The 1,153,433-nt window shown below is 40.8% G+C and overlaps 2 protein-coding genes, 2 long non-coding RNA genes and 1 other non-coding gene across 8 annotated transcripts; 3 read left to right on the top strand and 2 right to left on the bottom strand.

Annotated features, from left to right (window-relative positions):
- The first annotated feature begins 56,968 nt into the window (after positions 1-56,968).
- LOC147914578 (uncharacterized) lies at positions 56,969-97,512 on the top strand. 2 transcript variants are annotated; one of them, XR_015555076.1, is made up of 3 exons: positions 56,969-57,086; positions 92,091-92,220; positions 97,062-97,512. It is a non-coding gene; the product is annotated as an uncharacterized LOC147914578 (long non-coding RNA). The 2 variants fall into 2 exon arrangements; XR_015555077.1 differs by lacking the exon at positions 97,062-97,512 and adding an exon at positions 93,927-94,260.
- A 307,155-nt stretch (positions 97,513-404,667) lies between these two features.
- Positions 404,668-405,632, top strand: TAS2R1 (taste 2 receptor member 1). The gene has a single exon (XM_004440054.2). The coding sequence runs from the start codon at positions 404,668-404,670 to the stop codon at positions 405,565-405,567; it is 900 nt and encodes a 299-aa protein (XP_004440111.2). The 3' UTR covers positions 405,568-405,632.
- Positions 405,633-472,172: 66,540 nt separating this feature from the next.
- Positions 472,173-475,239, bottom strand: LOC106803484 (uncharacterized). The gene is made up of 2 exons (XR_001392553.2): positions 474,966-475,239; positions 472,173-472,571 (listed from the first exon to the last, which is right to left on the bottom strand). It is a non-coding gene; the product is annotated as an uncharacterized LOC106803484 (long non-coding RNA).
- LOC147914577 (small nucleolar RNA SNORD123) lies at positions 472,669-472,738 on the bottom strand. Its single transcript, XR_015555158.1, has one exon. It is a non-coding gene; the product is annotated as a small nucleolar RNA SNORD123 (small nucleolar RNA).
- Positions 475,240-475,813: 574 nt separating the features above from the next.
- SEMA5A (semaphorin 5A) lies at positions 475,814-945,875 on the top strand. 3 transcript variants are annotated; one of them, XM_087443115.1, is made up of 23 exons: positions 475,814-475,920; positions 582,028-582,120; positions 635,825-636,022; positions 687,291-687,390; positions 703,019-703,064; positions 770,441-770,503; positions 780,763-780,861; positions 782,412-782,625; positions 800,569-800,854; positions 805,578-805,713; positions 813,123-813,327; positions 836,311-836,518; positions 853,220-853,337; positions 864,237-864,418; positions 870,142-870,285; positions 880,246-880,393; positions 916,843-917,068; positions 920,610-920,828; positions 926,773-926,943; positions 928,230-928,385; positions 929,833-929,880; positions 935,335-935,546; positions 938,165-945,875. In XM_087443115.1, exons 3-23 carry the CDS (start codon positions 635,902-635,904, stop codon positions 938,282-938,284), a joined length of 3,222 nt encoding a protein of 1,073 aa, XP_087299241.1. In that variant the 5' UTR covers positions 475,814-475,920; positions 582,028-582,120; positions 635,825-635,901; the 3' UTR covers positions 938,285-945,875. The 3 variants fall into 3 exon arrangements, with proteins under 3 accessions (XP_087299241.1, XP_004440110.1, XP_087299242.1); XM_004440053.3 differs by lacking the exon at positions 582,028-582,120; XM_087443116.1 differs by lacking the exons at positions 475,814-475,920; positions 582,028-582,120; positions 635,825-636,022 and adding an exon at positions 682,041-682,198.
- The last annotated feature ends 207,558 nt before the right edge of the window (positions 945,876-1,153,433 follow it).

Raw genomic sequence — 1,153,433 nt, 5'->3', positions numbered from 1 at the left:
AGGCTGTCTAGAACGGGAGTTGCAGTGGGGGAGGTTGTCTAGACTGCGGGTGGGTTACAGGGTTGGAGAGAGGTGAATGGGGTCAAGGTCTCTCAGCAGAGGCTGAGATCCCCCAGGGTGTCATAGTCCCCATGCAACCCCCGCTCTTTCCCCTCCTCCCACAGCATCCCTGGGCCTCTTCCGTTTGGTAGGTTGGGTTAAACTCTTTTGTGTCCACAGTAGGGGAATTGGCCCTGCCTCCTCCTCCTTCCCCTTGCACCTGCCCCTTGCTGTGCCCTTGCACTTGTCTGGTTTGTCTATAAGGGCTTAGCTGGCTTGGTTACTTAGGGATGCTGAATGATGATCTTTAAATTATTAATGATTTCGGCATTTTGTAATTAAAATGCTCATTTTCTCCATGAATTTTAAGCACACATATATCACAAATACAGACAGAATCTATTTTAATGAATAACATTAAAACATTCAATTCCAAGTAATGAGGTTATTTCCATGTCTTGGCTGATAGTCCATATTTGATTCATTCATTTATTTATCCATTCATTCACTAAGTATTTTTGCCTCCCTACTATGGGTAAACTATTAATACAGCTTTGTGGATGTGGCTTCCATAAATTATGGTGAAACAAATTCTCTTTGCCTGAGCAGCACACAATCGATCTTATGAAAGATACTCTTTTGGCTAGGTATTTCACTATAATACCTGCTAGCTGTGAAATAGTGCTGACTATTTAGGAAAATATTCTGGTGTGAAAGGGGAAGTTTCCCAGGTCATAGCCTGGAGAGACAAAGGGAGCAATGAAGTGCTTTGTGTAATCAAGAAAGAGGGGTTTTGAGGTTTCTGAGAGCCTGAGGATGGAGGAGAGGATGTGGGAAATTCGAGGAAGTCTTAGGGCAGATTGTATTTTCCAAAGATGGGCCCCATTAACATCTCCTGTTACACAGGCTCTTCTATCAAGAGATGAAGTCTATATCCTTTTCCCCTGGACCCTGGATGGGCCTTTGTGACAACTTCAATCAATGTAGAGCAGCAGAAGTGTCACTATATGACTTCCAAGGCTAGGTCATAGAAGGGCCACGCACTTCTACCATGTTCTCCCAGACACTTGCTCTTGGAACCTGGCAGTAATGTTGTGAGGAATCCCAAAAGAACCTAGGTGGAGAGACAACATAGAGTGACCATGTGTGTAGATATTGTGTCAGGCAGTATTCCTAAAATCTCAGCCAATGATCAGCCTCAAACACCAGATATATGAATGAAAAAGTTTCAAGAATATTTCAGCCCCCAGCTATTAAATCACACCTAGCCTTTGAATCCTCCTAGAGGAGGTCCCTGATGTCATAAAGCAGAAAGAAGTTGCCCCTATTGTGCCCCATCTGAATTTATGATCCCCAGAATCTGTGAGCATAGTACATATTTTTTCTTTACTTTTAAAGACTTTATTTTTTAATTTATAGAACAGTTTTAGTTTCGTTCACAGCAAAATTGAGAGAAAGGTACAGAGATTGCCCATATATGCCCCCATCCCCACACACGCATAGCTTCCTCTATGATCGATGTTCCCCACCAGATGGTACATTTGTTACAATTGATGAACCTATATTGATACATCAGTGTCACCCAAAGTCCATAGTTTACATTGTAGTTCACTGTTGGTGTTGTACATTCTATGGGTTTGGACAAATGTACGACGACATGTGTCTATCATTATGGTATCACGCAAAGCAATTTCACTGCCCTAAAAATCCTTTGTGCTCGCTTATTCATTCCTCCTCCTCTCTCCAACCATTGGCAACACTGATCTTTTTACTGTCTCCATAGATTTACCTTTTCCAGATGTCATATTGTTGGAATCACGCAGTATATAGTCTTTTCAGATTGGCTTTTTTCACTTAGTAATATGCATTTAAGGTTCCTCCTTAGCTTCTCATGGTTTGATAGCTCATTTCTTTTCAGTGCTGAGTAATATTCCAGACAGGGGCAGAAATGCAATGGGAGGCCAGAGAGGTATGGGAAGAAATTTGGCTTTTAAGTTATTTCTTCAAATAAGAGTGGCTCTTCTTTTAAAACCAGAAATGTCTAATATTTAATTTGTCTTCTGTGATATAACTCCTCACCATCACCCTGAGTCTTTAGTAAAAGTCTGCCACCTTGGGGAAGCTGTCTTTGGAGAAATGAAGGAAAAAGACCTGCATCTCTTGTGTGGCTTATAGTAGAGGGAGCAAGAAAAGATACAGGTCCAGGTGCATCCGCATGGGAGATGATGGCGTTTGTGAAGGAGGAAAGAGGAAAAGAGTCCTGGAAGACCTATGGGCCCCTGAGAGTCTGCAGAGATACGAGGATGTTGCCAGGCTGCCCACTTTTGGGGTACAGAGGCTTAAACCATTCTATTTACATATTAAAGAAAGGGTGGGCTCATGGGTCACCCAGCCCACAAACACTTGGATTACATTCATGGTAAAATTGGTTCTTTGCCTCAAAATCCTTTCGGCTGAGTATGTCTGAGGGTCACCACCCAGGGAGCTGGGGTGTGGGGTCAGCCTCTCTCTAACCACAGGACCTGAAAGTGGAGGGTGTGGCAGTCTTCAAAGGCAGAGAGGAAATGATTTTCATGTTAGATTTACATAGCCAGCCAAACTATCAATGAAGAGAAATGGCTAATTGTATGTCTTTTCAGACATGCAGAATGTGGTTGGCAGAATAACAGCCCCCAGAGACATTCACGCTCCAATTCTTGGAAGCTGTGAACAGGTACCTCACATAGCAAAGGGGACTTTGCCGATGTGGTTAAGGTTACAGAACTTGAGGTAGATTATCGCGGATTATCTGGGTGGTCCCGATCTGATCACATGGACCCTTAAAAGCAGAGGTTGGGCTGGAAGGCAGAGAGATGATGAGGCAGGAGGGAGTCAGAGAGATTCAAAGTGTGAGAGGAACTCGACCCCCCTCGCTGACATTGAAGATGGAGGAAGAGAGTCAGGAGCGGGGAATGTAGGCAGCTTCTAGAAGCTCAGGAAGACCCCCAGCACAAAGTCAGCAAGGAAACGGGGACCTCAACCCTGCACCCTCATGGAACTGAGTTCTGCCAACAACTGGAAGGAACCCAGAAGGGGATCCACCCCAGAACCTCCAGTCAGGAAGCAACCCTTCTGATACCTTGATTTTGGACTTCTAACTTCCAAAAGTGTGAACTAACACATGGATGTTGTCTTCACATGCTGAGTTTGTGGTAATGTGTTACAGCAGCAAAAGAAACCACAGAATGACAAAAATTTCTCTCCCATGCACGCTTTTCTTAGAAAACTGCCCAAGGATGTGCTCTAACAAAAAGAGGGAGTAAACCAAAAAAAGGGGGAAGTTGCAGGGGCTGGGAAATAGAGTCTTCCACCAAGGACAGTGGAGAGAGAAAAGCCCTGGTGACAGCTGGGTGGCACACCTGGACACTAAAGTGCAGCTGGAGCAGGGGTTCAGAGCCTCCAGGAGAGCCGTGAGCAAGGCAGGCTGACCCAGCCTCAGTGCACGGAACGATCAGCCATGTGTCTCCAGCAGCCATACACACAGGACACATTCAGCACTCAGGAATGCCTGGAGAGGGGCTGTTGAGAAGGAGCAGGCCCCCAAATACCAAGCGGGGAGGAAAACCCCAGGAAAGCAGAGGCTGCCTGCCTATGACACTGGGTGGCCGGTGGGACATCTATCATAAATCTCAGTGGAAGGAGTGACACTTAGCAGAGGCCTTGCAGAAGACTTTGTGCATAAACTGTTTTAATCTTCCTTTTGAACCCAGATAATGAAGCATCTGTGGTGAGAGAGAGAGAGAAGGGGAGGGAGAGAAAAAGTGTGGGTTTTTCAAGCTGATGTAACGAGAATTAGATTTTTAATGTATTATTTAGAGTTTCACAGCTAAACAGAAGTGGAACTAAATAAGTGATGTAGCTATTGGGAGGGAGAGGGAGGGAGAGGGTGTGGGCTGAATCCTCATCTCTCTCAGCAGGAAGCCAATAGATGGTGTTTGGAGTTGATAAATCAAGAGAGCTGAGTAAGTGCTGTGTTTAGAGACCTGGAGGTAACCGCTGCCAGAAGACTGAGCACAGAAACCCTTCAAAGCAGTTTTGTTTGAAGAACTGAAGTCGGATGAAGAGAGGCAAAGCACAGGACTGTTACTTTTCATTATACGCCCCTCTGAACTATTTGGTTTCCTAATCCTATGCACGAAGTTCTTTTTTATATACCAAAGCAGAGAGAGAGAGAGAGAGAGAGGGAGAGAAGGAGTGGGGGATGGAAGAAAGGGAGGGAGAAGGAAGGAAGGGAGGGAGGGAGAAAAGGAGGAAAGGGAAGGAGGAGGGAAGCCCTCCTGGACATGCGGTCACTGAGGCCGGAGCCAGCAGGACCTCCTCCTGCCTGAGACTGCTCAGGCCCTGCCCAGGGAGCCCCCCGGCACTCCTGCCCTCCCACCTAGTGGGCGATGTGCTGCTTCAGGAGGTCCGAGTGGGCCAGGCCAGCAGCATGGGAGAGGCTCAGGGATGAGAAAGGCCTGGGTTAGGCAGGTGGGAGGGTGCGGTGGGAAGGGTTGTGCTGAACCTGACAGCCAGGCTCACGAAGGACAAGCCATTGTCTTGGGGACAGCTTGAGCAGGTGAGTCAAGGATGGAAACTGGGCAAATGACTGGACAGCCCCCTCCTCCTCCTTCTGGGTATCCCAAGGGAAGTAAAATTGTCTGACCTCTGGCGGAGCCCAGGTAAGGTGTCTGAGGAATGGGGAGAAGAGGCTGCTCTTTGGATGAAGATGGGGTCAGGCAGCCTGTCATAAGGCAGACTGGGGTCTCTGGAGCACTGGGACCCTTGTCAAGCCTGGATGGAGGTCTCAGCCAGAGCCCGGAGTCATATTCAGTCACCAGTTCCCCACCTTCCCCATACAAGGGCATACGCAGTGTTTTAGAGTTTAGAAAATACGTTACATGCATTACCTGCTCTGCTGCTCACAAGCAGCCTACAGAGAGAGCGAATAGAATTTCCTACTTCCAAGTGGGAAACACGAAAGTTCAGAGTAAGTGATTGGTCCAAGGTCACCTACCCTGATTTGATGTGGGATGAGACCCCTGTTTCCTTGCTGGCTTTAGGCTGGGGTTTTCCTGAGCTTCTAGAAGCTGCCCACATTCCCTGCTCCTGACTCTTCTTCCATCTTCAAAGGCAGGAGGAGGGTGGAGTTCCTCTCACGCCTTGAATCTCTCTGACTCCCTTCTGCCTCATCATCTCTCTGCCTTCCAGCCCAAGAAGGTCCTCTGCTTTTAAGGGCCTATGTGATGGGACCCACTCAGGTAATCCAGGACAATCTCTGTCCTCAAGTTCTGTAACTATAACCACATCAGGAAAGTCCCTCTTGCCATGTGAGATACATGTTCACAGGTTCCAAGAATTGGAGTGTGAACATCTCTGGGGGCCGTTATTCCGTGGACCACATTCTGCATGTCTGAAAAGATGTGCAATTTGCCATTTCTCTTCATTGATGCTTTGGTTGGCTCTGTAGTTCTAATCTGAGAATTATTTTCTCTCCCCCTTTGAAGGCTGCTCCCTCATCTCTGAGCCCTCCTGTTCAGGGAGGCAGCAGGCTCAGAGGCTGATGCAGACTGTGGTGCTCATGTTAGCTGGGGTTTCCTCAGAAGCTCAGACAAGGGTTTGGGTGTATGTGGTTCTTTGGCAGGTGATTCCGGAGACAGTGAGGGGAGAGGAAGGGAGGCTGGAAGTAGGGGAGCTGGTGAAGGGCGGTTAGTGAGCGGGTCACCCCCATGAACTGCTGGAGCTGTGGCCCACTGGGGCTCTCTGGGAGACTGTGTTGTTCCCCCTTGAGGGGCGATGCAGGGCATGGGTGTCCTGTTCCCATTCCTGTAGGGGGTGAACCCTGTGCAGTGTCTCCTCTGCCCCATGCTCAGGGTGAGCTCCCCAGCAGCCAGAGAAGGGCCTGGGCAGAGGGACGTGGATGTGGAGGCAGCAACCGTGGCCTGTGTGGGACTGTCCTCCAAGTTGCAGGAGGCTTCTGGGCCCGCGGAGGGGCTGGAGCAAGAACCAAGAGCACTTCCTGCAGGGCTGTATGGAGCCTGGTCTCAAATCACTACCCGCCCCCGTGCCTCCCAGATCCATGATCCTGGTATTTGGTATGGTATTTATCCATGTATGGTATGGTAATATCCATGGTATTTAAACTCTGTGTACTGGTTAGAGTCCCCAGGGGTTACGGGCGGCATGTTCTGTTAGGATAAACTGAGGAGGCTTTATTTATAAAAGAACTGATTACAAAGGTGTGGCAGGTATCAGGAAACCACAGCATAGCGCAGGAACCAGGGCTAGCAATGGTGGGGCGGCTGCACCCTAGGATGAGGAGAGCCAGAAGTGATTGAAACCCAGAAGGGGGGAGAGTGGTTGGGGCAAGCCACCTTGAGAGGATCAGTGACATTCTGTGGAAAGACTTACCAGCCCGAGGTGACCTCAGTGGAAGAACCAGAGAATCAATACCCTGATTCACTCCCTCCTCCTCATTTCCCCTTGTACCCCTACTCTGGTTATTTGTTCATTGGCGTGAGGAGGCCAAAATGGACTCATGAGGGTCTTAGCTTCCGGTTGATCAGAACCGTGACTGTTTCCTGTTTTGGTCAAGGACCTCCAAACCCACTAAACCCAATGTTATGGGCAAGGGAAGCAAACCTCTTCCAGTGTGCTACTACCTGGAATAGTGGGAGGGGCTGCTTCTACCTCCACCCCTTCTTCCCCGGCCTGTGCTGCTGGCTGGGGGGGGAGATGGCACTGTGTGTTGATCACCGGCAGACATTCTACCCTATAACCGCATAGGATGTTTGCTTTCAGCAGACCGTCCCATCATTCTGTCAAGCCAACTGCTTCTGGCCAATAGGCATGTGGCAAAGCCAGGGAATTCTATAGGCATGAGCCCATTGAATCACTTCCTTTATCGTAAAATGTCCCCTAGTTGATGTTACGTGGGATACCAGGGTGCTAGTTCCAGCATTCTGTAAATTCACTAACAGTGAGACTGACAGAAGTGCTGGGGGGCAGGGAAAGAAAATTCATACTTGGAATATGTGCTACCCTATGAGGACAAAGCATTGTCCCTTCTGTAAAGGGAGGGATCCAATGTAATGCACCTGCCACCAAGTGGCCAGCTGGCCCTTGTGGATGGTTCCATAGTGGAGGCTCTGCTGAAGTGTTGTCTTCTGCTGTTGGAAGGTTGGACACTCAGCAGCGATGGTGGTCCTGTTTATCTTGGCGAGGACAGCCATGCTGTTGGGGTATTGAGTCCATGTGTGGCAACCATCCTGGCCCCATGCCCAGGTCTTCTTGTGCACCTGAAGGAGAGTGCCTCTTCCCCTGTGGTTGCCCTCTGACAGGCATTTTCATGCCACACAAATGTGTTCACGTTCTCAGAAGTCAGTACACATAGCTATTCCCTGACCTCCTTACTACCAGTTTTTCAATTTTGTTCTCTCAAAGTCCCTGACTAGCTGGCCAACTCATTGGCGCCTGCTAATCAGTCAGGGTACATTCACATCTTCCACCATTTATCCTTCCACATGAAAATCGGATGTACTCCTGAAGGCCAACCTAGGGGAAGATGTCCCATCCGCTATCTTTCAGAGACACTCTCCCAGGATGTGCAGGTGCACCATGCAACTCCATCCATCTCACTCTTTCCTCTTTCATTAATGGGCCATAGGGAATCCCCATGAGGCCACAGTGTGGGATGATGGAGAGGGTGAAGCAGACAGAGCAGGCACTTTGGGGGTCTAAACCACCTTCTCTCGCAGTTCACTTGTGTTTCCTACAACTGCTTGGACCCAGTCTCCATGTACCATTTCTATTTCTAATGGAATGCTTTCATGCACATTCGGCTGTGCACATTCATGGTGGTTTGGTAGATAAGAAGACATCCAGATCTCGATGGGCAGCTCAGTTCACATTGTTCCTGTGTCTCATGGTCAGGCTTTCTGCTTCTACCAAGGCTGGGTAAGAAAGGAGCTGCTTGCCCAGTGGAGGTGGCTGTCCGCAGAGGGAGGTAGTGCCTTACTCTTGCATCCTGAGATGCCGTGAGGTGAATCTCCTGTTGGAGCCACTTAGAGGCTTCACATGGCATCCCCCTGCTGTAGACACTGCCAGTATCGTTGGGTCAAGTGGTCACAAAGTCCAAGTCCAGGGCAACATTCATTGCAGTCTCAGCCCTTCGCAGAGCCCGTCCTTGCTTGAGACTCTGCTTGAAACAGGCACCTTCTGTGTTGACAGAGTTACTTTATGGGTTATATGGCTAGAGAAGCATTTTCAAATATGGTTTATCTTGCTTCCCAAATCCAAAGAAATCTGCAAAGATTGTGCCTCTTTCTTCACGGTGGGCAGTGTAAGGGCAGCAACTTGTCTCTCATTGCAGAGGAGGTATCTTGACCACTGAAGCCCTAGAAACTTCCTTGATGTGCCAGGATCCTGAACTGGTGCAGGGTTGTCTCTATCCTCTGGCACATGCATGAGTATTAAGGCTTTCTGTAGAATGCTGAGTGCCAACATGAATGTGGAGAGTGGGCTGGAGTTGGAAAATTATCTTCTTAGAACCATTAAAAATTGGTTCAAGCAAAAGTCATCAATGGGTGCTAAACCGAGGGGAAACTTTGAAGAGGAGTAAGATATTTGCGTGGTCTTATAGCGTATCCCTACAGACTGCTTGTTACATACGGGAAAAGTAGCCACCACACAATGGAGAAATTGGACGCTACTTTGACCAAGTGAGAAAAATTACATCACCAATGAAGAGTAGGCAGGGCCGGCCCTGTGGCTTGGTGGTTAAGCGCGCGCGCTGCAATGCTGGTGGCCCGGGTTCGGATCCCGGGTGCGCATCGAGGCACCACTTCTCCGTCAATCCTGAGGCCGAGTCCCACGTACAGCAACTAGAAGGATGTGCAGCTATGACATACAACTATCTACTGGGGCTTTGGGGGGAAAAAATAAAATAAATAAAATCTTTTAAAAAAAAAAAAAAAAAAGAGTAGGCAGATATTGTGGGCCTCCAGATGTGAAACCCTGAGAAAGACAGACCATCAATCATGATGTTTTCTGTCCTACAAAGATGTAACCTGAATCCAACCTCGAGGAACTGTGGAACAAATCCAAGATGAGGATGAGTCTATTAAAAATAAATTGTATTCTTTAAGTGGTGTTGTAGTCTGTTTGAGCTGCTATAACAAAACACCATAAACTGGGTGGCTTAAACAACAGACTTTTATTTTTCACAATTCTGGAGGCTGGAAGTCTGAGCCTAGGATGCCAGCGTGGTCGGGTTCTACTGAGGACTCTCTTCTGGGTTGCAGACTGCTGACTTCTGACGTGGTGGAAAGAGCAAGGGAGCTCTCCGCGGTCCCTTTTATAAGGGCACTAATCCCATTCACCAGGGCTCCACCCTCATGAACTCATCACCTCCCACAAGCCACACTCCCTAAAACCATCACCTTGGGGGTTAGGATTTCAACAAATGAATTTTGGGGGGACAAAAATATTCAGTCTCTAACAATGTCAATGTCATAAAAGACAAAGAAAAAGTGTGTTGTTTCCATGATAAATTTACTGAAGTTGATAACTGTATTGTGGTTATACAAGATAATATCCTAATTCTTAGGAAATACACACTGAAGGATTTCAGATTAAAGGGCTATGATATAACCAAACCTTGCCCAAAGGGTTGAGAGAGGCTGAGAGACAGAGAGTGAAAGATGATAAAACAAAGGAAGCAAAACGTTAACAATAAGAAGTTCAGTGTAGATGGTATGTGAGCATTCTACGTACTATTTTCATTCTTGCAACTTTTCTGTAAATTTGAATTATTTTCAAATAAAAAGTAGGAAAAAGTCAGCAAGGAGCAGAAAAATGCTGCAGTAAACATCCTTGTACATGTCTTTGAGCACTTGTGTCAGTATTTTTTTTTAGAACTTTTCTATGTTCTTGGACGTGGAATTGCTGGATCAAAAAATAGCCACATTAAAAAATTTAGCTTGATGTTGCCAAATTGCCAGGCGGTTTTTGTTGCACCATATCTCTTAAGATAGAGTGTTGCTGAAGTTAGCATCACTGATGGAGGCTGACAATACAACCACTGTGACCAAAGGGGCCTATTTGAGGCTGGTTTGGGCTTGGATCCCATGTTCAATGTCCCTTCAATGCCCCCATGTGCCTGCAAGAGCACGACAGGAATAGTAGCGGTCATTGCAGGTGTAGTCTGCTTGGGCTGCAGTAACAGGTACCAGACTGGGCCACTTAAACAACAGAAATTTATTCTCTCACAGTTCTGGAGGCTGGAAGTCCAGAATCAAGGTGTCAGCAGGGTTGGTTCCTCCTGCGGCCGTGAGGGACAATCTGTTCCAGGCCTCCCTCCTTGGCTTGTAGAGGACCGTCTCCTCCTTGAGTCTCTCCACATCATCATCCCTCTATGGGTCAGTGTCCAAATTTCCCCTTTATATAAGGGCACCTGTCGCATTGGAATAGGGCTCATCCTAATGAACTCACTTTAACTTGATTACCTCTGTAAAGACCCTGTCTCTAAATAAGGTCACATTCTGAGGTGGCGAGAATTAGGACTCCAACATGTGAATTGGAGGAGAGGACACAATGCGACCCATAAGAGCGGGGGTCTGTCTGCTCTGAAGTGGTTCCCGAGTTCCTCCAGCCTCACCTCCTGTCTGCTTTGAGCCCTGTGCCTGGGTTCCATCTCTTTTGGCTTCATATCTCAGCTTCCTTTTCATCTAGCTCTGCTCACATTGGCAACCTGGCTTGGGGCTTTTCCCCCTGGTTCTTACCAGGCATTCACTTCTGGTAGTCACCCCTCGGACCACCAGTTAAGATGATCTGCAGGCTGAGAAAGAGCTGACGGCTGCACAGCTCAGCTGGCTGCCAAAGTCAGGAGAGAGGAAGCCTGCATGTCAATGACATACTCACTTTTCTCAGCATCATCTCTGCTGCCCAACATCCATCATTTGTTACCAGTTGTGAATACATGTATGCTGAATATTGTTTTCTGTTTAGGAATACAATCCCACCAGCACATCATTCTGTTCATTGCACCGGATGTGCTGAACCCCCATGCTGGGAGTAGGGCACCATGGTAGGAACTCTGTTAAGGGCTGTAGGGGACAAAAAGGGAACCAGACTTAGGACACTCAGGACAGCATCAGACATAAAGACAATTGCAGACTAGCGGACAGATGTGCGTGCAAATACAACATCGTGTCAGCAGTGGTGAGAGTGTACTTCAGAAGGGTCCAGAGATTGAAAGATGCAGTGGCCCATCCTATTAAGAAAAATAAGTGAAAAGAACAAGCTGGAGCCTCTGAAATGGCCTGGTCCAGCCCAGCCAAATCTCTTGCCTTGAGTTATGTTGGTAAATTCTGTGATTTGCATATGACGTCGCTATGTGGCCTTTACCCTCTTAGTAAGTTTTGCATTAAAACGAGCTGCACTGGGATGCCACGCAGATACTGAAAGGTTTTCTTTCCTTTGGAGCCTTTCATTTTATACCAGAATTCTGATTAAAACTCTTCCACATAACTACATCTCCCACTGGGCCAACTAGCAAGTCAACTAGTAGGTTTTAAGTGGAGTATCTGTAGATAGACTCACATTCCACAGCTTTCCAGAATGCTCTGTGTCCTTCAACCAGCTCATCCTAGAGCTGTCCTGTGCGAATTGCTGTATCAAAATATTTTCTTTCAAATGGAAAATCCCAGTAGCTCAAAATCATCAGAACGTAACGAATCAGGTGAAAAGCTGATTTAATATCCATTTCTGTGAAGTGAACACTTGGGTGAGGAGGGCAGGGGCTGAGGAATTCCTTCAGAATGGAGGAGGAAGCCAGCGACCCAAGGCAGCCACTCATCCATGGACTGCAAAGGCCGAGACGTCACTCGCGATTTCAGGGGAGCCCTCCTTGGGGGTTCTTATCAGCTGAGGAAAGGAGGTTATGGAAACTGGAATCACCCAGCTGACAATCCTAATTCCAAATCTGTTTTTTTGCCCTACTCCTTACTTTCCCCTCTGTACTGGGTTGAATAGTGTCCCCCCTAAATTCCTGTCCACCTGGAGCCACAGAGGGAGACCTTATTTGGAAACAGAGTCTTTGCAGATGTTACTAGTTACCACCAGGTCATACTGGAGTAGGGTGAGTCCTACCCCAATGGCTGGTGTCCTTATAAGAAGAGAAAACAGACACACAGACACGCAGGGAGAAGGCCATGTGGTAACGGAGGCAGAGACGGAAGTGATGCAGCTATAAGCCGAGGAACGCAGAGGGTTGCCAGCAAACCATCAGATGCTGGGAAGAGGCAAAGAAGGATTCTCTCCAGAACCTCTGGCGAGTGCATGACCCTGCTGACACCTTGACCCTGGACTTCTGGCCTCCAGAACAGTGAGAGAAAAATATCTGTTCTCTTAAGCCACCCAGTTGGTAGTCATCTGTTACAGCAGCCCTAGGAAAATAATACAACTTATTGGTAGAAGTGTAGTTATGTGGGGCAGTTTAAAAGACCAGAAACTTCTTTTTCTTCTTGGGTGGCCCGGGGGTCTCTTGGCTTGGCCTCACTTGCACTCACAGGTGAGTCCTGTAGCTGAACACAGGCTGGTTCTGGGTTTGAAGTTGCTGAGCTGTCAGCCTTGTTTCAGAGGCGCTGGGTTATTTTGTCTTTCTGTCTTCTGAGGGCTCACTGACGCTGAGACTCAAACAGCTTCTCAATCCTATGAGAGAAGCAGCTTACTCAAGTACTTAATGAAGTTCTTAGCTCTGTGGCTGGTGCTGTGGGGGTTCCCTGCCTTCAGGACATGGTCGGTTTGGATGGGCAGAGATATGTGAAGGGCACTGAGCAAAGACATGGGGTGTGGGAGTGAGGGGGTGTTCTCCATGTTAGGAGGAGGGGAAATAACATCAGCTATGTGAGGGAGAGACGGGTTAAAGGACAGAAGACCAGGAAGTCCTTGTAGGTATCTGACCTGCCAGAAGAGGTATTTAAGAATTGTCTTGGTATCAGTTTGCGGGATGAGTCAGATGAGGGGGAAGCCCGCAGATAGGGAAAAAGAGAAATCATTTGGACATCTGATTTTCCCAGGTCCGTGTTGTGACAAAGCTTTGCCAGCTCCAGAAAATGTCACCAGCAAGACAGTCCTAGCAGGGGAAAGGCAGACGGTGCCCAGAACCTTGCTGCTCAGGGTTCTGAGCTCTAATTCTTGATCTGTTGCTTCAGCAAGTCATGCTCACCTTTCTGTGCTTTTGTTTCTACCTATAAATAACGAGTTACCCAGACTCACGTCCAGTTTCAAATAGCACGTAATCGATTGCAAAGCAGGTTGGAAATGTAAATGATTGGAAATGATAAATAATGTTTCCCGTGATCCTGTCGGTCTGGCGTTATCTTCATGCTCTTAAGCTTCTGATTCTCTTCGCTTTCCTCTGGACTTTCTCTGAATATTTGACAACAAATAAGCTTCACTGTGTTTTTTTTTTGTTAAACATGAGCATGATGTCCTCTGTGTGGAAGTAAGGATCCTGGTTTACTTTTCCCTCTGCATTTCCTTCCCAGCTCTCTCTTTCAGGATACATTTCCTACATCCATTAGCCCATCGAAAGTGACAAGGAGTGTAGCAATGGCGTCCGCACATAAGACGTGATATTCTGCAGAAATTAGACCCTGTGAAGCACCCGCAGTCAAGGGGAGGCGCACAGGTGCGAGGACAGACTTGAAATCTGTCAGGTTGGTCCTGCTTGGGGACGCACCATGGTTATTACCACTTGACTGACATTATGTTCCAGGCCAGGTTTCTCACTTAATTTTTTTGTTACTGTTTACTGTTCTTTTATTTTTTCCTTTTTGTAAATTGATGTGAAATTCACATAACAAAATTAGCTATTTTAAAGTGAACAATTCAGTGGTACTTAGCATATTCAAAATGTTGTGCAACCATTACCTCTATCTACTTCCAACACATTTTCAACACCCCAAAAGGAAACCCTGTACATTAAGCTGTGACTCCCCCATGCCCATCCCCGAGCATCCACCAATCTGCTTTCTTTCTCTGTGGATTTACCTGTTCTGGACTTCATATAAATGAAATCATACAACCTTTCATGTCAGGCTTCTTCCACTTAGCATGATGTTTTTGAGGTTCACCCGTGTTGTAGTGTGTGTCAGTACTTCATTCCTATTTATGGCTGAGTACATTTCCATTGTATGGCTGTACCACCACATTTTGTTTATCCATTCATCCACTGATGGACATTTGAGCTTTTTCCACCGTTTGGCTATTGTGAATAGTGTTGCTATGAATATGCGTGTACATATACACATTTATTTGAGTATTGTTTTCAATTTGGGGGTTATATACCTAGAAGTGGAATTGCTGGGTCATATGATCATTTTACATTTAAGTTTTTGAGGAACCACTGAGCTGTTTCCACAGTGGCTGCACCATTTTACATTCCCACCAGCAATGTACAAGGTGCTCACTTTTAAGGAGGCGCTTACTCTCAGGGTCATGCAAGTGCAAACTCTGTACTTGCAAGGCCCTCAGAGCAAGCGCCTCCTTAAACGTGCTGTCCCAGTGCCTCACTCTCCCTGCTGTTGACCAGGCCTGTTCTCTGCATTGAAGGGCCGCTGTCAGCTGATCAAGGCAAGTCCCAAGAAGGGAGAAGGTCTTTATGGCTTGGGAGAGGTCTTTTTAGTTTCCCAGACAGGTGTTTAAACACCTGCAGGGTTTATGCAAAGACCCGGAGGCTCTGGGTGTCAAGGTGCATCAGCCAGGTCTCCTAGTGACTGGGAGGCCCACGCCCAAGTGGGCTAGGCTGGTGCCCCTCAAACTTGAACATGCACCAAACCACCTGGAGATCTTGTTAAATGCAGCATCTGGTCCACTGGGTCTGGGGTCAGGCTGAGATTCTGCATGTCTACCAAGCTCCTAGGAGAAGCTGCCACTGCCTCTCTAAGGACCACCCTTGGAGTAGGGAAGGTCTAGAAAACAAGACAAAATCACTAGCAACCTCGTGTCACTGTGAGAAGAGCAAGATGCAGCTGGGCCTCCAGGTCTGACTGTCTTTTCAACTTTCTCTTTGCTTCTTTCAGAATCCCTGACTTCCATCTCTCATGTTGATGCTGTCACATGGTGAGGAGCCCCCTCGGACAGCTCGCACCTCCCTCATCACGTGTCTGCCCTCCCTGTTCATGCCTTCTGGGACCAGGCTCCAATTTGCCAGGGAGGCGTTGAATTTGCCTGTTGTGGGTTAGGTGCCCACTGTGGACCAGTCATCAGACAGGAGGTGGGGTCTGTAGGCAATTGACATCCCCCACTGGAAACGTGAAGTTGGAGTAAGGGGGAAACATTTTCCAGAATAAGGGAAGAGCTTTCTTAGTGGAAGCACAGAGTGGTGTTGGGAAGACAAAACAACACGTATCCTTCAAATGATGAGGGTGGGTGACGGGTGGGTCTCTAACTTGCAGCTCCAGGCTCTGGACATTCTAAAGCAGGAGCATTTTCTTAGTGTACCTACTGCAAGGAGTAAACTAGGAAAACTGATTGCATATTGGGAATGTCCTAAACTTTGACAATTTGCTTATAGTATTTCTGTTTCCTATAAAATTGACACGGTAATCTCCTCAGCTTCAGTTATACTGTAGTATAGGTTATGTGCTTCATAACCTTTCTTCACATCATGGCGTGTGCAAAGAACGACAGCTTTTATACAGACACTGGGGTAAATGGAGGCGGCTGCCCATGGCCAGAGGTGAGACATCTGGGCTCTGGATGTCCTAAGGACTGAAGGAGTCAAACCCCACACCGCCTTTAACCTGTTTGCCAAATGCCACTGAGCCGTGGTTCCCTACTTGGGAAGCTCTCTTCTGGAGAGCTGTTTCAGGTTCAAAATCATTATCTTTATTAGGAAAATCTGCACCATCATATCAAACATTATTTATTAGTAACAGATGCAAAGTTGTAAGGAAAATGATAACCTATTTGCTCGAAGAAGTGAAATGACTACATACAACTTTCCACGTTAATTTTTAGACTCGTCATGGATCCAAACACAAAATACCCCATCTCTTTAATTGTCATTGAGTCTAGTTCGTCTAAGCAAGAGATAACCTACAGCAAGGATTGCCTCCTTATTGCAGCCACTTGTTGCATCTAAATGACTTAGAAATGAAGACCGTTGCCTGTGCTACGCTTACCGCAGATGAAGAGATAGTTCCTGTGGCTAGATGTAATATCTATTCATTGGTTTATAGATCCAGGACACCGCAGAGAGTTCCATGAAACCACGTGACACGGGAGGCCAGGAGTTTGTATAATAAATCAGAACTAGCTGGAAAACATTTCAAAATGCCCTCTGGTCTGCTGTCTATGTTACAGAGACCACCTCTTCTCTGGAGAGTGCACAATAGATCTCTTGAGCAACTCCTTTTGTGTTTAGTGGAGGTTGAGGTAGAAAAGGATGAGCCATCAGGTGTCAGCACCCTGTACCCCACTTCCACAAAGTGAAATACATCCCCATCACGGGAGCAGGGCAGGCTTTGTTCTTGGGTAAAACTAGCTTATTGGGGAAGAGGGGGGACCAATGGAAAGTCGCTAAGTGTCAAAACTACCCATCAGCCCAAACCAAGGAGCAGGAATTATCAGCTACTAGTTGATGGAATCGTGGCCATAGAGTAAATGGGGTGAATAATTAAATGGCAAAGATTTGAGGAAAGGCTACATAGCTTGAAATAAAATAAAAGGCAAAATGAAAAAGTAAGAGGCAACTCCTTGTCCTCATCTCCTAATGTCCCCAGCATTGGGAAGAGTACTCCGAACACGGTGGGGCTAAAAAACTGTTTGCTGAATGAATAAGTGAATGTACCCAAGCATCCTCTCCACCCTTCTCCATACCCTGGAAAAACATCCCCCAAAACAGGATAAGAGTCTAACTAGAGTCAAATCCAAGAAAAAAAATTGAGTCTTAGAAATGTGAAATGTTTTAAAAATTGAGAAAAAGACGTCTAAAACAAAAGTGATTTAAAAACTAGTCACTGATGCAGTAGAATAAGCACCAAGTTGGAAACCCGGGGTTCTGTGCTACATAGTTTTCAACTTGATACACGCCTCCAGGAGGCACGTTAAATCAGTAGGGAAAGAAGAAATATTTAACGAGTGGTGGTAAGGAAAGGGGAAAAAATATCATTTTAGGACCTCAAGTCATACCATACACCTAAATAAATTCCAGTTGTATTAAAAAGTTAGGGGCTGGCCACCGGCTAAGTGGTTGAGTTCGCACGCTCTGCTTGGGTGGCCTGGGGTTCGCTGGTTCGGATCCTGGGCGGGGACCTACGCACCGCTCATCGAGCCGTGCTGAGGCGGCTTCCCACATACAGCAACTAGAAGGATGTAGAACTATGACATACAACTACCTACTGGGGCTTTGGGGAGAAAAAGGGAAAAAAAGGGGGAAGATTGGCAACAGATGTTAGCTCAGGGCCAATCTTGCTCCTCGTCCTCAAAAAAAAAGTTAAATGAAAAAGTGAAAAGTTAGAAGAAAATAGAATTGTGTACTTATTGAGCTTTGGGTAGGAGGAAATTTTTGTTCAAACTTTTTTTGGATAAGTGTGGGTTATAAGAGCTCTAGAACATTATTTTCTTATTTGTGTTCAAACTTTTTTTTGGAGTAATGAGGATATTGTATGTATAAGATAAATTAAAAATACACAGGCAGTATACAGACTAGCATTCATTCACCTTGACCAGCCCTCACAAGTCCCATGCCTCTCCCCAGCCCCCAGGGGAGCCGCTGGTGAATCTCTTCCAGATTCTTTTGATATAAAAGTATCACATCTTATAAATTACTCTGAGACTAGTAGTTTTCATTCATCGCTGTGCCTTGGAGAGCTGTCCACTTTAGTAGATATTGATCCACTGCTTTCTTTTTAACTGCTCCATGCAGGATATGAAGACAAATAGGGCAGTACCTTGAAAATCCTGAGGGAAAGTGACTTCACCCTAGAATCACACTAGAATTCTAAGCCGAAAACATCCATCAAGGTTGAGGGACACTTAGAGGCATTTTCAGATGTGCAAGAACACAATGTACTTCCTTGTGTTAGGGAGTTGCTAAAGGGCGTGCTCCAAGGGCAAGGAGCAAGCGTGCAACAAAGTGAGTGCAAAATGTAGGAGACAGTGGAGACACCCAGAGGCTGACCCTTCCTCAGTCCTTGTTAGGTTACTATTGCTCTGTCTCTCTGCCTCTGTCTCCATCTCTTTCTGTCCTGCCTCTCTCTCTCTCTGTGTGTACCTCTCTCTCTATCTCTCTGTCTCTGTCTCCATCTCTTTCTGTCTCTGTCTTTCTCTGCATTTCTCTTTCTGTCTGTCTGTCTCTCCATTTCTCAGATTTCCTGTTTTCTTTCCTCTTCAGAACACTCACCCTTCCTCTCAGGGTCCCCACAAAGCCCCCTCACTTTATTATCCAGAACAAATCCATCCTCTCTGTCTCTCTGGCCCACACTGGTTCTTCCCCGGGAATTTCTCCTTTACTTTCCTAAATAGTCAAGTCCCTGTATTTGAAATTCTCCCTCTCCTTCCTACTGCACCACATGACCATTTACCATTGTGCAGGTATTTAAATCCAGCCACTCCCATCAACAGTTACTCACCCAAAAGCAACTCTTCTATGAGCAACACCAGCTTTCAGATTTATTTTTTCTACTGTTTTTCTGTCTTCTAACTTATTAATTAAAAAAATTAATTAATTTTTTCTCTAGTAATTTTTCATGTAGCTTTCCTTTAGTTTATTTTGTATTCTCTCAACTTTTTGAGTTGGATGCTTAATTCATTTCTTTCCGTTCATTCTTTTTCTTCTCTTTTTAATCAATAGCATTGAAGAGCTTTCTGGTAAGCTTTGCTGAGCTCTCTCCTGCGGATTCTCGCCTGTGATCATTTCATCATTATTTTCTAGACATTAAGTACTTCTGTTTGTCCATTCTCTTTGACTCAGGATAATTTAAGAGCATTTTGTTTTCCTCCCAGGTGGAAGGGTCTTTCTGTGTTTTGATTTGATTTTCAGTTTTTAGTTTTATTGCATTGTGATCGTGGAAAGTTTTCTGTCCTGCTTTTACTTTCTGGTGATTTTCTCTTTGGCCTAAACGTGTCCAGGTGCTATGACACTTTCATGGGCACTCGAACTGAAGATACTTTCTTTGTTTTCAGGGTGTGTGTGTCAATGTATGCATGTGTGTATTTGTGTATGTGTAAACCAGAGCTACCTTTTTAATTATGCTATTTAGTTCTACTGTAACTTATTTTGATGTATCAAGGACAGAGGGAAGTGCACAGAGATTCAGAGCTGTTATATCTTTATTGTGGAATTATACCATTTAGCTGAATAAAGTGCCCATTTTTGTCTTTTTTAAAACAATGTTTTACAGTCTGTAGTCTATCTTGAGTGATTTCAAGATCACAACACTTACTCTTTTTTTAATTTGTGCTTGAGTTTTGAAAACATTTTATTCATAAGGATTGAAAAGTCTTTATGAAATATTTTGTTTTTGGAATGGAATGGCTCTTGTGTACAGCTTAGAGTTGAGTTTTGCTTTGGCACCTGATACCCTTGCTCCCTCCCTCCTTCCCTCCTTCTCTCCCACTCCCCCTCCCTCCTTCCTTCCCTCCTTCTCTCCCTCCCTCCCTTCCTTCTGTCCCTCCATCATAGATGAGTTAAGTTCATTTACCTCTATGAGTGGTATATGGGTTTGATCTTAGTTTTTCATATTAATTTACATTATTTTTTCAATTTTTATGCCTTGATATAAAGTCACACACCAGGTAGTCTGTTTTCTTTGAAAATCTTCCTGAAGATTAGGAAGGTTTGTATTTTTATTCTAATGGTTACTTTTATAATTTCATTTAAAATTAACACCCTTAGGTATGTACTTTTTACACGGTATCTATTTGTTCCTCTCAATAAAGTAACGATAAAGTCAGTGTGTTTGCTTCGTTCTCCCTCCCCTGCACCCAATTGTAGTCAGTAATACCCATCTGTCTTAGCATTTACCTTGTCAGGCACATAGGGTTATACTTCCACCACTTGATTTGTCAGCTGTGATGACTTTTGTTGGCTTTTGGTTCTTATAAACTAGGCAATTGGCAAACTTTCTCTGCCTTTCACTTCTCTTCCCCTTCTTCTGCCAGGTTTTGTTTTTACATCATTTCTACATTGTCATGGCATACAGCATTCACTTCTGCTCTGGGACCCTAGTTCACACATCTGCAATTACATATGTCTGATGCTCGCCACTCGGTTTCTCTGCCTTTGGTTTTCCTAATCATCTTCTGGTGCCTGAAGTTTGTCCTCCACCAGCTTTCTCAGGGGGAACTCACAATAACAATCTTCCCTAACTTCTTGCAATTAAAAACAAACGTCCCCTTTATCCTTGAAGGACAGGTCGTACTTTCCCCATGAGTATCTTACAGATACTGCTCCATTGTGTTTTGGCGGTTAGTGGCGGATAAATCTGAAGCCAGATTGATTTCTTCGTCCAGAAATTTTCCTTTTTCTTAAGGTCCAGGGACTTTACTAATGATTAAGTCTTGGTGTTAACCCTTGTAGGTCACCTTTTTTCCTGGTACACAATATACCCTCTCAATTGTGCAGATTACATTCTTCTTTTTTTATTTCATGAACATTTTCATGAATTATGTCATTAAATGTTTGCTTTGTTAACATTGCTGTGAGTTTCTTCAGGGATTCCAATTATGTATATGTTGAATCTCCTTTACCTGTCTTCCAGATCTATCATTTTCTCTCTATTAAAAAAATCCTTTCTTTAATTTTGTTTTATAATGTTCATGTTTCTCATTATTATTCTCTCTGTTTCCTAGTGAGTTTCCAGAGTATCTAGACTCATTTCTGCTCCTTCCAATGTTTATTCATTTATTCTTTCCTGGGGCATACCAGTTCATGTTTTATTTCTTTCTGTTGAATAATCATGTCTTTCCTAGGTTCCTGTGTTTCTGATCTTCCTTTATAGAGATAAAGGCCCCAGTGAGTATTTTAAAATTCATGGTGAAATATTTAGTTACAATCTTGATCTTCTCTCTGGTGATACTTTTCTGGTGAGCATTCTTCATCTTTGATACATTTTGTTGCTCTTTTCCATTACCTCCTAATCATCTTTGTATGAATGCTGTGCTAATTCTTTTTTCATTACTCATCACTGAATGATCATATTTTCCTTGACCAGCTGGTAGGTGGTTCCTGTTTGGGGATGGGGTACTGGGGCTAAGATGGCTTTTCAGAGACAGACTGCTTCTTGCAAATAGGCTTTTTGTGTGATTCTTAATGTAGACCCTTCTCCTCTGCTTCTTTCAAGCAAACACGGTCAAAGAGAGCTTCAGTGGCTGGCTCTGTCTGCCTCCCATCTCACACAGCTCTGCTGTAGACAGGGGCAAAGCCGTTATAATAAAGAACCTGCCCTTCCTCTTCAGGAGGTGCATCCTGGTGGCGTTTTCTGAGTTCTGGCAACACTGCGTCCTCTCTCCACTATCTATCCTTTTCTTTTCACTTCATTCCATGTGGCTTCTGTTCAGTTTCAGCTGCATTTGCCAGTCTTTACATATATTTTAAAGTCTGTCAATTACACTTTTCTCCAAATTTTTCTGAGAATGAAGTTTTTGTATTGTTTTGGTCATGTTTCTTGTTGCTTTTATGATTTCTAGGAGGAGAAGAGAAAGATGTAGACTTAGCCAGGTTCACACTTGAAGTCCATCTACCGTTTCTTAAACTGATCTTTATGATTTCATTGCTGACATATAACTAAGTCATCAGGCATTTGCTTGTTTGTAAAATATGAACTGGAGGTCTGATATATATTTTTCTAGTTGTCCCAATATCTTTTGTTGAATAATCTGATCTTTGTTCCTTGTTTTGATGTGGTATATGTATCATATGCTACAATCTTCTTATATCTACTCTTTTTGGAATGTGTTATTATGTCTGTTCCTTCAGTTACTATTACCACAATATTTTAATACTGAATATTTATAATCTGCTTTTTGTGTCTACTTTTCCAGAATCTATTTGCTGTTCTTCTAGATTTAATCCAGTAAGGTATATTTGGAATCTCCAAAATGGGGATACAACATGTATTTTCTGTATTTATTGAAATATGGAATTCTTTCAATAGTAGGACAGGAACGTCTATCTTTTTTTTTTTTTTTTGTGAGGAAGATCGGCCCTGAGCTAACATCTGCCAATCCTTCTCTTTTTCTGCTGAGGAAGACTGGCCCTGGGCTAACATCCATGCCCATCCTCCTCCACTCTACATGGGACGCCTGCCACAGCATGGCCTGACAAGCAGTGCGTCGGTGCACGCCTCGGATCCAAACCGGTGAACCCCGGGCTGCCGCAGGGGAGCGCGTGCACCCAACCGCTTGTGCCGCCCGGCCGGCACCGGGAATGTCTATCTTTTGAAGCTGATATTCTATGAAGCATAGTTTGAGAAATGCTGCTCTAGTATTTTAACAGTAAACATCATGCTGATTGTTGATTAAAAAGAATACATCTCACGTGTTAAAGAATTATTTGTCTATTCCTATTTTTCTGAATGTTTAAAAAAAGCAGAAAGGAGAGTGAATTTAGCATCTATTGAGAAGAGTAATTTTCCTTCCTTCACCTATTGCTACAATATATGTCCAGAATTTAATTCTCACTATGAGCCATTTATACGTACCTATTATAAACCATACGTGTTCAAGTCATGTTATTGTTTTAACATATTTCTAGATTTGATATACTAGGATTTTTGCATTTATATTTGTGAGATTTAGTTTGTAGTTATCTTTGTCACGTTTTGATTTTAGCTGGCTCAAGCTTCTTAAAATAAGTGGAACACTTTCTTTCTGTTTTATTTTCTGCAACAGTGTAATTCCATAGAATTACCAGTTGCTCAAGAGTTTGAAGTAGCCCGCTGGGGAAATCGTGTTGCCCCGGTCCCCCTGGGGGCTACTCTTCAACATATCGTTCAATTTTCTCTGCAGTGCGAAGGTGACGGTGTCACGGTCGGAGTGCCTGGGTCAAAGTGCAGCAATTCCGGTTACTAGAGAGTCGAAGCTTCTTAATCTTTCTAAACTTCCCTGTCTTCGTCTGAACAAACAGGCATAATAACAGGGGCCACACCATAAGATTGTTAAGACAATACAAGTAAAGCTCTTAGCCAAAGATACCTGGTACCAGCAAAGGCCGGATAAACGTCAGCTGTCTTCTTATTTTTGATCTATTCAGATTTGCTCTCTTTTCATGACGCAATTTTAGTAAATAGACTATTTCTAGACAATTGCTCATTTCATTAGAGTTAAATATTTGTTACCTACAGTTGTTCATAGTATTTGCTGATGATTTTAAAAAGCATTTTCTACATCTGTGGTTGTGGTTCCTTTCTAGTTCTTAATAATGTGTTTTTTTCCCTCATTTTTCTTGATTAGCTTTGGTTGGGGATTGTTTATTTTATTGGTCGTTTCAAATATTGGATTTATTTATCAATGCTATTATCTGTCTGTTATTTCATTAACTTCACTTTTTAGCATCACTATTTTTTTATTCTTGCTTTCTCTGTTTTGCCATTGTTGATGCTTTTCTGCCTTCTAGAGTGCATTGCTTATTTCATTGGTTTCTATTCCTTCTTGTTTAGCAATAAAAACGTGCTTAACATTTAATTAATATAAAGTAGGGGTTGGCAAACCAAGGCTGTGGGCCAAATCCAGCCTGATGTTTGTTTTTGTAAATAAAGTTTTATTGTAACACACCCAGACCCATTCATTTACGTGTTGTGTGTGGCTGCTTCGCACTACTGTGGCAGAATTGAGTAGTTACAACAGACACCTGTGGCCCACAAAGCCTAAAATATTTACTGTGTCCCTTTACAGAAAAGGTTTGCTGACCCCTAATATAAAGCATTCCATAGCTTTTGACATAGAATTTTGCCATTATTTTTATTTTCTAACTAGTCTATAATTGTAGACCCCAAAAGTTATCTAAGGAAGTGTTTTAATTTCCATGTGGCTTGAGTTTTCTTGTTTACAGCTTTTTAAATTTCTAGTTTTATTGCATTTGGCCAGAGAATATTGCCTATGCAACTTCTTTTTGTTTTCTTTTCTTTTTGTTAAGATTTACTGAATTTTTCTTTTATGATCTAAAAGTATGACCAATTTTTGTAAATGTTCCAGAGACATTGAAGAAGGATGCATACTCTCGATAGAAAATGAAATTTGGTATTTCTTGACCTTATTCACTATATTATTTGAACGCTACTTCTTGATTTGCTTATTGTCTATATAAAGACCGAGAACTCGAGATAAAGCTGATTGTGGTTTTTGTTTCTTCTTATGTTTCTGACGACTCTGGTTGGGCTTATTTTGATGCTCAGTTACTCACAAACGTTCATGGGTACAAACATGGTGGAAACTCAACCTGAAAAGCGCCTGCTCCCTGGGGCTTGCTCTTTGGCTGCTCTGGGGACTTCGGCCACCACGGCCACATAAACTGGCCTGCTGGATGAGGAGAGACACGCGGCTCAGTTTCCACTATTGGCACTAACAGCCAACCCCAGCTGCAGACCATGGCAGCTGATCACACATGGAGAGTGAGCCCAGCCGAGACCATCAGAACTGCCCAAGTGAGCCCAACCCAAATCTCCAGCCCACAGAACACTGAGCTAAATGAATGGTTGCTGCCTTCAGCTACCAGGTTCTGCATGGTCAGCTATGCAGCAAAGACTATCATGTCCACCGTGAATTTTACCTTTCATCAATACAAATTAACTCTCTCCATCCAATGATAAATCTGCCCGTGTATTAAGCTTAAACTTACTGTATGTTTTGTTTTCTTTTTTTCTTTAAATATTTTTGTGTATATTTAAGGTGTGCAACATGATGACTTGATATACGTATACATAGCAAAATGATTATTACAGTTGAGCTAAGTAACATATCTCCTCACGTAGTTACCATTTTTAGGGGGGATGAGTGCACTTGAAATCCATGTGGGTAGTCTCTGAGAGCTGAAGGTCTCAATCCTGCAACCACAAGTAACTGCATTCTGACAACAACCAGTGAGTTTGGAAGAAGACCCCAAGTCTTAGAGGAGACCACAGTCCTGGCCGACACCTTGGTTTATCCCGATACGACTCTGAGCAGAAGACCCGGCTGACCCACGCCAAGACTCCTGACCCATGGAAGCTGTGAGATAGTCGGTATGTGTTGTTTTAAGCAACTAAGTTTGTGGTATTTGTTACACAGCAACAGAAAACAATTATACTTACATATTTCTGAATAATGTGCTTATGTTGCTATTTATGGAATTATTAATTTCAGGCATCATATTACTTCTTTCTCTGGTGGGTGAAGAGTTAGTTCACTTACCAGACCTGATTGCCTCTCCACATTTCTGTTCCGTTAGAGTCTTAACAATGGGATGAGCAGGCTTCTTGATTTCATCTTTGCTCTGAACATGGGTCTTAACTGGGCTTTGTTGCTCAAGGTGTTCTCAGTTTTATCTTTTACCAGTTGGAGATGTGATAGAGTTCCATTTTCTAACCTGCAAATCCTGAAATTTATGGCCTCTCCAAACTCTCTTTCAGCTCTGCTTCCAAAATGGCCATTTTGTCTATGAGCTTATTTCTTTCTTGTTGTGCCTTGTCAAAAACAGCCATTAGCAAATATCCAATGTTACCAACATTCTGCTTTCCCACTTTGCTAAAACCACAAGTTCATTTGTTACACTCTCTGCCTTCTAGGTTATCACAGGTGATAGTTTTATCAAACACTTCACCACTGCATAAAAAGCCTTTAATGTCAGTTTTCTTGCTACCTGCCACCCTGCCTAAGGCCATGTACACATTTTGTGTTTTATGATGGTGGCACCTCACTTGTGGTATCAGTCTTTGAATGTTCAGCTCTTCTACCGCGACAACCAACACCCAAAATCAAACACATTTGCGGCTTACAGTAACAGAAGTTTATTTCTGCTGAGGTGACTGTGAGCTGGCTTGGGTCTGCTCCACAGGTCTTCTTCATTCCAGGATCCAGGCAGCCCCTCTCATGGGGGTTTCATACAATGAATCTTAAAACTTTTGCTTGAAAAGATCACATGTCACTTCTGCTCACATTTTATTGGCCAAAGGAAGTCACGTGGCCAGGCTTGTTATCAATGGTCAGGCAGGTGCAATCCCCCCTCAGGGAAGGGCAACAAGTATTGACCCTGACACCATAGCCTGCATTAATGGACCAGGAGAAGATGTTTGTAAAACACACAATCAATGAATGTTTAGTTTCTCGAGTATTTAAGGAGCATCTGTAAATCAACAAGAAAAAGGCAGGAAGCCAGTAGAAATACAGCAAAGGGCATGAATAGGCAATTTGGAGAGGGGAAAGCTACATGCTTTTAAGCATATGGAGAGATGGTAAATCTCATTAGCAATCAGATACGGAAATTAAATCACGATAGCCATCCAACAGTCAAAAGCTATCAAGTTGGAAAATGTCAAGTATTGACTTGAGTGTGGGGAACTCTTTGTCCTGCTGGTGAGAGTGTGGACCGGGACAACTATTTTGGGGAGTTATTTGGGAGGAACGTGAAATGGCATAGACAGAGTGAAATGATGAATGCGTTCTGGATTGGAAAGATCTAGCTTTCTGGGATTATCATCACATCACCTTTCCAGTTGTACCTCCCTCCTCCTCGCTTAGTACTTGGGTGGTGAACAAGGTCCCATTCCACTAAATATAAGATCTGGGAGGATGGGACCAAGTCTGGTTTGCTCACCATTGTGTCCCTGCACCTGGTACAGTGCTTGGCACAGTTGGACTCTTAGTATGTGTTTGGTAGATAAATATGTGTTTTAAAAAATGCATTTGCCTTCGACTTCCCATCTTAGAGGAGGTGACTTGCCTCCTCTAGGGTGGGAAGATGTGGCTGTGCCTGTGTACAGTTGTATTGTCTGTGTACTCCTTTGGGATCTGTTTTGGCCTGAATTATGTCCCTCCTCCCTGCTCCCCCAATTTATATGTTAAATCTCTGATCCCCAATGTGACTGTATTTGGAGATGGGGCCTTTGGGGAGGTAATTAAGGTTAAATGAGGTTGTAAGCGTGGGGCCCTAATCCGATAGGGCTGGTGTCCTTATAAGAAGAGAAAGAGACACCAGAGATTTCTTTTTCTCTCTTTTTGTGCATACATTAAGAAGAGACCATGTGAGGACACAGTGAGAAGGCAGCTGTCTGCAAGTCAGGAAGAGAGACCTCAACAGAAACCAACCCGATGGCACCTTGTTCTTGAACTTATGGCCTCCAGAATTGTGAGAAAATAAATGTCTATTGTTTAACCCACCCAGTCTGTGGTATTTTGTCATGGCAGCCTGAGCAGACTAATACAGGATCTGATTTATCATCTGATATAAACCTGCATCATTTTGTTTAATTTGCGCTTCCATACAGTGACTTGTACAAGGGCAGAAAGAAGTCAGGCTGCTCAGGTCCCACCTATTGATCATAATTTGCTAATATGGAAATACATTTTGGGAAGCTTTCTACTTGAGGTGGACAGGAACTGTGATAACACCAAGTCCACCGGCCAGCCTGAAGCAGTAGTTTGAGATGGTTGAATAATTTTAGGGCATGTAGTTCTTTCTGAGCTGATGGGGAGTTTTCAGATCACTCACTTCTTGTTGGTTTGAGTCATGGTTGAATTGAGCAAACATCACATTCAGAAAAGCTCAAGGCCAGTCTGAGAAAACAGGAGTTAAGTCTTTTTAACATTATCTTAAAAAGTCCACTGATTGTGCCAGGCCCATGATCCAGCATTTCTGTGCCTGATTTGGGGGGCAGGCTCCTCTCAGTGGGAGCAGCGCTAACATCAAGGGCAGCTGCTGTTTCTAGTAGTTCAGGCTGCTCCTGATCCCATCTCCTCTGAATTCTCAGAGCACTCCCGTGTGTCCCACTGTCTCCAACCAGGTGTGCATCTACAGGACCCTCTCCTGTAGATCTTGACGTATTTGAGGTGAACTTGGGCTTCCATCTTTTTTAACAAGCCTCCTAGGTGATTCTCAAGTACATTGGAATTTAAGAACAACTGGTGTATAACACATTAGCACTTAATTATATTTTGTTGTGTTATTCTTAACTACTGTTTCCTGTGTTTTAGTAATGAATTCTAAACCAGTATTATAATCCTCTGAGGGCAGATAATACATGTTGGTTTTCCTTTTATCCCTCATAGCCTTTGTAATGGGCCTGTAACGGGCCCTCAACAAATGCCTATGAACCAATAGCAGGCAAGGCCAGTCTAATGACTTAAAGAACGTTCCTTTGCTCAGAAATTTTGCCTTTCTTGTGGGTCCTGGGTCTGTGGTCATAAGTTTCTCAACTGTTCCCTTTTAGTTCCTTCTTGCTACTTCAGGTCCCATATCACAGTCTGCATATTTTCCAGTGGCACCCAGACTATTCACGGTATCATTGGGCTCCTTTCAGGTGGGCTTGAGTATCCACCCCCTGGAATGGTCAGCAATTGGGTCTTGCAGCAGGAACTTGCCCTACATTGACGTCCTAGGACAGAGAGCACCTCTTTTTCAGGCTGTCTATTGACCACAGCTTCATCTCCGATGTCTTGTTGCTGGGCTGAATTCAGAGAGGTTAACTGTGCCTGGTTCTGCTTAGATATCGCCTTTCTTCCATGCTTCAGTTGAGGCCACGTCAGGCTGTGGTCGCTAACTGCGATAGGAGTTGCTGCCCCCTCAACCCTGCCTCATCCCACAACAGCCTTGCTGACCCCCTTCCTGGATGCCCTTGGATACCAAATTTTCTTCAAGTGACCCTCAGTTGGCGTGGCATAGACTCCCACAATTTATCAATGAAAGGTGCAGAGTTTGTCCTAGGATGGCCAGCGACCTTCTCTTGCCTGTCTCCAAGTTGGATGTTGGGGGAGGAGGTAGCATTCCAAGAATGTTCCTAGCTACTCTCTTCTTCTAACTATGATTATATTCACTCCAGCATAAAACAAGGAGCATAAGCTTAAGTAGCCTTGGGAAAATGTTTGTCTACCACCCTACCCAACATTCAATAAACCATCTAAGTGAGAAGTAGTAGGATAAACAGTTCTTCAGGGATAAAACTAATTTTGCTATGACACTTCATAGTAATGATATGTTTGATCTCCCTCCCAGATTGAGTCATGACTAGGGAATACCAGATGGGGGTATGGGAAATGGGATGGGTCAAAGGGGAGGAGAAGGTCTGGTTCTGGTCCTGGGTTCTGCAGAACATGCAGTCAAGGAAGATGTTAAAGAAAACTTTCTTTTTTTTGTTGGGGGTGAAGGGGGTTAGAGTAACTAGTTAAGCATGCTCTACCAGAATCCAAAGGGACGAGATAGAAAGGCAGGAGATATTCATGAGGCATGGCATAGAAATTGGGTCACCAATGTAGGAAAACCAGGTTCAGAATGCTGGCTCCACCTGGACAGACTGCCCAAGATGCAGAATAAGACATAATGGATTATAGAGCGAGGTTCTACCCATGGTTGGGACGCAGCTTTACAGTCTTGCAAGTGCTTTTATATACATGATTTCAATTGATCTGCCCAAGATGATAGTAAGGTAGTCGGGGCAGGTGGTATTGTCCTTTACTAGTTAGCTTTTGCTGTGTAACAATCCACTCTGAGTTATCTATTCTTATGGATGTCTCACCTAGGTACTCTGCTTATCTCAGCTGCATTTGGTCATGTGGAATGGGAGTCGGCTTGACTTGGCAGAAGAGACCTGGCTGGGACACTTAGCTCTGTTCCACATGTCTCTCATCCTCTTTAGGGGGCTAACCCAGGCGTGGCCTTCCCATAGTGATGGCTGACATGCTTCAAAACATGCAAGGCCTCTTGGCCTAGGTTTGGAACCAGTGCGCTCTTGTTTCTGTTGTATTCTATTGACCAAAGTCACATGGCTGAGTCTAGAGTCAGAGAAAGAGAGCATTGGGTTGAGGCCCCTGGGACGGGGTGGCTCTTTTATGCAGGGCAGCCACAGGGCAGCTATGGCAGTGTTGTTGGCTTCCCGACAATGTTGTGGGCCTCCATGTTGCACTGGAGAAAGGAATTCTTCCAGTGGTCAAAGTTCTTTAGTACCCACCACTTGCCAAAAGGTGAGGATACAGGAGAGGTGAAGAATTGGGTCATTAGTGCATCAACTACAGCACCCCACTTTACAAGTACAGAAACAAGGACTTAGAGATGAAGTGACTTCCTGGGTCTACAGCTCCTTGGTGGTCAAGCTGGGATAAAACCCTGAGTCACCCATCTATCTAGCATGATCTTAAATTACAAATATGACCCATATGAAAACAGTGGGTTGGTTTTAGTTCTATTATGGTGCCCAGTGGCAGTGAGCCCTTGAATAAATTCTCTGGAATATAAATTCAATTTTTTAAAAAGCCTTGGCTGTCAAAATCTGATTTCCTGGTTGAATGAGATGGCTTTGTTGTTCAGATTCTTTGGGTCTAAATTTATTTTACATGAATTTATTTAAGAAATTGATTACAATTCCCTCTCCATTTGGTGCTGCGGGTGGTATAATTGGAAGTTTAGAGAGACAAGAACTGGCTTTGAACGATTCATGTACTCACCTAAAATTTGCAGAAGGGTAAAAAATATAGGAGATTTTAGGTACAATAGGCTGCATTAGACTCTTTTTTTAGGTTTAAGTATCTTTGGTCTTTTCTAACATCAATGTCCTTTGGGCCTTTTATCTGTTTATTTTAAAAAACAAACTCAAAGGGCTTTGGCTGCTTGTCATTCTTCCCCCCTTTACAATTTTTAGCACACTTGCTCCAGGAGAAACTCGAGGCGATGCACTATCTTCGCCATATGCCGCTCAGGATGAAGCCCCCTTGTCTCTCTCTGTGTCTGTTGCTGTCAGTGATGGAGATATTGATATCAAATTTTAGTTTGCTGTCAGATGTTTTTCACTCACTCAAAACCTATTAGGATCTCCACTGCAGAGGGATGTCTTTGGGGATTTGGGCCAAGTCTTTGGCAGCAAAACCTCCTGGGCACACAGGATCTTAAGTGGGGCAAACCCTCCACTTATAGCTAATGGACACAAGAAAAACATTTGGAAACTCTGACTTTAAAGTGAATCTTAACATTTTGGGGATGGACCAGGCTGGGGGAAAAGACTGGCAATAAGGACATCTGTGACACTCAGGTGTTTTGGGTTGAGGCCCCTGGGACGGGGTGGCTCTTTTATGCAGGGCAGCCACAGGGCAGCTATGGCAGTGTTGTTGGCTTCCCGACAATGTTGTGGGCCTCCATGTTGCACTGGAGAAAGGAATTCTTCCAGTGGTCAAAGTTCTTTAGTACCCACCACGGCCAACCATCAACATTTGGTTCTAGGGGCCCGTTAATTCCACTTGTCCATTTCTATGTGGGCCTTATAGTGGCACTGCTACTGTAGTGACACTCACCATGGATATAAATGTGTGTAATGGGGGTGGGAGTGTGTTGTAGCACAAACTTGCCATTTACAATGTGAGTTCTGAGCCTTTTTCTTATCCTGTCCACACTCCTTGTTCTCTTTAGCTTTCGACCCTCCTGTCTCCTGGCAGGGGAGCTTTCTGTCTTGTTTCTGTACTTTCCCTAGGGCTTACTGCTGACCATGACCTTGCTCCCTCCTGATGACTCCGACCACCCATCCTTATCTCTGCTGCCATTGGCTGCCGTGGATACCCACCCCCACTTGACCAGCAAGGGGACTCTCCTGATCCAAGGGAGGTGTTCTCACTAAACTCTACTATGCCCAGGTCTGTTGAGGGGCAACTGGGCATCTCTGATCTTTCTCTGTCCAAAAAGGATTCTCGTCCAGGAGTCTATAACTCTCGCACTCTTTGTTACCTCTCAGAACCCTCTTTACATCTTCGCTTTGCACACACACCCTGTTAGCTGCACTCATGGTATCCTGAGCATCTGTTCCATGGACTTGATCACACCGCATTGTAGGTCTTTACCACTAGGTGTAAACTGCTTCAAGTCAGCAATTGTAGCTTAATAATAACAGCTATCACTTACTGAATGTTCTTAATGGACTGTGATGGTTAAATTTATGTGTCAACTTGTCTGGGCCACAGTACCCAGATATTAGACCAAACACATCTGGATGTTGCTGTGAAGGTACTTTTTAGATAACATTAACATTTAAATCAGTACGCTATGAGTAAAGTAGATTACCTTCCATAATGTGGGTGGGCCTCATCCAATCAGGTGAAGGCCTTAAAAGAAGAAAGACTGACCTCCCCTGAGGAAGCAGGAATTTTGCCTCCAGACTGCCTTTGGACTGGAACTGCATCAGCTCTTCTTTGGGTTTCCAGAGAAGGCCTGCCAGGCTACCCTGCAGATTTTGGATTTGTCAGCCACTACAATCACATGAGCCAATTCCTTGAAATAAATCTCTCTCTCTCTCTATGCACATCCTATTGGTTATGTTTCTCTGGATAACTCTAACTAACACATGGACCAAGCACTGTACTAAGAGCAAGACATGTATTATCTGATTTAACCCTCTCACAGCCTCTTGAGGTGGGTATTTTTATTTCCACTTGATAAGTGGATAGAGTAAGTGACAGAAAAGGTAAGGAACTTGTCCAAGGTCACACAGCTAGTATATGGTAGCAATTGGACTCTAACTGGAGCTGCTTCATGCTAAAGCCAATGATCCTAACTCTATGACCACTGCTTCCCCTCGTCCTGGAATCTTCACGGCTCGTCCAGTGCCTGACACCTCGTAGGAGCCTTGTACGTATTTAAGAGAATGAATGAAGCCACAGACTTTATTTTGTTACCTCTTCTTCTTATGGAAAATAATAACAAAAGTTTACAGGCAGTATATGAGATCTAAGACTTGGCAATCTATACAAATTTATAAAATCTTGATCTCCGAAATGTTGTGTATTCATCTAGATAATCATGTAATAAGAAATTGAACTGGAGAAGTCATGTGGTATAATTCAGCTGTGATTTTTTGGATGGTCTGCTTTATTACTGTCTTTAGGATCTTAAAGAGGATTTTACTGGTGTCTTCCATCCCACCTGTGTTGGATATGGTGGATTGGCCCTCAACACCTATTCTGGCTTCTCTCTGGAAGGCGCCTTCCTGTGCTGCATAGTCCAGAAGGCTAAAGACCATGCTGCTCAAACTCCCTTGCAGCTCTGGCTGTGAACTTGAGCTGGGTTCCTGCCCTCAGAGCCTGCTCCCTGAGATTTGGAAGGTGCATGTGCAGAGGGCTCCTTATTCTGCTTTGGCTGTTGCTGCTGTCAAGGGGGGGTCATGGCGATGATAAGGCTTTGCTGCAGGAGCATTTCAGGTGCTGCTCTGGCCTCACAGGGGTGGCGTGAACATCGCAGCAATGTTGGGAGCTGGCTCAGTATTCCAGCTTTGCTCATTTTGAAGGTTGGGGGAAACTCAGCATTGCAGTGTGTGTCCCTCTCTTGGACAAGAGGAGCCAATACGCTCTGTATGAAGTGTGCTGGGTGGACTGTCAATCCCACATCTCTAACTGTGGCAGGGGTAGTGGCTCCCCTGGGGGACCAGTTTGGCATCTTGCTCTGGGAGTTATCCCCGGAGGCCCATCTTCCAACCCTTCTGGCAATTTTATAGGTACCTCGTTCCCTACGTTAAATTGCGTTCTGCTTAAAATAGCTGTAAATGAGTGCTGCCCGATGTGGCAGTCTTAACAACTGTAGAAATTTGTCGTTGACCCTTTTCTTGGCTCGTTAGCAAGTTTTCTACTTTTTGCTTCCATGCACAGCTAAAGTTTGTCTATGGTTGTGTGCCATGCTCACTGGAGAGAGTCAGGGACTGGAGGAAACCCAGGAAGAGAAATTTTACCAAAGTGACCCGAATTTGAAACGACCATATCAGAGAGACCAACAAAGATCCTGCCGGGTCTTTTCTTGGGGTGTTTTCTCTGACTTTCATTGTTGTTGATTCCTCCTATCTTGAAATCTTCTATTCTCTCCATTGCCCTTTTTATCCCTGAATGGCTATAGATTTCTTTTAAGCCAGTTAGTCTGGAGCTCTCTGCCACATGAACATTTCTACATAAAGCCCCTCGTCCCTAACTTCTGAACACAGTAATATTGTCCTGATGCCCAAATCATGCATTTCTCTCCGGTGCCATCTCATTCCAGGGCTGTGCAAATGCTGTTTTAACAATTTTACTCTTGTCACTTGTCAATTAAAAAAGGAGTAGAAAAATCATTTTTGGATTAAAAAGTAGTGTCATAGAATATACTCAAAACTGTGAAATTTTGGCTCTAGAAGGGACCTTGGCTATCATGTGGAATCTATCTTTCTCCCCACTTCAAAGATGAGTAAACTGAGGGCCAGAGAGATGTACAGCGAAATGCTCCCAAGCTCATGGGGTGACTATTGGCAGGACCAGGCTCAGAACATGGGGTTACAACTTGGGGGAGTGTCCCCACACCACATGGCTGGACTCAGAAAAAACGGCTTTAGTTTGACCTACTTGTTTGTTGTCTATTTGAGCATGAGCACACAATAAGGGAAAGAAGCAATTTTTTTTTGCTATCTGTTTTTACTACGTGTACACATATTAATTGAGATGATTTTCTAAATAGAATAGTGTTTTTCTAATCACAGGAAATGGTGTGTTGGGGTTATTTTTAAGCAGGACCGCTACAATGCTAAAATCACATTTAGTACCTAAACATTTGTTAAATATTTAATATAAATGGTTAATTTTTAACCATCGATTTTTTTGGCTGATATTAATTATCATCATTATTTATTTAAAGATCATTAGAGACATCTAGGATAATTAAGAGAAATCAAGTGTCATTATAGAGAGTCAAGGGCAAGTTGGCTGCCTTCCCTCTGATTCTGTTCTGAATGTGCCAGAAGGTACGTAGAGTGGACTTATCCAGAGAAAGTAGCATTCCAAGGGAGTGACCACTGAACCAATAGAAAGCCACCCATGGTTCATTTGACTGTTTAATTTTTAGAAAATGAGAGTTTAATGAATTCCAGATGAGGAGATTATTAGTTCTACAATGTTTTAAATCTTCTTTACAGAGTGTGTAGAACAGCACTGTATTAGTCAGAGTTTTCTGGAGAAACAGAACAAATAGGATGTGTGTATATATAGAAAGAGATTTATTATAAGGAATTGGCTCATACAATTATGGAGGCTGACAAGTTCCACGATCTGCAGTTGGCAGGCTGGAGACCCAGGAGAGCTGATGGTGTGGTTCCAGTCTGAAGGCCTGAACTCTCAAGACCCAAAGATAGTGGATGTTTCAGTTTAGTCTGAAGGCAGGGAAAGACTGTGTCTCAGCTTGAAGGCAGTCAGGCAGGAAGAGTTTCCCTTATTTGTAGGAGGGTCAGCCTTTTTGCCACCAACATCAGCGAAGACAATCTGCTTTAGTCAGTCTACCAAGTCAAATGTTAATCTCATTCAGTAACACACTCACAGACACATCCAGAATAATCTTTGACAAATGTTTGGTTATCCTATGGGCCAGTAAGGTTGACACACAAAATTAAGCATCACAAGCACTGTATACAATTAAGAGTTCCGTAAAGGCTTTCTGATAATGCTGAATTTTCCAATGTTGAAATGTTTGGGCAGATAGGATAACGTTAGGATGGAGAGTCAGAACTCTACCTGGCAAGGAGAATGGCGATGTTGGCTTTCTACTCCTTTCCACTGATGGACAGGTATGCTGATTCCATTTTTACATTCATTCCTGGATAACGTGCTGTGGAGGACACTAGAGAACAGGGCCATGCTTTCAAGGAGTTTTCAGTCTTCTTGGGGTGACAAGACTAATACACATGACCCAGGCTAAGAACAATGAAGTGGTAATGAGTGGCAGTGAAGATGTTATGAGAAGGGAGAGAGGCCAGTGTGGGAGTCAGTGGTTCTCATGTCTCATGTCTCAATGTCTGGAGACATTTTTGATTATAACAAATGGGCAGGTGTGCTTTTGGTATTTAAGGATGCTCTTAAACATTCTACAATGCCACAGAATGGCCCTCCATAGCAAAGAATTGTCTGACTCAAAAAATCAATAGCACTAATTTGGAGAAACCCTGGTGTAGGCTTTATGGAGGAGGTGAGATTAATCTACTTTTTCATTCATTCATTCTCATATTTGTTCAATATTTATTTAATGCTTACTATCATTACGCCCTCACTATGAGTGTTGGTTTTGTCCTGGGGATCCAGTAGGGAACAACCAAAGTAGTTCCATGGGCATGGGTCTTACAGTTTAAAAGGAAAAAAGAAAATTTAGAAAAAAATGAAAATACAGTATAATGGTTCCTGTGATGGGGAGTACAGGATGCCAAGGGAACACATCACAAGAAGATCCATTTTAGCCAAAAGATCAAGAAAGTCTTCCCAAAGGGAAGTATCCTTTAAAATACAACTCAAAGGGTAAACGAAGAAGATGTGAATGGGTGTGTATCAGAAATTGGAGTGTAGGGTGAGGGGTGCTGTTTGAGGCAGGCAGAGCAGCTTGTGCAAATGTTTGGAGGTGAGTGAGTGGCGTATAAGTGGTTCTGCATGTTGGAGATGACAAGAGAAGAGCAGAGAGATGAAGCTATAGATGTAGCAGAACCTGTGCTTGGGGGCACCTTGAGTTGTGGCAAGAGTTCAGGTTTCATCCTAAAGACAATGGAAAATATTTAAGATTTTTAAAGTCTTAAAGCAATGGAGTGATGGGATCAGATTTAAGTTTTGGAAAGTTCACTCTAGGGGCAGTGTGGAGACGAGAGCGGAGGAGAGCAAGATGGTGCAAGGATGTCATCAAGGCTGATGGACTGGGTGAGAGCAAGAGAGAATGCCAGATCATAGGATGATGACAATGGGAAATGGGGATAGACTTGAAAGCTACTGAGGACATAGAATAAAGGGCACTTGATGGAAAATGAGAGGGAGGAATCAAGGAAGATATCCAGGTTTCGGAGTGGGACAACCAGGTATCTCAGGGAGGCATTTCCAGGGTGCAATGACAGAGCGCACTCTCCTTTGGGAGTAGTTAGAATATTGTGAATTATAACATAGAATAATATTGAGTTCAGTTTCGGATATGTAGAGTTTGAGCTTCCAGAGAGATGTTCGACTAGATATGCTGATTGGCCCAGAGAGATCTGGGCTGGAGATAATCACTTGAGAGTCCTATGGTTGATGAGACTGTGTAGATTGAGGACAGAAGAAAAGTGCTCCAAGAAATGGCAACACTTAAGGACAAGTGGATCACCATTCACTTGCAAAGGCTCCCAAATTAGGGATCAGAATGGTGAAAGTAAAACCAGACAAGTGTGGTGTTAGAGAAAATAAGACAGCGTAACTTGGAGAAAGAAGGAGTAACGCGCACTGTCCCACTGCTGACTGCTGCTCAAGATAATGACTCCAACCATCCATGCCTTTGGGAACGTGGAAGTCCCTGGTGATCTTGCAAGACCAGTCCAAATGGAGCATTGCAGATGGAAGCCAGGCTGGGGTAGATCAAGGAGAAGAGGGGAACAGAAAGCATCTACAGAAATGAGTGATAGATCCGCTGGAGCCAGGGTCATACTCAAGCTACTTAACAACCAGTATAGCATGGATGCTGACCCATCAGAATGGCTGCAGGCTGGTATAGCTAAAGCATTCTGAGATATCAGGCCTGGCTGTAGCTCTGATGGATATATTTTCCAAATAAAAATGTAGGATAGCTTATTTGGACACATAGAGTCTGGACAAAAAGATGGAAAATATGGGACATGTTGTTGTTAAGGAACGGCCCATCCCTGGAATGATGGTGGTTCATTGATTCATTCGTTACAGTGTATGAATGAGTGAGACTCCCAGATAATCTCAAGGTCATTTGAAAGTGACCTCAAGTAGGGTTTCTCAATAGTCACACCTCTGAAATGCAGATATTTATATCCGTAACCTAATTTGTATCACTTCTGCAGAGAATTATTAAAGTGAACAAAATGCGCTGAAAAGATGAAGCTTTCTATATATTTTAGATAATGTATAAGTCTTACCTAGCAAGACACTTCCATTAGCACAAAAAATAATGGTCTTTTTCAACAAGATGACTGTCACAAAGAAAAAATGTAGACAGGCAAATGATTTATTTCCCCATCCATATTGAGTTTATTCATGGGGAGATTCACCTTCTGAACTAATAATTTCCTGGGCTAAGAAAAAGCAGCAGGCATTTTTTCTTTTTAGGAAATGCCCATTTTTTTTTTCCAGTGGGTTTTTTTGGGCCTAAAAATCATCTAAGTCTATGGCTTTGACACCAAGGAAAAGGCTTCTTTCAATTGCTTTAACCTTTTTCAAAAAGTGACCTGTTGGGATAAATGTTCTCACGCTGGGAATGAAGGCTTTATTCGATATCTATAGTAATGTAGGCAGAACGGGAAGCAGACCACTTTCTTGAGGTGGTTGAAGAAAAATTCAAGATCTCAGACTGAGGAAAGGATCTCTTTTGAAAGGTCAAGTTCAAGACCCATATGCTAGGTGATTAAAAAAAAAGATAAACCTCACTCTTATGTCAGGTTGTGGATGACCCTGGAACTGAGGACAAGAACAAAACCAGGAACCCAGGAACCAGCTAATCAGATGTGTTCTGGCAGATAATTTTTTTCCTTTTGGACTAACACAGGACCAAGTCGCGGAGGTGGGTTTGGGCAGGGAGGGGCGGGCAGAACTCAGTGTGCAGAGGTCAGAGGAGTTAGATCTGAACTCACATAATTGAGGTCCCTGGATTTCCACTTAGAGGCACGAGCAATGATCCCCTCTCCCAGCACCGGGTCCTCAAGAGTGATGCTCGAGGACCTCTGCTCAGAGGAGCAGGCAACCCTGTCTTCCCTGTGCCTCCAGCCCCTTCATGCTTCTTCACAACTCCCCCGGCCCTGCACTCACATGGCCTCTTGCCCTTTGTCTCTGCTGCGAGTTTAGCAGCTCATTCTCTGTCTTGACCTGGACTCGGGCTCATATTCATTTTCTGTTCTCATTCTACCTCTTCTTGGCTTTCCTTTCCTGCCTGTCCTTCCTGGACACTGACCTTGGCCAGGAACAATTTCTAGATTTTTATAGTTACTTCTCATGTCAGTGCCTTGAAATGGTATTAATGATAAAAACCATGTTTTAGCCCCTCCAGGTGGTATGTGTAGTCCAGAAGGAGTATCATGAGTTCCAAAATATCTGTAATCTTACAAAGAACGAACCTCTGTGGGGATTCAGATATACGAGTGGAGATGGGGAGCAGCGAGGGGGCACGAGCTTTGTGACAGGTCCTGTACACACATCACACCCAGAGCTGCTCACCTCCTGGGGCAGAGGCTCCTCCCCACTTACCCAGGATGCAGGCAGAATGTGCCATGAGACTGGCAAGAGGTGTGGGCAGAAGCGAGGAAACCATCCCACGCGACCCTTTCGTCCTCTCTTCCATGGCTGTGACTACCTTGTTGGACATGTAGTCTGGATGGCATACACAGCTGTATGATGGAGGAGCACTGGACCCACGCTGCACTCCACGAGCAAGAAAACCTTTGTGATGTTTGGCCACCCCAGAGAGTCTGGGTTCTCTTGTGTGGCACCGAGCATTGCGTTGAGCATCACTTTGCTCTAACTAAGCTCTTCTCTTTCAAGGTCTTTTTCAGAGCAATCTAAATAGGGGAGTGCATGTTCCCTGTGACTGACTGAAATGCACATTCAGCTTTGTACTGCTGTTCAGGATTTGGGATTTGGAGATCGGCACATCCTCGCCTGTGTCCCCCGTGGCATGGGCTTCTGAGTCTGTCAAATGCTCAGATTCCTGGGCAGAGCTGGGGGCTTATAGAAACTCAACAGAAAAGCAGATTGTATCTCTTGAGAGCTCTTGATCTTAGGGTTCTGGCAGACAGTGGCCAGTGTTGCTCAGGCCGACACTCTTCAGTTGACGCACACTGGCTGACTCTCTGGGACCCTTATTTGGTTACATGTATCATTTTCCTTTTTCATGAAGTGCTGTGTTTATATATATATTTCCCAGTATAAGGAAAGCAGGTCCGGATAAAGCCTAAGACAGGTTCTTCGATGTAAAGGGGCCGCCCAGGGGACTTGGTTAAGCACACACCTTTAAAGTGCAGGAAATCTTGAAGCTGGGTTTTGATGACAGCCCATACTTCTCCTTCTCCAACTTAGGCACCCAGAATTCAGAAACTCCTATTTGCCTCTAATGGGGGGATTTTGGATTATACTCAGCTTGGGGGAGAAACAACTTATTTTTGAGGTTGGCTGCTTAATGTGTAGGAACAACCAGGGAGAAGCAGTTCCTTGTTGAGATTGTTCTCTTGTCCGGTCCGTCTCCTCGTGGTACCACCTTGAACAGGATCTCCTGGTGTTGGTGAGCTTCCCCTGATGACTCCATCTGGATGACTGTAGCTGTTCTGAGCTCGAGTGGCTTCTCCAGAGCTGAGGAAACTTGCCTGATGTCTTCCGCCATGAAGCTTACAGGCACAGTGAAAACGGACCTAAGCTGATTTGGTCACATACATCTCTTGGGTTCCTTTTCGCAGCTAAGGAAGTTTGGGGCAGGTGAGGGCTGACTTGTCCCTTGAAAACTCTGGAACCAGCTTCTGCCATACACAAGATGTTTATTAAAGGAGCATTAATTTGCCAGCAGGCCCCAAAGTGCTCATCAACCTGTTCTGTGAGCTAATGAAGTCCCAGCTCCCTGCCCCTTAGATGCTACGACTCCTACTGGGCAGAAAGAGCCTTGAGGCAAATGCTAAGACTGTGGAAGCAAGTGCTGTAGCCCTGAGAGCTTGCACCAGGCAAACAAAGTCCTCCAAGTTCAGGGCCCCATGGGTGGTTTAGGGCTGTGTCACACGTCTTCCCTAAGCGAAAGGGTGCCGGCATCACTGGATTCCTGTACCCTCTTCCTGCAAGGTGTGGGCATTTACTTAAAAATTTTAGTCAATCCATACACCTTGAATACCTTTAATGTCACCATTGAGAGCTCATTTCTAGTAGCCGTCATGATAATTAACAGGTCAATTGCTCTAAAGGAACCCATTTTCACAGTCCATAGACCTTGTTCGATGGCAACCAACATCACGTGCAGTAGCTGCCCTGTTGTTTGGGCTTCCTGAGTAGAACACCAGTGGTCCACCCTGGCTCTGCTCTCTTGACAAGGACACTGACAGCACATTTCACACGGCATGGTATATCTGGAGTATTTAAAGTGAAGTCCAGACATGGAGACAGACAACTGATGACATCGGGTGAGCAGAGCCGGTGCTTCCACTCCCTTTGCCATTGAAGGGGCCAATAGTAAGAGCAGCAGCTGACGTATTGGGGCATTTCATTGTCCCCTGTGCCTTACATTCATTATCTCATTTAATCCTCACGAAAACCTGGCAGAATGGTCTCATTAGCCCCATCTTTCAGAGAAGGAAACTGAGGCTCTAAGAAGTTCTAAATTTTCCCAAGGTCTATAGCTAGTAAGAGCTGTTGACCCCAGCACCTGAGCTCAGAACATTTCTGCGGTCCACTGGGTTGGTCCACCCAGCCAGTGAGAGCTGTGTCCAGCATGGCAGACCTCAGGAGCTGGCTGAGGGTGTTCTTGCTCTGGTGGCGGCTGGACATCATTAGACACTCCCAAGCCCAATGACAAGAGGCCAGTGCAGAATGTCTTGACATAGGAACCTCAGTTACCCAGCTGTCTGGAGTGGGTCTGTCTGGGTGGGAAGACGAGAGTTAGATTTAGGTCATCTTGCGTCTTCCTCAAATAGTGGTCTAGGCTTGTCCTCCACAGCTGTCCCCCAGGTGAGCACCACCTCCAGCTGGCCATCTGGGAGCTGTGGGCAGGGTACTACCCTGAGTACTGGGAACTTCCTTCTGGGATGTCTGCACAGATCTCCCTGGGCTGCCTGGACCACAGGTCTTGGTCTTGGCATGTCCCCTGGGTGGCTCTCATCCTCCCTGGGTCACTCTTATAGATCCTGAGGAAGTCCTCATTTTTTATGGGCTTCACCTTTCTTCTCTGCGTAATAGCTGTTTGACCAATGCAACTTACTGATAAATTTGATGAATTTCAGTTCATTGAAAATTTTCACCTAACTCATCATTTATGAGGCTAACGTCAGCAGGTGTGGAGTGGTTGTATTGTTTGGGCAGTGTAGCACGGTGGCTGAGTGCCCAGGGTCTGGGGCCGGGGAGGTCAAACTCTGGCTTGGCCACTTCCTGGCTATGTAAATGTTGAGCAATTTATTTGACTTCTCTGTGCTTCAGTTTCTTTATCTTAGAATGGGGATATAATAGTACTTGCCTCACAGGGTAGCTGGAGGATTAAATGAGCTAATCTATGTATTCGCTCCCCAGCCAACTCAACTGAATGGATTTATGGTGAGATTTAAATAATAATCTTCATTTCTGGAATTCTTTCTGTTGACCACAAGATTTGCTAGTTTGACACCGCAGGCCAATATGGGAAATATTCCTTAAGTGGTGGAGGATTTTGGGAAGGTGGATGGATGGGAAGCCCACTGAAAGTGTCATAAAGAGACACCTCATCAAGAAGCACCAAATGAGGCTGTGAATTTTCAAGCCATTGATGATTGGCTTAGTTCTCATCATCTTTATTTGAGTTTTACTTTGCTAAGTACTGTCCATCAATTTTTGAATATCTAAGTTATTTGAGGTCGTTCATTCAAGGCGAATGCTGAAAGTAAAAGTAGAATCAAGGAGAACCGGGGGGCTTTGAAGTCTTTTCTTAACTCATGGCCATTTTCCGCCTTTAAAAGCACTTTTATAAGAGCCTGTAGAATAATCTAGCCGAAAATGGAAACCAAGAGCACAGTCGTTCCCTTAAATATTTTATATTGCATTCGGATGTGCATTTTTCAAAGATCATTTCCTTGACATTTTCTGGGGGTATATTTCTTGGGAAATAAAATAAATATGTTTGGTTGATGTTCATACCAATTTACTTAGAGCTATAAATAAGATAAAGATGCCTCCTGTCATTTGTACTGGAAAATATAAGGATCAGAGGAATATCTTCGGAGGACAGGGCAAATGATTAATAATACTGTTCAGATAATGTCAAAGCTGGTGGATGCTTTAAGCCATTTTAGCTGATCCTCAGGTGAATTACTCTTAAGAATGGACAATAGAGATCCTAAAGTACAGGCCAGAGACACAATGCCCCAGGCCACACGCTTCATTAGGGGCCGCTGAGCGACAGAATTCTGATTTCCTCGTTTTCTAGTTTATGCATGTCACACAACCTCTCCAACTGCTCATGTAGATAATCTAGTAGCCAGGTCACTCTGAGTGCTTCCCTGAGGAGAAGAATGACCCTTACCGGGTAAGAAATTCAGTCATTTCAATTGGAGCCTGTGATATGTATGCAATGCTTCCAGAAGGAATAGGAGAGGAAATGACTTGCTGCAATCTGCCAGCAAGGAATGCATTCATGCAGTGAATCTATTGAATCATTGCATTGCTGCTGTGGGAGATATGATAGAAATGGCTTCCCTCAGGGAGTGGTTGTGGAAGGATGGAGTATGCAAGAACCATAGAACAAAGTATGAGACTTTAGGGCAAGTAAAGGCAGATATTGGAAGGCACTGGAAGTTCAGAGAAGAAGCCTGGGTTGGATGGCGAAGGCGGGGAGGGGCCAGAGCAGGGGTCCAAAGGAAAGTAAGAGGTTACCTGGGTGTGGCGGACAGCAAGGTATTCATGCCACAGAGGAGGCGGGAAAGACAAAGGAAGTGCTTTGGGAGACAACACAAGGATGAGTGGCTCTGCCTGACCCTGGGGAGGAGCTGGTCCTAGGTGGGGAGGGAAGAGAAGGTTGTGGGGTGGGCTGTGCTCAGGCTGCGGCTCTTGATCCCCAGGAGTTCAGCCTTGAAGGAAAAGGAAGCAGTAGGTGATTTTTAAAATAAATCAAGTCAGATATGAAATACTGCAGAGGAACACAATCTTCTAAAGAACTCTTATAAATCTTTTTAAAAAGGAAGAGAATCCTTTATTATGTAAATGAGGTATAAACAATAACATTCAAATTCAATTATTTTACAGGTTTAGATTTTGTATATGGCTTGTTTTCCTGAATTAGGTGAAGTATAACTCCATTTCTTTTATCCCATCACCAAAATAATGCCATCCTGAAAGAGAAGCAAGGTATGAGGAGAACAGGGAGAAATAAATATTTAGTAGAAGAAGGAACAGTGTTGTCAAGTACTTATTTTATCTTGAGTTTTGTCTCAGAACCGAAAGCAAGATTTTTATCTCTTCTTTGTATTTTTATGTCAGTATATGCAAGGTCCGAGTCACTTCAGAAATTTGGGCGATTTTTTATTTGGAATCATGGATGTGAAGAAAGATACAGTGGCGACGGTTTATGAGCCTGAGACTCATGGGATGGATGTCAGGTGGCTTGCGGCTGCCATCTCCTTCTCTTTTTTGCCCAAAAGATTCCTCATTTTAAAGTGAGGGCTCAGAGTCTGCTTCAGAATCCTTTTTAACACAGGGCTCTTGGGCAGTCACTACCAACTGAATTTGCTATCACTTAGAACCAATTTGCTTCCTGGTTTTGAGTGTAAGTGTGGGTCTCACACTTTAGTGGGCGTCAGAAGCACCTGCAAGACTTGTTCCAACACAGGACGTGGGCCCCACCCCCTCTGATTTAGTAGGTCTGGGGTGGGGCCTGATAATTTGCTGTTGATGTTGCTAGGTGGGGAGCAAACTTTGAGAACCACCATCTTGGATTTTAGAACAACCTTCAACAGACGGCAGCTCAATTTTCCATTTTAATGAAGATTAGATGGGTGAAGAGAGCCACGGTTTAGAATTTCCTTACATTTTCCCTCACTTCCTTATTCTCTGTATTTCTTCCTTTTGATTCCTTAATTAGAATGCTTTACAAACCTGTGACGTTAAGTCAAGAAAAGTTCGTAGTCCCGGATCACTTGTTTTTTGACTTTCCAGTGACCATAGTATCTTAGCTGAAAAATAGGTTAATGTTGTAGAATATGAAAGGAGAGGTTTCAGAATATAAGAGCTGGTGGGTTGACAGAGTAGACCAAAGAAGAGTGTGCTGGAGATTTATGAAGAGTCCCAGTTTTCACACCAGGTCAAGGGTTAGTACCGATGGTGATGTGGCTGGTTATTGGGAGTTGAGATAATGTTTGCAAGGATGACAAATGGTGACTGTATTCATTTCCTGGAGCTGCTGTAACAAAGCACTACAAACTGGGTGATTTAAACAACAAAAATTTATTGTCTCACAGTTCTGTTGGCTAGAAGTTTGAGGTCAAGGTGTCGGCAGGGTTGGTTCCTTCTGAGGGCTGTGAGGGAGAATCTGTTCCATGTGTCTCCTCTAGCTTCTGGTGGTTTGCTGGCACTCTTTGGTGTCCCTTGGCTTGTAGAAGCATCACTCCATCTCTGCCTTCATCTTCACGTGGGATTGTCCCTGTGTGCATGTCTGTGTGCCCAAATTTCCCTTTTTTATAAGGACACCAATCATACTGGGTTAGGGCCCACCCTAATGACCTCATCTTAGCTATTTATATCTGCAATGACCCTATTTCCAAATAAAGTCACATTCTGAGGCACTAGGGGATAGGACCTCAACATATGAATTTTTGAGGGACACAATTCAACCCCTAAGAGTGACCCTGAGCTTAGTTACTGCTCGAGCTGTCTGCAGGAGACCTGGCCACAGCAAGGAGCCTGCAGGGGCCTCAGGAGAGCCTCCCAGGGGCTCGGGCACCCACCTCTCCTCTCACTGGCTCTGGTGATGGGCCAAAGATGCCACAGAATGGGTGTGAGGACATGTTCATGACTATATATGCGAATGTTCTAGCTTTGTACTTTGAATTGTTGTATTTTGAGATTATACCATTTCAAACTGGAAGATCAACTCCTAAGCTTGAAAGAAGTCATTTCTTTCAAAAAGATAGGACTTTATAACTGATACTGTAATTAAGGCATCCTGTTAACATTTGACTCCAAGTCAGAGGCTCAAATCTTCTGAGACGAGACATCTGCCAAACACTGCCTGGGACAATAAAAGTGGTAAATACGTCAGTGCTGGGAGGTGTCTGAAGGGGCCTCGACGACCTGAAGTGCAGCTCTGACGCACGCTGGGCCTGCCACGGCCACTTACATGCCTTGTGTTTTGATCTGAGGAGCTCTTGCTCTCCTTCATGTGGTGACTTTTTCTCTGTATCTTTCAAGAGCATTACCTTGTTCATTAACGTGTCACTAAAATTTAAAATGCCACCTTTTTGCTTCCCAGGTAATTATTTCAGACAGGTTTGAGGCATATCACGAAAAGCACGTTTCTCCGCAGAACTAGCTCCTGCAGAATATTGGGGGGAAGCGCTTGGCTTTTAACTACTTGTGTCCCTTGGATAACTAACTTACGTGGAACAAAAGTCTGCAGTGCTTTGCTTCTTTGTGATTTCCCTTTTGCAGGGCTTTTTGTTATTTCACTAATTTCTGGTGTCCGAGTTTCTAGGTACTCAAGTACATAGAACCATTCCTTCCATGAGTAATGATTGCTGGGAGGAAAAGTGTCTTGCTTTTGTTACTTTAGGACTTTTTCTCCATTGCTATCATCCTTCATCATTCCTCTTTTCCTGGGAGTGCTGTCTGGGCATCCACTGGGCGGAGAACTTCAAAACCCCACGGCGGGTGCCTTGAGGTTCAGCGAGAAATGGAGAGTTGTTGACATCTGGTCTCTGGCTTTTCTTTTTACCTCTTGCACCAGATTATTCCTTTCATTTTTCTTAATAGAGTCTTTAAAAGAAATTCATAAGATAAATAGAGGAAGAATGTCTTCTCTTTCTAATTTTTGGGATAACTTGGGGAACTCTATATCAGCCCAACTTTCTTGTATAAATTTTCTTTCCATTGTATCATTTGGAAGCAAATTGAAAAAGTACTCTTGTTTCGATCATGAAATCAATGTGCCGTGGAAACAATGCTTTACAGGACTCATAAACGTATCTACGTGTAGGATGAATTTGGACTTGAGTCGTTCTTCAGACAAGGTGGCACAAAAGACAGCACACAAGACTCTACGTCCAGGTGCTCTAGTGACACATCAGCTCACTTTCACCTTCCTTGCTTTACTGCCTTGTTTGTTTTTATAAGAATCCTTTTTTAGAGATGTTCATAAAATAGATGAAGATACAGAAATAGAAAAGACCAATATAGATGAAGAGCAACCAAATGAGAGCAAGCACAGGCTATTTATTCTGAACTGGCTATAGCAAGGGAGTCTCCCACTTTCACCTACATTTTGGCAGAGACTCAAAGGCAGGCAGAGAAGTGGGGAAGCTTCATGGTGAAAACAGGGGAGGTTCGGATGTGCCCTGATGGAGGCTGTTGGCCTGGGCGAGCTGGAGGAGGGTGAGCTAGAAGTGGGGCATCCTATGTGATTGGTTAGGGGTCCACATTTGGCTTTTTTAGTTGGTCCTAAGTTGGAAGTGGGGAAAAAATTTGGGAAGCTGTCAGTTATTAATCAAGTCCTGACCATTTTGTGCCGATTGTTACAGAAGTTATTGTTTGGCTTCCTGGAGAAGATGTCACTAGAGATAGTAGTTGGCTTCTGGCAAGTCTGACTTACAAGCAAGGCTGGCTTCCTGGGCTGGTTCCTGTAGATAAGGGGTTGGTGTCCTGGGGAAGGTGGTGCAGGTGTTGGGTCAGAGTTCTATTTTTATATACAGTCTGGCTATTGTTTATATATTCAGTCTCTCAAAAGCAATCATTAGCACTAGTGTGTCAATTAACTTCATTAAAATACAGTTGAACCCTATTATCCTTCCTTTTTTTGTCAGACCATTTTAGATATATCTCGAGTGAAATACAATCCAGGGAAATTCATATCCAGTGTATCAGCTGGTTACTCCTTAACAGAGATGTTAGTCCTGTCCCTGGAATTGCATAATGTTAAAGGAACAGATATATCAATATATATAAAGTATAATTATCCTTCTTAGAAATTGAATTTTTTAAGGGAAAGTAGTTTAAGTTACTAATATACAAATAATTTTGTAATGATAATTCAGTAGTAAATTAATTTCAACACTCCTTTTACCCTTAGGTATTAATTTACATGTCATTTAATCAATGTCTTCCCCAGGCTCTTGGTTTAAGAAGAGTGATTCACTTAGGTTACTTTAAGGATTTAGGGTTTCCTTGCAGGATATGCCTACACAGGAGCCTAGGAAAGGCCACCCCTGCTCCCCGACAGTAAGCATGGCTGGTCCTTCCCTCTCTCTTCCTCTCATTGGGCTGGTCTCACTCTCTTTTGGGGGGTTATTCAATATTTAACCTTGGAAATCTCACATCAATATCTCCTGTGCCTCCTCACAAGAAATCTTGTCAAACATTTTAGTCTATAGCATGTATTAGGAAAACAGCAGATGTTACTTTTTCAGCCATATATTTCCAAGTGTAAATTGCATCTTACTGTTCTTTTTCGAACTATGCATCCTTTCCAAGTCCCGGCCACTGAGAGTCTGTCTCAGGTCCCTTGCCAGCCTGCTGATTGTCTGTCCTTGGGCCAGGTTCACTGGCCGGATTGAGTTATCCACAGTGGCGGAGTGTGGGAAAGCACTTTCAAGGTAATTTCTTCCCTGACTTCCTTCTCCAAAGGAAATAAATCCAGAGACTTCTGCTAGAATCTACAATTCAAAAGAGGAGGACACCATATCATTCTGAAGGACACGTGCTCCAAGAAGAAGAGAAATAAGGATGCGATTCAGGTCTGGCAAATAATCAGTGAAGATTCAGCCTCTCTGCTTGACCAGAGCTGGAAGCTGGCAAAGGAAGCAGAGCTGATGTCCCTCTGCACCGCTCTTCCTATGCTCTGTAAAATAATCCAAGGAAATGACACAGAGGACAAATTCTGCATTCCTATAAACCTGGATAGAAGGCCACACGGGCATACACATAAAACAGTAAAGAACTTTTAAAAAGGAAATGGCCGGCCTTTTGGCCTTTAAATGAAGGAGAATTTGGAACTTTACGGGATGGAAATTAGACTTGAGGGCGTCTCTGGATTTTTATAGATGATTACAGATCTTAGATTTGTGCTTGCTGGGTTCTCTGCAGAAACCTTGCTTATGGAGAATGATTTATAAATTCATATCTGGCTTGTTCTTTAAACCATTCCCTCAGGGCAGAGCTCGTCCAGGTTTCAAGAGATCTGATCCCTTGTCATTCTTCAGGCTTCGTTCATTTGTGGCACCCTGTCACGGTTGAGATACTGTAAGACAATAACGACATCTATGTTTTTCGGACAATTCGTTCATATTTAAATCACTTCTTGAAATTTCTGTTGGCATAAGCCTCTTTTCGGTCACTGTAACACACAATTTAAATTTAAATCCTAACATTTTTAGCTGTTCATCCTCCTGTAACGTGTGTTGGAAAATTGGATGCAGGTTATCTTCTCATTACTTTAGGCAAACGAAGAGAACACCTTAGAACCAGCCATAGGTGAGCACAGAAATTCCCAGATGGAGTTAATAAGCTGTTCTCATCATGTATGTTCTTTCCCCCTATTTGAATTGTGCCACTGGTGGCGCCGGCGTTGGCAGCAGAAAGAAATATGATGTTCAGCTAATGGCTCGAGAAGGGGAGGGAAGGACTCGGGTCACCTGTGGCATATCCTATTTTGAGCTGAGCCAAAGGAGATAAATGCTATCACTTGCTTGATTAGCACTGCCACTTGCCTGGCTCTCGACTTCGAAGTGTATTAATTCTGAGTGAACAGCTCGCGTTGGAGTCGTCTTGTCCACGTTTGCAACTAACCTTGTAAAACCCACGGCAGTGGGCTGACTGGAGGGGGAGGCTGAGATGCTGCAAAGCCCTGCTTGTCTTTTGTTTGCTTTTATGACAAGGGCTTTCAAAATAATGCCAAATTGCTTAAGCTTGAGCCTGCAAAGTAATTGGTGTTTTGTGTCTCAAGTTAAAGCTCTTTTTAGCAAAGAGGTCTAGAGACAGCATCTTAAATCCATTCAGATGTATACATGCGTTTATTCATGTGAGTGTCAGGAAATTTCTTGTTAAGATAACCTTCCTAAGTACATCACTGTGATGTGAATTGGTAATGTATTCCCATAGGAGGTTGTTGTCTGTGCTCGGGTTTTAAATGCTCCACGTGTTGTCTCACCTGGCGGGGAACAATCTGGGTTCGGGTGTTCTGTAGGTCAATGTGTGGTTTTCACTACTTACAGTGAAAGCATTTTCCATCCCATTTGCAGATAGACTGAAAGTTCTGCGTCCAAAGTCTCTATTTCTGGTTCTGTGACCCACATTCCTTCTTGTGGGAAGTTGAGAACCTGGTAGGTCCCTGATCTTCGGAGCTGATAGACCTAAGTTCCAATCCCAGCTCTGGCACTTACCGGGAGCAATGATCTTTTATGTACAAAGATCATCGTGGAAGAGTTGGAGTAAATTATAAATGCTGTCACTGAATAATAGAATATGAGTTTTTAAAAGCTTTTGATATATAATGCCAACTTTTCCTTTAGAAAGATTATGCCAGTTTTACACTCCCACCATGATTATTCTGAAATTCATCGGATATTATCATTTAAATAATTCTACCGGCGTATAGGAAAACTGTTTTGTTATTGTTCTAATGTGTGTTTCTTTGATGACTTGTGAGGTTAAACACATTTTTTATATGTTTATTGGCTTTTTTACTGTTTCTTTTTTGAATCACCTGTTAATGTGTTTTGTAAGTTCCCCGCTCACTTTCTCTTCCTCAATACAACGAAATAATAACACAAATTACAAAGATATCACACTTCTTTTGGAAGTTATAACAATACTGTGATAGTCTTTTTTGAAATGCTGGGTCCAAAATATGTTGTACGAACCGGATGCCTCTATGAACCCTGCACTATTCAAACCTATCCTTTGCATATAGGTTTTCTTCTCTGATCCTGTTTTTCTCTTTCTTTGTCACAGCTGGTTTCATGGCTGGTTCCCTTTCTCCTTTTTCCTCTTATTTATTTACTCTGATTTCCCTTCCTCCCATTTCCTCTCCTTTTTCCCTTATTCCTTTTCCTCTCCTGTTTCCTCGCTCTTCAGTATTTCCCATTAAAACCACACTTTCCCAGTCTTTTAGCAGTTCTCTTGCTTGCCAGGATCTGGGCATTTCACCTCTCAGGCAGCCCCCACTCACCAGGGTCAAATTGTGTATTGACTTCATGGCACAGATGGAGAGTTGTTCCTTCAGGTCCGAGCAGGAGGTAAAGAATGGGAAGTATTCATTTCTTCAATCATTGAGTAAATATTAATTGAGGGACTGCCATGCCCCAAGCCTCATTCTAATGCTGTGGATATGGCAGTGAACAGAGCAGATAAAATTTCTCATCTTCATAACTGTTACCACCTAGTGTGGGGAGTTGCCCAGCAAACAGGACTCAAAATGTATAGATGTCAGAAGAAGATATGTGCTACACTGAAGGCTAGGGGGGTGGTGCTAGGGTGGGGAGGAGGGCTGAGGCTTTGTGTGGAGTGGTCAGGGAAGTCCTCCATGAGAAGATGGAACCTGAGGGAGATAAGGGAGGCAGACATGTGGATATCTGGGGAAAGAATTTTGGAGATAGAGGGAAAAACAGGTGCCAAATGTCTGAGTGGGAAGCATGCAGGGGATAGTGGAGGAAGATTAAGGAGTGAGCAATGAGAGTAGAAGGCTGTGAGGTCAGAGTAGTACCTGGTAATCAGACTGTGGGAGGCCTTGTTGGCCACTGAATTGCCTTTGCCCTTTGCTCTGGATGAGATGGGACATCAATGGAGGATGAGCAAAAGAGTGACATGATTTTGCTTGGTTTTTAAAGGGCTGACTTGGACTACTGTGCTGAGAATAGATTGTTGGGGAAGAAAAGGGATAAGGGAAGACCAGGTAGGAAGCTATTGCACTAATGCAGGCAAGAGATGATGGAGGCTTGGAGCATGATGGAGCAATGTGTAAGGGGGGAAGAGGTTAGACTGCCTGGTAATGCTCAGAGGATTTGCTTTTGGATTGAATGAAGTGTGTTTATTAGTTAGCTAAGGTGGCCATAACAAAGTACCACAAATTGGGTGGCTTAAACAACAGAAATTTATTGTCTCACAGTTCCAGAGGCTAGAAGTCAAAATTAAAGTGTTGGCAGGGTTGGCTCCTTCTGAGAGCTGTGTGAGACAATTTGTTCCATGCCTCTCTCCTAGCTTCTCGTGGTTTGTTGGTGATCTCTGGTGTTCCTTGGCCAAAGCATCACCCTGATCTCTGTCTTCATCTTCACGTGGTCTTCTCCTTACATGCCTGTCTGTGTCCACATTTCCTCCATTTATAAGGACATCAGTCATATTGGATTTGGAGCCCAATCGACTACGGTATAATCTTATCTAAACTTAAGTAATTACATCTGCGACGATCCTATTTCTAAGATCACATTCTGAGGGACTCAGGTTAGTACCTAAACATATCTTTTTTGGGGGTGTGCAATTCAGTCCATACCAGGATGTGAGGAAATGAGATGAGTCAAGTTTCAATCCAAGTCTTCTTGTTTGATCAATTGGAAGAATGGAGTTGTCACTTACTGAGATGGGAAATCTGTGGGAGAAGCAGATCTTGGGAGGAAGATGAGGAATAGGGCTTTGGATGTTGGGTCTCAGATGCCCACGAAACAGCTGTTCATTTGTGGCCCTAAGATCAAGCATCTCAGTGGGTGGCCTCAATATCAATCTCCTGAGGTCTATGATATGTAGGGCAAGGCCTGGGTTGGATGGTCAGCAGCTCTCCCAGTGTGCCGAAAAAGAATAATCATTCTCTGTGTACCACGATGCAAGAAAAGTTGGAAAACACTGCCTCAAGACTAACTCTGCCATTGTTTTTGCTCATGAACTAAATAGCTCAGATAAGACCAGAAACGAAAAGATTTTTCAATTATTCATGGAGTAACTTGTAGTCTGGTTCTAGCAATGAGCCACATAAGCATAACTATACCTGAAATCACTTTGAAATTCACTATCTTTTTCCATTCTTTTTCTGTTCTTCATTTTATTAATGTGGTGTATTACGTTGATTGATTTGCGAATGTTAAACCATCCCTGCATCCCTGGAATAAATCCCACTTGATCATGGTGTATAATCTTTTTAACGTATTGTTGTATGCGATTTGCTAGTATTTTGTTGAGGATTTTCGCATCGATGTTCATCAGTGATATTGGCCTGTAATTTTCTTTTTTTGTGTTGTCCTTGTCTGGTTTTGGTATCAGGGTAATGTTGGCTTCGTAGAATGAGTTAGGGAGCTTCCCCCCCTCCTCAATTTTTTGGAAGAGTTTGAGAAGGATAGGTATTAAGTCTTCTTTGAATGTTTGGTAGAATTCACCAGGGAAGCCGTCTGGTCCTGGACTTTTATTTTTGGGGAGGTTTTTGATTACTGTTTCGATCTCCTCACTGGTGATTGGTCTATTCAAATTCTCTACTTCTTCTTGATCCAGTTTTGGAAGGTTGTATGATTCTAAGAATTTATCCATTTCTTCCAGATTGTCAAATTGGTGGGCATATAGCTTTTCATAGTATTCTCTTATAATCTTTTGTATTTCTGAGGTGTCTGTTGTAACCTCTCCTCTTTCATTTCTGATTTTACTTATTTGTGCCTTCTCTCTTTTTTTCTTGGTGAGTCTAGCTAAAGGTTTGTCAATTTTGTTGATCTTTTCAAAGAACCAGCTCTTGGTTTTATTAATTTTTTCTATTGTTTTTGGTCTCTATTTCATTTATTTCTGCTCTGATTTTTGTTATTTCCCTTCTTCTACTGATTTTGGGCTTTGTTTGTTCTTCTTTTTCCAGTTCCTTTAGGTGCATTGTTAGATTGTTTATTTGAGATTTTTCTTGTTTGTTGAGATAGGCCTGTATCGCTATAAACTTCCCTCTTAGAACCGCTTTTGCTGTATCCCATAAATTCTGGCATGTCGTATTTTCATTTTCATTTGTCTCCAGGTATTTTTTGATTTCTTCTTTGATTTCTTCGTTAACCCAGTTGTTGTTCAGTAGCATTTTGTTTAATCTCCACGTATTTGTGGCCTTTCTGATTTTCTTCCTATAGTTGATTTCTAGTTTCATACCGTTGTGGTCAGAAAAGATGCTTGGTATTATTTCAATCTTCTTAAATTTATGGAGACTTGTTTTGTGGCCTAATATGTGATCAATCCTGGAGAACGTTCCATGTGCATTTGAAAAGAACGTGTATTCTTCGGTTTTTGGATGGAATGCTCTGTATATATCTACTAGGTCCATCTGTTCTAGTGTGTTATTTAAGGCCAATGTTTCCTTATTGATCTTCTGTTTGGATGATCTATCCGTTGGTGTAAGTGGAGTGTTAAAGTCCCCTACTATTATTGTGTTACTGTCTATTTCCGTTTTTATGTCTGTTAATAATTGCTTTATATATTTAGGTGCACCTACATTGGGTGCGTAGATATTTACAAGTGTTACATCCTCTTGTTGGATTGTTCCCTTGATCATTATGTAATGCCCTTCTTTGTCTCTTTTTACAGTTTTTGTTTTAAAGTCTATTTTGTCTGATATGAGTACTGCTACCCCAGCTTTCTTTTCATTACCATTTGCATGGAGTATCTTTTTCCATCCCTTCACTTTCAGTTTGTGAGTGTCCTTAGGTCTGAAGTGTGTCTCTTGTATGCAGTATATATATGGGTCTTGTTTTTTTATCCAGTCAGCCACCCTATGCCTTTTAATGGGAGCATTTAGTCCATTGACGTTTAAAGTAGCTATTGATAAGTATGTACTTACTGCCATTTTTTAACTTTTTTTTTTTCTCAGTGTTTTAGTATTCCTTCTCTGTTCCTTACTTCTTCTATACAGAATTGATGGTCACTTTAGTTTGACCTCTGTCTGAAAGCTGTACTCTTTAACTCCCCTCCTCCCTCCTTTTATGTTTTTAATATCATATCTAACCTCTTTTTTGTGCATTTGTATCCATTACGTTCTAATCACGGAAATAGATAATTTTTCCTATTTGTGGTCTTCTCTTTTCCCCTTAAATCAGTCTCTTTAACATTTCTTGTAGCACTGGTTTCTTGGTGACAAACTCCTTTAATTTTTGCTTATCTGGGAAAATTTTGATCTCTCCTTCCATTTTGAATGATAACCTTGCTGGGTAGAGTATTCTTGGCTGTAAGTTTTTTCCTTTTAGCACTTTAAATATATCGTGCCATTCTCTTCTAGCCTGTAAGGTTTCTGCTGAGAAGTCAGCTGATAGCCTTATGGGGTTTCCTTTGTATGTAACTTGACATTCTCTTGCAGCTTTTAGGATTCTCTCTTTATCTTTAATTCTGGATATTTTGATTATGATGTGTCTTGGTGTGGGCCTCTTTGGGTTTATCTTGTTTGGTGCTCTCAGTGCTTCCTGTACCTGGATGTCTGTTTCCTTCCTTAGGTTAGGGAAGTTTTCATCTATTATTTCTTGAAATAGATTCTCTGACCCCTTGTCTCGCTCTTCTCCTTCCGGGACACCTATAACACGGATGTTAGTGCGCTTGATGTTGTCCCAGAGGTCCCTTAGACTGTCCTCACTCTTTTTAATTCTTTTCTCTTTTACCTGTTCACCTTGGGTAATTTCTTCTAGTCTTTCTTCCAGCTCACAGATCCGTTCTTCTGTATCCTCTACTCTGCTTTTGAGTCCCTCTACTGAATTTTTCATTTCCAGTATTGTATTCTTCATTTCTGATTGGTTCTTTTTTATATCTTCCATTTCTTTGTTGACATTCTCACTGAGTTCATCTATTCTTCTCCCCAGATCAGTGAGCATCCTTAACACTCTTAGTTTGAACTCTCTGTCAGGTAGGTTGCTCATTTCTGTTTCACTTAGTTCCTTTTCTGGGGTTTTGTCCTGTTCCCTTACTTGGAATGTATTCTTTTGCCTCCTCATTTTGCCTCTTTCCCTGTGCTTGTGTCTATGTATTAGGTAGGTCAGCTACGTCTCCTGCTCTTGGATAGGTGACCTTATGTTAGTGATGCCTTGGGAGGCGTCCAGTGTGCTTCCCTCAGTTCTCAATGTTCCTTGGGTGGCCCCTATGTGGGCTACGTGTGTCCTTCTATTGTGGCCTGTTAGCTCTCCCTATAGGCGCCCAGGGAGGCTGAGTTATGCTCCTGGCCAGCTGTTGTAATGCTCAGCTGCTTGTAGTTGTTGTGGGCCCTTCAGTCTCTTTATCAGGTGTGGGGCACCCCAGCACAGTTGGCTGTAAGTTCTAATACCACATTTGTGTTGCAGTATTTCTTTTAACTGAGTAGGCCCCCAGCGTGGCAGGTTGTTAGGCTCAGGGCCTTACAATTGCAGTAAGCCTCTAGCCTATTATGTCTCTTGTCAGCTCTCTGAGGATTGCAGCTGGGTGGGGCTGGCCTCAGGCACAGGAGCACCCAATTGTTTCAGGCTTTGGAAGGTGGGGCAAACCTCCTATGTGGGTCTTTGAGAAGCACAAGTCTTCTGCAGCTGACAAGCCCTGCAGCTGACAAGCCCTGCCGCCCACAGGTCCACACACACAGTCAACACAGTCCTGCCCCGTGTGAGCGCCCCGACCTCCCGAAGCGGACCCAGTCTCTCCACGGCGGGAGCCCCACACACTCCGCCACCACCCCACACTCTCCACCCGCTCCTTGTGCACACCCTGCCCCACTCAAGTCGGCTCAGTTGCCAGGCTGCAGAGAATCCAGTCACCAATCTATGCAGGCCCACACGTTGCCTGAGGGCTTGTTGTTGGGTGGGGCCAGTCTCTAGGGTGGGCTGCCTGCCCTGGCTGAGCTGGATTAAATCGGTGCTCTAGCGGGTGGGGCAGACCCTGGGCTAGCAGGTCTCAGGGAGAACTCCAATGGCGTCTGTGTCAGCACGCTCACACCAGGCCACAACAATGGCCGCCGCCAATGTCCCAGTCCCTGGAGAGGTCTCACCCCTCACCGAGATGCACTCAGGGCCTATTAGGTGAGTCTCTTGTCACCAAAGCACTGTGCACCTTTCTTTCTGGTGATTTTAGGGTGCTTTCTGGAGCGGGTGAGTTTGTGCGCGGGCCCTTTAAGAGCCAGTTTTAGTTTCTTTGTGAACCGGGTTTTCTGGGGGTGCTCCCCAATGTTTTAGTAGCAGCAAAGTCAGATATTATGCCGCTGGTCTCGATTGTGCTGGGTCCACAAAATGCCCACCGCGGGGGCGCTCCCCGGCTCAGGGCCCCACGCCTCCAGGGAGGGTGCGTACCTGTGAGCTGCTCCCGGCGGCCGTGAAGCTGGCGGCTTGTGAAGGCGGCGTTTTTCCTCTCCAGAAGGGAGTCTCTGCCTCTTCCACCTCAGTGAGGATTGTCCGTTGTTGCAGGAGTTCCTCTCATCCAGTTTTCAGTTCTGTCTCAGGGGTAATTTTTCCACAAGTAGTTGTAAATTGGCTGTGTCCACGGGAGGAGGTGAGTTCCAAGTCTGCCTACGCCGCCATCTTGACTCCGCCTCTCCATTCTTTTTCTGTTATCTTGTCACCTCCTCTTGGATGCACACCTCCTTTCCTTCAATATTCTACCATAAAGTCTCAACAATTGCCTCTGATTCTGATCTCTGTTTTCACCGGGAGCTGAAACTGTTCAAGGTAGACGAGATCTCTGAGTCCATGATTTCTCCTATAGTGTTGTATAAATCAATAGAAACAGACCTAGATTCCCCACTATGCCCAGAATGATAATTCATGGTTCTAGTTACAATCTGAAGGGTCTGCTGACCACAGGCCTCTCAGGAGCACATCTGTATTCAAACAGCAGTTTGGAATTTTCCCATTACTCTTAATTAGATTCACACTCATCTTTTCAAAGCCCCCAGATATCTTCCAAATAAAACCGGAGAGGACTACATATCACATCAAACATGAAATGACCACATCTTTAGCCTTTTCAATGAGTTTCATTGTAGTTTGGCTACAAATTCCTTCTTTTTAGCATGGCCTGAACATGCAATGTGCATGTGCTCAATTTGTGTTTTCTGGTGCTAGTACTTAGAGCCCAATCCTGAGTATATAAAATATGAGAGAAGATCTAAATTTAGTGATTTTTCCCTGCTTACCCTAATAAAGACCCAACTCACAAGGGTGCTTTTAAAATCCAGCTGTCCTGAGTACTTTATCTTGCCAGACCGTGGGAAGGAACATTTTGGCTTGGAAAAGCACAAGGGCTAAAGAAAACTCTGTGATTTGCTTAGGAACAAATGATTTCCCACACTCCAAAGAAGAAAAGATCCCATTAAGTCCCGATTAACCCCTTATGCACAGATGCAGACATTAATTTCATCACTGGACAGTGGGTGGTTATTCTCTTGTATTCATCTGTTAGAATCCTAAAGAGGATTCTGTATGGCCACCTCATCCTGCTGGACACATTATTTCGCTATAACCAAATTTATTGTATTGTATTATAAATTTGCTATAACCAAATTTATTGTAACTCTATGGTTATACTAGTAGAATATTTTTTCTTATCTCTGCTATTGATTCCTAATAGTTGCATAGTAGTCTATAGAACCTAAATTCTTTAAAATGTGTTCAAATTTGCTTTATAGCCCAATATATTGTGGATTTTTATAAATGTTTTGCATATTCTTGAGAAGAATTTGTATTTCCCATTTTTTGGGTGCAATATTCATTATAAGTACCTTAAATATATCTTATTGATGATAGAGTTCAAGTCTTTTATGGCCTTAATTATTTTATAAGCTTAATTAGGCTAATATATGTGTATATATATTACACACGTATCCATTTCATCTATCAATTGCTAAAAGGTATATGAAAATTTCCCATATGATTGTTGATTTCAATTTTTCTCCCATAGTTCTGTCATTTTGGCTTTGTCTATTTTGAGTCTATTTTATGAGTTGCATATAAGTTTCAAATTATTACGTCTTTGTGGTAAATTAAAACTGTTATTTTAACTCCATGTTTAGAAATGCTTTTTGCCTTAAGGTTTACAGATCTAATAATATAAATTCATGTGTGTGTGTATCTATACCTATGTATCTATCTATGCATCAATCCATCTATCTATCTATCTATCTATCTATCTATCTATCTATCTATCTATCTATCTTCCTAATCTATAAAATACCTAAGAGAGTGATACCAGCTCTCTTTTGTTACTTTTTCCTGACCTATCTTCTCCTGTCCTTTTTCTTTGAACCTTCCTGTATTCTTTCATTATATATGTGCCTTTCGTTAACTCTGCAATTGGATGTTTTAATCCAGTTTGACCATCTTTGTCTTTAAACTGGAACATTTAGTCCATTTACAATTTTGTCATTACATATATTTGGGTTAATATCTATCACGTACTTTTTGTTCTTGTTATTTGTTTCTCCTTTTTTTCTGCTTTTCTTCCCCTCATTCCATTTTGCTCACTACTAGTTTAGAAGTTCTACACACTTTTTCAATTCTTTTAGTGTATACTTTTGAAATTTTAACATGAACACTGAAGTTAATTCTCTGGCTCCTGATTTTCCTTTTTTCTTTTTTGCTTTGGAGAAGTCTTTACTCTTTTTGCTATTTCATTAATCCATTTAAAAGACATTTTTATGTTTATCCAGCATTTTTTGTTGTTTTAGTGGGAGAGTCAGCCAGGGTATCTAGTCTTCTATACCAACCAAAATGAAAATTCTGAATGGATTTTATTTTCTGTTTAAAGTATAATTTCATTATTGCAAATGCACTAAATGAACATCCTAGAAATTTAGAAAATACAGACAAATAACAATAAGAAGATTGAAACACCTTATTCTTATCTTTCAGAGAGGATCACTTTTAATACCTTAGGGTATATTGTTCCATTTGTGTGTGTGTGTATGTGTGTGCATGCACATGGGCATATGTATGTGTGATATATGATATATATCTATGTGTGCTTTTTAAAGCCAAAATAAGATCATACTACCCATGCTAAGTAGGAAGGAGCATTTTTCAGTTAGTAATCACCACTTTTCCTTGCCCATACATTTTTATTTTATCTTATACACAGTCCCTATCCAGGTTTCTCCGATTATCCCCAAATGTCCAGGTTAGTTGGTTTGTTCAAACTATGCCCCAACCCAGGACCACTCACCCAATCTGGTTGTTGAATCCCTGAGTCTTTTTCACTCAGGCACAGTTCCCTCCTTGTTTTCACAACCTTGGCTTGTTGAGCCGGCTGGCCAGCTTTCCTGCAAGATGTCTACTTTCTGGATTTGTCAGATTTGTTTCTCATGGTGTCATTTAACTTGATCCTTTCTCCCCTCTATTTCCTATAAACTAGTTGTTAGTTCTATAGGATTAGCAGATCCAATTCACACATTTTTGGTTAGAAATCAACGTAGGCGATCTTGTGTACCTGGTATTGCATTGGGGCACATAATATCTTATGACACCGTTAGTGAGTTTGGCCACCAGATTATGATGATGACAGCTTGATTCTTCCATGGTAAAACTATTGATTTTTCTCCTTGACATTAGCAAATAATCCGTGTGGTGCTACTTGGGGGTTATATGAATATCCCATTTCCGTTAATCATATACACAATAGAGTTAACATCAATTGAATATCTTTGCCTGGGCCAATGGCTTCATATGGGTTTGCAGAATGCTGATTTTCCAGTTCCGTTATTTCTTCTCAGTGTTATCTGGCATTCTTCTGTAAAGCAGAGCTTTCTTTCATCAGTCAGATAATTGATTTCTCTGAAATGCCTTTTTTACTGGAAAGGCTTGATAAAGGCTTAATTCTTTCATCTTAATTGCCGATTTCCAAAGTAAGTTACAGCAGATTGTGACATAAATTTTTCTTGATCTCTTTCTTTTCTAGTATCATTATGGAATCATCTATTTTCATTGATTCAATGTGTTTCAATCCACTATAATCAATATTCTTTTTTGTTGCTCAAATTGTCACAGAGTTGGACAGTGAGAGCTTCTAGGTCATGTCAATGGTCAAAACTAGAAAGTATGTTCTACATTTCATCAAAATGATAAGGCATCATTCATTGTATGAAGCATCATTATTTTATGTTCCATTGAAAAAATAGATCACAACCAATTTACGTATGAATTGCCATTGATTATAAGATAAATCCTGATTGCAGAGATGTTAAAATGTAACAAATAAGGTGAATCTTAGATTCAATGCAATATCTTATTTTAAAAGCCCACGAGTTCATATTGATAGTTTCAAGTTAATTTTGATAATAGTGTGTACATTTAATTTCTTTGATTTTTATAATTGTACATCTTTTCTATTACCCAGGAAATGATTCCTTACATCATTATATGAGTTTCCTGAGGCTGCCCTAACAAATTACCACAACTTGGTAACTTAAAACAACAGAAACTTATTCTCTCACAGTTCTAGAGACCAAAAGTCAGAAATCAGTATCATTGGACTGAAATGGAGGTGTTGGCAGAGCTACGCTCCCTCAGGAGGTTCTAAGGGAAAACGTGCTCCTTGCCTCTTCCAGCTTCGGGTGGCTGTGGCATCCCTTGGCTTATGGTTGCTTATCACTCCAGTCTTTGCCTCTGTGGTCACATTGCCTTCTCCATGTGTGCATCTAATCTCCTGACTCGCTCTTATAAGGCCATATGTGATTGCATTTATGGCCTACCCAGATAATATAGGCTAATTCTCCATCTCAAGATCTTTAACTAGATCACCTCTGCAAAGTAATTTTTTTTCCACTTAAGGTAACAGTGACAGGTTCCAGGGATTAAAACTAAATAAAACCTGAAAAAAATTACTTGATCACACAATACAAAGTGAACAGCTTTAAGATAACTGTACATATATTATTACAAACTATAAAAATACTAAGTGAAGTTTAACTTTAATACGTCATTATTTTTGTCCCTAAAATTAAACCTTTAAGGATGTGCATTCAAAGTGCTGTGTTGCAAACTCACTTGAGATAAATCCTTTCTCTGTGTTTAGGTTCATTGGTCTCAGTTTGCTTTCAATTTCAGGGATTCAAAAAAATTAGTCATTTTAAAATTAGGTGATATATTTCATGGTTCAAGGTGTCCTCCGCCAGTTCATTAACTAGGGGGCAAAGTCACATTTAAGGCAGCTGGGCTTGTGATAGGAGACAGAACCTTCCCCTCCTGGACTCGGGGGGGGGGCTCCTCCACACAGCAGTGGGGGTTCCTTCTTTGTGCCCCCTCAATGTGCTCACCAACATGTCATTTTTCGGGTCTCGTTTATGCCGAGCTCTGTCTGTTATCTCCCCTTTCCTTCCTTTCTAGAACTTTCCACTTACTTCTAGAACTTTCCACTTCCTACTAGAACGTTCCACTTCCTTCTAGAACTTCCCACTTCCTTCTAACCTTTCTGGTTAGGAGGTACTTTTTCCCATTCTCTTCCATTTTCTACTATACCTAATCTTGGGCAATTTCTGCCAAGAATCTGGGAGCGAGATGAGATGGGGTTAGGGAACCTGTGGAACTTGAGTCTCCTACTAGGATGCAAGGAGTTTTTTCTCTTTCCAAGACATCTAGAGCTAAGGACAAGAAGACTCTGCTTTTTCCCAGGAGGAAATAAGACCTGTCTTATTTCAGTAACCTCAGAACAAGTCACCTTTGCTCTGTAAACTTATCCACATCTGTCCTTTTGTATTTTCTGTTGCTTTATTTTTCTATTAAATTATTTTTCTATTAAATATTCTTTGGAGAAGTATTGAATTTGAATCTGCCAAATTTTTTTTCACTATTAAAAACGTAGTTTTATTTGTGCATTTGACCAAAAGCTGCCTCTGACCTCAGAGGGTACAAGCTCTACCCAAGTCCTTGCATTCAGCCACTGGGAGCCTTCTAAGTCTGGTGAAACTCCGGTGGAGCACTCTCTTCATGCTAGAGCAGTCAGGATGTCCAGAGCAGTCAGGATGTCCATAGAGACCATAAATGGTCCCAGAACAACCACCTTCTAGCTGAAAAATTCAAATAGTTTGTGCAACTGGAACAAGGGTAGTGAGCTGAAATTCTGAGAGTAGGACAGTGGTGGACAGTTGTGAGAATCTGTGATTTTGTGCCTTCATGACCCAGGATGTTTCTTTACACTACACCATTTTGCGCACGTAGTTTTAAATCTATTGTCTTTAAAACACAGGCAACTGAAGGCAGCCTAGAAATGTCCCTGTGTCTTTGCATTTGTTGACTTTGCATCTTGATTCAACAAACCTAAGTCTTCCTAGGAAATTTTATATAATTCATTCAATACCAAGCCCCCCCCCCATTTTTTTCCCCAGCTTGTCTCAGTTGTGTGACTTGGTAAAGGAAATAAGACTAATAAAAGAATAGGATAATTTATGTTATGGGAACTCTGGTTATTACTGAGACATTCTTGAAATTACACTGTTACTGCCTTTAAATATTAATTCCTTTTCCTGAAAGAATGAGATAAAGAATTCAAGCAATTCTAAAGCACATGGAGAGGAAACCAAGTTCTCAAGAAAAGAGAATTGCTAGAAGGTGAAATATGCAATTTGACAGCACGCACACATTATATTGGTATAAATGCTTCAGACTGTTTAACATCAAACTGTAGAATGTGTTTTGACAGAGTGCAGTAGTTTTGAAGACATGACAAGTGATTAATGGAGTACTTAGTGGGATAGTTTCTAAGAAACAAATTAGATTTCTTAGATATGAAAGTGGTTTAAGCTGTGTATTAACTATTTTGGTTCACTAGGGTAGCATTTATTACATTGAGACAGTCATGGAATAAGACTCCTTCTTGTGAGTTTGAAGAACTAAAATTCCAAGATAAGTTTGTTTGATGAGAATGCTTTCAGGAATCACTTAATCACATGATTAGGGAGTACAGTGGAAGCAGATCAGGGCAGCTGCCCAACTTCAGGAATATTTTCGTGCTCATGTCTAACCCACCCCTTCTACATGGAAGTCACTCTTTCTCCTCATCCCACCATAAGGTCTGTGTGGGTCCTGTATAGGTCCCAACTCTCTTGCAACAGTGATCAATTAAAAGGTAGGCGCTCAACCTAAACTGAAGCCTTAGTAACTCTCCCCACTGGCTGCCATATTGGTCTGGGGGTGGCATTTATCTAGAGTTACACATGCTCTGGTTTGCTTGGACTTCCCCAGTTTCAAAATTGAAAGTCCTATGTCCTGGGAACCTCCTCAGTCCCAGGCACACTGGGGCAGTTGGTCATCCAACATTTAACCTAAGCTGGCCAATCGGAGTTCTTCCCTGGGAGATTTGGACTGGAAATGGAGTCTTTCTCTTTCTGGCCACAAAACTGTGAAGATGTAAGTCCAGAGTAGGAGGCAGCTCTGCTTCTGACCTCAGGACTCAGCTTGTCTGAGATAAAGTCCACTTGTGGAGAACGAGATGGAAACAGTCCAACACCATTTGAGTCCCTGGTTCCATCTCTCCTCACCTTTGGCAACGATGATGTGCTTAATATGAGCCAATGGGCCTCCTCCTTTTGCCCAAACTTTCTAATTGGGTTTCTGTCAATTGCAACCAGAGAATCCTAAGACAACATGTTTGTCCCGGGACAAGCTCAGGAGTTTCTAACTTTTAATCTTTTCAGTTATAAGTTTTCCCAGCTTTATAAAACTTACAAAATAATAAGTAGAAATATTTCTAGTAGTAATTAGGATTTAGGTGGAAAAGGGTCTTAGAGGACTTGAAGGCTAATCTCGCATGTAGGACAGAATTCCTTTTACAAAATGCTTGGAACAACTTGGTATACCTGATTCTTCTCCTTTTGTTATGAAGTCCAGTTTCATCATAGCCCATAAGGAATCTCATGTCTCATCCACGAATCTAGTGTCTGATAATGGGCTTGGGACTTAGTAGCATGCTGCCCTTGTTAATTGACTTATTGCTGAATGGATGCAGGTTTAACTGAACTTAAACTCAATCGTAACGATCTCTTAACCTTAATTTTACATTTGGGTTTTGGAAAAGAGTTTTAGAAAATTATAGATTCAGATTATTAAGGATCAGAGGGACATCTTATAACTACAATTTGTCATGTATATCGTGTTGTACAGATCAAATAAGTTTTGGCCATTTATGTTTTACAGTTTCTCTTTTAGATGTTTAAGAGAGGGGCTTTATTTTGTCATATGATCATGTAGGGTGTACAACAATCATGCCCAAAATTCTTTGGAAGAATAAAGTTTTCTGTTGTAACTTATATTTTTCTGTTTTGGAAAAGAACTGTCCGTTCATTTAGTCAATAAAAATTGCCCAAGTGCCTACCTTGTGCACAGAAGTTGGAGGAGTTAGCAGCCTCCACTCACCTTGCAGTGTGTCTAGGAGATGGGAGATGTATCAATTGGTCCCTAATAGTTTCGAGTAATAAAAAATGCTACTCTAACTGGCCTAAACGAAAAGGGAAAGTTTTTTGTGTATATAGTGAAAAAGGTGGACCAGGCTCCAGGGCTCCCACATTGTCACACGTCTTGGTTACTCTCCCTAGTATGAGCTCTACTTCCTCCGTGAATTCTTTCTCAGAAGGCCCATCCCCTAGTCCAAGGTAGCAGGATGGATGCCACAGCCTGAGTCTTGCTTTATCCGAGGTTCAGGTGGGGATGGGGCTGGAAAGAGCATGTGTCTCTCCATGAGCAATCCCAGTCAAAGTCTCTTTGTTCCCCCTGAGTTCTTATTTTCTGTGTGGATTTCTACCCCCAAAATCAATCGCTGTAGCTTGAGGAGTGCAATAAACTGATGGTTACCTTAGACCTGGGTCACATCTTCCATCCTGGAGCCAAGGTGGGAACCCAGAGGCGTGAGAGGAGGTTTCCCAAAAGGAGGAAAGAGGAGGCAGGGCTGGCAGATGGAAAAACAATTAATAAACGTTTTCTACAAACGATATTCAGCTGAACAGCATTTTGGGGTACGAAGCCTTTTTTTACTTGAGTGTAAGTGGTGCAAGGCTGAATTATGTCAATGTAAAAGAAAGCAGCTTTGCATGAGTGACTTACTGGCTCCTATACTGAGGCTACCCCATGCATTGAACATCTTGGATTTTTTTTTTTGTGTGTGAGGGAGACCAGCCCTGAGCTAACATCCCATGCCAATCCTCCTCTTTTTGCTGAGGAAGGCTGGCCCTGGGCTAACATTCGTGCCCATCTTCCTCTACTTTGTATGGGACCCTGCCACAGCATCGTGTGACAAGCGGTGCTTCAGTGCGTGCCTGGGATCCTGGCCTGCAAACCCAGGGCTGCCGGAGCAGAGCGTGCACTTAACCACTACGCCACCCGGCCAGCCCCCATCTTGGATGTTTTAATCCACTTTTAGCTGAGACTGCAGCTCCACAGGAAGCCCCTCCCTGCCTGTTGCCCTCTTGCTGCAGGGGTGCAGAAGGAAGGGGATGGGAGTCTGTGCAAAAGGTGGGCCCTCCCTGCCCCAGATCCACTGAGTCGGACACTGGAAGGAGGAATTCCAGGGATTGTAAACAAGCGCCGGGTGATTGTGAAGGGCAGGGGGAACTGTACAGGTAGCCTCCTTTGGTCTAGAGAGCCATTCCTCCTCCTTGCAGCCTGGCATCACCCACCCAGTTTTCGCCCACCAGCTTGCATGTCACTGTCTTGGTGAAAAGTCTTCCTTGCCTCTCTCAGGAACGCTGATTAGCTCTCTCCTCTGAAACGCCATTACATTTTGCTCACCTTTGTGTTCCAGCACTTTCCATCTTGTGTTATATTGACATTTTGTAGATAAGTTTCCTCACCAGATTTTGAGGGACCATGGGCAGAAATCTTATCTTCTAAGTACTGGATTTTGCGTTACTGGAGAACAGGTGAGGGAGTGGTGAGGATCTGTCTCTCCAAAGGGGCAAGTTCTGTTTAGCCAGGGTTATGGGAATGGACACAGGCAGGAAGTGTTAGAAGTAACAATTCCATTTATTTTTCCATGAAATCTGTTATTACTATTTCTGGGTATGTTTATAAGGTACATCATATTCAGTATGGTAGTACATGCATATAATTAATAAATATATAAATGTAATTGATATGTTTATAAATATACATATGTCGAAATTTCAATTTTCAAAAATTTTTAAAGGATGGAGTGTGAAATCAAAAACAGTTGGAGACTATTGGTTTAGATCATAGTTTTCCTATTTTTTGTAACAACAATCCACCATGAGGACTATATCTCACATCGTGAGTGATCCTACAAGTGTGTATCAGCTGGGAGAAAAGTTTGAGGAAATGGTATTTACTAGGGATCCTGCAATGATTCCTGGTACTTCCAATTCTATTCTAATTTATTATGAATGCTCGGCTCACTCTTAACTCCCTAAATTGATTTCAACCCCTGCGCTAGAGGGCCACATCCCACAGCTTGGGACATGCTGGTGTGGATAATGAGGCAGCTGCTTGGAGGAGGAGATGATTTGGAGTCTTGAACCATTTCCCCAGCCCTCAGTCCCTGTAGTCCTGAGAACCGTGGCCTCGGATAATGTGTGATCGTTTGACTGTGTGGACGGTGAGGGCTCAGACCCAGGAAAAGGGAGCAGGAAAGAGAGAGGGAATTGTGGGAGGACAGCTGGAAGATTGGTGTTTATTAGAAATAAAGGTAGCTAGGGAGGCCTGGGCCATATCATTCAGAACCTTGAAAGTCGGTGGACAACTTTTGGACAGGGTGGAAAGCAGTAATTCATCAGCACGATTAAGTTGTATGAGTCTTACTGTAGTCAGTCATCTGAGATGTATTAGCACGAATTCCTGCGGGCCGAATCTGTAGGCCTAAACTAACTGGGGTTCCAAGCACGTGCATTGGTGAGGTGTGTCTGTCTTCCTTTATCCCTGTTTTGGGGTAACAGTTGGGGATGGATATGATACTTCCCCCACACTATGGGGTAGTAATTCCATAGGGATGGGTTTTCCATCTAACAACTCTGAGCCCTTACGGCTTGCCTGGGAGTGCTGTGGGCTCCCATTTATTCTGGACCTTGACCTTTTCTCCTCCGACCGAGGGATGAGTGGCAACTGAATCGAGACTAAAGTCTGTGTTTGATTTCCTGAAATTAATGCCAAGGTGTGACCTACTTGTGCTTCCCTTATCTACAGTTCTTTTTCTTTCCTGGTGGTTGTACAAAAATGGCAGAAGGAGAAGAATCTTCACAAGCTCCCCACAGCTGCCCAACAGCCTGATTTGGTTTCAAACACCCTGCGTTGGGCCACTATTTTATTTGATGGGGATACCTGGGTGTTGCAACGTGTCTCTGGAAGCAGTAATATGAAAAGAGTATTTAATTTTGGACTTAACCCGGACTTTTAAGCAGACTTAAAATCATTTTGTAGTAATAACTCTTACATGGCAAACCCTGCTTGATCTTGAGGCTTTCCAAAATGAAAGTCTTGACATGTAAAATTGGATGCTATTGATAACCAGCCCTACAAGGCTGGCGAGGGGTTGTTTGAGCAGGGTCTTAATGCTCTAGTTTTCATTAACTAGCCACAGTGGTGGGAGTTTATTAAATTGCAAATCGGAAACTCTTGATTAAAAGGGCTGGCTGTGATGCAATTAATATATTCATTTTTAATAGTGGGGCCCCAGGCTAAGAAAGGCACAAACTCAGAAATGCATGTGTGAGTTCTGTCTGGGTCCTAGCTCCTGCGTTTCAAGGTTAACCTGGAACACTATTGCCATGCTTGGCCGGTGCCCTTGGCTTGCCCTTTGATAACTTCTCAGAGGAAGGCAGGGGAAGGCAGCATGGATTCTGCTCTTTTCATAGTCCTAAGGATTTCCGCCGTCCCCAGGGTGGAGAGTTTCTTGCCAGTTGACCTGATCAGCCAGGGGAGGTATAAAGTGTAGGGTGTATCGATTGGCTTTGACTTTCAAGAAATAAGACAAAGGTGCTTTCTGCTGATGGCTGAAACTAATTACAACACAGGACCGCTGGGCTTCCAGCATCTTAAACAAAGCAATGCCCTGAGGTCTCCTAGGAAATCAAACAGAATCTAAGAGCAAAGGGAGAGCCAATGTGGGGAGAGCTCCTTTTTATGCCTTGTGCTTATTTGTCTTCTGCAAGTGAGAATTCTCTGCAAGGACCTACGTATTCCTTATAATTGTCTTCCTTAGGGAACACAGCCTGTGGGGAGACTGTGTTTGCACCCATGCCCACCTTGAAGCAGGACTTGGTGTTTCTAAGCATTTCCCAAACAGATCTGATTTGACCATGCACTAATGCAAAAGGGAACACTTGGTTTCAGATTTTCCAGAGAGACGGTGAAGATCATTCACATTGCTGGCTGCACAGCAGAAATGGAATCAAATTCCCAATGGACACCTCTAATCCTTGTCAACATTTCTCTTTGCCTTCCACTCCCAACATGCCCTCGAAAGTTCCCCTCTCTATTCTGGATCCATTTTGGCTTTAGCTGGTGGCCTACAGGCTCACTTAGCAGAGCGGAGTAGGGGAGCTGAGCGGTGCCATCTGTTCACCTCCCCTTGGTGCACCCCTCGTATCCGGGTTCACCTCATTTGGCTCAGTCTGCTTCATAAATCGTTCTCCTTTTCCCATTGTCCTGTTGGTTGGGTTCCACACTCCAACAGCATTCTGCCTTTTTGAATATGGGGCTTATAACCAGAATACCCTGGCTGTTTCCTGCAAACCCTTGCCTTCCAACTTCAGGATGTGATCTGCCTTGCTACAGAGTCGGGGGCGTGAGGAACCCTGTGAATAAGTTAAATTCTCAGACGACTCCATGGTCTGTCAGCCTTGTTGGTGGTGCTCCTCTGATCCTGCCCAGTGACTGTGAATGTCCTTTTACTTGTTCTTGAGGCCAAGTTCCCACTTGTTCCCCAGTCTCACGGGTTGGACGCCCGTTTTGTTCCTAGGCCTCCAGTTTTTCTACGATAAACACACGTTAATCTGGGTCTCCCAAGCCTGACACCCTGCTTTGCTTTTGGAAGGCCATTCTAGAGTCTTAAACTTCTCCCTGGTATTTGGAGTCCTTCTACTGATTGCCCCTCCTCCCTGATTTTCCCCCAGACCCCCCAATATTGCCTTCTCCAGATCACCCGAGGTGGGCAGAATAGTCCTCCATTCCCCAAGATATCTGAGTCCTAATCCCCGGCACCTGTAAATATGTCAGGTTACATGGGAAAAGAGCATTATGGTTGCAGATGGAGTTAAGGTTGCTAATCAGCAGATGGGGAGATGATCTGGGATTATCTGGGTGGGTCCAGTGTCAACACAAGGGTCCTTAAAAGTGGAAGAGGAAGGCAGAAGAGGAGGTCAGAGTGATGTGCTGTGAGAAGGACTACCTGCCATTGGTGGCTGGCTTTGAAGATGCAGGAAGCAGCCACAAGCCAAGGAATGCAGGTAGCCTATAGAAGCTGGAAAAGATGAGGAACAGGCTCTTCCCTTAGAGCCTCCAGAAGGACACAGCCCTGCTGGCATCTTGATTTTTGCCCAGTAAGACCCACTCTAGACTTATGGCATGCAGAATTGTAAGTTAATCTGTAATTGTGAATTACAATTACAATTAATTGCAATTACAATTGTAATTGTTAAATCTTTGTGGCTTTAAGCCACTAAGTTCATGGTAACTTGTTTAAACAGCAATAGGAAACTCAAACATTTGTTCTCACCACCCACCAGCTCCATTACCCAGCATCTTCTGCACCTCCCCTCTCCGACCACCTGCCTGGATCACACCTTCCACTTTCCACCATGCTAGCTCACCCTAGCTCGCATTTGGTGAGCACTCAGCTAAGTGCCTGGCATGTTCCAGGGACTGTGGGTGTGTTCACTCACAATCTCATTTAACCCACCTCGTGCTGGTGCCAGGATCCCCTTAGGTTGTGAGCTGGCCTGAGCCAATCTGGGTAAATATGGGTAGGCCCAATTGGCTTGTGGTGGGTAATCAGGGAGCTGGCAGATGTTGTCCCTTTTTCTGCCCTCAGGCTGTAGGCCTTGCCTTGCAGGTCAGGCTCTCACTGGGGCCGTGAGTGGTAGGACCTGCCTTCTTGTGGCAGCTCAGTGCGGGGCCATGAGCCCATGGGACTCTGGACCAGCCACCTGCTCCTCTGTTACAGGCTGCTGGCCCTGCCTGATTCCTATGGCCCCTTCCTGCATGTGCCCCACCAACCACCAATCTTAAATGCCATTAATTTCACCAAAAAAAAAAACCCTAAAAGAATTGAAAGCAGGGACTTGAACAGATATTTGCACATCAATGTTCATAGCAGCGTTAGTATTCACAATCGCCCAAAGTGGAGATAACCCAAACGTCCATCGAAGGATGGATGGATAAACAAAATGTGGTCTCTATGTACAATGGAATATTATTTAGCCTTATGGAAGGAAGGAAATCCTGTCATATGCCACAATGTGTATGAAGTTTCAGGACATCATGTTAAGTGAAATAGCCAGTCACAAAAAGAAAAATACTGTATGATTCCACTTATATAAGGTACATAGAGTAGTCACATTCATAGAGACAGAAAGTAGAACCGTGGTTGCCAGGGACTGGGCGGAGAGGGGGTGGGGAGTTAGTGTTTAATGGATACAGAGTTTTGGTTTTGCAAGATGAAGGAAGTTTTGGAGATGGATGGTGGTGATGGCTGCATGACAATGTGAATGTACTTAATAAACTGTACACCTAAAAATGATAAAAATGGTACATTGTTATGTATATTTTACCACAATAAAAAAATTCTTAGCTTCTCATTCTGAGTACTAAACTCTGGTGTTGCTTTTGATAAGGGCATTTTATGTGCTAATTAAGCACCCCTTGAGTATAGATTAGAGTATAAATTTATGCAACCACATGTCACAGTTTATATTGAGATGTTTTAAAGTAAGTTTTCATGAGGACCATGTGACCCCTTGACACTCTGGGTGGTCAGCTGACCCGAGCCCGGTGCCTTCTCTTCGCTCTCACAGATGACCTGATCACTAGGTTGACATCTGCTCAGGTTTGCCTTGTTCTACTGGTTCTTGAACTCCAAGCTTCCATTCCGAGTCGTTCAGTACATCTCTTTCTGCAGGTAATTGCAAATACTATTACCCAACCGCATGCAGATGAAATTTGCTAAACCCTGTAATTGTGGCTTAATTTCAGTCACCTATAGATGGACAACATAGGCCTCGCAGAGTGTCATGGGATCATCTAGTCCACAATCAGTTTCATTAGGAACATTTCAGACACGCTGGCTTTCCCCCACTCCTTAAAGTTTTCCAGAGGTTTCTCCATATGACATGTTTGGGCAGGAGGCTAAACTGTAAGCACCCAAACTTGGACCATAGTAGATGTGCTGACCCAGAAGGTCAAAAATGAGCCTCCAGTGCCAGGCGGACAAGTTTAGCAAAATCCCTATTGTGTTACCCAGGCCCCACCGCAACACATGCATGGATCATTGCCCACACTCAGGAAACAAGACTGAGAGTGCTCTGCTTCTGCTTCCCCTGAGACCACCCATGGCTTCTTTCTGGGGGAGGGCCCTGCCTTTATACTCCTTGGGACTAAAGGTCAGCAATCCAGCCAGGATCTCAGGAATGATCCCTTCGTTTATGAGCTTTCAGCCTGCTTAACTTGTAGGGCATGTCCTATATTGCCAGAACATTCCTTTGAATCAACAAAAAATCTTTTTGTTACAACATATGCTCCTTAATTCTAATTCAATGGGAGCTAATATTTTCATCTTCTTGTTATTTTCAGTGCATTCATTTATTCATTCACTCATCAAATCGCTCATTTATTCACGTACTTAGCTAAACCTCATAGAACATCTTCTTATGACAGGCATTGTGCTGCCTATTATGGATACAAAGATGAATTAAGACATGGACACTTGTTCTAGAGGAGTTTATAACCTAGTAGGGTGGTAGACACAGAAACAATTATAATACGATATTATAGATATAAGGTTACTAACAAGGACAGGGCAGAGATACAGATAGTAACATCGGTACCGCTGCTCCAGTGGTTCTATTCCCATGATTCAGTAATCATGGGGTTAGACCTGTTACAGGAGCAGGGGGTAGAGTTTTCTCATGGACCCTGGCCCAGTGCTATGGGCAGCATCAGTGCAGCTTGATTGGTGCCTAGATGTTAAATATTTTAAGCGTCACTCCTGCACATGTTTGGGGGCCCAGCCAGGGGAGGACAATTACTGGGGAAGGTGACACCTGCTGGACTATTAAACAGTGAGTAGCTAGGTAGGAGCTGGTCAGGTGAAGATGATGTAGAGGGTGTGGGGTGAAGACAGATGTTCCAGATCCAAGGGAAAGTGTGGGCAAAAGCAAGGAGGTGAGAGACAAGCTGGTGAATTCAGAGAACTCTAGTGTTTTGGGTTGCTGCTGAGGGGACAATGGAAGCCAGCAGTGGAATGAGATGGGGCAGGAGGAGTGCACGAGGCCAGGCAAGGAAGAGCTGTGAGCACCACCTTAGAGTTCTTGGAGTTTCTGTGACTGAGTGCAAGTCTTTCCTTTGTGTTTAGGAAGGTATTTCTGTGTCTGTGTGAAGTCAGGACAAGAGAGACAAGACAGAGGCGAGGAGTCCTGTGCGGAGGCTATGGTGGGACTCCAGGGAAGGATGGTGACGGTTTCAGTGATGTGGAGACTGGAGGGGGAGGGGGGAGGGAAGATCTGGGGGACATTTTGAAGGAAGAGTCAGCAGGGTTTGTGATTGCTTGGGAGTGGGAAGTGAGAGGGGGCAAGGAGTCCAAGGTCACTGCCAGGTGTCAGATGGCTGGAGGCAAGCCACCTGTATTAGTGTTCTGGGGCTGTGGTAACAAATTACTACAGACTGGGTGGCTTAAAACAACATAAATTTATTCTCACGTAGTTCTGGAGGCCAAAAGTCTACAATCAAGGTGTGAATAGGGTTGGTTCCTTCTGGAGGCTCTGAGGGAGAAGCACTACCCTGCCTTTTCCTTCTCCACTTCTAGTGGTGCTGGCAATCCTTGGTGTTCCTTGGTCAGTAGATGTATCCCTCCAATCTCCACCTCTGTTTTCACGTGGTCTTCCCCTCTGTGTGTTTCTGTGCCTCAAATCTCCCTCTGTCTTTCTCTTAGAAGGACATCAGTCTTTAAATTTAGGTCCCACCCTGAGTTCAGGATGATCTCATCTCATCTCATCTTGAGATCCTTGACTTAATTACATCTGCAAAGACCTTTTTCCAAATAAGATTACATTTTGAGATTCCAGGTGGACATATCTTTTGGGGGTACACCACTCAACCCATTGTATCATCTGAACAAAACAGAGAACCCCAGTGAGGTAGGAGTTTGGGACAGAGTGATGAGTGGTTTTGGGCAAGTAGAGTCTGAAGTGTCCATGGAATATCCAGGTGGAGAGGTGCAGAAGGTCTATGTGTTGGGAGCTCAGGAGAGGGGTTTGGGTATTATTGTCTATGTTTGGTAGGTGAGAGTAGATAAGATCTTTCAAGGAGAGAGTGTACAAGAAAAGCAGTGGCTGAGAAGGGAACAATGAGGAATGCCAACAATTAAGGGGAGGTAGAAGAGTCCAGGTCTGCTAAGGAGACCAAGAAGGAGTGTTCACAGGGGTAGAAGAAGAACCACGAGCCAGTCCTGTTACTGGGACAAGGGAATAGAGAGTTTCAAGGAAAGTCCCCAAGGTCAAGTAGAGCAGAGAGACTAAGACAACTGCTGGATTCTAAGGTGTCTGGGTTGTCATGTGTATGTGGACTTGAAAAAGAGTCGTGTCATTTCTCCTGCCTTGCCTGGTGAGGCAGCATGTTTGTCTCTGTAATGACAATTATTAGTAACAGACAACACAATGGACGTGAACAGGCGTGACTTGGCTGTAAGTAGGACGCTCTGAATTCTGGTTGTGGCATTTGAATTTCAAGATAATTACCTTAACTGGGTAGGGCAATACCCTGAACAGATCTAATTTCCCCTTACAAACTTCTGTCTGCTCTAATGTGCCTAATTATCACAATTATAAGGTTGTTTGAGGGTAAAAAGTGACAGGAAACAAAATTGCAGGAAATTAGTTTAAAACAATGTTTACTTTAAGGCAGAAAAGTGGGGCCACAATTATGTGTCATTGTCTGAGACAAATTATTGGGCTGCTCAGACCACTGATTTGACTGTGATGATGTTTCTCATGAAGGCTCCAGGCAGTGGTCTGGTGTGCTCTGGGTTGATTAGTCACGGTTTGTTCCTCCAGTCCCAAAATAATTGGCAGAGTCTCAAGTGCTTTTGTACATTCAACTCCCTTAGAATTATGTTTCCATAATCTTAAAGTTCATGGTACTTTCTCTTTCCCATTTATGGAAGAGCCAGAAATCCTGTTAATTCTGAAAGGTGGCTCTAAATATCAAAGGCCCCCTGTAAGCCTTTTTTCTTGGTTTTAGGTCTGAGTTTGATTCACCTGGAATTTTATTGAGCAAATTGAACGTATGTGGGATAGGCTGGGTTTTGCTGCAGTAAGAAACAACCCCAACATCTCAGGGGTTTAACGCAAGAGTTTATTCTCACTCATACTACATATCCAACCTGGTGGGTAGATGGCTATGCTCACAGTCATCAGGGGCTCAGGTTGATGGAGGCTCCACCATCTCTTGGCTGTGCCATCTGGAACACATGTATTTCTAGGTGGGAAGAGAGACTGGGTTCTTTGCTACCTCAGATCAACCCATTGGACAGAAGCTAGTCTCATGGTCCCTCAACCCCAATGCAAGGGCCTGAGATGTACAGTCTTCCATTGGCTGGAGTGGGAGAAGAATGAGATATTGGTGATGCCTAGTAATGTCCACAGGGTCTGCTATAGAGAGGATCAGTGATCTGCACATTTCAGCACCAGTTAGTGCTTGGTGAACCCTCCCTCCTGACTAGAACACCGACTAGCCTTCTACAACATCATTGGTTTGCCAGAGAGTACTGCCCAGGGAACTATCTAGTTTTGGATATGTGAGTAAATATTTGCCAGACATGTTTGGAGTACCAAATGAGCCCATGCCACCTTCTCTGGTAACTTCCCTCCACAGAAGGTGTGCCTAGGTAGTCTTTTTTTCATCCAGTGACCCTATACCCCTGGACATCCATTGGGCTAAGGAGAGGTAACCCCATTGGCTGATGAGTGACCAATCGGATTCTCTTTCTCGTAATTGTACCTGGATGACACAGAGGCTGCCACTGGGCTGTGGGTCCAGGGATCTTGCTAGGCTGATCCAAGATTTTGATTCTCAACACCACATGACAGAAAACCTGAGTGCTTCTATGAAACTGAATCCCCTGTCAGTCCCACTCCCAGGACACATGTCCTGGCAGGGTAGCCTGGTGGCCTGACCAAAATGTTGGTTATGCTTGATTGCTTACTCTTGCTGTATCAAGCAACACCCAAATGACACCATGAGGTTACATCACCCTCTTCCCTGGGGGTTGGGTAGGGGCGTGTATTGAGCAGAGGCACAGAGCCAGCTGTGGCTCTTTGTAGGCTGGGTCAAGGCTTAGGTGAGAGAGGGAACCCAGTACTGGGGTTTGCTGTCTGTAATCCGAAGGTGACAGGGGGCAGATGCCATATGTCCTAGTTAGCTCGTGTTGCTATAACAAAATGCCATAGACTGGGTGGCTTAAACAACAGAAATTTATTTCTCACAGTTCTGGAGCCTGGGAAGTCTGAGATCAGGGTGCCAGCATGGTCGGGTTCTGATGAGAGCTCTTTTCTTGGCTTGCAGGTGGCTGCTTTCTTGCTGTGTCGTCATGTAGGGGAGAGAGGGAGCTCTCGTCTCTTCCTCTCCTTATAAGGGCACTAATCCCATCATGGGGGCTCCACCCTTATAATCTCTTCTAAACCTAATCACCTCCAAAGGGCCCTACCTTCAAATACCATCACAATTGGGGGTTAGGACTTCAACATATGAATTTTGAGGAGGGGGAACACAAACATTCCGTTCATAGCTCCATGCGGAATGTTTTAACTGATTCTCTGTTGCTGGGTGGCCCAGAGGAATGTTTCACCATGGCTTGTACCTACCTTCTGCAGCTGAGTGCGCTGGATTTTAAGATTGGTGGCCTTGGGGGGCCGGCCCAATGGCATAGTGGTTAAGATCACATGCTCCACTTCAGTGGCCCTGGGTTTGCAGTTTCCGATCCTGGGCGCAGACCTACGCACCGCTCATCAAACCATGCTGTGGCAGTGTCCCATATATAAAATAGAGGAAGATAGGCACAGAAGTTAGCTCATGGCCAATCTCCCTCACCAAAAAAACAAGATTGGTGGCCTTGAGGCATCTTTCATGCTCTACATCAGAGCTTTCAGGTAACAGAACTGAAGGTCATGTGGAGCTGGGCTTGAGAGGAAGAGAAGAATGCTCCTCTGCAGTAAGAAGCAGGAAAAAGGAGCATGCACAGAGGGCAAGGAGAGAGGGAGAAAAAGCTCTCACAGTCCTCAGTCATTTTCTGGTTCCAAGCTGTGATTCCTGAAAAATCTCATTGAACCTTCCTCTATTTGTAAACACCCTTGAATGAGTTAGTTAGAGTGAGTGTCTATTCCCTTCCTGGAAACAAAGGAAGGAGTGTGTGTGTCTCTTCATTTTTGTAACCAGAATTGTTACTATACCATATACTCATTCAACAAATGTTTTCTGCAGTCTTGGCAGGCTTCCCAGAGGCAGTGAGGCTGTTATCGCACAAAAGTCATGGTCTGCTCGCTGCGAGACAGAGGCTAATCATCAAGAGGCAAGATGGTGGGAAAAAAAGGGCAGTTTATTACAGCTTGCTAGCAAGGGTGAAGATGGTTGACTAATGTCTCAAAGAACCATCTTACAGAACAAAGACTACAGGCCAGTTATATAGAGGGCTGGTCTCCGAGGTGGGGAGGCATCTGGTCCCAGGGTGGGGGCATGCATCTGGTCTCAGGGTGGGGGCATCCATCTGGTCTCAGTTCCTGGCAGTCCTTTGTTTTACTTGCTATGCATCAGAGACTGGAGCAATGCCCTCTACCCTGGTCTTTCAGTTGTCATTGATGATGGCTATCAGCATAGACTCTCTGCCTGGGGGTCATCACATTCCTAAGAAACTCAAAAGAACAAAGTTATCATCTAATAGCAGCTAGGAAGGGCCACGAAATCCAGAGTTAGTCAGAAGTCATTCTAAGTTAAAATATGGTTTCTTTTCTACGATATATCTTCCCTTACGTCAACCTTGTATTGAGCTGGTATCAAGGCTTTCAGTGGGATGCCGAGGATGAGCAGGAGTGCGCCATCTAGGGCGGGGTTAAAGGACAGGAGGGTGAGTGTTCCAGGCAGAAGGGCAGTGTTGGGGACACAAGGCCATTTTGGGCTCTGTGGCTAACAGTGCCAACAGCAGAAATGTCTTGCTCTGTCACCGACAATTCACGCTAATATTACAAGGATCGTCATTCACCCTGTTGCCTGGCATTGTGGACTGTTCAGTTGTCCTTAACATTATGAACCATTTTTAATTAACTAGGTTCTTCAGATGATACCTGATGGCCATACTAATTAGGAATTTTAAAAACCGTTAGCAGTGACTGGCTAAAGAGTTCTTTCTGAAAGGCAAGGTTTTAGAAGGACTCAGTGAAGAACATCAATTGAAGCTGTTTTCTGATGTTAAAATGTCAACCCACCAGTTATGGGCATATTCCTTCCATCTCTGTGTGCTGGAGATGTGTGCTAAGATATTGTCACAAGCTTGTGGTCCATTACGTATTGTTGATCAGATTTTCTTCATTGAAATATACATTCCCCCCTAACTTCTGCTCTGTTCCTTATGACAACACGCTAGGATTCCTTCTAAGGGAAGATTTTCCTTGTCTTAGTCTCAGTCAAAGACTTTCCTCACTGCTGTTTCCATTCAAATGCACTGGCAATTCTAAACAGCAAAGTTGCTGAGGTCAGTTGGAAATACCAGGCCAAGGCCCACTATGGAATGTTCCGGTACAGGGCCCAGAATCCAATTCACTATGCTCCCTCTTTGTTCATCTCTCAGTTTTTTCTTATTATTATCCTGTTGATTTCCTAATTTACGGAAAGGACTTGATTTTTTTCACAAAACCTTTTTTTTTTGGTAACAGAAAGAATCTATTAGTGAGAACTATGGTTGTACCAATTGAGACGCTGCTTTACAGAAAAGTTTGATCTTCCTAAAAAGCACCGACTTTTAAACCTAGAAGAGCCCTAGAGGTGAGCACTTTTACAGTGGTTTATACTGAACCTTTCTCCAGGGATTTATGCGACGTTAGGCATGTCATAACAGTCTCAAGTTTTCGGTTTGCTCAAATGTGAAGTTTGAAGACTAGACTTGATTATCTAAAAGGTTTCCAAACCTCTTATTTCCAAACATCTATGATTCTTTACAATATAGGAGAGAGACAGAGGTTGATGAGTTTGCCCCAGACTTACACACTACTAAACAGCAGGACCCCAACCTCAGAATTCCAAGGCCAGCGTTCTTTCAACTTTCTAAGGTTTTAAACAGTTTAAGTTTAAGAATAAACTCCTATCTAAGTCGTTATTTTCATTGTTATTCAAAACACAACTCAAATCAATATTTGTCAGATACAAAGGGCAACATGAGAAAAATGATTTTCTAAAAGGTCCCTCGACTATCAGTATGAGTCCTGACGAAGGCTATATTTAGAATACTCATGGGCTCCATTTGCCATGATGACATCTCTCTCTCTCTTCTTTATAGTGACCTTCATATTTATAATAGATTTGTTCCCAATATTTTTATCCTACTAGCATAAATTAACAATATAAATTATATTTATATATAAATATATATAAAACAATATAAATTAACCCATTTGTTCCTGTAGAAGGTGCTGAGATATCATCATAGGGGGTGATAAATGCACAGCTTGTTTGAAATGTTTGGGGGCAGCCTGAGGGAATCAGAGCTGGCAGGCGGGGTTGGGAGGATTTTGGAGCTTGCTGGCTGGGGCAGTTGGAAGGAATTGAAGAAGGGCTGGGCAGAAGCTATAGGGAGGTAACTGGGAGCACAATTGGAGATATGAATTTAACTCCAGAAAATTTGGACTTCTCTATATAGAAAGCCATAATAATTTGGAATTTGCAAATAGATGGTGGGAAGAAGATGGAGTTCAATTTTATTTAAGTTGACACTTGAGAGCACAGACTCAAAGGGCAACCAAGATATCAGGGATGGTTTCAACCTGTGCTTAGAGAGGCCCTGTTTGGACCCCATTCCAGACATGCCCCTCCTCACCAGGTGAAGGGCCTGTGGGCAGAAAGGTGGTGGCTGCCTTTAGCCCCTACCCCACTCTAGACCTTGTATTATTGGATACTGAGGCTCTAGAGTTCCCTGTCCAAAAAGCCCTGATCCCACTTTCCAAGTCTGTTCTGGTGTCTTCCTCAGGATTGTCCTATGGGGAGTGGCCCATCCCACTGGTACACATGCCCCAGGCCCCGAGGGTGGTTGACATCTGATTGGTTATAGGAATAAGGGGTGGTTGGAGCCGATGTGAGGACAGAGGTGTCCGCACACATACACATGAGCAACTTTGAGAAATTAAAGAAATTTTACTTTATTTTAATTTCTTTAATTTTAAATTTTAATTTCTTTAATTAGAAATTAATAGAAATAATTTATGTAAAACTTTATTGGCTTGACGAATGACATATATATTTAGACGTAAAGCACATGGGCCTCTACTGCACTCTTGCGTTGGGCCCTGCAAATGGTAGGGGTGGGCCTGATATTCAAAATACTTTAGGATAAAGGATCTTCAAATGATCTCTTGCACTTTTTAAGTACCTGTTTGCTTGTAAATAATTAACGTGTTCATTGCATGTGTTATCAGCTAGTCACTAAACTGATTCTTAAAGACCTCTCTATCAATGCATGTTTCATCAGCCTATATTGTTTCTCTCCAAACTTCAACGTAAAATAGTCCCAAATAAAATAGCCTGGATCTCTTTGTGCAGCCTCTGTTCTCACCCTGCCCCACTGGCAGGATATTGCAGGAAGTATGCGCCAGGCTGTTTCCCCTCCCCGCCTCAAATTCCAGTTTTGCTACCATATGTGAGTCTTGGGAATTTTCCTAAAATTTTATGGTGGGAGAAGGGGAATCAAGATAACAGCTGGCATTGACGATAGGCCAGGCCTTGTTCTACATACTGAATGTATTTGGGGACTTGCTACAGAATTTGTGGGGCCCAGATCAAAATGAAAATACTGGGCCCCTTGTTCAGAAATGATGAGGAATTTCAAGATGATGACAGCAAAGCATTAAACCAAGCATAGGGTCCAATGTGACCACACAGGTTGCAAGACCATGAAGCCCGCCGCCCTGTAGTATATTAACTCTTTAATGCTCATAACCACACTTGGAAGTATTACTACCCCCAATTTACAGATGAGAATGCTGAGGTACAGAAAGATAAGTGTGATCAGTCCAAGGTCACAGGGTTAAACATGCACAACTAAGACTGGAGAGCAGGTATTCTTGTTTCCAATGTGCAACCTCGCTGCCTCTCTAGGGAAGAGAGTCCCGGCCCCACACCTACAGCAAACCTTGGTAAAACCCCTATGTCAGATGGCTGGACTCTTCCTCCAAAGTTTCTTTTCTGGTGTCGCTAGCTGCCCCTACCCTTAGCCCTAAAATTACGCCTCCGTTATGAAAACAAATCCCAAAAGCCAAGAATAAACTGACCCTCCACCCCAGTACCTTATTGACCACCTATTCTATTGCAATTTAAGCATACTCTCTGGGGAGTCTCCTCTCACCACAGACATACACAAACCAAGAAGCTTAATAAGGTTTTAAGCTAACAAAATCAATCTTGTCTGTCCTAGGAGAGAGTTTACTGCTATGAAAATCAGATTTTCTCCATATTGTTATGGTAACAAAATTACATTTCCTTTAAAATATTCCACTTATTTTTGCCCATGTATTCACTTTTATAGTTCTTTTCTCCCGTTAGCCTAAATTTGTGAGTTTTTATTCTAGATTGTTCCAGATTCCAAGCAATCTCGATAAGGGAGAGTTTATTTTAATCTATTTTGATTCACTTGATATTTCAATCCACTCATCACACACTGAGGGTCACTGCAGAAATGCCTTTGCATGTTTTGTGAAAACGTACTTCCTTTCCAACAAGTTTTGCCAAGACGTTAATCTTAATGTCAAGAAATATTGTTGGATGAATGAAAAAATGTGACGTTCTGTCCTTTGGGAGGGCACCTCAGTGACACTTTTCCCAAATACTTGAAGCTGAGCCAGACTATTATTAGAAAGGACAATTGATTAATTTTGCGGCATTCATATCAGAAAATTTCTATGTTAAATGTATCTTCTTCCTAACGAAGTTGGAGTTTTGGGTAAGTGACTTATTAGAATGATGACTGGACTACTTGGGGCTGCTTTCTCATGACTAATTACAGGATGATCAGAGTGTATCTTATATTTCCAAATCTTCCTTCCCAGATCTTTCAGTTCCCATGCTAAAATGTATCTATAAATTGGCTTGAAAGTCAAAGGAATGGAAGAAGGAACAAGGAGAGAAGGAGAAAGGAAATCTCCTTGGGAAAGTTTAAAATAAATTAAGTAGATCTGATTAGTAAAAGAAGACAGCTACATTTCAAGAAGATGTTAAATGTTCTGTACAATCATTTTATGTTGATTAAACAGTACACTGTAATTTCTTTTCTAAATTGAATGAGCTACAGTGAAAAATATTATTTGGCCCACCCCGAACAATAACTTCTCTCTGAAGACCTTTACTGCGAATTGAGAATTTTAAATTAGATGAGGAAATAACAAAGCATGATGTTGCTTGGCAACCACTATATGTCTGTTAGTAACAGAGACTCCAAATGGATAAGTTTTGGGTCACTTTCAGAGAACAAATAAACCAATTACCTGGGGCAAAATTAAATGAATTTCCAGAAGCTGAACCTATACAAATATCATTTTATTCATTTATTTGTGCCAAGGAGTGAGATTTTCATGATTATGGAGATTCGTACCTTGGGTTATGATTCTTGAATCAGTCACATCCTAGGTGGCTAGGAGAAGTGGCTTTGGTTTGGGAGGGTGGTGATGGTGACCAGAGGTCAGGAACTGGGTGGGTTCCCAGCTGCAGCTGGTCAGTTGGGTGTTCACAGTTGTCTGGTGCTTTTTGTGGGTATAGGTTGCCTCCCAAGAACAGAGGTGGCTGAAGGCTCTAGTTCTTGTCCTCTGTAGCCTCCTTACTAAGTGTTGACAGTGAAAGCAAGTCTCGAAATGAATTCAGCCACCACATGGACTTTGTTTAGCAGAGAGCACAAAACTTGTCCTTGGAAGCTCAGGGAAGGCTCAGATGTCTGTCCTTAGCCTCTCTGAAGGTCAGACCACACAACAGAATCCTTAGCAATTTTGTAGAATCCAAGACTTAATGGTGTCATAGGCGTGGCGTCAGACTCTCGTACCCTGCTCATGCCTGGGCAGAGGTGCCTGGAAAATATTTCTAGCCGATTCGTGGACCTTGGGCACCACTCATTTCACCAACAAAAAATTATTTCTTGTATCCTTTGGGCTAATTAACAAACCCTCTGATAGAGTCAGAGTGTGGCAGTTGTGGGCTTCTGAAAAGGGTCTTTCAAATATGAAGGAACCGCCCCTGGAGTGTAGATTCCTGACTGGGGTGTTTACAGTGTTGGCGAACCACTCCCAGGTTGTAGGTTAAAACTGCCTCACACACAGTTGTGCATTTTACTGAATCTAAGATGCCATCAGTTGTAAGACCCGCTACTATTTTATGTATCACTGGAGAGAAAAAAGGATGCTGCCAATGAAACTGATACAATGCTTCTTATCACTTTAAATTTTTATTTTATACTCATTGAAAGAGCCTTTTTAGATGACCCTTAGATTTTTACTATATGTTGAGCATGTTCATAGATTAAGAAGGAAAAATATAGGTGAAGAATTGCTTACGGTTTTCATAAAGAGATCTTCACATCCAAAATTTGACTTTTTCAATCATTTTCTTGACTGGAAAAAAAAATCTTTTTATTAAAAAATTTTAACCCAGTGCTGTTCTTTGTGCCATCAAGGACATCGATGATGCACTTTTTCTTACAATAACTAAAAGTCATTGGCACCGGCTTTTTCCTGGCTCTGTCATCAAGTAGATCCAGCAGGGGGGATGTAGGTGATGTGGGGCCTGAAGTTTATAAAATTTGAGGCAGGGCCTTTCAAAAAAAAGAGCCCAAATTTGCGAATACAAAATAGGTCCAGTAGTGATTATTATTTACTTAGAATAAGAAAAACAAATATTACAAAACATGACAAATTTGTGAAGCCAAATTTTGCAATCAAAAGCTGTCAAATACCACAAATATCACAAAATACGACAACATAACACAGATGCTTTCATTCACTGACTGCTTGACCTGCCTCTATGATGCTCTTTTCCCTACATTTTTCGCCTGCCTACTCGGTGACGGCTATGTTTTATTGAGCTACGAAATAGTTATCAAACTGACTTATTGTTCAATATGAAAAGCAGTTTTGCCATTGGGACACTCGAGTCTCCAGACCACTTTGCTGCTTCGGTTCGATTTTGCATGCTGTTTCATCTGAGACTGCCAGCTTCCATCAGGACAAGACACTGTGGTTACACTAAAAAGCCATCTCGTGTATTGGAATGTAAGCTTCACCCACTGAGATGTTTGTAGTGGTTGGAGTCTGAGGTACTGTTACATGTTTGTTCTCTTAAAATAGAGGAATTCTAATAAATTGTGTGATTTTTGTAAAAAGTTATGGTTTGTTTACAGTTGTAAATATTTCATTTTTGAGTTTCTCCACAGAAGAGTACTTCCATTTGGATTTAGATTGATGATCACTGAGCCCTCTCCTTACAATTTTACACCTTTGATGATGGGAAGAAATTTGCACAAACTAGCTTTTGGCTTAGTACACTGCCAACGTTGTTTTCCCCCACTGCTCCTGTGTTTGAGGTGTTGGAGCTGTATTAGTCTGCTTTGGCTGCCATAACAAAATACCGTGGAAGGGAAGCTGAAACAACAGAAATTTATTTTCTCACAGTTTTGGAGGCTGGAAGTCCAAGATCAAGGTGTAGGAAGGTTTGGTTTCTCCTGAGGCCTCTCTCCTTGGCTTGCAGGTGGCTGCCTTCTTGCTATGTCCTCACATGGTCTTTTTTGTGTGCATGCATCTCTGGTTTCTCTTTCTCTTCTTATAAGGACCCCAGTCCTATTGGATTAGGGTCCCACCCTTACGACCTCATTTAACTTCACCTCCTTAAAAGCCCCATCTCCAAATATAGTCACATTGGGGCCTAGGGCTTGTCGACACAAAATAACCAATAGCCATTTTACAGATGAGAGAAATAAGGTGAGTTTTACTTGAGCCAGAGTGAGGATTATAACCTGGGAAGGTCTTAGAAAGCTTTCCAGAGAAGCATGGTTTTCAGTACAGTTCTGAAGTCTTCAGTACACTTCTATATTTTTAGAACAAAGAACATTAAACACACCCTGACGTTGGGAAAGGGACTAATCTGGGCGTTACCAATAGGGCATAGGAGGGGAAGTGTGCATTCTTATCTTAAGAGAGTGCATTCTTTACTTTACACAGATGTTCAATGCACGTTTGAGGCCATAAGTCAGGCCTTTTAGTTCAAGCCAAATCAGTTTTGAACCTCAATAGTTACCCCATATACCTCAATATGTGAAAATCTCTCAGGCTTCAACCTATGAATCTTGTGGGGACACAATTGAGTCCATAACAGGGGCCACAGATAATGTTTGGGTTGGAGTATGACCTTTGGCCCTACCCCTTTGTGCCATGCTGGGTCAGGTGACACAGTGGGTGGTGGGAAAATCCTGTAAACATTCCTATACTAAGATGGCTAGTGATGACAGTTAAACTTGGAAGTCGCAGTGAGCCATGTAAACCTCATCAAACCAAGCAAACAACTTGTTTTTCCTGTTCAACTTCCCCTTAAAAAGCTCCTAGAGATGCCTGCAGCCACTCCACCACTACCCGACACGAGGAGAAGCGAGATGGAGTCAAATCAGAGTAGAGGGAGTTCATGGTCCTCACCAACAGTGGTTGAATACCTTACCTTTGCAGATTTTACTCATGCAAATACACTGCTGGGGTGCATCTCAGGGCCTCTGTAGAGTTCCATGCAAGTAAGGGGTCCCAAATCTTAAATTTTATTAGTGTCATAGTAAATCCATCTCTGAGAACTAACTTACTTTTGATGCCAACATTGGGAAAATTGCAAAACCCATTGGATTCACCATTCTCCAACCCCTCCCTACACCATTTGTTTCCTAGGGTTAAAAAGTATTCTGCTTCATCTACAACATTTTCTTCTATATTGCTAACATCCAACTGGAACAGCTTTTTTCAAATTAAACTTTTTATTTTGAGATGACTATAGATTCACGTGCATTTGTAGGAAACAGTATAGAAAGACCCATGCACCATTTACTCAGTTTTCTACATTGGTAACGTCTTGCAAAACCACAGTATACTATCACAACCAGTATGTGGACATTGATAGAATTGAGATACAGAAAATTTCCATCACTGTCAGGATCCCTCATGTTGCCCCTTATAGCCACACCCACTTCCCTCCCATCCCCATCCTCTCCTCAATCCCTAGCAACCGCTGCTCATCTCTTCTCCATTTCTAAACTTTTGTCATTTGAGAAGGTTATATAAATGGATCAGACAGTATATAACCTTTTTAGGTGGGGTTTTTTCACTCGGCATAATTCTCTGGCGATTCATCCAATTTATCTGCCTTTTTCTCTCCACCATTCACAGTCTTCTTATATTTGTTTTATATGTAACGTCCAGGGTTTTCAGCTGTACTTAGTGGGAGGAATCAGGAAAAGTGCTTGGAAGCAGAAGTCCACCCTGCAGGTTTTGATGCTGGTAGTTTTGATGTTTGTTCGTGTGCAGGTCGTGGAAATGACATAAGGACAGCTGCCTGACCAGGAGCAAAGTGAGGGATGGTAATATATGAAAAAAGAGATGTTTTAGGATGAAACGCAGTCTAGTAAATAGGCTCTGATGAAGTATGTTCCTGTAAGTTATAGACCGTATAGCAGGTAATCTCTCAATTATCCATACCTTGGCTCACCAGAATTCTGGTCTCCTCGCTTCTGCTTCCCAGTCTAAAGACATTAAAATCATAAGGATATTAAGCTTGGCTAATGTTTAACAAAGCGACTGAGAGGCGTGTGCACATGGTTTGTGTTACAGGTAGGGTTCCCTGGAAGCAGACTCTGTGAAGGAGTTGAGTGTGCACCATGCTTATTTGGGAGCATCCTGGGCATCCACCTCTGTGGGAGGGAGCCGAGGGAAGCAGGATGGGGCAGAGGGACGGGTCAAGCTGGGATGCAGGCCCAATGATGGCCTCGGCTGACCCATGTGGAGCTCAGGTGCTAGGATGACACTTCAGAGCTGTCCGGAGCTGGGCCCAGCTGGCCAAGTCTTTATACACCTGCACGGAAAAGTCTCTGGATGGGGGCTGTTCGGAGGAGGGGCGTGCATTCAGCCAGGCAGCTCTGTGCAGCTGAGGCATCCCTGAAGGGAATGACTGTTGAGGGCTGTCTGCCCACACTACTCTGAGCAGCTGGGCAACAATTCCTTCATCGAAGGAGGCTCTGGGTGGTGCCTTGCAGAGCCCACCACTGTGGGTCAATAAATATACATATGTTAAAGATACATTCTGAAGAGTGTTTTACTATTAGTGGTGCATAATCAAAAAAGTTGGGCAATGACTATCCTAGAAAGCCGATTCCTTCTATGGGAAAATAGTGCCAATATCTCAATTAACAGGGATTCATAAATTCTGATTTGTTGATCTGAGTGTTTTGGTCTTTATGGTGCCTTTTTTCCCCGCTAAAAGGGATGACACATCTATTTGGGGTTTTAGATTAATATTCAATTTATTCAAATAAAAAATTATAAAGTCTTATTTTCCTTAAGCCTATAAGTCCCACTTACAGATCTTATTGTTCTTTTTATAAATCTGGTGAATTTTAACAATCCTATTTAAGGGTGATTTTATAAGTGTTCCAGTTGAATGGACAAAACTACCTTAAATAATCAGCCCCACTTACAACTTGGTTAATTAAATTCCTTTAAACATTTTCATTACATTTATAAATATATTTGATTTTTCCCCTGTAGTAATGTAATAAATTAAACTTATGGATATAGTAAATCTCAAGTTCTCTTAAGCATGCCAATGCTGTTTACAAACCCAGCCAAATTCTCTTAAACCTTTCAGCTTAAAATCTCAAGTCTAAAATAAATTGCACATTTTAACGGAATCAACAAGCTAATCTGTTGGTTCTGACAGATCAAATTATCCCCAAACACTTTAAATACCAAACATACACAAGTTATTCCTCAGTGTAACATACGAGCATCGATTTCTAACCTTCTGCTTAAGAACTGGCTTAGCTGATTGTCAGAAACTCTTAGGTTCTTTTAGATGGATGGTCATGGCTCCACCAGGTTATAGGGGAAGCAGATCTCAGACCAAACTCTGCCCTCCATATGGATATTTATTAAACAAACTCCTATTACCAAGTCTGTGAGTTCAATGAAGTCCCAGTTCTCTGTCTTGTGGATGATCTGACCACATTGCACAGAAGGTTCACCTGAGGAAGATACGACATTATCCACAGGCCAGACTTCTCCCAATTCAGTGGCTCAATGGCTGGACACTGGAGTCTTAAAGACATCAAATGTTGGTGGCATCATTTACTGGGTTCTTCTTCTATTCCGTTCATGAAGTGCCTGGATTGTTACTAACATATTTTACTAAGTCACATAGCTTGAATACCACTAATTTCACCAACAAAAACCCTTTCCTGACCCTCGCTCTATTAATTAGAAAGCCTTTGGGTGTTGATGGAGATTTGGGCGGCTGAAGCTCTTGCTGTAACCATCTTTGTGTGTGGGCTTGCTGGTGAGAGTGCTGACCACAGGCTGGGGGTCTCCATAAGGCCACTCCCTGTGCATAAGCTGGAACTTCAACTAACACATAACATTGCACTGTCTATGCCAAAGCATTTTAAGATAGATTATACACCTCTTAACACCTTTCAAGGGTTGAACAATATTCTCTGAATAAGTAGTTTTACCATTTACTGTGGACTGAATTGTGTCTTCCCAAATTCATATGTTGAAGCCATAACCCTCAATGTGATTGTATTAGGAGGTGGGGCTTTGGGGGAGACAATTAGGTTTAGATGAGGTCATGGGGTGAAGCCCCCATGACGGGATTAGTGCATTTATACAAAGAAACATCAGAGAGCTCCCTGCCCCAACACACAGCGAGAAGGCACCATCTGCAAACCAGGAAGAGGGCGCTCATCAGAACCTGATTGTGTTGGCACCTGATCTTGGACTTCCATCCTCCAGACTGTGAGAAATGAATTTCTGTTGTTTAAGCCACCTGATATTTGGTATTTTGTTATGTCAGTCTGAGCTCACTAATACACCATTGCAGGTATATTGGCGTTCTCATTCTAAGCAGAAAGATGTTGCTTCTCTTTAAGAGAATTTTGTTTGGGATCCATGCCCTGGGTGCCCAGATCTCCCTGTGCTTCAGATGGACAAGTGGAGCCTTTTTATGGTCATCCACAGGGGACTATAGGGACTCTTAGACCATACCTTCAAGTGGGATGGTCTTACAGCCCATGTCTTCAGGGTTCAAGTTAACTCTCATCAGTGATTGAGTTAAGTGTGAGTTGAGTGAAGCCTTCTACCTCACTGGGATCACGCTAACTTCCTTGGTTAGATTTTACATTTTATTACACTCTCTTACGTCATTTTAATGGTTTCCATTTTTCATAGCAGAATTAGCACATAATTCTTTCCTCTCATTTGTGTCTGCAATGAGTGCCACCCCACTACCTTGAAGCAAACCTCTTTTAGGAATTCTCTTTCATTTTTGCTTTTTTATTCTTTAACATTGATTGTAAAATTTTGATCCATAAAATAAAACACATAGGATGACAAGGGACCAATTATGTTAAAGTATAATTACCAAATACATATATCAAATTGGTGATTTAGTGATATACAAGATTCTTTATTACCTTATTAAATAGCAAAGCTCAGGCTCCCGCGGCAGGTCTGACAGCTGTCTTAATTTTGAAATAGTGATGAGAGGAAATATTTAGAGATATCTGCACAACGTTAATGTGATATGAAAATGTCTGTGATTTCTCCTGGCGATAAAGTCTCTGAGACTACTGTGGTTTGTTGCCTGCATTCACACGGGAAGGAAATGTTAAGTTTTGTTTAGAGGTTAGTGAAAATAAAAACATAATTATTCCCCCATGCAAGTTAATGGATCCTCTGAATTCATGCCACCCAAATAATGTCTAAGATTCTATGACTCAAAGGCAGATGCATAGTGATATTGTGAGGCAAGCCAGAGGCCGAGAAAGAAGAATTTCTAAACAAGAGCCCACAATATTTCTTATCTGTCAGCGGGGAGGTATCCTAGAGAGTGTGGAAATTAGCAAATCCTTCTCAAAAAGGCAGAACATTCATTGTAGAGGCAACTTTTGTGATGTAAAGGATGGGAAGCAGCATGACATTGTGTTCCTAGGCCCACAGCTCGGTGAGGGTTGGCGTGGTTCATTTCCGGCCCCGATTTCTTTCAGAGATTCTTGCAGACAGACAGAGGTGTGAATTTTCCATGAAAGTGCGATGGGGTTAAATATGTAAAATTGGTGGAATATCACCCACAATGCAGTGGACTGGCGGGATGATTTAATGCAGCTCTCAATGGCACAGTGAAGATTTATGTGGATAATCATCTCAATGGTGGGAATGATAAGTTATCACATTTATTATTTGCATATAGAAAGGTCCTTCATGATTTCTCTGGGTTCTCACAATTCAACCCTATGCTTGAGAAGAAGATGAACAGTTTTTAGATTTAATTAGAGAGTACTGGAAAGGTAAATTTAGGAAGTGTAAAACATCAATAGTAGACTACATACTAAGACTAAAAGAAAAAATGGAGGACAATGTTTTCTGATACAGGCAAGTCTGATGTAGACATCAGACTTTATTATTAATTAATAATAAAGAAATTAATAATAAATAAATAAATTAATTAATAAATTAATTAATTAATAATAAAAAAATAATGCTCGCATTAATGCGAGCAGCGTGTGATCTAGGATATCTGCATAGGGACAGTCATTCTGGATAATTTTATGGTGATCGCAGCACAGGATCAGTGGAAGCCAGCCGTTGGGATGCAGACTCTTAAGGGACTGTGGGATTAATACAAAGACCTGTGAGTCTCTCTCCGCATATATTCTGTGTTTTTCCAATCATGTGGGAATTCTCACTAAATTTCTTAGTATTCAAAAAGGATCTTTGAAAAAGTTAGGAACCATTGCTCTAGAGGATAGGCGATTACTTCCATGCAAATACGATTTCAAATTTATTCTTGGCAAATTTCAACAGACATCAGCTCATTCACCTACTTACATAACACATTTCAGAGGTACGGCTTTTATGAAACAGTGTACTCAGTTTCATATACAAAACTTTATTTCCTTATCTTTTCCATTTCTTTACTAACAAGTCCTTGCTATAAAAGCACTAGAATCTCAGTTTTTTAAACTCTATTTCAATATTATTTTGAAACTTACGTTCATAGATAAGCTTGAGTTTGTAGCTGGAAACCAACTATAAAAGTTTCAGGCTGCAATAGTTTTCTAAGGGAACCACTGCATTTAAATTTGAGCTCAAATTAAATAAAACAAGGGAAGAAATTTACCAGGGGTTTTTTGCTCGTCTTTGGAAAGTATAAGATGACGGGGAAATTTATCAAAGAAAAATAGACAATTTGTAGCATGTTTTTGTGAGGCGATTTATCTATATGGCAATATATATATATATTTTTCTTACTTGAGCTGATGGAATTTGGAGGTCTGATGGAATTCTAGAACTTTCCTAAGGGGCTAGTGAAAGATATCCTTTTAATTAGATATTTTCTCTATGATGGGAGTGGCCTACTTGTGATTACAGCAGAGAAAAACGTCAAGTGTCCAGAAGATGGAAAGCCAGTTGCCAGCAGGACTTTAAAGACATGGAGCAGTCTCAAAGTGCCCAGATTCTTCTGACCTGGGACGCTCAAGGTAAGAATTCAGAATGTGCAAGAGGAATTTTCTCTTCATTCTTGGAGATCAATTTCATCTCCAACGTTAGAGCCAGCTTGATAAACAGTGTTAGATCAACTAAGTATAAAGGATAGTTGGTGGTTAATTTTCAAGGTTATTTCCCCCACATAGTCACTTACACTATGGAAGCACAGGGGTCTCAACTTGAGAACCATACTATTGAAACAGGCTTGCAGCCAAGTCTTCCTGCCCTCCACACTTCTGCTATTCTACTGATGAAGGAAGGATTTTTCTTAGAATCCTGCAAAAGAGGATTGTGACTTGGTGATGACCATTTAGAGGAGGCTATGAAGTGTGAGCTTTAGGACAACTTATTGAAGCTCAGCTTTCCTGCTGCCTGTGTAGAAGTGCTCGGCGGGTAAGCTCATATAGGATAAGAAAGGGACTTTCAGCATTGGGCTTCTTGAGGAGTCATTCGCTGGCTAGCTGCTGTATTGGCCTCTCTAAACAGAACAAGCAGATTTTGCAGGCTTCTGCACAGCAGCTGTGTGGCTGAGGTTGGCTGTGAGAGCTAGCTGGTGCTCAAGGAGATCTATTGACCCAAATTGGTTCTAATGATGTGAAAAGGTCAACAGGTTAGGAGAATGTCATTACAACACCTTATGAAGCTGACATAAAACCTTTAAGAACTAGCCGGGAAGAAAGTCTCGGTCCTTCTCACAGAGCCTTTTCCATCTTTCGGGGCCAGCATCCTCTCTCGTGTTCTCTGGACAACCCTGTGGCCTCAAAAGCTATCTGAAGACAGCCCCAGTTCCCAGGATCCCACATGCAGACTTGATTTTCTTGAGATTTAAGGTCTTGAGAATGAAGATACCATGGGGTCATCAGGTCTTTGCTTATTGCTTATCTATTCTTCCAGGTACCAGAGCAGAAAGACTCATTAGGCGCACTCTGAGTAGAGGCATTTTCAGTGAGGAACAAACTTAAGTTAATTAAAAGCAGATCTTGCTAGACAAAGGTAATTGTTTCTTTGATTGTAATCACTGATTTTGTGGAGAGAGTGAAAAGAGAGAAGAGACCTTAATTTAGGTAGCAGCTTGACAATGTGACTCTCAATTATGCTCCTCAAAAACAATGAATTTGGAAGTACAAATGAGATTAAGTTTCCGAAAGGGTGAGTTCATCCTTGAAGAACAACAAACATGGAATGTATCTCAGTGAGTCACAATATGGAGGGCTGGAGCAAGTGCTCTGGGGAACATTAGACTTATTCTACTCACCAATTCTACTAACATACTCATCTGTGTATTTTCCCAGGAGGCTGCAGGCTCTTTGGGGGAAAGAGTTAATCTATCTCAACCTCTGCATTTTTATTCACAAATACTTGACACACAAATATTTGTTGAAAGAATGAGTGAAGAGAGGAAGAAGGCTAATTTGGTTCAGTTAAGTCAAGGCTGTAAGCACTTGTTAGTTCTATGCAAAATTGAGACATAGGCAACATTTGGTTTCCATCTCCTTTATGAAGCTGCCCTTATGTCTTCAGGAAAAGGGGTTGGTGGTCCTCACTGATCCCACTGAATGTATCGTTGCGTGCCAACTCTCCCATCTTTCTCACTTCTCTTTCCTACTCTTGTTGACTCACAAATTCACAGAGATAGCAAAGGTGTGTAAACATAGAGTAACATGAAATAATAATCTAGCTCACCAAACATTGTTTCTAGGTCACGTCTGCTCTAAGAAAGTTGGCCTTCCCAATGCCCAGCTCCTCCCCGTGATTCGGGGGCTGCCTCTCAACCTTCTAAGACATCTGGACTCCTCGAAGTCTAGAACCAAAGAGCAAAGCCATGGGAGAGATGAAGTGTCTCCTCTTCTGCCAACCCAAGTAACCTTAAGTAACCCACACTGGAAAAGATCTTTCTTAAAGGTGAAATTTGCCTACCAACCATAGGATAAGACACTGGAAGAATATCATTGTTTATACAAGAGAAGCACATATGACAGGCATTCTCTACGGAATGCTATTTCCCCCAAGGAGGCAAAAATCAGTTTGGGGGTGGAGGGTGAAAGCATCTTAGATGTTACAATGGTTTGTGGCCCTCTAAAGGGCCATGGTGCATAAACAGATACACTGTATGTCTGTGCCACTAAAATTTCATGGGAAAGGGTGCTTAGGAAAAGTCTAAAAAGGCTCCTTGTGGGGGAGGGGTGATGATGAAAAAAAGTTGAGAAACACTGATAAAAGTTGTGAGATCATTTTATTTACCAAGTTTTGAGACCCAGCTCGCATTCAGACTTCTCTAGGAAGCTTTCCTTTCTTCTGGAGTCTGTGGTGCTATCTTCCAAACTTCTCTGAAGCCCCCTGAGGAAGATCAGAGGAGTCAATTCAAGTGTGGGGACTTTTGGGATGGGCTGTGGGTTCCAGAGTAGGCTCACCTGCTGCAGGACATCCCATGGCTGTCCCATGGGAGTGATCTCAGGTGCTCTAGAATGAGCAGGGAGGCAGGAGTTAGTGGGGCCTTGGACAACACCAACGCAGAGGGCAGGAGCAAGATTGTAAGTGAGAGATGGAGCCGGTGATCAGGGAACAGACGTGAGCTTGTGAGAAGGCAAGGAGGGCCTTGGGTGTTTCCATTTCTTTCGTGTTGGTGTGTTGGTTGGTTTCAATGTAGAGGATTGGAACATTTACTCATTTATCTGGTTACTTCTTCAATCGACATTTATTAAGTACCTACTGTGTGCAGGCATTATTCTGGTTCTTGGATACACAACAACAAACCAGAAGGACCTAGTGTCTGCTCTCTGGAGTGGAAACCAGGCAATTAACGTGTAAACAAATAACATAGCAGATTATAATAAAGTTCTGTGATAAAATTGAGTGAAGGGACAGAGAATGACCAAATGCTCCTTCAGATCAGGAGATCAGAATGGGCCAATGTAAATAGAGGGCAGCTGAAGGACAAGAGTAAAACCAGCAGGGGCAGGTCTGAGAGAAGGGCATTCCTGGCCAGGAAATACCCCTGCAGAGACCATGAGAGGGGAAGGGAAACGACCTGTGGCTACACTATGAAGAATAGATCATAGAGGGACAGGAGTGACCAAAGTAGACCACTGCAATAGTGAAGGCCAGAGACGACGGTGGTGGTGGCCATGCTGAGAAGTGGATGGACTCAGGTTAAGCTTTGCAGGTAGAACCAGTAGCGTTTGATGGATTGGATGTGGGCTGTGAGGGAAATGAAGACATTAAAGATGATTCCCAGGCTTTTGACTTGAGATACTAAGGAAGGGGAAGAACCATTGCTAAGATGGGGAGGACTGAGGGAGGAGCAGGTCTAGAGAAAACAGTTTGATGTTTCTATTGGTACGTAAGTGGAGATGTTAAATAAGCAGCTAAATACACAGATCAAGAGTTCAACAGGGAGGTCAAGGATGGGGAGAAAAATTTAGGAAAACTAAATTGTAGGCAAGGACATGGGAGAGACGATCATACTGTACTATTCGTATTAAGAACCACTCCTGAAAAATTTGGCATATTCTACTTTTGTCATTGCTTCACCATCCTATGGGAATAACTAATGCATGTACCAGAGTAGATAATAAATTCCTGTGTTTAGCGGCCAGATCTCTTCCTTCTTTGTGTCTTTCACAGTACATGTAGGAACTTGGTGACATGTGGGAGCTCGTTCATTTTTATTGTTCAGAGAGAAACCTAGCTTCTTTTTCTCACCATGAAACCTGGGAGGGCCCTTTGCTCTGGCTTTGCATGAGCATCAGGCCATCATGGCTTCCTTCCTGACTCTAAGAGGATGCCTTAAGCCTCATCTCTCCTCTGGAGAGCTATCAGAGGAAGACGAGGACTTGGTGTGTTCTGTGCCTTTCCTCTTAACCAGACCTCCTGTTTTATCTCACCTGACACAAGACCAAAGCCAAAGCAAACCAAAAAAGGCAAATGAGACTCAAGCCCTGTTTACAAAACGAATGTGGAAAGGATAACTCCCCTCTTTCCTTTATTTCTCATTTCCAAGGAGATAACTTTTTGTTTTTCTTTGTTGGAAGTGAAATGAATGTTTCCTCTTTTCTGTTTGCTTTGTAATATTTGCTTAGCAACTCTTTGACGATGGTATGAAATGACAACCTGTCTCAGTCATCGAATTCTTAGAACTGTTTTCATCAAGGCTGTAGCAGTGGTCTCCTTCTAAAACCACTGACAGGGAAGAGGAGAGAAAGAGCTGGGGGGTGGCAGACACTTAAGAATGAGAAAGTGTTTTTGCTAGAAAAGACTTCTAAAGGCAGAGGTAGGCCTTCATCAAAAAGGGCACAAATTCTATCCAGCCTATTTTGGGAATCTCCTAAACAAATATTTAGAAGATATTGGTGCTATTTTTATGATGGTGTGCACTATTCTTAATCATTTTAGGTCAGGCTTCTGGAGAAGGTATAGCACTCAGAAGATGCTTAATAAAAATGTGTAGCTTGAGTCATTAGCCCAGTTCATAATGCACTGTGCTCAACAGGCAAAGTTTTATCTTTTTCTGATTAGGAGTCAAAAACAGAAGACAAAGCCTGATGCCTAACATTGCCTTTATGAAATTCTATCCCCCTAGGACGACTAGCCCAGGAGGACTAGACCAAGGACGACTAGGAGAGACTAGCCCTAGGTTGACTAACCCATTGGGCTAGTCATTGGGTTCCCACCATTGCCAGATTCCCATACATTTTGTAGCACCAGCAATTTGATAAAGTTAACTCCTCAGTTCCCTGATCCCAGTGACTAGGAATCAACGCTAACAAAGGGTACAAAAAGGGGAGGGTCTGATATGCAGAACCAAGGAACTCAAAAGCTTATTTATCCTTCTCAGATCCATGCATCTGAGATACTGACCCATCATGGACAAAATTTTCTGATCAAGGAGAAAGAATGCTGTCTGGAATTTAAAAAGAGTGGCCTAGATTTTGTACCTGTAATGAGCACAACTGGAATATCAACTCTATCTGCTTCTGGTGACAGCCAAAAACCATGCCTGATCCACCAGGCAGTTCTCGGAATTTGAAAGGAAACTAGCACTATTTGGGGATTATGAGAAATCAAGCGGAAATCTCACAGGACCACAGGTAGCTCTTCCCTGTTGCTCCATCCCATAGCTTTCTTCTAGGGATAGTTGGTGGGGTATAGTTCATTTCACATACATGATTTTAACGGAATGCAAACAAATTTCTGTTATGATTATTCTCCCCGTTAAACTGTTAATACAATTTCTAGTGTCTGTTTTAAAAATTCATGTAAAAATACATTATTTAATTCTGAAAGAAATAAAGCATTCTTAAAGATAAAAATGGATTTGACTTACTTTGCAAATCTCTTTGAATACAAATAAAACTAAACTAATAAAAATAAATAGTAAGGGTGAGAAGCTATATGACTAAATTAGAACACCCACCCATCCACACACACACATACATACACAGACAAGATAAAGTATCATATTGTTCAAAAGAATGGCAAACAAATGATTCTCTTAAAGAAAATCTCTAAAATTTACCCAGAGTAATGGAATCCTCCTGGTTTTTAAATAAATCAGGGTTCTTGGCACTATGCTAATACACATAAATGCACAATTTCTTTCCCTCAAATCCTAACTCCAAGAAGGAAAGTGGCCTTTGTTAATGGGTTAAACAAATCTATTGTATATTTTGTATTTGCTATAGCCTTTCTTAAATATTTGGTTCTGAAATAGTCCATTTAACACTGTCTCACTGTAGGAATGATAAGACTATAGTTGAAGGCTACAGGTCATCGCCTGGGGGGCTCACAGTGACTGAACCTACCTGCTGGGCTGCTGCAGCCCTTCGTTCTTCTCTGTACATCAGCTCGCAAAGCAGGTGTGATGCGTAATGCCTGTATATCGATAAAACACTTTGTGTAGAGGCTCCAAGACAGACATTGATAAACATGACACACATGAACTTGCTTCTCAGTGGAATCCTACAAATAAAGAACTATTCCATAACTGAGTGCAATCCAGCCCGAGAGCCCATTGTCCCCCTTCAGATATGATGGCCAGGTCCTTTTATGACTCCTGTCAATGCAGCCAGCCAAAGACCTCTACAGCCTGGAGGAGAAAAGGTCATAATAATGGGATGCCCATTCCAGGATAACAGAGCATGCTGGTCTTTGCTGCAGGAGAAGCTGCTTGATACTCAGAATCTTGGTTCTAGGTGGGTCTACTATGAATTGGCTCTCTGATGTTGGGCAAGCAATTTAATTTCTTTGGACCTCATTTTCTTGGACCAAACTCAGAGATTTGGATTAAATAATCTCTAAACTTGAACGCTAAATATTTCTGTAACCCCTTCTTTGGAACTTCACTACCTACTTCACCTCCTATCCCATTTCCTACCCTGCCCTCTCCCAGAGAAAGTTATAGCCTAGCAGAAGGTCCCTAACCTAGTAGGTGCGTGTGCAGAGGAAGACAAGAGAGCAGCCAATTGCCCGTCTGTGCGGCAGGAGGTGCCGCTTGCAACAGCTGCCAGGCTTGGAGCTGTCCTTGGTAGCTGATGTGCCAGCATCCTAGAGGCCTAGCCCTTCTTCCCTTTTCTAGTGTCTTTAAGATAAAAGGTAAGACCTCTAGCCTTCAGCATTACTGGGCCATTTCTGGATTCTTTCTGATGCCACACACATTTAAAGAAATTTGTGTAATTATTTCATCTTGTGATGTATTTAAAGCTATGCCAGGATCAGGATATATTTTACCCGAGCAAGAATTGCTCTCTTAGAGAATTAAATTCTTTTTTTAATATTCTTATGCAATATTTAAAAATCTATGTGTCCTATAGTGTTTCTGGATTAGTAATTCACTCCATTTTTATAGACATTGGGTTGGAATTTTGGAAACTGCTATTTATTTAGCAGGTCTTCAAATGAAGTCCATTTTAAAAAAGAACAAAACTCTCCTCTACTATAATTGAATTTTCTGTAAGGTTTTTATCCACCATTATGTGGGATTGAGTGCTATGAAAACTTCTAAATTTTAGATATGCTGCAGTTAAACCAATAGACTAAAACCTAGTTTGAATTATAGCCGTGAAACTGCATTGTTCTAGAAATAATTGCAGTACAAATGCCATAAAAAATGATGATTTTTTTGATTTAGGCCTCTTTCTCCCAATTTCCTTTCAGATGTTCCTATGCCATCTCATGGCAGTTCAAAGCTGAATTACAACTGGTAAGATGCATCAGTAAAACATCTATTCACATGCCAAAATTGGTATTGATCGAAAATGTTTTAAATTCCTATCTGTTTTGTCAGTAGTTTTAGGTTTCTTCTTGGCCTGAGCTTCTGGACTGTGCTCTTGTTTTATTCCTACTATCGCCTCTATCAATTGATCAAGTACCAATTCCAGCTGATCGTCATTCGTTGTCTTCCTTTAAAACCTCCCAGAGGAAGTTACCTCCTGTCTGTCATATATTTTAGATGTTCTACATGAATTTCATGAAACCCAGGAATGACGCTTAATTATTTAAAGGAAGAAGAATGGGTCTTAAACATGTGATCTGGATCTACCCAGAAAGAGAGATTATTTGGGGACAGAAAAAAGAAGCACCTGCTAACTTTAAAAGAGATAAATATAAGGAATACGTGGTAAGTCAAATATCAGATTGCTTAATTATAGAGCCTCTATCAAAATTTCTTGACTCACAATAGCATTTCATTAAATGTAGTATGCAATTACTATTATGCGTTCTACGAAGCTGAGAAGAGACCCTGCCCTATGGGTGCTTACAGTAAAAAACCATCTTCCTAATACTTAATTTAACTGAAATTAAGTGCAAGGCCTAGGGAAACATAATTCCTGTGAAGTAAACCCCAATCCATCCATCTGGAGATGATCATCTTCAGATGCAAGATATCGAAAGAATCGTTTTCTTGCCAATTATAGAGCTACGTCAAATGGTGCCTCTTTGCTTTCCCTCTCAGACTGGGGGTGGCCTGGGGGACACAGATGGGAAGGGTTTGAGAATATTCACACCCATCAGAGATGCTTCCTGTCACACAACTGGAAACCTCAGAAAGAGCAGGGCCTACTCTTCTGTAAATTAAGATTAAGATCAACCTTCAATGGTAGAGTCTGCTCGTAGCCCTTATAATAGTCCTTTTTAACATAAAATCCTGCAGGGTACAGGTTATATGTGTTTGTACTGTGGGTGTACGTAAGGAGAGCCTTTTTTTCTTGTTTGAGTTTCTAGAGTGATCTCAGTTTCCCACCCCACAAAGGGTAGGTGTTTGAGGGAGTAATCTGAATTCTTTCTCCTGCTGATGGGCACAGAGACAAGGGAGGGGATGCCCAGGATGACAGCTGGATAGCCACTGTCCATCCTGTGCCATTGGGTGGGACCAAACTTCAAGGGCTCTGCTTGCATCTGGAAAGTTCTCTGGCTCTGGTGCAGTGGCTGTACCAGCTCTCTACTTCTTGTTTCCAATCAGTAAACCTACTACTCAGGGCCTCCCTAGGAAGAGGCACTTTCTCTCTCGTTCTTGTACTCTCTCTGTGCAGTGATAGGAGTCTGGGGTAGACCTGTGGTCTCAAAGCTCTCTGAGTAAGTCTCAAGGTCTAGAATTGGAGAGAGGAAGGCTCTACTGCAGCCTAGCCCAAAGTGTGTTCTTCCATCTTGTTTTCTGGGGAAGCCCTGGCCCAAGTGAGGGGCTGATTCCTTGATTCTCATTTTGGCCATCAGCACCTTGCATCAATTTCCCTCTCTGCTAATAACCCACAGGTGAGAAGGAGGGATTCTTAGGACCCCCACCTCTGCACTTGGTTATCCCAAATAAGCCCATCTCCAGGTAATATGACCGGCAAGAGGTCTTTTTTGAAGACAGTATGGCAGGGAGAGCTTAAATGAGTGCTGACACTGAGGGGGTTTCCGAGCAGGGTCACAGAACAAGAGAAGGCCAGAGGTGAGAATGGCATCATCAGACAGATGCACAGTGATTGTCAAATGATGATAAACACTCGTATTCTTTTGGATCATGTCTGTGTTTGGCCTTCTTCTGGTTGTCAAAATTGACCCAGGCCAGGTTCCTAAGGATCCCGATCTTTTATTTGATCCTTCCACCTCTCTCCTCTCCTTTCCACACAACGTTCTCTTCTTTTTCAATGAGACCTTGGTCATTCACAATGGGAACAAGTGTTAAGGCATTTCTCCTTGATAATTTTTTTAAAACCAAGTAAATTTGAAAGTGCTTATTAATGATCAGTGTGAGCATATAAAAGGGATATATCCGTACATGTGTCTATGTGTATAGACACACACACGCACACACACACTATATGTGTGTATATAATCCTTTTTTTAAACAGAAATTTGAAGATATCCACCCTCCTTTATTTATAGCCCATGTCAAATTTTAAATACATCTGAAATTTTCATAGAATATGTACCTTCTCTTCAGAAAGTACATGACAGTTTTTGTCTTTTTTTTTTTCTGGTGGAACGAAGCAGGTGTACTCTAACAAATAATTTGAAGCAAACAATTGAGGTGACAATCTGTGAGATTTCGAAGAAATCCAATCTTCTAGAATGTCTGGGTTTGCACAACGAAACCACAATTCTTTCCTTAGGTGATATACATTAGCATGTTCCAAAGAGCCTTCCATGGAAACTCCACCTAGTTATCTATAGTCGGATAACTTTGGGAAATATTGAGTTAAAGTTAAATGGGTTTCTTCATAGCAGGATTACTCAGAGCCTTTAATAAGCCAAGATACGTTATGAATTTCTAAGGTGGGATAATAGTGGCATAATGGAAATCATAATTTCTTAATGTGTTGGACCCAGGATCCATTTTTCAGGGTTCATCTTATAGGACTGGTGTTCCATAGGACAAACTTTGGAAAATGCTTATTTAAATGCCTCTCAAGCAGCTACTTTATTAATGTAGACCAGCCTTTTAAAAAAATCCATATCTTCCTCCTATTAAATATTACCTTCTCAGCATTTTTGCTGTCTTTTTGTCTTTCTTATGGCATATTTTTGCTGTCTTTTTTTTTTAGATGTATGTATTTGTCTTATGGCCCCTGCCTAATCTCTTTCCTCCAACTAGACTGCAAACTCAGTGAGGTCAGGGGTGTGGCTCAGTTTTCTAAATCTCTTCCACCTTCCCCCAGCATAACATTTTTCTTGAAAGGGGCACTGAATCCACGAATTGACATATCCCACTACATTTGATTCCTCTTTGTTTCATTTTTGCTGCTCTTAAAAAATGAAAAACAAAAACTTTCTTAAAACAAAAGGAAAGAGTTCTACTTTCTTATGAGATTTCAGAGAGAGTTGCCACAAATAAATTGTTCATGTCGCAGACAAAAATGTAGCAATTATCTTATTAATAGCAATGTTGTGAGGAACCAGCTGCCAGATGACCCATGCGCCATGGTTCATGTGTCAGGAACTTCTGCCACGGGGGCCAACTCTCCTAATCTGAGCAGGTCAGATTCTGATGATGAGCCAGCACCTTCTTGATTCTCCACGGATTTCAGGCTCTCAGGTGATAACAGCAGAGAGGGCCATTGTGTGGGCAAAGATGGAAATGTCCAAATACGAAGCTTACAGTCCTCTTAACCAACACCATCGATGGGAACTCTTGCCTCCTTAACATTTGGTTAATGTTAATTGCCTCTTAAGACAATTTATGTCCAATTATTCCTTGTCCTAGTGTATCTCAACATTCCTAGAACACCAATAAAACAAAACAAAAACAAAAATGAAAAAAATAAAATCTTTGGTTTACATACCACATGCATTCAAGTTTAGCTGACAACCCAGGCTCTAAAGGGCATGGCCTATAAAAATAAAAGCAAGATTTGCCTCTGTGATATAGTGACATAATAAGAAACATATATTTGGCCTTTGTCTCTGGTTCCTCGCACAGAGCTATTAGGAAATTCGGATTTCCTAATAGGGGTGACAAGAGCATTTTCTGTTATTCATAATAAAGCCCTTTCAACCAAACTTGAGTTTACCCTAATAAGCTGACTCTTAGAGGATGGGGGCTACTTGCCAGAAGAACCAACCGTGTGATAAGAAGGTTGGAAATTTCAGCCCCACCCCCCGACTTCCAGGGAGTAGAGAGGGGCTGAAGATTGAGCTAATTACCAGTGGCTAATGATTTAATCAATCATGCCTACGTAATAGAACCTCCACAAAAACTCTAAACAGCAGGGTTCAGAGAGTTTCTGGGTTGGTGAACACATCAAGGTACTGGGAGGGTGGTGCGCCTGGAGAGGGCTTGGAAACCTTTTTCCCACCCTCCTCCCTCATTAGCTTGCCCTACGCATCTCTTCCATTTGGCTGTTCCTGAGTTGTATCCTTTATAACAAACTGTAATGGTAAGTAAAGTGCTTTCTCGAGTTCTGTGAGCTGTTATAGCAAATATTGAACCTGAGAAGAGGATCATGGGAACCCTTCATTTAGAGCTGGTCAGTCAGAAGTGCCAGAGGCCCAGACTTGTGACTGGCATCTGAAGTGGAGATGGTCTTGTGGCACTAAGCCCTTAACCTGTGGGCTCTGTGCAAACTCCGGGTAGTTAGCGTCAGAATTGCTTGCAGTGGCAAACCCACACATTTCGTGTCAGAAGTGTTGTGAAGAGAAGAAACAGGAGTCTTCTTTTAGCCTAGATGCGGTTTATGCTTTTTCCCTCCTCTGTGTCTGTATTAGGATATTTTTAACTACAAGTGACAGAAACTCAAATTAATTGAACACACATTTCCTATGTCAGGGAAGTCCAGGGGCGCCTAGGTCTGAAGGTCACGTGCAGTGACAGCAAGATGCTGCCTCTCTCTCTTTTGAATCTGCTTCTGCCTGGGTTGCCTCCTTCTCGGGCAGGTTTTCCACGTGGTGGCAGAGAGGGCTGCTGGCGCCCCTGTTCTTACGTCTTCCCAGCGATGAAGCTAGAAATCCATGGAGAGTGTCTCCTTTCTGATGATTCCAGCAAAGTCCCTGTGGAGGAAGGGGGCTGCCTGCCCCAGCTCAAGTGGGTGTCTGTCCTGAACTAATCACTGTGGCCAAGGGGTTGTGTTTCTCAGATGGACCAAACCTGTGTCATATTCCCTCCCCCAGGGGAGGGGAAGAGGTCAGCCTCAAATCCATCTATTGGAAGGAGTTCCCCATAAGGGGTTCTGTCACTGGAAGAAACTGGGGGGAAGGGAAAGTGGGAGGATAGAAACCATAATTACAGCAATCCACCCCAGCCAACCTGCAGAACGCAGCAGGAGACAGCCTCAGGCATCCAAATCATTGAATTTGTTTACTCAAACCAAAAGCCTTGCGTGTTTCATGCCTTTCAATATTTCTCTGATGAAAAACGTGATCAAGAGGGTGTCCCTCATCAACACCTAAGTGACTGTTTTACCCCTCTATACCCAGGAGACATTTATCATGATGTAGTTGAGGTTCAATATTTATATTACTCATGATGTGTGGAGTCAATTAAACCCATTCGGGAACAATGCAAATAGAACAACAAGCCCACAGGGCACATGGCTGATAGGTAGATATGTCACCACAAAAGAGGAAGCGTTGCAGGGTTTGCAGTGTCATCACCTCGTAATTGAATGGTATTTTGTGTTTGAGCCGTTCTGTTATTAAGAAATGGATACTCTTCAACCGAATTGCATGGAGAAGCAAAAATTGATTGTCAACAAATTTGTGGCTTGGATGTTATTACTCAGAATAAATTGCAAGGGGAAAATGGCCTTTATGAGAGTGTTGATATATTTTTAATAGAAACTCTCCATCCCTGATACAGTAGATTACAAATGTTTCCAAGGGAAAATGGTACAGTAGTTTTATCATTTAAGCGCTTCTTGCTGGTTTTGGTAAATTGAGTTTCTTCAGTGCCGGGAAACTGTGATAACATTTGCTAAACAAAAGACACAAACACCCTCTCTATCACTGAGATTTTAGGCCATTTACAGACTGTGCTATCATTTTTAATTACTTGGAAATATTATGTGCAAAAAGGGCAACTATTAGAACTCAGTTATAGAGATGGAGAGAAAAAAAATCACTCCTGAAATTTCCATATTTTAAATTCTTCGCTTGGAGTGTTGACCTAGACATGAAGTGGTTTGGATTGGCACAGTGGTTTTTGATCTTGTTCTCTCCTCTTTCGTTGGAGCTCGATTTAGCCCCAGCAGCTGCAGTGGGGGCTTACCCAGTCTGGTTATGCGGCTAGAGGTCCAGCAGAAGGAAGCAGAAGGCAGTCGGATGTACCCAGGGTGAAGGCAGGCTGCAGTTTATTCGCTCCAACTCGTTCCACTGTGGCATCCCTTTATCCTGGGTGTGCCCACGTTGCCTGGAGGGAATGGATCAGGAAGATGAAGTCCTTCCAGGGCAGTGAGGGGCATCGCTCTCTCATCTTACTGCCCAAGGTTTGTCTGAACTGGAGCAAGAGAGAAAAATCAGGTGTGATGAAGTGTTGGAGAAACCCACCTGGAAAGGGGGCAGAGTGGGCAGGACTCTCCTGACCACCAACTGACTTCTCTAGACACCCACTGAAGGGGACATAGGTGCTTCCAACTCAGAAATGGCCACTGAAGCCGCGGGGCCTCTCTCCTGTTTGCAGGTACAGAGCAGTGAGTCACATCACGCTCCCAGGCTGAAGAAAGCCTCACAACGTGGCGTCTGCCAGGCATGCTCAGGACCTCAAATACACAACTTATGACAGTGGATGAAGGGATGTGTTGAAAACAACTAGGTCTGCATGCTGGAGTGAGATATATATAGATATCAATATAAATATATAAAAATTTAAATATTAAAAGATATAAATAAATAATATATTTAATATATAAATAATTTATGAGATAGTAAATATACAAGTAATTTATGAAACATAATTTGTGTAACATGTTATATATGTAACATTAATATATATGCAATACATGTATATATAATATATGTTATGCATTATATTAATACACGCAATACATAATACAATATAATATTAGCAGAACATGTATATCCTCTATACTACATTATATATGACACTTGTGATTGCACGTGTATTTATTTATTGAGACACACACAATGCAGTGGGATGTGCTGTCCAGTTTTGTCCCTTCTCAGGCAGTGAACTCATGGCCCTGTGTTTCAGGAGGAGCTCCTCTTCCAGCTCAGTCTGGAAGGCTACTCCCAGGTTCTGCTGACCCTCCTCTGTGCTCCGCGCCATCTGGGCTGCAATTCAGTCCCTCTGTTTTTAAGGTCCTAATGACTAACTGCAGAATATTATAGTCTCTGCTTAGATGACTCGTATTCAGGAATAGTCTTTAGTAATGGATTTTTCTAGAAACTCTGCTTCCCTTCCCTGTGCCTGCGAAGTGTCTAGAAGGGGTGGTACTAGCCCAAAGGATACTGAGACCCGAACTCAGAGATGCTGGTTCTTTCCTTCGCACACGGCTATTTAAACACAGGTCTGCATGGTTCTACCATGTTGAATTTGGGGCTACCCTCAATGTCCCCTGTAGTGAAAGTTCACTTTTTCCAGAATGAGTCCCGTGATTAACACAGGACCTGCCCTGTCCTATATGCCTCCCTCTTTGGTGGAGGTTGAGATCCATGTACTCTGACTCATAAACGTGGGAAGTGCTGAAGGGTTTGGGCGAGGACTGTCTCCAGATGGTTATGAAATGGTGACGCCGCTTTGGTGCAGGAGTGTTTAGTTCCCTCTGCTCCTGCTCTCTGGCCTGTTAGCTCCTGCACAGAGCAGAGCGCCAGGGGATGGGGACCAGCACGGCCACCTGTGAGTGCTCTGACGACTTCCTGAGCCCACCTCCAGCTCACTGCAGCTGCTACACCACTCTTCCTCTTTGTGTTCGATTCCACTGGTGGCTGGAATTTCTCTGGCTGTTCAGCTTTGCTGGAGCCCTGTCTCACCCTCAGAGAGAGGAAGATCGCGTGCAGGCTCTGCTTGTGCGTTGGGATCAGTGGGGCCTCAGCCGTGTTCTGCCAGCTACAGCATCTCCCGTCCATGTCCTTGTCTTGTTTCACAGTGTCTTGCCTGTATATAAAATGTTAAGAATATAATTTATTCAATAGGTAAAATCACTTCCCTCTGGAGCACATTTTTATTAATAATTTAAAATATGTTCCACAAATTTTCTTCATAATGTAATATTATTTCATTGGAAGCATATGAATTTGGGGGTGAGAGAATATACAAGCATGGCTGATATTAATTTGTGATTTATCCATCCCTGGGAAAAATGAGGAGAACGGCCTTGTCTTTAGGTCAATTTTGGCTTATTTAATCTTCAGTCAGGGAATTTCCAGTGGTAGTTTCTTCTGGTTGCTGTTACAAATTACCACAAACTTGGTGGCTTAAAACAGCAGAAATTGATTGTCTCACAATTCAGGAGGCCGTAAGTCAGAAATCTAGGTGTCGGCAGGGCCACGCTCCCTCCTGAGGCTCCAGGGGAGGGTCCTTCCTCGTCTCCTCCTGCTTCTGGTGGCTCCTGTCACTCCCTGGCCTGTGGCAGTGTCACTCCAATCTCTGCCTCCCTCTCCACATGGCCTTCTCCGCTGTGTCTGTGCCTTCTCCCCTTCTGTCTTGCATCAGAACACGTATCATTGGATTTAGGGCCCACCTGGCTGATTCAGGATGATCTCATCTCAGATCCACATCTGCAAAATTCTTTTTTCCAAATAAGGTCACATTTCCAGGTTCCTGGAGGACTTGTCTTTTGGGGAGACTAACATTCAACTCACTACAGCCCCTCTTCCTACGGAGGTATTTCCCGAGGAGACGAGTTTTATCTCCTTTATAAGTATTTTCTTTTACTCAAAAAGCAAATCTTTTCAATAACATATTCTTTAGGGCAGTCATTCTCAAAGCATGGTCCAGGACCAGCAGCATTGGCCTCACTTGGGAACTTGTTAGTAATGCAATTTCCTGGGCCCCACACCAGACCTACTGAATCAGAACCTGGTGCTGTGGCCCTGCAGTCTGTTTCAACAGGCGGGACAGGGGATCCTTGGGCATCTCGAGTTGGAGACCCTCTGCTGTGGGAGCCAGGTGCCTTCGGAGGGCACTGGCACTCTTCTCCAGCGCTGTGTTCCAGTCCCCTGCCTTGCTAGGCAGACTTGGAGAGCTCACAGTTGTTGGTGCCGGAGGACCCAGCCCTCCTCTCTCCCTCCCTCATTCCAGGAGCAGAAGAGCTATGAGCCCTGAGAAGCACCCGCTCAGAATGGCTTCTCTGAGACAAGCAAAGCTCTCAGGAATGCTGCTCAAAGGGCACCTTGGGGGTGGTATGGGCTGACTTGTGCCCCCTCCAAATTCATGTCGGCCCATTGTCTCAGCGTGTGACCTCGATAAATTTGTTGGTAATTGGTTAAGAGCAGATCCTACTGGTGCTGGGCGGGCCCCTCATCCAGTATGACTGTTGTTTTATAAAAAGGGAAATTTGGACACAGAGACAGACATACACCCAGGGAGAAAACCATGTGAAGATGAAGGCAGACATCGAACTGCAAAGATGGCCAGCAAACTCCCAGGACCGAGGAGAGAGGCATGGGACAGATGCTCCCTCACAGCCTGTGATAGGAACTGGTCCTGCCAACACCTTGATCTTGGGCTTCCTCCTCCAGATCTGTGAGACAATCAATTTCTGTGTTTAAGCCACCCTGTTTGTGGTACTCTGCATGGTAGCCTGAGGAAACTAAAGCAAGGAGCATTTAGGGTTAATTTTCTTTCATGAGCTGGCCTGAGTTCTGAACAATTAATTTCCAAAGAACTTTTTGAGCACAACCCATTTTTCAGCTGGGAACTGCCTCACAGCGAAGCAAAAGCTCTATGTCATGTTGACAATTATTTGGGACACACAGTTCTCAGTTCCTGAGAGTGTTCGAGATGATATTTTTAGTGAGTTTTAAGTGATTGTTGTATCTTAAAACAGGTTGTCAAAAGAATAATACTTTAGATTTTATAGGACTTTTGACCTTCTTCTTCTTTATTTTCTTTAAGAATTGCCTTTTATAAATGTTTTTCCCTTAGGATTTTTCATTTGTTTGGAACTACAAACCAATACAATTAGATACAAAAGCCTTAGCTGAAAATAAAAGCAAATTAATGTATATGTTGAAGGAACATTTTGTGCATTTTTTCTCTTCCAATTAGCCCAATTAGTCAGTGACATCTAGGATTTGTCTTCCAGAAATAATTGTGGGCCAAAAGTCCAGTTCTCAACTTTGATGAGTTGTTCCTAGGGAGCTGGTCTTTCTGCACAAATTGATAAGTACGAGATGTTCTGGGTAATAATTTCAAGTGTTTATGCTGCTCTTACACTAGTTTGTTAATTTTCATCAACTAAATTTAAGGCTTTAAAAATTTTAAAGAAGTAACTTTTCATTGGTTATAAGAAACTTCCAAAAAAAGGTTCCAGTTCTCTTACATACTGCATTTTCATCCTACCATACCTTTCCATATAAACTGTAAACCGCCCCCCGCACACACACAGTTCTTACTTTTGATTCATAAATGGACAAGATTAGGGGAAAAAACAGAAGCGTTACATTCTCTACAACTGGCACTTGTGCAGTCTGTACCACATCCCAGATTCCCCTCCTGAGAAGAAGAAGGTATTTCACAACCAGGAGAACTTGGAACTAAGAAGTGATGAGTATGCTCTTCTACAACATGGTGGTTGGAGCTTGCCTTAATGAGTGGAAAAGTATAAGGAAGCATCTTCATAAAAAAGAACTGCTTCAAAATGGTGACTGGGTATCCAGCTCTTATCAGCTCGTGGGTGCAAATTGAAGTCACATTTTCTTTAACTCTTAAAGTGACGTGACTTCAAACTTCCCTCTGCAAGTCCCTGACCCCCCTTAAATGATCCCTTGGGTATTTTGGGGACTTCTGTGGATTTGAGCTCTATGTGCTCAGCTCCCTCATGACCTTCATCTCCAGCCTCATATTCTTGTCACTACCCCACAGCCCCTGCTGCCAATGACCCTCATGGGGAGTCCCCTCTGGTGGACATAGCCTCCCATATTTTGGTGAAGACTAAAGGGCCACTACTCTGGCCATCTGAAGGGGCATTATTGACCACCTTTGCCTCTCTGTCTCCAACATAAATCAAGTCCTTCTATTTAGAGTACACAGCACAGTTGAAATCAGGCTGCACTGGTAAGGTTCTGTGGCAGGTCCGTGGGTAACAGATGGCAAACACAACACCAAGAATAGTTTATGACTGTTGTGAGATGTGGTTTTCAGAGGGAGTCACTCCCCTACCCACTATATCCACACATTCAAAGTCCAACCACCTCAAGGTCAAAGAGAAGACAGTGCTCCCCTCTACCCCAGTCTAAGATCCATCTCCAAATTCTGCTTTCCATGTTCCCATATCCACCTCTTCCTAGGAGGATGGATTCTGGGAATATACACTCATTCCAGGGGAAACTGCTCACCTCTCACCACAGGGGTTCCCAAAATGATCATTCTGGAAGAGGACAGTGCAACATCAGAATATTCTCCAAGATCCGGGATAGTCCATGCAAATAATACCAGTGTACGTGTTAACAGTCCAGTGCAGCTTTCATCTCGCCAGGCCAAATTTATTTCTTTTTATAGTCCAGACTCCAGCATTAGGGGAATATCCATGTCTTCAAGTCTTTCCTGAAGTTCCAGGTCTCAACTTGGGGGTCTAGTGAGTTACTGCGAAAGATTGACATATGTCCTCAATAAGCAATAGCTCTTTCTAAAATTCACACTAAACCAAGAATCATTTCTTTTCTCTCCTCCCTCTCCCCATCCTCCAAGGAAAAGTCAACAAAAACGCAGTTCAAACTTGATCATATATACTCTGGTTTTGCATTGAGTCACCTCATAGTTTTCCCTTAGAACAATTCCTCCCTTTACATCTGAGGAACTAAAAGGATACGTTCAGAGAGTTTCCCCCAAACAAATGAGACATCCCCAAGCTTCCACCTCTTGAGACAGTTCTGCAGCTCCAGATGTCCAATTTCAAATAAGGCATCTTCTTCCACCTGTCAAGAGCTATATTTCACAGACTATGGATCTTAACAAAAATCTTGTCAGATGGGTGAAAGTTTACAAAGTTAACTGAAGAAGAGATGATCTAAAATTGTAGTTGGAAGGGCTGCATGTCAGGAATTTCAGGGTGTAATTTCCAACCTTGGATGGTGCTGTTCTCCATGATACCTCCTGCACATTTTAATGTTCAGAATGTTCTTCTAAATACTGAAGAGGATGAGTAATATATGGACTCTATCTGTGGATACTGTTTTGTGCTTCTTAGCTAGCCATGTCTTTCTCTCAATTTTCTGTGGGTCGTACATACTTCCTCCCCAGAAGAGTTTAATTCCCTTCAGGAGCACTCGTGAGTCACCATCTTAATGGTGGTAGCAGGCTCAAGAGACATCGGAGATGAGAGAGCCATGGTCCCAGCAATGGCTCGTCGTGGAGTGATGGGGAAGGCAGATTTATAAACAAATGACCATCATACAGTATAAATACTGTAACAGGAGATTTATAAAATACAATGGCAACACAGCGTATGGTGGAGTTCTGCCTGGCTGAAAGATCAGTGAAAGCTAAAGGGAAGAAGTGTTTTATTTTATTTTTTTTAAATTAGGAAGATGAGTAGATGGTAGTATGTGGGAGTGGAAAAAGCCTCTTAAAATTGTGAAAAACTCTATTCTGTGAGAGTGAAAAATCTACATGTAAAATCTGAAGTAACCCACTGTCTTAGTTTGCTAGGGCCGCCATAACAAACTACCCAGACTGGATGGCTTGAACAGTAGATATTTAATTTCTTGCTGTTCTGGAGGCCAGAAGTCTGAAATTAAGGCATCAGCAGGGTTGAATCCCTCTGAGGGCTGTGAGAGAGAATCTGTTCCTTGTGGGTGGTTGTCTTCTCCCTGTCTTTACATGGTCTCCCTCTATGTTTATGTCTGTGTCCACCAGTGCCCATTTTTTTATAAGGACACTGATCATATTGGATTAGGACCTCATTTAAAATGAACTCATTCTAACTTCCTCACTTCTTTAAAGGCCCCATCTCCAAATGCAGTCACATTCTGAGGTACTGGGGGTTAGGACTTCAACATATGAATTTGGGGGGGACATAATTCAGCCCGTAACACCCACCCTATGCTATAATCTGTAAATGAGTATTTGGGGAGTTTTAGAAGCACTTAGAATCTAATTGCGATGTCAGTGTGTACTCTCAGGAAATTATAGCTGCGTGAGCACATCCAAAGTGGTACCTGTCAATCCTAAACCATCTCATCTGAAGAAAGATTTGTTAACAGAGGGTAGATTATCAATACGGAGCCCTGGGAATGAGAGTTGGAGAGCAGGACGTTTCTGGTGCGGAAACTTCACTGTGACTACTCAGGATGTCTTGAGTTGCAGACACGTGTTTTGATCTCTTTGAAAGGTTTGTCTGTATCCCTACGACTTGAGGTCACTATCCATCATACCATTCCACAACCTTCTCTTGTCCTCACTACACATTCAGCAAACAACCTTTTGTTTATAGTTTGACCATCCAGGTTGGAGTTTTCAGAGGAGAGAATGTGCTGACCAGAAGAGGTAAGTCTCATGGTGAGTAAAGAATTCTTGTATTGTGAGTTAAGAAACCATCCTTGTCACTTATATATCAGCCTCTTGAAGACAGCAGGAGCCAGTCCCTAGGAGACCTCCGGGTACCTGGCAGAGCTGAAGACCATATCACTTCCTCAGTGCTATTCTGCTGCGAGACTGGGTTCTAATTGGTCTTCTCAGGCAGTTTCTGTGGCTCTCACTGCGAACACAACGCTTGTCAATCCTTTTGGTAAAGGATCTTGAGGGAAGACTGAACCATTTGCTAAAACTAGATTTTTGGATTATTGTTGGCTTTTATTACCCAAATTCTGTCTCCTGTTGCCACAAGTAATTGAAATGCAAAGATAACTTGGCAGTGTTACATGGTGTTGTCTGTCTTTCTGTATTTCTGTATTTCTTTTGTGGTTTTGTTACTTTATGGTGGCATCTCCTTAGACCAAGACCTCTCCCAAGAAATCACTTGTCATCAAAAAAAAAATCATCATTATATCCACAGCGTGTGTGTGAAGAGTGGCTGTTGCTGGGAACGCCCACATCCAGTGTGGCCGTTCTTCTCCTCCCCAGAAGGGTCAAGTGCAGGACTCTCTTGCCCTGAGCAGCTCCAGTTCTCAGCACTTTCAATCAGGCTTCGTGCTCTCACTTGCCTTGAGGGGCTCTTGTGCCCTGAATGTGATTTTTTTGCTCAATAAGCCTGTCTCATAAATCCACTAGGAGTTATGAATGTTCTTATGACTTCTGCACCAGAGAGTGGCTGTATCTTTGACCTCTGATTCAGTAGATATCTTCTGAAGAGTGGAAAGCTGGAATTGCAAGGTGAAATATTACAGACTTTCCCTCACCCGAAATTTCAAGGACGAACAAGAAGGTGAATACATCCTGAAAGGAGAAGCCCAAAGAACAATGGACGTGAGCCACTTAAAGAGAATAAAGAGGCTATTAGGATATCATTAATGGTTAATTTGAAGAACTATGGGTATAAGATTGTTTTTGTGCAATGTATTAGCAAAGTTTTGCACTTTTAATATTAAAATATTTTCTGATTGTATCAGTCAGGTTTCTCTAGGATGTGTGTGTGTGTAATGGCAAGTTCAAAATCTGCAGTTCAAGTCTGAAGACTATCAGGCTGGAGAGCCAGGAAAGAGCCAATATTGCAGTGGAAGTCCAAGGACTGCCATGCTGCTAGGGAAGAGCTGATGTTGCAGTTCGAGTCTGAAAGCTGTCTGCTGGCAGAATTTCCTCTTGTTCTGGGGAGGTGAATCTTTTGTTTTGTTAAGGCGTTCAACTGACTGGATGAGGCCCACCCACATTATGGAGAACAATTTGCTTTATTCAACGTCCAGCAATTTAAATCTCACCCAAAAAACATCTTCACAGAAGCATCCAGAATAATATTTGATCACATAACTGGGCACCATGGCCCACCCAAGTTGATACATAACATTAACGATCACACTAATATTCTCCAAAAGTATAAAAGTATTTTGATTGCAATTATGTTGGTATTAGATTTTTCACTTTTGACAGAATGGTTGGCTTCTCCTGGATAAATGGTGAAAAAGGGGCAGTCACAGGAGCCCATGTTAGCTGGGATGGAATTGGGGGGAATTGTTCCTTTCTAGTTAGTCAATGAAAGAGTTTGCATCTTAGAACCTGTTTGAACACATGTATTCAGTGTAAGTTCATGAGCCTTGTATTGCTGTGTTTGTGTGTAAGTTCAGCTTCTGGTGAGACTTTAGAAAACGTTGGGTTGGATACAGTGACACTTATTGGGAAGAATAACCAATTGGGTGATGACGCCATCTTATGTCAATTTGAACTTGAAAAGGACATTGTTCTAGATTCTGTAAACTTCAACATTTTTATCAGTCACTTGAATAAAGATAGGCAGGTGTGATTATTACAATTTTTGATGCTATGAATCTGGATTGGAGAGTGGATAATAAGATCATAAACTAAGTGTCCAGGATGATGTGGAGAGAGTCAAATAAAGAACTGAATCTAAGTGGAAACTTATAGGAGCACATTTGTGATCCTATTCTTGGCTTCTCAAGCACTTCTGTAAACTGTAGGAAAGTGGGGTTGTGGTTTGTAATATGGTATGTGTAAAAGACTTAGGAGACTTGAGGTGAGAGTGGATTTGATAAATTTGCCAAAGCAAACTGCATGCATTGAAAAGCTTGAGCTGAGTTTGCTAGTCAAGTCAGCAATGCCTGCTAGGAGAGGATAGGATGCTCTCCAGAAAGTCACAGAACAATCCGCCACTCTGTTGGGTCATCACAGGGGCTTTTTTTAAAAGGGGCTTCCATTTAAAAATTGCTAGAAGTTAGGGTGCTTGGTGAGATAATTCCCTATGATCTGTCTTGTTACTGTCACATTATTTAGAAAACCAGCACTCAGAATTTGTTTCCACAGTGGAAGTCTTCAGAGTACAAAACCATTTGTGAAGGCAAAGCTACCTCTATTAGAATATTTTAACTTAAATCAATTATATAAGTGCTTCGTAAGACATTTATTTTGCCCAATGTTTCATCAGCATCAAGGATTTTAGAAACTGTTTGATCTTTCCTTTTCTGAAACTCCTTTATAAGAGTGAGGGGTTTACTAAAATTTACAATGGGAGGCTAACTGATTACTCTGAGCTATTTTTAAAAGGATTAGACTATTCAAGGGAGGGTGGATTCTAATCCCATGACTAATGTTTTGGCCAATACAATACAATGCTTTTTGATTATGAAAATTGGTTAGTAACCATGTCAGTATGCTCCATCCCTTTCTGCTTATGACAAGCAGTACCAAAATCTTGCTGTTGGAACTTGGTTGTAGATTAGCTCCATATCCTTGAGTTAATCCCTGTGTAGTAGGCAACCTGCCATGCTGTGGGAGGGACCTCGTGGTAAAGTTCTTTGGCTGTTGACAGTTGCGGGTGACTCATTATAGCCAAGTGTTTCCCATTATTTAATCAAGGTTGAATACAGAATATAGAGTAAGGTGGTGGTAACAATCATCTCGGAGGGATCTAGTTTTTGCCAGGATAGAATTAAGTTTCCAGGTTGAGATTTCCACTTTTTTTTTTTTTTTTTTTTGCCTAAAAGAGAACAGCTTACTTGTGTTTATTACCATCATTGTGCTAAAGTTTATAATGGATACAGGCTTTAGGAAAGTGGTTAATTAACACCACTTCTCAAGCCTAAGGGGATATCTTACAGATTTGGTAACCATAGTTTTTGCATGCAAAGACTCTTGGCCTGATTAAAAAAAAAAAACAAACAAACAAACTTGGGGATCCTTTTGTATCAAAAGAAATCTGGAAATGTGGTTGGGTTACCAAAATAGCAGATTTTCTGAGAGGTGTTGAAAGTTTACGAAGACAAGAGAATAGAGTATTAGAAATTGGGACTGTATTAGTGAAACTAAACTCATGCTCCACCCAGATCCTTCCCACTGCCTTGTCCCGATTAGATCCTTCACCATTATTTACCAGTTCAAAGCGCCACCAGGTAGCTCAAGTCAGAAAATCAGGCACCATCCTTGACACCTCCCTCTTGTAGAGTTCCTCAATCCAATCAACCACTAAGTCCCATTGATTATACTTCCTAATGGCCATCTACTTCTTTCCACCTCCACACCACCATCTTGGGTGAACAACAATCATGTATTATGTGGACTATAGAAACAGCAATCAAATTTACCTCCCCAAATTCCTCTTAGCTCCCTTCAGTCCATTCTCGACACTGTAGCAGAGTTATGTTTTTGAAACAAAATTTGATCCTGTTGTTTCCTGCTTAAACCCCTCAATGGCTCCCCATTGCTCTTAAGATAAAATCCAAAATCCTGACCCACAGGGCTCACATGACTGGCCCCGGGTTACTCCTGTAGCTGCATCCTCCTTCCCTCTCATGCTCTGTGATCCATGCCACCCCTCCTTCAGGGTATTGAACTGAGGCTTCCCACCTCAGAGCTTGCCTGCACATTCCCACTGCTTGGGTCAGCCTCCTCCCTCTTCCACCTCTTAAAGTTTTACCTTGGTGACCCTACTCAGGCTCCAGCTCCTATGCTGACTGTAGCTGCTGAAGCCAGACTTTCCCGACCCTGCAGTCTGGGTTGGGTCTCCCCACCATCTGCTCACACAGCACCCACTACTTTCCCCTCGTTGCACCACTGTGATGAAATAATGAACTGTTTAACTAGTGGTTTGGCATCTGTCTCACCTAAGCTATAAGCTCCCCACTCCAGGCACTGTGTCTGCTACATCTTCTCTATACTAGAGCCTGGGTTGGTGAACACCATATTGCAGAGACTCATTACATATTTGTTAAATAGAGAAATAATTGAAAATCTGAGATGTGTGGTCACTGTGCCAGAGAGAGCTGTCATATGAGCTTGGAAGGTCAGGAACCAAGAACACGTTTGTAGTTTTTGCTTGGGTGGCAGCATAATGTGAGCAAACATTAGCTAAATGTCTTTCTTCTCTTCCATTCTCCATCTTCCCTCTTGGTACATCTACCCCATTCTGCAATCATTCTGGAAGACATGGGTGTTGAGAGCAGGGAGTACAGAAAAGCAGGCTGGTCTCTTTCTGGCTTGTGAGTTGTGAAAACTGAGTGTGGTATAATAAAGAATATAGCTGGTCTTTGTCCCCAGGTCTGGCACAGGACTTCCAAACTCTGGAGTTTCCTGAGTGATAGGAGTGTCTTCTGTGATTCCTAATGAGCTCTTTTCAACCACACCTGAGTTTATGCTAATGCGGTGACTCCAGGTGGGCCCTTAGATGTAAGAGAGGGGCTGGCCATGTCAGAAAGACCAGGAGTCTGGGTGGGGAGAGGGGCTGGAGATAGAAGAGTCTCATGGCCAATGATGTCATAAGACCCCAGCAAAACTGGGACACCCACAGTCAGAAGAGCTCCCTGTTTGGTGAACACATTGATGTGCTGGGAGGATGACATTCCCTGACTCCACGGGGAGAGGCCATGGGAACTCCGTGTCTGGAACCCTCCCAGACCTCGCCCTCTGCATCTCTGACATCTGGCTGTGCCTGAGTTATGTTCTTCATAATAAAACTGTGATAGTAAGTGCAGTGCTCTCAGTGAGTTCCTTGACTTGTTCTGGTGAATTACCAAACCTGAGGGGGTCACTGGAACCCCCGAATTTATAGCCCATTGGTCAGAAGTGCAGGCAGCCCTTGAGACTCATGGCTGGTGCCTGAAGTGGGAGTGGTCTTGTGGAGGACTCTGCCCTTGACCTGTGGGGTCTGCCTCAACTCTGGGGAGTTAGTGTCAGAACTGAAATGGATCACAAGGCACCCAGTTGTTGTCAGAGAATTGGTGTCAGGACAGTGAGGGAAAAGACTCAGGGCACTGATCTCAGTGGAGTTCCGTTTCTCTAAGACCAGAACAACTGCCATGGGGAGGCAGTGGGGCACAGATGTTGGTGGACCCCTGAAAAGGGAGCTCCAGGGCCCTGCCTTTCTGAGGCAGGTGTCATTGAGGGCAGAAACTTCAGGTGGGTTTGTGGGATACGAGAGCAGAGCAGCCCTGTGTCCCCAGACAGCAAACCCCAGAGAGGTCCCGTGGACCCAATGGAATTCCTCAGGGTTTAGTGTAGGCAGCAGCAGCTGTCTGAACCTGGAGCTGCTGAAGGGGCACAGAAGTCGCAGGGAAACAGCCAGGGGGGTGGCAAGTCAGATCAGAAGGGGCTTCAGGGAATTGGAGGGATGGGTGAGCTCTATGGAATGCACATTTTAACCACCAAGTGGTGCGCTCCTGTGTTTGTGTGTGTGCACGTGTGTACATATGTAAACCCTAAATCGATCATTCTTTTGTTAAAATCCCTCACTGTCTAATATTTGTATAATTTTCATCAAAAAACAGAAAAATGGAATCATACTTACCTATGTATTATTAGTTTGCAATTTGATCTTTTTTGGCGGGCAGAATAATGGCCCACCAAAGATGTCCGCGTCCTAGTCCCTGGAATTTGTGAATGTGTTACCTTATATGACGAAAGGAACTTTGCAGATGAGATTTAGTTAAGGATGCTGAGGTGGGAGATTATCCTGGATTATCCAGGTGGGCCCGACGTAATCACAATCTCCCTCACAAGAGGGAGGTGGAAGGGTCAGACTCAGAGAAGATGTGACAATAGAAGCAGGGGTCAAAGTCAGAGAGAGATTTGAAGATGCCAAACTCCTGGCTTTGAAGATGGAAGAAGGGACCACGAGCCAATGAATGCAAGTGGCCTCTAGAAGCCGGATAAGGCAAAAAAAAAAAAAAAAAAAAGATTCTCCCCTAGAGCCTCCAGAAGGAACACAGCCCTGCTGACATCTTGATTTTAGCCCAGTGAGACCAGTTTAAACTTCTGACCTCCAGAACTGCAAGATGGTACATTTGTGTTGTTTTAAACCAGTAAGTTTGCAGTAATTTGTTATAGCAGGAATAGGAAATGAAAACAAACTTTTACTTAAAATATGTAATAGACATTTTCCATGTCCATAGTACATTCCTTTAGCCTCATTGTTAATGACTCCAATGGCTTTCCAACATAAAGTTATATCATAATTTATTTACCGATCTCCTATGGCTGGACATTTAGCTGACTTTCAGATTTTTTTTTCTTTTTGCTATAGTAAACACCAATGCATTGACATATGTCCTTCTGCACTTTTCTGATATTTCCTTAGGATTGATTTCTAGAAGTGCTGTTCTGGGATATGCACATTTTAAAGGTTTGTGACACACGTTGACATTTGGTTTTGAGATATGGAGACTTTGCATGTAAATTTGTTGGTGACCAGGTGGCTTCATCAGTCCTTCACTTCCATTTATGAAACTAGGTCTGCTGAAAGACAACAGCCCTTCATGTTTGGATCCAACCTTTCTTCTTCCTTCTGTTCTCTATCTACAAAGAGGAGGAAAGGGAGATGCTAAGGTAGCGCAGGGAGGGGGCCTGACTTAGCAACAGCCAACGGGCAGGTTCTTGTCTGGGGAATGCCTCGTCGGTGGCAGAAACCAACATCTTGCTTTACCTACACTTAAATATACCAATTTATTCTCCAAAATATTTGCCTCTGTGTGGACGCGAATTTGCCCACCTGCGACTGGGGATACGTATTTGGAGGCTGCGGGATCCTCTGTGGGCACGCCGTGAGGACCGCTGAGTGCTGAGGTTGGGAAGGCTCTTCTGTGAATTCCCAACAGCATTTGTTCTGCATATTAATCACATCTCTAGACTCTGTTATTTGGAAATGAAGAGACTACTAGAGTTAATCAAGGACAAAGGATTAATATGACAAGGATGTTGCATATAGGAACAGCGGTAATAAATCCAGAATTTGAACAATTTGGGGTTTTAGTTTGGAAAGAAAAGCAATATTCATTTTGCTATAGACACATTTCTTTGTACCCAAGATACTAAGGTTAACTGAGAAGTGACCAGAACACCTGGGTAAAAGAGGGCAAGAGACGAGGAGGAGGCAAAAGGAAAATGTGATGACAGTAATATGCCAAATCCTAAAGATGCTAAAATCAGTTACAGTTCCTCAGGTAACGGGCCCTCATATGGCCCTGTCATGCATATTACCCTGGTGCTATAAACAAGCTCTTCTACTCTATTTAATATTAATCAAGTACATATAAATGATATTAGCTGCTGTACATGTTTAAGTAAATAGCCACAGATACACTCTCAAGGGAATGTTGATCACATACCAAAAAAGTCTTTATCTACAAGAGGCCAAACATCTGGAAGGAAATCAAAATAAACCTGGATATTTATCTTCATGTTGTGAAATACAAATTTACTTTGAAATACCCAAATTTTGAAATTTTCAATTTTCTTTTGACTGTTTTGGTTATCTGAACCAACTATAGGATCTATCCTTTTTCTGCTGTCTCTCCGCTTAGGCAAAGCAGGACTGGAGGAAGAGGGTTATAATGCCCATGCACGCAGGAACCCCTGTGTTAGGCTGCCATGACAAATTACCATAAACTTTGTGGCCTAAAACAACATAAATTTATTCTCTCATAGTTCTGGAGGCCAGAAGTCCAAAATCAAGGAGTCAGCAGGGCCATGCCCTGTAGGGGAGGATCATTCCTGTCTCTTCCAGCTTTTGGGGGCTCCAGGCATTCCTTGGCTTGTGGCCCCATCACTCCTATCTTTACCTCCATCTTCAGATGCCCTTTTCCTCCTCTCCTGGTAGATTCCTCTTCTGTCTCCTTTAAGGACATTATTGTTAGATTAAGGGCCCATCTGGGTAATCCAGAAAGATCTTATCTCCAGATCCTTAACTTAATCACATCTGCAAAGATCCTTTTCCTAAATGAGGTCACATAACAGGTAATGGGGATTAGAACATGGACTTAGCTGTTGGGGGCCACCATTCAGCCCACTTCACTCCCCTGTCCACTGGAGGCTGATGTGGACAGAGTGAACAGCGGCTACTTGGTTTACTTGCTCAAGAGACTGAATATACAAGTGGACAATGGCCAGACCATATATAAAAATACCACTCTGACCCACAACCTGTAGCAACCAGTCCAGGAAACCAATCCATTATCTCTGTAACCGGCCCAGGAAGCCAGCCTGCTGCAAGTCAGACTTATAGGAAGTCAACACAGTAACAATCCAGGAATCTAAGCAATAACCCCTGTAACAACTGACACCAAATTAGTAACTGACAGCTTTCCTAATTTTTGGCCCCACTTCCAACTTGGGACTAACCAGAGAAAGCCAAATGTGCAGCCTAACCAATCACATAGGGTGCCCCACTGTTCGTTAGCCCTCCTCCATCCTCCCCAGGCCAACAGCCTCCACCAGGGCACACCTGAGCCTTCCCTTTGTCTGTGATGAAGCTTCCCTCCTTCTCTGCCTGCCTCTGAGTCTCTACCAAGGCACAGGTGATGGTGGCTGACTCCCTTGCTATAGCAAACCCTGAGCAAATAGCCTGTGTGTTTATCATTTGGTTGGTCTTCATCTATTTCCACAAGCCTTTGCTATTTTTCTGACTGTATCAGGCAAACATTCTCAACTGGGGGCTATTCTGCCTTTAACATCCCTTTCCACACCTTACTATCTGCTGCCAAGCAGGAGCCGTGTCATGGTGGTAGAACTGGGTGGCAGCGAAGGGCAGGACTGGGAGGTGTCACCAGGGCCACCAGGTCGTAGAAACAACAGAACCTATGATGAGATGTCAGGACGCACCACAGAAACCACTCAAAACCCCACTCTTAACATCTGCATTTATTAAAAGCTACTTGTGTGTGCACCCCAGGAGTTTATTGTGTTGTAAGTTGTGTTATTTTTCAGATTTCTTTTTCTCTTTCTCTGTCCTTTCCTTAATTAATGAATGGGATTGCATATGGCATATAGCAGCATTTATTTTCTGCTACCCTGTAGTTAGGGAAAACTGAAAGCAAGGTATATCTAGGAGAAAAAGAGATTTTTTAGGAGTATGTGAAGCTGGTTATGAAAGAAGAATGGGAAGAGGCCAGGAGGGGTTAACCTCTAAAAGGGAAATATCAGAGATGCGGAGAGAGGAAACCGTGATACAGTGTGAAAGGGGGTGAGAGGCCGTGCGGTTTAATACAAACAGCACTGGGCTGCAAGTCAGGTGACCGGGGTGATGTGAAACAAGGGGCCGATTTATAGGATCCTTGTAGTTCCCGTCTGCCCCATAATTCACACTCTGGTGCTAGTCTGACATTTGCCCGATGAGACATTAACTCTGGGCCTCTGTTTTTTCATGTGAAAGGTCCCAGCTTTCATCAAAAACATTCTAGAGCTGATGGGACCACGGGCTCTGACATCCATGAGGACACACTGGAGCAGTGATTTTGGAACTAAGCTCCCCTGAGCTGTATGAAGGTTTTCCGGAGAGTCTGGGGCAGCTACAGGGGACCTGGCCTGGTGTTGCAATTTGTTAACCATGTCAATCCAAATAATGCCACAGTTATCAGTTTTACACGTTGGGCTTCTACCTATATTTCACTTTGAAGAAATGTTCCTTGAGCTGAACATCTTGAGAACATTGCAGCAGAGTATTCTGGAGAGGTCAGTGACTAGCCAGTGACTTAGGTTCTCTCTTTTCCAGAACAGTCTTGCTTTCCCATCTTCTGCTCCATTGCCAGGTTATGTGTCAAATATGCATGTTTCAGGAAATATGGAACAATGGTACTGCTCTCTCCCCTGGCTCAAAGGTGTTTGAAACCCTCATCCATCAGGCTGTGCTCAAGTCATTGGCTAATAACAGTGTGAAAATTAACACAGACTTATTTTAATGGATTTTACAGCATCCCTGGAGAGAAGGCATAATTAATCCTGATCTTATAGATGAAGAGCTGGAAATGCAAACTATTTAAAGGATGCCCTGCGGACACTGGATGGGTCATTAGGACAGCCAGAGCTGGAAGTGGAGCTGTAACATCCAAGCCGGAAGTTGCCAGGCTCCCATGACGCCTTTTTACACAGCTGCCTTTTGAATTTCAGCCTGCTGCCTCTGATCGAGAAGATAGTAGCCATGAATTGCTAATTCTTGTCACCAACAGAACTTGCACTTAATTTCTTTATAATGATGATAGGATTTCAGCATTGAGGTTCCTGCCCCAGAAGCAAGTGAATCAAAGGCTGATGGCATCTGGGCCGCTTGTCAGTCTCTTCTGTTGATCCTGTCCCTGCAGGCCCATGTGCTGATCGTGCAGTTTGAATGACCAGGGCTGTGACCACCTGGGCAGCCCTGCAGCCTCATAATAGGCAAGACTCCTTGAAGACTCTATCAGTGTCCCATTAGGACAGGGGGCACGGAAAGGAGGGGCCTCCCTCTGATTTAAACCAGGTGTATTTTTTCCCTTTGGCTGCTGTAGCAAATTACCACAAACTTAGTGGTTTAAAACAACACACATTTGTTCTGTTACAGTTCTGGGGGTTAAAGAAATCCGAAATGGGTCTCATCAGGCTGAAATCAAGGTGTCAGCAGGGCTGGTTCCTCCTCGAGGCTCCAGCGGGGAATCTGTTCCCTGGCTCTTCCAGCTTCTAAGGCTGCTCATTCCTTGGCTGTATTATTGCAATCTGCTTACAAATTTGGGCCCACCAGGATAATCCAGGATAATCTCACATCTCAAGATCCTTAATCACATCTGCAGTGTTCTTTTGACATATAAGATAACATAGTCACATGGTCCGGGGACGGGCATGTGGATATCTTGGGGGGCCACCCTTCAGCTACCATGCCAGGCAGTTCTCAGACTGGAGTGGGGTTCAGAATGAATCCAGCTCTGAGACTTGTCCAAGGCTGGAAGTGGCCCCGTCTTCTCTGGAGGGTGAGTGAGGTGAGCGGGTTTTCTGGAATCTTCTGTTCGCAGCTGGATGTAGGATAATATTCTGGGCCTCTGATGACAGAGTAAGATTCTCAAAGTGTCTTGATTCTGGAAACTTCCCATCCTCTGGAACTGGAGTGTGGAGAAGGGGAGCATGCAAAAGCCCTGGACTGGTGAACATCCGCAAGAATCAGCTCCTTGACTGGAAGGATCCAGAGAGATCCAGAAGTGCTAGGTGCTCTTTGCCATGTGCCCTGACACCTGGGGACAACAGGACAAGAGAGATGAAGGCTTGGCTTGTCCCTGACTCTCTACACTTGCAAGTAAGTCCCTTAGCATCAATTTCCTCAGCTGTGACAGAAGTGTAATTAAAAACACCCAACACATGCAAAGGCTTTATTTTAACTTTTTAATTTTATTTATAAGACTTTAATTTATTTATTTATAAGATTTTATTATTTTATTTATTTATAAGATTTTATTTTACTTTTATTGTTCCTTCTTTTAAAAAAGTGTATTTATTATTTATTTCTAGCAACAATCACAATATGTGTTCAGGGTGAAATATTTGAATAATTCAGAAATCCATAAATTAATCGGAATCCTGCTGCCCAGTGGTCTCCTATTCAAAGGCAGTGCCCCCTTATATTCTAGGCAAATACACACATACATGTATACATGTAACTGGGAGCCACTGTTCTAGAAGTATATAAGATAATTTTTGCTGTCGTTATCCAACTGCTGTTATGGGAAAACATTTTGATTTATTAACCAGTGTAATAAACTTCTAAACACACACATTTTGGTGCTTTTCACACCTATTTTCCTTGCTCTCAGTCTTCCATGGAGTGGGGACTGCCTCATTCTTCTCTCACGAAATTTATGCACAGTGAACAGTGCAGGTAATGGAGAAACCACATCTTATTACTTGAGTTTCTTAGATGGTTTTCAGAATTTACAAAAAGACAATAGTCTTGAGATTCAAGGCTATTGATTTGCAAGAATTGGGTCTTTTGAAAGAGAAAAAGGTGTTTGAGATTCAATGACTTGTCTTAGACTATCAAAAAATAAGTAAGTCCCCGTGTATAGATTGATAATGTTTATGCTATAAAAAAACAGATTTGGGGGAAATGGAGAAAGAGCCAGATTACCTTGTCACCCTGCCGGATCAAGATTCAGTACTTTGTGGAGGTGCAGGCTGGGGGACTGGAGAGGAGGGGAGTGGAAAGAGAGGTCTGTGGTCCAGGGAGCAAGAGACCGGGTCAGGGGCACATGGGCAGCACAGACAGGAGTCAGTCCAGTCCAGCGAGTTCTGTCCAGATCCCTGGGAGCCAGGTGTTGGATGAGCCAGCCCACACAGACTCTCCTGCCAGCATCTGAGTGGGCCTTACATATAGGCACTGCTGGGGGTCATGATCCTTGCCCTTCTGTTGATCATCCTTTGAAGTCACCTGAGGGTGTAGGACGAGGTCAGTCTGAGCCCTGAGATTTGCTTAGCCCCGTCTGCATTGCCCTGCATGCTCAGCCTCCCTTTTCAATGGCCCAGGATGCTCATAAGCACCTCCATCCCCCAAACGGAAGGTGGTGCCCAGAAGATGGTGGCTCTAGGGAAGGTGGGGCCCCTCCCCTCATCCTCAGGCAGCAATGCATGGAGCCAGCCTCCTGCCAGCCACCTCCCCGTTACATGATCCTTTCCAGCAATTCCAGAATTACCCACTCTCTGTATATACCAGAGCCACTTTACCCAGTGCCTCCTCCTCCCCAGTGGCTGTCAGGGTGGACACCCGTCCAAGGCAGGCGTGGTGGGAGGTTGGGGCGTTGGGACCTGGAATGCAAGTGAAGGGCTCTGTAATCTGCAGAGCACCTTCTGGGCTTCCCCTCACTCCTCCCAACCACTTCCCGTTGTCCCGCAGCTCACTTACTGGTTTCCAGCTTTTACAATATCCTTCAGATCCTCATGCCTACCTACCTTACCCTCCTCCCACTCTTTTTTCTGCAATTTTGCTTAGTAGCGTCAAGAATATTTCCTGTTCTCTCTCCTTCTTAGCTCTCTTGGTGAGGCAAAATCAAAAGCAAAAACAAAAAGAAAAAAACAACAAGGACAAGACCAGACAACCAAGACCAGAGAAGGGGTGGCGAGCAGGGCTGGCTGTCACCCTGTGCTGGGGTGACCTGAGACATTCCCAAGGGGAAACTGGAGATAAAAGGAACAGGCAGCGCCCACTGCTGGGGCCTTGGGAGTGCCCAAACACCCCCACAGAATCCTCCCACACTCCTCCAAGCAGTCTTTCTTCAATCACAATTCAGGAGACCTAACAACATAGTCTTTTTCTACGTTACTGTTTTGATGTTTTAGTAACACCACTGGAACTGTATTCTTTACTATTTTTTTCATTGCAAAGTTGCCATATCTCAAAACATTTCCAATTAGACTCCAAGAGGGCTGACCCGGAGTTTCTGCCCTGTTTGTGATGTTGCTCTGGCATAATGCACGCCAGGTCCAAACAATCGATTCCCAGTGGTGCTTTGGAGAAGAATCTGATTGAAAACTGGGTGGGTGGGTGTTGGGAGCCAATTGTAATTCCATGTTTTTAGAAGTAATAATCTTTTAAGAAGAATTTTCAAGAGAAAATGCGTCTACCTCTTTATGAAGTTAAGGAAAATACACCTGAGCTTGCCTGTCCCCAGCGTGGGAGTAGATACCGACATACACTGAAAATATTCTGACATTTTGCTGCAGAGCAGGGGTCCCTCCCATTGACAGTTTACAAGCCACAGTGAAAGCCAGAAATTCCTTCTTTTCCTTTCATTGTCTCAGCTCTGGTGCAGGTGTATTGCTGGGCACATAATTACTGAAACAACTGTATCTACCTTGGGTTTGGTTGTTGTTCATTTATTTCTGGACGATTAGGTTTAGCACAAGTCATTGAGAACGGCATTCAAGGATGACCATGAGGGAGCTGATCTAATTCTCGAGTGTTGAAGGTGTCAGAATTAGACACCTTTGAGCCACCTCTGCCCTGCTCTCCCAGCTCCATCCTGTTAATGGAGTCCAGCCCGGCCTCTGGTCTCTCCCACGCCCAGAGTCCAGTATCCTCCTCTCTTCTCCACTTCTCTGGTGGAGAAGGCCAGAGATATTTCTGTCCACCTCTGCCCCTTCTTAGAGGAAGTAACCTCTAAGTAACCGTAGTGGGTTGAAAGGTGGCCTCCAAAGAGTTATGCTCATATCCTAATCCTGGGAATCTGGTGAATGTGACCTGATTTGGAAAAAGGGTCTTTGCAGATGTAACTGAGTTAAGAGTCTTGAGATGATTTATCTAGTTATCTGAGTGGGTCCTAAATCCTATGACAAGTATTCTTATAAGAGACACACAGAGGAGAAGGTGATGTGAAGATTCAGGCACAGATTTTGTCTATAAGCCATGGAATACCAAGGAATGCCAGCTGCTACCAGACACTTGAAGAAGTAGGAATAGATTCTTCCCCAGAGAATTCCTAGAATTCCCCAGTTCTCTCTCAGAGAGAACTGTTCTACCAACACCTTGATTTTAGACTTTTGGTCTCCATAACCGTGAGAGGATAAATTTCTATTGTTTTAAGCCACCTAAAGATTGTGATAATTTGTTATGGCAGCCTGGAAAATGAATTTAGTAACCCGTTCAAAACGGTGACTTCAGAGAGAATTTTTGTTTTTTTTTGAGGAAGATTAGCCCTGAGCTGACATCCATTGCCAAATCCTCCTCTTTTTTGCTGAGGAAGATTGGCTCTGGGCTAACATCCATGTCCATCTTCTTCTACTTTATATGGGACACTGCCACAGCATGGCTTGATAAGTGGCGCGTATGTCTGCGCCCAGGATCCGGGCAGCGAACCCTGGGCCGCAGAAGCAGAGCGCGTGAACCCAACCACTAAGCCACCAGGCTGGCCTCCAGAGAAGATTTTTAGGGAAGTAAAACTATTCTGCATGATAGTATAATGTTAGATACATGTCATTATACATTTGTCAAAAACCATAGAGTGTGCAACATCATGTGAACCCTAATGTAAACTATAGACTTTGAGTGATAATGATGCGTCAATATAGATTCATTGATTGTAATGCATTTATCCCTCTAGTGGGAATTTGATAATGGGGGAGGCTGTGTGTGGGGGGCACAGGGAGTAAACGGGAACTCTCTGCACTTTCTGTTCAATTTTGCTTAAGCCTAGCACTGCTCTAAAAAATAAAGACTATTAAAAAAATGGCTAACTTGCCTTCTTCCAGTCTCCTCTGAAAAAACATGACTCTTCCCACTGACAGTACAGCCTGACCCACATCATTCCCTCGTCTGTGTCTTCGTCAAGGTAAAGAGGCCTTTGCCCCCTGCACTGAACATTGGTGACTGTGGGTGGAGCAGCTCCCTTCAGTCATGGGCAGGTCCCATGGGGGTACTCAGCTGTGAGCTGTCAGCAGGCAGTGCTCTAGTCAGCTGGGGCAGTGAGGGCCTCTTTCTGAAGGGGGATCTGGGTGTGCACCAGAGCATCCATCACATCCATCACACTCCAGTCTTGGAAGCATGTAGCCCTTGCTTTGTTTAGGTCTGTTTCTGAGCTATCAGGTGTGGCTGTAGAATTTCAGGCAACTTGGCTGATTCAATACACTTCAAATTCATGGTCTCACACTTCTGGTGAGTTCTCAACACTGCTCACCAAATCCGCTTTTTTCCCTTGAGATATTTGCTCTCCATTCTCTGGGATAACGATTTCATGTCTCAATTTTTCTCCTTACATCTCCAAACCCCCCTTCTTCCTAACTCTTCCACAACCAGGTCATCAGCTAGGTGTCAGTTAGCTGTGAAAATAGAAGAAATTAGATGGAAACAACCTAAGTTAGCACCATCAAATCTAGAAAGCTATCTGCACTGGCAGTCCTCCTGTCTCCCTCCTCAGGCCAGTCCTGTGCTCTCTGGAGGCCACGACCCCTCTTGTCCTCTCAAGGATTTCACTCCTTCACGTTCTTTCTCCTTCCTCCCACATCATCAGTTTTCCTTTGTTGGATCATTTTTCATCACATGCAAACAGGCGGTGGTTTTTCTGACCCTCTTAAATCCTCCTTGACCCTCCCTGCTCCCGTTAGTGCCCTATTATTCTGCTCCATTTCACAGTAAAAATTCTCAATTCTCATAAGAATTGTCCACACGTACTGTCTCCATTTGTTTACTTTCTCAGCCCCTTCTAATCTGGCTTTTACTCGCCTTTGTTTTGAACTGCTCCTCTTCGAGGTCACCAATGGCTTCCATATTCCATTTCTTTCAGCTTCTCACTCTAATTGGGACAGATGATGACTCTTCTGGAAGACATTCTCTCCTCCAGAACATCACTCTCCAGGTTTTCTTCTGGTCTGGCCTCTGCTCTCTCTTTTCCATTCCTTGTCCCATGCGTCTTCTTAACTGCTAACTATTTGAGGGCCAACGGCTCATTTTTTCATCCCCTTCTCTCTCTGCCCCTGAAAGATTTGATTTGTTTTTATGACGCCCACATGTAAATCTCCAGCCTGAATACTTTATGTGAACCCGAGACTTGCACATCTACTCGATATATCCGGTTTGTTGGCTCATAGACATCTCAAAATTGCCATGTGCTCCTCCCACTTTCCTCCCCTTTTTCCACAATCAGTAAATGATACCTACCAAGGCCAGAGTCTTGAGCATCATCCTTGACTCTTCCCACCTCCTCATCCCCCTAACCCATGCAAACCATCAATAAACCCTATTTCCAGCTCCGAGGTATAGTTACAATTCATTTGCTTTTCTCTACCTCTGTCATCACTCCTGTTCCAACATTCTTGATGTCTCACCTGATCCACACTAGGAACTTTATAACTCCTGACCCCCTTTCCATTCTATTTTCTATAGCAGTCACCAGTGGCCCATTTTACTCCCCTGTACATTTGAAGTGAAATCCCAGCTCTCATTGTAGCTTACAAGGGTGGTCTTGTGCACCCCGCCTGCCTTGCTAACTTGCCCTACTCTGTCTAATGTACTCTCAACACCAGCTGTGCTGGGTCTCTCCCGCCTTAGGAGCATGGCACACACTTTTTTCTCTCCTGCAGGATTTCTCAATCTCAGCACTATTGACATTTGGGGCTGGATAATTCTTTGTTGTGGGGGTCTGTCATATGCATTACAGAATGTTTGTCAGTGTCCCTGGCTTCTACCAAGTAGATATTAGTAGCATCCACCCATGCCAAGTTGTGACAACTAAAAAGGTCTCCAGACATTGTCAAATGTCTCTTGGGTGGGAAAATCACCCCAGATTGAGAGCCACTGCTTTACCTGAAATACTCCTCACCACTCATCCCCAACCCAGGGGCAGCATTAAAAAGACTTAACAACTGGTATAGCACAGGCTTTGGGCAATCAGAATATGTCCTGGCCACAAGCATCTTTATCTTCGTCTGTAAAGTGAAGATAATAATAATCCCCATCTTGTAGGGTTGTTGTGAGAGTAAATGAGATTAGGTACATAAAGTGCTTATCCCAGGGCTGCCACAGAAGAAATGCTCTATACACATTCACCATTCCCCTTGCCATCCCTTTTTTAATTGGCTTGTTATTAGCCAAGTCCAAGAATATCAAAGCAGCTCCTTCCATCTCAGTTACTCTTGATTGTTGCACTCTGGCTGTTTCTGTAGAACACTCACAAGTTGTAATTAAATTGTAGTCATATCCATTTTAGTTTGTGTATTTGCCCATTACCTGACTTCCCTTATAAATTCCACCAAGACAGTACATCAGGTTAGTCTAACTGCTGTAACGAATAACTTCTACATGTCAGTGACTTCACACAGTAGAGGATTATCTTCTTTCTTCAAATGGCAGTTTCCCTGTGAGTCTTTAGTGCACAAGCTTCCAGGGACCTGTTTTTTGGCTCCTCCTTCCTCTGCTGGGACTTTTCTGCTGGACCCTCTGCCTCCAGCTGGCACACAGAGGAGGGAGAGAGATGGAGGCTTTCACACAGAAGATTATCAATGGACCTTGCCTGGGAACACCCAACATCACTCCCATATTCCATTGGCTAGTGGTCAGTCACATGGCCACATAGCTGCAAGACAGGCTGGGAAATGTAGCCTGGCTATGCCCAGCAGAGGCAGGAAAAGTTGTGATGAGCATCTATCAGTCTCCTTATCAGCAGGCATTGGTCTGTGGGCCCAGCGTCTACAACAGTACTGGGCATGGAGTTGATAATGAATAAATATTGTTGAATGAATCAATGAAAGAATGATGTTTTAATCTATCTAAATCTTTCCTGAACATCCAAATTGGAAGAGATTAATTTTTTTTTGAGTGTCAGTAGCACTTATAAACTTTATGATATGCTGAAAAGCTCGTGGAAGGATAATTTATAATAGTAGAGCACTAGTCTTAGCTCCGCCAGTAAGACCCAGATAAATCTCAGAAAAGCCACTTCTCCCCCCAGGGCCTCAGTTTCTTGATCTGCCCAAGGGTGTCTCCTAGAGTGCAGATGTGCTGTGGTGCTTCATTTCTTATGCGATCAACAGCACTGTTCTGTTTACAGAAGAGACCTGAAATAAATGTTTCTAGATTGATTTTCTGACCAGCATAGTTCCCTCTGACTGATGCATTCCTCTGAGGGAGATACATTAAAAAGAAGGGCTCCCAGCCAGATGGATAGGAATGACCCGAATTTTAAAATGCTGGTTGTCTCCCTCCCCCACTCTAAGGGCTGGCAACAGCATAATTCGGGTGTGCAGTTACCATTTCAGACTTCCGCCAGCCCTTTAATGATGATTGTTCCACAAATGTTGTGGTTTATATTGGAATTACAGGAAGCTCCTTGACAAGGCCTGGATAGTTCCTGCAGAGGGTAGCTAAATTTAGGGGGAAAAAAAATACTGGAAGTGTATTGCACTGGACATACTTATAGCAAAGAATTATTCATTGTTTATCTGAAATTCTAATTGAACAGGGTGCTCTGTATTTTATCTGGTAACCTTATTCGGTGGGCCCTCAGTCTCCAGCATCGGCCTTGCTAAGACAACTCTGTCTCCATTTACGATTAGTTTGATCAGTGGCAGAACTGACTGGGACCTTCCAAGATGTGTGAGCTGTCAGAGTAGGTGCCTCCTCCTTCCTTATTGGATGTAAGTTTGTAAACTGATAATTGACTTGAGTCTTCATCCGTTAGTTCCCTAGTTCCATTTCAGTGGCTTGCTGGGCAGGTCACCCTGTCTTTCTGTATGTTCCAGCTAGTGGATCATTTACTTTCCAGTTTTGAGTAGAAGGGACAGTCTTGGCCTCCCATTCATGTTGCTTTCCACCTGACCAAAATTACTCAGCCAAGTCTTTAATGATTGTATTTGCTTCTCCTTTATTGATATTGAGGTCGACCTGAACATCTGTGAGCCATGTTCAGATTTAATTAAGATACACTTGGTTTGGTCCACAACCACTTATAAATTTTAATTAAACTGGATATATATTAAACTGAATTATTTTACAAGAACCAGTGCATTTGATAAGAAATGTAATTATCTGTGTTTGAAATGCTACAGTTTTATATTTTGAAATTTTGATTTTGAAAGGGAAGTCATTTTAGGTCAACTTTAACCTTGAATAAGCATTGATGAATGAGGCCATTTCTGGCTTTGATTTTAATTCATATTAATCTCCTTCCTTTATTGGAAAATATTCATTCATTCATTTATTCAACATTGAGGGTCTATTTAGTACCAAGAACTATGCAAGTTGTCATACTGGAAACCAAATTTTCAGATTCAAATTGTCTTCCTTTGACCTTGCTTTTTGTCTCCATAGCCTTCATGAGTTGAGTTAGTTATCCACTTGGGTGTGAGTGGATTATCTTTTCATTACTCATTTACATGTTCAATTCTATTAGTATCCAGAAAAATATTTGATCGAGGGTGTCTAAACTATCTCACTCAAAGGAGAAAAGATATCCTCTTTCATTCTTTTTTTTTTTTTTTTTAGTGAAGACTATCTCTCCTTAAGGAGGTGAAAGAAGGCTGTGCAAGGAAGGTAAGTACTATGAATTGAATTGTACTACTCTGCCCACCAATTTAAGTATTGAAGCCCTAACCCCCATTGTGACTGTGTATGGAGATAGAGCTTTTAGGAGGTAAAGTTAAGTGAGGTCAAAGGTGGGGTCCTAATCTGATAGGATTGGTGGTTTTATAAGAAGAGGAAGAGACACCAGAGATCTCTCTCTCTCTCTCCATGTGCACGCATCAAGGAAGGGCCAAGTGAACACACCATGAGAAGGTGGCCATCTCCAAGCCAGGAAAAGAGCTCTCACCAGAACCTGACCGTGCTGGCATCCTAATCTCAGACTTCTAGCCTCCAGAACTGTGAGAAGTAAATTTCTGTTGTTTAAGCCACTCAGTCTGTGGTATTTTGTTATGGCAGCCCAAGCTGACTAACACAGTGAGTCTGAGTCTAACCTTCTGGCTCACATAGGATTTCTGTGGAATTCTGGCCTGGAAGAGGCCACTGAGAGCTCTGTCTCTGGAGCATTTGTGCCCTTTGCTGTAATAAATTCCATGAAGTCAGCTACTCCCTGCTCCTGAGAATAGCATGGATTCCATTATCAGGGTCCCTAGGACAGCTTTTGACAATGGAGCAAAGCTAACCAGCTTATCCTTGGGTTGACCCATGACTTTGACCCATTAATATCTCATCTGGACTGATTGAACTCTGCAGCCTAGACAATTGTGATTTACAGCCTAAAGTTCTCCGTGAAAAGACAAATGCAGAATTCAGTTTATCAGATCCTACAGCTTGCTTCCATTTCTTCAGGGGGAATCTTTCCATTAGAAGAGGTAATAATCCTTTCCCTTTTTTCCGTTCCATTAAGTCTCATATGTCAACAGATTTCAGAACATTAAAAAAAATCTCAAGTTCAGCTTAATATTTGATGTGACTTTTACACTGCTGAACCGTGTCCAGCCCTAAAAGCATGGTTCCATCTTTCCCTCTGAGTCGCACCTTTTGTACCTCTTTGATGCACTAAAAATGCTCTCTGTGGATCAATGGAGAGTACCAGCCATCCAGACACAGAGCTGTGACAGAAAATCAATGTGTGGTGTGGACAGTTGAGGAGAACCTTAAATAATATCTTAAAAGAACATGCACTCCTCAGTCCCCCACTCCCAGTGCCCGTGGAGACCACTGTTAGGAGTCATACCTGTTAGTGTGCATATTCCTTCTTAGTGTGTGGAGCTTTAGCAAAACCAGCAGATGAAAACTACAGTCAACATCACAATTAAAAAGCATTTGGATTCACAGATTATTCTGACACTTTTTGTCTCTCCCGTCCCTATGGTGAGAATATTTAAAAAATAGTGAACTTGGCACTTGGCTTAAGTCATGCTGAGACCTAACGTGTGCATCTTATTTTCTTTCTAAACGCAACATTTAGCAACTTTTGCTTGCTGGCATCATCTGGTGCTAAGAACAGTGAGAGGACGCTATGTGAGAGGACGCTATAGGAGAGAACCAGAGGCTACTATCTTTTGGTGTCAGATGAGAAGGAGAGGGATAGGAGCCCCCATTTATTAGCTTCTTATTACAGCATAAAGTATTATAAAACTGCCATCTACAAAAGGATCTATGAAGGGGCTACAAGCCACGTGCCTGTAATTCCCAAGATACTCGGAATACCTGTAACAGCCAGGGATGCTGATTTTTGCTAGATACCACCAGCCTTGGATTTCTCCCGGTAGAGTACTCCTTAGGGACTACATTCTGAGGCTTTTCTGGAACAAAACTTACACTAAGAAAACTTTCTAGGCCCCTGGAATGAGTAAAAATACTTTTCACAATAGTTTTTATAGCTGTGTTTGTTAAAACAACAGCAACAACAAATGCAAGACAGATGAGAAACTCAAAGGGCACTAATGTATTATTGAAGCACTGGCACTATGAGAACTCAACTACTTGGACTGGCTTGCTTGCAGCCATTGAGGGGTGTTGTAAAGCTGCCTGTGGTTTGCACTAATGTGCCACCATGATTCAGTTCTGGGCATTCGGTCGTGAGAACTAGGTTTGAGATGTGCCCGAGAGGTGGTGTGCCTATTCAGAAGGTGAGAGGGATGTGGAAGATGGCAAGGCAGAGGAGGAGACGAAGGATGTTTGCCACAAGTAGGAGGGAAGATGTGGTTTATGACAGGAAGAAAATGACCTGGGAAAAGGTGGTTCTTTGTTAGCATTAGTTGAAAAGAGATAAGAGCTGTGAAGAAATATTTTTCCAATTGAGAAACTATCATCAGGAGGAAACATAATGATTTAAAGAAGGAAGGGCCTTAGGTCACACAGGACATTGAAGACAGACCCTCTGTTATTTCTTTCTAGGACATCATGGCCCAATTTAGGTTCAAAGCTGCTCTGATCAATATGGCAGCCACTGGCTACATGTGGCCAGTGAGCTCTTGAAAAGTGGCTGGTGTAAATTGTGTCAAATACACATTGAATTTCCAAGACTTAATAAGAAAAAAAAAACTATTAAATATCTCAATAATTTTTAAAAATATTGATTATATGTTGTAATAATATTCTGGTTATATTGAGTTAATAAAGTACATTATTAAAATTAATGTCACCACAAATTTCTATTTATAAAATAAATAAGTCATGGGGTGTAATGTCTAGCATGGTGACTATAGTTAATAATACTGTATTGCATATTTGCAAGTTGGTAAGCGAGTAGATCTTAAAAGTTCTCATCACAAGAAAAAAATTGTGTAACTATGTGTAGTGATGGATATCAACTAGTTTATTGTGGTGATCATTTCACAATAAATACAAATATTGAATCATTATGTCATACACCTGAAACTAATATAATGTTATGTGTCAATTATATCTCAATACAAATTAATTTCACCAGTTTCTTTTTACTTTTAAAAATGTAGATAATAGAAAACTTAAAATTATACATTGCTTCACATTATATTTCTACTGGACAGCGCTGCTCCAGAGTTATATAAACAGATTAAGTTGAATCTTTCTTATGCATGATCATGCTTTAAAACATTTTAAGTTCCCCAATGTAAAAAACAAATATCCCCAATTCTGTGAATTACTCTTTAAATGACTCGGTTCCAGAGGGCTCACCAAGCATGTCACTCCACTTATCAAACATCTATTTGTCAATGTCTCCCTTGAAATATGATGCCTGGAGTTGAATGCTGTAATGCCTGTCTGTAATTGAGGGAAGACTTATGGGGTAAATAGTACAAGGCCCTGGGATCTACATGACAGAGACTGAGATTGCTACCAGTCTAACGCTAATTCATGATCTTTTCACAGTAACCTCACTGTGAGGTGGGCCAGGTCTGACTGGGATCTGACCCTCTAGCAACAGGGAGGCCCTCAGGTTGATGGAAGCAAGAATCCCAGTCTCTCCCAGCCCCTGCTACTCATATGTAGACTCAATAGGATTCTCTCCCACCTACTCCCTTTGGGAGAGATGGTTAGTGTAAATCATTGTCCTGGTTATATAAACAAGAGATGCTGCGTTTTTTGTTTGTTCGTTTGTTTGTTTTTTGGTGAGGAAGATCAGCCCTGAGCTAACATCCATTGCCAATCCTCCTCTTGTTGCTGAGAAAGATTAGCCCTGAGCTAACATCTGTGCCCATCTTCCTCTATTTTGCATATGGGATGCTGCCACAGCATGGCTTGATGAGTGGTGGGTATGTCCGCACCTTGGCTCCGGGCCTGTGAACCCTGGGCCACCGAAGTGGAGCAGACGAACTTAACCACTATGCCACCGGGCTGGCCCCAAAAGATGCTGCGTTTTTAATAGCCGAACTTTTGGAACTTGGAATTCAAATGCTTCCAAAGCTGTGCAAAGCCTGTTTCAACTTCTCTGTTCTCCGGCCTTCTGATCGCTCAACTGTCTCGCACAAGCAGGCTATCCACTCCTGACTCATGCTAAGCCGTACTTGATCTGTAGGAGATATCAGTGTGTTTTGGGTGGATGGAAAAGTCAAGCCCTCAAAATGTCCCAGAGGCTTGTGTTTGTTTACTTGAGGCGGCTGGGTGGAGGGGTTAGGAGCAGGACTGGATAGCTGGTTCTTTATTGCCTGAGTCTAATCACGTCCCATCACAATTGCTTCCAACACCTTCTCCTTGATTAAGAGCTAGGATGAGGGGAGAGGAGGGGGACAAAGAGAAGAGAGAAGTTTGCTTCTTTTTCTTTTTTTTTGCTCTTTTTTTTTTTTTAATTTTTTGTTTATTGCAGTAACATTGGTTTATAACATTGTAAAAATTTCAGGTGTACATCATTGTACTTCTATTTCTGCATAGATTATATCATGTTCACCACCAAAATACTAATTACAACCCATCACCACACACATGTACCAAATTATCCCTTTCACCCTCCTCCCTCCCCCCTTCCCCTCTGGTGGATCCAGCTATTCCACTGTTGGGTATTTATCCAAAGAACTTGAAAACACCAATTTGCAAAGGTACATGCACCCCTGTGTTCATTGCAGCGTTATTCACAATAGCCAAGACTTGGAAGCAACCTAAGTGCCCATCAAGGGATGAATGGATAAAAAAGATGTGGTATATATATACAATGGAATACCACTCAGCCATAAGAAACGATGAAATCCAGCCATTTGTGACAACGTGGATGGACATTGAGGGTAGAAGTTTGCTTCTGAAGGAGGGAAATGGTGCAGCCAGTTAAAGAACAATGTTCTCTCCACTCTCCCTGGGACCACTACTCATCGAACCTCCTGTTGAGTCTTGGGAATTATTTACAAAACTTTGAAATGTTTCATTTGGCCAATTGAAAGGTTTTTTTTTGTGTGTATTTTCATCATTTTAGGAAGATAAAGCTAAACTTGAAACCTTTACTTAAAGAAAAATCTTGACTGGGGTATAATACATTTTTAATCTTACCCCAAGGAAATAACACTCTAATCCCTTATGAGTATCATTCAGAATCCAGCAAACATTCTGCTGGTTTAGTTCTCTCAAATGAGAGTCCAAAGGATATTTCTGTTAGCTGAGCCCCCTTAGGGTTTACCTGCTCCTCCTTTGGGCCTTGCCTTCTTTTCATCTGGGCCACAGTCCCGTGGAGGATACTTCTTCCCCGAGAATGCTTCTTCCATTGCCGCTGGCATCTTAGCACACCACACGCGATCCTCACAGAGGCATTATGGGAACCTCTTGGCAAAAGGTGCTTTGTAAAAAATAATGCTACATAAACGGAAGATCGTTATTACTAGATTAGCTTCCCTCTCCTACACTAATTATTTCACAGTCTTCCAGAATGAGCTGCCTTTGCCGTCTGCTGACCCGATTACCTAAATGATTCAAATTCTTTTAAACCTGGTCGCACAGCCCCTCTTTCTTCTTTCCGACTCCCATTTTAGTGCTGTCGGCAGATTTTAGAGCCTGGATGTTCAAGTCCTTGTCAGAGCCGCTTAGCTTTACGGTGCGGAGCAGCGCTCCTCAGAGCTGCCCGGCGGCCCTCTTGAAGCTGAAGGCAGCGGCAGTCTCGCTTCAGTTTCTAATCTAGTATTTGCCTCGTTTTTATCATCTACTATTTTGTTCTGTTTCATCTCTCTTAAAACTCTACATGGAATCTTTTTGGAAAATTGAAGGAAGGTACACGACACCTGATTTCTTTATATTTCTTTATTAACTTGGTTGCAAGTGGATAGTTTTTGGCTTCTTGGCCATATTGTCTAAAAATTAAACCCCAGAGTGTTAGTTGAGGATAATCTCTTTCAGGTTTGAACTCTTTTGACTGACGCAATTTTTTCCATGCTATTTGTTTTACTAGTCTTTAATAACTATCCTCTTCCCAGATTAGCTCTCTAACAGAACTTTAAATTTGTATTCCACGTTTCCATGCTTTGTTGAATTTGCTGGTAAGTACGTATATATATTGTTTAAATCAATCCAAGTTAAGCTTGAAATTGGAAGTTGAAGCAGGGAATCGTGGTGTGAACAAAGGAACTCCCGCTGTTAACACAGGGCATAGGCAGATGCAACGGTACCAAATGCATTGATATTGAGTTTTCAGGCAACTCACTAATTTTGGACATTGTCATAGCCAGGGACTCTCTTTTTCTTGAGGATAGTCTGCTTCTTGCTCTGCCTTACTTGTTAATATAAAATAGGGATTTCAAATCAAAGTAGAGCAAATGATTTATGACGCCATGCTATAAACCAGTTATAGGTTTAATAACTATAGGAGATATACACACACACACACAAATAGGGGCCACTGCATGGTCTCCTCCCATAGTCAAGTAACAGTGAGAGCCTTAAACATCAGTTCAAGATATCAAAACACTTCATGATTAATTGGAGAATTAGTTGTGCAAATAGTAATGACTGCAGGAAATCTGAGTAGGGAGAGATTACTTTTAAAAAATTATTCAAAATGAAAATGTGTTTTTATTATTTTTATGCTCATAGACATAATACACGCTTATTATAAACAATGTGTAAAGATGCTAAGAAGAACGAACAGAAAGTCATCCACAATTTCCACGTAGAGATTACTGCTGTTGACAATTTAGAATATAGACTCCCAGGCTTTTTTGTTCTATTATAATGTATCAGTTATCATTTACTTCATAGGAAAGCGTCCCAAAACTTAGTAGCTTGAAATTCCAACCATTTATTCTTTTTATGTAGCTCATGATTCTTCCGGTTGGCAATCTGGGCTGGCTTCAGCGGGGCAGTTCTGGCACAGGTGAGTCTCCGGAGACCTCCTCGGCGCTTGCTGTTCGCCTGCCGTCAGCTGGTGGGTTGTCTTTGAGGAGCGCAGGTGGGACTCCTGGGGCCTTCCTTCGGTGGCTTCCCCTTACTCCAGCAGCCTGCGCTGGGCTGGTTCACATGGTGCTCTCAGGTTTGAAGAGCAGCGGAAAGGCAAGCTCCGCTATGCAAACACTTTTCAAGTCCTCGCTTATATCACATTTGCTATTGTCTTACTGGTAAAAATCAAGTTACATTGCTCATCCCAGAGTCAGTGTGAAAGGGACCACAGAAGGGTGTGGATGCAGGGAGGCACGAACAAATTGGGGACACGCTGCGATCAATTCAGCACAACTAAATCTGCATAGTTGTAATATTTTAACACAATGAGATCCTTCTATACATGCTGTTTTAGTCAGGGTTCTATAGAGAAACAGAACCAATAGGATGTATATAATCTGTATATCTATAGATACAGATTTATTATATGGAATTGGCTCATACGATTATGGAGTTAGGCAAGTCCTAAGATCTGCAGGGTGAGCTGGCAAGTTGGAGACCCAGGAGAGCTGATGGTTTAGTTCCAGTGTGAGTCTGAGGCCTGAGAATCAGGAGAGCCAATCTTATAGTTCTAGTCTGAAGGCTGGCAGGCTCAAGACTCAGGAAGAGCTGATGTTTCATTTCAAGTCTGAAGGCAGGAAAAAAGTCAATGTCTCAATTTGAAGGCAGTTAAGCAGGAAGAATTCTCTTTTGCTAGGGGAGGGTCCGTCTTTTTGTGCTGTTCAGGTCTTCTACTAATTGGAGGATGCCCACTCACATTAGGGAGGGCAATCTGCTTTACTCAGTCTATTGATTTAAATGTTAATCTCATAGAAAAACCACCCTCACAGAAATACCCAGAATAACGTTTGACCAAATATCTGGGCACCCCATGGTTGATACATAAAACTAACCATCACACATGCTATTGTGAATACTATTTTTTTAGTTTAAATATGTCATAGGCATTTTTTTGTGTCAGTAAATATAGATGAACATCATTTTTGATGGCTGCCTAGCATATTGTTGTATAATATACATAATTTATTTCCATTCTCTTGAAAAAACGCTTGGGTTATTTCTCATATTTCACTATTATATTTGATTCATATTACTAAATTGTCTTCTAAATAATTTGTATGATCTCATGAGCAAGTGTAGGAGAGTCTGGCTGTAATACCTTCACCAACACTGAATGTTCATTCATTCAGCAAATACTTATTCAGCATCTACCGTGTGCCAGATGCTGTGCCAGGAGCTAGGTACACAGCAGTGAGCAGAGCAGGCAAGATCCCTGCCCTCAGGAGGCATCCATTCTACCAGACAGACACATGGTAATAAACACACAGCTCGACAGGGTAACCACAGCTTGTGGTAGGTGGGGTGAAGGAAGTAAATGGTGTGATATTGTATAAGCATAAGAAGGTGGAGATGACTACTGTCGACAGGCCTATCTTTTTCATTTTTGCCAACCTAATAGATAGAAGGAGAAATCCCTTTAGTTTTGAGAGAAAAAGGAAGATATTATGAAGATGGGATTTGAATTGGATCATGAAGTACACAAAGTAGAGTCAGGTCAGACATTTGGCATGAAGCATTCTGGAGGTTTTGCACAACCAAAATTGTCAGGATGGAAAAGTCCAGGAGTGATTGGGGAAGGGTGGACAAATCAATTCCTTAAACCACTTTCAGAGAACTCAGGTGGGTGTGGTTTCCAGGCCACACTGGATGCCAAGCTGTCTGAGGAACCTGTTATTGTCGTTCTAGAAAGAGGAAAAGCCATGTGTGTTGAATTAGCAGCACCTGATTGGACCACATGCTTCTTTTTCTCAAACTTGGTTTGAGTAACCTTAATTTGCATATTAATAAAGCCAAATTTTCTAGGTGATGATTTTGTTCCTTGGTTCAGCGCAGAGCTCGCGGCAGCAGGCTCTCTCGAAGGGCAGTGATGGGGATTTGGTCATAGCTCTCCCACCAGCGATGTCAGGTTTGTATTGCTGAATGTCACGGTCTTTGTCATCACGTCGTGTTTTATCTTTGAAAGTATAGCCATTACTCAAAAAGCTAGTCCTGCAGTTAAGACACATCACCACCAGGAGGCGTGGGGTTCATCCACGGACCCTCACAGCGTATGAATCATGGTGTGGTGACTGGGACAAGAGATCCGCAGGTCAGTATACTGTCAAGGCTGATCTTAGTGTTTAAATTCAAATTTAACATCAACTAGCATAATATATAATGACCTTATAGCATCTTTGTAAAATAAATAGAAGTTTAAGATGCAATTTAGTACCTTGTCCTTCTTACCAATGTGTTGTATAGAGGTAGTGATTAAAATGCTCTTTTGCAATTCACCATGAATATCTCATAGTAAACGCCCAATGAGAGCTCGTGGCAGACCCACATTTCAGACTGTTGATGGCCCCAGGCTGGCCGAGGCTGGTGTCCAAGTGGTTGCTGAGGACACATCTACTCATCCCCATCAACGGGTTTGGGTTTTCCAAGTAACAAAGCCCAGAAGAAAAAGTAAAAGAGATTTGTAATGCACCTTGTCTGTACACATGTAAAGTCCTTAGAGAATTTCCTAACTACAAGTTTTCTGAGTTTACCTCTTTATTTGATTTTGTTTTTGGAAGAGCTCATGACTCATTCCAGCTTCTAGTGTCTCCTTAGCTATTTCTCTTCTTTAACTAGAGCTAAGCATAACCTGATTGGCATCAAATGCTTGTTTACTTCTCCAGTAAGCTGCAGAACTTAACACAGAAGCATAGGGTAGTCAGAAAGGTTACTTTTAAAAACTGTTTTCTTCAAAGATTATTGTGTCTCTTACATAGGGCAGATCATTTTGAACAAAATTAAAGTGTGGTTTTGAGAAAGAGGTTGAAACTGGCTTTTATTACAATCATTTAAAAAAGTCAATATCACCAACCCACCCTCTCGAACTTCCAGGGTGCTCTGAGCTGAGGGCAGCAAGATGGGACTTGAGGAAAGTCTCGGCAGCGTGAAGAGGGTTTGTCAGAACGACAAGAAGGATGAGGATCTGCTGCCAGGGCCAGTGGGATCGCAGCAGGAGCACTGGATGGAGGCCGAGGGGAGCAAAGACAGAGAGCGCCCAGAGGGGCCCCTGGGGCTGGTTGAGTGTAAGCTGTTTTCTGACTCCGTTTCCTCTGGATATACAGCTTTCCTCCCTACAGACCCCAGTCTACCTGGGCCACTACCTGGCCACTTTGCTTTCAGGTGGAATGCTGTGATTCAGTTACAGCTTATTCATAAAAACATGTGGTGGGCCAGATGTGGCACACTGGCAGCAGTTTGCCAACCCCTGGATAAAGCACACACTCCTCAGCCTGCCACGAAGGACTCTTCATCATTCAGTTCCATCCCACCTACCCAGTCTTATATCCTACTATTGCACACAGGGCATACCCACTCCGTGTGCTTGATCCTGATCCGTCCTTATCTCTGTCCATTTCTGCTTTCTCTGCATGTCCAAGCAGCATCCTCCTTTCAAGATGAGCCATCCCAAATCTCTGTTAGAATACAGGAGTAAAACAAAGCTCACACCATTCTGTTTCCACCACTCAGATGGAAAAAAACAATTTTTTCTTCATTCTTTCAACTTCTGAAGTGCATACTTTCTTCTTTGTCTTGTCAAAAGAACTAGGAGCTGGTGATCCTGGGAGAGGCAGCTACCAAGAAGAGCTGACAGGTGAGCAGGACAGCCCCAGCACGGCACGCAGTCTAAGTTCCCAGGCTGGAGCTGTATGTGTTACTGACCTTGTTCAAGAAACCATTCCAAAGACACTAGTCCACAGAAAGGAAAATCGATAAGTAATTTCTTTAGCTCATGTAGCTCCGTGGGTGACAAGGACAACACACACCCACCCACGACTGTGAGAGAGTGTGCCTGGAGTGAAAGGCAGCATACTCCATGGCTCTAAATGAAAATAAAGACAAATGGGAAAGCCAAAGATGGCCAGAAGAGATAGATGTTGATGTTCAGGGAGCCGTTTTTCATAGACATTTAATTTTAGTTCACCCAGGCACTTTTGCACCAGGGCTTGTTGTTGGTGGAGCTATAATTCTATTTACAGATTGACAACATGGAATATTTTTCAATCTTGAGTCTCTTGAATCTACATCTATCCCACGGCCTCCTCATCTTTCCCAGTTTGGAGAGTACGCTGTAGAAATTGCAAGTGAGTGATGAAATGTGGGTGCATAGGGAAGAGAATTTCTCCTGTGCTTTCAAATGGAGCTCGCCACAACTGTAATCTATCATTTTTTGCTTCCAGAGCATTGCCACTGAAATGGAGCTGATTCAGCTGGGTTGGAGGAAACAGTAGCAACATCAAGTTAAAGAAGGTTAGTGGTTTTGTGGCTGATACATATTTTTTTCTTTGTTGCTTTCTGAAATAAGTATTGTAGACAAAGCTCTTCATTCTGTTCTTTCAATGAGTGGAAAACCCTTTAGTCTTAAAACATTTTTGAATACTTTGGCTAAGGGGTCAGTCCGAATAAATGAACCTAAGTGCCTCAAATATTTTTGACACCAGTAAACATTATTTTTCTAGGCAAGCTAGCAAACTCATCTTCTTTCTGACTTGCGTTTCCCAGTAGGTGATGAAATGCAGATGTAACAATATTTTCAATTATATCAAGATGATGAAGCAACAAAAATAGTTCTAGAAACATCCCTTGATCCATTAATAGAATTAATGGTCCCATTATGTCATCTAACAAGTTTTATTTTCCTCTGTGTGCTGAGAAGCATGAAATTGTCATGTAAATAACATCACATCTGTGCAAACAATTTACAAGGTGCTCTCCAAATTCAAGTTTAAGCTGTCATTTCTCTTAGCTTGTTAACCGTTGTCTTCCCTGAGGTTTTCTTCCAGCTCACATGAGAACTGTATATTGATTCTTCATTGAACCCTCATGCGTATGTGTCAGGAATCTGTGTGTTTTGAAGGATTTGGAGAGAAGGCCATCAACACCATTTGGGATTAAGATTCTGTGAGCAAAGACAGCCAGAAATGGGCTTGTATGGATTTCTCTTAGCATTCCTAGCTGGCTTCATAACGTTTTAAAAAGTAATTTAATTCTTCTTTTTGCATTTGCTGAGTTTGTTTTTGTGTCTCAATGCTTGTGTGCTGAAAGTCCCTGTGTCCTCCTAGCTTCTGGATTATTCTCTGTGGACTCCCATTAGATAACTCTGCGTGCAGAGGCTGGCAGTGGTGGAGAGGAAGTGATCATTACAGAATCCTAACTATCCTGATCTCTAAAGCAGCCTCCTAATTCAGGTGCTTACATCCAAATCCTGCATGCCAGGTGCTAAAACTTAATAGTATTCCTTTCTGGACAAATGTAGTTTCTGGCATCGTGTGTTTTGGTGTAGGTATTTGCTCTTGTCATACACACACACACAAACACACGCACACACAACTTCACTGGGAACTTGTATTAATTCGCGATGCAAACCCAAACTATTCCAAAGAGAACGAGGGAGTACATTCCAAACCCTTTAGCTACTTCAAGCACACGTTTCACATCATTTCATTAAATTCAGGCTTAGCCACTCAGGAATGCGGTTTCGTTAGCCGGAGGGTTATTTCCAAGGTACCTTTTGTTCTGCATTCAAATCATCTTAAATAAGTGTGCTATTTATGGTTTTGCACTGTGGCATCATCAGTCTTGCATCGGGCACTTGTATTCAGCACCAAACTAATTGCAAATCAAGTTTTAGCATCTCAAGGATGTGAGGGCTGGGAAATATTTTCTCCTGTCACTTAGGCTGGGGCAGAATAACAAGGTGGAAATTTCTAGCCCTCTCCTTCACGCTGCATTATTAAAGAGGCTGTTGTCCATAGAGGCTTTTCAGAGAGTGGATGGTGTGTGTGTGTGTGTTGCGGGAAAGAGGTGCCAAAGGACACAACAGGTTCAGAAGCCAAGGCTGACCACTGTATGAATTTGCTTAGATTTGGAACTTCCTATCTCAGCGTCTAGGTCCAATGAGATATAATTGGGATTCTGCTTTTATAAATGTTGGATAGTTGGGTATTTGCTTATTATCCTTCAACATGGTTTAACACTCCTAGAAAAGATCATACTGCTTACTGGCTGTTCAAGGGCAGCAGTTTCCAGGTGGCCGTAGGGGCCAGTTTGACAAAACGGCCTGTGTTAAACACATATTTTACATTGTGGGTAATGAGACCTGCCTGGATAACCAATTTCATATCTTTCACTCAGGCTGACCTGAACAAAACAACTGTCAGGGGTGTCCTCTGGGGGTGAGCTGGCGGTGACTTCTCACTCAGGGGTGTATCACCTACGTGGGCTCCACTGGGAGGGACACTGCAGCCCAGTGAACCTTTACTGAGGACCCGCAATGGAATGTTACTGTAGCTTAAAATAAAAACAGGCTCCTTGGAGTTACCTACATTATTGATATAGCCCACATTGCTCTGGTGTTGACACAACTAGCCAAGCATGGAGTGATCGCAAAGACTATCGTCACGGATTGCATTTGTTTTTATGACAGGTTGTCAGGAAAATGAGACTACCATGTAGTGTCATTTTCCATCACCTTTGAATCATTTACAAATATGCTCCAGGAAGGAGTCTTGGGAACCGTATGAAAAATTGCAATTGCACACTTCCACCAGGTGATTGTCTTCCCGAGCCCTCGTCCCCAGGGACGGGCATTTATTTAGTGTGTCTCCCTGGTCCTCATAATAGGGCCGATGGACTTTGGAAAGTCTAACTCTCAGAGAAATGCCTCACTTGTGGCGGGATCACAAAGAGAAATTAATGCATGTCTCCTCTTCCTTAACCACTCAATAGTCATTCATTCATTCATTCATTCTATGATTACTGTTTCAGGAACAATAGTGAGTTACAACTATAGAGACACAAGATCATTGTTTTCTGGGAACCCACCAGAGAATTTTTTTTTTTTTTTTTTTTTTTGGTGAGGAAGGCTGTCCCTGAGCCAACATCTGTGCCAATCCTCTTCTATTTTTTGTATGTGGTTGCCGCCACAGCATGGCCTGATGAGCGGTGTAGGTCCGCGCCCGGGATCCAACCCTGCGAACCCCAGGCCACTGTAGTGGAGCATGTGAACCCAACTGTAACACCACCAGGCCAGCCCCAAGAATTTATTTTTTAATGTACCATCATACAGCCTTTTGGAAACAAAACAGAACAACATGTGCATTTAGGCATATAGTTTGTCTACTGTTATTTTATTCTAGCTATGTTGATTGAGCACCTACCATGCATGAGGCTCTGTTCCGGGCACTAAGAACAGAGCTGCAAACAGACCAGAGTCAGGTTCTACTCTCACTCAGCTAACATTCTAGAGAGGAGAGAGACAGTAAAGAGACAAAACACGAACAATAAAATAACCATCAGAAAAACACTAAGAAGAAAACTAAAGGAAGAGTAGGGCTGAGAGTGAGGGGAGCCTTCTGTGCCTGGGGACTGGGGTCAGGTTCCCTAATAAGGAGAGATGTGAGCGGGAGACACATGGCAGTGCTTAGGGAGGAGGGCCCTGGCCCTGAGGTAGGCACATGCTTGGCTGCTGTGCTAATTATTCTTCAAAAATCACCATCTGTAGTACATAGAACTGCCACTCCTTCATCAGCTCACAGACAGCCTTTAGAGATATGCCTCCAAATTTTTAAATTTGACTTTAGCGCACCTCATCCTGCTTGTACACCAACTTGGAAACGTCTTGAGAGAAATTTTGTCTTAGTTTCTTTTAAAATTAAACAAGGCAAAAAAAAAAAAATCACATCTTGTCACATAGATCCTGGTCTCTAGTCCCAGATGTGACCTGAACTGGCAGGCTGGGCTGGGACAAGTCTTGAACCTTCCTGAGTCATTCTTCTTCTCTGTAAATGGGGGAGTTAGTTGGGTGACAGAGGCTTTAGGTCCCTAAGAGTTGTGTGCATCTCTCCATGTGAGTCTGTGTGCATCTCTCCATTTGAGTCTGTGTGAATATCTCCATGTGGGTTTGTGTGCACCTTTCCACATGACCCCTGTCCATCTCTCTATGTGAGTATACATATATAGTCTATGTATATCTCTCCGCATGAGTCTGTGTGCTGTATCTCTAAGTGAAACACGTGCAATTTTCCTCATGTCCCTGCATATACTCTCTTCTTGCAGCCTGTGTGCATTATCTCCATGTAAGCTTCTGTACATTCTCCTCTTGTAATCTCCTGTGTACTATTCATTATTTCCATGTATGCTCGTGTGTCCTATCCCCATTTAAGCCCACGTGTACTCCTTTCTCGTGAGTGTGTGGCGTTTTCCTCCTGCAGACTTGTGCATATTCTCACCTTGCAAACCTTGGAGGTCTATAACAGTGATGTTGGGGACCCCAGGCCTGCAGGGAGCTGGAGGATGTGCACTGCCTTTAACAATGGTCTTTACTCAGGGCTTGCATCCAGTTGGATAGCCTAGGGCCTGGAGAGCAGAGATTGACTGCAGGGTCATCCAGGGGCCGTGCATTCCTGGCCCTTAGTGGTGTATGACAGCCAGATAAGTTCTCCTATTGGCTCCTTTTGGAAACGGTGACATTGGAGCTTGTCCAGGTCATACTGCTGGTCCTGCCCAGCTCAACGATGCCATGTAACCCCTGAAGCACAGGAGAGGGGGCCCACTTTGAAAGAGAAGGATGGTCCTGCCATTCATCTCAGTACTCTCTGGCTCGACACACAGTGGGCGCTCACTAAATTCCACTGTGGAGAATTGCCCTGAGCTTGCGGTATCACACACAGCTCTGAAATATTCTCCACTAGATGATGGCACCTGGTCACCAGTTACAGACAAGTTGGAGGTCAGTTGTGCCCGCAAACTTCCCTACTAGTTTATAGTGAAAGCAAGTCTCAAACTAAATTTGCCATCTACAGAGAGCAGTTAAGAACAGTTCATACAGTGTACAGTATAAGCCTGATACAGTTTCAGCTTTCTATTCTTCTAGGTGATTCCTGCACACCTTGCAGAGAAGGCTCAATGACACATAGGTGACAGTTTTGATGTGTCAGAGCACTGCCATCCTACCAGGCTTCAGGCACCCAGGGTTCTCCAACTCAGCTGCTGCAAATAGGTCCTCTTAGGGTTAAGCCTTGGTGCCGTCCCTATGGGGGGGGGGCTCAGACTTAGAATACACTCTTTAAACTCAAAAGCATTTTATATATGTGAGGAAAGCAGGATTAAGAATCTGTCTCCCTTCACATGTGCACAGATGTTAACATCTTAGTGGTTCAAAAGGAGTCCCATTTTCTCACTGACAACCTTCTTTTTAAAAATAGATAATCTAAGTTGCAAGAATATGCTTTCCTCTCACTTACTCACCCTCCCTGGGGACTTTCTAAAGCTATTTTTCCTTTGGATTGAAATGCATTAGGATGGAAAATGCTACTCATAATAACCTGAGTAGGAGGCTAGTTCCTTCTTTAGACTTTTGCTAGAGGGAGGTGGAAAGTGGTGGTGGTGTGGGCAGAAGGATTGAGAAGAATATAGAAGACCAGAAATGGTGATCATGGAGGGTGAGGGAAGCAGTGGAGGCGGTTAGCCTGCCATATGGTACTGGAGGCACATGTGAGTGGTGGTCCTGAACTTAACCTAATGCCATCCACCTTTTCCCCAGCGGAGCTTACCTGTGGAAGATGGTGGGTGTGTGGAGCCCGAAAAGTGGAAGAGGAGGCACAGCTGACATTGAAGAGACATGGCTCCCCAGGTAGAGGCAACAGTAACCATCTATCTGAGAATTCCCAGGAGAGTGTGCCCACCATCACACCTGGGATCTGCCAGGCCAGGGCAGTCCAGGTAGGCCCTTGCGCTACTCTTATTCTTCACTAGTGACTCTCATCCATTCCCCAGAAGTGGTTTCTGTGTGGGGACTCTGCCCAGATCCCCAGTGAGGCAAGGTTACAGTGGTGCTGCTTTAGTGCCCAGGTGCCGTCTTTCACTGAGTGGGAGCCAACAACATTCCTCTTTCTAGAGGAACGCAGGCAGCCTCTAGAAGATGGAAAAAGCAAGGAAACTGATTCTCCCCTGGAGCCTCCAGAAGGAGCCAGCCCTGTGGTGACCTTGATTTTAGCCCACTGTGGCCCATTTTGAACTTTTGACCACCAAAACTACAAGACACTAAGTTTGTGTTGTTTTAAGCCACTAGTTTTGGCAATTGGTTACAGCAGCCATAGGAATGAGTACAGACACCAACAGAAGAATTGAAGACACACATGTGGGAAACAGTGACTTGCTGGAGCTCAGGAGAGGAGAGCAGAGGCTAGAGAGGGGTCTGTGGGTCCTCATGGGTAAGGACCCTGCACCTGCCTCCCAGCAGAGCCCCTGGGGAGGTGGCCAGGCCCTAGAGGGGAGCGGCTGCCGGGTGGGGTCTGGGCAATTGGGACCCTTGGCTATCTTGGCCCAAGAGTCAGAGACCCAAGAGTGGGAGGGTGTCTCAGCAGTGCCTGGTAATTGACAAGTCCTGCACTGGACCCTTCTTCCACAGTTGGTAGTATCCCCTCCATATAGTGGTATCCCCTCCACCTACTGCCACAAAACAGAAATCAAGAAACAATTCTCACTGCAGCCGCCTCTCCACATCCCCATGCCTAATCCACCCGGATTTAATAATCTGGTCCTTACCTTCCTCTCTGATTTCATTGCCTTTTCACCACTTCTGTTTTTCACAAACACCAAATTGATTTTTGCTTTAGGGCCTTTGCTTTCCCCGTTCTGGGAAATTCTTCATCTTGGTTTCCTCCTGCTTGTTTTTTGGTTCTCAGCTCAAACATCACCCTGTAGGGGACCTTCCCTGACCTCGGTCCCTGCAAACCACTGTTCTCTCTCACAAGCCCTGGTGTTAGTTTTCTTCATATTTTGTTAACCCTATCTGAAATTGTCTTGTTTGCTGGGTTTTGTGCTTATTGTGATTCTTTCTTGAGAATGGAAAAGATGGTGACTGTCTTGTTCACTGTTGAGTCCTCTGTGTCTAGAGTGGCTTCTGGCACATAGTGGGTGCTTTCCATCCTAAGCATCTCCAGAATCTTTGCAACATTCCATCTCCAGTCCCATCACCCCATCTCTCCATTGGATTGACAGTGGGAAACGCTTCACAAAGAAACAAACTTTGAGTTGTGTTTGGTCTTGAATCTGCCAGAGTAATTATTTATTTTCAAGCTGGCCTGTGAGGAGAAAGCTAAGTCCCAGAGGGTCTGGTGTGTGCCAAATAATAGAAGAATCCACATGAATTATACAGTGTGGGACAATTAATACAAGGCTGAAGAATCCGTTTGTAAATTAAATAAACAAATTCCATATCCTATAATAAACATATTCAATAGATTTAATGAACAATGTACCATTTTCCATGCTTTGAGCTCTTCACATACTTTCAAATTGAAGATTGCCTTCCTGGGAAATTAAGTAGGAAATATGTAGTTTGGGACGGAATTATTTGGGGAAAGTTTTTGCTTCCTCTCGGTAAATATAACAAGGGACAGATCCAACATAGATTTAAATTTAAATGATATATTTCCCTTCCACCTTGACGTGGCTGCTTCTTCACTGTGCCCCAATGGTGGCGGAATGTAAATACTTCCAGTCCACTACTACTACGACTACTGCCTACTACTACCACTATAATGCCTATTACTACAACTGCCTACTACTACCTCTACAATGACTACTACTAGTAGTAGTTCTACAGTGACTACTACTACCTCTACAGTTACTACTACTATTACTACTACTACTATAATTATTACTATGACTACTACAACAATTACAACTATTACTACTACAATTACTACTGCTACTACTACAATTACTGCTATAGCCACTACTGTTACTACTACTACTACAATTACTACTACTACTACTACTGCTATTGCTAAAATGTCCACTAGTACCACTACTATGAGTACTACTACTACTACTACTATCACTACCACCCAGTGGTGGTGGAATGTCAATGTTTTCTGCCTACTACTACTACTGCTGACTACTATTACAACTACCTATTACTACCACTAAAATGACTACTACTACTATAATTACTACAACAACAATTACTACTATTACTACTACAATTACGACTGCTACTACTATAATTACTGCTATAACCACTACTACTACTACTACTATGACTACTATTACCACTACTATGACTATTACTACTACTATTATTACTACTGATGTTGATCTGCAAGGTTCTTCTTTAGTTCACTGGCTTCTTTCCTTCCAAGGCTCTGCTTCATTTCCCTTGTGGGTAAAGTGTCTTTTCTTTCTCTTTTGTTTTTTAAACATTATTTTGGAATTTAGGTTCACAAGAATTTGCAAATAAAACGTACATGGAGGTGCCGTGCACTCCGTTTCCCCTAATGGTAACATCTCACATAACTCTAGCACAATATCAAAACCAGGGAACTGACGCTGGAGTTTCTTTTAATTTTAATCAAGGTTGAATCAAGTTTTTTTAAGTTTATAACTTCTATTTATACCATGGTATATATATATGTGTGTATATACCTCTATACCTCTAATATATACCTCTAATATATATACACATATATATATTACTATTCAAACAAGAAAGAGGTACACATTTTATTGGTCATTAGATAGTCATATGATGAATTCTCACAAAATTCATAACATCCTGGTTATAAGTGGCACCTTTCTGTGTTTTCATCATTTTATTCTCTCATCTTGTGAGAAAATCTGTGATTTGAAATGGATGTCACTGGTGGAAAATAAAATATCAATATGTTAGGGGTCTGGAGTCTTTCGGCTGAGACACCATTTCTGTTTATTCTTTGTTTTTCAGTTGTTTCTAGATGTTACTGACAATATCATATATGGTATTGGCTCATGTCATTTTCTAACAGAAGGCCTTGTAATGCTGTATTGTGGTGGGACAAACTTTTTAATATGGCAATATTTTATTAATAGAAAGAAACCAAATAAAACACAGTTTCGTGTACTTAAGGTGTATCGTTGTTTGCTATGAAGTGACTGGACTTTAGGGCTCCCCTCTTTCTCTCTCAGCAGGAGACTAGCACCACAGCCCCTGGAAGAGGGACTCAAATAAAGGAATTTCTAGATAGCGACAATGCTACACTCTGGAGCCAGTTAGATGGAATTTCTTATGGAATGGTCCTTTGGAAGTCAGCAAAGTTAGGCTTCTCTTCATCTGTGCAGAATGGCCATGGACAAAGGGCCTCACAAGACCCCTTTCAAGCTTCATGTATTTCTTACTGTAGTTTTCCTGGCATAAGGCATGACCTGAAACATTAGTTTGGTCGTTATGATTGCTCCAGTAATCTGGTCAGACATTTCAATAAGGAGCACTGTCATCGCTTCATTCCTTGTAGTTTTTCCGCCCCACAATCACATTGCTTTACTCTGGGGAGGAGGAGTGGGGAACATGCAAGATGCACCCTTAGCACATAAGCTCATCATTTAGGAGCAAGAGACCCAGTGGACACAGACTGGAAGGGTGCTGAAAAGGACTCTTTTAACATGGGAGCTATGTGGTGACCAGAAGATTTGGAGAGTTGAACTTGTTTAATCATTACTCCCTTGTTCTTACCCCTGGCTGCACCTCACAGCAAAAATGCCAAAGCTTGGGCCCCACCAAGACCAACTATATCATAATCTCCAGGAGGTGAGACCTAGGTATCAGCATTAAAAAAATCAATTTCAGGTGCATAGTTAGGGTTCCTGATCACTTGAGAGTGGCCTCCAGGAGAACTGAAGGGATCCGTGATTCCATCCACTCCTGGTGAAGAGAGTGCCCCATTGCATGGTCAATGGGAGCACACTGACCAAGGTGTTGAAAACAACGTATCCTTAATGAAATAAACTGTGTTTTGTTTGGATTCTTTAACTAAAGGATTAAGTTAAGCAGATTGTGTGATGTCCAGTGTGAAGGAGAGATTGGGAAGGGGGAGGACACACCTTTGCCCCGGGATGTGGGTCATGGGGAGTGATGGTGTCTGTTCTGGCAGGCAGTACAGGCAGTTAGCAAAGTCAACGGGATGTTCAAAGTCAGGCAGGCCTGCAGTTCCAGGCACTCTGCTTTCCAAACAAGGCCCTTGTCAGTGGATGGAAGTGTGGGAGCAGGCCTCCTTTTGCCAGGAGGCTGGGCATGGTCTCCAGGTGAGCTGGATTCAGGAAGGGGCGCGTCATGGTAGGGATGGGAGATGTGCAGTACAGCTGACCTCCCACCTCCTGCACAATGTGGCACTCTCTTCACCAGGCATGGATGGAATTGTAGATCTCTTCAGTTCCCCTGGAGGCCACTCTCATGTGATCAGGAAGGAGGGAGTGAGAGGACTGAGCAGCCCTCAGATCTTAGGCTTCATCTGATGGGAGACAAGACAGACTTCTGGATGCCCAGTGAGGATAAGCTTCTTCTTGGAATTTTCCACTTTGGCTGCCCTATTGGGGTGGACTTGGTCTTTGGGCAGAGGCCACTGGGGGATATCTTGCCTCTAGGGAGCCAGAGAAAGGCTTTGGGGAAATCTGAGAACGTCCCCTAACCCCCAATACCTCCTCAGAAATGCCACGCTACTGTGACTGGTGGCATGCATGCCTTGTAATTGGCTTTAATAACTTAAACCATCATCTTAACATTAGTCTCTTCTGTCTCCTTTCTAATTAAGTTTCGTCCTATCATGATTCAAAAAAAAAGAGATTATAAAACCCCATAATGTAAAGTGAGAATGCTGACACCTGGGCTGGTTTAAATTGGCCTCTAGAAGATTTGACACCACTCAAGTGAGCTGGTCTCCTGTAATCACAATTCTCTCCTCTCCCCAACCCTGTTAGAAGCCACTCATTAATTATAGATAGAAAATATAAAGGTTGGTTTTCCTGCCCTGCATTCATCACAGAGATGTATAGTAAATGCAGTGAAATTGCATTGCTAAATTTGAACTCATCTTAAATCAAACCGACCTTCAAATTATCCTTCAAACTTTTCCCCCAACCCCCATCCCCAAATACTGTTGGTCCACACACCAACTTTTATTAATGACATATTAAATTAGATTAACTTTGAGCTCAAGCTGGAAAGGTTGGAAAATAGTTTTTATTGCAGCTCTAGGTGAAATCTAGGGTAATGTATTATATTAATATGCTATTTGATTCTCCAATTGAGATAAGGAAACAGAAGTATGTTGGAGAATGGAAATCATAATGCAATCTCAGCACGGAACAAGTCATCAAAACTAAATGATCAATTTCTAAAATACAGAACCAAGGAAAAAGAAGCAGTCATGGACAGAGGCGATGATCCTCTCCTGTCTTGGGGCTAAGTTTCCTGTTGGTCTCAGGAGACCTTGACTCTTCCCCACTAGAAGTCTTCATCCAGGCCTTCCCACATTCTCTAAGGCCCTGTGTCTTGGCTGTTATCCTGGGCTGTGTTCCTAGTCGTTGAGCAGGAGATGGACCAACAAGTACAGCACTGTGGGAAGACCCAACGCAGCTCCTGAACCCAAACAGAATCTGAGGCAATTTAGGGTCATAGGACTACTTCTTATCATGCTACAGCAGTTCCTTGTGATAGAGACTATAGCAGCTTTTTTTCCATTTGTCTTCCCAGCCGGCTTCCCCAAGTCGTCTTCTCTGGGGCTCAGTAGCTTGGAGGAATAATATCTGATACAATATATCTTCCTGTGTGCAAGTGTAGGAATCCTAAGACAAGCTGGCAGAGATGCTAGAATCCATTGCTTATTCTCTGGAAAAGTGACTGGGTAAGGAGGCCTCCAGTTGCTCCTGTGTACATTTCACATGCCTTCCAGATCAACTTCCCTCCATGTGGTGATCTTTTGCGCCCTGCCTATTCTTAGTTTTCTCATCTGCAGAATGGAGATGCTAAGAATAAATACCTTTTAGCGTTGCTGTGAGGCTTAAATGAGTGAATTCATTTAACAGTGTTGGACACATGGTAAGCCTCAGCGAATGTTAGCTGATAGCTGCTGTCACTCCTGAGAAGCCATTTGATACAACTGTGTGTTTAGACTTAGAAGATAAGTAAGACACCTACATGTGCAGAATTGAAGAGATGAATTAGGAGAATGGTCTAACATATTCTATGTGTTTTATGTATTTGTTACGGGTTGAATTGTGTCAAGATTGGCAACGAATTGAAAAATTCATATGTCGAAATTCTAATGTCCAGTACCTTAGAATGTGACCTTATTTGGAAATAAGGTCATTGTAGATGTAATTGGTTAAGTTAAGAAGGGGTCGTTAGGGTGGGCTCTAATCCAACATGACTGGTTTCCTTATAAAAAGGAAAATTTGAACACAGAGACACATACAGGGAGAACGCCATGTGAACATGAAGACAGCCATCTGAATGGCCTGAAGACAAGCCAAGGAGAGAGGCCTGGAATGGATTTTCCCTCACATCCCTCAGAAGGAACCAACCCTGCAGACACCTTAATCTTGGACTTTCCAGCCTCCAGATCTGTGAGACAATACATTTCTGTTGTTTAGCCATCTAGTCTGTGATACTTTGTTATGACAGCCCTAGAAAACAAATACAATGTTGTGTGGGGAGGAAGAAAGAAAGGAAGAATGGAAGGAAAAAATGAATGAAAGAAGAACGGAATAAAATAAGTAACTATGCTTTTATAGCACATGTCATATGAATAAGTGTCTACTCCAAGGCAGGTATTTAATTCTAATTTTACACGGAAGAAACCCCTGAGGCTTACTACTTCATATAGTGTTCACATCATCTGGAAGTTGTGGAATCAAGATCCAAGGCTAAGTCTGCGTACCTTCTAAATCATTTGCCATGTGATACATTCTATATGAGAAATGAATATTTTCTAGTTAACCTCAAAAGAGACCAGGAAAATTGTACCTACAAGAAGAAGTTTCCATCAGTTCTAGTTTTGGCTCTTTGGGTTCTAAGACACAGGAATCCACCCTGGCTCATCTGAAAGAGTAGTGTTGGGTTTTTGTTTGCTTTACTGAAAGTCTCAGGGAAAATCTCATGAAACCCAAGGAAGGAAATGGGGGCTAGCTAAGCCTAGAGGGGAAGTGGAGAATCAGAAATGAAGGTCCGGGCGCCGGCCCCGTGGCTTAGTGGTTAAGTGCGTGCGCTCTGCTACTGGTGGCCTGGGTTTGGATCTCTGGCGCGCACCCATGCACCACTTGTCGGGCCATGCTGAGGCGGTGTCCCACATACAGCAAGTAGAAGGACATGCAACTATCTACTGGGGCTTTGGGGAGAAAAAGGGAAAAAAGGAGGAGGATTGGCAATAGATGTTAGCTCAGAGCCGGTCTTCCTCAGCAAAAAGAGGAGGATTGGCATGGATGTTAGCTCGGGGCTGATCTTCCTCACACACACACAAAAAAAAGAAATGAAGGTCCATTCACTCCCCATCTCTCAGGGCTGCATGTTTTCTATCTTCTCTGATTCTCTCCGTCATGGCTTCTCTGGTGGCTAGAGTCTACTGTGGTCCCTATAATCCCTGCCTCCTCATGTTCACATCCTTGTGTAGTCCCCTCCCCTTCAGTGAGATAATAAATGTGGGTTGTTTTAAGCCACTAAATTTGTGGTGATTTATTATGCTGAAATCTCTGTTTTCAGCATCTTCTATTTTTTGTACTTGACTCTATATGGCTGCTTAGTACTGATGACTCTCACTCGTTAACTCAGGCACATACCACTGGCTCTAACTTCATTCTGTCTCAGTTCCAGTTTTTTCCCATTTAAATAGACTTTAATTTTTAGAGCAGTTTTAGGTTCACAGCAAAATTGAGCAGAAAGTGCTGAGTTCCCATATATCCCCTTTCCCCACAAATGCACAGCCTCCCCTACTATTAACATCCCACACCAGAGTGATACGTTTGTTACAGTTGGTGAACCTATATTGACACATCATTGTTATCTAAAGTCCATAGTTTACATTATGGTTCACTCTTGGTGTTGTACATTCTATGGGTTTTGACAAGTGTATAATCACCTATATTTACCATTATAGTATCATACGGAGTATTTTCACTCCCTTAAAAATCCTCTGTGCTTCTGCTATTCATCCTTCTCTCCCTCCCTAACTCCAAGAAAATACTGATCTTTTTAGTGTCTCCATAGTTTTACCTTCTCCAGAATGTCAGAGCTGGCATCATATAATACGTAGTTTTTTCAGATTCACTTTTTTCGCTTAGAAATAGAATTGAAGTTTCCTCCATGTCTTTTCATGGCTTGATAGTTCATTTTCTTTTTAGTGCTGAATAATACTCTATGGTCTGGATATACTACAGTTTATCAGTTCACCTACTGAAGGCATCTTGGTTGCTGTTGCTTCAAAGTTTTGACAATTGTGAATAAAGATGCTATAAACATCCATGTGTGCATAAGTTTTCAACTCATTTGAGTAAACAGCAAGTTCCGCGATTGTTGGATTGCATGATAAAATCACGTTTAGTTTAGTGAGAAACTGTCAAACTGTCTTCCAAAGTGGCTGTGCCATTTTGCATTTCTGCCAGGAGTGAATGAGAGTTCCTGTTGCTTCGCATGCTCACCACCATTTGGTGTTCTCAGTGTTCTGGATTTTGGTCATTCTAATAGGTGTCTAGTCATATCTCGTTGCAGTTGCCGTTTTAAATTCCTTAAAGACATATGGTGTGGAGCATCTTTTCATATGCTTATTTGCAATCTGTATACCTTTGGTGAGGTGTCCAGGTTTTTTGCCCATTTTTAAATCTGGTTGTTCATTTTCTTACTGTTGACTTTTAAAAGTTCTTTGTGTATTTTGAATAATAGTCCTTTATCAGATATGTCTTTTGCAAATATTTTCTCCCAGTCTGTGGCTTTTCTTCTCATTCTCTTGACTGTGGTTTTAATAGAACAGAGATTTTTAATTTTAATTAAGTCCAGTTTATCACTTTTTCCTTTCATGGATCACGCCTTTGGTGTTGTATCTAAAAAGTCATCACCATGCCCAAGGTCATCTAGATTTTGTCTTGTTTCCTTCTAGGAGTTTTTTAGTTTTGCACTCTATATTTAGATCTATGATCCATTGTGAGTTCATTTTTGTGAAGGTGTAAGATCTGTGTCTAGATTCATTTTTTTTTGCAAGTGGATGTCCAGTTTGTTGAAAAGACTATCTATCTCCATTATATTTCCTAAAAAGACTACATTTTCTTTTTATATTGCCTATGCTCCTTCATCAAAGACAAGTTGACTATATTTATGTGCTTCTGTTTCTGGTCTCTCTGTTCTGTTCCATTCATCAGTCTATTCTTTAGCCAATATAACACTGTCCTGATTATTATAGCTTTACAGAAAGTCTTGAAGTTGGGTGTTGTCACTCCCCTGCCCTTGTTCTCTATCAATTTGTTGACTATTCTGGCTTTCTCGACTCTTCATGGAAACTTTAGAATATGTTTGTTGATATCCACAAACTCAGTTGCTGGAGTTTTGATAGGGATTATGTTGAATCTATAGATCGAGTTGGGAAAAACTGACATCTTAACAATATTGAGTCTTCCTATCCATGAATATGGAACAGTTCCCTGTTTATTTAGTTCTTCTTTAATTTCTTTGATCAGAATTCTATAGTTTTTCTCATATAGATCTTGTACAAATTTTGTTAGATTTATACCTAGATATGTCATTTTATTGGGTCCTAATGTAAATGGTTGTGTTTTTAATTTCAAATTCCATTTGTTCTTTGCTGGTATATAGGAAAGTGATGAATTTTATTATATTAATCTTGTTTCCTGCAACCTTGCTATTATCACTTGTTAATTCCAGGATTTTTTTTTTGTTGATTCGTTTGATTTTCTACAGAGACAATCATGTCATCTGCAAACAAACAGTTTTATTTCTTCTTTCCCCATCTGTAGTATACCTTTTATCTCCTTTCTGCCTTATGGCATTAGCTAGAACTTGCAGTATGATGTTGAAAAGGAGTGGTGAGAGGGGAGTCCTTGCCTTGTTCATGATCTTAGTGGGATAGCTGGTTTCTCACCATTACTATGACGTTAGCTGTAGGTTTTCTGTAGATGTTGTTTATCCGGTTGAGGAATTTCCCCTCCATTCTCAGTTTGCTGAGATTTTTTTCATCTTTTCATTTTTTTCATGAATGGGTATTGGATTTTGTCAAATGCTTTCCCTGCATGTGTTGATACAATCGTGATTTTTTTTTTTAGTCTGTTGATATGATGGATTACAATAATTGATTTTCAAATGTCAAACCAGCCTTGTATACCTGGGATAAATCCCGCTTGTCATAGCGTGTAATTCTTTTTACACATTGTTGGATTCGATTTGCTAATATTTTGTTGAGGATTTTTGCATATATGTTCATGAGAGATATTGTTTTTCGTTTTCTTTTCTTATCTTTGTCTGGTTTTGGTATTAGGGTAATGCTGGCCTCATAGAATGAGTTAGGAAGTATTTCCTCTGCTTCTATCTTCTGAAAGGGATTGTAGAGAATTGGTATAATTTCTTCCTTAAATGTTTTATAGAACTCACAGTGAACCTATCTGGGCCTGGTACATTCATTTGGAAGGTTATTTAATTATTGATTCAACTTCTAAGTAGATATAGGCCTATTTAGATTGTCTCTCTCTTCTTGTGTGAGTTTTGGCAGATTATCTTTCAAGAAATTGGTCCATTTTATGTAAGTTATCAAATTTGTGGGCATAGAGTTGTTCATAGTATTCCTTTATTATCCTTTTAATGTCCATTCAATCTATACTGATGTCCTCTCTTTCATTTCTGATGTTAGTAATTTGTGTCTTTTCTATTTTTTTCTTAGTTAGCCTGGCTAGAGGCTTATCAATTTTGTCAGGCTTTTCAAAGTACCAGCTTTTGGTTTCACTGATTTTCTCTATTGATTTCCTGTTTTCAATTTCATTGATTTCTGTTCTAATTTTTCTTATTTCCTTTCTTTTACTTATTTTGGATTTACTTTGTTCTTCTTTTTCTGGTTTCCTAAAGTGGAAGTTTAGATTATTGATTTTAGATCTCTCTTCTTTTCTAATATATACTTTCAATGCTACAAATTTCCCTCTAATCACTGCTTTCACTGTATCCCACAGATTTTGATAAGCTGTATTTTTATTTTCATTTAGTTCCAAATATTTTTTACTTTCTCTCGAGATTTCTTTTTTAACCTGTGTGCCATTTAGAAGTGTGTTGCTTAATTTCCAACTGTTTTGGGATTTTCAGCTATTTTTCTCTTATTGATTTCTAGTTTAATTCTGTCATGGTCTGAGAGCAGGCATTGCATAATTTCTACTGTTTTAAATTTGTTGAGATGTGTTTAATGGCCTTGAATGTGGTTGATTTTTCAGCTTGTTCAGCTTTTTACTCGTTTTTAGGATGGAGTGGCCACTTCCAACCTCCCTACATGCTGGACTGGAAGCTAGCAGTTGAAATTTTATAAGAAAGAATCGTATTGGTTCCTGGCCAGCCAGGTGGCAGTGATAGCTGGGGTAACTTTGGGGGTGTTATGTACTAATCTGAGGACCTTTGCTTTTGCATTTTTGGGAGAATTCAAAAGCATAGTAACATGTCTAGTACATATCCACAGGATAGCAGTTGCTATACTCAGTTCATATATGCCTGGGTAGCATTCAGTTAAATAATAAACTTACGATTAAGGAATTTACAGTAAAGATTTTACAACCTCACAATCCTTGGTAAGGCTAAGTTGTAGAGCATAGTATTCAATGACACACCAAGTTTAAGAGCTATACAATGATGTTGGGGGTAAAAATCTGGCTTACCCCAGGTGTCAGCCGTAATCTCTTGGCACACATTGCTGGTGGTATCTGGGAGACAGAGGTAACACCAGAGAGTAACGGAAGATTAACAGGAATGAGATCTTGCAGTCCAGCGAGCCCACCAGTTTTGAAATCCTTTCATTCAGTTCAGGTCTGCTGGGCTGGACTTGGGGGGATGACAAATAGGCTGGTGCCAGAGCAATTATTCGGTGGTCAGTTAAAGCAAAAAAACCACAGGTGAAAAAACCATCTATCATATGGGGCACCTGCCAAGGCTATTTTTCTAGGGTAGTTGTACTTTTTTTTCCCTCTGGAAAATGAATAGAACAATTTGATTTCGAGTCTTACCGCCCTACTCTGGTCTAGACCCACATCACTTCATGCTTGCATCATTGAAATTGAGAACAAATGCCCTTTTCTACGTCTATGTCTATGTCTGTCTTTGTCCATGCCCTCTCTTTATGTGGGTGGATACTTTCCTCTCTGCCTAAACAAATACTGTGCCAGCTTCATATCCCTCCAGTACCATCTTTTCTAAGAAGCCTATTTTATTTTTATTTTTTGACTACTTCAATCCCCAGTGTCTCTGTGAAACAATAGAAACACATGTGTATACTGGTGTCTGCCCCCCCCCGGTGTTTGACACAGAGTTCCTAAAATCCTTGCAAATAGAGGTGCTAGGAGAATCTTTTGTTCTAATATTTAGTCTTTGACCCCGGTTCCTGGCACAGAGCTCCTACTGTCCTTGTAATTTCCTGAGTGATAGGAGGGTCTGACACTGAGCTTCTAAATTCCTTGAGATTTCCTGGGTGATAGAACATCTTTTGTTCCAATGAGGTGACCCCTGGTGGGGTCCTGGATGGGGGCTGGTCACCAGGAAGACCAAGCCGTGATAAGAAGCCTGGAACTTTCAGCCCCACTCTCCATTCTCCAAGAGAGAAGAGGGACTGGAAATGGAGTTAATAATTGATCACGCCTACGTGATGAAGTCTCCATAAATTCCAATACCATAGGGTTTGGGGAGCTTCCAGGTTGGTGGACACATCCTGGAAGGAGATGCACCCCAGTTCCATGGGGACAGAAGCTCCCGTACTCAGGACCCTCCCAGACCTATGCCTCTCTCCATCTGGCTGTTCATCTGTCTCCTTTATCATATCCTCTATTATATAATAAACTGGTAAACCTAATTAAGTGTTTTCGTGTGAGTTCTGTGAGTTGTTTTAGCAAATTATTGAATTCAAGGAGAGGGTTCGAGATCCTCTGATTCGTAGCCAAGTTGGACTGAAGTTGTGGGTAACCTGGGGACTCACTACTTACCACTGGCGTCTGAAGTGGGGGCCAGTCTTGTGGAACTGAGACCTTAATCTGTGTGGTCCGCGCAAACTCTGGTTAGTGTCAGAGCTGAATTGAGTGGTGGTAGGTCACCCAGCTGGTGTCGGAGAATTGCTGGATGTGTGAAAACCCACATATCTGGTGTCAGAAGTGAAGTGTGGTGAGTAAAGTAAAGTGTGAGAGCAAAGGAGAAACACAGGAGTGTTTTTCTTATACAGTCTCCTTTTTCAGCTCCTACATCATTTCTGGACTGTGGCATTCATTTGTACCGAATCATTCACCGCCTTTCACAGCCATTTGTTCCAATTTTTAAATCAAGTTCAGAATTAAAGCTCCTTGAGAGCTGGGGCCATGTCCCATCCTTCTTTGTAGTCTTTTCAGGGTCTGCCCCAGTGCTGCATCAGGGAGGCTCCAGGTAAATATTCTATGAATGAATAAATGGTACAAAGCAAGCACCAGTGAATCTGAGTCAAGATATCACGCCCTCCAAGGAGGAAAACTGAGTTTCAAACAGAGACGTGCTCCTCAAACAGGGTCTGTCCCTGATAAATAGTTCTGTTGACGCTGAACGCAGCCAGCATTGTTCTTTCTGACGCAAGTTAAATGTCTTGAGCAACTGTATCTGAAAACATAGAGTCATAACTTATACAGGATGAAACATAGGTCTTCGTCTGTGTAAATCAACTGTATTTTGCCCTGGGAGCAGCTGTGCATTCGCACTTTCTGGGATGTGGTGCTGCATTTGATATTGAAACAGAGTGAAATCCACTGACCTATTTGGGAACTGAACTCTGGGCTGGGCACCACCGTCCCATGATGTCCTGACCCCCTGGGCTTCCCGGGTACATCTCAACTCTGATTGTTGCTCAAATAGAAGCCCCATAAGATAATAAGGCAATGATGTGAATCTTTTCTAGAACATTTATCAGAAAAAAAGCACCTACAATGCACATTGTTTTCATAACTATTCACTTAGACCCCAGTTTTCATCTTTTGTGAGGGGCCTGCTTATTTAACACTTTCACCTTCCCGCCATTTTGCTCTCTTCTGCTCAAACTGGAAGGGGGAACAATCCCTCCTGATGCCCTAGTTCAGAAAACTTGGGCCATGTGAAAGCGAATGGAATAGAGATATTAAGAGAGTGGTCACACTGTCCAGTTGTCCCTCTGACCTCTTCCATTGATTGTACGTCCCGAGTACCATTGGTCAAACACCCTGTAATTTTCCTTTAAAATATTTTAGCATAGACGATGTAAAATATTTCTATGTGTGAGCTAATTTGACTCCCTCTCTTAGGGGTGGTTAGTTAGCATTTACAGTGTCCTGAAGAGGAATGCATGCTCCAATGGCAGGCACGGTTAGCACTTTAAAGATGCTAAATAAGAATTCACAGCTCAGCATCTTTTGCCCCAAATCTTCAACCATCTTCATCTGCAAATGTCTGCACGGGAGATTTGTTAATTAGTGTAAGGGTTATTGGAGATAACTCTTCTTGACGGAAATGAGTGGTGCTCACAATAATTGGAATATGTGGGTAGGTTAAACCCTGCCCAGGCCCCTCTGCCCTCCCATGGACAGGGGTACAGGAATTTGAGGGGCCCAGCAGGATATGTGTGCTCCTTTGGAGTGTTGCCTTTGGCCTAGGGCTCTACTGCGTTTCTCTTCCTGCCTCTTAATTGAGAATTCCGTGTCTGGATCATGCAAGGTACTTGAGGAGTGCCTAAGTGGCTGAGAGCTGGGACCCTACAGAGCTTCCAGGAACAGAATGTTTAATGCCTGCTTGCCAAGAAGCATTGATGTGTGTGGCAGAACTGTGTCTGAAACCTGCTTTCATGGTGACATGCCATCTGGTGGTGGCAAGGCCATGTGGAATGGGCCTTTGCTCTTTCTCATCTCCAGGGGCCGCCAACATCTTCTGGCAAGAGCAAGCTTAGCTTAGGAGGGTTGTCAAAACCAGCCAAGCATACAGTTTCTACCTTGATCCTCTCTAAAGAATTGCCTCTTGTCCTAAAGCCAAGAGTTGAGGATATGATTAGATTATTGTGCCACAAAATGGAAGGTACTTTGAAATCTGGGGCCCTCTGTGTCTGAGAGTTATAAATGTCTTATTCAGTAATTTACTGTCATATTTTTCCTATTGGTAATAATAAGATACTGTGATGGTTAATTTTATGAGTCAACTTGACTGGGCTAAGGGATGCCCAGATAGCTGGTAAGACACAATTTCTGAGTGTGTCTGTGAAGTTGTTGCCAGAAGAGATTAGCATCTGAATCAGTAAACTGAGTAAAGAAGATCGCCCTCGCTAAAGCTGGTGGTCATCATCCAATCTGTTGAAAGCCCAAACAGAACGAAAAAGTGGAGGAAGAGTGAATTCTCTCTCTCTTCTTGAGCTGAGACCTCTGTCTTCTCCTGCCCTTGGACACTGGGGTTCCTGGGTCTCAAGCCTTCAGGTTCCAGATCTTAACACCAGCGGACCCCAGTTCTCAGGCCTTCACACTCTGGCTGAATGATATCCCTGGCTTTCCTGATTCTCCAGCTTGCAGACGGCCGAGTGTGGAACTATTCTGCCTCTATAAGTGCATGAGCCAATGGCTATAATAAATCTCCTCTTATATATATCTATATATACCCTATTAATTCTGTTTCTCTGGAGAATGCTAATACAGATACTATTAAGTTGAGGATGTGTATTTTTCATAGATGGTTATTTTGGAGTTAAAAAAATATCAGATTATTATGAACAATTGTTAGGCAAGGAAAATTAGCCTATTTAATTAACCTAAGATGAGATATGTACTAATAGCTTAAAAGTTAGTCGTTAGAAACCCAAGGACGACTTGTGAATGGTAACTGTCCTCCTTAGAATTCTGAAGCAAGTCCCTGTGTAATCAGAAAACACATTGTTATGAAATTCAGAGAATTAATTAAAGTTAAAATTTGGGAGAGTACATTGAAGATATGTCCTTCGCCCATGTTTTGTCTCCAAATGTTGTGTTTATATATCAATCTAAAACAGAAAATGGGTTCTTTAATCTGCCAGCTCCTAGCGATTTTATCTCTCTTTCTCTTCAGATGAATTGTTTCTTTGCTTTCATCATCTTCCTGGCACATTTTGAACCACTTAGTCTACTAAAGTGGAAGACACATGCTTAATAAAGCCAAATGACTACTTCCTAATATTAATTCAGTAAAAAATGAACCCTCTTAAGAACGGGAATGTATGATCTCATAAAACTTGTCTTTAGGCAAAGATACAAGAGATGCCTACTTTGTCATTCCGAGAAAGTCAGTGCAGTTGAAACCAGCAAACATCTCTCCAAGCTCTGGGTGTAGAAGTGCAGTTTGCATCCTCACAGACAGAATGGGCAAGGTAGGTCTTCTTGAAGCTGGCTGAGGTCAACACTGTTGCTTTAGAACTTCCCACAGCATGCCCAGAATTACTGTACTGCCAATGGGAATAACTGGGCAGCTATTCCCGTTCAGTTCCTTCTAATTTATTACCTCTATCTCTACTTTGAAAAGAAATGAAAAAGTGCCAGATGTAAAATAGCAAGTCTGAGAAATTCTGTATTCACCATCTATTTTTTTATTTTATTTTATTTTAATTTATTTTTTTTTACTTTTTTTTAATTGATGTTTTAATAGTTTATAACTGTGAAATTTTGGGTTGTACATTTTTGTTTGTCTATCACCATATATATGTCTCCTTTCACCCCTTGTGTCCACCCCCCACCCCCATTGCCCTGGTAAGCACAATACAGTTTTCTCTGTCCATGTGTTGTTTTATATTCCACATATGAGTGAGATCATACAGTGTTTGTCTTTCTCTTTCTGGCTTACTTCACTTAACATAATACCCTCCAGGCCCATCCATGTTGTTGTAAATGGGACGATTTTGTCTTTTTTTAATGGCTGAGTAGTATTCCATTGTATATATATACCACATCTTCTTGATCCAATCATCAGACGAGGGACACTTAGGTCGCTTCCACTTCTTGGCTATAGTGAATAATGCTGCAATGAACATAGGGGTGCATAAGCCTCTTTGGATTGTTGATTTCAGGTTCGTTGGATAGATTCCCAGTAGTGGGATGGATGGATCATAGGGTATCTCTATTTTTAATTCTTTGAGGAATCTCCATACCGTTTTCCATAGAGGCTGCACCAGTTTGCATTCCCACCAGCTGTGCATGAGTGTTCCTGTTTCTCCACATCCTCTCCAACATTTGTTGTTTTTTGTCTTGGTGATTATAGCCATTCTAAGGGGCGTGAGTTGATATCTTAGTGTTGTTTTGAATTGCATTTCCCTGATGATTAGTGATGTTGAACATCTTTTCATGTGCCTATTGGCCATCTGTATATCTTCTTTGGAGAAGTGTCTGTTCATTTCCTCTGACCATTTTTTCATTGGGTTTTTTGTTTTTTTGTTGTTCAGTTGTGTGAGTTCTTTATATATTATGGAGATTAACCCCTTGTCAGATATATGTTTTGCAAATATTTTCTCCCAGCTGGTGTGTTGTCTGTTGCAATTACATCAAAAAGAATAAAATATCTAGGAATAAATCTTACCAAGGAGGTGAAAGACCTATACAATGAAAACTGTAAGACATTATTTAAAGAAATCGATGATGACATGAAGAAATGGAAAGACATCCCATGCACATTGATTGGAAGAATAAACATAGTTAAAATGTCTATATTACCTAAAGCAATCTACAGATTCAATGCAATCCCAATCAGAATCCCAATGGCATTCTTCATGGAAATAGAAAAATGAATACTAAAATTCATATGGGGCAACAAAAGACCCCGAATAGCTAAAGCAATCCTAAGAAAAAAGAACAAAGCTGGAGGCATCACAATCCCTGACTTCAAAACATACTACAAAGCAATAGTAATCAAAACAGCATGGTGCTGGTACAAAAACAGACTCACAGATCAATGGAACAGAATTGAAAGCCCAGAAATAAAACCACACATATACGGACAGCTAATTTTCAACAAAGGAGCTAAGAACATACAATGGACTAAGGAAAGTCTCTTCAATAAATGGTGTTGGGAAAACTGGACAGCCACATGCAAAAGAATGAAAGTGGACCATCTGCTATCGCCATTCACAAAAATTAACTCAAAATGGATCAAAGACCTGAAGGTGAGACCTGAAACTATAAAAATCATAGAAGAAAATATAGGCAACACACTATTTGACATAGGTCATAAAGGAATCTTTTCGGATGACATGCCTATCGAGACTAGGGAAACTAAAGAAAAAATAAGCAAGTGGGACTTTATCAGATTAAAGAGCTTCACCATATATTTTAATAAACAAAAGTCTTTTGGAAATGCAGCATTTTTAACTCAAGAAGGAATTTTTTATAGTCTTTTTATTTAAAGTTTCTAGTAGGTTATTTGAGTGAGTTCAATGGACTTTTCTGACTGAAATGAGTATTTTCAAGATTATCTTGGCATCAAAAGAAATGAACACTTGAAAATAATGAAGACTTACACTTGTATAGTGTTTTAGAATATACAGAGCACTTTATTTATTCGATCCTCACAATGACCCTGTCGGATAAACAGTACTTCCATTTTATATAAGAGTGTCTGGAGGCTCAAAGAAATTAAATAATTTGCCTAACATTACGTACACGGTAGTGGATTGTTAACTTGAACCCACCAATTGTAAATCTGGTTTTCTTTAGAAAATACCACACCACTTCCCTTTAAAGAATAGCTGAGGGAAAAATTGAGATCATCCATAGCCTTTGGGGAAGTAGCCACCTTTGCCGGTGTCCCAGAAATTCAATAATGTAAATAAATGTTTTCACTGTAAAATGCACGAATGCAAAGGCTCACCACGAGAACTTTCTTTTTGAACATTGATGTCCACGCTCTTTTTCTGGATCATTTGTTGGGGATCAGAGCCAAGCTGTGGTCTCCCTTCTTAGCCCAGAGGTTATCATGCACACAAGAGGCGCAGAAGCAATGGATGCATCTTCCAAGCATTGGTGTGTTCACGGGATTGGGCTCATTGCTTAAGCAGATAAGAAATAATTGACAAGGTGGAAAATGAGGTCCTTGCCTTCAACGTGTTTAGGATATTGACTTGAAGTACTTAGACCTAGAAAACATTGCCAAAAAGGCCACAGCAAGATGACTAGAGTCTAGCATGATTTCTTTAGTCCTTGTTTTCCGGGTGCAAAGTAAGACCTTAGGTGAGGAAGACTTTCTGTAGAAGGAGGTGGCTGAAGGGAAATCCTCATTTGAATGGTAATTAGAGAAGAGAAGGCCGGTGACATCAACAGGGCTTGGAGGGGTCCAACCAGTTTGGAGAATAGTGATGGATAAGTTTTGTAAACTGACCTAAGCCAATTAGGTTCTTTTTGGTAGATAATGTAGCCTTCAAAAAGTTAACGGTGGCTGAAAGTTAGCTATCTCTTATAACTTAGTGCCAGATTCTAATGAACTCAAGTCTCAGACCAGATACTCCTATATTTTGTGTGGATATTTACTAAACAAAGGCCCATTAGCAAAAGACACAAGAGATCCAGCCTGTTCTGTAAGACCGATGAAGTCCCAGTTCTCTGTGCCTTAGGTGTTCCAGTGTAACTAGAGAAAGATAGAACAACCTTTCAGAGGCAGGCTCCATCTCTGCAGTCACCCCTAACAGCCAGAAGTCTCTTACCCTGCTAGCTAAACCCAGGATACTGAGGGACCCTGCCCTCATCCCATTCCTACGGGGGATGACAACAGTCTCTCTGGATTCATATACCTTGTATAAGGGCCGGGGATATCTCTGAAATATTTTTGCCAGCGCACATATCTTGAATATCTGTAATTTTGCCAAAGAGAACCTATTTCTGATATCTACCATGGAAGTTTTCACCAGTCAAGATCCATCCCCGATACTGAATAGGCTAACATATGCAGTCCAGGTAGGTGACTGAGATCCAGATAATAGATACCCTCAAAGCAGTCCTACTAGAGTGCTGGCTTCCTGACTGTACCTTCATCAGACCACTGCTGGACTCTCCATTTTTTATTAGGGCAACTGACCCCTCTAGAGTTGTAATTGAAATGAACTGGCACATACACAATATCACACTGTCTCTGATAAAATATTTTTAGGAGCATTCTACGTCTAGACGGCATAACAAAAGGTTGATGGGCTGGGGCAGACCTGTTGCAGAGTGCCCGGAAGGGCAGACTGTATATATTGGATTTGCAAGAGAACAGATCTGTAATAGTTATTGTTCACCTCCAAGAGTTTTGGCAAAAAAAAAAAAAAAAAATCTAAGTCGACCATTGCACTGATTCCAAAGAAAACCTTGCCTTCTTCAGGCTTTTTGAGGCAGGGCTATTCCAGTAATCAGCCAGACTGCCCACTACCTAGCTAACCCACAATGAAGCACGCAGGGGCTGCAGCCTCTGCATCACTGCAGGGGGTATTGAATTTCAAAGGCGACGGCGGCGCCTTCATCTGTGCCATTTCCTCTGAAACAGAAGTTGTTTTCTCTCACAACTGTGAATCATATTTATAATAGCTTATTGATCAAAGCCAGGTCCACTTTCAAAGCAGGGAGGAAACCATGTGCCCCTTCCTTGTGAGTTAGTTTTCCACCAGAAGGCACTGGTTTTGCAGTCCCAGCTCTTCTGCATGAGCCACTGTGCATTTATATCCACCCTTTCCCTCCCCCGTGCAGTCCATCATGCTTAGGCACAAGAAAGCAAAGGGCTTTGGTCTAAAGGTGCAGAGTGAGCTGAACTTGTTGCCCTGGGCTACTCTGAATGTTCTTCGTCAGTCTTAGCCATACTTCTGCTCACCAAGAAATATCCCTACCATCATATGACCTTCTCTATCTATGTTAGCTGTTTATGTGGACCACTTTTGGGCATTCATGTTTTAAATTTTAGAAAAATGTTGAATCTCATGTAGCAAGCCTGAAGACCTTATTCTCATGCTGTTGGGTGGAAGTCGGTATAAGGCAACTTTGCTTTGTCTCTTGGCCAAAAATTTACTCACTGAACCACACAAAGAAATCTGCTGTGAAGTGGTTTCACCTGTAAGGGGGCCTCCTGGCCTGGAGGCTGACGACATCATTTTTGGAGTCTCCAGTGTCTGGTAACTGTTTCTAGCCTGCCTTAATATCTCTAGGTGACCAGAGTGGAATTAAGTTAACTTACTTGTTCTAGTTTGCCTGGGCTACCATAACAAAATATCACAGACTGGGTGGCTTAAACAGCAGAAACTTATTTTCTCATAGTTCTGAAGGCTGAAAGTCCAAGATAAAAGTGTCAGTAGGTTTGGTTTCTACCGGGGCCTCTATCCTTGGCTTGCAGATGGCTGCCTTCTCATGGTGTCCTCATATGGCCTTTCCCCTGTGTGTGCATCCCTTTTGTTTCTCTTTGTGTATTCTTATTTCCTCTTCTTGTAAGGACACCAATCATATTGTATTAGGCCCCCTAAAAACCTCATTTTAACTTAATTACCCCTTTAAAGACCTTATATCCAAGTACAGTCACATTTGGAGGTACTGGGGGTTGGGACTTCAAAATATGAATTTTGGGGGAACAGAATTCAGCCTATAACACTTACTTTCATATAGATATTGATGATGACCATCCCCACTCCCTTCCTACTGTTAGGAGCCATCTGTCACTGTTTATCATACTCCAAAGTTCCCTGGTGTCAGGTGCTGTATGCCAGGGGCAGTTCTCATACCCATCTGATCTTTGACCCCTGAGCAGCTTTTAAAGGTGCGGATTCCTGGGACCCTCCTCCCCCTCCCTCCCAGAGTCCTATGCAGTAGACAGGTCTTAGGAATCTATACTGGTTTACAAAATAGAAAAATCTCTCAGGGGATAGATGTACAAATATGAACATGCATTTGATTAGAATCCTTCCCTCTGGGAACAGGGCTTGGGAACTACAGTGGGAAGAGACTTGTATCATTGTTACTCACTTTTATGCTGTTTGGATTTCTTATTATGTGTATGTATTACTTTTTTAATAAAAATGTATTTACTAATTTAAAATAAAGACATCTTTTCAAGTGGATCTTTTGGCCAGTCCAATTGGAAAACCACGGTTGAATGAACCTGGGGCTCTAAGAACTTATATTTTAAGATTAACACCCATCTGAGCTAAGGTGCTTGGATGGGGTCTTAGCTGGGCTTCAGAGTGAGGCAGAACAGACTGACAGACTCATAGACAGAAGCACAGGTGGCTCAAGTGACCTATGAGATGATGAACAGGGAGAAACATGAAATGGAAAACTGGGCCAAACAAGGCATCACCCAGATATTTGTAGAAGAAGGCAGGAGGCGGGACCTGCCAAGACTCCCTGAGCCACTAGGCTTGGTGGTTTTTAACTCTGGCTGTACATAGAATTATCTGGGGAACATTAAAAATACTGCTTCTGGGCCCCATTCCAGAGAGCCTTATGGACTTGGTCTGGTAGAAATGCAGGCAGCAGCAGTTTTTAAAAGCTGCCCAGGTGATTCTGATGTGGGGCATATGGCCTTGGCTGGTGTACAATCAAGGGTCGGGTCTGCCCTGCACACTCCGGGGAGGTATGATGTGACAAATGAATGCAGGGCTCCTTTTTTTTTTTTTTTTTTTTCCCTCCAAAACTTCTCTTTAGAAGAGTTTTATTTGAATGGGCTCTTTGACTAGTCATTCTTTATTGGCAAAGAGATAATGAATAGAAGTGGGCCTTAGTCTTCCAGAGAAGGGCTATCTTCTTGGGTAGAAGACTCACATACCTGCCCCAAAGCTTGCTTCCACTAGCCCAGCCAGCCAGGGGGAGGTTCCAATAGAAAGAATGGGTAGAGAAGGTGGGTTTTCCCAGGCAATTATAGACATGGGATAGCGGGGTGCCAAGGTTGGGGAATCAAGGGGAAGATACATACTAAATATCTAGCCTAGACCACTGGTTCTCAGTCTCGCGTGTACATTGGCATCTCTCAGGAGCTTTAAACACTACTGATACCTGAGTCTCTTCCTGAAGTTGTCACGTATAGTACGGGACTCATCCTAGGCACCTTTCTCTCCGAGGTTGTCATGTGTGGTACAGGGCTCATCCTGGGCACCTCTCTCCCCAAGGTTGTCATGTATGGTATGGGGCTTATCCTGGGCACTAGCATTTTCTGAAATTCCCCACGTGATTCTAATATGTAGCAAAGTCTAAGAACCGCTGGCCTATTAATGATGTAAATGGAAAGGAAAGAATGGGAAGAAAAACACAGCAACGCCTGGGAACTGTTTCAGGGAAGAGTTCTTCAAAGCTTGAGAAATACGTAATAACGTTATTGGGCTGTAATGTGGGGAGAAGAGTCAATTAGACCCTTCGGCACATTTGAAATTCATTTACCATTTGAAAGACGGAGGCTGGTGCCCTCAGACCAGAATGTCTTCCACAGCCTGCTGATAAGGATGGCCCTTCTGCTTTGAAATCTAAGCCAACAGGCTGGCTGCCCTAGAGTAGGAAGATGAGATGACGTAGAGGAAGAAAAATCCTGAAATCTGCCCCTTTCAGGTCAGAGGATTGTGGGGAGAGGGATTGAGAGAGAGGGCGGAGAACGGGATGTGTGCTGGGACCACATGGATTCTGATGGGGTGGTGATACTCCAAATATATAACAACCAGTACAGAACCTGCGGTGGACCATGAGGGTAGGCAGCCCTCGGGGTCCTGGGGAAGCCAGAGGCGGTGAGGTGGGATGCTCTGGGGTGGGATGCTTTGGCATCAGATCATCAGGATCTACCCCTTTCCTTGGCAGACAGGGGGAGTATGCCTGTGCAGCTCTGGGGGAGGAGACGGGGTGGTGATGGGAGCACTTAGGAGCCTTGGGGTGCAGAAATTCTTTAATATTTTAACAACTGGTCCAGCTGCACTCATGAATACTGGCTGAAATATGAACCATGGTCTATTATTTGTTCTCTGGGCTTCTATCTGCAGAGGAGGGGGCATACGCTGGTATGCTAGATGAGCCAAAGGTGACACTGTGGGCAGTGGGGGCTTTTGCCCAATTTGGTTCTGGGGTTCTGGAAGCACAGCAGCCCCATGAAGGGAAGTACACTTGGTGGGTTAATGTGGCCCAGGGGAGGCAGGGCCAAAGCCGAGCACTCTCCAGCCACATTCAGGACCTGTACCTTGTGGGTGGGACCCAGAGTGCTCACATGCCCCTGGCCCCAAAGAGCTTTGTTTATATGGTTACATCTATAAAGATTTGTCATATTGGAAATTAATTTTTAAAAATATTTATTGAATGATTCATTAACGGTAACCATGATAAATCTATTACATGGAAATGTAAATAACATATTCCTATGAAAAATAACAATATTCTCCAAAACAAAAATATTTAGTGAGAGATTGGCGTTGTTTTACCTCTTTTTGCTTCTCTCTTTAATGGAGACAGCTACATTCTCACATCTGCTTGTTTCCATCCTTGCGATTTGTCGTTTTCCAGATACGGGGCTGTAAAAGGGAGACGTATTTAGTGGTTTTCTTTTTCCAGATAATTGTGGATATTCTTCTTTGACATTGCATCAAAACTCCACTGTAGACTAGTGAGAGAATGAGAATTAAAAAGCCAAATAGTGACAATATTATTAGGGAAATAGCTTTGATTTTGTGGACCCTTGAAAGGCCAAGGGCCGTCAAGAGGTCCTCAGACGGTACTCTGAGGATCATTGAGGCAGCAGAAGGAGCCCTGAGCTGCTGTCCCTGAAAGGGGACATCCATGGGGAAGAACGGGGTCCAAGTGAACCTTGCGTAATCCGCTTTTGCTTACGAGTCCACCTCCACGTTTCTTCGCTCTGTGCGCTCTTGTATCTTGTTCTCAGAATCCTCTAAGGCTGATATTACATCAGTTATAAGTAGGTCACAGCCGCCGTTTAACCAGGGCCTGGCGATTTCAGCAAGTCAGTAATTTAAACTTTGAATTGTCAAAAGGAAAAAAAAAAAACAGTGAAGCAAGGCCAACTGAAAATGATTCTTTTACATGGACACTTACATGTTTAAAATGTTAGTTTTTATAGACTCTCAGTCTTGTTGATGCCAAACATGTTTTTTCTTCTGTATGTTGCTTTTAAGAGAATGGATCAGACTCTCAAATTATGCTTTTAGGTAGACAGTGTGATATTCTTTATTATTTTGGGATGGCAACACAAGCCCTGTAATGGTATACGTGATGGGGTTTGGGAGCTGGTTGAGGATGTACTGTGAATGGATACTAGGTAAGAATGGATGACAAAGTGAGAACGTGTAGGGGGTCTACTGAAGTTGCTGGTTCTTAGATGTTAGGTGGGGGTGGGTTCCTCAAGAGCTGGGCAGATTAGGTTTTAGGGTGAAGTTGAGGGTTAAATCTTAGAAAGGCAAGGGTGAGTTACAGGTAAATACAGTGAAAAAGTGTTTGAACTGGGGATTATAGCAGATTCGGAAGTTTGTGCCCTTAACCACCATATGGCTGCCTTTTATAAGAGAACTTTCCCTTGATTTCTTTTTGCCTTACCATCTCTATTTCCTCTGCAGGAATATCCAACTCAGCTTGGCCATGACATTGTGGGATTTCTGAAGGTTGGATCTTGGGTCCCTTTTTCTTCCCACCCTATATTCTATCCTTAGAGGATCTCATCCCCACCCACAGCTTCATTACCCTTGAACCCAGTTGTCTTACAAATTTATATCTTTAGCCCTGAATTTACTCTGACTCCTATATTAAACAGCCTACTTGACATTTCTACTGGGATGTCTCAAATATGCCTTATGCTCCACTTGTCTAAAAGCAGACTCGTGTTCTTCCACCAAGCCTGGTCTCCTCCTGTCTTGCATATTGCCATGAACGTCACCACCAGCCACTCGGGTTTCTGGTCATAGACCTTGGAGTCTTCCTGGCCCTCTTGTTTCCTCAGCTCTGTCTAATCCCTTCCCCTGTTCTGATGACCCCATGTCCACTTCTCAGACTCCACGCTTCCTCCAGGCCCACCTGAGGCTCCATCATCTCTCATGGGACTTCGGCAGCCGCTTCCTAATGCCTCTTTGCATCCAGTGTTGCCCCAACACAATTTGCTCCACACAATAAAGTCAGAATCACCACTTGAAAATGCAAAAATACAAATCTGTTTAGGCAGTCTGCCCTCCTAATAAAAAACAGTGACCCAAAAAAAACCCCACTGTAATGGTTGAATTCAAGCTCTCAGCTCAGTGGCAAAATTCAAAATGCTTTCCCAGTGGAGCACAGGACTCAAACTGGGTTTGGTTCTTTGAGCTATAACTGGGCTCTGAGTCTCCCTCATGCATGTATGGCCTTGGGTCAGCCAGAGATGTGAACAGAGTTCATGCACAGAGTTTGGGGCTCTCCTCCCTCGCTTTCTAGCTACTAGGGTTGCCCCATCTCTGTCCTCCCATCTTCGTTCCAATAAAACTGTGAATTTTCATCTGCTCCTGCATGGTATAGACTGGGACCTGCCCTCAGAGTAAAAAAAAAACCAGGAAACTCATCCAGTTCCTTTCCCTTTTAAAAATATCACCCCCTACTCCAGTATCTGCCTGGTTTTGTCACTCTCCAGTGCCTTCAGGCAGTTGCTTATTATATCTGGTCCCAAGCTGGTAGTTTTTTTTATAATTTAAGGGAGTTTTTTTATAGTTTGAGGAAGGGTTGGTCCCAAAGGAGCTACTGAGGCATTATCAGAAGTGCAAACTCAAATCTAAAATTCTCAAGCTGGACTTCAAGCTTCTGCGTAGTCTTTTTTACTTGTTCCTTCATCTTCATCCCAGAAATGCTCCCCAAACCACTCTTCATTCCGGCCACACTTGCCTATCTTCACTTCCTCAAAGGTGCCATCCTCCTTCCGCCATCTTGGTTTTGTCCATGGTTTCTTTCCTCCAGGACCTGAGTGCTCCCGCCCATTCCTCACCTGCCTCACTCCACATATTCAACGATGGAAGCTCTTCCTTTAGGAGAGTCAGGCATTGCTTCTCAGAAAAGGCTTTAGGTCATTCTCCCATTATATACTGTGTGCACCACGGACGTTTCCTTTGTAGTGTTTATATTGGCTGTAATTTGGTGTTCATTTCTGGAACTCTGATTCATGTCCATTTGCCCAGTCAGATTGTAGGCTGATGAGATCTGCGACCATTTTGGGGATGACGATGTGTCATTCTCTCACTACTGCATACAATGCCAGGTCCACCCCACAAAATGCTCCCCCAGCAATCTACAGGCTTTGTGCATAAGGCTCTCAATACATGCATTATGGACTGATTAATTTTTTAAATAATTCAGCAGAGTGTGGAAGGTTCAGGATACAAATCTTTTCCTATTTCTTAGAAGCGTTAAAATTAACTGAGCACTTAAAGTCTTTTGGGCTTTGGGGAAGCAACTCAGCAGAGAAAATGTAGGCAAGGTTGAATAAAGTTTTTGGAGAGTCTCTCTTTGTGACTGCTGGCCCTTTATCAGTAGAGTTAGAGTCAGAGGAGACAAGGAAGACTGTGGGGGTGTCTCAGAACCACGCAGCCTTTGTGGAAACCTAGCCAAGAGGTTACTCCAAATGCGAAGGTGGGAAGGAGGAAGGGGCTTTGGAGCAGGAAGGGTGGGCCTGGGTCGGGGGAGGTCATGGTAGGAGTGGAGAGTGGGAGACTCAGTGGTTATGGGTCCCGCCTGTGATTCTCTCTGGACTGTCCAGCTCTTGTCTAAGTCCCAGCTATTCTCATCTACTTCTGGTTGGCCCAGGGCAATGGGCAGTTTTCACCCTTCAGCCTCTGCTCATGGTCCTTGCCATGGTGCTTGCTTCCTACCCTCTTTCCTGGAGTGTTCCAACTTAGCTTTCAAGATTCTGCTCACAGTTCCATCCATTGTCTTTTCAGGCAAACCGACCCCCTCCTTTTTATGCTTGCATTCCTTCCATCCATTTTTCTGTTTTTCTAATTATGCTTATTATAACTTACCGCACTTGTTTATTTACATACCTGTTTCTCCCTGCTGGACAGTAAGCTCCTTCAGGATAGAGTCCATGTCTTATTCATCTTTTCTCCCTAGTGCTAGTTCAATGAAAAGCACACAGTCAGTGTTGCATAAATGGCTATGGTTGGAACAAATGAATAAAATGAGTGATAGGTGATCAGATGTGGTTCAGGGGGTTGGGACACCACCCTTGATATATAGGTGGTGGAGAAGCCTCATATGATGAATGTTGGGCGGTGAGATATGCCACATGTAGATAATCAAATGTATATGGAATGAATGTGGTCGGAAAGCACGAGAAAAAGGATTTGAATTTCTCTGTGACCAAGGTGCTGATGAAACTAGGAAAGACAGGATGAGATTTGTTGAGAGTTAAAAAGTGAGGCGTAATTGAAAATCACTTGAAACGTTTGCAGTGGAAGGCAAGGCTTATATTCAGCACTTTGCACTAATGTGGTTGTATTGGTTGTTCCCATGTGAACTAGTTTCATACCAATTGGCTAATAGATGCTGTCAAAGATTAAATATAATTAATAACTGCTTGTGATTATTAGTATGTGGTGTGATCATTTTACCATTCAGGTAAAATCAAAGCGATGGTGGATACGGACAACAGACTCTCAAATCCTGCTGATAGAGTGAGAATTAGTTTCATTACCTTGAAAAACAGCTTGGCAGTATCTACGCAAGTGAACACATATACGTTTTATGCCTCAGCAATTTCACTCCCGACAGTAATGCACACGTGTGCTCCAAAAGACACGTATGAGAACGTTCCCCGTGGCATTAGTCATAATGGCCCTAAACTGGAAGCAGCTTCATAGTAGAATGGATAAATTTTGGTAAATTCTTGCAATGGACTTCTATACAGCCATTAAAGTCAGTGAAGTACTGCAACATGAAACAACATAGATAATTCTCCCAAACATAATGTCAAAGGCAAGAAGCCAGACAGAAAACAATATTGTACTATGAGATTCACCATTTCCATGAATCTTAAGAACAAGGGAAACTTTTGTGGTGTTAAAGACCGGGAGAGTGGTTACATTCGGGGAAAAATTGGGGGGTAGTAATTGGGAGGAGGCTTGAAGGGGCTTCAGGGTATAAAAATGTTCTATTTCTTGACCTACATGATGGTTACGTGGATGTTTTACTTTTTGATAATTCGTTAAAATGTATGCATAGGCCTTGTAATGTCTCCATATTTGTGGACTCCACAAATGTGTGTTAAGCTGCAATAAAAGAAGTTATTTTAAAAATATAAATAATATTATATATGTTAAGTTGGTAAAAAGATATATACCATCCTCAGTTTTCTTAATATCATTTCTCTATGAGAGACTAGTTCTTTGACGTCGCTAATAATTTTATTGATGTTTCCTCCCTAGATACTTTTCCTTATTTTTTTGCAAATGAGTTTTCAAATGGCCACTTTGCTAATTCTAATCTATGTTTTATATTTTATGCACATTTATCACACAAATGCTTTCCTTCTTGCAAAGGTGAATTTGCTGCAACGTATACTTTCCCCAGCTTTTCTGACTCAATGGCACATGTTCTTTTCCCGCATTAATTTTCAGTTGATCAAATCATTCTTCTTTTATTAAAGGATGAATTTACATTTTAATTGAATGCTGTTATAGAACTATTGATGAAACTGTACCTTCTCATAGTTTAGCTTCTTTTTTTCCCTGACTTATACCATTTCTAGTTCAATTTCTCTTTTTTTTTTTTGTGAGGAAGATCAGCCCTGAGCTACCAACCGCTCCCAATCTTCCTCTTTTTTTTTTCTTTTTTCTTTTTGCTGAGGACGATTGGCCCTGAGCTAACATCCGTGCCCATCTTCCTCTACTTTATATGGGACACCACCACAGCATGGCTTGACAAGCGGTACATCGGTGCGTGCCTGGGATCTGAACCTGAGAACCCCAGTGCCGCCGAAGTGGAGCACGCGCACTTAACCACTTGTGCCACCAGGCTTGCCCCTAGTTCAACTTCTTAAAACATCCAAACTTGACAGCACTACCTAACTGAAAAATGTTTGATCAGAGTCAAGTAGAGCAGTGTTGTGGAAACAAAGTTATGGTATATTATAGCAAGAGATCAGATTCTATTACACTAAATAATTTCTGTTTTGCCTACAGTGATATCTACATAAAGCAAATGAAAGGAATTAATATTCTCTCTAGTTAGCCAAGTCAGCAGTCTGAATTTCAAAGTGATCACAAATCTTGTATTTTTAACCAAATGGTTGCACTTATATTTAACTTTCCTTTAAAAAAGAAATTATAACTTCATAATAATTGCCAGGAAATCAAAATTTCATTGAATATCTATGATGTATTCAACATTGAAGAGTCAGTAGAGTGTATTGACAGAAACACAGGCTTGGGACCAGATTTCTGGGGTTCCAATCCCAGCCCATGTACTAACTGAGTGACCTTGGGCAAGTCACTTATCATTTCGGTGCCTTACTTTCTTTGTCAGTAAAAAATGGTCACTGTGAAGATGAAAAGAGTTATCCATGTACAGCACCTACACCTCCTGTGTACTGCCTGGTACACAGGAGGCACTCAATAAATACTAATTGTTTTGTTGGTACTGTTACATTTGTGTTACAGCTAGTAAATGACTATTTAGGACTGAGGGTGATTGTCAATTTAGAGTGGAAAGCCAGTTTCTGTGCAGCCAAGGTCCATATGACAACAAAAAGGACAATTTGAGTGATAGGGAGCGTAGAAAAAGAAATGGTTTTTTTTACATACAGCTGCTTCTTAGAAAAACGTCAAAATTATTTTGAAGCTAACATTTAAATAAGGGTTATTAGCTGGGAGAAGGAAATTAGTGTTGGCGAGAGTGACTACTGCTGATTGCCATTCTGACAGCATAATAACAATTGTGGCGAAGGACAGACAGAATCTAACCATTATGATTTCTGTGGAACAATACTTCAGTAATCAATAATAGTAATTTACGTTTCATGATGAAACAGTTGAGATCAAAGGTATCAAATCACATATTCCATTGTATTTATCCTAAGCACATGAGAAAGCCTGGCGAAGAGTCTCAGAACTGCCTAGGACCAGGACCAGAAGTCCTGGCTGACCTATAGACTTAGAGGAAATAAAAATGCTTATTGTTTAAGCCTTTGAGTTTTTGGTGCGGCTTGTTACAAAGCATAAACTAACTGATACAATCTATCTTGTCTGTAAGGGCTGAGAAGCTTTGTCTTTACATATTAGTGACATGTTCTTAAGGTTCTCAAACTCTCCAATCTCTGTTACCAAATACACAGTGTCTACCACATCAGTGCAAAGTATGCTTCCAGGTTCCTTAGACTGGTCTTCCTTAGGTTGACTTGGCCCTGTCTCTGTCTTAACTCTTATCTGACATATGGTGCCTCTGGGGTTTGACTTGGTATCAGCTTCTCCTTGTCTACAATTCCACCTGTATTTTGTATGCCAGGCTTCATCCTCATCCACCCCCGAACTCTCCATGTCTGACTTTGAGCTGGCCTCTGCTTCTGGCTTTGCTACCTGGCACTGGCACTGGTAGCTGGAAGGAGCCGGGGTTGTTCTCTACACCAGTGGTTCTTATCCAGGGGCAAGTTTGCCACCCAGAAGACGTTTGGCAATGTCTGGAGACATTTTTGGTTGCCACAACTATGGGAGATGGTGCTATTGGCATCTAGTGAATAGAAGCAATGGATGGTGTTCAACATTCTACAATATCGAAGAGAGTACCAGTGCAAAAAAGAATTATCCCACAAAAATATCAATAGTGTTGAGATCGAGAAATGCTGGTTTAGATCTATCACAGGGAATGATTCCCTTGAGAGTGAAGCCTTTAATCTCCAACAGCTGTCCTTAGGTTTCCGTCTCTCTGCGTCCCAGCTGTTCTCATAGCAAGTCTCTGCGTCCCAGCTGTTCTCATAGCAAGTCTCGGGAGCAAAAGTTCTCTCTTTTTGATAAACTGTGGCTCATCCAAACTAAGCCAAAATTCCTCAAAAATCTCTGAGTGTCTTCCCCAGAGATTGTGTGAGAGTCTTTTCGGGATCTTGCCTCGGTCGCCAACTTAGCCAGCTCCAGAACTCATCATAATCATACCAAGATTACTCAGAGACTAATCCATAATTCCGTAGCCTGGGAACTTTATAAGGATACTTATAGCAGACAAACATTTTTCCCCTTAATTACATTTTAAGTATGACTGAACTTAGCAACTGGTGCTTTTAAACACAACAATAGTAGCTTCCTCTAATGGGGTTGAGGTTTGAGGAATTTGAGTTTATTAAGTGCATTCTATGCCTTCTTCAGGGGACTACGGCTTTGTCTTTATTGCTGACAAAGGAATAACCAAACCAAACTCTGAAGAGGAACATCTCTGTCCTGGTAGAGACATAGAGACATCTCGGTTATCTGTTTTCTATCAGTTATAAACAGTAGGCTCCACCGATATGGAACCTCTGGTCATTTAGCAAAAGAATGCAGCAGGCAGCGCCTTGACCCTGTCATAAAGATGGCTCGCACAGGCAGAGAGAAAGCTGTATACACTTCACACACAATTTTACCTTAGCACTCCTGAAACTTGTGTTGTATGCGTCATTGACATATTCTAGTTTGTATACAGCAAACACATGCTTATCAATCAGAGAAGCAGAACCACAGGTGGTATGGAGGATGGGGGCTATGATTGGAATTAGGAATCAGGTCTCACAAACGTGGGTGCTGCTGGAGCCATCCATGGTGCTCATTGCCGCTGCATCTGCTGTCTGCATTGAGGGCTGAGCGTGAAATCACTGTAGGTCCACCAGAATGACAGCTGGAAGGGACAGCTGGAAGTAGATGGGGACATGGACAAACTGGAACCCCCAAGGATGAAGAACTGGACCCTGAGAGGGCAGAATGGAGCTTGCAATTGTCTGTCACCGTCCCCATCCACGCCATGGGCGATCTGCATGAGAAGCAGGAGCCCTCTGCCATGAAGCTGCATGTGTGCCTCTTCCAGGCTTTGGACCAAGTGAAGGAAATCTCGCAGCCTATGAGACCAGTATCACTGATTTTTCCTTTTGCCTCAGCCTCCAATATAGCTCCTTCCAGCTGTTACCCATCCTGTCTATTTAATACTTTGATAATTTGTTCACCATATATGTTTCTGTATTAATTTTTATTTTTTTAAAAAATGTCACATTACTATACTATGTATCTTGATTACTGAGTGTTTTTGTGCCCCTTTAAATTTTGTGCCCCGAGGCAAGTGCCTGCTTGGCTCACCCTATGAAACTGTGAAACTGTGAACTGGAGGAGCTGCGATGTGAAAGCTGCCCCACACGTCAAGGTGAGCCGGCGGTCGGTGACAATGGGCACGAGCTGCCCCCGTGCCTGGAGCCCTGCACAGACCGTCAGAGTGTAAAAGGTACAGCTGCTACTCCACGTTTGCATTCCAAATCTCATGCAAATTGTCTATTGTGGCCAGCACTCACCCAGGACCACACAGGGAAGGGAACGCTGGGAAATGTGTCTTAGCTTGCTTTAGTTGACACAGTTCAAAGGCACTGCAGTGTCCCAACATTCTGCACAATTTTGTTCTTCTGTGTGAAAGGTGTTGATGAGTGCCTCTAGGTTCCAAAAGTTCCTGTAAAAGCACATTCACAGGAAGTCCAGTTGCTCTCCGTGTCCCCATCCTCACACAGTTCCTATGCTGGGAATCCATTGTAACTAACACTCTTATAGCTGTGAACCAAGAAAGATGATGTAGCCACATGACCTAAGTAAAAATGACCCCAAACTAAAGACAGATAGACGGCTTTGAAAGCTCATATTGTCTAAGTGATCAGACAGCTGCTGCTTAAATGCAAGGGTTCCTGTCCAAATGCTGTCGGATTGTATTCGTTAGATGTCCAGTTCTGTTTGGATGCTCTGGCATATGGAGTCTGGTTAAGCAGCCCAAGGCTGTAATAAGCAAAAAGCATTCTGATAATCCTGATCATGCCTCTTGGAACCACACTCTATGACACGTCCCATAGGTGGTGATGCTGGGTATGGGGTGGCATATCTAAAAGGAAATCCTCCCCTGAAGTGGAGAAATATTAAGGAATTTGGTGTTTCAAGCAACTTAAGGCCATCGATGCCGTTCAAGATGAGCCATTTTATATTGCATTTTACTCTCTGCTGAATAGCGTGATATTGAGGTGACTGTTTGTTTTCCGAATCCACGAATTGACTGAGAGCCCCCAAATGACTCGTGTTCCCCACACATGGCAGTCAAAATGATTCCCGTTATTGGCTTTCAGTGAAGCCAGTTTTAGTGGATTATGCCTAACTCTGGTGAGGGCAAATAGCAGCCACAGGCTATAACATGCCCTCCTCCTCTGGTTTCTTCCCCCTGTAAGATTTTGATCCGTTTCTCCATTAGGAGGTGAACAACAGCTGACTTTAGGACTCCTTTTCTTCTCTCTAACCTATGATAAGAACTTGAAAGATGTGATATTCTATTGATGTTCTTTTAGGGGGAGAAAGGAGATGCCTTACAATTGAAAAAAAAAGAGGAAAAAGAAAGAGTAACTTTTACACTTTTATCACAGTGGGAAATTCATGCTGAGTTCTGATATATTAAGTGGTCCCCAGACAGAAATTTGAAAATACTTCCAGCTGTTTAATTTCAGTTGGCTCTATTGAGATGAGGGCTGCTCAAAGCACATGCATGTTAGCCGTTCACCCAGGGGACAGCAGTTAAATCTCTGACATGGGCCAGATCGCCCTGAGCAGGATGATGGAGAGAGCTGACGCCACCGATGACAGGATTAGTTCTTGGACGTTCTTCTAAATGTGTTAATCAAGAAACTGCATATGTGTACTGTAATACCTGTGGTGACTTGCTATTCAAAAATACAAAGGATTGAAAGGAAGAAAGAGGTATGTTTTGCATATATATTGAATTTAATTCACAGGGGCAACATTAAAATTTCCTGGTAAGTTGGAAATATTTCTGAAATCTCTTCTATAACTAGAAAGTGGGACGGAGTGGGGTTAATCCACAGGAGGAAACACGGTTTGGGGAGAAACCCAACTACTGCCTACAAAAATAAGAACATGTTTAAGTGTTCAATCCTCTTGAACAGTGGGTTTCAAGAGAGGCCAATTGTGCAAATATAAAGAAACCTCTGTTTTAAAGACCCATTTCAGGAGGAGTTGAACATCTGAGTAATTATATGTGAATCGGGATCATTTGCAAACTGTGGTTTCATATCCTGTCTGAGCAGTTGTGCAGAAAATGTGGAGGAAGGACATTAAATGTGTATTTCTAGAACTCTATATTCCTTGTGGCACGTGTAGACACGTTTGGGAATAATCTGTGTCCTGGGTAGTGGTGGTATCTTTGTTCCTTTCCTTCCTGAATAAATGCTTTGGAATGGAACACGTGTGAGTGCTCAGTGCACCACATTTAAAGACAAGGAACGTTCTTTACGATCGCTGCAACGATACAACCTTCCTTTGTTCTTCAGTCACCTCCCGCTTCTGATGCTTCTTCTGAAGCAGTTGACACTGTTTCTGTTAGTCCCTCCTAGGAAGTTGTATCCATAACTTTTAAAATTAAGAAGTCATTATGGTGTTATGATTTGCATTTTTAGGTTAGCTCTTTCCATCTGTTTTCCATAAAAGATAATTCTGCAAAGTAAATTTGGCAAGGTTTTATTTAATAATAATATTTTTAAAAGCCCACTAGCAAAGGCAATATTCATTATGAAAAATGGAACGTAAGAAAGGCTCTGCTGCTGGGATGTGACAGATTTTGCTTTAGGACCAAATGGAATGTTCCATGTGGCTTCTGTGAAGGATGGATTTCCCAGCCAAATTTATAAGAGAACAATTATGGACTTCAACAGTCATAACTACAGGGAAAGGAGACTGACAGATCTGGAATTCCCATTTTATTGATATAATATAAAGAAGTGAATGCAGGAATAATCTCATTGTTTTCCTCTAGGCAATGCCTCTCCGTGTCTTCTGAATGCAGCAGCTCCACTGGTTCACCCTCTCAGAACATCTGCAGCATATTTGAACCCCTCAAACGTCTTTCAGTTTGTCATGCCTTTCCCCCTATGCCTCTCAGAGATCAGCTTCCTCAAGCAGGTGGCTGGCTTCCGTGAGTTCCAGGCTCTTGTTCTTTTGGAGTTTTCTAGGCAGGAAAGAGTCCTTCCTCATCTGTGTCTGCCCTTCCCTGGATGCTGGGTTTCTGCTCAGCACTGGGGGATCAAGATGCCTGGAGAGGACGCTGCTTTCTCTATGGGGCTCAACAGACAGCTGGAGGTGGGGCAGGGTCCCTTCCTCTTTTCTTCCTGGCCTCTCAAGTCCCCCAGTAGCCATCACTCCTGGTTATACAAATGTCTTCCCTAAAGAGTTGGGGCAATTTAAGATGGGAATTACAATGCAAGAGTGGAAGGGTTAAACCTAGGTGCTAAATAGGACAGTTGCCAGAGGTCTATGAGAAAGCATCTGAGAGGTTAAACACTTTCCACAGAAATTCATTATCAAGCCTCCCTACCAGGACTTACCTGCCACCTTATCCAGTGTGTGCCCATCATTAAAAATCTCTTTTTCCTAACCTTCCACTACCTACCTAATAATTGCTACTTACTTTTGGGGAATCCTCACACCCTCCCTTTCCCATGCATCCTCCTTCCCCTTGGAGCAGTCCTCACATCTGAGACACTGAGTCATGACCAATACCATGGAGTTTCAGCAGAATGGTCAACACTGGCCGATGATGCACTAAGTCTCCCTTCTTCACACAAAGCCCGAAACAGTTCTAGGGGGAGACTGTGAGATTTCACGGTACATTACAGACCAGTGAGAGCACAGAGCCTTTGTGGCCCTCACACCCCTGGGAGTGCCCGCATGCTGTTACTTTCCTCTCGTAGGGATTGGACCAATCTCACACAAGTGTGTCTCCCAAGGACAAACACCTTTTCTCAGTGACTGAAGGGTCTAGTTCTGAATTTGCAAGCTGGCAGCATGTGGGCTGAATTCAGGTGACAGCCTTATTCAATTTGGCCAGCACAGAGTTGTAAAAATATCTGAATTTGGATGCCTGTGAATAAGAGGCCCCCTTTCCAGTTCACCATGGTCCTCGCAGCTCCCCGCTGGCTGCTGCCTGCTCCCTCATTGACTTTACCTGCCTGGTTCCTAAAGTCATTTGAGTTTGTGACCAAATGGAGGAGGGAAATGATGCCTAACTGTCTCCTAATTTTCAAACTGCCTCTCCTTCCATGAAGTCTGTGAAAGCATTGTTATGCACAGTAGGTTTTCTTGACCCTGTTTGGACTTCACAGAATCAGCGAAGAACCACATCCCCCTTAATGGTATTTCCTTTAGCACACAAGATGTTTTGGAAGGACCATTACTGTATGAATGCCAAATAAACCCATGTCCAAGGGATAAGGGTCTTCTACTCGAAACTGATTTGTCTTGAAGACCGAAAGTTGACGGAATCAAATCAAAGGTAAGATCAATGTATGACCTTTAGAGATCTTTCAGCTTGGCTTAGAAATGCAAAAAGAGAAGTCGAGGGAGACTGAATAATTTCTCAGACAGGGTGGAGATGGCCTCTTTGCCCAGATCTTCTGACTCCAAATCAGAGAATTTCAGATCTGTATAAAGAAGTCTTCTGGCATAGGGACTTAGACCCTACATGAACCTAACTAAACTTTGGACCAGGAATAAAAATAATTTAAAAAAAAGAATAGAAGAAAAGAAAAAACTCTATGGCAGTAAGGTCCTGCAGCCTGAAGGAGAGAGGAAAGGCAAGCTCTTAGTAGGACTTGGAGATTCCACTCTGGCGCTGATGGTCTGACCCAGAGCATGAAACAGGACCCCAGAGTGAGGGGTGGAGGATGGGCAGTCAGTGAAGAGAAATGCAATAGTTTCTAGAATTCTAGATTTTGCAAATTTGTTCAAAGACCATCATAACAATAGTTTTCCCTGATGAGTGTAACATTGCCAACATCTTACTTTGCCGTATAGGACACTGAAACAAAACAAAATAAAACTAGGATCGCCTACTAACTCCATAATTTCATAAAAGAAAGGACTTTTTAAAACTGAAGAAGTAAGATGGACGTAATCTCAAAGCAAGAACAGTTCCTCCAAAGAAAAATAGTTCACAAATTTATACCAACAAGGTAAGAAAAACAAAGGATATTGTTTAAATATCAAATGCAGAGAAAATGCATTATACAATTTTATGTTGTATATTTTGCTTTTATAATAATTTTGTCAATTTGGGAAGATACAGTTGAAGCTGTAAAATAAAGTGACCCTTAATTACCCAACTTGTTGCATTTAGCGCTTTGTGTTTATCACAGTCACTGCTGAGAATTGGGTTGGTATGAGAATTTAGATAATATTTTAAATATCTGGAATGATCTGTGTAATCTGAGAGGAGGTAAAAATGAACAACGCCCCTTTCCTCCAGTGGCTTCTCTGGCTCTCTCTGTGCAGAGCAGGGAGAAAGCAGGTCAGACACTTAAGATTGCATGGGCTCCAAGGAGAGCCTTTTTTAAAAAAAATTTTTATTTAATTTTTTGCTGAGAAGATTAGCCCTGAGCTAACATCTGTTGCCAATCTTCCTCTTTTTGTTGCTTGAGTAATATTAGCCCTGAGCTAACGTATGTGCCAATCTTCCTCTATTTTGTATGTGGGTCGCTGCCACAGCATGGCTAAGTGGTGTGTGTCCACGCCTGGGATCCGAACTTGTGAACCCGGGCTGCCAAAGCACAGCATGCCGAACTTAAGCACTAGGCCATGGGGCTGGCCCCCAAGGGGAGCCTTTTAAAATTGTCAGTCTGGGGTCTCGAGCGTCCATCACACACAAAGAGAATATACCAGAGAGAGACACTGGGGCCCAGGGAAGGATTGTCAGTGGGTAACATGGTGCGGGAGGGCTTGGGTCTCAGAGGTGGGCTCCCAAGTGGATTCCCGGACCTCCACTTGTTAGTTTCAAACTCAGGACAAGTTATGTAGCCTTTTGAATTCTTTGTTTTCTCACACATAAAATGAAAATCTAAATAGTTCTACTTCATTGGGTTGCTGTGAAGATTATCTGAGCAGTAATGTCTTTGAAGTTCCTAGGACCAATCCCAACATGCCATAAACCCTCAAAAGATAGTTGCAATTATTATTAGGCCAGAGCATTATCCGACAAATGAATGATCAGTGGAATTAATGGACAACTTAATGATAACGGGGCACCAGTGAATTTTAGGATTAGACGTGCTGTTTCTTCAAGTCAATATGGTTGTGCCTGACAGATAGTGTGATTGCTATCTTTTGCCTGCATATATTATGTCCTCCAATTTAATTAACAAATTATTTCTTGATGTGCTAGAACTAAACTATTTAATTAATCTACCTCAATGATCTCTGGTTAGTGGCTCAAGGGTAGGATAAATTTACAGGTGAAATTTCATTTCTGGACATATCTGTCTTTATTTGCATTCAAGTATCATATTTCAATTTTAGATGGAAAATCTCGAAGTTGTAAGGGCAGTGGAAAATAAAAAGTGTGAAGGCTGCTTGAAAATACCTAATTGAGTGTCTAATTCCAGCCTACTCATTCTGCTACCCAGAGTGACAGGTGGATAGCGGTTTTAATAAGAGTTTTGATTTTTGAATTATTATTGTTATTATTTTTGCACTGGCTTGAACAGTGGGCTTTTTCAAAAGGGAAAATGATTATGAAAATTAGAACCTGTGGCCGTAGATATGATTCTCTCTTTGTTGATGTGAACTACTCTGGAGAATTTGTCCTCTAATCCAGCTAATGGTAACAGTCTAGAAAATAAAAAGTTAAATAGCTGGGTGTGAATTACGTTGCCATGTCTATGTGCCTATTGCTGTACCATTGCTGAGCTCTCTGTATTACATGAAACCTTTTGGGAAAAATTGTAGGAAATATTTTTTTTCTTTTTTTTTTTTAAGGCCACAATACTATAAAAAGTGTTTATAAGCCTGGAAGCAAAAGTAAATGTACATAAATAAAGTTACTTTTGTTGATCTGGAAAAACAGACTATATATTAGTATGTTTATTACATCTATATAACAAAATCTACACTTTTTTTTTTTTTTTTTTTTGTGAGGAAGATCAGCCCTGAGCTAACATCTGCCAATCCTCCTCTTTTTGCTGAGGAGGACTGGCCTTGGGCTAACATCTGTGCCCATCTTCCTCCACTTTACACGGGACGCTGCTACAGCATGGCCTGACAAGTGGTGAATTAGTACCCGCCCGGGATCCGAACCCGGGCACAAGCAGCGGAGCACGTGGACTTAACCGCTGTGCCACGGGGCCAGCTCCCCAAATCTACACTTTTGACGTCAACAATGAGTCAAGATTATTTGCAATCACTTTATTTCTATGATTTTCTTTTTCTTCCCTGAGCATATGTCCATATTGGAGATTTACTCTTTGATCATTGGGTTTGCTAACAGTAGACTAATTATGACACTTTAGCTGAATTGCTCATTTCTCAAGATATATTCTACTGTGGGCAGGGACCAAGTCTTGTAAATATTAAAATGCTCAATGCATTTTAGTCCAGCCACTTACACATAGAAAATGCTTGACAGTTGTTGAACTGAGCAATCTCTATCAATTGACTATTCTCCTTTGTCTGGGCACCGTTTTGGCAGAGGGAGAATTTCAGGTGGTACCTTTTCACACACGAAGAGAGGAAAGTCACAGAGTAAAATTCCTCCTGTGGATACTATTGGTCTCAGTAAACATGCTCTCCCACTGAGCAGTGGGGGAGGAGAAGGAGGGACTCTCTGTGGTTGCCTAGGCGAGCTAGGGCTGAGGTCCTTATGTCTGTGTCCAGGAATGCAATTGGATCAGCAGAGTGGACACTGTGGTGTGATTTTAGTGGTAGTGGAAAATCATTCTTCACCCATACCTTCCTATGAGTAGTAATTGTGGCATCGGCTACAGGAAATCATGATGCCGATATGAATGCACCCAACCTCTGAAATGACAACTGTTGTTTGGCCAACCTTAGAAAGGACATGGTCAAACAGAGGCACTCCCCGAGTGCCTCTCCATCCAAGCTGTAATCATCAAGAATTTTCTGGAGAAGAGATCTCATCGCTTCAATTGGGATCTTTGATTGGCTTCCTTATCCTAATTCTCTCCTTTTTAAGCTTTCCTCTGACAATCCTTTTTGCTCTCATTCCCCTGATTGTCCCCTGGAACTTGAATTTGTCTCTTGTTTCTGGCTCTCATGGAAGGGAGGGTGTATACCAGCTGCTGTCATGAGATCTAACAGAGACAGATCTGTCTAGAGCCTTAATCATTCAAACCCTGCACCGTTCAGCAAAATTCTAGAAACACTAGTACTTTTTTATTTTCTTAGATTCTTCTGGTCCTTAGGTTTTCAAATGAGTGCTGTTTTAAGAAAATTAATTAGTTTAGTTCTTGTGATATTTTCTGCATTTTAAATTAGTTTAGTTCTTGTGATATGTTCTGTTGTGACTTTCCATAGGCATGGTGACTTTGACATGTCCCTCTTTCCCTGTAGTGCATTTCATTTTCTTATCCATCCTATCTTTATGGAGAATATCCATGAGCTTTCAAAATGCAGCTCAATCATCCTCTCCTCCGTCTTCCGGGAGATCTGATCATTTCCCCTTTTGTAGGCTCATAGCAATCCTGACTTTGTTCTGTAATCACATTTATCATACTTTATGGTATTTATTTACTTGTTTCTATGTCTGCCACTATTTATTAGCCTGTAAAGCCCTTGAAGACTGGGTCCATGTGTTAACTATCTTCATATCTCTAGTGTCCAGCAGAATGTATCTAGTAGATGCTCACTAAAGTATTATCATCTGAACCTAGAAATTGGAAGTATTGTGGCCAGAGAGGAGACACACCATGTGAGAGCCAAGACTAAAGAGACCAAGCGTGCAAACCTGCTCATGGGAGGCAGGAAAAAAGAGAAAAAGTGTAGGTAAAGAGGAGGTACTGTGAGCAAAGCACTTGGTTTGGTCTTTTATAAGAAAGCTGGCATAACCCAGCATTTGAGGTAACCCCGAGATAACTGAGAGATAAGTAGGCTCTTGAAGATCTGGTTATAAAGTCTGAAAGAGAGATCAAGGTCAAAGCTGTAAATGTGTGAGTCCTCTGTATATAGGGGGTATTTGAAACTGAAGACATGCATAAGAGTGCCTGGATAGGGAGGATAATGTGAGAGGAGAAGAGTGCCCAGGACTCTAAAATCATATGCTTGCAAGTTTTTCAGAGGAAGAGAGTAGGACATAAAGCTGGTGATAGCTGTGTTATTAAAGGCAAAGACAGTCATGTTTCCAGAAAGATGGATGGTCAACAATGTTAGTGCTGTTGAAGGATCAAATGAGACCCAAAGAAATACTTGGTAAAACAATGAATAAATAGCAGGTCAAGTAAGATAAAGAGTACCTCAAACTTAATCTTTCCAAATCTGAAATCATTATTTTCCCCAACACAATTGGTCTGTGTTGGGAGGTCCCAAAGACCACCGCCAGGTCCAGTGATTCACTAGAAGGATGCATAGGACTCAGCATGTAGTCATACTCAGGCAATGATTAATTACAGAGAAACAGGATACTGACCACAAGCAGCAAAGGAAAAGGCACATGGGGCGAAGTCTGGGGGAAACCAAGTGCAAGCTTTCAAGATCCCTCTCCCAGTGGTTCATGCAGTGAATGCACTTAATTCCCCCAGCAAGGAGTTATGACAACACGTGTGAAATATTGCCAACCGAGGAAGCTCATTAGAGCTTCAGTGTCCAGGATTTTTATTGGGGGCTGATCACATAGGAACCCCTGCCTGGCATGTATTCAAATTCCAGGATCCCAGAAGGAAAGCAGATGTTCAGCATAAACTAATTGTGATTACAAACAGTTTAGGCACAGTGAGCCACTCTTATCAGTTAATGGTGGGAACCCTCCTGAAAGCAAGTTCTCAGACACAAGCCAAGGGCCAACCTTGTAAACAGGCCTTTCAGAGGATAGTAGGCAGGCTTGTTATGTTAACTCTTTTCTGCACAGTGTCCTTTTCTAGAATTCCCTGTTGGGGTGAATGACACTATCACGAATTCTATTAAGCAAGTCAGAAACCTCAGCACCATCCTTTGCCACTCTCTGCTTTTGGCTGCCTGTGTGGTTTTGGATCCGTGGAGAATAACGAGAAAAGCTAGAACACACATGCACACACATAGACAGATATTTGAAGGCTTCAAAGAGCTACCAAGGCAGTGAGTATTTTACGGGCTAAGATACAGAGAACATAAGATGAAAAGAGGTGTTTGGCATCTGGGGCTGCTTTCGCTTCCAAAGCATGTACAAAATCAGAAAACAAACATGGTATCCAAGAAGTTAAGATCCTGAGCAAAGCTTTTGGTAGTGTCATATGGCTGGAGGGTCAAAAATTGCACCAAAGGACCTTCTAAGAGGAAGAAGTCCTGTAATTACTCCAGGTTTTTGGTTGTTATGCTAAAGACCTACACCCTTAGAGTAAGAGTGAAGTGAAAACATTTCAAAACTCACAAAGACTAATGATCAACTCCCAACTAGCTTAATCCTAGACAGGAAAAAGGTGATCTTCCAGAGGAAAAACTAAATCCTCTCTGGAGGGTGATAACATTATCCGAAGTCTTGAATAGTCTCTACAGTTTTTCATGCACAATATTTGGCACTCAATTAAAAAAAAATCTAGGTATACAAAAAGATTAGACTTGACCCAAAACCAGAGAAAAACAGGTAATAAAAACAGACCTATAGGCAATCAAAAAATTGGAGCTATTGACATGAACACCAAATATCTATAATTAATATGTTCAAGAAATAAAATTGCAAGATGAAGAGTTTCAGTAGAGAACTAGAAACCATAAAAAATTCAAATTGAAATCTTATAATGGAAAAATAAAAATAAATAATATCAAGATCTCAATTGATGGGCATAACATCATATTAGGGTACTAGAGAGAGAATTAGTGGACCAGAAACAAGTCTGTAGAATATATCCAGACTAAAGCACAGAAAGACAAAAGACTGAATGTAAACAAAAGTAAGAGATACATGGGACATAATGAAAAGATGTAATTGTAGTTCCAGAAAGAGAGGAGAAAGAAAGTGGAGAGAAGCAATATTTGAGGAAATAATTTGCCACGAATTTTTCAAAACTTTGGAAAGACATCAATCCTCAAAATCAAGCCAGTGAGCCCCAAAAGGATAAATACAAAGCAAACCATGCCTTAGACCCATCACTGTAATTTCTGAATACCAAAGACAAAAGGAAATCTTAGAAGTAGTCAGAGGCATTGAAAAGGCAGAGTACTTTGGAACAACAAGACTGACAACTGACTTCTGATGGAAAACAATGTGAGCCACAATACAATTGAACAATTTCCTCAAAGTGATGAAAGAAAATAACTGAGGACCTAGAATCCTTTACTCAGCAAAATATTCTTCTAAAATGAAAGTGAACTAAAAACATGTTCAGAGAAGTAAAAAATTGAGTACTTTGCAGGAGCACATCTGCATGAAAGGAGACAATGCAGGAGGTTCTTCAATCAGGAGGAAAATGATCCAGATGTAGACACAGAATGCTGAAAGGAAGACCAACAGAGAATGGAAATGGAAATGAGTATTGACTGTAAAAAAAATAAAACTAATGTGTCAAGATGTTTAACAATACATATTAATTGCAAACATGAGAAGAATAGCACTAACTTTGGGAAGTGAGTAAATGGAGCTGAACTGTACAAAAGTCATTGCATGTGAATCCACAAGCACAGTGGGAAACACAATCATACACAATCCATGACCTTGTTGTGTTGATTTTACATCCTGTATGTCCTTCTCTCCATTCTTCCATCTGCATCCTGGTCTGGGCTGCCATTATCTCTGTCTCCTGAAAGATTGCATCCACACCACTGGCCTCCCAGTTTCCTCTCTGCAATTCATGCAGTCTGTCCTCCACCCAGCACCAGGATGGTCCTCTGACAGTCTGAGTAATTTTGTGTCCATAATCACCTCTCGCTGGTCCAACCTCTTGCTCTTGCTTCACCCACCTAGAGGTGGCCATTCCTGCAATGCTCCCTGACCTGAGGAAGGGAGATGGTATGTGGAGGTCAACCATCCTACTCCCTTTGCTGGATCACCACAGCGTATTGCCTTGCTGGTGCCCTTGTGATCACTGCCCTAAGCTGGCTCCTTTCTCACAGGGCAGTTTGGTATCCCTCTCTCCTTTTTGCAGCAGGACTCTCCTGAAGGTCTTTGATTAAAGCCTCCTTCTTCTATCAGTGCCCTGTCACTTTCTATTTTTCTGGAATTCTTCAGTTTTTGGTTCAACAATGAACACCTTTATTCTTTATCATTACATTAATGGGTTTAATTTCTTAAATGTATAAAAACTGGGTGATGATGTGGAATCTGTAAGGTAGGCTACTTCCCCTTCCAGGGAGGGATGGGAAACTTCTGCTGAAGCTACCTCTTTTCATGGGGTGAGAAGGTTGGCTTGATATATGCTCCATCTCTGGCCTCTCCATCTTACACACATGATTAGCCACTCACTCTCAGGCACAGCCGGGCCCCCTGACTGCTCCCTCAGTTGTGTGTCCAAGTACAACTGATGATCTATGCCTTCTGCCCTGAGGAAAGCACAATAGGACAGGGGTTCCTTCTTCCCACCGCAGGAGGTGTTGCTCTTAGCTCGTTTTGTGGTGGTTCAGTCTTGTGGGTCCAGGTGTCTTCAGTTGTGGAGGGTAGTAAGAGTAGTGTTCAGATTAGAAAACCCCTGTTTGGTCTTGGCTCCAGGCCACATTCTCTAACATAGCATTTACTGGAACCTCTGGTCCTCTGCCAGATACTGGGAACTTGCTCAGCCATTGAGTCTAGACCCTAGACTCTATTGGCCTAACTATCCTTTGAGAACTTTCTTTATTAGCCAGGACTTTTGAAGGGGAGGAGTGTGTTCATATTGGCCCTTGTGTACCATCAAAATGACACCAGTACAAGAGATTACTGTTTATATTATCATCTTCATAGTTTGCTTTTATTCTTGTGCTTCCACATTTGAGGCCATGTGTTTGGAACACAGAGTACTGAGTACTGAAAGAGCAATCTACTGTGAGTCAGGAAATACGCGGCCAGGTCTCAGCACTAAGGAGAAAAGGTCAGTGATGATTTTCGGGCCTCAGAAACTTTCTGTGTGAGATGAGTGGCTGGACTAGGTCAGTGATGCCTGTGTCGGAATCTTGTTGGGGTCGATATTGTTTGGTTTGAAAAGCATATTTAATATTGTAGTATATTTTTATACTTAGGAGAAAAATTGTTCATTGTTTTCATTATATACTTTATAAAATATGAAGCTCTAAAACCTATTGGCTCCTGGAGACGTGCATGCCTCTTTCAAGGCAGAGGTGGGGTAGAGCTGGGAGCCATGTGAGGATCTTTTGAGGGCAGGCACGTTATTTGTGCTTATCAAAAGGCAATGTGGTTTTAAAATAAGGGTAAGAGAAAGATGGATTAGACAACTGCCGAGATCCATTCCTTTTCTGACATTGTAGATTCTTTTTCTTTTGTTTTATTCATTTCATTTTGTTTTGTTTTGGAAAGAACACAACATGAGATCTACTGTCAACTTTTTAAATGTTTACTATATTATTATTGACTATAGGCACAATGTTGGGCAGCAGATCTCTAGAGCTTATTCATCTTGCTTGACTGAAACTTTATGCCTGTTGATTAGTAACTCCCCATTTCCCCTCTCCCCAGCTGCTTGCAACCCCCATTCCATTCTTTGGGTCTATGAGCTTGACCGTTTTAGATATGTCATATAAGTGGAATCATGCAGTATTTGTTGTTCTGCAATTGGCTTATTTCACTTAGTGTAATGTCTTCAAGTTTCATCCATGTTGCATATCGCAGAATTTCCTTCTTTTTAAAGGCTGACTAGTATTCCATTGTATGTATATACCACAGTTTCTTTATCCATTCATTTCTCAATGGACATTAATGTTGTTTCTACATCTTGACTATAATGAATAATGCTGCAATGAATGTGGGAATGTAGATATCTCTTTGAGATCTTGATTTCAACTCATTTGAGTAAATACCCAGCAGTGGGATTGCTGGATCATATGGTAGTTCTGTTTTTAATTTGCCAAGGAACCTCCATACTGTTTTCCATAGTGGCTGCACCATTTTGCATTCTAGTGGATTCTTTATAAATCTACTTCTCCTTTGCAACAGGGAGTTATGTGACAAAACATATGCAAAGGACTCTGCAGTCTGACCCATAAAAAGTGCTCCACCAGAGTTAATTCTCTTCCTCCCCAACTGTTTTGCTACAGATGAGGCTGACAGAGCAAATTGCCCACAAACTGAAGGTTCTAGCTCCCTGCCTTGTGTCAGGCCTAGAGCCAATTCTGATTTTTAATAGCAGCAAAGTTTGGTCTCAAAACACAAACCTTCCCTACTCTTTTAGCTGGAAATGGACGCAACAAATATAAGACAGTGAGAAATGAGATGAAACATTGGCTCATTTTTTAAACTTAACATTGCTTGTTTTTAGCAAGTAAAATGGACTTGAAGGAGGCCTATTTGCTCCTAATGGATTCACCAGTCCCTCCTGGTAATCGGATTGCAGGGGCCTGCTCTCTTTTATCATCTGGTAGTCATTTTCGGAGCTAGTGAGACACCACGGGGGATTTGCCTCTGGCAGGCTGTTCTTTTGATTTGCACCATTTGTCCACGTGCATTTTTATGCCATTTGATGATCGCACACACATCATCACTGGGCTCGATTCTTTCCATCATGCCTGAGTGTGTGTTAGCTCTGAGGCGAGGACCCCTCACGCCTGGCTGCCCTGGAATGTGGCCCCAGGGAATATTTTGTAGCAATGCTTCAGGATGAACTGGGGCGGGAGAAGGAGCTGAGATAAGCACTCTTTCCCTGTGCAAACCCACTCCCTCTTCCTAAGTTTGAGAGGGGAAGAAAGAATCCCTGCGTGAAAGTGTGGGGCATCCGGTGGTAGAGTTTCTGCTGCTGTGTGCACACCCATTCTGCTCCATCCTGTAGCTACATCGGTCCCACACGTTTCTGAGAACAAATGCATTCTACTGCTCTGTCTGGAGTCTCTTCTTCTTTCTGAGGTGCCAGCTTGGTTGTGTGTGGGTTGAACAAGATGAGCCCCAGACAAAACTTAGAATCATTTCTTTTTCCTCACCACCACCAACCCTAACAATTTCTTCCAACACTCTGACAATAGCACACGACTTCATCAGACAAATACTAATTTAGCAGTTACTATACACTGGCACTGTTCCAGGCCATTAATTCACATCAGTGATCTAAACAGACAAAATCATTGCCGTCAGAGAGTCTATATTCTGACAATAACACAGGCACCAATGCAGGTGAGTCAAAAGCTCAAATGACCAGAGGGGACAGTCAGTAATGAGTGGTGTGGGCCGGTGTAAGAGTAAAGGAGTGGCGGGGACTGTGGCCAACTGGAGATGAAGGTGCACCCAAGGGGGACACCACTCTTCTGCCAACATGAGTGATGTCAGCTCTTTGCATTTCATTACAAGAGAAGCTGGAAATCTGGATTTTTAACATGTAAAATCTCCTGTTTTTTAAACGTTGGTCACTAGCTTGAAAGTTTTTAAAACATGATTCAATCTCCAAATCCCAAAACAAACAACAAAAACAAAAAACTGTCTTTGCCAGATTCTGCTCATTGTTGATTGTTTGTGACTTCTCTGCTGTGGGCTAAGCAATAAAAATGAGCTTTGTAACTTCATGTGACCAATAGATAAAGGAACGTGTTTTTGGGGAGGCAGCTGCTCAGATCTCTCTCTTGCTGCAGGAAGTGTAGTTGACCATGGCTCCATCTGCTGCCCCTTCTCACCTACCCCCCGCATTTACACGGAGCTGCCCTTTCTGCAGGCTGCACACAGCCAATGACGGGGCATGGCCAAGTACTAAACGTGACATGAGACTCCTCCAGTGGTGACTTCGGCTCAAGGATTGCCATAAACTTGACCAAACCATTCTCCCTGCAGTTGGAGAGTCTTGCTTCCCAATCCTTCTTCCCTCCCTCTCTCCTTCCACGGTGTCAGACATGCATCTCGGTCTCAAGCCTCTTCCTACCTTCTCCTGCTCTCTCTCCCAGTAAATCCCTTGCACCCTGAATCCTCAGTGGACCTGAACCAACACAATGCACCAGAAGTTCTGATTGAAAGGGAATCTCCTCCCTACTCCTGGTTCCTTAGCTTATTTCCTATTGGTTTTTTTCTGGCTTGTTATTTGATGCAGTGGACAGTCTGAAAGGCACTCAGAAACTGGGAGATGAGCTGCGGGGCAAGGAGATGGGCTGGCGTTCAAGGGAGTGGGAAGATGACTGGAGTGTGGCAGTGACAAGCCTCCCTTTGAGAGAGGCAGCACCCGCTGAGAGGTTAGGGAGGGGTGGTCCAGACAGCCGGCTGCCGTGATTGGGATGGTGTCTTTCCTGGGAGAGGACGGTAAAGAGCTTTACCGCAATAACCAGCTCTGGTGCCTGGTTCCTCAAAGGTTCAACTGGGTGTTTGCTTATTTGGTCAGAAGGCAGTCAGATCGTGGTCTCTCCTTCATGTGTGTCTTCTTCGGGTTTCTTTCCTGCCTCTCTCTCCTTCCTCCCCTGAGAGCCGCTCCCTTCACTTAAGGCTTAAAACACACACTCAAACACACATATTCATGCAAACACACTCATACACACACACACTTCCAGCTTAGGTCCCTGGAAGTTCACATCCTGCCAGATAAGATATTAGACTTTGTGGCAATACTCAACGGGATTGTTGACTCAATATTTTAGAACAATGCTCATGGTACTTTTAGCTCCTATATATTGATGTTTTCAATCCATTTTTATTCGTTCAATTTTTCATTGAATCCTATGAGAGGTAAGAATTATTGTCCTTGCAGTTATAATTGTGACTCAGACTTCGACCCACTCACTCTGGCACCTGCGGGCTATCGTCCAGATGATGAGAACACCGTTGTTGACGCATGTTTGTTGACAATAGCTGGAGTAATGTATTCAATTCTGTGGAAGAAATAACCAGCAACTGAGGTTTCTAATGGGCAGCTTTTATCCGGTCCCTCGGCATCACTTTGCTTGAGTGTATGTGACTCAGGACAGAATTGCTTTGAAACCCAAACAACTGACACTCCCCAGTCAGTTAGATGCCAGCAGATCTACGGCTCGCAGGCAGCAGAGCACAATAATCAATGAGAGACTATAAGCAAAACCATCTGGGACACTTACATCAACTTGAAAAAAACGTACCTTCAAAAGAATGCTGAATTTTCAACTCTTAAATGAGGATGAACCTACTCTATGAAAAGCAAAATGTGGTTTGTAAAAGGAAGGGCATCTGCTGGCTGGCAGAAAGTTCTTGTGTTGTTTTTAATTTCTTAAGCTTTTTCTTTCTACAGACTAGCATCACCCCCCATTCTGTACCTTTGCTTTGCTTGATTTCTGTCGTGGTTTTCTTTCTTGACTACCTTGACCAGGTGGTGATTCCAGTTCAGGTTAGATAGGAGTGGAGGGATATTTCGGGGACCAAAGGGAGTGGCTGACATAAGACCCAGGCTGCTGCTAGGTGGGATTTAATTGTCCCGTATGGACAGGAAAAGACCATTATAATGAAAAAGCTCTTGACCTGGGAGGGAATTAGTAAAAAATTGTTGAAGGAAAGACTATTATTGTTCTTGCGTCGGTCACTTTAAACACAGCTATTAAACCCATCTACCTCTCGGTGACGGGGACATAAAAGCCAGCAGCCGACACCACTTTGTACACCCAATTGTGCAAGAGTGCTTGCAGCTTACCTGTTACCTACCAATTCCTGCTTTCATTTTCGGGTTCAAGACTTCCTAGAGACATTCTCTTTTGTAAATTACTTTTGTGTGTGTTATTTTGAAATATAACTATATAAAGAGCATACAATTTATATGAACTCTTGTTTAAAGAACACTTATAAAGCAAACATCTCAGTAACAGCCACACAGTCTACGAGACAGAGATTTAGCAGGCTCCAAACCTCCTTCTCAAATTTATTGCTCCCATAGGGGCTAACCCCCATCCTGATATTTTTGATAATCTTATTTTTGCTTTTTAAAAATATTTTTGTCTCTTATAAATGCATCACTAAAAAGTATAGTTGAGGAGCCTACCCGGTGGCATAGTGATTAAGTTGGCGTGTTCCTCTTAGGCTGCCAGGGGTTTGCGGGTTCAGATCCCGGGCGCGGACTTACACATGGCATATCAAGCCATCTCACATACAAAATAGAGGAAGAGTGGCAGAGATGTTAGCTCAGGGCCAATCTTCCTCATGTCCCCCCAAATTATATATATATATATTTGAGATTATCCTGTTCTTGAACTAAACGTAAATGGGATCATGGTGAATGTATTCTCTTGTCTGACTTCTGTTACTCAATATCGTTTGTAAGCTTCGTAAAGGTGTTATGTGTGGCTGTCACTCATGCATTTTCATTATTATAGAGTATTCTAGCAAATGAATAGATCACTGTCTTTTTTAAGTCCAATTGACTTTTGTTGGGCATTTAGATTATTTCCGGTTCTACCTCTATACATATATCCTAGTGTACACAGTAGAAGTTCCTCTGGGTTTATACCCAAGCAAAAAGCTGCTGGGTCTCAGGATATGTTTATTTTTATTAGATAACTGCAAATTGTTTTACAAAGTATTTATACCATTTACACTCCCATCAACATTGTATAAGATTCCTCTTTGCTACGCATCCTCATCAACACTTAACATTGTAAGACTTCAAGTTTTGCCAATTTCATTTGCATTTCCTGATTGTGAAGGGGGTTGAACACCTTTTTATGTGCATATTGGACATTTGATTTTCTTCCTTTTTGAAGTTCTTGTCTAGTCTATTGCCTAGTTTTTCTCTTTGAGTTGTTTTTTTTTCTTATTGGTTTGTAGTTCCTTACATATTTTGTACAGCAGTCTTTTGTCAATTATAAATGCAGCGAAAATCTTCTCTTTTGCTTTGTCTTTTTATTAGCTTTATGTCACTTTCCATGAACAGAAGTTCTTAATGTTAAATCAGGTACATTTATCAATCTTTTTTATGATTGGTGCATTTTATGTCTTGGTTAAGCAATCTTTAGCTGCCCAAGGTGTCTGTTATGGGCTGAATTGTGTGTCCCCCATCCCCAAATTTGTATGTTGAAGCCCTAAACCCCAGTATCTCACAATGTGACTGCATTTGGAGCTACGGAATTTAAAGAGGTAATTAAGGTTAAATGAGATCATATCGGTGAGCCTTAAACCAATCTGACTCTCATCCTAATAAGAGGAAATTTGGATACAAAGATACCAGGGATGCACACACAGACAAGAGATCATATGAAGATGCAACAAGTGGGTGGCCATCTGCAAGCCAAAAAGAGAGACCTCCGAGGAAGCCAACCCTGCTGACACCTTGATCTTGGACTTCCAGACTCCAGAACTGTGAGAAATAAATTTCTATTGTTTAAGCCACCCACTCTGTGGTATTTTGTTATGGCAGTCTGAGCAGACTAACACAGTATCAAAGGTAGTCTCATATATTATTGCCTAAAAGTTTTATATTTTTCGTTTTGGAATTTAGCATTAAAATTAAACTGGAATTTATCTCTGTTTGTGGTGTGAAGCAAGGGTTCAATTTCATTTTTTCCCTATGGATATCTCACTGTCTCTGCACAATTTGTTGAAAAGTCCATCTCCCACTTATTTGCAATGCCACCCTGCCGTTTATCTAATATCTGCATAAGCATGTGTACATTTTTAAGCTATATATTCTGTTCCATTTGTCAATTTGTTTGTGTCTTCACCAATGCCAATGTGTCTTCATCACTTTTGAGTTATCACAAGTCTTGATATCTGGCAGAGCAAGTCTTAACACCTCGTTCTTCTTCATCAGTGTCTTGGCTATTCTTGGACTTTTGCATTTTCATCTACATTTTAGAATCAGCTTGTCAATTTCCGCTCATGTACACACACATATTAACCTGCTGGTATTTTGTATGGGACTGCAATTAGTCTATAATTAATTTGAGGAATTGACAGCTTTAAAATCTTTAAAATATTGAATATTTTATTCCATGAACATAGTAAACGCTAAGTCTTTTAATATCTTTCATTAAAGTTTAATGGTTTTCTCTGAAGAAGTCTTACACGTGTTTTGCTATATTTATTCTTAGGCATTTTATAATTTTTGATATTTTTGTCAATGGTATCAATTTTGACAAATTTTATTTTTTGTTCATTGTGATATATATTTACATATATGTGTAAAATTGATATTTTACAACTTTATTGAGTTATATTTGAAATATAACAAGCTGTATGCATTTAAATGCCACAACTTGATCAGTTAACATATATATGTACCCATGAACCCATCACCACACTCACGGTAAACATTTGTATCATCTCCAGAATTTTCCCTGTGCTCCTTTGTAATCCATCTCTTCCTCTACCCTTGTCCCCAGGCAATCACTTACGTGTTTATTGGCCACTTGTATATCTTCCTTGTAAAGTGTTTGAGTCTTTTGCCCATTTAAAAAATTAGGTTCAGGTATCACACTCCCTGATTTCAAAATATACTACAAAGCTATAGTAACCAAAACAGCATGGTACTGGCACAAAAACAGATACACAGATCAATGGAATAGAATCGAAAGCCCAGAAATAAACCCACACGTCTATGGACAACTAATCTTTGACAAAAAAGCCAAGAACATACAATGGGGAAAAGAAAGTCTCTTCAACAAATGGTGTTGGGAAAACTGGATAGCCACATGCAAAAAAAAGAAAGTAGACCCTTACCTTACACCATACACAAAAATTAACTCCAAATGGATTAAAGACTTGAATATAAGACCTGAAACTATGAAACTTCTAGAAGAAAACATAGGCAGTACGCTCTTCGACATCGGTCTTAGCAACATCTTTTCAAACACCACAACTGACCGGGCAAGAGAAACAATAGAAAAAATAAACAAATGGGACTACATCAAACTAAAAAGCTTCTGCACAGCAAAGGAAACCATCAACAAAACGAAAAGACAACCTAACAATTGGGAGAAGATATTTGCAAACCATACATCTGATAAGGGCTTAATCTCCAAAATATATAAAGAACTCATGCATCTCAACAACAAAAAAACTACCAACCCAATTAAAAAATGGGCAAAAGACCTGAACAGACATTGATCCAAAGAAGATATACAGATGGCCAACAGACACATGAAAAGATGTTCAAAATCACTAACTATCAGGGAAATGCAAATCAAAACTACAATAAGATATCACCTCACGCCTGTCAGAATGGCTATAATTAACAAGACAGGAAACAACATGCGTTGGAGAGGATGTGGAGACAAGGGAACTCTCATACACTGCTGGTGGGAGTGCAAACTGGTGCAGCCACTATGGAAAACAGTATGGAGATTCCTCAAAAAATCAAGGATAGAACTACCATATGATCCAGCTATTCCACTGTTGGTATTTATCCAAAGAACTTGAAAACACCAATTTGCAAAGGTACATGCACCCCTGTGTTCATTGCAGCGTTATTCACAATAGCCAAGACTTGGAAGCAACCTAAGTGCCCATCAAGGGATGAATGGATAAAGAAGCTGTGGTATATATACACAATGGAATACTACTCAGCCATAAGAAACGATGAAATCCAGCCTTTTGTGACAACATGGATGGACATTGAGGGTATAATGCAAAGTGAAATAAGTCAGAGGGAGAAGGTCAAATACCATATGATTTCCTTCATTAAGTAGTAGATAATAACAACAATAAACAAACACATAGGGACAGAGATTGGATTGGTGGTTACCAGAGGGGAAGGGGGGAGGGAGGAGGGTGAAAGGGATAATTGGGTACATGTGTGTGGTGATGGGTTGTAATTAGTATTTTGGTGGTGAACATGATGTAATCTATGCAGAAATAGAAGTACAATGATGTACACCTGAAACTTTTACAATGTTATAAACCAATGTTACTGCAATAAACAAAAAATTTAAAAAATAAATAAATAAATAAAAGTAAAAAAAATATACAACTTTACAATTTTTCTCAGAAAAAAAAAAATAAAATAAAAAATTAGGTTCTTTGTCTTCTTGGTATTGACTCCTGACAGTTCTTGATATACTCTTGATACAAATCCTCTGTCAGATACATGTGCTGCCGATATTGTCTCCCACCCAGACTTTGCCTTTTTATTTATTTTTTTAATTTATTTATTTATTTTAAATCTTTTATTTATTTATTTATTTTTTGTGAGGAAGATCAGCCCGGAGCTAGCATCCGTGCTAATCCTCCTCTTTTTGCTGAGGAAGACCGGCTCTGAGCTAACATCTACTGCCAATCCTCCTCCTTTTTTTCCCCAAAGCCCCAGTAGATAGTTGTATGTCATAGTTGCACATCCTTCTAGTTGCTGTATGTGGGACGCAGCCTCAGCATGGCCTGAGAAGCAGTGCATCCGTGCGCAACCGGGAGCCGAATCTGGGCCGCCAGTAGCGGAGCGCGCGCACTTAACCGCTAAGCCACAGGGCCAGCCCTTGCCTTTTTATTTTTTAAATTACATCTGTCCAAGAACAAAAGTTTTAAATTTAGATGAATTCCAATTTATCATTTTTTTCTTTTATGTTTTATGCTTTTTGAGTTCTGAGAAATTTTTGCCTACTACAGGGTCACAAAAATTTTCTGCTACGTTTTCTTTCAGAAGTTTTATAGTTTAAGTTTTATACTTTGGCCTATGATCTATTTTGCATTAACTTTTACATGTGGTGTGAAGTAAGGGTTGGTGTTCTTTTTTTTTTTTCTTTTCTATATGGATACCCGTGTTATCCCACATAATTTGTTGAAGACTTTCCCTTCCACACTGAATAGCCTTGACAACTTTGTCAAAAATCTTATACATATGTGGGTCTATTTCTGGACTCGTTATTCTGTTGCCTGGATCTATGTCTGTCTTTTTGTAAAGACCAAACTGAACTGATTACTATTTCTTTGTAGTAATTCTTAAACCAGGTTGGGTAAATCCTTCTACTTTGTTCTTAGCTTACAAAATTGTTTTGGTTATTTCTAGGTCCTTGCATTTCCACATGCATTTTAAAATAAGGTTGTAAATTTCTACTAAAAAACCTGCTAGAGTTTTAATTGGGAATGCATTGAGTCTTTACATTAACTGGGAAGAATTGACATTTTAACTATATTTACTCTATTAACTAGACTGAGTCTTCCAATTTATGAACATGATGTACCTCTCCACTTATTTAATTCTTCTTTAATTTCTGTCAATAATGTTTACAGTTTTTATTGTAGAGGTCATGATATCTTTGTTATATTTATTCCTAGGTATTTTATGTTTTCTGATGCTACTGTAAATGGAATTTTTAAAAATTTCATTTTCCAATTGTCTGATGCTAGTACAAACATATGTATGTACAGCATACAATTGTATTAGTACAATTGATTTTTGTATGTTGCCCTCATTATTGAGCAAACTTACTAAACTCATTTATAATTTCTGATTAGCATCTTTAGATTATTTTGGTTTTTCTATGAACGCAATCATATTGTCTGCAAATAAACAGGTCTTTGATACTCCCTTTAAAATTTTTTATACGTTTTTTTTCCTTTTGACAATATTACTATGCTGGATAAGACCTAGAATATAACCTTACGCAGAGGTAGTAATAACAAGCATTATCGTCCTCTTCCTCATCACAATGTGGAAATTTTCATCATTTTACTATCAAATAGGAAGTGGCTTTTAAATTCCTTTTATCGGACAGTATTTTTATTGTTTTATACAGCCAATATTTAATTATATTTGCCCTTTAGAAAACATTTTATTTGTTTTTCATTGTTTTTTTCTGTCCCATACTTTCCTTTTGTGGTTACTTTCCTTCTGCCTGAAGCATATATTTCAGGATTTGCTTTGTGAAAGTCTGCTGGTAGTAAATTATCTTGGCTTATGTTTACTGAAAATGTGTTTTACTCTCATTCCTGAATTATATTTTGGTGGTTGGCAGTTATTCCCTTTCAGCTTAGTTGAAGATATTACTTCACTGTAATCTTGGTTTTATTACTGCTATTAAGAACTCAGCTGTGATTAACTGTTACTTTTTTGATGGTATTCTATCTTTTTTTCTGTTTGCTTTTAAGATTTTCTTTTTGTTTTTGTTTTTATTTGGTTTTACTGTGATGGTTCTCTATGTAGATTTATTTTTATTTCCCTGCTTGGGACTTGTTGGGTTTCCTAAATTTTTTTACTAGTTCTGGAAAACTCTCAGCAAGTATACTTTCTTTTTTTTTTTTTTTTAAAGATTTTATTTATTCATTTTTTTCCCCCCAAAGCCCCAGTAGGCAGTTGTATGTCATAGGTTCACATCCTTCTAGTTGCTGTACGTGGGACTCGGCCTCGGGTTGGACGGAGAAGTGGTGCCCTGGGGGGTGCCCGGGATCCGAACCCAGGCCGCCAGCATCAGAGCGCGCGCACTTAACTGCTAAGCCACGGAGCCGGCCTCAGCAAGTATACTTTCAAATATTTCTTCTGTTCCATTCTTTCCCTATTATTCTTTTGGAATTCTGTTTAAATATACATTAGATTTTTCTCACCCTCACCACCATACTTTTTATCTTTTTTTGTCTCTTTGTGCTGTATCCTAGATAACTTCTTCTGGTCTGTCCTTCAGGTGATCAATCCTCCCTTCAGCTGTTTCTAATCTGCTGTTAAGCTTGTCCATTCATTTTTAATTTTCTTATACATATTTTTTATTTCTAGAAATTCTATTTTGTTCTCTTTCTTATGTTCGAGGTCACTTTTTTCAAAAAAAAATTTCCTATTCCCTACTTATTGTAATCATAATTACTTTATCATCTATTTTTGACTGTTTTAATATTGTAGTCTGGTGGCTATAATTTTGTTGTCTGCTGTTCTTCTTAATGTTGCTCATGGTGAGTTCTTTCTGTGTGTGCTTGCTTACTTGTGTGCTGTTGGTTGCTCTCAAAATTTTATTGTGGTGATCTTTTGAGGGGCAGTAAAAAGGTGATTTTCTCCACAGAGGAGATGTGTTTGCTACTTCAAGTTTCTGGGAATACTTCTTTTCTGGGACCATCATAATCAAGTTTGTAACTTGAGGATACCTGGATCTCCCAGGCAATGCTGTACAGGTTAGCCCATAGCTATAATTCCTAGCTACATTTTTTTCTTTTCCTTTTCTACCTTATCCAAAGTCAAGACAACTTCCTCTGCAGTCTCCTGCATAGAAGAATGGGAAGAGTTTACTCGCAGCTCACTCTTACCCTGAGATTGTAGTCCTTTTTTGCCCCAACTTAACGGGAGGGGAATGTCCCTTAGGTTCCCCACTAGGGGAAGCGCCTGGGCATTGACCTCTGTTACTTGTGCTGTACAACACAAGTGGGAGCTTCTTAGGACAGGCGAGTGTCCTAGGGTCAAGGTAAATTAAGTGTCTTATGCTTGGCTCACTAGATTCCAGCTTTCCTTAGATTTTGTTTGGGTTATTATTGTTATTTTTCACTGTCTTGTCAGTTTTTAAATTCTTATAAGGAGATGTTTTTAATATTTTTTCCAGAATTTTTAGTTGCTTTCATCTGGAGGTTTGGTTCTAATAAACTATTATTGGACATGGAAGTTATTGCCTTCTTTGTTAAAAATAAAATGTAAATCCAATTCTTTCTGTAAAAACAAGCAAATAGAAAACTAGAAAACACTTTTATTAAAAAAAAAAATGGAAAAATTGCCTTGATATCAATCAGCATGCCTTTCAGCACTGCTTAACCAGGGTTCTGGGAAAGAATTGGGTCCTAACATCTGAAAGCATCCATTGAATGGAATGAATGAACTTCTCATCCATGCATCCAGCATGAGACAGCCAGGCACTAGCCAGACTCTTTTTGAAGAGTCAGTGTCTGATGATTTGAGAAAATAGCCTCTCAACTCCTTTTATGAAGGACTCTCAACCTCGGTTGAGATGGGCTAGATATCCTTCCACAAAAGCAGGAATTGCCCTTTGGAGTGAGAAACTACTTACTGAAACTTTGGTTTTGATAATTGTATCTCCTGTATTTACCCTTCCCTGATTTTTGTGTATTTATCTTGAATCCAGTTTTACGACTTCCTGTATTCTTATCTTAGTTTTGATACTTCCTTTTGGTCCTTTTAGCTTGGCAATCCGTCAGGCTGTCTTTCTTAGATAATTGGTTTCTGATTTCCTTTTTGCTTCTGCAGTTTGCATATGTCCCTGAATCTGTGATCTTATATTACCTCAAACAGACTCTGTCCCTAATTATAACCCTGGTAGGTGAGGCCCTAATCCCTCAGCCTGAGGGAGAAGGAGACAGACTATAAAAGAAATATTCTGTTAGGGAGTGTTATGAGTTGAATAGTGCCCTCCTCAAATTCATGAAGTCCTAACCCCCAGTACCTCAGGATGTGACCTTATTTGGAAATAATAGGGTTGTTGCAGATCTAATTAGTTAAGATGAGATCATCCTGGAGCAGGGTGGGCCCCTAATCCAATGACTTGTCTCCTTATTAAACGGGGAAACATACAGAAAGACACACACACACACACACACACACACACACACACACACAGGGAGAATGACATGTGAACATGAAGACAGAGATCAGGGTGATCAAGGAATGCCAAAGATTCCAGCAGACCTCCAGAAGCCAGGAGAGAGGTGTGGACCAGATTTCCTCTCACAGCCTCAGAAGGAACCAACCTTAATGAAACCTTGACCTCAGACTTCTGGCCTCCAAAACTGTGAGACAATAAACTTCTGTTGTTTAAGCCCTCCAGTCTTTGATACTTTGTGACAGCAGGTCTAGCAAACTAATACAAGGAGGTTATGAGAATTAGATTGAAATGAAGGGTGGTTAAAAATAGGGAGAACCCTTTCAATTTAGACCAATAGAAATTATAGAGAGATGGATTTAGGGTTCAGTACTTGTCAATAACTTTGACACTCAAAAAGCACTCAAATTTGCTTTTTCCTATTGTGACTCTCCATCATTGGTCATTCTGCCTCAATTCTTCTGCCTCAAATGCTTTTACATGCCAGTTCCCACCCTGCCAGTGTTACCAAACCAAGTAGGCTCACCTCCTAGTGAGTTAAATAAGACTCTACACCAGTGGAAGTTTTCTCACAAAGTAAAGTATATTTGCAGCAAATAGGAGGCCATGAGGAATCAGTTCCAAAGTTGTGGCATCCTTGAACAAGGGAAGCAGAAACTTTTATTTTGGTTGGGGAATGAATATTCAAAAGGGAGAGGCGGGTATTCACTTGCACAGGCTCAGTTGGAGAACATGCTTCCACATAATGAGGCCTAAGCTCCTCCTGGAGAGATCTTTGCATTAAAAATAAGGCAAAGGTCATGGGCATAGCTCTTGAGGTGAGGCTTGGTCAATTTCAGGATGGCTGGGGGTTACATCCCCCTTGAGTTTCTTGCTTGGTCAGTTTCAGGATGGTTGGTGGTTACATCTCCTTAACGTACAAAAGCGAAAGAAACAACTTGGAAAAACAGTTAATTGCTTCCAAACCCACCTTTGAGTTTCTCAAGACACCTAGTCGGTGCCACCAGGAGCCACTGAGTGGCTCCTCAACAAAGTTACATTCCTGCAGATGCACCACTAGTTGCCCTCAATTGAAGGATCTAGGGACCTCCAATGGTTTCCTGTGTATCCAGGGATAAAACAAATTTTCCATTCTGGGATATCAAAGATTACATGGACTGGGAGGGGCGAAGATAACGACTTAGTCCCAAATGTCCTACCTTCCCTCCTAGGCACAAAGTAAAAGAATGATTTTTATCATGTATTTTCCAATGCCAAAACATTTTCTACACTAACAAGCTCAGCTAGAAAACTTTGAGATGGTTACCTGAGAGAAGTGTCATACTCATTCATTGACCGGGAATGATGCCAAGGGGATAAATGAGATGTTTTTTTTTTCCCTGCAAGCAAGAAGCCCGAGATAGAAGCCACCAGTTCAAGTCTAGCCAAGGCTGAAAATCAGTGCCATTTGTCACCATCTGAAGCCATACAGGGGTGTCAGCACAGTGCATGAACCCACTAATCCCCATGGGCTACTTCTTGGCTGTCTCATTTTAGAAAGGATTTATATTTCAGAGTTTCACTATAGATTACTCCTGAGACGGATGAAAGGAAACAATTTATAATTGTTTAACATGTGTGCACAGGTCAACATATCCCACCTCCAAATTATCTGCCTTCTTAGGAACCATAGTTCTCTGGAGATTTGTAGAAGGTACTGGGTTTCAATCACAGTATTAAATTTAGCGACCTTCAAGGGAAACAGGGAGCAAATTACAGCTTCCTCAACTTGTACATGCCAGGAGTTGGCCATTCATCCTGCTCCCAGACAAATGAGTGTTGTAGTGACATTCTGCCAAAAAGAGTAGAGAATGAAAAAAAAATTCTGGGCAGTGAAGATGAATTTGGACACACTTATGATCTACAGTTAAGTCATCCACAGACGCTGTAGTCAAACTTTTGGACTAATTCTAATTGAAAAATGAGTGGGTCCTGAATACTTTTGAAGCTCTAGAAAAGCCTGTATATTAGTAAATACAATTAGAGATTAATTTCTTCAAAATTTTTTATGTAAAACATTCCAGAGGCTAGGGCTTGACTCATTATTAAAAATAAACCTCAAGCATAATGGTGATGCACTATAGAGCTATATTTTACTCTCCATAGTTTAACAAACACAATATTCTGAGCTGTCACAGTGAGGTATCCCTTCTATGGCAGATATTTAAACTTCTCTTTTCTTCTCTCCTATTCTTTCTCAGTGTCACCAAGCCACATTCACGATGGATACTTAATCCCTCATCAAGCCTCTGTCTGGAGCTGTCAGGAAACAAGGAGTGACTTTTAAAAGGCAGACAATAAACAGACTGGATAGATTTTATCTACAGAGAAGCATCTGACACCCCTGGTGTGACCAGCAAAGCTTGAGGTCTTTAAGACTCTCAGCTTCCAAATGTTACAGCCCTGAATGAACATTTATGACCCATTTCTGAGATTGAGCACCTTCCAGTGCTGGGCAGCATATGGGTCCAGCAACTGGGTCACCTGCTGGCCGTTGGACATTTGTTTTGCCAGATGATCTGTTTTCCATTATGTGGCTTCCCCGTGGTCCTGTAGCTGTTTGGCATGTTCTGCAGATGAGCAACTGGGAAGTTCAAGCTGCACTTCTTGTGTTCCAAATGAATCATGGGTACATCAGAGTTTGAAAAGTAAAAGCAGAAACACGAATCCCACCTGAAGGAATTACTTGGGAGATCTACCGACCAAGTAGATCAATGCACTTCCTACCTGTCTTTAGCGTCACAAAAAAGACCAGAATTAAAGTGCTTTAGAGTTGTCGGTGGTATTATTTCTTTGTCAATTGCAGGCTTTTAAAATTGTAATGTACGCCAAAGGCCACATTGGCTGCTCCCAGTCCTGACTGTGTTGTCTAGCCGTCTTGGGCCATCAGATGATTAAGATAACCCCTGAGTCAATAAAGGTTTTCAGCCTGGGTTTAGACATTTCTGCAACTAGGTCATCAATAAGGTGGGATGTTGAGTGCATTATTCTTCTCTCTGAACCTATGCTGTTGGAACATGTCTTTATAGATCTTGGCTCAGATGGGAAGAGTTTAAACTTTTATTCACCCCTGTGTGTGGAGGCATACCAGTCCCTGAGAGAACTCTCTTTTATCCTGCTGCCTCACTGGCAGCCAGAGAAGTCTCAGTCATGGATCTAGCTGCTGCCTAAAGAGATGTCTTAAATCTGAACTTCACCTGGATAGAGGAAGCATCTGTCTCTGGCTCCATGGATGCCACCAGCCAAAGCTTTAAGGAGAGACAGAGTGTTTTATTTCATCTCTTTCTCCTCATCACTCCCACCTCTTTAATTAATGGATTCCAAAATTAGAATATGAGGGTAATTCCTTTGCAGCACTTCACATAACACAGCAGTGTGCTTTTGCTGTTTAGACGGGGATGACACCATGTATGAGAGACAAATCTTTTAACGGGAGCTCCAACCTGATGTGCACACTTGCTCCTCAGCATACTTACATTTGTGCCCATCTGTTTGTGTGGCAGGAGGCCTGTGGATGGTGGCACAAACCAGTTCTGAGAAGGCTCGTTTGCCAATGGAGGAGCTGGTTCAGGAGTGCAGCCTGTAGAACACAGCATGTGCCAACACTCCTGCCAAGAGAACATTCTGTTCGGTAACAGTGCCCAAACAGGGCAGCATGCTGCTCTACAATGGGGAATATCTGCTGATGGGGAGCTGGGGGGTGATGTGCCCTCTGTGATTGATTCTGCTGCACACCGTCACCCAACTCCATTTAGAGCAAGTTAATGGTGAATACTTCATGAAAGCAAGCCAGTTTTAATATCACTTATTCACTGTGGAAATATTTATTGAATACCTACTATTTGTAAGTCATTGTCCTAGGTGCTTCTGGATGATATAGGTGAATTTGATATGGATCCTAGCTCTCTGAGGCTGACAGTAGCGATAGAAATGGCACACATGTAGAGGGTTGGTTGACTTGAGAGGAATGTCATGAGCATAGAGCCACACACACCAAAGCCACAGAGATGGGCTATCAGAGCCTAGAGGAGGGAAGAGGATGCTCAACTGTGGGACTGGAGGGGAACGGTATGTGAAGTGGGCCTTCAGGGTTGGAAGGATTTGCACCTGTGGTTAGAGTGGGAGGGACCACTCAAGGTGGAGGGAATTGCATGTTCAGGCAGGAGTGAGAGAGTGTGGTGCTGGAGTGGAGCACACAGTGAGCCCAGGGAGAGGTGAAAGAAGAGGTAGAAAGATATTCTGAAGACAGACCACGGGGGACCAATATACCAGCATGAGGGCTTGGCCTTGGAGAGCTCGTCAGGATGATGGAGACAGAGCTCTGCTGCGCTGGGTGCAGGGAGAGGGATGGGGTGAAATGGGAGCTTAGCTAAAAGACCACATCAACAGCACCGGTCCTTGGCGAGACCCAAGTTAGGGTCTTCATAGTTTGTCATTTAACTAACTCTTATTACAGGCTCTTTACGTGGACCGTGTAATATTTGGCTTCTCCATCCAGATGAGGAGATGCATTAAGAGACTTTTGTAATGCAATACAACGTGATAAAGGAAAAGCTACAGGGATTCCTGTGGAAATCTAGGAACCCAAAAAATGGGGGACATAGAAGCAGCCATAGCCTGAAATGTCACCCACAGAACAGAGGACAGCATGACCTTCAGAGCTGGGTGTCCTCTTTATATCTCAGCAATGTAGCTTTGGGCGATACATCACTTTTCTTGCCTTATATGTAAAATGAGCCTAATAATAGCACCCATTTCATAGGGTTGTTGTGAAAATTAAATCAGTTCATATATGTCCAGTGCCTAGAAACATGCTTGGCCTCCAGTATCTAACCAGTACACATACACTCTACTTGTTGTTGTTGTGGCAGTGCTGCAACAAACAACCAGAATGGTGTTTTACCAAGTGTTCATTTCTCTCTTGTGGGTCTGTGGGCCAGGGGCGGCTCTGCTGGGTTTGACTTGCTTGACTCTAGGCTGAGGGTCTGGTTGAAGTCTGATCCATGTGTCTCCACACTCCAGATCCCAGGAGCATCTCCTATTTGAGATTTCTCATCATAAGGGGAGCAGAAGTGCCAGGGTCCCAAGCAATGTGCCCCCACTTGACATACTTCCGATGTCCTCACAATCCACAGCCAAGATCAACATCAGCAGGGCAAGGAAAGATATTCTTCCCATGGAAGTGGGGAGGGGGTATTGGATATTCGACAAATAATAACATAATATAACCACATCTGTTGTGGAAGTTTTCCTGAAGGAAATAATGGAAACAGACTGAAAAAATGTTGGGTAGGTATGTTAACTGGAGATGAGAACACAAACAGATTTAAGAGGTGAAACTGACCAAGTCGTGATTAAGTGTTGTAATGAATTTTCTTAATCTGGAGTAAAGTTGGCATAGTATATAACAAAAAACATTAAACTTGAAATAAAGAGACCCAAGTTCTGCTTGTGTACTCTTGGTTAAGACACTTACAATTTGGGGGCTTCTGTTGTTTCATTTGCAAAAAGGAGAAAGCTAGATTAATCAACCTCAAACTTCTCTTCCAATATTCTGTGATTCTGTGATGGCTAATGGCCACAGAGAAAGAGGGCTTGCTGAGAGGGGCCTTTGGAAGAATAGAAGGTGTCTAATTTGGTGGAAAGCATTTATTGTTAACTTTGGGAGTTTATTTTTCAATATAGGCAATAATAAAATGTTACTACAGTCTCTTGATTACTGGAGAAATATTTATATGGGACTTAAGAAATAGTCATAAGCTCTGTGTTGGATGATGCAAACTTCAGTGTACATCAGAATCACTTGGAGCGCTTGTTAAAACACAGATTGTTGGTCCCACCCAGAGTTTCTGATTCACTATGTCTTAGGTGGGTCCAGGAATTTGCATGTCAAACAAGTTCCTGGGTGATGCTGCTACTGGTCCAGGGACCCTACTTTGAGAACCACTGATGTCAGGGATGTTGCTGTGCCCTGCCCAGATGCCCTCGACCACAAGGACACCCATCCCCCAGCTGCTCTGAGTATGGTCACACCTCACAGCTGTCTTTTCTCTGGAGGGTTGCCCTTGGATAACTGAACCCTCTAGGGGGTAAAGCACCCCATCCACCAGGAACAATGATCATCAAAGGCTTACAAATTTCTGGCCCCCTCATCTCAAGATGGAATCAACTTTGTCTTCTCATTGATTCTCCAAAGCTTCCCTGTAACATCAGACTCAAGCTAGTTTCTGGCTGGGAGATGTTTTTTGTTAGCATTTTGCCCCTGCTGTATCCAGCTGCCCTCACTCTCTTTCTCCTGAGACCCCGTCCCCCATCACTCACACGAGCAAGAAATCTCATGTCAGATTCTGCTTCTAGTGAAACTGACTTAAGACAGATGGTCTAGAGCCGCCTAGAGGAGAGCCAGGGGCAAGGAAATCTGCTTGTATATTGCTTCAGGGATCTAGACGTTAGGTGTTGAGGATGTAATTTTATGGAAACAGAAATGGGACGATCCAAAGAACTTTTATTAAAAAAAAAAAAAAGAGATCTAAAATAGATTCACTCACTATGTGTAATGTTTTATGTAAGATTAGACATGGGGCAAAGGAGATGTACAGATGTTTCCAGGTGGTTGAAACCTGACATCTGTGAATGTGATAAGGCTCTTTGTAATAATGGACAATTTGAAAAGGTTGTTTTGGGAGAGGAAGGTCAACTTGGATTTCAGTTTCTGAGATTTTGTGTGTTTTAGGGATAACGGTGATGGTTTCCTGCAGGTACCTGCACAAATGCCTCTTGAAAGAGGGCAAGTTGTCAGAGCTGGGCTGTAGCTTTGGGAATTATTTTCACAGTTTGTGGTTAGATCATGGGGGTTAATGAGGTTACTGAGACATTGAGCATCAAAGAGCAGGTGGCCTGGGTTGGAAACTTTGAGGCTGCCCAGGGTTACACCTGAGGGAAAAGCAGACTTCAAAAGAAAGTGAAGAGAGAGAGAGAGAATCTAAATAAGGTGGAAGCAGAAAAAGGATCAGTGATGCAGGAAAATGGGGGTCCAATTTTGTTTTCAATTGGTCAACTTCGATGGCACATATCAGAATATTGGTATTATGACATTCTGAGCCCTCAAGAAATTTTAGGTTCTATAAGTGGTGTTCATCTTTGTTTGTTTTCGTGTGTGTTTGTAGTGATTGGTTTAGACATGAGCAAACATTTTCATCTAAGTGCACTATCTCAGAATAGTAAATAAATGTATTCAGAGAAGGTGAGGGTTGGACATTTTGAAGACGAGATAGGTATGCATTGATGGAAAGATGTGGGAAGGTTATTTCAAATGGTCTTTGTCTTGGCCATTTTACTTTAGTCCAAGACAGGAAAGAGCTGTGTGCAAATGCAAATCCATAGACACAGAGTGTCGGGGAGGCACAGACAACATGACTTGGGGTTTATTTGACACATTGTGTGTAGGGCATTGTCCCAGACCCTGAGGAGGAGGCCAAGATGGACAAGACATGATCTCTGCTCTCCGGGAACTTGTTTTCTTGTCCTGGAAAGACAGGGACCTATTAATGGAAACAATACACAGGAATTAGTTAATAAGTGCTCAAAGTTTCAGGACCTTGCAAACTTTTGTGTACTGTTATTTTTTTCCTTGAAGTTCCCATTTTCTGTATTCAAAGACCTTCTTTGTTCTCCAGCTCTTCATTGGAAATCTTCTTGGTTCATATAAATCTCATATAATTATATTTATGTCTCCCCTCCCTTTTTTTTTTTTGCTCTTTTTAAAAATAGTTTATTGCTTCCATTTTCTAGCTCCTTCCTTGCGGTAATTGGTCCCAGAGTGAAACATTATCCTCAAGCTCATGCTAATATATGAATAATATTTTTTCATCTCTTTTTTTAGATTTTATTTAGCATTTGACATTGCCTCTCTTGTTTTTGTCTGGTTTGGTTTTATTGTTGTTCTTGTTTTGGATTGTTTTCCCAGAATGCGCCTCTTTATTTCCCTGGATGTTCTTGACTACGTTATCAATACCCATTAAGTCCGTCAGTAAACCAAATTAGAAAGAATAACAGTAATAATCCATTGCATTTAGAGGACACTTTCCAAGCATTTTCTCATTTCATCACTTTGGTCCTTAATTTAGGCTGTGTTTGCAAATAGGCTCATGTTACTTGGGCTTCAGCCTCTATTTTTCCTCCTTTCTTCTTTTGCTCTCCTGAAAGGATGGCTAGCTCTTGTCTGCACATTTCTGAAGTACTTGAGGCTCAATTTCCTTTGAACCATACTTGGCACTTTGCATGTTTTTCAAAATTGACAACTAAGACACACTGAATGACTGTCTTCTTATCCCTGCAGAGCACTGTTTCTTCTGCCTCCAATTGGGAGCTTATCTAGAAACTAATTTCATTTGCAACTAATTTATTCAACAAATGTTAAAATAAATGTGTACTGCATGCAAAGTACAAGTCTAGGTTCTATGGGGGAGATAAAGCAGAATGGACTGAGTTTTTGGTTTAATAACACATATTAGCCTGCCAGACAAATATACCAATAATACCCAGTACAAGGCAATTTGGGATCCAGGCTATGTGAGAGGTACAATCTCAATGACAATGGGGTGCTGAGAAAAAGAAATTGATGGAATTCATTGAAGGTGATTGTTTCTTAGCAAACAACCAAGGAATTTAGCTTGCTGATCATTCAGGTCAGCTGACCCAGCCCCATTTATATTTCAATATAGACAGTGGTATACTGGTAAATGTTTAAGGGTTGGCTCTCTTGGGGGTGGGAGGAGGAGTCCTTATTTGTCCATTTCCAGAGTGTACATATTCCCAGTATGGCTGATTTCAAGCTATCAACCTGACGTTACTGAACACGCATTTGGGAAGAAATGCACAGAAGTGCTTCCTCAGCTAATGTGAGCTGGGTCCAGTGCACCATTGAATATGGGCCAGAAATAACTAATACAATATTTTGAATTTTCTAAATTCACCATTTGTTCCCTGTAGGGACCAGCAGTTAAGCGTTAAAAAAGGAAGAAGAAGTCTATGGTTTTTGTAGAACCAGAGGCATGGAGAAAGACCACATCTTTCTACTGGATTTGGTTTACCACTTGATATCCTGAGAGGTAGACTGGGTGAAATAAGGGAAAGAAATGAGGTCAGTGGACCTAATTTTGGGGCTTTTGTGCCTCTAGGAAGAAAAATCAATGCAATGTGTGACTGTGGTGACAGGAGTGGGCTCTGGAGTTTAACGGCCCTTGGACAACATTTTAAATTTGCCACTAAAAATGATTAGGATTTATTACTGTTAATGCTAAATATTTTTATTATGTGTTTAATGGTGTGAAAAAAAGATTTCATGTAAAATGTAAAATCCTTTCTATGAATATCAAATGACAGTCTACTTTGACTTTTATTTCTATATCATATACTTTAATGTGGTGATATTCGTGAAGAAGATAATATTTATGTACTCTGTTTTTTTTTCCATTGCTCTTACTTCACTTACACATTTCCAAGCATCCTCCTCACATACTTCAGTTTTTAAGGAGTGATGAAGGTCTGTATGTGTTTAATAGTGAGAAAAAATCTTAAGACATGGACGCAAGTAGGTGGAGATGAGAATGAGTAAAGTCACCAAATGGAAAAGTCCAGTCTGTGTATGAGAAAAAGTGAACAGCCCAGGAGAGGCTGGAATTTAGAGAGGTATGTCTTAGTCATCTGGGGCTGCTATAGCAAAATACCATAGATTGAGTAGCTTCAATAGCAGAAATTTATTTCTCATAGTTCTGGAAGCTGGGAAGTCCAAGACCAAGGTGCCAGCAGATTCAGTTCCTGATGGGGGCCCTCTTCCTGGCTTGTGGATAGCTGCCACCTGGCTGTGTACTCACATGGCCTTTCCTCGGTACATGCATTTGGAGAGGGAAAGAGATCTCTCTGTCTTCCTCTTCTTATAAGGACATTATGAGGGATTAGTCCTGTCACGGGGGCTCCACCCTGATGACTTTATCTAAACTTAATTACCTCCCAAAGGCTCACCTCCAAATACCATCACATCAGGGATTGTGGCTTCAGTATATGACTTTGGGGGAAGAGGCACAAACATTCAGTCCATAACAGGGTGTAACAGGAAATAGGTTTGGAAAAGTTGGTTGGGCCCAGATTACAGAGGGACTTTCAAGTCCAATAAAGAATGTACAAAAAAATTGAAGCTAATTGACAGTACTGAAGACATTGATCATGAGGATATCATGATGAGATCTCAGCTTTGGGAAAACTGACCTGGCAGGAGATGTTTCCTTCTTAGCCTCTGTTTCATCCTGGCTCTGTCCTCAAGAACGAGCTGGCTTAGAAAGGACTTCGACTAGGTTCTTTTTGTAGAAAAGCGTATCCACTTCAAAAGGCCTCAAGGACATGCTGAAAGGTTCCACGCAGAATACTACAGAATTCACAGCCAATCAGGATGTAGCCCATGGTGCCAGTCAGATCTGTGCTGATCTGCAAAGTGTTTGCTACTGATCTACAATGAGATAAGTACAGAAATTGAAAGTAAGCATTTACAAACTTTTTTTGTGTGTGTGAGAAAGACTAGCCCTGAGTTAACATCCATTGCCAATCTTCTTCTTTTTTGCTGAGGAAGATTGGCCCTGGGCTAACATTTGTGCCCATCTTCCTCTACTTTATATGGGACGCCACCACAGCACGGCTTGACAAGCGGTGCATCGGTCTACGCCTGGGATCTGAACCTGTGAACCCTGGGCCGGCAAAGCAGAGCACGCAAACCTAACTGCTATGCCACCTGGCCAGCCCCTAGAAACTTTTATACTAATTACTTTTTTTTTTGTTTTTTGGTGAGGAAGATTGGCCCTGAGCTAAAATCTATTGCCAATATTCCTCTTTTTGCTTGAGGAAGATTGTCCCTGAGCTAACATCTGTGCCAATCTTCCTCTATTTTGTATGTGGGACACTGCCACAGTGTGGCTTGATGAGTGGTGTGTAGGTCTATGCCTAGGATCCGAAACCGCAAACCCCGGGCCACTGAAGTGGAGTGTGCAAACTTAACCACTACACCACCGTGCTGGCCCCCAGAACCTTTTATATTAATCTGACAGAGTAATTTTATGTTTGCTGAATCTAAAAAAATTGGACTCACATTTTATATCATTTTATTTATTTTTCAAGAATTTATTTTTATTGTACTTTACAAAGATATTGGTCCACAGTTTCTTGGAAATTAAGAATTATAAACTGGAGATTTACTGCTGAGAGTTTGAGAAGCACTGACCTGGTGGAGCCATTGAAACTCTGGGGTTATTCTACTCATGTTCAAATCCTTATGCTGTCATTTGCTATCTGCTTAAGCTTAGGCAAGTTATTTAACTTCTCTGACTCATATTTCTTGGGATAATAGTCCTCACTTCATAGGATAGGGTTAATTGAGACACTCTATCTCACATGGCCAGCTCAATGTTTAGTGTTTAGTATGTATTCTGTAATATATATTATTATTGTCTCATGTGCACATGAATAGTGAAAAGAAATTTAGCAGAACCTGGATATTTTTAGAGGTGAGGCTTTCATTTTAGAAATACTCAAATCTTTCCCTGACAATTACCTCTTCTCCATATTAGGTTCTGGTGGAAGTAACATATGAAAAAGTGGATAATTAAGAGTCAAAACACCACTTTATTAATAGTTGCACATAATGAATGCAGAGCTGATAAAAGTCTGAGTTTATCTGTTGAACAATTACTCAGTAAATGCATCCTGAGGGTCTCCTGCATGCCAGGCAGTGTGCGGAGGATGCAATGGAGGCCAAAGAGAGACATGGCTCCCGACTTTATGAAGTTTAGTCTAGTGGAGGAGACAGACTGAAACAAAATCATCGCATAAATAAATAGATGCTGTATCTGAAATTACAAAGGAGATGTATTTGGGGTTATGTAACAAGGGATTTTTTCCTGATTAGGGATGTCAGAGAAACATTCTAGGGGAAGTTGTGCTTAAATTGAAGCTTTAAGAATGAATAGGCATTACCTAGGTAAAAATTAATGTGTGGTTGAAGAACTGCCTATGCAAAGGCCCTGTGATAAGAATGTAGGGCAAACATAAAGAACTAAAAATGTGTCTAGAGTACAGGTAATAAAGGATGGCATAGTGTGAGATGAAGATAGGAGCTGGGGGTTAGATTATGTGGGTTTTTATAAGTCATCCTAAGGAATATTTTTTTCCTGACAGCAATGGGAAGCCCTTGAAAGGCGGCTGAGGTGGCTGACATAGTATAATTTGTGATAGGCAGACTTCAAAGGTGATCTCTGCCCCATGTTGTTGCACCCTGTGTAATCCCCTCTCCTTGACTGTGGAACCTGTGACTTGCTTCTAGTTGACAGCACATGGAAAAGTGATGGGATGTCACTCCTTTGGTAACATTACATTATACAGGATTCCACCTTAACAGACCAGAGCAAGAAAGTTTCCTTGCTGGCTTGATGAAGTGAGCAGGCATGTTGAGGAAGTTCACATGGCAAGAAACTGAGCAAGACCTCTAGGATCTGAGGGCAGCTTCCAGTGGGCAGCCTCCAGTGGGCAGCCAGCAAAAAAACTGGGGCCCTCAGTCATACAGCTGTAAGGAAGTGAATTCCACCAACCATGTGAATGATCTAGGAAGAGGATTCTTCCCCAGAAAGCCTTCAGATGAAAACACAGTCTAGCTGACAACTTTATTGCAGCCTGGTGAGACACTGAGCAGAGGACATGACTGAACTGTGTCTGGGCTTCTGACTCATGGAAACTGTGAAATGATAAATTGTGTTGTTTTAAGCCACTCAATTTGTGGTAATTTGTTATGCAGCAATAGAAAAATAATACTTTGTGTTATGATAACATCCTTGTGGTTGTTTTTAGAGAAAAGAGTGGATAAGGATATGTCAGTAACGAAGGTAAGAAATAAAATGGTAATAGTGGAGGAGATACAAGTGGAATGATTTGAGAAACATTTAGGAAATACTAGATATAGAGGGTAAGGGAGAAAAGCATGTCAGACGTGATTCCCTGCTTTCTGGCTTGTGGCAGACCAATGGCTTTCCTGCAAATTTGAGAAAAGGGAGATTAAATATAGTTTTAAAAATCTGATTAAAGACATTGAAGAACTGCAGGAGCAACCAAGAGTTGAAGGGAAAATAATCCAGAGGGGAGGGAATTACAGAGACGTAAGGCAATATTCTATGAGCTACTTGTTTCTTCAGAGCATTTACAGTGGGCGAGCATTTGAGAATCCAGGAAGACATCCCTAGATAAAAGGCAGAGAAACCAGCTGAACTTTTGGCATGAGGCTGGAGAACAAAAATTTGTAATTTGAAGTTGCCAACATAGACAGAACAGGAGATTTCAAGATCTTAGAAATAAGCATGGCATAGAGAAGTAAGCCCAACCTTCAGTAGCCTTTCCCCTCAAGGTATCTGCCTGATTATTAAGCTGCACAGAACAAGATGGTAAGAAGCTGAGTAGAAAGCTATTGAAAAGCAGAGAAGAGGTTTTGGTAGTCTTGAAGCGCTCAGAAGACAAAAGTTGGAGGTCAGGACTTACCAAGGAAGAGGGGCCCCAGTAAACAATGAATATCCCAGGATTCTACTTGGGACCCATGGACACTATATCCTAAGGGTAGAGATGAATCAGAGATAGACAGAGACATACAAAAAACTGCAAACTTACCTTAAATCATCTTGGTATCTGGTTGGATTAATGTGATCTGCTTCAACACAGACTGCCTATCTGAACATAGTGTGAACCTTCCCTGGAGGAAGAAAATGTGCTCTAGAGTCTTTACTATTTTTAATAGATAATTTCTGACTTTCAAGAAAAAATTACCGGACATACCAAGGAACACGACATAGAAGAAAAAGATGATGGAAACAGACCCACAGATGATAGAGTTTTCATACATGTATAGTAAAATAACTTTGTTTGATTGTCTGGTCTGGAGTTTGCTCTTACCTTACTTACAAGACAAGACATTAATCTGTTACTGTTCCATGGATGGTGGCACAAGACTTGAGACTCCTGGGTCAGAGAAAGGACTTTAGTACTCTTAGCTTAGCAAGCAGCATGAGCATCAACATATTTGCATGGCTCCTTTGCTCCCAGGTTCCACAGGGGTAATGTGATATGGATCAGATGAATGCTACACAGGCAGTGGGTTTGCATCACAGTGGAGGAACACTGAACTTAGGGAATCCTCTGCTTTTATAGCAAGCAGTAGGAAAGCCTTCTCTTTGTCCTAGAGAGAGACATTATGCCATCCCTCAAAGCTGCTGGCTGAAAACACAATCTTGAGAAACAGCCCAGGTAAAGGATGGTCAGGGCCTTTCATTCTTGGCATCCCCAGCGAGAACAGAAAGTGATGCTTATGGCCCACGAGAGATTGCCTCTTCTAACATGTTATGTTCCGGAAGGTAGATGACAGAGTGGAGAACGTTATCCAAAACTGAAATTTCTAAAATAGAATCAAATGGATTATTCAGTATTCAATAAATAAAATTATAAACTCCTTAAATGAGTTTAACAGCAAATTTGATCCACCAGAAGAATTAGTGAACTGAAACCGAGAGTAGAAAATATCCAGGCTGAAGCATAATATATATATATATATATATATAAATGTTGTCCCAGAAGAAGAGAGAGTGAAAGGGGCACAAGCAGTATTTTGAGAGAAAATGACAGATTAAACACATTCAGCCCCACATTCGAGAAGCTCTGGGATTCTCAATCTGAATAAATTCAAAGTAAAATTGCAAAAAACAAATGACAAGGAGAAAACCCTTGAAAGCATCTGGAGGGAAAAATAAGACACATTACTCTTAAAGGAGCAAAAATAAGACAATCAACTGACTTGACAAATGTCAATGGGATTGAATGGGATTCAGATGGTGATCGAGTGCCATCTTTAAAGTGCTGGGAGAAAATAGAGATCAACCTAGATTTCTATGTCTCGTGAAAATGTCTTTTAAAAGTCAATGTGAAATAAAGACATTTTTAGATAAATAAAAACAGAGAGATTTTGTCAATAGGCGAACTTGACTAAAGAAATCCTAAAGGGAGTTCTTCAGGCAAAAGAAAATCCAAGCAGAAACACAAAAATACAGTAAGAAATGAAGAGCAACAGAAGCAATAAATATAAATATTGACGTAATAACAGTGTATTGGGATCTAAAATATATGTAGAGTATATAGAATTGCATACCAACAATTATTCAAAAACATGGGGTTAAATGGAGCTGATGTGTTGTAACATTGTTTGGATAGCGGCAAAAATCTTAATTCTTGTTAGACTTTAAAAATCTTAATTCTCGTTAGACTTTAAAAAGTCAAGAATGCAGGCTCTAATCTTTAGAGTCACCACCAAAAGACAGTAAGATAATGTGTAACTGAAAATAGAGAGTAAAGATAGGAAAAAGTAAAAACAGGATGAATAAAGTGCCGTTCATTCTGATGGTGAACTCTGGAAGAATTTTAAGAGGAAATGTAAACTTGATGGTTGGATGAATTAATCTGGATCTCAGAAGAGATGTCTGAGCTAGAGATAAACTTTTTTGAAGCATCTGCTTTCCAGGTAAAATAGAAGAAGAATGAGGAATATTCTGCTTGTCCTGAGTTTATCTCATGTTCTCTGCTGCTTACATTGAAGTGAGGAGTGGAATAGGTAGCAAATCCCCAGCAGGGAACCTGATATACAAGGCAGCAAGGGGTTTAAGGGTCCAAAGCTTTTACTGCATAGCTATCTCAGTTGCTAATAATCATGGTCCATCCAAAGTCATAGTCCTAATTGGTTGGATTCAAAATTCTTCTGGGAGAACAAAAGTCTTGAAATGGTGAGCAGAACTGTCTGGAATGATACGTGGCTGAAAGTTCCTTTTTCTCTAGAAATGTCATAACAAATAATATATCACATTAAATATTCTATACTAAAATAGCCAAGGTGGAAATACTTAATTGTTAAATATTGGAAAGCAGGAATAATGATTATGATTTTAAATATATAATTACTTTTCTTCGAAAAGATAAACAAAATTGACACCTTTAGCTAGACTGACTAACAAAAAAAGAGAGGAGACTCAAATAAATAAAACTAGACATGAAAGAGGAGACATTACAACTGATACTGCAGAAATACACAGAATCATAAGAGACTACTATGAATAATTACATGCCAACAAATTACATAACCTAGAAGAAATAGATACATTTCTAGAAACAAACAACCTACCAAGACTGAATAAGAAAGAAATAGAAAATCTGAGCAGACCAATAATGAGTAAAGAGATTGAATCAGTAATCAAAAAACTCCTGACACAGAAAACTCCAGGACCAGATGCCTTCATTGGTGAATCATATCGAATATTTGAAGAAGAGGTAACACCAATCCTCCTCAAACTCTTCCAGGATATTGAGGAGGAGGGAACACTTCCAAATGTATTCTTCGAAGCCAGCATTACCTTGATACCAAAACTAGATAAGGTTACCACAAGAAAAGATAACTATAGACCAATATCCTTGATGAATATAGATGTAAAAATTCTCAACAAAATATTAGCAAACCAAATTCAAGAACACATAAAAAAGATTATACACTGTGACCAAGTGGGATCTATCCCTGGATGCAAGCATGGTTCAACATATGCAAATCAACAAATGTGGTACATCACATCAATAAAATGAAAAGTAAAAATCACACAATCATCTTAAGAGTTGCAGAAACAGCATTTGACAAAATACAACATATTTTCATGACAAAAACCCTTAAAAGATTGGGTATAGAAGGAACACACTTCAACATAATAAAAGACACATACAACAAACCCACAGCTAACATTATACTTAATGGAGAAAAATTGGAAGCTTTTCCCTAAGATCAGGAACAAGGTAAGTTCTCACCACTCCTATTCAATATAGTACTGGAAGTCCTAGCTACAGCGATCAGACAAGACAAAGAAATAAAAGACATCCAGATCAGAAAGGAAGAAGTAAAATTGTTACTATTTGCTGATAATACGATTTTATACATAGAAAATCCCAAAAAGTCAGTCAAAAAACTATTGGAACTAATCAACGATTTCAGTAAAGTTGCAGGATACAAAATTAACATACAGAAATCAGTTGCATTCCTTTATACTAATAAAGGAACAACTGAAAAAGAAAATTATCCTATTCACAATAGCAGCAAAAATAATAAAATACTAGGAATAAATTTAACCTAGGAAGTGAAAGATTTGTACAATGAAAACTACTGAGACTTTGCTGAAAGAAATTGAAGAAGACACCAATAAATGGAAAGACTTCGCATGTTCATGGGTCAGAAGAATTAATATTGTTAAAATGTCCATACTGCCCAAAGCCATCTACAGATTCAACACAATCCTTATCAAAATCCTTATCAAAGGCATTCTTCACAGAAATAGAAGAATCAACCCTAAAATTTGTGTGGAACCACAACAGACCCCAAATAGCCAAAGTGACACTGAGAAATAAGGACAAAACTGGAGGTATCACACTTCCTGATTTCAAACTATGCTACAAAGCCATAATAATGGCTACAAAGCCAGTAATGAAAACAATATGATACTGGCACAAAAAAAGACACATCGACCAATGGAACAGAATAGAGAGCTCAGAATTAAATCCCAGCATATATGGTCAACTAATATCTGACAGTGGAGCCAAGAACTGTCAATGGGGAAAGGATCATCTCTTCAACAAATGGAGCTGGGAAAACTGGAGAAACACATGCAGAACAATGAAATTAGACCCCATCTCACACCACTCACAAAAATTAACTCAAAAATGGATCAAAGACTTAAACATAACACCTGATACATAAAACTCCTAGAAGAATATGTAGGGAAGCAGCTCCTTGATATTGGTCTTGGCAATGATTTTTTGGACATGATGCCAAAGCATAAACAACAAAAGCAATAATTAGCAAATGAGACTGGATCAAACTTAAAAGCTTCTGCACAGTGAGAGAAGCAACTAACAAAATGAAAAGACAACCTACAGAAGGGGAGAAAATTTTTGCTAACCATATATTGGGCAAGGGGCTAATATCCAAATATATAAAGAACTCATACAACTTAATAACAAAAAACCAAACAATCAGATTAAAAAATGGGCAGAAGAACTAAATACACATTTCTTCAAAGACGACATCAAAATGACCAACAGGCACATGAAAAGATGCTCAACATCACTAATCATTAAGGAAATTCAAATCAAAACCACAATGAGATATCACCTCACACCTGTTAGAATGGCTATCATTGAGAAGACAAGAGACAATAGGTGCTGGCAAGGATGTGGTGAAGAGAACCCTTATACACTGTTGGTGGGAATGTAAATTGGTACAATCAATACAGAAAACAAAATTGAGGGTCCTCAAAAAGTTAAAAATGGACCTACCGTATGATCCAGCAATTCCACTTCTAGGTATATACCCAAAGGAAGTGAAAACAGGATTTCCAAGAGATAGATGCACCCCCATGTTTATTGCAGCATTATTCACCATAGCCAAGATATACAAACAACTTAAATGCCCATCAACAGATGAATGGATAAAAAAGATGTGGTATATATACACAATGGAATATTATTCAGCCAAGAGAAGGAAGGAAATCCTGCCATTTGCAACAACATGCATTGACCTTGAGCACATTATGCTAAGTGAGATAAGTCAGACAGAGAAAGACAAGTACTGTATGATATCACTTATTCGTAGAATCTGAAAAAGTCAAACTTGTAAAAAACAGAGAGTAAAGTGGTGGTTACCAGGGGATGTGTAGAGGGGATAAGAGTGATGGTGTTTAAGGGTACAAACTCTCTAAGAGTAGTAAATAAGCCATAGAGATCTAATGCAAAGTAAAATGAAAATAGACAACACTGCACTATAATTATATAATGTGATAAATATTGCTACAATGGCAATCATGTTACTATATATAAATGTATTAAAGTAACATGTTGGACACTTTAAATTTACACAATGTTATATGTCAAATTTATTCAGTAAAAAATAATAAATAAATAAATACCTGTAATAGACTACTTTTTTTTCACATAGGTGTGTTTATCTTTACAACTTCTGACAGCCCTGTACATAAAAAAGTACCCGTCTGTTTTTCAGCCTTGCAAAACGCTCAATACCTCTGGTGCTAAGCCTGTGAAGGATTTTTCTCGTTCATTCTTTATCGACAACGGTGATAGAGCGTTGAGACGTTTTGCACTTATTGGGTTCCTCCAGCACGATTTCTCATGTTTCAATGTAGAAAAACGCCTTCCCCATTTTGCGATTGTCAAGGGTGTTATGATAGGAATTTCAAGGAGTTTCTTCATGTCACTGAAAGCTTCTCTCCTTTATTGTGTCTTAAGGGAAAAAACAAGAGTAAGGGACTAGATTTTCATTCACTCATGAGATCTGCTTGTCTCTATAAAGGACTAAGGCTTGTCTTCAGTGGATTTCATTGTTTTCTAAAACAGGACATTGTTTTGTTGCTGAGATTGTGTATGAATTTGTACCTCTTGCTTTTCGCAGTGCAGCTTGAGTGTCAGAATCCTGGGATTTCAGCCTAGATTATTTTTTCCTTTTTTCAGTATATGTGCCGAGTTCCCATCATCCTCTCCCACGTTCATCCCCACCCCCTCTGCTGCTGTAGCAAAACCTGGTTGTGGGGCTTGTCCCCTTGGATTCCCACAGCCAAGCCCACAGGCCCTCGTCCCCTGGTGCCTGCACAGCTCAGGCTCCATTATGGCAGTGATGACAGAGGCCTGACTGCTGCTGGCCATGTAATGATCCTAGTTAAGAATTTCAGTTTTAACACATTATAGCTGCTCACAGTCTTCTATAATAAGCTCTCCAGCCTGAACTTACAGATCCAGTTAGTCCAGGTCTGAAACTCCAGCCTTCCAACTCCAGCTCTCATGGCATTTTGGGTCGCTGGTTTAGCCCGCTGCTGATGTTTAAACCACAGCAGAGAAAACCCTGAAGGTCAGTGTTCTTAGTGTGAATCATTTCCAGCTCTGAAGATGACCTTAAGGGACTGAGCTTCCTTCACAATGAGCTCATCGCACCTTACGCTCTCCCTAAAATATTCAAATCAAAGAATCCTTTTCCGCGGGCTTGCTGTGAGGTGATGCTGAGGAGAGCTGCACTTTCAGAACAAACGTGTTGTGCAGCATTTAAAGCTCTCAGAGCCTCCGATTCATTCCATCTTGGGAACTGTGGATATTAAAATCAGAGGCAAATGTCAGTGATGACCCCAAGTTACTATAGAACAGAAATCTCTGCATCTCGAGGTGTCACTTCACATCATCTATGCATAGCTCTCACACCACATGTGCCGTTGGCAGCTTTTTCTTTGCATCTTTGGGGCAAAAAAAATATGTTTCGGGAGATGTCTCAGCTGGCACGATGTGTGGACCTCTTCTCAGGATGTTTAGATTAGGTGTCTCCATTTTAAGAGGAATAGTCTATTCTGCTCTCCAATCTCTTGTGTTCCCACTCACTCTTGGTCCTTCTCAGACTCAGCTTCTGGGGAATCCAGAGGGAAGAACTGGGAGTCTGCTGATTTCCCTGGAGAAGTACAAGGATGGAGTGAGGATGCAGAGTGTGGGTGGGCCAGAGCTAAGCACCCAAGAGCTGCCAAGAGCACTTTTACAGATTCCTGGACCCCACTCCAGATCTAGAGAGTCAGAACTTCTAGGAGCTGGTCCCTGGGGTCTGTGCTCTTTCAACGTTTTCCTAAGTGATTCTGATCATTATCTTACTTTAGAAACTACTTCCCTGGGCCAGTTATTCCTGCAGGTCACCCATGGACTTGATGGAGATGCTCACCATAACCAAGGCTAGGGCTGTGGTGTGATCAGACTGAGAAATCAAGGCTGGAACTTGACCATGTTAGAGGAAAGAGGGGACCATAAGAGAGACCAAAGATATCTTACTCAACAGCAAGCAGGTGGTCCAGTCATTCAGTCAACACCTATTTTTTGTGCACCTACTATGTGCAGAGTGCTTTTCTAGATGCTGGGGACATAGCAGTGAACAAGACAAACAAAATCCCTGCTCTCAAGGACAGTCCAATCATGTGGGGAGATATATAATAAACCAGGGGAATACAGGGTTGCTCCACAAGGCTGGGGTCTTTGTTTCGTTCACTTAAGTAATCCCCAAAGCAGAACGATACCTAGTACATGGAAGGCATTTGCTGAATGAACGAAGAGAGTATTTCAGCTGGAGATGCAGATAATGGAGGAAAACAGAACGAAGAGGGAGCATAGGAGTCTGCGGTGAGGAGGTGGGAGGAGCCAGACTTGTGGGGAGGTGCGGGTCCTGAGCTTGGAAACTGGGTGAGGATCTACCTCTCCATCCTGGCCACCATTCGTTCCTATCACGGAGCTCAAGGAACACTTTAAGAGGCCGCCCATCTAGTTCCTTCTAAGGGATGCGCTTGTCAATTAGCCACTGCCAAAGACTCCTCTGAGTCAAAACATTCTGATTACCACTTTATCTTTGCTGCCCACATGGTAAATATGCCCATCTGCCACTTGGTCTCTGCTCTTCGGGGATCACATCACCCCTATCTCAGTCAGCATATGTGGTGTATAGAGGACAGTCACCACAAGAGTTTTTGAGGATGTTGGCGGTCTTCTCATTTCTCAGTGTCTTAGTAAGAGTCTTTGGAAACTCTGTGGATGTGTTGATGTTTCTGTGTCCAATATTTCTATTTTCCTAAACCTTCAGATTTGTCCTCTACAGTATTCCAGGGAAGTTCTGGTAACTCAAGCTTTTTAAAAGTAGGTCCTGGTTGAGTTCAAATTTCAGCCAGCCAACCAACCAACCAAACAACGAAGCAACTAACCAACCAAGTAAACTGTTAGAGCCACTTCCATCTGCATAAACTAACATATTAAATCTAGAACCACTCATCAATACACCATGATTGGTAAATTAGGACCAACCCAGTGTTATGGTCCATGCTCCTTAGTCTAACCCCATTAGAATCTTTTCTCATGTGCATTCCCCAGGTTTCTGCTGATATAAATAGGCAAAATCTTGCAATTCTTTTTGAGTATAAGTCATTTCCTCCTGACCAAGATTTGCTTATGCCTCTGGACCATGCTGAGGTCTGACCTAGCTGTGGGTCCCAGGGCACAAAGAGTGGCCTGTCTATTTATTTTTATGGAAAATTATCATTAACTATCAAGAACAGGTAACTTCCTGATTGTACTGCTACTCAGTATGTTTAATGTGCAGCCTATAGGCAGCAAAGAACAGCATTAAGCATTAGACCTCCCAGCATTCCATGATAATATAAAACAGTGGCTCTCAACTGGGAGCAATTTTGCTCCCCAGGGAACATATGGCAATGTCTGAAGACATTTTTTCTTTGTCACAACTTGCGGAGGGGTGTGGTGTGCTACTGGTATCTAGTGGCTGGAGGCCAAGGATGCTGCTCAACACCCTGCATGTACAAGACAGCGCCTAACGACACAGAATTATCCAGCCCCAAATGTCGATAGTGCTAAGGGTGGGAAACCCACACATAAAGGGACTTAATGATGATAGAGTTTATTTAATGCTGAAGCTCCAAGCAACACACAAAAACTGGCTTTCTCTGGGCTCTGGTGATGAATTTATTTCAGATTCAGTTTCAACTAACATTCACTGGGTTTCTACTGGATGATTCTTCCTGCATAATTATCCTACATCAGGAACCTCTTTTTATAAAGAGGAAACTGAGTTGAGAGAGGTTCTTGCCCAATGTTAGAGTTGCCCAAAGGGGAATGGGGAGAAGAGATCTGAACTCAGGATCTCTGCATCAGAGGCCCGACAGGAAACAGCTGTCATAGTGGCACCATAGGGGCCTTACTTGGCAGTGCTCGTCTTTCACAAGGCCTCGAGGCCTCGTTGGTTGCTTGGGGTCTGCCTGTATGATGTCATTCACGGTGTCAACAGCCTGCTGAGAAGTGGTGCTGAATTCTTTTCTTTCAAAATTGGTTCTGTTAGAGATTGAATGGGTGACAGCAAGCAATTATTCCTTTCCTTCTTCTGCGTGTGTTCTCTGGTCTTATTCAGAGGCACAAAAGAAAAACATTTCTATAGGCAAGGAGTGCCTGCGGCTTGCTGTGACTGGGTCTAAGCAACATGACACAGGATGAATGCTGAACAGGCGGTTTCGAGGCATTTCTCACATGAGGCCATGTCTGCTTGTTTCATTTCATGAGTGTGGTGACTGAGGGCTCCTCCTGGCCGCAGTGGTAGGATGGAAGGAGGCTCAGGGAGGATCCCTGCTCAGTCAGACTCTTGGGCCCCAGAACATCACAAATTCCTGTGTGCATGCCTCTGTCTCCCCTTCACTGTTTCCAATGCTGCCCAGTGCTTATGTGTGCTGGCTCCTCAAAACTTGCAACCGATTTGGAAAAGAAAACTTCATTTCCTTTGGCAGTTATGAGCCTTGGAAAGCTGGGCAGATGTTTCTCTGAGCCTTGGCAGTGTCCCTGGGAGCAGGCGGACAATCAATTTCTAACCTGTTGCCGGGTAGCTCAGGCATCATGAAAGAGACTTACTCTCCAACGATTAAACATTAAGTGCTTTCTAACATTTAAACATTAGGCTCGTTTTATGATTGTGAAAGCAGCAGTAAAGCAAAGGGGATAGAAGTTTACTGCATCTTAACTTGTGCAGCAAATTGAATTTCTATCGATGAGGAGAAGTGCTTCTCCCCCAGAAGGACCATCCAAGTGCCTGGATGGAGAAGGATGGGCAGAGGTTTGTGGGCTTAAAAAAATAGAGTAATAACATTTATAGAGATGAAGCTGTCAACACGACCCCTGATACTGCAGATTAATTTTGACAGTTATCTTTACAATGCAGGAGAGAGAGGTATCGCCTACTCCCTGGGGACTGTCTAGAGATGAAACTAGACAAATGCAAGTATTTGCTGTGGTTGCTTTGCTGTATTTGATCTTTAAAATTTTTTTCTTGTTCTATAAACGTTTATCAATAGGTGTGAACACAATAGCATAAGTAACTCTACTCCGGGCCTATTTTCATATCTATTTTCATGTGTGCTCAGCTTTTCTTTTCTGGAATTGCACATGTCCACAAAGAAGATTAGTCACAATAGTAGTTAGCATTTACTGAGTTTCTTCATGTGCTGGGCACTGTTTGGTCTAGGCATTTTGTATGTGCTAACTCGATCAGGGCTTACTTAACTCTGTGACAGGCATTCTGTGACTCTGTTTTCCAAAGGAGGAAGGGGACACAGGATGTTGAGGAAATGCTGGGAGATAACTAGCTGGGACTTGAACCCAGGTGGTCTGGCTCCTGAGTCTGCACTCTGAGCACATTAACTGGCTGTATTCTTCTTGCTTTCCCTTCTCTGCATGAGAGGGGACCTCATGCTCCTACAGGATTTGTGGGCTTCAGGCCATGGGGCTTAGAAAGTGGGTGGGATGGAGATTAGGAGAGGGGGTAGGGCGCCAAGTAATCCCAATATTGAGCAAGGGAATCACCAGCCAGTGGCTCTTCCAGGCAGGAATCACTCCCTAAAGATGTCCTACTTTCCTGCTTTACTGGCTTGGTGCCAAGTAAGCCAACACTGGAGCCTAAAGGTCATCTTTAATTGGAGAGTTTAGAACTAAAAAAAAGGATTGGCTTGAAGGAGCTCAATTCTCAGTTTCAAAGGAAGTATATACATCTTATATATTAATTTACTTGGCTAAACCATTTCAAACTGCCAACATTAAACTATTGTCGACCTACCAAATCAGCAATTTCATATGGTGCAACTATATTTATGTTTACGTTGCATTTACGTTTATAACTATAGGTGAAACAAGCCTTCATCAGATCTCGCGATTTGGTGGGATGATTTTTCCTTTGTACCAACCAGACATTTTGCGTCTTTTATGGATATTTCTTCTTAATCCTCTTCCCCTCTTTTGAGTACCATAATGGCATTCCTTTTTCCCTAATAGAAATCATCACTCAGCTGTCTTCTCGTTTTCATTTATCCATGAACATTAGGCCATCCTTTTATTTTTAATCTTTCTTCATCATTTTGCCTTAAGTAAGTTGCCTTTTCGCAACTTACAAAGAAGAATCTTATATAATAGAGGAAACTTTCAGCAATAATGTTGAAAAAGTTAAAGTTACAAAACAAAGAGAAGTATTTTTAAAGCTCTTCAGTTCTATGATCAATATTTTGGCCTCCTATGTCTTTTTCATTTCTTTTAATTAATCTTATCTCAAAGTTTGCCAGCTTGCATGGAATCCCTTGCTTTGTTGACATATCATAATCTTTCTGCTCACTTTACTGTATTTACATGTAGGCAATGTGTCCCAGAAGGGAAACTCTTTGAACCTCAGTGGCTAACTTTCTCCTCTGCTTCAAGGAACTCTTGATAACTGGGAGTTCATACAGATTAGGGCCCAGAGAAGAACCACTCTTAGAGCACGAAGTAGCTATAGGGAGAACCTTGGCTAGGAGTAGACTTTGGCAGAATGGCCAGCCTTCTACTTTCTCAAGAGTTTTGTCTTTTGCTCCAATTCATGATTCATCTTTTTAGTAAAGTCTCCAAATATTAATATATACCTATTTTCAATTATGAGTCTACAATTGTATTTCAGGTTAAGCACAATTGTCTTTTAGATGAGTAGCCTCCTGGATTCTGCTAAAACTCATCTCTGCTCCTTTCCAGCATGTGAATAAGGAGGGTAAGAGTATGTCTGGGAAAAAAAGAAAGGATAATGTGGCTCGTTTATTTTATTGAGAACTGCTGAAATGCGAAGATGTCAGTATATGCATATTTTCATTTATCCTTATGTGTAGTAAATAAGTGAACTATGAGAATGAGACCCAGAGTGGGTTGCAGATCAAAGAGAGACTGAGAAGCCAACCTGAAGAGGGACTGGACTTCTAATAAGTTATGTAAATTAATGAGTAAATGGAAAACCTGGCCTTGGTGCCGATTGGTTCTGTGAAACTGTGAAGGGCACATAATTTCTCTCAGCCTCTATCTTTTTTCCATTTAAAAAAATGTCAGAGGTAAACTGAAATAACTAAGAATTTCCTAACAACTTAGTGATCCTATGACCTCTCTAATATGTCAGAATTTTCTTTGGAAAATTCTTGAAGAAGGACCTAGAGACCTTTTCAGAAAAGAGTTACAAATATAATTAAGGTATAGGCAAGACCTGTGAAGAAAAAGTTTAAAAAGCAAGAATTATTTTGTCTTGGCAGAGAAAAGACAAGAGGTTGATAGTAACTTTAAGATAACACAGTAATCTCAAAAAAGGAATCTAGTAAGAAGCCTAGCTTTCCTTTAAGGCTAATATGTTATGATTTGAAAAAAAATGCAATATGCTCATTAGAAAGAATGTTAAAATTACCAAAGAATTCACACACACAAAAGCAAAAATATAATTGCATCCCTCAAACTCACCTTTAAGATTAGTTGGATTTTCCTTTGGCATTTTTCTCTAGTTAAAAATAAAAGTCTAAATAATGTTACATATTTTAAAATTCAGTATCTTATTTTAAATTTATTTTAAAATGAGCATTTCTAAATGTTACCATTTTTTTGTGTTTGTGAGAAAGGTTAGCCCTAAGCTAACATCTGTTGCCAATCCTCCTCTTTTTGCTGAGGAAGATCGGCCCTGGGCTAACACCCGTGACCATCTTCCCCTATTTAACATGTGGGATGCCTGCCACAGCATGGCTTGATAAGTGGTGTGTATGTCCATGCCTGGGATCTGAACCTGTGAACCCCGGGCCCCTGAAGCGAACTTACTTGAACTTAACTACTATGCCACTGGGCTGGCCCTGATCCAAATGTTATCACTTTTTGTAACCATTTGTATGGCTCCATATTATTCTTTTGTGAGATCATGCAACAGTTTATATAGCCATATAATTTCTTGCTTCTAGTCGTAACCCTGTAGAAACACCTCGCGCAACACTTTGCTCTAGATTTTTACTATTTGTCCATAATAGAATACTATTCCTGAGCTTTCTGGATCAATGGAAACGACCGTGTTTGAGAGTGTTGATAATATTGTCAAATTACCTTCCCAAAGAGGTCTGTCAGGGTGCATTCCCAACAGCAATGTGTTTCCTGTCTCACCAGTGTTCTCTGCAGCAGTTATATTATAATTATATAATTCTATATTTTAATTATATAATTATGTTATAATTAGAGGCTAATTTTATAGAGAAAATTATTACTCGCTTCAATTCTCTCTCTCTCTTTCTCTCCCTCTCTCTCTCTCACACACACACACACACACACACACAATTGAATACTTTTCCATATGCTTGTTAACAAGGTTTGATTTTTCTTTTTGTAATGTCTCTTCATGACCTTTGTCCATTTATTTGTTGATATCATAGTGGTTTTGACTAATCACCAGATGAACTTAGGTTTTTCCTAGGACATGCAAACATGAGGTGATTTTAAAAAATCCACATGCATAGGAATTTGTTGGAGAGGCTAAAACCTCTGAGTGAATGCAGCCTCAGGAAAAATGCCACAGCTTGAGTCTCTTTGCTTCTCTACATCTGTGTTCAACTCTCTTAAATAGGTGTCAAATGAGATCAACTTTACGACCACTAAAATATGTTCTTGGAGAAGACGGAGGAAAGAGACTTCAGAGTTAGTGCCCTACTGGTTGGAAATACCAGAGGAGTGACTCTTACTTTGGCATTAGATAGGCATCTCAAGATCCCTTCCAACAAGATTCCAGCAAAAGAATCTTCCAGCAAAGATTCGATAGTTTGATACCTATATGTCTGTCTGTCTCTATCATCTATCTATCTATCTATCTATCTATCTATCTATCTATCTATCTATCAATCATCTATCTATCTATATCTATCATCTGTCTGTCTCTTGTCTTTCTTTATCCAGAACTTTTAGAGCAGGCCTAGTGTTCTTAACAGTTACTCCCCCTAACAGCAAAAGCTGGAGGCGGCCTACACAACAGCCCTTGTGGCCTCATACTTGTTGCTCAGGTAATCTCATGTATCCCTATCTCCTTCTCTTCTGAACCCCTTTTACTGCTGGGGTACTGCCTCTGGTTTTGACTTATACTTCTACTATACCTCTCCATCCTGTTCTCTGAAGGAGCATCTTGTCTGAGTTACTTGGACCATTATGGAGCTGAGGGGACAGTTCCCTGCCATTCCTGGTCCCACAGCTTGACCCCTCAGCTGGGGTTTAGTAGAACAGGTTTCTGTCTTTCCAGCAAGGCGCTGAGGCAGAAATTAGTGGTGATCATTGTTCTCCCTTGCAACTGAAAACAGAAAAAGAGATATGTCTGGATTCTAATTTCAACAATCGTAGTGAAATTAATTGGTCATCAAGAGGAGATTTTTATTTTGAATCACATAAATGATTTTGGAGGATGATTACTTTCCTTGTCTATGATTGCAAAGATAGGATCCAGTCTTGAGGTCCTGAGATATTCTCAGAGGAGCGACCAGGTGGTGTCTCTGGGTCCCTTCCGTGTTTCACGAGTCTTACCTCTCTATGTTAACCACTCGCCATGGCATGGTGAAGGGTTGATATTTTTTGTTTTTAGTAATATTTATTAGATCTGTGGATTAATAAAACAAGAGCTAATGAGGTTAAAATTTTAATGCCTTTGATTATTCAAAAATTTTATTTCAGAGCTTTTGCAGAAATTTTAGCCTCTTTCTAAACAATCATTACTTTGCAGTAATTTTTTTCCCCAGCAGTATATAGCCTTACATTAGCAGGCTTTCCTTCCACCATAAATCCATTTATTTCAAGTTCTCGACACAACTGAGGTTCTTCATCAATTGCTAATTATCACTCACACTATGCAGAAACACATTTCTTCTGTGTTCATGACATAGCACTTCTATAATCTCAGCCTCACTGTGAATGTTCCTACAGAGAAGGGTTTATGTACCAAGTGGAGGTAATAAAACTATTCTCCACTAACCCAAAGTAAAATAAAAGGCTATGCCTTATTTTGGAGTCTTGTTGTTATTAAGAGTGATATTTCAAGGTTGATATATCATCTCTCTGATTTACAGCAGTTTTGGAATATGAATATATGATAAAGCATAATTTACAGCATTTAATTAAGAACGGACAGCTGTTTACAATGGTCTGGAATCCAACTGTATTGTTCAGAATGAGTAATCTCCCACTTCTCTCTATATGACTCTATGAGTTAGAAAATCCCATGTTTTTTAGCTTCAGGCATAGAAGAATGAGGATATGAATCAAATAAAATGCAAAGTAATTGATCTCAAAGATGAATTCCATTTGGATTGCCTTGTTATCCATAAACTACCTAAATAATATTAATAGTTAACATTATTAACAGTCTACCTCATGTCAGTCCATATACGTGTAATTTGGAAGCATTTAATGTTATACTCACAATGTGTAATTCCCTGGCCCCAGTTGTGGTAATTAAGATGAGACCTAAAGAATGAATATGAGCCAAGTATTTGAAAGAAGGATGGAGGAGAAAAATTACATTCTAGGCAAAAGAAACAGAAAAAGTATAAAGGCACTAGGAAATATTCGGAATTCTAGAAATGAAAAGAAAGTTCAGCAAAGCTGAATTTAGTAGAGGGAACTGGTAGAAGGGCTTTATTTAGTAGAGGGGCTTTATTATGCCAGGTTTATAAGTAGGGAAATTAGTCTGGAGTGTAAGTAGGTAAAGCTTGGACTTTATTGTAAGGATAAGAAATTGTTGGATTTTAATCAAAGAAATGTTGAGGATTGATTTGTGTTTTAAAATGATGATTCTGAGTTCAGTATGGAAAATGAGTCAGAGAAGATGAACACTGGAAGTGGGGAGTCAAGTGAGGAGGTGTTGGAGACAAGAGCCCAGACAAGAGATGGTGCTCACCTGACCCAGGAGAGGGACTGGGCTAGGAGAAGTGGATGGACTGGAACATAGGAGTAGTAGATGGAGTGAAATGCTATGTAGCAGGTAGAACTGAGAGCATTTGGGATCAGCTGGTTCTGGATGTGGGTAAGAGAGGATGTGATGGCAGAAGGGAAACCTGATGCCTTGGCCATTAGGGTAGTGCCATTTCTGATATCAAGATGACTGGAGGACAGAGCAGGAAGGGGGACAAGATGATGAACTCAATCTGGTGCATGTTGAATGTTCAGTGGCCCTGGGCATAAAGTGGAGACAGCCTATACGCAGTTGGATATATGTGTCTGGGGCTCAGAAGTTAGGTCATGGGTAAAGTTATGGAATTTAGAGTCATTAACATATAGTTGGAGATTGAAACCAGGAGAGTGGATAAAATTGCCCAGGAAGTGGGTATAAAGCGAGAAGTATGGGAGGTCTTAAAGAACACTAACATTTAAGAGATGGTGAGGTATCTTCCTCAGTGTCTTCTGCTTTTGTTTTGTTTTTTTTTTTTGAGATACAATTCACATACAATAAAAGTCACCATTTTAAAGTGTAAAGTTCAGTGGTTTTTAATATATTCACAAGGTTGTGCAACCATCACCACTATCTAATTCTAGAACGTTTCCATCACCCCAAAAAGAAACCCATACTCACTAGCTCAGTGACTTCTTAAACTTTTTTTCAGTTTGCAGAGTTTCAAAGATAAATTTTTTCCTGTCTCAGTCCCTATTTTGCAATCACAAAATGTGTACGTTTATGAATCATGTAAGATTTTTATTAAAAAGTCAAACTTTTTCTAGGAAAACAGGATGTTTTAATTTTTTTTAATAGAAGAAATACAGAAATAAAAGCAATGCAGAAATTTAATAAAAGGTTTGTGTAAATAGAAAGTAAAATCCACTCTCAGTCCCATCTCCATGGAGACACCTGCTGTTTTCAGTTTGGGATGTATTTTTCTAGAAAAAGATGTCTTTACAGATATTAAAGCTCATCCACAGAGAGTTTTAATAGGACACGTTCCTTTGGCCTGTGACATGTGGATTTGAAAGTAATTTTCATGATATTCTGCTTATTGTTGCAGACCTCAGAATCTTATTGAAGACTTTGACTCACACAGATAAAGCGCCATATTTAGGGAAACACTTTGTAGCTAGTGAAAACATTAGTAAGTTGGGAAAAATTAAATATAATTTTGAAATTTTTATTATAAAAACATTAGCTATATATTGAAGAAAATTTGGAAGCTATAAAGAATGAAATAAAAAGGACCCTTAATCAGACCCACCCCAAGATAACCATGGTTATCATCTAGGTATATTTCATTTAAACATTTATTTTGTGTATTTTAATTTAAAGTTCAACTTTAAGAATTATGATGAGCTTGGTAGAAAATTATATTTAAAATGTACAAATTATCAAAGAGAAGTCAAGATTGTGGTGTACGCAGAGTCTGAACTCACCTCCTCCCACAGACACAACAGACCTACAACTGCTCTTGGAACAATTACCCCTGAGAGAGAACTGAAAACTGGATAAGAGGAACCCCTGCAACAAACAACAGTCCTGACTGAGGTGGAAGAGGCAGAAATTTCTTTCTGGAGGGAAGAAAAGCCACCTTCACAACCCACAGCACTTCACAGCCACCTGGGAACAATCCAAATGTACGCAGCTTTCCCTGCAGGAGTGGGAGACCTGAGCCAGGAAGCGTTGCTGCTATAAGCATTTTTTGGGACCCAGCACAACTGAGACAAGTGTTATAATATCTGGCTTTGATGGCTACTAACAACAAAGAGGAATACCCCCAGAAAAGCTGGGACATAAGGAAATTAAAGTTGGCTCTTAAAGGGCCCATGCACAAATTCACCCATTTCAGAAAGCAACCTAAAATCACCAGAAAGAAAAAAGGGCACAGTCCTTTGGTGAAAAGAAACTCACCTGATAGGCTCTGGGTACATCTCAGTGAGAGGTGAGACCTCCCCAGGGACTGAGACATTGGCAGTGGCCAGTGTTGTCACCTGGTGCGAGTGTGCTGACACAGATGCTGGTAGACACCCTTGAAGTTCTCCCTGTGGCCTGCTAGCCCATGGTCTGCCCCACCTACTAGAGTACTGATTTAATCCAGCTCAGCCAAGACAAGCAGCACACCCTAGAGACTGGCCCACTCAACAACAAGACCTCAGGCAACGTATGGGCCTGGATTCTCTGCAGCCTGGTGAGTGGGTCCACCTCTGTGGGGCAGGGTGTGCATGAGGAGTGGGTAGAGAATGTGGGACATTGGTGGAGTGTGTAGCACCTCTGCCATGGGGTGACTGGGTCCACTTCAGGGGGTCGGGGTGCACACATGGGGCAGGACTGTGTTGATGGGGTGTGGGTGTGTGGCCCTGTGGTCAGTGAGGCTTGTCAGCTGCAAAAGACTTGTGCTTCTCAAACAGCCACATAGAGGTCAGCCCCACCTTGCAAAGCCTGAAACAATTGGGTGCTCCCATGCCTGGGACCAGGCCCACCCAGCTGCAATCCTCAGAGAGCTGACAAGAGCCTTATAGGCTGGAGGCCTATAGCAATTATAAGCCCCTGAGGCTAACAACCAGCCATGCTGGGACCTACTCACTTAAAAGAAATACTGCAACAGGAATGTGCTATAAGACCTTGCAGCCAACTGTGCTGGGGCTCCCCACACCCGCTTGAGACTTAAGGGTCCACAACAACCACATGAAGCTGAACATTACAACCAGCTGACCAGGGAGACAGCTCAGCCACCCTGGGCACCTACTGCATGATCAACCCAGTGACAACAGAAGGACAAGTGTAGGCCACAGAGGGGTCACTCCTGGAACACTTGGGACTGGTGACGAGAAGGAAACACGCTGCTGGGCCTCATAAGGCATCACTTACATAAGGTCACCTCTCCAAGATCAGGAGACGTAGCTGACCTACCTAATACATAGATATAAGCACAGAGAAAGAAGCAAAATGAGGGGGCAAAGGAATATGGTCCAAGTAAGGGAACAGGGAAAAACAAAATAAAAATAACTAAATGAAACAGAAATGAGCAATCTACCTGACAAGGAATCATAAGTATGCTCACTGATCTTGGGAGAAGAATGGATGAACTCAGTGAGAATGTCAACAAAGAAATAGAAAGTATAAAAAAGAACCAATCAGAAATGAAGAATACAATACTAGAAATGAAAAATTCGCTAGAGGGACTCAAAAGCAGAGTAGATAATACAGAAGAATGGATCAGCAAGCTGGACAAAAGACTAGAGGAAATCACTCAAGCTGAACAGATAAAAGAAAAAAGAATTAAAAAGAGTGAAGACAGTCTAATGGACCTCTGGGACAACATCAAGTGCAATAACATCTGTGTTATAGTTGTTCCAGAAGGAGAAGAAAGAGATAAAGGGGGAGAGAATCTACTTGAAGAAATAATAGCTGAAAACTTTCTTAACCTAAGGAAAAAAACAGATATCCAGGTACAGGAAGCACAGAGAGCACCAAAAAATATAAACCCAAAGAGGCCCACACCAAGACACATCATAATTAAAATATCCAGAATTAAAGATAAAGAGAGAATCCTAAAAGCCGCAAGAGAAAAGCAATAAGTTACATATAAAGGAAACCCCATGAGGCTGTCAGCTGACTTCTCAGCAGAAACCCTACAGGCTAGAAGAGAGTGGCATGATATATTTAAAATGCTAAAAGGAAAAAACCTACAGCAGAATACTCTACCCAGCAAGGTTATCATTCAGAATGGGGGCAGAGCTAGATTTTCCCAGACAAGGGAAAATTAAGGAGTTTATCACCAAGAAACCAGTCCTACAAGAAATGCTAAAGGGACTTATTTAAGGGGGAAAGAGAAGAGTACAAATAGGGAAAAATTATCTATTTCCATGATAAGAGGGTAATGGATACAAAAGCACAAAAAAGAGGTTAGACATAATATCAAAAACATAAAATATGGGAGTAGGAGAGTAAAAGGATAGAGCTTTTAGAAAGAGGTCAAACTAAAGAGACCATCAACTTAATATAGATTGCTATATACATAGGTTATTATATATGAACCTCATTGTAATCACAAACCAGAAACCTATAATAAGTACACAAATGTCTAAGACAAAGGAACCCAAGCATAATACTAAAGAAAGCCATCAAACCACAAGGGAAGAGAGCAAGAGAAGAAGAAAGGAACAGAGAAGAAGTACTAAAACACTGAGAAAAAAAGTTTAAAAATGGCAATAGGTACATACTTATCAATAGCTACTTTAAATATCAATGGAATAAATGCTCCAATCAAAAAGGATAGGGTGGCAAAAAAAAAAACGAGATCCATATATATGCTGCATACAAGAGACACACTTCAGACCTAAAAACACTCACAAACTGAAAGTGAAGGGATGGAAAAAGATACTCCATGCAAATGGCAATGAAAAGAAAGATGGGGTAACAATACTTATACTAGACAAAATAGACTTTAAAGCAAAAACTGTAACAAGAGACAAAGACGGGCACCACATAATGATCAAAGGAACAATCCGACAAGAGGATAGAACACTTGTAAATATCTATGCACCCAACATAGGAGCACCTAAATATATAAAGAAATTATTAACAGACATAAAAGGAGAAATAGACAGTAATACAAAAACAGTAGGGGACTTTAATACTCCACTTACACCAATGGATAGATCATCCAAACAGAAGATCAATAAGGAAACATTGGGCTTAACTGACACACTAGACCAGATAGACTTAGTAGATATATACAGAACATTCCATCCAAAAATGGAAGAATACACATTCAAATGCACATGGAATATTCTCCAGGACTGATCACATCTTAGGCCACAAAACAGGTCTCCATAAATTTAAGAAGATTGAAACAATACAAAGCATCTTTTCTGACCATAACGGTATGAAACTAGAAATTAACTATAGGAAGAAAATCAGAAAAGCCAAAAATATGTGGAGATTAAACAAAATGCTACTGAACAATGAATGAGTCAATGAAGAAATCAAAGGAGAAATAAAAAAATACCTGGAGAAAAGTGAAAATGAAAATACGACTTGCCAGAATTTATGGGATACAGCAAAAGCAGTTCTAAGAGGGAAGTTTATAGCAATACAAGCTCACCTCAACAAACAAGAAAAATCTCAAATAAACAATCTAACAGTGCACTTAAGGAACTGGAAAAACAAAAAACAAAGCCCCAAATCAGTAAAAGCAAGGAAATAATAAAAATCAGAACAGAAATAAATGAAACAGAGACTAAAAAAAAAAACAATAGAAAAAAATCAATGAAACCAAGAGCTGGTTCTTTGAAAAGATAAACAAAATAGAACAACCGCTAGCTAAACTCACCAAGAAACAAAGAGAAAAGGCCAAAATAAATAAAATCAGAAATGAAAGAGGAGAGATTACAACAGAACAGAAATTACAGAAATTACAACTCAGAAATACAAAAAATTATAAGAGAATATTATGAAAAGCTATATGCCAACAAATTGGATAATCTAGAAGACATGGATAAATTTTTAGAATCATGCAAACATCCAAAACTGAATCAAGAAGAAATAGAGAATTTGAATAGATCAATCATGAGCAAGGAGATCAAAAGAGTAATCAGAAACCTCCCAAAAAATAAAAGTCCAGGACCAGACGGCTTCCCTGGTGAATTCTACCAAACATTCAAAGAAGAATTAGTACCTATCCTTCTCACACTCTTCCAAAAAATTGAAGAGGAGGGAAAGCCTCCTAACTAATTCTATGAAGACTACATTATCCTGATACTAAAACCAGACAAGCACAACACCAAAAAAGAAAATTACAGGCCAATATCACTGATGAACATCTATGCAAAAATCCTCAACAAAATAATAGAAAATCGAATACAATACATTGAAGAGATCATATACTACGATCAAGTGGGATTTACTCCAGGGATGCAAGGATAGTTCAACATCCACAAATCGACCAGCATGATACACCACATTAACGAAATGAAGAATAAAAATAACATGATCATCTCAATAGATGCAGAGAAAGCATTTGACAAGATATAGCATCCATTTATGATAAAAACTCTGAATAAAATGGGTATAGAAGGAAAGTACCTCAACATAATAAAGGCCATATACAACAAACCCACAGCTAATATCGTTCTCAGTGGTGAAAAACAGAAAGCTATCCCTCTAAGAACAGGAACCAGAAAAGGATGCCCACTCTTACCACTCCTATTTAACATAGTATTGGAAGTCTTAGCCAGAGCAATCAGGCAACACAAAGAAATAAAATGGATCCAAATTAGAAAGGAAGCAGTGAAACTGTCACTATTTGCAGATGCCATGATTTTATATGTAGAAAACCCTAAAGAATCCACCAAAAAACTTTTAGAAATAGTAGATTAATATGATCAAGTTGCAGGATACAAAATCAGCATACAAAAATCAGTCGCACTTCTATACGCTAACAACGCAGTAGCAGAAAGAGAAATTAAGAATACAATCCCATTTACAATTGCAACAAAAAGAATAAAATACCTAGGAATAAACTTAACCAAAGAGGTGAAAGATCTGTACAGTGAAAACTATAAAACATTGTTGAAAGAAATTGAAGAAGACACAAAGAAATGGAAAGATATTCCATGCTCTTGGATTGGAAGAATTAACATAGTTAAAATATCCACGCTTCCTAAAGCAATCTGTAGATTCAATGCAATCCCTATCAAATTTCCAACAACATTTTTCACAGAAATAGAACAAAGAATCCTAAAATTTATATGGAACAACAAAAGGCCCCAAATAGCCAAAGGAATCCTGAGAAAAAAGAACAAAGCTGGAGGTATCACACTCCCTGATTTCAAAATATACTGCAAAGCTGTAGTAACCAAAACAGCATGGTACTAGCAGGAAAACAGACACACAGATCAGTGGAACAGAATTGAGATCCCTGAAATAAACCCACACATCTATAGAGAGCTAATTTTCAACAAGGGAGCCAAGAACATACAATGGAGAAAGAAAGTCTCTTCATCAAATGATGTTGGGAAAACTGGACAGCCACATGCAAAAAAATGAAAGTAGACCATTATCTTACACCATACACAAAAATTAACTCAAAATGGATTAAAGACTTGAATGTAAGGCCTGAAACCATGAAATTTCTAGAAGAAAACAGGCAGTATGCTCTTCGGCATTGGTCTTAGCAACATATGTTCAAACACCGTGTCTGACCAGGCAAGGGAAACAATAGAAAAAATAAACAAATGGGACTACATCAAACTAAAAAGCTTCTGCACAGCAAAGGAAACCAACAACAAAATGAAAGACAACCTAACAATCGGGAGAAGATATTTGCAAACCATATAACTGATAAGGGGTTAATATCCAAAATATATAAGGAACTCATACATCTCAACAACAAAAAAACTAACAACCCAATTAAAAAATGGGCAAAACACCTGAACAGACATTTCTCTGAAGAAGATATACAGATGGCCAACAGACACATGAAAAGATGTTCAACATTGCTAATTATCAAGGAAATGCAAATCAAAACTATAATAAGATATCACCTCACGCCCATCAGAATGGCTATAACTAACAAGACAGGAAACAACAACTGTTGGAGAAGATATGGAGAGAAGGGAGCTCTCATACAGTGCTGGTGGGAGTGCAAACCGGTGCAGCCACTATGGAAAACAGTATGGAGATTCCTCAAAAAATTAAAGATAGAACTACTATACAATCCAGCTATTCCTCTGCTGGGTGTTTATCCAAAGAACATGAAAACATGAATGGGTAAAGATACATGCACCCCTGTGTTCATTGCAGCGTTATTCACAATAGCCAAGACTTGGAAGCAACCTAAGTGCCCATCAAGGGATGAACGGATAAAGAAGATGTGGTATATATACACAATGGAATACTACTCAGCCATAAGAAATGATGAAATCTGGTCATTTGTGACAGACCTTATGGGTATTATTCTAAGTGAAATAAGTCAAAGGGAGAATGTTAAATATGTTATGATCTCATTCATAAGTGGAAGCTAAAAACAACAAAAAACAAACACATAGAGTGGCCAGCCCGGTGGCACAGTGGTTGAGTATGTGCGCTCCGCTTTGGCAGCCCAGGGTTCGCAGGTACAGATCCTGGGCTTAGACTGCTGCTCTGCTTGTCAAGCCATGCTGTGGTGGTGTCCCATATAAAGTGGAGGAAGGTGGGCTCGGATGTTAGCCCAGGGCCAATCTTCCTCGACTAAAAGAGGAAGATTGGCAACAGATGTTAGCTCAGGGTTAATCTTCCTGACAAAAAAAAAAAAAAAGAAAACAAGCAAACAAACAAACAAACACATAGAGACAGAAATTCGATTGGTGGTCACCAGAGGGGAAGGGGGGAGGGATGATCAGGCACATGTGTGTGGTGAAGGATTGTAATTAGTCTTTGGGTGGTGAACATGATGTAATCTATGCAGAAATAGAAGTATAATGATGTACACCTGAAATTTATATAGCATTATAAACCAATGTTGCCGCAAAAAAAAAATGTACAAATTATCAATTATGTTATTGTTAAAACCATGAAGTGCTTTGATGTTTCATGGTTCTTGTGCATGCTTCTGTGGATGCCTTTTACCAAAAACTTTTCAATAGGCCAAGAGTACTTCATGATTAAAATACCTCTAGTAATATTGCTTTTGATCACACCAAATAATGAAATGTTTCTCCCTGAGATGAATTATTTCCGCCTATTTCTGATAAGCATCTCCCATGAATAGCAGTATGACACTATCTTGAGAAATGTCTACAGAAAAAAAGCAATAGATTTTTCAATTCATGCTCATCCATGATTCAAAGGCTGTTTTTATTACAGGGATTTTATATTGCACTTTAATGCTGCTCTATTCCTGATCATTGTTTCATGCTTATTTCAGGTTTTAAAACCTTATTTTAACAACAGAAGGTTTCAGATCTTCACTGTCTTTGTTTGAAAGACAATGGCCCCAAAAATCAATTGTAATTGATTATTCTGCATAGTAATATATTATTTCATGGTCAGATTAACACTGTATACTATCCTTTCAAAAATAATGTGCTGGAGGAAGACTTAATAACATATTCATAATTATCATGTTGAAAAAGAGGAAAGCAAATAATCAGAGCAGAGTTAGATGACAGCTGACAAACCATAGATCACCAAATACTTACTCTTTATTGGAAACCCATGATTTTGTTTTATGATACAGACATATAATCCTTGAGAGAGGAAATTTACACCTTAATAAATTCCTCTCCATTGGCACATAGGAGTTAATCTCACAGTCACTTCGAAGTGGAGTCCCTGTATGTGGCAGGGCTGTTGATTAGTCGGAGCATGCACATATATTAAAAAAGGATAAAAATGTCAGTTTCTATGATGGGTAAATTTCAGGAACGTTGATGAAGCTAAGAGTGTGACCACTTGCCATATGTGTAATTTCAAAGGAAGTGGAATTATAGAGTCCTGAGAAATAAATATAGTTTTGCTCTAGCTTGAGTTTCCTGAAGGGTGAATAGTTTTGGAGCAAACACAAGGCATGTTCATTCGGTGGGTTTACTAACTAGTTTGCAAATGTGACCTCATGATAAGCTAAAAATGTATGTGGGATGTTGAATATTTATATTTATGGTTGTCCTTGTTCTATTGAGGTTCTTTTTTTGCCAGGGACCAGAATTTAGTCAACAAATGGTACAGACTTCTTGAGTGGTTAATATTTGCTGTGGAGCCTCTGCTATCTTTGGTAGCATTCACAAGTAGCAGAAGAAAATCTTTCTCTGGGGGTCTGCAGAGCTGTAGAGCTTTCTCTCTCCTTCTTGTGGTTTCATACTGACACCTTGGCTTTTCACCATTAAATAAAAACATAGGCTGTATGTATATTTAATTGTACTTGAATGAAGAAGATAAAGAGGGAGTTCACTTACACCAACTGTCAATCGGAGCACAAGGTTTCAGACATGGAATTTGTTTCTCGGTGTTAACAGGCATCTGATCCATACTTCTGGTGCTTCCCCTCCATCCTGGAAAGTCTTTGGATTACACTGCACTGATTCTCTGGTGGCTACCCCAATCTGCCCCTCATCTCCTGTGTCAAGGATTCTGATGCACTACTTTGATCAGTGATGACCTCCTTTTCCATTCCTTCTTTAAGGGAAGTTTATTTGGAAGGCTTTTAAGAAGCTTAATTACATTTCCTTTTATCCATTTGAAAATAAATTAAATAGCATTTCATTTACGTCGCCCATGTGTTCACCATTCTGCCTTGTCTCTTCCAGCATGCCATGCGAGAAAGAGAAGGAGAAACTCTGCATTAAGTCGTATATTTCATGCAGAAATTTCAAAATGTCCTGACAGATTGCAGAAATAAATGCTAAACAATAACAGTGTTTACACTCAGTAATGAGATAATTTATTAGTAAATTAGTAGGACTTTGCTTTCCCTGCTTTGCAAACGAGGAAGCAAAGTCAGAGAAAGGATATTTTCTTTTCCCAAGTTCACACGCTCTTTCTCTGACAGAGCCAGAAAAAGAAATACAATTTTTCCATATTTTATCTTCTCCTTAGTCCATTAAGCCACTAAAATTTTGCAAGTAAAAATGGATCATAGAGAAGGTAAGTTATGTCATTGTTGAATGATTCAAATGTACCTACATTGGCCTTCATCCAGAGTGAAAAGGAATGTAGGACTGAGTGATTAGTTTGCACTCGTAGACAAATGCTTCAGTGATTTTTAATTTTTATCTGGCATGTAGAATGGATCCCGTATTTGAACTTTCATAGGATATCTGCATAAGAAAAAGGCTCAGTAACAGTGGATTGGATCATAATGAGAACCCCGAAGCAACCTGTGTTTGATGTTCACAATTTTTACTCAAGATATTCTGGTTTAGATAAGAGAAAATTCTTGCCATAGAGTTTCCTTAAAGTAAGATAGAATTAAATTAGCATTTTGTGCTAGTGTTTTTTTTTTTTGGCTTTTTTTCTTTTACTTCTATTGATGAAGAAAATTCAGGCATATAGGTATTAATTAACAAGGCATCTGCATTTTAATGTCGACATTAAAAAAAAGCCAAAAATGTTTAGCCAAATCCCATTGTCTCTGAATTCTATTACAGGAAGAAGTTCCTTTAATGTCAAAGAAGATTTTACTCCAAAGCAAAAGACACAAGAGCCGAGGTGAATGAGGGTTGTCAGAAAGTGCTTTACCTGTAATGATGGTGGCTGAGTCACATTCAATTGTGTCTGGGTTGAAAAGAAAAGAATAGTGCTGTGGCAACCTTATATTTCAGAAAGCATTTTGAACTTGAAAACCAGATTGGGGTCAAATAAACGGAATATTGTGGATGAGGAGATAAGAAGGAAAAATCTCAGAAGAGAAGTTTTGAGTGGTCTGCAAATGGGAAGAAAAGCGAGGTTGGCAATGAAAACCAAGCTGGAGTTGATGAGATCAACTAAATTGGAGGTTTAGGAGGCAGAGATGGCTACGACAGGATGCACTTTGAATTCTATAAATATGATGTATAATGTATAATAATGATGAAAGGTCAAGTGTAATTCATTTCCAAGCTTTCTTTGGAAGTCACATGTGAGTCTATTTACAGCTAGCTATGGCCAGTATGCAAGATATATCAGTTAGGACTTAGGTTAAACTACTATAATAAAAAGACCCAAAACATAGTCGCTTAGAAAAGGTAGACTCTCTTCTATAACAGTCCAGAGCGGAGCAGTGTAGGGTGATCTGTTAACAGTGGCAGGGTTCTGCCAAATCAACATGTGGCTTCCAACTCTGGATCAAAGATGGCTGCTCTAGATCTAGTCATCCCCAGACAGCAGTGAAGGAAATGGGCTAGGAAGTTCATCCACATTCCTTTCTAAGGTCATGACCTGGAAATGGTATCTGTATTAGTTTTCTAGGGCTGCTGAAACAATGTACCACAAACTAGGTGGTTTAAACAACAGAAATGTATTGTCTCTCAGTTCTGGAGACCAGAAATCCAAAATTAAGGTGTTGGTGTTGTTCGTTCCTTTTTAGGACTGTGAGGGAAGGATCTGTTCCAGGCCTGTCATCTTGGCTTATAGATGGCCATCTTCTCCAGTAACTCTTCACGTTGTCTTCCCTCTATGCATCTCTCAGTGTCCAAGTTTCTTATTTTTATAAGACACCAGTCATATTGGATAAGGGCCTACCTTAATGACCTCATTTTAACTTGATTACCTCCATAAAGACCCTCTCTCCAAATAAGTTCATTTTCTAGTTACTGGGGATTACGAGTTCAATATATAAATTTTATGGGTGACACAATTCAGCCTACAATGGTATTTCTCACTTCTGCTCACGTCTTGTTAAAACTTAGCGCAGGTCCACACCAAACTGCAAGGGAGGCTGAGAAATGTAGTTTCTATCTCGGCAGCCATCTAGAGGAGAAAGAAATTTACTGGAAAGCATGACCCACTTTCACTAACCATGAACTGTCTGCAGGAAGTGACCATGTTTGCTTTGGTCACCACCCATTCCCTGTACCTACTATGGTGACTGATAACTTAGGGGTCCTCCAATTTCTTAATGACAGACTAATGGTTGCAAGCAGCCTCAGAGCCCTGAGGGGGGTTTAATCTCATTCTCTACCCTCAGCTCTCATTGAAGCTTCACACAGAGGTGTGTATTTAGACACCCCAAAGGCTCAGTCCAATTCAGCTGGAATGCTGCAGAGTCTATCAAGGGAAGGTATGGGACAAAGAATGCATAGACGGCCTCCGTTGCTATTTCCACCAACATTTCTTTCATGCTTCAAGTTCCTGACTCCATATGCTAGACAAGGCAGAGGAGTTTGGGCAGGAGGACTTGGTGGAAGCGGCGGCAGTGGTGGTGACTGTCTGACAGATACCTCTTGGTAGTCTACGGGATTCTCTTCTTGGCTCCTTATTCTTCTTTCTCTGCTGACTTTGTCCAGACCACTTCATTCTTGTTCATGGTTTTAGCCATAATTTTGATGATTTCCTACCTATATCTTTGTTTCTGACCCCCTCTACCCTCACGCTCATATGTCTAATCATCTCTTGGATTGATCCATTCATTTGTCCTCTAGGTTCCCCAAGGTCAACACATCTGAAATGAAATTCATCATCTTACTTGCCTCCCTACAGCTCTCCAATTTCTTCTCTTGTATATCCATCTCAGCAAGTATCTCCACCATTCATTCATTCAATGAACATTTGTTGGACATCTTGTATGGACCAGGCAGTATTCCATGTGCTGAGAATGTAGTATAGTTATTGCCTTCATGAAATTTATGAGTTAATAGGGGGTGAAGGACAATACAGATTAATGCACATGGTGATTAATGCTACAGAAGGTGTATTCATAGAAAGTAACAGGGGGATCTACTTTAGATACAGAGTGGCAGAGAAAGTACCTTTGAGGAAATGAAAGTTCAAATAATGACAAAAACAACAAGCAATGTGGGGCAGGGGAAGTTCTGGGCAGAAGCAATATCATGTGCAAAGACCCTGTGATGAAAAAGGGTATGTCATGTTTGTGAACTGAAAGAGGCCCCAAGAGGCTGTTGTGTTGGAAGGCTGAGGGGGAGAACATCTTGGTGTTTTGTTGGAGAGATAGGCAGGAACAAGTCATAAGGGCTCCATAACCTTGGACATGTTAAGTTTGAGATGTCTGTGAGATATGCAAGTGTGGACATTGGATAAGTAGTTGAATGTCTAAACCTGGAGTTCAGAGGTGAAGTTTGAATGTATCAATTTGGAAGTCATCAGAATGTGGATGCTATGTAAAGTCGTGGTAATGGATGTGATTATCTAGGCAGAAAAAGAAAAAAAAGAGGACTGAGTCTTGAGGGGCTCATCATTTAGGGGTTAGATGAAGGGGAAGAACCAACAAAGGAGACTGAGCACAAGTACTCAGTGAAGTTAGAGAAGAACAGGAGAAGGTGGTATAACAGAAGGGTTACTAATAACATTTCTATTTTGTGACCCTCAAACTTATATATTTTGTCCCTCTCCCCCTTTAAGTTTAGGGATTGTTGGGCATGGGCCTTGCTTGTTCAGCAAGAGCCCACAAGCTGATTGCAACCATGTGTCCTTCTGGCTCGCTTCTAGGCAGGACGGCCAGCTGCTGGGATTTGTAACAATCCCGGGCCTGGCCAGCCGGATCTTACCTTATCTCTCTGAAAGAACATTGCATCCTAAAGGGACACAGAGCCCCTCCTTGTGAGCTACTGTTCCTGGGAATGCTGGTCGTACCAGGAACAGCCCTTTGGCAAGCATGTAGGCTTTGTGTCCCCTGCCTATATAAGCAACCCCTTCCCCTAACCGCGGTTGCGGGTGCACATTGCTATCCAGCTGGCCTCCACTGGACCTCCTTGTAAGTAACTCCCAATAAACCTACACGTCTTGTTCGCTGTCTCTGGGTCTTTTCTTTGGTCTCTCCACAACCTATCCTGCACTGCTCACGCAACTGGGCGTGCAGTCAGACGGGGTAGAGGACTTCCCCTTCATGACCAGATCCCACTCTTTGGATTTATAGGTGGAGCTTTTTAAATACACGTGGGAACATCCAGATGGGGCTCATAGGATGGGAAGCAGACACAGTCTCGAGGCGTGACTGGGGCCCTTCTTGCTGGTCAGTCAGCGGGTAAGGTGCTGGTATAGAGAGAGTTCTCTCTGGTGCAGGTGTAGACAAAGGAAAGCCATCCATGTGCAGATAGTGGAAAGTTATCCATAGAAAGAAGGCTGGCTGATCGTCAGGCAAGGCTCAGCTCTTGCAGGCCCCCTGGGAACTCAAGCAATGACCCATTCGATGGTCCTCTGATGAGACCACTTCCTCAGTGCTTTCTGGATTACATACGGGTCTTTCCGCTTCTCAGCAGTTTCCTAGCTCCTGCCTTCTGTGGGTCCCATCTGGCAGCAATCTCTCCTGCTTCCTTACCCCTCCACCAATTCCTTGTGCTTCCTCATCATGCACCTTCTTTATACTCCTGACAGCCTCAACACCTACTTTCTTCTTATTCTTCATGGCCCATTGAACTCGAATCCAGAGCAAGTGAAGGTGTGGTTTGCCTTTCTGTGGAGGACAGGGAGGCCTAGACTTCCAACTTCCTGAGGAAGTGAGAAGAAGCATTCACATTTCATCTCTTTCATGCAGCACAAAATGAAAAGAAAAAATCAGAATGGTAGGTTTCCACGTTTATACAGGCTGGAACTTTCATATCCTGCCTCAGAGGACTCACAGAAGCCAAGAAAGCTGAATGTTTTCAGAGAAGGAATGCGTCAAATGCTATTGAGAGGTCAATTAATATCTCACTCACTTCCTTTGGATTTGGTAGATGAAGACTTTGGTGACCTCATTGGCAGAAGGTCAAGGTCAACGAAACAGTGTCAACCTTGTTTCATCGGATGGTGGAAGCAAAAGACAGATTGGAGTCCATTGAAGATCAAGTGGCATATAGCTTCCTCTAGCACGCATGCTAAAAGTGAGCTTGTTCTGTCCCAGAGACCAAGGCAAATTCAAGCCCCTGGGCTATGTGTGTTGCACAAAAATGCAAATCAATAATAAAAATACCAGGATGAGTGAAGAAAAGGGGAAGATGAATGGGAGAGTTTCCATGTAAGGTTTGAATGAATCAGACTGTGTCCAATAAATTTAGTTGTTCACCTGCAGGCACGCCAGATAGTTGGCATCATCCAGAATTAAGGAGTGGTTTTTGTTTTTGTTTTTTTTTCCTGAGGAAGATTATCCCTTAGCTAACATCTGTTGCCAATCTTCTTCATTTTTCGCTTGAGGAAGATTAGCCCTGAGCTAACATCTGTGCCAGTCTTCCTCTACTTTATATGTGGGTCACTGCCACAGCACAGCTGACGAGTGGGCCGCCAAGCAGAACATGCTGAACTTAACCACTACACCACAGGGCCGGTGCCCTTAACGTGTGTTTTTTTAATTAAACTTTTTATTTTGAGACAATCGTAGATTCACCTGCAGCTGTAAGAAGGAATACAGAGAGATGCCGAGTAAGGATGAAGGTCTTGATAGGCATTGATAATGAAAAGAGAGAGGTGGAAAGGACTGAGGATGTGATCAAGGTGGTGGTTTTTATTAGTGGTTCAAGGACTTTAAGCTGGACATGCAGAAAAGTGAGAAGTGGAGAGAGTCAATGGATAGTGGGAAAGAGGTAGCATGGAAGGAAGGGATGTTTTGGTGCATCAAGAGTGCTGAGAAAATATTCTAGAAGCAGAAGAGGATGAAGTCAAAGAATGGATGATTGAAATGAATGTGAGTTTATGTGTCTGCCCTAAGTAGCCTGTAAGCTTGGCAAAGGCAGAAAAGGCACTCATTCACAGTGACCTGAACCCAGATAAAATTACCCTCTGCCTACACCAGGATCTCTCAACCTCGACATTACTGACACTTTGGGCTGGATGATTCTGCTGTGGGATCTGTCCTGTGCACTGCACGATGTTGGGCAGCATCCCTGGCCTCTACTCACTAGATGCCAGTAGCTCCTCGAGTTGTGACAAACAAAAATGTCTTTGGCCATTGCCAAATGTCCCCTTGGGGACAAAATCAGCCCTGCTTCAGAACCTCAGGTCTATACTCAGAATACTCAGAAGGATACTAGCCAAAACAGGAAAGACAACAGGCCTGTTCTAAGGTTCACAGTCGAGTTTGTGTGTGAATGCCCACACCTTTACTGTTTCTGCCTTTCCCTACGTTGTTAAATCTCATCTGTTGTTTCATATAGGCCAACCTTTATTCAAAAATGCTTGTTGGAGAGCCAGGCCTGATGGCCTAGTGGTTAAAGTTCAGCGCTCACCACTTCGGTGGCCGGGGTTTGCTTCTTGGTGGTGGAACCACACCACCCATCTGTCAGTTGCCATGCTGTAGTGGCAGCTCACACAGAAGAAACTAGAAGGACTTACAGCTAGGATATACAACCATGCACTGGGGCTTTGGGGAGGAAAAAAAAATGCTTGTTGGATTTTTTTAATGATAAAATACCGTGAAAAGAACACAAAAAATGTTTCCACTGAAATACTGTGTCAGGAAGTTTATAATACCTTCAAAATGCCATTGAGAAGAAAGTGTGGTTGAGAACAAACATCTGTTAACTCTTTTGAAGCCGTGACAGCCCTCAGGATTTAGCACACACCGTTTGGCAGGACAAGTCTTCAGTTTCTTTAAAGTTTAGTGAAAGATGCCATGAGATGTGTCTTTCTTTCTCTTCTTCTGTTTTGACTTAAATGTTTAATTGGGAGAATTATGCCCCCTAATTTAGTAATGCAGTGACAGAGTTGCAAATTATTTCAGAGGATTCGTGAAATAACAGGGTGTAAACACACAGCTGGATTGTTTTAGTAAAAGAAATCATTAGTTGTTTCCAGACTGCCATATATATCTTGTGAGTTTATTGTTCTCATTGAAACAATATGCTCCATAATAAATGTCGGCCACCAGCTGGTATAAAGGATGGACTCACCGTCTGATGATGCCCTCAGTTTTGGCTTTCTTAGCTCATCTTCCCCATTTGATGCAGCCTGGCTAGGTCTCCTCTACTTGCCAAGGGAACTCTCCTTGTCAGAGCATGATGTCAGATAAATGGTGAGATGTGATTTTCATCGATGTTTGGTTAAATAGTTGACACCGTGTGTGACATTGATGGGAATTCAGGAGTGGAAGTGACTGTATTTTGGAAAATATTTTGAGTTAGGGTGGTTCCTTGTTGTTATTTTTTATTTTTTAATGACCTAAAGGAGATATGCGGTAAGACCAATGCTTTTCTGCCAATGTAGGGAGAAGGCATTTTTCTGCATGTTTGAAAAATTCAGAAATATGAACTCTCTTGGCTGCTTATACTTAGGGGCCAGGAAAATAAAATTGGATCTCCCACATTTCTTATGAAAAGATTTCATCTTTGGCATCATTTGAAATCATTTTAAAGATGCACACTGAAAAGAAGCTCGAGTGTAGCCCACAATGGGAGCCGCAGGCATCTTGAAAGTGAAGTTCAAAAGCAGGCTTAGCAGGAGAGGTCCCTTTCTACACAGCTTGATTGTGAAGGTCGTCAAGGGCGAGGCACCGTTTGAGTAGAGAATGGTGCATGGGCGGTGGAGTCAGACAGACCAGCCACTGGCTTGGTTCTGCCGCTTTGGCGAGTTAACTTTTGTGAGCCTCCGTCTTCTCATCTGTGAAGTAGGGAGAGTAAGATCTGTCTTGTGAGATCCTTGGGAGGATTACACGACCTAATGTGTGTCGAGGGCCTGGCATAGAGCTTGCACCCGCGAGGACCCTGTCTTCAAATCGGAAGGGGGCCTCGTCTTGTGTCACCTCTGTGGTATGAGGAGATTTCAGCTGCATCTAAAAGGCATTGGCATATTTGAAAAGAGTTACACGAGGATTTTTGTATTTGCCTGAAGGAGAAGGAGGGTAGTTTGGGGCCATTAGGGTATTGGGTGCTGGGAGGGAAGGAGACTGAGATGGGAGCTGGAACAGCCAGGAGGTGTCCGGGCCCTGCTCAGCCGACAGACCGGGTCTGCGCTGGCTGGAGAGGAGGCTGCGGGCAGAGGGTGGAAGCAGCCCTTCCTGAGGGCCCAGAGGACACTGAGTAGCGAAGGTCTGATGCCCCACAGGCATAGTGGTACAGTGCTGTGAGGGCTGCCCCTAGCCTTGTTCAAATTAGAAAAAGGTGCCCGTCTTCCACATGGCCATCATCCCGCATGGCACTGAGCTTGGCAAGCAGAGCCTGGGATGGATTTCAACTCCCACCCCCATCCCCCTGGCTGGGTGTCCTTGTGCAGTCAACATCCTGCACAATTGCATATGGAAGCTCTGGTGTCCTAGTCCACCTGGTGGGGCTTATTGGTGAGTGTGGGAACAACGCTGCCTGGGGACTCCCCTAAATACATGGTGTGGACATTTCTTATTTACTTATTGGGCATATGGGCATAGAACAGTGGTAAGGGGGCCACATTTCTCGACCTTTTGAAGAGGCAGAGTTCCCCAAGGATGACCCTGCTTGCTCACCTTCATCAGTCATCCCCTAGGCGGGATGAACCTAGTGCTGGTAAGGCAGCTGTCCTGCCCTGGGCCACAGGGTCTGAGTTTATGCTGCATGTCATGGGCTGTTGTCCACTGTGGTGAAGCGGCTCCACGGCCTGACTTGGGAGGGGAGAGGAGCCCCCTGGGCATGTGTGTACCTGCCTGAGAAGCGGGAAGCTTAGAGGAGAGACCCCACCCCGGCCCTTCCCTGACCTGACGGCAGACATCCTCTGTCTGGGACTGTGGGGCATGGATGGAAGGAGATCCCCTCCTGACCACTAACAGGGGGGTTTAGGAGAGAAATTGCCTCAGCTACCCACGTGGTCCTGGACTGGACTTATATTGGCATGGTCGCTCATTCTCTATAAACAGAAATAAATTCCAGACGTGATTTGATTATTATAAAGTAACGACCCCGGCCCATAACTTCAGCTGTAGCCATCGGCTCTTCTAATTGAAACGTGAGCGGTCAGTTAACCAAAGCCCGCAGCATGAGAAATGGACGATCACTTTATGTTCACTTTACGGTTTGGGAAACTGAGTCTGGGAGCAAATCAGTGGCTTGTCTTCAGTAATGCAGTTAATTATGGGTAGAATTGGGACTAGGACATAGATGTCATTTTTTTTCCCGATTAAATGTTCTTTCTACAACATTCTCCACCAAATATCAGAAAAAGAAAATCATTCCAAGCCCAATAGATTTTTGGTAAGAGCTCTATTGAGGTATAATTTATATACCATAAAATTCACCTGCTTTTAAGTGTACAATTCAATGATTTTTAGTGAATTTACTGAGTTGTGCAATTATCACCACAATCCAACTTGAGAACATTTCCATCACCCCAAAAAGATCCTGCATGTCCATTTGCAGTGAATCTCCAGCCCTGTGTCCCCCTCCCAACTCTAGGCAACCACTAACTAATCTGCTATTTCTATAGATTTGCCTTTTTTTAGGTGATTAATAGATTAATGGATTAATAAAAAAGACTTTTCATAGTAATCAAATCATTCAATATGTGGTCTTTTCTGTCTGGCTTTGTTCACTTAGCATGATGTTTTTGAGGTTCATCAGTTGCTATGTTGTAGCGTTTATCAGTACTTCATTCCTTTTTTATTACCAAATAGTATTCCATTGTATGTGTATACCATGTTTTATTTATCCATTCATCAGTTGATGGGCATTTGGATTGTTTCCACTTTTTGGCTAGTGTGAATAATGCTGCTATGAACATTGGTGCACAAGTCTTTGTGTGGACGTATCAATATTTTTTCAGAAGAGAATTTGCAAAAGTTTCCAAAGAGAGTTCAATATTATGCTAAAAATAGTGCCCTGCTCAATGTCCTTTTTTCCTCTTCTATTCACAGGGTATTACACAATTATAACAGAGAGATGAGTTGCAAAGTCATCAGTGACGTCATTAATATCATTAGCGTCATTGCCAACAGCCTTTATTAGGCTCTAATTCTTCCTAATACCAGGGATGTGTAGGAGATATTTTTTTTGTATAGACTAGAAATTTTTTGCTATTAATTCATACTCTTTTCTGTCTCCCTCTAAAAGGAAAATATTTTTCTCATTCTCAGAAAAAGAGAGATTCTTCATCAGAGAAGGTGATAAATGTGCAAACTTTGGGCTGTATTGTCTCCAAAGCCCTGTAAGTGCTACAGGACCAGCCTCCGAGAGGCCCCTCATCACTCTCAGCACCACTGACATTGGGTTCTTTGTGGTGGGGGCTGCCCTGTGCATTGTAGTGTGTGTTAGCAGCGTCCCTGCCCGCTACCCACTGGATGCCAGTAGTAAACCTCCCAGTCATGACGACAAAGTCTCCAAACATTGCCACATATCCCTGGGGAAAGGGACACAATATGCCTACTGGAAGCAGAGGTTGGGGGACAGGTGTGAAATCTCCTGCACTGCTCTCCATCTAGCCGGGCTGAGGGTTGGTGAGCCAGTCAAGACTCTCCCTGCCTCAGGAGGATCCCAGGAGGGTGCTGAAGGCTCAGAGACAAGGTGGTCTATAAATGGAAACCTTCTTACCTCACGACTGTAGCAACATTAGCTTCATTTAAAATACAATGTCTGCCAACTAAGAGAGGACAGTCTTGTGAAGGGAAACATGTTTAGGCTAGGAGGAGGTTGTTGTGGGAAATGAGTGGATGAAAATGTGGCAGCCTGAAGGGGAAATAACTTTGCATTGAACTCTGATATGAAGTCAAGTGCTGCTTGAGTCAAAAACAGCCTCCCACAGATGGCCAAGCCTGCCACTCAGCAAGGAACTGGTGCCGTGTGTCCCTGGCAGAGGGACACTTTCATTTTTGGCAAAAAAGAGCAGTTCTCTGTACACAAAGGTTCCCCTATGTATTTTCAAATGACACATTTTTCAAGGACTTCTGGGCCACTCCCTTAAAACAAGGTTCAGGATGGGGCTCTGAATACTTCCCCCGAAGATGGAAATTTGAGGCTTCTCATTTGTAGGGCAAAAAATTATCCCAATTTTCAGGGATTAAGAGATTTCCCAGGATGCAGGATTTCAGTGCTAAAACTGGGACAGTTGGTTCCCTTACTCAGAAGAGGTAGTCCGCTGCATCAAGTCCTACCTGTGACCCTGGCTGGCCCTATCACCTTGGAGAATCCCCTCCAGGTTCTTCTCATGGAGGGTGGGTGTAGGAACACATCCCTGCGTCCCTACTGGGGCTGGCACACAAGTGCTCGGTGGGGTGGGTGTAAGCAGTGTGTCAGTGTAAAGAGTTGTGTCCAGAGTAGAGGGCTATGGAAGCCACATCAGTTTAGCGAGCATTGGGTGCCTTAGGTGTGGTCTTATCAAAATCATCCCACTGTGTTTAAACATTTAACCTATAATCTTAAAGCACCTTTGATGTCTTTAGCAGTATGCCTGACACACCCCATAGTTTACTCTTTCGCTGTGTAAAGTTGACGCTGGCTCTTGAAGAGTAATCCTGAGGTCTCTGGCAGCCCCTGATATCTCTTTTGGGGTTTGTTTGTCCACCTGCCTGCAGAGTCAGCTCACAGGGATCCAGGAAATGGACAGAGGTGGGGCAGAGCTGAGAAGTATTTGAAGTGGTTGACCTTATCCTTTCTGACTGTGGGACCCTTTGAGAATAGGATGCCAGCTATGGATCCTCTCCCCATAAAATGACAGTATATACATTCACCCCAAATTTGGCACACAAGTTCAAGGATTTCCCCTGAAGCCCATCCATGGTCCCTTGGGTACAGGAATCAGGACAAGGACCCTAACCAGAGCTTGGGGGCCTGCAAGCTGGGCAGGGTTCCCAAATGAGGGACTCTGAGAATGCAGGGAAAACCAGAGGAGAGAAACTTGAAGAAAGGGACTGAACCTCAAGAAAGGTGTTCTTACTTTGCTTGGGGTGGGTCCTCCAATGGCCGAGTGTAAGCAGGGAAGAGAGGTTATGCAGGAACCCCTAGTGTGGCCGCACCTTATGAGTCCTGGAGATGCTGTCTGAAATCCTCCAAGGGCCCCTGCCTCCCAGTCTTGACTGCTTTTTTCTCTTGGAGGAATAGGGCTGAGATGGGGGTGGGGGGGCCCATCCATGTTGAGCACCTACCTCGTGCTAGACACGGTGCTAAGTCCTTTTCATGTTAAAGAGCTTTTAGCTTTTGAAACTATTACTTTTCTCTCCAGTTCCAAGGGGGAAAAAATCTCCCAGAAATGAAGTAGTCTTAGCTGTCAAATCCGAGGACACTTGACGATGATATAAGTAAAGTGCATGTGCCCTCAGATTTCAAGTGGACATGAAGAAGAACCAGATTATAAACTGCTTCTGGTTGCTATGTAGAAAGCACTGATTAGACAAGCCTTAAACAACCAAAATGCTAAAAATACTATTACTATATTATTATTGAGTGCAAGTTGAATGGTTGCATCCTAGATACCATACTAAAAAAGATTGTTTTCAATGCAGCAAGGGCTTTAAAATTAGCTACCATATTGGGATCACTCTTTCTCCCTTCAAATGGCTATTACAGAAAACAAAACAACCCTATTTATATTTCAAAGCAGAATGTGACACCTTTCTGAGTTTATTTGAGGTATACAATAGCTTATATTTTTTAAAGAACATTCTAGTAAGGATTTTGTCTCAGAAAAGACTACTTAGAATAATTTTTGTTTAAATCAGTGCTCAGTTTTTAAAATAGAAAATTAATTTTTTCTTAAGCTAAGTTAAAATAAATTTTGTTTTAACTAATAAATTTAGTAATTTTGGTATAAAAATAAGAAAGACTTCTTGTGCTTATTAATATTTGTTTATCTCATAAGCTAAACTAATGGGATTCACCTAAACAACCAACCAAACTTAGAAACTTAATCAGTTAAATTCCCTTAAGAATTTTTAAAACTTTATTCTCAAAATTTAATATGTCTGTAACTTCAAATTCCTGACAGGACAGTCTTACAAACCTAACAAGCAAATTCCTTCTAAGCACTTACCTCTTATGAATGTAATAATTGAATAAATCAAGTTCTCAAACTATCAAACACTCTTTACAAACTTACTCAAATTCTCTTATTCCTTTCAAACCAAAACCACAAGTCTACAATCAACTGGAAATTTCAAATCAAACAGCAGGGCCAAATGTCACATACTCTAATATGCTGAAATCCCGTATATGTTTCAAGTGACTTAAATGACACAGATTTTTTTTAATGATGATTACATAGTTCATTCCTAAATTCAACACACAACTGTTAACACCATGGGTTAGATTTGCTTTATTATCTCTGATTTTTTTCTTCACCTTCCTGATTACAAAGTTGCTTAATTGTCCAGGGGCAGCTGACTTGCATCTAAGGTTCAGTTCTGGAATGTGGTTTGAGATCCAGGTTATGTTCCCAGAGTCTGGACTCAGACACAGTATCTGGGCACCACGTCCAGAATCATCTGCTCATAGGGTGATAGGACTTCTCAAAGTCTCACTTTCCATGCCTCCCATTGTTCTGTGCTGTCTTCCAACCCACTTTTTAAAAACAGTAACCTAGTAATTCACAACTTCTAATTCATTGACTGAAATTGATGAGATCCTGCACCCCTCCAGAGTTGCGTCTGGTTTCTCTTCTGTCTGACCACATTCTGCATCCAAGACCAAAGGTCTCATTACCCCCAGACTGCAGGCTTGGTGACGTCCTTGACTGAGAACCTCAGCAGAACCCACAGCAGGGGTGCATATAGGGCATTTGGGCTTCCTTTATCACGTCTTCTAAGGGCTGCTCTATTATTACACCCTCACAAGCTAACACTCTCCTGCATCTGTCCTTAAGGTTTTCCCATTTGCGGTACTCAGTTTCTTTTGAAGCGATCAAAGCTTAGTTTTCTCTTTGTTACTTGAGTTGAAAGAGCTACCTTTTTACTGATTATCCCTTTACATCGAAGATAGTATTGAGTTGTTTTGAAAACAAAAATTCCCTATCATGAGTGTTTTATTCCTTTTTATCTTCACTTACCTTATGTAACTCGATTTCTAGAATATATCTCAACACATATCCCACCTCCCTTTGCCTCGTACTACTCCCCCAAAAAAATCTACAAAGGAAGAAAATGCCTCCATTACTCTGATTAACTTTTCTTTCTGGTCCTGTCTTTTCAGGACTTTATTCTGCTGAGGGCAGTCCCTGGCAGTCTCCTGATTGCCTCCATGCTGTACCTGTAGATGGGCTCTAGGGAGGTCTGTTTCCTGCTGGCGCTCTCTCTCGTGCTAGGCAATCCCTACCAGCATTGCGAAGAGATCTGGGCTTCTTGCTTTTAATTGTGGGATAGTCTTCACCTCCAAGAGCATACACTTAGATTTGAGGCAAGTGAACATTCTGATCAGAATATCACCAGTTTAAAGATGAAAAGTGGAACCAGGTGGAGGAAGAAAGATATAGGGGCCTTCATCTTCTTCCCCCCAGTGAGTCCTATTTTTCACCTCCCAAAGTGGAAGTCAAGATTCACGTATAGATCTTTTGTCATGACAAACGCCACTTTCCCCATGAGATTAGTGACCGCTGCCATGCTTCCTCCTCAGTTGTTAAGGAGGAGTCATTTGAGAACTTCCAGAGACGTAATATTGGCACCTGAGCAGAGAAATATGGGATCGCCAATATTCATACCCACTTTTGAGTTTTTTATTCTTTTGGAATAAAAGGCCTGTTGTCAGTAACTTCAGTGCAGGTAATTTTTCCACTTCAAGGTCTGATTGATTGTTGCCAATGTTTGTAACCCGACACAAGATGGTTGGACCTTTCAAAGTTAGAATACATGAAGAAAGTATACTTGCTCCAGTAATATTGTCATCCACCCCAGGTCTTTATATTTACAGGCTACCAGATAGAACAGATGGGTTCATCCTATATCTATGACTTTAAGAACCTAAGAGGCTATCAAAATGGCAGAGGTTTACCATCTCTTCAAAATTACTATACGTGACTATGAATGCTCATGCATATATATATATAAACACGTATATATCTATATATACATATATGTGTGTGCATACATACACATATATGAAACTCTTAAATTGTACTGCTTTAATTACATGTAAAAGCAAATATTATCAAATAATTTGATATATGATCATATATATTATATTGTATTTAATTATAATTTTTATAATTATATATAATTGATAATGCTTGCTGTCACATACAGTATATATAGCAACATATATATATATTACTATACATAGCAAAAAATACTTGGATGATATCAGAAGTAATGATAATAATACCAAAAGAGTTAAATATTATTCCAAATATTCTACCAATTGTTGACAATATTTTTACTGCTTATTTTCTGATGTACTTTTAAGTGTTCCTTACATAGAATCACATGATGTCACCACAAGATGGAAACATAATTTGGAAGTAGAAGAAGAAAAACTAAATTTAGATAAAATATCCTCCATAAATTCAAAGTATGGAAATAAAAATCACCAAAACAAAAAAGTAGTTGTACTTGAAAAATACTCTGTGGAGCCCCAATTTAGTAAATCTCAGTGCCTCAAGGAATCTAGTTTGAAAACTCTTGATTTAGCTTCCTATCTAGATTCAAATGATATAATGTAGGAGGCAATCTCTTTTAACTACAAATAATCACTAACTCTTTGGAGAGATAAACAAAGAATAATTCTAAAAATGTGCACAGAAATTAACACACTTTTGTCTCTGTATAGCACCATAACAAGTTTCATTTCATAAAGGGCATCTTTGTAAACCTCAGAATCCCAGGAAGCGTGGACAGAGGATGGCGGGTGGCAGTCACTACTATTATTATTTTGGCTGAGGAAGATTAGCTCTTTGCTAACATCTGTTGCCAATCTTCCTCTCCCCACGCCGCACCCCCCCCCCCCACCGCTTGCAGAAGATTAGCCCTGAGCTAACATCTGTGCCAATCTTCCTCCACTTTATATGTGAGTCTCCACCACAGAATGGCTGACAAGGGGTGTAGGTCTGGGCCGGGATCCAAACCCGTGAACCCAGGCTGCCAAAGTGGAATGTGCAAACTTAACCACTATGCCATGGGCCTGGCCCCGGAAGTTATTATTTTTAAGCCCATTTGACAGAACAGAGTACTGAGGCTCGGGGAGAAATCACACCAAATCTGGAGTCCTGAGTGTGGTACTCAGACCTCGACTCCTGGGGACTCTAAACACTATGAAGCATATCTTTCTCTTTCGTGCTCCCTAAGTTAGAACATACTCATGCAGTGGTCCTGAGAGCAAAGACAGGGATTCAGGCACCCATAGGAGATCTTGACAGCTCTGTTCCTAGCTCACGAACAGTTCACTTCACAAGTAGACCTTCTGTCCCCCACTACATCAGAAGCCCCCACTCAGGCTGCACAACAGTTACCCAGGAAAGTCTTAAAAACATGGGTGCCCTAAACCAAATGAATCTGAGAGCGGGGCCTAGGCATCAGTATTTTTTAAAAACTTCTCCAGGTGATTTTAATGTGCAGCCAGGGTTGAGATATCTAATCCGTCCTTGTCACCACATTTGTCCTGATGAACGGAATAACCCTCCGACACTCTTTCCTCTTGCCCTCCATGCTGGGGCTCCAGGATGCAGCAGGGAGTGGGTAGGGAGTCATCCAATTGTCCCCATGATCCATGAATGTGTGTGTGTGTTCACTCTAGCATAATGCACTTCACAGCTATGAGATCAGTGTCATTTAGAATAGTACTTATCACACTTTAATGGGTATGGGGCTCACCTGTGGTTCCTGTTAATGTTTTGAGTCAGTAGGTCTAGGTTTTGCATTTCTAACCAGCTCCCAGGGGACATCAATAGCTCTGAGCCACAGACCATACTTCGAGGATCAAGGATGCAGAGCATTTAAAGACTAACCAACAAATCTTATTTTACACACACACACACACACACACACACACACACACACAAATACTATACTTTATTGATTGTAATAAATAAAAAAGATTTTTTTTCACATTGCAACAAAATGTGCAATTGACCGTGGAAACAGCCAACACAGTTGACATTGCCTGTGTGTGGGTAGATTTAGTCCTGGCTGTCACACTGATGGTGCTTCCAAGAGTCGTGAGTGTGGTTGGTAACTACATGGTTGAGTTTGACATTTAAAATATCTCCAAAAATTACATATGATTTGGCATTTAAGGGAAAAGTTATTAAATACACATAAAGGCACGAAAACAGAGCAGCGGAATATAAATGTGTTGTTAGCAGAGCCAACATGGCTGTTTGGTAGAATGGCCATGTTCTCTAATTTCTTGCAAACTGACTGCCAAAGGCTCAATGGCAGATCGCAGCACTTGTTCAAAACATCCATTGCCCCTCTCTCCTGGCCCCTCCCGACAGGGCCTCCTTCCTGCATCTGCCTGTGGGAGGAGCATACTTCACGCCCCAATCACGTCATACTTGACCATGTGACTTCTACTGACCAATGGAATGAGAGCAGAGTGATATATGTGCTTCTGAGCAGAAGCCTTGGAGCCACCATGTGGTTCTGCTGTTCCTCTTTCCCTCTGCCATAAGGATGGCATTTCCCAACAGGGGCCATTCCATCACCCTGGACCCTAGAATGAGGGCCTGTGGAGTGAAGCCACAGCCAACCTGAGAGCACATGTAACATGAGTGAGAACTAGACCTTTGCTGTGGTAAGCCCTGGGATTTTGGTGTGTTTGTTACCACAGCATAACTTATCAAAAGGTGACTGATAGAGAGACCTAAGAAAAGAAGTAGGTGAAAATGAATTACTACTGAGAGACACACAGAAGGATTGCCTAATGCAGGGCAACCAATGCAACTGAAGGCAAGAGAAATTGTAGCATCCCCAAGAATAGAATAAACGTGATCAAAGTAAGGAGAGACTTGCAGCCACCATGGAAAATAGTATAAAGGTTCTTCAAAAGTTAAAAATAGAACTGCCATATGATTCAGCAATCCACTTCTGGGTATATATCCAAAAGGAATGAAAACAGAATATCAAAGAGATACCTGCACCCCCATGTTCATTGCAGCATTATTCACAGTAGTCAAGATATGGAAACAACCTAAGTGTCCAGCAATAGATAAATAAGATGTGACACACACACACACACCCAGAGGAATATTATTTAGCCACGAGAAAGAAGGAAATCCTGTTATTTGCAACGACATGGATGGACCTTGAGGGCGGTATGCTAAGTGAAATAAGTCAGAAAGACAAAGACAAACACTGCATGGTATCAATTATATGTGGAATCTAGAAAACATCCCACCAAACTTATGGAAACGGAGAGTAGAAAATTGGTTTCCATGAGCTGAAGTGTGGGGGAAATTGGGAGAGGTTGGTAAAAGTGTACAAACTTTTAGTTATAAGACAAATAATGTCTGAGGATCTAATGTATAACATGGTGACTATAGTTGATAACACTGTATTGTATAATTGAAATCTGCTAAGAGAATAGAATTTAAATGTTCTCACTAAATATATATATATATATATATATATATAGAAATAAGGAAAGACTACTGTGATCAATTCATGCATTTTATAGACAGACTAAGGCATCCTGCTATAGCTTAATTTACAAATTTCTTTCTTAGTCATTTGAAAAATAAAAGTGTGTCTTAGAATCCATGAAACACAGTCACTGGTTCCACTATGGGATGCTATGTTTCTTTGGGGGATCCCATCCTGTATACATGCTGAATCACTTGTGCCCATTTCTCAAGCATTTTGTTTGAAAAATCTGTCAAAGGATTTGTTCATTTCAAGGCAGTTTAATGAAGAAAAGGATTCCATGTATGTATATCCTTCAAATAGGGAATCAGTTGTACCATTTTTTAAAGCAAACGTCAAACTGTTCCTGGAGGAGCATCTCTAAGGCCTCCCGTGGCTGTCTTGCTTTTGAAGTCATTGCTTTGTGTCAAATGCCTCTGAGGAAGCTCTCCCAGCTCATGGGTTGATGCTCCTTTTTGCTATTTGGATGGCGATTCTTTTTAAACAATGGATGTTATTTGGGAGTGAGGGGGGATAGGGCAAGGGAGTAGTGTCTGCCAACTCATTTTTGTTCTGTTTGCTTTGGAGTAGGAGGAGACAGGTATTATTACGAAATCATGATACATATAAGAAAACAGAGACTCAGGGCACACAGGTGCGTGCATAAATGTGTGCATTGTCCATGCACAGTCCTTGCTTATGGGCTGGGGAGGCAAGAATTAATTTGAGACCATACTTCTATTTTTCTTCTTCTCTTAATTTTGTCTCTATATTATGAAGAAAATTTACATAGAAAATGTAACAAAACAAAACATTTTTATTTTTTACTTACAACCTCTACTCTATAATCTTTTCTAAAATACCCTGTCTAATAGTTCCTAATGAGTTGAAAGTTGTTGAGCTGAAATCAACCCACACACTACACAAGACTCCACGTTTCTCTGAGATGAAAGGCAAGGCAAATAGAACTGTAATTATATTTCCTTTTGGCTTCTTATCTCCTCCTTTATTCCTATTTTTGAAAAAAGAGACAAAGATCTTAATAGAAGTGCTTCTCTCACATACCTGCTGGAAACTCTTTAAATTCCAAGAATTAACTTTTGAGGACTTTTAGGTCGCAGATAAGGGTCAGCCAGTCTTGGTGAGCGACAGCAAAATAAGTGGATGCCAGCAGGGACTATTTGGTGGTGGTGAGTGTGTTAGGGGTGCACAGTGGAAGCAATTGGAATCACACCATTTGTGTAGCCTCAACTTGGCTTGCCCACGTTGATACAGTCAGTCATCCTTCAGCTGCCTGTAGGGTGAAGAGTCAACTGAAGTTCTGAAGATCAACTGGTGTCTTGATATGAGTACAACCATGTTTGGCCGCTCCATTGACCTATAGCCACCAGCACAAAAAGAAATATAAAAGCTGTTTTCTGCGTGGTGGGAACTGGCCCTTCTCCCATGGAGACAGGTGCAATGTGTAAAAATTTCAAGGCCCTTTGGGCGCCGCAGCCTGGGGCAGACTGGCCATCTGTGCCAGGCTGGGATGATAAGCAGGGTAAATAATGCACATACACAACTACCGGGGTGGGACGATAGCCAGGGGGCTCAGTGCACATACGCCACTGATAACCATTTGTGCATGGGAACACTGAATGCTTGCTCTGTAAACTCTGTAACTGCTTATATAAACTGCTGGAGACTGAGGCCTGGTGAGAGTTCCACCTGTGGAAGGGACCCCTTGCCCAGGATGTGTGATCCTTGCCCAGCCGTGTCGATTGACAGGACTCTCCTGGCAGTGGGGCGTGGATGTTGTGAGTAAGGGATTTATTGTGAAGTAATTGATCTGATGCGTTCTCCTTTCGGTCAACCTGGTGTTTCTCTTCCCGGTTGATTTGTGTCATTTCCCTTCGGTCGATCTGGTGTTTCCCTTTCCGATTGATCTAATGTTTTTCCCTCTTATTATATGACCTATTCGAATCTGCTGCTATCTCAGCCGATGTGGATGTTTTCCCTTTCCAGTCGAGCTGGTGTTTTTTCCCTCTTATTATTTGACCTATTCGGATCTGTTTGCAGACTATCGCCTTTACTATCTTCTATATGATAAAATATACCTTTGGTCCATTTGTTTGGAGTGGAAAGTTTCTTTTATGTCTCCGATCGAATCCCCCAAACCTCTCATAACAACTGGTAGGTTTGGACAGTGCAAGAAGCTGATTTAGGTGATACAGGCAGAGGACTCCAGATTGGACGTGCATATGCCTATCGATGTGATTCTTTAGCAAGAAACCATTAAACTCTCTGGTCTGTCTTAGTCCATCTACAGTCTGAAGGGGCTGAACTGACGATCTCTTAGCTCCCTTTGAATACTGACCCCACTCTCCTCGATTCTGCTCCATCCTCACCCCCTGCGGCTGTCGACAGCCCTCAGCAGGCTCACCGCATGCCCAGTGCAGCAGAGTCACCTGGATTGGGCCACATTAAGCTTGACAGTGCGTGTGAAGCATCTGCCATCCAGGCGCTGTTGGTCAAATTGCTGTCATTCTGCAAAGTCTAAATCAGAGTGCCCACGATTGCGGGAAACCCTGGACAAGAACTTCATCTTTAACAAGACGTGCTGCACACAACGGGAGAAGTTTGCCCTTGCTTTGGCAGGAGCACCATTTGCTCCAGTGCAGACGTTCTCCAGGGGCCTCTTGTTCAGACCTGATTGTCTGTAAGGAGTTCTGACAGTGTCTGTTGCGAAGTTGCTGGAAAGGAGTAGCCCCGGGGTTGCTTAGCACACCGGAGCTGTTAGGTCCTTAATTGTCTGGGAAGAGAGTCAAGGAATAAATTACCAGGTTCTGATATTCTGAAGTGGCACTGCCATTTGGCTACTGAGCTCGCAAGGGATTGATTAGCGGGGTCAGCAACCGTTTGCAGCTGTGCATTCCAGGGCGTTGCAATCTCCCAGAGGGAAAGGGTTTTTTCTGTAGCTCCACTTAGAGAACTTGAGTACCTTGTATTTCCATCAGGCTGGAAAAAAAGAACATGGCTACTAAGATACTTTTATGTTTCTTGGCTTTTTGAAATAAAGACAAAGGGGGAAAATGGAGACAAATTTATAAATACCATCTAAGATCCAAGTAATTCTATATTGCCCTTCTTTTCATAATGTTCCCTTTTAAGCTTTTGGGTGCTATCAGCTACAAAGCAAATTTTCTCTTAAATGTGTATGCCTGTAAAGACTATACATTTCTCAATGTTATAATTGCTGAGTAACTGATACATGCTTCCAAATGCTGTCCTGCTGCCTGACTTGATCTCACAATCCTTCGTCGACTGTCTGTGATGGGCCAGCTACTGGCCTAGTGATGGGAACCCCAAATGAAGGAGGCAGGGTCTCTGCTTTTATGGTGTTCACTGGTGTCAATTGGAGACACCTGCACCAAAACACATCATTAAATGCAATGTAGTAAGTCCACACCGTAGAAGATAACAGGGAAGCTTCACTGAGATGGACCACTTTGATTTCAATTGCCAAGAACAAGCAGGAGTCAGTTAGGGAAGGATTCTTGGAAGAGGGAGAGCATTAACAAAGCAACAGAGGAGAGAAATGGTGTGGTTTATGTGAAGAAAGTTCAGTTCAGCTGCAGTAAGAAAGTGCAGGGAAAAATCGGAGGTAAAGCTGAAGGGGAAGGTTGGGAGCAGATCATAGAAGGCCATGTTGCCACGTGAAGGAGGTTATTTCTCATTCTTAATTTTATCTTATTTCACAAACAACCCTTCTAATTTTTAGCAATTTTAATCCTTTCCATTTGAATCTTCCAGGGATGTGGGTCGCAACTTCTGCTGCACATTAGAGTCACTTGCAGAGCCTCATAGAATCTTGATGCTCAGCTGCATCCAATACCAATGAATTGAGACACGGGCATCAGTACTTTTAACGCTTCCTAGGTGGTTACAATGTTCAGCCAGGGCTGAGAACCACGTTACTGTCTGCTACTTAAGGAAGGTAAGACACATTAATTCTAGGCAAAATTTACTCACCTTTGAAATTCACGTCCTTCCTTACTGCGATGGTCCTTGGTCACTTTGTGCACCAAAGTTTACAGCATCCGTCAAAGTCACACACAAATTTATAGGCAATTAAAGGAAACACATGTTGCAGTGGAACTTTCATATGGGATCTTTGTCAAAGGCTCTCAAGCATCTTCCTAGGAAATGCACTCCTAGAAACGCATGCATAGCAAGCTTAGTATAATTTCACAGGTCACCACTCCTCCCTCAATTCAGTGTTCTAAACCCCAGGTTTCCGCCTCTCTTCCCACTTCCTAATGCCTTACTGCCCAGTCATGGATGAGCTAGTGTTCCTACTCTGCCCTTAGAAACTAGACCATCTATGTGTAACTCATCTGACTCTGTGGTCAAGTCACTGATTTTAGATCAGCAAAGAAGAATTAGAACAGTTCTCTGTGGAGTGGCTGGGGTTCTGGATTGCTAAAACTTTTAAATTTTTTGGTCCACTTCATTGCTTTGTATATTTTCAGTGGTCATGAGACTTTGGAGGGTGGGTTTGGGAACAACGAAATCTAGACTTTCTGAGCCAATTCTAGCAAATGAGATGATGTTTCTCTTATGAAACCTGATGTAGCAGACAGTGATGATCTTGGGAAGTCAACAGATCAGGGTTTGAACCCTCAATCTGACTACAGCTTAGTGCTCAGCTCTCAGAGCCCCCGTCCTTATCTGTAGGTGGACGTGAACCCCATTGGGCTGCTAGGATAACTAAATGTGATGGTTTATGTAGAATGTTAAACATTAGGCTCTGGGACCCTAAAATTCAGTGTCCTTCTCAAGCAGGAAGAAGATTATGTATATGGCACCAATTCTACTAGAGTTAGAGTTGAGATTTATGAAAAATGCTTCAGCTACGATTCAAAGAGATGCATGTTTATTGAACAGCTATGATATCTCAGGCACTGTGCTAGCCCCAGATAAACAAAGATAATGGAAGAGAGTCCCTGTCCCCAAGTACCTTAAGATAGTCACTGTTAATTTTCGGCTAGTGTCCACACTGCAGAATATATTATGAAATCATTAAAAGTAATGATTTAGAGCCTTATTAGATGGTTCAGAGGAACTTCTTTTTTTTTTTTTTTTGTGAGGAAGATCAGCCCTGAGCTAACATCCATGTTAATCCTCCTCTTTTTGCTGAGGAAGACCAGCTCTGAGCTAACATCTATTGCCAATCCTCCTCCTTTTTTTTTTTCCCCAAAGCCCCAGTAGATAGTTTTATGTCATAGTTGCACATCCTTCTAGTTGCTGTATGTGGGATGTGGCCTCAGCAAGGCCTGAGAAGTGGTGCGTTGGTGTGCGCCCGGGATCTGAACGCAGGCCGCCAGTAGCAGAGCGCGCGCACTTAACTGCTAAGCCACGGGGCCAGCCCCAGTTGGAGGGACTTCTACCAGATGTTATCGTGTGAGAAAAGCAAGATTCAGAAAAGGCACGTAAAATATTCTATTTTCTTAAAGCAATAACAAAACCCTCCCCTGAAGACGCACATTTACATAATGAGTATATGTCTACAAAGGTGTGTGCAGGAACCCATGAGTAAATAGAGGCGTATGGAAGGATGCTCACATCCAGGTGTCAACACAGCTCCCCTGGTAGGGGGACCGGGTGATGGGGGGTGCTGGAGAGGAGGTGACGTCAGCATGAAGGAGAAGATCTTGTTCAGGTAAAAGTATGTGTTTGGAGAGCTGTTATGAGCTGAATTATGTCTCCCAAAAAAGACATGTTGAAGTCCTAACCTCTAGTACGCCAGATAGTGACCTTATTTGGAAATAGGGTCATTGCAGATACAATTAGTTAAGATGAGATGAGGTCATTCTGGAGTAGAATGGACCCCTGATCCAATGTGGTGATGTCCTTATGTGAAGATGGCCATGTGAACAGACACACCCAGGGAGGACCCACATGAAGACAGAGGCAAAGACCGGAGGGATGCTGGCACAGCAAAGGAACGCCAAGCTTTGGCAACCACCAGATGCTGGAAGAGGTGAGGAAGGCTCGTCCCCCAGAGTCTTCAGAGGGAGCATGGCCCTGCCCACACCTTGATTTCGGACGTTTGGCCTCCAGAACTGTGAGAGAATAAATTTCCAATGTTTTAAGTCACAAAGTTTGTGATCCTTTGTTACAGCAGCTCTGGGAAACTATATAGACACAGTTCTTTTCTTTTTTATTGAAGTATAATTGACGTACAATATCCTATTAGTTTCAGGTGTACATCATAGGGATTCAATATTTATATTAGACACAATTCTTGATTCTGTTTTATAACCTGACTTTTTTATTTAACAAAATATTGTAAACATCTTTCCATGTCATTAAAGTTTTAGCTACAATATCCAAGATTAAATTTTATTTCCACTCTGAAAATATGACTGCATTTTGTATCATGTAAAGTGACCTTGTAAAGTGGTCTCTGGACCTTTCTGCTCTGCTCAGCTTCTTGAGGGCAGGGTGGGGATTTGAGGGTTGGAGTCTTTTCACTATGCTTAAGCAGAAGGCTGGGACCCTGTGCTGCCCCTACAGTTTGTCCGCTCTCATTTCTTAATCGCCTGTGTTGAGTGCCAGGCCCTGGGAATCCTACACATGCCGAGGGGTCCGAGAGGTGTGTCCTGGCATGTGGACTCTTGGGAGACCCGGCCAGGGTGCCCTGGACACGCAGGAGATCGCGGGCCCTAGCAGGAGCCTGTTTGGACCGACCTGGTCCTGCTGACGACCCGGGGGGTCGGGGGCTCTCCCTCTCCCAGAGGAACCCCCGAAGGTCAGAATTAACTTTCCTGCTAGCCTGGTTGGCTAGATGCTCAGAATCAAAATTGTATTTATTTGTAGAAAATTAAGAGCTAATGTTCATAGTAGACCCTTCCATGGCACAAAATGTCCAGTACCCTCTATGTTCTTTACATTTCTTAACTTATTTAAACCTCATGACACCCTAATGCCCTAGGTATTATTATCATCCTCATTTTACTAACGTAAAACTGAAGCACAGAGAGGTTGAGCCACTTGCCTGAGGTCACAGAGCTAATGAGAGATGGAGCTGGGATTTGAACGCAGGCAGGTGGCTCCAGGGCCTGGGTTCATAACCACTAGGCAACACTCCCCTAAGACCACCGGACACTCGAGTGCTGAGTGGGGCCCCATTCTAAACGCTTCACGTTCATTGTCTCAACTGCGCATGGTTTCTTCTAAAATACGAGCTTATCAACTAAGACTCATCTGGGCTGTGCATATTCTTAACGATATTCTGGCCTTTCCGAGATGATAACCTACAGTTTTGGTTTTCACATTTTAAAGTGCTAAAAATAACAAAGAGACAAAAAGAAAAAAAACGGAATAATCTTATTCCATTAAAAAGGTACAAAATACTTTTACTCTAGAGGAAATCAGGCCAACAAGCCTATTCAGTAATTTGAAGCATGGTTGTGTAAAGAAGAGGCCATGGGCTGGAGCGGTTCAGGTCAGACACAAGGAAGGACGTCCAGGCAGGTCAGGTCCAAAGGTGATTAAGTGGAACCCAAGCCCCACGGCTGAGTTCAGAGGGACACACTCTTGAGGCCATCTGGTTCTGTCTAGAAAGACGAGTCTGGCTGGGGCATCCTTGGAGCCAGCCAGGCAGTTGCATCTGCTCAGCTGACCAGATGATCTTAGGAGCAGCTCCTGTTTTGAGGGCCAGCATGGCCTGTTGATGTTATTGCCTTTCTTAATTGCTAAGGATGGGGCCGGCCCTGTTGTGCAAGCGGTTTAGTGCACGCTCTCTGCTGCTGCGGCCCGGGGTTCGCCAGTTCGGATCCCGGGCGCGCACTGACGTGCTGCTTGGCAAGCCATGCGTCCCATATAAAGTGGAGGAAGATGGGCACGGATGTTAGCCCAGGGCCAGTCTTCGTCAGCCAAAACTTTTTGGCAGGAGGATTGGCAGATGTTAGCACAGGGCTGATCTTCCTCACACACACAAAAAATATATAGCTAAGGAGTCAATGTAGAACGATTGTAGACCATCTTGCCGGATGCCTGAGTGAGATGATTTAAGTGTATGCGAGACACAACGTTGTAATGATTCTTTTAGGTAAAGGGGATGTAGGCCATGTGAGCATTTAAGTGGCTGGATTTAAAAGTTAATGAAGTACTCAGAAGCCGATAGAATGGAGACAAGGGGAAGGCAATGAGGCTGCAGTGATTTAATGAATACAGGAGACAGGCCCCTTATGCAGCCATTGGGAAGGAAATGACAGCCGTCTGCAAACCACACCGCCGCCTGTTCTTCATCAACTCCAACGCCACCCACTCGAGAGCCAGGACTCTGACCTCCTTCTGGTTCGGGAGGTTCTGTCCTCCCCAGCCGTCCTCATTCTGAGAGGTTTTCCTGGTTTTTATTGCAGGTTGTAAAATGTTAGCCCTTTTGCCCCATTGGTTTCCAGATAAGAATCATTCCTCTTTCCCCAAAGGAAGTTTTTTTATAAGTAGGAATCTTTTTCCTTGACAATGCAACATTTAGTTTCAGCATTAGAAAGAAAAGTAAAAAGCTTATTGCCTTTCAAAGTGTTTTGAAGTCACGGATGAGCTAGACACGAATTCTGATATGCATAACTTTTAGTCTCCAGGTAATGTGCTCGTGAATGATGGAAAGACAAGTTCCCTGCTGGCTGGAGATGGATCCAGAGGTCTAAAGTGGTGCCTGGCTTGGTTCCAGGGGGCCTCTCTTTGACTTGCTCTGAGGCCCGAATGTTCAGGTCAATCTCAGCAAGATCAGGACTTACTGTGTGGGTGGGACCTCAGTCTCCTCTATCCCCTCCAGGACGCCTACCCAGGAGAAATCAGCTTCATATGAGCATCTGGTTTTGAAGGGGAAAGGACAGGTTGGGGGCCTCTGTAAACTGGATACTTTGTTGTTAAAAACAGAATGCTCTATCCTTGATTAGGTAGTCCAAAGAACTTGAAAACACCAATGCATAAAGATACGTGCACCCCTGTGTTCATTGCAGCATTATTCACAATAGCCAAGACTTGGAAGCAACCTAAGTACCCATCAAGGGACGAATGGATAAAGAAGATGTGGTGTATATACACAATGGAATACTACTCAGCCATAAGAAACGACGAAATCCAGCCATTTGTGACAACATTGACGGACATTGAGGGTATTATGCAAAGTGAAATAAGTCAGAGGGATAAGGTCAAATACCGTATGATTTCCTTCATTAAGTAGTAGATAACAACAACAATAAGCAAACACATAGAGACAGAGATTGAATTGGTGGTTACCAGAGGGGAAGGGGGGAGGGAGGAGAGCGAAAGGGATAATTCGGCACGTGTGTGGTGATGGGTTGTAATTACTATTTGAGTGGTGAACATGATGTAATCTATGCAGAAATAGAAGTATAATGATGTACACCTGAAATTTATACAATGTTATAAACCAATGTTTATAACAAAAAATTAAGAAAAAAAACAACAACAAAAAAACCAGAATGCTCATTTCAAAATCTTCCAGAAACCAGCACAACCTAGCTCACCGAAGCTGGGAGAAGAGGATGATGAGATCTCATAACTTACAGGAACAGGCCTCCCTTTTATCTCCGAAGACCGTCATCGGTCAGAGGGGCTCTGCTATGGTCTGAGTGTTTGTGTCCTCTTTAATTCATATGCTGAAACCCTAATCCTCAAAGGTGGTGGTGTTAGGAGGTGGGGAGTTTGAGAGGGTGCTTAGGTCATGAGAGTGGAGCCCTCATGTGTGGGATTACTGCCTTATAAAAGAGGCTCCGGAGAGATCCTTCTCCCCTTCTGCCATGTGAGGTCATAGCAAGAAGTCTGTGACCCAGGAGAGGGCCCTCACCTGACCATGCTGGCACCCTGATCTCAGACATCCAGCCTCCAGATCAGTGAGAAATAAATTTCTGTTGTTTATAAGCCACCCAGTCTATGGTGTTTTGTTATAGCAGCCCGAATGGACTAAGACAAGCTCTCAGCGCCCCCACAAAGATGGGCACCTGCCCTGTGCTGTGGACTGTTTGAGGCTCCTGGGAGAGAGGCCAGTCCGTGTCCTTGTGGAGCTTCCACTCAAATGCAAGAGAGAGCCAAGAATAAGTGTATCGAGAAGATACACTCACAAAACAACTAGTTTGTTTCATGTGTGCCAGGTCTATGCATTTGGGAGACATCGTGTAAAGGACAGATGGGTTCCCATCTACATTCTATGGGGAAGAACTAACTGGACAATAAATGCAATGGGAAAATTAAATGTGATGAGCAGGCTGTGAATCCAGGGAAAATTGAGAGCAGGTTGAGAGCATCGGAGCGCTGCGGTGGAGTACGTGCAGGTTGAAATAGCATGCTCAGGAGGCCTTGTGGAGACGTGACATGCAAGTGAAGACTTGAAGGAGGCGAGGAGTTAGCATGCCAGCATCTGGGAGAATAGCATCCAGGCAGAGCGAATATGTGAGGCTCAAGGCCCTGGAGTATATCTGCTGTGTTTAAGTGACACAAAGGGACCAGTGTGGTCAGAGTGGTCCACATGAAGAGTGGAGCAGAGGCTTAGGTCAGTGAGGAAGAGGTGGGCCATGGTGAGGACCTGGCTTTTATTCTGAGAGCAGGTGCAGATGTAGTGTGGTCTGGAGCAAAGAAATGGCTTTTCTGGGGTTACCTATTAAAAGGATCACTTGGGTTGCTGGGTCAAGATTAGGGAGCAGAGGAGGAAGAAGTTTTGATACTGAGCAATGGGCTCACTCTGCTCGCTGCAATCTGAGCCAATTAATCACAACGAGTTAGAGATCGAGATATGAAGTTGAATTAGAGTAGCTGGCAAATCAGAAGACAGGTGACTAACGTCTCAAAAACCCATCTTCAAAGATTACAGAATCTTGAGGCAGTTATATAGGGAAAATGAGCAGTAAGGAGGGGGTCTAGGGATGTCGGTCTCCAGGCATGACGGGTTCCAGGCATTACACTGTTCCATTCTTCTGTCAGCTGTGATGGATACCTTGTAGGTGTGTTTCCTGCCTGTGATCAGCCTGTTCCTGGAGAGAAACTCCTAGAACAAAGTTTTTAATTTATCAAGCTAGTGGGGGGTACATACATAAGCAGTGGCCATAAATCAGGAAAGCGTGTGGATTTTTTGGAGCACATACAGCACAGTGAGTAGTCACACGGGGGAGGGGCTGGGGCCACTTAGTGTAACAAGATGGCCTCACTTATGCTCACTTACAGTTTTAGAGCCTTATGCAGCATCCAAGTGAGAGTCATTGGCGCTGGGGGCAAAGGTGGATGCAGAGGAGGGTATAAGAAAGGGAGAGTCAACAGAATTTGATTGTGGGGTGTGAAAGAGAGGCGTTAAGGATGACTCAGAGGTTTTAAGAATGGGGGACTGGAAGGATGGAGTTGCCAATAAATGAGATGGAGAAGTCTGCCAGTAAAATTCAACTTTAAAAATTGTGCTGAATCTCCAAGTGGAGATATTGAGCAGACTAGTGGATACACAAGTTTAGGGTTCAGAAAAGTGACCTGGACTAAACATATGAATTTGGGGGTCATGGTACATGGATGGTGTGATAGTTTTGTATGTCAACTTGGCTAGGCTATAGGACCCAGTTATTTAATCAAACACTAATCTAGGTGTTGCTATGAAGGTATTTTACAGATGTGGTTAGATGTAGATGTGGTCAAATCAGTTGACCTTAAGTCAAGGAGATTACCCTTGATAATGTGGATGGGTCTCATCCAATCAGTTGAAGGCCTTAAGGGCAAAAACTGAGGCTTTCCACAGAAGAAGGAATTCTGCCTCAAGACTGCAGCATCAACTCTTGTCCAAGTTTCCAGCCTACCAGCCCCCACAATTGTGTGAGCCAATTCCTTAAAATATATCTCTTTGTACATATATACCCTATATAAGATATTTCCTATTGGTTCTATTTCTCTGAAGAACCCTGACTAATACAGATGGTATTAAAGCTACAAAACTCACTGAATTTGTCAAGGGTGTGGGTATAGTTTGGGAAGAAGGGAGAGCCTCTTCTCTGGGCCTCTTAATGGTGGAGTTGGAGAAGGAGTGACCACTGAAGTAGCAGGGACACTTGCAGGGTAAAGAAAGCGCATCAGTGGTGAGGGGTACCAGCCATGTCAAAATGCAGCACCATACACAAGGGATCAGAACTGAACTCTGGGTTTCATGGCACAGAGGTCCTGGGTGACCGTGACCAGGGCCCGCTTAGTGCAGTAGTGGAGGTGAAGGATGATGAGAGTGCGTGTAGGAGAGAAGGGGGAACAGAAATTAGGACGTGTTCAACGAAGCAGCTCTTTTCAGGAGAATGGCTGTATAAAGAGCGGAGAACTGGGAGATGGGTAGCTGTTAGGGTTGATAAGGGTCAATGGATAATTTTTGGTAAAATGAGATGATTAACAGCAGAATGATCTCGTAGAAAGGGAGGAAGTTGACGATATGGGAGAGAAAGGGGGCTTTGCTGGAGCAACGCCCTTGAGTAGGTCAGAGGAGATGTGGCTCACAAGAAGGTTGGCCTTTGATGGAAATATGGGTTTATCTCAAGCAGGGGTTGTCAAGTTTGCACATGCAGCAGAACTCACCAAGAATTCATTGAGAAGTGTTTGTTAAAACATGGAGTTCTGGGTTCCACCCCCAGTTTCTAATTCAGTAGGCCTGTGATGTGGCCTATGAATATGCATTTCTCACAAGTTCCCAGGGGACCCTGATGCTGCTGGCCCAGGACCACACTCTGAGAACTGCTTACCTCTGTGAGTAGATAGAAGTCAGAACATGTAAACACAGATGCTTGAAAGAAGAGAGACGTGGTGGAGGGAGTCTGGACATTTTCCTCGGAGTGCTTCCAACTTCCTAGACAAGTAGAAAGTCACGTCACTAGCTGAAAGTGGGGAGAGGAGAGGTTTTGGGAATTTGAGGAAAGAGGAAAATCTGGTGAAATAGTCATCTAGGAGAAATGAGAAAATGAATACGGCAGAGTTGGTATAACATATGCTTGACATCACTAAAGGTCCACTTGAGTTTCCCCACCATGAATTTCAAGTGAGATCAGTCAAGATGTTGTGTTTTTCTCCAGCTACATTCAACTGGCAGGGCTGGATTTCAGGATAGTGGTTTTGCTAAGTATGCCAAATCATGAGGGAAGAGAGTTGAGGACATGGGCAAAGAAAAATTGTAATGATTGCCCAAGGAATAGAAGCTGAGTAAGGAGGGGAGAGAAAGAAGTCAGGGAGAGGAAGGAGGGAAGAAAGGTGAAGTGGCTGAGGCTGGGCAGAAGAGAGGAGTTCAAGGAACCAACCAAGAGGCCATGGGGCTGGACATATTGTCTAACATATACTGAAAATGTCCAGAATAAAATTGGAGTGGTATGGGACAGTGATGCTGACTTATGAAGTCAAATCTGCTAGAAATGAGAGGGGGAGTTGACAGCTTATTAGGGTTAATGGGTGATATAATTTGGTGACATGGGATTCAATGCTAGGAGGCTTTAGGGAGGAGAGAGGAGAATGCTGAGTACTGTGAATATGATAAAATATAACAGTGATGTGGAGAGAGTGACTGGGACAGGGGCAGAATGGGATAGTCAAGTCAGGTTCCTCTGAGTATGTGCCATCTGGGCTGAGACCCGAGGGACAGGAAGAAACCAGCCATGTGAAGACTATGGGTTTAACATTCTACATAGAGAGAGTGCACAGGCTCCAAGGAGGAATGTAATTGGAGTGTGTGGGAAACACAAGGATGGATGGATGGCATGTTGGATGGGTGTTGAACCAGGAGGGTCCTGATAGCAGATACATTCAGAGATGGTTCAGGAAAGAGGCCATGCTTGCAGGCCCCAGGAAGGAGTGTGGACTTGATTCCAATAGAAAGTAGAAGCCAATGCAAGGTTTTAAGCAAGGGAGTGATGTGATCTAGTTTATGTTGGGTTACCTTGGCTGCCAACAGGGGAGGGAGTGTGAAGGAACAAGAGTGGTAGCAAAGACCAGTTTGGAGGTCTGTGGGATCTTACCCCTGTGGGATGGTGCTTGCTATGTGCCAGTATTACCTTGTATAAGCCTTTCACACTCTTTCAACAACCCTAGGAAGTAGGAATTATTTTCCCCATTTTATAGCTGAGGAAACTGAGGCACAGAGACTTAACTTAGCCAATAAACTGCAAAGCCTGGATTCAAGCCCTGGCAGTTTGGGATCAGATTCGAGGTTCAGGGCCATGTGTGATGCTGCATCTGCTGGGCAAGAGACCTGGGTGGCTCAGATTAGAGAAGTAGGAGAGTTGGGTCAGGATATGTTTTTGAGGCAGAACTGGCAGGATATGGATTGCATATGAACAGTGAGGTAGAGAGATATGAAGGGTGACTCCTAGATTTGAGGTCCGGGCAACTTGTGGGTGGTGGCGCCATTTGCTGAGATGGGAAGACAGAGGAAAGGAGCAAGTTTGGAGGAGGAAATAATAAGCTTTGACTATAAAAAGTTAGGGATGCCTTCCAGAAACTACCTTGGATCTGTGGGGTAGGCAGTTGGATACACTCATTGAAGCTGTGGAGAGGCTGGGGCTGGAGAGGCAGACTTGGCCATCACCCATGTGTAGATGGTATTTGGATTCATGGAAAGGAAGAGAGTGTAGGTGGAAGAGAAGAGAGATGAGGATGGAGCCTGAGGCACACTAACCTCAGTGGTCAATGAGAGGGGATTTCAGTGAAAGAGACTAGGGAGGAGCAGCCAGGGAAGTGGGAGGAAACCAAGAGAGGATTCTGTGAGCTCCTGGCTATGACCAGGTCCATAACTCCCCCTTTATCTGTATGCTTTAACCATTGCTGGTGTTGGGTACTTCATCAGCCCAATCATGGCACTGCTTCTCTGGCTGTCGCCTGAGTCTGGGCACAGACAGTGAGCAACCATTGATCTGAGTCAACCCTCGAGTGTTAGGGTTTGCTAGGACAGATGAGAAACCCAAGCTTGCCCACGTAAAGGGACCCACCACAGTGGGTAAGGTCTAACCCACTTTGGGAACACCACCCTAGGTTTGTATTCAGCTGATGGCTATGTTATGGAAACATCACAGGTTGTAGGATGGATATTGATCTGTGATTGTGGCCTTATCAAGTGTTATATGACCCATCCAAGCAAGGTGACTCCTGGGATCCTCTGGGGGAATCAGATCCTGTAGCAAATCCTACATCACGGGCTGTTCCGTGTTCATTGTTCTGCCTCCTACTTTCTTTCAACATCTCTGGTTTTTTCCCCTAAGGAAATCCCCAACGAGGAGGGCCTGAAGCCTGTCTTAGTCTTGATCCTCAGCCAGCCTCAAATTTTCAAAAATATTCTCAACCACTTTTTCCTACGTGTTTTGGCTTCACATAGAAACTGATTTTGAATCTAAAGTGAGAAATTGTAAACATTTATTTAACATCTTTTCACATTGAAAATATTAAACACCTACATAGTCAGGATTATCTAGGTTTGTTGAAGGTTTTCACGGACAAAATTTAAATATTCCATTATGTTGCTTTTCTGGATGGATAATAATGATTTACTCTAAAAAATACGTCATAAGATCTTTGGCTTTTGTGCTGTATTCCTGTATAAAGCTTAACTATTTTATTTGGAGATGATGAAGAATAAATCTCAAAGGCCAACTAGCATTCTGGCTATGAATAACTTAGCCGCGTGTGATCACAGAACACCAGAAAACAAGAAACGCAATCTGGATAAAATATTAATAGAATGAAATGAAAACATATTTCTCATTGCCTTAGGCCACCTATATGTGCACTTGACACATTGATTCTTTTGTCTTAGGGTAATCTCGTCTATGTCCTTGTGGGACATGAAAACACTGTTTTAACAGTACGCTCTAAATTTATTCCGGGGGCACTGAAGTGAGAACCTGCTATAGAATTAGGTACCGGATCGTTTATTCTTGTATTAGGTCTTTCATTATTTTCATCTCTGTATGTCTTGCTGTCGTGTTTCTGCCACCATCATGAAGGATCTCTTCAATGTTCTCCGTGCCATCTGGCATCCATCAAAGACAGGGTTGTTTCCTGCATCTGGAAGCACTTTTCAAATGGTGGAGGGTGCTAGAAATCAAGAGTGTGGGTGTGATGTTCATCTGCCTGTGGAGAGGTAGCAATTGGAATTCCGATCTGGAGAGGGCTATTTTTTTTTGACAGCTTCCACTGCTTCCACTGCATGTGTTCAGGCTTAGCCAGAATTTGTTCATACGTGCTTTGTACTAGAGGTGTATGTGGCACTTAAAATATGTTATTTTAATTAAATTATTCCATTTGATCCCATCTTAACCCAGGGAGCATATATTATTATCTGAGATTCAGACAGAGCAATGAACTTGTCTCTGTTAACACAAGAATAAGAGATAGTCTTAGTCAAAGCTCAATTGTTGTTCTAAGCCTCACAACAGGCACTTCATTTATTTTCTATTTAAATAATTAAATACTATTTTTGTTGCTATAAAAGATACATATGCTCTTTGTAGAGAAATTTTAAAGATATAAAGAATAAAATCATACTGTTTTCCATAGTGGCTGCACCAGTTTGCACTCCCACCAGCAGTGTGTGAGAGTTCCCTTCTCTCCACATCCTCTCCAACACATGTTGTTTCCTGTCTTGTTAATTATAGCCATTCTGACGGGCGTGAGGTGATATCTCATTGTAGTTTTGATTTGCATTTCCCTGATAGTTAGTGATTTTGAACATCTTTTCATGTGTCTGTTGGCCATCTGTATATCTTCTTTGGAGAAATGTCTGTTCAGGTCTTTTGCCCATTTTTTAATTGGGTTGTTAGTTTTGTTGTTGTTGAGATGCATGAGTTCTTTATATATTTTGGAGATTAAGCCCTTATCAGATGTATGGTTTGCAAAAAAAAAAAAAAAAAAACCAAAAAGAGGGCCGGCCCCGTGGCTTAGCGGTTAAGTGCATGCGCTCCGCTGCTGGCGGCCAGGGTTCTGATCCTGGGTGCGCACCGACGCACCGCTTCTCCGGCCATGCTGAGGCTGGGTCCCACGTACACCAACTAGAAGGATGTGCAGCTATAACATACAACTATCTACTGGGACTTTGGGGGAAAAAATAAATAAATAAAATTAAGAAAAAAAAAGAATAAAATCAAAGTTGTGTTTCTGCCCCCGGAGACAACCACTATTAACTCATTTATGTATTGACTTCCAGGCTTTATCTAGATGTGTGAGTGTGTGCGTGCACACATGTGTGTGATTTTAACATAATTGTGTTCATACTGTAAATAAATTTTATATTCTACTTTTTATCACTTGATATTGTATTGTGAGCATGTTAACATGTTGTCATATTTTCCCAAATCATAGTTTTTATAAGTAATCTCATGGCTGTATTAAGATTTATTTAACCTTTCCCTTGCTGGTGGCTGTTCAGGTGGTTGCCAATTTCTTAATGTGATTTTTTGTGTGTGTCTGTGTGAGGAAGACCCGCCCTGAGCTAACATCTGACGCCAATCCTCCTCATTTTGCAGAGGAAGACCAGCCCTGTGCTAACATCTGATGCCAATCCTTCTCTTTTTGCTGAGGAAGATCGGCCCTGGGCTAACATCCATGCCCATCTTCCTCTGCTTTAGATGGGATGCCACCACAGCATGGCTTGACAAGCGGTCTATCAGTGCACACCTGGGATCTGAACCTGTGAACACCGGGCAGCTGAAGCAGAGCGTGCGCACTTAACCGCTGCGCCACTGGGCAGCCCATTTAATGTGATTTTTCAAAGATGCTACAAATACCTTTATGCATAAATATTGGTCAAAATCTCTGGCTCTTTCTTTAGATCTGGCTCCTAAAACTGGGATTACTGGATCCTTTGCCATGTGCTCTTGTTTGATACACCTGGAGAACTGTTTTCTATGCGAGATGAAGAGATATATGCACCCCTATGTTTATTTCAGCTGATATATGGAAGCAACCTAAGTGTCCATCAATAGAGGAATTAATAAAGAAGATGTGGTCTATATCTACTATGGAATATTACTCGGCCATAAAAAAGAATGAAATCTTGCCACTTGTGACAACAAGGCTGGACCTAAAGGGTATTATGCTGATTGAAATAAGTCAGACACAGAAAGACAAATACCATATGATTTCACTTATGTGTGGAATTTAAAAGACAAAACCAACAAACAAAACAAAGCAGAAACAGACTCATAGATACAGGAAACAAACTGGTGGTTACCAGAGTGGGGAGGGGTTGGGGGGGTAGGTGAAATAGGTGAAGGAGATTAAGAGGTACAAACCTATAGTTATAAAAAAACTAAGTCATGGGGATGTAATGTGCAACACAGGGAATATATTTAGTAATATAGTAATAACTCCATATGGTGACACATGGTAACGGGACTTATTGTGGTGATCGTTTTGTAAAGTATGTGGATGCAGAATCACCATGATATACACCTGAAACTAATAGGATATCATAGGTCTATTATACTTCAATAAAAGAAAAAGATGCTTCTCTGAGTTAGGATGGAGAGATTGTGAATGACCTGGTATTTTCCTGTCTTCTTTGAGGTTGACAATGTTTGAATGTATGTTCATATGTGTAGGGGACGTACATGTTAGTGAATACCTTCTAACTCTTCTCAGATTTGTCTTTTGCTTAGCAGAAATTCTTCCCAGATCCAAGCTATAAACTGACTGACTATGAGTCTTAATTTTGTTGGAAGGGTGTATTTTGTCTTTCTAGATGGTCTTTACAGGTATGGGTATGGTATTTTAATAAGATGTTGGGAGCAGCTCAAAAATGCTAGCCAGAAAATATTATCTTAAAAACCCCAATCCCTGAGCCAGCCCTGATGGCCTAGTGATTAAAGTTCAGCACTCTCACCGCCTCAGTGGCCAGGGTTCACTTCCTGGTTGCAGAACCACACCACTCGTCTGTCAGTAGCTATGCAGTAGCAACGGCTCACACAGAAGAACTAATGACTTACAACCAGAATAGACAACTATGTACTGGGCCTTTGGAGAGGAAAAAAGAAAAGAGGAAGATTGGCAACTGATGTTATCTCAGGGCGAATCTTTCCCCAGAAAAAAAAAAAAAACCCAATCCCAGAAGAGCACTTTAATCTGAAAGATAATTTCAAAGGTGATCTTTGAAGTTTCTTTTGAAGCAAGTGTTTTCCTAAAAAGCAAAGAAAAGTCCTGGGATAAATATGAGAAGTCAGTCCTGTAGAGGGACAAAAAAGTGATTGCATGTTAATATACTTCTATAAAGATTTCAAATGCATAAGTGATTTATAATCCTTCCCAGAAATAACAATGAATTTTGCCTTTAACTTTTCAAAACCTAACTTTGTCTCCTGTACACTTTCTGTCACCCCTCCGCTCCCAAGCCCCCTTGTTGTATCCTTCTGCAGTTTGACTGTTAAATACACAACCTTCTAATTTATTTTTGGATAGCATCCCTATGGAAATCCAGGGAGGATACAGGCTAGGAGGTCATTTCCATTTTCTCTGCAATCTTTTGTGTCTTCTCTTTTATCCTCCCTAAATTGTGAAGTAATTAGATTCTTGCATTATTTTCCTTTTTGAATTTCTACAACATTCGCTTTTATTTTCCATGTTGTTTTACTAGCTAAACAATGCTCCTCTAGATTGGTTGGGAGCGCACAGCAATTCATTTGAAAATGGTCTGTTTTATGTTTATTTCCTACTCCTTTTTCCTGGCAGAGTCTGTGCCCCATCACTGGTTTTCGGGTCTTTAATTCCTTGTCGCTTGCTGGGTTCGTAGTTCTTGGCTCTTCCCTGTGCTTGCTTTCGTTCTGATCCTCACATTCTCTTTTCTTCCCGCTCTGCCCCTTGGCGGAGCAGATTTTCAGATGTTGTTGCACATCTGGTCCATTTATACACTACAACTTCCGATGGTTTGTTTCCTTTTTTAGGTTTTCCGTGGGATTCATGGAGTCATAGAATGAATGCTGCTGTTGCTGTTTTCTCTCATACATAACATTTCTAACACTTTTTTTGTGTGGCTTTCTTGATTCCACTTCTTCAGTTTAATTTTAAATCCTTACAAAACGAAGGTTAAGCTTAAACAGGGTTTCAATACAGACATTATTTAGGAAGATCAAAAGTGAATTTCTACTTGCATGTCAGTGGTTACCTTCTCTCTTTACAAATTTGTATATTTCTTCTCTGAACTGGCCATGTATAAAGAAGCTTCCCGGAATATTATCTTTTGTTATCTAGGTGTGTGTTTGTAGAGGAGAATTCCATTGAGAAACGACAATGGGACATGTTTTTTCTTTCTTTTTGATAGGAATTCCCCAAAGAGAGTTCTTTCTGTTTCCAATTTAGGCAAAGCTTCTCATCCCTGAGGAAATATTTCCTACATACGGTTAGACAAGAAACTCTCACAAATCACAGATCCTTCTCCTTCGCCAGAAGAATCTCTTTGAAGGAGATCCTCTCCCCACGTGGTGCCAAGTTTGTCACCTTCTGTTTTCTGAATTCTAACAAGTAGATGTCGATCCCAGATTTGTTAGCAGCTTTTGTGCTATCTTTTAAAAATGAGGGAGGAAAGGAAAAGATTCAGATCATTGCAGACTTTCACACAGAAATCAGTTTTGGAAAACTGAGAGTTCCCAGGACAACTTACCAGCTCTACGTTGAGAAGAACTTAGACACTTAGCCACCTAGTAACACAAATGATGTCTTTGTGGGTGGGGAAGGGTGCATTATCAGCAACATGGTTTAGTGTGAAATGCAGTGAAACAACATTTTTTTTTCCCTATGAAGCTGGTGATATAAACCAGGTTTTAGTAATTTTAATAATTCAAGATTGGGGTCCTTCAACTCTCCTGAAAGATATAAAAGGTACCATATGCTTCTTTGTGCCTTTATGTGTAGAAATTCCTTTGAATAGGTATTTTGCTTCTTAAGGTCCTTTTATTTTTGGGCTGTGTAGGTGAGAGTGAGAAGAGTCAAGAGTGCTGGAGAGGCTGAAGACCGACCCCTGGCAGCTTCAGCCTGCTCAGTGACAGGAGATTAGATGGGACATTCTTCTGTCATTACCAAGGTGAGGCTCAAGAAAGGGTCTCCACATTCTCCAATGGAAGGGGGATGTGGTGCTTTGCTGTATTCTTTTGGCTTGTTGAGCACTCTGAACGTTCAAGAAAATGATCGTGGGTGGTGCAAGCCTCGTGGGGCCCCACACGAACCAGCCTAATGGCAGTGGCAGTTAAATTCATCCAGGCTCCCACTGCCTGGATGGGAAATTTTCCTGAAATTTTCCCAGATTCCAGGGTTCTGGAAAACTGTTCAGTGGAGCTCTACAAAAAGCTGGATAAAGTGGGCTTCATGAATGAAAACTGTCTGGATCCAGACTAAGATGAGGTCTGAACATTTATGCCTGGTTTTATTGCAGCAATTGCTGGGCTGTTCAGTAACAGGGTGGTAATTACTATCTCAACCCTTGCTTTTGATGACACACACACCCTGAGATAGCAGGCACAGAGAATCATAGCCTACTGGATAAATGAGCAAACGCACTAAAAGTCCATATAAAAATATTTCAAAGAGCAGATGGAGTTTAGAGAAAATGACAAATAGCTCTTGTTTAAACTGAATGCATAAGAAAGAAGAAAATTATCAAAATGATTTTGCAATGGTATTAACACAGTTTCCTCTATCCTTCTGAATTTTTAAAGTAGCATTGAGATTTAAGTCTTCCAGGTTACCATTTGTATAAAGGAAAGATAAGTCCCCATTTTCCTTCATCAAACTATATAGTTTTTTTTTTCCTGATACTAAAGTATAACCATCAAGACCATCTCTTCCAGTTAGGCCATTTGACCTTTAATACCTGACTCTTAGCTAGCATCCTCCTTCTTATCCAACTTCAAAGAAAATCTAAAATGAGGAATATAAAGTAATAAAAAGAGTGTATGTCATGCTACTCCTTTCAGAGGATTATTAATTCCTCAGGGGAAGGTGTATTTTGTCCTCAATTTGGCCACAACCTTCTCAGAGTGGCAATGCTCATTTATTTGGATTAACATTTTTCCACAATGAAAGAGAAAACATTTATAAGAAAGCAATTGCCTTTTGTGTATTAACCTTCTATCTTATGACCTTGTTATACTCTCTTATTAGTTCCAGCAGTTATTTTGTAGATTCTTTGGAATTTTCTATGTAGATAATCATATCATCCATGAATAAAGACAGTTTTATTTCTTCCTTTCCAATCTGTGTAACTTTTTTTTTTCTTATTTTATTGCACTGGTTAGGATTTCTAGTATGTGTTGAATAGGAATGGTGAGAGAGGATATCTTACCTTTTCCACAATCTTAAGGGGAAAGCATCCAGTCTCTCACCATTAAGTAAGATATTAGCTATTGGTTTTCGGAGATGTTTTTAAATAAAACTGATGAAGTTTCTTTCTCTTTTCAGTGTGCTGAGAGTTTTTATCATGACTGGGTGTTGAATTTTGTCAAATGATTTTTCTGCATCAGTTGATGTGATTACATGATTTTTCTTCTTTAGCCTGTTGACATGGTAGATTACAATGATTGATTTTTGAATGTTGAAATAGCCTTGCATACCTGAAATATTTCCCACTTGATTGTAGTGTATAACTCTTTTTATACATTGTTGGATTTTATTTGCTAGTCTTTTGTTAAGGATTTTTAAGTCAGTGTTCATGAGATATATTGGTCTGTAGTTTTCCTTTCTGGTAATGTCTTTGCCTGGTCTTGATATTATGGTAATGCTGGCCTCATAGAATGAGTTAGGAAGTGTTCCCTCTACTTCTACCTTCTGGAAGAGTTTGTAGAGGACTGGTATTATTTCTTCCTTAAATGTTTGGTAGAATTCACCAGTGAACCTCTCTGAGTCTGGTGTTTTCTGTTTTGGAAAGTTATTAATTATTAATTTAATTTCTTTAATAAATATGGGCTTATTCAAACTATTTCTCCTTGTATAAGTTATGTGTTTTTCAAGGAATTGGTCCATTTCATCCACTTCATCTAAGTTATCAAATTTGTGGGCATAGGATTATTCATAGTATTCGCTTTTTTTTTTTTTGTGAGGAAGATCAGCCCTGAGCTAACATCCATGCTAATCCTCCTCTCCCTTTTTTGCTGAGGAAGACCGGCTCTGAGCTAAGATCTATTGCCAATCTTCCTCCCTTTTTTTCCCCAAAGCCCCAGTAGATAGTTGTATGTCATAGTTGCACATCTTTCTAGTTGCTGTATGTGGGACGTGGCCTCAGCATGGCCGGAGAAACGGTGTGTCGGTGCGCGCCCCGAATCTGAACCCAGGCCGCCAGTGGCGGAGTGCGCACTTAACCGCTAAGCCACGGGGCCGGCCCCACATAGTATTCTTTTATTAACTTTTTAATGTTCATAGGATCGGTAGTGACGATAACCCCTCTTTCATTTCTGATATTGGTGATTTGTGTTTTCTCTCTTTTGTGTCAGTTACTAGTGTGAGAGTCTTATCAAGTTTATTGATCTTTTCAAAGAACCAGCTTTTGGTTTCATTAATTTTCTTTAAACCATTTATAAGAAAGAAGGCAGTGAAAGGCAACAGGAATGGGCAAGGGAATTGCACATTGGCTGCTGAAGCTGAGCATGCACTCCAGACCTTATGCGGGGTATAACGAACCATATACCATAGTAAACGACCACTTTTCAAATAGTGAATACCTGGTTTCTTTTCAACATCACTCCAGACAAGTTTCAATGTGGAAGACCTCTGCTTTGGAGGTACTGAGTAGTGTTCTATTTACCAGAAAAATTCAATAACTATTTTTCAGTCATAACATTTTTTCCTGGGGAAAAAAATCCATACACTAATGATTTTCAAATTTTAGTTTGTATAAGAATAATGCGGAGATTTTAGTTTGTATAAGAACAATGTGCAGATTATTTAAAATGCAGTTTCCTGGATCCCACCCAAATTCTCTTTCGTGTGTCTAAGGAGGCAGCCAGAAATTTGTGAATAGTACAAGCACCCCAGGTGAGTACAATGCAGTGGCCTGCCGACCTTCACTGACAACATTGCCATTGACCTCGGAGCTGGGAAGACCCTCAGAGCACGTCCATCCTTACCCTTCATTGTGTGGATGAGAAAGTGGACCTCTAAAATGGGCAATGCAGAGTTGGTTAGTGTCAGTGCTGGAAACCAAGCCCGTGATTTCAGCCTCCAATACAATGATGCACTACTGCCGAACACTGGTGATGACTGTCCAGCGTAATCATCCCATCCATTTAGCCAACTAAACTTTTAATGTATTTTGACAATTATAAAAATCAAATTTTAAATGACGAATGCTTGTAATTACTTTAGAAATTAAAGTTTAGAGTTTAAAATAAAGTTTCACCAGTAGTGTTAGGGAACGAGGTCACTAGTGTCTGCTTTGACATCTACAGTCCCAGTAGCTATAACTGGAGGGAGTTGTGCAAAATTATGTGGTTCACCCACCTGGCTGAACATTCTAGGCATAGACGCTTAAATATCAGAGTTTCCTCATTAATTGATGAGGAAAACAAAATCTTTCACCCCTGTTTATTTTATATTTGTATGAGAGTCAGGATTTTACCATTTGAAAATTATTCTTTACTAGGTTGGAAGTCCTGTTGAGATGTCAGGATTTACCTGACAAGCTGTGTTGCTGGAGAAGTGCACGTCTTGGACTCCCTAAGCCTGTGTGTGTCTTTCTCTTGGTTTCCAGTCTGAGTTCCAAGTGACTATAGATCTTTAACATTGCTGATGCTTTGTTTTATGTTCTTCCTTTCCCCTGATTTTGTGTCTTGTTTTCATGTCTAGTTCACACAGATGGTTCACATGGATGCTAATTTATTCACCATTGGAGGCAGCAATGATCGGAAATTTGGTCCTATCATCCTTGGTTTGTTCATTTCCATCGATGGAGGATAGTGATCTCTTCTCTGGTGGGCAATAGACAAAAAAGAATTCTTTTTTTTTTTTTTTGCTGAGGAACATTTGTCCTGAGCTAACATCTGTGCCAATCTTCCTCTATTTTGTACATGGGTCACCGCCACAGTATGGCTGCCGATGAATTGTGCAGGTCCGCACCCGGGAACTGAAACCAGGCCTCCGAAGTGGAGTGCACCGAACTTAACCACTAGGTTATGGGACTGGCCCTGAGAATTCATGTTTTTTCAGTTGAAATAGTACTGGTTTATAACATTATATAAATTTCAGGTGTACATCATTATTTTTCAGCTTCTGTATAGACTGCATCATATTCACCACCAAAAGTATAGTTGCCATCTGTCGCTGTACACATATGCCCCTTTGCTCTTTTTGCTTTCCCTCCACCCCCTTCCCCTCTGGTAACCACCAATCTGTTCTCTATATCTATGTGTTTGTTTGTTTATCTTCCATATATGGGTGAAGTTGTATGGTAATCGTCTTTCTCCATCTGAATTATTTCACTTAGCATAATACCCTCAAGGTCCATCCATGCTGTCACAAATGGCAAGATTTTATCTCTTTTATGGATGAACAGTATTCTATTGTATATATATATATATATATATATATATATACATATATGCTACATCTTCTTTATCCCTTCCTCCATTGATGGGCACTTAGGTTGCTTCCAATTCTTGGCTATTGTGAATAATGCTGCAGTGAACATGGGAGTGTGTATAGTGAGAACTCATTTTTTAAGCCTTTTGTTTGTCTATTTTGAGCTCTAATCAATTAAGAATTTCTGAGAAGGAGAGCAGCTCTTTGAGATCTGGGCCACAGAATATCTGTGTCAGTGTTTACTTTAGACCTGGGGCTGGTCATGTAGAACTGAAGCTTTAAGTTCTCTTGTGTCTTCATGTGTCTATTTATGTAATTGAGAAAGGCTTTTCCTTCTCATTATATTAGTATGATTTTTTTCCCCTATCTCCAGATTAAGTTAGGTTGCTGTATCTCTTAAATTAAAGGAGCTCTCTTCTGATTGTTTATAGAGATAAATATACACTTACATAAATCAAATATTCCTGAAGCTCCCCCAAAGTAATGAAATTGAATTTCTGGTAATTTAAGAAATTTACGCTTAAAAAAATTATTCTGTTAGATGATAAAAATTTTAAGAATTCAAGTTTATATAATTAAGATATAGCTTTGGCAAATTGAACTGGTTTAATCATTATGTTTTTCAGAATAAATCTGTCTTTTGTCTGATTTATCTGTGTTAACTATATAAAAGTATACATGGTATTTTACTGGGTTAATTTTCTCACTCATGAGGAGAATAGTCAGTCTGAACTTCCTAAAATTATGCAGATTTCATGATCATATAAGCTAATAATACTCCTACACAATGTTAAAGACTATGAAAAGTAATTGGTGCTCAACTAAATTGAATCATTCTTCTAACAAACTTTTATATCAATAGTAGTTATGTTTTGTAGTTTGTCAGCTTAAACATAATTTTCAAGGTCTTTAGGTAATTTAAAGCCTTAAACTAATATTAAATTGATCTAATTAATGGATAATTCTTGGATACCTAGATATTTTCTAAGTAATATGGAATGTTGAAATATTAACATCTAAGCATAATTTTAAGCTTCATATTTCTATATGCTATAAGAGTCTATATCTTTGTGTTATGTTAAAGAACGTATTCATTTTTGCCACTTTAAGAAGGTATAAAAGGGATGGGTGTGGCTGTACTAAGCTGTGTTAAATATATTCACAGTCTATGTTATTCTGCTAAAATGCTGCACAATGACAGACCACTCTCAATCATATATCCTCTAGTTCTCTCTGTGAAATAGAAAATTTTCACCTTGGTCAGAAGCTAAAATTAATATACATGATTGACACTATATTACAGGCAATGAGAGAGAAATGCAAGTGGATGTGTCCCTTTGTTTTGTAAGGAAAAAGAATAGTTTTGTTCTGATGTAAGAGTCAGTTTCTTCCAGAATATGAAAGAGCTTTGAAAAAGACAAGACTTGAAAAATAAATTTTATTTGCCTTGGTTTATAATAACTGAATCTGAAAAGAAGGCCTAAAATAGGTTAACATTTTAGCTAAGTTTGCTCATTTTTGATGGGTTTGTTTCGTTGGTTTGCTGATTAATGCTATTGTTTACAAGATGAGAAAGATTATTCTTTACCTTCTGCAAAATCTGTCTACATAGCAGAGAACCTGTGCCTACCGGAACAATTTTCTGTGCTTTATGTTGACTTTATAATGTCCTTGTTTTAAAAAATAAAAGAACAAAGTTTTCTCACTTGTGAAAGAGCTGAGGTTCTTTATGAGTTTATTACCTTTTATGTGTATTTCAAAAATATTTTGTTGTCACTTCGATTAAATAGTTCACCATGATCCAATCGAAATCAAGTGCCCAAAATCTCCTCTGACAACTGTTTTGACTTTGCCTTACCAAGATCAGATCCTGTATTTAGAAAAAATAAAATTTCAGGATATATTTTACACCTAAAACTATCTTTGAGATCTCACAAAGGCCCCAGAGCAATCTCAAAGATTTATTTTTTACCTCGTAAAAAAGGAAACACTAGAAATAATTAAATTTGTTTAATTTGCTGTATATCTCTTAAATTAGCTCAAGGCTATTGCAAGAGCTACATGGGAAAAGTCAAATTAGAAGAGATGTTTAGCCTTCTCTTGAGTTTATTGAGGTACAATGTTTTAATATAAATATTTCAAGAAGTATGTGCCTCATGCAAAGACTCTGGGGGTTCATCCTGCTCTCAAGGGACTCATGGATCCAACCTTTATGAAATAAATATGTACTATACCCCAACAGTGAGTTTATCCTCCTGCATCCTGCTATTATTGATGACAATAATAAATTAACCACAATCATTAAGTCTTTGTCATCTACAGATAAGTTTTGTTTTATTCTGACGCTTGCCTGAAGGCTCTGCTATAAGGGACAGGCGAGCACTTTTGCCTTTAGTCTCAGATCTTCATGGAAAGGACAATAGCAGGTACTTTGAACTATTGATGCTTCAAAGTATAGACTCTTGGGCCCAGGTTTCTGAACTGACATCATGTAAATGCTGTCAGACTATACCACTGGACTGCGGCAAGGTCTCTAGGACTCTTTTTAGCCTGGAAGCAGACGGCTTCACGAAAGCAAGTTGGTGACCCAGGATCCAGCAGAAGAAGAGACTGAATGAACTGATGACAGAAATTTTGTTGTGATTAGTTGCTTGGAAATTTGTTATAATGTTCTATCGTTTTTATGTGTACATTTGGAGGCCTTTTCTCTTTCTTTCTGAATCATCACTAACACTGAATTAAGTAGACTCTGCTTTTGTAAAGTGAAATGAAACATTTTTAAATGATATCTGTTTCTCACTCACCCCCTAGAATTCACCAACTCTCACTGAGTCTCTTTACTGTGCATGTCAATATAGTTATTTACATAGGTTTCATACAAATCTATCCTCAGTTTTACCAGAATATAATTGAATTGTGCAACCAAGGTCATTCAACGAGCATCATATTTGAAAAGAACTGTTATCTTATCAGGAATGAGAAGCTATTTTAAAGAAAAAAGGTTTTCTCTTAGAGTTAACCTGGCTTAGGCTCCTGGCGTTTCAGATGGTGAGGAAGGTCACTTCCTGGCAGGCCAAGAACCTTCGCAAGTTTTGGGGGCCTTGAGAAGGGAAGAATTAACCCAAATTGCTAGGTACTGCAGGTGAAATCTGGTGGAGTTTCTTGGAATTGGCTTCCTAGCTTCTGGATAGCAAACGATAGAGGATTTAACTAAGAAGATTCAATCACTTTACGAAAACTTCCAGACAGAAGTTAATTCTGTGGCCCTAGTGGTAGCTCAGAACTGCATGGTTCTCAATTTACAAAGCAAATGTACGGTTAATTAGCACGCTTGCAGCACCTACTGAAATAAACAGGCCAAACCCAATGAGACCAGCGTTCTGTGATCAAGCCTAGTATCAGGAGGTGGTGTTTGCCATCCCCAGGGCAAGCTTGTTGGGAAACTTTTTGAAAGACTTTGAAATGGGCAAAAGATTACAGGTTGTCTTTTCAATAGAATGCTGGAAATAATTCTCTAGGGGGCTGCACCTTTGATTTTCTTTGACTAGGCTATATTGCCGCTCCGTAAGTTGTAGGAACCTGGTAGAAAGGCAAATGACTCTTCTCTATAGAAATATGAATGCATTTTGTTTGGTAGGGATACAATTGATTTCTACCCCATAGAAAAGATGATCCACACATGATTACAACGATTACATTTTGTGGGGCCGGCCTGGTGGCGTAGTGGTTAAGTTCGCGTGCTCTGCTTCAGCGGCCCGGGGTCTGCAGGTTAGGATCCCGGGCGCAGACCTACACACCACTCGTCAAGTCATGCTGTGGTGGCATCCCACATATAACATACAGGAAGATTGGCACAGATGTTAGCTCAGGGCCAATCTTCCTCACCAAAAAAAAAAAACCACACACACAAAAAAGATTACATTTTGCATCTAGTTTTATATCTATTAGCAAATTCATTTCAGCATTTTTGATGTTCTAGATACATCTGTTCTTCAGAGTTTTCTTTGAACCAGTTAAATATGCTCATTTTATATTTGTACAACAGTCATGATTTTGTGAATTTGAAAATGATCCTTTTGAAAATCATCCTTTAACAATTTATAAGTAACTAGGGACTAGAAGTAATGGGCTGGTTATACAGGGAATCAGAGGCTAGGCTGGAACACTCTGTGTTCAAAATCACAATCTGAGGATTCTGTCTGGTTCATGTCGATCATCCAACACTGGGCAGCTCACAGAATTGCCTGTTACTGTCCGTGCTTAGAGCACTCTTTTAACAACTCTGCTTTTGAGCTATGCAGAATTAGGATAATGAACCATAAACTTTGGAATTAAACCACCTGACCGATCCCATGTCTCATAACAAACATTTTAAAACCTAAAGTGGAAATTATAGGAAGTCAATACTGGACAAAATTTTATAGATGACATTTTAGCTAAGAATCTCCAAGCAGGAGTTGTGTGTTCAAGCGCAAAAACAGTGTGTGTTAAGTGAGAGGCCTGAGGCTGTGACACCAAGTACAGAGGTCCCTCATACTTATTTTCTGCCGTTGCTGAAGCTAACCTTGGCTGACAGGGTGCTGAATAGCAGGAACACATACTCAGTTGTTCCTGTGAGGACCTGCACTTTCAACCCCTCTCTCCCAAGACTGGAGATGTCTTCAGCCTCACCCCAAATACACTCCGAAAATGCCAGAATGGAAGGTGTTCCTAACTGAACACAAAACATTGTTTTTAAAAAAGATTTCCAGTCTCTGATGTATGCCTGTGGGTACTGATCGTGCTTTCGAGTCATATGACATCTTCTTCTCTTTCCTTTGTTTCCATGGGAAAATCCCAACTATAATATTCTGAAATCCTAAGCCTTCCCAGATTGGTTTCTATGTGCATATTGAAGTTGGGAGACATAAAGACTTTGTAAGATTATCTGTAGTGGACTGCCAAGTATTTAATGCACAATTAGTCAAGGACCTAATTAGAAGGCAAGTAAAACTGAACCTACGGTTAATTAAAGCAACTGGACGGTGAAGCTGAGAGCTGGTGGCATAGGCACCTTAGGACATTTAGGTTAGAAATTTGCTCCATTAAGGGCTGCTCACAACCATTTTAAAGTTTGTTCTTTGTACAAAAGTTTGTTCAGAACAATTGCTAGTTATTTAAAAAGGTGTTTTAGGTTCTTGGCTCAAAATGGGTAGTTTAAAATGTGTTCTCTACCTTCATGTAGAGAAAATTATTGTCAACCTCTTCTATATAGATTCACTGAGAGTAAAATGGAAATATGAAATGAAAGCAAGTGAGAGACTCATTATTGAGTAAATAATGGAAAAGCAAGCAGAAAAGATAATTTATAGCGGGTGTTTTTATGACCTTCTAAAAATGACATATTCAAAAATTGGGAAAAATAAGATGCAGATATACACCTCTATTGAATACCAACTGTATGCTAAGTCTCCATACTAAGGCAATTATATGGTTTTATGAGAATATATTATATGTTCCTCTTATCAGACCAATACATTGACCAGAAATGACCACAGGATCATCAAACGTTGGATCTGCAAGAATCATTGTACATCATCTAGCCCACTGGTTCTAACCTTTTTCTTGAGGGGAGAGGTAAAGGGTGTTTTGGTGTCTTATGAAACCTATGAATCCTTTCCATAAAAAAAAAATCACACATGCAAATACATTCCAAAATTTTCACAGTTTTACCAAATCTCATGAGATATTTCCACATATCACAGATTAAAAAACCTTTGATCCAGTTTCCTCAATTTACACATAAGGAACTAGATAGAAGCTGTGGCCAAAGGCATCCAGCGGTTCCTGGGAGATCATGGAGTCCTGGACTCCAGTACTACTCTTGTCATCCTGTGAGCCCTCGGGACTTCTGGACGGGTCGTTATTGGGTATTACAACTACCCCTGCCTGGTTGTTTTAGTCAATCAGCAGACAAAGTATTTTAAAAATATCATTGTATTTCTGCCCCTTCTGTGCCAGTTGTACAATAGCTCTTTGAAAGCCACTCCACGGCCTTTTGTATGTGTGGACACATCCAATCAATACCACGCCAGGTCTGTGACTTGCCCTGCTGCTTCTTCTAGAGAGCTCAGGGTTAATCTTTCCTAACCTGAGAGGAAACCGCTGTCTCAATCTGATTGCCAATTTGAGGGTTAATATGGCAATTTTGTATTTGATCACTGCTTTTGCAAGTGTTCCAACTGTCTGCAATCACACCAAGAAGGAATTGTGATGAGTTATGTGCTGTTTCTAATGATGAAAGTGGCAAAGTAACCATTTTCTGTCTAATTATCGAGTAAGTCACTTTATGCCTGTTGCTGGGCCTCTTGATAGAGACTTCTGATCTTCACCAATATCAGGTTCTCCTTTTTCTTGGGTAATTGAGAAGACTGAACTTCCAGTCCCATTGTAGTTAAGTAGGGCATGTAACTAATTCTGGTCAATGATTTCGAGCGGAAGTGATGTGGGCTGTTTTCAGACCAACACATTTAAAATCTGGGTAATGGAAAAGAGTTTGCAGGAAGACTGGGCTGGATTTTAAGTTTGCAAAGGCATTTACAAAAGTGTAGGCTGGGTTTTAAGAAAGCAACAAGGAATGGTTGTTCACACTGGGTCTAGTAACTGCGGAGGCATTATAGCACCTAGGCTTGAAAAGACAAGGGGGGTATTACCAGAATGCAGAGAGAGAAAGAGACAGAGAGAACAAGCTCTGGTCCTCAGCAGAGGGATGCAGCCAGGCCACCGTGGCCCCACAGAGAGTGAGTGGAGGAATAACACCCTGAACTCACTCGGCTTCTGCCCTTATATCTCCTGCTGGTGCGCCCCAGTGGTCAATCCAATGAGAAGCCAGAGAACAAGATCACACAGATCAGCCTCCTGCCACACAGCGAGGGCTGGAGAGTGCTGGTGAGGGGCTCTGGAAGGGCAAAGGGAGATGTCCAGCCCAGGAATCCTCAGCACTCGCTTCCCCTGCAGCAGCCATTATGGAGGAGACACAGGTTCAGAGCAGCCTGGAAGGCTGAGCCCCTGCTTGGAGGACAGAGGTCTTGAAGGGTTGCTGGATCCACTGATAACATCGTGAGCAAGAAATGATCTTGTGTTAAGTCAGTGAGATGTTGTTATTGTTTAGTAGTTGACTAATAAGACAACCTCTCTGAATTGGCACTATGCAGGGGAGGAGTTTTGATGTTCCTCTTGTTTGTGTGCAAATATAATAATCCCTTCAACGGCTGGATGGAGGAGTGAAATGCATCTCCTTGTTCCCCTGTGGATTCACTAAGCTTCATTAGCCCATAAGAGGATTTTCTTACAGGGTCAACCTAACCTCAAGTCTTCAATGAGTCATGTAGCCAACATTCCTGTTTATTTTTTTGGAATCTTTCAGGGTCTGGAGATTTAATGCCTAAAATACGCATATGACGTAAATAGTCAATAATTCAAATTTTGTCCAGTGTCAGCCACAGCACTGAGCCATGGTCAGTTTTTCAGTTATTGATCACCCTTTTATTCACTTAACCCCTGTTTTTTTTAGGAGGCAGCCCTCAGCACTTAGGTCTACACTCCAATGGTGATGGCCATGCTGGGCCATTCTCCAATGATGACATCACATTCTACAAAAGCAGCTCATGTTGTATTGATGAGATGGCTGTGCCCACAACTTAATAATTTGTGGATTCTTTCTCCCTGTTCATCCCTTTTGCATTCCTATATCAGTCTTCCAAGAAAAAATCTATATTTGCCAGAACCGTTCCTGGATATTTTGTGGTGTAAACCTTTGAATCTGGAGAATGGATAGAGAGAAAAAAGCCTGAGAAGTAGGAGGAAAGTGAAAAGGACTTAACTAGAGAGCTTACGTTTATCTTCATAGTAGAGACCCACAGAGCAGAGAATGGGAAGAGAGTAGGAAAGTGGTCACTGCCTGGGTGTGGAGGGGCATTTTTGGTGTTCGATGTTTGAGAAGCTCTGGAGAAGCTATGGGAGTGAAAGATTTGTGGAGGAGTAGAAAGGGGTTTGAGAATTTCTTCTGTGTATTCTGAATGAGCTCTTCCATAATGTTGAGCAGCAAATAAGTTTGCAATCCCTTTTTTTTTTTTTGATTTTTTATTTATTTATTTTTTCCCCCCAAATCCCCAGCAGATAGTTGTATGTCATAGCTGCACATTCTTCTAGTTGCTGTATGTGGGACGCGGCCTCAGCGTGGCCGGAGAAGCGGTGTGTCAGTGCGCGCCCAGGATCCGAACCCGGGCCGCCAGCAGCAGAGCGCACGCACTTAACCACTAAGCCACGGGGCCGGCCCTGCAATCCCTTTTTAAATTGCTTCAAACCACTGGATTATGGTTTTGAAAATTCAAACCTATGCTGAGATGGTACCACTTGAGGACCTTGGATTTATTTGTATTAAAAATTTGTTTTCAATGCTAGAGGACCTCTCTTTTCAAAATTAAGCATTTAGGTAACCTCATCTCTTACTTAGCCGAAGAATAAAAAGCCAGCAGATGGCAACTGCTTCAGTTTTCACTCATCAAACCTAAACACTCACCTACAATCACATCCATCCTTTCCTCACTCCTTCCCATTACAGTGGAAGACATACCTCGGACTCCATCCATAGCATATCCCTCCACCTCTATTCTGGATCCATCCCAGCACCTCAAAGACCTCATGACCCAAGTTATCTCCTTTCTGACCTGAATAGTCAACCTCATCCTCTCTACTGGCCTCTTCAAATCAGCATTTCTCTCTCTACAAAAAAATTTTTTTACAATTCTCTATTATCCCATTTCTTACTTCTCTTTTTTAGTCAGATTCTTGAGAGAGATGTCCCACTTGTTTTCCCCACTTCCTCACCATGCACTCTGGCACTCAACCCTCTTTAACACCCTCAGGTTGATGGGTGTCAGGTTCTGTCCCCACTATTCCACTCAGGTCCCCAATTGTATCTGTACTGCGAAATCTAATGCCTACCCTTCCATCTTGCTCTCTCTCTCAGCAGTCTTTGCCACCTTGGATTACACCTACCATCTTGAAATTTTCTCTATTAGCTATCATAACACTAAATTTTCCTGGTTTCTTTCTCTCTGCCTATGCTCTTAGTCTCCTGTGTAGATTCCTCTCCTGTCTTGCCCCTTAAAAATAGTGTTCCTCAGAGTTTTCCCCTAGCTTGTCAATCTATACACTTATCTTGGGTGATGTCATACCCAATGACCTCCAGCTGCATTCATGTATTGATGACTCCCAATTCTATGTTTTTAACAAAATTTCTCCCTTGAGCTGAAGACTGATATATCCAATTACTTATTATCTCCCCCAATCATTTATTGTCACTTCCCCTATTACAAACACAACATGTCCAAATCAGGACTCATTATATTATGCCCAACCCTAATATATCTCATACTCAACTACAATATCTCATTCTCTGCACCTCATTGAATGGTTATCATCCAACATGTTGTCCGAACCCAAAATTTGTAATCCCCATTAACTTCTTTCTCTCCCTCCTCCAGCCACCAACTCCTGTCAGTATTACCTCCTAACCTCTTAGAATTCATCCACGTTTCTCCAGCCACACTGCCACTATCCAAGGCCAGGCCATTGCATCTCTCACTGGAGTTAATGCAACCTTTCTTACCTGGTCTGCCCACAGCCTATTCCAACCAAGTCACTCTCTTGACCGTATCTAGAATGAGTTTCCACAAACACAAATACCTTTCTGTCAATTGCTTGGTGTTACTTCAAATCTTTTAAGATAAAGTCCCTTGTAAGATGAAGTTTCAACCTTCTATTACTGCAGTCTCATCTCTTGAACAGAAATCTATATTTGGAACTTTGAACAAGTGGATTTATCTTTTGTCTAGTGCAGTCACAAATTTCAAAGGTTTTCTAAAACTTCACCATGACATTGTGCAAATATTCAAAAGGCACAACAACTGAGTCAAAGTGGAGAATTTAAACATGATAAGCGCTTCTTGGATATCGAGATTGGGGGTAAAAATTGTGCTTTGTATTTTGCTTTTGCCTAGTATATAACCTATCACAGTTACGGGTTCCAGGGATTAGGATGTGGACATCTTTGGGGCCTGCTACTCTGCTTACCATAGCTATGAACAACCAGACAGAACTTTCTTCTCTCCTGGAGCTCATAATCCAGGGATACCATATGAGACTCAGTAGCTCCTTAATAAACGTCCCAGCTTGTAATAAGTAATCTCTTTGATTAGGAAGGTATTTCCCAACCCCCACTGGCAAGTTTTAATAAACACACTGTAAAATATATATTTTTTTTTGGTGAGGAGGATTGGCCCTGAGCTAACATCTGTGCCCATCTTCCTCTATTTTGTATGTAGGATGCTGCCACAGCGTGGCTTGACGAGTGGTGCGTCAGTCCACACCCGGGATCCAAACCCGTGAATCCCGCACCGCCAAAGCAGAATGCTCGAACTTAACCACTACACCACCAGGGTGGCCCCTACACTGTCAATTTTTTTGTGTATGAATGTTTCTGGTTTCCAGGGTTGTGATCTCATCCTGCTGAAAAGAACACCTAGGCTTTATCCAATATTTTTCATCCCAATTTTATTTTCTATAGACACTAAAGAACATGGCACTTAATTTAATAATTTTCCTTCCATATTTTAGGAGTGCCTATGACCTCTCAGCCCAGTACCAGACACTGATAAGGGGAGGGTTTGCAGAAGTATGGAAATTCCAAAGATTTAATTAACACAAACAAAAAGAGCTTGATAGTGATATCTTATAGAATCTAAGAAGTGCCATAGTATGTTCTTTCCCAGATCCAGGCTTAAGAAGTCCAAAGAAGGGAGAAAGCAATGTGGCTTGAGCTAGTCTTGGGCAGAGAGGGAAGAGGAATGTCACTTCTGCTGGAGGAACTGCAAGCGACGTGGGTGCAGAACAGTTTCTAACACTTTTGCCGAAGTATTCAAACATTAATGATCCAGAATAGTAGGTGATACCAAATTAGACGCGTTGGGCTTTAAACTGTGTTATTTAAAAAACATTTTCTTTTGAAATTATATTGCATTTAGGAAAATATAAAAATGAAATTGCATATCCTAAACATAAATATGTGCTAACAATTTTATGTATTTTAAAATCAGTTCCAAACAGAATATTTTCCCCTGCTCTCCTCCTCATCATTTGCCTTTAGTAACATCCACCCACAAACATCTTTCTAAAGCTATATCATGAGAGGGTTTACTTATTCTGGGTGAGGAATCTTAAGATCCTCTGGAAGCAAGTGCCAATTGCATGTCATGTACAATTTTCGACATTGCTTGGGTTCCATAAAATATTTTTTATGCATAAAAATATATTTATGCAATTTTGCATTGTATAGTGCACGCTCATTCACATTTCCATGACTTACTGGTAATGACTAATTACGCAGTTGGCAGGAGGCTTGAAAGTGACAGTTATGATGATTTTGTCAACAGTGGGGCGTTTGATTGTAGACTGTTTCCATCAAGAAATCCTCCAAGTTAATTTATTTTTTCCTTATTGCCAGTAGAAAAGAATAGCACTGCTCAGCTGAGACTGTGAAACTGAGAAATCTTCTTAGTTCATTAGCATCCGGAGGGGAATCCTGGGAGAGAGAAGAAAAAAGAGAGTTGCCTCTGGCACTAATGAACAGTAAACACAAATGATGTAGTGGGTAAAGTTAATCTGGAACTTTTTTTTTTTTTTTTTTTGTGAGGAGATCAGCCCTGTGCTAACATCTGCCAATCCTCCTCTTTTTCGCCGAGGAAGATTGGCCCTGGGCTAACATCCGTGCCATCTTCCTCCACTTTATATGGGACGCCACCACAGCATGGCTTGCCAACCAGTGCATCGGTGTGCGCCCAGGATCCGAACTGGACAAACCCCGGGGCCGCCGCAGCGGAGCGCAGGCACTTAACTGCGTGCGCCACCAGGCCGGCCCCAATCTGGAACTTTTTGCAAGTACAGTCTCTTTTGTAGGTTGTCTGGTTGGAGAAGATGGAAAAAAAATGAGCTCAGGCATTTTTCTGCAGTAGCTATTTCATTTCACGTGTCAGCAAATTCGAGTTGGCACTTCCGATTGGTCCCTCACGAGATCTTGTTTTAGCTGATAATGTCGCCCGTCATTCCCACAGTTGAACTTACCACTCTCCTCCCTGTCTCTCTGACTCTCTATCTCACTGGCCCCCCTCTTCAGGTTGAATCTAGACATGCATCTTTCTCCTCCTCTGCCATGTAGGGCTTCAGGCAGATAAAGATTTTCAGCCTCTGCTGTGAAGGACACTGAGTTAGATTCAGCCAAGCCTCACCAAACTGATGAAACTTCCCTTTTCAAATCTTCCTGGCACCTGAGGTTAGTAAGGTGGCACATGGTGACAGCAGGAATTTGAGTTAAAATAAAGTCATCTATGGGAAAAAACTAACACAAATATTTACTTTCATTAAGAAAATCAACAATAAACTCCTCATTGTTTTTGTTAGGTCTTAGCTATAGAAGTGAGAAAAACTAGGAAGTCAGGGTCAAATTCAAAGTATTTCACCCTTCCCAAAATATTTGCCCCAAAATACTTGGTGGTTTTTAAATTTTTTTTTATTTGCTTGTGACTGGTGAAGCAGGCAAGTGTATGTTAAAGAGACCAAGGTTAAGGGTACAGATATTTCGGGGGCAGCATGGTCATTTTGCTCAGGACTCACGGCGTGTGTTTTGCATGATGCTTCAGGAGGAGGCATGCTGGTAGAAGTTTATCTCAATGGCGCCTGCTAAAATGTCCAGGAGGGTGCTTCCCAGCAGGTGAGCAAGGCCGGTGAGTGCTCTTTCCATGTCTATTCACTGAAGACCATGTGTTAGCAAAACACTGAGAGGTCAACAAGAAATCTTTTGTTTGAAATCTTTTTTGTGCTGCCGTATGTTACATGACACAGGAGAGAAAGCCTCGTTAACCGTGACCTTTACACTGTAGAGAAATCCAACCTAAAGGAGGGAAAACGTCTGGATAGAGGAGAAGCTCTGGAGCCAGAAGGAGATTTTAGGGGTCAGTTGGCTCACTTCCCTTCCTCCCCCACTGCATTCTAGTCAGGTGCTGCTCAGCCTGCTTTACAGATACGGGGACTGAGACCCCGACAGGTCCGGCATTCACTGGATATCCTAGAGCTGGTAAGAACAGATGAGACCACAGACGCCAATCAACTCGTGGTTCTGTTTTCCAACATACACAAAATAAGATCACTCTTTTTTTCCATGTAAATCTTTATTTTGGTAATTTTCTAAGATCCCATAGATGTCCTCATTTTAAAGCATTTTATGTCAATGTTTGACATTAACAACATTTGTCATTCTGGGGAAAGCGCGGGTGTTTTGCCACAGATCAGTAACTTAGCACGGAGGGAACCTGTTGGCAACGTTCAGGCATGGGTTTCATTGGGACTTTTTGGAGTGTTGTGGGCTGGAAAATTCACTGGAGCAAAAGAGGGGAGATGTGCGTCCCACTGAACAGCTGTGGGCCTTTGGGAAATCTCTTAATTTACTTGGATCTCTGTCTCTGATGGGTCAGATGAGGGGATTAAGGTAGCTAATCTCTCAGATTCTCGTCTGATTTTAAAGTTCTGTGAGTCTGTGGATGCTGAAGGAGTGTGTGATTGTCTTCTGCCCACCACCTGGGACCCCTCATTAGCAGTGATTTGTGGTATTTTAGTGGAGGGAAAGATATAATGATCCTATCCAAGTGGCAGGGGCTGGTTCATGAAGAATGGCATGGGAAAAGAGAAATACCTAGTTTCTGCTCAGGATTTAATGAGAGGTTGCTTTGAGGCTAAACTCTGTTTATAATAAGTCCCACCCGGGACTGATCGTGTTGTTAATAAACATCTTTGAGTTCCTCTGCTGCCACTAGGATGCATCAAAAGAACTAATCACTCAGATTTTTGTTTAATGGCGCTTATCTAAACAACTTAGGAGCTTCAGAGTGAAAATAATAAAAATGCAAATGATTATGGTGCAGTGCAGTGTAATAAGGATATTTTCATAATCAGAAATGAAGGAGTCGCAAAGCCAGCAGCAGTAGACCCACTGCTGGGTGTTACCTCCTCAAGAGATTTGTCTGATTCCAGGTGCTGGGGACCTGTGCTAATGGGAGGTGTGTTTGATTGTCTTTTAGCTTCTACCCCTCAACCTCCACTGGCTCTGAAATGCATGGGTGCTACAAAAGCTGCTCTTGGGTCTTTGAAGGCAATGGGTCTTGGAAGACAAATTCCAGTGGACATCACAGTGCACTAAGAAATTCCACAATATAGGTGGTTGTTGATCTTCAGTATAAATTTGTCTTTAACTATGTTCCATTAGCTTGTTAGTTTGGAAATTTTTAGGGGTGTATATTAGACAAGAGGTAACCATACCATGGTGCCTTACTAGTTTCATTGAAAAATGACGCATGAAATAGTGCTGTGTGGTAGAAGCAGTGGAACTAGGGTGGGAAGACCCAGACTGTGTTCCTGGCTTTATTTCTTATTAGCTGGGTCTTTGGGGGCAAATTGTGTAATCTCTTGGGGCCTCAATTTTCTCAGCATTTCTGTTCACCTACAAATCAGTCCTATGAAAAGGGTTTAATGGTCAAATAAGTGAGGGAAATCCCAGACACTGGAACACCCTTTTGACAAACCCATGGTTTATATTAGTGTATGAAAGTCCCTGAGAAAACTTCACCACCACATTTCCCAAACTTATTAAACAATAGAACTTTTTTGGTTCTTTCCTGAGGAACATGGGTAGACGACCTCTACAATCCCTCCCAGCTCCATGTGTAGGTCTGCAAGGTGCAATTTCTGCACATTTTGAGAAAAGCCACTGAGATATGAATTAAATCCAATAACAAAGATAACCTGCTTTAAAAAAGACCTTGAATTCTGGAAGGACTCATTTAGTTGCTGTATTTCATAAAATCTAAAATGCCACTGGTTATAAAACGCACTGTTATTTTATGTATTTCTAAGAAAAAAATGCTACTAGTTAAACTGTAACATGGCTTTGGTTATAAGACTCATCCTGATTAAAGACACCTTAAATTCCCCGCCTTCAAGTTGTCCTTGTGTATTCAGAGTTAGGAATGCTTTTGCCACCAGGCCTTGAAAGGAGAATGAGAAGGGCATTAGAAGGAGATTTTAAGCATTAAAAAACCTTTATGCTTGAATCTCTTAAATATAATTTTTGCATGAATAACTTTCACCATAACTCTAAGGAATTGTTGGGCATCTTACTTGCCTTTTACAGATCAAGCAAGTAGGGTGTAACACGGTTATGAATCACCAAGGATGACAGTGAATTCCAGCAGTTATTGGGAAGCTAGTATGGGTTGACATGGCACATTATGATTGTAACTACTTTAAAATATCATTATTTATTAATTCCTAGTTTTATTAATTCCATTTTCAAGTGAGGAATCTGGAATCTAGCTTGGGTTTCCCACTGACCAATAAATAGTCCCTCCTATGTCAGGTTAGGTAGTGCCCCTCCCGGACACTGTTGACCACCCAACCTACAGAGCGCAGACAAGGGCTGGAGAAGGCGACTGAATCATATGACCCAGAATGTTGTTCTCTGTTCACTGTGAGACCGAACACTTCACCAAAAAAAAAGTGCCAAAGAGGAAAGACAGCTAGATTTGAACTCATAAGGACGAGGGGGTGTGTGCTGTACAAAGAAGGGAATATCAATTGGTCTCCTGGGAAAAGAAGAGCATGGAAACAAAGTGACCAAGTTTTGAAGCAGCTAAAGGCAGTCTTCTGTGTGTCTAATTTCCAGTTAGCTTTTTCTAGAAATAGGCAGGCGTTGAAAAAAATTTGTGATTTTTTGTCAAACTGAGTTAAAACAGCCAGACAAATATAATGATGTTAGATTGGCTTTTTCCAGCAGCTTGACATGGGAATTACTGGCAGAGCTTATCTTTATAGTGTGAGAAAAAAAAAATTAAACTCAAGCCCTGGCATATGTGCACACAGGGAGAAAGACACCTAGTGGAATATTCTAGAGCTGTCCACAGACCCCTCTGCACTGAGGCTAGCTCTCTGAGGGCCTCCTGCCGCTGACATTTGGTTTATTAGTCATTGCTGTGAGTCAAGACACTAAACATCAGCTTTCAAGGCAAAGTTGGTATCACAAAGGGCAGTGCAGTAACCGTTATTCCCCATCCCTACCTGAGCATGAATTGGTTCATCAACCAGCAGCTTGGTCATCCATTAGTGCCCTGAAGAAATAGAAATGGAGTTAGTTTAAATAAAATAATAATCATTGCTAGATTGGCTAGTGACAGAAACCATCCTCAACTTAGACTAAACAAAGGTGGTGTAATTAGAATAATACTGAATTGCATTTGGGGACCCAAAGCAAGGAATGTGTTTTGGCCTCAGAAAGCTTGGAGCCAAGGACTTGAACCCTAGGGGATGCCCTTTCCTCTGACCTCCTCTCTCCTTGTCTCCTTCCTCCACTTCTTTGAATCATTTATCAGGAAGCAAGACAGCTACCAGGGCATGAGTTTTACTCTCCCAGCCCTGGGCCCATAGACACTGGTCTGTCACTCTCAGCAGTGCCTCCAGCTTAGCTCTTGTTGGATCAGGTTCTCACCCACGGACTTACAGGCTCTGAGAACGGGATGGTAATAACTCCCAAAGAAGTAGTAGTTTCCTGGGAAGTAAAAAAATGTACTACTCAGCCAGACCCTGAAGTGAAAAAAAACTCAACCTCTTGCAGGGGGGGAGAGAGAGAAGGTAGCATAGTGAAATGATTTATATTCTTTTAACCACAAGCATGAAGGCAGCTGGAGCAATGTGGGTCTCCACCAGGTGGGAAGATGTGGACTAAGTCTGCACTGTGCATGTTCTTCTCAGTGTCACCCTGGGAATGCAAACCGCTCTTACGGAAACAACATCACAACGAGACAAAACACGTGCAAGTGAAGGAATCAGCCCCACCCACCAATGAGCGTCAGCTCTGCCTTGGAGAAGGTCTGGGAGGGGTTTTGGAGGCCTTGGCTCTTAAAGAATGAAGTCATAAGGGAAGGAATTTGACTTACACCTAGAAAGGTTAATTGAGCTTCTGTCCTTCAGAGCTTTGGGATACTGCTAACTTACTTTGGTTAAGCCAATGTGAATAACAAATCATTTAGCTGTATGTCCATAATGCCCTGCCCGTTCAGTTTGTCCATACTGCCATCTGGAAGGAGCCAGGAAAAGGAACGGCAGTGCCTCACTCTCCTTGTGCCTGTCTTGGCAGGCTGGGGCCCAGATTCCTCTCCCACCGTCACCATCACCCCCTAGGGCTGAGTCTGCCCAAGGGGAGGACAGGGAGTCAGCCATAACTGACATCTGTCAGAAGCGTTGGATGTGCTGTCAAAACACTTGGCATGCATTATTTCACCTAATGCTCTTAAAGACTTTATGACATAGTTATCACTATTGTTCCCAGTTTCCAGATGAGAAAACTGAGACAGAGAGGAGTTAAATAAGTTGCCCAAGGTCACTCAGCTAGTGATAGAGCCAAGTTGACCAGATTCCAGAACCCCTCACAGCTACATTGACTCACTGTGTCAGTCAACACCCCCATTGTTAATGGGGAAGGAAGAGTCTGCATCCTGGTAGAAGGCTAGACTGTGGGTCCTCAGAACACAAGCAAGAGGAAGGAAGACCAGGGCCGCTGCTTACTCTCAGAATCCATGGGGATAATGGCATAGCCTGCTCAACCATTTACCCATTTGTGCAACCTCAGTGAAGACTTTAGGACAATAAAAAAAAGGTAGAAAGAAATGTAGAGTTGTTAAAATCAACCAAGATCTCAAAAAAAGAATGGGAAGAGTTGAATGAAGGGCTGAGTATAAACAGAGTGTGGGGAAAACCTGATAGAGAGTGAGGGCTGGAGTGAGGAGGGCAGGGCCATTCCTGGATTCCCTACTCTCTGTGCCCTCGCATGTGATATATCAGAGAGATTTCCTCTTCCCATCCAGAGCGACAGGTGTAGATCCTTTTGCTAGGCCCTCTTGGGTATCCACAAGACTGGATAGGATGGAACTCAGAACTGAAATAAGAGACTGTTCAAAAGAAATGTGCTTAGAGGGAGGGGAGTTGTGGCTTGTTGTGGATCATGCTGACTTAGTTTGGATTCCCCTAAGATCCTGAGACAAGAGTATAAACACAAGTGCTCTGTTGGCCATCCCAAGGAACACCAGGTAGGAAGTGGGTTCTGCTAAGCAATAAAGGGATAAAGCATACATCCCCAAGCAAGTTACCACTGTGGCCAAGTGGAATGCAGTACCTTGGGGGACTCTGGGAGATGGTGTAGAAGATGTACCTCAAAGATAGTCCACAAGAGGGCTGAGGGTGCTGGGATGTTGACCGACCCACTCTCAAGCCAAGGGGCATGAATTCCTGGACACTTTGGGTCTGCTTCACAAGAGAGCAGATGGGGCTGTGGTTGGACGCTGGGCCAGCGTGCGAGGAAATGGTAAGCATGGAGGGCATGTGAGTGGGGTATTGACAGGTACACAACTGTGTCTTTCTGTGGTTCTACAGCCGGGGAAGCCACAAGGCAAGTCTTTTCAAGAAGGTTGGGATCTCTCAAGAATAAGTTCTGACTTTGCCATGGCAGGTGAGGTAGAAAAAGAGCGACATGAGGCAGGGGTTCAGGTTTCAACAGCACCTGTATAAAACCCTGGGAGAAGCAGAGGAACATTCGGCTGTACTTGAACATAAAACTGTGCATTGAGCTAAATCCCAGAATAAGGTGAAACTAGTTAAAATGCAAACAAAAGGGGATTTATGAGGAATTTTCCACGTAAGAAAACAAGGAAGCTGTAGGTCTGTGATTTGGGAGGAGTGCAGCCTTGGTACAGGGTGACAGAGGAAACTGGATGCTTGGCTTCTGAGTTGCTCTGTCTTCTCTATCACCCACTGGAGAAAGTGGGACAAATATTGAGGGGAAAGATGGCTGTTTCAGGGCTCTCCATCTAGGGTGTAATAACGGGGATATTGCAGTTATGTGGGATAACTTTGCAGGTTCTTAAATAAAATCATGCATTATTTAAAAAGTTACATGCCTAAATAAAAATAGACACTATGCAGGTCAGTCAAGAGCAATAAACTATATAATGTATTATTTTGGAGTAGCAATTTTGGTTATCTTAAATTAGGGAGGGGGCTTCGTGCAGACTTGGGGGTGGGCTGTGGAGTAGGTGGGCCTGGCTTTCAGTCCAGGCTGGTTTCTCATCTATAAACCCGAGATAAAGTGTGTGCGCCTCCTAGGATTACTGTAGAGATCATGGGGGATTTTGTATGATGAATATACAGCATAGCATGAGGTAAATAGAGTACAATGTATGGTAGGTAAATTATTATGGCTATTTTTATTTGACCAAACACTGTAGGATTTTTTGTCTTTTGTAAAAATTAACTTTATTTTATCATGTGTCTATGTTATCCTGTGTTTTCTTACACCCTGGCAATAAAAAAATCTGATAAGGGGCTGGCCCAGTGGCATAAAGGTTAAGTTCACTAGCTCCGCTTCGGCGGCCCTGGGGTTCATGGGTTCGGATCCCCGGCACGGACCTACGCACCACGTATCAAGCCATGCTGTGGCAGGCATCACACATATAAAGTAGAGGAAGATGGGCACAGATGTTAGCCCAGGGCCAATCTTCCTCAGGAAAAAGAAGAGGATTGGCAACAGATGTTAGCTCAGGACTGATCTTCCTCACACACACGCACACACACACACAAAAGAATCTGATAAATTTTCCTTTCAGTCAGCGCTTAAAGGAGATTCTCAAACAAACATTATTTTAGTTCAGATACAGGGTAATGAATTGAGATGTTAGAGTCAGTTTGTCTCAGCAAAGTTTATTCCAAAAAAAGAAAGGCAAGGGGGGTGGAGTTTCCACTGATAAGACAAAATATTTCAAGATATCAAGTGGTAGACAAAACTTAGGAATAATTATGTGGGAAAACGACTTCATTAAACTTTAAAACTCCATAATATGCTCTTATCAGGAAAAAAAGCAATGCAATTTTTCAAAGGTTATCTTTTCCCGTTTTAGAGGTGGTGATAAGCTGCTTAAAAATTGGATGCAAACCTGAGCCCAATTGCTACTTGCAAAATTAAGCAAGTCCGCTGTGCTCCCAGGTGTATTTCCTCGCATGTACGAATCGCTGCATCCCCGGGGGGATTTATTAGGCCTCAGTCTTATGGCCAGAGGCCCCAAGCTTCCATTTTTGAGGAGTGAGGTAGCAGTTGCCCAACGCCAGAATGTAAGATGCTTCAGAGCCAAACGCAAATGTTTTGGGTTCCTTCTCCCCAGTGTCATGTTTGACTATTCTTTTAAAATGTCCCCAGATCCTCACTGGTGCAGACTTGCTAACTCTTTTGAATCCTGAATCTTGTTCATTGAGCCCCAGCAGGTGCCTTGTTTGAGTAACTCCACAAACCTTTTCTGTAAAGAGTCAGAGAGTAAATATTTTGCACTTTACGAGCCGTTTGGTCTCTGTCACAACTACTCAATTCTACGTTGTCACACAAAAGCAGCCGCAGGCAACGTTCAAACGAATGGGCGTGGCTGTGTTCCAAAACACATTATTCACAACAACAGCCGGTGAGCAGGATTTGGCTGACAGACTGTAGTTTGCTGACCCTTGAGTTAGACTTTTAGTAAAATCTAACGGTTTGTATTAAACAGTTATTTGGGGCTGCGATGGTTATTTTTATGGGTCAACTTGGCTAGGCTACAGTACCCAGTTATTTAATCAAATGCAATCTAAGTGTTGCCGTGAAGGGCACTTTGTGTATTTGATGTGGTTAACATCTGCAATCAGTTAACTGTAAGTAAAAGAGATGATCCTCGATAACGTGGGTGGGCCTCATCCAATCAGTTGAAGGCGTTAAAAGAAAAAACAAAACAAAACCCCAAGGTTTCCCTGTGAAGAAGAAATTTTGTCTCAAGACTGTGATATCAACTTCTGCCTGAGTTTCTAGCCTGATGGTCTGCCCTAAAGATGTCAAACTTGCCAGCCCCCGTAGTCATGTGTGCTAATTCATACATGTATGTATCTCCTGTTGGTTCTGTTTCTCAGAAGCCTGACTGATACAGGAGCAATATGCCTAGTGAATTATTTCTCGCCTTGGACACTCATTCTCCTTTGCTGTGTTATTATCTTTACATATTTGTTTGTTGATTTCTCCACCCACCCATCCATTCTTTCAACAATCTTCTCCATCTCAGTATATGGGTCCACCCTCCACCCAGTTATTAAAACCAGGATCCTTGAAGGCACCCCAGCCTCCTGTGTGTGCCTCTGAAGCACATTTTCTTCCCATCCTCACCCTGTTCCCATGGCTCTACTCTATTCCGAGCCCCCCTGCAGGGGTTGCCTGAATGGGCCCCACTCTGGCTCCCCTCCAGCCCATTCTCCATAAAGCCTACAGAGAGAGCCTTAGAAAATGTAAATCAGATGATATCCTTCTGCCTAAGTCCCCTCAACAGCTTCCCATTGCACTCAGAATAACATCTCACACTTCCTTCCCAAGCTGGTTTCTGCTGGTCTTTCCAGCTGTATCACAAACCCGTTTCCCTCAAGGCTCCAAGAACACCGGCCATCCAGACACATCTCTAAAGGCCACACGTGTCCTTTCCTCGGGGTCTTGGCTCTTATTTTCCCCAAATCTGGAGCAGTCTTCCCAGTTTGTGCTCATCCAGCCCTTTCTCATCCATCAGACCTCAATTTTCATATCACATGGTCCAAGACGTCTTTGCCAACGACTCCATATAGTCTTTCCATTATTTTCTCTTATAGCATTCCTCATTTTAAACATCACAGCCTCTAATGATTGTGTTTATTTGTTTGCTACCTGTCTCTTGCACTAAAATGTAAACTCTATGAGGGCAAGGGCCTCGCCTGTCTAATTCACTGTTTAAACTCCAGAGCTTAGCACAGTGTTAAAAATAACTTGTTGAATGAATAAAAACGTGCCAACTATATGTCAACAACTAAACTAAGTGCCAGGGTTACCATGATTTACAAAATCAAGCAGGTCCTCGGGCCAGCCCTGTGGCCTAGTGATTAGGTTTGATGTACTCTGCTTCAGCAGCCCAGGTTCGGTTCTGGGGCATGGACCTACACCACTCGTTGGCGGCCATGCTGTGGCAGCGACCCACATACAAAGTAGAGGAAGATTGGCAACAGATGTTAGCTCAGGGTGAATCTTCATCAGCAAAAAACAAAAACAAAAACAAACCCAGACAGGTCTTGCTCACCAGAAGCTTCTAGTCTAGTGAGGAAGACAGTGAATCAACAAAAAATGACACAAATGAAAGTAAAATAAAAATCCTGTAAGAGTTGTAAAGAGACACACATGGTACCATGAGAGTATATAATGAGAACAATGACTTCTTCAGGGTCAAGGGACACTTTCCCGAAAAAGTGTAACTTGACCGAGTTTGAGAATGAGTAGCAATTTATTAAGTAAAGAGTGCTGGAGGAACATTCCAGAAAGAGGAAACTGCAGGTGTACAAATGCCTGATGCAGAGGGGAGCATAGAAGGCACAGAAGGACAGCCACCGTGGCTGATGTGCAGAAAAGGATGGAGTGTGGTGTCGATGAAGCTGGGGGTGGTGGGGCAGACCTTGGGGAGCCTTGTGGGACACATTTGGGATGTCAGTCTCCACCAAGAGAGCAATGGAAGACATGAGGATGAAGGGGCACTGAAGGGGAGGTGCCATAATCAAATGTGTGCTCCCTGAGTTCAGTCTGGCTTTGGTGTGGGGACAGACATGGATGGTAGGGAGGGAGAAGTGGAGGCAGAGAGATCTGTGAGGAGATTCAGATGAGAGATGACATAGCTTTGAGTGGAGCGGCAGTGGGAGGGGAGAGGGGTCGTCAGACTAGCAGATAAAGAAACAGAATGTCAATGGGGCTTGGCAGTGGCCTGGCTCCCAAGCAGTGAGGAGGAGGAAGAGATGGGCTCCAGGCTGCTCAGCTGGCGGATGGTACAGTCCGCTGATGGATGTGCATAGGGAGCAGCAGATTCAAGTCAGTCCACGTGCCATCCTTCATGCCATGGTGTTGTGGGAGATCAAGATTTGGCCACCCCGAAATATATCTCTTTACCTTGATTGTTTTCTCTGATGGACACTTGACCTCCCCCACTAACTGCCTAAAGAATTTGACATAGTAACTCCTTCCTGGAACAGATCTTCTATCCGATGGCTGTAATATAATGTAAAATAGATGTTACAATAGGAAAGGCACCAGCAAGCCCATCTTATCGTAAGTTCTATCTCTCTGGCCACATTCTCTGGAGGGCCCTGCGAGGAGTTGCCAGGCAAACATTTACATTTATAAGGGAAATCTCCATTTGTAAATGTATCTCCCTCTCTGTATTGGGAAGAGAGGGGATGACCTCATTTCTAGAAACTTATCAATGTGGAAACTGAGGCCTTAAATCTGCATAATAACCTTACTCTTGTTTACTGTGCTTTAGTGGTAATCTCCTGTAACTGACTCCCCCCACCCCCAATATCCTCCTTTGTCATTGGCTGAACATGGGATTTAAGACGAGAATTTCTGCTATTGTGTTGAGAAACGCAGTGTCCCTGCTTTCTCCCATGTATATACGTTATTAAACTTGGTATTATTTTCTTCTGCTAACCTGTCTTGTTAATTATTTGGCCAGCCATAAGAACCTTAAGGGAAAGGGCAGAGGGGGATTCTCCCTCTTCCCCCACAGTGTCTCACCTGGGAAGTGGGACACTGCCCAGCTATCCCCTTGGAGCATCTCAAAAGCCAAGACTGCCCTATGTGTCTTTGAGCGCTAGCCGGCCATGTCTCCTACAGATGAGCGGCTGTCTGAGCAGCAGGGACGTGCTTATGCTGACAGGGCCCCAGCTGAACTCCCGACGGTCTGTACCTCCATTGGTTTACCTGCACAGGTTCAATGCACCTGCCTGTGCTTGCTGCTTTGTAGCTACGAGTAAAACACGTTTGAAACCAAGCGTTGTATTTTATTTCCAAAAGGTCGTCTTGTGAAGGTGAGGCTTCTGTCTCAATTTCACTTTATTCAAATCAAAGATATAAATACCTTCCCTGGGTCTACTTGCCCAACTCACTGTGATCGTCAAAGAGACGGCCGCGGTCGAGAAACCAGACCTTGGAAGAAAGAGCCTTGGTTCTGCCTGAGCCTCGTCCTCATGTCACAGTAACATTTGGGATCCCTATGCATCAAAACTGTCCGTGCATCTTTTGCAAAATTAATACCTAAAGATATATGTGGAAGGACAGCAATCGTGACCACTACATCCTACGATTTTATATTGGTCGGTTTACACAGGAGGCCTTTTTTAAAAAAAATGAAAATAAAGAGTTGGTATTTATACTTTCATGAACTCTCAATCTCCTCTCCTACAATTTCCTCTTCTGAATTCCTGCCTCCTTTGTCTACCTGTCCACTATTGTAACATTTGGCGCCATTTCATTATACAAAGTCACTTTTCAGCTGAGGGGTCACTGAGTCAGCCCACATATGGCAGATAATCTTGTTCTTTCTGCCAAGTGAGTTGTTGAGGATGAAAGTGTCAATGTTGCTCTGAAATAACAGGCAAGTGGTCATTCGTCACTAACATTTTAAAAGAATTGGTAGGCATAAGCAGACTTTAAAACAACATTTGAAGAAATGTATGTGTCTAGTTGCTAAGTAGCATCTCTGCTTTTACTTACACTTACTCTAAGCTGGTTGTCTCCATTCCAGTTAAGGAAGGGCCTTTTGCTGGCTTTTGGTTTCTAGAAGCTTCTTTACAACTTCCTAGACTTTCTTGGCAAGGAGGGTGGTGGTAGTATGTCGCTAGACGATGTCCTCAGGAATAAACAGGGGCCCTAGTTTGGGGCAAAGTGGTGTCGTATGTGGTCAGAAAGGCAGAAATTATAACTGGCCCTGAGCATCACTTTTGCCGTGCAGGTGCATGGTCAGAAGGAGGAAGCCAGGCTGCTCTGCCTGCCAGCACTACCCCTGGGACAGACTCTCTCTCTGGAGTGACCACCCTGTGCTGTCAGAGACTGTGATCCTCTCCCTGAGAGAGGCTGCCCCTCGGGCAGGGGGATGAGTTCCTTCTTTATTAGACCTTCATTTTTGCAGTCCCCAAAAGCCACCCCCTGCCAAACACGTGCACACATCCATGGCAAGCCTGGTCTGTGGATGGGTCAGACCTGGGTCCAGCCCGGCTTTACCTCCGAGTGTGAGTTCTTGTGAGACAGGATGACAAGGCGAAGACCAGAGAGCAAGAGAGGTGGAAACATCTGTGTGGCAGGGGTGGATGCTAGGTCTTCTTCCTCCCCGAGCCAGACGGGAGCCCCCAGCCTGGTCTTGTGGGCTGGCACTGGCCTGCCTCCAAGAAGCATGTGTGTTGAGCCTTTCAGACTCAGAGCCCCAGGTCTTGCCATCGGGCCTGGGAAGAGGACAAGAGGAGGACACGAACTCCTCTCTGCTTTCTCTCTTCTTGGCCGGGGCTCCCCTGGGAATGAGCTTCTCTGTTCCTTACTCCCCAGTGTCCCAGCAGCCCCATTACCCATTCGTTATTTACATCCACACAGAATGGGCCACGCTTCCACAAACTTGAGTAAATTTGTGCAAACTTGACTTCTACTAGACTTCTTAAAGTGTCTTGACCTTTTATCCACCTCAAATATTTGAAAACACAAGACACACGGTGACATTCTGCAGCAGTGACAGTGTAGGGAAAGTTGGGCTATTTTGTCTAAAAGCACTTGGATTTCAGGTAGTGAAAATACTACATAAACAGAATGTGGTATTGGAACTTTGCTCCTTTTTCCTCTTATTTTTTAAATGTCTCGGTTATGATACCAACGAACCCTGTGCTAACATCTGATTTGAGGCCCCTTTACTTGTATTTTTCAGGTGATAGTTGTTATTAGCATATGAGTAGATATCAATTCGCACTGTCTTGGTGTGCAAGAAATGATGTTTCTTTGTTTTTCTGTAATTTAACTCTGTGACCCCATTCCATCGGGGTAGTAGAAATGTTTGCCAACTTGGGGTTATCCCAACATTTCTGGCATTGTATTTAAACGCTAGGGGGATTGCAAGAGAAGATGGGGGAGGGCCCATCTGGCACTTATTTGTCTGTCCAGAATTCTCAGCGTCTCCTGTTGTATCTCCTGTCTTTGCTTTCCAGGCCCCCCATGTCTCTTCATTATCCCTCATTTTTGCATGACTCATCTGCAGTTCTGGCGACTGTCTTACATCTGCACCCAGAATTTGTTTTGTCTCTTCCTACACACACACACACACACACACAGGGCCAGGGCAACCCCACGAGGCTAAGTGCAGTGACTTCCACACCACACTGGGGTGCACGGAGTGTTCAGCTCTTCCTGCACCTCACTGGGAACTTAGGAACTCAGCAAGGCTGCCTCGGACCCTCCAGGAAGGCCCCCCACACAAGCATTTCTACTCTGGGTATGGCTGCTTCCTCAGCTCCTACCTGGAGCCAGACTAACACCCCCAACATTCTGGAATCCTTGTCAGCACCCCTGAGGCTCAGTTTGGGGAGAGCACAGGTGCCATCTCCCGCTCAGAGCCCTCCCAGCATCTTAGCTCCCACTGCTTTCACTCTGATTGTTCTTCTCTCTCCAACATGTGGATCCTTATCTTTCCTGGGTGGGAAGGGTGGAGAGGCTCTTTTACTTGAAACCTAGACTTGTAGAACTCCAAAGCATTTTCCCTGCTTTCTGTTGTAACACTACTTACCTGAGCTCATGAATCCTGCTTTTTCTGGATTTCCCAAACAGAGTGAAAGGATAAATAGCCCAAGAGAACACGGAGGGATAATGTCAGTTAATACTGAAAAGTATTATCTGAGACAAATAGTTTCTCTTTTACATCAGCTCTATTTATTAAACGACCATTTATTGAATGTCCGCTTTCTGATGGAAACGTACTAGGGTCTTAGGAAACAAAAGTGAAAATAACACAATACCTCGTCTCTTTAAGGCCTAACAATTCAAGATTGGGATGAAAAACATAAGCTGCCTCAATGTGAAAACTTGATAACAGGGTGTGGACAAAGTACTTTGGCAGTGCAGGTGAGGTCGGCCTGGCACTACCCCAGCGTCTGCGTTGTTTCTTGAGTATCATTTGGTGCTCAGGAATTGCTGTGTCCAGAATTTGAAATTACTGCTTTTACCACTGATGTGAAGCATTTGGGTCATATTTCCCGAAGCAATGGAGCAACACAATCTGCAGACCCTGTTTTAAACATTGAAAATGTGTCCCTCAGCTGCTCACAGTTTACATGAAAAACTTCATCCATCGGTCGGTACACCAGTGTGAAAAAAAGGTCTTCCACAGAGAATGCATTGTGCTGATTAACACTTTCATGTCCAAAGAAAACTTGCTTGATGAAGACTTACTGTTGAGCCTCTCTGTTTAGAAGTCCCACTTTTAAATTTGGAAAATCGATGAGAGATCACACCCAGTAGGTTCTACGATTCCATCACCTAGGTCACCCCATTCTCTCAGGAGTCTGCCCTCTATCTCTATGGACACCACATATTTAGGCAGCTCAATGACCCAGGCGGCCCACATGGCTGCCCATTACCAAACCACAATACTGTGTTCAAAATGGAGCGCCCAACAGAATGCCTCCCTTCCTCCCAGGGATTAACGTATACCTTGGTAGAATTCTATAATTCTGAATTTATTGATTTTAGCATTGCTACTGGAAGAACTACAGTGCAATCAGTATTATTTCCTAATTTGAGAAAAGTTTCTTTATAATCATTTTCCAGTCCTTCTCCCAGCATCTAGCCAGGTGGCTGCACATGGTATGCACTGGGGATTTGGCCCTGAAGCTGTACGAACAGAGAAGACTTGCTCGTAAAACTCTCTCAAGGAAAAACCATGTTTGTTGAAGAAATGAGGTCATTCTTGTACTCAGCCTGACTCCATGATATCAGGGACATGTCAATTATTACCTGTGTTCTGCACAAGTGTATAATTTGCCTCAGTGACTCACCAGAAAACACTGTACCTTATTGACAGATTTGCTTAAGAACAACACAAAGACTACATTTGTAGTCCATACATGGTGGGGCAGGATTTAAAATAGATTTTTTTTTCCATTGAAAATAACAATTGGGAAAAAATTTCTTTTTGTGTTGAGTAATTTATTTATGTTCTATCTCGTTGCAAAGGAAGATGGAAAGGGGCTTAAGAAGATACAATATTCCAACATAATAAAACATTTAGGAATATCTGAGAGAGGCATTTGTAGAAAGCCAAATAAGGGATAAGGGGTCTGAAGCTAAAATAGAGCCAGAGGGAGGGTCACCTGGCAGGCCAGACAGTGTTATACATGGTGGGAGGTGGACCACAAATTTGATTCTGGACCCAATGAGGCTGACGGGAAGATGCAAATGAAATCAGCCAGCATTGAGTTTCAAAAAGGCATACACTGGTCAGTGTTTCAGGAAAATATCTGCTCCTCCTGACACTGAGGGAGGAGCTATTTCTCCATTAAGTCTTCATGAGGAAGCCCCTCTGCAAAGTGATGAACGAAATTTTCAAATCACTTGCACAGGAGAAAGTCTGAGATGTGCTCTATGTTTCACAGGTCAAATGTCCGAAGGTCATTCCAATGGGACGAAGGACAGAACAAAGAGAGGGTGCTCTGCTTTATTTCAATGACCATGTTCCCAGGGTCACTTTGATGGGACACTATCGTTTCTTTCTTTACCCGTGGATCCAGTATCAAAGCTTCCCTTAGGACTAAGAGTGGGGAGCAATTGGAATCCGGTGCCCAGTGGCACAACTGGCTGTCACACGAGCCTGGTGGGGTCATCCCTGACCAGTGCCACCAGGGGAGACCAGGAGCTGTGAGAGGAGGTGGCAGGGCTCTTCAATGCTCCCAGTCAGGTGGCAGATCCTGGGTTAGGTATTTATAGGGTGTTCCCCAAAGTGTAGGGAAACCTAGACCAAGAGGAAGCAGGGGGCTGGGGAGAAAGCACATCCTTTGGGAAAAAGCCCACTTGTAGAACAGTAGTTCTTAAAAGGGGCAATTCTGCCCTCCAAGGGACATTTGCCTGCAGACATTTTTCATCGTCATGGCTTTTGGGATAACGCTAACATGTCCTGGGTGGAGGCCAGGGATGCTGTTAAACATCCTACAATGCACAGGGCAGCCCCCACAACAAAGAATTGTCCAGCCCGGAATGTCAATAGTGCTGAGGCTGAGAAACCCTGCTTCAGAAGGAAGCACAGAGAAAACTGGGGCCACTGTAGAGTGACTTCAAGCACAGCTATGCAGATGACAAAGAGAAAGCAGTAGCAGATAGAGCCAAAGATACAAAACTGTTATTAGTGAAGTTGGAACAATGCACATGTGAGCCAATGGTAAAGATAAAGAAAGACAGGGTTTAAAAATTTTGGTAAAAGGCCACTATGGATCTTTAAAAAGTCAAACATGCACGATCATCAGACATGCATGATGCAGGGGGAGTCGCGTTGGCCTTGTCCGGTGACTATCAGTGCTGACGGCAGAACTGTCTCTGGTGCTGGTGCAGGGGAAGGTAGAGAGAGCACTCAATAACAGGTTGTGCTCCTACTCTGTGCTCCGTATTTTGCATACATCACTTCATTTCATTCTCACAAAAATCTTGTCGGGTAGGAATTGTCATCCTCACTGCATAGGTGTATAAACCGAGGTTCAGCGAGATTAATAACTTCCCCAGTGTCGCACAGCTGGTAAAGGGCTGAGCCGGAACAGCTGCCCAGATCTGATATCAAACCCAGTTCCTGTGCTGCTCCATGCTGTCTCCTGCTGGAGACCTGGAGACGTGGAGACTGCAGAAGTGGAAGCTTGAGATCTTAGTGACCGAAGCTTCGAATTCTTGGAGATCTACGGTGTTACAATGATTGAAAAGGAAAAGGCAGGAATGTGTGATATTTGGTGAATAGCAGCATATCTTTTAGTATAGAAATAGACTCTCCAAGTTCTATCGGCTTAACAATGTCAAGCAAGAATCTCCAGGTTCCCTCCTTCTCAATCCAGACCCACTTTCCAGGGAAATTATTTTAGCTTTTTGAACTATTTCCTCCGGTAGTTACGTCCATATCTCTAAATAAATGTCTCTGTTACTCGCTTTTGATATATGAATATTAGACTTGATCTATTGACTTTCTATTACGAAAGATAAGAATTTAGCTCAGACTCGCCCCACATCCCCTTCCTGCATCCTTCCAGTATAGCTTTACTGCTCATCACCGTGAATGTACAGCTGTGCTTGGCACTGAAGACACAACGTAATGAAGACACGCTCTCTCTCCTTTTTATGTGTTTGGAGGAAATACCTAGAAACAATCAATTAACATACAGCATGATGACTTCCATGAGAGAGGTGTTCACAGAGAGTAGACAAGATGCGCCTGATTCTCCCTAAAATGCTGGTGTCAAGTTTTAAAAGATGAGTAGAGTGTGCTAAAGAGTCAGAAGTGAGTGATGCAGTTGGTGAAAGAATAGAGACACTGGATTTCAGCAGAGGAAGAAATGCACAAAACTTTTAAACCTTGAGAGAGAATAAGCCATTCAGAGAACTCTAGTAGGTAAGGATCAAGTACAATAATGCACATACAAGACTTAGTATAGCACCTGACAATGAAGACATCTAACAAATGTGATGGTTTTGTTGTCAGTGGTGGTTCTGTGGTTGTTTGGTGGTGATAATTTTGTTGTTGTTGGTGGTTGTGTTCATGGTGGTGATGGTGGTGGTTGTGTTGTTATCGCGGCTGTTGGTAATGATTTTGTTGTGGTGGTTGATAGAGGCCATGGTGGTTTTGTGGTTGTTGATGGAGATTGTGGTGGTGGTTTTCTTATTGTTGTTGGTGCTGATGGTTTTGTTATTGTTTTTCGTGGTAGTAGTTGTGTTGGTGGTGGTAAGAGTGGTGGTAGTTTTGTTGTTGATTTTTTTGTTTTTGGTGGTGGTGGTGGTGTTTTTGGTGGTACTGCTATTGGTGGTTTTGCTGTTATTGTCGCTGCTGTTGGTGGTGGTTGTGATGGTAGGGTAAGAAGTTGCCCATGGCTGGACTATAGGGAACAAGAATGGCTGGAGTTGAGGTTGACCTTACCTCTTCGATTTGATTGTCCTCTGTTCATAAAAATGTGCTGTTGGGCCTATGTGACATGATGTGAAGATGGATAATAAGATTTTGTCCTTCAGAATCCACTATGGCCAGTGCACTCTCCCCTAGGAAAAGACTACAGGTCCATAATGATTAGGTGATAAAATCTTGGAGCCTCGGAGCTATAGACTTCAGCTGTCTTTTGGTAGAGAACGTGCATAATCTTTGTGGTAACAGCAGAGAACCATCGAAACTCTTCCCAAGATTTAAGAAAATTAAACATGTCAATCCTTCTGCAAGGTGGATTAGCAAGCTTGGAGCCCTGGGACAGCAGAAGGTGGCAAGCTCCCAAATGCCAATTTGACCCCAGACTAGAATATTTCTGTGCACACTCCTGATCTCCATCCTGCTTCCATTCATGTCCATCTGCTTCAGAGGCAGGTTGCCCATTCAAGAACTGGGCACTGTCTTTGTCATGCAGCAGAAGCACATAGTGGCAGGCTGCTTTGTAGGGCCATTTCACAGCCTCAATGACCACATCTGTGAAGCAGTATAAGCAAGGCAGAACCGATGGCAGCTATCTAGGGCCTCATCTGGAGCGACGGTACCAGGGATGTGCCAAGCACCAAGTTTTCAGCCTTGGTGTCACTCTGGGCTGTGAATACACTTGCTCAAGTGCTTTGACATCCTAAATGCTGGGTGGTATTTTTCTGTAGTAAGCTTAGATGATCGTGTGAGGGATCAGTAATGCAGAAAATAGCTCAAGCAGTGGAAAGACAGAAGATAGAACCATAGGTACTGAATACGAGTAAAAAGAATATGGGGATTTAAACTTTTGCTTTGCAAATTTGAGGACAACCCATGATACTGAAGCTTAGCATTTCTACTTTTCAGAAGAACACTCCACAACAGCCACTGCTCCAAAGGGCAAGCATACAGAGAGTTTTGGCGAGAAAGGGATCCATTGAGTTTCTCCAGAAAGCAGAAAATTCAACCTTTTCACCTCTTGGAGGTTAAACTCAAACTTTCCTATAGTGTTTAGTACAATGTAGATGTATTAGTTATCTACTGTTGCATAAAAAATTACCTTTAACCTAGTAGCTAAAAACAACAACATCTATTAGCTCACCGTTTCTGCGGGTCAGGAATCTGGGCGCAGTTAAGTTTGGCCCAGTGGCTCGGAGTCTTTCATGAGGTTGCAATCCAGGTCCCAGCCTCAGCTGCAGTGACCTCACGGCTCAGCTGAGAAGGATCCTCTGGCAGGATGCTCCGGGGCTGTTGATCTGAAGGCCTCAGTTCCTCTGTGGCTATGGGCCAGAAGCAGTCATCAGTTCCTTGGCTCCTGGGCTCACAAAATGGCAGCTTGCTTCAGCAGAGCGAGCAAGCAAGAACAAGAGAGAAAGTAGAAACAGGAAGGAAATCATCATCTTTAATAACCACATCTCAGGAGTGACATACCATCATTTTTGCGACAATCTATTCATTAGAAGCAAGTGACTTGGAGTCCAGCCCACCCACAAGGGGAGGAGATTACACAAAGACGCCGGAACCTTGGGAGCCATGTTAGAAGCTTCCCAGCACAGAAGCTAGTCAATTTGGACTGTGACGATTATTATTGCTCACCAGGCATTATATGGGATAAGTTGAAGGTAGCATAGCAGAAAAATAGAAATAGATTTTTCTTGAAAAAGACGTAAAACTTTATTGAAATGAAATGTTGGGCCTATTTGGTAAACATGCAATAATATCACATTTCTTTCTCTTTCAATTTCCTATTCCTTAATTACCCAGGGCAAGTTAACCAGTGAGTATAAATTCTCCATTAGTTAGAAATATGCACTATCCTTTGTAGCCATGAGCTAAAAATATTCACAACTGAATTTGTTGAAATTGAGTAACACATCTGTAGGAGATGAGCAAGAAAGAGAAAAATAATCCAGCAACACTCAAAATATGATGATGATAAATTTTGCTTGACTTTTTTTTAAAAGATTTTATTTATTCTGTGCCTACTGTGGATTAGTCAAGACACTAGGGGCTTTTAATACCATCTTTTGTTTCATTCTTACATAATTCTGTGAGTTTAGCGTCGGTGGTGTTTTATAGATGAAGGAATGCAATCCCAGCAGAGTTAGGATGACACAGCTGGTTAGAGCACCAGGCTTGTGACCCAGCTGAATTCCAGAGCCTGTAGCTTTAACCATTGTACTCCATGGCCCCTCCATATTTCTGATTTTAGAACACACTTTCATATACAGTTTTCTCCTGGACTATTGTTAAAAAAACAAAGGCATTTAAAAACGTATGGAGCCTTTGTGTCAGACATACTGTTCTCACAAGAACCCCCAAGAAGACACTTTGTGGAAACCTCCTTTGCTCTTTGCTGGCATATACTGTGCTCCTAGCCTATCAGAGAATTTTTGCCAAAAAGAACTTAATTAGCTATATATAAATATATACATATATATACATAAGCAGATTACACATTGGTAGGGAAGACCTGACACACTGCCGGTTCTCAGCTACCACCCTACAGCAGGCAGGAGGGGCATGCAGGGCCCACCTGAGCAACCACATCATGTTCTAGATTCCAGAGCATTGCAGTGGCACCTGCCCCCACCCAATGGAATGTGAATGACAGCATCAGAAGTGGGCACAGCAACTCCCCAATGCTGTGTGACACTCCTGGTGCTCCCCAGAAATGCTCAGGCAGGGAAGAAATCTGAAGACCTTAGAGATGTGGAGGTTCTGGCCTTCGGTCCCAAAGTAGAAAGCCTCCTTAAAAACCCCGCTTAATGGATTTTCCAGGTGACTGCTTCTCTGTGCTCCTTCCCTAGCACCTGTACTCACGGACGCCCCCACCATGAGGAACCCTGGTCCCCGAGTGGCTCCTTTCCGCATGCCTGCATGCCTCTGATGCCGTCATTTCACTTGTATGTATCCTCACCAGGAGCCAGATGAGCAGTTTCCAAATGAGTGCATACATTTTACTTCCAGAGGGTTCCAGCTTCACCCTTCGCTGTAGCCACATTCTTTCCCATGAGCCTTTGCTGTTCTCCTTACTGGAGGCAGAGTATCCTTCTCTGCCCCTTGGCTGAGTTTGACCATATGATTTTCTTTGGCAAATAGGATGTGGGTAGAAATGACAGTGCACCAGTTCAGAGCCCAGGCGTCCAGAGACACTGCATATTTCCATTTGCTTTTGTGCCTGCTGCCATTGCCATAAGAACATGTCCCAGCAAGCCCACTGTTTCCATGGAGGATGAGAGACACAGGGAGCAGACCCAGACCTAGCTTGCAGCTTACAGTGAAGTGTGGTAAATCTTCACCAAGATCAGCCAAACTCTGCCAACCAACAGACCCATGAGCATAGATGCTTTTTGTTGAATGTTACAGAGATTGTGTAGTTGTTTATTACACAGCAAGAGCTGGATGATACACTCATGTTAATCAATTTTTAGTGATCAGCCATTTAACTGATTATCCAGTTTGTGGGATTTGGACCATGAAAATGGAAGAATATTTTCAGGAAGAACATGTTGAGTGAAAGGAGATCCAAATAAAGAATCTTGGGAAATTCTCACACTTAGGGGATGAGCAGAGGAGGAAAAGGAAAAAAGGAAGGCTAAGGTGAGTGATCATAAAGGTCATAAGGAAAAAACGAGTGGAGGTCAAGGAAGTATAGATTTTTAAGAAGAGAGGGGCCAAAAGAGTTGAATGCTGCCACAAATTCAGGCAAGATAAGGAACCGAGGAACTCCCATTGGATTCCCCTTCAGGGACGCATGGAGGCCTTTTGCTGAAATAGATTTCAGTGGAGGAGTAGAGACCCAGGCTCGATCACAGTGAATCGCAGGGTAGATAGAAAGTGAGGAAGAGGAGATAGTGAAGGCTGAAGACCATCATTGTTTCTAAATTTTTCTTTGCAAATAATTTCAAATTTACAAAAGTTGCAAAAACAAAAATAGTACAAAGAACACCCTTATACCCTTTACCTAGATGCACTTATTTTCACTTTTTTGCTGTATCACTTGCACCCTCTCTCCATATATATATACCTTTCTCTCTATATACATATACATATATATGTGTATATATATATACACATACATACATACACACACACAATATTTTTGTGAACCGTTTGAAGATAAGTTACATCTATCATGGCCCTTTACTACTAAATACTTCAGTGTGTATTTCCTAAGAATAGGGAAATTTCTTTTATAACCACAGAAAATTATATTTTACGTTATTGATTTACACTTACGTTGACGCAATACTTGTCACTAACCTAACGTCCATATTCCAGTTTTGTGGGTTGATGTAATAATGACATCCTCTGTAGCATTTTCCCTCCCCAGTGCAGGGTAAAAGGTTTTGGATCAGGTTTTGCACTTCATTGTCACGTCTCTTTGGCCTCCTCTAATCTGGAACAGTTCCATAGTTTTTCTTTGTCTTTTATGGTATTGAATTTTTTTGAAGAATACAGTACTCCCCTTCACTTTTTAAATAGAATGTTCCATTTTTATGCTTGTCTGATGTTGCTTTGTGATCAGGCTGAAGTGTCTTCTCAGCCGGGATGCTGCATAGGTGATGTGTCCTTCACAGCCATCACATCGAGAGACATCACATCTAGAGGCGTCCTCCTGTTCCACATGGGTGATGTTAACTTTGATCACCTGCGTAATTTTTCAACTGTAAAATTAGTATTTTCTCCTTTGCAAGAAATAACCAGTCTGTAGGAAGACACTTCAAGACTATCCAAATAGCCTGCTCCCCAACAAAATTTCCCCCTAGCGTGAGTACCATTGATGATTAAACATCCATCGGTGATTGTTGTCTGATTGAATCTTTACCATGTTGGTTGCAAAATAATGATTTTCCTTCTCCACTACACTCTTCACTAGTCAGCCTTCAGCATCCTACTGTAAGCAACAGAACATCCTTCTCCCTCATTTATTCATTCATTCGTTTATACATTCTTTTATATCTTGTGCTCATGAATTTCTATTTTTTTCAATGGTTTATAACTCATTACTGTACTTAATTATTTTGGTGTTCCCATTGTCCATATTAGGCCACTGGGAGCCCTTCAGCTGACTCCTATGTCCTTATGATAGGCCACATCTCTTTTTTTTTTGAAAACTTCCACAATTTCTGGAAAAATAAAATGTTCCAGGCCCATCTTGTACCAACCCTGCCACAGACTTGGCATTACCCATTTCTCCAAGGTGGCCTGGCTCTTTTTAGTGGGGACTGGTATTAGAGACCAAGCTCTGGGCACTAGGCATGCTCTTTGATCCTGGAGTGTCCTTACTCTTGACTCTTTCAGCAGACAGAACTAGGAAATATGTGCACGTGTTTACATATACATGTAAATCTACATACACACATATATTCATGTTTGGAAGTACAGCTCAGGGGTGGAGCATTTGACTGCATATATTCATGTGCACACGAGCATATATATACATTTATGTAAACACATTTTTGAACACATGAGTTCACAGTCCACACTAACACTTCTAATTCCAGTCCATCTTCCATCCCCATAAGATTCTTTCTTGCCTTCTCCATTTCCCATATATACATTCCCTTTTCCATAGCAAGAACTCTGGCTCCCAAAAGGATTAACATATTTACTAATTTGCTCAGTCATATAATACATCTAAAATAGTGTCAGAATTGCTCTGTCCACACAACTATAATAAATACACCTACTGTCCTTCTGTGTCTGGCTTATTTCACTCTGAATAGTGTCCTCCACATTTATCCACATTGTCACAAATGATGGGACTTCCTTCCTTTTTTAAGGCTGAATAATGTTCCATTTTATGTATATTATACATTTTCATTATCCATTCATCTGTCGATGGACAGATTAGTCCATTGGATTAGGTTACTTCTATGTCTTAATTATTGCGGATAATTCTGTCAAGAATATGGGGGTGCAGATTTCTTCGAGAATGTGATTTCAATTCCTTGGAACATATACCCAGATGTGGGATTGCAAGATCATACTGTAATTCTAGTTTTAATTTTTTGAGGAACGTCCATCGTCCATGGATGATGCATGAATTTACGTTTCCACCAAATCTGTACGTGTTCCCTTTTTCCATGTCTTTGTCAACACTTGTTCTCTCCTGTCTTCTTCATAATAGCCATTCTAACAGGTATGAGATAATATCTCATTGTGGTTTTGATTTGCATTTCCCTGATGATTAGTCATGTCAAGCACATTTTCATATACCTATTGGCCATTTGTATGTTTCCTTTGGAATAATGTCTATTTTGTTTCTTTTCCTGGTTTTTTTTTGTGTGTGTGTGTGAGGAAGATTGACCCTGGGTTAACATCTGTGCCCATCTTCCTCTACTTTATATGTGGGACACCTGCCACAGCATGGCTTGATAAGCAGTGCATAGGTCTGCACCCGGGATCTGAACCTGCGAAGCCCGGGCCGCTGAAGGGGAGCGCACGAACTTAACCACCATACCACCGGGCCAGCCCCTTTTTTTCCGGCTTTTTAATTGAGTTATTTGAGGAACTTTTTTTGCTATTGAGTTGTAGGAGCTCCTTATATATTTTTGGATCTTAAGCCTTTATCAGATATATGACTTGCAAAGATTTTCTCCTGTTCTGTAGGCTGCCTTTTCATGTTGATTATTTCGTTTGTTGTGCAGAAGCTTTTTAGTTGATGTAATCCCACTTGTCTATTCTTGAATTTATTGTCTGTGCTTTGGTGTCATATCCAAAACATTAGTGCCAAGGCCAACGTCAGGAAACTTTTTCCTTATATTTTCCTCTAGAAGTTTTACAATTTCAGGTCTTTTGTTTAAGTCTAATTTGTTTTCAGTTGATTTTGTGTATGGTGTAAGATAAGGGTTCAATTTCATTCTTTTGCATGTGGATATCTAGTTTTCCCAACACCATTTATAGAAGAGACTACCCTTTTCCCATTGTAAATTCTTGGCATCCTTATCAAAAATCAGTTGACCACATATGTGTGGGTTTATTTCTGGGCTCCGTATTCTATACCATTGGTCTATAGGTCCGTTTTTATCTCAGTGTTATACTGTTTTAATTACTGTAGATTTGTAACATATTTTGAAATCAGGAAGTGTGATACCTCCAGCTTTGTTCTTCTTGCTCAAAATTGCTTTGGCTATTCGGCCTCTTTTGTAGTTCCATATAAATTTTAGGATTCTTTTTGTTCTCTTTCTGTAAAAATTTCCATTGGGATTTTGATAGAGATTGCATTGAATCTATAGATGGCTTTACAACTTTATAAATTTTTTAATAAGTTAGTGATATGAATCCTTTTATCTGTAATATATGTTACAAATATTTTCTTCCAGTTTGTCATTTTTTTCACTTTGTTATGTTGTATTCATGCCACCCAAAATTTTTATTTTATTTTATTTTTGTGTAGTTAAACTTATCAATCTTTTCTTTTATTACATTTAATTTTAAGTCATAATTAGAAAGCCTTTTACCATGCTTTCATTATAGGAGAATTTACCTCTGTTTTCTTCTAGAGTATATAGTTTTACTTTTTACTTTTAGATCTCTGATCTATTTGGGGTTTATTTTTGTGTATGGTTTGAGGAATGGATCTAATTTTATCTTTTTCCAAATGACTAGCCAATTGTCTCAACATCATTTATTAAAGAGACTGTCGTTGTCCCAGTGATTTGAGATACCTGTTTTGCATCTTTTTCTTTACTTGATATTCTAGTCCACTGTTCCATCTGTCTATTCGTGTGCCAGTACCACACTGTTCTAATTGTGTAAGATTTGTATTATGTTTTAATATCTGGTAGGCCTATTACCCCCCAACACACACACCCACTGAGCTCTTCCTTCTCAGTGTTTTCCTAGCTATTCTTGTATGTTTATTTTTCTAACTTATCTAGCTCCATTAAAAAGCTCCTTAGAATTTTTATTCAGATTGCATTGCATTTATAAATTAACTTAGGGAGAAGTGACATCTGGATAGCATTGAGACATCTGAACCAAGAACAGGGGATTGTTCCATCGGTTCAATTATTCTGCAGGATACTTATTTTCCCCTTTTATTTCCTTCTTTCCCTTCACCACCTCACCTCCAAGGGAACTGTGTCTTTTCTATATACCAGCTTCTCTCCCATGAGTAATGCTTCTTCGAGGCGGCCCCTTCTGGTCTCACCCATTTCCAAGTGCCTCTTCCATAGCAGGGCTGTGAATCTCCAGCTCCTGACTGGTGTTCAGTAATTTTGTACTTATTGTTTCCCTTCCTCTTTCTGGAGGTGATTTTGTCTGTACCTCTTCTAAGCCCTCTGCTCTTCTGCTCTTTTTCCTAGCTCTTTCTAGCCTCCCCTCTCTGCTATCTGCATCCACAGACTCTTAGAGGTGGGTGGTGGAAGCTCTTTTCCATCTATTTTCAGGTAACCTACATGTTGCAGTTTTCTCAGGCTTCTGGTGGTGCTGAAAGTATAAGTCCTTTTTAGTTTCATTTGTTTTCCTTGTTGATTTCGTGGTTGTTTTGGGAGGGAGGTCAAGGTTCACAACCAGCCCACCACTGTTCTCCTAACCCTGAATACTGTATATTAACAGGGTTGATATCTAGCCAAATCTAGAGGTAGATTTCAATTCAAAAATTGTCCTTTCCCCTGTTAGAGAAACACTTGAGTGTGTTCATAGGCTATAGAGTCAAGAGGAGGTACAATTTCAACAGATGAAGAAATTCAGTGCCCCCACAGGAAAGGGGCTTGTTCAGGGAAACTATGAGGGTAGAAACCAGGGAATCCATTTAGTCCATGTTTGGGTGATGATGAGGAAAAGAGTTTTGGGAGTAAGTGTAGGTAAAAATGATAGAACATAGATTTGGTGAAAATCCGGATTTGACTTAATTTGATTGCAGTCTCTGGGGCTTTGTCCCACTGTAACATAATAATTTAGGCACTCTAAGTTAGGTTGTGTTTAAATGAATGTGATTCATAAATCATTGGCACAGAGGCGCTGGAGAGAACCCCCATGTCTTGGTTGTTGACAATAAAAAAGCATCTGACCTGTGAAGTTGGGTGTGCCACCCCCTATTTGGGGGCTGCCATAATGACATAATAGTATGTGGCTGGTTTATTGTGGCCTTTGAACTCTAAAGTATGCAAACAGAAATGGTTTTATTGTTCTCCCACTGATATTTTCAATGTCACTCTGTTGGATTTCCCTTCTCTGCCCATCGATGACATCTCAGGCGGATCCATAGCTTTGTTGATGTTTTGGCTTATTTTGGTAGAGAAGATTCACTGTCAGGTATTAAAAGTCTAGTTAGATTGTAAGCTTTAATCTTACATCCAGTGCAAAGCTGCTTCCCAACTCCAGCTCAGGGTCCTGCAGTATGGAAGGGAAACACAGCCTGCTCCATCCCTGCTCCTCCTGCCTCATTCCTTCTCCCGAGCACAAGGGCAGGGCAAAACTGATTGAGGAAATGGGACAAGTCCGCCATGCTTGGTGCTGTTATACGCCACCTGTCTCCTCTGTGTGGTTGGTCCCCCAAAGCTGTCACTCCCTTGGGAGATACCCCTGTGGTTGTCTGTAGCCCTACAGAGGTCTCTGCAAATATATCAGTAAACTCTGGGGACGACCTTCTGCAGTCCTCCCTCTGCTTTTGTTCTGATGATATGCCCAAAGCCTCTTGGTGATGGGACCCCCTCACTTCAGTAGGCTGCCCAGTCAGGTGGGTGCTTCCAAACTGCTTGGCTTGACCACTGTCTCTGGCATCCTTGCTATTTGAGATGGTGGGCACACAGGGGCCCTAAGTGGGTCCTCCCTCCCTAGCTCTTACACTGCACTGCTCCAGCCAGCCTCTCCTGTTAAGAATTCTCCAGGAGAGAAGCAGACCACAGTTTCTGCTTACATATACCCCCAAATTCTAAGAAATACATCCAACTCTCCCAGGAGTCCCCTTCATGCTTTTCTCAGCATGCAGGGCATTGGCTACACTGGGGAGTAAGATGCCAATCTCTCCCTCTTAAAGTATGTATAGTTTCTTCTGATATCTCTTCCCAGAGCCTCCTTTTCCTTAGCTTGAGAGGGTGGACAAACCCCCTGCTTCCCTGTCTCATGATAGAGGGAGAATCCACAGCAATCTGCCCCCTGGCTGGCAAATCTTGTTTTGGCTCATTCCCTTCAATGAACTCATTTATTCACACATATGTATGTGTGTATATAAATATTATATATGTTATATTCTATTATATATTATAATAATTATATATTATATTATATACATATAATATAAAAGTTGCATATTGCACACAAATTGCATATATCCTGCTAGACACAGTTTGGTTGATAGACTGGCTCTTCAATCTTTTAATAAGACTTGAAAGAAACAGTAAAGTGTTTAGCACTTTATTTTGGAACAGAAGGGGCTTTCCCCCTGTTTGTTTGAAGCTTCAGCAAGAATCCTGAAGCAGAGGGAATGGTGTCAACCGTATTCTGTTACAAACACTTTCTGCCATTTTTGGTCATCTGTTATGTGCCAATCCCTCTTCCAAATGCTTGAACTAATTTTCATATTGTTCCCATAGGGAGTTTTTTATTTACCTCCTTTTACAGAGTAGGGTGTTAGGGTTCAGAGAAGCAAAACATCTTGCTCAAGATCACACATCTGGTGAGGCCAAACCTAGATATGGATGGAGCTCTGTCTGATTACCAAGCCTGTGTTCTGTACTTCATCACAGCGTCAGATGGTTAGATAGCATCAAATGCATCTGTTCAGCCAAAACAGACCTCATTCTATTGAAAGTGCTGATTAAAAAGTTCAGTTGGGACGTTGTGTTTGTTATCATGGATGCTGGTGTGGATAACACTATATTCCCTGGAAACCATGGAGATATTATCTAGATCCCATTTACAGATGCAATTCCAAGTAAAGGCTGCACACTTTTGCCCCTCGGGGAGGAAAATCAGCCAACCCATCATTAGGGACCTGTTCAAATTTCTGGTTTCTCAGTGAATGTTGATTTTTGACATAAAGCCATTTGTGCACATGAGAAAGATATCGTTGGAGGCATTTGGCATGTGTTGCATGCAAAGCTCTGTGTTAGGTGAGAAAAAGTGTTTGAATGTGTGGGTCTGTCATTCAAAGAGTAGAACCAGTGTTACCATTGCTTTTATATGTTGACATGAATATATTGCTCTATTGGCCTTCAATTAAATAATTTTTAAACAAATAATTGTAATTACAATAGAGGAACAAAAGGAATTCTGACCTGAATTTGTTAACTGTTCCACCCTTTGGTAGATATAAACCAGTGTTTGGTCTTTACCTGAAACAGACATTTAGCTGTAAACCATTGGCTAGAAAGATCATAAATGATCGATTTCCCCTGTTATTTTAACTCCCTTGTCTCTCCTAACTGTTCCACGCACATTTTTCTTCACTGACCTTCCAACACATTCCTAGCTTTCATGAGTTTTGTACTCCAGTTATTAAATTACAAAAGAAATGGAGCAAAAGGACTAAAATATATTTCTCAGAAATACAGCTGTGCTAGCAATGGGTGCTGCATGTGAAGTATGTCTCTTATCCCGCTTCTCCTCATCACATTTCAGCAAATAAATCCGACTCTCTGTGGAACAATTTTGGTGTTAACACAAAGTAATTCAAAACAGTGGGGAGTGGGAGATGCATAATTATGGCCAGCAGAAGACGTGTTTGCAAAAGCTGTGCATGAAATGATTTAGTTAGGAAAAAGCTTTGCCAGAAGCCCAGAAAATCCTTCTGTTTCCCCCTAAATTACAAAGCATTTATTCTACTCTATAGTGATTTACATGATAATTCTATAAAACTACTTTCATCTAAAATTATTCTCTGTCTGTTTGTCCTCTTCAGTAATAATATGTTAGGATTCATCCTCTTACTTATTCATTCATTGGACAGAAAAAGAGACAAGTTCCCTCTCTGGTGGGCCACATAAAGGAGGTCATTATATTCCAATTTAATATGTGGATTGAGGGGGGGCCGCAAAGACAGCATCATCAGGGAGGACCACATATCCCAGTCTGCATGGTCATGGGAAGCTTCCTGGACAAGGTGATGGCTGGGCTGAGTCTCAGAGAAGGAATAGGCAGTGTTGAGGGTGAGGTGGGTCAAGATGTCCTGGGTAGAAGGGAGTGGTATGACCAAGGATCAAGGACTTGACCAAGGACATGGAAAACAGAATCAGGAAGCATAAGGAATGTGACAGGGTGGGTGTGTTGGTCTCTTTGGGCTGCCATAATGAAATACCATAGACTGGGTGGCTTAAACAACAGAAATTTATTTTCTCACAGTTCTGGAGACTAGAAGTCTAAGATCAAGGTACTGGCAGGGTCAGTGACTGGTGAGGTCTCTCTCCTTGGGTTGCAAATGGCCGCCTTCTTATTGCAGGCTCACATGACCTTTCCTCTTTGTTCCTGTGGAGGGAGAAAGAGAGAGAGAGAAAAGGAGAGATAGAGAGAGATTGCTCTCTCTTCTCCTTCTATAAGGATACTAATCCCATCATGAGAGCTTCACATTCATGACCTCCTCTAACCCTAATTATCTCACAAAGGCTCCATCTCCAAATGCCAATACAATGGGGGTTAGGGCTTGGGCAGTATGAACTTTTGGGGACCCGATTCAGTCAATAGTAGTGTGCATATTAGTCAGGGTTCTCCAGATAAACAGAACCATATATGCATGGAGAGAAGGAGAAAGAATTGACTCACACAATATGGGGGTTGGCAAGTCCAAAATTTGTTGGACAAGCCAGCAGGCAAGAAATTCAAATAAGAGTTGATGTTGCAGTCTTGAGTCTGAGTTCTGCATGGCAGGCCAGGTTGCTGGAAACTCAGGCAGGGTTTCTATGCTGCAGTCTTGAGGCCAAATTCTTTCTTATTTGGGAAGCCTCAATCTTTGCTCTGAAGGCCTTCAACTGAGTGGATGAGGACCACACACATTGTGGAGAGCGAACTGCATCACTCAAAGTCCACCAATTTAAATATTAATAGCATCTAAAAAAAATTCTTAGCAACATCTAGACTAGTGTCAACCAATCAACCAATCACACTGTAGCCTAGCCAAGTTGACACATAATACCCTCACAGTGGGTGATGAGTCAAGAAGTGGTCACCATGATAAACAGAGAAGCTGGACTGTGCTAATGAGCCACCATTGCCCTTTACATCTGGGATCATAAACACAGACATCTAAAATGACCAGGCAGGTAAGACAAATGAGTGAATTGAAACATGCTTATATTTCTTACATGATTTGTCTACATATTAAACACATGAGATCATTCCTTTTTATGAAGAGAGATGGTCTCCCAATTTCTTTTTTAACAGAGCCTTTTGGTCTATCTTTTGTTTCCCCATTTTTGACAGGGACATGGGTACACAAGATTATGTCTCTGTTATAACCAAAATAATAGTACAAGCAGGGATAAAAAATGGCAACCATCGCGTGTTCTTACCACTGTTTGAGGAATAACAGTGGAGGACACTCGATGAATTGGAGAGTGCCTGCTTTTTAAAGGAAGCAGCCCGTCCACTGGTCTAGCCCCTGGTATTCTGTGGACACGTGGAGCTAGTACAGTCAGAGGTTCTGAAGTTTGTGTGACATCTCCCAATTTTGAAATGTCAGTTCAAAATACTTAAATCTATGGACCAAAACTCACCTGCTGGCCATGCCACGTCCTCTACTCTAATTAGTAGGATCATTTACAGATTTTAAGCTGGACAGTTTCACATTAAGTCAATTTATTATCTATCACTGCACAACAAATGATCCCCAAACTTAGTGGCTCAAAACAACAAACAGTTATTATCTCACAGTCTCTATGGATCAGCAGCTTAGGTGGGTGGTTCTGGCTCAGGGCTTCTCTTGAGGTATTAGTCAAGATGTCAGCTGAGGGTTTGACTAGGACTGGGGGATCCACTTCCAAGGTCACTCATGTGGCTGTTGGCAGGATGCCTCAATTCTTCGCTATGTGGACCTCTCCATAGAGCGGCTGAGGACATGGTAGCTGGCTTTCCCCAGAGCGAGGGATGAGAGAGACCATGATGGAAGCCACAGTGCCTTTTCTAATCTAACCTCAGAAGTAAAATCCCATAGCTTCTGTCATCTTCTGTAGGCCACACAGACCACCCTGGAACAATGTAGGAGGGACTATACAAGGGTGAGAATTTCAGAAGGCGAGGATCAGTGGCAGCCATCTTTAAGTCTGACCACCATGCTAAGTATTGGGCTAGCGTTTGTGTAAAGGATAAATTTGAAATAGGGACCTTTTAGGCAGATATTGGTTCAATAGCATGCTGGTGAGAGGATATTGCAATTAGAAAGAAGAAAGAGAAACTGAGTTGATAAATACTTAAAAAATAAAATCATTGAAACCTTGTGACTGATTCAATGACTCATTTCTAATCAACAAGGAAATCAGACAGTAGGATTTCTGGAAAACATTTTCTATGTTGATAAAAGAAAGAGCTCAAGAATGAAGGCATCCCCATTTCCCTGGCTTCTCCCTGAATTCTCCTGTCTTTGTATATGACTGCATGGGAACATGATGCATGGAGTTGTTGTAGCCATTTTGTGACAAATCATTATGCTCAATGTGGTGGAGTGTGAGAATGGACAGAGCCTGGGAGTTTGGTGACATTGCTGAGTCACCAGTCAATCCTAGAACTTCTTGTTACGTGAACAGTAAATATCTTAAGAATTTAAGCCACCATGAGTTGGGCAATCTGTTACAAAGCATTCCTGACATATAGGGTGAGAGAGAAAGGCATCATTTCAAGCTCTAAGGTTGAATGGTTTAATGCTAGATGAAATAAAAATTATGCAAGGTTTTGGGACTAGCCCGGTGGCATAGTGGTTAAGTTCACATGCTTTGCTTCAGCCGCCCAGGGTTTGTGGGTTTGGATCTCGGGCACGGATCTAACCACTGCTCATCAAGCCACGCTGTGGCAGACATCCTACATATAAGGTAGAGGAATATGGGCACAGATGTTAGCTCAGGGCCAATCTTCCTCAGCAAAAAGTGGGAGATTGGCAATAGATGTTAGCTCAGGGCTGATCTTCCTCACACACACACACAAAAATTATACAAGGTTTTTATTTCATAGTGTAGATGGTGGTGATGCTAGATGAAATAAAAACGATGAAAGCAAGAGTAGGTTTGGGTCTATATGAGTCCTGTTAAAATTGACCTGCTTGTGGGACATCCAAGTGAAAAAGACCAGCAGGCAATGGTTAAAGGAGAGGACCACGCTTATCTTGTCTTTATAGTCCTGTATCTAGCATGATGCTTAACACATGCGAGACCTTTAATAAATGTATGCTGAGGAAGTGAACAAATGAATGATTGGAAGGATGATGAAGGCCTAAACCGAGGTAGCAGTCATGGGGCTGAAAAAAAAAGACTGTGTGTCTGTATTTTGTGACAAAGTTTCGATGTAGATGGCATGTGACAGATCCTGGCGAAGATTTTAATCAACATATGTACAAGTTAGACTGTACAAAAGGAGAGACATCACTGTATATGAAAACGCATTGCTTTATGAGGATGTTCATTTTCTTTTCCCTCTCTATATGTATTCCTTTATATGGTAAGTTGCCTTTGAAGAAAATGATATCTCCATTTTTGCAGAAGAAAACCATGTAGGGGAGATGAAAATTATGTGAACAAAATTGAATCTGCCATGTGGCACAGCATTTCAAGGATTCTTATTTGAGAACTGAAAGAAAGTGACAGTCCGTAGCCACGCTGTCTGCTGTCCGTATTACACGCTCACTCTCATTTAAGCTGAGTAGCCTGAAAGCCTCAAAGTGCCTGTTGGTCAGTTAATTTCATATGAAGAGTATTCCGTGGGCCCTTCTTTTTTCCCTTTTGGACTTTGAAGTTTATTTCCGTTTTCTAGGCTACCTTCAGACGATGATGTACCCTCACAGGAGTGTGCATCATAAAGACAGAATATTTATGGTTGAGGCCTTTCTGTTCCATCACTCTCAGTAGGCACTAGAGACAGAGTTTCAAACGGAGGCCCCCTGGGTGAGCTCACTCAGCAACCACGGTGAGAAGCAGCCCCAGGCAGAGTCACATGTGTTTGCAGTGAGAAGCTGGGGGCAAACAGTGTGGTTTGGACCAGCGAGGTTACAGGAGTGCTGGCAGGGTTTTCACAGCTCCCGGTACAATAGTTAATCTGAGTTATTTTGCATCACCTCACTCCACAAGCCGTGCCATGGTTCTAGAATGTTACACAGTGCAAAAGCTTGGGGAGGACTTGGGCTGAGAGCTACATGGGTGGCTGTTGAGGCATCACGTAGCCCTGTCTGAGTGGTTGCTTCAGGTCAGCGGGCTCTAGTCTTCTAAGCAGGCTTGGGGCATGGGAACGCTTGTGAGGCCATCTAGGGTCCCCACCATGGGGGTCTGACCTGGGATTTGGGGTGCACTTGGGAGCTCTCTCTGTTTTCCTCACCCTCCTGCATCCACATTCCTCTCCCCAACTCTCCCACCAGCCAGAGGGAATCCTTCCTTAGTCTTGAGGAAATCCTTCTCCCCTCAAGGTTTTGGATATGTTGTCTCTGCCTGGAATCCTCTTAGCTTTGGAGCAGCTATTGCTATTAGAAATAAGAAACTTATAGGTCTTAGGATCTTTCTGTCCTTTACTCTGTCCTATCCCACCCCTGAGGCAATAATAAGCAGAGTAACTCATAACTATCTGCTTGCATGAGGGAGACTTTCGGAAAGAAGGAAATTAAGTGAAGGAAAAAACCCACATGCCAGAAAAACATTGTTTACTATCTCAAAATATTCCTTTAATGTCAGGGCCTGCTTTCTGTAAGCCAGGCCTTGCCAAGCCTGAAGCCCCCTCCCCACCAGTATCCAGGATGTAGAACCAGCCTTGATGCTCCCTGCTCTCCACTGGGTGGCATGGGATAAGTTTGAGCATCCAAACATCCTCAGAGCTCTATTTTCCTGCCTGCCCTTCTCATCAACTCAAATATACCTGGGTCTGCAGGGCTGTACAACTCAACTTCTGCTTTGGTTTCTGATGTTGTTTCTTTTTCCCTAAGCTCTCGCCTATTGCATGGAGCACGGACGTTCCTTCCAACGCTCACCGGTCTGGTCCTACCAGTGCTTTGGGTTCTGCTCAGAATATAACAGAGCAGCTGGTACCACGACACTTTGCCGTCTGTCACTTTAGGAGTTGCTTAGCAGTTCCCATCTATCCATTGTACTGTTCCTCCATGTATGTTTTGGCCCCAGCGGAGCCTGACCTGAGCGCTAGGGTTTGGGCTGATGGCCTCGAAGGCCAGTCCAATTCCCTGGTCCTGACTATGAGCTCAACTTCCTCTCACCCTCCTGCCTCGGCATCTGGTAGCCTCAGCATTCCTTAAAGCTGGGGTGACCACATTTGAATTGTTACCGTGGAAAATGGTGCTAGTTTGTAGTAGCAGGCCCAGAATTATTTGTTGGAGGTTTGAGGAAGGCTTAAAAGCAAACACCCATCTTCCAGGCCTGAGTTCTGATGGAGATCAAAACATTAACATGTATTTCTAACAGAGCTGATTCTGGAGAACGTCCCTTAGGTATGAGGGCCAAAAGTACTTGGAAACTCCTTCCCTCAAACTTGGACTGGACCTCAGAAAAGCCCACCCAGAGGAAACTTGGTCCCTGCAGAGGAAACTCACTCACTCAGGTCCCTGCATCTCCCCAGTCCCAACAGGGTGACTGCCCTGTCCTGGGACTGGCTTGGTTTAGCACTGAAAGCCCAGTATCCCAGAAACCCCTCAGTCCCCGACGTGCTGGAGTGGTTGGTCACCTGGATCCCCCAGCCTCAAGACTACTTTGATCAAACTGGTGATCAGGATTTGGGGGCCTTTTAGACACAATCAATTGGACTGAATTTCATTTTTACTTTACCTCTCTGAAGTAGTATTGCTTCTTTTCACTAAATAGTTGTTAGGAAAGCAATATATGCATGCTTACAGGAAATAATTCAAACAGAACGAAAGTACAGTGTAAAAATTAGAAGTCATCCTCCATTCCCATCCCGTCATCCTTTAGATTTTCCAGCCAGGGGGCGCCACTCTCAAGAGTTTCCTGATGTTAGTGTATTAATATTTGCTACATATAGAAGTCTCTTTATACACAGGTATGTATGTGTTACAAACAATTTTCCAAATTATTTTTGCAGTAACTCTATTTTGAAGTTCTATCCCTAAGAACACATATAAATTTATTTAAATTTTTAAAAATGACTGTACAATTTTCTTCCCATCAAAAAGCAACGTTCAATCGGCCAATAGTGGCTATTTAGTTTGTGCTTGGTTTTCTGCTATCACAAACGCTCCGCAATGAATAAACTTGAAGCACATTTGTACACATACATCTGTCAGATAAATTGCTAGAGATAAAAAGGTGATACCACAGGGTGTGTCCTTTTTATATTCTGATAGTTAAGAATTGTGCACCAATACATTGCACCAATTTACACTCCTACTAACCATGCATGAGAATGTCTGTTTTCAAACTCTCTTATCATTTCTGGTATTATCAAACTTCTTAATATTTGGCAATCTGATAATGAAAAATAAACTATAATTTTATTTGCATTATTTTAGTTATAAGTTAGATTGAATCTCAGTTATATGTTATTGGGCCACTTCTTCGACTTTTGTGTGGACTAATTTTTCATATCCTCTGCCCATTTTTCCCTTCTTCTTTTTGAAATCTGCATACTTCTGCTTCTTAAAAAATCTATAGTTTTAGGATGATTTTATTTGGTTTCTGCATTATGAATTGCCTTTGTTGTTCTTTGAGGGTATTAATTATTTACATTTAAGTACTTAAATCTCACTGCAGCTCATGAACAGCCAGCCTACAGCTCACGGTATCTATTTCACATTACCAAATTAGATTTGTAATATCTAAATTTTTTTCTCAGTGGAGCTGTTGCTGCAGGAAGTAGATAAAGAACTTGGGTCAATAAAAAAGGAAGATACTCTGGGGAGGGGTAAGTTTTTCAGGGAAGAAATGATAATACAGAAAATTGGGATAAATGTAACATAAAACAAAAAGCTAAGGCCTTCTTAAGCTCATGGGGTTCAACACGTATGATATGAATTCAAATTTCATCCCAGCTTTTTCTAGTTATCAGGAAATCACTGCATTTGCTTTTGTCCCTTCATTTCTTCCCTTCATGTCCATCAGAGTGTTAATTAATACTTCCTATCTAATCTGAATAGAACATAGTACAGTCAAAAAATTTCTAGACTAGGAGTTGAGGGTAAAAGAATATTTGTGTGATTTTACTACAAATCAGTTTATAACTTGGAGTTTGGAGTCAGTTTCCATTACTGTGAAGTTGAATCTCTCAGCCCTAAAATCTTGGTCTTATGGGATATTAGTTGTTCTCAGAGTATGAATTTCATCTAGTGGCTAAGACACTTCGTCTTTGAAGAATATGAACAAAATCTCCTTCTAACAGTTGGTCCTGCCTCCTTGTCAACTCAAACCTGACCTAGGGCAGTGTGGGCACAGACGTGATGTCAGCAAGGCTCTGCATCTTCACCCGAAGAGTGATAGGACTGCTGAGTTTCCCCAAAGACTGTGTTCTTTCATGTCCCAGAGATGGTCACCTGGTTTCTTGGTGGCCACTTAAGTTCTACTCAATGGCTGGCTATCTTAGCTTACCAAGGATTGGTCTACATCATTCCTTGCAGTCTCTTCTGCTGAGCAGAGTGACAACCTTTGGTGTCTATGTGGTTGGATCCCCACTGCCAGGATGTTCTCCCTCTTACCTCCATGTGGCCCCTGTTGATCCCCTCAAATGGGTGCTTTCATTGCTGCTCTATAAAGTGAGGGCTCCCTAAAGTGACTATCCTTCTATTGGATGTCCAATTGGACCAGTCTGATGAGCTCTATTTCTAAAGCACTTATCAAGATTGTAGACTTATTTATTCATTTTTTTTCACCCTTCAGGATGAGATTCAAAAAGTTCTAGAGTCTATGTCCCTACCTAACAGCATCACACCCAAAATTGCCCATGCCGCAGATGAGCCATGGGACCTGACGGAATCCTGGTGCCTCATCCTCCTCCAACATTCAACATCTTCTCTACCCAATAAGAACTGTCCTCTGGCTGTTGGAAGCGGGGGTGGGGGGGGACCCTTAATTCTGGTGTTATGGGCACTGACTAGAGTCCCAAATCTCCATTTACATCTTCTCTCAGGAGGCCAATCAAGTCTTCAACCCTACCCTGGCACAGGAGGCTGAAAACAAACTCCTGGGGTCTAGCTTTGTTTTTTCTTTAAGGTGATGATGTTAAAGGAGGTTTTACTTAACTGGCCTTTTTCAGTGCTTCTCTTACTGGCCTCTCCCTTTCATCTCGTTATTTTTCCCCTACTTTATCAAAGTTCTCCTTTCCTTTTCCTGTCTTGTCTCTGTTGGCTCCCTTAGCTCTATCTTTCTTGTTTTCTTTCTCCCTTATCTGATACCTCCGCCACTTTTGCTGGCTCCTCTCTGTTTCTCCACCATGCCTTTCTTTTCTTTTTTTTTTTTTTATTGCTGTAACATTGGTTTATAACATTGTATAAATTTCAGGTGTACATCATTATACTTCTATTTCTGCATAGAATACATCATGTTCACCACCCAAATACTAATTACAATCCATCACCACACACATGTGCTTAATCATCCCTTTCGCCCTCCTCCCTCCACCCTTCCTCTCTGGTAACCACCATGCGTTTAAAACCAGACTCATCCAGCATTCCATCCTTCTGCCCTTATCTCTTCTAGCTTTACAAGATCGTTGTGGGTGCTCTCATCTGGGCCAATTTTTAAAATTACCAATTCATATTAATTAGCTTTTTCTGTGTAACAAATCACACCCAAACATAATGGCTAGAAACAATAATTGTTGAAACAAGATAATAATTTCAACAATAATCTTGAAACAAGAACCTCATAGTTCTTCTGATTGGCTGGGCTCAGCTGGGTGAGTTTCTGTGCACTTACAAGTTTCTACTAATTTATGAGTTTCTTTTTATTTCCAAGGATTTACCACAGGGCTTTTCACTCTTCGCATTATTGGCATTTGGACCAGATAATTCTTCATCAGAGGGGCTGTCATGGGCATTATAAGATGTTTAGCAGCATCTCTGGTCTTTACCTATTAGATGCTAGCAGCAACCCCCCTCCTCAGTGTGACAACCGAAGATGTCTCCAAACATTGCAAGTGTCTCTTGGGGGAATTACCTCTGGCTGAGAAGCACTGATCTAGCACAATACCTGGAAGACTGAGAGCTAAATAAATATGTATTTAGTGAATGCATGCAGTTCTTTTTTCCCACAGATGCAAAACTTTTAAAAGCATTTGGCACTTATTGGACGGGCCTTTGATAGGTTCTTTCCAGGAAGAGTATTTCAAAGTTTAAAGGAAAGAAAGGAAGGAAATAGCCTTGTAATTGTCTGTCTTGGAGAAATGAGAGAACCCAAAACATACAGCTCTAACACTAGACTTAGTGCTCAACATCCCTTCTAGATTTTTATTGAGATAAGACATCTAAAGTTCCTCCTTTTTTTCCACTTTTCTCCCCACACCCCCAGTAGATAGTTGTACGTCATAGTTGCACATCCCTCTAGTTGCTGTATGTGGGACATTGCCTCAGCATGGCCGGACAAGCGGTGCATCGGTGAGCGCCGGGATCCGAACCTGGACCACCAGTAGCGGAGCACACACACTTAACCGCTAAGCCACGGGGCCGCCCCCCTAAATTTCATTTTGTTATTCACATAAAGTGATGCTTTGGCGAGTTTTGCCCTCTGCAAGTCAGATCCATCTCACTGTAGCAGAGGATTTAATTATATTAAATTAAGAAATAGTCCATTCTCAAAAAGAATCTATTTAATTTTCATGAAATGTTTTATCATGAAGAGTAGCAATGTGATTACAGGAAAGAAGGGGAAATATAAGTTTGCTGTGTAAATTTTATTTGAGAAATGTTTAATAATCCTTCAAAACACATGGACCATGTGAAAACCTGTTGTAATAAGAATTGGGAAAAAATTCTCCAATCTATGAAGAAACAATTTTACAAAAGTATTTGGAGTTAATACATATATAGGTGTGCTTTGAAATTAGTATTTGTTAAATCCTCAATGATTCTAATTCCTAGCATTTAGATTTCCTTTAGTTCATGTCTGTCTATCGATCGCTGGTTTCTTGCTTCTCAGAGAAACAGGCATATTTTTTCCTTTGTCATTGTACCAGGTTATGCTCATATGCAATATGAATAAGATATTGAGGAGGACTTTGGAAACACCCAATGTCACCCTGTCACATTTCATTTGTCTTGTCAGAAAAGTAGTTTGCTCCATGCAGTAACTCAGAATCACTCAACTCAGTCCCAGAAAAGCTACTGTTCATCTTGTTGCCAGACATATAAAGAGAAGGAATTTCAGTGAACGAAGAGTTCAGGGAAGAAATAGATGAATATTATTGGAAGACTCCCTGTGTGATATGTCTGCCATATTGCCAGTGATATAGTAATCCCTTTCAGCAAGAATCGCTCACCTCCCATGCATATGGGGAAAATGTCATTTGTTTTTCCCATTTCTTCTTTCGGGAGACTAATTGGTCAGTGGTGTTCACCTACATCAGAATTGTTGAACAGCGCCATCATTCCTTCGAGAAATGTTGTAATGCTGATGCTTCCTGTATGCTGTGGACTGAATTGTGCCCCCTCCCCATTCATATGTTGAAGTCCTAACCTCCAGGACCTCAGAATATAACTCTATTTGGAAATAGGGCTTTTACAGAACTAATTAAGTTAAAAATGAGGTCATTAGGGTGGGCCCTAATCCAATATGACCGATGTCCTTATGAGAAGAAGAAATTAGGATTCAGACACGCACAGAGGGAAGGCCATGTGAAGAGACACAGAGAAAACGACCATCTACAAGCCAAGGAGAGAGGCCTCAGAAGAAACCAACCCTGTTGATACCTTGATCTTGGACTTCCAGCTTGCAGAATTGTGAGAATATAAATTTCTGTTGTTGAAGCCACCCAGTCTGTGGTACTTTGTTATGGCAGCCCTAACAAACTTATACACTATATTCCGTCTCTTGTTCAATTGTGTGGTATAGATTTGAGTTCCTTAAAATGATCCTCCTAGTCTGTTTTTTCTACTGCATCCTGGCCAAGTACACAAATTAAAAATAAGGGCAAAGATAATCATGGATATCTCCATGGAGGCATATATATATTCCCTTACATCTATGTATCCAAATTCTACATTGCCTAAGATCACAATTTTCATTATTTGTTAAATTGGACCTGTAATGGAACTAGAATAGACACACACTTTCTGGTCCAGAAACCTAATTATTTTGAAATTGTGAACTTGATGAATGATTCAATTTCAATGTTAGAAAACATAGACTGGATACCGAATCAGGGTCATTTTTAAAATCAACTCACTTAGAATCTTGATGAGAAGACAGTGATGAAAAAGATTAGAAAAAAATATCTCATTGTGTTCAGAATTTTATGGATTAGCTTTGTTTGTTTAAGGCAGAGTGAGGTTCTGCTTTTCACCCATTGGAATTAGGTTAAACACCAGAATTTCTTTGGGGTTTAGAAGACCCTGACCAAGTTATCTGAGAAATGATGGGGTATCTTTCTCTGAAGAATTTTGAAAAATTAGGCTCAATTCTTTTCGGTCAAGGATGCACAGTTGTGGTTCCTCCTTGGGCTCATGATGCCCCAAGAGACCCTGCTAGCTCTATGGGATATAAGAAAAAAGTAAATTATTACTTCAGTGATGCTATAGGCCTTTGGCTAGCAATGTCTTTGTAGAGGGCAAAATAGTCAAGAATCAGAAACAGCATATTGCAATTAAAAGAATATAGATTTGTGGAAAGAAGAAGGAAGAAGGACCTGGCCATCCACTTCTGGAGAAATTGGTCATGAAAACCCTCTGAATAGTGGAGGAGCATTGTCTGATATAGCACTGGAAGGTGGGAAGATGGCACAAAAGATCGGGCAGGGTTCTACTCTGCTATCCACAGGGTCACGAGGAGTCGGAGTCAACTCAGTGACACCATAACAAGAAAGAAGAAAGGCAAGGTGAGCAGTGGGCAGTCGGCTTGCAGCACATCAGGTTCCCATCACAACTGCCCACAAGTATGATCAAACATCAGAGCACTTGGTTTTCCCGTGAGTAACTAAGGTCCACAGGAGAAGTGTGTCTAGAGACAAGAGTTTTGCCAGAAAAAAAAAAAAAAAATCATGGATTCCCTGAGATCATGTGAGTTTGAGTGATAGAATCTGACTTTGGCTTTTGATGTGAATCTCTGTTATTTGGTAGTGGCTCAAAGGCATTAGGCACAAGAAATGAAACAGGATTGTATCACTTCAACTCCTATAAATCATCCCCAGAGGAATAAATGGTCTTAGAAGTCAGAAAGCTGCATCAGCTACATATTAATGGGAGCATGAATGCTTTGAAGGGAACTGATTCATTCCATGGATGCTCAGCTCCATCACTTTGATTTTGGTCCATAAGTTAATTGCACCTCTGATTGGACTAATGTGTTACATCATTTAGTATGTTTACCTGAACTAGATGCTTCTAATCATTGTGTTTTTTCTATAGTCTGTGGGTAACTGTGAGAACAAATTTATTTTCGTGTGTCTTGGTCTATTCTCTCTGACTTTGCAGGTTACGTATATTGTTTTCTTTTTGAACAGCTTTGTTGAGATATAATTGATAGACAAAATACTGGGTATGTTTAATGTATACAATTTGATGAATTTGGACATATGCACACGCCCATGAAACCATCACCACAATCAAGGTAATAAACATATCCATCACCTCTGAAAGTTTCTCGGTGCCCCCTCCTTTCTTATGGTGATAAGAACACTTAACATGAGACCTATCCTCTTAACAAATGTTTTAAGTGCACAATATAGTATTGTTAACTACAGGCACTATGTTGGACAGCAGATCTCTAGAACTTACTCATCTTGCATAACTGAAAGTTTATACCTACGAACAGCAACTCCTTGTTTCCCCCCTCCCCTCTGTCTCTGGCAACCACATTCTACTCTCTGCTTCTAATGAGGTTGATTATTTTAGTTACTTTATATAAGTGGAATCATGCAGTACTTTTCTTCCTGTGTCTGGCTTATTTCACTTAGCATAATGCCCTCCAGGTTCATCCATGTTGTTGCATATGGTAGGATTTCCTTCTTTTTTAATGCTGAATAATATTCCATTGTAAGTAGATTTTCTTACCCGTTTATTCATGATGGACATTTAGGTTGTTTCCATATCTTGGCTATTGTAAATAATGCTACAATAAACATGAGAGTGTAGATATCTCTTTGAGGTCCTGATTTCAATTTATTCTCTGTGTTGTGACACTGACGCTTCTCTTGAAATTTCTCCATTTGAGTGCTACATACACTGAGGTAAGCCAGGCCCTGTTTTCAGCTGAGTTCCAAAGTAGGCAAATCTCCTTTATTGTAAAACTCCTTGCTTGTAAAAACAGTAATAGGATGTCACTCCATTTTCACTATATGTACTGAAATATTGGGAAATGGGACAAATAAATCTGGAACATAAGTATGGAGAAAAAACATATACAAAGTCATTTTCTTTGAAAACTTTGAAAAAAACATTTTTCTTTCATGAAGTTTGTGATGTCTGGCTATACCTGCATGCAGTTATCACTGGCATTCACAAGAATTTCACAAACTGCGGAAGACGAAGTTTCCAGAATATTCTTTGCCTTCCTAGAGTGTAATTACTAAGAATTTGTTGCTGTTAAAATAAAATTTGCTGAATTCTCAGAAAGGTGTGTTTATATATCGTGAGGATATCTACCTTCCCCCTTTTATGTTTTCCTGTCATAGCACATTTTTAAACTTTGAAAGTCAATGTAAAAATTTGTCTCAAGTTTACTGAAAGCAAAACAAAATACTACCACTTTACAGACAAGTGCTTTTTATATGACTGCTGAAAAAGATTAACCATAAATTTTGGGGATTCTAATTTTGACATAATATTGACAACATTTAAGGCTGGCATGCATCTTATTTTATGATATCACTGTAGTAATCAAATATAAATAATTTATTTGAAAACTATTAACATAGAATATCTAAGCTGTTTGTAAAAGCTTACTCTTTTAGGAGGTTTTGAATTGTGTTTTTCAATTCCCAAGAAAAAATTCTATTGGGATTTTGACTAGAATTCCGTTAGAACTATATATTCACTGAGGAAAATGGACATATTAAAATATTCATCCTGTTCTTACCTGTGAAAATAACATGTTGCTCCTTTAAGTTTTAAAAAATATTTTGTTTTTCACAATAAAATTATCTTTCCTTAATGAGGTTATTCCTTGATGCTTTATGTTATGAATGTGTGGAGAACAAAATCCCTGCCTATTAAGACTTTTATATTTCTGGGGCATAGCTTAAGATGAATTTTTGTCAACTTTATTGAATTTTCTTTCTAATTCTCAGAGATTTTTTTCATTGATTTTCTTGGATTTTTAAATCTGTTTTTCTGCAATTTTTAATAACTTTTGCCTTAACCTTCTTAATGGTTATATTTTTATTTTTGTTCCATATCTTATTGTATAAACCAGAACTTTCAGAATTATATAAAATAATAACAGTGATGATTATCTTTTTTTTCAGTGATGGTTATCTCACTCCTGATTTTAACCAGAACGTGTTTAGCATTTTAAAATTAAGTGGGCTAGCTGTTGGTTTGAGACTTAAAAAAAAAAAAAATCATGTAAAGAAACTATTGTATTTCTATCTCAGTTTACTGAGCTTTTTTTTAAAAAAAAATAGCAAATAGTGTTAAAATTTAATGAACTGTTTTGGGCAAATAGTAAGATTCTTAGTTTTTCATGTTGGTTCTCTTAATGCATAAAATTATATTAACAAATTTCCTAATACTAAACCAATTTTACATGAATAGAATCAACCATCCTTTCTGGTGACTAATTTTTTTCATCTATAATTGAATTGTATTTAACATCCATATTTCCAAGTTAAATTGGACTTGAGTTTTAATTTATTTTGTATTATATTTGTTACATATCGGTCTAATGCTCTTCTGCTCGCTTGATAAAATGAATTGAATAGCTTTGTCTATTTTTCTGTCCTCTGAATAATTTACATATTATGTGAACTTCTTTCTTTGAAGTTTCAAAGAACTCATCTATAAAATAGTCTAGCTCTAGGGTGAGCCCTGGTGGCCTAGTGGTTAAGTTCAGTACACCCTGCCTCAGTGGCGATGGTTTGGCTCCCGGGTACAGACCTACACCACTCATCTGTCAGTGGCCATGCTGTGGCAGAGGCTCACATACAAAAAAAAAAATAAAGAGGAAGATCGGCAACAGATATTAGCTCAGGGGAATCTTCCTCAGCACAAAATAAATAAATAAATAAATAAATAAAGATATAACAGTCCAGCTCTAAAGGCTTTATGGTGTATAGTTTGTTTTTGGTAGCTCCTTCTGTTTCTTCTAAATGCGTTTGTTTGTGTGTGTTTGATATTGTCTCAGAAGTACTTTATTTATTTAAAAAAAATCAAATACCGCTGTAAGATATCATATGTAGTACTTTTTGTCCAGTTTTATTGAGATATAATTGGCATATAACATTGTGTAAGTTTAAGGTGTACAGCATGTTGATTTGATACATTTATAGTCATGCATCACTTAACAACGGGGATAACTTCTGAGAAATGTGTCATTAGGCGATTGTGTCCTTGTGTGAACACCATAGAGTTTACTTACACAAACCTAGATGGTATAACCTACTACACATCTAGGCTGTATGATACTAATCTTATGGAACCACCATTGTATATGCAGTCAGTCACTGACCAAAACATTACGCAGTGCGTGACTGTATGTATTGCAATATGATCACCACCGTAGTATTACCTAATACCTCCACATGTCGTAATTATTTCTTTTTTGTGATGAGAACATTTAAGACCTATTCTCTTAGCAACTTTCAAGTATATAATACAGTATTAGTAACTATAATCACCATGCTGTACATTAGATCTTCAGAAATTATTCATTTTGTAAGTGGAGGTTTGTACCCTTAAACAACATCTCCCCATTTCCCCACTCCCTGTCTCCTGGTAATCACCATTCTAATCTGTTTCTATAAGTCTGGCATTTTAGATTCCACATATAAGTGAGATCACACAGTATTTGTCTTTCTCTGCCTGATTTATTTCACTTAGTATAATGCCCTCAGGGTCCATCCATGTTGTCACAAATGGCAGGATTTCCTTCTTTCTCATGGCTGAATAACATTCTATTCTCTCTCTATATATATATATACACACACATATATGAAGAAGATATATATATTTATAATCTTCCTCATGCATTTATTCATTGACAGACACTTAGGTTGTTTCCATATCTTGGATATTGTGAATAACGCTGCAATGAACACAGGAGTGTGGATATCTCTTCAGGATCCTGTTTTTATTTCTTTTGTACATATACCCAGAAGTGGGATTGCTGGATCATATGATAGTTCTGTTTTTTATTTTTTGAGGAACCTCAATACTGTCTTCCATAGTGGCTGCACCAAATTACATTCCCACCAACAGTGCACAAACGTTCCCTTTTCTCCATATCCTCACCAACACATATCTCTTGTCTTTTTGATAATAGTCATTCTAATGGATGTGAGGGGATATCTCATCATGGTTTTGATTTACATTTCCCTGATAATTAGTGAGGTTGCACACCCTTTTAGGTATCTGTTGGCCATTCATATGACTTCTTTGGAAAAAAGTCTATTCAGTTCTAATGCCCATTTTTTTAAATTAGATTGTTTGTGGGTTTTTTGCTGTTGAGTTGTATGAGTTCCTTATATATCTTAGATATTAAGCTCTTATTAGATATATGATTTGCAAATATTTCTCCCATTCTGTGGGTTGCCTTTTCATTTTGTTGATTGTTTCTTTTGTCTTGCAGAAGCTTTTTAGGTTGATATAGTCTCACTTGTTGATTTTTGCTTTTATTGCTTGTGCTTTTGGTGTCACATCTAAAGTACCATTGCCAAGACCAATGTCAAGAAGCTTGTCACCTGTGTTTTCTTCTAGGAGTCTTATGGTTTCAGGTCTTATATTTAAGTCTTTAATCTATTTCAAGTTAATTTTTGTGAGAGGTGTAAGATAGAAGTCCAATTTCATTTGGTTCTCTTGTCAAATAATAGTTGACCATATGTGAGGGTTTATTTATGGGCTCTTGATTCTGTCCATCAGTCTGCGTCTATTTTTATGCCAGTACCATACTGCTTTGATTACTATAGTTTTGTAGGATAGTTTGAAATCAGGAAGTGTGGTGCCTCCAGCTTTGTTCTTCTTTCTCAAGATTGCTTTCACTACTTGGGGTCTTTTGTGGTTCCATATGAATTTTAGGATTGTTTTTTCTATTTCTTTGAAAAATGGCATTGGAATTTTGATAGAGATTGCATTGAATCTATAGATTGTTTGGGTAATATGGACATTTTAACAATATAAATTCTTTTATTTGATAAGCACGGGATATCTTTCCATTTGTTTGTGTCTTCTTCAATTTATTTCATCAAAGTCTAGTATTCTTTTAACTTGAACAAAATCTTCTGTGTTTTGGGCAACAATTTCATCTTTTCATTTTCCTGATGGTGTTTATTTGTGTTTTATCTCCTTTTTTATTTCAAGAGGTTGTCTATGTTTTTTAAAGGCAGCTTTTAGATTTAATTTGAATTCAAAGATTTCCATTACAATTGCATTTCCTTCTGTCTCTCTTTACTTCCTTCTATCCCTTCCTTTTCCTATTTACTGTTCTTTTTGAACTTCTTTAGTTGATTGTTTAATTCCCTTATCTTTGTTTTATCTCATTTGCAATGAAAGCATTTAAAGCTGAGGATTTTCCTCTGATTACATACTTGGCTATATGCCTTAATTTTTTGTGTGTTCCATTCTCACTTTTATTATTTTAGCTTATTATTTTATTTTAAACCAATGGTTTTATAGAATATTTTAATAATTTTGAAGTGTTTCCATAAGTTATTTAACCTCTTATTTTCAAAGGCATTACTAAAATATCTCCTTTACCCCGACTCCATCAGGTAATAGGAAAAATTGCAATGCATTGCTCTCATCTGCCTTTAGTGATATATCCTAAGACTTTCAGGACAGATTATTGTCATTAAATGATTATTTTCAGTCTTGCATATGTTTTCTTCTGCACTGTCAGTAGCCCACTTAAACTCACCCACCATATAATTACTTTATTTTCCACTCTGTTAATGTGGCTTATTACTTCCTCTAGTGCGTATTTTAATTTACCTCACTTTTAAGAAAATTTTTGTGTAATCTCTCGTCATTTCATCCAGCGTCACTTTCGCTGAAGCCTTTCTCCTTGCACTTCTTTCTGTTTCTCAAAGGGGATGTTTTCTAGCTTCCTGCTTGTTTTGCCTTCCTCACACTCCATTTCCCGAACCAGGCTCCCATTGCTGTGCTAAATACGTGCCTGAGGTATGTCCCCTTCCTGCGTCTTCACGACGATATTTCCCCTGCTCACCCTGAAGGGCTTTCTCCCAGGCCCTATTGGGTGGGAGCGTCTTTTCTTCCTGCCATCATCCTCAGTGCAGTCATGGACACACGCCATCTCCCTAAGTTTGAGTCTTTGCACTCCACATGGCCTTACGCACCATCCCCTTGGGTGCACCCAAGCAGCTTTTCAGGTATGCAGAGGGAGGTTTTGTCGACCTTCACAGCTTCAATATCCAGCATCTAGGCCGATCTTGCCCACCTGCCTTAGTTCATTCTGTAGGGACTATGAAAGCTCATCTAGATTTTCCTCAGCCTTGAATTCACCTCCGTCCAGTCCCATCTACCTGGGAGTTGGTGCAAACTTCTTCCAAAAGCCGGAAATAGAAGTGTAACTGTAAGGCCTAGATCAAGGTGTTTTTTCAAATGAGTTTTCTTGTTCCCCTGTATCTTCAAAGTTGTCTTATTGAAAAGAGAATTGAGACTTTCTCAGGGCTGTCTTGAGATGACAACCAAAACAACAGAAACAATAATAATGTTACTATTAGTTGCAATAGCAACAGCAATGATGGCAGTAATTTTAAGAGCTTTCTCGTTCTAAGCACTAGGCATGAATTACCAAATTGCTTTATTTAATGCACTCTGTGTGATAGATGATATCATTCGCTCCTATTTACATATGAGGAAAGGACTGCAGAGAGGTGAAGCAGCCCTCCCAAGTCATGCAGCAGGTAAACAGGGGTGTTGGGATTTCACTGAGGCTGCTCAAATCTAGAATCAACATGCTAACCATGCCCTGGAACCAGAAAGGATTTTACATGTTACTTAGTCTACTCCTAGATTAGCTAGCATTCTCAACAATGTCAATGGAATCAAGAAAAGGCCTTTAACGGTGAGCAAGTGAAATAAAATCATGGAAAATTGAAAATTCAGTGAATTCTATAGAAAGGTGCTAAAAAAGAGGCAAATTCCTGGAATGACTCCCATGGGATATTAATGATCAAAATTAACCTAACTAAGCAATATGTGAGAAAGAGTTAAAGAATAATTGTTTTACCAATTTTCAAGTTAATTTTCACATGCCATCCTCTTCAATGTTTATGTTGTAGCTGACATAACTTTCTTAGCGAAACATTATGACTTACAAAACTGGATTTAAAATGAGATAAAATTTAAAATTAAGAGCAAACAATAAAAATCCATTGGAAAGAAACTGGCCCTTTAACATTTTCCTTTCATGGATGGATGAATGGCAAGAAAGGCAATATGCTTCAAACACAAAATGACACCTATTAAAATGTTGGAAGCCAAAATTAAGAAAACCTTCGCTTTATAAGTAGGGTAAAACAATCCTATTTTCTTATTCTTTTCTCTTTATTTTGGAAGAAAATGTTATTTTCAAGGCCCTAGTTTGGTGGCCCTTAAGCTAAAGAAAGAAGTCACTTTGGGTTTATCTCTTGCTTAATTTGCAACTCTTGAAATTTTCTTTGATCTCATCTTAATTTCGTCCATGTTTTTGTGAATTAAAACATTTTATTTCATTTGTCTCAATTGTGACAATTTATCATCTGCTTTCTCGTTGTCAATAGCTGCAAACATCTTAGACACTACACTTAAAAGGGTCAATGTTGTGATTCATTTGTGTCTTAATTTTGGCAAAGGAGACCTAATTAGTTATAAATCTTCCCTCATGAATTACTAACAAACAGTTTCCCTTGTGTAGTTAACACTAGACTTGGAATAGCTTTGTTAAAATTGGATGCCTCTCAGGGAAAAAAAATTAAAAGCTAGTAATTTCTTTGAAGATAGACTGTGGTTGATTTTTCGAGGTGAGGGTTATTCAATTATAATAGCTAGTTTAATTCTATCGAAACAGATTACATTCTAAATTGTTGTTGAGCATAATAACAACAGGCCATGTTATTTAAACTGCTATATAATAGCAAACACTTTGTACAAACCAGTCTCCAAATGGACCCAAGCGTTGGTTAACTGCTGGTCATGTGATAAAACATGAGAAAAGAAAAAGACAGTGTAGTTGCCAAACTCAGTTTGGGAACAAAAAGCATCAGAACAGAGATCATGCTATAATTGGGCAAGGGATATAGATAAGAAATTTAAGAAATGTATTTGCCTCTTTATTTTGCCTGTGTATTGAAAAAAAAACATTTGAGGGGCCAGCCTGGTGGCGCAAGCGGTTAAGTGCGCATGCTCCACTGCGGTGGCCCAGGGTTCGCCGGTTCGGATCCCGGGCTCGCACCGACGCACCACTTGTCAAGCCATGGTGTGGCAGCGTCCCATACAAAGTAGAGGAAGATGGGCATGGATGTTAGCCCAGGGCCAGTCTTCCTCAGCAAAAAGAGGAGGATTGGCAGATGTTAGCTCAGGGCTGATCTTCCTCACAAAAAAAAAAAAAATTAAGGAAGCTTTTAAAAATGCCAAATGTTTTAAATAGTACAAATAGTCATTGTACAATTTATCTATCTGCATTTATATTTATATATTTATCTTTCATTTGGTAGGCTGAAGGCAGACAGCCTTCTGCTTCACCATCAACTTTGTAGTGTTTTCTCATGCCCAGAGGTTCATCCACAGATGGCGAGCAGCCTTTAAAAGCTCTTGCTGTGGAAATAGTTGAGTGGGGAGTGTTGAGGGGGAGAAGAAGAGGATGAGAAAGTGGGAAAGGGAAATGACTTCTGAATTCAACAAGTCCACATAGACAAGAGAAATGAATCCTCCTTTAATAGGAGTCTCACGTGTCCTCAGTGCACATCATCTTTCATGGTAAACAAGCTTTTAAAAAATAAGCGAGAAAGTCAGGGTGAACAAAAAAATAAGATGGGGCCACGATGAGGCTTCTATACAAAGAGGTGAGCCGCCAAGCCAGCTCCATGTCACATGGAGCGGAGAACGTGCTTTGCCATGTAATTCACGGTGTCCATACCATATAAACGCTTATTCTAGGGGGGCATAGGTCTTTTTGGTATTCAGACCTGAGAAAAGGTCTTCTTATTGTTTCAAGGCTCTGTGATGTCATGAGCAACAGTTTCCACAATAGTTTGATCATGAATTAAGCAAGGAATCACAGAGCACTTTTGTTTAGTGTTCCTTACTGGAATCAGATGGCGTAAAACCAAAGTTCGGTGTGAACATCTTAACAGGTAACCAAATTATGTGACCAGGCTCTTTGATGTTTGGCTTAATTCAAGAACAAAAGCTTAATATTTAGAACCATTGGGTTTTACAGGAATGGACTTCCGGGGAGTCTGTGAATCTCCTTAAAGTTGTACGCAAAAATATGGCTGTGTAGCCCATGATTGAATGTCTATAACTTCATCAGGTTCTCAAATAGTATGCGACCCACTTCTTAAGAATCACCAACCTGGAGGAAGGGTGGTCTATAACTCTCAGGCAGTCCCATGTAAATATTCTTCCTCTGAATTGATGTGTTGGTAACCCATGCCTGGCAGTCAGTTCCAGGTGTGCTCTGATGGAAACCTGGAATGCAGATGTTCTTTGATCCCAACCAAAGAAGAAACACAAGCTTTGATCAGCACTGGAGCTGGGGTTCATATGATGTGTAAACCAAGGAGCCAGACAAGGACACAAGCCCAGATACAAGGCCACTGCTCTTCTTCATGGGGGCCGAGAGAACAACTGAGGACAGAGCCCAGACTTCTTGAGAAGGGAACTCCATGGACTCCAAACAATGAAGAGAGGATGGGCTACAGACAGCCTTTGCTGCAGTGGCATCAAGTCATTCGAGTCCAAGGTGAAGGGAGTATGGGGGAGCTGGAAATCATCTGATCTGCCTAGACTTGATTCTCAGCTCTTTATTAAGGGATAGGTACTCTACAGACATTTTTTTTTTAAGGCTAAACTGAGTAAGTTTCTATCTGTAGAATCTAAAACTAAGAAAAGACTCAAATAAAGGCAGCCAATATCCAGTTTTGTTTCACCAAGTAATACGCATTTAAGGGTTCCATCTGTCCTGACTATTCCTTACCTGGAACATTGGCCCAACCGGGTGGGCTCTAGAACATGCTTTTCCTTCACTTCTTCAGGAGTCATTCCGGTTTTCCTATTTCTGCTTTAGCAATCACCTTTTTCCTTCAATACAAACTAAAGGCACATTTCTCACCCATCTGGAATCTTCCAAAAAGCTTGGAGGCGGCGAGTACCATGCAGTCAGGAAGAGTAGAACTGGCAAGGCTCCGTCAATGGAAGTGCGTACCCTGGTCTCCTGGGGCTGCCGGAGCAAGTCCCACAACTGGGTGCTCACGTGACAGACATCTATTCTCTCACAGTTCTGGAGACCAGAAGTCTGAAGTCGAGGTGTCAGCAGGGCTGCACTCTCTCTGAAGGCCCTAGGGGAGGATCCTTCCTCTCCTCTTCCAGATTCTGGTGGCTCCAAGTGTTCCTTGGTTTGTGGCTGCATCACTTCCCTCTCTGCCTCCGTCTTCACACGGCCTTCTCTGCTTCCTGTGTATCTGTCTCCCTCTGTGTGTCTGTTATAAAGACCCCTGTGATTGGATCAAGGAGCCACCAGCATGTTCCAAGATGATCTCACCTTGAGATCCTTAACTTAATTATATCTGCAAAGACTCCTTTTCCCAAATAAGGTCACATTCCCAAGCCCCAGAGTTGAGGATATGGACCTATCTTTTCGGGGACCAACATTCAACCCACTGGACTCGGTTTATCTCCCTTTTTACACGTTTCTGTAAAGAGTGAGGCATGGTATTAGAGAGAGGGGCTTTGACCTGTTTTGAAATGATCTCAGTTCAGATATATGGTAGAGTGGGTAGTGAGAGGATTTTATTTGTTTCTTTTTTTATGACCTCCCTTCTATCTGTTGACTGTTGGCAAAGGATGGCTTGCTCAGAGGCCAAGCCCCAGGATGACGGAGGAAAGGTATCGGAACTGAAGGTAATTGCAGTATATTGCATTCAGTCGACAGCCTGCAGCCGGCATCTCTGCCTTATTTATCTCTTCGTCTCCAATTTAGAATGCAGAAGTAAGGTGATTGGACTGGGGATGCATATCAACACTTTTAGTTGAAAATGAAGTCAGACTTTTTTTTTCCTCTGACAGAAATTAAAACTGACTTGATTGGATTGACGATGACTCATCTGGCTAATTAGATAATATGAAGGCTATTTTCCACAAGCTGAGTTACGTCCTTAATTTTAATGAGAACATATTTAAAGCACTTGATAAGACAAAAGCGTTTTAGGGTCACCACATTGTGTGTATCCTAGGACTGCCATTTGTTTTAGAGTCTATGCCAATGTCCTCCCTGTAAGTTGTGCAGTGCACAATCTGTGCAGTCCTACTCATAGACCTGCACATTTTGCTTAAAAGTTGTTATACTATAATATAATTCACAAAATCTGATTTTCCCAAATGTTCATGAGCATATCAAATTAAACAAGGTGCTGCTTTGAGACAGTCATTTGATAAATCTTGGTAAATTTTTCTTTTTGGAATATATATTCCAGAATTTACGAAAATACTTTTAATAACAGGGTAGCAAATTCTTTTACCAGTTAGATGGATTCTAAGTTTTTGCTTTCCACAAAGTTATAGAAGGTCCTAGTCATGTTTTTAGGTTGTTAAAAATAATTTTTGATGCTATAATACTATATGATGTTGATCATATAATTTAGACAAATTTTGCAGTATTGAATGAAAATGTTTTAACCAAACTTCTTCTATTCCTATCTATTTATTTATGGGAACAGTTTTTCAACATTAGACATTAAGAATATAATTGAAGCTGACTCCTAGTTCGTTCTTGCCATGAGCAAGATGATTACTTCATCAAAGGATATGGAAGAATAAAAAGACCCTCCCTCATCTCCTTAACAAATGAATTCGTAGTAATATTTTATTTTTGTCGAATAATGTCAAAATTTGTAACATGTTGCTTTTATCAATCTTTTATTGTAGTGTGAAATTGTAATAACTCAGCTAGAAGAAATGTTTAATATTTAGAACCTTATAGACAGAGGAAATTTTTTTAAATGGTAATTTATATATATATTATATATGTAACATATATAACAGATATACAACTTTGTTCTAGACAAGTGTGATAGAGTAACCAATAAAAGACTCTCAAGCTTAAAAAACGTGTTACATTATGATAAAAATCTATGGGAGAAGAACACAAGGACCAAAAAGAAAGATGAATTTTCCAACTGTTAAAAAAAGAGCTGCTTATTACATATATATTTAAATGGATGATGGTAGGTGTTAATCCCCGTGGCAATAGTTTTCAATCTTGAAGAAGCATCGGAATCATCTGGATGGCTTATTAAACACTCCCAGAGTTTTGAATTTAGTAGGTCTGGGATGGAACTTGCAAATTTGCGTTTCCAACATGTTCCCAGGTAATTCTGATGCTGTTGGTCCACGAACCACACTTTGAGAAGGACTGCCCCTAGGTATTTAGATTCCATTGGATATTTTTACAAGAGTGATTAATTGGGTACATGGGCAAAAATATTAACGGTCACAGGATAGGTAACTAGGTAGATAGATAGATGATAGATAGATAGATGATAGATAGATCAATAGAGCCTAGCCAGGCCAGAGCAGAGCCATAGAGTTGATGAAAGTAAGTAAATGAGCAAGTATCGGAGTCCCCCATTCAGAGTGGCCCTGGAACAGCTGCTAGGGACACCTTAGTTAGCTCAAGCTTTTAAATGCCCTCATTGCAGGTGGTGCTGATGCAGTGATGGTCAGGGTCATCTTTGCTGAGCACTTTTTCCCAGTGCCTGGTTCTACATGATTTGTGTCCAGTACCAAAGCAGCCAGTCCTCAAGCATGAAGCTGCTGACACGGGAGAGGCCCCCAATTTCTCCATTCTTGCTCTGACTTTGCCTTGCTACAGCCACAGTTTTTACAGGGTGGCCACACAAGTGGGCTTCTGAAGCTGGGGGGAGTGATAACCCATGGAATGTCCACTGGGCAAGGATCCTCACGTTCTCAACTTTCCACGGCAGTATATGTGGTCCCCATCATAAAGATGCAGACCCGGAGCCTTCCAGAACCTAGGGGACTCACCCTGCTCCCAGGAGTGTGTGGAGGTGGGCATCTACTTGACACCCAAGTCTGTCTGTCTCTTTTCTCTGTCTGCATTTGTCAGTGTACACCAGAAATCCCTGCCTCCAACTTGCCTGTGGTACATGTCAAAAATGCAAATCCCAGCCTTGTCCCAGATCTATTCAATTGGAATCTCTGAGGGATAGCTGGGAATATCTATTTTTATTTTATTTTATTTTATTGGTGAGGAATATTAGCTCTGAGCTAACATCTGTTGCCAGTCCTCCTCTTTTGGCTGAGGAAGACTGGCCCTAGGCTAACATCCATGCCCATCCTCCTCCGCTTTATATAGGACACCACCACAGCATGGCTTCACGAGCGGTGCGTAGGTCCTCGCTTGGGATCCGAACCTGCGAACCCCAGGCCATTGAAGCAGAGTGTTCGAACTTAATTGCTATGCCACCGGGCCGGCCCCACTCTATTTTTTTTTTTTTTAACAAGTCCAACAGGTGTTTCTTATATTCAGTAGACTTTAAGAATTCCTCTTTTTCTGAAAAAGACACATTTTCATATAACCATATATGACTTCATCTAACCTGCACAAGTGATAAATCAACCTTCTGTCCACAGCAAGAATATTGAAGCTTGATAAAGGTCACTCCATTAATGGTTTAAAGGGTTCCCAGATTTCTATTCATAGCTGATTAATATTATTTAGCATAGTTATCTGAGCGTAGAATGATAAATTATGTCTTCTCTTTTTGCTGAGGTTTCTGGTACTCAAATCTCTCAGTCATGTAGTGGTGCCGAATTTGCAGCTCTCTGGGCTTTGGTTACATTTTCCCTCCATGCAAGTCCATTGCACCGAGTCAGTGACTCCTGGGATTTTCTCTCAGTGCCTTCTCTTGGATTGGACCTTGGCACATGCAGCATCAAGTTACCTATGAGATTACCCATCGATTGCCATCCATGGAAGGGCTCCCATCTTCTATGCATCAGTGCCTCCTTCAATCAGAGTTAAACAAAGCAAGCACAAATTAAGGACCCACTGCAGGCAGGCATCTCTGCAGGCACAGCAGAAGGCTGTAAAGGGGGATGTAGCAGGATCTCCGCCCTCTTGGAGCTTTAGAGAAAGGAAGAGGATGGAGCTGATGACACCTGAAACAGTGCTGGTAAATTTACTGTCATCAGACAAGCATTTCTGCCCTACTCTGTGCCCAGCCCTTAGAGATGCCTGGGGAATAAGCTGCAGGAGCAGATGACTCTAGGGTGGCCAGAGGGAGCAGGGCAATAAAGAGCAGAAAGACAGGCGTGCTGGGGTCCATGCTTTGCCTGGCCCTTCTATTCACCATGACAGTCAACCAGTCCCATCAACCAGTTCCCTTGGGGCTGTCTCACTCGCAGAAGGATCACGAGGTAAAACTGCATATACCTATGTTCTTAGCATTACCTACAAGTCAACATTCCCCAAGTAGGATGGAAGCATCCATGTCTCCCTTTTTGCTGGTGGCTCTTACATCTGGCAATAGGTTAGTACAAGTAATAAAACCATGGATAGAATTTTCTGGGTCCTGTGGATATCCATGTTGTTAAGACTCATTTTCAGTGATGTGCTATGTCACAACATGCTAGCTTCTGAGAGACCATGAGACGTGCTAGACTCTGTAAATTGACACCAAATCAAGTTCCATTTGTTCTGTGGCTCCTATTTAAAATACATCACATGTTAATGAATCCTAATTAGAATATATCATATTTTAGGACATATATTTGAATTATTTGTTAATAACTCAAGTTATCTTTCTGTGTCTATTCAAAGAAACACTGTAGTTTTTAATTTTGTTTGAATATTTTACATGTGTTTAAAACACAGACACAAAAGGTAACTAGATATTTTAAAAACATACATTTGTTTTTTTTAAGTAATACATGTTAATTCGAAGGGTAATACAGAATAATAACAAATACGGAAAAACACATAGAAGGAAATAAAAATAATCCATAATACTGTTATCAAGATATAATACTATTGATATTTTGTTTCATTTGTATAGTAACAAATATTTTTGTTTATTTGTTTACCACCCCACTTAACTGTTTTTAAAAATTATTTTATTGAAGTCATATTGGCTTATAACATTGTATAAATTTCAGGTGTACATTAATATGTGTCAGTTTCTGTATAAACTGCATCATGTTCACCAACAATAGTCTTTATCTGTCACCATATATATGTGCCCCTTTACCTCTCTTGCCCTCTCCCCACACCCTTCCACTCTGGTAACCACCAATCTGTTCTCCTTACTCATGTGTTTATCTTCCACATATGAGTGAAATCACACAGTATTTGTTTTTCTCTGTCTGGCTTATTTTGCTTAGCATCATCCCCTCAAGGTTCATCCATGTTGTCACAAATGGCACGATTTTGTCTTTTTTTACGGCTTAGTAGTATTCCATTGTATATACATACCACATCTTCTTTATCCATTCATCATTGATAGGTACTTGGGTTGCTTCTACATTTTGGCTATTGTGAATAATGCTGTGATGAACATAGGGATACATAAATTTCCTTGAATTGTTGATTTCATGTTCTTTGGATAAATACCCAGTAGTGGGAAAGCCAAACCATATGGTATTTCTATTTTTAATTTTTTGAGAAATTTCCATACTGTTTTCCATATATGGACAGCTAATCTTCGACAAAGGAGCCAAGAAAATAAAACGGAGAAAGGAAAGTCTCATCAATAAATGGTGTTGGGAAAACTGGACAGCCATATGCAAAAGAATGAAAGTAAACCGTTATCTTACACCATACACAAAAAGTTAACTCAAAATAGACTAAAGATTTGTATGTAAGACCTAAAAACCATAAGACTCCTGGAAGAAAATATATGCAGTACACTCTTTGACATTGGCCTTGGCAGTATCTTTTTGAATACCTTGTTTACTCAAGCAAGGGAAACAAAAGAAAAAAGAAACAAATGGGACTACATCAGACTAAAAAGCTTCCGCAAGCCAAAGGAAACCATGAACAAAACGAAAAGGCAATCCACCAGCTGGGAGAAAATATTTGCAAATCATATATCTGATAATGTGCTGATTTTCAAAATGTATAGAGAACTCATACAACTTAACAACAAGAAAACAAACAACCCAACCAAAAAATGGGCAAAAGATATAAGCAGACATTTTTCCAAAGAAGATATACAGATGGCCAACAGGCATATGAAAAGATGCTCAATATCACTAATTATTAAGGAAATGCAAATCACAACTACAAAAATGAGCTATTACCTTATACCTATCAGACTATCTATAATTAACAAGACAAGAAATAACAAGTGTTATTTGTTGTTTATGGAAAAGGGAACCCTCATACACTGCTGGTGGGAATGCCAATGGGTGCAGCCATTATGGAAAAAAATATTTTTAATAAAATTGGAATTATTTGGTATATAGTACTTTAAATTCTACTTTTAAAAAGTTAGCATTTGATTAGGAGAATTTCTCCATAATATTAAGTTTTTTGAAAAGTGAATTTTAGCATGTCGTTTCCGTTACATGGATATAATATAATTTGTTTGGTCTTTTCCTCATATGTTGGACCTTTAGATGATTTCTTTTCTTCCCTTCTATTTTTTTTTCTCCTTCCTTCCTTCTTTCTTCCTTGCCTTCCTTCTTGCCTTCTTTCCTTTGTTCCTTCCTTCCTCCTTCCCTCGCTTGCTTCCTTCCTTTCTTTTTCTTTCTCTCTTTCTTCTCTCTCTCTTTCCCTCCCTCCCTCTTCCTTCTCTCTCTCTCTTTGTTTTCTTTCTCATCTTGTAAATAAAGCTACACTGAACATCACACTACAAGCCTTGTATGTGATTAATTACATGACAAAGCAAAGTCCCAAGGAATTTCTGGGGATTAATGGCCCCTAAGAAAGAGTTTACCATGGGCCAGATCTCCCAACTGGTGATCCAGTCTCTGGGAAATGCCTAGGGATAACATCCTTCTGGCTGGATCAACAATTTTTTCCCCCCTCAAGAATGATAATTTTTTTAAAGTTAGATTTTTCCCAGTGGCAACAGCTTTGGCTTGTTGAAGACACTACAGCATTCAGGATGGTTATCTGTTTTTTAGGTGCTGAGAAATAAATGTAGGGATTGACGATCCTATGAAACAGATTCATTTAATTGCAGTTTAAAAGATACAATCAAAATGGCGCTGTCTGTCTAAAGAGTTTGCCTACGTTACTTAACAATATTAAATTCTGTATATAGTACAATGCATGTGCTTTTCTTAAAAATAATTTATAGAAATAATTAGGCTTCTTCCTTGGCACTATGTAGTATGAATTATGGGGGAATATGTCATTTTATCAAGAGCCATCAGCTGACTGGGTAGTTTGCACAGGCACTAGACAAAGTTCTGAAAGATCTGTTGTAAATATGTAACAACATCACCAATCTGACTAGCCTTCAACACAAGTTCTTAAATATATCAATAATCACAGAGGGCTTGTGGTTCCAGTGTACTTGATTTCCAGAGGATATTTTGTCCAGTTTTATTTTTATAAATATATTTATGATACAATATAATACAATACAATATGTGGTATTGTAATGGATATCATTAAAAATATATAACTATATTATAAATATAATATATACACATAAATTATTGTATCTATAGCTCTCCAAAAGTATTTTCCCTTGATGTATTTTAGTCTAGATGGGGTGATTTCTATGCCTCTGTAAGGTTGTACTGCATGACCAATTAATCCATTTCAAAGAGCAAAAGTCCACTTTTTTTCTTACAGTCTCAGCTTTGGTTGACTGCTCTCCAGTGCTTTCATCAGGAGGGAGTAAATATTACCAGGTTATTTTCTTCCTTCTCCCCCATAGCCTTGTCATGAACTTTCCTTGATGCTTGTCACATCCCTGGTGCAGATCCAGGCCTCCTTTACTCTCCAAACTCATGCATGCAACAGCCCTGTGGACACTCCCTGTGAATTCACCCTTCATTCAGCACAGACGGCCTGGGCATGAATGAGCTGCAGAGTCTGTTCTGAACTCACACAGTCTCTGTCCTCTGGGGTCTAGATTGTGGTGGGGGAAGGTGGCAGGGGCATGTCACACCAATACCTCAGATTCATTCGGTCCTAACCTCAACGTATCACGGGCTTTGCCCAGACCTGCTCTTCTCCCCTAGCCCCTATTTCAGTTTTTGACACCACCCTTCACCTATTCTTCTATTCTTGTAACAAAAATGTGCCGTGCACTTGGCTAGATTCTAGCAACATGACAGTAAAGAATACAGACCTTGAGCTGATATTCTGAAAAGATCACAGCAAGAGTGGAGGCTACTGAGGCATGTCTACACAGCTCTGTGTTTGGGGAGAAGGGAGGTGAGAGAGCAAGGTCCCCATTCTGGGATATCAGATGGTTTTCATTTCATGCACAAACTCCAATCAATTAATCGTGGCTGCCCCAAGCTCTGGGTTGAGTTACATCTAGGTCAAGGCAGAAGACTGCTGTGATCAATTAGTAATGCCTGCCAAGGGCAGTAGCTAGAGGTATATGGTCATGCATGCTAAGCATTTAGATCCTATATTGCTAACATGGATTTCTTTCTAAAAGAACCAGGGAAAATCACCTCTGGATGTTTGCCTGAGCATCAGGATGGCTTACTGGGCTAGTTCATAGAGCCACTTGTGCCTCAGGAGTACTCTGCTCCCCCTGGGTGAATATATTGGCAATCAAGCCTTCCAAAATTGTGTCTGTCAATAAACTGTACTTTGTTTTTTAATGTATATGACTAGTGAGTATCATTATCTTAATTTCTTAGGATGGCATACACATGGGTCTTAAGTCATATGTGTAAATGAGTTTCCAAAAAGACTTGAAGGCTTACAGAGTATGGTATTCTGCCTGACTGAGGATTATAACAGTATAAGATTATTATAATATATATAATATTACATTTTTATAATACATATTATACTACCATACATAGTGCCCAAAGATTTGGGCACAAATGGGCACAAAAACATAAACTTTGTGAGTTCAATGGTACAGAAAAGGCACAGAATAAATAAAACTTTAAATGACGTGGCTCTGAGCCCTTGTAGTTTTGTATTAGACTACATTAAAGGACCTTTTCATGTTCCTGATCTTCTTAAAATTCAGGTAATTACCATTGGTTGCTTAGAGTTTATCCTTATTAAATGGATTGAAGATGCCATTATATTTCATATTATGTAATTTCCTGGTCAACAGAGGAAGGGGTGTTGGAAAACAAGCCCACTGGAAGAAGGTGAAACACAGTGATGTTTCCTGTACCATTCAGTTAATGTGGCTTCATTGGGGTTGTAGGTTGAGGCAGGCATTTATTTCTTTGATTATTTTATTGAGGTGATACCAGCCTGTAACATTCTGTAAATTTCAAGTGTACATTATTATGTATCAGTTTCTGTATAGACTGCATCGTGCTCACCACCAATAATCTAGATTTTATCCGTCACCGTATATATATGCCACTTTACCACTTTCGCCCTCTCCCCACCCCCTTCCCCTCTGGTAACCACTAATCTGTTCTCCTTATCCACGTGTTTTTTGATGAGATAGGCACTTTAGACCAGCCTTAGCTCACCTGGAAACCACAGGGAGACAGTTCAGAGCCAGTTGGTTCATAGTAGGGTAGGGGAGGTCTGAGGGTCTCATCCTAAAGTAGGCAAAATTGAACCAAGTCAAGCCTTCAGTGTTCTATCTATCTCAGTGTCAGTCGCATTATCTTCCCCCTGAAAATTTTAGTTCTTCAAGATCACAGCTGATGTTTTGTATTTCTCTTTTCTCTCATTTCCCCTATTCATTCCTTTTTTCCTCTGAATTTCCCACTGTGGGTGGGGGATACTTACCACTTCCTCAGGGTAACCTCCTATTCACGCACCACAGGAAGGAGGGAGCAGGGCTGACTGAGAATTTGGGAGGGGACCCTGAGCAGTTGACCAGGCACCTCTGTTTCCAGTCTCTTTGAACTCTATTTGGAGAGAGTACCATACAAGACTGTTCCTCCATGCCTTGAGTTTTACTAGAGCAGATCCCCACTCCCCAAGGGGAAGCCTAGATAGCTTTATGTCTGCCTAATTCTGAGCAAAGTATAACGAAGCTGCTTAGCTGTACAGCAAAGCTGTGCTCTCCCAAATCAGCTTTATCAGCAATAAATGTGATGTTTTGTACATCACCTGCCTGACCCTGGCCTGTCTCTCAGTTGTTCCTAAACTTTGGCAAGGAAAAATGGAGTGTTAGGTATTAACCTATAAAACATATAACCTTCCAATACAGCCTCTCATTTAACGTGTCCTTGAGCCAGTCATTAACTCAGCTCTGTTCTTGTGAATGTCCCAGATACTGTGATAATACTGGAGATAAAGAAAAATACGAATGAAACATGGCCCCTGTCCTCAGTGAGTTCATAACTTGGCGAGGACACAGACAATTAAAAAAGAAAATCAGAGAACCATATGCCAAGGGCTTGGGGGGAACTAAATTCTGGATGCTCAAAGCATTTTCCTTTGTAATGTGGCTACAAATCATCTGGAGATCTTGTTAAAATGCAGAGTCTGATTCTGGTTTGGGGAGGTGAGGTGTGATTCTGCATTTCCAAAGAGCTCCCAGACGATGCCTGTGCTGTGGGTCTATGGACCATGTTGAGTATCGAGTAGCACAGCGATAGACTGGACCGCACTCCCTAGGAGCCAAATTGCACAGAGAAGGGGCACCCAAACAGTCCGTTATGGAAAGGTCAGGAAAGACTTCTCTGAGGAGGGGACAACCCTAAGCTGAATCTTCCAAGATGAGCTATTTGTCAGGAAAGATCTGGAGTAATGGAATGTTCAAATGTGAGGAACTGTGAAAGGATGTGATGGATTTTTGTTCTTGTTGTTGTTTCTTGAGGAACCATGAAAAACCCCTCAAGTGTGAAATGGAGTATGAGTTGGAAATGGGAGAAAATAAGGGATGGTATTCAGTGCTAAGGATGGCGTTTCGATTTTACCCTGCAAATAATTGGGAACACTAAAGAACTTAAAGGGAATTTTCATGATATAATTTAAATTTTTAATAAACTTTAAATTTTTTAGAACAGTTTAAGGTTAGAGAAAAATTGAGAAGATATTATGGAGGATTCTCATATCCCACACCCATTATCCCTTATTATTAACATCTTACATTAATATAGCACATTTGTTATAATTAATGAACCAATATTGATACATTATTATTTATTAAAATCCATATTTTATTCATATTTCCTTCATTGGTACCTAATGTCCTTTTTCTGTTCCAGGATCCTATCCAGGATACCACATTAAATTTAGTTGTCATGTCTTCTTAGGTTCCTCGTGGCTCTGGCAGTTTCTGAGACTCTTTTTTGATGACGTTGACAGTTTTGAGGAGTACTGGTCAGGTATTTTGTAGGATACCCCTCTACTGGGATTTGTCTGATCTTTTTATCCTGATAAGACTGGGATTATGGGTTATTGGGAGAAAGACCACAGAAATAAAGTGCTATTTTCATCACATCATATTGAGGGTACATAATACCAAGATGATTTATGACTGTTGTTGTTGATCTTGATCACCTGACTGAGATCATATTTGTCACATTTCTCCCCTGGAAAGTTACTCCCCCCACCCTTCCAATTTTACCCCTTGGAAGGTAGCTATGATGCACAACTCCCACTTAAGGAGTAGGAGTTATGCTCCTCCTCCTTGAGGTCAGAGAATCTGCGTAAATTATTTGAAAATACTCTGCATGGGAGATTCGTCTCTTCTCTCCATTTATAAATTTATTCAATCATTTATTTATGTCAGTATGGACTCATGTATATTTTATACTTTGGATTGTAGTCCAGTACTATCTTACTTATTTTGTTGCTCAAATTGTCCAGCTTTGTTTATTGGAAACACTTTCAGTGGCACCTGTGTGCCTTTGACATAACCCATCAGGTGGCGTTTTTCTCTTAGTACTCTCTTACTAACAGGGACTACAAGAAACTCCAGACTTATCTTGTGTTTTTCCTGCCAAAGTCCTAGATTGAGCCATTTCTCCAAGGAACCCCGATTCCTTTTATTGGAGGATGGTATCAGACACCAAGATTAGGAGTGAGGTGTGCTCATTGCTACTGGAGGTGTTTTGTCTTTAGAGCTCTCTCAGCTGGTAGAACAAGGAAGTATATGGATATACACTAACCTTCATATATACACATATCTATAAATATTTCTACATGTAACAATTTATGTCTATATTAGGCTAAATATGTTTATACTGTTATCTCCATCTCTAATCCAGTACCACATGGATCATTCTACCCTCCTCCCCACGCTTATCTGTAAATTCTCAGCCTTAGAGAGAGAAACTTGCCTCCCACTGTTGGCCAATCATTTAGTTATTTGTTCATTTCCAGTATGCGTGCATAGCAGTAACAACATTGTTAACCCATACCCCGTGGGAAACGACTTTATCAACTAGAGTACAACGTTTATCTGTAGTTCCTTTTTCCTTTAGTCTTCAGACTCTGCTAACTTCCAAAGTTGCTTAGGTCAGCACCTTTTCCCATCAACCCTTTTAATGACGTTGTTTCATACATTTGTAATATATTTAGATTCTCGTCACATTCTGCATTTCTTTCTTTCTTTTTTTTTTTTTTTTGGTGAGGAAGATTGGCCCTGAGCTAACATCCGTGCCCATCTTCTTCTATTTTGTATATGGGATGCCGCCACAGCATGGCTTGATGAGCAGTGTGTAGGTCCGCCCCCAGGATCTGAACGTTTGAACCCTGGGCTGCTGAAGCAGAGAGCGTGAACTTAACTACTATGCTGCTGAGCCAGGCCCACATTCTGCATTTGTTATCAGGATACCCCAACCTTCCAAATAATTTTTTAAAATTTACATACACTAAGGTTCACTCTTTGTCCTGTATAGTTCTATGGATTTTGACAAATACATAATGTTATGTGTTCACAATTACAATATCATACAAAATAGTTTTGTTGCTCTAAAAATGTCTTGTACTTCATCCATTCATTCTTCCCACCCTCTCCCTGAGCTCCTGGCAACCACGGATTATTTTATAGTCTTTGTAGTTTTGCCTTTTCCAGAATGTCATATAGTTGGAATCAGACAGTATGCTGCCTTTTCAGACTGGCTTCTTTCACTTAGCAATATGCACTTAAAGTCACTGCTTGTCTTTTGTAGATTGATAGCTCATTTATTTTTATTGCTGAGTAATATTCCACTGTATGGATGTACTACAGTTTATTTATCCATTCACCTATTGAAGGACATCTTGGTTGCTTCCAGGTTTTGGTGATTTTGACTAAAAGAGATTTCCCTAGGGAGAAATGATGTTGAACATCTTTACATATGTTTACTTGCCATCTGCATATCATCACTGGTGAGGTGTCTGTTCAAATCTTTGCCCATTTTTTAATAGGGTTGTTCCTTTTGTTATAGTTGAGTTTTAAGAATTCTTTATATATTTCAGATTACAGTCCTTTATCAGGTATGTCTTTTGTAAATATTTTCTTCCAGTCTATGGCTTGTCTTTTGGTTCTCTTAACTATATCTTTCATAAATCCAAAGTTTTTAATTTTAATAAAGTCTAATTTATCTATTTTTTCTCTCATTTTTGTACTGTTAGTGTCATAGCTGAATACTCATTGCTAAACCCAAAGTCACATATTTTCTCCTATGTTTTCTTCTAGGAATTTTATAGCATTGCATTTTATAGTTAGGCTTATGATGCATTTGTGTTAGTTTTTGTGAAAGATGTAACGTCTGTGTCTAAATTCATTTTTCTGCATATGGATGCCCAATTGTGCTAGCATCATTTGTCAAAAATGCTATTCTTTCTCTGTTAAATTGTTTTTGCTCCTTTGTCAAAGATCAGTTAATGATATTTGTATATTTCTAGGTTCTCTATACTGTTCCATTGGTCTATGTGTCTATTCTTTCACGACTCTGTTTTGATTACTGTAGCTTTATAGGGGGTCCTGAAGTCAGCTAGTGTCAGTCCTCCTATTGTGTTGGTTATTCTCCATCTTTAGCCTTTCCATGTAAACTTCAGAATTGGTTTGTCGATATCCACCAAATAGCTGGCTGGATTTTGGTTGGGATTGTGTTGAATCTACATATCAAGTTAGGAAATATGGATACCTTAATAATACTGAGTTTTCTAACCTGTGAACATGGAATGTTTCTCCATTTATCTATAGAATCTTCAATTTCTCTCATCGTGTTTTGTAGTGTTCTATATATTGACCCAATGCATATTTTGCTAGATTTATACCTAAATATTTCATTTTTGTGGTGTTATCATAAATTAAATTTTTAAAAAATTCAAATTCCAATTATTTATTGCTGGTATGTAGGACAGTAATTAACTTTTGAACATTAGCCTTGTATCCTGCAACATTGCTATAATCACTAATTAGTTCCAGGAGTATATTAATTGATTTTGGGGGGATTTTCTACACAGACAATCAGGTCATCCATGAACAAAGACAGTTTTATTTCTTCCTTCCCAATCTGCACACCATTTATTTCCTTTTCTTGTCTTATTGCACTAGCTAGGTTTTCCAGTGTGATGTTTAATGGGAATGATCCCAGAGGACATCTGCATCTTATTCCCATAATGTAATTTTTAAATGATGAATTTCTGGGTTATATTAGAAAAGGAGTAGAAGTGAGAAATGAGATAGTACTGCAGTAGACTAAGTCAGAAATGATTTTCAAAACTGTGAAAGGGAAAACTTAAAGGAGTAGATGGATTCAAAGAGAAATGACAAATCTGTAGAACCCGGTGACTGTCAAGGATTATGATGATGAAAAGCTTGACAGCGAGGCAGTGAGGTGGCAGCATTCATCAAGAGAAGAAACTCTTAGAAACATTAAGCATTATTCTGAATGCATCTACATATATTAAACTCACTTAATATTCATATATCTCTGTGAGGCAGATACTATTATTATTCTCAAATTATGAATGAGGATCAGAGACATGGAGAAGTTAAGTAAATTATTTAAAGTTGCCTAGTTGTATGGGTAGAGAGTAGACTTAAACCCAGATTATCTGGCCCCAGGATCAATGCTCCTAATCATACATAATTTGTACTGGGTGAAGATTAATTCAGTTTTGGGCATATGGTGTTCTAGGAACACGTGGGATGTTTAAATGGAAATATACTTATTTGTTTCTTAAGCTATGTTGTTGGTACACTGTTGGTTATTATAGCATTCTTTGTACCTTTTTGAGTGTCTGAAATGTTTCATGATAGAATATTCTATTCAAGATTCAATGGTTTGAAAGCATTTTCTTTACTCTCCAGTAGGGCCTGACATAGCTTTCATGTAAAACACAGTTGTTGGGAATTCTCCATATTTTTGTTACATATATGTCTTCTCTCAATCTCAGATCAGCATTGAAAACCAGGGAAGAAAGCCACCCAGATGCCAGAAACTTTGAGAGAGGAGCATACTGCTGGTGTCATCATCTGTGAAGGACCACCTGTCCTCAGAATTGCGTGAAGAAATCCCAGAAGAATCCCAGTGAATCTCCTAACATCTCCTGTGTTGGGCAGACAAGCTGGAGATGAGGGCAGGCCATGAGCAGTGGATGGGAGCATGAGCATCATATGATGATTTTATAGTATTTACTAGTGTAGAAAAATTGTAAAGTAGATAAAAGCATAAATAAGCACACAAATAAGAAAAAGAAACCATAATGTCTACATAGTTAACATTTGTTATATCTCCTTCCAATCTCTTTCTCCTGCCTGTATATTTAAATTATTAGCATACTAATTTACTTTTTTATGCCTAAACTTTTTTTTTTTTTTGCAGGGGAAGATTTGCCCTAAGCTAACATCTGTTGCCAATGCCAATCTTCCTCCTTTTTTCTTCCTTTTTTCCCCCAAAGCCCCAGTGTATAATTCTGTATAGTTGTAAGTTCTTCTGGTTCTTCTATGTGAGCCACAACCATAGCACGGCTACTGACAGACGAGTGGTGTGGTTCTGCGCCCGGGAACCAAACTCGGGCCGCCAAAGTGGAGCATGCCAAACTTTAACTGCTAGGCCATCAGGGCTGGCTCAGCCTAAACTTTAAAAGCAGCGACTATACTTGTGTCTATTTAAAATGTGTGTTTCCAGTTTCTAACACAATGCCAGGCATGTGGTAGATATGCATTAAATATTTATAGAATAAAATAGACTCCAGAGGGGCTGCCCGCTGGTGCAAGCGGTTAAGTGCGCGTGCTCTGCTGCGGCGGCCCAGGGTTCGCCAGTTCGGATCCCAGGTGTGCACCAACGCACTGCTTGGCAAGCCATGCTGTGGCGGCGTCCCACATAAAGTGGAGGAAGATGGGCATGGATGTTAGCCCAGGGCTAGTCTCCCTCAGCAAAAAAAAAAAAAACGAGGAGGATTGGCAGATGTTAGCACAGGGCTGATCTCCTCACCAAAAAAAAAAAAAAAAAAATAGACTCCAGAGATCAACACAAATGTTTCATGTCTCATGTACTCTTATTTTAAAATGTATCTATTACCCGAATATAATGACCCTTTTTAAATCATTTTTTAAAAGATTTTCCTTGAAATTGACTTTTTAATTAATATTGCTATTCCCACTTTTCTTTGTTTAATTTCATTTGCCTTATATATTTTTCCCTTCATTTTATTTTTAAACCATATATTATTTTATTTTAGGTGTGTCTCTCTTGGAATAGCTTATAGTAGAATTTGCTTTATGACTCTGTGAATCTTTTGTTTTGTAATTGAGTTCAACTCATATTTATTATTGTTACTGATATATTAGTTCTTACTTCTACTTTCTTGGTTTTTCTTTCTATTTCCTTTTTTTCTACCCCTATCATCTCATCATCTAGATATTGTTTCCTTTATTTTTTTACCCTTTACTGATTTGAAGACGTGCAACCTATTTTTATTCTACTGTTACTTAGTGTTAAGCTTTTACCAGTATATTTATACTGTAAATATGCCAGTATGCAAATATAAAGTGTAATTTCATTGGACAAAATCTGTTTTTGTCTAAGCATCAGTGCCAAGAAAGGAATAGTTCTTACTTTTCTCTCAATCATCTGATAAATTAATGGGCGCTGTGTCATTGATGAAGACACTTATCTCTCCCAGATATCATGAATGTTAACAAAGATATCTTGATAGATATTAAGAGCAGTTTCAATAGCTGTGGCCATCCAGGGGACATATCATTTTAGGGCAGACGCAAGCTTTGTAGACACCTTCATATTATACAGTAGTCTCAGCCATAGATGACACTTGTTGATATGTCAGCTATAACACCATGGTTATATCAAAGGTTTTTCAATCACAGAGATTGTTTTAACTATTTCTTAATTATGTTGTGATTTTGCTTTCAGTCAGAGCAGCTGCTTCAATAAATAGAACTATCTCCAAATCCTTTTTAAAACAGAAACATCTCTTTTTATGATTACTTTTCCACTTAATAACTGTCTGGAAATAGGCAACATCAAAAAAAATTATGATATCCTCTTTATATTATTTTCTTGAATCCATTTCAACTCCCCAACTGATTAGTGAGCATCTAATGCATATGAATCATATTCCCTGCCCCCAAAGTAGGTTGAAACTTGGTGAGGATACATCTTACACTATTAGCTCAAAAGTAGGTGATGTTATAATCACAAATATTTCAAATTTTTAAAGTTATGAATTATCATGGTGTAATAAAATGGGAAAAATGACTTCTCAACTGTTGTCCGCTCTTTCATCTTATATTCATTTATTATTTTTTTAATTTAAAATCACCTCTATAATGCCCTTTACAAATATTGTCATTCAATTCTCACAACAACTCTAGAGGAAGATATTGATATTACACTCATTCTACAGATGAGGAGACTGAGGAGTTGACCCCTGATAGTTGCTCTGAGTCTACAGTCTTAGACATTACACATCAGCATCCTCAGATTTCACTGTTTGTACTTCCACAGCCAAGGTTTAGGTTAAGATGAGTCTTAGGAAGGAAACAGGACTAGGGCAAAGACTAAAACAGATTTGGGTTTACAGCCCTCGTCTGTCCCTTACTAGTTGTGAAAACTATGGGTAGTCAGAATTATGGCCCTGAGAACATTCTGCACCTTAATCCCCAGGACTGTGAAAATGATGAGATACCACACCTGTGAATATGTAACCTTACATGGCAAAAGAGGTGTACTTAGGGTTACTAATCAGTTGACTTTGAAATAGAGAGACTATCCTGGATTATCCAGGAGAGTGCAGTGTAATCACAGGAGCCCTTAAAAGCAGAGGCAGGAGAGGTTTAACTCAAAAAGATTCAAAGCACCAGAAGTATTTGAGGTGCCATTGCTGGTATGAAGACGGAGCAGGCCATGTGTCAAGGACATGGGGACCTCAGTCCTACAACCACAAGGAACTGAATTATGCCAACAATAAACATGAGTTTGGGAACAGATTCTTCGACGGAGTCTCCAGAAAGGAACACAGCCTGGCCAACACCTTGATTTTAACCTTGTAAGATCCTGAGCAGAGTAACCAGTCATGCTATGTCAGACTTCTGACCAAAGAACTGTAAGATAGTAAATCGGTGTTTTAAGTGGCTAAGTTTGTGGAACTTTGTTACACAGCAATTGCATACTAATACAACGACCTCAGACAAGTTCCTGAACCTGGCCGACTTTGTTTCCTCATTTGTAAAGAGGGCCTGATGGTAGGTGTGATCTCTGGAGGATTAAATGAAGTCTTTATGTGACAGTCTGGCTTGGCGCCTGGAACTTAGTCAGAGTTCAGTAAGTGAGGCCACATTTCACAGGTATAATGAACACATTGTAAGAGTGAAGAGGGAAACAGAGAAACTCTGAATGAGGGAAGCGGCACTTTAACTGAACTTTGAGGCATAGGCTGAGTTTTGATAGACAATCCAGATTAATATTAAACTATTGAAGAGTTGAGAGGAGAAAACTCTGCAGTTTACCCAAATCTATCACTTGTTGCATAGAAGTGTGAATTTGCATTTTAATAGGTAGAAGAAAATTACTGATCTCAGATTGTGGCATCTTCTATAGGCAACTTTCAATCCTGGCAAATAAAACAGGAGCAGAAAAAAAAGTGGAGCTCAGTATAGAATATATACGGTGGTTTATAGCTCATATGTTGTGATAGCTGACTGGGAGGGGCAGGACCAACACCAGGCCCGTTTTTGTTTCAACTCGGTACCATTTACTCTGTATGTGCAACTGAGAGCTGACATGTTTCTGGGTAAAGCATGCAACTGCACCCAAAGGCAAGCATGGGCTGCACATCCACATTTGGTAATAACCTCTGCTTTTCTACGGAACTCGAGGGAAGCCAGACTGTGAATGAGATCACTGAAATTTTAAATCGTGTTAATTCAGAGATTACGGTTCTGCTGGCTTGTTGGGAAATGCCAGTAACAAAGAGCAAGGAGGGAAGGTGATCCTGAATGACATGGGAGAGACTGTAGTAGTTGCCACAACAAATTATCCCAAATTGGGTGGCTTAAGACAACACAAATGTATTCTCTCTCAGTCCTGAAGGCGAGAAGTCTGAAATCAAGGTGTGGGCAGGGTTGGTTCCTTCAGGAGGCTCTGAGGGATCATCTGTTCCAGGCCTCTCTCCCAACTCCTGGTGGCTGCTGGCAATCCTTGGGGTTCCTTGACTTATAGACACATCACTCCAGTCTCTGCCTCTGTCTTCACATGACCTTCTTCTCTTCCCTTCTGCCTCTTATCAGGACACTAGTCATTGGATTTAGGGCCCAGCCGGGTAATCCAGGATAATCTCATATCAAAATCCTCAACTTAATTACATTTGCAAAGACTCTTTATCAGATAAGGTCACATTCACAGGTCTTGGGGGTTAGGACTTGGAAATATCTTTTCTGGGAGTCACCATTCAACTCACTACAGAGACTATTACCTACAACCTATTGAGAAATAGCTTATATCTTTATAAATGTGGAATTATAAGAGAAAATAAGGAAGTGAGCCCAGCGTGGCTAATTTATGTGGGTAGCATTTTAAGTTAAAAAAATTCTCTAATTTGGATTTCAGGTAAATATAAGTGTAATCTTCTACATGAACAGAAAAGCTCATTCTTAGAAGAAAGAAAAAAGGTTAAATGTCTGAAAAAAAAGTTGAGCCATTATAGGCTATTGGAATTTATAAACCTCTCCTCCTTCTCTATTACAGACCTAAAAACATTCTGACATGAAAAATAAGAGAATATTAAGAAACAATACAATTAAAATATAGAAGCTGTTTTTCTACCTTCATTTCAATTTTTTGAAAATATTGTCATTGATTGGGTCCAATCTACAACTGGTGGTCATAGTAATTCAGTCTTTGTTTTACCCCCCCCCATTTTTAGTGCTTGTTGTTTGTAGAATCATCTCCGTTAAGCAAAGTTTGCATGAGAGTAAGCCAATTTCCAATTATTGTTTGATAACTTTGTTATGAGTTAATATATGTAATAATGCTTTGTAATGCAGACTAGTACACAAACATAAAGTAGAATTTCATTGGCCAATGCAAATCACATGACAACATTTACTTTTAAGTGGGTGGGGACTAACCTGTGCTCAGAAGGAGAAAGAGCCAGGGCATTTGTGGACAGCCCCATCTACCACAGCTTGGAAACCCAAGCTCTATGTCCAAAGAAATGGTAATGTCCTAACTACAAAATGGCAGTAGTTTTTTTTGTTGTTGAAGAAAGTTGTCCCGGAGATAATATCTGTGCCAGTCTTCCTCTATTTTGTATGTGGGACACCACCACAGCATGGCTTGATGAGCAATGTGTAGGTCGGTGCCCAGAATCTGAACCCGCAAACTCTGGGCCACCAAAGTCGAGCACACGAACTTAACCACTACACCACCAGGCCAGCCCTGGCAATAGATTTTTTTAATTCAGATTGTGGATAAAATCCTTCCATGTTTGATGAAAGGTAATCGGGTATTGACAAGTAAATTCTATTTACATCATTATCTCTGGAGGAAACAAGAAAGAATTAGTCTTCCTATCAAAATTTCTTATAGAAATGACAAAAACACTACCAATCTTGTTGTTCTCCTTTCTTAATTGATATATAGTTAGAGAATATAATTTCCAGGACGCTGATAGTGTCCAAATATTTGAGGTATCTGTGTCAAACTAACAGATTGATGTGTGTGTGTGCCCGTATATGTTGTGCTACTTATTAGCAAATGTGTTTGCTCATATTTGAATTCCTCTCTTTCTGGGCACGTGATAAGACTTCACCTTCCATTCCCCTGAAGTCAGGTGTGGCCATATGACTTACTTTGGACAGTGAACTTGCTGGGAGTGACATATATCACTCCTGGACAGAAGTATTTAATTGCCTGCAAGACACTTCACTGATATCTCTCCCTCAGCTATGACCACCAACACAGCATCACTGCACGGAAGAAGAGATCCATCATCCTGCATTTCCTCATGAGGAATAATGTGGAGCAGAGCCCTTGCAGACCATGATGGACATGCAGCATGAGTAAAAATAAACTTCTGAGATTTGGGAATTATGGTTGATTGTGAAAATAGCCATAGCAACGTGACTTGTTGCTCTTCACATCAAGGGGTGGACTCTCTTTCTCTGCCCCCTGAAGCTGAGCTCAACTTGTGACTTGCTTTGCTCAACAGACTGAGGGGGAACTGGGAAGTGACATTGCAGGAGTTCCCAGCAAAGTCCTCCTGAGGCCTCACAACTTATGCTCAACTCTTGTGCTGCCTTCAGACCAGCCAGCATCCATAGGGAGAGACCATGTGCAGAGAGAGGCCTGGCTGATGGCCAGCATCCACCTCCAGGCGTGCAAAGTGGCCTGCCTTGGACCACTCAGCCCCAGCTGGGCCACCAGATGACTGTGCTAGTGACCCCAGACAAACCCACAGAACAACTGCCAGCTCAGCCCAGTCCAAACTGCTGACCCACAGAATCACAAGTGAATAAAGTTTTGTTGTTTTGAGCCACTAAATTTGTGTGGTTTGTGTGTGGCAGTGGATAACAGATGCAGCATAAACTAGCTTGTGCTGATTAAGGGGTGTGTGTGTGTGTAGCTGTGTGCATGTGTTTCATATAAATCTGAGTTTATATTATATATATACACACACACACACACATATATCAATGTGTGCATGGATAGTTGTGTGTGTACAATATAAACCTGTGTATATATTGTATATATATACACACACATATATCAATGTGTGTATATATAGTGGTGTATGTATAATATAAATATGTATATATATATTACATATATAAATATACGCACACACTGATACATGTATATATCAAATTAATTTTTATCGGCAGACTGGGTGGAGAATGTGATCCAGTTTTTATTTTATAAACAAAGAAATTCAGATGTTCACTGAAATTTCCCTCATTTCTATCAAGATAATTTTAGCAGATGGCCAGATTAAAGCAGTCCTAAAAAATGGACTTGAGGAAATCATTCTCTAATAGTTGATTCTTCTGTATACAAATGATATTAAAACCAGATTGCGAGGTTAGAAGGTCAGTATCTTTGTTTTTCCCTCTTCGTGCTGACGCATTCCAGAATATACTCCGCGGTCATTGCCAGGCATGATCGAGACCACCTTCAGGGTCAGAAAAGAGAGCATCCACTCGCCTCGTGGAGTTAGGATTACATCACTCCTAATCAACGATGCTGTGAGAGTCAAGCAGGAATCATTTGGGCTAAAACACAGCGTGGAAATCCACTGATGATTTTAATACAGAAAGTTTACTATAAAACGTTATAAAAACCTTTCTAAATTATTTCTTCTGAGGAAGAGGGTTGCTTTACAAGAAGAAACCAGAGTTCAGGCTGATTAGAGTCTAGAAAAATAGGATTGGTTAAAGTGGAAAAGTGTTAATTAAAAAGGAAACTTGCATGAAACTTGCATGTGTTAGTTTTCTATTGCTGCCGTAACAAATGACCACAAATTAAGTGGATTAAAATGACACACATTCGGGGCTGGCCCGGTGGCATAGCAGGTAAGTTCGTGCTCTCCACTTTGGTGGCCTGGGGTTCGCGGGTTTGGATCCTGGGCGTGGACTTATGCACCGATTATCAAGCCATGCTGTGGCAGGCGTCCCACATATAAAGTAGAGGAAGATGGGCACGGATGTTAGCCCAGGGCCAATCTTCCTCAGCAAAAAGAGGAGGATTGTCAATGGATGTTAGCTCAGGGCTAATCTTCCTCACCAAAAAGAAAATGACACACATTTATTATCTTCCAGTTCTGGAGGCCAGAAGTCCAGTGTGGGTCTCCCTGGGCTACAATCCAGGTGTCAGCAGGTTGAGCTCCTTTCTGGAGGCACAAGGGGAGAACCTGTTCCCCTGCTCATTCAGGCATTGGCATCACTCAGTTCCTTGTGTTTGCAGGACTGAGGTTCCCATTTCCAGGCTGACCATCAACTGGGAGCTGCGCTTACCTCCTGGGGAACTCTTAGATCCTTGTACGTTGTCCCTATCTCTCCATCTTTCTCTTGCTGCCATCTCTCTGATCACTCCCCTGCCTTCCTCTTCCAATTTCAAGAACCCATGTAATTAGTTTGCACACACACAGAGAATCAGGATAATTTTCCCATCTTGAGTTATGTTACTTTAATCGTGTCTGTAAAGTCCATTTTACATGTAAGGTGACATATACACAGGTTCCAGGGATCAGGATGTGGATATCTTGGGGAGCTATCATTCTGCCCCCTACAGCCTACAGAGAGGCTAGGATCATTAGAGGTATAGATCTCGCAGATCTTGTGACCACTGGATCTCACTTCCCAGGCCAGGCAGTGAGCTCAGGGAAGGAGCACATTAGAAAATCTGCGTACCTTGGTGATTGCTAGGGCGTGTTCTGTGTAAGGAGGAACAAGGTTCATATTTAGGCCTTATATTTTGTCTGTTTCTTTAGAAATATTTCAGACTTTTCCATAATACCTTTTATTTATTCTTAAAAAGTATTTTTAACTACCTCCTCCTATTTAGGAACTCCTTCATAGATGAATGCTTAGTGTTCATTTCCCGGGCTTGAGAGACTTGCTGGTGAATTCGGGGCCCAGGGTGAATCTGAGTCTTGAGTTTGAGTCTCTTTGCCACAGAGGAAGACAACCCAAAGGACCTCACACAGCCTCCTCTCCTGACTCTGGGGGGAATGGCCTAGACCCAGAGATGTTCTCCTCTTTCACAGTAAACATAAGTGAGTACAGAGAGCTGACAACAAGGGAATTCATTCAGGGCTATTGTTTGGATCTCATTCAGAGGGAGGGTGATATAAAAGGGAATCCAGTAATACAGTGAAGCTCTTCCATTGGGCCTGACCCCTTATGACCTAACAAAAAGTTTCAACTAATAGCCCTGGATGGTTGCACTGTGGGACCATCATGTGTATGTGCCCAGCTCCCACTTGCTCATACGACAGACAGACGTGACTGGGAAGCCGAGTGATGTCCCGTGATTGTGTCCTCTGGCCACAGCAGGGCAGCTCTCCAGCATGCTCATACAGAGGGAAGACCTCAGGTTGAGAGGAAACAGCTCCCACACTATCACTCTGGGCTGATTGTTCTAAGTGGAGGAAGGTTAAGCCTGGGATCTATTATTAAACGTGGTTCTGTCCTCCTTCCCAGAGGGCAGCTAGTCTAGGTCTTGAGTGTTAGTCATAATTAGGGGTGTCACGGCCTTTCTGAAGCCAACCTCCCTCACTGCAGTGCCAGCGAGAAGGATGCTCCTTGTTTCCTGGGGCAGGAGCTCAGGGGGTCCCTGTGCTCCCCTGTGGTCACACGGGTCTGGGCTCGATTGTCCACTTCGAAAGTCCAGGAACTGGTTTTATCAGTTCTCACGGAGATTATCAAACTTTGCAGGGCTTGAGCCATGCAGGAAAATTAATAACAGGCAGATTTATTAAATCTGAATGCCGATTTGCTAATTTGCCACAGGGGATACTTTGCAGGCATAAGGATACTTGTATCCAAGGCAACCTCTCCTGGAGAAGCAGATGTAGACAGGGAGCACAGCAAGTGTGAGGATTTTGTGGGATGCTGTATTCACAGTGTGTCTCTGAAAATGAGGCTCTAGTGGTTAGAAGACCGTGTTGTGCTGTTATGGTGGTTTTTACAGTAAATGATCCTCCTCGGTTTTCCATTGCTCCAGACTCCCAGCAGGCTTGTCACGAGAGTGCATTGCCTCATACTTGCTGCAATATAGTTGAATAAGTAACACTTTTTAAATTGGATTACCAACCAACTTTGCTACCAATTATTTCTATATCAATAGCAAGCCATTTGGAGTAAATTAATTTGATCCGCAAGTAACTCATCCATTATTGATTGTTTACTAGATTTAATTCCAGGAAGTAACTGGTACACTTTATTGCAATGCTTACAGCGTCTGCAGCACTGGGTCTCAGACCAGCAGCGTTGGCACTGTCTGTAAGCTTGATGGATATGCACGTTCATGGTCTACTGAATCAGACTCTCTGAGGACGGAGGCCAAGAAATGGTCTTATAAATCTTCCAGGGATTCTTCTGTGCACAAACGTGAGAGCCATGAGAACCATGGCTATAATGGTTAAGAGCATGGATTCAAGAGCAAAACTGCCTGGGTTTGCATTTTGGCTATTCTACTTCAGGCTGAATATCCTTGGAAAAATTACTTAACCTCTCTGAGACTCAGGTTTCTCATCTGTAAAATGGGCTTAATACTAACTCTTACTTCACAGGGTCGTTGTGAGGGTTAACTGAGTCAACACACATCAAGTGTGTTCTGATCAGTACCTGGCAAACAGAAAGCCTGTTCTAAGTGTTTGCTATTATTAGTGCTTTCACTGCAAGGGTGATGGAGTGAGAGTATAGAAGCGTCTGCTTCACTTGCTCCAATTTGCCAAGAGCTCAGCATCTGAATGGTAGTGAGATGAATTCTAAGGAGCCCAGGACGCGGCCCCAGGAAGAATGGGCTTGCATCTTACCTCTCATCTGTTCCAAGATCTTGAACCTGGTTTCTTCACCTCCACAGGCCTGTTGGTTTTTAAGATCACTTTTGTTCTTGAAACGCCATTTCTAAACATCATCCTGCTCTCTTGTCCTGCTAGGGCCACTTCAGGGGGAGAAGTGTAGGCCGATGTTCAGACCAATCAGAGCAGGAATATTTGTAGTCAAAACAAATGGAACTTTTAAGAAAAGAGTGGATCTCAGGCAACTGCTTTTGACTTCAGTCCTGGGTAGACTGAAACTTCAAGAGGAAGCTCACCTACATAAAGATAACAGAGCTTCCGAAGCACACAGTTAATGCTTTTGGTTCTTTAAAATCACACAAATAAGTCATGTTAAGTGAAATAAAAATTAGAAAATACCAGATTAGCAAAAGGAAAAAAAATCACCCAAAATTCCATTGCCTGGAAAAAAACAGCAATTAATTATTATTTTTGATGAAGAAGATTGGCCCTGAGCTGACATCTGTTGCCAATCTTCCTTTTTTTTTTTTACTTGAGGAAGATTGTCCCTGAGCTAACGTCTGTGCCAATCTTCGCTTATTTTGTATGAGTCACCACCACAGCATGGCTTGATGAGCGGTGTGTAGGTCCACACCCAGGATCTGAACCTTCAAACCCTGGACCACCAAAGCGGAGTGCCCAAACTTAACCACTATGCCACCGGGCTGGTCCAACAATTAATATTTTAGATGTATGTTTCTACAGGTTTTTCTGTATGTGTATTTTAAATTAAAATTGGATTATACTGTAATTCTCTTTTTAACCAGTTTTTAAAACTTATATTGTGAATAAATTTTCAGCATCAATAATTGTAGGTTATCATACATCACTGTTAATTATTGAATTATATTTTATTGTAACTTGTGATTTATTTAATTACTCCTTTAGGTATTTTTAAAATATTTTTTCCATCTTATAACAATGAGCAATGAGATCTCTTGTACAAATATTCATGGACACTTGTCTGATAATTTCCTTAGAACACATTCTTAAAGGCTAAATGTCTAAGGGGAAAGCATTTTAATGGCTTCTATTAAACATTGCCATATCACCTCCCAAAAAAGTTATACTTGTTTATGCTTCTACCAGTAATGGGTAAGAGTGCCACAATTTAAAACCTTGCTAATACTGGATATTTTTCTTCATATTAATTTTTCCCAATTTAAAAATGCTGTCCCACTCAATAAAACATTCAAGGAGTGTTTATTGAGCACCTACATGTCCCAGGCCCTGTGCTAGGCACTTGGGCTCTAGCATGGTCCCTACAGAACTTATTATCATGGCGACTGTTAGAGAACTGCCTGTCTTACTGTTAATTGCAGTAGGACAAGTGCTCTGCTAGCGAACATGGGAGGCACAGCATTACAAAGCAGGGGCTCCTGATCAGGACTGGGGGTCAGGAGAAAGCACCAAAGAAGCGGCATCTGAACTGAGATCTTGAGGATTAACAGGCGTTATCCAGACATGGAGTCGGGAAATGGTGGAGAAAGAATGGGAGCCCCAGTGACAGGAGAAAGCAGGGCAAGGTGAGGATGAGGCATGTAGCTGTTTTCATTGGTATTGCCTGGATGTCTAGACGAGTTGCACACTTTAAGTGATTATTGGTCATATATATATTTTTTCTTGCCAATTGTTTATTCATATCCTTTGCCTATTTATTTATCCAAGTGCTTGGTAGACTTTGCTTTTCAATTTCTAAGAACCCTTTTATGTTAGAGGTATGTTAGCCCTCGGTCAATCACATATTTAAAATAGTGTTTAGGGCCTGTATACTTCTCTAATAAATTGCCTATTTTATAACTTTTGTTCATTTCTCTTTTGATGTTCAGTGGCTTTTTTTTTTTATCTTTTTAGTTTTGAGATGTCTTTCAAAATGAGGATATTAACCCAGTCTCTTATACATAGTGATTTTTTTTTTCTGGTTGTTACTCATCTTTTAATAATATTTATGTTCTTTTGATCCTACAAAAATTTAAATTAGGTAGTCATATGATCAGCCTTTCCTTTAAATATTAAAGCCTTCTCTACTTACTAATTTTATTAAGATATTATGTCCTATGATAAGGATTGTAGTTCGATGAGTGTTGACAAATGCAGGCGCCATGTAACCACCACTACGATCTAGACGTGGAATAAGTCTCTCATTCCAGAAAATGCCTTCTTGTCCTGTTCTGGTCAATTCTCTCCACACACCATGCCCTGACCACAAACCACCATGGTTCTGGTTTCTATCACCATAGACTCATGTTGCCTTTTCTAGAACTTCACATAAAAGTAATCATGCAGTGTGTACTCTTTGTGTCTAGCTCTTTCCACCCAACATAATGCTTTGATATTCATCCATGTGTTCCATGTAACAGTAATTTATTCCTTTTGATTCTGAATGGTAACCCATTGCATAACTATATTTTAATGTATTTATCCATTTATCCAAATGTCGCTTGGTGGACATTTGGTTTCTTTCATATTTTTGGCTATTATGAATAAAGCAGTTATGAACATTCTTTGTACAAGTCTTTTTGTGGACATATGCTTCATTTCTCTTGGGTAAACAGACAGGAGTGAAATTGCTGGATCATAGACTATGTGTATGTTTAACTTTATAATAAGCTGACAACCTACTTTTCAGAGTAGTCATATCATTTTTCCCTCCCACCAGCAACATATGAGAGTTCCAGTTGTTCCACATTTTCATCAACATGTTTCATCTTTAATTAATTTCTGTGTAAGTCCTGAGACAATGATCTAACTTTATCTTTCCCTGGGGGATTAGCCACTTATCTCAACAATATTCATAAAATTGTCCATAACCTCTCCATTGCTTTAAATACCCAAATTATTTTATATACATTTTTCTTTTTTTGGACTATTCATTTATTCCCCTGTTTTTTCTGAGGCCAGTATTACTGAGTTTTAGTCATTATTGTTTCATAATATATTTCAATGTCTGATAGTGAAGGTCTTTTCTCTTTCCTCAGTTTTTTATTCCAAAATATTTCTGGCTATTTTTATACATTTAATCTTGCTTGAAGTTCAGGATTCTTTTCCGGCAAATTTTATTTTTATAGTCAAAGAATGATGGAGGAATGGAGCACAAAACAGAGTTTTCCAGCCTTTTGTAAATTTCTGCCCAAGAGAATAACAACCCAAAATACTATTTTTTTTTTTTAAAAAGCATTGGTATTATTCTTACACAGAAAACGCAAGGAAAGTTTTTTTAAAAAAATTCCATACCTAGCTGAAGTTCAGGAGTTCTTTTAATTAGAGCTTCAGGCATCATGGAAATTCCTATGGAGAGTAATTTTAAAAGTACTCAACTTCCTGGGATCTATTTTCAGAGGGAAATTTACATTTCTTGTTAATCTGCTCCAGACATGGTTACAATGCTCTCCAGGCTTGCCACCCAAAAGACCTAGCTGAGCTGTCAGACTCAGACCTCGGCCGGGCGTCACAAAGTCACCCACTGATGGAGCAAGTTTGTCACTGGGAGATCATTTACTAACCACAAAGCCGATTGTAACCTTACCTTCATGCTCAGAGGTCCCCATATGATCACAAAGCTGGGTTTTAAGAGAGAGAGTGGTTGTGACTCATATCAAGGAAAAAACAGTGGACTTTGGCTATTTGGCACTTCTTAGTTTGGTACTAATTGTCAGAGACGTTGATTAAAATTTAAGACAGTAATTGATATCATGTAGTTTCTTTTCTTAACTTCAGCTGGAGGTTAAGATCCTAGGAAATTCAAACAGAAAATAAGGAGAGTTGGTGAGGCTGTGGGGAATTTGGGACTCTTGTGCCATGTTAGTGGGAATGTAAAATGGTGCAGCTGCTGTGAAAAACAGTATGGCTGTTCCTCAAAAACTTAAGAATAGAACTACCACGTGATCCAGCAATTCCACTTATGGATATATATGTAAAAGAATTGAAAGTAGACTCTTAAAGAGTTATCTGCACACCCATGTTCATTGCAGCATTATTCACAGTAGCCGAAAGGTGGAAGCAGCCCAAGTGTCCATTGACGGATGCACAGATAAGCAAAATGTGGTCTATACATATGATGGAATATCATTCAGCCTCAAAAACAAAGAATATTCCAACAAATGCTACAACACGGATGAACCTGCAAGACATTATGCTAAGTGAAATAAGCCAGTCACAAAAGAACAAGTGCTGTATGAGATACAAATACGTGGTACTTAGAGTAGTCAAATCCGTAGAGACAGAGAATAGAATGGTGGTTGCCAGAGGCTAAGGGGAGTGGGGATGGTGAGTTTTTGTTTAGTGAGGACAGAGTTTCAGGCCTGCAAGATGAAAAAGTTCTGGAGATGGATGGTGGTGGTGGTTGCACAACAATGTGAATGTACTTAATTCACTGACCTGTACACTTAAAAAATGGTTAAAATGGGGCCTGACCCAGTGGCGTAGTGGTTAAAGTCCCACACGCTTCGCTTGGGTGGCCCGGATTCATGGGTTTTGAACCCGAGTGCAGACCTACTCCACTTACCAGCCATGCTGCGGCGGCGACCCACATACAAAATAGAGGAAGATTGGCACAGATGTTAGCTCAGGGCTAATCTTCCTCAAGCAAAGAAAAAAAAAAGAGGAGGATTGGAAATGAACGTTAGCTCAGGGCAAGTCTTCCTCAGCAAAGAAAATTATGGTTAAAATGGTAACTTTTATGTTATGGATGTTTTTGCACAACTAAAATATATTTTTTAAAAAGTAAATTGGGGGCCGGCCTGGTGGTGCAAGCAGTTGGTTGTGCACGCTCCACTGCAGCAGCCCGGGGTTCGCCAGTTCGGATCCGGGGCGTGCACCAACGCACCACTTGGCAAGCCATCCTATGGCAGTGACCCATATAAAGTGGAGGAAGATGGACATGGATGTTAGCCCGGGGCCAGTCTTCCTCAGCAACAAAAGAGGAGGATTGGCAGATGTTAGCTCAGGGCTGATCTTCCTCACAAATAAATAAATAAATACATAAAAATAAAAAATAAATGGAACAAAAGAGATCCTAGGAAATTCTGATTCTGAAAAACCATTAAGGGTCATTATATTAGTCAAAGTATGTTAACTGTGAAACAAACAATCCCAAAATTTGCATGGCTCAATGCAATAAAAGTTTATTTCTCACTCATATTTCAGTCCATTGTGGGTTTGGTGAGGGCGGGTGGGGGTGGGGTGTCTGCTCCATACAATGATCCAAGGAATCACATCCTTCCATCTTGTGGCCCCATCATCCTCCAGCTCCTTGGAGTGCTCTTTATTCAGCCAGAAGAAAAGGAAGAGGGTAAGGATGGTGCTTGGGTAGTTTTTATGGGCCAGACCTCAGAGCGGCACACGTCAGTCCTGGTCATATTTTACTGGCTGGAAATCTGTCACAGAGACACACCTAACACAAGGGACACTGGGAAATGTAGTTCAGCTGTGTGTCCAGGAAGAAGGGGGCGGGTCTCAGATGTTTGTGAGAACTGCGGGTCTCTGCTACAGTTGAATCCCCCTAGAAGGGCATATTTGATAAACATCTTGCCGGGAATAAGATCAGCAATATTCCTAGCAGTCAGAATCCTGTAGGAAATATATTTCATATGTGGAGCAGAGAGATGTTATGTCTACATGATTGGTCCCACCTCCTTAGCATGATAATATATATCCATGTAAATACACATATAATTATTTCAATTAATCCAAATTTGGATCTGAAAATAGATTGCTTCAACAAATTTTCTCCCGACATTCAGGTGAAGAGTGACTCTTATGGCGGTAGTCATTACTAAGATCATACCAAGTTCACAGACGGGATAGTGTAGAAAGTTGATTAGCACCACTGGTACAGATGGGAATATGGAAACCCAGCAGCTAGGGGCTCATTGCCAGGTTCTAGACGACTTTCTCATCCTAGATGCTCTGGCACTGAAGTGGAGTGGGAGTGGGAGTGGATGGAGGAGCTTGGAACAGCTACCAAGTCACAGGGTAGCTTCAGTGAGTCATAAGTTGGCTTCTGGCCTCTGGAGTATTCTTCATTCTGAAATCCTCACCAGGGCTGCTTAGGAAAGCTCTATATCTACACAGAGCTGGAGCTGCACTCACTCAAATGGAATGAATATAAATTCACCTGTGTTGATATTATACATATATTCATGAAACTTTGGGTTTGGCTTATAATCTTTAAAAAATGAAGCCTTTAAAACTTTTTCAGATTTCTCCATTAAATATGCCTACGGTAACATGAAAAATCTTCACGAATGTGAATCACTTCCCAATTCATCTTGTTTGTCAGCTCAGAATTTAGCATATCGGCTGATTTTAAGTAACACTCATGTTATTGAGTTATTTCACATTTTTCTGCTGGAAATTCCTTGGTTGCCTATTTCTGGCTTGGCTATCTTTCTCCAACCCAATTCCTTATCTCCCTCCATACCAGTACCTGTTTGGATAATTATTGACCTCATTATTTAAAACAGAAGTCTCTGCACAGATTTATGTTTATTGGATTTAATAGCTACATTGAGGATCAATTCAATGATGTATATTTGAAACTGGTGACATAGGCCCTCCCTTAGGCCACCAAGTTGATCATCTTGAGAGCATCTATCTGGTAGAGTCTGATGATGGTTATGTTCAGTTTTCCTGTTGGGGATTTCTCCATACCACAGCCCAGCACAATCTTTGATAATTTTCATACTCTGAGTCTGTCAGAAGCACGTAGAAGTAGTCTTGATATTTCTTAAGTGTTCAAAACAATAGCCATTATAGGACTTAGTCCCAGCCCATCTGCAGGCTGTGCTGTCTAGTGGAACTTTCCACAATGTCATTGATGAACAGATGTATTTTTATTTTAAACATTTAATTATGCATTCATTCAACAAAGATTTTTGAGTACCTACTCTGTACCAAGCACCGTCTAGTTATTATGCACATCAATGAACAAAAATTATTTCTGTTCTAACAGAATTTTAGATTCTAGAAAGAGGAACAGATGATAAAAATTAATATGTCCAATAGTGATGTAGCAAAAAAATAAAATAAAAGGGAGAACAAGGCAGGGAAGGTAGTAAAGAGTGATGGGGTGGGGCAATTAGATAAGGCCTTTCTGATGAGGTGACATTTGACCTGAATTAGAAGACGGCGTGAATTCGGTGGCTATTCCAAACATGTTAAATTTGAGGCTTCCTAGATGGCGATCTATGGCACAGACGGCACATCACAGGGTCCAGCCTGGTATTCAGTGCACTGTACCCAAGAAAACCCAACTCAAAGCCATAGGCACAAAGTGGAGTTATCCCCTGCATAACAGATCTGGAGCTCCACAGAGGATCCATGCAATGCTGCAGAAACGCCCGTGTGGATCCATCCACCCCATGTGGCCTGTAGTGCGAAGGAAATGCACTACCCGTGTGCAGTTTTTATTTTATTTTTTTCTACTATTTTTTTGCTCAGTGTTTTCAGGAGAAAACATAGATGCTGACTTAGCAAAAAACTCGACTTCTTTAATTTGGAAAAAAGTTTCCTTTGGTGAAGGCAGCCATGAACAAGTCCAGCATGTATATAATAAGATTATAATTCTTAAGCTTTGTTAGAGCAGATTTTTTTCCATCATCTTACTTAGAAAATAGGAATTTTCCTACAGTTGTACTCTTTATTTGTATATCTTGGGTAAGAATTGGCTGTCTCTAAAACTCCTTTCTGGAAACCACTAAATGTCTTTTATTTTTTTATTACTAACTAATTTTATTTTTCATATAGAAATTTCCAGGACCAATTGCAGACTAACTGTCTCCATTTGGGCTGTAAACTGCTTATAATTAAGTTTGCTTTTTAATTGCATATTTCTGTGCAGCCATTATACCTGGTTTAAAATAGACAGGCACATTTCTTAAGTATTCTCAGTTTTAGATAAGAAATAAATGCCTATTATTAAAAAAATGCTGCCTTTTCCCCAAAATGAGGGATCTTAACTGTTCTGCTGGTCAAGAATCTAACTTTAAAAAAATTTCCTTTTGCTCAAAGGTATTGAAAAGAATGGGTGCAGTTTGCATATTTTGATCTCTTAAATAACAAATGCAAAACAAATGTAAATGTGGCTCTACTTTTAATATGTTTTTGCATAGTGCAGAACAACTTGCTGGAACATGCACGTGCATATTCGTGTTTCATTAAAAATCCATATTTGAGATAGAGCTTGCCCTAGGACATGTTATTGCTGACTTTTGATTGAATTATAGGAAATTGGGAAAATAGAAGCTGATAAAGTTACATTCCAGAGAGGTGATAGAGAAGCCATCACCCAGGAGTATTTTGGAAAGATAAGACGTAGTTAGAGTTTCTCTGAGACACTACACTGAGGTCATAAAATTGGAGTCAGCGAACTTTTGCACAAATCTTTTGCAAATATTTCCAACTCTTGCTAACTATTATACTTCTCTACATAATATTTACCATATTATGGCAAAAAACAGTGGCAGATAACTTATTTCAAATGCAATTGTGAACAGTTCTTTGAGTAGATATAATAACTTCTTAATAATTCTGCTGCGTCCACACATTGCTAATCATGCATATGAATAAATGCATAATATAGTATGTGCCCAATAAGTATTTATTCAATGGACATATAAATGCGTGCAATGCCAAAGATCTAGGTGTGCCAAGATACTTGGGACATTTGCTAAATGGGGTAGTGGACCTTTAAGATTGCTTTTAGTTGGAAAGTTGTTCCTACACTGGTTTGGTCAGGTCCATTTTTGGTGATGACCCTCAGAATTAAGCAAGTGTTTCTAGCTCTCTTTCAACAACTGGGAACTGTGGACCTCACATCAAACTCACTATCAGAACCACAGATAAAAGTGTTTTGAATCAGAGTCAAGAGTGAGCTGATGGAAAAAGAGCTTTCCAGGTAAGAAAAGCTGGAGAAGACATCCTTCCAGGATGCCTTGAAGCTGACGCTGCTCCCTCCCTCTACGTGAGCATATGGCCTTGCTGGGGCTGAATTGGGCTTGAGATCCAAAGGTTTGCTAAATGTCACTGGGCATAGATTGTTAGTACAGATTCTTCCTAAATGACGACACAAGTCTCTAGCAAAAAAGGGCAGAAGCACCATATGAAATTGAGATTTTTCGTTTTGACAGGACCCTGTCTTGCAAAGAATGTGTCATTCCTTACTGCCGTCCCCCTAGTATTAGCCACTGTGGGGCCAGTGGGAACCCAGTGAAGGTATGTGGTCTCTGCTTCTGATTGGGTAACCATCTCATGCCCCCAAGGCTCAGTGCTTTGGGAACTTCACCTAACCTTACAGAAGGCATGGCTCTGGCCTCTTCCTGTCAGACTTCAGGCCATCTGAAAAGATGCAGGAACAATGCAAATAAACTATATTACAGATCCGATACATTATTTGAAAAAAAAAAAAGGCATGAAAATAAGTTTCATAGTGGAGTTTTAAAAGTGTTTGGAAACTAAAATGAGGCTGAAATGTCTGCTCCCAGCAATCTGGGTCAGCATGAGAGATTGGAGCTGCATTAATTATCAGTCCATATGATTAAGATGATGTTTTCTCTCACGTGTGGGACTGCTCCCCCCCTCCCCCACTCCATACCACTGTGTTTCCATAGGAGTATTGACTTTCTCTGTTTTAGATCAAAGCGTGATGCACTTTGAATATATCTGACAACAATTACTTTTGGAATATATTTGATCTCATCCTGTGTTTATAGCCAAAATTGCTTATTTCATGATTGTGTGAATTCTCAGGAGGAAATAAGTTTTGTAAATCACTCTGTTGTCATATCTAGAAAAAAAGTTGACTAAAGGTAGGAAAAACTCTACTCCTGCTTGCTTAATTGTTGACATTACCCACATCTCCTCTGCTCCAGCAGGATCTATGATTATCTAAATTATGTTTCGTGCCAGGCAGAAAGAATAGATTTTAAAAATTTGATATTATCTATTTAACTATAACAAGATAAGATTCAGATTGGTGGATAATTGAGGAAGGATAACACTTCATAAAATAAAAATGCTGTACTATCATTTAATAAATATGTAGGGAGGCTTAAGTGTACAAGGATAGGTATTAATGACTACAGAAAACCAGAATTAAAGGTTTCCTTTATGTTTCACTTTCTAATATATTACTGTTGCAATTTAAAATACGTTGGACCAGTTTTACTCTATACAAATGGTTGGAGGGCCTTGGGTACTATTGCTGGGTGTTCTTTCCTTTTCTCACATTTTGAGAAAGGAGTGCATATTCTTGGGTCTATACTTTGCAATCAACAGTGGTGGGGTACAGACACATGTATGTAGGGTTTGCACAGCTCTCCTCAAAAGCATGGTCATTAGACATGTCTTGGGAAGACCCTAGCCATCATTGTCTCATCCATCTACTGAATTCCACCGTGCTCCCATGGTGGCTGCACTGGTCATACCTAGGTGAAGTAAATCCACAGTATTGCCTCTTCTAGACTACACAACATCTGAATATTCCCTGGAACAAGATGCAAGGCATTATGCATCTTTTCTGAAATTCTATTTTCTCTTTCTTCACACAATAAGGAGTTGGCACAAGTAATCACCAATATCCTTTGCAGATCCGATGTGGTATGGTTCTCTATTAAGATTACTGTATTGAATTCAAAAGCCGAGTTCATGTTGTTTTCACTCTCTCTGAATCAGTGAGATTCACTCTATTTCCTGGTCACAAATCTTATCCATCCTCCCACCCATTTGTCCAACAAATGTCCACAAAAGGTGGATGCTAAATAATGCTGGGTAGGTGGAATAATATTTTCCGCCATAGGAAAAACGTTACAAAGTTTATGTAATACTAAAGTTTAGCTAGCAACATCTCTCTAAATATGAAAAGCTTTATTCTTTTTTTTCATTTTTGTTCATTCAGCAGATGTTTCTAGAGCCTCCCCATATATATCCACACATATATGTCTGCTCCTGGATGCGGGGGATGGGGGCAACATCTCCAAAGCACATGAAGTGAGAGACCATGAAGCCTGCTCCCAGCTGCTGGGGAAACAAAGCAAAATAAATAAATAAATAAATAATAATCTGGGTCTTCTAGGAGTTGACAAAGTTAAGTCTGGAGAAGGCTGTCTCTAGGGGGAGAAGGAGAAAGAAACAAGGTCCTGGATAGCCTTCATGCATGAAAACCCGGGCTGCTCAGTCTTTGCATTTCATTGTGATTCCTAAGTAATAATTCTAACTTTGAGAGGCAGGAAAAAGAGATTTGGCTTCTAGGATAAAAGAGAACCACTCGAAATTGGACCAGGAAAGAAATGGTGCTATGGGTTTCAAGACCACATATGCATCATCTTTGTCCATGTGTCCAATCCAACAGCTGCAACCGGCACATATGTAGATGCATATTCTCATCTCCTGGACGACACATCCTCTGGACAAAGTATAGCCAGTCAGTGGACGATGGCCAAGGATATTCTGTGAGGTTTGGAATGAACAAAACTTCTGATGCCCATATGGTAACCTTATGCTTTGTAAACTCTTCTTATAGCACAATAAAAATCTGAGCTGTCAGAGTGAGTATGGGATGGGGAAGGAATAATTAAATGTATAAGGGAGAACCCAGAAAAGAAATTTGCATTTTTTCAAAATAACTCTTCTAAAATATGTTTGAGAAAACTGAGGTTAGTGAAGAGAGCACTCAACTCTAATTTAGAGATAACAGGTTGGAGCCCTAGGTATGCTGCTAGATAACTGGCTTTAGGCAAATCACTTCTCTGGCTCCAATTCCTAAATGTGAAAAGTGGAAGCACATCTCTGCCTTTCTATATAGCCCCAGCTATTATATTATAGTACACCCAATGTGACAAAAACCCACCTTGAGGTTGCTTCAGCAAAAACCAGAAATTTATGGATTCACTTAAATGTCAAGGCCAATGGTAAGTGAGGGCTAATTCTGGGGGCTGAAGTGTTCTGAGCACTGGTCTAGCTCTTCCTTCTCCAGGCATTGCTGTTCTCTGCATAGAATCCATTCTTAGGCATATTCAAGTTCCCCTTTCACGGTGGCAAGATGGCTGCCAGCAGCTCCAGACAAACATCCTATCTTCAACAGAGAGGGTCATTTTGCCCAGCTTGCTCAATCAAAAGTTCTGGGATTAGTCCTGACTTGGCAAACTCGGGCCTCATGTTCATGCCTGAATGGGTGCCCCTGGTCAGGTGAGTAGATATGTAAACTGTCACACCTGGGTCACGCAATCTTCCTGGATTAGGAGATGAGGACAGCTCCAAATAAGACACATAAACAAGGACGGAGGACAGGTGGTTCCTCCAAAGAAAGTCAGGATAAAGAGGAGGGAATGAATGCTGGGCAGGCAACAAAATAGCAGTTGTCCAACCTCAATCCTAAGCCATTGAAAGGAATCTTCACTATCATTGTGAGTGTTAACATAGGAGGCAGTGATGCTAAATGCTTAAGGACGCACAGAGGATTTGAAGGCAGATTGTGGCCCACATCTTGGAAATGCTACTTTTTAAACTGCGTATTTGAGAGCAATTTCAAATCCTCTGTGCACCTCAATTTAATAATCTCTAAAGTGGAGATAATATTGATTTCATAGAGTTGTCAAGAGGGCAAATTGAGACTATGTCTGTCAATTGCTTAGCATTTTAAGCACTAAATAAATGGTAAGTATTCTGCCCCTTCCCAAAAGCCTCTGGCCTCAGATTCTTTCACTGTGAATTCTTACATTCCCCAGGAAACAGATAATTCCCATGCTATTTAAATTGCTTCGGTGCATAGAAAATAAGAAAAGCTTAACAATTTTTTGATAAATCCAGCATAACATGGATAATCAAATTTATCAAATATAGCACCAGAAAAATCTACAGACCAATCTTCCTTACAAATAAAGGAGCAAAATTTCTAAGCGAAATAGCAAAAAGAATCAGCCATATATAAAGAGATTAGGCTACCATGACCAGTAGGGTTGACTTCAGTATAACTCATGTACCGTGCTCTCATCAGGCTTTCTTCCACAAAGAGATGGCATCGGATGGGATGGTTGAGGTGACGTGAATTCACAATATTCAGTTTCTTATTTACAGTGCTTGGACACTCCAGTTGGCAATCTCTCCCTAGGTAATCTTATCCAGTCTAGTGGCTTTAAATGTCATCTATAAGCAAACATGTATTTCCAGCCCTTGTGGTTCCCCAAAACTCCAAATTTATCATCCACTGCTTAATAACATCTCCACTTGGAGTAGGCATCTCAGACCAAACATATTCACAACAGAGTTCTTGATTTAAACCTTCCTCCAATCTGCCTCTTCTTGAAAAATGGTGCCATTATTTACCAGTGGGTCATGCCAAGTAATTCTTGATTTCTCTCTTTCTCCCACTCCCCGTGTCAAAGTCATCTGAAATCCCTGTTAGTTCTACCTTCAAAATATTCCAAATCCAGCTGCTTCTTTCCACCCTCTTCCACCAATCTAGTTTAAGCCAACAACATCTCTGGCCTAGTCTACTGCAACAGCCTTCAGATTGGTCTTTCTGCTTCCACTCTTGCCCTTTCCTGACTCCCACGTCTGTTCTCCAGAGTAAATGCTTTCTTTTTTGTTTTACAGCAGCCAGAGTAAATGTTTTAGAACATAGATCTGATTATGACACATCCAAGCCCCACCTTTGCAATGGTTTCCTGTCCTATTGAGGATGAAGCCTAGTCTTTACTGTGGCCCAAAGCCCTCCATGCTCTGGCCGTGCCTGCCCCTCTATTCTTCACTCCATAGGCTCTTTCCCTTGCTCATGCTTCTCCAGGCACTGCAAAGTTTGGGCCTTGGTTTTTCTGGAACACTTCAAGCTCTTTTTTTGATTCAAAGGGGCACTCCTATCTCCTGCCCTCTCCATTTGGAATGTCATCCTTTAGATGTCCAGAGATGATTCCTTCTCATTTAGGCCTCTTTTCAATTATCACCTTCTCTCTAGAGGAGTCTGCCTTCCCTGACCATGCTCTCTAAAAAATAGCACTTCTCTCTATTTACCTGTAAGTATTTATTTCTTTATATGTTTAATTCTCATCATCCCCACTAAAGTGTAATTTCCAAGATGACAGACTTCATATACCTTGTTCCTTACTATATGCTCCATGCTTGGAACAGTGCCCAGTCCACAAGACACACAGTAGATATGTGTTGAAGTACGGAGTGGAGGAGTAAGAGAGAAAGGGAGAAGGAAAGAAGGAAGGAAGGAAGGAAAGAAGGAGGGAAAGAAGGATGGAAGGAAGGAAGGGAGGACGAGGGGGAGGGAGAAAGGGAAGGAAGAAGGGAGATAAAGAGAGAGGGAGGGAAGAAGCAAGGAAGGATTTGAAATTTCAAGCTCCATTTAGAACTGAAGACAAAATCGTGAGGACTAGAGATTATTCATGTGATGCAAGAGCGGCAGCTCTGGCTTCCCTTTCCTCATTGTAACTAACAAGGGATTCTTGTTTGTAAAGAACTCTGAGTTCTTGTAAGACTTAAATTCAATGTATTACATTGCTCCATTATTCTATCTGCTGCAAAGCAAATAAATTACAGAATATTGAGACAAGTAAGGAAAAGCACAGAAATATATCACCAGGATAAATAGGAGAAGAGAAGGGACAAGTATATGGGAGTGACCTGAATATTAAAGACAAAAATTTAAGTACAAAAGATCAACTGCAAATTCAAGTGGAGAGAAGCAAATGAATGGATTTAAATAATGATTAGTCTGAAAGAGTCTGGTGCTTTTTAGCCAAAATGTTGTGAATTTTAGATGGAATAAATTCCATGTAAGCTTCACAAGGGCTGAGCTATGCTACAGGGAAGATTCAGGAAGGACGTCTGCATTGGTTTGCCAAGGGTCTACGTCTTTCTTATTTGAACGATCTTATTAAATATACAATAATGTTAATACATGCGTATGGTCCTTAAAGCTGGAATTGTTCCCTTGATAATGAAGTGGGAAGATTCAGCTGGGTAAGGTATTAAAACTAGTGCTCACTTTCATGACGACGCTACGTAATCCCACAGTAAATGTCCGTGTGCCACTGGAAAGCAGAGATGATGATTATAGCCTTCTACCTGATGAAAAGCTTGCCAATGTCAATCTAGCTGTGTGTGAAAAAATCACATTCTTTTGAGGAGCTGAATGATTTGAATATAAATAAGCAACTCTTTCCGCCTGTCAGTCACCTTAAGATTATTTAGTGTTGTCTCTTTTAATGACTGCTCATTACAGATGAGTGCCAGCGAGCGGATTTAATCAGGGTAATATGGGGTAATAATCACGTGAATTTCTCTACATCGAGACTTGTTCCATCTGTTCCAAGCCATTTATCCATGTAAAACTTTCACTGTTCCTAGCTGATGACTGACAGGTGAAGCTAGACATGTACGTTTTTCCTCTCAGAGCCCGAAATTCCCTCATGTGTCCTTCTCACTAAAACCAACTGCTCAAAGGACGTAAAAGGGTTCTATATTTAGGACCACTCGTCTCTATTTGATTTGTTGTACCGCTCAGTAAAATACTTAGGTCATTCTTGCTTAGCACAACAGCATGACCAACGTCCGTGGTTATCTTGACGGATGTGGCAGAATCTAAGGAGAAGGCTGGATAACACGACTTCGGAGGTCTTCACATCAGCACTGAAATGCAGCTGCCTCGGGGTGTTGAATGGGGCACTGGTTTAGCAGCCACACAAATGCTGCCTCCTGCAGACAGACATCTCTTGTGCCGCCATCCTTCAGCGTAGGAAGCGCAAATCTCAGGGGAGTTGGTGGTACTTGTCCAGGCATGGTGTGACTTCAACAGCTTTTGTGTGTGCTCACTGGAGAGACTGGTGACGGAAATCATTTAAAGAAAAAGAGGTAGCTTAAACCTCATGAATTTTCATATGTTACTCCACGGGATTCCCGCATCAGAAGACCCGTTCTACATGAAATAAGTTCTCTGTGCAGGATTGCCTCTATGCCACAAGCCAGTTCTAACGAAAGTTATAATAGAATACTTGAGAACTAAACACCCCCTCAAGATGCTTGAATCCAAAAGACAAAGAGCATGTTAATAAATAGAATTAGATAGTTATTCCCTTTAAATCTTTGATGTACTATGCATTATGGCTGCTAGTTTGCTGTCAGTGCTGAGAGACTATATTGCTATTCTAGACTGGGAAGAGAATTTTTTTTCCCACATTTCCCCTTTAGTGTATCCATTATTTTTTTGCAATACTGAGGTGCCCAGACCATGCTGAAGGGCTCAGTATGTAGATGTCTTGGCAACATTGGAGCAACACGGAAGAGCTAGACGCTAGTCCTACGCCCTCATGTCTCTAGGAACAGAGTGTTAGAAAACAAAAGCTCTCTTTCAACGTGATTTTGTAATATTTATTTTTTTCCTTTGTTATGAAAACCCTTATATAGTTGAGTTTGGTTCTACTTAACAAATGCACCATATGCCAAACATCAAAAGAACGAATGAGTGCTGGGGATGAGAAGAAAGCCCAGGTACGCCCTCAGAGCACTGAGTCTGGCAGGGCACAGGCAGGTAACCAACATTTGCTAGCAAAGTGATGGGTGCAATGATAGCAGTTTGACCAAGAAACCAAAGTAGTAGTAGTTACTGCTCTGCTGAGAGTTCTTGGCCTCATCATTTCATAGGTAGGTGCCGTTCTGTTGTTGCTTTTCCAGCCTGCAGAATATAAAATCGGAAAAGTTTTTTAGTACATTTTCTTTCTACCCGAGGGAGAAGAACAAGATTTATCCTGATTGTCATGCCTGCACCTGGATCTATTTTGATAGAATCCACTCATGAACTGCCTCCCTCGATGCCCCTTTGACGACGTTCTCGTTTGTTCCATACATCGGATTGAAGTGGTGAGAAGAAGAACAAAGGGGAGTCCTATGTGGCACAGACATTACATATTTAGAGGATGATAAAGTAACCTAGAGATTTACTTTCTCCACTAATGTTTTCACATGATTTCCTGTCCAGTTTTCCAAAATTTAGATTCGTCCTAAGTATCCTTTATGACACCTTCAGACAAGGTAACACGTACATCCATGAGGACATATGCCTCATTGGGGGGTCTGCTGGGAACATTACGATCAAGTGCTAAGTTGGAAAAGCTTCAGTTCCTCCAATATTTAAAAAATTGTCCCCCATTTTGTGTTCTGATGGTGAATTGTCCAAATAACTAATTTAGTTTTATGTTACTACATGTGGCTTGCTCTGCCTTTAGTCTCTGAATGCCTTGAGGACAGAAACTATGTTCTATCCACCTTTATCCCCCACAGTGTTTAGGACAGTGCTCAACTGGGGGCGATTTTGCCACTGCAGGAGCGTTCAGCAATGTCTGGAAACATTTTTGGTTGTCCCACCTGGGGAGAGGGTGTACTACGGGCATTTAGTGGGTAGAGGCCAGGGCTGTTGGTGACATCCTCCATTGCACAGGACAGCCCCTTAACCTACACAACAAAGAATTATCCAACCCAAAACGTCAACAGTGTTGAGGTTGAGAAAACCTGGTTTAGCATAACACCTGGCACAGTATACATGTTAATAAATGCTCATTTAATTTTTCCCAAAACAGTCTGGTAGACAGTTATAACAACAAATCGAATCACGTACTCCTTTACCATTACTGTTCCTCTGAAACAACCAGCTCATGTCATAAAATTCTCATAGATTTGAAAAAATAACAGGGAAAAAGTTTCAACTCCTGTATTATCCTGCACATGATCACTCATGTGAATAGTGCTGAGTGATTCTCTTTGCTGTGCATTACCTTCCTTTAATCTCTTGACGTATTGTATACATATACATGTAAGCCTAATTACTTAGTCTTTCTATTTTGTGATGCTTTCTGTTCATCACAGATACTTTATTATATAACTGTTTTAAATTTTAGGTGGTTCTGAATTGCTCAATAATTACATACTGGAGAGCTACTACTTAAAAGTCTTATCTTGCTGATTGTACTACATCATTATAGCAGAAGTGATAACTTCAAAAACAACTTTTGTAAAGAATGCCTCTTTAACATTAAATAGAATCACACCTGTGGGCACAGCTAAATATTCACTAGAGATGAAGGACTGAGGAACTTCTGCAGATTATGTAATGGAGGAGCCCTTCTCCCAGCCCTGAAGGTGTCTGATTCCACCATTTGTTTGTGATGATCTTGAAAGCTAAGTAGACCTAGAAAATGCAAAAGCCATCACTAAGAAGCAAATCGTTGGTAGGGTATCTCTGTCTTATTTGACTGCCTTAGAGCTAAATTGGGAGGATAGTGGTAATCTCTACCTCACTGCCTTTATTGTTTCAGTTGTGTTCCCCAAAGAGGTCCTAATCTAGTTGAAGAAAAATAGAAAACTTGAATAATCCAAACAGTCCAAAAATTTATAACTACATCATTTTTAAAGTAACTGCTTTTTTCTTCTCAAAATGCCAGAGTCTTACCTCATTATCCATCTTCTTTTTGCAGTGATACAATTCCTCACCGGAGTTTTAGCAAATGGCATCATTGTGGTTGTGAATGGCACTGACTTGATCAAGCAGAGAAAGATGATTCCATCAGATCTCCTTCTTTCCTGCCTGGCAATTTCTAGGATTTGTCTGCACTTGGCCTTCTTCTGCATTAATCTGGCTGGTCTCTCCTGGATTGAATTCACTCCATTTTCTGAGACTTTTGCAATTCTCGTGTTTGTAAATGAATCGGGACTTTGGTTTGCCGCATGGCTCAGCGTTTTCTACTGTGCCAAGATTGCCCCCATCGCTCACCCACTGTTCTTCTGGTTGAAGATGAGGATAGCCAAGTTGGTGCCATGGCTGATCTTCGGATCCCTGCTATATACATCTATCATTTCTGTTTTCCATAGCAAACATACATGGACTCTTTCCCAAAAAGTCTGGTTGGATCTTTCCTCCAATAATGCAACAACTCAAATCAAAGAACTATCTGTTTTACAGTGTGCCTTTATTGGCATTGAGCTTTCACTGCCATTACTTATTTTCCTTATTTCTGCTCTGCTCTTGATATTTTTCCTGGGGAGACACACTCGGCAGATGAGAAACACAGCGATGGGCACCAGGAACCCTAGCACGAGTATCCACACCCGTGCATTTCTGTCCATCCTGTCCTTCCTGGTCCTCTACCTCTCCTACTATGCGATGATTGCTTTGCTCCTTTCGCAAATTTTCAAGCTCAGAAACTTCATCTTTCGGTTCTGCATCTTGATGATTGGTTCATACTCCTCTGGACACTCTATTATCTTAGTTTTAGGAAATTGTAAACTGAAACAAAATGCAAAGAAGTTCCTCCTCCACAGTAAGTGCTGTCAGTGAGAGAGAACCTTGATTCATTCCAAGAGCTGGCAGTTCAATAAGTTAACAGTGCCTGCCATGCCTCCCCCTGCCCAAAAAAGCAGTCTGTTCATAAATACACAAAAGGTCATCCAAAGACTGTTGGTCCCACCTGAGGCATTGTTATGGATTTGCTTCTTTTTCGAAGGGTTAGATTGATTTTCAAAGTACAACACACGTCATCAGATTACATCAATATCAATATCTTCATTGTGATATTATACTATCTCTTACAACATGTTACCTAATTGGGGAAGACTGAGTAAGTGGTACAGGGATCTTCCTGTATCATTTCTTACAACTGTACATGAATCAACAATTATCTCAAAATAAAAAATTTAAAGAAAAAGAAAAGCACGTTTGAACGTGTGAAGTCAGAAGGATGCACGAATGTCATAGGGTCCCTGTGTGTCTGACGCCTGGTCTTAGCCAATTTATGCTGACTGAAAGGGCTGACTGTTCATCTCTTGTCTACCTGTATATTATTTCTGCTCTGTTTGTTAGAGTCACAGATAATGGAACCATTCTTTCTCATCAGATCAGAGAGGAAGCCAAGGACAGGCTGGCCTTCTCTGTCCTCGTAAGCATGTTCACCTACTCCATGCTGCTGAGATCCCAGATGCCGTGGTGACATGTCCCATCAACTGATAAAAAGGCAGACAGATGGAAGAGGAAGGGGAATCCAGGGCTGATCCCTCACTTTCCATTTCCCCCAATTGGGTATACTAAATAGACAATAGCTTGCAAAGATGTTTCATTTTGCACTTGTGTGCTCAGCTTTGGGACTTTTCAAGTGATGGTGGCAATTTGGAACTCCTACAGCATTGCATGTCTTCCCAACAAAGCAACATCAGTAGGTGGGTGGGATGGGGGTATCTCCATCTGCTTGAAGTCACAAACGCATTTTCTATTTGACTGATGATTTCAGATGCTAAGATATAAATGGATATTTTGAAAACAGCTTCGGAACCCTTTTGCTTGCAGTGAAATAAAAGATGTTCCTTAGTTTGGCTATAGCTCGTAGTTCATGTGTGATGATGAAAAGTGTGTTTAGATTTGGATTTGGCAATCACCAGTAATGTAGATTCAAAGACTGGTTTACTAGTCCAAGATGTGCAGACCTGGTTGTACTAAACTAACAGAGGTCTTTGCTTCAGAGGATCCAGGGAACTATGTATCTTCTTGTATGTGGGAACTAAGCTCTGAGGCTACTCTTCCTTTTCCTGCAGGTCCCATACTTCATTCCCCAAGGAGGAGAATGACAGTCTCCATCTTTCCGCTCTTCATTTTCCCACATCCCACTAGGTGGGAAGGTTTGCACTCAGGCAGCCAGCTCTGGGAAGACTGGTTGGGTCCAGGAGGTGATTATTGCTCCCACTTTGAGAAGGGACAGTGAGGAATCACTTTTATTTTCTGCACATCTCCAGTTCAGATGCCTGCTCCTTGAATCATGGTGTGTATACCTGCCGGTGAATAGAGAGAGCGAGAGTGATTTCAAACATTCAGGGAGAAACTTGTAAATATACAACTCTCAGGTGATTTTTTTCTCAGATACCAAATTCTGATTCAATTTCATGCAACTCCTGTTTTAATAATGCTAGTTAATGAGAGGAATATTAAGGTTGGACTGTTTGTATATTTAAAAGTCACCAAGAGTTATAAAAAAATATAATGTAGGGTAAAGCAAACTATTCTAGAAACATTTTCAGAGTCTGCTTTCCTAGAAATATATTTCTTCCAGAAATGTCACCTAGCTATCACGTTGATGGATATTGCATAGGACTCTAATTGATCCATTGTAGATGCAAAACAGACTCAGTCTTTGGTCTCTCTGGAGCCACCCTTATCTGAACTCCCTAGCCTTGACAAATGGTTTTTGTCCTGCTCATCTAGCATGGGGTTAACCTCTATAGTGGTGTGGCATTTTCTTCTTCCTCACCCTGCATTTTTAGAGATGGGACTGGATATTGTGACCCCTGGGAGGCTTGGCTGTGGGATCACATGCCCGTGGGTCAAGCCAGAGGACTGCTGACTGCAGGACGTGGCGCTGCCCATTCTTCCTCCCCTTCCTGCGGCTCCCCGAGGAGATCCAACGCCCCTGCTCAGTCAGTAGCAAAGGAGGATGGGCTACAAGGCAGGCTCTTACTGAAAAGAGAGCCAGAGTAGTATCCCATTCCATCTCAGAGAGGCGTTCAATGAGCAGTCCCAAACCAGAAGATGAGTGTTGCCACAATGTGTCCCACTCTCCATTCTGACATTGACTCCTTCAGTGCCCAAACTCCAGGGATTCTCTATGGCTTGCAGTGACTAAAAATGGTGACTCCAACTGAAAAGGTTAAATCTATGTGCTTATATAACTAGATTTTTAAAAATATAAATGCTGCAACAATTTGAATATTAAAAAAATAAACACAACAGTTTTAAAAGTCTTGCAAATTACAAATGCCTTTTAAATTCTCAGTCACACATTCAAATATAATAAGTGCTTGAAGATGGAATAATCTGGATCTGAAAGTGCTAGGAAAACATTAGCTTTCAATTCTAGCGGTCTTCCTCAGGCTGATGACCGCTTATTCTAGATACTTCAGACAGCTCAAATATTATGCCCCGTCATATGCTTAAGTACAGTCATATTTGTCAGACTATGAATATTCTAATCTTAGCCTTGGGAAATATGGTTTCCATAACTTTTGTCCATGTAGACCTACACCTCTTTGGGTGAGAAGAGGGACAGGTAGTCAGAAATATCCAAGAGAGAAAGAAACCAGGCATGCCACCCAAATTGACTTCGGCAATCAGTGGGATAACAGATGTTGCAGACAGATGGCACCCATATTGGAGAAAAATCCAAATGACGGGGGCAGGGAGACCCACATATTTTAAAGAGGGTCTTGTTAGGGTATGAGTTTGGAATCAGGTTAGCAGTTGTATTGTATTAACACAAAGTTAACATCAGTGGTATGTTATTGTTTTAAAAATTATTCTTTTGCCACCTAATAATTGTAGACTGTCGTCTGAAACCTTTATGCCAGGGAAAAGGGTAAGTAGTGGGAAAATCTGCCTCAATGAACTGAAAACATTAAGCTTTTGGGGAGAGTCAACATAAATTCAGATAGCTCATAGGCATTTGCTTTACTGCCTTTCTATATAAAATTAGCATCTCTCTCTTTCTCCTTGATACATTAAACCATTCGGTACATCACTCCATACCTTTGCAGGATTAAATAAGGATTGTTTTTAAGATGTGATATAAACATTTGGCTTCATATCTTTGACATCTGGATCTACTTAATCATTTTGGCTGGGGGTCCGGAGTTGGTGATTTTACCCCACAATTTAAAACATATTCAAATCAATGAAAGATGGGTTTCCTTTTTTCTTTTTGGTGTTTTATTTGTTTCTATTTAAATATTTCTCCACAAGCTCATCAACATAATATAATACTAAATAAAGTATATACTTAAACCTCTGAAAACATGTTCCTTATTAAAAGGACGACTGAGAATTCATTTTGTTTAAACCTCACCATTCTTGAGAAAAAGATACGATTGTGATTCTGTTTCTATTTTTGAGGTTGGAATGCATATGAAGCTAAATAGAAGTTTAGCTTCTATTAGCTAAACTCTCTTCTTCCTATACCTTTGTATATGTAATGCAATATAAGCACACACTGACGTGTAACTGGGTAGAATTTGAACTTGAGAGTATCTAAGATCTCATGGCTCCATTGGGCTCAGCACTCGGCAAGCATGCTCTGAACGACCTAAATTCCAGAACCACTGGGGAACCTTCAGATTCTTCTGAAGATAGGCAAGCGGAAAAGGATTTGGAAAATAAATAAGTGGCTAACAATGGGATAGGATATTATATTACGAAATATATGGAATACCCTCTGGCCATACATTCACTCATTTAGACAGCAGATGCTGCACTTGTGATTATAAATTAATAAGTTTTACTTCACTTGAAACTCAGGCAATTGGCTTTCAGAAAACATTGACCAGATATGGTCAGGAAGCTCAGTTTCAAGATGAATATTCTCCAGCATATTCACACTGCTTGTCTGCTATAATATAATTCTTGAAATAGGGACTTGTGCCTTTGATCGTAGAGGCATGGCGTTCTTAATGGCACTGGTTGGTGGTGGTTATGGAAAACAGGCTCTATAGAAGGAGAGAGGAAACCATGAGCATGGTATTTTAGATTGGGAAGCTAAGTGGATTTGTACAATACTGTATAAAGATAGCTAATTAGTCCATATACAAGCCAAACCACTGTGTTTCAAAGCCAATAACCTGGTCTCCTTGATTCTCGCTAGAATTGCACCTGCTTATTTTGGTCATTTAAGCAACTTCTGTGCAATGCAGTAATCACAACAATGAACTGAGCCTCTGTTCCTTGATCTGTAGAATGGGGATAATAATAATAACAGATACCACATACTTAACAGAACTCCAGGTACATAATGTGAGCACTAATGAATGCAGCTCCCAGTGATGGGGACTGAAACAAGTACTGACAGAAGCAGTCTCCAGAGTGCCTTGGGAGAGGAGGGGAGTGTGCTTGGGAGGAACGTGATGAACAACAGAGGGTCGTCATTAAAGCCTGATTTGGAATCTAGATCCACCACTAACGAGCTGGGTGACTTGAACCTGAACCTCATGTTTCCCCTTCTTTGAAATGGGGGTACGAATAATTCCAAGCTTAACGAGAGGAGTTGATGAGGTAATAGAGTCAATGCCTGGCTGCTGCTAGTGTTGTTTTCAGTTGTTAAACGACATGAAGTGCTGAAATGTGACCCTTTTTCATCTGCAGAAATGACAGTGTTGTATGCTTCACCCCAATAGTCACAGGGTTTGGAGGGGAGCTACTTCCAGACAAAGGAAACAGCATGTGTAGAGGTATCCGGCAAAAAAAAAAAAAAGGCAATAAAAACATAGAAAAGGGCAAGAGTGAAAGGAAGAGTAAAGGGTGTATCAGGCTGCTTTGCTGCAGTAATAAATGATGCCAAAATCTCTCTGTCTCGCAGCCACAAGTTTATTCTCTGGTTCACCGCATGACGGCTGCGGATTTGCAGCAGCTCTGTTGCTGTTCTAAGTCCTGAAGGAGCAACTGCTATATGCGACATGCTGTTCTTGAGGCAAAGGGAAAACAACAAAGACTAGGGAGTCACACGATGGTTCTAAAGCTTCCACCATACCCACTCCCAGAGTCAGGTGGCCAAACCCAATGTAAAGAGGGGAGAGATATGAAATCCCCTTAGAGAAGGCAGCAACTATTTGGGAATAAAAACATTTTTCCCATATGGGAAGGTAAAATACTGAAGCTGCTGTGCAAAACAGCTTGGTGGTTCCTCAAAAAGTTAAACATAGAATTATTATACGACCCACTCCTAGGTCATATATGGAGAATTGAAAGCAGAGACTTGAATAGACACCAATATTCATAGGATCATTATTCACAATAGCCAAAAATGTAGGAATAACCCAAGCGTCCATCAACAGATGAATGGGTAGACAACATGTGGAATATCAATACAATGGAATATTATTCAGACATAAAAAGGAATGAAGTTCTGATGCATGCTACAACATGGATGAAACTTGAAAACATTATGTTAAGTGAAAGACGACAGACACAAAGGGACAAATATTGTATGATTCTGCCTATATGAGGTACCTAAAGAAGGGGAATTCATAGAGTCAGAAGGTAGAATAGAGAATACCAGGGCCTGGGCAGTTACTGCTTAATGGCTACAGAATTTCTATTTGGGCTGATTAAAAACTTCTGGAAATAGACAGTGGTGATGGTTACACAACATTGTGAATGCATTTAATACCACTGAATTGTACACTTAAAAATGGTAAATGTTATGTATATGTTACCACAATAAAAATAAATTCTCTTATAAAAGGAATGGGGCAGGAGCTGGGAATATTACTACCGTTATGTTCTGGTTCTGTTCACGGGCAAACACAGGTGACAGTCTCCACTGTGAATTAACTCACTATTAAATCCTAAATCAGCCTTCCCCCTTGGAATCAGTTTGTGTTCAGACTAATAGATAAATATTATGAACCTAGATACTTTTAGAATCAAACAGATGATTACCTTTCAAATACCAGCTCCTCCTCCTTTGCAAGTACACAAGGCACTTTACACGCCACTGAACCTAAGATTGGGCAGGTGTTGTTTAAATTGAGCAAGGAAAAGTCAAGTTCCCTGACATCATCTTTAAAAAGAGATTAGTTTGACATTCATCTCAAGGCTCAAACCCAAATAAACCTAAAAAGTAGATTTCTGTCTTTTTTTTAACAGGCAGAGGGTGCGTGGGGCAAATCTTTGGGGAATAGAAATTCTAACCCCTTGGGGCATCAAAGTTGTGCTGATTGCCTGTAGTAAAGAGTTTTAAAGGCTGATTCAACCATTGGCAGCTAATTCAGAGTGAACAACTGATTACGAATGGCACGCTTCCAGAATGTGGAAAATAAAAACGTCTCCCTGGATGCGACCAGTTTCCGTAGACGTGACCCCCATAAGGGAGCACGCAGGGGGCACGTCTTGGGGGATAGCTGTCCTTCCCAAATATGCATGTAACCAGAGTTCCTTCTCTAGCCCAGGTGGGCAACTTCATCAGCAAATGTCAAACTTTTTTTCTTTATGTGCCTTGTGTTTGTTACACTCCAGGTTTCTACCCCTGCAACTCACAGCTGCTCTGTCCTCCTTTACACCCAGATCTACCGGAATGCGCTCCAAGGTGGGCTTATCAGTTATAGGCCGAGTGCCATTCCTCCTAAAGAGTTCCCAGAGGGATCCCAAGGATGAATAGCCCTCTGTCTCCCTGTTTTTACAGGAAGAAAATGAATGGATCTCTTGTGAAATAACTCTCCAACGTGTTCCCTTTGGGGTTTTAAATCATATTTGAGAGAGCAAAAAATAAAGCAGAACAGTGCAGAAAAGCCAGCAGGGACTTCCTGAGAGAGAAGCCTCAAGGCCTGTGGGGCTAAGCCTTCTGATAGCCAAGGTTCAGGGAGACCTGGGCGGTTTCTGCCTCTCAAGTAAAGAGAATCCTGACTGGAGCATGGGACCCCCCAGGAGGTCCAGCAGTCCTCTCACTGGGCTGTAGGAGTGGGGATTTGTACATTTTTTTATTAGATTTTTTATTTGTTGCAAATAATGTAATAACAAATATCAAATAAGAAGAAAATCGCCCAGAATTCACCATCCTAATAAATTAGTAATTTTGATTTGCCCATGTTCCCATTCAAATGCTGTGAATAAAATTATTTAATTTTTACATCATTGTAATCATAACAAAGGTATATTTTGATAAATTTAATTTCTTTTGTTATGTTAAGCATTTTCTTGTTGATCATTTTAATGACCACAGAATATTCTATTTAGCTGATATAGCATAGTGTCCAGAAATAGAGGCATTTAGTGAATATTTGTTGAAAAAATGAATTAATATATTTTACTTATCTACTTCCTTATTTGGGGGATTGAGTGAGCTTCTATTGTTAGTATTATAAATAATATTTAATGAATACCTTTGTAATTATTGTTTTTCCTACTCTTCACATAATTTCATTAGGAAAAGGTCTTACAAATAGGATTCCTGGGTCAGTGGCTATGAAATGCATCGGCAAATTACTTGTTAAGAAGATTGTATGCATTGCCACTTAGCGATGCACAAGCCTGCAGGGTTTTTCTCATATCCTGACCAGCATTACTGTTTAAGACTTTTTTAAAAACATTTGCTAATTTAATATAGAGAGAGAGACTTCAATTTGCAAATCTCCTTTCTTAAAATTATTATGGAGTAACTTTTGCTTTTCATTTTCATTTTATAAGCCTTTTCCTATGGCCTGACACAGAACCTAATTAGCTCTTAAGATTTCTAAATAAACCTCATTTCCCGGGGTTGGAGGCCTTCAAAGTGAGCATGCGGGGCCTCCTGCACCCACTGTGTCCGGCAAAGAGGACAAGTTTGAGGCACTGGACTCTCCCAAGCCGCCGTGAGCACAGAGCCTGGCACGCGGTGGCCGTCAGCGCAGGCCGGCCAGGGCGGCTGCGGAAGGCGACATCAATGCCCCGAGAGGCGGGGCAGAGGCCCAAGGCTCAGCGCAGCTCGCGGCTGGCAGAGACGCCCTCAGATGCGCCTCCAGAGCCGCGGGGTCGCTCCTGCCCGTCCTCCCTGGCGCCCGAGTGAGCTCGGCCACGTGCCTTGTGCTTACTATGGGCTGGGCTCCGACCTTCGCACATCACCAAGGTAACATCAAATCCTCACAGCAGCGTGGAAGGCGGCTTTATTTCCATCTTCACTTTCCAGATACGGAAACAGGGGCCTTGGCGATGTAATTTGCGCACGATTCCTCGGCTGTTCGGATCCGGGCTCAGGTGATCTGCTTCCACAGCCCCTGCTCAGAGGACGGACTTCCTCGCTGTGCTGGGGCACAGGGAGACCCTGGGCTGAGGTGCAACTCCTTTCAAGTCTCAACTGGAATAAGGTTTACACAGAAGGAAGGTCACAAATGTGTGAAAGGATTACGCCTTGTTCTATTCGTGTTTTTGTAATTAATATCATATCAACAGTACGTTCAAGTACCCATGATAATAATGATGACTAGCGCCTCCAAACAAGGCTGATTTTCCCAGGACTTGCCATCAGTTTAGTGATGGTCCCTGCCTCCTCATGTTGTGTCTTTCCTGCATCACACTGGTTTTTCTAGGTAAAAACATTTTCAACATTTTCCTTCTTGGATTAAGCTGGGAGAGAATCTGAAATGGGACGTGAAGGAGACCCGTTCCTCATGGTTCTAGACCAGGCTGCTCAGCTTCAACACCGTTGACATTTGGTGCTAGGTAACTATTTAGGGGTGACAGAGACTGTCCTGGGCATTGTAGGATGCGTAGCAGCATCTCTGGCCTCTGCGCATTAGATGCCAGTAGCACCTACCCTCCCCGTTGTGACAGCAAAAAATGTCTCCAGACATTGCCAAATGTCCCCGAGTGAGAACAACTGTGCTAGAGGAAATCATTTATTTTATTCTACAAAGGGAAATAGACTAATAAATATGTAGATTAACATTTTTATAATTTAAAAGTAATCTGTGACTATTGTATTAATTATACAATTAAATAATTGAGAATTGAGTTTCTGTGAATATCACGTTCCAGATAAAACTCCGAATTGTGTCCTTTGAACCAGCTTCAAACTCAGTCCATCTTGGTCTTCCTCTAGAAGGTTTCCCTGGGACGTGTTCTCTCTTGCTTCCTGTTCCAAACCATTGTTTACTGTCTCTAAGAAGTAGCTGTCGTATCCCAAAAGTGAGAGCATTTCAGTGGTACTGGGTATGTACCTGTGTTCTGGGAAGCGTAGTGGGGTTTAATAAATTTATGGGTACAAAATTCAGTGATGTTGGGATGGAAATCGCAAGAGAAGAGCCAAGTTCTATGTGGATTAAGAAGTCTATGTTGATCTATAACCTCTTCCTTTTATTTGTAGTTCCGCTTGAGGAGAATTTTGTTCTTAAAGTTCAGACAGCACTATCTGATGCTCTGAATGGGTTGTAGAGGACATGGTCCAAATAGGAGCTGTAGAGGAGGAAGACAAGACCAGAAGTTCCTCTTCCACAGCAGATGCCTGTCTGCTTGTAGGTTCACTGTGGGTGTAGATGAGCTTCTGCAGAGTTTAAGGGTGTCTCCAACACCATCGTCCATCATTACTTTAGACACGTGGAGGGAGAGGTCAGGCCAAGCAGGCAGGCTGTCCCGACAGCAGTGTCATTTTCCCTCATCTCCTTCCTCCTTGTGTGTGTGAGAAGCCATATATGGCCACAGTAAGAGCCGGGGACACCCCTACCCACTGAAGAGAGCTCACAGCAAAGGAGCTTAGGGACAGTGCCTTATCTTTGGGGAGCCTGTGGGAACTTCCAGGCAAACAGAGCCATGAGGCAATTACTCTCTGGAGACTCTCTGACCCAGTCAGGAGGGCAAGTGTAACAAGGAATGTTAGTGTAACATTCCAGGGGAGGCTGGTGTAACAGAGTGGTTTTGTTTTTAATTTTTTTCCCACCGGAATGCTAGTGGGACTAAGACAGCCACCTGGGTTAAAATGTGAATATAAATCTTTACCAGCATCAAGATAAACTGAGTATTGATAGAATTTTGGGATGGAGGAGGTCTCTCTGAACAGGACATTAAAGTCAAAAAATCTACAGATCTGATGACAAAAATATAAACTATCTCTATAGAAAAAAATCTCAATGATAATCATCAATATATTGGAAAACTATCACAGCATATATAATAGAATTAATATTAGAACTCTCAAAAGCAATGAGAGAAAGACAAGCGTGCTCAACAGAGCAGGCAAAAGATACGAAGGAGACGATTCAACAAAGGCCAGTAAGCACATGAAAAATTAGTAACCAAAATGCAAACTGGAACAACCGTTGGGTAACACTGTAGTTTAGCTGGCAGATGAACAAAAATGAAAAAGAATGCCGTCGCCAGTGCTGGTGACTGAGTGGGGTCATGGGCACAGCGTGTGAGAGAGTTCAATGTTAGGACAACATTTTAGAGAATTGTTGGCCAACGGACCTAGAGATTTGAAATCTTGAATACTTGGACCTAGCAATTCCACATCTAAGCACTTAGTATCAAGAAATAATGAGATAAGAGCCCCAAATGTAAATTTAGAAAGCTTCATTACATGGTTTTTAATGAAGGCAAAACGTGGAAAACCCTAAATGACCAGAGAAGTGTTTAAATAGACCACTGTTGAACCATACAGTGGAATACTGCTGCGTCAATTACAAATAGTTATGTTGACCTACATTTATGGACATGAGGATGTTTATAAAACATTAAATGCAAAACATAGATTATAAGGTAATATAAATGATTTTATTTATGTAAAAGTGGTTGCAAATGGCTAGAAAAAGACTATTTCTGCTTTTTCACTTTCTGCCTTACACTCAAAACTGGGCCTTGATCTGAATGCCCCTGCCTCTCATGAAACTCTCTCTCTCTCATTTTTATCAGGGCGCTCATCCCAGGTTCACTGCTGCCAAGCTGTTCCCGGTGGGATCCGGCTCCCTTAGGCTTTTGGTATCACCCCAGGAACAAGCTCCCCAAAGCAGAATTGAAAGCAAAAGAGGCATACATGCTGTGCAGTGGCTGTTTTAAAATATAGAAACCTGGTTTATCACTGTCCTGCTCAAAACCTTCCATTGTCTTGCTTTCATTTTCAGAATAAAAACCATACTCTCCCTGTAGTTAATAAGCTCTCATGAAATCGGAAACCTGGTATCTCTCTGAATTCCTGCCCTCTCCCTCTTCCTTACTTGGTCTGTGCAGACCACCGTGTCCTCCACGCTGTTCCTGGTTAACACACCACGTCTGTTTCCACCCCAGAGCCTTCTTGCTTTTCTTTGCTCGGAAATTGCACAGTCTGGCTCTCTACCTCACTTATTCAGGTCTCTGCTCCAAGGTCACCTCCATGAAGAAGCCTTTCCTGAGCATCCCATCTAAAACAGAACCTTCCTTCGTCATCCCACGTCCCTCAGTGACCTGCAGTTTCCCCACCTGACAAGAAACGATGCCTTCCGTTATTCATTTGTCTATTACGTCTCCTCAACCAGAACATGAGCTCCAGGAGGGGGGAGTTTGGCTGGCTCTTTGCTGTGTCCACAGTTCCTTAAAGAACATCAGGTCCATATGTATTGAGGGAAAGAAAAAGAGGGAATAATTAGTAGAAATTAATGAGCTAAAAGACAAAGAAACAAAATCAACAAAAGCAAAAGCTATTTTTCAGAAAATATAATAAAATAAACAAACTATGGATCAAGCTGATTAAATCAAAAGAGGCTGACACCAATAAATTATATTAGTGATGACAAAGGAGGCAAAACAGATAAGGGAAAAGTTTAAAAAATTGTAAGAGACTGTCCTGACCAACTTCATAGCAATAAATTGGAAGATTCCACTGAGGCGGGGGCCCTGCTCTGCCCTGCAGCCCCCTGCTGGCCTCTGGCAAGGGGGGGACAGGCGTAGCCCACGTGTTGCGGGGTCTGAAGCTTATGCAGAATTAGATACCAAGATGAGAAAAAAATCACACACATTTACATACTAAAAAGCTGACAAATATCACAAACGTTATAAGATTCAGAAAAATAGCATGAAATTGTTATTAGCAGTAGTAGCAGTAATTGACTGCCTGACACACCTCTGCAATACTCATTTCCCTGGGTTTTTCCTGCATACTCTTTTATTGCCTCCTCCTATGACAATAATTTTGACAATAGTATCATTTTCTGTAGAAAGAATAGAAAGCTAATTCCATCTTTCCTCTAGCAGAGTTGGCAGAAATTTGTTTTTTATTATTGATGGCTTAGAGAAAAGCCTCTTTGCGCGCCACCTTTGGTAATTGGTGATGCCACAGTGGTGACTTTCTGTGCTGTTTCTTGCTCAGCAGGTCCTCCCAGCAGCACTGGGGAGGAGTACAGAGTCGAGGGACACCCTCAGAGGTCTTGGGTCTGTCCTGGGGGATGAGAGTGGGTGCAAGATCAGGCCAAGCCTTCAGAAGCCCACAAGACTCCATCTGTTAATCTCTGCAGGTATGGCCTCCCGCAGCCGCTGCCTCAGTGGCAGATCCAGCTTCTCATCCTCAGATCCATTTCCCAGCCCCCCTCCCTAACCTTTCCACTATTGCAGGCCTGGTCCACCCAAGCAGCACACAGAGCAGCATCTTCAGATCCTTCTCCTTGAGGTCAACAATAGGGTCAGGATGCTCCATGAATCCACAAGGGACAGGCTATTGCTGGGGCCGCAGGGTGGAACATGGTACTGGCAGCTCTCTGGCCTTTCCTCTAGCCCCCATCAGCAGGCCGTAAAGATGACCCCTAGGCTGGGGCAGTGCTCCACGCATCTGGGCAGTGGCTGGAGCTGCTGAATCCTCCCCGCATCCCTGGAGGAGAGCACAGCTAGTGTAAGCTTTATTTTCTTCATGGCAAGCCCATTGCTGAGCGGGAGCCAACCTTGGAGCAGGTAGGAACAGCTCAAGAGCCTGCACAAGGGACAAGTGGGACTACCTGCTGGGGTAAGTGGTACAGGATTTATTGCACAGTTATGCTCCCAGGTGTCCTTCGAGGTGTGTTCTTCTCCTGATCCTTCCTCATTCCTGTTGACGTCCTGGTGTTGGCCACTGGTTGTTGGCATCAATCCCCTCTCACTCCTTGTATCATAGACAAGAATGTTTACCTTATTTTTACATTTGCCATTTTACTATTTGTTTTGTATATGTTTTATGTCTTTTTTTGTTCCTTTATTTTTTACAGCTGCCTTCCTTTATGTTTTAAGTATATATACTCTAGTGTACCATTATAATTCTTTTTTCATTTATTTTACTATATATTTTTGAATTATTTTCATGGTGGTTGCTCTGGGGATTACAATTTACATCTTAACATATAACAATCTAGTTCAGATTAATACCAGTTTATTTCAAGAGTACACAAAGACACTGTTCCTATGTAGCGCCTTTTCCTCCCTCTCCTTTCCGGCGTTGTTGTCACAAATTACATCTTCGTACACTGTATGCCCATCGACACAGATTTATAATTATTTATTTATGCTGTCTTATCTTTTAAATTAGATAGGAGAAAAATAGTTACAAACAAAACGTACATTTATATTGTCTTTTATATTTACTATGTCATTGCCTTTATTGATGCTCTTTGTTTCTTTGTGTGGCTTCAGGTTACTGTCTAGCATCTCTTCATTTCAGCGTGAAGGACTCCCTTTAGTATCTCTTGTAGGGTAGGTCTGCTAGAGACAAATTAGGTCAGCTTTTTAAAATATGAGAATGTATTAATTTCTCTTTTATTTCTGAAGGACGGTTTTGCCAGATGTAAAATTCGCAATTTACAGTTTTTTCTTTGAGTACTTTGAGTATGTCATACCACTCCCTCTGGTCTCCATGATTTCTGATGAGAAATCTGCTGCCAATCTAAGTGAGGCTCACTTGTGCAAAATTGGTCTCTTCTCTTTGCTGGTTTCAAGATTCTCTCTCGGTCTTTGGCTTTTGACAGTTTGGTGAGGATGAATATGTGTGGATCTCTTGAGTTTATCCTGCTTTTAATTCACTGAACTTCTTGGATGTGTAGATTAATGTTTTTCACTAAATTTGGGGAGATTTCTGTCATCATTTCTTCAAAAATCTTTTCTGCCCCTTCCTTTCTCTCTACTCCTTCTGAGATTCCCCTTATTCATATGTTAGGAATCTTGATTGTGTTCCACAGTCTCTGAGGCTTTTGTTCATTTTTCTTCATTCTTTTTTCTCTCTATTTCTTAGACTGGATAATCTTAATTGACTCTTCAAGTTCACTTTTTCTCTCTCCTGCCTGTTCAAATCTGCTGGTGAGCCCTCTAGTGAATTTTTCATATTAGTTATTGTACTTTATTTATTGTACTGCAGAGTTTTTATTCGATATTTTTTATTATTTCTATTTATTGATATCCTCTATTTGGTAAGACATCATGCTTTCCTTTATTTCTTTAGACATGGTTTTCTTTAGCTCTTTGAACATATTTAAATAGCTTATTTACAGTGCTTGTCCAGTAAGCCAATGTCTGGTCTTCCTCAGAGATATTTTCTATTTTGATTGCTCTCCTGTGTATGGACCATACTTTCTCATTTCTTTATTTGTCTTGTAATTTTTTGTTGAAAATCAGACATTTAAAATAATATCAAGTGGCAACTCTGAAAATCAGATCTCCCTCTGCCCTTCATTCCCAATTTGTTGTTATTGCTGCTTGTTGTTGTAGTTGTTGTTTGTTTAGTGACTTTTCTGAACTAATTCTACAAAGTCTGTATTTTTCATATGTTGCCACTGAGGTCTCTACTCAGCTTAGCAGTCAGCTAATGATTGGACACAGATTTCCTCAAATGCCTAAAACCAATAAGTCTCCTGTTTTTGCCAAGGGGCCCTGTATGTGTTTTGGTGCACTCCTTCAACACTTAGTCAGGAAGCTGACAAAATTGCCTTTGCCTTCCCTTCCTGTTTGCACAGAGCTTTAAGGTCAGTCAAAGGTGAGAGCTTAGGACCTTCTCAGGTCTTTCCTGAGGATGCGCACATCCCAGGGCATGTGCATCATCCTAACATATGCATGGCCTTCCAGATTTCCAGGAATATGTCAGAGCTTTTCTAAGGCCCTATGAATTTCTCATTCCCCAGCTTTTCCTTTGAAGCTTTTTGGTTAGTCTATGGTTTGTCCCAACTTTTATCCACCACCTCAGGCAGCTATAAAGTTAAACATGTCCTTATAATTGTTTTCAACAAACACCCCTTGGGGAGAAGGCTTCTTGCAGTGGGTAAGCTCTAAGTTAAGTCAAATATAGATAGCCTTGCAAGTGAGATCTTCCAGGGAACCATGAGACAGGTCAAAAAATGACAATTCTTTGGGATTGGAGCTCTGCAAGAGCTCCAGCTCCATTCTGTTACCTCTGGCATCTGCCAGGTTGCAATGGGAATAGAGGCTTTCATTTTACAAGGTTATTGTAGATCTGGAGAGCAGGAGATGGGACCAGGGCAAGTTAAGTGCCACAAAGCTAGCTGGTCTTCCTGAGACTTAGCCAATTATTCTCTAATAAATACTCCTCAAATTACTCTACACCACTGCTTAATTTCCAGAGTTCTGTAAAAGTTGATTCTGACAATTTTTGCCAGTTTTCTCATTGCTTTTCTGGAGAAGAGAATTTTCTGGTTTTTATCATTGATGTTATATAACTTTCTTTTGATCTATGAACTAACTTAATTATGCTGCTTTTGTGTAACCTCAGCCTACCCTGATAGCTCTGTTCCTGAAGGAGTTTGACCCTGATTCTTGGTGCCTATTTAGCCCTTTAGGCCTAAGCTTTCACTGCCCTTAAAATAATTTGGAGTAAAATGTGTACTTCTTGATGGTACCCAAAATAGTATATGTATTAGCACCATTATTGTCTGTATACTGAAGTTTTGTAATGAACTATTACTCCAGGTGAGGCTATAACCAGCAGCATGGGCATCACTGTGAGTTTATTAGAAATGCAGATTCTCAGGCCCTAACCTGATCTATTAAATCAGAAACTGAGGGTGGGGCTCAGGTAACTGTTTTAACAAGTACTTCAGGTAACTTTTGCGCTCAGTAAAGTTTAAGAACCACTGGAAAAGAGAAAAGTGTGTAATTTACACCACTTAAATATTCTAATCACCTGGGTAGCCCTTTAATCTCTATCTCAAGTTAGTAATCTTGAATGAGTTACTTATTCTCACCTATAGGCTTTATATCCAAACCTATAAAGTGATGGGGTTAATATATAATCAAAGAGATCAGTGGGTTGCTTTGTTTTGTTTTTTTGTATGGCATATGAACTACCAGTTTTGCTTAGAAGTACCTTCCCCACTCAATGGTTAAAAAATAAAAGCATAACTCCTATATCTTATTATATCTTTAAATGGATTTTATTTTTCATCTAGATCTTTAATCCATCTAAAAATCATTTTTAAATTCTGCATGAATGCATATATATTTGTATAAATATATATACACTTTTTTCTTTTCTAAATTGTTAGTTATTTGTCTAAGTATCATCTATCACATATTAAAAACCCAAATATTTTTTATTTGGTTTCTGGACTCTGTTCTGTTTTGCTAATCAATTTGTCTATTCCTGTGTCTTATTGTTTTGATTAGAGTAGCTTTAACATACATTTGAGTATCTGGAAAAAAAGCTCCCTATAATGGTCTTTTCCAAAACATTCTCAAAAAATTATCGAGTTATTCCTCCATATGAAATTTATAATCAATTTGTGTAATTTCAAAAGCAAGATCAGAATCCATAAACAACCATTAGAATTTAGATTGGAGTTGCATTAAATTTACATGCTGATTTGAGAAGCATTTTTGATGTTCAGTCTTCCCGTTCAGGTGTATAACATGTCTTAATTTCTGAAGTCTTATTTTACATCTTCTGTAAAATATTAATAATCTAATGTGTATGCTAGTCTTATGACTTCCTTGATAAATTTATTTTTAGTCATTTTGTAGTTTTAGTAGCTGTCACGAATGGAATCTTTTACTATTTCAGTTTCTAAATAGTTGTTACTAGTGTGGAGGAAAGCTGTTGAGTTTTCAAATATTTATCTTATATAGTGATACCTTCACGTGGTTTTTTTTAAAAAATTAGTTCTAAGAGGTTTTCTTTTAGTTAAGCCTCCAGAATTTTCTTGGTATAAAATCACGTTACCAAAAAAAAAAAAAAAAAAAAAAAAAAAAAAAAATCACGTTACCTGCAAAAAGTGCTACTGCTCTCACCTCTTTTTTGGTATTGACGTCCTTTACTGGACACTGTCTTATTGCATCAACTAAAACCTCTCAAAAAAGATTGAATTTTAGTGTGGAGACATCCTGCATCCTGTCCTGTTTCCAGCTGCAGTAGGAATGCATTTAAGATTTTACAATTTAATGTAATGTTTTATAATGATTTCTGAATCTTATAAAATCATTTTAGGAAGTTTTTATTTTACCTGAAGTATTTAATCAGAAATTTTATTTTACTTAAATCTTGAATTCACCAAAATTTCTTCTCAATTAGGTCAAATTTTTTCAGGATCTGATGATGTGATTATTCTTTACTCAAATAATTTATTAATATAATTAATTCTATTGCTAGATTCCCTAAAGTTGAACCATTTTAGTAAGTGTGGGATAAAACTTTTGTGTAGTGGATGTAGTATAAAATATCTTAAATAAAATTAAAAGATAAGTGAGGGGTTTAGAGAAAATATTTGTAACACAATGCATACAAATTACATACTATAGAGTATATATGTTATATACATTTTACATATAATATATAATATAATGTGTAATAATATATATTATTATCCATAATAATATAATGTTTCTACCTACTAATTAAAAAATAGGAAGTAGGCAAAGGGTATGAATAGGTAAAACACAGATGAAAAATACAAATGACCAATAAATATGTGAAAGTGTGCTCAATTTCACTAACAATTTTTAGCGTGTAAATTAAAATGAGATACAGTTTTGCCTTTCAAAATGACAATATTTAAAAAGACTAATAATGACAAGTATTAGAAAGATCATGGGAAAAATTGATGTCTTCATGCATCCACAGTGGGAGTATGAATTATAATCTTCTAAAATATAATTTCATTTCATATATTAAAATTTTTAATATGTCTACATGATAATCTAACAATCTTACTGCTAGGAATCCATACAACAACCGCAATGTGAGCTGGTAAAGATAAATGTGTCAGAATTTTCACTGCTACATTGTATATAGCAGTCAAAATAGGAAAATCTCCTAAATGTAACTTGATAGGGGGCTTGTTAAGCAAATTATGGTGTAGGATATAATACCGTTGATATCATGAGGTGCTTAACAAGAAAGAATGGGTCTATGCTTACTAGTGTGTATAGCAGAGTTCCGTTCTTAAATATGAAAGTACACTGTAGCTTGTATATGTATAGACGCTGGGGACATGCTTTAACAAGTGTAAGACAGCCCAGATCACACCAGGTTATCAGCTGCAAGTAACAATAGCTAATTATGGTGGATTCAGCAGAAAAGAGTGGACTGGGGAGCCCTTGATATCTTTGAGACTCCCGGAGAAATAAGCTCACCACTTCCAGGAATTACGCCCCAAACCATATAAGACCTGGCGTGACAGTAACAGTGGGACCTTTGCTGTCACTAAGCCTGGGATGATACAGTTTGCTCCACCGCCAGGCTCGACCACCGCTGCTGCTGCCCCAGGTCCCATGTCACTTTTCTTTCAGGGACTAGGCAGACAAAGCACTGCGGCCCCCAGGAGCCGGATGCTTCTACTCAAAGTGGACTCCATTGGAGCCTCCTTCCTCAGGCTGCTCCTTCCCAAAGCAGAGCCTGTGTGTGAGGATCAGCTTGGTAGAGGCTGGAAACATCTGGGACCCAGCTGCCAAGAGCTGGGACCCCAAGTTCTCTGGGTTCTGCCTTAGGGACTCATAGAGCTAGAAATTCTGAGACACACCGAGGGTGTTCAAAGGTGCTGTGAAGCCAGACAACATGGCAAGTGTCCAGCAGAGATTGCTTCCAGACTCACTGAGACAGTGATCATCTCTGGAGAGTGGAATCAGAGAGGCTGTTGTGGCTGGAATTCCATGGTAGAATTCCAAGGAGCACCAATCACATTAAGATATAGTTTACAACATAGAAGTACACTTGGGTGGGGGGATATCTGTATATATGTATGTATGTGTATATGCATACATATATATGTGTGTACATACGTGTGTGTGTAATCTATATGTACATGCAATGGAGTTACTTTAACTTATTTGTGCTTTTCGTTATTTTTCATACACAAAGCTAAAAATAAATAAAATGAGCTAATTGGGACCCGTTTAATGCTACAATTTTTTTTATTCTGCTAGAATAAAAATCATTCATAAAACAAGATAAAACTCAATATGTTTTTGATAATACTATATTGCATTTATATATTATACAGATCACTGAGAGAAAAGAGTAACTTGGGGTGTTTGAATTCAGCAACTTTATTTGTGAAACCACAGATCCTAGATGGATTTAAATGGTTTGCTTCAGCCAATGAGCTAATAATATGTGCTAGAGTCCATTCTGGGATTTCATGTTCCCATTCCCATTCTGGTGTTTATGGTGATGGCAACTGAGACCAACAGTTGGAATTCACCTTTTTCTAATTCTTTCTAATCATGACAAAACCCCGATGGCTTCTCATCATATGAAGGATGGAATCCTAGTTCCTTATGATGCCCCACTCACGTGGCCACTATCTGACTCTGTCATCTCCTTCATCACCCCCCGCCAGCCCCGCTGACCTTGCTCCTGGAGATTGCCAACCTCATTGTCACCTCAAGATCTTTGCCCTTAGTCTCTTTGCCTGGAGTACTCCCTCCTCCTCCCGCCCTACCCCAAGATCTCTGCATGACTATCTCCTTCATTCTATTCCACTTTATGCTCAAAGACCTCTCATTCAGTGAGGCCTTCTATGGACACACTGTAGAAAACTCTACCCGCTTCCCTTCCATTCTCCAGCCCCTGACCTGCTTTGTAGCAGGGTCATCTACTCTTCCACTGGAATGTTAGCTCCATGAGAGAAGGGACTGCTATGGTTTGAATGTTTGTGTCCCCCCAAAATTAATAGGTTGAAATCCTAACCAAAGATGATGATATTAGGAGATGGTGCCTTTGGGACGTGCTTAGGTCATTAGGATGGAGTCCTCGTGAGTGAGATTAGTGCCTTATAAAAGAGGCTTCAGAGACGTCTGTAGCCCCTTCCACCAGGTGAGGACACAATGAGAAGGCACTAGCTGTGAATCAGGAAGAAGGTCCTTGTCAAAACTCTACCACGCTGGTCCCTTGATCTTGGACTTCCCAGCCTCGAGAACTGTGAGAAATAAATTTCTCTTGTTTAGGAGCCACCCAGTCTGTGGTATTTTGTTACAGCAGCCTGAACAGACCAATTTACTCTCAGCATTCACTGAGTGACTGCATGTCACAAACCTTCAGTAAATAATGATTGAGGAGATGACCCGTGGCATTAGTTTGTGAGACGGCCAACTGGATTGCACTGTTGAATAGATTTGCTGCCTTTGTTCTTTTGCAGCTTCTTTCCCATGGAATCCACCTCCTGTTGAACTACTATCACCCAAGCACGTAAGGAAGCTGATTTCAGTATTGGTCCTTTTCTCCATACTTGCCTCTTCCATTGAGGTCCCAGTCTCCCATGGCCTTACACCACTAACGAACCTGTGAGGACAAGCAGCCAAGCAGGCCCATCATAGGTGCCTCTGGACATCTTTGCATAACAGTGTTGGTGGCTCCAAATTCTTTTTATCTGCCTACTTGGGATCAGCTTGCCCATCTAATTCTTCAAGTAGCTTCTGGGATAGTTCCTGCTTGTTTTCACTGCTTGATCTATACTTTTCATTGTAATTTGCTTCTAGACGTAGTAGTCCTCAGATCAGCAACAAAGAGAGGGCCAAAATTCATTCATTTTTTTAACTGACTGAGTCCTTTTTATGAAAGTCCATTTAGCTTATGTACATTCAATATATGAAAACTAAATTCAGCAGCAGTTAGAAGAAAGTACAATGCCTTAGAGTGTTCCAATAGAGAAATTGCTCATTGGCTCAAAGACCTCTTCCTGACCAAACCAAAACTCTTTACTAAGAAAACACCCAAAACTTTTCCAGCTTTGATTGTAACAAAAAACCCCAAATATTTATATATCTTTGTCTGGTGTCCCATGCAGCAGAAAATATGCAGGCTGCTTAAAAAACATATGCTGAGTCACTGTTGGATTATACCTCTGTGTAAATATTAGTTCAAAAGTTGGCGCTCCATCTTGTTTGGGTCACCTCTTTGGTTGCTAACTCGAATGTCTTACTGTACCTTCACCTTTTGGTGCCAACTTCTATAAGCCACTATAGTTCTATCAAGCATGGAAAATAAAGATGAACATTGTTTCCATTATTCATTCTGTGCTTGACACAGGTGGAACATCACGGGAGAAATAAGAAATAGGAATCTCTACCACAAAGAATCTGTGCTGAGGGAAATCGTGAGCAGGGCTGGAGGATGCGGTTCATATCAGAGCATTGAAGAGAAACATCTTCACACAACAGAACTTTTACAGGAAGAGAAGGACAGTGCTCTATGTTATCCCCCCAAGAGACAGGAGCACTGAGGTGGAAAATAGAAAACCATGGAAAGTCTACCGATTTGGTATGGAGTGAATAATGGGATGGTGACTGCAACCAAGTTTGAGGATTAAGGTACAAAGGAAATATGATATTTTGCAACCAGACAGCTTCTACTCTTACAAGCATCCAGTGATAGGGGGAAAAAAGCATGACCTATTTCTTCATCTTGCTTTAGGAATTCAACAGCTTTTCCAGGCTACACGTTGGGCAAAGGAGAGAATGAAAGCCGTGTCACCCCGGAGGGAAACCTGTTGCCCATCATGACAAAGCAATGCAGATAGAGGAGCTGTTCAGCCTTATCACTGGGTGCTATTTTTCAGGCAGAGATACTCTGCCTACAAAGAGGCTTCAAGCTCCAACTTTGTAAGTTCCTGGCAGTGTCCCAGTTTTGAGCGTCATAACTGAGAGCAGGGAAAAGCTCTCACTCTTCTTGGCTGTCCAGCATCTGCACTCTATTCCTGTTATTGGAACTTGCCTGCTATGGTAGACGCTGCTTTGGTGGCCCGCCCTGATGCCCTTCCTGGGCCTGTGCCCCCAGGTGCTGTGCATTGGCTGCTAATGATTCACTGATGCCCCCACTTTCCAGAGCTTCCACTGCCTGCAACCTGCATTGATTCCTATAGCAGCCACAATAAAGTACCAGAAAATGGGCGGCTTAAACAATAGAAATTTATTTCTCACGGTTCTGGAGGCTGGGAGTCCTTGGAAGTCAAGGTGTGGTCAGAATTGGTGTCTCCTGAGGCCTCTCTCCTTGGCTTGCAGAAGGCCGTCTTTCTCCTGTGTCCATACATGGTATTCCCTCTGTGCCTGTCTGTGTCCTAATCTCCTCTTCTTATAGGGACCCATCTGACCTCTTATTAGAGCCTTCTTATTAGAGCCCATCTGACCTCATTTGACCTTCATTGCCTCTTTAAAGGCCCTGTCTCCAAATACAGTCACAGTCTGAAGTACTGGGAGTTAGGATTTTAACATTTGAATTTGGAGGGAACACAATTCAGGCCATAACAGACCAGAAGCCTTTTTTTTATTTTAAAGAAAACTCTTCCTAAAGCTCTTTGGAGTCTGGTCATTAACAGCCTCTGAGTATTTGACCCCTCAGGGCAGTTTCCTGGTCCCTTAAACTGCAACCACAAGAACTGTGTTGCTAATACTCTACCCGCTTTCCCCCAGAAAGGGGCATCTTCCCTTCCCTTCCCACCTAAGGTGTGGCCATGAGGAATATGACATGGATGTGGAAGCCCCTCCAGGCAGTGGAACAGGAGTCAGGGAGGTAGAGGACAAGAGAGGCCCGCTGAAGTTGCAGAACCAGTGTGTCTAAGAGACTGCTCCACCACAGGACGGGGCTGTTCTCGCCCAGCAGAGGGTGGTGACACATGCCACCACCAAGTGACCCCTGTGCCATTCCCACTCACCCCTTTCCTGAATAAGAGTTGAAGATGAATAAAAAGTGGAGACTCTAGACCAGACCAGAACAGTCCCATTTCCCATGACTTCTCAGCAGTCCCTCACAGAGTTGAAGGGAGTATCAAAGTCTTATGGTTCTGTGTGGGTGGTGGGCTGAATATGACCCCCAAAGATGCCCATGTCCTAATCTCTGGCAGCTGTGAAGATGTTACTTTACGTGGAAAAAGGGACTTGGCAGATGTGATTAAGTTAAGGATTTTAAGATGGGGAGATTATCCTGGACTATCTGAGTGCGTCCGATGTAAACACAGGTTTCTTATAAGAGGGAGGCAGGAGGATCAGAGTCAAAGAAGTTGTGACGATAGAAGCAGAGGTCAGCGAGGAGGGAAGATGCAATCCTGCTGGCTTTGAAGACAGAAGAAGGGACCACAAGCCAAGGAATGTAGGTGGCCCCAGAAGGCAAGGAATAGATTCTCCCCCCTGAGCCTCCAAAGGAACGCAGCCCTGCTAACAACTTGACTTTAGCCCTGGGAAACTGATTTTGGGCTTCTGATCTTTGAACTGTAAGACAATGAATGTGTGTTGTTATAAGTTACTAGTTTGTAGTAATTTCTAACAGAAGAAACAGGAAACTAATGAGTGTGTAACGGGTATAAATTTGTGTTACAGTGCTTTAGTCCAAAGAACATCACATTATTTGATTTCTAATATGTATGTCATATTAGAAATATAAAATATCATGTCATTTAAATCTAGAACTAAACTGGGCAAGAATTGGGATGATGGGGAAATGTGTAATATGAGTCATTAATAATCCCTCCTCCATCCTAGGATCTCAAAAGTATCCATAACTAAGACTTAAGTGATCCAGCAAATTTACAAAGGATCTCCTGACTGCAGGCTATGATGGAAACAGCTGAAATGCTCATCATCTAAACCCCCAGTCCAAGCTAACAGTTCAGGGGGCAGCAAATCTTTTCTATAAAGAGTCAGATAGTAATTATGCTACACTTTGCAGTCTCTGTCACGACTACTCAACTCTGCTCTTGTAGTGTGAAAGCTGCCACAGATGATACATAAACAAATGGACGTGGCTATGTGCCAGTCAAGCTTTATTTACAAACTCAGGCTGCAGGCTGGATTTGGCCCACCGGCACAGTTTCCTGACCTTCCATAGGCCCCCCAAAGGTAAGCAAACCTGCTGGTCACAACCAACACTCCCTTGGGACTAATTTGATGACTTGGATCTCTCATGCAGCCTCAAAGGTCATAGCTCTTAGGCGCAAGTCTTCAAGCCACCAAAAGCTACCTTAATAGGTGACCACTAAATGGGATGCTACCTGGAGTCCAGGTCTCCCCAGCAGAGCTCCCCGCCCCAAGTGACTCCTGCTCTGTGTGGGTTGGTCCACTCTTCCCTTCCTACCCCTTCTTTAGACCTCTTCATCTACAAGAATCCAACTCTTTCTCTTTTCCATTTAAAAAGAGAAAAAGAAGCTTCTTTTCCTTTCATAACCACAGAAAAATAATGAATGTTCTCAGTCAGGTTATCCTGCTCTTGCATATTCCTTATAGTCTGTTGGATGTATGGTTAGACTTAAATTTATTCCTGAGTAAACTGTAAGAAGTTTTCATTCTATGTGAATGTTCAGTCATTATCAGTCAATCCTTTTGTTGCCTTAAAAAGTCACAAGTCAAGAACCCCAAGGATAGCAGTGCAGATAAACATCTAAATGGCGTGCCGTGTAATTGAAAACTACAGTCCAAATTCTCATGGCCAGAGCTGGGAGGCTTTCCTTACACAACGGCCCATTATCCAGGTTTATTCCTGTCTGGGTGCACCACTCATGCCACCCTTGAACCTACCCTGGTCCTCTGCTTTCCTCTGCAGGTCGTCTGTCTGGTTTTAGGATTCCCCACAGTCACTGGTCCAGCAACAATTGCATTTGTATGTGTGAACAAAGCCGAGTTGAATAGGCTTATACTGAAGAGACAAAGGGACTGTCCTGAGTTGGAGCCACCTGCCTTTCCTTAGCATCAAAACAAAACAAAAACAAGCTCTTTGGGGCTTAGAGAATATGCATCTATTATTCAGCTTCCCAGTTCATACCAAGCTCATAGCTAATCTTTAGCATTTGGACAAGTATTTCCAATTTCTGTGTATTGGGCTTAATTATAATAAAGAAAATGTTTAATGGATTCATCTTGAACAAAATGGTATATTTAATGGCAATTTTAAGAATATTTTTATTCAACAAAGCTTCTTATTGGAAAGAAATGAATTTATGGCATCAAAAGAAAATTTTCAGTAAAGGTTATGGAAGTGGCAAAGTATGCTATTCTCTTCCCTTTTTGTTCTCTAGCTATTCAACCTTCCCTCACCCACCCACACTTATTGAAGAAGAGTTCTTGCCTTCTGACATGCTAGCTTACCTTCCCTGGCAAGAGCTTAGAAATCAACAGGAGAGGAACAAAGGCATCTGGAAATCGCAGGAAGGCTTATCATCAGATTGTATTTCTTGAGCCTCCAGAAGGGGAAGAGCACTGAGCCAAGGCAGGTATAAGCCGACTGAATGGAGAAACTGCAGAGACCCACAGTGGAGTCAAATTAATCTGCCAACTAGGAAAACAAGCTAATAATTGCTTCCTCCACAAGGTTTCAAAAAGAAACAGCACAAATGTATATGATGTTACCAGAAAAAGATTTTTCTCACATTATATATGAGAATCTGTTTCAATGAACTTTTCTGGAGAATTTAGAAACTCAGTTGTTTGAAAGTAGGGTTGACAGACTGTCTAACACTCTTTTCCAGTCCTCCAACACTGTATAATTTTTCCTTGAATGGAATCAGAATGGGACATTATGATAGAGTCATGCTGACATTGCTGATCAACTTTTGCCAGTTATTCCTTTAAATTAAGGAGGAGGATGTTTGATGGGAATGGGTAAGTACTGATTGTCCTATAGAAAACACCAGAAATGTCTCACGCTTATTTTCATCAACTTAAGAAATAAATCATAGATTTTCTTATTCCAGTAATTCAGGAAATGTGGTCTGCAGAAGACATGGATATCCCTCAATTTGATGTATGTTGTACCAACAGTAACTGGACAGAAAACTGGAGTTGAGACAGCAGACACTGTAGGTAACAGCATCATCACTCACGAGGCGTCTGTCTAGTCCCTAACTAAGTTAAGACACTACCTTAAGGATCCCCACAAAAAGAGCAAAATCATCCTTTGTCTCCAAAAGAATTATCTCCCCTCCCCCGTGCTTGTGTTCTATTTCTTCATAAAGTAGGAATTGTAGGCAGTAGGATAACTTATTTCCATCTTGTGGGAAGCAGCCAACTTTCTGGAACGCTGCTGCTCAGGTGACTCAGGAGTAGAGAAACAGTGGGAGTGTCTGGGAGGGATGCCCAGATGCACACTCTCCTTTTTAAAAGGCACTTGTCATCGTGAAGATTTTTTTTTTTTGGCCACAGACTAGTAAAAAACCGTTTATTCTGGGGCTGGCCCGGTGGCTCAGTGGTGAAGTGCACGTGCTCTGCTTCAGGGGCTCGGGGTTCACGGCTTCGGATCCGGGGCATGCACCGACACATCGCTTGTTAAACCATGCTGTGGCGGCATCCCGTATAAAGTAGAGGAAGATGGGCACGGATGTTAGCCCAGCGCCAATCTTCCTCAGCAAAAAGAGGAGGATTGGCATCTGATGTTAGCTCGGGGCTGATCTTCCTCACTAAAAAAAAAAAAAAAAAAAAAACAACTTTGTTCTTTGTTGCAATGCAGATACCTATAAGATTTTAATGCTCCATGAGAAAAATTAAGAATTGGGAGACTGATATTTAATAAATCAGAATACCAATTTAAATACAGCTCAGTCCCTTATATTTACTAAACAAGGGAGAAGATAGGCAGAGGAGAAAAGCAAAATGGAAAATGAGAGGAAGAAGGAAGAGAAAGCTCAAAATCGAAAAGTGGGAATTTTTGGAAGGAGAAGAGGAAAAGGTATGTCTTAGCCTAGTTAGCTGCTGTAACAAAAATACCACAGACTGGGTGGCTCTAACAACAAACATTTATTTCTCACAGTTCTGGAGGCTGGAAGTCCAAGAGCAAGGAACTGATTGTCGTCGGGTGCAGACGCTTCCTGGTTCATAGACAGCCGTCTTCTCCCTGTGTCCTCACATGACGGAAGGAGTGAGAGAGCTCTCTGGGGCCCCTTTTATCAGGGCACTAATCCCATGCCTGAGGGCTCCACCTTCACGACCTAGTCACCTCCCAAGGGCTCCACCTCCTAATCCTATCACCTTCGGGGGGGGGGGGTAGGTTTCAACATATGAATTCTGGGGGAACATGAACATCCAGTCTAGAGCAGAGCACAGAGGCGATGGTGAGGAGGAGGAGAAGGGAAGGAGAGAATAAAGGTAGAGACACCCGCAGCAGCGAGGAGAGGAGGGTCAGGAAAATGGAGCCAATGAGCCTAAGAGGGGACACAGAGAGAGGTTAGTGGGAACTGTGTTGCAAGGTGCCCTGCTCCCCCACTGTCTTTGGAGTGTGTTGTCATTAACCACGATGACACCGATTTCCATAGAAAGTTCTTCATCCATCAAATATTTACAGGGTGTCCATTCTTTGCCAGGTCGTGTTCTAGGTGCTGGGATCCATCAGTGAGGCCCACGTTCTTGTGAGGTGAGAGACTTTGAAACAGGACTCTCAGCACTGGGAAACACAATTTGTTTTCAATATAAAATTCTGGAGTTTAATAAGGATTATTTTACCACAGATTTCTTAAGTCTTTGCATTCACAGGCATGACTAAGGGTTTAAAGTCGTAGTTTGGAACATTAGAGAAGTCTAAATTTTTGGTATAAATTAAAAATCTTTTATGTTTAAAAGCAGCCAGAAGGGTTTGTGATTCGATAAGGGGTTTGCATGGAGCGAGGGATGGGGGATAGACGTAATCATTTCATGGACCTAAAGGTTACATTTGGAAAGACGCTCCTTTCCTTGTCTTGGCCCCGTTTTTCTCTAAAATCAGATCCAGATGTCTTCTTAGTCCAGTAGTGTCTCAGAAAGCACAGTTCTTTGGCATGATTATGCAGGGAATTAAGAGAATCTTCAGGTTAAATAAAGGAGTGAAACCCAGCTCTGACTTTCACAGCCGCTCTAATTAAAATGTCATGCTTCTCCGTTCTGAAGGAGATGGCCACACCATACCACCCCATCTTTGTGGGATTAGATGGCAAATGAGTTCATCTAGACAAAGGGCCGCTGAACATCGACAGACGCACATCCTTTCTTTGGATCTAACTCAGCGCCCACCGCAGGGTGCTCTGCGTTGTCCCTCTGACACTGGCATAGGATTGGGGTGATGGCTCCATAGGGAGTAGCATGGCGTCATCCTAGAGGCACCCTAGATGGAGCAGCAGAACTTGGGCAGCGAGTGGGATTTCCAAAGGAAACGTCCTTATGATTCCCTGTCCCTATGCTCAAGAAATGGTTTTGGTGAAAAATACCACTTGATAAAATCATTTGGCCACAGATATTCATTTTCCGTGGGAAGGGAGATTTCTTTGAACTATTAGGCATGTCCAATTTTACTCAGTAAAATTCCGGAACTAGATAGAGGTGAAGGTTGGCACAACATTGTGACTGTACTTAATGCCACTGAACTGTACACTTCAAAAGGGTTAAAATGGTAAATTTTATGTTATTTGTATTTTCCCACAATGAAAAAATTTTAGTTGGTGGATTTTATTATGAAACAAGTTGCAGCAATAATTAGGCACCGATATAACACCTTTGGTTTAAATCAATGAGAGGAATGACATGAAATTTCACCAAATTTGAAATAATTTGCTAACAGGTCCATATGTTAGTATGATTTGATAATAAAGAAAATTCACAATGGAAACTAATTCCTTAGCAGAACCATAGCTTCTGAATTCGTCTTCTGACTCAGGAATATTAAAATTGGGAGGAGGGCTAGCCCCGTGGCGAAGCAGTTAAGTGCGTGCGCTCTGCTGCTGGTGGCCCGGGTTCGGATCCCGGGTGCGCACCGACGCCCTGCTTGTCAGGCCATGCTGTGGTGGCATCCCATATAAAGTGGAGGAAGATGGGCACAGATGTTAGCCCAGGGCCAGTCTTCCTCAGCAAAAAAATTTTAAAAAAATAAAAGATAAAATTGGGAGGAAAACAAAGGGACAAAAATTACCAAGAAAAATCCATAGTTAACCATTATATCAGAACTAAAAAACAAGTAACTGGGCTGCTACCAGACAAATTACATCATTTGGCATCTAATCACTTTGCTTAGGAAACACTACATTCAGAGGGAATGATATCTGGCAAGAAAACATCCTTTTAATCTTATCAGAAACAGCTCTGCACCTGGAGTTTGGAGCCAGCATCCTCTCCCTTCATTAGAGGCTCGGCTTCAAAGCCTGAAAGGACTCTGTTTGAGAAGCAAAGTTATTTACGGTCATTTTTCTCCCTTTGCAAGCTGAGTTGTGTGAGTATTGAGAAGCATCTCTATCAGATCCCCAGGCAAAACGAGTGTTTCTGGAAAATGCAGAAACTTACTTTTGTGGTAGAATAATTCACCCGATAAAATTAACAACTTATACTGAGCCCTTACCATCTGCGGTATAAAATTCTTTTTTATTTTGTTTTCTTTTAAATTTATAGAATTGCAGAGACCACATATATGCTCAGTAGACTCCTCCGGTAAAGAAGAGTTTAACTTTATTATATAATGAGTAAAGCCTCAGTAAATGTTTCCAAATTTTATGGGGAAAGTGGGGGATCCCAAAATTAATTCAATGATACTGCATTTACCAGGATCTTAACACCTTACAACCTCCTTAGACAATAAAATCAAAGTCAGCCCTTTCTAGTGTTTAACCTAAGGTGGCTCTGCTGTTAAAGAAATAATTTCTTTTTGTCTCCTCTCTAGGAAGAATGAGGAAAACTATTTACATGTTATCAACTCATCTACTTAATGGCTGTTGACTACTTCTCCCTGTTCCTTATCTCTAAGCTAATAAATACAGCACCACCACCCCCCACGCACATCTCCATAAAGAGATTATTTCCCAACATTTTGATTATTTTGTAATCTTTCTGTAGGAGTTCTTCAGGGTAGTCCATTGTAAACAGAACAAAATGGAACTAAGTTATTTTTGATCACCCTCAGAACTTGCAGAGTTAATACATGTATCGTTGTCTGGATGGAATGTTATCCAGTGTGACAACAGTCATCCACTGAGGACCAAGGTTGATTCCACTGACCTGGCTGACTGGGTGTGTGTCCTCCCCCTCATTACAGTCTCAAAACTACACCCAGGAAGAAAATATTTGGGATCTGTGATCGTTGTCAGCATCTGGTGTTCCCGATTCCCCCTAACTTCCGCTGTGGGAGACTGCACCAGCACCCACACTTACTCAGTGCCCCTCCCTGTGAAGGAGAGAACATCCTTGAGGAGAACCACATGACTTGCCTCTGCCAATGAAATGTGAGTGTTCTGAATGGACGCTTTAAGAACCAGCACCTGCTCCCTTTATCCTCATCTGTGATGATGGAAGCAGGGAGCCCCTTGGAAGCCTGGGTCCCTGAGTAATTGAGATAAGCAGAGCCTGCAACAGACAACGTGAGCAAGAAACAAACTTTGTCATTTAGCCACTGAGATTTTTCAGGCTGTTTCTAGAGCATTACCCAATCTATCCTGTCTGATAGCTCACCAATCACAACTGGAAATATTGACGAGGTTGTCTCTTTGGATCCCATGGACCAGTAATGAGCATCAGCGACTTTCAAATTCAGTTAGTATCAATAACTCTATGTGACCTACTGATTCAACTGAACGAGGAGCTGGAGCATCTGGGATCAGCTTCATTGGCAGTCTTCCCCAGATCAGTGGCTCAAGTTCAGGCATGAAAATGGAGCAGGGGATTTTGTGGGAAACACACAGTGATGACAGGGTTTGGTAGATCTCCTGTTTGATGAGACAATAAAGACATTGCAGCTGTAAACTAGAGTGGGGCAGAGGGCATCCAAAATGAAGTCTTGTGTAGGGTAGCAGCTAGAATGGCTGCAAGAAGCTTTAGGGCAGGATTGCTATTCTAGAACTCAGGACAATTTAATGTGGGACTGTATTAGTCAGAAGTCCCCAGACACACAGAAAACATAACCAATAAGAGATATATAAAGATATAAAGCTATAGATATAGATTTATTGTACGGAATTAGCTCACATGAATGTGGAGGCTGGAAAGTCCCATGATCTGCTGTCTACAAGCTGGAGACCCAGAAAAGCTGCTGTTTCAGTTCAAACCCAAGGGCCTGAGAACCAAGAGTGCCGATGGTGTAAGTTCCAGGCTGAAGGCAGGAGAAGACCAATATCCTAGCTCAAGCCATCAGACAGAGAGAGAGAATTCTCTCTTCCTCTGCCTTTTTGTTCTATTCAGGCCCTCAACAGGTTGGATGATGCTAGTACCCATGGGGGAGGGCAATCTGCTCTACTCAGTCTACCAATTCGAAAGCTAATCTTTTCCAGAAACACCCTCATGGACACACTCAGAAATAATGTTTAACTATATATCTGGGCATCCTGTGACTCAGTCAAGTTGACACATAAAACTAACCATCACGGGGACATTAGGACTATTTCCCCTGTCTGGTATTAATGAAATTGTGTGCACACGTGTGCAGGTATGTCTTCATACATACTGCAATTTGGGGAATAAACTTTTTATTGAGGCATACACCCAGAAATACACACAAATCATAAGGATACAGTTCAGTGAGTTTTCACAGAGTGGACACACTGTGTAAGCAGCACTCAAAAGAAACAGTATTGCCAGCACCAGAGAATCCTTCTCATGTCTCCTTCCCCCTACTCAAGAGTAATTACTTTCCTGACTCCTAAAGCAGATTTTATTTACCTGCTGTGCCTGGTTTCTTTTTCTCAATGTTGTGTTTCTGACATTCATCCATATGTAGTTGTCATTTCTTCATTATCAAGGCTGCATGGCATTCCATGTGTGGCTATATACTGTAGTTTGTTTATTCATTCTACTAATAGGTTTCCAATTTGGGGCTACTACAAATAGTGCTGCTATGAACATTTTACATGTGTCTTTTGATGAACATACATGTACAGTCCTGTGGGGTATATGCCTGGCAGTGGAATTGCTGGATCACAGGGTACATGGTATGTTCAGCTTTAATATTACAGCCAAGCAAATTTCCAAAGTGGTTATACTCCCATCAGCAGTATACGAGGGTCTTGCTTGTTCCACATCCTCCCTGACCAGTGCTGTTTCTGTCCTTCTCACTCAGTGACCCTAGTGGATTTGTGGTGGTAACTTATTGTGATTTTCATTCACATTTCCCTGTTGCCTCTTGACATCTTTTCATATGTTTATTTGCCGTTTGGAGTATCATTTTTAAGTGCCTGCTCATGTCTTCTTTCCATTGGGGAGCCTGCCTTTTTTCTTGATGATTTGTGGAAGTTCTTTATATATTCTGGATACAAGTCGTTTTTCAGATATGTTTTGCAAAACTTTCTCTCATTCCATGAGTTTCCCTTTCAATCCGTTAGTGATGTCTTGATGTACAAAAGTTCTTAATTTTAAAGTGGTTCCAAATTATCATTTTTTCTATCTGATTAGCATATTGTGGGTCTTGTTTAAAAATCTGTGCCTACTCCACAGTCATTAATATGTTCTCCTAAATTTTCTTCTGAAAGATTTATTGTTTTACCATTTGCATTTAGATCTGTACTCCATCTGTAAATGATTTTTTTGTTTAGTGTGATGTAGGGCTTAAGAATCATTTTTTCCATATGGAGATCCAGTTGGCGCAACACCATCAATCAAAAAAGCCAGCTTTTCCCCCTGCCTAGCAATGTCACTCTTGGTCACATATCAGGTGACTGCATAAGTATGGGTCTTGTGTCTAGACTTTCTATTCTGACACATTGATCTGTTCATCTAACCATGCACTGTATTAATTGTCATAGTTTTATAATCATGACATATATTGTATTTTTAAATTATTTTCTTAATACAAATTCACAGGAAAAGAAGCAATGGTTCAAAGGATATGATTCATATTTGGGGAGCTCTCGGCATATAGGGTCTAATGCCCTCAAAGATTACACATCCCCTAATAGCGTATATAATTATTATTTTACTTGTTTGCCCTCAATTTGGCCAACTTTTATTTCTAGCATTTAAAAAATATTGCACCAATGCACCCACCACCAGTGATATCAACAACCAGCGTTTACTCCATTATATACCAGGCACTGTGTTGGCGCTTCTCTTAACAGATCTGATGCTTGGTTTTATGCTCCCCATTTCCCGAGTTAGGACACCGAGGCTCTGGACTGTCACTTGACTCATTCAAAGCCACCCAGGTAGCAAGTGTCAGAGATACACTTTCGGTCTCTATCTGCCTCTCTCCAGAGCCCTTCCTCTCCGTGCTGCACTATTGTATTAATTTGCAAGGTAGGTGGGACTGCTTTCTCTTTGTGGGTGTAAGTGTCCCATTCCCTCCTGTTGTTCTGTCTGATCCTTGTACCCTTCTCAGGAGGAATAACAATTCACAAGGTTTCTTCCTGGCCAGAGGGCCCTACACATTTTATCCTCCACCTACCTCCAGCCAGGAAAATGATTCTAATGATGCCCTTGGCAGGGATACCACTGGGGCCAGTGGTGTAAGGGAACTAGTTAAGCACAGATTCAGAAAATTTATTGGTGATTAAACTGCTGTTCCTCATGTGCGTGAGGAGAAAGACGTGTGGGTAGTTTGCAGGGGAAATTGAGAACACGTCAAGAGACAGCTTTTTGAGGAGCGTGGGGATTGTAAAGGCTTCTAGGAAGAGTGGGTTTGAAGCCAATGTTGGTTGACCCTGGTGGGAATTCTCGACAGACGGCATTCATACGGGGAGGGCCAGCAAGCCGACCCTAGAGGTTGAGGGTGTACCGCCCACCCAAGAAACAGGCTCCAAAGGAGCATGTGAACCAGAGTCTTCATCTCAGACATTTTCTCTCTCTCACACGCATGCACCCACAAATTTCTCCCTGTCGCTCCCCTACACACTGACATTTGAGCTCTTTGCCAGTACTCTAAAAGGAATTTGGCAGAAGAAGGCTCCAGCTCCTTCCACGGCCCCTGACATGTGTGCCTTGTTCCGAGCTGCGCTGGGCGAGGACAGAGGGATGGAAGTGGGTAGAGTGAGGTCAGCAGAGGCGGTGTGTCCTCTTTCACCAGATGCCTTATTATGTAATTACCCTGTATTTATATGTTTTCTCCAGCAAAATTAATGTCATTTGTAGAAGAGGAGTGTGATGTGTAGCCAAAAATATGGAAAACATTGTTTCTAGATCTGGGAAGAAGAATATTTGGAAATAAACCCCTGCCCTTGGAGCAGACCTCGAGGGGCTCTTCTACTTCATTTAAACTGAGGATAATGTAGCTCTCAGAACCTCGTCAGTTAACTCCTCAGTCCCCGAGCTCCTCCAGAGTGACAAGGGAGGAGGAGAAAGTGAAAGTAACCAAGGGGCTTTTATTGTCGCCAGGACAGCTTGGCCTCCGCATTCCTTAGACTTGACGCTTGCGTCTCCAGATGAGTGAGGAGAAAAGCTGCAGATTGCCTGGAAGGACAGAAAGTCCAGGGAACCTTCTGGGTCCTGCATACTGTCCTGAATCTCCAAGAATGGAGGGATTGTTTACACTATTTTATCAAGTTGGCAGAACTAAGCCACAGGCACACCTGAATCCTTCTCCTTCTCTTATAGAATCCTGAGTCCCCAGCACCAGCCACTGTTGCTTTAACACTTTCTTTTTATTTTTTAAATTTTTAAAAATTTTTTTGAGGTCACATTGGTTTATAACATTATTATACAAGTTTCAGGTGTACAACACTGTAATTTGACATCTGTGTACACTACATCATGTTCACTACCAGAAGTCTAGTTTCTATTCATCACCATACAATTGACCCCCTTCACCCATTTCACCCTCCCCCTAACCCCCTTCCCCTCTGGTAACCATCAATCTGTTGTCTGTATCTATGACTTTGTTTTTGTTTTTTAACATTTTCTTTAAATGTCCACGAGATAAAGATGCTCCTCCAAACACACAGAAAGAAAAAACAGAGCGAGACGGAGTGGCTGAGTCTGGGCTCGACGAGGTTTTGCGCTGATGATGGAACTCAAGCTTTTATTTCATTACCTACGTGTTTTACAGAAATTGAAAGAAGGGAAGCAAAGTTGTTCAGGTAAGAGCATAAAATCCTGCCACCTGTCTAGGATGTACCTCCTACTTCCACCAAGACAACTTCTAAATACAAGAGAAATAACCTTATTGAGAATTTATGATATTTGAGCCTAGTTGCATTCTTGTTCATTCCTGTAACCCACATAACCCTGGGAGGCAGACGTTATTTCCATTTTATAGGTGAGGATACTGAGGCTCAGAGAGGTTAAGTCATTTGCTAAAGATTGCACAAATAGTAAAAGGTGAAGATACAATTTATTCTAGGTCTGTCTGATTTCTAAAGTTGATGATGTAAAGTGAAGTCAATTTTGGTTTCAATATCATAATAGTCCTCAGGACTTAGATTTTTATTAACGCTGTAAGCAGTCTATGGATTGCTTCACCAACAGCAATACGGTTCTGTGCTAGTTATCATGGGGCCTTTCTCATATTCCCATATTTGACAGACCTTTATTTTAGAGGATTGGTTTTCCAATCAAGGAAATGTAGGCATCTCAGAGTTTCTAGGCAAACCAAAACATTCTTAGCAGACTGGTTTATTCTGACATGAGTAGTTTTGTCTCCAAACTTCATGGTAATAGAGCAATTGACACTCTCACCATATGTTTAAATGTGGCAGGAGATCCACTCAAATGAGAAAAATTCTTTAGGCACATTTGTGTGGCAGATGAAAATGCCTGTTCTGTGCCAGCAATGGATAATTCCAGGTGCTCCTCATTCATGTCTCCACCCAGGTCTGAGCCTTGGAATTTGACTTCCCGGGGCTTTGGTTGAAATCCCTCGGTCTTGTCTAATTCCATGCAGAGCATCCAGAGAAACCTGCTTCCCCAGGCCTTGGCTACAAATGGGTTATAAATGAGCTTCTTATAATTTAAGTACATCTGAATCCAAACAATTCCTTGAAGTTTTGACGCTGCTGAGTCTGCAGTTCCTCAGATGTCTGGACCTAGGAAGGCACGCCAAGAAAAAAACATTCCAAATGTACTGGCTACGGGGACTACACTTGATTGTGTGATGTCCGCGAATTACCTACATGGGGAAATTAGGACGGACAGTACTCAGAATGTGAGGACCTCCAGGGTTTTCATAGTAAATTCTCCAGTTAACGCCTACCACCAATGAGGAGTAAATATCAAACAGAAGTAGCTAAGCTTTGTGGAAAGTGGATATAAAACCAAAGACTTTAAGTAACTGGCCTGTGGCCACACAAATCAATGCTGGAAGCTGAGAATAGAAACCAGTCTTCTGACCTCTAGTCTGAGACTCTATCCATCATCCCTGTCTCCCTCGGACTAAAATACACCCTTTTCTTTAAAAACAAATGGAACCAGCATGACCTAATGAAAGTGAATGTCGTTATTGCAGTTGTCACAGCAACCAGATTCAGAATTCAAAATATAAACTTGGATTTTGTGTGTATTTTTGGTGGCAGGGGGACACTGGGGAGATAGTGGTAATCCCCTCTCCAAATAAATAATAAATAAAGTGTCGTTCTTCTATGACTTGATTCCTGATGCTGGTATAAAATGCTGAAGTGATTTGAGTTTTAGAACTTCCAGATGGGTAAATATAATTTTCTGTCACAGATTTTTTGCCATTTTTCTTTTTTAACAAAAGGAGAATCCTATTTTAATTCTATGGTTCTCTTTATAGTATTCAAAGTTCTTTAGAAATTTGATGACTCAATATATAATTACTACATTTTATAGGATTTCAGATAATTTCTAGCCAGGATGTAACTCTATATACCATCATAATGAATAGGCCAATGTTCTTCATTTATTTTGTGTCTAGGGTTATATGACATGATTGCTTTAAAAAAGAAAATTGTTCTCCAAAAGCAGTCCCTCATGAAAGTTCTTTACATGGTAAGAGGTTGTAATTATATGCAGCAGAAATTCCTAGTTGCCTCTCAGTATCTGTTCCCCTCTTTTCCTTGGTAATAAGAACCCCAATTTTTTTCTAATCTCTTTGCCACCAAGCCAAATTACTGCTTGCTCATGTCTATCAAAGTTAAATGTGACCATGCATTTTGGCCAAGGAAATGTAAGTTAGAGTATTTTATGCAACTCCCAGGAAGAGTCTCTAAATGGAGAAGGGTTACCTTCTTCCTTTCTGGACCATGACTGTGATGGCTGGAGCTCTGGCATTCAGTTGGGACTCTGAGGTCATGGGACACATTCTGAGGATAGCAGAGATATCGGCTGGACAAATCCTGTGTCCTGAAGACTTAGGGGAGCAGGTACCCTCACTACCTGCCTCTGGATTGCCTTTACAGGTGAGACAAATAACATTTCTATTTTGTGTAAACCACTGCCAATTTGGGCTTTCTGTCCCATGCTGGGGAACCTAATCTTAATTGATACAACATGTAAAACCATATTATCATTATTGATTGGATTATTCTATTAAACTCTAATCTTCCAGGTCTGAAGGGAAGAGAAGGATCCATCAGGTCTTTTTCACTCCTTACTCCTCCCCATTCACATCACAATAGTTCCCTGCCTGGAGTCAACCTGGCGTTCACACAAGCCTCCCTGGAGGACATTTACTCGTGGCCTGGGTAAGAGGAGTTTGCCGCCCTCGCTGCAGAAAGCAAACAGCCCTAGATGACAAAGACATATTCCTAATAAGCTAGCTGTCCAGGAAATGTGGTGATGGCCAGCTACTTCATCAAAGTGCAATCTCCAGCCTGTGAAGCAATCTTGTCCTTGCACATGTCCCCTAGCACGTTGGTACAATTAATTTATGATCATTACTGACCTCGGGTTTAGAACAACCACAGAATGGGCCACCTAATGCAGCGGGTGCCATCCTGTGCACACAGGCCTGGTGCACTGCTCGTCTGCTTATCACAGTCACTTAGGCCCAGCCTACAACCCCAGAGCAGTGCTGGAGGAGACCCCGGGCTCGTTAACTAGTTATGTTAACTAGTTATGGCCGCTTTACCATTTATGAGACATGCCGACCGTTACCTTTATTAGATCCCGTGTCCACTGTCAGAGAGACTGTCTCATGCACATGTCTCATCTCCTGGAGCAAGTTGGAGAAACTGAGGCCCTGGCTGGGACCTGAGCTCAGGGCGAAGGTGGAGGTGATTGTCCAGGAGTGGACAGTCAGTATTAGCCCTTCCAGGTGCTCTTTGAGTCAAGATTTCACACGAGCCATTCGCAACACTGAGCACAGACAAGCCCCCAGCCACCAGGCACCATACAGGAAAATTCAGCTCTGAGCAAAACATAGGATGATTGTCACTGTCAACGTAGTTTACCTTTAAGATGAGAAAATCTAAAGGCAAATAGTCCTTTAGGTCTTTTTTGGTTCAATAAAAGTAAGCAGCAAATAGGCAAATATTTGCATTTCTTTTGAAATATGAAAACTTCTTTTATTTCAGAAATAGTCTTTTAGGACACAAAATATTTTATCGACAGCACTACTTAAATGTATGACCCTGCATGAACCTAAATATGCATTTACACACAATGCTCTAGATTTAACCCTTTAAATGGCAAAATGTGCATTTATATATGAACATAAGTATTAACCTTATTTCTTTATATTAGTTTTATTAATATTAAACCATAAACTTAAAGGCTGAGTCTCTAACAACTCATAAATAGTAAGGGACTATTGTTCCAATTCAACGATCCAGCTGCCAGATTTTTAAATCTGAGCAATTATTACTGAGCATTCAAATGCATCATAATTGCGATTTACAGGTTTTATGGGGAGAGATTAACATCTCCTTTCCTTGAAATCCTCACGTGTTGTTTTAACTGACTTTTTTTTCTCTTCTGCCTTGTCTTACTTGATTTAGCGAGTGGAATGCAGATTCTTTCCAGAAGCGTTTGCTGCCAAAATAAGGAGGCCAATTATTTGTTGTAGGTACAAAATCAACCGACTTTGGAAGTGTTGCCAAATGGTGCATTCTTCCGATGTGCTGTGTCATAGTTTCAGTGCACCGCAAATTGGTTACACTCGCTCAGAGCCACCTCCGGGGAGTCCACTTGCAAGTCATTTGGTTGTTTGTGCTGATTTATAAATGTTCAGAAGAAAAAAAGTCTGGGTTCTGTAGAAGGGTTACGTAAAATGGAAAACTTCTCACCACGAGGGAAGGTGTCTGAGTCGGTAACTTTTGAAGAAGAGGGCAAAGAGTTCTGGTGACAAAAACACATGGATAGCAGAAAATTAAGAGGGGCAGAGAGGAAGCTTAGAAGGAACTTGACACTGGAAGAGACTTGGCACTGGAAGTAACAGGATTGTTGAGAAGGTCTGTGGCATCCTGGAAGGGAGAAAAGATAAGTATAAAAATATACCTATTTTGGTCAAGCTTATATCTGATAAGCATTATTCAAGCATACTTTGATTGTCATTAAACTTTATATTTCTTTTACTTTATGCTCTCGTTCAGCCGTGCTGCTTTTCATAAGAGCATCTACTTTAATGAATATATGTTTTATTTTCTTAATAAATGGGACTGTGAGCTCCTTGACAGATGAACTGGGGAAATCAAACTGGTAGTTTATTCATTCAATGATTCAACAAAATTAATTGAGCAGTATGTACTTTTGTATCTGTATATTTGACTTCTGAGTGATTTCCATGAATAGTCAATCGTCTTTGGATCCCCTTGAGTAACTAATACAGTATTTTGCTGCTTTATAAAGATTTGTGAAATGTCTTGAACACTGTAGGAAAAAAAGCACAAGTTCATGTATAAACTCCTCTTACTTGAGAAATGCCTACCTGTGGGCTAGGCAGCTCAGGTGATGGTTATCCAAAATGCAGACCACATTTGTAGTATTCCAAAGCCCACTTGCCCCGGTTCAAATCCAGGCATTGTGATCTATTAGCTGTGTGACTCTGGGAAGCTTACTTAATCTTTCTGGGCCTCAGTTTCTTCATCTAGAAAAGGGGGATAATTGTAGACATTTATAATACAGTAAAGATGAGAACCGCTGAGAATGGTAAGTTTCTTATAGATGTGTTTGGGTGCAAAGCCCAGTGGGACTGCCAGAAGGATGGGGAAGAAGAAGAACATTGCCTTGCCTTGAGGGAGCTTATGACCTAGTGTGGCAACAAGAAATATTACAAAAATTATAAGGAAAGATGCCCCTGAGTGTATAGTGATGGCTACAATGTTGCAGGGAACCTGTGATAGGTGTTATTAGTGATAGCTTTCTGGAGAAGAGAGCATTTCAACTGATTTTAAATTTAGGGTTAGATTTGAATTCACAATGCGTGGTGTACATATGCACAATTTTAAATTCAAAATGCTCCAAAAACCATTCTATTCATAACATGTGTGGCTACAAAAAATGACCTAATGAACTTAGTGAAAACTTAACATGAACTGATGTGAGGCTATTTATAATCTTTATTATCCCACATTGTGACCATTTCTAGATTTCTCTGCAGAGATATTAATGTTTTTGGTTATAGAGTGTTGCCCTGGACCCCCTGGTGACATACACCTCTTATCTTATTGTTATGCAATGAGCGACTCCAAAACTCATAGCTTAAAGCAACAATCACCGTTTATCATCTCTCAGGATTCTATGAGTTGATGGGCTCAGCTGGGTGGTTCTCTTGTTCCACCTGATGTCAGCTGCGGGTTGCCGCCATCTAGAGGTTCAGTGGGCTAGGACTTCTGAGATGGCTCACTCACTTGGCCAGCAGCTGGGGCAGAGCTGGACCTTTGGCTACGATATCTCAAGTCTCCCCACAACATTCTCCATGTGACTCATTTGGGCTTCTTCAGTATGGCAGCTGGATTTTGAGAGGATGAACTCCAAGAAGATTGAAGAAAATCTGCAGCTTTCTTAAGGCACAGGCCCAAAGTTTACAGTGTCACTTACACTGCCTTCCAGCGGCCAACACAAGTCACACGCCAGCCCAGATTCAAGGACAAGGGAAATGACTCTACCTATCAATGGGAGAAGTGGCAAAGCGTTTGCGGCTGTTGTTAACCCAGCACAGGATGTCGTGTACTCCTTGGTATAGCTACCATATTACCTTAGAAGGTGTGATACCTCTCCAGCCCCAGAGCTTTGAGTAAGAGGCAGAAGATCTGTATGTCATCCCACTGTGTGCTTTTAGTCCAATCTGGTGCATTATATTGTGGAAATACACCAGCACCATGACTGGCATCTTCAAATATTTTTCCTAAAAGAATGTTGAATGTGTGAATGTTTCTCTTCACACATGTTCAGGTTAACATCCAAAATGTCTTATTATAAATTTAAATAATTGCAAGGCTATAATTTCAGATGACCTATAAACATTGGAAACTTAAAGTAAAACCTTAATATTTTCTCTTTTAGATTTTTTTTATTTATTTTATTTTTCCCCCCAAACCCCCAGTGGATAGTTGTGTGTCGTAGCTGCACATCCTTCCAGTCGCTGTATGTGGGACTCAGCCTCAGGATGAACGGAGAAGTGGTGTCTCGATGCGCACCCGGGATCCGAACCCGGGCCACCAGCATCGCAGCGCGCGCACTTAACCACCAAGCCACAGGGCCGGCCCCTATTTTCTCTTTTAAATATACCAATGGAATCTAAACTCCAAAGTGATTTGATATCCACCATCAACTATTTTTAAACGACTTCTTCTTTTACAGGAGAAATTTTACATCATTTCTTTTTCCCATTAAATTTGCATTCCCATTATACTTCTCTACAATATAAATATGGGTATGTACTTAAATTTAATTTTCTATAATATCATGTGATATTTTAAATACCCTGCTCTACGTTTTGAATAATTACTTCTGGATTTAGTTATCATTACAATAATTACCATTGCATAATGGAACAAAAATGAAAATGTCTTACCAATTTTGATAATTATAAGAAAGAACATAACATTTTATTGAAAAATGCATCTATGGTGAGATGGGTGATTTTTTTTTCTTCTTTTCCTTTTTATTCTTTATTCTTTTAGTTCATATGTCTATGGATAAATACTACTTATTGTTAAAATGAAAAAAAAGGATTCAGTATCAATTCTATTCCTATTTTTCAGTTTTATAAGTTCAAGTGCTTAGAAAATGCATTCACATAAATAGATGGAAATGGAAGAAAATTGTTATAACCATGTCACTCAATTCTTTGAACTTTTCCAGGCTACACTCCAGAAATCATACTATAATCTATCATCAAAAATTAGTCTTAATGTTCTATCAGCTGGCAATTCAATTATGTTCTCCTTCAATTTGGTTGAAAACGAAAAAACTGGAAACCACTCTGACTTATTACCAAGTTATTATTGTGGACTTCTTACCCCATTTCTTTAAGTGTGCCTTTCTGAAACAGGCACCCAGGGAAGATCAAGAAACAGTGAGAAGTATGATTTGTTCAATAAAATGGTTTTTCCTCCCCGAAAGGGCTGAAGGGCTGCTGGATCCCTTGGGTGAGTGGAAGTCACAAGAAGGAGTTGAGGAGAGGGAGGTGAAGAACGTGGTCCTTGAGTCTGTGAGTCGCTGCTCCGCACCAGGAAAACCAGCTAAATGTTTACTCCTTAATAAATAGAACATTGCTGGGAGAATAGCCCCCTGACAGACCAACATGCCAGAGCATTCTGAGGAAATGAATAACCAGGTCGACATGTTGGAGGGAGGGGTGCAGAATCAGTTAATATCATTTATTTCCCTTTAGAAAATCATTAACAAATTTACATTAAAATATTATAGATAATTAAATTAAATATTTTACACTGGCAGAAATATAAAATGGGACTTCACGCCTGGCATCTAGTAGGAGAAGAATGAATATTTCTGAATGAATGAATAAATAAATGAGATAATTGGAAATGATCTGGATTCTTTCCTGGGGAATAAGTTTCTGAGGTCATCAGATTTAATAATTTTATGGTATCTGAGAGAAGGAGTGTACGATTCTCATGATACCATGTTTGTCCTCAACCTCAAATCATGAGTATAGATTGATACTCTCCAAGGGGGCCTAGTAGGATTAGACAAATTTTAATTAAGTTTTACACAACAATGCTTTGAGAACTGGAATACAAATTGTTCCTATAGAAAGATGAAGTCAGATTTTTAGTAATTCAAAGCTGTATGGAGAAGTTATCCCTTGAATTTTGAAATAGAATTGACATAATATTGATATAAAAAGGCCAGTGTTGTTAACTATATGGAAAAAACTTTTAAAACTTAGTATCCCACCGGGTGATTGTGGCAGAGAAAGCTAACTAGGAACCCAAAATGGTGTTCCTTCTTCCACAATATAGAGACTTTTCTGGTAGGTGGTGGCCCAATGTAGGACAACACTTTCTAGCTCAACTTTATATCCAGGTCTCGCATTGAACCAGTTCTCTCCAGTGAAATATGAGTGGAAGTGATGTGTGTCACTTCTTACCAGGGTATTTAAGAGGCAGATGAGTCTTCTCGACCATCTTTTTGCCCTTTTGCTGGTTGGAAACAGAATACTCTGTGGGGTCTATCATAGCACCCAGGGATGCTGGAGCCACAAGACAGAAGGTGTTAGGGTCTTTGAGTCATAAGTTAGAGGAAAACTGCCTACTGACCAAGAATTTATCAATGGACTGTTACATGAACAAGAAAAAAATCCATTATATTAAACAACCAAAATGTTGGGTTTATTTGTTATAGCAGCTAGCATTGTCGTAATAAAACAGAGGTATAGATTGAAACTATATATAGATCAAAAATCACTGAAGTAAATTAATGCGTGGTAGGTTTATATTTTATATTCAAGGGAATATAAAGTGTTTATATTTAAGGAAACCCAAGGTTTATGTGTGCATAAGTTTTTCCTATTGGCTTTAGGAGATTCGAACGTGCCTCTTCTATTCTCAGGACTCCAGTCACATGCTAACCTTCCAAACACATGCAATTAAAAATGCTTGAAACTTGCACAAGTAAACTACGAATTTTTATCACATTATGAATAACTCTTTGGAAAATGTTGTCACTCCAGCATGTATCCAAAAAAAAGCCAAACAAACAGCAGCACGTCACATTATTGAAATGATTGAGAGTTTGCAGCAAAATCAGAGTGATGGCATTGAGTGAGATGCCGAGCCGTTGTTCTGGCCGTGGCATCTGCTAATTGCACTTGGGTAGCGCTGCCGCTGGCGAAAGTGTCGGCATCCACCATTGGCAGTGGAAGAGCCTGACTGGCCGGAGCCCGCCACCCATCCATCTTCATTCAGCCTTCCTTCCCAAAGGCCAAGGTTACTGATGCTCTAACAAGCACACTGACAGGCTTTATCAAACTTCTGTTTAGAGCCACTGATCACAGGCGGGCAACACCTTTCCCTGCAATTTATACAAATGACTTTGAATATGTGAGTTTTAATGCTGATTAAAAAAAAAAAAAAAAGAGAGAGGAACCTGTTGAAGTCTTATATTTTTATTTGGGGTAAAAAGAGAGGAATAGGACAAATAAAACCAGTCCGTTAAATTCCCTTTAAAACTAACTTATATAAAACAGGAGAGTCATCAAATAACATTTGAAGCAGTTATGGGTAGACATCCCATTCTAAATTGACAGATATTCAGCTAACAAAACTTCTGAATTTTGCTTCATCTTTGCAGAAGTCATTTTTGATTACTCCCTGAGAAAATCATGTGTGGCACACGTTGTAGCTATGTAGAATGCAAGCAAGTTCTAATTACTAGGATACTCCTAAATTCAAAGCATTAAGAATTCTTATAACGTGATGATCATAGCCAAATAATAGTGGGGCAGGGACCATCATCATGTCAGTCCAACTCTCAGGCTGTAATCCAGGTGTTTTGTTTACATGTTCCCAACCCTTTATCTTTCAGATTTTTTAAACTTTCATTGACAAAACCCTTTGACCATATTGACTTGATGCTTCATAGGCACAGCATTGCTTTACTCTCCTTATGTGAATAATCAACTAAACAGAGAGTTAGATCATTCCAGAATCTAGCCATCAGTTTTCACTATATTTTGCTGCAGAAACAACCCCCAAATCTCTGGTTTATTTCTCATGCTCATTTGATGTCATCTGTGGGTTGGCTTCATGCATCTTCATTCTAGGACCAAAGCTGGAGGAGCATGCTGGGGACGTGCCATGCGCACGGCTAAAGGAAAAGAACAAGAGAGGTAAAGCAAACAGCCAATGGCTCTGAAAGCTTCTGCTCAGACATAGCCTATGTCCTGTCAGCTCACACGTGATGGCCAAGGCAAGTCATGGGGTGAAGAGGGGGAGGAGAGAATAAGCCTTTTACAGTAAGAAGGAGCCGACAGTTAACAACAATAATACAAGCTACCCCCGTGCACTCTTTTGGTCACAAATATTCATTTACCCCCCTCTGCATGCAACATACCTCATCCTCTTGTAGAGGAAACTACACCCCATATCTCCTTCAATCAAATTCCAGGATTTCATAGTCTCTTCATCGGCTCTATATCTGACTCCCTTTGATCTGGAGACCTATGAACAACAAAAACAAAATAAACAAACAACAAAAAAGTTATCTTTGAAGAAATATGACACAGTAATCACTCCCATTTGTAAAAGTGAAGAATGGGAGGCACACGTCGCTCACATCAGTCCCAATCGGAAAAATTGCCGTGTCTCCCTTCCCTGGGGTAAGGTATTGTGTTTCTTCAATCCTTTACAAGAGTTACTGATATTTATAATATGCTGGAACTATATTATTGCTCTTCTCAATGCTGTTGAAATGCAGATGCGTTCTTTAGCAAAGGTTACAACTGTTTTTTTTAAACTCTTTAGTTTGACTTTGGGGTGTTTCCCCATTAGTGTTTGGGTATGGGGTACTGAAGATTTTCTTCTCTTGCTTATATTATGACTGATACAGAGCCCAAAGATTGACATATTATGCATGGCATAGTTGTCTAATTATGTAACCTTAAACGTCCAAGAGGAAAATTCATAATCACTTCCAGGCAGTGATTAATGATTTTTGCTCTTTCTTATAATATGTTTCAGTCTCAAAAGCAGAAATGATAACACCCTAGTGTGCCCCCTTTCCATGTTGCATAAAGACTGAGATACAGCCATGTCACTAATCTGTAGAGAAGGCTCCAAACCGGGGAAAGTAATTCAGAGCGGGGATTGTGAAAATCAATCAAGGGAAACCTCAGTTAAAATGGAGTCTGGGAGCCTTGTAGAGGGCGCTCTCATGCACACACCTTCCTCACAGCTTACAATTTCCAGCAAAAATGTGCAACTACTTTGCTACTCCAGCAAGAGCAAGGAAGATTTTCTGCTTGCTCAGCAACAGCTCAGCCAATGAGAAGCACTGCAGCTCAGCCAATGAGAAGCCATCACCATCCTGAACTGTTACTTTCCTCCAATGAACTTTCAATTAGGGTAGTCCCTCTCAACTCCCCTTTTCCTTATAAAAAGCCTTCCATTTTGTATAACTCCTGGGGGTGTCTCTCTGCTTGCTAGATGGGATGCTGCCTGATTCAGGAATTGTTTGATAAAGCCAATTAGATCTTCATATTTACTCCTTAAGTAGTAGAGAACTTACTCCTGAGAATCACAAAGGGCAGAGGTACAGCAAAATGTGGGTATCCCAGAAGGAGCTCTTCATTTGGCTTTTCCCCTATTTCTGAAGCTTAATAATCGTGGACATTAGAAGAAAGATGAATTGACATGAGACTGATTTTATCCACAGACCTGAAATGAGATCCAGAGTCCATGCTTCCTAATTAGACTCAGATGATCAGCCTGGCGCTCAGGTGCCCTGGGGAAGTGATGAAATCTGCTTTTGATGCCTCTCTCCTATTTCTTCCTTTCTGGACCCCTGGGCATTTTCTCTTTAACAGCCCTCTTCTTTCCCACCACCATCCCCCTTCCCCCATCATTCCACAAGCCCCCTGTCCCTCCGGACAACCCAGGAATCTCAGGTTCCCTGGAGGAGTAAATCCTCTTAGAGCCAATCACTCTCCTGCTTTAACAATCAGAGTGAGAGCTACTTGAGAACCTCGAACTAAAATGACACAGTGGTGTCTGATGACAGCTTCTGTGAAATCAACTTTAAAGTGTTGCCTATTCTTCTGCTCAGCCACCTCTAACTTTTGCCACTATTCTTATACTTTAAAGCGACATTTCCACCATTCTTTGTGAGTCTTGCTACAGTCGGGGGCCAAAAGCAGTAAAATGCTGATGCAACCTTAGTGTTACATAACGTTCAGCCCTTGCAATGTTTGCATTTTAAAGAGGACCAGAGGGAGAGGAAGGAGCCCTGTTCCACTGGTGTAATTTAAGACTCACACTCAAGAGGAGACAAGATAGAGGAGACAGATATTCTGCAGTGGGGGACTTTCCAGGGAGCCATCACATCAAGACTCATTTATTAAACCCCACATATATCCATCGATCCATTCATTCAAAAAGAAATATTATTGAGCACTAAATACGGGCTTGGCACAGTTTTCAGGACAAAACAGATGGAAATCCCTGAACTTGTGGAGCTTACTTTCTAGGGAAAGTATCATTTTACTAATAAAAGTAAAGTATTTGGTTTGTTATAAGGAGATCGGTGCCCCAGGGTGAGAGGATAGTGCTCAGTGAGGGGTACCAGACATATAGGGAGACGGGGTGAAATTTTAAATGGAACCGTCAGGTAGGCGTCACGGAGAAGGTGACATGTGGACAAAGGCTTGAAGGAGGTGAGGGCATGTAATAACAAGTCTGACTCCGTTTTGGATGTTTGACCGCTGACAGGGTTCAAGCGCACCACCGCCGTGCCTTCTCCTTCTGCCCCACGTCAGAGGGGGCGATGGTGCCGGGGGAAGTTCCCCCACACAAGCTAGACCCCTGCTAGAATAGGCTGTGCAACCTGCGCTGTCACAGAGGGCCCCGTGCTCAGAGGGTCTCCACACTTGGTTTAATGCTCTCCTGCGGACATCTTGAAATTCTTAGTCGTTTTTCATATGGGGCCCCATATTTCATTTCATATTTCACATTTCATATTTTCATTTGCACTGGGTCCTACAAATTATATAGATAGCCCTTCCTCCAAGCTCTGAACCAGAGCTTGGAAGAGTTCTAACATCAAATGCAAACTTGGCCTTCCAGGTTGCTAACAACAGTATCACTTTTTAACTTTTGAGATAATTGTAATGGTAACTTCTGAGATACAGTTTGAGAAAATTGTAGATTTGCATGCAGTTGTAAGAAACTCTTCAGAGAAATTCCAGATAGGCTTTACTTGGTTTCTTCTAATGGTAACATCTTGCGTCAAAAGTATCTTTTTTCAAGATGTGAGGATAGAGCATCTCTTCTGTAACAGCTTGTTAGCTGTATTTAAATATTTAGTTAAGCGGGGCTCTTTTTGCTGTTCCTTTTGTCTGCAAATGTTGGGATTCAAGCTACTACCACTACTCTGTGCAGCAAAACTTTAAAAAATAGGCTATGCTCCTTCTCCATTTCTTGTCTCAGACTTTTGCCTTTCCACTCCCAATAGCTGCTCTCATTGACCTTCACATGGTTAAAACCAATGAGCAATTCTCCATTTAGCTGACCTCTCAACAGCATCAATGGAATTGATTTCTGTATCTTCCTGGACCTGCTTCCTTCTCCTGGCTTCCAGGACACTGAGCTCTCCCAATTTTCCTCCTATCTTGTTGGGCAGTCATGAATCCATTGCTGGTTCTTCCTTTCCCCCTAATTCTGAGCCCTGGTGCTCACTTCTTGCACCCTACTCTTCCCGTTCTCATCCCATTTCACCATCTCTGAACTGAAGACTCCCAAGCCCGCCTTTTGGATTTCAGACTTGACAATCCCAACTGCCTGCCCAATGAATATTTTGTTTCATGACTTTTATTCTAAGAGAATCAAATTTCTTAAACCAAGATTAAATGCAGTATAATGTTAGAAAGAGAATGAAAATTATATTAAGTAGTAATTATTTGGCCCATTTCTAATTGTTGCCCAATAACTGCTAATGTGTTTCTGGATTACGTTTCATTTTATTCTTCTACTTTGAGGACTCCAGGAATAATCTGAGATGCATGTTTCTTCTACTCCAACATGACATATGTATTTGTAAATTGGATTTTCTGTTTTTACATTATTTCCAGTCATCTGCAGCTTTTAAGATTTTGAATTAAAATTTATTTTTGAAATACTTTGCAATTCTAATCAATTTATAAAATGTTGTGCAAGTTGTCTTTCTTTTTATCTTTTCAGGCTTATTCTTCTGAATCAAAGGCAGAAGGCAACTTCCCTTTTATATATATGAAGCTTATTTCAATGTCACTACTCCAACCTGACCCTCTGATTTGATGGTTTAGATTAGCAGGAAAGCATTATTCTAAAAATATGTAGGTAAAAAATCAACCACTTTGTGCTCATGTGAAAGCGTTGCTCAGAGCCCCTGTAAGTCTGCCCAACACCACTGCCTGCGTAGGACAACGAGTTAACTAGCAGTTCTAATCATTCAGGAAAAAGATTTTTCCACTAAATGAAGAACAGATCTAATTGAAGTAGGTTAAGCCAGTTGAAAATGCTTTCTATGGAAGTGAAAAATTGTTAAATATTGGCATTTTCACCTGGGTTAACTTAATATGTACAGAAAACTCAATATGAAGAGTGATGAAATTGCTAACTAGCAGCACAACTCAGAAAGAGATGATTCAGAACAAAGGAAAAAGACAAGGACACCCTGATCCCAAGCGGGGCTCCTCCAAGCCCAGAGCCAGCGTGGTCTCCAGGATCCTCCTCAGCAGTGGCCAGGAGGGGCCAGCGCAGGTCATGGGAGCACAGAGCCGTCCTCCCTTGGAGCATCTCTCTAGATGTGTGCATCAGGGAAAATGCGAGTAAAAACTCTAGAGCCATGAAAACCCAGCTGATAAAGACAGCATAATCATAATAATAGCTTTTATTGTCCTTTTCATTCAACATAAAGATAACCCATGGTCATTGTGAAAAATTTAGAAAATAGAGAAATCATAGTCGAGAAAGTGATAATCACTCATCTGTGTACATACAGTTGTTTTTTTCACACATACTCACATAAATATACAAAATTAGACTATCTACTTTATAGATTATTTTACAACCTGTGTTTTTCACCTATGTCATTACATAATTATATTATAAACAATTTTTATAAGAATGTCATAAATAGTTTCCATGTCTTGAAATAGGCTTTGAGAAGAGAGTGAGATTCAAGTGGTTTCATAATAGCTATGTAATGGATGGAATAAAATTCATTTGATTATTCTTCTATTGTGAGATATTTATGTTGCTTCCATCTTTTTACTGTGTATAAGAGGGCCACAGCGACAATTTCTGTCCCCAACTTCTGTAAACCTCTCTTATTATTTCTTTAAATTAATTTGGAGTGAAATGGTATGTTCATTTTCAAAGCTCTTGCTAAGTATTTCCCTTCATAACATTTATACAAATTTACACGCCCATCAACCAGACATATAAGAGGCCAAAATACATATTTGATCATCCTTGTCAATTAGGTAGATGAAAAAGATATATCATTGTTATTTCATTTCCTAATTTTTTAGCAAAATTAATTTTTATGTTTTATATCGATTTAATTGCTCCTTTTATGAATTATCCTTCATTCGTCTTTTATTTCGGATTTTCTTTTTCTTAAGCCCTCCATATATTTGGTGTCGCCCAGATGGTCCATGTCCTGGCAGTATATAGTCACCTTGGTTTTAGGACTCAATCGTTATGGGAGTTCAGTCCCCCCAGGCTGACCGCCAGGAATCAGCTCACTGCAAAGCATCCGCTCCGCATTACTTCTGGGAAACCCAGTTCCTCCACATGTGAATAAGCCTAGCTAGTGGGCTGACATCACTGCCTGCTCTCTGATTTCCTCTGTCCATCTTGCTCTGGCTCCCGCTTGTCCATGTCTACCATCAGGATGCAGTATTGGGAAGCCACACAGCTGCCACCAATGGTCAGGAATACTCTTGGGAGTTAACAGAGAAATTGTCTTCTCTGTGGTGGGAAAACTGTAGTGCCAACCCTGTAAACTCTGTGGATGCCCGTCCTTACCGTAAAAGAATTTGCCTGGCTTCAGAGATGGGGTGAGTAACCGGGGAAGGGGAGGTAGAGTGACTGTCTGTACCTGGGAGCGTCTGGGATCTGGCTCAAATAGCCAAATGTGCCCTGTTTTACAAGCTTTCTAAGCCTTTGCCTGTGACAAATGTTGCAAATATTTTCTTTAGTCTGTTGCTTCCATTACAATTTATTAGATTGAAGTATGTAACTTACTTTGTTTCTTCATAAATGAAATAAAGTGTTGACTTCTCTTTATGGAAACATGATCTCCTAGGTATTCTGAAGCTCCTCCCACTGCAGAACACCTGGAAAAGATGGATAAAAAAAAACTAAACTTCTTTAAAATGCATAGCTGAGCTCACAAGAAAGTAAGGAAACTCCCAAGGGCTAAAAATAAAGAGAGAATAGAAATTCACTTGGTTGCTTTGTGTGAGCTGGAGGAGAGGGTAAGTGAGGCTTGGTAACCAATGACCAAGAGGCTTTAGATTTTAATGGTGGCAGGAAATAAGGCCTTGGGACATGCAAAACACTGTGATGAAATTACTCCCCCTGTCCCCACCTCAAAAGCTAGCCCTACTGATTGACTATATCCTCAGTGAAAGAGTACATAAAACATCACTCACCAGTGAAGAGATAGTAAAGCTGCCTTCTCCTGGCTCATGGTGGGAAAAACTCTTCCCCTAAAAATTAGAACTGCAAGATTTCTCTCATAAAGATTTTGAGTTTGATGTTACTATACTTGGGATCCCCAAAGGAGGAAATTAGCAACAACAAAAAAGCAATTTCAATATGGTATCGCTCCTAGGATGCCCAAAACCTTCTCCAAGGGACGTATTTTCATCCAGAATACTCAGGATTTTCACAGATAAAGCCCCACTGAGCACAAACTCATGATCTAAACTTGAAAATCACAAAAAGAACAATCTATCATGCATGCAAGTCAGCAGGAAACACCAATAGTGGATTCAAACACTAGAATAATAGGATACCGATGACAAAATTAGCATCCTTGAGATGACTAATGCCATAACAGAAAATAAGTTCAATATTTTTACAAAAAGACCATGTATGTTCTAACAGTGAAAATTAGGCCCATTGAAAATAAAAGCTTAGGGCCGGCCCCGTGGCTTAGCGGTTAAGTGTGCGCGCTCCACTGCTGGCGGCCTGGGTTCGGATCCCGGGTGCGCACCGACGCACCGCTTCTCCGGCCATGCTGAGGCCGCGTCCCACATACAGCAACTAGAAGGATGTGCAACTATGACACACAACTATCTACTGGGGTTTTGGGAGGAAAAAATAAACAAAATTAAAAAAAAAAGTTTTTTAAAAAAAAAGAAAGAAAATAAAAGCTTAATGGGCAAGTTAAAATAAGGAGTTAAACCAGATGTATCTAAAATGCAAACTTTTGGCAATTACCTAAAGACTGATTCACCCGAATTAATATCATTTCAAATATAAGGAGAGCCTGGTCTGACATAATCCAGTGTGGATGCCCAGCATTTGGGAGTAGAGGGAAGATCAAATGACAGTGAAGGATCAGGTTGCCCTAAAGTTTTGGATAAGGAATTTCCTGATTGGCAGCATCACCAATATTCTAGGTAAGGAAGCTTTCGAGGTAAACAGAATAGCCACACTGCAATTATATCTATAAACTAATTATAGGTTGTTTTCTAAATATTTATGCTTAACATTGAAAGGATTCCATAGTGTGGCAGACACTGCTCATGTTCCACAATATCAACTTCCTCAGCTTCTACAGCAATAAAAACCCTAAATTTTGTCTGAGCATTAAGCCATGCTAAAAAATGAGTTTATTCTTGAGATTACATTCTGAATAATGGGATTGAACAGAAATGATATGTGAGATCTCCAAGTTGTGCCTTGGTAAGGTAAGGACAGGTAAGGACATATCATCCCTCTTACTGCCTCCTTACTTGTGTATGTGGTGGTAAGAAATGTAGGGCCATGAAGACAAGAAAATGACCAAGGCGTGGCATAAGCAACAAGGAAGAAGGAGCCTGGGTACCTGATGACCTTGTGGAGCAGAGACAGCAGTTTAGATTTTATGTGAGAAAGAGCTAAACTTCTTTTGCGCTTAAGCCACCATAAATTTGGATTGCTCCCACACACACCTGCATCTGTAGAGCAGCGTTTGATACCTGGAGGTGCAATGTTGCCTTTGTTAAGACCTAAAATTGATGTCATTGGCTTAGAGGAAACATTTTGATAGTGGGGGGCAAAGACACAGATCTTGGTGGCTGGAAAGCTGGTGATCCTCGTTATGCAGTGACAAAACTTTCCGTGACACTGCCATCTGCAGTATCTTGGGAGGCAGAACACATGCCATCACCAACATTCAGGGAAATGGTCAGAAAATTCAGAATATTGGTGTGTTCTGGCTGCTACTTGATACATAAGACAGGTGAATTAAAACTAGAGCCAGCCAGATATTAAGCAAAAATGGAAGGGCCACAGCTCTGCAAAGTCATGTCTCTCTTGAGGAAGAGACTCATTCCCATATAGTCAACTGAGTTGACTAATGGTTCTCTTGGGATTTTGCAAGGTTGATAAAACCAAACTCTACCCCAAACTGAAACAGTGACAATAGGCAGCTCAGAGGAGACTGCAGGGGCAGGAGACAGGACTGTGTAACGACAAGTCATTCTCATCTTCCTCAAATAAGGAGTTTCCTGTCAGACAATGGAAGGTCAGAATGAAGAAATTTCCTTCCCACCAAGACTATTGTTCCAGACGCTATCAAGGTAGTTATCGTTAACTTGAAAGGAACTCTGGCAGAGCACAGAGGTGAGGAAATAAAATGCAGAATTTTAAGGTTTAAATGGCAGTTACTGCTAAGTTTTTGAGGAAATTATGTTGCCAAATAAGCCACAGGCAAGCCTGCATAAGTACGTGATTGGTGACCCGCTGCCACGCTGTCGGAAGTTGTACTTGCCCAGCTGGACCACAAAGGCTAAGGGACCAGCAAGGCACTGCCAGGAGACAAAGACAGAGGCCATGGAAGACAATGACAAGGATCTCCTTCCAGAGAGCTCCGCCCAGGGCTGCCAGACAGAGTGACCAAGGAGTTGAGTCCACTCCCTGGGCAGGGACTCATCAGAAGGATTTGTTAACTAGTTAAAGGGCCTATAGCTGCTATTTATCTTCCATTGGGAGATTCTTTTTTCATTGAATTTTTCTGTTCCTACTCCACCATTGTATATTGGATGTGATGAGTGGGCAGAAAACTTATCTTTTAGTTTATAACTGCTAGATTGAGGGACCAAGCCTGGACATAGTGGAGATATCACAGACTTGGAGGTGAATGCAATACCAATATGCGACTTAGGATTGCCATCCTTGGGTATGGAGTAGAGGTGTTCTTTACACAAGAAGATGGGTAGGCACAGATATTTGGATGGCCAGAGGGGCCAACTAAGTCAGGACCAAGGCAGAAAGCAATAACAATTGTTTCTTTTATAGTATGTAATATCATATACTATATACTATATTTAGCTGGGCACATGGCTACGCAGAATCATGGTCTGACCATGTAAATAAGTTCCAGCCAAGGAAATGCGTGTGCAGCTTCCAGAGCATGTCCACATAGGCAAGAGTAGGCACTCTTTCTCCTTTCTCCCTTCCTCTTCCTCCTGGCTGGAACTTCAGGGTGGTAGTTAACCATATTGAACCATGAAGACATGGGGAGCCCACCAGGAATGGCAGAGCTACTGAGAGAAGGAGCCAGGCCCCTGAGGAATTTGTGAAGTATTATATCATGATGGCTCTTTCTTTTCCTTTTGCCTAAAAATCTTCTCCAGTGTTTAAGTCCCTGTTATTTTGGGTCTCTGTCATATATGGCCCAATTAAATCCTTATTGCTACACATAGTGAGGTTAAGTCATTCTTGAATAATTCTGTCATGGTCTTTGCACACTGTTTTGTTAACGGATCCAAGCAAATTATGAAATATCTGAAAATGGTGAACTAAACCAAAAATTATAGCCAAATAACTATTGTAGATGTGTGTGCATGCATGGGTGTACACACACACACACACACACACACACACAGACACATACACACTTGTACATTGGAAGGTGAAGCAGCAAAGAATAAATTAGATCCCCTTTCTTGTAAGGAATTAATGGGTATAGTGGAGCATAGGAGCGGGAGGACCAGTTTACATGCCAGGAGCCTGGGCATCAGATGTAGCTCTGTCCCCACCTGGCCCTGTGAATCCGGGAAGGACACGTCATCACTCCAGCCTCAGTGTCTTCATCTGGATGATGAGGTTGAAGATCAATGATCTTGAAAATCCCTTCTGGCTCTCAAATCTTATCTGGACATTAACAAAGTCATATTAATTTTGCAGTTTCATAATCTGCAATTATACATTCTCATCTTCAACTCCTTCTGCTTGCTGACCTCGGGAATGGAAGCCATTAAACTTGGAATAAAAATGCTTAGAAGTGAAGTTCGCCTTTTTGTTACGAAATAAAATTAAAGCGCCCAGAGTGCTTTGTCAGTTCAAATGATCATTTGGATGCAGAAAAGCCCCAGTGCATGGGTACCAAAGACAGCAAGCCATCTTTTCACTCTGCTACTGCATTCAGTTTTTCTCAGAATTGGGAAAAAAAAGAAAAGTCACATTTTGAACCAATGAGGTTCAAACCAAATGAGGTTCTCTTTTTTAAAATTCAGATCGTTTGGAGGACATTCCCACCTATTTTTCTAAATAAAAGGAACCACGGGGCCCTGATGCCTTTATGGTATGGCCAGAGCCATAAGAGATTTCTAAGGGCCACTGAGATTTCTAAGTAGCTTGCTCCTTGCCTTACATCCGGCTATTTACCCTGAGGGGAAAATCAGTCCAGGCAGGTATCCTCTGCTCAGGTCATTTCTAGACATGTCCAGTCAGCCTGATCCCAATCTTAACTGTAAGATCTGTTATTGCCTAGATTGGTAACACCTTCCGTGAAATCCTAAAACCTGCAACTCCTTTTGTCCCCAATCTCTAAGGAATGATATCTTGACAGGCAAAGGATTCTTCTTACGGAGAATTGTAACTTGGGGCATTCTACATTTAATGTGACTTGTACAAAACTTGGACTGTCTTAAAATGTAGATTTTCCTTAAATTCGTGAACTGGGAAAAATGAGCTACTGTATCATACAAATGATTTCCCCACATTAGGCAATGTCATTCTCTGAGTTAGAGCAATTTACCCAAATCCTTAGTATTTTTGTCGCATTTTAAAATTTTTGGAAACAATCTAAACATAGTAATATAGTCTTTCATTTTATTTTCATTCTACAAGCAAACATTTTGAGTACCTGGTTACGTAAGCCACTGTGCCTGGCACTGTGAATACAAAGAAGAAAAAACCTGGTCCCTGTCTGAAGAGCTGACATTCCAGAAAACAAAATTCCTGAGCATAAAGACTGCAAGGGGAAGGAAATGATAGGGATTTAGTCTTAGGAATGGCAAGATTTTATATTAATTCTGATTTACTTTCAGACAGTAACGAGCAGGCTGTATTTGTTAATATCCTCTAGACAGTGGTTCTCAAAGTGTGGTTTCCAGGCCCGCAGCATCAGTATCACCTGGAGACAGGTTAAGGATGCAAACTCTTGGGCCTCACCCCAGACTTACTGAATCAGAAACTCGGGAGGTTGTTGTGCACCAGTTTGATTTTTTTTTTTTTTTTTTTTTTTGGTGAGGAATATTGGCTCTGAGCTAACATCCATACTAATCTTCCTCTCTTTTTGTATGTGGGATGCTGCCACAGCATGGCTTGATGGGTGGTGTGTAGGTCCACGCCCAGGATCTGAACCTGTGAACTCTAGGCCACCCCAAGGCAGAGCATGTGAACTTAAACACTAAGCCACAAGGCTGGTCCCCCAGTTTGATTTTGTTTTTGTGAGGAAGATTAGCCCTGCGCTAACATCCGATGCCAATCCTCCTCTTTTTGCTGAGGAAGATTGGCCCTGGGCTAACATCCATGCCCATCTTCCTTTACTTTATATGGGATGCCACCACAGCATGGCTTGACAAGCAGTGCATTGGTCCGCAGCCAGGATCTGAGTTTTGACAAACCCTCCCAATGATTTTGAGGCATGCTCAAGTTTGAGTACCACTGGTGTAAAACAAGTATCAACAACCTGGGGGCCAAAGGTGGCCCTCTGCTAGCTTTTGTAAATAAAGTGTTATTGGAACACAATTCGTTTATGTATTGCCTAGACTTACAACAGAGACCATATGGCTCATACAACCTAAATATTTACTATCTAGTCTTTACAGGAAAATTCACCAACCCCTGGTCTAGTGCACAGGAGAGGCAGTGGTGAAAATCTAGCCTCTGAGGACAGCAATGGTGCAATCTGAACCCCATCTACGCCTTCTAGTTTAATGGTGGGGGAAGTTACTTAACCTCTCTGTGCCTCAGTGTTCCCATTCACAAAGTGGTGATAATAACAGTTTCCAGCACACACAGTTATGGTGAGGGGTGGACAGGTTAATATTCCAAACCTCTTAGATCAGAGCACGGTAAGCAGGAAATACTCAACACATGTCAATTATCAATAGATGAAAGAAACATTGCAAGACACTTCACTGAGGATTGCCAGAGCCTCAGATGTCGTGACTTTGTGGATGCAGTCTCCATATCTGGATGAATCACGTGCCACGCACCTAACGAGGCTCTGGGGAATGAACTAGAAGACAATCCAGCCTACTCAGAGAGTGTAGGAGTGTTTAACTTGGTGGAGGCTGAAAGGCGTGGCATGATTTTCTGGGAACAAGGTACCTACAAGCCATTTCCTTACCCGCCCAAGATCTTGACATGTTTCCCTGGGGTGAGCTGGAATGATATCATCTCCTGGGGGTAAGGTAGGTGAGATTATTGTAGCTCTTATGCTAGCATGATTAAATAATCATGTCTGTGCTGGCTGAGCTGAGAATTTAGGGGAGAGAGAGAGGAAACAAGGTCAAAAGGGTCTTGGTGCTACTTAGTGGGGAATCCCTTCTCAGTTCATATCCCACAGAGGCCCCTTCACTCATGCACAAAGCTGCAAAATCTGATCCTAGCAGAAGAGAAAAGATGTGTGTGTGTGTGTGTGTGTGTGTGTGTGAGAGAGAGAGAGAGAGAGAGAGGATCCCATAATATAGGCAATCTCTAAAGTAATAAACTTGGTAACAAACATTTTGCAGAGGATATTACAGATAAGCAAAATATTTTATAGAAATCAATTGATAAAAGTTGATATTTTAGTGAAACTTTGGGCAAGATAAGCAAATATTAAGAATCTGCAGTGATTCCATAAGATTCTGAACATGTCTCTCAATACAGCTTTGTGTGGAATGAGTTGCTATATAGGATACTCAGAGCAAGAATTCGAGAACCTTAGAGATGGACACGAAAACACTCACAACTGGGCACTCAAGTCTTTGTTCTCTTGGATCATTTCTTTCTCAGGACTATCAGAATCATCCATGCTTTAAAGACAGGTGACCCTTTGTACTGACAATAACCTGAGGTCTATGGTTGTCAACTAAACTGTGTATCAGATTCATCTTGGAAGCTTTTTCAAAATCACAGGTCTGAACTCACCCCCTTGAGACTAATTCACTAGGTTTAAGGTCAGCCTGGGCTTGTTGAAGTCAAGCACGTTAAAAAAAACTCCCCAGATATTTCTGATTAGTCACGCTCGTTAAGGGTCATGATAACCAGGTCCGTCGGGAGGCACTGACATCAAATTGGACTGTAAAGTTACTCAAGTTTACTGTGTTGAAACTTGTATAAGAAGAACAAACACTTCTGGGCTCCTCTGGTTCTTCATTTGCAAGTTGCTCCATAGAGGTGTATTTTCTCTGAACCACATTTTCAAACTTTGTTAAATGAATAAAGCAGTGCCCTTTTCCTCATGGCTCTTGTCTGCTCACCTTCCTGTGTCACACTGCCTCCTTCACTGAAGATTCCTCTTGGTGACTTCAACATCTACACTGATCACACACCTAAGATGCTGGCCTTCTATTCCATGACCCATCTGCTCTCCTTGACTCCAACCACCACTAACTTCACCTCACCTTTCATTGTCATGGACACACCTTGGACTGCTGAGCCTCCTCAACCTGCCCCTCCCTCATAAAGACTTCCTTCAGTTCACTTTCTCCAGGCTACCATCCCAATGATTCCTTGACCTCATCTTGTCCTCCAGCCCATTGACATTATCGTCATTTTGTCCCCACATCCCTTTAGTTAGCTTACATTGCATGACCATCCTTAAAGTCACTTCCTTGCAAACATCCTCAGCTTTCCTGCTTCTCTCTTTTACTGTTGCCTGGGGAAACCATCTCCGGGTTGCACCCAATCATTGGCCTTCTCTGCACCAGCACCTGACCTGCTAAACTTTGCTGGAGAAAATCCCAGTAGCATGTGGATGGGGTTCTTTTTAGGATGATGACCACAAACCTCAACCTCATTCAATGCAGCACCAAGATTCCAGTAAGTTTGTTTTTCTAATTTCCAAGATGTCAATTTCATAGCTTCTCTTCTCTTCTCTAAAGTTCATGCCCTCTTTCTACTCCCCACCAGAACCTGACTTCATACTTCATTAGGAAAACAAAAGTTCTCAGAGGAAGAGGACTTCATCTGCAGGAACAAAACTTCCATTCCTGCCTGTGCCCGGTCTCCCCTTGGTCCTCTCTCCTATAACAATGCTAAGACAAGCCCTGCTTCTCTCCAAACACAAATTCTATTGTCTCTTATCTTTCCGAGGCCTTTGTTCCTAGGATTATCCTGTTTCTCTACTACATAGTCAATTTCTCTCTGTCCATGAAGGTATTTCAATCAATGTATAAACATGCTTTGAATGACCCACTTTAAAAAATAGCCCTCTGTGCACACATCCCTCCAGCTGCCCCCCGTTTCTTTGTTCTTTTTCAGGACGAAATTGCTCTAATGAGCTCCCTCCGCCTACTGTCTGTACTTCCTTACTTCCCGTTAACCTTCCTTATTGAATTATGAAATCTTGTGAGCATACAGAAAAGAATTATAATCTAATGAACACCCACCAAACCAGCTCTATCCAATCTTAACATTTTTCAATATTGCATCATATCTTATTTTTTTTTAATGGAAAACAGAATCACAGATAAAGTTGGTGGCCCTTGTTTATTGTTCCACAATCTCCCTTCTCCCTTCCCTCCCCAGAGATAAAGAGCTTGAATTTAGTGTTTATCATTTCTGTGCTATTTAACTCTTGTGTATGTATCGACACATTATATAGATATGATTTTTTGGTTTTGATGCTTTATATAAACTGGCAGTATACTTCATGTCCTCTGCAACGTTGCCAACTGGGCTGTATAGAATGTAGATTTTCAACTTTACAAGAGTGGCCAAAATGCCTTCCCAAGTGATTGTACCAACCTACACTTCTAAAGTTTCCCTTGCCAATATCTGAGAACAGTTGGTGTTGCCAGACTTTTTCATTAGTGCCAATCTGATTGGTTTGACATGGTGCCACCTTGTTTTAATTAAATTTCAATGATTATTAGGGAAGTTGCATTCTATTCTTATGTTTATTGGCCATTGAGCTTCCTGTTTCATTTGCATGTTTTTCTATTGCTTCCTCCTTCTCCAGTGGATTGGTAGGAGTTTGAAAATACATTCTGCCTACTATCTTTTGTCATTTGTATGCACTGAAAATTCTCCCAGGCTATGGCTTGCTTTTGTATTTCATCATACGGAAATTCTAAAGTTTAATGTCATTTGCTGTTTTGATTTTCTTTTTTTCTTTGTGGCTGGTTTTTGTATCTTATTTTGAGAACTGCTTCCCTCTCCAGAGGTCATACAAACAGCATCTTATATGTTTTCCTAAATGTTTTAATGTTTTGTTTCTCACTTTGGCTTTAATTCACTTTGAAGTTATTTCTATGAAAAGTTTGAAGGAGGTGTCTAATTCAATGTCTTTACATCGGGGTTGTCAGCTGTCTTAGACCTGTTTATTGCGTCACATGTCAAAGATGGCATATATTTGAGTCTGTTTATGGGTTTTCTGTGATATTGTTCTCTTTGTCTACCCCTCCACCAATATCTCAATGTCTTAGTTTTCATAGCTTTAAGAACAATATTGATAGCTTATGACTTCCACTTACTTTGTTCATTTTCTGCAGAAATTCCTTAACCACTCCTAGACATTCGCTCTTGCCTTGCTTATAAATTTTAGGATCTACTTAAGCTCCACACAGCCAGTTGAGACTTTGATTGGATCTGCATTGTATCTAAGAATGAATTGGGAGCCTGGATATTTCTGAATGAATATTTCATATTCAAGATATTATATACTGAATCATTCCATACATAAATGTGGGATAGCATCTATTTATTTAGGCCTTCTTTAGGATCTTTAAATTTAGTTTTTTAAGTTTTCCACAAAGGTCCAACATATCTTTTGCCAAAATTATTCTTAGGTAATATATCAACATTTTTTGTTAATGTTATCTTTTCTAAATTATATTTTCTCATATTTGCTGCTGGTTTATGGGAACACAATTGATTTGTACATTGAGATTCTATCTAGCAAACTTGGAGAACTTTCTGTTTATCTGTAGATATTCTTAAGTGGTTTTACTGGAGGAAATTATATTGTCTGCAATTAAGTTTGTTTCTTCCTTTTCAACCATTGTTTCAGAGTTGAAGTGTTGATATGTGCATGCTTGACTTTCTCTTTCAAGTGAATGTCTCCTACTTTTCACGATTAAAAGTCAAGTTTTTTGTTGATTTTTTTTTTTTTGTAGATAGTCTATCAAATTAGGTAAATTCCCTTCCATTACCTGTCTAATAGCTAAGAGGATTTTTTTAAAATGAGAAATACATGTTGAATTTTATCAAAGCATATTATGTAGCTGTCGAAAGGCTCATATGGTTTTTCTTCTTTAGTCTGTAGATGAGGTGATTTATATTAGCATATTTTCTAATGATAAAACATCCTTGAATTTTTGGGAGTTTGGCCTATGATTTTTCTATTCACTAGAATAACTTTAATAAAATAGGGATTTACTTTGCCTCGAATATTTGGTAGAATCTTCCTAGAAAGGAAGGCCTCTTGCCTGTTTCACTTCAGTACTTACTGATTTAGTTTCTTTAATGGTTATAAGTGTATTTGGATTTTCATTTCTTCTTTAGTTAGTTTTCTGAAGCAAAATTTTTCTAGTGAGTTATTTATCTTGCCAAAGGTTGGTCTATTTTATTAATATAATTTTATTTTACTTTATATATATTTTATATAATTTTATTTTATTTATATAATCTATATATGGTATTTCCCCTTGCTCTGTTCCTTTGCAGAATTTTTTTTTTTGTGAGGAAGGCTCTGAGCTAACATCCATTGCCAATCCTCCTCTTTTTGCTGAGGAAGATTAGCTCTGAGCTAACATCTGTGACCATCTTCCTATATTTTGTATATGGGATGCCACCACAGCATGGCGTGATGAGTGGTGCGTCAGTCCGCACTCGGGATCCGAACCTGAGAACCCCGGGCCACTGAAGGGGAGTGCGCAAACTTTACCACTATGCCACCAGGCTGGGACCCCCTTTTCAGACTTTTTGAGTTGGACATTTAGCATGTTAATTTCAGTCCTTTTTTCCTAATATAAGGACTTAAGGCTAAATTTCTCTGTAAATACTACTTTAGCTACATTACGTAAGTTTTATATGCTGTATTTTTATACAACACATGAAATTTTCTGATTTCCATTACTTCTTTGTCACGTGTTATTAGAAATGTGGCTTACAATTGACAAATGTGAAGTTTTCAAAATGTTTTCTTTACAATTATTAATTTGTTAACTTAACGGCATGGTACTGATTATTCAGAATTCATTGAGGCTTGTTTTGTGGCCCCAGACTTGCTTAATTTTTGTAAATCTTGCAAGAGCGTTTGATATGTCCATTGGAATAACCTTGCTAATTGCTTTTCTCAGGATATCTAAATTCATACTATTTTTTTCTTGCGGATCTACAATTAGTGAGAGAAATGTGCTCTATCAATGATTGTGGATTTGTCAATTTTCCTTATAATTCTGTTGATTTTTACTTTTTATATTTTGAAACTATTTTGTTAGTTGCATATACATTTGTATTTCCTAATGACTTAATCTTTTTTAGATAGTGAATATTTTTACCACAAAAGATTCATTTTAAAATCTGTTTTTCTGATATTAGTATTTATAAACTAGCTTTGATTGATATTTGCCTGGTACATTTTTTTCCCATTGTTATTGTGCTTTCTGATATAATTAGATTTTTACATATTTCCTTAATGTCTACTAGTCCTTCTCTTTCTACAATTTTTTTTCTTTCTATTTCTGTCTTCTTTTCTTATCCACCCTTCAACTGGATTGGTCAAGTTGTCTATTTCCTCGTAACTATTTTAGAAGATTGCACTTATTGCTAGTCTTTTGCAATTACTATTACTATCCTTGATATTTTAGTAAGTGTTTAACTTCTAAAGTTAATCAATATTTCCACTCTTCCCTGGAATCTCATTCTCTTCCCCCATCTACTTCTTAGTCACTACTCATCCTTCAAATGTCAGCGCCAATGCCACCTTTTCAATTATGCTGGTCCTGGCTCCCCAGATGAAACCAGACATCTCTGAACTTGTCTTTCCTAGCATTTATCAGAGCTTATGATTACATAGTGGTGGGATCAGTCACTGATACCTACCTTCCCCAGTAGACGATAATTCCTAAAAGGGCAGGGATGGGATCTGTGTTGCTCTCATTCTCTTCTTAATGTGCAGTGATCGCCAGGCACGTGCTATGCAACAAACGTGGCTGAAGGCGGGAAAGCAGAGCGGCAGAGTGGGAGGGGGGGAAAGAGGGAAGGCTGAATGAGTGGTCACGTGGACAGATGAAGCTGCAGCGATGCTGGATCTGGAAGAGCCTATATGCCCTGTCAGTTAGGAATCGCATTCTCCTGCTACACTCAAAAGAGAAACAATGATGGACAAGACAAAAGGGAAAGTTCTTGCTCATGTTATGGTGTCTGGGGGTGGCAATCCAGGGCTGACATGGGGGCTCCTTAGGGTCACCAGGGATTCAGCCTCTTTTTTTCAGCTCTAGTGTCCTTGGTTCATGGCTTATATCTTCAAGGTTACCTTACAGTCCAGGATGGAGGCTGGAATTTCGACCATCACAATCAAGTCCCAGCAGGAATCAGGAAGTGGGAGGGAAGGGCAGGAAAGATCATGCCCAGTTAATCGGTTCTAGGAAGCCTTTCTTGGAATCCCACCAACTTACACCTTATTTGTCACAGCTAAGTTCCATGGTGTCACCTACCTGCAAGAAAGTTTTTTTTTTAAAGCCAAGTTGACTGTAATTCCAATAAAATCAGGAGGTCTGTGTTATCAGGATGATGGAGGGCACTGTTCGGGGATGGTCACTGTGGTGGGATGCTATAGACTGGGGGCAGAGGGAAACCAGTTAAAGGAGGTGTTGGCATTTTGGGTGAGAGAATTTGACATTCTGAATTAAGGCGACAACAATGGGAATGGAAAGGAGGGTCTGAAATGAGATTTGACAGATGGGCCCTGGGATGCCTGACAGCTCATCTTCCCACTGATTTGCTCCGGGAGACACTTTGCCTATTGGTTTAACTTCACTTAGTAGATACTCTTTTCAGCAAACTTAAGGTCATTATGAGTTAATCTCGCTGGTAAATGATGGAATAAACCAAGATAGATTAATTTGTATCTCTAAATCTATGTCGAGGAACATTATTTTTGAACACATATTTCCTAAGGTACTTACTTCCCCCAAAGCTCTATTTCTAAAGACAGGAATATAGAAGACATTGATTAATAAGCATCAAACATATCTTTTTTTAAAAGTACAGCCTTCTTTGCTTACAGACGCTCAAGATATATACAAGGCTCAATGTGAGAAAATAACACTCAGGAAACCATACGGATGCTTTAGCTCCGTGTCACAAACCATCTGTATTTTCTCTAGGTATTCCAAAAATCTTTTAAACCTAGCATTTTTTTCCTCTCCCCATACCATACTTACAAAAAGATAACTTGAAGTGTTTTGAGCACACTGATTTTATTTTAAGGAAATTGGGTTGCTAGAAAAATATATCTAGAAATTTAACCATAAAAACAAGGCCAAATAATTCTAGATTTCTGGAATACTTTGGTCTTCTGGAACACAGCTGAAGTAAAATACAATGTCTTTTATTAATAGGCCCTTACTGAAAGTGAGAAGAATTATTAAAGTTTTCTAAGAAAAAATAAGTGAGCACTTTTTGTTGAATATACGTTCTGGTTGTATCCTTGAGTTCTAGCTGTGGCTCCTAGTCAGTAGACTTTAAGAAGCTGCTCCCTTGAACATGGCTGTGAGGTAGGGGAAGGTGGCTTTCACCTGTGGAGTGGGTTCGGAGAGCCCCGAGGTGAGCAGAGCCTCACCTGGGTTGGGTGAGGGCCAGGTTGCTCTGTGTCAACCTCCATGGAACAACTGGTAACGGCAAAGCATGTTCCTCTGACCAGACGTGGGAAGCTCAAGGCAGCCCTGGATGGACTTGGGTGGAAACTCAGACTTCAGAGGAGGGGATGTGATGGAGTGTCCAGTGAAACAGACTGGCAGAGACTGGAGAGTGGGTGCTCACGTGGTTGACCTGGTCCTTCGGTTTAGGGTCTAGGAACTCGCACTTTGTACCATGCCCATTTATGCTCATTCTCAGATATGCCATAACTATTTCCTTCCGATTCCGTCTTACTTTCTGGGCTGCTCTTTTTGAATAAAACTGGCCTGCTGACCTCTGCTAGGGGAGTGGGCTGCTACCCACTTTAAGCAGCTGCTTAAAGAGGGAGAGAGTGTTTCTTGGGGGTAAAAAGAATCCTAAAGAAGCTCAAGGGACTTGAGTAGGGGCTGATGGCTCCCTGAACTCTCCCCACTTAGTGATTCTTCACCTGTCAAAACTTCGGGGAGCATCACAGCATTACCTGTAGCCATCATCACGGGTCTTCCAAACACCTACAATACAGGAACAAAACACAGCACTAGGCAATCTTAGTGAGATAAAAAACTGCCCATCTTCTTACCAATGTTTGGCCATGTTAAGAAAAAGACTGATGGGCTTGATCAGATGATCTAGCCATTTTTCCAGTTCTTAAATGCCATGGATCTAAAAGAAGGAAAACAGGAATAAAAAGAGAACACTTGTGGGTGATGATGTCCCCTGGCTCATCGGTAGGAAAATCCAGTTAGGATGTAAGCATCCAGAGGTAGCAGTTCTGGACTGAAGTTTTTCATGATATTAATACAATCTTATCGCATTGTAAAGATCACAGAAGTCAAGGTCTCCCTTTAAGGTCACTCCCAACCCACAGCAGCATCGTCATCTCTTCTAGGTGATGTTCTCGTCTGCCCCCTTCCTGCTCCTTTCATCCAAGGTGACAGTGTAGCGATGTGGCTGAAATTCACAGCACAAGGGAGGGAGGTAAAGACAAGACAATCAGTTAATAATTTCAGAGACATAGAGATCTTTCATATTTCCACTTAGAAACTGAGGTGAATCAGGAAATGGATGGCGTTTTTCAAGTCACATGAATCAGCGCCCCAGAATTCATCATTTTCACCAAGCATTTGGTTGGTTCTCTCACTCTTTTATACTATGTGCCTGGCTCACCTAAAACAGTTCAGGGAGAGCTATAATTTTATTTTTAAAAGAAGACAACGAAACTGTATTGTTTTGAAATGATCACCTCTAGTTTCACAATGTGATGAGAAGCAGCTTAATGTAGGAAGTGCTTTAGTGAGCAAAGACTTTTCAAAGAAAAAAACCCAAGACATTTCATTTGGAAAAAGGAAACACTTGTGGCTTCTTTAAAAAATTTTATTTGTAGAGAGCCTCCTTCGATGCTGGGCAGTGGGAGAGAATGTCACTGACATCATCTCCTTTCTCCTTAAATGCTTACAAAGGACATACCTGCCAGCAGGTTTGCATAAGCTCCAGATGAAGAGACTGTAGCTCAGAAAAGGTAAGGAACTTTCCCCAGGTCACAAAATGAAATCACAACATCAATTTAGGCCCATTTCACTTTAAACTAAGGATGCACTTTAAATTACAATTTGATTTCTCCCCCCTCTTTATGCTTATGATTAATTTGTTTGTAATTCATTATCAGTAAACACACATATTTTAACAATGCTTCCGTGTAGCCTGTAACATTGACCCCCCCACACACATAAAGTTACGTAATTTACCGAGTTAAATGTTGTTATCAGCCTTCCTGGGTTATGTTGTAGAAAGCTATTTTCTTCCCGCTGCTTAGCTCTCTACATGCCAAGAATTTTTTTTTTTTTTTTTTTTTAAGTGTACACGCCTTTAACTGCAATGCTGTGGGGCGAGGACAAGCATTCACTAAACACATTTGGTAATTTCTGTCTCCCTTTGCCCTAGTGGCTGGAGGCTCCACAGGTCCACCCATCCACCCAAGGGCTGCAAGATTCAAGTGGAAGGCAGCATCCTCCCTTCTCCCTGCCTCCTAGGAGCAGAGCAGCTGGGCTAGACCTTGGCCAGCCTCCTCCTTCCAGGGAGCCCTCTCAGACTTCTGTGCCACGTAGGCAAGAGAATCGGAATGTCAGGAATGGAGCTAGTGTCCCATGTGCCAAGCACAGAACTGAGAAGTGGTAAGCTTTTCATTAAAGCCCCAGGAACCAGGCAGCTGCCCAGCACCAGGCTGAGTGCCCTCACCACAATCCAGGGAAGAACGCTTCTCAGAGAGGCCCGCCCAGCCAGTGACATTTCCTCCCGGATGTCTTAAAGGAAATCCGAGTGAGGCCTTGAGTACCGGCAGCAGCTCTATCACCAGCGCGAGTGACAGACTGAGGGAGAGTCTGGAGGTTTTGGGCTGGGCTCAGCTTTCATGGAAAATTTCAGAATTGCTTTCATTTAATTCTTTTACTAAAGAATATTTCTAGAAAATAAAGACAAACCAATGTCAATTTGTATTTAATTGTCCTTCTCTTAGATCTGCGTGGCTACTGTGTGAGCCATGACACCGTCCACCCAGCCATGGGTTCTTAGTTTTAAGGATGAACTCAATGGCACAGTTAGGAGCACACTGGGCCATTCCCAGCCTCGCGAATCCCAAGAACCCGCCACAGGCTTGGAGTGGTTGTGTGAATGTGGCCCATAGGGCATCCTATGTCACTGCAGCAAGGGAGGGCAGTGGTGGGGGCCTTCATGCGTTTCCTTATGCAAGGGAAACTTTAAAGCCACCCTCTGAGGCCGAGATGGAGGAAAAAGGGCCCAGGGAGACTGTCCCCCACCCCCATCCAGGAGGAAAAGGTCACGCGCGGCCCTTCAGGATTCTGAACGGAAGTTTTGCAACAAAGTATCAAATTCTAGGAGTCTTGAAAGGTACTTTGCTTTCCAATTATGAATCTTTTTTCACCTGAGTACTTGCTCGATAAAGCCGAAAGATCCGGCAGAAGTGCAACAAGTAACATCTGCCCCAGAATTGGATGAGTCGACTCTGTCCATCCAGGGGCTGCTCTCTTAACGCTCAGTGTGGCTACTTGGGGATCCCCTGACCTGCCTCTCTGGTTCGTCGGATTTGTTCATTTCTCTAAGTTAACTCCGCCGAAATCGACTAGAAGTCCAGGAGGCGCACCCCTAAATCACTCCTCCAAGAACCCGCAGCAACTAACTCGCTCCGTCTTTAAAGAGTTTCCAGCTCAGAGCACGCATGAGGATGTCACACGAAAAGGACAAAATCACAAACTCGGAGTCCGGGAAGACCCGGCGGCCCCTGCCCACCCCTCTCCACATGGCTGGATTAGCCGGGAGACGCGCACGTACCTGGAGCCGACGCCGGCAGAGTGGGCGCGCCACGTCTCGATCTCGGCCCGCGCTGCCTCCGGCCCTTTATACCGCCCCTCTCCCCCCCTCCCCCCAGCAGCCACGTCTGAGCGGCAGGACAGGGGGGCGGGGGGAGCCACAGAAGGTCACCGCGAGGCGGGGGGAAGGAAGTCCCCGAAAGTCACCGCTCGGGCGCACTCGCACTAGGGAGGCAGGAGTGGGGCTCCTGGGGTGCAGAGGGAAGTCCTGGGCGCCGAGGGGGGGGGGGGTCCCGTCTCGGGAAGGGGCGGTGGCGGGGGAGGCCCAGGGAGGTCAGGCGCGGGGCGGGGCGCTCGGGTTTCACCCGGGCTGGGAGGGGGAGGAGGAGGCGCGGCGGCGGGGGCGTGGCCGGGGCGGGGCGGGGGCGGGGCGAGGCGGCCCCGCGCTCCGGGTCCGCGCTCCCCGCCCGCGCTCCCCGCGCGGCTCTACTCGCCGGGAAGGCGGCGCCGGCGGCGGCTGCTCTCTCTGCGCTCGCTCCTGCGCGCTGCCCTCCCCCCGCGGGTGGGCTCCGCAGCCCCTGGCCCGCCGCGGCCCCTGCTCGGCGGCGGCCCTCACCCTCCACGAGGGCGGCCCAGCCCGTGTGCCCCATCCCGGGGGCTCCTTCTCCTACCCGTAGCTCCCCTGCGGAGCTGGCTCGGGCACCCAACTTTGCCTCTTCGCCTGTCGCCCCCGCTGGGCGCGAACCTGCTCACCTCCGGCCCGGCCGCGCGCCCGGGGACAGTGTGCCTGGCGCTCAAGCCGGCGCTCCTAGCCCAGAGCGCAGGGAGCGGGGGGGGGGGGTGGCTCTGGGGAAGTGGCAGGGGGCGGCGGCGGCTGCTGCCTCGACTTCTCTTGCTGGGCGCTGAAGAGGACACTCAGAGCCGCTCCGGGGCCCCAGGCACTGGATGACTGGCACGAGGAGCGCGCCTTGCACCTGGTGAGCGACTCCCCGCCCCGTCCCCGCGTGGCCGTGGCCGCAGCCCGGGCCGTGCCGCGTTGCTGGCGGGGACCCGGGGGCGGCAGTGGTCGGCGGGTGGGTCGTGTCGATCTCGGGCAGGGTCGATCTCCAGGCAGTGGGCGGGGGACAGCCTGTGGTTGCGCGTACAGGATTAGGACCACTATCAGTGCGGGGGCGCCCACACTTGAGCTAATGCACGGGCTGGAAGTTTGTGTCCCTGCCTTTGCCGAGGTCTGAGCGTGCAGAGGTAAGGAGCGGAAGCAACCCAGTGGGCGACCGGGCGGTGGGAGAGTCGGGACCCCTAGCCAACACCTCCTGAAGGTGCGCAGTGGAGGTCTGTGCACGCACCCGGCGCGCGTCCCGGCTCGCATCGTCGGGGGTGAAAGGCGGAGGGTCCGGGGGGTCCGGGCTTCGCAGTCCTGTAGCCGCCGCTTCGCAGATGCAATCTCGCCGCTCCGCGGGCTGGGGCAGGTTTTTCTGTTCGAGTTACAGGGGTTTTGTTTTGTGGCTCTCGTGAGAAACCGGGAGGTAGTGGGACTTGGGCTCAACTCCGCCAAGCGCTCTGGTTAATGAGGGAGACAGGCTGGGGGCCGCCCTGAACGCCGCGGCCGGGGATGCAGAGGCCCGGGGAACCGCCTGCCTGGTGGGCTGCAGCCAGGCGAGTTCCTTTCCGCGGGCATCTCTCCGCCGCTCCACGGATTTCGCATCCCCTGGCTCTGGGTTTCGGGACCGGAGGTAGATTCTGGGCCCCAGAGGGAACTGGTCCTTCCAGGATACGCTGGGAACCGCCGCGTATCTTGGAGTGATCTCCCCGGGGTCGCTCCCCGCGGCGCCCGATGCCTGGCCCAGCACTGTCAGATCCCGATTCCCGGGGCTTTGGCGGGAAGCGCGTTTACCTCCTCGCCCTTTCCTCGCTTTGTACCTGGATGCGGCTGCTGCGAGTTGGGTTTTAACTTTCCTGTGCCTGCTGCGTCCCGGGGACCCCCGGCAGGGGGCGCTGAGAGCGAGCGCTGGAAGAGGGAGAGAGGATGCTAGGAGCAATTATTCTCTCCTGGGTGAGTCGGTGGGGGTCCTAGTTAGCAAACAGCAGGACCAGGCAGATCTTGCGATAATTTTATTGGGGTGAAGGGGGGGGGCTGATCTGTTGACCAGTGGAAGCTGTCAGCCTTGCTAGAGGGACAGGAAAGGTGTTTGCCAACACAAGTCCTCCAAATAGAAAGGTTCCTTCCAGAGACAAACGTATCCCAGCAAACTCTTCCTGTCTGTGCCTCTGTCTTCCTCCTTGTGACTATTGTATTTACTCAAAAAGAAATCGAAATTGAGTGAGGATAATGTGAGGTATGTTTAATACTGACAAAGTTCTGCTCCTCAGAATTACGTTAGTTACAACGCCAGGAGTTACAAATGATTGTTGTATCTTGTTTTTAAGAAAAACAATTGTATGTCACAGTTAGCTTATCCAGAAGGGCTCTGTCATAACGGCCAAGTTTGGAAACAGCAGATATGTTCTTAATTACAGAGTTAGTCTTTCCTAAGGAGACACAGAAAGACGAAAACAGATTTTACTAGGGAAGATTTTTAACACCTAATTAGGATTGGGAAATTAATTGCTAATTAATGCCAGTTTCATTATTGAAGAGAGAGTAAAGTTTATCATGCACTATTCTGAGTGACCAGTTCACAATTTCAGTTAAAGCAGAGAATAACTTGAGTTGTGTATCACTTAAATGACTTTTCTTATCTATGCCTGTGTTTACCCCAAAGGAAATATGGAATGTTTACCCCAAAAGATGTTTGTTCATGTTTGTTTTAAATGAAAAAGCAGTCTGAAATGTGTTTGGGCCACTTGAAACAGATTTCTTTTTCCTTGAGTTTCTTTCTTGTAAAAACTTTGCCATGAAATAGCAGCTCATCCAAGATGAGGTGTCGCATGGTCACGCTAGTTATTTGCATACTCGTGGAACCACAGGTGATGAACTGGTATCTGCTTGTATGTGCTTTTAGACTTTAAGTACTTTTCTTAACAGGAAGAAGATGGATGAAGCTAATCATTTTATGCCTTTTATGAATTGCACTAACTTATTTGGTTGTTTTAATGGCAAACAGCTGCGAGATCCCTGCTGCGAGCAAAGACTTTGGTCTCTTGGGTGGTAAAGCTTGTCTCTGTCTAAGAGAAGTTTCTGAGATGTTCAAAATTTGGTAAAAATAGACCAGTGTTCTTCACTGCCGGTTCCTTTTAAAATGATTTCTTCACCACGTCTGGATAGTATGAACCAGAAATGTATAGTGCGGTGGCTGTTACAAGTTGTTGGCTACAGGACCATAATGAGTATATGCACATTCGTGCAAACTTTTGCTTCAGTTTCGGAGGGTTCATGGACCTTCTGAAGCCCCATCCCTGGCTTTGCAGTAAGAAATCTTGCTTCAGAGTCTTCTCAGGGACAAATGTTAAAACGAATAAACTTTTCTCTGTGTTGTGTACCAATTGCTCAAAATAACAGATGCCGCTCCTTGGGACTATGTCAAATGCTAATGATGTTAGACAGAGCTGTTTAACTGAATCACTGCATAGTTTTTATCAATTTAGTGATTATTTTTAATGAATCCAAATGTCCTTTTCTTTTTTTTCATTATAAAGTCATGGAAATTGAGATTTTGCTTCTGGTACAAATACGGGAAAGTGGGGGAGGGGGAAACAGAACTTTGCTAAATGTCCAGCCAAAGGTTTATAAAGGCATTCCATTATGTAAACAAGTAATCATGAACTCAAGGGTTAACTAAGATTAGACACTAATCCCAAAGAAAAGGTTTGGATTACAAATGATGTAGTTTGCAAGATAGAACAAATTAATTAGGTTATAGTATATCCAAGTCAAGGAATCCATTTTTGTAGTAGTGTATGTAGGAGTATTTGGAAAAAGTAGTCCCACATCCTGCAGTAAATCCTCTATAATTCTTTATTCTAAAATTATACCAAATTTGTATTTAAAAATGCTTCTAAAATTGTTGCTATAGTTACCCAGACAAATTGCTTAGGGTATAATTATAACACTAAGGTGACAAATTTTTATGTTTAGTGTTAAATAATTTTTAAAATGTAAATTACTGTGTCTAACAAATTGAGTTACACCAGAATGCAAAGGGTATAATGTAGAACCTTGTACATTTCTGCCCACCTGCATCTATTTGCAAATTTATAAGAGAAAGTGAACTATTTTCTTGAGTCCTAAGATGAGTATATATAAGTGCTTTGTTTATACCATCTTTGTGTACTGTTGTTGACAACATAGACATTTTCACATAGGTTCCCTTTTATGCAACCTTTTTAAATTGAGATGCAGAAATTTTGTTGAAAATTACTGGGTTTTATCACTCTGTTTGTTGCCTTGTAGAAATGATCTGCCATAGATAGGGGGCAATCTTCTGTCTCTAATATCTGCACAAATGGGTAGCATCATAAAGATAAATTCAACAGGTGAAGAGTAGCTCATTGGAAAGCAGTTTGAAGAGACAGCTTTCGGTATGCTTGATAAATATATTGTTTTTTTCTTTGGTGAATTTGTCACGTAGGGGTTATCCAGATATATGGAATCAATTTCTAACAGCAAGAAAAGAAGAAAAAAAAAATTAAAGTAAACTAGAATATACATAGATAAACTTTTTACTTGCAATGAATCTATTCAAAACTTGTTTTGATTCAGAATTTAAGCCAAACAGAACAAAGCAAATGGAAACTTGATCCAAGGGAAGGTAGTGTATAAGGAGTAATTTATTATAACATACTGGTATTGACACAATCTTTGCCATCTAAAAGGTTCTAGAACTAAGGAAACCTGGCTCATAATTTTATGGAGTACTTTGAAGCCAGGCAACTTCAAAGACAAGTTATATTTCACCTGTGGCATGACATTTAAAATAGGATTAACCCATCAGTGGGCTCAAGAAGACAGAAAATTTTCCCAAAGGATTTTCTGTTGTCTTCTTTTTCTTTACCTTTTTTTTTGTCCAAGATTAATGGTTGTTTGACAAGAGCAAAGATGAGCACATTTTATTTTCCTTTCCTAAGTTTTAAAATATATTGGCATAGTCCTGTTGAATTTGGAAAAAATAAAATCATTCCATTCTTTATTCTTTTTCACGTGTATAGTATAATTGGTTTCCTGATTAATATTGAAAAACACTATATTTTAAAAAAGAATAAATGTTTTAGGGAGTGAATTTCTGTTATTTCTAGGAGGCCATGAACTCACTAATCTTTTATCGTGCCATCTTTCATTCATTATTTGTCACTGTATCTCTGTGGAACTGGTTAACCTAGAGTTCATGTAGAATGATGAGGAAGTATACACTGGAACAATTTTATTTTATGTTGCCTTTTTATGTACATTTGAGAGTAGATCACATTACTGCAATAGGTAATTCAATTACAGATATGTATGATAAATAACCGGGAAAGTGATGCTATCAGAAGCCAGCTCTACTGGAGAAATAATACTGTATTTGCTGAGATGTGAAATTAAATAAGTTCTAGGCAAGTGACAATCAGAATTGAGCAAGGAGAAATTGTTCACAGGAAATAGAGCCTCTTTCAGTCAGTTCAACTTCACCCAACATTTGGCAATGATAGATGATGTGCCTATGCAAAGAAAAGCAGAGTCAAAAAAAAGTAATAAGAAAAATTCCACTAAGCAGTTTGCCGTGAGTGGTCTGCAAAATCGTAAAATGGCCAGTGCTTGGCTGAAACTTCCCAGAAGAGATGTGTTCTTCACAAACTGATTCCAAATAAAATCCCTGGAAAAAACTTCTATTCCTGTAAAAAAAACTGGACATGTGACACATCTCAGAGAGGGCTTCCAATGCTGTTCTCAGCCAGCCAGCAAGAATGCAGCTGCCCGGCTGCCAGGACCACGCACGCATGCTGTGGCAAGAGAGCAGCACATCAGTGGCCAAGGACATTGATGGTTGGGCATCCTGCATCAAATGGATTTTAGAATCACAGCTGGCACCTGTGATTCCTTTTACAGGACCGAGATTTAGATCTGCTGTAAAACTTTACCGATTGTAAAGCTGAGAACATTTTTTGTAACTGGTAACATAAAGCAAAGATAATTGCTTGGATGTTCAACTTCCTTTGTCCAGCAGATATTGTAATTAAGCCACTGTTCATACCAGCTGACATATAAGTATGAACTAAATAAGGATTTGCTTCTGAGACGTCTGTTACGTAAATTCCTCTATGCTCTAGCTGCAGACTTGAGAGTTAATTCTAGGAGTGCTGGGTAGGATAATTACCAGAAGCCCACAATTTAATAGAGCTGCCTGACTAATTGGGCACGGCAGTCGGTAGAGGCCTCATCCTTGGATGAAACACTCACTGGCATTGGAGTGGTCCCGAGGGGACAGGCCTGCCTGCTGTGCTGGAGAGATGTCAGTGGTGGTGGACAGATTGCTGGCCAGAGTTGGGCAGCTGGAGAAGGGTGGTGTAGGCAGCAGCAGTCAACAGTGGCATTAACTGTCCCCGTGTGACTCACGGTGTCAGATAGAGGTCCTGTGCAGGCCGTGCAGAGTGTGCGGGCGGAGTACGTGGATGGACTTGGAGATGGCCAAGTGTCTGTGGTGGGTCACAATCCCACGTCTGCATCGGGTCTGTGGGTCCTTACAGAGTTAGGTCCTCAAGATGCAAGGGAAGGCGGAGACAGCAGGCGCTGTAGGACTTTGCTACAAGGGGGGCTAGGATGTTTGGTTACCAAAGTAGGGCCCCAGGAATGATAACACAAAACACATTACTAGGCTACGTTATGACATGGAGAACAGGTTGGGGCAACAAGTTCTGTGTTTGGATGCAGTGATAGAACCAAGCAAGGAGGACTAGCTTCCTACCGAGTGTGGGTCCGAGGCTGGTCAGATCGCTGCTGTGTTAGGTGCAGATGGTCCGTGGGCCTGGGACCTGCAGTGGGGACTGAATCGGTTCAGCTGCAAGGAGATGTGCGCCCAAGGCTGGGAAATAGGGAGAGTCGTGTGTGATCATGGCTCCCTGGCTTGACTTGGCCCTGTCACTGTCCCTCCCCCGTGACTCCAGCTCCTCCAGCCTCCTTTCCAGCCTTTGCGAGTTCTCTTCTTCTGCTCGGAACGCTTGCCCTCCGCTTTCTGAGCTGGCTCACTGCTTCCAGATCTTGCTGCTTTGACAGCTTTTGCTCAAGTGTCCCCTCTTCAGAAAGGCCTCTCCAAATCACACTATCTAAACCGGCATTCCCTCCCTCTGTCCTCTCTCTTCCCTCAACTGCCTCTTTTTCTCTTCGTGGCATTTTGCACCACTCCACCACGCTATATTCATTTCTTAGTCTTTCATCACAGAGGATGTAAGCTAAGGAGTCAGACGGTGGTGCTGTTCTTTGCTGTTATCTCCTGTGCCTAGACAGTGCCTGGTCACTTGCTGCTCTCAGTCCATATGTGATGAGTGAATAAACCAATAAATGCCTTTGTATAGTATATAAATAGTATAGACTGCAATATAGTATCCTAGATAAGGGACTGTGGCTTAAACAAGACTTTTTTGGGGTTAACTGTGGAAGTGAAACACTGTTTATATTCTTTATGTGGAGAAAAATGTTTCAAATACCCCCAAACTGATTTATTAGCATAGTCTTGAAATATAAATGTCTTTGTAAACCAAGGATTATGTACTTCATGTATCCTAATACAGGGCTATTTGCACAGTAAGTAAATGCCTATTAAGTGAATTGATGACCTTGCTTGACTTGGAAATTAGCATAAAAACACTTTAAGTGTATTAAAACACTTTATGTATATTAAAACATAAAAAATTGAAATTCAGGGATGTCATTTACTTATTTGAAACAGCACCCCTCCTTCCCCTGCCCCCGCCAAAAAAAAATTCCAGGGAAGGTATTGTATCCTCCTTACATATTTTCACACCTTACAGAGATTTTAGAAATTCTAGAATATTTTAGAAATATGGCAGGCTTTCTTATTTTATTTCTAAGATTAGGCCAATAAGCCTTGTCACTTAGCTGGATTTATAGTTTAATAAGCTGAAACAGATGAGTGGATAAACAGAATGTGGTATAGCCATACAACGGACCACTGTTGTGGTAGTGCAGTAGTGTGGTAGCAGTAAAATGAATGAACTCTTGATATATGCTGTAATATGTGTGAACTTCAAAACAGTATGCTCAGTGAAAGGAGCCAGTCACAAAAGACCACATATCATATGATTCCCTTTATATGAAATGTCTAGGAAAATAAACCTATAAGGACAGAAAGCAGATTAGTGGTTGCCTGGGGCTGGGGATGGAAAGTGGGAGGGACAGCAAATGGGCAGGCAGGTCTTTTGGGGATGATGGAAGTGTTCTAAAACTGGATTGTGGAGATGGTCACCCAACTCTGTATGTCTACTAAAGATCATTGAATTGTGCACCTACAATGAGTAAATTTTATGGTATGTAACTTATACCTCAATAAAGTTGTTAAAAAAAAGAAATCTGGGACGTAATCTCTAAAGTTAGAGTACATTAAACCGCCAGTGGCCTAAACAAATCCTGCTGCGTTTGCTGGGAGTTGCGTCCTGTTTCTATGATTTTCATGAAGCCTGGTGCTAGGCCACCGGATCCCGAGATGAGCAGCATTTCTTTGATGCTGAGGCACTTCCTGGGATGTGGATCAGAGCTGCGATCTCTATTAGGAAAATGAGCAAACCCAGGTTGTTTCCAGATGAGACCACAGAACCGAATTAAATCAATCAATTAAACCAATGAGCCAACCTAGCTACTCAATGTTTGGTGCACTCCAGTTCCCAGTCTGTTTGTTAGAGTACACTTCTCTTCTGCTGCTTTTATTGTTACATAGGCAGCGCCCAGGGGGGACATCTTTGAAAACACAGAATCTCCTGGTCTCATTAGAGCCACAGGGTCTGGATCTCCCAGAGTATCACTTTGCTCACCAAATGATGCTGTTTTCCTGTGATGGGGAAAAAGTTCTTGAAACCTGCCTCTGTGTCCTTGTACACTTTCATAGCAGGGCATTGCTTCAGGTGGTGAGGCAGGTACTTATAACAGCTTAGACTCAGTGGCAGAATGGAGATTTTTAAATACCCAGAGCCTGAGTACTTAAAGGGGAGTGTGTTTTTTTCCCCCTTAGGGGGAGAAGAGTCATAGAATCGCTTCTAGCTCTTTCTGTTCTGCTTTGACATGTTTTGCAGTTCAACCACAAGCTGAAATTAGGTTATGGGTAGAGAGACATGGGAATTGCCTGTAATTTCCTTGCTCTTCGACTGCTGTCTCTGGGTGGAAGTGAATGTCTTTAGCTCTTGCCTCTTGTTTATTGCGACTTCCATCTGTTTAGTGCGTTTAAATCCTTTCTGCCTCCTGCCACGGGGCTTCCTCAGCTCTCTCTCGGCACCTCGTTCTCCCCACACCAGTTGGTTTCCACATGGTGACTTTCGTGAGAGTGTTTACTTTGGCACAGACGGTCCAGCCCCAGATTCACCCAGCACGGCTTTGAGGAGCTGGCTGAGACCCGCCAGCCTTTAGAGCTCATCTGCATTTCTCCATTAGTAATAAAGTATTTTGATCCAGCCTTGTGATGTTTTGGGCACGCACTTTTTAACAACGTCTAATTTCTTCAGTCCTTGTAGTGGCATGCAAAAATTGAGATTGTTAAGAGTTTTAAATTCTAGTGCAACAGTTTTATTGACTTCTTACCCATGTAGTTTCTGACTTGCTCATTCTGCATTTGCCTCCTCCCAAACTTGCTGCCTAACCTAGACACAAATTAAGAGTAAAATTTATAAAATGACCATGTTTTTCTATTACCAGTCCTAATTACTCACCCGTGGTGAGTGGTAAGGAGTTATTTATGAGATTGCATTAATATTTCCTTCTGCTTATTGGCAAAGGAGTGGGTGACATTTTTATTTTTGATGTCACTTCTGATGGTTTTAATTGGTCAGTAAAATACTGTTTAGGTGGGTACTTTTTTGTGATTGTTTTCTTTCACTTTTGATGAGCTAATATTCTCCAGAGTTCAAGGATAACTAGTTAGGGATTCTGTTAAACAGATTGACTGCTACTTGATTAGAGAAATTTCCATGTTGCCAGACAGATATTTAGTTTTGAAACACACGGAATAAGAAAATGATGCAATTTTCTCTTGTTTTAAGACCTCCTTTAGAGTATTTGTTGATGTGTATTGGATCTGATAGCTGGAGTTGATCATAGTTAAAGTAACACATAGTGTTACATGCAGAATTATGTGAAGACATTGTTGTAAGTGGGGAAAATGTACTAGACCATTACTTTTGATGATTTTTGCTTTCTTCCAACAATTTCCTTTTCTGGAAAGCATCCAAATGTTAACATCAAATATTGATTTTGGATGCTTGAATATGTGTAGGATCCTAACTTTATTCTGGCAGGGTGGAACATAGAGAAGAGCCTAGAATGTTCACGTCACAGCCAGGGAGGGCGAGTATGTGGGGTCCCTTCTATCTGCTGGCACCTCCTGACCTCCTGTTGTTCTGAAGTTTAAAATGGGAGTATCTTTGGCAACACATCAGCCAAGGAAAACTCCTTTAAAGTTTGAGCTAGGAGTTAAAGGTTAGGCATTTTATTTATTTAAGTTTAATATTTCTGGGCTGTAAATATTGAAGAAAGATCATGTTTTACAGAGCAGGGGGCCAGTGCCCAGATGTTGAACTTTTGCGCAAGGTGACCAGATGTCCCGTGTAGAAATGAGAAGGCTGAACTGTGGTTTGCTGTTCTTTCTGACAGGGCTGCTCCTGAAATATCCTTTAGTGACTTCTTTTTCCCTATGAGAGGGATTCCCCTCCCCGCCCCCCGCCATCATGATCCCCTTTGCTAATCCAGCAGTCTTTTAATTATTTTGTGGCTCTTTCACCAGAAACTTTTGAGTCAAGCCGAGCTCAAAACATCTTCTAACTGACCTTTTCATGTCTAATAAGACCCTGCTTTCTCTCTTTTCTGTCCCTTCTCGTTTCAACACTCTCTCCCATGTAAAAGGAGGTTTGCTGGGTTTTGCCTCCTACATCTGATATTGTCTGGTGTCTCCAGTACTTGGCTCTTTGCTGTGGGGTTTCAGAGCTGCTACTGAGATGAAGGGACCGTGATGGACGTGTTCTTTTGCCCAGAGTCTTGTTCCTGGGCTGCTTCATGTTGGCTCATATAGATGGGAGTATGACAGGAATGTGAGGGCTATTTAGTTACCTCCCATTTGCTCCACATTTGGTGGTGCTCTCAAGCTGGGAAGAGCATGCACCTGCTTATCAAATAACTCCTTTTGAGGAGAGAACCACTTGTTGCAAGCGGTCATGATAGAAAAGTCTTGGTCATAATGGAAAGCAGCAGAAGCCTTGGAGCTGTGCTTCTCAAGGCTCTCCCTCTTTTCCACCTTTGAATTACTCTCACTTCCTTGGCCCTGTCACACCACAAAGGTGGTGCTGGGTATGTAGAGATACCTGAACCCAGGTGCTTGAGTTGAAAGTATTTCCCACTCTACCTATCCACCTCCATTTTTTTTTACAATGCACATCTTAAACTAGTATTTTTCTTCAGCTTTCTGTACTTAAAAATGCCACCCTGAATGTGAATTGTGCAGTGGTGGTGGTGGAGTGTGGCTGCAGGGTAGAGATGGGAGGTAGGAGAGGGAACCTCTGTATAGAGCTCTGCAAGTCCAGGCAGTGCATATTGGCTGTCTCAGCTTTCCAAGCAGACTCCAAAGTCAGGCCTGGAGCCAAACTGCCTCTCTGTCTGCCAGCAGTGATGGAATTCCCAGGTCCCATCACCAGCTTGTGAAAAGAAATCATTCAGGAAACTGCAAGCTGGCAAGTAAGAATTGCAAAGATTCATTCACTCGAAAGCTTATGCCTGCACATGTTATTTAACTTTGAACAATTTCTCCAGGCCCACCTGCTGGGTTTCCATCTCATTGAGGTTTATCTTGGAACGGAGGAAAGCCTGTGAAGGATTCACAGTGGGGATCTTATGGGACACATCCCAGAGATGATATCAGCAGAAGACCCACGTCTCTCTCATCCCTGACCTAATCCCTGACCTAAGAGTCTGTGCAGAAAGGTCACATTTCTAGGACTTCATAGAGTAACTGTAAATGGTTGGACTTTAGTTGCTAAGACTATAAACCACAGTTAGGACAACAGAGGGGAACCGTCAGTCTTCTTAGTGGTCAGACACCCTATCAATTTAAATGTCTTGAAGACATTTTTTAGAAGAGTATCTATAGATGAATTAATTGTTTATTGAGGTAGCCTCAAGGAAATTAATGCTTTGAACTTGGACGGTGGCTGGAAGGAAGATTGAGTAGCCCAACACGGAGAAGAGAATACAGAGGGTAACACACCTTAAGTTTTTGATTAGGAAGAAGGGGATTTCCCAATGTCTACATAGTATTTAAAAGGAGCCTTTTTTTCTCCTATAATGGAAATTAGAACAGAAAATCACACACTCCAGATTCAAACACAGTTTAGAAGTTCATTTGGTTTCTTCATTTTGATTGGTGGACGGGAGTAGTAGAGGTTTTGGAGTGAGATTGGGAAAGAGAATGCCTGGTAAGCATTCTTCATTTGATCTTTGTGACTCTGAGTTTGTTGATAATCTTTCAGAAAAATCTCAATTTTCCTTCTAGTGGCCAATTGCTTTGCACTTTTCTCTCAAGAGGGAAAAGAATCGTCATGACCTCTCAGCCAGTGAGTATAGATTAGAGGAGTAACTCAATAAGGTGCAGATCTTGTTTCCTAGTTCTCCGAAGTGTCACCCCACATACCACCCAGATCCTTCTCCTCTTTCCGAGCCCTTGGCTCCATCTGTGGGTTGGTTTGGGGTCAACATGAAGGAGGGGTGCAGAAGGTAAAGGATCACCCTGAATAATGGAGACCGCTCTGAGCTCCAGAGAACGTTGGTTCCATTTAGTCTCTTTCCTTCTAATAAAGTCCACAGTTGCTTTTTTCTGTCCTCCTCTTGTGTCCGAGACAGCAATCATTTTCTGTGAAAGCAGCCACAGCTCTGAGCCTTCCCATCTCAGTGAGTTTTGGATCTGCAGAAGAGCCACATTACGACACGGTTTGATGTGGGAAAGCAGCCCCAATGGACTGGAACGCTGGCCAGCCGGCCCATCAGAGTGGGCACTGTTGTGTCCGGTAAAACCCAGCTACCAGTTCACCCCCACCGATCTGTAATCAAGAGTCTCTTTAATTACGGGCGGTAGCGCATGAGCTTGAAGGCAGTTTTGGATTTGCCGTTAAGTGCCTTTCAATGGCTTTAATTTTTTGTTTTTTAAATAAAAATGTACGTTCCCTGAAGAACTGGCTTTGGGCTCCAGATTTCCTGCCTTGAGGTTGTTGGAGGCAGCACTAGGTGGAAAGAATAAGGATCCTGTGTGATTGGCAACTTGACAAAATCATCATTAAGAGACCTGGACAAAGGGTGCAATTAGTCAATGGCTCAGGATGGGGACTGATGTGGGAGGCCCCACGGCCAAGTGACCTTTGTGGGTTCCTTTTAATTGCACTTTTGAGTGAACACAGGGTTGGTTACCAGGTTTCATTATGTCTGCAGGGGTAAATTTATGAAAACAAAAGCATGTTAGGGAAGGCTGCTCACTTGAAAGTATAGGTGCCTGTGTTTATCTTTGTTCCCCTTCAGGTAAGCGCTACTGTGTCTTTTTAAACCTGACTGTTGGGATTGACTTTGACTTCTACCAATTAGCCATTTTTCTGATAATGGCAGTGTGATCCAAATATGTCACAGTTTATTTCAGATATAAAAGCCCCTGGTGAAGCGACCTTCAGTGCCAGCCAAATCCATCTCTCATCTTTCCTGTATGTGGGAAGAAAAAGATTTTGTAGATGTATTTATATAAGAGTTTGGCAGTAGACTTTTAAGAATGGGTAGAAAGCTAAAGGAATTCATTTAAAGACATAATTAGGGGTACATGTGAAACTTGTAAAATATGCTTGTTTGAAATGCTTTGCTTTTCTGAGCAATTGGGAGATTGTTAGCTGTTTCCTTTTCCCACATTAGCTTGCAAATGATTAATTGGATTTATTTAATTAAATGCTCCACATTTAAGTGGAGTGGAGGCCCAGGGAGTATTCTGAAAACAGTGTCAATTGTTTTGTATTGATCTACAATATACAGCATAGCTTGCTTATGCTTAGAGAAAAGACAGTTCTATATTAATAATCTTTTTAAAATTATTATTTTACTATTAATTCTAAAGTGACAAATCCTTTTTAAAAATCTTACGGAGAATCTCAAAAATTGCATATCATGAAATTCTACTCCATTACAGCAATCCAGAGGAGCAAGCCAGTTTTGAAACTGGAAGCACGTTTCTGTTGCTGCCACGGTAAGTTGAAATGTGCATAGAGGTAGCTAGGCTATTTTTAATGAGTTCAGATGTATGCTGTGGTGGCCAATTTCCAATGATCCAAAGTTAGTCCTGGGATGCTGAACACCACAATGTCAAGGGCTCAGACAATTGGCATATTCAACATCTTTGAATTGTCAACCTAAATCTAACACTAGGATTGATTGCTTTGGTTGAACAATATATCATTCTTTGGAGAAAACAAAAGGATAACCTCTAATTGTGAACAAAGAGGTCAGAAACTATGGACTTAGGTGCTAGACAAAGTGGTGCTGAATAAAATTGGGAGCAGTTTGAGGCTATTGGAAGGTGACAGTCTCTTGGTGATGAGGACAGTTGACTACCTAACAGGGACGTTTTTATTGTATTGGTAAGGGCATGAAGGAGAACAGCTGAGATTTTTTTCTTCTTACGTTTTGTTTACATGAAAAGAAGGTCAAAGGAGAAGGTTCCCCGGACCCCTCAGGACGGGAAAGCCTTGGTTATCACAGTGGCCTTTCCTCTGTGGAAAAAGGAAGGGGAGGTGCAGTTACACATGCTGCCCCCAATCATCCCAGAGACAAATGGCCAATTCACTTTGAAAGAGTTATATTTACATTTTCCCATGTCTAGAGAAACACTTCATTATTAAATATATCCTCAGCCTACAGTTGGCCTTTGCAGTATTCATTGATAACTGTTTTTCCTTAAGGTTCTTTTTGTTTGCTGGTAAAGTAATCCATAGTTTACAAAAGGATGGGCTAATTTTTAATAGCTTTATTCTGACAAACCATTTTTATTGTCTTAATTCAAACTGACATGGCAGACAGGAGGTGGATTGATTCAAAGGAAGAGAAATGCATTTGGTTGAGTTACAGCGTCTTATTCATTGAATGTTGATGCATCCTAATTGATATAGCCATTTGATAGGATTCCAGAATTTGGAAGACACTATTGAGGCTGTCCAATGCATCTCTTTGTCTACAGGCCGGGCCTTTTCTAGACCCTCATGGAGAGATGGTGATCTATTATGCTCTTTAAGAGGAGCCCACACAGGTGCTGCATTGTAATGTGGGTCACTCATTTTTACTGTAATCCAGAGGAGCACTACGGTGAAAGATGGCATTTGGTCAACCAAGACGTGTTTACCAGAAAGTTCCTCTGTGCGGGACCCCAGGCCCAGCCCTGGGAATACAGTGTGTAGAGGACAGAAATGGTTTCTGTCTTCCAGCTGGCTGTCCCTTGTCTTGGCGTGGATGCCATTTTTCTCCAGCATTCCTCCAGAACCTGAACCCATGCTTCAGGTTCACTCAAACGTGAGGATTCCCTAAGACCTTGAGCCAGGATGGCCAGGATGGCAGGTGTGAGGAAGAGTTGGGGGTGGGAACAATTGGAAGAGTTCTTATGTCTCCACGCCCTCCAGGCAGGTCTTCCTCACTTGCTGGGACTACAGGGATTTGTGGAGGTTTGGAAGGTGCATGCCGCACTAGCATGGACACACGGTTGGTCCCGGGCCCAGGGCTGCGGGGGGAGTCCCTCCACTCAGGGTCCACTCCACACCTGTCAGAGCACATATAGTCAGGATATGGTGTTTTCAGATATAGTTCTCTATGAGCAGATAGAGCGTGCAAATCAGAAATGGCTTCAGGATTACTCAGGAGAAGATAGAACTGTTGACAGCCTTCCTTTTCAGGGTCTTAGAAAAGTTTGCCGCATCTCCGTGGGATGGCTCAGAGCCCTTCCCCGGCAACGAGCTGGATGCCCAGACCTCTGTATGACGAGCTCACTGTCTCGCATGGCCCCAAATGGGCAATATGTTTCTTGGTGTTTTTTTAGGGATAAAAATCACATAACCCACCTTCGTTGCAGGACTGTGTTTTCCAATGTCTAATGCACTTTGCAGTTATGATAAAGAAGAGAAGCCGACTTTCTCGAAATTGAAGAACCTCAGGATGAAAAGGAAAATGGGCCCTGGAGCTGAGTCAGATGACGAAGCTGCTTAAGACAACTCCTGCTGAGCCTTCCCTGCTGGGGGCCAGCGTGCTTCTGCCTCTCTCACTGAAGCACAGACTCCTCAATAAGAGGACTTTCCTAACCTCTTAGCACAGAGTCCAGGTTTATGCAAGTGCTCCTTTTTAGAGGGGTTCCAGTGTGTTGGTCAAGATTTCCTCGTTAGACTGTGTGCCTCTGGAGAAAGATCATTTCTTTCTTGTATAAACCTTCCTCTCTGTATTCTAAACGCTCCTTTAGTCTGAGTTGAGCTGTCATCAGCGGGTTACCTGATATGAGAATGCCAAAGACTTCAGATTTCTCAAGTTGTGTGCAAATGCAATCGATTTATCATTTCTCATTACGTTGGTGTTTGTGAACCAGAAGAATTAACTCACTTCCATTCTGTTTTCTTCCTTTTGTCCTTTTATGTAAAGCTGAAAGAGAAGCACCTTGTTTGGGGATAAATGTTGGCAAATATTTTGGAAATAAAGATAAAGAAGAGAATATGACGAAGGAGCTTTTTTCTTTTTTTTTTGCCAGGGTTTTGTTTGAGACTTGACGAGTTTATAAATTATGTGTGTTGTTTCCTTTTGGACATTTAATTTGGATAAATGTGTTTGTGTTATAGTTATCCATCAAGTTATAGGCAGCCGTGAAAGACTCTACACGTGAAAACTGCAGCTGTTGGTCTAAATGGGAGTATCTGAAATCACCATCACCTGCAGCCCTGTGTGAACACGAATTTCCTGTTTTTAACACATGGTCTATCCCTTCATGGCGTAACTCAACACAGCAAAGAATCGCTGACTTTGCTCATGACACACATCTCTGGAAACCGTTGTGTTTAAGAAAGCTAGTGAACACAGGGATGAAGAACAGCAAGGGGGGTTATGAGTAAATGCCTCCTGCTAACAAATGCCCCTGAGCCCACTCTCTGTCTTCCCAACCATCTCCTTGACTTCGCCTTCTCTTCAGAGGCTACACTGGCCGGTCACTTTGTTGGATGCTATATTGAGTCTATTTGAACTGACACCTTTTGGGTTTTATGGTGCTTCAGTTTCAGGTAAGTATTCCAAAGGCTGCAGTAACAGTGATCAGAGGGAGAGTAAAAGTGGTAAGAATCTGGGGATTGAAGTAGCAGAAAGAGAATTTAGCTATACATCAGGTTGCCAAAAAGTACTTTTATTTCATAATTTTCCCCCCTTCCTTCTGAAGAGCTTTCAATAGAATGAATGAATAATTGAAAGCTAACTTCATATTACTTTCAAATATACCCGTGGAATTTTACAAGGATTGAAATAGGAGGAGGAGGCCAGTATTTGAAAGCATGTTATTAGTTTATAATGTGGAAAAAAACCATTCTGGCACCAGTTCAGTAGATGTCTTAACGGTGTTGGCAGAGGCCTTTATAAGTCACTGTCTGAAATATGGCTAACATAAAGAACTTGCATGTTTTATTTTGTTTTAATTGAAGTTTATTAGTAGTCATTTCAGTTCAGTAGCTTAACATGAAACAAAGGCCCCAGTCCTATGTCCTGAAGCCCATGGGAGGAGCCTTGCAGCGGGCAGGGGAGCAGGCAGGGGCAGAGTGAGCTCTCAGCTGCCCGGGCAGAGGCAGGCTGCCTCCCAGGAATGGCCAAGCGGCATCCTGACCTCTTGGAAAGGTGCTGACAAGCCTGGCAGCCATAGAGGAGGCTGGGGACTTTCGCTTCAGTTATGCAGGGTGGAAATGATGTGAGGCAAAGCTGGCACCCTGAGATAGACAGCTCTTCTCACCCAAAGCCTGGCCGCCATCCCTAGATGGTTCCTCAGACTGTGATGTAGCTGGCAGCCGCTGGTGCTTTCAAAACTGGAAGAAAGACTTGTGGTAATAGCCAGAACAAGTGGGATACAGAGGTACAACAGTCTCAGAAATAAGAAAAGGCTGCCCTTCTGCCTATCTCTATGGATTTTCCAGAAGTACCAAGATCTGCAAATAGAATTACTGTATCTTAAGAACTACCTAATGGCAACAAAACAAAAATAACAAGTGGGACGACATCAAACTAAAAAGCTTCTGTATAGCAAAGGAGACCATCAACAAAATGAAAAGGCAACCTATGGAATGGAAGAAAATATTTTTGCAAATCATATATCTGATAAAGGGTTAATATCTGAAATATATAAAGAACTCATACAACTCAATAGCAAAACAAAACCAAATAATCCAGTTAGAAAATGGGCAAAGGATCTGAATAGACATTTTTCTAAAGAAGACATATAGATGGCCGACAGGTAAATGAAAAGGTGCTCCACATTACCAGCCATCAGGGAAATGCAAATCAAAATCACAATCTAAGACCTGTTAGAATGGCTATTATCAAAAAGACAAGAAATAGCAAGTGTTGATAAGGAAGTGGAGAAAAGGGAAACCTTGTACACTGCTGGTGGGAATGTAAATTGATACAGCCACTATGGAAAACAGTACAGAGGTTCCTCAAAAAATTAAAAATAGAACTGCCATATGATCCAGCAACCTCACTTCTAGGTATTTATCTGAAGGAAATGGAAACACTAACTCAGAACGGTATCTGCATCCCCATGTTCATTGCAGCCTTATTTACAATAGCCGAAAAAATGGAAACAACCTAAGTGTCCATCAATGGATGAGTGGATAAAGAAGTTGTGATATACATATACAATGGAATATTATTCAGCCATAAAAAAGAAAGAAATGCTGGGGCCAGCCCAGTGGCTTAATGGTTAAGTTCACACACTCTGCTTTGGTGGCCCGGGGTTTGTGGGTTCAGATCCTGGGCATGGAATCGCACACCGCTTATCAAGCCATGCTGTGGCGGAGTCCCACATATAGAATAGAGGAAGAGTCACACAGATGTTAGCTCAGGGCCAATCTTCCTCACCAAAAAAAGAAAAAAAAAAAGGAAACCCATTCATGACAACTTAGATGGACCTCGAGTGCATTATCCTAAGTGAAATAAGTCAGACAAAGAAAGAAAAATATCATATGATCTCACTTATATGAGGATTCTAACCAAAAGAACCCAGAACTCATAAATACAGAGAACAGATTTGTGGTTGCCAGAGCTAGGGGTGGGGGTGGGCAAAATGGGTAAAAGGAGTCCAAAAAAAAAAAAAGTGACTATCTAATCATAAAGGCTTGCTAGTCCTCTGGAGCTGGATGCTCCTGAAATCTCCTATAGACGCTAGGCTCCCGGGTTAAACTGCTTTTCTACCAGGGAGTATAGGCAAACAATGTAGTTCTCTTATTTCCAGCTCAGGGCCCTCTCATCCTTTCGCTTTTCTGAAAAGAAAATACATTAAATAGATAAATTTGTTGTTTCCATGATTTATTTCTATGCAGCAAATAATCCCACAATTTAGTGGCTGAAAACAATAATTTGTTATTCTGTTTCACAGTCCTTCTGGGCTCAGTCCTGGGCTGGGCTCAGCTGGGTGGTTCTCCTTGGGTGTCTCATGCAGTTGTAGGCACATGGCAGCTGGGGATAGTGTCATCAGAGGCTTCACCGACCTGGGTGTTTAAAATGATTTCATTCATGCGTCTGGCACCTGAGGGTCCTGCCGTGTGGCCGCCTTCCTGTTACATGAAGGTATAGGCTTCAAGAGGCAGGAAACAGAAGTTTCCCGGCCATTTAAAGGCTGTGCTCAGAACTGGCACAAGGCCACTTGTGCTGCATTCTCTTGGTCAAGGCAGTCCTAGGGCTTGCCCAGATTCACAGAATTGGAGAAATAGAATGCTTACTGATGGATGAGTGCCAAGGCACAATGCAGAAGAACATGTGGGAGTGAAGATTGTGCTGAGGCCGTCTGTGGAAAAATAACATCTGCCACACCATTCCTCGTGTTCAGTGTATAGGAACTGACAAAAAATGTGTAATCACTTGCTTAAGTCAATCATGCTCAACTTTGTTTCTATAAAGATAGGATTTGGAAGCTAACACATGGGTACTCAGCAAATACAACATGCAAATGTCAAACTTACAAATTACTGAATGAGTGATCCTTTTCACTAAAATGGATTTTTTTACTTCAGGAAGAAGATTAGTTGCAGGATTTCTTTAAATATCAAGGTCTTCTAGACCTTTTCAATATGATTACGAGGCAGTATAAATGTAGTGGTTATGTAGGGGAGGAAGAATATTCCTCTACCTCTAGGTTCTTCTGGCTGGTCTAAGAATTAAATTGACATGAGACAGAAAAACAGGAGAAAATCAAACAAAGTTTAGTAACACGTATACATGGGAGAAACCCAGGAAAACTGAGTGACTCATCAAAATGGTCACCACCTTAAGTACCATCTTCAGCTAAAGACAAAGGAGGATGTTGGGGGTGGTGGTTTTGGATTTCAAAGGGGGGGAAGGCAATTCACATGGAGAAGGAAAAGCAAATGTTTGGTAAACAAATGTTTGCCATGCCTTGCAGAGACAATGGGACATGGAGAGGACTTTGATCAAATGAGCCTTGCTAGGTTCCTCCTTGTCTATCACCCTAGTTTATATTATACTGTAGTTATCTATGGTGATAGTGCCTTCCTGGAACAGGCCTTCTATCTTAACTTCTTTTAGGCAGTTGGGGGAAGGTCAAAGTTTCTTCCTGAGTCTTTTGTTCTTAAAAATAATCAAGCCAAAGAGACACATTTTGGGGTGGCAAATTCTGATCTCCTACAGTTACGAGAGTGGATTTTGGATCTAGGTGGCTGGATTTGTAGCTCAGTTCTGCCACTTATTGGCTATGAGAATTTAAGGAATGTATTCAATCTCTCTGTGCCTCATTTTCCTCAATTCTAAAATGGTAAGAGTAGTTTTTACCTCGTTAGGGGTTTTGTGGAGATTAGAGACTTAATGCATGTAAATTGCCTGCTCCATAGCGAGCACTCTGTAGTGTTAGCAAGTATTAGTGTTGGGATTCAATGAATAGAAATTCTCTCGACAAGCCAGGGTGGGGTTAACATCTTTGAAAGCACATTGCACAATGCACTTGGATCAGCTCCTCTGTAGGTCACCTGCACAGGAGGCATGCACAGAAGTGGAAGGGAGGTGGGAAGAAAAAGTGGAATCTGCTAAAAATAAAAACAGGACTGGAAATTGTTGCTCAACTTTGCATAAAAGCAAATGTATCAACTTAAGAAAAAATAAAGAAATGGTTGGTGATTTCTTATCAGTTTGTGCTGGGTATCTTCTGCTTGCCCTTCCAGATCTCTCTGGAGCCTTCTCCAGACTTGCAGAGGTTCAACTGCACGGACTGCACCAAAGGCTTCCTAGTCGTCTGCTTCCTCCCATGGGACCCCTGGAGAGGATGGAGCAAGGAGGGCACAAGCCCTGAGTAGTCTCCATGGGCTGGCTACATCCTTCCACCCAAGGCCTCAGCACCCATCAGGGGCCCTCTACACAGCCCCACCAGGGCTCTCAGACCTGGAAAATGCTCCCTCCCCCCAGCCCAGCAGGCCTAGGGGTGGTAGCTGAGCTGGCTCTGACCAGCCCTGGCCCTGAACTATGTCTGTGTTTCCCTCCCTTTTATCAATACTCCCTGTGTGACGATAGCCACATAAAGTGTGCCACCAGTGCCTGCAGGCCCCTGGATGCCCCATCCCCAGGATGATTAGCATTAATATCTATTTTCAATTGGTTTTGTGATAGCTGCTCCTGTCAGCAAAGGGGAAGAATGTGAGAAGTTAAAAACTTTATTTTCTTTACTAAAATGTGTAAAGATCTTTGTAGATGGACTCATGGTCTTGTTGAATTCACGGACAACTCTGTATGGAAAGTAGTTGTCCCATTATCCAGTAGTTACATAAAGCTCCCATAAAATCACATAAAGCAACTAGGGGCGAAGCAGATTATGTGACCAGAAAGAAGATCATGTGCTGAAACCAGGACCAGAGTCCTGGCCTTCTGATGACCCACGTGTCTCCAGCCACCAGTGAGGGTGGAACCAGGGACTTGAACTTGGAGCTTGAAGCCAAGCTGCCTCCAGGGCTTCTCAGACCTTCAGTCACTGATGGCTCTCTGGGAAGAAATCACCTCTGGAGCTTAACTAAGTATATAATGATGTACACCTGAAATTTATATAATGCTATAAACCAATGTGACCTCAATAAAAAAGGAAAAAGGAAAATCGGGAGTGACTGTGTTCCAGGTCAGTTTCTCTAGGCTAGATAATTCTTGTTTTGCAAGCTGACGTCTTCATTGGACAGTGGACAGCTGGGTTACATAATTAAAGGCACCTGCATATGCTGTGAATTAGTTTTGATAAAATCAGTAAACTGTTTTATCCTGGGACAGCCCTTATAAATGTGGTCTAAGAAATACTTAATCTCAGATAGATAAACATGCAAATATCTATTTACTGATTGGTGTATACACACATCCCACTTGGCTTTCTAGCTTAATCCTCAACTTAAATGTTTGTTATCCCCAGTCTTTAGTGTGCTCTTGCATAACTGACGTGAAGGGAAAGAGGAGGACTCTTCTGACGCAGGTCGAGTCTTCTCTTCCTCTCAGTATTTATATGTCCTTGGGAAGCATTTGGTAGCAAGAACTTGGCAACTCAATGTACAATACAAGCTTTATGGCGGGTCATGTTTTAAATGAAGTGTATGGCTTATTAATGAGAAAGAAACACTCCTTTTGATTACTTTTCTATTTATGAATAACCCCAAAGGGGTTCCCAAATTTTCTGGAACTCCCCATAATTCTTTAAAATATGGTTACATGGCAACCATTGGAGTAATTATTCTTCCTGATGTGACTGTATAAAGGGCCACAAAGATAGATAGTCCAAATAATACAATTTTTGCTCTAGATTCAATTACTTCACATCTGTAGAACTTAGTCTTCCTAATATACCACTGCTGTCGTACTGTTGTCCTGCCCCTCTATTCATTCTTGCTTAAAAAAAAAGCATGTCTCGGTCTGATGTTCAGGGAATTTTGACCTCTCTGAAAACCTCCAGGACTGTCCTTCCAGTCTTTGCAAACTTTTCTCATTCTAATTCCACTTCACCCCCGGGGTCTCAGCAGAGACAGTGCCTGAAATCAAGTGGGGACATTTTTGGTTGCTCCACTGACTGGGGTGCTCCTGGTATTTGGTGCCCGAGGGCCAGCGCAGCCATTATCATCTGCTGTCATCCTTTGAAGAGTCCTTGTCCCTTCTGGCTCTTTCTCAAGTCCCTGCTCATTCTGGGCTCTCAGGGAACACATTGCACTGATCTCGCCTGTTCCTGAAATTCTGTTGCCTTTGCTGTCACTGCCAGTCATTTGATGTAAATACTAGGTTAAACCAAGGGTTGACAAAGTTTTCTAGCAAAGGGCCAAAGAGTAAATATTTTGGACTTTGAGGGCTACATGGTCTCTGTCATGACTGCTCGTTTTTGCTGTTGTCTCATGAAAGCTACCATTGGCAGTATGCAAAGGAGTGGACGTGGCTGTGTTCCAATAAAACCTTATTTACACAAACAGGCAGAAGTCCAGATTTGGCCCACGGGCTGTAGTTTTCAACCCCTGGTTAAACCGTATGAAATAGCTATTTTTGTAGTTCAAAAATGGTCCATTATCGGTAATTTCATATGATTCAAGCTAATATATTGTATACTTTGTTTTAAATCTCATTATCATTTGATTGTATGTCTCATTTCTACTCCAAATAGATCTGAGTCTCTCTCATTCTGCCTCTCTGTTTTTTTTTTTTTTTTTGCTTGATTTTAGCCTCCCATGATGCGTAAGTCAAAGCCTCAAATATTTTGGGCTGATATATATAATTAATATATATTTAGTTGCTAACCGAAGTACAGAACCTTAAACTGAAAATCCCTTCCCTGGAAGCAAACTTATAGTTTGTTAAATAGTCTCTCAGTTAGCGTAAAAAGTGTTTATGTTTATATTTATGATTACATTAATGGTGGAGAATTTGCTAGACCTTATACTGTGACGAAAGGGATTTTTGTTATTGTTGTGGTGGTGGTTACCATCCGTATTTGTTTCCTAGGGCCATCATACACACACTTGGTGGCTTAAAGCCATAGAAATTTGTTCTCTCACAGTTCTGGAAGCCAGAAGTCTGAAATCAAGGTGTTGGTGGGGTTGGTTCCTTCTGGAGGCTCTGAGGGAGATTCTGTTCCATGACTCTTCCTAGCTTCTGATGGTTGCCTTCAGTCCTAGGCATTCCTTGACTTGTAGATGCATTACTCCAGGCTCATCCTCAGTTGTCACGTGGCATTCTCCCTGTGTGTGTCCCTCTTCTTATAAGGGTACCAGTCATTGGATTAGGACCTATTCTAATCCAATATTACCTCATCCTAATTTAACTAATTACATCTGCAAAACTTATTTCCAAATAACATAACATTCTGAGGTTCCAGGTGGACATGAATTTTGGCAGGGACACTATTCTATTCTTCAACCCAGTACACCATCTGTAAAGAGAGGGAGACAGAGTATCTGGTGCTGGAGATGGCACCATGCTGGCATCCTGACAGAAGCTGCCACAGATCTACAGAGACCTTTTCTGCCCCTAGGGATGGTCCCAAGTTATTTACTTTGGATCTAGAACAGAGATTTAAGGGTTTTTTTTTTTTTTTTTTGAGGAAGATCAGCCCTGAGCTAACATCTGCTGCAATCCTCCTCTTTTTGCTGAGGCAGATTGGCCCTGGGCTAACATCCATGCCCATCTTCATCTACTTTATATGGGATGCCACCACAGCATGGCTTGATAAGCAGTGTGTAGGTCCATACCCGGGATCCAAACCCATGAACCCTGGGCTGCCCAAGCGGGGTATGAGAACTTAACCATTACGCCACCAGGCTGGAACCTGAGAGTTGTTTTTGAGTGCCTAATAAATATTTGCTGATTTTAATTTGCCTGTGAGCCTCTTTTTCTAGACCCACTGCTGACAAAAGAGTTCACCCAGGAGGTGATTATGATGTGGTACTGATGACTGATAATTGATAACTCACTGCTGAAACACTGGTCATGTCACCTGCCCTTTGGTCCCCCTTATATCTTTTTATACATTCATATGATAATTTAGAGACACTTAGCTTAGATTGTGTTTAGTGGTTTTGATTTCTGAGCTTTTGTAAACAATCTTACACAATATAGAATGGTTGCAATTACGACTAAAATTTGAAAAATAGGCTATGAACGTTTCTCACTTTATAAATGTTTACAATTCCTGTGTTTTTATGGGATTCATGAGCATGATTAGGTTTGTCATTTTAGAAATTGAAACCACCTTCTAAGAGAGATGACAGTACAGGGGCCTACATCTCTAACGGGACTGTGATAAGATAAGGCTCTGGAAAAGAGATGACATTTCAACATTTCAAATAACAAACCACTGCCACTGTGCCTCATTCAGTTCTACCGAAATCTTGTTCTTTGTGGGGGGTCCATTTGGGCATTACACATTCTCTTATGTATGTTTAATTCTTCTATTTCATTTTTCTTTTGATTGGAAAAATTAATTCCCGTTTTATCTAAATAAAGAACAGATTTTTTCATCCTGTAACAGGTTTTAAACACTCTTTTACGGGGGCTAGCCCGGTGGCATAGCGGTTAAGTTTGTGCACTCGGCTTCAGAGGCCTGGGGTTCGCTGGTTCGGATCCTGGGTGCGGACTTACGCACCACTCATCAAGCCTGAGGCGGTGTCCCACATAGAGCAACTAGAAGGATGTACAACTATGACATACAACTATCTACTGGGGCTTTGGGGAGAGAAAAGGAAAAAAGGAGGCAGATTGGCAACAGATGTTAGCACAGGGCCAATCTTCCTCAAAAAAAAAAAAAGAAAAAAAAAACCGCCTGGCTTTAAGCTCTGACCTAATCCTCATCTACTACCAACCCCCCTCCTCCAGCCCCACCTGATCTCAGGCCCTTACTGATGCTTTAATGTTTGAAGAGCCACAGACTGCTCAAGACTTTGTATTAGGAAAAAAAAAAACTACCCTTTTATTAGCTCTTTAAATCAAGTCACCTTTATCACTTACTAATTGGTTTATCTTGTAAAATTGCTTATATCTCTATCTTATTTAAGCTCAGAATATGCACGTTCATAGTAGTTTGGAAAAGAAAAAAATTACCTCCGAGAAACTGTTAAATAATGTTATAAGCAGCCGGATCGTCCTAACTACATAAAAGACCGTGTGAATTCCATTCAGTTGAAGACCAGTTCGATACAGAACTGTGAAGTTCCACAACGGCAACATAGAAGGAGGAGCTGAATTATATTAAGGCTTGTTGTTGGAGGCCAAATTTAGGAGATTCCACTTTCTGTTACATATTTTTAATTTCATGGTTATTATGAATCTCAAAGGCTTGGTTTAATTTTCCGGGTTAAACTTGTTCATGTCGGAAGTCCAGGAATTAAAACCATTCAGGAGAGTGAGGAATCACTGGAGACGCACCTCCCTTTATTCACACTCGGCCCGTTGTCTTTTCCTCATTTTCTCTCTCCTACATGTAACCTGGCTGCTTCAGAGGTCTGAGATCATTCCTTACGTTAGCCTGATCTTGCTTTTCTTTCTGGAAGTTGTCAGCATCCTTTATCGAATAATCCGTGGATGTAGGTGCTGTGTTAGGCTGCGAAGGTGACAAAGGAGGGAAGAAGTGAGGTCTGTTGAGAGTGTTTGATCCATGCAGACGGAGCATCTTATACAGAGAGGCCTCCTGAGCCCGTGATCTGGAGCCCAAGACAGTGTTGGTCCTCAGGGAACAGGTGGAACCCTCAGGGTGCCCTAGACCCCTAGACAAGGTGCAGGAGGGGCCTGGGACAGGTGTGGCAGCAGGCCTACTTGAGTGTCCCCTCAGGTGTCTTCTACCCTGTGTGGGCATCAAGCAGGTGCTCTCACCTGTGACCCTGAAAGATGCCAGGCCCCCTCCTGGAGACAGACAACCATAGACCCACCAGATACTGCACATTGTCGTGCAGGGAAGCTCAGAACCCAGCGAAGGAAAGGAAGTACCGTACCTGAGTTGAAGAGCGTTCTCACCAAAGACTTGAAGGACTCTTGACGGGAAGGGAGATTTTCTGTGTCGTTTTTGGCCCCAGAGGAAAGAACTAGAACCAAAGGGGAGGGGGGAACAATAATTTAGAGTCATAAAGAAATGGAATGGGCTGGCTTTGAGGGCTCAAATAGGTTTGATAAATCCCTTAGCACAAATATGCAGAGAGGTGTTAAATCCTGAATAATTAACCTCCAAGGTTGTTACGTATCCATCCTTATTTTTTGTTTTAGTTTGTATTCCAGAATCATTATTTCTAGACAGGAACTTTGCATATTTTTAACAAAAGAACTTTAAAAAAATTTAGGACATTTTTAGATTTATACAAAAGTTGCCAAGATAGTAGAGCAAGTTCCCACATACTGTGCACCGAGACCTGCTGCTGTTAATGTCTAACGTTGGCACGCTGCATTGGTCACAACGAAGAACCAACATTGATACATTATTGTTAACCCAAGTGCGTACTTTATTTGGACTTCCTCCATTTTTTTCCTCCCGTCTTTTCTCTGTTCCAGGACCCCTTCGAGGATTCCACATTCTATTTAGTCATCATGTCTCCTTAGGCCTCTCGTGGCTGTGACAGTTTCTCGGACTTGTCCTTGTTTTTGATGACCTTGACAGTTTTGAGGAGTTCTGGTCAGGTAGTTTGTAGAATACCCCTCTATTTGAGGTGTCTGATGTTTTGCTCATGACTAGCCTGTAGCTATGGGTTTTGGGGAGAAGGACCACAGAGGTAAAGTGCCATCGTCATCACATCGTATCCAGGGTACATGCCGTCAACGTGACTTATCACTGATGATGTTGACCTTGATCACCTGGCTGGGATAGTATAGACTATGGAATAACATAAATCCAGAGTCTCTGGAGGAGTCCAAGGCCCTAAGCAAGCCCCACCCTGCACCCCCTCTCCTCACCCTCACTGCCCCCGCTCCCCTGCACTGCTTCCCTCGGTGCTTGCCCCAGCATCCTCCCCTTCCAAAGGCCTTCACAGGGCCCTCGGTAACCTCCCCACCCCACTACTGCTACCCTTTGTCTGGCTCTGTTTTCTGCCTGGGCTCATCACCACCGGCATCCTGTGTGGGTTTATGTGTCTGTCTGGTTGATGTCTCCTTCCCTGGAGGGTGGGCCCCAGGAAGACGGAGTGTTCTTTTGTTCACTGTATGCTTAGCCCCTACAATGGTGCCCGGCACATGGAGGTGCTCAAAAAATATTGACTGAACAAGTGAATGAATGAATGATTTGTTGGAAGAAAGGTGGCAGCCTTTAGACCACAGTCCTCTACATCTGAAGTTACAATTTGGGGATGAATAAAGACTGATGCTAGGCCATGGTGATGGGCCTTCTTCAGGAGGCCCACATGGCTTGGCTTTTTTCTGCCATCTTTTCTCACAAACTTATATTCTGAGAATTGTGAGGTTCGATGGTGCTTTGTTTTTCTCCAACACTTTTCTTCATAAGGGGCTGAACTTTTGGTTACTGTACGTGTTGTGACAGTAATTACAGAAGCACATTGTCTAGGAGTATTAAAATGGGTTCCAATCAGGGAAATGCATCAGAATCAATTGGAAACATACCCTTACAGTGAAAGGAAGGGGGAGGCTGATGATGTAATAGAATGGATTGAAACGCAATTGGATTTTCAGGCCTGAAAACCCAGACTGTGCTGGTCTTAGCGTGATCTTAGCTGTCTTAGCCCCTGCTGGTTTAAGCACTTAATTGTGTGGATTTTGTGATGGTTTGTAGTTCTGGTTTGCTAGTTCTTGGCTTCAGTACGTGCACAGTGATTGGAAACATATCTAAGGAATTGTTCCTTCTACTGAGACATAGAGTGCTCAGTGGCAAACCCCTCAAAGGCTTCTTTCAGCATTAATTATGTGTTTAGAGAAAATAAGTGAGCAAATTAGAGAATTAGCACCAAATTAAAATGATGCTGGAATGGTCAGGGCAGCTAGTTCAGGTTGTTTTTGCGTTTTGGTGATGGAATGCTTTTTCTCGCTTTGCAAACCCAGAGTTGAACAATGGAAAGTTCAGGGACATTGTCCTCTTTTAATGACACGTAAAAAAACAGTATTAAACTTAAAAATTCTTTTCTTTGGTTAACCCATCAACAGTGGTCTATGCACAAAGTAGAATGCACACATTTAATTTTGAAAATGTTTTAGAATTCTTTTAAAATTTCAATTGAAAGTGAAACACTCACTTTAAAGAAAGGTCACAACCAGGAGGGGCTCCGAAAACCATGTCCGCTTTTATTTGCATGCTCTGTCAGTGCATAATAACATGGTGATGATTAACAGCGACATGTTTTGCAGAGAAAGAGGGAAAACCAAGGAAACACAAACCCACAAAATAAAGCAAGAACTCACATAAAATACACTAAGAAGAATGGACCTCAACATTATATTTATGTCTGTGTAATATGTCAGAGTTATTAATTAAACCCCGAGGGTGGTAATTCAAGGAGCAAGTGTCCCCAAATGAGCCTTCATTTATCAAGCTTAAAAAATACTTTTTGCTGTGGTGTGGAATGAAAAAATAGGTGAAAGATAAACATGTCATTCTGGGCTATAAAAGTATCATTGAGACTCATATTTAAAAATGTTTTTTATTCTCTTCTCTCTCTTTTTTTTAATAGAGTGATCGTTTTCTCCTCAGAGGTATCCATTAAGCCCCAGGCCATACACAAGCTGATCCAAAGGGAGTAAGTAATATCTGATCTGAGAGTGAGGGAGAGAGAGTATCAAATAGATAAATTGTAGACTCTACAGAAATACACGGGGCAAGTTGCCGTGGCCATGGAGCTGGATGCACATCTCCAGGCAGTGGGTCGGTTGGCATTAGTGGTTGAAATTTCCCTCCATTATTTTCTCTCTGTGAATAATGTGTAAGTTTAGATTGATCCTTACACAGTAAATCTATAGAGGACCAACTTAGTAAGCATATAATAGGCAGGATCCTTGAGATCATTCATCTTCCTTGGGTGAAAATTAGATATTTTAGCAGTTACATGAATTTCTTAAGTCTTGCAAATTGGTGAGATGCCCACCCTATTGACCTTCAAGAATTAATTCACCTCCAAAAGAATATGCCTTTCACCTAAGAAATTAGATGACTCAAGTAAGGGCTCATTTTATATTCAGAATACATGAAAACCTAGATTTAAATTGAGTCACACCTAAATAACCCAGTTGTAAAAACATATAATTTAACAGTTCCACAGCAAATCAAATAATCCATGATGGTTCCCAAGTAAAACGTTTGTTTTGCTGTCTTCTGCAGATTTAGCTCTTTCTGGGAAAGGTTTCGGTGGATTTGCCTATAGCTAATTTTTTTGTGAGTGAAATAGAGTTGCTCTGCCCTTTGTAAATTGCAAGTCATTTTTGAAGTTTTTGTCTGGTTGCCATGGTCACTGTGCTGATGTTTCTTTTTCATGTGATGATGCAAATCATTGCTTCTCTTGACCTTTCTCACCTGTTGCTACCATAAACCATGACCAGAAGGGAAAAAACTCCTTTGTGTTAGTTTGCTTGTTTTTTTTGTGTGTTCTAAGTCTGCAAATTTGAGTTGCTATGGTTACAGGAAACCAGATTGGAGGGAGTCAGCTCACTGGTACCGTGCAGCCCCTAGATTCTTTTGTGACATTATTTTTTTCGTAACAAGCTGGGAAAACTATCTTTGTAAACTTTAATGATGCACAAAAACTGCCCATTTCACAGGTTAATTACATTAAAACCCCTTCTATTAACCAAGGGATTTCAAGTCGTTGCTAGGCTAGCTTCATTAATTATAGAAATTAATTATAGTCAACAGTTTGAAAAAGTGAACTAAAGCAAGTGACTTTTTTTCATCTTGATTGCACTCCTGGTATTTATTCCAATGCCTCTTCTACCTAAAGGTACATACAGAGCATCTGGGGCTTCTGTAAAAATGCGGATCCTGATCCTATGGTTCAAGGGAAGGGTCTGAGATTCTGCATTTCTAACAAGCTCCCAGATGACGCTGACACCACCGTTGTGGGGGACCCACTTTGAGTAGCCAGGATTATGCTACTCCAGAGCTATTAAAAACCTCAGAGAAAATTCCCTCTTCCTCCTGCATAGGTGTTTAGTGAACAGGCTAGGCAAAATTTAAACTGAAGCTTATTGTTCTTTATTTTGAAAAAAATGTGATGATTATCAACAGGCATCACAGAATTTGTTTTCCTGTTCGTGTTTGGTTATTTGAGTGGTGACAACAATGATGGGCTTTTATTCCCTATCCACCTAGACTTGGAATTTTTTCTTTTTGAAGAATAGATTGTACTTTCTTGACCAAAAAGTCATGGATGTTCCTGTGTTAATGTTGCTGAGAAGAAAGTAAATGTTCAGGAGCTGGTATGAGGGTACTGAAGTGAATTCTGTGTTCACATTGACATTTTTCTCTACTTCCTTCCGAAGAAGCTGCTGTGAGAATACCAGGATTTGGTGGAACCGAGAGAATCTTTTAGCTCAGCAATGCTTACTTTGCGCCCATTGGGCTGTATTGCAAGTTTCATATCTAATGGGTGTGTTCTTGAAGTAGGGGTACCTCTAGATCCCTGGTTGGCAGATGCCTCTCAGGGCTGCCCGTATGTGCCGTGGGGTGTCACTCCAGTGTGGCTCTAGGACTCCTGTGGTCACGGCTTCTCCAGTTGCGTGGCCAGGGCAGCCAGACTTGCTCCCACACAGCTGCCACTTGACACTCTTCAGGGGCTTCCCTGCTCTGGGTGCTTTGATGAGGCAACATCTTAGGACGTGGCCAACTGTTCAGCAGGTGGAAGACCATACAGACCATCGCATCTCTTCACACTGGTTCCCTTGGGTGGGAGGATAAAGGATTCTCGTGTTCATACTAGAGTGAAGACAGTTTTCTTAATTTTTAAAATTTGCCTGATGTGGACTATAACCTATACAACTGAATAAGTGGATGGATCGCTATGAGAAGGTGTAGAAAGGGTGAGTAGGAGGAACCTCTGTTTTTCTAGAGATTCTAAGTGCGACCCCCCAGCGATGGTGCTCCAAAATCCCTTACATGTGCAGGCCTCTCAATTCTCCATGTCGTTAACAAGACAGCTCTTGCTCATCATGGGTGACACAGTGGGTGTATGGTATGTGTGTGCGTGGCTATATGTGCATATGTATGTATATGTGTGTATCTCTTGTATGTGTGTGGTGTATGTATGTGTGTATCTGTGTGTACACATTGTGAATTTGTATATGTATGTATGTGCATGCATGTGTGGGGGGCATGGGTGTGTATGTGTGTGTGGTACAGGTGTATACATATATGGTGGTGTGTGTATCGGTATCTCTCTATGTATGGATGTATGTGTATCTGTGTGTCCGTGTATCTCTATATGTACATGTGTATTTGTGCATGTATGTTTATATGGTGTGCGTATATGTATGCATGTGGCATGTGCATGTGTTTTGTGTGGTGTGTGTGTCTGTGTCTATGTGTGTGTATGTGTATGCGTGGAGTGTTTATATGTATATGTGTGTATATGTGTGTGGCGTCTGTATTTGTGTGTGTGGTGGATGTGTATCTGCGGTGTGTGTATGTGACTATATGCACGTGTGTATGTGCATGGTGTGAGTGTGGTGTGTGTGTATCTATGTGGTATGTGTGTGTGGTGTGTGGTGTATATGTGTGGTGTGTGTGAGTAGTGTGTGTGTGTATGTGTGTGTGCACCTCCTTAAAGGCAGGGCTGAGGTTGAATCCAGCCTTGCATCTTTTGCAGGGCCTTGCACGATGCTTTACACAGAATAGGTGTTCAGTAGGTTTGTTCAGTTACACTGATTGAACGCATGAGTACTATGTTGGATAGAATAAAAAAAGATTGTTTTCATATTGATTTTACAAATCTCAAGTCACGTAGCTGCAGTTAAGAAAGGAGCAAATAAATTAATAAGAGAACAGAATTCCTGTCACCAGTTCACATGTGAGGGCTCCCCTCCAACAGCATCTGATGGAGAAGTGAGGTTTCCTGTGGGCCTCTGCACCAGGGAACACAGCTGGATTTCTAGCATACATTTTTTGGGGAGGTTAAGAAATTAAAATTCCATGATTAATTTATTTTCAGATTTTATTCTGCTGTTAAAATGTTTTCTTCTCCCTCTCTGTCTTATCAGTTGCTGCTAAGGAGTTCTGATCTGAAAGGTAGCAGCACCTTCTTGATAGCTACTATTCCTGGGTTCTTATCAGGTTGGCTGCATGGTCCTCTGGATTGGCTAGGGTGTGATGAAACATAGCTGTCATTTTGTTAGCAGCTGAAAGCTCTTCTGTTTTTGCAGTTCTTAGATGATCTAGGAGTAATAGAGAACATTACACGTTCTCCCAAGTTTTCTGCTAAGCCTCCTAATGTCGTAATCAAATTAGGCATGCATTTTTCACACTTACTTCAAGGATCTCAATGAATTTTAGCATCCAGATAAGAGCCACCAGCATGAATCGGATTCTGCCTTGATGCCTTTGTTCCAGGAACTGCAGGATAGGATGGGGGTACTCTGAGCAGAATGTATGTCCTCTGCCCTCCAGTGTGGACCATGTCATTGAAAAGATGGAGTGTTGTTCCAGAAGCAACTGAGAACCGTGGCTACAGGCCAGCATATCACCAAGGACAGCATATCACCAAGGACGAGCGGAGCAACCTGAGGAGTAGGGACATTTGCGATAATAGAATAAATAAATGCAACCAGAAAGAATGTCCTGGGAGGCGATGGAGAAGGTGCAGTGGGCAGAGGCATTCAGATGCTCCTCAGAGGTGGGATGTGCAGACAGCTCATCCATCAGCCTGAGCTATGGGAGAGAGCAGCTCCAGACCCTCTTGTGTCTTCCCCTCGTGTGATCTTCTAGTAGGAACGAGCTGGGGGCTGCAGAGTGGCTCACACAGGCCCATGAGACATACCAAAGTTGGCTGTTTTATCTGATCTTTGCAGAAATAATTTAAAGTTAAAACTGGAAAATTGTATTTCTGCTGACATAGTAATTAAAAATCTAATTTTAATCAGCTCAGAAATGCCTTGAAGATAGCCAAGGGTCTGAGTTCAAATGTCCAATTATTTATTTTGTACCCCAAATATCCCATGATCATATTCAGATGATTCTGTTTTACTTCTGCAGTGTCTTTGGGCAGTGGATTAATTGAAATCTCAGCAGTGCAGGCTGATGTTAAATTAGTCAACCTTTAATTTTTTTTTTTTTGTGAGGAAGATCAGCCCTGAGCTAACATCCATGCCAATCCTCCTCTTTTTTTTTTTTTTTTTTTGCTGAGGAAGACTGGCTCTGGGCTAACATCTGTGCCCATCTTCCTCCACTTTATATGGGACGCTGCCACAGCATGGCCCGACAAGTGGTGCGTCGGTGCGTGCCCGGGATCCAAACACGGGCCGCCAGCAGCGGAGTGCGTGCACTTAACCACTACGCCACGGGGCCGGCCCCTAAACCTTTAATTTTTTTAAATATGAGATATAGAAATTACCTAAGAGGACCAATTTCTAGTTGAGTTTTAGTTGCTGTTATAAAAATATGATTTGAGTGTGGGAGAAAAACATCTTGAGAAATCTGACTTTTAACTTTCCAACATCTCTGTTGGCAGAATGAAGGAATTGCAGTATCCCATCCTGTAATTTTTCTCCAAAGGTTTCATAATGCACAGAGTTAAAGTTTAAATTTGAGTAGAATTTAAACTAACCAGAGATTTCAAAAAGCTGATTGTTACCAAGGAATCTTAGAAAGCATATATCCATTTGTGAAGTTGATTAGGAAATAGTTTGAAGTGAGGTAAACATATGTTGCTGTGGTAGGCAGAATAGTGGCCCCCAAAGTTGTCCCCAGAATAATCCCTTGAACCTGTGAATGTTACCTTATATGGCAAAAGGAAGTTTGCAGATGTGATTATGTTAAGGGTCTTGAGATGGGAGCTTATCCTGGATTATCCATGTGGGTTCTGAATGTAATCACCAGAATCCTTATAAAAGGGAGGCAGATGGGTATTTTCTTCAGGCAGAGAGAAGGGGAGACCAGGATGAGCAGGGAGCGATTGGAAGATGCTGTGTTGCTGGCCTTGAAGATGAAAGGGATGACATGAGCCCAGGGGTGCAAGAATGCTGCTCTAGAGGCTGGAAAAGGCAAGGAAATGGATTCTCTTCTAGAGCCTTCAGAGGGAGCATGGCCCTGCCGAGGTCTTGGTTTCATCCCAGGGAAATCCATTTCGGATTTCTGACCTCCAGAAATGCAAAGGAATAAATTTGAGTTGTTCTAAGCCACCAAGTTTATGGTCATTTGTTACAGCAGTAATTTGTCACATAGGAAAATAATATGTCACTCTACTATCTAACAAGTAAGCTTTTGGCCTAAGGGCATTGAGTTATTAAAGATGAAATTAATATTCAAATGTATAATGACCCTATATGAAACTAAAGCAGTAGTGATTCAGAAGAGGGAAGAATTAAAATGCAAAAAAATTCAGAAGTTGACTCTGGGTTATGGGGTGTTTGGAAAAGCTTTGGAAGTAGTTGAAATCAATGATTTTTTAGTTTCTTGGCATCTTATGGCTCAGCTCTGTGTTGTACCATCTGTTTTGTGCGAGAAGCTGCTGCCACGATATGTACAAGCATAGACTGGAAATTTTGCTGAAGACGTGAAGATCTTCTTCCCAACCTTTCCCTCCTCTTCTCTCTTTCCTCCCCCCAGACACAAATATGTGCTCCCAGTGGCTGAAGTTTCCCAAAATCTACTCTATAGACTGTGCATATTTTTTTTTTTTTTTTGAGATTTTATTTATTTTATTTTTCCCCCCAAAGCCCCAGTGGATAGTTGTGTGTCGTAGCTGCACATCCTTCTAGTTGTTGTATGTGGGACTCGGCCTCAGGATGAACGGAGAAGTGGTGCCTCGATGCGCACCCGGGATCCGAACCCGGGCCACCAGCATCGCAGCGCACGCACTTAACCACCAAGCCACAGGGCCGGCCCAAGACTGTGCATATTTTTGATTTGATTAAGACATCCTAGAAAGAAAAAAATGTTGTTATGTTTAAAGAAATTTGATGGAATCTAGAGGATTTGACACCTTCTTGTATGAAATACAGTGGTAGAATTCTCTCTGTGTTATTTTTTTTTCCCTTCTAAGGGTAATAAAGTTCTCCAGCTTAGATTTCTTTTTTTTTGGGAAGATTGACCCTGCGCTAACATCTGTTGCCAATCTTCCTCTTTTTCTTTTTTTTTTTCTCCCAAAGCCCCAGTACATAGTTGTATATCATAGTTGTAGAGTTGTAGCTCTTCTGTGTGGGACGCCGCCTCAGCATGGCTTGATGAGTGGTGAGTATGTCCGCACACAGGATCCAAACCAGTGAACCCCAGGCCGCCAAAGCAGAACGTGGGAACTTAACCCCTATGCCACCAGACCACCAGGCCGGCCCTAAAGTTCTCCAGCTTAATAAAGTTGTAGGAGTGAATCATTAAAGTCCTTAAATTTACTAAAACACACCTTTAATCCATGTGATTGTGATTGTTTTTTTTTTAGTTCTTGAGATGGGAGATTTATTTTCCTAAAAGATTTTAGTGGGAGAATTCACATTGACAATGTTGAATTTAATTTAGTCCGCACTTTGCATAGTTTTCTTTTGCATCTCATTTCAATGAAATAAGGCAGAACATTTTTACTACTTGAACTTGGCTTCATTTTATTCTTTGTTTTCATTAATGCTTTTCTGACTTTGGCACAGAACACTATTTTGTTCACAACACTCTAGGAAAAGTGCTTAATTACTGACAAACTTTGACTGAAATTCAGGAGGAACATGCAGGGGAACATATTTGTTCAGGTTACGTTTATGTGACTTTCAAAAATAGATTAAAATAATCTGCAACTAAACCAAATTGGTGCTGTCTTTGAAAGGATTTGGTTGGGAGTAGAACAGAGAGAGATGGTGTCTGAGGCTTCCTTTAATTTAAAATGCCTTACAAGGAGAAGCAGGATGCACCACAGTGCTCTCACTGGCATAGGACCAGGTCCTTCTTCAGATCTTTCCAGAATGCTGTACACAGGGCAGCAGAATTGAACATGGGTGTTGACTTTTAAATCCATTCTGTGTTCATTGAGATTGCTTAGTTACTATGAACAGCTAATAAAAAAAAGAAAGAAGAAAGAAAGATAAATAACCCTGGATTATGAATTAGAAGACCAGGATTTCTACTTTTGGATTCATCTCTTCTTACCCACCTAACTCTGGACAAGTCCCTTCAATCCACTGAGCCTCCATTTCTTCACTTGCAAAATAGCAATATCTGCTTTGCCTACCAGTCTGGATTCTTTGGAGGATCTCAAGATTATGTGGAAGCACTTTGTAAAATATAAATTTATTTTTTATTATTTTTTTTTGTTGAAGATTTGTCCTGAGCTGACAGCTGCTGCCAATCTTCCTCTTTTTGTGTGTGAGCCACTGCCACAGCATGGCCACTGACAGATGAGTGGTGTAGGACCATGCCCAGGAACTGGACCTGGGCTGCCAAAGTGGAGCATGCTGAACTTAACCACTAGGCCTCTGGGCTGGCCCTTGTAAAATATAATTTTATATAGAAAGAAATGCTTAATTATAAAAGTGTCTTGATCATTGCTGAAGTCAGAGAGAAAAGTAAACATGCACATTTGTTTATTTTTGGGTGGCATTGAGAAGTCATTTCTGCTCCCAAGCTGTGAAACAAGAGAGGCAGATCTGGGGCTATTTCAGCTCCTCTTTCTTCTAGGAACCACAGCCGTGGCTTCCTCTAACTTTTGGTGCCAGGAACCTAAGACTGATGAATACTCCTTTGCCTTCATTCATCCCCAAACTATGAAGGATGTTTCCAGATTCTTCATCTTTAATCTCTGCCTAAGAGAGAACAAAATTCTCTGCAAAGAACAGATGTGAAGAGAAGTCACATTTTGTCTGAGGATATTGTTTGCATCCGTGTTACATATTATTTTTTATCATAATTTCCCCTCAAATCATTTGATTCCTGGTTAGTAACAGGGTTAGCTTTGTTTTTACACTATACCTGGGACACAGGGACTGGACAAGTCAGAGTGGAGAATTTTCAGATTCGAGGGAGTTTTCTGAGAGAGCAAGGTGTAAAAAGAATGTATCTCTTTGGCTTAGTGTAAACTGAGAATGGGACATGTTCCAGTTCTATATCACAATGAATAATGTAGATAAGAGGAACTTCATTGTAAACTTCAGTGAAGAGGAACTTCATTGTACCACATCAGGACATCTCTTGAATGTGATACACCTTTGGCTTGCTATAGAAAGAATGTGTTGCACAGTGGGAAATGCACCTATAAAGTTCATCACGCCAAGGGTTGAGGAATCTATTATAATTACTCACTGTACATGAATTCCATAAGGGTTTGGATGAGTTCATGAATTAAAGAGCCATTAATAGCTACCTAGGGAATTCAGAATATTTCTAACTCTCACGACTGATACTGAGAAAGGCAGTATTTGATACTCATGGCCACAGAATGTGGACTGAAATTTGAATGACTTAAGACAACAGCAACTTCTAATTATACGTCTGTTGGAATTGTCATGGTAGGCCAAATAGATTATGATTCAGTTTATTGTGGCAATTTTGTGGGTGTGTAATGATTATCACCAAAAATATGTTCCAGACTTGTTTAACTCAGTTCCTTGAATTGGTATCTGAAATTATATTTTACAACATTTCTCTCCTGAGGGATTGGAAGATAATCTTAGGTTGAAATCCTAGTTGGGAGGTAAATAGAAGGAATTCTAATATATACCAGAGACATGTAAAATATTGTAAACTTTGCATTAGCTAGGGAGAAGGATCTGAAGTATATATGTTTTTAAGAACATGCAATTTTATTTATTTCACCAATTAGCTGTAAATGGAACAAGGTTATTGTTAAACCTCTATATTGTTAAAGAATTCCTTAAAATTTTTTTCATGACCCAGAGATGAGATTTCTTTGCAACTAAAAGTACTAATATCTTATAAGGATGTATAAAGGAATTGAAAAATCAAGTTTCTAAAACATGGTTATTTACCTCCCAATAATTTGTGCTTTCCAATCCGGAAATAAAACATCACCTGTGAATCATATGAAATTGCCATTTTGATGGTCGAAATCTGTCAAATATTAGAGAATTTGTGTTTAGATTCAAATTAGTTTTTCCAATCAAGCAACAAACTTTTATTAATATTGTATAATTACTTCTGCCACAGTGCTTGACATCCTGTAAATCCTCAGTGACCCTTTGTTGAAGGAATGAATGAAATAGTAAATGAATGGAGAATTGAATGAGTACGATTTTTGAGTTAGACATTATGCCAGATGCCATGGGGGCTAAAATGGTGTGGTTTCTAATCTTAAGGCTTCTTCTTTTAAAGTTCTTTCCAGATTCCATGGAATTAATTTTTCCTATCATCTTGGCCCCTTGGATGTTACCTCCCCAGCGAGTCCTTTCCTGGACATCCTATTTGAAATAACCCGTTGCTATCCCCGTGAGAAATCTGCTGCTTCTTCCTCTGCCTTTAGTTCCTTCCTCACTCTTACCACTGTTTGAAATAATAAGCTTCCTAGTTTATATATTGTTTTCTGTCTTATCCAGTAAGGTCCGTGATTGGAGGTACTTTATCTTATTCAATAATGTATCTCCAGTTCATACAAGAGTGAGTGGCTCATGGTAGGTTCTCAGTAAATATTTCGTGAATGAATAAGTGAATCATTTGAAGAGAAACTATCTAGTGAGATCCATTGATTTGCCCATCGTGTTACTCAGAAACTAAGCTTTAAGATGAAACTCGGAGACTTCCTACAGAATTTAGAATATTAGAATGATAACACCTTGGGCCCATGTGGATGGGCTGACCACAGTGACACCTGCAGGGACCCTGAGACTTTAGAACCAATATTCTTTTAATCAACAATTTTCTGTCGAATGCCTTCTAAGTGCTAGGCAATGGATACTTAGTCGATTATGGAAGAACTCATGTTCTCGACTCCCACAGTCACCTGCCTTTCCCTTTTGGTAATGCAGCTCTGGAGAGAGGTAGTGGGCTTCTCCTTGCACCCCTGATACCCTCTGCTTGGCCAGCATTGGTCCATGGTTGCAGGTTACTTGGCTTGTCTTCTCTTCTGGAGGCACTGATTTCATTGCCAAATACTCTGTTTTCGCTGTTGGACCCACAAGGGTTCTGATAAGCATCCTCTAGAGTTGCCACTGAGATTCTATCTTGAACCTTTGTTCTTCATTGGACTTCAGTTTTCACTCATCATGTATCTTTAAGCTCTTACTCTGTAATAGGTACTAAGAACTTGGTGATGGACAAGATAGACATGGCTGTAGAATCTCACGGAACTTCCGTTGTGTCAGAGAAGACAGGAAGTTGTAAAAGTAAGTGCAGTGAAGTGAGAGGAGGGTCACAGAGGGGAGTGGGAGTGGCAATCAGGGGGGTTCAGGAAAGGCCTTACAAAGGAGGGCCATTATGTGGACACTCATGGAAGGGAGAGAGCCTAGGTGGGGTGGTGGGAGAGGATGTTCCAGGCAGAGGGAGCTGCATGTTGGAAGCCCAGAGTGTGGGAAAGCTCGGAGCAGCTGAAGAGCTGGAAACCTTATGTCCAGCCAGCATGTATCCCACAGTCAGTGATGCATCTGCAGGAATTTTACAAAGCACCCTTTCTGCAGCGTGCAGAATGGATTGGAGGAAGGCAAGATTGGATGCAGGGGGACAAGTTTAGGAGCCTCTTCGATAGCCCAAGACTGACATGATGGAGGCTTTTATTAGAGAGGTGACAGCAGGGTGAGATGGAAACAGGTCCATTTAACAGGAATTTCGAAGGCTCACCGTACAGAATTTAGTGACTGCTGGATGTGGTCAGAGGAGGGGGCTTCATGGTGAAGAGGGAGATGACACTTAGTGATTCCTTGCTTGACTTTTAGAAGAAGGGCAGCTCCATTTCAAGGTAAGAAACTGAAGAAAGCATGTTGGTTGTTGCTGTTGGAGGAATGAATCCAAATCTTTGGATCTCAAGACTCGACCTACTCACAGTGACTCATCTCTCCCTAGTTGGTACCATAGCATTATAATCATGTTCCAGAAACACTTTCCCACATTGCCTTTCTAAAGTTTCCCTTTGTGCTAGAAGAACAGCTTTCCGTGGTGGACACTTCTAGGGTGGAAACTGAGTGCTGCCTGGGTCACCATATGGCAGTTACAGGAGTCAGCTTCCTTCCCTCCTAGACCCGCTGAGAATTTATGTCCTAGGTTTTATAGGCATTTCATCAAATATGGAAGCCAAGAAATAAGGAAAGACCTCAGGAGTACATCCTGTAAAAAGTAATAAGTATCTGCAACTGTATTGTGTGGAAGGCATGGGAAAGCAAGTTTGACAAGAGAGCCGATTTATTTCTGAAGAAGGTGATTAAGGCATGTGTGGGAAACACAAGCTGATGGCATTCAGATAAACTGTTAGTGAGAGTCATACTGCACCAGATGGCAGTTGCTTTCTAAGACTGCTCGCATCCCCTCTCTCCGAGGAACTAGTTAACATGGAAATCGGTGCTAAATATTCCGGGATGGTTTTAACCTGAAAGTGGCTTGAAGAGAATGGAGATAGAGATCCACTGCTCTAGGGCGGTGGTGAAACTCGGATCTCTCCCTCATCCAAAGCACATGCTCCTTTATTACAGCGATAAAACATAATTAGATCTAATTGTGATGGACTACGCCAATATAATTTATTAAAATTATTTTATTTCTAATAAAATAACACCTATGCTACCTCACTGCTTTCATCCCATTTCTAACAAGAGTAGACATTGTTCTCTGAGGAATTGACCCCCAGTTCATTATTGGTTGTAGCAAACTTAAAATGAGATAAGCTTTTAACAAAAACTCAGTAATTATTCAGTTTTAAAAGTTATCTTGGCACAAGCTAGTGCTTCAGAGTAGTTACAGAGAAGGGATCCCTGGAGGAAACATGGTGATCCTGGGAGAGCACGTGGATGGGAAGCATGACTTCAGCATAACAGTGCACCTGTGGGAATTGAGGTTGGCTGTGTTCTGGGACCTCGGAGCTGGGATCTGCTCTTCTGGAAGCTCCCTGTTGGCCTTGGCTTTTAAAGACTTTGTTTTGGTAGATTCCATCACCTTCTCAACATGCCTACTTGTCATTTTTGCCCCAAATAGTAAGGAACGCAACAAAGCCGTAGAGATTCCCCACCTCGTCAGCCTCTTATTCCTTATTTTGATGCTGCAAGAGACCCAGGGCCTTTCCTTTCAACCCTGCCCCATGGGGCGCACTTAGTTGTACCTTAAATATGGCCTCCTCCTTAAATGGGATTCTTGGCAGTCGTCTCTCTAAAAACTGGACCACGTAAGATTGTCTGATGATAGTTGTTGGTAGCCCAAACTGAAAGTTTTTAAAAAGAGACTGTTTATGTTAACTTTGGGTTAAAAAAATTTTGAGAGTTAAACGTCAGAGCTGTTTAACAGCTTGTTAGAACCTTAAGTATGTATTAATACATTTTATAGCAATTACCTGTAGATATGAACAAACTAAGAAGTCAAGTAATTTTAGCAACTTCTAACCAATGATTTGAAGTTAAAACAATATGTGTAGCCTGCTAAAAGAGTGTCCCTATTACAGCTAATCTAAAATTAAACATTTACGACTAAATTGGCCCTTGTCTAATGCTAAATCAATCTTTAAATGATTCTAAAAGGAAACCTGAATTATCTGATCCCTTCTGTTCTTTCCTCTGTCTTAGCCATCATGTAAATTATTCTGGTTAGATGTATTAATTTAATTATCCTTGAAATTTTCACATGACGTCAAGAATCCCCTTTGTAGTCCAGGGTGCGATTTCTCTTGCTATCCACTCTATCTGGTTTTATTTTTGGCATATTTCATCTGGCTCTGTTCTTGGTGAATGTGGAGAATATCTGCTTGGGTGATAGTTAATCTGCCAGGACAAATTTCTGATTGCTCACTTCGAGACTGTTCTTATCATTGGTCACTGAAATCATAAACCGGGAAGTCAAAGATAATGAAGAAAAACCGTGCTACCCATCCTTAGCCTGCACCATATCTCCTCGCAGCAGTTAGAAAATACATCACCGTCTTAGTTTTAGGAAGCTGGTCTTCCTCTCAGGAAAAGCTGTTGGCGGAGGTATTTTGGGTGTCACATGCCAAGACTCTCACTCTCTGGGGTCCTCAGTTCTCAAGGATTGGAGTTATTTGTGTGGGGGCACTGGCAGTCTGGCTACTCTGCTTTCTGGAAGAGGGCAATTAAGTCTCTTCCAAGAGCTTCAGGGAAGTCAGATGGACTGGAGGAGGTTTAGCAGTGTCTACCGTGTAATCAAAGAGTTCTGATGATCTGTGGGCCTGCCCCCAAGGGGGATAGGAAGCTGCAGTCTATTTCCTGTTCCCCAAAACAGTGAGGCTGTATCTGAGATCTCCCAAGGGTCATTAGTGAAAATCAATGATGAAGTGAGGTTGTAATTTGAAAGTTTGAGTCATATACATGGGACGTATAATTAAAAAAAATTATACTAAATAGATTTCTTCGTTGGATAAATGAAGCCCAACAAAGCCTGTTGAAAGTGAGATACTTTCTGTGAACTAATAAAATGGGTGCTAGATCCAGGATAGGAGGAGGAAATTGGTCATCGCATCCTAGTGACCCCATGTGAAATTGCTTCATCTTTATTGTAGTAATACTGGATGTTTCCAGAACACTTGTTTCCATACTAGTTATTGTATTTTTCTGCCCAAATAGAATACTAATAGCAAAGCTAAATTAGTTTTATAATTTTTATTTTTATTTATTTTTCCCCCAAAGCACCAGCAGATAGTTGTATGTCATAGTTGCACATCCTTCTAGTTGCTGTATGTGGGACGCGCTGCCTCAGCATGGCCGGAGAAGCAGTGTGTCCGTGCGCACCTGGATTCCGAACCGGGCCGCCAGCAGCGGAGCGTGCGCACTTAACCGCTAAGCCACCGGCCGGCCCAAAGCTAAATTAGTTTTAATTCTTTGGCATTCTGAACTTTGTTGTAATTTTTGGTCAGGAGAAATTACTAGGTGATGAATTTTAATTACCATCAAAAATGCAGTTATATTCCTGAAGTTATATTGCTGAAGATGAGTGGACATCAAGCTGTTACACCAAGCATAGGGGATTATTAAAATAGAGGGGAATGTTGAAGTCTTTGGAGGAGACGATCGGTTGAAAAATGAGGATAGGATAAAAAAGAAACCCAACAAATTACCCCTCATCATTCAGTTGACACCGTGATGAAATCCATCGACATCATCAGTAGCAATATGGTGTCTCTGCTCGAGGCCCACCAATGACAGAGCTTCACACGGCCTGGCCCTCGGCCCTTGTTTTTCCTCATTCTCTCCTTTCTACCTTGCACCATCCTCCAGCCACACTCACTAACATGCTCTTCCTTGAGCTGCCAGGTGATGCCCAGGGCTACTGCCTTCCCTTCAGGAAGGATTCTACTCCCAGATCACCTGCTCAGGGGCAGCTCTACTGATGCTCTATCTAAGGTCATACTCAGCATTACTCCCTGTCCCTTTATGGTGCTCTGTTCTTCTTCTTAGCTCTTGTTATTATCCGCCATTACATTATATAACCATGTACTTATTGGCTTGTTCTGTGTCCCCTCTCATGCATCCATCCCCTATGAGAAGGAGGACTTTGTCCTGCTGCCTGCTGCATCTCTGGGGCTGGCAGAAGTTTCTGGAAAACAATAGATGCTCCAACATTTGTAAAATGAGTACTATATTTGAAAGAATTAACATTGTCTTTTGTGGAAACTATAGTCATAAAAATAAACATTTGTGTTTTCTTGGTTTAATAACTTTAACGTGGAGAAGATTGCAATTCATAACCTGTAACCAGTTAATCTCCTTTAATAGGAATAGTTAACATCAGCTGTCATTTATTGAGCACTTTCTCTGTGCCATGCATAACTCTAGACACTTACTGTCTTAAAGAAATCTATGACTTAAAATTAATCTTTGTCCCATTACAACAAGCAATTTTATAATTTCCCCGATGTGTGGGTAACGAACTCCTCTATCCTTAGTCAAGAGTGGTGTTGTTTTTAAGAGCGGGGCCACTATGCTGACTTTTATCCATTATAAAGTGTCTGGTGTTGGAAGAGTTTATTTTTAAATTTTGAACATACACAGCTTTCGGATGTTATTTAAAATACGGGGAGATGACCTCACATGAATTTCAAACTATTCAAGTTACCCCAGAATGTGGACAAGACTGCTTGGTGGCATACTACATAGTAATGGAATGAACCGGGACATGTGACACCTGGCTCCTGTGTTTGCCTCTGAAATCCACGTGGTGGGAACTTTTCATGGAAATACCTAGTCTCCAAGGACGCCAGCTCTCAGGTACAGAGCAGGCTTTCCCCATCAGCCTGCTATGAATGTCCAAGAAATGACTTGTGCCTGGGGCCCTGGGGGCTGTTTTAACCTCCTCTTCTCAGCTGAAGCCCTGTCTTCTGCCTTAGTTCACTCTGTGTTCACGTGGAGGAAATTTCATGCTCTCCCCCGAGAAAGGCACTGGGCACAGTGTCAGAGAAGTCTCTTCCACGTGGGGTGCAGAGACCAGAAGAGCCCATCTTGTGCACACCTAGCCCTGCACATGGGTGAGAGCCTTCAAAATATTTTGAATCCTCTCTTTTTTTCCCTTCTTTTTGTTTGTTTAAATACTGGAGGGGCCAGAGGCTGTTTCCTTTCACTGACGGCTCTATCCCAGTAATTCGTGTATTCCCCATAGTATCATTATTTGGGCATGGACCCCACATGCATGCATGCAAAGCGCAATGCAAAATGATCAAGAAAATGCCTTCTCCAGGGGAAAACTTTGCAACCCTGGTTGAGTCGAGATTTAGTGTTCCAATGTCCCTTTGGGAAAATATCCAGAAAATCAAAGAACATGAAATCTATTGCTCCCTGACACTTCCCTCCTTTGCTCTGCTTTCCTCCTCTTCTCCTTCCCTCTACCTGCCCCCAGTTAGAACCCTCAGGGAAAGGGTATTTAATGTTCGAGTTGCCTCTGTTTCCTCAGGCAGCTTGTCTCTGGTGAATTTCGAAGACTTAACCTGTTCCTCTCCTGGCAGTGGAGGACGGCAGTGCCGTGGGCCTCCCTCCAGGACTGCACTCTCTGGTGTCGCTGGGCGTGTGCCAAGTGACAGGCTCAGCACGTGTTTCCTCGCGCAGGAGTAGGCTGGCTGACACTTGAGGAAGCCTGTGGAAACTCTGTAAGCCCGAGACGAAGGATGTTTAGAGATACCAGTGGCTGAAAGGGAGTCCAGGCCAGCTCTCTGCTATTTTTGGCATGAAGTTTTGCTGGGATGCTGTCAACCCTGTCAGGCCTCGCCACCATGGGTGTCTCAGTTACTTCAAATCACATGTGTCAAGAACGTGGCTGGCACAGCCAGGCATTCCTACCTTGGGCCAAGTGGTGCCTCTGGTATGTCTGTATATCAATGGGAATGATTCCTGAAATATAAGGGCAGCTTGGTCCGTGTTGCCGACAGGTGGCTGCTTCTGCTTTGATTAAATTTCATCTATGCATGGAGATTGTTCCTGTCCTCCATCTTCACTGCTCCAAGCCGTAAACTCAACCCTCCAGGAAAAATTATCCATGTTGAATCAGGGATGTGTTGCTTTTCCTCAGTTCTTAACTCAGACCCTTCAGATGCTTTTGCAATCTTGTCGTTTTTATGTAAAAATTGATATTTAGAGATAGGGAGAGTTTACTCAGAATGCTTATGATTAGGTATTTATCTACTTTGGTTTCTGTGGTAGCTTTCATCATTTTAAATGTTTTCCCTATGCCATGGAAAAAAATACAGATATCTGAATTCCATCATATGCTTTGTAATTACAGTGGAAGAATCTAGAAATTGGACAAGTTATGTTTCCCATTTTGTAACAATTTGGAAAATGTTTGGCTGCATGTACCTGAAAACTCAGTTTATGGCACATTAGCCAACTAAGACCTGTGTTTTTGCCATGTAACAGCTATATGTCCAGTGGGGTACTGCTGGAGTGCCTTTCGGGACCCAGGCTCCTTCTCTCCTTCTCTCAGCCACCCTTGGTGTGTGGCTTTTGTTTTTGTGCTCTACGCTTAGAGGACTCAAGAAGGCTGCTCCACCTCCAGCTGAGAGCCGGTATTCCAGCAGGAAGAGGGGAAGGGCAGCAGATGAAAGGGGCGTGCCAGTTCTTCCTCTTGAAGAGCTTCCGCAAGTTCTACTCAGTGCCTGCTGCTTACCTCCCAGGGGCTTGAGACCATCAGGGGTTACCCTGATGGCAAGGGATGCGGAGATGTGTGCACAGCTGACCTGAGTACAGGGGAGCAGGGATGACGATTGAGTTGGGGAGGAAAGGAGAAGGTATATTTAGTAGGGAACTACCGTGTCTGCCCCATGTTTTTGAACTCATCCAATTACTGACTTAGCTTTTGGATGCTTTCCTTTACCCACTTCATGTTCTTTTTTTATTCTGTACATAGAAAAACACCCAAAAGAATGTGTGTCTATATTTATTTATGCATATTTAATAGAGTGTTTTATACACACAACACTCATAGAGACACATGTATATTTTGATATTTGTCTTAGGAGTAAAAGATAATTTGTCAGCAGTTTTGGTTCTCTTCTCTTATCTCAGCCTCCTACATTTTTAAATGTAAATATTTTGTTTCCCTTGAGTCAATTCCAACTCCTAGTGACCCTGTGTAAGCAGAGCAGAACCCTGCCTGGTCTCTTTGTGCCATCTTTGCACCTTGCCACACTGTATCAGACAGTGTTCTGCTGCTATTCATAGGGTTTTCTTGGCCAATTTTTTCGGAAGTGGGTGGCCAGGTCCTTCTTCCTAGTCTGTCTTAGTCTGGAAGCTCCGCTGAAACCTGTCCACCATGAGTCACCTTGCTGGTATTTGAAATACCAGTGGCATAGCTTTCAGCATCACAGCAATACGCAGCTGCCACAGTGTGACAATTGACAGACGGATGGTGTGGTTCCCTGAGCAGGACACGAACCCAGGCCACAGCAGTGACAGCCCGGAATCCTAAACGCTAGACCACCAGGGCAGCTAGTGTAAATATACATGGATTTTGTTTTTCTGTGATATATTAAAATTCTAATAACAGGTTAGAGATTAAATTGTGTTAGGAACCATTTTGACACAGTTATATGAAACTGCTGATATATTTTGTGAATCAAGCATGTTTTAACTGGAGAAAAGCTGTCTTATTTAGAACATTGCTAATTAATTTTTTCCATCGTCTTTGTATTATATCATTATAAATATCAAGAAAATCAGTGTAAGAAATTCTAACCTCACACCACGGCCCTTAAATCAGTGTCTAGGTTTTATCATAAAGGCAAGGAGAGTTAATTCTTTCACTAGGGGATTAATTTAGTTTGATCTTTAATTAACAGTTTAGCTTCTGAAGATATTGATGAAAGATTCTTATAGAGTAAAGAGCCAGCTTAGAAGGGATGTGTTGGCAAGTGCCAAAAAGGCAAGGAGAGACTCAGGAGGGAGCAAGTGTACTCGGAACTCAATCGCAAACATTTTGCTCTTCAGAAACAAATACAGTGTGGACGGGGCCAGGCACAGACTACAAACTGAAGCTGTCAGTGTAGAGTTGCGAGAGATAGCAAATATTTTGTTATAAGTATGTCCCAAATGTTGCACGGAATATAGTTATACTAAGACAATATTTGTTGTTTATCTGAAATTCAAATTTAAGTGGATGTCCAGGATTTTCTCTGGCACCGTTTATCAGGGCACCTCTGTGTGGACCATTGTTCTCCGGCAGCCTGATCAGCTCAGTGCAGTCCCCGGTGGTGGAGGGGTGATGTCTGGATCATTTGGGAGAAAATGAGTGTTCTTGATTCTATAGCAAGGCACACTTTGATTAAAAATGCACACATTGAGAGCTAGCATGATTAAAACCTTTGAAAGTTTTGGTGTTTTGCCAGACAGCTGTTCACGTGTGTGTTATGTGCAGAAGTTTTCTTGTCATTTGGAAAGAAATCGCTTCAGAGGCCTTATGGGGGTGACATCTACCCCACCGTCACAATCAATATGTGGTGAATTTACAAATGATCGAGTCTAAACCATGTGTTGCATTTAATAATGTGTTATAATAACAAAACGAGTTGAGGATTAATCAAAACTTTATAAAGTGGAGCTAAATTGACTTAGTGATTTGCATGTGGCTTTGTGTGGTTGGCCTGTTGACAATAACTTACTCAAAAACAATTGCTCTGCAATTTCTTCTTAATAGCACGTGTTGTGCTGTAGGGTGAAACAGAAGATATTAAAATATGAGTAACAGATGGATGCTTGCTAATGGGGCTTCACATTCAATATATTTTCTCATTATTGTTTTCTGTTTATTTATATACCTATTTCTGTAAAATAAAACTTTTCTTTTTCAGGACAGCACTAGCTTCAGCCTTTTTTCCTCACTTTTCCTACATTTTCTTATCACCTTACTGTGTAATGGAAGAGTCTCTGTGCTCTGGAGTTTGGTTTTTGGAGCTCGTTGGGAGTTTGGTTTTTGTTATTTTGTTTTTCAGTTGCGCCTTAAAGGTATGTGAAGTTGTAGGAGTAGTGATGCTTTGAATTCTTGTGAAAGGTTTCCTGGTGGTGGTGGTGGTGGGGGGGCAGTTATACCTTTTTATGACCAACTGCTCCCGTGTCCCTTGCTCCACCAGGTGGCACCACAAAAGCACGAGCATCCTTCTCGCCCGAGGGAACGACTGGGACCTTTCTGTGCTTATATTTCACCCACTGCTTTGTGTTTACTCATTAACTTGTGGCATTATCATAATTGCAGTATGCATACATTTTCATTACATTCCTTTTAGCTTGCAGTAACTAATATATCTGTTTGATAGAGTGAGTTCTGTACATATGAATCATATACACAAAACAAATACAATAAATATAGAAAGAAAACACATGCCAACCAAGCTAAACCCAATCCAAGCCAAACCATGCTAAACATTGCCTTTTATGTTCATGGGTCAAGTTCGACTTCAGCTATCCAGTCTTGAGTTGTAATGGGCCCTGGCGTGACATGTTTATTGGGTCAGAATTGGTTATTGTAGGACTCGGATGGCATACCCATGGGAAACGAGCAGCCTACACAGAAGGTATACTCATAATTTTGTGATCTGAGGCTCATCCGCTGTTCCATGCTATTTTGCTCCCTGGTGCCATATTGTTGGGAAATGGACCTTGTAGACACCACATCTCCATAGTGTCTGTGCCTCAATGACAAACCACCTTCCATGTTAGATCCGCACAGTAGTTTGATAGAGTGGAAGAATAACTGCAGCTCTGTCTTTTAAAAAATGTCATAACTTTCAGAAATTTGTATTAAGATTTCTAAAATTTGTTTCTGAACTGAAATAAAGTATGACAGATTGGTGGAATTTTCTTAAAAGAGTAGGATGGATGATGAATGAAAGTCATTTTCTTTTGTGGTGTCATTGTCATTTTAGACTCTTTGCATTTATTTATGATAATGTTGCTCTTAAATATATTGTCATAATTGTACTGTTATTCTAGAAACTCTGTTTTGTATTATAGGTAACAAATGCACCTTTGAGTGTGGGCCCGGAATTTGTACTTTGTGGGCCACGATTGCACCCAATTTCAGGAAATGGTTTGTCAATTCTAGAAGAATGGATAAGATATTTCATCAGGGTTAATTTTGTATTAAGCATTGTAAGATGCGCCGGTTGATAGCAGGGAGCTTAGGAACACCTGAATCCTATTTCTGAGCATCTACCGTCTACCAGGATCTGGGGGAAATGAGAGTACAGAAGCCACGGTCAAGGCCAGGTAGAGGAGCACCGTATTACCAGCTGGGCCTCTGTCCCAGTCTCAAATTAGTCTCCATTCTCTGTCCCCATCCCCTCCGTTTCTTCTCCTCCACGCCTCACCCCTATCCACAGCAAGGATAAACGTTTGTTGCTAAATTGGGTACTTGGTCCCAAAGCAGGTCAAGCTTCCTCCTTTCCCCATTTTTCTGCAAGCCTCTGCCTGAATCTTGACCTGACCCCTTCACTGTTGAGGAAAGGCCAATCCAGGAAAAAAGATCACCCCAGCCTACATGAAAGAAGCAGATATGACACCCAAAAGAGGACAAGCCAGCAGCTCCCGAGTGCCCAGGACTTCTCTAGCTTAGGGGCTGACACCTGGCTTCTCAGGCCGGCATGAGCTCAGGCAGTCTGCTGGTGCTCATCTTGGTTCCAGAGAGAGGGACGAGAGAGCCCGAGAGTCCACAGCCTACCCAGAGCCGGTGGCCTGCACAGCTCCCAAGTGGACTTCTGCCCCTGTCCTCCTCCCCCGTCTTCTTACCTCTCTGACCTAATGGAAAGGAAGCACTTTTCTAGAGCACAGTGAGGGCTCTAGTCCTTGGAACACACCTGCTTAAAACACCTTTGAACTTGAGCACTCCTGAGCAGATTAGGAAGGGTGGCTGGGAGGAGCCATGAGTGTCCCCAGCCAGCATCCCTCACCTTTATCTAGTCTCTGCCCTTTCCAGAGTGACGAGTCCAGGGATCCATGACAGCCCTTTGCACATATAAGGTGATCATGAATCTCCGATGACAGCAGAACAATGAAAAATGGTCCTCCCTCAGCTGTCTTAGTTACACATCAAGTTTTTTATAGTATCGATAGGAAAATGTTCTTAGGCAATGGAAACGTATTAAAGGCACAGAAGTAATTTTCAATTACTCAGTAATTTTAAAATCAGCTATTATCTTTCAGTTGAGGAGAATAAAGGGGCCGTTCCATGAACACTACTGGCTACTTTCATTTGGAGTTTTAACTCCAATGACTTAGAAATGACCTACAGGGTCAGATGGACTACACTAGAGGGGATTGCCCCTCGACCTCCATGCAGTTAACTTGGGATGACGTGTTTGTATCCATCGCTGTACCAGCTTTGCACGCACCATATCCCCAACAATCAGCACACAGTTTACCAACTTAGAAAACAGTAGAGTGCATCTTTTGAGCGCTGGCCAAGAGGCAGACAACGGCCCACCACGTAATGAGGGAGCATGCAGTGTTAGCGAGAAATTAATGAAGGCAAATCAGCCCAGTAGTTAAGAGCAGCAGCTTCATAGAGAGGCTCATGGGTGAATCACTGTCATCATTTACTCCCTGTGTGACCTTGGGCAAGAGATGGGCTTCTCTGGTTCGTGTTCCTCCTCTGTAAAATGAGGACAGTAGTTGTACTTCCTCAAGGGGCTGTTTTGAAGATGGTTGTCACTATCTGTTAGCGTGCTTAGATGCCTAGGACCTTGAAGTGCTGGCAAAACATTAGCAAATAGTCTTTATGGTGGACCTCCCTTCAGACATGTGTTACCAGAGTATGCTATGACACTCAACCTGAAGTCTCAGATGTCGTGAGGTGCGCCCAGTTATTGAGATGTGCTGGAAAATAATTATCTGGGCTCTGGGTGTTTCCTCCAATATTGCCAGGATAGCTGTCTCTATCCCCAGGTAAGCGTGTCCATGCATGGTGGACTCTATACTTGAAAATATCATGGAAAGGCAGCAAGCATCAAAAATATGCAGGGCTTTTTTTTAAAGAAAAAATAAAAAGGTACTTGAGCGTAATGGCTTTTGAGGCAGTATGAACAATGGTGATGCTTTTCTTGAGAAACTACTGGTGTTAAATATATATAGGCTGGTTACCATTAGGAGCTCATCATTCTCTGTCAAGTGTGAAAGCTGATTGTCTCCATGTCATTATGGCTTCACTAGCTCCAAGTGTTTCAGAAATATCATGTCCCTGTAAGTCTCTAGTACACTAAGCTAAAGGGGGAAAGAGAAATGTTACCATATGATACTTTCTTTTATAAGACATTGCATTTGGAAGACCATAGCAGATTAACTAATTTAAAAGACAAATATTGGATTCATATGCAAGGCTATTTTAAGGCCTTTTTATTCATGCATCTTAAAACACAAATGAACAGTGATTATCTCAAATAGGCTGCTCACAATGCTGTCCTTCCTGGTAGCTGGTTGCAGGACGTGCATGGTTTATGGATTTCAAACATGTTCTCATGGTCTAATCTGTAAATTATGGAAATGTATATCTAAAAATAAAAAACTGAAGAATCAAAGCAGTTCTTCTAAAACCCCAGGCTTCTTTGGGTAATTTACCGAATACTCTTGGACAATAATTTGGGGTTCACTTCTGGCGGGCAGACTGGTATATTGAGTGGACAGAGCATATGTTTCAGATTTCAGCAACTCTGAATTTCAAATTTTGACCCCTCCACTTACTGGCTGGTTTAAATTGGATGTGTTTTCTGATCTGAAAAAGGCATATAATAATATTTCTTTTGGCTGTATTCCCTGCGACTTCAGTGTTAGAGGTAGCTGCTTCAGAACAATTTCACGGCTTTTACAGATAGTCTAGTGCTTCCTTAGGAAATAAACTTCCATAATTATATTATCCCTAAGCATCCTCTAAAACGCATTTTATCAGGATAATTATTCCCAATTATGCATTCTTTAGTAATTGACCTTACATTTCCTCAAATGTTCATTCAAGGAATTTTGAGTGCTCACTATGTGCTGGGGATACAGCAGTGACAAGGACTCTCTGTCCTCATGAAGCTGACATTCTAGAGTGTGTGGATGTGCGAGGGGAGCCTCATTAATGAGTAAACAAATGAATATTTGGTATATCAGGGGAAAACAAATTCTGTGAAGAAAACTTAAGGAGGCTACGTTGAGACTCCTCTCCTCTCCTCTCCCTCCAACACTGACAATATCGTGGAAAACCCTGTCCTCTAAATTGTCCTCTCACTGAGAGGAAAACTGGCACAGAGTTGTAAAGGATAGTTTAATTGAAGGAATTGTCGGTGTATTTGTTGGAACAAAGTATGTGCGTTGTTTAGGTTGAGAGTGACCACATTTTACATTTGTCTCTATAGGATTTATCAGGGCAAGTATTGGGGCCAGTTAAGCCAGTCTGATGGCAAAATTCTTTCTTTTGCCTTTAAAATTGTGAAAGGTTATGATAGTGGAGCTGGGGTGGTCTTCACATGTAATTTACTTTAACACAACGGTGGATTTGTTTTCATTAGGTAAAGCTATCTTGGATGTAATCTTATAAATCTTGCTTACATATCCACCTCCCAAACTTCCCTCTACCAAATTTGATTTGGTTTGAAGTCTGGGAAAATTTGAATTTTGACTGGACATTCATTAAATGGTATGAAAAGGCAGGGAGCGACACATTTGGCACTTTGGATCAGGCTGGACTGTCCTCATCTGGGGTCATGCACCGTCTAGGGCCTGCTCCTTCATTGTCTTTATCATTACTGTGCGGTGAGTGGTTGGAGGGGGCACCTGTGCTGGGCAGGAGCACAGCACCTACTCTTACCTTCTTGAGCTTCTCTTTTAAAGACATTCCTGGAGACATGACTCTTAGAGGAACTGTGTGGATCAGCATTATTTTTGATAAGAAAGGAAACCTCAGAGATGAAGCCCAAGGACACTCCCCTGTAATGCTCTCTGTTGAAACCACTTAGCCACTAGAATCTCTTGGAAAGCTCCAGCCACTCAGGAAGACAGTCATAAGATGTGAGAAAGAGTCTATAGTGGCCTCTCGAATTTTTACGCGAGCTCTCTTCTTTCAGACTGGCAGCTTCCTTTGGTGCGGAAAAAAATGCTGCTTCTATATAGACACTGTTTGGCACACTTATAGAAAATACATTTAAATCTAGATTTGCAGCTCTAGCATTTTGGTTTGAAAACCAAGAATGTTTTGTGAACACCCATATTATTTCATTTTTAAGTATCACTTGGAATGTATTGAGTCCTGAGTGAACACTGTCCAGAATGAAGCTCAGCATTCTTAGTCCAATAGCGATTTACCATTTTGTGAACCATATTTCTCTTTATCTATACAAGGTATTGCTGTGCCAAGAAGAAGGGAAATACTGATTTTTTTCATTCTCAATTTCTTCTCTTTTAAATAATTTTGCATCCCTTATGCCATGGTCTTAATGTTTGTGTCCCCCCAAAATTCATATATGTTGAAACCCTAACCCCTAAGGGTGATGATATTAGTAGGTGAGGCCTTTGGGATGTGATTAGGTCATAAGGGTGGATTCCCCATGAGTGGGATTAGTGCTTTTATAAAACAGATCCTACAAAGATCCCTAGACTCTTCCACCATGTGAAGATATAGGGGAGAAGTCTGTAACCCCAAAGAGGGCTCACACCTGACCATGCTGGCACTCTGATGTTGGCCTTTCAGCATCCAGAACAGTGAGAAATAAATTCCAGTTGTTTATAAGCTACCTAGTATGTGGTATTTTGTTATAGAAGTCTGAGTGGACTAAGACACCTTAGCAAACATTGTATGTCTCAGACAACTTAGGAAGTCTAGTGGCTGGAGAACTGATGTGGGTTAGAATTTAAATACTCTTGCCAATTGGGCCACCCACATTGATATGAAGCCCTCATGCTAGTCTTTACTTAGTTTATATGACTAGAAAATGGTGGATGAGGAATGCAGTTACTAGCTTCCTGTCAAAAACTGAAGGGTCTGGGGTTTTACCTTACGTGCAAGCTAATGGTTAGCCTGCCACAATTTCATGGATGCTGGCAGAAGACGTGAGACTCTGGGGTCAGAGACAAAAGACTTTATTACTAACAGTGCAGCAAGCAGCATGAGCATCGTGTTTGCATTGACTTCCATTGCTGCCTCCCCAACCCCCCAAATCCTACAAGGGTACACATGGAGGGGCCCAGGTGAATTACTATAAACGCAGAGGATGTGCATCACAGCTGAGGAAACCTAAGTTTAAGAAACCCAAGTATTTTATAATGAATGCATGTAAACTCAAACAATGTTTATCCCAGAAGGAGACATTATCTTCATTACACTGAACAGTAAACAAATCTGTCCTCTGTTCTTGGAAGGAGACACTATCTCAATCACCCAAGACTGATTGCTGTGTAAACATCCCTGGAAAGATAGTCTGGAACAGAAGTTGTCAGTTCTTCTGCTCTTAAGTCGTGCAGAAACATGAGATACCCATCGAGAATTATTTACCAAGACTGACATATATCTATTGACAGCTCTTCTTGGAATCTTGAATCTTGATGACTTTATCCATTTTTGCCCCCGTCCAATTGAATATTCATAACCTGTAAAAGTTACTTCTTTCTTTGTTCTTCTCACACAACTGACTGCTCTCTTCTTGTCCTAACACTGTATCAGATTATGTATTTCCTTTTTATTCACACCAGTTGATACATGTTTCTGATTTCCTTATTAGACCATGAACAACTGGAGGATGTCCATGTCCACTATCTAGTGCCATGCTTGCTACTTAGCAGGCTCATGTGACTATAGTTTGTTGAATGGACCTATTAAGGTTTAAGAAGTGGATAGGTTTTGCTCCTTTTAAAACTCAATCCATGTTGGTGATGTGAGATTGTTCTGCCCACACTAAGGAGAATCATGTACTCTAACACTGCCAACCTCCTTCTAATACTTGGTGGTGGGGGGAGGAGGTGTTGGGTATGAAGGAGGTTCCACTAGGCACTTAAACTAATGAGCTTATCCCACACTGCAAAAGGCAAACACCTCTGATGCCAACTTCTGCAGTCTATTACATAGCCATGGTCCAGAGGTGAGCAGGACCATGACTAAATACTTCAAATTCATGTGTCACCTGCTTCTGCACTTTACAGTTTAAATGCATTTCTTGCTTTTACTCTGAAAATAACTTTTTAGCTAAAACCATTAGTAAATACTCAGAAGACTCTTTGCAACTTGAATTTATACTCCAGCTTTTGAACTAGTAAGGTGGCAATTTTTAGTAAGGAGTAATACATTTTAATGATCAAATAACAAGTCATGTACTAAGAAAATTACATTTAAAGTCTATTTGCTAGTTCTTATAAGTAGAGTTTAGGTAAGAAGAACAAATTGCTAACCTAGAAGAATTGTGGATAAACTTCAAATAGACTGATTTATCATTTACCTATTACTGTTGAGTTTTAAATGTAAAAAATATTAGTTTGCTTTGTCAAGAACCTTTTAAAAGTTTATGAATATCCTGGCTTGGATGGTCCCCACTGGTTCTTTCCTTACCCCCATGTGATCACACCCTGTTTAGTAAAGCTCGTCTCACAGAAGTAATGTTGATGGGCTGGTTACTTAGAAATGGCTAGGTTTTGCTCCTTTTAAAACTCCCTCACTGATGTAAACTCTCTCACTATTGGCTCAGTCTTGTTCCCTCATATTCCAGCATTTGCTACAGGGCCCGGCCCTTAGCAGGGACTCAACAAACACATATTTGTTGATGGAACATGCAGATCCTATTTCTAGGCGTGGTCCTTGCTGCGAACGAAAGACTGAGTCTTGTTGCTTTGGGAGATTGTGAAGTTAAGGGCAAAAGAGCTACCTGTAAGAGTCAGTGTCTCCCACTGAGAACATTTCCAGTTTTGGCTCATTTGCTAGCTCTCCTGTGAGAAGACCCCACAGGTAGCCCTTGAATGTGCTCTTGTGTGATGTTGTTATTCAGAGACCCCTGCCCTTGATCGTGCCTCGCTGCTGACTCCTCTTATTGGTGGTTTAATCCCTGACTCTGGGTAATTAATCATCTAGCAGGGACCCCAGTGTCCTCCACGTATGACCAAAGGTATCGCGGCCCCATGGCTTAGAAGGGAACACAGATTTTTGTTTTACCTAAACTAATGGCAGCCCCAAAGGAAGTAAAACAGATTTTAAGCACTTTGAAATATCCTACAACTGCTTAGGTTTTGAAGTAGCTTGATGCACGTGTGTACAAATATTGTTCTTTTCCAGAAATTCCTAGTTTAACTTCCAAATGAATATTTTAATATATATAGGCAGTTCATAAGAATATTTAAAGTAAAAAATGCCAAAGGGTACATTTATGATTTCTTGGATAGAAACTTGAACATTTTAACCAGATACTATGGAAAGCATAACTTTTTGTATGCAAATTGATGCCACTAATACATGCTGGCCTATAGGACAAAATACTTGTTTTGAAATATATCTTGCGTAATGTCTAAAATTAACCTGTGATATTTATTATTTAGGGCTGCAGACAGGAACATGTCACGTAACCTGTGTTTTCTCATCTAAAAAGATAGCAATAATGATTTCACACGAGATTAAAAGTTAGGAGGATCAAGGAAATTCTGCAAACTCTAAAGTGTCATACAAATGTTAGGTTGATGGAGGGATGGGAGAAGGGGGATTTGGTGGAAGCTGACTCATCAAAGACCTAATAATCAAGGGCCGGCCCCATGGCTTAGCGGTTGGGTGCGAGTGCTCCACTGCTGGCGGCCCGGGTTCAGACCCTGGGCGCGTACCGACCCACCGCTTGTCGGGCCATGCTGAGGTGGCGTCCCACATACAGCACCTAGCAGGATGTGCAACTATAACGTACAACTATCTACAGGGGCTTTGGGGAGGAAAAGGGGAGAAAAAGCAGGAGGATTGGCAATAGATGTTAGCTCAGGACCGGTCTTCCTCAGCAAAAAGAGGAGGATTGGCAAGGATGTTCGCTCAGGGCTGATCTTCCTCACACATACACAAAAAAAGACAATAATCAGAAAGTCAGGGGCTGGGGGCTGGGAGCAGTGTTGATTGAAACCTTCTCAGGTGAGTCTGATGAGCAGCCAAGTTGGGTAACCACTGGCCTAGCGTATCAGTATGTCTCCTACATAGATTCTGTGCTGATCAAGTGTCCAATCTTTGGAAACTCACTTGGAAAGCAGGAAGATTATATTTAGAAGTAGAAGTAGATTTACTTCTTTCATTATATACCTTGTCAATTTTAGAGTGACTGTTGTACTGCCTTGAAGTTCTATTTCTATGATTGTCTTGAGTCTCAGAATTAAAAGATTAACTTCACTGTAACCCTTTTGTCCTTTCCCTCTGCCTCCTAGGTAAGCACCTTGAGGTCAGGGTCTATGTCTTGAATTTCTTTTATTTATTATTATTCCTATAACACCTGACTAATTATGCAAACAGAAAGAGCTCCGTGGATAGGTACTGATTTAATTTGGTTTTATTAAAAGGGGATATTTGAACTCAGTCTTTATGAAGAACATTTGGAAATACAGACCCAGATAAGAACATGGGCTACTCAGATTTAAAAAATGTATTTTTTTAATTTAACTAAAAATAGGCATAATATTTAGCACATATTAGAAACAGATACTATTTGTTAAGAGTTTGGTAACCCTATGTCTGTTGCTTTGAACCTGGGCACATTGAGAGGTAAAATCAAACAGATAATCTGAAAGATAACAAACGGATAATTTGTGGGCTCACTGCTAGAAAACATTTTTCAAATAGTTTTATTTCCACAAGGGTCCATTCTGAGCTGCTGGCGTGTGTCACTTCACGAGGTGCTGACATCTTGCTGATGTTGCATCCTTGCATCATCTAGTTAGCATTTTTCTTGTTTGTTTCCTGGATGTCCCAGACAATATAGCATGGGAAAGTTCCTTGCAAGGACATAGCGCACATTTCTAAGAAGAGAAAACACAACAGTATTGACTTAACGTTGCATATTTGTAGTCAGGAGGAAAATAACTTTAATCCTATTATCAAGGGCTGTCAGGCCCTAATGAGATTTTTTCTCTTCTCCTTCCCTCGCCCTGTGGCTTTCTGTTACTTCTGTTTTTTAAATAGAAAGACTGTACTGACATTCTCCCCATAGAAATAAATGTTAATAATTAATTATTAATGTTACGGGGCATGATTCTTGAGGACTCTTGCAGTCATCAAACTGGGCATGTGTTGGTAGGGTAGAGGAAAGCCATTTTGAAAAAAATACAATTTTAGGATTTTGTAACTTTTGAATAAACATTAATATGTGATGGTGACAATATGCTTTTTGTTGTTTTATATATATATTTATTAATTAATTGATAGGATTTATATTGTAGAGCAGGTTTAGGTTCACAGCAAAATTGTGCAGAAAATATAGAGAGGTCCCATATACCTCTTGGCCCCCTACACACCCACAACCTCTCCCGACATCAATGTTCCACACCAGAGGGGTATATTTGTTACAACTGATGAACCTACATTGACGCATCATTAACACCCAAGTCCATAGTTTACATTAGTGTTCACCCTTGGTGTTGTACATTCTATGGGTTTTGACAAATGTATGATGACATGTATCCATCATTATAGTATCATGCAGAGTAGTTTCCCTGCCCTAAAAATCCTCTGTGCTCCACCTGTTCATCCTTCCCTTCCCCCAACCCCTGGCAACAACTGATCTTTTCACTGTTTCCATAGTTTTACCATCTCCAGAGTGTCATATAGTTAGAATTGTACAGTATGTAGCCTTTTCATATGGATTCTTTCACTAAGTAACATGCATTTAAGGTTCCTCTTTTTGTCTTGATAGCTCATTTTCTTTTAGTGCTGAATAATATTCCATTGTCTGGATGTACCACAGTTTATTTACCCATTCACCTACTGAAGGACATCTTGGCTACTCCCATGTTTTGGCAATTATGAATAAGACAGGATGCCTTTAGAGGAAGTCTCTTTTATGCTATTTTCTTCTACATAAAGATTTCTGTAAAAATGAAAAGCAGATAGAATTAGGATGTTGCAGACACCAAGGAGACAGTGAGGAGGAGCTTGGGTGTTGGGGAGGCCAATGGGCACTGGGTCCTCTGGTGTTCAGTTCCCATCTGTTAACTTCTTACCCAGGTTGCAATGGGTGTAGGGTCTGGTTTCCCCATTCAGACAGTTAATGAGGTCTCTTTTAGGATTGCGCAGGGGTCCAACAGTGTAATGACTGGACACACACTCTCTGATGTTATGCAGATGTGTCTTGGTATCCCCATGTCAGCACTTCCCATTTGTGTGAATTTAGGCAAGTTTCTTAATCTTCCTGAGCCTCAATTTTCTCTTCTAGAAGGGTGGCAGTAATGCCTTATTAGTAATGTGTGCACAAAGCCTGGCATAGAAAAAGTGGTCAACAAGCGATTCTTGTTCTCCATTGGACTTATCACTTTCCAACTTATTATAACATTTACTTATTATGTATTATTTTTCCTCTATAAAAATATGAGCTCCATGAGAGCAGATATGTTTATCTGACTTGTTATTGATGGATCCTCAGTGCCTAGAAAAGGGTATAACACACTTAATAAAAAGCTGTCGAATGAACGAATGAACTTTCCAAATGAACTGATGGACTGTATAGAAACTGCTTTGTGCCTTTTATCTGTATTCTAGGAAGACTGACCACAGATTTGCCAAGGAAGAGCATGAATAGTAGCAAGCAGTGTTTCTCTGTAAATTGGGGACCACTACTAGCAAATCAATTAATTTGATATGTGGTTCCTTCTCTCAATAAATATATTGAATAAGGAGCTCTACTCATCGTTGTAGAACTAGCCAGTTTATCCACAAGAAATTAGGGCACTGTGTCCCTTTCTGATGGGTAAAATGACGATGGCAATAAAAATTTTTTTCTTCTTTTTCATTATTTTTTTGTTTATTTTTCTATTTTAACATTATTTTTGCAGTGGCAATTTAAAGGTGATCTGATTAAAATAAAATTTTAAAGTTGATAATAGAAATCTGAACCTGACTTTAATCAGGGAATTTGCCAATGCATATTGCCTGTTCATAAACTTTTACTTTCTTTAATATTTTACCTGCATTGCATCTGTTCAAGTCTTTGAGTTGATATACGATCTAGGAAAGCCCCTGGTGTAGGTTGAGTGGTTGCTGTGGGACAGAGTACTATGATAGGCCAGACAGGCCTCAGCTCTTAGGTGGGGGAAACTGAGGCAAAGCTATGTGTGATATAAGTATAGCTCCTCCTGTCCAAAGCTGAACTGGAGGACATCATGAGCGAAGTGCTGGCCATGTGCAGTGGACACCTAAGGAAGACAGACTGTCACTGGTTTGGGACAGGAGATTCTTAGTTTCTCTCCTGTTGAAGTGCCACTAGGTTCTGACAACTCTGGTTTATAAGCCACTCCATGAGGCCAAAAAACAATAGAAGGAGTTTCTGCTGTAATCTCTTTGTGTATCTAGAAGTCATAGTGGAAAAGCAGGTGGTGTGTGACAATGGGGACAACATGAGCTTTGGCATCACACTGACTACCACCTACCAGTTCTGAGAGATAAGTTGGAAAAAGAAGTCAGGTTTAAGGCTTGCGTGAAAAGTGAGGTTATCATCAAGGACACTGTCCTCCTGGGTGGCTTAGCAGCCACGGCCCCGCCATAAGATCTCTCTGAGTATGTTCACCCCAAGGAGCAGCGGGAGAATGGGCCTTATGCTCTCGACGAGATGTGGGATTAGTATCCGAGATTCGCTGGCTGGTTATTTTAAGAGCTGCACATTACCCTACATGCTAGCCCGGCTGATAGCACCTGAAGGAGGAGTACATGTGTTTATTTATTATGTGGCTGCTTTAATGAATGTTCTTGAAATAAAATACTCATGGCCAAAGTAAAATTATTTTAACAGGAATTTTTTTCTAATACAGAGAAATTAATGACGGATCACATGAAAGAAGAAACTGATTTTCTGTTTTCCTATTTTACTCATTCCTAAAAATCTGACTTACAGTCTGCAAAAGCTGCAATGTAAGGATGAGTTTATGCCAAACAAATCTTGTGTCACTTCAAATAGGATGCATTATGCTTGCCTTGGTTCTCTTCTCTGCTGTGTGGAGGCTTTAGTGAATTCAAATTGGGCCTTTTTAATGTTCACAAATTGCGAAAGTTGCTCTTCTTTAGTAAATGAGCAAAAGAAAGTTGACAATCCTGTTTGTTAAGTACACTTATTTTGAAGAAATCTGCTCAGACATTTTACATATATTTGGTTATTTTACTTATGCATTCTCACCAAGGAATTCAGTTTGTTTGGGGAGGAGATAAAAGTCGTTCTCTCCTCTAATTATAAATTTCTCATATATTTATTTCACATACTCTGTGTTGATTGGTTCACTTACGTATCTTTTCCATGATCACACAGCAAGAGGAAAAACACCGACCATATGTACATGAGGGTGAGGTAGTGCCAACTAAAATTCAACATTACGTAGCTAAAAATTGGAAATCTTGAGTGGTGCTTGAAGGCAGTGTATTTAAAGCAAATACCCACTTGGGTTACCTATTAGATAGCAATTTGCACTTAGAATCATAATGGATGATAATGTTAGAAATAATGTGTCCGTCAATAAGCAGTTATAATAGCCATTCCCATCTGGAGCTGCACCTGTCCTTCTCCAAACTCTGCTTCAAGGGCACTTTTATTTCTTAAGTGTTAACTACCTACTTCACTGTTTTATTCTATTTGAATTATTTTGACCATGCTATTTGAAGAGTGGTTTTTCTCAAAATTTCTGATATTCAAAATGAGTATTGTAGATGAGACGTATTCTCAACGTAATCCACAATATCTAGCACATTCTGTCTAGTTGTGGCAAAATGCATTTACTGTCATCTCTGCTGATCCCCCTGGCTCTCTTCCCAATGGCAGCTTCTTGATGACCTTACATTTCTTGCCTGACATAGAGCCTGTCTCCTAGGAGGGACTACAAAGGAATATGTTTTATGGAAAGGCTAATGTTTTGTTCCTTTTGCACAATTTTAATTAGAATTAAAGAAACATTAGTATTCTAGACTAGCCATTATTGTTGTTACATGCCATCAAGTCAGCTTTGACTCCTGGTGACTCTATGAATGAGTGATGTCCACAATGTCCTGTCCTCAACAGCCCTCCTCAGCTTCTGTAGATGCGTGGGACCAACCATAGCACCTGCCATTTAGTAAGCATCTATAAACAGCTTCTATGCAAAAGCTAACATTTTGTTCTCTTTTGAACAATTTTCATTAGAACTAAAGAAACCCATTGTTGTTAACTTAATTCTGCATTCGAATCTAGTTTTTTCTAGTTGGGTCAAAGCTGCTGAAGGATGTTCATCTGTATGTGTTACCTGCCTGTCTGGACCTCAGGAAAGCTGTGAGAAAATGATGTATGAGCCCCGCTTAAGATCTTGGGTTGTTTAAAGAGGCCTGATAGTCATGAAAATGTTAAGTAATTTCTCGCTGGGAGCTAAACACAAAATAAATAACAACCAGAAACCAAACCAGTCAAACGAACCAACCTGCAGACATTTCAAAAGATGCTTTTTGTGAACAAGGCTGTGTTGACTTAAAATGCAAAAGAACACAGGAGGATAGTTCATACTAAAATTTACTCAATTAGGAAGGAACTTCATAGATTTCTAACACTCTTCTTTCCACAATATTTTTAAACTTGATGGTGGATTTCAAATAGAATTCAATATCTTTCTGTTTCCAGAAAAGACCCCAAAATGGGCAAGCTTTATTTGAGAATACAAGTAAATATTGTAAGTCAATACTTATGATTTGGTGACACACAAGCACCACGTTAGAGAGCACAGACCAGGTCAGTTTAGGAATTGATGACTTGAGGACAGCGTCTTTGCAGGTGTGTGGTGGGCATACACCCCACGCAGATGCTGGTATTCAGCAGATACAGGATTGAGATCAGACGTTGATTTTCCTGACTTAAGGGCAGTAATGAATAATATGGTCGCAGGCAAACAGCAAATGTAGTGACATTAAACTATGGCAGGTCAACATTCTCTTTCACAATAAACTTACCTGTGAAAGGCAGCGTATTTAGCGTCTGGAGTCGTTTTATAAGCGCTCGTTACAAGTTGTAAAATGCTCAGTGGTGTGATCCAGGAGTACGTTATTCCAGCTTCATCTCATGGCGAGGCCCATCTAGACAAATTCAGCCTGTCCACACAAGAATGAAAGAGGGGGCGACTCAAGCCGCAGTGGGGGTAGAGTATCCTCACAGGCGAGCATCTGTAGAGTTCATGGCGAGGCCCATCTAGACAAATTCAGCCTGTCCACACAAGAATGAAAGAGGGGGCGACTCAAGCCGAAGTGGGGGTAGAGTATCCTCACAGGCGAGCATCTGTAGAGCATTCTCAGTACTGAGGCAGAGCATAAACTACCATAGGCCCTGAGAGAAATGGGGGGGGTAACCAGTTTCTTCCTCTTAAAGATGGGGAAAAGATAAGGATGCTGGTGTCCCAGTGTGATTCAATGCTGTACTGGAAGTTTTCAGCTGTGCAACTGGATAAAAAAGGAGATAAGAAAATATGAATATTAAAACAGAAAATCTAAAATCATTCCATGTTTTTGGCCCCCCGAACACAAGATAATCAATTATAAGTATTAGAAGAATTAAGAGTTCACTCAGGTTACAAGTTACACAATATTTTTGCAAAAGTCAACAATTTTCTATTTACCAGCAATAACGGGTTAATATAACAACGTAGTGTGATCCTAATCATGATGGCCGCAAAAATACAAAATATCTAAGAATTAACTTAAAAGAATATGTAGGGACCATATAGCTCTTTGATGCCTCTTTATCTGGATGTTGGTTTTCCTAAAGTTCTTGGTTGTTAGATCATCTTGAGAGCCTGTAATCTCCTATCTTGGGGTGCAATTTTGCTTCCTGTGTTTGGAGCTCATTGACTGAGGATGATGGGCTGGGGATACAGCAGGTTCTCCTTTTCTGGTGCCTCCTGACTGTCAGCAGTCATTCAGGGCATCCCCCTGCCTCTGGCCCAAGCATTCACACCGGCGGGTCCATCTAGGGAGCAGAAGGTCCTGCTACTGGACCCAGTGTGGGGAAGGCAGGCACCATTGTTTATTGGTTCTGAATGGGCTTCCCCAATTAATCCTCATGGATTTTGTTTTTCTTGCTTCTTGCATCTGTTGCCTCTGAACTTGGAGCAGCCCTGGAGGCTCTACGGCATTTTCCAGCAGTCTTTTTAGTTAATATTTGAGGCTGTGATTTCCTCTGCTTGGGTGAGCTGATTTCTTTTCGGTCTTTCGGAGATTCTTTAAGGTTTCTGGCCCACGTGGCACTTTCATGAACATTTTCTTTTAAATGCACACATCCTTTATGTCATTTCCAGGGTCCAAGGATGGGAGGAGGAGGCAGGTACACGTGCTCAGATGGCCATCTTCGTCTCACTCAGGGTCAGGACCCTGAACTATCCATGGGTCACACGGGTCCCCCAAGGTAGGGTTGCCAGAAGAAATACAGGGTGCCCATTTGAATTTGAACTTCAGATAAACAATGCATAATTTTGTTAGTATATATCTGTCCTGTACTTAACCTCGAAAAAAAAGTGTCCACAGTTTATCTGAAATTTCCATATAACCTAAAAAACCGTTTTTTTAAATCTGCAATTCAAATTCAGTTGCGCATCCTGTATTTTTGTTTGCTAAATCTGGCCTCCCTACCCATGGGCGTCTGGTGAACGGAAGCGGCACTGACTCCAGAGGCACACGTGTGATGGAGGGTGGGGGTGGAAGAGAGAATGACCTATGCTTTAGGGACCCTGAAGCATAGATCTCCCTGGACCCCAACACTGCAGACGCACTAGATATCATCCACTTTGAGAATTGGATCAAATGAAATGGTGGTGGAACTGAGAGTGACGTACCTGGTGTCCATCAAGTGCTGTCTTTTTTTTTTTTTTTTTGTGAGGAAGATCAGCCGTGAGCTAACATCCATGCCAATCCTCCTCTTTTTGTTGAGGAAGATCGGCTCTGAGCTAACATCTATTGCCAATCCTCCTCTTTTTTTCCCCAAAGCCCCAGCAGATAGTTGTATGTCATAGTTGCACATCCTTCTAGTTGCTGTATGTGGGACGCGGCCTCAGCATGGCCGGACAAGCGGTGCGTCGGTGCGCGCTCGGGATCCGAACCCGGGCTGCCAGTAGCAGAGCGCGCCCACTTAACCGTTAAGCCACGGGGCTGCCTCCCATCAGGTGCTCTCTTAATGCCAACTTCCTAATTGTCTTCGTCCTACAGGCTGCTATAACAATACCATACACTGTGTGCTTATAAACAACAGAAATTTATTTCTCACAGTTTTGGAGGCTGGAAAGTCCAAGATCAGGCTGCTGGCAGATTTGGTGTCTGGTAAAGCCCCAAGTTCTGGTTCATAGACAGTGCCTACTCTCTGGCAGAGAAGGGGCAAGGGAGCTCTCTGGGGTCTCTTTTATCAGGGTACTAATCCCATTCCTGAGGGCTCCACTCTCATGATGTAATCACCTCCCAAAGGCCCACCTCCTAATACCATCACCTTGGGGGTTAGGCTCCAACATATGAATTTGCAGGGGGACACAAACGTTCAGACCAGAGCAATAATTAACTATATGAATGATCCAAATAATGCTTAACTGAATAAATGAATTTATAATAATAAATATACTGATATAAAACAATAAGTAACACTTCAAATGTGATACCATAAAGTTACCAAAATATTTCTAGTACTTTGCTTGAAATGTAAAATAATTCTTCAGTAGTACTATTAAAACATGCTCTTTAGTTACAGTTCTTCTAGTGTTTCCATTTAGTATCATTAGCTTCAAAAGTGTTGAGTGTTGACTGTGGCAGCTAGCTGACTAGCTATTTGCTCACATCCTCCTGATGACATGCTAAATAAGAACCACTGTGTTAAAACAAAGAGACCACGTAAGGAATTTTTTATATTTTCCTGACTGTGGGAGGCCAATGAAATAATGTTAGTGGCTAATTATTGTTGACATATTTGTCAAATGATTCTAAGAACTATAAACATAGCTTTCATTTTTATTTAGCAGAGAAACGTGGAATACATGCTTGGCCTTCATCTTTGGAAAAAAGTTCTTTATAAAACTGCCTACATTTTAATGGTTTCAAGTTAGAAATCTGTTCCTTTTTCCTCTGAAAAATCTGTGGATATCAAGCATTCATTTTCTGCTTTCCTTATTCTTCAGAGATGGAATTTTGATTTCGTACTTCCTGGGACCCCAGCATCAGAATATGATTCTGTGAATAAAGAATTAGCTCCTGGGAATTGTCACGTTTACAGTCATATTACTTCCTCTCTATTTATGCACACGTTGGCCACCCTGTCTGTGTCAGGCTGAAAGAAAGAGTGGCCCTTCACATTATCTATATCTTCAATAGGTTTTTTATGCTTTGTCTAATCCCTTCACAGTTGCTTTTTTTCCTCCCCCCTAAGTCTTTGAGTATTTATTTTTTTAAGCTGCACTCATCTGGTAACTTAAGCTTTTTAATCTTTGGATCTGATTTACTTTTACTGAACCTTTTGCTATATAAGAATTTAAGGGCTTGGCTAGTATATACCAAAGCAAGGGGAAAATAGGAAATAGAAAGAAGACTCAGAATTCTTATTGCAGTATTTTCAGCTAACTGTATTTAAGTGGTTAGTAACTTACTCTCCTGTGTCTGTACATTCTGTCATGCCATACTTGTTCTTGATACGTAATATGAAGTCTGTATGGGGACGGCATACTTTTTTATGCACTCACAGCTTTGTTCAGGCTTTTGTTACAGGTGGTATTTTGCTGTGCATGGATTCATTTCCTCTTCCTGTTAGCTCTACGACCTGGAATGCCACTCCTTTAAATATGATTGGAAACTAGGGCCTGGGTTGCCAGGTATTTTATGAGGATAGGAGTAGAAACCTTTTCCTTACTGAGAAATGGAGAGAAGAATGAGAGTCAGAGAGACAGAGAGAGAGAGAAATGGGGGGGGGGGAGAGGGAGGGGAAGAGGAAGAGGAGAGGGAAGGGAGAGAGGGAGAAATTGAGAGATATGTAGAGAGAGACTGGGAAAGAGAGATGGACAAGAGATGCAGGGAGCCCAAAAAAGAGAGGACATAGTGGGAGAGAAGGGAAGGAGAGAGAAGGGAATGATAGAGGGAGGGGTGAAGAGAGACTGAGTCATCTCAGAGTGAGAAGGTGAAAATCCTTTGTCAATAAAATGGCATTAACACCAAATCTCTGCATAACTAACGTGTGTCAGAATCCAAATTAGTGCCATGATAATTTCATGCGATATTTAATACAATAGGGTCACAACTGGAAAAAAATGTACAGTCCTTTGAGGTTTGGATTTAAGTTAATATGTGCTCTTCATGAATTTTTAAATTCCTAAAGATTTTATAAAGGCAAATGAAAGAAGCTCCATTTAATGTTCTAGAATAAATGATCAGTCAAGTCCAGTTGTATCAAGATTGAAGCCCCTTACAGGGCAAATCCCCAAACACAGAAAATGGATCTCAGGGCCCCTGCCTGGTTCCTTTTCAGTTCTTACTTCCTTTGCCAGTGGTGGGTGTGTTGGAGTTGATCCTCTCACCTCCTGAGAGCCAACTATGTGCATCTCTTCCCATCTCCGTGTCCAGTGACATCCTGCTGGTAGCTTGAATGGTGGGAGCATTTACACTGTGGAAATTGGCAAACACTACAAATCAGGGCTCCTCGGAAATCTGGTCATTGAACATTGAGCAGTAAACCACTGGATGCCCCTCATTCCCTTCCAATGACCAGTATCCACATCACTTGTCACTGGATGCCCACAAGCGTCTGTTTCCTTCCCACCTCCATCCCACCCAGAATGCTGACCTCTAGGGATATCCACTCAAGGGAATGTCTTGTGTTCCTGACTCTTTCCTTTTCCTCAATCAAAATTTATTTGCCCTGAGTTCCATTCCTATAAGCTCCTGATCTGCATTAGAAGGCCTCCAATTCACTTGATGTAAGGCCCTGTGATTATGTTGAATTAATTGGCTATTTTTCCTAGGTGCCACGTTTGAAAACATGGCAAAGATCTTCTGAATCTTCCGGAATCAGACAAATTCATAACCTCAATGGAGGGAGTGTCAGGCCCTGTCCAGCCTTCAGGTCACAGCCCTGTCCTCTGCATCTGCCTATGTACACCACTGGCTTTGGCGAACACAACCAAAAGCGCGTTAAAAGACCAAAGAAAAGTATCTTTATTTGAGCTGACAAAGATGATAATTTTTGGGGTCAGTGAAATTTCCTGAGGAGCTGAGACTCTTTATATCTTGTTTACTGAACCGTCAGTTCATGTCAGTGAAACAAATGGTTTGGAGGTATGATTTTCATTTTGTTCCTTCATTGGGGGCATTTGACTGGCACTGCTTCTCCAGGGAGGCTGACGTAGATGTGTCTGTGCTTTAGAAATCTTTCTGGGGGTTGTGTAGGGCCATGCTCCTGCTTTAGATAGGAGGACAAGTCTATGATAAGAGCATCTCCTCAGTGGAATCTTGTCGGTGACCTTTCATTGAGAGCCTGGTGTCTCTAGGTCTCTGGCCTTCTGTGGCACCTCGGGGCTTGCTTGCCGCTCCCATTGCTATTAAATCTGGCCTCTAAACAAACGAGTGGGAAAAAAAGGAACAGGAAAGAGAGAAAGGGAAAAAGAAGTGAAATATAGACTAGAAATGGAAGAGGTGAGGTTGTAAGCAACTAAAAAAAGAAAGAAAAATCTCTAACAGTTGAGGTAGAAATCTCTAGAATTTCCAGTGGTTTGTCCCAATGGACAGAGCTATGTAGATTTAGATAGTTTTTTTAGTGGTGGTATTTCTCCCCCCATTTGGCTATCATAGTCTTTAGGGCTCAGCGATGACTCTTGATTGACAATCAGAGGTGGCAGGGACACATTCCATATTGTGACCTAGGCCAAAATAAACCCCCCAAAAAGGTCCACTTCAGGGACCCATAGTTCCCATACCCTAAATTGAGAGCAAAGTATAAACAAGAACGATCTTGCATTTATGACACCAGATGTATATTTTATACCACGTTTTCCAGACTCTTAGTGGGAAAGATAGGATGGTTCATCACTAATGGAAATGCACTGTGCCTGTCCACGTGTCAGTGAATCTAAATTTCACCTGGTGTGATTCATCCCTGTCTTGAGTTTATAAACTTAGAAAGGAGTGGAGCAGCCAAGGCTGCGGCTGACGCATCTAATTTACACACCTCTCCGTGCGTCTCTCTGTTCCATGCGACGAGGCTGAGTTATGAGTCTGCTACTCTCCCGAGCTGGTGTTTCACTCCTCCGCAGGCGGAGGACCACTCGTACCGCCCATCTTCCAGCTGAAAGGCAATAAGAGCAGATTTGCGATGTACAATTTTCCTGATTAATTGAAGAGTACACATGGCTTAGTCATACTCACAAAAGCAAGGTTGCCACCAAAAACGAATCTAATTGGCTAAATAAATAACCCTAAGATTTTATTGCCCGCAGCCTTTCCTTTATTGAATTATTAATGCTGTGTCCCCCTCCAGATCTGCAGTAGCTAGTGACTGATTTGCCTCAGGCGGTTAATATTCTCCAATCAGTTGTAAATAGCCCCAATGACTTATTTTGCTAACTTATAGGTTGTATTATTGGCTCAGCTTTCAGAACAGCTTTGGATTCAGGAACATAGTAAAAATTAAGCAATTTTCAGCACTGTATTTTTTTAATAAACAAAAATACATTTGGTTGTTTTTCTATAGTCTTGGAAACCAGGGGTTCTTAACTGGGGGTGATTTTGCTCCCCGAAGGACATTTGGCAATGTCTGGAGACAGCTGTAATTGTCACAGTTTGGGGTGGGTGGGTGCTAGTTTTGTCTAGTGGGTAGAGGTCAGGGATGCCGCCAGGCGTCCTACAATGCGCAGGACACTCCCCTCAGTAGAGAACTATCCAGCCCAAAGTGAGTAGTGTCGTGGTTGACAGCCATCAGTTTAGACAGATTCTAAAGGAGAAAAAGTAAAAAAGAGCATTTATCAGAGAGCTTCCTGGGCGAGCATTTCATTCATTCTTTCATTTAAGAAGTATTTTGTGAGCACCAGTTACACTTAGGCACCATGCTGGCGATGGGGTAACGATGTGAGTGAGCGTGAATGTCACCACCCCACAACGTTCTGTGGGCAGCGCCATCCAGTGAAGGTGACGCTTGTGGGGGAGCAGCTGTCCCCAGGATGATTCCCAGCCTGAGGTGCTGCTTGGGATGAAGAGGTTGTAGTATGATGCACAGTGGGGACAGATATTCTTCTCGTTCTACATTCCTGCTGTGAAGTGAGAAATAATGCCTGAAGAGGGATCGTGCAGCTTAACAGAAAGCTCTGTCTCATGTTGCCAGTAATAACCACTTTCATTTTTGCACTTTATTCACATGAAAGTAAGGGGCACTGGCCTTATCCTATTCCTACCAGGTTGATGTCGTTAAAGATGAGGAAATTGAGGCTCAGAAGTGGTAAGCCGTGTGTCTAGCACTCTCAACTTACAAACAGCAGAGCCTGCACCCGTCCCACTACCTCTGCTCTGTGTCCCTGCTTTGCACCCATTGGGAAGAGAAGCAGCTCTGTTATTTTCAAGTGATACCAGGTGATTTTATTTTTAAAAGTTATGGTATGGTATCTTATTACAAGTTTTGGTCAAGAATAATGGAGAGTTGTATCAGCTGAAATGATAAACATGCATTTAAAAAATAATAAGGCAAGTTGCCCAGAAGCTTGGGTGAGGTTGGGGATGAGTTAGGCTGATTCAGCTCAAGAGGCCGAGTGTGGGGTGGTTTGGGCTCTGCTGCAGTTTGGACTGCATTCTGACTGTACAGCCTACTGCTCAGAGGCTGTTACTCTTCCAGCATCGCTGTTAAGGGCTTAGCATCTTACTTGGCATGGAGGCATCAGATAGTCTTCATTAGTTAGAAAAGAAATACAGAAGGCAGCTAACAGCATGAAAAGCAGTTCAGCCTCACTCATACTTAAGGAAATTTAAACTATCAACTAATTTTCACCTATCGGATTGGCAAAGATTAAAAAAATGGAAATACCCAGTGTGTGCAAGGGTTGATGTGAATGTAACAGCCATTTGGGAGTGTAGGAAGTATCCATCCACATTAATTGACCCAGCGATTCTGCATCTAGGAATTTATCCTGTATATATGCCCATTTAATTGTGCCCATTTAATTGTGCAATGGCAGAAGATATTCATTGCTTTCTTATTTTTAATAGTGGAAAAACTCTAAATGTCCACAAGAAGGGACTGGTTAAGTAAAGTATGGAGTAATACACGGTCTTTAAAAAGAACGGGGAATATCTATTTTTGCAAACAGGGAAACGTGTCTATAGTGTACTGAATGAATGAAGTAGACTATGAAACAGCATGTGTAGTCCCTTCGTGTATGCATGTTGGTCGTAAATACATGGAAAATGTCTGAAAGAATATACATCAACCTGTTCTCATTGGCTACCTCCATAAAATGAATTGGACTGGGGGGAAGGAAGAAAGGTTTTCTTTTCGCTTTATGTAATTCTATACTTTTAAAGATAACTACCATATAGTAGTTTAAAATGGAAAAACTTTTAATCGATAACACACTTCTTGAGCATCTATTAATTGCTAGCTGCTCTGCTGGGCACTGATAATGCAAATATGAATGAGACATTTTTCCTGCTGTAGAGTAGCTTCCCATCAAACTTAAAAAAATACGTATTGGCCACATTAATCCCATTTTCTGTTTTTGGGTCCTTCGTTAATTTGTTGCTCTGGACAATTAGGTTACAACAGAAGAAATAAAATCATTTGGTACTGTGCAGGTGAATTATTTTTTGCATATTTCTAAAATATTTTTTGAATGTTATGAAATAGAAAATAAATATTACTTTAAAAGCTCCATTTTTCGTCAAAACTTACTGTGTGTGTGTCACAGTCTGAAATGCTCACGTTGGAGAACGTTCACAGAGAGCCTACTCCGAGGTAGGCACCGGAAATATGTTGATAGGCAAGAAGCACGTGGTCCTTTGTTTTTAAAGTCTAGTTGAGGAAGCAGAAAGCAAATAAGGAAACAAAGATTTGAATCTGTCATTGAAACTGAGATAAGGGCATGGGGGAAATGGGCACAGTGAAGGTTTTGACAGGCTGTCCACAAGAGCCTCTCTGAGGAGATGGCATTTAAACGTAGACATGTAGTATGAGAAAGAACCAACAACCATACAGGAAGTGGGGAGCATTCCAGTATGTGAGGTCCCAGAGACAGGAAGAAGCTTACCATGTTTAAGAATCCAGTGGCCCACGAGAGTTGGCCAGAGTGGGCCGGGGTGGCCAGTGAAGTCAGGACAGGTAGGCAGGGGCCGGATGGCGGAGGCAGTTGGCCCTAAGCTCTGATGCATTACTGCAGTGCAGAGCAGAGCAGCCATTTCTAGCCATTTCTACCCTGATGATGGAAATGATTCTGAGATGACGGGCAAAATCTGGTTAGCTTTGAGATAGAGGAAGATTAATTCTGTGGCCTCTTGCACATAGCAGGTATTCCTCTCCTAATTACTTAGTAGGTGGATAAATCTTTAAAACACACATAAAACACACATAGACTCTTTCAGATAAAATATCAGAATGTCCTAAAAAAAAAAAATAAAAAAGTGAACGTGCTTCTTAGACATGCCCATTACTCCTCTCAGTCTTTTTCAAACCACACTCCTGTTTCCTGGTGGGAAGGTCTGTCCTTGCCTTTGATTCGCATCCATCACAGCTGGTGTCCCTGTGTGTCTGGCTTCTCCCCCTGAAGCCCTTTAACCAGCAGGCTTTTTGGTTTAACCTTGCCTTCAGGCTCAGCCTTCCTCTGCACACCACGTTTAAACTTGGCCTCAGCTGGCTGTACAAGAGCGGCCTTTCTTGAGATGCTCTGACTCAGTGGAAAGTCATTTCTGCTCACAGAATCTGATCATCGAGACTCAACCCTCGGGGACTGAACTCTTCACCTTGGAGAGGGCTTCTTTCCTTGCTGTCACTGATAGGCTTGCCACTCTGGTGACTCTGTCTTTTGATCACTGATTCCCAACTCTGCTGCTCCAGCTTCCAGCATCTGGACTCCTGCCCTCTAATCAGACCCCTGCCCCCAGCCCATGAGAGCATATCGGGTCTCCAGTCCTTGGCTATTGATTCCCCAGGACCTGTGTGCAGATGCTCAAGCGTTCATTCCGTGCCAGCTGGCCAGGCTGGGCATTTTGCAGGAGCCCTGTGCCAGCCCATCCTGGGCTGTGCATGCCACCTCCCCCAGCCCGTCTCCCTGGCTTACTTCATTCTCTATTTCTTTCATCTTTACCCCAGGTGTCTCTCTCCCTTCTTCCTCTTGTCCTCCTCTCTCTCCCTTTCCATGCCTCTCCTCAGTTAATATAGTGAACGTCGGATCTGGACAAAATTTCAGGGTCAAATCTTTATGCCCTGCCTGTTCTCTTCCTTGGACTGGCTCCTTGGTCTTGGCAGCCAGATCCCCTAGTGTCTGTCCCTGGAGAGTCAGAACCCAGGGTCATAGCACCTTGCTATTTTACTGGTGTTTCCTGGGTTCATTGGTCAGTTAGTATTCCTCATTTTTACTACTGATTTCTGTATTTAGCCAATAGTTTATATTAATTAAAGCTGTATAATTTGTGGGTAAAACTGTTCCTTACAGGTAGATTTTAAAAGTTCTTTTTAAAATTGTTCTGACTTTTATCGTTCTTGCTAATTATGAGAATAGACAGAAAAACAGAAAAAAATAAACAATTTAAAATATGGAGCAAAGAAATGGCCACCAATAAGGAAACAATTAAATGAATAATGCTACGTAAATAACATGAATATCTTGCAGTTGTTAAAAATCTTGCTTTTAAAGGATTTCACTTTATATGCATGGAGATGTTCTCTATCATATCAATTCCATATAACTTTATGTATTTTATATGTATTATATATATTTCTAAAAATAATTCTGAGTAGATACAAGACCAGAAAGAAATGCACCAAAATGATAACGGTGATTATCTCTTGGTGGTCGGATTTTGAATGATTTTTTCCTTTATTTTTTTATATTTTTATAAATTTTCTACAATGGATATATGCAGATTATACAATGAAGAAAAAAGACCTATGAAAACGTTAAGAACATATCTGGAAGTGAACAAAAATTATTATTATGCAGGTTTCTTTGGCTGCTTCCCCCCATCACTTCCCAATCCTCTTATCCCCTCTGAGGGACCTGTTCTTTTAAACAATTCCTTTGATTGTTGCCCCAGACCAAGCTAAGGATTATTTCTGTGCCTATAGAACAATACAGGGAAAATACAATACAGCTTCACTAGGGCTAACTCTGTTCTTTGGACACAGGGCAGGAACTTTTCATTTCTTACCGATTCGCACAGCACAGAATTGATTTCCAAAGTCACGTAATGTCGTCAGGGGGTGCCATAAAAGATCAAAAATCAAAACAAAAAACTGTTACCGAGCACTCACCATGTGATGTCTTTTCTGTGCTCAAAAGTGTCAAGAGACAGGTAGAAGGAAAACAAAAGCAAAACCAAATCCAACCCTGCCAAGCTTTTACAGAAAAAGTAGAAGAAAGATTTCCCATAGGACGGATGCCTTTAGAAAGCGTGTGACTGGCTGTATGTATTTTGAGAGACAAAAGCAGTGAGTTGATACCTTTTTTAAAAAAATTAAACAATGTATAGCTTCATTTTTACTAATTTGCATTATAGATCTTACACTGTAAAGAGCATCTCACTCTTTTACGAAGAGTAGCAGGTTGTTACTTTTTCTACTTTTTCACATTCTTCCTTCAAGCGAAATTGGAATTAAAAATGTACCACAGAGCATTTAATTTTGAGTAAATGAGTTTGCTTGTAACTGTATTGTTCAGCTAGGTATTTAATGAATCTCGTTAAAAGGAATATATACAGACTTATTGGTTGAGAAAATTGTTAATAGCAAAAGTTATGCACTATAATACATGTGACTTATAAGACTTAGTTATGCTGCATGTTTTGGATATTTTAAAAAATCTCTTTTGCTTATTCTAATCGAACCCAAAACTGGTTGCTTTGGAAACAATCTTTCTGAATTTTCCGAAGTCATGGCTAGTTCTAAATCCGGTACTGAAGCGTTTCCTGCCTTTCTGGTGGTTATGGATTGGTGGCAAGAGGCCCCACCGTCATTCTCTCCCCGACTGACCGGTCAGTGATGCAGAAGCCTCTGGGAGGTGGGGTGTGCACTAGGGCAGGAGTAGATCCACTCTGTCTTTGTGGAGCTTCCGCTGACTAGATGTCTGTGCAGGTGCCCCCGGGGCAGTGCTGTGGGGACAGCACAGGTGGAGTCCTGCAGGAACCAAGACATCAGCCCGGGTGTTTTTAGACCCCATCACTTGTTCATCCTCAAGGCACTCAAATCACCCTTCATGTAGATTTAGGAGTGTGATCTATGGATATGAAGGAATTGGGTTCTGCTGGTTCCTAAATCAAACTCGGCCTCACTGAGGCCCAGGCTTTCTCCAGAGGAGAAAGCAGAGTCCATTCCCTTAGGGTCCAGAACAAAGTTCTCCCCTTCAACTTCCCATTGCTCTGGAAAAGCCTCTCTCCTCAGCCACCCTCTCTAACTGAGAAAGTCCTCCTCATAATAATTATTATTAAGGTTCTTTTTTTTCTTTTTTGCTGAGGAGGATTTGCCCTAAGCTAACATCTTTTGCCAATCTTCCCCTTTTTTTTTGCTTGAGGAAGATAGCCCTGAGCTAACATCTGTGCCAGTCTTCTTCTATTTTGTTTGTGGGTCACCACCACAGCATGGCTGACGAGTGGTGTAGGTCCATGCCCCGGATGCGACCCCATGAACCCCAGGCTGCTGAAGTGGAGTGTGTGAACTCAACCACTATGCCATGGGGCCAGCCCCTATTATTAATATTTTCACCAAAAGCTAGGATCTTCTTTCCAGCTCTACTGAACAAGACTGACAAATTACTCCTGGTAATGTCTCCATCAATCCAATGGGCCAGGTTACAGTAACAAACAACCCAAATCTTCATACTTTAAATAACAAATGTCTGTTTCTCATTCATGCTCTGTGTGCGTCTGGGGTTGTTGGAGCCTCTGCTCTGGGAGATCCTCCCTCTAGGTGGCAGGCTGACTTCCAGGGCTGCTGTCACCTGGAGAGTTGCTAGTCATTGTGATGGGGAGGAGGAGAACATGTAATATCGAATACTGACTTGTAAAGGCTCCCAGAGGGACGTAGGTCCCTTCCACTTACATCTGCCGGAGAAGTCACGTGGCCATGGCCAATTTCAAAGAGGTGAGGAGGTGGGATTCTACCACATCCTGGGAGGAGAGCTCCAGGAAGGTAGGTGAATGGTAGTCATGATTACCATAATACCTGTAATTAGTTTTTTTGTTTTTTATATGCCAGACACTGTCACGCTAACCTTTGCATATGTAGTATTATCTCATTTACTTCTGAAAGCAGGTAGGTACTACGATGATCATTATGTTACACACAGGCTTACAGAGGATGAGTAAGTGCTCAAGGCTGCACAATAGTGCCAGACAGAATTAGTTGTGGAATCTCGTTTTGTCTCTTTCCCCAGAGCTGAAGCCCTTAGCCGTTGCAGGAGATTGCTGCAGAATTCTTTTGAGGCAAACACTGCAGGGACAAGGCATTCTCCAGTCCTGGAACTTTTCTAGTTGTGCCTGCTGGGGTAATGCGGCCCAGGGAAATACCCTAACATCATGTGGATCGAGTTTACTGTGTGTGGAAACTGGGTTTCTTTCTGTCTCCTTCTGAGTGGAATACCTGTGGTACATCTTCATTACCTTGTTTGAAATACCTGGCATTCTCCTAACATGTCCATCTTACTTGCTGCCATTTCTTGAGGATTTATCATGTTCAAGATATTGGGATAACCCCTCTGCATGCACTGTCTCCTTTAACTGCCACTCATCTTCATAGAACAAATGAAGAGTGTGTGGCATGACCAAAGTCACGCACATCATAAGTCACAGAGCCAGGACAAAAAATCCACAGTGGTCTGACTCAAAGCTTGCCCTCTAAATCATGGTGCCTTAGGGTTTAAATAAAAGTACTCCAAATCCCTAAAGTTCTTACAAAGTGTTTCTTCAATGCAAGCTTGTTGGGGATGAAGGTTGGATGCAGGATGAAGGTTACTTCGGATCTGGGATTGAAAACTTTTCTGCCATTGGTAATTTGGAAGAAGAGCAGGGAAAATAGCCATGAACAAAAAGGGCCTCTTACCCACCCTGCCTGGGGTACCTGGCACTTTTAGGGTTCCCATTTATAGCTCAATGGGATGGAGCAGACAGCTGAAGGCTGGCATCCTGGCTCCATCAACCAATGTAGAGAATCTCTTTGAGGCTCATTTTTCTCAAATGCAAAATGGGGACACTTTCCTCGCAAGGGCCTTACCTCTGAGATGTTTTCAGTGGTTGCTTAATGAATGATGGTGGCTTTTTTGAGGTGGGGAAATGTTAGCTTTCTGAATTCTCTGGCAGCCTTCACTAGCCACCCCAAATAAGCATTCCATCTAACTAAAATCTATGCTTCCTTAAACATGGCTTTATGCCAATGCCCTAAGCATGATTTGCAACTCAGTGCCGCTTGTAAGCCCCACCAGTAGAGAAATTTTGGAGGGATCAGAAAATTAACCTCTTAAAGCAGGTGAAAGTGGAAATCGACACAACATTGTAGAGAACAATGTGGTAGTATGTATGGAAAGCTTTAAATACATATGGATCCATTGACTCAGTGATTCATCTTCTACAAATTTGTCCTAAGGAAATAGAAAGATTTATGAGAAATGTTTATCATGATAGCAGTCATTGGAAACCACCAAAATATCAAGTAGTTGGGGATTGGCTAAATTACCATCCATTTGATGGTATGTAGCCAACTAAACCATATTTTTGAATAATAGTCAAAGATTTGGGTAAAAGTAGGTAGAGTAACCCCAATTGTGCATAACAGAAGTGTATTTACATGAATACAAATTTACAGTTAGAACATACCCACAAATGTTACCAGAAATCATTTATAATCCACCACCAAGAGATCACTCACTATCGTTTTCTTTTTACTTTTTTGTATTTTCCAAAATTTCTTACAATAAATAAATATTCACAAAAATATTATAATTTATTCAAAGAAGATAAAAAAATTGGTAAGGAATGTTTAGTACTCATACCTACACTTTTTAGGTTGCTATGGAAAGCAGTAGAATGTAGGAGCCACCATCAAGGAGGAGGCCTGGGGAAGCTGGTGCAACTCTGGGTGAGATTTGTCAAAATCATACAGTCTGCATTCCAATAATAGAGGAGTCTGCCAGCATCTCAAGTCAGACATTTCTAATTTGGCAAAATTACTGTCATTTAGTGCTATTAAAGCTACAACAGAAAACAATGTCTACTTCTTTTATTTTAAATAAAATCTAATCATAAGTTCCATTCTGAGTAATGAAAGACTCCTTAGCTGACCCTCCCTGCATTTTTAGCAGTGGCATGAGTCAGTGGAGCAAGGGGCAGCCTGCTGTTCCGAAATCTGGACTTGGTGGTTACCAAGATGTGAGTAATACTGATCTTCCCATAGCCCTGAGCAAAGCTTCTTACCTCTCTCCTCTCTCCATAAAATGGGGATAATAATCCTTCTTCGCTTACCTGGCTCACTAGGGTGTAGTACGGATTAGTTGGACTTTGTTAGTAAAAGGACTTTGAAGTTTTAGTGCCCTGAATGGTGTTATTACTAATAAACCTATAAAACTTTCATCTGCAGTGTTCCCTTATTTGTAGCATTTAGTGATTCCGCACTGGGACCAGCCTCCTGCAGGCCTGACGCCAGACCCACGCTGGGCCAGGATGGGCTCGGGCCTGCCTGGACCGCTCCGCCCACTCTGGCTCCCACCCCTAGGCACAGAGCTGCTGCTACCTGCCTTGGCTTGATTCTGGCTTACAGGCTCCTGGGGCTTATTTACCAAATTCTGTCAAGGTAGAAAGCCATCCATGCTTTCAGCCCTTTAGTCCGTGCCGGGAAACCAAGAAACTTTTTCTACATATGCCTACTTTGCTAGCTGTGGAGTTCTGCAAAGTAGCATGGCCAAACCGAACACCGGAATCCTCTAACCACTGCCCTAAAGCTCCCACCCGTGGAAGCGGAAAGTTCCAAAGTCATAATCCAGCCATAGGTAGATGCTAATCTGGTCTCAGAACAGTTCATGCTACTCATTTCCTTGTTCTTGTCATCTATGTCCTTTTGTTTATATAGCCCATGAGATGAAAAGGGCTGAAACTTGTGTCTGGGAAAGAGAATTGATTTGGATAATCATTTATGAGGATGGCTTTGTTGTCTTTTGATACAAAGAATAATGAAACATCTCTGTACTGTGATTGCCAAACCTCATTCTCTTTTCCCTCACATCTCCCCACTTGTGTGATGAATCTGAGACACACCAATCTGAAACACAGTCTCCTTCTTGGCAGTGACTTTGAAGAGTATTTTAGAAATGCTTGTTGGGATTGGATGCCAGTTATTTAATGCTGAGTGGGAAGAGGAGGAATGAGAAAAACCAGCCAACTACCCAGAGGAAACTCATCCCAGATCATTAACTCTGAAATATTTATGATAAACATTGAAAACAATAACTTTATAGTAACACAAGAGCAGATTGTATTCATTTAATGACTCTTTGGTAATTGGATTTCCTTATCTTTGTCTATAAATATATTTACCTAGTTCCCAAGCTAGAAATCTCAGAATCATTCTAAATTGTACCTTTTCTTTCACACTTTTTCTCCAATAGTTAGCTGTTGGAGATAATCCCCACCCCCAAATATTGTAGCCCTCCTTTTCCATGCTCTTCAACCACCTTGAGAGTTTGAGGCCTAATTCCTACATGGGCCTCACGACTCCTCTTACTCCTAATGGTTATAATCCCTGATTCCAAATGGTCTCCACACCGGTAACCTGATTGCCTCTGTATACAGCCACACAGATCCTTGTACCCCCAGCTCGCAGACCTCACCGGCTTCCCATTGTCCTTGAGATTTTCCTTATATGTAGGTCCCTTCAATAATGTCAAAGAAAAATTGCACTGGAGAAGTTAAATAGTTAAGGAAGACTTTATTCAAGACTGTTGCAAGACGTGTCAAGACTATTAGAAGAGGGAGAGAGACTGAACTCAATTCTCCACTAAACAAGTGGAAGAGTTTTTAAGAATTGGGGTGAACTAATGGAAAAGCACCAGAGGATATTAGAGGAGAGGTTCCTCAGTGTGATTGGACTGTCTCTTTGCTAATTGGTGCTTTTCAAAGGTAGGCTCCTCCCCTCCCACAGAGACTGGGAGACAGCGTGCTATCTTCCTTGATGATCGCATTTCACAAGGATGGCTTCCAGGTCCTGGAGAAAAACAATCCTGGGTTGTAAAACTGGCAAGAGGCTGGGAGATTTATATCTCAAAGGGGGAGAGAAAGAATTTACAATTGTAAATTTTCTAAAGTAAATGCTCTAAGAAAAGGGAGGTCCAGGGGCCTAGAGTCAGGAAGAAATGTGCCTAAAGTTTTGTCAAGCTGAGAGGAGAGGTAGGGCCTTGGTCAATAGCCTAGCATCCCCTTAACTTGTAACTTCATCTCTGAATTCCCTGCTAGGTCCTCTATGCTTAAGCCACACTGAACTCTCACTGAAGTTGTTCTATTCTTGCTTCTCCACTTCAGTGCCTTGCACGCTCTTCTTCATGCTTCCAGAACCTGTCAGATGTCGCCGTGGCATTCCAGGCAGTGACTAGTTCTTTTGCCCAAGGACCCCAAACGATGTAAAGTAATTAAATATCTACATGCCCGTCTGCCCAATGGACTATAATTGAGGATATTAAAAAAATCTTGGCACATTGTGAGTGATTGAGACACTTCTTTTTGATGAATAAATTTCTCTCAACTGTTTCAAGATTGATACATGGAGACTTTTGGGAAAATTCTTAGATTTCAGCCCTTGGGCAAGTCACTTATGTTTTACATAAGATGTGGATTTCAACCTGAAAATCAAAGAAATTCACGAATAAGCAGAAAGTTTCATAGGAATCACCTGGTAACATGTTAAAACTGAGACTCTGAGGCCCCATACTGAGATATTCTGTTTCCGTAAGTCAGAGTGGGGCCTGGGACCCTGCATTTTGACGTTTCCTGGTGACATTTCCTTAGTGATTCTGCTGGGGAGCTGGAACCCAGAACCAAATGACTTCAAGTCATACAACTGTAGGGTACGTTCTGAATGATGGAACTTGGACTCCTGAAACTGACAATGCAATGAAAGGTTTTTGGAGAGTACAAGGGAGCCCGTGCAACACGGATGCACCGCCTCTCCGACCACTGCACACAGATGTGATGCAGCAAACCTCCTGTCACGGACGGCTGCAGACCAATGCGTAGACTGGCCATCAGCATCCGTTTTAAATGAAGCCCGAGTCCGTTAGTCTTACGATCTTGTTCCAAGGCTACGATTACCACACAGCAAGCAATCATTTGTGGGCACTTGTGGCACTTTCTCACATTTTCTTCTGATTTCCACTCAAAGTAGGCAGTGTCAGTCAACAGGCTTCCAAGCCAGGGCTGGCTAAGGCTGGCATCGATGGCATTGGGCCCTTGGACCCAGCCCCCCCAGTTGAGGCCTCAGAGGTTCAAGTAGATATGAAAGTTCCATTTACACTCCAATTTGACTGAAAAATAAAACAGAAAAAACCCTAGTTTTTTTTTTGAAAAAATACTGAATGCTAGACTTTTAAAAATATGAAAAGTTATTAAAGTTATTTTGAAAATGATTGAAAAGGAGTACGTGAGTATTGCAAACAATTCGAACAGTAGAAAAGCGTAAATGATAACCCCCTCTCCAGAGGCAAGCATGATTTACAGTGTCATGTTTCTTTCCAGAAATTTTTCTAAGCCACTGGAAACATACATATGTATGCATACTCTTATGGGGGCTTAAGTATTGTTCGGGCCACTGCTTTTTTTCTTGTAACTCTTAAAGATAATGCTAGGGCAGCAAGTAGATTTACCCTATACTTTTCAATGCCTGCATTTGAGAGTTAATACCATGATATGGATCTACCGCAGTGACTCTCAACCAGGGCCCATATTGCTCCCTGGGGGACATTTGGCAATGTCTAAAGACATTTTTATTTTCACAACTCGGGGGGCAGTGCTGGGTGCTACTGTCATCTAGAGAATAGAGGGCAGGGATGCTGCTAATCATCCTACAACGTACAGGACAGCCGCCACAACAGAGAATTAGCTGGCACCAGATATCAGTACTCCCAACGTTGAGAAATCCTGCCTTGGCATCACTAGTTTTAAAAGACTCCGATGGATTTTGCCTTCAGAGTGTAGCTTATCAACTAGTAACAACAACATAGATAACGTTCCCCCGAAGTCACAGCATATCTGCGGTGGAAAACCTGCATGGGAGAGGGCACTGCTTTTTCAAACAGTGCTGTGTGGGGGCATGTTCCAGTCTGGGTCTGACTGTTGCATCTGTTGGTTTGGAACAGCTTCGGCGGTCTCAGCATCCACTCCCTGAATATTGAATGTACGTTGCCCTTTCCTGTCACATAGCTCCACTGGAAGACAAGGCTGCTTTGGGGCAGAGGAAGGCCGCGTTGGCAGCAGAGGCCTTGGTGGCTCAGAGCACCTGCTGACCCTATAATTTTGCAGGGAAAATGAGAGTATCCATTTTTAGAGCCAGAGTTTTTTTTATGGTTTAGATTCTGGCTGCTTTATTTTTGTAGCAGCTCCGCTGTGTTTACTTCATGCCCAGGATAAAGGATCCTTTCTTTATAGAATGATGGCAACTGACTAAGTTGAGAAAAAAACAAACTAACTTGCTAAAAAAATTGTGCTTAATTATTAATAATATTGTCCTGACCTCCTGTCCTTCCCCTGCGAAGCTATTGACAACCTGTACTATTTAGGTGATACCATGAGTTTATGTGTGGTTTTGTTTCCCTGTGGATCTGAAGCAGCTCTTTCAAATGCGGTTGATCACCAAACCTACCCCCCTCCCTTTGGTTGTTTCAGTGAACTTTTATCTGGTGCTGGTTGTATCGGAAGCCTTGCTTCACACTTGAGAATCTTTTCTCTGTTTTTTTTTTTTTTTTTTCAGGCCATGTCAATCTCCCAAGTTAGACTTTCTTGTTTAAGTTTATTAAAAGAGTTCCCCACAATATAAGTCTTTGTGAGAGCTCAGATATAAGGTGCATCCTTATTTTTCAGACAATTTGCTGCAGATTTAGTTCAGGCTTGGGATACAGATGCTCCTAGCACTAGAGTCAGGGAGAGTCTGGGGATTGACGTTGGTCATAGCAGCCTCCACTCTTTAAGCCAGGATTGCATATAGCAATACAACCATCACAACAATGGAAATATGTTGGGGAATGATAAAGACATTTGTCTTTTTTATCGTCATAGTTCCAGCATCTCTTTGGTCCCTGATTTCCTGATTAGAAAGGCTAATTTAGAGCTTGTAGGGTGGAGTGGAAGTCTCTTTCTAGGCACGTAGAATGGCAAATGACAAGCATTTGGGGGGTGCATGCACGTGTGGATGTGTGTCCAAGCACACCAGGCTATTTAGACTGCACCTATTTTTTTGTAAATTAAAAAAAATTTGTTGCCTGCCTCTTAACTTGGCAGTCTCTGAAGGTCTGTACTACCAGTGCCTCCTCAACGCGTAGTTGTGTAGGTAAGTATCTCTAATTATACTACTTTCTAAAGGTGCACCTTTCAGGGAAGGGAGGAAGCAAGACGTGATAGAATGATATTGCGGTGGTGTTTCTGAGCTGGTATTCATGACCCTAGGTTTGATTCTGCTATAAAAACCAGGCGACTATGGACCTTTACTTGGAAGAATATTATTCCCCATGCCTTTCTACTGTTGGATCCACCATTTACTTGGCAGCAAAGAATTGCTTTTTCAGTTCCAGTGAAAGACCTCGCTTTACCTGGGCCGTTGGTAATAACGGGGCTAAGGTGAGATTTTCCTGTAGCTGACTGCTGCTATTGTGGACGGTTCCCTTCAGTGCCAGCTAAGCTAGTGCTTGGTCAGTTCATTTGTTTTGTCCAAAGTGATAACCTTGGGTTCTCTCATGCCTCTAGGACATTCTGGAAAATTCAGTGAGCATTCTCTATATGACCCTTGAGGAGAACAAAAACAAGTTTGAAATAATATCTAGGATTCAACCCTCCCATCATCAATTGAGCTCTTCTTGCTTTGCCCAAATAGTTCCCTACCTGGTCCTCACATAGGAGCTTTTAAATATCATTTCTGTGCTAAGTGCATGGCTGTAGATGGAAGAAGCTCATGACTAAGGAAATAAGCATTTCCACAAATGATGTAAATTAGAGTTAGACTGTCTGTATTCAGTTTTCTTAACCAACTTTGGGGTTAGGTCCAAAGAGAAGCCATATGCTACTTGTTAAGCAAGGTTTAGGGAGATCTAAAACAGCAAATCGAGGGAGTAATTGACAGCTTGCTCTTTATAAGAATAGCAAAATAGATAATAGATTAACCAACCAAATTTAAGTCTTAAAGCAACAAATAAGCTAAAATTTTTCAAAACATAATGACAGAGACTTAGTTTCTTATCAGTAGAGGAATACATGGCTTTAATATAGTATTTATTTTCATTTGTTTGTATTGTACATTTTCAATGACAAGAGCAGCATGAATTTGATGAAACAACAAGTTCCATAATTTCTAGGAGCTAAAAAATATAAACTTGGAACATTTGGTACTGTTTCAAATTGATAAACATGTCAAGATGAGGACAACATCTTTCCCCTTTCCCCACAAAATGAAGATGTGATTGAAAATATTTTGCTCTGAGTTAGCAGCAAAATTTTCCTATTTGGATGTCTAGCATACTATGTTTTATTACATGCATTTTTAGAATCTTTAACGGAATACAGATTGAAATAACATATTTAAACATACCAATCATGTTTAAAGTATAAACATGCTTTAAAAAATACTTTAATATGTATTGCTATGGACTGAATTGTGTCTCCCCCACCCCAAATTCATATATTGAAGCCCTAACCCCCAATGTGATGGTAATCAGAGGTGGGGTCTTTGGGAGGTGATTAGGGTTAATGAGGTTATGAAGGTGGGGCCCTTGTGGTGGGATTAGTGGCTTTATAAGGTAAGATACTAGAGAGCTTGCTTCTTCTCTGTCTCCACATGTGAGGACACCACAAGAAAGTGATCATCTGCAAGTCAGAAAGAGACAAGTCCCCTCTTGTCCCCTCAGAAAGTCCCCTCACCGGGTACTGAATTGGCTGATATTTTGATCTTGAACTTCTAGCCTCCATATTTATGAAAAATAAATTCTGGTCGTTTAAGCCACCCAATCTGGTACCTTGTTATGGCAGCATAAACTGATTAATATACTTCTGTATATTGTTTCATGTTTGGGAGTATATTTAATCTGTAGAATGTGTTGAAATAGACAGTGAGATATTTGCTTAAACATGAACTGCTTTGTTCTATGTAAAAAGTAAAAGTCTCCATGCATGGTTTTATGGACATGTATTCTTATGAATTCATTGACAATTGTTCTAATCCATGAGCTGCTAACATAACACAATTTAGCAATACCTTGCTCATGCCTGTTCAAACAACCAGATCCTTCTATATTATTGCTAACATCAAAATCAAAATCTCCTAGTGCATGTTCTCAGGGGTGTTTTATATGACTTGTCAGAATTTTGAAAATAGATAATATTTGATGTGGTACTTTATAGTAATCAGAGGTCAATTGAGAAGTAAACTATCCATGATTAGTAACTGAGGATCAAATGTTGATGTTTTGATCATATGCGACTTGCTCTTATTTGATTAAGGCCTTTCCATCTTTAGAGCCACTGCAGAGTAGTGAATGGAAAATGAGAATCAGGTATATTGATTTTGTGCTGTAGTTAAAAATATTCATATTAAAATCAAGCATTTAAAATATATATTTATAGTTTATGATAGACTAGTTCAATTGATTAAACTATTACATAAATGTATTTTAAATGAAGTTATTTGTGTCACTCTACATTTAATAACTTGAGTTTTAATGATCTGTATCAGTTATCTATTAATATATAAAATATTACAACAAACTTCATGACTTAAAAGAACTTACATTTTTATCTCATTGTTTCTATGGGTCTGGAGTCTAGATGTGGTTAGCTCAGTTCTCTGCAATACTACAATCAAGTTCACTTGACTGGGGTTGGGATCTCATCTGAAGGCTTGATTAGGGAAGTATCTGCTTCTAGGTTCACTTGGGTTGTTGGCAAAATTCATTACCTTGTGGTTGTAGGACTGAGGGCTTCTTGCTAGAGGTTTCCTTCAGCTCCTAGTGGCTGCCCACAGCTCCTTGTCATGGGGACTTCTCCAGCACGCTGTAGGCTTCCTCAAAGCCAGCCAGGGAGAAAGAAACTCCAGCAAGGTGGATGCTGCAATCTAATATAATGTAATCACATAATCACTCATATTTTGTCACCTTTGCTCTGTTGTATTGGTAGAAGCAAGTCACAGGTCCCACCTACCCTCAGGGAGAGGGATCATGCAAGAGCGTGAACATGTGGAGGCAGGTATCCTGGGGGCCACCTTAAATTCTCTCTGAAACGTGGTCCGTCACTGGCTTTCCAGGAGACATTTCTAATTTTTAAAGAAAACAGTGTAATTATGGGCAAAAATAAAAAAAATAAGATTGAATATTAGATATTAACCTTATGCACTATGTATAGCATATAATAAATGCTACTTGTTTATTGCCTCTGGTATTGGTAAGAATCTTCCTGGCCGATATGGTATCTTGTGAAAGTAGATCAAATCAAGGGCTGAGTCTTCTGAGACTACCTGAATCCATTTTCATCCAACATAGCTTACCTTCTCCTAACTGAAGATGAAAGAAGCCTGTGAGGCTTTAAAGGATGTTACCGTTAATACAAATCTGATTGTAAAATGTGAACATCTCTGGTACTCCCTGCCCAAGGTTTTCAGCTTCTTACTCCTGCCTGTTAGCTGTCATTGGGTCCCCCAAATATTGATGCTCACACATGCTCCACAGACTTGGCACTGCCATCCTTGGCAATTCAGGGCTTCCTGTGATATATTTCACTGCAAACTTGGCTTTAAACGTGGAGATCCAGCCCTTTGTGGAGACCTTTCCTCGTCCATCCTGGAGCTTCAGCTTGCGGACTCATCATACAGGCCCAGAGCAGTTTGCAGCCTACTTCTGTGGTTTGATGGGCAATCTGACCATCATCTGCCTGAATTTACATGCTAGACCACACATGGATGCATGCCTGCCATCTGTATCTCATTAACAGGTTTATTATTGATATGCTTACACAGCAGAGTAGCCTAAAATTTGAGGAAAGGGCATCAGTGGCAAATGCTCATCTTAGTTTCAGGTTTCTGCTTTCTACATTATTCTGAAACATTGAGAAAGACTGCAAGACTGACCAGATCAATTTTTAGAACAAATCTACTATCACTAGGGAAAAAATGGGACCCATGTGTCATCAGCTCTTCAGACCTTTACATTTAGTAATGCATAACTGTGCCTCCCCATTCTCAAATAAAAGGAGAAATGCTGACTTTTAGAGAATAAGTTTTCTTTTCCTTTTGTACTTCATATGAAAAACTTGTCCTATGACCCTTTTAAAGCATGTGGTCCTTATATGCTACAAAGGGCATCAAATTGATAATTTTTAGTCTTTTTTTCTGGAAAAGTTGCTAGGAGGAAAAAATATCATGATAGGCGTAAAATGAGTCTTTGCAGTTATATAACACAAAGGAAGAAACCAAATTCCCAGACAACTAGATTTTCTAGACCTGAAATGGGCCTTAAAGAAAATAATCTGACATACTTACTTCATTTTATACATTTAACAACGAGGCCCAGAAAAGTAAAGTTATAGACACAGGCTCATAGAATAGATGAACTCCAACACTCTTGGCGGTCACCAAGAAACAATTCCGTTTGTTATAAAGATAATAATGTTGAGCACCAACTTTGAGCCAGGAACTTGGCATGCATGGTTTTTAAAGCTCATAACTTTCCTGTAACCTGGTTGCTGTCATCTTCCCACTTTTACAGCAGAAGAAACTCAAGAAAGTTAAAAAAAAAAAGTCCATGCTACGCAGGTAAAAAGTAGTGACAAGGTTTGAACTTGGGTCCTGGGGTCCTTCCTACTCCTCTGGGGAGCTTTTTGGAAATTTTCTTAAAAAAGAGGGAGCACGGTGCAAATTTACTCATGCACAGCCGTTACAGATGGCACATTCTCCTGTTTCTTCTAAGTGACTTTGGAAGTTCTGAGCCAGTTTGTACCTTCACGAATTGACCTTAGAAGTAGTAGGTTTTTAGCACAAACAGAAGATCTGGCATTTCCAAAAAGCTCTGAAATAGGTACATGGTGGGGCTAATGTGCTAGAATTGATTTAGAAAACTTAGAGAGTAACAGCGTGAAGACTCTAGAAGCTTTCAGTGTCCTGGGGCATATTCACAACTAAGACTAAGGAAGTTTCATGGGGAGATAAAAGGCGAGTTTCATCTCTTTGTAGGACGGTCTGAGCCCGGTACCTCTGAGGATGTGTCTGTTTGATCCTGTTCTCTTTTGGGGCGGCAGGCCTCTCTGTTGTCATTTAAACACCTCATTGAAAGGTAATTTCCAAATGGTTTTTAAATGCTGTCTGGTGAGGTCCGGTGCTTCTTAAAGTTCCCCAGCACTGGGTTTTCCCCCTGGCTTTGAATCACAATGTTTATTTTTAAAAGCTTTCGTGGTTCCACCCCTCTGGGGTGTTATTGCAGCTGGACCGACTTAGACTTCTCTCCTCTCCTCCAGCCCTTTTGTGGTTTGGGGTACAGTCCTGCCGCATTAGGACCGGGCCGGAGGGACAAGAGGCTAAGACCACGGACACGTCTGCTTTTTGTTAGCACCTGAAGTCACAGGTGTCCCTAATTGTGCTCTGCCCGCTCACCAGATATGTTCTTCTTTTCTCCTTGTCCTCTCGCCTCTCTGTGTTCTCCTTGAATTCCCTTGAAAGTTAGGGTTTTTAATTTTCTAGTGCTGTATGTTTTGTTCTCTGCTTCCAATTACCCCTTCCTTTTCCCTAGCCAAATGCTGATTCTCACCTGCACCCAGAGCCTGACGCTTGTCTTTACAGAAGCAATTATTTGCAGCCAGTTGCAGAAGAGAGATTAAACTTCCCAGGAAGGCACCGTGACACGTATTTCCCTCCTTGGCGGGGCCAGGGACGGAGCAGCTCTTTGTGGAGCTGAGTAGCAAGGAACGCAAACCCTGCTGAAAGATGAAGCTGGAGAGTGGAAATTCTGCAAGGAACCCAGAAAGACTTGCTTTAATTAGAATTTATGCCCCAATCTAAGTCCTGTAGCTACTGGCCTCTCGGAAACAAAGAGCTGGCTCCTGCTGTAATGGGCAGCTAGGGAGACCTGATTCTGTAAGCACCTACTTGGCATAGTCCTCAGACCCTTGTGATCGCCTTCTCCCCTCAGTGCTTTGCACATTTAAGGATCTGCAGATAATGTGTCCCCTGCTGACCCACTTTCCCTTCCCAGAAGGGTCTTCTGTAGGTTTTAGTCAAATATCAACCATTTCTCTGGTTTTCATTTCAGAATTTTAGTGGTGCTTAAGCCTTCCTTTCATGTTGCCACCGGATCTCTTTAAAGCTCTCGGTTAATTTATATACATACGTGTCTTTATTTTAGCATCTCGTATTCTGAGACATCAGGGAATGTTTAGAGCCAGGTTTGGCTGAAAAGCCAGATGGAATAGGCATTTAAAAAAAAATGCTCACAATTTCTTATTATAGGATTGCTTGATCCCAGTTTGAATCCCTTTTCCTGTTTGGGCCCATTCATGTTGGCACACTGCCTACTAGTCTTGATGCTTGCTCTAGAATAAGCCGAGAATATGCTAACTAACTGGGAAACTCTGGGAGAGGTGTGGTGAGTTTGTAAGAATCACAGCCTCAGGGTATAGGCAAGAGAAAGCCCTGTCTGATGCTGATGGAATGAAAATTCCATGCTTGACTCCTCTCCATATAACTTTTGGGTTTGGTTTATTGCTCTTACAGATTATTTTGATTTTATTTATAAATGCGTGTGGGGAGCCTACCAACTCATATTTTTGTGATCATGGTAGAAATTACTATTCTTGAACCTGGAAAATCGTATGTGCATTGCTTTATCAGTATGTTTTCCTAGTCTGAGGACCCACGTGAACCATTTCTGTTATTTTTGCTCACTTTCTGTTGACGACTAACGGTGTACAGGTGGAGGTGGAGAAAGACGCTCAATTTTTTTTTTATTATAAAAGGAGTAAAGTAATTTAAAAGGAAGTCAGTTTCATTCCAAAGGTAGTACTTATAGTTCTTCAGATTGTAAGAAAAGCGGAGAAGTGTCTAGACAAGAAGAGCTGAAGACCTCCTTATTCTATGGCATTTATGGATTGCTTTGTTTTGTTTTTAATGTTAAAGACCTCCATGTACTAAAAGTGACTCAATTAAATTATGATAAGACTTTCCTAGGCTGGAAAAAACAGAACTCGCCGTTCTGTCTCAGTTTAACTTTTTCTCCTTTATACACTGTGGAGCAAGCACTTTCCTATCTGACATGTAACAGATGAGAATATGTCAAAGGGGGCTACGTGTGACGTGTGTTGGTATTTGGAAGTTCAAGTTAAGAGCCTCGGTTGTCAGGAATATATTATCACAAGTGTAATGAGAGACAATCAACTCTTTAGACTGTAATCATCCCTTAACTTGAGGAAGCAAGGATCATTATCTGGTGCAGAAGACATGGTCTGGTTCACATTATATAACAAGAGCTCTGAAGAGTCCTGCCAGCCAAAGCCAGAGCCTCCATTTGGCAAGAGACCTTGGCCACCAGCCTGTCATCCCCGATGCTCGGTAATTGTCCGGATTTCTGTTTCTGAGGGGTCTAATTTTCACTCCAGGATGACTTCAGAAAGGTCTCTGCCCACGGCGGTTAATGCCAGACAGTCAGGCACCAGGGGCTCCCACAGCTTGCTGCTAGCAAGATGAGTTATGCACTTCTCTGGAGCAAGAGGGCCAATATTTTGCTTTTCAGGAAGGATCAGGTAGCTTGTGTCTTTGGAGTTTCTATTGCCTGACCCCTGATCTCCTTCATCAAGGTGGTTACTCCTCTGAGTGACGTGCGCTTCACTCACACCATCCTGTAGTCCGGTGTCATGTCAATCGGCTCTGACGTTCCTGTGTAGAGCTGGGGACATGTTATGGTGTTCTGTCTATTGCACGTGTCCTTCGGTGTGTACAGTCTATCTCGTTCTTCATGGGACTCATGCTCTCTAAGTTCATGGTGGACACTGAATTAGCTAACACTGAGCCATTGCTTCCAGGGAATGAACAGGGTTAGGCTCCTGTGAGCCCCTGGTCGCAACATCTTCATCAACCCATCAATAAGGAACCTTGTTTTATGCGTGTTTCTGTTTAAAGACACCTTATTTAGTAGATAGTTGATTCATTAGCTTTGAACTTACAGCCAATAGCACATTTTGGGATTACAAATAAATTTTAGTGAGTAGATGAGTTTGCAAAATGGGATCAATGAATAATGAGGATCCATTGTTTTCTTTTTCTTTCATGAACATCAGTTACCATAGGAAAGAATTAATGTCTGGAGTTACCTGCCTCCTTTTGCGATCTGAATCCTATAGGTGCAAAGTTGATGTTTAAGCTTGTGGTAACGAAGCAGGATTTTCTGTCCGTTACTGTGTCAGTGGTGCCCGCAGCATCACTGGTGGAAGACTTCACAGCCTCTGAAGCAGCTCTCGGGACACTCCTTCTTCCTGGGCGATGAATTAGACCCCTTTGGAAGCTTTCCCACCTGTCCTTCTGAGGGCATCATTGTATCTGGACTTCCATGCTTCTGCATCAACCTGAAAGAGAATAATGATTTTGGAGCTTTTTAAATAAATAGTGCCTTAATGAATAACAAGCTGGGTGAGGAAACCAGGCACATCTACCTAGCAAGGTGTGAACAGCAAGTAAAGACAATTGTTACTTTATTGTTTAACACTGCACCTCCAGTTTCTTTTTAAAATTTTGTTTAGGGAGAGTATGGCTGGAATCTAAAAGACAGTTTTGTTTGGTCTGGGTTAAAGAATGTAGCCTCATTTGTGGGATCCCATCAACTTTTAACATGGCTGTGAAATTTCCTTCCAAAACACAGTACCAGCCTCCTTGCCCTGGTGGGAGCAATTAGGGCCAGGGTTGGAATAATCTGGGATGGAATACATTCTGCTTGCAAGATTGTGTATCATCAAGTGTGGTGGAACGCTGCCTGAGATTTAACAAAGGTTTCTCCCCAGGATCCTGACTTCTGTTGACAAGTCAAGGGCAGCTTTGGAATTCCTGCGCAGCATCTCGCTCTGGGAAACATCTCTCTCCTTGACAGCCATGTGTCTGTCAAAGCAAATTGGAATTGAGGAGAAGGGGGCTTTCAATTCTGGTGATTTCAGCCAGAATGAAGATGTCTTCTGAGCAGTGACAGTTTCAGGAGTGAATGTCCTTGAGGGAGGAAAGTTCATATTGTTGTAACTTCTCTGCCCTTCCCTTCTTTAAAATCTGTCATAGTGTAAGGAGCCCCAGTAGGGCCCATGCTGAGCCGTAGGGCTGAGAAAGGGAAATAAACTGGTGGAGAAGGTGAAGAAAGAGGGTGAAGGGAAGAGTCTGTTTCTGTTGACAGTTAATCATTTGATGCCAGGTGGATTAGGTGTAGGGCTAAAACCATTCAATTACTCAGATTTCCTTCATGATTATTGTTTTCTTTCCTCTACTGGATGATTCAGATAGAACCATTGCTGTTACTTGCTCTTCATACCTTGCAAGGTCGATGTGCCTTGCCTGTGAATGAGACTTCTCCTCTGCCATCCTGGGTTGAATGAGAAATATGATGGGGAAATTGACATCTTCCAAGGTTCACAGTGGAGAGAAATCATGAAACCTAGGCCTTCTCTGACCCTCCCCTTTCTCATCTCAGGATGGTTATGATCAATTTTCATCTTTTCAGTTTCTGTCTAAAAGACTCCTGTGTCCCCAGAATAGGAAAATAGAGAGACCTAATTTGAAGGGGGTGAGGAGTTTATCTCTATCAAGGAATGGCAGTAAACACCATGCTATTGCCTCAGGTTATGGTTTAGTGGTTTACCTTAGGAGTCTTTGAGAAAAGCAGCTGTCACCAAAATTTCATGCCACTTTTCTGATTTATAGCTCTTTTTCAATGTTTGGAAATGGGGCACGACTTGAGAAGTTGTCAGTGAATAATGAATGGCCGTGTGCAATCCGAATCACATGAAGAAGTTAATGGCCAACAGGGCAAGACATTTTGTTCCAAGTATAATAACGGGTCTTATCACCTCTGCACACAATGCTATCAGCTTTCCATTGGAATGAGGGGTTTTGTTTATGGTTTAATTTCCCTGGTGTTTACAGTGACTGCTGCATTGATAGGATAGTCTGTAATTAGATGATGGTTTCTCTGATGGGATGTGTGAGGAGAGATAGGCAGATGTTACATTAGCACTCTGCTGAGATGCTGGATGTCTCTGGTCGAAGAGAGGGCATGTGGATGAGAAGCCTAAAGTGACAAGAGCGTCTTAGTTTAACACTTGAGTCTATATAGTGTGGGGAAAAAAAAAAATCCCAAAGCAAGGACAAGTCTGTGTGCTGCCCTTGCTTGACTTTATTTTCTGCATCATTGTTTTGTCCTCTTCACTAGAGTTATACAGACCTTTCTTTAAGGCTCTGGACTCAATTATTAGGCTTGTTACTCCCATGGAGTAGCATCACTTCTATAGATCTAAAAAGTGGTAGATAGGAATTCTAACTATGAACTAACAGAATCAAAGAACATAAGAACATTGAGATTAAAATGCACATTTTGAAGTCAAGCACAAAATGCCCTCAAAAACATATTGATTTTCTGCTCTAAATTACCTAAAAAGCTTTTAAGTTTTTAACTTGGTAAATCACATCATAATTTCATGTTCATTTTGGCCAGAGCACATAGGTGTTTTCTAAAGCCACGTGTGAAATAGAAAATTAGATGGTGAGAGGGGAGCTCCTTTGAACTTCTCTTTTCTCTGCAGTTAACTGGGGAGAAGGGACACAGGAGTGAGTGTGGAGGGCTGTGGGTCAACAGGCAGCCAGCCAGGGGTCAAGCACTTTCAGGACACTGCACATGTGAAGGGGCCTGAACCCCACAGTTACAGAGAGAGAATAGAAACCCAGGAAGCAAACCTGTGGATTTTGTTTTCATCAATGATTGCAGAATTGAAACAGAGGAAACATTCCAGTTCAATTGAATATCATTAATTGAGAAATTGGAGTAATTTTTACTTACCCATTGGCCTGATATCCCTTAGTTTACTAAGGGGATTATCAGTATAAGCATGAGATTTACAAAGATGACCTTTGTATCACTAACGGAAAAGTACTTTTCTGACTGGTCCCTGTTGGTCCCCGGGTTGACCTTGTTCTTGTCTTGACTCTGTTCACGTGAGCAACAGTCTCTCCCTGGGGACATCGCTGAGCATGTAGAGAGGTTCTCAGGGCGGGGGAGGCAGCTTCCCCTAGGGTGTCTGTAGAGGGATCCTTGTAGATGCCGGTTGACTTAATAGACAAGAAGAGGGAAGATAAATCGGTATGTTTGCACAGGGGAGTCTGTGGTAAGTTTGGATTTTACAGGAGTTGAATAGGTTGTAAAAAAGCGAGCCCAGACCTTCATGAGTAGCATCGGAAAGCTTCTGAGACTGAAAACCTGCCAAAGAGAGGTGAAAAGAGACTTCAGTTCTGAGTGAAGATGGGATCAAGGCAAACCTAGAGCCTCTGAGCCAGGAAGACGTGATTCTCTCTCATCAGGACTTTCTCTCCCATGCAGCCACCATCCACCAACTCCTCTCTGGGTGCTCTGAGTGCCTGGTATGTTCTAGACCTGGAGGAGGATCAGACAGCATCTAGGTTCCACCCAGGTTAATTTGCTCTGTTTTTCTGGGTGTTTTTGATTTATGTCAGATCGGATGATGTGATGTCAAATTGGAAGAATATCTCTAGAAGCTAACTTGAGGGTCGTGTGCTGGTCTGTTACCATTTACACACACCCTGAAAAAAATGAAGGCAGCCTCATCAAATGTCTTTCTTGAAAGCGCTCATTTACTTAGATCTGGCCTCGGGGATTCAAAGTTGAATAGGACATGATGACTGCCCCTGACAGGGGGCAAATAAACAAGAGAGGGTGATATGAGATAACCAGAGGTGGGCGCTGGGTGTCCTGGTCTCAGAGGAGAGGCAACTACCTCACACGGGGACACTGGGGACACATGCAGATTCCAGAGAGCCAGCAGGAATGCAGGAACAGCTCTTAGGATGAATGGCTTGAGTGATGAGGTCAAGCCAATACGAAATAATCTAAAGGGTGAGAAATAGAGAGTTCTGGATTCAGATTGATAAATAAACTTCATAAGTACCCCAAGGAAGGGAGTTACTGTCTCCGCAGCTTATAAAATCAAAAGAAGAACACAAACCAACACCAGTGGTCAGATTAATACTGTTCATCCCACAAAGCCGGGGGTGGGGGGGGTGGCTCCTTGAGAGCTTATGGAAAGGAAACACAGACCAACCCCACTACTGGGGGCAGGGAGAAGGGGCAGGGCAGACACTCCCTGAGTGTTTACCATGTGTCGGGTAAACCTACGGCTTCACCTGTGTTGGCACTTTTGCTGGCAGAGCCTGACAGTGGAAAATAATGAAACTCCATTTTCTAAAACATGGTTTGCATTTCAAACTGGTCTTTCTTCCTTTCCAGTTAGTTGAACGGAGTGGGCTTTTATTGCTTACTGGTTGTGATTAACTGTGGTTCCTTTAATAATCAGTAAGCTCAGAAATTTCCCAAGATTCTTCAACACTCCTCTCCCAGGTTTGATATTTTAGGTCCACATTGTCGCTCATCAAGGATGGGGAGAGGGACGCAGGTAGAGGGAGCGCCCTTAAGTCAGGATCCTGGGCTGAAAATTTTAAGGGTGTGTGTTGCGAAGAAAATGAAAGAAGCATCTTGACTCATACAGAGGAGGGTTCCTTTCCGGAGCAGGTTTACATCAGGACACGCCGGCCTTCTGGTTCCGTTTAACGACTTTGATTTGATCAGATTGTCTGCTTGATGGAGGCTGCAGGATGGGCAGAGCAGCTTCGTTACTAATCAAAGGCAGCTGACGTGGTTGTTTTTACATTAGTGAAGCTGTGCTGGTTCTTGGGGAGGAAGTTTCAGTACAGTTCGTGCTAAAATGGATGACATAACTCATTGCCAAATGTAAAAAAAAAAAAAAATCTTTGTATTCCCCCGCATGTGTAAACACTCTAAACACAGCAGTGTTTATCAGAAGGTAAGACACCATCTGGTTTAATGTGTAGTAGCCTATTTCTTATTTTTAGCACTAATTTATATTGAGAGGATGACAAATGGAACAGAATTAGATTTTTGGTGATGCAGCACACCCAGGGATTCATATAGTGTTAAGCCTTCTGTAGTTTCAAAAATGTGAAGCAAATGCTTAGGTGGAAAGACTCCCATCTCTGAGCAACTTGGCCATACACCTTAATGGAAAATGAGATGCATCTTTCCCTTCAGCCTTGGTGCCCACCTTTGACAATGGAAGACCCAACAAGTCCTTGGGACTGATTTTAGCAGGATTTAAAAGTGTTTTATTCTTCATGTCTTTAGAGAGATGAATGTTCTGAAATGACTTCAGAGTATTTGCTGGATTTAAGCCAAAACACAACACCATAGTTTGACTTCTAAGTCAAAACACAATTTGCTCAGCCCAGATCACCATATACCGTGTAAAACAGCAGCATTAGAGTCTGGGCACATAAAATAAATGAAGTCATGGAAAATCCAAAATTGACATAGCCCAACATGCATATTGGATTGGCTTGAGTGGGTTTGTACTAATCTGATTGCCCTTACGAAGTTAAAGAAAAAGATCTTTTCATTGCTCTCTACTGAGTTGGAGAGAGAGCGTCCTTTATAGCTATAAACTTCTAAAAAACTGCTGTCTGTTTTTTTTTTTAGGAAAATATTTTTCTGAATGATTTAACCCACTGCCATTTCACTAGCAATTCATTGTGAATTTCACAGTCAGCCATCTTTCCAGGGATAAATAAGCCCCTTTTCTCCTTCAAGCTTGCAGCAGACCCTTGTCTGCCTTAGTTCACCTTTGTTCTGGGGAGGTTTTGGTGCCAGTTGTGGGTTTAATCTGTGGCAGACATTTCCCTTTTCCTATGTAATGACCGAAGGGCTGATATAGGAACCCAAACCCTTCCTGTTGGCTTTAAGAGAAGTTAAGTAACAATGGTAGTTAAATAATTTTTTTAGAGTTAAATCTTGACCTTAGTATTAAATCTTGAATTTAGATTTAGAGTTGAGTCTTTAATCTCTTTTGTGTGGGCAGGCTACTGCATACAGGATAAGTCTTGTTGGATGTGTTGTTCTGAATAAGTAGGAATTGAGACACCACATTTTTCAAAAAGCCTGGGACACCCTTCTCTTTCTGGGTGCGGAGATTGTAGTCTACAGAGGATGGATCAATTTAGCTATCAAAATGAAAGCTCAGAGGCCGATTGCCCATGCAAATTAACCACTTGTGCAAGCACTTCAAAATGGCCTGCATGAAAAGCGAGGCTGCCCTTTGAAAATTTGGCATATGGTGGCAGAAATAAGAAAATAGTCGCTATTTGGAGACATTGGTCTCCTTAGAGAGCTGATTTTAGAAATTGCTCATTTTGAGCAGTTGCTTAGTTTTTGGCAACTTGTTTGCTTTAATAAAGAAGTCGTTTCTGCCCCTCTTCTTTTCCTTGGCTGCCATGCCTCTAGCAGCTCAGAACACATCTCATTGTCTCACGTGGGAGTAAAGGAATAGGAAGCATTTTACTCCAGCTTTATTCCAGTTACTGAGGCAATATATCTGTTCCAGGGTTAGCAATTCCTACCAGCCATAAATACTCAACAAAGGATGATTTGCACGAAGACTAAATGGGAAAACAATTGGGTTTCTTTCTTCCCAAATGTTGTTAGGATTAGTCAACGCTTTGAGAAATGAAATCCCCACTTTCCGCCTTCTTTTTTCTGTAGGTCTCAGCTGTGTTTGGTATTTCTAAACCATCACATTTCACAGTGACTACTGTCTGATGGAGGAGGAATCTTGGGGTGGATCTGGGTGTGAAGGCTCCAAGTAGAAAGCATATTTCTCTTCCTTGTATATCTTACTCTTTGGATACAACTTTCAGAAGTGTCTGCTCTTCTGTTCAGGGAGGTAGCATTTGCCTCTGCTGGTCTCAGAGCCAGATGATTGCATCATTAAATGACCCAAACCTGAGGTCATGTATCCCCATTGAGGACACACTGTCCATGAAGCCTTGGCCATCACTAGAGCTAGTCTCCGGGTGTTCCTAAGACAGCCAGAGATTTAAAGAAGGGAAATTATGACATCTGGCACTTGCCTTTTTTAAATGTACATGAAATAGCTACGAAAGAGATTCTTTATTAAATGGTCTTGATCAATATTTGGCATTATTTGTACAGAAAATAATCAGCTAGTTAACTAAAAAGATCATTTCTGATTTGGGGAAAGCTATTCCAAAGGGCAAATTCCTTGAGGACAGAGCCATGCAACTATGGCATCATGCATGTCATTCTTCAATATGTCCTGTACTCAACTGGAATAATGTCCTATTAGCCATGTGTACTCATACGAAAAGTAACACAAAACATTTATTTGCTTTTTTGGATTCAATATTATAGTATAGTTACAACTCTGAAGACCTGATTTTAAATGTTTTGTTTTTTTCTCCCTGTACATTCATTGTATCACACATTTTTGTGTAAGATCTCTAACCCTCTAAAGCCACAGCTATTTGCAGTGATGTTGTCCCTATGGAAACACGACTTGATTCACATGCTGTTTGCAAACGCAGAGTTTGGCTGGGGTGCAGCACAGATGCCATACACAGGCCAGTGCAGCAAACCTAGAGGTGAAGGAACACCTTTCCAGGATCCTGAGAGGTGGGCCACTACATCACATCCCTTTCTAACACTGCTCTCCGTATTTGCACATCATAATGTCAAATGATGTTCAAAGTTTAAGTAGTGATATTGAACAAATCAACAGACCTATCTTTAAAAAAAACCAAAACACTAAATTTTTAAATTTGAATTCTGACCCTGTCTTGAATGTAAAGCAGTCGGCAATCTTATACTTGGGGAGATCAAAATGAACCTGCTCCATAGGCCAGCGTCTGACACCTGAGGCATCTGCCAGGAGCTAAGGGACAGGTGGCTGCTCCTCAGCACACACTCGGGATGGCACTGTACAGACCACTACTTTTATCACGTACTTTCTTCGGCATCTCAAGCTTTATGTGCATTTTGGCTTTTCCTCTTCATAGTGTTTTTTTTTTTTTTTTAAATTGAGGTCATTGGTTTATAACATTGTATAAATTTCAGGTGTACATCATTATATTTCGAATTCTGTATAGACTGCATTGTGCTCACCACCAAAAGTCTAGTTTTCATCCATCACCATACACATGTGCCCCCTTACCCCTTTCGCCCTCCCCCTGCCCCTTCCCCTCTGGTAGCCACCAATCTGTTCTCCATACCTATGTTTGTTTGTTCATTTTCCACGTTTTCTTGATGCTGGAGTTGGCGCTCAGGAACGTGAGGGCGCTAGGAGCAGAGGTTCTGCCCTCCTCCCTCTGGCCGGAGCCCAGCCTGTCCGCGTTGTTTGTGTCCTCCAAAGTCTGCACCTGTTTGGAGCACCCACATATCTCTGCAGCTGCTTCTGTTTATTTCTATCCCCTCCCTCCTTTTCTCACATGGCTGTGTCCTTCCCTTTCCCTTGTCCCACTCTCCTCTCTGCCATATTCCCCTGATGCCTCCTTCTCCGTTTCTGTTGCAGCACTTCCTTTTCTTTTCTGAATGGCCGGAGGTTTTGGAGGACCCCCAGCCCACAGGCCCCTGCCTTGCTCCCAGGCAGCATCTGGCTTTACCCTGAATGTCCGCTGTTGGTTTCTCCAAGTACCGTCCAGGGGGGCACACCTGTTTGAAAGGAACGGCAGAGACTGTCAGGTGACTTCATGCAGGACAGTGTCAGAAAGTGGAGCGGTGTGCACAGAGAGAATGAACGGATTTTCTTTAACCCCCAGTCACCTCTGAGTGGTGGATTGTCCAGACAGTTGCTGTCCACCAAACCAGTGGCATTGGACTAATGAGCTAACAACAGTAATGTCCTTTACTGATTTTATGTTTTAATTCCCAGTAAGAAAATTCTGACTCTCATTGTTTACATTATTGTTGTATATTCAAAGACATTCATTACTCATTTGGTTTCTGGACAACTAATGTTTTGCAAAACTGGGCTATGATTTATAGTCTTTAAAAAAAAACATTTTAAAATCTAAAGTTCTCCTGTGCAGTGTCTTGCCCATGGTTTCTCCCTTTCTTGTCTGTTCTCTGCAGAGCTGCCATATTGATTCTCCTAAACACCACACCCATCTTGGCATTACAGTGAGCCTCCAATGACTCCCCTTCCTTTGGGTGAAGTCTCATCTCTTTCTCCTGTTAACATTCTCTGACTGTCTGCTTTTCTAGTCTGCTAGCTCCCTGGAGTGGCTCCTCTGAGCCATCCTCCCACCTGGCCATGCATGGGAGTGGCCTTGGAGATGGATAGCCTTGCCCAACCCCCTGCTGGTCCATGGGCTTCTGATGCCACTCCTCCCTGCTCCTCAACCTCCGCTTAAAACCCATTCTCCTCTTTGCTTCCTTGTTCTCCTTGCCAATTGAGCCCAAGGCCAGCTTTCCACCTGTGATCCTTGATGCCTTCCAGTCCTGATTTTCCACTTAGCAGAGTTGCTTTGTTTCACATGTCCCCATTCAGTCTGCACTCCTGCAAACTCCTATCTCGGGTGGCCCTACCATTGGGGTTTCCATCAATTCACCCTAACCCAGGGTGGTACCAGACATTCATGCCACAACTCAGCATGGTTCTGGCCAAAATGGCTCTTTGTTCCATCTGAGGATTTGCAGGTATTCCTGTCTGGTCCACCATTTGCTTCACCTGCAATGCAGCCCACTCAAATATACTTCATCATCTCTTTTAGTATCCTACCCATCCCTCAAAGCCCAGATCACGTTTTTCTTCTACTAGGAAGCTTTCCCTGACTGTTCTGCCTGGAAATAACCTCTGTTTGCTCCAATTTCATAGTATTTACTGAATTGTGTAGCAGGCAAATCATACAGTGTCTTGTGTGAGTTCCCAAGGGCATAATCAGTTCTTGCTTTGTCTTCTAACCACCTATCACGTATAGCCATGGAGTGTGCTGTGCATGGTGGTTAACTGACTGACTGACTGATAACGGGATGTCTCTCAGTTAAGTGCCATGCCACTGGCAAAATTCTTGCCACTTGGGAAACCCTAGCCCAACAGCTTTTAGGTTTCCTGAGCCTGCACCTGGTGGGGTTTCTTTTCATCCCTCCACTAAACATCTTTATCATGCCAGATGGTCTCATCCATTTTCATATTTGCTGTGATTTTCCTGTGGGATGATTTCTAAATTGAGCTCTTAAGACTGGCCTGGAATTTTAATTTTGCTCATATATCTGTAAGATAAAGGCCACCACTCAGCTGACCTTTGGTTTCTAGGAGAATTGTTTAAATCCACATTTTTCCTTATTTTGAATAGGAGGGGCAGGGAGAAGGCTGCATATTTTAGCAGAAAGCCATGTGTCGATGGGCACTTAGTAAGTTATAATTGATGTTTAAATTTTACTTATGCATTTCAGTTTAGAGACAATTTTAAGAGCCTGTGAGGATGGCTACAGGGTACAACTTCTCAGAAAGGTTTATTGTTGGAAAATCACAAACTGTTGGAGGGATGGTTGTGCACTTGTGTGCACAGCAGCAGGTTTTCCAAGGTGGGGCTCTAAGTTGAGAATTGAGAATTGATGCAGGGGTCTTAGGAGGTTGTTTCTTCTAAGGTTGATACTAAGCTAAAAGAGAAAAGAATAGGGTAATATGGAATTGAGTGAAATGGGAACGTTTACATATTAATAAAACATAAACATTTTCTTATTTAATGGGCAGTTAAGTATCCACTTTAAAATATTCTGACCTCCAGTCTGAGGCAACCCTCTGGGGCTTTGTAGTTTCTTTACCTTTTGACTTTCTTCTCAGTTTTCTGGAAAATATGTCACTGATTTATGATTTATACATCAGCTAAGTTATGACCTCACTTGGGGGAGGATGGGAGAGCTCAGCCTCCAGACCCGAAGGGAAGGGGCCATTGTCTGTGACTTGAGCTCAGCTCCTATTCAAGATCTCTGCTTCATTGTTGTGGTTTCTGCTCCTGAGCCTACACTGCTCAGCACATGTGGGTGTCATGTTGAATAGTATATATTCCTTTAGAGGGTGGAACGCCTACCCAGGCAAGGGCTGACCCTCCAGAGCAGAAGGTCCGGATGATGTCAGCTTGGCCATCATGTGCCAGGATGGTAAAATGTCTTTTTTACTGTTGATATAAACACAGGCATAGTAAAAACCTTTTGGGATGTATGCCCCTAAATCCTACTGCTGGAACTGGTTCCCAGTTTAGACTTCAGATCCTAAAGGGAGTTGTGTTGTCCCCCAAGCCACTTGAACTCTGTGTTGGGCATTCTGTCACCTGAGTGTTGCCTTTTCACAAGGAAGGGACTCGGTTTTGAAGTCTGAAGGTTGGGTCTGCAGTGTCTGGCTGTCCAGGCTGTGGGCTGTCCCTGCCTGGATTTAGCAGGGATGTTCTCTTCCTGCAGTATTTGGTGTCAGTGATTCTGAATTCTTACAATATCCTTTTGGTCTCTGTCTCCTTTGCCATTTAAGAGGATGGCTGTCCTCTGCAGGCGTGACTTGTGGATGTCCTAGGTGAGGGGCCACATCAGCTAATTTATGACCTCACTGAGGGAGGATAGGAGAGCTAGCCTCCAGACCTAATTATCAGCCCTGTTTTTAATTTAATTCTGACACATGGGAGCCTATAGGGATTGCCAGGTATGCATGGCAGTGACCAGTGGATCTGTCCAATTTTATTACTCAAATTTTGGTTAAGAGATAAACAAATACAATGAAATTTTAGTACTAATTGTAAAACATATTTTAGGGTTCAAGAGAGGAAGTTGGTGTATTCAAACATGCCATTTAATAAAGAAGTCCCAAAAACATATTCTTGCCACACCCAGAGGAGATATTTTTGATGTTGTGAGAAAGAAATTGGCCGCTCCTAGGAATTTTCCTGGACTGAGCATGCCTTCTTACCTTGGGGAGAGCTCCCTTACTCCTCTTTTGGCCTCAAGGATTTGCATCTGCAAATCCTCCTCCTTTCCAAAGGATGATGTCACTGATTTTCAAAGACTCAGCTGGGATCTGTGACGCTGCAGTGTTTGAGCGCACCTGGGCTGTGGGCGCCTTTGCGGGCAGTTCTGAATGTGTTGCTTTGGATCGCCCCCTTGCTTCTCATGAACTCACCAAAGGGAGCCTCATGGAGAGACAATGTCACCTAGCCACTGCCCTTTGGCCTCTGAACCTCAGGACTTCGAAATGGCATTTCAGCAGATATGAAATTTTACAAACTTCCAGATGCTGTAGTTCAGTTTATTTTCTGCAGGCAGATGGCCTTTAGATAATTACTGAAGTAGACAGTGTGGGAATCATTGCATAGAGGAATAGCCAGAATGTTCCAGAATGTTCCGGGAAGTTCTTCTCTCCCTTTCCTCGTCATCATTCTCAGCCGCTACCCACGTGTATGTGTTGGGATAGGCAACATCAGTGTGTCCCAGGTTTATGGCAGCCAGAAGCTGCAGAGTTTGGAGAGTGGAAAGAAACTACACGAACTGGGACAACAGAAAAAGCATGAGCCCCGCAGTGCAGTGTTTGAAGTAACAGGCATCTTTAACTAGTAATGGACACATTTCTTTTACAAATAAGAAATGGAAAGTAACCCATTTCTTCAGTTTCTGTCATACCTGGTTCTGGGGAGGCTGGTTTTTGTGGTAGTCTTTTCATCATATTACAATATCAAGTTTTTAGAATATTTATATGTTAAAGTGAATGAGGAGATTGGACAGCTTTACTTGATTTTAGTAAAGTGAACTGTTTTTATGGTTTACAGTTCTTTTACCTATAAAGTCTCATATTGTGTCCCAAATAAATTTATCTGTAAATAAAAATACAAACTCAAATTTCTGGCATAATTTATTCTACATCTTCTGCCTTTATCTCCTATATTTGAAATGCCATACTTAAGGTACTATATAGTCACAAAAACGGAATGATAGAGCCATCACGATGTGGGTAAATCTCCCACACAACAAATCTCCATTTGATGTTCAAGCTGAAAGTAATTCGAATGGGTTTGAAATGATGGTCCTTTTGGTTGTTTCATGAGCTTTGTTTTCATATGTTAAAAACGTTTGAATTTTTATTTCTCCTTTTCTGAAGAAAGAAATCCATTGGTGCACAAGGATACTAAGCTAGGGCTGTTGTATTTCCAAGCTGTCTTGGGTCACTCTGCTTTAAGTCTTATGTTGCTGAAGTAGCTCATGCTGGTTGTGCAGAGCATTAATGGAACTTTCTAGAATTGATAAACAATGACTACAGCCTCTTTTAAAATGGGTTAATAGGATCTCTGTTTTTTTTTCCTTTTCTTTTTTGAAGCGTTGGTGTGTGAGTTGGGCTTGAGCGCCCAGGTGGCTGTGGATCCTTAGTGTGATACATGATTGAGGAAACGCTCTGCCCTTTCCCTCCTGGGTAAGTCAGACACCTCAAGAAGAAGTGAAGAAGCCAACAGTTTTGTAGATTGAGATACTGTGATAGCTTATAAGCCCCACTTATCTCCTCTGTTAAAAATGGCGGTGAATGAGCAAGCTTTTAGAAAGAAACTGAGGCACAGAGAGGTTACATAATCTGCCCGAGATCTCACAAGTAGTCGAGGCAGAGCTGGGATTTGAATCCATGTCCCTAACTCTACTGCAGTACTACCTCTTAGCACTAGGAATGCCTTCTGAGAATAAGGACAGGCACACTTTTTTTTTTTTTTCTTACTGGAAATACTCCGGTCCTTAAAGAAAAGCTCACAATAAATGTTAAGAAATCAGTTTTCAAACAGCAATCTAAGTCAGGAGATAGCAAATTTTTTCTGAAAAGGGGGAGGTAGTAAATATTTTAGGAAATGCTGGCCATACAATCTCCATGTAACAACTCAACTCTGCGTTGTAGCACTAACACAGCACAGACAGCATCTAAGTGAGCAAACTTGGCTGTGTTCCAATAAAACTTTATAAAGACAGGTGGCAGGCTGAGCTGGATTTGGCTCACAGGCTGTAGTTTACTGAGCCCTGATCCACATGATCCTTGCAATGCTCAGAGATTCCACGGTGTTGAGAGTGAGGGTATGAGCCAGTAGGTATGAGTCCCTTAACAATATTTAGCCTGAATGCTCAGAATTTAATCATAAACCACTTTTAATGAAGTCTGCTGTAAATGCAAAAACCGACTCCTGGGGTTAGTGCATTTGTTGTTCCAATGCTTGACACTGTCTATGTGCCCCAAGTTCATTGGTCTGAGTCCCGGTACCTAGACTATAGCTTTGCTCACAGTAGGACCTGATAAGCATTGTTCTTTCAGTGTATTTTCTTATTCTAGAATATAGAGCTCATGATGAAACAAGTTCAGAGAGCATTTCCTACTTTGGTCTCCATATAGCTTCTAAATGTGACATTTTTATTTGGCACCCATACACATACTGCCACTTATACATATTAGGGCCAACATGCAATTATCTCGGGCTGTCTGAACAAGATTGAAATCCTTAAATCATGGGATAAAATGGCGATATTCTTTGCCACATACAATCAAATGAGGTGGTATTTTTGTTTTTTTGTATTTGACTTTTTCTTACAAAAGAATGCTTCTGACACCTTCAGACCTCTTTGACTCTCTACTGCACTGGGTATCACCTAAAAAGACAGGCAAAGGAGAACCAGTTAATTTGTGTTTCTTTAAGGAGTTTAAGCAGGGAACTGCTCTATTCATTCATTCATTCATAGAAATAGATAATTGTAGCAAGCGCATGAGCCTGATGTGGCAGAACTTTTGGAGACACGCCTTTTTCAAGAGCCACTGGTCCCTGGATACTTGTTTTATGAGTAATGGAAAAGTGTTCTTCACTTTAATAGTGATGATATAAAAAGTAAAATTCAAATTATAAAAGCCATGGAAAGCTATGTATGGTACCCTATTAACTAGAAAGAGCAGGTTGCAGAATAATATGTTTAATATAATTCCATTCATCTTAAAAACACACACACACACACACACACACACACACACAGTCCCTACACACAAGTACGTGTGTGTTATAAAGCCTACTAGAACATATTTCAATATATACCAAATTCTAAACGGATGATCTCTGGGGTTGAGGATGTTTGCACTTTATGGGCAATATATTCATGATCTAAGATTTTTGGGAGTATTGTATTTTTGCAATTTAAAAAAAAGATTAAAATAGTTAGTGCTAATTATGGAAATTATATAGAGGAAGGGGAAAAAATTCCCCCATGCTGCCTCCACCAAAGGCAACCACTGTTGTCATTTCATGTAGTCTTTTATAGTATATTTTTGATATGTAATTTAGAGTTGAAAGAACACTTGACATAAAATTTTGCATACTGCTTTTTTTTTTTTGGCTATAGCGAAGCTATTATTTTTTTTTTAATTTTTTGTTTATTGCAGTAACATTGGTTTATGACATTGTAAAAATTTCAGGTGTACATCATTGTACTTCTATTTCTGCATAGATTACATCATGTTCACCACCAAAATACTAATTACAACCCATCACCACACACATGTACCGAATTATCGCTTTCACCCTCCTCCCTCCCCCCTTCCCCTCTGGTAACCACCAATCCAATCTCTGTCCCTATGTGTTTGTTTATTGTTGTTATTATCTACTACTTAATGAAGGAAATCATACGGTATTTGACCTTCTCCCTCTGACTTATTTCACTTTGCATTATACCCTCAATGTCCATCCATGTTGTCACAAATGCCTGGATTTCATCGTTTCTTATGGCTGAGTAGTATTCCATTGTGTATATATACCACATCTTCTTTATCCATTCGTCCCGTGATGGGCACTTAGGTTGCTTCCAAGTCTTGGCTATTGTGAATAACGCTGCAATGAACACAGGGGTGCATGTACCTTTACAAATTGGTGTTTTCAAGTTCTTTGGATAAATACCCAACAGTGGAATAGCTGGATCATATGGTAGTTCTACCCTTGATTTTTTGAGGAATCTCCATACTGTTTTCCATAGTGGCTGCACCAGTTTGTACTCCCACCAGCAGTGTATGAGAGTTCCCTTCTCTCCACAACCTCTCCAACACATGTTGTTTCCTGTCTTGTTAATTATAGCCATTCTGACGGGCGTGAGGTGATATCTCATTGTAGTTTTGATTTGCATTTCCCTGATAGTTAGTGATTTTGAACATCTTTTCATGTGTCTGTTGGCCTTCTGTATATCTTCTTTGGAGAAATGTCTGTTCAGGTCTTTTGCCCATTTTTTAATTGGGTTGTTAGTTTTTTTGTTGTTGAGATGCATGAGTTCTTTATATATTTTGGAGATTAAGCCCTTATCAGAAGTATGGTTTGCAAATATCTTCTCCCAATTGTTAGGTTGTCTTTTCGTTTTGTTGATGGTTTCCTTTGCTGTGCAGAAGCTTTTTAGTTTGATGTAGTCCCATTTGTTTATTTTTTCTATTGTTTCTCTTGCCCGGTCAGACATGGTGTTTGAAAAGATGTTGCTAAGACCGATGTCGAAGAGCGTACTGCCTATGTTTTCTTCTAGAAGTTTCACAGTTTCAGGTCTTCCATTCAAGTCTTTAATCCATTTGGAGTTAATTTTTGTGTATGGTGTAAGGTAAGGGTCTACTTTCATTTTTTTGCATGTGGCTATCCAGTTTTCCCAACACCATTTGTTGAAGAGATTTTCTTTTCCCCATTGCATGTTCTTGGCTCCTTTGTCAAAGATTAGCTGTCCATAGATGTGTGGGTTTATTTCTGGGCTTTTGATTCTATTCCATTGATCTGTGTGTCTGTTTTTGTGCCAGTACCATGCTGTTTTGGTCACTATAGCTTTCTAGTATATTTTGAAATCAGGGAGTGTGATACCTCCAGCTTTGTTCTTTTTTCTCAGGATTCCTTTAGCTATTTGGGGTCTTTTGTTGTTCCATATAAATTTTAGGATGCTTTGTTCTATTTCTGTGAAAAATGTTGTTGGAACTTTGATAGGGATTGCATTGAATCTATAGATGGCTTTAGGAAGTATGGACATCTTAACTATGTTAATTCTTCCAATCCAAGAGCACAGAATATCTTTCCATTTCTTTGTGTCTTCTTCAATTTCTTTCAGAAATGTTTTATAGTTTTCGGTGTACAGATCTTTCACCTCTTTGGTTAAGTTTATTCCTAGGTATTTTATTCTTTTTGTTGCAATTGTAAATGGGATGGTATTCTTAATTTCTCTTTCTGCTACTTCGTTGTTAGTGTACAGAAATGCAACTGATTTTTGTATGTTGATTTTGTATCCTGCAACTTTACCATATTCATTTATTACTTCTAAAAGTTTTCTGGTGGATTCTTTAGGGTTTTCTATATATAAAATGATGTCATCTGCAAATAGTGACAGTTTCACTTCTTCCTTTCCAATTTGGATCCCTTTTATTTCTTTCTCTTGCCTGATTGCTCTGGCTAGGACTTCCAGTACTATGTTAAATAGGAGTGGTGACAGTGGGCATCGTTGTCTGGTTCCTGTTCTTAGAGGGATAGCTTTCAGTTTTTCACCATTGAGGATGATATTAGCTGTGGGTTTGTCATATATGGTCTTTATTATGTTGAGATACTTTCCTTCTATGCCCATTTTATTCAGAGTTTTTATCATAAATGGATGCTGTATCTTGTCAAATGCTTTCTCTGCATCTATTGAGATGATCATGTGATTTTTGTTCTTCATTTTATTAATGTGGTGTATTTGCATACTGCTTTATTACTTGTTATATCATACACTTTCTATATTATACCCATATGATATATATTATTGAAAACTATTAATAAACTTCATTTTAATGCATCATAATATTCTATCATGTAAAGACGCTGTAGTATAATTTACTGCTTCTTTTTTGCTGGACATATATATTATTTCCAGTTAACCAAAATCATAGACTATTTTGAAATGATCATGACAAGGGGAGTGTGCACACACCTCACACACCTGGATTCCAGTCCTATTTTCTAACTTTTTGCAAGTCACACTATTACCTACCTTGTGAAGTATAGAAGTTTGGTGCATATAGTAGATGCTTCTTAAACAGAATTATTATTATAAAGCTTTCTTTTAATTGAAGTTAATTCATTAGGTCAGAATAGCTGTAGTTGATTTACTGTTTCAGAATCAAGGAGTTTTAATAAGACTGCCAATTGGCTTTGCAAAAGTGTAGATATTTATGCTCACCAATATGTTAGAGAGTTTGTTTTGCTAAAACTTCACAATCACTGAGTATCATTATTAATTTTTTTGTCAATTTGATTGTATTCTTTCCTTTTTATATGTTTCATTGTTTGCTCGTTATGTTATTTGGTTGATTTTTAAAAGATTTTTATGTGATAATTAGCCATTATTTTGAGAAGAGGAGAGAGAGTATGTAGGTGGGAGAGAGGGAACGTACGTGTGTGAGAGAATCCTTTGTCCTTATTTTATACTTATTTAGCTATTGATATTCAGCATTTTCCTTACAGATTTTAACAGAACTTATTTTTAAGAATATGAACTCTTTGTTGTCATTTTTTTCCCTCTTCACGTGCTTGTTAACTTTATCCTTTTAAATTTAAAGAAGTTTACTTTAGTGTAGCCAAACATTTTCTTCATAATTATTTCAACCAGTGCTTAGAAATTTAATAAAAATTTTCCTTTACTTTTTTTCCAATATTATTAAAAAATATTCAACTCCTTAATTCAGGGAACCGTTCAGTTATTTAAAGATAGATATTGCTTTTTGTAATTCTTCTCATAGTTTTATTCTGCCTCTCTTTTTCCTCACCGACAAAAAAATCAATCCCCAATTTTAATCTAACGAGGATGTTCACATAATCAAAATATTTATAGGAATGAGAGATCTCAGGTGCACATTGCTCCATCCGACGAAGAGAGACCAAGTTTACAGCCACACAACTGCAATTCTTTCTTTCTTTTATTTAGTCCTCTTTTGGTTAGGGAAAGGTTAACTTTTACATTTTGAGCTGTTCTACAGCCTTTAACAATATTTTTAACAACTATATTTCAGTATTTTTTGTTTAATAGAACTTAACCCATTATGTTGAACATTATGAAGTCATCATCACAGTGCTTTCCCCCTTGCCTCATTTCTGTACCTAACTTTTGGTGTTTGTGTTAAATGTTACGTGGTGTGTCAGGAAGACCAAGGCAACGCTGGTCGGATCACTTATGTATTGTTGACGTCCTCACCTGTTGTGTTTAGAGCACTCACCTAGACTATTAATTTAATATTAATTATCATGTGCCTGCAATAATGGTTTCATAGTTTATAGGTTCCCAAAGGGAGAGAATTAGCTAGATTTCCCTTTCTGAGATGGAGGTTAACCTGGTATTGGACAGATCAAACCACAACTCAACTCTCCGTCTTGACTTTTCTTGGTTTTCTAGGTTTCTTGGCTGTAAAATATGGAAAGTGAGAGGATGTAATTTGAGAGTGGGAATAGCCAGTGAGAAATTGGACTGAGTTTCTGGAGACAGAGAGTCTAAATGTGAAAAAAAATGTGCTTCCCTAGTTGCTGTCAGCGTTTCAATTGGTGCCGCTGTGCTAATGGGAATTTTATTTCCTGTTGGTTGCAATGCATTTCTAGGTATGTTATTGACACAAGGTACAGCACTTGCTTAAACATGCTGAGTGGTTGTTTGCTGGGATAAAGATTTAGCCTGTCTTTCTTGATAATGTCAGAAATACTCAAGCTGTGGACTCCTGTCCTTATTATTCCTGTCCTATTGTCTAGTCAGCCTGATGGAAGATCTCTGTGAGGTGATCTGGAAAGGCCTTCGCAGATTGGATCCGTTTTGTCACATGCATTTCACTTCGCATTACAGAGTTCACTGACAGGAAAATTGTCTGCTTCCATTATCCACCTTAGAAAGCATTGAAATTCCCATTATGGAGCAGGGGAAACCTTGCTTTCTCTCCTTCTGTTCTCTTCTCTATGGGATTTTGGCCTTTTTTCTCATTTGTTTAGGTGAGTGTCTGCAAAGGCTGTTATTGTCCTGAAGGTTACTGGCTTTCTGACTAGTATAAATATTTGTGGATCACAGATGTGGGGTGAAGTGCAGAATCCATTTTCTTTCCTTCATTTCATGTTTAAGTCAGGCTGGGGTGGCGTATGTGTGCTGTTCATTCTCAGACACCCATTACAGGGGCAGATGTGTGTGGGGTTAATTGCTTGGATTTGAAGATTTACATGTGCGTGTAAGGATACTGCCCGCTTGATTAAACTGTGCATAAGATCTTTCTTGGCAGAACTTTCCTAAGGGCATAAACATGACCCCATGTTTGGAGTTTTGGATTTCATGGGACTTGGGGTTTTCCTGCGTTGTGGTCTCCAGATCAGAGTGTGGAGAGGCTTCTATAGCTGCAGGGCTGCAAGCCTAATCAGTTCATGTTTTATCCACTGGAGTTTTTCCTGTGGTTTTCATGGGTGTTTCTGTCTCTTTTAGCCTCCCAGGCCACAAAAGGATCAGTCATTTTGCTTCATTTGCTTTTGCTTAAAGCCTGGACAGTAACCACTTATTGGTTAAACCAAAGCAGAAAAAGCAGAGGTTGGAAAGATGGTCAAGAGATTCTGGGAAGTAAACACCACTGTGTTTTCATATAACAGTATCTAAGAGTAGTGAACAGATCTTACATTTCCAGGGTTGAGGAATTAGGTGGATTCATCTAAGTCATTTACAATAGCTCACATTTTTTTTTTTGAGTGGGAGTGACTGTCCTGCTCACAGTCAGAGGCCATATTATACATTTTGAGAACCGTTCCTCCTCCTTGCATTGCAGGCCACCTCCTTGCTAAAGTGATGATTTGAAGGTGAGGCACCTCCCCGAGCTGGCCAATCACATCCCACCTGGTGCCCACTCTGACTAACTCTAGTTGAGGCCCGTGACCCCAGCTTGGGCACAATATCTCTTTCCTTCTCTCCTACTCAAAGGCAGTACTTAAACAGTTCTTCCTTTTCTTTCCTCCATCATCAATTTTTATTTTCTTCTCTCTGCTGGATCTTTCCAATAGGAATGCAAACATGTACCATTAAAAAAAAATGGCCTGTTGACTCTAATTTCCCCTCCAGCTACAACCCACTTCTCTCCTTCTCCTTGCAGAAAAACTCCTTAGAAGCACTTGCTTACATTTGTTGTCCTCAATTCCTGTATTTCCATTTCTTCTTGAACCCACTTTGACCACTCAGTCATTCCATCACTACTGCCTCATTAAGGTCACCAGTCACTGCCATGTTGCTCAATCCAGTGATCCAGGCTCAGTCAGCAGCGTTCGTACAATTGATTCCTTCCATTTCCTTGAAGCACTTTCTCCATCTGGTTTCAAGATACCACATTTCCCTGGCCTGACTCCTATGTCTTTGGCCATTCCCTCTTACCTCAACTGCTTGTCTCCAGGCCCTCCAACCACTGGAATCCCGCAGGGTTTAGTGCTTTGACCTCCCTGTTTTCCCACCATTCTCACCATTTGTATGATTTCTATCCTCCCCCCAATGTAAGCTTCACGAGGGCAGGGATTTTTGCCTATTTTGATCACTGCTGCATTTCCAGGCATATAGAAAAGCCTAAGACGTAAAACGCTGTCAATAAATTTTGTTGAATGGATAGGTTGATAGATGTATGTATGTGTGGATGAATGTGTGGACGGACGGATGGATGAATCTTTTGGGATTTTTCAAACCAGGTGAGAAAAACTCTATTTCTAATTTCGGCATAGAGCTAGAAGTCTATGAGATTGTCTGTAAGAGAAAGGAATGGAATTATTCCCCCTCTCCCTCAATCAGAGTTTAATGTATTTGGTATAATATCCTCATATTGTCCAGGGGATGGATATTTGCTTGTTCACCAATTCTCAGCTAACACGTCACCTCCTCTATGGACATTTTTCTTCCCTCTCCATGACCAGATGAATCAAGTTGCACCTCCTCTGTGTCCCCACACTCTTGTGCATGTCCCCACAATGTCAATTTTAAGCTGGATTCATTGTAGTATTTCTTGTGTACTTATAGATTTTCCTCTTCAGACTGTGAGACCCTTGTCTTGATTGCGTTCATCTTACCAGGACTTGACACTCTGGCATGCAATCAGCACTGAATACGTGTGTGTGATTCAGTGAAATGATTCAGACTGAAATTTTGTAAAACATAACTTACTCTAATGGTCCTTAAGAGTGTGATAAAAATGTGCTCCTCTAGCCTTCGGATTGTGCTACATTTGATTTAAGATGTTTATTTCATGATTTTACAATAATTAAATAATTAGATTTGCTGTAGCCATTATAGACTGTCCCCATATTGTCCAGCTGAGGCCATTCACTCTACTGCCTTCTCAAATAGTCTTTTCAGTTTTCCAGTATAGGTGACATCATTCATAGTGTATCTTAATAAAGAGGGAAGAGAGTGTGATCCTTCCAAAGTCTATTTCTCCCTGATGGCTGTCCATGAGTTGTGAAGATAACTGCAAAGGTAGGTGACAGGAGTCAATAGCACATAGACCAAGACCAGTGCGGTCCTCCCCTGTGCTGTCAGATCTGATGTCAGGTCCTTCCTGAATAAGAAATTTAATATTTCTTAAATTGTGTGTTTGGACCTACTGTCAGCGTCGCAACAGACTTTCATCAGTATCATCTTCGAGGAGTACATATTATTAAACATAAATATAGCACAGCACAGCGTGACTGTCAGGTCATTCCCACCTTTCTTATCAACCATCCCTGAACACATGTCTGTGCCATGCTTTGGATTGCATTCACAGCTATGAGCAGCAGATAGGATGGGTCTACAGGCTGGGCACACAGTAGGCGCCAAACAAGAAGGAACAACATCAGTGGAGCATTTGAATGACCATGTGTTTCCTATATTACTGCTCATTCTAAAACATCTTCATTGAATCAAGCATCTTTTTAGAAGATGGGTCTAGTTATTTTCTCCCAAATAACCATGACTTTTCTCTATTTTTCTGGAATTCCCTACTTCTTAACTCAATTTGATATGTAGTTGTATGCTAATATTCTGCTGCCATCTTTTCTTGGAGTTGATTACATTTCTTTTTGTAACTTTCTATTTCATGTGGTGTATTATGCTCTTCTGAGATTATTTTATATTCCAGGTGTAAAAAAGGTTTGTGTAAAGGTCTTAGAAGTTTCTTCTGGGATGTCATAATAATAGCAATAATAAAAAAGTGAATTATGAGGGTCTAACTTCTTTCTGTGATTATAATGTTAAGTGTCTTATGTATATTCTAACTTTCACTCGTATTTTCTCGTTCAAGTTCTGTCTTTATTGCAGAGCTTTTACAAGGTAGTTTCTGTTTTCTTAAGCAAATCCTAAATGGTCAGACAAACGTACAACTAACATTTCTAACCACAAGTCCATGGCTTGTGAAGACTTTGATTTGAAGTAGTTCTTTTTTTGAACCCCAGCCAGTTTCACAAGTATGGAAAGTGCAGAGTGTAAATATTCCTGGGTCCCCTCCATCTGCCTGCAGTAGTTACCCATGTTTGGATCTGAAGGAGGACTTGGGCCAGTTCACCAGTGGAAGTCATTTAGCAGTCTTTGTAATGTAGCAATGACAATAGGAATTAAATAAAGATTTTCCAACATTTCATAATATGAAACATTTTATAAACCACTGGTAATAACCTAGTAATAACTCATAATAGTGGCTCAAATTGTTTGAGCACTCCCTGCATCCCAGGCCCTGTTATAAGTGCTTTATGTGTATCATTTCATCTTCTCAACAACCATTCAAAGGAGGTCCTAATATTGTCCCCAGTTTATAGATGAGTCACCGGAGGCCTGGAGAGGTTAAGAAACTTGCCAAGGTCACTCAGAGGTCACCTGGATGGCCGAGCCCAGTGGATAATATATAACTTCTTAATCCAGTGGGTGTTCCGCTCCCTTTATTTTCTAAAGGTGACCAAGAAAGCCCCCATGGCAGAATATTATGGAAAATAATTATAAAGCAATGGAACCCACCTATTTTAAATGTTATTGCAAAATAAAGCAGCTATAGGCTTCTGCAAATAGTGTCTTGGTCTATTTCGCTGAGCTAGCAAATATTTTGAGGGTTGGAACCCACTCTCACTGTATAATTTCCTTGCAGAAAACACATGATTGGTGGTAAATCTCAAACAAAATTCCCTCATGGACAAACATCTGTATAAACAAATGGTGCCTCTGAAGCATCTTTTCCTGTACATGGAGGTCATCAAGGACTAGCGGGCATCCCAGTTGATGTCTGGTTGGAAGCAGTGTTTCTGTTGTTGACGTAACAACCACTTTTCTTTAAAATTGCAAGTAAAGTGGCAATCAGAAATAACCTGTATCCATCCCTCCCTCCCCAAACAGATATTTATTGAGCACGTACAGTATGTGAGACTGTTTTAGGCATTGGAGATACACTGGCAAACAAGACAGGCTTCCAGTTCTCATGGAGCATACATTTTAGGTGGGAGAGTTAGACCATAAACAATAAGTATGTCACAATAAATAAAATGATCATGTAGTCATAAGTGCTATGCAGAGAATTCACATAGAATCATGTGATGGAGAGTGATTGGTCTGTGTGTAGGGGGAGGGGCAGAGTGGTGTGAGTTGAGACCACAGAGGAGGACAAGAGGTATAACGTGTAGGGCTTTGTAAGACAGGACACAAAACTTGGATGTTCATTGTGGGCATTGGGAGGTCTTTGGAGAAGCAGTGGTGGGACAGGATTTGTTTTCATTTTTAAATCGTCATTCAAGTTGTCATGGTTACCATTGGGAAAATGGATTGTAAGGTAGCAAGAGAGGAAGCAGGAAGACCAGCTGGAAGCAGGTGACCAGGTAAGGCATGATGGTGGCACAGACTAGAGTGTTGTTGGTGGAGACGGGGAAAATTGGGTAGATTTGGCATATTTTTAGAAGCAGAGTCAATGGTAATTAATGGCTTGGGCACTGGGGGAGAGGGGAAGAAAATTAAGAATGAAATGTAAGTTTTGGACTTGAGAAAGTTGGTGGATGTTGGACCGTCTACTGAGACAGAAGTCCTGGGTAGGTGCAGGTTTTGGAAGGAAAAAGAAGAATTCTCCCAGGGTAGGTTAATTTTGAATTGATGGCTTTCTTTTCTTATCCGGTCGGAGAGAGTAGCTAGTCATATATGTGAGTCTGCGCTATTTGGGAAGGATTGGAACAAGAGGGAGAGATTTGAGAGTCATCGCCATATTGACAGTATTTAAAGTCCAAGGCTTCTCACTGAGATAGAGTGTAGGGAGAAAAAGAGCACCTCACACAGAACTGTGGGTGCCAGAATGTTTGAGGAGGGTGCTGGCATCTGTTGGAGAGCTCTTCATAATATTTCACTTGATCTACTGCTTTGATACTTCAAAAGTGATCTTAAAAATGACAGAAGGTTCCAAAGGTAATTCTCCCCCTGAGAGATTTCCTTCAACATTTTAGCAGCAAAATTGTCCACAGTTATAACATAAAATGGCATTCTGGTTATAGGGAATAAGGTAAAATTCTTACAATGAAGTATGTGTTGGACATTCTTTTCAGCATTTATTTTGTTTTTTTCTGCCAATCAGCAGTTCAGGCTCCTTTTGCTCTCAAAAGCAATCTCTTCCCAATTGAGTCTTGGGAGGAACCAGGCAAAGCAAGGCATGGGTTTTAATGATTTACCCAGTTTTCCTTGTTACCAAAATGCCACCCTCTGACATAAAAATCTGACCTATTGTTTTCTCATCCTGCTCTGAGCTCTTTCGATTATTATAATTACATTTTTTTTTTCCAGGGATCTAGGCTAGTGAAAGTTCAGTATTTGAGAAGCGCGCCGAATATCCTTGCCAGTGTAGTTCACGTCCTCAGTGTCAGCTCTGGGGCGGTCGGCATCCTTGTTGACTAAATGAATCTCTGTGAACATTCGCAATGTGCCGAGTAAGAGACTCTGACATGCTGTTAATAATAATGCAGCAAATAGTGATGCAGGCCAGAGAGCCACTCAGTGCTTTATTCCCTGCAAGGATTTTAGTTAACCCCACTTCATTGTTAACAATTTTCATAAGAGGATCAAGGCTGTGAAGCTCAGGATGTCACCAGAGTTTTTATCAGTAGCTTAGAATTTTGATTTTCTATCAAAGAGAAATGCATTTGGCCTATTAATGTAAAGTTAAAGGCTCCCATTTCTCATAGTTAGTGAAAATAAGATTTGGCACTGGCCGTTAAGATTCCCTGAGGCAGATGTATCCACTGTAAACCAGGACAGAGTGCTGTGTGTTGAGAAGTAATGAGTTTGAGCCAGAAGCCACCCAGAGACCTGTGTGAAAAGGACACGCATAATTTGTAATGCACAGGGATTAAGCGCTGGTTAAAATAGATGAGCTGAACTGAAGAATAAGTTATTTTTTCCCAGTGGATAATCTCATTGATAAAATGCCAATATAGAAAGTAGTTTATAAATAATCTAATAAAAGATCTCATTTTCAAAAACTACTTTATTGAGGTATGATTGACATATAAAAAGCTCTACATATTTAATGTGTAAATATTGATGAGTTTGAGGATAAGAATACACCTGTGAAACCATCACCAGCATTAAGGCCATAAACATATCCATCACCTTCCAAAATTTTCTGTTACCTCCTTTATTATTATTATTTTGTTTTGGTAAGAATATTTAACCTGAGATCTACCCTCTTAGCAAATTTAAGTATACAATACAGTATTGTTATTAGCTATAGGCACTGCAGTGTATAGTAGATCCCATTTTTAAAATTCGTGTTATTTTTAGAGACTGAGAATCAACTCTCAAGAATGCCATTGGGAACAAATCAGTCAGAGGGGTCAGAGGTGGAGTTTCATCACCCTAAGTTGCAATCCACCTGAATTTTAATGTCCAGTGATTTTCCTTCTCTGTTGAACATCCCGGGGTTCATATCTCAGATAATGCGTGTAGTGCCAGTGTCTCTTCTCCAATGAGTGAGGTGGAGCTCACTGAGGACAGTAAGCTATAAAGGTGGAGTTTGCCTCAATTGATCAGGCTTTTAACGATTGCTTGCATGCTGTCTATGAGGCCAGAGGACATATCCCCTGTGATTATAATATGATTTTACAGTTGATCCAGGCTTTCAGATGGGGTCAGTGACGTGAGAGGGGATTCCATTACCCTTTTGTTTGTGAGAAAGATTAGCCCTGAGCTAACATCCGTTGCCAATCTTCCTCTTTTTTTTGCTGAGGAAGATTGGCCCTGAGCTAACACCTGTGCCCATCTTCCTCTATTTTATATGTGGGACACCAGCCACAGCATGGCTTGATGAGTGGTGTGTAGGTCCGCGCCCGGGATCTGAACCTGTGAACTCCGGGCCGCTGAAGTGAAGCGTGTAAATTTAACCACTACACCACCGGGCCCTTCCATCCATTTTCCTTTTTAAGACTAATTTTATTCCGCCATTTTTGGGATTCGAAACACTATAAAACATTTTATTGTTGATACCAATAATAATCTGGTAAAATTCAACAAGATGAAAAAAACCAACAACACTGAAAGATGCTTGGGAGGATCAGGTAGAATAATCAACATATTTCTCTCCTTCTTTACCACCTAATAAAAAACCTATGACTTTATTACTTGCAAAATTCTGGGAGATGACAGAGCTGGATAACAGAAACTCTCCATGAAAATGTAAGAAACTGGTACTTTGGTGGACTGCGTCCCATTCTAAGCCTCCTTGTTTCTTTATATCTAAAGTAGAGAAAAACATTGGTGCCGCATACCATTTTTAAAGAAACAGAGAGAAAATTCCTCCCTCCAAATTCACCCCTTTTCATATATATGACTACACTGTTCTTTTTTCAGGATTCCTGATTCTCTGGATGCTGGAGACAGTTTCTGATCTAAGCACATCATACAGTGTCTCTGTATATGTTCTGGGCAAAGAATCCATCTTACGGACAGCACAGAGTAGTATTTGTAGCTGAAAACTCCCCAAACAAGTGCTTTGCCCAGATTTAAGAATTACGGAGAGGAACACATTAGTAACATCCACCTCACAGGGGTAGGACCAGCCATGTTACTGACTTTATGTGTGATTGCTTTCTCTAAGCCAAGGAAGGGTAAAGATGGCATTTGTGTCAATGGTGAAAATGCATTTTTGGACATGTAGTTTTATTTATATAGGATTCTTTCCAAGTTTATATTCCAGTGGATATTTTGGTCTTAATTTTAGCAGTTGCAGACTGGAAATTTTCCGCGGATTTCCTCTTCTTTTTTTGGCAACTTAAGGGCTAGTGTGTAATTTGGCTGTCACTAAAAATAAAAAAAAAAATCTATGCTAGAAGATTATATAAACAATCTAACAAGTCGAATATGAGATAGAGACAATATTTGCCATGTATATGATAGACATAAGGTGAATATCTCTAATCTGCAAAGAGCTATAAATTGATAAGAAAAATTCAAACAGCCCACAAGAAAATGGGCAAAGATATGAAGAGGCAATTCAAATAAGAGTAAATTCTGATGTTCGTAATAGATGAAATGCAGTTCCATCCACTACTGTTAGAGTAATGCAAGTGAAATATCATTCGTCTAACTGGAAAAAAAAAACCCTTAAAAACACACAAAACACTGCTGGAAAAGATGCTGATAAAAGCAGATTCTCACCCATTCCTGATGGATATGTGAATTGTTTACATTTTTGGGAAAGCAATTCGACAACTCCTATTAAAAGTATACAAACTCTTTGACCCAGTAGTACCACTTCTGGGAATATAGATTATAAAAATAAAAACACCAACATACGTATATAAGGGTTTATATATTGGGTATTCATAGTAGCGTTGTTTTCAGTGCTTCTCCTCTCCCCCCCAAAAATTTCAAAAAACTACCTCACATATTGAATATGTATCCACATATTCTAGATTATGTATCATATTAGGTTATAAGAATGCCTTGGATATGATACAGCCATTTAAATAGTAATTTAAATCACTCCTGGTTAACTTGGAGAGATTTTCATTATAGTAAGTGAGAAAAGTGGATCTTATTTTATAAAGAAAAAAGAGCCTCATCCCTCAAGTCTGTATACATGTGTTTGTATGTAATTGCACGAACATGGAGAAAGATCTAGAAGGGTGTCCACTAGAGCGCCAACAATGGTTATGTGGGTAAGGTGAGAAGCTACTTCTAAGAAATGGCCCTGCAGTGGGCTTGCAAAATATGAGGGTTTGGGAATCTGGGGGCCATGAACTCTATCCCTATTTTCTGGATATAGCAGAGTTATGCTTATAAGGAAGATCATCAGAGAGGCTTTCCATTTCTTTAAAGGGCTTAAAATAACTCCTACAAAGAACAGAGGCTCTTCACCAACCCCCGGCCACTGCTTCCTTATGTCAGGAATCCTTTCTGACTGTCTTCTGGTAACATTCATTCTCCTTTCAAACGTTCCCTTCCTAGAAGATAAAAATTCACCAGCAGTGGATTAGAAATCCTGTCTGTCCTTAGTATTTGATGTAAGATATTTAATATTTTGCCTTCTCTCCAGCAACTAGTAACCCAACATGTCAAAAATACTTCCTATGTTTCATTTTCCTCTTTTAAGTGTGCAAATACCATAATTCTCTTGTGTATTATGGGTAGTGATAAATACTATAATTAAAGTAAATTATAATGGTAAATGCTTCACTTTTTATTCAAGAGGTGTTGTATAAACAGAAAGATAGAATATAATACAGCCCCCCAGTACCACTTTCTTGGCAAGTGCTGCTACTACTGCTTAAAAGGAAGAAAACTGGTGGGATGGGGTGGGGAAGGGAAGAAACATGAATAACTTGCATGGTGGCGTTCGCTTGAGTCAGTGACAAAGGTGGAGGTTCCTAAGAGTTTTAACAGCCTCTCTGGTCCATTGTTTGAAGGGCTCCCGTGCATTGTGTGTGGTTCGTGATGGAATGCCATGTGTGCATGTGTACCAGCAAATAACACATAGGAGCAGTGGAATGGTGCTGCTCCTGAACAAACGCCCTTCCGTTATTTGCATTGCATCTGCAACCAATATGGCCACCAAAGTCCCAGCAGAGCACATCCTGAAGCAAGTGGTTTGGCCGCAGATGTACAAATAGGTCTTCTGGTGTGCACATCAGAGTGTCTACGCTAGTCATAACTTTTTTCTATGTGACGCCACAGACAAACAAAAGTTGTTCCTTATTTGCCCTCCTGAAAACTTGATTTGTTTTTGCTGGTTATGTGTTGACTTAGTTGAGCTTTTCTATATCTTGTCATGCACTGATTCTTGAGGAAAATGAAATGCTCCCTAGATGAATAAACAGAAGACATTTTGGTGTCATTTACAGACATTTAAATCTACTGTGTACTTGTGCATGCATGCAGGCCCCAGGAAAAAGGTGAAGCTTCCCATTGTATCCCTGCTGTCAGAACACTAGCAGGCCAGTCTCTGGTCTGTGACTCTTTAGGTGTACACCTTCAGACAAAGTTGCTGAGCTGTACTTAGGAGACAGGACAGCTGGGTAGTCAGCATCCGAAGACTGTCATCACCTTGTCCCCTTTGGTCCTCAGCTCAGAGGTGCAGATTTTCCTCACTGAACATGACTGTGAACATGATTTTGTGCACCCTTCCTCAGCCTCCGCCCTCACTTCCTAAGTAGTCTGGCCAAGATATATTCTGTTTGTCCTTTACTTTGTCCTCAATGGTTAAGATGCTTGTTACCCAGCTGAGCACCTCTTAGCACCAGCAGTTGTCTCTGGGCACTTTCTTCCTCATTACTTGTTGTCATCAACATCAGGAGCATAATTACTACAAGTTTGTACTCTCTGGTATATGAAGACATAGATATCAGAGTTCCCATTCTTAAGGAGCTTGCAGCTTAGTGTGCCCTCAGTATCAGTCCTCTATGGAGGGCAGTTGTCATGTGCCAAGGGTAAAGAACACTCCTGTTGGGTGGCTGGAATTGTGAGCAAATGGCACGCAAATTGATTGCAGTCATGGGAAGGGGTCTGATAATTACATGCTGAAACCAAATGCTGCTGCTGCTGAGGCAATGAACATGGAAAATGGAGTGTGTGCTCTTATTTTGCTCTGTCTTGCTGGTAGGGGGTGTTATGGACTGAATGTGTGTGTCCCTCTAAGGTTCATATGTTGAATTTCTAATCCCCAGTGTGATGGTGTTATGAGGTGGGGCCTTTGGGAGATGATTAGGTCATGAGGTGGAGCCCTCATGAGTGGGATTAGTGCCCTTATAGAAGAGACAGGAGAGTGATGGCTTCCTGTCTCTCTCTCTTCCCTCCGCCCCCGGGGCCTTGTAAAGACACACAAGGAGATAGTGGTCTATGAACCAGGAAGCAGGCTCTCACCAGACAACAAATCTGCACCTTGGTCTTGGACTTCCCAGCCCACAAACTGTGAAAATAAATTCTTGTTGTTTAAGTGACCCATTCTATGGTAATCTTTTACCACAGCCTGAGCTAAGACAGAGGGATTTAATAAATGTTAAAATGAAGTAATTGATTAGAATGGCTGGTAGGCAAGGGGTTTGTGGATCCTAGGATCTGCGGTGATAAAGATATGGTATAGAAGTGAAGGAAAAATGTCTCAAGAGAAAGGAACGCATGAGGCCAGCCTGGTGGCATGGTGATTAAGTTCAACGCTCTGCTCCAGCAGCCCAGGTTCACTGGTTTGGATCCTGGGCACGAACCTATACCACTCATCAAGCCATGTTGTGGATGCATCCCACATACAAAATAGAGGAAGATGGGCACAGATGTTAGCTCAGGGCCACTTTTCCTCAAGCAAGAAGAGGAAGATTGGCAACAGGTGTTAGCTCAGGGGCACTCTTCCTCACCATAAAAAAAAAAAAAAAGGAGGAAGGAATGCAGTTATGGAATTAGGTGAATTGAACCTTCATGGTCATTCCAGTTCCCCTTACCTTTGAGACCTACAAGAAGTAAGAGTTGGTTCTTTGCAAATTATAGGCAGTGCTGAGGAATAACTGGGATCAAATGATATGGAAAGTTGAGAAGAAAAATGCACAAACTGGGATCCCACTTAAGGCTTAAATAAATGTAGATTTATGTGAGAAATTAAAAAAAAAGTTCTGGCAAAGCAGATGATGTTCATAAATAGAAATGGTAAATAAATTCTGCATATACAATCCACTGGGATGGCGTATTTAATTAGAAGTTGCAGCTTATAAGGTTAAAAAAATACTCTTTGAAAAACAATTGTTTGTGAATTGTGTCCAACTGGTTTTATTTATTCTAGTGAAACTTCTTCTTATGGGTAAAATGTAAAAGCAGCAGAATCTTAAAATAATACAGCAGAGAGTTGAAATGCTTGCTATAAATTGCCTCTCTTATTTTTTCACATGGCAAAATAAAGAGAAAATCCTTATAGGATATAAAAGATAATTAGAAAGTTGTCCAATGACTGTACCAGGCTTCTTGTTTTAGTAGCTGAGAAAAGTTTCAGTGTAAGGAGCTTACAGCTTAGTGTGCTGTCAGTATTTGTGAACTATGGAGGGCAATTGTCACATGCAGATGATAAAGAACATTTCTATTCGGTGGTGGGAATTGTGAGCCCACGGCCAGGATTTCATTGGAATCATGGGTGGGGGCCTGATAATTACGTCTTACCAATTCCTTTCCTCCTACGGCCTAATGCTATCTAAGTTGCATCTTTTTTTTTTTCTTTCAGTCTAAAGCAGAGTTTCTCAACCTCAGCACTATTGACATTTTGGGTTGGATAGTTTCTTCTTGTAGGGGGCCTTCCTGTGCATTTCAGGATGTTTATCAACATCCCCAACCTCTACTAACTAGATGCCAGTAGCATCCCCACTCGTGACAGCCAAAATTGTCTTCAGACATTGCCAAATGTTCCCAGGCAGAGGGAGTAAAATTGTCCTTGGTTTTGAACTATTGGTCTAAATGCACTCTACTAGATTAAAAGCAGGACAAATAAAAGCCTTGAAGACATGTGTGCATCGTGGAGCCGTATATCTATGAAGGCCAGGCCTTGGACGTAATGCACTGCAATTTTCAGGTTGCCTTCGACAGTATTCCTGACCTTATGCCAATAGCTTCCATCCAGTGCATGGATGAGATAGCCCTGGGGTGGAAGTAAAGCGCGCAGGACATGGCAGTGACAGTGTTGGCTCTTCCTTCCCCGGAAGCTCTGGGAGGCTCGCTTGCACCTGGATCTAATGGCTGGGAAGTGTGGGGCCTGCTTTTAATGAATAATTACTTTAAGGTTCATCCTGTAGTTATCTGTGGTCAGAAATGGATTAGAGTGAACGAATACTACCCCTAGTTAACCTCTATCATCCCTGACCTCCCACATTTCCAATTAACTCCTTTTCCCCTCATTTATGTATTCATGGATTTTAGAGTGAGAGAGTGGAACAAATAAAATTCAATCCCTCAACTGAAGCCTGAAGAAATGGAGAGTTTGTTTTTCTAAGAGAAGAGCTTTGAGAGTTAATTTAAGATCTGATGACCCACTACCATCATTTCATTTGCCTCCCCACAAAACATCACGAGGATTAGGGTCAAATGTATCCTTGGAGGGAAGAAGTGAAAATCTTTTTGTTGTTATCCCTGAAACCTCAGAGTTTATTGAGCTGAGTGAGTGCAGGTTGAAACTGCCTTTGAAAGGACACACAAAAAATTTATTATTATTATTATTTTTTTGCTGCTCCACTTTCTCAACTGTGTTCCGAAGAAGAAAGTTGTCTAACAATGGGAGATTTCACAGTCGGTATCTTTGAGCTAAATCACAGATCTGATGCCAACTCAAGCACTGCAGAACATTATGTGAATTTGGGAAACTCTTTGAAATAGAGTGAGGCCATAAACCAGCAAGTGAATTATAACGATGCAGACAGTAGTCATTTTGGTTTGATAGGTGTTCAGCAGGACTTCTATTACATATATTTTCCATTTTATTTAAAGGAAAATTCCACCCCATTTGCTTAGATCAACCATCTGGAAGTGCTTTTTCTCTTTATCGCCTGTTTGACACCTTGCCAACTGAAAGAAAAAAGATAGAGGATGAAAAAATTACAAAAATATTGGTTTTAATGCAATTAATGTCAAAGAAAATGCTGTTTTTTCATCTTCCAACACGTGCATTAAGTTAAATTAAGTTCCTCTAAGTTTTCTTTGGTAATTGTTTGTCCTCTGGTATGTGGGACAAAGTGTTTAGAGTCCTGTCTTTCCTCCTGCTATCCTTGTACATCTCCGAGGCCCAACACATCTTCCAGGTGTCTGTTCAATGATCATCATCACTGTATTAGGTAGGAGAACTCCATCTTACACTTGGGGAAGCCTAGACACTGTGCAGTCAAGTTCCTGTGGCTGTTGCAGCTTCTTCTCTACTGACAAAGGCTTTTTTTATTCTGTAATAAAATTTTGCTTACAGAAAGCAGTTTTTTGAAAGCTGCATCTTAAAAGTAACCACTTATTAGAAGCACTTAGTGGATAAATCAAGTAGTGAGTGATTTTTCATTTGAAAAATGCAAGTTTCTGATGCATTTGGGTCAAATGTCCATCTGCTTACAGATCTGTCTGCTTACAGGTCTCATGGTGACCAGATCTTCTGCTATCCTTGTAACAAGTGCACTAAGCTTTGAGTGGCAAGGAGGCACACAAAATTGAGACATCTGTGAAATGGTGTAATATTTGTTGAACAGCCATCTATGAAATGGTGTAATATTTATAGCAGACTTGCTATGTGTCAGGCACTGTAATAAGTATTTTTCAAATGTTATGTCATTAACAATGAAAATGCTACAAGGTAAAGGGTGTTATTCCCTTTTAATAGACAAAGCTGACACACAGAAGTGATGTAACTTTCCCAAGATAGAACCATGAAGCTGGGATTCATTCCAGGATCTGCTAACTCAAAAGGCCATGTCCTGATTCTGGGAAAAATTCTTCTCTTGGTTATGAATGATACCTGTGGTTGATATTTTCTTCTAATGAGCAGATTTGGCAGATTTTACTAAAGGTTTTGGATTCATTTCTTGTTGCATTTGTGTGAAGATTTCTAGTAAAGAATGTTACGAATGTTTTCATGTTATGATTAGTAGACAGTAAAGGCATCAATCAAGCCAATGACTTATAAACATTTGAAAATGGACATATTTCCATCTTAATGTTTATGCAAGATCCATGATATTTAGAGCACTGAATGTAGATCTCTTATAAAATCTAATCAAAGAGACATTTTTTTATTTTATGCTCATTTAGAGAATATATTGGAGAGGCATCAGCAGAAAGAGCTAGAGAAAAACTATCATCTTAGATGAAAGTAATTTTTTCTTACTCATCGTGAATCACTAGATCTTGAGCACAGCAGAGCAGAGTTTTCCATATCTTATGCTTCATTTATTGTAAACGAAATTAATTTTGTTCAATGGTATCCTTTAAAGTCTCAAATATTATTACGATGAAATATGATGATTATAATAATGTCTATTTATGCATGTAATATGTGTTTTCCTAAAATAATTACATGATAAATTTTCATTTCACAGTGAGAGAAGAGCTGGATATTCTTTTAGCTCTCATCCACTTAAACAAGAAATACAGTAGATGATAATTTTGAATCAGATCCTACAAGATAGAAAAAATGTTAGGGAATGTTCTTTCCTAATTTCTTCAGATGAGTTTTACTTATTTTATAGAGTTTGTACATACCAATTTTGGTACACACCTTACTTGCATTCAGTGAAATTCATTTAAAGGAGGAGCCATAAACTTTGTAAATGCTGGACTGTTGGAGAAACTCAGTACAGGAATGTTTCAGAAACATATAAATAATTATGGCTGTGTAACTTGACTTTTATTAAGCATGTGGAGCTTTTGTTGTCCACGTATAACCAAAACATTGTGAAATAATATCTGCTATCATTTGTTTTCCCTGCCCTGTAATTATACTCAACAGGGTGAAAATACATAGCAATTTAATTTCTCTAATTTATGCAGCGATTTCAAGCATTCATTCTTACCCTCTCTTCTTCTGCTTCTTCCTTTATGAAGTCCTATGGAATATGCTGGAAGGTTTTGCCCCAATATTTCAATGTATACCAGCCCATTTATGTGAGTCCTCACTCCACTCTGCCCAATGCTATGGGCATGCTATTTAAGCCTTGAATACTCTTTGTCTACACTTTCTAAGTCTTGTCTAAGGCTTCAGAAGCCAGTTGTCTTCCCTCTACTCTTCTCAGCCCAGCACCCTTACTTCTAGTTGGTTCCATCTGTGTCTACTACATACCTTGCATTTGCCATCATAGGTGGTATATGTTTAAGTAACACCCTTTCTCTTTCCCCAGAGTACTCCCCTGATGATTTGGGAGAAGTTTTTGCCCACTGTCCCATCAATGCATAATTTTATTTCACATTCTCCTGGGGACATGCCCATCTTTCCTAAAGTCCCCTTGACTCTGACTCCTAGGAGCCCAAGGCCTGGCTGCCTGACCTTGTGACCCCTAGCTGGGAATGCAGCTGCTGTTTTACCTCCTGCCAACAATCATCCCACATATGTTTCATGTGGTAGGTTATATGGAATGGTAGACATGGTGGATGAAACACCAGACATTGCTGATGGATGGATAAATGAATGCTATGTTTTGGTAATGAAGTCTTTTTATTCAAGAAAATAATAACAATGGGGACTGTTCAGTATAGAAAACAATAGTAAAGAGATAGAGGAATCACAGTAAAAGCAGTGCATAGGTCTTTGTTTTATAGGAATCTCTTGATCTGAAAGTCTAAAGAATGTTATTAGTCAATCAAGGTGGCCATTTCAAAGGTAAATCATTTAAGAATAGGATAATCTAGGAAATGGTAGACTATATTTTGTTTTCATAGAAATAATTCTCTAGGGTTCAGTTAGAAAAAGCAGAAGAAGGGAGGGGTAAAGGAAAGTACACCTGGAATCTACGACAAGACTGATTTTCTGCCCATCGTTTATGGGCCAGGACACTGCTTTCTTGAAGGAGACAGAGTCTTTCATTCCAGGGAATGCCTTGCATGGATTTAGCTAAGACCGTCTGTCTCATTCTAAAAGAAAGCTCTGGTACTGAAAATCACAATATTATTTAGCCTTAATTGGCCTCAGTCGATCCTCCTCTAAGTTATAACTCATGGCATTTTCTAATCATGATCACGTATTTTATATAATTTTTCCTATTTGGTGTGCACAAGATTAATTTTATTTCTTCCTTCTTCTATCCCTTCCTTGTGGGTTAGTCACCAATACAGTTTAATTCTTTGGGCTGGGGATGAGCCATCCTTCTGGCAGTGTGTGAGACGTGGTAATGCTGTGACTTGACTCTCAGTCTATGGGTGATTAAGAGAAGTGCCCAGTCTGTTCCAGTTGGGGCTGGTATATGTGAGCCTCGGGTGTGCCTTTATCGGTGTGCAGCTAGTGATGCACTTTTGCTTCCACTTGATGTTGCTTGGATGTGGGCTGGAGATGCCTGGTCCCTGAAGTGGCTGAATTCAGAGGACACCCACGGTATAGATAAGTCATAGAGTTACATGCACAGCAAAGACTTGTCTCTTAATTGTCTGCTTTAGCCCAGTGGCTGAGCTAAGTGTCCAATTAAGAAGATTTATTAAACTCTGGAGCCTCCCAAGATAATCAGTAGCAAAGCAGAGAACATGCCAGAGACATGCCATTTGTTTCTCTCTTTCCATTGTGCAGCCAGCTGACCCGATTTCTTTTGCCTGGATTGGAACAACTAGTTTAGTATGCACGAAGGTTGAGAATAATTTTTGGAGTGGTGCTGTAAGCTATTTTATTTATGGTTACACAGTGTACATAGTTTTTTGCATTATCACAGGATGAAATAAAAAATGCCTTTATGAAAAAAAAAGTCCAGATGGAAATTGTCATTTGCTATAACTCAAGAATAAATATAGTGAGTAGGCACAGAATGCTCTGTTGTGGAAATGTAGGCAGCTTGTATGTCTTTTTCTTTACTTGCAGATTGTTTTATTTACTTACTTATAATCTGTGAAAAGAATAGCCTGGATGCTTCGCAAGATTAAAGACCAATGAAATGGAAATCCCAATCCAGGGGAGATTGACAGCTGACTGCCCAGGGAAATCAGACATTGTAACAGCCCCAGGAAAATGGAAAAAAATGCTTTGAAAAGGTGAATAAAGAAAGGTCCTGCCTCTTTGGAGCTCATGTAATGTCTACGAAAATTTATTAGTTATATATGTTGTATTTTTAGTAAGATCTTAGTATCTCTCTGAGTTCCTTATTATTATTATTAATTTTTTACTTTCTTAATAGATAGACCTACAAGATTATATGATTTCTTTTGTCCTATTAGAGGTGTAGTACATGCTTATCTATTTATACACTTTCTTTTATTTAATAAAAACAAACGAAAGATACTGGAAAATAAACTTCTAGGGCAAACTTTAACAGTTTCTAAAAAAGAAAAATTCTCATGATAAGACAAAAGCTAAAAAAGATTTCTCCTATCTAATTATTGTTTTCATAGGAAGTTACATAAATTTTTTTATTAAGATTGCATCCAGATGCCTGGATATAGAAAGAGAAAAACCCTAAATGAAGGATACAGTTTCACACTTAATCTCGGCACAAAACCAGGGGTCTTACTTGTTTGTTAAAACCGCAGTTTTTCCGGAACTCTGTTTCTCTTTCTGGAGACTTGAGTTTGAGTAGCTGTATGAATGACCAACAGTAGCCATCCTGCTAATGACACAGCTGCCCCATCTAATGCCTCTGTTGGAGGCACTTTCTGTATGCAGCCACGTGCATTCAACCATTTCTCAATACCCACAGGGAGAGAAGGATACTTTTCCACAGGGAGAAACTTAGTCATGGAAAAGTTTAAGATGTGAATGTCTGAAGGTCAGCCTGTAATCAATTAGGGAGCTGCCGCAGGGGAGCCTCTCTCTCCTCCAGATGCAGGTAAAGGCCCCTTCCCAGGTATGAGCCTGGAGAAAGAGCCCAGGGCTGGGGGCGTGCCATGGACTCAGACAGACAGACAGACAGACAGAGGGACACTGGGTTTTAGTTCTTGCTCAGCCATAAACTCTGCTCAGTAAAGTTTTTTGTTACAATGTGGTTTCTCCCTGGCCAAGTGGGCCAGTGTCTTGGTGGCCCAGATTTGCCTACAAAGGCTTTGGACTCCATAGATGAGAGGCATAGCTGGAATCCCAGATTTCCGGCTGGGATACTCGACCCTGAAGGTTTAGAGAGAGAGGCATGTGTGGGTGAATGATTATCTTTTGGCTTTCCTGGTGAGTCATTTTCATATGTCTTCAGCCACATTTCTAAACTGATAGCTATTAAACTGTACTTTTATATAGAACACTTATTTGGCAATTAGCCAGGGTGCTGAAGGATATGGAAGAGCCGACGACTGGTATCAGGACTCCTGGGTTCTGGTTTCAGCTCTGCTGTCAACCAGCTCAGATAGCTGGCTGCTATCAACGACTTCCTCTCTTGGGGCCTCAGTTTCCACATCTGTGAAAGGAGAAGGTGGAAGAAAAATTGATGGTTTCTAAACTGTTTAAAATGGCCCTGGATTTTCCCCAAAGTGCTCTGAGAGGAGAGGGCGGCTGGGGTCAGGGCTTTTGAAAATAGGGTTCTGTTGTTAGAAAAAAGGTTGAAAATTAGCAGACCAAAGGTTCCTGGTGCTCTGTTTGACTCTATGACATTTATTTAAAAAATATAACTTAAACATGAAATTCGTCTTGGGACTGTTTTCAGTTTAGAGTGGCTGCAGAGTGGAGTGGTTTACAGACCCTGAAGAAACTGCTGCCTGGGTTCAAATCTCAGCTCTGCCGTTTACTATGACCTTGGACATGTTTCTTAACATCCGTGTGCCTCAGTTTCCCCATCCGTAAAAAGAGGATAATAACTTTGGCTGATTATCATGTGTTAATGTAGGTTCATCAATTGTAACAAATACACCCCTCTGGTGGGGGATGTTGATAATGGGGAGGCTGTGCATATGTGGGGGCAGGGAGCACACTGGAAATCTCTGTATCTTTCCCTTAATTTTGCTGTGAACCTAAAGCTGCTCTGAAAAATAAAGTGTATTAGTAAAAAAAAGAGGATAATAATAGTAACTGTTTCATTGGGCAACTGTTATAAGGATGAGATAGTTAATAATTGTACAATATTTAGAACAGCACTTGGCACCTCTTAAGCACTGAATGAGTTAAATAAATGGATGCTCATCCACTGGAAAACTTGTTTTGCGACACGAAGCGATTTCTGCAACTTGTGAGCAGTTTCATTATTTTCTGCATGTCCATTGTGTTTCCAGCTCGACTTAATAAGTTGGTACGTAAGCGTTTGTGTAGAGTTCATGTTGCAGGCCAAGAGAACGTCTTGAGTACGTTTTGGAAATGTAGAAGTTCCAGAAGTAGAAAACTCTAGTGTAGGTAAGAAGGATGTGCTGGGGAAGTTTAGTAGGCTTATGTTCAAGGAGAGGTTAGATTGTGCTGGAGCCCAATGCAGGGTTATGGGATTCCTTGCTATAGGGGTAAGACTTCCAGATAATAATGGTGGTGGTGGTGATGGTGGTGGTGGTGGTGGTGATGATGGTGGTGGTGGTGGCGATGACGATGGTGAAGATGGTGGTGGTGGTGGTAGTGATGATGATGGTGAAGATGGTGGTGGTGGTGGTGGTGATGATGGTGAAGATGGTGATGGTGATGATGATAGTGAGGATGGTGGTGTTGATGGTGGAGGTGGTAGTGATGGATGTGGTGGTGATGGTAGGTGGGCAGGACAAGAGACTCTACTCTTTACCCCAATTGAGTTTTGTACTGGATACTCCCCACCTGGAGCTTAAAGTCATCTGGCAGACTGCTGTGCTAATTGATAAGAAATGGCTCAGTTAACTCTTGAGACTAAAGAAAAGGAAGCCACTTAGCAGCAAGGGGAGAAGTGAAGTGGGAGATGGGTGGGGACTGAGGAAGCTTTCTCTCCGTCTGTTCTTCATGGCTGACGCCTGTGAAGGTCATATGCCTCTTTCACAGGTGCACCTTTGACTTGTAATGCCTTTACCACCTGCAAAGCAACACAGAAGTGGCCAAGTAGCTGAGGGATCAAAGTACGTTTCCTCGGGATGTTCGGGGTTCCTCTTAAGGTTTTTGAAATGGATTAGGTAAGGCTTTTCTTACAAGTTTTGACAGTATTCATTTCATTTACCAAACTGTGCTGTCCTTATTTCTGTGGTAACTGAAGCACTTTTATCTGGTTTCCATAATATAACTGATTTGTGAAACCCACGTTTCATTGTGGTGAAATTGTTGTAGCGATTCAGGATACACTGTTGATTAGTATGCATAGCACTTCCTGTCTACAGGATCGTATTGGCATAGTAAGTAGACAAGAAAATTGAAGTATGGAAAAAGAGATCAAAACGTTCCCTTTTTATATGCAGTCCTTTTGTTATGTCATAACACAAAAATTTCTTTAAGATTTTATCTTTGTATATAGCAGTGATTCTCAATGTGAGAGAGAGTGCCCCCCTCAACTGAGGAACATTTGTCAATATCTAGAGACATGTTGATTGTCAAGACTCTTGTCTTGAGCTACTGGCATCTCATAGGTAAAGGCAAGCAATACTGCTAACACACTCTCATGTTAGACAGCCCCACAACAATGAATTATTCCAAACAAATGCCTGTAATGCTGAGATTAAGAAACTCTGGCATATAGTGTTTATTCTATGAGAAATCTGATAAAATATATATTCCTCATTCTAGAATCTCTTCCTTCCCATTTTCCAAATTCCATGACAATAACTGTATAACATTTACCTAAAGACCTGTATGAAATCCATGTACTACAAGAAGCCTACTTGCATTGGGCTAATTTTATGTCTTTTCTGTACATCATCTTAATACATGTTTTAAGATTTAAGATTTTAATGATTAAACATCTTAATTAAGATTAAACATCTTAATTTAAGTGTTAACCCCATAGATATCTTATGCTTTTCCCCATGGTATTTCTATCAGTTCTTACAAGTCAATTTATGGGTTTGTTTCTTCTCCCTAAATTCGGTTTTAAGCTCCTTAATACTGTGCAAAACTTCTTTGAATTATTTTAAAAATATAGTTTAGTGCTATACATGCTTTACATATCTAATAAATATTTAATGTTTAAATTTGATAGTTGATACATTTATATAAATCAAAATACTATTTTCTTGATATTCATAATTCATTGAAGAGAAAAACTGGTTTCTTTTTTTTTCCCCCAAAGCAGAAATACATTCAGATCTCACTGGATTTGAATACTGACATGAGGTCAGTTTGTTTTATGTTTGAGAAAATATTTCTAGCTTCCTACTTTTCTACGCTTTAATTATTGATTTATTTATAATAAATCTCAGAGTCTGTATGAGATTACTCCCACTGGCCAACCTTTTAAAAGCCTGTGTTACGCTCTCATTTTTTGTGATATTATAAATAGATTACCATGACTTTGCTAAACTGAGTGGTGAGTAAGCAGTTGCCACTAGGAAAATGTTTCCTTTTGGACAAATCCTGCTGTTGGGCACGAGAAGTCCTTTGAGACAGAGGTAACTGGGAGGTGTCGTTTTAACTCTGTTCTGTTTATTGGATTTCTAGCAAGTGTTATCTCCCATGTCCATTTCTCTGACTAGGTGAGGCAGGAGACATGTATTAAGGTCATCATGGAGAATTAGAAACCCAAAGTCCTTTTTTCCTGGTAAGAAAAGAGAGGTCCCAGATACTCACCGTTTTTGGCCATTTCTCCTGGCCCGTGGGTCACTTTCTCTGGCTGGCCTCTCAGAGGAGTGTAGAAGATGCGGGCTGTGCCAGCCATGGCAGCTGAGTTGGTGCCCTCTCTTACAGACATTGTTGACCCGCCCGTGTCTTCCATGTTGTCAATCCAGCAATAAGGAGTAATAGGTGACGTGGAAGAGAATCTAGCGTATTTGAAGTCCCCCTTTTAAAAGGCCATGCAAACTCATTCATGATTATTGACCATCAGCTGGGCACCGGGCACCCTGGCGACCTTGTGCAGGTTTTAGCTCATTCACTCCTCGCCATCCCCCTGCCAGGTGGGCGTGGACATCCTCATTTTACCACAGAGAAATGGCACCTCGCAGAGCTGAAGTAACTCGGCCACGGTTTTATTTCTGTATTTGAGTCAGGTCTGCCCAGCTCCAAGTACGGTATTCTTCTTACTGTGTCTCTCCTCCAGAATCCCATTGGCTTTTATCCTAAGTCATTCTGTTCAGTGAGAGTAAAGGAAGGTGACCCTGGCTTGGAAGGAACACTGTCGTGGGCCTTCTGAAAACTTGACTTTAAATATTGCTGAAAATTAAGAAAGGTGCTGCCATAGGAATGAGTTAGAGAGAATTCATAGCTAAAAGATGATAGGGAAGATTTTTATGAGAACATTCAGGAAGTCCCTGTTGTGGCATTCCTGTAGAATTTTGGATCTCTGGGGAGTCTGTTTTTCTGTGAAGCCATTGCTAAATGTTATTCAGATTCTCAGAAGGGACAGAAATACTGTTAACAAGCAGGGCGTTTTGAACACCCTGTTTTGCTTCCTGACGTGTACAAACACAGCCTCAGAGGACATTCCTGGAGTTGGCTGCTTGGGCCTGTTGTTTCATGGTGGGATAAAATAATGAACATCTTGATTAACATTCTGTAACTCTAGAAGTTGCTTCCAAACCACGTTGCTCCTTGTTAAACCAGGTGAGAGAACATGCTCGGAGAGCTGGTTACCTTATATTCCCCCTTCCTTTGGGTGGCTGGATAATCCTTTCTGGAATCTAGTACCTGTGCGAAGGGAGGGGGACAGCGAAACAGCTCATCGTTTGTTGGTTTATGGTTGTAATGCTAGAATCCTTCTTGTGTGAGTTTACCTGTGGAGGTCACCTGAGATGGTCCACCTGGAAGGTCTCAGTGTTGGTTCATTCATTTGTGGCTGTTTTCTTCCTGTGATCTCAAGAACTGGCTGTCAGAGGTTAGTCATGATTTCTGATTTCTGCTCCTAATAAGGGGACATTGTCTTCAAATTATATGCCAATGGGACATTGGAATGATCCTATATAAGAGGAACCTTCTAATCACTCACCATTACAAATGTACATTTCAAAATAATTTGATTAAATAAGGAATCTAGTGATATAGCATTAGAGACTTTGAGCTGTTACCAAGTCTTATAAATGGTTTAGCCTTGGCTTTAAGATTTATTGCGGGTATTAGGTAGTTATGGGCACCCAGGCTGCAATTTGAGACCTGTTTTTCTCTTTCACATATACGTGTAGTGGAGAGTGCTAGTTGAAACCACTCGACTTTATGACTTTGATTAGAAAAAAAATCATTGATGTATTCTGCTTAGTTTAACCTCATGGCAGGCAGCTAGTGAAAGTATGTATCACTGTGGTTCAGGGAAATATGACAGCCCTGGGTTTCACAGATGGGGAAATTAATGTAGGAATCACATGTATGTCTTCTGAAGATGATTCACGAGGACACTGAGCCTGGCTTAGAACTTGGATGTAAATGCCTTGTAGTTTTATAACCATACCTTTACTGTGTTTCTGACCAGTTCCAGGGGCAGAAGAGGAGAGCCATGTGTGTACAGTTTCGGTGTCTCTTTCCTTTCATTCTCTTCTTCTATTTTATTAAGTTGTTTAAACCTCTGAGCACTGACAAGGAATACTCAGCAAAGAGGATTCACCCATTTTTCAACAAAGTATGAGATGGCTTAAAATTAAGGGTTCCAATTTTCATTACAGTGTGACAGCAGGTATGTGTTAATTATTGCATGCTAGTCAGTGTGAGATGATGCATGTAAAGAATTCAATATTATAATCTTCACAGCAACTCACGGAGAAATTACAATTAATATCCTCATTTCGTATTGAGGCGGTTGAGATTTAGAGAGGTTAAATAACCTGCCCAAAGTCACCAGGTTACCAGGGGCAATGTAGAGAATTAAACTCCAGAAGCCTGGTGGAGGAGCTGGGCTTTTTAACCCCTGCTGTGCTTCCTGGTTTGTCTCACAAGCGTTGGCTGTGTCTCCATAATGTTTAAGACCTAAGCTCTCTATTGTGATAAAAAGGTGTACTAATGGGAGTCTCTGCCCATGGGCTTGTGTTGTACTGGGGAAATTAAGTCCATAAATAACTATATTACTTTGTAAGTAGAATGATGAAGAGTGCGTACAGTGGGTTTTGATGCAAGGTTGAAGGAAGGATTGGTTCTCATGGAGGATGAGAATAGGCAAACAACAAAGCTTTTGCAGAGGCATTTCAGGGGGCCTTCATAGGAGAGGGGGAGCAGATGGAAAATTGCAGTTTGGAGAAGGCATTCGGAGCATAAAGCGCTGAAGGGTGTGTAGGCATGAATACACTGGCATCTCAAGAATGCTGAGTCATGGATGGTGCTTGGTAGAAGATGAAGCAGGAGTTTCTAGTCGGATGCAGCAGGAGTTTGGAGTGAGATTGTGTTGCATCTTGCCGGCCATGCTCAGGGACCGTCCGCAGGATCAAGTGCAGAGGGTAGGACAGAGGTGTTTAAGCTATGTTGAGGATAGATGGAAGAAAAAGAGAACAGAGCCAGGGATGATTCAACCAGGACACTGGCCAGGACAGGGAGAGAGGGGCATTCAACAGGTACCATGTAGTGGTCACTTAATATATGCCTGGTGATGTGTTGGGAGCATTAAAAGCATGAGCTTATGTGGTCCTCACAACCTTGACAGGCGGATGGTACTGGTATTTTAGATGAGGAAAGAGGGTTGGTAAACTCTTTCAAAGTCACCAACCTAGAAGGTAGGGCAAAATTAAAACCTCCATCTGTCCAATTCCAGAAATTGCTCAGAGGACCTGTGGAATAATCCCATTTGCATGGTAGAATTGGAGATAAGGTGGTAGCATCTCTTCTGAAATTGAGGGTAAGGTTGAAACATGCTGCTTCTAAAGAGCCTAAAGAAGTGTTGATAGATGAGATAAGCTGTCTAAGTCCTTTTTAGCTCTGTGGTTGTATGTTTACAGTGGGACTAGTCCTTGGCCATGAGCAAAATCAGCTTATTCATTAATTATTAGAATATGTGGATGCTTTGTGGATCCTCCGTTATGGGTTGATGTTTGTGTGTGTGTATGGGCCAATGGAATAGACTTTGGATATCTGAGTCCCATGTGTGTAGAGTTAATCATTTAAAGCATGTGGTTACAGAAAGTAAGGGCACAAGTCTCCATGCCATTGACCAGTGCAGATGAGTGTCTAGTGGTTTATATGTGGGGTCCCCTTGGACTGGGGCAGGCTTGCATTTGATTTATCAGAGCGTGCTGAAGACAGTGCACTGGCCTGCGCGGCGACACTGGTATGGAGGGAATGGCGACAGTCAGGAGAAGAGGCAGCTGTTTGTTGTGACTCTGTTTTTCTTAGCTAGCAACCCTGGGCCAATTCTCATCCTTGAAATTCCATAGGAAGACTCCCATGGGATGAGAATCTTGTCCAGAAAATCCCCACAGGATGAGAATCTTGCTCAGTGGTCAAGCAATTAATTTGTAGAGATAGGCTTGCTAAAGATTTATAGGATTGCAGTTTGCGGAAAACATAACTATTTGTGATCCGAAATGCTAATTTGACAGTTCACAGTATGCTATGACCTCATGCTGTGCGAACAGTGGAGGGGGGTGGTGATACTGATATTTAAGAGCTGAGAAGAGGACCATCAGGGACTGCTGATTCCGAGTCATTACACAGGTGTCGTGTGATGGAGGCTTCACATTAGGAGGTGGAACCTGTGGTCCCTGGGATAGCTCTGAGATTCCAGAGGAGCATGTTTAATAAGCAAGGATGGATAGTGGGAAACCTTCTCTCTGGCTGACATATGGCGCTAGATGCTTAGTCTTCTAAGAACTTAGTGCTCTGAGCAATAAAACATCAGAGCCTTTGTCATTTATGCATAGCTTAAGTAATATGTCCAAGTCCTTTGACACAGCTTGTATGGATGCTACCCATCCACTTCATGCCCACTGCTTCTTCCATTTGTTCTTCTCTTTGGAGAATGCGCAATATTGGGAAAACTTCCCTGTAGCTATCTGCCTTAATTGCTTTAACACTGGAAAAACACCAGGAAAAGAATGGAAATTTCTATTAAAAATGTTTGAGTGAAGAAGTATGTGCGTAGTCTAGGGATTGTGAAAGGGTGTGCATGGCGTGCATGTGGGAGGCGACAGTCAGCTCTTGGGCTTGGAGCCAGGTCTTCACCAACACAATTATTAGGTAGGTAAAAGAATATTAGTAATATAAATTATGAAGTAATTTGTAATGATAAATAATATAAATTATAAAGTAATTTATAATGATAAATAGAGATATTTAAAATTATTGAAGAGTCAGTTGCTTCATGAATATGTATGTGGCAACAAGCTCCCTGGATAATTAGTCCATTTTAGCCTAAAAATGTGCTTTGGGCTCAAACCATTGAATAAGAATGTCAATTTCAAATTAGTTTTTGTATAGCTCTTTTGCTTTTTATATATCCAAGTAGCTCACCCACCCCAACCCCCCATCTATGTCAAGCTAAAGGGAACCTGGACTATGAAATGCTCAATATATGAAGAGCTCTTTCCTTACTTATGGGCTCCCCACAGTCACTATTACCCCCGAACACCACTGCTGAAGCCCCTCTTCCTCTAATCTGAAAGGATCCTCCAAGGTCCCTCCTGGGAATCAGCCATACTACACCCTTCTTTCTCTACCCCTAGCTTCTGCTGTGGGAACGGTCATCACAAGGACCTGTAGCCAGAGTTGGAATTTGGAATTTTTTTATTAGATATGTAATTCACATGCCATACAATTTACCCTTTGAAAGTTTACAGCACTTTTTATATATTCACAGACTTGTGCAGCTTCCACCATCTAGTTTTAGAATATTTTCATCACCCCAGAGAGAAAACCTCTACCCATTAGCAAAAAGTCCCTATCTCCCCCTCCCCCCAGAAACCACTAATCTATATTTCTGTCTCTATGGATTTGTTTCTTCTAGACATTTCATATAAATAGAATCATACAATATGTGGCCTTTTGTGACTAGCTTCTTTCACTCAGCATAATGTGTTCAAGGTTTATCCAGGTTGTAGCATGTATCAGCACTTTATTCCTTTTTCTTTTCTTTCTTTTTTTTTTTTGTGAGGAAGATCAGCCCTGAGCTAACATCCTTTGCCAATCTTCCTCTTTTTGCTGAGGAAGTCTGGCCCTGGGCTAAGATCTGTGCCCATCTTCCTCCACTTTATATGGGACGCCGCCACAGCATGGCCTGACAAGCGGTGCATCAGTGTGCGCCCAGGATCCGGACCGGGCAGCCAGCAGTGGAGCACGCGCAATTAACCACTACGCCACAGCCTCGGGGCCGGCCCCACTTTATTCCTTTTTATAGCTGAGTAATATTACATTTGTAGGATATACCACATTTCTTTATCCATTCACCATTCATTAGTTGATGGACATTTGGATTATTTCCACTTTTTTGAACTACTATGAGTAGTGCTGCTATCACCGTTCATGTACAAGTTTTTGTGTGGACATATATTTTTATCTTTCTTAGATGTATATCTAGGACTGGAATTGCTTGGTCATTGGAATTAATTTGTTCAGAGAAACAAATATTTAGTACCATCTTACATTTGAAATGTAGCATACGCTTTACAAAGTTTAAAAATGTGGTGTTTTCTCCAGTGGTGTTGGTACAGTATAGTTGCAAAATTGTCAGCCTACCTAAAGCAATCATTATACCATCGGTGACACAGAATTGCACAGCGGTTTGAGTCAAATCTGTATGAATTCAAGTCCTGGTGCTGTTCTTTTCTACATTGACAATAACCTGGGGCTGGAAAGCTGCCTTCTCTGAATCATAGTTTCTTGTCTGGATTAAATCAGGTCTGTGAGTCTCAAGCTCTCATAATTTTTTTAATAGTTTTTCATGTCATGGCATGCAGAAAATGGTAACATTTGTGTAGGTGAATTTGGTAAATGGAGGAGACTTCTCATCTCGGGGCTGAGGGTTGGTCCCTGGCACACCTGAATTGCACTTCTTCAGTATCCTAAGCCATGTTGGATTCTTCTCTAGTCCTCTGTGGCTCTCGTCTCTTAGGAAATTGTTTTCTCATTGTGTTTGCACGCTTGCGTCTTCCCATAACCTCTCTCATTCTCTGTGAGAATTACCATTAACCACTGGAGAAAAATATTGGACAATAAACTAAGCTTTTGAAGGGTATGATCTCATTGTATTTTATCTTCAGTATGGTGTGTGGAGGAAACTCACAGGATAAACAGACTCCAGCGATGGTGCCTTCAAACACTGTAGCTCTGACTTCCATTTAGGAAGTTATGAATGACCACTGTAATATCCTTCATTTGATCTGGCATTTGATGCCACACCGTGGTCTTATTTTCTCTAGGTTTTGGAATATCATCTTGTTTTCTTGATTTGTGTTTTTCTGTGCTTGCTTCAGTCAACGGGTCTTGGGTCAATGTGCTGCTTAAGTAAAAAAAATCTAATTGAAATTCTAGTTCCCTACTGTGAGTAAAAGCTTTGGCCATGTGGAATTTCGTCTATAAAGTTGGGTGTATCATCTTGTTCTCTTTTATTTTGTATTTTTTTTTGGCGAGGAAGATTAGCCCTAAGCTAATATCCATTGCCAATTCTCCTTTTTTGTTGAGGAAGATTGGCCGTGGGCTAACATCCGTGCCCATCTTCCTCTACTTTATATATGGGACGCCTGCCACAGCATGGCTTGATAAGCAGTGCGCAGGTCTGTGCCCAGGATCCGAACCTGCGAACCCTGGGCCACCGAAGCAGAGCGTGAGAACTTAACCACGACGCCACTGGGCCAGCCCCCTCTTTTATTTTTCTCTGGAGATTGTAGCACTGATGAGCTCTCCTCTCACAGGACCAGTCAGATGCTATAGGTGCTTCTGAGCATCATGGCTCTTGAGTTAGGGAGATGCCTTTTAGATGGTAGTCTAACTCTAAGGAGATAAAAGAATTCTGGTTCTTTTAAAGATAATTAAATGTTGTCTTTGACACCATCTTCTCTGTTCTTGCTGGCCTCTTCAAGCATGACCACACGTAACAAAAGTGCTGAGATTGAATTTATTAGCTAGAGCCACTTCTGTCTCTGGTGATGGAAATGAGTCAGAGAGGGGGCTTACGTCCCCACTTCATCTTGATTCTTCTTTGTGGAATTTTCTTAGCAAAAGAGTATATAAAATATTTTTCTGATGATAATAATCACACATGCCTATTCGTAATCAACTTGCAAAAACAACCCCAACAAGTATTAAAAAATGGTGTGGAACCACATGTCTCAGAACATTCTAATGCTTGAGTGTCTTTTCCTCCAGATGTTAATTGTAACAATGAAGATCCACACTGTCATGTCTAATAATTATTGTTGAACACTTGTAGTGGGCCTGGCACTGTTCCAAGAGTTTCACATTGACTAAAACATTAAATCCTCACAAGCCTTATGAGAAAGTCACAAAGATTATCCTCACTTGAAGATGAAAATCGAGGACATACAACCAGCAAGAGGCTGAGCTAAGATTTGCATCCAGCTTACAGCCGGACTCAGAGTTTAGTTTCCTGCTGGTACACTTAATATTATATCTTGAGTATTTCTCATGTCCTTAAAATTTCTCTTAAAAATAATATCCTGTCTTCCTGATGTACTTAATTTATATAGAACCATTTCTCCCTAAATAGAAGCTTCCAAATCATGGTTGTTACGCCTAATAATCAGACTAGGAGCAATATATTTCAATGTAAATCTTTGTTGACATATCTGATGAATTCCTTCGGAGAATGTCCTAGAGATAAGACCACAAGGCAAAGTGTATGAATACTTTTAAGCCCCTGAAAATTTTTTTGTGTGTGCATGTGCTGTTGTGTCAAATCAAAAAAGGGTGTTTTGTTAAACAGCCGCAGCCACCTCCAACTGCCTCATGTTTGGGTTTCAAGAATGGCAGTCATTAAAGGAATACTTTTTTTCAGGTTTCTCAAATAGGTAGCTTTCTTCCACAACTCGCCAATTTATTGTCATCTATGAGATTAGTTACTAAACTCGATAGATCTGTCTGTGCTCCTTTGCAAGGAGGTGTCCTCAGAAGGCGAGTTGGGTGCTCAGGAAACGTCTGACTTTCCAGACTGAGGTATTTGTAAGTGAAAGCCCAGCTCCATCACCTCCTCTCTCATCTCCGTGGTTAATGAACTACTCTTCGTGGTACTGTGGTTGTAACCAGAGAGAACTGCAGGAATTTTCCAGAACAGTGAGAATAACGGTAACATTTTGCCTCTTATATATGATGTTAGAGAAGATTATCACTTTCATCCACACACTCAACCGGAAACACAGTCTATTGCTCATCCACCAAACAAAAGTGTGTGAACTTTCCTATAATGATTTTATAAGTATGTGCTAAATGGCGACGTGGAGTACAAAAACGCAGTATGGCTGTGTCAGGACGGAAAGTACTTGTCCCTACCTGTGTGCCTGAGCATTTCTTCTCAGTATCAGCAGAGAGCGTTGCATAAGACAGTTTATCTGTCAAGACTGATAAAACCAATTTCATTTCCGTAGGTAAGAGGGAGGATTTTCTTTTTCCCAAGTAAAATGAATCTAGTGAGTAAAGGAGTGGGGGTTCTGGTTTTAGAAATGTCTATCACTGACTCTCAGTTTACACCTGCGTGTCGTGTGTTCGCATCATAACGGGGCTTCACCCGACTTTAAATGAGACTCAGGAATTTCATGTTCTGCCTGGAGAATACTTATGGGAAGTTGGCCTCTGCTCTCTCAGCGTTTGTACCTTCTGACCATCCCTTCTTTAAAGCTGCCCTGCTTTCTGTCCTGCCCTGCAGCCACTTCCTCTCCATTACGCCCTCCTCCCTTACACTCAGGAAGTCAAACCTGCACTGAGTCTAAATACTATGTTAAGGCTCCCATCTCATTAGTTAATCATAAAACTAATCTCACTTCACTCATATTTTAAACCTAAACATTTTTAATCACTTTAAATTACAAAATAAATAAATGCTTGTTGAAATTCAAACAATATAGAAGAATATAAAATACCCCTGCTGCTAGGAGTAACCACAATTTTCTTTCACCTACAAATATATAAACATAGAAATCCTTTTGTTTCTTTCAGTCAAAAATTGGACCTTTCTATTTCTCTCTTCTTTATTTCTATAGATAAATAAATGTCTACACTTTATTTTTTTTTCAATCCACGTCATTATTGGATTTTTATGTCAGTGTATAGAGTTTTACTACATTGATTTTACAAGCTGTATAATATTTAATAGTATGGATGTGCCATAATTTATTTGATCTCATTACTTATAACTTTGGTCTTTTCACTTCAAACAGGTAAATGTGTTTGATATCCCCATTCTTCATAAATTCTACCTTGAGATGTTATTCCATTTCTCTGATAAATTATGATCATTTTATTTCCAGTCCTTTAACATGATTCCTATGCTTCCAAAACTCACCTGTTCCCCAGCCTCCTCCTGTATCAGCTGGACACTTCTGTCCACTGTTTGTTATTGGTTGGTTGATCCACTCATTCAACAAATATTAGGTACTTTCTACGTGCACGGAACTGTGGTGGGCTTTGAGGGGCTACAGTAACCAGTGGGGCACAGGCTCTTCTATGTGGTCCTACAGGGATGCCCTGTCACAAAGCAGAAGAAGCCAGACTATACAGCAGAGTGCTCTGAGGGCCACAGAGACGTGTTGCATCCTAAGGAGGCTCACGGAGGTATCTTTCCTTCTCGCTTGGAAAGTGGTTACACAAATGGAAAAGCTGTTGTTTGATCTGGACCTCAGAGGAGGGGCGGGTTCTAGTATAGACATGGGGGAATGTGTTCTGGGCAGAAGGGTGGAGTGGGAAGCATGGAACCTGAGAGGGATCAGTGAGAGTTCTAATTTGATCTGGGTGCTTTGATCATGGGAAGTCAGAGAACTGCCTTCGTTGTTCATTCAACATTCATTCATTTTTGTGTTAGTACCACGGTGAAGTTTCTGTTGACATTTTCTTGCTTTTTTATATAGTTTTAACAAATTCAAAATATTGTTTACTTTTGCTTCTTTTTTATTTGCAATAAATATGGATTTACTATATTATATATTATTCTTGACCTTTTTCTTTCAGCATCATGTTTCTGTTATTTATTTATGTTGTATGTAGCTGGTATCCATTCATTTTCAATGAGATATATTATACCATAAAAACTTCCATTCTCTTAGTGGGCACCTGTATGATTTCTAGTGTTTTGCTATTATGAACAAGGTTGTTATGAATGTTCTTTTATCTGTTTCCTGGGCAGGTGTGGAGTTTTCCTGAAGCTGAGGCAGCCCACCATCACAGCTCTTATTAAACAGTGAACACTTTTGCCATCTCTTGTAGGAAGACACTGATTTGGTTGTTAGAGACTTTTTTCCTACAAGATTTAAAAAACATTTTTCTTTTCTTAAATAGTCCTTATTTGTTTATATTTATTAAAACTTTTTTAGTGCTTCCTAATTGCTAGGGAGTACTCTACGTTCTTTCAAATTAGCTCGTATAATTTTAAACGGTGGGTTTTATCTTCATATTACAGATGATGGAACCTGAGGCATAAGGTTAATGTTGGAGCTAATTGGGACCCAGACGATCTGGGTCCAAAGTCTGTGTCCTTAATGTGTCTGCAATGCTGCTTCTCCTAAACCAGTGTTGGAGGGCAGGGCAGATCATTGGGACCTCGTAGGCTGAGGAACACCGTAGATAGTTCTTTATTTTTGCAAGATGAAAGCAAGCAATTAGACATCCTGCAGCTATGTTTAACCTCCTTCCCTGTTGAGGAACAATTTGTCAAATTGTTGCAATCTGTTATTTCTTTTTCTGGACTTATATTTAGGAATTGTTCCTTTTGTATTTTCGTTAACATATCCACCATTGTGTAACTCTTAATATTTTGAAATACAGAATGTAAAACACTTGGGGATTACTTTTCAACCATGGAAACCTTTATTGTGATGTCCTCAATGACCTTTCCACATTTCAGGCTAATGAACTGAAAAATAAAATACCATATGTTCACAGCACGTCTGCATTTCACAGCATCGAATTACGTGCTAATCATCCGATGCTTTTGTGCTAATTCAAGGTCTTTATTGACTTGTTCTTCTGAAATCTCACCTAATAATAGACAGATTCTTTGCAAGCGAACTTACAGTTTTCCAAAGAAACTCTGCTGAAACTCTCTGTAAGCAGTAGTCAGCAGCACTGGCAGAAAATATCTTGGTCTTCACAGTGGTTTTTTGCATCACTTGGACAAAGACACAAAGACTATCTTGGTTTCTGCTGCCTCTAGTACCTAGTCTGTCAGCTGATATTATTTATATGTCATACTCTCTTCTAGGCCCTGGGACTATCGAGTGAACCAAACCGAGGCTCAGTTCTCCAGTTACTTATATCCTAGTGGATTAAACAGGCCATAAACAAACACATCAATTGAGGGACTTCCAGTAAGTTTTAAGTGACATGAAGAAGAGAAAACAACCGAATCTGGTTGTTTAGCAGTGCTTTAGCTGGCCTGGTTGGGGAGGCCTTTCTGAGGAGGTGACATTCGATGGAAATCTGAGTAATGAGAAGGAGACACCTTGGAAAGACCTAGAGAAAGACCTCTGGACCTACGGGCCAGCAGATGCTGTCTGAAGAGTGATATGCTCTGTGGGCAAAAATAACAGAGACCTGTGTGTGTGTGTGCGTGTGTGTGTGTGTGCACACACGTGTACGTGGCCCGAGCACGGTGCATGGGAGTGCTGGGGAAGGTACAGAAGTGGGTGGGGCTGACCACAGAGGAGTTCTTGTTGGCTGGGGTCAGGGGTTTGCGTTTTTAGGAAGTTGCAGAGGGAATTATTCCAGGGTTTTAAACAGGGAAAACGTACCTAATCGGATTAACTATTTTTTTATTCCTTTTTATATAGTTTTTTACTACAGCTACATACATACATTCCTTTAAAAATATACAAATATTTTATTATAGTTGTTTTTTGTCCAGCTTTATTGAGGTATAATTGACAAATAAAAATCATATGTATTTAAGATGTACAACGTGATGTTTTTATACATGTATACATTGTGAAATGATCACCACAATCAAGCTTGTTAACACATCCATCACCTCACATATTACCTTTTTCATGTGTGTGGTAAGAACATTTAAGGTCTACTCTTAGCAAATTTCAAGTATACAATACAGTATTATTAACTATAGTCACCATGCTGTAATTAGATCTCCAGAACTTATTCATCCTACGTAACTGAAACTTTGCACCCCTCATCAACATCTCCCCATTTCCCCCACCCCCTCAGCCCCTGAGAACCCACAGTCTTCTCTCTGCTTCTGTGAGTTTGACTTTTTTAGACTCTTTACAAAGGTTACTCTGATTGTAATGTATAGAATGGACTTTCGGGGGGCAAGAGTAAAAAGCCCCACTACCTACTAGAGGGCTTCTATTGAGTCCAGGTGAGAGATGAAGTGGCTTAACCTGAGATTGCAGCAGTGGAGGTGAGCGAAGGGGGCAGGTGTGTGATCCATATGACAGGTTTACTGATGGTTTAGAGTGTCATGTGGGGAGATTAGAGAAATCAAAAGGACTCTAGCTGTGATGGGGAGAGTCAGGCAGGAGGCAGATTTGGGGAAGGGGGGAGGTTAGTGGTCTGTTAGTCCATGTTTGGTTGGACGTAATTCTTTGTCACTCAAGTAGCAGTGAAAACCAGATGGGAGCTATAGTTTCAGGGGTAGGTTGGGGCTGAGATATAAATTTGTATTCACCAGATGATAGCTGCCATTTAACATCATGGGCCCCCAGGAGGGTGTGTAGATGGTGGGCAGAGGATGACAAGAGACACTGAGAAGGCCATCTCACAGTTGTGCAAGGGCTGGTACTCTTTCATCATTGGCTGGATTAAATCTTGATCAATGATGTCGCTGGCTCCAGGATCTGTGAATGATGCTACAGCTCGTTACTTAGTGAAATTTCTATGCCCCAGGAAACACATTTTCAGGTGCAACACGAAGTCAGTTGGTAGAAATAGAGCATCTGCTTATTTCTTCTTCCAGATGTTCTGTGTGTCTAATATACCTCCTAACTCCTAGTCAATAAATGATCATTGTAGAAATGAATAATAAAGAGGGATATATTATGTTCGATGTTTCGAAGAGAGTTACAGATTTGGAGATCACCAATGTTTAGAAAGTATTTAACATCATGTGGATTTGAAGAGTTGGGTCACTGAGAGTATGCAGATTGAGAAGTATCTTCAGTCCAGCAAGATGACCTTGGTATCTTCAATCCAGCAAGATGACCTTGGGTTTGGGGGCCAGGGACTTACTTGTTAAAATTGTTAGTTCTTCCATTTATCTGTGGGACCTCCTTGAGTCTTGTCTCCACATCTGTAAAATAGGAAGAAATGATAATACTTATTTTACAGGTTTATTTCAGTGAAATAAGAAATGTATTAATACTGTATATAACCACATAACCTTCTTTGCAGATTTTTGTATTTTATTATTCTCTAATTAGTGGAATCTTTGATTTTGATATATGTGTCAGAATTTTTTTCTTGTGATGAGAACTTTTAAGATTTACTCTCTTAGCAGTTTTCAAATATGCAATGCAATATAATTAACTATAGTTAATTTTTTATTTTAGTGAGATTTTTTTATTCTTATTTTTAATAAACTGACCCAAAAATAGTAATTAGTGCTCTTGAGGCCCGTTGTTGTTTTTTTTCCTAGACCAAAGATTGTGACAGATTTGAATGAACTCAGATGTATCAACTTCGACATACCTGGTCCATTGGGCCTAATAGGCATCATCAGATATCGCACACAAGGGGCATTCCCAGCTGAAATCTGAAAACACCACATCAGGTGCCTTTTCACTAAATAGTCTAGTTTTTCCAAGTGTATTAGCAGTCTATTATCTGTTAATTTATCTGATTATATTTCAAAGTATTTGCATTTTCACCCTAAAATAGTGAATTTGATGAATTTATTCCTGCTATGAATTGTAACATCCTCCTTTTTTGTCCTTTGACATTTCAAGCAGTTCCAGTGAATTATGGTCTGCCAGAATAACTTATCCAAACCCCTCAGAGTTCACACACTTTGGTTATATCTTCCGTGTTTCCAGGCCCAGGAGACTTCCTCTTCTTAGCTGGTCTGCCTATAGTAATCCCTTTATCCCTTTGACCATTAATTGGAAAATTATGACATTTAGAAAGGACATTTCTCAAAACCATGGGAATCCTTGTATTTGGACCAGATGTTAAGAGAATTTTAATAGAGGAATAAAACATCTGTGACAATGAATGACAGAGTCATAGAAGTAAAGGAACATGAATAGCCTTTTAATGGAAGCATGAATATTGTTAAGAAGGTAGAGAGATGTATGTGGGTTTGCATTAATTTTCTCCATTAACTCATTTCTCAGGTGGTGATTATTTGTCTATACTATGTCCTGTATTGTCCAGAGTTTGAGATTGTCACAGGCTTGTTTTAGAATGAGGCAGATACACAGGTAATTGTAGTTCAGGGTGATAAAGCTATAATAGAAATGAGTGTTGATGCACAGTGGGGCCAGGTGGGGATGGGGGGAAAATGAAAAAAAAATTGAGAAGGCTATTCAGAAATGAAGCTTAAGGACTGGGACTAGAGGCAGGGAAACCTGTCAAAAACCAGCTGACATTGCAGAGGTGAGAAATTAGGGGGTTGGTCAGGGTGGGGAGAAGAGCATGATTCTAGATATGGGTAAGGGAAGAGTTGTCAGAATTGAGTGACAAAATGACAGACAAGCTTTGAGAAGATGAAAGGGGACCAGCTGAATGGTGGCTGAGTCCTCAGATTATGAGTTGGATGTCTGAGTAAATGGTGGAGCTAACCATGAGAGGAAATAGGAACGAAGAAGACAATTGGTAGACACGGATGATGAGGTCACCTTTAGATGAGGTACCTCTGGCTTATTTATGTAAAGATGTCTATTTTGACTTATGGGTCTGGATTATGTAAAAGAGATCTCGAAGAGAGTTATAGATTTGGAAATCACCAGTTTTTAGAAAGTATGTAGCATTATGTGAGTTTGAAGAGAGAGGCCACTGAGAGTGTGTAGATTGAGAAGGAATGAACGTTCAGGAGAGATTGGGGCACATCTTCATTTAAGGGGAAGGCTGAGAAGTAAGAGTTCTGGATGCAGTAGGAACACAGGGAGATTCGAGTATTAAGGAAACCAGGGCAGAGAGGGTTTCAGGAGATAATCAAGGGAAAAGGTCAGTGGGCACCAATACCATGGTGATTTCCAATTGCATAAGCTCACCGGATTTGGCAATCGGGAGGACGTGACCAGTGATGTTGACCAGTGTGGTCACAATAGAAGTGTATATTCTTTTGTCCCCACTACCTTTGTGTGTTTTTGTATGTTGGCATAGACACTGCACCTTCTAGTTGACAAGAGAGAAAGTGGCATTCCAAGTCCTGCTTTTCTTAACTAAAAACAAACGGGAGCTCAGAATAGTAATTTTCACACCATGAGAGTCATTTGTAACTTGATTATTTTATTGTGTCCATATGAATTTCTTGCCTTGAGGAAACATCTCTGATTAAGTCTTTTAGAAATTGTTGTTATAGTTATGTTGTCTTGAAGGACCCATTATTTAAGTTTTCTTTCTTTCTTTTTTAGAAAGGACTCTTGTTGGTTTAGCTAACACAGAAGTAATTGAATGAACTTTCTCTTAGTTTTAAAACCTGCTGACAGATAAAATTAATATTGCCTTTGTGTAAATAATAATTTTATCTAATGGACTTCATTTATTTTTATGGTTCCTCCAGGCGATCTGGAGCTAAACAAGGGGAAAAAGGGAAAGTGTAATAACAATTCCCTTTGAAGAGACATATAAAGTAAGGTCACTGGAGCCGAACCATTATTGAAATGTATAAAATAGTTTAATGTTTGCTTTTCCCCATTTTATACCATGAGGTCATTTTATATAACCATAAAATTCCATCTCATCTCAGTTCAGAGATGATGAAAATCTATGAGTAACAGCCAACTTCTTATTCAGTTACCTGAAGGTGGCTGCCACCGGTGCTTCTGTCCTTAAGGGCGGTCAGTGTTTTCATTAACACATTCCTAAAAATGTTTCACTAATTCCTTTATGTTAAACCTCTTTGGGCTGAAACTTGGCAGTCGAGGTACATGGGTTAAAATAATAGAAAAATGATCCAATTTTTATAAAAATGTACGTAAAAATTGAAGATATAATATGTTTGGTGAATATCCTGATCCCCCTTATAGACTCAACCCAATAACAAAACAACTTTAATTTCACTTTATTTCCCAAAGAATAAAATGTTCAGTTATTGTTTTTGAAAAAGTTTAGACGAATTCTATTTACTTGAACACTGTGCATTAAGTTTATTGTTTTATTGATTCTTCATTTAATTCCATTTCCTGCTCAGTACCTAGAATATCTGATACTACTGCAAGGAAAGAGGATAGGTTTATTCAATATGTTCCTTCCAGCCCTGAATACACTATGGACCTTGATTCTCCTAGATCATTTATTCCTGCTTCTTGGAACACTCTAACTTGAACCCCTTCAGAAGCCAGAGCTTCTATCTTCTTCCTTCATTCAGAGAGAATTCCTTCTTCTTCTATGTTTCCTAAGACTTTGTTCCTACTTCTATTTGATAACTATCAAAAGATAGATTTTTACTTACTTGACTACTCTAAACCGTGAGCTGGAAGTGCCCGGACTGTTTTTGTCCTCTTCATCGTTGCCCTCCTGTGTTGGATGGGCCATCCTTTGCCACAGGTGACATCCTTCAATATGGCTGGCTTCAATATGGATTAATGATATCCTCTAAGACACCACGTTTCTATGCCAATGGGTCATCAGTTATGATTTACTTTGGAGACAAGACTATGTTCCTGATCAGGCCATCTGATCTTGTGGCTGTCAATGTGTGGTTTTACCAGTGTGAGCAGGAAGGCTGAGTGAGTTATGCAAAGAGCCAGTGGGTAGCAGCACCCATTTTGAAGTAGCCTGTCACTACACACTTGACTTTACATTAACCTGTGAGATCCATTTCACCTGAGCCTTGGCTTTCTCAGCTACAAAGTAGAGAGACTAGATGATCCATCTCCCCTTTCACCTCTCAAATTCAGTGTCATTGATTCATTTCCTGTCTCATATATGCCAAGGGGCGAATAAACCACCTCGCAGTGGTGCTTGCTCAGTGGCAAGGGATGGGTGACTTCTAAATGCTGAAGAGAACATTGGTTATGTGATTTCTGATTCATTTGGATTGTCCATTCAGCATGTTGGAACACATAAACTTGGGGCTGTAACTACATGTTCAACCCGTAGCTTGTTTATAAGGAAAAAGAGAAGTCAAAACTTAGAAACACAAAAGGTTATATGACTACACATGCAGCCTTTGATGAGGAAGCAGGCGCTGTCATTGGTACATCGTGGTTCCCAGAAAGGAGCTGCTGCCGTGGACTGGAGTAGGCGGTTGCTGTGTGTGCAGAAGGTGGAGGCCAGCCTGAACCTTGGGTAGTGGAAAGACTCGGGGCAAGTGTGCGGCCTGTGACATCGGCAAACATGCGAAATGAATGTGCAAGGCTTACTCTGAGGACCCTGGCTAGGCCAGAGGGGCAGAAGGGAAGCCTTTGCAGTGGGAGGAGTGGAGGTGGAATTAGCAGGAGATGGTTGGTGGTAGAAGAGCACAGTGTTTTCTTTGGAAAGCAGTGGAGGAATCCTGAGAGTTTTTGACTAGGGCAGGGTTGTTTACCTGGCAGCTTCCAATGATTGTGAAACAGACGCTGTATTTGGCTGTGCCAGGGTGTGTGGGGTTAAGACTGGGTGATTTGCTTGGATAATGGAGTGATTCTTCAGTGGTTCTGCTGCTTTCAGTTTGTGCTGGGACTTTAGTCTCTGGGTGAGCAGTTTAACTGATCCTGTGGAATGGGGCCAAGAGATGGAAAGAGTGAATGCCAATACAGACCGTTCAGAAGAGCTGTCCATCCTCTTCTCCTATAAATCCTGCCCTTTGTGTTTCTGGTGTTACAATAGACTGTAATTTTTCATGATTAAGAGGCATACATACAGCAGACTCCTCAATTTTGGCTTCAGCCCTTTGGTACTGAGGACAGTCCCCCTCTGGGCAGGTGGGGGACATGGCTGCCTAAGTCCTCTCTGAGGACAGCTTACGGGTCAGCTCACTCCCCTGACTTCTTAATTCTCTCTCTGATGGAAGTCCTTAAAGCCATCAGGTAGGGGCCCAGGAGGGTTTCTATGGACTCTGAATTGTGCCAACAGATCTGGCTACTTCCAACTTTGTAGTAGGTCTAAGGCTTGAGAAGAAATACATTAAGCTTATTTTGGATCTGTTTTTATTAATAATTAGTTAGACTTTGTTCCCTAAGCATAACTTCTTGTATAAGTTTTCATTCTTTTTTATCTGACAGCTTTTTTTTAACTAAAAGGAACAGTTATTTTCTGTTCCCCAGAGCCTATTCATTTGCAGTGTGGGTGTGAATGGGAAAAGCTATTTATTGCACAAACACTTATATACAGAGTTTTGCTTATTTAGATCGAGTTTATAGAGAGATCCTCCCACATCAGCAAACCAAAGGAAGGCTTCCGGGATTTTGAAGTAGGTGTGACAAAAATGCCTCTATTTTGTAGCCCAAATTGGCCTGCTGTCATAAATCTTCCTATTGGCAAAATCATTTGTTTCATATTAACTCACCTAATATATTTTTAATTTTCCAGATATGGCAGGATGAAATTAGAACAACATTTATTGAAATTGATCCTTGGAAAATTCCTTCGTCATATATTTCCCCAATGTAGCAAATAGTTATAATTAATATGACTTTCATTTTTATTGAAATTTTGCTGAAATGGCTCAATACAAATTCAGTTGGGTGATTTATATAAGCATATTTTAAAATAATCTTTCAAGGGATGATAGCTTACGTAATTGCTAAAGAGGGAGAGGTATTTTGATAACACAAATCAGAAGTTTTCAATCAGGGGCAATTTGGAAACGTCTGGAGACAATTTTGGTTGGCACAAACAGGGTGGGGGTGCTACCGGCATCTAGTGGGTAGAGGCCTGGGATGCTGCTAAATGCACAGAACAGTTTCCAGAACAAAGAATTATCTGGCTCTAAATGTCAGTGGTGCTCGTATGGAGCACTGAAATCCCTGATAAAAATATGCCCACACCCGCTATACCACTAAGATGCGAGAGCTTCACGATTCAGTGGAAGATGGAATTGCAGACTCCGGGATGTGGGACCTGCTATTTAGAGCTAAGCCTGTTTACAGTCAGACTATTCAAGGAGTTAGCTTTGCCTGGTACGATGCTCAGAAAAGCCCACTCTAAATGAAGACTGTTTACGCCCTTCCCTGGCACCTGACCATGATGACTGTTTATATAGTACCTTTATTTTAGGAAAAAAGGTAACATTTCATAGTCTGAAAATTACAAACTTCTAAGAATCACCTGTTCTCCTTAAATGTGCTTCCCTTAGTTTAACATGTCAAACGTATAATTCCGTCCCATCACCATCAGGCTATGTGTTCCACTTAGCTGTTCTTCCACTTGAAACGGCATCTCCCTCTTCTCTAATCATCACTTTCCAAATCCAGGACAGGAACGTTTTAGGCACTTGTGCTATTTTTCTCTACCTTTCCTTCCGGGGGCGGAGACGTTAGGACTGAGATGAGAGTGCGTGGCTCTTGTAAACATGGGACAGTTCCAGTTGGTGGTTGGTCATAGTTAACAGAAGGGGGTTCTATGTTGGCTTGGGCCTGATACATTGAAAAACGATGTGCATCTGCATATCTTCTTTGGAGAAATGTCTGTTCAGGTCTTTTGCCCATTTTTTAATTGGGTTGTTAGTTTTTTTGTTGTTGAGACGCATCAGTTCTTTGTATATTTTGGAGATTAAGCCCTTATCAGATGTATGGTTTGCAAATATCTTCTCCCAATTGTTAGGTTGTCTTTTCGTCTTGTTGATGGTTTCCTTTGCTGTGCAGGAGCTTTTTAGTTTGATGTAGTCCCATTTGTTTATTTTTTCTATTGTTTCTCTTGCCCGGTCAGACATGGTGCTTGAAAATATGTTGCTAAGACCGATGTTGAAGAGCGTACTGCCTATGTTTTCTTCTAGAATTTTCATAGTTTCAGGTCTTACATTCAAGTCTTTAATCCATTTTGAGTTAGTTTTTGTGTATGGTGTAAGGTAAGGGTCTACTTTCATTTTTTTGCATGTGGGGAGGGAGGAGGGCGGAAGGGATAATTCGGCACATGTGTGTTGTGATGGGTTGTAATTAGTATTTGGGTGGTAAACGTGATGTAATCTATGCAGAAATAGAAGTATAATGATGTACACCTGAAATTTATACAATGTTATAAACCAATGTTACTGCAATAAACAAAAATTAAAAAAAAAAAAAAGAAAAACGATATGCAAGAGAAGAATTTGCTCTTAGTCCCCAGTGGACTTGAGCTCAGTCTCGAAGGTCAGAACAGGGCAGTGCTCCAATCCATCTCCGTGATGGAATGCTGCCCAGTGGGAGACGCTGCTCTGGGTGTCTGTTGGGTACCAGACATGGGTGTCAGTGCTTGGCATCATGCCTGCCACAGAGCTGGCTCTTACTGAGGGCTCACTGTTACTTTCATTATCTTCCCATGTTCTTTTTATCATTGCTGATTGTTTTGACGTGAGGCTGTGATAACCTACCCTCTGCCTTCCCTGAGTGGACTGGTGAGGGTGCTCCAAGTCTCCTTGCTCTGAACAGAACTAAATTACATCTAATTCTAATAATGCTATTCTATATTAAGATATGTCATTTGATGAAATTTCATGTCTTAAGTCTCAGGTCAGAAGGATAAGAAAAGATGGGCTGTGTCATGGGTTTAGCTCTAGACTGGAGTTCTAGAGCAGCCTCCAGTTTTATAGGCCACAACCCCTTTCCAAGAGTGAAATTAATCATCTGTACAGTTTTAAAACCCAGGAAAAAACAACATTTGTGCCTCCGTTGTCTATTGCAATGCACTGTGCCTGGGCAGGGATTATGGACCCATTGGGCGATGGGCCCTGGCTCCCGGCTTTCCTTCCACTCCTTCCTCCACCTTCATGCTCAGGATCTCTCGCTCTTACAGAAGCCATATTCTCACCTTGTCGTGGTTTGCAGCCCCTTCATTTGTTTCTCTGCCCAACTTGAACATGTCTGTCAAAGGGAGCATTGAATCGTAGGACTCAAAATATAGAGACGGTGAAATTTGATATACCCTCAGTGTTATGTTTTCTCCATCTTGAAATCTCATCATATATTCATGTGCACATTCCTTTTTAAAGATGAGGCCTCTTTACTTCCTTTCATAACCACTTCCTTTACTGAGACCCTAATAGTTTGCTACTATTTTTTCTGGATCTTCTTCCATCTGATACCTCCTCTCCCTCTTAAATCTACAATCTCTTCTCCACGCACCACTTCTCAGAAAAGAAGCCACATTTCATGGTCTGTTTTCTCTACCCTAAAATTTTCCTAATTTTGATCTTGTAGTGCTTATCTGATTTCAGTGAATTTTCTATGGTTACTTAGCGTTCAAGGTAGCCATGCGTGTTCTATTTCACCTTTGCTCCACCCATTCTCTTCTTGGTTCCTTGGTATATGGATTCTCTCTCTTGTTCTGCTGAAACTGAAACCCCCAAGTTGGCCATTGACTGTGTGTTGACTAAAGCCAGTGGTCTTGTCTCATCGAAATGCAGTTGAATGTTTAAAATGTGTTATTCCTGTACTCCAACCTGACTTGATCTTCGTGTTGCCATATTCCCTTGATGCTCTCTGTTCCATTCTCTCATCTTTGTGTAGTTACTTTTTTAATTACAGCTTCTAAACAGTTCTTTTTAGCTCTTTTTTTCCTCATATTTTCCCCTGATGAGTCTCAACCACACCCATGATTTTAACCATTCAAAATATTATATGCTGTCTCCGAATTCTTTTTTCCTGAGCATCCAACCTGGATTTTCCACAGTTGGCTGCATATCCTTAAATAGTCTCACAGCATCTTAAACCCAACAAGTATAAAACTAAATGATCATATTCTCCTCTAAACAAAATTCTTCTGTTGATTGTCATATTTACATAAATGGCATTATTATCCTCACAGTACCTTATGTTCTTTATCTTGAGTCCATCTGTGCCTCTTTGCTTTCTGTTCCCTATAATTTAGCAGCTTAGAACAATAACCATTTCATTATATTTCACACTTCCGGTGTTAGGAATTTGGGCAAGGCTCAATGGGGTGATTTCTTTACTTTTGTGATACTTACTGAAGTCAATGGTTTTCAACTTTACTCAGGTATCAGGTGTTGTGGTGGGGATTGCTGGGAAGCTTGGCTTAGTGGGAAATGTCACTAGGAGCACCTAGATATGGTCTCTCTGGCATGGCAGCCTCAGAGGGGTTGGACTTCTGACCTTGTGTCTCAGTGTCCCAGAGAATGTGTTCTAAGAGACAGGAAGTGGAAGCTGCCAGTCTCTTAGAGTCTAGGCTTGGCAACCAGCCTACCACCACTTCTGTTGTATTTGATTGAGCCACGCAGTCACAGAGCCAATCTGGACTGAAGAGAGGGAGCATAGACCCACCTTTCAATGGGAGGAAGCTCAAAGAATCTGTGGCCCTCTTTCATTTGCCATACTTCCCCTAACCCATCACATTGAGCATTTGCTGTGTTTGCCTGAATTTTTAATTCGCATTGACACCATCCAAAGTCACAGCCTCATTTATTCCTCTTCTGAATACTTGTGGTAACTTCAAATTAACTTCTCTACCTCTATGTTCTTCTCTGCCCGATTTCCTATGTACGCTATTGTAAGAACGATTTTATTACTGTCCCTTCTAATTTTAATATAGTATGGTAGCTTTTCGCCTGAAAATAGAGACCTCAGACCTTAGTATAGTTTGCCTTCCAAATCTTAACCCAACGTGCTTTTTAAGCTGCTTCCCACTATCCCCTGTATATCTCCTGGGGTCTGGGTCAAGTACAGTAAACCCCTCCCAAAACGTGTTGCCTGCTCCTTCCTCTTGCCTCTCCAATGCGTCTTTTTGTCCTCTTCCCTTGGCATGGAATGTACTTCCAGAAATCTCCATCTGTTGAAATCCTCTTTATCCTTCAGTATTAAACTCAAATATGAACTCCTCCATGGACATATGCTTGATCTTTCTAAATAAGAGTAGTATTCTCTCTTAATTCCCACAGCCCTCCTGCTGCTTTTTATGGTTTTATAATAGCTTGGATTATAGTTATTTTTATAAGCCTATCTTATTTTAAAGCTTATTAATCTTTTAAATTATTTATAATCTTTAAAGTCTCACAGCTCCCAGCCTACTAATTTCGTTTCACCCAGTAGGTACTCAATATAGATTTTATTTGATTCACACTTGATCTTTAGCCAGAAACTTTGCCCATAGGTCATCTATAAATTTCAAAGGATAAATTCATCAAATATTATGGTTTTTCAGAGTTGGATAGCATAATATTAATCAGGTTATTATTAAAAGACAATGGTTGTGGCCTTATTAAATAGGGGCCTTTGGGCATTAAAAAAGGAAGGGCACGGATTCTTAGGGTTCCACGTACAGATGTGTGTTTGCGTGAGGGAGTGAGAATGATGTTCCAAGGGAAGACCAATCAATGTTCTCCATATTAAACTGTATTCCTTAGGAGTGACTATCAGAATTCAGTAGAGGTTAAACTTGAACATTTCTGCTTGTATAACAAGTGGATTATTTCATAAAATTATTGGGAGAAAGAGAGGTCTGTATTGAGACAGCAACTCACAAATATCTGAAATATCACCTAGAAAAAGGTGTGTTTGTCTAAGCACTCTAAATTCTCTTTTTTTAAAGGTAGCAACAAGGGCTTTACCAAAACACCACTCACCAGAAAACCTGTACTCATGTTTATCTAATTGGTCTCTTTTGTGTGTTTTAGGCACTTTCCCCACATGACGGGAAGACGAGCTTCTGGTTAGAAGACAAGTGCCCGGAATCAAAGGCCTCCTGCCCACCATGAAGGGACCCTGTGTCATTGCATGGCTGTTCTCAAGCCTGGGCTGGTGGAGACTCGCCCAGCCAGAAATAGACGCTTCTCAGTGCCAGAGAGCAGAGCACCCGGTCATTTCCTATAAAGGTAAGGGGTAAGCATGCTCTGATTGCAAAGCCACCATTCAAATGCACATGCTATATTCAGTGATAGAAGATAGCAGTGGCTATTATTCTATTATTCTGTGACTCTTGTTTTAGACGTTATTTAAAATAGGAGCAAAAATACAAAATCCTCCATCACAAGAATTTCATATCCAGAAACTGATCACTATCTCAGGAAAAGTGCAAGACAGGAGTTATCACAGGTAGAAAATCCCATTGTTGAGGCCACCTTTATTTAACAGGGGCCGCAAGCCTCCTAGGCATTGGAACCAGGGGGTAAAAATGTGACTACAGAAATAACAACAAAACAGAGTGAAACAAAAATTCTTCACTTCAGCATTTCCCAACAAAGCCTTATTCTTACCATAAAACTTAAGCCTTTGTCTCTATCTGGCATTATATGGCAGACAGAATTGGTTTAATGTCTCAAGTATCTTCATGGATCTGTACAATTAATTAATTAGTTTCTATGATTAATTAATTAGTATGTTTATCTACTCACTTATTCTTTCATCCATCAAAATTTAATAGGGTTCTTTATACCCTGGCCCTTTAAGTATTCAGGATGAAAAATAAATTGGTCTTCGCCCCTGTCCTCAAGGAATTTACAGTTATATTATTAAGCTAAGTATAATTAATCAGACATTGTATTTTAATAAATCATCCAATAAATAGTTTTATGTTTTGTTATTTTTTAAACTTTATATCATGAAAAACTTCAAATATATACAAAGACAGAAAGAATAGTCTAAGGAGAGCCAGCCCTGATGGCCTAGTGGTTCAAGTTCGACAGGCTCTGCTTTGGCGGCCCAGGTTCAGTTCCTGGGTAAGGAACCATACCACACGTCTGTCAGTAGCTGTGCTGTGGCGGCGGCTCACATAGAAAACTAGAAGGACCTATGACTAGAATATACGACTATGTACTGGGGCTTTGGGGTGGGAAGAAAAAAAAGAGGATGATTGGCAACAGATGTTAGCTCAGGGAGACTCATCCCCCCTACCGCCAAAATAAAAAAACAACAAAAAAACAGAATAGTCTAAAGAACACCCAACCCCCACATTTATTAATTCATGGCCCACCCTTTTGCCTTTAAATCCCCACCCATGCTCCCCCCACATCCACCAAAATATTTTGAAGCAAATTCAGGAAATCATATAATTTTATCTATAAAATCTCAGTTTATGACTATCAAAGAAAGAGAATTCACAATACCATTATCACAACAAACAAAACAGACAAAAAACCCAAACAAAATCGATTCCATACAATCATCAGACATCAGTGAGGGTGTGAGATCCCTGATGGTCTCATGAATGCTTATGCATGTTTTTGTTAACAGTTGGATTGGATCAGGGTCTAGAGTTCATACATTGCAATTGGCTGGTATATCTCTCGAGTCTCTTTTAACCTTTTACTGTTTGTTGTTGTTGTTGTTGCTGCTCCCCTTGCAAATTAATTATTAAAGAAACCTGAGCTCTTTGTCCTATAGTTTCCCAGTCTGGATTTTGCCAAGTGCATCCCATTGGTGTCATTCAAACCTTCTTCTGTCCTGAATATTTCTGTCAATTCATAGTAATCTCGAGAGGCTGCTTAGATTCAGGTTCAAATCTTTTTATTTCTACTGTGTTGTGGATGGTGCTGTGTGCTTCCATCAGGAGGCAGAAGACATCTGGGTGTGAAATTAGCAGTAATCAATGATCACTGCTTAAATCTACTGATTTATTCTTGGGTGCAAAACTGGGATTTCCTGATTTTATTATTCTATCTTCATTTAATGGCAAGAACATTTCTATGTAAAGTAACTTTTCTTCAACTATTTCCTTCATCGAGTATTCTGAGGGTACAGTTCATATAGGAAAGACAGAATAAATGCTTTTTTTTCTTCCCTTTACCAGTTTTTTTAAAAGACAAATTAGGTGGTTCTTTAACATTATTTAAAGGGGACAAATAAGATGTTATGTTTGCTTTTTTTAAAATTTTGATTATTAGAATCATTATTAAGACATGGATTTTAATATATGATATATTCAAGCAATTGCAGCTTATTCTCGCAGATAGTGGAATCATCACATTTCAAGCCTATCGGAGCCTCTTGAGGGTGGTCCTGAGTTCTTTTGACACAACTCAAGTGGCCTTTGATAGCTTGCTTACTCTCTGGGATAGCAAGATGTTCCTGACTCCTCTTATCCATTCCCTTTCGTAGACTTGGGCTCACGGTTAGGTCTTTTTGGGCTCATGATTAGGTGTTTTTAATGGATAGAACTAAGGAAAACATTTTTAAAAAATACACCGTAAATTCCTCTGGATCCTTCCAATTCGTCTCCAGGACTCTAGGGTTTTTCTGAACCTCTTCCATCTTCTATCTTCTTCTCCTGTGCACAGAGTCCTGAGTCTCTGCAGCCAACATAATTATTCCTTTGTCTTTCCCTGCAACACACACTCAATTGTTTCAGAATAACAGTTTCATGCAGCTCTAGTCATTTTTGACTACTGAAAACCCTTTAAGATGATTTTTTTCTCTTCTTTTAGTGCTCAGGGTATAAATTTCATTGGGAAATTAAAGGAAAGTTACTGCTTTGAAATCACTTACAATAATTTCCTTTTGTATGGTTCTGCCACCAACTCAAAACCCAGTTAATTTCATTTGTGTAATTTAGTTTTTGATTTTTAGAGATTTGTAAAATTTACGTTATATTATAGTGTAGTGTTTCAAAGTCAAATTAATGAAACAAGGGGTGTTCAGAGAACCTAGCTTCACTCCCTGTGTTCTTCGCCCTCTTCTCTCTCTCTGCGTTTAGCTGGCCTTTTACTTATATTTTATGCTTTATGCCTCTTTTTTGATATAAACAAGACTGTGCACACACATATACATATATATTCATGCCTTCCTTTATTAGATAAAAAATGGCATATACACAAACTTTTCTCTCTAGCATTTTTTGACATAATGATACGTCCTGGAGTCCGCTCTCTAGTGGTATATTTATATCACTCCTTTTCATAGCCACATAGCTCTCTACTATGTGATGAACCATGGTCTATTCAACAACTGCCTATTGAGAGGAGTTTAGGTTATTTTCTGTTGTTTGTGATCATGGATAGTGTCACAATGAGTAGTGCCTCCTGCAAACATCTTTTAATATTTTTACAGGGGCACCATTAGGAGAGATTCCTAGAATTGGGGTTGCTAGGTCAAAGGGTAAATGCATATGTGGTTTTGCTTGATATTGCTCGATTCCCATTCATGAAGGTTGTACCATTTTGCATTCTCACTGTCTTGGATATGAGTATTTGTTTTTTACTAGCCTTTGTAGCAGACTGCATTGTCAGGCATTGGGATTTGGGCTAATCTCATAGTTCATAAATGGCATCTGAGCATATTTTTAATTTGCATGCTTTAATTTGGAGTGAACATTCAACAAACATTTAATGAGTGCCTAAATATTGAGGAGACAGGCAAAAAACACACTCCCTGTTAAGGGTTTTGAATATTTTTAGGAATATAAATCAAAAGGACCATTGCATTACATTCTGTTAAGGGTCCTAAGGGGTGTCTTTGCTGGATGCTGTGGGAGCCCAGGAGAGGGGCATCTGAACCAGACAGCCTGGGCTGTAGGAGAGTGGTTAAGGAATGTTTCTACGATGAGACAATGCCAATGCTGAGTCTCAAATGATTGTTAGAAGGTGTGTATGAAACTCATGAAGGGAGAGGTGTTCCAGGGAGAAGAAAAGAGAAGTGCATAAGCCCCGATGTGAGGTAGGGGAGCGTAGCCGGTCCTGGCAAGTGTTATGTACAGGAAGTCGTGAAATCTTAGTCTGGTTGTAGAGAGGAGGTAGAGGGAGGTGGGGCTAAAGTGGTTAGTGGGGATTCAAGAATGCATAGCATCAAAAGGCTTCTTCAGAAATTCCCCTCTATCTGGATAGGCTCAGCTTGGACGATGGTAAAATGGTGACAGGGAGAGCCCATTCTGAGGCTGTTGCTGTGGTTAAAGGGAGGAGTGATGAGGAACCAAGCTAGGGGAATGGTAGCAGAAATATAAAGAATTGGGTGGATTCTAGAAATTTGGAGGAGGTATTGTTGATAATTTAGTGGATGTAGGACAGGAGGGAGGGGGAGGCACTGAGTACAATCTCCAATTTCTTGGATCTTGATTCCATGTGGAATAAAGAAGGGAAGCAGATGTGAGGGATGTGATGATTTTAGATTGAGAAAGCTGAGTTCCTGTCTGCCATCAGATGGAATTATCTAGTTGAGAGCAAGGCATCATGGGAACCAAGAAAGGAGGGCTTTTCAAGAGAAAGGTGGCCATCAGAGTTTCCAATGATGCCAAGAATTCAAGGGAAATGTGGGCCAGAAGGTAGAGTGAGAAACTCATCTTGGTTTGCCCAGGGCTTTCCTGGGTTTAACACTGAAAGGCTTCTGTTCTGGGAAAACAGAGACAGATGGTCACCCTCCCTGAAATTCTGTAAGCAATGGTGTATTAGTTTCCCCGTGCTGCTGTAATAAAATACCACAAACTGGGTGACTTAAAACAACAGAAATATCTTCTGTTATGGTTCTAAAAGCTAGAAGTCTAAAATCAAGGTGTCAGCAGGGCCATGTCCTCTCTGAAGGCTCTAGGAAGAATCCTTCTTTGCCTCTTCTTAGCTTCTGGCAATCCTTGGCTTATAGACGCAACACTCCAACCTCTGTCATATGCCCTTATCTCTGTGCATCTGTGTTTTTTGTCTTCTCCTCTTTTTATAAAGACAACAGTCATATTGGATTTAGGGCCCACCCTAACCCAGCATGACCTCATTTTAACTAATTACATCTACGAAGACTCTGTTTCCAAATAAGGTCCCACTCATAGGTGCCTGAGGTTAGGACTTCAACAGGTCTTTTGGGGGGACACAATTCAATGCATAACAAATGGCATTTATCAGAGCAGGTTCAGGGCAGTGCGGGAGGAGGAAACTAGCTGATGATGAGTAGAGGGATAAGTGTGAGATGAAGAAATAGATATAAAAGGACGGAATTATTGTCTCAGCCAGCAGGGACCTGAGGACAGGGGACTGCTTTTAAGAGAGCATTACTTAATCATCCTTAAATGGTGATGGGAAGGAGCCAGGTATAGGAAAAGGCTGAAGAGAGAAGAGAGAGGGAGAGATAATTGATTAGGCAAGGTCTTTGGGGCTGTAGGGGGTAGGGGGCTAGGATACTGGGCACAGGTGGAGGATTAGCATCCAGGAAGCGGATGCCACCTCCTGTGAGCCTGGAGGGAGGGAGGCCAGGGCACCCAGGATGCAGGAAAGTTAGCGGGTGGGCTGGGTGGAAGGGGAGGGAGTTCCTGAGGACCTCCATCTCCTCTGAGAGGGAGTAGGCAGGCCACAGGCCAAGAGTATGGGGGCTTTAGGAAGGAAGTGCTTCTCTGAAGAAGGGCTAAGACTGTTGATCAAAAACATACACAAAAGATTCCCTGTGGATGTGAGGAGCCCAGTCAGTCCCTAAAATGGCTCATGTTACAGCTGAGCAGGTGGCCACTGCTGTGCCACATGAGCACTTCTTTGTGTAAGACACAACTCTACAAGAAAGTTTGAGAAAGCAGGATTAAAGACTGATAAGGGAGAAATAAAGGAAGGACTGGATAATCTTGACTTTTAAAATCTTGATTTCCATGTACATTTAAAATTTCATGATTTAGTATTATACGTGGGAGACATTCTGCACAAGAGGCTACAGATGAAGTAGACCAGATGCTACAGTAATGTTTGAATACAAATAAGCACGTTTTATTGAAGCCTTGATTGATTTACCTGGTTAGGCAGAAGATGCTGGCAGGATCTTTTTTCCCAGCCTCAGTAAAATATTTGCCACTGCGGGCTCCTCCTGTCTGGCAGAGTTCATTGCTCAACACGCTTTAGCAGCTTGCTGTGTTTGCAAGGTTACTCCCTTGACTGCATGTTCTGGAATATTTATCCCTGATTGTGCAGTGGCTGCTAAAACACTCTGACCCATTACAGACACGCCGTTCATGCTTATGTCCTTGTCATTTGCTTAAATGTCTATTCCAATAAAGAGGGAGAAAACTAGTGACCCTTCAAGACAGCATGTTTCTCAGCATGCTTACTGAGTCTCATAACCATCTCTGAAACGAGTTTTAAATGTTTAATGTCCACTTAAGGCAATAGTGCCATATTCTGCTTTTGTTTGTTTATTGATTAAAGTTTACCCAGTATGCTTGCTATTTAGAGAGTGTGCTCCAATTATAGGAATTGGTTTATGGGGAGCAATTTCACATTATGCAGAGAGGAAGACCATCAGCGGGGTGAGTCATGCCATACTCAGGCTTTCTTTGCCTTGTAGGCTTAAAATCATGAGTAATTTGGAGGTCTTGCTTCAGTGTCTTAGCTGGCAGCACTTAGTATTAATGCCTAAGATTACTCCTCTCTGCAAAATCAGGTGGGGCGCTATTAATTTCACTCTCAAGTCTCTGAGATCTTTATCTCTGACTCCTTGTTGTTCCCGTGGAGTGTCTTTCTACTTATGGGTTCATTAATTGGTTTGAGAATTGTTTTGGGACTTAGGGAAGAGCTGTATGGATGCTTAATAGAGGATTAGCAACATTTGGCCCCAGCTCTTGGGAAGGGCATCTGAGGGAATTGAAATGGGTATCTCAGCTTGGGCCATCACTGGAACTGGACTGGGGAGGGGCATCTGGCCCTTGAGTTTAAACAGCTCCCTTTATCTCCACATGGTCTTAGGTGATTAAAAGAACCATGACTGAAAGGGTCCAACATAGGATTTTAAGCTTGGGTTCTATTCCCATACCGCCGTATGAATGATTGTTTTTCATTGATCCTATATTTTTCTTTTGAATCAAATAATTATATTCCATTGTATTCATGTGTGTGTTAAAAGCATTGATTTGTTCAATGTTGAGAATAAAAATATACAGCATGTTTTGTAACTCTCCATTGGCTCTTCTTCACATTAACTTATGGGAGCCCCGGCCTCTCCTCACCTCTGAGAGGCTGTCTTTCTATCAGTCTGTAAGGTGGCCATGCACACATTTCCTATTGTCCTGTTAGCTGCCAATCCTGCCCATTGTTCTGCCTCTTACCACTCTTCCCTTGACTTCCTCATGGTCCCTGGGACCACTGGCATTTTTGGCCCACCACCTGCTCCTCTTGGGGCTGGAGAAGGCATAACCTGGGCAGCCTCAGTTACTCTCCAAGGCACAGTGAACTATAATCTTTTAGAAGACACGGATGGGGGCACCAGAAAGGAGCCAAGAGAGTCATTGCTGTGCCATAGCTCCATGCCCATTCCACAGTTTCATACGTGTCCCAGGGCTCCATACATGTCCCATGGTGCACCATTTTCTCTCCATTTTGGCTGTCAGGTGTCTAACGCCTAAGACAGTCATGTGGTGTCATGGCCCTGGCTGGATTTCTCCTCTTCCCTAGGATCTAGGACCCTCATTACCACGGGAGGGGCTGCAGTAGATGATTTCTAGAGTCCTTGTAAGATTTTAGAGTCTTTGAGTACATAAACCTTGATTAAAATTGCTTCTAGTATTTCTCCCTGTTTATCTAGTCTCAGATCTGTCATTTGACCATTATAAATCATAAGTGTGTGTCATTGCATGACAATAGCCTACTTTCTCCAAAGAAGAATTAGGCAAATTTATTTTGTTTAGAAATAGATTGCGTGAACTTCATTGTAATATTTAGTGTTAATATTTTCATACAAATCACTTAAAGTATAGCAAGATACTGCAAACTGTTGAAAACTGTGCTGAACTCAATGTTTTTCTTTGTAAAAACTAAAATTTACATAAACCAAGTATGATTCTCTTTGGTTTCACAATAGGATATAAATTATCCTCTTGTGAGTTTACTTGGGGAGGAAAAGTGTCGTTATGAATCCTTAGAAAGTTCTTTGTTCTATCAATAATTTGACTTTTGTTATCATGCATATGACTGAATGTTTCAGATAATGTAGTATCAAAATCACAGGGGCGAAAATTCGAACCTGTTTGCAAGTGAAGCATCTAAGGTACAAGCACACTGCTTGTTTTTTTACATTAAAAACTGCATTTGGGAATAACATTTTTGATTTTAAAGTCTGTTGCTAGTTTTCTGTCTGAAAAAATGGAATATTAAAAAATACAATTTTTCAACTCTACAATGTAGGTATATAGTGATAATTCATGAGTGCTTAGAGATGTCAGCAGAAAATGCAGTGTAAAACCACTATGCATTATTCATTGAGAGAATTGGTTCCAATACCTACATTGTAGTTTTATGTTTTTGTTGAGCTTGGACTGACGGGCGCTACAAGGGTTGCTGTTGTATGGTTTTTTATAAACAATGATTAAGTTCTGAGGAAAATGATTTATTGAGTTTTCAGAATTATCGGTAACTTTTGTATTACTTTTGTATTATAGGGCCCCTAATAAAATAATTTTTAAGATTGAATATCAATATTTTATCTTAAGACAAAATTTCATTTTTTTGATTAATTTGTCTCAGTGTGGAAATAGTTTTTATTATTTTAACACTGCAAATGGAATACTTTATAAGTGCAGTAGTTCCATGTAATTGCATTAAAACTGGGAATAAGATTTTGTAAAGTTATTGTCAGGATGCTGATTTAAAACATTCATTTCATTTGGCCTCAAATGGTATGTTATTGCATTTTATTTATCTTTAAGCATATAATAGTCTTTCTAAGCATTAAATGGGCAATTCATCCATTTCTCACAGTGAAGGTAGATAAAAATCTTATCATCCTTATTTTATGTGTGAAGAGTTGGCGATTAAATGTAGGGTGAATAAAGCTTTAATTAGGCAGTATTTTTCTTGGATTTATGACCTCTTGCTTTCTTCTAATATCAAGGCAAGGTAAGCAAGTGTGGTTACATCTGAGAGACAGAGCATGATGCCAACTCCAGCACACAGCAGTGCTCAAATTTTTCTGTTACCAATATGACAAAAAAAAGACTTCACTGAGATTTTTAAATCTTAGTTTGTCTACTAATTTAATCAGCACCTTAACTTTTTATTTTCCTGAAGCTTTTGTGGTATTGAGTGAAGAAGGGCCAGAGGTGGACTCTGGCTTCGAGAGGAGTTCTTCTTCAACTTCTCTTTTGCTTTCCCAATTCCCTCATGTGATTCTTGAGACAAAATTTCACTTTTTTTTTGATTGATTTGTCTTAGTGGGGAAATAGTTTTTATTATTTTAAGACTACAAACAGAATACTTTACAAGTGGAGTAGTTCATTGTGATGACATTAAAACTGGGAATAAGATTTTGTAAAGAGCGCAGTCACATGCATTGCAGGAGGCAGGAAGCATTCTTATTAATAATCGAGAGCATGGTGACTTTGTGTGCTAACCCACCAAAATGAATAGATTCCTCCAGTCCCTGATCTGACAAAGTTGTGGTAGCGCTATTTGACCATTCCCACCTTGAAAGCACCTTTGGGCCGTGCATGAGATAGACTACAAACCCTATTAAATGAAATCAATGAGGCGAGACCCTGAGCCGGGAACGGCTGCCAGAGTGCTCCCGGGAGCTCTCAGAAGCTGATTCATGATTGTCATTCTCATTTGTAGTTTTGATTTTTGTGCCACTCGATTCCTCGGCTTCAGCACACAGAGTGTCTTAGCTTCTGCTTGTTGGAAGATAAAAGCAGACATCTAGTTCATTAATAATTCAATCAATAGGGAGTGCGTATTATGTGCCAGAAGTGGTTTCCATCACTGGGCTTACCCCGATAAGCAAAACAGGTAGAAATCTAGGCCCACACTGAGTTTACAGTCCATTAGGGGAGACAGACAATAATAAAATAATATGATAGAGAGTGGGTCACATAGTGATAAGGGCTGAGGGAAAATATAAAGCAGGGGATGGGTTAAGTGGGGGAGGGGTCCTGCGATTTTCTTCAGGTCACCAGGTGCGCCCCACACGTACCTGTGGCCTTTCAGCCCCAAACTTGCCCCTTTTCATTCTGCTCTGTGCTACTGGTCAGGGAGTCAGAACAATTTCTCAGGCTCCTGTACCAGCTGGGTTCCTATTAGGACATGTGAATTGGAGGAACCAGCAGTTGCTGAGGAGGCTGGAGGAATAGAGACCACGGTCGTGCCCCCAACAGCGAGGCTGAGGAGTGAGGTGATTCTCACTCCCCAGCCCGGGAGCAGGCGGTGCTTTTTGGCAATTCCCACGTGAGTCACAGCTGCTGGAGAAGAGCACAGTGCAGGCACAGGCTTATGGGCTCCAGCCCAGCCTGTTAGCAGCTGCTCCTTTCTGTATCTCATGTGTTCTTCCTTTTGACTCTCCTAAGCCCCAACCTTCCTTCTGTTGCTTTGCAGCTCTTACGGTTACCTTTACAACCAATTCCCTATGTCAGATTTTCTCTATTTGCGCTGCCTAGGATAGTCTCTGTCTCCTGATTAGATTGTAACTCATACAGAATGACCCAGAGAGTTAAGACTTAAAGGAGGTAAGGGGGCAAGCTATGTAGATAACTAAGGAAAGACTGTTCCAGGCAGAGGGAAGAGCAAGGGCAAAGGCCCTTAGGAAGGAGCATACTTAGCAGGTTTGAGTAGCAGCAGGGAGGCCAGGAAGACCAGAATGGAGTGAACCTCAGGGGAGAATAATAGAGATGAGATCAGAAGGATGATAGGATCCAGGTCCTGGAGGGCCTTTAAGAATTTTGGCTTTTATTTTGAGTGAGCTGGGAAGCCACTGGAAGATGTTGAGTAGAGGAATGGTGTGATATAGCATGACTCAAAAGGATCACCCTGGCTGCTGTGCTGAGGATGGACTGAATTGTGGGTGGGTGGGATGTGGGACAGGGAGACCAGTTTGGGGGCTGATAGGTAGTCTAGGCTGGAGATGGTAGTGGCTTGGATGAGGGTGTTAGGACACAGGGAGCAGTGGTCATATTCTGGATATAGCTTATTTTGGAAGTCAAGTCCAGAGCATGTCCTTTCATATTATATATGTGCTGTGAGAGAAAGAGAAAGGCAAGAATGACTCTAAGCCTTTTGATTTGAGAAATTGGAAGAATGGAGGTGCTATGTACTGAGATGAGGAAGACTGTAGGGGAGTCATATTCAGGAGGGGTGTCAGAGCTCAATTTTGGACATGTTAAATGTGAGATGTTTCCTTGGCATCCAAGTGGAAAAGTCAAGTAGTCAGTTGCATATACAAGTCTGGATTTGGGAGTTATTAGCATATCAATATCATCTAAAGCCATAAGCTGGATGAGCTCTAGGGGAGAGTATAGATGAAAAAGAGAAGAGATCCAATGAGTGAGCCCTGGAGCAATTGAGTACATTCGGAGAGATGAGACAGCAAATAAGATGGAGAAGGGACAATCAGATGTTCTGGAAGCCAAATGAAGGAAATGTTCCTTTCACAGTGGCCTGTAGGCTAAACACTAGAGAGTTGGCTCTGAACACCAGAAAGCAGGAGGCTAATATTAATTTATTAGCAGGAGAGGAACACTAAGGTGCTGAAGAGCCCCAGAGTCTCTAAGCTGAGAGTGGGGTCCACCTAAGCAATGGAACCATCTGGCAGATGACTATCAGTTCATTGGCAGATGACTATCTAGTGATCTATAGTACGGTTTTATTAAAAGAAACTGTATTATATGAGGTTACTGTATATAAAAGGAGAAATCTGAGAAGTTGGTCTGGTCCCCTTGAAGTCATTATCAGCCAGCTGTTGAGGACCGGAAAGAGCAATATGGTCAGGAGACCAGATGTTGAGTTTGTGTCCTGTGACTTAGTAATTGTGTGAACTTGGACAAGTTGCTTGTTAATTCTCTGCCTCCATTAACACTTAAAAAAATGGGGGTGATAATGCTACCTCTGTTGGATTGTTGAGTAGGGGAAAAGAGAGTGTGTGTGTATGTGAAAATACAAAGACCTACGATGCCAGGTGTCATTATATCCAACATTAAAAATAGGTGGCTTTGAGCTTAAATGTAATCATATAACACTCCTAACAATTAGCAATTTTTGAAAACTCTATGAAACACAGTAATTTGAAGAACTAGCAGAGATAAAGTGAGCAAGAAATCTGAATATTTAGTCTTCGTGATTTCTGTCTGAGTTTTAATGTTAACACTGTATAATGCAAAGGTATGTGGAGAATTTCTCATTTAGGAGTTAAAGAGAAAATTTTAAATCATTGTATGAATGGTTCAAACCAGATTTAAACATTTTCTGAACTAAAAAAAAATGGACTAGAATATTATAAAGCACTATTCATTCAAATTAAGAATTCATTTGAATGCTTTTATTTCTTAATTCCAAAGGGTCAGCCCTACTTAAAAAAAAAAGTATATCTACAAAAATAAAGCTCCAGCATGGAAATCATAAATCCTCCATTTCATGGTGGGGAAACAAAATCTTAGATGATAAGTCCATGGATCAAGGTATAATTCCAAAACCCAAAATACTTACTTTTAGGAGTATAAATGCAAACCAAAGCAAAATATGTGAATGTGTGAATTCTTCTTTCATGATAGAGTTTTTAACCATAAATCTAATACTAATTTTGGAAATTGTGTACAGATTGTCAGAGAGCTTCTGTCATATACGTCTCTTGTTTGACCAAGATTTGGTAAAGAGGTGATTTTTAATTTTAAGTTGAAAAATGATATAGGGGACTTTAATGTCCAGCCATGATGGGAAAAAAAGGGATTTGATTTACCTCCTTGATTTAAACAAGATAACAAGACAAAAATTAGAAACTACAGTTTTCAGACAATGGACAACAGGCAGAGGTCAGAGTAGAGGACTTAGAGGATGGAATTACTTAGAGGATGGCAATAAACAAGATGAGTCCTATGATTACCTCAGCTCACTGGAAGTAGTTTTTAGGACATAGCACAGTGATGGGAATCCAAACATAGACCAACAGTAAATCAATTCTCAGTACATTTAAAAAGATTGAAATCATGCCTGTGTGATCAACAAGCACACCAGAATCAAACTAAAAATCAATAACAGAATGATATATGGAAAATTATGTTGGACTTAAGCAATATAATTCTCAATGACTCCAGATGTCAAAGCACAAATCAAAAGGGAAATTCTAAAATATTTTCATCTCAATGGCAATAAAAGCAGAACTTTATCCAAATTTATGGTATGTAGCTAATGCAGAGCTTGGGGGAAATTTATAGCATTATTGCTTATATTAGGGATGGAGAAAGATCTATTTTCAATTATTTTGGGGTCTCCCTTCATAAAGTATTTAAAAAAAGCAAATTAAACCGACAATAAACAGAAGGAAGAAAAAAATAAAAAATAAGAGCATAAATCAGTTAAGTGAAAAAAACTGTAATGAAGATCAGTGAAACTGAAACCTAGTTCTTTAGCAAGACCAATAATATCAATAAACCTCTAACCAGATTGGTTAAGAGCAAGAGAAAAGATGTATTTATCAATATTAGGAAAGAATGAGGAGACATCACTACAGAACCTACAGAAATAAAGGATAATAACAGAAAACAATGAACAACTTTCTGTCAATAAATTTGACAACTTAGATAAAATGGACAAATTCTTTGAAGATACAGTCTGTCCAAGCTCACTTAGAAGAGACAGATAACCTGAGTAATTCTATATCCATTAAAGAAATTAAATTTGTAATTAAAAATCTTTTAACAAAGAAAACTTCAAGCCCAGATGGCTTCAGTAGTGAATTTTGACAAATACTTAAGGAAAAAAAAATGATACCAATTCTACTCTTCCAGAGCAGAAGAGGATGGAACTCTTCCAGAGTAGAAAAGAATGGTATATTTCTCAACTTATTTAAGAAGTCATCATTGCCCTTTTACCAAAACCAGACAGAACATTCCAAAATATAAAACTACTGACCAATATCTCTCACAAATGTAGGCACAAAAATCCTTAATAACATTTCAGCAGTTGAATCTAGCAATTTGTAAAAAGGATGTGTCCAAGTGAGTTTTATCCCATAATTCAAGATTGCATGGGATTTCCAAGGTTTAACACTTGAAAATCAATCAATGTAAATCAACGTATTAACTGACTACAATTTTTTCAAAATTTTATCTCAATAGATATAGATAAATCATTTGATAAAATTCAACATGTTCATGATCAAAACTAGGAGTAAAAGATATTGCTGCAACATGACAAAAGGCATCTTAAAAAATCTAAATCTAACATAATGCTTAACGGTGAATGGCTGAATGCTTTCCCCACAAGGATGTTTACTCTTACCACTTTTAGTGCTTTTAGTTATCATAGTACTAGCCACTGTGAAAGGTAATAATATATAAATAAATAATATAATAAAAGTAATGTAGTAAACAAATGACATACAGATTAGAAAGGAAAAATTAAAGCTCCCTTTTTCTTCTTATTCTCTTTCTTCTTTTTACAAACAAGATTATCTATATGGAACATCCTAATTAAAATTTTAAAAAAGAACTATTAGAATTACTAAGTGAGCTTCTCACGATTTCAAGATACATAGTGAATATACAAGATTCAATTGCGTTGTGATATACTATCAACAAATAATTAGAAAATGAAATTAAATTATATAATTTATAGTAGCATCATAAATATGAAATAAGGATACATTTAACAAACTATGTGCAGGAGGTGAATGGTGAAAACTACAAACTATTACTGAGAATCTTAAAAAGACCTGTACAAATAAAGATAAATATTGGTAAATCAGAAATTTAATGTTTTTAAGATATCGGTTCAGCTATGCCACATACATTGCAATCTATTTGTTGCTAGAGCCTTCAAGTTGATTCCAACTCCTAGTGACCCTGTGTACAGCACAGCGGAACCCTGCTCGGTCTTTTTGTGCCATCCTCTCACCTTCCCGCACTGTATCAGACAATGCTCCACTGCTATTCACAGGGTTTTCATGGCCAATTTTTTCAAAAGTGGGTGACCAAGTCCTTCTTCCTAGTCTGTCTTTGTCTAGAAGTTCTGCTAAAACCTGTCCACCATGGGTCACCCTGCTGGTATTTGAAATACCAGTGGCATAGCTTTCAGCATCACAGCAACACGCGGCTGCCACAGTATGACAACCAACAGACAAATGGGTGGTGTGGTTCCCTGACCAGGAAATGAACACTGGCCATGGTGGTGAGAGCCCTGAATCTAACCACCAGACCGCCAGAGCTGGCTATTGCAATCTATACATTAATGCAGATCCAATCAAAATCTTATGCTTTTATTGTGTAAATTGAAAAGCCGATTTTAAAATTTACAAGGAAATGCAAGGGATTTAGAAAAGCTGAAACAGTTTTGAGAAAGAAGAGCAAAATTGGAAGACTTACAGTATCTGAACTCAAGACAATGTGGTATTTGCACAGGAATAAATATATGAACCAATGTAACAGAAAGCAGAGACCAGAAATAGATCCACAGATATATTGTCAATTAATTTTCAACAAAGTGGCCATGGTAATTCAATGAGGAAATGATAGTCCTTTTAACAAATGGTACTGGAAAAATTGGACATCAATATGCAAAAATTAACTGAAATGGATCATAGACCTAAAGTTAAGAGCTAAAAGCCTAGAACCTCTAAAAGAAAATCTATGAAAAATAATTTCTGAGACCATGGATTAGGCAAAGATTTGTTAAGATACAAACAGCACCTAAAAGAAAATTTGATAAATTGGACCATATCAAAATTAAAAATATTTACCCTTCAAAAACACCATTGAAAAAAATGGAAAAGCAAGCCAGATGGTATGTGAAGATATTTACAAAACATATACCTACTAAAGTTCTTGTGTCCAGCATATATAAGGAAACTCTTACAACTTAATAAGGAAATAAATAGTCGAAATTTAAGAACATGAACTAGAGATCTAGACAATTTGCAAAATACTAATGACAACTATGGTGTGAAACTTTTACACATCCAGCAGTGACTAAAATTAAAAAGACTGATATACTAGGCAAGGATGTGCTGGACCTGGACCTCTTATGGTTTGCTGTTGATAATGCGAGATGGTGCAACCACTTTGGAAAACATACAGTTTGTTCAAAAGTTAAACATACACTCACCATAAATCCCAGCAAACCCAATCACAGGTATTTGCCCAAGGGTAATTAAATGTTGAATAATGTCTACAGAAAGATTTGTACCCAAAGGTTCACAGCAGCTTCATTCTTACTAGCCCCAAACTGGAAGCCACTCAAAAGTCCACCGATGGAAGTGAACAAATTAATTATATAAAATACAATACCACTGGGCAATAAAATGAAACAAACTACATATGTAGACAACAAAATGGATAAATCTCAAAAGTGTTATGCTACGTGAAAGATTCCAGATACAAATGACTACATATTCTGTATTATCCCATTTTATGAAAGTGTATAGAAGACAAAGCTAAAGTCACAGAATATCCATTAATGGTTGCCTGGGTACAGGGCAAGGAAGGAATTCACTGCCAAGGTTCGTAAGAGAATGTGTGAGTTGATGCAAATATTTTATATTATGATTGAGGTGGTGGGGCCGAGATTTATACATTTGTTAAAGGTCAGTGAATTTAAATTGGTAAATATTATTATGACTAAATTATACCTCAGTGAAGCTAATTTTTAAAATTATATAAGTTTCAACTCTAGTGGAGAAACATGGACTTGTCAAGAATATAGGATCCAGTAATCCAGTTGCTTAAGAAATTGCCTGAGTTTGTCAAAACACAGTGCCACGTTGCCTTGGCACTAAGACCAAGCATTATGTGAGACCTTTACAATGAGAAAAATAATTATGAGTAATGTTATGCAACATGTAATGAAATGTGTGTGCATGTGTATATGTGTATCAGCAGAGCTACTTAAAACCCAAGGTATGCAAGTTTTTAATGAAAAACCACCACATAAACTGTTTAATCAGTAAAGTTGCTCCCCCCAAAGTTATTTTAAGAGCTAAGAACCCTATAGTTCAGGTTAACTTGATATAGGAGAGGTAATTTATATAGAAAGCTTCTTCTTCAAACACTGCCCCTGCCTAAGGGTAATCTTTGGAGGAAAATATTTCTGACTCATATGTGCTTTGAGAAAATGTCATCGCATCTGAGACGTGCTGATTCGTACTTTTTACTTTAAGAGATAATAATACTTCTTGGAATAGGCAGCTATTAAAACCATAGAGAGGAAATGAAAGAGGCATACATTTAGCCATTGGTTGTAATGCATCCAACTCTTTTCTTTTCAGGGCTGGTTTTCTATAGGTGGTCCTTTCCTTCTTCCCACTCCTACAATTAGAAATGGGTCAATGGGGCCGTCCCCATGGCTTGGCGGTTGAGTTCTCGCGCTCCGCTGCTGGTGGCTCGGGTTCGGATCCCGGGTGCGCACCGACGTGCCGATTCTCCGGCCATGCTGAGACCACGTCCCACGTACAGCAACTAGAAGGATGTGCAGCTATGACATACAACTATCTACTGGGGCTTTGGGGAAAAAAAAAAGGAGGAGGATTGGCAATGGATGTTAGCTCAGAGCCGGTCTTCCTCACACACACAAAAAAACAAATGGGGCAATGAGAGGGACCGTTAGTATAAAACAGCATCGTCCAGTAGAACTTTCTGTGAGGGTGAAAATGCCCATATTCTGTGCTGGCACACATGGTAGCCATTAGCCATGTGTAGCTGTTAAGCACCGAAATGTTGCTAGTGCAACTGAGGTAGTGGATTTTAAATTTTATTTAATTTTAATTCATTAAATTTAAAATATAAATAGTCATCTGTTGGTAGTGACTGCTATATTGGACAGCTCAGGGATGGACTTCTAGCAGAGTATAACAAATACGGGCATAGGCTGTTGTTCCTTTGTGTCTACGCAAAGGCTCTTGTGTTGTGGCATCTTATCTGAGTCAGCTTTTTGAAAGCACCATGGTTCGTGTTTTAAGAAAACCAGGCTAGGAAAAGGAAAACTGTGTAATTGTTATAATTCTACTATTAACTACTTCTCTAATGTAGAGGAAATCTCTTACTGTCTTTCTTTTTGGTCTCAGTTTCTTTAAGTGAAAAATGAGTATATTGGACTATTATATCAGAGGTTTTACCACATTGATGATTCTGTCGTTCTTTAAATTAGGAAAATAAGGTAGCCTGAGGGATGTTTGAGACATTCTTTATCTCTTTAAGAAAATTCTCTCCTCTTTTAATCCTCAAACAATAACACAATAAAATTCTATATTATAAGGACAAAATAGAAATTGATTTTTCTATTGACCCTGTTGACATTGACAACATTTTTATCACAAATGTTTAGCTGGAAAATATTTTATAGGAAGAATGGTTTGACCTTTCATTTTCATACATTTCTGCAATTAATTAACATATAAAGAGACTAGAATCATATTCTACTTTAGACTTAGGACTTTTTCTTGCTACCTAGAAGCAAATAACTCAGAGATGAAATATTAATATATTTTTTAAGTCATCAATGCAGTGAAGTTTAGAAACTCTTACTCTCAAACCTCACTAGCTATTTAGCTTACAACACCAATTAGCAATATCTTGGCTGCAAGTAACAGATAACCAACTTAATAGTGGTTTAAATCATAAGGATATTTATTGTTCCCTAACTAGAAGGAAAGGATTAGGCACTCAGGGCTGGTTCAGGAGCTCGACAGTGTCAGCAAGGACCAAGATCTGTCTTTTACTCCGTCAGCCTCCTGGAGTTGGCTTTTGCTTTTTGTTTTTATTTCATGTCTGGATGGCTGCTGGCAGCATTCAAAGGCAGGTGGTGGTGGGAGGATGGAGGATAACCAACTTCTTTACTCATCTGTTTTATATCAGAAATCAACAACAAAAGCAAAATTGTGCAGAATTGTTTACCTGCAAGTGGCCAGAACTATGTCACGTGGTTGCCTCTGGGTGTAAGGGGGAAGGAAGTGTCTGGCAAATGACAATGGGAAAAATCGTGATTTAACCCCTGAGTTCATAGGAATAGGTTGAGGTGAGGAACTCACCTTGTGTTCAGTATCTAAGAGGCACAAAAAAACTCAGTAATCAAGATGAATGATATATGAATGCAATATTTAAAAAAATCTATATTAATATCAAAAAAATCCATGATGAACAAACTATCTAGATTTTAAACAAAGACAGGATCAGTACAGTCTCCTGCCGAGCCCTACTGAAGCTTTAGTGTCTTTAAAATATTGATAGTTGCTTCATCATGGACTTTTTGCATTAATTTTGACCTTTAAAAAAAATCATGCATTAAAGTATTATCTTGATTGCTGAGTTTTTTGGCACCCTCTTAAATTTTGCACTCTAGGCAAAGACTTCAATTTCCTCACTGTTGTCCCAGCCCTTGCTGTTTAACAAAATTGGGTTCTGTTAGTAAGGAAGAGTGGGTGGGCAGCTGGCCTTGTCTCCAGAGCTGTGTAATTTGTTCTGTGTATTTATCCCACGAATATTCACAAATGTGTGTCCCTGTATATGCTTTGTGGAATATTTTATATTCTAAAACCCTGGTTGATAAACAGAGTGTATATACTCTATCTTGTATTTCTTTCTAGATACTTTCTAGACACTTGACAAGAAACAGAAAACTTACCCCTAGCAGATTATTCCCAACCAAATCTGAGATACTATGAACAAGAGCAAGAATTTTTCCTTTTTGTATTTTTCTATTTTAAAAGAAATATTGTTGAATGACTTGAAATTTAAAAGATGATTCATGAAAAGTTTGAGAGAATAGAAAGATCTGTTGCTACCTCTTCGTGTCTCTTGAAATGACAAAGGAATTTGATTCTCTTTGAGAATGACTAAGTATGTTCTCAAAGAACTCATGTCGTAAAATTGTGGAAATAATAATTATGCAGTATGAAAGCTGGTATAAAAGAATTCACCCTTCCTATAATTTTAATCTCACTCTATCTTTGGTCTGATTAACTACCAGTTGATGAGGATAAGCTGTTTGTGTGAAATTCTTAAGCTTTTTTCACCTCAAGGGGAATGATAAAAGCAACCATTTCTCACTGAGAAAGCTTTAAAATTCTATCAGGATGCTCTTTGTGAATACAAGTAACACTCCTACAATGAAAATTTCATCTAGACCTATGAAGCCTGACTAGTATAGATATGTAGTAGGAATTACATGCAAGGCTATAAAATAAGTTTGTATTAAGGACCAAATGTATTATTCACACCATTTATAAGATATAAATTCTTCAGTCTTGAAGATGTCTGCACAAAATTGTTCAATGTCTTCTCTGATTTAATTCAGCTTTTGAAAGCTCTTAAGGGCAATATTTGGAATTTAGGGGGAAAAAAAGGGAAGAACATATGGAAATAATAAATTTACATAGTTGGTTGTTAAAGATGCCTGCTATGAGAAAATTTAACATATATAACAGTGAAAGAAAAAGTGGGAAGATTATAGTGAACTTTTCATGTGTTTATCATTACTGTTCCTATTTAAGACTTCCGCTTCTTCCTGAGCCAAACCTGAGCACCCCAGTTTTTTTAGCACCTTTCTTATTTTAAGCAACCAGTTCAATGCTGTGTTTCTCCCAGCTATATCCTGCTTCATGCCCTGCCTACTTCCATATACCTGAGTTTTTCTGGCCACTTGAGATGCCTTTTTATTTTAGTTTGTTTTTTCACTCAGCCATCCCATTGCATGAATTAAAAATTGTTTTTGTTGAAACTGAGTGACCGACCCTTTGGAGGTCTGTATCTCTTGGCCAGAACCATGTAGCTGTTGCTTGGCAGGGAGACAGGACTGGGAAGTATAGTTGGATGATATGCTGTCTGCGGTATGTCTTGTAATTCTCAAATGCTTTGGGTTCTTCTACCTCCATACCTATGTGAAGCTTCAGTTGATATTGCCAAGAATTTCACACTCCAAGTGAGAGAAAGATATCTCCCAAAGGATGTGTAATTCTATTATGCAGCAACAGCTCTTATTATGACTTCAAGCCAAGCAAAAATATTTGCTAGTGCTGGAGCTACATTTCAGCCAATCCAACCACGTGACCTTCTAGAACTTCTCTCATCCCAGAAATTTGCTTTTAACCTATTCCTGCGCTACCATGTAATTGTGACCTGCCTCTTCTATTGTGGTAGGTGGGGGAGTAGCTGTGACTTTTTAAGTGCAGAACCAGCACACGACCACATCTGCCTCACTGTTCTGTTTGTTTCATCTGTAGAACATTAACGGACCAGTATGCACGGAGGGAACAGCAACTATCTTCAGATGGAGTAAAACAGAAAAGATTAGATCAGCACTTTCAATGATTTCCTGTGTGCTATATTTGTTCATGCGTAGATTACAAAGACTTATGCCTTTTATAGTCTGAGACCAAACACCTCTGGCTGCATAACCACACCAACAAAGCACTGTCCGAAGAACCTAGATTATAAGATCTCATGAAAAATTCTACTCTAATGAAATGTACTATGGAGTCCTGAAATCTTTAATTAGTGGGTTTTCTAATCATATTAAAAGAAATAAAAACACAAAACAAAGAAAGGAGACGCATCCACAAATATCAAGCCCAGATGACCAGGCAGTCCCTGGGAAATCCTGCTGAGCCCTTCTTAGGGGCCAGGTGAGGTGCCAAATGGTTTCTGGCAGCTCATCATTTCTCCTCTAAGCATTTACAGATGGTTTTGCACCTAAAAATTAAGATTTGAATTGGAGACAAAAGAGTTTCTGCTTTAACTTCAGCTCCTAACCACTGAAATAGCCTGACATTTGGTATTTATCTAGCTCGGGGGCTTAGTAAAGAGATTAGGATGTGTGTGGGCTGGATCCCCAAACCAGGGAGCAAGTACATTAACTTTGTGTTCACTTGGGTTTTTGTGTTCTCTTTTTTGGATATAATTAATGGTTACATGAGATTTACCTTAGTAGTTTAATTTTATTTTAAAAAGGCAAATGTAAAATAGAAAGTAGGGACTTAAAATTACATACCTCTTCCCTGAAGATTTAAAATATTAATATTTATCAACATGAAAATGTTAGGATAGCATTCAAACTAGTTCTCTCTGTTCATTTTGGGTAGTATTCCTAGTTATTGAGGAAATAATATGAAAACATAAAGAAAACAGTTTTCATGAAAGATTTCCAGCAAAACAGTGGACTGAATTGATGGGAGAAATCGCTCACACTCATATAATGGCATTAAAAAATACAGAACTGCCCTGAAAGCAAGAGAGAGAGAGTATCAGGGGACAGATATTAGAAAGAAGAGTTAGGTTTGGAATCTTCAGTGGGAATCCAAGTTGAAAGACTGCATATCACGCCTCTAGGAAGAGGGAAGGAAGCTGGCTGTAGGTGGAAACAAACTCATGAAGGAGAAACTGGAACACCGAGCCTCTGTGGGGTCCCATGGAGGACCCAAACATGTACCATCCTTGCAAGGGAGGAACCCCAAGCCAAGAAATTGACAATTGACACATAAACCCCAAATCTTAAAATCTGAGAGGGCCCTCTAAGTTTTCTGCTCTGTAGCAATGCCTCCATAGTTCTTGGATTGTGGGCTCTTGTGGGAATAACTCTTACTGAAGATGAGCTTAGAGTCACAAAATACACACCAATGAGATGATGAATGGCTCCAAGAGAGTCAGCAGACAGAATCAATGCAGAACTTACACCCCCAAACCCATATAATAGGCCAACCCCCAACAGACTTCAAAGTGTGTAAGAAATACACAAGTAGAATCAGTATGGTCAGAGCAAGAGGCCACGGCATAGATGAGATAGAGAATAGATGTAGTGAAGAAGACTATTATGAGTTGGAAAAAAATTCCCAGGAAATCTCTGTGAAGGTAGTATATAGAGAGGAATAGATTACTCCATATTTTAATTCAGAGGAAGGAATTCGTTTAGTATTTATCTAGAACTCATAACACATAACAAATATATGACTCAGTCCTATATCATAGAAAAAATAGAGGTCATAATGGCTAAATTTTGATCACTTGTCTAACATTCTCTCTAAAAAGAGTCATATATTCTCAGTAGTTTCAATTTTTTTAGAGAGTGAGATTTCTGTTTTATTCATTGTTGTACCCCAAACAAAGATTTCATAGATGTTGGTGGAGAGAATGACTTCATATTTAATTCTCTGCTTTCAAAGAGCTTACTCTCTACAAAAGAATGAAGAAAATAGAAAATTAGGCATTCAAAAGCTAAATCATAGACTGATAGAAAAAAATCCTAAGATAAAAATTATTCATCATTTGTGTTTCTTGCTCTTCTTTGCCTTTTAGCTCTTAAAGTTCTAGTTGTCTTGCATGAATAATGTGGATAATAATATCTGCCTTCAGGGCTTTTTCAAAGATTCAGGAATGTATATGTAAAATAACCACCGTGTTGCTTGGCTTAGTGCTTACAATATTGTACGGAATCAATACATACCATTATTGGTATTATTATTTTTGTTACAGTTTTATTATTTTCACCATCCTCTGAAATGAAATTCCCCAAGAGTGTGTACTAAAGCTTCTTTTCTTTTGGAAACTATTGCCTTGTTATAAAAAGCAAGGTATGGGTTGTAATAATTTATGTTTGGGGGGATACTATTGAGACTGTTATTTCCTGGGTCTCTATCTCTTAATCTAACCTCTCTTCAAATTGCCTTTATTTTCTCAATTATATGTATTTTGAAAAACACCTTTACTGATTTTTAGACTATTAAAATGTTCTCTCTTTTGAAATGTATTCAATCTGTCAAATTTCTTAAGATCTTGCTTTTTGTATTCTATCAGGGTTGCTTACAGACTTGAAATCCCATCCCTGTGGATAACATTATCTCCATGTATAAAAGCTCATATTTGATTCTAAATTCTGATTAGTGTCCAAACAGTGCAGATGAGATATGATGACCCGCTACAGAGTTGGATGGCAGTTCATTTGGTGACTAGTTCATTGAATTGCCCCAACAGCTCAAAGACCACTGCTGAAAGATGACGTCATGGTTGAAATTATTGTTTATTTTGAATTTAAAAGCTAAACAAAAACGATCTCTCATTATCCTTCTGAAAAATGAGGACAACAACAATCCTAAAATCTATTACCATGGCCTTAGGAGAATCAACCACGAGCTGTTGTCAAAGGAATAATTTTCAAATCATTGCAATCTTAGATTCCAGGTCATTCTGCCTCCTCCGTCCCAGTGGTTCTTATGAAACTGGGTGGACTTTTTGCCCTCAAAGCGTAACTTTTCTCATGTTTTGTTGTTTACTTTTTTCCCTCTCCCTCAAGAAAATGGTTATTTGAGTTATGTTAATGTGGATGCTTCACTGCTGAACAAACCAACAAGATCAAGCACAAAGACAGGATAAGTTGGAACTGGTGAAATTTTGAAATTTTTAAAGGAAGAGGCAAAATTTGGCATAGAGGAATAATTATTATGAGTGTAAAAGTTATTTCATGCCCTCTACGAGAGAAAGGACTCATTTTGGATTCCATGGATGTCCAACTTGTCATCAATTCAGCTTCAATCTGAACATGTTGGGGATTTCCTTCTCTGGCCACACCATTACTCTGGCCACTGTGTTACAAAGGGAATCTGTTGGAGGAAAAGAATGCTGCTCATCATGGTATGTTATGAAAAAAGCGAAGTATAACAGTCTCCCATTCCAAAAATGCCTCACAACGTAAAATCACAACCCAACAACAAATGGTTACTGAGTCCCTTACATACAGCATGTTCTTTACTCTTTGTAAAAGTTCAATAAAGTGGCTATGTCTCCACCCTTCTATGTAGCCCAAAAACAGACTAAGAGAAAAGAAGTATCTTGCCCACAAGCCCGTGGTGCGTTTATAGCAGAGCAGGGACTAGCGTCCTGTTTTGTCCAGCTGCAATGGCCAAGCTCAAAATCCTACAGCCCTTAGCTGTGGTGGGGAGGAGTTTGTACCAGGCTGTTCCTACCTCATGTGCCTGTCTTAGTCTGTTTGCATCTGTGTGTGTGTGTGGTTTAGGTACTGTGCTGAGGTGATGGGGGCCTGGATGGGAAGCGAAGTGTGCCGCGCCCTAGTCAACATGTCTGTGTTGCATGTCTCCCCTTGCTCAGGTTAACAGAAGCTTCCCATAGCCCTGTTGGCTGCCGTAGTTACAGGAGGGCTCTGAGCCAGTGCTTTGCTCCTGGAATCAAAAAGTTATGAGGCAAAAGTATCTCATTATGTACCACAGTGTCAAAAATAAGACATGCCGTTCCTTGATTCCAGGTGTATCTATTATACCACAGAGGAGCAGAGTGCTCCAAATCTAGTTGAAAGCACTCTGGTCTAACATCCACGGCTTTGTCTTATCTTCCAGTTTCATTGCTTTCATCATAGAGTGGGCACTTAAAGATTAACCTTCATTCATTCATCTTTGTGTTCAACATTTATTCATTCATTTATTCATTGAACCAGCATCCATTCATTCACTAAATAAATTTCTGTCGAGTGAGTGCCTGCTTTGTGTCAGCCTTTGCCTTAGGCATGGGGTATATTATATAGGCAGTGGGGAGACAGATGTGTAAGTAGGCGAATTGAACACTGGGTCATGGGGCCTGCAGGGCAAAGCTTGTACAATGTACGCACATGGGAAGCATCCTTCATCTCGTCTAAGGAGGCTCACGGAGGCTTATTGGAGGGACTGTTGTCAGAGCTGGCATCTGAAGGACAGGTAGCAGAGCGCCAGGTGAGGAAAGGGAGGTAAGGGAGCTCTGGATAGTCCCTGGACCAAAAGTCCTTGATACAGTTAGAACCCAAAGAGTACGTTGGACGGCAGGGAGAATGGGGTTAAAGATAAGAAGGAGCCAGATTGGTGTGGTTCTGCTGAAGTTTCATCTAAGGAGATGCTGATGTGGAGTCACAGGCAAAGCACACTGGAGGGCCAAAGCACCGAGGGAGAGACTGTTGGCCTAGCCAGGTGAGCAGTAGTGCAGATAAGAGATATTGGTGACCCAATCCAAGGTCATGGCAGTGGGGAGAGAGAGAAGCATGTTAAGTAGTAGAAGCAATGGGATTCTATGAATGCAGGATATTCCAAGATGATCTACTGTCTTCAGTTCAGTTTGATTAAAACTCGACGATCTCTTCTTCTTTGCTTGCATTTCAGCGCGGAAAAAGGCACTGCTTATAATTCTTGTCCAAATAGTGTTAGTTGAACAACTTTGGTGTAAAAAGTGAGATTAGAATTTTATTCATCAATGTTCATCAATAATATACTATATGACATGGAGGTAAATAATTTTTGCCTTATGTATTTTAAAATGTGAAAGATCCAAATGATCCCCTCATCCTTACACTGGGCATCAGATTACTCCTCTGTATGTCTCCCTTTAGCACAAGCTACTAACAGTCAGAAGAGATGTTTTGCCTGGGGCTTTTCATCTGGATGTCACCAATTAAATGCTGGCTTCTTGGTTAACCCATCTTCCTGCTATCTCTTGTCACCCTAATCCTTTTAACAGACTCAACATTTGAAAAGAGGCTTATATTTATTCCCAGAGTTTATAAAGATATTGTCAGGATCTCTTATCCCCGGGCATCTTTAATGTGGTACTGTTTATATTTTGGGAAGAACAAAAATAGAAATGTTTATAACTGGTGGGGAAAGAAAGGAACTAATGCAAGCTGGAGTGATTGGCCTGGTTGGTCCTGTTTGTGAAAACAATTCTCACTAATTATAGCCCTTCCAGAAGGATAGCGTTATTATACTGACCATATACAATTAACTTGACTTTTCTTTCTCTACATATGAAAATAGAATGCATTGCAGTCTTACTCCTTACATATTCCCAAGCAAGAACTACACATCCTTCAGTGGACACAGTCCAGCATTAGTCTTTTCTTTAGGAGTTCTAAAACCTCTGTATGGCATTAAATTTAATAGGTCTAGTATATCAAAAATAGAATTATAATTATGAAAAGTCAGTTAAAAGGAGGGTGAATGGTGAAACGAAATGAGATTTTTAATGGCTTGCCAACAGTTATACTTAATGAGATAGAGATTTGGCCATGCATGTGACCTTCAGGTAGGCCATGCATGTGACCTTCAGGAATGGGCCCAGGAAGGAGAAAGATTTTTCAGAAGAAAAGGACTCTTTACATCTTGCCAGCTTCTGCCTCCCCGTCTTTCAGGGTTTTTTTTGAGGTTAGGCTCACTTGTGTGTTTAGGAGGCCTCTGGGTGGTCATATCAGCTGTATGAGGGCTTCACTGGAAGAGACAAAGCCAGCCACGTTATAGAACTTGTGGAAAAAGGGAGATCTGTAGCTATACGATGACTCCTGTGTTTGATAGATCACTTGTTATCTTGCTCATAATATGAAACTACTTTTCATGACAATGTTAATTCGTGGGTCTAATCTACTTCAGTATCTGTTTTGCTCAGTGAATTTCTTTGAACACTGGTTGCAAACAGAAAGAATAATACAAATGCACGCTGGCTTTAATGCCTTATACCATCCAACTACACAACTTCCTCGCACGCCAAGTAGGTTCCTGAGGCTATAAAAATTGTTTTTGTTTGATTAAACACAGGTCTCTTTGAACTCTGTGGGGGTTCTTATCTGTTTGCACTTTCTTGTAACTGTGTGCAAAGTCTTTTTTTCCCCTCTGATTTGGAATCCAAAGAGTCTACAAGTCAGCGCACTCCACCTCCTTCATCCTTTTAAAGCATAAAAATTTTGTAGTTGCTGTAACATCTGTTACATTCCATACCCTGAGGCACACACAGGCAGAACTAAACTTTCTTTGCGTGTGTGCATGCACACACACTCACACACACACTCACATGCTAGCCCCTTTTCCTGCTCACCCACATAAAAATGGGTTGACTGAAAGGCAGAAGGAAATCAGAAAATTATCTAGTAAGTGGTGAACAAAGGATGCTAGTTACTCATCTAATTACCACCAACAGAGCCTCTGTCTTTCAAAGGAACCCACAGAGAGGAAATGCATCTTCAGTGAGGCTGGAGACTCACCTGGGGCGATAAGCTGTCACTTCTGGGGAAAGAATTCCATGTAGGGGGAGGTTAGAATTTGTATTTATGGCACTAAAAACAGTATATAATTGGGAGATTCTTAAAAGCACATATGCAGATAAATGGCTCAGGGATGGAGTTGAGTCTCATTAAATCTAAGATCAATACCACCCTGGCTATTGGCTCTGAAATTCTACTTGAACTCTAGGAGTTGTAGATGACTGGAGAGGGATAACATGACCCCTCTACTAAAGAAGAATATGGAATTCATTTGTTCATTCTTCACACATTTATTTCTTCCTTTGCTCAACATTCCACAAGTCTTTTTGCTGACTTTTGGTGTGGGGACCCATTTACTTCTTGTTCTAACCTGTTCCTTTCTCTTTTTTTTTTTTTTTTTTTTTATAGATTTTATTTATTCATTTTTTTCCCCCCAAAGCCCCAGTAGATAGTTGTATGCCATAGGTTCACATCCTTCTATTTGCTGTACGTGGGACTCAGCCTCGCGTTGGACGGAGAAGTGGTGCCTCGGGGCGCGCCCGGGATCCGAACCCGGGCCGCCAGCATCAGAGCGCGCGCACTTAACCGCTAAGCCACGGAGCCGGCCCTAACCTGTTCCTTTCATATCCCAATTAGAACTGTATTAAATACCATCTGTGTGTTGATGGCTGTCAAATTTTTATCTTGAGTTTAACCACTCCTGAGCCCCAGAACTGCCCTGCACCTGCCTGCTCATATCTCTGTTGGGATTTCTAGGGGAGATCTTTACTTAGACATCCATAAGATAGCTGTTGGATTGTTCTCCGAACCCCTAAACCTATTTTTCCTCTAATCTCTCCTATCTCAGAAATGGCTCCATAGATTGAATTGCTCTGGTGGAAAACTTGGGTGTCATCCTTAATTCCTCACATTTCCTTGTTTCCCAGATGAATTAGTTCAAAATGCCTCCTAAATCTGCCCCTTCCCTCTGTCTCCTGTGGACTGCTGAGGTATATCCCACTTCCTGTGGTCCATTCTCTGCATAGTGGCTGCAAGAGCTTTTAAAAATGCAAAGTAGCTCATGCCTCCCCCTCCATCTTCCCTCAGACACACCCTGGCTTCCTTGTGCCAGAGGACAGAGGTTGGCAAAAACTACAGCCCACAGCCAAAGCTAGCCCAGCCCAGTTATGAATATCATTTTATTGGAACCCAGCCACACCCATTCATTTGTGTTTGGCTATAGTATAGCAACAACCGTCAAGTCGAGTAGTTGTGACAGAGACTATCTGGCCTGCAAAGCCTAAAATACTATTCGGCCCCTTACAGCATGAGTTTTCCAATCCTTCCCATAGAATAAAATCTAAACATTGTCACCTTCACTTATAAGACTCTACCTGAATTGGCCCTGCCTCTCTTTCGGCTCTCCAGGGTCATCTCTCACTACGCTCCTGTCTCATTTCTGTTGCTCAGTTACCCTTGCCTCATCACCACCTCAGGGCCTCTCCCCAGACTGGTCCTTATCCTGGAATGCCCTTCTCCCAGATCTCCATGTGGCTTCTTCTTGTCACTCCGGTCTCAGCGTATATGTCACCTCAGCAGAGTGGTCTTCCCTGAAAACTCTGTATAACGTCACTTCAAGTCATACTCTAAAGAGTGATCCTCTTTTATTTCCATCACAGCACTTATTATTTGTGTTATTGATTCTGTCCTCTTCACTAGAATATACATTCAATGAGGGGAAGAACTTTCTCTGTTTTTTTTCATGCACTGTCTCTAGTTCCAGAACAGGGCCAGGCACAGAGTTGGTAAGTGTGTTACCCTAACTAAGGCCATCATGCACCTGGCGGTGGATGGTCCAGTGAGGAACATTAATGGGATCAGGCAAGTGATTAGAGTTGACAATGACGAATGCCATGAAAATTGGGCACAGAGAGGGAAGGGTCTCTGAAGTCATTTGGCATATATCAGGAAACGAGTATGTGAACTTGTCAGGAAAAAGTGAAAATGGCATTAGAAATATGACTCTGGCATTGAATTCACAACTCTCTTCAAGGAACTCATAAGTACAGCTCCTGGTTTGTCCACACAGTGGCTTTGTTGCATGCTGGGGAACGAGAGCAGCTATTAGACAACCAGGTTATAGTCTGGGTCACATTAGTACCTGGAAATGAAAACAACCACAACTTCACCAAAATAAATGAAAATGGGCAAAACAAAAGGAAACACAGCATTTATTTTCTCTATCTTCCATATACCACTTGTGAACCCATCCTTGTTGAGGTTGATGATTTCAAGGTGTGGAGAGCAGAGCTCTCTTGGGGATGCTTGGCCAAGGCAGAAATCCACCTCTGCTGGAAATAAAAATCTTTAAGTCATAAATGTCAGCTTTTGTTTTATACTTAAAACATATGCTTTGTTTTTTTCAGTCTAACATCTTGAATGTTTGACGTGGGGCTACTGGTACCTAAGTAAAGCCTGGGAATAGTGAGGTGTGTACCTTTTATGGAACTAGAGGTAATATTGGCCAGTAGGCTGTGCTAGGAATTCCACAAGGTTTTCTTTTTCTCTTGGAAGAAATGGAGGTATAGTGATTAGCTGGGGCTTCAAAATGACTGTGTGTGCATAGAGCACTTACCTTTTATTCATGAGGAGGGCAATGGTTTTTTGTATACCTTTTTCATTTTAGTTGAAAGATGATAAAGGTCATATAAAATTAAGGAATAAAATATTCTGAAAATGCTATTACTTGTTGATGCTATGTGATATATGGTAAGCCATGTAGGGTGTGTGATCAGGGGTTCTCTCCAGGCTAGTCTACATTGGCTGAGTGAATTTCTGCAAGTCGTTTTGCTTTTCTGGACTCCAGATTTCTCATTGATAAAGGGAGGCATTTCAATAGATGTGTCCAGAGGTTCCTTCTTACTTTAAGATTGTGTATTATTTTTTATCTCTGTAATATATATTTATTGAGCTCTTAATCTGTGATATTCTAGAGCAGAGACTGGGACACTTTTATTGATGTAAAGGACCACATAGTAAATATTTTAGGCCCTGGAGGTCAGACAGTCTGTATTCCACTCTGCCACTGTAGCACAAATGCAGCCACAGAATATATGTAAACAAGCGGACAATGCTGTGTTGCATAAAACCTTATTAACAAAAAACAGGTGATGGGTCAGATTTGGCCCATGGACCATCATTTGCCGATCCTTGTACTAGAGCCTAGACACTAACAGTTATACTCTATAAATATTAAAGATGGCTTCCTTTAATAAATTCACAATATTATTTGGATATAAACTCATTCATATGTTCCATTAGAAGAAGAATAGAACATAGTTCATAAATGCTACTTAATGCCAATCAAGATGTATTATATTAGCAATATCTGTTGGACTAGAAGGGATGGAGAATGGCTAGTAAAGGTTATTAAGGAAGCATACAGGTAGATTCTAGGATTCATTGTGCCTTGGAATGTTCAACATTATATCCAATTCAAGACCTATTGCATTGCATATTAGAACACAGATAGATATTAATAAACTTATGCTCTGCTCTTAAGTGGCTCCCTGCCTGTTATATTTGTTCGGGAGTGGGAGGGAAGCAGAAGGGAAGATCATTCAGAAAGGAAGGAATCATGTTATCAAAGTGGGGACGTGAGAGTGAGTTCAGTGAAGAACTGGTTGTGGCACAGCTGAGGGGTCTGTGTTGGGGAGAAATAGAAGAGAAGTGAAGAGCAGGTGAGTTTGAGAGGGACTGATGGCCAGGCGAAGGTAGTTGGCTGTGGCCCATGGAAGCTTGAAGGCAGAGAAAGCCAGGGCCAGCAGCTTTGACACTGGAGATTGGATTGCCTTCCAAAGGCACTGTTGAGTCCATGTGTCTGGAAGGTCATATGGACATCATAAACTAAGAACGTGCCTTCATCTGTGTGTGTAAATTTCACAAGAGAACTGGGACATCATGACTCCGAATCTGATTTTTCTTCTTTCCAACCATCCTAAAAGATTTATCCAAAGCAGATTGGATTTTGCCTCACTTTCTTCATTGAATTTTAATGTTAATTATTCAATAGAACAATGAATAATGTAATGGATTGTCTGTTCACTTTTGTTAATCTATTGGTATCTTGTTGGTTTCTGTGGAAGAATCCAAGGTAAAAATTTATAAGTAGAGAAATTTTCTTATAATGGTTTGGAAAAAAACCAGGGCTGTAAAATATGTGAAAAAAGAGCGCAATGAAATGTACTAATTATATTATGAATGACATTTACCTGTTTTCCAGCCATATGTCTGTTACCACTCATATAAAGAATTTGACGAGCTTGGTCCTAGGAAAGAATTGCCCTTTTGGAAAAGCTGTAGACTGGCAGCCTAAGAGATTCTGATGCTATTCAAGGAAATTGGGATTTCTTCTTGTATAAACAGGTTAAATAATTCCCTGGTAAAGTGAGAGAGTGATTTCTGTGTATTTCTGACTGATCCAAACCAACATGTCTGTATTTGAAAACCTTCCAGGGGTATTTATATGGATTTTATTGTTTTATTTACTGTGATTCTCATCACAAGGAGGATAACCTCTAAGTTGAGGGGAGTCCCCAAAACTACCTTTGGGTTCAGTGATTTCACTAGAGAGACTCACAGAACCTAGAAAAGTTGTTATACTCGTAGTTATGATTTATTACAGAAAAGAGACACAGAACAAAATTAACAAAGGTAAAAGGCACATAGGGTGAAGTCCAGGAGAGACCAGGTACAAGCTTCTATTTGTCCTCTCCCAGTGGAATCATCTGGACAGCACTCAATTCTCTTAGCAATGATGTGTGACAAAATGTATGGAATGTTGCCAACCAGAGAATCTCACTTGAGCCTTGGTGTCCAGGGGATTATTTTTTTGGCTCAGTCAATAGGCATGGAATGCCCAAGTGGCTGACTTTAGCTACTCAGTCTCCAGGCCCATGGAAGTCAAACTGGTACAGCATGGCCAAAGGTTCCCCCATCAATCACATTGCTAAAATAGACAATCTGGCATGGCCCAAGGCTCCTGGTGTACAAAGGCGCTCTTGTCAGGCAGGATAGTCCAAGGGCCTGGAGATTATCTCCCATGAGTTGGTCAAACTTTTCTTTGGAATATGCAGGGTTGGAACACCCTAGACCTGCTGAGTCAACTTATTACTGAACCTCTCACTTGATTAATAAGATTTCTGCCAGTGAGTGTTAGTTTTGAATGTTGTCCAGTTAGTTTTGAATGTTGTTCGTCGCTTTCCAAAGTTGGCGGGGCTCTGACACCCTGAGCAGGTAGACTGTGATTTACATGCAATTGAATGTAGTTCTAAGAGAAGGCTTAATTAGAAGGCTTCTAAAGTTGATGATAGATAGGCTGCCTGGTACTTGATGTTGTCAAAAGTTATAATAGGGCCATCCTCATGGCAAAATTGTGAGACAGGTGAAAACCACCCTTTACTGGGTGAGAGTGGGAACTGGTATTTCTTGAGATCCTCCCATGCTTTAGGTATTCTGCTGCATGTTTCATGGAATTAATTTACCTATTTTTCTCAACATAAATGATTATTTTCTTATTCTCCTTCTGTTTCATATTTTATTAAGGAAAAATGAGGTAACTAGTGGTGGCCTCACAGTCCCACAGATAAAAAATTCTGCATCTGAGATTCAAACTCAAGGAACCTTGAGCTCAAGGTCCTTGAACTCCAAGGACCATGTTACTTTCATTAATGATTGGGTGAAAGGAGGGCACTTTTGTTCGAATCAGTCTCTGATTCCGTTGCCGTGGCAATGATGGTTCTGAGAAGATGCAGAATTCATTTGTTTTTCAACAATAAATGTAATAGAACAAAGCCTCTATGTTACCAAGGAAGCCTTGTTCTTAATACCTTCGATAGGTGCTGTCGAATAGGGTAGCCACTAGCCATGTTTGGCTGTTGAGCACCTGAAATCCGGCTTGTTCAAACTTAGATATGTGGTAAGTGTCAAGTACACACTGGATTTCAATGACATAGAACACGGAAATGAAAGCATGAAAATATTTTCATGAAAATATTGTAATTTTTAAATAAAGTAAAATAAAGTAATTTTTATTTTGATAACATGTTGGAATGATATCCTGGGTATATTGGGTTAAATAAACTGTGTTGTTGAAATTAATTTTACCTGCTTCTTAACCCTTTTTTGATGTAGCTACTGGAAAATTCACATTACATGTGTAACTCACATTATATTTTCATTGGACATCACATTTTTCCTTGGAACCAGCTAGCATTTCTCGTCTCCAGTTCAGTTCTCTTATGTGTGTCTCTCACCTTTTAATCTAAATTATAAATGTCTTGAAGGCAGAGGTCTGTCTTACATAACTTTGCATCCTGGCCACTACCTACAGTAGGTTCTTCCATGTAGCAGGGCGTCAAGAAATGTTAGTTGACTACATAAATTATTAATTACGCTGCCCCAACGTTCTTGGTGCGCATTGCCCTAATGCTAAACCCGAAAGTTCCTGGAAGAATCTGGGTCTGTCTTGGGAAACGTTCCAGTGCTGATGTGTAGATAGAGTCAGTACTTCTGCAGAGAGACTACCTGGGGACTTATTAGAACGTCTTCAAGCAAAGAGACTTCCTTGCCCAACCCTGACTTGTCTCCTGAGTTCTTGTGGCTTGCTTCTTCTCCTGAATCCTGAGGTCTGCAGAGGTAATGGCTTAGATTAGAACACATGATTTTCCACTAGAAAGGAGACAGAGAAGAAACTGAGAGTGAATTGTGAGAATGGGACAGAAAGACATTAGCTTCAGGAAATGATTTATTTTCTTAAAGCCGAGGCCTGGCAATTCTGGAATATGTGGAACAACTAAATGTCGGAACATTTTAACACTAAACGCTCTAAGGTTCTAAGAAATTCCTGAAACTATCTTCTGCAGTCCCTGTAGTTAACTAGTGGCAAATGGCTTTGTTTGTCCCCCTCAGACTTCTGGTCATCCCTGCTTACACCAAGCACGTCTGGCCACTCCTGGAATAATCTAAGGGCCCGTTGAATAGAAATTGTTCATTTTTATGTTTTTAGTCATATTAGCATCATTTATAATTCTAAAGTTATAAATCTAAAGGAAATTACTTTTTAATGTCCTCTGGCACAACATTAAGATTTTGCAATTAGATTTTATAGCCTACAGTCATATGCTGCAGATCACAGGTTAAAATGAAGACCCTTCAGCACTAGGATAGTTTGCTGTAGGTGAGATAGGGTACTTACAAGCCATACAGAGTTTAGCACACGGTGGTCTGGGCACCAACTTCACAGCCTGGAGGACAAACAAGTCAGAGTCCAGGAGTTTGAGGGTCTTGCCTAGTTTACATATGAATTTGCATAATCTTTTAAATTAAAAAAAAATCTGTCTTGATGGATGGATGAGTAGAAATTGCTTCTTGTGTGAGTTATACAGCAATAAAAACCAGCCGTTGATGAGCTTGGTTCTTATCCCACAGTCACCAGCAATAATTGTTCCAGATGGTTTAATGAAATAGGAGGTTTCCATGATCTTAAAAGCTATAGACAAAAGAGAAGGCAATGCCAGCCTGCCAGGTGGATTTTGAACCCCGCTTACTGACAAGTTTCCAGAAGCTTCTCTTCACACCTTGCCAGGTGTGTCTCAGGTAACCCTTGAACAACTCAGAATTACTTAGGCCGGAGTAGCCTGGACCTCACCTAACACTGACATTTAGATCCTGAAACTAAACAAGTATTTCTAGGGTGGCCAAAAAATCACATAAATGAAAACTTGGGATAACAGTGGAATGCAGGAATCCCACTCTTGATTCAGAAAGGGAGTATATTTCAATTGTTTATGAGATGGTAGTGGATTCTAGAGAAATTTTATTTTCTGAGATTTCTCATGTAGCATATATACCAAGGAAAAATATCAAACACATGTATTTAGTTTTATATTATCTTGCAATAATCTAACTTTGAGAAATGATGTGTCCAAAAGTCACATAAGAATCCCTTCAAGGAGCGAAGCAGGCCCTCATTCTGACCCGGGCCAGCCTTTATCTCATAGCTGCTTCCCCGATGCTGGCTGTCTGCTCCTGCTGTTACAGGAATAGTGTATGCATTCTTTCCTATAATTTAACAGATTTGTGGCTATTATTTAATGTTTATTTAGATTGTGAATATATATTATACCATGGATTCCAGGCTGTAAAACATAGCTTAAAACAAGACTTGTGGTTTTCAAATTGTGTTTGAATTAAGAAAACTCCAATCAGGAACGCTTCAACTAAAGATGAACTCTCACAGCTTTTTAGTTTCTTAGAAGTCCACCAGGCAGACTGTCCAAGATGAAGTGTGAACTTTAGAAGAACCCAACTCCAGAGTACAGATATTTTGCAATATCTGTTTGTGGACTTAATTTCTATAGTGCACATGTGAAAAATGGATTAAGTGTATTATATGTCATTGCAAAGAAAATACATGAAGAGACTTGATAGAACATCTGACTCATGTTGAGCAGTTACGAAACTAAAAACAAAAAGGATGAGAAAACACCTTTAGCATTTTAAAATACTGTGTTTTGTGAGTCATGTTTACAAATAAAAATGTAAATGAAACATGTTTTATGCTTTCTTGATATGTTTTTGCTTTTATTGATATAAAAATGTTTTAAATTCTCTAATTGGTTATTATTTAATATTTTTATTTTATTTTAAAGAAGAAGTCACATCAATGGAATGTTTTGATTATTTCCTATGGCAAGCTTTTGCGACTATTTTTTTCTCTCTACGGGAGTCTTCAGTGTGTATTTTATGTATACAGTCATGTCTCGCATAATGATGTTTCAGTCAACGGCAGATGCATAATGACAGTGGTCCCATAAGATCAGTACCATATGGCCTAGGTGTGCACACCATCTAGGCTACACCATCTAGGTTTGTTTAATACACTCTATGATGTTCTCATAGTGGCGCTCTCCATCATTAAGTGACGCATGATTGTATCTATTTTTTATATCTTTAAAACATTATAATTTAGAAAGTTTTATGCGCTCAGATCAGTCTGGCAGATACCACTGCACAGTATTTGCACTTGGATATTCTACTAGTGCTGTGACGGGGAAGAAAATAGATTAGTACAGAAGTGGGAGGACTTAGGATTTCCCGCTCATTGGCCTGTGACTTTGGGAGGTCATGGAACTTCTTTCCCTTAGCTTTATCAACTATAAAATAAAGGAGGTGGATTGCAGGATAGACAATGTCGTGTCCTGCTGTAACGACTTTGATTCTACAAAGTCCAAGATAGAAGTTATAGCAAAAATAATTGAGCCTTATACATTTGGAGAGACAAAAATTGTCTTTACTTTTTCTCAACCTTTCTATAAAGCTAAAGGAGATATAGCATCTTTGCATGTTTCCGAGTGAGCTGATGTAACCATGACCTGTCTTGGAAAAAATGATGGAGATGAATTTTCCACTGTTGGGATCTTCTTCCTCTGGATGTCTTGTTGCCTGTGGTGGACCCTGGTTTCTTTCTACTTTTCTCTAGGACCATTCTTCTTCCAGTCGTGCCTTGCCCACTGGCCAACTGAGCTAGAATATTTCTGTCCTTCATCTAAAATTACCACCAATTCCCTTCTTTCCAATTTTGCTCTCTGTTGGTGGGTGGCTGATAAATTAATCCATGCCGATATATTACTAGGTGCTAAAGCTTAATGTACTTTATACATTCTTTGGAAAATTGATTTTTAATTTGGACCTTATGGAAATAATTGCCTTAGTCCTATCTTGGGTTTAAATTCCAGACCTTAGTCACATACTACTTATGTTATATTTGGCAGGATGTTTAACTTGTCAAAATCTCAGGGTTTTAAAAAGTGTTTTATTTCTACAACAAAGATTATAGCTCCAGCTTCACAGGAGTATGAGCAGTAAATGAAATAAGAAATTGTTAACATGTACAAGTATCTAATAAGTTCGTGAGACCAAGTAAACACTGAAAATATAGACAGTAAAAAAACCTGTAAATAAGAGACAACAGTTATTCTGATATATTTTTTTTTTCACAAGCATAAATGTTTGTGAATTTGCCTGTTTCTTCCCTGCAGAAGTGTTTTTGCGATGCCCTGCCACTCCACAAACACTTGAGGCTTTGGGACTGACATCAATTATAATCAAGAATTTCAGACAGAACTCAGGTAGCTGAAAACCTGGGAGTACCTTATTTTGGGGGTGAAACATGGCATGGGGGTGCTGCTGATTTACTGCCTGAAGTGTGCTTGCCTTGCTCTGATTGACTGTTGAATGAACAGGCCTGGAAAAGCAGATGGGAAGGGAAAGGAAGAAAAATGCTAGCAGTCAAGAGATGGTGCAGTAACCAGTGCAGACCTGCCGTGCTGTTCTTCTTCTTATGGCTTTTTGAAATTCCACTCCTATTTCCAACTATATTTTTGCTCAGATTGCATTGATAGAATGGTTTATGTAGTGCACTGAAGCTGAAAATGAAGTCCTTAGAAGGGAGACATATGCCAACTTTAAAGAGTAATAGGTATCTTTGTGGTGGGATGGTTCCTTTCGCAACTTGGGAAAAGGTCAGGTAAGGAGAACTTCCAGAGACCTCGGCCAAGAGTACACCCTGCATTTCTCCTTCTGCCCCGCAGTGTCTACCAAGTGCCCTCCTGGCGGAGGTGAGAACCCAGCTCTTGCATTTTCAAGACGGTGTCCTGTCCACCCACATCAGAGCCGAATGGCTCAGACCGCTGAGAAATCCAGCCAGTCCACTCCGCTTGCATCATCCCTGCCTTCTCCTTCCAGAATGTTCTTCACTCTAATAAAGCAGATCAGTGCATGGTTATTGACATTTTCTCCCTGCTTACTTATGTCAAGACACTTGCTTCTTAAAACCTAACTCATGAAATGGTGAATACTTTTTCCTCTAGATCTTAACTGACATGTAGATCATCAGTATTAATAATAACAGTAAAAGCAATAAATATATGATTTGTTGAAGTGAGTCAGTGGCAATTTTTATTATTTAACAGTATATATCAGTGGGAATAAATTCACTTTCAAAGTGAAGAGGTCATTGATTTTTCTTTCTTCCTGTTACTTTCAGAATGTGTCGCATAGGAAGCTACATTTTAGATTTACTGCAATTTGAAAGTATAGTGTAAAAACCCCAGCTCCAGAACTAAGAGCTGAATTTTACTAGCTGTTGACCTCAGCAAGACTCATTTTCTTCACCTATAAAAGGGTGGGTGTAGGAAATACAGGAATTAATAAGTATAAGGTACATAGAATAGCATCTAGCAGATGGCATATACTATTTAAATGTTAGCTATTACCATTAATGTTAGCTGCTTTACCATGAATCATGTTATTAGCATTGTTATTGTTTCCTTGTGCAGTATTAGATGTAGATCAAACTGAAATATAATTTCATGAGAATTGCACTTTTATTTCTGCATATTTATGTTGCTACTTGTGCCTTTTCAACAACCTTTACCCCCATGCTCTGCCCCACCCAGTTTAGCCTGTGACTCAGTTTCCAATATGGGTTTCAAGTTCCCCAGAGAGGTTTCGAAATCGTGCTTTCTTGGCTCCTCAATTAGCTGAGGTTTGAAGGAGTAAAGAATGAAACTCAGCCTGCCCAGAGCCGCCCTGATTCCAACTGGGAGGGTTCACTGCTCTGTGTTTGCCCAGGAGTCAGCTTGGTCTCCAGACAGTGCTGCAGGCATCAGCCTGCAGGGGAGCCATCAGTCTGATGTTTGGAATGGCTGTCAGGTTTTGGTTCTTTAACAGCACAATCTCTTGTGATTCTCACTTGGGCTCAAGGTTTTCTTGGCTTACAACCATCATTACCTTGGATATCTTTAGAGTGTTTGCTTTTTTTCAAAAATAGTAACTTTTACTCCTTTTTCCTTTCTTTCTTTTTTTCGGGGTAGAGGGTGACTAACAAATCTGTTAAGCTAGTCTCTAGTTTATAGATAACGATTATTTTTTTTTTTTTGATTTTTTGTTTATTGCAGTAACTGGTTTATAACATTGTGTAAATTTCAGGTGTACATCATTATACTTCTATTTCTGCATAGATTACATCATGTTCACCACCAAAATACTAATTACAACCCATCACCACACACATGTACTGAATTATCCCTTTCATCCTCCTCCCTCCCCACTTCCCCTCTGGTAACCACCAATCCAATCTCTGTCCCTATGTGTTTGTTTATTGTTATTATTTACTACTTAATGAAGGAAATCATATGGTATTTGACCTTCTCCCTCTGACTTATTTCACTTTGCATTATACCCTCAATGTCCATCCATGTTGTCACAAATGCCTGGATTTCATCGTTTCTTACGGCTGAGTAGTATTCCATTGTGTATATATACCACATCTTCTTTTTCCATTCGTCCCTTGATGGGCACTTAGGTTGCTTCCAAGTCTTGGCTATTGTGAATAACGCTGCAATGAACACAGGGGTGCATGTACCTTTACAAATTGGTGTTTTCAAGTTCTTTGGATAAATACCCAACAATGGAATAGCTGGATCATATGGTAGTTCTATCCTTGATTTTTTGAGGAATCTCCATACTGTTTTCCATAGTGGCTGCACCAGTTTGCACTCCCACCAGCCAGTGTATGAGAGTTCCCTTCTCTCCACATCCTCTCCAACACATGTTGTTTCCTGTCTTGTTAATTATAGCCATTCTGACAGGCGTGAGGTGATAGCTCATTGTAGTTTTGATTTGCATTTCCCTGATAGTTAGTGATTTTGAACATCTTTTCATGTGTCTGTTGGCCATCTGTATATCTTCTTTGGAGAAATGTTTTTTCAAGTCTTTTGCCCATTTTTTAATTGGGTTGTTAGTTTTTTTGTTGTTGAGATGCATGAGTTCTTTATATATTTTGGAGATTAAGCCCTTATCAGATGTATGGTTTGCAAATATCTTCTCCCAATTGTTTAGGTTGTCTTTTCGTTTTGTTGATGGTTTCCTTTGCTGTGCAGAAGCTTTTTAGTTTGATGTAGTCCCATTTGTTTATTTTTTCTATTGTTTCTCTTGCCCGGTCAGACATGGTGTTTGAAAAGATGTTGCTAAGACCGATGTCGAAGAGCGTACTGCCTATGTTTTCTTCTAGAAGTTTCACAGTTTCAGGTCTTCCATTCAAGTCTTTAATCCATTTGGAGTTAATTTTTGTGTATGGTGTAAGGTAAGGGTCTACTTTCATTTTTTTGCATGTGGCTATCCAGTTTTCCCAACACCATTTGTTGAAGAGACTTTCTTTTCCCCATTGTATATTCTTGGCTCCTTTGTCAAAGATTAGCTGTCCATAGATGTGTGGGTTTATTTCTGGGCTTTCGATTCTATTCCATTGATCTGTGTGTCTGTTTTTGTGCCAGTACCATGCTGTTTTGGTTACTATAGCTTTGTAGTATATTTTGAAATCAGGGAGTGTGATACCTCCAGCTTTGTTCTTTTTTCTCAGGATTCCTTTAGCTATTCGGGGTCTTTTGTTGTTCCATATAAATTTTAGGATTCTTTGTTCTATTTCTGTGAAAAATGTTGTTGGAACTTTGATAGGGATTGCATTGAATCTATAGATGGCTTTAGGACGTATGGACATCTTACCTATGTTAATTCTTCCAATCCAGGAGCATGGAATATCTTTCCATTTCTTTGTGTCTTCTTCAATGTCTTTCAGAAATGTTTTATAGTTTTCGGTGTACAGATCTTTCACCTCTTTGGTTAAGTTTATTCCTAGGTATTTTATTCTTTTTGTTGCAATTGTAAATGGGATGGTATTCTTAATTTCTCTTTCTGCTACTTCGTTGTTAGTGTACAGAAATGCAACTGATTTTTGTATGTTGATTTTGTATCCTGCAACTTTACCATATTCATTTATTACTTCTAAAAGTTTTCTGGTGGATTCTTTAGGGTTTTCTATATATAAAATGATGTCATCTGCAAATAGTGACAGTTTCACTTCTTCCTTTCCAATTTGGATCCCTTTTATTTCTTTCTCTTGCCTGATTGCTCTGGCTAGGACTTCCAGTACTATGTTAAATAGGAGTGGTGACAGTGGGCATCGTTGTCTGGTTCCTGTTCTTAGAGGGATAGCTTTCAGTTTTTCACCACTGAGGATGATATTAGCTGTGGGTTTCTCATATATGGTCTTTATTATGTTGAGGTACTTTCCTTCTATACCCATTTTATTCAGAGTTTTTATCATAAATGGATGCTGTATCTTATCAAATGCTTTCTCGGCATCTATTGAGATGATCGTGTGATTTTTATTCTTCATTTTATTAATGTGGTGTATTACGTTGATTGATTTGCGAATGTTAAACCATCCCTGCATAGCTGGAATAAATCCCACTTGATCATGGTGTATAATCTTTTTAACGTATTGTTGTTTGTGATTTGCTAGTATTTTGTTGAGGATTTTTGCATCAATGTTCATCAGTGATATTGGCCTGTAATTTTCTTTTTTTGTGTTGTCCTTGTCTGGTTTTGGTATCAGGGTAATGTCAGCTTTGTAGAATGAGTTAGGGAGCTTCCCCCCCTCCTCAATTTTTTGGAAGAGTTTGAGAAGGATAGGTATTAAGTCTTCTTTGAATGTTTGGTAGAATTCACCAGGGAAGCCGTCTGGTCCTGGACTTTTATTTTTGGGGAGGTTTGTGATTACTGTTTCGATCTCCTTACTGGTGATTGGTCTATTCAAATTCTCTACTTCTTCTTGATCCAGTTTTGGAAGGTTGTATGATTCTAAGAATTTATCCATTTCTTCCAGATTGTCAAATTGGTTGGCATATAGCTTTTCATAGTATTCTCTTATAATCTTTTGTATTTCTGAGGTGTCTATTGTAACCTCTCCTCTGTCATTTCTGATTTTACTTATTTGTGCCTTCTCTCTTTTTTTCTTGGTGAGTCTAGCTAAAGGTTTGTCAATTTTCTTTATCTTTTCAAAGAACCAGCTCTTGCTTTTATTAATTTTTTCTATTGTTTTTTTGGTCTCTATTTCATTAATTTCTGCTCTGATTTTTATTATTTCCCTTCTTCTACTGATTTTGGGCTTTGTTTGTTCTTCTTTTTCCAGTTCCTTTAGGTGCATTGTTAGATTGTTTCTTTGAGATTTTTCTTGTTTGTTGAGATAGGCCTGTATTGCTATAAACTTCCCTCTTAGAACTGCTTTTGCTGTATCCCATAAATTCTGGCATGTCGTATTTTCATTTTCATTTGTCTCCAGGTATTTTTTGATTTCTTCTTTGATTTCTTCATTGACCCAGTCGTTGTTCAGTAGCATTTTGTTTAATCTCCACGTATTTGTGGCTTTTCTGATTTTCTTCCTATAGTTGATTTCTAGTTTCATACCATTGTGGTCAGAAAAGATGGTTGGTATTATTTCAATCTTCTTAAATTTATGGAGACTTGTTTTGTGGCCTAATATGTGATCAATCCTGGAGAATGTTCCATGTGCATTTGAAAAGAAAGTGCATTCTTCAGTTTTTGGATGGAATGATCTGTATATATCTACTAGGTCCATCTGTTGTAGTGTGTCGTTTAAGGCCAATGTTTCCTTATTGATCTTCTGTTTGGATGATCTATCCGTTGGTGTAAGTGGAGTGTTAAAGTCCCCTACTATTATTGTGTTACTGTCTATTTCTGTTTTTATGTCTGTTAATAGTTGCTTTATATATTTAGGTGCACCTACATTGGGTGCGTAGATATTTACAAGTGTTATATCCTCTTGTTGGATTGTTCCCTTGATCATTATGTAATGCCCTTCTTGGTCTCTTTTTACAGTTTTTGTTTTAAAGTCTATTTTGTCTGATATGAGTACTGCTACCCCAGCTTTCTTTTCATTGCCATTTGCGTGGAGTATCTTTTCCATCCCTTCACTTTCAGTTTGTGAGTGTCTTTAGGTCTGAAGTGTGTCTCTTGTATGCAGCATATATATGGGTCTTGTTTTTTTATCCAGTCAGCCACCCTATGCCTTTTACTTGGAGCATTTATTCCATTGACATTTAAAGTAGCTATTGATAAGTATGTACTTACTGCCATTTTTTAACTTTTTTTTTTTTCTCAGTGTTTTAGTAGTCCTTCTCTGTTCCTTTCTTCTTCTATACAGAATTGATGGTCACTTTAGTTTGACCTCTGTCTGAAAGCTGTACCCTTTAACTCCCCTCCTCCCTCCTTTTGTGTTTTTCATATCATATCTAACCTCTTTTTTGTGCATTTGTATCCATTACGTTCTTATCATGGAAATAGATAATTTTTCCTATTTGTGGTCTTCTCTTTTCTCCTTAAATCAGTCCCTTTAACATTTCTTGTAGCACTGGTTTCTTGGTGACAAACTCCTTTAATTTTTGCTTGTCTGTGAAATTTTTGATCTCTCTTTCCGTTTTGAATGATAACCTTGCTGGGTAGAGTATTCTTGGCTGTAAGTTTTTTCCTTTTAGCACTTTAAATATATCGTGCCATTCTCTTCTAGTCTGTACGGTTTCTGCAGTGAAGTCAGCTAATAGCCTTATGGGGTTTCCTTTGTATGTAACTTGACATTCTCTTGTGGCTTTTAGGATTCTCTCTTTATCTTTAATTCTGGACATTTTGATTATGGTGTGTCTTGGTGTGGGCCTCTTTGGGTTTATCTTGTTTGGGGCTCTCTGTGCTTCCTGTACCTGGATGTCTGTTTCCTTCCTTAGGTTAGGGAAGTTTTCATCTATTATTTCTTGAAATAGAGTCTCTGCCCCCTTGCCTCACTCTACTCCTTCCGGGACACCTATAACATGGATGTTAGTGCACTTGATGTTGCCCCAGAGGTCCCTTAGACTGTCCTCACTCTTTTTAATTCTTTTCTCTTTTACCTGTTCTCCTTGGGTAATTTCTTCTAGTCTTTCGTCCAGCTCACAGATCCGTTCTTCTGTATCCCCTACTCTGCTTTTGAGTCCTTCTAATGAATTTTTCATTTCCAGTATTGTATTCTTCATTTCTGATTGGTTCTTTTTTATATCTTCCATTTCTTTGTTGACATTCTCACTGAGTTCATCTATTCTTCTCCCCAGATCAGTGAGCATCCTTAACACTCTTAGTTTGAACTCTCTGTCAGGTAGGTTGCTCATTTCTGTTTCACTTAGTTCCTTTTCTGGGGTTTTGTCCTGTTCCCTTATTTGGAATGTATTAATTTGCCTCCTCATTTTGCCTCTTTCCCTGTGCTTGTGTCTACATATTAGGTAGGTCAGCTACGTCTCCTGCCCTTGAATAGGTGACCTTATGTAAGTGATGCCTTAGGAGGCTTCAGTGTGCTTCCCTCAGTTCTCGATGTTCCAGGGGTGACCCCTATGTGGGCTACGTGTGTCCTTCTGTTGTGGCCTGTTTGCTCTCCCTGTAGGCGCCCAGGGAGGCCGAGTTATGCTCCTGGCCAGCTGTTGTATTGCTCAGTTGCTTGTAGTTGTTGTGGGCCCTTCAGTCTCTTTATCAGGTGTTGGGAGCCCCAGCACAGTTGGCTGTAAGTTCTAATACCACATTTGTGTTTCAGTATTTCTTTTAAGTGAGTAGGCCCCCAGAGTGGCAGGTTGTAGGCTCAGGGCCTTACAATTGCTGTAAGCCTCTAGCCTATTAGGTCTCTTGTCAGCTCTCTGAGGATTGCAGCTGGGTGGGGCTGGCCTCAGGCACAGGAGCACCCAATTGTTTCAGATTTTGGAAGGTGGAGCAAACCTCCTATGTGGGTCTTTGAGAAGTCTTCTGCGGCTGAGAAGCCCTGCAGCCCACAGGTCCACACACACAGTCAACACAGTCCTGCCCCGTGTGAGTGCCCCGACCTCCCCAAGCGGACCCAGTCTCTCCATGGCAGGAGCCCCACACACTCTGCCACCACCCCACACTCTCCACCCACTCCTCACTCCTTGTGCACACCCTGCCCCGCTCAAGTCGGCTCAGTTGCCAGGCTGCAGAGAATCCAGTCACCAATCTATGCAGGCCCACAAGTTGCCTGAGGGCTTGTTGTTGGGTGGGGCCAGTCTCTAGGGTGGGCTGCCTGCCCTGGCTGAGCTGGATTAAATCGGTGCTCTAGCGGGTGGAGCAGACCCTGGGCTAGCAGGCCTCAGGGAGAACTCCAATGGCGTCTGTGTCAGCACGCCCACACCAGGCCACAACAATGGCCGCCGCCAATGTCCCAGTCCCTGGAGAGGTCTCACCCCTCACTGAGATGCACTCAGGGCCTATCAGGTGAGTCTCTTTTCACCACAGCACTGTGCACCTTTCTTTCTGGTGATTTTAGGTTGCTTTCTGAAACGGGTGAGTTTGTGCGTGGGCCCTTTAAGAGCCGGTTTTGGTTTCTTTGTGAACTGGTTTTTCTGGGGGTGCTCCCTAATGTTTTAGTAGCAGGCACAGTCAGATATTATGCCGCTGGTGTCGATTGTGCTGGGTCCACAAAATGCCCCCAGCGGGGGCGCTCCCTGGCTCAGGGCCCTGCTCCTCCAGGGAGGGTGCGTACCTGTGAGCTGCTCCCGGTGGCCATGAAGCTGGCGGCTTGTGAAGGCTGCGTTTTTCTCTCCAGAAGGGAGTCTCTGCCTCTTCCACCTCAGGTGGGATTGTCCGTTGTTGCAGGAGTTCCTCTCATCCAGTTTTCAGTTCTGTCTCAGGGGTAATTTTTCCACGAGTGGTTGTAAATTGGCTGTGTCCGCGGGAGGAGGTGAGTTCCTAGTCTGCCTATGCCGCCACCTTGACTTCCCCTCTATAACGATTATTTGGACCAAATTTATTAGTACTGACACATGTTCATAATAATAATTGTTTCTTGAACCTGCTGCACTGGGTTCTTTTTAAAATTGAATCAGTGCACTTTTGAGAGACTATTTTACAAAACACTCATGGGTGCTTATGAAGTAGTAAGAGAAGGCAAGTATGAATCATTGCGGCTAATTTTGCAATAGAAAATCATTGCCAGAGGCCATATTTCAACAGCTGTGTTTGTGTCCTGAAGGATTAGCTAGATGATTAATATCAAATATTAAAGATTATCTACAAGGTATTCAAGTTGAAATTACAGGTTTTATGTTACTATTTGACTTCCAAACAATGGTAATATTGGCTGCCATATTTAAGTTCCATTTCATCATATGGTTCTTTCAGCAAGATCAGAAGAGAGGAATAGGAAGAAAAAGGTAAACCCATTGTTTTGGGGAAATGAGGTGTATTAAGGAAGTTAACATTATTGAACATTGTACCTCCCTGACTCACCACATGCTGCGTGCCCTCCCCTGCCCTCCTCACCTTCCCTGACCTGTCTTTGGCATCTGGCGAGCTTGTTTACCCGCACTTGCCCCAGGTTAAGACCCTCTCCTCTCCTGCCTTACTTGACTCTGTACTCTCCTAGCCCTTCTGTATCCATAGCTGTTCATTTTCTAATTCCTGTGACAGCAGCGTCAGTAATTTCTTCGTGCTACTATTGAAATCTGTTATTGTGGTGGCAAATTCCGCTGATAGAATTTCTGATGTTAAACTTGTTGAGCCATTCTTTGTTTCTGGGATAAACCCTGTCCCATATGAAATAGAGTGTGTGTGCATCTGTGTGTGTGTGTGCTTGCACGTGTGCGTGTGTGTGATTTGCTAATACGTGTATTTTTTAGGAAAGTTTTCAGTCGTGTTCTTAAATGAGGTTGGCCCATGATTTTGTTAATATTGTTGTCCAGCCTTAGATCAAGATTATCAAGATCATAATAGCCTCAAAATTGCATTAGGAAGCTTTACGTCCTTGTCTAATCTCTGAAATGACTTGTTTAAAGTTAGGATTATATGTTCCTTAAGGAGTTGTTCAAATTTACATGTAAAACTGAGCCTGCAGCCTTTTTTGACAAACTGTACTTGTGAGTTTATTATGCATTGTGTTTGGGTGTTTGAAACCGTAATAACAAAAGAGTGTATTGAAAATGTTTTTTTAAAGGTTTTTTTAAATGAGAGGAATGTGCATATACTTACAGGCACAGGGAAGGGACTTGGTAACATTGGAGATTTAGGGGACAAAAGAGGACAAAATTTAGGGAAAGGATTAAAGAGGATGGAAAAGATGGAAATGAAGCAAAGTTGGAGGGACTGGTCTTTGAAAAGAGGATTTGATCTTATAGGGAAAGTTGAAAGGACGGGTATTGATACAGGCATATTTTCAGTTAGAGAGATGGGCTGGTGTAGGAACTTTCTCCCAAGGCCCTCATGGTATCCAGTAAGACAGAAGGACACTTAATATGCAAAGTGAAGATAGCCAGACCTCCTGGAGGAATGCACAGGAAATCAACAAAGAAGATAATATGCAGATTAGCCAACTTTGATCTAGTGTTAACCATAAAAATATACAGTTTTAATGGGGAAGCTCATTAGAAATTTAAAGAAGCAAAATTGAACAATATTGACAGAGCTATATGCTGTTAAATCATTTTCCCCTCTCTCTATGCCTCCTTTTATTATTTGCGAGTATTTTAGGAAGTAGTGTAACCCTCCCTGTTCCTAGTATAGGAACGAAAACCTGAACTTTCTCTCTTCCTGGTCCCTATTGGCTACTCTTTTCCAATTCTTCTAACTGAAAAGAAAGATAAATGCGTGGGAAAAGAGTTAACTGGCTTTCTTCTGATGTCTTTCATAGTCTTCTCTCTCCTTATGTCGCTCATTTTTCCATTCCTCTGGCAAAAACGTCAGTCCTTGCTCTTCTGTTATTCCCTCACACAACCTACTCACCCTCAACACCTTGAACATGACATGTGTGCCTAGCTCTAGAAGCTGAGTTTTGGTGACTAGACCCCTAGACTTGTATTCAGGAGCCTTGGACCCTAAACCTGGCAGAGTTCCCTGGGCATGTGTGGGTTTCCTGTCTGTGTGATGAAATTCTTGAACTAAAGCAAGTCAGTTGACACTTCTAGGTCTTAGAGATGCATAGCAATGGCTCTGAGGCCAACATGCCTTTGGGAATTTTTTATAGGTAACATTCTACATAGTTGCACCTGAACCCATTATCTTTCTCTAAAACCAACCTTACCTCCTGACATCTATGTCTCAGTCATCACTGTTCTCCTCTTCATTTAATCTTGAAACTATTTTGTTATCTTTAATTGTTCCCTTTAGCCTCATCTCCATCAGTTATCAGGCCATTCAGGCTTTCCCATCACATCTTCCTTTTGCATTTTTATAGCATCTAGAAATATAGCCGCTACCTAAATTGTATGGTTTTTAGGTTTTTTTAAAATCTAATATTCTTGCCTCCATTCTCTACTCTTTCCTGCCTATCAGTGGCCCGTTCAGATTCCTAAGATATTTGTTTTAATGTATCAAGTGCTTGCTGGAAAACTTTTCAGAGCCTTTCTGTCACAGATGAAGTCAAGTCCCCATTTTTTAACCTGTAAGTTATTTAAATATTTTTAAATATTTTAACAGTTATATTTAAATACACCTTTCAGTTATCTTTCCCAGTGGTTTCTTGAGTTGTTACTGCTTTTTCCTTTCTCTGTTCCCCCTTTTTCCTCTTACCTTTCATGTTTAAATCTCCTTTCCTTGAATTCACTTCCTCCTTCTTACTCTTTCATTCCACGCATTTATTATTGCCTCTCACATTCAAGGTACTGTGCTCTGTGCTGCAGGCACCACAGTGAACTATGCAGACAAAAGAACCTTAGGATCTGTCTCCTAGGAACAGAGAAACTGATCAGGGCCATGATGGGAGTGAAGATGAGCAATACCAATGATGGCGTTGGTCATCGGGGGCGTCATGGTCTCCCATGTTGCTCTCCTGTTCCCTCTAGAACAGATCTCTGTCGTAAATATGTGGTCAAGTCTTTCTCTTCGTTTAATCTAGGTCCCCAATCTTCTCTCCTTTGTATGCATGAATACTCCCTCTAACTGTACAAACACCTGTAAAATTCTTGTATTTATAGATACTGTGTTAAAGAAAAGATTAGTGCTACGTCGCGAACTGAATTATAAACTCCTAAAACAGACCATTGATTAACAACTTTTTATAGCTCCAGGGTTTGTACATACTTTGCTATCAATAAGTAATTTTTCAATTGACTTGCCTATAAAATGAAGAAATTTATATAAAATACTAAAAAGAATCAAGATATCATACACATTAAAATTTCAGAAACCAAACACAGCTCTCTATATAACTCTACCTTGGTTTCCTCTATGCAGAATAGAACTTTCAGTTCACGTCATTTTTTCCCCCAATAACTGGTAGTAGAGAAATGCCATATTTATTATACAGAGATATTCCTTGAGAAGAATCCATCTCAACCACATCAGCAAAGGCATTTCTACAGGACACATTATAGGACATGGGTACATTTCCATATTAGATCTCTTTTTAGCATCTGCTTTTGTTGAAAGGGATTATTCCTGTGCTCCAGATTTTTTCCTCAAACCAGTAACTTTGTTGATTTGACAGTTGTCATGTGCCTATGTAGTCAGTGTGATATCAGTCAAAATATTAAATCCAAGAAAAAAAGACAATCAGATAACATGCTTAATTGTCAAGGATAATGATGGTGTGGCACAAATGGCAGGCAAGTCCCCGAATATTTTTTCAGTATCAGAAATGAGCTAATAAAAAGTTGCAGAAATGACTCATGAAGCAGCATTGTATCCCTCTTCACATAACTGTCATTTTATAATAACGGGACTCTAGGCTAAAGGCCATTTAATGGGATTTAATAGTGCTTGCAAAAAATCTGTCTCTGAAGAGTGGCTGTTTCCTGATTTTCCTTAGAAAAAAAAATGCAAATGAGGCCCAGAAGTAACTACAGATTTCTCATCCAGGGAGGACTGAATATGTTTAAGAAGTCTCATCATGGGGCCAAAAGACAAACCGAAAGGACAGTGAAGTGGAATGTCCAGAAAGAAGGCAGATGGTGCTCCTGTGTTTGTCCTCGTGATTCCTTTCGTGATTTTTCCAAGTCTTCGGCTCTTTCCAATCGAGTTGCACAGGAAATGGTCTTGTTTGCATTCAGTATTCCTCTGACAAATCGTGTGAATGCTGTTATTTTCTGCCCAGCCCAGAGCCAAAAGGAAAGTGCACATCTGGCTTGTAAATTACCACCAAGCATCGATGCCTTGCTCGATGTTTATTGGTGGCTGCCCTCTGTGTCTTACACATTCTCAGTGTGGATTATGTGACATCCTGATGGAAATCTCCGGTGGCCTCTAAATGATCACATCGGGGGACCTTCAAATCCTCTTGGAAATGTAATGTTTGCTACCTGATGTGCGCTCTCTGTGGTCCCCAGAGGAAAATCATTCATTTTTATCTTTTTATTTATTTATTTTTCCTATTTAGAAATTGGCCCCTGGTTACGGGAGTTCAGAGCGAAGAATGCTGTGGATTTCTCGCAGTTAACATTTGACCCAGGACAGAAAGAGCTTGTTGTAGGAGCAAGGTGAGAGATCTTATGTTTTGCCACCGCAGATATTTTCAGACTTCATTTTACATCTGTGCAGTTACCCATGAGCTTCTCTGCCATAATTGATGAGTGCTAAGTAATATTTCTTCTGAGAATGAAATACAGTATAAGAGTGTCATAAAGTGTACTACTAATAAATGAGTGACTATTGCTCTTTATGGCAAGAGTTTATTGGGCCCTTCCCATGTGCCAGGAACTGTTCTAACATGAATTAATTCATTTTTTCCTCCCATGAAAGCTGAGAGGTAGGTATGGTCAACATGCTTATTTTAGAGATGAGGAAATTGAGGCAGAAAGTGGGTAAATATGTTGCCTGGGGACATATTTATCGTGTCTAATAAAAGATGAACCCAGGTTTCAGACCCAGACAGTTTGACTCCAGAAACAATGTTCTTAACTTCTCACTGCATCCTTCAGTAAAATTCTAGTGGTCAAGAGACCTCGATGTCCAGTCCAAGGCCATCGTTACCTTTCTTTGTGTCCTTGATTAGGCCATTTGCCAGTCAATTGAGAATTCAAGGAAGTTGTTATTATTTATATCTCTTAAGGTGCACATGTTCCTGTATCCAAGTCAACATTTGACGTTCCAGTTTGACAATGAGGCCAGTGGACCACAATCAGAACAGATCTTGAGTTGTTTCCCTCATATTTACCATTATTACCTCCTTAGAAAACATGCATAGTCCTTGCATTCTGATCAGCTATCCTGCTAGTGTATTTTTAAGATGATGTATAAAAAACACTTTATATCTATCTCTTAGGAAAAATGACATTAAACTGGAAGAAAGAGGCCATTTGTAGATTTGGACTCTTCTGGCATCCAAAGAAAGCACTCTGGGCAGTGGAGTGCTCACATCTCTTTTGGCCAAATTTACTAGATTATAAAATATATTTTCATAGCAAGAGACGTTGTGTAGTTTCCACATAGACCTGAATGAAGCTAAATTTGGCTTAGGCTTTAAGACAAACATTGAATAGTTTCTAGAATCATTGCTTTGGCTCTTAGATCTTAAGGAGTCCTTGTGCATCCACCTGACACTTGAAGACGTTAAGATGTGTGGTCGTAACTTTAAAGGAATAGACAGAAGTTGGCTTAGTTCCTGGCACTGAACATGTCACCTGCCTCTCTTTTGATGTTTTTGAGTGGGCAGTGAGTACAGATTGGATGGGCTTACCCTGGTGTACTTTTGCTTACTTCAGCCCATTGGGAATACATGGGGGATTTCTGATGCTGACTTCCATCAAATTCCTCACTGGGAGACTGAGCTACATATTGCAGCGGTTGTTAACTGGTCTCCTGGCCTCCAGATTTTCTCTTCCTTCTCTGCACACCATGGCCGAAGTCATCTTTTTAAAATGCTCCCCTTCAGTAGCTCCCATTGGATAGATGCTGGCTCATTGGTGTGGCCCACCAGACCTTCTGCCTTGTGGTCCCACATCCTTTACAAACTCACCTTTTTTTCATTCTTACATAGTCCAGGCATGTGGAATTATTTATGTTGCCCACAACTGTAAATGCACTCTTTCTTGCCTCTAGAATTTGGCGACCTCTTTTGCTTTTCTGGAATACTAGCTACCCACCTCCCTCCACCCTAAGTTATCTACTTGGTGAAATTCTACTCATAGTAAGGACCTAGCTCAAGGGTCTTCTCTTGGGCCTGAACGTCCACATTCCCTGCTCTGTGTGGTCCTGTGAGCACACCTGCTCTCTACCTTCATTACTGCACTTATTGCATTAGTTCTTGACAGGTGTCAACCCCCTTTATCAGATAGTGGTAGTTGATGTGCTGCTCTTTTCTTTGTTTCTCTAGAGTGTAGTACAATTTCTCCTCCTGGTAGAAGCTCAAAGATACTGTTGATTCAACATATATATTTCCAGGATTTGATTTATATATGTGCCTCTCTGCATCTGAGTGGACACTTAGGGGAGAAGGGGTCAGAGTTGTAGCAGATTTATTCTAGATACCTGCATTTGGGCAAGGGCATAGCAGACTCTACGTCCCAACCAAAGCTCCCCCATAGGGAAAATAAGCACTTACCCTGAGCCAGGGAGGAGGGGGCCCTTTGTTGGGGTAATAGGTGCAAATGTGCCCCCAACTGGTGTAGCTGAGTCTTGCATTCCTCATTCAACTCTAAAGAAATTTGGAAAAGGTTTTCCTGTGAGCTCGACTTGAATTACTCTCCGTTGTTTCTAGGGGTCTTCTAGACCCCTGCATGAACAGGCCAGCACCACATGCATGCATGCATCTGCAGGTGGTTGGCTTTTGGTCATTGACGTAGATTCTTCTAAAGGCTGTGAGAAGCCACTGAGCAAATTGGGACTGGGATGAGATGTCTCATGGCCCTGTCCTGCCTGGAGACAGTGCCTGGGAATTGTCCCCAGGGGATATCTGTCCCTGAAAGTCTCCATCCTAGTGTCCCTGAAGGCCTCCATCTCCGTGTTCTTGGAGGTCTCCATCCCAGCATCTCTGAAGGTTTCTATTTCAGCATCCCTGAAGATCTCCATCTCAGCATCCCTGGACGTCTCCATCCCAGTATCCATGGAGGTCTCCATTGTACTATCCCTGGAGATCTTTATCTCAGCATCCCTGGAGGTCTCCATCCCAGCATCCCTGGAGATTTCTATCCAAGTGTCTCTGGAGGTCTCCATCCTAATGTCCTTGCAGGTTTCCATTGCAGTGTTCCTTGATGTCTCCATCCATCTCATCTCACCACAGTCCCAGCTCAGCCACCTCAGGAGGGATTGGACCAGCCACTGAGTCAACCTAGCATGCAGTATGGTGAGGTGACCAGGAGCATGTAGGATCTCCAGACTTAGCACATAAAGTCTAGGATGCACAGTTACATTTGAATTTCAGATGAGCAACCCTTGCAGCATGGGCTGTATTTTTGATTCCAGAACAGTATGTGGTGCACTGTAGACACTCAATAAACAAATGAAAGAAAGAAAGGGGTAGACTGGCTTGCTTAGCTGTGTGACTTGAGCACGTTTCAGAGTCTAATTTTCTCATCTTTAAAACTGATGTAATTATTTCTACCCCTTTCAGCTGTTGTGAGGATTAAATGAAATAATCCACGAAAAGTGATTGTCACAGTCACAGGCGCCTGGTAAGCCCGCAGTGGTATGGAAGCTCTGCGGATATCTTTGGGTTTGGCATACGTGTGCACATGCAGTTCTGGGAGATATCAGTGAGCGAGGAGAATAGGAATTTTACCTCGGAAACTTGGTGGGATTAGGCTCAGAAAGTTTGAGAAGGAGTGTGAGCCAATTATAAAACTTTAAAAATAACCCAGCCCTCAGATTCCTGTTTGGCAGAGCTTGACCTAGCAAAAAAAGTTTAGCTAGCAGGTGTATATTTCAGAAATTATTTAAATATATGAGCAGTGGAAAAATACAATGATAGTCTTTTTGTTTTTCCATAGTTAGCACTAGGCATTGAAAGCCACTTATTGGATGGTTTCACTTTATACCAGTAATAGTTTATGTTCCTGAAATTTAATTCAGTTAAAGATTCTTTGTACTCTTTGCAAAAGGAAGTTCATTGTGTTGCAAAAGAAAAGCCTTTCTTTAGGTGATTTGTGGTTATGTAGTTAGTGCCCAAAGGTACTTGCATCTGAATTTGTGCAATTTCTGGAAGGATCCCTAAATTTACCATTTCCAAGGTGCACATTATCTTTCATATTATTTGAAAAGCATTGACATTCATATTTTGTTTTACCCAAGCCTCTTTAAAAATTAATAATGTTTGTGTTTTCAATGATGAGACGCAAGCATTTTCATTTTAGAAAATATGGAAACTACAGTAAAGCATAAAGAAAAAACACAATTTCAGAAATAATCAGTTAACCTTTTCAGTTATTTTCCTGCATGATTTGATTTCTATTTGTTTATACTATTAGAAGAAGATTTTGTGAACAATTTGTATACTTCTTTGTCAAAGAACCTACTAAAAACAGTTCCCATGATATATATATATATAAAGAAAAATTTCAAAATGAAAGAAGATGTTGTGGTTTAGAGGTTTTTGTATAGATAATTATAAAAGTAGTAATAGTAATAATAGTTCAAAAACTTGATGCAAGTGTGAGTTTCGCTGCAGATAGGACTGTAGTAGCAGATGTAAGGGAGGGTGATGACATTTTTGTTCTCCAAATGAACCTGTTTGTCTTCAGTGTTTCAGGTTCATTGTGAGGATGACAAGTGATGCTATTGAATTCAAATGTTTTTCCAAATGGCAACCAACTTGGTCCACACACGACAGTGTTTGACAGTAATCAGGGCGTTTACAGATTAGCCATATTTTTATAAAGCATAAAGCCATACGGTAGCAATGAAAAAGAGCTTCTCTTTTCATTGAAAAAAGAAACTGTGTTTCTTCCAGCTTTTTAAATTTGTTTCTTGGTCTTTCAGTCATTTTCTTCTTATAACTTGATTTCTGATTATCTTACTCTTCTCTAACAAGCTTCAGTGTAATATAAACATGTAAATTGAAGGGCATAGTCTTGCAATCTATGATATTTTAGTAAGAACACTCACCTGTAAGCTCTCACACAAGAACCTGTGAGTCCCTGAGGCCCAACCATCTGCCAGTGATTAAGGTGGTGGGATTGGTGCCCATAGACCCATTACTTGGTCCGGGAATGATTATAATTGATCACAAACATAATGATTTATGTCCTTGGAAATTTTTAATTTTAATTCTATTAAAATTACATCACAAAATGGAAAGCTTATTAAAGATATCAAGAGAAAGGGTCATGGGGATGCATGAGTCTCTTTGCCCACCTGCTCGATGTGAGTACCCGCCCATAGTCAATGCCCTGCATGGAATCCTTTGACTTGCTTTTATAGTCAATGGACTATTTCCATATATTGGAAGCTATTTCTGTATATATGTCTGTACAACAAACAGTATAGATTTCTAATCAGCGTGTTTATTACTAAAAACCAAAACTAAAACCGGAGTGCTTCCAAGGCAGAGATTGGTCTTAATGTCCCAACAAACTAGTCTTGAAAAATTTTAGTGTGTTATTATGAACCGTTGTTTTGCCCATGATTTGAATCTACAAAACTGAAGATATAAAGGAAAGAGTGCCTTGCTTTTGCTATGCTGGTGCTGAATTTGCTTTAGGTATTCAAAGCATATATTCCCATAAGATCTCACTGAATGAATGGGCAGGCTTCTATTTAATTAGAATAAGTTCCTCCTTTCAAAATGATTTTGCCATTGGTTCTAAACAAAGGGAGCTAAATTTTAGATTCACATAAAAGTCATTTTTTAAAATTGACCGATATAATTCTCTCTTTTGTTGGTGCTTATAATTCCTATTTCTATTTTAAAGTTTTACTTTAGAATTAATCTGCTGAAAGCAGTATATGATTAAAAGGAAAACTGGAGATTTTTGTGAGATCAGCAATTCTGGTTCCAGTAGCCACAACTTCTTTCCGTTTTCCAAAGGGTGTATTTTAGTCAAGTTTACACAATTAAAGGTAACTCATGCTGAGTGGAATGAAATCAGCAATTAGGAGTGAATCCAAAAAGCAGTAGACCCCCATCATGCAAAGAAATCCGAGGTAATGGTGATGTTTACATAGTATTTACATTAATTATGACTTAGGGAAAGCAGCTAGTGATGAAAAGAGGGATGGTCCTTTTCATTCCTGCTCTCCATTTTTACCCCTACCCAACCTGGAATTTTTTTAAACCTATACTTTATGATTTAAATATTTTCTTTTGTCTATCCTTTTCCTTCTCACTGTTGGCACTGGATTCACAGGTGTGTGTCTTTTAAGATTCTCCTTATCTTCCTCCTCCTTCTTCCTATTCCCTCCTTTCCTCCAATAGGCCTTATTTAACACAGGCCTGTGATCTGTGTGAAATCTGTGTCAAAAAGTCTTCTCTCTGTCTGCTGGCTCTCTTACCTTTGTCCAATGTTTGCCAAACATCAGTGTACCTAAGTATCACCAGGGGTGTGCATTCAAAATTAAGCTTCCTCTGCCCACTGCTCTCAGCTCTGCTTATTCAGTGGGCTGGAAGGTGGTGCAGCAGTGTGTGCTTTTCACAAAGGGGTGGTCTACAGACACTCTCATGGGAAAGACTTCTAACCATTTTGTTCCTTTTTGTGTTGTAACAATCAAAATAATCTCTGTACTTTCTTCTGTGCTTGAGCTGGGGAGCAGATAAGCCTAGCGTCATACTTATTTATTTAGTTTTATATATGTATATATAGATATATATGTATATATAAAACTAAATAAAACTATATATATATATATATATTCTTCTGTTTTCCCAAATTCCATGAATGAGCCAACAGAGTGTGATAAAAATTAATCAGCCTCTTTACTTTGACTGTATATGTGCTACAATTTTTTAGTGCTGAGAGCTTTTTTCCTAGCCAGTCTCACATGGGGTCCCCCAGAATTTATTAGTTCCTGTGGTTCCTCTTTCATGACTCTTCATTCATCAAATGTTTATTGAGCCTACTTTATACCTGGAAGTATCGCAGGCATTGGGGAAATAAAGATGAAGCAGTTTCTACCTGATGAAGACCTAATAGCTTAGTGCAAGGGTTGGCAAGCTAAGGCCCCTGAGTTGGCCTCCTGTTTTCGTAAATAAAGTTTTATTGGAACACAGCCACACCCATGCCTTTGCACGTTACCTGTGGCTGCTTCCCAGCTTTACTGCAGAGATAAGTAGTTGGCAACAGAGACACAAAGGCGGAGCATTTGCTATCTGGCCCTTAAAGAAAAAGTTTGCTGACTCCTGGCCTTGTGCGTATGACAGGAACACAAACAATTAAATTTTCCATGGAGTCTGAATAAAGGGCCTGAAAACACCAAGAGTAGAGGAATGTGATGGTCCTTGGTGATGAAAAGGATGCACTGAGACGGTGCTCCACCACTTGGGCCTTGGAGATGCATTAGGAGTATGGCAGGAGGGAGAAGAGTCTTCCTGCCAGAAGGACCACACCACAGCAAACGTCACAGATCATGATGAGACTGAAAAAGCTCAGCTTTGGTGACTGAGAGGGGACGTGATTGTAGGTGAGGCCAGAGCTTTAGGTGGATCAGATTATGGAGAAGCTTGGACTTACTTCTCTAGACTGATGATTCCAAATCCTGCAGTCATGAGAGTCTCCTCAGAAGCCTTTCAAGAATGCAGATGTCCAGGCCTCTCTTCAGATCATTTGAATTAGACTTTCTAGAAGTAATGTTGGAATCTGGTTTAATCACGTTCCTGATGATCTGCTGGCTTGGCAAATTTGAGAACCTCTGCTAAAGGCATTAGGAGCTCAGGAAATTTCTAAGCGTACATATATACACGCTCAGATTTGCATTAGGAAGACACTTCTACCACGTTGTGTTCAGAATGTGCTAGAATTTGGAGAATTTGGAGGTAGGAACAACAGTTGGGGGCTATGGATCAGGTGACAGTGGAGAAAACAAACTTAGGCAATGATAGTGGAAATAGAGATGAGAAGTCGGATTTGAGACATGTTTCATAGCTGGGTTTGACAGTAGTTGATGGTGAATAGAATGGGGTGGGGTGAAAGGTGAGATTTGGGAGTGAGACTTGGGAGTGAGGCTTGTTGTGATGGCATTAGCTGGGATTGAGCATATTGGGAATGAGCTATAATTCTTTGATTATTTGAAAATACTGGAAAAAAACCCTCAGATTTTACTATCTCTGAGGATAACCTAGAAAAATAATTGTATATGGAGATAACTTGAAGAGTGAATATTCCTGGGAAAGCACTGGTTAAAGAAATCATAGAATAATTCAGCTGGTATTTTTTCAAATGAAAAATTATCTCTATTAGCTGAAAAATGGAAAGAGACAAATCAAGGGACCCACGAAAGCAGAAGTGGTGTGTTAAATTTAGAGCAATAAGTCATCATCTCTAATCTTCAAAACACTTAGAGATTTGCAAGTAATATTTACAGCATAATAAAATTTAAATTATCAGTGTGATTATTAACAATATTGATTAATAACTTTGCCCCTAAATATGCATATGGGAAAATGTTTTTCTGATTTTATATCTCTGAAATTTGCTAACAACATTGGTCTTAATTATTGCATGCCACTAAAAATCCATCTCTGTTATTTCATTCTACTTAATATATAATAAGAGACTCTCCATCTATTTATGTCTTTTAATCTTAGTATTAAAACATATGAGTGCTATTAAAATGGTTTGATCTTGCTTTAGGTACATTCTTTGAAACTTATTCCTAACAACCAAGACTTTTAAGGGGTTTGAAATAGGCTTTTTAGGATAGGGAATGAACTAAGCCAATACAATTCTGGGACAGGGAGTACTGGACACATATGGTAACAACAACAATAATAAAATCAGAATTATTTAAAAATTTTCATAGCCCAAAGTACCTGTATTTATTATTTTTGAGGAGGGTAGGAAAAATTCTGACTGAGGAGCTAGCTTGTAACATGACCATAAAATTATATATTTGTTACCATACTTAAAAATATATTAGCAAAGTAAAAAAAAAATTCACCATTCAAAAACTGTGATCTAAATATGATCCAACTGTTTAGATATAGAGCTATATATTTAGAATAGTTTGGTAATTTAAAAATTTCATTAAACTCCCCAAAACTTGTGGAAAAAGTACATGAAAGAAATATTTTTGGAATGGTTATAACCACATCGTGCAGTAAAGAGAAATCACAGAGAGGATGAAGCTGGGACAGGTACAGCTGAGACTAACTTTTCAGTTGATATCAGCTCTCAGACTAACCCAGATGGCGACAGTTTGAATGCAATGTGTGTTTGTTCTGTCTTCAGATTGTTTCATCATCAACCATGGCCTAAACTTTTATTAAACACTGAAAAATAATTTTCTATCATCATTGTTTAAAATGTTTTTTATAGATTTACTTGCTTTTCTGTCCTTGTTTTCTCTTAGTGAAAAATGCAAGACTATCTTTCTTAATTATTTGGCTTTCTTCTCCTTAGTTATAAGTCAGCCTCTAACCTACATGTTCAATAAGAACTTGGAATTTTCTTCTTTGATTTTATAGCTATATTCATCAGAGACCAATTGAGTTATTCTAAGAGAATGTCATTTTAAAACACCTGTATTTCATAATTAATGGAGGTCAGAGTTAGGTTTTATAGTGTCTCTAGATAAAATGAGTCATTTAGTTAATATGCTCGTGATGGCTCAACCTTTTCTTTAATGCCGGCTGAATTTTATTACTTTACATGAAGACACAAATGAACTTGGTCTATTCAGGCTGCACTGCTCCCTCTGAGAATATATTGTTGTGCTTGGTGATTTGTTGCTAGTAGGCCACTGGGGGATGTGATGGGACGCGGGAATGAGTTATTCAATCCTACAGTCAATAAGAAATAAACTCCGGTGAAGAGGGAGAAAGTGCACTCAGATGTCTAGTGGGGAAAGGATGAATAGGCTTCAAAATTGTTAGTTTGTATCTGCCAAATTTAGTGGCTTTGTGACTTGAATTATTCAGTCTATTGGATCTGTGTATTCTTCGCATATTATTACTCCTAAAAGTAATACGGTTATTACATTTGAATATGCAATGTCAAATTTTATTTCAAGACATTTGAAAAAAAGTCGGCCCATAACAAGGGAAGACAATCTCGTACTTTTATTTACTACAGCCGTAAAACTGAAACTTCACAGTATGGTAAACTCTTGCTCTGTATTTCTGTAATGAAAGGGGGAAAATGGCGATCTTGAATAGTTCCTCTAAGCTGTACAACTAATATACTCTAAGAATCTAATCTCTTAACCTTGTGCACCACTGCCTTTCTCCCTGAAGAATGACAATATTCCTTATGACTACCTATTTACATCTAGGGGTGTTATGAAGATTAATGAGACCACTTAAATGCTTTGGGTTGCTCAAAACATTGCCCGACTAGAGAAACTGACCCTGTCTGAAACATTTGGTTAGCATTCCCTCTTGGCTGGGAGCCAGAAGCACTACTTCTTCATGTTGGAAAGGTTGGTGGCCTTTCTCGTGAACCTCACATATATTGTTTTCCCTCCTCTGTGCACTCACAATTGCAAGATAAAGTGGTGGCCTCTTCTGTAATGCCCTAGAGAACAGCCACTTGCAGGGGACCATAGATCTTACTTTAGTGTGTGAGTGGCCCAACATCTGGGAGTATCAATTTTTTATTCCCTTTAGAAGATTTTCTTTCTTTTTGTAACCTTTAACTTCGTAGGTCGTTGACCTAAACTGTGATGGATCAAGCCGTCTTGAGAGATTTCAGATCCCTTATGTTGCTAGCTGGATTGGAATTTTTCCAAAAGCAAAAAATGTACTTGGCATATGTGGAACCAAATAGTTTGAGGAAAGGTTTTGAGAATAGCAGAATTCACAGTCTTTTGTCAGATTCTTAGGTTCCAGGGAGGTGATTAGGGAATTCCACACATGTTTCATTTATATTTCATCTTTTAAAATATTTTTTAAATAGTTGAAAATCATGATAGATAAAGTGAATACTGAAAGGTGTAATATTACATATTTCTAATATGGAAAGGTCCAGCAAGGCATTAAATTGCCTACTTGGAGTTTGTGCAGACCACACTCAATTTATTAAACAAATATTTGAAAGCACCTACCAACTCTTTGTCTCCAAAATCAAACAAATAAAAAACAACAAAAATGTAATTGACCAACTGACACAAAAATAGACATTGAGGCTATGCATGATTATAGATAGTTCCAATAATTCCAATTTCAAATTTTCAAGTCAGCTTAATCAACTGACTTATAATTAACAAATATTATAAGTAATTACTTAATGAATAACTTTTTACTAGTAAAGAATTATCTAACCTCTTTTGTATGCTGAGATTTTATCTAAAATTATTATGAAATATGGTACTCAGTTTCAAAAAATAAAAACACTTGAAAAATGTTTTTCAGGCATTTATTAAAATATGTCATGATAAGTCTTTCATTAGATGGCTGTATATTCATCTAACTCTACTGGTCGTTTCGTATATCTAAAAAGGATCACAGACATTTAGGTATTTGGGTTATTTAAACATACTGACATTGTATAGTTTAACTCTCTCATTTAATAAATGAGGAAACTTAGGTACTCTTAAAATAAGAATAGGCAGGCAGTTTCAGGAAGAATTCATGGGACATAAGGGAGAAGGGAAGCACCATTTAATCAGCTAGACCAGTAGGATTAACATGTTCTCTTAATTGGGAGACATATGTCACAGACAGATCACAGTCCCAGAGATAAGAATCAATTACCTAGAAGCAAAAGCTTGTCATTAACAGTGCTAAGACTTAAATTGTCTCAAAATGATTTGTAAGTGTACCTCTGAATGAACAATGAAGACATGAAATAATTGTACTGTAACAACTATTACTGTGTGTGTCTAAGTGCCTGTGTTCCTGTGTATATGTTTGTTTGGTGCAGGTGAATTTAGGAAGGGGACAATGGATGACTGATTGGTGAGGGCTTGTAGCACAATGGGACAAGGGACACCAAGGTGGGGGGTTTGTTTCATTCCTAGGACTTTGTCTAAACCCTAATAATCTTGGATAAATGACACTGTGCCTCTTAATTTGCAGAAGTTTCCTCATCTACAAATTGAGGGTATATGCTCTCTACTGACAACTTAGCTCTAGAATTCTTGGATTGCATGGTTTTTTTTTAAGATCAAAAAAATTGAGGATGGGTTAAAAAATCACCAACTTGCATCTTGTAATCCAGAAAATACCAAAGGAAAAGTACTTCTTTTCATTAGCATATTGGACATGGTGGTGATGGTGGTGGTGGTGGTGGTATCTCATAATTACTGTGATAATTTTCCTAGTAAGCATGCCCCTCCTCTCTGCCCCTTCTGCTCACCTATTGAATGCCTCTACCACACTGACTTATTACTGATGAGATGGTTGTGAGGGCGCCATAGTTCTCAGGTGTTTGGGGAAGGAGGAGTAGATGGCTGAAATCCACTGGCAATGGCTGGAGTGGGGCGGGGTATCTTTACAGCCTTTTGGGACCTGAGAGGCAGAAAAAGAAAGGTTGACCATTAGATTTGCTTGGGGAGATGTGGATGGAGAGTGTGGCGTATTTGTTGTCATAAATCAGTGTCTTCCTGTCTTTATCCATTTGGGGTACTATGATGAAATACCACAGACTGGGTAGCTTATAAATAGCAGAATTTCTAGAGGCCTGAAGTTTGAGATCAGGATGCCAGCAGGTTAGGTTCTGGTGAGGGCCCTCTTCCAGGTTGTAGATGGCCATCTTCTCGCTGTGTCCTCATATGGTGGAAGGGGCTAGGGATCTCTTTGAAGTCTCTTCTTTTTTTTTTTTTTGTGAGGAAGATCGGCCCTGAGCTAACATCTGATGCCAATTCTCCTCTTTTTGCTGAGGAAGATTGGTCCTGAGTTAACATCCATGCCCATCTTTCTCTACTTTATATGGGACACCGCCACAGCATGGCTCAACAAGCAGTGCGTCTGTGCGTGCCCGGGATCCAAACCTGTGAACCCCGGGCCACCACAGCAGAGCATGCGCACTTAACCGCTTGAGCCACGGGGCCGGCCCCTGAAGCCTCTTTTGAAAGGCACTAATCCCACCAGGAGGGCTCCACCCTCATGACCAAATCACCTTCCAAAGGATCCTCCTGCTAATACCATCACCTTTGGGGATTAGATTTTCAACATATGAATTTTGGGGAGACACAAACATTCAGACCATACCATTTCCCCCATGGAAAACACTAGAAAACTGGACCCAGGTGTTTTAGAGAATGATCTCTATGCCTCCTTCAACCCTCTCCCCAAGTAGACAGAGGACTTTGAACTTTTCTTTCCAGCTGGCCTGCCCAGAGCTCTACAGAGCATCAGGGACACTACCATTCTCTTTCCTCAATGGTGTGAAGGCACTTCCAGCCCTCCCTTTGTATATGAGAGCTGCCTTTCTAGAAAGTTCCCAGAGATAGATACTGTAGTATGGGCATGCATGTGTGTGTGTGTTTGGGGGCGCGGAGAGAAAGAGAGAGGAAAAGAGAGAGAGAGAGAGAGGGAGATGGCTTTGCAATATCATCAAAACTCTTAGGTAATCCACTGACCAAAAATATGAATATTGGGGATATTTACAGAAAAAGTCTTGAAAGATCTGATGAGTTGGAAAGAATGTGATGATTAGGTCCAAGAACCAATGACCAAGATAAACAATGTTGTCTTCTTTTCTAAAACTCCACTAGGGCCACCACCATCCCTACTGACAACAAGCCCCAACACCTGAACACCCAGATAATTGCACTTGCTTATGCCTGTAGCCTGCAATTGCTGGCAGCCAGGAATGCTGTTTTGTTCTCTGTGCAGTCGAGAACAAGCTGAGAATTTCAGTGTGTCTGGAAATTTTAATATTTTTCATAAACTATCTAGAAGTAGCTACTATTAATTGACTGGTTACAATGGGTCAGACACCATTCTAAGTGTTTTCCTTGGATTTAAACCTCGTGCCCCTGATATGACTACTAGCTCCATTGTACAGATGAGAAGACTGAGACATAGAATATTGGAGGTTGTATGGTAGCAGAACTTTGGCTTTTGCACAAATTTTTTTAACCACTAGAAAATGCTGCCTCCTGTAGTAGAGGGACAGTGACCACTGGCAGCTTCCTGCAGCCAGGAAACCAATTTTGAAACCAGAGTGAGGGTAGGTAGTGCGTTATGGGTAGTAATTGCCTCTGGTGCCACGTGTAAGCCCCTCATCTGAAAGATTTATGTGTGTCTATAGATTTCTAGCTTCTCTTGGAGGAGTCATGCTGGTCTCTATTTCACATCAGGTGAGAGCTTGGCAAATCTTCAAATGTTAGCTAGCCTCCAGCGGCGCTTACCTTGGCAGCTTGACCGCACTCTTTCATACGTGCACCGAGTTCACATTCCTTCCTCTGCAGGAAAATGTTTCTGTTGGAAACCCTGCCTCTGCATGGTGCCTGACTAAACAAAAATAGACTCTGCTGCCATATTTCCTCCTCAAAGGCATCCTTAATCTGGTTCTTCATAGAGGGCTATGACTCAACTGTAATAAAAGAGGGGAAGTTTTCCCCACTTGGCTTTATGATAGAGATACTATATGCCAGGCAACACTTCTGGGAGCTTCTCTGGTGTTATTTCAGAGATTACATTGGAGGGTAGGAAGAGTGTGGTGAAGAGGCCATTGTAGTGGTTTGGAGGAGTGCAGGATGGCAGTACCCCCATGGTGGGGGACAAATGGTGAGAAACCTGAGTGCCCAGGGAGGATGCCTGGGACTCATGAGAGCACCCTAAAAGTGAACGTAGTCCCTTTTCATCATCCAGCAGTGTGCACACACATGCTCCTGGATATCAGCTAGTACTGGCTATAGCCATATCAGCTAGTACTGGCTATAGCCATCGCTATTGCTTTGTGCTCCCTGTCTCTATCCACACCATTGGGATGTTTCTTGGTTCTCTCAAGGCTATGCCCTTGGCCTGACTTGGCTGTCTCTTGTCACTTCTACTGGGACAGAGTGTCCACTTCTGCTATCTACTCCCCTCCCCAGATAGTGAAAGTAATCTGCTTGTGTTTCTTGCTAATGTTGGGAAAATTCTGCTATTCTCTTAGTTTTGTAGAAATAACCTTAGACCAGGCCATTATAACAATTCTCTCAGCTTCTCAGAGACCCCTTTACACACTCACGGGTCTGCTTTCCATTATATGTCCATTTCTCCTTGCCATTATTGTTCACACCTGGGCTGACATTCATCCCTGGAGTGCTACTCCTGCTGCCCCAGCTTCTCATCTGCATGAAGTTAAGGAGGTGTTCGTTCATGATTTGAGTTAGAGGCCAAAGCATCTTGCACAAGGGAGCCCAGTTCATTGTTTTGAAAGGCTACAACAATAGAGTCCAAAGCCTAGTGTGACTGATATTGATGGCTTTTTCCCATGCTCTGCTGATCTCTATTGCCTATTTCCCTGTTCTTTCCGGTTGTTGAAAACTGATAGTCTCCTTTTCTCTGATTTCCTGTTTCACACTTGGGCAGCCAGAGACTCTTTCAAACCTTGATGGCAGACCATCAAGTTCAGGCTTCTAAACTTAGTACACATGGAATCCATCTAACAAGGCAGAGCACTATAATACCCAGACCATTGTTGAATTCAAAACCTAGACGTGTTTTAATTATAAAAATGGTGAATGTAGGTGATCTGTGAGAATGAAGATGTGTGAAGAATGGTTTTATAACGTCTTACTTAAACTCAGTTTCAGAAGTGAATGCCCATGTCCTTTTGTCCACTCCACACAGATCAAGAGAGCCAATTAATAATTTAGATAGACCTTAGTATCTTCCCCACACCCCCCACATACTCACACCCCTTATCCCTTAGCTTTCTCGCCAATCTCAAATATGAGTCCGTTGACATATTGAAGGCCTCTTTGAACTCTGAGGTCCAAGGAAAACTGGTCTAAACACATTCTTAGCAGGAGGATGCACTGGAAGCCAAAAATCATTGTCTTTTTCCCTTGTTCTCATAATGTTTATGAACTGTAATTTCTTGGAATCTTTTAAAAATAAAACTGTTGTCTTTTTGTATTTTGTAGAAACTACCTCTTCAGGTTACAGCTTGAGGATTTGTCTCTGATCCAGGTAGGTGCAATTTATTTTTCTCAAGCTTTCATTTTCCATCCCAATTAGCTCACTGTTTGAGGGGATGAAGACAGACGTATGTAACGGTATTAATCAAGGCAGAGCAGGGCTTCATTTCCTCAGCGGCTCGGGCCACAGGACTCCTGGCTGCCATATTTAATGTGAGTCATCACTTGCTTTGATGACCAATTAGCCTTTTTCCCCTGCTGTGCAGCCCCTCTTCTTTTTGTGGGCATCATCCTCTTTTACTCTGCATCAAATGATAGATAATTCAAAGGACATTTACTCAATGTCTAGGAGCCACCTTTTCTCCCCAGTTAGAATAATCATTGATTATTCAATTTGATGCATTCAGCAATCATATTCTTGTAAAAATCAACCCTCTTAGAAAAATACCTTTGTCTCCTATTTATTGTTTATAATTGAGTAAGTATGAATATATGGGTTAAAAACCACACATAGCCAAGAAAAAGTGATGATAGATAAAAATTTACCTACTTCTGTTTTTGCATTTTGGAGAAGGAGCCTGAGATCCTTATGCTTGAATGGAGTATTTATTTTAGTGCAGGTCTGAATCCCAAAGGCCCACTTTCACCCTCCAGTCTTTTAGAAGGGTCTGATAGCTCGGGTCTCCTGGAAAAGCAGAGGGTTTAACATGAATGTCTCCTTCACCAAGATTCTGGAACTCCCAGTGCAGCATACCAGAATCCTTGGGCTGTGCGTAGTTTGCAAAGAGTTCTTCAATTTTAATATCACTCTCATGTATTAGAGCTCTAAGAAGTGATTGGGGAAAACTTTATATTATTTTCTTCTCTTTGTAATACTGGTGTTTGTGAACATTAAGGAAACTTTAGAGCTAGGATTTAATATTAGATCTATCTTTTATTCACCAGGACCTTAAAATAAGCCAGTCCCACAAGCAAAGGTAATATTGGTAAAAAGCAGTTTCAAAAAAGCTAAAAAGTGGTTTCAAAGACTGATAGACATGGATTTGTGTTCTAGCTCCATGACTTCCAGCAATTGTGAGTTTTCTTATCTGTGAAATGGCCACAAAACTCTACTGTCCCCATACTATCATCGCTAAAAATAAAAAGTAAAGCCTACGCAAGAGATAAGGCGTAGTAATTTCTCACCAAGTGTTAACTGCTTTTGTTTTTTAAAAGTGATAATAGTAAATAATAAATTATTATCATAAATGTTTCATCACACTGGGTAATGAATTGTATTTCAGCTGCAATTTAGTATATAACTAAACTCTTTAAATGAGTTCATTGGTTGGTAAAATTATGAATGTATTAATAAGAAATCAGAATGATCAACAGTTTAACCAAAATACTGTTTTAAAGCTCTGATTTTAAATAATCTGTTATAAAAAATATACATCTTCCTATAGATAGGAACTATATGGATTATGCTCATTTTGATTCTTATAGTATAATATATTATTTGGCATATTGTGTGTGTTAAAAAAGTGGAATGTGCAGATACCTGTGTGTACAAATGTATATTAGCATATACATATTCATTGACGTCCTAGTTTTCCAGCTCTCCTGGCTGAGAGGGTATAGGAGCATTGTCATCCCAGTAGCAGTGAGCACACTTAATACACAGTGTTTGATTTCTAAATTTAATTCTACACTAAAAGGAACCAAAGTTTCTTAGAAAAGTAATTGATTCCAGAGTTTGGGCAGCGAAAGTCCCAGATAAGCCTGGAAGATCTTGTTTTTTCAGAAATTAAGGAAATATTCAAAAAATGATGACAGCGTGTCAAAAGGACCTAGGAGCCACCTTGAAATGGGCTCTCTGAAGAAATCTAGGACAATTTGATTGTTAAAATAAATAATGATAGTATCAGATTATAACACACTGAATAAACTAAGAATCCATGCATATATACTAACATAAAAATAAATGAATGAATAAACAAATAAGGCAGAAGGGATGGCTCTTCCTTACCGTAAAATGCCAACTAATAAATATTGAAGGAATGATTTAATTATGAAATTATCATTTGGCAACCATCGCTAAAAATTGATTCAGGCAAAAATGATCAATGGATGCTAAAATTTATGGTGAGTCTGATGATCAAGATAATTATATAGTCTCAAAGTATTTACCTATAAAATACTTTTTAATTACAAAAGGAAAACTTCTGACTTAGATAATGAAGAAACCTTGCCAGTACCACCATAACCAACTGGTTGAAGGCACCCTCACCAGACTGGGCCAAAGAGCTAGTATAAGCATCTTGACTGGATGCACTGAGGACACAGCAAGATTTACATGATATTCCAGCCAAAAATTATAGCAATTTCATCATGAGGAACCATAATGCAAACCCAAAGTGAGGATCATTCTACAAAAAACTGACCTCTACTCTTCAAAAATTACCAAGTATGAAAGGCATAAGAAGAATGAAGAGCTCTCCTATCATAAAGGAGAAAAAATACACATGACAGTCAAATGAAACACTTGATCCAAATTGCATCTTGGAAAAGAACAAAATTTTTTTCGTGCTATAGAGGACACTTTGGGACAATTGGAAAAATTTTAATGTCTGTAGATAAGATACTAGAAATGTATTAATATTACTTTCCTGATTTTGATTTGATAGCTGTAATGTGATCATGTAGGAGAATGTCCTTGTTCTTTGGAGAAACCTACTGAGATAAGTAGGAGTAAAGGGTATCATTTCGGCAACTGACTCTGAAATGATTTAAAAAATTACAATGTGTCTGTCTATACACACACATGCGCAGAGAGAAAGAATGATACAGCAAATGTGATAAAATGTTAAATGGGAAATCTAGGAATCCTAGATTCCTAGGTGATACCTTTATGAGAGTCATTGCACTTTTCTTGCAACTTTATTTCAGAATAAATAGATGCAAAAAATCGAGAGATACCTTTGCCATTGATGCGTTTATGATATTATTGTGGGGGCAAGGAAAATAACTGTGCTTTTCCCATCGTTGCTTCCCAATGTCATGAAGCCTTTTGGTGGAAATCAGGTTTAGGTTATTGATGGAATTGAAATGTTCTTATTGAAGTCTGGAAAACCCATCAGCATCACCACCTAGTGAGAGACAGCATGGTCTGCTGACATAGGACCAGGCAAGAAGACAGTGGCTTTCTGAATAGTGGCTTTGACAACACTGCCCTAGTTAACAGGTGTCAGACATCGCTGTATCGTTGGGGCAAAACAATGCAGCTCTCCTCTTTCACATCTTGTGGTTGCGTATGCTGCCCGGTAGCCTACTGTTTACTCTGTGTGGAGAGAGACAGAGCAGGCAGTTCTTTCCAACACACTCTTTTCTTACATGTCTCCATTAAATTTGTCTTGTTGATTTCTATAAATTTTTTCTTTTAATTTAAATAACTATTTCCAAGGGTAACAAAAAAGAGTAGGCACATTGATAAAGAAAGGGCTGTATTAGTGTTATAAACAGTGCTGTCCAGTAGAAATATAATGTGAGCCACATGGTGGTTTAAGATCAGCTGGTGGTCACATACAAACAGACAGGGCAAATTATTTTTAACAGTATACTTTACCTAACTCATCATATCCGAAATATTTTCATTTCAACCTGTAATCATTACAAGAAATTAATGAGATATGTTACATTCATTATTTTTTTTTATTAAGTCTTCAAACTGTGGTGTGTATTTTACTCTTAGAGCACATTTTAATTCAGATTAGCCACCATTCAAGAGCTCAGTGTGGCTGGTGCTACCCACCTGGACAGTGCAGTTCTAGATCATGAGTGACAGAAGCAGTTATGACTTGTATGCCTTCAGTTATGTTAGAGAAATGTTATTTTCTACCAGGGATCATCTGGATTAATTTGGATGTCTCAGGCTAATAATTTTTTCCTTCCCTCTCTCTCCAAAGATAGAAAATTATTATTTAAACATGGGAAAGTGAAGAAATTGAGACCAAGGATGATGAGCAAGTTGCAAAAAAGTGGAGAGCGTGAGAATTGAGCATCAATGATAGCCCTCATTTAACACCAGACAGGGCTTCATTTAGTCTTGTGCTCTCTGCAGGACAGCAGTGTCCACTTCCAGCTGGCAGCTTGCATTGTTCCTGTCTCTCCCCATCAACTTGAGACACTTCCACCTTGTCTGCAATGGCAAGTTGCTTAGAGCTTGCCAGACCAGAGGCTATTTCCCAACTTCAGACATTTGCTCTTGCTGTCCTCTCTCGCATAAACACTTATGCCCCATCCTCTTCTTAATCTAGAAAAAGACTGCCGATACTAAGTCTCACTTAGCCATCACTTCTTTGCAACCCATCCTGAGTCTGTTTGGGCTGATGACCCTCTGATGCATTTCATAGCCTCGCAGCCTTTATTTCTGACTAGCACCTAGTGTCTCATATTGAAATTCACTCTGTGTGTTGTGAAGAGCATTTTATTTCTCTTTGTATCTTCAGTATTAGACTAGAGTGGATCATTAGAGTGGGTTACCTGGCAGGTGGTAGACTCAAGACAAATGTCTGTGAAAACTTTAATCCATTGATATTTCGTGCTATGTTCACTCTTCCTGTATCTTTTTTCACTCACCATTAGTGGGATGTGGATAAACTTCATATTTTTGGCCTTAAATTCAAGAGAAGGAAAATATCACAACCCAGAGACTCAAGGATGAGAAATGCTTGCTGAAAGTGTCATCCTAAAACACATGTATGTATATTCTCACCCAAAAGGATGATTCTAGAACAATACAGGTAATTCCCAACTCTGATACATTCCTTTCTTACATACCAGTCACCTGTCTGCTCAATACTGTTCTACACTTCTCCTCTCCCACAAATTCTTCTCCTGCCTTGAAATTGTTTTAGGATCAGTAATGAGATGGAAGCTGGTGAGTAATGTTCCTTTTTTTTCCTTCTATTAAATGATTTTCATAGAATTCTAGAGACCCTTTACCCCTGTCAATGACCCCCAAATTCAACGTGCTACTTTACGTAGAGCAGCACAGTTCCTGGCCACAGCAGGAACACAATGAACACCACTTAGTGCATCATCTTCCTTTCCCCTTCCTCAGGTCAAGGTGGTCTCCACACAGTGACTTGATCATCCCAATTTATGTTGCTTGGTGAGAGGAGAAGAGGGGCTTCCAGCTCTCGTCCCTGCCAGAGAGGTGAGGGGAGGACCGGGGACGAGTTACTGGCATTACACATAGGCGTCGGAGCATGCTGTCCATCCAAACATGGTCATGCCTTATGGCTCTGCTCCTGGAACCATACTGAAATCCATGATGAGAAAAATGGACTTTTGTGTGGTGGCTTCACAATGAGAAAACACACTTTGAGGTCCGCTGCCTGATAAACTTGTTGCTGACAATAGTCTGGAACTGGAGTCAACAGGACTCCGAATCAGAGGTCTCTTTCCCTTTGCCTCCCTAGTAAAGCTGACATATCACTAGGGGAGTTTCTGAAGTAGTAAAGATTTGAGGACGGGTTGGGTTGGGACACAATTACTCTGTTTCCCTGAATGAACATTATCCATTTGAGTAAATCTCTTGGCATCACCAGGGAAATATTCACATATAAATATACCATGAGATAGAATGGCTCTATTTGGGATATTTGTTATGATTTCCAAACAGACATACCTTAACATATTAAAGTGAAAGTCCAAGAGTTGCTTGTAATTTAAGGAAATAAAACCTGTTTTTCATCATGACTAGAGAATCAAATATGAATGTAGTAGCATTTATAAGGCATCTTTCCACTCAGAGGCTGTGATAAATTTCCTTGCAGCACACCCCCTGATGAAATTTAGCCATCGCATCTTGAAAACCAATCATTTTCAGGCATAGCGAGAGAAGATATGGCAGTTTACCATTGTGCATCTCTCCTGCTCCTTGTCATAATAACACATTCAACTCTTCAGCATCACTTTTCTTCGTGCCTTGATCACAGTGGTTATTTTACAAGAACAAAGCTTTTTTCAAAATATAAAAGTGCAGCTGGCCTCAAGACTAATTGACAACATTTGCCCATCTGGGACTGTACCTCAGATGGCCCGAGGTAGACGCGCTTTGAACGGCGTCCTAAGAACACGAAGGGACTGAGCTCATTTAAGCTCGCTATCTTTCTAACATTCTTTCGGGAAATTGCTCAAAATCCATTTTTATATTGTTTTGCTACTAAGGGAAAGGAATTCACAGCCTGTTTCTCACTCACGACTGCTGGAATAAACAGAAAAATTGAAATCTGTGTTCCAATTTGCCACCTGCCTCTCTATGATTTCTAAATTGAAAACTGTTAACGTCTCTAATTACTTGGTCAATATTGGTATAGAATTCTCTTGAAAGTTAAGGTAGTATACAGTTAACTTTGTTTCCTGTGTATTTAGGTTTGGAAAATTGAGTTTCAACTTGAGACAATTCTAAACCAGTGCTTCTCCACTGGGGGCTATTTAACCCCCTGGGAATATCTGATTGTCACCACTGGCACTGGGGGTGGGGCTGATACTGATATGCAGGAGGGTAGCGACCAGGGACTCTGTTAAACATTCTACAATGCACAGGGCAGCCCCTCCCCGCTCAACGGAGAATTTCCTGGCTCTGAATGGTAATAGTGCCAAGGTTGAGAGACCCTGTGTCAGATGATGGCTGCCCCAGCTTCCTTGCTTTGAAGAAGCCACTTTTCTAGGCTGTGATGTTAAGATTACTTGATTGAATCTGTAAGATCTTTGAGGTGCTTAGGGAATTTCCCTCTTTAGATTTCATCACATCTTTAACCAAACACATGTATGAATCCTTAGAGGCTATTTCTAAAGAAGCTGCTGGGATTCTTGAGTTTAAATTGCTTCCTTTTATTAATGTGAAATTAAATTTAAAAATAAATTGAGTCAATTTATAACACCAATACCCTCTCTAATGGGTCATAACAATATGGTATAACTACCCTCTGTTGGAATTTTTCTGTATAATTTAAAGAATGATGTATTAATTAATGATTTAGAATAACTATTCAAATGAGATATTCACATTGATTCATTTTTAAAATCAAATTTTATATTTATATTGGACAAAGGGAGACTGGTCTCCCTGTAGTACTCAAAAATCATGATTTTAAACTTTGTTTCTTTTTTCCTTTCTTTATCAAATATGCTCTTAAAATCATAGTGTTGTAGAAGTTGAAGGGATCTTAGAGATTATCTTTATTAAAACCTTTCAGGGGTCTGCAGACTAAGGCTTGTGGATCATAAAGTTTTATTGGAACACATCCACGCCCATTCATTTGCATACTGCTTGACTGTGATCATAGTTAATAAAGTTTATTGGAACACAGACACATCCATTCCTTCACATATTGTCGATGGCTGCCACATCAGCAGAGTTGACCAGGTGCAACAGAGACTGTCTAGCACACGAGCCTAAAATGTTTACTCTCTGACCCTATAAGAAAAAGTTTGTCGCCTGTTATGGTACCTAGTATACAGCAAGTTCTCCATGAGTATTTCTTGAATGGATGAGTGAACACCATATGGTACAGGGTAATTCTTTGTTTTGTTTTGTTTGTTTTTCAGACAATGTTTGGTTGACATGTTTCTTTTGACTCCCTGTGCAATAATTTCAGGGTCCCTAGTAGATGATGTCTCATGGGTTGGGAACCTAAGATAGTGTAGCCATTTATTCCCAAATTCTTACCTCTTATATATCTGTTCTCAGTGAAAATTCCTTGTCAAGAACTGTGTTATCTATCCATTTATTGAAATACATTTACTTTCCTTTTCTCATAACTTCCTGGAGGATTTATGGTTGCTTATGTATATTTTATATAGATGAGGACTGAGATTTTACTAGTTTCAGAGAGTATTAGTCAAGTCGAGTTAACAGCTGTTAACAAACAGGCCTGCACTCCCATGCAATGCCTAAACACACACACACACACACACACACACACACACACACAGCCATATTCCTCACTTGCATGACAGTCCAGTACAGAGGCTGTGAGGGCTCTGTTCCATATTCTTCTCTTTTTTATGGTGCCTCCATCTTCAACTCAAACCTCTGGGGACAGCATGGGAGAAAGATGAGGATCATGCAGAGGAGATCTGTATGGGCCATGCCAGGAAGTGACACGCCTCCCTTCTGCTCGATTTCCAGTGGCCATAACTCAGTCACATGGCCTCAACCAACTGCAAGGGGGCTGAGAAGTGAAGTTTGCCTGCATTCCCAGGAAGAAGCAGAAAACCCGGACATTCAGACGTTGACAGGCATTAGCATTTTCTCCCAGACGGTGCTAGGAAAAACCAGACTAGCCCTTAGGGATGCACTTAACTGTCTCTCTTCTTCCCCCTATCCCCACCATTCTAGCCATTCTAATTTTCTACTACACACAAACAGATTTATTCACACTTCTAACATTTCTGTAAATAACAAACTGAGGATACTTTGAACAAACCACTTAACCTCTTTGGACCTCAATTTTCTCCACGGTGTGTTTTGGAGAGGAGAGTCAGGGAGAAGAGTAGACTGGATTATTCCGGCAGTCCTTTTCAGCATTAAAATCTTAATGTGCACCATCCTTCTACTTACGGTGTCATTGCTTCAATGACTCCTGGATTCTTCCTTCTTAAGGAAAACTTTCCCTATAATTGGAAACTTGGCGTTATGCTTACTTGATGTAACTTTAATGACCCAATTTGTCATAAGATGATGAGGACAACAATAATAATAGCAGACAGCATCTCCTGTGCCCTTCCTGTCCACTCGGCTCTTGACATGCATCATCTCCTTTGTGTTTTCTCAGCAGCACAAAGGTGCAGGTATTACGTTCAATATTTTATAGAGGAGGAATTGAAGGTTGGGGAGTTTGTGTGATTTAACCAAGATCACCTAGGATTTGGACCTGGGTATGTGGGGCTCCAGAGGACAGTCTCTTAATCACTAACCATTATGCGGCTTTATTGTCCTCAGTGGTGCTGACTGCCGTACCACCCGTGGTTGACGACTGGCTTACAGTGAATCTAATTGTTATTGTATAATTGTAATTTATATCTGGACTTGAAGTTAGGTTCCCTGGGAGTCTGAGCACAGGGAAGTCTGTGCTGTGTTGAGGGCATGTTCTCAGCAAGTGGGGAGTGAGGGATAAGGCAGAGAAAGGAACTAGGCAAGGGTTTGCTCTCAGCTGGATTCTGGCGTCAGCCTGATCCCAGGGGGAACTCAGGAGCGTGGGTAGAACTGCACTTGGTCCCCTTTGATGCAAGGGGGATGGTGATTTGTACCCATCTCCCCTCTTGTCCCTCAGTCGTTAGCTGCAGCGTTCGGATTTGGGAGATGTGGTGACATCATCTCCTGACGAGATGGCCCTCATCAGCCAAGAGCAATTCTCCAGAGAGGGAGCAGCTATGAGCCAGTATCAGCCAATGCTGACAGCAGCCAGAGAAAAGGTGCGCTGTCCTGTAAGGAGAGCTGGGTAGGGTACCAGCAGCACCCACTATGGTGTGTATTACTCGGTATTTTTATATCTTACTTAGGTTTGTCCTGATATTGTAGACTCTGACTGCACAGACACTGGTCCACACCACCAAAGAAGTAAAGTGTTTTTATGTCTTTGAAAAAAAAAAGGTAACACATACTTTATTATTGAATACATGCCTCAATTTTTAATAATTTCCCCTATCCACTTCTGAATTTATGCTTCACTTGCAGCCTCAAAAACTAAATTGAAGATGCATGAATATTTTTCTTAGTCTGGTGTGTCATTTAGTTTCATGAAATGAGCTCAGGAGATTTCTGTAAGCCAGTAGCAAACACTGTCTGATAATCTCAGGCTGCTAGCTAGAGGAAGGGGTCCATTTCATTTATCTAAAGTGCATTTCTGCTTCTATTTCAGTGGTGGTCCAGTACCTGACATAACTGTTGAATGATGAGTATGCTCAGAATTTTCTCTTATGCTTTCTTTTTCCTTATTTGTGTGCCTTTCCCAAGATGCTGACACAAATAGATAAGCCACTGTACGAGGAATACTCTTTGATTCAAATATAAGTAATAGATTCTTATTTGGGTAAGAGATTACATATTCTGGATGCTGAAGTCTCCCATTACCTAGGGGCCAAGAGAAAATGAATAGGAAGGGAGAAATATAAATGGAAAAATGTGAGTCACATTGGCTTCCAGTGAATGGACTGAAACTTGTGATTTGGTGATTCTTTAACATATGAGCCATTTGTCATCCTGAATTTATTCAGTAGCTGTGATGGAGTTGGATGGAGTAACTGTGGATAGAGCTGTGATGGGTACTGCCCTTGTTGAATGTATGTCCATGAAACTCTCCTTTTGCTATTCTCTCATAGCTGACCTTTTAGATTTTATATATTACTTCTTCATTAGGTCACAATGTTTAATCTGTTTTCATCAGTTCTTATGCCTGAGGGATATTTGCCCTCTTTCAAATGGTAGTATATGATCTCGACTATGATTTTATATGGGTTGATTATACAGTTTAATTCTTGAAGTTCAACCCTATTTTCCGATTTTGAGGATAGTCAGTTATTGTTTACATGTTTTCCAGAAGTCACAGAAGCAAGTTACCCAACAGAAGTTCCTTATTATAAGTAGACTGTTTAATAAGAACATGGGTATGACTATGTATGGAATTGTGTTAATGTTTGCAGTCCAAAGACCTCATAAAGTTTTTGCCAAAAATGTTTTAATCAGCATTTGAATAAAGGAACATTGAAATCTAAAATAGTGTTAAAGTACAGCCATCAGATTCTGATTCAAGAGGGTGGAGAGAACCCACATACATCAGTATCTATCTAAAACATAGCATTTAGATGACAATAAAGGTATACGAAAGGAAAACTTCTGTGAACACTAGAAACGGAATCATATATATACCCCAAATTTCAAGACTTTTTGAAGGATAGGCAGCAATCTTTCATTGGAAATTTGGAAAGATACAGGAACAGAGAAAACTGCAATAAAAAACATGGTGACAAAAGCCAGATAACAGTTGAAACTAATGACTTCAGAGGAAACAGCAATAGTCCCAGGAGTATAAGAGGACGTTAAAGAAAGGCCAAATATTATATTCAATGAGATTCAAGGAAATATTGTAGATATTCAGTAAACAATTGAAGATTGAACACGCGTCATTACCTCACCTCTTTCCTCACACCATTTTAAGGACAGAACACAAATTTTAAAGGTCATAAGCTCCTAATAAGTGAAATGGGAGAGAAGATAAAAGTGTTTTGGGTTTAGCTCGAGGCTGAGCCTTCAGTAGATGGCTGCTGCTCAGAAAGAGAGAAGCTAGCCCATGTTTTGGCAGTCACACAGAGGTGTAGCCACAAGTTAAAGACGTAATGGGCCTCAAACACATGGCCAGTCTTCCCTCTGAAGATGATGGCCAAAATTGATGATGCATGGGTCTTGCAGCTAAAGATCTAAAGCTAAAACAGAGTAGAATGAATCTCCCACAATCTGAAAGGACCAAGGGGCTGCATACCCAGCAGGTGTTCCCTGGAACACCATGCCCAAGAAACAAGGATGAATCAAAACTATATTGAATCTTTCCAGACTGTACCTCAGCCCTGACAGCTTAGTCCCTGAATGGACTGAGATAATCAAGCCCTGCCTTCACCCTCCCCCACTCCCCAAATCTGCTCAACCAATGGCCAAAGCAACTCACTCTTAAGGAAGATTTTTTAGTGGAAGTAGCTTTTCTGAAGTCTCTATAGGTTTTTTTTTTTTTTTTTTTAATCTGCAATTGCTAGCGTACAATAAAATATTCTAGACGTGTGAAAAGGCAAGACTTCATGACAGTAAATTAGATAAAAATAGGCTATAGAATTAAACTCACAGATGATATGGTTAGCATAGTTAGCAGAAAATGATGTTAAATAACTATAATTAATATATCCAAAAATGTAGAGGAAAATTTAGACGTAATTGATTAAGGAATGTAGAATTTCATCAGTAAATTAGAATCTACAAGAAGGTATCAAATGGACATTTCAAAATTTTTAAAAAATAAACAATATCTGAAATCTGGAACTAAATGAATGATCTTAGCAGCAGATTAGATATTAGCGCATATTGTATTAGTAAACTGGAAGACAAATTGGTGGAAAATATCTAAACTGATGTACAGAGAGGCATTAGGGGCAAAAAAAAAGGTACAAGTAAGAGACACAAATGACACATTCAAAACTCTATCTAACATATAATTTGAGTCTCAAAGGGGAAGAGAAAGAACAAAGCAGTAGCTATATTCATAGTAATTATTGCTGAGACTTTTCAAAAAGGATTCAAGACATCATTCAACAGATTAAGAAGTTCAGTAAACCCCAAATATGATAAATACTACAAAACCACACCTAGACACATTGTAGCCAAACTGGTGAAAACCAGTGACAAAGGGAAACATATTAAAAAGAAACCAGAGTGGGGAGAAAAAGACACATAAACTTCAGTGGAGGAAAAATAAGATTCACAGCTGATTTTTTTAACAAAAACTACAGAAACCAGGAGGCAATGGAAGAAGCAGTTAGATGCCCAGATCTTCTCCCTCACTTGGTGCTGCAGCACAGCTGCTCCTGTATCATACTGAAAGAAGAGAGTGGTTTAATTTTGGAAGATGAAAAACCTGGAGGTACATTGGGCTAGTACACCCATAAACAGCTTGAGAACTCTCACTTTAAAAACGCAGGGAAATTAAGTATAAGTCTGTGTAGTGAGATCCCAGCTCCTCTCCCACAATCTGTAGTGGTCGTGCTCACATATATTTTGTATGGACTTTTAGAGAACAATTTTGTTGATATCTAACCAGACTACAAGTAGAATCTTATTGACATTAGTAATCATTCTGATATGAAAAATCACATTCAGAGCAACAGGCATTGATGCCCACTAGTCTACAAAGCAATTCACATACCCAGCTCTAATTTTCTTCACAGTTCCTGTTATGAAACAGTATAGGAGCTATGACGTAGAGGGCTTACTTTAGATTCTTGTGTTAAGCCCTGTAGATCTCTTCATAAATTAAGTGCCTGTTTAACTTTAGTTACAAAAATAATATAAAGATGATATTGTACCCATAAGGCATGAAAAGGCTGTCATGGAAAAGAGAAAATTGATTTCCGTAAAGAATTCATAGAAATAAAAATATGGTATCTCATATAAACAATTCATCCAAAAATATGTAAGAAGAAATGAGGGTTCCATAAAAATGCCTTTGACAAGAAAGTAGGTATTTTTATCCAAATTACAGGGTTAACAACTGGAAAGTAGTTTTTACATAAAGATTATTTTTATCAAAAGGAAAAGTAGAAATGCAATTAGAAATTCTATGGGAAAACAAAGATAAATAATAAGTATACAAGAAAATGGTGCTCCAAATACAAAACAAACCTGGGATGATTTGGAGTATAAGAAGTAAAACAACGAATGTGGGTGGAACATTAAGGACCATAGTCTTTATTTGTGTGGAATTTCTTAGGATTTACTATAGTTCACGATACAATCAATTTTCAATGATGTTTATTTTATTTTTTCCTAACAAGTGATTGGTCTCTTATGAATAGGATATTTTGCTTGATAAATACTCATTTTTTCCCTTCTGTATTTCTTGGAGAATCATGCTAAAAGTCAGCTTAGATTTCAAAATTTATTCCTTTTCAAAGTATTTTGTGTGAGATTTGTTACATTTTGTAATTGTCGAGGATTGTTTTTTATTTGTTTCTTCTGATTTTTCGTAACTAGCTGATCTAAATTTTACTACCTGGAAACATAAACGTGCTCTATGAAGGTATGTAGTTAAAAAATAAACAACATTCGTGACCTCATCCTCCACATGTTTAAAACTTTTTTTTTTTTTTTCATATAATGGTACCTTTTAGGTACATTTTAGGGGTTTAAATGTCTTGTGAAGAACTATGAAGTTCAGGCATTCCTTCAATTCGACCTCAAATTTTTTTTGTTTTTTATATTTAAGTTAAGTTTAGTATTTGAAATAAGTAAATTAGCCAGTGGTCTTCTCCATGTGCTGAGTGGCTTGGATTTTTCTTTCTTTTTTTTTTTTTTTTGTGAGGAAGATCAGCCCTGAGCTAACATCCATGCCAATCCTCCTCTTTTTGCTGAGGAAGACTGGCCCTGAGCTAACATCGTGCTGATCTTCCTCCACTTTATGTGAGATGCCGCCATAGCATGGCCTGACAAGCAGTGTGTCAGTGCGCCCCTGGGATCTGCAGCAGCAGAGTGGGTGCACTTAACTGCTATGCCAAGGGCTGGCCCCTTGGATTTTCCTTTATATACTTTATCGTAATTTTCCAAATCGTAATTTTCCGTATATATGCATTATTTTATTTTATTTTTTTTGTGAGGAGGACTAGCCCTGAGCTAACATCCAGTGCCAATCCTCCCCCCACCCCCTTTTTTTTCTTTAGGAAGATGGGCACTGGGCTAACATCCGTGCCCATCTTCCTCTACTTTCTATGTGGGACGCCGCCACAGCATGGCTTAACAAGCGGTGCAACAGTGCACGCCCGAGATCTGAACCTGCGAACCCCAGGCCGTCGAGTGGAGCACGCACACTTAACCACTTGCGCCACTGGTCTGGCCCCTATATGCCTTATTTTTAGTATCAGCAAAGGCTGATCAATTTAAATAGACTCATGAAAAAAAAGTAAAAACAGACAAAATTTTAAACCTGGTTTCAAAACTTCTTTCCATGTTATAATTAGAGTTTGTTGAGGGGTCCCTTTTTCTTCGCCTCAGCTTGAGCCTTGTAGGAGTCAGGGAAGAAATGCTAAGGAATGGATACATACCTTTTTTTCCATCATCAACACTGTTTGTTCCCTGCTATGGTTGCATGTGAACTTCAGATTTCTAAACTTGACAGCAGCTGGTTCTGCCTCAATATCTAGAGCCTTGGCTTTGTCTTGATAAAGCTGATATTGATGTCATGGCGGCTTTGATGCCTCTGATCCAGGATCACACCTTGATGATTATTGCAGATCTCCTCTAAGAAATAGCCATGAATGAGCCAGGTTCACAGGGATGAATGAGCATGAGCACAAAAATGAACATAGAATGAAACCCACTCTTTCTACCACTCTCTCTCTTAGCCCCACTCTAAAGGTAAAGCAGGCATTAGATTCAGCTGGCTTATGTGGCAGTTCAGATGTGTGAGACTTCATTGTCTCTAGAGAGTGAGCTGCAGGGTTAACTGAGCAAGTCTATGTGTTGGCCTGTAAGGGGCATCTGTCACTGCCTTGCTTGTTTACTTTCCTTCTGGGATTACCAGGACCACATTCTGTGATTCTGGCAGTATTACCAGTGACATGATGTGGTAGGCTGAAAAATGGCCCCCCAAATGATATCCATGTCCTAATCCCTGGAACCTGTGAGTGTTACCCTTGTGGCAAAGATGTGGTTAAGAACCTTGAGATGGGAGGCTTTCTTATATATGGGTGGGCACTAAATGCTTCACTAGTGTCCTTTCGAGAGGGAGGCCGAGGGAGATTTGACACACACGTGCGAGGAGAAATCCGTGTGAAGATGGGGCAGAGAGAGACTTGGAGAGGCTGGCCTTGAAGAATAGAGTGGTGCAGCCACAAGCCAAGGAATGCAGCAGCCACCAGAAGCTGGAAGAGTTAAGGAAGGGTTCTTCCCTGGAGTCTCTAGAGGGAGCGAATTCGGTCTACTGATGCTGATTTCTGCCTTCCGGCCTCCAAAACTGTGAGAGAATAAAGTTCTATTGAATTAAGGTACCAAGTTTATGACAATTCTTTACAGCAGCCAAAGGAAAGTAATATACATGGCCTCTATTTCTTGTATCTCGCAGGAAGGCCAGTGATCCAGGAAGCCTAATAAGAGTATCCCATCTCCTTGGTCCAAGGTTCTGTAAAGGACCCAAGTGCAGCTAATTAATGGCTTTTAAGGACTTTGAAATATGCCCTGAGAGAAACAGGGCTAATCTCTTTTCTTTGCAATCATGGGCTCAAAGGATGATGTCAACTGTAGGCTACTTGCAGCCATCTTGTCACCAGGTGGTGTCTGCCCGAGAATAAGGCCCAACAGAAGCCATCATAACTAGGAATTGGCACTGTTGAATTCTTGTAGCATACCTTGAATTCCTGGGCTATCCTGGATTTGAATGGGGTTTTCTCACCTTGTGCTTTCCAGTTACAAAATATTGAAAAACTTTGTTTTTAGCTTAAACTTGTTGGAGTTGAATTTTTTTTTTTTTTTTGTGAGGAAGATCAGCCCTGTGCTAACATCTGCCAATCCTCCTCTTTTTTTTGCTGAGGAAGACTGGCCCTAGGCTAACATCCGTGCCCATCTTCCTCCACTTTATATGGGACACCGCCACAGCATGGCTTGCCAAGCGGTACGTGCATGCCCGGGATCCGAACCGGCAAACCCTGGGCCACCGAAGCGGAGCGCCTGTGCATGCCTGGGATCCGAACCGGCGGACCCCGGGCCGCCGAAGCGGAGCGCGCGCACTTAACCGCTTGAGCCACCTGGCCGGCCCCCTAGAGTTGAATTTTTATCACTTGTCACAAAGACAGTCCTAAGAACTTGGTTAAAGTGATTTTACCTCTGTCTGCTGCTCACATTAAAACTTTTAAGACAGGGGCCGGCCCTGTGGCTTGGTGGTTAAGTGCGCGCGCTGCGATGCTGGTGGCCCGGGTTCGGATCCCGGGTGCGCATCGAGGCACCACTTCTCCGTCCATCCTGAGGCCGAGTCCCACATACAGCAACTAGAAGGATGTGCAGCTATGACATGCAACTATCTGCTGGGGCTTTGGGGGGAAAAAATAAAATAAATAAAAAATCTTTAAAAAAAAAAAAAAAAAAACTTTTAAGACAGATTTGAATGCTAATGTACACTTACTTTGAGACACTTGATGCTTGTGAATTTGCTGCCTAAAATCTGTCTGTCCTTTGAGAGAAGATGCTGTCTTTAGACTGTTGGGTCTGCTGCATATACTAAGGGTCATTATCTTTTGTTTAAAATAAATGTTACTGGGCTGGCCCCGTGGCTTAGAGGTTAAGTGTGTGCACTCCGGTGCTGGCGGCCCGGGTTCGGATCCCAGGCGCGCACCAACGTACCGCTTCTCCGGCCATGCTAAGGCCGTGTCCCACATACAGCAACTAGAAGGATGTGCAGCTATGACATACAACTATCTACTGGGCTTTGGGGGAAAAAATAAATAAATAAAATTAAAAAAATAAATAAATAAATAAAATAAAATAAATGTTACTGTTGGTTCAGGAGTCATTTAGCTCACGAGAAACACCCTTGGCTTGTAAATATAAATCTCAAAAAAATTCATTTGGAAATCACATTTAAACTAGACATTTCTGCCGTTAGAAAGAATACAAGTCTGAAAATATCCTTAGGGTATTGTATTAGTTTCCTAGGGCTGCTATAACAAATTAGTACAAATTTAGTGGCTTTAAACAACAGAAATTTATTCTCTCATAGTTCTGGAAGTCGGTAGTCTGAAATCAAGGTGTCAGCAGGGCCACGCTCCCTCCGAAGTCTCTAGGGGAGAATCCTTTGCCTCTTGCATCTTCAGGTGGCTCCAGGAGTTCCTCGGCTTGTTGGTGCGTAATACCAATCTCTCCCTCCCTCTTCATATGGCCTTCTCTGTGTGTCACAGTGTCTCAAATCTCCCCCACCTTTCTCTTATAAGGACACTTGTTGTTGGATTTAGGGCCCACTGGATAATCTAGGATGATCTCATCTTGAGATCCTTAACTTAATTAGATTTACAAAGATCCTTTCTTCAAATAAGGTCACACGTACAGATTTCGGGCAGATACAGTTTTTGCAAGGCCACCATTCAACCCGTGCAGCTAGTATTCAGGGGTTTTTTAGAAGAAAATCTCCCCCCAGTTTATGCATCTTTGTTTTGAAGAGATCCCTCCTATTCATGGTGCTGTGAGGCTTCTCCTTGTGTTATGGCTGCAAGATTTTTCAAAATAACTATTTCTCTTTTTCTCTGAGGGTTTCTTACCTCAGCACTATTGACATGCAGGATGAGATGATTCTTTGTTCTGGGGGCTGTCCTGTGCATTGTAGGATGTAGGCAGCAGCCCTGACCTCTATTCACTAGATGCCAGTAGCACCTCGCCCCCAACGTTATGACACCACAAATGTATCCAGACATTGCCAATTGTCCCCTGGGGAGCAAAATCACCCTCAGTTGAGAAGCACAGCTCTATCCCCATATCACACAATGAAGGTGAGAAATGTTTTCTGACAGAAAGGCAAAGAGATAAGAGAACAGGGTATCGGAAAGCACAGAGATCAGTATAAATTCTGCCTTTCCCGTACTTGAAGAGGAAGGAATGAGTTTCCTCTAGCAAAACAAATGGACTATGGCACGTAGAAGGAGCTGTATGCCACCCGTTAGCCCCTTTTCTGGAGTGCGCATACCTTAGATGTATGAGGAGGTTGTTAATGTCAAAGAGTTTGTCTGCCTTAATACCCATCTCAGTGACATCCTGGAACATGACTCCCTGAAGGACCACACAGGTCCTTCACAGGTGATCACAGGATCCCCAAATCCCTGAGGCACGTAGCACAGGGTCCTGGAAATGGCTTTGCAAGTGGTGGGGGAGAGAGAGGGTGGGATTGCAGTTTTCCCTCTGTTCACATTTTGGGTGTCGTTTCAGTACGTTTCAGTACGGTAATAATGTCTCGAGGTGACAGCATTGGGAACTTCCCATTCTTCTTTGAGCTGGGTCCCTGAAGAGTTTCAGGCGCTCTCCTCCTTCCGTATTTCAGCTGCATTGGGACATCCATGGTCCCGCCCCATAAGGGAAGAAGGAAATGTGAGGTGTTGCTCTTGTCTCTGCCATTCCTAATCATCACTGCCAGGTTTCTCTTGTAAATATTTGACTCTTTGTAATTTCAGTTAGGAGGGCAGAGAAAGGTGTTCAAATGGCAGGTGTTTACAGATGGTGAAATTTTGCCTAAGGCTTTGCCTAATGGGTTGCTTCAAGTCGGCACCAGAGCCCAAGGCTGCCAAGGTTGACTTGGGTCACTGGTGGCACTCTTCTGCTCAGTCTCCCCCTGACTGCCGTCTCTCCCCACTCCACTAGTCAGTGCTCAACTCCAGACAGAAAGCTGATAAAAATGCAAGATCAGCTCTGAGAAAGTCCCCAGGACAAGATGGGCATTAGTTAATCATTCCCCAACTTGCCAGCTTCCTGGGTGTTTGCCTGATCTCTCCAAACCTCCTACCTGTGTCTCCACTTGTTGTTTCTCCAGCTCAATTCCTGCTGCCTTCTGTCTATACTCTTCCCCAAATCAACTCCTGGCAGGTATTGTTTTAATTGTCCCCCTCCATGCTAGGCCAATTCTTCATCAACCTCTTGCCCCGGTTCTAATTTGCTTTCCTCCATCCCAACAGCATTAGACCAGATGGGCAGATGATCTCCAAGGGCCCTTTCAGCTCTAAAGTTCTGAGATTTGCACATCCACTTGCTATGGATGTCCCCTTCTTCTGAACAGTTAAGCTCACCATCAATGTTTAATTAATATTGCGAGTGCAGCAAATGTAGCTCGCTCTGTGTCTTTAATGGCGGTGGACTGTGGGCTTGGTTTATCAAGCCTGTCCAAATGACTGACTGGAGTGGTCCCAGGCTCCTAACAGCTCCATCAGAGAAGTATTTACTTAGGCTAACGGCCTCCATTCAACAATGGCCAGAGCGGAAGGCTGTGAGGTTCATTACTAAAATATGATGATGATAATTTGAAAATCATATAATAGGACCAGTTTAAAGTGTTTGAATATCACCATCCTCCTTCATTAAAGATGTCACTCTGTATATTTAAAGCTGCAAAAATGACAGCTACTATCACAGTCTTGACAAAGAACCTTAATCACAAGATATTTTCCTTTAAACCCTTTGTTCAAAATTTTATGCCAAACAGAGCAGACCTCATATTTAATATTCTTAGAAAAATGGAATCAGTACAGTACTAGACAGTTAAACTAAGTAAACATTTTTTATTATTTATTCATTTTTATTTATTTAGGAAAGAACTGTTCAAAAACTTTAAAAAAATTGGATGATGCTATTCTTTTAATCATCTGTAATAGTTTCCTAGGGTTACTGTAACAGAGTAACAAAAACTGAGTGGTTAAAAACAACAGAAATTTCTTGTCTCGCAGGTCTGGAGGCCTGAAGTCCCAGATCCAGGTGTGGGCAGCAGCGTGCTCTCCCTGTGGGCTCTAAGGGAGGATCCTTTCTTGCCTCCAGCAATCCTGGGCATTCCCTGGCTTGTAGATGCCTCACTCCAGTCACATGGCCGTCTTCTCCCTGTGTGTCTTCACATGGCCTTCCCTCTGTGCTTATCCATCACAGTCTCCAAATTTCCCCTTTTTATAAGGACATAAGTCATATTGGATTAGGGCCCACTTTAATGACCTCCTTTTAACTTGATTACTTCTGTAAAGACCTTATTTCCAAATAAGGTCACATTCTAAGTACTAGGGGTAGGACTTCAACATCTTTTTTGGGGATACAATTAAACCTATAACACCATCAGTACAATTTTTAATGAATAGATGACATTTTGGTCACCTAAGTTCATAACTATGTATTCTTCAATTCTGTGTTATGTGTGTGTGTGCACGCATATGTATGCATTAAGTGTATTTCTTTTCTTTGTGGAATGTTTTAGCTGATGGTGTGGAACTTAGAAGAAAGTATGCCTTTTTTTAAGTTTGAATTTGTCACTTTTCAACATTCAGCCGTTATTAGATTTTCTAAGGTAACCACCATGCCATCTTGTTTTTCATCCTCTTCCCTAAGCCTTTCATTTTCTCATAATGGAGCCTTCAGTGAAGCTGGCTGTCTTCTCTGAACTTGAACTGCATCATTTTCTTTCTCCATCATGCATCACCTCAGACGTGTTGTCTTCCAGAGGGAGATCCTGAAGCTTCTGCCATAGCTCGATTAAAGCTCCGTAAGAACTGGAGAGGGCTTTTATGTATTTTTCGAGCCCACACAGTTTGGAGCGTGATGTCTTACACATAGAAAATACTCTATCGCTCCCTCCCCTTTCCTCTTTTCTCTGCTCCATGTTGTTACTGTCCATACTAATCCTGAAATTTAAAAATTATAAAGTGTTACAGAAGGTATTATTTCATAAGCTTATCTTGAAATTAAAAAATCATAAGGTATTACATCTGGACCAAGTTACTTTCCGTACAATGTTTTACATTTATATTTGGTCCAAGACTTTCTAAAATGCGGATCTCTCTTTGTAATTAGAGAAAAACAAGTAGCCAAATTAACCTTGAGCATAAAAGTTATAAAATGTAAAATTAAACAAAAATTTAGGCATTATAAAGATCTGACCAAGCACATCATAATACAATGCCTTTTGGCAACTGAGTATAAAATGGAATTACATGTGACCATAAAGGTAAATGTGTTTCCTGGGTCAGAAAATAATTAGTAATTTATTTACCTTGGTAAATAGAGATTTTGCAATGATGGCTTTTTTTATTAGCCTTGCATGTATGAATAAAAGTATAGTTCTAGAAATAGGTGATTTTTCCCAAGGAAATCATAATTAAACTTGCCATTATCATTTTGAAGCGTGATTGAAGCAAGTAAATAAAATCTTCAACTTATTGCTCATGGTCAAGGACACAGGAAGGGTTTATACAAGAAAGAAGATGCATGAACCAGGAGAAGTAAACTTGAAAAGATAGTATATGCTTGAAGTAAATTGGAAAAGAGGAAGAAAACGTGATTCAATTTGAATAAAACTCTTTAGTGTGCGTGGCATGTATGCAATAAGTAAATTGATGGTGAAATCATTGAATGTCATGCTGTAGCATTGTTATCTTTTTACAAATTTCAGTTATTTTTTTTTTACTCTTTTATTAGGTCATAAGTCAAACTTCAGGTTCCAAATTATTAGTTTTTTCCACAGCATTCAGAGTGGGAGTGAATTCTGCCAGAAAAGATACATTAATTGCTAGGAAATACATTTGTGGAAAGTATAATTTTTCAAATGGAACACAGCGACTTTTCTATTTTCATGGAGAATGTCTATTTCATAGTTACAGAGTATGTCATATCATATACATGCAGCCTGATTCTAGGGGAGCTCTCTATAAATATATCACATTTAGCTGTTTTAAAAAGAGAAGTGTCGGGGCCAGCCCAGTGGCACAAGCGGTTAAGTGTGTGCGCTCCGCTGAGGTGGCTCAGGGTTCACTGGTTCGGATCCCGGGCGCGCACTGACGCACCGCTTGTCAAGCCATGCTGTGGCGGCGTCCCATATAAAGTGGAGGAAGATGGGCACAGATGTTAGCCCACGGCCAGTCTTCCTCAGCAAAAAAAAAAAAAAAAAAAAAAAGGAGGATTGGCAGATGTTAGCTCAGGGCCGATCTTCCTCATAAAAAAAACTAAAAAGAAAAGTGTTTTACCAGTTTTTGACAAATTTCAGTTTGTCACAGCTGTTTAAATATAGCTAGTATATCTGAAGATTCATAGGTCAACCTCTAAATCATGATAAGCCTGTTAGTGGATGTATAGATAGTATATTAATTACACATTTTATACAGTGATAACATTTTCCCTGACCTTCTAAAATAACTGATGTTTTGAGACTCTGTTCCTTTCCTTGTGTGGCATTCAATTCTTTGTTTCCTTGCTCCAGTCACACACCCCTTTTTAAATTAACGTGGTAACGTTTGAGGTTTTAAGTCCTTAATTATCATTCATCACGTTAAAATAGCTTTTAGATGATAAGTAATCATCTGTTTGCTCCACTGGTTGATCAGAGTGGTTATTTGGTAAGTAGAAGCTATATTTTTTGCTCGTTCTACCTAGAATCAAAGGAAGCATTGAGTGATATTTGGATGAGAACAGTGATTTCCAGCCAGATCTTCCAGATGTGTGCAATGTAATTCTCTGAAGATATTTAACAATATAAAGAGGTTAAATTTTCCTAAGTCTTATAGATATCATGGTGATCATAGCCAATACTGAGGCATTGTTCTATATATCCATCTGTATGCTAAGAGCTTAGTATGCATTGAAACTTATCAGGGCTTCTATTTGATAGGCACCATCTTTATCCTGACTTTGCATGTGAGGAAAACTTGTCGGTATCACACATCTCTAACCTTGGTGAACTCCAGATTAGATCTCAGACCGCCTGACTGCAGCACTCAGGCTCCTAACTCTCTACCATGAATACTAAAGAACAGGATGAGAACAGCGACTCCTCCTTCTCCTTCCCTATTACCCGCCTTCTCCCTCATAACTTCCATGTACCACCTGAACCGTCATAAAATTCTGCCAAGCCTAAGATCAAAACACTCCCTGAATTATTTGGTCTCTCATCTTTCTCTTTGTTCACTTAATTCTGAAAAGTAGAGGGAGTTTACAAATCAGAAATCCCCAGCCCACAAAGGGAAATTTATTTCTATGTACTGCCTTTTCCAGTAGGATGAGTGTTACAAATGGTAGTTAAATCAAGAGGCTTACTGACTTTTTAACATAGTAGTTCTAGAATCTGTTAGATCATCAGATTCACTTGAATAGACTTTTAAAGATGAAAATCCCCAAATCCTTTTCATGCCTACTGAATACGGATTTGGGGTGATGGGATTCTCTGCTTTGAACATGAACCCTGGGAAACAAGAGCACTGGTGTTAGTCATTCTTTGTGGGAATGGACACAAGCATGGGCTGTGAAAATAGTGTACCTAATCACAGAGGTGCTGGAGAATACAGGGAGAGTGGGGTTCTGAGGGGCTAGATATTTGGGTGGGTTGAAGGGATAGAAGACAGGAAATTCTGCTTTGACCCTAACGACCTTGAGTGATGATGAGGCATCCACCTGGCTGTCCAGTGGATATTTGAAAAGACAGTTTAAAATCTTGGTGGGGGTAGAGAAGGAGGAAGAAAACAGAGCAAGTGAAAGTGAAAGAGTGAGAGAGAGAATGAATGAGTGAGTGAGTGGATGAATGAATGAATGAATTGTGGAACAAGGTAGGTCTGGGAATGGGGCTAGGTTCTTGGTTCATTAGGAAGCCACTTCTGCACTGAGCCCTCTCAATATAAAGGAAGAATGAGTTGTCTTCTCTGTGGGTAAAGTATTTAGGAGTCCAGGGTCCTTGGACAAAGCAGATGACAGGTACGGGTTTGGTTAAGAGAGATTAAGAGATTAACCTGAGAAATTAAGCAGGTAGACTGGTTGGTGGATCTATGAAGAGCTTTTTGTCCAGGTATCTCAATAGCACTGGGTATTCGGATATTCCAAGCAGGGAGTCTGTACCAATACATATTGACATGAAGGAGACATAAGGCATAAGGTCAATCCTTGTGCCAGGAGCAGCAGGAGGAATCCAGGAGACAATGGAAGGAACTGAGTTTCACTGTGCATGCATCTTGTGGTATCTGGCAGAACTATGACTTCATTTGAGCCCAGGACAAGGATCCACTGCCCTGGTTTTGGGCAAATTTGCTGGTGTCGATGGAGCATGCCTCACGGGTGCATGTGACTCCCCAGAGTGATGCAGGTTGCACGTGCTGAGGCGTATACCCCCAGCATAGCACCTCCAGTCATGACACTTCCAACACACAAACCCTGAGTGGCTGCAGTGGGGCTGAGCTGTGAGGGATTACTATGTGCAAGGGGGCCCCCTCATTGTGTGTGGCGGGAAGCCCGAGTGCCTTCTGGCCATATTTCAAAGACAGACAAGATTTGGGGGTTATCCACTGCTGTATGTGAGCTGAGCTTCTGTCCCCATGTCATTTTCTGGTCTCCCCTTTTCCTTCAGTTATATGATTAATTAAAGCCAGCATGTTTTCAAACTACTTATACCTCTTTTGGCAGAAGTACTAGCTGGTGATAAGACAGAGAAGTTAAAATATACAGACTGTAATTGTGATATTGCAAATAAAGGAGCCGATTGCTTTTCATTTCTTTTCTCTTGAGAGCAAAGTATAGAGCTAACACAGTTACTTAATATAGAGCTAACAGAAACGCCGACAGCGTTAATCTTTTTTGTTGATTGATTGATTTTTGCAAAACATCCTCTCCACCTACACCTGACTATCAGTGACTAATTTGGGTTAACAGTTTCTCAACTCCAAATACTGGGTGTAGTAGGGATAAAGGCATATGGTAGATATGGTAGATATGCCCTGTAGTAGGGTGTAGTAGGCATATGGTAGATCAATAATTGATCTAAATAAACTTAAATTGTGGAGGAGGAGAAAGAAAAGTGAAAAAAGAAATTAGATGAGCAAATAGTATAAGGGAGGTAGACACGAGAGAAAAATTATATAAATGCGTACTGTGACGAAGTGAGATCAAGAGCAGTGTGGTATTTAATGACATGCATTAGATTTATTATTATTATTGCAAAAAAGCAACAGTTACCCATTGTCCGTGCAGTGAATATAAAATAGGTGGAATGTTGTCAACTGTGTGTTCAAAAATTCAAGTTTGTGTTTCCCCTGTGGTAAGTTTCTCTTGCCATTTAAAATTAGAGGAAGTTTGTTTGTCGTGTGTCTTTGGAGGGCGAGGTGGGAGGGATGGCTTTGTAAACCCTTAAGAAGTAAAAGACGTGTAATGAAGACTTTTCTCAGAAGGAAGCAATTATCTGGATTACTTTGAGTCTTCATTTCATTTCAAGTTTTCAAGAAATAGAAATTCTAAGGTAAATTATACTGACGAGTAGATGTCAGGTACTGACTGTTTGCACTGCATTCTGCCAGGAAAGAAGGGGACCTGAGAGCTCACTAGAAGCTTATGCTCTAGTTGACAAGATAGGATTTATGCTCCTGAAAAATTAACAGTGAGAGTGGCAGTGCTGTTCCAGGCACTCTGTGATTAATTGCCAGTGTGTGATGGCACTCAGTGCTAGAGGAACTCAGAGCAGGGAGAGAAGATGATCATGGACTCAGAGGATCAGAGCAGACAGGGCACAGCTCCAATCACCTTCCATACCAGGGTTTCTCAGCCTCGGCACTCTTGATATTTTGGGCCAGATAATTCTTTGTTGGCGGGCGGAGGGAGGGTGGGGGGGGCGGGGCTGTCTGTGCATTGTAGGATTTTTAACAGTAACCTTGACTTTTACCCTAGATACGGGGGTGCTCCCCCCCAGTTATGACAACCAAAGGTGTCCCCAGACATTTCCTTATGTTCCCTGGGGGGCAAAGTCACCCCTGGTTGAGAACCACTGGTCTACACCAACAGCAATTGCTTCACTTTTTGAACCACTCATATGATAAAAACAGTTGATTACATTTTGTATTGCTTAGGAATTTCAAACAAAGATTTCCCATGTTAGTTTTTGTTTAATAAAGCTCCATGAAAACTGAATGTTTAAACTTACAAGGAATTCTACACTAGTTAATCTTCTCTAAATTCAGCAAAGTTGAGCTATCTGGCATTCTATCTACAACTTCCGTATTAATAAGAAGAGGTAGTAAAGAAGAGAGTTGTGGAAAATACTCTCTGGGTGCCCACTGCCTCAGTTTACTATGTGTGGTCTTGGGCAAGTTACTTAAACTCACTGTGTCTCCATTTCCTCTCGGGAATAATCATAATGCCTTCCTTCAGGTTTTTGTGATGAGCAAATGAGTCAGTGCAGATAAAGGTCTGTGAATGCAGCCTGGCGTATCGTAAGCACTGAGTGAGTGTCACTATTATTTTATTGTTATAATTGTGAACTTGACAAATCAAGTATATACTGGTAACTACTGTGTTTGAAATTATCTGGTGTGGTATGATCTAATATAAGATCAAGACTGTAAATGGGCCCGGGGACTCAGAATTCATTTCTAAATGTGGGACAATAGGCATTTGGTAAGGGGAACGGGGGCTTAAACATTTGCATACGTTTGAAAAATCATTATTGTCATGTGTAGCATCTTCCAAATGCCATGTTGCCTCTGCTCCAGCTATGGTTGTGTCCAGCCGGACACACGGAGCCGGGCGGGCTGGTGAGATGGGGCTGAAAGACGGCCTGTTTCTCGTGCTGCAGCCTGAGCCGCAAAGCCCAGAGAGGTGAGCCGGCTTGATGCAGGTGCACCTGTGATGAACAGGGAACGTGTCCCTACTAGACTAGTGGCAAAATAATTACTCCTTGTTTTGGTTATCAGTTGCTGCCTAACAAACTGCCGCAAAACTTAGTGGTTTAAAGCAACCATTTTATTTTGCACACAGTTTTGTGGATCGGGAATTCCAAAAACCCTTGGCTGGGGAGTTCAATTATGATCTTCATGGCATCAGATGAGGCAACTGGGGCTGGAGATTCCATACTCAAGCTGGTTATCCTCTCATATGTCTGCACATCATTGCTTCTTGGCGATCTCCCACCCTCCCTCCCTCTCTTCTCTCTCTCTCTCTCCCCTTCCTAACTCCTTTCCCCCTCCACTTGTCATTTTATCCTCCAGGGCCTCTGGTGGTGGTCTCAGGCTGGTTGTACTTACATGGCAGCTGGCTTTAAGAGGCAGGAAGCTAAGCTGCCAGACCAGTTAGGGCTGCACGGCGACTGGCAGGGACAGGGTCACTCCTGTCATATTCTGTCATATTTTGGTCAAGCAGTCACAGGCCTGCCAGGATTGGAAGTGGGGCACTAGATTCCAGCTCTACACAGGGATCTGCAGGTCACACTACAGCAGGGCCTGTGGAGGGGAGCTACTGGGGGCCGTCTCTGGAGCACACAGTCTGCCCTCCCCGGAGCTTGTTTAAGCCCTATGTTCTGTGACTCCACCTCCCATAGATTCTGACCCCACTGACCAAGAGTCTTCATTTTTAGCAAACACCCAGAGGTCGGTCTGATGCAGGGAGTTGAGAGTCAAAAGCAATGATTTCAAAAATAGGTGAGAAGAAATACTAGAATTTCTGCTTCTATGATTTTTATATAAAAATTAGCAACGTAAGAGTTGCTAATATTAATATGCAAGTTGATGCTGGTGCCCTCGCTTTCTCAATGCATTAAGCTGCTGACACAAGTCAAAGTCCATTTCTGGGGTATCCTCAAGGAATTGTGAACAAATGGGGAAGGATTTTGGTTTACAAGTGCCAGTAAGGTAGATTTTTGCACTGTTATTTAATATGGTGGGAGCTTTGTAATGTTTTGTAATGAAGTGGAGAGGGACTCTTACTTTGTGTTCCATAGAGAGGTTCTCTAGGTATCTAGTGGTAATATATTTTAAAAATTGTCATATTAATTTAATATATTAAAGAGTCATCAAACTTAATATATGGGTGTGTATATATGTATATATACACACTTATGAGTGTATGTATGTATCCTTTTTTAAAAGAGAAGTGATCCACATTTGTTGAACTTTCTGTGATTTTTAATAGCATAATAAATAGTAGGTATTTTTGGAAAAAAATATAGTCTTTTTATTTCAAGAATGAGTGAGACAGAATCTGCTTTTCACAAAACACCTCATGCAATAGAAAAATAATTTTTTAATCAGACACTTCAAAATGTTTCCCTGAATGAATTTGCTATTGAAAATTACATAAAGGTGTCACTATAACAATGATCTTATCTATACTTGAGATTTGGAAATTTAATTTTTTTTTTTTTTTTAATTTTCACATATACTTTTAACTTGGTTATAAAACTTCTAATTGGAGGGTTTTAGTGTGTTTTGTGCTCATTTTAAACCTTTCTTATAAGTTTTCAAACACAAGATTTTGACATCAATGAGAATGGAAATGTACTAGGCAAATTTCAACAAAAAAATCATCTGATCGGAATATAGGTTTGAAAAAATAGTAGATCAAAATTCAGTAAGAAGAGTCAATGATGCAGTTGGATTTACATATCTGCTTGAGGTGTCTATTATAGTTATAACAGTTTTGAACTAAAAGTCAATATAAACTGAACATAAAAACAGACTTTCTTAAAGAGAGTTTTAAATCACTATATCACTATATCATAAATTATTAAACCAAGATTAAAAAAAGAAACTTTTGTTCAGTTAGAATATAAAATAGTATTTATTCTACAATATCTTTCATTTTATCTTAGTCATTCTTTTAAAATATGTGCATTGTAATTAAAATATACATATCTACATGCACAGTTGTATGTGTATATCATATATAAATGAAAAAATATACATTGATAGGGAGTTAATGCCAAAGTCTTACTAGTAAGAGTGTATCAGCAAAAGATTTTGGGAAATACCAGTGGAGTCATATTAAAGATGTTTTGTCAACACCACAATACTCATCTCTAGTAAGCTTAAACAATTGATGAAAATATTACTACAGCTGGGATTCTCTTTCTGACAAAAAGCCATTTAATTGAAAAAAAAAAAAATATATATATATACATTTTTTTTTTGTGAGGAAGATCAGCCCTGAGCTAACATCCATGCTAATCCTCCTCTTTTTGCTGAGGAACACCGGCTCTGAGTTAACATCTATTGCCAATCCTCCTCCTTTTTTTTTTTTCCCCAAAGCCCCAGTAGACAGTTGTATGTCATAGTTGCACATCCTTCTATTTGCTGTATGTGGGACGCGGCCTCAGCATGGCGGGAGAAGCGGTGCGTCGGTGCGTGCCCGGGATCCGAACCTGGGCTGCCAGCAACGGAGCCTGCGCACTTAACCGCTAAGCCATGGGGCCGGCCCCTAAAAATATTTTCTAGAGAACAAAGCCTTTGTTTGGAGAGCATGATGAAATATTTCACTGCTTTTCATTTGTTTTGTTTCCTCATTTCTGTTTTTGTCAGATATCACGTGATTATGAATTAGATCTAGTTGACAACTTATCTATTAGCTAATACCAGGTCAATTGTAATCTTATCAAGACTACCTTTTGGTTCCAGCCACTTCATCATGCAATCAGTTTTTGGTAAATTTGTGTTTAGTTTAATGCTGGAAAAAAGAATCACCCTTTAGTCTTACCCTGATTTTAGAAAGCGAATTTTATTCATGAGACTGCTGTTGCTGAGAAATAGAAACACCCTGGATGATGGTTTCACATTTTTTCTCCTGTTCCATCACCCTTGCAAGCGCATGTGCCTGTGCTGGGCATCTTCTCTTGCTCTTCCTGGTATACTTTTCTCTCTTCCCCTGGGCCCTGCTGTATGGCTGCTTCCATACTCCTGTGCCTTCAGGCGTCCAGTTGGATGGGGCCAATGGAGAAGGCACATAGAACTGCGAGAGAAAGGGGAGGGAGGTCAGGCTTGTGACTACCTTCATTTGCCCCCATAGGGTCACCTCGGACTGGCTGTGGCTCTTGACCAAAGGTCAACTCCATGCAAGGACTCAGATTACAGAGGTCTATACTGCCTGGCTCTCTCTTTAGAGTCCCGGTCTTCTCCCATTGTTCATCTGGACCCCTGATAGCCACTGGGGACTCTTGTGTTTCCCTCCATCCCACTCATATCTTTGTTTGTAGTTCTCTTATTAAGCCTTCTACAAATTATCTTATGTGATGGTGTCACATATTTCCTGTAGGACCTTTGATTAATAAAGTATTCTATAAATGTATTTTATAATTTTCCCAGTTTTTAGAAGTATTTTTAATTCTATTTTAGAACACAGCATATATGTCATGTGATATATATATATATATATATATATATATATATATATGCCATGTGTTTCTTTTAAACTTATCTTACATTGCTTGCTGATTCTCTTCATCCATCACTGGTTTTAAAGAGAGACAGATTTTAAGACTCTATTTTTTTTTTATTGAGTTTGGTTGAGTATAATGGCATTTTAATTTTTTAAATTAGGGTTTGAGGAAAAAGGAGTTTCAAAGTACTTTGCCGTATTTGACTAGAGCAAGAATTGACAACCTTTTTCTGTAAGGGACCAGATAGTAAATTTTGAAGATTTGCAGGCCATGTGGTCTCTGGTGGAACTAATCAACTCTGCCACTGTGGTGCAAAACCAGCCATAGACAACATGCAAATGAATAGAGACGGCTGTGTTCCAATACATCTTCATTTATAATAATAGGTGGTGGGTCAGATTGGCCTGCTGCTGTGGTTTGCCAATTTCTGTACTAAAGTAACACAACATTAGAAAATGGAAATAATTTCTTTCAAAAGTATAGAATTTTTAAAGGTATATAAATGATAAATCTTTTACATTGGATGAAATTATAAAATCTTTGACATTTAAATTATTATTTAAATTCTATTTAGAGAAAACTTCTAGTTATATTCATCTAAAAATAATGACAGTGTACAAAGAAATACTTGGCAGTAAGAATTACATATGTATGAAAGACCTTGAGTAAGTGTCTAGGCTATTTGAATTGAATAATATTTAGTGGATTGTGTGATGCCTAAAAATAGTATTTGATAGTTTGGCTGACCTAAAACCACTTAACAGATATTTCATTAACCTTAGCAAGTGTTGATATAGATTGTATTTTTCAGTTCATGCTGATGTCTAAGTTAATATAAAAATGAATGTCCTCATTCATTTTCTGCATGTGTGTGTATGTGTATTTGTGCATATGTGCATATTTGCCCGTGTCTGTGTATGAGATGGAGATGGATGAGGAAACAGGGAAATGGGTCAACTGAACCATTAGCTCCTGGTCTTCTGCATTGCTGGCCACTCCAGAGTGTGTGCTGTCTCCTTCCTTGTGTGTGGGGCATATAGAACAAAAGCGGTGGGATGCAATTGGTTGTGATGGTTTTGACTGCAACTAAAAAGGGGAAAGTGTTCAAAGATTGAAGGGTCCAGAGTCAGCATGGGTGCCAGGGTGTGGGAGGGGCCTGGCCCAACACATCTCAGGAGACTCTTATCATGTATTTTTTCTTTCTGTGCTTACTGGCTTTATTTCAAGTATTTGCAGAGATCAGTTTACTTTTTTTCTGTATCAATTGTTTGTGTATAAGACAGAGGAGAAGATAGAATATGAACATATGAATAAATGGTTGAATGAAAACAAATGACTGAAGAATATGTTATTTGGGCTGGACTGAGTTAACTGTCCCTCTCTGGTCTAATCAGCTACGACCAGGAAGCGGACTGTAGTAAGACCATGTGTTTTGGGGCCACCCCTTGAAGGAGTACTTCCCTGGCAGTGAGCTGAGGAGAGGACCATAAATGTCTGCTTTGTTGCCCAAAGCAGTATGTGTGAATTCAAAATCAGGCAGCAAAGAAAGGTTGCTGAACCTTATTAACATATTGCACTGGGAGATAGTGAGAAGGATGAGGTGGTCACCAGACTATATGGAAAATAAAACTATCAGTAAAATGGTAGGGAAAAAAAAGCATTTTATATAATATATATTTTTAAAATAAGCTCTTTAAGCATTGTAAAAATTTGAAAATTTGCCTTTATGTTGGAACAATCAGGTGAGGGAGAGTGAGTCACCTACAAGTAACACACAGGTGCATTATCAAATACAGACTCATAAAAAAATGTAATTTCCTTTTATTATACTATTACAGATGGAATTGTAGCATCTTAATTTAGCGTCTGTATTTGGTCAAGATGCTAGAACAAATTCCCAGTATTCTGGGAAGCTTTATACAAAGAGATAAATATCATTTAGTGCAGCTCTATAGAAGATTTGCCTCAAAGCCCGTACCTCCTGCTTCAGTGTTCTTGGAAGCATCCATATTTTTTGACAGTATTTCTTCCACTTCCTGTGAGCCCCCAGCAGATCATCTAGGTCAAGATTCATTATAGGATGCCACCTCCATGGGTGAAAAGGTGGTTCTGAGACCTCTCTGGGAGTGTGTTCTTCCCCTGTGCTCCTGAGATCCGCCCTCCATGCTTCAGAGGGCACTACTGCCTGCTCCTGGACGAGTGCTTGGCAGAGAGATGGATCAGGCATCCGGAAACAGCTGTTGTGGAAACTTGCGAGCTGATGTTTAAGTTTGGCTGAGAGAAGAACCAAGCCTGGCTGCGTTTGAGTCTCATGACTCCTGGCTTTAACAGGGTGACTATGGTTTGAGTTAAGCGATGTGTTTAATTTGGATGTTCATATGTTGAGAGACTAAATAAGGAGTTCCTTGTTAATCTCGTGCTTCTTTGGAGAGGAAAAGCTCTAGGCATTTTGGCTTTTCAAGCCGACTCACAGTGGCCGCTGTCTTGGCTGGTTCCCAGCCCAGTGACTGATGCCTGGGATCCCCTCCAGGATGGTTTGCAGAATCCAACATTGTGCCATGAAGTTAGATGAATTGCATCATGAAATGCAAGCATTTTGTGGACAGGAACATTTCCTAAAAAGAAATGATGGAAATCCTTGCTGGAGTAGAAGGCATCCTAGATGGTGGATAGAAAGAAAAGGAGACTGTGGAATGATGTGTAAATGCTTCTCGTTAAAAGGAGGGGACTTGAAAAGTGTCGGAGGCGTGAGGAATTTAGCACACAACTGCAATGTTTCCTTCTCTCTTCCTCTACTTTGGTGTTATTATTAGAATGGAAGGATTTGTGAGTCCTCTTGCTGGGCCCACTGCCCCAGACTGGCAGAGTTTATCTGGCTGGCCAAGGGGGTGCCTTCTTCCTGTCCTGTCATCACATTTCCTGAGGCTGGGGCCTGGCTGAGTGGACTGATCCCTCCATCCCCCATGCTGGAATAGAACTGTAATTGAAGCAATGTGTGGTGCGTTGGCACAAGGAGAGCTATTTATTAAAGCATATCCGTTTTGCCCTGGTAGGCTTCTTCCAGCTGAAACCTGCAAGAACAAATAAGAAGGCTGTTCCTCATTTTACATAAAAGCACCGTAGGTCTGCACTAGCCTGTGTTCAGGGAATCTGTTCCATTTGTGATTTGCTCAAAATTTTACCCTAAGCAAGAGTCCTTGAGTTAGAAAATAATGGGGAAAAAATTCCATCACTGGTGATTGTTAAAAATAATTGATAAATAGCGTTGAATTTGAATCGGCTCAATCCATCATAAAAAAGGAATGGAAGTAATTATATTCTCGTCTTTACTTATTCGCTGGCTCATTGTTAACTCCCACATGGCCGCTTTCTCTCCGTAATTCATTCAGGATGTGTCTACGTTGATTAGTTATCAGGGAAGCAAATCTAGATTTGAGTTTACGTTATGAAAATGAAGGTCTTTTGCTTTCCCCTTGTCACTATTAGTTTCTTTCAGAATTCTATATTACCTACTGTTTTATAGTCCACTGAAAATTATTACATTGCTGGATATTCATTACAATGTGCTTTCATTTGGAATTGGAGTATTCAACCAGGAAAATACATTTGGCACAGACAAAATCTTTATATATGTGTTTTTTAGTAAAACTGTGGATTATGTGCATCGAGGTGCATAGTAATTAATTGCATGCACCCCATGTTCTGTGTTCGGTACTGCAACAGAGAAGAGGAAGTGAAGTTTGAGCACTCTTTGAGATAGGTAAGAAGGAGCTGGGGGAAAAATTTGGTGGTGGTCACCAAAGAGAGAGGGGCATGCCTGAGGTTACATGTGTTCTATGTAACAATGAGCATATTTAGGACAGTGCATACAAATCACCAACTTACCTGTGTTGGGGGGTTTGGTTAAAGATAAGTTGGCAGGAGCAAGCTGGAAAAGTACCTAGGTTTCCCAGCCAAGGAATATGGTAGACAGAATTTTAACATTGTCCCCAGGATCCTGCCTCCTGGTGGTCATGCCCTGTTAATCATCTCTCCTTGAGTGTGGGCAAGACTGGTGAATCTCATGGGATTCAAGTCCGTGATTAGGTTACCTTATATGGTAAACTGTGTTCATGAGAACCATGAGATAATAAAGGGGTATTGCCTTAAACCTCTAAGTTTATGGCAACTTGTTAGAAAGCAATAGAAAACTAAAACAAGGAGTGCATTAGTTTCCTATTGCTGCTGTAACAAATTGCCCCATAGTTAGTGGCTTAAAACAATGCAAATTTATCATATTATTGTTCAAAGTGGAAGTCAGAAGTTCAAAGTGGGTCTCACTGGGCTAAAATCAAGGTGTTGGCAGTGCTGCATTCCTCCTGGAGGTTCTAGGGGACAATCTGTTTCCTTGCTGATTTCAGCTTCTAGAGGCCACCTGCCCTCCATTGCTCATGGCTCCCTTACATGTTCAAAGATAGCAATTGCATCACTCTCACCTCTGCTTTCTTCATCACATCTCCTTCTCTGACTCTGTGATCCTCCTGAATTCTTATTCATTTATATGAACCCTTGGAATTACACAGGACTCGTTGGATAATACAGGATAATCTCTCATCTCAAGGTCAACCGATTAGCAACCTTAATTCCATCTGCAACCTAAATAGCCCCCTTGCCATGTAACACAACATATTCACTGGTTCCAAGGATTAGGGCATGGACATCTTTATTCTGTCTACCACTAGGAATTCAAGGTTTATGTTGTGGAATGGAGAGGCACACATGTGGCAGGATGGAATGTGTATTTTAGAAAGAGCATTCTGATGACATGGCAGAGGCCAGTTGGGGATCACTTTCTCTATCTGGTCGGATACGACTGCTAGGAAGTGAGTAATGCCTCAGTGTACCTATGGTACTTGGGATTCCACTGATTCTTTTCTTATATTCTGGAAACGGTGTTAATTAATTAGTGGATTTAGCCGTAGATAAATATTGTATAATATTGATTTTCCTTAATATCCGTTTCATGGGGAGAGGGCAGTGTGTCCTTTGTACATGTGGATTACTTTGACTGAAAGTTGTGGGGACAGTGCAGTTACTGCTTTTCCAGTTACTGCCTTTAGAACGTTCTGGGTCTTCTTCAATGGTATTGAAAACTCCGGGGACAAATACATGGCCCACTGCCAGCATGCTCACAGGCCTCACTCCTTCCATCAGTCCTGGCTTCTTATCTTTCCAACTTTAACTTCCTTTTTGCATCCTTTCTCTTATCTATTTTTCCTTTTCTCTGTTTGTTGGGTGTTTGTAATTTTATTTGTATTCATTATTTTTTTAAAGCTGTGTTCAACATTAACCTGTTTGCTCCCGAGTGAACCTTGTTTGACCTGAATTTGATGATGCTCTTGTGTTAGAGTGGGAAGGAAATAAGACATGAGCCAACCGTCTCTCTCTTTACCAAGAGGCCCTGTATTCCTGAGAGGTTAAGTGACCTGACAAATGTCAAACAGCTGTCTTCTCCCCTGTGGGGGACAGCAGTATATCTCGGTCCCATTTAATCAAGTTTCATGGCTCTGTTTGCCTTATCCTCTTTAGTTATCTGAAAGTCTGTAAGAATCCTATATTTCTCAGTATGCCTCCATAACTATGTCAATCATTAAATCAATAGAAAATAAATAATATGGATATGGGATTTACTTCTCACATAAACTAGGGTTTCTCAACTTTGGCACAGTTGGCATTTTGGGCTGGATAATTCTTCATTGTGGGACTGTCCTATGCATTCATTCTAGGATGTTTAGCAGCACCCCTGACCTCTACCTACTAGATGCCAGTAGCACCCCCAACCCAGGTTGCAGCAACCGAAAATTTCTCCAGACATTGTGAAATGTCCCCCCCTGGGGGGAGGTGGGCAAAATCATCCCTAATAGGGGACCACTGGTATAGACATATCTGAGAATAGTGAGGAAAACATATCTTGATTAGGAGCTGTTGGCTGGATTGGATTATTTGTTTGAATTAGGTGAAGAGTATTTTAATTTTAGTAGAGAAAAATTCTGTGCTAGAGGGAAAATGGAAATTTTATTCTTATAGAAGTAAATATGCCATTATCAAAGTATAGTAATTGTCTATTACTTTTGTATTTTTTAATCTTATCAGGTCTACTAAGATCATTAAATATTAGAAATTAAATTTTGGTAGCCCATCATAATTCAGACTATTAATATATTTACTTTTCTCATCCATAAACTGGGAATGATAATGGTACCTGCCTCATAGGGTTATTATGAGGATTACATGAAACTTATAAAGTGGCTTTTATTGTACCTAGAAGCTCTGAATTCATGTTAACTAATATAATCAACAAAAAATTGAGTTAGGTTAATGAAGGAATTATTTAAATTATATAGATGGAGACACACATACACATATAATTATTTATTTAAAAGTGAAAAACAATTCAACATTTCTTAGTGTCTTCTTTCTAACCGGAAGTTCCAGATAAAACCAAGTTTCCTCACCCTGTCTTAGAGAAATCTCCTCTATACCTGACTGGCATGAGTCCAGGCTCATGTTCTCTGGTTGTTATTAAGAGCCATGTCACGCAGCTCTCAGGCCAACCTGAGAAGGTGTTTCTGTGGTGACCACTGCATCTCTGACCAACACAACGTTCACCTAGTGCTTAATGCCTCTCACACTTTCTTTTCTGTCCAGGATCTAGAGATATATTTGTTATTGTTTCAGATTGACTTATGAAATCTTACTGCTCAAGTTTCTGGCCAACTATTTCTGAAAATTTCCACTTCCACACACATTTGTAAAGTTATTGTGTCGGTGGGGGTGGTCTCCAAGACCACACTAGGATCAATAGTTATCTAGGAGGATTTACAGACTCAGCATGCACTTGTGCTCATGGCTGTGGTTACTTAACAGTGAAGGATACGGAGCCAAATACACAGAAGGAAAAGACACATGGGGGGAATCCAGAGGAGACCAGGCGCAAAATTCCAAGAGCCCTCTCCCAGTGGAGTCACACAGGATGGGCTCAGTTCCTCCTGCAACAAGCTGGGACAGCACGTGTGAAGTGCTGTCTTCTGGGGAAGCTCACTGGACCAGTGCCCGGGGTTTTTACTGAGGAATGGTCACATAGGCACTGTCTGCCTGGAGTGTACTAAAATTCCAGACTCCTTGTAGGGAAGCAGGTTGTTACATAAATAGTTTAGGCACAGTGAGTCATTCTTAATGAAGAATGGTGGAAACCCTCCTGAAATCCAAGCTCCCAGATACCAGCTAAAGGTCAACTTGGCAAGCAGGGCTTTCTAGGGATCACAGTCTTGGGGCTGCTATGCTGACATAGTTATTATGTACAGTTATTAAAAGGGGATTGGAGTTCATTGTCATATTGGATTTAATAGCACTGGTTTCCTGAGTCAGAAAAGACCCTTAGAAATAATCCTTATTTTTTGCCCATGTAGATGTATTATATTTTAATACTGTATACGTAGAAGAAGTAGAGAGTATGAGTTGAGAAATCGTATACACTTTTATAGAAACCTTAAAACCAACCTTTATCATACAAAATCTCACATTCTATATTTTATGCCTTTTTTGCTACTGTTACATGAATAATAATTAAAATGTTTCTATTCTACTTTAGTGTTAAGAAGAGTATTTCCATGGACATTATCTCCTTTGAACTCTATATCACCATTTTTTGGTAGTTAAGGCATTTGTTATTTTTTTCCATATTTCCAGACAAGCAAGCTAACTTAGGTAAGGCAGTTTGCTCCAGGTTGCATGGTTAATAAAAACAAAGCCAGAACACAAATACGGTTCTTGTCTTCCTTTATGAATTCCACGGCCATCCCTATTGTCTTGTTACTGAGTCAGGTAAGAGTCACACCTCCAGTGTAATAGGTTGTTATGAGCATTAATATCTATTTTTATTGCTTTCTTGCCTACAGGAGGTAGTATTAAACTTTTAGATCTCTCCTCCATCTGCCACCAAGGTGTCTTTGATTGGGGTGGGGATTCTATTCTAGGTAATTTGTTGTAGATGAGGACTGTGGGTGGTTCAGTGTGATAACAAATTAGAGGCATGAATCTCTCAGCTCTCCATCCAATAGTTTTTCTCTCAATACAGTCCCTTCTCCATATGGCCTTCTGTGATGTTTCCAAGGGATGCATTTCTGGTAGTTCCTTTAGTCTAAAGATCTGATCTTACAACCTACAGTAAAAAAAAAAATGTGTTTTTGCTTAGCATCCCAGAAAATAATTGTATGACACAAATGTTGTACACCTTACTATCTTATTTATCATTAAATTGTCATCATTTCTAAAACAAATTGAAATATACCTACTTCAAAAATAAATTAGTATGTTTAAAAAAGACATATGTATAATTTATACCCGAATTATTAAGCAATTACAAATCAGTTGGTGCTGATTAATTATCTATATACAAGGTAGCATTTTAAAAGTTCGTGATAAATTGCAGCAATCTGTTGAAGTGTTGAAGGTGATTATTTATAAAGTGTGATGTAAATGAAATTTGTTGCAGCAGAAAGAAAATTAATTCTTTGTTAACATCCAATTATCTCTTTCTCTCACTACTGGATCCAATATGTTCTATCTTTACGTCAGCTCTTACTGCCCAGGAAAAATAATATTTATTAAGATGGCATTTTTATTCCATCATCATTAAGGGTTTTCAAATTCCAGATCAGTGTCATCACACTACAGACAGATTCTGAACTTTATTGCAGAAAAGGATACAAAAATAAGCTCTACATTTTTTTCCCTGAGAGTTCCATGACCCCATTTTCTGTGTTTTCCTTAATGAAAGGGTTATCACTATTGTTCAATCATCTTTCCAGACTGAATTGCTCACTGTGTACATCTTCCACACAAAAAATGTTTTGCAAGTTTGTTCTCTAGATTTCCAACCTCCCCTGTCTCAGTATTTTTATCATTGGTTCAGATTAGGATTTAAAGGATGTGCTAAAAACATTTGTGAATAGTCCTAAGTTGATTGACAGTTTTAGGGTCCATTGGTTCTTAGGTGAAATCTACCAATATAATATTTTCAAGGACAAATAATAAGCTGTACAATTGGAGCATAATCCACCACCAATAAAAAACAGCAAGAGCCAACTACATTAATCAAGAATGGGAAATAGCATCAGAGTTTCAGAAAACACAGTTCAACAGATTTAGGTGGCTCTAAAGAGAAAAGTAATCAGGGGGCCGGCCCGGTGGTGCAGCAGTTAAGTTTGCGCATTCCACTTCGGTGGCCTGGGGTTCACCCGTTCGGCTGCTGGGTGTGGACCTACACACCGCTCATCAATCCATGCCAAGGTGGTGTCCCATATAGAAAAGCTACAACTCTACAGTATGACATACAACTATGTACTGGGGCTTTGGGGAGAAAAAAGAAAAGGAGGAAGATAGGCAATAGATGTTAGCACAGGGCCAAGCTTCTTCTTCTTCAAAAAAAGTAATCATATTTTTCATTAATCAATGTACAATATTGTGGTACAAAATGTGGTGCCTTAGCTTTTGTCTAACAAATCCTATCATGTCTGAAGTATTATGCATGTTTTTGGATGCTACACTTTTTTAAAAACATTTTTTATTGAAAATTTCAACCATAGACAAAGGTAAAGAGAATAGTATTATGAAACTTTATGTACTCAGCTGTCTGTTTAAAAATTTAGCAACATATTTTGTGAATCGTTTCATCTATTCCCTTACCCACCTCCCCCACGCCCACCCCAGCCCCAGATTATTCGGAAGCAAATCTTAGACAACGCATCTTATCACCTTTCAATATTTACTTAAATTCTATATTTTTGAGGTATAGCCAATCAGAAAGAAGAGAGAGGAAAGGGACCAGAATAGTTAGAGGAATCAGAAACCATATTATTTTAGAAATGAGAAAAGGAATTGGGGCACACTGGTCTGGAGAGGAAAAGACCCAGGAGGATGATTTAGTGGTCCATAAACAGGGAAGGACAATAATGTGGAAGAAGGTTAAGCATTTATCTCCATGTCTCAAGGAGCAGAGCCAGATCTGATGGGTGAATGCTATGGGTGATAAATGTCAGCTCAGCTTAAGAAAGAACTTCCTAAAGTCGAGTGGGCCAAAGATTCAATGGACTGTCACGAGAAACTGATGTTTTGAACCAACCAGGTTTATCAAGAGAACAGAGCAACAGTTTGGCAGTGTGATATAGAGGGGCAGGGACAGGGGGTTTAGGTGAGATTTGATGTCACATGGCTCTCTCCAAACCAAAGAGCCTATGAAGTATGGTTAGATTCTCAGCTCAACCTCTTCTTAGTTTATATGAAATAAGAATCTAATGTTTTTTGAGTATAAAAGCCAGAAAAGAGCTTCTTCCTACTGTTTGTAGTGTCAACACTTAGGGCTATGGAAAGATTCTAGTGTTTTGAGCCAGCAGATCAGTGATCCACCTTGATCCTGCCACTTTCTAGCTGGGCAGAGCTCAGTGAGGTGTTTACCCTCAGCCTGAACCTCAGTCTCCTAATCTGTAAAATAGGATTTTTAAGTTTTCTGAGAATTAAGTTTGTGGTCATAATTAAAGACTGTCTCTATTATTCTTTACTCAGGTGCCTGCTATTAGGTGTTTGAACTTATGGTTCACATGTCCAGAGCATCCCAAACCTTCCATGTTAATATTGCTTTGATATAGTTGAATTTATGTGGATTTGTTCAGCAGTCTGAACTGGGGGTACAATGATATACAATGACACAGGGTCTGTCCAGAAGGAGGCCAGAGTGTGGTGGGCATTCTGGGTTGGATCGTATTCTCTTCATTACCCAAGGAGTAGTATGAATATTCTTAATTTAACCATGCTTGTTTCCTCCCACCGAAAGAGAATAGTCATAATCATTTCATTGCTATAATCTTCCTACATTCTTTCTCATAGGGGTGGGAAGAAGTTATTTTAAAGCTAAAATATTGTTTTCTAGATCTTAAGGGTCCTGATAAAAATTTCCACAGTAGTCTGAAATTACACTATACAATAATGGCTTCTTCAACCAAGCATCACATCGTTATCTTGATAGAGACTTTGTAAATGTGTGGTAGTCATTTATGGAGCCATGACTCTCTAGAGATTGTCACAAATAACAGGATACCCCCCAAATCATGTTTCTATTCATCCTCTTTATTAATAGTATTTATGAGTAGAGGTTTGCCAATAGGCTGTATTTATAGGATACCTAGAAAGTACAGAAACCCTCTTGTGCTTTGAAATGTGCCCTGGCTAACTCCGACATCTCGTGTTATCTGAAACATCAAAATGAAACACAAAACTTTGGACAAGACTGTTCTCTCCTTGGAAACATCAACCTGTATTCAGAGACTTGAACCATCCGTGTTATCCTAAAATGCCCTCAGGGAAGACACAGAGCCAGCAACATTTGGAGTGCACACAGTGTGGAATTGAGCACTGATGCCCTTTGTTCATGAACAGGTTGGGAAATGTGAGATAAATGATGTTTTTGTGACGGTGGGAGAAAATGTGGGAGAGTCTTGGAAGGAGGGGGTGCTATGGGGCAAGGAATGTTAAAACTTAGCAATTTCTCTTTGGTCTTCCTCCGCAAAACACTGCCCTTCTCCTCCCAGCATTTTTTAGATGCCAGGCCTGCAACATGAAAACACGGCGTGCCAGCCGAGTGCCTGACATTCCCAATGATTGAGTGATAGGGAGCCGGCCAGTGCTTGCTGCTTCTGTGTCTGGAGCCCAGGCATTCAGTGCGGGCAGAAACCAGTCCTGGGATGGTCTGAGAGGAAGCTCACTAGAACTTGATTTAGCATAACCCAGGAGGTGGTGCCTGTTTTAATTGCCTCTCATTCTCCCCAGTGGTGAGGGAGGAGATCCTCTGCCGCAAGGTTATAGGGATTGTTGAACACAGGACACCCGGCACTGGACAGATGAAATGACAACAGTTTGTTAGCACCTATACTCAAAGCCCAGTGTAGGAGGACACTGCATGCCACGCAGGGCCACACAGAGAACCGAGTGAACAAGCAGGGCTGTGGGAGGCAGACTTTGTACTATCAAGAGGGTGGAGTGACCCCTGGTTCCCACAAGAGGAGGTGATGGGCTTGCTTGAATAATTGCGTGAGCTGACAAAGATCTGAAGCCACTGCTTCAGGATGAGCAGGAACAGTGCTCCGGTCCTGTGACAAGGAGGGTGGTTTGGCTAAGACCTTGTCCATGGGAACAGAGCAGGGAGGGGACCATGCAGTTAGGCCATACGAGACCCTCCCAGTTTCCGCCAGATACTGAGGCAGCATGTAATAGTGAGACTTAATTTTAGACCTTACAGCACCATGCCTGAAAAAAAAGAAAAGAAAAAATACATTTATTTGCAATCCCAACGGACCCCTCACTCATTGTTTCAGTCACTCAGCTCACATATTAATACTTTTCCTTACCTTTCTGTTCCTAAATATTAAAGTGTGTGCACATTACAGTTAAAAATCCCAAGAGTAAGATTAGAAGGCATTTCACATCAAAGACTATCTTTATTCACATTTTGAGGGCTCAAAATAAAGGATAAATTACTTAGTAGGTAAAGATACTTGATTCTTGGCCACAGGCCATCCTACCTGACTTCCTTCCCCCACTCTCAAGACAGCAAATCTCTGAAACAGGTCACACATTAGATAGTGTTGAATGTCCTTTGTTGTTGTTGTTATTAAAGAGCTATCTTCATTATTGAGAGGAAGATGGCTTTCTTTCTCCTCAAATAGGATATACAAAAGTATAAAACCAGAGATGTCCTTCCTGTTTTGTCTTGGTCTCCAGGGTCCACTAAGGAAACACTGAAATTACCCACAGGTGAACTTGGAGGGAGGGTGTCAATGTGAGGACGTCACACTCCTGAACAACCTAGAATCTCAAAGCTGAGAACCATCGGGTCTCTTCTACTCAGGGGATTCATTTGACATCTATTTGAATTTATTTTCTTCTAAAATGGTTCTCTGAATGTAATGGCCATATCTTAATTTTGAGTGCTTGGTACCTTACTCTGGGATTTGCTTTAAACATTATTGAAACAAAATGAGTTCTTTACTTGGAGGCTGGATGATGATCTGTTTTCTGAAGTCCTCTTCATCACTGCCACCCTCTTTGCTTCTGATGTACCCATTTCCCCTCTCTTTCCTGGCCTTCTTTTCCCTTAATTTTTCCCTCCTTCACTGCCCCTGTTTCTTCCTATCATTTTTATTCCCACTCCAGAAGTCCCTTTCCTCTTGACTTATAGAAATGTGTTGTGCAAATGTGAAATGTTCTTAAATAGGAAATAATAGACCTAAGCTAAACCTAAAGTGATCTATTTTAATGGGATGTTGTATTCTTTTCCAATCTTATGACATAATTCCCCCAAATAGACTTGAATTTGAGTTTATTTACACCTTTCATTACGGGCCCATATTTCCTAAAAAGAAACTAGGTACATAGCCACCATTCGAGAGTTTTCAATCCTAAAATGAGTTTAGGAATTTTTTTTTATCTTGGTGAGGAAGATTAGCCCTGAGGTAACATCTGTTTCCAATCCTCCTCTTTTTGCTGCGGAAGATTGGCCCTGGGCTAACATCCATGCCCATCTTCCTCTACTTTATATGTGGGATACCTGCCGCAGCATAGCTTGATAAGCGGTGTGTAGGTCCGCGCCTGGGATCTGAAACTGTGAACCCCGGGCCGCTGAAGTGGAGTGTGCAAACTTAACCACTACGCCACCAGGCCAGCCTCTCGTTTAGGTTTTTAATGGCACATTTTATTCTTTTCCAATCTTGCAACATAATTCCCCCAAATAGACTTGAATTTGAGTTTGTTTACATCTTTCATTACAGGCCCATATTTCCTAAAAGGAAACTCGGCACATAGCCACCATTCCAGAGTTTCCAATCCTAAAATTAGTTTAGGATTTAACAGCAACAACAATAGACTTACAAGCTAAAGTCACTTGTTATCAGTCTCTGCAGGAGAGGTAGGGAGAGAAGAGGGAGAGTGTATTTGAGAAAAGACAAACCATAACAGCACTTGGGGTTGGTTTCTATAAGGAGGACACGTTGAAAAACATTCAAGTAAAAGGGAAAAACTCAGGCCAAGAGGGACACCTTTTAGAGCAGCTCATGTGGTTAGAAATCCACATGTAGTCCACGAAAATAACTTGATTTCTACCATGTAATCACATGATGAGGAACTAGCACAGGTCACAGGCGTGAAAGCCCATGTTGTCCTTTGTTTTGCAAGAACCTAAATTCAAGTCTAGATAAAGGTTAAATGGCAGGAGACAAGTGTTCTGAGGTCTTCAGTAAACCTGGGGGACAGAGTATAAAAAAGCAGGGGAAAGTTTTATTCCTTTCATTGTCTCATCTATTTCTGTTCACAACAGAGGTGTTTTTTCCACACCAACCAATTTTCCAACTCTCTGGACACCAACTGCGTGTCCTACAATTCAATTCAATTCTGACACTAACTTTCTGGAGTTCATCCGACCCCATGGGTTAAGGACTCAGTCCCACAAGCCTGATCCCCAATTCAGACACCTGGTACAAGTCCAGGTTGTCACATGTATTTCTGACCAACCGGCTATAAATTGGGGCTTCCAATGATCCCCTCCTCAAGTTCAATAATTCCCTAGAATGGCTCACAAAACTCAGAAGAACAATTTACTTACATGTACATTTAGTTTATTATAAAGGATGCAACTCAGGAACACCCAAATGGAAGAGATGCAGAGAACAAAGTAATGGGGGGAGTGCGTGGCTGAGCATCCATGCCCTCCCCAGGTGCACCTCCTTCCCAGCACCTCAGTGTATCCACCAACCTGGAAGCTACCTGAACCCCATTGTTAAGATGTTTCATGGCATCAGCTTGATTGATTAAATCATTGGCCATTGATGATTGAACTCAATCTCTGGCCCCTCTCCCCTTCCTGGAGGCCCAGGGGTGGGGCTGTAAATTCCAACCCTCTACTCAAGTGGTTGCTTCCTCTGGCAACCAGCCCTCATCCAAAAGCTCTCTTTGAGCCCACTGAAGGTCACCTCATTAGCATAAACTCAAGTGTGGTTGAAAGGACCTTGTTCTGAATAAGGAAAGAGGTTCCTATCACTCAGGAAATACTAAGGGTGTTAGAAGCTCAGTGTCAAGAACTGAGGGTGGCAGGGAGAGGACAAAGACCAAGTATATATTTCTCATTGTGTTACACATTGACAACAAATTTTCAATAAGTCCTTAATGCACAACACTGTTTCTTCCAGCTTTCTCCAAATACTGCATATTGCAATAGCAACTTAATATAGGGAATAATTTTTTTTTTTTTGGCAGACATCTGTATGTCTTTTTTTCTCTACTGACTGAATGGATTTAGGTCTTCAAATCCTTTGGAATTCCTTAGGCATTTATTAGAAATCTTATTTTCAAATCTCCCCGAAAGCAAAGAACAGTTTCTCGTCAACCCACATGTGGAAATATTTGTTACTATGAACCTGTTAAGAATATTAAAAGCAAACTTCTGCCCAGTAGCTGTTTGCATTTCTCCCTTCCATTATAGCAGTATTTCCAAGTTAAAAACAGATACCTGAAGTATTAGAATGAGATTAAAAAGGGTTTTTCTTTAAATGATTAAAATCATTAAATAGCTAACAATTTTGCAGGCTTACTATGTGCAGGCTCTGTATTAAATGCCATTTATAAACTCTCCTTAGCACTCACCATGACACTTTGGTGTTGTTGCTGTTTATTATGTCTATTAACCAGTGAGGAATAAGGAAGGAGAGACAAATGCAAAGATTTAGCTAAATCAGCCGGGATTTAGCCCAGCTCTCCATAGTCCAAATAGACTCAAGGGTAGTTGGAGCAGAACTTTCATTGTCTTTTACAAATGAGGAGGGAGGGACCCCCATGACATTAATGACTTGGCCTTTGAGCCTGCATGTGGAGAAGACATACTGACAGACAGACCTGCTGTCTCCCTCTTACTCTTTGCTGGGCAGCATGCCTGCTTGGCTCTCAGTCTTCATTAGGTAACATAACTCCATCCCCAAGACTGAGCAAGTTTGATCAATACATTTTTAACCCAGTAGTTAGAATTTTTATTGCGCAGTAAAATTTTGGTCCACTGAGCCTTCTAATTTAAGAACTAAAACGAATACGCATGCAGAGTTATGCCTCAAGCTAGCATTTTGAGAACCTCTTTGAAGGGAAGAGGATAAGACTTTTAACTTCTCTAGAGATTCTTTTCAAAGCATCATGAATATTTCTATTTTATTTTAGCGACATGACATTTGACAAATCTTCTCCCCAGTGTTCCTTCCCAGCCAGTCTTCAGTACTCAGTCTAAATGAGTGCCCAGCAGTCTAAACAAGTATTCAGCAGGAACAATCCTCCGGGGTTGCTCCCAGTGCCCGCAGCTGGTCGTAAGGTGCATTGATATCACCCTGACCCGCCCTGAGCTTTGTGGGACTTTTCTCTGCTTTCTGGGGGCCTCAGTTGCTGTGTGCAGAGTTTTCTAGAGGCTTTCTCACTCTGCACACTCTTAAATAACCTATTCCTGAACCTTGCTGAAACATCCCATTGATGCCCCTTGACGTTGCCGTTGTAACACGTCTGGAAGTCATGGGCATCTCCAGGTGCATTGCCGACGGTTCTAGTGCCTGGGGTCTGAATCACTAGGGATGCTTTATGACTACTGTAGGGGAAGGAAGAGGCTGGAGGCTTCATTTGTTCTCAACATTGTTCACTGACCTCGTCTGTTGCAATAAGAAATTATAATCAATTTTTTAGAGCCATACAGAGTCCCAGTCCCTAATATAGACCACACATTTTGTGTTGGAGCCAACTGCTTTGATGGACAGTTTGAGGTATGACACAGAAGCTTTTATTTCATTCGATTTACTTTCAGTGAAATTTAATTCGGTATGAAAAAAGGTTTTATTTATATATATATATATGAAATTTTATAAAACTTTATGAAATTTTATATATATATGAAATCAATATATATAATTTGTCTGCCAGGTGTGCTGAGCTTTACTTCTCCTTAGAATAGTTTTGTGGTGGTTTCTCCACTGTAATAGTCCATGTGCCTTGTATCCTATTGAAAGCAAAAGGTGAGCTGACACTCACTCGTGGAGCGATCTGAATGTCTTCAGCCAGGCTGCTGTGAGGAGGTAATAGAGATGACAACTAAAGAGTTTTCTCTGTGTTTTTTACCTTGCAAGGGAATCCTTCTCTGGATTGTTGCCAGGTACAAAACTCTTCAGGGCCAGGTGGTAACTGCCACCACCCTGGTTAAGCCACATCCGCGTGATGGGCCAGCAAATCCATTGATGGCAAGAATGAGCTTTCCAAAGCCTGATGAAGACAGAAGATTCCAGGCCCTACTACTCCTACTGATTTACCTTGGCCTAGAGTTTATAGAGAGCTTCCACATCCACCTCTTTATATCTCACAACAGTCTTATGAAACAAGAAACTCAGGAATTATTTTTTATTTTTCCCATTATATAGATGTGCAAGATGAGTTTCAGGAACGCAAAATGATTTGCCCAAACTTCACACTCATCTCGAACCTATGATCGTAAAACCAGGTTCACCTGATAACAAAGGTGATGAGCTTTTCGCCTTAAAATTGTTACCCTCTGTTCAGAAAGTTTCTAAAGGTAAAGTCCTTGTGCCTTTCTGAACTCCTGGATTCATTCCTTCTTTCTACACCTATTAATTAGGAAGTCCTATGTGGCTGTCAGACTTCTAAGGGCAGGAAGTAAAGTGGTGAACCTAAGAAAAGGACTTTCTTCTGTTAGAAGCTTGATTATAGTTGGAGACAAACATTTTATCAATTAATAGTTAAGGAAAAAATTAGAAAGTGATGAGTGTGCTGCCGAGAATTCAAATGCAATGAAACGATAGACAGCGTCTGTATGGCTCCTGTGGATAGGGTGGTCAGGAAAAGCCCACTCTTAGGGAGGATGTTTGAGCTGATATGTGAATGATGAAGAGTCAGGCAGAGGTGAGGGGGAGAGATTTCTAGAAAGGGACACCAGCAAATACAAAGGTCCAGAAGAGGGAATGACCTTGGTAAGCTAAAGGAATGTAAAGAGGTTTAGAGTTGCTGGGTCATAGTGGTCGAGGGGCAGAGAATGGTATTGCTCGTGGTCAGAGAAATGGGGGTAAAATTTCTTGAGGTTTTGTGAGCAAGGCTGAGGACTCTGGATTTTGTTTTAAGTACAATGGCAAGTCATTGTAGGATATTAAACATGATCTAATTTTCATAGTAAAAATATACTTCTGGTTGAGGTGGAGAGATATGGTTGTGATGGGGCAAGTTTGGAGGAAGAACATCAGTTAGGAAACTGTTGCAGTAGTTTAGGCAAGAGATACTGGTAGAGAAATGGATGGATTTGGGGTATTTTTTTGTTTGTTACAGTCAACAGAATTTGCTGGTGTATTAGATGTTGGCAATGAGGAAACAAGAGAAATCAAGGGTGGCTCGTATATCTTTTACCTGAGTACCTGAGTCGGTGGTGATACGCACAAAACTGAAGGGGAAACCAGTTGGAAGGCACTGAGGGAAATCATGTGTGGTGATTTGGATACATTAAATTTGAGAGGCCTTTTGGGTATCCCAAGGGATATATCCAGGAGAGAGTTGGAAGAATGAATAGTTCCTGGCAATGGACAGGAATGAAGGTACAGCGTATCGATGGTTTCTACCATCATGGAACCAGGTGATACTCCCTAAGGAGGAAGTGTTGAGAGGAAAGATGAGAGTCTCAGCAGATGCCACTGTTTGGAGGAAACACAGCAGAGAGGGAACTGGTAAAGGAGCCTGAGAAGGAGCATCTAGTGAATGAGGAAGAAAATCTGGAGAGGGTGGGTTGTTACTGAGAAGTCTGTAACAAGATGCTTAGATAGTGAAATGCTATGATGGACATTTTGCTCTGTTCTCCAGGAGAACAAACATGCTGAGTTTTCCTGATCTCCATGTCACAGTGCCTAAGCCGTGTCTTTGTGTTAGAGGAAAGCATCCTTCACTGTGAACAGGGTATTTCATATAAGGGTCTTGAGTTATCCTTAGTTATACCCGTAATACCGCCAATATCTGGGCATGGACTCAGCATGCTGACCAGCCACGTGGAATGCAGATTTTTGATTGTATGAGCTACTACGACTTATTGTTCCGTTCCCTTCCCTTCTCAAAAAAGAATAAAACAAAAGCCAAAATAAAACATCTGAGCCACACTTATGTCGCTGTATCCCTTTTGCTCCCAAGAAAAGATGAATGTAAGAATCAAGATAAACAATGTTTTGTCTTTACCTCCAATCCAGCTTCTTTCCTGAACAATAGAATACGTTTTCATACTGCCATCAGCATTCAGAGGGAGAACCTCAAACTGACTTCGGAGAACAAACTCAAAATCTTCTGTCCAGAGCAGTGGAGGCCTTTGGTAGATCCTGTCTCAGTTAATGGTGCCTATACCTATACCTATACCTATACATTCTGCCCATTTCTACAACTGATTCTGCCTTATTTAAGCTTCTTGAATTTATCCTTTTTGCTTTATCCTCAATGGGTTTAAACTAGGTAATGGTCTTTCTTATTTTCAGTTCTCTCATTGGTTCAATCCTTTTTCCTTAGTTGTCTTTCTAAACTGCATATCTGGTCATATTTGAATCTTAGATCCTTCACTTGCTTTCTGACCTTGGGCAGTTGTTTGTAATGCGCTGTGCCTCAGTTTCCCCTACCTCATTCTGTAGTTAATGTCTTAATATAGGTAATCTATTATATTACCTTACTGCTTAAACCCTTAAATGTAAAAAACATCCTCTTTTCAACCACACCATGTAAGAGACTTCACGGTCTGACCTTTCCTCGCTTTCCTCGCTTTCCAGCTTCAAAGCCTACTAATCCCACCATTCCTCATGGGCTTTAGCCATACGCATTTCTCTCAGTTCCCTGAACATGAGATGCCTTTTCACTTCTCACAGACCTTACACGTGCTGTCTGTTACCTGTTTCTAGCAAGTATCTGCTCCTTTCATCTGCCAGAAGAACCTCCATTTTTCCTCCATCCCTGCCTAGGTGGAACTTGGCTGAGTTTTTTTGTGTGCCTCTCCATCTTCTCTACCCAATGCGTGCCTTTCTTGCTGTTCTCGTGGTACTTACTTTTACTTCTCAAGTTGTATTATAATTATTCCTTTACTTTTCTGTCACATTTACTAGGCTGAGAATTTCTAAAATGCAGAAGGATTTAGAAAATATCTTATTGTGTCCCATATTCTGTCACCTTACAAGTTGTAAACTGGATTACATAAAAATATGACTGGGTAGTTAGAATTGCCTGTATTGGGGTGTTTCCTTGGCACAGAACCAATTAAAATGATTATGCAAGGGTGACATAGGGTTTCTATCCATAGTTCACATATCATGAGCTTATTAATATTAACCACAGACAAGCCTCAATGGCTGTCCTTTGTGTTGTTAGGCATTGGAGGAGAGATTTTACTTTGTCATCTTAGGGCTATTATGCAATAATAATTTTGTTTATCACTGATGTAATGGCAATACAGAAGCTATTTCCTAATGCTAAGAGTTTCTTTCTCCTGAGACTCATCATTGTTGAAAGGAAAAGCAGAAATTGGCAGAGATGGCCTAGGAATGAAATCTTTTGGAAATGCCCAGGGTCAGATGTCTAGGAAAGGTGAGATTCTGAGATTCTGTAGACCACATTTGACTTTCTGCATCCATTTTATAACAGATTCGATTAAAATTGGATAATTAGGATTATGTGTTGGTCAAATCACCCAGATTGTATATTAGTATGAACACAAATCTAACAAATTAAGAATGACATTTGTCAAAACACCATAGAAGGTAAACCAATCAAAATGATTATAAATAGACGATAAGCTCTCTGAATATGCAAAGAAAATGATGAACACACTGGGACAGAGATAGTTTTCAAAACCAGAAATCATTTCTAAATTAAAAAGCAATTAAATATTTTATAATTGCTATTTGAATGTATGTGTATGTGGCTTGATTTTCACAGCTACAATAATCCTAAGAAATAATTAAGAGACCTAATTATCCATCATCATAGTTCATTAAATCAGTTGCCCTTGAGTGAGAGCACATATGAATGTGTATGGGAAAAAGTTATCCTATTTGGAAAAACAAAGAGGAAAAACAGCTTCTCTTAATCATTCAGCCTAATCAGACCTGTAGGCCTTAGGAAATGAGGTGGATAACTCTGTTAGCCTTTCTTATTTCAGAGATGTTAGAGCTCTTTAAGGTATGATTGTCCTAGAAAATACTAAATTTACATGCAGTGCTTTTCCACAGCCTGTGTGATGGCTTTGGGAGGAATGTTTGGCTACCCCCTTTATTTATTTTATTTTTTTAATATTTTTTGGTGAGGAAGATTGGCCCTGAGCTAACATCTGTTGCCAATCTTCCTCTTTTTGCTTAAGGAAGATGGTTGCTGAGCTAACATCTGTGCCCATCTTCCTCTATTTTGTACGTGGGATGCCGCCACAGCATGGCTTGATGAGTGTTGTGTAGGTCCAGGCCTGGGATCTGAACCCGCGAACCCTGGGCCGCCAAAGCAGAGCATGCAAACTTAACCACTATGCCACCAGGTCAGCCCCTACTACTCCCTTTAATAGTGGCATTATTGTCAGCCTTGAGACCATTTAGGAAGGCTCTGAAGGGCTGAATCCTCCAGTAAGAGGACAGCAGGGGGAATCATGAGACTGGGGACAAGGAAGAGTGATCTTCTGGGAGAGAGCCAGTAAGCCAGTTCCCAGCTAGTGTAAGAACCCAGGAACGCACCAGGCCCCCTGGCTCCTTGTCCATATCTTTCCCAGGCCTGGGGTCACCTCTTCAATGGCCCTTCACACCTCCTCTGGTTTCTCTGCACTGTGCTGTGGGAGAAGGGGCTTGAACTCCACATTCCACATAAGGAGGTAGGGTCCTGCCTTTCACTGCAGTAGGAGGGACATAGAATCTTAGAGTCTCAGATAGGAATTTCAAGTGCATTTTCTTTGCTGTACCTCATAATGAGTGGGTCTGTCTTACCATATCCAAGACTTAGGGGCTCTGTTGACCTTGGTGGTCTTCAGTTTTCATGAAATCTCTGTGGACAGTTTTCTCTTTATTTCCCCAAATCCAACATTTAAACTCACTTTGGGAATATAACCCAGTTTGAGTTACCTGTACATAGTTTAATCATTTCTACCCAAATGTAATGTTTCAGAAGATGGGATTACATACACACTTATCCACGCACACATGCTCTTTGTCTTGCCTTTGATATTATTTCAAGTGGGTTTGGATAATTAGACAGAATTGCAGAGTGAATAGACTATTCTCAACTAAATTTTCTTTTGTGTTTTCCATGATCTTTCAGAGCTCAGATGTGGGCAGTGGGTGGGGAAGTTAGCCAGCACTTACAAACGAATGAGTTTGTATGGAACCAACATTGAAATCATCACGATTTTGTCAAAATCTCAGTAATGGCGAAGTGATGAGGCATCATCTCGTCAACCAAACCATTTTATTTCCCATTTCCCCACCAAGGATCTTTTCTCTTTTATTAGAAAGAGAAAACAATGCATTTTATTTCTTCTGACAAGTTTAAAGCAAGCAAATTGGATCTTTCAAGAGCACTCTGGTGAGGCAGGAAGGAGTTAGGAATCTGGAGGTCCTGGTGCTCCACTCGTTGAGAGGAAGGCCCATGGCATGTGGGTTAAGATCATGGACACTGAAGCCATATAGTCTGGGTTCAAATCCTGGGTCATCTGCCTAATAGCTTGGTGACCTTGGGTAAGTGATTTAGTCCCTTTCTACCTACCACGTAAGATGAGTGTAATCCTGGTGCCTGCCTCAAGGGGCTGTTGGGAGGGCAGGGTGTGTAGTGATGGTCAGAAGGGCACCAGGCATCGTGCCTATCCAGAATTGCTTCGCTTTGAACTATTTTCCCCAATATGTCTTGCTGGCAGCTCTTTCAGGGTATTTTACCATCACACATTGTCTGATTTTTGGTTTCTGTTGTTGCTTTGCTTCTCAATGTACCAGTTATGCTTGGGACGTTGTATCCTCTCCAGCTTGACTGAGGACTTTCTGCAGTAGACATTTATCTGTTGGGTCTGGTTGAACTCATTCTGCTGATCCAAAAGGTGGGTAGTAGGGAATTACACTCAAAGTCAAAACTGGAGAAATCAGACTCAGACCTAAAGTCTTCCTTAAAAATGGCATTAAATTTCCTGTGTTGATATTGAGAATTATAATTGAGACACAAGAATACCTGAAACTCTAATGTAAATTCTGAATTTTGCTGTTTTGGAAGCAGAATAAATATTAGCTTTTTAATAGCATGTTTCTTTTTAGAATTTTCCTGCATACGTGAACATCTAAGAGAAATGTAAGACTAATAGATATGAAAAACTTAATTTTGCTATTCTATCTTTCTTATTTTTTCCACTTAAATATTTCAACTTTAGCTTTGCTAAATGTCTTGTAAGTCAAGGATTAGAAGTATTCCCTCATTTTTCATTTCTGTCATGTTTCTTTTATATCGTTTCATTTGCTTGACTCAGGACACAGAATTCCAAGCAGATAACTCATTATCATATGATTTTGGAAAAAAAGTTTCTGTACTGAACTACTATGAATTCACCTTTCATGTGATTAATATGGTTTGCTTGTTTCATTGGTTTTTGTTTGTTTGTTTTGGAAAAACCAAAATGTATTACCAATGAATGAAAGCATGTTTAAATGAAAAGTGTGATGATCAAAACACCTTATGGGGGCTGGCCTAGTAGCATAGTGGTTAAGTTCACGTGTTCTGCTTCAGTGGCCCAGGGTTCATGGGTTCAGCTCCCAGGCGCAGAGCTACACACTGCTCATCAAGCCATGCTGTGGCGGCATCCTACATACGAAATAGAGGAAGATTGGCAACAGATGTTAGCTCAGGGCCAATCTTCCTCAGCAAAAATAAATAAATAAATAAAAAACCCACTTTATGGATTTGCTTTTTTGTCAACTATTTTGTTATTTTGGAAGTAGTTTTACTGTCCTATTATGTTTTTCTTCAAACAGGATTGCAAAGTAGTTTTATTTTTCTAAGACTAGAGTTACTTATGGAGGTAGAAAGAAGGCACTCCAGAATCATGCATGGTGCTCAGTCCAAACCCAGCCACAGGAATGGGAATTAGTTTCATATTATAGATTAGACAGACTTGAGCTGCCGAAGTCCATCCAATCGTCAAGCCAGGTGTGTGGGCATCACCCTCCCACAAATCTGCTTTAGCAGCAGGCAGTGCTCTTCCCACTACTAAGTAGCTGGTACCCATCCCTTCTTGTGTCATCCTATTGTCCCTGCTTATTTCAGGCTCTCAACATCTGCTTGCTGGTTGCCTGCAGTGGCCTCTACATCAATCTCCTATTCACCTGCCACTCTCCATTGCCGGCCTTCTAATACCCCCAGAGGGATCTTTCTCAATAACTAATCTCACCATGCCAACATCTTGCTTAACATCTTATCCATGGCTTTTCTTAACTTCATGAAAAAAATCTGAGCTCCTTCGCATGGTTCATGAGGCTCGTCCTGAGATGCATGCCAATCTGGAAAGCCACATCCTTCTCCATTCCTTGTCCCAGTGCCTCTCAGTTCCTCCCACAGACACACTTTCTTCCCTTTCCAGGCCTTTGCATTGGCTGATTCCTTCACTTTTATGAACACTCACCCCTCCATTCACTGATCAGTTCTTTCATAGTACAGCTCAAGCCTTGCTGCCCTGGGAAACTTTCCTCAATTCATTCCAGCCACATCTGGATCAGTTGTCCCCCTCAATACCCCCTAAACCACAGCGGTATCCCTCTCAGAGCTCTTTGATATCAGACTGCATCTTTCGTATTTACAGGGACCAACTCAGATGTTTGACAGAAACATGGAGGTGAATTTATCCACCTGGTGGCATTAAAATCATTTGTGTGTATGTGCACACGCACGTGTTAGCATAGGTGTAATTCACATGTACACATGCCTGTATTCATTTTTTAATGGTTGCTATAACACATTACCACAAAATTAATGACTTAAAGCAACAGAAATTTATTCTCTCACAGTTCTAGAGGCCAGTGGTCCAAAATGATTCTCGCAGAGCCAAAACCAAGGTGTCGCCTGGGCCATGCTCCCTCTGAAGGCTCTAGGGGAGAATCTGTTCTTTGTATCTTCTAGATTCTGGTAGCTGCAGGCCTTGCTTGACTTGTGCCTGCTTCACTCCAATCTCCGCCTCCATTGTCGTATTGCCGTCTCCTCTGCCTGTGTCAGATCTCCGTCTGCCTCCCTCGTAAGGAATTGTTTGATTATATTTATGGCTAGCCTGGTCATTCAAGGATAATTTCTCTATCTCAAGGTCCTTAATTTAATCACGTCTGTAAAGTCCTTTTCTGCCCTACAAGGTAACATTCACAAGTTCCAGGGAATAGCACGTGGATATTTTTTGTGGGGGCCATTATTCAGCCTACCACAATGTCTCACCCCCAGACACACACGAATTTGTGTTTCTGGGTGCTACTCAGAGCCATAGACCAAAATTAATTGCTATAGGCAATGAATTCACTTCAAAATCAAATTCCTTCACAGGAAATTGGGTAAAGTTTCAACATTTGGTAATTAATTGCCAACTCTGGCTAATCAAATAGCAAAAGAGCTGGGGAGAATAGATGGAAAGAGATGGGAGAAACTGAGTGATGTTTACCTCCATTTATTGTAAAATTATAACAAAAAATATAGGCAGTCCCCTCTTATCATCAGGGGATGTGTTCCAAGACCCCCAGCAGATGCCTAAAACTGTGAGTAGTACCGAACCCTATATAGACTATGGTTTTTCCTATACATACATGCCTAGGATAAAGTTTAATTTATAAATTAGGCACAGTAAGAGATTAACAACAATAACTAATAATAAAATAGAACAATTATAACAAAATACTGTAATAAAAGTTATGTGAATGTCGTTTCTCTCAAAATATCTTAGTACTCACCCTTTTTCCTCTTGTGATGATGTGAGATGATACAGTGCCTATGTGGGGCCATTATTAAGGAAAATAAGAGTGATGAACACAAGCCCTGTGACATCTCAACAGTAGGTCTGATAACTGAGACAGTTACTAAGTGACTAACTTGCGAGTAGTGGATACAGCGTGGATCCGATGGACAAAGGGATGATTCCTAGGCAGGACGGAGCGAGACGGCGCAAGATTTCATCACGCGTGCAATTTAAAACTTATGAATTGTTTATTTCTGGAATTTTCTGTTTAATATTTTCAGACCACGGTTGACCATAAGTAACTGAAACCACAGAAAGCGAAACCAAAGATAAGGGGATACTACCGTATCCTTTTTAAATTAAAATATCTTAGATATTACATATCTCAGAAAGTCACCAGCTCTTATTCTCACACTCGAAACACTTTCGGACTTGTTTACTAGGAGAGATCTTTCTCATTGAAGAGTTTAGTGATAGTTATGATAACATTTTAGGACTTCCCCTGGCACATAAATCAATTGATTATACTGTAGAAGAGAGAGAAATGGAAATAAATGGCAAAATCACAAATTACTATTTAATACTAAATTATTTATTTGATTTAATAAGTTCAAGCAGATATTCATAAAATAATGAGAATGTTAAATATTAACTGAGAAATGAATATATCAATAATGTTCATTAAGTTCTCATTTAACATTGTGAGAGTATTATAAATAGTGTTTCTTGAATGAAGTATGTCATCCTGTTATACATTTTATTTAAAATAAGAGAGGAATACAATTGCCCAAATGAACACCAGAAAAGAAATTTCAATGTTCATTTTTGTCAGCTGCATACAAAAATTTATGGAAATAATCCTGAATAAGGCTCATAAAAAGTGTTTTCAGTATTCTGGCAAATAGATCAATATGTTCTGAAGCTGGAAGTAAAGTTAGTCTTTCTAGTGGTAGGACGCCTCTCAGGAAGCAAGTATTTATAATGTGAATAATAAATAAATTCTGAGTGGTTCAGTGAGTATAAAATAATTCCCTGGTAAGCATCTGTAATCTGGGCTTTATAAGTACTCCAGTGAACCTAGTGCACACATTCTAACTCAGAAGTGCGGAGAAAAGTAATCAGGTATGAAGTGTTGTTTGTTTTCCTGAACCTAGTCTCAGAAAAATAGAAAATATTGAAGGAAAAACTAAAAACAAACGCCCATCTATTTACGTCTATGTGGGCTATTAACCTGACAGTTCATGCAGAGTGTCTTCATGTAGGGTGTCTTCCTTTAGGCGGAATATACAATAATACAGCCAAAACTGATGACCCCAATATAGGTGAACTTACCCTTCAAGCAAGAGAAATCTAACATACAAAATCATAAATGGGATAGTTCTCTTGAAACATAAAAATATTTTATTAACATCAATAAAATAAAATTCTAAGCCAAACAAAGAATACAGTGTTTCTGCATCTTCATTTTCGTTCATGCTGTGTTTGCCGGAGTCGTTTTCTACATGTATTTCATGTTGCCTCAAAATAAAAACCTTGGTCCTTCATATTACTTGTGAGCTGCAGTCCCTTTTGAACCCTTTAACTATATTCCCAAATGAAATCTCATCATCTGGCTGGGAAACTCATTCCTGCATTAAGGCCAGAATTGTTTCTCTTCACTTTCCCAGTGGCTCTAGAATGTGATCGCCAGTAGTCAAGTGCTCTGTGTAAGAAAGCTTTGGTCAAAGCCATAGTACAAATTTAGCCCATGAGGACATTTCCAAGACAACCTTCATTATACCAGGCTGTTTATCCCTCGAGTTGGTCAAAGTCCTGCAGAGCATCCCACGCCCGCCGATACACTGCTCGTTCTTTTTTTTTTTTTTTTGCAAAACTTCATGTCACTGTCCCACAGAGTCTTCAAATAGTCTTCACAGGCTCAGCTTGGTCTGATATTTTTCTTGACTTTCTATAATGAATTTATTCCTTTCAGGGTATTTCTTTGCATCTGCGGAATAAATGTTACATCAGCTAAAACGTCTAATTTGAATTTGATCGTGATGCATCTGTTTAATTTCCAGCAAACATCACAATTTCTGTTGAGCATTACAGATATTGTGATATTCGAAGGGCATCATCTATGTGATGTAGGGTATAATTTTATATTTTAAAAAAGAGAAAATATGACATTAGAAGCAACAGCTTTGCCACCAAACACATTTGGGAATTGTTCAGTTAGGCAAGCTGGTCTTTGAAAAGTCAGTCGACTCTGATGTCCACACTTTTATCCTATGCTTGATAACTTTGAACTGGCTTCCTTCTGTATTAATTCTTTAGGACATTTATGTATAAAAATACTCATTCTTCTAGTAATTGGATTCTTTTCATTACTTTTAGGCTAACAAATTAGACAATATGCCATTTTTCAAACCAATCCCACTTGGATCCATGAAAATAATTTCTTTGAAACCAAGAGCAGCTGTTCTTCCCAGCCTTACCTTCCAGCATCACTTTATTAGTAGCAGCATTTTTGAAGTGTAACAGTTGCTTGATGTCTCAGTGTCTGACAATCATAATTTTAAATATTATGTCAAATATTATAATGTCCTTTGAGATTGGGCTCTGTTCTAATGCACTTTTTTCCAAAAATCATCCCAGTGGGGCTCATCCATGTCCAGGAGGAGGGTTAATAGAACTCATCCTCCATTACTTTGTTTTTCTCCATCCTCAGGTCCATTCCAAGCACTTTAAAATGCTTACAGAAGCACTGGTTCCTGAAAACAGTGACTTGTCAGATATGATTCTTGGAACCCAAGAATTCTAGAGGTACTCAGGGATTGTATACATTACATACATTTTAATACTATTATTTAAAAATCATTTATACCAATGTATACCAAATACAAAATTTTAAGACATTGGAATCCCTCAAGTGAATTAACTTTCACTGTATGACCTGGATTACTGGGTTTATTGTAAAGCATGGAATACAGTATCTGCTGTTATTTCAAATTGTACCCCAAACTAACTGAGACTCAAAGGTGGCCTTATTTATTACTGCTTAATATTATATATATTATATATAATATATATATTATTATATATTATAATCAGTATTATTTCCAAAGTAGGCAACCAAAACAAAATGCAAAAATAATTGGACACTGAGTGTGCTATGACACATTAGTCATTTGGACTCACATTTTTCTAACGATTTAATGCTATAATCTTGTACTTATAACGTGAATTTAGTAAATTCCACTTTTACCTTCTTTTATGTGAGTTTATGCATAAGACTTTACTTAAAGAAATGAGTCTACTGCTGAAAAAGAGTGCAAATCCCTGCTGTAGTCCTTTCTGCCTTTCCTTAGAAAGCAGCCACACTCATGTTTCTCTTCCCATTGTCAGGATGAAGTGAGGTGTTCAGAAGAGGAATCCTTGAGGGGCATTTGCCACAGAAGTGCAGCACATGGTGGGGTCACCCAACCAGCTAAGGGCTTCAAAGTCTCATGTGCCCATTCCACATGGGGGGCCCCATAGGAACACGCTGGAGCCACTTCCAAGGCTGTGGGTGTAGACCATTCTATATTCATTCATTTACTCAATAAGTGTCTATGGAGTTTTTTGCTGTGTGTGAAGCATTGTTCTAGGTGCTGGGAACACCTAATGAACCAAGGGGACAAGACGCCTGCCCAAATGCAACTTGCCTTCTAGTGGGGGCCAGAGAGGCAGATTGCAGGTTTACATACACAGTTATATGGACCCGAAGAGAAGATAACACTTGAGCATAGACATGCAGGAAGCACAGAGGCTAGCCTGTGCCTGGGAGAAGAGTGTTCCAGGAAGCGGGCCTGACTGATGCAGATGCCACATGGAACATATCTGTGTTGTCCGAGGACCACACCAAGGAAACCATGACTCCCAGAACAGAGTGTGTGTGTGTGTGTGTGGTGGTGCTGGGCGGGAGGGGTGTACTAGGAAATGAGACAGAGAGAAAATAAGTGGCTGGATATGGCATAACATTCCAGACGGCTTTGGCTTTTACTCCAGGAGAATTGGGGCCCCTGGAGGGCTGTCGCAGAGGAGGGATGGTATCTCAAAGTGCATTTTGAAAGCAGCATTGCTGCTCTGTCAAGAACAGACTCTGTTCTCATATTCAAGATGTTTAATTTCACAAAACTGACCCAGGGTTATTATGTCAGACCTTGGCCCTACAGTCGTTGATGCTAGAGTTTCATTAGATGAATCAGGTCCCTTTTAAAACCAATACTAGGACCATGAATGGGTCCAGAGGCTATAAAGATGAATACACTCCATGACAGGGAATTGATGCCTTTTATGATTAATTAATATTTACTGAATGCTAACAGCTCTGAACTTAGACATGCACAAATTTCTGTGATTTAGATATATAGCTTTCTAAATTATGGGAAAAAGAAACAAGGAAACTGTGACAATCAGTAACGAGGGTGACTGACTTTGACAATTTCGGTGATGAGAGAGTGGTTCAGAGCACAGGCTTCTAGTCCAAGGTACCAAGTTAGAATCTTAGTGCCCCCACTTATTATTTTTGTGGCTTTTGGTAAGTTATTTACTCAGTGTCCTCATTCAGAATATTATAGTAATATAGTAATGGTATCTCCCACATAATATTATACAGAGACTTAAATGAGATAAATGTACAGAAAGTACTTAGCACTGTGGTTAGCATATTGCAAAAGTTCAGTAAATCATTATCAGTGTTTTACCTAAGATTTGGCAGCTAATCTGTGGCAGAACAATGACTCTCATTTGTGTCCTATTGATTGTCAGTCTCAGATTCTTTCTTTTATGTCACGCTGGCTGTACTGGGTTGAATAATGTCCCTCCAAAATTCATGTTCACCAGATTCTAAGAATGTGACCTTCTTTGGAAATAGAGTCTTTGCAGATGTAATTAGTTAAGATGAGGTGTTACTGAACTAGGCTGGGCCCTAACCCAATGACCGCTATCCTTATAAGAAGAGGGACATGTGGACCAGGAGAGACACACAGAGAGAAGACCATGTGACTTCAGAGGCGGAGATTGGAGTGATGCTGACAGAAGCCGAGGAACACCAAGGATTGCTGATGGCCGCCAGAGGCTGGGAGACAGGCAAGGAACGGATTCTTCCTTGGAGATTCCAGAAGGAATCAACCCTGCTGACATTTAGATTTCAGACTTCTAGCCTCGGGAACTCTGAGAGACTAAGTTACTATTGTTGAAAGCCACTCACTTTGTGGTACATTGTTATGACAGCCCTAGGAATTGAATGCACTGCCTACTCAACTAAGAGACAGCCCTCCGTTTAAAAAGCCCAGTTGAAAAACAGAAGGCCTAATGAGAATTTAACAAGTTGGGAACTCCACCGTGCAATTATCAAAGTCAGTTTGATTTTGTATTATTATGTGGAAGAAAATCTTGTGTTTTTAAAAATGATTATAACACATTTTTATGGGACTCTCTAAGGTTAGGATATATCTCTAATTTTAGATGACATAAGTTTAATGAGACTCAAAAAACAGTAGTTAGAGGGGCAGGCCCGGTGGTATAAGCAGTTAAGTGCACGCACTCTGCTGTGGCGGCCCGGAGTTCGCCGGTTCGGATCATGGGCGCGCACCGATGCACCACTTGGCAAGCCATGCTGTGGGGGCGTCCCATATAAAGTGGAGGAAGATGGGCGTGGATGTTAGCCCATGGCCAGTCTTCCTCAGCAAAAAGAGGAGGATTGGCAGAAGTTAGCTCAGGGCCGATCTTCCTCACACACAAAAAAACAGTAGTTAGAGGATATGACTAAGATCTCCTTCCACTTCTCTGATTTGGAGGTCACCAGAAAAGTGAAATGACTTGCCTATTTGACGTGGACATAAATGTCAGTGTACTGCAAATTAATATTAAAAGTGAACAATTATACTTAATATCCACTAAGAAGTCAAGGCAGAGAGAAATGCTGGACAGATCCTTCCAGAGTGACTAAACTATTTACCCCTTCGTGTCTTTCAATGCACACCATTTCATTTCAAACGGCGCTTGTTTGGAACCTCTCATGCATGTGCGGCCACTAAAGGTAATTAGCGAAGACGTCTGTGCTCAAGGATAATTAGATTGACACTTTATTCAAGTCACATAAAAATCACACTTATTGCAAGTTCCAACTCACTTGCGTTTTGCTTCTGTTTTGAACAAAGTTATGGTCTCACATTCCCTGGCAATTTGTTTATAATTGCCATGACAATTTAACATTCTCCAGCATTTCACAGAAATGCATGACATAAGCATATGAATGCAAACATATTAAAAAAAAAGCCCTCAGGTGGTTGTTAATTTTTGGCACTGTGTAATTAAACTGTTTTTTTTAATGTTATCTTTTGCCAGTATCTAATTAGCAAAGCCATCTGCTGAAAGTGTAGTGGCCCATCTGCCTAGAATGTTGTTCCCTTCATTTTTATGAAAAGTATCTGCCTTTGCTGGTCCCTGTCTAATTAACTTCTCTTGCTGTGGAATGTGATAATACACAACTTTGTTTATATACTTCTGAGAACTGTGGATATGTATGTATATAACACGTACAATAAAAAGAGCCAATCATTTTCTTTCCCACATCTGATTTACTCATGAGTTCACAGCTCTGTTTATCCTAACCCGAACACGTGTGTGTGCATGACAGTGAGATATGCACTGTATCATGAAAGAATTGGTCCTTCCTTACATCCCTAGGGTTTCTGCAGGTATAAAATGGTTTTCTGTAAACCTACTCTATTTCCTCATAGGTCTGTCTGTAGCAGTGTCACTTCCTGAAAGTTGACAATGTTGTAAGTTTCAGTGTATCACTGGATTCTGAGATGAATGTGGCTACTGTAGCAATGAAACTGGCCACTGTTGCCTTCTCAGATTTAGCATGACATTGTCTAGGTTGATGGAAGACACTTATATTTTATTGTAAACTCATATCTGGTGTGTGCAAATATTATCTCTATGTCTGTTTTTCATTCCATCAATTGTTATCTAGCACAGTGTCTTGTACTTGGTAGGTATTTGGTGAATATTTATAAATGAAAGAGAGAATGAATGCATGTGCGTAAAGCAAAACTTCTGTAAGTTGTTGAATAGCACAGATGTTATTTGTAAGTATTTACAGACAAAAAAATATTATACCACAAACAGGAATCTTTGTGTCTTTTAAAATATAGATGTTTCAACCTCATTGCCTACTGCATATATAGCCTTTGGATATCCAAGTAACCACAGCATTACTGCTATATATCTGCTGCTGAAAAATATAATAAAGATTAAATGCAGAATGGAATAGATAATTAAGATTCCTTTTATACACTGGGCTATGTGCAATGGAAAAAGACAAGAGATGACAAAAATGTAAGATTTAAAAAAAGAGAGAGACTCAAAAAATAAGATCATGAATGTTGTATTGAGATCTGAAATGTAGAACGTAGAATATTTTAGCATTTGTTTTGACTGTCATAAAGATAGTTTTGGGTGAGTAGAAGAGTGTCTTAAAAGGAAGTCAACCAGAAAGATGGCTTCACAAGTCAGTAGTAGGATTTGTTCCAAAATTACGATACACGAAAGAATAGTAAAGAATCTCCATTGAGAATAGAGCAAGAAGGCTTGATTAAAAGGAGTTTAATTGATTAGAACAAATCTTGTGAAATAAAAATGTTATGACCAGGTTAAAACATAATCTAATGTCAAACAGAATAATGAATAACTTTGAGAAATAAGATCTGGTATGAGAGAGTTCCATTGATATTTGTATTTCTCTCCAATGAAAGTAGTTTTTTCCATAGCTGCCAAGTGGTCAAACAGGTAAGGTCTGGTTCACTGAGTGAATAGAAAGATACTACGGGATTAATCTGGAACACCCAATTTTAGGCCAATGTGGAAAAGACACATTTTCCCCCTCCATTTTTTTCAAATTCTGATGTCCGATAACATGTGTTCTGCCCTCCAATAGGTAATTCAGTTCCATTCTTAGTGTAATTTCCTTTTATCCTGTCCTCTATTTGGGTAGAAAGTGATTCAACAGAAAAGCTATACAATCATGGTCTTTAATTAATTCTGGATTTGAATATTATTGGAAAGCTAGTGATACTATAATAGAAATGCTTCAGGAAAGTAACTTTGCTACTTTTAATAACTGTCTTCAGACAAATCTGTAAGATTTGTCCTGTTTTCTGTTGCTCCAATAAACTTGTGTGGGCAGTTGCTCTTTCTTGGTAAACTGGATAAAGTAATGAAATATTTTTGAAAACTCTCACATTGTTTTTTCTATTACTTTCCCCTTCTAATCCTTGGCCCATATTTATCTTGAAAATCTGAAGGGTCCTTGGGCATTAGGAAGACAGGGGAAGCTGTTTGTTTCCCATTCTGGCAGAAGGATTTGAGCAAGTTTGATGGCATTTGATAAATATTCTTTTTTTTGGTGGGGGGAGATCAGCCCTGAGGTAACATCCGTGCTAATCCTCCTCTTTTTGCTGAGGAAGACCGGCTCTGAGCTAACATCTATTGCCAATCCTCCTCCTTTTTTTTTTTGGCCCAAAGCCCCAGTAGATAGTTGTACGTCATAGTTGCACATCCTTCTAGTTGCTGTATGTGGGACGTGGCCTCAGCATGGAGAAGAAGCCGTGCGTCGGTGCGCGCCCGGGATCCAAACCCCGGGCCGCCAGTAGCGGAGCGCGCACACTTAACCGCTAAGACACGGGGCTGGCCCCTGATAAATATTCTTCTCATAACTCTGGGACTAACCCTCCTCCTCATAGCTTTTAAGTTTACTGAAGAGAGTATTACTCTTTAACTTTCAACAAAATCACTAGACCAATGAGAGCCACTACAAATTCCTCTTTATCTAAAGCATTTTACTGTACAGTTTTCCTAGTAATTATATAACACAGATTCCTCTTTGTGATCTATAACACTAAATCTTCTTGGTAATATAAAATCAAAGTTATAATGGGATCTACTTTGCTAAAGAATATATCAGTTTATCAATTCTGTTCTGAGTTTAAGTAGAACAAAGGCAAGGATATCTTTATTTAAATAAAAACAACAGAGTGAGCTTTTATAAAGTGATCTGAGAAAGGAAAGCTTCACTCAGAATAACAGCAATGCACTATTTTTATCTGTGCTTCCTGGGATAGATAGTTATGCAACTGCACATGAAGCTCTTCTCTCTTCTCTGGGGGTGTCATCACTTTTCGTGAAAGTATTTGTCATCCTAGTATGAAATTCAAGTCATTTGTTTGCATCAGATGCTGATTAGCTGTGACTTTATTGCTGCCATCAAACATTATGAACAGGAAAACATCACAGAAAGAATTAACAAATTCTCATATCAGATGTTGATGCTAACAGAAATCTCTAAGTCTGCATGAGGGAAAACAGTTCTAGTATTGTTTCTGTTTGAAAGACACTGAAGTGGTTCTCTCTAGAATACTTTTCTTATGGACTCATATTTGCCAAGTAAGATAAGCTATACAAGATGCAGTGTTTTATGTTTTAATCTCTGTTTTGTAACATTCTTTGGAGGACAGAAGATATTAGATAATGGTGTTAGCCTGACTTTGTTATTCTCCTAAGTTTGGGAGAATTAGAAAAAATCTTCTTTCTAGAAGTAAGAGTGAAGTGATTATTCTCCTTCATAATATTTGACTTTAGTTTATTTTTTGGCTTAGTTTATTATTTAATATTCGTCCAAATTAACAAAAAATTTTTCCTCCCCTAAATTTTTTTCTGATAATGATTCAACTGATTCTTCAGAAATCTTGAATTCTTCAGAAATCCAACTCTAATAGAACATAATTGTAATAACAGGTGTACAGATGGAGAAAACATTTTTACCCTATAAAATTCCATTTTCTGTATAATAATAGAAAAGATAAACAACTCAGATGCTTAAATTTGTTCAAAAAATGATTCACAATTTCAGTATATAGGCCATTAATGTTTTCAGGCATCATTTCTTCCTATGAAGTAAGTGCTGTATATTATCTTAACTAATCACAGATTCCATTTGTAAGTTAGCATCAGAGGTGAAAGTATGCATGTCAAATTGATCAGCAGGAGTTAGATTTGGGGCATCTGATAAAAAATATGTGAAAGTTGTGGCTCTAAATATTTAGTCAGAGCCAATAACAGTAAAAAAAATTACTGTTTTTTGGGAAGAAATAGTAGATGAGCTGTTTGCATGAGCTATTTATTTTATTGACTATTCATCATTTATATATGTAGCTTGGGAGTAAGGATATGCAAAATCCTTGCTTCATTATCTATAAATATTGACAAATTACATACTATTAAAATGAAATATAAATGTCTAAGTGAGTATTTAGATCATTTTGTTTCAAGGCCTGTCTTTTAAGCTTACTATGGATCTATTCTGTGATTTCACTGAAATGAGAGTTTCTGTAATCAATGCAGTAGTCATCAACTCATTGCACATGCCTCTCTTACAGTGATAGATCTAAATGTCACATTATTACTGCTTAAATGCAAATACTTAGGGGGTGAGTCCTTTAAAAGACTTCAGTTGTAAAGCTAAATATAAGGCCATATGACTGAATTTCATGTATTTGGTGTAAATTCTGTATTAGTATGAAAATGTTGGTGCCTTGGTGTGCCCATGCTTCCTAATCTAGTTATCGGTGTCTTCTTATTTTTTCCCTTTTATTCAGTCAGCTATAATAGTTGTTGTCATTTTGGTGTTTCCTACAGGCTGTGGAGTGGGAATGTGATGAAGCGACCAAGAAAGCCTGTTACAGCAAGGGCAAATCGCAGGTAAGGAGGACACGGTTCTGGATGGTCGTCATAAGGATGAGGGACTATACATAAAGCATTTTTGTTTGTTTGTTTGTTTGTTTTTGCTGAGGAAGATTTGCCCTGAGCTAACATCTACACCAACCTTCCTCTATTTTGTATGTGGGTTGCTACCACAGCATGGCCACTAACAAGTGGTGTAGGTCCATGCCTAGGAACCAAACCCTGGCCACTGAAGCAGAGTGCACCAAACTTAACCACTAGGCCATGGGGCTGGCCCCCATAAAGCGTTTTAATATGAAGGCTATCCCTGATTATGATGCCATGTAAACTGAAAAAACGCAAGATTCAAAACACACGTATAGCAAATTCTCAAGGTTTTAACATAAAACTAAGATTAACCACAACAATCAGTTTCCAAAAAGGATTCAGAACATAAGATCAGCTCTAATTTGCCCTCTCAATCATTGGACTAAGGTATGAAATGAATTGGTTATGACATCATTTAGAAAAATATGAGCCTAAATTTTAAAAATAGTATTTTAATTTTTCTAAATCATACCTTACAGTTAATCCCAGAAAGTAACTAGATGATAAATGAAATTATTATAGCAAAAATGACTTGAGATTGCTGTTTTACCTATCCTAACATAACTTTAAAATAAGCTCTCTTTCTCTCTCCATACGAAGATCTACATCCCCAAGTTCCTAAGGAAAGAGCATATTATAGCTAAGGTTAGAAATGCATTCCTTGAGCAACTCTGCACATGGCAGGCCTACTTTCACACAACTGGCTGGCTCTGCAAGAGGCATAATTCCTCCTTCTGAGGAAGTCTGTGTTTCTGAGAAAATTATACAGGGTCGTCTTGAAGAAATTCTTCTGTAGCTGGTACATAGGCCATTATGTCTCATTCTGCTGATGATTGTCTTACTTTTTGGAGCATGGTCCTGTCCAGTGTGAGTCACACTTTGGGTTACAGAAGAACGCAGATACTCGAAGAGCAGCAAAGAGGGCTCGCCGTACAAACTGTGGTCTCAGGACCAAGACCCCAGGGGAAAATAGCAAATGGAGAGAGTACTGGTAAAAGATCCTCATACCTTCTGTATTTGTAAAAGACTGTTAGGCACCTATTTTACCCAATTTCATTGTCTGTTTCTCTGTCTTTTAACTAAACAGTTTTGAGAGTCAGACACAGAGGCAGGTCCCAGCAACCTTAGTCATTTCCAAAAACTGAATAAAGAACTAAGAAGAAGGAAGAAGGGAAGGAAGAAAATGCAGTCTTAGCCAGGAAAACACTTGGAGACAGGAAAAAAAAAAGGCAGAAGTTGATGAAGGCTGTTTATTGAAATATATCTAACCTCAGAAAATGCCTCTGAGATAAATCATCAGAGACACAGGAAGATTTAAAGGTAGCACCAGGTTACAAAGAATCAGAATATCCTCTCTTAAAATATGCCCAAAATAAATAAATAGATACATCATAAGTTTATTTACCCCCCTAACCTTACTGAGTTTGTATAAATAAGTATAAAACTTATGAAAATGTGCTTTCTATATGGTTTTCTTTCGCCGCCTGCAATGTGTATGCATCTTGATGTGAGGATGTATCCTTGTACGTCTGCTCCTCACTCGCCAGCGCACAGGGACTTCTCTGAAGCAGGCGGCCTGCACTGAGGGAGGAGATGTGGGGAATCAGGTTTACCCGGGGGTGGGAGTGGATGAAGCGACTGTCTGCGAGCGAGAGTCACTGCTGGAAAGCATTGGCCTTTCTTCCCATGCCTGTAATGCCAACATTGTCCCCTTTGACTGGTGACATTGGCGCCTTCCAGGGTCCCTGGGCACTGCGGATGACCTCATTCCGCCACTCTGTCTTCCCCCTTTTGCTTTTCCTCTCCTTTCTCTCCTATTCCTTCTTGTCTTCATCTTCCTGCTGGTACTTTTGTTTTCCTTCTCCTCTTCTTTCTTTCGGGGTCTGTGTGTAGACCAATAAGCACTATTCAGTCTTGGGAAACCCAACAGCAAACTTTGTGGACCCCAACCAGCTACGGTGCCTGTCTCTGAACAAGTGTGCTTCTGTGAGGTGGCCATGCCCTCCTTCCCCTTCATGGGGCCTCATCTTAACTGCCCCCCCCCACCTACCCGTCACCCTCCTTCCTCACCCATCTCCCAGGACTTGGGGCCCTCTCCTCAGGGATTCCCGCCTGACCCTGTCCCACCCCCACATTGCATTAGTCTCCACTAGCCATTCACATTCTCCCTGTTGTGCTGCATTTTAGTTACCCAGCCCACTCCCCTGAATTAGGGGCAGGGCCAGAGAAACCAACGAGAAACCTCTCGTTGAGCCCAGGACACAGCCTGTGGTGGATGTTAACTACGCTCTGCCAATGAGCGAGCAAACACGTGAGGCCCCCACCTGGGCCACAGAGAGCTTTAATTTCTCGCCCTCACCACTCTGGATGTTTGGGGCCAGGTCATTCTTTGTTGTGGGGTCTCTCCTGTTCATGGTCGGATGTTTAGCAGCATCCCCGGCTTTACCTGCTGGATACCAAGTAGTTCCTCTCACCCAGTCATGACAACCAAAAATAAACCAAAAGTGTCTCCCAACACTGCCAGACATTGACCTGCTCGAGAATCCCTGCTTTGGTTCCCAAAATGGTAAATGTGTTGGCAACTTTTACATTGTCCATTTTGAATTTTGCTTTCCCTAAGAGTACTTTCATATTTTGCCTAGATCACACGTTTTTTTATTTATTTCACAGACTTTTAAAAAATTAACAATTAGCCCTCTTCCCCTCTATGGACTTCACTCTCCTGTGTATTAAAGGAAACCATTTGATTACTTATTCTAGCCAGGATTTCTGGTTCTAGGAGTCTATAAGTCAATAATTTTAAAAGAATCTGTGTGGGAACCTTTTACTAGTATTACTAGTATTACTACTTTGGGTGAAAATTTGCTTCTGCAGAATCAAAACTGGCCCATGTTTTGCCTTAAGCTGTGATCCTTCATTGTTTGGTGCTTAGAAATTAAGCGGTAACAACCCAAGAACACATAGGAAAGGCCATCTTTCATGCCCATAAGGTAATGTACCTGTGATTCACGGAAGGAACCAATTGTTACTACATTTAATTGAGTTCTCCTGATACACAGAAAGAAAATGAGTGAAACAAACATTGTCTAATAAAATCATACCTTTAAGTTCCACACGTTTCTGGTTTTAATGGGTTAAGAAAAATGGCAAATCTCAGTAATTATAAAGTGATTCAAACTGCATTTGTGGATGGGATTTTTTAAAGATGAATATGTTAAGACAGATGAAGACGAATATCAAGTGCCCATACTCTGAGAAAGAGAAATCACATGGTCTTTGAGGTTGTGTGATGTATATTGATAAACTCAACGTGGAGTTTTGAACAACCTGTGCTCGGCTGAAATAGAATTCAGTTTTGTAGCAGACCCACATGCAATGGAAGTCCATGTGCACAAAATGATGCCATGGGTTTACAAAGGCGTCAGCCTGGGCGTCACTCAGGGCTGCTCCATGGGCGGTGAGCGCAGAGGGACATCCAGGGCTCTTCATTCTCCTTTACTAGCTCTCTTTTCTTACTTAGCATCTCTATTGCTTTCTTAAAATGGCACCTGACACAGTAGCCATCGGGTGAGAGACCTGAGCCCAGCTCCTGGGACACAGAAAGGAAGACAATAAGGAAGCTCCTATAAACAGGAGCAGCCAGGCCTCGCACCACTTGCCCAAGGGCTAGACCTTGAATTAGAATTCAGACGACCCAAACTTCCCTGTTCGGATAGTTCAAGGGGCCAAATCAGAAAACATTTTCACAGAGTCAATTTGACTCAAATGTAACATCTATTTGGGGAGTGAAATTCAGACTTTTCTTAGTAGCCATGAGATTAGAAATGAGAATTCAACCATTTTATATTTCTGTTTGTGCGTTAGTATTAGGAAAACTTACACACAGAATTACAAAGTTCCCCTTCTCTCTGAAATAAAAAGAATAATGCAGAATGTGACATCTCAAAAATGAGAAAAATGCCAGCCATTTTGACTGAACTCATTTTTTTCCTACCCTAAGAAAAGTGGTCTGTGCTGCTTCAAATAATGTATTTTATTGCAGAGCCAAGTATGCGAGGCGTGGATGAGGGGGCGGGGCCTGCGGGGGTGGTGCTGCCTGTGCCCACTCTCTTCTCTGATGAGAACATTCCTCAAAGGGCTGCAGAGTAGGGGAGAAGAAAGGTGACACATTTCGCCCTGTTTCCCTGGAACTGGTGGGACCGACAGAGACATCATTTCCTGTATAGTCCATTAAAATTACAATTTAGGGAATCAGGGTCAAGAAAATGTAACCAAATCTTTGATTTGGGCCTGTTTAGGAGAGAAAGGATGTACCAAGACTGCGGATTCTTGGTGAGGTTTGAGTTCTATTTTATTTAAAATTTTCAACTCACCTTGGAAAAAGGGGGTGACTTTGCCTACAATGGCTTAAACATTCCATCTATGAAAAGGGGGAAAAATCTGTTTTTATGGATTCAAAACTTTTTATGATAAAATCTGTTGTATTTAGTTCTTTTTGAAATACCATTATAGAGATCAGCTTGTAGGACTATTTAAAAGTCTTTTGCACAAACATTATTTTAAACATAAATAGTCAATTCTCTTATGATCTAACAAGAGTTCCTTGTCTGTTGCGGTTATTATGTCTAAACCAAGCCCTTCCCACCATGACCTTTAGGAACTTGACAAAAGAAACACAACTGATTATTAAGGGAATGAAAGAGCTGCTTCATGCATATATTATACTTTATAATTTTCAAGAGTTTCTTGTTTGTGATCTCATTTCAGTATTTTTAACACCAAGTTCCTAGAATTATTTTGCTAGTTTGTGGGAGAGTTTTGATTAAACTCCAGGGCTCTGTGTATTGTTCCTCCCACTGGATACTGTGGTCCTGCTTCCCAAATTTTCAAATTCTGCTAGGGAACAGGTAAATGCCCCATGATTAAGAGAAGAAAAATGTGACACCATCCTGCCTGGGAACCCCATGGTGTAGGGGGTGACAGTTGACATTTTCACCCCAAGTGCCAATATTTGGAAAGCTATGAGTTAATCAGTGCATGCAGCACACTACAGACCTACCTTTATTCTATATAATTGTTTCAAAAATTGAATATTCTTTATATTAGATACTAACAACCTGTGTAGATTATGTACACCAAATTTTGGTGTTGTAAATTGAGATTTCAAAACAAGTTTCCCATGGAGTCAGCTCAGTTAAAAATAGTCATATTATGTAAATATATATAAAATATATTTTAATCTATTAATACACTATGTATTATATAACATATATTTTAATATATAGTCATACATGTTTGTATACATATCTATATACTTATATACATCCATATCTATATATTTATATGTACATATAGATATAATCGTATGTCTACATATTTATATACATATGCTTCTGTAATATGTATGCACATACATACATATGTAATACATATATATGCCTTATATATATGTCTTTTACATATATATGTATATATATTTACATCTTATTGGATGATAAGGTTTTTCAAGATCCACCTGGTAATCATGACTTTGGTTGGTGTACATTCAACAGAAAAGGAACATGCAATTACTATAAATTGTTCTTGGCACTTTGGATGCTCACACAGGTAATGCATTATTAAGAGAAAGACAGGCTTCTTTCAGTGGGAGTGCTATGGTTAGCATAAAGGCTGTCAGGCTCCTGGCTCTCCTCTCTCCCTGAAATTGATGGGTTGGGAGATGGGCTGGGTGTTGCTGAGGCATCTACCTTGTTTACAGACCGTCTTTCTACACAGTTACAGTCTTTCTTTAAGCAGAACATACCTGTTGGAAAAAAAAAATGATGAAATGCTATAAGGCAAAACCAGTTAAGTCATTAAGACAAAGGTCCTAAAATATGTTTTCTCTCCTGGGGCCAGGCCTTATGTCCTTGAGACCCAGTGGGCACTGGCTGGTCTCATCTAAAAGCTCTTTCAGTGAGTCAGCGAGTATGCATCTCAGCTATCAATTCAAATAGAAATTGCTTCAAAGTCAAGGCCAGGTTAACCCACCTGTGGGATCCCAGGCACACGTGGGTCATTTTAATGTTCAAGTGGTATTAAGGAAATGCAGATGGATGACTCTCATTATCAACAGCAGAGGCCATGTGGTGGCAGGCTGCTGGTGGCCTTGGAAATGAGCACTGTGACTTCTTGGAAAACCGGAATTCATTAAATCCCCTTAAACCATTTTCAAGGTACAGAAATGGGATAAAAGAAAAAATTTCTTAGTTGAGAAAAGGAAACTCATAGACATTCAGATAAGATAATAGAGAAACCTATAGCAGAACCTCCTAAAGGGACTTTGACATTAAAGCTGTATTTTAAAACAGGTGATCCAGGCAGGACTTCCAGCAAGTTCAGATGACCCATGGAAAGGCCGTGTCATTAGCAGAGACAGACCAAGCGACTTACCAGTAGATGTTCTATAGGAGAATTTGGGTTTTAGGATCACCATCATGAGGAAACTAATTATCACAAGGCCTCGCACTCAGGCCATTTTCTTTCATTCTTAATTTTGATTCTCTGATTCCTAAATTTATCTTCTGCTCAAAAGCTAAGTACATCCACTTCGTTCCATTTCTGTTTTGACGGTCTGTTTTGTTTGAACTTGCCCCAATGTCTCTTCAAAAAAATAAAAAGTTATTATTTTAAATATATTTATTTATTTAGATTCATATCCAGTCTGCTTCTAGGATCAGTTGAAGCAGTTTGTGAATTAAATGTGAGGGAACTTTTAAGGGAGTGAAACAGGAACGGTCTGAGATGAACTGAGCCAGACTGTTGGGCGCATGAGTTCAGCTCTTGACAGTTAAGAAGAAACACAAAAATACCACCGTGCCTCCAGAAGTTTCTCTTGTAGGACCCCATGAGTGAGTATGCCTCGTCCCAGCCTCATTGGTGACAATACAGAGCTGTTCCTCCTCCCCCTCCTCCATCCTCTTCCATCTGACCTTCCATGCTGGGCTCATCTAGAACATCACCCTCATCAGATCCCATTTATCATAGGCAGTTCTGGCTTCCACAGGGCTGGGTCCATCCTCCATCCTTTAAGAAAAGGACTGCACAGGCCTCCATGTCTGATTTCCTGTTTCCTGACATCTATCTCCTTCCTGCCCTACATACTCACTGAACTTGGGGAAGCTATTCAGTGACACATGGATATGTGACCCTTCTCAGACAGGAGAGCTCCCCACTGTTGTTGTCACGTGGTCCTGATTACTAGAACATGCTTTTTTAATTGTGTGTTCTAATTGAAATAATATTTTGCTCTCCCTCATTTACTTTTTTCCAAGACTTTAAAAAATTTACCAGTTGGACTTGCCCTGCCCCTCTGGCACACTTCTGCATCCTGGTCACACGGTCTCTAACCATCTTTCTAGGTCTTCATCAAGTTTGTGAGGGGGCTTCAGGAGTGTCAGTGACGTCCAGTCCTATTTACACTTTGTTTTTCTTTTGGGAGATTAAGATAAACACCACATTTGTTATCTGGATTCTTTTCCATCCCATAATTGCTTAGAGGTGCTTGCTTTCTCTTCTCCAGGTCTGTAGAACTCAGCCATGGGATCACATCTTTTCAGTTGGTGTGATTCTCTTGGAATACTTTACCCCTGACTGTGTGGTTCATGGTTATAGGACTGCCTCTAGTGCATTTCTGTTTGTGTCAATGTCCTGCTTTAAAGAAACAAACAAAAATGTTCTTTTACATCTTGACTCATTCTAGAAAGAGTGCTAAAAGAGCAACAGAAAACAAACAGAACCCCCACCTCTCTCCACTGTAATTTTCCATCTCATTCTTTATTATAGTGTCCTTGTTGGGTGAATTTTATCCATTAACTCCATCAAGCCCGCTCAGCCCTGTGTCTCCAAGATGTCTTTCTGGGTCCCCCAGACATGCTTATTTCTGTTTTCCTCCTCACCTTCACCCTGTCTTTGCAAACTCGGTGCCCTCTGCTCCCTGAGTGGTGGTTCTGCCTCGCCCCTCCTACACTCTCCCTGTGCTCCCTGAGCCTGGGAAGGGATAACGAGGTGGTTCTTTGAAGTCTTGTTTTGTTCTTTCTCTTTAGAACTGTCCTGCCCTTTCCCCAGTTATAAAACCAAAACAGAACAGAACAAAACGAGCCTCCCCACCTGGGGTACCTTTCTCAGTTACCTAATTTACTGTGCACTGTTTATACTCATTTCTTAATTCTTCTGACAGCTAACTTAGATCTTTCATTCTGGGTTTTTTTTTTTTCCCTCAGTTAAAGTCTGTTCAGATTAGCAGCCAATGATAATTTGTTACTACTATTGCTAGTATTAGGAGACTAGTATTAGGAGAATTACCTACCCTTGATATTTCACCTTACTTTTAAAGATTTTATTTATTTATTTTTCCCCCAAAGCCCCAGCAGATAGTTGTCTGTCATAGCTGCACATCCCTCTAGTTGCCGCATGTGGGACGCGGCCTCAGCATGGCCAGAGGAGCGGTGCGTCGGTGCGCACCCGGGATCCAAACCCGGGCCGCCGGCAGCACAGTGCGCGCACTCAACCGCCAAGCCACGGGGCCGGCCCTCACCTTACTTTTAGAAAGCAAATTCAAATACCTGAACTCTTTTCATCTTCACAGCCAGGCCGTGAGCAGACTGAGTTATAGCAAATCAACATTTCATGGAGACTGGGCTCCATTGGGTTGAAGGGAGCATTGCTGAGCCATTAAGTCCACATCTTCCTGAGCTGGGGCGATGTGTGATTCAAACCATCGTTCATCATGCAGCTTCTGCTGTGTCCAGTTGGGTGGTCAGTTACCAGTTTCTGTTGATTTGCTGGATTTTGGCTTTGCCCTTTTGCACCTCCCGCCTGGTCCAGGCAGTAAATCACAAGAGACTGAATTATGGAAGTGGTTTCCTACCTGTCTCCCAAGCTGCAGTCTCCCTCTTTCCAGTTTAGCTTCCACACTAATTCCTTCAACAGCAAACAACAGATCGAGTCAAAACTTCATGCAATAGAAACATATAATGGGTCCCTTCACATTTAAAGTAAAATGCAAACTCACTAGCCTGGCACCCCGGCCTGTACCTGGCTCCCCAGTTTATGTGTGACCCCTTCTGTACACAATGAAACCACCATGCTTTCTCCAGCCAGTGCCTTGGCACAGTCCATTCCCCTTGCCTGGAATATCTTTTCCCACCTTTGCTCAGTAAATCCTACAAGTGTCAGGTGGCACCTCCTCCAGGAAGCCACACTAAATCCTACTTTTCCTTTGAGACTTATCTTCGGTGTCACCTCCTCTGGGAAGCCTCTTCCCTTTCCCTCCCCTCTGGAGTTAGTAATATGCTGTTCTTCTGTGCTTCCTTATTATGGCATGTGCACAACTTCACAGTAATTGTTAAGACCTGTATTTTAATTTTCTGCTAAGTGCCTAGATTATGACTTCTAGCACTATGCCTACCCAAGAGTATTTCATCAGTAAATGCTTGCTGAGTGAATGAAGAGCTTTCTAGCTCAGAGTCTATGCACTGCCATGACCATGCCCCAGATTTCCTATGAATGCTTTGCAATCACAAAAAATATTCAACTTGGGTCATCCCTCAGCAGGGGGTTTCATCCCACGTGTTCCTGACATCTTTTCTTCATTAGTTATATTTTTACTTGTCCATCAATGATCAAAAACGTTTATAGATTCTTACTGTGTACATAATGCAGTTTAAGAACTTCACATAAATCTTGTTCCAATTTGTATACAGAGTTTCATACCTGACCCTCGCCTTTGGAGAAGCATTCGTGCCGGTTTTGTCCCAGGGGAGTTTTCTAACACTCTGTTTCATGAGCAGCCTCTAATCTTTTCCTTTTATTTATTTCCCTAATACATGTCAAAGGCAATTTAGGGTTTCCACTGTTATCGGATAGAATTCAAAATGAAACCATCTTCATCAAAAGACATGTGCTTTGAGATTATAATTGAACATATATTTATCTTAATAAATATTTTCTATTAAGCAAGTGTGCAGGTAGAGCAAGTCAGATTATTTAACAGTTTTGCTGTTGTTAGTTTTTGATCAATATCTGAGAGGTTTCTTTTTTTTTTATGTGGTCAGTTAACATTTAATTTATTAGCCAGAGAAAATGTATTCATATTCACCATCCGTCTTGTGCACAGGTCTTGTTAACTTGTTTCTTGTGATTTTTTTCAGGAGGAATGTCAGAACTACGTCCGGGTGCTTCTGGTGGGCGGTGACCGGTTATTTACCTGTGGGACCAACGCCTTTACGCCTGTCTGCACCAACCGGACGGTAGGGCTTCATGTTGAGCCTAGACAGAATTTAATACCTGGAAATACAAACATTCTATTAAAACCCCAATGTTAAATGTATTTCTATTCTCCAAGGAGCTGCTTTTTAATTCAAAAAAGATCTTTTGTTAAATTAATTAAATATTTGATGTATTGATTTATTCCTAATCACAACTGTCAATTATAATAACTATAGCTTTTATAATTAAATTTAAATATGTTTCTAAACTATTTCTGCCAGCTTTTTCCTCATCAGTGACCCTTAACATTAATCTTCAACATATTCTTTTTTCTTATTCTTCTTTATTTTAAGTATTAAAATGTCCTAAAATCACAAGCCAAATAAAGAAAATATAACTTACAAATTGGGTGAGAAGCGTGTCAAAAAATTAAAGCAAACAAGCAAACAAATGGAACCCTAGGCAAAGTAAAGTTATAACCGAGCCTCTTTTTCTTTTAGCCTGTGAGGATGGATGGAGGAATTTTCAGCATCCATGTCTTATACATAGAACAGCAGGGTTTTCAGAGCACACGAGTAATCTTCCTAATTCAGGATATTAATTTGATCTTCCTCAGGGAACATAATGAAGAAATATCATTATGTTAATTTCCTGGTTACACAACTTCATTATTTTCAAGTTAACATTCACTTATTGGAAATAAAGGGAGGAGGATGAGGATAAGAAGGGATGCTCACAGAGAGGTCTCCAGGTGCCAAGCCCTGTTCTCAGCGCTTTCTGTCGACTCAGTCATTAATCCTCACATCTACCCCATGTGGTGGTTATCCTTTGGGTTTTCATTTTATAAAATTGCCTGAAGCAGAAAGAGTGTAAGTGACTTACCTGAGGCTAAAAGTCTACTGGTAGAGCAGGAGGTGTATCTGAGTCCTTCTGCCTAATCTCTCTGCTCTATTATCTCTCAGGTAAGAGTGGAAAGGCAAATGGAGACAAGATCTTTCCCTGCTACCCAAAGAGCTTTTCTCTTTCAGTGGTTGGTTGGGAATCCAGCATTTGAGAAGCTAGACTCACACCAGATGCCTGCAAGACACCCAGTTGTCTCTCTGAAAACAAAAAATAGAGTCTTGGAAATTTGGGCTACATGTCCTTACCCCTGAACACAATTTCATATTATACATAATACTTCGATTCACCTGTGTTGATAAAATTGCACATCATTCTTTATTGCAGTTTTAGTTTCTATAAATATAGAAGTTAGTTTCTTTGTTAAAGTGGAAAAATGTGCACTGCCCCTGCATTATAAATGGAAGCCATAGACAATAGTCTTACCTCATATTTTGTTGAATATTCAATAGCGTGGGGTTCAGTCACTTGGAAGGGATGATGAGAGAGAGAGATTGATTCATGGATTCTCTAACCATGACCACAGCACACTGTCTTCATCAAAGTCGGAGTGTGAAAGTTTGTCTTATCCTGAGCCCCAGAGAGTTTATAGAACACACTTCATTTGCAGTTCAGGTAGACTAATCTATTAACACTATTAATGGGCTTTCATGGGGGTTAATTGGTTTCTCTCTCTTGTCTTTACTCGTAGTTGAGCAACCTGACTGAGATCCATGATCAGATCAGCGGCATGGCCCGCTGTCCCTACAGTCCCCAGCACAATTCCACGGCTCTCCTCACGGCCGGCGGGGAGCTCTACGCTGCTACCGCCATGGATTTCCCGGGACGCGATCCCGCCATCTACCGGAGTCTGGGCATCCTACCGCCTCTCCGCACTGCGCAGTACAACTCCAAATGGCTCAATGGTGAGTCTCACAGTCACTTCCACTCTCCCATCTCATTCGTCGGTGATGCTTGGTTGCTTGGTGCTCAAAAGCAAACTGTCATGGGTTCTAAAGAGAAGCAATTTCTTCATTTTCTAGAGAAACCAAAATGTAACTTGTTTTGTACTTCAGTGTGGAAGGGCATCGTCTGGCTCTTTGCTGATAGGAAGAGAAGTGATATTCCTAACACTGGAGACCATGATAACAGGGCCAGTGTTGATATGAGCATTCAGCAAACTGAAGCTGTTTTTTTAATATTATTGTTTGAAGTTTAGATTGATATTGTGTCAAAGATATCTGTAGGCTCATATGCATTCTTTCATAACTTCTTTATTATATATCTAAAAAGGGAAATTACTAGCATTTCATGAAATTTTCAGACACCGTGTAAAAGAATGCGTTGGCTACAGGTAGCTCCAAATAGCTTGAGCACTTAAAAAAAAAATGTTTCAAGGCATATAACTAGAAGGTTGGGGTAGGCGTTTTCAGAGTTGTTTACGTCAATGGCTCAAGAGTTCATAAAGACCCAAGTCCTGGCACTGCTCTCTCTGCCGTCCACAGTCTGTCTGGTTGGTCTCAGGCCGGCCCTGCTCGTGGATACAGAATCACTGCTGCAATTTCAGGTACTGCACCCAGATATGACAACATCTGATGGAAGAAGAACCACACTCCTTTTTTGAAGAATTTAGAAACCCCTAGAAGACTTCCTTTCAATCCCGGGCTAGAATTTGGTTGCTTGCTCGCTAAGCAATCAGAAGGTGGTGCCAAGCGCTTGAATTGAGATGGGCTAGGTACAATGCTCTGAGATGTGCCAGCTGAAATCCAGCCTCTGTATATGTGTATGTTCATGTGTGAATGTGGTTACACACACACACTCACAAACACCATGAGATGGATAGATATGTGCACCATATGTAATCCGTTCCCTCAAGCGTTTATTTGATAATTTGTAGCAAGATGAAGTCTTGAAATTGCCATTATAGTATTTACCATTTTGAGCTCTCAAGTTCTACAAAGATTTACTGGCCTTTTGCCAAGTACAAGCTAGTTATGTAGACCAGAGTTTCTCAACCTCAGCACTGTTGATGTTTTGGGCCAGATAACTCTTTGTTGGAGGGTGGTGGTTTGTCCTGGTTGTCATAGGATGGTTAGTAGCATCCCTGGCCTATACCGACTGGGTGCAATAGCACCGTCCCCCACCCCAGTTGTGACAACAAAAAAGTTTTCCAGAAATTGCCCAATATCCCCTGGGGAAAAATATGCCTCTAGTTGAGAACCGCTGGTTTAGACCTATTAGTTATGTGTGTGTATGTGTATGTGTATATACACACACAAGTATTTTGTCAAATAATATAGTCAAACCAACTATCACAGTTTGCCTTTAAAAGACTCCCTTGTAGAAAAGTAAATGCCCTCATCAAGTCCCTCCAGTAGGTTGAATGACTCTGTATGCTTCCGAAGGGCAGCATGAATAGTTTTCCAAAACCCAAGAAGTAACTAGGTTCGCTCCATTAACGTTATTTCTGTTGAACTGGTTTCAACGAACCCATCGACTCTCTGTGGAAGGTCTCGTTTGCGCCCTGAAGCTTTCATCTGTGTAGCTGAAAGTTCTTCTATCTATTCATTTGTTGACTTTTACTGGCCAAAGTTTCCAGTTAAAAATCAAAATTACTTCTTCCCCAACCAAAGGCATTGCAATTAGAGTTTGCTGAAAGTAAAGTAAAAAGTAATTAGGAGCACAATCTCTTCCTTTTCCCAAAAGTGATACCTTAAGAATATCCTGGAAAAATAATTCAGGTCTTAGCAGGAGTTATAAACACTGGCTGTTTCTTTACATGTGACTCAGATACCCACTGGCTCATCAGATGGTCAGATTCTGTTAACCCTCTGGGTGGAATCCTTTTCATTTGAGAGCCAGGGGATGTGATAAGGACAGTGGAAGAGCTAACCCAGGGCTTACCCAGTCATGGTAGGCACGCCATCATTATTAGTTGAACAAAGAAAGTAATGTTTGAGATTCCTAAAATGTGCTGCAGTTTACATATATCATCCAACAACTGCAGACATTGGCAATAATTCCAAAGGAAACGTGGTGGAGCTGCCACTCAGCCTACAGTGCCAGCATCACTCCCATGGCACCGAATGGCCCTGCGTCTCTCAGAGAGCAACTCTCCCACCCCGTCCTGGCCTGTACCAGGAAGGCCCTCACTCCTAGGGCAGAGAGCTCAGAGCCCTGACTGAGGGTTCCAAGTTCTTGCAGGCTAAGTGTTGATTCCCTCTCCTGTGTCCTGTTGGGATACTTCTTTCTTCTATTGAACCCTGAGATGTCATTTCTACTCCTGGTTGTCCCTGGTTTTCTGCTCTGATTGATCCTCCATCCAGGACAGATCCTAGCCTCTGACCCCCACTTAGCTCTGCTTCTGTCCCCCTGCTGAGCTTGGATGCGGGGACATTTATTGTCACTGACCTAGTTGGAATCCACACGTTACATCCATCTACCCCCTTTGACCGGATGCCCTTGTCTCAGTTCTTTCTGCTGTGTCTGGAGTAATTTTCTTTCTTTACTTGAGGTTGTTGCTATATGTGTTATCCCTTCTTTGTTGCCATAGCCTTAAATTTCTTCCTCTCTAATGATGGCTGCCATCTTTTTATAAAAATGCTCAGATCTCCTTCTTTTTAAATGAGACATAAACAAATAAAGAATCCCAACAAGCTAAAAACAAACACCCTTAGTTCTACAGTGTCCAAGAAGGGTCCTATTTCCTGTTGTGACTTTAGGGACCCATTACATGATGCTCTTGTATTCTTCTCTTGACTTTTCAACTGACTGAGAATCAAGGGACAAGAGTCAACCAATTGAGATCAGAAAGTTGGATTTCTCCTCGATAGAGCCTAGTGGGTGCATTGGAAAACCCAGAGCTGGTGTGTTAAGAATACACAGATTATGACCTGCTGAACGAGGAGGCACAAGCCACCCATATGGAGTTGGCAGGTAGCTCGCTTAGCGTCTGAGCTCCCATTTTGGGGAAGTGAAAACCTTGGGGCCTTTTGATTGAAGGTGCAGTTTCAATACACACACGTAAAGGAAGTAATGACACAAGATTCATTATTACTACAGATCCCAGAAGTGAGAGGGCACAGTGAGCTGGGGGAAGGGCAGACCTCGGTCCCAGGTCGTGACCAAGGAGGAGATAAAAAGCAGGGTAGCGAGCACCTATTACTTATAAGGTGGTTGGGGTGGAGGTCACTAACTTTTTGTGGGCTCAACTCTAAGTGGTTTTTTTAAAAGGTACCCTGGGAGAAGCAAATTGGAAACTAGTAGTGGGAATCCTAAGCTTGGGTCCTTATCTAAAGGTCTAGACTCTGGGTGTGAGCGGGGTTGTCATACTGTAAAATGTCTAGGCAGCCACTCAGAATGGCTGTTTTCTCATCACAGTGGGGAACAGGAAGGAGGCTTCATGCAATGAGCTGGTGAGGGGTCCGTCTTCCTGTTCCCTCTCATCTGTGTTTGTTCAACGGTTCCTCAGTTCTTGTCTGAAATGCTGCCCTAGCCTCTCGGACCCTTCTCTACAACCTAGCTGGGGTCATCTTTCAACACTGTAAACCAGATCATGTGAGTGCCAGGCTTAAACATACTTTAATGCTTTTCTGGGAAAAGAAAATGTCTGCTTCCTTCCGTGACTCGTGCAAGCTCTGCATGGCTGGCTCTGGGACCTCTGGGACTGCACCTCCCCCACTCTCCCCAGCCATTCCTCACTCAGCCAAGCTGCGCCCCATCATTCTCCCGGGCCCCGCGTCCTCTCCGGCTCTGGATTGTTGCCCAGGCTGTTCCCTCAACCTGAGACATTTTTCCTCAGGGAGCTGCCTCCTCAGTCCCCAGGTCACAGCCCCAATATCTCCCCCTTGGAGAAGCCTTCCCTGGTCGCCCTGTCTAAGGAGCCTCTTGTGTTACTCCATCCATCACCCTTCCATTTCCTTCCTAGCAGGAATCCCTGTTTGTCCTCACCTTACTGATTATGTATTTGGTTATTGAGTCTTGCCTTTCTCTCTAGAAAGCTGGTTCCACATCAGATTGTACTGGTCTCATCCTCTCCTGGGTATCCGTAGTGTCTGGCCAGTGCTCAACAAATATTTAATGAGTGAAAGTGAAAAAATAAATACATAAGAAGGAATGAATGGACGGTGTCCCTATCTATCCCAGGCACCTTTGTTATCTATGAGGAGACTGATTTTTCTACAATACAAATCTGATCATATTCTTCTTCAAGTCTTTAAAAAGCCGCCAATTGTGTACAAAGGTGTGACAACCACAGATGTATACAGAAGCCAGTCAGTAAATGTAAATGAAACAAAGAGGGCATGTGTACTTTTGGGGGTGGTGGGGACTGTGGCAAACAGCAGCGTCCAGGCACTCACTAAAGGGCAGGGTGGCCACTGAATTTTTGCCACGTCATGCCACAGGCAGTGCTGGGCCAGGGTGGCCAGCTCATATGATTTTTTTAAAGAAGTCAGAAATCTGGATTTTCTTATGAAATCTCTGCTTTTATAATGCTGACAATTAACTATACTTAAAGACTGTAGAACCAGCACACTGGGACAAAACTCTCTATTCTAAGGGCTAGATTCAGCCATGGCCACCAGTTTTCAGGATAAGCCTGAACTCCTTTGCCATCCTTATCAGTTGCTTCATGATCTGACCCCATCTTTTATCCTCCCTCCCCATCCCCATCCTTTCCTCCCTCCCTCTGTGTCTTCTGCCTAGAATCCTCCCACTCCCCTTACACACACACTTCATTTTCCTGGCTAATTTCCTCACATCCTTCAAGAGTCCTGTGCTCTACCCAGAAGCCCTCCTTGATCTCTCCAAGTCCTTCCTCCTCAAGGAATCCACAGACTGTGTGCTTCTCTCCCTTACCTTTTCTCCCTTCATTCCCTCATTTGTATTTTGTCTCCTCACTATGTTGTTGGCCCAGATAGAGATTGTGCTCTATCTGGTTTTTAATGCATGGTATGAGGCTCACAGGTGGAGGGTGGAGGCTTTGGTGGCAGAAAGACTTAAGGGTGAATGAAGCTCAGCCCTTCAGGATGCTGATTTGTCTCCCAATTCTTGGTTTCCTCATCTGCAAACTGAAGATAACTAGCCATCTGACCTGGCTGTTGTGAGGATAAGATGAGACAATGGATATGTGTTGGACGTTGATGGATATTAGTCTCATAATGATGGATATCAGTGTCTGGCACACAGCATGTACTCAACAGATAAAGGTAATTCCTGTGAACTCCCCAAAGTCTGATAGGCTATTTGATGTGTAGTAGGCAGTGAATAGAGGTTTGTTGACTGAGTGGATGGGGGAATATTTTGGGCCATGGTCCTGAATTACTGACTCCTACCAGCCTCCTCTTTCCTGACACTACAAGCCTTTCCTGCTGTGCCACCTGCCTCTCCTCCGAGGCTGGCCTCTCCTGACCTTCCTGTCCTGCTGCTGCCCCTCCAGGTCCTTCAGGCACATTCAGGGCCTGCCCATCAATGCCCAATCCATGGTCCCTCCAGCCATTGGCAGGGCTCAGGGCCGCTGAGAGGCTCTCACTCAGCTAACAGCTGCTCACATATTATGATAAACAGAACTCACATCTTTGTTTTGGACATTTTCCATTTTTTCCTAACGTTTTTGTGTTGAGGAAATAGAATTGTCTCAGCAGGAGAGGTCTGGAGGATAGCAGCTACTAACCGTGGTCAGCAAAATTTTTGCATTTGATTCACTGCTTGTGATTAAATTCTGTGTAGGACAATTTGCCTCTACATGGAGGTAGCCCCTTCTCATAATTCTGTTAGTTAACATATAGGGCAAACTCATGAAGTGACCAGCACAGCAGTCACTAATATTTCTTGTACCTGTACCAGCCCTGTGCTAGGCGTCTCCCTACCCAAACCTCCAGCTGGCCACCAAGCATGTCCACTTCATCAAGCCATGCCTTCAGTGACATTTTGAACAATGTCTGTGTTTGTTTTCTAGGGTTTCCAGAACAAAGTACCACAAACTGAGTGGCTTAAAATAACAGAAATTTATCATCTCAGACTTTGGGAAGCCAGAAGTCCAAAATCAAGGTGTCAGCAGAGCCATGCTCCCTCTGAAGGCTCTAGGGGAGGACCCTTCCTTGCCCCTTCCCACCCTGGTAGCCCCAGGCATTCCTTGGTTTGTGGCAGCGTCACTCCAGTCTTTGCCTCTGTGTTTACGTGGCCACCTCCCTGTGTGTCTCTATGTCCTTGCATGGCCATCTTCATATGAGAACACGTCATATTGCATTAGGGGCCTACCTTACTCCAGTATGACCTCATCTCAATTAATTATATCTACGATGTGAAAACCCCTATTTCCAAATAAGGTCACATTTGCAGGTAGTGGGGGTTTGGACTTCAACATATATTTTGCGGGGATACAATTCAATCCACAACTGTGCTCTAACCTAAAAATGCTCAAATGTTGAAATCTTACACTGCAGCATCTTATTTTCTCATGACAATCTTAATCTTCTTTCCTGTGCTGCCGGTACGTGCTCTGCCCACTCCTCAGTCGCCCCGTCTCAGCCATCTCATCCTCAGTCTTCGCAGGCAGCATTGCCTTCTTGCTTCCAGTGAGAATCAGAAGTCATCAGGCAGAGATGGCGTGATGGTCAGTTCTCTGCCCAAGGCAGAGCGGGTTTGTGCCTGTTCCTCCTTCTGCTCTCCAGAGCTCTGAGGTGGATAATCCATTCACTTAAACTGCTGCTCTCTCCAGTGGGCATCCCTCCGCTGCCCCCTGTTCCTGGGGAAGGAGCGCCTCTCTCCTGGGCACCATTCCGAAGTGGATCTTCTCTCATGGATCATTCTGTCTGAATTACTCCCTCAGAGGACTGCAGTGAAGGCCTGGCAGAAATGAGTGCTCTGACACTCCAGGCTAAGAGAAAGGCACAAAGGATGCTGTTCAGGACTTCAGGACATACAGACAGAGCACAGCAAGCTGTGGCTCTTTGGCAACCCCATCTTTGCAGGACCCCAACACTTCAGGGCTCATCTTCAGGCAAATGATGGCATTGGCCTGTCCAGGGTGACATCCTGCCAGGACACAGGGACCCCTGAGTAAGGACCTACCAAGCTTATAATCTTCCCACCACACCTCTCAGAAACCCAGCATAAATACCTGATGTGGTTCTAAAAACCTGCCTTGAGCAAGCGTAGTCCCTTGAATCTAACACATACCAGAGTTCCAGGTACAATTTCTTATTACACCATCACTACCAGATGTACACCAACAGATGGGTGTCCTACCTGCACTGCTGCACCTATGCAACAAGACCCAGGCAGTGGGACATGCCATCAGCTGTGAGCAAGGGCTGGCATGGAGAGGGAGGGAGAGCAGGGCTGGCATGGCTGTGGACGCCTTCCTGGGTTACCTGCTTTCTCTTCCCAGGCCATGTGATCTGGCTCCGCCTGCTTTTTCAGCCCTGACTCCTGCGGCTTTCCCCATGTGCACTCCTGGCGGCCTTTAAGAAGTGTGCAGTTCCCTGCGCGCATCGTGCCTTCCTCCTCATGTTTCTTTGCACATGCTGTTTGGCTGATGTTTGCCTCCTGCCTAATTCTGACTCCTCTTTCCTTTGGTTGAAGTTTCCATTTCCCCCAGACTCAGTTGGAGGAACTGAGGACTGTGGGGACTCTTTTATCCCTTCTTGGCATTGTGCATGATTGTGCTTACGCCCACTGTACTGAAGCTCTTGGTCCTTCTCCTGCTCAAAACCCACCAGGGTCTCCATTTCACCGGCAGAGAAAGCCAAAGCGCCACCCACCAGTCTCCCACTACCTCCGAGTCCTCACTCCTTCTAGCAACACACTTGCTCCCTCTGCCTTAGCCTCTGCATGCTGCGCGGGGCCACTGGCTCTTCCCTCTCTCCCAGAGATCAGCAGATTTTTTCTGTAAAGGGTCAGAGAATAAATATTTTAGGCTCTGCAGTCCATGTGGTCTCCATCACGGCTTTTCAATTCTGCCATGGTAGTGTGAAAGCAGCCATCGCCAGTGCTTACATGAACGTGTGTGGCTGTGTGCTCATAAACCTTTATTTACAGCCAATGGGAAGGATTTGGCCTTCGGGCTGTAGTTTGCTGGCCCTTGTTCTATCTGGAAAACTCTTAGCCCTAGGTAATCCACCTGGCCAACTGGTTTAGCTCCTTCCGTTCTTGGCTCAAATGCCGCTTCTCAGTGGGACCTCACTCTGACCCCCTTATTTGAAATTATGTCCTCCCCCACCTAGTCCTCTTGACCCTCCTACCACGTTCAGTTTTTGTCCTTAGCTGTTATGCTCTTCTAGGACTTGTCTCCTTTCCTCCACTAGAAAGAAAGTTCCCCAATAGCCAGGCTTATGTGTTTTGTTCGCTGATGTGTCCCACGTGCTTTCAACAGTGCTGGGCTCGTAGTGAGCACCCAATACATGTTTTTTGAATAAATGAGTTAATAGATAAGTAGTTTACTTTGTTTTCCCCACGAGTGTGTGAATTGCTTGAGGGCAGGGATTATGTGTGAGCAATCTTTGTGTGCTCAGTACCTCACATAGTGCCTGAAACACAGTTGAGATTCCATCCATATTTATTGAATGAGTAAGAGATAAGCACATTTCATAAATCACAGAAATATGAACCATGTTGTTAAAGGGACCATGTCATAGTAGGTGTAACCCAGAATTTAAAAAAAATTGATTTGTACATTTGAAACTGATTCAGTTCCAAACATCTAAAAAAAAATCTTCCTTTTGCTGTCTCATTCAGACCCCCATTTTCAACTATTATTTATTCACTCAATTATCAAGGGCACTGTGATCAATTGGATAATATTCTGGAGGAATCTGAAATGTTGAGTGGTGTGTTTGGTAATGAATATGTGTCTCAAAATCAGATTTTTCCCCTGTGCCAAAGTCACTCTTAAAACAAATTTATGTGTTTAGAGAAATATCTTAACAGCTCTAATGTATTAAAATACATGTTAATAACTCTTATTAAATGGTTACTGTAAGGCAGGATAATAAATGTTTAATTGTCGATGCTTAAAATAGAGAAGCTGTAAAACGCCTTCAAGAAACCAATAATCAAATTGGGAAAACAGTAAACCCATGAAAAGCAGAAAAATGACATTTCCAAATTAATGTGGTGCAAATTGAGTTTGTGGGTCCTGAGGGAACTGTATGCTGACACATAGAACAAAACCTCAGTAGGCACGTGGAAAAAGCTAATTCGTAAGCGAGCCTTAACAACGGCATGGACATCTACGTGGAGGTGATCTCATTAACATTCAGCGAGCTGCGTGTTTTCCTTCTCTGGAGAAAACGTTTGCCTGTCTGCTGGGTCATCCTGATGAACTCCACAGCTTGCTCCATTCTCTCAGATTCCAGCCATGACCTCACGTGGAGGCAAACGCACTTGAAATCCACAAGCATTCTCATTTTAACAGTATCATTTTTTTTGTGAGCTCTCATGTTTCTAGTTAAGAAAACTCTTTTTGTAACAATCTCAAATTCTCCTGTTTGAAACACTTTAATGATATTATACAAGCAATAAATGTACTCTTTGCGGTCTTTAAAATACAATGATTAACCTCCTAATGATTACACATAATTTACTTGGAGGGAGAAAATCCCTCTGTGCTTAACTCAAGGAGGAACTGTTTCTGCTTCTCCTGAAGACAGGTGCTTTGTGGAGCTTGCTGCTTCTCGCTGGAAGCAGATGCTGCCTCTTGGGGATCCAGGCACGGCCAGGCTGGGGTGACTCTACTGGGCTCCGTCCTGGGGATGGTGGGAGCCGTTTTGGCAGAGTCTACACAGCGTAGTCCCTGAAGGTGTGAATCGTCTGCACTAGATGCTCCCTGGAGGGATGACATTTGCTAAGGCAGGACATTCATAAAGGGAAGCAGAGTTCACAGAACAAGCAAAATGAAGACAAACAGGGTCTGGGAATGGAGTGTATTTGTGTGGGGAAACTAAAGTATTTGTCAAGGAAAAGAAGCTCGGTAAAACCAGAACAAAAGTCCAGATTGCATAGTCAGCAGCCTAGTTTTGTATGTTACCAAACAAGCATCTGGGAAGATGCTTACAAAGGGGTGCCATTGTGAGCAGTGGGCTCTCTTCAGTACCGCAGCTGCGGGGCTGAAGCCTGACATCTAATTCATGAAGTTTCAACTTGCTACGGTGGTGAGACCTGGACTTAGAGCCTGTGGCATAGGACGATGAGCTGCACTTCTCTACTTTTCAGGCTTGATCAAGCCTATCAGAGGGCACTGGGCAGATTGTCTATCTTGTGTGAGATGAATATGTTTTGGAAATTGTGTTGCAAACCAAATCTGATTATCTTCATAGGGTCAGAAATTATTTTAAATAATGGCCACCCTGAGTACCATCTGCCTGTCTGTGTACCTATTGGAGTCTCTGTTACCCCCAGTTACTACTCCAGGTGCAAGACAGAGTCACAATTGTTTTTTATAACGTGCCAGGTAGGTAGGACACTCCGTACACACTCATCTGTAATCCTCTGCACAACCTTCCGAGGGAGATGGCATTGTCCTCGTCCTGTGGATAGGCAAGCTGAGGTCAGAGGGATTAACCACCTGAACCAGGGCCACACGGATAATGTGTATCTGAGCTAGGATATGAAAACAGATCCCACTCCAGAGCTTACATCCTTTCCCCTGCACGTGCTCCTGGCCTGCCATTTGTTTAATTAACATCTTAGGAAACACCAACCTCACAACCTGCCTCCATCTCCCTTGACGTCCATGTTTTTATGCACAAAGCTGCCATGGAAGCGGGATATGGGGACTTTGGAAAAGGGTGAGAGTGTTTTCTTGATTGGTAAAGGCTTGCAAAAGGAGATGGAATGAACTGGGATTATTAAACCCAAGTAGAAGAGCCTGTGGAATAATTTAACCAACGCTTTATGGGCAAAAATGTTTGGTGACAGGAAGGAATCAATTGGTGTGGTGCTCTTGGAAAATAGTGTCATATTCTGTCCTGGTAATTGAGCGCTGAGTGCCTGAAAGTTGGGGAGCCACAGAATCCCTTCAGGGTTGTCATGAAGGCTCTATCCTTGCCAGTGGGTCATTTGGACTTTCAATTTGAACATTTCAAAAGAGAATGGATGAATGAGCCCTTCCTTCCTCCATCAAGATATTATGAGGTCAAAGGCACCAACTATATACATTAAGTCATGTGGAGACCTGCATAAACACACACACACACACACACACACACACACGCACACAGAAGATCTGCCCCATTATAGAGAGTACAATATATTATGTAGAAATTTACTCATATAACCACTCAGGAAAATGGTTCAGTGTTCACTGTCTAGAGGTCATAAGCAGTTTCCTTGTGACAGTCGTGGATCACTCCTGACACCCTGGCATGATTATGAACATTGCTCCCTTTCCTTCTCAAAAGTGTTCCAGTTTGGATCATAAATCATATTGTCATCCTGTTTATCAGATACTCAGTTCCATGTGTTTCAGTAAATTTGTCTCCATATTATTCTATTAGACTTTGTGCTTTCCCTCCTTCGATGGCCTCTCATGTTTTTTCATTCACTGCTACATACTAGATAGTTCACTCTCTACAGTGTTCTCATCTTTGTTTTTAACCTAACTGAGCTCAGCTCAAGAGACAAAGACCCAGCCATCATTCAGGTTTATTTATTCTAACTACGTAATGGTATAGCCCTGTATCTGCTTTCAATTAAATCTTACATGTTTTCCTCTTAGTTTTTAAAAATATTTTTTAGGCATTAAAATGCTTCTGGGATCTTTGAATTCAAGTTAACATGCCAATTAAAAAACTCCTAAGCATTGATTTATGATTCTTCAGGTTAAATTATTAATTCTTAAAAGAAATGAACCTATACATTTAAAATGTAACCAGGAAAAAATGAACATGGTAAACAGAAATTTTCTGTTTCGAAAATGTTCAGAAATACCTGGTCATGAAATTCCTTATAGCTTATTGAGCTGGGGGATGTGTGATTTGGGAGAATCTTCGAAGTAGGTTGGAAAGGCTGCTGTAGGCTTTGTGCTTGGAATGGAGAGAGAAAGAAGAGACAACGATGTGTTTGTCACTTTGAGCTCAAACATTTAGTTAGAACTGTTAGCTAGAACAGTTAACGAAGCTCCTATATACAGAAAGGGGTGGAGAAGTCTAGGTGAGAGTTTGGGGCTTGCAGGGCACAAGCTAATGTGGAGGTGGCAATTCTCATTTAGGGAGACAGCACATGTCCACGTGGTACAAGTCACTCCTACTTGAATCAGCAAATCCATGTAAAGCATGCATTTTCAACAGGACATATTCCTCTAGAAGAAGGAAGGAAGGAATTGAGGTTGCTGGAACCATGTTTCAGGTCCTACTGTGAGTGTTTTAGCAATGGCTTTTTTCTGCCAGGTGCTCAGTGAGAGAAAGACCTGGGACCCCAGACTCACATCACTGTGCCAATGAACACTGAAGACACAGTTGGGGCTACCCCCCCACTCCCACCCCCACATTTACCTGACCACCGCTGCCACCACACACACAGGAGTTTGGATCATCACCTTTTCTTTAAAACTCTTCAGGGGCCTGCCCAGTGGCGCAAGCAGTTAAGTGCGCACGCTCCGCTGCGGCGGCCCCGGGTTCGCCGGTTCGGATCCCGGGCGTGCACCAACGCACTGCTTGGCAAGTCATGCTGTGGCGGCGTCCCATATAAAGTGGAGGAAGATGGGCACGGATGTTAGCCCAGGGCCAGTATTCCTCAGCAAAAAAAGAGGACGATGGGCAGATGTTAGCACAGGGTTTGTCTTCCTCACAAAAAAATTAAAAAAATAAAACTCTTCAGTGTGTCTCCAGTGGCTGTTGAAATCCAAACTCCTCACTATGGGTGACTGGCCTGGCCTGGCCTTCTACCTCTTGTCCCATTGGTCCCTTCTGCGCTGACCCTAGCTTCATTCCATTCCTGGCCACCCTTAGGATCTTCTCCCAGGCTACCTTCTCTCCTGCTCTTGGCCTGGTGGCCCCTTCCCAACCTCACATCTGCCTGCCCCTGATCCCCTCCTTTCTTTCTGATTGTCAAGTTCACCTCACTGCACTTGGCCCTCACTGTCCTCGTCATCATTATGATTAGTTGTCACTCTGTGTCTTGTTTGTCTCCTCACACTGTCCTCGAGGGCATGGGCTGTGTCTGTCAGTTTACCACGGAATGCCCAGTGCCCAGGACAGTCCCCACAGTCTGTGGTCAGTGAGTCCCTGAATCACACACAGAGGATGGCTCTGGCTGGCATTCAAGACTCCGTGGATGGCACAGCCCCTCCATCATGTTTGGTTCCAGATCCGCTGAAAGGAACATAGACTCTAATTTTATATACACAATGCAATATTCATGAATTAGCTTGGTAGGTAAATACTGATGATGTTATGATGATGATGTTTACCAATGTGTGTTTATATTTGTATATTTATGTCTATATTTATTATTAATATATATTCATTTAAATATTTAAATAGTGATCTGTATTTTGATGATTAGCAACCAAGCCCTAGGCACTTGGCATGCCCTACCTTCGATTCTCACAATGATACTGCCTATGGGTATTGTTACCACCTTTCTAAAACAGGAAACTGAGAACGTATGCTGTTAAATAACTTGACTAAGTTGATACAGCCAGTAGGTGGAAGTATTGAGCCACATATACATACACCTGAATCCTATATGTACCTATGGGACATACACACACAGATGTGTATATCCATCCATCTATCACCTGTTTATCTCTCTCTCTCTCTTTTACCAGAAATCTTAGGAAAGAACTTTGATATGTCAATGGCTTTTAAACTACACTTTACTTAATTAAATTTAATTTTAGTTTAATTATCCACTCTTAATAAATACCTAGATGAAACTAGATTTACTTTGGAAGCCTCCACAGCACATTTTCATGTCGCTGTGACAAGGGAAACCATGTGTACAAGAAGAGAGGGTCTGATATCTAGGAAATGGTTTTGATAGTGACTGACTCCAACAAGTTAGGGAACAGAACCTCTGGCTTGCTGTGTGTCACGTCTAAAGATTGTTTCCATTAACACCTTTTCTTTTTGAGGGAAAGCTTGCTATTTTAAAAACTCAGCATGGCTGTATTTATGTTCCTCAAATTCTGATCACCTTTCAGCTTAATATATGCATCTTGGATTGTTCATTATCATTATGTGAAGCTCTACTAAATATAAATTATTAAAAGGGAAATCAAAAGTAAATCATAAAATAATAATCACAGCCACCATTTGTTGGCATCTTACTACGTACTATTCTTTCGTCCTTACAGCAAAGTAGGTCTTTTGTGCCCTGAATTGTCATAGAGGATGAAGGAGCATTGCAGATGTCAGCGGTCCAGCCCAGGGTTTCAAGCTGGGATGGGTGGAGCCGCAACACACTCAGGCTCCATGCCCAGTCATTGTCCAGCCTGCCTTTGGCAAGTATATTGTAAATTGGCCTTTGATTGCAAAAGAGTTTATGGGATATTTTGATTCTAGTAAGATTTTTGTAGAGTTGGAAAATTGGAATTCCATTCTGTCTCTAATAACCATTCTCATCAATTTAGACACATATTTCTATATCAAGAGCCTGTCAGTGATCTGGTCAGTCACCATTTGAACTGTTTGAGCATGGTGCACCTCAAGACCAATGCAGTAGGCACTGACATAGAAAGAATATAGAATGGAAAGATCCATCTGGATGTTCAGCATTTTGACTTTACATGGTCAAAATCTTCTCAAAATTTTTGATGCTTTTGTTCTCATGACTCATGTTCATTTATATTGTGGATCTCTTCTCAGTATTCCCATCTGCATGGTCACTATTATGTAACTAAAAATGTAAAATAAAAGTTCTTATATTATGAAACATAATTCTTATAACATGACATATTTTGTAGAACACTCTGTAATCCACAACTCAATATGTTTTACAAACATGAGAAAAAACAGCTTCTCTGTGCATATATTTACACATAAGCTGACATATCCTCGTGTCTGCTTTTATTCTGAACTACTTAGCAGCACACATTCTATTTGTTTGTAGCTCTAATAATAATCATGAAGAAAAGACCCCTCAGATCTCTCTTTCATACACTCACATCTGTTGTAGACAAGAAGACAATGCCTGATTTATGACTTGTTCATTTCACTCAGAAGTGACACATAGTAGTTTGTGGAGAATTACACTTTAACAAGAGACAGAACTTACATAATGGAAGGAAAACAATATGCATCTTAATATCCTGCCTGGTGAAATTCAAACATCCCCTACCTCCAGATTTATATCTATAAATGCAAGAGATATTTGGCTGTCTGTTTAACAATTATTCATGCTTTTTTACTATCTTTGCAAAAGGAACAGGATGCTGGCTACGTTTCAAAAGGCTCTGCTTTCCAAGAAGTGGAGCTTCCTGATTTCACAGCAGGTCTCACGGCCAGGGCCTCGTCATGATCCTGAAGGACCACCACAGGGCAGCAGGATGTGCTTCCAAATGTGGCTTAGCGCCCTCACCGAAATGACCTGTAATGTGTGGTGAATTAAAGTACAACACATACGACACACTAAGCACAAATTCTTCCCTTGTTTTCTCAGCAGGAAGAACTGTATTTGAGCATTTCTATCTAAAATGCGCTTTGTCACCCTACCATACAATTGGTTCAGGATGGTTTGAAGAGGTGGTGGAGGTTCCCTGTGAAAAGAGGGAGCTGTGAGCCAATCTATTTGGTATTATTAAATGTTCTCCTTACCTGAGGAATCTGAAGGGAGATTGTTCAGTGGAATTGTGGACAAGGAACATGGAATAGACACCCTAACAGTCACCCATCAGCACTCTGGGGCTATGGTGGGTGCCAAAGAATATTTTCTTTGGAAACCAAATATAGTTTTGTATTTGTTCCTTGTCTTTGCTTTTGGGGTCTACTTCAGCAAGTAATTCTCTTTTGGAGACGCATAGTGAACACAGATTCAAAAGTTCCCCTAATATTTTGCTTTATGTTGCCAAAACACAAGTCAGAGATGTGACCTCCTGTTTTTGCGAATATCTCTCAAGGATATTAAAGCATACTGTAGCAGTAAATATATCTAACTTCCATCTCTTACATTTTAATGCAATCCAGGTGTTTGTTTTTTTTTTAATACCCTTTTTAAGTTAAAGCAAATGATCAAACAGAATGACAGTTTATAAATTAAAATCAGTTCTTATCAAATTCTCTATTACTTGATGTACTTAAATGACTTAAGAAAAATATCATGAACCGAAGAGAAAAGCACATTATGTATACAACTTAGAATATTTATTACATTTTTAGAATGTAAAGTTGAATTAAATTGAAACATTTTGTGGTGACATCGAGTATATATGTTGATTGAAAACTGGCGACAGTTTTCTGGACAGAAAAATAGAGTAGTCAATGCTACCTCCAGGTCAGCCTCTGAATCAATGTCTACACTGTAGATCTTAGGTGAACCTGTTGAGTGTCTTACTCTTAACATTAATGAATCATCTTGTAGCCAAACATACATTTTTTTTTAGTTGTCCTGTCAATAACATATCTATTGGTCCAATCTGATTGGATCTAGCAAACTACAAGGCCAATTGAATTGCCCCAAAAAACTAATTGTCTCTGAAATGTATCCTTGTGGATATAGTTGTTTTATTTATCTTTCCATTAATTTTGAACACCAAAGGTTATTGCCATGTTATCCTAATTGCACCATAAAATTCAGACACTTGCTCTTTGAATGGAAGGCTCTTAGCAATAGAGAAAAGAATAAGAATCAAATCTGATTATGTCAGTTAAATTATATTTTTTCTTTATTGTGAAATTTTTGTTGTACATTATTGTTTGTCAGTCACCATATAAAAGCATCCCCTCACCTCTTGTGCCCCCCCCACCCCCTAGAGTTCTTAAAGATAAATATTAAGGCATATCTGTGTCTGAAATGGTATTATCTCTTTCTGTGTCTGAAAGGGTATCATCTCTATCATCAGTGGGCTCAAACAGGAAGTTCTGAAGATAACACTTTCAATGCTGTATATAAAATTCAGTTGACAATCTATAAAATTCCTAAACTCCTAATGAGCTTGGTGATTAAGTAAAGGCTTTGCCGTAAATTTGTCATTTCTAAATCCGTATTTTTAAGCTAATCATGAGACCAGAAAGCTGCAAGACAATGACTCCATCTCAATACACTTCCCTCCTCCAAATGGATTCCCCAGCAACCCAGAAATAGGAAAATAAGGGTTGATCCTCACAATTATATGGTCACCATAGTAACTGGAGTGGCCAAAGCTAATTCAGGACACTAACCTTATAGTTTCAGTTTTCACAAATGAAAAACATTTTTTAAAGTCCTTACTAAAAGCACATAAATTATATCAAAGTCATACTCGTGTATATAAGTAAAATCAAAGAATTTTGTTGTCTTCTACGCAAATATGATGCTAGACTGTTATATTCTGAATCACTTTTCATGTTTTTAATCTCATTCTCTCCCACTCTTTCTGAAGGTTATGTAAGAATATACAAATAAAGTAACATGTATTGCTTTAAAGTGTATTGCCAAGTTTTGCTCCCCATTTTTGATGGTATTAATGTTGTAACTTGAGTGCTGCGTTATTAACACAGGATGCTTATGTGTGGAATCACCCTGGCAATTTCCTGGCATTTAGAAATTGTGTACTGAGGTCTGCCTAAGAGCCTAGATCGTAAGCTGCTCAGAGGGCCTCCCATTGGTCCTAAAAGAACCAGGTCTTGTCTGCACAAAACCCTGTCTCCTTGGAAAAAATACTGAGCAGGCAAAACACAAAGGAATATCATGTGGATGTTGAGACTTTTCTTTCTTCCTGTTGTTTCCAGAACCAAACTTCGTGTCAGCTTACGACATCGGGAACTTCACCTACTTCTTTTTCCGAGAAAATGCCGTGGAGCATGACTGTGGGAAAACCGTGTTCTCCCGAGCTGCCCGGGTCTGCAAGAATGACATTGGGGGGCGGTTCCTGCTGGAGGACACGTGGACCACGTTCATGAAGGCCCGTCTGAACTGCTCCCGCCCCGGCGAGGTCCCCTTTTACTACAACGAGCTGCAGAGCACCTTCTTCCTGCCCGAGCTCGACTTGATCTATGGCATCTTTACCACCAACGTGTACGTAACTGGAAGTGATTCCTCCCCTGCTCTTCTACTCACTCTGAATGGGTCTATTGTTCTTTGACCTTTTGGGTTTAAGTTTCTTTAAAGGAAATCGTTCTTATTTTACTGGGCTGACAGCCAAAAATATTCTTGAATATGAATTAAATGTTACACAAAGATATGTGATTTCCAAAACTGGTATTAGGAAAACTAATCAAAAAAGTTTTGATCTATCCTGCTGTCACAGTAGTATCACATTATTCTGCTATAAATGTCCCCTGCCTGACTTTCCAGTGTGTTCTGGGCACTTTCTGAAATACTGGTGCATATTAGATGTCTTTTTTCCTATACACGAGTCATGTGTTCCAGAACGCGGTGTTTTCTGGAAAGTCTGATCTTTAAGATAATGTAATTCTTGCCTGAACCCTTGCTAATATGTGAAATGCACTTTCTTCTTTTTCCAAAGCTACATTTTAAGCCATTTTTCTAGAAGATGGCTAACTTAGGCCTGCATTTCTAAAATGATGATTATAATTTTAAAACATTTTTGAAAAAATTATAATTTTTTTTCTTGTGGGGAGATATTCCTAGCTTCAGAATTGACAATATTTGGACTAGGGTAAGCATACAAGTTTCCTGATCTTTCTTTCACTGTGGAGTATAGCTTGACCCCACATTTATTTTCCATTCTTAGCCTGTGTGCTGTGATAAGACTCAACAAGATCACACCCCACCCCCAGGAATTCAAGGTCCCTTGAGGCTCTGAGGCCCTGAGCTCCACTCTCCTCAACATTGGCAGTGGTGACAATGATTCTGCAGGGTGGGTTCTGGTTTGGGTCACCTTTGAAATCTCTAATCTAGTCACCTAACAGTTTGGACAAAAGCCAAATATTTGTGTCCAGAGTAAAAGATCTGAATGAGGATGAGTTGAAAGTGCTGAGAAATGGGGTGGGATGAGCAACCAGCCTGGTTTGTCTGGGATTGTGCCAGTTTTAGCATCAACGACAGCCCTGTATCCCAGGAAACCTCTCAGTCCTGGAGAAACCGGGACAATCGGTCTCTCTATGATGTCTACTCTGCTTCCTAAATCTTTTTAACTTACTTTTCATCTTTTCTGCATCATAAGCCTGCCCATGAATTGCAATTTTTAAAGAGCCGCTTTATCTGCATCTGACTTTCCTGTCACTCTTTCTCTCCTGCTCTCTCCTGCTGAACTTCAGTGTTGACTGTCGCTTGACGATAACGTTTACTCCATGAAGAGTCTTCTTTCTGACATGAAGTTGGAAAAATAAGACTAAAATGGATGGCTACCCACCCATCCCCACCCCACCAAGCCCATCTTTATTGTTGTAAATCTGGTTTTCAACCCCAGAGGTTAGTTTCCCTCCTTGAGAAGTTTCTTTTGAAAAATCAATTCATAGTTTCCGAAGTTGATTTGCTTTCCAAAACCTTGTTTAAGAAATAGTGTAGGCTGCACAAGATGAATGTTCGGTTGCTCAGTTGTCATCAATTTTACACACAATAGGAGCTCGGTTTACTTAGCTGTTCATTCCCTTGACTCTGGGCAAAAACGAACGATTTAAAATGTTATATAAGTACCATATCTGGGCCATTCTGAGATTGTGAATGGTCAATTTAGATAGTCACAAAAATAAGTTTCAGACTATTCCAGACTATTTGTTTAGTGTTGCACATGCCCATCATGTTGGAAATCACCCAGTGTGTAACATCTATACTGGCAGAGAGAGAATCGCCAGATGTTCTCTTTTTCTCTCAGAGACATACTCGCACTAGGTCTTGGAAATGAATTTCTGATGCATCCATCTTTAATCCCACAATATGTCCCCCCTCTCCTCCCTCTCATGTCTCGTGTCCCTCTCTTGATCTTACACTCTCAGCAGATGACCACATTCTTGACAAGACTTGCTCCAAACTGAAAGAAAATGAAGATCAGAGGTAGCCAGTTATTTCCTGTCTCAGAATTAGATGGCTCTAAAGTACGGTGGCTCAGCTTCCTGGTACCTTTGCTCACGGTTTTGGTTTGCCTCTGTACATTCATCAAGTTCTCTCAGCACTGGGAAATGGGAATAAAGTCACTGTTCCAACTCTTTCTGTTGCTAGGACTGTGGTTTTCTCAACCCCTTGGGCATGAGTTGGGCTGCAGGATAGAGTATATCACTGCCATGGAGTCTCTCAAGGTTTTGCCTTTTTTTTCTGGATATCTAAAAATGGTGGCTCACAGAGAGCAAAGTTGTGGGGGTGGAGTGGGAAAGGGTGAGAGTTTTGATTTCTTTTCCCTCCTTAGGAAATGAAGAGCTAGGAGGATCTTCTCTACGTTTCTACCAGAGATTTCCAGTAGACTGAGGAAGCAAACTTTAAGTTCCCCTGTTGCTGAGTTCACCAAGGGGAGGCCCTACCTCTACTTTTACTCACCAGGGCTCTGAACAAGTTAGAAAGTAAAGTGGAGCGTTAAATGAAGGCCACATGATTACCTTGATTGAGGCCAGGTTGGAACATATGGTTGAAGGTCTGTTAGCCAAATGGGCTTTTGAATTCTGATCTCAGCTTTAAGCAGACTCATCTACAAGGTCACCATAGTATAGACCAGGGCTTGCTTCACCTGCCTGCAGGGATGGGGAGGAGGAGGTGAATTTGTGATTCTGGCAGACAGGCTCATCCCAGGAAGAGGGGGAGGAAGGGTCACAGTGGAGTCACCCATGCCGGCCTCCCCACCCCTCTCACATCACAGCAATAAAAGGGCAGAGGGAGAACAGGAGGGTGTGTGTGTGTGTATGTGTGTGTTTGTGTGTGTGTGTGTACACACACATGTGCTGCACCAGTGATGCTCTGCTCACCCCAGCGTCTGTCTGGGATGCTCAGACTGTCAACCACTGGGGCATCCAGTGGTTCTCCAGGTTGACGCCAGAAACCCAGGCCAGCCCCATTCAGACTGAGTGAATGCAATGAACAGGGAAATGGGATGCCAGCAGGAGGAGAATAAGTTTCTTCCCTTACTGGGAAGCAGTATGGCAATGGGGTCGAGGGCATGAACTTGGGGGCTCCGTGAAAAGCAGGTGCAAATCCTTTACTTCCCCTCTGCCTGTGACTCTGGTGAAGTAACCTCCCTGTGCCTCTGCTCGTCTGTGAAATCAGGCTGTCTCAGGGTCTCTACGTTCCCTGTGAGAATAAGATGATCCCCATCAAGTGCTCAGCAGAGGGTTCAGGGAGATACCATTATTATTAACACTCCCACCTCAACCGTCGCTGCGCCAGCCCAGGCATGCCTCACCTGGTCCTGGGGAGAGAAACCCGCCTGTGGGTCTGGTCATTCCTGCTCTAATGTACTTGTTTTCTTGTTCTTACTAAAGCAGTTGCATGTTCAAATGCTAATTTTTCTTTGCACTTTTTGGCTTCTCACGTTATTCTTTTCCAAGGGCAGTGAAAAAAAGAGTAAACACAGCACTATGAGTAAGTCATGTTTAGCCCCTATCACATCATCTGCCCTCAGTGGCAGTATGCATGCTTCCCGCCAGACTGTCATCTCTGTGCTAGAGCTTCCAGAAGACACGTACACCCTGCCCTCAAGGCTCTTACCTTCCCATGGGGGTGTTTGTTAATACTGTCCACTTCATGCAGACCTCAAACAAAGAATTCAAAATCCTACTCTTTGGACCCAGGCTGCCTGGTTCAAGTCCAGCTCCCGCATTTAGTAGCTGGCGACCTTGGGCGGGTGTCTTGACCTCACTGTACCCCATTTTCCTTATGGGTGAATTTCCCTTACCTTATGAAGATGTTGTGAATTGGAATTTGTAAAGCCTTTGGAATGGTGTCTAGCATCTGCTCTGTGTTTGTCAACTAAACCAACTGTAAGGTAGATATTTCCATTTTGGAGTTTCTATGACTTTTCCTTGGGCTCGGAAAAAACAGTTGATAAGTGGACACAATATTGGCTAAGAGCATTAATATGGAATTTTAAAACCAGAGCTGAGCTCAAAATACAGATTTATTTAACCAAAAAATATGTTGCTGTTTCCACACGTAGTAAAAGGGCACTGCACTTCTGAGAGCCCCTCATTTACGACTCCCTCTGCAGAGCTCGCGTTCTAAATTTAGGCTTCAAGATTTCCTATGTCCATGCTGTGTCAGATTTTTCTCTCTGACCTTTTGAATTTAAAATGCTTCTTAAATTAAAAAAAATGTATGAAGCTCTCGACAGGCACTTTTTTCAGAATGCTTTTAGTTGATTATGTTTTAAAGGACTACAAATAAACACAAATATCTGGGGATTTGAAAAAAAAAGAAGGAGGTTGCCTCCTGCCAGCTAAAGTAACCGGAAAAACGGGTGGGAAGGGAGCCGTGCTAGCCTGAAGAGAGGCTCCGTCCCTGGAGGAGAAAGGCTTTTTCCTCCAGAATTTACAAGGCGTAACATGCAGCTCTTCACAATCCTATTTCACTTCCGTTGTGGCTGAGTGAATTAATCCCATCCGGCAGGATTACAAGTGTCATAACTGCTAAATGTCCTTGTTTCTATATTGAAGTGTTTGTTCCTCCACAAAGACATCACAGGGGAACACCATTCACTGCTTCAGCCTCATCCTCTTGGGGTGTTTAGGAGACTGATCCTGAGGTCCTCTAGAACGTGCTTCCACTGCACGATGTCTGAGGGTCTGTGGAGAAGACAGTGGTCCCTGCTGGGCTCTCTCACCTGCTTTCTCCTTTCTCTTCCTCGGCTCCCCAGGAACAGCATTGCCGCCTCTGCCGTGTGCATCTTCAACCTGAGCGCCATCTCTCAGGCCTTCAACGGGCCCTTCAAGTACCAGGAGAACTCACGCTCCGCCTGGCTGCCGTATCCCAACCCCAATCCCAACTTCCAGGTAATTTCAGGGAGCAAAGGGGCACTCATTTGGTCAACCCCCAGAAAGCATGCAGAAACCTTGTGTAGACTGCTGGGACAATCTCAACCCCCAGTGCATACACAACACAGCTATGAGCTCCCCTGCCCCCTGCTGGACAGTCCCACACTGGGCTGGGCTCATGTAAATAGACCGAGGCCTTTTGTCAGCTGAGGCGCCTGGACTGAAAAGGGGCCTTTGTCAGCTGTGACGCCTGGTGCCGGACTGAGAAAGGCCAGCACAATGCAGCCGGTTGGGATGGCAAGCTTTAATTAGTACTAATGATGGTGGACTCTGTGCCCCAGAAGCTCTGATTCGTTAATGACGCTCTAGTGAATGGGGTCCGGGGCACAGAGCAGTGGAGACGCACAAACACAATTAGAGCTCTAATTGCCGAATGTGGCGAGATTTCCTGTTGAGGTGAATGGGATGTGATGGGGCATCTGGGGGGAAAGAAGAGCAGATGGAGGTCGTTTATTTATAAATTACAAAATTACAGAATGTTCATGCTATAAGGGGCTCTGTACACCATCGACTCCCATCCCCCAACGTTCAGAAGAAGCTGAGACCCAAAAGATTAAGCAGTTTATTCATGTTTGGTTGGTTAGCAGATGTATTAGTCTGCTTGGGCTGCCATAACAAAATACCGCAGACTGGGGGGCTTGAGCAACAGAAATTTATTTTGTCACAGTTCTGGAGGCTGGAAGCCCACGATCAAGGATCTGGCCAATTCGGTTTCTGGTGAGAGCTCTCTTCCTAGCTTGTAGATGGCCGCCTTCTTGCTTTGTCCTCATGTGACCTTTTCTCAGTGAGCAGGGAGAGACACTAATCTTATGGGATCAGGGTCCCACCCTTATGACCTCATGTAACCTTAATTACTCCCTTCAAGGCTCCATCTCCAAACATTGCCACACTGAGGGTGAGAGCTTCAACGCAGGAATTTTGGAGAGACAAACATTCAGTCCATAATAGCAGGCTTCCCTGGAGGACCTCTCTGCTGCAAGAATTTTCATGGGATCATCATCGTCATCATCATCATGGGTGTAATTTTTAGTACCACCAAGTTCCAAGCACTGTGCTCAATGCTTCACATACATCACGTTGCATGCTGGCAACAGTGCTATGATTAGTCCTGACTTCTCTACAGAGAAGGGCTTTGAGTCTCATGGCAGGTAATCAGGCCAAGGACACAGGCTGATTAGTGGCAAAACTGGGATCTCAACCCCACTCCTCAGATGCAAAGCCCCAATCTCTTCTGACTAAAAGACCATTGGTTACCATAAGTAGTCAGTGGTAGAACTGGGTCCTGTAGCCGGACCTCCAAATTCTAGTTGGTTTATCATCTGAACACATAAAAACTTTGGCTTTTGAGAAAATTGGGAGCATGGAAAGTTTCAATTGTTTTACACTTAGAGTTTGGCAGGACCATTCAATTCTAATTGTTTTGAGAGAGTTTTTTTTTTTTTTGTGAGGAGATCAACCCTGTGCTAACATCTGCCAATCCTCCTCTTTTTTTTTTTTTGCTGAGAAAGACTGGCCCTGGGCTAACATCCGTGCCCATCTTCCTCCACTTTATATGGGACACCGCCACAGCATGGCTTGCCAAGCGGTGTGTCGGTGCACGTCCGGGATCCAAACTGGCGAACCCCGGGCCGCCGCAGCGGAGCACGAGCACTTAACTGCTTGTGCCACCGGGCGGACTCCTGAGACAGTTTTTTGTTGTTGTTGTTTTTAATTTTTAAAAGAGTTTGAGATTGTGAATAAGATGGCTGATTTACACTCATCTTTACCATTTACTGCTTTATTTAGGCAAATTATTTAGCATCTTCTATCTCATATGTTCATTAATAAAATGAGGAAGGGGGGATGCAAATGGACAGGAATATTTTAGGAATAAATTTTGATAATATTGATTAATGTGCATTGTTTACTGTCCAATGTATTTGATGACAGTGACCCTTAGGGACCATTTATTGGGTGCTTCTGGGTGTTACATGCTGTGTCAATGCTTTATATACTCTGTCTCCTTTTCTCCTCTCAGCAGCTCTATAAGGTAGGCGTCATTATCCACATTATATCCTTTATAAGTCAAGAAACCAAGTGATCAGATTTACATTTATTATCCCAGCCTTGCTACTAAGAAAGTTTGGTACGGGACAAAGCAATTCATATTATGAGTCAGGTGAGCACACAGTTTAGTGGGAACCAAACATGAAGTGATCACTTGTCCTGATGACATACGTGGTTTATGTAATTGTTAACTGGACACTGACTCTCTTTGGCCTTTTGTTGAGTTTCTGCATCTAAATCCCAACCATGTCCCCAGATGTTGGGGGAATGTAACTGTTTAAGAAGGCCTTTTGTAAAATCCTGAAGGTGAACTGTATCATTCCCTTTAAGAAAGTCCATTGTGAAATCCTGAAGCTTAAAAAAAATTAACAAAGATGCTCACTATACTTAGAGTGACTTTTAATGTCTTGATGTTTCTATTGCAAAAGTCTTCATGACGAACAGTGACTTAATAAACTCTGTGATGCCTTACCACTTTCAGGCAGTGGATAACTTTTAGTCCCTTTGTCTGGATATTTTTGTAGCACACAGCAAATCCCCTCATTTCCTAAGCCACGGCATCTGGTTTTATAATGCCAGTGTCACACTGAAGGGCTTACTCACGTGTATGAGATAGGGGGAGGTCCATGCAGTATAATAAATAAAGCATGCAGAAATGTGGCATGCATTTCAGACAGGAAGCTGGCTTAGCTGAGCTTGTCTTCTTTGGGTAGCATTCAAGATTTGCAGGGAACTAAAGTTGCAGGTTATGGTGATTCTTTGTATAACTGCTGGTACAAATATGTACCAAGTATTTTCTTTTGGTTTACCGTATTTGATAGCCATGCTAGGATAGGTGTCCTTACTGACATTCATGAGACCATCTAGACTGGCATGGAGTAGGAATGTGCTTTGAACTATGGACCACTCCTCTAGTTGTGTGGGAAGGGCCTTATGTCTGCAATAACCAACAGTGAGAAGTGGTTAGATTGTTTTATTCCTGTTTGCCTACTGACATTTGGAATTTTATGCACGATTTATATACTAGAAGCAACTAATTAATTAGAGGAGCAGAAATGTGATTCAGGTTCAGAAAGAGGAATGGGTTAGGAGGGACAGTGCATAATTCTTCAAAATTTAATACAGAAATCTCAATTAAAACAATAACAAAACAACAAAAACTATTTATTATTTTTATCAGTTGCAGTCTAGAAACCACCATAGGTGCTGTAAAAGTCTGTCGTGTTAGAAGCTGCAGTCTCCAAAGTTATCCAAACCCTGGGCCTCGCTGTAAAAAGCATCAGTCAGTGGCTGGCCCGGTGGCGTAGTGGTTAAGTGCACGCGCTCCACGTCAGCAGCCTGGGGTTCACAGGTTTGGATCCTATGCACTGCTTATCAAGCCATGCTGTGGCAGGCGTCCCACATATAAAGTAGAGGAAAATGGGCACTGATGTTAGTGCAGGGCCAATCTTCCTCAGCAAAAAGAGGAGGATTGGCAACAGATGTTAGCTTAGGGCTAATGTTCCTCACCAAAAAAAAAAAAAATAATAATAATAATAAAAAAATTTGAAGAAAAAGCATCAGTCACTAATGGAAAACATCATTTGGACCCCATGGCACAACCGTGGTGGGACAGACTCCGGAATTTTCTGTGCAGTTTTGATTACTACCAATCAGAAATGATGGAGCCAAAATGGAAAATGGACCCTCAAAAGTGGTTGAGCAGATGAGGAGGCTGTTGTTGGAGGACCAAGTGAAGGGATGTGGCCACATCATCAGGACCTTTGATACACAAGGCGTGTTTGTGGCAAGACAGGAGGGAGCAAGAAAGCAAGTGGCTGAAGGGTACATTAAAATTGGGCACTTTCAGCTTGAGGCCAGGTGATTATGGACTTGACACCAAGCACCCGGTGTGCTTGGATGAGGTTAGATTTGTTGTCCTTGAAACAAGTAAATAAACAAAAATGTGGGCATCATTGTATTAAAAAATTAGTGAAATTTTTGACCTTATTACTTTCAGAAGTGTTAGCAAGACAATCCTTGTGGGTTGTAAGCTGCATGAGGACGATGACTGCATTTTTACTATTGTTATTTTTTTCCTCTTGTATACAGTCCCCAGGGTGTCACACTGACACTGCAGGAGCCCAGTGTATAAGGCACAGCTAGAGAATTTGCAGCCCGTTAGAGAGCTAGGTGGGTTACTTATGATCCAATAAATATATACTATAAGTTTAAAGACCTTTCAAAATATTTGAAAAAGAATCCTTGGGTGAGATATTCATTACAGGCTGCAAAAAACCCCAAGATGATGTAGAGTATAGTTCAAAACCAGTTCTTGGCTAATGATTCTGTCACCACAATTCCAATATGTAGGATTTTTTCCCACCTCCCTAGGCGCACAATTATCTGACGCCAGCTGGGTGTCCTACAATTCAACTCACTTCCGACACTATCTACCTGGAGACACCAACAGATCCCACAGGTTAAGGACCGGTCCCATGAGACTGCCCCCCCCCACACACACACATAAGACACCAATCACAAGCTCACATTGTCACCTGTGCTTCTTACCAATTGGCTATAGATTGAAGGTTCCAATGACCCCCTCCTTAGGTTCCATTAATTTGCTCAGAACTCAGAGAAACATTTTTCTTACTAGATTACCAGTTTATTATAAAAGGACATAACTCAGGAACAGCCAGATGGAAGAAATGCATAGGGCAAGCTATGGAGAAAAGGTGTGAGCTTCCATGCCCTCTCCAGGCTTGCCGCTCTCCCCAAATCTCCATGTGATCACCAACTCTGAAGCTCTCCGAACCACATCCTTTTGAGTTTTTACAACTCAAAGGCTTCGTTACATAGTCATAGTTGATTAAATCGTTGGCTGTTGGTGATGGAACTCAATCTCAGCCCCTCTCCCCTCCCTGGATGTGGGGTGGGGGAGGTACTGAAAGTTCCAACCCTCTAATCACATGATTGGGTCTCCTGGCAACCCGCTTCCATCCCTAGGTGTGGTCCAAAAGTCACCTCATTGACATAATATAAGACACCTTTATTGCTTTCATCACTTAGGAAATTCCCATGGTTTTAGGAGTGCTGTACCAAAAATGGGATGGAGACCAAATATATATTTCTTATTACAAATCACAGTATCACAGTGGCAATTCAGGTCAATGACTTGAATAAGATACTGGGTCCAGGAGTAAAATCTATGAGAGGTAGTTGGTGGTCCTGATACACAGCTTTAGCCCTGAGGGCTCACTGGTTTCCCAGATCTCCAGATTCCACAAGAGCAGCAAGAGGTCCACAATTTTATGTATTATGCCTCCAGATTTTTATGATGCCAATTTTTTTAAAAAAACACCGTGCATGCAAAACAAAACCTGTGTGCAAAACTTCACCCAGCAGGCAGATAGCTAATTGCCACCTGTGCCTTAAGTACTGCCAGTGATTTCAGGAAGAGTAAATCATCAAACTGAAAGTCACTCTCAGAATGAGAACTCACCTGGGTAGACTTCAGATCAGGTCTGGTAAAGCTCTCTTTCATTTTGTAACACATTTGTTAACAGGCAATGTCTCTGTCCTCTAAGTGTTACTGTTAAATATGATAATTATGTAAAATCTCCTAGCACAGCCCCCCTGCCCCAGAAGCAACTGCTTGTATATTGACCCATTGATTCCTTCCTTCCCTTATTTATTCATTCATTTCCCTTTGGCCCCTGCAGCTCAATGGACTGTAGAATTGCTGTCCTCTACAAGAGGACCGCTTTCACCATTTTCCATTGATTGAATGGCTTCTCTGTGCCAGGCACACTGTCTTGTTCCTTGGCATTTACAAGCACTTTCAATTAATTTACAAATGCTCCCCACTGGTTATCTCAGTTGGTCTCACAACAGCCCTGTGAAGGGAGCAGAGAAGTATTTTTCTAGCCACTATATAGGTCAAGAGACAGAGGCTGAGAGGCAGTGCTCACCTGAGACTGTGTGGCCCCCGAGCAATGGAGCGGAGCCCTTTACCTGACCTCGTGTGGTCCCATCACGTGGCACATGGGTGCCCCTGCAAGGATGTAGCATTAAGCTAAGCACTGGACCAGAAACGAAATCCATTTCACTCCAAGGTTCTCTCATTCTACAATCAGCCTATCATTTTACGGCGTGTGGGGCATTTTATCAAGTGCTACAAAAATATCGTCTACTTTAAAAAAGCCATTTCCATCTTACACTTTTGCACTTCTAACCTGTTATAATACCAAGTATTAGAAATGACATGTTATAAATGGTAGTTTCAGATGGTATGGACAGGGAAATTCATTTCCATCAAACCTACTTGTATGAAATTCTGCTGAGGATCAGCCATCAATGGTACCAGGATTTCAGGTTTATGAAAGAAATGAGAAAGGCTGGTGGTAACTTTCTGCTTCTGTGCTCTGCTCCAGGAAAGCTTTGCTTTCTGTCCTCTTTTTACCTTATTTTTGCCCCAAACCATCCTACATAACACCTGCCAGCCTCTCCACAACACAGCTCTGAATTAATTCTCAGCAATTTCCAGGTCTGCGTTTTTCCCTGAATGTCCCAGATTCGTCTCATAGTATTTCCTCTATCTGAAAATCTGTTTCCTCCTTCTTCCTTCCTCCTACTTTCTTCCTTCACACTCTTCTCTCTCCCCATCTCCTTCCCTTTCTCACTTCCTTTATCTCCTTATCCCTCTCTCTTCTTGCAAATTTGCCATGTTATTTCTCAGATTGCTAGACTTTAAACAAAATTTTTGTTTCTTCCAGCTTGGAATAGGAGCAAAGGTCAGCGTGGTGTTTTTGTGGCCGTGAGAATGATACTAGAATAATATTAAATAAATTACAGATTAAATTGATGGCCTAGTTCTATCTCCGTGGAATCTGTACCTTGCTTATAGACCCACTGTTCCAATAGGAAAACTAATAAATCTATACACTGTATGTGATTGCTGCATTTTCAATCTGGGTACCCGACTTATCAGATAGATATAATAGTGTGCATTTAGCCAGACAGCTCCCAAGTGACTCAGCAGGTGATGAGGAGTTTTTATGCATATGCTGTTCAAATTAAAGCTAGCAATGACTCTTCTGCTCTACTTTTAACTTCTGATCATTCACTTTATGATGGAGTTGCGAGACTCCTCAAGTATGATGAGTCCACATCTAAAATGAGAGAGACACTTAGGAGGGGGACGTTGGGGAAAATGGAGAAACTGCATGTTTGCACATTTCAGGTATTCAGTTTCCAAGTCAGCCTCCATTTGGGGTGGCCAGGATCTGTTGTGCGTGTCCAGGTGGCTGGTTCCAGTAATGGCCTGTCTTCCCTTGCAGTGTGGCACAGTGGACCAAGGTCTGTACGTGAACCTGACGGAAAGGAACCTGCAGGATGCTCAGAAGTTCATTCTGATGCATGAGGTGGTGCAGCCGGTGACTGCAGTGCCCTCCTTCATGGAGGACAACAGCCGCTTTTCCCACGTGGCCGTCGACGTGGTACAGGGCAGGGACGTGCTCGTCCACATCATCTATTTGGCCACAGGTAGGAGCTCGCCCCTCCCTAAAGAGCATTCTACCATCTTCTGATTTTGTGTTTTAAGTTCTAAACATGTGATTTCACTGTCAAGCTTTGGGTCTGTCTTCTTTTCTTACAAGAAACAAAACCGATGACGCTCCCTTATCTTCATCATCCTCTGTGCTTCTTAGTGTAAATCTTAATTTCACACTCTTTTTTACTTCATTAATTTTACATAATTACATAATTTTTTACATAATTTTAATTGGAAGGACAATGCCTGATTTCGTAACTCTTGTTCCTTAACTACTCATAAAATAAGTCTCTTCTTGGAAAGGCCATTTTAATTTGGATAATTTAAGACAGTGGAATTTCTTGGAGGATGTTGCTGTTGAAGTATTATCCTGGGGTTGCATAGTGATTTCTGATTGGTTCAAGAGCAGTGCTCACAGCAAGATATTCCTGTTGTAGGATGGTACATAGAAGCATTCAGAAGAATATGTTTGGGGGCAGAAATAACAAAATATTTTACAGAAAACATAGGTAACAACGCTTTTCACATTATCAATGACAAATAGAGCTGTTCAGTTTCCAAAGTAACTTGCATGTTGAAGGCATGTTCTGTCTCAGTTTATGACATGGATAGCATGGGGTGCCTGAGGCTAGCCTCAGTGGCCCTGTTTCAGTTCAGCACACTTGCCCAGCTTTTTCTTGCCTTCAGGTCCTCCCGTATACAGCTTCCTCACTGTGGATTCTGCCCCCATCCCCACATCCTCTGTCCAGTGCTCTGCATAATTGACACTTTCTCACAGAATACGATTTCCATTGCTGTTGTTGTTAATTATATATCAGTTGGTTGATTTTATTCATGAAGTCATTAAGATTTATTGAACTTTTACCATTTTGTGGTTCATCTGAGCACTGATGAGTAAGATGGTGAACAGACTGGCAGAGTCCTGCTCTCCTGGAGCTTCAGATAATGGATCAACCACTAAGGAAAACATGAGAGAGGTGATGACAAGCTTGTGTGGTGGATGTGAGTAGAGCGATGGGGTAGCGAGAGTCGGCTGTTCCTGTTGGCTAGTGAGGGTCGGCCAGAGATGACGTTTAAGCTGAGAACTGACTGGGGAGGAAGAACTGGCCATGCGTGAGGAGGGAATGGTGAAGGTGCCAGATGTGGGGGTGGTCAGCTGTGGGCAGTGTCGCTGTGTGGTCAGGTAAGGTAGGGACAGAGATGTGACCAATAGATTGGCAAATGGAAGCCACTGGTGCCTCTAAAGGCCCGTCTGAGGGAGGAGTGGGGAGGACAGGGAGTGAGTATGGAGATGTTAGGTGGAAACTAAGCAAGGCTGAGCAACGCTTCCAAAAGCTATTCACTGAAGCAAGCGGGTAGAGGAGGGATGCATTAGCGTGAGGGGATGGGAAGTCGAGGAAGGGATTTTTGTTTGTTGTTTGTTTTAAGAGAAGACATAGAATTACCATCGAGTGTCTGTCTTGTTCACTAGAGTATGGGAAGGAACTGTGTTTCTTTTCTGCTATTTTTATCCTTAATGCCCCCCAGGGTGCCCGGCATGTGGCAGGAAGAGGAGTGAATGAACTGGACTTGGGAAGCCCAGAGTTCTGGTGATGCCACAGAGATTAGGGTCATCTTAGAATTCTAAGAGACAGTTGGGTTCCTCACCAGTGCCTGGAGGGGGGATGGCAAAGGGGAGATGGGGCTGATCCTGAGCAGGCCTAGATGGGTCAGTGCAGAAGAGCCTGAGGCTTCAACCTGAGAATTCTGACCTATTCCACCACCAAGGCCATAAGATGGTGACGTTTGCTTCCACTGTGCGCTTCTGATGATTTCTAATGGCACTCTCCTTCACTTCAATTTTGACAAGTGTCTCAGTCAGTTCTGGCTGCTGTAACAAAATACCATAGACTGGGTGACTCAAACAATACAAATCTATTTCTCACAGTTCTGGAGGCTGGAAGTCCAAGATCAAGGAGCCAGCCAATTTGTTTCCTGGTGAGAGCCCTCTTCCTGGTTTCTAGATGGCTGTCTTCTTGCTGTGTCCTCACATAGTAGAGACAGAGATCATCTCTCTCATGTCTCTTCTTATAAGGGCACTAATCCCATTCATGAGGGCTCCACCCTCATGACCTAATTGCCTCCCACAGGCCCCACTTCCAAATAGCATTGCTTTGAAGACTAAGGCTTCAACATGAACTTTGGAAGGACACACGCATTTAGTCCACGGCAATGAGCAACTTGTTTTACCATTATTTAAAACATGCCCACAGGAATAAATATGTGAGGATTTTTATTACAAATAATATGTTTGAACAGAATCTAAATGAAATCAAAACAGACCAACTTAATAAATTATAGATCTGAGATGAAATTATAATCAATATCTATGGTTTTTTAAACAGTACAGCATTCTGGAAACTTGCTTGCCCAAGTTTGTTTTGAATGATCTCATGCCTGGGCTGCTGCTCTTTGCCTACCTTCCCATTGCTCTCCCCTCCCACACTATAGGGAGGACATTAGCTCAGGCTACAGGAGCTACAGTTATCCCAGGCTTTCTGATCTTGTCTCCAGGTTTGCAGATCTCATTCTGATAATGAAATACCAAATGACATGCCATTCAGCAAATAGCTCTTACAGAGATTCACATTTTTGTTCTACAGACTTGATTTTCTGCTTTTGTTGTAATCTACTGCCTATTTACAAATTGATTCGTGGCATACATCACGAAGTTGCTCACTCGAATCACAGGTGGGCTTATAGGGGGAGATACCATACATAGAACTCTCCTGCAGTTTCCATGTCTCACTAGTTGGGATGTTCGTTGAACTCAAGGAGAAAAGGGGTTTGCAGTGGGTAAAAGTCCCTTCTGGCAGGGAAACAACCATGGATACATGGGGTCCTAAAGAGAGCCCTGTCCCAACCACGTGGAAGGAGGTACTGAGGGGAGACATGCAAAGAGTTCTCCTGGCAGCTGGTTACATAGGTGGTATTTAAGTTTGTTTAGACTATCTTGACAATTCTAACTTTAGGACCTCTATAAATTACCAATTTCATGTCTCAACCAAGTTCTGGATCTTTTCATTTATCTCTTCTAACACTGATGAATACATTATGAAGGAGATCTCTTCTTTTGCAAGTTTTAATTCAGAATAAAATTTAGTTTTAAAGGATATCACTTTTTAATAATCCAGCATATAGGTTTTGATTCCCAAGGAATTGAAATATAAAAACAAAATATTAGAAAGATGATCCAAAAATGCCAGTGTGTTTTAACTAAACCTTCTAAGAGCTAAACAACTCCTGACACATAGGGATGACAAAAATGAGAGATATTGACTTTTAAAATTCAAAAGGCTAGTGTGTATGTGGCCTTTTATTTATATCTTGCCCCAGTAGAGTTACATCAAGGCAAACCAGTACATTCGTCTTCTTTGATGTTAAAGCTGACATTGAGCACACAAGGCTGGAATCCTCGCAGTCCAATTGCACAAGCTGTACCTCATCCAAGAATTAATCACTACTCAACGGATAGAGCATGAATGTGACATCCATAACCAGTGAATTCAAAGCTAGCGTAGTTCCCGACTTGCTCATAGAGTCAGTTTGAGATCTCAGGATTGGGAATCCAAGTTTGGTGATAAGTTTATTTTCTCCCACTTGGATTTTACCTGAATAAACACAAATTGGAGAAAATCTACCAATGGCCATTTGAAAGTTGGTTTGTTTTATTTGTCAGTATTACCTAAAAATCGAAGTGAAATAGACCTCTGTTAATAGTGAAGTTCACAGTGCTTCTTGCAGCTCAAGTGGCATTTCCCTGCTGGCCAGCAACCCACTGAGTCAGTCTTTCCCAGACACATTCTGCATCTGGTTTCTTGCTACTCCCTTCTCTCTCTTCTTGGAAATGTTGTGTTGACCACTCACGTATTCTGGATTCTTCTCCTTACTTGATTTGCAGAACACTGTCTCTTCTGGCACTTCTCTTCCCTCTGTGATATTCCTTTGCCAGCTCCGTACATCAGCCTGCCCCGCACGTGTGGCTGTGGCTCTGGATCTGCCCGTAGCTACAGTTGTTCTCATTCTGTGTTGCCTCCCTGGAAATACCATTCAGTTTCAGGGTTTCTACTCTCCCTTTTAGGAGGAAATATGTTACTTCGAATTTCATTTTGCCTCAATTCCAGTGTGTCTAAAATTGGATGTCTATCTTTATTGCACAAATATGCTTCTTCTTCCACATTCTCTTTCTTACTCTTGTTCAAGCACCACATTCTATAGATTTGAACCCTCTGCCACCTCTGCTAACCATTTATTTTATTTTCCCATAATTATTTATTCCTTTAATTCAACCCTTTATTATTTATAGAGTACTATTTTAGACCATTGTTTGTTCAGCTTGAGCATGGGTAAGACTCACTAGAGGGCATGTTGAAATGCAGGTTCCCAAGCCCAACCCCATGAGATTCTGATTCAGTACAGAGAACTGGTACTTCTAACAAGCTCCCAGGTGAACTTAATGCTATGCATCTCTGGACCATATTCAAGCAGTGCTGTTCTAGATGAACTAATGACTTTCTTGACCTAGAATCTCTCTATAATGGATGTACCTTGCCTCTCCCTGTGGTTAGGCAGTGACATCATTGTGATTGGTTCCTAATTGTTTGTCTTGCAGACATAAAATCTGTTATCCAACATCAGCCTGACAGACATGTTTACTGTTCATTTCAGTAGTTGCTGGTATGATTTGTTGAAAGAAAATGTTTTAAGATGCAGCAAGATAATACAGATTGATTAAAAAAATATATATCTATATATAAAAGGACAGAAATCATCTCTAATAGAACTTGGTGATCTGGGCAGGGACAGGCAAAGGTACCAGGAATGATTTCCCTGAAATAAAGGAAGAAATGAGATTGTAAATTTCAAAGCACCCTATCTTTAGGCAATATCAATTCAGAATAAGTGAACACTAGACAAAGCCAGGTTACGTTTTTAAATTCCAAAAATAAAGAAATAATTATTTAGGCATTCAGGAGAAAAAAATACCTACGAATGGAAAAAAGTTAGGTGGTCCCAGAATATTCTCCAGCTGCATAAATCTGTGAAACATGGTCTAAAATACTCCAAGAAAAAGGAAATGCAAATCAAGAATGTTATACTCAACCAAGAGTAAAAACAACAGGCAGACATTCCCCAGAAAGAAAATCTCAGACAACAGAAAATGACGGGTCTCTTACAAATGCAAAACAAGACAAGTTACTGGCTAGATTCAGCTAAAGATGATGGAGAAGCTTTGAGAAAGAAAGGAAAAAATACCAAAACCAAACAGTGGAACACTCAATACCAGATTTCGAGTGAAACAATATATATAAAAATTGGAGGAAAATTAAGTGTGACTCAAGAGTATTGTTCTAGGCTAATCTTTCCTTCCAAAATAGAGGCATGTGGAGAATTTAGGGATATAGCGTCTGTGATTCCCTACTTCAAAAACAGAAAACTTTGATTTCTAGCCAAAGAAGAAATTCAGAACAAAAATTTTAGCAAAGAAGTCAGGGAAAAAGGATAGGTGGGGAACTGAGAATCCATTTAAATTTCAGATAAAGAAAAATTAAGGAGTTCTGTAGAACATGATGGTAAGCAAGGGCTCTAAGAGTTGGTGGAGCATAGTGTGTCCATGAAGAAGGTCCATGAAGGGGACATATCTTTAGCACCTCCTCAGATGCTCTTGGTTTTGCTTTATCCTGGACCCTCAGCCATTTGTTCTGTCTCAGCTGCCACTGTGGCTGATAGATGCCTGGGCAGGACCATGAGGTTCTTCCAAATGATGCCCACCAGCTGGTAGCCAGGCCCCACCTACCTACCACTTCTGGACTTGAATGAGACGTCACACAGCTGGCATGAAATCTGTCTTCTCAAGGAGGTGCTAAAGGTGCTGGGAGATGCAACCCAGAAGTGCAGGGGCATTAACTCCCTGTGAGGTGAGCTTCAACCAATGAGAGGCAGGGGATGGGAAGGAACCAATGAATAAATTTCCTTTCTCTTTTTCCCTCCAATGGCTTGTCCAAGGCAAGGCTCTTTACATAGCCAAGCAGATGTCTCTTTGTGACTTAACATAAAGGAGTGGCCCCATGGTAACACCTCACATGGCATTACTTCCCATTCTTTCCTGCTCCGTTTCTTCCATCACTCACGCAGCCCTGGGATTGTACCCCTAATAACACATTAGGTCTTAATTCTTGCTTCACATTCTGCTTTCTAGGCAGTCACAGTGAGGGAGAATTTCTCAACCCTGTAGAGGTACTTGGCTACAAATGTAGGCAGGGATAGGTGATATATGCTCTATGGACCACATTAAGAAACTCAGATTTAAATCCAAATATAATAATAATAATAAAACTGAAAATTTTTTAAAGAAAGGAAGTGAGGATACAATAAATGTTTTAAAAGATTACTCTCCATAATTCCTGGAGAATGAATTGGAGAGTAGCAGCAAGGATAGAAACAGGGTGAAATATGGGGTCAAATTTCTTTCTATAACATCAGTGGGATTTTGCTGCAAGATTCACTGATTATGTAAAAATAAATAGGCATTGTGGTAACATTGTGATTGTGTAATGAAGACTAGCCTGTGGTCAAGGCTGTTTCAGTCATAAACAAGGTCCAGGGGGAGGTGAGTGTGGTGGGCTTGGCTAGTAGACAGGCAGTGATGCTGTAGACGAAGGCATGCATTGTCAACTGGGGCGATATCACCCCCAAAGAGGCAAAAGTTAGTTCTTGAGGGAGAAAAAAATCTTATGTATAAAACACAGATATACATGTAGTACCTAAACAAATCTATAGTCTTTAATATTAAAATTTCATGGGCTGGAGGGCAATTACAGGAAAAAAATGTGAAAAGTCTTCTTGCCAGAAAAAAGTTTGAGAAACACTGCTCGGGTATTTTCATGGGGAGAAGTTATCAGATTCAGTACATGATCTGGAGGTATATAGGAGTGAGGGAATGGGTAAGATCAAGAGTGACTCCTGATTTATTAGGTTTGAGCAGTTGAGTAATTTTTGAGAAGGGAGAAACTGAAGTTTTGGTATCCAATTCTCGTGGAGAGGATTCTGCAGGGAACACAACCGACAGACTCCCTGCCCTCAAGAAGCTTATAGTATTTTAGAGAGAGATACAAACAACAAAATAGTTACATTAAATGTTAGATGGGGAAAAACATAAAGCAGGAAGAAGAAGGAGGGGGAAGCGAAGGTTACGGTGTTAAGAAGTCATTTCTAAGGGTAACAAATGAGACCCATGGTGTTTAATGATTCTCAAGAGATGGGAGGTATAGACTGGAATTCCACTTTCAAGGACTGTAGTTTTTTGGAACGTTAACACCTTGACCGTTTTCAGTAGATATTAGACCCCATGGATCTGGCTTTTATGGAGTTTACAACACTGATGGGAATCGTCTCACTGAGAAGGAAGACTGACTGTGCAAGAGAAGGGGTCACCGCGTGGAGGAGATTCTGAGGGTCACGAGGTCGGGGTCAGTATAACCCGAGGGGAGAGAAAGGAGATGCTCCATGCAGATGGGAGCCCAGGCCTCATGCCTTCCACTTAGCTTTTCCGTGAGTGCCGTGGAGAAAATATAACCAATGACTCTATCCTGCCCTCCATTTCTTCTCTTCCAAATATATTTTTAATACAGAGCATGGCATTTTTATTGTTTACTACTAATCTTTATTAAAATCCAGAAATCCATAATGCTTGTAGAAAATGAGCTTGTAGAAAAAAACAAATGAACAATGTTCTATGTACTCTAGAAATTTCTTCTGTAAGAGGAACAGTTGTCAACTAGCTCAACAAAAGCTGAAATCCCATTTCTGACTTTATCTATCTATGTATAGTTTCTTTCAGCACCTAGTTCTCAAGCCTTTCAGCTCCCTTTCTAAAGAGAGGAAGATGAGACTCTTAAGTGAGGATAGGCCTCAACGTTCCCTTGGACTAAAGTATGTAAGACCCGATAGACCCTAGGGAGATCCTTTCGGGCACCCAAAATTAAATAATACATTTACTGTTGCTATTACTAACAATTATCTCCCTCAATATTTATAATCAATTCTGCAACTAGCTAAGTGTTATGAGCAAGCATTAAATTGTGAAAATCATGTATTGGAAAGATGTTTTACAATCACTCCAAATTCTATCCTTCTCACTGGAAACTGGAAATCCAGACCTAATCTGGACTTGCCCTGTATGTGCCCGTTTGTGTAAGGGCTTCCCATAGACTGAAAGGGAGCATTGTATAGTCTGAGTGCTTATTTGATAACAGTTAATGATTTTTTAGTTTAATGATAAAATAATTGTAGTGAATAATAGCAACATAGGAAAATCCCAATTACCTGGTGTTATGGGTTAAATTGTGTCCCCCCAAAAGATGTGTTGAAGTTCCAGCCCACCAATATCTCAGAATGTGACCTTATTTGGAAATAGGGTCTTTGTAGATGTAATTAGTTAAAATTAAGTCATACTGGAGTAGGGTGGACCCTTAATGCATTATGACTCCTATCCTTATAAGAAGGGGATAGAGACACACAGGGAGAATGACATATGACAACACAGGCGGAGCTTGGAATGATGCAGCTGCAACATCAGTGATAGACAGCCACCACCAGGAGCTGGGAAGAGACAAGGAAGAATTTTACCAGAGTGTCAGGGAGCAGGGCCCTACCGATACCATGATTTGAAACTTCTAGCCTCCAGATCTGTGAGATAATAAGTTTCTGTTGCCTTTAAGCCATCCAGAATGTGGTATTCTGTTACAGCAGCCCTAGGACACTAATCCACCTGGCTGTGTTTTTCCACTTTGCAGCCAAATTTAAAGTGTAGCCTGGCTTGTTCCTGCTCCCCTGACATTTCTCAGTATCCCAAACTCAATGAACAAAATTAGTATTTTAGTATTAGTTTATGTCAGGCACAATTAAAATGAAAAGTCTACTGTTGAAAACAATTGAATATATACCAAACCACTTAAAATGGTATAAACACAACTAATTATGTTACTAAATGTAGGAACATTAATTCTTGTATTTTAATGTGTCTTGTTTTTAAACATCTTTTAGAATAATTTTAGTAGCTTATGCGTAGTTCTCCAACCACAAAATAATACGAAGTTTTATGCTATGAATTAGTAAATATCCCGGTTTATTCTAAATGTGATGCAGTCCACTTCTGTCTTCATGGAGTAGCCGATTTTACTCTTTTCTTCTTGGTCTGCTCTGTCTCTCCCTGACTTTCTTTGTTTTAGACCCAGGTAAGTCTTCCGACCTCCCTCTGCCAGGTTCCCCATGATCAGTGTTGATTGGAAGTCACCCTAAGTAGTAAGGCATTGCAATCTGTGGACGAAAGAAATACAAACCATTTCTCTTTACCTTGTCTTTTCATGTAAATCCTGCCTGTTGCACATTTTTGATATAACTCCTTTGCTTTCATGGCAGTTACTGGAGTTTAAGCACGATAGTCTCCTGTTCCCAGACCTGGTGTCCTCCTGCTCGTGCAAATATCCAGTTAGTATATTATTGTTTCTGTGTGAAATAATGCCATCACTCCAAAGAGGTTCTAGTAGTGTCTACCCAAGGCCCCAGGTTATCTTGTTTTGTGAAGTCCAAGAGACTCCACTTCTGCAGAGGAACATTCCAACCATGCTCTACATGAACGTTTGGTAAGGTGAGTCTAGTGTGGGGCATGAGGTACTGGAGTATGTAGTTTAGGAATATGCTGAAGACGTTTTAGCAGATACTTTTCTCTTGGATAACTCAGTTATCAGAAGACCCACTTGTCTGCTAATTTGATGATGGTCCTGCAAGTGTTATTATAAAAAGATTTTTCTAGTTGATCTGAAGAACATGGGTCTCCATAGGTAATAAACTTCCAATTTAATGGCTACTCCATCCTCATCCATTTCATCAGCTGTGACAAAATACATTAGATACATTTTACAGTTATTACCAACATTTGTTACTTCTATTCCTACAAAAATGCTTCATACAAAATCTCTTAAAAAAGATTTTATCCAAATATATATATTAACAAGATATTAAATAGGATATTCAGAGATTTGTTAGTTTTGTATTGTTGTGTAACATATCATAATCTTAGCAGTTTAGAACAACTTACGTGATTATCTCACAGTTTCCATGGGTCAGGAGCCTAGGCATTGCTTATCTCAGCCCTCTGCTTAGGGTCTCACCAGGCTGCAATCAAGATGTTAGCTAGGGCTACAGTCTCATCTGAAGGCTTGACTGGTGAAGAATTCACTTCCAAGCTCATTCAGGTTGTTGGCAGAGTTTATTTCCTTATTACTGTGTGATTGAGGGCCCCAGGATTCTGCTGGCTGTTGGCAGAGGCCACTCTCATGTCTTCTAGGCCTCCTTAAGTTCCTTCCCACATAGTCTTCGCCAACGTGATGGCTTATTCCATCCAGCCTGCAGAGAGCCTTTCTCCTCAGGGAGGGCCCAGTCCCTCTTTTAAAGACTTTCACCTGATTAATTCAGACCCCTAAAGGATAATCCTACTCTGATTAACTCAAAATCAACTGATTTGGGATCTTAATGAACTCTGCAGAATCCTTTCATTGTTGCCATATAATGTCACCTAATCACAGGAGTGACATACCATCATATTTACAGGTTTGGCCACTCAAGGGGAGGGGGCTATATAGTTATGGGTGGGGGCCATCTGAGAAATCTGCTTACCACAGAAGGTCTCTTGATGCCCCCCAGCGCACATATGCTACCCACCCTGACCCTAACACTCACCCTAACCCTGCCAAAAAAGAACAAAGAAAAAACCTCTCTATATAAGTTTCAATTTTGAAAGTTTAAAATTGAATATAAAATGTTTCTCCATGGGGCAAACAGCTGCTCCTGCAATTATTAGGGTTGTTCAAATGTAAAGGGAAAAACAGCTCTTCCTCTGATTTGAGCTGCCCAATTGCATTCATTATTTGTTCTGTGTCTGGGTATCTTGACCTAGCTGAACTGCTCATGGCAGAAGGAAGTCATTTTCCATTGGTTCCAGTGCTCCACGAGCAAATGTTTGCACTGAAAAAAAAAAATGTGTAATGTAGAAGAGGAGGGCAAGGGGAAAATACCGTATATTTCATCTCTGCTTGCACCCCTCCTGCCGTCTCTGCTCTCTCTCCTCCTTCTTTTTTTGTACTGTGACCACCAAGCATGTTCTTTTCCTGACTGGAGGGATAAACACAGCCCTGTCAGGAGAATCCTTCTGGCGTCCCCCTGCAGGCGGTGAGGCGACTATACCTTTCCTCCAGGGGGCTCTACCTCCCTGACACCCACTTGTTCCAGGACCACTGGGGAGCACTGAGGATTCCCACAAGAAGAGACTGTCAACTGCTCAGGGTTGAGGTGGACACAGGATCGGGATGAAGTATTGTGATTCCTTTGGGAATGCAAGGAACAGAATTTTAGAACTCCACCATACCTCCACATCGCTGGTGGGCATTAGAGTAATGTGTGAAATTGCTGTCAGCTGGCCCCCCCCAGTTATTCTCTAGGCTGTGAAATCAGAAAACAAAATTCTTCTCAGTACCATAAAATCTGGAATAATTTGATTCTGTTATGATGTGTTAACAAATTGAATCTTGGCACCAGGAAAACTCGGGTTCCACTCAGATGGCCAGAGTGCTGTCGTCTCTCGCCCTCAAAAGGAACGTTGTCTTCAGAGTAAATCTTTCTATAATGATTTCATCTAACATATAGGACATGGTAACAGGGGCTTTCCAAAGGTGTCAGGTTGCATGGGCCAAAGTGGAACCACATCTGATCAGAGCAGCCAAATTACTTCTAGGATTGTTCATGCCTTGGTTTATCTAAGCACATTCTGCCCTCCTTGCTAGCTCGTATGTATGTCCCCTGCCTGGCAGTGATGACCAACCATTACTAAGCAGATTTAGGCCTTGGCCTCTGGGTAATTAAATTCTAAAGCAGACAGCAGTGCACTCAGAAGGACTAGGAAGGAAAGAGTGCCATCTCCACTGCATGATGACATATCATTAACAATGACATTATATATGGGCTTTCCTCCAGAAGTTGTTACACAGCGGAGTGACTGGAAGAAAGAAACACCTCATCATTTCTTTGCAAGTAAGCCTTCACAGAAGAGATGTAGGTGGAAAAATCCCTTAGTGTAGAAGGAAGAGATTTGACAGACCCGAGAGGAAGAGATCCCTGAGGTGTAGGGAGCAAGGTGTACCTATTAATATTGTAATTCCCACCTGGAACCCATCAGAGGAAGTAGGCTCTCCCCAAATCCTCATGGTGAATTAACACAGCACATTTCCTTCCACCGGGATGCCTGCGGCAAACTGTGATTTGGGTAAACAGCTTGATGGTGGTGCACTTATTGACAGTGTACATATCTACAAGCAATCCTGTTCTGGATGTGGAGAAACAGTATTTCTCACTTGCAGAGATGTCAGCAACAGAATTCCTTTTAATTTGGTTCTTTCAAAAAATAGCATAATCTCACAGCAAGATTGAAAAGCTGTCCAATTATTTGTTGCTTTATAGTGTTTTCATTGCCCTTTCCTTTTTGAAACGTAGAAGTTGCCAAATTGATGTTTCTTAAATAGGGTATTTTATAGTCTTTAAACAGAATTGTCTTTACAAAAAGAGGCTGCAGAGGTTCTTATCAAGGAACCACACAATTGTCATAGTGTTAAGAATGGGATGATGTTTCAAACTAATGTCCTTCGGGGCAGTTGTTGTTCCTACCTGATCCTATCTGACTTACCCATTGAATAAATAAATATTTCCTCCCCTTGAATAAATAAACGTTCATCAGAGAAGCTGAGGATAGGACTTTTGCTAATGAGACCTTGTGTGAAGAATCAAGGCAGCCTGAACCTAACCAGCCCCTAAAGCCAAGAGTACCTGAAATTATAGTCATGTAGGCAGTAGGCAGTTACTCTTGTAGACCAAAGAAAAATCAATATGGAGAAAAAAAGTTCCTTCCCCTGTTTTGCATTGGCTGACCGATTCTAAATGGATGGGTAGATGGCAAGCGGGGAGCCGTCTGTCCATCCAGCCATCTTTCCAATCTTTTAGCCCCATTGTCATTATTTTAACTAACCCCAAATATGAAAGAAAGAAGAAAAAAAAAACTCTGAGATTTTAATTTTGTTTCGCCATTTAAGAGAATTCAATGCAAATTAATTTCCTTTCTGACCAAGTGAATAATTATCATCACTTTGTGGATTTCTGAAGGCTACAAAAGCTTAACTCTGCTTGAAATTTTTAAAGCATTTTGAGATTAAAACAATGTTCCCCTCATTTATTTTTAGTCTAACTCTTGTGCCCTGAGGGTAATGAAACTGATTAAATATATAATTTTTAATTTGAAGAATTAAACTTGAGTTGAGAGAAAGGAAAGGAAAATTTGCTCCAGGAAGAGGATTTCTTTCTTTAACTAGAAAATATTACCATGTGAGGCTAAAATTTTGAGAGTTATCTACAATTAGTAAGTCTTAGAGTGATCCTGAGTTAAGACTAGTAGAAGTTGGTTTTCACACCTCCAGAACAGATATGAGGTTTTATAGATCTCAATTTTCATGTATCTGTGCCAATGATAAAAAATATCCAATAATTCGTTGTCCATACTCAAATACATTTACGGGATTTTGAAATAATAAAAACAAATTCTCACCGGTAGTATTGAAAGTGGTCTCTAAGATTAATTGTCAGGATAGGAGCTTCATTTAGGTCTTCAATGATATGGTCACTTAATTAATTTTAAAATTTCACCTTGTCCTTAGCCAAAGGACACTGGTTTAAAGTGAAAAATACTGATTTGTCCTTGGTAAACTAGGTCTCTAAAGGCAGTCTTCACGATGAGCTGCTGCTCTTTGTGTTCAAGTATAAACTTTTTCTTTCAATTAGAAATTGATTGCACGATGTTGGCATTTTTAAAAATATTTGTGGGCAGCATTAATTTCTCTCTGCATGGACTGAATAAGAGCCAGTCCTCTTAGGTCTTTACTAAATTGCTGACGTGCTCTGATTCACCTGAGAGTTTATCTTCAGGAACCTCTCACTTTCAAAACTGGGGTCCCTTAACCTGCACCTCCATGTTCCTCAGGTTCTGGGCCTTCCTGGCCTTAAGCACAGAGCATGCCAGGATCAGGAGGGCACAGGCTCAGTGCCAGCTCATCTTACCCTGGCTGGACTCTGACCTCTCACCCAGTTTTAGTGACCAGGCCTCTGACATCTTCTCTCGTGATCTGTGATCCAGTCTTTTCTCCAGTGTCTGAGTTTTGACATGTTCCCATCCCAGGAATCAGAAGACTGTTCATGTGTCTTGTGGTTGGTGCCCGCTCCCTCTTGCCCCATCTCCAGACACTGCCCTGTTGCCTCCCCCGCTCCTCTCTCTCTTGCCTGTCTGATTGGAACCCTTGCTATGACCTTCATGGTTGGAGGATGTGTAATTGGTGTTGGGACTGGGCTGCCCCTCAAACACTGGGATCCTAGTTAGGGAAAAACTATGAATTTTGCTAAAATTCATCATTTGCCTTCTGCGTGAGTAAGAACTGAGTTGGAATGCCACGTAGATCACAAACAAACCTGCACCCACAAAAGACTTGGGGATCCACACTGTAAGCCTGTTTCCCTACACAGGAACATCTAATAACATGTGTCATGCCTGCCCATTGGGGGTCAACTGAGGCTATCCTGCCCCTTGGATGTTTGGTTCCTTATTTCAGACTCCCCATTTCATGCCTTTGGAAGTCCACAGCCCTCCCTATAATTTCTATTAATTTATCCGTGGGCTTGTGCTCACAAAGTCCTGTCTACTCTCAGACAGAATGTGTTTCTTGTGCTGTCAGACACAAACTCAGCTCCTTCACTGGGTTGTGTTTAAAAAGAACAAGGCACAGCAAGCATTGTGTGAGTTCAGAAGACATTGTAGAAGCTTCCACGGTCACTGGGAAGGTTTATTGAGGAGCAAGCAGCTTTCTGCCATTTCCCTGGCTTCTCTCTCCCATGGCTTTATCTTTCATTCTTTCTCAGTAGGATCCCAACAGAATTCCAACCCTTATTTCATGTGGAGCCCTTCTCCTTTGACCCCCATCCTCCACTGATATCCAGGTCCATAGGGTGAGATAAAGGGGAAACACCTCAAGGCCTGTTCAGGACACCCTCCAGAGAATAAATGGTTATGTCCCAAGAGGACATTTAGGGAACAGAAGTGTGTATACCTCCTTATATACTTATACTCCTCTTGTTTTAATACTCAATCCTACTTTAATACATTTGCATCTAAAATTAGCTTCCTATCATGTGTATGGGTGAGTGTGGGGGGGATAGCACATGGTATAAGAGATAGGTGTGCCCATCCACCTAAAAGAGTAAGTTTACAAAGTTCAAGAATTGCATTCTATGTAATATATAGTTTTCCATTTTTAAGAAAGTTTTTTTTGAGTAATTATAGACTACAAACATAATACTCTTTTAGATATATGTGTTAGGTGTAAGGAGCAGTAACATGGGCATACCAGTGTACAACCTAGCCAAGTCAAACAGCAGACCCGGGTGGGAGTTCTGAAGGACCCTTTGCACCACCACCAAAGTCATGCCCTCTTCCTCAAAGTATCTACTACCCTGAATTTCGTTTTTATTATTTCCTTGCTTTCTTTATAATTTCACTGTATTTTATACCCTAAATAGCATAGCTTAATTTTATATAATTTTGTGCTTCAGGTAAATGGTTTTATGTTTATTCTTCTGAGATTTGCTTTTTAAAATTTTGTTCAACATTTTTCTTTATGAGTGATTCATCCATGTCCATGTACACAACTCAAGTCCCTTCATTTTTGCTGCTGTACAGTTTTCCATTGTTTGCCTGAATTTAAAGTAATCTTGTTGATTGGCATTTGAGTGGTTTCCAGTTTTTTGCTGTTATAAGTGGTGCTGCTACATGCGTCCCTGGAGCCTGCGTGTAGGACTTTGTCCAGGGCAGGGCTTCCCAGTCATGACAACCATAGAAAACAATATTCTGTATGTGGCACGCTGGAGACATCAAGGTTGCTTGCTGCCCTGGGGGAGCAACCCAGTAAGGCAAAGCTGCCCATTCTGCCCCATGTGTGGAGGAGATCTATGTCATGGTGTATTTGTTACCTATTCGTGGCCCATGGGTTGGGAAGCTGAAGTTGCTGATTCACAGAGTACTGGAATCGTCAGCTCTGCTACCTTACTCCAAATTGCTTGCTGAAGTGTTTTGCAGAGTTCAGCACGTTATTACACTTGATCCAATTTGTGGCATTGCACAAACACGTGTCAACTGGACTGTTTCCCAGCCATCCCTGGCTCCAACCCAATGCACCACCTTTCTAAGGAACATTTAATTCTACGGGTCCATGAGCCATGGCCCCTAATCTTCCATGCTTTGGTCAGGCCACCCCCCCTCCCTCACATGTCCTCATTTCCCTCTATGCCTGGTAAAAGCCTGCTCATCCATCAAGATCCAGTTGAAAAGTGTAGGCTTTCCCTTCCCCATCCTCTCCACAAAGACGGGTTAAGCATTTCTTCCTCTAGATGTCAGAGGCACAGAGATATGGGAAGACTGACCCGGCCTGGGAGAGTCAGAAACACCTCCAGAGGAGAGGTGTGGGAGCTGGCTCTTGGAAGATAGGGAGGTGGTTGCCTGGTGGAGAAAGTATGGATGGATCTTCTTAGGAGAAGGCACAGAATATGGAAAACCTGCAGCTATAGAACGGCATGGAATGTTCTGAAAGGTGAGAAATTTAAATTAGCTGGAGTTGTAAGTGGAAAGGCAGGAGATGAAGCTGAAAGGTAGGATGCCTCATATTGAAATTTTATGATAACAAATGAATTCAGGATTTCAGGTGCATGGACAGATTTGAGCCAAAGGGGAGGAACAGCTCGGTTTTGGATACACTGAGTTCCAGTTTCATGTGGTGGGCCTGATAGTCAGCTGGGAATCCTTCTTTGAAGCTAGAGGGAAAGGTTTGGGTCAGTAATAGAGACCTCAGATCATCAGTTTTGAAGTCATAGGAATGGATAAGATCATGCCTGAAGGAAGTGTGTGAAAACTCTAGCTACCAAATCGCTTGGAATGTCAGCCACTAGTTCATAATTAGTATAATGAAGCAATTCAGAAAAATGACAAAATAATTTTCTTATTCCTTTGAATAGAGAGCTCTCTTTTTTCTTTTAAATTAATGTGGCAAAAGTACAAAAGTGCTTTGCATAGATTTTTCTCAACCATCTCAACTCATACTAATGGGACCAGACAGTATAAATTTCACCACTGGGGGTGAGAGGGTAATTTAGACTCTATATTCCTGCCTGGTGACTGTCAGAGAAAGGCTGCCAACTTTGCCAACTGGGTGGCTGTTTTGTAATTTAGATACAATAAGTCTAAGGCAAGTAATTTCCTTGTAGAATCTTGAATTGCCTCCTTAGCAGAATGATGAGAGTTAGATTTAAGCTGTGGGGTTAGATGAGAGCTTCAGAAAAGATACCCAGAGGACTCTATTAATTGCACTCTCATTTTAAATGTAATATGGTTTTTATTCACAGGAAACTCCAGTGGTAAATTTCCTATAAGCACCAGCTTATGATTTAGAGGACTGGAAGGTGCTTTTGAGGTTGGGTTTAGCAAGGCAGTAGAGGTTGTCACAATGGAGCTATCATCTCCCCTCCTGCTTTATGTGTGGCCAGTACTGACAGATGCAGGGAGCTTGCTCATTTTAGATGAAACTCAAGTAGGGCTTATAATATATAGGTTAAAAGTAGCAAGAAAATAATAATAGCGAATTCTTACGTAATGTGCCCTATGCCTAAAGAGCCCACCGTCCAAGCCCTCTGCGTAGATAAGCTTGCTACATGGCCCCCAACCTGTGAGCTGGGTCCCAGGGTGAAGGAGACACAGAGATGGGAGTGACCTGTGGCCGGGAGTCTAACCTGGGCCATTGGGCCCCAGGGTCCACACACTGAACCATGTGCTCTGCTTGAGCACCTACTGTGTGCCAGGGACTGTTGTAGATGCCAGCGAGATCACAGTGAACAAGACAGGCTACTTTCCCCAGCGCCTGACCCCCTGGAACTTATGTGCCAAGGAAGAGGATGGGGGAATGTGGTTTGAGATGATACTTTGGGATATAAGAATGTTGCATATAATTTATGGCTAGGAATGTTTAAACTGGCTAACATATCCTTTTTGGGAAAAAAATAAGCCATTAGTTGAATCTGATAAACTGAGTTAATTAAAATCTGCTTTTCAGGCATACACTAGCCAAGAAAACCTGTTTTCTTCTTTTAATTCCCTTTTACTATATAAATGCTATGCTGAGCTCCCACTGCCAAGACCAATTTAGTTCATTTGCTCAATTACAAGTTAAAAGAAAGAACTCGGGTAACATATTAGCTGTCTGCTACTTTGGGGTAACGACCAGCTGAATTGATGAACTTGATATAATGATCTGTTGCTGTGGCAACGTGCTGCCCAGTGAGTGGAAGAGGGCATTTCATCATTACCTCACCGATAATGCTTGGAACAGTAAGAGATAGAAATACGCAGGGTTTTCTTTTTACTCTGCAGTAACTCTGGGTCAATGAGACAAACATTAAAAATACCTCTTGGATACAGCAGCAGGGAATCAAATAAAGTTAAATGCACAATTGGAAATAAAGTAATGTAGCTTCCCAGGTTCGTGGCCTTGGTGTCGGCAGTGAATCTCCAGCCCTGTCACAGGTAACCATCCTCAGAATTGCCACTTGTCCCTTTCATAGGTCTAATTTCTGTACTGGATTCAGCACATAGCAAGCTGAATAATAAACATTCCCTTAAAAGACAGCAAAACTTCGAGAAGTAACAAGACAAGAATGGATGAAGATAGTAGATGTAACCTTCCAATGCTTTGCAATAACCCCTGCATCTTTATAACTCATTTTCCTGAACTAGCCCTCTTCTTCTTAAGACTTTTTTCCTTTCTTACAAAACAAAAAATTTTATGTATATCAAGTATGTTACAACTCCACACTCTAAGTTTTTTATTGCACCTTAGAGGAAATATATATTTATTCTGTGTTTTAGAAGTGCTTCAGGCTCTGTTCTTAAGAAGAATTAATTTCTCTGGGTCTTTTTTCATTGCTCAGGGTTCTCAAGTTTATCAGAATCGAAGCTGCTATACAGGGTATAATGAATTTTACTTTAAGTATCGTTTAATTCTTTCTTTGTTCAAGCTTTCAATGAATCATGGAAGCTTGTCTGATCATATACAAGTATGAAAAATCAAAACATTGTTTTTATTCAGAACAATAGTAAATGTTGTATTGAGCTGATCATGTTTCTTTTCCTTCCTTCTCTCCCTCCCTCCTTCCTTTCTGCCTTCCTTCTTTCCTAAAAAAAAAAGATTTATTTTTATAAATTCTTGAAATTTGGGTGAGGCTATAGTTCTAGAAATCCTGCAACAAGAAGTTCATTATAATCACAGACCTTTTCCTCAGATACTTGAAAGTTCATTCTGAGCACTCATTTAGTTCCCTCTAATTTTCCCCCAAAGATCGCCAGAGTCATTAGCATAAATATTGTGAGCAGCACCACTATCTATATGAATTACTTTGTAGTGTTTATCAAAATGCACCAATTTTTGCACAATGTTACGTGTCCTGTATCATCTCCTTCTGTTTTTCTAGCCCACAACCATCTGTGTAGGGGATTAAGTAAAATAAATGACAATATTTGGAAATACTAGGTTATTGATAATATAAATCTTATGTTGTGATCATACAAGGTAAAAAAAATTCAGTCTAACATAATTTATAATGCCTTTGCATTCGAATTTGAGTCATAATATCTTAGGGAAATGTGGAAAAATAATTCACAGTCTAGCTTTGAAATTGATGTGAGCAAATTATCTGGATGAAAAAATCTATTTTTTATATTTCTTACTCTTGATGTAGAATCCCTGTGCTAGTTTGTAAGGGCTGCCATAGCAAATATAACGAAGTACACAGACTAGGTGGACTAAACAACACAAATTTATTTCCCGAAGTTCTAGAGGCTGGAAGTCCAAGGTCAATGGATTGACAAATTTGGTTTCTTCCAAGGCCTCTCTCCTCGGATGTAGGTGGCCGTCTTCTCGATGTGTCCTCACAGTGAGCAGACATGTCTGTGTCCTGATTCCCCCTTCCTACAAGGACATCAGTCATATTGAATTAAGGACTGTCCCTCTGACCTCATTCTGTTTTAATTACCTCTGTAAGGCCCTATCTGCAAGTACAGTCACATTCTGAGGTACTGGAAATTAGGACATCAGCAGATAAATTTTGAGGGGACACAATTCAGCCCATAGTAGTCCCTATCTTGTAAGGCATATTCTCATACCAAGTGAGAAATTGTTATACTTCACCATCTCTAACAAGAAGCAAAATAGAATCTTAACACTACTAAATCCACGTTAGTTAGCAACCTGAACATTGAAAATTAGAAAAATATCAGCTATTTTCTCCCAAAGTCAAACACATGGTTGATTTTCAACTGCTAATAACTGAATTATGTGCATTAGAGCTTACATTACCAGAGCTTACATTACATACAGCAGTTAGTGGTTGAAGAGCCTTGTTTTAATCGTAAACATTTTGTTTAAACAAATCAAATTATTAAACATCTTTTAAATTTTTTCCCCTGCAATTGCTTAAGAATTTGAAATACATGTGAGCATATTGACATTTGAACTATTATTAATTTGAGCAGGTTTCTCAGAGTAATATGATTGTGAAGAGAAAATAATTTAAATAATAAACAGCAAGGAGTCTGGGTTCAACTCTTGAATAAGATTTAGTCCTGTAACCACTTTCCCTAGAAAATAGTGTGATAATAGTCACACGATGACGATTCTCCAGCTGGACTCCCACCTGCTCTGCCACCCCTGCCCCCAAAATTACTATAAAATGTTCTGTTTCACCCCAAGAGTTTATCACTTAAGCTCTCATATGAGCCTTGCTGCCCACTGGATGGTGGTGGTCCCTGGATCCCCCTCCTAACCTCTGGCTGAGACATTGTCTCCTGTCATCATGATGTCCCAAAGGGCGGCCAAAGGCTCTGTGCCTGTCACTGCTGCACAGGAAGGGTGGTACCTCCATCTGCTGGTGGAGACCTCCTCTCAGGGTGCTGTGGCTGAGACATCTGTGCTGCAGTCACCTTCCCTGAAGCTCCCATCTTGCCCCTGTCACTGCCTTGGCGGTGTGTATGTTTCTTGACGCTTTGCACCATGCCAGGCAGGAAGACTGCAAAATCACTGAGGTTGAATTTCCTACCAGCTGGGAACTGTGGTCTCCAAGTCAAAATTAGGCTGACATACAATAAAGACATACAAATTTTCTTACACATTTAAGTCTGTGAGATGTGCATTTGTTAAAGTGTCTGCTGCCTTCCCCACAGGTTGCCCCCCACCCCTTCTCTCCCTCTCTCTCTCTCTCTCTATCTCTCTCATGCACTCACATAGTCTTCTTTCAAAGGCAGGTACTAGGTTTTTAGTTTTTAATCTTCCCAGCATACATAGTAATTCTGTTTATGCTTGAATTTTCTCAAAAGTAGCACATTTAACCAGCTAGCTTAAAATAAAATTAGGCATTGGTTTACTAATACTGCATACATTATTATGCAATAACTTCATAATCAATAAATGTTCACTGGAGATATTTCAGATATACATTTTTTAATAAGTTCAGAATAATATATGTCTGCGTATGCATTGTCTCTTTAAATGTAAACAGCCTCAGTCTCTAAGGCTGTTCATAAGAATGGAAAACTGAAAAATATTTTCTGTCTAATGTTTTCTGAGATTAATGGATTCTGAGATTAATGGCGGCCTTGAAGCCAAAAGTTCTTGATTTTCTTCTGGTGTTAAAATAACTTCTTAGCCTCATTTTCTGTGTTTACAGAATAAGAACTGTAATGTTTTGAAAGTCAGGATCCTGATGAGTTTTATTCAGTCAGTGCCTTCAGGATGATTGAGGAACTTGGTGATGGCTCTTGGAGGAGCTTCTAGAGGGTTAGGTTTCATGCCTTGGATTTGCAGTCTGGAGCAGGGGTCTCACCACAGCGCAGCAGGGGCAACAGCGTGTGTTTCAAGTCTGTGTCCCTGACATACGGCACTACTGTGCCATGTCCCTCACTGGCTGAAAAGACCCTTCTCCATGCCCCTCGCAACCAACGTGGGGAGTCTGCAAGGCTCAGGGGACGCTCATCCTCGGGCAGTGCTTACTGCATGCTTATAAATAAGTGAGCAGAAACAGGCAGTGAGCAGAACCTGGAGCAGGGAGGGAACCAGCCAGCAATCGACCAGGCTGGTACAGGGAAGAAGGGTTAGGGGAGTCGAGACCAAGAAGAGCATCCCAAATGACAAGCATTAGAGAGACAGAGAAAGCAGGTGATCCAGACAGAGGCGAGAAATGGACAGGGAAGGATGTACTTTCCCGGGCAGGAAGGAAGAACGTGAGTCCTTTGCTGTCCTGCGTATCTGTAGTTGTCCATCGTATGGGGTCTGCCCTGCCGGGGCAGCAAAGTGGGCACCTCTGTCTGACATTAGGAATCCAAGATGGTCTCCTGAGGATTCCTCTCACCGATGTTGTCCATGGGATGGTTCAAAGCTGGCTACCTTGAGCCACAGTAAGCTTTCCTCTGCTCTTGGTCTCTAGACTCGCAACTGGACGAGGCAGATGGTAGCTGAGGGGTTCTCATCCCTGGCTGCTTGTCAGCTCTGCTGGGAGCTGTGGAAAATACTGGCTCCTGGCCCCATGTCAGCACAGCTGATGGAATAGGTCTGGGATGGGACACAGGCATTAGCGTTTTTAAAAGCTTCTCGGATGATTCTAGGTACAGCCAGGCTAGAGAACCTTGGCTGCTTAACTGGAGAGTGGCTGCTGAGACCCGCTGACTTTACGTCCTTCCTTCTCTGTTGCCTTTGCAGATTACGGCACCATTAAGAAAGTGCGGGCGCCCCTGACCCAGACCTCGAGCAGCTGTCTGCTGGAAGAGATTGAGCTCTTCCCAGAGAGGCGCAGGGAGCCCATCAGGAGCCTGCAGATCCTCCACAGCCAGAGCGTCCTGTTTGTGGGCCTGCGGGAGCACGTGGCCAAGATCCCGCTGAAGAGGTGCCAGTTCCATCGCACACGCAGGTAGGGCAGCCCCAGCGGTCCATTCCTGCACTGGTGCCCCTTGTAGACAAATCACCCAGAGAGGGCACAGGAGCCTGGAGGGTTTTAAATTCCTGGTGTATGGCATTAGGACCTTAACATCCTGGTGAGTCCTGCATCCTAGGATACAGAGAGTTTTGATGCAAACTGAGTTACTGTGATAAGAGTAACTCATCAGTAGCCAAGGAGGCGAGCCACATTATAACGTCTGTAAGCAGCTGTCATGGTTAAAGTAAATTATTGAGTCCATTATAACACTCAGTGATAATGCTGATATTTGGTATTCCTGCATTAATCTGACACAAGTTTATTTTTACTTGAATATATATATATCCTGATATATATATATATTCTGATATATATATATATGATCTGATATATTTAAATATATATATGATCTGATATATTTAAATATGGCAGACAGAACATGATATCAAATGTACATCCACTCAGCCCAAAGCTAATCCCCCGAGAAGGAGCAACGTGGCCTCCCCTTTCTGGGCAGTCCCCACGGTCTTGTCTTCTGCACCAGCTCCCTCAAGATGCTGTCTCTCTCTTGAGGCTCCAGGATCCCAGGTCAGCTGGGAGAAGGGAAAGAGAAGGCAAGTCCCACAGACACTGGGAGACCCAGGTGTCATCACACCTTCCCCCACCCCCTTGGCCAGTCTTCTCATTCGCCATGGCGTGTCCACTGTTGACCACAGTGGTATTTGAAGCTTAATTTGGAAAAATGCAGGCCCAGGTGCTTCGGAAACTGAGAAGTAGTGTATATACCGTACGCCTGACCAGTGCTTCAATGTTGGAATAGTGCATAAATGCTTGACCCCTGACAAAAGATTGCTCTTGGGGAAATCACAAACGTTCTTAGGGATCAGTGCTGTTGTTAATTCCAGTCCCCAAAGCTGTGCATAATTGCAGATTTGGTGTAGAAATGGGCTGTTTGGGTATATCACTCATAAAGCCCACACACAAGTTACCCTTTCTCAAGGAGCAAAGGGGCACCAGCTCTGGGGCTCAGATGCTGGGACTCACATCATGACCTGCAGGTGCTATTTCTTGACCTGGTCACTAAAGTACTTTAGACCCCACTTTCTCATCTGCCACATGTGAATTGCTGTAGAGTCACATGGGATAATGGGTGTAAAATTTAAAGCACTCTACAAAGTAGGTATTCTTACGTAGAAAAAAGGTTTTTATGTATAATAAAAATCATCACAATATTCCCTTCCAGATGATTCTAGACAATGAAGTAGATGATATGATGCCTCCTTTGGTATCAGAGTGTTGAGGAATAGCATCAGGGACCTCCACCTACCCACAATGCTATTATGATCATTCATAACACATAGTGATGTTTATTAACAACTATCTTTTATATTACACCTTTTCCTAAAGTTAACCAATGGCTGCTTAAAATTTGTTCTGATTTGTGTTTCCTGCAGGACTAGCCTGGGGCAGGAATTATTCTGCCAAGCAGCTGATGGCTCATTGGGTGGGGGGGGGGGGGGGGGTCTTGCCAACTGGCATGTCACAAGTCAGAATGCGGTTGGAAGGGCACTGGTCATCCAACTGCAGCCCAGCGAGCTCTGAGTTCTAACAGTGACTTTTTCGGGGGCGTGACACAGGATAATAGACAGGAAGACACAAGCCCGTGCTGTATGTATACGTATGTGCGTGTATATGTGTTTCTGGAAATGGGAGTTTGTGGCTTGCAAAGCATAAGGCAGTTCATCCTTTTCATGGTGCTCTGCCTCAGTGACTCTAGCTCAGCAGCTTATAGGTGCAATTTAGGAAACTAAGTCCTCCATCAGATCAGGGGAGCCTGGCATCAGCGTGCCCACTCTTGTCCCTTATGCAACTGCACTTCAAGCGAATCATGAATCCACCAGAGCCCCGCCACTGGGCACAGCGCGGGGGGAGTCCACAGTTCCGTCTTTTTCTTTCAAGAGAATAAGGCCTCTTGTCTGTCTCCATCAGGATCCTGGGAGGAGGATGTGTTACAGTTATGTCCAGAGCTGAATCTCCCTGCTGTTTACTTGTCCACTCCCTCAGGGAAAAGCAGCGAGAGATTATAAGTTTGTGTAAACTGATGGACTGTGGTCTCCGGTGTGCCCACACGCAGAATGGATTATTTTGCGTTTAACCCTTAAATATGCCATTTGAGAAAAGAAAATCTAAAGATTTCAATCCAAAAGTTTCTCTGGATTTTTTCCAATTTCTTTCTCTGCCATCCTCCTCCTGTAGAAAGACAGGAAAACCTCCCTTGTTAACACTAACTGGAGAAAAGAACCCATTTTAAAAAAACTAATATGTACATGACAAGATTTTTATTTTTTTGATAGATTTTGGGGAAAGATGATGTGGGGTTTTTTTTCTTGACAAAAGCAATTTTAATTTTCCAGAAATATGCCTAAAGAAGTGCACTGAATAGGAACAAGATAACAACTGAGTAACAATTGGATACTAATTTCTTTATGTTAAATATACTTTTCGTAGTAGAATAGAAGTAATTTTATTTGTTATTAGAAAATCAATTTTATAAATGAATTTTGAAGTGTTTAAGAAGAGAAATTGAGCTTAACTAAATTACTTGTCTCCTTCCAAATCATATTCACATTTTTTATTTTTTTCAATATCTGTTTTTCAAAGCCAATTCACAATTTGATATCTATTAAAATGTTTATAAATGATAACAATTGATACAATTTCACAAGTTTCTTTTACATATCTATGCTAGATCTTATCATCAATTTCCTTAATCATTACACCCTGAGAATAAAGTTGCATAGCATCTCCATTTTTCAGATGAGAAAATGGTGGCTCAGATTTTTGGCATCCTGCCCAAGGTCACATAGCTCTTGCAACATGAAACTCAGGTTCAGAGCTGGGACTCTGCCCCAAGGCTTGGGCTCCAGGTTTGCTGTGCTGCCCCTGGTATAATGAGGATGTCAGCTCAGTGGTCAGATTTCAGCAGGGATCAGCTCTTTGATGGCACTTTCCATGTGTTCCTGAGAGCTTGAGCTAGTTAGCACGAGACAGGCAGAACTCACGTGTGTCCACTGACAACTAGTCACGGCCTCTCCCCATTTGTGTCTTCTTTATTTTACCAGCCACCAGGCTAGATCCAGCAGACCAGAGGAGGTTATATACCTCTTTGGTTATTCTAAAATAAGTCTCCATTTATTTATTCTAAATAAAATAACCTGCAGTTATTCTCGAGGTGATCCTGGAGCCTCAGAGGAGGCTGAAAAAGTGCATGCCTGTGCCATCCATGCTGGGCGTGGATGGGGACTTTGAACAAACAGCATGATGCTTTTCACATCACATAGCTGTTTTCCTTGGAAAGTTATTTTGAAAGAACAATATTTTAAAAGTATATTTTAGTCATTTGACCTCAAAAAATGAGTAAAACGATTCTGTTTTGATGTTAGAATTTTTTGTACAGCCATTTAATAAATAGCATGGGAAAATTATGCAAAGAATTAATCCAACTCATTGCAATGGGTGGTCACCTCTGGGGGCATAGTGTTTGGTGGAAACTTTTACTTCTCTTGTGTATCGTTTTGTACCCTAGGATTTACTTACCACTTATATGTATTAGTTTTATAACACGAATTAACATTTACTGGATTTTGAGGACACTGAGGGTCTGGACCGGTCTGGATATGGGTAGAGCCTATGACAGGGGAAGTTAGGTAAGCAGACGCCATCCTGTGGGCCACCTCATATGCACCCAGTGCTTGGTGGGGGCTCCCAATAGCGGCATGAGGTCTTTAAAGTGAGAAAAGTTTTCTATAGATGCACAGGATGGAGCAACCAAGAATAACCACTGCCTTAATTCTTATCTGATGGAAATACCAATGTAACATCATAACTTGCCACTTGGAGGAAAACAGACTCTGGCAGAGAACCAGTAGAGTCCCCATCTCACTGTGTCAAGGAGAAAAGAATGATCACAGGACTCGACTGTCATAGTCATGTCCAAATCTCAGGCTGTTATCCCCTCCCCCAGGAAATATTGTAGCCTTCCAGTTGGTCTGACTAATTGCAGCTCCTCAAGTCTAAAGAAAGGAAGGCTAGGAGGAGTGGTGATGGGAGGGCTTCTGGTGTAGACTTAACATCATTTTAAGGATTATGCATTAATTAGATCAGTAGATCAGCAAACTTTGTCTGTAAAGAACCAGATAGAAAATATTTTAGACTTCGCAGGCTATGCGGTCCTGTTGCAGGTACTCAACTCTGTCCCTGCTGCGTGGAAGCAGCAGCAGACCACAATGAATAGGTGTGGCTGTGTGTCAGCAAGGCTAACAGATTCGTCAGGCAAAGGAACATGATTCACTTTTAGATTCAGACAGTTTATTACTGTCATACACAACAAAAGTAGGAGTAGAAAAGCTGTCAGCTACCCATGCCCCTTGTCTCACAGGATGACACCAAAACAAAAGGGGCCAGATGACAATGCAACATGAGAACTAGGGCGCCATGTTGCTGAGGAGCCAGTTCCATGGTGCAACTTAGCAGTTTTAGAGCCTACAGCTATATCCTAGTGGAGGTGGGAGGGAGGTGGGCCAGAAAGCCTTACACCTCATCAGAACCTGGGAGGCAAGGAGAAACTATCTTATGACAGCCTTCCTGGAACATAGGGAGGTGGGAGGGAAATGGCCTTGTAGCAGCTTCCCATAATCCTCCCATGTGCCATGATCGGGGAGAATCACAGGGCGTTCTTCCAAAGCTTAGGTCAGGTGTTGTTAAGCCTTGCCCCACGTGGAGACGTGAAAAGTCACCAGGGCAGCAGGGCAGAGCATTCCCCTACAATGTGTTCTAGTAAAACTTTAGGTGGCTGCCTGGATTTTGCTCCTGGGCTGTCATTTGCTAACTCCTGAATTAGAATATTGTCATATATGCCTTTTGAATGAATGAATTTACATTGTCATTATATACACTGATTTATAAAATTAGGTGTTGTGTTAATTATTAAATTACATAGAGTAACTTTATACCTTAATATTTTCTGAATATCATGGTGTTTTCTTTTCTTCAAACACTTATATATGATTTACTTTTTATTTGACACTCATCACAATTATGAGATAAGATAAACCTATCAGGTTATAGAGTTAACATTTTATGGATGAGAGCTCAATCTGAATAAGAGGGAGAATGTTCAAAGAATCATTAGTCATGGAACAGAAACTAAAATTCCGAGTACTGCAAGCCAGTCCAGGCTTCATTCAGCCCATAGGACTATAAGCCAAAGGCTGCGCATCGTGCATCTTTCCAGGTCTGTGCAGCCTCCAGCGTGGTGCCTGGCCCAAGACAGGATCAGCAAATATTTATCAAATTTAATAATGGCATCCTGCCCAAGGTCACATAGCTCTTGCAACATGAAACTCAGGTTCAGAGCTGGGACTCTGCCCCAAGGCTCGGGCTCCAGGTTTGCTGTGCTGCCCCTGGTATAATGAGGATGTCAGCTCAGTGGTCAGATTTAAGCAGGGATCAGCTCTTTGATGGCACTTTCCATGTGTTCCTGAGAGCTTGAGCTAGTTAGCACGAGACAGGCAGAACTCACGTGTGTCCACTGACAACTAGTCACGGCCTCTCCCCATTTGTGTCTTCTTTATTTTGTGTCTTCGGCCTCTCTTTTCTCTGCTATTTTACTTCATAACCTAAAAGGAAAATCCAAATTTTGGAAAATCCAAATTTGGAAAATCCAAATTCTTATGAAACAGTAAAACCCCCTTTACAGAAAAGTGTAGTGATGTAAAATGTTACCCAAAGAATTAACGCTTGGGCCTTAGGTGTTTGTTGTTGTTGTTGTTTTTGCTTTATTATAAAAACTAATTGGAGAGAGAAGAAAGTCTGAGAACCAAGAGAATCGTAATCTATCTATAGAACAGAAGAGACATACTTTTTAAGTTTTGCTTTATAAAACTGGAGGGAAAGATGGAACCATTAAGAAAAGACTTTGGCTCCATTTGTGAATGGGTATCTAGTCACTCTAATCCAGTTAACCTGTAATAGTGTCATTTAGTTACAGAAATTAACAATTCATTAAGAAAATTAGTGTGGAAATTAGGATACTGAAGGACAATTATTGCTTGAAAGAACAAAGTTTTAAAAGGCGGAGTTAATAAATTGGCACCTTTATTAATTAAATGTTCTCCAAAGACAGCATCAGCCTGGTGGGAGAAACAATGTATAGAGAGAAATTGCAGGGTCCCCACGATGTCCACCCAGCGGAACAACTTTAGCCATTCAGTTATGAATCACATAAACATTCAGAAGGACATTTTGACATGAACCCATTTTACAAAGTTAATATTCTCCCTTCAAAATGAATTTAATATTTTCGAAATCACAATATCTTGAGTTTTTGTTGGCATTGGCTTTGGTTTAGACTCTGAAGACTGTGGATTTTCCTTAGTTAATTCATTCATAGTATATTTATTGAACTTCATATGTGCCAAGCACCAAGGCAGGCCCTGAGTGTACGATGATGGATGAGGCTTCCCTGACCCTGTCTTCGTGGAGCTCAGAGTCTAATGAGAAATTCTGGCATAAATGAAATCTCCCAAATATGTATCATGGATTCAAGCCAAAGGGCCTTGGAGTTATCTTAGACTTTATCCCCAAATCAATTCATCATTAAAATCTGATCCTGGACTACACTAGGACCTAGTCTCGGAGGCTGACATCTCTGTCCAATTACTTTTTAAATTATATCTGAATCATAACCAGTGTTCCAATCTTAACTTTCCAATAGTAAGAGAATTAATCACAAAGTTTTGGTATACTTATTCAAGGGGTTATTCACTCAGTGGGTTATTGTTAAATGATGACTATGAAGATGTCTGTGTGATATGATAGTAATTGAAAAAAGCCAAACAATATTATGCACATGCCATCATTACAACTATTTAAAAAATAGGAGGAAAAGACAAAGTACATTCACCAACGTGCTAATTACAATTGTGAAGGGCACATTGTAAGAGGGGGTCTGAGGTGGCTTTGGGGTGGAACACAGTGTCTTGCGGCCAAGTCACAAGGTAATACCCTCAGGTCCTGGGCAGGATGGAAAAGGAATGGTCAAAATCTGACAAGCAGAACAGGAACATGCATGCACTTGACTAGTACATTAAGAAATATAAATCTTACTACTGTTGTGTAATAATTTGGGAGAGATGTAGGTTTTGTGGGATCTGAAGCTTATGCAGCTTGGGAGGGATTCTCACTAAGGAAAAGAATATTGAATTATAAATACAAAATGGCTTGGGTCAATTGCAGGGCCTTATCAGGTCTCATGAAGTAAAGAAGTTTAAGCTTTCTTAGCTTCATGGTAAATCCACCTTGGGCAATGACATAAACATATATTTTGATCCAAGTAGATAATATAAGCAAAGAAAATATATGAGCGCCGTCTTGTAGAGATGCCATGGGCTGCCCCTACAATCATAGGATTATAACTACCTTTTTTCCTTCTCTTCTTTTGCCAAATATTTTAATATAGTCATATTATTGTTACAATGGATAATACATTTCTAAGAACAATAAAGTGTACTAAAACTATTCCATAGGTCAAATCCACTAGCAGAGCCCTTAGCTTTCCTTAGCTATGCATTAGCCAGCCTACAGTTTGGGGTTCACCTTTCTGTTCAGTTTCCTAAAAGTGTTCCTGTTCCCTAAATGGCAATCAGTGTTTCAGTCACTTGGATAAAGTTTGAAAACTGGTATACTTGCCAACCTTTTGTACCTCTGTTGAGTTTGAGAAACACACCTGAAGAGCTCACAGTGTAAGCTCCTGCTGTTGAGCTCCCAAGTTTAAAGCTCTGTAAAGAACTGCATGGGAAAGCGTGGGCTGCAGCAGTTTTCTCAGCTCCGGGTCCTTGCACCTGAGTTATCTGAACAGCAGCTCCTTGGCTTTCATACACTGAGCTTCCCCTAAGATTTTATTTGCAGCATGGTCCAATGAGTTAATGATTCTTATGAAAATAGCCATTCCCATGTGTCTGCAAAATAGCTTGTGTAGGGAAAGATCATGAGCTTTGGATTCAGGTAGATTCTAAATAAGCCTTTGCTTGGTATGTGATTATGAGCAAGTCACTCAGTGTGTTACTGAGGGCGAAAAGACAGAGACTAGGTAATGGGTCTGACACATAATCAGAATTCAGTACAACCTGGTTCCTTTCCTTTCCCACTTGAGTATTATAGTCAGTTCATGTAGGTCTACTGAGCCGGCAATGCTAGTGAATCATCCTTATTCGCTCGCTACACACTCTGTGGAAGGCTTGAATTCAAAATTTCCATCTGTACCAAATGGAAGTCAAAATCAAGCACAAAAACAAACACACACAAAAAAAGAAAAGAAAAAGTCAGCTGCTCTTGTACGTGCGCTTTGCCTTCTTTGCCTGGATATACTTCATGTTGCCTCTGGACCAAACCAAAGGCAAACTGACCTGTCAAGAATTTGCTTTTCTACCTTAAACAAATTCCTATTGTCTGAGATGCATGGGGCCCATCAGGCCAGATTCTGCTCCTTGCATTAAATTGTTTACCTAGTTCTTGTCTGTCTGGGCAGATGGATTGTCTGGCAGTTTGTGAGACTCTACCATGACCACATTCTGTGTGTGGGTGAGTGATGTTAGCATGGCCTCATCCAACTGGTAGAAGCATCCCTCGGTGGATATTCAGTAATCCCGTCTCAGATGAACTTGTATCTATGCACGAGGGGCTGAGATTCAGGCACCAATGGAAGCTGCACAGGACCAGATGTGAGGAGAGCCAAGTGCTGACTTTTGCTGCTGTCCCCAGGCCCATCCCAGCTGTTAAGGAGGGCACGAGAGAATCCAAGTCCAAGGTAGATGCCACCCTTGCCATAACTGTTGTGTGAGATGAATAGATGCTCTTCCTCAGGGTGGGCTATGCTCCAAGGGAGGATTCCTTCGCCTAAGCCTCACTCACTCAGTCTTGGGCAGACTGTTGAATTGGGTGAATTATAAGGAGTCAGAACCATATAAATTTTTTTCTCTGGACTTGTCCTCTAGGGTCTTGTGTAAAAATTAAGATGTATTCCTTGACACCTTGTGCGTCCTTCAGATGCCACTGTTGACCCTTCAGACTCTCCTGTGTCTTCTGATTCTGCCCATTAAAACCTCATTCCCTTGAAGGTTTTCCCTTGAAGAAATACGAGATGGGCAAGAAATAATTGTGTCTTCATTTCTATCCTTGATTGGCTGGGAGGAGAGGAGACTATGGGAGAGTGGACTTGGAGGAGCCTATAATTACTTCTATTTTACAGAACAGAGAACATAGCATACCGAAAGTGTAGGCTTTTCCCAGGATGAAGGGACTAGTGATTCTTTTCTTTCCATCTCAGGCACATGGACACAGCTTTTTCCAGTCATCACTCCCTGCAATTACTTCAACATCCTTGAGCTGTGAAGGGCTCGTGTTGGCCATTCTTACTCCTGTGCCCCCTTTGTTCTGGTTTTGGTCCCTGAGTACAAAACTGGCTGTGGCTGAGGCTGCCTTCCTTGGAGAGCTTCATCCTGGGGACACACTTGGCCTTTCTAGAAAGACTTTATGTTTGTTCTAGAGCAAAGTTCACGATGACTGAGGCCCACCCAGAGGCCAAGATAAACAGCTCAGGATTCTGTGCATGCTGAGTGGATGAAGCGGGTCTGTCTGTATCATGTCAGAAGCCAAAGCTGGTGTCACAAGTTGATCTCAATTACTAGGTTCCAGAAAGCACTTTTGCTTATTTCAAATGCCCTCTACTCTTTTAACTATTTTTTTTACTATCAATTTTCCGAAAATGCTTCCCTATAAAATTTATATCAATCTTGTTTAGTTTTAAAACATATTTTTTGGGAAAATTTAAGTGTATATCAGCTCAATAAGGTTTTAACTAGAAACCATTTGCTTGATATTGGTAGTATATATCAATTATTTAAATTTAATATTAAAAGCAAATTGAAATGTGAAACATCCTCATTGCACTCAACAATGTCATTTAGTGATAAGCCAATAATGAATAGTTTTTTATATCTTTAAAGTTAGTGACTAATTGAAATTCTGGTTCATTAATTTCATCTACAAATTATAGCATGTAACATGAATTATTATTAAATGCCTTTAGCAAGTTATGCATAATGAGTATAAACATGTATTTTTACTAGTAATTATATCTTTGCTTACTTGGCATGTGTCCTAACTTTAAAATATGCTGTTACAATTGTGTCATGTCTCAGTTGGTCTTGGGAATTATAAATTAGTCTTCTAGTAGATTTCACTATCTGACACATCCTATAGGCCACGACCAAATTTCGCGTGTCTAAGCAAAACCGCAACATTTTATTCACAGGAGTACACTTCTCTGGAACCTTAAGGAAACCTCAACCTGGCCAAGGTGCTCTGCTCACCTCCCTGATCATGCTGTATGCACATGGCTCCAGGGAATCTTTCCTGAGGCTGTCATGATAAGGGATGTGCTTCTCACTCAGCTAAACCCGACTTCATTCAAAGGCCACCTCTTCCTGGACCTCTTCTGGCCCACCTCTCTCTCCTCTGACTCCTGTGGCACCAATCGTCTGAGCTTCTCACTCAGTAGTTATCCCGCACCATGTTGTTGTCAGGCAACTTTCATGAATGTGTTCGTCCTCTCTCTCTAATTCATTCCTAGTCTTTGTGTCTTCAGTACATGGCATTGTGCCTTGCACATCCAAGTAGTCAAAAAATCATTGTTAATTGATCCAAATGTATAGTTGAAATACTTTGCACCACTAAATAGAACATTGTGATGTTTCACATTGCCTGATTAAATAAAGAGCCTGTGGCATTCACAGGTGTAGTATTTTTGGTATAGAATGAATTCAAACACTCCAGAAGTCGATAGCGTATAATAACTTGTAATTATGTTTAGAGATAGATTAGAATAACTATATGCATCCCATCTCAAAAAAACTTTGTTTTTCTTATTTACTACATGATATAATTTAATTCTTAAAACAGCCCTGTAAGGTGAATATTATCATGCCAGTTTTGCAGAAAAGGAAACTGAATAAAATGTATGTTCCATTTGGATTTACCAGTTGAAGGATTTGTGGATGTCTTAGAATGCATTCCTCAGCAAGGTTATTGTCTAATTGGAATTTTTTTTTCAGTCTTATTTCTAGTAAGATAACTTTTAATGCAACTCTTAAAGTAAAAGTGGATTCTGATGTATATGGCAACATGATGGTTAGGAATAAGATGCCTCAGATTGTCTTAGAAATTAAAGCAAGGATCATACATGAACAGATAAATTGATCCATCCCACTACCATCAAAATGATAATAGAAATAAGTCCTGATATTTGACACGTGGCTTTTGCACAGTATTTGGAAATCTCTTTAAAGTGCACAGCACTTCCAAAGAGACCCTAAGTCTTTAATGGGGCTCGAGGGCTCTGCTGTTCTCAAGTGAGCCAAAACCGAGCCTCCATTTATTCAGTTGTTCAAACTCGCCAGTTCCCTCCCACCTGAGCACCTTCCTCAGGCTGAACTCACACCAAAATGTTCTGTTTTTGCTGACTCTCATCAAGTGGATCACTTCTATTCACCTCATTGTTCCTAGATTAAATGCCACTCCCCACATATTACCTGACCCCAGACCCACCCATCTAAATGGGGTTCCCCCTTTTGGTCTTTCCTTTGCAACTGATTGTTAATATTTATCCATGTAATTGTTTAATGTTTATTTCCTTTACTAAAAGGTCAATTCTTTGGGTGCAGTTGACTGTATCTGTTCTATTTGCCACGATACATATCCCCACCACTTTCAAAGTCTGGTTCATGGCAGTTGCTCTTAAGTATGTGCTGAATGAATGAATGAATGAATGAAACACTTTTAACGTCCATGTTTAATGAATGCATTTTGTTAATATGGCAAAAATTCTTAATATCAAAAATAAACTAATATAAAGCAATTAGTGTGACAGAAACATGCCAGATAAAGTCACTGATACCTAGATAATCTAATATGCAAGGGGATCATAGTTAGTAATTAGCTACAAATTTCCAGAAATATGGTGAAAAGATTTTAATGAATGTACCTATTTTTCCTATTACTTAAATTAGCAAATAGCATAACTGCAAACTTTGAAGTGTAAAAGAAGAGTTTAGATAAATATTAATATACATTTAGCTCTAAAATATACTCATTAAATGTGTTTTCAAATAACCCTTTGGATTCTAACCAAAATGTTTTCTGAATTCAGATACTTTCGAATACTTTCAAATTCAGATACTTTCAATATATCAAATGAGAATAATCTAAGGTTATTAAAGAAATAAGGAAAAAATTTTATTAAAAAGATTCATCATACAAAGAAAAAGAGCTTCAAAGTGGAATAAAGAAAAGCCCCTTGCATACTGGCTGCGTTAATAGGAAGTCCATGATTCTGCACGTGGTCTCTTTAAAAGACCCACCTTCTAGAAATAGGTTATGAAGACTTGTTTTTCCTAAAGTATAATTTAAAATAAAGGTAGAGCTCATCATAGTTTTGTCATGGTATAAAATATTTTAAGTGAGGAAAACATATTTATATATCAATGGTATTTTTAGTGAATGGGTGTTTGTGTTTGTAGAGAAGTTTTAGTATTTTAAGGGATAAGTGGAATGTTAAGAACATGCAGAACTGTCAGCATTATTGGAAGAAAGAGATGTTTTTACAAGCAGCTTTTCATTTAAAACAGTGTAAAATAGTCCTTGTAACCCTGTATTTCAGTTCTCCAGGCAGCTTTTCAAGGGGAAGCCTGGAGCAGGGTTAAGGAGTTAGAGGAATTTTCCCCTTTTTGGAATTTTAATTTTGTCTAATGTTGATTTAAGAAGACATGTGAAAAGGAGTTCAGGCCTTGTGAATAATTCTCTAAGTGTAGCTTTGCCCTACTTGCCCAACAACATGAACGTGAGATCACACACAAAGAATTCCGGTGTGTGATACACACTGTGACATTCTGTCAGCAAGGAGTTACTCTCTGCTTCAGTTTGGCTCATTTAGTGAGACTAGGACACTATCGGGTCAGATTTCACTGTCACAGCCAGCTGAGGTCACAGCAGGGAGCAGAAGGGTTCTTAGTCCCTGCCCTTTGCCCAGGTCTGTCGCACTGGTCGCCGTTGAAGGAAACTTGTTCTGGGTATTTTCCTACAGAGCAAGGTCTGCATAGGCTGCGTTACTCAGGAAGAATTTGCTGACCCCAGGCCTAGTTACATTATGTGAAATATCTTATTTTGTATATACGAAAATGTACACTTTCCGTAGTCTTGAACAGTCATTGGTTTATTCTCATCTTTCCTATCCCCTGCCAAAAAAGAAAAAAAAAAAAAAGGATATTATTAAATCAGTTATCTGACTTCAAAATGAGTTCTTAAAACTGAGAAATCTGGTATATGTTTTATATAGTTTAAATACAGGTTAAATTCTACCCAGTGGAACTGATCATTGAAATGAACTTTTATTTAAAAGAGTAAATTATTAGAAATTATGTTCCCAAACCTCAAGAACTAGAGATTTTGAAAAGCCAATGTTCACACTCTCTGTTGTAAACTTGTGTTTCAAAAAGATGTTATATGAATTCAATAGAAAAAGGAAAAAGAAACCATACATGGCTTCCTTGTTCTTCCTCCTAAGCCGTGGATCTGTTTGTGTTGGTGTGAATTTTGAGAAATTTAGATGAAAAGTGTGTGTTTTTTGTTTATTTGTTTTTAAGTTTTAGGAGAGGGGGAAAGGAGAGTTACTAAAATACGTTTCAGGTGGATCAAAGATAGGGGGGCAAATGAAATGATATTGTAGAAGAATCAGATGGAATTGTAGGTAAATGTTTTTATGACTTTTAAGTGTGGAAGCTCTAAGTACGCCACAAAATCCAGATGCTATGAAAGAAAAGATTCATAAAATTCACTACATAAAATTTTAAAATATTTGTATTTCAAGAAAAAATGTTCAATGACAAATGAGAAAAATATTTGAAATACTATTGACATAGGGTTAATCTTTTAATAGAGAAATTTTTGCTCCCAATGACCAGATAAAAAACAGTGAAACCAATGACCCAATCAAAAAAAAAAAAAACAGGAATTATTTATAAATACGAAGTTTACACAAATGGAAATACAGATAATCAATAAGTGTGCACACACACTAAATCTTAATCTCACTGCTTATAAAAAATATGACTAGAAAATTGTTTTTTCCTCTATCAGAAAGGGCAGAGTTAAAAAAATAGGCAATAGCGTGAAACGGAGAGGAGAAAAAGGCACCCCCCATATTGTTAACTAGTACAAAATCATTAATATCCATAACTTTTAACTCACCAATTCCACTTATAGGATGTTATCATGTAGAAAATGCATACACTTATGTGCATTACAGCTTTACTTTTAAAGGATTTAAATGAGTGTTAGTTCATCAAGTTACAGAATACTATACAGGCATTAAAAGGAATAAGGTAAAGCTATATTTACTGGCAAGGAAAGTGTCATGATATATCATTATCTGTGTGTACAATCCCCTTTGCATGTGTTACATTGCAGTTGTACATATAAACAACAACAACAAAATGTATGTGTATGTATAGCTATATTCACACTCATGGACACTTATTTGAATAGAGAAACTATCTCCAAAATGTATAAAAGTGTGAACAGTGCCTACTTCTGAGGAAGGAAGACTTTTAATTTGTTCTTTATAACTGTTTTGTTTGATTTTGTGTACAAAAGTAAGATGTGTGTGTTAGAGTAATTAAGAAGGAGGCCATTAGACTGAGGTGGCTCTGATGCCTCGGTAGCCTACACAAGCAAACCGAAACCTAAGCCAGAGTCAATGCACTCGCATCCCAGAAAATGAAACTTAAGAACAGCCATCACAAACAGCCAGCTAGGCTTTCCCAAATCAGGCAGCCGCAGAAGCTGTAGCCAATCAAATCATTTCCTTGCTTTGCCTCTCTGTCTTCCCAATAAAATCCTCTCCTCTAGCTCCTCCTGTAGGTGGAGTGCTCCTAACCTGCCCAATTTGAATCAATGTGTGCTCAAAGAAACTCTTGAAAAATTTTAACGTGCCTCAGTTTACCTTTCACATGTGCGTGGTCACTTATCAAAAGGTTCTATTGAGGTTATGGCAACAGGGAACTGCTTCACACCCCTTCCCGCCCAAGGTAGTCCTGCTGTGAGAAGCTCCAATTTTAACCATTTCTGGTTGAACTTCTTTGGATGGCTAATAAATAATAATTGCACAGTAACTTAATAAATAATAGTTTTATACCTGTATTGCTTGACTTATTGTCTTTAGAGAGATCTTCTCTAGCTGTGGGACTTCAACCTTGCCTTTTTCTGCTTTGGTTTCTTCATTTTAAAGTGGAAATAAATCTAATAGCTGACTGAGGTACTATATTTGTCAGGTTCTGTGAGGTTTAAATGAGCTAATAGAAGTCCAGTTCTTAGAACAGTGCTTTATATGTGGTTAATGTATTTGATGTGTTAATTAGGATTATTTTATGTACTTAATATTAACGACTTGTTATTACTTATACTGCCTCCCTGGCCCCGTGGTTGATAGTTATGCTATGGTTTCTGGTCCTACTCTTGGTTAACTGGTAACTCTCTGACAGAGTCTCCCTTGCTGTAAGTGCGCCCTACTTCTGAGAAGACGTTGGCTCTTCCATGCTGCACTCACCTCCGTTTCCTCACATCGTTTCCCAAATCTGACCTCTTGACCTCTTGGCCCCTTCACAGAGAGAATCCCCAGGTGTGCAGTGCCCTGCTTGCCTGTGGGGTCATCTTCTGTATAATTTTGACTCCGTCACTGTTGTCTCTGTCTGCTTCCCATCACCCCATCCGCCTTCTTTTGTATTTATAACATAGGAGCCAAAATCTTCATCTAATCATGCCCTGGTTGTGTGTGAACTCTTTCATTTAGGCAAAACTAAAATAAAATATCCACCATCTACAATACTTCTGATATAATATGTTGAATATTGTAGACAGAGCTATATTAAACTATTATTAAATTGATATTTTTAATACATTTTTAAGCTATGATACTCAAGAGGAAGACTTCCTTATTTTATTAAATTTGAACTAACCATGTTAAAGGGTTTTGGGTGTATTTGCTTGTCCTTGGGTCAATTTCTTAAATTTTCTGTGCCTCAGTTTTCTCATTAGCAAAGAAAAAGTAATAATACCTCCTTCATTAGAGTTGTTTTAAGTGTCTAAATGATACAATAATTTGATATATCACTGTGGGTGCTCAACAAATAATACTTGTTATTAAGGGAATGATGATGATGATGCTGCTGCTGCTGATGATAATGATGGTGATGGTGGTGATAACGGCAACTAGTATTTTTAGCATTGTAAAATTCTGACTTTAGCTTTGCCCATGACACCAGAAGGCTCATGTTGGCCCAGATAGTCATTTAGTCGTCTGCTCTGTATCTTAGAAAACATACAGATATTTCAGCCAAAATTAATTATTTAATTTTAATTGGATACTTCTGGTGTGTGCAGATAGTTCTCTTCTAGTGTGCAGACTGAAACGTTGTTTCTCATGTAGTTCCTGTATCAACTCATTGGGGCCAGGCTTGCCTTGGTTTGCATCTGTTGTAGTAGGTAAAGCTGCCTCTCTGTTGACCCTTTGCTGTGTGTTTCCAGCACCTGCATTGGGGCCCAGGACCCTTACTGTGGCTGGGACGTGGTGATGAAGAAATGCACGAGCCTCGAGGAGAGCCTGAGCATGACGCAGTGGGAGCAGAGCGTCTCCGCCTGTCCTGTAAGTGTCCACGTTCCCCGGCCTCTGAAAACACTGTCCGTGTTCTCATAGGAGAATCCAGCTCTCCTACGATCCTACCCTTCACTTCAATGTTGTCCACATGTTTTCTTGTTACAACTTTCCTGCAAATTCTGTCTTTGCTCTCTTCACTCATTCAGCTCTTAGCTTGCGTGAGAGCCACACGAGATATTGTCCTATGCTTTTTGTCTGTTTTGAAGAAAAATATCTTAAGAGAAAACACTGCTGGTTTGAAAATGGGGTGTAATATCTCTGTTTTATTCTTGGATTTTTATCTCCAGAGTTTGGTGTGGACTGTTTTGCCCCTCGTAGTATTAATAAAATAGTAACTTTCATACCCATCACTTTCCCTTGGGAGCTGTAATTCCAGAAGCTAAGTAGAGTTTTTAAAAGAATAAACTAAAGGATATTCCATTGAATCCCATGTGGGACGGTCTCGTAGATGCTTCTCAAGGTCATGGGAAGGTCTGGGAGAAACAGCCTAATATACATTCCCACAGTGAACCCTGCAGAATGAGGAGAAACTCGCCTGCATTTAGAGCCAGACTCTGAATCCAGGAAAACAGATGCCACAACTTCCTTTGTCAGTTTATTTGTTTGGGTCCTCACTTGTAGGAATCAGCTTATTTTTTTTCCTTTATCTTTAGAACCCTCAATCAATTACTTAATCAAGTAATCTCAAAATTTTTTTTCTATCTGAGAATATGAGCAACAGCTATTAACTTTCACATTTTTGAAAATGTCTTAAGTCACTGTGCTGTCACATAACTGCTGATCTCTGTGGCTGTCAGCTTTGGCATACCTCTCAAGACAGAGGTGAGAAGAGAAGTGGCACATTCCATTATTTGAAATCCATGCTGTCTCTCCGATACAGTAGAACTGCCTGAGGCGTCTGAACAGTCCGTCTGTTTCCTCTCAAGGAACATGCTCTTTCCATTTTCTAAACCACGTATTCATGAAGCCTGTCCTTCGATTTGTAAGTGGGAAGACCAGGCAGAGAGACATGAGGAAGGTTGGGCTATTAAAACCAGTGTCATTCCCCAAATGTAGACACAAGATCTGGGCCTTTCACTGCACAGGTGTGTGTATCACCACATCCAGGCTCTGGACATAGCTTTGCAATGGAGCTAGTCCTTTGGGTTATTTAGCTTCAGATCTCTGATTTTAGAAGCAAACTTTTCTGCAGTGTCTCTTGAAATTGGTTAGAAAAATGCCAGTGTTTGTGTTAAGTCCCTTCTGATTTCTGAACAATACTCTAAAAGCTCAAAGGTGTTCACCTTAAATTCCTTGCAGCTAGAGAAAACAAAGTGCAGTATCTGAAATGTAGCCCTGAATTACGGATGTGTACTTTAGAAGAATAAGCCTGTCTTATTCCAGATGTTTGGCCTTGCATTTTTAATGGTAAGTAGAGCAGAAGACTATAATAGCAGTTCTTAAGCAATAAGGGCGCTGGTCTAGGACTCAAGGTTGTTTTAGTGGATATCTGAGATGTGCTTAATTATATAATGGGAAATGTACACTCACCCACTTGGTTTCTAACAAATATGTGTCTTGTATATTTCTACAGTAAAAAAATGGAGATGATCCAATATTTAACAAGCGACCAGAGAGTTGTCACTAAAGTTGTTTCCTTCTACTGAGAAGACAGTTTCTGTTATAAACTCAAGGAAGGTCAGAGGGAGACGTGGACCTGCCCAGTGTCAGAGCTGCCCCCTCCATCTCTGCTTTAAAGATGTAGCCGAGATGTGATCTCTGATCCTCTGTCCATAAAACACACATAACAAGGTCTTTTTGCTTGTACAAGGTGATTTTATTATATAAAACCGTTCTGATCATCATTCTCAATGTAATTTGTCATTTATCAAGATACACTTTTCATAAGAATGTACAATGCATCCAACAACAGACAATAAATTATGTCACTTCGAGCAAAACACAGTGAATAAAATCATATATTTTTCTGATTTATGTAGGCTATCATATAGAAAATGGGAAATCCCATATTACCTAACTACTATTTTAATTATACATCCCTTTCTAAAAATCTCTAAGAAAGAAATGAGCTAGATGAAAATCATTAGCATTAACATAGAGAAGTCTTAATTTAGGTATTTTTAAAAATGTAATTTGCTTCTACTTTTTAGTTTTTGACTGAAATGGAAAAAAGGATTAATTTTATTGGCCAAATCTACCATATTTCATTTCTGATATGCCGTTGGTTGTGAAGTATACTACTGTTTTATATGTTGCTTGGAAACAAAATGCTGCCATGGATTGCAAGATGCCAACTGATTTTAGAGATGTTAAAATATATATATAAATCTTGTAATCAGTTAAATGCTTTTCTTTCTTTATCTACATATCTGTATTCAAAGAAATTAAGCTTTATAAGCTGAGGGATTTTTGAGTGAGACCAAAGTGTCTTATATCCAGTGTAAAAGCCCAAGTTGAATAATCAAAGAAGAGCTCCTCTTACACTGAGCTCAACAAGTTAGAGGAATGTTGAGGGTGATGAGTTAATATCAGACCCTGTTGTGGGAACCTACCAAGTAAATCTTCACAAAACTCAGACCAATGACATAGCACAACTGAGTTTCCCAAAGTTAGTGTCCAAGTCAAACCTCACACAGAGGCCGTGATATGGGGCTTAGATCCTTTGCTCTCTAGAGAGTTCACATTGGTGATGGGACCCCCCCAGAAACCTTCCTAGGGACTTAGTGACTTACAGACCTATTTTCCACTAAAAGATCCCTATTTAAAAGTGTTTATGGATTTCTGTTGTCCAGGAAACAGGGCAATAGCTGACTGACTTATTGATTAATATTCTTTTTGTTTAATAATTGTAATTGAAAACATTGTTCTCAGTTTAAGATATTTGAAGCGCTCAAGCAAGCTCTAAGTTGACACATCTAGAGTGATTCAAATAATACATATGTCCTGCATAATTTGTAATGTTGCTTAACAAGGATAATGTAGTCTTAAGAATCTACCTTATTTATGCATGAGTACCATCCACATCTTTTGTGGGTACATGATTACCAGCATACCATGTCATACAATGAGTCCTTGTTCCAAAATACATCATGCAGTAACTAGCAAAATACGTAGACCAAATAAGCACCTGAATGTCTCTTTACATTACAGGATTCTTCCCCAGCTACTACGTAATTAATGTTGTTAGAGTGAAAGGGGACTTGAGCGATGATTGAGCCCAAAGCCCTCCATTTAGATGGCAGCACCATAGACCAGAGTCTAAAGAGTTTGCATAATGTTCTAAATGTACATTGGGAAAGAAATCAGGACTTAAATGTAGTACTTCTGACATTGTCCTTAATCTACAAGACAATGCCATTCTCAGCTGTCAACATCTCCCCAAAGCAGTGGCTGATAGGTGGACCCAGTGATAGGTGACCTGGTAGTCACCCTGCATATTATGCTCAGATAGCCTGCAAGGTATTACTTCTGAATTTTATAATGAAATCTATTATAAGAGAAGGAAAAGGGAACTACAGTTAATTGTGTGTCTAGACCATGTGCTCAGTGCTGTGTTAGGCAACTTTCAATGGACTATCTCATTTAATGTTCATGATGACCCCCAGGAATGGACATTATTGCTTCCATTTTATAGATGAAAGAGCTGGGACTCAGAGGCAATAAAGATTGCCTCTATTTACCCACCCTATCAGAGGCCACACAGCGCTCCACCTTAGTTCTCCTCAAGCTGCTATCTTTCCTTCATGTATTTCATTTATAGAGATAGACTTAGGGATGATATTAAGTTGATGTCATAACATGAGACCAGCCTTTCCAAGGAGCATATCCACTATCCTGTTTTGTTACAATCTCTGACAAAAGGTACGTGCAACTTTGAAAGTAAATAAGGAAAGATCTTTTAACTTCTGAAAAAAACATTCAAAGAGGAAATATAAAACTTCAGTTTAATCACAAGATAATGATGGTTGGAGTACAGTAAGAACCTAAAGATATGCTCCAGGGACCTCTGGACTCATCAAATGCGTCTGCATCCTTGGTCAGTTGGGAATTAATGAATTGAACATGAATGGATCAAACATGGGATTATGGATTGTGCTTGTTAACAAAAATTGGATCTTCCTCAGCTAGCTCTTGGAAGTCCATTGTTTCCGAGGTGAAGGTATTTGCTAGGTGAAGGGAACTTTGCTATTACACAATCGGCGATAAAAGTATGTGAAGCTGATTTCCATGAGACTCTCACCAAAGAAGAATCTCAGAACTGCATCACAGAATGAAGTTGCTGAGATCACAGGCTCTGGATTTAGCTAGTTTGGACTGATTCTAGGGTCTTCTACAACCAGTGAGACTTTGAGCAAATTGAGCCACATCTAAGCCTCAGTTTTCCTATCTGTAAAATGGGATGTAGATACTAGGGATGTTGTGAAGATTCAAGGAATTAATACATATAAATCACTTGACACAGTGCGTGCCCTCCACTAAACTGCCTATATGTGGTTTATATTTTACTATGGCTCAATATTTAATATTTAATAATATAGAGCACATACCCCAAGTAGAAAGTCATTGGGCAGAAACTCAGAAGGTTGTACAACCACAGAGAATTTATTTTAATAGCTTTCTTGCTGACGTCTAACGAAAGCTGAGAAAACATAAAAGTACTTACTCATATGGAAAAGTAAAGCAGCAGAACGTACCCCATTATTCATGGATCTATTTCCTAGGCAGATTCTCAAACTAACATACTCAGGGTCAAAAGGAGCATGCAATGCAGAGATCCCTCATCCAGCTGTCCTCATGCTTTTCTCAAGATTGCAAGTTCTTCTTGCTCCAAGATTTAACAGAACCACTGTGATGGCCCTGGATTGAAAATACTCTCCCTCAAAGTCTGCAGCTACCCTGCCGTTGGCTGAAAAATAACCGTTTTATTTTTTCTATCTCATTCCTCTCCATTCTTTCATTAACCGTCACTTATTTCAAGTTCTCTCTCTTTTCCTCTGTCACACTTATCAGCTCATCTTTTGCCCATCCATGCATTTGGAAAGAGAACATTTACAGCATCTCTTTGCCTAGGACCTTGTTATCTTATGCCAGTGCCAGAAGAAAAAACAAGGATGCCTAGTGCAGTGGTTCTTGACTGGAGGGAATTTTGTCCCCAGGGACATTTAGCAATGTTTGGAGAAATTTTGGTTGTCAGAACCAGGGGTGGTGTGATATTGGCATCTGGAGGGCGGGGTCAGGGATGTCACTAAATATGCTACAATGCACAGGGCAGCCTCCACAGCAAAGAATTATCCAGCCCAAATGTTGGTAGTACTGAGGATGAGAAACCCTGGTCTCGCAGAAAGGAAAAGGCAGACCAGCATTTCCAATTACATTTTCCAAACCGCTGGTTGTGCAATCTTTGGCGATTTTATAAAAATTTCCTTAAATCTTAGTTTGCTTTTTCTGTTAAAATAATATATAAAGATTGTACCCAATAGGATAGCGTTTACCTAAAAGAAATTGAATTCCCTGTGAATAGGGCCTTAAAAAGACTATTTTCATTCTACAATGATGGGGAGGCTGCAGTTTCAGGGCTGATTCTGCTGCCCAGTTCGGGGAGGCACTGAGTGAGGCACAGGTCTCTTACTTCTCCAGGCTTCTCCTCTTGCTCACAGGAGTGTCACGCATCGCATCCTCACATAACGGTATCCAAAGCAGGAATGATGAAAAGGAGCAGAGAAAGAGTGTTCTCCTCTTATCTGGAGAAAAGTAATTTCTGGAAGCCTCTTGAAGACCCTTCTTGAGTCTCATTGGCCAGAATCAGGTCATATATCCATTCTTAGACTCAGCACTGGCCCAAATGAGTGGGTTTGCCATGACTGGCTTAGACCAGTTGGGATTCGCCCCCTGGCCTGGGGCCTGCCCTTTTCAAGGCCATGGCTGCTGGTGCCAACCCAACCCTGCCATGGATACCTAATCTCCCCTGGAGAATGGTGTGGAACAATTCCCATGATGAATGCAAAACTCCTTTCACTCAAAGGATTTCCTTCATAAAACTCATCCACCATGACGGGTGTTCTTGCCTTAGGCTCTTTGGGCTGCAGAAACTGAGATTCTCAGATTCCCTCTAGAATTTGAGATTTATTTTAAGGGAGCACATGGATTGGATCAGGAACCTCAAAGTTGTTAGCAATCAGGGCAGCGACCCTCGCTCTTTCTCTCCATGTCTGTCTGTCTGTCTGCCTGCCTGTTTTTCTCTCTCACATTTGCTTGTATCTTCCCTATATTCATTTCATTTCCATGACCTTACTGATAAATTTAGCTTATTTAGATAAATTTAGAAAACTCCCTCGGCTGTGAGTTTGACCTGTGGTCTTACAGTTCCATTTCCACAAGTCACTAACTTATTCTTTCAGTTTGCCAATTTCTAAATATTTTTCCATCATAAAATGTCCTCTTTCAGCATTCTGAATGCTTTCTGTTTCCATCTTCATTCACTCGTCACCATCATGTCGTGTTTACTCCTGACCTCACAAATCTTCCATTTTTCTGTATTCAGATTTCCTCATGAGGTCTTTTAGCTAAAGAGATCCTAACAATCTCTGTGCCCATTTCGTTTGTATTTTAGGTGAAGAAATGTAGCCTAAGGGGGCTCTGAGAGAGTCTTCTTTGCCCCCAATCCTCTAATCTGTCCCCCAATAATCTGTCCTTTCAGAAGTTTCCAGAAAATATTGGGGAGATTCATAACCCTTCAAAAATCACGGAAGCATCCTCTCCCTACATTACCCCTCACATCTTCACCGGGACAAAGGCAAATGGAAGAGACCAGATATCTCACAGAGCCTCTCATAGACAGTGAAATAGGTTGCTATGCTGGTCAGTCCCCACTCCCCTCCCCATCTACTCTCTGCCCCAGGGACCTGACCTTCCCCTTTTCCAGATGGCCCCCTCCCAGTTTCTTGTTGTCTTGGGTTCAGCCAATGGGAGCCATGGGCAGGAGGAGAGGCTGGGCTATTTCTTCCTTGCCCTCCTTCAGCCCAGGCTGCAGTTTTGGCCGGGGCTTCATGCCTCTGCAGCAGCTCCTGGCAGGCTGCCCCTCTCCAGGCTCTGTCTATCCCTCACCCAGCCCTGTAACCTGACCTCCCCTCTCCCTGACAAGCCCAGCATAGTCACAGCTCCCGTTGTTGTTGGTCCCTGGTGGCCTCAGCATCCCTTGATGGTTCTCTTAACCCAGCCCACACTTCTTCCCAGAGTACCTTCAGTGCATTCTTTTCAAAATCCCGTGGACTATGGTTCTGTTTCCTGCCAGGGTCATAAATGCAATTACTTAAGACTTAGATCTTCATCTCTGGGACCCCACCTGTCTCATGAAGCCATGTTGTTTTATGCTTTATAAATTGTGGGGTCCCCTTTTCCTGACACTCCAGTAACATTCTGGAGGCTTCTGGCTCCTTCTGGACTGTCTTGGAGTCTAGTCCACAGAAAAGCAGGCCTGCAGAGGAGGATTTTTTATGTAAAATTGTAGGGTCAACAAGATGCATTAAACTACGTGGATGTTGATATTCTGAGTAAATATACTATTTTGGTTGTTTTTTCGTGTTGTTTTGATTTAAAAACTCACTTTTAGGCTCTTTGGATTTTTGCACCATTTTCAATGAGCTGTGACACGCATGTTTTTGTGCTTGTATTTGGGGTGTTAGGAGGGCCAACCCCCTGCCAATACATCATACACAGGGCAGCCCCATGGTACCCACCTGGCGCAATCCAGTCTTGTGCTCTGAAATCCCTTCTCTCCACGGTTTACCCGCTCACCAATAACTAGCTCAGTAGAGGAAACTCGCATCCTGTACAAATCCAGCCAATGAGCCAAACCTGTCAGCAGTTTGAATATAAGTTATGAAATGTTTTCAGTGTGAAAATATCCCAAACCGTGGAGGCTTCTCTTCTTGTACTTCCCTGAGAATTCTTGTCCTTGATTTCCCTTTCCAGCCCAACACCTGCATGCCAGAAGCAGGTGGGGAGGCTACAGATCTGTGCACAGATGAGAACTGAGCTCCTTCGTGTCCAGATCTGGGTCTTGTCTCGGGTAGATCGTTGTTCGGATGCCGTGAGGGAGGCACGTGGAACGTATTTGTGTTTCTGAAACCAGAATGGAACTCGGCCTCATTTCCGCGTGCTCCATGCAACACTTGTACTTCCAATGGGCTCTTCGCTAGGCGGTGGTCACTGTGCCAACCACCTGACGAGTACTCAGGTGTCGTTTTCCTCAGCCCCCAGCACCGTGTGAGGGGAGAAACTCTCATTGCTCCTCTTCACCAGGGAGGGATCTCCACCTGCAGGGCAGGTAGCTGGGGGGTCAGCACCCACATCCGGCCCGCGCAGCACCCTGAGAGCAGAGCAGGGGAGGGGAGCTGGCTCTACACGGCTCCCCAGAGCCAAGTTCACCCAGCCCCAGACTCACAAAATAACAGTAGTGACCAGTATGAGTAGTCAAAATAGTATGGGCCTGTGTTGTATAAATATTCTCTGATCACCATTATTCCTTGATGCTGCCTCCGTGAACAAGTGGCTCATGCTTTTTACAGTGGAAAGGATAAAGCGGTGTTAACAAAGCAGGCAGGTGTTGGGATTTAAAAGCACATGAGGACTGTTAGCATGGGTACCCAGTGAAATCACAGTGGGGCATCAACTCTTCCCTTTTCTCCCTACACAAGAGCCTTTTGGGCCAAGGCAGGAGGAGGGCTGTGACACGGGGGGAAGAGGAGGGCTGAAACTCCCAGGTGGTGGGACCTTTGATCTTTAACAACCGCACATTCGGGTGAATAATTAGTGGTTTGAATCAGCTCGTCACAGAGGTCTCAGTTCTCCAAGAAAACACTACGGTCTCCAGAGAACCTTATGGTCAGGATAGGAGTTGCGTTTTTATCCCAGCTGGACAGGTGGTTATAGGGACTTTGGAAATGGGGGTATTTTCCTCTTGGGAGAAATCGGCCTTTGTACGTCACTCTTACTCTGGGTAGGATCTGGTGCATCACATTGAATCCAGCAGATCATGCAGTTCCATTCCCTCCCTTTTGCCATGACTTCTTATAGAAATAGCCAGGTGTCGTTAGTGGATCTAAAATGTTAGAGTATTGATGAGAAAGGAGGAGGGATGGAGTCATAATTGTGGCAGCTGGAGATGACCAACTGGCCGTGTCAGAGGAAATGGACACGTTCAATGTTTAACTCTTTCCTGTTGTATTTGGAGAAATGATGGAGCACAGGTAAATATCTCCTGTATTTTCACACGCAGGATATGGTGTTGGCATTATTCTGAAATGGGGAAGTACAGGTACAGTTTGCAGCCACAGAAGAATTAATCGTCTCCTCCATGGAGTCATCTCTTGTGGGGGTGATGAGTCTGTTAGAGTGTAACGAATAGTTCAGGGCAGGAACCTTTGGGCAACCTACACAAGTAGATCACACAATCAGATCTCTTCTTCATCATATTTTCTAAGAAATGCATAAGTCCTCATATTCAATTTAGGAGGTTTGGACTTGAGGCTGTCTGTCCCCTTTCAGGGGGAAGCTTCCCCATGAGTCTCAAATCTTGTGAACACTCTGTAGCTTCTGAGAAAATCTACCCATCAGATTTTATGTGAAGTCGTCCAGTCTTCCATGCCCACACCCCATCAGCCCAGGTGACTGCCAGGGCAGTCCCTTCCCTCCCGCGGTGCCCTCAGAGCTTGCACATCACTGTAACACCCGGGTCCTCCCTGCTCTGACCCTACCTTGTGCTCCTTTGTCAAGCGTTGCTGCCCCTAGACCACCTGCTCTCCTCCCAGCAACAGGGAACAGCCTGTGTGCCTCTCAACGTTGGGTGGCTTCATTCCTCTGTCATTACTCAAGCTTCCCTCTGCTTTGACAGCCTTCGCCAACTCTTTTTCTGGCACCTCCGTCACCCTTTAAGCCCCAGCACAGTCTCCTTATTGTCCTTCCCACTTCCCATGAGCTGTTGAGCATCCCCCTCTGCTCCCACAGCCCCTGCTCATGGCTCCATCACTGGATTTTTCCACACGTTGTCTAGCTCTTTCTCGCCACTTATAAACTCTTAGAGGGGGTTAGAGTGTGTGTTTCACTGGGTTTGAGTTCCGGTTGCTTACTAGGCACTCTTCTAATATATTATAAATAAAATGTCAGTTTGAGGTGACTTTTGAGCCAGGCCAGGTCTTAAATGACAACAAGTTGGCCAATCTTTCATTTTTTTCGGGTATGTAAAAATACAACAGAGTTGTGCATCTGTCATTTTTCACTCCAATTCTTCTTTTTTCTTGCATTTCTCAGATTAGTGGACAATTCTGCATCACCTGATTGCCAAGTCATTAGCATCCTTCACTCGCCCCCCTCCTCCTTCTTCTCCTCTCCTGCCTCCTCCTTTCCCCCTCCTCCTCCATCACTGTCTTCACCAATGACCGCTGCTGTTTTTTTTGAAACACTTCCCCATTCATTTCTTTCTTTTTTTTTTTTGGGGGGGAAGATTGGCCAGGTGCTAACATCTGTTGCCAATCTTCCTCTTTCTTTTCCTTTTTTTCTCCCCAAAGCCCCAGTACATAGTTGTGTATCACAGTTGTAGAGTTGTATCTGTTCTATATGGGATGCTGCCTCAGCATAGCTTGATGAGTGGTGAGTAGGTCCGTGGAAAGGATCTGAACCTGCAAACCTCGGGCCACCAAAGTGGAACTCGGGAACTGAACCGCTGCGACACCGGGCCGACCCCACCCCCTCCCACTGTTCTTTCCTTTTTATTGTAATATAAAATATTCTGAATGGGTTCTGATTGTCTTGTGAGAGATCTTTCATTTTTTCTCTGTTATGATTACATCCTAACTCTTTCTGACATCCTCACTTGTACCTGCTTCCTAGACGAGGAATCTCACCGTGGATGGGCACTTTGGTGCGTGGTCTCTGTGGACGCCCTGCACGCACACGGATGGCAGCGCCGTGGGATCCTGCCTCTGTCGCACCCGCTCCTGTGACAGCCCAGCCCCCCAGTGTGGTGGCTGGCAGTGTGAGGGCCCCCGCATGGAGATCGCCAACTGTTCCAGGTGTGTCCCTCCCAACACTCAGGTGTCCTCCATGTGTAAACTCAGATGTAGAGGCATTGGGGAAATCATTCCTAATGTACACTCTCTTCACAAGGAAGGTGACAAAAAGACAGGGACACTGAAAAAATTGCATGATCTCTGGAAGGAGATTTTAAACTCTAAATTTGATTATAAATCTAAACCTATTCACATGTTCCTCGTTAGATTAGGAAAAATATTTCTAATTTGCATGATGTTATTGGCTTGGTCGAGGGAGACGTCCACATTAATTAAAAATCTTTTCTGGAATATATAGACTAATGGTCCCTTCCTGGCAGAACACAATATATTTGTTGTGAAGTGGCCTAATCCACTTGGCTCTTTACAGTTGTCTCTCTTTTGACAGCATCAGTGACCCCAATGGTTAGAAGTAAGTGAGTGCTACAGGCCTTTCCTTCCTGACCTTGCAAGAATGAAGGCAAATCTTAGATCAAATTTGGCCGCACATGCAAAACTGTGATGCGGCCTGTTCATGTAAATGATGGAGTCTCAGCTCCCTTGAGAGGTTCACATAATGCAGATGTGAGGCTTCTGACAGCGGGTCAGCCAGCCCTCTAGTCAGACCAGGGAAAGGCATCCTCTGTCATGGCAGACATTACGCAGAGAGCCCCCAGGCTTGCATCCAATTCATTCAAGGACAAAGATGCATGCATAGTGCATCAGCTCATCCACTCTTGGACACCACTTAATTCACCAATCAAAAATTATTCCTAAAAGCCCATATTCTAATAAGTGACCCTCTCATGCCAATTCAAAAGCGATATACATTGTTTCAAGCAGCCTCCCCTGGAGTGAGAGCACCAATGAAAGATAGTTCCGGTAGTTTCACAAGCTAACTACCCACCCTGGAGTCAATATTCCTGACTCTGTAGAGGACAGGTCTAGGGTCACTGAAGCCCATGTGCCCCACATATATCGCACTGTGATGGCACAGCTCTCATTCACAGTGTTTGTACTTGGACACTTGGGTTTCCGGGGCACAGTGGTCTTCATAGAAAATTGCTCACCTGCCCCCTAAAAGAACGTTGATGAACTAGATACCTACTCAAATACTTGTAGGTTGGCATCTGATTTTTTTTCATCAGAAGTTGCAAAGATATAATTTCTGTTACATCACTATTTAAATGTGTAAATGGAATCTAAATACCATAGTGATTTGGTAACCACCTTCCCATTTAAAAAATTGCTGAGCAGCCTCTAATTTAACATTCAGAAATTTTACATGTTTCTTTTTTCTCTTTAATTTCCTATTTCCATTCTATTTCCCGTATGGAATCTTATCCTAATATATTATGTTTTTATGTTAGAAAGTCTCACATTGGTCACCCTATCATACTTCTCTGCAACTACCACAAAAACAAGTTATATAAATGAAATTTTAAAAAGAACTTTCATTTCTGATAACCATAGACTTTACATTTTAAATATATATTTTGAAAATTAGCACACAATTAATCTAAACATCATGACTATTACACATTTTGACAAATAATTATGTATTTAACATTAAAAAAATGAGATTTTATTGGAAATCTATTCCTTTTTGCAATTGTTTTTAACTCCCAATTACTTTTTTTATCCAGGCGTGAATGCAACTTCTTGCCTTATTTGGGGAGGGCTTAGCATCAATTCCATTCTTATTTTTTATGTTTCTAGTTATAAGTGCTGACAGATATTACTCACATAAGTAGATAGAAATGTAAGATTAGAGCATTTTCTCTCACTTCCCCGAATTCTTTACAAGTTATCTGCCAAAAATATGGTAATCTAACATCAAAGATCATTTTTAAGGCCCTGTATCAGTTGATAGCCTGTTTATGTTGGCCTTCAATTTTGTTGGAAGCAAAAACTTGGAAACCACCTAACTTGCAAACCAATTTTTTTTCTCAGTCAGTACTGTCAAGTACTTCCTCAATTTGTGCTGAGTACATCAGAAAGCCTTTAAGAAGACTGATCAAACGACTCTAAACTAAACCTGTTATTCTTTACATAGAGGCCCCTTGTTTAACCCAATATACTCAGAAAGTGTTGTGAAATTCAAAATATTGTTAATTCAATACATTTTTCCAATATAATATTTTTGATTAAATGCTTTTATGGCATCACATCATTTAAATATGTTTTTTCAATATGTTGGAGGAGCAGATTAAGGACATTCAATTTATGAAAAGAAACCCACAATGCAGAGTAATTAGCTAAGCCGGACTTTATTATCAAAGCAGGGCCAAGTCAGACTTACTATCGATCAGAAAAATCTGGTTTCATTTCATAATTAAAATAAAATTTGAATGTGCATCCTCATGACACCCTGTCACTTCTGAATTCTAAATCCTAGGGAAGGAGAGAGGGAGAGTGGAATGGAGAGAGGGAGGGAGAGAGGGAAATATAACCAGCTAAATAGAAAGGTAACATCAAGGGAAGGCCTGGCAGGAGTTTGTCATCTGAATGAAATAGGTCTCTGCAGTCTTCCATTTTTCTTACCTACGCCTTCCTTTACGGGACTTTTCTGTAGGAGCAAAACCTGTGTCCGTCCTGGGGTGGTCAGGAGTGCCACTCTGATGCAGAGGTTTGTGTGCAGAAGTTAATTGGCGAGAGCCCTGAGCATCACTGCTGTGAGGCAGGGAGGACTCAATGGTGCTGCAGGCCCAATAAAGAGCTCAGCTGAGCCCATGGGGAGCTCCGTAGCTGGGAAGGCCCTGAATGGTGTTAGACCCTCCCAGCTGACAGTCAGAGCCGCCCACACTCTCAGCGGCTGGAGAAAGGAGAGCCTCAGTCCTCAGGGCACACTGTGTGGCACAGCCAGCATCCACCACTGTGTGCTCTGACAGGAGCTGGGGATGGAAGAAGCCAAGTCCTTAAATCAGAAAGCTCTGCTCTGCTCTGCTCTGCTCTGCAATATATCTGAGCTCAGAGTCCCCAACACAGCTACCGTCAGCTACTGAGTGACCAGGGAAACAGTTCCAACAGGGTGAACCAATGAGTCGGTTTCCTGTGTCCTCTGCTTATTGTTTTGTTGTTTTTGAATTTTCTTTTACTACTATGCTCCATTTGCTCCTCCATCGCCTGCACCTGTAGCACCATGACCACAGCAGTATTTTATATTTTAAAACAAGCATCAGGAAGGATTCTCAGATCAGTCTTCAAGCTCCCTCCTCACTTGCTCATTAATTGTTTTTTTTAAGTATTCTTTTCATGAGCCTATTTAGAATGCAAAAACCTCTGGGTGAGTTGTCTGTGATGTCACTAACACTGAAAATCAGATTGGGTGATCGCACTATATGATAGCCCAGGGTGTGAAGGCACTGCCCTCCCAAGAGGAGAAGGGGGATCAGATAAGGAAAGGCAAGGTGCAAGGAGCAGACTTTGCCCTCTGCTCAAGTTTCCGTGGGCCAGCTCAGATCCCTTCACAAAGTTGAAAGGAGCACATCAAAGCTACAGAGGTTAGACTATTTGTGTTATTACAGAAAACAAAGGCATATCAACATTGCATGATGCACTGCATTCTTTGTATAAAACTAAGATGGTTTCCATTGTTGCCTGGCAGAAACTTTAGAAAAGCTACAGAACTGTTATTGTTTGAAGATTATAATAAATGACTAATACTCATTTTTTTAAATATTCTTTAATGGAAAAAAGGACCATCAGGTGCATTACTGTGACTTGTTCATTGATATCTCTTCACCTCTGATTCTAGTTGGAATATCATTCTCTAAGCTGAGCTGTGATACAACTACTGATTTTTTTAAGATTAAAAATGGAATCAGTGGACCTGTTTTAGTGATGCTTTAAATGCATTAGTGGATTGTCTGGACTGACTCATAAAATGATCCGTCTGCTGATACATGCTCACTCCATGCTACTTCTTTGGTGGCCTGCTACAATATCTGCCTCAAAGCAGCATGTACAAGTGTGCAAACCCAGGTCCATACAATAGACACAGACAAAGACAATTGCACTGATTTATTTCCTCACTTAGTATATTCCTATTATTTCCATATACTTCCATTTACCTACCTCCCTGTATACATGTTCCATATATCGTAAATAGACCATATCATAACATGTCACATCTGTTAAAAGGCTTAGGAAATTAAGAATTTCCAAACAATTTTGGAGGCAGTGTTTCCTGCATTATCTAACAATTTTGCTCACATATAAAGAAACTTTGAAAGTAAAAAGGTCATTTTATTTACGTTGAAATTGCTAATTTTGTATATAATTCAATGAATTCCTTGAATAATTTTTAACATTATATGGGTAACAGTGTATAAGATACTAGCTAATTACGTTTATGAGCAAGTTGGGAGCATCTGTCTTATTTTGTGATTATTTGGTTAAATTATCATAAAGCAGCTTTATTATAATATTATGCATTAAAGTATCACTATATATCTTATTTATATCATTATTAAGTTTTAGAAAATAAAATAAGGAAATAGGAAATATACTAAGAATTTTCTCAGAGGAATTTTCATTTGAAATTATTGTAGAAATTATATATTGCAACCTATTGTTTGTACCGTGAGCTTCAATGACATAGTTGTGGACCTGCATGTTTTTAAAGGAACATATAAAGTAAAGATAAGAATGTGAGTTGATATTTTTCAATAGAAATGTAAATCCTATGGGTGAGAGTAACAGATATCTAGAGAAATGCACATGTGATTAGAGAAGTTGAAAAACATTCTACATGCAATGCACTGTCTGTGTGGGGGTTTGTACTCTGGATTTAACAGATAGTTTGACACTTAAAATCTTAAAAAACTACCTATAATTTGTATTTTAATAACAAAGACAAACAGCTAAGGGAGATATTTAAATTATAAACATCCTGAATACTGACATTTTAAGGAGAAAATATAATGTAAAAAAAATTACTCTAGCTATCAGTAGTGGTTTATTTTATAAACCACCTTTATAAAAGTGGTTCATTTTGTTTTTATTTTATTTCATTTTCATTTTATTTTTATGAGTATCTTATTTTATATATATGATAACATAAATAAATACAGATATATGCAGTTTGCACTCCTGATTTATACTCTGTATCTTTCTCAAATTTCAAGGAAAATAGCCAAGAATCTGAACTTTGAATATCTTCCTTCATTTTTAATAAAATTTGTTTTAAAGCTTTGAACATTACAGGGCTCTTTATCAATGTGAATACGATCAAGAGAGTTATTATTTTCATTGATGTTAATAGGTTTTAAAAGTAAGCATTATGTGTAGTTTTAGATGATTATTTTGTTCCAATGTGCACTTTTCGTAGATTACAACTGATACAGGAGAAGTCAAATAAAGTCATAAACTCTAGAGGTTCAAAGATTTACCTCTAATTGCTTTTCAATGAAATAACATTATTTTTCATTAGGTTAACATTTTCATAATGAAAGTTTCTTAATAGTTTCTGAAATAGCCCTTTTTAAATTATTTATAGTGCACTTAAAACTTTACTCTCAAATTTCCTATCTTGACTCTAAAATCAAATACCTGGGAGAAAAATCCCACAGTAACTGGGATTCCCATGACACAGCGCATTCAGTCCTGTGGCTCCCATTCCCTCTCCAGTCACAGCCCCCATTCAGATGGTCCAGGTGGGGAACACGTGAATTTGGAGGTGGGTGCAGACAGGGCTTGGACTCTGAGGCAGTTTGACCCAGTGACCCTATTCCTCCTCTCCCCAGGAATGGAGGCTGGACCCCCTGGACCTCGTGGTCTCCCTGTAGCACCACCTGTGGGATCGGCTTCCAGGTGCGACAGAGGTCCTGCAGCAACCCCACTCCTCGGCACGGGGGCCGGGTGTGTGTAGGACAGAACCGCGAGGAAAGGTATGTACCACTGCGCTCCCAACATCGCCATGCTCACGCTTACTGTCATTCCAGCAGGGTCCAGTTTCCCTGCAGGTTTAGTTTGGTATCTAGCTTAGCTTATCTGTTGAGCTGAATGCTCCTCTTCTTTTGAGCTGAAGGCTCCTCTTCTTTTCCTGACATCCTTTAATTTAGACCAAAGCCTCATGTTGACAGCAACACTGGGCCACTGTGGTGCCTACACGGTTCGCTCAGCTGAGCAATTCCCAAGGGAGGGGAGATCCAGGGACAGCGGGCACCTCTGTGCTGAGCTCCCTGGAGACTTGGCAGTTGAGCCTGCTGGAGAACAATTGTTCTTGTTAGAATTCAACTAGACCAGTCTCAAAACCTACAGTTCCAAGTAGGACCTGAGATGGGCCTGGATCCAGGTGGTATTGGTCAGATGAGCTAAAGTTTTCCGTTAGAATTAAATTAAGCAGCTGGAGCGTAGGTGAGAACATATTCAGGGTTTAGGTTGTATTTAAAACTCCACACTCGTCTATTACCAGATGTCCTCGGTGAAGCTGCTGTCCAACACAGAGAGGGCATTCTTTTCCATGTGTATTTTAAGCTTTCAGCACATCATGGGGACATTTCAGTTCAGGCTTGCATTTAATAGTTTGTTGCTTTTTATAGAATCAGACATTTGGTTCTAGCCTCCTAAAGTCTGCAGTTGTAATGGTTGGCTCTTTCTTGCATATTTAAAGTACATTCCAGTTTGTGATTATTGGGAGAAAATCCAAGTAGGTGAATTTCACATCAGTTTTAGGATTCTTATTCTGCCATACTGCCATAAACTTGTATTGATCCATGTGATCAAAATGGCTTTCAGTACTTTTTAATTAAAATGTAGTAAGGCTTGTATCTGGTGATATGGGTCAGTGAAAGCCTCATAAAAATACCGTATGTAGTTATTTGCTGTGTGATTAGTATTTATATAGACGAAACCAACAGGCCTACTGTATAGACAGTTCTCTACTAGGTATTTATTACAACCTCAAGAACAACTGAGTAAAATCATTCTTTTCCTTCTTCACTGCGTTCCTAAATTACCAATTAAGATTTCATTCCTTTTGATTCAGAAGAAAATGAAAGATGATTTTTACAAAGCAGGGTTGGTCATTTTTGAAGTCGTCCCCCGAAACCATGTTGTGCAAGTCTGTCATTTCCGATCTAACACCAGTGGATAAATGGGAAAGCCAATTATAGGAGAGTCGTCTCCCTGCTCTTTCCAGCATTGTAAGATTTAAAATCGGTTGGAAGTTTTAAAATGCTATAAATTGTCACATAATACAGCCCATTCAGGCAAAGCCACCTTCATCTGTGGGAAGTGGTCCCTGGAATCACAGCACATCCACAGTCATAACACCTGTTATCACCTTTCCCGAGCTGAGCACATAGGAAGGGAGAAGGCATTTAACTCTGTGGTTAACATATATGTACGTTCTGTATCCATTTATGATTGTTCATATAGCTACATTTTCAGGAAAAGATCAGGATGGCTAGTGTGTTTGGGGAACTTACATTTAAAATGTTCTTTTTTTTACGGAAGAAACACTCATTTGGGCTAGATGAATATTTGGTTAATGAAGGAAAATTTGTGTTTAAGTAATAAATGGATGGATGGTAATAGCAGGGACTCTATAAGATTTTTATAAAATTGTAGCCTTCCTATTTTACAGCCTTTTTAGGGGACTATCAAGAGGTTAATGAAAACTAGAAAAACCAAGTACATGATATCTTTTTCTTGGTCTTCATAAACAAAAGGTTCTTAGATTTCTTTGCCACGTTATGTGGGATGTCTTTCTACCTAAATAATATAAAAGAATTCCATCCTAATTCTGACAACAGAATATCTGAGAACTAACTAAGTTTAAAGGAGACCCCAGCATCTGTGGGAAGGTACAAAAGAGCAACGACTAGACATACAGAATCATTAATAAAATCACATCATGCTTGTTTAAACACCATCAACCCTACAGAGCTCCTGGATGGCCACAAATGAATAAATTGATTCTCCCAAAAATGTCCCTAAGTTAATGCCAGGATTATAGTTAGTGACTTTTCATTTGGGACAAAATATTTGGAATAATTCAATGGAAGCTTTATTGCAACAAAAATCTCAGAAATATTCACTTCATTTTTTCTGAAATAGTAGATAAAGAAAATATCTAATTTATTTTTTACATGTACTTTAAAAGGTATGGACAGTTTGTTTTTTCTATTCTAAAATTTCCTGGAAAATGATTTTCTTGAATAGTAGGAACTATGTAGAAGTGCTGATTTCCAAAGAGGCCACTGACAAGGATGAAGCAATGGACCTTTTTGTAAATATTATCAAAATGCAAATGTCATTGTCTGTATTAGTTTTCTCTTGCTGTGTACCAAAAGTTCTACAAACTTAATGGCTTAAAACAACACACATTTATTCTCTCTTAGTCTCAGTGGATCAGGTGTTCCAATTTGACTTAACCTTGGTTCTCTGCTCAGCCAGAGTGGTCTCATCTGAGGCTCGAGTGGAGAAGGATCTACTTCTAAGATCATGTCGTTGTTGTCAGCATTCCATTCCTTGTGGGCTGTCAAACTTAGGACCTCAGTTTCTTACTAGGTGTCAGCCAGAGACTGCCCTAGGTGTCTTGCCAAATGAGCCTTCTCAGCATGGTCACCTGCTTCCTCAAGTCCAGCAAGGAAGAGAGTCTCCTCACTAGATGGGCATAACAGTCTTATGTAACATAATCACAAAAGTGACATACTATCACCTTGACATATTCTATTGGTTACAAGTATGTCACAGACCCTGTCTACACTCAAGAAGGGAGGATTACACAGGATGTGAATACCAGGAGGCAGAGATCATTGGGGTTGCCTTAGAGTATCTGCCACAGTTGATTATGTGTGCATCCCACATGCAAAATCATTTCACTCACAACCAAGGTCCCCAAAAGTTTTATTCCATAGATCATTCCCCCAAAGTCCAGATCCTTATCATTTAAGTCATGCCCAAATGTGAATGAGATTCTCTGGGTGTGATTCCTCTCAGTTCGTCAATCTCTAAAATGAGAGACAAGTTATTTGCCACCAATACACCCAGTGTACAATGGTGGCACAGACAGAGGGTAACAGCTACAGACATTTCTGTTCAAAAAGGAGGAAAATGGAAAGAACAGAGGAATCACTGCTCCATAGAAATTCTGAAATCTAGCCAGACAAGTGTTGGGAGTTGCTCAGTTAAGTTTCAAGGCCTGGGTCTAATTCTTCATCGTTCTTGGCTCTGCATTCTGGGCTCTCAGTTCTGCTTCCTGAATCATCCTTCCTTTTCCATGAAAGGTAGCATATGCTTGCAGCTGGGTAGTTTTATCAGCCTGCTTCCTGCCAGTAGAATTTTTGGATTTCCAACAGCCTCATTTTATTTATACTTTCTCCATACCTGTCAGTCCAAGCTGGTGATATTTTTGCTGAAATAATCTTTGTAGGTCTTCCATGGATTTACTTGGGATTTGCTCCACTAAACAAATCTACACCCACAGAACTTTTTGAGATGGCCCTTCTCTACCTGGAGATCCTGCTGAGATGGCTGAGGGACAACACCTCAGAGCTTGCTCCTCATTGAGAAGATCCGTGTGGCACATCCTTGCTCTAGACCTCTTGAAGGGACCCTTGTGCGACTGAAAACTACTCTTATCCTTTGATCTTTCTGGGGTTTTAACAATAGGTTGTACAGTCACACCCTCAGCCTTTTACTCTATGCCAGGCTTTCCTGACAGTGCTCAGAAGTTATTTCTTAATTTTGGCATCTTTTGCCATCAGGAGAGGCCAAGTATTTCCAAAACCACCCAGTCCTGGTTCCTTCTGTTTAATATTCCCTCCCTCAATTTTTCTCTCTCCTCCTATGTTTTACCGTAAGCAGCAAGAAGAAAGCAGGCAATGCCTGCTTTGCTTGGAAACGTCCTTAGCTATATGATTCCCTTCACACTTACACGTTCTGCTTTCCGTATTACTGCAGTGACAGTTTTGGAAGCTTTCTGTCTTGTATAACAAGGTTCCCCCTTCCTCCAGTTTCCGATAATATGCTCCTATTTCATTTTTGATTTTTTTTGTGTGTGTGAGGAAGATTGGCCCTGAGCTAACATCTGCCAATCCTCCTCTTTTTTGCTGAGGAAGAGTGGCCCTGGGCTAACATCCATGCCCATCTTCCTCCACTTTATATGGGACACCGCCACAGCATGGCTTGATAAGTGGTGCGTCCGTGCGTGCCCGGGATCCGAACCGGCAAACCCTGGGCTGCCACAGCGGAGCGCACGCACTTAACTGCTTGTGCCACCAGGCCAGCCCCATTTTAAATTTTTTTTAATTCTGATACAATATATGTAACATAAAATTTGCCATTTACCCATTTTTAAGTGTTTAATTCAGTGGCATTAATTACATTCACAATATTGTGCAACCATCGCCCCTATCTTTTTTGGAAACTTTTTCATCACCCAAAATGGAAAGTCTGCAACCATTAAGCAATAACTCACCATTTCCCCTTCCTCCCAGCCCCTGGTAACCTCTAATCTATGTTCTTTCTCTATGAATTTTCCTATTCTAGATATTTCATATAAGTAGAACTATGTAATATTTGCCCTTTGTGTCTGGCTTATTTCATTTAGCATAATGTTTTCAAGGTTCATCCATGTTGTAGCATGTATCCGAACTTCATTCCTTTCTAAGGCTGAATAATATGTGACTGTATTCCATATCATATTTTGTTTATCCATTTACTCATCAATTGGCATTTGGGTTATTGCCACCTTTAGGCTATCGTGAATAGTGCTGCGATGAACGTTAGCATACGAGTATCTGTTCGAGTCGCTGTTTTTTTGTGTATATAACTAAAAGTAAGATTGCTGGGTCATATGTTAATTCTATGTCTATCTTTTTGAGGAAGCTCCAAACTGTTTTCCACAGTGGATCCACCATTTTATATTCCTACCAGCAATGTACAAGGGTTTCAATTTCTTTACATACTTGCCAACACTTGTTTTCCTTTTTTTTTTATTGTAGCCGTCCTGGTAGTTATAAAGTGCTATCTCATGGTGGTTTCTTTATCCTGTCTCCTTCTAAATCCTCACTGACAGCATCCTCAAAGTCTAGATTTATAGTAACAGTCTGTCCAGGGCGATTTGGGTTTTCTTTACCGTGCTCCTCAAAATTCTTGCCACTACCAATTCTCTGTTCCTAAAGCCTCTTTCACGTTTTTAGGTATTTCTTACAGAAGCACCGCGTCTTGGTAGGAAATCTGTTTCAATCGTCGTTACGTGGTAATATTACCGCAACTCAGCTGCTTAACGCACCACGTGTTTATTGGCTCACAGTTCCTGTGCGTTCATAGTCTGGATACAGTGTACCTGGGTCCATTGCTTCAAGATCTCACAGGCTGCAACCAAGGTGTAGCCCATGGCTGTGTTCTCATCTGAGCCGCGATTGGAGAAGGGTCTGCTTCCCAGGCCCTGTGGTTGTCAGCGGCATCCAGTTCCTCGTGTGCTGTCAGACTGAGGCCGTTAGCCAGAAGCTGCCCTCAATTCCTTGCCACCTGAGCCTTCCCAACCTTACTGTCTGCTTCCTCAAAGCCAGCGGGAAGTGTTTTCTTGAAAGAAAGGCATTATAATCTTATGTAACATAATCATGGAAGTGAAATCCTGTCATCTTTGCCGTATTCTGTTGGTTAGAAGCAAGTCACAGGTCCCACCTATACTCACTGGGAGGGGATTATACAAGGTGTAAATTTCAGGAAGTGGGGGTCATAGAGCCGCATTAGAGTCTGTCCACCACATTATCAAAGTGAAGAATCCCAGGAAACAATGGGGGTTTATTATGGGATTATTCTTTGTCTTCATGGGCATGTTTGCTTAATCTTGTGGGGTGCCAAAGTGATGCTCTTTGCAAATTATTATCCTCCCCTAGTGGGTATTCTTAGCTTTCTCTTGGGATAAAAATTAATACTGTGGTAGACCCAATGTATGTACAGTTTCTCTGGTGCCACAAAAGATTCAGTTATTCCAGTATGGCCCAGCAAAAAGATAATCACTTAGAGGGAACTGAGGAGATAATAGTTCTAACAGGGCTCTGATTGGTTCAGGCTAACAGAGGCTGCAGTGAGAAACTAGCGTGGACCTAACCAGAACAGACACAATTTGTAGCATGAAGAAATAAGACAGAAACATGGTGCAGTGTTGAGAGTCTAGTCTATACAAGATTATGAAAGGCAGTTCTTTTCACGGAGACTAGTTTTGTGGAAAAATGGGTAATTTATGGAGAAATATTGCTGGGTGATTAATTAACTTTTAAATGCATAATGAGAATGAGCAGTCATGGGCAAAATTAAAATCTTAATTTTTAATGCATCATGAAATGCATCTGTGACTTTCAGTGCTTTAAGATACTAGAGATCCAAGATAGCCCATAAAATTTCAAAAATGTTTAGCTCATTATTGGTAAAAGCCAGCTGCGTTTAGAGGACTAGAGAAATGGGGAACCAACGGCTGGCGCATCGTGTAGATATTTTATCCATAAATTAATAAAAATCCTTGAACAAGCAGAGTCACCAAGGTAACTAACTTTTGATTCCCATTTTTGTTTGTGACCAAGAAAGAAACTGGAGATCCAGTGGGTGATTTAACAAGAATGGCTTCTCTCAGGAGCACTTGTTGTTGGGGTGGGGGACTCAGGGGGTGGGAGGGAAACTACTTCCTTGATATTGCAAATAATCCAGAGTTAGGGGCTTGTAAGGGCTTTGCCTCTGACCAGACTCTCCCAGGGTAGATTTGTGAGTGAAAGCCCAGACACGAAGGGACAGAGCTAGCCTCGCAATTTATATTTCCCTTCTGACCTGCCTTGCAGATGGTGACATATTCATATATCCTGGTGTGGATTTTTCCCCAGGACTGCTGTAGAAGGAGAAAGAAAAAAAGAAGGGAAGGCAAGTTGTCGACAACCTTAAAATGTAGCCAAATATATAATTTATTAACACTGGTTGGAAGTTCTCTTCTACCTGCAGTTTTCAGTTTCTGCTGCAGTGGATTACTAGCCATAATAACACGCTGAGCTCTTTCAGAGGGGGCCTGTTACGGGCCGATATGAGAACACATTTCTGCACTATGATTTATTTTGCTATGGGAAAGTGGTAGCTCAGTTGCTGTGCTTTTGATTAAAAGTCAAGTGTTTATGAGCATTTTTAGTAAGATTTTCCTTTGCCCTACCTCCTCTTTTATTGTTTGTTTTTGGTTTTGAAAGCTGAAATTAGGGCCAAAGAGTCTAGGAGGTCTATACCTTTTAAATGTCGGTGAATCAGCTTGGAAACAGGAGGTGGCCTTCTACTTCTCATTCTGTCCACAGTGAGAGAAGATGCACATGGATGTTTTGAATTAAATGCTGAGAGTTCTGATGTTCTGAGTTCTCTTGACTTCCTTCTTGCAACCATATTCTCAAACCAAATGGCAATTTCCTCTTGGAACACTCCATGCACCAACACACGTGTTAATAATCACTGAGCAGTCAGGATGTTACTTATTGTAACTCTACACGTTTGCACATGCTTCCTAAGGTCAAATTCTTTTAATCTATTGTATCCTCACTTTTGTTTTGGATCTTCTATCTAGAGGTCATGCTCTCTTAATTAGAAGGCTGCTTCCCTTTCCCTCCTACACATAAGGATGTCCACAGCCCTGAGCTCTGAGAGTCAGGGCCCTGGGAGACTGTATATGACGCTTTAAGAGGGAAACCTAATGTTTCTCTTCTGTTCTAAAAAATGAAAATATGAACAAGAGTGATAACTATTCCATTGGCTACTCTTAGTTCCACTGGCTACTAGTAGTAGTTCCACTGGCTACTCTTATAAATGAAAGTTTAGAGAAACTCAATCATTTGGCTGATTGGTTCTTGAGTCTCAGGCTACTTCTTTTCCAGGACATATCAACTCTTTCTCCCTGGAAGTAAGCATGCCTCCCACTTTCACTTGAGAGATTGACTTTTGACTCTACTATTTGTTTGTTTTTCTATGCCTTCACACAGATACCATGTCTTACTCCCACTATACCAAACCCCATGCATACCTCTTCCTCTCCTCTTTCCACCTCCATCATATTTGTCTAGCTTGGAATATCTCCCCCTTGGATTGTTGCAATCCAGATTCTCCTGGCTGATATTTGCTCCATCAGCTCTTTCTGCTGGTGGTCCCACCTGTCTCTGGAGGCCCAGATCCCACACTCAAGCATAGAGAGCTCCTCAAATCTCAGGGGGCTCCAGGCCATCAGCAGAATGAGACAGCAGCTGCTGGAGACCAGTCTTCACACTCTAACGGTGCTGGTCTGTCCCTGGACCTCTGTGGGGCTTTCTTGATTCCTTGTAAATAAAGTTCAAATTCTTTCACCCTATTCATAGAGATAGATAATTCCACCTCCTGTCACCTTTTCCTGTTCTCTTCTCCTCAGTCACCTTTGTTCCTTCACTCTTCCCATTTATACCTTCCATTCTTTTCCAGAATGCCAGCCGATTCTCAATATACCTCATCGTATTGACTTTGCTGTCTTTTTACTTTTCATTGTTGTACCTGTTCCTGAAGCCTTCACCTCCTCCCTCAAGTTTTCCTGGTTTGACAGAAAAAGAGTTGAATCTTATCAGCATTTGCTGTCAGGAAGCTATGCTTTCCAAATTACTTCTGGTCTCGGGAAACCAGCTACCATTTGCCCCTATTTTCTACTTATTAAGATAGTGTTTTCTGTGCGGCACATCCTGGGCTTGTGTCCATTCCCTGTATTCATCTCAGGTTGTAAACACCTGTGATAATGCCCTTTGCACAGGGTCCTGCAGGCATAAGCATTTATTAATAATGATGGCATTAGAGGGCACTGACTTCACCTAGCAGACAGGAACCTCTGCCTCCTGTTTCTGAAGACAGGTGGCCACGGATGGGGAGAGAGACAAAAAAGTCTCTCATTCTAGTGTTCTCTAGAAGCTAAATTTGTGTTTAGTAAATGGACTATTAAGTTTAAATAGTCCTTTAAATTGCCAAAGTTGTCTCACTAAATTTGGCTCTGTTCAGAGTAACCTCTTCCTCCCTACGTGCTGTGACCTATAGAATGCCAGGCTGTTTCTTGTTTTTTGTTGGTTTATTTTCTTTTTTCCTCACTTCACTTCATTTCACTTGTAGTATTAAAGATTGAGGAGAAATTTGACTGATCTAAGGCTAAAGAAGGCCTTATATATTTGGCAAAAAATTAACGACATGAATGTATAAGTAGAAGTGTAGAAGTATATTCAATCGCTAAAAACTAGGACTAGTATTTGTAAATAGTAATTTCACTCTTTTTGGATAACTGGTGTTCTTTTAAATTAAGGTTGTTGTACATCATTCTGAGGGTCTACAAATAAATTTAGCTGAGCGGTGTATGGCATGGAGCTTCATGCCAAAATCAGGCTTTACCTTTTCTTTACCTTATATTAATAGGATTACGAGCCTTATTTGATTCAAGGATGAGAAATGAATTCCAGATACACCTTTGCTGACATTGTATTCATAACCTACTTTATCTTTCAATGTTCCTATTTAGAAGATAAATGCCCTATCTGGATGTTTTCTGTGTATTCTCATTTTTGGGTGTCTATTTGAAGGGTTTTGTTTTGTTTGTTTCTCCTTTAATTGGCTGCACAGGAAGATCCATCCTGCATTGTGAGTTCAGCATTTTCTTCATTGTCTCCCGTGCATCCCATTGTCTGTGCACACATAGCATGGCCAACGCCACATCTGCCTCCTTTCTGCGCCACCACTCTGAATACAAAAAGCCCCTCCACACGGAGCATGCCCATGTGTTCAACATCTGGTGCAGGGATGGAAAGTGGAAAGGTCTGTGGCCTCACGTTGCACTAAACAGTTTCCTTTCCCTCTTGGTTTCCCCATTACAGATACTGCAATGAGCATCTGCTGTGCCCCCCACACATGTTCTGGACAGGCTGGGGTCCTTGGGAACGGTGCACAGCCCAGTGTGGGGGTGGCATTCAAGCTCGCCGCAGGACCTGCGAGAATGGGCCTGACTGTGTGGGCTGTAACGTGGTGAGTAGAGTTCTCCTCATTCCCAGCCCACAGTCAAGAGCTGGGAATCCAGACTTAACACACACTAAATGCTCTGCACACATTGGATTCTCTGCACACACACTGCAAGCATTAGGTGTTCTGCAAATACTAAATGCTCTGCAGACACTTGATAAGCTGCAAACATTAAGTGTTCTGCAAACACTAAATGCTCTGCACACACTAGATGCTCTGCAAACACTACTCTAGGCATGAAATGCTCTGTAAACATGACATGTCCAGACACTGGATGCTCTGTACACACTAGGTACTCTGCAGGCACTAGGTGCTCCCACGCACTAGATATTCCGCAAGCATTAGATTCTTGTCAGACACTGGGTGCTCTCTAAACATCAAATGCTCTGTAAACATGATGTCTCCAAGCACTAGATGTTCTGCACACACCAGATGCTGTGAGTCATGTAAGTTTCTCTGGTTGATGAGAGTGTCTGGAGGAGACACTGGAAATTCAGAGTAGCCTGGAGGCTTCTTGCATTAAGTATTCACATGAGATATAAACTACCCCAGGAGTCTCTCAGTTCTGATTCCAGCCACGTTTGATTCCAGTTCTGAGCCAGGACAAAAATGTCAGCCTGCTTGTCTCTGTTCACTGTGTTTGGTTTGGGAAAATGGGATAAGGTCTCCATACTGAGCTCACACCGAGATATAGAAGACGGATGAACCTGAGACGCTGAGGATTGAGAGACTTTATGGGGCCGTTGTCAGAGCACATTTGATGCCAATTCAGAGGAAATAGAAGACAGCTTATGGTTCTGTTTGTCTTCCGCCCTAGCAGGTCATATTTCTTTTAATACTTTAAACCCTCAGATAAAATTCCGCTTGTGCAAGCACCTTCCCAAAGGCCCGTTGTTGCTCGTCCTGCTCCATCGGTCAGAATGACTGAGCACTGAAGGCTGCTGGGCTTTCACCTCATTCGCCTTCCCCTGGTGCTGGCACTGCAGAGTGGGTGCAGAGACAGTGGGGATGTTCTGGTGAAGTTCAGCACGAGAAGGTCTGGCTTGACATCCTTCCTCGCTGATCCTACCAGTTGGTCTTTGCAGTACTTCTGTAATCTTTGTTTATGAGATTTAGTGATTTTTTTTTTTTGCTGCTGTGAAGCTTATCCTTGTGAGATACAAAAACCACACACCCCAGACAGTCTTGGGAAATTCAGAGAGAGGAAGAGGGTTATAAGGTGCTTTGTCAGATATTTTGCCCGACCCAAGGCAATTTCTGTTACTGGGATTTGCAATTAGATTTCTTCCCCTTTGCACTGGCAAAGATATTGCAGCAGCTTTAATAGAATCTGTCACTGATTCTAGAGGCACCTCTTTCCAGGTCAGCCTGAAGTAACTTTCAACCATGAAAAATCTTGGTGTCTAATTTAGGATCATATATTTATTAATATTTCAGATGCTGAAATTTAAAATTATTTATTAAAATGTGAAGGGTTGGGGCCAGCCCAGTGGCATAGTGGTTAAGTTTGCACACTCCGCTTTGGAGGCCCAGGGTTCACGGGTTCAGATCCCGGGCGTGGAGCTACATGCTGCTTATCAAGTCATGCTGTGGTGGCATCCCACATGAAAAATAGAGGGAGATGGTCACAGATGTAAAGCTCAGGGCTAATCTTCCTCACCAAAAAAAAAAAAGTGAAGGGTCAATCCGTGAACATTCATTCACTTACTCTAGGAAAACAATTCAAATGTGAATTGTTTGCTGAAATATATCATTTGTGTTCCTGGTGGCTCAACATCTAAGGCTGGGATCTCCCTTCCTCTATCAAAGTTTGTCTCGTCTGCTGGGAAACCCCAGGGCTGGATGACCTGAGATGATCTTGCATTTTAGTTTCTGAAACATTGCAATATGAAGAACTCAGAAAACATTTCTCAAGTCATTCATTTTCTTATTGCAAATTGACTAATAATTACATTTGAAAACAGTTTAATGAAAGAAAAAGTATGTTACAGAGAGTATAGCATAACTCCTTTATAGTCACTGGAATGTGTGTGTGTGTGCCTGTGTGTGTGAGATACATCTGATGATAAATGTAGAAATCGAATCTTTCTAAAATGTTAATGTATTTATTGATTGATTTATGTCTAAATTTACAGAATTATGGTTTATGAAACAAATATAACATCAGTTTTCACATCCAGAAGAATATCATGCATGTCTCATCATTTTTAAAATATTTTAGTTTAGTTTTTTTTTCTTTTTTTCCTTCCCCGCCAAAGTTAATCCACTGGCCATGTAATTCCAAGAAGGTGGCATAGTGGAGCAATCCATTTTTTGTATGGTAGAAGCACAAATTTATTTTCCTTCCCACATGGCTTTTCCCATTTATCGCAGTTTCTGTCTCCTCTAGGGCAAGAATGCCAGTCCCTGCCCCCTGACGCATGTAAGCAGGATGAAGGAGGGGCTCGGTTTCTTCGGATTGCTTAGAAAATATATCCTATCAATTAAATTCCTAAGAAGTTTACTTAAAAAATAGTAGCTATTTAGATAGAGTAACATGTTGATCTTCATATTCTCTCTGCAGTTTATAAATCTTTGGCCACAAAGTATGTTTGTTTTTAGTGGAGGTCTTTTATCAAGACAGTAGCCTTAAGAATAGGTAACTTATTGATTTTGGAGTCATGAAGTTGATTATCTGCTCGCCAGCATCAGGCTGGATGACAAGTCAGGTGATATGTCTGAATCTCAGTCTCCTCTTCAAAGAAGGGGGTGACAGTCCCTCGCTCCCAGAGCCACTGTCAGTGTGGAATCTGGTGATGCATGTGAGGTTCTGGCAGAAGGTCTCACCTTTCAGGCCCGTCACTGTGAGTTCTTCCTATGTTGTTTGTCTCTAGTTGTTATTTCTGGGCATCAGCAGATTCTCTGAACTCAAGCTCATTACTCATGATAGTATGCTAATAAAATCTTATCTATACAGTAAAAGACATGTTTGTGGAAAGTGTAAGAATTTGAATTTTCTGAGTACTAGTGCAGCTTATAAAGAAATAATAGATTTTATGAATAGGTTATAAAAACTTGAGAATGTTTTCTTGCTCCACCATTTTAAAACTGAAATTTCATGACAAGATTTCCCAGTTTCCCCTGTGAAGTTCATATGTCCTTGTCTTTGAATAAATCACTAAGCCTTCATTTAAATCTCAATAAGAGAGGTTCAGTGCAGACAGTTAGGACCCACACTGAGAGCCATTCCTTCTTTCCTTTTCTTGAAACTCAGCTCTTAAATTTCCAAAGGTGATATCTCTTCGAGATCCTGATTTCATTTCTTTTGGATAAATACCCAGAAGTGGAATTTCTGGATCCTATGGTAGTTCTATTTTTAATTTTCTGAAATTAAAAATACTGTTTTCCATAGCAGGTGCATCATTTTTGCATTCCCACCGAGTGCAAAGGTTCCAATTTCTTCACATCCAAAAGAATTGAAATCAGAATCTTGAACAGAAATCTGCACTCTGTGTTCATTGCAGTGCTATTCATAATAGCTAAGATGTGGAAACTATCTAAATGTCCCTTGACAGGTGATAAATGGATAAAGAAAATGTGGTGTACACATACAATGGAATAGTAATTCAGCCTTTAAAAAGAAGGAAATTCTGCAATATGTGACAACATGAATGAACCTTGAGGACATTACACTAAGTGAAATTAGCCAGTCATGGAAAGAGAAATACTGTATGATTTCACTTAGATGAGGTGTCTAAAATAGTCAAACTCATAAAGAGTGGAATGATGGTTGCCAAGGGGGATGTTAAGGGGGAAAGAAAGAGTTACTAATCAATGAGCATCAGCTTTCACTTAAGCAAGACAAACAAGCTCTAGAGATCTGCCGTACAACATTGTGCCTGTAGTCAACAATACAGCATTGTACACTTAAAAATTCAAGAGGGTAGATCTCATGTTAAATGTTCTTACCACAATAACGTAAAATAGAATAAAACAATGGAAAAATAGAGTTCCTGTAAAAAAAAGTTTCAAATGTTGAAGGCTTGGGGGCCATGGAGCCTTGAGTTGTTTGGGGAGCTGATTGACAAAAACAGAGGGGGACCTCCCCATTCTCCATGTCATCCGTTCACACTTGTGGCCTCACAGAGCAGGTGAGGATGGCACGGCGGGTGGGTGAGCGAGGCGAAGCCTGTGTCCCAGGGCTGCCTCTGAGTCACCAGGACCCCTGAGGTACTGTTCCACATCTTTAGTCAGCATCCTCAAATGAAATATGAGACACTCACACCTGACTGTTTGGGAGGTCACGTATAATGTATGACATATGTATATATCTCATATCATATATCATAGGTATATGTATCATATCATACATATCCTAGCTCAGTGGAACATCTAACGTAGGTGTTGATAAAATAGAAATTATCAACACTATCATTATTGGCAATCAACACACAGTCTTAGGGGAAAAAACTTCTATTCTTGAGTAATATAACAATAACAACAACTCACATTTTATATGTTATTATATTTAGAAGTACCTTTATATTAATATTTGTATTCATATATAAGTATTATCAATATTTTATATTAATTTATATTAAATGTACTATTATTTTATATTACTTATATTTGACATATTTATATTTCATTTTAGCCTGTTTTCATAATTTCTAGTAACCAAAATGATAATTGTTAGATCAAGTCTTACAAATCCTGACTAACTGCATAATGTCAAATGAGTTATTGAAATGAGGTTATGATTAAGCATACCAGAGTTGTTATTTAGGTGTGTTACGATAGACTGAAATCCTATGTCATATAATAAAATGTTCACAGTAACCCTGCACAGTAGAAGAGAGAAATAAGAGAAAATCATGATATTTATTGAGTGCCCGCTGAGAGCCATGTACAGTCTAGCTGACTTTCATTCTGGTCCACTCTGTGAATGTGACTTACTGTACCAGTGCTGAGGGATGAGGCAGGTGAGACTACCCAGGTCAGTGAACTGCCCATGGAGGACTAGGCCCCAGGGAGAAGGTGTCACCATTCTGGTTACTCCTCCCATTGTAACTGCAGGAAAATGGACGCGAGAGTGTCAGTGTCTGCTCTAGCTCACGCCGCCAGGATTTAAGCCTCGATCACATCAGTGACTTGAGCGTTCAAGGTTATCATTATTTGATTTACAATAATTAGCCAGATCATTTTAGAGTAGCCACTTTGAGGTTAACTATCTTTGGCATATTTTTGTTTCATTTTTAACCTGTTTTGATAATATCTAGTAACCATCATGATAATTATTCAATCAAGTCTTACAAATCCTGACGTATTACATAATATCAAATGAATTATTGAAATGAAGTTGTAACCAAGCACACTGGAGTTGTTATTTAGGCGTGTTATGATAGACTGAAATCTTGTGTTACATTATAAATTAACTTTTATTGAGCGCCTGCTGCATGCTGTGCCCGGAGCAATTAAAATGTGTTATGTCTATCCCCCTGTATCCCTGCTGGGCACTTTTCGTTGTTACCTCCTCCTGGAGCCGGGAAAACTCAACCTGAGGAAGATTAATGAACTTGGCCAGTGGCCAGTTGATAATGTGTGACTGGGCCAGCATTTGAGAACTGGTTCTCTGGGCACAAATAGAATTTAATGTCATGGCATCATTTACATAATTTTTTTGTTCATGTGTTAACATATAATAAATGATAGGACCTTATTTATCTTTACTCTTATTTAGTACAAAGTGTGCTGAAAAGGTCCAGGATGCTGCGGCCTCTGCAGAAAATAGAGGGGTGAGAAATGCAAGATTAACCGACAAGAGCTAGTATCCTCCAGCCATGAAAATTAGATTGATTTAGAAAGTAGTTATTAGAAAGACTCATTTCCTTTCCTCCTAAATTGATAAAATTGTCTCTAGTGCCCATGTATTTTTTTGGTACTAAAATATCTTCTAGAGAATCACACTTCTTTGCAATGACACCTCCTTCTAGTCAAATGAGACAGCCGGCACCTCCTTTCTGCACAAAATATAGAGGAAACATAAATTGGGAGAGACTGAGGTTTTCAGCCAAACAAGATAGTTTTTAAATGGACTGTTTGCTAGTCTGTGGCTGTTAGTTCCTTTGTACTCGTATTTAGTGTTTCCTCATTTTTGAATGAGCAGTTTTCTAGAGATCTGTGGTCCTGCCATGGAGGAAGGGCAGATCTTTATGAGGAGGCGCATAGGAAATTCTCTCCTTCTTCAGCTATTTCCATTTGTTTTTGTTCTGTTTGTACAATGTAAGCTCAACATATGCTAGACTGCAGGTCCTTTGAACATTGTCAGTTTGTGCTAAATTATATGTGTTAAAGTGTTATTATTTCATTTTGGGCCAAGATCCATTTCTGCACATTTGTTTGCTGCCCCTAACGTGCCTTGAATGCTCGGTCACAGACGCTGCCTGGGCTCCTTGCATGGCCTAATTATTGAAGTGTCTGGAAGCTTCACTCACTGTAATGAGCCAGTTGGCCCTGCCTGCTGGTTTAGATACAACTAGTTTTATCCATTGATTTGAAAATACCACTTTATAATTCTAGAAAAGCAATTTTCTTAAATAAAATTTAATGAATCAAATCAAATCGTTGATTCTAACTCAATTGAAAACATAGAGAATTTTTATAGATAAAAATAATATTTTTCATCACCACCACCACCATCATCATCATCGCCATTATAATTTCTACATGCTGGGTATTGTTTAAAGTACTTCTCGGGAATTTTATTATTTAACCCTCCCAGCAAACCAATGGTATGTCATGACTATTAATGTAGCCATTTTATAGATGTGGAAACTTGGCACAACGAGGCACGATAGGCCAACTCGATGAGGGGTAGCCAGATGCAAGGCTAGGCATTCATGTGGATACAGAATATAGTTGCTTCCCAACTATATTCTGTAACTTCATCTAATATCTGAAAAATAATTTAAAAGGGTAAAGGTTAAAAGACTGCAGTTTTCCTAGTATTACCCAAAACACCAACATGCTTATAGAAATCTGTTTTGCCCAGCTAAGTATGATCCACAGCAAATTTGAAGTGAATCAAATTAAAAGCAGAAAAAGGGCAATGATTTGTCACTTATTGAGAACAACAGATAACTCTTGGTGACTTCAGAGAGTGCATATAACTGAGAGTCCAGAGGGACCAGAGGATTCTTGGGGAAGCCCCAGATATTTAGATGCACCTGGGAGGAGCACCCTCTCCAATCTCTATCCTCCAAAGACACCTCATACAGTTGTGCAGGCGCACTGCGTAGTTCCAAGAGGGTGTTAAAGGTCATATAATTGTGAGTAGCATCCCTGTAGAAGGGCAATGCACAGCCTGGGTGCTGTACGTGGGACCCTCAGGGTCACCCTCACCCTGACCTGAGTGCATGAAAACTGCAGTTCTTCAAAGCCTCAGAAACATGTAGGGTGGTTGTCACCTTTTCCTTTGGGCTACAGTCTGCACTGTGGAGGTAGGAGCTGAGAGGGGCAAGCCTGGCATCTTAGCTTGAGCTCCATCTAAAATAGAGCTTGAGACAAGACAAGGGCTCAGGTCAGATAGTTTATTTGGGACATGAATCTACAGCAGTTGGGGGAATGCGCGAAGTGAGGCAGGAAGAAGACAGCCCATGTTAGGCTTTTGTCAGAGTCACTGCTGTGGCAGCGGGGCAGAGTCCCCCCAGGACAACTGAGAAGCCTGCAGAATGCCTCCCGGGAGCACCTGCCCTTCATGAGCTGCCCTTGGTTGAGGATGCTCCCGGCTGCACCCTCATAGGCCCAGCAGCCTCTAGGGGCCTCAGAGAAGACCCCGATCCAAAAAGCCACAGGAAGTAAGGCCTGGGCCCCAGGTGGACGTTGCTGGAGGATGGCTGTCCCCCACCGTGCCTGGGGCTGGGCTCATGGGGCGGGGGCCGCACTGTGGGAACCTTAAAGCACTTGCGACACCTGACTTCGTGGAAACAGATCCGGGCAGCACTAGCATGGGCTGATGAACTCAGGATTTCTGAAGCTGCAGCCCAGTAATTGGGGTTCAACACGGCCTGGGGCCCCCCTGCCTTGTAGGGTCTCATGGACTCCTGAGAACTTTCCAGACATCAAATGGCTGTGGGTGCTTATTCTTGGGCCAGATTACACTTGGTTTTCTGTCGGGCATTTTTACTTAGCACAGTGGTTCTCCATTGTGTGGACCAGTTCTTGCTGTGGATCCATGAAAGAAAAGCTGCCCGGGTTCCTGGGAAAGGTCTCCTTGTTCCTCAGAAGGAGACACAGGAAAGGAGGGCCCCTCTCTTCCTTGGGATACTGATTTGTCGGGAGGTGAAGCTGGAACTGCTGCTCCCCACTTGCTGGCCGCCTGAGGGGGCCACCAGCTCGGGGGTGGGGGAACAGGAGCAAAGTGGAGAGGCAGAGCTGGGGACACTGAGGGACCCATCTGTCTGGAAGCCACCCTTACTGGGGACTGGCTATATGAGACCCAAAGTTCCCAGTACTGTGTTGAGTAAGAGTGGCGAGAGTGGGCACCCTTGTCTTGTTCCTGTTCTTAGAGGAATAGCTTTCAGTTTTTCTTTCTTTTTCTTTTTTATTGAGGTCATAATCGTTTATAACATTGTGTAGTTTCAGGTGTACATTATTATTTACCAGTTTCTGTATAGACTGCATCGTGCTCACCGCCAATAGTCTAATATTTATGTTACCATATATATGTGCCCCTTTACCCTTTTCACCACCCCCCACCCGAGCCCCTTCCCCTCTAGTAACCACTAATCTGTTCTCTTTATTCTTGTGTTTGGTTATCTTCCACATGTGAGTGAGACCATGCCATGTTTGTCTTTCTCAGTCTGGCTTATTTTGCTTAACATCCTACCCTTAAGGTCCATCCATGTTGTGGCAAATGGGACGATTTTGTCTTTTTTTATGGCTGAGCAGTATTCCACTGTGTGTATATACCACATCTTCTTTATCCATTTGTCCCTTGATGGGCACTTGGGTTGCTTCCACGTCTTGGCTATAGTGAATAATGCTGCAATGATCGTAGGGGTGCATAAAACTCTTGAATTGTTGATTTCAAGTTCTTTAGATAAATACCCAGTAGTGGGATAGCTGGATCATAGGATATTTCTATTTTTTGAGAAATTTCTGTACTGTTTTCCATAGTGGCTGCCCCAGTTTGCATTCCCACTAGCAATGTATGAGGGTTCCTTTTTCTCCACATCCTCTCCACCATTTGTTAATTTTTGTCTTGTTAATTATAGCCATTCTGACAGATGTAAGGTAATCTCTGATTGTAGTTTTGATTTGCATTTCCCTAATAATTGGTGATGTTGAACATCTTTTCATGTGCCTGTTGGCCATGTATATATCTTCTTTGGAAAAATGTCTGTTCATATCCTCTGCCCATTTTTTGATCGGATTGTTTGTTTTTTTTGCTGTTGAGTTGTATGAGTTCTTTATATATTTTGGAAATTAACTCCTTGTTGGATATATAATTTGCAACTAGTTTCTCCCAGTTGGTGGGTTGTCTTTTTGTTTTCTTCATGGTTTTCTTTGCCTTGCAGAAGCTCTTTAGTCTGATGTAGTCCCGTTTGTTTATTTTTCTTTTGTTTCCCATGCCTGAGGAGACGTGGTATTTGAAAAGATGCTACTAAGACCGACGTCTAAGAGTGTACTACCTATATTTTCTTCTAGGAGTTTTATGGTTTCACGTATTACATTCAGTTTAATCCATTTTGAGTTCATTTTTGTGTCTGGTGTAAGATAATGGTGTACTTTCATTCTTTTGCATGTGGCTGTCCAGTTTTCCCAGCACCATGTATTGAAGAGACTTTCCTTTCTCTATTGTATATTCTTGGCTCCTTTGTCAAAGTTTAGCTGTCCATAGATGTGTAGTTTTGTTTCTGAGCTTTCAATTCTGTTCCATTGATCTGTGTGTCTGTTTTTGTGCCAGTACCATGCTGTTTTGATTACTATAGCTTATTAGCATATTTTGAAGTCAGGGTTTGTGATGCCTCCAGCTTTGTTGTATTTTCTCATGATTGCTTTAGCTATCCGGGGTCTTTTTTTGTTTCACATAAATTTTGGGATTCTTTGTTCTATTTCCATGAAGAATGTCATTGGGGTTGCATTGAATATGTAGATTGCCTTAGGTAATATGGACATTTTAACCATGTTTATTCTTCCAATCCGTGAGTATGGAATATCTTTCCATTTCTTTATGTCGTCTTCAATTTCTTTCGATAATGTCTTATCATTTTCAGTGTACAGGTCTTTCACCTCACTGGTTAAATTTATTTCCAGATAGTTTATTCTTTTTGTTGTGATTGGAAATGGGATTGTATTCTTGAGTTCTCTTTTTGCTAGTCCGTTATTAGTGTATAGAAATGCAACTGATTTTTCTAAGTTTATTTTCTACCCTGCAACTTTGCTGTAGTTGTTGATTATTTCTAATAGTTTTCTGGTGGATTCTTTAGGGTTTTCTGTATGTAGGATCGTGTGGTCTGCAAACATCGAGAGTTTCACTTCTTCCTTTCCAATTTGGGTACTTTTATTTCTTTTTTCTTGCCTAATTGCTCTGGCCAAAACCTCCAGTACTATGTTGAATAGAAGTGGCGAGAGTGGGCATCCTTGTCTTGTTCCTGTTCTTAGAGGAATAGCTTTCAGTTTTTCCCCGTTGAGTATGATGTTGGCTATGGGTTTGTTGTATATGGCCTTAATTATGTTGAGGTACTTTTCTTCTATACCCATTTTATTGAGAGCTTTTATCATAAATGGATGCTGAATCTTGTCAAATGCTTTTTCTGTGTCTATTAAAACTATATTTTTTGTGGTGAACATGACACAGTCTATAAAGAAGCTAAAATATAATTATGTGCACCTGAAATTTACATAATGTTATAAACCAATATGACCTCAATAAAAAAAAGTTCACTTCAGCTAGTTTGAGTCAAAATCAAAATCATCCTAACTGCTATGCCCATTCCCTCCCCTCACCACCCTCCTCTTCAGAAGCCCCTCAAATCCCAGATACTCAAGAACAAGAGAGGAAGTGGGCAATCCCCACCCCCAAGCTTTCTCCTTCCCTTCCCATCCACAGACGCTACCTCTCAAATATCACTTAACAACTGATATTAAAAGGCATGTTCTTTCTTAATTGCTATTTCTAATGGAGATGATCTGAAATTTTCATGTGATCCGTTACCATGAAAGCTCAACGAATGACCTTCACCTTCATGAAGAAGGTCACAGTGTGAACTCTTCCATTGCACTGTGCTTGTAAAATGCATTCCCTTCTATTTCCAAATATTATCCACAAAGGAAATGATTGATCCCTAGCTGAAACTTGATATTGCATCTTCATAAGCATGGGAATGCAAAATTTACTTTCTTTTGTTATGAGGTGTCTCAGTGAAGAGCTTGAAAATATGAAAGACTGTCAGAGTGAAAATGCCACATTTTCTTTAAAGAGGGTTGAGTATTTGGAAAAGTTAACATCAGTACACAAAATCAAGTGGTACAGCACATGGCCACAAAAGTGTAAGTTGTCTGAAATTTAGTGCTGGAAGTTGAGCAATCAAGTTTAAGAATGATGCATGACGCAGATGGAGGGAAAAGAAAAATGATGGATTATAGGAATTAATCCATCAAAAGTGTGCCTCTAGAACATATAAATTATCTCTACAATCTCTGGAAATTGAAATTGGTATGGAGATCTGGAATATTTCACAAAATGTTTTATTTATGGTGTTGGAAGTGTCTGTTGCACAGATTTCTTTTGCTTTACAAAAAAATCAGGTTTGTTTCTACCTATAATAATTCAAATACAGTGATTGCAAAGCTAAATGAAAAGGGAAACTTTAAGAATACAGGTTTTCTGCTGGAAAAGTGACTTAAGTGTGACACACACACGCAGATTTTCCCTTTACAGTTTACCAATAAATTCCATCATAAAAATTCTCCAATACTTGACATTAAAATACCTAAAATTTACTTATGGAAACACAATAACAGTATTCTCAGTCATAACAATTTCCACTAAATAGCCATGAGTTTTAAAATACTTTGTAGGCCTATGTAAATACACAGTACACATGGAACAGACCAATTCTTTTAAAGGCATAGCAAATACTCAGCCATCGGAAACCCAAGTCTCTTCTTTTAAATGATGCCAGATTTTTAATTGCTACAAAACGAGTAATTAAATATGGCTTTCTAAATTTAAAACCTTAGTAGAACTTCCTCTGGAAACAATCAGGGAATATTCTTTTCCAAATGCACCTTTAGTCTTTGCTTGTAGCCCTGCTGGCGGTTTTGGGCTAATCATGCGTTATCTGTAGAAGGTGCTCCATGAGTCCTTTAATCGATTTCATGTCCCTGACAAATTGGGCACTTATTATTGGTCAGTTTCTCACCTTGTCTGCTCCCAGGTGCACTGGGCACTTGCCACTGCAATTAAAGACAACATTCTCGGAGCAGTGTTGCTTGTTCATAGTTTTTAAAAAGTGATTCGGTTATCCAGCCAAATTGGCCTTTAAATGGTATGCTCTGATGCTGCCCCTCTCATTTGGAATGAGGACTTCCTGTCCTGGTGTGCAGTTTGTAGCGTCAAGGATGGGCTCTTGCATTTCTTTGCATCTTTGGGTAGTTCCGTCTCCCCTCCACTCTTTAAAAATCATATGTCAGTCCAGCACATCACTGTACAGGTTGGGGCCATGGTTCCAGGAAGCATTTTTGTGCCTATAGCAGCTTGGGTTGTGACTGTATGAGAAGAAGGTTCTGCCTACTCTGCCATCCCAACCTGAAACCTATGGCTCTACACTGATGTTAACTCTGCTCAACCAACATGTGGGAAAGAGGAGAGAAGCTGGGGTTTGATCTATTTGAGTTTCATGTTATAGAGGCCAACCTATTGCCTTAGCTGACTCATTTCTAAAATCCCTTCTAAAATCGAGTAAATAAACAAGCAAACAAAAACCTGGGGAGACATCCTCTGATCGAAGGCTTTTGTCATTTACTTACTTGATTGTGCCTTTTGTGGTGTGGTCTCATTTGGTATACTCAGGTTTGCAAGACTTGCGTACATCACAGTAGATGTTTTCCTGAACTCACACTGATGTAACCAGACTCTGAGCATCTTGATTTTTTACCACTTTCATTCCACCTTTATTTAATAAATGTTAATCTTCTACCCTGTGATGGGCTCTGGGGATACCTGGTGAATAAGGGATTTACGGTCCCTGCTTAAAACTGAGGGAGGAGTCCCCACTTGTGAAGCTTAAACAGAAATGGCCTGTGTTCCATTTTGTTCATTACTGTGTTTTGGGTTGTGGGTGTTGTTGTTCAGAATGTGCTTTAAAACCAATGTTCGCTTAGCAAGGATGAAGTGTGTTGTAGAAATAGTTCATACGTATACAAGTGCAGCCAGAGGATTTTAAAATCAGTTTTGATCACATTATACTTGTCATTTGGTTGGCTCATGGCAGACAGTTCTTCCTTTTGGGGAAGTAACATAAGTGTTTAATTATATCAACAATATGTTTTAATTTGTGTTTTGTTTAAGATTTGCATTTCCCATTGTTTTTATTATTTCATCGGAGTGCCTCCAGTGGAATTATTGAACATGTATAATTTCGGTTGTTAAAACAATTCACATACATAATAGTTTTCAAAGCAACTTGTAATTAAGTAAAGAAGGAAGCAACAGATGTTGGAGCATAAAAAAATGGTTTTAAAATATTGAAAATTTTTCACAAATGCCATGGTTTCTTTCTTCCCAAGTGCTATCCCTTTAGTAATTCTAAAATTTTCTAAGAACTAAAGCCTGGTTTAGAACTCTTCTCTGAGAATACAAGAAAGAATATAAGAAGCTTTTGCAACATTTAGCTTTTTTCATTAATATTCCTGAATAGAAATACAAGATTATATATCAAAGCCATCAAAATTTATCAGAAAAAAGAAGCTTAATTATTTTGCTCTGTGGTCTGCTGATGTGCCACAATACCAGACATTCTTAGAACAGTTGTCTCTTCATTTCACTCCACGGCATGTTTTTTCAAGATCTGTTTGACTTGCAGAATCTCATGAGGTTCTAGTTTGGAAAAAATAGTTGCAGTCAAGACTCTTGAAGATAGAATTGGTGCATACCATGTCACATTCTTGCATTATTTTGTAAGCCACGCTGCGTGAGAAAGTAACATCCCACACACTACTATTTGGCATCTTGCTTCTATCATGATGTGAAACATTTTCCACATCTGTTCCAGTCTATCCTAGTCCCAAGGAATTGCCCAGTTTGAGACTATTAGAAAGCAGTCTTTGAAGGAACTCTAGTGTCATCGTGTGGGAGAAAGAAATGGCAGTGGCTGAATGAAGGAAGCTGTGGAATCTACCTTATAAAATTATTCAGGCTCTGTGTATGAAACCAGAAGCACATGAACCATAGCCCCTCAAAAGAGAGAGAGACAAAAATAGCAAACAGATGAAATCCAGACTTCCAAAGGAGCCTCTGATGTTCACCAGGCAGCTTTCGTATGAAGCGTATTTAATTGATTTCTTTCTCTGATCTTCTTACGACTGCTAACAGCTTTTAGTGATAAGACCTTGGCATCCGAAAGTGAAGGGGAGGAAAGGAACTGTATCTGTTCCATGAGTCTTGTTTGATAATTAATGTCTCTAATGCTTGGTGTGATCTCCTATGATGTTGTTAATTTTTAATAGTTTTATGTATGGAAGAAAAGAAAATTCTCAGTGACTTCAGTTACTGGTTCATGGTTGCCATCCTGTCTTCTGTAGAATTTTCAGATATTTTCATCTATATATCTAGGCAACCAAAAGTGTTGAATATCTACTATGTGTAAAGAATTGTGCTAGCTGCTATGGAAGATATGCAGATGCCTACAGTAAAATTCCTAACCTCAAGGAGCTCACTTTCTAGCTTAAGAGAAAAACTATAAATTAAATGGCTAGAATATAAGGAAGAAGTTTGGAATGCCAACAGAATAATTCAGAGAAAACTGTCAAGTCCAGAGGAGGGAGAGGTTACCTCTGGCTGGATGGGTCAAGGGCCCCACGAGGTGTGGCCAGGATTTGGCCAAGTTGAGATGGGAGTGGGAGCTTCTCTATGAAAGGGACATGAGTGAAGGCTGTGGGTCAAAGGATGTGGGGTATACACCAGGAGCCCTGAGTAGCATCATGTGTGTGGCTTGAGGAGGAGTAAAGGGATGTGGCGAGACACAGATTTGGAAAGTAAGTTGTTCATTCCTAAAAGGTCTTGAGTACCAGGCTAAGGGTGCATAGTCATTCCACTCTCATTAACTTGCTAATTGCAGTTACATAATTGGAGCTAGGCTAACTTTCTTGCATTAATATTTCCACACTATAACTCCATCAGTGGTTTGAAACATATAAGCTACATCATGTTTGCAATTGTTTTTCCCTTGCAGTGAAAAAAAATCATGTTGATTTTACTATCTAAAAGATAGGAGCTCTCTAATTGTGCATACATACATGCTGTTATGTATGCAAATATGTGTAGGTATGTATGTGTGCATGGTCCTTATTCGGAAGTAAGCTACCTTCCTACAATCATTACTTCAACTTTAGTAGGTGCTGCTAAACCTGAAAAACTTAAATTTAAGGTCCATTTTGCCCCAAAATATGTCATATAAACTTAGGTTTAGTCCTATTTCAAAGAGAATAGTTCCATCACACTAATAGGAGATGAATTAATTTGTTTTTAAACTTACTAATACCCAAAATAAGAAGAGAAGATATTTTAAGATTTCAAAGTCAGTAACAATATCTATTTTATTCGTGAATGTATCCCCAACACCTAGCAGAGTATAAGATAATGAATAAATGAACTTAGTTATGAAATTTATGTATTTTTTTTAAGATGCTGGCTATTTGGGAAAATATTATCAACATCTTTTCAAGTGAAGCAATTATTATCATGTATTATATTGTTCCTGTCTAATCTTTGGTTTATTCTTACAGTCTATTGTAACAGAACGTATTTTGTGGTTAGTCTTCTCTGTCATAGAGATTCTTCACACCCAATAGAGTTGCCTTTAGTTCACATTTAATTTTTCCACCCATGATATTTGCTTATGAACATTTTACTTCTTGTTCATATTCTTAAATTATCTCAAATTCTTTCCAATTAGCTTTAGAAGGCTGCTCCAGACGAATCAAATTTAGCACTGAAAAACAGTATGACCACAGTAAAAGTGTGCAAAGTTCATTAAAATTGGTTTTGATATTAGATTTTACTTAACAATGACCTTTCGAGACGTTATCTGACTCACAGGCAAGACTTGAGTACATATAGCTAATGCACAGCACCTAATTAGAAAAGAAAATCTGAATTTAATATTTTAAAGTGGCACAGATTCCAATATTTGAGCTCCCCTTTGAAAATACAAATTTAAATGTAATGGCCCTGAGCCCTGTTCAGACCATCATCCCATGTGTTGTGTTAATCAAATGTCTCATTTCCCTTCGTGGGCTTCATGCACACCAACCCAAGTCTAGTCCAGCTCCGCTCCCTCAACAAACGAGTCTTGAACAACTATGAGTGTGGGCTACAGCTTGGGAGGTGGGCTGGGTGGAATGCGGATCTGGTTGAGTTGCTTTCCTTGACCTCAAGGAGCTCTCAGCCTGCGAGGAGAAAGAATACTAATGACTAAGTAATATCAACCCCATGTAGAAGGTGCCATATTGAATATAAGCTGCAGGTGTCCAGAGGATGGAAGGAGTCAAGCTTGTAAATGTAAGCCTCCTGTACAGGGGATGGGTTCTTCTGGAAAAGCCGCATGTCACCAGTGTAGCAGAAGTCATTTGAGTATTTTGGAGATTACTGAGACTTAGGAAGATGAGTGCTTAATGGGACTTTGAATACAAATGGTGTCCCTAGCAGTTTACTCCAACAACAGGGGCTGGCACTGGAATTGGCTAACGTTCTGGTGTTTCCCTGGGGATGCATGTGGGGGTGGATTGCTGCTGACCCAGAGGGCTGCGAGGGTGCCCTCTGTGTCCACTGAGGAATCCTCGTTGTTTACCCTGCAGAACAGAGGTTTGCCTGTGGACCTCCAGTATGTTTGTTGTGTTTTCCCATGCACTCGAATCTCATGGAAACAAAGGGGTCTTGCAGCCTGCCTATCTACTAAGCTGGAAATGTTCATGCTTCTGGTCCATTGGGATTGATACTATATTTTGTAAACCACAATCCCTGGGGCTGTTAGGGAGATGTAATTCCATGTGTGTGCCTGTGTGGGGGATTGTGTAGGCTTTTTCTTGGGTGCACATATCTTCTGTGATCTTCCCAGGGCCTCTCTTGCTTCCTCATTGTCTTGTCTGTTATTCTTGGCTCTCACAGATCGTATTATTCTTAGATGCACCTCAGGAGGCACAGCATAATGAGAGGAATCTGGCCAGGGGAAATCCTATTTCATCCTGATGCAAATTGCTAATTTTTAAAATTCTGGCATTTGACTTCTACATTTACCTGAATCTTTATAAAACAATGGAAATTATAACTTTTCCTAGGAATGGACATTGTTCCTTGTTACTTAGCAGAAATTGCAACTTCCTTTGTGTTGCTTTTATGCTGATATTTGTGTCAGCGAGGCCTCTGAGTAGGTGCAGCTATGAGTTTACTATAAACTTATTGGGTTTTGTCTCATTTGTTTGAAAGGAATCTGAATTAACTTCCAACATAAGTACTTGAGTTTAAAAAGGCTAGCTTTCCACATAATATTTACTACAGGACTAGTATTACAAAAGAAAGTTTTTGAATCCTGGCACTTTGCAGGCGTTTTATTTACATCTCAGTGGATATTTGCTTGGCCTGGTTTTAAATTGTAAATCATGTCCTCCTCATAACTGGATCGGGGGAAATCATCAGTGAGCCTGAAGTTAGAGAAAGCTGGGTGATGCCACGACTTATTTTGTAGTCCCCTCCACTGGAAAGGAGAGGTGCACCCGGTGACTTGGGGATACTTTAGAGAGAACACCAGGAGATTCCAAGCTCCCAGCTGCAGATGCCCTGTTTCTGTGGCTCACCACTGAATCTTCAACACCTTCTCAGTGTCTGGCACAAAGCAGTTTCTCGATGAGTTGTGTTAAATGCATTGGCAGCATTCAAATTAAGGGAGAACCATCATATGTTTAGACCAGCAGCAGAGATCAAACATTCTCTCTGGAAGTCCCTAAGCAGTCATCATATTTGTAAGAATGCATGCAGAGAAGAGTCATTTCTTCAGCATTTTAAGTTTTATTTATCTCTCTCTCCCTCACTTAAACATTTGGGTGCCTTTTCTCATGGCCACCTCTTTGAGTAGGGGAAAGACCATTAGAAGTTAGAGCTAGTAGTGCTAGCTCATAGAGATGGTAGTGGGGATTCTGAGCACTAGACTGAAAGGGACATTTGTTTTAAAGTGAGGACTTCTATAGCACATTCTCCCAAGAGAATATGTCCAGTGGTGGAGTTGCTTGGTAAATGGTGTTGACCCTGAGGTTTAGAAATGAATGTGACCCAAGAGCACTGATAACCCGTAAGGTGTCTTGTGTCAAGTAAATCAAGGTTTCCCTTCTGAGGGTCACAATATCACAGGCTCAGGGCTTGGCAGGCAGCCTGCTTGTTTTTATTTAAAGGACGGTGCCCCTTCCTCTAAATACAGACAGCTCCGTGCCAAGGCTTGTGGCTTAGGAGAAGATGCTTGCTGAATTTCAGCCCTCACACACCCCCTCTGCCAGGATCTTCTTTGTGCAGTGCACATATTGTGCAATCGTGTGCAAAGTTAATCCATCAGGCTTTAAGTATAAATATAAATTATACATATATAAATATTTACATTTCACTTGTATTCATATGTTCATATTCATAATATGACATGATGATCAAGTGGAGAATCTCGTAAATAAGACGTTTTATATTAGTAAGATTAAGAGAAAGAATGTTATGGTCATTTCAATAAATGCAGAATAAATGCCTGATAAAATTCAACACATTCATAATAGTTAAAAAATAAAATAAATTAAAAAATTAAATTGAATTAAAAATTAAAAAATAGTTTTAAAAAAGTCAACAAAGAGTGGGTGGGAGTTTCTTTAACTTTGTGAAGGATGCCTATTAAAATGTTACAGGAAACATGCAAATGTTGTCATACTTAGTGGGGAAATGTTAGAAGCTTTTCCCTTAAAGTCAAGAAAAAGCCAAGGATTCTTGCCAGCACCTATAGTGGTCAATATTGTACTGGAGATCACGGTCAATTCAGTTCAACAAAGTGAAGAGTTGTAAGGTCAAGGATGGGATTCACTTACCCCAAAGATTTCTTCCAGCTCTTACCTGCGTCTCAAAGATCAGAGACTATTAGTTAATGACTGGTGGTTAGATGCGGGGTGACATTCACTTATTGCAGTGTTTGGCAAATGGCGCCGTGCTGAGCCCCTGCACATGGTCTTGTGGGGTGGGTGCTCAACTGCATGGGCTCCTGGTCCCGGCCCCACCTGAACCATATCCACTTGATCTTTATCTGTTTGTATGTTGTTTATTGATTGAAAGATTATTCGGTATTTTTAAAGATTTTGAATACCATTGAGCAAAAGTTATCAAAAAACACGACGTACTGTGGCTTGTTTTCTGATGCATGGATCCCGTTCGTGCCGTGTTTGACTGAAAAAGTGCTGGGAGATCTGATGCTGGCCGAGTGCCTGCTGCGTGATAAATAGCAAGTATCTGGTGCCGGGCTAGAAATAGAAAAATGAGGAATAGGTCGGCGCTGTCTTCACAAATCTCGCAGTCTATTAGAGAAACCTCTGTGCAGACAGGTCACTGGTTCTGCATCCTTCATCTGTTACTTTCCAGGGTACAGTGGTAACATAAAGGAGGGAGTAGTATTTTCAGGTAAATTGAGGCGAATCACATATTACAGGAGGGGTGGCAGCGGCAAAGGCATAGAAGCCTGAAGCCACAGCGTGTGTTTGTGGGACTTCAAGACAGTGCCATGTGGCTAGAATGCAGGCCACGGGGTAGGGGTGGGTGGTGGTGAGACAACGCTGTTCATCTAACTTTCCCAGGATCCGAGAAGCTGAACACTGTGGGTTGTATCCTGCGGGTAACATGGAGCCACAGAAATGCAATTAACACTGATGAGCCCGGTGTTCTAGATGGGCACCCACTGTTCAAAATCTCTTGCGCTAGAGCCTCCTCGCATACTATTTTGATTATCATTTTGTGGAATTACATGTATTTTATATATAATTATATATTATATATATATTTAGGCCTCTAGCCACTGTTGTCATTCCTGCCTGCCTGTTTAAACTCCTGTTTGAACGAATCTCACTCCACTGACTGTAATTTTCCGTCTGAATATGGATTAGGACATTTCATGGTGTAATAAAGCCAAACAACTTCTATGACTGAGGACCATTCTAAAAGAAAAGTAAATGTTTTTCTGAGAAAGTATAAGAAAACTTAGATGTCTCCAATCACCCTAACATACTGCTCATTTTTTTTTTATTCTGTAGACTTCTATTTGTACAAAAATTAAGCAATTTAGAGATACTTTAGTCATAATTTGGAAGGGCAGACGTCTTTATGCAGCCACGCTATGGAACTTTTGGCCTAAATGAATAGAAATTAGAAGCAGAAAATAGAAGCAGAAAGCAGTCTATACCCTTGCTTAAATTTTGCAGTGTTTCCTAAGAGAGAAAAATTAATTATAAAGTCATCCACAGTACTGAATTCTAAATATTCCTATGGGCCTGAAAGATGGCTTTGAATAAAAAACATCCCTGCTTTCTTAAAGAAGCAACATTCTAGAACAAGAGACTTATACCTGCATTTGTTAGTTTAGATAACCTTCATATATGAACTTCCAAATAAGTGACCTGCATCATAAGTTTTTATATTTTAATATATAAAAGTGTGTTTATAGAGTGACAATAAGGGGAAAGCTTTGTCCAGCTAAAAACTTAGGAATGGATGTACAACATGGTTGAGGATAAACAGCTGTGACTGAAAATATGGATTCAGAAGAGGTTTTTCCACTTCGTTAATTCTCACCATTCTATATTTTAGGAATATACAGCAGAAGGATTCTCTAATAGTATTTAAGTAGATGAAAATCCATAATATTGAGCAATCTTTAAACATGATTTAGACAATTTTTTATAGGAAACTTCTAGATAAATAAACTGTTTTATATCATTGCCATATGTTAAGTTTACTAAAGTGTAGAAGTGTTTAAGTTTGATTTCAATATCTTGAATATTTTTATTCCACTGCAGTCCTCATTTATGGGAAAGCAGGCACATCAACACTGCAGCCAGGATCAGGGCCGGGTTTAGGAAGCAGGTGAGTGACAGGGGTTTTGCTGTTCAGCTGGTGGCAAAGACTTGGATGTCCTCCTGATGTCTGACTCTTCTCTTTGATACTTGTGCTAATAAGCGTAACCATCTACTGTCCAGACTACCATGTAGATGGAAGTAGAGAGAGGACCATGAGAAGCGGGGCCATAGAACATAGCAGAGTTGTGGCCTAAAACTTATTACAGAAAAATAAAAATTAAGCGGATACAAGAAATGTGTTTGGGCTATAACGACAACAACAAGAAATCTAACGCGTTAGTGGTGTTGTCATTAATAAGTTTAATTATAACCCCAAGACGTCAATAAACCATTAAATTAAGTTATGAGAGAGAAGGTTATAAATCTTAGAAATAAATCCATCAATAGCAGTCATAGACAAATTATTGTGTTATGATGTTGTCACCTCATTTAGACAGAATATTCACTTTTATGGTAGTTTATTTGGGAAAGATCATATGAAAGCCATTACGTATTTATATTACTGCATTGAGATGGTCATTCTATCAAGAAAAGACAAAGCCTTTATCCCTCAGGGTGGAAACACGTCTCTTTTGCTGGGAGATTGGGAGCCTCTTGTCAGTGTTGCTCCCAGATTTGAGAGGAAATCTGATAGAATAACGATGGAGAGCAGGGAGCCCACCCAGGCCTTTGGCTTTGGAATGATCCTTGGCCATCAGTTGTGACCACATGTCCTGGGCAGGCCAATCTCCTATTTGACTTTTTTTATTAGGATTACTACAGGGACTCTGTGCGTACATTTTGAACATTTATAAAATTGAGGCACAAAGACTTTTAACTTTATCAAGAAAAAAGTAAGGATAGATACCCAGCTATTTTGACAATTTATATTTTAATGAGTAGGTCTTTTATTTTCTGTGAGCAAGACTTTAAACTTTTCTCAAGGTGGCTAAGATTGCACTGTGGTTTTCATTTTGCTTTGTATTAGCAGTGATATTATTCTACTATTAAGGCATGGATCAGTTAGCTAGAATTGGATGCTCAAGGCGACTGAACTGCTGGGTGGGTCCCAACTCTGCTGCTGTGATTGAGGAGGACAACACACCTCGGTATGAAACTGGTCGGTCTATCAGACACAGCATCCCTGGCCAAGCAGCCCATGGGACTGGCCACGATGTCAATTCCTATGTCCTCATGTTGTTTAAGATCAAGTCCCTCCTGCATTTTAACTCCCATAACACGTGATTGGTGGGGGCTTATGACACTTTCACATGTCTCCTTTGAACTTCCCTTGTTTATTTTCACTGTTAACATCTAAAATCTCCTGAGTATGTAGCTTAACATCTTGCACGTGGTATAGATGCTCCAACAGTGATTATTGAAATATGGATGAATGGATGAGCAGATGGATGGATCAATAACATGATACTTCTGTGTTCATAACTATGTTGTTAATTGAAAATGTCATTTGAACAATATTACTTTGACTTTGAATTTCAAAAATATAAATGTTTAAGATATTTACGTCATTACCCATAATTTCTGGCAGGAAATATTTATAAGGTAATAGGAATCTAATTAAACAATCTGAATTATAAAAAGGAAGTCATTTAAAGATTTTTATTTGAGGAGCATAATTTCCCACAGTAAATTGGCCAAAAGAAGAGCAAAAAATGCAGTTCCTTGTGATTTAAATTATAGGCAGAAGATGTTGATAAAACATACATGTTTTTCATTTCCCAGATTTATTAAATGATGGGATTCCAGCTTAGAGAACCAAAAAAACACTCAAGAGTTCCAATTATTTCCATACTAGTGAAATGAAATGACAGAAGGACTTTGACTTAGTAGGGAATGTTCCAAATACATCATTCATGGTGTAAGGATTTTAGATTAAATAAATGTTCTTACTACTATCTTTTCGGGCATGAAATCTTAATTATTTAAGGGATATGAACTTATAAAAAGTCAGCTTCATGTGAACTCAGATAAGAGCAAATTTAGAAGATAATTTTCCACTAAATGGTCACATTACAGAGGGAGTGAAATGATGTATATGGAAACTTGGATGCAAGTTAAATTTAAACTTATATTACTAGTTAGATAAATCAATTCCCCTGTGTGTAATCCTACTAGGATTATTATGGGTTATTATGACCATCTGCATTTTCTTGGAGAGAGAATGATTTCTCAGGATTGCTAGTGACCAGCTTTGGAGAACTTCTAATATTTTTCTGTTTTATATCCTGTCTTTGTTTCCAGGCCTCTGTGCAGACCAAAGATGCCTAATATACCAGCCTCCCTGATAATCACAGTAAATGAGTTATCTAGTCTAACACTCCCAAATCATCGTGATGTGTTTCTTTTTATGTCCATTTTACAAATGAGAAAGCTGAGACACTAGGGTAAGTAAGTGATGAGAGTAGACCCACTGGACAGACCTGGTGGGCTCTCCTGGTTATCACACAGGGCCACAAGCTTGGAAGTGAGCACAGAGTTTCATAGTAAGAACTGACTGGCCTATTTATGAATAAACTCAAAGGAGAAATCACTTGAGGAGCAAGACTAATGAAGAGCCAGCTCCCTGTGCATCATGCACTCAACTGGAATGCCACTCAACTTCAGCCTTGAAGGAGGGGGCGTATTTTAGGCAGCTTCCCCATTAGAACGTCGAGTCAAATGGGCTAAGGATTTTATGAATGTAAGACTCCATCTTCAGTCTTTCAAGTCCTGGTTAGGTTTGGAGGAAGAGGGGTAACTTCCATACAACCTTGAAACTGTAGGGTCTACCCTCATTTTCAGTTTTGAATCAGTGCAGTTGATGGTAGAATCAGTCATACAACCACGAAATTGCTCTCACGTTTGGAGAACTTGTTTGATTCCAGGTAGCATCCTCCCTGACTGATTTGCTAACGTGCAGTCTATTCAGTTACTCAATTCTGGTTCCACAGGAAGCTCTGAGAAAAAGTGCTCCCAGATTGGCTTAGATCACACCTGGTTTGAGGAAACTCATTTAACTTTGTTGAACCCGGGGCTTCTCAGTCTTTCCTAACAACAGATGCTTTTCCCTGTCTCACCCATGAGCATCCCACAGCAACACACTTTAGGAAAAACTCTTACAGAATGAATAGAAGACCATTTTAAATTCTGCTTATACCCTTAAAGCAAAAGACGTTTACCCAACATATTTCACTCAAACATGGTAAACTAAAATCTACAGCTTAAATGGAACTGGTGAAGTTGAAATTCAAATTGATGGTCAACACACGTATATGTTGTCACTATTCTGTAAAGCTGACCTCAAAAAAATTAGTTCTGCATGGTTTCAGGCACCTTTAATAAGACATGAATTGTAACAACTAACCTCTACTTGGTGGATAACCTGTGGGCCTCTCATCAACACCTTAAATTTCCTATGTATTGTTAATTGCAAGTAATGGTCTTTTTTTTTTTTTTAATTTTAACCACAACTTTTTCATAAGAAAAAATTAGAGGAATATCATAGCAGGAAGATAATGAGTTTTCTGTAAAGGAAGACTCCTTGCCACTGGGAGACCAGATTAAGAGGCAAAGGAGGCAGGAGATAAGGGAATTCAACTTCATTTGAATCATCTAATAAATTGAATCCTTGGAGTATTGGAAGAAAAGCAGAATCATGGGGTAGATTCCCTTTTTATATACACAAACAAGTAAATACGTATTTGCATAGTGTGTATTAGTATCCTATTGCTGTGTTACAAATTTGAGTAAATTCAGTGGCTTCAAACAACACTTGTTTATTATTATCTGACAGTTCCATGGGTCAGAAGTCTGGGCCCAGTTTAACTGGTTCCCCTGCTCAGTGTCTCATAGGCTGAAATCCAGGTGTTGACCAGAGCTGCAAACATTTCCGAGGCTCAGGGGCCTCTTTCAAGCTCTCTAGTTGTTTGCAGAATTCAGTTCCTTGCAGTTTGGGGACTGAGGTCCGTGTTTTCTTTCTAGCTTTAGGCTGGAGGTCCTTGTGAGCTCCTAGAGGTTGCCCTCAGGTCCTAGCCACCGGGTACGTCACAAAAGGACAGCTAACTTATTCAAACCCGGCAGGAGAACTTCCCTCTAGTCCACTACAAGGAGGTCTTAGATGACAGAACCTAATCAAGAGAGCCATTATCCCATCATCTTCACAGGACCCACCCACACTCATGGGGAGGGGATTACACAGGCATGACACCCAGGTGGTGGGGATTCTGGGAGCATCTTAGAATTCTGCCTACCACAGTCTGTGAGGGAGGAGGGGTGCTTACTGTCAGTGTACCCTTACAATCCTAGCTGTGCAATAATCAAAGAATCAGGCTGCAGGTGACCGACGGAAAATAAACCAGCTGCTCCCAAGGCTCCCAGTAGGACTGATCAACCTGTTGTACCCAAAGCCACTCAGCCATACATGTCTGAAGAAATGCAGAAAAAACTGAGTAGTCTGTATCTTTGTAGGATATCTTTAGGAATTTTACCAATTGAATAAGCTTATAGAAGATGCTGCAACTCTCTTTTGTCCTAAATTCATTTAGCTACAAAAAGCAGAATAAAAAAAAAAAAATGGTACCCAAATGATCAAAGAGAGGAAAATGGTATTTAAATTTTTTGCTATCAGTGGGCAGGTAAAAACAAGTTGCATAAATTTATCAACACCATCTGACTCACATTTATTTTTAGTATATTTCTCAAAAGCTCAAAACTTAAATTGTTTTAGAAATTAACTTATATATGAAATAAATATTTACTCATCAAATATAGACTAATCAACAGGTGTTTGGAAAATATTTACTAGCAGTCGCCTATGCTGCTAAGTAGTAGCTTTTGATGCAATACATTTATTTTTTTTGATTAGGGTTCACCCAGGCCTAGGAGTATAGTTTTAGCCTGTGTCTTCATGACTGACTTTTTCATAACCACTCCATTATTCTAATTTGATTTTACATTTTGTTGCCAAGAAATTAAGCCACTTTAGCCCACACAAGTGTGTCTCTGTGACTGTAACCACAACATCCAAATACTATGATTGTAGGCAGTAATTTCCTACATCTTGTTTTTCTTACAGTTATATATGTATGATGATTTTATATACATATAAATATATATGTTTGCGTGTGTGTGTATATATACACACATACACATATATACACCTATATATATATTATATAATATAATACACACAAATACACACACACAGAGCCAATCATTATTTTCTGGTAAGAAAGTAGATGACTACTTGTTGCTTTTTTTTGTACTTATAAAAATCCAGGACAACTACCCCCGTATATTACTTTGAAAGTAATGCCCAATGGATATTAGCTCAGAGTGACTCTTCCTCAGGAAAAAAAAAAAAAAAAAGTAATGCCCTGTAAATTGTCCTGCTGAAGCCTTAATCTCAACACAACCTCAGTTTGGTTTATGTTATTTGCTCCGGTTCTTCCAAAATTCCTCATGAGAACTCTTAAAATATGTATAAATTATTTTAACCTTCTGAAGCAGGTATGTTACTGTTAAACATTTTCACCTTAAAATATAGAGGAATGGAAGTAAAGGGTGGACTCCTTTGCTCAGGGTCACTCATCTCTATTGTCAGCTTAAGAAGGAAACATTTTCCCCAATGATAGGTTTTCACTTCTAACTAAAAGTACTCTCATCTCTCATTGCAAGGTATTTACCAGAAAAAGATGTCTGAATTCTTGATGTTCACTCTCAAGACTAAGAATTTAAAGGCATTATGATGAGAGAATAAAATAAATAAATGGATCTTCTCACTTGAGATGTAAGTTTGTAGAGTGCCCACAAATCACAGCCTATAATAAAGAAGATTTCCAGTGACAGCACTGATTTTCCTTCTTACTCTCTTGGGCTTTCTACAGTGTCATAAAAAGGAATGCCCAAAATAATCTGCCAGGAGGAAAGCCAGCTCTGTTTTATATATATACACACATATGTAATAATCTAATACACACACACATATATAATCTAATACACACACACATACACATATCTTTTCTTAGTAAGAAAAGAGAGGCATATTTGCTTGCCTTTCTGTACTCAAAAGAATGTTGGCTGACTGCTGGTTCAAAGTGAATGCGCCCATTTGAAAGCCCCTGAGATGTTCAGCTCAATCTGCTTCCCCTTTGGGGCCAGGGATGGTGCCAGTCACCCCGTGGGAAAGGTAGCTGCATCAACGCAGGCTTTATCTTCCAGAAGCTCACAGGCTGGGGAGACCCCCCCCCGCCGCAAACTAGTGGCATAGTAAAGGTTCCAGAAAGTGTCATAGAGAGACTACTCAAAGGAAACCTGTTGAGATTTAAGCAGTTACTGCGTAGAACAGTGGGATTTTCTACTCAAAAATATTCACTCTTTTTGTTACAATATTGCTTTCACATTTTAAAAAAGCATTTTTATTTCATGTAGGCTTTATGATAAGTAATAGTAATGGAAAGAAATTGGGAATATTTTAAAAATCTCTAAATCATCAGGCTCTCTTCAGAGTAACTGGTGTAGACTATTGTCACGTAACATTTTGAATATCAAGTCTTCTCACCTTCCGTGAACCAGATTCAGGTGCATGCGCTGAATGTTTATTTTGGGTCAGTGGACTAAATCAAAAGCAAGATTGTGGATTCCAAAATGTTTTTAGTGTTTAGAGATCATCTTGTCTGACCCCTCATTTGGCGTTAGTTGGGATGTGTTCTGCTGTAGGCTAAATGTTTGTGTCCCCCCACAAATTCATATGTTGAAAACCTAATGCCCAAGCTGATGGTTTTAGGATGTGGGACCTTTGGGCAGTGATTGGGTCATGAGGGTGGAGCCCTCAGGAATGGGATTGGTGCCCTGACAGAAGAGGCCCCAGAGAGTTCCCTCACCCCTTCCACCATGTGAGGACACAAGGAGAAGTCTGTGACATGGAAGAGGGCCCTCACGGAAAAATGCTGGTGTCTTGATCTTGGACTTCCAGCCTCCAGAAGTGTGAGAAATAAATGTCCATTGTTTATAAGCCACCCAGTCTGTGGAATTTTGTTATAGCAGCCTGAATGCACTAAGACACATTCCAAGTGTTTAAAGATTTGCAGAGAGTTAGACAATGAGTAAGGAAGAAGCTGACCTTGTGGCTGAGTTCTGCTTCCACCGAGCTGTGCTGTCACTCACAAACTTCTCCAAGACCCGTGGAAGATGTATATAACTCCTTTGTGTTCAAAGGCCTGTATCAGCATGAAAATGCACTGCAGCCAAAGAAACTGATTGTAAGAGAAATAAGTGATCATAAAAAATGCAGTCTATACACATATGTATAGACTATAATAGGTAGTTGCTACATTGGCTGATTGTGTGACAGAAAATAACATTTTATATGATGACAAGTAAAATTGAACTTGACGATGCAAGTTTTGCCTTTATGAAGCATTTATCTGCAAATAGCTAGTAGTGATATTCATTTGTCAATATTCAAACATGAATGCCATGAAAAAAATAACTGTAATTTTAATGTGTGCAGGTATGTATAAATATAGCTGTTTTGAATATCATTTCTAAATCAGGAAGGTAATCACCATTTATTAGAAAGACACATTTTTTCTGTGGCCATATAATTTTTAATAGCTTTATTGAGGTATGATTGGCATATAATAAACTGCAAATGGTTATGAATAAAATTTTATGAGTTTTGACAAATGTGTACATCCGTGAAACCATCAGCACAATCAAGACAATGAACATGTCCATCAACCCAAAAGTTTCTTTGTCCTCTTTTGTAACCCCTCCCTCATATACTCCCTGTCCTCCCCAATCCCAGGTAACCACTGATCTCCTTTCTGACTCTATGTTACTTTTCATTTTCCATAATTTTATATGAATGGAATTCTATAATGTCACTCTTTTTTTTTTGCTGGCTTCTTTCGCTCAGCATAATTATTTTCTGATTCTTCTATGTTGTTGTGTATATCAACCGTTCATTTCCTTTTATTGCTGAGTAGTATTCTATCATTTGGATATAAGATGCTTTGTTTAGATATTCACCTGCTGAGGGACATCTGGGGTGTTTCCAGTTTGGGGCTATTACAAATATAGCTGTTGTGAACATTCATGTACAAGTATTTGTATGACATATACTTTCTTTTCTCTTGGGTAAATATCTAGGAGGGAAATGACTAGGTCATGTAATAAGTTTATGTTTAAGTTTTTAGGAAAGTGTCAAAATAGTTTTCAAAGGGGTTGTGCCATTTTACATTCCTACCAGCGGTGTATGAGAGAGAGTTCCCATTGCTCTGCAAGCTCACCAGCATTTGGTGGTGTCAGGTTTTTGGTTTCTTTTGTTTTGTTTTATTTTAGCCATTCTAATAGGTGTGTGGTGGTTTACTGGTGGTTTTAATTTACTTTTTTCTAACAAATAATGTTGAGGATCCTTATGAAGCGTTTTTGCTATCTGTCTAACTTCTTTGGTGAAATATCTATTCCTAACACTTGGTAATTTTTATATTATTTTCTTTGTTGTTGAGTTTTAATTTTTAAAATATATAATGGATACTAGTCTTTTATGAGATATCTGATTGGCAAATATTCTCTCCCCGTGTGTGCTTTGTCTTTCATTCTCTTAACTGTCTCTCAAAAAGCATAGGTTTCTGATTTTGATTAATTCAACTTTTTTTTTTCTTTATGAGTGATGCATTTGGCATTGTATCTAGGAAATCTTGGCTTAACCTAAGGTCACAAAAGGTGTTCTTCTATGTTTTCTTCTAGAAGTTTTATGGTTCTACATATTGATCTATGATCCATTTGAGTTTGTTAGCATTGATGGTGCAAGTTATTGATCAAAGTTCTTGTTTTTGCACATGGATGTCCAGCACCATTTGCTGAAAGGATTCCACTTTCTCCACTGAATTGCCTTTGTATCTTTATCAAAAATCAATAAACCATATACATGTGAGTCTATTTCTGGACTTTCCATTTTATTCTTTTGTTCAATCTTTCTATCTCAATGTTAATGCTACAGCATTTTTGTGTTGTTATGTTTTGATCACTGTAGTTTTATAATGAATGTTGAGGTCGGGTTGTATGAGTCCTCTGACTTTGTTCTTCTTTTCCTAAATGATTTTGCTGTTCTAGGTACTTTGTATTTCCACGTGAATTTTAGAATGGACTCTATCAATTTTTACTTGAAAAAGCCTTCTGGAATTGTGATTAAGATTGTATTGACTCTGATCTATAGATCATTTAGGGTATTCAGTTTCCTTTCAGTGTACAAGTTATGCACATATTTTGTGAGATTTATTCCTATTTCATATTTTTGATGCTATTATAAATGACATTATTTTAATTTCTGATGATCGTTGCTAGTACATAGGGATAAAATTAACATCTTATATTGATCTTGTATTCTGCAGCCTTGGTAAGTCAACATTACTTCTATACATTTTTGTAGATCCATAGTGTTTTCTACATATACAATCGCATTGTTTGTGGCTAAAGAGGTAATTAGTTCTTCCTTTCCAATATAGATGACTTCTAATTCTTTTTCTTTCCTAATTGCCCTTGCTGGAACCTTCAGGATATTGAATAGAAGTGAGAGGGGAGATATTCTTCTCATTTCTGATCTTAGGAGGAAAGCATACAGGGTCTCACAATTAAATAAGATGTTGCTTGTATATTTTTGTTAGATGTCCTTCATCAAATTTAGGAAATTTATTTCTATTCCTAGTTGATTGAGAGTTTCTATTAGGAATGAATTTCGGATCTTATCAAATGATATTTCTGCATCTACTGAGATGATCATATAGGTTTACTTTCCGGAGTGTTAATATGGTGAATTACATTGATCCAATTTCAAATGTTAATGCAACCTTGCATCCCTGACATAATCCCTACTTAATCATGAGAGTTTAATCTTTTTTATATGTTTTGGAGTTTTATTTATTAAAATCTTGTTAAGAATTTTTATATCTAAGTTCATAGAGAATATTCCCATGCAGTTTTCTTTCTTTCTAATGTCTTTGTCTGATTTTGATACTAGATTATAGTTGGCCTCATAGAGTGTTGTATAGTTGATTTTATTCTTCCTTATATCTTCCACGTCTCTACTTAATATGTTCAGTCTTTCTTCTAGCTCCTTGAACATATGGAAAGCAGTTCTAATAACTGCTTTAATGTTCTTGACTATGAATTCTGTCATCTGTATAATTTCTGTGCCAGTTTCAATTGACTGATTTTTCTCCTCATAGTAAGTTGTGTTTTTTAGCAGTTTCTTTGCATATCTGGTAATTTTAGATTAGATATAGAATGTAGATTTCCTTGGTGTACACTGGACCCTTTTGTACTTTTAAAAATATGCCAGAGCTCTCCTTTGTTATGTGATCAAGTTATGTGAAACCTGTTTGATCATTTTGATTTTTGCTTTTAGGTTTTGTTAGTTGAGATCAGAGCAGAGTTTTGTCTGGGGTGATTTTTTCCACTGTGGAGTCAAGACCCTTCTTGGTACTTTAACTGATGCCTGGTGAATTATGAGGCTTTTGACTCTTACTCTTAGGGGCAAGCACTCTTCCTGGCCCTATGTGAGTGATATGCACTGTTCCCTCTGATCTTTTCAGGTGGGTCTTTCCCCATCCACGTGTAATTTCTTCACACACGTTCACCAATTTGTACTCAACCCAATACTTGCGGGGGAACCTCTGCGTAACTCTGGAGTTTTCTCTTTGTGTAGCTCTCTCCTTCTGAGAACTCCAGCCCCTTTGGCCTCCTCCAGGTCCCAGCTCTGTCTCCTCAATCACTAGTCTGTGCCTGAGTTTTTCCCTCCTCCGACACCACCTGGAAACCTTACCAAGGTTGTAGGCTGGGTCAGTGTGGAGGTCACCTCATGTTTCCCATCACTTGGCAATCACTGTCCTTCATTGCCTGATGGCCAACGCCTTAAGAACTATTCTTCCTTATATGTCTTAGATATTTTTGGTGAAAGAGTTAATCCTGTTTCTGTTACTCCATCTTGATAGGAAGTGGAAGTCATTCTGTGGCCATATAGTTTTGAATCCACTATCTCCCAGGTTTCTGGATTAAGCTTTTAAATGGATGGTTTTATCACTGTTCATTGGGACAGAGACTACATGGGGAACACATTTGGAGAATGGTTTAAAATTGCTTTAGTAACCATTCTTTTTTTTCATTGTTCTTCTTGACTATTTATTTATTTTGGTCCTTGACTCAACTGTTTTCTTTATTTATTTTTATTTTTTTCCAGCTTTATTGAGATATAATTGACACATAACACTGTATATGTTTAAGGTGTACAACATGTGGATTTGATATATTTATAAATTGCAAAATGTTTACCACCATAATATTAGCTACTGCATCCATCCTAACCATAGTTACCATTTCTTTTTTGTGGTGAGAACATTTAAGATCTACTTTCTTAGTAACATTCAAGTATATGATACAGTATTATTAGCTATAATCACCATGCTGTACATTAGATCCCCAAACTTGTTAACCTTATAACTGGATGTTTGTACAGTTGAACAATATCTCCCCTTTCCCCCACCCCACCACCCACTGGTAACCACCATTCTACTTATGTTTCTCTGAGTTTGTCTTTTTTAGATTCCACATATAAGTAAGATAATATAGAATTTGTCTTTCTCTGTATGACTTATTTCGTTTAGCATAATGCCCTTAAGGCCCATGCAAGTTGTCGCAAATGGCAGGATATCCTTCTTTCCCATGGCTGAATAATATTCCATTATATATATAAGGGAGTATTTCTTTCTCTCTCTCTATCTATCTAGCTATCGATATATATATATATACATATCTGTAGCTATCTATAGATATATCACATCTTCTTCTACGTACATATATTCTATATATATAGATAGCACAACATCTCTCTCTCTATATATATCACATCTTCATTATCCATTCCTCCATAGATGGACACTTAGGCTGTTTCCATATCTTGACTATTGTGAGTAATGCTGCAATGGACATAAGAGTGCGAATATTTCTATGAGATTCTGATTTCAATTCCTTTGGATATTTACCCAGAAGTGGGATTGATTTTAGTAACCATTTTTATCTAATGTTTTCCATCGGAATATTAAGAATCCTATGTGGCAAGTAATAGTAATTAGCTCCCTGAAATCCCTTTTAAAATAATTTCTTCATTTAGCATCAATGGACCTGTCCAAGATCCATTCATATTTGGGTGGTTATAGCAACAGGTCACCAGTAAATTGTAGCACAGACTCAGCTGAGCCGTATAACTACTCACGATTGAATTGAATCACTTCATAATTTTGGTCATCAATATAAAACAGATCGGTCATACCATTTCTCGACACTTCGTAACTTGATATTTTAAATGAGTGCATATATTCAAACCTCAAAAAGCAGTTGAAAGGGGAAAGTCCTGAGTCTCATGCTAAACTTTGTGCTACAAGAAAATAATGAACAAACAAACAGACTTTGTTATTGGAGGTTTAGGTCTAATGAGCCTGAATTGATCCTCTTCATCCTTGAGGTGTGCCCACCTCTGTGACACGTGACCTACTGCCCTGCTGGGCATGTCACCAGCACACAAAGGTTAACCCAGGCACTTGAGCCAGCTTTAAAGTATGTTTTCCACTCATATATTTCAAAAACAAAACTTCATCTCCATAGAAAAGATAAAATTTCTAGTGTGAGGAAGCTAAGAATTACTGGGAATATCCTCTATATTTGTTTATTAAGATGAGGGATCTTACTATTTTATAGGTGATGTCAAACTTGTTAACGCTTAAAGACCTGCACTTTTTAAGCAGCGGTCTATAAATGGCATTCGCTTTGAGTCCATTTCAGCAAGGAGCCCCTGGTAATTTCCCCAGCTAGGCAGGCACAGAGTGATGAAGGGGAGGACAGTGGCGTGTGGCATTTTCAATCTGGGAATGACAGTGCTGCCACACTGTAGGCCTGGAAGATCCCAGACAGAGTTTATTGTATTCCTATCACGTGGCCTCTATTTCAAGTGAAAAAGAGAGAGCACACACATGTTCTGTCTAGTTTTTTATGCAATTGAGTTTATAGCATTCATTGGGGCCAGTTTTTCATCTAGGAGGCAACATCCAAAAGATGCTGTAATAAAAAATGCTATAAGCAAAGGAAAAGGAAGTCATCTGTCTACCAGTATGTGTTGGTGTGGGGAGCACCAGTGTGTCTCGGTGAGGGAATGGCGAGAGGGTATTAAATCAGAGAAGCAAGGATGGCCACTTGACATATTTTCTGTTCAAAGCCTATGATGTCACAAACATGAAGAACTCCTGAGTATTATCCTCTGTAAAAAGTTTTAAAAAATGGATTATGAGTAAGAAAATTAGTTAGAATAATTAGAATAGTGACAAAATAAAGATTTTAACAAGCTTCCAGGTAAAGTTGGTGGTGTACGCACAAGACTACTCTCTCCCACTGGAAACTCATTAATACAATATTAAAGAGTTTTTTTTTTACGAAGGATAAATCAACAAAGACAGTTGTTACTAAGTCTGAATACCCAATGAGGGGTGAATTAATCACAAGTTCATGGAAACTAGACAACTGTCACTGAAAAACGGGAATCTTTGCCTTAGGCTGAAGGGAACTAGATAAGAATCAGAAATCAGCCAGTCTACCACACCACTCAGGTGTGGCTAGAGTTCACCTGGTGATAGGTGCAAACACTGGATTTTGGTCTAACCAAAAGTGCAGGATAACTATATTAGGATGATGGGAGATGGTAAGGCTGTGTCAATGTTGGAGATACAGGAAGTGGGGTAGGGAGTAAAGAGCTAAATCCTCTTTTTCCGTAGTGCACAGTCAATGGGCAATGCCTAATACACGAAAATTCTAGTTGTTATCTCTGTGGGGTAAATATCCAAATATTCAACTGAAAGAGATGGGAGAAGGATGAAACAGTTCTATTTTTCATAATAAATCTTAGAGAGCTATTTAACTCTTACTTCATATGTATGTTTATCATTGCTAAAAATCATTTTAAAAGTATGGCCATAATTGAGTGTATTATGTGTTATGGATTTTCTCTCTAATGAAACATCCTTCGTTGCCACATGGAAGAATTGTGATGTAGTGCTCTGCCCAAGATCAAACCCTGTACCCCTTATATTTGGCCCTGTTTCTGGAGACATAGTGTTTAAAATTCTTGCCAAAAAATCTTTAAGTGCTTCAAGTGGATCCTAATAATGGTAGTCCTAAACTCCACCCACCAACACACACCATGCACCATTTGCCAGACCTTCAGATCTACCCTCTGCTCATCTCCCAGGACCCTCCCGCCTGTGCTTACAAGGCAGGCACCTGTAGTAAGGGAAGGGAGGAGAAACTGAGAAATGCCATCAAGGTGTTACCCAGGGAGATCTTATGAAAACTTCTTATTGACTAAAAGTCATCATATACTGTGTTTTCATTTGGAAACCTACCACTCTAACATTTCAAATCTGTGATCCCAGAGCTTAAAATATTCATTAGTCTCCAAATGACCATTATGTGGTCCAAAAACAAATTCTGGTTTCATTTTAACTTTAATCGTTTAGAGAAAACAGCTAAGCTTAACCTCAGAATATTCAACATTTTTGGTTACTTATTAGGTGAAAGGAAGATGATTTTTATGGGATCACTATTTCTATTCACATACATTTATATTTATTGTCTCATTCTCAGTGTTGATGCAGGAGAAACTGCAGAGTTGACTTGAACGCTGAACATTCTCTTAAGTGCCTAATTTAACATAAATGTAAAGTTGGAGAGTAGCTGGTAGGTGTCTTAGGATCTGAAGTTTGGGGTTTTCTTTTCTTCAGTTATTTTGTTGAGGTAATAACGGTTTATAACATTGTGTAATTTCAGGTGTACATTATTGTTTATCAGTTTCTGTATAGACTGCATCGTGCTCACCACTAATAGTCTAATTTTTATCTGTCACCATATATATGTGCCCCTTTACTCCTTTGCCCACCTCCCAACCTCCTTCCCTTCTGGTAACCACTAATCTGTTCTCTTTAGGGTCTGAAGTTTTAGAGAGCCCTGTCTTTCACTAGAGGAAGGAAGCCGCTGGCTCTGTCTATTCCCCATGATAAGCACATGCCATGCCTTTTCTCTCCCAGGAGTACCAGCCTTGTAATACCAACCCATGCCCTGAGCTGAAGAAGACCACACCCTGGACGCCCTGGACGCCCGTCAACATCTCTGACAATGGGGGCCACTATGAGCAGCGATTTCGGTACACGTGCAAAGCCCGCCTGCCTGATCCGAATTTGCTGGAAGTGGGAAGACAGCGGATCGAAATGCGGTATTGTTCTAGTGACGGAACCAGCGGCTGCTCTACAGATGGTGAGTGGCGACCCCACAGAGACTGCCCCACTTCCATGGATAGTCCTCTTTGATCTTATCTCTATGTTCATAGAAGGATTTTTTTTTATTATTTATGGCTTAACAATCTTTATCACAATGATGCCTCTAAAGCAGAACTGGTTTTATAGCCAATTAATGGGAAAGACCCTTACTATAATAATGTAGTCATATATTGAGGTGGTCCTGTGAATTCAACCCTCAAAATAACACTATATTTTGTAACAGGTCCAGAATAGTTTGTAGCAGATTTATTTAGTATCAGAAAACACGTTGAGGAAGGCTCAGTAATCTTCCATAGTTCTCCTGGCACTAAAACATAAACTGCAAATAAGCTTTTCGTTTTTATCCTAAAACCAAACAAAGACAGAAGAAGTGCATCTCCCTGTTTATGTCTATAAAAGATTCTTTCCGGTAAAAAGTACATGTGAGAATCTTTTCATAGTCTTTAAAATTGCTTTGCTCTTGTAATTATATAAATCCACTCAAGGCCATATTAGTAGTGTGGGGAAAGCTCTAAGGTAGACCAGAAGATCCACCCTTTACCTGGGCCTGCCACTGAATGGTCATCTCACCTCGGGCAACTCACCTGTTCTCCCTGGAGCTCAGGTGTCCCAGCTGCAGGAAAGAGGGTGAGGCTGGCCACCCAAAGAGACTCATTTCTGCTTCTTTCTTATCTCTCCTATTGTTCTCATCTAATTTAACAGAATCTGTCCAATTCTAGAAAGAAAATAAGTGCTCATAGATGGTTCTCAGAACACGATTCGATGAGAACAGTGATAGTAACATCTTACACTAGACCACCTTGAACATTTCTCAGCACTTTTGTGTTTATGATCCTACCTTATTCTCCCAACATGAGTGTGAAATAGGAAGCACAGTCACCATCAACATCATTTTTAGAGAAAGAGCCTTAGACCCAGAGTAGTTGGCCTTGACGGACTGCAGAGCTGGGGAGTCGCCATGTTGGGCTGACGTGGATGGGATAAATTCATGAAAGTGTGATAAATCTCCTCCTGCATTGCTGGAGGGAAGCTCGTACACAGAGTGGCTCTGAGTGAGGACCACCAGTGACACATGTCACAGATCTCCGTGCCTCCCCCTAGGAGCTGCTGAATAGCTGAGGCAGCTTGGAGCTGCCAGCCTGGATGCTTGGAGGCCCCACAGTTGCCATCAAGAGCCACTCCTAGTCTTGTTCTCACTGACGTTAACTGTCTCCTGACCTCAAACTATTCTGCTGATTGTAGTTCAGCAACTATCCAAGCTTGTTTGTTGTTTCTTCAAAAAAGAAAAGTCTGCTTTAGGGAGGGATTTTGTGTGATTAACTCTACAATTTAAATAAATCAAATAAACACCAATCACCTAGGAATTCAAGCAAAATGATATTCACTCATTAATTCTGTAAAATCCTGCATTAGTGAGAAGAAAAGATATATGATGGAAAGCCAAGAGATAGATAACTGAAGGCCCATTTTAAAGATCTGTATTCCACAAAGGATGATCACGTGATCTCAAGTTAGGGTTGTGAGACAAAATATAAAATGCCCAGTTAGATATGAATTTCAGATATTTTTCAGGATTTTTTTGGTGTAAGTATGTCCCATGAATCTTTTTTAGGATATGTATGTCCTTTGCAATACTCAGGACATATTATTCTAAAATACTATTTGTTGTTTATCTGAAATTCAAATTTAACTGGGCTTCCTGTATTTTATTTGTTAAATCTGGCAACCCTGTCTCCAATTCATTCACTTATTTCATAGCAGGCTGTTAACTACCTTATTTCTTATGACATCAAAGTAAAAAAGAGAAAACGAGTGACGGTGTTTCCCTATACATTATCTTTATTATCTTTTTTTTTGTGTGTGAGGAAGATTAGCCCTGAGCTAACATCCATTACCAATCCTCCTCTTTTTGCTGAGGAAGATTGGCCCTGGGCTAACATCCATGCCCATTTTCCTGTACCTTATGTAGGACCCTGCCACCGTATTGCTTCACAAGTGGTGTGTCAGTCCACGCCCGGGATCCAAACCCGCGAACCCCAGACCACCGAAGTGGAGCTCGCGAACTTAACCGCTACGCCACTGGGCTGGCACCTTTATTCTCTCTTCTGAACGTATATTTTTTAATCCTTCCATTCTCTGATACATACAAAACCAGAGCTAATGTTTGTTTTACATGTTAGTGATATAACCTAAGGAAAAATTTAATACATATTTATAAAAGATATCCTATATTTCCTCCAAAAGTATATCATGGACATGGCTTAAAAAGTACTTCATCCTCCTTGTGTCTTAATGGCTTCAAGTTCTAATGACCATCTGCATGTTTTGGTATTGATATCTTGAGACTACAAAGTCTGACTACACAAAATGAGGCCTAATTGTGCATAGCTGTTCTTTATTGATTAACCACAAAGTGCTGGTTCATCACAGAGGAATATTTCTAGTCCATTTTCTTTGAAGAGCATCCTGCCTAGGTTTCTGAGGCAGAGTTCTTAAGTAAACAACCAAGGCGCTTAATGATGGATGGATAGAACTGTTGGCATATTTGCCTCCTAACGTTTCTCCAGGACTTCGTTGCATACCTTGAGAGTTTTTTGTTAAAACTTGTTTCACATTGCCTACATTTGAGAAAATTATTGAATACTTTTTAATATTGTAAGTGAGTGGGCATTTTCATCAAAACCAACAGGAGTTTTGACTATGGCTGATTAAATGACTAAAGTGCAAAGTGCTCAGAGCAGCCCTGACCCAGTGAGTATTCAAAGCCTGTTCCCACCAAGACAACTCACCACCCGCACCCCCGGCTGCTGCTGCTGCTTCTACTGCTATGTTTGTTCCTAGGGAAACACATTTTACTAGTCAGTGCACTCTGGACTTCATGGGAACCTTTGCCACGTGGCAAGGTCATTCAGGGTTATATTCAGCCCCAGGCTGTGAGCACAGCCCACTGCATGTTTCTGGAGCAGACACATGCCCCCAGGGCCTGTGAGTCAGAAGCAGTTGATGTCACAACCTTCACCAGCCTTCATTCACTTTGGAAAGGTTAACAGGTGAAGGGACGGGGTTAGAAAATGTCTGAATCCTGCTTCCATTTTTCCAGAGGGATGTCCTCAATGGTGAGCACCACCCCGTCGTGTACAATGGCAGTTTGTTGTAGAATTCCCAAGGGAAGCGAGAAAGTTGTGTTTTCTTTGTATTTCAGAAAAATAAATGACCTGTAAACATAAGACCTGTTACTTGTGTGAGGACTTGGCCACATTCACAAGTTGAGTTTTCACAAGTTGCACTTTTGTTTTATAAATAGTTGCACCCTCAAGGCAGCCTGAGTTATAGGAAGATATCACTCAACTGCAATTTTTTTCTTTTTTTGGCTTCTGAAGTGTGAAAAGCATTCGTCTGATTTTGTGAGCGTAGCTGTAGAACTAAAGCCAACAACTGATTCAGGATGAAAGCTAGTTTAGACTCTGGTTACTTTAAGAACTCCTAACAGAATCACACTCTAGCCTTTTCCTTGACAGGCCTTTCTGGTGACTTCCTGCGTGCTGGGAGGTACTCTGCCCACACTGTCAACGGGGCTTGGTCAGCCTGGACATCGTGGTCGCAGTGCAGCCGCGACTGTAGCCGGGGCATTCGGAACCGGAAGCGAGTTTGCAACAATCCCGAGCCCAAGTATGGGGGCATGCCTTGCCTGGGCCCGTCCCTGGAGTACCAGGAGTGCAACATTTTGCCCTGCCCAGGTGAGTGGATTGAGTAGTCTGGAAAAAGTCTGAAAAATCAAGGGCCTTGGAAGACCTTCTAATTTAGGGAGGCTCACTCAGCTTCCCTGGCTGGATGTTTGAGATACATAGACACACGCACATGCGTATATACATGCACACATATCTATAAATCACAAATTATATCTTCCAACTGCATTGATATAAAGACAAACATAACCTCAGCTGGATTATATTCATTTATTTCCTCTGATTTAAAAGAAACTAAAACATTCTCGTGAGCCCCTCTGAGCATCGTGGGGCCTAGTGCCTGAGGGAGCACTGAGCCTAATGGAGAAGTCGGTGCTGCTGCCGTGGTCTGGAGAAATGTGTCATGTCCTTGAAACTGGAGGCTGGCCCCCTCCCAAATTCTGATGGGCCCAGCCGTCCAGGAACTGGCCTCCATTCATACCACAGATTCCTCCTTCAGGGTGACAGTTATCAAGAGTGACTCTCCCAGGGGCCTGCCAAGCCAGTCCCTCACGCCCTCAGTCAGCAGGGTCCACTTTCTCCTGAGTTCAGTTCTCTGAACACACACTCTTCTCTCCTGGAGGCCCACAGAAGCTGTGTTGTCTGGGTCTTCCTCCTGAGACCTGGCTTTTCATTCCATGGAATTCCCAAACAAGCACAAGGTTAATAAAATGAGCTTGAAGAGCCCCCACCCAGGGCGTTGTCTGCTGACACAGCCCTAAAGGCTCCTCTGTCTCCTTTAATACTCTAACCATTTCTGCATTCCTCCTGCCACAGATCTGCTTGTGGCTTGTCACCTTCACTGCTTCCACCTGACCTTCCCACAGGCAGAGGATCTGGAACCTGATGCCTCAGGGCTATCTGAGTGCTGGTCTATAGCTGTGTGTCTGGCTTTGACTTTTGTCAGAGGGAATGCTCCAGGAGGACAGGGACTTCTGTGGTAGTCTCACTCCCTGCAGTGCCCTCAGCTCCCAACATGGGCCTGGCACATACTAGAAATAGCTATCAGTAATTGTTTGTTGGATGATAAGAAAACACGCAGTTGGTTACTTGATCTTCCTTCCTTCCTTCATTCAATTTTCCAGTAAACATTTTTGGATAGCCCACTGTGCACTATTCATAGCATAAAGAAAGATGCAGTGATATGGTCCAGATCAGAAAGGAACTTAGAGTTCAGTGAGGAGGCATCCTATGAATAATGTCAACACAGTATGGTCACTGGCTATTGGGTTGGTGACAACAACATGTGGTGGCTACATCATCCAAGGAACCATTGAGCTGGAATCATGGCAGTTACACTGAGCAGGCTACCTCTGAACTGAGTCTTGAGGGACCGGAGCTGACCAAATAGACAAGCAGGGATGGGGAATGGAGGGTCATTCCAAACAATGTGTGTAGCATTTTTAACGACATGGAAGTCTGCAAGTATAGCATCTTTTTCAGTAGGTACAAACAACTTTCTGAGTTCCATAAGCGAGGAACTGGCTTGTAGCAGTGCTCAGTGAGCATTTGTTGGATGGGTAGGATGTACGTATGGATGGGTGGTGGGTGATGGATAGTTGGATGGATGGATGGATGGATGAATAAACATGTACTGAATTAAACTGAAAATACACAGTTTCCAGCTTTGTAGCTGAGGATCCCAATAATGTCCCTGCTCCTACAGCTGCTCCACTCCTCCTAGGCTGTCTTTGCCTGAATTTCTCAGCCTCAGGAGACTGATCCCTCCAACCACCCAGCTTTCCCCCCAAAGCAATGTCGAGGAGCTGGGAAAGGTCACAGAACCAGTTCTTTCCCACAACCCCAGCATGAAGAGTGGAAGGATTCCTCCCCCAGGTCTGGGAGAGAGCTCATGGGGTGACATCATTAGATTAGGATCCGTGCTGTAAACTGGAGCGGGGTCGGTGACATTGGAATGTCATGATTTCCCCACCCACTCTTGCTTCCCCAGACTCCAGACATGAGTCCTTGTTGCCATTGGCAGAATGTGCAGATTCTTCCAGATGCTTGATGCTGCCTTGGTCCTTGAGTGCAAGGCTCAGGCCCCTCTCAGGACACCCCATTAACATGATCTGGTGGCTGTTTTTATTTTTGGTTGATTTGATGGTCAAGCCAGTATCGTGTATACATAACCTGAATGTCTCGAAATAACTCTGTCCTCATTTTCTTTCTGAAAGCCAAGATTCCATAGAGGGTTGTGGGCGAGTCACTTTCCACTTGGAGTGGGCGAGTTCAGGGGGCTAAGTTGGGCAAATGTCAACTTTCTGTCCCACCTCCTACAAAATTCCTAAACACATGAGAGGATGTAGCTCAGCAAGGAGGGGTTGGAAGCCCCTAGGGTTGCAGAGGCTGAGCTGCTCAGCCAGTTATAGGGCTATTTTTACCTGATTTAGGACAGTGTCCTCCCTATGAATTTACTCTTCCTTAGTTCTATTGGGTCCCTAATGAACAGTTACAAATGGCCACTGTGTTTTATTTAAAAACAACTATTCTTGTTATGATTAAGTTTGAAAATAAATCTAAAACTAGATGAATGTAAAATATCTTTCAAATTAACCAGTGAAAAATTTGATCTCCAATTGTAAGATGTATAATAAACTGCAATGCGGTTTTAAAGTTGAGCCCGTGTTGAAATGATCCTTTTTCACCTTCTGTGAGTTGATCTAACTTGTACCTTCGCCTACATAATTTATCTCCAACACTGAGCAATAGCTTGGTCATTCTCCTTCACTCCTTCTTTTCCTCAATCCTTGTTTGATTCAGAACTAAGGATGCCAGACTTTGGCTGACAAAGGTAGAGACAACAGTTGGTTCTTTGTTACTAAATAACATTCAAATTCAAGTAAGATTGTTTATTTTTTCTTTATTATGAAAACAACAAGTGTGAGAGAGAAGGAACACTGAGTGAAAAGCTAATGGTGGGGCAGACTCTTTGAATCAAAATGAAGACTATGGACAGGTGTGTGCTCTATACATAACATCTGTTAGACACCTATGATGTGCTAAGAACGCTCTGTGCTTTTCTGTCCATGAAATCCTAGAGCCCACACTTTGTTCTGTAAACTGCAAGTGACACAAAAGGAGCATGAGGTCTGGTTCTGTCCTGAAGGAGCATTGAGGCTGCGTGGGGTGGGAGTGGAGGGGGCGGTTAGTGCAGGAACTGCTCAGAGATCCTTAGAGGAGCTGAGAGCACAGCTATCCTTCAGGAGGACCTGTGTGGCCCAGGCCTCAGTACACTGGGGAATTCATGTCAAATATGCCCATGACGTGAAGGAATCTAAATGTAGGACTTGTATCTCAGACAGCCCTGTGGCTGCCTGACACTCAGGCATTAATTATTTAGTTTTACTTTGCTCTTTAGATCACTAGCAATGGTACTTTTTATTGCCGCCATTGTTTTTATTTTACTGTCGTGGGTGGAATATTCAGCTAGAACAAGAATTTTTATCCCCTCTTTCAAGTTACTTAATCTATAAATTTCATTTGATCAAAAATAATTCCCTACAATTAATTGCTTTGATTCCTTGAAATGTCAACACAAATAATCCATAATCAAATCTATACATCAAAATTGGGGTGAGTTTATTATGAGCCAAATTTGAGGACTGTATAGCCCGGGGCCCTCCTTCCCCAAGGAAAGAAGGACACCAAAGAAGTGAGGTGTACAGAGCAGTTATATACCGTCAAAGAGCATGTATCACATGTGATTGCAATGTCCGTTTTACAATAGTCACAAGATTGTCCTGTCAGATTGCCCTGTCGGCACAGCTATTGACGGACACAGCAGGTAGCAGGTCTGCTGTCTCGATGGGCATGACAGGTAGCAGGTCTGTTGCCTCAAGTTGGGTGGTCACAGGATGAACACAGCAATCAAATCCTAGCCTAGGGAGAAATGCTTCTCTTTAAGGATATGCCAATGTGGGGGAAGTTGCATCCTTATCTTAAGGGCTTTTGTTCTTGTCTTTGGGACATGATTGCTTAAAGCAGATATACAATGCATGTTCAAAAGCCACAGGCCCTTTTGGTAAAACAAGCTTAGGCTGAATTAGTTTTATACCAAATGGCTTCCTCATATGCTCCAATATATCCTATTGCTTGCCATTTATTTATCAGAAAGAACATGGATCTGAGCTTTTGCATATTTGTCTCATCTCCTTATGAGCCGGTCTTTCTTGGGCCATGAGGAGGTTCCCATGTGACTTTTAGTGAGGTGCAGGAGTTATGTGAAACCCTAAACTCTGTGCCTGTTCCTGGGGTCAGCCTGCCAGTGGCGAGTCCCACTGTGACCTAACCTCTCTGTGCCTCAGGTCCCATATTTCTGGAACACCCCCCATGATGGTCGTGAGGATGAGGGCAATACTGAGTGAGTTATTATTATCACTAGTGTTGTTATTTTATTAGTCCAGTGTAGTTTGTGTGGCAGAAAAGGAAGATTTCAGATGCTCAGCCTCTCTCAGTCCCCTGGTGTGCCATGCCTTGCACAGTGGCTCACATGTGTTTTGTTCTCTTAACTTCAAAAGTCCCGCTTCCCCACCGGGCTCTGCATGCTCCCTGGCAATGAAGACTATTTCATTAAACTTTGTATTCTATAATTTCTATTTTAGAAATACTTTTGCCTTCCTAACATGAAATGTTATTACAATATTCAATATCCTTTTTCATCCCATACAAACCACCATGCCCCTTGTCTCCAGCATCACTGCTCCGAGAATAAGGTTGAAACCTGTAATATAAGCACAAAGTTGAGAGGACAGGAAATGGAGACCGCATTAGAATTGGCCTGGGGGCACAGGGCAGTTACAGACCAATACAACTACCTGATAGAGTGAAGAAATGGCTGAAATTCTCCTTTGATTTTGCTTTGTACTGGAAGCATCTATTTTCCCAGTTCTTAATATATCCCTCAGGGCAATGAAATTGAAATTGAAATTGGTAGAAGTACCACGTGATCTTGTGGTGTAAGCTGGCAAGTGGGAATGTTTTAGCAAATGGGTTCTGTTACAAATGGTTATGATTGTTTTTTGCCTACTAATCAGAGTCTCTACAAAGTCCTGCAGCTGTGCTCTGGGACTCAGCAAAACAGGGCAGGGCTGGCCAGGGGGAGGGTCAGTCATGGGTTAGACACACACCGGATCATATCTGACGGTATCACAGACTGAAGCCAATGTGAGGTCTCAGTTTTAACAAACTCAACTAATGGAGCACTGTGGTCCCCCAGATCCACAGGGGCCAGCCAACTCCAGCATTCAGGAGGCCCATCTGCAGGGATCAGGAGCCTAGCCTAGAGAAAACAGAAGTTCTCATGGAAACTGTTAGTCAAGGAACCAGGTCTGCCTAATGTGCACATTCTAAAACTTGCCTTCACATCCAACCTGAAGTCTGGCTGCAGATATGGGCTTCTTCTGTTTAGTCTGTCGAGTCTGCATGGTTGTACTTAGTTTGGTTGTTTGGTGCCTGCATCTAGAGCGCATCCTTCACAGCCCTTCCTTGTAGGACCTGTTAGCTGTTCTCTTTCCCACTATCGTGGAGCAAATCCTAATCCAACAGTAAGGAAGGCTGTGACTAGAACTACTTATCCTTGGCTGTAAGTCTCATCTGGCCAACTCGACTGTGTGGTTAGCAAAGGTGAGAGCTAGCTGGAGCTTCATGTTAATAGGAGCAGAATGAGGTTCATGGTCATTCCTGGGACTGGGATTTTGTATTACATACATCGCCATCCTCTGCCATCCTCATGCTTACATATTATATGTTTAGAGATATTTCCTGAAAGAACAAATAAGAGGAATTGAAAAAAATGTAGGGAAGAATATGCGAAACTGGGTCCCTCAGCAGGGGGAAGACCCCAAACACTCCCTGTGAGTGGCAGTGGTTGCTGCAAGGCAAGTTCCATCTGTAGCCACATCCGATTGGTCAGAATTGAATTTCAGAAGTGGTGTGACTTTGTGTCCCTTCTCAGTGGATGGTGTGTGGTCTTGCTGGTCCCCCTGGTCAAAATGCTCGGCGACATGTGGCGGTGGACACTACATGAGGACCCGCTCATGCACAAACCCAGCCCCAGCCTACGGAGGAGACATCTGCCTGGGGCTGCACACAGAGGAGGCGCTCTGCAGCACGCAGCCCTGCCCAGGTAAGTGGCGCCCGGGCCTTGCTGATCGCACGACTTCGGGACAAACTCACCTCTTTCCTTAATTTTGAAATGGTGAAATTGATGGCACCACGTCACAGTAAGTACTGAGAGAGGGGAATACATCAGTCCCATACTATTACCCCTTAAGTGACTTCGTAATACCTTGTTCTACAATAGAATATTTCTCACCAGGCCATAATTTCAGAACTAGTAACAAAAGCTGGTTATAACAAAGCATTCTTAAAATGTTTCCCCCCTTTTTTTTTTAAACTGCTCCTATAGATCTTTCTGGAAGGTTCCATTTATATGGAAACGAGATTCTCAGTCATTCCCAAAACGGGCACTTAGCATATTTCTAAGGAAAAATTATACCCTTTACAATGAATCAAAGCACATGTCCGATTTTCAAATTTTCCCTGTACTGCAAAGATGATGCTTAAATTTAAAAGAGGAGAGAAGCAAATGGCATAGAAAAAAAAATTTTTAATATTGATTAATATTCATAAATAATATTTAGAGTTTACTTTTTAACCTCCTTTCTTAAAATATGAGCGTTCTTCCTCTCTTTCCACACATTGTAGGCCTGGGTGAATTTGACAAATCCTAGCAAATCTTCCACATTAGGTTGAGTGACCTTAAATCGCTCATCTTTTGGCCTTAACCCAAGACTCGTGTGTTGATCTCATGCGCTTCAGTGACAGTAAGCATGGGAGAGAATGAGTTTTACATCAAGAACAGCCTGACTTTGGTATATTGACTGTGCAGAATTATTTTTACAAAGAAGAGAAAATACCTAGAGTAGCTGAAGCCCGTTTCAGCAACAGGGCTTTCTCATTAACGCACTGTCATTTCTCTTGCCTGAGCACTGAGGCCTGTAGGAATCTGGGGGAAAGTGTTTGAGGGCTGCTCTTCACAGCGGAGCATCATCCTGTCAGAAATGGTGTCTGCGCTTGTGGTTTCTCTCCTCCACCACTGATGGTCTCTGCCCAGCTGGGCCTCGTGGATTAGCTTACTGAGTGTCTGAGACAGCTACTTTAGGGCATTAAGATAATATGGGTTTTGGAAAATGTATCTCAAGCACATTATTTCTGATCACAGATATACAAGTTCTTTTACTCATGCTCATGTGTATTTTATTTACTGGACTGGTCAGAAGATAGCAGTCCATCTTATTTATGTACAGAGCCACTGAAAACTTAAAGTAACGTATGGAACCTGACAGTGCTTCCAGGTTGATTGATCTTAGTGGGTATTGTTGCCACATCTCCCCTCTCTGGTCACTGCAGAGAGCTGGTCGGAGTGGTCAGACTGGTCCGAGTGTGATGCATCTGGAGTCCAGGTCCGTGCCCGCCAATGCATCCTTCTGTTCCCTGTGGGCGGCCAGTGTTCTGGAAACACCACGGAGAGCCGGCCTTGTGTTTTTGATTCCAATTTCATCCCAGGTAAGGGCAGAGATGCTTCTCAGTGTGAACAAAATCATGTCCAAAATTTAGAGAGGAAATGACTTATGAGGGGAGTTTTATCTGTTCTTTGAGGTCCTGTTTGGTGAAACAGAGGTGATTCCATCAACTCTTTTGGTTTCAAGGTGAGTAAAGTGTAGATTTAGAGAGAACTGTGGATTTAGACACTAATGCAATCTTCCTTCCCAACACACCTGCATTTAGGGCATGAGTTTGAAGATTTTTTAAGCACAATGTTATCTACAATTTATTGACTATAACACAGTCAGAAGATTTTGCTCAAAAAATGAAAATAGGTTATTTGGCTATTTTAATATGAAGTTAAATGCTTTGGCCATGCTGTGTGTATGTGTTTGCACAGAGAAAAAGAGTCATCCTCTTCATACCACTTAATATATTTGGGAAAATGGAAACCCACCACTGTTCTCATCTTGGAGAAGAGGTTGGCTGGCTCTTTTGCCAGAGGCTTTTTCCATGTGAAATCTATGTTATTAGTGATAGCTAGTCCCCTGTCACATGCTAACTGTAGGCACAGTGCTAGATGTTTATAAATCATTTCGTCTATGCCCACTCTATGCCTTAAGACTGCCACATGGACTAAAAGAGAGACCAACTTCTTACAAAGTAATAATAGGTAAAACGTCGTTTTCCTCCATTTATGGAAAAGATAAAATTTTAGAGAAAACTGTTAGCTTTAGCCTCATAAGGCACCTCAATCATGTATGGTGTAGAACTGCAGTAGTGTTCATTATTGTTGTTTCCCTCTTTAACCATAAACATATTTTTAATTCTTGTTATCTAATGAAAAATAAGTACAGGAGAGAATAACATTTCTTGATTCCTGAAATGGTATTTTATCCTTGGGGGTTAAAACATCTGGGCGCTCTGCCCTCTCATTGGCATTTTACTTGTGTATTGAATGTGGGTCATGGCAAAGAGCGTGCCTGGGCTCTGAATTGGGACTTGATTTGTTATGGCAGTTTCCTTTGAGCTCTGATGGATTGATCCCCCTCTGCGGGGAATGTGACAACACTGGCTTTGATGAGACAAAAGATCTGAGGCAGGAACATCACAGGCAAACCCCGCAGGGGTCCACAGCTGGCAGAATACATTGTCACAGATAATCAGCACATACTTTGGCCTTATTTTGAAGTTATGCCCTGGTTTCAGTCGAAGGGACCATAGCATTTTCTTTCTGTGATGATGAATCTCACCCCTTCCCAATCAAGGTTACCTTGACCAAATACAGCTCAAGTTGATTAAAGCAAACAAAGAAATAAATATAATGTTTTTAAACAATTAATTAAGCTTTTGGAAACTCTGACTCACGTAAAACTCAAAATCATGAGATGTTTTGTAAATGAATCATTAATGTGATCTTCCTTCCCAACATACTTTTCACATTGTGATTCGATTTTTGTTTTTCCAGAAGTATCTGTGGCAAGATCCAGTAGCGTAGAAGAGAAAAGGTGTGGAGGTAAGTTCTTTTTAACTAATTTCTAATTGATTTCTGATATTTTCCAATCACTTCTCTTCCCATATGTTTCACATGATATTTCTGCTGTCGGCTGAGAAAAACAGACTGGAGAAACTCCTGGATCCAAACACCCTATACTTTGGTAGTATAGATGATAAGGGTCAATTTTGACGTCTGGATCAGTGGTTCTCGACTGCCGTCCTTACACCAACATCTTCTGTATTCCCTGGCAACTTGATAGAAATGCAGATTTTCAGGCACCACTTCCATGTACAGAATCAGACCCTCTCTGAGTGGGACCCAGCCTTCTGTGTTTTAACAAGCCCTTGAGACGATTCTGGTGGATGTAAGCTTTATGAACTAGTGATCTTGATATTAGCTATAGTTAGATTTCCCATGAGTAAAACTGAATTCAAGCATTTTGTTTAAATTTATAGTGCAAATCCATGGCAGCCAGCCTCAAATCTCCAGACTGCTGAAATGACAAAATTGTAATGGGCGAAATGTTATATACCTATATATCTAGAGGTATTTTTCAAACTTCCCACAGCCCTGAATGACAAAAATTACATTCTCTGGTTCAAATCTATGATAAATCTAGACTTTACTATCTGTTTCTATCTTGTCTGTATGGGAGGGGCTGACTGTCCTTTCCTCAAAGCCCAGCCCCTATCCACCTTTGGTAATCAGTGCCAATATCCACACACAAGATCAGCGTCTTCATATGTGGGGCTGATGACCTGTAAATAACCATTCCTGACATAATCCCTTCCACCAGGGGAGTCCCAGACAGCTCAGCCCGATGGGCTTTGGTCTATCCCTATGTTCAGATGGAATCTGGAGTTTCGTGGGCATGTTTTAGGAATGTACTTACCATTATTAACTACACTGGTTAAGATTTCAGTATCTGTTATATTCTATCTATTTAGTCATCCATCTGTTAATCCATTCAATAATGGATTAAAGATTCAATAATCTTTACTGAATGACCACTCTGCCAGTTTTGTGAGGGGCATCAAGCTTACAGTAGGGACTTAAAGAGCCAGAAATCATATCATCAGAGACCCCACTGCCTAAGAAGAGCAACGTCTAGTGCCTGACCTAGGTCAGTTCAGTGAGTTCAGAGACTGGCAGTTGCTCACTTGGGATCCAGCTGCAAGATGAATGTATGCCAGTTCACATAAAAATAATCATAGCCGTCAGTATCCCTTAGATCAGTCGCTATGTGCCAGACTCCGTGTTAAATGACAAGAAGTATCCTATTTGGTCCTCACAAAGAGCATTCATATAGATGCCACAGCCCAGTTCTTTATGTAAAACTCTCGGATGTAGAGAAAGATTTGGGATTCAGCATTTTTCAGATTATAGATGGGTAATATGGGGCATATACTGTATATTACATAACACCCCTGAAGGGTCCGGTAGCCAATCTCTTTAATGATGTTGCCATGAAATGTGGGCAAAGTGAAGGTGCCAATGTTCCTCCTGGCAGTTCTGATCAGTTCTGCAGCAAATGGGTCAGGTCAGGTCATGCTTTGCTTCCAGGTGAGTGATGAAAAATCAATTTTTAGAGATTTTGATTTGGGGAATTTTTGGAAAGGGATGTTAGCCATGTATTTTTTATCTACATTTTATAATTGGGGACTGTGAGGGTGATAGTGATAAGGTCACTGGCCAAAGTTCACACAGGCCGTCAGCAGTGGAGCCAGGGTTTGGATCCAAGCAGTGGGATCCGAGTGTGACCTTTAAGCCTGGAGCACCACAGGAAAAGGGTCCCAGTACTGAGTATCTGGTAGGATTGTGTCTGGAGGGCTAGAGCCATAGCAGGCCTGGTCAGGTGACACTCTTGGACAACAGCCAGGGTCCAGGGCTATCTGCTGCCCTCAGAGCAGTGTAGATCAATAGGGGAGCAGAGTTTGTAGGGGGTGCTCCCGTCCTAAGGGAGACCAAGACAGAACCTGGGGCTCAACCAGCTGATGCCTCTGCAGCATTGATGGGCCTTCCATGCCTACCAGAGGTTTGGAAACTGCTTTCCCAGGTCGGCCCTCGTGAGATTGCTATGTGGGTGTCCTTCAAGGGCCTCGAGCACCCAGGAGAACATGGGGCAAAGCCCACGCCTATTGTAAAGTGCTGCTTGTGTGTGTCTGAGCCAGCTGTGCCATAGCTGCACAACTCAGAATCAAGCTTTGAGATGTTATGAATTAAATCAGAGCCTTCAATTACTCTACAGTATTCAGAACTGGTTTTTTTAGATCGTTAAGCTGCTGACATTGACACACAGGATAGGCGGGTAAGCTGTGAGATGGATCTGATTATAGGACTACTAGATAAAAACAAGTTCCTAGCAAGGATGCTTTGGGATGTTTAGGGAGACAACATAGACGTCTTTATTCAGTTTGTTGAAAAATCAATCAAAGTTTGCACAGAAAATCAGCCAGTTGAACCAACTGGGTAGTTGGTCTCTATTCTAGCTTTCCTGACCAAAAACAATAGCAAAAAAAGCGTAGGCAAAGCGAAGAGCCACACTAAGCAGATTCAAAAGAGATTTAATAGGCACTATTTTTTCCCTATGCAGAAAAATGTAAGCATATTGAAATTTTTCAACTTAGAGAGCTATTTTTAGTTGCACGAGACACAAAGACTATATAATCCTCACAAAGATGTCGGCTGGCCCCAGCCTTCCCCAGGCACCTGCAGAAATGATTCATTTGATTAATGACAAAGTATCTGCATATGGAGAACATCATGCATCTTCCATATGTTATAATAAAATATGTTATCAGTGCAGCAGAGTGTATTTTTATCTGAGTGTGGCATTGACCCTGGGGAGTCCAAACTTCTAAAGTATGAAAAAATGACATTAGAAATGACAACATGTATGAAATCAGCTCTTGCTTATCTTGGGCACGGCTTTAATGTTATAGTAAAAACTTCTGGTGGTTGCTGGTGGAATGTTCTGGATGCTTTAACCAATCATCACAGGTTGGGAGCTGTCCAGCTCTAGAGGCTTCTGACAAAATCAGGAAAGGCCAAGATTTACGAATTCCTTTCACTTTGTTAAACCATTGACCACATACCCAGGAAGTGAAAAGTTGAGGTGGATGTCAGCAAGTGGATGATACTTTGTAGAATGTTCTAGTAACATCCGCCTGTATCATCCAGCCCCTGGTGCTGAAGACACTGGATGCCTGCATTAAGAATCGTGTGTTCATTTGGAGTCTCAGTGCAGGTCAAAGTGTGTTGGTCATGGCTCACAGCAAACCCAGGAGGAGACGGCCTCTCTGCACAGTGTCCATCCGCCTCAGGACTCGGATCCGTCTCTCAGGGCCCCTGGTCCCTGGAACGCAGTGTCTGGGAGCAGCAAAGCAGCACAGCTTAGAGGGAGAAGTCAGGGTTGAGGGACAGATGAGGGATTCACTTCTACTGCAGATCCCTGGTGAGGTGAAGGCAGTTCAGAGAGTCCTCAAGGAGGAGCCCAGGAGGTTAATGTGCAGACACCCTGGACTTGGGTGCGGGGGACGAACCTGCAGGTCTTCTCTCCCTGAGAGCCCTGGGCGCCTCACTCCATGTCTGGGGGATGCACCTGGGGTCCATGGTGTGACCAGCAGGCATCTCCAATGGTCTCATTTGGTTGCAGAGTGGACAGATATGGGAGAGCATGGGTGACACTGGGCCCTTTGGTGGTGCTCGGAGGGGACACCCTGGGAAGAAAGCCAGATCCTCAGGATGTGCCCTGTGCAATGGGGACATAAGGCCGGTAACCCTGAGACAACCGGTTAGCCATACAGTGCCAACACAGCGTGGAAGAAGTGAGGTTGTCTTCTGCTTTACCTGACTTTCACTGATCCCAACTTCATGAGCACTGCCCAAATGTTGTCTTTATTCCCTGGAAAGCTTGAAACTTTAATTGTAAAGTGTTATGTCAACACACAATGAATATTTATTTTTTTGTGGTTGTTTCTCAGAGATTACATGGGTCTTGGTTATGCTCCCTTGATGTCACTCAAGCCCATTCTATATTGGAGACATAAGTCCATGTCAGCTCATTTTCTCAACATCTTGCATTTATAACTCAGGGAAAATAACTTAAAGATGCTATTAACTAGAGAAAATAATACGTAAAAAAGAGGCTCATTTCCTGACCATTAAAAGATCATATTTTATTCCTTTGATACGAATTCTCTATTTCTTTGGAGTAAACCATTTTCTTTATAAGATCTCCAAAATATAATGTAAGTGAAAAAAATGGCACACAGGATAATATTTACAGGTACACACAGCACATAATTGTGCAGAATATCTCCAGAAGAGCACAGGAGAAACTGGTTACAAGTAATTCCCTCTAGGCAAGCAAAAGACTTATTAATCCTGTTTCCCCTCTGCACCTTCTAAATGTTATACAATGTGTGTATATTCATATTCAAAAAATATACAGATGGTCTCTGACTTACCATGGTTTGACTTTACAATTCTTTGACTTTACAATGGTGCAAAATTTATACACATTTGGTAGAAATCATACTTTGAATTTTGACTTTTGATCTTTTCCCGGGCTAGCGACATATGGTCAACCCTCTCTAGTGATGCTGGGCAGTGTCAGCGAGCTGCAGCTCCCAGTCAGTCCCGCAGTCATGAGAGTAAACAACCGATACACTGACAACCATTCTGTACCCATCCGACCATTCTGTTTGTCACTTTCAGTACGGTATTCAATCAATTACATGAAATAGTCAACACTTTATTAGAAAATAGGCTTTGTGTGAGATGATTTTGCCTAACTGTAGGCTAATGTAAGTGTTCTGAATATGTTTAAGGGAGGCTGGGCTAAGCTAGGATGTTTGGTAGATTATGTGTATTAAATGCATTTTCAACTTACCATATTTTCAACTTACAATGGGTTTATCAAGACATAACTCCATTGTAAGTTGAGGAAGATCTGTAATGAAAAACAGAAGAATTATGTAATTGGAACGAAGTTTTGAATAAAATGAAATGATAAAGGAGAGGGAGAAAATAGGCCAGTTTGAAGATTAGCAGTAATTGGAAGCAATAAATGCATTCTCGCTTTGTTCATGGGACAACGCCATGCTGTATGCAGGGACACTCAGCCTGTTAAGGAGCATGGAAAAAATGTTCCCAAGAAACCCCATAGACCATAGATCATGCGGCACTTGAAACAGAAGAACAGTCTTGTACAAGCCTTTAAAGAAAAAAAAATGCTCCTGCTAGCATATTAAGGTGATGGCCAAGACTGATTATAATCTATAAGAACATTAACTTAAAATATATTGTGCCCACTGTGGAGAAGTGTCTGAGTGGCCATGACATTTCAAAGGAAAGTCCTATGGGGTCGTGAACTTGGAATGGGTACAGGGCTTCTCACCTAAGTGCACCGGGCTTTTGGGTAGCGTGTTCTTTTCTGGTGTAGCATCACTTTTGATGCTGTCTTCCCAGAGTTCAACATGTTCCACATGATCGCCGTGGGGCTGAGCAGCTCCATCCTGGGCTGCCTTCTTACGCTCCTTGTCTACACCTACTGCCAGCGGTACCAGCAGCAATCCCACGATGCCACTGTCATCCACCCTGTTGCGCCTGCCCCTCTTAACACCAGCATAACTAACCACATCAACAAACTGGACAAGTATGACTCGGTGGAGGCCATCAAGGTAAGGGATTGGCAGTGACGGCTGCAGCCAGGAGGCAGGTGGACCCTGGAGGCTGGAGGCAAAGCTCAGCAGTGGTGGCATAGGTGTCAGGGTGGGGGACAAGGTAGAGGGCCCCCTTATAATGAACTGCATTTTTAGCTTTGCTTTGCCTGTGAAAAGATGGCATCTCCTATTGGGAATTAAGTTACAATTTGAACATGGAAACAGCAACAAATAAAATTCTGGAAAATATTGGGTCACTGGGCAACATCCACCTCTGCCTCCGCTGTGCCTTCCACATCCCAGAGAGGTCTTGCAAAGAGAAGAGCTCCAGGCTGAGGACTTAGACACGCTGGGCAGCAAAATGAGGACCAGGGTTGGGCAATCAAGCTACAGGTCCATTTCAGCAGTCGCCAGGATGACATCTTGAGAAAAGTTGTTACATCATAATAAAGACTGTCTCCACATAATTTTCAAGCATAATGAAGGTTCTTCAGCTTTGCATGTCAGAAGAGTCCTACGTGGCAGGTGTGGGGTGGTATGTTTTGTTATTTCCAACGGATGATTAATCCCGTGTTTGACCCAGAAATTTAGAGTAAGTGATCAGTCTTCTTCTCATTGTAAAGAAGAAGGGAATGAGAGGGTGTTGGCTTCAGACCTGACAGTTCTGGGTTCGTGAGTCACTTACCAGCTGGGTAAACTTATGCCAGTTAATCACACTCACTGAGCTTCCATTTTCTCCTCAATAAATTGGAGATAATGAGAAGCAAAAGAGGTAATTTATAGAAAATGCCTTGAACAGTGCCTTGTAAAATAAATGTGTTTTTTATTGGAGACATTTTGCATCCTGGTTCAGAGTACAAGTTATTTACTTCTTTGAACCTCAGTTTCTTCATTTTTAAAATGGGTATAACCATACATACTCCCATATCATTGTTGTGAGGTTGAAATGGACTAAGGTGCATAAGGCCCAGCACCCAGCAAATAGTAGCTGTTGTTGTTATTGTACCTACACAAGAGGCCAGGAGTGTAGCTGGGAAGACATTGAGGGCTCTTGTCCACTGCACTCAACCTCCCCTACGACCCACATGAGTGAAGGAAGTTCTCATGAGCTAAGTTACCTAAATTTCGATATTTCTATTGAGTTGGTGGTTCCCCTTAACATTCCTAGGGAGTATTTTGATGCCCTCTCTCTGCTATAATGGTTTCCTTTGAAAGTCAGTTTCCTCCCTATGTGGGAATATGGAATATCTTCAGCTGTTACAACTTCAAGTAGTTGGAAGGTCTTATGTCCTGGGAGCCACAGTGTCCCAACTTGTTTCCTCGCTGCACTGAGGCCCCCATTCTTCACTGCTCAGAGACGAAGTCCATTGATTTTTACCCCCACCGCTTATACCAGGATTGAGAATCCATCAGCAACTTATACTAATCAGATGACAGAGCTGGGGAATGAAGCAACAGGAATTAATAACATGCCCCACTTACCCTCTCAGAACCGAGCTCTCAAAGTGTAAGGAGAAACATGAGCTCTTTCTATGAGCAAGAACTTTCCAAACAAACCTCTGGAACCCAAGACTGGGGCTCCTCTAAATGTAATTCCAACCTGTCAGTTCATATGTGGGTGCTGTTACTTTGAGCATCTGAAGATAATTTAACTGGTCTTCTGTTCTCACTTAAGATCCAGTAGCCACTTAAGATCATCAGAAATCTTGCTACTATAAGGGCAAAGGACCTGGAGGGCCCTGACTGCTGCCTAGTCTCTAATGAATCCTTCTAGAGCTTTCTTCTGATACCTTGCCCAGACTAGTCCTGGACAGTTGGCCTCTGCCTGTCATCTTACATCTTATTTTGATCCTCTTGATATTTACCCTCAACCTGGGATAGTTCATCTCTCTGAAAGTACAAGTGACTTTGATGATTATTAATGAGGAAGGGCATCTGTGTCAGAAATGGCTGCAGTGGTCACCTTCTAACAAGTGCAGAAAATGAAAAGAAATTATGTCATTTGAAACTTCATGCAGTGACTTGTTCTGTCAAAATCTCTTATCAATGTGCCTTTCCATGGCAATCAGAAAGCTGCTGAAACATCTACTCAGTTATATGTGGTAACATTCAGTGTTTGTTAATTTGAAATCACTAATCACTAGAGTTTTAGGTTTCCTGGAGGTTTAGCTTGAGGTTTTCTACCTCTTGGAAACTTCCTGACTGAAGTTCAAGCTGGCCCTGTGGCGTAGTGGTTACGTTTGGCTCATTCCGCTTTGGCGGCCCGGGTTTGCATGTTCAGATCCCAGGTGCAGACCTACGCCACTCGTCAGCCACGCTGTGGTGGTGACTCACATATAAAGTAGAGGAAGACTGGTAAAGATGTTAGCTCAGGGCTAATCTTCCTCAGCTATATATATATATATGAGAATAGACTGGAAGATATCAAAAATTGCCAACCTCATTCTAGTTCTGAGGCAAGTGTTCAGCAAGGCTAATAATTTGAAGAAGCAAGAAAGTGAGAAAACACATTTTAGAATAATGGAGCCTTAGAAGAGAGCTCAAATTCAACGTAATTGTCTCCTAATTATATTCTCTTTCTGAAATACTACTTACTGAGTCTTCTCAAATCTTTTATTTTATTTTATATTTTACAGGCATTTAACAAAAACAACTTGATCCTAGAGGAAAGAAACAAATACTTCAACCCACATCTCACTGGGAAGACCTATTCTAATGCCTACTTTACAGATCTCAATAATTATGATGAGTACTAATAGCTCTTATATTTTTGGCTTCTTGTAATTCCCCAGTTCCTCAAGGCCTGTGCTCCATGACTGCTCATGTTTCCAAGACTTCAGAGATGAAGTTTGAATATATTTCAAGTGCATTTCAAGCTGCAAGTGTCCCTTTGCTGCCAAAAATAGATGTCCTTAAAAGCAACAAAAATCTAAATATGACATCGTGAAAATCTGGTCTACAATACTTGATCATTGTTGAATGAGCCATGGTGTGAAGTTTTTTATTGTGTTCAGTCCATTTTTCTAACAAGTCAATTGTTTTCTTGAGCTTTTTAATAAATATACCACCCACCTTGGCAGGAGTCTGTAGAAATATGAACGTCGTCTTGCTCTTGAGCATAAATCTTCATGATGTTTCAATTCAAGAAAATAGGCACTTTATATGAGAGCCTCCCAACCCCTCTACAAAGAGTGCTTAGGTCCATAATGCTGATAAAATGAAGAATATGAATGTGGCCATACAGTTATTCACTATGGATCTCCCATCTTTCCAATCTGGATAATACTGTGGAATTCTTGGAAGCAACTTGTGAGTTTGGACTTGGAAAGTTTCTTGCCTGAGGAGGCCCAGGGATTCAACTTGGCTTGCACCTGCAGAGGTGATGGTATGGGGTATGAGACACTGCACCCTTGGTCTTGATGCAGTAACTGTGTTATCACTGGGGGAGGTGAGCGTAAGGAACAGAGGGACAGACACGATAAAGGGGGAAAGTGTTCTGCAGGTTGCTGCGAAACTAGCCTTATTCTGACTTTTGGATTTCATGGCATTCCAGGGAGCACCTTGCCTCATGGGTAGCCTGGAAGCCCACCTGTCTCATCCATAATAATGTTCTGAAGAGCCAGTCTATAAAATAACCACTTGTTTCGCATTTGGATAGACTCTACATCTCCTCTCTCCTTGCAAAGAAAAATCTTGAACATTCATGATGCCAATGAGGAAAGGGTTGAAAGTACTGAAATATAATTGAAAACAACTTTTTTATTTTCTGTGTTATGGGAAGTATTGAAAGAACTGACATGTAATGAAAAGCTACTTTTATTTTCCATCTCTCTGATAGAACTAATGTACGGCAGTCAGCCCCTACCAAGAGCATTAATGATGTGTAACGCTGGCTTTCTGCAGCTTGTTGCTGTACATATTGAAGTGCTCCCCAAGTACCAAGCTGTCATTTGCTGCCTCCAGGTCAGGTGAGGAGGAGATGTTTAGCTCTGGTGCCTTTTGTTTTTATCCCAATGCTGCCTTCCAGTGCACTCGCTCCCCCTTCTCCCTGCATGGAGGCAACAGCATTTCAAGATGTACCTTGAAAAATCGGGTTATCTGGAAGTAAGGTTTTTAATGATCCCTGTGGTTCTGAGCATTGATCATTGATAAGCATTTCAGAGTCTTATAATACTATTCATAGTGGTTCCCAGGAGAAAAACAAAAAAAAGGATAAAGTACTCACAAACAACAGATGATAGCATATGGCAGTTGGTTGATAATTATTGAAAGTGAAAACAAGATTGAAACTGTTCATCTGACGCCTCTGGGCATTGCGATAAAGGCTTGAGTGGACATTAAAACATGTTCTTATTGAAAAATGAACCTTCAGATCTGTGAAAATATATACCATGGGCATTGAGGAACACAGACTTATTAGTATACGTGTTTTTACCCTATCCGATTTAAAGAAACAGTTTCAGAAAGTGTTGGGAAAATCCTATGTTTAGTAATGAATGTTGTTGAGTTCAAAATATTCTCATATTCCCAAATTTGCAGAAATGGCTCTACTAAAATTGAAATTTAAATGGCAAGTGGGCTCTGGGAGGTCTGATAGATTGTAAATGAATGATGTTCACGTTGCATCTCCTGCATTGCCCGTACACTGTGTGAGATTGCTCTGTCTCTACGCAAAGTCCACATTCAGCAGGTGAAATTCAGCCAGATGGTTTCCTAATTGTTCCTGGGTTGGATGTTCAATGGATGCTTCAACCTATCTCATCACTTTCCTGTAAAAAACAATGTCCTCACTGTGTAGCACATCTTAGCTGTTTTTTGAATCCCTTACCCCGGTATTTTCTAAGCATAAAAGGTCATTCTATTTCCCCTAGGAAAAAGGATACTAATATTTCAAAATAGTGTCGCTGATCTTGATGGGAAATGCTTTCTAAATGACATCAAAGCTGGTCTTTAATCAATTTTATGCAATGACTGGGGAAAACACCCTCCCCCACTACAGAATTTTCATGTTGCTGATTACATAAATCTTTGCGATTATCACTGCAAAGAAATCCCCTCATTTTTGTTCCCTGACATTCTATTCAAAGGAAAACTGTTCTGGCTCCTCTCTCTCTCTCCCCGTCCCTCCCTCCCCGTCTGTCCCTCTTGGGGGATACCAATTGGTTTAGAATAATCTTAGCTATATTCTAAGTATGTTAACCAGCTATGGAGTAACTTTTGTTTTCCCAGCACTATATAGCTGTTGCTCATGTGTATACGCATCCCCTCCATACCCCTCGTTACTGCATAAGTCCTCACGTGGTGGGCTTCCACAGTGCTATCTACCACTTCTACTGGGGTGTCCTTCACACACCAGCTCTTCTTTAGGCTGGGATATTTGAGATTTCTGCTGTCATTGGTCACATTTTAAATTTCTGTGTGACTTTTTCATTCTCTCTCTTTATCTTTTTTTCTTTCTCTTTTCCTTCCTCCTTTCCTTTCTTTCTTCCTTCTCTTTTCTTTCTTTCTTTCTCTCTTTCTTCTATCTTTTTCTTTCTTTTTGGTACAAGCAGCACAAATAGAGACTAATATTTTTAAGCTGCACTTCTCTGAACCCACCATAAAATGACATTAATCACAGTCTAATTTCTAAGATTATTCGTGGATACAGTTGAAGTTTGGCTGGTTTCCTTAGGAAACTGACTAATCTCACATGTACATGTGAATTCTTTGGAAGTGGTTCCCAGTGTGGTTCAGTGTCCTTTCTCCAGACTGGACTAGTCACCATGTAATATCAACCTTCAGTGAACTAACGTTTTACAGGAAGGAGAAGAACACATAATTCCTGCATGCTGCACAGCATGTGGCCTTCCCAAAATACCTCTGTAGATGAGTAAGTGTGATGAAACTGAGGGCCTTGTCACCCTGAGTGACATGGACCCACTGAGTTCTGAAGAGCTCTGGGGGCACAGGATCAGGTTTTGCTCCGTGAATACCCACCGTCACCAGGCTCGGGCATTTCCCTGCTCATCTGCCCATCTCCCTTCAGGCATATTTCTATGCTGCTGCCCCTGGAAGCTTACGTGAGGCGTCTGAACTTCCCGCTCCTCCAGGGACGTCTCACTAAGGCTACTCAAGTAGATTCTGACTAGAACTGGCATTAATACTGGGGAAAAAAGAGGGTTCCTTGTTTGTGTGTGTGAAGGGTGGGCAGAGAGTCTAAAGGACCTGAAGAGGAATTAACAGTGGATGGGCGTGAGGGCATCCCGGCCCCGGAGAAGCCTCTGTGCCTAGGAAGGGTCAGTCCCTGTGGTCCAGGGTGACTCAGGGATCTGACCATCAACTCGCGGAGTGATGCCAAAGAGAAAGGAAGCAAATGTGGGAGAAGATTGGATAAATGGGTGACTGTGAAAAGAAGGGGACCTGATCACTCCCAAGCCGAGTGTCATGGACCATCCCAGGTGGGGATCCATGACCCGCACGCACAGTCTTGTAGGTCTGATCCTGGGACTCTTCCAGGACCACCTGCGCGAAGATGTCCTTGTTCCTTATTTGTCCACAAAGGGGTGAACTTCATGCAAATCAAAGCCCATGGGGGTGAGCGTTTCCACTGGAGTCCTCGGTGGAGTTAGTGGGTCACAGTTATGGATAAGTCTCAGCACGGGGAGACTTTTCCATGTCCCGGGGGCTACCTGAGAGGGTACAATAGCATGTGGCTAAAGATCAAAGGAGGTTTTGTTTTAAAAATAGATCAAGTCTGCACTCAGCTAATCATCTTGTGTAAACACTTCCTTAATGCTTACTGAAGGTGCAGTCTTGATAGTGTTTGACTTTACAAATTTCCTTATGCTTCTTTGTGACTTTTTTTTTTTTGCTATTAGAATAAATCATGAACGGTTCCCTAGCACTGTCAAACCACTGTCAGCATTGTCTTTGCTTCATGGCCATCAACTGTTTTTAGCCCCAGGATGTCTTTTACACTGTTGGGATTTTCTGGTGTGTGGCATTTTGGGGTAACTCCATTGAATTCAGCATTTCTATCTCAAAAGATGGCTCTGGGGCACCTATCCAGAGGAAACAGGTACCAATGGTAGATCTTGTGAATTGAGTCAGCCTCAGAGCAGCAGCTCTTCATGTGGCAGTGCTGTGCCTAAGTCCTCAGCTCCAGTAACCAATGTCCATGAAGATAGGGAATTAAAGTGATAACCTTAAATCAATTCATGTGCAAACTCTCTGCTCTTTTTAAGATGATGCAAATAGGAGTTCACAGAACTTGGTGGCCATGCCCAGCACATTCATTCCTTCTAATGTCTTCATTATTTCATGATAATTTATGTTAACTTGGTGATTTTATGTTGACATGACATTACCAAATTTGATTACCTCTGATTATCTATTATCAGATACTAGAAAGACATTCTGAGCCTTGCGCTTCTCTGACCAATGGGTGTGAAATGGGAGAACATAGAGTGACATTCACTTTGACCTGAGAAATGCACAAAAGGGATGCCAAATATTTCACAGTGTATTACCATGTAGGATAAAATATTTGCAGACCAGAGACCAGTGTGGAATTTATTTCTTCTGTTCTCCCCTATTGAGGCCAGTAATAATAATTGATTTAAAGATGTTTTGTAATTCTACAAATACTGAATGAACGCATTCTGATTATCTATTTTGATAACCTAGTAAAACACAGGAAAAAATATTGCTTTAATCCTTGCTTCTTTTCTCTTTTGGAAATTGAAAAATAATGAACAAAATGTAAAGCTGGACTGTTCACAGGAATTTCTAAAATGACTATTCCATACTCTGTTTTTTATGGACTATGTTAAAGATGCATCATACATATTTTTTGGAGAAAATGGATCAAAGTCTTTTTCAATAGTCCTATGTTACATTATAAAAATTTGGTACATACTACAGAAGCATTAGGAATGGAGACTTCTTCTCTTTTGAAAATATAATTCACACTGCAAAGGGACTGAGAGCATCATTGAAACAAAATTCAGAACCTGACACAAAGTGTACCATTCCTATGAAAGCTGTCTCATACATTATTTTTGAAGGTCACTTTAGTTCTGCCATAGAAAGCAATCAAGCTTATTACCCATTACCAGAGTCAGCACCAGTTCTCATTCATGTTTTACTTTGTTGACATGATGACGGTAACTAGTCAAGGACACTTTAAAACCTGAAAGGAGAAAAATAGAGATAGAAAACCACTCCATGGCGTTTCTTAACTAACGTGATGGGTGGGCAATAAAATTCATTCCACCTCTTCATATTTAGTCAGAAATCTGAGGCCAGGAGTTCAAACATGATCCTGATCTTTCTAGGCTTGTTGGCAATTTGATGCCAAATGGTTCAAATATTATATGAATAGTAGTTCAAATGGTAGTTCGAAATCTTTCACATGTTAGATAAATACATGCTGGGAGTAAAATCTGGATTCTGGAAAATCCAAATTATCCTTCTATCATGTCGCTAAGAAGAGCATTGTTAACCACCCCCTGGAAGTGCAGATAGTTTAGTTTCCTATAAAAAGTTGCCAGTGCCTTGTATAAGATGATGATTTATCGTTTCATCTGGGTATTATTGGTTCTAATTCAAAGTAGAGGATTGATTGACTTTACTTTGAAGAAAATCATTCTCATATGCCTATTTGAACTCAGGAATTGAAAATGACCAAGAATCACATCATTGTCGGATGTGATTTTCGCCCCCACTCGGGGTGTAGCACCAGGATAGGGGCAATGGTGTGTTCAGAATTTAGGTAAACCAATCTCAGCCTTCCAGAAACTGATATCACTTTCATTTGGCATCTTCCAAATAACACCTTAGCGTTTGTTCTGTAGGAGGAATGTCAATGTGATGCCTATAGAAGTTAAAGGGTTTTGCCATTATCCCTCTTCAGGCAAGTCTATAGATACAAGAAAATCAGATACAGGTGGGTGACAGCTGGCAAAGATGCAGTGAGTGGTATGAGAAGCACCTAGAACATTGCCTGCTGGGTTTTTTGGGTTTTTTTTAAGTCAATGTCAAAACTGTTTTCACAAGTTCACAAAGTTATCCCTCTTAATTTGGGTTAAGAAAATTAACAGTGTTTTCTCTGCTCAAATTGATTGCTTTCCCCTGTACCATGACTATTGGCCAAAATCAAGCTTGAACTTCTACACTTTGAAAGAAAGCACACTATGAACGTTCAACACAAGAACCTACTGAAATTTTACATCATCTGCAAAGAAAATGCACAAACTTGGTCCAACATGGGATTCTTCAAAAGTGTATAACAAAACTTGTGTGTTATGCCACTTGATGGGACTTTTCAAGATGTTATGAAATGTTAAATTCCTCACTCTGTGTTAGTTTGCTCTTGTTATTTTGTAATACGAAATAAACTTATTTGGGATTGTTTCATTTTTTTCATTGAACTTTCTCCAAAGCCAACATCAGCCTTGGTAAATTGCAGAAAAAGTTACTGACCTGAAAATTAATTTTTAAAAGTCAATATGTTAATCATAATGGAGCTTTTTTAGAGTGAGGTAGCATTGTCTTCCCCTTCATTTGAACAAGAAGATGGAGCTTTGGGCGCCCTGTTTGAATGCTTGTGGATTGCCAGGTATTTCCTCACAGGGCCATTTGGTGCACCACATGTTTTTTCACTTTTTACATTTGATTTTCAGGGTTTCATTTGAAACCTTGTTGTTAGAAATGTGCAATACAGATTTCTGACGGGCTTCACTTTTATGTCTTCTGTTCATCAATTCGCTGGTCTTAAATGCTCGCTTGAGAGCTGTCCGGGTTTATATCTAAGGACGTTGTTTAATGACACCTGACAGATACATTGTTTTCAAAAATCGGTTTAAGACGTGAATTGTGGCAGCCCAGGCAGGGAGCTCATTGCCTGCTGCACTGGATCAATTATGGAAGTTCAGAGAAGGGGCGGAGGGGGGTTACCCAACCAATCAGCAGAAACCGACTCACACCTGCTCCTAGCCTCAACTTGGAGATAAACGAACATATTTATAAGATAAAATGAGCTGTTATCACAGAAGTGAATACATTGTGTTCACTCACTGCTCTTGGTGAATTGCCAATTTCTATAACCCAAACCTATTCATCTTTTTTTAAACAATAAATTCATGAAGAATGATCCTGGGTCCTGCTAACAGGGCAGCAATCTTCCTTTCATAACGACCCCCTCCTTATCTCTATCTGCCAACATTTTTGGGGACAAAATGGGAGAATCCTGATTATGTACAGTATAAATTGTATTATATTTTTTGTACTTATGTTTTATGTAAATAGTTTGTCTCATTCAATTGTATGTGAGCATTCAAATAAATCCTACCATTTAGGAAACAATTTAGTGGCATTTTTCTTTGCATAGCCTCAGAGTCCCCTTTGTCACCAGATGTGCTAAGGCTACTTGAAGGAAAGCATTTCAGCAGAGTGAGACTGTGGATGACCGCCTGGGTAAACCTCAGAACATGCTCCTGTTTGTTCTTCAGATCCTAAGGCCTCTTGAGTCGTGGCCAAGACAGGACCAGCCAGCTTCAGGATGATTCTGTGATGTAGTAGAGAACTTTTAGAAATATGTCTATGAGCAATAGGAAATGTGTGATAAGGAAACCAATCACGTTTTTAATTTACAAGGAGTCAGTATCAGATACTGTTGATGATTGATTTATTAAGTTATATTATGCTCATCTTCTCTCCAACACATCATATTCCATTCTTCTTTGCATAAAACAAGGCTTTTTTAGAATGAACTGCTGACTATCAGTCAGCATGAACACAGCTAGAAGATGCCTGGCCCAGGAAAACCACTCTCTTGAGTGAGGGCATATTTCAGTACTCACAATCCCATTAAATCTCTCTCTCTCTCCCTATCTCTCTCTCTATATATATACATATACACATATATGTATATATAAACATGTGTATGATTTTCTATATATATGAATATATATAAAATATAAGCTAGTGAAGCATGTTATAATTATTAAACTATTTTTAACCCCAGCTAATGACATATTAATTTTTCAAATCTATATTTGCCCAGATGACCCAGGCTGACTACACAGTTAAAAGACTTTTCTCTTTTTGGACAGTTGAATGTCCTTGAGTGGTAAAAGCATCCCAGAAGAATAATTTCCTACAGCTTCTTTGGGAGGTCTCCCCTCCTTGAGCAAGCTGACAATCTAGGAGATTATTAGCTCTGGCTGCAATTGGTATTGTCTGGGGAGTTTTTTAAAAAATATCACCCGGATGCCATCCCAGACCAATTCCATTTGGATTCTATCTGTATCCTATGAAATATTAAAATTTTAAAGCATTCCATGAAGAACCTACATTTGGCTGTTGGTTTAGAAAGCGAGTGGAAAAAATAAATGCTGTAGCACAATTTTCTTTCTTGTGATTTTTTTCTCTGAATGTTTGTGTTTGTAGTGATATATTCTAATATTTAGATGTTCTCACACAATACTCATGTATCCAACTCTTTTTAGAATCTACTTCATTTGTTCTTAAAAAAATAAAATTGAAATGTGATTTAAAATAACTTTCTGCACCTATTTGAAATACATAATGTAAATTTCCATTTAAAGTGTCTCCTCGAGCCCAGCTTGTGAAGAATAGCAGGAATGATTGAGTGCATTGACTGAACAACTGTAGATATTTAATGTAGGAGGAAATTGTCCTTAAAATAATATCCGAAACAGTATTATTTTTCTGGAATTATACTTGGTTTATACTCTGTTTATTTCTTTAAAGTAGTTTGTTTATAAAACCAAACAGAAAATGATGTCTGAAATGGCTTTTCTCTCATTAATCTGCTTGGCATACATTTTCCTTGGGGGTATTCAAAGCTCTCACCTCCCCCTGCAATCACAGTCGGAACCAGAACTGAAAGCAACAAGACCACATTTGATAAACATTTGATCATCCTGGGTGGCGCAGAGCTCTTTAGCCTAGCTGCTAAAAGCATAACAGAGGAAATAAAGTCCAAAGGTAACCCTTGGTAAAATGATTCCTCACACAATGCACAGGAACTGTAAGAGTTCATCTCTAGTTTAAAAAACTGCTATTAATATTTTGAAAATGATGCTTACCATGAAACACAGAGAAAGCTTGGCTGCATTATGATTTTTCAATCTTAATGTATGTGAGCTTAATGATATTAGGTATTTGTGGTGCCTTTGCCAGAGGGTCAATTGTTTGTCACAGTGGAGGTCTCATAGGCCATCTTTCTTTAGAAAGTTGGGTGTAGTGAAGACAGCAACACTCTAGTGCTGTGCAAATGCCTGTCCACAGTTCTCTTCAGTTTCCTCCCTCTCTTCAGCCTCAGAATTGCTCTGTGTCACTTCCTGTTTCCTGTTAGTAGAAGCGTGCACAGGATCTCTTTCTGCCCTGTCTGAGATCATGCGCCCCCTGGTGGCCAGGCCTCACCCTTCCCTGAGAGAAGAATGGTGGTGGCAGCCACAGGGCGCCATGAAAATCCCTGTCAGGAAGACAGATGGGCAGCCATTGCCAAACAGCCATTCAGAGAGGGGATTCAAGTGCACACACTTGCAGATAAGCACCACAGCTGGAAGTCTCCGTTCTGAAGCTAGAAAGTGCTCCTGTTGCTGAAGGGACAAGGGAACACACACTCGCACAAGTAACATGACAGCTGCAGGGGCTCCATTCTGAATTTGGAGAAACATTGTCCATCCAGTCATTTCAACTTAAATCTTTGTGACGTCTGCATTTTTTAGCACATACTCAGGATAGATCCCATTTTCAAAGCATCTGAAGCTTATATAATTTGGGGGACCTTTGAAAGGAAAAGAATGCAAAGTTCACGCTATGAAATCAAGTATGAAAATAAATATTTATTTAGATTTAGAAAAGAAATCACTGCAAACTTCAAATTTTAAAAAATCTGATAGAAACTACATAACTAATAAATTCAAGAAAAAATAACAGAACACTTGTGTTCATTAATTGCCAGACACACATCTCTAATACTTCCCTCACATTTCTTCTTTGCATATAGTTTGACTCATCATATGATAACACTTTTATAATATCTTTTTCTTTTGTGAGAACAGAAAATAATTGTAAATAAAGATTGATTTATCTTTATCAATAACACCTTGTAATCAAGTGTAAAATTTTAGGATTTTTGTCAAATTTTGGAACACTTCTATCAACTTTCGTTTATTTACGAACTGAGAGATTACAATGATTACCTAGACAAACCAGTGTGACTCCATGTTTCCAAATCTTCTTTCTCCTCCACTACTCACAGACTTTGGGGGCTGTGCACTGCAGGGCAGGCCCTTAAATACTGCATCTTCATGTCCGCATATGGATGACACAACAGAGGGAGGGTTAGTGCTCCCGTATGGACAACAAGATACCTACAATAACATCACTGTACATGGAAGTGACTGCAAACTGTATACACACATTTCTCTAAGTCCAAACTAAATGTATCTCCACCTCAGTTTCCCCAGAGAACCTCCTAGAAATATGAAGCATATGCTCCATTAACTCCATGATACTCCACTTCTGTACTACTAGGTATGAAGTTTGGGCTGGGTAATGGGAAGACAGAGTTGACTAAGACAGCTGTGCGTTTGATTTCCTTTCCAAGGGCCTGGAAACCCTCGTGGCAAGGAGGCAGCGTTGAGCTGGGTTCCAACAGTGGCTGTGATCCTTATTGGCTGATAACCTTGGGGCTGTTCACTTCTCTACACTTCAGTTTCTCATCTGTAAACGGAGATGGGAAGAGCGTCTTATTTTGATGATTCATCAAGTTAATACAAACAAAGCAAGTAGCAAAATGCTTGGCCACATACAAAGCGTTCAACAAATATGTCATTGCTATTTTTTCTTTTATTATAAATGGAAGTATAAAGTGAATAATATTTAGATAAGTAATATTTTATTAAACACCCCTTGTGGCAACTGGGATGTTGTATAATTAAAAAAAAAAAAAAATCCCACAGCAAGTGAAGAGAGGAATGTGCTTTCAAATCAAGTGATTATGAGAACAGATATTTGTCCATTACAGGAAAATAGTGAATCAGGTTGGTTGGGTGCATATTTTGGGGATTGTTTAACGGTTCAACTAATCATAAGCAAGTTAGCGTTATCTATTGTAGAGGTGCCAATGGAAAGAGAAACATGTAGATTCTAGATTGCTCTGTTCTGTGGAACGCAGAGCAACCTGTCAGAGCCAAGCTGTTTCCTCTCTTCACATTATGACAGAAGGACTTGCTCAAACACATAATATTCTTATAGCTCTTAGGAAGGAAGGCTTTCTGTACATCTAAGATAATATTCTCATTATTTATATGTATTATATAACCGAAGAGTGTGAGATACTTTAATTTGTTCAAGAATTATGGAAGAGAGAGATTTTCTGTGGTCAGTAGACAAGGTGGCTAATTATGTTGGGCTCTCTGATCTTGAGATAATCAGAGAAAGAAAAGAATTTTTAAAAGACCAGTAGCTTTGAGTGTTTTGGTTGTTTCTAATCTATTTCTCTTTTGTCACAATAAATGATGACGGAAAGCCCTAAAGGGTAAAAAGAACTAAAATCCAACCTCTGAACTTCCCTTCAGAAAGTAGAGCCCAAGGTCATCATCACAGCACAGAGGCTGCTCAAGAAGTGAGAGGAAAAACTGCCAATGAAAACATCTTTTATGACCATGATATATGTTCTTCATTTGATCTTTCAGTTTTATTTTTTACTATTTTATATTTTCAAAAGTTTTATAGAAATCAGGATTGGGAAAAGTTGTAAAATATACCAAAATTTAGACAGCATGGGTCCTGGAATTTCCTAGAAGTGTTTTACTGGGTGGAGGGGGCCCCGGGTAAGAGGCAGTGTGTGAAAAAGTGAAATCAGCTGGACAGAAGGGTGCAAGATTCATCCACAGTAGGACTCTAAAACCATTCGGTAGGATTTTACTTGCATACACTAACATAAATACAAAGTAGCCTTTGCCAAATTCTGGAGTTTGAAAGAGTGGGAAAGGAAAATTTTATAGAAAAAAAATAAATGTAAACATGTATTTTTAGCTATTGGGATTCAGTCCAAAGGAGAGCCACCAATAAAAGGATCAAAAGTCTAGAATTTTGTGGCCAACCAGGATTGAAAGCACGTGGCAGCTCACTGCACTGGCGCCATTCTCCCTGAGCCAGGTCCAGACCCAGCTGGATGCCTGGGAGCAGGGCCAGCTTTGGGCAGCAGAGCCAGTTGTCCACCCAGCCAAGGAATCCAGTATGGCAGGGCCTTTAGCAAATGACCAGAACCTGGGAGATGAGATTTCTCTAAAAGGAGAGTGAGGGTACCCATCACACCTGGCTGTGTGTCATGGGTGTAGGCATGTAGGTAAAAGCCCCATCCTGTGACTAGAAAGGGGCTGGGTGATTGCTCTGAAAGGAACATGGAATAGGTATAATGCTTCTGAAATAACTTAGTTTGCATTTTTTTTATATAACTTTATTTATTTATTTATTTTCCCCCCAAAGCCCCAGTAGATAGTTGTATGTCATAGCTGCACATCCTTCTAGTTGCTGTATGTGGGACGCGGCCTCAGCATGGCCAGAGAAGCGGCGCATCAGTGCGCGCCCGGGATCCGAACCCCAGGCTGCCAGCAGCGGAGCGCGCGCACTTAACCGCTAAGCCACGGGGCCGGCCCTTAGTTTGCATTTTTTTCTCCCAGTTATCTTGATAGTTTTTTTCCCTTGTCTCCTATCCCCTTTGAACTAAGACTGGGCTGTGAGCCCGCTCGCTCCAGCCAAGGTGTGTGCCAGCCTTGAGAGACTAGAGGAGGCCAGTCTTCCTTGTGTCCAGCATGACCAGGGTGACACAGAGGTCCCTGTGGGCTCTACTGATGAGAAAGTAGTGGAGGCCCAAGGGTCCTGGCCTTGCTGTGGTAAGAAACAAGGTGACCCCTGAGTTGGGGACAAGATGAGCCAGGCAGACACTCTGAGAGTCCACGCAGTCAGGAGGGCCATGGGGTGGCTGGGTCAGCAGGTAAGGGTGGGGAAGGAGAGAAGGGAATGGGAGGTACTTTAGCCTTGAATCTCACACCAGTCTCAGGGAAAACAGTTGCCACGGTCCAGATAAACAAATGGCTCTTGTGTGTAACTACCTGTGTTGTGTTTATACGCTTTTGAAGGGTTTTAAGGACAAGGTGGGTATCTTGGGGACTCTTGGCTGTGTGTGAGGTGAGGTGGATGGGGACGTTAGCAGGAGAAGGGTGGGAAGCAAGGACAGCTTACACTGTGATGAGTCTGTCCTAGAACTGAGAACCCTGGTGGGCTGAGTCTCCCAGGCCAGGCTCTTGAAAAACTCTTTTCTGTGAGAGCTCTCTGAGTCTCTGGAGAAATTAAACACAGTTTTGGTATTGCACTGAGGAGTGGCATGAGTTGGGGAGAATGCTGCCTCCACTTCTGTGTGGGACCCAGACCTCTCTGTCCCGAGACCTCGCAGTCTTGGGAACAGGAAACAACACGCCTGGCGAGACCACTGGCTTTCTCACAGGGGTGTGTTGAGTGGTAGCAACTCCAAGAAGATTCAGGAGCAGAAGTTACTGAGTTGAGGGAGAGAAGTGGACCCAGCTGAGGAGAACAGAGGCCGCTTCTTGTGTGTGGCTGTGAGTCAGGTTCCTGCCCATGGACACAGCCCTGGGGCACCTGATGTCCTGGGAGGCACATGGCAGCAGGCCTGGAGCACCTGTGCAGCAGGTGGGGTGCGAAGTGATGATCCTGCTGGTGCCTTCAGCTGCATGAGCCCATCTGCTCCAACCCACCTGCTGCCTACCACTTTTTGGAAGTGAACCTGGTCAGAGAATGTTCACATGTAAAGTAGACGTGAATATAAATTTGCATGAGTAACTCTGGATTCACAGGGGAACAGCATCACATCCCAACGTGCAGTTTGTGGAATGAATGTGGGCTGGTTTGTCCTTGAGCAGGAATACAATCACCACATGTGTAGGGAGGGGTCCTGAAACCCCTTTATAAAAGCCAATTCCATGTGGGAAATGACTGGGTTGATGAGGGCCAGCATCACAGACATTCTGAGGCATTTTAATAAGTTTAACAGATGCCTATGCCAAGATGTGATCATCATTCATTAAGGAATGCCCAAGTTGAGAGCTTTTCTCTTTTCTTCTTCTGCTCATTCAATCTTTGCATCTTCACAAAATGGAAACCACTTGCCAGGTCAGGTCAACTGACTGCATCCAAACACCTCACCTGTGGGGAGGGACTGGTGCCTAGCTAGATGAACATAATTTAGCAAAAATCAACCCTTTCAAGGCAGCTGAATCTAAATACAAATCTACTCTTTGGTAGGAGCAATCTCACAGGAAGATGCCTTCCTGAAAATTCAAGTCTTTATCTAAAATTATGTGAAAACAAGAATTGGTGAAGCTGAAATGACTGTATTGGTTACTGGTTGGTACCCACACTCTTTGCTGAGTGTTGTCAGGTGCAGGACTAGTTGAGGAGTCGGGTGTGGAGGAGTCACGTCTACTGTACACAGCTCTGGGGAACCATGAGGAGGAGCGTCCTCCAGGCTCTGCTGTGAAGTTGCTGCGGGGGATCAGAGAAGACAGAGATTCCTGAGAGATGGGAACAACTGGCCACTTACCCAAAAAGGCAGGAATGGAGCAGATGAGGGGCAGATGTTGACAATAGTAGTTGTACATTCGAGGCAAAGCAAAGAGTATTAGTCAACGAAGCAAGAATGCTCGTGGCGTGTTGCAGTGAGGCTGGAGGTGGAGACAGAGTGTGACAGGAGCAGAGCGTTTCTGTGGAGAGAGCTGAGAGGAAAGGAGAGAAGTCAGAAGACAGGAGGAGCCCCACGATGCAGGGCTATGGGGGCCTTTGTCAAAAAACAAAAACAACTCTTACTCCTGTGGACAAGGGGCCTTGATTTCTTTTTTTAAGTTGTGGAGCTCCTTTCTTTTTAAAATAAAACATACTATGTGAAACACAAATACATAGAACAGTTAAGAGAGGAGCTGGGCTGGCTGAGGTGGGGGAGACCTGCTTTCCTGTGGGCGAGGGGCTGCTGGTGCATCTAAACCTCCCCATCAAACTGCTGCTCCGGGAGAATCTCACCCTGGAAGACGAGGCTGGAAGTGACAGTGCATTCCTAGACCCAGGGGCGATAAATACAGCACAACCAGGTGAAAAGGTTTGTGATTACAGAGGGAGAGAGGAAGGAGATGAGAGGTGTGTTGAGAGAAGGAAGGTCCCCTTGGGCGGGGACTGAGGTTTGCTAAGGAGGGGCCTCTGTTGTCGCAGTCAGCCAGTGCCAGATTGCTAAACCTGGAGACCAGGGTGTCGGGTGAGCCCTTAGTGCTGAGTAAATAGCCAACCGTCCTGTTTATCTTCAACTTTACAATGTAGTCAGGTTATTTTCTGGAAGCTTTTCAGAAAACAAGTTTCAACACTGTAATAAAGTTAGAATGGGACCTAGGTAACAATAAACTCTTTTGTTGAACTGTATAAGGAGTTTTTGGGCTTGTGAAGGTCAGCCTTTGTGAGACAATGAGATGTTACCCAACCCAGATGGAAATGTCCTTTCAATCTGTTTCTAGTACCCTGAGGGATGACAGCTCACCCACCTTGCCAAGTTTAATGTGGCTAAGGGAAAGAAAAGGATCAGATGCTTGGAAACAATGGAGAGGAAGAGATTTAGGGGAAAAAATCCAGGCATGTCTCAATCCTACATCCATACTGCCATAACTGGACACCGTTATTTACAAATTTTTGACAGCCTAAAGCAAAAGCAAGTTAACACATATAACTCACAGATGCATTAATTAGAGAGAATATTGCCAATTTTTGTCTTGTTTGAGAAGACAGTTATCATATTTGCTACATTGCTTTGGATTCTCCCTTTAATGGTTACATATGTTTGAAGAGGGAAACCGTTTGTCTTGGGCAAGCTGGTCTGCATTGCTCTTCTACCACTTGTGAAGTACTGTGACCAGTGTATCCTAAGTCCTCTAGTTCCATGCAGCACACTCTGCACATACTCAGAGTATTTTCAGCATCCATTAATGAAACACCAAACATGCAAAGAAGCAAGAAACCATGATACAAATATTTGTATGTGAAATTCATAGCAGCTTTGTTCATAGCAGCAAAATAGTGAAAATAGCCCACGTGTCCAGCAACCAGTGAAGGGTAAACAAATTGTGGTATACCCATAAAATGGAATATAGCTTAGTAATGAAAAGGAATAAACTACCAAAACACATGACATGGTAAATGAATGTCAAGAGCGTTATACTAAGTGACAGAAGCCCGTCACACACAAAAGATATTACATGATCTGTGGTTCTATTGATAGGAAATTCTAGAAGAGGCAAAATCACAGGGCCAGAAAACAGATTTGCAGTAGCCTAGGGCTGGGGGTGGAGCATATTCTCTACAAGGGAGCTAGAGGGAAATTTTAAGGGTGACGGGAATGACTGTTATGGTTACATTCAGGTATATATTTGTCAAAAAGGATCAAAGTTTACCCTTAAAATTTATTTTGTGTTATTTATTTCAGTAATGCCGATGGAAAAAAATGAGTCTAAAACTGATAAAATATTGTGAACGATGCAGAGACAAATGTAAAACTCTCTCACTATCAGGTTGCCACACCTGGGGGCAAAGTATGTCTCCCCGAAACAACTCCCACATAAGGTGAAGGAAGACTATCAGCAAGTAGGAGAACATGCCCCGTGAGAGAGAGTCAGGTACTGCCATCAGTGGTGAATATCTGGGTTATTTCTAGTTTGAGGCTATTTCAAATCTTATGAAAAAATTTGAAAATAAGTATGTTTAAGATGTTTGCAAAGATAAGAGAAAGAGTAGAATCTGTAAGGCAAGAATAGGGCAGGATGCACAAAGAAAAGGGAAATTCAGAAAACTCAGCAAAATTCTGGAAAAAACCCTATAACCACTGAAAAATATCTCCAAAGAAGGGTAAATGGTAGATTAGATATTTGCTGATGGCAAGACAGTAATTAGAAGACAGAATGGAGGAAATAAGGCAAAATGAACTGCAGATATGAAATGCAAAATAGAAGTTGAGTCATGACAAAAAGAAAGAGAAAATTTAATGTACACCTCAGGCTTAACATGAGAATAGAGAGACACGGTAATAAGCGATATTCAAAGACACTGTTGGGTACCAGCTCATACTATCTTGCTTAGATTTAATGCTGTTGATAGAAGTGAAAGGATTAGACACTTGGAAAAAATAGAGAGGAAAAGATTTAAGGGAAAAAAAATCCAAGACACGTCTTAATATCCCAGTATATTCTAGAAATAAAGAAAACAAATGACAAATTCTTTGAACAATGATTTGTCAAGGAGAGCTTACTGTCCATCAAAGATTGCTGTTCTCCCATCCATAGGTTAGAGTTGTTCCTTGGACATGCCTACCCAGGGAGGGACTTTGTTTCCCTATCCTAGTGCTTTTAAGTGGGGCCAGATAACTGAATCTTGTCAATGGAATGTAAGCAACAGAAAATGGTATGTGTTACTTCTGGTGTGAGTCTCTCCCAGCCTCTGCTCTTGTGCTGGTTGGAGGTGCCCAGTGAGTCCTTGGAAGTCACTTGTTGACTAAGACATTGGTACAGTCACCAAGGACCCACAAAAGACTCAGCATAATCAGTTTGAGATTCATTCATGTTGCTGATGTATCAATACTTCATTTCCCTCTGCCCACACTGCCTCATTGACTTGGAAAGTTGTATGTGCTCAACAACCAAACTTTTATGGTGTTTGAACCATCATATAGTTTGAAGTCTATTTGTTAAATCAGTTAGCTTACCCTAAATGTTACCAAAACATCATTTAAAATGCTTTTGTATTTCTACAGAAACATGCTTCCTATAATAGAAATTTATCCCTTTGATCTTTTTAAAAGATAATTGTAGTATTTTTCAAGCCTCTTCTTTGTTCAGTAAGTTCCCTGCTGTATCATCAGGGATAAATGATGTTAAAAACGGCTCCTATTCATAAGAGCTTGAACTTACACAATATATGTTTTTCCAAATGTTTGCCAAAAATAATCAAAGTACTTTACTAGAAAATAGACGTTATTTTCTTGAAGAGATGGAGGTTCTATGTTATGGTTTTGATCTGCTCAAGGTCACAAAGCCTATAAAGAATTCCAGTATGTTTCATGTCAAGCGCCTGTGGAAAATCACTATTGGGTTCATGGAAATTATGCATTGATGGGAAATGGAAAATGTAAGTATTCAGCATTCACGAAGAAGATGACATACTTTAAATACTTTCAAGGAGAAAAACCTTCTAAAGATTGAAGCCATGATTTGAGGTTTTAGAAATTTTAATTACCAACCATTAGAGAGGTACTAATAAATCTCACCATGTTTCCACTTGCTGTTGGCTGTGGAGCCTCCGTGGCCTCTCCTTGCATGTCTCATTACATTTCTCCAACTTGGACAAGATAGAAATGGTGCTAAGTCACAGATTTATGGGAGGAGAAGATCCTGACACCTGTATGTAGAAATATATTAAAATAGTAACAACGTTAAGATGGTCATTTTATGATGTTCATTCAGTAGAGTTATATTAAACATTGGATTAAAGTAAATATGAGCATATTGAAAAGTAAATTTAGGAGAGGGTAATTTTGGAGAAAGATCTTTGGAGTAGCAGCCAGCAGATCCAGCTCCATTCCTTGATCAACTATGGTGATATGGGAATGCAAAATGAAACAACTTCTCTGGAGAACAATTTATCATTTTCTTATAAATTACATATATATTTTCCATACGACCCAGTGATGGCACTCCTAGAGAAATGAAATTTTATATTTACACAAAGACTTGTGCACAAAATTTTATAGCGCCTCTATTCAAAATTTTTCTACTCTTCTTAGCAAGTAGTCTTCCCTCAAGCAACTGTGAGTGTTATCTCCCTTCCAGACAGGAAGAAGGTAAGAGGGGATGAGCAGGAAAGAGCGATACTGTGGTGGAGCAGCAAAACTTTCCTAAGACTGGCTGGCAGACTGCTGCGCCGTCTCATTTGATTAAACCTCTACGTGCAAGAGAGGTTGGAAAACGTTGTTCTTTACCTGGTACATTGCAATTCCAGACAAAAGAAAGATTCTCGTGGGAAGAAAGACAGAATGGTGAACATGCAGATAAAGAGCAGTGCCTCTCCTAGAAACCTGTCAGCCAGAGATGACTGCTGCTAACATTTGATGTTCATTTTATTAGGAATATACAAATATTTTTATAAATACGGACCTGAATACCATTTAATCCATTTTTCTTTTCTTAAGGTTGTACACGAATATGTTCCATGCAACAAGCTGTTTTCTTCTCCATCATGTTAAGTGGCTCCATAGTTCCCCTGTCAGGAATGTACAACCCCTGTTTGGGGGAAGTTAGGTGGTTTCCAAGTGTCATTACAAACAAGGCTGTGATGAGTATCCTTGTAAGTATGTGTTAAGATATTTCCTGTAAATGAAGTTACTGCGTCAAAGTTAGGCACACATGTGGGCTTTTGATTTGATTGCTAAATTGCTCTTTAGAAATGTTATTCCAATTTATATTTCTACTCTGTTTCTACTAGTGATCGGAGAGATCATTATTTTTAAAAAAATCTTTGGTGATGCCCCTCTGGAATTGTCAGTGGTGCTAAGAAGATGCAGATACTTAATTAGGAGAAGCTGAAGCCCATCTGGATGACTGGTATAAACCGTTTTGACTGGATTACAGGAACCGCTCCTAGGGCAGTAATCATGCTTTCGTGAAACAGTTATGTAGTTGGCAGGCTTCAGATTGCCAGATCCCTACTATGTTAGTGATAGGACATCAGTCCTTTGCCCCAAGAATCCTTCCCACTCCAGTGATTTCTGGAAGCCCTTTGAAGGTGCCCTTGTGTCCCCACAAACAAATAAGCCTGTCCCTTTGTCCTCCTTTCTTACCAAACCCCTGCTGTCCCGCAAGCTGTGCCTACAAAACCTCTGGAAGACACTTGCTGTCCCAATCTGGTGAGAACACTGAAGACGCCTGGCAGGTCTCAGAGCTGCGGGAAGTCCAGCCTGCGGGCTGGCGCTGGGCAGAGGCCTCCCTGCTACAAGGTGCTTCACTTTGTGACTCTGGACATAAGGTCAGCTGCTCAGCAGGTCAAGCGACAAAATTCTTCAGATGAGTCAGTGAGCTGGAGCATCCGAATCCATCTCTTGTTGGTAGACTTAAACCACACAAGAGACCCCAGGGTGAGCAGGTGTCCCTTCACCCCTCAAAGTTCTCTTCTTCCCATTTTAGTCTCTCCTTCACCAAAATGTCCCTTCTCTCCTCCCATTTCAAAAACAAACACCATGAACATGATTGGAAATGAAAGGATCCTACTGAGGGGCTGAGTGGGGCATTGACTATACCTGGAGCAAATTGCTCTCTCATGCATATTGCCCCACAACTTGATTTATTTTATGCTTCCTTAGAGCCAGCCCTCGTGGTCTAGTGGTTAAGGTTCGGCACTCTCACTGCCACAGCCTGGGTTCCTTTCCCAGTCAAGGAACCACACCACCCATCTGTCGGTTGTGATACTATGGCAGTTGCGTATTGCTGTGATGCTGAAAACTATGTCACCGGTAGTTCAAATACCAGCAGGGTCACCCGTGGTGGACAGGTTTCAGTGAAACTTCCAGACTAAACAGACTAGGAAGAAGGACTTGGCCACTCGCTTCCGAAAAAATTGGACATGAAAACCTGTAAATAGCAGCAGAGCATTTTGTGATACAGCACCAGAAGGTGAGAGGATGGTGTCCAAAGACCTGACAAGGTTCCACTCTGCTGTCCATAGGGTGGCTAGGAGTCAGAATCAGCTCGAGGGCACTGATCACAACAAAAATTCTTTAGACGCCCTTGGCAAGTGCTGAATCCCATGGATTTGCTTGGCAAAGGAGCAAATTAAAATGTTTTACAATAAAAGAGGAGAGGTGATAAGGGTTGTTATCGCCCTTTGGAGCTCTCTGGAGATGTGATAAAGGCCAGTGAGTAGCAAGGGGCAATGGTAAGATGAGAGTGCAGCAGAATGTTCAAGAGATGAAGCGAGCTTGCTTTCTTGCTTTCTTTTTACTAGAGCTATAGTTTTGACAAATTTACTTAACATCTGTGAGTCTTTGTTCCCTATCTACAAGATGAGGATAGAATTATAACCTGCGTTATGATGGCATTGCGGGGATTAAATGAGCTAATGCCTGGAAACCTCCAAGCACACTGTTTGACACCTAGAAATGCTCAGCTACTAGTAGAAATTACTATTTTTAGCTGATTTTCTACTAGAAAAATCAATGAACCCCGAGCTTTCTAGCCTGTCTCTCTTCCTGGCCCAGAAGTCCCCACTTCTGCTCCTTCAACTATTGTCCACGAGCTCCCCACCCTGCGCCCCATTCCTCCCTTCTGCAGGGAGTGTGGATGGAGCCAACCTCCCCTTGGGCTGTTCCTGGATATTAGCCAAGAATAAGGGCCCAAATGCAAGCATCTACCTGGCCTTGGTGGTTAAAAGGGTGAGATACAAGAAGCAGCAGAACCAAAAGTGAGGAGCACTCGCCTGTCTGCAGGGGCAGCTGTTCTTCGGCTTCTGTAGGTTGTCAGCTTGCTGGAAAACAGACCATTAACACCAAACAAATATCACATGATGTTTATTTGCAAAAAATCAGGGATTCCTGTTTTTTAAGTAGTAACTAATTTAAAAATTTGAAAATAGGAAAAAATATCACTCAGGGAGGGGACCATCTGTACATATCTGCAGGGCTGAAATGGCTGATGGACCACCAGTTTTCAATCTCTGGCCTAGAGTTGGACCCACTTATCTGTCCTACAGTCTCATGTCTTTGGGAAGATGTAAAATGTTAAATGCCATCAGTGTTTAAAGGCTGAGATGTGTCTGTACGCTCCGCATTTCTTCTCAAGCAACAGGCAGAGAGGCAGCTCAGAAAGTCTGATGTAGATGTCTTCTGTTGGTTATTTTCGATTCCTGAGTTCAGAGGTATATGAGAGTCATTTTCCTTGGAGTTGGCTAATCAATAATTTAGTTCCATCCAGAACGAATACTATACAGATGAAATAATAAATCATCACCTTAAATAAAGCACTTTAACTTTTTTAATTAGAGAAAATTCAAAACATCTTCACAATGGGTTTGATTTAATAACATTATAGTTGATAGTTTGTATTGTTTAGAATCTAGGTGTGATTGGCAGAATAATGACCCCACAAATCTGTACACATCCTAATTCCCCAAACCTGTGACTATGTTATATTATATTGCAAAGAGGAATTAAGGCTGCAGATGGAATTAAGTTTTGTCAACTGACCTTGAGATGGGGAGATTATCCTGGATTATCTAGATGGACCCAGTGTAATCACAAGGGTCCTGAAAAGTGGGAGAAGGAGGCAGAAGAGTTAGAGAGAGTATGCGATGTAAGAAAAACTCAACCTGCCATTGCTGGCTTTAAAGATGGAGGAAGGGGCCACGAGCCAAGGAATGGAGTCAGCCTCTAGAAGCTGGAAAAGATGGGAAAATGATTCTCCCCTACAACTTCCAGCAATAAATGCAGCCCTGCTGATGGCCTGATTTTAGTCCCATGAAGCCCATTTTAGACTTCTGATCTCCAGAACTGTAAGATAAAAAATTTGTGTAGTTTAAGACACTAAGTTTTTGGTTATTTGTTATAGCAGAAATAGGAACTAATACACCAGATTTTCCTCCCACTTTGTTCTTTATCTAATATTTGAAGTTTCTGATCCTCTAGAACTGTCACTTTTCTTATCTTTAAAATGGGAATAATTTCTATCTCTTATTCTGTAAAAGTATGAAATAATATTATGTATAAGGAGAGCATTTGCTAAGATGCCTTTGTTTTTAGCATTAAACTGTATGTCCTTGACCTATCTTCTACTAGGCTGACAAAGACCTTCATTTTCAATTTTCTCCTCTCTGTGAGAAATACTATAGACTCCTAAAATATGAAAGTTTGACAAATTTTATTATGCCTGAAGCTATTATCTCCACTTTAGCATTTAACAAATGGAGACAGTAAATGTTATATACATTTTTGGTAAATAAAATCTAATTATGAATTACAGTGTATCAGGCTATAAGTCACATCTCAGTATTAACCCACTGAAGCTAATTTAATTCTTACAGCACACCTACTGAGGTACATCCCATTGTTATCCTCACTTTCAGATGAGAAAATTGAAGCTTCCAGAGGTTAAATAACTTTGCTGAAGTCCCATGACTAATAAGTGAAAGGGCCAGGGTCTGAGCCCAGGCAAATTTGCCCCAGAGTCTGTGTTGCTGTCACTGTGCTCTGATACATGTAAGCAAGATGTTTCTGTTTATTCCTCAGCATTAATTACACTCCACCACTATCCAGTGCAGGGTGGGTTTTCCTGACCAGGCAGTTGGAATGGGTCTTGATTAGGACACACCACACACGGTCACCCATTCCTCTTGCTGGTAATTTACTCAGGCTGGGCCAAGCCAATGTGGGCCATTGCAGTGGCAAGAATTAACAGGTTACCTTCAATTTCTCATCTCATAGAATGGGGTTCATAATGGCATCTGCTGCACAGGGTTGTTAATGAGGATTGAATGAGTTAATTTACAAAGAGAGCTGGCGCTACATAAATGTTAGCTATTATTTCTTCTGAAATTTAATATTCATTGACAATGACAATGGACTGAGCTTCTTGCTGTATTTGTTTGGAAGAAATATTTTGATAAAAATGCCACTTCAAATAGAGTGGGACTCCAGAGACATGCTCAGGTAAGAGAATAAAGGAGAGAGAGGTTTGGAATTTTCCAGAAGAGACTGAGGAAGGAAAGAAAGGAGCCCTGAGACTCGGCCTACAAGAGCATAGTTTAGCTAGAAAAACTGCTAGAAGTGATTGAAGAACATGGACTTGGATTGTTAAATTGTTTGTTTAGGGAATTTACTAGAAAACCTTCCCTTAATCTTAGTGATTCAGAGAGACTGGTCAAAAATGAATTTGATGGCTACTGAAAGGGCTTTCTCTGTGTCTCGAGATGAGTCAAGGGAGCGCCTCACCAGGATCAAAGAACAAATGGGGCATAGGACAGGATTTAGGGGGAAATAAGAAGCTTGGATTTTCTCCATTATGGATAAATTTCATTAGTACATTGTCTCTGATTGAGGACATGTAATAGTGATGAGTGCAGTAATCTGAAAGCTCCATGAAATCAGTTTTAGGAAAAAAAAAATAAGATTGCTACCTAAAGTAAATACAGTGCTAGTGGCCTGTTTGGAAGAACTGGCTTCCACTAAATTTATTCTTCCCCAATTAATGAGAAATCCTCTCATAACATTAAGTAATATTAAAAATTTCTGATTATGTCAATAGACTATGCATTTACTCAATCAACAAACCTTTCTGGTACACACTTAATGCACGGTATCCTGCCAGATGCTGGGGAGACATTGATTAATGAGATAGTGTCTCTGCTCATAATGAGGTCACTCTGAGCATCTCTCCAGGAGAGAAGCAACACAATGTGGTCAGTATGCAGGGCGAGGCGAGCAGCTGGCCTCCCAAAGAGGAGAGCCTCAGGAGAAAGGTGATGTGCTTGCTGCCCGTTAGCGAAGAATTCCTCCGAAAGATACTCTCCAATTGCTCCTCCAGGTCTGTTCTCCTCCCGCCTCCATTGCGCTGTGCCTTTTCAGGCTGAACTTTATGGACTGTTTCAACTTGATCCTTTGTCCCCAAGCTTCCAATTGGACTTGTGCAATGGGAGGTACTAGCAGCAGATCATAGCCTGGGAGGGAATAATGATATTTGAACTCCTATGGTTTCCTGCCTGCTGGACTGTGGGTTGACAGTGGTGTGATCCTTCACTGAAGGTCACTGCTTCTTAAGGGTGACCCTTTTCTGTATCTACAACTCTCTCTGTGGGTTCTGGAAGCAGCTGTCTACCCTTGGCATATGCCTATGTTTGGTCATATGTCCTTGCAGTTGCTAAACTCAGGGTCTAAAACATCCCTATTGGTTTTATTTTACCTCGCACATGTCATTGTAAATATCCCACCTCAGTGTGATATCTGATTCCTCTTGGGGCACTGACTGATATAGCAAGTACATACCATGTCTCTGAAATGTACAACTTACAGAAAGTGGTTGGTGATGATTTCCTCAGAAAGGCGTGTCCTCTGACTATGTCAGTCTTAAAGTCTCTGTCATTCTTAGTTCTGCACTCAATACTAACCATGATTTGGAGTCTCAAAGAAGGTAAACCTACCATAAACTGGAAATTGTATAGTATATTTTTACTTATATTTAACTTTATACTATATTTCCTGAGCCAGCCCTGATGGCCTATCAGTTAAAGTTTCGTGCTTTCACTCCTTTGACAGCCTGGGTTTGGTTCCTGGGCGTGGAATCACACCACTCGTCTGTCAGTAGCCATGCTGTGGTGGCAGCTCACATAGTACTAGAAGGACTTAAAACTAGAATATACAACTATGTACTGGGGCTTTGGGGAGGAAGAAACAAAAAAGAGAGAGAGAGGAAGACTGGCAACAGATGTTAGCTCAGGATGAATCTTTCTCAGCAACAAAAAATAGAAATCATATTTCCTATTCTGTCTATAGTTTTAGGAATGTCTTACCCTCTATTATTAATTGAGCAAACTGTTATTATAGAGTTTGAAGGAAAGACTATATTTAAGCATATTCTCTAAGGAGTAATGCAATTTAAAAACAGCACATTAGCAACAAGAATGTTAACTAGGATATTAAAGAAACATTTGAAATTATTAAGTGCATTTACTATCTCTTAAATTATGCCAATACAGAAAAGCTGACTCAATGGTTTCTATATCACATAATCGGTTGTTATGAATCATTTAAAGATCAGGGGAAAGTGACCATTATTAGAATTGAAATTAAATTTGAATAACATTTAAGGAAATTTTTTACATTCAAGACCATGTTACTTTTACTTACAAGAAATAGTACATTAATGGATCTTGGTTTGTGCATCATGTGAATGATTCTCAAACCTTCCACCACCATGAGAGAAGACAAATTTTGCACTTTCTATTATGAGATCATCTCTTTTATTTTGGTGTTTTTACATTTTATAGAAGCAGGTATGAGTCTGCAAACAACAAATTGCTTAAGGTCAAGGAGAACTTAAACCAAATTATTAGATAATCTTTCCTTAACCCCTTGGTCTCTTTCCTTTAAAACAAGGCTAAATGTCATGGTGGTTTTTCCGTTCTGCAAGAATTTGAATGAGTTATCCCATGTAATTTGTGTGTACTGGGAGAATGAAGAGGAGGTCGCTGGGTGTTGTATGTTCTCATCAGATTCAAATAGAAGTGGTTATTCTAGGAAAAAAATGTCTGAAATGTATGATCATATAATATGCCATCACCATCTTGTATGTAAGGTTTACTATTTGCTTTTCTCTCATATAAACCCAGTCAAAGCTATCAAGGAGGTTAGATAAAGTCTGAGTTCATGAAGCTTATATCAGTGCACAAAGCAGAGCAAGACAAGATATCAAAAGGGACTAATGGCTGACAGCACGTTAACCTCAACTTTCCCTGATGGTGGGACTGTTCCGAGAAATGTCTGCTTTCTCGTTTCCCTTAGGAGAAATGCAGACAGGTGCTTCTGAACTTCCTGTAATAAACTTGTTATCTTTTTATTGTTTTTTTCTCATAAATAACCAAAAGTTTTTCTTGGGGAAATAAAAAAGATTTGATGAATCTATCCACGAGTTGGCAGACATGTTCTCTACCATTCCCTGCGTAAATTTTCTACCTATTAACAAAAAGGAACATGTTCACTGTAAAAAACTAAATTAATCAAAGGGATCTTTTTATTAGATTAACAAAGGAGGCCAGCGCTCAAGGAAGTTGAGATTTCACATGCCTAACTCAAAGAAAACTGTGCTTGTAGGAGCAATCTCTCCAAGTAGAGCAGGGAGTCGATTTCACATAGGATTCAGAGAAGTGTGTAGCTAAGAGATTGGCGGACCTTGAGAGACAGAGGTGTTCGTGCATTTGGTTTTGTTATTTGGGTGATCAATGTTACTTAGTCGTGTGTCTCTGGTGCTGATTAGCTGGCTTTCACAATGGTGATTCCTGACATGTTTGTGCTGCCAACTGGTGGACTTTCACTGGTTAGCTGGCTTTAAAAAGTGATATCATGGAACTGAGTTGTCATTGATCCATTAGATGCACTTAAAACTGGTTCTTGTGGTTACTTGTTGTCATGGTTACAGGACCCTCTGTGCTTCCTGAGAGTGAGGGAACTCTCATTCAGGCGCTGATTGTCTTCAATGTTGAAGTTTCATTTACAGAAGTCTGATTTAGAATTTGTGTGTCAGCATTTCAGCCCGTGTTTGCCTTTGAATCATTACTGGATAATTTGATGTAACAAACATATTTTTACTTCATTCTCTAATTTTTTATAGGCCTGAACATTTTTATCTGTCTGTCATTTTATAATAATAGATAATAGATATAATTATTTTGTAATAATAGATATAGTTTCATATGTTTGGGTCTGTTGGAGATTTGACTTGCAGTATTATTACAAAAGAAACACCATGAACAACCATCAAAGAGAAAGTATGGTAAGGAATAGATCAAATCACATGATCAGGTTGAGTTACGGTTTTTAGATAAGTAAAATTATAGCCACCCTGTCAGGAATGTTTATCAGTCTACCATTTAAGGATAATTAATGATTAGAATATCCTTGATAAAGATTACTTCAATAGCATTACTTACAATTATGGCCATTATTTTCCTAAGAATTGGTAAGGGATGATAAACCTGACAATTCTTAAAATTGTTTGTGCCAGCCACAGCTTGTGAAATTGAATTTTACAGTTAGGGTAGTGATTGTCTATAGTAAAACATAGACTTAGGCAAGTTGTATGACCAAAAGAGTGTGCAAAGGAGAATGTGACAATCAGTGGTTCCAGGAATGGAAGAGAACCTTGTTCTGATGGTCTTGGGCAGAAGCTGCTGATTTCATACAGTTGTCTGCTTGTTCTGAAGATCATATGTCATCATTTAGCTTCCACGGACCATCTGCTTCCAGACTTCCTTGGAGAACCTCAGTTTAAGATCTCCAATTGCTGCAATTTTCCAATTTTGGTCATTTGAGAATGGGTGATGGATGTTGTTTTAACTGGGTAACAGGCATTTAAAGATTAATTCCTTGTAATTTCATTACTATTGCTAGTCAGGAGTACAGGATATGGTCTTTACCAGTGAGGCTGGAAGACAGCCCTTCTTTGATGTCTTTTTCAGAACATCAAATCATCTAGTTTTAGGTCACTTAGGGGCTGATTAAATTATCAGTGAAGAAAAACATCCTGTGCAAGTTCATGATAGGACTGAGTTTACTGGGTTCTTCCTTTGCAGTATTTAGCTACATCTGCTGAAAAATATAGGAATTGAGTATCAGTGGAGGTGTTTTTCATGACATGGCCAGCCAATGACCAGTTCAGAGGGAGAAAATATGTACATTTCTGACGGGTTAATAGTGCAGGGCCATGAAAGCTAAGGGTAGTATTTTAGGCCATGAGATTTCAAAGGTGTCCGATAGTTTAAAAAATTTTAGTTTCAATTAATATATTTACTCATTCTACTCTTACAAAGGCTTGCAGGTGATAAGGACAGGGGATTTTCCCATAGAGAGAGAAAGCCTTGACTAAATAACAAATAAGTTTTTCAGTAAAATATTTTCCTCTATCACTGTAGGAGGAATTGTAACTCCCTAACTAGAGAACACAGTATATTATTGTTTTTAAACCACTATGAGTAGTAAGGCTTTTTTATAGGGGATTCTTTCAACCTATCTAAGAAAAAAATATATTATGACTTGTCTGTATCCATAGCCCATAGAGGGAGATAATTATATAAAATCCATTTGAAATGCTCCAAGGATCCCTTTAACTGTGATTCTAATCAGTGTCCTACATTCACAGTTTTTCCATGAATGAATTTCTCCTTCTGTTCTATAAAAAGTCCTTTCATCAAAACAGCGTGTTTAGCATAAACTATTTCCTATACTTTTTTTTTTTTCATTGTGGATACCTACCTTTATGTTGGCAGGTTTTTGGGGATTGTATCTAGACATCAAGTAATTCTTATATTTTTTGGCCATTTTCATAGGGATGCCTAAGGAAGTTAAGAACACTTTGTTTCCACAGCATTCTGAAGTCGTGAACTATTCCAAAAGCATATAGGCTGTAAATGTATACATTTACCATTTTTATTTTTAACAAGTTAACATGCCCCAGAGAAAGCCATAGTTTCAGCCATTTGAGATGATTTCCCATCCGGTAAGGGATTGATTCTGCAAGGGAATCTGAAATATTACCGCAGAATAAGCCTGACATTGTCTCCTTTCATCTTTAAAATAAAAACTATAAACAAATAATACTGTTAGAATTTTGTGTGGAAATATCCAGTGTATTGGGGATATGGGAGCAAGCACATGTCAGATTTCAGAAACATAATCACAATCATGAGATTTCCATGTTGTTGGGTTGACACCCCTTGAGCATAGTGTAATGTTTTATGTGCTATACAATGAAAATAGTTATGATTATCTGGGAAAAATCTGTCTGGAGTTTTAAGGGCTTTTTCTAATCATTCTGCCTAGGTCTGAGGAGTCATTTGCTTACAGGGTTTCTGGGAATATAACTTATTTTTTTATATTTTGAATCATAAGTAATGTCATCACATTAATGTCTAGTTTAATATAATTTGACCAGGTGTAGGAGAACTTTCAGGCATTTCTAAGACTAATCCTATGCAGTACATTTTGTTGGTTATTCCCTTTTCAGAGTAGATCTCTACTCATTAAATTTTGTAGAGGTTGTGCTTCCGAGAACACTGATAATGATGCCAAAATAACAGTTATCGTTTGTGTCATGAGGGAGACTCAAAACTGTTAAAAATTTCCACTACTTACGTGATTTTAGAATTCCAAGGGATCTGATTATATTAATCACGTTCTTTATGTTCTATGTTATATTGATGTTTTTGACATCTTTGTGGGACCTTGCTGGCTGGGGAGAGACTGCCCCTCCCAGGGAAGCTAATTCCTAGGGATAGTAAACTATTTGTCAGTGAGCCTGCTGTTCCTATACAAACCAACCAATCCCAAGTCCATATCCCCCAACACCTCCTTTGTCTAACTCTCACACACTCAGCCAATATTACCCTCTTCCTACATCAACCCAGGGCCAGGTCCCAGACAACTAAGGATAGCCCCAATGCCCCAAAGCCTGCCAGAATTATTTAAACTAGCGAGTCCTAAACTGTTTACTCTTCCCTGCCTTGCCTTTTCCGTGGAAACTCCAGTAAAGGCTCTGGCCTTCCCCTCTCTGCCTCCTGACTGACCCTGGTGCTTCCCTCTGTGGCCCTGCAGGGCATGGCATGCCTCTCATTTCTAGTAACATTAAGCTTTTCTTTCGATGCCATCGACTCTCCATGTCATCACAAAATTACTTTTATAAATTAAGACCCAGGCACAAACCATTAATGTTTTAAGTCATCATTGATCAAGATAGATGGTAGACATAGAGGCATTCATGCCAACAAAAAAGTCATGTTATTTTACACTTATGTTTGTATACAATTCAACATGGAATTTTGGGAATACAGACATGAAATATGGGTTCATTGGTGTTTCCTTTGGCATAGCATCTTTGGAAGGATTTTGGAAAGTTGTCCTTTGTTTCTCAGACATATGTGACACTGGTCCTTCTGGTAATCCTTGTGCTTATAATACCTACAAATGTCCTGATCCATAGCCTCCTAATCCTTAAAAAGCAGAGCACCTTCTGGTCTTGTTTTTGTTTTGGTGTCCAGATTTTTTTACATAGGCTATACATTTGTTTTGTTTCCTAGCTTGCTTACTTTCTAGGACTTTTTTCTTTTTCTTCTTTTTTAAATTGTGGTAAAATATACATGACATAAAATTTACCATTTTAATCATTTTTGAGTGTTCAATTCAGTGCCATTAGGTACTTTCACGTTGTTGTGCAACCATCACTACTATCCATCTTCAGAATTTTTTCATCATCACAAACTGAAAATTTGTGCCCATTAAAGAATGACTCCTCTTTTCTTTCTGCCCCTAGCCCTTGGTAAGCACTCTTCTACTTTTTGTCTTTATTACTTTGACTATTCTAAGTACCTCCCATAAGTCAAATTGTATAATATTTGTCCTTTTGTGTCTGGCTTATTTCACTCAGCATAATGATTTCAAGGTTCATACATGTTATAGCATGTGTCATAACTTCATTCCTTTTTAAGGCTGAATAATATTCTATTGTATGTATATACTACATTTTGCTTATCCATCCACCTGTCAATGGACATTGTTTCCATCTTTTAGCTATTGTGAATAATGCTGGTGAACATTGGTGTGCAATTGTCTGTTTGAATCTCTGATTTCAATTCTTTTGGGCATATAAATAGGAGCAGAATTTCTGTATCATATGGTAATTCTATGTTTAATTTTCTGAGGAACTGCCAAACTGTCTTCCACAGTGGCTGCACCATTTTACACTCCCATCAGTAATTCACAAGGGTTCCAATTTCTCCATATCCTTACCAAAACTTGTTATTCTCTGTATTTTGGATAACGGCTGTCCTAATGGGTATGAAGTGGTATCTCATTGTGGTTTTGATTTTCATTTCCCTAATGGTTAGTTGAACATCTTTTTATGTGCTTATTGGCCATTTATATATAGATGTCTTCTTTGGAGATATGTCTGTTCAAGTCCTTTGCCCATTTTTGAATTGGGTTGCTTGTCATTTTGTTGTTGAGTTTTAGGAGTTCTTATATATTCTGGATACTAATCCATTATCACATATATGATTTCCAAATACTTTCTAGGGCTTTTTGAAAATATTCATCCAAATTTTCAAAATCTTCTAAATTGACAATCTCCAATTCTATTTTTTAATATTTGAACCCATTTTAAAGAGGAAAAAGTCTCTCTTTGCTTCAGTTCTTTATGTACCCCAGAATATTGTTTGAAATATTTCTGAAGTCTATTTTTAAAGATATTTATCTTTATTTTGATTCATCTCTATTTTGTTTAAATTTTTTGTCTTTGCCTAATCTGAACTTAAGGGAAAGACTTCAGAAATGGCCTTAGATAACACATTTCTTTTTTAATGCCCTCTTAAAGCCATCTCCTGATTTATGCAGAGCTAGATTATTTAAATCCTCCCCTGGCTTTTTCCACTGTGCTCCTTTATCTGTTTTCCCTTCTAAGGTCCTAGGAATGAAAGGAACTAGTTCGTACAGAAATGGTAACTCAGGACAATAGTTATCTAACAAAATCCTGAATTCTGTCACTGATTTCTGTCTGTCTTCATGAAACAGGCAGAAGTAAAGTACTTTTAAAAGTTACTTTTGAAGTCCTCGACTCCTCTCTAGACCAGGGTTCAAATTCATCTTCTATAGATCTAGAAACTTTAAGGGGAAATTATTCAATGTGATTTTTTTCCTGTTTAAAAGTAAAATCATGAGCAGAATCCTGAGAGAAATGTAGGGCTTTAAGAAGGTCAGGAGGAGGAGCAGAGGGAATGGAAATGGTATGCGTGGGTGGTGACAACAAAGCTGGAAATAAAGAGATGCAAGGAGTGCAGGCCTCAGAAGGCTTGAGTGGCAGTGAACTGTCTTCCTTGTTTTTTCCTCTAGAATCTTTGAGAGAGGGTCTCCTGGTGTCTGTTTTTTTGTTGAGGCTTCAGCATCCAATCAGAGAAAGCTGACCATACTATGTTTCACATTTTATCTCTTTTCTAGAATTCCTCTAGATTTAAAAAATAAAAAATGTATCTTTTATATATAAAAATATCTCCATAATGGCTCTTGCAATTCTAAGTCTTTCTTAATGAACTGTTGCCAGTTATCAGGGTAGTCACGAGGATTATTTTGAGAGGACGTGTAGGAAACAGAGGTTTTGTTGTGGAGGTTGTGGCTTTGATGTAGGCAAGTTCATGACAAACACAAATGAGGCTCTACTCTGTCAAAAGTCTACACTACTGAATGCTATCTCAGGTCTTTGAAGAATGCAGGCTAGGAAGAAGCCATATGATACACAACCTGGCAAACTGACTTTAGAATACGTAGTTAGCAAAGTGATCTTCTTTCATGAATTGATAAGACAAGGAATGTCCTTGCATAGACTTGGTTGGTGGTGTGAGGGACAGAAGAGACCCAAGCATTACTGACAAGTCACCTTTGCACAGATTGGTTGTCATTCTTGCAGACCTCCAAACATCATACTATGGGACTCACTTGACTGAAGGCTTGTTTGGCCTGTGCCTCCATCTCCCCTTACAGCAATCCTTTATTCACTCAATAGACATAATACAGAGAAAAATGGAAACACATGGGACAAGACTTGGTACAGACAGAGGAACGAAAAGTGAAAGTGAAGCAAGCAGCAGAAGAATAAGAAGATTAATTGTGACAATATTTACCAAATGTTGCACCCCCCCCCAAAAAGTCAAATTCCTTTATTCAAAGACCTATTTTTTAAATAAATTGTAGAATAACAAAATAAATTCAACAGTGCAAGCTCAGTGAAATGAGTCAGATCTAACATCACTGTTTAGAGACTCATGGGCTCCAGTTCAAAAGGCCTATGAGAGTGTGGGGATCCAGGGTCCGTCTTAGTTCTCCTACTGTTCTAGGATTCTTGGAATAACACAAAGAGAGGCTCTTCAAAGGAATCTGGTGGAACTTCCACTTGTCAAAAGAAGAGATTTCCGTGCAATATCTAAAAAAATATATAAGAACTGAGTTTCTTATTTGTTTAAGCAAGGAAGATGAATGTTTGTTAAACCCAACCTCTCCAACTGGGATTAGCAGATTTTAAAGCTGACGTGGTTAGGAATTGGTAGACTGCTAGATGTAAAAGTGGACTATTGTTGAGTGGCTCTTTAAACTCAATTGAGTTTCTTACCCTCCACCCTCATTAATTCCCAATTCACTCCAGTTCCCCCACCAGCTAGATTCTTTCAGGGTAAGTCAGCAAGATGCTTCCAGGTTACTCTCCCCACATCACTTATTTGACTATCACTGGTTTGCTGAAATGTCTCCCATGACTCTCAATTTCCATGGAATAAATCCCTATGTCCAAGTTCCACCTGACATTCCAGATCCGACTCATGCTGCCTTCCTTTCCCTGCCCCTTGCCCCATTCCTCTCTAGGTGCCTCACGCACCAGTGAGTCAGTTGTTTATAAGTAACCTGAGCATTGCTTATACTTTATCATGTATGTCCTTTTGCTTGTGTTCTTCCCTCCACCTGAATTGTTCAACACCCTCAACTCCATTTAGATAACTTACACCTATTCCTTCTGACTCCAGTCAAAAGCGTTGTCCAATTATTGACCTTGTCAGGAGCCTTTAATATCCATTCTTGCCCCTGAGTTGTAAGTATAACTTGGTGAACGGGGTGGAAGTAAAAACCTGCATTTCTCAGTTGCTGACTGTGCCCTTGGGTTTTTCAGTTTACATCTTCATTGGTAAATTGGGACAATATTATCCATCCTTTTCTCTTCCACAGATCTGTGGAGAGGATCCACAAAGTTAATGTTTAAGAATGAACAATGAGAGCGAGAAGCAACAGTCTACGTACTTCTCTCTCACTGCGTTGTTTTGTGGTTATTTGTATGTGCATTATCTCTCAGAGACTGTAACTCCTCAGAAGAAAGACAGAAGTGGCATGCACCCTTAAATCACCTCAGAGAGCAGGGTCTTAGACACAAAGTACCTTGTAACAAACTACCACATCAGCAATAGAATCATAGAAGAATATTACAAAAACAGTTACATCTTATACCTAATAGCACTTATATTTTACACGTGATAGGATTTAGGGATGTATATCTTTAAAGAAAACTTAATTCCAAATTATAGGTTACAAAATTTTCATAATCATTATGAAGAAAAGACTAACATCCACAGCAAAATCAATGTAAACTGTTTCTATGCTTTGAAATAGCCATACATCCAATAAACAAATTTTGATAATGCTTTTTTGATTTCTGTCACTTCATGATTTTTCTCCTGGATTTCAAGGTAATATAGTTTAAAGGAACTAAAAACCTATCTCCTCATAAAATAAAAAACTTCCCAAAAATTGCATTCACAACTCTATGCCAGTAAATACTTGATATCTCAGATTGTGCCGCTTTGGGGTACACCTTTCTCTTATGTCTGATTTAACAGTAAAAATCTATGGGCCTTGGCTTCTGTGAACTCTTTGGAGAAAAATAGAAACCCTGGGACATTGTATGCCTTTTGTTTCTTCAGTCGTATGATCATTTACCATCATCTGCAAGCTTCTCAGTCACAGGAAGCTGCTGGCTGCAGCTGCACACATCTCATTTTAACTCTCTTTCTAGACAAGGTCCATCCTTTACAGTCATAAAACTCTTGGACATCTGAAAGAATGCAAGATGACCTGTGTTCATCCCTAACATTTTAAAGAACAAAGTACCAAACCTTACATTGCCTTTGGAGCTAATCTAGTTACAGCTCTCCCATTCCACCCTTGAGTAAACTGAGGCAGCAGTGGCGAAGTGACCTTCCAGCTCACAGATCTCACTGGGGCAGTCAGAGCTGGGACCTCTGTCTTCTTACATTCAGCATCCTGGGATGGGGTATCCTGAGTGTGCGTTTATACTAACACATGTTGTAGCAGCCTGTGTGTGCTGTCTCCTCCTACCAGTGTCACTCAGGTCCCTAAAATCCCCACCCCCAGTTCAACTAGGCAAAGGCCATGAAGAACTCTGAGTTGCAAGAAGCCACAGACACCCATGACCTGTGCTCAGCACTGCCTCCATTCTTACACCGGCTTCCTGCAGACAAGACGGCTCTTCCGGCAGATTAAGGAGAGGTATCAATGCACCTGTCTCCTTGGGTTGTCCACAAGTTCATGGAGCTCTGCTGCACTTGATGTGGGCTCGGGGTATTACAGAGAACCAGGAGTGCTGAAATAAAGAGAAGCTGTCAATCAAAGCCGACAGGCTGGGCCAAGTATATTTTATCAACAAAGCAGAGAGCAGATCTGTAGTGCACAATTGTGTATTATGACAAGTAAAAATATCAGCTTTTTTTTTGATGTTCTGGAAGAATTTTCTCTCTTAAACGCTGGGGAACTGTTCACAGATTGCTATTGCCCTACTGAGGATGGGGATGTGTATTAAAAGCATCCGTGAGGATCCTGGAACTAATCCTTTCACATTCAAGAAGCCACTGTGGAGAGTCAACCACCGGAGAAGCATTGTCACGGGGCCTGTTTGGGATCCGAGATAATCACAGACTCTGTCCTCGCGGAGCTCCTATTTCATTACGTGTTTATGTAAGAATGCAAAGGAGACATTGAATGTTCTCAAAGAGTGGTAAAAAGTGATAGCTTAATTCAGTTAGAGGGGCAGCCAACCTCCCACTGGGTCTTGTAGAAGGAGAGAAGAAAGACCATTTCTTCATTTGTTTTGATTTCAGCAAAGTGATATGAGGAGCTTGTTAGATGGGGCTAACTTCACACCTTGTGCTCTCTGCAACTCAAGCAGGGAAGAAGGTTTCATCTGTGTGTTCCAATTTCAAACATGAAATCATCACATTTCTAAAAAGTCATCAATTCACTTAAATGTAGTCACTCCTCACCTGAAAATGCTGATCTCAATGGAAGTCTTGTATGAGACTATGAATTAGAATACTTCAAAGGAAATAAACATTGAATTCTTAAAATTAAGGAGTATATTTTAACAGATTTAAGAGATTTTCAAATTTTAGGATTTTAAATGTTAAGCTGGATTTTAAAACAATGCCCTCGATTTGGTTTTTCATCTTCAACCATCATCTTTTCCCCAAGCTCCTATGATGATCTCTATCCTATTTCCATTATTGATGCCCATCATGTTAGATGCAAGGACCGATACTACTATATAATTTACAAAAATGAAAGCGCTAATTGAAGAAAGGAGATGACACAAGGCAGCTTTAGCCTGTAGATTATATTCTCTCTAGTTAACACCTACGTTTTCCTCTTTTAGACTCTGTTTTTTACAAAAGGATTTTATTTCATTTTTATATCCATCACATTTAATGTGTCTTAAATAAGACACCACAGGTCTTCCCTGAAAGCTAGATTAAAAATTAAAAAATAAACAAGTGAATGAATAAATTAATAGAATATTCAATTTTTCCACTTTTAACAGTAGACCATTCCATGTGTTGAGATCATGTTGTCAGAGTCCCTAACTCTGCATGGCTTGAACTGTACACAGCATGCAGGCCGATAGCTTGCTACAGCTGCTCTAACTTAGCTTGTTGCAGATGGATGTGACTGAATTGCCAGGGATGTGACTGCGAGTGGGCAGTGTAATTAATAGTGGGTAGTGTCCTGCCTTTTTATAAATAAGATGGCACATAGTCATGATACTTTAACTCTTCAGATTTTTGGGGAGAAAGAAAAATGGGAGCAGAAAACAGGTATGAAAATGTAGACAGTTGGAGAAAAGTTTAGCTTGCTTGTCGAGACGGTAGTACTGCCTGATAGCGAGGTGGGTGACTTATGGGAAGAATGCATGTTTCTCCTCACACTGAAGATAACAACATAACTAGTCACAAGGGGAAAGACACTGTAAGGCATTAGAGAAAAATTTTTATCACACGAACTGGGGAATTAAATGTCCAGGCTTGGCTAACACCAAGGGCATCTTGACTCTCGCTCCATCTTCATAACCCTGATTAGACACCCCAGGTGTTCAACCAGATCTTATTTTGTATCTCTGTTTCCTATAAATTATGATACAGTGAGGATAAATTGACCTCAGCAGAACCCAGAAGAACCATAATTTTAGCACAGCCCTAAAATTTACTCCCTGAAGTCTACTCCAAAAGAGTCTGTGTCTCATGTTATCATCTGCGAAAATACATACTTGACAGCTCAAGTGAGGACATCAAATCGACATGACATGTGAAGTCAGTGATTAGAGAGAAATCTGAGTCTAATGAAAACACTGAAAAGATGCCGCCATGAGCAGCAGCTGACAAGTAACCACAGTAATTGGAGCTGGTGTGACCCATTTAGATGATTGCATTGGTAATACTGGCTTCAGGAAAAGGGGCATAATGACGAAAATGCTAAATGACTCCAAAAATATTAATTTACTGGTGGAAATAAGGCTAGCCAAAGAATAGCCTGTGATGTGTCTTTACATGACTATAGAGTTTAGAGAAAAGCCAACTTTCAAATAGATAAAAGAAGAAGATTATGTGTTCAGACTTGAGTTCATTTTCCACATGACTTCTAATTTCTGGTTGATATGGAAATGACTTGGACTTGGTCGTAGAACTTTACTTATTTTGAAGACAAGATTTTATGTATGGATGGACGTGGACCAATAGTGTGGTGAGTTCACACTGCTGAGTGCTTATACGGAAAGCAGAGGCTAATTAAACCTTGGACTTGGGGAGAATATGGGAACAGGCGTGAGAAAAACACTCTCCCCACCTCACCTGCACCTAATAGGTATAATACATCCTAATTAAAGAGTATCCTGAGAAACCTTGGATATGGAAAATGCATACAATTTATTTACATAAAGTTAAATAGCAAATACATATTGACAAAAGATGCCAAAGGAAAAGGTCAGCAGAGCAGGGATTGTGTATATCTACTTGCATTATTCCCTAATGAAAAGAAAATGTTGGGAGAAGAGTAATAAATCATTTTCTCATCCTGAGTACTGGAGGCCAAAATCATCAACATTTGGTAAATTATAAAGTGATGACTTGTGAATGGTTACCAAAGCTGGTAACAAATACCCTAAACTCAGCAGAGTAAAGGAAAGGTTTATTATGATCATAGATTCTGTAGGTCCAGAATTCAAACAGGGAATATCCAAGACAACTTGTCCCTGCTCCACAATATCTGGGTCTTCATAAGGAAGACCCAAAGGCTGGAATCGTCTGAGGATTCATTCAGTCACATGCTTGCTGGTTGGTGATGGCTTTCAGCTAGAGTGTAGAATTCTCCTGAAGGTGAACCTTTCATTGTGGTCTTGCTTGGGCTTCCTTACAACATGGTAGCTGGCTTCCAAGCGCATGTTCAGCTTCTGCTCCTAAGAAAAGAACTCAGACTTAGCCCTCACTTCATACAGGGAGTCAGTTTGTAGTCTTCTGCAGCAAATGGGCTGTGTTCAATTGCTGTCTCTATGAGGCACATTAAATTTGAGCCTCCACTGCTTGCTTCTAATTCTAGAATATTTAGAGTGCTAAATATTTGGCTCCACTCTGTAGATATATCCATGGATATTTTACCTTATTTTTGTTTATTTTTTAACTTATTTTTGAGTGTGTGTTTTTGTGTCTCCATTCTTTCTATATTTTTGTGGAGGGCAAAGTTCTTTGAGCATATTCTGCTCTTTTGAGTAGAAGTCTAATCTTATCAGAAATAATGATTCATTTTGGAACATAGGGGCAGGAAAAAGAATGGCTTTTTGAAGGGAACCTGAAAAATATCCTTGAGGATTGATTAAATCTGCAAAGAAATTTATCCCTCCTGTTGTTGAATGAATACATTGTACAGATTAAAGGATTAGAAGATTCAGTAATGCTTTATTAGCAAAACTCTTTAGTTAAGTAAACTGGAGAGTAGTATAATTAATGCTTTACAGTTTTGGCCAACCCCTTTTCAGGTTTTGGATATTGGATACTGAATAGCACAACAGTGCAAATTTAGATATAGGCTTCTTTGCAGCACATGAGTGAGAAGTAATCATAGCCTATTGTATTGTAAATGGAAATCCACATGTTCACCAGAAAAAATTATGTTATTTTTCACTTTTTGATGACATAGATGTAGTAAAATATCCAAAAGCACACACATGCACACGGATGATTTTCCTGCCTGTATTACGTTTACAATTTAATTGAATTCAACTTCAATAGTTACAGCATAATTAGTGAAGGCCAAATGTCAAAATTCAAGTTTCAACAAAGAGAAGACAAACAATTATCAAAAGCTACAAGAATTTTATGTCAATATGCAAAATGCTTATTTTTAATTTTTGAAAAATGAATTTCTATTAGATCATAATGGATTTTACCAAAAGAAGTAGGAAAAAAGTAATGGCCAATTCTATTCAGTTGTTTTCTTTGTTCTCAGCAATGAGCAAAGCAGCAGGGAGATGGCAAATAAAAAATATTTGAATGACTCTGGAATAGGTAATATCCCATGGAATGTAACTTGTATCATTGCAAACTGGCTTCAGGGGGTCAGTTGTCACATGAAGGAATGATTGATAGATTCAGCAGAAATGAAGGGAGTAATGCCTAGAAGCAGGCCTAGTTGCAGCAAAGGTTAAGAAGATAGCATTTTGTTTTTTACAATATCTAATTTTGTTTAACTTCTTATAGATAAACAGGAGCGGAGGATGACCCGTTAGGAAAATCGACAAATGGATTCCTTTATTGGAAGTGAAAATTATAATAATGTATTTATCACTTGATTAAAACTTGAAGTCAGTTGTGTAGCTTCCAAGACAGAATGGCAAGTATAGATTGAGGGCAGGGACCTCTTCTATCCTGTTCACTAATGCACCTTTATGCCCCCGTATGTCCCAGGACAACTCTTGGCACCTGATAGGCATGTGATAAAAATTGCACTCAATATATTAATAAAGTGATTGATTAGTGGAAGGATGCTGAACTGCAGAGAACACAAGTGCTGGGGATCAGGAGGTGGTGGTGTACTCCTAAGTGCTGACACTAACCAGCTGTTTAACCTTGTGAATATATTGAAACTTCTGGGACTAATTCTTAGAAGATGAGGATCGATTAGATGATCCCCAGGGCCTTTTTAAACTCTTATAGAGTGAAATTAATGAAGCGACTAGAAAATATGGCCTAGAGGTAAATGGAGGCAATGCACAATCTTTGACAGCGATATAGTTACCTCCTCTTCTCAGTCTCACAAAGCTTAGTACATGAGCAGCAGACTCACCATAGCTCAGAAGCTGTTCTCCAGTGGCTCCCATATTCCATCAAGCCCAAGAAAGTTAAAACAAACTCACCCAACTAGGAAAACAAAACTGCTTCCCTTCTCCTTCCCACTCACTCCCACTCAGTCTCCCTTTGTTCTCCATTCTAATAATAAAAGGTAGTGTGTTAACTGATGGGGCTTGACATAAGGACCCTTGAACAATGGACCTGTGAAAATGAAAAGAGAATATTGTGGGTACTCCCAGGCAGAGGGCTCGGCCTTGCTGCTGTAGACCAGGGAGCCCCATGTTTCTAGCTGAGTGTTTTGCTTATTTTCACTTTCTTTACTGAAATTTCCAGGAAGTGAGGTCTCCATTGATAGCCTTTTCTCTTGGGTTGGGTTCACATTACCTGTTTCTTTGTATGTCTGGTAAGTTTTGCTTGTATCCTGGACATTATGCCTGAGACATCATAAAAACTATGAATTATGATATGGTCCTCTCAGAAATGTTGATTTAGTTCTTTGTTTTGACTAAACTCTAATTTATCACCCCATCTCCCTAGAAATGGGCAGGAGCTAAAATCTCTGTTCTTTTAGGCTTAGCTGAGTTTAGCTTAGTCTACATGTAGAACTACATGTGGGCAGTTCAGGGGTCAGCCGATGATGTGGGCAGAATTTATACACAGAATTTGGGGCTCCTTCACTGAGGCTTTCCCCATATTGGGATTTCCTTCCTCTCTTTCCAGCTGCCGTGTTCACCTTGAACTCTGTCCTCTCATTTCTCAAGCCAGTAAGACCTGGTGTTTCTATCTGGGTTTTAGACACCCAGCATGGCCCTAGCTAAAGCCTGCCCTCAACTGAAAGCTGTAAAAAAATAGGAACTCACTGAGCCCTCTTCCCTTTATCTGAGTTTCTACTCACTGTTCCTGAGTCTTTTGAAAGCTCAGCCATTTACAAGCAGATTAACTGAGCTAAGAATTGAAGCAACCAGCTTTCCTACACATCAACTAAGTACTCATGGTCTACACTTATTTTCTATTTCAGAGATTTTTTTTAATTACCACTTCCTACTAGGGTGCTGTTCATTTTATCTTTTAACTCTTCCTATCCCCATTCATGTACCTAGGAAGGGGAATACTTGAAATTAAAGATATGTTGAAGCTGGCTAGATGCAAGGTATAGAATGAATCTCCAACATTTTTTCATCCAAATTGGCTCACTTTTGAGAGATAAGGAAAGTTATTAGTAATTGTACCAAGATAACCAATATAAAATGGCAATGTCTGGGGCAATTGGATTGACTATGTTCATTTCTAGTTCTCAAACTGTGTTAGTTTCCCAGGGCTGCCATAACAAAGTGCCACAAACTGGGTGGCTTAAAACAACGGAAATTTATTGTCTCACAGTACTGGAGGTTAGAAGTCTGAAATCAAGGGATTGGCAGAACCATCTTCCCTCTGAAAACTGTAGGGGAACCCTTCTTTGTCTCTTCCTAGCTTTTGGTGGTTTTCTGGAAACCTTTGATGTTCCTTGGTGTATAAATGCATCACTCCAATCCTCCAACTTCATGTGGCATTCTCCCTGTGTCTCTGTCTTCACAGGGACATCTTCTGATGCAATCCTATCTCTTTTTATGTCTCCATTTTCCATTTACAGTAGAAGATTGCTGTGAATTCATGCAGTCACCATAATGTTTTGCTGTTATATGGTAAAGACAACAAAAGGCAGCTAAAGTCCAAATTAAAAACATTCCTTCTACATGATGATTCTCAAGGGTGGTTACATTATGAGTGTTAAGGTAACCTGGTGACCATGGTACATTCCAATTGCAGGTCTATATTTACATTGTACTTTAATGTTCTCCAACACTGGTATATATAATTCCCAGTCATCTTTGATTCATCACCAGAATATTTTAAAATTTAAACAAAGATGAATTATAGAAACCCAAAACCTTATTTTCTTCAGCATGTTTACTGAAAAGTTATAAAAGTGAGTTTGAAGGCCTGGGGTAGTGTGTGTGTGTTTGTGTGTGTGTGTGCATGTGTGTGTGTTTGGCTACAGTCCTCTTCACTCTTGATTCTTCTTATACTCAGGGAACTCACACATTCCGGTTACCTGCCTGGCCCTGTGGACTTTTAGTTTAAGCTCCTGCTACAAAAGTTGATTTAAACATCTTGAAAGGCACTCTCAGAGGGAAGATTTTCTACAACTATACAATCCAAGTCCCCAGCAGAGATAAAATTAGAGAACTTGGTTTCAAGATACTTCTCAATGTTTAAATCCCAGGTAATGAGCAATGGGAGTTTGGCAGGCAGAGACATATAGGTGTGCAGAGCGTGGCTCCTGCACAGACAGCAGGGCTCTGTACTGCCTCCTCCATCCACCACGTGTATTTTGAACATTTTCCATGAACTGACAAATTCTTGGATGCTTTCTCTGTAAAGTCAGAAATTGTGATGTCGTCATTATTGGGATTAAGTTGCGTGTGAAATGACACATAGAAGTATTCCTCCAATATTATCGGTAATAATAGAAATAACACAATTATTGAGTTACTGAACAAAATATAAGATGAATGAAGATGACTAAGTAATTAAGGCTGCAGAAGATAATGTCCCAATTGAGTTACATTAATACCATGCAATTTATGTTTTCTATTTTGCCTTTCATCAGATCATTATTGAGAGGCTCTTCTTAAATTTGTTTTATTTTTCCCAATGTTGATTTTCTTAGTAAATATTTGATGGGAATTATGTCTGATTTACATCCCCAGCTTATTGGCTTACAGTGCAGGTTAACTTGTGTTTCTCTTCTAAGATCTCAAGAGCCGAACTTTGTAACTTGCTATCTGAGAGAGAGCCACAGACAGAAATAATGAATTTCACAATCGAGTGTGCCCTCTCCGTTGCTTCCTCGCATTCTTCAGGCTTGTCACAAAATGCTGGTTTGGGCTTCTTGAATAAATTCCTCACACAACTCCATGGATTTCTGGGCTCAGTCCCTTATAGTTGTGAAAGTGTATACAAATTGGTTCTTTGGCAATTCATTCCAGTATTTTTATGTGTTGAATTTGACTATCTATGTCTAGATTTTTTTGAAAGTTTTCCTTGTAGTCATTTTTCTCTTTTATGGAAAAAAAAGTATCTTTTTCTATGCTTTAGCAATCTCATGGATCTTACATGCTTTTCCAAAGATAATTGCTGGAGACCCCACAAATACGTCTTTACAGCCATATCTTTGGTAGACTCACAAATAAACGTTCACTCGGGGCTCACTGAGATTTCTCAAGTGTCATATGCAAATGACACCCCAATACACACATTCCAGGTGACACCCGAAGTGTGAACTTTCCACACTCACTATGGCTGTTTTCACCTGTGGCCAAGTGACCTTCCAGCTCAAAAACACTCTGTATGACTCCTGACTAGCCGTATGATTCCCCACCATGGGAAAGAAGATCAAAGAACCATTTGGTTGTCATTTACTCTAATACACAAATCTTTTCTACCTCTCGAAGATCAAAGGAAAACAAAGAAAATCACTGAATGTGGTTTTAATAATTGGTTCTAATAGTGTCAATTTAAGGTTGATAATTTTCAACAGTAATTTAGTTAAATGGTTCTTAATCTGGCACAGAACCAGGTAGAAGTAGAAACAAGATGGCCTGCGGATTAGCTGTTATTCTTGGAATTGAGAGATGCTAAGTGCCTGCAGAAGGAAGTCTGGTCAAGGGGGATAATGTCCTGGTCAGAAAGAGAAGCCATGGGACGTGGGGATACATTTGAGATGATTAAGAGGAATTTAAGCTTTCCTTTATAAATAAAGGTGTGGGAAGGAGGGCATAGGAGTCTATTTAATCAGATTTAAAGTTCTGGGACACAAGGAAAATAATTTTGGAAAATTAGCCAAGGACTGAAATAGCTCAACATCTATTTCTAGATGTATAAATTCGCGTGTCCTCAATTTATGCTCCTAAATTACTTTCTGAAGAATAAGACTGGCTATTTGTGTGTAGAAAATGGACTCTATATATCATATAATCAGGTGATTTTCTTGTCAGCACGAAACATGGCGAATGAGTTCCAGAAATTATAAGCGTTTAAAATGGATATTTTAAAGAGAGAATAAATTGGTTGTATTTTAAAGTGGTACAGGAAAGGTCATACTAAGAAAGCTGAGTTCATCTCACGGTGGGATGGAAAACAGGGAGAGGGTTTCACAGGGAGCTTAGTGGGATGGAAAGGCTTCTTTTGGGATGCCATCTCCATAGTAATGGTGGGGACAGAATCTAGATGCCACCTGACCGCATCAGGACTGCCATACGAAAGAAAGATTGTGTGTATTATCACAGATTGAAACTCAGTTTGTTTTTCTGATGGAAAACAATTTAATGTGATCTGAGAATATCAACTATTCTTCTAAGAATCCTAATTTGTTTTACATTGATGAAGAACACCAAAATGAGGAGACACAGTGAAGAGAAAGAGAGCAAATTTATTTTCTATATAAAAAGAGTACCAATCCATTTTCTAAATCATGACTTCAAAATTAGCTATGCAGACTCCTGCAGGGGATAGCTGGAAACTGTATGTTGGTATATTTGTGCACATTTTATTTTTTGTGAAAGCTGCACTTGACCTGATCCTTTTTTTTCCCCCACACTGAGGATGGCCCATGTGTGCCGAAAAGAGGCCCCTTCAAAAGGAAATATGTGCAGCTGATTATCCATTTGGCAATTTGGGAAGAAGAGATGCTTGTTAAATGTAGTTGAAAAGATTCTTCCCCAGATAGAAACTCAACTCAAACCAGCTTAATGTAAAATGAGAATTTAATGGCTCCCAGAGAAGAAATCTAGCTTCAGGCATGGCTGGATCAAGAGGTCCTGACACTGTCAGTGGGTACCTCTATCTCCCCATCTCTCCCCTCCCTTGCTTTCTGGATGGGTGTTCACACACACACACACACACACACACACGTATATATATTTATACACCCTACTGGTTCTATTTCTCTGAAGAACCCTGACTAATACAATGCTGTAGACAAGTGGCCCTGAGTCAGTTGGAGACCTGCCTAGTCCATGGTATGCATGTGTAAAATGGGGTTAATAACACCTGCTTCACAGAGTTTTATAAGGGTTAGGTGAGACACTGCAGATAAAGCACCCAACACAGCATGTGCCGCGGGATCAATAAAGAATCTAACTCAGTACCCAGCACATGCAGAGATATTTTTGTCTTTATAATAATCATCTTCTAGCCCCACTGCGGTCATCAGTGGCCTGTGGAGAAATCAGACATTGTTCTGATTGCAGGGCTTCAGGAAAACGAGCTTCCTGGTGATGAACGCAGCGTTGAGGGAAACGGTGATCCAGTATCTGAAGCCTGGAGCAAAGGAGTGAGCCTTCATCACGGTTTCTGTTGTCTTCGCCCTCCACATCGCAACACTTGTGCCCCTTCTCTCCCGGTTCACCCCCCGCCATCCTCCCACCCGCTCTTGTGCCACAATCCCCAGTGAACACATAACAGCAGCACAGAGAGAAGAGGGAGGCCTTTAACCAGGGGCTCGTCTGACCATCTTGTTTGAGGATTCCCTTCTGCACCACATCTCCCTATTCTCAGCACCACAGATTTTATGAATCTTACATATATTTAACTTACATATATTTAACTCATAGCCAGTGTTAATTAGTACATCTAAAATGCGTGTATAACTATATCTTAACCATGAAGTGTGAAGACACTGTGATTAGTCTATCCATATTTATTGCCCCTCTTCTTCTATTTCTAAGGAAACCCTTGTGTTGTTTGGGCAGTCATGTGTCCAGCTAAAATCTGTTTTTCAGGCTCCCTTCTAGGTAGTAGTGACCATGTGACATAGCTCTGGCCAATAAGAAATAATCAGAATTTTGGGGGGTGGGACTTCTGGGAAAGCCACTATTTTCTCCGATAAAAAGGGTCAGACTCAGCTGGCACACTCTTTTGGCCTTTCCTCTTTTTTATTTTTGCTGCCTGGAATACAGATGTGATGCCTAGAGGCACAACAACCATTCTATAAACATGAGGATGAAAGTCATACACTAAGGATCACAGAACAGGAAGGTAGGAGGAACCTGGTTCCCTGGTTCGGCTTGTAAATACTCTTCCCATCTGAATGTATACCTCCATCTTTCTGTTGCCTGTGGAGAAAACATATTTGCTTAAGTCACTTTATTCAATTTTATATTACTTGCAGCTGAAGGAAACTCTGATACAAGATACAAAATAATCTGAGGAAAAGTGGAATTCCAGACATCTTAATAATCATCATGAAACACAGCAACCAAATGTGACCACAGCATTTCTTAGAAGATAAAACAGGAAAGTAACACAAAACTAGACAGATATAAGGTCATCACTATCTATTCATTTTCCCTTTAAATCACCCCGATTGCTTTTAACCTTTCATATTTCATAAACATACAATTCCAGACAGATACTCATCTTATTTTCTATTGATACAATAGTGTCAATGCAAAATAATCGGTAACCATTCCATAGATAAGAGAAATAAGGTGAGTTTTACTTGAGCCAAAATTGAGGATTATAACCCGGGAAGGCATTTTCCATAAAGGAAGAAAGTGTTCCGGAGAAGCATGGTTTTCAGTAGTCATAACTTTTTAGAATAAAGAACATACATTAAATATGCCCAGGATACATATTCATCAAAGTTTCAAATAGGTATTCAGTTGCAAATTGGCAGGTCAACTGTAACCCTGATGTCTGGAAAGGCACTAATATGGGTGTTACCAATAGGGCGTAGGAGGGAAGTCTGCATTCTTATCTTAAGAGAGTGTATTCTTTACTTTATTGGTTAAACCAGATGCACAAAGTATGTTTGATAGGTCATAAGTCAGGCTTCTTTAGCTCAAGCCAAATCAGTTTTGAACCCGAATAGTTACCCCATATACCTCAGTATGTGAAAATCTATCGTCAATAGTTTCAACATGTTTCACTGCTTATTATGATGACAAGTTTGGTAAAAAGGAAAGAGATATTAGAAGAAAATAGTAAATTTTTCTCCATATTCTTATTTTAGGGAAATCAAAGAAGAAATTACATGCCACAATTAGAAACAACTAGTATTCTTAGTAGTTATTTTTATTGTTAAATGGCTAGACTGAATGCTTTTCTATTTTGTCCTCTTAAAGGAAAATTGCAAGGATCAGTGAACATTGATAATTTAGGCATAAAATGGAGGCCATTTTTACCTGAATTATCCATTTTGGCAATTATCATCTTTGACAGTAACTGCATAATTACAAAATTTCTTCCTCAATTTGATCCAGATAATCATATTTCATGAGAAGTCAGTCTGAATTTATCTGTATGAATATAAACTGTTCTAAATGTTTAATATCTTAACTCATCAACCAAATGTTTTATCATATTCTTTGTGCTACAATCACATAGGAACTAACCAGAGTTGCTTCTGTAATTGAACAAGTTAATCAATTTTTACCATCTGAAAAGGTGAATCAGACGTGAATAATCTTTCGCCATTAGGCCTTTCCTTTTTCATTCGTACTTGCTTTCTCTTTTCTGAGAATCACGTTTGAGGGTTGAGGAGGTAGAATGTAGAGCAGCAAAGCAGGGGATTTTGTTTCTGTCCTTTTTTCTCTGGAATCACAAAGCCAAACCAACATTAGGGAGATTTGGAGCAAATAGCAGTGATAGCCTGCTTTTGCATACCCCACCCAGGAACTGCAGGTGGTCTTTGGGTCACTAAAATAAGCTGTTTTAGGTGGATCATAATCCCAAATATAAGCTTAGGTTTCCCAGTTGCTCAGACTGTATTTTTTATTTGTGTTGGCTGGTAAAGGAAGGAGTCTCAGAGAGAGGGTACGCCTGTGATTTCTGCTTCTTCAAGCTGCCGCCTTCCTCCTAACACGGGGAGTGCCCAGTGAAAGCACGTGGTCCCACAAAACCTCTTTTTCTCCGGAAGTCTCAGAAACCCTGTGGGTGGGGCCCCTGCCTCAGAGAGTGATTCAGATGAAGTTTGCATTTATTTATCACCCGGAGAGAGGGGAGCCCTGGGTCTGTCAGGCATGGGCCACGTGTGGCTGAGCAGGGACTAAGCCACAGACTCTGCGGGAAGGTGGACCTGGGGACCCAGGTGGGACGTGAGGAAATCCAGGTACGGGCCGCAGGTCCAGCCCTGTATCAGCAGGAGCTCCAGGTGAGACAGGGAGGCAGCCCTGAGACCTGTCAGCCATGAGGCCAGGGGACAAGGTGAGGCCCCGTGATCACTGCCCACGCCCGGAGTGCCCAGGGACAAAGGGAAGAGGCCACGAGGGCTGCCTTTTGGCAACTAATTAATAAAACATGCAGAGAACATTGTGTGTCGTCACATGTAGAAAGTGCGTAGCAGCAGCGCTGTCAGACTTTAAGAAGCACTGACTGGCCCAGGACGTCGCTAAAATTCTGACCCAGGGTCCAGGTGGAGCTGAGATGCAGCATTTCCTGCAGGACCCTGGATGCTGTGCTGTGAGTTCAAGGTCTTCAGGGATCTATAAGGGCTGGAGAAGAAACAGGGTCTGGGACGTGGAACAAGGGCAGATAGGGTTTTCCCACTCTGAGTCAGGAGAGGGTCTCGTGAGGATCCAGGACCCCAAGGGAATGCAGAAGGTGGCGCTGAGTGTGTGGGGTCTGCGAGTCCTTTAGGGGAGGAGGAGGACGGGGACAGAGGACTTTGTGTGCAAAAGGGAGATGGACAGATCCATCCCTTCAACCAGATGCTAAGATGCTTACACCCCATCTGTAAAGAGTGACTTCACTGAATTACTATCTTCAAAATTTTAGAAAAGGAACTCATACCTCTTTCAGGTAACAACTATCGGACGTTGATTCAGTTATCCTAAACCTACCGGTCGTCATAGTCTTTTTTTTTGTTTGTGAGGAAGATCAGCCCTGAGCTAACATCTGATGCCAATCCTCCTCTTTTTTCTGAGGAAAACTGGCCCTGGGCTAACATCCGTGCCCAGCCTCCTCTACTTTATATGGGACACCGCCACAGCATGGCTCGACGAGCAGTGTGTTGGTGCGCGCCCGGGATCTGAACCGGCAAACCCCGGGCCGCTGCAGTGGAGCGCACACACTTAACCGCTTGCAGCACCAGGCCAGCCCTGTTGTCTTCTTCTTCTTCTTTAGAGCATGTAGAGTGAGATCTCCAAAGTCTGGATTTAGGAAGACATCTCAGATTGTTACCGCTCAAAAAGGGGGTTTGTCTGCCCACACAAGACATGCCAATAGTCAAGAGGCAAGGTGGTAGGAGAAAAAGGACTTTTTATTACAGCTTGCAGGCAAGAGGGAAGAAGGCTGACTCATGTCCAAAAGAACCATCTTAAGGAGGCACAAAATCTTACAGCAGTTATATAGGCCAGTGGGTTATAGTGGAGGGGGTTAGGAATGTTGACCCTCTGGTGTTACAGACGGGAGTGCCACACCAGATCTTTCAGTTTCATTGATGATGGCTATCAGCATAGATTCTCTGTTCGGGGGTCATCACATTCCTAAGGAACTCAAAAGAACAAAGTTATCTTATCACAGCTGAGAGGTACATGCACAAGCAGGGGTCGTGAAATCCACAGAGCAGTTAGATCTCCTGGAGGGTGCATATCCAGCTGGGTTAGTTAGTCAGAGGTCGTTCAAAGTTACAGTAGGGCTTTTCTACAATGGCTTCCCACATGTCAACCTTGTCCTGGGCCGGTATCAAGACGACCTTGCGTATCTTGGGCTGGGAGGGAGCGTTGGAGGCAGGAAGGACTGGAGGACCCGCTGCATCTTCCGGGCAGGGGTGGAGAGCTGAGGTGAGGGCAGCCCAGGAAACCACCCAAGTCCATCTGATGAGAGCTGAAAACCGTCTCTTGTTTAGTCCAGATTTCTGCATATTATTGTTTTTTAGCATTTAGATTACATAAGTGTAAAGAAAGAGTAAATGTTTCATTCTCGTGGAGGTTGGAAACTGATGAGACAGCCATGCTGCTCATTTCTGCACTCCACCCCCACCATCCAATGTGGTCCCCAACTGAGCCCAGGAGGAGGAGCAGGGGGACAGTCATCAAAGTGACAGATGCCACCTAAGTCAGAAAGATTGGAAGCACCTCACAGTTCACTATAAAGTAAAAGCACAATCTCCTTACCTTGAAGACTGACTAAAATCAATAACTTGAGAAGCAATATAGCATCCATTGTAGAATGAACTAGTAAAATGCTCAAGGTTTTTCTTCAGTCTAAGAACATAATTCATTGGCCCTATTACACTCACTGAGTCTATGATGATGCTGATATTTTATTAACGACAATTTTGTGATTTTCTACCATACTCTGAGCTAATTTAACTTGATTATATCCTGTATATATGTATATAGACTTAAAGTAATGTAGAATTTGGGTATATTTCATTGGTAAACAAAACTTATGCAAAAGATTCGTGTCAATTTTTAAAGTGTTTACAAATCAACAAAAAGTTGACTTAATAATGAGGAAATGAGCCAAGGATAAAAATGCAAACCCCTAAATATACAAAGGGCTAATAGCTGTGTGCAAAAAGATTCAAGTCTTACTGAGATTCAAAAATGTAAAATACCATTTTAGTCAAGGCAAAGAGAAAGATAATTATCCCAATGTTTTCAAATCCAGCCTTTTCGTATACTTCTAGTAGAATTATAAACTGACAAAACATTTTCAGAGATAATTGGCAAAATAAATATACATTTTTTTTTTTTTTTGGTGAGGAAGATTGTCCCTGAGCTAACATCCGTGCCAATCTTCCTCTATTTTGTACGTGGGATGCCGCCACAGCATGGCTTGATGAGCGGTGTGTAGGTCCACACCCGGAATCTGAACCCATGAACCCCGGGCCACCGAAGCAGAACGTGTGAACTTAACCACCACGCCACCGGCCTGGCGCTGGCAAAATATTTTAAAAGCCTTAAAAATGTGCTTGGCACGTACCCCATCTACGAAACATCGCAAAATTCCATGAGGAGCAGGTGGTGAAACAAGAAGGCGATGTTACTCCCATTTCAAGGGCACATCTTCTAGGTTTCTGGCTCCAGCGACTGGGTAGAGCCTGAGAAAGAAGGATCAAGTTTGGAGTGGGAGGAGATGTGAACCCTTCTTTGGGTAAAGCTACATGGAGTCACTAGGGCCTTCCATACAGTACTTTGAACGGCATGTTGGGAGAAAAGAGAGAAATGAGTGGGTTAGGGGGTAGTGGTGAAGCAATGGAGGGAACAAATGTAGGCAGGTTTTCAGGAAGTTCTTGGTGGGAAATGAGAGGCATGTGGGTAACTGGAGGACTACATAGAGCAAAGGGTGTTTTTTTAAGATAGATTCTTGAGCATTTAAAAACGCTGATGAGGAGACAGAGAAGGTGAGGTTGAATATAGAGCAGAAAGGAGATAATTGCTAGATCAGGGCTGCTGAGAATGGAGGAGGTGGTGGTGTGGATGAGTCCACAGGGTACCCAGGGAGGAGCTTGGCTTAAGCCAGGAGGACGTGCTCCCAAGTAGCAGGAGAGAAGAAAGAAATGATGAACACAAATGAGAACAATTCTGTCAAATTGGCGATAAAAATCTGACATAGACCAGGTAATAGTCAAATTCCCAGAGATGGTGGAAGAAAGAGCTTCTGTAGAAATGGAAGGGGAGTTTTAGGAGAAGGGAAAATATTTGAAATAATCCACAGAGAATGGAAAAGTGAGTTGGTTACAGTTTAGAGACTCAGATTGGAAGGGAATGAATTCTCATTCCATTCTGGGATGTTTATTTTAATCCAGAAATATCTTCTCCTACACATTGGCTATCTTTGCTGTAAAATGACCCTTTATTTAAGTTCACAGAATTTTAGTAATAATTTTGAATGAAGATAGAAAGAAACTCCCCTGTGAATATGATGTGGTTTCTGTGTCTACTGGTTACACTTTCCCCCATTTCCTATTTCTGTAAGAATCTCGTAGAGTTTGATTTCCATCCTGACTCATAAAGCCCAGGGGTTTCATAAGACAAATATATAAGACCAAAAAATGAACAAAAGAATGAACACACTATAACACAGTTCAATCCCTACTTTTGGTTTAGATGAAAAGTTTTTCAGTCATTTTTATTCCACGTCATTCCATATTTTAAAAAGGCAGAGAGAAGGATGTTTAAAAGAATAAGGAAAAGCTAACTTTATAAAAGTATTACTCATAATAGTCTAGTGAGAAGTACTAGAACTTGTTTGTATTCTCTATTTTATATTTTACTAGAAATAATCCCAATAGTTGATTTCTGATCCTTTAATACAGTTGCTAATAAGTTGTAATCTCATTTCAGCCCAGTCTTACACTTTGGATAATGTCCCAGGGGAAATCAATTTATAAGTGAATAATGCCGATATTGTTATAGGTATGAGTAATACTATTCTAATAGTATTTAGACTGAGGTATTTTACTAACATATACCCAATGTATTTGAACTTAACTGCTTTATAAACACAGCTCTAGGCCAGTCCAGTGGGAGGATTCCTCTGTACAGCTCACACTCATGCAATCCCACACGGATCCTCATGCTTCCTGTTCACTCTTCTTCCCTCCAGCATCCCAGTGAAAAATAAAATATCAACATCGGAAAAAAACCGGCAAACTTGTCAGCAGGAGTTTAATAAAAGCAGATATTTTGGTTCAACAGAGATTCTAGCCTAGTACAAATACTGGTGCCTTTTGCAAAAGGGCACCAGACATTACTCTGGGACTTAGAAGCCACAGAGTTTTATTACTTGCTAGTTTTTAAAGACAACTTTTCTTTTATTTTTTTTATTGGAATATACCATAGGTACAGAAAAGTGCAGAAATATGGAGGTTCAACTTAATGAACTGTCACAAAATGAACACACCCATGTAACCATCACCCATATCAATAAAGAGAGCATTCCCAGCACACCAGAGGTTCCTCTCTGCCCTTCCCATCACTGTCTCTTTTCTCTTCCCTGAGTTGGAAAACACTATCTTCATTTCACATATCATAGCTAACCTTTAATCATTTTTGAAAATTTGAGAAGAAAATCATGAAGTATGTGTTCTACTGTGCTTTGCTTCTTGTGTGTTTGTGAGAGTCATTCATGTTGTCGTGTGTCCATTCTTGTTGCTGTATGGTTTTCCACTCTAAGAATAAATTAACCATACTTTCTTCAGACATTCTACTGTTGATGACCATTTGGGTTGTTTCCAGCTTTGCTTTTTATTTTGTGAGGAAGATTAGCCCTGAGCTAACATCTGTTGCTAATCTTCCTCTTTTTGCTGAGGAAGATTGGCCCTGGGTTAACATGCACACCCATCTTCCTCTACTTTATATGGGACACTGCCACAGCATGGCTTGGTGATTACTGCCTTGGTCCATGCCTGGGATCTGAACCAGAAAACCCCAGGCGCTGAAGTGGAGCCTGTGAACTTAACCGCTACGCCACCAGGCCAGCCCCAGCTTTCCATTTTTATTACAAATAATGCTGCTATACCATTGTTGTATGTGTCTATTGGTGCACAAATGTACACATTTCTGATGGGTACAAATCTAGGTATAAACTTGTCAGGTGGTAGTAAAGCATATCATCAGATTTTTTCTCTCATCAATCTTTAGTGGATACTACAGAGCAGGTTTCTTAATCTCAGCACTATTGACATTTTGGGGTGAAAGATTCTTTGTTTTGGGGGGCTATTTGCAATGTAGAATATTTAGCAGCATCCCTGGCCTCTACCCAAGAGATACCAGTAGCAACACCCCTCCTCCCAGTTGTAAGGACCGCAGACGTTTACAGAAAATTGTATCTCTGGGATATCTTCCAGCAAAATCTTCTCTGGTTGAGAACCACTGCTTGAGAGTTTACAAACTGAATCCATGATTTCTGCTTTTACTACTTTAAGGAACTTAGAACACTTTATCTCCATTTTCCTTGTTTTCATATTTTATGCTATTGTTGCCATATATTCTAATACTCTACGAATTTAAGACTTCATAAAACATAATCGTCTTAGGAAATTAATATTCATTTAAATTTTTCCCACATATTTATCCTTTCTCTTGTTCTTTGTTCTTCCCAATGCTTCCTTCTGGAATTGTTTTATTTAGTGTGGAGGTTACAAATTTGAATAGTTTTGTTTGTCTGAAAATTTCTTTATTTTGCCTTTTTAAAATGAATGCTATTTTAGATGGGTACAGAATTCTAGCTTGGCATATTTTATTTCAACATGTTGAAGATTTTATTATCCATCTTCTGGCTTGCATTGTTTCAGTTGAGAAGTTTTCTGCGAAACTTTTTTTCCTCATTGAAGGTTCTATGTATTTTTTTCTCAGGCAGCTCTTATGGTTTTCTGTTTGTCTTAAATTTTAAAAGCTTTTACCCTGATGGATGTCTCTCTCCACATAATAACTTTTTTAGTATATACTGCACATTGTGAATCTGTGGTTTGATGTTGCTCATCAGTTTTTGAAAGTTCTTGTCATTTATTTCTTCCTATATTGCTTTTTCTTCATTCTATTTCTTCTCTAATTCTGAGACTCCAGTTAAATATATGTTAAATCTTTTTCATCATGTATTCTATATCTTTTATGCTTTTAACCATGCTTTCTCTCATTTTTTTATCATTTTCTTTCGACCTATCTTCCAGCTTAATAATCTTTTCTTCAGCTTTCAATATCCTGTTGTCAAATCAAACTATTTTCCCCTAATTATATTTACAGTATTTTTAGTGTTATATTTTCCATTTGATTTCTTTTATGGTTTCAATTTCTCTATTGATAATCTCCATTTTGCCATTTAATTTCTTGATCATCTTAGTATGTCTGTACATATAATTAAAAGTTTGTGTCTGACAACATGAATATCAACATCTGGATTTCCCATGGGTCTGTGTCTATTTTCTGGGGTTTTTTTCCTCTTTGTTTTTTCCTCTTTGGTCTTATCTCCTTGTGTGTTAAGTAAATTTATTTAATGCCACACATATAGTTTAAAAAGTTGTAAAGATAATTTTGTATCATCTTTAGAGAGGATCTATTTTTATTTCTGACAGGCAGATAATTCAGCATTAAGCACCAATTTCCTCTGGAGATATTTGTGAATTAAAAATTCATAGCCTAGTGGCTCAGAAGCCAATCACAAATTGAATCTGATCAAGGGTTGACTGGTTAGAGGCTGGTCTTTATCATTGTTGAGGGTTGGTCCGTTTTTGTTTGTTCTTACTCACAGGATGTAGCCCTTCAGGGTTTCCACTGAATGTCTGCGTTAGTTGCCGGACATTCTCCTGTTTGCTGGGACCTGCGCTCCGTTTTTGGTCTTGCTAGTGCAATAAGACTTCTGGAAGGTCTGCTCAGCTTCCTCACTTCTCAGCTTCAGCTACAAGATGGGCTTCTGAGCCAGTGGGAACTATCCTTTTAATTCACAAGTGGATCAAGGGGAAAGTGTTGCTTCTGGGTGAGTTTACTTCTCTGTACTTCCTTTATGTCTAGGATCTTGGCTTCTACTGTCTTGGAAGTTCTGCCTTCACACAGATATTCCCTTACATTTTGTCAGTGTTTCTAACTGCTTTTGGTGGAAGGCTTGGATTGCAACAAGCTGATCTACAATTATCACAAGAGTGAAAATCCGCTGATAACTTGTTAGAAACCTAGCCAAGTCAACACAAAGTAATATAATGAAAATAGGTACTAATATCATTTAAATAGATCTGTGATTGTCGTGTACCTTCATCCTTTAATCTGACAGAATTTACATGAATCTCAAAGCACTGTGGGCCAGTGGGGAGTAAGAAACAGTGAGGAGGTTCATGTTACTGTGAAAGAAACCAGAACTGGGAGTCAGACATCTTGGCTTGAATCTGTCCCCACCACTTCCAAGCTTCGAGTTCTTTAGGAAATCACACGACTTTTCTATTTGATTTTTCTTCTCTGTGAAATAGAGCCAATAACTACTCTTCATTTCTCACAGCATTGCTATATGGATAAAATTAAAATGAGAGACTTATATCAGGTCTATATCAACCTTCTAGAATTACGCAGAGGGTGTTTATAACTTTAATTTGTAACTTTAATAGATTCATGTCTTTAGTAGAAGACAAACCGTACACAGTGTCTCCGTATAATTGTGTTGTTCAGCAGAGAGGATAGAAAATCAGGTTTGTTTCCTTGGTAATTTTATGTTATCTATAGAACCAAGGCTACTTAACATGCTCTATTTGTACACCCAGTATTTGAAGTTACATGAATTGTAAGAGCTCAGAGAGAAGATAAACACTTTTGGCATCATTAAACCTAAGCAGGGTGGTTTAAGGTTCACTTGGTTCTGACCAATCTGAAGACATTTAGAGAAGCCAAGATAATTCATTCTCTGTTCTTTCTTCCCTGAGATTGCCCCTCAGAAAAGGCTGAGTGTCCGAATAGTCATGGAATGAAACTTTTTGGAATTTGGAAGGCTTAGGGGCCTTCGTGAGATTCCTGGTGAGTAGAAAACCACTAATCTTCATAGAATTAATTGATTCTTAATTATTTACAGCTTTAGCCACAATTCAAGATTTTAAGACACATGAAGCTGATATGAAACTTTATTAGTGTTGCTGCTCCTATCAATGTATTTCATATGAATTGGCTGACATGCAGCATCTTCAGTAGTAGCAAATAGAAATAGCAGTGCTTCTATTATTGATGCCATGGAGCAAACTATAAGTTATTTTTTATGTGTGCCTGGGTGAATGAAAGATACATTCCAGAAAGAATCAGTCACTGGATAAGTTGAAAAGGAAGGCGTATATGGAAACATTTACTGTGAGAAAATCGCTGAGAGGAAGAGGAATTACAGATGGCTTAAGTACCTCACGTGAGAGCACATGCATCCTCCCGCCCCTTAGCTCCCCAAAAGGGAGTACCACGAGAGCTGAGAAAGCTGGAGGAGGGATCATTGACTTCTTGTTAATAATGAAGAGGAGACAACAAGCCAGCTTACTGTAAAATTCTATACGATTTATGTATATAATTTCTGTATCCATAGGGAAAATTCTTTCTTCACCCCCTTCCTTGGCAAACTAGTCATAATGCTATTATTATTGTATCAAAGTAACGTAGAATTATCATCCCACATACATCTGTTTTTAAGATGGTTATGAAAACCTGCCATTTCTTGTAATGCCTGTCCCATAAAAGCTAATTAACAAAAAAAAAGAAAATAGGATGAAAATGCGAATAGAAGTGTGGGTAATATAATTATTGGATACTTAATATATTGAAAGAATTAACATATAAATACTTCTGTAAAAATATATGTAGAGAAACTTTAGAAAAGTAGAGACAGCAAATGAAAATGTATGGTAATGCTGATGAAGTATAATCACAAAATCTTATAATGATAAACATCATACTATATAATTATGATGATAGAAATTCAGTATCTGGATAACTGAAATGATGATACTGAGTAAAATAATTACCAATTATCTCTCTTAGCTTCACCCAATACTTTGCTTTTATTTGTTTTGGAGAAAGTATTAGAAAGTTCTGTTTTGCTATGAGGGAAATAGAGATTTATACAAACATTTCAAATCATATTGCAATAATTTTCAAAAGCCATTAGTCAAACAAAATTTTCTTTTTAAAAAGGTTCATGTTATTTCCTACTGCTTATACTATTTCCTTCCCCACACAGGGAGGGGACTATGCTGCCTGGCTGTTATCATCTAAGCAAATCCACCTGGGCATTCTACGTGCAAAATATATCCTGACTCCACGTACCTTTTTCCCTCTCTTTGGGTCCAGTCTTCCCTCCTCACTCCCTGGTGGCCAGAATGTGGTCCTCTCTATTCCCCTCCCAGTACTGAGATGCTGTCCTCCTCCTCCCCTCCCAGTAGTGAGATGCGGTCCTCCTTCTCCCCTCCCAGTAGTGAGATGCTGTCCTCCTCCTCCCCTCCCAGTAGTGATATGCGGTCCTCCTCCCCTCCCAGTACTGAGATGCGGTCCTCCTCCTCCCCTCCCAGTACTGAGATGCTGTCCTCCCTCCTCCCTCCCAGTACTGAGATGCTGTCCTCCTCCTCCCCTCCCAGTAGTGAGATGCGGCCCTCCTCCTCCCCTCCCAGTACTGAGATGCTGTCCTCCTCCTCCCCTCCCAGTACTGAGATGCTGTCCTCCTCCTCCCCTCCCAGTAGTGAGATGCGGTCCTCCTCCTCCCCTCCCAGTAGTGAGATGCGGTCCTCCTCCTCCCCTCCCAGTAGTGAGATGCTGTCCTCTTCCTCCCCTCCCAGTAGTGAGATGTGGTCCTCCTCCCCTCCCAGTACTGAGATGCTGTCCTCCTCCTCCCCTCCCAGTAGTGAGATGCGGTCCTCCTCCTCCCCTCCCAGTACTGAGATGCGGTCCTCCTCCTCCCCTCCCAGTACTGAGATGCAGTCCTCCTCCTCCCCTCCCAGTACTGAGATGCTGTCCTCCTCCTCCCCTCTCAGTACTGAGATGCGGTCCTCCTCCTCCCCTCCCAGTAGTGAGATGCTGTCCTCCTCCTCCCCTCCCAGTAGTGAGATGCTGTCCTCCTCCTCCCCTCCCAGTAGTGAGATGCTGTCCTCCTCCTCCCCTCCCAGTAGTGAGATGCTGTCCTCCTCCTCCCCTCCCAGTAGTGATATGCGGTCCTCCTCCCCTCCCAGTACTGAGATGCGGTCCTCCTCCTCCCCTCCCAGTACTGAGATGCTGTCCTCCCTCCTCCCTCCCAGTACTGAGATGCTGTCCTCCTCCTCCCCTCCCAGTACTGAGATGCGGTCCTCCTCCTCCCCTCCCAGTACTGAGATGCTGTCCTCCTCCTCCCCTCCCAGTAGTGAGATGCGGTCCTCCTCCTCCCCTCCCAGTACTGAGATGCTGTCCTCCTCCTCCCCTCCCAGTAGTGATATGCGGTCCTCCTCCCCTCTCGGTACTGAGATGCTGTCCTCCCTCCTCCCTCCCAGTACTGAGATGCTGTCCTCCTCCTCCCCTCCCAGTAGTGAGATGCTGTCCTCCTCCTCCCCTCCCAGTAGTGAGATGCTGTCCTCCTCCCCTCCCAGTAGTGAGATGCGGTCCTCCTCCTCCCCTCCCAGTACTGAGATGCTGTCCTCCTCCTCCCCTCCCAGTAGTGAGATGCGGTCCTCCTCCTCCCCTCCCAGTACTGAGATGCTGTCCTCCTCCTCCCCTCCCAGTAGTGAGATGCGGTCCTCCTCCTCCCCTCCCAGTAGTGAGATGTGGTCCTCCTCCTCCCCTCCCAGTACTGAGATACTGTCCTCTGTCTCCCCTCCCAGTAGTGCGATGCTGTCCTCCTCCTCCCATCCCAGTACTGAGATGCTGTCCTCCTCCTCCCCTCCCAGTAGTGCGATGCTGTCCTCCTCCTCCCCTCCCAGTACTGGGATGCTGTCCTCCTCCTCCCCTCCCAGTAGTGAGATGCTGTCCTTTTCCACCCCTCCCAGTAGTGAGATGCTGTCATCCATAATTTTACTGCTTCATCTAGAACAGTCATAAGCATAACTCGCTTTGTCTGTTTTGTACCAGCAGTATGCGGGAGGGAGGGAGGAATACAATGACTGCTAGTGCAGTTTTCTGCCACTGCTTTGATTTGTGCGCCAGCAGTTTTACACACTATTGCTTTTGCATCATCAGTGAAAATACCAACAAATTTTTTCTGGGACAAACCATGAGATTAAAAAAGTTATTCAATACTTTGAATATTTTAGCACCACTTAAGTTTTGTCTCAAGTAGTCACATACTAGGAAATGTTTCTCGATGACTCTTTGGTGTTCATATTGGACCAATGAAGCAAAATAGAAAGTCCTATCACATCTATAGATGTAGCCATTTGTAAGGCCAAGCGCAATTCTGTTCATGAGACGTTAACTCAGTCTTTGTGTTTGTAGCAACATTTTAAAATCAACAAGTGACTGTATCATGGGAAAGTGGTGTTGCTTCCTATGCTGCATTTTCATCCAGGAGGCATTTGGCGGTGTATCTCCGCTATTGTCTGTGGTCCTCCAGTCAGTGCAATACAATAACTCACCCTGTGAGATGCTTCCTGGTTTTATCATTTCTAGTGTGAAAGTCTGTAATAATTTTTGCCTTTTAAAGAGCCTATCACATCTGTGTTTAGTATATTCAATTCCTTTGTCTCTAAACTTTGAATGCTTGGTCTCGAAGTGATGCTGCAGCTTACCTGGCACCAGAACATTATTCAGGATGTTCTATTAGATGAAATTCAATATAGTAAATTATTAACATCTATGAAGCCAGAGGAAAAAAGGTTTTCATCATATTTTAATTTCTTATATATAGTTTTACCCAGTTTCTTTGGAGGAGATTCTTTTCTTTTATGAGTGAGAGAACTCTCTAATACATCAGCTCCATCTTTTTTGGGCATCTTTAGAAATACAGACAGTGTCGTTGGGGGTTGAGAAAGCGAATCTTAAAATCCCTTCTTAATCCAATGATCAATCGTTAAATACAAGGACAATGTAATATAAAGAAATTATCTTGTGTTTTAAAATAATACATTATTAAATTCTAAAATAAGTAATAGTATATATAAAATTTTAAAATTTAGAAATGTTTCCCGTAAAATATAAAAATATATTGCAAAAGAAGACAACAAATTATACTTGTTTCTTGTTGCATTTTTGCATATGACTAAGGAAAATTCCATATTTAAAAATAATTACTTATTGAACAATACTGAGGTTAAAGAAAATTTAGCAGGTATAGGTGAAGATAGTACCAGATAGAAGGAACACTGAGAACAAACTGAGGCAGTTTCTAATGTGCACATATTTATATGCACACGAAACATACTACATTAGAAAACCCTAGAAAATACAAGAATACACAAGCACACTTCTATTAGTTATCAGAATGATGAAGACATAATGTCACGTGGCTTCTAGAAAACTCAACTCTACATGGACAAGAGAATGAGAGTGAAAAAGGCAAATGATGTCTTAGAATTACTATAAAGATAGTTTTGACCTGGGATACTGCCTGAAAGGGACTCAGGCGCTCCCTAGGGTCCTCAGGCCCCATTTTGAGAACCTGTCATATATGCTATTCCTGACTACCTCTACTTAGGGGTAAATGTGTCAGCCTCTTTTTCATGGGAGTGGTGGGGTCCAAAGTGAAAACAAAATTCACCTGTTGGGCAGGAAACTTGGATATTATGACATTTTCTGTGCAGCACTTTCATAAAACTCCCCGGCAAGGAATATACGCTTCACAGCTTTGTGACCTTCTTTCTTAAAGGGACAAGGTAATTCAACTGCCCAAATTTTATAGATAAGGAAAATGATAGCCAAAACAATTGACTATCCCCAAGTCACAGCTAGATGGGTCAGGAGGTGGGATAATGAACCAGTTTTATTTTTTCTCCAGTTTGTATTATTTATAGTATTGAAATTTGAAAATACACTCATGATTCTACCTGTACAATAGAGTTCCCTTAGGGTTCATATACAAAGAACTACACACAATTTAACTATTCGAGAATGACCTCCATCTGCCATGCACAGGAATGTGGTATGACTTAAAAAGTTCAATTAACCATTGACCCAGTTGAACATATGATGGAATAAGAGCAAGATAGAACTTCACGTTTGGTCGAACTTTGGGATTTGGTGGGGTGCAGTGGAGAAAGTCCTTAACTTTGTTTTATGATCCAGTCCGATTTAATTCCCTCTCCTTCTGAGTACATTTTCTCTGTTTGTTCGTTATCCTGACACCGTATTAGTTTACAGGTTGCTCAGAATAACTGAAACTCTTTGACATGCATATAGTGTCCACCATGAAACTCTTGCTTTGCAGACATTCCCTACCTAGATGGCAGGGAATGTCTTCCCAATTATAACACGGTAATTCTTAATATCACCTCATTAAACCCAGTCTCAAGTTCACTGCTCTTCCTTCTTGCTGAGTCCTGTTTTTCTTTCATTGAGAAGTCCTGAAGGTTAAATGAGACATTCATGTAAAATCCTCAACCGTGTGCCTGGGACGTGCTAAGTACACAATTTGTATTCACCATTACTGCCTCTTTATCATGAAAATGCCAAGTTTACTCCTCTCATCTCTCCCTGGAGTCAGCACGATTCCTTCATGACTTCTACAGAAGGTGTTTCATGTTTCATGTGTCATAGCTTTGCTCTCCTGGACATACATGTATCTGCCCTTTCTGCTACCTGGTATCCTGCATCTTAGATTAATATTTAAGCATATAAACTCCAATGTCACACATCTTACTGTATTGTATTCAGAATTTATATTAAGCTATAAATCTCACCTCTGCAAAATCACAGTATTCCAAAACTCTATTAAAACATTTATGCCATAATATCCAAATAGTCTAGTGTTTATTTTTCTCCATTTATTAGAAGTGTTCCTCCGTGCCTGCAACTAAAATGCATTTAAATCAAGAATTCAATTATAAATGTTTAATAATAATAATATATGGATGAGACAATTGCTTGTCAATTTTGATTTGTAAACCATTCTGAGGCATAATATCTAACCACAACCCAGATTTTGATTGCATCTTACTAAATCAGGACTTCTGAATTTGGCCAAGCTACAAATCATTCTATTCTTGGTGTGAAAGACTTTCATTGCTGTCAGCAAATGCATGCTATCTAGAAGATAATTTCAACTAGAAAGTAAATTTTCCCGTAACAGTATCCTCTTGCAACATCCAGAATTAATTTAGTTGTTCTATGATAAATGTTGAAGTGAATATTATAAATTGGCCAATTTTCTGTTCCACTTTCTATAGTTACAAATTCACTAAATGAATATTTCTTCTGTTCCTTCCAACAATGAAAAAGAATCTCTGCAGTAAAGGCATGCATTTGTGCTGCCCAAGAAATGTTTTGGCAAAGAATAAGGCCTGACATATGGTGGAGGAGGCAGCATTTCACCAGGTGAATGGTTTGGCTGACAGGCATTTCACCGAAACCTCCTCCAATGCACCACCTGTCAATTCATTCTGAGTTGCAGGAGCCGGCCATCCCCCAGCTGGTTCTATTTCCTCTATTGGCTCCAAGTTACTGAGGAGATGATGAAGACCGTGACAGGAAGAAAGGAAGACCTTCTTTGCCCATCCTAACAAAAGAAATACTCTCCCCATGCCCGAGCTTTGTGGCTCCACAGAGTAACTCTACCCCATGCTTTCCTTCATCTCACATCCAGGTGACTGGGTGCCCGGAGGTGGGCTGGTCTCCTCCTTTGCTAGGGAGATGCAGGGTCTTCAAAAAGATCTAGTCTGAACCCAGCCTACCACGAGTAGCGTACACTCTCTCTGTGACTCTGGGAGAGTCACTTACCCCTTCCAATTTCTTCTTTCCTGGAGGAACAATAACCCGCTTAATGTGCTGTTGAAGAAGTTTAATGGGAACATGGAAGCGTCTGGCAATTATAATTCTCTCCATTCCCTTGCTTGCTTTTTGTCCTGCACTCTCTACTGCCCTCTGTGGGAAAAGGCTGAACTGCTCCCTCGCCTCTTGCGCTCGCAGCAAACCCCAGGGAGGCACTTCTGCGTGGTGCTCTACGTGCTTTGTAAGACTTAAGAGACAGAAGTCCTGGTGGAAAACACGGAAACAGCAAAGCAAGCTTTTTCATTGCAGGCGCACCTCCTGAAGCCTCCTCTCCTCAGCACAGGGCAGCCCGTACAGTCCAGGTGCCTGCAGTCAGGGAGTGTGTGTCCAGGGTGGTGCAGAGGGAAGATAGCCGGACACGGGGAGTCCCACGACACTGTCTGTGAATTCCCATTTAATCCTTGCACAGTGCTGTGAAGATGGTCCCGTCATCCCCATGTCATACATGAGGCAATAAAGGTCTGGAGAGTTAGACGGCTCTTAACCTCTGCAGTGGCTTCTCTCCATTGCAAAGATAGACAGCACGTGAGCAGCAGAAAGACACCAACAGCACTGCTTTATCTGTGGGTTCTCGCCACCTCCTGCTCGTAGCCCGTGGTCATAGCAGGAAAATAGGACAGAACTGCAGACGGCGACACTCGGTTATTCTAGTGCACCGTGAGGGGAAATGCTGCAGGGCACAGGGAGCTGGAAGCAGTGAGAAGAGTTCAAGATCCGGAACCGTGTTCATTCTTCTTGCCTTTTAAACAACTGCTGAATCACTCTTTTCTAGCAGAAGCTTATGTCTTTTCTCCATCGTTATTCCCGAGAGCCTAGACATTAACGTATATGGTTATATGTCTCATTCCTACACACAAACGCACAAAACAAAATCAATTCACTAATAATTTAAGGAGATTTGAAAGGAAACAGCCACATTTCATCCTACTATCCAGTTTGATTTAAATGTGAATTCCAAAAAGCCAGCATCATAACTGGACTAAAGTAACAACCCCTTGCTCTGTGTAATCTTTAAGCGGTTGACACATTGAAAACCTGTCATGCAGGAAAATTTTAATTTAAACACGTTGATGTAAATTCAGCTTCCTGATAGACCTTTGTGCTTCTATTGTAGTTTAAAGCTCTCACTCATCTTTCACTTAAATTATTCCAATCAGAACCCTCAAAAAATACACTAGGTAGTGAGAGCAGGTGTTTTATTTGTGTTGTATTAAAGACGACGAGGTTCTTGAAGGAAAATGAGTTTTCTAAAATCACGTGGTCAATAATATTTCAAGATGGATTTAAAGTCCAGGTGAATATTTTTTCTACTAAAACATGATGTATAGACTAGATAATGTAATTAAAATTGAGTAGACAGTTTACTTTTTAATTAATTGTAAGTTTCTCAATTTACTAGAGGAATCATGCCACTAATTAAAATATAAACTGGAAGAAAGCAAGTTGTAGCGCATGAAATATAGAAGGTATAATGTATTGTTTTCAATCTCCATTGTTTTAGAAACCTATTTGCTGTCAATGGTGGACAGCTGTGGGATCTCCCTTATACCAGGAGGTGCCCACTTCCAGATCTCTCCATCCTGTTTCCCTGTTTGAGAGCGTTGTGATAAGTCATCTGTTGCCTTGCCCCCTAGTGGAGGATCCATGTCATTGCACAATGCAGGGCTCTGACGTTAGTGAGCATGCGCCATCTGCCGGGCTCTGTTCTAAATGCTTCAGGTTTTTGTTCACTCCTTGGATTCTCACCCACAACAAACCTAGGAGGCTGGTAGTATTATCAGCACATTTTAGAGATAGGGATATGTGACTCATCAAGATTAATTAAGGAACTTTCCGAAGTCACACGGTTAGTAAGTGGAAGAGGTTAGTTGTAAACCAGGCTTTCTAGATCCCCAGCCTGCTCTGTTAACTTTAGTCTACCCCAGCCTTGCCCTCACGCTGAGATGATGACTGTGTTCTGGAGGCTGACCCAATGGATGGCCGCAATGAGTGGGAGAGGCCCTCTTGAGAAAGCGGGCTGAAAACTGGGTCACCAAGGTCTGAGAGGCCCAGAGGGGGATGAAACCCACCAGGGAAGGAAGTAGTGAGGCCAGAAGCATGGCTGGAGGTGGTAATGCGCAGTGAGGGGAAAAGGGTAGCCAGATGGTTCTGGAGAGAGTGGGGGACTTATTAGGAGAAAAGTTGAAGGTGAGGTTAAAAGTTAAACTCAAGCCAAACTGAGGAGAAACTTGAGTACTAGACTGTGCCAGTGTTAGTTTTGGAAGTTTGTGAGTAGAAGAAATGGTGAAAACCAATAACGATTGCATACCTACTATGAGATAGTCACAGTACTGGGTATTATAAACATGATCTTGTTTAACTTCCACAAATCTTGAAAATGGTAAGTTCATCCTCATTTTACAGAAAAGAAAATTGAGGCTCAAAGATGATAATTAACTTGCCCTTGGTTCTTGACAATTGGTAAGAGCCATGTATTTTGAGCTGCATTGTTGCTTGATTTTTTGCAGTGCTGGAAGTTTAAAGGTTTCATTTGTGACTTTGGGAAGATGCGTGTTAGTTTAACAAGGTCATTGGAAACGTGACCAGTCAAGGATCAACAGATTGAGAAGCCGAATTATAAACATGTTTTTTCAAGGAATTTTGCTGATATACAATTTGAAAGAGGCCTGTGAGCATGCTAAGTTATTTCATTTCCTCTTACTTCTGTAGGGGAGTTCCTCTGGCTGACTTCCAAATGGAATGCATTTTAAATCACAGCCACTGGCTGACTGTTAATAGTGCTTCAAGGGAAGGAACTGGAGACCAAAATTCTAGTCTGGAATTAATTCAAAGTTGTCTGAAGACTTACCTTCCCATAATGAATCAGACCAGGCTGGAAGCATGATAAATTTAATTATAATTGATTTTGTGTGGGTATCGCCATTCATTTGCATATTCACCAACTCCCATGGAATAATTTTTCTTACTTACTTGAGTGTTAAGACTGAGGAAGGCCCAAAGCACAGAAAGGGGAAATAACAAATTTGTCTATAATTAAAAAACTTAGAGTAAACTTCCCAGACTGAGTCCACTGGGCCCTTCTCTTTATCATTGTACATTGTCCACATAATTAGAAACAACCTGATTCTCTAAGGTTAGAGGGCTTGTGAACATGTGGGGGCATTTCCAAAAGTGAATCCCACCCTTAACTGCTTAGCAAGAAAGTCAGGGAGCTCCAGGGCTCACCCCCAGGAGGGCCAGGGAGCCGCTGACCATGGTGCTGATGGGTTCTCTCACTCAGAGGAGTTACAGGGGACCCAGGCTTTCTGTTTCTTAAGTCCCTGGTCCATAGTCCAACTCTTCCCAGGGCTGGTTCCCTGAAGGTGGAATTGCTAGGACCTTGGGCAACAGAGTTCTTCACTCATGCCTGTGGATGGAGCAGGCTGTTCCTGGGCATTCCCCAAGAGAGTAAGAGGAACTTCCTCTGAAGCTAGCAACAAACCTCTCCTTATACTTCATTGGCCCATATGGTGCCACATTTCCACTCCAGATCCAAATATTGGCAATGGTGATGGACCGAACCTGATTGACTTAGATTATTTGGAAGACATGCCTGGAAATGAGAGGGAGTTATAGCATTAATTTTTTTTTAATGTGGAAAAAAGTAAGGGCTATGGAAGGAGTTGTTAAATGAGTGAATGACGAATGAATGAATGAGTGGATAGAATCAGCTTCTGATAAATGGCTCGAATAATGGCCACCTGAATAAAATTATAGTTCTGTTAAGCTGCAATAAATGAAGAAATAGTTTTTGGGTTTGCAATAAGTTAAATGTATATACATATATCTATCTCTATGTGCATGTGACCAAGTGAGTTATCAAAGAGAAAGAAAACTAACCAGTACTGTTTATTTAACCACTGTTGTTGTTGGTGCTAAGGGGAGCTGAGGCTTCTTTGGGAAATAATAAAGCAGCACCATCCCTGATTCCTACCTTATGATTTAAAGGCTCCCATTTGGGTTCTAAAGGTCTGAAGTTTGGCGAGTGGGCAGTGGGGGAGAATAGTTTCTGTGTTTCTGGCCCATTAAAGGCCATGACCCTGGGTTTATCTAGGGCAGAGATAGGTGCTTTGATTTGAGGCGGCAGAAGTGGCTCTGATTCAGAATGGGAAAGGTGGCCGTCCCTGAACTTGAGATATGTGCTGGGTGGTAGATTCTGAGAGTGCTGGGATGCACTGAGGTGACATGTGCTGTGATGGGGTTCGTGCACTCAGGGACTGAACACTGAGGGGTATGGTAGAAGCCCATGCTTGGCGCAGAAGAGTGAAGCCCTTGATTCTAACAGAACGCACATGCTCTGTCTGTGTCCGTATCTCCAAGAAGCCATCATGGACTTAGGATCTGTCACAAAGCCCGGCTTTGTGTGGCAGCACAAACCAGGGATTCTATATAACCTGTGCAGGAGGCAGTGTGGGCAAAGAACACTATTAGTGACTGAGGCTGAATTTCTCCCCAACCAGGCAGGTGAGGGTCAGAGCAGATTTAACTTAAGTGAAATAGAAAAATGTGACTTTTTCTGTCATCCCATGTTTTTCTGAGACAAAATGCACATGTAACTGATTTTATTCTTGGTCTGGCAGACTGATGCCCAGGCACTAGAAGGAGAGAAATGAAGGTGTTCAATGATTGGTTGGGTGCACTCTCAACACTTGTCTTCTGGCTTTGGTCATCATTTCTTCAAATATTCTTTCCACCCTTTTCTTTCTCTCTTCTTCTGCAGCTCCTATTATGCATATGTCGCTATCCTTGATGGTGTCCCAGAGGTTTCTAAGGTTCTGTTTATTTTTCGTCATTCTTTTTTCCCTTTCTATTCCTCGATTGAACTATTTTCAAGTGTGCAGATTCTTTCTTCTATCTGCTCATATCTTCTGTTCAGCCTCTCTAGGGAAATTTTTCATTTCAGTTATTGTTAAATTTTAACTTGAGAATATCCATTTGCTTTCGTTTTTATAATTTTCCGTCTCTTTATTGACCTTCTGTATTTGGTAAGATGCATTCTCATACTTTATTTCTTTAGACATGATTTCCTTAAGTTATTTAAAAATGTTTATAAAAGCTGATTTAAATTGTTTGTCAAGAAAGTCCAACGTCTGGGCTTCCTCTGGGATGGCTTCTATTGATTGTTGTTTTACTCGTGTATGGGCAATACTTTCTTGTTTCTTTCCATGTCATTTTTGTTCAAAATAGGACATTTCAAATTATATAATTTGGTAAGTCTAGAGATCAGTTTCTTATCCTCTTCAAGGTTTATTGTTGCTGTTTGTTGTATTTGTTGTTATTTGTTTAGTGACTTTTTAATCTATTTATGTAAAGTCTGTATCGTTGTTAAAGTCTACTTCATTAGCTTAGTGGTCAGCTAAAGATTGTGAAGAGATTTCCTTAATTGCCTGGAAACTCTGGTTCTTCCAAGGAAACGCCAGTCAGATCAGATAATGATGCCTATTTGGGAGTGAGGCTCTGAAAGATTTCCAGTCCTGTTTTGCTCCCTCTGGTTCTGGGAAGTTGGGCTGTTATCTTCCAAGGCTGCTGTGGAGCTAGGCAGCAGGGGTGGGACTAGGTAAGTTGAAATGCCACAAAGCTCACTGTTCTTACTGAGATTTAGCTGTTTTTCTTGACTAAATGCTCACTGGGTTGCTGTAAGCTATTAGTTAATTTTCTGAGTCCTGGAAATGTTGATTCTGACAATTTTTACCAGGTTTTTCATTGCTTTTATGGAGAAGCAAACTTCTGGAAGTCCTTACTCTGCCACGTTTGCTCATATAACCCTCACACCACTTTTATGTGTCTATATCTTTGCACATGCTGTGCTCTTGTATCCACCCAAAAGGAAGGGTGAAATTAGATTAATTTCTAAGAGGGGCAAAGAAAACTTTAAGGAATACGTGAATAAGAGATGTAAATTGCAACTACTATCTCTAGGGCTGAGAGAAATTACCCAAGGGAAGACCTAACCTGGAAGAGCCTATGCACCCAACCCCAAGGCTGAGACTCAAACCTCGTGGAAAAGAACATATCTGTGGCCCACTATCCCCTCTCCTGAAATGACTATTAAAGACTTATAGTAAAGTTACCTCCAACAACTTGTCCGTAAAATAAAAATGGAAAGGAGAGAGAAAAAGAAAGTATTTAATATATACAAATAATATAAATAGATATATATCAAATATGAGAAAATATGCAAATATATGATAATGTTCATCTTTAAAATTGGTCACAAGGCTGTAGTCTATGTCTCTGGCTTTTTTGTTCCACTGATCATTTCACATTTCTCTTGTTCTAAGCCATAACCTAAGCTGGTCAGGGTTCCCTGTCTAGTGCAATGGTCCAAAATTTCATTCCTATGTAGTGTTGATACTCAAAAGTTCTACCATTCTGATTATTGTAGTTTTCCATTAATTTTTATTGTTGGGCATGGAAGTATTACGTGTTAGCCCAGAGAATCCCTATGGGTTCTAGACAGTCTTCTCCACCTGCTATTGTGTTGCAGTGGTTGAATTTTTCACTTTTAATGATGATCAATCACTCCAGTCAGTAGAGAAACCCCCTTTATTCTCTGTTGGTTCAATGGCATGAGGAGCCCAAAATGTCCAGATGGCAGTCTCACGTTCCAATTCAGTGAACCACTGTTGTACACTCTGGTGCAACCTTTGGAAATAAGACCTCAAAACCAGTAGAGTTCAATGTATCTGGGACAGAAAGTAAAACTTTTATGAGTTGCCTATTAGAGATAATGTAGACATTATACATAAGGACATCCGCCCCTTGTTTCCCAGACTCATATATTATGGATTTGAGGGAGGAAGCACCACAGAGTGGTTTCTGACTCAAAGAATGTACTGCATCCTATAAGACAGGACACCATTCTCTTAGGATACTGTATTCAAACTGGTGCCATAACTGAGTCCTCAGTAAATCATTCCACCATTTAATTGGGACATTTGCTTCCAGGTTATGGGATATGTAATAAGAGCAGTTCATTCCGTGGATATAAGCCTGTTGCTCTGCTTACTGCGGTGAAGTGAGTTCCTGATCAGAAACATTTTTGTGCAGAACACCGTGATGATGGATAAGCATTCTGTGAGTCTATGGATGGTGGTGAGGGCAAGGCAAATCCATATCCAGAATGTGTCTATTCCAGTGAGGATGTTTGCATTATTAGGCATTTATACATATTTTTATAAAGACTCCATGGTTTCCATGTCAAGACTGTAAAATCCCTGTTTAGGGGAAGTTAGGTGGTTTCCAAGTGTCATTAGCACAAACAAGGATGAGATGACTATCTTCATAAGTATGTCTTAAGACATTTCCTGTAAATAAAGTTACTGTATCAAAGTTAAGCACATATTTGAGGATTTTGATTTGATTGTTAAATTGCTCTTTGGCAATGTTATCCAAATTTATAGTTGATATCTATATCAACTTCCACCCTATTTCCAAGTATCTTAACTAGTGCTAAGTGGGGTCATCTTTTCTTTTTCTTCTTTTTAAATCTTTGCCAGTTTAAGGAGGGGAACCCTTCTGGAATTGTGAGGGGTTCTAAGAACATACATGTATTTAATTAGGAGAAAGTGAAGCCCATCTGTATGAATGGTGTAAATCACATCAACCAAGAGAGCACAGGAACTGCCTGTGGGGCAGTGACATGGTTGTGTGAAATGATGTAGTCAGTAGCCATTGCACTGATAAATTCCTTCTGTGTTAGTGATGGAACATAAGTCCTTTCCTCTAAGGATCCCCTAGTTATTTCTGGAAGTTCTTAGAAGGTGTTCTATGTGTCCTCACAAGCACACAAGGCTGTCCCTTTGTCCTTCTCTCTGGGGAAGTTCCCACTGGCTCATAAGCTCTGACTACAAATCCCCTGGAGGACCTTCCTGTTCAGCCTCTTGAGAATGGAGCCTCTCCTAACATTCAGAGGTGACCTTGAAGAACAGTGGTGAAAGAAAATTCTGAAGTGGGACTGTAATGCTTTAACTGTGACTTTCAAGTGCTAACAGTATTCTGTGCAGATCCATTTGTAAACCAGGCTTGAGTCTTTACTATCTCAGTCAACTGGTGATAAGGAACTCCTCAAAAAGCTGTAGAAATGAACTGAAGGAAAGGAAGCAATGCAACAGAATTGGTGATTAAGGATTCTGTGCCACTTGCTCATGGGACAAAACTATTGTGAAAATTTGTTACAAAGAACATAGCAACTCATTGATGAAAATGATGTAGAATACTCTGTAGTCCTAAAAAGAAACAAAAAATCTCCAGGTGAATTAAAAAGTGAGTTAAAGTAGGCTATGCAAAACCAGTTCTTCTCTTTGAAAACTAATTACCCAGCTAAATTTGGTTATTAAGATGAAAAATATTGTATTATTAAAATATATTATTATAATGTTATTTGTGTATTAAGAATATATTAAATATTAAATAATATATTATTAAAATATTAAGAATATATCAGTATTACAAATAGTATCAGCAGAAGAAAAGAGATACACACCTCTTCTAATATGTAAAACTGGTTCTTTCCTTCTATGCTGTCCCACTGGTACAGTGGGTCACAGCTCTGTGACCTGGGAACCTTTGGAAGAAGGGCTGATTCCTCTTCAGGAAGAGGTGAAGGACTCTTATGGATCAAAGGATTGTTTGAATAGCAGTTAAAGATGTAAAGGTCGTCTCATTTCATAGATTTCCCAGGCAGCACGTGCCATTTAGCACCAGGTAACAGGAAGTAGAAATAGTTAATCTGGATATCCTCCTAAATTAGAGAATTAACAGAGTAACAACAACTATCCTGGTGGATAGCAGTGTCCAAGTACTGTATTAGGAACTAAATGTGACTCTAGCTGAAAAGGGAATGGAAAAAAACAACATGCAGAAGACAAAAGAAAAAATGTAGAGGAACTCAGTGTGGAGAAATTTTCTCTTTACTTCTTTTCAGAGGATTATATTTTTGGAGAAATAAGCTCTGGCCTTTATAGTGCAGGCTACCCAGAGGCTGAAGATACTAGATATCTCTAGTTTAAGAAGTCCTTGGGAGAATTCCTGTTTTAGGTGTGCATGCAATAGAGTAAGTGCTGATGGTTTCCAGGCAAGGAAAGTTCACATCCCACTTGAATACCTTCACAAGGATTAGCTCTTTTGACCCATCGCGGTTTCCTTACTCTCCTTATGTTGATATAGAAACTGCATCTGAATTCTCCTATGGTTAAGAGTTTCTGTTTTTGTAAATGGCCTGAGATGCACTCAACTATTGACTGTTCCTTATATACATTACATTATCTCCAGAGATTTCCTTCAGTCTTGGCAAGAATATCTAGCTGGTTTTGCCATGAATCTGATTTAGTTGGCTATCAGTATTTTTGTTCCTTTTTACTGCTATTTAATCTTCACTACCATTGTATTTGTCATGAGTTTCCCTCTTCTTGATGAAGACAATATCTAAAGACTTAATTTAAAGTACACAAAATTATATTTGACTGCTATTACCAATGTCATTGTTTTTCTATAGTTAAGTTACTGGGTATTTAAAGTAATTAACTTGTCTTAAATGCTCAACTTCAAGTGCTGTATGTGTGCTATTAATATGTCAATCATCTTGTTCCAGAGTAGAAGGTACTTTATGTGCTAAAGTCTCGTTCAGAGTCCATTAGCTCAGAGTTCACAGTAGTCGGGCATGCCCTACTGAATGTTACCTTTATAGTCTCAATAACAAAAGGAAGCCCTGAAAAAAAAAACAATACTGCAAACAAAGAGCATTTTCTCATACAAGTTTTCCTGGCTTTGCTTTAATAGTATGTCAAATTATAACATAGAAGTGTAACACAAAATGGGATGTAAGTGCCCAATAGGGATAAAACCCAAGCATTTACAAAGAATTTACCATATTCTAGGCACTATCTAGGGCCTGGGAATACAAAGGGAATAGGCTGGTATCCATAATTTTGAGGAGATCATATTCTAAAAGGAAAACAGATATACATGTCATTACTTATAGTAAGAAATTCTGTAGTAAGGATGTTAATGAAGTGCTACAGTTATACAAAGAAATGTTGGATAAAGAGGCATCACAGGAGATATCTGAGCTGGGTCTGAGCTGGTTTCTTGCAGCTGTTTGGAAGTTGAAGGAACATAAATTCAGTGGTCTGGGAGAGAGGAGGCAGAGACTCACACAGTCAGGAATGGGGGTGGAAGGAGACAAGGGGCATTTTGGAGGTAGAGGAATTTGGGGGAGGGGAGGAAGAAGAAGGACCAAAGAAGGCTTTAAGCTTTCAGCTTGAAAAGCTGAGTGGGAGGTGGAGATGGTCATTTGCAGGTAGAGAAAGTGGGTTTTGTTTGGGATCTGATGAGTTTTCGGCACCTGAAGAAACCCGAGTGGCGGCTGGAGTCCAGAGGAGAGCTGGGGTATTGATTTTCTTTTTTTTTTTTAATTTTTTGTTTATTGCAGTAACATTGGTTTATAACATTGTATAAATTTCAGGTGTACATCATTATACTTCTATTTCTGCATAGATTACATCATGTTCACCACTCAAATACTAATTACAACCCATCACCACACCACATTGATGCTGTCAGAAGCCATTGGGAGTTGCATGAGGATGTCCAGACAAAGGGTATAAACCAGAAGCCCAGAGCATCAGGGACAGGGCTGGTGAGGAAGCCCTTTAGCGAGGAGCTGGCCAAAGAAGTGAAGCTTTAGCAATAGTTCCAAACAAATCTAGAGGGGGCTCAGACAATGTGGAGGAAATGAGGTCGGGATGGACTTCAAGTCTTCAATGTTACATTCAAGATGTATATGGGAAGGCAGGCCCCGTGGCTTAGTGGTTAAGTGCGCGCGCTCCGCTACTGGCGGCCCCGGTTTGGATCCCGGGAGCACACCGACGCACTGCTTGTCCAGCCATGCTAAGGCGGCATCCCACATACAGTAACTAGAAGAGATGTGCTACTATGACATACAACTATCTACTGAGGCTTTGGGGAAAAAAAGGAGGAGGATTGGCAATAGATGTTAGCTCAGACCCGGTCTTCCCCAGCAAAAAGAGGAGGATTGGCATGGATGTTAGCTCAGGGCTGATCTTCCTCACACACACACAAAAAAACAGATGTACATGAGGAGTGGTGAGGAGGATAAAGGAGGTGAGTGGTGAGGACCAAAAGCAGTTTTTTGTTTTGTTAGTTCTATGTTAGGAAATCAAAGGAAATATTTGAGCATGAAAAAGACGTGGAAGCCACTTTGCTGTGAACTGAGGTGTTAATGGAAGGAAGGTGGAATATCACATTTGGAATAGTGGGTTAAATGGCTTTGATGTGAATCCAAAGGGAGGTGAAGCTGGATGGGACTTCAGGATGGGAAATGCGTAGACAAGTGGATATGCCAAGGAAAACAGTATGTGGCGGAGAGAGAGAGAGAACTCTAAGGAAGGGAGATCATAGTAATGGGTAGCTCTGAGTAGCCTCCCCAGAAGTTCAAAAAAAGATGCCAGGTGTGCCAGGCAGAGAACATGGAATAAGGAAGCCTCCAGGCAGTGCACATCCTGACATGTCAGAGGAAGTCCATTAGCACGGGGAGACACAAGATGGGGTAAGGGTGGGAGACATTCATAGTGGGGTGGCTTGGAAAAGTGTCAGGAGTTGAGCCTGGAAAGTTATTATAGATCATAAGAAGCCTTATATATTTGGCCTTTTTTTTTTTTCTTTTGAAATTAAGGGCTGTTGAGGGACTTTGTGGTTTGGAATGATTTTCATTATAAGAAGAATATCATGACAGAGAGTGTCATGGTTAATTTTACATGTCAACTTGACTGGGCTAAGGGATGCCAGAGACCTGGTAGAACATTAATTGTGGGTGTGTCTGTGAGGATGTTTCAGGAAGAGATTAACATTTGAATTAGTAGACTGGGTAAACAAGATCTGCCCTCACCAGTTGGGTGGGCATCGTCCAGTCCATTGAGGGCCTGAATAGAACAAAAGGGACGAGAAAGGGCAGACTCTCGCTCTCGTCTTGAGATGCAGTGTCCATCTTCCCTGCCCTCAGATATCTGGAGCTCCTGGCTCTCAGGCCTTCTGATTCCAGGACATACACCAGTGCTCCCCCCCACCCCCCACCACTTCTCAGGCCTTCAGCCTCAGACTGAATTATAACCCTGGCTTTCCTGGTTCTCCAGCTTAAGAGTCGTGTGAGCCAATTCTCATAACAAATATCCTCTCATATATCTATACATCCTGTTGGTTCTGTTCATCAAGAGAACCCTGACTAATAGAATCAGAAAGAAGAAACACCAAAGAGGTTTAGGTGAGAGATAATAGGACTCAATCTAGGCAATGATGATGAAGAATGTCAGAAGGAGATGGGGACAAGAGACATATGGGAGGAAGAATCCCTTAAAATGGTGGGATGTATTACTTTGAGAGTATGGTGGTTCCAGGCTGACTTCCAGGTGTGTGGTGGATTGTGGACATAGAATGGACAAAGCAGAATAGATTTGGGGTAGAGAAGGAGAAACCGGTTCAGTTCTGGACCTGTCAAACTTGAGGAGCCTGTGAAACCTACAGGTGAGATGTCAATGGGCAGTGGGTTGTGTGTACCTGCAGCAGGTGTACTAGTTAAGGCCACTCCAGCTGCTGTGGCAAACAAACACACAGAGTGATAATATCTCAAGCATGAATAGAAGGCTATTTCTCACTCATATAAATACCATAACTGGTGTTCCTGATTGGCAGAAGGCCTTCTTTCAAGCAGTGGTCCAGGAGCCCATCCCCCTTCCATCTTGTGCCTCCATCATCTTGAACATGTGATTTCCAAGGTCTCCATGTTTGGTGACAGTGAGGAAAGAACATGGAGGATCAAATGCAAGATGTTTCTATGGGCAATTCCTATAAATCTCAGACCTCACTTAGACACGTATGCCATTGGCTGAAATCCAGGTGTATGGCCTCACTTAACCGCAGAGGAGGCTGAGGGATGCAGCAGATAGAACTTACATTGCTTAACCTCCATATCTCAAGGCTCTACACTCAGTATCTGCTCAATAAAGGTAGATATTATTATTAGCAGAGGGGTCTAGGCTGAGGTGGAACATGTGAGAGTAAAGCATTATGTGGAAATTGGTGAGAAAATTTGAGAGAAAGAGTTTAAAGAAGGCTGTGCACAAACTCCTGAGAACTAATAAAAAGTCTCAGAAGTAGCAATGGAATATCATTCAGCAGCAAAATGATTACTTCTAAATGCATCAGCACGAGTGAATCTCACAAATGCAACGTTGAGGAAAAGATATTAAATAAAAGAGTATATGCAGTACGACGCCATTTATATGATGTTCAAAATCAGATAACACTGGTGTGAAATACTGGAAGCCAGGAGAGCAGTTACCTTTATTTGGCAGTGTGAGTGGTGTAAGGCAGAAGAGGGCTTGCGGGTCACTGGCTATGTTCTTTATCTTGATCAGGGTGCTGGTTTCACAGGGTTGTTCATTTTGTGAAAATTCATTGTGCACATATGATTTGTGAAATTTTTGTATATTGAGTTTCAATAAAACAGTTACTTACAAATAAATTTTGAATATATTTTAGAATTTCTGCTCACATACCCTAATAAGGAAATTAGTCGTACCCTAATTAAGAAGTCTCCCTAATTAGAAAATGTTGGCCTCTACTCCCTGTTCTCAACATATATATTTACTTATTAAACATATCTTATTAAATTTTGCTTTTTGCTCTTCCCTAAAAGTGGAAATTATTTTATCCCAAGGCAAATCTTTTTAGCAGGTTATTCTGGATAATCTAATCTAATTATTTTGGATATTTTGATGTTCGGAGCAAACATTTTTTTTGGTTCGGATCCATGAAAGTACTCTACTGCATTAATGGTCTTGAAAATCGTTTTCAAACAGCACTTTGGTATCTGTGGTAGAGAGAGCTCTCTGGCCACCCGAGACCCTAGCTGTTTTCGCCCCTTTTTATCTACGTGGGGCCACTGACTTCTAGCACACTGGATGTGGGGAGATGTAATTTGTGCTTCTTCCAGGCCTGACCCTTAAAAGCCTTCCAGAAAGACCTTCCACTCTCTCTCCCCAACCCCCATCAGCTGGGAGGGGTCAAGTGAAGGGTGACCTGGGGAACCATGTGTGGCACTTGGCCAAGCTTCTGATGGCATGGACTCCTGAATGACCACACGAAGCTCAACATGTCCATTTAGGAGCAAGAAATAGTTTTCTTTTATGCTAAGTCACTGAGGTTTCAGGTTCATGTGTTCCTCCCTGAAACATTTTGCCTGTCTTCCTTGGAATAGTTGTAAATTGTTCGCTCAGAATATTTTACCCTGCTTCCTTGGAGGACCTTCAGTTTACACAGCCCAGGACTTCTGTACTCTACACGCACCTGTAAAGTAGTCTATCCCTGAGTTAGTCATTATAGTCTATAATAACATGAAGATCTGCTCACTTAGTTAAAAGTCTTTTATTTTCTTGCCTTGTAAAGAGAACAAGCAAACCCACCCATATGGAGAGAGCCTGGCAATGGTTCAGACTTGGGTTTCCCTTAATTTGCTGCTACTTTGCATATTTGTTTTGGATGCAGCAACAGTTAAAGGGGAAAGATTGATGGGTATCGACTCTCAGAAAGGGAACTGGCCTCCAAGTGGTTCCATGATCCGTAGCAATCCTGCTAATTAAAAATCTGCTGGCACATACAACCTGCATGTTGGGTGCCTGCGTTAACTGGTGTCTTCTGCCATAAGATAATGTGTAGCTGTCATAAGTAAAGACCGGCACAGTGTGCTCACGGGCCTGCTGCCTGTGAAATCAGCAGGCGGTTGCTCTGCCTTTCTGCAGAACTCCAGGCCTGGGTGGTGGGGACTTTCACTGACGAGGGAAGATTTTATTTCCCTTCTCATTAAATTGGATCCCACATGACCACCGAGCTGTGTGATAAAACATAGCCTGCCTGCTCCCTGCCCCAATTTGTTTCAGATCTTTTTAAAAGAGGAGATATTCTTATAGAACAATAAAATATTTCCAATTTTTTTTTTTAAAGATTTTATTTATTTTATTTTTCCCCCCAAAGCCCCAGTGGATAGTTGTGTGTCGTAGCTGCACATCCTTCTAGTTGCTGTATGTGGGACTCGGCCTCAGGATGAAGGGAGAAGTGGTGCCTCGATGCGCACCCGGGATCCGAACCCGGGCCACCAGCATCGCAGTGCGCGCACTTAACCACCAAGCCACAGGGCCGGCCCTATTTCCAATTTTAATTTTTTATTTTATCTCGGCCAGCATATCTAGCAAGATAAATGATCCGAAACTTTCCCTTGTACTTTTATTGAGGGACACACAATAGAGTGAAGTGCACTAATCTTACATGTGCAGCCCAATCAGTTACACGTATTTACACATACATGTGACTAGAGATCATTTCCAGCCCCCTGAAGGTTCCCAAGTGACCTTCTACTCAGCATCCTCCTGAAGGAAACTACTATTTTACTTTTATCACTATAGATAAGTCCAAACCAGTTCCTCAATATTCATTCAACATTCATCTCACGTTTGCCTATGTTTCTGCTCATGGCTTTAGAAAAATAGTACTAAGTAGTTTTTTATTGTTATTCAGTGGTCAAATCCTACTTTCTTCCCGTATGGTTTCTTTTAGTTTTACATGCATTAAACATGCTTTTGCAATTTTTATTTATTTATTTTTTTTGTGAAGAAGACTAGCCCTGAGCTAATATCCGATGCCAATCCTCCTCATTTTTTGCTGAGGAAGATTGGCCCTGGGCTAACATCCGTACCCATCTTCTTCTGCTTTACATGGGACACCGCCACAGCACGGCTTGACAAGCGGTGCGTCGGTGCCCGCCCGGGATCTGAACCTGCGAACCTCGGGCCGCTGAAGAGGAGCGCGTGCACTTAACCGCTGTGCCACCAGGCCGGCCCCATGCTTTTGCAATTTGTAAAGAAAAATGTTTAGAAATAAGTAAATTTTGAAAAGAAGACCCTGAGGTTAGCTATACAAGATTAGCAAAATGAAGCAAAAGTATGTGTAAATTTTTCGAAGCCCATGTGTCCCAGGCTGCTGGGGCCTCTGAATCGGAATGTGCTGAGTCTACCATTCCTTGCCCCAGTATTCTTAGTGTTATCTGGAAAGGAAGTGAGTCATGGAGCTATAGTGGCAATTTGTTTCCTTACCATTTGCAGTCCATCATTGACTGAATCCTGAATTCTGGAATCATGACTTAAAAAGTTCATAATTTCTACAGACTCATGGCTAAAATGAAGCTGCATGTGGGTTCATCCAGCCCAATCCTGACTCATATTTAATGCCTTTTTGCTCTATTGTAAGTCTTAAAGCAAAGTAGTGTAAGTTGTCCAGTTTGGTAGTTCTTTTTCAAAACTGGGTTATTGTAATTTATATGCATTTCCACATATTTTTAGAAGTAGTTTGTCAAATTTCCTTAGAAACCTGCTAGAATTTGATTTGGAATTACCTTGAATCCATAGATTGCTTTAAGGAGAATTGACATCTTGACAATATTGAGCTTTCCAATTCAGTGACAAAATATACCTTTTCATTTATATAGATCTTTAATTTCTCTCAGCAGCGAATTATAGTTTTCAGTGTATAGGTCTTGAATATTTTCATTAAATTTGTCTTTAATTGTTTCATGTTTTTGATATAATTGTGAATGATTTTGTTTTAATTTCTTTTTTCAACTGTTTGTATATCTATATATTGTGTATTTTGTATTTACTTTGTATGTTGACTTTGTATCCTGTGACCCTGCCAGCATCACTTATGAACTCTGCTGAGTTTCATGTAAATTCCTTAGGATATTCTGTGTGAGGAGTCCAGGTCATCTTCGAATAAGGGCATTTCCTCCTTTTCATTCTATATTTAAAAAAATTTTTTCCTTCCGTATTTCAATGATTGGGATCTCCAATACAATGTTTAACACAGCTGGTGAGAGCAGACATACTTGACTTCTTTTTTTTTTTTTTTTTAAAGATTTTATTTATTTATATTTTTCCCCTCAAAGCCCCAGTAGATTGTTGTACTTCATAGTTGCACATCCTTCTAGTTGCTGTATGTGGGACGCGGCCTCAGCATGGCCGGAGAAGCGGTGCGTCGGTGCGCGCCCGGGATCCCAACCCAGGCCGCCAGCAGCGGAGCGCACGCACTTAACCGCTAAACCACGGGGCGGCCCACTTGACTTATTTTCAAACTTAGAGAGGAAGTATTTATTCTTTCACAATTCTGTATTACGTATAAAGTTTTTTTTTTTTTTTGTAAATGACATTTGTTAAGTTGAGATAGTTCCTCTCTAATTCTAGTTTTCTGAGAGATTGTTAAAATTGTAAATGGGTGTTGAATTCTGACAAATTTCTTTTCTTCCTCTGTTGAGCCGATCATATAGTTTTTCTTCTATATTGTCTCAATACGGAGAATTTAAATAATTGGTGTTTGGTTGGTAAATTAACTTCACAGTTCCAGGAATAACTTCATTTGGCCATGATGTATTAAGCTTTTCATATGTTACTTTATTTGTTTTGCTAAACAATAATATTTTGTAAAGAATTTTGCCTATATGTTCTTGAGAGTCATAGTTTTTCTTATCTTTATCTGGTTTTGGTAACGGAGCAATGCTGACCTTATAAAAAGATTTGTAAAATGTTTTGTCCTTTTATTTTTTAAAATGTTGAGTAATATGGGTGTTATTTTTTTCTGAAATATTTGATAGAATTTATGAGTAAATCCACCCGAGATGGCTGTGTTTTGTAAAATAGACTTTTAGTTACAAATTCAATTTCTTTAATAGAAACAGGGTTATTCAAATATTCTGCTTCTTTTTTGTGTTAATTTTATTTTATCTTTTGAGAAATGTATGTACTTACTTAGGTTGCCTATTTTATTGGCATAAATTTGTCCACTATATTACCTCACATCCTTCTAATGTCTTAAGGACCCTGATGATGCTCCTTTTATTTCTGATGAGATTGCTATGGACTGAATCCTGTCTTCACAAAATTCATATGTTGAAGCTCTAACCCCAATGTGGCTGTATTTGGAAATAAAACCTATATGTAGGTAATTAAGGTTAAATGAGGTTGGGGCCCTAATCCTTATAAGAAGAGGACAAGAGACCAGAGATCTTGCTTTCTATCTACCCACACATAGAGGAAAGGCCATGTGAGCACACAGTCAGGAGGTGGCCATCTGCAAGTTAGGAAGAGAGACCTCCCCAAGAATCAACCTGATGACACCTTGATCTTGGACTTCTAGCATGCTAAACTGTGAGAAAATAAATGTCTATTGGTTAAGCCACCCAGCCTGTGTTATTTTGTTATAGCAGCCTGAGCAGGGTAATTCAGTGGTAATGAGATAGGCAGGAAGCTAGATATGAGCTGGGAGCAAGGTTACTCCACCAGGTGCAGCATCCTAATTGCCGGGCAGCAGCTCTTCAGAGGTGCAGCACACCCCCGGACTCACAGCAAGGTCACTCCACGGGGTGCAGCGTCCTAATTACCAGGCAATGTCTCTTTGGATGTGCAGCACTCCCCCCGACTCCGACTGAAAGTAGCCCCAAGCCTCCTTATACCCTCATTTGCTCTGTGGTTTTGAACCCCCACCCCCCCGCCCCCAGAGGGGATCACCGCCATGACAGTTCTGGAGATGCCTATGTAAGGAAAAATTCTCCCCGTCCCCACGTGAGGGTGGAGACAATGCCCTGATTGGCACACGTTCCAATACCCTCACCTGACCCCGGACCCTACCTTACAAAGACACCAACTACCATAACTTTTGTGTAGTTGCTCCCCCTCGAGCCTGCCTGTCCCTCTCCTTGGGGTTATATTTTTGCTTTGCTAATAAATCCTCCTCTGTTAAAACTTCTGCTGTGTGTCCACTCTCAAATTCTTTTGTGTCTGTGGACCAAGAACCGAGGGCCCCACTGCACCGATCTGACCAGGGCCGGTAATGGTAATATTTACTTTTTCTTTCTTTTTTTCCTTCATTAGTGTAGTTAGAATTTTTTTGATGTATTTTAAGATCCACCTTTCAGTTTTATCATTTTTCTCTACTGTTTCTCTGGTTTCTGTTTTGTTGTTTCAACTCTTTATTATTTCCTTCAGTATACCGATTTTGGTTAAATTTGATCTTCTTTTTCTAGCTTCTTCAGGTGGAAGCTTAAGTCATTGATTGTGAACTGTTTACATTTAATGTACTTTCCGATATTGTTGGGATTATGTGCACCTTCTCACTGTGTGCTTTCCACTTGTACTGAATATTCATGCTTCACTCTTTCTTCTTTTCCTGTCTTCTTTGAGAGTAAGTGACTAATTTTTAATATTCTATTTTATCTCCACGTTTGGACTATTTCCTAAATCAGTTTCATTTCTTTATTTTTAATAATTTCTCTATTTCTTTATTTTTAATAATTGCCCTAGGATTTACAATGTATATGTTTACATTGTCATGGGCTACTTCTAAATTATGTTATACCATTTCAAGTACGAAGGCTACATTATGTGTGATATTGCAACAGATTGAATGTGAAAGCAGACATGATAATTTAGTTGTCTTTTATTAAGTCAGGCATTAAAGAGATTTACAAAAACATAAAACAGTGCCACCCTGCTCACTAATTTTTTTTTCTCTTTTGGAAAAATGTACTCATTTTTCTTAAAAAGATATTATTATTTTTTTGTTAATATAGGATGGGTTTATTAATACTTTAAAACAAATCAATAAATATTTTCACTAATATCTATTAGTAAGTAGGTGTCTTTGTCTTAATTTCTAACATGGCAAATATTGGTACGTATAACCCACATAAACAAAGCTTTCTTAGTTTCTCAATAATTTTTAAAATTCTGTAGGGTTCTAAGACAAAAATGCTTCAGAATTGCTTTTTAATTGTTAATCGTATTTTAAGTACATTTAAAAAAATATCTCTTATTTGCCCACAGGTTTACCATTTCCAGAGCTCTCGTTCCTTTATGTAGATATGGGTTTCTATGTGATATTATTTCCTTCAACTTGAAGAAATTTCTTTAACATATCTTGTAGAGAAGATCTGCTTGCAAAAAATTGCGTCTGTTTTTATTTGACTAAACACGTCTTCATTTTGCCTTCTGGATTGAGGGTCGGCTAGATATAGATTTCTAAGTTGGCATTTCCCTGCAGCAATTCATAGTGTTCATCGTATCACGCTCCTCTGCCTTCTTCTGGCTGCTGGGGATAGTTGAGAAGGTCAGTATGAACTGCATGTTAGAAAAAGAAGGCAGTTGGAATGAGAGGGTAGATAAAAAGTGTTAACGCACGTTTAATTCAGTGTGAAAACCTGTCCTTTTTACCAATTCATGTTTCATCAGCAGAAGCTAGGGTATTTCAAGTTGAGTTGCATTAATAAACTTATAATTTTCACCTGGCCTCAAATCTTTAAAACCTTTGTTGAACATTCCAAAGGAATTTTTAGTTGAATTAAAAATCCCACCTTAGATCAATGGTATTATATATTTTTGAGAAAAAAATATATAAAGAAGCAGTTGGGTGACCTTTCTAGTTTTTTCCCCCAGTATTTATTCTGGTAAAGTGATATCAGAAAGCCTTACCAGAAAATGACAATTTCTTATAGAATGTCACATTATTATTATACAGATGGCATTTGAACACGGGTGTTTTTTTAGAAATTTTAAAGGGGACTGACATTTTCTTCTCTGATACTGAGAACTTTGAACCTATTCTAGCAATAAATGCAAACCCAGATCTTTCAGAAGAATAAACACAAATCCATGTCCTAGAAGAGAAGAAGTGGCACCTATCCATTACCATCAAATACCAACCAAAAATCATGAGAAATGTTTAGTAAAATGAGTCCTTTTAAAATAAGTGAATATTTAATAATGTTATGTGTGTGCTGTATTAGGAGCTCAAGACTCTTCCCTTTAGAGGAAGCGGTGCCTTGAAGGAGAGGTGGAAAATCAGTGTGAATAGGAAAAAATATTCTGATGGATCTCAGATTCATTTCAGATACACGTTATAAGATTTCCTAGTGATAACAGTCCTACTGATATGGATATTCCCAGGAGGGCTTTGGCATAAACTAGCACAGGTTTTACTCCATGTGAGTACACACACATCCAAGCCCTGCAGGGCTTTTTGTCACTTATGCACCCCCACCCTTCCCAAACCCCTGCGTTTGCCCTTAATGCCTTCATCTCCCTGCCTCTATCCAAATCCTATTGGGCTATCAGGGCCCAACCATAACCTCACCCTCCATGAAACCATCCCATAGACTGCAGATGGAATTAGATTTATCCAATCCAGTTAGATGGATGATTTTTGCTCTGCAGTGCCACAGATCCTTGTTTTTATGTCAATTTAACTTTACCTGGAGTGGTGGTTTACTTGTCTGAGCCCCTCCTGAGCTGTGCAGAGGGGATGCTCTCAGCTACCACTAGCACGTGGTACAGGTGGAACATGGGGTTCGCTGGGAAAACCTTGGAGCCAAGAGGTAGAAGAAAACACACCCCTGAACTCTCACTATCTCACACCTTAGTTTCCACACCCGACAGCCAACCTGCCAGTGTAGAGCGTCCCTGTTCCTCTGATGCTCTACGTATTTATGGGGTCAGGGATTAGGGAACATCTGTGTGACTGTTACCAATGGATGCTCCCTGGTTTGACAAGTGGCCTTGTTAGGAAGGTTGAGCAGTGGCTTATGTCAGCCTGGTTGTTCTTCTATTGAAATAACTCTGACCAGCTAAGTCACCTTTTTGCTGAGCTCCTACAGAAAGAAGAATATAAGCCTCAAGGGACACTCAGATTTGTCTCCTTGAAAAGCAGGCCTTGGCCTTGTTTATTGTTGTATCTTCAGTTCTAGTATATAGGCACACAATAAATACCCATGATAAACGGAGTGAACGTCAGTACCCAAAATGTCATTGACACTCTGCTGCTGTGACAAGAGAACGCCACGGGCAAAACAACACATGAGCCAATGTTTGAGGTCCATAAAAAAAATCTCTGACATAGACTTTCATTAGAATATTCCAACAGATTGCCATTTGGATAACAACCCAGTGGGCGGGTGGCATCAGTACATCCACTGAAGTGTGAGACTCCACAATCCGCTGTCCTTGCTGCTTCAGTCTTCCGGGTCTGGCCGGTCTCTCCTCATTGGCTGAGTCGCCTCTCTGTATTGCACACTTCTGCTGCAAATATAATAGCTCTGGGGATTGTCACTTTGTTACTTTTATGTTGTACGTATTCTTGAAAGTTCTCTTGGGAATATTCAAAATAGATGATTTTTTTTTCCTTCAATTTTACCATGTATTGCTATAGGCAAGTACACACTGTTGAGTGTATCAGACAAGTTACAGGCCCTGCTTTGACTCTGGCAGGTAACAGTATTTTAACATCTTTAGCACAAGAAAGAGAACAGTTTTGCTTAACGTGTTGGCTGCTGTCCCTGCTGTTATTGTAAAGTTTGAAGATTATTTGGTATTTCATTGCCCTATTTTGGAATGCATGAAATGCAGAGATCCAAGGAACTGCATTTTATAATGACAGGAACACTGGGCAAAGTGCACTGGCGATTTCAAATTCAAATTAGTCCATGGTATCAGCCGGAAGGAGAGTATGAATTCTCTCTTTACAACCAGTGAACTTTTCACTGCAGTATCTGAGGGTCAGCAAATGCCTCACTGATGTTTAATTGGGAATAATTCCTCCTGTCTCCATCTTAGTTCACCCATCTCTTCTGTATTTTCACAGCTTAAGGTGGAAGTTCCTCTTGGAGAATAAACTTCTTCACTAGTAGTGTGTCTTAATTAGCAAGCAGTTGTACTACATGAACCCTGATATTTCAATTTTTCATGTAATTTTGTGCATGTAATCTCAGCTGAATGTCATCTACCTAGTTGACTGCCATAAGTATAAGCCAATAACAAATCTCAGGTATGGAGTGTTAAACGCAATGACATTAAATCTCAAAGCGGGAAATTGACTTCCTATGAAGCTTCTCCTACAAGTTCTGTAGTCATTGATGTCCAAATCATTCGCAACTAAATTGCAAAAAGAGCTCCCACTACTTCCTTGGTGGCTGTCACCTAGAGTCAAAATCCTTAAAGAACATAATTGTTCATTTCAGCCTCAGAATCAGAAATCTCTGGATCACATTAACATCTGTAAGTCACATTGACCAAATCCCAGAAATGCCAAATGAAGTCATAAACATGTTTTATACTTGTCACAGATGAAAAATGTTCTCTTTTTTGGTAAGTCAAACAGGCTGCTCTATCAGGACCATCAGGATCATCACATGTTTGACTAAGTCACTCTCAGTAGATCACAGAGCATTTCAAAAGTCCCCCTGGAGGTTTTAGAAGTTGGGATACATTGTATCAGTCAGAAAAACTATGTGGTGCTGCAGTGACAAAACAGCTCCAAAATCTCAGTGGTTTAAAACAGTTAAGGTTTGTTTCTGGTTTACCCAATGTGAGTTGGCAAGGATCCTTTGCCCAGGCTAATCATTTGGTGTCCTCCTCAGCACAGGTCACCACAATGGCACAGCAGGTAAACGGGAATGTGTTAAAACTTACACTGGCTCTTAAAGCTTCTGCTCCGTAGCACTATATTTCACTTCTGCTCATATTTTGATGGCCGAGTCTAGTCACATGCCAGCTCACTTTAAGGAAGTTCAGCCTTGACATGTGGGAAGAAGCAGATGAAACACTAATTTGTAAATACTATTTCTAATGATTAGGACGCAGTTAAACTGCTGGTAGGAGTCCAGGTTGAGAGGAAACTTCGTGGTAACATAGTTTAACCTGTTCAGTTTACAAGTTGAAAAACCATCAGTGGTGGCAAGTAAGGCCCTGTGGGTTAGCCCTCATGTGGCCTCAGGGCTCCTGGTGAAATCATTCAGTCCTCAGGGGTCTGTAGCATTCCCAGGGGCTCTGCTTCTTGGCTGAGTAAAGTTAGCGACCTCCTAGGAAAAGGAAAGATGCCAGAACTTAACACAACGTTCCACTGAAACCAGAAAACTTCACACTTATCCAAAGTTAATTGGAAACCCGAAAAGTAGGTATGAACAGAATTGCCTTACTATTACAGTTTTTTAAATCAGTCTTCAAACCAAGTATCAGAAAAGAAAAAGAACCTTTGGAACAATTGCTCAACACCCACCTTGCATGATCATCAGGAATATGCAATCTTTTTCATCATTCCAGTGTCCAGGCCTGTTCACGGAACAAGTAAATCAAAGTCTCCGGGAGGGGTGGAGGGGCCCCAGGCAGGGGAATATTTTATCTCAGTGCAGATTTTAACTGTGTAAATTCCCTAACACAGATTCTCTGTGATGTCTACCCAAGGACGGAAAGCACAATAGCAACAGTTAGTCTGCATTGTCACAGATGCACCCCAAGTGGGAGGTGGGGGATCTCCTCGGTAATGATCCTCAAGCTCTGTGACTTCAGGGGTCACATGTATTAGTGCTGTTGGCTCGTGAGCACTCCAGTGCAGAACAGAATGCTAGCTGTCATCTTCAGTTGACTAAAACTAAGAAAGCATTGCTTTTCAAAAACATCTTTTTTTGATAAAATAATTTAGCCTCTTGCAAACAAAAGGCTTAAACTACTCAAAAAGATGAGGCTCTCTCACAGAAGGTCCCCAAGTGTGCTGATGGCTCCCAATGACCACATTCAAAATAGACCTTCAAAAGCAAAATCAAAACTTGGGGGAGTTTTTTCAAACTTATCACTTACTGCTCTGACCTCTCCCAGGCTAAAGTCCATACGAAAAAATGTAGGGCAGAGCTGCCATGCAGGCATGACAGAGGATGTGAGGCTTGCTGACCTCAATTATTGTCCAGCCGTGTCATTATCTCTAACAGGTGAGTGGATGCCCAGGTCCAGACACACCAGAAGCAGGCACGCCAGCATTTGTTTTCACATTGATCAAGAGATAGATCAATCAAAAGAAACTGCTGTCTCTAGAAATGCCAGGAAGAGATGAGCACCTGCACACCGGTATCACTGGGATGGGACCTTTGGCAGCAGATGAGAGCCAGGTTCATGGTCATTGCTGGACTAGGACCAGCAGCCCTCAGGTGGCAGGGGAGGCTGCAGGTGAGCTGGGTCAGCAGCCAATGTCTGTGCAGGGACGAATCTCCAGGCACAGGTGTGTGGCTCCTGTGCCTGACAGCGAGCTGAGGAGTCCTCATAACACCTCACCCCAATATCAGCATCTGTAACTACAGTGAGCTGTCCATACTTCGGAGAGGCCACCTGGTCCTCATCCTAGATCTTTTCCACTGTTATAGCTGCCCAAATATTTCATTCCACACCCTTCTCTGCAGCTCTAATGCATGTCTAAAGTGGTAAGTTCTTCTATTTGATACCAATTTGATAACATCACTTCCCTGATCAGAAGCTTGCATTGGCTCCCCACTCCCTTGTCACAAAAAAGACTTTCTGTACCCCAGCAGAGGCCAAGGATATGTGGGCATTTGGCAAGAAGTCAGCCAGCCCTTGCATGTGGTCATCCTGAGTTCCCTGCAGGTGAAGGAGGGACCCATAACAAGTAAATGGGCCCCAGTGGCCTTGCTTCTTAGTCTGGCCGGACAGAGGGCACAATTTGATAGCATAGGATGAAGAAAATAAAACTTTTAATTTACTCAATAATTTGAAAATATTCACTGTCAGAGACATAGCCATGAAGACTATAGAAGCTAGAAAACAATTTCTGCTACCTTTGAAATTGTTTCCAACAGGTGTGTGTATGTGTGCGTGTGTGTGTGTTTGTGAAGCTAATTCATCACTCACCCTATGATCACTCAGGAGTATACAAGGACACATCTACTGTAGCTCACACTAAGTTGGGGGCAGAGATGAGGGGCTATGACCCCTGAAGAGGAGGGACAGGGGTTGTCCCTGGCAGCCCCATGTTCTTTTGCTGCAGTTGGAGCATCAAAACCCTTCCTGGAACGTTCTCGGCCCCTGGGATGCCAAAGGCCATTCTAGAGTCAGACCTCAACATGAACTTCTAGGAGAGGGGACAGATTATAGGGCAAATCCACACCTGTGAGTTTGTGTTCCATTTCCAGAGGGGTGGGTAGGGGCTCACCCTCACAGTATTGAGGTGGTGCTCTTTCTCCAAGAGCAAGGAGCATGTGAAGAGGAAAAAGTACACCATTAGGAACCTGGGTATACACTGACCCCCCTGAGAGCCCTGGGGGCATCCTCCTACAAGGCGTAAAGGAAGAGAAGCCAAGACAGGTGAGGCTTCCCCACATTTACCCCTGCAGAGGAACAGCCTCCTGTGTAGCATCCATCCCAGGGAGGGGAGTGGTGGTTGCGGGGGGAGGGGAAGTGCAGGAAGAGGTGGGCAGGGGCTGGGAAGTAAGTGGAGGGGGAGGTGGGATCAGGGAAGGAACAGTAAGAAGTGTGGGAAGGGGCCAGGGTTGGAGTTGGAGGGGAGGGAATGGGCGGAGAGAGACTAGATGGTGGAGTGGGGGTTCGGGGCAGGTTGGCAGGAGCTGGGAGGGCAGAAAGGGGGCAAGTGGGCCTGAAAAGCAAGTCCAGAGCCCCAAACTGTAGGACTGCGAGATAAACTCTGTCCTGTTTCCACTTATGACCTAGCAAGGGTTGACCTCTGAAAAAAGGGGAGGAGGACCCTTAGCTCATGTGTCTGCTGAATGATGTGGTCTTTCTAGCAGGGCTGTTAAGGCCATTTAGAGCCTGAGCTCAATTCAATATATTTCGCCTCCACCATTCCCCAACACACACCCTGAATTCCAGCTGAGTTAAAAATTGATTTTTAGTAGAATGACAAAGATCCAAAACACGGACAATATCAAATGCTGGCGAGGATGTGGAGCAGCAGGAGCTCTCAATCATTGCTGGTGGGAATGCAAAATGGCACAGCCACTTTAGAAGACAGTTTGGTTGTTTCTTACAAAACTAAACATACTCTTTCCTTATGATCCAGTAATGTCTTCTTTGGTATTTACCAAAGTGAGTTGAAATCTTATGTCCACATAAAATCCTGCACACTGAAGTTTATAGCAGCTTTATTCATAATTGCCAAAAACTGGAAACAATCAAGAAGTCCTTCAATACATGAACAGATAAATAAACTGTGGTACATCCAGACAATGGAATATTATTCAGCACTGAAAACAAATGAGCTATCAGGCCATGCAAAGACGTGGAGGAACATTAGTGCATACTACTCAGTGAAAGAAGCCAGTCTGAAAAGCTTACATACTGTTTGATTCCAACTATATGATATTCTGGAAAAGGCAAAACCATAAAGACTGTAGTTGTCAATGATTGGAGGAGGGAGGATGGATGAATAGGCGGAGTCCAAAGGATTTTTAGGATGTTGAAACTATTCTATATTATACTATAGTGATGGATACATGTTGTTATACATTTGTTAAAACCCATAGAATGTACAGCACCAAAAGTGAACAGTAATGTAAACCACGGACTGAGTGTGATAACAAAGTGTCAATGTAGTTTCATCAGTTATAACGAACGTACCACTCTGGCAGGGAATGTTGACAGTGGAGGAGGCTGTGCATGTGTGAGGACAGGGATATACAGGAAATATACTTTCTGCTTGATTTTGCTGTGGACTAAAATTGCTCTAAAAAATAAAGTCTATTAAAAAAATTGGCGATTTCCCAAATGTGTCATGAACTTTTCCCCTCTACAACTTTATTTGGTCTAATCTAGCCATCTACTAGGCTATTCACACCATCCATATGTGGCTATTAAATGTATCAGCATCCTTTAGAGAAGCCCCATGTCTCCTTCTGCATGCACTGGACTCCTAGCTGAACACTCAGATCAGGTTGTTTGTGCCAATCTTGTGCTATATGCTCAGATGACCTTGCATTTGCGCCAACCATTCATATCGGTTTCCTGTTAGATTAAATCTCAGTTTAGGTTGGGAATATGTCCTACTTTTTATTGCCAATTGTGATGAGGGATGCGATTTGTAAAATTAAAAGAACTGCTGCTATCAAAGCTAAAATTGCCTTAATTTAACAGTAAGGCCAGCTTTTCATCCTTAGGACTAATTCCTAAAACAACAGTTGGATGTGCCTTGCTTCACAATCACTCAGTAGTTCTCCTGTCCAGCTCTGTGTCATTGTCTTCACTCAGTGTTGTCCCTTCTCCCCTCTCAGGTCACCAGCATTCTCATCATTGCACTACCCTTTCTTCTACATTAACATCCTCTTAGGAAAGCTATATCAAGCTTATTCATACTAAACTGTAATTGACTGATAAGCCATTCTATGATCTGCCACTTAAGGGGTATTTTCAAGTAAGGGAAGCTAAGAACCTTAAACCTTTAATTTTAAAAATGGGACCCACGCATGTCAGGAAGGACAGGAAGCCACAAGATAAAGATGGTGAATTTTCAGGTAGAATTAATTTTGCTTGAAGATGGGTTACTTAAAATATCATTTTTCTAAAAAATGAGTGTGTCGTGGCACATGGTACAAAAGTCACACGGCATTTACATGTGAAACATGTTCAAATAGGAATTTCAGTTTCTCTAAAGTTACATCTCTACCTTAATATCTCAGTGGCCCCTTTTCTCTTTCCGCCCTGAGATCTAGGTCAGGAGGAAGATTTGAGAAGCATTGCCTAAGACAGAGAACTTTCTCTTTTGCAGTAATTGACTAGAAGCAGGGCAAATGCTTATTTTTTAACAGGTGGAGTGGGAGCTGAGGCTCTGGGCCATGCTGCAGTCACTTCATATCATTAAGAGCTAGCTGTGTACTCAGCGGTAATGCGGAAATATGCAAGAGTCACCTCGCCCCAGAATGACTGAGCTGTGAAAGCACCAAGGAGGGAAAGATTTCGTTTTTTCCACACCCTCAAAGACAAGCAGGACTGCTCTCCAGAAGCATATGTTTAGGGTTTAAGATGTCCCCTAATGGCTGATATACTCTAATGATAGTCCTGCTTGCAGGGAAACAGGTGTTAGAGGGAGAATTCTGGATTAATGATGGCAGCTTGGAAAATCTGCAGCATTACATCAATTGTCTTTGCCCAAAATGGAGATGAGATGCATTAGATAACAGACAATAGCTAAAAGGTGAGAAAAAACAGAGGAATGGTGGTTTAATTCTAGCAAGTGCTTTCAACAAATTGGCAGGCACTCAACAAACGGGTCAGAAGGAAGTGGTCACTCCTCTTGTGCAAGTTTCTCCCTTTGTCTTGTCTCCTGGGACAGGTACTGAGAAAAGGACAGAAGGTCTGAAAGGCGGCCAACCTTCTTGCAGTTGCCTTTTGCAATGTCCCAGGCAGGAGTGCATTGGTTTCCTTTATCCCTCACCCTTACTCTGAAGCTTACATGTGGGATCGTTAAGACACCTGTGCTGCCATCCCAGCCGATGAAAGGGCATCCCTCTCCTGGAAGGGATTCGGGCAGCGAGATACTGAAAGGTGATAGATTTACACTCTAGCTTCTAATTGTCTCAAGTCTCTGAATTCTTTTCCTTTCTTAAATATATAATCTTCTGTTTGATTCTCTGACCAGTCAGGAAGCTGGCTGTCATGACAACATGGCTGCCTAAGGAAAAAAGAAAAGAGGGCATGGATTTCTCTCTGCTCAGGACCCATGATCACCCTGCTCCAAGTCCCAACACTTGCTGAAGTGAACAGAGACTCCACCTAGAGCACAGCATTTGCTAATAATGATGCAGTGGTCTCTACTGCCCCATGACCACTTCCAGTTGCAAATTCAGAGGCACACAGAAGTTTGAGGGACAATAGCTCCCAGGAGTCTGGGAGGCAGCTATGTGTAGAGTGGGGAGAGAGGCATCCCCATGAGGGGTCCTTCCACTCCATCTGGGTGCTGGGAAACAGGGGAGATGCAAGATGAACTGGACTCAGGTGTTTCAGAGCTGTTTCATTCATTCTTCTCCAAAGCAGCCCTGTGGTGTGGTTACAGTTGTGAGGAGGAAGAGACTGAATGTGACTTGGGGTCTCAGCCCACGGGAGAAGAGCAGGAATTAGTAAATCCTGCACCTCATCTTCCAGGTGGTTGTGTAATCTATGGAGATGGCTCTTATCATATGTTTGCATGAGGGAGGGAGGACTCTTTAGCTGGGAGGTGCTTCCGACAACTGATATGTCTGAACCCAGTAAAGATGGCATTTCTGGGGTTCCCAACTGTGGGAGAGCTCCACCCTGCATCCACACAGGAAGTGAAGGGGCAAGAAGGACAGCCGCAAACCTCAGAGTTGGTTGAGGAACCTCACAGCATAGTTTGTTCAGCTAGCAGCTTACAAATAAGATTAGTTTGTAATAGAGCCTTAAGATGTTCAAATCTTCCCAAAGAAATGCAAGTGAAGAGCCAAAAAGCAGCTTCTGGGTCACTGAAGTTAGGGTGGCATGTAATATAAACGGTTATTAGAGATTGGAAGTTTGATAAAGGATGCAGAATTCCATTTCCTCAGGCCTATCATGTGAAGGGAAATAAATCAACTTTAAAATTTTATTATAACATAAAAAAACACAACACCTAAAATTTTTATAAAGTTTATAATTCGTATAGTGATTTCAATTGGTGTAAATGAAAGCAGAAAACATATCCTCCTACTTAGATAAAGATGACTAAAGGACACAGAGGAGTAAGAGCCAAAATCATAATGAGCAGAAAACCCTCTGCCAAGCACCAGGAAGCAGCCCCTTAGAGAGATGCTGGGATGCGGTGGGCGGACCAGGAGACACGAGGACATCTTCAGTCCAGATGCGAGGAGAGAGGGCAGATCTAAAAAGGGAAACCACTGAGAGATGTCCGCGGTGGGATTTTAGAAAGAAGAGCAATTAAACATAAGCTTCCCTTATTTATAACTTCTCTATTCTATATGTATATAATATAAATTATATAGTTTGTATAAAAATTTTAGAGATATATGTTTAGACTCAGAAATGGGCTAAGGATTGAATTAAAATTTATATAATAATAACACTGAGAGTGATATGCATCAAAAATACAGAATAAGTCAAAGATGTAATTAAATAAAATCTTATAATCATCATGATATTGAGCACTTAAAATAGGCTGAGCCCTGTACTAAAGGCTTTACATTATTATCTCATTTAACGTTTAAAACACTCTTTGGGGCAGAAATTGCTACTCCTATTTTATAGATAGGGATATTTTAAAAAGTAGAAAATAACATAGAAGAAATTAAAGCAAAGAAATAGAATAAAATTTGAAAAATAAGTGTGAATTGAAAATAAGATAAAGACAATAATATATTTAAGCAAATAAATCACTGGTTAACTTAAAATAAAAGAATGAAAACATAAATTTGTCAGGAAAAGATATTATAGTAGAAAGCCATGTGCATTTCTTTTTTTTCATTGTTGCATTCTTTTATTTTATTTGATTTTATTATTATTTTTTTTAATTTTTTGTTTATTGCAGTAACATTGGTTTATAACATTGTAAAAATTTCAGGTGTACATCATTGTACTTCTATTTCTGCATAGATTACATCATGTTCACCACCAAAATACTAATTACAACCCATCACCACACACATGTACTGAATTATCCCTTTCACCCTCCTCCCTCCCCCCGACCCCTCTGGTAACCACCAATCCAATCTCTGTCCCTAGGTGTTTGTTTATTGTTGTTATTATCTACTACTTAATGAAGGAAATCATGCGGTATTTGACCTTCTCCCTCTGACTTATTTCACTTTGCATTATACCCTCAATGTCCATCCATGATGTCACAAATGGCTGGATTTCATCGTTTCTTATGGCTGAGTAGTATTCCATTGTGTATATATACCACAGCTTCTTTATCCATCCGTCCCTTGATGGGCACTTAGGTTGCTTCCAAGTCTTGGCTATTGTGAATAAGGCTGCAATGAACACAGGGGTGCATGTACCTTTGCAAATTGGTGTTTTCAAGTTCTTTGGATAAATACCCAGCAGTGGGTTGGATGGATCATATGGTAGTTCTATCCTTGATTTTTTGAGGAATCTCCATACTGTTTTCCATAGTGGCTGCTCCGGTTTGCACTCCCACCAGCAGTGTATGAGAGTTCCCTTCTCTCCACATCCTCTCCAACACATGTTGTTTCCTGTCTTGTTAATTATAGCCATTCTGACTGGTGTCAGGTGATATCTCATTGTAGTTTTGATTTGCATTTCCCTGATAGTTAATGATTTTGAACATCTTTTCATGTGTCTGTTGGCCATCTGTATATCTTCTTTGGAGAAATGTCTGTTCAGGTCTTTTGCCCATTTTTTAATTGGGTTGGTAGTTTTTTTGTTGGTAAGATGCATGAGTTCTTTATATATTTTGGAGATTAAGCCCTTATCAGAAGTATGGTTTGCAAATATCTTCTCCCAATTGTTAGGTTGTCTTTTCGTTTTGTTGATGGTTTCCTTTGCTGTGCAGAAGTTTTTAGTTTGATGTAGTCCCATTTGTTTATTTTTTCTATTGTTTCTCTTGCCCGGTCAGACGTGGTGTTTGAGAAGATGTTGCTAAGACTGATGTCGAAGAGCGTACTGCCTATGTTTTCTTCTAGAAGTTTCACAGTTTTAGGTCTTACATTCAAGTCTTTAATCCATTTGGAGTTAATTTTTGTGTATGGTGTAAGGTAAGGGTCTACTTTCATTTCTTTGCATATGGCTATCCAGTTTTCCCAACACCATTTGTTGAAGAGACTTTCTTATCCCCATTGTATGTTCTTGGCTCCTTTGTCAAAGATTAGCTGTCCATAGATGTGTGGGTTTATTTCTGGGCTTTTGATTCTATTCCATTGACCTGTGTGTCTGTTTTTGTGCCAGTACCATGCTATTTTGGTTACTACAGCTTTGTAGTATATTTTGAAATCAGGGAGTGTGATACCTCCAGCTTTGTTCTTTTTTCTCAGGATTCCTTTAGCTATTCGGGGTCTTTTGTTGTTCCATATAAATTTTAGGATTCTTTGTTCTATTTCTGTGAAAAATGTTGTTGGAACTTTGATAGAGATTGCATTGAATCTATAGATGGCTTTAGGAAGTATGGACATCTTAACTATGTTAATTCTTCCAATCCAAGAGCACGGAATATCTTTCCATTTCTTTGTGTCTTCTTCAATTTCTTTCAAGAATGTTTTATAGTTTTTGGTGTACAGATCTTTCACCTCTTTGGTTAAGTTTATTCCTAGGTATTTTATTCTTTTTGTTGCAATTGTAAGTGGGATGGTATTCTTAATTTCTCTTTCTGCTACCTCGTTGTTAGTGTACAGAAATGCAACTGATTTTTGTATGTTGATTTTGTATCCTGCAACTTTACCATATTCGTTTATTACTTCTAAAAGTTTTCTGGTGGATTCTTTGGGGTTTTCTATATATAAAATCATGTCATCTGCAAATAGTGACAGTTTCACTTCTTCCTTTCCAATTTGGATCCCTTTTATTTCTTTCTCTTGCCTGATTGCTCTGGCTAGGACTTCCAGTACTATGTTAAATAGGAGTGGTGACAGTGGGCATCCTTGTCTGGTTCCTGTTCTTAGAGGGATGGCTTTCAGTTTTTCACCATTGAGGATGATATTAGCTATGGGTTTCTCATATATGGTCTTTATTATGTTGAGGTACTTTCCTTCTATACCCATTTTATTCAGAGTTTTTATCAGAAATGGATGCTGTATCTTCTCAAATGCTTTCTCTGCATCTATTGAGATGATCATGTGATTTTTATTCTTCATTTTATTAATGTGGTGTATTACGTTGATTGATTTGCGAATGTTAAACCATCCCTGCATCCCTGGAATAAATCCCACTTGATCATGGTGTATAATCTTTTTAACGTATTGTTGTATGCGATTTGCTAGTATTTTATTGAGGATTTTTGCATCGATGTTCATCAGTGATATTGGCCTGTAATTTTCTTTTTTTGTGTTGTCCTTGTCTGGTTTTGGTATCAGGGTAATGTCAACTTCGTAGAATGAGTTAGGGAGCTTCCCCCCCTCCTCAATTTTTTGGAAGAGTTTGAGTAGGATAGGTATTAAGTCTTCTTTGAATGTTTGGTAGAATTCACCAGGGAAGCCGTCTGGTCCTGGACTTTTATTTTTGGGGAGGTTTGTGATTACTGTTTCGATCTCCTTACTGGTGATTGATCTATTCAAATTCTCTACTTCTTCTTGATCCAGTTTTGGAAGGTTGTATGATTCTAAGAATTTATCCATTTCTTCCAGATTGTCGAATTGGTGGGCATATAGCTTTTCATAGTATTCTCTTATAATCTTTTGTATTTCTGAGGTGTCTGTTGTAACCTCTCCTCTTTCATTTCTGATTTTACTTATTTGTGCCTTCTCTCTTTTTTTCTTGGTGAGTCTAGCTAAAGGTTTGTCAATTTTGTTGATCTTTTCAAAGAACCAGCTCTTGGTTTTATGAATTTTTTCTATTGTTTTTTTGGTCTCTATTTCATTAATTCCTGCTCTGATTTTTATTATTTCCCTTCTTCTACTGATTTTGGGCTTTGTTTGTTCTTCTTTTTCCAGTTCCTTCAGGTGCATTGTTAGATTGTTTATTTGAGATTTTTCTTGTTTGTTGAGATAGGCCTGTATCGCTATAAACTTCCCTCTTAGAACTGCTTTTGCTGTATCCCATAAATTCTGGCATGTCGTATTTTCATTTTCATTTGTCTCCAGGTATTTTTTGATTTCTTCTTTGATTTCTTCGTTAACCCAGTCGTTGTTCAGTAGCATTTTGTTTAATCTCCATGTATTTGTGGCTTTTCTGATTTTCTTCCTATAGTTGATTTCTAGTTTCATACCGTTGTGGTCAGAAAAGATGCTTGGTATTATTTCAATCTTCTTAAATTTATGGAGACTTGTTTTGTGGCCTAATATGTGATCAATCCTGGAGAATGTTCCATGTGCTTTTGAAAAGAACGTGTATTCTTAGGTTTTTGGATGGAATGCTCTGTATATATCTACTAGGTCCATCTGTTGTAGTGTGTCATTTAAGGCCAATGTTTCCTTATTGACCTTCTGTTTGGATGATCTATCCGTTGGTGTAAGTGGAGTGTTAAAGTCCCCTACTATTATTGTGTTACTATTTCTGTTTTCATGTCTGTTAATAATTGCTTTATATATTTAGGTGCACCTACATTGGGTGTGTAGATATTTACAAGTGTTATATCCTCTTGTTGGAGTGTTCCCTTGATCATTATGAAATGCCCTTCTTGGTCTCTTTTTACAGTTTTTGTTTTAAAGTCTATTTTGTCTGATATGAGTACTGCTACCCCAGCTTTCTTTTCATTGCCATTTGCGTGGAGTATCTTTTTCCATCCCTTCACTTTCAGTTTGTGAGTGTCTTTAGGTCTGAAGTGTGTCTCTTGTATGCAGCATATATATGGGTCTTGGTGTTTTATCCAATCAGCCACCCTATGCCTTTTAATTGGAGCATTTAGTCCATTGACGTTTAAAGTAGCTATTGATAAGTATGTACTTACTGCCATTTTTTAACTTTTTTTTTTTTCTCAGTGTATTAGTAGTCCTTCTCTGTTCCTTTCTTCTTCTATACAGAATTGATGGTCACTTTAGTTTGACCTCTGTCTGAAAGCTATACTCTTTAACTCCCCTCCTCCCTCATGTTTTTGATATCATATCTAACCTCTTTGTTGTTCATTTGTATCCATTACGTTCTAATCATGGAAATAGATAATTTTTCCTATTTGTGGTCTTTTCTTTTCCCCTTAAATCAGTCCCTTTAACATTTCTTGTAGCACTGGTTTCTTGGTGACAAACTCCTTTAATTTTTGCTTATCTGGGAAAATTTTGATCTCTCCTTCCATTTTGAATGATAACCTTGCTGGGTAGAGTATTCTTGGCTGTAAGTTTTTTCCTTTTAGCACTTTAAATATATCGTGCCATTCTCTTCTAGCCTGTAAGGTTTCTGCAGAGAAGTCAGCTGATAGCCTTATGGGGTTTCCTTTGTACGTAACTTGACATTCTCTTGCGGCTTTTAGGATTCTCTCTTTATCTTTAATTCTGGACATTTTGATTATGATGTGCCTTGGTGTGGGCCTCTTTGGGTTTATCTTGTTTGGGGCTCTCTGTGCTTCCTGTACCTGGATGTCTGTTTCCTTCCTTAGGTTAGGGAAGTTTTCATCTATTATTTCTTGAAATAGATTCTCTGCCCCCTTGTCTCGCTCTTCTCCTTCCGGGACACCTATAACACGGATGTTAGTGCGCTTGATGTTGTCCCAGAGGTCCCTCAGACTGTCCTCAGTCTTTTTAATTCTTTTCTCTTTTACCTGTTCACCTCGGGTAATTTCTTCTAGTCTTTCGTCCAGCTCACAGATCCGTTCTTCTGTATCCTCTACTCTGCTTTTGAGTCCCTCTAATGAATTTTTCATTTCCAGTATTGTATTCTTCATTTCTGATTGGTTCTTTTTTATATCTTCCATTTCTTTGTTGACATTCTCACTGAGTTCATCTATTCTTCTCCCCAGATCAGTGAGCATCCTTAACACTCTTAGTTTGAACTCTCTGATGGGTAGGTTGCTCATTTCTGTTTCACTTAGTTCCTTTTCTGGGGTTTTGTCCTGTTCCCTTACTTGGAATGTATTCTTTTGCCTCTTCATTTTGCCTCTTTCCCTGTGCTTGTGTCTACATATTAGGTAGGTCAGCTACGTCTCCTGCTCTTGGATAGGTGACCTTATGTAAGTGATGGCTTAGGAGGCTTCCAGTGTGCTTCCCTCAGTTCTCAATGTTCCAGGGGTGACCCCTATGTAGGCTACGTGTATCCTTCTGCTGTGGCCTGTTTGCTCTCCCTGTAGGCGCCCAGGGAGGCTGAGTTATGCTCCTGGCCAGCTGTTGTAATGCTCAGCTGCTTGTAGTTGTTGTGGGCCCTTCAGTCTCTTTATCAGGTGTGGGGATCCCCAGCACAGTTGGCTGCAAGTTCTAATACCACATTTGTGTTGCAGTATTTCTTTTAAGTGAGTAGGCCCCCACCTTGGCAGGTTGTTAGGCTCAGGGCCTTATAATTGCTGTAAGCCTCTAGCCTATTAGGTCTCTTGTCAGCTCTCTGAGGATTGCAGCTGGGTGGGGCTGGCCTCAGGCACGGGAGCACCCAATTGTTTCAGATTTTGGAAGGTGGAGCAAACCTCCTATGTGGGTCTTTGAGAAGTCTTCTGCGGCTGAGAAGCCCTGCCGCCCACAGGTCCACACGCACAGTCAACACAGTCCTGCCCCGTGTGAGTGCCCCGACCTCCCCAAGCGGACCCAGTCTCTCCACGGCGGGAGCCCCACACACTCTGCCACCACCCCACAGTCTCCACCCACTCCTTGTGCACACCCTGCCCCGCTCAAGTCGGCTCAATTGCCAGGCTGCAGAGAATCCAGTCACCAATCTATGCAGGCCCACAAGTTGCCTGAGGGCTTGTTGTTGGGCGGGGCCAGTCTCTAGGGTGGGCTGCCTGCCCTGGCTGAGCTGGATTAAATCGGTGCTCTAGCGGGTGGGGCAGACCCTGGGCTAGCAGGCCTCAGGGAGAACTCCAATGGTGTCTGTGTCAGCACACCCACACCAGGCCACAACAATGGCCGCCGCCAATGTCCCAGTCCCTGGAGAGGTCTCACCCCTCACCGAGATGCACTCAGGGCCTATTAGGTGAGTCTCTTGTCACCAAAGCACTGTACCCCTTTCTTTCTTGTGATTTTAGGGTGCTTCCTGAAACGGGTGAGTTTGTGCATGGGCCCTTTAAGATCCAGTTTTAGTTTCTTTGTGAACCGGGTTTTCTGGGGGTGCTCCCCAGTGTTTTAGTAGCAGGCACAGTCAGATATTATGCCGCTCATCTCAATTGTGCTGGGTCCACAATACGCCCACAGCGGGGGCGCTCCCCTGCTCAGGGCCCCACGCCTCCAGGGAGGGCTGTGTACCTGTGCGCTGCTCCCGGCGGCCGTGTCGCTGGCGGCTTGTGAAGGCGGCGTTTTTCTCTCCAGAAGGGAGTCTCTGCCTCTTCCACCTCAGTTAGGATTGTCCGTTGTTGCAGGAGTTCCTCTCATCCAGTTTTCAGTTCTGTCTCAGGGGTAATTTTTCCACGAGTAGTTGTAAATTGGCTGTGTCCGCGGGAGGAGGTGAGTTCCGAGTCTGCTTACGCCGCCATCTTCGCCATGTGCATTTCTATGTTGATAAGCTTAAAAGATTCAATGAGTGAATGAATGAATGCATGAAAGTATGAATGTATAATTCTCTGATAAAAGATATTACCCTATTTAGCTGAAGAAGCAGAAAATCTCAAAATACCAGTAATCATGAGAGAATTCTTGAAAATTACCAAAGAATTAACTGAAAAACCTTATTAGAACTTCCTCTTCTAAATGGTATGTAGCAGATAGTGACAAACTATCGCCCCCTACCGCATAAACCAGAAAAAAGATGGATACATTACAAAAGTCAAATTTTTAAAGATAAAGGAGAGTCACAGAGAGGATTAAACTAAAATTCTCTGTGGCAAAGAATGCCCACTCAGTGTGCTGAGATATTGAACATGATCTTCCTGCGGGCATCTAACATTTCTTGGAGAGAATGATCATGGGTCTTGGCTCAGGGCAGCAGACTCTGCAAGAAAAAGAAACCAGAGAGTTTGCTTGGCTGTATAGGCTGCTGGGACAGACTTCGAGGGGACCCCGTCTATGAAAATGTTGCTTTTCTCCATGGGGCATTTGCTGAGTGTTGGGCTGGCAAGGGAAGGTAGGGAGCAGGCTACATTCTCTTGGTGTCCAGGAGACAAAGGCCAGGGAGGCGCCTGAGCTCACACTAGAGATTAGAAATCAGAGGAGGACTAAGTATTACTAAAGCTGCTACAGCAGGGACCATCTTCAGCTCCTGATTAAATTGAAATCAGCCTGTTGTCACATCTGCCTAACAGGAAACGGATAATCTCTGGGAAACAAAACAAAACACAACAATCCTAGACACATAAATCCTAGACTCTACAATCTTTTTATACAGAACTAACGACATACAATGAAGTTACCAAACATCCCATATTGTTATTAATTATTATTGATTCCCTTCCAAATAGATCTTGGGATTCAAAATCACAGTGGATTGTGTTGATGTTGTTGTTTTATTTTTGTTGTTGAAACTTACATATCCATTCTAAATTTTCTGTGGAAATGCAAAGAACCTAGAGTACAAAACTACCTTGAATAAGAACCACCAGATTCCAAGTCTTATGATAAAGCTCTAAAGAATGTTTGGTGAAATTTAGCATCATTCATGATAAACAAAAATCTTAGCAAGTAAAGTAGAAATAAAAATGAAATTTTATTACCTGATAAAGTTCAGTTATCAAAGACCTACAACAAATGTAGTACTTTTTGGAGATACTTTAATGGCCATTACATGAAGCAGAGGAGAAGACAAAGACACTCTCTATCCCCTTATTATCCAATGGATATTCAGTGCCTATACAATAATGCATGGAAGGTTCTTGACAATGCAAGGAGATAGGAAAAAGGCATAAGTGGTGTGGGGTTTGCAAAGGAAGAAATGTAAATTTTTACTGTAGATATGATCGTCTTAGAAAATTTACTGGGCAGGTACTATATCAGTCAGATTAGAATAAAATTATGCTGTAGAAAGCCCAGATCTCAGAAGTTTAACACCAAAAGCCTTCTTTCTTGCTGATTCAGATATCATTGTAAGTCTGATTGCATCTCCAGGTCAACCATCCTTCATCCTCACCTTTATACCAACCTTTCAGGCTGAAGGAGGCACCAAGTCCCATAGCTGCCATGTGTAACGTGAGGCATCCTTGGTTGCTGTGAGTTAGTTACAGGGTCATGGGGAATGGGATATTGGTTCTTAAATGCCGCCTTCTTGAAATGACAAATATCACTTTTGCTCACATCTCACTGGTCAAATCAAGACACATGTCCACATCTAACTTCAGGGTGGGGGTAGTTTAATCCTTCCAAGTGTCTGGAGGAAAGAACCGGAGTATGGATAAGAAGCATAAAAGTCTACTGCAGTCATCTAGGAATAAGAAAATAAAAAAAGATTCAAGTAACATATGGAGAAAATTGTGAGATGTTATTAAAAAATGAAAGAAGAATGATATAATGAGCAGATGTGGAAATAATCAAAATAAAATGTTAATTTTATCTGAAATAATGTGTAAATTAAATAAGCTCCCATCACAATCTTGATAAGATTTTTTGAATCAAATTTGAGAAGCTAATTGTAAAGTTCCTGTGGAAAAATAAAATGTCAAGAACAATAAAGAAGAAGATTGAAAGAAAAAGAGAAGTAGTAGTAATTGTCCAATCAAGATATTATGATTTATCATAAAATTATAATTGTACCAGCTTTGACTTTTCTTTATGGAGGGATAAAGAAATAGAAAAAAAAGAATGGAGAGACAAGAAACAAACATGAACATAAGAGATGTCGGAATAGCAGAAATGCTGGGAAAACAGGAGAAAAAGTTGTTTTGAGAAAAGTGACTATTGAAATGGAGAAATATCCCAAATACATCTTAGATGGACTAAATAGCTAAACGTGAAAGCAGCATCCAAAATGTTTAGAAAAATGTATAAAATATCTTTATGATGTTGTAATATGGAATAATTTTTATACACACAAAAAAAGGCATGAACCATAAAGGAAAAGATTAACTGCATTAAAATGTAAAACTTCTATATGACTTTTATATAACATCAAACTCTTAGTAAAAGTCAAAACAAAGAGTAGAGGAAAATACTTGTAATGATTATTACAAAGAATTAATATTCATCATGTATAGATATCTTACAAATTAATAAAATAAAACAAAACTTATTAGTAAAAAATGGCAAGAGAGCTACACAAAAAATCAAGGTAGAACACAAAAGCATTAATAAACATACGAAATGATTCTCAGTTGCACTAATGATTGGAGAAAGCAGATTCAACAGTAAATAATGGTCTGATACAACTAAATTCTAGCTAGTATGTAGATCAATAAGAATTATCATTTATTCCTAGTGGTTAGATAAATAAGCAGAAACACTTTGGAGAATCATTTAGCATCATCCAAAAAACAAAAAAAGGAAAAGAGGATGCATTTGTTCCATGACCCCACAAATCCACTTCTATATAGAGGCCAAAGATAAAATGAATCACACATTTATGATGATATATGCACAAGCATGTTAATTGCATCCTTATTTGAAATAATTTTTAATCTAAAATTTCATTGAAAGTTGGGGACCAAAACACACAAAAAATGTCTAAAACAAAAAATATTTGTGAGACGTGAGACACTTGGGGAAATTGGGACAATGAGTGAATATTATACAGCAGTAAGGAGGTACTATAATTTTGTTAAAAGCCATAATGTTGTTGCATTCCTATCTGTTAGAGATTCCTAGTGGGGAATTTATGGATAAAGTAATATGTCTGGGGTTTGCATTAAAGTACTCCAATGGATTAGGGAGTATGATGTTGGAGGGTACAAATGAAACTAGACTGACCAAATAATGATTTCTAACTCTGTTAGAAACAGCCAAAAATTTTATGTGTATGTACACATATGTATATGTGAATGTATATATGAGTGCATGTCTGTATATTTAACTATTTAGGTTAAAAATACGTGTATGTGTGAGTATGTGTGTGTATACATACATATACCCATACACATTCTATATACTTTTTATTTGTGGGAGTATCTTCACCAACATTCACAATACATACATGTTTATCTATCTATCTATCTATCCATCTGAATGCTTTACTGAAGAAAAGATAAAATTTAATAACAGTAAGATTGTGTTAAATTACCAGTATAGATATATTGTTAGTGGAAGAGTAAATTCATAAATTTCCTGAGATATTATTTGACAGTAATTAGAAGTTAAAGATCATTATTATCTTTAATTTAGTAATCCTACTCTATGCATTTATGATGTGGAATTAATTTGAAGTCATGTCAAATATTTATGCAAAATATTTTCATTATACTACAATTAATAGATTAAAGAAAAAATAGTTACTCTTCATTAGAAAAAGGTTGACCTAAATTATGCTATAACAGACACTAAAATGCCCCCTTGTTGGCATAATAGAAGGTTTACATAAATGGAAAGACATTATGCTCTTGAAGAGGGTGATTCAACAATCTAAATATGTCTGTTACTTTGAATTATTCTATGTGACTAATAAAATTCCAAAAAAACTTATGGATTATACTTAAAACTGACAAGTTATTCTAAAATAGTAAAGAATAAATACATATATTATCTATGGTATCAATCAGGATAAACTAACTGTGCTACAGTAACAAGTGACAGCCACATCTCATTGATTAAAACTACAAATGTTTATTCTTCACTCAGATCATTATAGATCTTTGCTTTGCATGGTTGTCATTTGCATCAAACTCAGCCTGATGAGACTTCAAGTTTCTGGAACAATGATGGACATCAAGGTAGACAGAAAAGACAATATGATGAAGGATACACTGGCTCTTACAGCAATGCCCAGAAGTGTCACATGTCACTTTCACTCATATTTGATTGACAAAATCAAGTCATATTGCCATGTGTGAGTTCAGGAAATCAGGGAAATACAATTCTACTGAGGAAGGACAGTGATAACTCGTACATAATTTTAATCTGCAAAGAGACAGAGGAACTAAGCCTCCTAGATATAAAATATATATTAATTTATATTATTTAAAGCAAAAATAGTATTTCAGAAATATGTACAGATATATTGTCACCTAACAATTCTATATTTATATAGGTATAAATTTGAATATAAAATATAAATATAAATATTGATACATATCAAAAATATATAAAATATTAAATATACAACACATATAGATTATATTTGTATATTATTTTCTATATATTACATATCTTATACATTATATATCTTATATATGTTTATCTTATATATGTTTTGTATATAATACATATATTTTATATATAATATATAAAAATATATGCTATATATAATATATAACATGTATTATATAAAATATTTTATATATCATATATTATTTTATATATTACTTATTAAAATATTTAATATTAAAGTGTATGAACTGGTAAATATATAGTATTAAACTATAAATATAAACAAAAATATAAATATAGAAATTGTCCAGTCTGAAGAATAGACAGAACTAGGTTAAAAAAAAAATGACTAGATCTTCAGGGAATTGTAGATAATATCAAATTAAATAACCTACATGTAATTGTCCCTCAGAAGGAGAAAAGTGTAAAATTGGAACAGAAAACATTTGAAGAAATAATAGCTAAAACTTCTCAAAATTTGATGAAAAAAATCTACACATGTATGCAAGACTTTCAGCGAGACTCAAGCAAAATAAATATTCAAAGAACCATACCTAGAACATCATAGTCAAAATGCTATAAACCAGAGCTACAGGAAAAAAAAAGACCCTGAAAGCAGCCAGAGAGAAAAAGACAAGTTATGTACAGGCATGGGAGGTTAAGAATAACGGCTGATTTCACAGAAGATAACAAAAATACATTTTTTTTAAGTATTGGAAGTTAAAAAATAAAATTTTATCAATCAAAAATATCCTCCCAAAATGAGGAAGAGTCAAGATATCTTCGTGTTGACACAAGCTGAGACAACGTGCTTCCAGCAGACCTGGACCACAGGAAGTGCTGGCGGCTGTCCTCGCGGGTGAAGGAAGTGAGCCCGGGCAGAAAGCGGCATCTGGAGCCAGGAGTGATGAGCACCATAACGGCAAACAGATGACGAACAGTAACAGGCAGTGTGGTCCTTCTTCCTGTATTTAAAAGAAAATTGACTTTTAAAAGAACAAATAACACTGTAAAGTAGGTTTTTAGACATATTTAGAGATAAAAGATGTGACAAATATAGCAACAGTTCACAATCCTATGAGATTACTCCTATTTATTATCCCTATTTTACAGAAGAAATAAAAATGAACACCATGGCGTACCTAAAATCACATGGCAGTAAGGAGAGCGGAGAGCAGAATCTGACCTACCCCCTTGTAATATTTCTTACTGTTATTGCCACCCTGATATTAATGATTTATAGCAATTGTGTAATTAAATTCTCACATTATGTTCATATGGTGAACATGGAACTGCCAAAATATTAAATGTCACTAAAGGTATTTAGTATATTTCAATTGGTTATATTTTATAAAGCATTATCTATAGAAAGGAATGATATTTTTCTTCTCTTTCACTGAATGTTTTTGATCTTCAGAAACCTTCAAAATGCACTAAGATTTCACTATAATATCTGTTCCAGCTTGAATTTCATCCTCAGATACCACTCAAGCATAGAAAATTCTATAAGGCATGGAAACCTTTGATGTGAAATATTTATCTACTTTTGTGAATCATTGGCAGTGACTTCTCACAATAATAACTCATCTGGACCAAAGGAACAGTAAAGGGAACATTTGCTCTCTTATAAGTATATAATCAGCAGTTTTACAGCGGTTGGTGACCAATTTATATTACAAGAAATATAGAAAATGACCCTTCAATTGATAATATCTACATCCAAAGAAGAGCTTAAAAATATTACATAAATCCAAGTCCTTAGACAACTTTTTTCTTTTTTGTAAATATTCTTTTGAAAATGGACGCTTCTTAGATTTAAGGAACAATTGGGAAGATAGTAGAGAGGTGCTATATGCCTCACACCATTTCCCCTGGTATTAACATCTGACATCACTGTGGTACATTTGCTACAATTGGTGAACCGATAGTGATACATTATTATAAGTTCATACTGTAGTCATATTTCCTTAACTTTTACCTAATGTCCCTTTTCTGTCCTGGGAAACCATTGAAGCTATCACATTACATTTTGTAGTTATATCTCCTTAGGCTCTGCTTGGCTGTGGCAGTACTCAAACTTTCCTTGCTTTTGATGACCTTGACAGTTTTGAAGAGTACTGGTCCGTTATACTGTAAGATTCCCCTCCATTGGGGTGTGTCTGATGTTTTTCTCACGATTACACTGGGGTTTTGGATTTGGGGAAGATCACAGAGATAAAGTGCCATTTTCATTGCATTATGTCAAAGGTACATACTATCAAATGACTAATCACTATTGATGTTAACCCTGACTAACTGGCTGAGGTCGTGTTTGTCACATTTCTTCACTGTGGAGTTACTAATTTTTCCCCTTTAAATATTGTACTCTTTAGAAAGCAGTCACTATATACAGCCCGCACTTAAAACATGAGAAGATATACTCCACCTCCATGATGCGGGAAGATGAGTCTTTCTGGAGGCAAAATCAAACACGCAAACAACACATGGAAAAAGTGATATGTGTCAATTAAGGAATAAATATTACTTCATCCAATTTAAGAACTTCTTTAATATTGCCTATTGAAAGACAATATTAAAAAAATGAAAATAGACCACAGATTGGGAGAAAATATTTTCAAGACACATATTTGTTACAGTGCTTGTATCCAGAATACAGAAAGAACTCTCAAAATGCAATAACAAAGAAACAAACAACTTAATAATAAAATAGGCAAAAGATCTATCTATCTACCTACCTATCTATCTATCATATAGCTAATTATATATAATTCTAGAAAATTCAGAAAGTGGATCTGTGTTTGCCTAGAGATGGGAGTGCTGAAGGTAGGGAGGAGTTATGGAGGAGCATGAGGGGTCTCATGTAGTTGATGGATATATTCACTGTCTTGATTGTGGTGATAGTTTTATGTTTATGCACATATTTTGCAGTTTCAATATATATGGTTTATTGTATGTCAATTATACCTCAATAAAACTTTTTTAAATCTCCAGTATATATACATATTTCAAAATGCAAAAATGTCATCTTTCTTTAATATTTTCTATAATTTGATTTTCATGTATCAAAATATTTCTATAATGGATTCCTAATGAAACCCAGAGTTGAAGCATCAATGATTTCTTGAGTTGCTTATAAATATTTTTGTTAGTTTTTTTCTTTATCTTTCATGTTTAACCTTTAATTAGGCTTAATTTATGAAGGATAACTAATTGTTCAAAGTAGCGTCCTGCTGAGTGAAGCATGGTGTTTAATCTAGTGGAGACTGCAGATGTTACGCTTTGCTTTGTCATCACTCTAGATAATTGAATATTGTTAGTGGCTATTTATCAAAGAACATGCCTTTATCTAGAGTCTTTGGTTATAACAGTTTATTTAGTGTAGTGACTAAATGCTTAAATTCCCACACTATGAGAAAGGAAATCCACATCCATAAGTGGAATCTCATAAAAGAATCTGCCCATTCTGTAATATTTTATACATTTTGTAATCAAGATTTCTACACCCATGCCTTAACATTAATCTTGAGCACTGGAAAAATAATTAAATAAAAATGGATTTCGTTTGAAGCTATGGCAATGACTGATTCTCAACACTTTCTTAAATATATTGGTGACTATTGTGAATTAATTGTATAGCATGAACTATGCCCACCTTTTTTGTATTTTCCAACTCCCAGATTTAGTTTAGAATTTAATATAATATCTCTGATATGTTATATCTTTGACATTGTTACCTAAATATTCCTAGTAAAAGAGAAAATCAAAACCTATGCACCTTCAGTCTTTTGCAATTTTAAGGAGTATTAATTTTTTAAATAAAGATTTAATTTTACAATAGTTTTAGATTTCAAAAAAAAGATGCAATAGTAGTTTGGAGAGTTCCCATAGACTCTACAATCTTTCGGTTATTGTTAACATCTTCCATTTTATGGTATATTTGTCACAACTAATGAGCCAATAGTGATACATTGTTATTAACTAAACTCCACATTTTATTTAGATTTTCTTAGTTTTTCTCTAATGTCCTTTTACTGTTCCAGGATCTCATCTAGAAGAAAACATCAGATTTATTCATCATTTCTTCTTATAAAGCATACTGTTCCTACTGTTGAAAGACAACCTTCCCCCTGAATTCCAAACACTGTCTTGGTTTTGTTCAGTGGAATTACACCAGCCAGGAGATTTGCAATGCAAATATCTGGCTATTTTATTATCTCAGTCTAAGAATTATAGTTCAGTAGAATTATAAAATCTTACAGACATACAAGACTTTAGAAATCATCCAGTATAATGTTCACCCAAAATCATACATTTGAACTATTTTAAATGTATTAATATTTTAAGAGTTAAAGGTGTTTTTTTCTCCATCTACGTGCAACATGCTAGTCCTTATACCATATTTTAGAGCGTAACAAAAGAGACTGCCTTGCCCTTCTAACCACAGATCCCTTTAAATCTGTGATGTAGGCTGTGAAATTCTTCTTTAATCTCTGCTCTGGGTAGACTGTCTCCTGTTGTAACTGGTCCACTCTAATGAGGCTTCCAGACTCACCTCCGTGTCCTACCCATCCTCTCCCGAGGTACTGCGGTTGTTAATGATCCTCTGTTATATGGCAGAGTTGTCTAGGCACATTCTAATTTCACTTCTTTAGCTTTTGTCTCCATAAGAACCTACATTTCTGCTGAGCCCGCATGGCACAGATCCCAGCTGGGAATCTCTTTTAGTACTTTTCTTGGGTTTATTAGACGTATTCAGGTTTAGAGCTGAGACACTCTGAAAAGAAGTTTTCCAACCTCTCTCAGCAGTGGCTTATTGAAGCTCTGATAATTAATCTGTTTTTAAAAACCTGAGTGCATTGTTCATCACAATAATGAATGATATGTCTATATCTAGCTGACTACATGCTTGTGAAAGGAGAAAGCGGAGAAAGCAGAGAAATCAGAATTGGAAATAAAGACCAACCAAATGAGAAAAGCACAGACTGCTTACTCAGAGCTGGCTATAGCAAGGGAGTCAGCCACTGTCACTTGCATTTTGGCAGGTGGAGGAGTGGGAAATTTTATAGTGGAAAAAAGGGAAGGCTCAGCTGTGCCCCTGACGGAGGCTGTTGGCCTGGAGGAGCTGGAGGAAGGCTAGCTAGAAGTGGGGCATCCTATGTGATTGGTTAGGGGTACCTGTTTAGCTTTCACTGGTTGATCCTAAATTGGGAGTAGGAACAAAATTTAGGGAAGCTGTCAGTTATTAATGAAGCCCTGGCCCTTTTTGGCCAACTGTTAGGGAGGTTATTGATGGCTTCCCGGACCAGTCACTGGAGACAGCTGTCTGATTTCCTGCAATTCTGACTTACAGAGAGCAGGCTGGCTTCCTGGGATGGTTGCTGCAGACTGTGGTTCAGAGTTCTATCTTCATATATGGTCTAGCATTGTCCATTTGTATATTCAGTCTCTCACATAATTGATTTCTAAAAACATTTTTGTGCCCTTTCTTTTAAATTATGCTTAGAGCTGCAGATGATGGAGATTTGTCTGACTGTCCTGTGACACCCCAGATGCTGAGGTGAATCACAATCTGTGATTCTTTAAGGTTTGCTTCGTGCTATAGCATTTCATAAAAGATGTGGATTACAGCTTCGATTGAAGTAGGGTTTTAAATTAAATGTGGTATTGTGTTTGTCAGTACACAGATAAGTCTATGAAATATCAAATTTAAATGTATTTCTGCTCTGAAAAATATTCAGTGAATCAGAGAAAAGAAACACATAATGTAGTCAATTTGAAAATAGGTCTTGCTGTACGGCTACTCTGGCACGTTTGGCAAAGTACACGCTTATTTCCTGTATGATAAATCAAATTAACACAAAAACATGGACATCAGTCCCCAACAGCTGTGAGAATGCAAGGTTTGCAGGACTCAGCATCAAATAGGCCTAAAGAGAGTCAAACCAAAGATGCATAAAACTGAACTGCAGTAAGAGGAAACACACAGGAGATAAATATTTACTTAAAAGTCACATTTCTCTGTTTTTAACGAGAAACGACTGTGAGGTCCTTCTTTCCCTAGCTGGCACTGAGGTATATGGGATGCAGAGTCATAGTAATTATTTGTTTATCCTCTTCTCTTGCAATTGAGTCTGAACTCCTTAGAGGTAGAAACCAGTGTTTCGTCGTCGTTGTTTTTACTGTCATCTATCCCTGTCTACATACCCCTAATGCCTCTGTGGAGGCATTCCTCTGTGGAAACAAAGGAGAATTTCTAATTTATTCTGAGTGCATGCAGAAATGAGTGGATGAACGAATTAATGACTTTGCTGCCTTTCTCTGGTTTTTTCAAGGTGCTAATAAAACATTTTACATCCCATAGCTACTTTACCCTTTGACATCTTCAGAATAGACTCTGTACTTAATCTTTAGGTATCCTTCTAATACTAAATTCAAAGAATGATATTGGTTGAAATACAATGTCCAAACTGAAACACTAGTATATATTACTGCTTAAGACTTGTTGGGGACCTTTGGCCGTAAGTAATTTATCAGTGAGGGTCTAAACAAGAAAAAGGAAACCACTTTGTGTGTTTAAAACAGAGAAAATTTAAATAGCATTGCTTATACATGCGATGGAAAAATTGAGACTCCGAATAAGTTGGTGAGGCCACCTAGAGATGAGCCACAGAGGACGCAACTACCCCTCCACCTGTCCCCACCCCCTGACTGGAGGCTCAAAGGCAAGAGGTAGTTACCAGAGCCCAGGGTTGAGGTCACCTAGTGACAGGGACAGAATTCTATCTGGACACATAGAGAAGACTTAGCCACTGCCAAAGACTCCACCAACGATGGAGAGAGGGGAAGAAATGCACTGGTTTCTCCCTCCCCTTCACCCTCCCATTTTCTGCTAGAGCCGCCTATTGGCAGTGTCCTGCCAGAACAAAGCTGTCGTGAGAGAATGGGAAACGCAGCTTACAGGATGGAGCCTGTAATGGAGATTAGGCAGGAAAAAGGTGAAGAATGGATGAGGACCAACAAGCCCACACACAGCCCAGGGTGAGGGAGAAGGAGACATTCATAGGGAATATCCCTGAGTCTAATATGACTCAGATGGGTGATTGTGATCAAGTTATTAAACTAGATGAGGAAATCCACTGTCAGAAGAGCTTTCCTGACCTCCTAATGTTCAGAAAAGTTTAATTCCAACCCTCTTTCAACCAACTACGGAAGTCTGAAAACATCCCCCAGATGTCTCCAAATTTTCAGCAGGGTCTCCATTTTCCTGCCTTTGTTGTCAATCTACTACCTCTATGAATTTGATTGTCTTTTGTCTGTTTTAAGATGGTCCTTACATAATTGCCCTGGTATCATTCCAGACTGAGGAAGTAATCCCTTCTGCTTTATTCCCCCCCCATCTAAGGCAATTCCTAAATTTAGGTAGAAGATTCTTTAATGGAGAGCTGGGAGGGCTCACCAGGCACATTGCATGAGATGGATCTTAGCAATAACCTGTGTCTCCTTTCAGCTACGCCGACACTGACAGTCTCTCACTAACTCTTCTTCACCAATTCAAACCCCAGTTCATTATTTTAACCACTCTTTTCTCTTCTTCCTACTCCTGTATTAACTCTTCACTCTCTCCTGGATAGTACTCGGGTCTCACAATTCTTGTTTATGTCAAGCATTTAACTCACTCCAGCTTTCACTGATAAACTAAGCTCTACATCCACCTCAAAGTGTTTTGTGCATCAATAAGAGCTCCTCTGTTATAGGACTTTCTCTATAGAAAGCAGTAGTGGTTTTAAATAATTAATAAACTGTTATTAACAAAACCATCTTGGTTCCATAAGGGATATAGGAGAAGGAGACTGTGTGTAGGTATAGATGATGAGATCAGGTTTTAGAAGTTTAAATTTCAACTGCCTTAGGCTGTTTCCATGAAACTGTTCTCTACGCAGTTTGGAAATTTGGGTCTAAACCTCGGAAAAAGGTCAAAGTGTTTAAATATATTTAAAAGTTGTCCATGGTAGCTAAGGACATGGAAATGAATAGTACTGTCTGCAAACGACATGGAGACTGAAAGAAAATAGGCCTCATATCAGTCTTCTGAGTAATGCCAGACAAAGGGAGAGGGTGGAAGAGTGGGGGCAGATATAAATGACTGAGAGGTGAGCTGTGAAGAAGCGCTGGCAGTAAAAGCTGTCAGGGAGAGGGAGATGATTGTGAAAGGCCAAAGAACCCCCAAATCATACTCCAACAGTCTACTTAGAAAATGTTTCTTGAATGAAAAAAAAATTTCATTGGATGTGGCAAATTATAGGCCACTGTTGACTTTGGCAAATGCAATTTCCAGAAAATAACAAAGAAACCAATATGATTTCAAGGAAGTAATGGAGTTTGCAACTTGGCCAATGAATGGGACGTAAGGAAGTAGATTCAGTGGCTCTAGATGGTTCTCTGTAGGAGTCTGGAAGTACAGGGAAGGATAGGGATAAGTCAACTGCATGAGAGAGAGAAATGATGAGAAGATTTAGGAAAGATTGTTTTAGAGTTGATGGTGATTGAGCCTGCTTTATGCTGAGGGAAAGAGACAACTGGAAAGGAGACACAAGACATAGAAGTCATGCTTAATGTGCAAGATGGGATGGGGTCACAGGCACTAGGAGAGGGGTTGGCCTCCATCAGGAGGCGATGATATTCTCATTGTCTACGTAGAACCATATGGAGAAATGACTGGAATGCAAGGTCTTTAAAATCTCCACTAGTTGACTGCCTCCCACTTCCACAAGGACCTGAAGGAGACCAGCAGGGAAGATTAAACAAATATTTAATTTATTATTTTTTTTTCTTCGATCTAGGAACATGGAAGCCTTGTACCTGATGGCCTGGTCCGAACTGGATGTTAGTTGCGCAAACTTGGTTCTGAAATGGACAGGATGACCAAAGCACCCTGAAAGAAAACCACCTACCCTTAGCCACTTTCACACACCTAGGCACGGCCCTCCTTCTGGTTTTCCACAGTTTTCTCACTTCAGTGGGGAGAAGAATGCGGGAATAGTCCGCACGGGAATGAAATGCTTACTGCCTCAAATCTTGCACAGCTGGTCAAAGCCTTACTTTTTTTCCTCTGGATTCTGTCCTGTCCCTTCTATAGTTCCAGATGTTGGTTTTGTGCAGATGTAGCCAGTTTTGGCTGAGAACTGAATATATAAAAGCCAAAAGAACATTGAAGTTGGCCAGGTCAAAAGGAGAGGGATGAGTGTGACACTCAGAAGGAGGGAATACAAAAACAGGATCTCAAAGAAGAGAAATCAAAGAGGAAGAAAGCCCAAGAGAAAAGACTCTCAGAGGAACTCACCAAGTGGATTCTGCAAGTTTTAATTTTTACACTAAAAACTCTATTGATCACACCATTGTGTCAACAACAGTGATCTTGACTTTGAGTCTTATCCTGGTCATTCCAGGTAAAGAACTTCTTTACCTTTTAATTAGTGTGCCACTAATTAAACTAGAGGTTGTGGAACGTAAAGGATTGTAATAGCTGATCCATGGGATGAGAAAGACAGTAATTGGGACAATAAGAATACTGAACAGGAACAGAGGAAAGTCACTGAAGTAAAGTCGTATACTTTCATCCCATTAATTTATTCATTCATTCTGGAGTCAATTGAGGAAATGTTTATTCAAGACACAATATATGCCTATCCTTGAGTCTGGCAATGAGAATACTCATAAAATAATTTTCCTATGTTCTGGAGGAGTGTCCAGTATAATGGGAGGGGCAGCTAAAAATTAAGTTATAAAATAATGTGAAATATGAGATTAAGGCTTGAATATAAGTGCTTATTCCAGCCTTGGGAGGTCAAGGAAGGCTTTCCTGAGAAAGTCATGTCTAATCTGAGGACTGATGATATCCACTTAGGTGAAAATCTAGTAAAAGTCTACCAGGTCAGAAGAGGAGGGAAAGGTGTAGATGAGAAAATGCAAAAGTCCAGAGAGTGGGCACAGTGGGGAAACAGACCCAGTCTAAAGGCAAGGATGGTTGGACTCCAGGATTCTAGGAGGTGACTATGTTTGACAAAGTTGTATAGTGAAGCAGAGCCTAGATTTTGTCTTGAGGCAAAGGGAAGTCCTTGAACTGATTCGCACTTTTAGAAGACTCTCTCTCAACTAGCTGGGGTAGGAATTGAAGGAAGCAGATCACTGACCAGGAGGCTATCTAGGAGAACAGGTGAGAGCTGCCTGCATGAGGTTGTATCTGGGGAAGCGGAGAAAAGTAAACAAATTCGAGCCATATTCAGAAGGTAAAATTGGCAGAGGGATTTTTTTTGTTGTTGAAAATCAGATGTCTTAGTCCATTCAGGCTGCTATAATAAAAATACTGAGTGGCTTATAAACAACAGAAATTTATTTCTCACAGTTTGAAGGCTGGGAAGTCCACGATCAAGACACTGGCAGATTCTACGTCTGGTAAGGCTGCTTCCTGGTGCAGAGCTGGTCTTCTCACTGTGTCTTCACATGCTGGAAAGGGTGGGGGAGTTCTCTGGAGTCTCTTTTACAAGGGCACTAGCCCCATTCAAGAGTACTCCACTCTCATGACCTAACACCTCCCAAAGGCCTCATCTCTTAATGTCATCACATTGGGGATTAGGTTTCAACATGTGAATTTTGGGAGATACAAACATTCAGTTCATAGCATATGGCTACATTCTAGTTTCACTTGCACGCATTTGGTTGAAGACAGGCCATTATCCGTGTCCAGGATGTTTTGATTTCTATCAGAGTAAATACAAGTAGATGAAGTGGAGTTGTGTTTGAGCGGTAACTGTGGAAAGAATGAGCTGAAGAGCCTGCTCCACTCTGTCCCCTGTCCTCTTTGGGTGGTACCTGCCTGCCAGAGCATGACTGCCCTGCAGGTCCTGCCCTTAGCCTGGGCAGTAGAAGGGAGAGTCACTGATTCCTGGGTTCAGTGAGCTTCCTTTCCTCTCCAGGAGCCTGCGTCTTCCAACCAGACTTTATCAAGAATAAAGGTGACACCCTGATGAGGCATCCGCTCATTTAGTTCTCAATTGACACAGAGCTCCGGTTGGGGAAATGGTTGGGTCCCCTCTGAGACCCAACACCTTGGTCTCCCCATCACCTACTACCTGTCCCGGTGAGACTGAACAATCTGTGCCATGACCACATACAGGTTTGTCTTTCCTCATTCCTGGGAGTGAGGATGGAGCGAAAGACGCACCCCAACCCTGCCCTAGGTGACGTCACTCACCGTGGCTGCAGCTCACTGACATCATGCACTTGGGTGACCACAGAGGAGGACCTGCACCCTGGCAGAAACTCAAGTCTGAGGCCATGATACCAATTCTGGCACCGGAGCCAAGCGCTATATCTCCCACTGGTGTATGTTCCTCTCCACTTTTGCGCAAATCTGTTGAATTCCTTTCAAAATATTAAAGGCAATTTGTAGAACATTTTTACAAACGATATTGGAAATGCCATAAAATCAGGCCATCAATGTACAGTATTTGCTCAGGGCAGGTTTTCTCATATTTAATATTTCCTCTCTGTCATTTTCTTTTCACGGTTCCTTTTCATGTAAACTTTAATGCTGTAATTTTCATGTTGCAAAAGTCTGCCATCACCAAGCAATGCATTAGAAGAAATTGAATTCAATTTATTTTGCTCTGAATTTATCTTACATTGAAAATCTCTGTGGCAAATGAGTGAAAATCAACATTTTATTTTGTTCAAAAAAGCTGTTGTTCAAAAGGAATTTACTTTTTTAAAAAGAAGAAAAGAACATAATCAGTAATTGATTGGTAATATGTTGACCTGAATTTCACTGCTTTGTTTAGAAACTAAGACTGACATGAGCAAAGTTTTCTCCTCTCTGATGTTAACTGCAAACAAATTATTAGAGCAATGAAAATCACTAAGGCTTTTAAGGGTTTTTGTATGTTTTCTCTGCAGTATGAGAAAAGCCAAAGCCTTCTTGTGAAGTGCAGAAATATTGGGTACTCTCACTCTTTTAGCCATTTATTTGGAATGAAGATTTCTGAAGCATCAGGGATTAGCATCTGGCTCTGGTTTGGAACCATCTATCCTCTTTGGGACCATATTGGAACATGTTTCTTAGAAATCAACCCAGTTTGCAATTTGAAAGTTAAATATTTGATTCTAATAAATATGAATACAAAAGGCTTATGCCCTTCAAAATAATGTGGATCACTATAAAGATAAATAAAATGCAAACTATAATCATTTTAGCTTTCTCCTATTAATTTAAATTTCCCCTGTTATAGGCGAAAATACATACAGGAGAGCCAGATCTGCTTCATATTTATTGAGCAGTTATTTTTTTCCCCCAGTGAAACTGCCTTTAAAAGTTAGATAACATTAGCATTAGATAACAAATGCTAATCATTAAAACAAAAAAACAACAAGAACAACAAATGTCAAAGAACAGTAAGAAGAAGAAAGAAATGAATCATCAGAAGTGGAATATCAATTCAGGTATGAAAAATTCAGTGACCATTGTTTCAGACCTTTAATATGCAAACATTGGCATATACATATGCTATATATATATATACACAGCATTTTGTGTATAATACAAACACAGAAATTATGTGTATGTGTGGAATAAGGAACAACTGTAAATAGAACCAATATGAGACATATAGCCTTACCAAAGTATGTAAACAATATAATTCAGTATTGACTAACTCCAAATAATTTAAACTCAAAATTCTAATATTTTATTTCAAAAAGGCAGATACTTATACTGGGACAATTGTTAAACCTTCTGTATCATTTTAAAACAGTACCTAAGTTAAGAAGAATAATGGCCGCACAAAGATGTCCATGCCCCAGTCTCTGAAACCTGTGAATTCGGTCCATTACATCCATTTCAGATGGCTCAGAATTGCAGTTTTTGTTTACCTTGTGTTCTTGGGTTCTACAATGTTTATATAATTATGTAACAAGAATAATGTTGCACCGTCATCTATCAGACAGAAATATATGCACGGAAAATTTTCATCAGTTTCTTAAGAAATGTGTCCTATTAGTAAAGGCACTATAAAGCTGCATCTTATAGACTATAGGCAATAAAGCTAAAAATAAACCTTATGTAATACAAACAATGTTCAAATTTTCTGTTCATTTGATTTTGGAAAAATTCTAGCATATCCAGTAGTTTCAGGGATTTCAATTTAACTTAAAAAATTCTGATATATATAATTAATGAATTTAAGACTATAAATAAATTTATTTGTTAATGTGTGTATTCCTATGTAAAACACATAGCCTCTCCTGTGTATATTTTTAAAAATTAAAGAAAGGTACATTTTTTTAAAAAAGGGATTCACCGGATGTGGTTACATTTTTGGACCTTGAGATGGGGTGATTATCCTGGTTTATCCCGGTGGGCCCAATAAGATCACGTGAGTCCTTAAAAGCAGAGAACTTTCTCCAGCTGAGGTAGACCGGAATGGCAGAGAGATTCGAAGCCTGAGAGGGATTTGACGTTGGCTTTGAAGATGAAGGCAGTCACGAGCCAGGGAATTCAGGAGTCCTCTAGAAGCTAAGAATGACCTTCAGCCAAAAGCTAGCAAAAAAATGGGGACCTCAATGCTATATCCACCCGGAAGTGAGTTCTGCACAACCACCAGCATGAACTTAGAAGTAGATGCTCCACAGCCTTCAGCAGGGAACACAGCTCTGCTGACACCTTGATTCAGACTTGTGAGGTCAGGATCAGAGAAATCAGCCAAGCCACCCGGACTTCCAACCTACAGAATTGTGAGATAATAAATGTGTTGTTTTAAGCCTCTAAATTTGTGGTAATTTGTCATGGCAGCAATAGCAAAATGAATACAGTACCTATACTTATTTTATTCATCATTTCTCCCACAGCAATTGGAATATCTAAGCAGTGTGGTTCACCTTCCGCTAAGCAACTTGCATTCTTGACTAAAAGATGCAGCTGCAAGAAAGTGTGTTTAGGAGTAGCAAGTTTGCCTCAGTGCCAATGGTTTTTTTGAGTGTAGGCAGGGATGCCATACACTCCCACAAGCTTCAAATTGACTTACTCTTTCAGAATATATAAAGCCAATATCAAGATGTCCAAAATAATATGGAGACAGTGAATACAAAACTAAAATGGTTGTGGTACATTTAATGCAATACAAGAAGTATTCTTATTTTTAATTTACTTAAATGTATCTCTGTTTAGATGGGGGTTTAATTTATAATTCATTGATTAGTAATTAGATTGCTTTGTTTTCAGCGTGTCTCCACTCTTAATGTCTAAATTAGTAAATCTGAACGTACTCTTTCCTCTTTTCTTCATTTTTCTAGGCCTTCTGTTGGCCTAGGGCAACACAATACTGTATTTATATTTTCCATACATTCCAAAAACAAAACCTTTTCAACTATGTCAGGATGCACATTTTTGAATTTGGCCCTAGCATTCACTAAAAGCACTTCACTTCCTCTAAATTCCATGGCTCTTGAATATAGCATGTTGGAAATCTGACTTTTCTGTATTTTTTTTTTTTTGGAGGGGGGAGGAAGATCAGCCCTGAGCTAACATCTGATGCCAATCCTCCTCTTTTTGCCAAGGAAGACTGGCCCTGGGCTAATATCCATGCCCATCTTCCTCTACTTTATATGGAACACCGCCACAGCATGGCTTGACAAGCGGTGCGTCGGTGAGCACCCGAGATCCGAACCTGCGAATCCCAGGCCACCGCAGTGGAGCGTGGGCACTTAACTGCTGCGCCACAGGGCCTGTCCCTGAAGTCTGAGATTTTTTGAATCTAAACATTACACTGATTGATTATTTTCAACATTTTCTCAAAACCCACAACCTAGTTTCTCTTCAATGAGTAATAAATCAAAGGAGCTTAAATGGAAACACTCATTGTCATCTTCCCTGAAAGAGATGCATTTCTCACTGGATACAAAGCGTGGTCATCATAGAGCAATATAGGAATTTTCCTCATCTGAACATATGGGCCTTATAATGAACAATACTCCAGTGCTCAGTGTGAAATCCTGGTTTTGTCTTCCTTGTTTCTCTCTCAATTCTCTGTCATACACACTTAACAGTGGAGAACGTTGGGTGCCTTTCCCAGGCTGGAGGAAACCAGCATATGTCCCTGGGTGTTGGTGTAGAGAGATTAGGACAGCCCTCTGCAGGTGACCCAGATAATTTTCCAGAGGTGTCATTAACATGTGGAACTGAATTCTTCTCCCACATTCTTCAAGCAAGAGGTTTTAAAAATCCTTCCGGGTCTCTATTTTAAGTCAGTGAGAAAAGCTCAAGGCAAGAGTTCCTGCTGCCAGTGCTGTTCTTCTCAGAAATGAAAATGTCCTGGCTTCCTAAAATGTTAGAAATGACAGTAAAATGCCTCTCACAGTTTTGCCAGGTATTTTCCCGTTGGCTCTGGGTTTAATCTTAAAACCATGGAGATCACAAAAATGAAAACCCGTAAAGAAATAAATCAGAAGGAATATTCATCCAGCGGGCTCAACTATATCAATGTACTGATATGAATAGATAAAGGACAGGCATTATTTGCATTTTACAGAAAAGAGAAAGCAGCCAATACCAAGTCATAAGAGGGTGGGGTCACAATCTCTGGGAGTGATGAGACCCTGACTCAGCTCTGTCTCTCCTACTGTAGGTCATCTCCCGACACCGTGGCAGCAGCGGCCACCATGTGGAGTTGCAGAATGGACCAAAGACAAAGCCCAGGGGCAATGGTTGAAATGGTCTCCATCCTTGCTTGCCTGGGGATGTCGCTCAGCATCATCGTCACAGGAACTCCCCATGTTGAGGTGCTACCGCTGACAGCTCTTAGTTTTAGTCTCAAAAGTCTGTGATAACAAGCTTTCTAATGTGAGCTCTGATGCCTATAAAATAAGGCAAGTTTTCTCAAGATAATTATTAAATGTATCCATATGGGATGTCAACATTGTAAACCTGGAGTCACATGTCAAGGTGAAAGCCTGAAGAGGAAGCCTTGATCTTGACTGCTTGCCCTGGGTCCCCATCCATGGAATGTTCCATCCGTCTGTCATCTTTCCTTGTTGCCGCATCTTTGCCTTCTCTGTAGGTGAATGTATCTCCCTCTTCTATGAGAAGTCCTGGATTGAGGGAAGCTGTTTTGGGAGATGTGAGGTGACACCACTCATTTTCTCAGAGAGATTTGGTGGAAGAGGTGGCTGTGATGGCTGTCCTCCTCTGTTCCACGACAGTCCTGCAAAGCCTCCCATGAAAGGAAGACCTTCCGCAGTGGAGGAGCAATGTTCCTCTTGCAAGGGAAAATCATGCCGCCATGCTCCCTGGTTAGGACTTTGAAAGAAGCTCTCAGTGCCCAAGTAAGGGGATTCCTTGAGGGCAAAACAGAAACAGCAAATTGGGAAATCCTTCTGTGCTTTTCTGCTGATTTTGCTACCTCAGTTGCTTTAACAGGTGTATGAAAGCAGAATCTAAAATTAGCAAACCACTTTCCAAATCATTTCTCTTTGAAAGTTATTGACCTGAAGTGATCAGCATCATATGGTCTGAATTATGAAGAGACTGAAAGGACAGGCTGTAAAGAGAAGGAAGAAGGAGAACAGATCTGCACAGCCGTTTCCAGCTGACTTTCTTTCCACTGATAAGGCAAACCCAGGCCGTGAACTGAGAGCTGCTGCGAAGATAAAGGCCCTGGAGGGCAAGGATAAGAAGAAATAATGGGAGTGCTCTGTTTACAAGGGATCTTATTTTTTCATTTTGAAGGGTTGCCACGACATTTTTCCAGGCTCCCGGGGCACTGTGAAGTTTCAGCAACACATGCGTGCATGGGTTAGGGGAAATGCCGGTGTCCCTAGTTTCCCGAGAAAGTGCCTAAGACTCTCTCCATATTCTTTCTTACCACATTTTCCCAGTCCTCTCTCACACTCATCACCCACTCACACACACATACAGACACTCACAAACACATTTTCAAACATATGCTACCAAAACACACCCTCTCACAGGCATTCGTACATTCTCTCTCTCTCTCTCACACACACACACACACACACACACACACACACATGTGCACTCACACACTTGCCCTGCTCTGCTGATTCACCAGCCTCAGGGATCAGCCCCAGAGAGGGCAGGACCTGCCCTGTCAGATGCTGTTGAATGTAGAGGGAAGCTGAGAGTCCACTATTTGCTTCCTCACAACCATGATTAGTGCATTTGGCATCCTTCATTCATACAGGGGCAGCAACGCTTGGAGAGAACGTGCATCAACTATGTGTACACAGCTTCTCGCGTCAAGTACTTGAGATGTGGATTTGTTGGGACCCTTGGGAATGACATGGCTTGTGCAGTTTAGTCTCATGTCAGTCTTCAGCTTTAAGTTTCAAGGGATCTTGCTCTTGCAAGAAATATGTGGTGCAACTTAGAGAACGGATTCTCTTCAAGAATCTCTGAAAAGCCACACAAGCACAATTCTTGGATAAATATTGTCATTCCAAAGGATGGAGGGAAAAGCCAGGCACGGGGTCCCAGCGAGGTCACAGGGTTCTCCACTGAGAATTAGGAGCAATGCCCTCAGGACAAAGCACTGCCCCTACAAGCTGGGTGATCACAGGCACGTCCTCAGCCTTTCTCACGGCCTTGCCTCTCCCCTCATGTGTCAATGGGGGATTGAGAGCCAAGCAGAGCAAACCCCGTGCTCCTCCCTGTTTATTGCGAGTCTGTGGTTCTCAAATCTGACCTTCTAGGAGCGCTTATGTTTGCCCTTGACATTTGAGTCCTCTTCCTAATGATCTGATAACAGCTTAGCATGCTGATCTTCTCTGTGAAGTGAGGTCTCTCTCTAGACCATTACCCATGGAATTCAATGACAGTCAACCTGCGCTCACTCTATGCAGAGAGCTGCTACCTCATACAGCAGAACTAGTGGGAAACAAATAAACAAAAAAAAAACCAGCATAAAAGAGCTTAATATCCAGAGGTCAAGAGAAGGAAACACAAGGCAAAATCTATGAGGATGAAGCCATTGTGAATATAAATGCTAACGTGGCTTCCTTGAGGGAGCTGGCTGAAGTTTCTCACAAGAAGCTGTTCTCTTGTGAACTATCAGTGGGATTTATGATACATACCCCGATATAGTGTGCCCCTGTGTAAAATCATTAACTGAATAAGGCCATGTTGGGGTTGGCATCCTCTGTTTCAAAAACAGAACAGGCTTTCAGCCTAAAAGACCAGAGAATGAGATTCTTGGGCACCATTTACCAGCTGAGAAAATTTGAGAAGATTAAATTCCCAGAACCTCAATTTTTCTTATTTGTGTACCTCACACATTTATGGGATGATCAAATGCAATATTGCACATGACAGTGGCCGGAGGTATGTTGTGTGTCATGTAGAGCATTTGTCATGCATTTATTAAAGTTTCAGGTTTGGGGGTATAATTTAGATATCTTAATTTCTGAGTTGGATCCAATAATTGTCTCAGGGTTTAACAACCTGTCAAAAGTGTGACAGAGAAGGTAGTAGGACATTAATCTAGCCTGCTGATCTTATGAACTAATTCACTGAACCCCCAGGAGCTGTATTAAGAGATGCCTGTTCATATTCCTTCCTTTATCACAAGTGCTTTGTGGGTGTGAGCTCTTTTACAGCCATGGAACCAGATGATGTCAAATTGTGAAGTATCAGGTCAGAAGTCATTCATTTTTCTAATAAATATTAAACCTTAATTACCTTTAATATATCATTTAACATAATCAAAGGTAATTGGGCATCTGTTTCTTCATTTTGGTGGGGGCTGCTTGAGGACCAGGACTACATCATATGATCTCTGGTATCCCAGCTTTCCGACATATATCAGGCTTTAACAACATACGTGGAATAAGTAAATGATGAATGAATGAAGTTAACAATATTCTGATTGGTTGTGCTTTATGATCAATTGTGGTCTCACCTAAATGCCACAGAAGGTCAGAGATCTACTAGTCCAAATCTGTGTTTAGTTTTGAGGAGGATGAAATCCAAACGGATGGAGTTAACAGCCAAGGCTGTAAAATTATCAAGTGTTGAGAAACCAAGTCATGAGTCCCCTGTGCAATGTTCTATATCCTACCCGACCCCACACTGCATTCTTCTGTTAATCCTGGGAATCTTGGAAAACTTGCCTGAAGTGAAATAACAAGAAAAAGGACCTTGATTCTAAAACCACCAGAAAGAGTGATGACTGTGTTCACTAAAAGCCTAGCTCTGGTGCTGTCAACAATCCTGTGTTTACAGAGTGAATTCAGAGTCAAATTTAGATTTGTTCCCTGAGGCTGCAGTGTCCCAAGAGGTTGGATTTTGCCCAAATGTGACATTTCACAAACATGGTTCAGGAATGAGGGTGTGTGGGCCTTTGAAGGCCTGTCAGGACCCCAGCATATCCTTCTCTGGGAGGTGAGACAAAGTGTCCCTTTCACTCAACACAAGGAGGACTTTTGTGAAAAGTGAAATGATCCCAACTCCCTGCCCTGCCTTTAGCAGCTCTCCTTGTCTTTCTGGTGGAAATGTGTTGACCTGCCTCAAATACCTATTCTCATTTGTTAATCTACTCCAAGATAGTTAGAGTTGGTTGGAAACAATTTATAAACATGACTTACTTCCATCTTCCAGAATTAGCAAAAAAAAAAAATCTTATATATGTGGCAGTGGGTGATTTAATGATTTTATTTACTCTTCCTGTGTTTCTAAATCCACATTGAGTCTTGTCCTTGAAAACACGTCCATAAACTAGCACATACACAGCTGATTTTACCTTCTGTGCATATTTGTAACATTCCTCTTGTCCTCATGCTTACCAGTGCACATTCCTGGGCCCAGCAAGTGGCAAAGTGCATCCCCTCCACAGCCACAGACCCCGACTGGCCGGGCCCTGTGGAGGGTGGGCCTTCCCGTGGTCAAGATCCCACGCTGAGCATCTGCTTTTCCTGGGGTCTCAGGCCTCACTGGCCCTTCTCCAGAGTTTAAAATTGTTGCTGCTGCCCACCACAGTTCTCCTTCCTGTGATGCCAGCTGGATGGGGAAGTTTCCTTTCCTGGCTTAAACTCTCATATAAGGTTGCTTTGTATTAGTCACAGCTGCCACTCTTCCCTGAAAAGGTGGCTTCAGTTCTGCTGGAGGCTAACCAATTTGTCTGGTAGCCAAGTTAATCAAGGAAGTAACTTTAGGCCATTTTTGGAATTGGTCTTTTCCTCTTGACATTCAGCTTTGTAACCATGAGAATTTAGTTACCCTTGGGTTAAACACAAGGCCACCAGGCTTTTGAGGATTCTGGAGCAATTCCTGTGTCCAGTTATGACCAAGGAATGAGGTCAAAGAGGGGAAACAGGTCTATTCATTGTGGATAATTTATACCAGGCAGCACATTTTACAATATCTCAAGTAGACACCCTCCTTATCTGTGATAGAAGCAAAGTGACATTTCTGGTTTCCAAATAAATCAGTCAATAGTTTCCTTGATTGCTAGGATGATTCAAGGGTCTGATAGATTCTAAGCACTGGTCTGGCCCCTCACCTCCTGGAAATAAATAACAGTTCCTGAAATTTCTATCTAGTAAATTTAACCTGCTGACTCCAAGAGATATTTCAGTTATTTAATCCTTTTCTGGAAGCAACAAATAACAATGCTCAGTGACCATCTTACTCCCTGCTTCCTCCCAAAATACAAACAAATATGCAATAATAATAAAAGAATTCCCTTTCTAATTAAGCTGGCTTCCTGTGTGGTATCTGCTCAATAAGATATCATAGCACTGATCTACTGTGTAACATATATCCTTCTTATTCAAAGAAATTGGGCTGAAAACCCTATAGTCCCTTAATTGTCACATCTTCTTTTCTCCACTACCCTCCAGTACATGGAAATAACCTCATGGCAACTAGTCTCCCAGACGGCCCTGGTGAACCATGCCTCCTGGTATTCACACCCTTGGGTAATCCTCTCCCACACTGGGTCAGGCTGACCCTGTTTAACCAAGAGAATGTGGTGGTGGTGATGCTGTGTGACTTCTGATACCAAGTAATAAGAAGCCTAAATGACACTACGGAACTTCTGCCATGATTTCTCAGGCCACTCGCTCCGGGGAAATCCAGGTGTAGGTAAGAATTCTGCCTACCGTGAGACTACTATGCTACAAGGATTCCAGGATCCTTTGCCCCATTGAGAGAGGTGCCTGGTCCACCCTCAGTTTTTTCAGCCATCCCAGGTCCAGGTCTGAAGCCAGGCATGTGAGTGAAGAGATCTTCAGATGTCTCCAGCCTCAGCCCTGACCTGCCTCAACTGAAGGGGACCCCAACAAGGATGCTCAGATGAACCATCAGCTGCCAGAACTGTGAGAGATAATAATAGATTGTTTCAATCTACTTAGCTTGGGGATGGTTTGTTGCACAGCAATAGCTAACCAGAACACCACTTGATAATTGATCAAATGGAGGAAACAGGAAACGTGCATTAGAGGATTAACAAAGTCGCGTTGTTCCAATGAAAGTCCTAACTTTGTTCATCCACAAAACTCCCATCCTTTTAGTAAATTACCTTTATTTAAATTCTTAGTTTTGGAAAATGATCTATATATATCTCCTGGGTCATAGAGTTCCTAAAGTGACTTACAACACAATATGATTTTTGCAATTATCACATACAATCTTTGGAATAACCATCCTGAAAAGAATTAGAAATAGAATACAGATGCCCTGTTGGATGCAGAATCCAACTGTGAATATTGTTGGCCTCTTATAATTTCTGATTTCTTACAAACTCAAAGCTGTTCTTTGCATCTTTGTAAAACTTAATATCATTCCTTGAAAGATTTTCATGGAATGTAACTTTTGGTCAACTTCGTGTGACTCATATACAAGGAAAAAAGGCTGTTTTGAGACTCTCATCTTAGAATCATGACATTTAATGCCCAAGAGAAACATGGAAATAGTCCAGTCCAACAACACATGAATTCTTGATCCTTTAATCCGTTTTCTGCACTCTATGGGGAATGATATTGTAGAATTAGAAGCAAATTTAATCAAGTCTTTCCCCTAATAATAACTTCCAGTGATTTTTTTCAGTGCTTGTAGGATAAAAAGAACAAGTCCTAATACACATAAAAGATCTCTGCATGGTTTCATAATATATCTGTATTCAGGAAACATATTGGACCAATTCCATATTCCAATACAAAGAAAAATCTACCCAACAGCATAAAAAATAGTTATGCATGAATTAAAAATCCAAATATTATGAGATTCTCTCACATCTCTCTTTTTCTTTCTCATGTTTAATTTTGGTTTTTATGCAGTAATTGCAGAGTAAAAATATGGGTATTTATTGATGGACTCTATCTTCCCCAGGGGCCTCGTGCCTTCTCATAGATCCTAGATATGTTTAATTGAATGCCTTTTATGTGATGTTGTATGATTTTTACTCAAAGCACTGGGAAATAAATGTGTAACTCCATAGCATTCCCATCAGTTACCCATGAGCCAGTAGCTCACATTCATGGAAAGCTGGTCACTGCTCTAGATTGAACCTTTGCTCACACGGGCTTGGATGGGGGTCCCTGGGGATCATCACGGTAGAAAAGGAAAGCTTTTATGATTCAAATAACCTAAAAACAAATGAAAGTGAGACCTGATATCTCAGAATGTATTGCAACCATGAGTTACTTGACTTCACTCCGTGAGTCTCATTAAGCCTTAAGATGTAGACATATTATGCTCATGGACTTTAATGAAAGAGCAGCAGTGTAACAATCCAGGTAAAACTGTGCCCTGGTTGTCACATTTGACACTTTTAATCATCCTTAACCCCTTATCAATGTCCATTTCTCATGCGAACCTCTGTTTCGAACACCCTAGTTGCTCCCGGCAGAAGTCTTTCTCCGGTGGACGCTCTGGACTGAGACGACTCGCTCTTTCTCACCATCTCTGGACGGTGCTTGGTGCAGAGATCTGCCTGCACCCAAGGGCAATGTCAGCTGGACTGGAGCCCTAACCTTTATGTCCCCCGCCCACACTCTTACAAAGGGTAATGAGCAAATGCCCTACAATAGAATTGAGCATCAAGTACGCGGATTTCACAAGACTGAGTTGCTATGGGAGATGCCATCAGTACTGACCTCCATGGAAAAGTAGATGTTTAAAAAGTCTATTACAACACATAGCATCTTGTTTTTAAAAACATCATCTCTCTTTGCCAGCTTCTGAAACCCTGCACTGGCAGCTGGCTTTGTCTGAGGGGGGCCAGTGTCTCCTTTGCACTCACCTGAATGCCAGGAGGCAACTTTGTACAAGGTTGATCCCTCCACATAGGTATTTATTAGGTGCACTTAGCAACACATAAAAATTTTCACTTTAATAACCATGGCACAAAGGCATAACTTTCCTTTTCAGCTTAGATTTCATCTTGTAAAATGTCTCTTGATGTTAATTCCTCAAATGATTTTGCTCAGCTTCTATTGTAGTTCTGGGAATTAGGACTGCAATCTGGGTTTATAGTATGAGTAAACAGTCACTTTTCTTTTTTTTATCTCAGGCAGGAAAACAGGGTAGACTGGGCTCCCAAATAAACCTTGTGGATTTAATGGAAGCAGTAAGTCATTCTTAAATTTACTATATCTTACTCCTGTATGTTTAGTACTTAGCATCCCTTGGAGGGGAGTCTGTATATAAGTTCACATCATAGACCGATACTCTTGCATTATTGTAAACATTTAACTTGGGTTTCTTGAGAGTTGTTTTCTCATGCCTTCTATCTATTTCTATGTTCTACTAGGGTAATGTTCTGAAGCATCTGGTGTCAATGATACAGGTGTAGATGTTGTAATTCACATAAGCCAAGGTCATCTTTGTGTCTTCACTTGTTTGGGGTACATATCTGTTCCATAGAACTTTATTTCTCCTGATCAATGAGTACTGGTTAGTCAATTCCAGATTGGTAAAACACCTACAAATTGTAATCTGACATGAGGTGTCTTACAAGCCATTTGTTACTAGTTAGAATGGCTCAATAATATCCCTTTGTTTATTAGACATCACAGTAGACTGAGTGTTATCCTTATAACATGACGCTCCCTGATTGGCATTCTAATATTCTTTCATGAGTGGACAACAAAGTGTTGATGTGGAAGCCAACACATTCCCTGATGGTGTGAGAGAGTAGAAAGGGCTGAAGTTTAGTTAATTGATCAAGGCCTTCTCCAAACACCCATTGAAGATGCATTATGCCCCAAGAGTTTTGTTCTGTCCCAGGGAGACAGAGATGGAAGGCTCAGCTCCTGTGCTCTAGGAGTTCACTTCTCAGAAGGACAGACAGACAAGACTCTGAAGACACAGCATGGTAATCACCACAACAGTGGTGTGAGCAGGGTGTCCTGTCCAGTGAAGATCAGCAAAGGTGTCTGGGAGGAAGTAAGACCTGAACTCAATGTTGGGAAACAAATAAGAATGAGCCAAGCCAACCAAACAAAAAGGAATGGGCCAAACGGAGCTAGGGAGAGAGGAATAGACCCATGGGACAGTGTGTGCATATACACAAATGACCCTTTAGCAATGGCCTAGGAGACAAAGAATTATTGTACCCTGGAGATGGTGGAATTTAAAACATTTGGAATTTGTATATCTGGGGTAAAGGATACATTTTCATTCAACTCCAAGCTTATCTGGGTAATCCAAACTCAGGAAGGCCAGCCTTACACATATTCATTCCTTTCCTCCAGTCCTCTACATCTAGGGACTCATGAAATAAAATTTTATTTCCTTAGAGACAAAAGGAATTCTCTGACTTTTAAAGGGCAATTCTGATGCATCTCTCAGTCCTCCTCATGTAAATACTTTCCATTTTATTTATCACACTCTTGGTAAATGGCCAGAATAAGAACTAGACCATCCAATTCCAAATGTTTTCTTGGTATAATTGTCTTTGCATGTGTCCTGGTGTTTGAGAGATTTTTAAAAAGGCCTTTTTATCTGAAGAGTTCAAGAACCTGTGAACCCAGTTGGCGATAATAGAATCTCTGTCTCGTGACATTTATAGACTTGTCACAACTTGGTGTGCTGCAGAGGGTAATAACTTTGATGATAAATAACTTAGATCATCTTTCTTTATCTAGGCTAAGATTTAGAAGATGCTTATAGACTATTTAGTGTCTCTTTACAATGTGGAACAGTTGATAATAAGTAATTCTTCCTGCTTTCCATCATAGGTGGAAAACAAGAAATAAAAAATGAGTTATAGGAGAGAAAAATAAGCAAAAATAGCCCATCAGAATGTAAACACTGTCAACATGGTCTATTCTCTTGACTTTCCTTGCTGGTTTTCAAATAACTTGTCTACTTGGATTCTGTAAGAAGGTCTATAGAGAGAGGTCACAGGGCTAGAGAAAGCACATTTCCAGCACTAGATTCTATTTTCCATTATAGCCAGGTCCTGCTGCTGACTCTCTGAGGTCATTTAGTACAAAATAAATAATTTCCTTCCTTGTTTCAGAAAATGAGGAGTTTGGATCAGATAGTATCTAGGGTTCTTTCTATTCTTAAATTGTGTGCACCTAAGTCAGTGCCTTTTGATTGATTACTTATGTTTTTCTTCCAAATTTTCCCCTTTTAGATAAATGTCAGGAGCTGAAATTACCATGGGAAAAAATAATAATAGCAACAATAGTTTGTCGGTCCTAACTATATGCCCACCATTATTCTAAGCAATTAAATATATTAATTAATTTAGCTCTCATGGTAAAAAGAGAAGATGGATACTACTTATTATGCCCATCTTAGAGATGACAAAGCTACGGCACAAGGAGGCTCAGTAAATTGCCCAAGATCACACCCAGAGGTGATGAACAGAGATTTCAAACCTAGTGTAGCTCTAAAGCCTGCATGGAATCCTGTGTAGTTCCAGCTTCTTCAGGGTGGTAGGGTTGGGGAGTGGTGGGGGGTTGGCCAGGGGGAATCATGGAGAGGAAAGTGACCAGGCTGACATATCAGGTTAAGAGGGTTGTTAGGTACATCGCTTCCTCATGGTAGCTTTGGGCTTCAGACAATGTCCTCATACTTGCCTAAGTCCTAAGGGGCCACGTGGTCATTGATAACGGATAGGTCTTGACTATTTACTAGTCAGAGAAGGAGGGGTTTGTGCATTCAGGGTACCTCCTACTGTATGTACATTGATAACTCTGAGTGGGATCAGGCCAAGCTACCAGGAATAGGCTAAGAAGTAAAGGTCTTTCATAATGTAGCCAAATCTTCTAATAGATTCCCTTAATCCGGAGGATCCTGCTCTATTCTTTTGGAAACCCACAAAGTGCAAAGTGGGTTCCTAACCCTCATCCCATGCCTAACAGGACTCTTCCTAGTTGTCACCATTACCAAAAATTGCTTTTAGAGGTTAAGTCAAGCTGTCCCAGTCACCTGTAACCTCTCCACAACCCAGGTAACAGCACTATCCACCCCAAATAGCATTGTTGATGTTGAGGCACTGCAAGGTTGACTGCATTGTAAATTTTAAAACTTCAAATTTTCCTGTTGCCTCAAGAAACAGGCTGTGAGCACCCCTCCCAGATGACCAGTACACCAGTGTGGTAAGGCTGGTCTCTGCCACAAGTTCCCTGCCTGCCGTCCCCCTAACCGTGACCTAGTGACATTCACATAGACCAATGAAAACTGCTCACGCCTTTTGCTTCTGTACTTCACCCTGACCCCAATAAAGGCACTTGTTCATGGTTTTCACTCTCTCTCAGGTCGCCACCTGCTGGGTTGAGCCCGATCCTTGGTGCTCCCTCCATGTGGCCTCTCATGGCATGCAGTGACTCTGTCTCTCTAGGATCTGTGAATGTAATACACCTTATTTTCCTGAGCCTTTCCTGTGGCTGTATCTGACCAACCATCTCATGAATAATACAAACACCCTTCCTCCATCTTCAAAGCCAGCAGCATCATATCTCTCTGAGCCGTCTTCTGTGGTCACATATTTCTCTGATCACAGCAGGAAAAGGTTTTCTGTTTTCAAGGACTCATGTGATTAGGCTGGGCTCACTCAGGAAATCCAGGATCAGCTCCCCATCTCAAAATCCTTTGTGTAATCTGCAAGGTCCCTGGTTTGCCATGTAAGGTGACATTCTCAGGTTAGGAGGGTCCAGGGGTTAGGATGTGGATATCTTTGAGGGGCACTATTCTGCCTACAACACAGATTCATAGTAAAAATAAAACTACTCTCCCTGGTTGCAAGGATAAGTATATATTACATCTAAAATTTGAGGATGCGGTTGTCAGTAACAGCAAAATTGATGACTCTGGATTCCCCTGTGATTGGAAGCACTGGTGGCCAATCTTCAGTTAATAATGATCTACCTGCATCAGAACAGTAACATCCCTGGAATGGCCACAGGCCACATGCTGGTTTGTTATTCTGGCGCCGGAAGTGGCAGTCCTCTTTGTGACAGCCTCCTTTCACAGCTCAGCATGTTGGAGTCCTGTCTCATTGACTCAGGGGGAGGCTGGGGTGAAGTCTTTGTTGGCACATGGCAGATCTCCTGTGTTAGGTGAGCTCACGTATGGGGTTTCCTGGACATTGGATTTGAAAGAACTTGAAAAGTAGAATGATTCCTTGGTCAGGCCCAGTGAATTCTTCCAGAATAGAGAGAAATGGCAGGTTGGGGTATGAGTGGAGGTGAGAAGTGCGTCGCAAAAGTGAGAGCAGAGAGAAAGGAAGGTAAACAGGCTGTTAATATTTACTCGCTCCTGCTGCTCTATATTCCAGGCTTAATACCCACAGTGTGAGAAAACAGATCAGAGGCTATGAGCCCAGAGTCATAGAGTTAGAAGTCATTTTTAATTCCTAAACCCCTCCTCCCTTACTCTGGATTCCTTCTCTGTTGAGGACCCTCCCAGCCCAGCCCAGAGCCCAGCCTCTGAGGGACTTGTGCGGCTCACTCCACACCACACACTCCACAGCTCCACACTTCTTATATTGTCCGTATCAGAGCTACTTATGGCTATTATAACACACAGCACAGTTTCTAATCATTTCCCTATTTAGTTATTTATTTACTTACTTAGACAATCTACCCCGATGGACCTGGACTTTCATGACACCTAGACCAGGTTAGGTCCTGTTGGGTTTTGTGTCTCTGGGATCTGGTAAAAGTCTAGCTCATCCTAAGCACCTGGTGAATTATCAGTTGGCTGATGGACTCAGTGAATGGAGGAAGAGAATAGAATTCAGTGAAAACACAGATGTCTAATGAGTTTTCACTCATCTTATCAATTTGGAGAAAGAGAAGGGTAAAATACCGGCTTGTTAAGATGGACAATTTTTATCCTCTAAAAATTTTCATTTTGCCTCACTTTTGAAAAGTGACACAAAACTACACATTTATGAAGCAAGTAAATTTGCAAAAGTAATGGAGACTTTTATAGAAGCAAATTTTGAATACAGTTTCATTGAATAAAATTTTAAATGCTACCAAATAGAACAAGTCAAGAGAGTGTGTGTAGCCATAAATCACCTCTTGGTTAAGCCCCTTGTGAGTCAATTCTGTGAGGGAGTGAATGTAGCAGTGGCTGGCTTGAGGCTGTGGGCTTTCTCCTTCAATGCTGATGGCGTTTACACCCATTTATCTTGGATGGCCGTCGCATGCTAGTCCCACAGCAGAGAGTGTTTTAGCTTTTTAGTGAGCATCTTCCAAACTCGCACAATAGTAACATCACAAATGCCATTTCTTATTTCTTCTGTGTGAGTTTGTGATTAGGAAGACAACACCTCCACTTTAAAAAGCAAAGTAAAAGAGTGTACAAAGAGGAATAATGCAAGAATGGTCAGGGAGTTGCATGTACAATATGTCTGCCAGATGCAAAATTGCCCAAATTCCAGATCCACGAACGGACAGAATTGCCACAGGAGAAATTCTAGAACATTCAGCACCGTGTAGCTAGATGAGATTAGATTCTCTTTGATGGGTCCATTTTTTCCCCCCAAAGAATTAGGGTGTTTGACTAACACTATGTGACATATTGAGGAACACGTCAATGACACACAAGTGAAAGAGTAACCCTCTCTCCAGATCCAGTTGAGTTTTAATCATATTTCATCTTACTACATTGTGTGTTGATGTGAACTTCCTTAAAGCCTTTCTGAAGGTAGATGTTGTATGAATCAATCAATGGATCAATCAATATAAATAACAGTTGGTAAATATAAAAATAGTAAACTAGAAGCAATAAACACTGAGCTGCTCTGTGTGTCCTGTCTGATTCTGAATTTTTTGTGATGCAAACTCTTTAATAACTAAAGTGTAAATATTGTCAAGCTACCTCAGAAAAAAAAATATAAGTAGGAAATAATCCAATTACAGCAGTATTTAGCTCTGTAATTAATCGATGGGGAAAATAATCAATCAGGAGGCACTTTTTGGATTTGTTCCCCTGTTATAAAAGATAACTTATGAAGAAGTCCATATCATGAGTCTAAAGAAATATTTGGTATAATAATATATGATTTCCTGCAGAAACTTTTCTTAATGTCAAATGCTTTTATTCTAATAATTGTTATTTTATATTGTGTTTTTTAAAGTGGTATTGTTACTAAGACTTTATAGCGTAAAATAAAATAAAAATATAATTAAATGCAGACAATAATCTTAGATAAAAATATAGCTACATGTAAGTGAGCTAATATTCTATTTTTTGTTTTGTATGTTAAATAGCATTAACATATTTTGTAGTCTATTCATCAAAGAGCAGCATAAACAGAATGATACTTTTATCCTTTAGGTATTTTAGTGAAATAATATTTTTGTGGTGTAAAATTTTGCAATTTTAATAATAATAGGGAATTTCACCCTGAACGTTTGATATTTTGTCAGTAGGATGATAAAATAACTACTTTTTACTCCCAATCTTAATTCTAGACAAAATTTCAGCTCAGCTTATTTTCAGATTTCTCAACATTTTCATATTAAAAAAAATAAGTCTTTGTGGTTTTTTTGATGATGCAAACATAAATATTTTTAAAATTCCATCTCGTATTTATTCACCATATAAGAGATCAAATTGAGGACGTTGAGTAGAAATCAATGCATTGTATTTACCTTGTGTAGCTGGTTACAAAGTAACACAATATAATTCAATTAGATTTTTGAATAAATTTAATTTAACACAACATAATTAGTAAATAATTTGTATTTTTATACAAATAACTCAGTAATCACCATATAAACTTTCTATAACACTTATGAACAGCAAATATAAGATACATGAGGGAATGAATTTTGTTTACTGAATTTAGATTTTCTAGATTTTGTGTGTTCGTGTGTGTATTTGTGTGTATGTGAGAGAAAGAGAGAGCGGGGAAATCAAGGAAAAGAGAGAGCAATGGGAGGTGGTCAAAGATTGAGAACATATATTTGCATCTTGTCTTTTAAGTCCAAAGATGTTTTTGGGTAAGTCAATAATGATGTACCCACAACCAGCCATCACTTTTAAAAGATTCTAAGCAAGTCATTAGTTTGATTTCTTTACATATTGTACCAAAAGTTTTTTTTCTTTGAAGATTGGCCTTGAGATAACACCTATTGCCAATCTTCCTCTTTTTTTTTCTCTTTTTTCTCCCCAAAGCCCCACTACATAGTTGTGTACCATAGCAGTAGAGTTGTAGCTCTTCTATGTGGGATGCTGCCTCAGCATGGCTTGATGAATGGTGAGTAGGTCTGTGCTCAGGATCCGAACTGGTGAAGCCCAGGCCACCGAAGCAGAACACGTGAACTTAACTGCTACACCACCCGGCCTGCCTCTTTTTTAAAAAAAATATCTTAACATTTTCTTCTTTGAGATATTACTTGAAGTCGGGCTGTAGTTAAATGTGACAGGAACTTTTAAAGAGAGGGTATAATTGGGAACCACCTTTTCAGAGAACTTCCTTTGACTTGAATTAAATCTTCAGTAGAGTGGCCTGGTGTGTGAAATTCTCCTTTTTCCTGGACAACAGGCTCTACAGCAACACTCTCCATAAATAGAGGGGCTGACCCAGTTGCCTAGTGGTTAAGTTTGGTGCGCTCCACTTTGGCAGCCTGGGTTCACCGTCAAGCCATACTGTGGCAGTGACCGACAAACAAAATAGAGGAAGATTGGAACAGATGTTAGCTCAGGGCCAATCTCCCTTACCAAAAAAAAAAAAGATAATAGAATGTTTCCCAAATATAAGAAATATCCTCCTTTCCTAAATCTCTTCTTAAAATTAACATAGCATTATTCATTAATATATCTGATTATTGATTTGATGCCTGATTTGAAGAAAGAACACCTCTTAAAGAGAATCAAGTTTCACAAAGAATCCAGAATTTATGCCCTCCATTTCTGCTAAAGGGAAGTACTAAGTGTGTAAAGACTCCAAAAATGTAAATATATATTTCACAAATACTTAATAACATGATGCTGGATATAGTTCTATAAGTTACTCTTCAGTGTTAGCTATAAGCATAATATAGTGTTCAGTGGAGCATATATTCAATACCAGGACTAACAAATACTAAATTGCGTAGTTTATTTATTTATTTATTTATTTATTTTCTTTAAAACCATGTATATCACACTAGAAAAATAAAATAAATACAACCAAGAACCCCGTACACCCATCTCATGGCTCTTTAATGACAATATTTAAAAGCACAGAGAGTTCATATTTAAAATTTCATTCCTTTCCTTATTTGTACGAAGGCTAATCTATGAAGCAGCATAAAAATCAAAAGTGAATCAGAGACTTCTGGTTTCTGGTCTGGCATGTAACAAGTTTAGAAGTCACCACCACTTCCTAATGACAAGTGAAAAGCTGAACAATTTTTGTAGAAAAATGAACAACTCTTCTTAGATCCTTCAGAGAACTGGAGTCACAGGGCACACTGTTGCCCCCAAACTGGAGAGGCAGACAGGCTGATACAGAGAACCACAACTTACTAAAGCAGAAACCCCTGAGCAGAAACCTCGGAGGGAACCAATGCTGGGGTAAGAAAACATTAACAGTAATTGACAAATTGCTGGAGACTCAATGTGGACAGGTCTGTGAGTTAAAAACTTCAGGGAGACACAGTCATAGGTTGGCCCCATGCTTCTGTGAGTTTTATCTCCTGGAGCTTTACCATGTTCTCACAGTGGAGATCTCAGAAAAATCCCCTTGGCCTCCGGCAGGGGGAGAGAAAAAGTAGGCATCTTGAAATACACCAAAGCATTCTGTTCTTCTTAAGAAAGTCTGCCCCAGGAGAAATTATTTTCCAGAGCCTGACTTACTGGGATTTTATTAGAGCCTAACAGACCCGGGAGAAGGCAGACACCCAACTCTAGTTCCCTATAGCCTTGAACACGGGGAAAAGAAAATATCCAAATCCAGCCCCCTCTGGACATCCTGTCCCACCTAAGTTATTATCAGGGATAATAACTGAGAAGCCCTTGTGAAGTTCATAGCACAGGGGCATGGGCTTACCAAAAGTCTGAGAAGTAATCATAGGATGATAGAGTGTCTCCCCTCCCCCATACCTCACTACTACATCACTAAAGACCTATTTAGTGCAGTTCCTTTCACCCTGTACACCATGTCTACCTTTCAAGAAAAATTAAAAGATAAGCAAAGAGGCAAAAAACACAGTTTGATGAGTCAGAGCAAGCATTAGTCCCAGACCCACATATGGCAGGGATGCTGGAATTATCAGACTGTGAATTTAAAACAACTGATTTATATGGTAAGGGCTCTGATGGAAAGAGTAGACAACATGCAAGAACAGATGGGTAATGTAAACAGAGATGTGGAAATTCTAAGTAAAAATCAAAACAGAATGCTAGAGAACAAAAACAACGCAACAGAAATGAGGATGTCTCAGATGGACTCATTAACAGACTGGATGCAGCTGAGGATAGAATCTCGGAGCTTGAGGATATGTCACTAGAAACTTCCAAAATGGAAAAGCAAAGATAAAAAAGACAAAAACTAATGGAACAGAAAACCGAACGACGGTGGGACAACTACAAAAGGTATAACATATGCATAATGGGAATACCAGAAGAAGAATAAAAAGAGAAGGGAACTGATGAAATATGTGAAGCAATAATGACTGGGAATTTTCCCAAATTAATGTCATAATTTGTGCATTAGTGGCATAAACCACATATCTAGGAAGCTCAGGGAACATCAATCAGGATAAATCCCCCAAAATTGACAGCTAGGCATATAATATTCAAACTTCAGAAAATTGAATACACAGAAAAACATCTTGAAAGTAGCCAGAGGCTGCTACTGTATGGCTCCTCAGAAACCGTGCAATCATGAAGAGAATGGAGAGAAATATTTAAAGTGTTGAGAGAAAAACCCCCACCAATTTAGAACTCTATACCTTGCAAAATTATCTTTCAGAAGTGAAAGAGAAATAAAGATTCTCTCAGACAAACAAAAAGGGAGAGAATTTTTTGCCAGTTGACCTTTCTTGCAAGAAATGTTAAAAGAAGTTCTTCAGGGAGAAGGAAAATGATGTAGGTCTAAAAGTAGGATCCACACAAAGAAAAGAAGAGCATGGAAGAAGGAATAGGTAAAGGTGAGATAAAAACTTTTATTTTTCTTATGGTAAATTAATCTAATAGATAACAGTTTGTTCAAAATAATAACAGCAACAATGTATTTGATTCTGTATGCAAATATGTATGTAAATATATATCTTTATGTATAAATGAAATGAATGACGGCAATGATACAAGGGACGAGAAAGAGAAATTAGGAATATTTTGTTATTGTGAGGTACTTGCACTACCTATGAAGTGGTACAGTGTTATTTGAAAGTGGACTGGGATTAGTTGTAAAGGTATATCGCAACCTCTAGAACAACCACTAAAAAGGTAAAAAAAAAAAAAATCTGAATGATATGCTAAGAAAGGAGAGAAAATGGAATCATATATAATGCTCAATTAAAAACACATAAGACAGAAAAAGAGTGGAAGACAAAAATAGGTACAAAGCACAAGCACAAAGCACAAGGGCAACAAATAGAAAATGATAAGCTTTGTGTGAAGGCAGGTACCAGCTTCCAGTGATAAGATGAGTATGTCCTGGGGATGTGACTACAGTCAACAATACTGTACCATATATTTGACAGTTGTCAAGAGAGTAGATCTTAAATGTTCTCATCACAAGAAAAACAATTGTAACTATATGAGGTGATGGATGTTAATTAAAAATTGCAGTAATCCTTTTGCAACATATATACAAATATTAAATCACTACGTTGCACACCTAAAACAAATGCAATGTTATATGTCAATCATATATCAATAAAAAACAGGGGGGGAAAAGAAAACAATAACAAATATGGTAGCTATTAATCCAGCTATATCAATAATCACTTTAAATGTCAATGTTCTAAAAATACCAATTAACAGACAGAGATGGTCAGAATGGATCGTAAAAGAAGACCTAACCATGCTTTCTACATTAAATCCATTTTAAATATAAAGACACGTATAGATTAAAAGTAAAGGGATGGAGAAAGGTGTACAATGCTAATACTAATCAAAAGAAGGCAGAAGTAGCAATATTAATTTCAGACAGAGAAGATTTCAGAACAAGGAAAGTTACCAAGGATAAAAAGGAGCATTACATAATGATAACGGGGCAGTTCTCCCAGGTGACACAACAATCCTTAACATGCATGCGTCTAAAAACAGAGCATCAAAAGACACGAGGCAAAAACTGATAGAACTGCGAGGAGAAATAAATGAATGTACTATTATAGTTGGATAAACACCCTTCTGTCAGAAATAGACACATCCAGCCAGCAGGCAGAAAATCTGTAAGTAAATAGGTGAATTCAGTGGCACTGGATATAATTGACATCTATTGACCACTTCATCCAAAAGCAGCAGAAGACCAAGCTGGCAACAGTCTGCAGGACAGAGGATCAGAGAGGAAAGGGAACTGTGCAGAGAAAGAACTCTGGAGATCTTCAGAGGGTTTTGATCTGGAGATATTCCCAGGATCTATTCCACAGAGTACTGAGGATCACATATGTGTAAGTAAACTGCTCAAACCTGAGGAAGAAAACAACCAAAATAATTACACAGAAGAGTGCCCAGGGTCAGGAAGATCACCTGCTCCCATAACCCAGACTGGAAAATCTCATAATTCACAGAGATTGGTTAAAATTGTCAAAGGGTCTTGCGTTCATAATGAAGAATACTTAGGCCTAGATTAAACACTGCCCTGGTTTTTATGCCCATATCATAAAACCAATATTTAAAACGGTCACTAGTTCTTCCCATGTCCAGAGAAACTGGACTGATAGAGTTGACCCTGGAGAATATTGTAAAAGAAGCATCTTTGGGTAAAAATCAGACATTTAGTATTGGATGTGCTCAGTTTTCAATTGTTAGACATCTAAATGGAGCTGTCGAGAAGGCAGTCTGATACTTGATAGAGGGAGGTCAATGGAGAAGTGTGAACTCAGGTTTCATTTCAAGTGTTAACTTCGCAGAAGGCCTTCCTGGCCATCTCAGTTAAACCTTGCCTTCATCCTCCCATGAATCCCTGGCACAATTACCATTTTATTTCCATTGTGTTCAGTAGTTCATCTTGTCAGTTATACTTTGTATTTGTTTGTTGGTGTTCTCTCTCTCCCAAGTGGGAGGTGAGCCCCCTGAGGTAGGATCTATGTTGAAGATCTTATACTCATGGCCTGGAAGAGTGCCAGTGAAAAGTAGATGCATGATAAAAACTATGGAATAAATGACTGAAAAGACAGTCATAAAACTGAGGAGAGGCATGTGGGCTAGGGTTAATGATTTTGGAATGATCAATATACAGATGATAATTTAAGATTTTGAAAGGATGATATCCCTCTGGAAGTGAGATGAGAAGAGGGCCCATGCAGCATCCTGAGAATACCGTCCTTTAAAGGATGGCCAGAGGAAGTACAGCTTCTTTAGGGACTGGAAGGAGAGTAACAAGGAACCAAAGGGAGAACCAGAAGGGTGCTCCATCATCATCTTGGTTCAAGAATGTGGTGCATGTACTTTATCTGAAGGTGACCCCAGGAACACAAAGAGGGAAGAGGGAATGGAAACAGGGAAGCGGGGGAAGCCATAAGGGGTGCATTAGTGAGTGGGTGACCACTTGGGCTACAGGGTAGAGGGGTCTCACAGGGCAATCTCTGAAAATGTGTATAAAATAGAGCTCGGAATTATCCCACTGAGGAGCAAGGAAGCAGGGGTTCTTATCCACGATTCTCCATCTCTCCATGGTAGAGGATTGCTTTTTGGAATATTAACTCCCTGTCACATCCCACCTGGCTCTTGTGCATGTCCAGACACTCCTGTACCCAGGGACAGCCCTTAGGCAGGAAGATGTGGGTTTATGAGCCATGACACCATAGGTGTACTTGAAAACTCCCCACCAAAGCTACAGGTGAATTCTGGGTGGGCAGAGGGGATATGGGCAGGGACCTGAAACATCTCCCACGTCCACGTGGGCCAAGAGTAGAAAGTGTTTTAAGGGGCTATTGGTGAACTGCGTGGACACAGTAAATAAAAAATGAGAGGGACCGTGACTTCAGCTGCACTGTCCTAGGAAAAAAGAATAAAACCTTTCTTTTTGGTTACCTCGAGAGGTGGTAATAGAAAACAACTCTGGAGTGATGCGGCTCAGAGAGGGGAGACATCTTAGGATTGGCTGTTTCAGGAAGGATTACTTTGCACTAGAAATCACTTCAGAAGATCTTGTTTAATTGTGACCCTGGGGGAACTGGCAGATTGAGAAGCACTGATTTAGCTAAGAGTCAAAATTTTGCAGGGCCTTAGAAACTTCACTGTGAATATCTAATGTCATGATCTATCCCCTGACTTTTTTTTTAAAGAAAGAGAATTTTATAGAAATAAAAATTTACTACAATATGGTACATGTTACTATTTCTCTGAGATAAAATATATGCGTTAACCATGTTTTTATATATATATTTTTTGTGTGCGAGGAAGATTATCTCTGAGCTAACATCCGATGCCATTCCTCCTCTTTTTGCTGAAGAAGTTTGGCCCTGGGCTAACATCTGTGCCCATCTTCCTCTACTTTATGTGGGATGCTGCCACAGCATGGCCTGACAAGCGCTGTGTTGGTCTGCGCCTGGGATCCGAACCTGTGAACCCTGGTGACACCAAAGCAGAGCACGTGCACTTAACTGCTACGCCACCAGGCCAGCCCCTGTTTTTATATTTCTGAAAGACAAAAGAATTTGTCATCCTCCTAAAAGAAATGGTAACTTTTTTGCCATATAATCTAAGATATTTCCAAGTATTAATTGAATGGGGGAAATTCTGGAAGTTTTGACATTTAAATTCCATTGACTAAACTTCAAACTTATGCCACAGAAGAGAAGAATAATTATTATTATATTAAGGCAGACACACTTTGACAATGTACAGGCATATTTCTAATAATTGCCTTAGGAGGATTAGGGATAGTATATGTAATTTCTGGATAGTGTGAAAAAATATACTTCTTTTCATCTTATGTATAGTAATAATAGTTATAACCATGAATTTTATTATCATAAAGCACCTTAGTAAGCAGTGAAGAACAAAACATTTTTGTAGATTTCAAACTTTTAATCATGTATTAAATTAATTTGCTATGTGACTGCTTATGCAAAATGAGAAATTCAATGGAGAGCAGAAATAAATAAAATTGTTTTCTTTAATTCTTTCTTCATTTTATACTTAACCTTCATTCCTGTTAGAATGGCCAAGATCCAGAACACTGACAACACCAAATGCTGGCAAGGATGTGGAGCAGCAGGAACTCTCATTCATTGCTAGTGGGAATACGAAATGGTATAGCCACATTGGGAGACAGTTGTATGGTTTCTTGCCAAGCTAAACATACTTTTACCATATAATCCAGTAATTGCACCCCTTGATATTTACCCAAATGAGTTGAAAACTTATGTCCACACAAAAACCTGCACGCAGAAATTTATGGCAGTTTTCTTCATAATTACCCAAACTTGGAAGCAACCAAGGTGTCTTTCAGAAGGTGAATGGATAAATAGGTGGTACATCCATACAACTGAATATTATCCAGCACTAAAAAGAAATGAGCTATCAAGCCAGGAAGACATGGAGGAAACTTAAAAGCATTTACTAATAAAAGGAACCAATCTGAAATTGCTATATAGTGCATGATTCCATCTATATGAAATGCTGGAAAAGTCAAAACTGTGGAGACAGTAAAAAGATCAGTGGTTGCTAAGGGTTGAGGATTGAGGGTGAGGATGAATAGGCAGAGCATGGAGGACATTTAGGGCAGTGAAAATACTCTGTATGATATCATAATCATGGATACGTGTCACTATACATTTGTTCAAATCCGTAGAATGCAACAAACTGAGAGTAAACTGTAATGTAAAATATGGACTTTGGGCTATTATGATGTGTCAATATATTTTGTTCATCTGTAACAAATGTACCACTCTGGTGGGGGATGTTGACAATGGCAAAGGCTATGTATGTGTCAGGGCAGAGTGTATATGGGAAATCTCTGTACCTTCCCCTCAATTTTGCTTTGAATTTTATGCTGCTCTAAAAAAATAATGTCTTAATAAAAAGGTATGTCATAATAGAATTAGGTCCAAAGAACATTTATGAATAATTTGAGAAATGGTGAAAATCAATTAATAAGGAAAGAAAAAAAGAAAGGTAATAGTAACTATATGAGGTGATGGTTATGTTAATTAGCTTGATTGTGTTGATCATTTTACAATGTAGACATGTATCAAATGTATCAATGCAGACATGTGTACCTTAAACATATACAATTACTGGAGAGAGGAGTCAAGATGGCGGCGTAAGCAGACTCGGAACTCACCTCCTCCCGTGGACACAGCCAATTTACAACTACTCGTGGAAAAATTACCCCTGAGACAGAACTGAAAACTGGATGAGAGGGACTCCTGCAACAACGGACAATCCTAACTGAGGTGGAAGAGGCAGAGACTCCCTTCTGGAGTGGAAAAACGCCGCCTTCACAAGCCGCCAGCGTCACGGCCACCGGGAGCAGCGCACAGGTACGCAGCATCCCTGGAGGCGTGGGGCCCTGAGCCGGGGAGCACCCCCGCTGTGGGCATATTGTGGACCCAGCACAATCGAGACCAGCGGCATAATATCTGACTGTGCCTGCTACTAAAACACTGGGGAGCACCCCCAGAAAACCCGGTTCACAAAGAAACTAAAACTGGCTCTTAAAGGGCCTGTGCGCAAACTCACCCGTTTCAGGAAGCACCCTAAAATCACCAGAAAGAAAGGTGTACAGTGCTTTGGTGACAAGAGACTCACCTAATAGGCCCTGAGTGCATCTCGGTGAGGGGTGAGACCTCTCCAGGGACTGGGACATTGGCGGCGGCCATTGTTGTGGCCTGGTGTGGGCGTGCTGACACAGACACCATTGGAGTTCTCCCTGAGGCCTGCTAGCCCAGGGTCTGCCCCACCCGCTAGAGCACCGATTTAATCCAGCTCAGCCAGGGCAGGCAGCCCACCCTAGAGACTGGCCCCACCCAACAACAAGCCCTCAGGCAACTTGTGGGCCTGCATAGATTGGTGACTGGATTCTCTGCAGCCTGGCAACTGAGCCGACTTGAGCGGGGCAGGGTGTGCACAAGGAGTGGGTGGAGAGTGTGGGGTGGTGGCAGAGTGTGTGGGGCTCCCGCCGTGGAGAGACTGGGTCCGATTGGGGAGGTCGGGGCACTCACACGGGGCAGGACTGTGTTGACTGTGCGTGTGGACCTGTGGGCGGCAGGGCTTCTCAGCCGCAGAAGACTTCTCAAAGACCCACATAGGAGGTTTGCTCCACCTTCCAAAATCTGAAACAATTGGGTGCTCCTGTGCCTGAGGCCAGCCTCACCCAGCTGCAATCCTCAGAGAGCTGACAAGAGACCTAATAGGCTAGAGGCTTACAGCAATTGTAAGGCCCTGAGCCTAACAACCTGCCACGGTGGGGGCCTACTCACTTAAAAGAAATACTGCAACACAAATGTGGTATTAGAACTTGCAGCCAACTGTGCTGGGGATCCCCACACCTGATAAAGAGACTGAAGGGCCCACAACAACTACAAGCAGCTGAGCATTACAACAGCTGGCCAGGAGCATAACTCAGCCTCCCCGGGCGCCTACAGGGAGAGCAAACAGGCCACAGCAGAAGGATACACGTAGCCCACATAGGGGTCACCCCTGGAACTTTGAGAACTGAGGGAAGCACACTGGAAGCCTCCTAAGCCATCAGTTACATAAGGTCACCTATCCAAGAGCAGGAGACGTAGCTGACCTACCTAATACATAGACACAAGCACAGGGAAAGAGGCAAAATGAAGAGGCAAAAGAATACATTACAAGTAAGGGAACAGGACAAAACCCCAGAAAAGGAACTAAGTGAAACAGAAATGAGCAACCTACCTGACAGAGAGTTCAAACTAAGAGTGTTAAGGATGCTCACTGATCTGGGGAGAAGAATAGATGAACTCAGTGAGAATGTCAACAAAGAAATGGAAGATATAAAAAAGAACCAATCAGAAATGAAGAATACAATACTGGAAATGAAAAATTCATTAGAGGGACTCAAAAGCAGAGTAGAGGATACAGAAGAACGGATCTGTGAGCTGGACGAAAGACTATAAGAAATTACCCGAGGTGAACAGGTAAAAGAGAAAAGAATTAAAAAGACTGAGGACAGTCTGAGGGACCTCTGGGACAACATCAAGCGCACTAACATCTGTGTTATAGGTGTCCCGGAAGGAGAAGAGCGAGACAAGGGGTCAGAGAATCTATTTCAAGAAATAATAGATGAAAACTTCCCTAACCTAAGGAAGGAAACAGACATCCAGGTACAGGAAGCACAGAGAGCCCCAAACAAGATAAACCCAAAGAGGCCCACACCAAGGCACATCATAATCAAAATGTCCAGAATTAAAGATAAAGAGAGAATCCTAAAAGCCGCAAGAGAATGTCAAGTTACGTACAAAGGAAACCCCATAAGGCTATCAGCTGACTTCTCTGCAGAAACATTACAGGCTAGAAGAGAATGGCACGATATATTTAAAGTGCTAAAAGGAAAAAACTTACAGCCAAGAATACTCTACCCAGCAAGGTTATCATTCAAAATGGAAGGAGAGATCAAAATTTTCCCAGATAAGCAAAAATTAAAGGAGTTTGTCACCAAGAAACCAGTGCTACAAGAAATGTTAAAGGGACTGATTTAAGGGGAAAAGAAAAGACCACAAATAGGAAAAATTATCTATTTCCATGATTAGAACGTAATGGATACAAATGAACAACAAAGAGGTTAGATATGATATCAAAAACATGAGGGAGGAGGGGAGTTAAAGAGTACAGCTTTCAGACAGAGGTCAAACTAAAGTGACCATCAATTCTGTATAGAAGAAGAAAGGAACAGAGAAGGACTACTAATACACTGAGAAAAAAAAAAAAGTTAAAAAATGGCTGTAAGTACATACTTATCAATAGCTACTTTAAACGTCAATGGACTAAATACTCCAATTAAAAGGCATAGGGTGGCTGATTGGATAAAACACCAAGACCCATATATATGCTGCATACAAGAGACACACTTCAGACCTAAAGACACTCACAAACTGAAAGTGAAGGGATGGAAAAAGATACTCCATGCAAATGGCAATGAAAAGAAAGCTGGGGTAGCAGTACTCATATCAGACAAAATAGACTTTAAAACAAAAACTGTAAAAAGAGACCAAGAAGGGCATTACATAATGATCAAGGGAACACTCCAACAAGAGGATATAACACTTGTAAATATCTACACACCCAATGTAGGTGCACCTAAATATATAAAGCAATTATTAACAGACATGAAAACAGAAATAGACAGTAACACAATAATAGTAGGGAACTTTAACACTCCACTTACACCAACGGATAGATCATCCAAACAGAAGATCAATAAGGAAACATTGGCCTTAAATGACACACTACAACAGATGGACCTAGTAGATATATACAGAGCATTCCATCCAAAAACCGAAGAATACACGTTCTTTTCAAAAGCACATGGAACATTCTCCAGGATTGATCACATATTAGGCCACAAAACAAGTCTCCATAAATTTAAGAAGATTGAAATAATACCAAGCATCTTTTCTGACCACAACGGTATGAAACTAGAAATCAACTATAGGAAGAAAATCAGAAAAGCCACAAATACATGGAGATTAAACAAAACGCTACTGAACAACGACTGGGTTAACGAAGAAATCAAAGAAGAAATCAAAAAATACCTGGAGACAAATGAAAATGAAAATACGACATGCCAGAATTTATGGGATACAGCAAAAGCAGTTCTAAGAGGGAAGTTTATAGCGATACAGGCCTATCTCAACAAACAAGAAAAATCTCAAATAAACAATCTAACAATGCACCTGAAGGAACTGGAAAAAGAAGAACAAACAAAGCCCCAAATCAGTAGAAGAAGGGAAATAATAAAAATCAGAGCAGGAATTAATGAAATAGAGACCAAAAAAACAATAGAAAAAATTAATAAAAGCAAGAGCTGGTTCTTTGAAAAGATAAACAAAATTGACAAACCTTTAGCTAGACTCACCAAGAAAAAAAGAGAGAAGGCACACATAAGTAAAATCAGAAATGAAAGAGAGGTTACAACAGACACCTCAGAAATACAAAAGATTATAAGAGAATACTATGAAAAGCTATATGCCAACCAATTAGACAATCTGAAAGAAATGGATAAATTCTTAGAATCATACAACCTTCCAAAACTGGATCAAGAAGAAGTAGAGAATTTGAATAGACCAATCACCAGTAAGGAGATCGAAACAGTAATCACAAACCTCCCCAAAAATAAAAGTCCAGGACCACACGGCTTCCCTGGTGAATTCTACCAAACATTCAAAGAAGACTTAATACCTATCCTTCTCAAACTCTTCCAAAAAATTGAGGAGGGGGGGAAGCTCCCTAACTCATTCTACGAAGCTGACACTACCCTGATACCAAAACCAGACAAGGACAACACAAAAAAAGAAAATTACAGGCCAATATCACTGATGAACATCGATGCAAAAATCCTCAATAAAATACTAGCAAATCGCATACAACAATACGTTAAAAAGATTATACACCATGATCAAGTGGGATTTATTCCAGGTATGCAGGGATGGTTTAACATTCGCAAATCAATCAACGTAATACACCACATTAATAAAATGAAGAATAAAAATCACATGATCATCTCAATAGATGCAGAGAAAGCATTTGACAAGATACAGCATCCATTTCTGATAAAAACTCTGAATAAAATGGGTATAGAAGGAAAGTACCTCAACATAATAAAGACCATATATGAGAAACCCACAGCTAATATCATCCTCAATGGTGAAAAACTGAAAGCCATCCCTCTAAGAACAGGAACCAGACAAGGATGCCCACTGTCACCACTCCTATTTAACATAGTACTGGAAGTCCTAGCCAGAGCAATCAGGCAAGAGAAAGAAATAAAAGGGATCCAAATTGGAAAGGAAGAAGTGAAACTGTCACTATTTGCAGATGACATGATTTTATATATAGAAAACCCTAAAGAATCCACCAGAAAACTTTTAGAAGTAATAAACAAATATGGTAAAGTTGCAGGATACAAAATCAACATACAAAAATCAGTTGCATTTCTGTACACTAACAACGAGGTAGCAGAAAGAGAAATTCAGAATACCATCCCATTTACAATTGCAACAAAAAGAATAAAATACCTAGGAATAAACTTAACCAAAGAGGTGAAAGATCTGTACACCAAAAACTACAAAACATTTCTGAAAGAAATTGAAGAAGACACAAAGAAATGGAAAGATATTCCGTGCTCTTGGATTGGAAGAATTAACATAGTTAAGATGTCCATACTTCCTAAAGCCATCTATAGATTCAATGCAATCCCTATCAAAGTTCCAACAACATTTTTCACAGAAATAGAACAAAGAATCCTAAAATTTATATGGAACAACAAAAGACCTCGAATAGCTAAAGGAATCCTAAGAAAAAAGAACAAAGCTGGAGGTATCACACTCCCTGATTTCAAAATATACTACAAACAGACACACAGATCAATGGAATAGAATCGAAAGCCCAGAAATAAACCCACACATCTATGGACAGCTAATCTTTGACAAAGGAGCCAAGCACATACAATGGGGAAAAGAAAGTCTCTTCAACAAATGGTGTTGGGAAAACTGGATAGCCACATGCAAAAAAATTGAAGTAGACCCTTACCTTACACCATACACAAAAATTAACTCCAAATGGATTAAAGACTTGAATGTAAGACCTGAAACTGTGAAACTTCTAGAAGAAAACATAGGCAGTACGCTCTTCGACATCAGTCTTAGCAACATCTTCTCAAACACCACGTCTGACAGGGCAAGAGAAACAATAGAAAAAATAAACAAATGGGACTACATCAAACTAAAAAGCTTCTGCACAGCAAAGGAAACCATCAACAAAACGAAAAGACAACCTAACAATTGGGAGAAGATATTTGCAAACCATACTCCTGATAAGGGCTTAATCTCCAAAATATATAAAGAACTCATGCATCTTACCAACAAAAAAACTACCAACCCAATTAAAAAATGGGCAAAGGACCTGAACAGACATTTCTCCAACGAAGATATACAGATGGCCAACAGACACATGAAAAGATGTTCAAAATCATTAACTATCAGGGAAATGCAAATCAAAACTACAATGAGATATCACTTGACACCCCTCAGAATGGCTATAATTAACAAGACAGGAAACAACATGTGTTGGAGAGGATGTGGAGAGAAGGGAACTGTCATACACTGCTGGTGGGAGTGCAAACTGGTGCAGCCACTGTGGAAAACAGTATGGAGATTCCTCAAAAAATCAAGGATAGAACTACCATATGATCCAGCCATCCCACTGCTGGGTATTTACCCAAAGAACTTGAAAACACCAATTTGTAAAGGTACATGCACCCATGTGTTCATTGCAGCATTATTCACAATAGCCAAGACTTGGAAGCAACCTAAGTGCCCATCAAGGGACGGATGGATAAAGAAGCTGTGATATATATACACAATGGAATACTACTCAGCCATAAGAAATGATGAAATCCAGCCATTTGTGACATCATGGATGGACATTGAGGGTATAATGCAAAGTGAAATAAGTCAGAGGGAGAAGGTCAAATACCGCATGATTTCCTTCATTAAGTAGTAGATAATAACAACAATAAACAAACACATAGGGACAGAGATTGGATTGGTGGTTACCAGAGGGGAAGGGGGGAGGGAGGAGGGTGAAAGGGATAATTCGGTACATGTGTGTGGGGATGGGTTGTATTTAGTATTTTGGTGGTGAACATGATGTAATCTATGCAGAAATAGAAGTACAATGATGTACACCTGAAATTTTTACAATGTTATAAACCAATGTTACTGCAATAAACAAAAAATTAAAAAGAAAAAAAACATATACAATTACTATTTGTCAATTATGCCTCAATAAAGCTGAAAATAAAGTACAAAAAAATACCCTTTAAAGTTCTTTAGCAAAGATTGGCAGATAGTGAACTATTTCAGTTTTTGGTAATCTGAAATATATCTCACCTTTATTAATGAAATGCAGTATTGCTGAATAAACAGTTCCAGGATGAGACTTATGTTCTCTCAGCACTTTGGCCACACAGTTCCCTGCCTTTTGGGTTCTATTTTTGTGCCTGAGGTCCTATTTTTTGTATTATTCCATTAGGTGATCCATCTATCCTCTATTTATCCCAAGAATTTTATCCATCTTTTGTTTGTGTCTTTCATTACAATATGCAAAAGGTATATTTTCTTTTTTTCATTTTATCCTTATTGGCATAGATTGTGATTCCCATATTGGTAGATTCAAGTATTCCATCTTTGTGAAAAATTATCATTTTCTTTTTGAAATTGCTTCTCTGTCATTGTCTTCTCCCTTTCTGGGATTCTGATTATTCATATGTTAGAATTTTTCAGTCTCCCCCATAGATTTTAACCTCTTGTGACAGTGTGTTTTCTAAAGATGGCGCAACATGCTCTTCTATAAAGTGACCTTGACATTCATCCCATCCAGTAGTGGCATGTATGTATGCTTCCCGCCTTTGAAATTGGATGGATTTTTGTGACTGTCTCAACCGATAGAGAATAGCAGATGTGATGCTAGCTGACTTCCAAGGATAGGTCATAATAATGACACACACTTTTGAAACACTTGCTCTTGAATCCCAACCTCTACAACATGAGGAACCCCAAATATGTTCTCTCATGGGGTGCACAGATAAAAACCCCATGAATGGAGGCCATATGTAGTTCTGGTTGACAGACCAATTTGGGTACAAGATGATAACAAGTACTACCTATCAGCCGTGTGAGTGAAGATGCCCCCGGATGATTTCAACCATCAGCTAAAGTCACCCCCAGTTTTGAGTTTTCCCAGCTGAGGCCCCCAACATCATTGACCAGAGACAAACCATCCCTGCTCTGCCCTGAACAAACTATTAACCTTCAGAATCCATGAGTATAACAAAATAATTGTTGTTTCAAGCCACTAAGGTTTGAGGTGGGCTGTTAATGCTGCAATAGAATCTGGAATATGTCTGTTACATCTGTTACTATGTCTTGCCTCACTATATTCTGTATAATTTCTTCAATTCTATCTCCAAAGACACCAGTTACGTTTTCACCCTATGCCTAATCAACATTAAATGCAGCAATTGAGGTTTTATTGCTAGTGATTACATTTTTCATCTCCATATGTTTTATTTAGTTATTTTCCAAATCTGCCTTGCCATTGTTGATAGTATATCACTGCTTAATATTTGATTCCATATTTAATTTGTTAGATATTTTATATATAGCACTTTGCATTGTGTTTATAATTTTAATATCCGAAATCTTTAATGAGAGTTTATTTTATATTGTTTCTACTGACTATCAATCATTGGTGACTTGTTTCTCTTTGTGATTGGTGATATAAAGTTTTCCCTCGATTGATTTAACTTAATCACAGAAATGCTGAGAGCCTACAATGTATCCACGTACCTTAAAGAAAGGCTCTCATCTTTAAGTCTTAACCTTTCACAGGTAGTAGGGTTAGTTTCCTAACACCAGATCTTGGGTTGGCATTTTTCCCAGGGCAAGCCCAGGTTTAATATTATAAGATATATGTTCCTTGCAATTTTTAATTTTCGTTTTGCTCTTTAGATATTTTCCTTATACCTAGGAGCCCCAGAATACATTTAAAGTGTATTTGTTCCAATTCATCCAAAGACTAATTGTGTTGTGTTAAGTCTGCAATATTGCTAGAAATAGCAGTCCAAGGAAATCATTAAATACAGATGTAGATATGGACATCAATATAGGTATGGCTATATAGAGGTATGTTAACACAACATCTTTACAAGTGAGTGTTATTTAGCATGGCTTACATCTTTTTATCAATAAGGAACATGTAGAAGGATTTCCAAATGCATTTAGCAGTGACAAATTAGAGTTCAATAATTTGTTCATGTGAATTACTAAAGAATAATAGTTTTAATCAATAAAAAGAGCAGAAGGCTAAAAGTTTGAAAGTCTATAAATTAGAAATTTGATATCAGCTTTACTCTTTAATGATTTCTGATTTCTGCCTCATAAATTTCTAGTTGTAGTTTTAGGAGAAGTTGAATTGTATAATAAAAAATGGATTATAAAACTCATTTTAAATGTTCCTCTAGTTCACGGTATAAAACAAATACCTTAGAGCTGGGAAGTTACCAAAAATTATCCTCTTCACAGAGGCATTAAATAATTCTCTTTTAACTTACTTGTATATTTTATGGGTTAGCTTGTAACAGTGCATCTGTATATATAAGAGATTAAATTTAATTTAACATTTCAATGGCACAGGAACTTGGAGGCCTTAGTACTGTTGACTTGGGATATGTTCAGTTTGTTAATTTATAAAATACTGTTCTGCCTGTTACATGTGGTTCTGAAGAGTTCAGGCTGTTTTCTGCCTAAAATAATAAGGAATAAATCATGGTAGTCATAGTTAGACTTTCTTTGCCCATTTCGGCCTTCCAGAACCACTTACAAAAGAGAATTTCTTTGCACTCACGTTAAAGGTTATAGACAGCTTCTAAGATACGTTGGGAGATGGAATTCAAGCTATACGAACTAAGTCTGCTCCCTCCAGAAATTGCCACTAGAACTAGTTTTAAAAAGACACAAAACACAAGAGAGGCAACAATAGTAATGGAGTTTTGGAAGCTGGGAAAAGATGCCAATAATGGACCTAGGACACCTGAGGCTTCCAGATTACATTGTGATTTGAAGGAGAACATATATGCTCTAAGATGATGGTAAGAGAAGCTGGAATCTCAGTTTACTCAGTTTACATGGCAGATTCTTAGAATGGCTTAGAAATTGGCACCACCAAGTATCTCAGAACATGGGATCAAGGGATCTAAAATAAGGAAGGTTGAAGGAAAGCTTTTGATAAATAGTTAGTATCCTATAAGAGTAGACCCACGTCAGGGTTCATCATTTTAAGAAGAAAAATGAATACTATTGGAGTCAAAGAACAGGCATGAGAGAGAGAGAACATAATGTAAAAATACAAGAAATGCCATATTGATTTGCTGCTGTAATTAAAAACAAAGAAATGGGGCCAGCCCAGTGGCATAGCAGTTAAGTTCTTGCGTTCTGCTTCGGCGGCCCAGGGTTCACTGGTTTGGATCCTGGGTGCAGACCTACTCACCGCTAATCAAGCCATGATGAGGCGGCATCCCACATAGAAGAACTAGAAGGACCTACAACTAGGATATACAAGTATGTACTGGGGCTTTGGGGAGAAAAAAGAAAAAAGAAGAAGATTGGCAAATCTTCCTAAAAAAAAAAACAAAGAAATGTGTTTACATGAGGAAAGACTTATACTATGTTCTGGATCCATGAAGAGACATTTATCTGCCTGGATCCACATGGAAACTGATGTTTATACAGAGAGGCCACAAAGGCAACAGTGATCAGTTGGTGCCGCTCACTTTTACTCACCTGGATCCAGGTACGAATAGAGAAAACTTTTTTTTTTTTTAAATTCAGACTGCAACCATGCCAACTTGAGGGCAATTCAATGGAAACCTTTTCAGGTTACCCATAAACAATAAGTGTTTAAATGTTATTTTTTTCCTCTCAGTGCATTAAGAATCAAATCGGTTTAAATATTAATAACTGAAAAGAGCTAAGTGTTTTTCTTTTCCTCTTAAGCTTTCCAAATAAAATTCATTGTTGGCTTGAAATCAGCTAGAGAAATTTTAGGCCATAGGCTATTTTTTTAGAGAAGTTACAAGTGGCTAAGAACAAGAGTTTAGCATGAAGGTAACTCCTCAAACATAACTAACTGTATTCATCGACCTTTCATGCACTTTAGCAGCATAATGCAGACAGAAGATAAAATGGGTTATTTTTATTATAAGAGGAAAGTTTTCTCATTCTAACCTAGGAGTTAAGATTTATTTGCTGATACATCTAAACTCATATCTACCTCTATGTTCGGGAAATGACATATACATTTTTCTGATAATAAATATAATAAAATTCCAATCAACACAGAGTAAGTGAGAGTCTGATAAGCAACGTTCACAGGTGGTCAGGGTTCCTGCTTCTGCAAGCTCTTTAATAATATGATTTTTCTTTTAGTGCTATTACATATAGATCTAGCAGGGACCTAGTATTGTATTTCATTGCATAAATGTACAAAAGATTTTTTAATCAGTCTCTTAGGGAAAGACATATAGGTTGTTTCCAATTTTTGCTGTGATGGAATATGTTGCAGTGAAGTCATTTTGGAGCACCTTTGAGTACTTTTTCTATTAGGTGGCTAGAAGTATAATTTTTGATTCAAGGAGTAAGTGCATTTTTATTTCGGATTGATATTCATCTTGTAGTTTCCTTCCCACCTGCTATCTCAACCTTACCAAAACCCCTGGACACAAGCCATTGTAGTGTTCTCAGTGGGGGTGAAATGAAAGAATGAAAAGGGAATCTAGTCAGAAGCCCAAAACTCTGTTTCCGAAGAAAGTGTAACATATTTTGATAACTGAGACAATTTTAGTACGGGCGAAGCCCAGGGGAGCAGAGGTGAGAGCGAGGGATACTAGGGTAGGGGGTAAGGCTGGAAAAGAACAGAGACGATCGAATTACAGGTTCTTTCATGCTACTTCAGAATATTGGACTTTTCTCTGAAGTCTAAAGGGAGACTTCGAAGGATTCTGTGCTGCGAGGGACATGATCAAATGTGTGTTTTAGAAATATCACCACGGCAACAGTGTGGACCAACATCTGGGTGGGGTAAGATGAATGGCAGCAAGGTGGAGGAGTCTGTGACCACGAGAATTTGTGAGGGATCTAAGTTGGCTAGAGGAGATGGGGACTGAGAAGTGGATAGACCTGAGGAATTTCAGGTGGAACACCTACCAGCACCAGATTACATCATTCAGAGGAGAAGAGCTATCTATGAACCCACAGAACACATGACTGAATATAAATTGAGGCAGTTTTAAGGCTCTAAGCTTTGGTGTTTTACTGCACAGAAGTGACACTTGAACTAGTGGCTATTGCATTGCTGTATGGGCCAGGCTGGCTCACTTGTCCCCTCCTGTTGTCATGCGGAGAAGAGCACTTCTGTTAAGAGTCCCACCAGCAACCGTGGAAGGGGAAGAAATGACTTCCCCAAGTGGAGGTGGCCACTGTAATCAAAGATGGGGGAAAGAGATGCTGAGTGCACAGGACAAATGTTCACCACCAAGTGGAGAGTGAAAAACAAAGAGGCCTGAGGATCAAGTGTCGCACTGCACCAGTGCTTAGGTGGCAGAGACAGAGAAAACACTAGAAGAAAATAGAGAACATACAATAGATGAGTTCAGAGAACACAAATCCTGAGAGAGAAGAAGAGAGCATCAATTCCTTAAATAGTGGATAGCTGTGTACCCTCAATGAGGACCAGGTCTGTGACTCATGTCCTGGTCTATCTATTACTCCACCGTAGGAACATGTTAAAGTGAGAAGTGGGAAGGAGATGGTCCATACATGAAGATTGCAGGGATTTTGCATGTACTTTCAGGAGCTTGGTAGACTGAGTTGAATCAAAACTTGCTCCCTAAAGACAGATGTGTCCACAAATTCTGGAAACATAGATTAATATACAAAACATCATCTCATCTTCAATGTGAAAAAAATTGTCTATATTTCTAGACTTTATGGACACTCTGAAATGCACTAAATAAACTAACAAAAATAATCTTGATAAATCGCTTAGCTCAAAAGCAAGGAAATACTGTGGTCAAGAAGTTTTGGGGAACTCGAGCTGAATCACCAGTAGTGCAAAGTGGTGTAATATCTGGATACAGGCACCTGGGGGATACGATTCTAAATCTCATGGGAAGGCATGTTTTGTGGCCTTAAGTTGACCCCAGAAGGAGAAATAGAGCTGATTCCCTGGCATAGAGCTGGGATCCTTTCAATGCTGCCAGTCTAAGCATGCAGTAAACATAGTCACCACCAAGAAGTGGCAAAAGAGCTGCTTGCTCTCTTTCTGTGCCCCAGGATGAGAGACCCACTCCCCTCTGGAAATGTAGGCTTCATGAGGACAGGGTTTTTGACTCTTTGGTTCACTGCTGCACCCAGCATCTAGACCAGTGCCTCACACAATGCATCATAGGGGCTCAGTAGATATTTGTTGAGTTATGGAAAACTATACATTGAGGCCTTGTGATACAGGGGTGTGAAGTCTGAGTTTGCATCACCTGCATGGGTCAGGAATCCCAACCTGAGACAATACTGTGAAAAGTCACCCTGAGTTGGCGAAATCAGCAACTCTAGGAGAATGAAAGAGAAAACCCCTCTGACTTGCTGACTTCCATGGAGCACATCTTAGTAAAAATTATCACCATTAAAATCACATAAAGAATATGATGATGAGGAAGGAGGTATGGTTTGGGACAGAAGACCTAAACCACAGGGTTTTCATTTGGGAAAAATTGTTGCTTTTCGTATCCTACAAACCGGTTGAAAAGCCAATAAGTAGGAACCAATGGACAGTGGAAGGGAAAGATACAATAGAATTGGGGTTGGATGAGGAAATGTAGTCCTTGAAAGTAAGGAGGGCAGGAAATTTACATTATGTGGGGGCGGGGACAATCGGTAGCAGAAGAGAAGGGAGAAAAAAATGAGTAATTACTAACTGGTCCTGCAGGAAGTTGAGGGAGGTCTTGGCTCCTATTTTCTCTGTTAGTGAGAAGTAAGGTCATCTTCAAGAGTTGGTGGAGGAGGGGGCTCTGGTCATACTTAGTACCATTGACATACCACCTCGAGTGTAACTGGCACTTTCCATTTATTATTTCTAATCCTTATGACAACACTGCAGGATATATGTTATCATCTCCATTTAACAATTGAGAAATCTCAAGCTCTTAGAAGCTTTGTCATTTGCCCAGGCCAAATAAATAGTAGAGACAGGATTCAAATGCTTGCTCTTGTGAATGAACTCTTCAGTCTCTTTAGCATTCACTTTGGAGAGGAGTGATGGGTAGAAATAGTCATTGTAGGGAGAGGAGAAAAGAGCCCCATGGGATGCACAGTATCTGTGGTGAGGCACTGAGGTGCTAATCAATCACAGTAGACTGATTTGTGTTGCTCCATCCATATGATTCTGAATTCCCCCACCTTTACCCCTGACCCTGCCTTGCACTGCTCAGCTCCCAGGTATAGGAGGCAGATGGGATATGGTTGTGATATTCACAGTCATGGTTTTGGATGGAAGTTGAAGTGGAAAGACAAGGGCAAAGGAATTGTCAATTTGGGTAAGAGAGTTAACTATGCTTCACCATGAAGTCCAATGGCTCTGCCCCTAACATTGCAGAACCCATGCCAAGGGTACAAATGGAAACCCCAAAACCGTGTTACAGGTAGTAATTATAAATAAGCTAACAATTTATTTAATAAAATATTCTCTATCATCCTACTTTTCAAAATATACTGTTAAAATGATAAAATTGAAAAAAATATAAAGTTATGTTTTTAACATAACTGAAAGTCAGCGAAATATTAAAACAACTGAAATAAATATCATTGCTCATGTCTGGGTGTTCTATTAATAGGCTGCCAGTATTTGGATGAATAATAATATGACAAAATCGCTACATTTTCATAGTCGAGATTTTCACATCAATATGTTCACATTTTGTGTGACACAAATTCAGATTTGTGCTCTATTGATATTAATCTAAAAGATTAAAAATAAAATGTAATTGTATTTGAAGCACACAAAATTGAATATATTTTCCTCAAATATTTAAAATAGATGTGACAAAAATCAAATAGTTAAAATTATTTGTCACATATATTAAAATTTCTTTCTCAAATACTAAAAAGTATATATTAAAATTAGAAGACAGCATAACTTGAACATAACATTTCATGTCAAATTATCTAAATGGTGCAAAAATTTTATTTAAATGTAAAGAAAATTTAATTCAATCTTGCTAAATATCTTTTCAAATGAAACTATTCCCAATTCTAGTGTTCTATATCCTTGGTTGCCATACAACAACCAGTTTGCATTTAGACTATACACATTTAAGAGTATTTTGGACTATCTGAATTTAAGATTCAAGAACACTTTGCAAAATACCATTCAGGCACCATGTGCAAATTGCAAGTTGCTACTTTATGATTGCCCTCCATGGAAACGCTCAAGGCTTCTTGCACTTATTCTAAATCAAAATTTCTCGCTTCGACCTTTCAGGCCTTGTATGGTTTGGCCTTTGCTCACATCTCCAGCCTCATCTCAAGTCACTATACCCCTCACTCCCTACCCTCTGGTTATATCTCTTTTTACTCGTGTGACTTTCTTGTCTACCATTCTGTCATCAAGCCCAGCACAATTATCCAAGATGAAAAACAAGCCCATGAATTCTTCAGAATTTACTGAGCCCCAGTGGTGTCAGGAATCAGGAAAGTTGGCTGCTAGAATCGAGGAGCTCGCAGTCTGGTGCAGGGACAGACACTGAAGGCTAGTGGAATGGGGGAGTCCCAGAAGCTCATGGAACGTGAGGTGGGCACCTTATGTGGGTTCCCTGAGGGAAGATTTCCTTGACAGAGTGCCCATGAGCAGATCACAGAAGAGCCAGTTGGGGTTTGCCAAGAAAGGAAATGAAGCACAGCTGGGAGGTGGATGTGTGGGTTGGGGCTTGGGGTGGGGGCAGTAGGAAGGTGGTCTTATTCATCATTGGGTTTCTTGAATTGTTTAGCTGAAATCCCTAATAACAGTGGGAAGTGGACGGCAGTGGGGACACAAAGGCTCTGATTATGTGACCTAAGTGGTTCTTATGACTAAGAGTTCTTCCTTTACAGTTCCATCTCTTATCACATAAATACATGCGAAGATGCATCCTGCTTCTTAGTGTTCCTGGTGTTATTTTAACTGAAAAAATGATACTCTTAATACTTGTAAGTTACATTGTATAACATTTTCTCCAAAATATTGAGATAAATCAGTGCTCCAGCCTAATAAGCCATGTTTGTCCTGAGGCTGCTGGCCACCTCATCATACTCTTGGGCTCAGATGTCCCAGCTGGATGACGGTGTTTTCAGCACTCTCTGTTTCCTCTCTGCTCCATCATCCCCAAACCTCTGGCAACACATTTAAGTCAGGCTAATTGTATGTGGATCAATTGGGGCATGAGTGCAAAGGAGTCAATTTGATAAATTGTTGGTTTATCGAGACCTGATTCTGTTTATTATTCAGGCGGAACTGACTCTTTGCTTTCCTCAGAAAAGTAAAGGAATATTATCTACTTAATTTGCTTATTTATTCTGAAATAAATTGATACTGCCACCCATCTGCAAATGTGCTGCTGTCTTTCTAATCAGACCCCCTTTGAGAGTGAAATGTTCCCCAGTAGAGAAGGAAATGCCCCCCGGTTGAAGAGGAGGAATCTAAGCTTCTTTTGGTGATGGCAGATGCACTAACCTCATCCTGAAGCAAACAGAACAAATGGTTTTGATTCACGGGGATGAAACACGTAGTGACTATTTTAAACAATACGTGACAAATTGGGTGTGAAAATCCTGAGCTAATGCTTCCCAATCCAAAACAGAAGGAAAAGAGTAGGTATATCAGAGTACCTACCAGACAGTTGTCACAGTGGTATTTGATTCAAAGATTAGGAAAATGACTTGTTAACCGCCTACTCAAGTGATACAGAGAAGAGAAATGAGATGCTTGGATGATTCTTTTGAGCGTCATTTGGGCTCTTTCTTCCCAAATTCATTTATTAAAAAAAAAAACAACAACAAAACCTTCCAAACCTTCACTGAGCCTCTGCTTTAGGCCAAGTGCAGTTGCAAGGTATTGAAGAAATAAAAATTAATTCGTTCAAATAACATTTGAGTTTCTAGGTGTCAGGCGCTGTCCAACTTGATCAAAGAGAGCAAGAGTCCTTTTTAGTGTACCCTAATTCCGCTTGGCAGAGGCAGCCTATAAACAACAAACAAACAAATTAACAAGAACGATGCCAGTAACGATAGCAATAATGAGAATTTCAATGGAGTTGTATGAAGGAGAGGGGCTGGGTAGCAACTTTAGAGTGGGTGTGCAGAGAAAATTTCCCTAAAATATGATATTTAAATTGTAATTTGAGTGACAGGAAGAGGCCAGCTATGTAGAGATCAAGCAGAGATTACAGTTATTCCCAAGGTCCTAAGAATGGGCTCTTTGGGGAGGCTGAGGAATGAAAAGGAGGCTTTCATGCCCAGTTGCAGTGGGAGAGGGGAGAGTGGTGCGGCCAAGGATGGAGGAGTGGCAGAACCAGACATACAGATCCTTGATGATCCAGGGTTTGACATTTACCCTAAATCTGAGAGATATCCACTGGAGGATTTTAAGCAATAAAGTGATAGGATCAGATTTGCATATTCAAAAGATTGTGGCTGCTGCATGAAAAATGAAATATGGAATATAAGAGGGTAGGACTGGGTGCTTAGATGGAGATGATGGTTACATGGAAAGTGGCTGCAGAAGTGGAGGAATGTGGAAGGATCCAGGATGTGTATTGCAGGTAGTGTCAACAAGACCACCTTATAGATAAATTGGGGAGGTGCGGAATAGAAGAAAGTGAAATCAAGGATAACTCCTCACTTTTGCTTTACTACAGCACCACCGGTTTCCCTACCCGCCTCACCCCCGACCCTGCACACGCACAAATCTGCTTCCCCATTGCCTTCCCCATCTCATTAGCTGCTAACACAAAAAATCCGATTGCTCTGGCCCAACACTCCAGTCATCCTTGATTCTTCTCTTTCCTGCACACCTCACACTTGCTTTAGTGGCACGTCTAGTTAGCTCTACATTCAAGATGTGTCAATCATCCATCCACCTCTCCCATTTCAAGTGCTAATTACGTGGTCCAGATCGGTATCAAGTGGCATCTGGATCTCTTTTACAGCATCCTAGAGTCTTTCTGCTCCTCCATCCTTGCCTGCCTACAACTCACTGTAAACCCAAGAAGAAGCATTACCTTCCTAAAATGTAAATGCAAACTGACATGCCACTATAATTTAATATTGCAATGTGAACAGAAACCAAACTCCTTTACATGGTCTGAAAGGACCCACATGGTCTTGCCTCTGTCTACCTTCCTAATGGTTTGGATGCCATCCTCCTGCTTATGCAGTGCCGGTCTCCTTCCTCTCTTAATTCACACCAAATTCCCTCCCACATAAGGCTTTTGCACTGGCATTCCTTCCAGTGAAATGCTCTTCGCCCAAATACCCACAGTGCTGTCTTCTCTCATTGTTCATATTGCAATTCAAATGCCCCACTCTCGCATAGGTCTTCCAGAATAACCCAGGGGAAGCATCTCCCTGAGCCCCTACGTATTATGTTTGCTGAAGTGAGTCTACTTCTTGGGACTCGTATTCTTTGCTCTTTCAAGGAGCTGGCCTCAAATGCTTTCCTTTATCAACTTTCCCATGAATAACTCTCTCTATAGTATTGTAATACATGGATAGTAGCTCTTAAATAACATGAGGGATTTAATCGCAATCATTCAGGATGCCTCTAACACACAGCTTGTCTCTTCTTGAGTAACAATTCAAGAAAAGACACTTGAGAAGACCAATGGTTCAAAGCAGTCAAATTTAAGGCCTGGTGCCCAACTTGCAAATATGGTTTCCTGATTTTCTTCCACCTTGGACTGATAAACCAAGCACTCTCCTGTAGCTCTTGTCCCTCCATAGACATTACAGCCATCTCCCTCCTGACCTGCTCTTTTTTTAATTTTGTTTTCCTTGGTACCTTGACTATCTTGTGTGTTGGACATGAATGAAATGATTGAGGTTCTACAGGTGGAGAAAGTCTGCTTCTGGAGAACTGGGGGAAAGAGTGGAGGGAGCCAGATCTTCACCAAGGTTCTCCTGAGGGAGAGATGAGGTGGTGGAAGAGCTGAGACTCGGGGGTCAGACCATCTTGATGTGAGTCCTTCCCTCTGTGGGCTCTTAACTGAGTGATGTGGAACAAGTTGCCTAGTCTCACAAAATCTCGGCTTCCTCTGTGGTCAGAGGCAGACAATAAAGTTCACTTCTCAGGACTGTGGTGAGGGTTAAACGAGGAATCATACTCAGAGAGTCTTGCACTCTCTGGAACATGGCAGGAACTAATTTAATGCTTGTTCCCCCTCTCCTCGTGGGACAAACCCACCTCCTAGTTACTGCAGATAACGAAATGCCTGAGGTTTGATGATATGTCCTCACCTGCCTAGTACAGTCGTCATAATTGCAGCATAAAGAGCCAAGGTTCCTCTTTTGGAGGGCAGGCCCCTGACACTCATTGGGAGCTTGGACTGGGCACCATGGCATAGTCAGCGCTGACACTGCATCCAGGCCCTTCTGCAATCCTTGGGTTGATCCCAGTGGTGCAGGCTTCTCTTATGTCATGTGAGACTGGAGTCCATGCCTGGTTATTATGCAATTGCCTCTTTCTTAGTCATTGCACAGACTCAACTGCAAAGAGTTACATTATGTGTGAGGAACTCTATGCTGGGCTATTAGCACCACTGTAATCTGGGTTATTCTCTGTAGTTGGAAGACATGAGGGCATTAACTTCCTATCGTGGCCCCTCTGAAAGGATTTGGCATGTACCTGGCTGGTTTCTTTGGGAGAAGTCTCGACAATGGAGCATAGAACATTTGCCTCCTTGCTCCCTCGATGGACAGGGCTGGCCTAGTGACCAGCCCCTGCTCCGTCAGCCTGAGGAGATTAAGCCCAGTGTACCCTTAACGCCACCTGTACCTAGGTTGAGTTTCTAAGAATTCTGATTCCAATCAAGATGTGAAAGTTGTCCTTTTTTCTTTAAATGCAGAATTTTAGCTGAAGCTCTCAAAGGATTCCTTTTTTTGGTTATCTTTTGATGACTTTTGGTGACCTGGAGTGGTAGTTCATAGATTATTTGGATGTTTTCAATAGGTTTTCATCACGTGTGATTTATTTCTCAAACCAGTGTGAAACTTCTGGTTATTAAACTTCTGCAAATTAGCCTAGATAACACATCAGTCCCATAAAAAGAAAAATCATGGACTTCTGTATCAGTCACAATAAAGGCTAATTAACTCCGCATTAATGCTCTCAACAGAAGTTGTGAAATTAGGAGTCTTAGGAGACTCAGCCAGCAGTTATGTTTTGCGGCATTATCACTTTGTATTTTTTTGTGTCTAAGTTCCGGCAGCACCTGCTAAGGAGGAAAACACACAGGGTTCCATCTGGGCCAGTGTAGATGTGGGCCTGCCACTCTCCCACTGGGGAGCCCTGGGGGGCATGGTGGGACGGACAGGCTCCTGAACAGATGTTCGGTGTCAGAGGATGATGGAAGTGAAAATCCATGATAAATTAGGGAGGAACCCACGCTTCACAGCCTCTGATTTTAGTGTCCTGGCCAGAACCACTGCACTATGCAGCATTTCCAAATTAAACAAAAGGAAAACCCTCGATGCACAAGTAAATGGGACACATTTGCTGGAGTGGCATCTGTTCTCCAGATGATTCCGGAGCAAAGTCTACAAGAAATGTGAACATAACTTTATAGGTGAAGGAAAATACCTTACAGCCACTGGTATAGCCTTTCTTTTCCTGACACCTAAACCTCGACCCTAACAAACTGAACAGAATGGGTGACTTTATTATTCTTCCTTCTCAAGGGAGCATGTCTCCTTCCTGTTGCTTACCAAACCAGAGTATTATAACAGAAAGAGAAGTCAGCAATGGGAAACAGCGAAGCTTTGACTCATGTTTAATATTTCCCAAGCACTAGCAACATAGACAAGAATTTTATAGGGAAAATAGAATATGACTGAGGGAAAGGGATCTATTGAAAACTCAGGAAAAGGACTTTTGGAACCTCTCTAAAGCAATAGCATAAAAGTGATTTAATAGCAATACAGATAAAATTTCCAGGGTCAGAAATTTCATTTCCCACCTCTGTATAGGATCACCATCTGGAGACTTCACAGGCAAAGATAGAGCCCGCCCCCCCCCACTGAATCACTCACAGAACTTCTTTGCCTATAGATCAGAAAAAACATGAAGTTCACAACCCACTCACAGCAACCTCTTTCAGAAATAATTTACTCAAATCTCTTTAAGACAACTTAATATGACAGATACAGAAGGGGAATGACTTCTGATTCAAATGAATGTGCAAAAGCAAAACTCTGGCTCAACCCTGTGGCAGCCTCATGTGTTACCTCCTGCTGCCCCCAATCCTCATATTGCTCCTCCAGGAAAAACAGGGGGCAGCCAATATCTGGGTGGTGACATCAGGAACGTGTGAACTTCAGGGGAACTGAGAATGAGAACTGGAAGTCTTCATTGCCTTCCACCTGCTTAAACTCCCCCTCATCCCAGCTCTAGAGCCTGCTGATATCCACACGGCACGTCTCCCTTTAGAAGAATCACAGAGAGATCAAACCTCATACAGTAGACACATCAGGTGGAACATTCACAATCCCAAATAGTGCTTTGTTTTCTTATTTCAAATGGGAAGCTACAATGGTAAATTTAAATATTAATTTAAGTCATAGAAAGTGGTATTTCTGTACCCCATTGGTAGGATTGTATGCTTAACAGAGGGGTGAGCTCTTACTGCTTTTCAAGAAGGTTATGAAGTCTATCTGCATCTGAGTGAGCTTCAGAATCAATTTAAACAGAGCTCTGAGAAGCTGAGACATGTGTGACACGCTGCATTGTTGAGAAGGTGAGCTCCTGAGATACCCAGACCTGGGTTTAAATCTCAGTTCTGCTCATTAATCAGTTAAATGATCATGCACAAAATAAACTAATCACATTCTGCTGTAAAGAGATGAACATAACATATAGCACTGAGCCCTCAAGTTTGTTGTGAGATTAAGTGTAACAATCCATGTGGGACGTTTTGCACAGTGCCTGGTAAATATGAAGACTTGTTAATGTCAATATCCTTATAATTTCTTCTTACAGTGACTCCTGGAAGTAAAGACCAACACCAGGTGTTACTCTGGATCAAATAGATGCGTTGCAGTTCTACAAACTCTCAGAGAAGCTATTTCAACTCAGTAAGTGACCCCATTCCTTAGAAAGCCAATTTCATGACTACTCCGAATTTGAAACTCTTTTCAGCCCAAGACGAAAATGGTATAGACCTCTTTCAATATGAATAAGGTCTCCTGTATAAGTTAGGATCCTACAAAGGCAAGCCATCAAAGGTACTCCTGTTAAAATGTTAGAAAGAATTTCTGGGAAGTGAAAATCTTCCTTTAAATAAAGACTGTTAGAATTGGAAGAAATTTTTGAAGTCAGCTTTAAAAAAATATATGTTTTAATTAATATACCATAAAATTTACTCTTTTTTTGGGCCTGCCCCGTGGCTTAGCAGTTAAGTGCGCGCGCTCCGCTACTGGCGGCCCAGGTTCGGATCCCAGGTGCGCACTGACGCACCGCTTCTCCGGCCATGCTGATGCCGCGTCCCACATACAGCACCTAGAGGGATGTGCAACTATCACATACAACTATCTACTGGGGCTTGGGGGGTGGGGGGAGGAAGAGGATTGGCAATAGATGTTAGCTCAAAGCCGGTCTTCCTCAGCAAAAAGAGGAGGATTAGCATGGATGTTAGCTCAGGGCTGATCTTCCTCACACACACACAAAAAAATTTACTCTTTTTTTTGGCAAATTTCTGAGTTTTGACAAATGCATAAAGTTGTGTAACCACCATCAAAATTTGTATTGGGTTATCTTGAAAGGCGAATCTCAGATAAATGGCATGCAACACACTTCATTGGTGAATGATCTTCTCAATATGAATATATTTTCTATTATTTATCCAGAAGAAAAGGAAACAAAGATAATTAGTGATGATTTTGTGAAAGGTGATATGATAGGAAAACAAGCACATTACTAGTGATACCGGCTCAAGACAAGGTTCACATGAGGGAAGCCATTGTATAAAAGAAACCCTATTGTAACTTTGAATGACCTCTGACAGACTAACCCAGCTGGATATGCACCCTCCAGGAGATCTAACTGCTCTGTAGATTTTACAGCCTCTGCTTGTGCATGTACCTCCCAGCTGCGATAAGATAACTTTGTTCTTTTGAATTCCTTAGGAATGTGACGACCCCGAACAGAGAGTCTATGCTGATAGCCATCATCCATGAAAACTGAAAGATCTGGTGTGGCACTCGCAGTCTGTAACACCAGAAGGTACACATTCCTGACCCCTTCCCCTATAACCCACCAGCCTATATAACTGCTATAAGATTTTGTGCCCCTTAACATGGTTCTTTTGGACATGAGTTGGCCATCTTCCCTCTTGCTAGCAAGCTGTAATAAAAAGTCCTTTTTCTCCTACCACCTTGCCTCTTGACTATTGGCACGTCACGTGGCGGGCAGAAGGCCCCACATTGGGCGGTAACACTAGCATCCTTAGTACTGCAAATTCTTGTAATGCTTTCAGTGACAGCAAGTGCTTTCATATGGAATATGCAGAACACATTATTCTGAGTGCTGAGTCTCTGGTCCTGAAATTCCCAATAGCCTGGTCCTCCAGCCACAGAATAAAGGAATATAATGATACCAAGTGGAGCTCATTCAGCCAATGCCACCTGAGGCACAGGTCCCATCCGTTTAAGTGGTCATGCCTCTGCTTGAAGAGCCGGGGGCATACTTCCTCAAGAAGTAGCCAATTCAATGCCAGTCAGCTCAAAACTTCCAAAATCTGTGACCTCCCCGAAAATCTCCCCCATTATTTCTAGGCCTATCTTTGGAATCACAGTACACAGATGTATTAACATTTGATTGACTGAATTCAACAGCTATATATTCTTCTTATATATTCCAGTTCCTTTTCTTTTCATGTTAAATGAGCTCAAGCATATATTTTTCACTTGCAACTGGAAGATGTGAGGAGGGCTAGGTGATGTCTGAGCACATAGAGGATTGCATTCAAGGAGAGGAATCCTGAACTTAGGGAACCTGTCTTTTTTAAACCAGGCAATAAGCATGCCTACTTTTTGCTTGGAGGAAGACACTGTCTTTAATTTACCAAGCAGTAAGTAAGACTGCCCTCTATCATGATCTTCCAAAGCTGTTTGCTGTACAAACCTCCTTGGAAAGATATTCCTGAATAAAGTCAACTACTGTCTCTGTTCACGAGATTCGCAGAAGCTCAGGAAATGTATGGAGAATTGTCCCCCAACACTTTGGTTTAATTTTAATGCTGAAATGAATTTCTGACTAATCAACAGACGTATATTTCTACCCTAAGCCTCCAAATAGCTTTATTCTGCTTCAGTCATATTCTCTTTTCTCTGTTCACACCTATGAACACTGAGAATGAAAATCTGAAATATTATTGTTCTTTGCCTTAAAGGTGTAAAGACCAATACTTTCTCAATTAAATTTTATTGTTCAATTTTAGTATTAGTATTTTGTTGTTCAATTTTAGTGTTAACAAGTATGATTTTAGTATTCAGGGGAATGGGATAAACAAAGACAGTTATGTTGGACTCCCAGAAATAGGCAAGTTGCTTAATATTACCAAGTTATGCCAAAGTTCTGGGAACAAAGGGTGACACAGTTGTGTCTAGAGCAGAATTTCCCAAACTTGAGTAATGTTTCCTTTAAAGTTAAAGTAAAATAGCAAGGACATGCAATCTCACTTTGCAAAAGGCTCATTGAAATATTGAAGGGATCCTTCAACACAGATTATCAATTTAAAAGGAAAGGCTTTCCTTAATATGCAGAAAAAAAAATAAGACTCTCAATGAGATAAAAACACATGATAAAGATTTTATAGAATTCTTGTACCTGAGAAGATGCCTTGAACTCACTGAAATATATAAACCACTGTGATATTCTGATTTATAACAAAATATATATTTGGTCTTTGTCTCTGTTCCTGGCACAGATCTCCTAAGACCCTTGGAATTTATATTCATAACAAACCCCTTTCAACCACAGTTGAGTTTATGTCAAAGAGGTGACTTTTAGAAAGCACTTAGGGTTGGGGGTTGGTTACCAGGGGAACCAACCAAGTGATTGGAGTGTTGGAAATTTCAGTCCCACTCCTGAACTCTGGGGAGGGGAGAGGGCCTGGAGGTTGAGTTCAGTCACCAATGGCCGATGACTTAATCAATTGTGCTGATGTAACAAAGTCTCCATAAAAACCCAAAAGGATGTGATTTGCTTCTGGATTGGTGAACACGTGGAGATGTGGGGAAAGTGGTGCATTCAGAGAGCATGGAAGCTCTGCGCCCTTTCCCCAATACCTCGCCCTATGCATCTCTTCCGTCTGGCTGTTCCTGAGTTATATCGTTTTATAATAAACTTGTGACCTAGTAAGTAAAATGTTTCTCTGAATTCTGTGAGCTGCTCTAGCGAATTAATCAAACCCAGGGAAAGTGTTGTGGGCACGTCTGAACTACAACCGGCTGGTCAGAAGTCCAGATGACAACCTAGACATGCAGTTGGTGTCTGAAGTGGGGGAAGGGGAGCGGTCTTATGTGACTGAGCCCTTAACATGTGGGATTTGATGCTATCTCCAGGTAGAGAGTGTCAGAATTAAGTTGAATTGTTGGACACCCAGCTGGTTTCAGAGAACTGCCTCGTGTGAGGGAAAAACCCACCCCTTGAACTGGGTACAGAATTGTAGCTACAGCTTGATAAAGTCTAGAGAAATGGAGTTCAAAAGGTTTTTTTTGGATGGATTGTGAAGTAACCCTAACTATACCTGAAACTAGTTTGTGTAACCTTTAACAGACAGATTGCCAGTTTAGCCTGGAGAAAAATGTGGTAGAAGGAAGATTGCAAATAGTAAAGTAAAGTTTCAAATATCTATGTCTAATGTGGTGCATTCTGGTTCTGGTCCACTTCTGTTTGCACAAGTCCAAATCTGAGATTTTTGTCTTTATTTTTTAAAATAAATGCCACTTAAAAATAAGAACCAAAGGGGGCTGGCCCCGTGGCGTAGCAGTTAAGTGCGCACGCTCCGCTGCTGGCAGCCGGGGTTCGGATCCTGGGCTCGCACTGACGCACCCCTTGTCAGGCCATGCTGTGGCGGCGTCCCATGTAAAGTGGAGGAAGATGGGCACAGATGTTAGGCCAGGGCCAGTCTTCCTCAGCAAAAAGAGGAGTACTGGCATGGATGTTAGCTCAGGGCTGATCTTCCTCACACAAAATAAATAAATAAATATATAAAAAGAACCAAAGAACTCATTAAAGGGGAACATTCAGCCTCTTGCCACTCAGATCCTATTGTTAGTAAGATCACAGGAGGCGTGAGTGATTAAAGCTTCTAGAATTTCAAAAACATCATTCCATAATAACAAATAACTCACATTCTATGCAAAATATGAGGTATATGAAGTTGTTTCATTTGAAAATGTCTCCACTTCATTCCTGTAATGTTTGCTTCCCAGTGGCAGTTGGCAAAGACTCTGATCAGTGTTCTTCAATACAGAGTGAAGATGCAATGTGGCCAAGTTTCCCACAGCAAGGGCAGGAGGATATGTTGCTTGAATTAGGTCTCCATCAGGCCCACCCATGACCCTGGACCTGCCCAGCCATCTCCAGAAGTCCGGACATTCTCAGGAGTGTCGTGCATAGAGTTAGTGAATTGACATCCATTTATACCGCTCAGACTCCGTGTTCTGAGTTCAGAAGGGAAACCGGTTGTGATCCATTTACTTAGGGAAGGATTGTGACTCCCACTCTAGATCTGGTTGTCATGGCACCCAGAGTTCACAGAAGCATCCAGATATGCAATATTCTGCTCTGTTATCCCCAACTGCTTCACTTGGGACAAAGTAATAGCTTATTTCCTGACTGACACCTGAAAACCTATTTATGATTTATTCTCCCACAACTCATCTTCTGAAAGAGCTCGTCATTATTGACAGTGTGGTATTTGCCTTACGTTCTTCAAATAACTCATTCTAGCCGCATCCTCCTCTGGGGCCCCCGGGGCACAGGTTATTACATGCCATTTTTCTTTGAGGGCCTTTTAACCCACAATATATTGGAAATGTAAATAATCCTCCTGAGGACACTCAAAGGACATCTCCTTTGAGAGCTTGCTCACATCTCAGGGATTGGAGTGTGGAGGAATCCTCCAGTGAAAGGCAAATATTATCTGTGGAATTTGATTTCCAGTCCAGTGTCTCAGCCTACAGGTTCTGCCAATTATTCAGCATTTATTGAGCTTCCACGATGTGAATGAAACTAATAGGGAGGCCTGTAATCATTCAGGATCTTTCCTGCATCATTAAGTGCTGGATATCTTATATTTATATGAGGTTTGTTAGCATGTTACTCATGCTGAGTATATAAATAAACATTTATTTTGGATCATTCTGGGAAGAGAATTTTATAACGTATTTTACCTATTTTAAACAAAATAACTTATTTTACTTGATTTGTTTTATCTTTAAGAGTTAGTCATATCTAAAAAGAAATGCAATTATTGAAATAAAGATTTTTCCGTTTTCCCCAAATAACTGGTAGCACAAATTAACCACTGAAATGCCAAATGAGTGGCTGCATTTGTGTTAAGACCATTGAGGCCAACACCTTCCAGATCCCTTCCCTACATCTCCTCTTGTTTATACTTTAGCCATTATTTATTCTGTAGTGAAACAGTACAAGATCCAAAAAACTCCTTGAATACCAATTAGGAAGCAACCTTTCTTGGAGGAGTGTGAAAGTCCAATTCATTACATAGATTATGGCAACTCTCAACTCTTAACATCCTCCAGGACACTTCAGAGGATTCCAACCCAGGCTTTTGTTTGGATAAAGAATTGCTGGCTTATGTGGTAAGCTTATCTCCAAACTGTGGCATTGATTCCGCCAGCTAAAGTTAAAGCCATCCCTCGTCCTGTCTTCCCTAGGCAGGGATAATAACTTTGTAAAGATAATGGCCTGGCATCATCAGTGAAGAATGACCCAGGTTCAGTCACAATCCAAGTAGATAGAGAGGTGATTTTCAGGATATTTGACACAGCCAGTTTCAAGATCATCGAGTTTTACGAAAGGAGAGTGTTACAATTTGCAATTTGTAGAAATAATTTATGACGTTATTCATATTATGAGAAACTTTCTGAGAGAGAGAGAGGATAGAGACAGAGGATTTACCTTACAATAATGAGCTCCCCAGTGCAATTCAAAAATATTCATTATGATTATAACCAACCTCATATGCATAAATGTGTTGATTTTATGTGTTTCTATGCCTTGTTCTTAAAAGTCTGTTCTTTAATGTATGACTCCTTTTATATAAACTAAGTTGCTCACTTTTTTCCCTGACAGTTTGACACTTACTAAACACTCAAGCGTTGTTGAGCAAGTGAATTGCTGTGAGTGATTTCTTCTCATTTACAGGAGCATACTGCATCCTGCTTTCTTTACTAAATTATCAACACACTTGTCAGGTGGTAAGTGCCTTTTGGGTGAACCAGCCCTTGGTCTTCCAGCGCTGAGGTGCACCCCCACTGGTCAGATTTAAGCACTTTGAAAGACAGAAAACACAAAATGAAAATATATGAGTCAATGAAATATACAAAGACAACGCCAGGAAGTCCGTTGTGCCAGCTATCAATTTATTGCTGCTCCTCTCCCAATACGCCCTCATTGTCTTCCTCTGTGATAATGTAACCGGCCTCCCTCACTGTTTCTCCTTTTCCAGCTGAGAGGATGTGAAACTGTGTCAGGAGAGGGTACTGGAGGGACACTGCATGAAAAAGGGCCTTTTTTTTTTTGTACCAGAGTGCTTTCCTGTCTGCTTACTTAGTGGTTGCCAGAGATATGTATGCAGGACATGCAATGGTGCTCAGCTTCTAGCAAGTTTGTTGCTAGTGCTGGCCTATGGAATCCTGACCACCAGTCTTGGCCAGTCAACTGTGGACCAGCTCTGACCAGGGGCTACTCAACCCTTTTTATCGCATCCAGTGGGCTGAGGCCATACCTGCTGCAACTGCTCCAACAGAGTGCCAAAGGCACAGCCCAGGGCACAGGGAAGAAGAGAGAGAGAGAGAACCTGAGAGGTGTTTAGGCAGGAAATTGACGGTCAACAGGAGGCTGGTCTGGGGACTGCTTTGGTCAGGAACTTGTGAGTTCAGGTTTGGGTGTGTTGCGTTCACGTGACACAAGATCTCCCAGAGTTTTGGCTATTGTGAATAATGCTGCAATGAACATGGGTGTGTGGATATCTCTTCCAGATGCTGATTTCAATTCTTTTATATATTTACCCAGAAGTGGAATTGCTGGATCATATGTGGTGGTTCTATTTTTAATTTTTTGAGGAACCTTCATACTGTTTTCCACAGCCGTTGCACCATTTTACTTTCTCACCAACAGTGTATAAAGGTTTCAGTTCCTCCACATCTTAGTCAATACTTGCTGTCTTTTCTTTTTTATAATAGCCCTTCTAACGGGTGTGAGGTGATATCTCACTGTGGCTTTGATTTGCGTTTCCATGATGAATACAGATGGTCAGCACCATTTCGTCTACCTGTTGGCCATCTGTAAGTCTTCTTTGGAGAAATGTCTATTTAATTCCTTTGCCTATTTTTTAATTGGGCTTTTTTCTTCTTTTGCTATTAAGTTGTATGAGTTCCTTATATATTTTGGATATTATGTGATTGCGAATGGATAATATGTGGTTTGCAAATATTTGTTCCCATTCCATCGTTTGCCTTTTCGTTTTGTTGATGGTTTCCTTTGTTGTGCAGGAGCTGTTTAGTTTGATGTAGTCCCACTTGCGTATTTTTGTTTTTGTTGCCTTACCTTTGGTGTCATATCCAAGAAATAAACCTAAATGTCTATCAGCAGATAAATGAATAAAGAAAATGTATATGAATACAATAGAATATTATTCAAACTTAAAAAAAAAGGAAATCCTGTCATATGTGACAACATGAATGAATGTAGGAGATTATGCTGAGTGAAATAAGCCAGTCACAGAAAGACAAATATTGTATGATTCTACTTATATGAGGTATCTCATATAGTCAAACTTGTAGAAGCAGAGTTGAATGGTGGTTACCGAGGGCTGGATGAAGGGGTAAATGGGGAGTTGCTATTCATGGGCATAAAGTTTCTGTTTTGCAGTATGAATAAGTTCTAGTGATCTGATGTACAATATTGTGCCTATTATACTGTCTCATGCACTTAAAATTTTGCTGAAAGGTTAGATCTCATGTTAAGTGTTCTTACTATAATTAAAAATAATTTTAAAGTAAGACAAAAAGAAACACAAAAGAGCAGGAGGAAACTTTTAGAGGTGATGGATATGTTTATTTCCTTGATTGTGGTTCGTTTTTCAAGTGAAAATAGTCTATTTTCAATAGAAAATATTCCCATAGTCAATCGCTCAGTTACAGTTCAAAATACAAAATGTGGAAAGCTTTTAACTGTCTTGGGTCATATATAAGGATCATATTAAAATGTCTGTTTCCTACACTTTACAACATTGAGAACTTTCGCTACCATCAACTGTGAAATATAGTTCTTTGACATGAAGCTCACTTTTTCCATACCACAGGACCTCAAGCCTCTGCTCCCCAGTTGGGGAAAAATCCTAAATTATATATTTTCTTAAAAATTAGGACAGGAACCATATCAAACGTGAACCGTCAGATCCACAGCCACTTTGGGACACTATCTGCAGCCTCCGTTGACTCCAAGAGTCCCCACTGCCTGCAGTGGGGGATTTCCCTTCCATCTTTCTTTGGAACAAAGAGTATACCCCAAACTGTGATGCCTCCACTGGCTGGAACTGGGGTACCATCTAACACCAAAAGAAATGGGTAATCACATATGCACAGCACACTTTTTCCAGAAAATATTGACCTCTGAAATGATTTATAGTTTAACACCACTCAATTTAAGTTCAAAATTCCATGGAACATATTATATATGAATACTTACAATGAAGAGTCATATTTTAACAAATTGAGTGTAATTCTATTGGCCTGGAGGTCTTTTAATCCAAATCTGCATTTTGAAATATACAATCAGGATCTAACCTGAGCAATCTCTAATAATAAATAGCTTATGGCATTTCCTAGGTGATTTTTACACATTATTTTCTCAAAAACTTGTATACAATATCTAGGGAGATGGACAAGCCATCACTGGTAATGTTAGCAGTTCAGATCCGTAGATTAGTGAGTGTGAGTTCTCTGTTATTTCCACAAATTGTTGAATATATTAAATGAATTTTCGCAGTGACTCAGTTAATGCTGTCTTATGTTGGGACCCAGGAAACTCTAAGTCACCAACTGAGGATGGAGTGGAGCTGAAACAGAAGGGAGGCTGATAATTAGACAAAGATAATTAGAGTCTCGCTCTCTCTTTCACACACGTACACACACAAACACACACACATACACACAAACACACACAGACACACACTCAGCAGTCTGCATCATCTGAGATTTGGAAGACAGCGCCAGGGCTGGTCTGTCAGTGGGCACAAGGCAAGTTGCCCTTGAGTGGCCAGCCAGAGGGCACAAACATTCCCGTGGCACCAGACCTCCTCCAAATGGAGGAGTCCAATGTTATACTTCCTGTCCACCTCTGCCAGTGCACCAAGATCAGCTGGAGGAAATTATCTTATTGTTTTCACGCTGTTAACCCGTGAACAGTTCACAGCTCTGTAGTCTGGAGACGGCTGTCAATCTTTATCATACACTCCCAGAACTTCAATTCAAGATGAAGGTCACACATTAACATATACAAAGAAGTAGACGAAAAACACGTCTGGCTTGCAACTAGTAGGAAACAATAACAAAAAATGAAAAAAAATGTGCAAATGAAATCACTCAGGCATCCACTCTCTTCTGAACACATCTCCACAAATGTAAATGTGCTATCTTCTGAAGTTCTGTTTTCATTTCTCTTATTTTGCCTATCTCCCTAACCCCCGATTTGCTATCTTTTCACTCATTTGGAGACTAATTTCTCCCACACAAACAATTAGCAACTTCAGAGAGTTTTGTGAATTAAACCTTAATACCCACTGTAGGATTTTGCTTTCTTTGTGGCATCTTTCAGAAAGCCTGAGATGGAGCCTCCCTTTGAAGTCATTTAGGCAGCCATCCCCAATAATTTCCTTTTCACCATCTGCAGTTCAGACCCTTATTTCAATTTAATATAGCAACACAAGTAATACCCATTTATGAAATAGCTTCTCTCTTCAGCATATGGTGAGTTCCTCTTCATTATCCAGGGAAGCTTCCTAATTCTTCTTGGTACAAATTTCTCTTCACGTTTTCTGTACAGATACACTAAATAGTACTATAGTTCTCCCCCTAAGTAAACCATGTGTCACCACAGTAATATTTCCAAATAGTATTAGGTGTTTTTCCTGATGTTTCTCATTAGCAATTAGTGTCTATATATTCTACAACATCATTAAATACTCTCATCTCATATTGTGGTCTTTTCAGCAACATATTGTCCTAGTCACTTCTCAGAGTTTGATCCTGGAACCTGAAACGTGTGTGCTCACATATACCCACACCTACCACATACTCATCATCACAGGCGCAGCACCCCACATGTAAGAGGCCCCACACAGCGCTACCAACTCTTCCGGTACAAATCCCCATGCCTCTGGCACCTCCTTACAGGTGCGCTGGTAGAAACCCCGGAAAACAGAGGCAACAGCAACAGCTAGAACATACATGTGCTTACACACATTTTCTATGGTTATATTAAATAGAACATTATTTCAAAGAGTGAATACGTAACAACTTAAAGGAAAAATACTAATGAGAGGTCAAGACAAGCAAAGGTTACATGGATCCCAGAAGTTATTCCAATATTAAAGTCAACTATTTAGTGGGTCTAGTGACTTCAGAAGAGCAGTTCTCCACAGAGGCACTGACTCACACACAGGAATTTCCCTGGGTTTGCCGTGACTTTATTTTTTCAATGATACAAACCTCCCAGCTGCATCGTCGCTCCTCTGTCCTCCCCTAGGCAGCAGACATCGCTGGTTTCACACCCCTCTCTCCAACCCCTGCTTCATGCTTGCATTGTTCTAGGCATACCGGATTCTCTCAGGGCAAGTTATTAACTCTCACTGAGTCTCTTTCCTCATTTGTAAAATAGGAACAATACCAACTTAAAGGCGTTCCTGTGAGAATTTAATACGACCATATATTGAAAATATGTATGGCGGGTGGATAATCATAAACCCAGTAACTTTTAGTTCCTATTTCCTTTTCTTTGACTTCTTCCTCTGTCATGTTGTCCTCTTCTCACTCTATAAAACTGATCTTTCACTCCTTCAAGCCCCACTCTGGTTCCCTCCACTGCCCCCAACCCCCCGAAGCATTCTCTCCCTCTATGCTTCTCCCCTCCTTAGGACTTGTCACTATCCGTCGTCTGAAATTTGCACATGGCTAAGAGTAATTTGCAGCTAAATTGGAATTTCTTGACCACAAATATCGAGATCATTGTTCTAACTTCTCGAGTAGAAACCAGGAAGCTGCCTGTTTGACAAGCATCTCTAGAGATACTGATATAATTGGTCAGCTCAGCATTTCTCTCAGCAAATTGCTCAGCATTTTGAGGGGGGAAAACCCTGCTAACAGCTGCAATATAGAACATTTCAGAAGGGCTTCCCAAAGTTGGTTGTACATTGAAATCACTGAGGAGTGTTTAAAAATCCTGTTGCCCTGGCATACACCAGAGCAAATAAAATAGGATCTCTCTGTGAGGGATCCAGGTATAGGTAGTTTTATAGGGAAAGCCAATATACAGCAAGATTCCAAAATATTTATAAGATTTTCACAAAGACTTGAGTGATTCTCAAGCAGATTAGAGTTTGGGAACCACTGATTTAAAATGACAGATTATATGACACCTCTCATAAATAACAAAGGGATTTAACACATTCAAATATTATGAAATATGCTCTTGATTTTTATAATAGAATTTTTATTTTAGGATAGTTTTAGACTAACAGAAAAGTTACAAACACAATATGGAGGCTCCTTATATACCCCAACTCAGTTTGCATATTGCTAACAATACTTTTATTAGCACCATACATTCATCACAACTAACGAACCAGCATTAATAGATAATTCTTAACTAAAATTATCTCATGCAATTGTTCCATTTTTTTTATTTTTTGGATATTCCTTAGATTTGTTTTTGTTGTTATGGAGGAAGATCGGCCCTGAGCAAACATCTGCTGCCAATCCTCCTCTTTTTGCTGAAGAAGATTAGCTCTGAGCTAACATCTGTGCCCATCTTCCTCTATTTTGTATGTGGGCTGCTGCCACTCATGGCTTGCTGAGCAATGTGTATGTCCGCGCCCAGTATGAGGGCCTGCGAACCCCGGGCCGCCGAAGTGAAGCGTGCGAATTTAACGGCTACACCACCAGGCCAGCCCCCCTTTGTTTTTATTTAATGTCTTTTTCTGTTCCAGGATCCCATCAAACACATCACATTACATTTAGCCATCATGTCTCCTTCCGCTTTTCTTGGCTATGAGAGTTTCTCAGACTGTTTTTTGATGACTTTGATGGTTTTGAGGAGCACTGGTCAGGTAGTTTGTAGAATATCTCTCAGTTTGGGTTTGTCTGACATTTTTCTCGTGGTTAGACAGGTGTTATACATTATTGGAATGAAGACTACAGAGGAAAAGTGCATTCTTATCACATGCTATCAAGGGTATATAACATTAGCATGGTTTATAGCTGTTTGTGTTGACCTTATTCAACTGGCTGGCATAGAATTTGTCAGATTTCTCTACTGTAAAGTTACTCTTATCTCCTTTTTCCATACTGTACTCTTTGGAAGGAAGTCATTATGCGAAGCTCACATCTAAGAAGTGGGGAGTTTTGCTCCACCTCTATGATGGTAGAGTATCAGCATAACTTATTCAGAATTTTCTGTATGAGAGACTTGTCTCTTTTCCTTCATTTATTCAATTATTTATTTATAATACTATGTACCCATGGACATTTATCTTATACTTTGGGTTATGGTCCATTATGTCTTTATGTATTTTCTTGCTCAAATTGTTCCAGCTTTTGCTATTGGGCGCTCTTTCGGTTGTCTCCTGTGTTCATTTAACACTGTGTTCTTTTTTTTTTTCCTAGCACTTCCTTAATTTCTGGCACTACAAGATGCTCCTCTTCTGCTAGACTAGATCTCACTTTCTTTCTGTACTTTCAGTTTGCTCATGCATCTTTCCAGAACAGAGCAGATACCACATATCACTGAAAAGATCCCTCAATGGATGGATATGCTTGGCATCGAGAAACATCAGTGGAGAGGAGAAGAAAGATAAACCGTAAGGAACAAATGTAATAATTTAGGAGCATCGCATTATGGGATGCTTCAGCCTGGGACCAACAGCTGCTGACATTGCTTTGCATCGTAGAACCATTCAATATTTGATGTCTGTTTTGACATTCCTGAGCCTTCAAAAGTTAAAACATCTCATCAGCTCTACTAAAAAATGCATTCATACATGCACACATTCATTTACAAAAAAAACGGAAAACTATTACAAGTTTTTGAAAGGTATCCATTAAAAATTTGTAAAGGGAAAAATAATTTTGTTTTTCGGAGGAATAAAATTTCTTATTCTAAACCGGCTTTTCACTGGGAATGCAGAGTTAAAAACTCTTACCAGACAATATGAAAATGCCTGAAGCCTGTGACATTCTACACATGATCTTTGTTGTCAGGTGGAAGTGTGGCACATGTTCCCGTGTCTACTTATAATCTATCTTAATATACATTTCTCCACATTAACCTTTAACCACTGATAGTGAAATCAGATAAGAGAAGAGAACCCAGTGAATTCAAGCAAAGATCAATGTTCTTAAATTGAAAACTGAATGCACGTCACAGTTCTCACGGTCTCTCTGGATGAACTAAACACACTGCATAAAGCAAAACTCCTAGAATGCTGGGAGAGATGCATTAGGAAATAGATGTGATGCATTTTAAATACATCAATCACTGCCCATCATATGTATTCCATAATCTATGAAAAATATCATATACTCATCCAAATTTGTCACATATCCTTAGATATTTCTTAAGTTTTCTTCCAAAATTTTAAAATATCATTCAAACTTAAACTCATAAACATATAAGTTGATAAACTCACTACCCTTTACTTTGTTCATATTATACAAGACTTTCATACTACGAGCATCAAGGTTATTGGATTAATAACATGATTAATGCATAATAATCAAGAAACGGTACAGCAAATATTTTTATATTAAAAAAGAAAGTACTGCTTTTGATTCTTCTTGTTCTTGAATAAATTGACTCATTTTTCTTCCTCTATTTTTTTCCTCTTTTTTTTATTGATGTTTTAATAGTTTATAACATTGTGAAATTTTGGGTTGTACATATTTGTTTGTCCATCACCATATATATGTCTCCCTTCACCCCTTGTGCCCACCCCCTACCCACATTGCCCTTGGTAACCACAATACAGTTTTCTCTGTCCATGTGTTGGTTCATATTCCACATATGAGTGAGATCATACAGTGTTTGTCTTTCTCTTTCTGGCTTATTTCGCTTAACATAATACCCTCCAGGCCCATCCATGTTGTTGCAAATGGGACGATTTTGTCTTTTTTTATGGCTGAGTAGTATTCCATTATATATATATACCACATCTTCTTGATCCAATCATCAGTTAAGGGACGTTTAGGTTGCTTCCACTTCTTGGCTATAGTGGATAATGCTGCAATGAACATAGGGGTGCATAAGCCTCTTTGGATTGTTGATTTCAGGTTCATTGGATAGATTCCCAGTAGTGGGATGGCTGGATCATAGAGTATTTCTATTTTTAATTCTTTGAGGAATCTCCATACTGTTTTCCATAGAGGCTGCACCAGTTTGCATTCCCACCAGCTGTGTATGAGGGTTCCTGTTTCTCCACATCCTCTCCAACATTTGTGGTTTTTGTCTTGGTGATTATAGCCATTCTAACGGGCATGAGGTGATATCTTAGTGTTGTTTTGATTTGCATTTCCCTAATGATTTGTGATGTTGAACATCTTTTCATGTGCCTATTGGCTACCTATATATCTTTTTTGGAGAAGTGTCTGTTCACTTCCTCAGCCCATTTTTTGATTGGGTTGTTCGTTTTTTTGTTGTTCAGTTGTGTGAGTTCTTTATATATTATGGAGATTAACCCCTTGTCAAATATATGTTTTGCAAATATTTTCTCCCAGCTGGTGGGTTTTCTGTTCATCTTGATTCTGGTTTCATTTGCCTTGTAGAAGCTCTTTAATCTGATAAAGTCCCACTTGCTCATTTTTTCTTTAGTTTCCCTAGTCTGAGTAGGCATGTCGTCTGAAAAGATTCCTTTATGACCAATGTCAAAGAGTGTGTTGCCTATATTTTCTTCTATGAGTGTTATAGTTTCAGGTCTCACCTTCAGGTCTTTGATCCATTTTGAGTTAATTTTTGTGAACGGTGATAGCAGATGGTCCACTTTCATTCTTTTGCATGTGGCTGTCCAGTTTTCCCAACACCATTTATTGAAGAGACTTTCCTTTGTCCATTGTATGTTCTTAGCTCCTTTTTCAAAAATTAGCTGTCCATATATGTGTGGTTTTATTTCTGGGCTTTTAATTCTGTTCCATTGATCTGTGTGTCTGTTTTTGTACCAGTACCATGCTGTTTTGATTACTATTGCTTTGTAGTATGTTTTGAAGTCAGGGATTGTGATGCCTCCAGCTTTGTTCTTTTTTCTTAGGATTGCTCTGGCTATTCGGGGTCCTTTGTTGGCCCGTATGAATTTTAGTATTCTTTTTTCTATTTCCGTGAAGAATGTTATTGGGATTCTGATTGGGATTGCATTGAATCTGTAGATTGCTTTAGGTAATATAGACATTTTAACTATGTTTATTCTTCCAATCCATGTGCCTGGGATGTCTTTCCATTTCTTTACGTCATCATCTATTTCTTTCAATAATGTCTTGTAGTTTTCATTGTATAGGTCTTTCACCTCCTTGGTAAGATTTATTCCTAGATATTTCATTCTTTTTGATGTAATTGTAAATGGTATTATCTTTCTGAGCCCTCTTTCTGTTCGTTCGTTATTAGCATACAGAAATGCAACTGATTTTTGTAGATTGATTTTGTACCCTGTGACTTTGTTGTAGTTGTTAATTATTTCTAATAGTTTTCAATGCATTCTTTAGGGTTTTCTATACATAAAATCATGTCATCTGCAAATAGTGAGAGGTTCACTTCTTCGTTGCCTATTTGGATTCCTTTTATTCCTTTTTCTTGCCTAATTGCTCTGGCCCAAACCTCCAGTACTATGTTGAATAAGAGTGGTGAGTGTGGGCAGCCCTGCCTCATTCGTGTTCTCAGAAGAATGGCTTTCAGTCTTTCCACATTCCGTATGATGTTGGCTGTGGATTTGTCATCAATAGCCTTTATTATGTTGAGGTACTTTCCTTCTATACCCATTTTGTTGAGAGTTTTTATCACAAATGGATGTTGTATCTTGTCAAATGCCTTCTCTGCATCTATTGAGATGACCATGTAGTTTTTATTCTTTGTTTTCTTGATGTGGTGCATCACGTTGATTGATTTGCAGATGTTGAACCATTCCTGCATCCCTGGCATAAATCCCACTTGATCATGGTGTATGATCTTTTTAATGTATTGCTGTATTCAGTTTGCCAATATTTTGTTGAGGATTTTTGCGTCTATGTTCATCAGCGATATTGGCCTGTAATTTTCCTTCTTTGTATTGTCTGTGTCTGGCTTTGGTATCAGGGTGATGTTGGCCTCGTAGAATGAGTTAGGAAGTGTTCCATCTTCCTCTATTTTTTGGAATAGTTTGAGAAGGATGGGTATTAAATCGTCTTTGAATGTTTGGTAAAATTCACCAGAGAAGCCATCTGGTCCTGGACTTTTATTTTTTGGGAGGTTTTTTATTACTATTTCAATCTCTTTACTTGTGATTGGTCTATTCAGATTCTCCATTTCTTCTTGGTTCAGTTTTGGGAGGTTGTATGAGTCTAAGAATTTATCCATTTCTTCTAGATTGTCCAATTTGCTGGCATATAATTTCTCATAGTATTCTCTTATAATCCTTTGTATTTCTGTGGTATCCATTGTAATTTCTCCTCTTTCATTTCTAATTTTATTTATTTGAGCCTTTTCTCCTTTTTTCTTAGTAAGTCTGGGTAAGGGTTTGTCAATTTTGTTTATCTTCTCAAAGAACCAACTCTTTGTTTCATTAATCCTTTCTACTATTTTTTTGGTCTCAATTTCATTTATTTCTTCTCTGATTTTTATTATTTCTCTCCTTCTGCTGACTTTGGGCTTTGTTTGCCCTTCTTTTTCTAGCTCTGTTAGATGTAATTTGAGGTTGTTTATTTGGGCTTTTTCTTGTTTGTTAAGGTGGACTTCTATCGCTATGTGTTTCCCTCTTAAGACTGCTTTTGCTGCATCCCATATGATTTGGTATGGCATATTTTCATTTTTGTTTGTTTCCCGATAGTTTTTGATTTCTCCTTTGATTTCATCAGTGATCCGTTGGTTGTTCAGGACATGTTGTTTAATCGCCACATTTTTGTGACTTTCCCAGTTTTTTTTGCGGTTCATTTCCAGTTTGATAGCATTATGGTCTGAGAAGATGCTTGTTATGATTTCAATCTTCTTAAATTTATTGAGGCTTGCTTTGTTTCCCAACATATGGTCTATTCTTGAGAATGTTCCATGCACACTTGAAAAGAATATGTAGTCAGATGTTTTCGGATGGGGTGCTCTGTATATGTCTACTAGGTCCATCTCGTCCAGTTTTTCATTAAGTCCACTATTTCTTTGTTGACTTTTTGTCTGGATGATCTATCCATTGATGTAATGGGGGTATTAAGATCCCCTACTATTATTGTGTTGTTGTTAATGTCACCTTTTTGGTTTGTTAATAGCTGCTTTATGTACTTTGGTGCTCCTATGTTGGGTGCATATATATTTATAAGTGATAAGTCTTCTTGGTGGAGTGTCCCTTTTATCACTATATAATTCCCTTCTTTGTCTCTCTTAACCTGTTTTATCTTGAAGTCTACTTTGTCTGATATGAGTATGGCAACACCTGCTTTATTTTGTTTGCCATTAGCTTGGAGTATTGTCTTCCATCCTTTCACTCTGAGCCTGTGCATGTCTTTAGAGCTGAGATGTGTTTCCTGGAGGCAGCATATTGTTGGGTCTTGCTTTTTAATCCATCCTGCCATTCTGTATCTTTTGATTGGAGAGTTCAATCCATTTACATTTAGGGTAATTATTGATATATGAGGTCTTAATATTGCTGTTTTTTCACTTATTGTTCTTTTGCAATTCCTTTGTTTCTTGTCCCATTTGTTTTGGACTGCCAATTCAGTTTGGATGTTCTGTCTTATGACTCTTCTAGTTTTCTCTTTGTTTATCATATGTGATTTTGTTTTGATTATTTGTTTAGTGGTTACCTTGAGGTTTGTATGAAAAATCTTGTGTATGAGATAGTCCATTATTTGATGGCCGCTTATTTCCTTATACTAAGTCAATTCAGTCACTTTCCTCTTCCCCTTCTAAGTCATTCTTGTTATACCTTATTCTACCTTGTGTTATGGGTGTGTGTTTACAGTGATGAGGTTATATTTATTGTTGGTGAATTCCTTCCTTTGATCTTTGATTTTGGTATTTAAGTGGTTGCTAACCTATTCCGGTAATGATCTACTATTTTTCTTATTTTGTCTACCTATTTTTCTCCTTGCTCCAAGCTTTGTATTCCATTTCTTTTCTTTTTTTCAGGCCTGAGGGCCTTCTTGAGTATTTCTTGTAGTTGGGGTCTTGTGGCCGTGAACTCCCTTAGCTTTTGTTTATCTGGAAAAGTTACTATTTCTCCATCATATTTGAAGGAAATTTTTGCTGGATAGAGTACTCTTGGCTGAAAGTTTTTGTCTTTCAGTATTTTGAATATATCATTCCAGTCTCTCCTAGCCTGTAAAGTTTCTGTTGAGAAATCCACTGAGAGCCTGATGGGAGTTCCTTTGTATGTTATTTTTTGTTTTTGTCTAGCTGCCCTTAATATTGTTTCTTTGTCATTGACTTTGGCCAGCCTTACCACTACATGTCATGGAGTGGGCCTTTGCCTATTGACATATTTAGGTGACCTATTGGCTTCACTTACTGGTATTTCCTGCTCCTTCCCCAGATTTGGGAAGTTCTCAGCTATCATTTCCTTGAATAGGCTCTCTGTTCCTCTTTCCCTCCCTTCTCCCTCAGGAATACCTATAATTCTTATGTTACATTTCCTAATAGAGTCAGATATTTCTTGGGGACTTTCTTCATTTCTTTTTTAGTCTTAGTTCTCTCTCCTCTTCCATCTGGAGCATATCTGTATTCCTATCCTCTATAATGCTAATTCTTTCCTCCATATTGTCAGCTCTGTTCTTTAAAGATTCCAGATTCTCCTTTATCTCCTCCATTGTGTTCTTCATCTCCATCAGTACTGATTGGTTTTTCTTTATGATTTCAATCACTTTTGTGACGAAAATCCTAATCTCATTGAATTGTTTGTCTGTGTCATCTCGTATTTCATTGAGTTTTTTTATGATAGCTATTTTGAAATCTCTGTCATTTAGGTTATGGATTTCTGTGTCTTCAGGGTTGGTTTCTGGGTGCTTGTCATTTTCCTTCTGGTCTGGTGATTTCATGTACCTTTGCATGGTGGTTCTTGTATTGGCTTTATTTTTCCTCATCCTGGAAATATCTGGTTGTAGTTTCCACCCACTGCCACCATGTGGGGGTTAAGGGCTGTGTAATCCTAGCTCCCTGCACTCTGCCCCAGCTGTTCGCTGTGATCTGCTGGCCACTTGATATGGTCTGGTTGGCTGACCTGCAATGTCTGGCATGTGGGGAGGGGGGGGCTGTCTCTTTTGCCTGCTGTGTCCCTGGCATGGGGGGCTTCCTGCTCGCCCCTTGTTGTGCACTCTCCTGGGGTGCTCAGATATTGATGGTAGCCCTGTATCTGTTCTGAGTCCTCTGTGTGGGAGTTTCCCACTGGCTCAGACAGCCCGAAGAGCCATGGTTTCCCGGCAGAGGGCGGCAACTTCCCCCTTTCTGGGAGCCACGAGGACTGGGATCGCTGATCTAATGGGGAAGGAGAGGAGTTCTCCTTACCTCTCCCCACTTCCTCCGGGGGCCCAGCATGTTCCTCTCTCAGATGTGTGGCAGTGCAGATCTCTCCAATCTTGCTTTTCGCTGTCTAGGAGTCCGTTGTTGGTCTGTGACTGTTCCTTTTGTTGTATCTTATCAGGGAAGAGTTTACGGGAAAGCTCACTCTGCCATGATGCTGACGTCACTCCCTCTTCCTCTATTTTTTAATCTTAGGTGAAGTTAAAAAGTTAAGCTTTATCTTATGAGGATCTTGATGCCTGAAGATAGTGTGAGGTGACTTGTTTTGGTTGCAGTTTTGGTGTAGCCTTGTGTTCACCATTCTGTGGAGAGATAATGAGCTGCTAACATCTCTGTAGGCTGTTGGGCAGGAGTTTCTTCTTTTTTTTTGTTAAGTTACTCAATGTGTTCTCTTCTCTGCCCTGTCAGAGAACCTTCTTTCTTTTGTCCTTTGGGGTGGAAAGGTTTGTATCATTATTCCTAGCCCAAGAATATTTAATGTCCAGGAGCACAGTGTTAGAATTAGCTGGATGGAGAAGGCATTTGAAGGTCAGAATGAGTAGAAAAAGAAGGAGAGAGAGAGACACACACACACATATACACACACACACACAAGGAGATGTGAGGTGGGAAGAAAGGGGGGATTAGATTTACACTAAGTATATTCTTAATAATGAAGCAAAGAGATCAATGCACCAGTGGATAACAAAGCACAGATTTCCCAGTGAAAAACACTAAATGTTTTTACAAGAATTGGTCTCTCAAGACATACAAAATATAAACTACGCCCTTAATAACAATCTCTACAGCTAGAAGTCAATGACAATTCTCATTTTATTAATGAGAAAAATTATGCTTCTATTATCAGTATCAAAGCATATTCTGCTTGGCCAAACTATGTTATCCAGGGGCAGAGACACAATGTGCAAAAGTGTTAGTATTTCTGTTTGTGTGGACCTTTCTCTCTGATCACTCCCACCCTGAGAAGCCAAAGGGGAAAGCACTCAAAATTTAGGAATATAATTTGAGTATTGTTTCCAAGGGCTAAAATGTACACCATGTCCTTAGAAAGCAGGGCCCTTGAGTCTGCGGCTTGGGTGAAATATGCTTCAAATTGTCAGTTAATGTGACTGTGGAGCAGAAGTGACACAGTTTGTAACACACACTTACCTTTGCATAGAGTCTCCAACATGGCAGAAACAAGCTGCTGGAGGGACCACGGTGGGTTTGTGTAGGGACGGTATTTGCCACTTAACTGAGCATAAACACTTCCTAGAAAAATGAAAACTGATAGAAATACTTGATAGAAAAATAGAAAATAGCATATGCAAAATGGTTACAGATACCTATATGTATAGGAGAATATCCTCTTGGGTTTGTGTAATTTTGCACATGTGTGTACATATGCACATCTATAATTACACTGTGTTATCAGACAGAAAACACATGACAATTATAAAAGTGGTCAACAATAACTTTTCTCATTGAGAGGACATCGAATGTGATGCACCTTTTTTTTGTGTTCTGTGTTTTTAAATTTTATATTCTATACCTATGACACTTCTATAGTGGATAATAAAAGTAGGAATTGTTTCATTTTATTTTTTTCTTATTTACTTATAATTGCAGGCACATGGCTGACAGCACCATCAAAATATGAACGAGGAAATGTGGCTGATTATTTCAAGTTAAAGTTGAACTCAGAAGTGGGGCATCCTTTCACATTGAGGAGTCAGCAGGTTATCAAGGATGATTAATTCTTTTTGATTACAAACCATGTGTGAGTGAAAACAATCTATGCTGTTTGACTTTACAATATTATGATGATAATCATTGCAAAACTAAAATTAAACTGGTTTGAAACTATAACACATTCAATAAAATCAAAAGCATATTATGGGATTAGCTCTGACTGTGAGAAGGTACACCAGCAATATGTTATGGATAACAAAGTGCTTTTAGAGTAGGCATATTCAGCCAAATCCTCCATGCAAATGGACAACAGTTAATGGCTTCTTTCAGGGACAATGTTTGTTTTTCGGTCAGTTAATTGTTAAGGTAAAAGCACCCCACATACCTGGAGAGCCAAATTGTTTCTTTAATTTATGTAATGTGACGTTTGGATCTAATCTTTTGTGATGAAATTATAGTAATTTTTAAATAAAGACAATGCTTCCTAAAAATTCAGACAATCATGTGGCTCACTGTTGTAAAGTTAATTTAACCTCCCACTTATGTCTCATGTTACAAAAAAACCTGAAAAGATTTTGACTGTGAAATGACATAAATATAACAGCAAAAATGAATTCTTTAGAGTGTCGAACTGGTATTAACCAAAATAACTTTTCATATCCCTAAAATAGATAATAACTAGTTAAAACAAAACGACTTCTGGGTGCTGAACACCTGTGATCACTGAACGTCTGCCTCTGCCACAAGTTTATGTGAATAACATCAAGTGGGGCCTTATGGGGTTCTTCTCAATTCTTCTAAGTATTATGAAGGTGCTCAGATCTAAATTACAGATGTGATGTCTTACACACCTACAAATGCACACTATCAGGGTAAACATATAATGAGGGTTAAGATTATCTTAGATCAGTTTTTAACTGGTAATCATGCTTTCTGGAATCTTTGCAGAGTGAACAGAACATAAGGTTTGGATGAACTTAAATTTCTGTCTTCATTCCAAATATATGATCATGAGCCAGTTCCTAATCTTCTGTAACTCTAAGTTTCTTTATCTGCAAAATGGGTATAAAAAGTGTCCACAGCATAGGTAACCAAGACAGTTTGTGACACACTAAAAGTGCTTGATAAACAAGCAATAGTATCGTTATTATGAGGGAGTGAGGTCATGTCTCATGTTTTAATTATTTTAGGGAGTTGTTGTAAAAGTTTAAGCACACCCAGAAAGCAGGGCTATATTTCTTGTGGTACCTATTGTTCTAAAGTTGGGTATACCAAGTTATGTCAATTTTTAAAAATAAATAAATTTAAATAAGAAAGAAAATAAACTAAAATACTATGAGTTGGAGGATCCAGGAGCTAAAGCACAGTATGGAGAAGAGAGGAGACAAGGAGGAAAATATCTTCCCATCAGTGTTTAACAAGTGCATAGGAGATTGTAGGATGAGTGCACAGGAAGACAAATGCATTTCACTTCTTCACCTAAAAACACACCAAAATTTAGTTATTATTCAAATACCTTAGAAATATATGTGTTGGGGGGATGGGAATGTTTACTGAGGAACAACTGAAGGCCCTTCTAGACTTTTCCCAGAAATATCTGCTTTAGTCCACAAACTTCATAAAGTGGATGTAATTTTCCCCATTTTACAGGCAAGAAAACTGAGGATGAGAGAAGTTAAGCTGGTTGGCCAGCACCATACAGCCCATAAGAGATGAAGCAGAAACAGAACCCTGGTCTCTAGGACTGACATCGAAGGGTGCTCATTCCATAATACCAGTGGGGATGGAGCCCAAGGCCCTTGATGGGATGAAAGATTGACTTGTAGCCTCATCTATTCCATTATCCCATTACATCATCTGCATCTATCTCAATGATCATTTAATATTTTTGCTTTTGTTTTTGTTTCACTTTAGCTGGCTGTGCATCAATGCCAGTCCTTTTCCACAAAGCCACTTGGCACTGAAGATGGTTTGGATGACAATAAATGCTTTTCAAACTTGGCTTCTAGCCTCTGAAATATATTAGGAAGGTTTTATACTAATATTCTCTCAAAATACCTGTGAGGAATAGGTTTACAATTATACGAATCCATGAGAAAGAGAAAGAGTGTCTTGCATTTTATAATATAATTGTAGGTATTTTCATTGTGTGAATGTATAGCTGATTTTCCTAGAGCACCAACGCCTTACAGGAGAATGACTTTACCCTTTTTCTCCTAAATCTCTTTTTTTAGGTCCTAATAGCACCGTCTATGAGGGTGAGAAGACCCCAACAGGGACAGCTTGTGTGGAATGGGAGAGAGAACAAAGAGCCAAAAGGAGGTGGTCAGCAAAGGAGGGTTGTTGTCCATATTATGGAGGTGAGGCTGGAGGACCTTGTGGGGAACCTGTGAGGAACTGAGGAGAGCTCCCCAAATATGCCAAGTTAGCTTAAGACAGTGCTAGTCACCAGAAAAATGAGAGCTGTAAAAGTGAAAAAATATTAACCGTCATTCCCCAAATATCAAAAGGCATGATTCCATTTGGAGCAGAGTAGACCTTCACATAGCCAACATATGGATAACGAAAAGGAAGAGTAGGAAGCAAAGGGACATGCACTACCTCTTACTTTCTTGCTAATTCCTTACGTCTACCTGTCTTTTCTAACTAAAAGGAGGGTTGTATGGTAAGACACTGATAACTTTAGCTCTCATCCTCTACTTTGCATCATATGAACTCTATTCTTGGCAACAGAAACATCTGAGCAGATCAGAGTTTCCAAAAGGTGTTCTCTGGTGTACTAAAATGTCACAAGCATGCCAAGATAGTGACCCCTTCAGCCCTCAGAATGACTGGGCAAGGCTTGGGGAGGCTTGATCAGCCTCAGCTGCTTACCTCAGTGTGCTGTGCAGATAGACACCTTTTTTTCTAGGTGCACCATAGTGTGAAAAGGTTTGGGAGCCCTCCAACTCCCTGGTGTCTCACTTTTTTCCTCTTCATAACTCCAAGTCTCTTTTCCAGTGTTTCCATCTCATCCACATTCATAACCATTGTCATCATCAGGAATTGTGCTATGTTGACACTTTGACACCCACCTCCTGTCCTTCCAGCTCACTTATTCTAGTATTGCCACAACCTCTCATTGCCCCAACCAACAGCCAGACAACTATCAAGCATATGAATGAGATCATCTGGACCAGCCAGTACCCAGTTGCCTCTCTGGCTGAACACAATGTGTGAGTCAGTCCAGAGAAGATCAGCAGAACCACCAGACTGAGCCAAGTCTTAATTGCTCACTCACAGAATCATGAGCCAAATCAATGATTGTCCTTGTTTTAAGTGGTTCTTGTTTTAAGTGGTTTGTTATACATAGGTAGCCAAGTGATTCATCAGTTTACAAAGATACATTTAGTGCAATGAGATGAAATACTCTAAAAATAAATGAGTAGTAAATGAGTAAATGAGTAAAAATGAGCAGTAAAGAAAATTAGTATAAAGAATGTATATCATAAAAGCTTGTATAGTTTTTAATCAGGAGGATTATCAGAAGTGCTTAAAAATGTGGCCTAACATACAGTAACCAAGATTTTTCATCACCTGACACATATAAACAAATTTTGCCTCTTATTACTAGGTTTGCTTTGTAGTTGTACAGGTACAGTGATTCTGAAATGATTTTGTGCATATTGTGGAATTGAGAAAATGAGTAAATGTGATGTTATAGAGGCCAGGGTTCCCATTGTTGACGTTGCAAGTGGTAAAAATAGTGACTGTAGAGAGGAGAAAACAGGTAAGATCTCATCCAGGTGATCAAAGTTCAGATCACCAATGGGAGCGAAGGCCACCATCTTGTGGGCATTTCATCACATCTAATCCAGCTTGTGATGCATAAACTAAATCAGGTCATGTGGACATATCAAACTCAAATGGAGGAAAATTTTATGAAATACCCAGTCTGTCTTCTAAATATCAGTCAAGAGACAAAGCCAATCTGAAGAACCAAAGGAGACCAAGAAAAATGACAAAAGCAATATGTGATCCTAAACTAGATCTGTACCAGAGAAAAATACAATGCTGAAAATGATCCTATTGGGGCAAAGGAAGGAATTAGAATATGGAATGCAGATTAGATAAAATTATCATGTCAAAATGAGAATTTTAAAGTTAGTAACTACACTGCAGTTATGTATGAGAACATTGTGTTCTTATAAAATACACACTTAAGTAGTCTGAGAAAAGGACATAATATTAAAAATATATTCTCAAATGGTCCAGAAAAGAAGTAAAATATACATAGTAGTATAAGTGAATAAATGAATAAAAGATGAAGCAAAATAAAAAATGAATGTAATATTCTTTATAGATCTGCTCTAATTATCCACTAGTACTGATGCACTAAGACTCTTCATACTAAAACTTAAATGAATAAACTTTATACACTAAAGTATATACATTGTACACAGCTCAAATTAAGAAAATATATCTACTCATATAAAATTAACAAATTTCGATCATTTGGACAAGTATTCTCAGCTTCTCAGAGAATACATTAAGATGATAATCTTGGCAACATTGTTTCTCATACAGTACAATATACAAATTCCTTTTACTTCTGTTCCATACACTCTACAGCTCATAGCTTTGCATTTAATAGGTTCAAATAATATTTTTACTAGAGGTGCACTCTATCACTTTTTAACCTGTTGTGGTAAAATATTTTCCAATTATAACTGTATTTGTACCTGGCTTAGCAAAGGAGTAAATAGTGACCTAACCACTGAGGCAGAAATAAAGAGCCCCCAACATTGTTGAGTTAGTTATTTGTAAGGGATTTTCCCTTCAGACCTGTCATTGTTTTATCTTAATTCTACAAAATGCCTGTATTTTGGAAGAATCTTTATCCCTTAGGACATTAAGTTGTTCAGATTTGGGGGAATTTTTAATCTAATAAAAGAAGTAAAGTCGAGGTCCTTTATAATCAAGACTGTCACAAGAATATTAAATGCTGTAATTTAAAAGTTTTAAGGAATGACATTTTGATCAATAGTTTCATCAATACTTTGCACTCCATTGCCCTGTAAAATGTGTGCTTGGAGAGAACATTTGTGAGGATGCGCCTGAAGCTCTGTAGACATATTTAATCCAGCAGGGTGAACAGGGCCATGAGGACTTTATTATGGTACAAGGAGAATCTTGACTAAGACATGTAAGTGAAGTCGTTGTAAATAATTCTTGAGACTTCCCTACTACACTGTAGCATATGTACAATCCTCTCCTCTAGTTTGCATGGGCCACAATTTGTCCTCAGGCTCACATACGTCCACACTTTATAGACCCTGGCAGCCCTAGGGCATGAATCATGAAAGATTGCCAGAGCTTCATTCAAAGTCTTAGTTTTAATATTGTAAAAATAACAATTCCTTCTTATTTAGAAATTTAAAAATATAAGAACGTATGTTCAACAAGATAATTGAGATAATGAATTGTATGACTCTTTAATCAGTATTGACCTACATTGACTCTTCCAGTCCTCTCCACGTCTTAGATGCATTGATAAAGTTTTTTTGACCAACAGAGAGGAATCCATTATCCACTCATCAAAGATGTTTTAGAACAAGGCAATAAAGACGACATATTTTAGGTCAAAGATTTTGCTGATATTGCTAAGTCCACATCCTTCAAGAAATATTCACTCAACACACTTTCATTAAGTACCCACAGTGCACCAGGAACTGTTACAGGTTAATTGGAAGAGAACTGGTAGAGTATCAAACCTCAAATCATTTAGAGTCTAAACACATAATCTATTATTTACGCCTTCATAAAAAAATATACAAAGACTGATAAAAGGCAAAAGCAAAGACTTATCTCTTCTCACAGTCAAATGACATGAGTGAAATTATAAATTCTCTCTAACGTTAATCTTTGATATACTGTCTAATGCTAAATTTATAGTGATCTCTATATGATGCTTGGAATTCATCAAAGATGAGCCATTAGTTTATCTTCTCTCATTAAGCCAAAAAGAATTCTCTGCCACTACATTTACCTTCTAACTCATGGAAAAATTTTCTTATAGATAAAACCACTCTTTCAATTTTTTTCATTTTCACTTATTGCTGTAATGATGCAAGAGACTATAGAAAATAATCACTTTACAAGTAAATATACTTTATGCCTTACACTTTGGTAAGAGAGTGAATTGATTCAATCTTTGTGGAAGAAAATTTAGCAACATGTGTCAAAAGTTTTATTAATGTTCAGACTTTATACTCAATGGCTGCTTTTATAGGATTTTATGTCCAAGGCGTAATTGGAGCCCAAATGGTAGACCATTCATGTTCTAGAGGCCAAAATACTGGAGAAAAGAAAAGTGCTGAGCAATGAGTTTGCACTTTGTTGTGAGCTCCTCTAAGCATCTGCAAAATTCTTAAACTGCACAGGTGAAGTGCATGGGGAACTAGGCAGACAAAAGCTGAACATTAGAGTGTAGTTCTCAGTAGATTTCCAATGCAGAGGAGATAGAAATTGGACCTGTATGTGAGATGTATTTGGAACCCTGACAATAGCACAGCCTCTAGGTTTGACCTTTGGAGAGCCATGCAGTAGCAGCAGGAGCAAATCAGAGGTAGACAGAGATTTCAAGATTTCAATCCAGTTTTGAGTCAGTTCAGACCTACACTGGAATCAAATGATTTGCTCCACTCCAGCTGTCTACCATAGGATATGGTGAACCTTCTCTGGAATAAGATAACAGCTAGAGCTTCAAACTGGGGGGCATAATCAAAAAGTCTGACTTACATATACTTAGAATCCCAGAAGAAAAAGAAAAAAAGACTGAGACAGAAATATGATAGCTTCCCAAAATCAACAAAGAAATCACTCTACAGACTCAAGAAGTTTAGCGAATGCAAACAGCTGAAACGCAAAATGACCACATCTAGACAAGTCGTAGTAAAAATGCTGAAAAATATGAAAGACAAAAGAGAAATTTGAAAAGCTGCCAGAAATAATAATACACATAACCTTCAAAGGAGCGAGAATAAGACTGACAGTTGGTATTGTCAGCAGACACAGTGGAAGTCAGAAGACGATAAAATGACATCAGTAAAAGGCTGAAAGAAAATAATTTCCAATCTAGAATTCCACATCAAGTAAAAATCTCTTACAAGTACACAGGTAAAATACAAAAGAACAAAACCAAACCAGAATTACCACCTGGAGATATTCACTAGAAGAAATATTAAAAGCAGTTTTCCCACAATAGTGAAATAATCAAAGATGGAAATATGAAATTAGGATAGAATCAAGAACAACAGAAAGAAAAAAAATCTGTTGGTAAATATAAATGAATATTAACATTAGAAAACAATAATAATAATGCCATGTGGTATATAAAATATATGTAAATATAAAATAAGCAAGCACAATAACATAAAATATGAAAAAAGTATTATTGTAAACAAAGTTAAAGGATCCTCAAGTACTAGTATTGTATAGGAAGATATAGATAAAATAATTTATTTGAGGATAAAATAACTCTTGGCGGTATGTTGCAATCTCTAAAGCAACTCTCGAATGTATGGTAAAAGAACATGCGACTAAAAAGCAGATAATGATAATCAACGAGCTAATACAAAAGAAACTAAAAGAAGAAACCAAAAAGATACATCAAACTGGTGGGATCAAAAGAAAACAAATAGTAAAATGATAGATATAGATGTACTTTCTTCTACAAATGGTGCTGGAACAATAGGCTATCCCTGTGTGTGATGGGGTGGGGGTGGGAGGATGGAACTTCTCTCACCCCATACATTTACTGTAACTGGATCAGACACCTAAGTGTAAAACCTAAAATTATAAGACTTCTAGGAGAAAATTTTTGTGATCTTGGGATGTGTAAAATTTTCTTAGAATGAAAAAAATCACAAATGGCAAAAAAAAAAAAAAAAAAGTAAATGAAAAAGGTATATACTTCTAAAGATACCATAAAGAAAATGAAAAGACATGCCACAAACTAACCAAGAAGAAAATAGTTTGAGCATCTGGAATATATTTGTATATATCTAAAATAGATATATATTTATTATATATATCACATATATAATAAAAAAACTCTTACTATTCAACAATAATAAGAAAACCCGATAAAGATGTGCAAAAGATTTGAACAGATACAGTACAAAGAACATACATGAATGGCCAATAAGGACATGAAAAAATACTGTACATTATCAGTCTTTAAGGAAATAAAAATAAAAACATTAGGGGAAAAGAATATAACTCTAAATGCATGTATTGAGAAAACAAACACTGAAAATAAATTTACTAATTACACAACTAAAGCACCTTGGCAAAAGCAATAAAAAATACCAAAGAAAGCAGAGGACTGTGGATTAGGAAATATAACCCAGAAACTAAAAGCAATCAATTAGGTCAAAAATAGAGGAATCTTTAAGTCTGATTAAGAGAAAAAAAGAGCAGATGCAAATAAATAGCACAAGAAAGGAGACACCACCTCTGTAACAACGAAAGCTAACTTAACTTAGTGAGCAATTATTCTAGGCTTGCTACTGTTCTAAGCACTTCACATATATTAACTGGTTTAATCCTTGAAACAATCCTACAAGGTCACACTATTATGATTCACATTTTACAATTGAGGAAACAGAAAACTCAGTAGTGGTAGAGGCAGCACCCAACCCCAGAAAATCTAGTTCCAGCGTCCAAGAATTTAACCACCCCAGAGGAGATTAAAACAGCTGTGTGGGCGTATAAGGTCAAATCAAATCGAATAACCACAGCAGGATACCCCACCGGGGATCTGTTGAAGGGATCGTGAAACCATAGAGGTAGGAGTAAGTTCCCCCAGAGGAGAATGTTAAAAATGGTTTGAACAAAACATATAATTTCATTTCTTCTATTTCTTTGGAATGAGAGATGTCTTTCAGCATCCTTGTACTAAAATAACAATTTTAACAACTTCCCAAAGGAAGTGGAACTTGAACTGACAGCACTAGGGAGATGAGCTGATCTCACGGATTTTCTCGGTACGATTTTATTCTCTAAAGTGCTTGGCTTTTCCAACAAGAGTAGTCAAGGGTCACAAAAGTATAATTTATGTCAAATATCTTCATTCAATATAACAAGTGCCAAAGAACAAGTTAAGTAAGAAATCAGGGAAAATGACAAATTATTGTCCAGCACTTACATTTTATTTTTCCCACAAGAGTATATTGGTCTTGTCTGAAGACTGTTGGCCTTTGATGAGTAGACACATATACAGCACAGACAAGATGAGCATTGGTTTCCACGTAATATTATGTTATATGAAGACCCTAGGAACACCATGAATTAAGCAACACAATCTATTTTATAAACTATTATAATAATTTTCAGAACTTCCTTAGGGTCTCAATTCTAAATCTCATAATAAAATCCTATTTCCTACTTTTCTAGATGATTATTACATGCAGTTGATTCAAACTTTATATATGAATTTATTTGCTTTATATATGAATTTATTATATGTTACACAATGGCAAATGTAATGTATAGTTGGATAAAGTTGTTTCAGAGAATTTAAGAAACACCTGTGACATGCTGGAAGTTTCCAGACTCATAGGTTGTGAAGGATGGAGGTGTCCTGGAAAGGAACAACCAACCTTGCCCTAGAGGCATGTGGAAAGTCATTAGGAAGTAAAAGTTTTAGATCAGCCTGGATATGGGGCTTATTACAATGATTCAGACAAATATAGGAGAGTTTACAGTACAGTGAAATGTCAGCAGAAGACACAGTATAGATGTGAATGTTGTGCCTCACATACAGCAGGTATTAAGTCAAACTTGTTAATTGACTGACTGAATGTGATGCAATTAGGACAAAAATTACTTGAAAATGCATTTAGCAAAACAGAATATGCTTGTGGGCAAGACAATTCAAGAGTAGGATTCTTCCCAATGACATTCTTCATGGAAATAGAACAAAGAATCCTGAAATTCATATGGGGCAACAAAAGACTCCAAATAGCTAAAGCAATCCTGAGAAAAAAGAACAAAGCTGGAGGCATCACAATCCCTGACTTCAAAATAGACTACAAAGCTATAGTAACCAAAATAGCATGGTTCTGGTACAAAAACAGACACACAAATCAATGGAACAGAATTGAAAGCCCAGAAATAAAACCACACATCTACAGACAGCTAATCTTCAACAAAGGAGCCAAGAACATACAATGAAGAAAAGCAAGTCTCTTCTTGGTGCTGGGGTGCTGGGAAATGGTGCTGGGAAAACTGGGCAGCCACATGCAAAAGAATGAAAGTAGACCATTATCTTTTGCCATAGACAAAAATTAACTCAAAATGGATCAAAGAGTTGAAGGTAAGACATGAAACCATAAAACTCCTAGAAGAAAATACATGCATTATGCTCTTTGACATCGATCTTAGGAGGATCTTTTCAAATACCATGTCTACTTGGGCAAGGAAAACAAAAGAAAAAAATAAACAAGTGGGACTTCACTGGAATAAAGAGCTTCTTCAAGGCAAAGGAAACCAGGAACAAAACACAAAGATAACCCATCAACTGGGATAAAATAGTTGCAAATCATAGATCTGACAAGGGCTTAATCTCCAATATAAAAAAATAACTCACACAACTCAACATCAACAAAAATAACCACCATGTCAAAAAATGGGCAGAGGATCTGATCAGACATTTTTCCAAAGAAGATATACAGACGACCAATAGGCACATGAAAATAGGTTCAACATCACTAATCATCAGGGAAATGCAAATCAAAACTTCACTAGGATATCACTTTACACCTGTTAGAATGGCTATAATCACCAAGACAAAAAATAACAAATGTTGGAGAGGATGTGGGGAAAAGGGAACCCTCATACGCTGCTGGTGGGAATGCAAACTGGTGCAGCCACTATGGAAAACAGTATGGAGATTTCTCAAAAAATTAAAAATAGAAATACCATACATCCCAGCTATCCCACCACTGGATATTTATCCAAAGAACTTGAAATCAACAATTCAAAGAGACTTATGCACTCCTATGTTCATTGCAGCATTATTCACAATAGCCAAGACGTAGAAGCAACCCAAGTGCCCATCAACTGATGACTGGATAAAGAAGATATGGTGTATATATACACAACGAAATACTACTCAGCCATAAAAAAGACAAAATCATCCCATTGGTGACAACATGGATGGACCTTGAGGGTATTATATTAAGCAAAATAAGCCAGACAGAGAAATACAAATACTGTATGGTTTCACTCATATGTGGAAGATAAACTAACACACGGACAAAGAGAACAGATTAGTGGTTACCAGAGAGGAAGGGGGTTGGGGGTGGGCATAAGGGGTAAAAGGGCATATTTATATGGTGACTGGCAAATAATAATGTACAACTGAAATCTCACAATGTTATAAACTATTATGAGCTCAATAAAATAAACACATAAATAAATAAAAATAAAAAAAGAGCAAGATTATTCAGATTTGCTAGCTTTAGTAGTTGGTACATTATCAAAACACTAAAATCTCAAACTAGATTCAAAAGACAATTCCAAGATTTCTTTCAGTTGATTTATGAAGAAAATATTGAGAAGAGTTGTAGATTTCAGATGGCTCAAGGCACCTCAAAATCTTCAGAGATTCTAAGACTCACATAATAAACAAAATACAAACTTAATATCATGCTGTTTTCAGTATAATCCATCAAAAACTATCTTGAGCATGGGTTTTATGAGTTTCAGAGTGTTAATTTAACTTTCCCCTGGCACAAAATATTTAAATGGGATGAATAACTTAGGTGGATGATACTGTTTTGGGTGATTTAGTCACTCTATTTCAATGGCATATTTAATGCATTTATAATGTATTTGTGGCAAAAGCATGTGGGAGAAACATGCTAGCAAATCATGAGTAATTTACAATGTTGCTGCTGAGAATGTTATTACCTCCACTACAAGAACATCCATTTTAAGTGCTTCATATTTCACTATGATGCTGAAGTGCATCATAAGCCATTTATTGGGAAATCAACGGCCATTAAAGAAAATTAATTTCTACGAGTTGTTGACAATTTGTAACTATTTAATAGTCCAATGACTATAAACTTTATGCCCTGCATATAGATAGGTATTAATATTTTAATAAATCTTATGGATGAATATGCAACTTTAGGAATAAATCAATTTGCTAGGGTCATTGACACGTTAAACTATTAATAATCCAAATAGATTATAAATCACTGGTGAGATACTTTCTTATTGCTGGATGTGATCAATAGATTGCTAACAAAAGGATATGCAAGTCATACTCATTGATGCTGTATACCATCTTTAGCTCATTACCATTTTGGCAGCATTGACAATATGAGGTCTGACATTCCTGAAAAAAGAGAAAAAAAGGGTTTAAAATTACCAAAAGAATGATTTGTTAAACCACAATTTTATATGACCAAGTTTACAAACCTAGATATGGAAAATTCTCCGCCTATAATAAAATGAAATTATTTTTCAGGAACCTTAACGTTCTCCAAACATATATATAACCTAATTACTCTTTTAAGAACCTTAGTGAATAAAATCTGTGTTTTCAATATTACATTCATTTTCACTATAAACACTTGTCTTTATCTCATTAATGTTGGTGTCCACACGGAGAAATAAACTAATGGCAGGATTCTTTCTGCCACAAATTTTGATGTGATGGGCATAAGGACTGCTGTTCTAGCTGCCATCCTGGTACATGAGGTGATCTTACGGCTGGAAGCTTTACGCTAAAGGTGGCAGTGTAAATAGAAGATTCGAGTACATTGGAGTCCTGACAACTCTGTGGGGCTGCTCTCTCAGCCCTGGAAAGCCGACTAGCACTTTTATGTGAGAGAATCAATCTTTATGAATAAAATCTTCTGAAGTGAGGTTTTTTTTTACTAGGATCTGAAAGTAAAGCCTAATTGATACAGAAAGTTCAGAACACTGCATATAGAAATTCACGCAAAATATGATCATGCCTGAGATGAATTAAAGGTATTTTCAATCAGGAAAGAAAAGAGAGAAAAACTAGAAGCTAATCAAATAAGTCTTTGTAAATCACTAGCATAATGTCACCGTAAGTCACTGAAATCATCAAACTAAAACATTACCTTGTTGAACATAAAATGTCATGACAAGAAAACCTTGAATAAGTACCCCTAAAAATCTTCTTTACCCTGAATTTATAGAATAAAATGGTTGTGTAATGCATTTGGCAGTTAGATGGTTTCCCCACATTATTTTGCAAAACTATAAAATATCTGTTCAAAGAACCATCATTCATTCATTAGTAATAACTTAAAATGTTACTCCATGAGTAAAATACACAGAAAGAGACTTCTGAATTAAAAATCCCTTGAGAACATTGACTGCATTAGAGGACGGTGTTATGCACGTTTATTTTCTTACACAAATATATGGTCTAATTACCACTCCTCGCAAGACCTTCCAGCTCTGAGCAGCATTCATAAGTGTGCAAGGGCACATATCTTAACACATTCCTTGAAAACAAACAGATGAGTAAGGCGGATAGTGGTTTGACATTGCCTCACATTTCAAATGTATGTAGACTAAAGAAAGATTTTCTTTCAAGGCCTAGAGACACAAATTATATTTTTTTATTCTATAGTGCCTCTCATTTTGCCACTAAAAAGGGTTAAAAGAAAAAAACAAACCTTTATGACAGCACATAGAATGAGAAATTCCATGAGTGAGTGTCACATAACAACCTACAACCTTACTCGAGTGTGGAAAGCTAAATTACAAAATACCATGAATGAGACACTAAACTGAAAAATTCATAATCCAATCATTTATTCAAATTTCAGTCATTTTTGTATATATTATTCTTAAATAATTTGAAGCAGTTTACAGCAAACTGCCTAAAACAATAATAATCACAAGCAATTTTTTTAAAAGCTGAATAATAAAATGAAGGACAGAGAAAAATTAAGAAAATTTTATGAAAGGATTATATCTGTATCTGAATGCAAAGCTTGGGTCTGTCATCAGGGCAGCAGGAAATCTGGTTAATTTTTCATTCTTCTTGACTGATCCTTCCAATTCAACTACTTTATGGATTCAATTTTAAATAATTGTTAAATAATAAAGCTCATTTAAGAAGAAAATGTTGAAAAATGTACAATTGCAGAATTGTGTGAAGCATATCAAACATTTCAATATATTTTTTGACAAGAAAAAAATAGAAAATAATGGACTAATTCACCAATGTGTTTGGGTTTCAATTTAAACATCTTCATGGTGGTTCAGTAAATACATTTATTCTACTGTTATGATGGCAAGATTAGTCTTTGAAAAGATGATTTTGAAAATAGAACTAAATTTTAGTTATCTTGGCAAATAATATAGAATAGGAATCCCTTTAGATCTGAGGAAATCTCGATATTGAGGAAAATAGAGCCAAAGGAGATCAAGAATAAAGACTATTATAGTATCTTTAGAACTTCCTAAGGCATCTGGGCTGAAGCAAGCTTCACTCAGATGTCCTTATTACATAAATGAATTAATTTCCTCCTGTGACTTAAAAAAAAATAATGAATGGATTTTTGTTGATAAGGAACTGAAGCCATCTGACTAATAAATCTCACACACCTCTCCTCTTTCCTGGCTCATTTCTGTTAATTCTAGTCTTCTCTTATCATTTCCTTTCATTGATCTCTCTTCTCTATCTTACTGTACATTTACTATACAATATAAATCCTCAGAATTACATTTTTGGCCCGTTGTTATTCTCTTTCTACATGCCCTCCTTGGGCAATCTTGCCCGTATTAAAGTTTCTTATCCAAGAGTTTGTTGACTATTCTCAAATGTATAACTTCAGACTTTTATCACTGCCTTCAGTTTTAGGAGGATATACTCATTTTTCTGCTGGGACATAGTCATTTGGATATTCCATAAGCACAAAAAACTGAATATGTATAAAACAATGATTACATCCCAGTCTTCTTTACACTCTCCAACTTGTGGTTTCCTGAAATTGTATCTGATTCGTTTATTCACTCAAACCAGAAATGTTGGAATCTTCAATCGCTGGATCTCACCGTGTTCTCAGTCAATGACAAATAGATTACACTCTCTCTTAACGACTGGGAGGGCTTGTTAACATAGAGATAGCTACGATCACTCCCAAAATGTCTGATTCAGTAGGTACAGGGGGAGAGGTAGTGAGAATTTGCATTTCTAACAAGTTCTCAGGTGATGTGGGTGGTAATGGTGCAAGTACCATTATTGTATCAGGATGAGACTTTTGAGGGTTTTTGAGCAGAAATGATTGTATTTTTCATGGAGGAGAAATATAAGTTATTCATGGACAGCTCATGGTGGGCTCTAGCATCCCAATCCAAATTCCTGATCCAAAAGTTCTAGAGCAAAATAAAATAATAATTTTAATCATCTAAGTTTTGGGTTAATTTGTCATGCAAAAATAGTAGCAAACTCACTCTCCCCACTCTCTTGCTTGTGCTCCCCAGGATTTTGCTTCACAACTACACAGCCACACCCAAGACTTTGTCTTAGGGTCTGCTCGTGTGGGAAACCACATGAGGATACAGGGAAAATTAATTAGATACCCGAGGGTAAAAAAACATTATAAAATAAAAACAACAGACTATCATATGCCATATGAAGTAGAATTATTGGAACACGTGAATCAAAATTAAAATAAACTTAACATATGTCAAATATCAGGAAGGATGTTGGTAATGTAAAGCGGAAAAAGAAGTCAGAGCTAGAACAAAGATTTCTCAAAGGCAGAGTAAAATCTCTTACAATCTTGCAGTGCTTAGGAACTAAGCCCCAACCAAACAGGGGAAATTCCTCAAACATATGTATGGTCTCTTCCTCATGATGTCAACAAATCGCAATGGTGTGTGGACCCAACAGTTAAGCTGGTAATTTCTGTAGGACAACACTGAATTTCTGACCATATTTTAGAGCTTAGGAGATGGATGCCCTTCAGGTTCGTAATCAACATCCTGGATGGCCCAGGTTCGTGGGTTTGGATCCTGGATGCGGACCTACACCACTCGTCAGCCATGCTGTGACAGTGACCCACATATAAAATAAAGGGAGACTGGCACAGATCTTAGCTCAGGGCTAATCTTCCTCAGCAAAATAAATAAATAAATAAATAAATCCTGGAAAAAAAACACTTGAGGAACAAGAACAAACCAGAATAAAAATATTACTAAACCTCAGCACAGTTTTACATCCTGATTGGATTGAGGTTATAAGCCCTTCAATATTCTTATTTAAAAATCCTTTCCCTTGGAGATGGCAGCGTCTGGAGCCCCCGTAGCTTACTTCTATACTATGTCTGGCATAAAAGAAATTATGCGATATGAGAAGATGAAAAGTTACTTGTCAGACAAGGAAAAAGAAACCAGTCCAAGGAAGCCCACTCATAGATGGTCCAGACATTGGAATTAGTACAGAAGGACCTATCAAACCATTATTTATATGTTCAAGAAAATAGGAAAAAATCTGTAGAAGCTATATGAAAAAATTAAGAATTGGAAATTTACAAAAATGCCAAAGGACATTCAAAAGGTAGAAAAAATATAATGTCTGAAATTATAAACTCAGTAGATGGGTTTAAGAGAAGATTAGACCAGCAGAAATATGATCATTGAACTGGAAGTTAGGTAAGTGGGAAATAATCAAATGCAATCACAGAGAGATTAAAAAATGGAAAAATATAACAGCATAATATACATGCAGCACACGGTCAAAAGTCAGATAGACGTAATATGCAATATGTGATATATAGATAAAGTGAAGAGGGAGAATGAAAAAAATGAAAGCAAAAATCAAAATTATAATGATGGAACATATCAATTTACACATTCAAACACCTCAGAATATCCCAAGAAGGATAAACACCATGAAAACTACACCTGGAAACATCATAGTAAAACTATTGAAAATCAAAGGCAAAGGTAAAAATCTTTTAAGGAACCAGAGAATAAAAGACATGATCTTCAATGGGAAAACTACAAGACTGGCAGCTAACTTCTCAACAGAAGTGATAGATGCCAGAAACCATGGATTGACATTTTTATATACTAAAATTAAGCGTTAAAGATGTCCCTGCCACACAAGCACACCTGGGTCTTCAGAGAGGTTAGACAACCACTAGGGAGTGTGTGAACTAGCTACCTAGGTTCCTCCACGGGCTTGCCTGAGGATGCTGAAGAGATAAGCTGTGTTCAGTCAGGGTCCTAGGAGAGAGAGTGCTCACCAGAAAGGATGATTATCATCCAAATTATTAAAAATCACAACAAAATGTCCCCACATTTCTTACATGTTGCTTGTCTTTCTGTCTTCTTCTTGCCCTCTTTCATTTTACTCTCTTCTCTTTTCCCCCATGTCTTTTGTCTGTACTAGTGGCACACATATAAAAACTTGTCTCAAGTCAAAGTCAATGTAGGTCCCCTCCTTGTATATAAGAAAGTAAATTCTGCCATACATAAGTACCTGACTTTGTTACTATACAAAACATACGTTATAAAATAAATAATATGTAAAATGCAAATCTTTGAAATATAAAACAACAAAAACAATGTTTTTAAAAGTTAATTCTTATCACTACAAACAAAAATTTTTAACTCTTGGCAAAATTGGAGTGTTTTTTCACAAGAGTTGCCATCTGTAAAATAATTCCTGGCATTTGACATCTCTACTGATCCTGCAGTTTGGACTCTTATGCTGAAAGGTGCTAACGCTGCTCAATATTTTTTTAACATAATGTCCTTAAGGAGTTTTAAATTTTATTTAATTCACGAAAAAAGTGTTGCTATATAAATACATTGAGGAATTGACAAAAATACACATCAGAAAATAACACGCATATGGGAAGATATTAAACCCTGAACAGCTCAGCCACGTGCATATCAATTTTTTCCAGTTTTAGTTTGTAATGATTTCATGCGGACGAGAGATTACATTGGTATTGATTCTGATAGCATACTTACAATCTGAGCTGTACATTTTGTCCAGATCTTTCTGTAGACTTTCAATCATTTAAATTTATTAGTTTGAAGTAAGCAACTTTACTTATTTGTTTTATTACTACAGGAAATACAGAACTATAATAAACACTAAGCTATTATTCCTTAATCTAAAAATCTGGCAAAGAACAGAAAGTTGGCATACTATCTTTTAGTACAATAACAGAGTGAGGCAGAGCTTTCATTGATGTTTTAAATATCATCAAATGTAGGTAAAATGAAGACCAACAATTCAGGGTATAAAAACATCAATTTTCACTTATTCATCAAGACAATATTATCATTTTCTATATGATGTTACATGATTGCATAAATGCAGGATAGATTCCTTGGTGGACAAATATCAATTTCCTATGTTTGCTTAACAGGTGCAGTTATCTGATGTAATATTCCTTATAATCATATCTATATTTTCTTATTAATACGCAATTTAGTCTTCATAATGTTTAGTCATACATGAGATAAAGTGACAAGACTTAATTGTTACTGTGCACCTTCCACGATAATTTATTTCTCCATGGTTAATTAAGGAGAAGCATAGATACCTCAAATAACAGGGAATTTACCTTCTCTATTGTTGTGGAGGCCTAGTATCAAATTAAAATATGTGCCAGTGACAGAAAATATTATCAGCTAGATTTTAGAGTAAAATAGCAATGTTAATCCTACTTAATTATATATATATATGTATATACATATATATATATATTTTTTTTGTGAGGAAGATCAGCCCTGACCTTCCATCCCTTGCCAATCCTCCTCTTTTTTGCCAAGGAAGATCGGCCCTGGGCTAACATCCGTGCCTATCCTCCTCTACTTTATATGGGACGCCACCACAGCGTGGCTTGACAAGCGCTGTGCGCACCAGAGATCCGAGCCTGGGAACCTTCGCTGTCCAAGCGGAGTGTACGCACTTAACCACCATGGCACCGGCTGGCCCCTTAATTATATTTTTTATTTACTTAATACATGATACTCTTTTTAAAATGCAGTATTTGTTCCATGACCAAAACTAACACTGCTGCAATAAAGATTTAACAGTTGGTTAGAACCAGTTGCAGTAATGCCAAGGATGCTACACTATGTCCTGAGAAACTGCCTCTGTGATTGTAAGTACAATGGAAAGCACAGCAGGGAATCCACTCTACCTGGCAGCACAGTTCCGAGAGGGCTGCAGGATACATCTGCTTCTCAAGGTCCGTACACACACGCACATACACATACATACACACCTCAAGTTCCCTTTTTTTCTGGTGAGGAAGACTGGCGTTGAGCTAACATCTGTGCCAGTCCTCCTCTGTTTTGTATGTGGGACGCCTCCACAGCATGGCTTGATGAGCCCGTGTGTATGTCTGTGCCCGGGATTCGAACAGCAAAACGCAGGCCACCAAAGCAGAGTGTGCAAACTTAACCACTGTGCCACTGGGCCGGCCCCTCATGTTCCCTTTTTGAGGAATTTGACTTAATTTCTATTACTACCTTTCATTCTAGGTTTCCTTTACAAAAACACCAAGTGGCAAGTGCTCGGTGCTTCCCATTTTCCTATGAGCTAAGACTGTCCCTGACATAACTATCGACAAATCCTGTATGTGCCACTTCCATTTGGCATTGTGAATTGCATTTTACAGTTACGCGATTGAAAACTCCACGTATAAAAAGTTGCTTTGCAGAAATTAAATTATAATACCTCTCTAAACCTTAAATTATATGGAAATGTGCTTTTTGTTATTTTGTGGTTTAACTCGCCTTTAAATCCACTTTGCCTAAAATTTTTAGGTAATACCTCTACAGGGTGATGAGTCCTTTCGTACTAAGCTGATTTCAGAACAAGAAAATTGTTTGGAAGTATATGATCTGTAAGATATCTTTGTCAGAGCTATAATTATTGCCTAGTATAATGCAGCATTTCTATTAATGGTTCTCAAAATTTAAACAAATTGCAGATAATCACTGAGGAGGCTATAATTCAGGCAACCACTGAATGGTTAAATCTAGGTAATAACTCAGATGACCTGGAGACATACAGTAAAACTCTTCTTATGCTTTCAGACAGTAATGCCTCTTTGGGGAAACAAAACATATGTATCTTTGTAACTTTTTTCTATATAGCGAAAATGCATATGACATTGCAAAGTAAATATAGGGTAGGTGACTGGGTAATATTAATGGTGTGAGTTTCAGTAGAACTTCAATAGCATAAATGAAATAAATTGATGTGAAATGAATGCAAAATTAAGATCCTTTTGCTCAGAGAAATATTAGCATTTACAGTTGAGAAGAATCTTGAAGCTTATCAGGTTCATCTAACAGTAATTTCCACTTTTACTCGTTCACAAAAATCACCATGGCAGATATTGTTACGTGCAGACAATAAGATATCTGTTTTTAAGAGCCTGGTATAGAGACAGAGAAGTAAACATATTACATAAGTCATTCATTTAACTCATTCATTCATTCAGAGACTATTCAATGAGACTGACTTAGGTGAAAAAATACATAACATGTTCCTAGCTTAAGTAATTCCTCAAATCTCCTTCCAGACTGAACTTAATAGAAGGTGCTTCAGAAAATACAAATGTGTTCATTTTCTTGTTGTTTACTAAAAGTTTCCAGTAGACATTGAGGTAACTTCTAATTTTTTCACAACAATGAGTGCAAGCTAAGACTCTATTTTCTAGCCAAAACAAGGTTAGAAAATGCATGTATTTGTACAACTTCACATAAACATACCATGTAGTGAAACTCAAAGGAGTCTCCACTAAGTTCATATAAAAATTGTGTTTTACCATCAAACTTCAGATCCTTCTTCATCACTTTGTAATGGAGGCAGGCTCTCTGCAAGTTGCCAGCAATGTGTCCATTCCCTTCAGGACAAGGAGCAGTGTGATTGTCAGCAGAGAAAAGTTAACATATTAGTTCAATACTTTCATACAATAAAATCAGGGACTATTTCAGCACAAATATTTGCATCCTAGGAAAAACACTAGCGTATTTGGAAGATATTGAAAGTAACCATTCAATAAATAAGAAAATTGACGTCAATAGTATAATTTATTTTGATAAACTATTATTTTTCATGTTACATACCGGGCCTAGTAACAATTTTTTCTTCAATTGTAAAGCTTAATGGAATCTTTTCATTAAATTATTTGCAAAGCTAAGTTTTCATCCAAATCACTGTTCCTCCTTCCATGACTCAGTGGAATATAGGGGATATAGGGAATAGTCACTGAGAAGTGGCCCCTCTTATAGTTTAGTGGGGCCATATGATCTTCTCCTGTCAATAGAAAGTGAATGGAGGTGATATGAAGGAAAGTGCATGTGGAGTGGAAGTGAAGGTGTTATCTCCATTCTCCCAACTACCATCTGTTAATGGAGCCCAAGGGAATGGTGAAGTTTCAGGCTTGGTACATCATAGACCCCTGAATCACCATGTGTAGCAAAGCCACACACCAACCAGGACCACTCACATCCCATTGCACTGTTAGGTGAGTTTGCATCCTTCTCTGATGTTAACTCACCTCTACTACCATCCCTTTAGAACCCCTCTGTGCTGTTGAAGTAGAGAATCCCCTCCCCTGTCTGGGTCCAGGTTAGAGTGTGCCATCAAGAGAATACACACATGATTTGGAAGATGATAGAGGAGGAGAAGCCATTCTCCTCAGAGCCGGGTGCAGGCAAACTCCGGCAGACTCAGCGTTCACTGTGGCTTCCCAGTGAGCTCCTGAGAAGCCCCTCCTGACTGCCACTGCTGGAACAGCTGACAGGAACTTTCCAGAGATTCCTGAGAACTGCAGCTTCCAGGTGAGTCCGTAAAACACCCACTTCATTGAATGAGGTTGACTGAGATGGCCAAGGCAGCTTCCCTGAGCATGGGTGGCGGTTCCTGATCTTCAGAAGTCATGTAAGATACTATTTCCTATATTAAACCTTTTATACCTAAAATGTTTAGCGTGGCCTCTGTTATCCTGACTGATTCCTAAAATGCATGAACAAGTTTCTATGGTGAGCTGCTGAAATTGTAGGTGTATTGATGATACCCTGTAGTGTTAATCTAATTAATAGACATCACATCACTTTTAGAAAATTTTAAAATAGAATGAAAACGTTCACCCTCATAATACTCAGCACATCTGCTTTCTTTTAATAGTGTCCTTTTTTGATACTCAACATAAGATGGTACATATTTGCATTTGAATATTTCTTCAAGCCATGTACTTAAACTTCTTCTTCTAATGTAAATGATTTATGTTAAGCCTGAATCTTTAATTCATGCACACATAGTTTAAATTCTTAACACACACAAGCCCACTTCCCATTCTTATGTTACTATCTCTTTTATTTTTGAATATTTATAGGATAAAGCACTATGCTAAATCTTAATACTCACTGAAATCTCTCTCTTGAATAGTCTTAATTATTTTAAGAGAATTATCTTATAAATTCACACAACACTCTTTGAAGTAGAAATGAATTAGGGAAGAGAAGAGAGGAATTCTCAATGAAATGCTCTCAAATCACAATTTTCTAATTGACATGGCGAAAAATAAGAAGACCCTGAATCCAGTGAATCTATAAAAATAACGGCTGTCAAAAAGCAAAGAGATCTATGCTGTATGCATATTGAGAAAATATAAATGAATAATGAATTATTTTGTAATAGATATGTATGAGAGATAGGACTATATGGAAAAATAACAAAAAATATTCCAATAAAAACATTTGAATAAATAATAGGATTTAGTAAGTTTCCTGGATACAATATTAATATGCAAAAATCAGTAACTTTCCTAAATAGGAACAACAGTTCATAAATATAATGAAATAATATAATATATTTTCAAAACCAACAAAAGTGGATAAACATCTAGGAATAAATTTTGTAAGATATATACCACTCTATAGGACTAAAGTGTTTAAGTGCTCCTGAGGGAGGTATACAAGATTTGAATAATAAAAAAGCATAACCACCAATCCAATCTCTGTCTCTATGTGTTTGTTTAGACAGAGATTGGATTGGTGGTTACCAGAGTGGAAGGGGGGAGGGAGGAGGGCGAAAGGGATGATTCGGCACATGTATGTGGTGATGGGTTGTAATTAGTATTTGGGTGGTGAACATGATGTAATCTATGCAGAAATAGAAGTATAATGATGTACACCTGAAATTTATACAATGTTATAAACCAATGTTACTGCAATAAAAACTAAAATTAAAATAAAATAAAAAAGCATATCTTATTCTTGGAATATGAAAAGCTTTATTTATAGAAGCCATTTTCCCAGAAATTAGCCCATGCATTTAATGGACACCAATAAACCAAAGAGAGGATTGTTTTTCTATTTAAGTAAATTGATTCTGAAGAGCTTATGAAAAATAAATGTGTATGAATATGTAAACATTTCCAAAACTGAAGCGGAATGAGCTTGCACTAGATCCACTGATGTCAATCACATATAGAAAGGAGCGTAATTAAGATAGGGTGGCTTTTGAATTCTGCTTCTGGAAAAGATAGAGTAAAAGGGACGAGATTTATCCCCCTATCTGAAACGCCTAGACAAAATATGGCAAAGCAAAATATATGAAATGGACATTGAGAAACCAAGGATACGCTCCCTCAGAGACAAGAACCAAATGAGGTGAGCAGTGAAATTTCCCCAGCTTCCAGCCTGGGGAGACTTTCCAGCCCACGGGACAAGGATTGATAACTCAGAGGGAGCTTGGAGGTCTCGTTGTGTTAAGGAGATGGAGTCGGGAATCTGGGGAGTCCAAGGTGACCGGAGTTCATAGGACAGAGTATGGAAGAGAAGAGAGCACACATGGGAAGAACCCTGGAGATCTGCAGAGGGTCCCTTTGATTATTCAGCAGGAATCTATCTGTGCATGCACTTGAGGGAAATTCTCAAGGCTGAGGGAAGAACTTCCTGAAGTTATCAGGGGGAACGGCACTTGACATTCACATACAGGTGGGAATAGTGTGCACATGGAAAATTTCATAATGACTGGGTCAGAAGGGTCTTGCCTCAGTGGTGTGGAATAATCAGCCCCAGATTAAATGCAGCTCTCGTCTTGCCTTCCATCATAAAAACAAGACCCCAATCATCAACTAGTTTCCAAGTAAATTTGCAAGGAACTGTGTCCCAGAACAAAGTTCAAAAATATTTATAGGAATGCAAATGGGGGAAGGCATTTCTGGTCAGAGGTCAAAAGCTTAAAGGAAAACACAGATGGACAGAAGCACATCAAAAAAAAGGGAGGCGCTGCCAGACAACTAAAAATGCAAATAAATAGTAACATAAAAAGGAAACTGTTAAAAACAAACAAATGGATGGATCTTGTCAATCTATATGCCAAACACAAAGAGTGGGAGGACGTGGTGTCATTTTATATACTCTATCCATTCAGAAAGAGAAGAATTCAGAGGAATGAATGTGCAGTTTCAGATCTCAGCTCTGCAGCATCGGGATCCAAAAGGCCCACAGCTGTGAGAAGAGGACTTGGTTAATACCGATAAGACGAAGGGACGCAGCTGGCATCCTGAGCAGTGGGCGGAACCGAATAGAGTTGAGGGTTCCCAGAAACTGATATTAAAGGATCTTTGCAAGGGAAGTCACCTGCCCTCTGGGGAAGACCACAGCGAGTCAGAGCCTGTTTATTTCAGAGGGAATGTGGGAGAACAACTGGAGACTTCTGTCTGCTGTCCCCTGAGCATGAGCCCTTGTAGGAACTTGATTCCTGGCTGCACAGAACTTGCTGAGAATGTGAGCTGGTGGAAGTGTCCCCACACCTCCAGACTTTTCTCTACGTCACTCACACACCAAAATTTCAGGTCTGCCTTGCCTGGGGGAGATGCCCGGCAGTTTCCAGTGGCTATTTTTTGTTTTACGTCTTAGCATCTTTCTTTTTACGTGTTACTACTAAACTTGTATCTAAACAGATAAAGTGAGAGCTTTGTTGAGTTATTCATCTG

This window comes from Ceratotherium simum, chromosome 18, assembly GCF_057802395.1.
Source record: "Ceratotherium simum simum isolate JZ-2026a chromosome 18, ASM5780239v1, whole genome shotgun sequence".
Classification (NCBI taxonomy): Eukaryota; Metazoa; Chordata; class Mammalia; order Perissodactyla; family Rhinocerotidae; genus Ceratotherium; species Ceratotherium simum.
The sequence above is the reverse complement of the archived record's forward strand: the minus strand, read 5'-3'. Positions and strand labels throughout refer to the sequence as shown.

Bases quoted from the DNA above. Each gene is read 5' to 3' on its own strand.
- TAS2R1 (XM_004440054.2), top strand. From the start codon at position 404,668: ATGCCAGAGTCTTACCTCATTATCCATCTTCTTTTTGCAGTGATACAA.
- SEMA5A (XM_004440053.3), top strand. From the start codon at position 635,902: ATGAAGGGACCCTGTGTCATTGCATGGCTGTTCTCAAGCCTGGGCTGG. The intron at 805,714-813,122 runs GTAATTTCAGGG...CTTCCCTTGCAG, and splicing joins ACCCCAATCCCAACTTCCAG to TGTGGCACAGTGGACCAAGG. The intron at 929,881-935,334 runs GTAAGTTCTTTT...CTGTCTTCCCAG, and splicing joins AGAAGAGAAAAGGTGTGGAG to AGTTCAACATGTTCCACATG.